This window comes from Candoia aspera, chromosome 2 (genome assembly GCF_035149785.1).
Source record: "Candoia aspera isolate rCanAsp1 chromosome 2, rCanAsp1.hap2, whole genome shotgun sequence".
Lineage (NCBI taxonomy): Eukaryota > Metazoa > Chordata > Lepidosauria > Squamata > Boidae > Candoia > Candoia aspera.
In genome coordinates, this window is record NC_086154.1 from 191,021,843 (window position 1) to 192,175,275 (window position 1,153,433).

General features: G+C 38.6%; 1 protein-coding gene across 1 annotated transcript; it reads left to right on the forward strand.

The window, feature by feature from the left end:
• The first annotated feature begins 143,997 nt into the window (after positions 1-143,997).
• PTPRD (protein tyrosine phosphatase receptor type D) lies at positions 143,998-654,654 on the forward strand. The gene is made up of 33 exons (XM_063295062.1): positions 143,998-144,024; positions 322,892-323,057; positions 374,451-374,596; positions 382,290-382,431; positions 470,317-470,505; positions 474,096-474,206; positions 477,637-477,906; positions 481,035-481,616; positions 486,875-487,008; positions 489,531-489,675; positions 491,680-491,985; positions 492,822-493,015; positions 494,808-494,834; positions 498,726-498,843; positions 501,990-502,577; positions 502,950-503,050; positions 514,082-514,341; positions 523,602-523,695; positions 537,939-538,148; positions 539,729-539,889; positions 543,956-544,068; positions 550,889-550,986; positions 574,716-574,839; positions 588,871-589,046; positions 598,645-598,764; positions 599,462-599,616; positions 623,160-623,445; positions 623,689-623,867; positions 624,836-624,962; positions 629,469-629,594; positions 641,178-641,332; positions 643,851-643,986; positions 650,347-654,654. Exons 2-33 carry the CDS (start codon positions 322,973-322,975, stop codon positions 650,413-650,415), a joined length of 5,727 nt encoding a protein of 1,908 aa, XP_063151132.1. The 5' UTR covers positions 143,998-144,024; positions 322,892-322,972; the 3' UTR covers positions 650,416-654,654.
• The last annotated feature ends 498,779 nt before the right edge of the window (positions 654,655-1,153,433 follow it).

The following is a 1,153,433-nucleotide window of genomic DNA, read 5'->3' on the forward strand; positions in this document are numbered from 1 at the left end:
CTTCTCCTAGGTTCTATGGCTAGCTCATCTAGCAAATAATGTGCATGTCAACTCATAAAAAGTTTGTCATGCTTCCACATGTAATTGGAAAAATATATATGGAATGCCTAGCCTTCTGACTAAAGGAGTTTACCAGTTATTTCAGTGATAAGCATCTTGCCTCATTTTCTCTTTCATCTAACATATACTGTATATCTGGATTAATAAGCACCAAGTATGAGCTTCTTGCCCTGATTGCTTGCAAGTGTGTAGAAGTTAATATTCAAGGACATTAAAGGAAAAATAAAAGAAATGAAGTCTTTGTAAGGAGGTGATATTCTTCTGTTTGGCCCCATAAAATAAAATAAACATTGTAAAGAAAAAAAGGAGTCCTATAAACATCAGGAAGCCAGATACGTTGGCATATTGTTCTGCATATCTCTGTTTAATAATATTATATTTCATTTCCTGTGCTAAGAAAACAGCCATTACCCAAAGCAGCCATTCGTAAACAGCCATTGTGAACAGATTGCATCCTTGTTGGTGGTATGATAATTGAAATAAGTTTACCAGTCTTTTATGAGAAAATACCAGATGTATAAAATACCTATTAATCAACTCACTCGCTTTTGCAGACATCAGCTTCAATACCAATGACTATTAAAGAATAAATGGGATAAGAGATTTAAAAAAAAAAAATCAGAAGAAAAAGAAGAGAGAATAAGAGAATTAGCCATGCAGTTCAACAATGTAGTGTGCTGCTTGAAGAGCGCAGGGTGAGGGAAGGTACTAGGTTCTCAGATCAATTCTTTTGAGCCACACTCACAGATCATCATGTTCATCAATTTAGCATTTGTTTGATTTTCATAATTGCAGAAGTACATTAGCCATCCTTTTTATGGATGATGATATAATGCATCAGATTGCCAAATCCATCACCTCCTAGCTGCATTCTCCTCACCTTCTAATTGCTAATCACATTTTCACTGAATTCTCTTCTATCTATAAGAAAGGCTGCAGGGTCACTATTTGTTCTTTGGTGTGCTAGGGATATTACATTTATTTTGCTCTTTTCCTGTAAAGCTCAGGAGAGGCAGAAATAAACAGCAGGGACAGCTCAGAAAGCACGTGTGCTGGTATCATTTTTGGGACAGTAGTGGGATTACAAGAGTATATGGTCGGGCTGTGAAATGCACATATGGGGAAACAAGTTTTTACTCTATCAGTTTATTGGGATTGCTGGAAGAGGAAGCAATGCTATAAGAATGACTATTAGCTATGCTCAAGGATCAAAAAGGCATTCAGGAGCATATAGCTGTGTAAATCTCAATTTTAAGAATATTCCACTAGAGTTATTTTGCTTAAGGTGATTCTGTTTTGGATTTAGGCTCACTAAAGACCAGCTGCTAGTGACAAAATCCTCTTTTTACTCTATCAGTTTATTTGGATTGCTGGAGGACAAAGTAGAGGAGCAAGAATTCAGTTTTCAAAGAGCTGGAAGAGCTGCTGTAATAAGGAACCTGATGAAACAAATGGAAAGACACCCATTGTAATGATTGCCCCAGCTCAAATACTCAGACTCACAAGAGGCTGCTATATGAAATCTGATTTATTAAGGAACTAAAGGCAAATACAGAGAAAGCTGAGAATGAGCAAAAGCGCGCCAAATACAAACTTAAACCCTTGGTGCCAACGTATCCCGCCTCCCTCGTAACAACCCCGCCCGTCACAGGTGCTAGCAATCGTCAGAGCTGCTAGCCTGGGAAAGTAACCTTGAACGCAGTAGATAATGCAAATACATTCCAGAGCAAAGCCAAAAGATAACTACTCCCATCCTCCCAAGAAAGATGAAACACGCATCCAGCTAATGACATGCGAAACGTTACGATGTATCAAAGACATTGAAACGGCGAACATGACACCCATGATTGCTCATAAAATCAAACAAGAAAGAATCCAGAATGGTGGAAATGAAATATACTCAATTGTCTGCAAAAAAGCAGAATCTTTTCTCCACTGAACTTTCCTGATATTAATTTTGCCTAAAAGTCATAATGTGATTACCCACCAGATACGATTCCAGCAAATGACCAGGCTCTATTTATTTATTTGTTTGTTTATTTATTTATATCCAATTTGTCCCCACACATCTCCTCCCTATCCTATTTTGGACACATTATGCGAAGACCCAGCTTTCTGGGAAAGTGTCTAATGCTGGGAAAGGTGGAAGGAAAAAGAAGAGGACAACCAGCAGCAAGGTGGATAGACTCAGTTACAGTGGCAATGAGTGCACCACTGGGAGACTTGAAAGAATAGGTTAGGGATAGATCCTCACGGAGAAAATCTATGTGGTTGCTAGAAGTCGAAAAAGGCTTGATGGCACACAATCAATCAATCAATGATTCCAGCATTAAATATCAGATTTGGGTTATAAGGCTATATTCTGGTAGGAGCTGGTTGTAATACTCTGTGTTATATAACAATTCTTCTATTTCAAGTATTGGGATATTGGCATAAGTATTCGAAAATAATCTGAAAATTTTTTAAAACAGATTCCTCTGTGTCTGCCATTTGTATCAGGATATTGGAACTTTTATTCTGATGGGCAATAATGAAAATCCCATTTTTCATCTATATACTACTAAAACCACATGTCTGTTTGTCTGTCTGTAACCTTTAACTGGGTGAAATTGTGCATCATGGGGCAACCATTTTTGAACCAAAGGTACCTCAAATGGGCTAACGTACAGAAGGCATCCAAAATCCTGGACCCCACTACTCCCATGGGATTGAAATTCGACAAAGTTGTGTCCACTTAAGTGCTACTGCACTGCTGCAGTCAGCCATGGTCATGTGATTTCCAAGGCTCCCTGCCAGGTTCCCACAAGGAAATTCAATGGGGAAGCCTTTAATATATTGATATTTACTGTGATATGTCCTACAACAGGGTGGAAAGCACACGTCTCACCCTGTTAAATGGTAGTTCTCATCATCCCTATTAGCCATGCTGGCTGTGGCTGCTGAGAGAAGCAGCTCATCAATATCTGAAGGCAACATTGCCCACCACTGCTCTACAGAGAAACTATTCATTGTAGTGATTATCCTTCTGCTCATATAGTAGTAGAAGTCTGTAGAATTGAGTTCAACTCCAGGTGACTTAATGTAGTCTTCTTAACAACAATATGCACATGTTTTGCAACAACTTTGGCAGCCATCGGAATGTTGATATTACTACTTTAACCTCTCTGCATATTATTTTAACTTGGAATTAAATGCAGTTGTATCTCTGGACTTCTCTCTAGTACTGTACCAAAACTGTACTTCCCAGCAGATGTCATTCACCCAGAATGTAACAAGACACATTGGTGCCTTCATTGGGAAGAAGGTTAGGCCTAGAGAAGAGATCTGGGAAAGGATGAAGGAGGAGGTTCTCTTGGGGTGAAAGGAGAAATAGGAAGTCCTTGTTTACTGAGAAAAGCTGGGATCATTTTGAGGGAATGAGCTTCAATTTCCCGAGAGAAAACTGAAGTATAGAGACAGGTCTGCCAATGAAGGGGCTAGGAAATCCTTTGTAGGCAGTAAGTAACAGATTGCAACTGCATCTAAGTAAAATCAACTGGAAGAAGTAAATGTTGTGAATGGTATAATACAGCATCAGGCTGAGGCATACCTTCCACAGGAACTGTACTCAATGGAAGGAGAAAGCTCTATCACCAACCTTGGGATTCAATTCATTGCCTGCAGGAACTGTATTTGTAGAATGTGGTCAGGTTATTTTGTGGGGGGGGGGTGTTTGAAGAAACAGTGGAGTTGATGAGTGTGATGCTGAGATTTTAAGTTGATTGCATGAAGCTCTGGCATGTAATTAAAGCAAATACATTAATGTTCTGATCTTCGTTTCTCTTGCCCTGGAGAACAGAAGAAAGGGTGCCACCTTAGGAGTCTACTAAGTAGACTCATTAATCCAGATGTCTATGTGGACTTTGCTTTCTCCTGAGATTTCGTTTTTACTTCCCAGCCTGATTTAGAGACTCCTGGAGGTCTAACTTGCTAGTGGTCTCCAACCTGTTTGCTATTCAGAAACAGCATTGTGTAGATCACGTATTACAAAAGTATATTAGTAGAGAGATGCAGGGGACGGATGAATGCTGCAAACAGTGTGATGCTCCACCCCTTTTGTAAGTGTGCCATGACATCACACAGATGTACAAAAGGGGCAGAGTTTGCCTCACAATGGCACAATGCTGCTTCTGGCATTTTGACAAAAGCTTCAAATGCTGTGGATGCCCCTGAAATTAAATATAGTGGTATAGAGGAATTATCCTGTCTGTTTCTTGTTTATGTAGAGGGATAATATAGAGACAATGGAAAGTAAGATGTTGAAGAGTACGGCCTGGCTGTAATAGAGGTGAAAATGAAGTGAAACCTGGGTTATTTTGACTAGCAGGGAACAAACCTTGAGGAATGTATGATAAAAATGACTTAACTGAGAATAAAAGATGCTCTTTGGAAGTGGAATGTGATTTCTTATGAGTTCATATAAGAAATCATATTCCACTTCCAAAGAGCATCTTTGTCTCTATGGACTAATGTAAGGATTGAATTACAGGTATCCTTCTCATTGTCCAGTGCCAACAATTGCAAGAGGTCAGACTGAGAAAAAGGGTCTCTACCACAATATGAGAGCTCAGGAAAAATAAGCTTACTTAAGAAGCCACAATTCCATGCAGACATATCCAGGATACAGGAATCTGAACTGTTGGGAGCTGCCCAGAGTCACGTAGGTGGGATGGGTGGCCATGCAAATCGAATGAATGAATGAATGAATGAGTCAATCAGAGCTGAATATAGTCTTGTACCAGTCCAATGGTCAGGAATCAAAGCAACACACAGGCAGGAAGTCAGGTCTGAGGCTGGAAAGTTGTTTGCCAACAGAGGCCTAACTCCTAAGCCCTTCTCTTATAGCATTGGCTCAAGCATGCTTATTTTCCTGAGTCATGCCTTTTTCTTGTGAGGAGCTTCACTGAACATCTTTGTTTCACTCACTTGATCTTTTGTGTATAAAAAGGCTTAGGATCTTTTCCTGCTCAGGCCCTAAATCAGGTCACTCAGCCTGCAGCCTCCTTCTGCAACAGGTAGCATTACCTGGCTGCTCCAGACCTGCAGGCTCATCCTTCAACAAATCCCGCTCTTTTGAACTTTTTCTGCAGGTATCTGAGAAGCTTCTCACTCCTGAGTTGCAAGATCAGAATCTGTCAAGTACTGTTCCAGCAGAGCAAAGTCTGACTCATCAGACAGGACCGTAACACAGATGTTCCACTGCAAATTTGCAGCACAAAAAATCATAGACTTAAAAAAAAGCCTGAATCCTTTTAATGAAACCTATGGAAATGCATACATTTATATAAAGTAGGTTTCCAAATGGGAATTATATAAGTCATATTTACTAAGTAATTTAAATAATTACTTAGGAAGGGGTGGGTGGGTAGTGAATTTTTCAACTATCAACTAAAGAGGGCTTCTCACTCTCCTCTTTCTTCCTCTGGTTTCCTCTTCCTTTTCCCACATTTCCCTCCATTTTCCATTCCTTTCATTTCCTTCTCTTCCTGATGTAGCTACTCTTTCCCCTTATCTCATTTCCTCTTCCTCCTTCTTCAGTTATTCCTGAAAGGAGGCAAGGGAATGTGTGGGTGCATGCACTTATATGTGAGAGACAATGGTTGGTATGTGGAGATGGGGCTAAAATTATTTATACATAGGCTACTTTACTTTACAGGCAAGTAATTTTAATTATTAAATTTGAAGTAATCATTTTTTTCTTATGGACCTATATACATATAAATACATACTCATACAATTATGTATACATGCATACATACATACATATACACAGATATAGAAGTGTCACATACAGGAACACTTATCACATATGAGTTTTGCTGGAGATGTCAACTTTAGGCTTAGGAAATGGGGAGCTGGGGATTGTCCAGGATGTTGTGTGTGTGTGCAATATATTCCTACTGTATATACTTGTCATTTTTTATTGTTTATTTCTTTGTTACATTCATATTCCACCTTTTTTTCCCAGCAGCTCAAGGTGACATATCTAATACTGCTGCCTCCATTTTTTTCCCCCAGAGCGACAATCCTGTGAGGTAGGCTAGGCTGAGACAGGGTGAATGACTGGCCCAAAGTCACACAGCCAGCTTCCATGGCTAAGGCTAGACTTGGACCTTAACCACTAGACTTTTTTTGAGGAAGATTCTCTTATATTCAGGCAGTCTATTTTTTCTTAGAATATACAGTGTTCGGATATGAATGCATATACAGCTTTTATGCAGTTTCCTCTTAAATCATAGTTTAATGCAGAAAGAGGGTGGACCTGCATGTGAACTCAGGCAAAACTGACATAATGCAGAAATAGACTGTTTTTGCCATCCCTACCTAAGCATAGGTAATGGCATGACAGAAGGCTCAGAAAAGGGAAAAGAAAGGATGAGATAGTATTGCAAAGTGCAAGAACTGTAAGATAGAAGATCTGTAATCAATTCCAGAGACACTGAGTCATGAAATTGGAACAGAATAAGAGAAAGGGGAATCAAGTGAATAGGTTCATCAGACCAATTAAAGTCCTTCTGAATTGCAAGTAGCATCCTGGGCAATACTAGTGCCATATGTATTCATTTTAGGTACCCCATCTAAAACTCTCCAATAATATCACTCAGTCTCTGTTTTTTGCAGCAACTAATGGCATAAGCATCTAGTAAAAATAACAATTCCTGTAATGAATTAAATAAAAAATAAGAACTGCAGTACATAATACCAACCATAATAACTGGCATGAAATGTGTATCCTGCAGTTTCAGATGATGTCATAATTTGCTAGAGTAGATTTAATTGTATTTTTGCCTGGAAGCTAAACCATTATGTTGTGTTTAATTTCTCTAAGATGTAAATTACATGGTTCAGTGTTGTATAGTACTGGCTACTGCCATTTTAGAGTCTTATGCTTGCAGCTGTCAGGAACATAATGTTTATGGGTGTTTTGTTTAGCTAGGAATCTTAATCATTAGCAGACTTATCTTAAAATTATCCCACGCTGCTTTATTCTTCCTTAGAACTCTCAGTCATCCATTCAGATAATACTAATTTCACCTTTCAAGGAATATATAAATATTAGAAAGGAAACACATTAGAGTTCAAACATCCAACTCTAATTTTCTGGGTTTGATCAGTGGACCCAACATGGAAAGATGTCTATCTGATTTTTTTTAAAAACAAACAAACATGAATTTACTAGCTAAATCCTTGTTTGGGATGTTCTGGCTATTCTTCTTCAGTGAGATATGAATGAAATGGGGGTACTGATGGTTTTGTTTTCTTTTGATTTGATTTGCCTTCCTGTTGGCCAAAGAGCTGGATTGCTGCCTCTTGAGAACAGAACAGTTGCAACTGCCACAGAAGGAGGCCAGGAACAACCACTGAATTCTCAAGGATAAGATTATTCCAATGTAGAATCAGTAATGTGAAAGCTATAAGGATTGGTACTTACAGGTATATATTTTGGCAGTTACTAAAATCGCTTTCACATTTTCCAAGCCTCTTGGTAAAAACATATTTAAAAAGCATTATTATCATAAAATAACTATCCAGTATTTAATCTCTACATTGTGATTGTTCTGCAGATGCTTTTTAAGGTGATTTGAGAGGGTGGATCTCATTTACTAGAGGAATAAAATTTATGGATTCTTTTATTTAACTCATTGCAGTGTTGTCTGGCTTTCAGAAATGGATAGTCAAAGTACACACAGTAATCAAAAATATATTTCATTATGCAAAACAGAAAATCTACATTAGATGAAGGACTTTTACCCTAAATTTCCCACTAAGACAATCCATTAGCTAAATTGCTGTAGCAATATTTCAGTGAACCTTTGAGACTAAATAAAGCTACCTGTTCTCCACAATATTTATCATTTGTTGAAAATATGAAGTAGTCACAACATCCTTATATTAAGATAAGTTTTCATATATTCCTTACTTAAAGCATAGCATTTGTTTTGTAGCAATTTACTTTTCCTAAGAACATTAGCAAGTTTTTCTGTGGTGCCTGTCCCTTTAAATGAAAGTAAGCTCTATCAGTCTCCCTTGCAGGATCTGTGCTGCAGGTCTCATAAAGTAGTTAGGGAATCAGCATTTTGTACATTCAAGGAGAATTTGAAGTATAATAGTTCAGATTCATGATAAAATGATATGATAGCAGCTGTCTGTCAGGAGGAAGGGACCTGTAAACTGAAATTAACAGTGGAGAATTGGCAAACAGGAAATTGTTACTCTAGCTGAGGGAGAGAAGGTGTTAGTTTACTTTTCATAGCCTATTTCTTTCTCATGCACATACATGTGCTTTCCAAATTGTGGAAATAATAATTCAACCCTCCCTTGAAGTGGTGAAACCTCACATTGGGTATTTTTGTCTAATTCAATCATCATTCTTTGAAAAGTCTTCAAATAAATTGAAATTCAGGGTTGGGGGTGGAAAGCAACAAAGATGATCAAAGGACTGGAAATTGTCCTATGAGGAATCCTTCATATCTTTACTGGAATCACCATGCTGCCTTTCTTCATGTTGCTCTGAGGGTCTTGTCCAGCACATCTAGTAGAAACCTCTTCCAACTTTTCCAGTCAGTTATTCAAAGAGCCAGAGAAGAAGCTCAGAGCAACTCAAGGCACCTCATCAAAAAAGATGGTGTTGCCCCTTAATAGGTGAGGAGAATTTTATTGTCTCTTTAGCAACAGCACCTCATAAAGGCAAAGCATGGTTGCCTCATACAGACCTAGAAGAAAGCTGTGTGACCTGTCCTGTTTTGCCCAAATTGTAGGATAACTGTTCTTAAATTGTAGGAATTTCAATTGAAGATCAAGAGAAAAAAAAACCCTTAACATTAATAGCAGTTCAGCAGGGGAACCAACTAAGTAGGTGATGAGTTCTTAGTCACTAAATATGCTCAAGCATACCTTAGAAGGCACCTGTCAGGATTATTTTAATCAGGATTTGCGCAGCAGACTGTGGTTGGATTTAATAACCCAAATGTTCCCTTCCAGTTTGATTCTATGGTAGAAATGATCTTTAGGTGAATCTTGGGCTGGATATACTAATAGGGTTAACAGCATTTCTTCTTTCATTGAGTATTTCAAGAAAGTTAGGGAAATAACAGAACAACTGGATAAATTCTTTCTTATGCCTTCATTGCTGATGGTATTAGAAGAACACCCATGCGGGAGCTGGCATCAGACCTTTGGTAAATGCCTGAGTTGAAAGCAATTTTTCCAAAGCACAAATCTCATAGAGTTATTTTTAGCAAGCGTTATTAAAATGATAGTGGTCATGATAACATGAATTCCAGCAAGGGATTCATTTTTAATGTAGAACCATTATCACTATGTATACATTTATTTCACTATGTATACATTAGGGTGGTATAGAGAGTAAGGGAAATGACCTTGAGAGAAATATGCAAGAACCGTTGTCTAGGCAAAGAGGGTCAAAACTATCTTTAAGACCTGGGAAGCAAGATGGTATTCAGAAGCAGCTCAGGCAGATGCCTCCCTGATTCACTGGGGCTTAACAAGGGGGAGGACCTACGGCACAGTCAGATTTGCAAGGTTCTGTTATTTTAGCCTATCTCATTAAAGCTTTGGTCTTCCTATGGAGCTGGTTTTCTGGTCTGGCCTGCCTAGGGAGGCTAACTTTCTTTTTTTATAGCCTTACAGTGCACAGGTCTGTTATGTGATACAGGGAAGTCAGCAGCTGTGGGTTGTTTATACAACAGTTGCTTGACTCTTTATCATTCTGCAAATTGACTTTTATAGCTGGCTTTTTCAGAAAGTTTGAATAAAATGAGACAAATCGAGGTAGCAGAAGCTGCATTTATAAGCCAAACTGGCCAACTAAAAATAAATAATGTCCAGGTCTAGACAGGGCCCATCCATTTTAAAGAGCTTAAATATGAAAACGACCTTTTCACAAAAATGCACATGTTCCGTACACACGATCACACTGTTTGACACAGAATTCTGGACTAGATGAGCTTATGGCATAATCCAGGAGGGCTCTTTTCATGTTCTTATGGCACACTCTTCCTTGCTGTTATTTTGTAAACATTGCCTTCATCTGAAAATAAATAAGGTCCATTTTAAATACTTAGTGAATTGTGTGGCTTGATAGCTATCTTGTGGACATAGCAAGTTGCCTCAAGTCCACTTACTGTGTTTAAAAGTATTAAAAGGGTACCTTATTCAGAATAAAAAGTTTGTAAGGTACACTTAAGCTATCATGTTGTTGTTCTTTCTAAAAAGTAATGGAATAAACTGGATTAATGTCCCAATGGCGCAGAAAAGCAGAACATTCTCTGTTATTAATTGAGTGCAGATTTTTTTCACAGAAATACCCTCGAGTACATTTGAATCCTGACTTCATTATCTACTTAATTTAATTATTGTTAACAAGCTTGTTTTATTTCCTAAAATATGCTACTTTTCAGCAGAAATTCAGTGTTTATGTTTTGGGGAAGAAGGCTTTCTATAACAGAATGGAAAGGAAAGGAAAGTGCTAACATGAAGACTTTTACAGAAAATTCATGGAAAATGTTATATATGGGAAGTATATTTTACAGACATGCACAAACAAATAGTCAAAACAAAAAAATTGGAGAAATGTTTAAAAAATAAAAATGTAATTTCTGTGTATTCTATTGGGTCTCCATCTAGAAATATTAAACTATGTGCAAAGAAACAAAATCCTATTTGAACTGAAAATATTTGCCTCTACTACTGATTTTATGTTTGTTTAAAGAAATCAACTTGTCATGACTCAACCAAATTAACCAGATAAGAATCTTTACCTTATACTAGGATAGAGTATTTTGATTGCTCTCTGTCAATATGAAGATACAATTTTCTTTTTATACCCACTTTAGTTTAATTGTGGCATTTCTGTCTCCCCCATTGAACAGATGTTTTGCTTTGTGCTGCTCGGCCTTGAAGCTGGGCACCTATTGGCTGTTGTCATAACTGGCATCTCTGCTTTGAGGAATTCTGGCTGCTAACAACTTCCACATGTGGGAAACCCACAGCCTTCCACAGAATGTTTTTATGACCAGTAATAGATCGAGCTGGCTGGGCTATTCCAATCTAATATTTTATGGAGGATTCAAGGATTCCCATCAGCTTTACAGAAAACAAAACAAAATGAAAAACCCACTAACCAACAAGTTTACACAGGTGGAAGAGTAATATTACATATACAAAAGCAATCACAATTTTGAACATGTTCCCTCATTTTTGCGTGTTCATTAGAGTGAAGATTGTAACCATTTTATATAACACATCAATATGTGCAAAAAGCCCTTGTGTATGCAAATCAGTAGTTATTGATAAGGGATAAGAGTGGCTATCTGAAAATATAAGTTACCTGAAATATTGGGGTATGAAGGTGGAGACTGTGAAAATAATAATTCCTTTCCCCTTGTGGATTGTGAAAGAACACCGTGTGTGTAATGGCTGCTAATTCTACTCCAGCAACCACAGTCTGGTCATCCACAAAAAGGATCACAAGTATCCAAAGGAGTAATAGTTGCATGAAATGTCTGTCTTTGACCATCTCCTTGTGACTTTGATACGTGCTGTTGGGGAAAGTGCATTAAAATAATGTCGTTAATATATAGAATTCAGATATAGCAACATAGATGGGAATGGAATTGTTGCACATAAAAATGTGTTTATCCTTTCCACTGCTTGCCTCTGTGGGAAACTTTCTACTGGCATCACTAATGTTTGAATAGAGAATCTTCTGGGATATGTGAGTCTGAAATCTCCTCTCTTCCACTGTTGATAACAGTGGATTGAAAATGTATGTGACCTGATTCGAACATGTTCCTTGCATGTGCCAATCATGTTCCATGTAGGGTTCTACTGCAGCAATGGGCAGAATGTGGCTGTAGAGAGACACATGTCGCTCTGCGCTGTTGTTGTTGTTGTTGTTTGGTCATCCTTGTGACTTTTGAAAATTAATCATACAGCTTTCTGTTATTTTTTAGGAAGGATACATACTAACATTGCAGCAGAAACCTTAAAATAGGCTTACGATATCTACAAAAACAAAAGAAGGTTACGAGTGTCCTGAAGTCAGGAAAAGAGAAACAGTCCCAGCTATTTGGGTCTTGCTAACCATTCTATGTTGTCCTCAGCCATCAGCATAGCTCCACTTGCAGAGCTCTCTTGTCTTCTGCACGTCCACTGTTTGCCTGGGCAGTGTGACTTTTTGCCAAAATCTCAGTTGGGAAGTACAAGCATATAATTGTGCTTTACATTTTGTCAGGAAATGGCTATAATAGATAACCATATGTCTATAAATAGTCTGATGCTTCACAATGAGTATTTCTGGAAAGAAGAACACAGAACTGCCAAGACATATCCTGATTTACAGTTGCAAATTAGGCTACTGGGGCTCTAAATGTTTGCGGTACATTCAAAGACATTAAATAAGAAATGGAGACTGATGGATTTTTTTTCCAAGAAACAAAAGAATATAGCTTTGAATACACAATATGTGAAGCAGGGCCACTTAATGGAGTTGTAGCTGGACCCCAGAACAAAGAGGAGTGCCTAACCAGTAGACGCCTTTCCTACTCCCCACACATCCTCCCTGTGCTTTACCCACCCCATTGGTCCATGGCTGGCTGCCACCGCCAATCCCTCACACCTGTTTTCTTCTTGCCTGAACCAGCAAATGTGACAGTTCCTGTGTCTTTCCTTGAACACCCTGAATGTACAAGACAGAGAAGAGGCATACCACAGTGAGTGATGGCAGCTGCTGCAGCAAGTAAGAAAGGCAAGAGAAAAGCTCACTGCTCTGGCAGCCATTGCTGAAGGATGCAGATGACGTAGCATTATGGCTGCCTGTTGGACTGTGCCTCCTCCCAGGCACATCACAGCCCAGGGTCCCGTGGATGCCACAAGCTGGGCAGTACTCAGCCAGTGTTAACCATGCTACTGCCTCTGTCCAGATCAGGCACTTCCCTCCTTCCTATCAGCAGCAGGAGGAGCTGAAAAGTGTGCTTCTTTAGTGCCTTCCCCCCACTCCCACCTTGCCCAGGTTGGGGAGGGTCTGCTACTAATGAACCCAGCAGCCTCAACCAGCCTATCTGCTACCCCATCCCATTTGCTCCATGGTAGGCCTAGAGGGAGGCCAGGGGAAAGTCACTGTTAAATAACAGTGCAGATAGGTGTGTGGATAAAGGTGATCCAGTTGACTCTGGGTTTTTGACAAATTCCTGTGTAAGATGAAGATTACTGAAAGATCAGTAGGTCAAGAACATGGGGAGGGCAAGTAGGAGCTAGAATAATGCTACTGAAAATCACAAAAGGGTTGGTATCTCATACAGGTAGTCCTCAACCTATGACCGTTCATTTAATGACAGTCTGAAGTTACGACAGTCTCAGAATGGGTGCTTTACAGTCTGTAAAGAACTTCCAAGCATCACAAAACGTCACTCACACACACACAGTCACATGATCGTATTTTGGACACTTGGCAACCAGCTCACATTTATGACCAGTTGCAGCATCCCACAGTCACATGATTGCATTTTGTGACATTTTGCCCTTTTCTAGCAAAAAACACCCATTGGGGAAGCTGGATTCATTGAACAACCCATGATTTGCTTAATAACCACTGCAAAAATGGTTGTAAAATCAGGTCTGGTCATGTGGTGACTCGACTTACAACCGCAACAACTTACGATGGAAATTCTGGTCCCAATTGTGACCATAAGTCAAGGATTACCTGTAGCTGATATTTCCCTGTTTAAGATAATTGTTACTGTGCATAAATACCTCTCTGATTGCCAAGTCAAGAACCCACCAAGACACCTGTAGTATAACTGACCAAGATTAACAGGGTGCTTTCTAGTACTATCTATTTTTTGTAATATGTTGGGATGGGCAATCTGAGTCAGAGGCTGCAACCATCCTATCAGCTGCAAAAAATGCTTTGCAGGAGCGTATGGTATCACCAGAGAGAGGAGGGTTGAAAGGATTTGCTTTGTTTTGTTTTTAGAACCTGGGTAGGTTACAAGTAAGAGTGGAATCATTTCCTTGAACAGCATCCGCACTCCTGCTTATTTTGGCATTTTTGCTCCAAAAATCACATCATCAAAAATTTTGCAGGTGCATTCTGGCAGCACTATCTCAAGTTGCTTTGTGGGACAAAGAGGAAGTGGGGTGAGATTCATGCAGCCTTCAGGCTCCAGGTTCCTCACTTCTATGTTATATGGTCTCATGGCTACTAGAGGAAGCACCCAAATTCAGATGTCAGCACTCTTCTGAAACCTTGGCACTTATCTAAGTTTTCCAGGAGGGAGGGAGGGATGAAAGGGGTCAGCATCCTATCATGGAGCTGCTAAAATTAAAATACCCAGTTCATTCTCACCAAGATTCCAGGCAGGTCTCATTTTAATTCATAGACATAAACTTGGATTATCAAACACAGCTTTCTTTACTATGATGTGTACATGTTTACTCAGAAGTAAACTTAGTCTCACTTAGTCCATCTATTACCATAGCCTTAGTTTTGTTAATTAGGTTTTGAAGAATACATATACTTATTGAACTTCAGCATATCTTGGTTTTTAAAAGTTAGCTCCTGTATCATTATCAAAATGTTTATATAAAAGATGCAGATAAGGAAGAGGGAGAGAAAAAAGACGAAATCATGAGGAAACATTAAAAATGAGTTTCATTTGCATGTGGATCCTACATCTGAAAAAGCTGAAGACTGCTGAATAAGTGTAATCATATTTCTAGCTATTATATCTGTCAGCCCATATTCAGAGTCATTTAAATCAATTTTAACTGAAATGAATTTTGCAGCTAAGCTCAATTCAGTGCTTTACAAGTATATTAGAGCTAGCTGGCTTTGCACTATTTGTCAGCACACACAGTACACACAAGTGTTTATTGCTAACTACAGGTAATTCATTGTATAAGCCTTTGGTTTGCCAAAATCAGTGATAACCAAAGAAAGTGAATGTGAATTTTGTGTCATTTACCCACAAAACACACACACCACATACCTTTCCTTAGGTTGCAAAATTGTAGCTGTGACTGTGATTGAGCAGCACCAATGCGCAATTACTATAGTTACATTATACTCCACTGGACCTGGAGACTGATTTCTGTAAGATAATGGATATTATTCTTCTAGATCTTAGAATATAAACTTACGCAATTATACATTGTCTCTGGAATTGTGCTTCAGCTGGATTGCAAAAGATAAATGTCTGGATTAGATTGATTGATTGATTGATTGGAACCTAATAATATACCAAAGTAATTAATATGGATTCACAGTGACAGCATCAATGTGCATTTTCAATAATACAGGTGCAAGGCATTCTAAATTCATGTATATCAGCATGGGACTAAGCCAGCCAAGAGCTTTATAATCAAGTGAAGCTTTCTCTCATTAGGTGGCACATTATTCCTGGGCAGTGAACTGAAGGCATGCTGTTATTTATTATTAGACAGTGATTTATAAAGCACAAGTAACTGAAATGTAGTAATCTTCCTTTAAAGACTGATAATATGGTATTATTCACTTATTACTTCATGCTCTAAATGTAGTTTATTTCTGCTCATTCTGCATATTCTTCTTTTTAAAATGTTCAAATATCTCCATTTTAGATTATTAAATCCAGGCAATTTTACTCCATATTTTTGCTAGATAATAAGCAAGTAGTATCAATAATGTCTTTGGAGATATAAATAAACAGTACCTGAAAGTGCAGTTACTCATCTGCTTGATTAAATTGATAAATAATAGGGCTAGCTCCTATTATTAGTTAGCTAACTTGAGTGATGTGATACAATGTTAGTTAAGAAATACTAGGTGATACAAGTATAGTTAATAAAATGATCAAGTAATAAATTGAGTTAATGTGGAAAAACTAACAGGACAGATTACCATAATTAAAACCCTGATAGGCAATTCCAGTATAGTGAAGTTAAAGGAGGCAGGACATTAACTTAATGTCCAGTTAATAATGTCTGAAATAACTTGATCCCATAGACCTTCTGAATCTAAACTCAGTACTTCTTGTGATCTGTAAGATTCACATGGCTCTAAGTTCAACAGGGATCAGCCACCACACTGTATCAATACTTGAATTTAGTCAAACTATCTTGAGGATTATAGTTCAGCAGCTTACAGTTGCAATTTTATTTATTTATATTTATATTTATATATCAGATTTATTCACCACCCATCTCACTTAGAGAGTGACTCTGGGCAGTTTACAAAACATTAATTAAAACACAATAAAACAATGCAATTACTTGAAAGAATATTATATTCAGTTTGACAGAACTTATTTCTTAGTAGACGTGTATATGACTGTACTGTTAATCCCTAAACTGTGATGGAACATTATTGTGTAGTAAGGTTTTTAAGCAAATATATTATTTTATGAACAAATTTAGGATGTATTTTTAAACAGCAAATTTTAAGCTAGAATTGAGGATTCCTATTTTTACACATGCCAGGTTTTATATCATTTTTAAAGGAAAAAGAAGAAGAACCCAGATGTGAACCATATCTAGCAACTATCAACTAAATATGGAGTGAACACATAGCACTCTAATGCTACTGGTGCATTATCTCCCATTGGGAAATAGCCGAGCAAGACTGACTTTTGCTGCCAAAAGCTTACTTAAATAGTTCCACAGGGAATGTGCCAACAACTTTTGAAGCCTGTTATCCAGTCTGTTTATACAAGACACACATGCTGCTAATAAAACTTAAATACTCACTGGAGTCCAAAAAGCAATGTAATGGAATCACCCCCAGTTCAGCTATGTATATCTAATTTATAGCAATGCAGAATTACTATTAGTTGATTGGTATAAAATAGCAGAAAAGGATTTAGAAATTGTTTCAACAAAAGCTGAACTGAGAGATAATAGAGTCAAGAACAGCTGTACCTTTATAGTTGAATGCATATTTTGCATTTATAAAACCTTGAATTTTATCTTACCTTCTAAGAACAGGCTTGAGAGAGGCCTGGGAATGAGAATCCTGATTGTCTAGGCCATATAGAAACCCCTTATTCCACTCATCCCTTAACATCTGCATATCAAATTGATTTATTGATAACAATATCTGTAAAAACTAATAGTAGGTTTTTTTTTTAGTATTAAAGGATTTAACAAGTTGTTCTAGTAACTGAGGTGTCTCAGAAGTTGAAAATGCTGCTGGTCCAAACAGTGTTGTTAACAAATGTTATAGCTGTAAATATTGCCACTGGGATACATCTGATAGATGATAATTTATCTCTTAACATTGCATATATTAAAAATTCGTCTTCATCATCTGTCAGTTGGTCCAGTTTGTTTCTTTACCATGCTTTGCTATTCAATTTGCAGTGTTAGTAAATAGTAAAAAGTTTTAGACTGAAATCTTAAATTGTGCCAATGTCCCATTGAGTGAGCACATATTATATGCCAAAACAAGTCACACCCCCACAGGGAGCCAGTTCAGGCACGGAGTGGTGTATGCTCTGGTTTTCAAACACTCCAAATAGGATTTGTGCTTGACAACTCTGAATCCTAATATAACTTTTGTTTCATTTTGAACATTTTTCAGCATGTGAAATTGGAATGTACTTGAATAAATAGAGTTCATGTTGTTTGTCTAGTCCTTAGGAAGATTATCTTCTTTTTTAAAGCTATTTAGCTATGATTTATAAACATTTTCTGGCACGTCTTAAAATTTCACCACATCTCAAAACTTTTAATACTATATACAGTATAGTGTATGTGCTTTTTGTCCGCTTGACTTTGTGGAGTGTCCCAAAAGTCACCAACACAGAGTACAGAATTTGAAGGAAAAAAGCCTCAAGGAATTCACAAGCTTTTAGTCTTGTTTTATATTCAGTATTAATATGTTAATGTTATTTTTCTGTTCTTTCATACAACATATTCATCATAAGATGAGCCAGAGTTCAGATGCACCAGATGTGTGCTGAATATGCAAATAACTGGATAATTTATTTCTGTGGCAACCAGATAAAAGTCTTCCCAGGGACTCTGTCTTCTGTTCTAGCTTTTATTTTATTTTATTTTTCTAGCACTTTAACCTAACTGAACAAGATACCCACTTATGTGAAGAGTGGGTAAAAAATATTGTCAGTTTTCCCCTAAGCATGTGGAAAAGAGAATGTTCTTTCCCACTAGTTTTGGTAGTGCCATATCCAGTAGATATGTGAAGTATTTTTATAAGGACTAGCTTACTTACCACCTTTGACTTGAATGCCATAAGTGTAGAGTTTCCTTGATGTTACTGTCTTATTTAACATATGTGTAATACCAATTTTCACTGCATTTCTATGTATATTGTGGACAATTTCTCATTTTGATACCACCAAGGAAGCATCATATTAACACATACATATTCAGTGTTATATCAAAACTGCATAGAAACCAGCATTATATCTTACCGGGCTTCCCCTTTTTTAAAATGCAAATGTATGGGCCCACCTAGGATAAAAGATATGTGTCCTTAATTAATCTTATCAAAACCACTGTTCCTATTTCACCTTTGTCTTTGACTGCTGTTATATCATATTGCCACCTCTTGAAGCACCACTTGGACAGGGTCCTCAGAGCTGTGGGTGTGGCCACCTGTGTATTAGATCCATGCCCCTCCTGGTTGATCAAGGCCACTAGAGAGGGAGCATGTTGGGGATCCATGCAGTGCTAAATGCCCCTTTGAGAGAGGGATGGTCCTGCCAGCTCTGAAAGAGGCAGTGGTGCAGACCCTACTCAAGAGGCCATTCTTGGATCCAGTTGAACTGGACAATTGTCATGCAATCTTCAACACTGCCATTTTTGGGAAGGTTGTTGAGAAGATTGGCCTCCAGATTTGGAGGGCCCTAGAGGAAGTAGATTATCTGGACCCTTTCCATCCAGGATTCAGACCTAGGTACAGTATGGAGACAGCTTTAGTTGTGCTTGTTGATGACCTCTTGTGAGCTCAGGATAGGGGTGGTGCATCCTTCCTGGCTCTCCTTGAACTCTTGGCAGCCTTTGATACCATCAACCATGGTATCCTTCTGGACAGGCTAAGGGGATTGGGAGTGGGTTTTTCAGTGATTGTCCTCCTTCCAAGGCCAGTTCCAGTCGGTGTTGGTAGGAGAGGAGTGGTCAAGCCCTAGTCTTTTACTTTGTGGGGTACCTCAGGGCTCAGTCCCCTCCCCCCTTCTTTTTAACATCTATATGAAGCCACTGTGGGAAGTCATCCATCAGTTCAGGGTGAGGTATCAATACGCAGATGATACCCAGTTATACATTTCTGTCCCTGACCATCCTAGTGAAACTGTCAAGGTTCTTTCCCTGGGTTTGGAGGCAGTGAGGGTCTGGATGGGGAAGAACAGGTTGTGTCTCAACCCTGACAAGACTGAATGGCTATGGGTTTTGGGTCCCCAGATCCAGGAGTTGCGAAGTTTCCATCTTTGGTTCTGGATGGGGTGGCACTACCCCATTTAGACTTGGTGCACAATCTGGGGTTCTCCCGGACTCACATCTCCTGCTCAAAGAGCAGGTGGCAGGAGGGCCTTTGCACAACTGCAAATGGGGAGGGACTTGGAGGCTAAAACAAAACTATGAAAAAACATTAAAAGAACTGGGTGAGTTTAGCCTAAAGAAGAGAAAGCCTGGCTTTTTCTAGGCTAGATGACTTTTCCACCACCAAGGGAGACATGATAGCAGTCTTCTAATACTTGAACAGTTGTCCCAGGGAATTTATTTTCCAGAGCACCTGAGGATAAGATAAAAATGAATGTGTGGAAACTTCACAGTGAGATCCAAACTTGAAATAAGGAAGAATTCCCTGACTGTGAGAGCTATTAAGCAATAGAATAGCCTGGCTCCTGAAGTTGTGGGTACTCCATCACTGGGAGTTTTCAAGAAAAGATTGGACAGGCATTTGTCCTGCATGGTATGAGGATTCCTGCACTGGGCAGGGGGTTGGACTAGAAAACCTCTAAAGTCCCTTCCAACCCTATGATTTTATGATTCCATTTATGATTTTCAGCCAGGGGAATATTGCCTTACAAATATGGAACAGACTTTTTTTTAATTGCTCTTTAAAACTTGACCAGGCAGCAGTGGTGTCTGCAGGGGAAGGATGTTTCAAAATCAGCAAGATGGCAGAAGCAATATTGCAAATCCTACTTAGTTTGAATGTGCCTGCAACGTTGACCCATGTACAGAACTGATGCTTTATCTGCCATCTTGTGAATTTTGACATCCCTCCTGTGGACCCCACTACAGATAAAGATATATGAATGCCCAAAAATCTGTTGTGTTTTTCCTTTTTGGAAGCTTGCCCATTGCTCTTAGAAAACTCTGTCTGGTGAACTTGCTTCGCTTTCGATTGGCTGGCAAAGAATAAAAGTGTGCAAACCCAGGAAATAGTCTTGTAAGTAACCTCAAAGATTAGATTTCTGATAAGTTTAAATAGCTGTATCTCATATGTTCAAGCTAGCAAAGTCTATTTTTTTTGTTTTGTTTTGTTTTTGAATTTCAACACTTTGCATTCCTCTTTGCTAGATTCTTCAATAATGGCATTGAGTTGGACGTTAGAATTGATTTAGTCTTTCAGAGTAGCCTGGCATATGATCTTACCCATGTGTCAGACTGCTGGTATGCATCCTTAGATGATCCTTTGAAGACTTTTAAAAAGGCCTGTCCTTTTCTATAGACCCAGCCCTTTGGCCTCTTCTGTGTGCAAGCTGTGGTTTATTTATCGTTCAAAATCACATTAATAGTTGCAATGTATCTACTTCTGAAAATATAACCAAGGGGTCTGGCAGCTGTCTTATCTCATAGGGTTGGAGGTGCAGATGCCTGCCTGAATTGTTGCAGATGGAGAGGTGGAGGCTTTATAAAGCCATAGAGAGTGTGGTTGCTTATGTGTAAAGTCCAGAACTTTAATGTATCTCTGGGAAATGTGGTACCTCTGAAGCAGGGGGTCCTGGAAAGCTCCTTGAGGCCAGTTGTGTTTTGGTGGTGTGAATCCTGGAAGAAACATAGTTCCTGCCTTGCTTAAAGATCCTAATTTCCTGTGCCGAGCTGTCTTCTTTGGCTTTGGGGTTTGGTGACATATCAGACTAACCCATGATTTGTTCAACTGTGATTTAATGAATGAATCACAATTTGTTGGTTTCACTGCATACTAAACCCGGTTTTCAAACCATGGTGACAGAATTCACACAGTATTCTAATGATATCTCTTGTAGCTCCCTTTCCCATTGCATGCTGCACTCGGTGAGAGTGTACTGTTTACTGTTGACTGAGCAATATTTGGGGAAGAGGGGGGTCTATAGGTCAAACCCAATGGTCAGTGCACACAAGGGGGATGTGGATGAGAATGTTTATTTTCTAACTAATTTAATAATATAAATTGTAATATAATTTAATACATAAATAAATAAAATTGATATTTAGAATGTTGGATACAATGAAATACTTACATTCAAAAATTTCAACCACACTGAATACAGGGAAACAAATAATAGAAGCATCTTTCCTATTAATGAGCAATCGTTATCTGGATTAACAAGTATTTGCCATATTTCTAATTAGCTTTTTATAGTATTAACATAGTAATGTTAATATGATATATTAATTTTAGTCATGCAGGAATAAAGCCAATGTTTAGGGAGCTGGACTTTTTAAAAAACAAAAATAAAGAACCAAAGAATGAGTAATTTACAGAACTACTCAGCCTAACTCCATACTACAGAGAGAGAACATATTACCCCCCAACTTTTTAATACACTGTTGTAATTAAACAAGGTATGTTTCATTTTCATTAGATTATGTTTTTCAGTAAAGACTGAATGTTTGTATTCTGACCCAGTCTCATAAAAAGTTAGAGGTAAGTAGACTTTATGGAGTGGATGCTGCATAATTCTCCAGTACCCAGATGGGGTACTGGAGATCCTTCATCTCAGTACGAGTAGTGGTTCTCCTTTGAATTGTTCTCCTGCCTCCAGAGTCTGCTCTGGAGAATGGGGCTCCTGTAGAACAACAGGACAGGAGGTTTTGAGGATCTACTATGGCAGGGCTTCCATAGCAGAACAGCACACTGGAAAACTGCTATAATAGATGCAGCTCTGAATCTGATCTTATGAGTTTCCTATGACCCATGCAGGGTATTTCATTCTTCATTTTATTCTGAAGAATGTTATACTTAATAGAGAAGGTCATAATGTCTTGCACAGGGTCCTTCCTTGGGGTCTTGTCTTCCTTTTGAGTTTAATTCAGGAGAAAAACCTCTGTATCAAACATTAAGTAGAACAACAAGTAAATAAAACTCCTTTTTCACCTCTGAAACTTCTGGTCAAATGACTCACAGTTGCTGCATACATTTTAGGATAAAAGTCTTATTGCATTGCCCTTGAAGGGAAAAGCATTGAAAAAGAACTTTTCTAAAATATTCTGCACTTTACATGAAATATATTTGGACACAGTACTCGGGGTTTCCTCTTCTTTTTCTTTTGGGTGTTTTTGTTCATGTGTGTCCTTTTTCTTTGTTTTGTTTGTAACCAAATGCACAGCATCGTGTGTAACTGGAAATAACAAAATCTACTTTATTTAACTTCCCTTGTGATTCATGAATATTTCAAAGCAGAATCTCAAGATCCATGCAACTACAATAAAGTTTACATTTCTCAAGGATCAAACTTTTTTTCCCCTTGGAACATGCAGATATTTAAAAAAAAGACACCTCATTTAATGTGGATATTAATTATTCGAATAGGATTAGGTATTTTGTCCAAATCCTTCAAATTTAATTTCTTGTTGGTAACTATATTTCACATTTTTCAATCTGTCTTTCTATATAATAGTACAAACTCAGATGCTTCTTTTTTACCTTCTTCAAGAAATTTGTCAGTGAATTTTTGATTTCTTCATTTTACAAGCATTTGGTCAGAATGTTCACAGTAACAATAAAAGACCTTTAATATTTGAAGTGACATGTATTATATTGTAATCTAGCAGAAAGCAAATAATAACGATAAGGGTATTTTGATATTTTGTACATAGAAGCATGTTTTTTCAACTTCAGGAAGTTCAATCCGATCCTTTTTACATGGAAATATCATTGGTTTTTATTTTAAATAGATAGCATTGATTTATTTAGATCAATAGTACTTACATCAAACTACTCTATGACAGATTTTGTCTGTAATGGGTCCTGGTCTAAAAAATATTTCTATTCATCTTGGTCTACAAATTATTTCCATTAAATAAGCTCTTCAAAACAATTTAATTATGTTTGTTTCTAAGCCAAATCACTGTTGAACTAATTGTTCTTGAACTCCTTTTGTACATGTATAGAATATAGTTTCCATGATTCAAATTTGTGAGCAGTAATTGGATACATTCTACATAGCTGCTACACATTCTTATATAGCTATTTAAGATATATGCATTATGATTATCTCAGGAATGTAAAGTGCTATTTAATAACAAGGAAGAAGAAACTTCATTTCCAATACTACAGGCAAATTATATTATAGTATAGTATAGCATATTGTTAATATAATTATATTATATTATTGTCATATTTTAAACACCAGCGCTTAGGGTGTTGGACTACAAATGGAAATACCCAGGTTCAAGTCTAATCTTAATTTGGGAGCAGTCATTCAACCTTACTATCCACAGGTTTACTGTAGCTTGCATAATATAAATCCTGTGTTCTGCTTTAAAAGAAGATAAAGTGGACAGTTAGACCCAAAATGAAAGACTCCATACAATGTAATTCTGTAGGAATTCCACAAGAAGTGGAACTTCCTAAAAATTTATCAGTGTCATACTTAACATTAATTGTACAAGTCAAGCAACCTTACGTTCATTAGCATTTTAGAAATCATATTTAACATTGATGTCTTTTTCTTGACTTTAAAGGTTTAATTTATCTAAATCATCACAGCATTAACAGTTCGTAGTTTCTATTGTATAAACACCACTGTACTCAGTTATTATCTGTATCCTATAATGTATTATTCACATTTTATAATGCAATAAAACAGTTAATTTGGAAAAACTAAATAATTATTGTAAATCTGGAAAACAAAGTTGAACTTATTAAGCAAACCTACCACTCCAAAGTAGGGCTAAACTCCAAGCTAATCTTCAAAGGTATCCATATTTTTCAGCAGCAATGTTTCTGTCTAATTTCTCCATGCATTTGCTTGTTTTCAACAGCTTTCTATTTTAGAAAGAAAGAGGAATGTAATCTTCATTTCCAAGATTAAAGTCAACTGAAGTGTTATTACAGAAGTGCTGCTGTAGTTTAACTTCTTCTTATACTTAAATATCTTAAGTGAGAATTATACCTAGTTAAATACATGAATATAACTGAATATACCTTCAGTAGTCATATTTTCCCCATACTTTATCACAGACCATATGTACCACCCAACATACAGTAGATAATTCAAAACATAGCACAGAGGAGGAAAAATAATTGATGGAGGAGAGCATTGCCCACTCTTCCTTTTCCAGGAAAGCTTTGGAATAACGTACACCCTGGTAGCTACACAAAGCTGCTTAAAATGGAACAATCACACTTTTTTTTTTTTTTTTTTTGGTTTTGTGAAGCCTTCCCACCATTTCTCTTTCCTTCATCTTTTTCCTTGGGTCTCTTTCTTACATTTTAAGCTCCTTGAGTTGCGACTTCTCAGATGTTTTTTTATAAAGCAACATCAATGGCGTTATAGATTTTTAGGTAGTTATAGACAAAAACAGGCATTTAAGGTTGAAAATTCCAGTTTTAAATTTTTACTTTACTTTCAGCACCTTTTTCTGGAAGAAAGGATATAAATTACAGTCTCATATTCTAACTGAATATTATCATTTTATATGTCAGTAGACATTACATTGCTTTATAGCCCCAGTGGAGAGGTGCAATCTAGATCCCTAAGACCAATTCTGCAGCTTTCTAAAGGTGTCTCCAATGTTGCCATAAGAATTGGCTGGGATGTCGGCTGAGTGGAGGCCCAGATCTGGACTGTTACTCTCAGATACCAGCTGAAACTGATGTGTGGTCCAACTGGACTGATTTCTTTAGAGTTAGTTTTTATTCACAGTAGAAGTTAAGCATTAGAGAGAAACTTGTGGGAAGCCCTACAGAAACTGGGCTACAATCTAGCTATGTCTGTCTTCATCTGTTCAGTCACATCCAACTTTCAGAGACTTTATAACTTAGCACTCTTCATTCCTTCCAATGTTTTACAACTTTGCTAATGTTTATAGATTTAAGTCAGTATCTTAGTTGATAGTATCTATCTAGTGTGTTCTTTGCCGGCTTCATCTTCTAGTTCCTCTAGCTGTCCATAGCATAATTGTTTCTTCTAAGGGATTTGATCACATCACATGACCAAAATAAGACAACCTTAGCTTGGTAAACTTACTTTCAGTGATATTTTGGTCTGATGCAGTCTAAAATCTCCTCATTTATTATTTTTGCTATCTAAGATATGTGTATATCACCAAATGCATAATCTGACAAGTCCAGTTTTCTATTCACTCTTTTATTGTCCAGCTTTCACAACTGCATGTTCAGGAGATTAAAAAAAACAGTAGTAGTGTTTATTGTACTTGATATTACTTGTGATGTCCTTGCTTTTCCAAATCTCCTCTATTCTGATCTATGGTTAAGTGATAATATATGTGCTTAATTTGGGGTGCAATGTCTCCTTTCTGGCTGATTTTGGAACTGAGGAAAATAACATCCTGGACTGGTTTAATTTCTTCATTTTTTAGTTTTATCCTGATGTCACCGCTTCCAGCTGTTGTCATTATTTTTGTCTTCTTGCTATTTAGCTGCAATCTAGCCTTTTTACTGTGTGCTTTGACTATTAGGATAAGTTGTTTCATGTCCTCTTCATTTTCTGCCAGTAGAGTGGTGTTGTCTCCATTTCTTAGACTGTTAATGTTACTGCTACCAATTTTTATTCCAATGTCTGATTTGTCCAAGTGAAGGTTCCTCAAAACTGTCTCTGTATACAAACTGAACAGAAATTTGAGGGAGGAGGAGCAAGACTCCCAGATGGTTTGCATTAATATCTCTGGATTGAAATCAATAGAAACAAAGAGTATTTAAGAGATTATGTAATAATAAGCAGTGCATCAGAGTTTGGAATAAATACTAGAAATAAATTAGTTCAGATTTATCCCCTCTGATTTTGTTATTAAATGTTTACTTTCATGAAGAAGAAAGTGCAAAGAAATTTACTAGAGAGAAAATAATTAATATAGATTTAAGATTTAGTAATAAGACACAATCTTTTGAGGCTTTCTTCACAATAGCCCAAATCACCTGACTGGTTTCAGTACTTTCAAATAAGTGGCATAGTATCAAAAGAACTGCAGGAACCAGAATGAATACTTGGAGATTTGACTGAACTTGAGAAACTTTGGCCAGGTTCTGGGTCTTATCTTCAAAGTACTGGTGAAATATGATTCAGAAACTGAACAAGTTAAAGTTTGCATAATTAAATGGATGCAGAATCTGAATGTAGTAATAGGTATGCAATAATGGGCATTTACACCAAATATTATACAGTAGTTCTGATCACCAAAATGGGGAGTTGGTTTTCTAAAAACTGTTGGAAATAGTTGGCAACTAGTACCACTAGTTGGTTCATGTTTTCATCATTGTTGGCAATTGTAAAGCTCAACAATTCTGGAAAATAGTTTATACCAGAATGAAACCAATTTTAAAAGTTGAATTTCCTCTTCACTTTGGAATATTCTTATCAAATTTTACTAAACCATACATTCCCATAAAGTATTGAATTCGCTTTGTACTTGTTAACTACTGTAAGAATATTGTATGCTTTTTACTGGACATAACATTTGATCCCCTCTGTGGAAAATGGCTAACTAAATTGTAGATTATGCTCCAATGTCCAAAATATCATTGTATCTTAAAAGTAAGATTTTTTATATATTTATTAAAATTTAATTTAGAATTTAATTCGATTTGGAAGCCATTTCGAGATTACAATTTTACATATGGATTTGTGCCTCATCCAAAATTGTGTTTCTCTTTACATAAAGTCTTACTATTTCCGTAGCCGCTTCCGAATGACAGTAGGCTTCTAGTAGTAGAACTTACTGAAATTTATAATCTGATTTTATGTTTTATACTGTGTTGCTTACTGTTCCTGGTATTTATGGTCTCTTTGTAGCTTCACAGCTCTATATCTGTTTTTTTAAACATAATATCCTTATTTATAATCAATTAATGAAATACTGAAAAACTTTAATTTCTGTGATATTTGAAAAACCCCATGCATTATCTGTACTTCATGTTCTTTTTTGTTTATTTATTGTCTCTTTAAATATATATTTCTTAGTCTTGAACTAGTCTATGTGTCCATAATTTGCTCCGACAACAGCTGTTCTTGGCTGTTATACAATGATTTCATTAATTGAATCAAGTGTTCTGGAACATTCTTTTTTTCAGGTACTTCCATAATTTTTCATGCTCAATACAGGTGAAGGCTTTGCTTTAGTCCATGAAGCATAAATATACATCCTTTTGAAATTCACACACTACTTCCATGATCCATAAAGCATTTGCAGTGTGGCCTCAAGTATCTCTTTGTCTTTTAAAACAAGCCTGTATGTCAGGCAGCTCTTTTTCCATGATTGCACCCATTTGTTATTATATGAGTTTCAACAAAATTTTGCTAACATGTGGTATCAGGGCTATTGTGTGCTAGTTAGAGCAGTCGTATATGTTACCCTTCTTTGAGATTGGGATAAACACTGACCTTTTTCAGTCTTTTGGATGTTCATTGGTGTCCCATATTTTTGACATAATTTTGTAATTGCTGCTGTTGGTACTGGTTTAGGCAGTTCTGATACTATGCTATTAGTTCCAGGGGCTTGGCTTGGCTTTTCCTAATCTACATACCCTTTTGAGGGGCAAATATCATAAGACCCCCTACCTGGAAAGTCCCTGTCCCACTGGCTCCCCTGAGAGAATGTATTGGAGGATATTATTATTATTATTAACTGAGGATATGCATCATGTCTTATTATACAGTAACTTGCATAGAGAACTAGATGCCACTCTAATGTCTCCTCTCTGAAAGAATCCACCAGGTAGAGAAGATAAGATTCACATCTCTCTTCTTTTGTCAGACATGTCATCCAATATTACACTTCAATTCCATGCTGTAGCTATGATGATTTGCTCACAACTGACATCTGGCACACCAGGGGACTTTCCAAATTCATAACATCTTCCAGATGTTAATTGTCCCAATTTGTTCCCATAGCAACAAAGATAAATTTACTCATTTTTTATTACCTAAACATCTCTAAATGGATTCAGTGGAAGGCACCATTTTATTTTACTTTTCTTAAAGATAAATAGAAACAATTTACTCTGATTTTAGGCCTTGGTCAGGTGACATATTTTAGACAACTAAGAGGTGCTCACTCCTTTGTTTAATTTATGTTGTCTGTCTCATGTCTTTGTATTTCTAGTTGTTACACTGACTGGTCATAGACTGTAAACAAACAAACAAATTTTATGTTCCTATCTGATTTTCAGACTGACATTTAAAAGGTCACATGAATGCTAGCTTGACTACAGAAGATGCAAGAAAGCGGGTTTTCAACTTGAATTCATCTCACATAATAGGAAAGGCAGCTGGTGACTTTGGGCCAGTCACTGTCCCTCAGACCAGCCTACTTCATAAGGTTGTTCTGGTGGGGAAAATAAGAGGTAGGACCATTATGTATGCTGCCTTGAATTGTATGTGTGTGTGTTTGTGTGTGTTTGTGTATAATTTGAATTGGCATATTGTACTTTGTGAAACAAGAATGGCCTTCATATTTTGTTTCTATAACATAATTTATCCTACTTTTGTTGTTATGAAAAGTATTTTCATTCAAATTTTCACACTCAGAGCCAGTGTCCTACAGTGGTTAAGGTGTTGGACTAGCAGCAGGGAGACCCATGTTGTAGACTACCCTCAGCTATGGAAACGCAGTCAGTGGCTTTGGGCCAGTCATTCTCTTTTAGCCCAACCTCCCTCACAGGATGGTTGTTGCTGGGGAAAATAGGAAGAAGAGCTGTGTATGCTACCTTGAGCTACTGAATGAAATACTGATTAGAAATCAATCATACACGCACACAAACACACATACAGACACAGATGCACATACAAATAGTAAGAATTGCCTAAATAAATGAAGGCTGTAGGAGGCCCATAATTATATAGTCATTTAGGGTCTTATTTACTCAGGAAATCATAATTAAGGCCTAATATTTCTATTTTATATATTAATTCACACTGCTTTGGATCTGGAAGGAAAGGAAAAGAAATGTGTACACAAAACACTTTTATTTTTGTTAGGCAGTATAATGTATCAGTATGATATGACTAAAAGATCCAGTTATTCAGTAATTAATTTTAAAATAGCCAGATGCAAATTATTAGATATTTTTTGCCTTCAGGAAAGCCATTCATAAAGATCTTCTGACTTTGATGAATTTCACAGTTTAGATCCCAGGATTAGATTGATATGCAATTCCATTTTTGGATCCAGTATTTGACTTCAGTACATACTTGGTGGATTCCACACATTCTTGAGCAGATAGGATCATGAATGCTTGATTCTAACTCTGCTGTTTGGTGTTAAGTTGATTTCACTGCCTTCACTTCACTATATTCCAATTGCTTCAAAATATATTACCGTATGTTGGAGTAGCCATGTTGTAGTATGCCTCTTGATATAAAAAAAATCAAGCTTTTATTATCTCTGGTTTTTGGAGTAACAGAAATATTGCATTCCTAACAGTCTTCTTGGAGATAACACATTTTGAAATTCTGCAGAAATAACCTGTGACATCAGAATATGTTAAAAATGGAAGACTTATAATTTAGGAGTGATCCGAATTTCAATTTTGTGATCTTTTGGATCTTAATGCATTTATTGAAGTCAGATTATCTTATTAAATACCATTTATGAGCTAAGAGTCAGCAGAGGCCATTTTGTTAATTGTTTCTGAACTCTTCTTCTCCATCTGCACAGTTCATTCTGCAGCTCATTTGCCATTCACACTTTATCTAGTCTTTTTTGTACACATTATCTATCCATAACCTGTTTCTCATTTTAATTTGATGAGTGTGGTGATTCAGAATTCATCACTTTGGTTTCTGCTCTGTAGCTCAGCTTTATATTTGGTGTCTATTTTTGATACATCATCTTCAAGTAGAAGTCACTATAGCCATTAATCTAATACATAATTGTTCTATGACCAGCTAGAACTACTTTTTTTTCCTATTTGGATGGCCTTACTTCTCTTTTCTTCATTGAAGGCATGACCTTGAGAATCCCCTGTGAATATAAATCAAAGCATGGAAAAAAGAAGCAGTTGCTTGCAGTAAAAACACTAATCAAATGTTATGTTTATGCCTCAAAGTATCAATGTAAAAATTACATCTTAGAGTTCCAATCAGATTTACAATAAATTTAGGTGGAGGAGAGGCCTTGCAGCAGTTTGCTCAACTTACACAGATCCATTTCAGCAACAGAAGTCTGTCCATTACAGACATAAACATGAAGCCTGATTTCTCTGCGTAATATTCAGTTGCACACAGACAAGTGTAGCACCAATAGCAATCTCATGCCCCCCCCCCCATGCATACTGAATGTACGTATCTGTCCGGTAATCCAAAATGTTGTATTATTCTCTCCAGTCTTTTTTATCCCCCTTTTTGTCATTTTTCTGTCATTGACTAATGTTCACAAAAGTTCCTATTTTATTGCATCATTATACAAACAATTCTTGTACATTATTATAAAAACAAAAAACAAAATAATGGCATTCAAAAATAGGAAGTCTGTCTTTTGGTTCCAGGGGTCTGGATATTCCTAAATGTGAATGCCATGCAGCTAGTCAAATACATTGCACAGCCCTAAGGAAAACATCCATTTTTCCCATTTACAAATTGACCTTTCAGTTCTTTTGGACAGCAGTTGTCTACAACTAGCAATTTCCATGGCCAAAGCAACTCACAAAAGCTTTTGCTATCACAGCCAGAAACCATATTTCTATGGGAATTATAAGAATTAACTTCAATGTCATAATGATATCCCAGGAACAGAAATAGCATTTTAAAAAGACTTCTGAAAATCTCAAAGTTCCTTTTATCAAGTGGGTGTTATCCTTTATCTAAAAGCATTTGAACTTTCAAAGACTTTTTTTTTTTTGCTGTTAAAGTTGATAACATGAGACTTTTAAAGGAACCATTTGGTCATTATTTTTCTTTTACCCCATTTAAAATAGGACCCTCCATGTTACAGGGAAATTATTATATCCTATCAGCATAGATGTAATTGGATTTGAAGCAATCGTTGTTTGTGAAGGTAGCAATAATCATTTTTGAAAAGGTAAGAAGAGACTTGTTGATTTTAGGGGACACATCCTATATCGAAGAATTGTATCATAGTATACTTTGTTTATTAGGATAGCTCCTTATTTTCTTCTTCTTTGGAAAATATTTTAAATATTAATAACATTTTTAGAAAGTAAAATGATTTTCATATTTAAAATAATCATATTATTTGGAATGAAAATTCAAATAGTAATGCATAGAACATAGAATGATGTTCCCTCTATCTGTATGTGTGACTATTTCAATAAGCAGTGCAAATATTCTAGTAGAGAATTTAATGCATAATCCATTTGTATTTTGTGTTGTATTTTTATGTTATTTATATGTTATGATTTTTTATCCATTAACTTCTACTGGTCAGCAAAGTTTTTGCTTGGTGTTTGTCTACTTCCCCACTCCATCAATCCATCCATCCATCAATTTTTTTAATTTATTACATTGTCTCCCTCCTTTCCTCCAGGAGTTCCAGGTGGCATACTTAGTATTCCTTCCTCCATTTTCCCCATAAAAACAAATTATTTGAGGTAGGTTGGGCTGCAAGAAAGTGACTGGCCCAAAGTTCCCCAGTGAGCTTCCATTACTGAGGATGAAGTGTTAGTGACTAAGGAGAAAAAATGAAATGGAAGTTATATATGCTGTGAGAATGTAGAAAAATGGTAAAGTTTAAGTTGGGAATTATTAAAATATGAATATGTTGATTGAATATCTGTGTGACTTGTTTAATGTTTATGTGTAAAGACTGCATTTTTGACAATGGGAAGAATGCTATTATTATTTCCCTATACAAAGGAAATGTAGCAAGAGTGAATATAAAAACTGCAGGGGAACTGGATTGTAAAATGTATCTGCAAAAGGATTTGGTAGAGTTCTAGCTAAAAGGGTACAAGAGAGGACAGTGAGCAAAATGTGGGAAGTAGAATGTAGCTTGATGCCTGGCAGGGGGTGCAGACCGGATTTTGAATGTGAGAAGCAAGGTTTATTATACATTTGTTGAATCAGAGAAAGTCTATGATAAAGCAAATAAGCTTGAATTATGGAATGTTTTACACAGATATGGAGTTAGATGGGTTGTTGAGTGTTGAGAGCAGTATATAATGGAAGTAAAGAATGTGTGAGAATAAATGGAATCTAGCCAATTATTGAGTAAAATGTGATGTCCCTTTGGTTAATATATTTATGGATAAAAATGTAATGAATGCTTATGGCAATGGCAGAGTCATATTGGTTGAAGATGTGAATGTATGTATACTTTTGTATGCAAATGATGCTTAGTTGTTGGCTGAGAACCTGAATGATTTGCAGCAAATGTTAGATAGATTGTATGTTGGAACCAAGAGTATGGATTTGAAAATTAATGTACCAAAGATCATGGCAGTTGTTGCTGGTGAGGAAAATTGAATAACGTGATTGCTATATATGTATATATAAACTGGAACAAGTAGATATATTTGTGTACCTTGCTTGAATGCTTACTAAAGATGGAAAAATGGATAGAGAAATTTTAAGACCTGCAAATGTTGGTACAAAGGTAATGGTAGGATGTGGTCCGTTGCAAGTAATGAATAGTTGTTGAAAAGTAAAGTGGCTAAGTATAAGTGCACACTTTGTTACACGGAAATGAGAATTGGGTATATCAGGAAAAAACATAAATCTTGGAATAGATTACTTAAGAAATGTATGTGGGATAAAACAAGAAGAGATAGGTACAAGAATGAATAGGTGCTGAATTTGCGCAGACTGAATTCAAAAATGAGTGACCAGTATGAAGGAAATATGTTGAGGTGGTTTCTTCATATAGAAAGAATGAAAGAAGAATGAATAGCAAAATAAATGTATGAAGGAAGAATGACTGGGTTATAGGATGGGGAAGACCACAAAAGTCATGGTTGGCTGAAGTTGATTCATCCAGCTTAAAAAAAAAGCAGTCACAAAAATAGAGAACAAAAAGCAGTATTTTGAAGCAGTCTACAGGCATGGAAATAAGAAAGGTTTGCACAGACAAAAAGTATGGAAAGATATAATGAATGGTGTTAGTGTAAGCCAGTTTTAACTGTGTCTCCCTTTCCTCTTTCTTACCTCATGCCTTTAATTTTTTTTAGCTTACCATTCTTGACCTTATTTTCACACTATGGATAACATTGCTTATCCACAAAGAGAACAGCATGAGCGTAAAATTATGTACAAACCATAGGGTCACATGAGTGGTAAAATATGAGAGCATCATTAGAATCTTCATATGGCTTTTCACTCAAAAAATGTTGACAGCAAGAAGGTATCCTATCAAATGTCTTGGGATATTTTTTCACCAGTTTGTACTTTTTTCTCATTTTTTAAAAAAAAGATAAGGGCTTTATCTGCATCTTAACTAATCAGGGATCACATTGAGAGAAATGTGATACTGCATTTCTCAGATTTGGATGTACAACATGAAGCCAAGTCAGAGTAAAATCAAAAGGCCCAATTTATCTACTTATGTATTATCTAGAAAGCCAAATTGAAGTGAGGATAGATAGATAGATAGATAGATAGATAGATAGATAGATAGATAGATAGATAGACAGACAGACAGACAGACAGACAGACAGACAGACAGACAGACAGACAGATAGATTTAAATATATGAATGAATATCTTGCCCTCTTTTGAAGCCTTGTCTGAACCAGTGTGCAGGCTGACTTGTGAAAGTAAATTTTTCATGCAATGTGCTCCTCTTCTATTTTATGTCATTTTGATTCAAGGCTGTTTACCACAATATCTTGCTGTCATGAGGCTTAGAAATCTACAGAACCCTCTTAAGTGCATCCTCAGGTCTGCTCTGTTATAGTAGTTTAGGGGCCATTTTCAGAGTTCTTCCAAATCTTGTAAAAAGAAAATGTTTTGGAGTGTCAGTTTCCACCCAGAGAATCCCAGTCGGAACTGATCTGATCTGAGCTTAACTCAATAGTCCCAGGTCGGAATTGGGTTTCTTTGGATTGAAACAGACAAGTAATAGCAGAGGCTATTAAAAAGATGTATCATTGATATGTGAATATAAAACACATGTTGCTCACCCAAATTTTTAACATAGATCATGGAGCTATGTTAAAACAACAGTATTTTAGTTGTCAATTTGATTTTTATTATATCCCAAATATATATACTGTCTAAATTGGTTTTAAATATTTTTATTTTCAAATTAGTTTTAAATGTCCAGTAACACTTATAGGCTGTTTAAATGTTATAAATTATACCTGTATATTATATACCTCTACTAAACATACCGAAGTAGACAATCCTTCCTATAAGCTACATATTTTTTATAAATGGCAGATTTCTGATTGACCATGGCTTCCTCTTTTCAAACATTTGGCACATAACTTCAGTTTACATACAGAGTTCAACTAAAACTCACCATATGCAAATGTGCATGTCTGTGTATATTAATACTTGCACATATATTAATGTTGATAGTTTATAAACAAGATACTATGTCTGAATGGAGAAGAGTAATTATGGTGATTTTCCAAGGATGATTGCATCATCTTTAAACCCAATGGTGTAATCAGATCAAGACCATATGCCTTTTAAAATAGAAGCTACATTATGTGGATTTTAAATATGCCTCTTAAATGCTTGTTCTCTCAATTTTGGCAGCAGAGATAAATGTCCATAAAATAATATGTGCCAGCCGAACAGTCCTCATGTGTAACAGACAGTAAACTATCCTCAGAAAAAGTCTTTGTAAATTGATGCTTCATATGAGTTCTTCCAAGCCAGTCTACTGGAACAAATTCAGCCAATTTAATCAGGTGACACTGAAAACACAATTTGTTGTGAAATTTGGTTTTGCATTTGCTATTTGGATTGAAGCATTCAGCTTTTTGCAGCCCTCCACTGGACCTTATCAAAGAACACACTAGCTGGAGGGCATCAGCAATGCAGATCACTCAGAAGGAAACAGAACAGCTGTGTTTCTGAGAGCTGAAAGAAGCACGCTGTCCATCAATGAATGTTGGGATTAGTTAAAACAGTTATCCTTAGCAGGGAGCTCTAGAAAGCCTAGTAGGTAGTTGATAGGAATCATTAATGACTACACATTCCAAATTATTGCTTTTCCTAGGGGTTGTCTTTGTATTTATAATTTTAAAGATTTCTTACAAATCATGTCATTTAACCAGCAAAAGTGAACTGAAGGAAAAACCGAAAATATTGTATTATCATTTATTAGCTATGAATTACCTCCAGGAAAGAATGTATATAATTCGAGATAATTGAAAACTTGAAGCAAAAGATAACCACCCACTTCTTTATTATTTCATGTGGCCAGGAAATTCATAGAGATTAAAATTGTTTTTCTTCACTAAACAAATTGGTATGTTTATAAGAAAAGACACCTTCAGCTGTCTTACAAATAATGTACGTCACCAGTTTGTAACATGGCTGCCATGATCAGACACTCTTTCAGAAGAGCAGCATCCACATTTGAAACTGCTAATTAAGTTGCTTCTGTTTCCTTATTCCAAAGAGTTGGAAGAAAACTGTCCAGGGCAAAATACACACACACACACACACACACACACTGTCCAGACTATGCAGACAGGCAAGGTCATAAAAAACACACTTTATTAAATAACTATTTGCAATAGTTAAGTCCTTGAATATGAAAGTGCAATCCAAAAACCCAACTGGGCACAGCAGGCAGCGAAACAGGACTCTCTCACTGGACAGGGAGGCTGGATGCGACTGGAGCACAGTGTGGTGCTGGAATCAACAGATCTCAAACTGGAACAGAGTGCTGGAGCTGTTCTGATGCTGGGTCACTGGCAATCTGGAACTGGATTGAGTCTGGTCATGGCAAATGGAGCTTGGAAGCAGGACTCAAACTCAGAACAAGGCTGGACTCGACTGGAAGTCCTGGACTAGGTGGAAATCTTGGGACTGAAGTCTTGAAGCAGGACTCAGAACTTGGAGCAAGGCTAGACTCAGCTGGAAGCCTTGGACTAGGCTGACTTCTCTGGACTAGGAACTTGGAGCAAGGCTGGAAACTGAAACCTAGGCTTGACCTGGCTGGAAATCCCGGACTAGGCTGAATTCCCTGAACTGAAGACTTGAAGCAAGGCTGGGAACTGGAAGCAAGACTGGACTCGGCTAGAAGCCCCAGACTCGACTGGAATCTCTGGACTGGCACTTTGGCACAGGGCTTAGAACTGGAAACAGGGCTGAAGTCAGCTGGAAGCCCCGAAGTGGCCTGACACCCAGATTCTGAACAAGATAGATGTGAAAATCCAAGGCACGGCTGAGTCTGCACAGCACAGTCGCACAGGACTAAGGACAAGCAGCAGTGCAGAACCCTTTTGGCTTGACTATGCTGCTGAGGAGCTCACAGAGTTTCAAGGCTGGATGCAAAGTGGAGGCTGCTGGGCATGACTGAGTCTGATTCCTCGGTTGCAGCAGACGCAGGACTCAATTCCTCTTCAGAGTGGAGCACAGGCGCTGGTTCCTCTTCGGCAACAGGCGCTGTCTCCGATGCCAGTAAGGACTCTTCTTCCAAAGCTGCAGGCTTGGAGGATCAGTTGTCTCCGGCAGCCCACTCTCCACACGGCTGCCTTTTATTCTGCTCTTTGGCAAGCTTGGAGTCTCCTATAGCCAATCGGGCTGCTTTCTCCTGAACACGCTGTTCAGCTCGTTGTGTGCATCCACTAATTGGTGTATCCAAATCCTCTTCCGAATCTTGCCCAATCAGCACCATGGATTCTTCCCGTGCTGCTGGCTCAGCCTGGAGTTTCGTTTTCCTGGTTTCAGACTGGTAAGTTTCCAATTCCTCCTCTGAATCTGAAAGAGTTTCACTTTCCGAGTCAGAGGCAGGCTTGGTTCGGACACATACAGACTTTTTCTCTAAACTTGTACATGGTCTGGGGAAAGATCTAAAGATCTTAAAAGCACATCTTATTTATTTATTTATTTATTTATATCCCACCACAACCTCTCAACTCGCAGAAGTTACAGTGTCAGAGTAACAACGACAACAGAATTAAAATGACATACAATCCAAACTGCAGAAACAAAACCAAAGTAGGAAAGAAAATACAGAGAGTAAAGAAGATGACCTTGGTGGAGACCCATTACCAAAGCAACAAAAAGGGAAATATTGCTTAAGTCCAAACGATGAGGGTAGATTACAAAAAAGTTTCAGACAGACACCCCCTTAATTCACATGAATATAAAGAGGGAGGAGGGGAAGAAGAATCAGACTTGCAAGATTATCTTACTATAGCCAGTTTAAATAAAAGTAGTTTTTAGTTTTTTAGGGAGTCTCAGGTGTGCCTCATATGACTGCCAGAAAACTAGTAAGAACAGGAAGAGATACAGGTGATGTTACTGAAAGGCTGTTTGAAAAAGCTAATTTTTCAGTAACTTTCTAAAATCTACCAGGGATTTCTTTTTCCCCAGTGGGGATTTTATAGCACAGTGATTACTAACAAGAAGCAGCACCTTCTAGCTTAGCCTCACCTGATAACCCAGAAATGTGGGACAACAAACAGCACCTCCTATGTGATTTAAGTGGCTGGGCCAGTCCTGTCAAAGGAGAAGGGCCTGTGGATGGGCCTGTGGGCACCCGGGTGCCAAACCATGAAGGGCTTCATAAGGTTAACACCAGCATGTTAAATTATACTCAGAACTGAATAGTGACCAGTGAACAGCCCACAATATAGGTGTAATGTGCTCTCAACATCAGGAACTAGATAAACTAGTTAAAATTAGTCCATTCTGGACTAATTGTAGTTTCTGGGTAGTCTTCAAAGGCAGCCCCACATAAAGTGCATTGCAGTGGTTTAGTAGGTGGTGAAGAGAGCATGAATACTCCTGTACCTGCACTAGGTAAGGATGGAATTGACTAAGGCCCTCCTAGTCATAGTTTCCACCTGCTGTTCAAGCAGAAGCTACAAGTCTAGAAGGATCTCCAAACCATGAACTTGGTCCTGAACAGGTAGTCCCCCTCCTTCCAGAGATAGCACTGGTACCAAAGGAGAACCCCAACTCTGTTTTATTTGGGTTCAATTTGAGCTGTCTCTTCAGACCCTCACAGCCCCCAGGCACTGAGGTAGAACATCAACAACATCTACCCCACAAACTGGGGTAGCAGAGTATAATTTGGTATTATCAGCATTCTGATGATACTGTATCCCAAATTGTCAGATTACCTTGCACAGTTATTAATTAATTAATTAATTGCTGAAATAATTTAGAGACCACATGACTCCTGATGGCTCTGGGCAACTTACAGTTTAAAGTTTTAAAAGTACAAATAATACAGAAGAGAAATCAAACCCAAAGACAAACATATCAACAAAACCCCCATCATCCTGCCCGAAGCCAATTTGGCCTTCATAATAGAGTATGTTTCCTTGCAGCAGCATGGCAGATAAGGGTGTTATTCTTGAATTCAAAGTTTCTTCTGAAAAACTGGCTGCTCTTGCAAGAAGGCAGACACTCTCTATAATAGTTCAAGGTGAATTGATGTACAGTAGATGGAACCAAACAGTACAGGAAGGAAAGCAGAGAGGAAGAAAAATGCAGAGGAATACAGAATGAAAGAAAGGTTGCCGGTTCTTTGTGGACACAAGCAAAACTGACAGTATACGAAGGTTAGCAGGTCACATAGAAGTTAAGTTAGCTAATGCAGTACAATAAAATAACTTGCTCTTGTTCAGATTGGACTGTTTTTTTTTTTTTTTTACTGAAGGAATAATCAGGGAACACAAAGACAAGGAAAAACGCTTGGCCATTGCAGAGATCAATGAATGGGAACATATGTCCATGATGCTGAATGGCAGTGCTACATCATATGTCTTATGAAACAATGCCCCAATGTGGGATTCCTCTTCACCCCATTAAAATTTCCTTTTTACTATTATCAATAATCTAATTCTAAATTGATACTGAAGCTTAAAATCACTTTGGCTGGAACCCCAGGGACCAAGGGAACCACTGTGAACCTAACTTATCCATCCCCTTAAAAATGGGGATGGAAAACTTCCTTTTTTCAGCTTCCTTCCACTCATCATACTTAGGAACATTTGTTTTTGTTAAGATCAAAGCCTTTGCAATTATGATCTAGTACTGGGGATTTGCTCTACCAAGATAAAATTTGGAAATGCCACTCCAGTTTTGCAGACTAGAAGGAATTTAATGGTTTAGGTCTGTAACAGAAAGCTGGTGTTTGTGAGTAAATACTATAATGTATAGTCTGTAGTTGTGCCACTTCAGTGAGAATGTGTAAGATGAAATATCTGAATTACTTGTTTATACCAAACACAGACAAAAAATAATTGATTGAAGGTCATTTAGAAACAGCAAGATTCCTCTATATTTGCTGTCAGTCAGCAAATAAAAGTAGGGTACCTTCCCTCTTCTTATATAAGTGATTTAAAATCTCAATGGCTGTAATTTACTGTAAGCAAAACATAAGATTAGTAATGTGTTTAATATGAATTATTAAATTCCCATTAGAATAAATTACCACCCAGAGAGATGTGCAAAATTACTTTGAATTAATTTATATACTTCAATAACCTTGTTTTTAAACCTGTCCTTTAAAGTCATTCAAAATTAATATTTGGAATTCAGTACAGATTCTTCTCAGGGACTTTCCCAGAATGGAAAACCATACAAAACACTCCCAACACTAGAAGGAAGGGTGGGAGGAGGTGATGTTTAATTCCAGCCTCACTTCTTCCTCATAGTCAGGGGATCCCCTTACCATTTGGGAAGGTCCATGAAGACTGCAGCACAAGGGGAAATAATTGGAATTTGTCCCCTCCTTTCCTGCAAGTCATTTATTGTATCACAGACTTTCTAGAGATGAAAACAGTCTTTCCACCCATGGACGATTAGCAAGGATTTGGCTTACTGACTGTAACATTTTGCACTAAGATCAAATTATCTCTTTGGGGGGCAGGGAGAAAGCTTTTCACATTTTTTACAAGGACAAGAAGCCCACTTCTAAACAAACACTTCTGTTTAGACAGATAAGCTACAATCTATTCAAATAAATGTTATCAATACTGTAACCCACTTAGCTCCAAAACTTGCTTTCAGCCCCTGAATTCTGCAATGCACCTCATTAAAGCCAATGCTATGTCAGTGTATTTCCCTTTACCATGCTGACATTTTCTTTTGATGAATGCATGACTGCATTCAATAAGTTCCGCAGCCTGAATATATTGATTTCCATTTCAATTGTTTCTGAGCAAATGCTTAGGGGCTTTGCTGAATCAGGACCTCAGTGGAATGTATTTCCTGTTAGGAGCAAGCTGTTCCTGTGATTTTTATTAGATAACAGTCAACCTGTGTGTTCCAGGAGACACTGCCTACCCTACAGCACTGAATCAGAGACTGGGCCAGCCATGCAGTGCAGTGGGACAAAGTGATCTGTGGAAGCTGTCATTTAGGGGCAAACTTGAAAGCAGGAATTAGTATATAATGGTGTAAGCAGATTTTTAAGGGGTGGCTTTAGCAAGGAAAGGCTTACTTACTTTACTTGATTGATTTACAGTCAGACATTAAAAAAAGAACATGTGAGAGATGGAGGACTGAGAAGGGAAAATCTGAAGGCCTCCTGTAGTGAGAATACAGGTAGGAGACTCTAGCCTTGTGGGAGGAGATCTTGGAGTATGGAAACAGCCAGTTTTATTTTATATTATGGTTTCTCTATAGGTAATGGTTGACAGAAGCTGAGATTGCAGATGTATGATGCTACGTATTGTGATTATGGGGTCTACTATCCTAGCTTAAATAGCCTGGCTAATTAGGGGCATTGGCAGGCTAAGTTTGTTCAGACATGTATACTGACAAACATACATGTTGGTGGATAAGCTGTTGGGTGCTTGGGTGTGCTCGGAAGACTATGGTTTCATTAGGTTGTGGGGGATGGAACATAACCATGAAATTGGGCACAAAGATGGGATGATCCCAGTTCTGTGGGGACAACAGAGGTATGATGTGGAGCCCCATGGTTACATGGTTCCAGGGGAAAGGTGATTGACAATCTGTTACAAATCTTCACTTCTGATTCATCTGCTGCATTCCTGGTTCATGGTGGATGGGTTGCTGGTAACTTTACACTGAGGCTGCTGCTGGAAAATGCTAGGTCTGTTTGTAATAAAACTATGCTCATGTTCATGCTTGTGGATGAATGGGGTAACCTGGTATACTACCAAACTCTTGGTGAGCAGAGAATGACATCACTCTTTCAGAGTTCTGCCTTTCTGGGTTTTGAGTCCAACAGTCTTGAACCCACAGCCAGAAGGGGAGATGTGACATTAATCTTACCTGATACCTTGTTTGTGACTGGAAGCCCTTCTCCTGTGGTGACGAGGTGAGAATGCCTCATGTTATATTGGGCCATCAGCACCACCTGGGTATCATGATGTACCAATTGGTCCACTGCCCGGTTGGATCTCACTCTCAGAGAGGCTAATAAAATGCTAAGGTAGACTAAGGGTTCAGCAAGGATTCCCTTATGGCCTTATGCCACAGTCTTAGGCCTTATTTATTTATTTGTCATATTTCTCTACTGACCATCTTGCATACGATGACTCTTATGCTCACAGTCACCCTATTCCAGGTGTAAATCCTATTACAACTAATAAACCTCTGAATAAAAATGCATTATTTATCCTCATGATCTTTATTTGCTGCTGTTTCCTACTCAGAATGTTTCTCATTCTTTTTCCTGGTAATCTTTACAATACCTGGGTATAAGCAGTTTTATACCCATTTTGTGGGTTCCAACAGAAACAGAGAGGTAATAATTTGCTGAAGAATTCATTGTAAAGTGATTTGAACAGACTTACAGCTCACTTATGCTTGAGTGATAGCATTCCTTGGCACTCAACAATATCAATAGTCTCCTAAAGCAGTTTAAAAAAAAAAAAAGAACCTCTTAAGGTCATTAACTGAAATTATGTTCAGTCCTATGGCACCCCTAAAACTCTAAGTAGGATACACACACATACACAATTTATCTGCTGTTCACTTTTGCCTGTTTATCTTTGAGTTTTTTGTCTATCATTAATTTTGTCATCTAGCAGCTGGGACCTTGCAGGTGAAAAAAATGCCTTCAGACTTTTTTTTTTAAAAAAAGCAACACTGAATCATATTTTACCTTAAAAGCTGGAATTGCGCAAGTTTAATCAACTTTCTTTCACATCTGTGCCCTGTAATTCAGCATGTTTGTGGAAAGTGTTTGCGCTCTGATATTTCTTATTAATAGCAGAGTAATAGCAACTGCATCGGTCTCTTAGTGCCCTTTGTGCTTTCAGCTTCATGCCAAAGAAAAAGTAAAGATGCCAAAGAATAAATAATAATGTAGTCCTGTGTGTGTGTGTGTGTTAAGGATTTGTTGTTGTTTATTCGTTTAGTCGCTTCCGACTCTTCGTGACTTCATGGACCAGCCCACGCCAGAGCTTCCTGTCGGTCGTCAACACCCCCAGCTCCCCCAGGGACGAGTCCGTCACCTCTAGAATATCATCCATACATCTTGCCCTTGGTCGGCCCCTCTTCCTTTTGCCTTCCACTCTCCAGGGTGGAAGTCATCTTCTCCAGGGTGTCCTGTCTTCTCATTATGTGGCCAAAGGATTTCACTTTTGCCTTTAATATCATTCCCTCAAGTGAGCAGTCTGGCTTTATTTCCTGGAGCATGGACTGGTTTGATCTTCTTGCAGTCCAAGGCACTCTCAGAATTTTCCTCCAACACCACAGTTCAAAAGCATCTGTCTTTCTTCTCTCAGCCTTCCTTATGGTACAGCTCTCGCAGCCATATGTTACTACAGGGAACACCATTGCTTTAACTATGCGAACCTTTGCTGTCAGTGTGATGTCTCTGCTCTTAAATATTTTATCGAGATTTGTCATTGCTCTTCTCCCAAGGATTAAGCGTCTTCTGATTTCCTGACTGCAGTCAGCATCTTCAGTAATCTTTGCACCTAGGAATACAAAGTCTGCCCTAGGAGTACGGCAGGGCTGTATACTCTCACCCTATCTATTCAACTTGGACGCAGAACACATCATGCGACATGCTAGGCTTGAGGAATCCAAGGCTGGAGTTAAAATCTCTGGAAGAAACATTAACAATCTCAGATATGCAGATCATACCACTTTGATGGCTGAAAGCGAAGAGGAACTGAGGAGCCTTATGATGAAGGTGAAAGAAGAAAGTGCAAAAGCTGGCTTGCAGCTAAACCTCAAAAAAACCAAGATTATGGCAACCAGCTTGATTGATAACTGGCAAATAGAGGGAGAAAATGTAGAAGCAGTGAAAGACTTTGTATTCCTAGGTGCAAAGTTTACTGAAGATGCTGACTGCAGTCAGGAAATCAGAAGACGCTTAATCCTTGGGAGAAGAGCAATGACAAATCTCGATAAAATAGTTAAGAGCAGAGACATCACACTGACAACAAAGGTCCGCATAGTTAAAGCAATGGTGTTCCCTGTAGTAACATATGGCTGCGAGAGCTGGACCTTAAGGAAGGCTGAGTGAAGGAAGATCGATGCTTTTGAACTGTGGTGTTGGAGGAAAATTCTGAGAGTGCCTTGGACTGCAAGAAGATCCAACCAGTCCATCCTCCAGGAAATCAAGCCAGACTGCTCACTTGAGGGAATGATATTAAAGGCAAAACTGAAATCCTTTGGCCACATAATGAGAAGACAGGACACCCTGGAGAAGATGCTGATGCTAGGGAGAGTGGAAGGCAAAAGGAAGAGGGGCCGACCAAGGGCAAGATGTATGGATGATATTCTAGAGGTGACGGACTCGTCCCTGGGGGAGCTGGGGGTGTTGACGACCGACAGGAAGCTCTGGCGTGGGCTGGTCCATGAAGTCACGAAGAGTCGGAAGCGACTAAACGAATAAACAACAACAACAATTCTTTAGTCAGAGATGATTTGTATACCCATTTTTTTAAAAAATGCTACTGGGGTAGTAATAAGCAAATCTAATGCCTTTTCATAATTTTAAAGAACTTGTCACATAACCTTTCTCAGGTGCAGTAGTTTGATTCATATGTGGTACCTATCAAAACAAAAACAAAAACAGCATTTCATAATGAGGAAGGATATAGCAAGAGCAGTACCTGAAAACAACAACCAGTAACCAAATAATATCAAATAGACTTTATGGACAACCCTTTGATATGACACTTATCCAAGTTTAGAAGAGGCTAATGAGTTTTATGGCCAAGTTCAATCCAAAATCGACAGATCACAAGACTTGTTGCTTGTGGTTGGAGACTAGAATGCCAGAGTTGGAAATCTGAGGAAAACATACTTGGACTATATGGCCTAGGAAATAGAAATGAAGAAGGAGAAGGATTTTTCTGTTTCTGACAGTCCAAGGATTTACTTCATTGCAATCTTCAAAAAACCAAACCAATGTCTATATCAATATACGTGGATATCAGTTGATGGAGTACAAAGAAATGAAATAGAGTACATTATTGGTACAAGGAAATGAAAAGTCTCAGTTATAACAGCAAAGAGGTGGCCAGGGACTGATTGTGGAACAGATCACAAACTGCTTATGGGCAGGTTCCAAGTCAAGTTACAGCAGAAGAAAAAAACCTAACAGTTTCCACAATATGAACTTGACTGATTCTTTTCAAGGAGAACAGCAGGAAGAGTTTTGAAGTCCTGAACCACACTGCTAGGGAACCAGAGGAACTGTGGGATGAACTTACACAAGTTGTTAAGAATGAATCTGAAAAGAGACTGCCAAAGAGCAAGAAATAAGGAAGCAACTGGATATCAGAACAAACGGTGGAAATTGCCAAGAAGAGAAGCAAATGTTCTGGCTTTGGATATTGTTAGTTTATTATTTATTCATTTATTTATTGAACAGATTTATAAGGCCGCCCAACTCACACATGGTGACTCTGAGCAGCTTACAGAATTAAAAACCCTAAAAACGAAATAGACACTCCTCAGCAACAGGAAACACATTCATACCAGCCACTTGATTGGCTCTGAAGCAGCCTGGGGTCCCCAGGCCTCTTGACAGAACCATGTCCTCAGGGCCTTCTGGAACAGGAGCAAGGCAGGGGCCAATCTTATATCTGATGTTCCAAAGGGAGGGAGCCACTACAGAGAAGGCCCTTTTCCTTGGTCCCACTAGATGTACCTCCCTAACTGAAGGGACCTGCAACATGCCCTGACTCCCTGCTCTGGTGGGCCAGGTGGATGTAACTGGGGAAAGGTGGTCCTGCAAATAACCTGGCCCCAAGCCAAGTAGGGCTTTAAAGGTGATAACAAGCATCTTGAATTGGAACCTGAAGCAAATCAGCAACCACTGCAGCTCCTGCAAAAGAGGTGACACATGGGCAAGTCTAGGCTTGTGCAAAACTATGCAGGCCACTGCATTTTGAGCCAATTGAAGCTTCTGGATACTTTTCAAGGGCAGCCCCATGAAGAGCACATTACAATAGTCCAAACGGAAGGTGACTAAGGCATGGGTGACTGTGAGAAGGGCCTGTTGGTCCAGGAATGGGCGTATCTGGTGCACAACATGCACAGCTTTGAGCAAGAGTCATAAGTCCAGGAGAACCCCCAGGTTATGCACAGGGTCTGTCTGGGGCAGTGCAAGCCCATCCAAGAGCAAAGATGGTAATTCTCTGGAAACCAAAGAGCCCCAAACCAACAGCCATTCTGTCTTGCCAGGGTTCAACTTCATCCTGTTGCTCCCCATCCAGATCTTGGTTTCTTGTACCAGTGGATACAAGTGGAGGGAAATGGAAATGAATGCTTTCAGAGTCCCCATGGAAAATGCTAGTACAAAAAATGAAAGATGAGGAACTATCAGCTCTTCAGAAAAGCAAGCTTCATCAGGCTTTGCCTCTTCTGCAATTGTCTACCAGCAGCCATTCCATCAGGCTGCAACAGAGATGAGTCAAGAAAGAGAACCACTGAGTCAGTTTAGCTAGAAGGCCATCCATTTTTTACTCTTCCTCTTCTCTGTTTCCATTCTAGCTGGTCAGCTAGCTGAAAGTGTGTCAGAGTATTCTTGTTTTCCTTTTCTTGTCCCTGTCTCTTTCCTTTTGTGTTGCATTTTTAGATGATAAAACTGATGATTTTTTACTGAGTAGTCAGTTTTTCTGGCAGAAAATTGAAATATAAATGATGAAATAATAATAATAATAATAACAATTATTATTATTATTATTACTATTATTATTATTATTATTACCAGCCTTCCCCTAAGCAGTGTTGATACAAAGTGACTGTTGATTTGTTGGCTGTTTTTAATACCGGTGACTGAAATTTATTTGAAACTGCATTTAATGATAGTGAGTTCAAAAGACTTGTAACAATGATTTCCCTGTTCAATCAATCCTCATGATTCATATCAATGAGGAAGAAATTAACATGCAAAAGGCAGAAGGGAAATATAAAGAGGCAATGGCATGAGTTGGAAATTTGACTAAAAAGCTCTGATAAAAATTACTTCAAAATTCTGTGCCAAGAAAAAAGGCTTCCATTAGCCTTAGTGTGAATTTTATTTCAAGAGGAGAAATTTGGAGATTGGCAGGATCCTTAGAAATAGGCCAGTACTGCTGACTGTACATTTTAAAACAGTCAATAACGAATCAAGTTCCCTATCCACCAAAGTCAGAGGCTTTGATATTGCTAAACAAGCAAGCATTACATATTTGAAAATGGCTCCAAGCAGACTTGAGAAAGGTCCATATTACTGCCAACTTCATGCCAGATGTATTTAATATGATAGATCCTTAGTTTAATAGCAGAGAAGTCCTGCTAATTTCAGTGACAGGATTAAATGTATAATTATTTCTGATAATGAAATTAACAAGACTTCAAAGTTATTACTTTTGGCCAAGCTGCTCTGCGGAAAGTTGGCCATTACATTTCTGAATGATATATATCAGGGATGAACGACCCTCTAATCCAGGGACTCCAATTCTGACAGATACAGCCACTGGCCATAAATTAAGGAATTTCCACTCTAGGGCCTTCAGAACTGGGCTGTCAAATCCAAATGGCAACTTGATGGAAGTAAAGAGATACAGAAAACTCTAGCTCTTTGGTGCCATCTAGCCATCATCTGGATTTTGGTAGCCCAGATCTGGTATCCCTGATAATTATGATTTACGAAGAGCCATTGGTTTCCTTCAGGGTTATATTAATGTATTTAATTTAAAATATCTCTTGTTTAAGAAAAACAAATAAGCAAATTCAGTGTTACATTATTTTGGAGAATGTATAAAGATAATTAACTTTCATATCAGCTCTGATTAGCCTTTCTTTATAAAGTCTTAAGGTCAGTAAGAATGAAAACAGTGTCTGTGTTAGAATTATGGCCTATACCTGTTAATCAGAATTCCTGGTAATCCTGAATCCAAATAACCTTTTTAGTTATGGTCTTTAATATAGAGAAATACTCCTACAGAAGCTATTTACAGATTATAAGTAGCCTCCTTTACTGGACTTAATTTCCTGTCCTTGAAATAATTGCTTTGTGCGCTTATAGTCTTTATCTCTTCTGCTTCTTGATCCTGTGCCTACCTCATCTCTGCCATCTTCTTTCTTCCCGTCATCCTATTTTGAAAATCTGCTACTACCAAGATTTTTACTCTTTTGATAGATGTGCATGTGTTCTCTCATTCTCTCTGTCCTTCTCTCCCCCCCCCCCCCGCCACTTTACAAACTCACACACGAACACTCTATCTTCAGCTGTATCTTTTCACCCTGCTGTATCTTATGGCCTTTAGCCTTATTTGATGAAGTGTGCAGTGGGCTCAGCATGTTAATTTACCCAAATGACACTCTTGTTATTTTAGGTTCACTTACTGCTGGAAAGAATTCATAATTTTTAGTCAAACCCTTTTGAATTTAAGCCCAGCTCAATAAAGCTGTCATTAGCCGGTTGTCCCTGCCAATTCTCTCATACTTCTTTCTCAAGAAAAAAGAAGCTAGCTTTGAAAAAGAAGAAGACTAAAATCAGCAGGAAGCAATCTCTAGAGATGTGTTCTCAATTAGAAATGAGGCTGTGAACATACAGACAAATTTTGTTATGTATTGGAGATTGTACGGTTTATAATTTCCCCAGCTTCAGAAATGACTGGGGCAAGTCTGTTTTAGAGATGTTCAGTAAAAACTCTCTGGTAATTTTTTCTTTATGAAAAAATTATGGCATCCATTTGTTAAGATATAAAAAAAAAATAGACAGCTATGATACTATAATATTCTTTCAGTTTGCAGGTAGCAAAAGAAACCCCAACAATTCTAGAAATCTGGCTTTCTCCAGGAAGAATTAGTGATGCTGAGGATGTCCCTTTTCCTTTTAAGGAAATTTGGCAAAGTCTTTCCCTGCTTAAGAAGAGAAATCCCACCCACCCCCACCCCTTTTTAAAAAAATTAACACCTTGAGTAATTTTTAAGAATTCTCAGGATTTGTTTATTTCGGTTTTTAACACTGTAATCAGACTAAAATAACTTCATGAGATGGGCCCAGCATAAGCTGTCCTTTGAAGAGGATCCATAGATAATACAGAAATTGCACATTTTAAATTCTGTGTTATCTCTGACTGAATCAGGTGGGGGCAAGTGAGGTGATGATGCCTACTTCCCTCAGTTCCATATCAGAAGCCTATTGGATTGGCAGTTAAATCTTAATTCATCATTGGTGAGAGGACAGCATCTTCCATAACACTTGAAGTCAGTTTGGGGTCCCATGGCATTTCCAGCTGTATTCACCATGACTTTTCTCTTCTACATCATTTCATCTTCCAGGATCTGCTGCCTAAGGTTATTCACATCTGTGAAATTGCCTAGACAACACTGAAAAGACTTCTTTTTTCTGAATTTACTGGTGAGCTAACACCAGCAAAAGGACATCAAACTTTCTCCCAGTTTTCACTACTAAGGAAGTTTCATAAAGCCATATGACTGGGGTAGGACCTTAATTATTCATAGTCACAATCTATTTATCATGCTTCATGCAAACAAAAATTGCCTTGTCCTAATGTCATCAAGGTACTGCATGTTCCTATGGAGTTCCACCTATATACTAGTAATGTTGCCCACATTTTTGACTTTGCACATGACATCATTACTTTATGTGTGTCGTTTTTGTTTTTTAGGCTTTTATCCTTATTTTAACCACTGTTAGCTGCCCAGAGTCATGAACTGGAGATGGGTGGCCATATAAATTGAAATAATAAATAAAAAGGATATCCCATTAATCCTAAATAATTACCAAATGTATGATAACTTAGCCAAGTCTTTTAACAGATACTATCTTTGCAAAAAAATTTCACTGTTTATAAAATTTTAATCTTTTGGAGATTGTTCAGAGATTGGACATCTGCTCAAAGTGATATTTTTAGTTTCCCACTTGATATATGAGGATTAGGATTAGAAATCTGTATTTTGGAGCTTGCATTTAAAACATTTTAATAATATAATGCTAATTGTTCTGATCCTTTTGAATAAAATTTGAAAGCAGTCTGAAAGATAGCTATAATGTTTCAGAAGGCAAGAAATACACTGGACTGGCCAGAGTGCTTCTGCTTACCCAGTGCAATGTCTTTCATTTTATTATAGATACAGGTAGTCCTCGAATTACGACCATTCATTTAGCAACTGTTCAAAGTTACAACGGTGCTGGAAATAGTGACTTGTGACCAGTCCTCACACTTACAACTGCTGCAGCATCCCCAAGGTCATGTGATCAAAATTCAGGCGTTTGGTAACCAGCATGTATTTATGACAGTTGCAGCATCCCAAGGTCACATGATCGCCATTTACAACCTTCCCAGCCAGCTTCGGCACAAAAAAAATCAATGGAGAAACTGCATGATTCACTTAACAACTGCCACAAGAAATGTGGTAGAATCAGATGTGGTCACCTGACTGCACCACTTAATGATGAATTTTCAGGTCCCTATTGTGATCTAAATAGAAGACTACCTGTAACAGACTTCCAAGAAATAGCACATTTGATGGTAGACCTGTGTTGAAAATATCTGATACTGTATTCATTTTATGAGTGTTTGACTCCTTGTTTTTATGTATTAATAACACTTAACTGCTGTTCTTCACATCCTAGTTGTTCCAAATGTCATTTAATTATTTTATTTGATTTTGACTATGGTGTTACATGTTGCAGAATAATGTCAAGCATGCTTGTTAAAGGAAACATTTAAGTTGACCAAGTCATTTAGATTAGAAGGCAGAGTTTTAGTACCAGTGAAGGCAGAGGAACAGGAAGAAGAAAATGATGCCTACATGGAAAATAATCAGAATGAAAAGAGTGGCAACTATCATCAAAAACATGATAAACGGTACTCACAAAAGGATCTGAATGTTAATAAAGGGACATTTTGGAGGGTTTTTTTTAAGGGGAAATGGGATTTCTTAGCTACATTTAATCTGTTTGATTCAAGACAGATTTGAGAATATTTTGCATAATATACTTTGTTACTTGGAATAGTTTCAAAGACAGTATACTAACACAATATAGTCATAAATGGATGCCCAAGGCATCCTTAGCTGCATTAGAGTGTGCAGTTCCCTTTAATTATTTTTGTGGGTGGCTCTGCAGAGAACTTCCCATATAAGAGTGGATTGTTCAGAGACAATTGGTGTAAGTATCTGACACAATTGACTCAATAATGACTTGACCCATGCATTCATGTAAAATGCAGATTTCAGATTTATTGTAGATTTGTACAGAATGAAAGCAAAAAGCCACAACTAAAGATTCCCGTGCAAACTACCTAATTAAAAGCACACAGGCAAGCCAGAACCCCCCTCCACATTCCTTCCCCCCTTCCACCAACAGTCCAGCATTCCAAGTCCAACCATCTCCAACTGATATGACCTTGAACACCATCAAAACAGTATTCTTCCCCACTCTCAGCAAATCTCCCCCTCCCATCCGATGCTTGACACGCATTGACTCAGATGGCAGAGAACATGATCAAACGATCTACCAGTTCTTTGATTGTGGGTTCTGACAATTGGATGTTTTGAACAAAAGGAGACAATGGGCAAAGAAAAAAGACCAATGGAGGAGGACAGCAAGGAGAAGGAGAATGTGACTTTCTCTCCTGGACTATCTACTTCAGTCTCTGTCCACCCCACTGTGCAAATTCTAACTTTGGCAGCAGTGTCGCTCAGGGTACATTCCCCAGTTGGTTGCTCTGGGCTCCAAAATGTTTTAGGAAAATTGTTCAATAACTGTGGCTGCTTTTGAACTAGTCTCCACAACATATTCCACAGGTGCATCATTCATGGTTGTGAACATGATTGGGCACCTGCTGAAGGCTTTGTCCTTGAAGCCTTCCAGTATTGCCCATCAAACATAATTAAAGAGGACTACACCCCTTCCTAGGTGCACAGAACCAGCTCATTGGGTCTTTTGATCCTAGGCAGTACAATTTAAGGATAACAGAAAATATAAATGCAGAGTTCTGATAGTCAAGGGAAGATCATTTAAGCAAAGTATTTGTTTCTTTTAAAATTACTTTTTTCCTCACTTTTTCCCCTTAGTCCAAGCAGTTTCTCTTAATTTTAGGGGGAAATATCACACATTCCATAAACCTATAAACTGCTAATCACATTCTAGTTCCAAGCTTCCTGTTTAATAAAAAAGAGGTTAGCTTTGTGATCTTTTGATAATGAAATATGGATGCCAAGATAATCCTCCGTTCCCCTGATGGAGGAGGACATATCTGTTTTAGTAGAAAGATATTTTCACACCCGTATGCTTAAACTTGCAAAAATACTATTTGTTTTGTTTTTCAATCATGAGCGCTTCCCTTGTGGTGGTAAATTTAAGGCACTACACACAGCAATCTGTTTCCCTTAGTAAAATGCATTTTACAGTTTTATTTCAACCCTGTTTGCTTTTTTCTTATTATTTTGGTAATTTAAAACAGGCCAAAGGGAAATCACTGTTGGTGGTCACAAATTATTATTTATTTTTACCCCACTGGAGCTTCTCACTGTTTGGCTTGTGCACCTTTAAGGAGGTAGGCAAAACAGGCATTGAAAACTGTTGACAGGTAAATGTGAATCATCTTGCTTCATTCAAAGGAAAATAATCAGGCTCTTTTCAAATAATGTAAAATGTAAAATGATTGCCTGTCACAAGAGGAGGGGCTCTTATCAGCCTCTCTTCTGTATGAAATGATTCCCATTTAGTAACAGGAAAACATATGCAGCAGTTTAACTTGCCATTTGACTGCAGTTTCTGCTATTTATTAACAGTTGATTTCCTGTAGCAACTACTGTTCTAATTCCTCCACTCCTTTCCCCAGTCAATTATTTCCTTGAAAACTACATCTGTCTTCCTTTTCATTAACATTTCTTTAAAGAAGATTATTATTTCATTATTGGTTTTGAAGAAGCATTCAGAACAGGCAGCACAGCCTCCTTTCCACTTGTGGTAGCCTCCTCACCCACCATCCACCAACCACCCCCCCAGTCTTCTCTTTAGTCTTTTTATCCCAGCCTGCGCAATTGAGCCTTTTGTAGCTGATGTATGGAAATGCAACATTTGCGATGGTGTAAGATTTTAGTATTCATTAAGAGTTGGCCAGGCAGGCTTCAAAGCCACAGAGGCCATGGTGTTCCTCAACAATGAATCGGTTACAAAGCTAGAACACAGTGGGGTAAAGAGCATATTAGCCTGAAAAATTGGCAGCAGGCACTTCCTGCATCTAAATTCTCAGTTCCTGAAAGTTCATCTTGTAGATTGCTGTCCTCCTCAGCAGTTTATCTTTTGATCAATGTGAAAAGCCACATCATTTCGTTTCAGGCAGTTTTGACTGGTAACTTTCTCAGCTCAGCTTCCACTGTTGTGTATTTGATTACTTCTGTACAGATCATAATTCTCACCATGTGTTTGAAAGTTAAATAGGGAATTGTATCCCTTAAAAGAAAAGACTTAGCTGCTAATGTATCCATGATGCTTTGATCAAAACTTTGTGCTCACAGTAAGAGTAGTGATCAGGATAAGGGAGCTAACATAATAATTTTGGGTGAATAAATAGGCCACCACTTGTTGACCTTGCTTTGAAATTTTTTTGTGCCCAAACAGTTGACAAAAAATAAAACAAAGATCATCAGCAATACTAAAAGGGAAGGCCAAAGTAGGGTTACATTTCCTTGGTGGTAAACCGTTGGGGGGACACATGCCAGTGGTAAGTGGGTAAATCAAGCGATTTGTGAAGCCAGAGACAATAGAGTATAGGGATTATCCTGTTCTTATCATCCAGATACCAAATGTCATTTATTTCTTTAATTTTTATCCTGCCTTTATTATTTTTACAAATAACTCAAAGTGGTACATACTTAATATCCCTTCCTCCTCCTATTTTCCCCACAACAGCAACCCTGTGAGGTGAGTTGGGCTGAGAGAGAGTGACTGGGCCAAGGTCACCCAACCGGCGTTCATGCCTAAGGCAGGACTAGAACTCACAGACACCTGGTTTCTAGGCCATCCCCTTAACCACTAGACCAAACTGGCTCTTATGGTATGTTTCAAACAATAAATAACATTACTCATTAATATGATATTCAATGAAGCTGTTGTTGGCTTGAAGCATCAGAAACATGGATTTTGGTTCAGTTTGCAAGAAACTAGTACTTATTTTATCTATGGGAAAGAACTGCAAAATTAGAATCCTTGCTGTGAACTCTATTCATAACACAGTTGAAGCCAACATAGTTTACTGAAAATTAATAATAATAAATTGGCTTAAATTCAAGTTGCCCAATAAAATGTGTATGTTTCTTGATAGAGTTGTGAACATGTACATAAAACAATGATATTCCTCACTAGACTAAATTTATATATTGAAGTTTGGGAATAAACAATACATCAGTTTCTATATCACTTTCTATAGACAAAACAAGCTTTTCAATTACCCCTCCATCCCAATGTGGTCTTCCCAAATCTGCTCTGGACCTTCCAGAACAAGTGTGTAATTCACTTCTATGGCACTGGCTGTCAACAATGGACTACAATCCAAAAGTTCTGATTTGAAATGCAGCCTAATACAAATTTATTTAGAACTCCCACTAAAATCAAGACAACATCTTCTAGCTATGTACCTATAAGATTTAATTAGTTTGGTTTGTTTGTAAAAACCAATACTCTTCTATGCGGCCTTCAGCATTGTGGCCAATACTATCAAAAGCAACACTTTACAGGAAGCATGGTAATATTTGTGAAAAAAAACCTAATTGCAACTAACGACTCAGTTCTAATAAATTAAAATTAATTAATATGTGGAAGACTGGAGATCTAGTACAGGAAATCCTCATTTAGTGACCACCTTGTTAGTGACCATTCGCAGTTACGACTGTGTTGAAAAAAGTAACTTTATGACCAGTCCTCACATTTATGGCCTTTGAAAGCCTGTAAAGCAAAGAAAAGCTGAAGTAAGATCGTAAGCACAGTCACAGTTTTACTTAGCAACTGCTTCACTTAACAACTGAGTTGCCAGTCCCAATTGTAGTCACTAAATGAGAACTACCTGTAGTGTGCTGTGATTTGATCCACCAAGCAGACGTTCCTTTCATTGCCAGCAATCCAGATTAGGACACTTATGTGTAAGAAAAAAAATGTACCTCCTTAGGTCTGGATGTCTAAATAAAAAGTAGACCTGTTCCAAGCTGTTGGGCCCATTAGTCAGCTTTAAAGTGAGTACAGAGCTCAGAATTACATTGCAAATGACCTATAAGTTGCCAGACCATAAACTATTCCCCTGGCATATGGGAACAGACCCATCTATGTAGGAGAGCTTTACTTCTCCCTATCTCAGGTCCTAAATTAGATTCCTAATTCAAATTGCAGAGTAGTTTGAAATTTTCAGCCAAACTTTAATTTACTCTTGATGCTCATTGAGTGCATTTTAATACATTGTAATACATGCCAACATACAACTGCAGAGTTACATGTGTTAATTTGAGCGACAATCATGATAGATAGATAGATAGATAGATAGATAGATAGATAGATAGATAGATAGATAGATAGAGATCTGTGATCAGAGGACAATCATTACTATGGAAGAAAAAAGATAAAATGCCATCAGTACATTTTTAATGAATAAAATTGAAAGAATTAAAGTTTCTTAAATTAAAAGGATTCTGTTTTGTGATAACCATTCTGAACCTGTGTAAAATGAGAAACTGTTGGACCTCTGTGTGTTATTTAAATGTCCAGGTTTCCATTTATAAAGATGGCATTTTATCAGGCTAGTTACAGTACTTTTACTCTCAAAGAAGCCACCAATTGTTTTTAAAATATGCACTGAAGTTTCACAGAGTACATTCTACCTTAAATCCATTAACCCCCAGGAAATTTTCCCAAAGCAGAAATGTCCACAAAAAATTGATTTGGTTTTGTATCACATAAGTATTAAAGTCTATAAACGATGTACTAAGCTTCCCACCTTCTAAATGAAAAATGCATTTTTTCCTTTAAGGCTTTTAATGAAAAACACACTATATGACAGTTTTGCTTTAGAAGCTATAAACTGATACTGTAATGCTGCTAAGAATAGATTGTGAGCAAAGCTATTCTACAGACTAATATATATTTGTTGGCGTGCTTATATGTTACAGAAAACTTTACTGTATTATTATTTAGTGTTTTTTCAGTCAGATAGTATGCTTTTCACTGAATTTGCAAAGGAATATACGTACATATTTTTAAATTTCAAAAGCTGTATTAAGGTATTGTCTTTACTAGGCCTACGCAAATAAAAAAAGAAGTGTATACTTTTTCAGATGCTCCAGAAATTTGCATCAAGTAAGATAAACCAAATAGGAGGGGAGGGGCAAATGTTCAAGACATGAACCTATGTAGGATTTGGGGCTGGAGGGGTATCTATGTAGTTTTAATGCAAAATGAGATTTGCATTCTGAATTTAAAATTGTTTATGCAATGCATGTATTACGGGTACATTATATTTCAGAAAAATCAATATATCAGGAAAAGTCATCATAACAATGGAGGAATGTGTACAATAGTGCATGTATTAGGAATATGACCCAAAAATACATAGGAATTTTCATGCAGACTTTTTAAAAAATAGGATATAACAAATGGAAGACTGGGAATATGAGACATTTAATGAAACCAGATGTGAAGAATCGTTTATCCTTATCGAACTAAAAAAAAAAGACTTCTTCATGTTCTTTGAACTTCAAATTCTTATATGAGCTTAAAACATAGAATGAAGACTTACAAAAAGCTACCTTGTCTGTCGGTTTGTGCAATGGAGACATTTAAAGCAGACTCCATATGCTGGTTAGGGGTTATTATTGTTCACCGATCTTTACTTGGAAGAATTATTCATAAGAATAAATATGAAATTTCTATCACTTTTGAGAAAAAGATTCTTTGGAAAGAGAACAGTTAGTGCACAGGGTTATAGAAATTTCAAGAGGAAAACATCACAGTGAAGTAATGGATACTACTGGATTTAAGTATGACTTAGCTGCTTTTATGAGATGCCTTGGCCTCGGGTGTCATTATTGTTCACTACCCTTTACTTGGAAGATTGAGTGCACAGGGGTCTGGGCATTTCAAGTGTTAAAATTTACACTGAAGTAATATTGAATTGCATCAATTGATCGTTGTCCCAATAACAGTATATCCTTATTTTTAAGGTTTTTATATCAAATGTTTTCCAAATTCATTAATCAGTTTTGTATTCCAAAATAAGACAAAGTATTTCAACACATTTCTTGTCAAGATAAGATGCCTCAAAAGTGGTTTAGGAGAAATAAAAATGGACAGGCTAACAATTTAACAATGCCTGGCTTTTCATGAGATTATCTTAGAGCTACCTGCTAATATTATAGTGAATTGTTAACAACACACAGAGGAAGTTTTGCAGGCCAATCAAATGCCAGTCGAATGTTATAAGAATGATTTACAGTAAAAGTCAGTGTCAGAGTTAAATGTCCTGTCCAGATAGCAACGACTTCCAATTTTGCAGTCTTCATAAGTAGGTGTTTAGACTAAGAAAGTAGCTGACCAAAGGTCATCTGGTGAGCTACATTTGCTCTAAAGAGTGATTAAGTCACAATGCTTCTTAGAGTAAAGGGTTAGGAGAAAAGAGTAAGCGGCATTAAGAGTAAAGGGAAGAAGGGTTTTGGCAGATATTGACTGGTAGTACTGAATTCAGGAAATGTGATGGAGAGAGTAGGATGGAGATTAGGATGGAGAGAATGTGCTTTTTTAAAAAAACGGTGTGTTCATCAGATCTTTTTCAAAATAGAGAGGTGTGGGTCAGGGATGTTCCTGCCATTAGTCCCACATTTTAGAGTGGTTGAGCATTATTTAGAAACTGAAGATTAGGAGATGATGTGAAGACATTATTATTATTATTATTAATATTATTCAAAAGGAGGAACTAATGAACTAAGGAAAAAGCTCTGTGATGATGTCTTGTGGTTATCAAAGTATTGCACATCTGAATGCAAAAAGTACTGTATAATGAAAGATTATTTCCCTTAGCAGTTCATTTTCAAAGCACAGTGGCCATCAGGTATGAGTCCCATTGATGATCACTTGACCCAAGTAGCTTCATTCTTAAAGTAAAAAAAAGAAAATAGAATCAAGGTAGGGAACATAGGTAGAGCTTGGAATTCTGAAATTCTTTCTAATCCCTTTTACCAACAGTAGTCATAGGAGGTATCTATATTTTCTTCCGTGTTCAATATGTTTGTTGTGTTCACCTTGAATAGTGTCTGTGTAGGTTTGTGGATATATCTGTACTGAAGGCAGCATTCACTCCATTCTGTGTTATCTGACCAGGAGGGGAAGGGTGTTAGAATGCAACAGTCAGCTGCCTCTTACGATGCTGCCTAACTATCTCTCCAACAAGGATGCACTGGGGGATTCCTTCCTCCCTCCCTCCCTGAGCTGGATGCATCCCATTTTGAATTCAACCCTTCTTTAGCTGACTTCTCTCCCAAACCAAGTTTCACTCATTCTATTCTATTTTATAGAGTTAACCTGCTGACAGACACAGAGGGATGGACACAGTCCTAACGCCCTTTATGTAATTTCATTTTAACATTCTGTTGGGTTGGAAAGAACCAAAGGGAGGGAAAGCATGCAGAGCTTGGCTTCGGGAATTTTTTTCTACCCCTTTGCCATCATTAGCCATAGGAAGTATCTGTATTTTCTTCTGTGTAACAAAGTAATATGTTGCATCTGTGTGTGTGTATGTGTGTGTGTGAGAGAGAGAGAGGGAGGGAGGGAGGGAGGGAGGGAGCACACATACTTTTTCCCAGGCCATAAACAGTAAGTGCATGTGTTGCTTGTATTTGTGTATATGTGTGTCTAGGGTTTAATCAAAGTGAATGCATATGTGTTGTCTCTTTGTGCATGTGTGTGATTCTACTCTTCCCTCATTGTGTGTCATGTTGAGTATGTGTTCAGTGTAAAGTATGGGATGGCCTGCATATGCTTTGCTCTGGGTCACATGACTGGGAAGGAAAGAGGAAGGCAGCTTAGAATAGAACAGTCAACAATGTTCAAAACCACTGCCCAACTATCCCTCTATAGGGATGCATGGAGGATTTTTTTTTCTCCATAGGCCCTGGCCTCATCCAGCTCATTTTCAGACTTAATCTTTCTTTTGCTGGCCAATTCCTCCACGCCAAATATGGTCCTATCCTGTTCAGTTTTTGTATAGTTATGTTGCCAACAGACAGAGAATCCCCACGCTGTTATCATCTTTGCCATCATTCATTCACTGGAATGAATAAAAAGAAATAGGTTTCTTTGACAACCTTGTAAAGCAAATGAAATAACTACCCTCCCCACCTAAATTTTTCCTCTGCCTGAACTTCAACAACATCTCCCCGTCTTTGGGAATCTCTCTATTCCCCAAAATTCCCCAAGCCTGTTGAAACTATCAGCCTACTATGTTCAGATCCATTATGTCTAATATATTCAGTGTATTTTAGTAAAAATGTTTAAGTTTCTGTCTTCAAACATCTCTTATACATCTGTTGTAATATTCCATAAGAGAATAGGCCATGGCTTCTAGCCAATTGGTCTGTGCCAGCACCAATATAATTCACAACTGGAAGAAGAGAATCAATTAATCAATACTATAATTTGGAACTATGACACTAATATTCTCAGCCATTAAATCCACTGACACCATTTAGGATTAATGAGATGGCAAGAGCAGAGAAACCAAGATTTCTTTAACTGAGTCTTTTGTTCTAGGATCAAACTGCCCAGTCTATTTTGTTGTTTTTAAAGTAGCATGTGTCAGCCTGAAATACAAAGTATTAAGAATTGCAATTCAATTTTACACTGATTGGAACCCAATTCTTTTATAAAATCAATTTTCTCTTTGTTCTTTATTTGGAGTAACTGCATTATATCACTTAGTGACAACTTGCTTAACTTAAACAAGCTTGTGGTTCTTCTATCAAATATCTCCAAGAATACGATCTGTTATGGATATAGGCAGGTACAAGAAGGCAGAGCTTTCATCAACTTTACGGCATGTATTGCTAGCGGAACTTGGAGTTGGTTTGAAATTTCAAATCCTTGAAACCCTGCTCCTTCAACTTGTTATGCAAGGACATAGAATGTCAAACCACAATTGTTAAGTTTCTAAATGTTATAAAGAAACAATATACATCTTATCACATGTCTACCCTCCCTTCTCCTTTGTTTGGCTGTATTTCTGAACAAAAATTACGATTGAATATGATCAGACCAAAATTTGCATGACTACATATCCTGGCTGACTTTCTAATTACTCAACTTTGTGTTAAAAGGGGCACTGAAAGTAATGGTGCTGTTAGAGTTGTAGTAGTGTTAGGAATTATTCACAGGGATTATTGTATTAAATTGGGAAATATCTTACATTATTATAATTTCATCGGGATATTGATTTATACTGTATATAATTTTGATTTATTATACACTTAGTAATAAGGACACACTACTACCACCACTACTACTATTATATCTAGGACCAGAGGTCCAAAGACCTGGAACTCAGAAGGCCTTCCTACATCTAATAGTCTAATAGTCAGGTGCTCATCTTTCATTCCCTGTCTTCCCATAATTACCTGTTTTGTTGTCTTCTCGTCCCTCAGTTAGCAACCATTTTCAAATACCATGGTAATAAAAAAATAATTTTCTGACCAATCAGTGCACTTATGACCAAATTTCATGCACCTGACCACAATGCACACCAGAGTGAGAGTAACGCTGGAGTTGCTGCACAACGGAACTTTATCTAAATAAAAGGGCAGCAACCAGTGATCCACAGTGTCTCTCTCTCTCTCTCAATCAGGTGTTCACTTAGTGACCATTTTGCTTATTGACTCGGTCGTTGGAACATAACTTGGTCACTAAATGAAGAGTAGGTGTACTTTTCGTATACCTTAGTAACCTAATATGAAAATGAGTTTACTCCCCTTTTTGGTTACCTGTAAATCCCAGGTGGTTTTCCTAAATTTGCTGAGAAAAAGAAAGTACATTATTAAAATGAATGAATGGGCAGAAGGTCCCAGTGAGTTGCAGAACATCACTACCACAAAAAATAGCTGTGCCTGAACATGCCTGGGAGGAATTGCTTGCCAGGTTCCTCTCCCTTTTCTTTCTTCTTCTGTCCCATTAACTCTTCTCCTTGCCTTCACTTTATCTATTATATTCCTGCTTGTTCTTCTCTTCCTAGTGCAGCTGCACTTACTCTGATGCCTTTTCTACCCTGTTTTTTTGCTTGCTTGCTTCCCCCTTCCTTTTGCTGTTTCTGCTCAAAGATAAAAGGGGAGAGTGAATGGGCATGGACGTTTGCAGGGGGGATGGGGTGGAGAAGATGGTTGCAGAAGGAGATAAAATAATATTATAAACAGGGTATCTTATTTTACCATTATTTTGCAATTAATTTTCAATATGCATTTTTTGTTTCTGGTTTTGTTGTTTTGAGAACGTGTGTCTCAGTTGTTATGACAGCCTGGCACATGGCAGATATATTTGTACATGTAAGCAGACATATACTGTGTGTGTGTGTGTGTATATACACATACACACACATACAAACACACACACATACAGTGTGTGTGTGTTACATGTACACATTTATGGGATTGTACTCTCCAAAATTGGATTTAATATTTGGTAACTCTAAATTGGCAAAGTGGAATATATATTTTAAGTGATCATATTCAATTTAGAGCTGTTTTCCTTTCAGGTATATACCATAATGTAGGATAAGCTTTCTAGCTTTCAGAAAAATTCATTTTCTCCAGAAATATATTCTATATTATAAATTCATCCTAAAGCATAAGACTTCATTTTCTTTTATGATTTATAATTAAGAACTCAATACTGGCAATAGTAGAAAATGTAGGGCTTTATTTCCATAGTGTCCAGAGGGGTAGCTGTATTAATCTATATTACAGTAAAACACACTGAAAATTAACATTTTTATTATAGTTCACTATATCTAGCAATACAGTTTCTAGTTCACAAAAACGTATTTTTGAGATATGCTATCCTGTGCTTTGGTAAGTGGAATCATGCTAATTCAAAATACTGATCTTATGAAAATAGTTTGAAGATTATGTTTTTGTCTTGCAAGAAAAGAGATCTATTTCTTCTCTTCTTGAAATTATATATCAATTTTAAAATATATAATACTATGGTCTTCAATAGATTGAAGTTATTTGCCATGATATCCAATCAAAACCTATTCTGTAATAGGTTGAAAAATGAAAATCTTGGAATAATTTATGAAATGTGCTGCTCGATACTCACCACTCAAAGGGTAAGTCTCATTAAATACAGAGACATATTTTTGAATAAACTTATATAGGATTAGAGTCAAAGAGAAATTGCAATATATTCTGATTGTGGAAAATGAATAATGAATAAGCTGACCATACGTCCCATTTTGTATGGGACAGTCCCTTTTTTTAACATTTCCAGACCATCCCATCGTTTTAATATAAATGTCCATTTTGTTCTGTTTTCTTAAAAACCTTACTTAAAAATTTGAATTTCCCACAAACCTGTCAAAATGCAGTCTGACTTTGAGTGGAAGGAGAGGGAGCTCAGCAGAAATGGTGGGGGAAAAGCCACAGAGCTCAACCCAGCGGGAAATCTAAAAAGAAAAAAACAGGATCAGCTGATAGGCGGTGATCAAAGGGCAAGCCAACTGGCTCCTGCCTTGAAACAGTGGGAAGAAAAGAACGTAAAAGCACAGCCAGAGGAGGAACAGCTTGTCAGGGACAACCGTTCACTAAACTCTCCAGCCAAGCCTTGCTTCTCTCAAACAAACGAATCTGAAGATTCTCAGCCCAAGAAAACTGGAAAAGTTCTGGCCTGCTGATTCAGCCTGTCGCCCAGTCCTGCCCCATTTTGCCATCCCAATGTCCGGTTTTTAACCCCGTCCCATTTTGCCATCCCAATGTCCTGTTTTTGTCTCAAGGAAATATGGTCAGCCTAATAATGAAAGGAATGATAGTTCATGCTCTCTTGTTATTTTATTTTGTTTTGTAATGCATCATTCTATTCTTTTGCATCTGCCAAAATCACAGGTATAAGTTTTGCAGTCAAAATCTCAATTTCCATTGATTTGTAAAAGCATTTCTAGTATATTTGGACTGATAAAATTCTATCATTACAAAAGAATGCAATTTCATTAATATTTTTAAAAATCTTTGATTGAAAGGGAGATTATTAAACTCAATCCAATATCCACTCATGCTTAAAAGCACAGGAAACTGGAAAATAAATCCTTAATATCTTCACAATATAAGTTTGAAAGACTTTGCTGAACACTGCATATAGTTACAGATTTACAGCTCACAGCATGCACTCATATTTGCAATGGTGTTTCAGGTCACCCAGGCAGGGACATATCTAGGCAGAGACTGAAAAGGTACAGCTTTCCCAATGAATTGAATGAGTTGCCCTTGACCATATTATACCTGATACGTATATATACAGAAGCAGGAACTATTTAAAGTAAAGGTAATTACAGATAGTCCTTGTTTAGCAACCGCAACTGGGACCAGCAACTTGGCTATTATATGAAGCGATTGCTAAGTGAAAACCACATGACCATGACTGTGCTTATCAGTTTCCTTAAGTTTCCTTTGCTTTACAGCTTTACAGCATCAGAAGGATATGACCCCAAACAGCCAAGTGAGCCCAAAGGGCAGGGAAGGCTTTAGGAACTCAGCTCACAAGGAAGCTGGGTAAAAGGGCAAATCTTAAAGCCCTTTTTCCCCACTTCCCTGCCCTTTGGAATGCTCACCCTGGTCCTGGGATAATTATCAAGAAGAGAATTGATGTTTGTATTTATATTCATTGGAGAAGAAGGGATTGCAAGACAGTAAGCAGGCACACAACGGGGAATACACATCAAAAAGAACGCACTATGAATATGAATCTATTTATGTGGGGTAGGAAATACCAATACAGGCACTAGAAAAAATTATTAAAAATCCAGAAATAATAATAAAAATAATGTTGAATCTTAAACAGTTATTAACATATTCTTAAACCTTTAGTACTTGTTAGAATAACTGATTATATTTTTAAATGAACTGAAATTATTCAAACATACATATTAGGATATTATTAAAATCCTTCCACATTATGTTGAATTAAGCATTGAAAATCATGAAGCATTGAAAACTTTTTAAGAAGTCTATAGGTTATAAGTCATTACTCAGTTAGGGTACTACGGCTTAGAAATGAGCAATTAAGTTTGGGAAATAAGTTTACTGTATAAGAAATGTTCCTATTTTCACCATGACATATTTCAGAATCATTTTTCAGGCAACAGAGTATATGTCCTTGTTTAGAACATTTAAATGTTCTAAACTTCTACTTAATTGAGGTTTCAGGCTGGAACCCAGTTTATAATGCTTTAGCAGGAATGACTCAGTGGCATCCTAAAGTGTGGCCTCATAGAGTTGGCTTGCCCAAATTAATCTTCTCCATAGAAAAGTTTTGCTTCATTAGCATTTAAGATTATTCCTAAACTTGAATGGGTGGCTGTGTTGTTAGATTTTTGCAGCAGACCTGTTCAAAGTACTGTATATTCCAATTGCCCCGCCAGCTGCTTCTATATTCTTGGATCAAGTGCCTGCATTTTAACATATTTTTCACGATTAAATTATATTTCAGCATATGTAGTAGATGGTTAATAGAGTGGCCCATGAAATTCTGTTCTGGAATTAACTTTATATATTGGATATTTGCTGGGTGGCATAAATTCTGCTGCTGCAACAGATGACAGTGTAACAGATGGGATATGCAGTAGAGAATCATATTCAGTATAGAGGGTTGTGTTGCTCAAGGGAGATCTTTGAAGATTTTATTTCAGTTTAATTATTCCCTCATTTTATGTCATCTTTTACATGGCAATCAATTGCTTTTCTAGGAAAAAAGAAATTCTGTCCATACCAGCTTGAAGGATTCTCTCCAATCATGATCCCCCATTTATCAATTTAATGAATATTTTAAAATCTTTTTTCCATAAAGCTGAAATATGAAATAGAAAATAACAAATTTTGTATGTTATTCTCAGTAAGGCTCTTTGAAATATGTCTTTACAAGCAATGACATAGGCATCTGTAATAATCCACACTGGATCATGACATTGTCCAGATGACACAGGCTGTACTTGAGTCATGACATCTGATGCAAGAATATGAGTCTCAACATTTGCTTATTGATATCATAACACACATGTCATCCTTCTTCCTCCTTCATCCTTCCCTATGCGCACCTCTGACTAATGGTAAACCCTTTCTTTTTGGATTTGGTTTATATATTCAGAAACGTTCTTAAAGGGAATTGTGGTTAATTCTCATGTGTCACATAGCTAGCTATGTAGTAGACCAATGTGTGATCTGTTTAGCTACAGTTACAGATATCCTGTGCATCAGGGACTTCTTGGATGAGTCTTAGAACTCCTTTTTGAATAGCTGAAATAATTTGAGTGAAAGATTTGCTCATTTTTACTATTGAATTATGAAAAAATTAGAATAATGATGGAAATCAAATGCCTATTAATGTTAGATAGAGACCAAATCAATACCCAGCAAAGATTCTGATGTTTCAGCCCCCTGGGTGGATGATTTATGCCAAGAACAGGATAAATTCTCATAACTTTTTAGTCCCTTTAACCATAACATCCTTCTGGACAAACTCCCTGAATTGGCAGTTCTGCAGTAGGGCTTCAGCGATGTCCAGCATAAATGCCATGGGGTTCCACTAGGTGCATGAATTTTGATTTGAAATAGCTTCCATTGAAAGTTGATTTTTATCTTTTTTTTAATTCTATAATGCTCTTTTTATAAGTCACTGTTCACATACATGTTGCTGCAGCTTTCATTTCCTTTGGTTCGTTCATTGCTTCCTTTAGCTTCATATCATATTATTATGCCCATTGATAAAACACTACACAAAGCAATATTACACCACAGATCTCTCAATGAATGAGCATATACAAATTAATAAGAAAATCAATAAAACCTGAAAATGAAATTGTAGAACTGAAAGGTCTGTGAAACTGCATGCTCCAATTTTGGAACCACAGCAGAATTCAAGTGGAGGAGACTTTATAGCAACATGAACAATAAACACTGAATAATGGAAATTCTTAATACTTTTGCATGTACAGTAGTTATTTACAAATAATATATACTGCAAGAAATTATATTGCAATCAAAATACACAACACATAATAAATTAGATTAGATCTATTGAGGAAAAATGTTTCAGAAAGAAAACAGTTGGAATGCTGGTTATATGGCTGGATTATATAGAAAATGCCTTGCAAAGCCAACAGAACTTAGGCATGTAAGCATTCAGCACTTAAGAATTTGGCAGTATCAGTATCAATGCAATGCAATCTATTCAGAAAGAAATCTCATTAAGTTCAGTAAGGTTTCTTCTCACATAAGTAGGTGTAACAGCTGCTTTAAATGCATTATTGTCATTTGCATTGTCTTACTTGGTCTTCTGGTTGTCCCCAAAACCAAATGCATTCTTGAGTCACCATTACCCCAACCTTTCTGAGCATCATCAACCTATTAGCCTGCTACATTTGCAAAGCCAGCGCAGTAAACAGATGAACACACTAGTCTCCTGCCAAAAACAGATTAAAGTGTTGTCTGGAGGCATCTGCACAATCCAAACCTTTCATCAAAATAATGGAAGAAGCAACATACTGTTGTGATGCCAGCTTTGCCGCCTTTGTATGTATGTGTATTGTCATGCTGCACACATTGAATCACTATGGTATGTCTCTGATTTTATCATTCCGCTACCCGCCCCCCACGCCCCACCCCTCCTATAGATATTTCTGTAGCTGTGAAAACAGCCTCTAAACATTTTAGGTTGTTAAAAAATACAACCTGAAACTGGATCTTATTACTGCTTCTAATGTAAAACAAACTGTATATAAAAAGGATTCCATAAAAGTATGAAGATTAGCTAAACTGGTACACTGGTGACTATTACCCACAACAGGTGAAACATTAATCTTCATAGTCTGAGGGGAGGGGTTGTAACTTATGATAGGCAAGCCGGCATGCTGGGCAAACAGGAGCAATAAACTGGTGCAAGTCCTGACCTTTATGACAAGATACCTTGACTCCTATAGTCTGGGCTGAAGTAAGGATGACATTTCAGTAACTGTGATTATGTATGCAAGTAAATAATCAGTGTGAACTGAATGGAGAATTGGGTTGCTGTGGAATCCAAGGTGCTCTTTGAGCTTGGCTGTTTGCTTGCAGACGTTTCATTACCCAATTAGATAACATCATCAGTGCGAGTGAGTGTGGGGTTTGCTGCCCAGACAGACCCGGTGCCTAACTTGGGGGTCCTCTTGGACTCATAGCTCCTGCTTGAAGAGCAGGTGGCAACCATGGCCAGGAGGGCCTTTGCACAGCTTCGTGTTGTGTGCCAGTTATGCCCCTTCCTGGATCAGGAGGCCCTTCGAATGGTCACTCGTGCCCTCATTATCTCCCATATTGACTACTGCAATGCGCTGTACATGGGGCTACCCTTAAAGAGTATCCAAAAGCTTCAGTTGGTCCAAAATGCAGCCACACGGGCTATTTGTGGCGCCCCTAGAAGGGCGCATATAACACCCTTGCCACGCGAGCTGCACTGGGTACCAGTTTGCTTCTGGGTCCAATTCAAGGTGTTGGTTATCACCTTTAAAGCCCTACATGGCATGGGGCCAGGCTACCTAAGGGACTGCCTCTTCCCTGTTACATCGGCCCGCCCCACCCAATCTTGCAGAGAGGGCATGCTGCGGACCCCGTCGGTAAGAGAATTCCATCTGGTGGGGTCCAGGAGGCGGGGCTTCTCTGCAGTAGCACCCGCCCTTTGGAACATCTTGCCCCTGGAGGTGCGGCTAGACCCATCGCTCCTGGCCTTTTGGAGAAACTTGAAGACCTGGCTGTGCCAGCTGGCCTGGGGCGGGGAGGAGAACAGTCATGCCTGGGGTTGGCTAGTGCCCTGAAGCACCCCTTTCACGTGAAGATTGAATGAGATATAGCCATCTGAACTTTATTTTTATCTATATTACTAATAATTTGTAATTATATAATATATTTTGTATATTTATTGTTTTATTGAGGATTTTGTTGTAAACTGCCCAGAGTCCCTCCAGTGGGAGGGGGTGGGCGGTGACAAATTTGATAAATAAATAAATAAATATACAGTAGCTTGGTGGGGGTGTGGCTTTCTCCTTGGTAGTTCCTTGATTAGGATATTGTTTTCTGCTTGATTGTCTGGTGTTAATCCCTGCTTATCTGGGTGTTGGCTGCTGGAGAAGAAGTGTTCTGGTCTTTTAGGTTACTTTAAGCTGGGTATACTGTAATTGTAGCTGAAGGGAGATACTATGGTTTATAACTGGTTCAGATACATCTGTTATGAAATCAGACCATCGCTATGAGGCTCAGTATCTTGGTGTCCACATCAGTATTCACTGGCTTTCAAATGGCAGATGCAAGTCAGCATTTGAAGCCCCATCCTTTTTACATGTGTTCCGTGTGTGCTACGTGTCTCAAAAAGAGGGTGGCTTTCATTGGCCAATCATGCTCACCACTTTGAAGCCAGTGACCATCACTGTGGGGGCCATGCTTAGTATACCAGTTGCCATGTGGGGGATAAAATTAATAATTTAGCTTGTGGGATTGCTGAAAAGACTTCAGATCTCCTGCTAATTATGTTTTTATGTTTTTAATTGTTTTTATTGTTTTTTAATGGTTTTAATGGTTTTTTCTTGTTATGTCTTTGGCTCTTTTTGTATTGTATTTTGTATTTTTCACTTGGTAAGCCACCCAGAGTCATGCATGTGAGATGGACAGCCACATAATTCGAACAAACAGATACATTGTTAAGATGAAATACAGATGAAATGCCTTGGAACTGCAATAGAAATATTAAGTATTACTGCTAGAATTTGGTTTGGTTTCATTTGGTTATACATTTAAGTTGCTACGCTTACATTAGCTATCTCACCCAGTTAACCCTAAAGCAGCTTAAAAGAAAAGTAATTGGTGACTTTTCAGCAATATATGAGCACTGTTTGGGACTTGAAAGCATTAGAAAGAAGATCAAGACTAACCTTAATTCAAGGCCATAACAAAGCTTACATACCTTAAAAAGGTAGCTCTTTAAACAACAGAGAGACTTTGCTGGAAAACATAACAACCAATTTTTAAAAAGAAAAAAAAATATTTTTGTTCCAAAGAGCAGAATGTCCATTCTCTTTTCCCCATATGTCTTTAAAAAACTGAAGCCATGAAAGCTTGCAACTTTGTTAAACCAACATTATTCCAATCAAAGATATATTCACTTTTTCAAGTGTCTTTGCAGATCAGATATCCAAGCAAACTTGTCAGTTCCTGTGAATGATCTTTTTAATATTTCACTGGGTGTTTTTAGCAAACATCCAAGTATAAGTATAAATCAGATTTCACCAACTCCCATTATTCACTTGAAAGAATCAATGTTGATTTTAATTCCATGAGAATATAACACTTGCATTTTTATGCATATGTTCAAGGATTGTGTCTTGCTATCTGTGAAATCAAAGTTTAACTCAAATATTTTCTATGGATATGTTTACAATCCTTTCAGCATTGTCATAACAAGAACTGTCCTAACCATATACACTGTTATTTTAAATATTGGAAACAAGTAAACATCTTTAAATATAGAAATTAGAAAATACAAGCATTCTCCAGTCTCAAAGGGGTCTGAAGGCTCTTCAACCTAATAGCATTATTGAAATTGCAGAAAGATGATAGTTGGTAAAGGATTGATAGAAAACCTTGTGTTTATAATTCTGATAATTTGTTCAGGATTGTTTAGTCAGAACAAACAGAGTAGAAGACATGTTTCTTCATTGGTCTTCCCTAACCAAGTGCTTTCTAGAAGCATTGAAGCAATAATTCTCTGATTCGCTGCCATCACTCTGGCTGGGAATTCAGATACTTATGGTTGCAAGATGTCTAGAGCAGACCAGCTTATGGAGGACTATTATGCTGTTTCAGTTCTCTTGAAAACAATTGCTGATGGTGAGCAGGAGGGGGCCCCTATCCAGGGAGGAAAAAGCATGCGTAGTTTAGAGACTTTGAGCTGTCATTCAAAGAAACCCAGAACAGACCCGCCTTGACTTTTGCGGTTTATCTGTCTGGGTTTTCCCATGCTTCTTCAGTTTGGTAGGATTTTCTGTCTACAATAGCATTAATAAAACACTAGAGACTTCTTCCTCATCCCAGCATGGTTCTTGCTTAGTCAGGACAATTGCCTAGGGTTAGCCTAACGTATCGTAGAAAGCTCATCTCATGCACAATCCATGTATGTTCCTATCTTTTTTTGATATATCAGAGGACAATAGTACGTACATGGGGTTGAGGGGTATTTCTGCTATAGCTGAAGGGATATTACATGATTTTTTAAAACCTGAAAACCTAAAAAAAATGAAGAAAACAAATTAGCGTCAAAGACAAAGAGCCCTGCTTTGGCCTGTATTTTGTATGCATAGGCATTAGTTATTAAACATTTAAAAGTATAATTTCCATATTATAGGATCAAGAGGTCATTATTTTATCCCTACTACAAGTGTAAGAACTGAGCTAAGAAACAGTAGTTTGCACCCATCATATATCTCTATACCCTACTTTGAAAGTTATGTTAAGGTGTGACTGGAAAGGCTTTGGATACCTGTCATCATGCAGGAGATTTCCCTGTTAGAACTCCTTTTCCAGACCAAATTAAATATTCAACAGTGTGCAGAAATCTCATATCCTATTGGCTGGCATGACTATTAAAAAATTGGTTGCTGAATGAAAGAAATGTGAACTATCCAGAGAGAGGAAAAAGGGAGAAGAATATCACCATAAGTATTCACAGAAATGGCTGTGCAGTGTTCAGCCACTTTAATTAAGCAATGTCATCCTATCCACAATCTCTCATGGTTTTTTCCTCATTATTTACACCTTCTTTCTGGAACTCAGAACCTTATTTGAAAGTGAACAATTATACAGTTCTCCCAGAAGTAGATATGCCATAATGCAGCTGTTGGACAGCATCCTCTGTTATGGATCCAGTAAAACACCCTAGACCTATCCTGTTTTATGGACAGCCTCATCATCTACAATTATTTCACTTTAGCCTTTCCCTTTTAAAACGTTATTTTAAGGTTGCGGCCCTAGAAACCACATTCATAAAAGAGGGCGTTCCTGCCAGCTAAAGTCCAAATTATATTGAGGAGGGGGGAGTGAAGGAGACTTTCCACCCCATCCTCCAGGAATGAAAGCTGAGATGTTCTGCTTGCAAAGTGAAGGAATAAAAAAAGAATAAGATTCTATAAATATGACCAAATATGGGAATACCCATTGCTCAGAGTTCAGAGAAACTCATTCAATTAATGTCAGTATGTGAAACAGACACTGTTTAACCATGGTTTATTGAATAAATTGCCATTGATTGGATTCCTACAATCTGCAGAGTCAAAAGCAAACTACATACATGCTTAGTGTTTTGTGTAAACCTAGTCAAAATGTGAAACTGGCAGTTGAATTCAGTAAATTTTGAACTGGAAATTTCCTAAATTCTTTTCTAGTACAAATTCTACACACCCAGAAAATAACTATCTTCTTAAGGGAAATGACTGAAATTTTATTACTTAGATCTATCCATTACTGAGAAGCTCTGATATGAGCAAATTATATTTAAAAATCACCCTGCTTTGATATATTCTTTATTTGACTGTTCTATACTTACTGTTTTTTATCTGTATTAAACTGATTCATGTTTTTGCTCACCAATTTTGTAGATGTCAGAAATGTTGTGTTTCAGATTAAAGTGTTAAAGTGACAAATTTAGCCAGAGCTCTGACTATGTCCATTAAATAATAAGAATATTTTAAGGTTTAATATCATGGTTTTCTTATGTTGCTTAAATGATTATTTATTTGTTTGTTTGTTTGTTTGTTTGTTTATATTTCAAATTTCCATCACCGCTCATCTCCCCCAAAAATAATGTGGTTTATGCAAGTGTTTTCCATGTTTCCATTAAAAGATATTTTAAATCACTTCAATAAATCTTCTAATGATTTTCAGGTATTGCTTAATGCCTTCCAGTTGACATAACAAATGAACCATTTCAGTTTTCACTGAAAGCTCTTCAGTACATGTCAGCATTCTTTCTTGGAGTGCACTCAAAAAGTGACAAATTGTAGGAAGTCACTCTAAGTTTCCTTCAGATTAGGCTTTATTCACTGCCTTGTTTATTACTGCAGACTGCAAAGCAGCTCGCATGTTGTTGTTGTTTTACCACATAATAAAAGTTGCAGAACTGAAAAACTCTCATGGCAGAAAATTTCCTTTCCCATCACTTCATTTTAGGAGCTGCAAAATAATGTTGTATTTTATTGTATTTTATGTCCATAATGAAAGGAGATACTTTCTACCTTCATTTGTCAGAAACTTGGCTGCAGAGCATAATATAAGTGAAATAATGGGCTACTTGACCCTAGAGAACAGATAGCTTTTTATGAAATAGCACATCTGCTAAAAATGGGAGACATTAGTTCCATAACTAATAGAAGCTTTCACCAAACATTAGAAGCAGAAAATTTATATTCTATCCATATTCCTAAATTTATTCTTGTGCTATATATATGCCTTCTGGTAATATATACACTATAAGGAAAGTCTTTTTAAAGCTATTTGTAAAGATATAATTAAAACCATTTTTTTCATATGCATATTGTAAATTCGTGTAGACATGCTGTATGCCATTATTTTAAGGATCACTATTTTAAAAGCCATTTATTTTTAGTTTTTAAAAGTTATTTATTAAATCTGAAACTTACAAAAAGGTATAGTACAATAAGGCTGCAATGCTGTCAGTTCTGATCCATTTCTAAAACAGTTTGATTTACACAGAATGAACACAGAACTTCACCTGCTGCTGGGTTTTTGAGCATCTATGAATCTTAATGTACCTATTTTGTATCTTAACTGCTTCTCACAATCTTGGGGGAAAATATCTTTTTGTGTTTATGTGTGTTCAAATGTTTGGTGTTCCTTATGATATCATCAAACCATGGGTCATACTTCCTTCAATAGCTAAAAGTATTGAAAAATTGAAAATGGGGTCTTGGCTATAAAACAATGACTAATTTTTTCCCATATCATTTCTCCCACATAAATTCTACTGAATTTCATAGGGCTATAGAACTCTCATGTAAATTGTTACAATTTTTAAAAATACTTTAAGTCAAATTTTGTAATTTCTTAGAATCATTACAGATTACCTGGTTATCAACTATTCATTTCATTAAGACTACTGTGGTATGTTTTACAGAGAATATAAATTCCCTCTGGTCAGAGGAGATGGGCAGTGACAGATTTGATAAATTAATTAATTAATTAATTAAATTACTGGGCACTTTGAAATCATGAAACACATAGCAGTAAACAACAATTTAACATGCATTTTCTGGTTATTTGTTAAACAAAAATGTTATTAAAGAGTAAATGTATCCACAGAATCCAGATGGATCTAGCTTTATGCTACTTTTTTAAAAAAAAATGTTAATAGACTGAATTTTATAATAATAATACCATATTAATTGAACTTTCCCTAAATAGCAAACTCCCAAACCTCAAACATCCATATGTTCTAATTTTCCTAACTTACGAAGTATTTCTTAAGTAGGTAAAGGTAAAGGTTTCCCTTGACGTAAAGTCCAGTCGTGTCCGACTCTAGGGGGCGGTGCTCATCTCCGTTTCTAAGCCTTGGAGCCGGCGTTGTCCATAGGACACTTCCGGGTCATGTGGCCAGCATGACGACTCGGAACGCCGTTACCTTCCCGCCGAAGCGGTACCTATTGATCTACTCACATTTGCATGTTTTCGAACTGCTAGGTGAGCAGGAGCTGGGACGAGCAACCGGAGCTCACCCCGCTGCGCGGTTTCGAACCGCCAACCTTCCGATCGGCAGCTCAGCGGTTTAACTCGCAGAGCCACTGCGTCCCTTATCTCTTAAGTACTTCAACTTTAATAAAAGTCATTTGATTGTGTATGTGAAACATGAGCAAAACATTTTTTTTGCTCTAAAGCTATCAGCCATACATCACTTTAGTTATATATTTAAATAATTATGTATTTAATTTTTAGTTATCAGTAGTTATTTTATGGATATCATAAAGACAGTAGCACTTGTGTAATTGCTTTTATCTGTACTTCTTTAATATGTGAATTTTCTAGTTACTAGATACTTGCATTTCCCAAAACAGAATATGTATGTATGTATGTACATATGTATATGTGTTTGTGTATGTGTAATTAAAAATGTCTACTTTAAGGTAATATTGTCATGCGCTGCCTACCTCTGAATAACGTTCAGACACTGGGTTGCGAAGCAGGCTCTGGTTTATTTCAGGATAGGTACAACGTTGTTAGAAAAAAGCTGAGAGTGACAGGAGCGCGCCGGTGCGGGGTTTAAATACCCCGCGCCGGTCAGCGCCCCCTCGCTCTCGATCACGTCACCCCCCTTTGTCCCATGTGTTGCCCTGCCATTGGTTGAGGGTTTCCAGGATCGCCCATCCTCCGGTTTTCAATCTTCTGCTGATTGCTTTCAGCTGGGCGATCCCCGTTGCAATTGCCGCTGATGGCTTGGGTGGCTCCGTGATCCGTTTATCTATTGTCTATTAGCCGTTAGTCGTTGTGGGTTGATGGCTACTTAACTTGTCCCCCTTCACCTATTTCCTTGTCATTGTCATGAGTGCCATTGCGCTGATGACTTTAGCTCAACGGCACTCATGACATACTGCCCCCTTTCCGAATAGTGTTCTCCCCCGGGTTTCTGGGTTTTCCCCTTAGAGCTGTCAAAACGCCACATTTTTTTTTTTTTTTTTTTTTTTTTTTTTTTTCAAAAGTTCCCGCCGGAGTAGTTGTCGCCCCTCCCTTTGCTCTTCCCTCTACCACGTGCCTTCCCAGGGTGTGTCCATGGTGCGCATGCTCGGGTTCTGACCTGGCGTGCGCATGCTCCAACCACACCCTGTTTGTTTGGCTCAGTTCGGCGAGGCGAGAGGCGTGGCTGGTCGGGTGCTGCTCAGCTCCAGGTAGGGCCCTTTTTTGCTTATTTGGAGTGCGTCGCCTTTGTTGTGTCTCCTGGGCGTTGCCCCCAGGTTGCCCTGTTGACTTGCTTGCCACTCCCCCGCGGCCAGGGGGCGGGGGGAGGGTGCTGGCGATCGTTTGTCACCACCCCGTGGGCCCGGGGCGGGGGGAGTGAGTCCCGGGGGGGGGAAGGTCCACCCAAGTCGCGGGCTTGGGGGGGGCCCTTTCCCTTGGGGCACGGGAGGCGGGGGGAGGCCTGCGGGGGGGGGGGTTGGTTTTGCTGACCTTGATTGCGGTTTGTCGGGGTATGCCCGGTGAAATGCTCTGGTCAGGTCAGGCGCGTTAACGTTGTGCGCCGCCACCCATTCCGGGTGGGGGAAATGTTTCCACCTGACCAGATAGTGTAGAGTTCCTCGTTGCTTACGGGAGTCGAGGATGTCCCTGATCTCGAAGTGGTGTTGCCCGTCGATCATTAGCGGTGCGGGCTGTGGCATGCTTGGGTGCCATCGGGAGGAGGTCGCCGGTTTTAGGAGGCTGGTATGGAACACCGGGTGGAGTCTCCGGAGGTTGTGTGGCAGGTCCAGGCGTATTGCTACCGGGTTCACTATTTGCGTGACTCGGAACGGCCCGATGTACTTAGGCCCCAGTTTTTTCGAGGGTTGGGTTGACTTTAGGAACTTGGTGGAGAGATAGGCCATATCCCCCGCCTGGAACGTCGGTTGTTGTCGCCGGTGCTTGTCGGCCTGCTCTTTGTAAGCAGCCTGTGCCTCCTTCAGCGCCGCCGTGATTACTGGCCATGCTTCCGCGATCTTCCGTCCCCAGTCGCTGGCGTCCACCTGGGGTTCCGGGGGTTGAGGTAGCTCCGGTATGGGGACGAAGTCGCGCCCCGAGACTACTTCGAACGGGGTTTTTCCCGTGCTCGTGTGGACGGCGTTGTTGTATGCGACTTCGGCGAACGGGAGCAGTTCAGCCCAGTCGTCCTGGTGGTAGTTCGTATAGGATCGTATAAATTGCTCTAAGGTGGCATTAAGAACCTCAGTGGCTCCGTCCGTCTGCGGATGCCAAGCCGTAGACAGGGCCTGTTGGGTCCCCGTCAGCTTCAAGAAGGCCCGCCAGAATTTGGAGGTGAACTGTGTGCCCCTGTCGGTCACCACACGTGCGGGACATCCGTGTAGCCTGTACACGTGGATGAGGAAGAGTTTGGCTAGTTGTTGTGAGGATGGGACTGACGTGCAGGGGATGAAGTGGGCCTGCTTTGAGAAGTAGTCCTTCACCACCCAAATGGCCGTTTTCTTCTGGCTGGGTGGGAGGTCCACTATAAAATCCATAGAGATTTCCTCCCATGGGCGGGAGGGTTCTGCCACCCGTTGCAATAGCCCCGCGGGTTTGCCTGGTGCCCGTTTGGCCCTAGCGCACGTTGGGCAGGACGCCACGTAGGTTTTTACGTCTCGCCTGAGCGCGGGCCACCAGAATTGCCGCCGTGTTAGGTGTAGGGTCTTGAGGAACCCAAAGTGTCCCGCTTGCTTGGCGTCGTGTGACCTATGCAAGATCGCCTGGCGTTGCGAGTCCGGGACGTAGATTCTGCCTTCCCCCCATGCTAGGTCTTGCGCCATCGTTACCTTGTCGGGGTTTGCCAGGAACCAGGGGTCGGTTTTGAGGGCGGCGGCGAGGTCCGTGCGCATTCCCCCTGGTAGTTGCGGTTGCCTTCTTTCCGTCGCCGGTTGTCCCGCCGTCGGCTGCGCCGTAGCGTCGAGCTGCCTCCGTGCGCCGCTTCGGGTGGTCACGGCCATCCCCAGTTGCGAGGCGGATAGGACCGTCCCAATGGTGTCTGGGGCGGGCTCTTCGTCTTGGGGCAGCCGGGAGAGGGCGTCGGCCAGGAAGTTCTTCTTGCCCGGCATGAACTTCAACTGGAAATCAAAGCGGCTGAAGAATTGTGCCCATCGGACCTGTTTTGGGCTAAGGCGTCTAGGCGTTCGTAGGGCCTCGAGGTTCCGGTGGTCCGTCCAGACCTCGAATGGTTGGGTGGCTCCCTCGAGTAGGTGACGCCATGTTTCTAGTGCCGATTTCACCGCAAAGGCTTCTTTCTCCCAGACGTGCCATCGCCTCTCTGTCTCGGAGAACTTCCTTGACAGGTAGGCGCATGGTTTCAGGAGCCCCGTGGAGTCTTTTTGTAGCAGGATGGCTCCCAGGGAGAAGTCTGAGGCGTCGGCTTGGACCACGAACGGCCGTTCTGGGTCCGGGTGCGCGAGGATTGGCTCCGTCGTGAACAGCGCTTTCAGCTTGTCGAATGCGGTCTGGCACGCGGGAGTCCAATTCAGCACTGTGCCTGGGTTCTTGGCGCGTCTGGTGTCCCCCACCCCTTTGGTTTTGAGGAGGTCCGTTAAGGGGAGGGCTATCTCAGCGAACCCCCGGGCGAAGGACCTGTAGAAATTCGCGAATCCCAGGAAGCTCTGTAGTTGCCGTCTGTTGCGGGGCCGCTCCCAGTTTAGTACCGCTTCGACTTTTGCGGGGTCCATTTCGATGCCGTCCCCGGAGATTCGATACCCCAAATAGTCTAGGCGCTCTTTGTGAAACTCGCACTTTGTGGGCTTTGCATAGAGCTGCGCCCTTCTGAGCTTGTCGAGGACTTGCCTGACTAAGGTTACGTGTTCCTCGTATGTTTTTGTGTAAATAAGGACGTCGTCGATGTAGACCAGGACCCCTTTAAACAGATGTTCATGCAGTACCTCATTGATGAGCTGCATGAACACCCCAGGGGCCCCCGCGAGTCCGAAGGGCAGTACCTTGTACTGGAAAGCGCCTAGGGGGCAGTTGAACGCCGTCTTCCATTCGTCCCCCTCCCTGATTCGGATGCGATAGTACGCCTCGCGCAGGTCCAATTTGGAAAAGACTTTGCCCGTGGACAGGTGGGCGAGCATGTCCTTCACCAGGGGTAAGGGGTATTTGTTGGACAGGGAAGCCGCGTTTAGGCCCCGGTAGTCGGTACAGAGCCGTAGGGTCCCGTCTTTCTTCTCCCGGAATAAGACGGGGGCTCCGACCGGTGAGCATGCTGGCTCTATAAATCCCCTGTCTAGGTTTTTATCGATGAACTCCCGGAGGGTTGCCATCTCCTTCGGGGTCATCGAATAGATCTTTGGTCTAGGTAGGGGGACGTCGGGCAGTAGGTCGATTCGGCAATCCGTCTTGCGGTGGGGGGGTAGTTGGTCTGCCTCTGCTTCTCCGAAGACCTCGGAGAAGTCGGCGTATTGTTCCGGTAGGTCTGCAGTGGTAGCGGCGTTGTCTTGCGTGGTCGCCTCCGCTCGTCCTACCGTGGGGTTGCTTTTGCCAGCTGGTACTGGTGCTCGATACTCGCCGTCGCCGAATGTGAAGGTGCGGGTCGCCCAGTTGATCCGCGGGTTGTTTTTCGCGAGCCATGGCATCCCCAGGACTGCAATGGGCCGTCCGATGGGCGTGACTACGAACGACGTGCGCTCGGTGTGAGTGCCCATTTGCAGGGTGACCGGCTCGGTTTGTAGCGTGGCTGGTTTCCCCCCCGCTGTGGAGCCGTCCAGCTGGTGGAATGCTAGCGGCGTGGGGAGGGGGAAGCAGCGGAGTTCGAGTTTGGCGACTAGGTCGGGGTGGATAAGGTTTTTTGAGCACCCCGAGTCCACTAGTGCCGCGGCCGTGGTGGCTCCGTTGCCGGCAGAGAGTTGAATTGCTGCCAATATTACGGAGCTTTTGTCGTTTCGTTGAGGTGGTTCGCGTTGCTGTCCCGCCGCCTGCCTCGCCACGCGTTTCAGGGCAGGCGGGGAGCATTTCCCGCCGGCTGGTCGGGGTCGGTATTGTCCCCTTCTCCCCAGTAAGCGTCCCAGCCATCTTCCGGTGTCGCTGTGGCCACGGTCATTCGGCGGTGAGGGGGCGGCCCCGGGTTGGGTGGTTTGGGGCTAATTTTCGGGGCGGGCTTGGGCGCGCTGGTCGGCAGTCGGTTGGCGAAGCAGTCCGCCGTCTTGTGCCCTAATTTGCCGCACCTCCCGCAGGGCTCCCGGTTGAACTTCATTTTTGGGTATATGGGGCCGGCCATCCCCCCGTGTGGTGCGGGTACCTTTTTCCCGACGTAGTTTGTGTCTTCCGTGGTTGTCATAAGGAAGGTGCGGTGCGCGTGTTCGGCTTTCCCCGCGAGGTGGATCCACCCGTGTAACGTTTCTGGGTCGTCGCGGTAGAGGGCCCATTGGAGAACGTCGCGGTTGAGCCCCTTTTTGAAGATTTCTAGCAGGGTGGTCTCAGACCAGTCGCAGACCTTTCCCGCGAGGGCTTTGAACTCCAGGGCGTAGTCAGGGACCGTGCGTGTGCCCTGTTTAAGTCTCTGGAGTGCGCTTTTCGCCCGTACTTTAGCTAGGGGGTCTTCGAAATAGTTTTTCATCTCGTTGATGAAAGCAGGGAAGGTGGCGAGGGCGGGGGAGCTGGACTCGTACAGTTGGACGTACCAGTCCGCCGCCCTGTCTTGGAGTTTGATCGCCACGGCGGCGATCTTGTCGGCCTCGGAGTCATAGGAGTGTCCGTGCCTCCCCATGAACTCCCTAGCGTTGGTCACAAAAAACGAGAGTTTTGTGGGGGTCCCATCGAAGAAGATGGGGAAGTCCTTTGGGGCCCGGGCGTTTTGTGCGGCCCCGCCTCTCGCTTCTCGGGGTGTGGTGTCGGCCGCCTGTGCCGTCTGCTGGCCCTCCGCTGGCCCGTGTGGGTTCGATGCTTCGCTCGGGGTGTGGGCTTGTGCGGGGACGTCGTTGGGTGGCGCGGGGGGCATAAGCGCCTGGAGCATGGTCCGGAGTTCCGTCAGCTGAGCCCGCATGGCCGCGAGTTCAGCTCGTGCCTCCTCGTCCACAGCCCGCGCCGCCGCTGGGGCCGGTTCCGTTGGCGCGTCCTCGGGGGTGGGTTGCCGGCGGGGTTCATCGTCCCTCTGCCGCGGGTCCGCTTCCTCCGCCGTCTGATGGGTGTCTCCGTCGTCCTCCTCCGTGTCGAGCGCCGTGGGGCTGTCGCTCCACGCCCGTTGCTGGGGTGCGATGTGGGGCGCGGGGTCCTCCGCTGGTTTCGGAAGTCGTGCTGCTCCCTCCCGCGGTCGGGTTGCCTCCGTCGCCATCTCCCCTTGGGGTTGGAGCTGAGGCTCGGGTCGGGTTGGGTGGGCGTCCATGGCTCCGGGAGTCCGCGGTGCCTCTGGCCTCGGTCGGTCCTCCTCTGCCTCTTGCCGCGCGGCTCGCCCTCCTTGCCCGCGCCGTTCCGGCCTCATCTTGCTGGTCTTCTCGCCGTCTACTCCTCCCGCGGCTCGTTGTCGTCCGGTGGGGCTCGGCGAGGCTGAGTTTATGACTCTCAGCTTTATGTCATGCGCTGCCTACCTCTGAATAACGTTCAGACACTGGGTTGCGAAGCAGGCTCTGGTTTATTTCAGGATAGGTACAACGTTGTTAGAAAAAAGCTGAGAGTGACAGGAGCGCGCCGGTGCGGGGTTTAAATACCCCGCGCCGGTCAGCGCCCCCTCGCTCTCGATCACGTCACCCCCCTTTGTCCCATGTGTTGCCCTGCCATTGGTTGAGGGTTTCCAGGATCGCCCATCCTCCGGTTTTCAATCTTCTGCTGATTGCTTTCAGCTGGGCGATCCCCGTTGCAATTGCCGCTGATGGCTTGGGTGGCTCCGTGATCCGTTTATCTATTGTCTATTAGCCGTTAGTCGTTGTGGGTTGATGGCTACTTAACTTGTCCCCCTTCACCTATTTCCTTGTCATTGTCATGAGTGCCATTGCGCTGATGACTTTAGCTCAACGGCACTCATGACAAATATCCATAAGACACCTTCTGTTTTAAGGTTTCACAAACTGATATAGAAATAGGATGAAATGAACTTAAAATGGGAATCAGAGCAAAACCAAAACTGATAGATTTGTCTAATCCTATCTAAGTTAAATTTGAATGTATGTAGCCAAAGAGAAAAGGTCAGTGCATTATTCCACTGCAACATCCAGATATTAGCATTAAAAAACTGGGCTTCTGGAGTGCTTACTGTTATGTCAGTTTTACAAAAAGGTATAGTACAATCATATTTCCTAGGTTTTTCCTAAGAAAAATGATGGAGAAGATGAGCATTTTTTTCTTTCAGTCTGCTAAAGAGCCATAAAACAAACTTACTGAAATACTCCTAGAAACACCTGGATTCTATGTCATAAATCTCTTATTGATCCACATTAACTTCTGACCATGTGGCATTTAGAGAAAAAAGGCATGAATTGAATTACAGCAACTTTCAAAGCATTTTGTTAGAGCAAGGGAACAGTAATATATTTGCTTCCTCCATTATACTTGATCCTCTTTCCCACAGAGATTATCTTTTCCTTGAAACGCTGATTTCTTACAAGAAGGAAAAGTGGCCTTCAGAACTACCGTGTTTTTTTTTATTATTATTATTATTTCCCTTTCTCAATGGCAAGGAGGGAGGCAGACAACAATCTCTGGCTGACAAATATATCACATTTTGGAGGGGAGAAGAAGTCAAAGAAAGATGTAATACATTGTGAGGAAAACACTTTTAAAGAATATGTTGTTAGGCCAATCTTTTACTGAAAAGTAGAATAATTGAGTATTTGTTTAGAATATGTACCTCAAAATAAATTTGCTTCAGTATTTACAATAATACGATTAATTATATTAATAACGTAAGTTGTTGTTAGTCATATTTTGGGGCCGTTTTGTCTCTTCTTTGCTGCCCTACTTGTATCTGTTAAAATACTCTATAGCGGTGTTTCTCAACCTTGGCAACTTTAAGAGGTGTGGATTTCGACTCCCAGAATTCCCCAGCCAGCATGACTGGGGATTTCTGAATAACTTCCTCCTCCATCAGTTCTTCATTGAAAACACAGGATATTAAATACAGTGACCGTCTAGATGGCAAAAATGGAATATCAGCCTTGCTGCTTGAGCTCCTATAAGAGCAGAAGATAGGGGAGTAGTCCAGCATCTGTTCTGTATACAATGCCAGAATTACACAATTCCAAATTCAAATCTTGGCATTTTTAATTAAACAGATATGGCTTGTACCATGAGTAGGCAAAGGTAGGAACAGGAAGCTTCAAATTTGCAGGCACTGCAAGAGCCATAGTTAAGCTAGATAGCCCAAGTCTGAGCAGCAAATGGAAAGGGGGTGGTGGTCCTCAATATGGAGTGGGGGAGGAGATCAAAGGAACCACAATGAAAGATTTTCTGGCAAAAAGGGAACTAGAGACTGCCTTGGGCAGTGATGGTCATTCAGGATGAACTGTCTAGGTTCATTTTCAACAACGTTTTTCCTCTGTATTTTGTATAAATCTATTTTAGAGTAAAGACCATAGCAGTTGAATACATTCTAATTTTAAAAGACCTAGGAATAGTCTCTAAAAGTAGTGGTGGTGGTGATTATATGCTTATTTATGTTCATTCTGCAATTTTAGTGCATGGAAGTTTTTGCATTTTTTAAATAGTTGTTAATATTACTGGAAAGGTCTCCTACAGAAGACAATAATGTTGCTCATGAATTATGATCTGCCTTTGCCTGTCCTGTAGCTGTAACTTCTAGGTTGAATGAAAACAGGCACTGATCACTTTAAAATTCCTAAAAAGGTAAAACCCTGCTATAAGGATATTTGTTTAGTTGAAGAAGGTTTGCACAGCTGGGGAAAAGAAAAAGTTTTGTGGGAATTTAAATATTTTTTGTCATTTTTATCTGATCTGTCAATTAGACCTATCTGCTCTGTCCTTCCCTGTCAGGAGTTTATGAGATGGCTGCTATATTCATGCATTTTATGTTTATTGTCTTTGTTCCATTAAAATAAGTAATCTCCCATGAAAACAAGCTTTAAATAAATAATCAAAACGGCTCAGTTCTCTTAAAAACTGCAAACTCCTGCCACCTAATCTAGTATTTTAATCAGGAAGGAATGTTCTTTGCAAGAGTAAGACAGGAGAACTTCTAGTTTACCTAATGAGATGCCGAGGGAAATGAGAGAGGGAAAACAGAGCTACTAAATATATGGCAGTAGAAGTGACAGGAACAGAGAAATATCCTGAGTATGGCAGTGCATTATCTACTATGTGGGACACGGGCAACAGTATGTTGGTCTGCAGAACAGTTTGTAAATTAGATATCCTAGCTTGTATAGAATAGAGTGAACATGCTTGCGGTAAAATTGGGCTTTATGGATTTATTTGATTTAAGGCTGACTAATTCCAGAATAATTCTGGGTGGCTTACAATATAAAGAAATAAAAGAAACCATAACAGACTGAAGAAACCATGAAAATCCAGACAAATACACTGAACAGGAGCTCAACAGTCACCATTCGCCAGTTCCTGGGAGAAAAGCCATTTTTTTTAAGACTTCCAGAACATCGTTAGAGTAGGAGCGACACAGATTTGGGGGCATGGGGATGCTGTTCCAGAGGATAGGTGCAGTGATAGAGAAGGCATCTTTCCTGGATCCCAATAGGTGGCATTATTTAATAGGTGGGACTTCCAGCACTTCAACTCAACCTGATCTTACTGGTGGGGCAGAAAGCATGGGAGATAGGTGGTCCCTCAAATAATCAAACCCTGTGCCATGAAGCAATTTAGTGGTAATAAAGCACAATCAGATTTTCAAGATTCTGTTACTATAGCCAATATAATAAAGTGGTTTTAACTTTCCTTTGGAGTTACTCTCTTGGTCTGGTATACACAGTAGGGTTGACATCAATCTTGCAAGGGTGATTGTGTTTTACTCCCCACCCCATCCCAACTTTATACTCCTGTGAACCTAAAGGGCTGTCTGTCTGACTGTAAGTTTTTGAAGTAGCTGCACCTTTCCTTGAATTATACTGCAACCAAAGGAAAACCAAGTTTAGGCCACGAAAAAACATATTTGGTTTAAAAACATGCAGGAGTGGTGCTAACTTGACCTTCTGTGTGCTCCAAAGCACCTTTCTGGAATTGAATCTGAACCTCTGTACAACCCTTGAATGCAGTAGATTTTCCATATGGTGGGATATCCAACTCATGGCCCTTGGACCACATTTTGTAATCCCCAACACCTTCTTCTCCAGGTTATACTGGTAAAATTGAATAGCAGGTTGCTAAAAAAAAACAAGACCTGATTTATGATGAGAAGAATAAACTGTATTAAACTTTCACATAGCAGACAAGGAGAAAAAAACAAAAGAACAATGAGGGGCCTAATAGATTACTTTTTTGTATGGAAAGACGGACTCTATCTATCCATCTCTATTTATTTAACTTTTATTTGCTAAATTAATTTTGTAGAGACAGCCCAAATTTAACCTCTTCTCTTGAAAATTCCCCAAATTCCCCTTTCATTTGCAAGGTACATGAATGGAATCAGCACATTGGGAGCAAAAATTTCAAGTCAACTAGAAACAATTAAATATTCCAAGAGAAATAAATGGTAATAACCCTAGTACATGGCTGAGTTCACCGAGCACATTAATTCAATCCTCCCCCCACAATCAATAAATGTGGCTTAGAATAATAAATCTACCATCTTCTTTAGAACTAAAGGTAAAATAAATATACAGTAGTTGTTGGCTTTACAAGGTAGACTAGACAGGAAACACAACCAGATGAGCTAATTCTTGTTTATTTGTTTAGTCACTTCTGACTCTTCGTGACTTCATGGACCAGCCCACGCCAGAGCTTCCTGTCGGTCATCAACACCCCCAGCTCCCCCAGGGACGAGTCCGTCACCTCTAGAATATCATCCATCCACCTTGCCCTTGGTCGGCCCCTCTTCCTTTTGCCCTCCACTCTCCCTAGCATCAGCATCTTCTCCAGGGTGTCCTGTCTTCTCATTATGTGGCCAAAGGATTTCACTTTTGCCTTTAATATCATTCCCTCAAGTGAGCAGTCTGGCTTAATTTCCTGGAGGATGGACTGGTTTGATCTTCTTGCAGTCCAAGGCACTCTCAGAATTTTCTTCCAACACCACAGTTCAAAAGCATCTATCTTCCTTCGCTCAGCCTTCCTTATGGTCCAGCTCTCGCAGCCATATGTTACTATGGGGAACACCATTGCTTTAACTATGCGGACCTTTGTTGTCAGTGTGATGTCTCTGCTCTTAACTATTTTATCGAGATTTGTCATTGCTCTTCTCCCAAGGATTAAGTGTCTTCTGATTTCCTGACTGCAGTCAGCATCTGCAGTAATCTTCGCACCTAGAAATACAAAGTCTTTCACTGCCTCTATGTTTTCTCCCTCTATTTGCCAGTTATCAATCAAGCTGGTTGCCATAATCTTGGTTTTTTTGAGGTTTAGCTGCAAGCCAGCTTTTGCACTTTCTTCTTTCGCCTTCATCATAAGGCTCCTCAGTTCCTCTTCGCTTTCAGCCATCAAAGTGGTATCATCTGCATCTCTGAGATTGTTATTGTTTCTTCCAGCGACTTTAACTCGAGCCTTGGATTCCTCAAGCCCAGCATGTCGCATGATGTGTTCTGCATACAAGTTGAATAGGTAGGGTGAGAGTATACAGCCCCGCCGTACTCCTTTCCCAATCTTAAACCAGTCCATTGTTCCGTGGTCTGTTCTTACTGTTGCTACTTGGTCGTTATACAGATTCTTCAGGAGGCAGACAAGATGACTTGGTATCCCCATACCACTAAGAACTTGCCACAATTTTCTGGAAGAGGTCTCTTGTCCTTCCTATTCTATTGTCTTCTTCCACTTCTGTGCATTGCTTGTTTAAAAATAATTCCTTATCTCTTCTGGCTAACCTCTGGAATTTTGCATTTAATTGGGCATATCTCCCCCTATCACTGTTGCCTTTTGCTTTCCTTCTTTCTTGGGCTACTTCTAGTGTCTCAGCAGACAGCCATTTTGCCGTCTTGGTTTTCTCTTTCTTTGGGATGTATTTTGTTGCCGCCTCCTGAACAATGTTGCGAACTTCTGTCCAGAGTTCTTCTGGGACCCTATCTACTAAGTCCAGTCCCTTAAATCTATTCTTCACCTCCACTGTATATCCGTTAGAAATATTAGTGAGCTCATATCTAGCTGATCTGTGGGTCTTCCCTAATCTCTTTAGTCTGATCCTAAATTGTGCAAGAAGAAGTTCGTGATCGGAACTACAGTCAGCTCCAGGTCTTGTTTTTACCAACTGTATAGATGTCCGCCACCTTTGGCTGCAAAGGATGTCATCAATCTGATTTCAGTGTTGTCCATCTGGTGAAGTCCATGTATAAAGCTGTCTCTTCGGTTGTTGGAAGAGAGTGTTTGTTATGCAGAGTGAGTTGTCTTGGCAAAATTCTATCAGTCTATGTCCTGCTTCATTTTGTCCTCCCAGGCCATGCTTACCTGTAATTCCAGGTGTCATTTGACTGCCCACCTTAGCATTCCAGTCTCCCGTGATGAAAATAACATCTCTTTTAGGCGTGTTGTCCAGTAGGTGCTGCAGATCCTCATAGAACTGCTCTACTTCAGCTTCTTCAGGATCTGTGGTTGGGGCGTATATTTGGATCACTGTGATGTTAGATGGCTTGCCCTGAATTCGAATTGAGATCATTCTATCGTTTTTTGGATTGTATCCAAGCACTGCTTTAGCCACTTTACTATTAATTATGAAGGCTACTCCATTTCTTCTGTGGTCCTCTTGTCCACAGTAGTAGATCTGGTGGTCATTTGATGTGAAGTGGCCCATTCGTCCATTTCAGTTCACTGACACCCAAAATGTCTCTCTTTAATCTTCTTTATTGTATATTAACAAAATATTGCAAGTCTGAAAGTCCATCTCTCCTCCTGCCTCCTTTACAGCCCAAGAAACTAGGGAGGGTCTCTTATGAGCCTCTTGCCCCACCCACATTCCTGCTGTGGGTTCAGCTGCCTTTTATCTGACCATTCCCTTGGTTGCATCTCTTTGCCCTGTCTCCCAAGGTCATTCTCACATACCATTACAGTAGTACCTATTTTAGTATAGTCTCATAAGTTGGCTTCTGACAATAGAAGAGAACTAACTCAATAATGGAGCACATACATAGCCTGTGAAAGGCCCCAATATCAGTCCCTATTAGGCATGTATGAAACTCCAGAAGGCCACGTTGAGTTGGAAGGGAGAATGATAAACTAGATGAGCTCATTATTTGACATGAATAAAAGCAGATACTAATGCTGCTAATTTTAAAAGCATATTAATAGATTTACTTTACTTGCTATTGTATACAACAAACTTGTCCACATTCCATTAGATCCCAATTTAAGTTTAGAAAAAAATCCAGTTAAATTAATTAATGGGACCTAAGTAAGTCCCAGTGATGAATTGAACTGACTCTAAACATGACTAAAAGTGGATTCACATAATAACCTATTTCTTAAAATGGTTCATTTAATATGTAATGTGAACACAGCCATTGCAGGATGACTTAGTAAACCATATTTAAACAATATGTAAACAAAGTGAAATTCTCTATCTGATCCTATATATCTTCTGCCCTAAATATGTTTTGGTTGTAGCTGTATAGCTGAAAGAAAGAAAGAAAGCTTTCCAGCATCTATCCATGTAGCATGAACACTGACATTTCACCAAAGTTAATTATTCACATTATAACACTACATGTAATGGTCAAAACTAAAAATATGTGTTGAGTCTTCAGTTTATCAAAGGATTAAATGAACTAATTAAGATTCATTAAAGGAAGCATTCAATTGCTCAGTGTTACAAGGAAGGGGCAATAAACTGCTTTCCATAAGGAGGGTGGAATCAATTGTTTTGTCTTCTAGAAATGAAAATGTAGCACTGCTCTTGTGAAAGCCCTCTGGAAGGACTTCCCTCATCAAGCCTTTGTTTGGGATTTAAGTGAAGCAAGAGAAGTCAAAAAGACTTTGAACTATTGGAGAGATTGTTGCAGAGGAACAACAGCACATTCCCATGTACATATCTTGGCCACTTTATAATCAAGTGAATGACTACCACACTCCACTCATGGAGCCTTCTCCAAAACACTTTTTCTTTGAAGGAAAAGCAACAACTTCTGTTTTATCAGTTTGAATAAAAACTGGTAGAAAAAGATACAGGAGGATATCCTTGCCTGCCACTAATGTGTGTCAATTTGGTCCGGCCCCAAGTGCTTCTCCCAATGAAGGTCTATCTTTGCAGGTTTTATGAGCATATGTAGATGCATCACTGTGATCAGGAATCCTGATACAGACCTGCATGATGTTCTTGACCCTTTTTAATAAAATTACCATTACAAATAGTACTAACTACATGGTGGTGAAAACAAGTATGCAGCCTCAAGCTGTAGGGTTCTATTTGCATATATGTGAATATCCTCACATTGCCCATGTTCAGTGCATGGATGTAAAGGAAAAGTGGATGGCAGAGGCAGCAGGGTCAGCTGGTGCAGTAATGCTCTTCTCCATCCATATAGCCCAACATCTGGAAGCCCATTTGTGTAGCTCTGCTGTATTTGGCTGAAAGCATTAAAAGTGTTCCTGTGCTTAGGATGAATTGCAAAGACTGAAGAAGATTCTGCTACAGAATGAGTGCAGGCTGAAACTTGGCAATAGCTTCCATAGATATCTCTTTTGATGGAGGAAGATTTTCACCATATTACATTGCTGTTTAATAAATAAAAAACAGTCTGCTTTTACATTTATGCTGCCTTTGCCAATTATAAAATGCAAAGACCTGTTCTGGGGAACTTGGTACCAGCGATCCCAGAATAGTTATCTATTATAAGGCTTTTAAGAGGCACTTTTCTTGAAAGGGTGCTGTCATGCTGCCCTAAAGCTTTGCTCTTTCCTTTGTTTTCTACTGTACCTTAAAAATCTAAAAAAACTGATACGCATGCTTCTCCCACCCAGGCCTATCAATTTTATCCTCTTCTTTTTGGCAAGCATTCTCTTCTCTTTCTTTGACTGGAGCTGAAATTGATGTGGCTATTTTTGTTTAACAACAGTCACAACTTCTCCCTCCAAATACACCAAGAAGGCCTTACTATAGTAACATCTATCTATTGAAAAATGGAGAGTGAATTACATGGCCCATAACAAACCACTTTTCATCTTTGATAGCATTACGCATATCAAGTAATGATGGTAATAATTAGTAGTTGTGGTGGTATTATCATCATCACTCATTTTCCTTCCCCAGTTTTTATGGCACTTTAATGAGAATATAGAATTGTTTGATGGCCCTCAGAAAACAACTGTGATGCTAAAGTCTTTTGATTCTTTTGTTTGGAAAGTGATTAGAGATAGGCATTTTGATACGTACGTCTTTACTTGATATATGATAAAATCTAGATTTGATTTGACCATGTGCACTTAAAAGTATCAGTAATCATATGCTAATTAGTAATGCATATGCTATGCTTCCATACAGCAGCCACTTCATCATTCCTCCATAACATTTTTCATTGCTATATTATGAGGTTCAAGATATCATCCCAGTACTTCTCCATGCAATTATGAATAAGCTTTTGGAATGCAAATGCTGAAGGAGCTGAGCTCAAACATGCTGGGAAAAACTCTTTCCAATGTCTCCTGCTCTCATTCCATCAGAGCATAGCTTGATCTCGCTATAGTTGAGCCTAATCAAAAATCTAACGGAACTGTATTCTGAGGATTCTAATTCCAGCATACCTTGAAGATATCAATTTGGTGAAGGCAGATAAACCAATTATATGGCTCAGTTTAAGGAAGTATTATCTGCCATAGGGAACAATAGGAGCTATCCAACCAGACCTCATCATGACCCAAATATTATAAGGTGAAAGTAATATCTTATTAGAGCAATAACAATAGGTTACGGAGTTAGAATTGCAGTCCTATGCAGATTTGCATGAGAGTAAATCCCAGTGATTACAATAAAATGAACATTTCTCAAAGCATGCATAGAGTACATTGGTAGGCCTGATATAAATATTTTTAAACTGCTTGGAGATTCAGTCTTCTTTTATAACAATAAGTAGGTGAACCCATTGTGGTCTATCAATTACAATATTCAAAGACTCTTGAACTGATTTTGATTTGTAAGAATAATACATGACTAAAATGGTATTCTGTAGAAAAGTGTTCCTTATACTTCAGGAAGCAGGGATCTTCTGTTTAGTTAGGCACAAAAGAAATTTTAGTCAAACATTTAAGATCAAACAATTCAGTAATTAAACTGGAAGAGAATCAGGGAACTGTTTCACTTATTATATTGTTTGTTTTTTATTAATACAATGAGGATTATATGCCTTACTGAAAAGAAGAACTGAAAAACTTATCAAATTTGAAAAATGTTTGTTCCATGAAAGCTTTATAAATAGCTTACAATAGTTAAATAGCTTCATGTGGAATATGAGCATGCAAATATTCCTGAGGTAATTCCTAGAAGATGCTGTTTCTCAAACGTGCTGTGCAGAAATATAGAGGACATTTGATTCTGTACTGAAGATTTTTGCAAACCTAAATACGAAGTAAATGTGGAAAAAATGTGAGATTTCATTATTCTGGAGTAAGATCTCACAAGATCAAGGTCTCATAAAATCACAAGTAAGATCACCAAGTCTCCCCCTTGGGGAGACACTGAATACCAACTCTACCCCTTTGGGTAGACTCCGGGTACCTTTTGGGGGGGTAAAAGATCCTGATGTTCATAGATGCTATGGTGCCAACCTCTAACCTTGATTAGAGTAGAACCATTCTAAAAAACCTCAAAAATCACATTCTCCAATCAGATGCCCTCTCCAACGTCTGAGAATTGCAGCTCTCAGAATTCCTAATCATTGGTCATGACAACTGAAATTTATTTATTTATTAGATTTATATCCTGTCTTTTGTATAAAGGCAGGTTAAATAGTGCTCCCATTCCTATTTTTCCCAACAACAATCCTGTGAGGAAGATTGAGGGAGGGAGAGTAACTTGTAGTTCTGTCACATCTAGAGGGAGCAACAGGATCCTGTAGCAAACAAAATGTAAGTCACATGGATACAATTACATCAATTAACCAGCTATTATATCTCTGATTTAAGCAGTTGCTTCTCAATATTCATGCCTCCCTACAGTTTCTTGATATGTAGAGATCAATTGATCTTTATAAAATGAAACTGTACAGAAACATATAAGCATAGTATTTGTTCAGAGCATTTGTTCTTGTGGAGGAAGCCTTAGTTACCCAGAAAGTGCTCAAGCATTGCTGAATTAGACTTGGTAAACTTGTAACATGCCTCCCACTCTTTTTCTTTTCTTCTCAGTTTTACAGAGAATTGTCACCAATATCCTGTTGACAGTCTGCTGATACCACAAGAAATGCCAGCAGGGCATTTTCATGTTTCACTTTCAACCTGGTATCTCTGTATATGTACAAAGTTTTTTCTTTTCTTTTTCTTCCCCATCCCCCAGTGATGTTGAATAGAAAAGAACCGAAAGCAGGAAGTCCATTTTTGTATTGCCACTCAGGCAATTTATCTGGATAATTCCCTTTAATGTTAAGAGAATTGCCTGCTTATATTCCCTGGACATTAGCTCAAATTAAAAATAAATAAATAATCTCCTAGAAAGTAAATAAGTAGTGAGGATATAACTGAGTGGTCCCAGGGGGCTCATTTCATAGGTATTAGGTATGAAATTGGATGCATGCATGTCTTCTCCTGTTTCAGTTTCTGCACAGAACAGTCAATTAAGTGGGGGTGGTTGGGTTGTTGTTGTTAGTTGCCGTTGAGTTGTTTACGACTCATGGCAACCCTGATATTTTTGTGCGAGCTTATCATGTCATCCCTGTTTATGTATAGTTATGACAGCTATTCAAACCAGCAATTGGATCTATAGAAAGGTGGCCTTCCGTGTAATCCACAAAGATGTGTTTGGATATTACAACATCTTTTCCTTTTTCTTTTAATAGTAACATAAATTCAAACATTGGGTTCTTGTTCTTATTGGCCTGGATATAAGAATTATGGTTTTTTTTATTGGGAGGGGTTGCCTTGGCATTTGAGAACTGCACTTTTGTGGCTAGCATTTGCATCTGTTTCTGTTTCCACACTCTGCCCTCAATAATAAAGATCAAATTCACAACAAAGAAAAGAAATAGTTGTTAGACATTCGTAAGATTTGGTGCTATCATCAATAACCACAATAAAAGCCCCACTTTACCTTTCTAATATAACATGTAAGCCCAAATGACATCCTAATCTGTATTTCTGTAAAAATTATGAAAGTAGCCCATAACTGGCTGACGCCCCCATGATCCTGAGACGTTTCACTGCATTGTAAATCCTCTTTGTTTATATAACACTGGTATTATTTTATCCTTGACATATTTTGTCCTTTTTATTACATTACTTTTATTGACCTTGATGGGCCTACTCCATCAGTTTCAGAAAGATTCTGTTTTTCTGTTCATTTCAGCGGGCCCAGATTTTAACCAAAAGATGCTCTTCTGAGAAACAACTACTCAGAATGAAATATAGTGTCACTTTCTAGCCTCTAAAGACAAGTGAGCGTTTAGAAAATAATTGCTCATAGTGGGACCTCATTTTTTACTGCCTTTGAATAAACTGTTTTGCTGTAGATGGTAGAATTGGGAAAAAGTATGAAGAACTGCAACATGCTGAAAATAGTGGGCAAATGCTACTTTTTAAAGAAAGTACAGGTGAAATCTAAAATTTGGCTATCTGCTAGCAAAGAATAATGTCAGGATTTAGAACTTGTCTCACAAGTTGGCTTGGCCTCAGCTCTTATGTGCTTCAGAAAATTTCCTTCCTTCCTTCCTTCCTTCCTTCCTTCCTTCCTTCCTTCCTTCCTTCCTTCCTTCCTTCCTTCCTTCCTTCCTTCCTTCCTTCCTCAAAGGAAAGTACTTAAACTAAGAGTGCTAGACATTATAAAAATATAGATTGAGATGTGAGCTGAAGGTTGAACATTAAAGCCAGGTATTTACACAGAATTCCCAATCTGCTAATTTTTCATTGGTGTGAAAGACTCCCTTCTCATTTTTTAAATTCATTCATTCCCTGATATTTGCAACTGTATATTATTTTTAAATCCAAGCATTGGTTATACTTCTAAAGTAGTTTAATTTAAAGCAACTTAATTCTTAATTTCCTTTTGTAACACACCAATCATGTATCCATTCAGCTTGTGGCATTGTGATGATGATGATGATGATGATGATGATGATGATGATGATGATGACGACGACAACTGTTTTCCTTTTTTGCCAACAAGTTTCCAAAATATGTAACAAAGGTATTATATTAAATTAAATTAAATTAAATTAAATAACTACACCTTCAGTACTAAACCCAAGAATCAAAACCATCAATTAATTAAATCAAACCAAGCAGGGTCTAAGAGGGATTTATTTGGTGTGGGTTAAATTATAAAATGAAAATATTCCTTCTATTAATGATTGAGAAATCATAGATTTTTTTTTTACACTCACTCCAGTTCTTTCCTAACTCATGTATTAATGGTAATGGCATTAATTCAACACCTTCAAGGTAATGTCTGCAGTTTTGGACTCAATAAATTGAAAATTCTACAGTATTGGTTAAGAGGTAGCCAACAACTTCTCCTTAGCCATTTTATTTATTTATTTATTTATTTATTTATTTATTTATTTATTTATTTATTAAATTTATATCACCCCCCTCTCCCCCAGTGAGGGACTCTGAGTGGTTTACAATAAAATGACACTAAAAACATAACCACCTAAATTACCATTAAAATGTAAATAAAATACATGTAAAATCCAAGTGGAGATGGAATACAATAACTAAGAGGTGCTATGGCGCCAGCCATCCCCAGGTGGAGCTATTTTAGATGGTATAAAAGATATTTTACTGAGGGATAAGATTAATTTTCATGTGTTTGGCCAGGATATAAAGGCCACAAATTAACCTAAAAAGCTTTGCTGCAATTTTTACCAAATGTATTGCAAGTCTAAAAATATGCTTTTTTTCTTCTTTCCAACCCAATGGAACATTGGAAAGGTATTATGCAAAGGGGGTTGAGGTTCTGCCTTTAGCAGGCAAATTCTCTAAAAACTGAACAAAATGGGACCAGATTTGGTATGAAAAAGATTATTCTTGAAAATGAGCTGGATGAGCTGCCAGGAGCTGCAGAAGAAAATATTCCAGAAAAAATTTCCCCTATGAATCGCTGGGCAACAGCTCAAAATGCTGCTTTTACACCCCATTCCTCCAGCTCACATGACCCAGAGTAGAGCATATGCAGCTCAGCCTGTGCTTCCTAGGACAGCCATGTACACAGATACAACACTGCAGAAACAGTTGCATTTGCACACATACAGGTTATGTTGTTACACAGAAGGATATTCAGAGGACTCCACCCCAACTGAATGGTGAAAAGAAATTATGCAAATAATAAAATCAAGTTAGGATTCTATCTCTCTGTCAGCATTCTGTTCATTTTTCTCTCTGTGAAAAAAGAATACAGTGAAACCAAATTTGATGCGGTGACAGAAGTGAGAAAACAAAAATCCAAGTTAGAAAATGGACTGATCTAGCAAGGAGCTGCGGAGAAGAAGAATCCCCCAGTGCATCTCTATGGGGGAGAAAGTTGGACAGTAGCACAGAATGATGCTGGCTGCTTCATTCTTAAATTCACTCTCATTCCCGATCATGTGACCCAGGACAGGTGCTCCTGAGATGTTAGAAAGAGTTCTAGAATATATGTTCTACATGCTTTCCCTGACTTGTTGCTGCTAACATTACCAGTGAAAGTTGAATAATGTGCACTTTACCAGATTTGGCTTCAGTCATTTTCCATCATTGCAACACTTGTCAACCTTCCAGTTTCATTGCCAAAATCTTACCAATAAACCAAGTGGGTTTACAGGTTAACAAGATGCTCAGGAGGGATTTAATCTACAACTCCATCCATTTCTGAATTCCGTGTGTCTCCAAGAGCCTCCACTGACTCATCCCCCATATTTTTTTAATGTATTAATCTTTATTAAATAAGATAATAATGTGTCGAGGAATTTATTGTACACACCAAACAATTAGATAACCTAGCTGTTGAACTACCAAAATCGATATAACCACAATTACAACATAATATCATTCTAGTTGAGATTTACATTTCCCAAAGATTCTTATATACTTCCAGTTTTAACATTTATATTTGTGATAAGTAATATATTATATAGATCCCCTCCACATCTCCTTCAAATGGTTCTTAATGTTACCATCAGTTTTTATTGTAATTTATATGTTAATTATTCAAGAAGAATTATTGATCATATCTTTGCAGGTCACATATCTAAAGAAATATCCTTCAATCTCTCTTGTTCTTGCTGCCGAAAGTGTGTTACGACAATTTTATGATTCAATGACATATTTGAGAAAAGAAATAGTTTACAAATAGTCTGTTTCCTAACTATAGAATATTTGGTAACTGTGTATTACAGCTCCAATATGGACCCCAAAAATAATGGCCACACGTGCTTTAGAGAAAGGGATTGGATTTTATTGAGAAGCAACACTATAAAAACATGTAAATGGGAAATGGCAATGAGAAGAAAGTAGAACCATCAGAAAGAGCATTTGGCAGGGAAACAGCATTGAACAAGTTATATACACTGCTGTCTCGAGGGAAGAGGCTGAGTCTAATAAAGAAAAAAGAGATGTGTGTAGATAGATGCTGTATACCTGAGAATAGATAGATGGGAGATGAAGAGAAAGGCAAAAGATAAAGTAGCTACTACTAGTTAGTTGTTTGTTTTCTATTTGTATCCATCAGGTATCCTCATTGTAGGGTATTAATGAGGGCAAAAGTTCCGTGCCTTATAATGCAAACAGAGGTTGCTATTCCCCATCCTCCCATACAATGCTGTTTATATAAGAAAGTTTTTTTGATATGGCCTGCATGTTTGAAAAAATAAATGAGTTTTGCCAATCTTTCAGCTATGATGGTAAGATCCAGCATGATAAAATAGAAAACAAATATTCAAATTTTGACAATAACATTTTTGCTATTCCATCTGCAAGTATACGCTGAAACATAGTTCTTTTTTTTTTCAAATCGTGCTTGATTTTCAATCATAAACCTTTTAAGTTTTTTAGTGATTTGTATCCCCCCATATCTGTTTATTCATAACTGGAATATTGGATAAGTTTTTAATTTGTTTTGTTTCTTTGGAGGAAGATGAAAGCAATCACATCTGACTTTCCATAATTAATTGGAGAGCAGAAACCCTTCTGAAGGTTTCCAACTCAGGCTGTATTATAGTTTCTACTGGGTTTGATAAGAAAAGTACAAAATTATCTGCATAAGCATCCAGTAGATAGTCTTTTCTCACACATTTACTTTCTTCTTTGCTGATTGCCTCCAAGATTTAGGACTATTACTAATAACATTGTGATAAAAAGGAGCGGGAGAGCCTTGTCGTATCTCTGAAAGTATGTCAAATGTATTTGGATTTACAGTACTAATTCAGATAAAGGCTTCAATTTTTTTTATTAAGGATAATATATACGTCCAATTCAAACTGTAAAAAGCTTATAAATATCTAGAAACCAATTGAATAAAGACTGTCCTAAACTTTGCAATAACGTATTAAGTAATCTGCAAATTGGATCTTGTACATGCCAACCAGGTTGATCTTAAAGTACATATTTTTGAGTGTCTGTTTTAATCTGTTGTATAAAATAGAAACAAAAATTGTATACTTTAGGTTTAACTGGTCTGAAAGATTCCAGATACCTGAGATCTTCATGACTTTAGACCGTGGAACTATTATAGATGATTTCCATATTTTAGGTACTCTTTCACCTTTTGTAACAGTTCATTTAAAATAATGAAATATAAAACTTAGAGCAGCACCACCACCAACAAAAATTATTATACCATGAAGAAATAAAAGCTAAATATTATAGTGATTAAAATAAACTAAATACATAAACCCCCTAAAAATGAATTAGCATAAAAAAGATCCATAATTATTATATAATGATAAAAATTAATTCAGTTATTAAGATTATGATTAAATCTATGCCATATAAGATATATTGCGCCATCTTCTCATGTTTAGAACACTGAGACTTATTAAAAATTGATAACATCATCTGTGATTGTAATAGGGCCCATTGAAGGATCCATAACTCAATCCACCATAGCAGAAGATACCAAAGCAAAAAACAGAACCCTGAAAGAATTTTGAAGTGCATGTGAAAAAATAATATATTTTTGATTATTTTTCTATTTACTATTCACACTCTGTTTTGTTTAATACATGCAGCTTGCATCACATCTTTTGATACTTCCCAACTTTCCAAGTTTCCCGGAATATGATATGTGGTTATCAGGATCGTCTATTAAATAATTATTCAGTGGTGGCTTAAGTATTTTGAAACATGTCTGATTTGAAGGTGATAGACAGTTTAATCTCTACTAATGGATGGAAATTAGTTTTCACGATAGAGGTAGATAAACTAATGGAAAGTAGGGCATGATTCATAATTTTGATTAAACCAACTAAATGTTGTATAACATTATGAACAAGTGTTACTGATATCAAAATATAATCAAGTCAAGTGAAGCTATTACTTATTTCGGGGGAAAAGTGAAACTGTTGCCATCCATATAAAGATATTAAACTATCAATGTTTTGCTTGTTTTTAATAGAAATTCTATTCTGTTTAAAATCAGGGTTAACTCCAGTACATATCTGCTCCAACTATTACAGATCCTAAGAAAACATACTAAGTTTTCAAATATTTTAAATGCCACCAATGTGCAGCTCAATGTCTTCTGTTAAATCTATAATAAAGAATATATTTCCCTGTTTAATTTTTTAAAATTTATTTCTTGATGTGTAAAATAATATACTTTTTTAGGATTGTAGTTATCTCTTTGGCTTGTGAATATATATACACCTTTAAAACATTGGCAGCTATTCACTAATTTTATGTATCTGTTGCAGGAAGATTATACCAGATTTTATACCTTTTAAAAAACAACATTAGAAGGACCAGCTATCCTGGTCCTTCTAATGTTGTTCCCAAACCTCTTACATTAAGAGAACCTTATTCATTTCAGCTATCTTTAAAGTATTGTACATCACTACTAATTCCCATATTGTTTCCCTGCACCTTTTGAATTTATTTTATTTAATTTACCAATGTGAATTTTAAATATCACATTCCTTTGATCCACTCCAACGACCTCCCCACTCCTTTGCCTTCTGTAGAAGCATTACAGGGAGAGGCAGAAACCACTCCGGATATTGGCAGGATCCACTCCTTTTCTCAAAATGATGAAAGCAGCATCAGGTCATCACACCACAAGTTCCTCCTTTTTCATAAATATGCATAATGTCACAATGCTGATACCAAATGGGCTTACATCTCATTTGCCCCTCCTGCAGACCCTGTTGAACCACCAGTTCTGTTCAGTATCTCTAAGAACCCTGGAAAGCCAAATGCTCCTAAAATTTTTAAATAAGTTGTTATGCATGTTAAAATGTGGAAATAATAATTCTGGTATGAAAAACAGAGCATTACATCTTCCCCAACAAGGACATAACCTATCTTTAACATTAGCTCTATTTTAATGGCCATATTTTAGCTCAGTCCTTTCTGCCACATTGTAGCAGAACAAAGTGTTCAAGGAAGAGGGAGCCTAGTGTCAGGATATAGAGCGAAGAACCACGCTGAGATCCGAAGCTTTAGCTCTCGTGTTTATTGTTCTGCTCTACAGTACAGAATCCTGCCAAACTGAGAAAGCACCAGCAATTCCTACCAGAAAAGCCCAAAAAGCTCTTCTGGATTTCTTGATAGAGAAGAGACTGTGAAGAGACTGTGCACGCACTTTTCCCCTGGAGAGGGCATCCCTCTCCATCAGCAATGTCCATAACACCTAGCTATAATTTGATTTTTTTTTCTTTGTATGCTTTTTTTGCCTTCTAGTGTCTGCCTTTTTAAAAGTTGTATTAGCCTGATCTTCACTCTCCAGCCCTGCATCTACAGACAGTGGCAAGTCCAAGATGCATTTTTAAAAGATGATTGTTGGATCTCATTTGATGGAAGCTATGTAAACTTGGTTGTTGCTGTTGTTGGGAATCCCCACTGGTGGCTGATAACAGCCAGGCACAGAATTATTATGGAATCTTATAATTCCATTCTTTTTCTCAGGAGCCACATCCTGAAGAATCATTATCTTACATATCTGTTTGTACTGATAATTCATCACCTCTCCTTGGTGGTTAATTTGACAAATGTTGTGTTAATATCCAGAGTGAGGGGAGAAATGCTACAGCATCCATTTGGGTCTCTATATCCTCTTTCAATGTGTTTGTAAAGTCCACTTCTTGATACCATTTCTTTTTCCCAGTTAACAAAGATTTGACATTGATTTTCACCTTGCTGTTCCACGAATCCTCTCCTTTTTAAATTAAAACATTTAAATCTGTTCTTATATTGTGTCTCTAATAACTGTGTTTTCCATCTGTGAGTCCATAGCTTTAACTTCCAATGTTTGTGCTCCATCTAATGCCTGAGAGGTTATATGTGCAATTTCCTGTAATGTTTCACTGATCAAAGTGATTTTTCTTCTAATGGTTTAACAGATTGATCCCATTTCTGCAGTAATTGTGTTTGAAAGGTGGTCCATTTCATTGTAAGTTCATCTTTCCAGTCTCATTGTTTCCATCTGGGTATCCTTTTTCAATGATCAAATGGCTGTTTTAGCTCCATGATTTATATTGGAGTTTATATTTACCAAGGCTCCTTTCATTAAATATTTGAAATATAAGAATAAATCATTTTATTTTTTGTTAATAGTAATAATAATAGTAATAATAAGGAAGTTATTTCCAAATCTTTCAATTAGATCCATAACTTTTCCTGTTTATCTACTTGGAGCTTAATCTTGAAACTGGAATCTTGGAGTTTAATACTTTTACATACAGTATATCTTGGCAGTTCCAAAGAAAGAACATCACCTGAGTCATTTTTCATATTGCCTGTAAAATCTCCCAAAGCTAATGGGAACTTAAATTTTAATATATCCTCTGTAATGAGCTGAGACCTTGTTGCTTTAGAGTGTGAGGAACAGTTGATACCAGTATCTTGTTCTTATACCAGACCAGATCCTGGGGTATATCAAAATAAATAATCTCAGTATGAACATTAAACTCCTACAACTAAGTAAGCTAAAGATAAAATAGGCTGAGATAGCAGTGTGCCTAGAATCATGGCCAAAAACAGATTCATGCCCAAATCTCCTAAATCCTAGCCTGAAATGTTAAATACTATAAATACTAGCTTTTTAAGATCACAGCCATATATTCTTTTAACCTTGTGATCATCTTCTCTGGCAAATCTTAGCCTTTTCCTACGATCTTAGCCTTTTTCAATTCTGTACTTGCCTAGTGCTGCTATTATTACTATGGTTGATCACACAGTCAGCCAGATGTTTAGACTGGATTTGGCATTTTTGTCCACTTATTGAGTCCTTCCCAAGGACCTGGGGTAGGCAAATGTTGTTGTTTAATAATATTAAAGGTATCATCGCAGTATGTAAGCTGTTCCAAGGAAAGCTGCCTTTTGCAATTGACTGATGGTGATTTTGTCAATGCCGCTGGTGTTCAAGTTGTGCTCCAGATGTTTTGGAATTGCACCCAAGGCACCTATTACTACTGGTACTATCTTTGCTTTCTTTTGCCAGTCATTCTACTTCTATTTGCAGTTCTTTATATTCTGTGATTTTCTCCCGTTCTTTCTCTTCTATTCTGCTGTCTCCAGGTTTGCAATGTCCACTATTCAGACATTGTTGTCTTTCTTATCAACAATTGTTAAGTCTGGGGTGTTGTGTGGCAGATGATGATGATGGTGATGATGATGACAATGATGATGATGATGATTATCCCACCTTTTATGTATTTTGGCCAACTCAGGGTTGCAAACATACCTAATACTCCTGCCTTCCATTTTACCCAAAAACAAAATATGAGACACTGAACTCACCATGAGCATCTTATGTCAACATCAAAAATAAACAGAAGTGTAGTATATGTGTATAAGTGTCACAAATTGGGACTTTAAGGGGTTAGCTGTTAAACAGTGGCCCTTCGTCTAATTCCTCTGCAAGAGTGATCTCTCCCTTTCCTTGCTGCACTGGAGAAGGGGAAGAGAATGGATAGGGAATATCAGGAAGATGAAATGACTGACCTGACTCCCTTTTGGCTTTGCTCCTCCCACTTGCCTTAGATGTCTCCACAACTTGCACATGGCTTTTCCTCAGCAGATTACCCTGAAGGACTGCAATTTGTGACAGAGAATGGTTGTCTACCCTGTTTTAATATATTAACTGGCAATTCCCACTGTAAGATTTGCTTCCAGAATCATTCATTCACCACACCTCTCATAGATGTGTTGTGCACAATTCCTTGATTTCTCAGTGACTTAATTCTTTTACTAATTTGTAGGGTGATGGGCTGTGATCTTGTTTTCTATTCATGCAAACAAAGAAAACATAAAGGCCCCGTTGAAAGTTTGCAGTGCTTTGACAGGCAGCCTTCTGTAATGGTATGTGGGAATGACTTTGGGAGACAGGAGGAAGAGCTGCAGCCTAGACAACCATCATGCAAAAGGTTTCTCAGCCCATAGTAGAAAGGGGACATGGGAAACATTTCAGAAGGGACCCTCCCTAGTTTTCCAGAGAGTAAAAGGAAAGGAGGGGAGAAATGCTTTCAGACTTGCAAGATTCTGTTAATGTAACCTTACAATGAAAATAGAGCTAGCGTTCATTGTTGAGCTTTTCGTCTGGTCTACCTTGAAGAGCTGACACCTTCTTATTGGCTTCTATCCAATATTTTGCAAAAATAAGATTAAATCACTTCTAGGTGATAAGTAAGTAAGAAGTATGTGGGGGTTAAAATAGTGAAATTGAGAATAAGTTTAGGGGAAGGCTAATGTAATTTTAAAAATTCTAAATAGTTACATTATTCAAGTACTTGTAATGTTCTAATCCTTTAAAGTCTCAAAATACTGTTCATTGGCAATTTGAAATGTTAACCATAATCATATATGGAGTGTGAGTTGAAGGCCTATTATAATCACATCCAATGATTTTAATGTGTTTTGAAACAGACCAGTGCAGTCCTATGACAATGATATACAATAGGAAAATGCAAACAATAAAAAGGTTAATACAAATACATTAGAATTGTCTTTGTACCTACTGATCTGAAGTGATTTTTATGGGGTTGTTGGCAACCAGATTAGGGGCATATATTTAGCAGAAGGCTTGGAGGAGTTTCACAATTGGTAATTTTGTCGTGTACTTTGTTGCATTAGTAAATTAAATGGAACTGCTCTTTGTTCTAAGAAAGAAGAAATTCTTTTCAAATGAGTTTATTTTTAGGAGACACAGAGTGCCAACCCAACATCATGATATATTGACTCTTCCAGAGCAGGTCTTATTAGGCCTTAGGCAACTCTTTAAGTTTATTCTTCAAAACTAAAATAATCAATTGAACCATACCTCATAAAATGTGTTCTGTTGCTCCCTTAGGCACTATGAAAGCTTTTGCTTATTAACACTTGCTTCCAACTAGGTACATTTAAATTTTAAAATCCTGTATTGAAAACATATTCTGCAATTTTACAACTTTGCAATCTTTCATAAAAATGAGGGTATGAGTTTGATATGCCTGAAATGATGTTTGAACCATTGGGAAGACCAAACAACCATCCTGTGTTTATAAAATTCTCAATGTTTCAGCTCTGCTTAACAAACAAGAGTTAATATTTTGCATGAATTCTGTGTTACAGCACAGTCTGTTACAATTCAATCTTTTCAAAGGTAAGCACCATTAAGTTTATTGACCCTTATTTCCATGTTTAAACTAGTGCAGTTACACTGTGTCTAGAGTGAGATTTGCTGGTGAAACAACCGCCATATTTCAATAGAAGAGAATATATGTAGCTCAGAGTTGAACTGTGGACTCCTTGGTGATCTTTGAGCTCAGTTGTTTGCTTCCGGATGCTTGCTTGCTTATTTATTTATTTTATTTTATTAGTTAGTTTTTATCCCGCCTTTAATTGGGATGCGGTGGCGCTGTGGGTTAAACCGCTGAGCTGCCGATCGGAAGGTCGGCGGTTCGAAACCGCGCGGCGGGGTGAGCTCCCGTTGCTCGTCCCAGCTTCTGCACACCAAGCAGTTCGAAAACATGCAAATGTGAGTAGATTAATTGGTACCGCTTCGGCGGGAAGGTAACGGCGTTCCGTGAGTCATGCTGGCCACATGACCCGGAAGTGTCCTATGGACAACGCCGGCTCCAAGGCTTTGAAACGGAGATGAGCACCGCCCCCTAGAGTCGGACTCGACTGGACTTTACGTCAAGGGAAACCTTTACCTTTACCTTTATCCCGCCTTTATTATTTTTATAAATAACTCAAGGCGGTGAACATACTTAATACTCCTTCCTCCTCCTATTTTCCCCACAACAACAACCCTGTGAGGTGAGTTGGGCTGAGAGAGAATGACTCGCCCAGGGTCACCCAGCCAGCTTTCATGCCTAAGGGGGACTAGAACTCACAGACTCCTGGTTTCAAGCCCAGCACAGTAACCACTAGACCAAAGTGGCTCATGATGATGATGATGATGTTACCTAGTTGGGTAATGAAATGTCTGCAAGCAAACAACCAAGCTCAGAGAATACCAAGGACTCCACAACCATCATACTTATTGCACCATGGAAAGGATAGGAAATGGATGGCTTTGTTGAAGGGAGTTCAGTGAAAATTCCAGTAAATCTCTGGATGCATTAGAGAGCAAAAAGAGGGTTGCCAACACAGATGCCTTTGCATACTTGCTCATTCCTGACACCCTTTTATTTTCTTTTAGAAATGCTATTGTTCCTGCTTGTACCCTTACCTTAGTTTTAATTTCATCAGGAACATTTTTAAAGTAGCTGCACCTTTGCAATTTCTCCTTGACCAAGTTTGACCTTTGGTTGGGTGAGCGTCACTTCTAAAGCAATAATATTACACAGAGCTCAGCAAAGACTTTACAGTTTGTGTTGCCCAGTTATTAAACACCTAATTTTCAGTTTGTTGGCTTTTTGAAACAAGAGTAACTCCAAGGTAGATTGGTGCACCCTGATTATAAAGATAAGAAAAATAAAGCCAGACAGTTTTTGTTTTTAAATCTGGATTGTGCAATTGATGAAAAGGATTGACAGAAACGACAAGGATTAAGATTGGGATTCTTGATAAGGTTACCTGTGAAATTTCAGATGGCTGAAAAATACTTTAAATAATTTACATTTATTTAATGTAAATTTTGCCGAAAGCAAAAGTATTTTCCCACTCCTCAGTTATGGATGCCAAGCAGATTTCATGTCATTCGTTTTTAAACTCCTATAGTTGACCAACTTTCACTAAACTCAGTATGCTTCAAGAGGTGGCCTAGACTCCTTAAGAAGTCCTTCAGTAACTATTTAGGAACAATAAAAAATAATAAAATGTTCAAATGGAAAAAAATTGAAAAGAACAATAGGATTCACAATTTATATAAAGCTAGAAATCTCAGATATGCAGATGATACCACTTTGATGGCTGAAAGCGAAGAGGAACTGAGGAGCCTTATGATGAAGGTGAAAGAAGAAAGTGCAAAAGCTGGCTTGCAGCTAAACCTCAAAAAAACCAAGATTATGGCAACCAGCTTGATTGATAACTGGCAAATAGAGGGAGAAAATGTAGAAGCAGTGAAAGACTTTGTATTTCTAGGTGCAAAGATTACTGCAGATGCTGACTGCAGTCAGGAAATCAGAAGACGCTTAATCCTTGGGAGAAGAGCAATGACAAATCTCGATAAAATAGTTAAGAGCAGAGACATCACACTGACAACAAAGGTCCGCATAGTTAAAGCAATGGTGTTCCCCGTAGTAACATATGGCTGCGAGAGCTGGACCATAAGGAAGGCTGAGAGAAGGAAGACAGATGCTTTTGAACTGTGGTGTTGGAGGAAAGTTCTGAGAGTGCCTTGGCCTGCAAGAAGATCAAACCAGTCCATCCTCCAGGAAATAAAGTCAGACTGCTCACTTGAGGGAATGATATCAAAGGCAAAACTGAAATACTTTGGCCACGTAATGAGAAGACAGGACGCCCTGGAGAAGATGCTGGAGAGTGGAGGGCAAAAGGAAGAGGGGCCGACCAAGGGCAAGATGGATGGATGATATTCTAGAGGTGACGGACTCGTCCCTGGGGGAGCTGGGGGTGTTGACGACCGACAGGAAGCTCTGGCGTGGGCTGGTCCATGAAGTCACAAAGAGTCGGAAGCGACTAAACGAATAAACAACAACAGAAATCCTAAGAGATGTCAATATATCTTCTTTTGTCTTAGACAAAATTCTAAGACAAAATTCAAGAATCTTCAAAACAAATATGTTTTTAAAAAAAAAGTGGTGGTGGTTTGCCTATACATTCTCTACATATTTCATCTTTTTTATAGAAAGCAAAATATAGATACAGACTAATATATAGTCTTAATATATAGATGTTCAGACTATAATTGTCCTGGAATAATTGTTACTTTTAATTTCAATTTTCTGCAGTATTCTCTGTTTCAAAGATCAAGTTCTTATTTGGCATGGAAATTAGCCTACAATGAGAACATATGCTATCATGCGCCCTAATTCATCTGCACTTGATTAAAGTACTTGAGTAACAGTTGAGCAACATTGATTATCCAAGACACAAGGAAGTATGTGAGGATTTCTGAGGGGTAAAGATAGTTGTTGCTTTATCTGCTACAGATTTCAGACAAGAAAGCCACATTACATCTACTTATTATTGGAGAAGATAGGCAGCTATGATGGGTGCTGCAACAGCAATACCTGGACATAACATTCATTCATTCAACACATTTCTATCCCACTGCAATATAAAATAATTTAAGGTATGATCATTTATAATAAATAAATGTACTGACCAATTAAAATTTGAGCAAAGTGCTTCATCATTATTGGAAGATTATCATGATAAGTAGAGCTGCCCAAAGGCACTTGAGGGACTGAGGCAGCATACAGATTGATAAATAGTTATGCTATTGCATTCAATGAAAAAAAAGAGTCCATTGTGCAGAAACCATGCTCTGTACACTAGGTTAATCATTATGCTTTAGCATAGGGGTCCCCAACCCCCGGGCTGCAGACCAGTACCGGTCCGTGGCCTGTTAGGAACCAGGCCGCACAGCAGGAGGTGAGCGGTGGGCGAGCAAGTGAATTTACAGCCTGAGTGTTTACAGCAGCTCCCCATTGCTCGCATTACCGCCTGAGCTCCGCCTCCTGTCAGAGAAAGCAAGCCCATTGGCTGCTATCTCCAAACGGCGCGAAGAAAAAAGAATACAAGATCGTGAAAAAGAGGAAGTGCTTGAATCATCCCAACCCCCCCCCCCCCCCCCCCGTCCATGGAAAAATTGTCTTCCACGAAACCAGTCCCTGGTGCCAAAAAGGTTGGGAACCGCTGCTTTAGCAGGACACTCATACCTGCTCAGGATTTCTCAACAGTAGCTAATTTGGTCCTCTGCAAAGATTTTAGCCAACTCCCATCTGCCCCCACCAGCATGGACAAAGAGAGAAAAATCCAAAATATATATAGGTGACCAGAGTGCCCGTCCCCAGGATTCCTACTAATGGATAATAATCTAGACTTTTAAGCAATGTAGTGTGCTTGCTCGCTTGCTCTCTCACTCTCACCTAGAGTAAAGGATATGGAATGTCTTTCTATATGTGGCTGAAAAGCAAAAGGTATTGGCTCTTCTGTGGACAAGATTCATAATGTCATAATGCAAATCTGTATGGGATATAGTAGAAAAATACTATACCCAGTGCAAATGAGAAAGTGCTAGATTCTCCAGGCCTCCCAAATAAAGTTTAATTTAACCAGATAATAGATACATAAATATGAATCCAAGTGATGCAGCTGTGCAAACTTTAAAAGAACTCTTCCTACAAAAAGGGTTGTGATCAGATTCAGAGGTGATCAGAAGCATCTTGTTGATTATCATTCACAGCACATGAAAAATGTGTGTAATTGTATTTTTTCTTATATTTATCCTTTCAATGTTTGAAATAATAAATAAAAACTGATTATATAAGATGATGCAATAAAAAATACCATTTGAAAATCTCTTGAATATGTGAAGTGACATAATGTGAAGGGGCAGAACTATAAAAAACCTGTGGAAGAAGATGCACCAGTTTCTATTTTTTCCCACCTAAATGATAGGAGCCTGCAGCTAAAGTAGGGAAGATGCTTAAAAATGGGATTTTAGTTGGGAGAAAAAATAGTGAATGTATCAGTAGGAACTACAACATTAACCATTTCTCATGCCAGAAAAGATTGATGGAAACTGGTTGGAGGTACAATCATTCAAAATGGCCTTAGCAAGAGGCAAGTAGGAAGGGATGTGAATTCTGCCTGTGATTAAATGACAGAAGCAAAACCAGGAAAGATTAGAAATCAAGTGAGAGCCCAGCAAATGACAAATTCACACTGCTGTGGTAGAGTTGATTATGCTCATATAGATGATATATGCATTAAGAAAGAACAAACATTCTGAAATGCATATACCATTTATTAATATATTCTGCGCTGGTCTCCTAGAGTATAAGTGCATCCAGGATTTAATCTGAAAGGAGCTCCAAAACCTTAATTAACTTTATATTGCATTGCCATTGGCTACCAATATTGTTAATTAATACATTCCTGTTACTTGATTAAAAAAAGAAAAGCCAAACTAGGAAAAAGCAATAGTAGGCAACGCACCCCTCTTGGGTATTGAGGTTAAAGAGAACAAAAGGATGAACTATAAGAAATAGGGTTTTGATTGAAGAGTTAAATGTCTTCTGCTGTGAGGATGGGTTGCTAAAAATGCTATTCCCTATTGAAAAATATGGTTTTGTGTTGCAGCTAGGGCCCTGCTAACAGATTTTATGGGGTATGTCCTCTTGATGTCACCTCTCATTCCCAGCCTAATGCACAGGCAGCCTGGAGTTGTCCTTAGTTGTTTCTATGTTAAAGTGGTGTTTTCTCTTTTTACCTCACACAAATTGTATTGTACTACACTCTACGGTGCCTCAGTACTGAGGCAGGGCAGGTATTTTCCCTGTTTAAATCTGTTGCAGGTAAACTTCCTCCTTGTCCAAGCACTGGACGTTGCCTACATGGCCATTCTGACTTGGGCTACAAGAGATACCTGGCTTGGGCAGAGTAGGTCTGTCAACTTTTGTTTTGTTTTGTTAGGCTGATCTCCCAGGAGACTAATAGTCCAATTGGAAAACAAAAACAAAACCTTTTTCTTTTTTTCTGTCTAATTGGTGGGGCTTATTTATTTTTTAAATTTATAAGGATGCCCAAACTCTATAGCAAGTTTGGGTAGAATGCAATAAATGCATTACTCAATTACTTTACAAATGAGACCCCCAAATGTCCAGAAGAAGAAACAGCGAATCTTGTGTATTGTATTATTCTAAAATTATGCAATACACAGGAACCATCACTCAATATACCTCAAGGCCTGGGGGAAGCCACGTTTTCAGGAGTCTTTTCAACAGGATAAGGCTAGGGGCTAGAGGAACCTCAGGGGGAATAGTGTTCCAGAGGGCAAGTGCTGCAACGCTGAAGCCGCACCTCCTGTTGGATGACACTGCATAATGAAGGGGACCTGGAGCATGCCAGTTCTGCCCGATTGTACAAGCTGGGCAGAAACCATGGAAGATATATGGTCCTTTAGATAACTAGGCCCTATGCCATGATGGGATTTATGGGTGATAACCAGAACTTTGAATTGTACCTGAAAGCTACAAGTAATTAGTGCAACTTATGGAGAAAAGGTGTTACATGAGCTTGATGTGGCCAGGGCCACAACTGGGAGGGGTATGTGCCCCGGGCGCCATGCTGGGGGGGCACCAAAATGAGCACTGGGGGGGGCCAAAATGGGCATGGAATCCATGTTTGCCCCGGGTGACACAGACCCTAGTTGCGGGCCTGGATGTGGCATGCCCATAATTGCCTGTGCTACTATATTCTGTGCCAGATGCAGCTCCTGAGTGGGTTTCAAGAGAAACCTCAAGTGCAATAGTCCACACTTACAATGAGTAATATTCTGAAGGGTCCCCCTGGTCCAGGTAGGGGTACTATTTGCACACAGGATGGACTTGTGCGAAGAGCTTCATAGCCACTGCTCTTCAAGTAGGATCAGGATATCCCACAAAAAAAGTAGGATATCCCCCAAAGAATCCCAAAGTGCACACCAGAACTAAAGAGAGGAGTGCAACCCTGCTCAGGACTAAAGATGAAACATTACCAGCCTAGGGGATTCCAAAAACCCACAGCCACTCAGTCTTGTCATGGTTGAGTTTGAGCCTGTCCTTTCCCACCCAGGCCCCCAAAAATCTCCAGATACCTAGACAAGACCTTGACAGCATTGTCTAAGTCATTATAGGGTTGAGATATACACCTGGGTATCATCTGCATATTGATGATACCTGACTCCAAACTGATGGATGGCTTCACTCAGCAACCTCATGTAGAAGTGAAACTGATGGGGTGAGAGTGTTGAGTCCTGAGGTACCTCAAACACTAGGGACCTTGGACTGGATCTCACTCCTCCAGTCAACACCAGCTGGAACCAACCACAGAAAAAGGAGGTGAACCATTGTAACTCTATACCCCACTTCCCTGCAGGCAGGCCAGAAAGATATCATGGTCAGTGATATTAAAAGCAACTGAATAATGAAGGAGAAAGAACCAGGATGGTTGCACTACCCCAGCTCTGCCAGAGGTCATCAACAAGCATGTCCAGGTGTGAACAGATAATCAGTTTCCTCCAGCATCCTCTGCAGCTGCAGCCCAACCACTGTTTTAACAACTTTCTCTTAAAAGAGAAGGTTGGAGATTGGACGAAAATTGCCCAGTACAGTTGGGTCCAGCAAAGGCCTTTTGAGGAAGGAACACACTGTTGCATCCTTCAGGGCAGCAAGGATGGGAGCAAGATAAAACAAGAACCTTCCTGAACCAAGGAAAACAAAAGAGTTCACGATGGGTGGCTATATCGAAGAAAGCTGATAGTAAAAAAGCACAATTGCAAACAATTCCAGTGAGGAAAAAATGGAAGACAATAAAAGTGTTAGCCAGTGTTAGTCTCTATATTTAGGTTATTTATCAGGTCAGAAGGATTATTTTAAATGCTACTACTTTTGCAGCATGGTTATTAATGGGAATTGCTTTTTTTCACATAGTTAATGTGCCTTGCATTAGTTAACTTTCTATATTCCATTACAAGAATGCTGACAACCTGGCTCCACAAAACATGTCTTAAATTATATAAGAACATGCTGTTCACCAAATCAATTTCTATATGGGGAACAAAATATGGCAAGAGTTAGTGGCAAAGATTTACAGAGAACATGTTTTTTTGTGGTTTTTCTTCTTGTGTTGGAAAAGCCATTGTGTTAAGTACCACAAAATATTTTCTGTAGTTATGACCATATGTTGCATAAATATTGCATACATATGGGGAGCTTTGTGTAACAGCTCTTGGAATAAACCATGCAGAATCTGAAATTAATTTAGTAATAGTATTTACAAAGAGAAAATTTATATATGTTGGGCATCCAAGGCAAGTGGATGATGATGAATTAGGAAAAAAATAATAGTTGGCAAGTTTGAAGGGGGTAGAAGAAGAGGAAGACAGCAGGTAATCAATGGAATTTCCTTGGAATTGTTATTTGTCCATGTACTCATTAGGAGCCAACCCCCTTTTACTGATACAGTATAATTTTATTTATTTGCTGCCCATCTCACCAAAGCGAGTCTGGGTGGCAAAGTTTTAAGGTGTAAAAACAAAAATGTAAATAACAGCAAACAACTCACAACACATAATCAAAAGAAAAGAATAAAGATGGCATCTGAGAGTAAAAGCCTCAAGACTAATGAGCCATATGGGCTCATTAATTTCCCAACCCCCATGCCTGGGCGAACAGCCAGATCTTAAGCACTTTCCGAAAGACCAGCAGAATTGGGGTCATGCTAATCTTAAGTAGTAAGCGGCTCCAGAGGATAGGCATCACAACAGAAAAGGCATACTTCCTGACTTCTGCAAGATGACATTCTTTAAGCAACAGGACCTAAAGCTTGCACTTCCTGCCAAGCCTAAGAAGATGGGTAGAGACAATTGAAGAGAGGTGATTCTTCGAGTACCCTGGCTCCATGCCATGAAGGGATTTATAGGTGAAAACCAAGACCTTCAATTGAACCCCAAAGTCTACTGGAGGTCAGTGCAGTTCACAAAGCATGGGCAAATTGAGAAACACCCATAATTACCTGCGCTGTTAATCCTAGACCAGTTGCAGTTTTCAGATGTTCTTCAGGGCAGTCTGAATATATGTCTGTATAGCACATTGCAGTAATCCATTCAGGAGATTACCAAAACATGAGCAACTATGCACAATGCCTACCAGTCCAAGAAAGGGTACAATTAATGCATAACACCAAGCTGTGCAAAAGCCCTCTTTCCATGGCTACCAACCTGCTCCTCAAACAGGAGTCATGAGTCCAAGAGGACCCCCATATTGTGCACTGCTTCTGTCTGGGGTGGTGCAACCCATCCAGAACTAAAGATGGACTATCACCAGATCCAGGGGACAATGTTCCATAAAAAGGGAAGACTGGAGACAGGACAAAACTTGTCCAAAATGGAGGGATCTACTGATGGCTTCTTGAGGCAGCAGGGATGAGAGCAAGATGAATGGAGCAAGATGGAACCTTAACTGATGGTAGGACCACCACCCCCTCTCTCAAAGATGCATTTATCACCAGAACCCAACCACACATCACTTCCTGGGAGGCCTTTCTCAACTAGGAAGATCTGGATATACCACACAGGTGGCCGAGCTCACAGCTCCAAGAAACAGCTGACCATAAAGGTCACCTCTTTCAGTTACCTGCATCAAAGCCAGAATCCAACTTGGAGCAAACCGAAGTGACTTTGTCTGACAGATGCTTAGCAGATCCCTCCCAATGATTCTGTAAAGGTGACTCAAGCTCCCTTCTCCCCAGGAGGAACCAGGTCACTTGGAGCAGGGCCACCAGATGCAATAAAGGCAGAAATTTACTGATGCTTTACCATCCTTACTGCAATTAGGTAGACTTTAACAGCAACTCTAGCACATGCTTAGTTGGGCTTACTCTTCATAGTGCTCTAGCAGCATTCTAGGCATCTCATCTCCCATTTCATCTCCCTCAGCTCCTCTGTAAACTAAGGAGAACCTGGGACTGAAAAAGTATTTTGCCTGATGGCAGCTAATTATTTTCTGGAAATTTTCTGGAAATGCTGGCTTTTTTTTTTAACCAGCATTATTTGCTCTTCTCTAGTATTTTTCACATTAGGAGATCAATTAGATTGTGGATATATGAGAAATGTATTCTTTAACTGGTTTTAAATATCACCTTTATTAAAATATTTACAAATCAACCAGGTGCAAATTTTATATTAGATGTACTTTATGTAGTAATACATTAATAATGTAATCCTTTCAGGATATATCATCTGCTGACCATTTACTATTTCTTTATACAAAAATGGTCCCCAAATTCTAATTTGTCAGCCTTACAAGCATGTCCAAACAAGAAGCACACTCAGAAGTACAAGCTCTAATTTTATTGTAAGGTTACATTAACAGAATCTTGCAAGTCTGAAAGTACATCTCTCCCTCCTTGTCTTTACAGTCTAAGAAACTAGGGAGGGTACCTTCTGAGATGTTTGCTATGCCCGCATTCCTTCTGCGGTATCAGCTGCCATTTGTCTGGCCATTGTTTAGTCTGTGGCTCTTCCACCTGTCTTCCAAGATCATCTAAATCCTACTGTGTGGTGGTGGGGACTGTCTCAGGCAATGTACCAACCTGGGTTAAAAAAATTAACAGGAAAGTGATCCAGATAAGCAGACATAGGTATTAATTTAGGTTTCTTTTTGGAAATGGGGGGGAGACTAGCAACCTGGGACAAAAAAACAATATTCCCCCTCCCCCAAATTTGTTTTGTTTGTTTGACCTAGCTAGTGGAGAACACCAAGGCAAAAAAATACTGGAATAAGTATTTTCCCATGATACAAGTAGAATTAAATATATTTCTTATAGCTATAAATATTTTGGACATGTTTCAGCAACCACCTCAGTCTATCTTCAGTTCTATTGAGAGTAAGTTCTGAGTAGATTTTACAGGTAGCTACACTGAAGTATATATTGGGAATAAGAAAAGAATCCCCTCCAAATAGTCACCTTTTTAGGTTTTCATCAGGAGAGCTTAAGGATTTTTTTTTCTTTTTTAGCCTAGCATTGTATCTACTGTATATGGTAGGCAAAGGAAATTCTGAAGAAAAATCAATAAAATGAAGATGGCCATGATATTGTCTTGAAAAAGATTGTCTATTGTGGTTGGAATTTATCTGATCTTCAGCTGAGTCGGGATAATTGATTATGTGCCATCAAGTTGGTATTGACTCTTAGCAACCACATAGATAGACCTTCTCTAGGATGATCTGTTCTACCATGATTTGTCCCCAACCTGGTCTTTCAGATCTTCAAACGATACATCACTGCTGTAATTAATCCATCTTGTTGCTAGTCATCCTCTTCTTCTTTTTCCTTCCACCTTTCCCAGTCTTGCAGACTTTTCCAGAGAGCTGGGTCTTCACATTATTTGTCCAAAGTATGATAAATTGAGCCTGGTCATTTGTACCTTGAGTAAGAACTCTGGGTTGACTTCTTTGATGATCCTTTTTTTAGGGGGCTGTCCATGGTATTCTCCAACATCAAAGTTCAAAAGCATCAATACTCTTTCCATCCTGAGTTATAATAATACATCACACTAAAATATAGTTGGCTAGCTTGTAGCTCTGTGTGGTGCAAATTTAGACAGTGTGGTTACTTTCAGTATTTTGTATGTTCCCAGGCAATTGTATTAATTCAGTTAACCATGATTCAGCTAACCAAATGTCAGCATATTGTTTGAATATAGCCTCAGATAGTGGGGAAGTCTGTGCTAGGCAGCCCAATCTAATCGGTGTACAGAGAAGTAAGCCCTTTTGGCTTCTAGTGCTACTGCCAATATATCATATCTGAAATCCCAAATAATTATGACTGCAATATCTAAAATGAACCGGAGGATAAAATATGACAATACAGCCTCTGAGTTCTGTCCCTGGTTTTGCTTTTCTGCTTCACGTGCAAATGAATACATCAATAAATATTGGAAATCCTTTGTCTTGCAAACTAACACTTTCCAAAGTGATTGTTACAGGGCTAGTCCTACCATTAAACAAAGTGAGGTCCCCATTTCAATGGATGGATTCTGGGAAACCAAATGACCACATCCTTCCTGACCTTTCACCCTCAACTTTCTGATTCTCATCACTAAGTCAGCATTGTGTAAACTTCTTTCATTTTCATCAGCATTCAAACTAGTAGTACAAGACTGAGAAACAATAGAAACAACCAGGTCTTGTTCCGAGTACAAAAGAAATTCTGGAAACATAGATATTTTGATTTAAGGATGGAACAATTAAAATTTATGTGTTTATGTATTTGTTTATTTATTTATTAAATTTATATGCCACCCATCTCACTCTAGGCAGCTTACAAATAAAAAAGAGAATAAAAAAATCTTACAAAAAATAAACAAAGTTAAAAAGATGGAGAGCGCATACTCAACCCACCAACCACCCCAAGGGCTGCACACAAGCATCAGATCCCCATGCTAGTTGGCAGAGCCAGCTCTTAATGCTCTTCCAGAAGGCTAGAAGAGTCGGGGGCCACCTCAGGGGGCAAGATGTTCCACAGGGTTGGGGGCATGGCAAAAAAGGCTATCCTTTTGGACTCTGCCAGTAGGAATTCTTTAGCTGACAGAGTTTATAACATGCCTGTCCTGCCAGAGCAGGTGGGATGGGTCAATGTAATTGGGACGAGACACTTCCTCAGGTAACCTGGACCCACGTCATGAAGGGCATATCTGTTTTAAGATAAAATAATTGAATAATATTAAAAGATATTTTAAAATACCTGTTTTAAGTTTGAAATGGTTCACCTATGGTCTGTTCTATGATGCAGCCTGGTAATTCCTGTTGTACTGAACCATTTGTTCTGAAAAAGTACTGAGCAAATATATTCTAAAAGGAGAAATAATAAAAGGTGAAGCACTTTTTAAAGCTCTCTGGGCCACATCGCCCATCCTAAAGGTGAACAAGTTGTGACTTTAGGCTATATGCAGCTTCTTATAAAGCCATAGTTGTGGCCTGCAAAGTCCCTTCAAACTGATTTTTTTTTTCAATTTGAGGAAAGGGACATTAATACAAATATTGGAGTTTAACTTATATAATTTAGTAAAAGTAAATTAAATAGAATTTAACTCAACCTTGACCCATTTTTTTTTCCTATTGTGGCCCTCAGCCTAAAGATTATGTAAGACTTTCTCCTTTGATACAGCAAAAGATGCTGATCCATTGTGGAAACCGAAAGAAGTCACCATCAATGCAAAAGCATTATCTCACCTGTTCCCAGCTCTAAAATTTTAGAGCCAGCCTTCCTCTTGGTGTTAAAGATCAATAAATGAAAGGAAGAACTTGTAGTTTTCTTTTACAATCTGCCTGGCAGTAGGTATGGGGTGGATAACCAGCATGAAACCAGTTCAAAGTAAGTTATGTAAGCCAAGAAGAAATGATTTTCTGGAGTCATGTTATGATATTACTATTTCCTGTGGGTTTTTCAGTGAAGGATCTTCAATTCCCTTCAATCCTTCTTTGTTATATCCAGAGTGAATACAGAAGCAAGATCATGTTACTGGGTCACAGGTTTCAAAGCAAGAGTAACTTTCCAAGGCTTTTATTTTCCTTAACATAATTTCTTGGAATTGTATCTTGGGGTGGGGGGCAGCAGGCACTTCGAATACATTTCAGAAATATCAGATTAATTTTGACAAATTAGTGGCAAAACAACAAAGAGAAAGAACAATTAGATGCTAAAATAAGAGAACTGGAACAAAAGCATAAAACTAACCCCAAAAAACAACTCATGACAGAATTGCAAGAAACTAAAAAACAACTAAATTTATTAGAAATGGAAGAATTACAGAAAAGATAAAATAAAATGTGTCAAACAGAAGAATTTTGAACATCCAAATAAAGCAGGAATTTTTTTAGCCTACCAACTCAGAAAAAAGAAAGACAGAGAATATCAGCAATAAAGAAAGGGACCAGATTGTTACAGTTAGGATTGGAATCTAACATTGTTTTAGTAATATTGGCAGAAAAGATCCAAGTCAAGAAACAAATAGCAGGTCTTAAAATCTGTGGAGCGTAAAATAAGCTTAGATGTTATGCAGATGATATAGTATTAACTATCACAGAACTACAAAGGGCAATAAGACAGTTGATGAAAACATTCCATAGCTTCAGAGAATTCTCCAAATATAAAATCAATGCTCCCAAACCAGAATTAATTACAAGATACACTGGGTGAAGAAAATCTCTTGTGGGAAGATTCTGGCTGTCAGATAACCCATTCAGTGAAATACCTTGGTTTCCATTTGACAGGTAATAATCAAGAAATATATTAAAATAACTATGCTAAATTATGCCAAGAAATCAAATGAGATCTCAAAAGGTGGAGAAATTTAAAGCCTTCCTGGTTAGGCTCAATTGCGATAATCAAAATGAATGTACTACCCAAGATAAATTACTGTTTCAAATGGTGACAATTTCAATCTCAGAGTCAACTTTACAAGAAGGCAAGAAATTGTCAGCAAATTCATTTGGAGTGGGAAAGACCTAGAGTTAAATTCAAAATTTTACAAGATTCAAAAGACAGGTGGTCTTAGTGTCCCAAAGTTTAAATTGTATCACAGAGCTGTCATGGGGCTAACAGAGTAGATACAATTCCCAAACAGCAGAATGTCAATATTGGAAGGAGCAGGCCTAGCTAATGGACTCCATAGATATTTATGGCACAGAGGCACAAAAGAGGACAAAAACTTAAAAGGACGTATTTTAAGTCTGATAAAACTGTGGAACTCCATAAGGAAAGTGAGAAGCCCAACAACTTCACTGTTAGCTTATCCTTTAAATGCTTTCCATGTTGGAGACAATTATAGTAAAAAAAAATGTAATTACATATGCAGATATAGTCCACCCAGACTCCATGATCTGATTAAAGACATAGCAAGAATTATTCAGTGAATGCACAATTATCAGATTAGAGTTTAGTTCCACAATTTAGTAACTGGTAGTTAACCTGCTAGCCAGAGAAAATGATGGAAAGTTTGTCTAAATAAAAGGACAGAGATTGGATTGTGGTCCCTGGGACCTGACAGCTTTCCTGGTCCCTTCCACAGCCATTGTCTTAACAAGCTGTAGCATTTCTAAAACCATAGGGCATGGAAGGACCTCACTACTTCAACCACCAAGGATCAGGGAAGTAATCAACACTCATGCATACGAATACAATTCCTGTAATCTGTCCCTATACCTTGCTGGACAAAGAGAACATCCTGTTTTCTCTGCACAGATCCATAAATGGCTAGTATTAGATGTATTTCTAAAGGACTTAATATCCTGAGCTTTGGAAATATGTAAAACATTCTAGGTATGATACATCTTGTATGATTTTCATCAAACCCAGAATTTTTCACTAGTCATCTAAAGAATCTTTGTATAAAACGTATTGTTTGAAGATTTAGTTGCTGCATTAATCCACTCCGCTTAACTAACTGAAAGCCAGATTAACCACATTATGCTTAGCATGACATGCAAGCCTAACTGTTATGATCTGTAAATTATGGTTTCTGATCAATAAGCTGGCTCCATGACATTTGTCGAGCATGGTTAAATATTTATCATGGTCCCTGAACACGCAATCAAAGGTATAAACATAATTCACAAACAAACAAGCAAATAACCAACACAATCAATGCATACCTCACAGAATACAATTTCATGTTTGTATGTATAAATACTTTCAGAAACCTAGTGGCCACCAGCGCAGAAACTGCTCAACAAATGTTATATGACTATAGTGACTGTAGTTTGCCAAAAAGTAGATTGCTGCATTTTGAACAGCTGCAGTTTGTGGGTGGGCAGCCCAATGAACATATTGTAGCATTGGCAGTGGTGACTGGTGCTTGTTATCACTGCTTGTCTGGATTACTGTAAGAGAAATTTCTTCCTGGAGCAGAGTTTCTCAAATTTGGCAATTTTAATGGCTGGCTGGGGAATTCTGGGAGTTGAAGTCCACACATCTTAAAACTGTCAAGTTTCAGAAGCACTGCCCTAGAGGGTTGTTGTTGTTGTTGTTTTTAACAATAGGGATCAGACACATTCACTCACTGATGCAAAAGTTATTTATTATGGTATCAGAGGTTGTAGAAGCAAACTTAAAAGGGGCAGGGCTGCAACCCCTCTATGTAGATTTATGCAAATTAGAATATATATGGGTTTGGATGTGGCAGCAAAGGACTTGATTAGATGTAGCAGTATGTTACCTGTTGAGTGAGTGAGGTAGTTAGAGTGGAACTATGAGATAATGAGGGCAGTGTTACAAAGACAATAGTATGTTTTAAGGGAACAAAGAGGTAGTATTTCAGGAAGACAGTTTTTGTAGGGAGTTAATTTTGTAGGGTTAGCTTACATGGGCCTCACTTCCCAGCAGTGTTCTTGTAACTTGGTGCTCTAATCAACATCCTTTGTGTCTAAAAGTTTTATGGCTGAGCTGACAGTTTATTCTCCCTGCCAAAGTAGTTTTGAGGAGGGAGTAAGTTACATGCCTTAACTAATGCCATGCTTTGTAATCCATTACTGCAATGTATTCTGCATTGAGATGTCATTGAAGATCCTCCCAGAAATGGGTTCAAAATACAGCAGCCTGCTCTTTGGTGTACCAGAGTCACCAGAGACATATGCTATTTGCTATCTATTGCAACCATTAGATTTCCTAATGCAAGCCAAAGTGCTGCTTTTAACCTGTAAAGCCCCATATGGATTGGTGCCTAAGTAATTATTGCCTCTGGGTAGAAGCATTCAGTCCACACCATCCAGGATGCACAACCCCTCACAATCTGTTGATGGTTCCCCAGGCCCAAGGTGTAAGGAGGACAGAAACTCAAAGGGCGTGTTTCTTGGTGGTTGTGCCCATATTTTAGAATGGGCTTCCTGTCAAAGTTATGATAGGATCCTTTCTGCTGGCTTTCCAGGAATTATTTAAGACAGAGTTGTTCTGGGGGATATTGGGGAATGACATGGTGATCCCTACGCTCACTGTATTATTATAACTTTATTAGATTTTATCCATTGATATATGACATAAACCACTTGTATTTAGGGCAGTCTGAAAAAAATCAATCAAATAAACAATATTTTTTAAAAGAGAGAGCATGCAATAACATGGTTGGGCTAACTGGCAAGGAAGTATCATGCAACACACTCTCTGACTGCTTGCATTAAATGTCACAATTACTTAAAGAATGTAATTAAATAATTATCAGAGTCCAGGGCCTCCAGCTCTGCTGCACATTTTTTATTTTTCCTTTTGTGGGTAATTGATGGTTTTATTTCTTGCAAAATAAGTGGATATAAAATTCATCAGGCCTCCCTGGCCTATTCACTTAAAAGGGGGCAATGAGAACAGAGCCGGTTTCATGATGGAATGAACAATGCAAGAGGCGTGACTCATTGTTTTGACTTCCCCTGTTCCACAGAGGCAAAGCTGCTGTCAGAGGAAAAAGGGGAGATATCCTCCCTGCAGCAATGTGAGGAGAGTGCCTTGAAACAAGCCAGTGCAAGTGCAAATGCTCAGTATCGTTTCAAGCTCAGAAGATTATCCAGATAACTGGTGGGCTTGAAAAGATTTGGAATAAACTCTCCCAGAAACTTGATATGTGACAGTGAGTTTCAATTGCCTTTCACTATTAAAAAAAATGTTATCTGAACATCTGTTTAGCATTCATATATCCCTGGGAGATTAGAAAATTAGGGAACAACCATACAAGCCTAATTTCCTCTCTAAATGCCTGTGCCAGTTAGACTGAAAATTGTCAGGCAAGATATAGGAGGCCAGTCCTGCTGGGGGGAAAGTACAATTTTAACCAAAAATTAAGAAGCCAAAGGCAAGCTTTGGCCTTAACCTTAATTAAACTTGTTTTTTAGCTGCAATACTGCATTGGGCACACCCAGCTAGCAAAAGGACAGTTTAAAATGTTTGATCATATCCTTTCCAATGTGCAAAACTGTGCTGTAGACAGATTTGAGAGCCGTGCCAAAGACTTAGCCTAAATACCTTGATAGCTGAAGATATGTAATGTCTTCCTATAAACATTGTCAGACCTTTTCTCCTAGTTATAAAGTAAAGACTTTGAATTTAGATATGGCATTCTTAGTCAGCTGGTTCAGGAGAGCAAGACTACAAGCAACTTGGGGCAGTTGATTAATACACAACATTCCCGTATGTATTCTGTGTTCCTGTGAGCATTCTGTGTAACTCTACAACGGTGTTTCTCAACCTTGGAAGCTTTAAAATGTACAGACTTCACCTCCCAGAAATCCACACATCTTAAAGCTGCTAAGGTTGAGAAACACTGCTCTATAACACGTGGCTCTCCAGAGGTTGCTGCTACTGGCCATGCTGTTCAGCACCACCTGAAAAGCCACACATGATGTGACGGTGCTTGCTGTAAATTGTTGAATGACTCTTTGGCCCTCCCACTCTTTGATTCCAGGCAGCTGTAATTTTGAGCAGGAAACTGTGTAGCTGAAGGTATCTAAGAAGCCTTTGCTCACCATGGAGAGTTTTTCCTCCAGCTATTTGAAGTGTTTGTCATCTTCACTTTTTGCTCAGCCCGCTCATTAATCCAATGATGCACAATCTCTGTTAGCATTACTCTTGATTTCATAGATGGTGATATATGAATTATAGCTGTGCAGGTGGCTTGGTTTTCTCCCCAGCTTTGGCAACACTGCCCACAGTGCCCTTCAATTCTTTTCAGACTTCAATCTGGCCTCATCTTTTTAAAGTTATAGCACAAAGTAAGAAAAAGTAAAACTGCACTGGAACTCCATTTAAGTCAGTAATAGAGTAACCAATTACCAGTTATCTCTGCTTGTCATAATGATTTCAGGAGGAATATACCAATAGGAACCTGAATCCTAGCATTCTACTATATTGTATTGAAGTGCCTGGTAAACTATGTCATACAATTTTACCCTTCCCATATTTATTTAGTCATAAGCTCCACTAGATTTTATACGGCTACACTTTGGTGTCCTGGGAAAAGTTCTGGATTCGAAGCTGGGAGACTATGAGTTCTAGTCCTGCTTTAGACATGAGAGCCAGCTGGATGATTTTGGGTCAGTCACTGTCTCTCAGCCCTAGAAAGAAGGCAATGGCATACAATCTAAACCTGCATATAAATGTACACTGGAAGCAGTCATGTACTGAATCAGGCAAGTAACCCTTCTAATTCAGTAATATATATACTGATAGGTAGAAGCTTTCCAAGACAGGAGACTTTCCCTGCCCTGCCTTGGAACACCAGGGATTGAATATGAGATCTCAAATGTTCTATCAGAAATTTGCTACTCTTTCCCTTGAAATCTCCTTCACACTAATAACTCTCAATCCATTGCATCATATTTAAAGAATAAACTGTAGAAATATGAAATATTTTGGTAAAAAGCCATCCATTAAAGTTACTAATTTCAATTATTCTCTGGATTTAATAACATAGTTTTATCAAAGTCCAATATTTTCTGCTTTGGCTAAACTAGCCATTTTTCAACTACATCATCCAGCTGCATACTGTGTATTTTGTTAACAACTTAATTGAATACCAGCTGACTTTTGAAATAATTGTTTCATCCATGTTCATTTCCAGAAAAGAAAGTTATCCTTAGGAATAACACCTAATGGAAGTTTTCTAAAACATTCATTTTTTTACTAGAAATAAAAACATCCAAAAGTAATTAAATAATGATCCCAAGGTGTCCTTTCCTACTTCCTCTTCTTAAAAAAAGAAACTTCAAAAAGCAAATCAATAATATTGTTGCTTTGGAGTTTTTGTTTTGTTTATGCCTTTAAGCCAATTATGACTCCTAGCACCTGGGTGGACAAGTCCATTAAATTTTCTTAACAATATTTTTGGAAGATTTTCAGAAGTGGTTTGCCATTGTCTGCTTCCTAGGACTGAGAGAGAGTGACTGGCCCATGGTCACCCAGTTGGCTTTGTCCCTAAGGCAGGACTAGAACTTATGATCTCCCAGTTTATATTCTGGGGCCTTTAATCACTGCATCAAACTGGCTCTCAAAGACAGAATACAGTTCCAAATTTAATGAGGTAAGAGGTGAGCTTTGAATTTTACTTTAAGAAAGTTCTAACATAAAACTATGATGACACTCTTTTCTGATACACACAAACCCTATCAGGCCTTCCACTGAGGCCATTTCTTGAGCCAGACTGTACCTACCCTCATTAAAGTCTGTGGTTTTCATATTATATGGGGACTGCAGAGACTATTCAACACTAGCTTATGAAATGCCTTTATATCAACAGTTAAATTGTCTACTCAGATTTAGAGCAAAAATTCTAATTCTGAGTTAAGGTTGTGATAAAACACAAATGAATAAAACTATAATTAATTCTCTAAAAATTATAAAGTATATACATTAAAAAAACTAAATCTATAAAATTACAATACATATGCATTTAAAAAGATCCAACTAAGAACATGAGATTTTTTTTATTGCATGTATTTCCATTTTAAAAATTTAATACATGTAGAACACTTCCTTTTTTGCTTCCTTCCCCAGGTACCTGATAGGCTTTTTGGCGGATAATAAGTACCAAATAAAGTGAGGATTTCAAGATCATGTTTTTTGAACAAACCACAGGAGTAACTTGAGTGGCATGGTTCTCCTCTACACCAAATCAACATTATTAATTTCTTCATATGTCTTGCTAAGCCAAAAGCAAACAAATCACAGTATAGCTTAAGATGGTGCATGAATGAGATCAGTGTGTCTAGTAGGTCTCCAACTCAAATCCCACTGGAATTAGTGTTCTGGATAGCAATTTAATTAAAAGGGCAGTTCTTATTTGTAGATAGATGAAATTATGTAAGTGATCTTAAAAGAGTCATTATGTGATTGTAAAGGCTGTTTTTTAAAAAAAATATTTTACAGGTGCTCGTATATTTTGCCTACCATGTCTGTATCTCAGATTCTCAACTAATTAAATTTGTGCACCAGAGACACATTGTTTTGCTCTATTGGTCTAAGTGACACAAGGCTAATGCTACTGCTTCCAGAGAAAACACTGATAACCAGAAGTGACAACCTTCTGCTCTTTCATTACATTATAAGCTCATAGTACTGCAAAAATGAGCTGTATCATTATTACTAAAGCACATGCTGTTGGATTAAGTTTCCAAGGTATCTTCTGATTCTGATGATTCTTAGGTCACTTTTGCTTCCCTTGATCTTTTCCAGTCCCCCCCACAAAAAAAAGAATCATATTTGGGAGAACCCAAATATGTTAAAGCCACTGTTATATCCAAAGAAGCTGGTAAGCACACATGTTTAGTGATTTATTTGCAGTTGTGGATAGTAAGCTAAGCATCTCTCTTTGTTGATTTCCTAGGGACACAATCTCCAGGAAAAAAGAAGCTCTTTCACATCTTCTGAATAAATTGATCACAAGATTTTAAACATATTAAAGATTGTTGCCTTATTTGTCTAGAGACATCTATTGCCTGAATATAAATATGAACCCAATTAAAAATAGAGCATTGAAATACATTGTTAAAAAATCAAAGGCAATACGAATTAGCTCTGGAAAGGAATCTAATTTAGTATCAAATTTAGAGTCTTCTTGAGGGAACTTTACAACTTTATCTCAATAAGAAGACAGATCTCAGGTTGTTTTACTGTGTATCAGTCTTCCTCACTTAATATTTTCTCAAAATATAACTCTCAAAATGTTCAGCCTACATTGTCCCAACACTTCTGAAAGCTGGTGAAGGCAACTACAGATTATTAAGCCATTACTGTCAATGATGAACCAAAAGCTACCACAAGAGTACAAAATAAAGATTTCCAGTTAGCAGGCTATATGAAGGCTTTGGAATTATGACATCTGTAAACTAAGCATTAATATAAAGTTAACAAACAACCAGAAAGTAAAGACTCTTCTGCTTCTTACCTCTAGTCATTTTGCCACTGTGTGTGTGTGGTATGCACAAAAGCCAAACAGTTATCAGAATATTTTTAATAAGACAATTTATTTTAATAAATGAAAAAAGCAACTTGTATTAACCACAAATATCTAATGCAGAACTACTCCCAGAACTGCTGAACATGTAGCTGAAGAGATATAGATAGTGGGAGAGTTTGGAAAAAAAGGTGGAAACAAATTTCATAAAAAGGTAAGGGCAGGGAAAATGCTAAAGTTTTTTCAAATAACTTTCTTTAATGAGATTTGCTTCAGAAAGAAAAACTTTCAAAGGAGAGGAGCAACATGTTTTGGAAGGACAGAAAACTTACTACAAAGGGACACCAGGTGAAAAGAGTTATATTTCTTGCCATCAATTAAAACCTTAATACAACTTGGTAATTTTCTAAACAGCCTGCACTCATATGCTCCCAGAAATGCCTCTTGAATAGTAATGTACTATCATTGCTGGGGGAAAAACAATGGTCACCAACCTTGCCACTGAGAAATAGCTTTTCATGGAGAAAACATGCATTGTTAAAGTCCTGCCAGTTTGAGACAAAGAGGAAATCCATTTATGAAACCATTCCTTTCCCAATATCATTGTGCTAAACTCAATCCAGAAAGAAATGGTATACAGAAGACTCTTCTTTTTTCTTCACTAGTTCCAGACCCTTTTAACATTGCTTTAACCACAGCTAATTAACTCAAACTGCAAGAACAGCAGGGTTTGATCTCAGTTGTAGATGTCACAGCAGCTTTATAGTTTCAATGAAGTGAGAATTGGTGTCTGAATAATTCTGCACATGGAAGTGGTGTCTATTTTTAAAAAGATAATCCTCATGTCCATTATGAGCATGTAATAACTATGCTTTTCTCTGGACTTCTAATCCAGAAAAGTACCAAGACAATACAGCCTGATGTGTAAATAGCATTTTAGATTGCCTTTCTATTTTTATTTTTTATTACTATTTCAGTTGTATATGAAAGTGACTGTTGAATCAATCTTCCAATATACAACTTGTTTTCATTGTGACTTTGGTTGCCAGGATCATATTCAGGTAGGTTCCCCATCTTAAGTGACAATATCAGCAGATGCTACAGATCCCGTTGGAATGGTCCTCCGAAACCACTGTGTCGCCTTTCCCTCACCTTCAGACTCCCTGATGGGTAAATCCTCCTCCAGCTTGCTAGGCCTGGGGAAGGTGAAGCTGTGACGTTTCCAGCCTTCAGGCCTTTCCCCAGCAACATTTTGCCTGCCTTTTATGGTAGACAGTCCATGCTTAGCCTTTTGCAGCATTGATGGCCATTTGGAGTTCTGCTCATCCTGAGCTTGCCATGAGGTGTTTTTCACTGCCACCACTTGGAGGCAGGAGACCTTGGTGGCACACTTCCTTCCAACAGCAAAAATGTAGTGGCTTCTTTGAGGGCTGAGGGAGAGTGCCCATAATGGATTTCAGAAAAGCATTCCTGAGACTTGCTTTGATATTATATAATTCCAAATAGCCTAGTTAGCATTTAGAGAGCTTTTAAAGCCTTTTCAGTAATGAATAAGCACTTACAGGTATTATGTATGCCAGTGACCTAAACACTTGGAAAAGAGACTTTGAAAATATGGATTATGAATGTTCCTTCACTTGTCTGATTAAATCAGGATTTCTCAAAATGATTTTGTTACACCATGCATCTATGCTAGGGGTTTCTCTGAGAACTGTGCTTTTGCTATATTTTGTGATAACAGCTTGTTGTTCTCCTGGATTAGGAAAATTATGGATTAATCCATATTTTCAAAGACAGATCAGGAGAGTAGATTCAAAGCTACCTTGCAGGCAGGATGCTCTGCTGAAAGAGCCTTGAACCTACTCTCCTGATCTGTCGTTCAAGTTAGTGAACTTGTGTCATGCTAACTGCAAATCTGGCAGAGGCCTCAGTTGGTGACAATACAGGATATTATGGGTTCAAATCGTTTGTAGAAACAGACTGGCTATGTATAGACTGTGAAATCTTTAATTGTGCTACTAAGTAACATTATTAATGCAGGACTCTGGGAGAAGTCCAGAACAAGCAAGACAGAATAATATATGATTCTTTCCAACCAATGAACTGTACTTCTTCTGAACTCCTACAATGATTATGTTAGCTAGTAATGAAATGTCTTCAACCCCAAACCAATCTTGGAGAACAGCAACAACAGAGTTCTTTCTTATTCAACTGATAAACATTTTAATATTCAGTGTATTGATCAGTACCATCATCCAAAAGAAAATACATTTGCACAACTTGATTTCCATATGTGTGTGTAGTTGTGTGTGTGTGTGTGTGTGTGTGCATAGAAAAACCTCTCATCAAACAGTTCAGTTTAATCTGTGTCAATTATTTATATAAGGAGCAATTATTTCAGTTCACATTTCCTAAACCTGTGCATGAATTCTACAGTCATTATGTATGAATACTCACATTTCCTAATTTTGTGACACAGGTTAGAACTTTAAAAATAATTTACCAAATCGTGAATATGAAACCGTCACTGGAGTGGTGTTGAATTGCTGGCCAAAATAAGCCTTCTTTGGTCTCTTTTTGCTTCTAACACCTATTCTAAAATAAGCAACTTATTTATGATGTCTACCAAGATGCAAGGATAACTTTGTACTTAGCATTAACTATCTTAGTTTTAATTGCAGTAAGGAATTTCTAAGGTTAAATGCTATGGTTTAAAAATGGAAATTAAGAGTTAAACAGGGAACTCTTTTTGTCATGTGAAAGCAGAGGTGAAAAGATTAGCACCTTTAGTGCTTGCATCTTTCAGTGTGACAAGCAAATGGGCAATTATGAAGAACAAATGCTAAATGTCAAAACTGTTGGTGATCTGAGTGAACTGCAGTCCTCTAACCATGTCCTTGGCTTCAATATTAAAGTGCAAGTGCTAATGTAAGTATTTATTTATCTGTGCAAAGCGACTGCCCTCCCTCAAAGGGAAGGAAAAGTAATTTAGAGATCTAAAATGTTTACAAATTAATAGTTACTTGATGAACTAACTAGCCACAAAAAGGCATTTTAAAAGAGAGGGCTGAAGCGAAGATGCACACACACACACACACACACATATACACACAGATATACAGATACACATGTACCTTTTTGTCACGTTTAAATAAAGGAGCAACAGAATTAGGATTGCAAGCTTCCCCTTTATGAAACGTATTAGAAGTGATTGCCTATAAATATTTGGCTCACTCTTATTTTTCTCTAAAATGTTCTCTGGCTATTTTTTTAAATGAAAGCCACAGTTTCCTTTTTATCATTTGTACAATAAAGGCATTAATATTTTCATTATTTTCCTCACACAGCTGGTAGGAACATTATCAAAGTTTCAAATTAAACATTTTAATAAGAAATATTTTTCCCTGAAAGATTAGCACATTATTTCCCTAAATCTTGTTGGGTTCATTTTTCAGAGTCACTATGATGCATTCTTTCTAAGTTATCCTAGCTTGCAAACTAGAACTAATACTTGTGGCATAAAATCAGGGTGAGAAGGAACCGTATGGGTCACTAAGTCGAATTCCTCTCTCAGCACAGGAATCCCAAGTAAAAATATGCCTGACAAATGTCGGTATAGTCTCTGCTTGAAGGTGACTTTATCTAAGTCTTCTCAGATAAACGCTCTTACCATGAAGACATTTTTCCTAACCTTCATCTGAACTCTTCCTTCCTATATTTTAAGAGCATTATTTCAGTCTATGCAAAATGGGATGACAAAAAGCCACCAGATTCTTCCATGTGACTTTTCTTAGGGTATTTAGAAGATTGCTCTCATATCCCAAGTCAGTCTCCTGTTACGTACACTTACCCAATACACACATATTCTCTGTATAAGATTTAGACCACTTCCTTGCTGTTGAGTTAAAGCCCTCTCTACCCCTCCTTATGCTGGCACAAAACAGCGCTGTCAGAAAAGTATTTATTTGCATCATCAATTCAGACTCTGCCTGTATGGTGCCTGTTATGATTTCCTGCTGAATTGCATTGCCTTTTTTAGGTGTACCAATAACAGGCAAGGTGAACAGAAGACACAATTTCTGCATGTTGCAAAGTTGAACAAGACATCTAATTTCAATGCATACTTATTATTTACTTGCACTTGTTTACAATCTTAAAATAAGAACACAGTGAACTTGGCTTGTGCAACAGTTTGGACAACTTTTCAGTCAAAAGTTCATAACACTCCCTTTAAAACATTAACTTACAGACTAAGAAGAATCTTAGTCAAAACTGCCTGAAAACTGATTGTATCTGAAAAACCGAACCGAATAGATCACTTCAAAGAAACTGCTGAAAAGTTTAGCTGACCGTGCAATAATTGCCCACAGATCCAGAGTACAATACAACAATAATATACATGGGAGAGTTGTCAGGAAGAAATTTTTTCTCTGACCTTATCACAAAAAACATCTTGTAAATATGCAAAAAAAAAAAACCTGAAAGAGTTTGCAAAAAGTGCTTTAGACTGATGAAACAAAAATGGAACTCTTTGGTCACAACTGCTATAAGATACATTTGGAGAAAAAAGAATGAAGCATTTCAAGAAAAGATTGTCTTGCCAAGTGTTAAACACAGGGCTGGCTGTACTATGTTTTGGGGTTGTATGACAGCCAGTGTGCAAGTGAAAGGAAAGATAGATTGAAGCTGAAATGATCTGAAGTATACCTCCAAGTCACACTTGAAGTACCTGCAGGAAAGAAATATACATGTTTTGGAATGGCCTTCACACTTGAATATTATTGAAAATCTGTAGGGAGATCTCAAACACATAGAACATGCAAGAAGATTTAAGGATATTTCTGAGCTAGAAGAGTTCTACAAGGAAGAGTTGGAAAAACTTCCAGAAGCAAAGACAGACTTTCACCTGGCTACCAGAAACATTTAGAAACCTGATATTTCTGTCCAAAGAGGTGTTATAAAATATTGACAGAAAGGATATCCACAATTTTTTGCACCTGCCATATTCACTTTTTCTTTTTCATTTTGAATCTGTATATAAGTGCATATAAGCAGTAAGTATACATTTCAATTGTCAGCAAAACATTGTATTTAACTTAGTGGCAGATGTAAATTGTGTCAGCTTCTGTACACATAGGGATTTATTGAAACATATAGTTGGACATGGGGTGTCTAACTTTTTTATGTCCAACTGTAACAACTGGGGTCAGGGAGATAGAATGGATTTTGATCCATGTCATGTTAATGTCAATGGTAAAGTTTGGGGGTTCTGAAAGGTCTTTAGAATGTCTTTGACTGTGGCAGGTGTATTTTTTAAGTCCCAAGAATTGTTTACCTGCATTTGCCTCATCTTAGCCTTTGAGTTTGATGGGAATGCAAGCAAGAATAAAGTCATGAATCTCTCTTTCTTGCATCCAGAAGGAGAGGGCTGGAGTGACAATTAAAGTGCCTGTCTGTTTTCTATGAGTACAGAGAATGAAATGTAGCCCCAAGGCAGGTTTGAGTCTTGTGGAGTATTGACATTCTGGGAGAGCTGTTCATGTGTATTTCTATTCAAATGCAAGAAGACTATCTGCAAGGTGATAATGATTCTAAAACCTCGGTGTCAGAGATTTTTGCCACTGATTTGGCTGTAATATTTTTTCCTGTGCTTTCTGTTGGCTTTCACTGTTTATGAAAATAGTAATCTACATATTAATATACAACACTGGAATCCATATGTGGTCAAAATCAGAAAATATCAAGATGAATAAAACATACTTTGACAGAGTTTGTGAAAGCAACAATGTCTTTTTCTGTGGCATAAAAATTCATAGTGGGTACTATCTCAGTATTTGTCCAAGAATTTAGATAAAATCTTTAACCCTTATTGTTTCTTCAAATTAAAATGACCCCTTAGAAAAGATTCTCTTTATTGCAGTGCTATCATGCAGTAGATATGCTGCTATTTTTTACTCCTTATTCACGTCATTAAAAAATAGAATTGTTCAATAACGTTATCGTGCTTTTGTCTCTGTTTTTTTGTTTAGAGCTACATCCCCTTCCTTGAGATTAAAATTCTGATTCCATTTTTAACAATGAGAATTTTGGTGCACTGGATGGTTTTTTTTCAGCGATTACAGGAGGGTTGTAATCATTAAGACTTAGAGTCAGTTTAATTTCCTAGAATTCCTCCATAGAGAGCAGCTATGTGATTATGGCAGAATAGATCAAGCAACATCTGATGCAGATCATTGATCCAACAGCTTTAGAATGGTATCTGTAAACGGGGCGACCAAAAATTGTATTACTGTATTCTTAACGCATTTCTATAAAATAAGTAGCAACTGTTGCCATAGTCTTCACTTTCTCTGTGGAACTGGAACCTCAAGGTAGCAATTTCTGAGAATCTGAACTATTACATTTATTTTATCTAGCAACCATTTAATATACTACTGATATTCTAGGCTGGGAAAAAAATGCCATTGACCTTTTGGGAAGTGGGTTTGTGGTTTCTTTTCTTTTTTTCTTTTTCACCACTAGATCCATGGCAGGCTAAATATTAGAAGTCTGCTTTTCATTAGTGTTCCCCAGTAAGTATATGTCTTTCACTTGAACATGTATAAGAGAGGAGTTTTCCACACGATAGCTTTAAGCTGCTTGTCTCCCGTGTGGAAATGAAATGAAAATCAGTGTGTCTCCTTTGTCCACTACGATGCCCAGATGCCCTGATGCCCTCTCTGGACCAGGCTTATCTCAATAAGTGATTTGTGGATTCCTCTGCTTCTTTACCCTTCCTGGAGAGAGGAAGGAAGGGAGGGGGGGGAGGGAGGGAAACACACATCACAGTTTTACCATTTTTCCGGTCACTTGGGCTAGTCAGGGAAGGGGACAGAAGTCTTGTCAATTTCACCTTCTTAACAACCATAGAAACCACAAAGAAGAGTAAATCCTTTTAACCTTCCATCAATGAACCCAAGAAACCCCTCAGATGCATTTTTTTCATTGCGGCATCACTTTTAAAAGGAGGAAATGGCTGTAGAGGGCAATGACCAGCGACAGGAGGACACAGTGCACAATAACCAGTTGGAGTAGAGGTGTTTGCCTGCAATGAAATGAAGCAAGCAAGAAAAGCAGAGGGTCTGCTTGGGCCAGCACAGGTGAGGAAACACTACTTTTGAAGTACAGCAGAAAAATACAGGCACAGGTTGCTTTCCTGGAGAGCCGAGTGCAGATAGACAACCATGTTGTGCATGCCTGTCCTTGAGAAAGAGTCAGTGGCCTTTAACTCCCACTCAGGCTAGTTGATCCTGAGAATCATCTTGTAGCCTGGACTCTTACATTTTGTTCTTTTTTTTTTTTAACAGTAAACATGCCTCACATTCTCTGAGGTAGAGTTTTCTTTTCAGCACTTCTTGGAATAATCCTGTAAATGCACCATAGCCACATGGCCTCATGGTTATTCCAGAAAACCCTGCAAAGATGAGCAGACCTGAGAAAAGCCCTGCGCGGCTGGGCATGTGGGATGTGTTCTCTGTGAAGTTTAGAAAGCAAGCCAAGAACCTTGGAGACTGCTTGTGTGTCTGTGTGAGTGTGTGTGCGTGTTTATTTATATATCACCATTAAAAATAAATGACTAATTCACTTCAACCTCTGCTGCTAAGTGGACCAACAAATTGATGTACATTTCAGATCTTCTGAAGTAGAAATATGCCCTGCAAAGCATGAAATAAAGCAGATCAGATCAGATTAGTACCAAACCTCACATAATATTTTGAATCATAGAATGTCATGATTGCAAAGGATCTTAAAAATCATCTAGTCCAAATTGTAGGAATCTTCTGGTTCTGTAAAAAACCTGTGGAAGCTTAGTTATATGTTTTATTACTATAGTATGAGCATGTGTGTGCTTGTATGTTTGTACTCTTTAAAATAGATTTCTGTACGTAACTGTGGAGATTGTAATGCAGGTAATCAAAATTTTAATGATATATGCAAACAATTGAAATGGTCTGGAGATATGTTCAATAAATTATTTACTTAGTTACTTGCTATACAAATAAGAGTAACATCTGAATAAGCTCCACTAATAGTAAGATAAGCCGATATTACTATCATCTGTCATGTTCGAGATGGAAAGCCACACCTTAGTTATTGATTCAGGCAGTTGTTGAATAAATGAGCTGAGAATTAAATCATCAATTTCATGCCTTACAATTCATAAAAAAGAAATGAGAAATACATCTTAAAAGATGTAGCTATCAGTTATGGTTGTGATGTTTTGTATTTGAAAATAAGAAAGAAAAATAATATGTTTTTTTTAAAAAAAGCATACACATGAGAACAAGTGGTAAAGTAGAGGAAAGAGGATGTGATTCATCTTGGTCTCCAGCCAGGAATGAATGAATGAATGAATGAATGAATGAATGAATGAATGAATGAATAAATAAATAAATAAATAGGAAATATTCTCCTCCTCCTTGTATTCACATGATATTCCCTGATACAAGATAGACTTGCCTTGATTTAGCTTTTGATAAGTTGGCATCTTTGAATTGATTTAGCTTTTCCAACCCTTGTGTAAATCTGACTAATCAACTCAAGCCAGGGAAGAACCTGTATAATTTATTTTTTTCTTGTGAATAAATAAATTGCAGAAACATATTAAACTCTACCCATTTTCCATAGTAGGTTGACATGAATTACCTTATTGACTCTTCAAGGATTCTATAATAGGTAGCCAGTATAGTGAATTCTTTCCAAAGTAAATATTTTATTTAAAATATTAAACCATATATTGTTGCCTACAACAAAAATTAGTTGAAAGTGGATAGGTAAAGGTAAAGGTTTCCCTTGACATTAAGTCCAGTCGTGTCCGACTCTAGGGGGCGGTGCTCATCTCCGTTTCAAAGCCGAAGAGCCGGCGTTTGTCCGTAGACACTTCCGTGGTCATGTGGCCAGCATGACTACATGGAACGCCGTTACCTGCCCGCCGAAGCGGTACCTATTAATCTACTCACATTTGCGTGTTTTCGAACTGCTAGGTTGGCAGGATGAAAGTGGATATGGGAATGCAAATTAGCTTATGCTGTTTAAGGACCCATAAAAGAAGAATAAGGTTCAAATATATTCAGAAATTAAAAATAATATTCAAAATTAAGAATAAACAGTATGACTTGAACAAAACATAGCTAAAGTATATATCCCCATTTTGTGTGTTTGTTACTGTCAAATGATAGCAGTTAATGACAACACAACTTAACTGTTGGAATTAATTTGTAAATCCATTGAGAGGGATGGGGAAAAAGGATGCCCTGTGAAAAACATGGTTCTAGATAAAAAGGAGCTTGGAACATAGGTGTGAATTCCAAACCAAGAACTGAGGTGCTCTGGAGGAAAATTCCCAGTTTCCCTGCTGCTTGGGGGGCATTGTGTAGAGTATTTGATATTCTGGGAGATAAAGAACTGAGGACAGCAAGAGAGAAGGACATTTTGCAGAGAATGCAAAATAAAGAAATGGCCTTCAGGGTTAGAAGAAGGACGCATGGGCATCCATGGGAGAGCAAATGACAATATGAGTGTGGTGGCACAAGCAGAAATGTACATAATGGGTGGAGCTTGCATTATGATGTTTGTTGTCATTCTGACAACACTGTTGGATTATGTGGATACCTCTGGAAGGAAAGAGCAGATCTGTGATAGATGGAAGGAGATAAGGAACAGGATGATGGTGAGCTGATATTTGCACAGGTGCCCCTCTTAATCATACCCATTGAATTGCTATCAGGTAGAAACTCAAAACAGTTGTGTGTGTATTGCACAGTATCACATACTGTGAACAATGCTTCTGCATTTAAATAATTCTTTATTTTCAAATTATGTGAGGAAGAAAGAGAGAGCTAAATAGCTATTAAGCGTTTTTACTTTTGCCCTTGTAGGCCTATAATACATGTCAAAAGAATTGCCCTATTTTTTGCTGCTCTCCGAGGAAACATTATCTCTGGGAATAACAAAAAATTGGGTCAGCACTTACTTCTCGTATGCAGTGACCTCAGAAGTAAAATACTATACATCTTCCAGAGCTCCATTCACAAGGGGATTCTGGTACAGCTCTCGTTTACCTTTCCTATCTAAACTATTCATGTACAGTGCTTGATAAAGAAATGTCCTATGCAGGCACATCTTTTAATTACATCTCTGAAAATAAATATCCTGGGATGCCGTCTTAAAATAGTCTCCTCTCAAGTAATCCCACTGAATGTAAGTGTATTATATGAGACCCAACATCAGCTGAGAATTGGGAATTTAGAGGGACTATGTGTGTAAGTAAACAAAGGATATTTGTCATTCCAGAGAAGTCATCACATTGGTTCAGGGTGGACACTGCAGAGTAAAAGGAGATTCAAAATTCAGCAGAACCCAGAGTGCTTAGTCTAGGACCTCAGTTTCAACAACTCATTCATCTGTAAAGTGTAAGGAGCACATAATTTTGAGTTCTGTAGGAATAAGTCCATGTGCCAGGTAATTACAAGCACATAGTATTTTTTTTCCTCTGTGCTGCAGTTCACATGAAACAGAGATGTGGGGGCTGACTACAACAGTGAGGTTGGAAGAAAACATTATAAATCACAATTTCATGTATGAAAATGATGTTGAATGTGGCCCAGAGTACATTCTGAATTTTCATGCTAACTTAACCAGATTGCACCTCCCAAATTGGAATGAAATAATATCTATATTTCTTCAGATTTTGCAGTGTGGTTCCCAATTAAATAAATACATCCAAATATTTGTATATTAAGGTATATTAAAGTCAAGAATATATTTCATTATAGAAAATTGCCTGCAAAATTGTACGTATTAGAAAATGTACAAAAATGTAAGTTTCAGAAGAAATGTGCCCAAAATACAAATTTTAAATAACAACAACAACAACAACAAACCTGTCAAGACTGTTGTATAATGGGGAAAGATGAACTGAAGGTTAGAAGAATGAGAACAGGAGAAATTTATCTTTCTGTTTTGGCTACATTGCTATAAGATCCTCTGAAACTTACCCCAAAATGTCTGTCTGTCTGTCTATCAATTATTTATCTATCACATTTGTATCCCAACACAATCACAGGACTCTTGGCAGCTCATAAAGTAAGAAAATACTATGAAATATAAAAACATAAGCCTATGACAAACAAAACCCAACCACAATGCATGGCATCAGGCCCCAAAAGCCCTTCAGAAGTATTTGGTCTTCAGCTTTTTCCAGAAAGCAAGCAATGCTGGAGACAAATGGATCTCCAAGGAGAGACATTCCAGAGAGCTGGTCCCATCACCAAATAACAACTCTTCCAGGCTTTGGTCCCATGACCTCCTGGAAATGGGGAACAACCAATTGTTTCTCAAAATGTTTGGGCCAACTTACTGGGAAATGCAGTCCTGCAGATAACCAGACACTAAGCCATAAAGGGCAGGTTATAGGTTTAAACCAGCACTAACAACTCTCTGGGGCTCTGATTTAATGGTGGCACTTTCCCATTCAAGGGTGGTGCACAACTTGTGGGTCTTTCTGGACTCACAGCTCCTGCTTGATGAAGGCTTTGCACAGCTCCATCTGGTGTGCCAGTTGCACACTTTCCTAGATCTGAGGGCCCTTCAGACAATCCCTCATGCCCTGGTCACCTCAGGGCTTGACTACTGCAATGTGTTCTACATGGGTCTGCCCTTGAAGACCACCCAGAAGCTTCAACTGGTCAAGAATGCAGGAGCACAAGCAGTGATGGGCATGCCTTAGTATGTCCATGTAACACCTCTGCTTTGTGAGCTGCACTGGTTGCCAGTTTGTTTCTGGGTGTGATTCAGGGTGCTGGTTGTTATCTATAAAGCTCTACATTCTGGTTACTTGAGGGGCCACTAATCTCCCATATTATCTGCCAGGCCAATTCAATCTGGCAGGTTGGCGCACTGCAGGTTCCTTCAATTAAGCAATGCCATCTATCAGGAGCCCAGAAGCATGCCTTCTCTCTCGCAGCACCTGTCCAATGAAATGAGGTTCCTCCCAAGATCTGAGTGGCCCCCACCCTGCTGGCATTTTGAAGGGGCCTGATGACCTAGCTGTTTACCCAGGCCTTTGGTGGGGAAGACTGAAGCCTCCATTTAACTTACGTTGTCTTTTGTTTCCAGCCAGTTTGCCATTCTGCCATCTTTACCATTTTTTGTTTCTTGTTGCTTTTATTGTCATGTTTTCATGTTTTAAATCATTTGTAAACCACCCAGTTGCTGAGAGCTGAGTGGCATATACATTAATCATCATCACCATCATCATCTTCATCGGGTGTGTGTTTTTCCTAATCCCTGAGCAGCACTAGAGATCAGCAGGAGCTAGATATGTCTGCCAGAACTCATATATCTGGAGTTTAAATGTTTTATCATTTCCCCTGCTAGCATTGAAAAATGGTCCCTGAATTATCCCAGGTCCCTGAGTTGGACTACATGTGGGGCTTACCCCCTCTTGTACAAAAATAGCAGGTACAAGAGAGGCCTTGGGGTCAGACTGGTGCAGCGTGGCATGACCTGAGCTTTGGCATTTGTGTGCCATTACCTCTGCTTCTGATAAAAAAGTAGCTGGAAGACAGGGTGAGGTCTTTCTAGGGAGCATTGGTTAATTCACTGTTGCATTATTTGGGGAAGCCTGGCCTCTGAGAAGGTTGATTCCCATGGCTATTTGAAGCTGCTTGGAATATTTTTCTTATCTTTAAAGAATGGCTCACTGGGTCAAGGGTCCCAGTGCAAACTTGTTTGGTTTCCTTGGAGAGAGAGAAGGAGAGAAAGAAATGAAGTCTAGATTTAGCCACTAAAATGAGATCTCCATCGCAACAGGAAGTTAGATGCATGTTTTCATGCAACCTGTGCTATCTGTCATGGGAAATGCACTGGTGTCTGCATTTCTGAATCTAGACTGCAATGCTAATTCAAATTTGTCCACACTTGCCTCAGATTTTCATGGAAAGTTCCCAACTCAGAAAACAAAACTTCATACAGACCTAACTTTCATACAGAACAGATATTCACCTTTGCCAAATAAAGGACATAGGGAACATTCCAATTAGCAGCTAACTTATCTCTTTAGACAACGTGAATTTATATGCACACACTTAAAGCAACTAGCCAAAATGGTTAAAAACAATAAGGTTTTTTTCATTTTATTAAAAAAAGAAAATGATTAAAATAATTGTGGGCAGAAAGCTTGAAAAGTTGCCTGCAATTGGATTTGCTTCTTCCACCTTGAAAGAAATAATAACTTTAATATAATGTGATGGTACTAATATGGTCAAATACATTCAGAATAATACCTTTTTATTTTCATTCTGGTTATTTTAGGTTCTCAGCATGACTCCTGCAAGGCATAAGCATAACAATCAAAACTGGATTAGCTTTACAGACTGTGTACATAACCGATTTCATCTCTTCTCAGTGAGCAGTTCTAAAGGGAGTTTGTCTGCAGGCTGATTGATGGAAGTCCTAATCATTCCACTTACCTTAGTTCAACAGCCTCACTCAAAACAATCCTGGGCAGCCACAACATCTTGCAGCTTTCACAGCTTCCTGAGCATCAACCTTTTCTCCCACCACAAATAGAAATAAAATCGTTTCCAGAACCCAACAGCTGGCACTTGCTGGTTGAAGGAAGACAATGTGTTCACAGATTACAGAACAAGCTGAGAGGGAGAATTTATGCAGAGTTACATAAACTTACCGAGCCAGAAAATAGATTGGGGGTGCACAGAGGAAATAACGTGTCAGTCAAAGCTAGGTTTGCAGGCATAAGCCTCCATGACTGATGAGCAGTCACTGGCCCTCATCTCCCTTGTATCTTCCAGCTCTTACCTCTGAGCAAGGTGTGGAACTTTGGCCAGATGTTTCAAAGAGATGTGATCCTGCAGTGCTTTTGCCATGTTCCCAACAAGAGCAGCAGTGGGGCACTGGGAAAATGCATGCAGCAGTGAAGTACAAGGAAGGAGGAGGGCAAAGGTGAAAGCCTTCCCGTTTTGTAAATTTTCCATGGGCCCAACAGAACGATGGGTGTAATATGGATTTTGGAGTTGTCTCTCATGGTCAATCCAGCTGTCTTGCTTTTAAATGCCTTATTACATGTATTCATCAAATACCTAAATTTAGGCTGCCTGCAATTCTATATCTTTATTATAGAAGTTGGCAGCATTGTATTTACTGAATCAATAAATCTATTTCTTGTAAAATTTGTGCACCACTGAAGTACTACAGACTTTTACTCTATCATGAGAACATGTGTATGGTAAATTACAAATAAAAGTGCAATCATGTTTCATTAGTTTTTGTATTTTTTTAAAATTATATGACCAAGCCCTCCCCTTCTGTAATTTGATCTATAATCAGTGGTTTTATTTTATTTTTAACAGTGACTAAGCTAGACAATTTTTACAAGCAAAATAATGGGGGAAAGACTTTCTGGTAATACTATGCAAATTGTCCCCAAAGCAGCCATGGTACCATTCCCACTATTTTTGGAAGAATGCCTGTTTTGACTGTGACATGCAATAATTAAGAGACTCTCAGTTGCATTCAAAGTATCTATTTCATTATATCACTTGAAGAATATTTTAGTTCTGGCAAAAGAAATATGCCTCAGAGAGTACAAGAAAAGAAAAAGGAGGTTAAAGGAACCCAAGATGAAATATGACAAAACAACAAATCTCATCTTTATTACATAAAGGGTTAACAAAGTGTTAGGGATAATCATAGAACTGGATAGGATAGCCTAATTTAGCCTCTGTAAAGAAAACAGGTGTGCTCCATTCAATCTTCTCCTGAAATAATTAACACATAAGTATCTAAACATCAATGTGTCATGAATGATCAAAGTCTTTCAGGAAGAGTTTTCCATGCTAAAATTATGCATTTCCAGAGGTATAATTTGAAAGAGGATTCTTTGCCTTTGAGATGCCAATTAGGTCAATGTATTACTTGACAAGAGGGGGTTCAAGCAAGTTCAGCACGGTTGCACCCTATAGTAACATCAAGCCCTGAACCATTAGAATGTAGAGCTATTAGGCATTGACTCAACCTCTAAACCCCTGTTTTGCTCAGAAACAAGAAATCTCAGAAGATAAGCCAAACATGTATTAGCTTCATAGTGGATTTTGGCTAATCTCAAAAAGAGCTAGATCTGATTAGTACTCGAATGAGAGACAATCACGAAATCCCAGGGCTGTAAACTAGACTGTGAAGAACAGCAAACCATTTAGCATTGCCACTAGTAAAGCAAAACTATTAAGTTTTGTCTGTGAAAGCACCAGAAATTGAGTTCAGCTCAAGGACATTTCTGTTTTATAATGGCTTATGCACATTTCTTCTCATCTTCTTTCTTCTTTTCCCAAAAGTGGTCATCAGGAAACTCAGCATATGTAGGGAATTTGGCAAAAGCTGGGGACAGTGACTGCCAAAAATTAGAGATATCTAAGAAGACAAGTCAATCTGAGTCCCTGCTGCTGTTAATTCTTTTTATTTTCCATGATAAATTATGTGAATTCCCCTCTTCAGAGGCTTATCAACTTATCATTACACTGGCTTTAATTTGGAAATAGTGTGTGTGAGCAGTATTGTGCAACAGAAAAAGAAATAAAGGACAACACAATGTGTTTGCACAAAAGGATATAGTAGGAAGCAACATTGCCATTGTTAAAGGGAACTGAAAATGAGAAGACAAGCTCCAACTTTTTTTGGAGTATGAACTACTTTTCCAGCAGATACTCATCTTAACAGCCTGCTGCTATTACCATATTTATATTTTTGGCAGGTTTATACAAGCCATTCATTGGGTGTCACTTGGGTAACATCAAACCAAAAATAGAAAAAAGAATGAGATAGAAACCTTCAGCAAAAGCACATCAGAGATTTTTAGAAACATTGGCTTTCCAAAAGTTGAGCATATTCTGCAGTCCTGCACTCACTTATTTTACAGTAAGCCCATTGAATTCAATGGAGCACATGTTTTCTGAATAAATAGGTATCAGATTTTGCAGCTAGACAATTATTTTCCAGTGCAAAATTGGAAAGTGGCAGATTGAGAGAATTTGATTTCAGTCATTGGGTCCAAATGCCTGCTCAGTGCAGGAATCCAAATTAAGGGATCCTTGATCTACCCTCTGCTTCAATCATCCGGTGATATGGAACTCTCAGATCTCTAGATAATTGGTTCCACTGTTTCAACTGGGCTCTGATTTCCTCAAGTTTCCTCAATGTCCTTTACTCTGGATGGTAAAGAAGTCAGGGTCTTCTTCTGGGAGACATTTATTCATATCACTATATGAATAGCAGAATATAGGACTGCTATTATATACCCTGTCAGTCTTCTGTAGCTAAACACATCAAGTAGCCTCTGTCTCTCCTCATAATTCTTAGTTTTCAATCCCCTTATTGTTATTTTTTGGACTTATTTCCATTTTTCTGGGTCCTTCTTAAATGTACACTGTGCATATGTGTATGCATTTTATGGAATACTTGTGAACTATACACAGTATTTGAGATGGGATCAAACCAAGGCTGAGTTAAATTATTACTTTTTGTGTTATGCTTCTACTGGTTTAGCCTAAGATTGCATTTGCCTTTTCTTTATTGCTGATGCATATTCATTCAATTCTAGTATTTTTTTTCACAGCTATTGACAAGGAATATATCCTCCATCCTATTTCATCATATCTCAATTTTGTCATACAAGTAATTCATAAAAACATGGAAGAGTATTGGTCCAGGACTGAAACTGTTGACACTCAATCCAATACCTCTTCCATTTTGATTAGGATTGTAAAAGAGTATTTGATGAGCACAATTTTTCAACCATGTGGGTAATCATGCCATCCAGTCTTACATAAGTGGCTTGCTAATCAGAATATCATGACATATTGTCAAATGCTTTGCTGAAATCAAGATGTGTTATTTTTTTAGCATTCCTACAATGAAAGAAGTTACCAGATCAAAAAAGTGAGATAAGGCTGGCCTGGCAAGACTTACTCATGACAAATCCATGCTGACTTCAATGAATAACTACATTATTTTCAAGATGCTTTATAGTTTGCTTCAGAATTTTCCCAGGAATATAAGATTTACTGGCCTGTAATTCCCTGGATCCTTTATACCCCCATTTGAAAATTAAGGATAGTATTTGCCCTCTTCCACTTGTCTGAAACTTTACTTTTTTTTCCAGGATTTCTCAGAAATGTGGAATAAAGGTTCACCATCCATATTTTAAGATTCCTTCAGCAGCCAGGAATGAATGTCATCTGGCTTCTGACATTCAATGTAAATAGATACAGGTAGTCCTTGTTTAGTGATCACAATTGGGACTGGCAACTTGGTTGTTAAGTGAAGCAGCTGCTAAGTGAATCTATGACTGTGCTTAACAATCTTACTAGCTTTTCTTTGCTTTACAGACCTGCAAAGGTTGTAAATGTGAGGATTGGTTGTAAAGTTACTTTTTCATCATATCATAACTGTGAACAGTCGCTAAACGAGGCAGTCACAAACACAGACTACCTTTATTTCCTGATTGTATTTCTGTCTGTCTCACTCTTCAGTCCTATTTCTTTATCTGCTGTTCATAGTTGCCTGGTAGAACACTTTCTTGGAATCCCTCCACACACTTCCCTATCCAGCCCTGCTATGGCTCACTTACCATTGGTTGAAGACGTGTCCTTACAACAAAGCTTCTATCTCAGGGCCTGTTTGCTGGTGAGGTAGGCATGAAAGTTCTACTTTTCCATTGGAAAGTAGGAGAAATGTTGGGGTGCTACAAGAATACCCCCTCCCATTTAGCTCTGGAAATCTCTTCCTGTGGCTACCAGAGAAACTGTGCATCTCTCTTTCCCAACTTGTTTGTTGATGTGTCTCCCACTCCCCAGGGCAATATTGCCCTTGTGGAGGACTAAACTCACTTCCATATTTCTAGCTTACTTCCATATTACTAAAGCAATCTCAAAGAGGGATTCTTATTTTCTTGGAAGGTTGACAGGTTGCTTTTGGAAAATATCCACATTTTTGTTTGGGTGATCAGTAGTGGATACCAGTGACAGTATCGCTTTGTTCATTCCTCCAATTACTCATTTATTTTAACTCAGAATTTCTCAACAGTGTTGCTAAGTTCATTTGTTTGGATTTCTACCAGCTAGGGATATTTTACTATACAGCTCTCCCTTCTTCCCCTTCTTTTCTATAAAACCTATTTTAGTGGGAAGTGCTATATAAATGTTTTAAATAATAATAAGATAAAATATTGGTTTTATCAAACTGTGCACTTCCACTGCTATATTTGAATTGTATAAGTCATCCCATAGGTCTCACTTAGGCATTTGGGATTATCTTTGCATTTCTGTGTTAAAAGTTCAAACTCATCTTGTTTATTTTCAGAACTCTGAACAATAGTGTATATACAATGAAGGCTATAATATGAACCAGCATTCTTCCTGATGTTTCATTGAGATGCTTAATAGGCTTTATTACAGCAATTTCCTTCTACTGTCTTCTTTCTTTAAATGAAGTTTTTACTGCAATATTTTTATCTCCAAGGCCCCCTGAGTTCAGTTTACAGACAACCTGATAAGGGTTTGGCCAAAACATATTCTTCAAGATCCTCATAAATTACAACCCATTTTGTGCCATATGCCCAGAAACCAAATATCTCATGCGCCCACTATTTCCATAGTGAGTTATTCGCTGCAAAGTTATTCATTGTCCTTTCTCATTCCATCATCTTTCATGGACCAAAAGGATGGTCAAGGAAACCACTGGAGTCCCCAAAACTTCAGGGATTGTGGCAATACCGATATAGCTGCTTATGTCAATATCACTTGTTCCCATGTAGACAAGCAGTAAGCAATCATTGTTTAGACTTCTTTTCTTGGACAACATATCCTATTCCATGCTTATAGCAGACAGCATATTTCACAAGTCATGAGGTCCATTTGGTACACATTTATGTCTGTTTCTTTTAATAGTGATTCACCAACTACAACAATTATTTTTTTGGCTCCTTGTTATATCACTTCTGCTCTTCAGAACTCTAGCCTTGGGTCTCCCATTCAGTAGACTCTCCTGTTCTTTTTCCATGCCTGTCTCTCTTAAGAGGCCTGAAAATGATTTCTTAATTCCAGCAATGCAGAATATTTCCATTAAGGTAATGGTATGACATCGCCCTCATCTAAACTCATTCCTTTGACGTTTCTTTAATCGAACAGAATTACAAAAGCATACCTGAGCCCTGCCAAAAAGCCCCCCCACACACACACACTCATAGGTTTGTATAATTCAGAAATTAAGAGCAAGAACTGGAAAAAAAGACATGTCTTTCAGTAATATGATGAATATCTTTATACATTTGCTACTTCCATGTCTGGGGTGTCACTGTCATGTACTTGTCTCAACATTTGGAATTTCATTAGATAAATTTTTAAAAGCTTGTTTTCATACTAAAATGATAAGAATGTTACATGTTTCGGAACTTGTTCTTTAAAAACATTTTCTTTTTTCTTTGCTTTTTTTAGGTGACAGGCCTGTACAACAGCAGAACCCAAGAACACCAAAGTAAGTTTTTTAAAAACATCTGTTTAATTTCAAGGGGGGGGGGATTAGTCAGAGAAAACAGTAAATGAAGTGATGTCTTGCTTGCCTTTTGAGCTGATACAGGGAAAATGTGTTGCATATAGCATTTCAACTTTTAACTTGGCTTTATAATAGTATATCTGGGGAAAAAGAAACCCTACACATGTACTGTGGTCCTGATGAGATAGTTTATAAATCCCAAGAAACATGCATTTGTGTGCCTTACTTTATTACTGCACATGTTTAAGTTTAGAATTTATGTCTATAATATTGTAGTTTATCTGGAAAGTAAATACTGCTATCAAAGAGAAGCATACTTGATCATGTGTTTATGTGATAGAGGCCATTTTTGTTAATCCAGAGAAAGAGTTTTAATGAAGTTAACTGTCAGGGAATAATAGTTGCTTACTTGCTTACATACTAATACTTGATTACATGGAATGTTGCAATGGTTTTCATCTGGATTTATCTTGCATACATGTTCAGTGTAAGTCAATATTCTGTGTAAATTAGAATAAATCGTCGTTCCCCCCTTTTCAGGAATATCTATTTGACAACAGAAACATTACTCAGATGGGGTAGTATGCATAGAAGGAACAGTTTCAGATATAGCAAAATCAGTTATGGTCCACTTCTACCTGATACTCACTCACTACTAGTATAATAACTTACAAAATGTGTAATTGATCTGTGTATGTTCTCTGCAGACAGGACAGTCCACAGTCTTACAACTATCATTCATTCACTCCTTTGAGATGAGATCCTGAACATTATAGTTTTAATCCTGGTATTAGAGACATGCATATATTGTTCAAGCATTTGCGAGCATTTGTAAGCTTTATTTGGCCATCTTGGATGGTTATTCAGTGAAGGAATTAGAGAGGCAATGAGTAGAAATTACTGATGCAGCAGGAGTTTGAAAGATTTTGAAACAGCATAAATAAGATGTACAAGAGGTGGAGCATAATATTTTGGAACTCTGGAAAGTTTCTTGTGATAAGAAGAAACTGGTCATAAGTTTCTCACTGTATCTCAAAAGTACAATGAGTCATTGGAGGCAAGTATTGAGATGAAATATAATATGCAAACAGTATCAATTGTTTTGCTCAACAATGCTTTGAAATAACCTTGAAGTCAATGTGCTTAATGAGGCTGTTAGATAGGTTTTGACATTTTAAAGATGTCTGCAAACTTACTATGATTTCAAATTCCAAGCTGATCTTAACATTTAAAATAACCTGTTAGTGGTAATATGCTGACTAATTCCCCACTTTCAGCAGTTCAACACTGGTATGTTTATAGTCAGAACAGAACAAAGAATAATTTACAAGGCTTAAATTCTGATATGGTATGAGTGTTGAAGCAGTAAATAATGAAATCTACAAATGCAGAAGTGAGTTCACAAATGCCATAAGCCAGAGAAAGCTAGTTGCTTTCTAATTCACAGGGATGGGTAACTTTTAATGCCGGGGAGGGCAGCACTTCATGTTTTTCTGTTTCAGTTTTTTGGAGGTACTGAAATGTAGAGAGAGAGATCTTCTAGAAAGGGACAGAGAGGAGGAGGAGGAGGATGTTTTCTATTGTGCTTTTTTAGAATTTACAGTGCAGTGTTCATGGAAACCATAGCACTGATTTTGGGGGTCGGTTATTTAAAGAAAAAAGATTACAGTGGTCACCAAAACCAATTTGGGGCTGCACATGGCACTGGGGTCTTAGATTGCTCAGCTCTGCCATAAAGGAAGTAAATCCATCTCTCATTATCCATGATAAATGCATAAAAATTAAAAATCTTAACATTATTTAAAGCTTTGACATACAGTGAAAATCAGAAGCTAAGGAAATTATGTGAGAGAATAAAATCTATAACTTTTGCAAAGACATTGGTAGATTCCTAGATTATAAAGATTTTAAGCAATGAACTCTAATTTATTATATCTACTCAGGTTGTCATGTTGTTCTTGTGGCATTAAAGGCTAATATGTTATTACATATTTATAACTTTCAGCCATTTCATAAGACACATGGAGTATTTTCCTAAGAATAGTAAACAAAACATTTAGAAATGAAATGAAAATTTATATAGAAAAGTAATTATTACCTTCTTAAGAGTGCTCATTTTCAAACAATCTATCTTAGTCATTTGAGTAACCACAACATTTATGCTATAATGCATAATTTTAGTACTAATTAAGTATTTCTTGTGGGCAGTTATATTAAGCCTTTAATCAGATTTCTAGGATTGTGTATATGTAACAAAAATCTGTATCTGTCATGAGCACTGATGGTGAGCAGGAGGGGGCCCCTATCCAGGGGGGAAAACGCATGCGTAGTACTGAGGAGTTAAGCAGCCATTCAAAGAGACACAGATCAGACCCGCCTTGACTTTGGGGTTTATCTGTCTGGGTTTTTCCCGCACTTCTTCAGTTTGTTAGGATTTTCTGTCTAATGTAGCAGTAATAAAACACTAGAGACCTATTCCTTGTCTCAGCGTGGTTCCTGACTGTTGGGACAGTATCAGTTTGAAGGTCTATGCAACTTACAATTAACTTAGTTATTAAAAAAGGAAGTCAGAATTTATTGTTTATTCATTATTGTTGTTACTCTTTATGTTATTATTGGGAACGTGTTCAAAGCTCACTGAGTTTGTGTTTAGCCTTAAGGGGACTTAGATGCTGCATACTATTCATACCATGGTTAAAGCTCCAGGCTAGAAACCAGGAGACTGAGAGTTCTAGCCCCGCCTCAGGCCTGAAAGCCTGCTGGGTGACCTTGGGCCAGTCCCTCTCTCTCAGCCCAGCTCACCTCACAGGGTTGTTGTTGTGGGGAAAATAAGAGGAGGAAGGAGTATTAGGTATGTTTGCTACCTTGAGTTATTTGTAAAAATAATAAAGGTGGGATAAAAAATAAAATAAATAAAATGAAAATAATGCTGCCTATTGAAAAGCAAACTTATGTTAGGCAGAAAGTATGTCCCAAAAAGATTCCCAATGCTGTCTGCAGTGCCTCTCCTACCTCGCAATTTAATAATGGCTTTTGATGATGATTAAGTACATTGCTGGATCTTCCTTCCTTCCTTCCTTCCTTCCTTCAGATACAAAGGTGTGTGTGTGTGCACGCGCACCATACACAAAGTTGCAGACCCACCCATAGCCTATACAATAGGTGTACTGATTTCTTTATCTGAGAAATTCCTTCCTGTATCTGAACTTTTGGCTGCTGTTGCTAAATGCCAGGCTAGTCTGAAATAAGGCCCCCCTCACCTGTGATTTAATGGCTATATGGTTACATTTATTTGTTTGTTTGTTTGTTTATTTGTTTATTTCTCAAATATCTAACACCACCCATCTCCCCCCAAAAGGGGGTTAATGATCATTAACTGATGCATTCTCTATATGCTTGCCGCCATGTTGTCTTTTTATTTTGTTTTTAATGTAAATTGTGGTTTTATTGGTTTTTATGTACTTTGCTTTTCTGTATTTTGTTTTATTATGTTCACTGCCCAGAGTCACTGTGTGAGGTGGATGGCTATACAAATGTGATAAATAAAGTAAAATAGAATAAAGTAAAGTAAATATTTTCCCCACAACAACAACCCTGTGAGGTGAGTTGTGCTGAGAGAGAGTGACTGCCCCAAGGTCACCCAGCTGGCTTTCAGGCCTGAGGCGGGACTGGAACTCCCAGTCTCCCAGTTTCTAGCCTGGTGCCTTAGACGAGGCCTGCGTTTGGAGCTCTGCAGCCACCAGCAAACACAGAACTGCAGCAGCCAAAAGCGAGAAGGCGTTTTTCCTTCCGAGGGAGTGGACGGTCCAGAGGAATAAGGAGTAGAGAGGCCCAGCCAGGGAAAGCGCAACGCGGAAAGGTCCGAGAGCCCTCTGCATGCTGGCCATTAACATGCAGCAACAGAGAAGAAGAAAGTAGAAGAAATCCCAGAGAGAGGAAGAAAGACAGAACAGGCTCTGTAAGAGGAAAACATTGCTATATAATGTATTCGTATATAGTATAGAAGTAATAGTAACAGTAGTAGAATATAGTACAGAGAAAATTGTAATTGTCATAGTAATAGTATAGTACCAACAGTAATACAAATAGAATATAGGATAAGATAGAGGAAATAGAAGCTCTCACATATATATTTTAAGTTTCACACATCACTTTTGTATCTTTGTTTTGCAACATAAAACATCTCCCCATCCCTTATAGGGAGATATAAAGAAACCCCCCAGTTCAGGGTCCAGGGCTTTTGTGTCTCTCCTGAGTCGGGGTCAATCTAATTGGGCGGGGTTTAAAAAAGAACCCATGACATACAGTACGTAATTGTGCAAGTGCTACTTGTATCAGACATCATGAAGCGACACACAATTTACATTATTGCATCTTTTGTGCAATGACGTCATGATCTGTGGCATTATGTCATGATCTGATGTCATTGTGGCTTATAATGTCTATGCTTTCCTAATTAAATACTGCAGAAGCTGTTAGGATTTCTGTTGCTGAAAACCAGGACTTTCTTCTCTCCATTATTTAGCAACTATTAATAGATAATTATACCTATTCCATATCAATCAATGATTTTATCTAAGTATATGCTTATATAACAAATTGATAATATTCTTATTTTAAGACTATTTTTTACTTTGATGGCAAGGTAGTGTCAGATCAGTAAACTCGATCATTGTTTTTCTGGTTCTTTTACTGGCACTGTGGCAGCTCCATGTTCTGTGCAAAGGTTAAAATTGTCTTGCATCCAGTTTACTTCCCTGCCCTAATACACGCTTGCTACTTACTGCTCTGTGGTTGGTGGCGGCTGAAGTATGATCCTGTATTACTTTCCATTCCTAAATTAGAAAGAAATACCAGAGGCAAATATTAAAAAATAAGTTAGATTACTCAATTGGTTGGTGAATTTGCTATAGGTTGAAGTTGTATGGGATTATATAAATAACACAACATACAGCAAGACAAGACAGAATGGTCTTGCACTAAAGCAGAGGAAATTTTAGGACTAGTGAAGAACTATAGATAAAAAAGGGGGAAATGTCCAAAATCAGTTCTCACATTCAAAACTGCAATTGTGTTTCTGACAAATCCTACAACAAAATGAGTGTTTCTATTAATGAAGCAGGATGGCAGCTCAAATACGTAACCTTATGCAGAAAATCATGAAGCACTAAGACCATATTTTTAAAATAAAGTAATATCTGAAAATTGCAGTAGCTCTCATTTTCCCCAGAAGCATTAGTTCTTCCAAGCAGACTTAGAGCAATTTGCTTAGTTAAAGTAACTTAGTCATTACTCGTGGAGCAAGGGAATGCTGATTATAGAGATCAAAGGATGCTGAAATGGCAAGAGGAGGACACGTTTGATTGTGTCTCTGCTGAATGTCAGGCTGGGGAGAACCATTATCCCTAAAGTGAGGGAGCTGTCTGAGTGCAATTTTGCAGATGATACCTCAAAAGGTTCTACTATTTCCAGTAAAAATGACTTTCGAAAGCCGTGAGGGCTTCTTTTTTTGTTTTATGAAGATGGCATGATCTACTTCCATATGGTTTAAATAATTTAGTGCATCTTCAGAACCAGTTTTTCTTGCCTGATCAGCAATGAGGTTCAGCTATTTGGTAAAAACAGAAGCTCCAGCACTCAATTACCTGCAATTGCTGAAATCCTGACATAATATGTACATTAGCTATTGATGCTTCATCAGTGATATATTTTCATTCTTTTGCCCTCCTCATAAATGAATCTTTATTTCATGTTCACTGTGGCAATGATGATGTCATTTCAAAAATTGAATCTTCATGAAAGCCAACAAGGTTATAAAAACCATCAGTGATATAATGAGCTTCTCATTTCACCTTTGGCAATGGCAAAAATAATTCTTTCTCTGGCTGAGGGTTCTCTGGGCTACAACAGAACACTCCCTATGATGTATTTCATTTTTCACAAAAACCAAAGTTGCTCCAGGAAATTGATAACTCAGAAACGTCTAACCATAGGGAGTGTGGATTGTATTCAAATTAAGATACAAAAGGAGGGTTTAAAAAATGGGGGAGGTTTGTATTGTTTTCAACAAATCTAATAATATATAATTCTCAAGTTATCATTGGGTAAGAGGCAATATAATTTGATTCGATAGCAATTGAGAACATTTCCATATAATTTTGAAATGAAATAGCTAGGTTTTATAGATGTGCAAATATTATTTTCTTGTTCTCCCAAACACAAATGTTACTAACAGATTACATGATAGCTCTCCCCAGTTTGGGCTGAAGGCAATGAGAACATTTCTCTTTGTTCTACTGCCCTAGAAGATCCCTGTGGGATCAACTCATAGCATATAATTTATTTGCATATAAAATTCCACATTCATGTATTCTGACTATGCCATTTGCTAACAGATTTTATCCAGTTTTAGACCTTATTGCTAAAGCATAATCCAGTGTAATTGTCCCTATATATTCTGCTTCTTTTTGGATCTTTGCCCTAATTTGCCAGAAATGTGTATTGAAATCATAGTAGATTGGGACTGAATGTGATGCCTAATAGATGTATTCTAACATATTTTCCAATACAGTTGTTGATACACACACGTGCATATATTATTAGATAGCTACTCTTGTTACATGCAATATTCACCTTGTGACCTTGAAATAAAATGTCTGCATATTGCTGGCTAGGCAAATATAGGAATGTACATTTGCATGTCCCATCAGGTGTTATTTTGAATATGACAAGGTGGATAGCAATCTAACAGCCCCACTTTGAATTCTTTTGGGAGACATTATACTGAATATAGATCTCCCCTATCCCTCATTGTTTTAGCAATTTAAACTTAATTATTGTGAAAATCATAAATTATAAAGAAAACAAATGTGGTTTTTAAGGAGACAGTTTGTCTCCCAATTGTGCCTTATGTTCATAGCCCAAACAAAAAAAGCATAGTAGTTTTTTCCCCTCACTTAAATGAAAAAGTATAATGGAAAGGCACTGTAAGCCATTATTTTTAGAAAGATATACTCAAGGATCCCTGACTGTATTATGTAAAATGTTGCTGCCTGAGATGACCCAGCTAAAGTAAATGCTCTTTGATGTTTGGACCTTGATGTGGCGTTTGCCCAGGCTGAAGTGAAAACTCTACTTTAAAAAAATAAATAAATAAATATCATCCTAAAAGTTCAACTAACACAAGACTTCATAATAAGCTAGATGTTGCATCAAACAAAAGTAAAGCTCAGCGCCTACAAAATGATGACTTTTATAGAACAAAGTTTTAATTGGATTATAGCAGCAGCAGTTTCCTATAATTTACGTTTTGCTAAGTGCAAGTTATCATGGGTTATTTTGAAGTGGTTAGATTTGCACAATATTTTTAATGCTATACAAAAATGAATATTCTTCGACTTTTGCTTCATACCAACAAGAAACAAAAGCGGAATGGCATTATTTAGTGACACAGGGGGCAAGAGAAACCATTTTTAAAAATGAGTCTGAGATGCAGTAACAGAGCAGTAACATTTGAGTTATTTTTTCTTAAAAAAAGGGTATTCTTTCACAGACATTTTTCAAGAACAAACGTAGCTAACCAAGATGACATGTTTTCCCACTGTGCAACATTGCAGTGGTACTACAGCATGAAACAGCACCTTTCCAGAGGATTGTGAGGAATAATTCAAGAATGGTGACTTGAATGTAATAATGCTTTTGTGAAAAAAGGGTATTTTTCATAAGATGATACTGATAATGATTACTACTAGAGGACTCGCAGGGCAACTCACAAAATAAAAATACATAACAATTTGAATAAATAAAAATAGACGAACACTGCATATGAAACATTACAGCATTATCACTTGGCTGCATTCTGGTTCAAAAATCTGGAGTTTCTCTCAGGCAAATGAATGAGAGGGACCCTCAGTAACACCAGGGCTGGCAAGTTGAAGTTACTAAAGAGATATAGCTGACCTCTTCCAGAGATAGGCCCACAGTCTAAAGCTATCTAACTCCATTACCAACTGCTGACTGCCAAAAGAAAGTATTGAGGACTACGCATTCATGGCAATAGTATGTCATTAATTTGCAAAGTACTAACATGGCATCAGGCTTCTCTGCAGGGTGCCCTGGAATTCTGAAACCCAAGTTATAACCAAGTTGGTGGTGCTGTGAATATACAATCAGCTGAAGCTGTGAATCTAAGCAACTTTTGGATTATTACAAGGGTAGTTCCACTAAGACATTAATTAATGTATTAATTAATGAGGGGTTTTTTCCCCTTCATTTTAAATAAACAAAATCCTGTTAGATTTTTTTGAAAATAAAAAACTAAGGAGCAAAAGACACCAGCGATTAAGAGTGCCATAGACCATTCCCTTGCTGTAGTTTCTGTATATCTTAATAACATGTTTGAATTTTTGGCTTATTGTTTTCTTTAATTGTTACTCCTATTAGATCCTTTTTCTTTATAATCATAGGCATTATATAAATGAATGTGCCCCAACAATCAAGCCTGTGATTATTACGCTACATAATAATACACATTTTAACAGTGATTTTGCCAATTACGTAAAGTTCCATTCTTCTAGTTGGCAAAGCTAACTAAAAGTCTTGCTTAGAAAATTGCACTCACAGTTGTACTGATTCTGGTTGTATGTTCTAGCATGTATTGAGAACCATCTCTGTAGTTTATTTTTTATTGAATAATGTGATTCAATAAAAATTAAACAGTGTTTGGACAGAAATAGACATGGATAGAAAGTCCCAGTTTTGACAAAACCAGGTGAGTAATGTATTTGCATTATATCATACCAGAGAACTGATAGGAGTGTTAATAACCTGAATGTTATAATTATATACAAATAAGCAAACAGACTTTATCCTACACAATAATGTGGTTTGTTTGGGTTTGCAGCCAAATGTGTTTTATTCAACTTTTATATAGTAGTTCCATGGCTGAACCCAGGTAATCATCCACATGTTCACACACACAATATATTCACACATGGAACATTAGTCTTGAGGTGAATATTTTTAAATCAATTTCCCCTTGAGTTTCATTTATTTATCCATTTTGGATTGAGAAACATATTAATATGTTTTCTACTACAGATTAAGGTTACTATGGTAACTAATCATTTCGGCTGGGTGAAGAGGTTGAATTTAATTGTCCCTTTTTCAAATGTTAATGGTTGCATTGCCTAAGGGAGGAACTTGCCTGGACTTGTTTTAGTTTCAGTTTCCCTTCTGTGTAGGCTTGCAGAAAATATGCAGCTGAGAGAAATCTCTCCTCTCAGCAAACAGCCTTTAAATATGCTTGTTTTCTGTAAATAAAATTATTTTTATAGAAATGCCTGGTGTGTGACTTTTCTGATCTCTCCTGGGCCAACTGCTTTCTAGCACTCTGCCAACAGGTTATGGGCCCAGTAAGCAGCCCAGTAAACCTAGTAAGCCCAGTAAAACCCCAGAGTGAATAGAGAGATCAGCTCCACACCTCATGCACAATTTTAAAGGCAGGTAGCAAAGACCTGTGAAGATTTTCTTTGGAGCCACCTGGAGATTTTCCAGCAACTGCCAGTCTACAGGACAAAAAAGCCAGCTGAGGTGACTTGCAAAAGAAGAAAGAAGCCATGGCTACCTCCCAGCCCTCAGCAATGCCTCTGGAGTGCCTATCAGAGACCAACTATTTGAATTGGGCCCTGAAGAAGGAGATGTATCTTCTCAGAGAGAATCTTCGGCTGCCAATTGGTGAGCAAACCCCCCAAAATCCCAGTGCTGAATGGCTTAGACAGGATGAGCGGACTAGAGCCACCATTATCCTGGGAGTTGAGGACAATCAGCTAGTCCACGTGCGAGGTATGCAGTCTGCAAAGCAACTTTGGGATGCTTTGAGAGACTTGTATGTAAAGGCAACAGCAGGGAGTAAAGTTACCCTGACAAAAAAGCTGTACAAAGCCTACCTTGCAGAAGGAGATAGGCTTCCTGAGCACCTGCATTATATTCAGCAGCTGTTTGTTGAGTTGCAGGAGAGAGGAATGGAATGTACACCTCTCACAAAATCCTATATCCTCCTGTCCTCACTGAATGAAACGTGGGACGCACTGATTTGTACCCTGGAGGTTATACCTGAAGCAGACCTCACCCCATCGTATGTTACACAGCCCTTACTCACTGAATGGGAGAAGAGAGAGGAAAGATCCCCCCCCATCTCTTCTGGAAAGCTGCAGTACCAGAAAACAAGGGAAAAGAAGGGAAAGGAAGCTGAGGCCACAGCACTAGCCAGCCAGTGATGCTTCACCTGTGGTTCAGCTGGCAGAAAGACTGTGCCTTGAGACCCAAGAGTAGAAAGACAGAGAAGAAGAACACAAGGGCAACACAGAAGAAGGCTCTTCAGACAACCCAAATTGCACAGGTTGCTGAGAAGGGTAATTCTGATGTATGGGTGTTAGATTCTGGGGCCAATTGTCATTTATGTAATTGTAAAAGCTCTTTTGTGTCACTGTCTAAAACTGAAAGACAAAGTGTCTCTTTGGCTGATGGGTCTGTGACCAAAATTATGGGACAAGGTGACTTGTATACATCCTGCTTGGGAGAAACTGTAAAAGATGTGTTGTATGTGCCAAATTTACAATCAAACCTTTTATCTGTGGCACAACTGGCTGCAACAGGTATGTCATAACATTTAAGAAAAATGGTTGTGAGATACGTAAAAATGGAAAATTGTGTGCTACTGGTATATTAAAAGACTCCTTGTACATTGTGCAAAATGCAAGGAAGCCAAGCTGCAAGGCTGCAGTTGGCAACACTCCATATCATGACCAATGTGTACACCTGATGCACAGGAGATTTCATCATGCTAATTTCAAGTATATAGCACAAATGCCACAGCTGTGTGCTGACCTAAAGATAAAACCCTGTGACAAATACTTAGATTGTGTAGTTTGCAAAGAATGCAAAACACTAAAAGCTCCTGTGAGTAAGCACAGTGACAGAGTTACAACTAGACTTTTGGAAATCGTACACTCTGACATTATTGGTCCTTTTGCTCCAAGTCTTGGACAAGCAAGGTATGCAATGACCATCATTGATGATTTCTCAAGATACACATTTATCTACATCTTAAAACATAAAGATGAGGCATTTGAGAAATTTAAAGGTTTTGTGACATGGGCAAATGGAAAATTCCCTAGGCCTGTATCTGCACTCCAATGTGATAGAGGAGGAGAGTACCTTTCTCACAAATTCAAAAGGTTCCTAGCAGAAAAGGGGATAGAACAAATTCTTTCTAACCCTTACACCCCTCAGCAAAATGGTGTTGCTGAAAGAAAGGGCAGAACCTTGCAAAATGCGATGGAATGCATGCTTAAAGATTCACATTTATCCTTTAAGTATTGGGGAGAGGCAATATCTACTGCCTGTTATGTACAAAACAGATTGTATAACTGTGTGATTCAGGACACTCCATTCCATTTGTTTTATGGTGTGAAACCAAAGGTAAACCATCTGAGAGTGTTTGGTAGCACTGCTTGGGTTCATATTCCAAAACAACAGAGAAGGAAAGGAAGTTGGCTGTGAACAAAGCCAAAGGAGCTACAGGTTCATAATGGGAGAGAAATTGATAATTAGCAAAAGCACTTCTTTTGCTGAACAAAACTGGGGGAGATTAAACTCTAGCTCTCCAGTTGATCTGACCACCACAAGAGAACAGCAAGGACTTGCTGATGGTGATCTTTTGCCTGATGAGGACATTAAACCAGAAAAGCAAACTGAAGATCTGTCTGATGAGACAGATGCTTCTCAGGAAAGTGATAGGAGTCAAAATTTAAGCCCTGTATTACCTCACAGATCTCAGAGGAGTAATAAAGGCGTTCCTCCATCACATTTTCAGGCTGAAACAGTAAAGGCTTTTCACATATTCACAGAACCTGAGTTTTTAGAACAAGTGAATGCTTTACCACCTGAGATTGTACAAAATTGGCATTCTGCCATGCAACAGGAGTTAGCATCCTTGAAAGAAAATAAAACATGGAAACTGGTAAATCTACCTCCCAATGAACGCTGTCTAGGTTGTAGGTGGGTTTTCAAACTGAAAAGGGATGCTGATGGAAAAATCCAAAAATATAAAGCAAGGTTAGTTGCAAAAGGGTTCACTCAAAGGAAAGATTTAGACTTTGATAAGACTTTTGCACCAGTTACTAAAGGTGAATCAATTAGATTACTGTTAAAAATTGCTGCACTCAAAGGAATGTCAGTTCACCACTATGACATTCAAACTGCATTTCTCTATGGTGATTTAGACCACAAATTATACATGCAGCAACCCCCTGGCTATGAAAAAGGGGAGAATCTAGTCTGTGAACCGCAGAAGTCAATCTATGGGTTAAAACAAGCTGCTAGATCCTGGAACCAAAAATTAGATGAAAAACTGCAGAATTTTGGTTTTGAAAAAGGAAAAGCAGATCCATGTGTATAGATGAAGAAAGACAAACAAGGCTGTATGTATCTGTGCCTTTATGTTGATGATTTGCTGCTGTTCCACCAACAAAAAAAAGGCTTGATGTTGAAGCCTGCATGAAAAGCCATTTCACATTAAAAAGCCTTGGAACGGTAACAAATTACCTAGGTTTGGAAATACACAGGAAGAAGGATGGTAGCTTTCTGTTAAACCAAAGGGGAGATAATGTTACAAATAATGTGAATGGAAAGACATACAGAGTTGTCAAAGAAAATTGGTTTGCATCTTATTCTGTAGTATAAAAAGGGGAGTGTTAATATGTTTTCTACTACAGATTAAGGTTACTATGGTAACTAATCATTTTGGCTGGGTGAAGAGGTTGAATTTAATTGTCCCCTTTTCATGTGTTAATGGTTGCATTGCCTAAGGGAAGAACTTGCCTGAACTTGTTTTAGTTTCAGTTTCCTTTCTGTGTAGGCTTGCAGAAAATATGCAGCTGAGAGAAATCTCTCAGCAAACAGCCTTTAAATATGTTTGTTTTCTGTAAATAAAATTATTTTTTATAGAAATGCCTGGTGTGTGACTTTTCTGATCTCTCCTGGGCCAAATGCTTTCTAGCACTCTGCCAACAAAACGGTCGTGCGATTGCCTCTGAAGGCCATCTGGTGGGAGAGTAATGGGCTTCTTTTTGCAGTTGGTTGACCACTGTGAGAACAGAAGGTTGGACAAGACGGGCCAGGGGTCCCAAACAGGGGCCAAGGCTTACATTCTTATGAATTCCTGTCAATAATCTGTGGGCGCATAGTCCAACCAATGGCAACACCAAGGTGATGATAATCAATGAATCCAACAGCTTGAGAAAAGGATATTAGAAGATGCAAAAGATGAATGGAAAAGCTTGTGAAAATGGAAAGCCAGTGGGAAATAGAAAGGAACACATGAATCAGTCTAACTATATTTAGTTATAGAAAGGGGAGGCCATATACTTATTTTTCAAGAAATATGCAGAAATTAAAATGGTATGTAGAAAGCTGAACAAGAATCTTAATTAATTTTCTTGAAAAAATACTGTACGAAAGGATGGCTTTGTTACTGGCTCATGTTTTATCACATTTCATTATTGTAAAAGGTAATGAATAGCTGCTGAGTCAGGGGGTGAGAAGACTTTCTGGGTCAGGGCTTCCAATTCAGTTTCCTGAACAGCCAGTGAGTCTTTGAAGGTCTTCCAGTGATGACCTTTCCTCTCCCGTCATACAAATATTGGGTCATGGATAAACACACAGCATCTGTTTTTTACCCCCTTAGGTAAGCTACCTCGACTTTTGTCTTTCTCTCAATGTGTTGCAACCAGTGTGTTGTTCTTCCTCTCAGTGTGTTGCAAAAATATTTGCAAGCAGGAAACCAAACAGGAACACATGCAAATAATTAATATAGCAGCACATGTCGCAGAATGCCAGTTGCTCATTAAAATTATACACTTTAGGCCAATTTCTAGAACTGGAGAGCGCAAAACCATATTGATGACTGATCATCATCATGGGTGGCTCACAAAACAATAAACCCATACACACACACAAACAATAAAACTCCTGATACCCCAGGGCAGTACTGTCCCACAAATTAGCATACCACCTTGCAGGCCTCAGCCTCCTACACCAATGCTTGTAGGAAAAGCCACCTCTTTAAGGCCTTTCAGAACATGAGGAGATTGGGACCTGCCAGATCTCTGGTGGAATGGTGTTCCACATGGCAGGGGCAGCTACAGATAAAGCATACTTCCTAGGTTCTACTAGATGACAGCATTTAAAGGAAGAGACATGGAACATGCCTAACCTATCTGACCTGGTGGGAAGGGCAGATACCCTCAAGAAGAGGCAGTCCCATGGATAACCTGGTCCCATGCCATTTAGGGCCTTAAAGGTGATAAAGGTGAAGCCAGTACAGCTTGCACAGCAGTGGTATAATATGGGCAAACCACGAAGTGCCCAGAACCGTGCATGCGTTGCTGCATCCTGGACCAGCTGAAATTTCCAGATGATCTTCAAAGGCAGCTCCATGTAGAGCAAGTTGCTGTAATCCAAAAGAAAGTGACCAGGGTCTGAGTGACTGTGCGCAAGGTCTTTTATTATTTAGGTTATATATCTAACTTAAGAGAAAAGGATAAAAGTCCTGAACAGAAACATTTTTATGGTACAAAAACAGTCAGGTTTGGACTCTCCAAATGTATGCAATAGGCACACCACTTGTGGGTGGGTTCCACAGATGGGGCAGCACTACAGAAAAAGCCCTTTTGCTGGTAGCCACCCAACCTGCATCCTTGGGCAGGGACACCTACAGAAGGCCTTCAAGTGCCTCGTGTTTGGCCAGACACATACTTTTCATCAAAATCCTGACCTCAGTTATTCAACAGTGTTGATTCCTTTGGCTAAGGCCCCAAATGTGGTAGCATTATTCTCAGTGTGACATTTCTTTTTCATTTCCGTAGTGCATGCCTGTTTTCCTGATCCATCAGCAGGATACTAACCCTCCTCCTTTTAGGCAGAGTTGGGATGTCTGCAGGTGCTTGCAGGTGGAGTTAAACATCCTATAGAAGTTACAATATAGTAGCATTTGGTGAATTTTCTACCTTCCTGGAACTTTCTGGATCTACATGGGCAAACTTGTAGGCTAGTGGGATTTTAGAATACATACCATGCAAAAGTGCAGATGAAGGATATTGTGTCTGGCCCTGTACAATGCTTTTCTCAGCCTGGGGAAAGTGTTTAAGTATTTTGCAGGTTTTCAAGTACCTTTTGCAACCTAGGTTCCATTGTTCTGTGACAACCTCTTGATTTCAATCTGAAGTACCATATCATTTCATCTTTTAGAGAATATCTGTTTGGCATGTACATATCCCAGATATATTTAAAATGCTGCTGATCATCATATAATACTAGTTTTTGTTCTACTGCAGCTTTCCAGTTTGAAGAATAATTGTCAGGCAATAAAGGCAATAAAGCTATCAGGAAACTGGATCTTCAGCCAGTAGCCAATCAATAACCTCCAAGCAATATCTAAATTTTAGGCATCCCTATCTCCAATCTACTCCCTAGTAGCAGCGAGTATGGACCTTAAACATTTGGTTTGCTCTGGATCTAATGAGTTCCTCCCACCATAGAATGCACTTGTGCACCATATATGGTGGGGCCACAGTTTTAGTTTCAAAGAGGCCTATTATGGCTGTAATAATAACAATTTGATTTGAACCTCAAAGAGTTTTTGCATTGCAGCTACCAACACTTGTCTCCACCTTTCATGAAAAAAAGAAGTGCTTAGTGGTGACAGAAGATTTTGAAGCCAGTTGGGAGACATAACTGTGATTATGTATCTTTTTATTCTGGAAAGCTACCTTGACATATTTTAAGGTATTAACCTGTTCTATCCTGTTCTTCTCTGTGATTCAGCTTTGGTGTTTAGCTTTTTTTTTTTTTTTTCCAAATTAAGTACCAGCATGTTTTGCTTGCCGAAGTATGTAGCTTATTACCCTTTTAAGTCCAAAGGGGGTTCACAAGATCACAGCAGCAGCATGCATGTAAAGCAGTGCTGGGGTCTTATGACTGGCAATTTTAGGAGTACAGAAGTCTGGGTTATTTAAATTTTCTATCACAGAGTTAATAAACAGGTTGAAAAGAGCTGGAGGAAGAATGCATCCTCGGTGGACTCTTCTCTATATACATACTTTGTCAGAGATTCTCCTTGTAGATTGCATCTTACTGTTAAGGAGGCATTAAAGCACAGGTTCTGAATTTTAAAAAGAAGGCACCTATTAATATATGTATTTTTGAGTTTCTCTTATAAAATAGTTCTATATAATGAGTTGAACTCAAATATGAAGTGTAGGAAGGCCACGTATAGGAGAGATTTCATTTTCTGCACATACTTCCATATGAGATGGTATACTACAATCCACAGCTGACAACAATCTTGAATCTTGCTTACTCATTGCCAGCTATACTTTTCATTTCTTCATCCTTAAATCAGAGTGACTCTTGAGATTGCTCACTCCATTTATAGCTTCTTGAAGAGGTGGCAGGACTGGGGACAGGGTGAAGAGATGGGTGTATATTTCCTGTCACTGCAGTTGTGTATCACTGTTGCCTAAAATCCTTTTATGTGTGGTTATATACAGGGTAGCACTCTCTCTTGAGAACAACCAACTGATTTTATGATATCCCCATTTTCATTCATGTTTATCCAACTTTTTATTCCTCTCTTACTGAACATATTCCAGTATTTTGTTTTGTTTGAAGATGTATTGTGTTTAATATTTTTATACCATCTTTTTATTTAATCCTCCCTCCTTATTCATTTATCCTTCATCATCAAATTATTCATTGCCTATTACCTTTTTAACTGTGAAAATAACTGTCATTAATATCCAGTTGTCTTTATATATCTTTGTCTTGCCTGTTGTCCTTGAAGGCAGAATGCTGTTCTCTTTTCATTTTGGCCCTAATGATATGTTTGTGTGTTTGTATGTATGAATGTGAAACATATAAGGCAGTGTAACTGAAGTGATTGGCATGATCCCACTCAATTGTGTACACAAGTATTACTGTGAACCAGACATGATCAAAAATTCTTGTAAAATATTTTACCAATATGATTGGAGCAAGATTTTGCAAAGGACAAAAGATTATGTAATTTGAAAATCCTTACATTGATGCCTATGACATTTGGCTCCTCTCCAAAAAAGGGCTGGGAGTGGGTAAACATAGCCCTGGCCACAGCCTTCACCTGCTGATCTAGTTATGGCTCTAGTTGGAGTTGTAAATCCAGGAGTCATGGGCCTCCTTCAGTGGGGTGCAACCCCCACTAGAGCCAGTGGAGGGGCTGACAAACTATAAGATGGGTTCTGCATGAAGTCTGCTGGGATTCAGCTTGTTTTGTCCCCTCACTGCATCTCCTACCCAGCTCTGGGGGAGATGTACAACTGGGTATCATTGGCATATTAATGATACCAACCAAACAAATGACTTTCCCCAGTGGCTTCATACAGATGTTATATGATGAGAGAGAGACAGCTGGCTCATCCAATATGGGGTGTGGCACCCCATATTGGATGAACCATGGGGTCAAGTGTTCATCCCCCACTACTATCAATTGGAATTCATCCCCCACTACTATCAGGAAGGAGTGGAAACACTGCAAGGCAGTGCCCCCACTTAATTTCCATTCCCTACATGGTTCTGAACCCTTATTTAAAGAGATATAGCTAATATGCTTCATGCAGAATGTTTTGCAGTTGCAGTCCAACAGCTTCTTTAAAATCTTTCCTAGGAAGTGATAATTAGAGACTGGGTATATGTGTCTAATACCCATAGGTTGAAAAATGGCCTTTTCATGTGGGGAAGTACCACATTCTCCAAGGTGGAACTAACTCCTCCCTTAAAAACATTAATCACCTCTCAGATCCAATTTTCTGCCTGTGAAATGTCTGCAAAACTGTCACAACTGCATGAAGGAACATAAACCAACCCATTCTTCCCTTCATTAAATAGTGCTGCCAGAAGACATTCCATCAACAAAATTAAGGACAGAGAAATATTGATGCTTTGCTGTCTGTATTGCCACAGTGTACACTCAAATGTGTGCTTGCACCTGGGTCCAGTCATATTAGTTTTTCATCTTCTACCACCAGCTCTCCAGCAAAATTTATGCCACTAATTCTTCAGTAAAACATGGAACTGTCTGAGATCTGTAGTCAGAAAGAGGAAGCTTGTGGGCAATCTGTTCAATACCCTTGTCATCTCCATATTCCAGAGGTTGATTAGGTACTTTTTACAACTGCTGCCACCTCCTGGAACTCAAGGAGATTGGAATGGGCCATCTTAAGTGGTCCTCCACCCTTGCAGAAGTCAGCTGTGGCAACTAACTGCAGGCTGATAAGGGAGTGATCTGACCAAAGCAAAAAGTTAATGGCAACATCCTCTGTTTTCAGATCACACTGCATCTGCTCCAAGCAGAAAACTAGAGCCACTATGTAGGTAAGATAACTGTTGGGCCATGAATTTCTGAACCATCACAGATCATGCTTTCAGGACATGGAGACTGACATATCCTAACATTAATAGCTGGGGAGATACACCACCACCCCTGTGATGAGTTCCAGAAGCTCAAGAAGGGATGCTGCTAGGCAGCTAGGTGGACACTATACTGCCAAAATCCCAAGCCTATCCCTATAGCTCAGCCTAAGCTAAGCTATTTCACTGAGTCACTTGTGGAGTATAACTCCATAGTAACAAGCAAGATCAACCTCCCCTTCCCCTCACCCCCACCCCCACCCATTACTGGTGCTGCAATACTTGAAACTCTGGTAGGCAAATATTAGAAAGGAATGCTCCTCTATGCAACTAGGGCTTGGTAATACATGGCAAGTCTGCTTACTCCTCCATGACCAGGGCATGGAGGAATGAGGTCTTATTGTAAACAGACCTGACATTTAGTGAAAATAGCCTGAGGCCAAAAGCATCCAGTGATATGACAACCAGGATCTAAGGAGAAAACCATTGGGTTAGAAAAGGACACCAGCACTAATTTGCTGGTCCCCCATCTCCTGGAACTGACAGCCCAATGTCTCTCATATTACCTCCCCATTATTGTTACAACCTTCTTCCAACCCTCATGATCCTTCCCCCAGCCATCCTAATTCAGATCCAACCAGCAAACCTGGAGCATTAGATCCCATTACACATTCCCTTTCCCCCCATATATCTAATGCTGGTATAAATTATGGTACTGCTGGGGTTAGATAATGTTGTAACACCGATACACTCTCTGTCTCTCCATCTCTCTCTGTGTGTGTCTCTCTCCCTCTCCATCTATCCTTGTTTTTTTTACACTGTGATTTTTATTATTTTCTATTTTAGTGCCCTTAGGTATAAGAACATACTAAAACAAAAACAAAAACGACTAGCAGTACTACATATCTTCAGTTGAGTGGATATGGCTTTCTAGCTAAACTGTTCTGCCTAAAAACACAGCTCTCACATTTTTCAGATTTTGAACTTATCCTATACCCACCACTACTATATCTCCACCTTTGTCCCTACCCTGTGCCCCTCTTAGTAGGGGTGACACTATCACTCCAGCGGGTGATCCCTGCACTATCACTCTAGCAGGAAGGGAGTTGGACCTTTCCCAGCCACTCTCTGGTTCTCACCCACTGACTGACTGCATTCTTTTTTTCAAAAACAACAACATATTGGTAATTTTTTAAAAGGTACATTACAACATTACTTCTCTGTGTTCCACAGCTTTTAGTTGGTGAAACAACTGTCTCACTCTCCCTCATGGTAGCACTGGTCTTGTGTGTAGTTTGTTGTTGTTTATTCATTCAGTTGCTTCTGACTCTTTGTGACTTCATGGACCAGCCCACGCCAGAGCTTCCTGTCGGTCGTCAACACCCCCAGCAACCCCAGGGATGAGTCCGTCACCTCTAGAATATCATCCATCCACCTTGCCCTTGGTCGGCCCCTCTTTCTTTTGCCCTCCACTCTCCCTAGCATCAGCATCTTCTCCAGGGTGTCCTGTCTTCTCATTATGTGGCCAAAGTATTTCAGTTTTGCCTTTAATATCATTCCCTCAAGTGAGCAGTCTGGCTTTATTTCCTGGAGGATGGACCGGTTTGATCTCCTTGCAGTCCAAGGCACTCTCAGAATTTTCCTCCAACACCACAGTTCCAAAGCATCGATCTTCCTTCTCTCAGCCTTCCTTATGGTCCAGCTCTCACAGCCATATGTTACTACAGGGAACACAATTGCTTTAACTATGCGGACCTTTGTTGTCAGTGTGATGTCTCTGCTCTTAACTATTTTATCAAGATTTGTCATTGCTCTTCTCCCAAGGATTAAGCATCTTCTGATTTCCTGACTGCAGTCAGCATCTGCAGTAATCTTTGCACCTAGAAATACAAAATCTTTCACTGCCTCTACATTTTCTCCCTCTATTTGCCAGTTATCAATGAAGCTGGTTGCCATAATCTTGGCTTTTTTGAGGTTTAGCTGCAAGCCAGCTTTTGCACTTTCTTAAACCCTCATGTCATTTTGTCTTATAAGATTGTTGTGGCTCAGCCATCCAGCATGACTTGTCTTTTATCTTTTGATAGCAAACATATGGATTTGCAACATGCATTGGCTAATGAGAGACTCTTCAGATTAGAAGTACACTGTAGTCTCTTTGAAAGCAGCCAAGTAGAATTATAGCTCTCCAGAGAGCAATATGTCCAACTATGTACATCAACAGAGAAAAGTACTTGTGTTTCCATAGTGATTAACAAGACCTAGGATGATTTCCATCTCTTCATTTTGGTCTCCTGAAAATTTTTGCTGCAATGAGCCTTGCCAACCTTTGAAGAAAGTTATGTGATTGCATCATGAGTTGACTTCTTTTTCCTATTTTCTATTCCTACATTTCTCAAGAATGAGCATCTTAATAGTTTATGAAATAATCTCATATATCTTTATTTCTGAGTGCCTCCCTCTTTAACTGATCCACTAGAGATTGTGTGAAGGAAGAACTTATATAAAATAGGCTTCCAACAAGTGATACTTATATCCTGTACTAAGTAATGAATTTAAATCTTTCCAGATGATGTAAATAGATATTTAAATTATCTCATCTTGGCTATTTTTCCACATTTACTTCAAGTAATATTTCAGTTTAAGCTTAAATTAAATCCCTAAAAACCTATTTAATTGCTCACACATGTTCTAAACCTGACACACTTTTTACATGATGAAATCATCATAATAGGAAAACCTCCCCCATTGAGAGGCCTCAGTAGAGATCCCCTTTTCCTCCCTAAAAATATTGCTTGTTACCTTGCCTTTTTAGTTGCTGTCCAACCAAGCTGTGCTTTTAGGAGTACTATCACGATGGTATTAGTTCACAGTTTAGGCTCTGCTATATGAAGACTTCTGCATATATAGAAGTGTGTCTTTATTTTTATTATCCAAATCTGGTCTTCGGGGGTCTCTTGGTACAGATGCACATCATAGAGTTATTAAAAAGTTTAATATGGTGCCTATTAAAATCTAAACTCAAGGAAGTTTTATAATCCTTGGGGAGAAAAATCAGTGCTGGTTCCTTATGCACAGTAATGGAATATCTAAAGCCTAATTTGAAATGGAGATTGATAATATCAGCAAGGAATCTTACACTCTCTTTTGTGACTTTTAACTGGTCTTAGTGCAGATATTGCTATACAATGGATGTTGGATAAAATCAAAAGCAGCAGCAGCAGATGCAAATGGAGATGTTTTCAGAACAATAGTAAAAAGTGGCAGATGTATTAAATGCCATGTTTTGGGAATGCATTCCATTAGTATTCCAACAAAAAGTCATGGTTTACTCTGATGAATTTGAATAACACAGGTTTCTCCCTCTGAAACTGAAGAACATTTCTCAGTTGCATGACAACTGGGTCTATTGGCTCAGGATCTTATGGACTTAATTTACAGCCCAGCAGGACCTCACAGCTTGTATTTGCAAATTAAAATTTCTCTGTATTGATTCTTTATTAGCATTAGTAGGGATTGCAAGCTGTTTCAAACAGAGGTTCCTTTGTCTAGCAACTGAATATAAGCTAGAGATTTCCCTTCAGCTACCCTAGTTCCAACTTATTGCATTATTATAGCATGACTACTTTTACTGCTGGATTCAGACAACAAAATTATGTACCAGAGAGACGAAGCATTATGAAATAGCACAGCAATTTAATGCCCCAGAAAACATAGATTTCACAGTACTCTGCTCTCAAAGTGAAGTAAAACCAACATTTGCAGAAAAGAAGCAGACGAAAGCCACAGTTATTATGGGACAGGGAAAACTGCTGAGCAAGTAGGAATTCTGTCCATAAATAAATATTAAACAGTGAAGAGCATTCGATAAATGCTGGAAAGAAGCAACACATTTTGTTTTGTTTTATTTAATGTGTGAAAAAGGGAAGATAAAAAAGAAAAAAATACAAATCATTCTCATATACTAATTGTAATTCGTGTCATGATATACAATTAAATTATTAACATTTACAGTTCAATTACTAACATTTACATTGGTTTACCTTCCAAGGTAGTTGGCCCTAAATACCCCCAACTTATAACAAGGGTCAAAATATGCAGTTGCCAAAATTTGCTGCCCATTAACCCCTAAAAGAAGATAAGCCTTATGATATAAATTTAAATATGGAAAATTAAAACCCTGTGTAGCTGACAATTAAAGCTTCCTGAGTGAAATATAAGTGGGATAATTTTCTCAAACAAAGGGGGATTAAGTTTCTGAAAATACATTTTTATAATATGTAGGAGGTACTACATATATTACTTATCTGTGGAAATACATACATTTTTAAAGTATTGATTTTACTGCAAATATTCCTTTAAGTGAGGCCCAATTCTCTTGATCTGTTCCTTGAAAAAAAAAAGCTACATATTTAAATTCAGTTTCATCATCTAAATAATTGTCAACCCAAGGAAAGTCAGCACCTTCAGGCACTATCAACACTGTCCAGAAAAAAAAAAAATGATGTTGATGCCTTAGCCTCAAAGTTGAAATTTAAAGTAATTAATATTATAGCTGGAAAAGGCTCCCAAACCATTAATTAATTTTGTTAATCTTGGTATGGAAGGTTGAGGTTTATCAATACAGGCCGATAAACCATGAATCTCACTGCACTGCCAATTGGTAATGAATATGTTTCCATATACAAATCAAAGGGGAGAGAAGGAGGAACACCTTGCCAAATAAAACTCACCAATATAAAGGGCTTAGATAAAAACACATTCACCCTTTGTGTGTGGGTGTGCGTGTGTGCACGTGCAAGTGGGGGCGTGCTTAGGTAAAATGTGTGTTTGTGTGCGTGTGTGTGTCTATGGAGAGAGAGAGAGAGAGAGCGCCATATGTATCTATGGAAGAATTTCAGGTCATGAGAAAACACAAAAGTAACCCTCAATTTACGATGTCTTGCTTATGCTTTTGTTTGCAAGTAGCTTTTTAGTATTTAAACGTAATTCCTACTACTTAATTTCAGTGCTTTTTTTTCAAAATAAATCTTTCATAGAAAATTCTACTATTATTGTATTATTTATTGGGAGTTTTTCTCCCAAGCTGCTCTTTTGCCTGCATTTATAATTAGGCAGTATCTTAAAGACAACTTTTATTAAAATGTTTAATTTTCCCTTAAGATTGTAGTCTCTTATGTGGATCATTAGGCAAGTTTTAAAAATATGTAGTATTGACCCAAGTGCGTTTGTATTATACATGCTTAGGAAAATCCATAATTAGACATCCGAAGGAAAAAATACAACTTAAACTTATCGACTCAACCATTTTAGAAGGGGTGCTACAACTATTTTAGAATAGGTGTGTGTGTGTGTGTTACTTGAGTTACTTGAAGCAGTGTCTTTAGAGCATACAGTGAACTTTGATAACATGGTTAATTTCTTTAATGTCAACATAATTATTGCTTGTTCCAATATGATTGATAGCCATGAATCACAATGTTAAAACTCCTCTTTGGGTTTCAACAATAAGCATTCAGGTGGCCCAAAGATCCCAGAAATTCAACTGCATGGAAGATTTCTGAGCCAGTTTAACTATTATATCTGTGTCTACCTGAAGATTTTGTTGAATACAGTCTCTGAAGTCATATATTGTCCTGCCCACCACCAGCAATTGCCTGAACTTGTCAACAGAACTGAATTTTATCTGGGCCTCTAAATGTTTGCCCAGTGGGTTGTCTAGTGTAGATCTCCCATAAACTAGGGAAACCTATTCTGACAAATAATGCATGGAACATTTCATATAATTCGAGATTTGGGGCAGTACAGAGGATATACAGAATAACAAATTGATCAATAAAAGTGGAAAGATGTACTTCTGACAGTTTCTTGTAAACACTTATTTTTCTAGTCAGACCAATTCCTTACCCCAAATAGTTTAAGATAACAATATTAGAAGTAACTAAATGACTACATGCTATTTAATAAGTTGTGTCTATCAACATTGATCCATCAACATGGATTTTCTTGATTAATTACTTGACTTTTGTTGGAGCAGAATGTTATTAATCAGGCATTTCCTTGTGGGTATAGTACATAATGCATACCTATTTGTGAATAGCTATGTTTTAATATTCAAAACATTTTTTATTTTATTTGAAAAGTATTATGAGGAAGCATTGACTCATTTTTTTAACCTGTCAAACCCTTTGAGGCTGATAATCTCAGAAAACAAGAACCACTTTGATTTCTGGAATGGCCTTTATTGCTAGTAGGAGAATTAAAAGAATCTTGAAAGCCTATCAAAGCAATTCTCCAGATCAACATATACCTAGTATAATTAAAGTAAAGTTACTCTGAGTCTCTTTCTCAAACTTCTCCCCCTTCCCTGGACTAAGAAATCTTTTCTTCAATAGTTCTATTCCCTCCTCGTGTTCCCAGGATCCGCTGGACAATCCATCACAATAATAAATGGCTAAATTCCTATTAAACTTTCAAGTAGGCAACATATGCAATGCTATTTCTACCACATTCAAGATCATAAACAGATAAAAGTTATCATTACTTCCAAGAAAGTTGGACTAAGAGAACGAGTGAATTGCAAGTGGTTCTATTTTTTTCTCAATTTTATATTAATGCAACAAAATGTGAGTTATGGTAGTCTTGATCAAGCCTAAGTGGAAGTTCATTATTTTCATGTTAATAATCTAAGAAAAATCAAGTATTTTCCACATATAATGTTATAATATCTACCAAGCTGCATGTTTAATATGTTACACGTTCTTTGGCATCTCTTCTTAGTTGAATGTTCTTGACTTTTCTCAATGTTTCTCAAATGGTGCCTGTGCATTAGCAATCATCAGTCCAGGCTATGATAAGTACAGTGAAGCAGCCTGATTCTCCTGCTCCCCTGCCTCATTAATTTGCACCCTGTCTTCCTGACTAGAGGGTACAATTATGAACAGGGGGGAAATCCATAAATCACACTCTTAATATTATTAAAACAGCGTATAAAAACAATGAAAACATTTGAATGCTCATCATCTTACATCAGAGAGCACTGAAGACGTGAACTCCTGCAATAATGACCCTAGCTATAACTGTACATGGAAATTAAATAAACATGGCACTTAAATAAGATGATTTCTTATCAAAGGAACAAGAACAACAAAAATGAAACACTCATAAAGCAGAAATCTGTTTATTTTTCAGGACAGCAATTACAATTAGCAGCCATCCTGCTCATGGTTCTGCAATAGAGCAGGCCCAGCTCACTGTTAAGTAAAACAGAAGAACCCAAGAAAGCTTGAATGAAACCTGGTGCATATAATGATCAAGAGAGATTATATTTGATGTTCAGAGTATTATCTGAGATCAGGAATGTAAAAGTAGTGATTCTAGATCTCCATTACATGCAGCAGCAACAAGAAATTGCATTAACATAGCTAGAATTCCTTTAAGATCCTCTTTCCTAATTGGATCATTGAATATTGTTGTGTTACAACTCCCATTGTTGCCAGCCAAATTCTCACATTAATAGAAATTGCAATCCAGCAGCCTCCAGAGATCTAAAATTGGAAAACAATTGTAATGGAAGCAAGCTGAGCCAATTCAAGAAAATACTTGCTTTGTTAGAATCATGCCAGCAGGTGGCCTATGAAATTTTAAGAATCAGCAAATCCTGTAGTACTACTACTGTATATTGCTGACCCTATGACATTTCTAGAAATGGTGTGTTTCATAGACGACGTCAAAGAGATATAGCAGAGATTTCTTTTTGGTCTGAAAATTCGCATTCGGTGATTGTTCTGTAGTTCAGATAGAGAAATACAAACCATTTAATCAGAGGCATAGATATTTTTTTTCAAAAACCATCCATATTTATTCCAATGTGGTATATGCTACTTTTGTAGAATCACTGGATTTCTAAACTGAAATTATTAGTTGGCTGATATATTCTAATTAGCTGCATCGTAGATATGAGGATGATTCATAATAGTAGTATTTGATTCTTAAACCATCTGCATTTAGAATTTAATGTGAGAAAATCTAAAGCTGGAACAATTTGGGATATACTTATTTGTTTGTGATATCCTATTCAACATTCACTTCTTCTGTTTTAATAGTAATTTTATATAAATATGGCTGTTAAACTAAAGTGTTCAGCTGCATTCTAACAACTGCCATTTCTTAACACTATTTAGAATTGTTCCACTTGTTTTCTGCACCATAAGGGAAACAGATGACAAAATAGATCTTAAATGTGGTTTCTCTTTCTGAGTCTGTGTGTTTTTAAAATCTTTGTAGAATCTAAAGAATAAAGGGAATACTTTCATCATTCTCTCTTCTGCAAGCATTCCTACTGAGTGTATGAAAAAGATTTTGTTATAGCCCAAAGAATATGAACAAAAATCTGTGAAATATAGCATTGTAGGGGAATAGATAACTAAGTGGATTTCAAATGAGATCTCTCTCTTTCTGAATCTGTTTGTATGAATGTTTAAAAGTCTTTGGATTATTAAATAAAGGAAACATGGCATAAAGTATTATGTAAAGCATAATACTACAGAATAAGTGGCTTTAAAAATGTCTTCCGATGATGAAGCTAATCTTATCTCACTAAGGTCAGCATTATAGCTTCAGCATCCAAAGCAATATAAGAAAGCCCAAGATAAACATGAAGATAACCTTGCAGTCAGAACTTCATATACCAACAGTAGCTCTTCAAACGTTTCTGAACTACAGGTCTTAGCAGCCCAATAATAACATGATCAACAATAACAGATTTCAGAAGTGATAACTCAGCAACATCTGGAGAGCCACAGGTTTCTTATCTCTGGGAATGTACCAACTAACTCTTTCAGCACAAACTGAAGAAGAATGCAGGATATTTAACATGTGTTGGAAACTGGGCATTTTGTGGTTATCATGATAGTTTGATACATTTCTCTCACATTTTTCATTACTTTTGAATCATTAATTATAGTTAAATACTGGAACTACAGGTATTTTTTTTCATAATACACTTGGAGAATACATTCTTTTCCCTGATGCTTATATCAGTCCACTCTAAAAATTGCTTGAGAGGAAAAAACAAAGCAAAAGCACATACTGCTCATAAAATGTTTTTAGTTACATTAAATAATTTTTAAAGAATCATAGTCAAGGATTGCAGAAGAACGATTGCCAGTTCATACATTAGTTGTTATATCACATCACATACATTTTCATTTCAGCTCAGTGAAGATAGTCTAACGTTACGTGATTTGATTAGCTGCAGACAAGGTTAATTGATAATCTGCTTCTTAAATGAGAAATGTCAGTATTGCAGTGTATCTTATCCAAAAGCACATCCAGACAGCTATTGTGAAGCATTCTTTTTATCACCACCCTATTGTGAGCAACTCCTAAACCTATAATGCCCATAGATGGCAATTTATATGTAAATTGAACTAGTCAGAGGATCATGCTAATGTGAATCTGGTCACAGACAAAAGTCCTAAACACTGAAAATGTCAAAAAAGAGGAGGGAGAAACCTGTCAGTTCTCAAACAGTGCACAGACTTACAAATGTAAAAAATGAAATACAAGGAATGAGTAATATGATGGCAGAAAATGGAAAGGTGATGTTGAAACAGATGAGGTCCAAGCAGTTTAGCTATGCTGAAATGGGAAACAATATTTCCTGCTACATTTAATTTATTTTTATGCTTCTGGCATACCCAACTCTCATTCCTGTATAACATGTGGAACATCTTGCCCCCTGAGGTGAGGTTGGCCCCCACTCTTCTGGCCTTCAGGAAGAGCATCAAGACCTGGCTCTGCCAACTAGCCTGGGGATCCAAGAGGGATAAGCAGCACTGGGGTGGTTGGTGGCTTAAGACGCTCTCTCTGCCTTTTAGTTCTCCCCTTTTATCTTCTATTTTTTGTACTTTCTACTTTTATAATGGTTTTATAATTTTTATTTGTAAGCCGCCCAGAGTCACTTTTATAGTGATATGGGTGGTATATAAATATAATAAATAAATAAATAAATAAATAACAAAGTGGGCAGTATATTTTTATAAACAACCCTTTTTACTTCTTTCAATAAATATGCATTCCTCACAATAGATTACATACTACCAACTATCTTTCTACCAGCATTTGCACATCTTAAAACAGTATGTCATTCTTGCCAGTGTAATTACAATTTCTTTTATTTTTTAAATATCAGACATCTTTACCTGTATAATGTAAAATGGCAATCAAAAGTCTTGCTTCCTTGAATGAAGCTCTGTGTGGTCACCTCTATCACTAATACTAAAAGGTCTCTCCTACTTGCATATGATATTGTCCTGTTCCCTAAGCAGAGGATAAGAATCCTGTAAATACTATTCCTTTAATTTAGAAAATGGCTAACAATCATTTTGAATCTTGCAAGCTATCTTTAAAGTAACACTGATATACTCCAAAGGCAAAAATAGTTTTTTAAAGCATGAGAAGCATGATCCTTCAGAGCTTGTAGGAGCCCAAACATAGCAATTGCCTGAAACTCTTTAAAGCAGCTACTTCTTTTCCCAGAATCATGTGACTGACAAGAAAATACATGGCTGCTTTCAAGAGTTGCAGAACATCATTTTAGAATCAAATCCAAAGTATAACACAGTCCTAACATATAATCTGTGTTGTCATTCAGTTCTGCCAACATTTTTGTACTCACTCTGATCTGTTCTGCTTTTCTAAGTAACTTTTTCTTTAAAAAGCAATTTTTCTATCAAAAATTATGAGCTTTACAGCCCAAGATTTAACATTCTTGCGTTGTGCCTATACTGTTAGTAATATTTACTAAGTGTTCTGTTTCCCTTCTTCATTTTGTGTTGATATAATATTCTTATTGATTGTATTCATATACATTATGTAACAATTATATTTTATTTCATACATAGTATTTCAGGTGGTTCATCTAAGCACTGCAGTAAATATTTCTATGACAAATGATAAAACAGTAGTATATTTTCAATATGTATAATGACACTTTCATGGCCTCTTTAGGCAAAAACTCAATTGTGAACTTAATCGATTCACTGGGCTAAATTTAAACTTAGTCATTCTTTTAGTACTTGCATTTCTGGGCTCACATTTAGCCTAGGGAGGCAAACAGTAAATGGGACACATCTTTTTTCCATGAACGTCTTGGATTCCAGCATACAGATAGTTCCTAGCAGAGCTTTTATTTACAGTGTCTTACCTGTCTCACTCCTTCCTCCCTGACTCAGCTTAGTCATTGAAATAGACTCATGGATATCAGTGGGAATTAAGTTAGTTGTAGCTAACCTTTCATTTGTTTTAACAGTTTTCTTCAAATATGACTAAATGTAGATCCGGCAGAATAGATGGGATCCCCACATAGTGTTAGTAGTCATGACAGACAAAAAAGACTGTAAATGATTATGGTTAAAGTAGTTGTCATAGTACTTCCCAAAGAAGTATTGAATTCCTAGGGATCACATTGTCATTCTGGAAAACTACCAAAAAAGTCACTTCATAAAAAAGGGGAGGGGGAGGGCCTTCTTGTTATAAGGAAATTGAAAAGGAAAGTCAATACAATGTAATTTAAGCTTATTTGTGAGTTACTCAAAACAGCACTAATAGAAGCTCACATGAATCTACACTGCAGGTCAGGGAAGGCATTTCCAAGCCCAAGGCAGCCTATGTAAGTGACTGTAAGTGACTCATAAAAAGTGAATGAAGAAACTATGGCAACCCCATTGTAAATAGCTAGTGTTGATATGCCCCAGACTGTAATCCTACTAATGTGAGCCACAGCAATACAATATGTCACTTTCTTTATTCCACTGTCTACCATTCAGCACCCTAGATATTCCATAGATACTGGCTAGAAGGGCAGGATACAAATAAAGTTTAGGGGAAAAAAACTAAGGAGGAGGGCCATGAAGAAGCAAGGAAATTAGTCTTTAAAGTAGAGTAAGTGTGCATGGAATAGATTCTCTTTTTCTTTTGAATCCAGAATAAATTATCACGTCCTGGAAATTCTACTGAACCATTTTGGATTGACTGTGGTTCAAAACTCAGAATGTTTTGGTTTTCTTGGGTTTAGAACAAAACAGAGGGATCATAGTATGACTTTACAAGGTGTATTGGAGAAATCTGGCATGCATCCCTCCACTCTCCCTTCCTTCCTTCCTTCCTTCCCTCAGTAGCTCCCAATGTGGCATATCTCACTGCCTCCTCAGATCTGTCCAATCCCTTTCACTGGTCCTTCCCCTTCGTCTTCCTCACAATCAGTGTCACAGCACAGCATGTCCCACTAGTGGACCAGGTTTCCCATTGTTCTCAGCACCTTCTTCGCTCACCCCCTGCTTCCCCTTAGCCACTGCCATCAGTGTACTTGCATGGCATATCCTACTGGCCTAACCATCTTCCACCTTTTCAGGGCCTTCCCTTGATTTTCTCTCCTCAGCTACCAATGTCCTGGGTTTTTATACCCGCTATTCCCCTCTTCTTCCACAAATACATTTCTATGCAGAACCATCATGTTTTGGCTCATATTTGGAACAAAACAGCCCCAGTGTCAGCTGTACAACGTAGGCTACATCAGGAAACTGACTCCAAAGAAAGACTACAACTAGTTTTATTGAGATAGACTATATTAACAGAATCAGGGAAGTCTGCCTGTGTTTTCCCTTCCCTCCTTGCTATAGCCCCAGGAATTGGGGGGGGGGGGATCACCCTGAGTCTCTTTCTAAAAAATTCCTGCCTCCCTAGACTAAATGCTGTGGTTCCCAAACTGTGCACCATGGCGCCCCATGGCACCACAGCAAATTCACCAGGGCATTGTGGGCTATTTTAATTTTTTGCAATATCCATTTGCAAAACTGGGTTTGCAGCATTCACCTGCAATGTTATATCTTTGCGTCACTAAGGGCTCCATGAACAAAGGAAGTTTGGCATCTTCTGACTTAGCACATGCTTCTGCACCTGTTGCCTTAATGCCTTCTGGATGGCTTCTCCATGGCTCTCTACACCCACTTCATTCTATGTATGGAGCAAAATGTCTGAGATATGTGTCAGTTCAGGCATGGGCTGCTTCTGTCCAGTATGATTACTGCATCAAACATTTTACACATTCCTAAGATCTACCTTATCTGGGCTATACAATCCAGGTGACCACCAGATGGCAGGAGAATTAGAATTGTATGCCTGTCTTTATTGCAATGTACAGCTTTCTGAACCCTATTTCATATACCTTTGCACATGTTTAATTAGGCATGCCAGAAAGTTTTGTTTGGTCTACATTTTTAAAGTAAACTGCTCATCCTTCCCAGATATTTTGCTAACTGGAACAGGTACCATTCAGATTCCATACTTCTCTGGGTTTTACTATATATTCTTTGGCTCAAACCATATGCTAAAATTTTATTATTTGGGAGAAAGTTGTATACAAAACACATATATTAGGGAAATATACATATGAAAATAAGTGCACTTTTTATTGTTTTGTAGTAGTAGTAGTAAATCATACAAAAATACAAAATTAAATAATACTGGGTATAGTTTTATCCCATAGATGTATATTTAACATCTCTGATTCTGTTGCTCCCCAAATTAAACCCAGCTGCTTAGAGATTGTAGAATGTGGTTCATAAATGTAATTCAAATCCAAAAGTAGGAACTCTTAGAATCAGTAAATGGTATAATCTTACAGCACCAAAAGTATTTGTATTTCTGAAATAATTGTTTTCACTCATTTTCAAAACAGCTATAACATTGTTTGAGTAAGAAAACACATTTTACCCAACAGAGCTCTTGTTCCTTTAACAGACATAGAACTTCCAACTTTTGAACAAAGCTTTTTCTATGATGTCACATTCAGTTTGAAAAGAAAACTATATTAGCTGAGTTTCACATAGCTCTGAAAAACATAGTAGCCACAAGAAGAAAAAAGGTGCCAACTCTACAGGGAAAACAAGAGTTTTTTATATTTAAATTGTCAGTTCCACTTGAGGGAGATATAAAGGAGTATTTAACATGGTTTACTATTTCCTTCTTCCACTTTCCCTTTTTATCTTCCTTTCAAGAACACAATTTCCAGCCTCCTATAACATATAATCTTTTAGCTTGGTAAGGTGTCTGAAAGGCAAAAATGTTAAAGACATTATCTACTAAAGCACTGTCAAAGGAACCAACTGATATATTATGATGAGAAATACAGCTCGAGTGTTCTTAGACTTTAATGATAAATTAAAGAGATTGGGTACTCTGGCTAAATTCCATTATTATAATACTTATAAGAAAAATTCACATACTCACAGGCATTTTTTTTCATTTGGATCCTTTATAAAATCTGCAAAATAATTGGGACATTCCAATTAGACTTGAGAATGGGGAAGGGGGGAGAAAGAGAGAGATAGGAATTGAACAATTGCTAGAGCAATTCATAGCAGAGCCAGAATGAAATCTGAGGTGCTACATGAGATAACAGTTGATAATAATTATAGCATATTTGAATGAAGGCCAACATCAGCATTTTCCTTCCACATTCCCTTTGAAATTCATTTCTCATTTCAGAAAAAAAGGGAATCAATTTGAACACAAAGTCATCTTGTTATAACATCCATGGGAAAGAAAAAATATATAATATGCATAGGCATCCATAGGAATTTTTTCAGGGGGTGGGGCAAAGCAAGAGGGTAGCATGTAATTGCAATTCATACACATAAGGTATGCAACAATGCACATTTGGGGGGGGGGGGTTACATGTCCTGCTTATTTTTTCATTTGCTTTTGTGACACGAGTTTTTTCATAAATGTGATAACTTCACTTTATTTATTAGGAAAAGGGTCCTGGGCTCTGGAATATATAGTTGTAATGGTATGAGGGAATGACTTTGGGAGGTGGGAAGGAGAGCTGCAGACTGGACACCCAGCATGTAAAAGGTATCTCAGCCCACAGAAAGAGGGAGGGCTTGGGAAACGTTTCAGATGGGACCTGTCCTAACAGCCAGGAACCACGCTGAGACAAGGAACAGGTCTCTAGTGTTTTATTACTGCTACATAACAGAAATCCTAACAGACTGAAGAAGCGTGGGAAAAACCCAGACATATAAACCTCAAAGGTTAAGGCGGGCCCGATCTGTGTCTCTTGGAATGGCTACCTAATTCCTCAGTGCTACACATGCGCTTTACAGCCTGGATGGGAGCCCCCTGCTCGCCATTCTTACTCATGACATCACCCTCCCCTCCAGATTCACATTCCATTTCAGCCCCCTCCCTTCCAGAGATTTGATAAGAGTCTATGTCTCCTTCTAAGCTCCCATGGGAACTGGGCAACGATGGAAAGTCTTCAAAGGAAAACTCCTCCAAGGACGAATCAGTGCTGCTCTCCAGGTCTGATAACGCTTCTGGCCCAGGTGGCTGCTGCTGGAAAATAGCTAGATAATTAGAAGAGTCGTCCCCCCTCCCCTCTGGGAAATGCACGCCTGAGGTGGAGGGCTGCGGGGGCCCCCCTCCTCTGTAACTGGAGTCAAGGCTTCAGGCGGGGGTGGAAGGTGCAAACTTACGAACTCCTCTGCTTGGGATTCCTCTGCCTGCTCAGCCAAATGAGGAATCTCTGGTAGAGTGCGAGGCTTGGGTTTGTGAGGGAAAAGCTGATGGAACCGAGGAACCAGTGCTGGAGCATGTACATCTCTGGCATTCTCCCACGTGCGCTCTTCCTCAGGGTACCCTTTCCAGTGTATGAAATATTGGATGCCCCTTCCTCTCCTCCTAGAGTCCAGAATTTCCTCAACTTCATATTCCTCCTCCCCCTCCACAATTACTGGAGGTGGGGGGGGGCAGTTGCGATCGCAAGGCACTTGGGGGAGGGTCTTTGGCTAGCAAGGCTCTGTGAAACACTGGATGGACTTTCATGGATGCTGGTAGCTGTAAACGATAAGCCACTGGATTTATCTGCTGCGCCACAGTGAAAGGGCCCACAAACGTAGAGTCCAATTTCTTGGAGGGTCTGGTAGAGTTCAAAAACTTGGTAGAGAGCCACACTTTGTCTCCTACCGCAATCGCTGGCCCCTCTTGTCTGTGAGCATCTGCAGCTCTCTTGTAAGCACTCTTTGCCCTGTTCAGCTGCTCCTTTAACAACTCCTGTGTGGCTTGTTGCTCTTTAAGAAAATCAGCCGCGGCTGGAACCGTTCCCTGCTGGGAGGAGGTGGGCAACACCCGAGGGTTAACCCCATAGAGTGCCTGGAAAGGGGACATCTTGGTCGAAGATTGCACAGAATTATTATATGTAAATTCTGCCATGGGTAGCAGGGCTGGCCAATTGTCTTGCCGATAAGTGGTGTAACACCTGAGATACTGCTGTAACCATTGGTTTTCTCGGCTTGCCCGTTACTAGCAGGATGATGCGCTGAGGACAGGTGGATCTGGACCCCTAATGACTGGAAAAGGGCCCTCCAGAACCTGGAAGTGAACTGTGGGCCTCTGTCACTCACCAAGTGATTCACCATGCCTCTATACCTAAAAACATGGTCCATGAACAACTGCGCTGTGGCTGGTGCAGATGGGAGGCCCTTGCAAGGAATAAAATACGCCATTTTTGGGAAAAGGTCCACCACCACTAGTATGGACGTCAGCCCCTGGACCGGGGGTAAATCAGTGATGAAATCCATGGAGATTGTATCCCAAGGCCTACTGGGGTTGGGTAGGGGTTGCAAGAGTCCTGTGGGCTTCCCTGGGAGAGGCTTGGCTCATTTGCAGGTGTGACAAGAAGCAATGTAACCCTTTATGTCTGCAGTCATCTTAGGCCACCAGTAGTCTCTCAGAGCTCTATGGAGAGTTTTGAAAACACCTCTGTGGCCTGCCGTTTGGTGGTCATGGCAAAGTCTCAGTACTTCTTCCCTCAATGAAGGGGGAATATATAATCGCCCACTATGCCAGAGTATTCCTGCCTCCACATTGAATGGGAGGGCAGTGTCTTGCGGGCCCCTCTGGAGGTCATCCATCCTGGCCCTGGCATACGGGTCCTGTTGCTGCTGAGCTCTGACTCTTGTAAATAGGTCCTCTGCTTGTCTGCCTGCTGCTAAAATCTCTGTTTGGTTCCCCCTCATAAACTGATCAAAGTTGTGAGGTTGTAATATAGTAGCCTGTACCTCCTGGTGCGTGGCGGGGTTTGCCTGAATGGATCGAGACAGGGCATCTGCCAAACGGTTCTGTGCCCCGGGAACATAAGAAATAACAAAATTGAAACAGGAGAAAAACTGGCTCCATCTGATTTGGCGTGGGGTGAGGGATCTGGTGTTTTGTAGAAGCTGTAAATTCTTGTGATCGGTGCAAACTTTCACAGGAAAGGCTGCACCTTCTAGCCAGTGCCTCCACTCTTGGAATGCTGCTTTAATTGCCAGCAACTCCTTGTTAAAAACATCATAGTTTCTCTCTGCTGGTGAGAGCATGCGTGAAAAAAAGGCACATAGAAGCAATGTATTCTCGGTTTTGTTTGTATATTGCAATAACACTGCCCCAATGGCAATATCGGAAGCATCTGAATGCATTATGAATTGCTTCGTGGGATCAGGGTGTCTTAACAGCAGCTGGGATGCAAAGCGTTGCTTAAATTCTTGGAAGGCTGCTTGCTCTCTCTCCCCCCAAATGAATTTCGATCCTTTCTTCAAAAGCTATGTGAGGAGTCTAGCCCTGTCACTAAAGTTTTTTATGAACCGCCTGTAGAAATTGCAAAATCCTAGATATCTTTGTACTTCTTTAACGTTTTGGGGAGGTGGCCAAGAGAGAATTGCCTGGACCTTAGAAGGATCCATGGATATGCCTTCTGTTGATACTTTATAGCCCAAGAAGTGTAATTCAGTTAAATCAAAGGCACACTTCTCTAGCTTGGCGAACAGCTTGTTCTCTCTCAGCCTTTGTAAGACATTACGTACATGGGTTACATGAGTTGTAGCATCCTCAGAGAAAATTAATATGTCATCTAGATAAATGACCAGATACTTATCTAGTAAATCAGAGAAAATTTGATTCATAAATCTGGAAAATATGGCTCCTGCATTAGACAAGCCAAAGGGCAAAACAAGGTACTCAAATTTACCAAACCTGGTGTCGAAGGCAGTCAGATATTCATGCCCCTCTTTCATCCAAATCAGATTGTACGCATTCCTGAGATCCAACCTGGTAAAAATGCGTGCTTTCTGTAAGCGATCTAGGAGATCGGAGATTAAGGGCAGAGGATAAGGTTTTTTTTCTGTGATTTTATTGAGGGAACTGAAATCGTGGACCACTCTCATGGGTGTCTCCTGGGTTGCAGGTGCCAATGGGTCAGGCTTCTTTGGTACGAAGAAGGTAGGAGCAGATGCTGGGGAAGTAGATGGTTGGATGAACCCCTTTTGGAGATTAGAGTCCAAGTAATCCTTTAAGGTGGCTAGTTCCTTGGGGGACATGGGATATTGTTTCCTTGCTGGAATCCTGGCTCCTGGTATCAACTCAATGGTGCAATCACAGTCCCTATGGGGGGGTAGTGCTGTGGCCTCTTGTTTGCTGAAAACGTCTGCGAAATCTGCATACTTGGCTGGCAACTGGACCCCCCCCTGCTTCCGTGACTGCGTTGGTTGCTGGAGAGCAGAGAGCAGCTTGAATCTTGTGGTGCTGGCATTCCTTAGCTGGGAAGGAGATTGCTCCCGTAGTCCAGTTCAGCAATGGGTTGTGGATCCTCAGCCAAGCCATGCCTAGGATTACAGGCACATTAAGCGATGCAGTAACATAAAGCTGGATCCACTCAGTGTGGTCTCCCGTTGTCAGTTGCACCAGTTCCGTGAGCCTTCTAATCAGCCCTGCCTTGAGGGGCTGGCCATCAATGGTCTCCACTTCTATGGGACATGGCAATTCTATGGTCGGGATGTTGAAGTCTTGTATGGTCTGCACATCAATAAAATTGGTTGAAGCTCCGGAATCCACGATGGCCTCTAGCTTGACCTGGTGCTCTGGGTTGACATGCATTATTACTGGTAAGTAGTAAAAGGATTGCCTGGAATCCTCGGAATGAGCCCTCCTTAATTGATTGATGGTCTCCCTGCTGAGCTCTGTGGAGGGAGACCGACGGAGTTTCCCTGGTTGGAAGCAGAGGCAGAGATGGCTCTTGTTTCAGCTGCTTGCCCTGGGGGTCTTACTGAAATTGCTTGGCTTCTCACTGGGCAAGCTCTCACCATGTGCCCCTGGACTCCGCAGTAGAAACAGAGGGCTCTCTCTCTCCTTCTCTGCCTCTCAGCCTCGGAAATAAGCCTCCTGCTTGCCCCGATCTGCATCGGCTCCTCTGGTCCTGAGTGAGTGGATGCTACGGAGAGAGCTGGAAATCCTGGAAACGCTCTGAGGGCCCTGTTTCTCCCTGGCTGCATCTGTCTGAGCTCTTCTAGCCTGGCATCTATGACCACAGACAACTGATATAAGGCTTCTAGGGTAGCTGGTGTTCCCTGGTGCACTAATTCATTCTTAATTTCTTCATCCAGCCCCTGTTTGAATTGGTCTTTTAATGCACTCTCATTCCAGTCCAGATCTCCTGCTAACAACTTGAAATCAGCAATGTAGATTCCCACCCTCTTGTTACCTTGCTTGAGCTTCCGAATTTCCTGGCTGGCAGTGACCTCTCTGATCGGGTCGTCAAAGTGTGCTCGGAACCCTGCCAAAAAGTTCTGGTAGTCATTGATAATCGGGTCGTTGTTCTCCACCATGGGAATAGCCCATTTGCCTGCTGGTCCCTTTAGCAGACTTAGGATGAAGGTGACTCTGGTTCTGTCTGTGGGAAACTCTGCCGGCCTGCTGTCGAAAAACATTGTGCACTGTGTGAGAAAGGTTCTCAATTGTCCTGCTTCTCCTCCAAACTTCTCTGGTAGACTGCCCTGGGATCTCAAGACTACTGGCGGGCATGCTGCTGCTGCTGCTGGCGCCGGTTGTGGGTTAATCAGAACTGGTTGTTGTAACTGCTGTAGCATGGCAGCTTGTAATGTGTCAACCTGTAGATCTACCTGTTGTTGGTGTTGTTGCAGGGCTGCTGCCAATTGTTGGATGGCGAGCCAAATTTCTTGGTTTTCTGAAGACATTCCAAATGTCTCTCCTTTAAATTCTTGTTCCTCCCTCTTTCGATGGGAGTAGGAGTTTGTTAGGATTGATGTCCTAACAGCCAGAAACCACACTGAGACAAGGAACAGGTCTCTAGTGTTTTATTACTGCTACATAACAGAAATCCTAACAAACTGAAGAAGCGTGGGAAAAACCCACATATAAACCCCAAAGGTTAAGGCGGGCCCGATCTGTGTCTCTTGGAATGGCTACCTAATTCCTCAGTGCTACGCATGCGCTTTACAGCCTGGATGGGAGCCCCCTGCTCGCCATCCTTACTCATGACAGGACCCTCCCTGGTTTTCTGAAGCGGTGAAGAGTAAAAGGAAAATAAGGGAGAAATACTTTCAGTCTTTCAAGATTCTATTAATGTAACCTTACAATAATTCATCTTGGAAATATTTGTGAGCATTCTGCAAACACTAGCAGTTGAATCTGTGGTGAGTGTGTTCTGCAATGAAAATGGAGAGAAATGGTTATATTTCATCTGGGTTTGGAATTTACTTTACTTTCATGTTATTGATTTATCACATTTTATCCACTAATATGCATTTGTTGAATTTATATTGCATCAATACTCTTGAATATTTGTTTCTGGAGTTGAAGATTTGTGTCTGGTGAAGAGGAAAATTCCCCATGACCCAACTGATGAATGGAGATCGCACAATCTGCTTGAGCCAAATTTATTAAATTGTGCAGGGGATAGACCACAAGGTTCTGCCCACTTAAGGAGGGTACAAACAACCTTTATATAGGAATATAATAAAAGCTGACTATTAATGACATTGATATGTCAATCATCTTAATTTTTTGATGGCATGTGTTAGATTTATGCTTACAGTGAAAATATAAAGTTAGCAAAGCAGATGTCTCCAAGAGTCAGCTTTGGTTGTTAGTTATTTCTCATTTTCCCATCTAAAAATACAAGTGCTATGTTGAAATAACTCATGATCTAACATCTGTAAATGCCTAAGCAAGCTAATAGATAGGCTAAATTGAGTTCAGGGGCATTAGAAGCTGCAGGTCTTGGTTCAGCTATTTGTTTCACTCCTTCAGTGTTTACACATTTAAAATGATAATATTAATAGTAATAATAATAACCTCAGTGCTTGTTGATTTCTGTCATGGACTATATGTAGAAATCAAAAGAAGGGGTGGCAGTCTACAGCCAGACATGGAGCCCAGCACTGCAAGATTGGAGTGCCAAAATCATCAACTTTGTTGGGTGGATTAGTACTTGGATAAAAAACAATCGTAAATTCTGTCGGTCGAAAAAAACAACCTAGCAATTTTTTAAAAAGCCGTTCTGGGAGAAGGCAACAGAAAACCAATTCTATGTTGCTAAAGAGATAAAGATACCTCTCTATTGTGGAACAGTCTTCCATAGGGTGGGGGAGGGGAGGGGGAGGCATTGACTTGCTCTGCCCCTGCTTTCTGGAGGCTGGTCAAAAGAGATTTCTTCCAGGGGACATTGTTCACTAGTTAGGATAGCACCATAGGAATCCTTAAAATATTCCTTTGATTTTAAATGATTGTAATGATTATGCTGCTTTATAGTCTTACATCTTTAGTACAATTATTACACTGCACATGTTTTATTCTTGTACACTGCTGAGAATCATAAAACTGGCAGTATAAAAATCAGTCAATCAATTAATAGTTATTCAACTTAGGAAAAAGAAATCCAATGCACAAGCATAGGATATGATATAGCTGGGATATTTCTTGAAAAATCCAAGCTTACTTGCAGTAATCACTGCACTCTTAACAGTGCAAGTACTTACAAATTGATTGCTTTATGGTATGTTCTCAAGTTTTACCAGATGTTGGTATGTGACTGGTTTGTACTTTCATGGATCTTTTTCCTTTTTTTGAAGAGAGGGATACCGTATGTCATGCTCCAGATGTTTCACCTTAAACCTTTTCTCTAGAATGTCTTAAAGTTGTTCCATACAGTTTCATCCAGATGATCAGAACATTCCTTCAGTATTCTAGAATATAATTCATCTGGTCCTGGTCATTTAAATTCAAAATAAACAGTTTCCCCCACATTTCAGTCACTGTTAAGCTTCACCCCTGCCCCTTTATCCTGTTCTTTTCGAAAAATCTGAATGAAAATAAACAGAATGAGAACAAATACATTATTTTTGCATTTAATATTAACATTTTCTTCTTTTTCATATATTTTATTACCTTTAATCTTAAATGTATTTTAAAGATATATTCCAAAGATGTTTATAAAGTATAATCTCTGTGAATATCACAAGGGCAGAGGACTTGCTCCTATGTTACTATACACTGGGAAGAAATCTGTTATTTGCTTAAATTTAATAGAGCAAATTTATAAATTGCTCTATTAAAACCACAGGGCTCGTATAAACTATATGAACTAGACTTTATCAGAGAATATGAGTGCTTGGCTTTTGCTCCATTAAAAAAAAAACTTTGGAACAAGAAGTCTATAGGTTTAATCATAAGAAAATCAAGGGTGCTTATATGTCAATATATTTGACAATCTTTTCTGGACTATTATCTGTAGTTCCAAGTTCTCTTGCAGTAAAGAGGGAGAAAGAAGAAAATGTATTAAAACTTAATTCAAAGTTTTGAACTGAGAATTTTTGAAAGGAATTTCCCCATTTCTTGAGGGCAGTATAAATCAAATCTAAATTTCAGACCTAATTCCCAGTTCTGGCTTCTGGTCTACTTGGCATCAGGCTGTAGCCATCCCTTTTCCCTTTCCTACACAATTTTACCTGACAACAGTGACATCAGCAACGAGGTACTATAGCATCTGGGTACCAGGGAACTGATGGTTTTCCCAGGGAATGATTTTTTTTTTCTCCAGAAGTTTTATTGCTAGGCTAGTATCCAGCCATGAATCAATTTAGTCAAGTTTTTTTAAAGCTCCTTAAATTTTAACTGGCATCTGTGCTGTAATTTAAAATTCAAGAGACTTTCTATGATGCCCAACTGAAAGATGAAAGAAATTCTAAAATCACAAGATAATGAAAAGAACAACTGCTGTTAAACCCATAGTAAGCTGCTTGAATACTTTTAAACACCAGTCTATAAAATAAATATAAGCATATCTGCATGGGCCTACTCTTTCTCGCTATCCACCTGCAATTAAGGCAGCCCAAGGATAGCTTTACTCTGGAAGAGTACTGTCCTCTCTTACCCCTTTTATTTGGACCATCTGTGGGACATGGACAGAAGTCAAGCCTTCAGATGACACCGTCGCAGGGTGGCAATCTCCTTGGACTTAATTACTCTGGCAGGTCTGCTGTAGGACCTCCCCTTTCCATTCAGTCTGTGGACTCAGCACCTTTTCTACAGTGCTGGTTTAGCTGCAAGGGAGACCAGAACCCCAGTGTCTTCAGCTATTTTTTTTTAACAGATTGGTCAATTGGTTAACCTAGAGAGTGCGAAGCCCTGAAACTGACTAGATCCATCCTTGGATTAATACATATAACTGAAAATGTAATTGTGCTTCAATAGCCCGCATTGATTTCCTTCCCAACAGATTTCCTTCCCAATGTCTGCTGCTCCTGGGGAACTGGTTCCTCATTTCTTCTCCTCATGTTATGTTCTTTGGCTGTTTTACAGCTCCCACATTGATCCCCACAGCAAAACCCATTTTTCAAACTCCAGCTCTTCAATTGCACTCAACACTCTTCCTTCTTCTGTTTAACATCTACGTGAAGCTGCTTGGTGAGGTCATCTGTTTGTCTGGAGGTAGCTACCACCATGATGTTGACAATACTGAGTTGTATCTCTCAACTCCAGTTGACTAGGGGATGCTGTCAATGAGCTATCCCAGTGTCTGGAGGCTGTGAGGGTCTGCATGGAAAGGAGCAGACTCAGATTCAACCCTGGGAAGATCCAGGCCATTCTCCAGGATCTGCAGATTATCCAGCCTTGTGTGGAGTAGCATTACTGTACTAAGGACTGGTGCACAATTTAGGGGTCTTCATGGACTCACAGCTTCTGATGGAGGACCAGGTGGCAGCTACAGCCAAGAAGGCCTTCGTATAGATTCATTTTTTGTGCCAATTTCTGGACCAGGAGGTCCTGCAGACAGTCACCTTGTGTGTGGACTATTGTAATGTACTCTGCATGAGATTGCCCTTGAAGACCATTCAGAAGCTGCAGCTGGTCCAGAATGTAGCATTCAGGGACACTATGGATATATCTCTGCTTCAGGAGCTGCATTTGTTGCCATTAGGCTTCCAGGTACAGTCTAAGGAGTTGGTTATCCCCTTTAAAGCCCTTCATGGCATAGGGCCTAGCTATTTGAGGGATTACCTATCTTCCATAGTGTCTGCCCATCCTGTTTGATCTGCCTTCTCTATCACTGCTCTGGCCCTCTGGAACAGCATTCCCCCCAAATGTGCGTAGTTCCTGATCTCATTTTAAAAAGCCCTTAAAACCTAGTTTTTCTCCTAGGCCTTGGGCTAAAAGATAGGATCTTCAACAGTAGTCTTATGTGGGGTATACCACATCACTTAACTTTTTATAATTGTTGGTTTTATCTATTTTTAATACTGTATGCCACCTGGAGTGATTCTGGATTGGGGGGCCTTATAAATTAAATAAAATTCAAAAATTCAAAAACCATCTTGGTTGCAGAAATCTAGGCAGCCCCTAGATGGTAGCCAAGACAAAAACCTCTAACTCTTTGCTGCCCCCTAGTAGATGATAGATTGTATAGTCAGTTGACCCATAGGTAGAAAATTTTTTTCCAGCTAAGTGGTCCATTGACATGAAAGGAAAAAAAGAAAAAAAATGTAGTACGTGGATTAAGTAGAGCACTGTGCATGTCATTTGGAGGCGGCTTCTTATTTGGTGAATGACATTGGGTTGGCATTCTATCCAAGGGAACCAAGAGAATCATGGCCCTTAAAATGTATGCATTAAGGCTGTGTGGTTAGCAGTGCAGGAACAAGCCATTCTGAGTACACTGTAAGGATGTGTTTTGGGAGCAGCAAGATTTAGGGTGGTATGATTTCTTGCCACTCTGAGAGGGAAGAGAGCATGGCAGAGTAGTGGTGTGGAAATCCTGCATCAGAAGCACATTTGTTTGATTGAGTGTTGTTCTTCCATCAGCAAAATGGACACTATGGTGGATCAAATTCTCTTTTTCCCAGTATAGTACATCCCAAACATCCAAACTGAAGGATCCTCCAGGAAATGTGAAAACATGTGGGGGAATGGAATGCCCAGGAGAGAGAACTGAGCAAACATCTGCTCTCATAACATTTGTTTCGATCTAAGGAGTTGACCATTTCTTGCTGGAAAAGGCATTATATCGGTTTCCTGAAATCCTATGCATACTGTATCAATCAAAAATGAAGGCAAATTTATATTTCCTCCAAATAACGTATCCAAATAATGTATATCTCAGCCCAACTCACCTCACACAGTTGCTGTTGTGGGGGAAATAGGAGGAGGAAGGATTATTTCATATGTTTGCCGCCTTCAATTATTTATAAAAAATAATAAAGGCGGGATATAAAATAAATAAATACACACTTACATATAAAGTATTTTTAAATGAAAGAGTTATCTTAGATTATCTGAGAATATAGTAAAGGGGACAAATAGTGTTTTGTGTTTTTTTTTTCCCATTTAATGAAAAAATAGGTGGTTATCTGAATCTGAGAATCACCTTTCTTTTGGATAAATATAGTATTTGCCTGGACATTCCAATTAATTTAGTAAATAACTTACTTGTAAAAAAAATGTGTAAGATCTTGCCATTAGAGAAGTAGACTTGTAAGGTATTACTTTCTCCTGGAAATCCTGCAGGAGAGTAATTATGTAGTTCTTTCTTTTGGGAGCAATCCCAGGAAGACAATGTACAACAGGTAGCAGGATCCTGACCGATGAAGCAAATAATAGACATGTTGACAGTAGCTTGACTAGCAGAAGCGGCACCCACCTGGTAAAGTGTGCCTTGTATTTCTGGAAAACAGCAGAACATATGGCCAGCTAAAACCCTCTTTCATGTCACTTTGCTGTTATTTCTGTCTGGGCCAATTCAGCCTGCTTTACGATTAGTAGATTCCATGCTGTTCCCCCTCCCCTGATGAAATACTTCCAGGTGTACTGGGCTAAAAAAATCCTTTGATATATGAGGAACTGTAGTGCTGGCGCAAACTCCTGCCAAAACAGCTATTCTTTCATTCAGTTTTCCACATGCCAAGATGTCCTTTGAGGGTGACTTTAGTGCTGTTGTTATTATCAGACACAGAAAACTTTGCTTTGTGTGGAGCATCTTGCTTTTTTAACAGATGAATTGGCAAAATATTTCGGATTATCCATCTGCCCCTCTGATTCAAGCTGTTGTCTTTCTCAATCTGTTACAATGCAAAGTCTGTGCATTTTTTTAGAATAGAAGCATCCCCTTTCCATGGCACTATTAATAAGCCAGGCTTTCTCAATACAGCATTGCCATCAAGATCTATCTAAATGAATGGGGCTTGTACAGCTGATTTATTATTTATTAATAGTATTTTGATACCACTTCTCATTGTAGAGAATCCCGGAGCAGTTTCCTTTAAAGGGAAATGATGCCAGTAACCTCTATAGGCTTGTCTGACTTGAAGATTTATATCCAAGAAATTATCTCATTTGCTGGGTGACAAATACAGCCTTAAGTGACTGATATGTTCACCTAAAATAATTTTACTTGCACTATACTTCCTTCTCTTTGGGAGTTAATTGTTCAAAATGGCTCTTTTTCTGATTCATGAATGGACTACCATTTTGATTTGGGGGTGGCATATTGATCTCCGCAAGATCCAGCACAGATTCATTGGGAGAAAAGAAGCTTTATTTGTCTTCCTCTCCCCACAGCTCACACACATTCACTAAGTCACACAAGGTCACCTGGGAGAATGAGGGAAGCAGCAAGCTATTTCAGGAAGGAATGGAGAAGCCTCATTTGTTTTGTTGCATCCCCAGATTGTGGGTTTCACCTGCCATAAGCAGCAGGGAATGAACAAACTGGAGGGGGGCAGAAGCAACAAGGCTTTCTCCTTCCTTCAAGTGATCTTCAGCAGCTGCTCCTCCCCTTCTTCCCAGTAACCAAAGGGCAGATGGCTTGGTAATTGCTTCCATTAGCCTAAAGCAACCAGCACTCCACTTCTGAGGCTCAGCTACATCGGTCTGGAAGTCCTTGACGAGATACTCAGGGTTAGTTCTCTTGTCATGTTCATCTGACAGTTGTTTGTGTGATAAAAGATGGAGCTTACCAAAACCTGTTATCAGATCTTCTTAAATACATAAGGATGAATACACTGACCACCATGGGCAAAGATCTTTAACCAAATGTTATGGTTCCCTATAGCATAAGAAGGGATTCCCCAAATTGTGGAAAGAAAGGAGACCACAAGACAGAGTGAAGATTAATTAAATATTATGTTTATTTACAATTATATAAAATATGAGTACTTATCCAGCACTAATGTAAGTTTAATCCCTTGATTAAATAGTGTCATCTTTTAGGACCCAGGAAGTACGCCTTTTCTATTGCAGTCCCTGCCTTCACGAAATGAGATCCATGAGTCTCCTCCTGATGGCATTCTGTTCTCCCAGGCCTTGGGCTCAGCTGGGTGGAGCCCTTGGTTAGATGCATCTAGCTAGGTTTGCAAATGTTTGCTGTTTTGTGGCAGGGTGTTCCATCTATTCATTTGTTTCTATTGTATTTTTATTTTATTTTACTTTATTTTGTTTTTGTTTTTAATATTACGAGCCACCCAGAATTGGTCTGAAGTTGGGTGGCACCAAAACTGAATGAATGAATGAACAAGCAAATCATACAAAAATATGGAACTGGCAGTTCGTTGGTTAATTTGCTAGAAAGGGTTGTGGCTGGAGGGAGATGATGATGAAAGAAAGTTGAATCAAAATGCATGTGCATTAAGGAGACCAGGAAAAGAAAGGCTCATGCTAAATCAAGTGATAGGAGGATCACAGAAGCAAAAAGGAAATGAAGGATCTAATTAGGTTACAGACCAGAATGTAAATAACTTGTGTTTTGGCAGCATGGGTAGCCGTTAATGAGGCTGTAAGGAGAGCCAGAGTCAGAAAGGGAAAAAATCCTTCCAAAATGAAAGGAATGAAAGATAATTTTTGATTTTGGTCATAGATGAGCGCAAAGCAACAGAGTGCAGAAAGAGAATGCATGTATCTTTGGAATACTTTTCTTCTATGCTCATGGATGCTATCTTAGATTAGACAAACAGTATGCATAGCCACTGCCCAGCTGACTAGATTGTGTTAGCAACCTGGTAAATAGTAAGGCACCTGCATGTTCCAGAGGTCTCATATCCTTCAGGGTGAGCAAATGTCACTCTTATCTTCTACATTAACAGAAAACAACCAGGATAATCCTACTGCTTTTTTTTTCTGGATATCTAAAGCCCACTTTAATCTACTTTCCCATAAAAAAGATCACAAAATGAACAGGGTAGGAAGATTTCAAAATAGCCACCAGGCTGAACCTTTTGATAACATATTTTATATGTGACTGCCTTTGTCTGAGTAAGATTATGTTTGAGCATTCAGGACTTGTGTGAACTGAGAAAAAATGGCTGCAAAGTGGACAAAATTCCTTCTTCATTTTCCTTCGATTTTATTCTGAGAGAAATTTACAAGTGCATTTTCAGAAATGGAAACCATTCCGTTCACTGACAAGTTTGCTAAAAGGCTGAATTGGTTAGCTCTAATTTGGTCTCATTCCTTTAGAAGATTTTTTTTTAAATTTATTATCCTCATTTATTGCATTTAATGCCCTCTTTTCCTTTAAGAATTTACAGCAGGATATATATAGCCTTTCATCACAACCCCAATTTAATAACCTTTAAGATAAATTAGACAGAGATAGTGAGATAGAAAGATGCCCCCAAGTCGTCTGGTCAGCTTCAAATGGCTGAGTTGTAGTCTGAATCTGAGTCCTCAGTGAGAATTCAGCATTTAATTCCACAATGTACTGGACCCCATGTTTAAATGCTTTGATTCGAATCCTAGTTGGATTGACAGTTTAAGGAAAGGTCTCACTAATTACATAGAAACTCTGGACATATTTTAGGGCAACATTAAGTGTTACACAGGACACCAATGAATAGCACATTCTACAGTTTTATTCTGCTTTCATTTCTTTAATTGAAAAGTACCCAACAGACATGGGAGAGATTCAAATTGGGATTACATCCTAGAGTGCTTTAAAATGTTGCCCATCCTATTTCCCTGATTTAACTCTTCTTCCAACCTCATGGACAAAAACTTAAGCATAACTATATTTTCAAAGTGGTATTTGATTTCTACCTGCCATAGTCAAACAACTCTTGGTGGGTTACTAACAAATGTCCACAGCTGCAAACAATAAGAATTAAAAAATAGGCAATCAGAAATACCCTTTAAAATAGACTAAACCATCACAAAATCAGACAAAAAGTGCAAACGACTGATGATATTCATAATCCAAAGGCTCTCTTGAATGGCTGTGTTTTCAGTCATTTCCTAAAACCTGATAAAGAGGGAACTGACTGAATTTCAGGGAAAAGATATTCCACAGGGCAGAGATAGTAATGGAAAAACAGCACAATAGGGTTCCATCCCTTTCTTCACAGAAGTGGAAAATTAGTGGAATATCTTCTGCGACCTATAGTTTGGACAGGTTGAACCCGGATGGAGAAGGCAGTCCTGGAGATACTGATCTTCAGAATATTTGCCTTAAAGATTTGTATTCCACATTTGAAAAAAAAAATGTTGTATGAGATTCCATAAAAGCAACAGTAAAGCAACATTCATGATAATAAATATATCTTCAATAAACCAGTGAACTAAAACCACTGTAGAAGAAATAAAAACAGCAAAAGCAGCCTGCAGTTAAGAAGCAAACTAAGTGCTATCCATTAAAACCTGAGCCAATATAAAGTGTCACAGCACAACTCTGTACTGTTTAGAGCAGTGCTTCTCAACCTTGGCAACTTTAAGATTTATTTGTGTATTTATTTATCAGATTTTATTACTGCCCATGTCCCCCCATCAGCTTTATCCTGATGCCTGAATGTGCCAAGCAATAGGACCACTGCAGAAGAAATGATTTCCTTTTAAACTGCTTCCACCCAGCATCTGGACAATAACATTTCAGCATCTAAAACACATAACCAGAATGTTGCCTGTACAAAACAAGAAATCTGAATGAGTTTTAGACCAACTTAAACAAAATCACAAAAATCTTTCTCAGTACTACTCTTATCAGTTTCCTTAACTTGCATGGACTCCAAAGCAAGTCATTTGAATCATATTCAAAGCATGCACTGTTATAATGTACCCTTAAATATCTTAAATATATAGATCTTAAAAGGTGATGATATTTTATAAAATGTGCTGCCTAAGGAATCTATAGCTTCTGTATATTGTCCGATAGTTTAAGGTTTTACTTTACTTTCTTCTTTCGGCCTGTTCTTTTTGATTCTGAGAAGGACGGAACAAGAAACACATTCCAAAAGATGCTGCATTTTCCTTCTTGTAAAGTAACTAGCTAGAGAGAGCAGCCAATCAGAATGTCAGGACAGCCATAACTGACATGATTAATGGATACCTTGCAGCTCTACTTAATTATCACTTTTAGTAAAAGAGAAGGGCAGGTTAAGAAATCCTACTTCCTGATACTCTTAGAATTTTTCAAATAATGTGAGTGATTCCTTTTGAAGGTAAATAACATTTATAATTTCAGCACTGTTTTAATAGGCAGCTATTTAGAAATTCACAACTTATCCTAATCTGGCATTAAAATGTGTTGTGAATGCAAGTAGAGTTGCAGTGGACCCCAACACTGTGGGAATTGTTGAGGAAAGCAGTTATATTTTTATTGATTTAGAGATGGAAAACATAAAACAAAGTACAAGCAGGCAAACAAGCAATTAATAGCAGAACTGTTTGCAAAATGTGCAGTGGTTATAGCAATGCCAGAAAAAGAACACCAAAAGATGATAATTGGTTTGCATTTGTTTCAAGAACTTTTAGTTAAAATAATTGGCTCTTTTTTTGGAACAACTTCAAGCAGCTATCACCATTTACACCATTTACAGTATTTTTTGCCAACTGAAAAGCTTAGTGTAACTAATCTCAGGCTTTTTTTACAATAGCTACTAAGGAATCAGTATTATTATGCTGATAGAAATTGTGGCTAGGGAGACAAGCTTATGGCCATCTAGCAATTTTGTGGCAGAGGGTAAGATGTAATTTCTGAGCTTCCTGGTTTCTAGCTCTTTAACAAGCAAGTTGTTTGTTCCTCCAATAAAATTAATATACAATATAAGTAAATTGAATGTAAGTAAAATTGCACAGAAATGCTATACAGCAAAGTATATTAAATGCATATGTTTTTTGAAATTCCTTATTTTTAAGACATAAAGTCTAATGTTTCTACTTTTAAATTCCAGATCAAGTGCATTGAAAATAAAAGAAAAAAACTGCCTCCTTGTTTAAGATATTACTGAAGCGTGTTATATCTAGCCAGAGAGCTAACTATTCAAATTCCAGCTGAATCAGTGAAGGCTCCTGTGCTACATCAACCTTGCATAAGATAATAAGACTTTTAACTCTTTCCCAGCATAAAATCTCCTTAGCTGAATTCAGTTTCAATCTCTTTCACTTCTTCCTAAATGTAAAACGCTGATTTTTTTTTTAAAAAAAGCAAACCCTCAAAATTGTGTTTTAATAATTGCAGCTGAACAAAATATCAACAGCTTTGTGTCAGGAATATTTTCTTCTGCCTCACAGAGGCATGTTACCTGGCTTTAATTTACTTTCAAAAAGAGAAGGAACACTGGTAATACATCATGTTTTTGCAGTATTTATCTTATTTAGAAATACAAAAAGAGCCAGGGAGCAAGCAGCATGTTATCTTCTATCAAACTGCAAAAGGAGGCCATCTGAGTACTGAGAAGCCTATGTGTCTGTCCTAGTATCAAAGCAGATTTGTTTTCTCTTACAAACACTTATAACTTGTCATCCTTCAACTAGATATAAGATGCGTGACCTTCACCCAATAATGGCTTTTTAAAACATTTCAGGAAACTCCACATATCAACATTTCTTAAAACATTCCAGGAAAATTCCTATAACATTTTTTTCCTAATACTTAGTTTCCAAAAAAAGTGGATTTTAACAGAGGTTTTTTGTTTTGTTTTGTTTTGTTTTTCATGGTCAAATCCCCTTGCTTGAAGGCAATTTTTAAACCTCACACACACACATTTTTACTGCAGTGTGTGTGCGCGCATTCCATTTGATAGTGCTTGTGGCTTCTAATTTTATTTTTATTACGGCTTGCAGAACTGGGCTGCAAAACTCTTGGCAGCCATTAGATGACAGCAAAACTGTACAGAAAATTAGTCTGTTTGTTGCCATCTAGTGATCACTGAGACTTTTGCAGCTCAGAGCTGCACATCATAGATGTTAGTTTACCTGCCAAATAAGCAAAGGAGTCAACCAGACTCATTGATTTTTAATTCAGCGGTGAGAACCAGGAAAAGGTGGTCAGAAATAGTAACTTGTTCACTACACAGCATGACACTTGTCTCTGGGTCTTCCCCAGCCTCGTAAATATCCTCATGCAGAAAAAGACTAATAGGTCAGAGAAATATGATGAAAGAAGAAAATGGTCACTTTTCATGCTTATCCAACAATTCATCTTGCAGTCCTCTCATAATCATCTAAACCATTTTTCCTAAAATATTGGCAGCCATAATTCAACCTGGGAACTTTGGAATATTCAGCATCTGAAACAATGCCATATTTTTCATTCTCAGTAAATCTTAAGAAAATTGTTATCTGTGAAGTTGGAAATTACACGAAGTTTGAGGTTAAAGGAATTAAGTATATGTCAGCGATGCAATATAGTAGTACAGGTGGTCCTTGTTTAGCAACCACAATTGGGACCGGCAACTTGATCATTAAGCGAAGCAGTCGCTAAGTGGAAATCATGTGGCTGCAACTGTGCTTACAATTTTACCTCAGCTTTCCTTTGCTTTAAAGCATCAGAAGGATATGACCCCAAATAGGCAGGTGAGCCCAAACAGTGGGGAAGGTTTCTGGACTCATGTTGTCTTAGCTGGTGACTTCTGGGGAAATGGACACGCCTCTCTGTGCTGTCAGCTTGGCCACCTGCTTACTGGATCTAGGTCCTGCCTGGGTTGTGAAAGCAGTCAGGGAGGTGACCCGTGGTTGGTCCATGCAGTAGTGTCAGCCTCTTTGATGAAGGGGGTGGTGACCCAGCCTTGAAAGAGGTGGTGGTGTGCCCCTCCTCAAGAGGCTGTCCTTGGACCCAGCGGTTTTTGATAACTATCAACCAGTCTCCAGCCTTCCCTTCTTGGGGAAGGTTATTGAGAAAGTAGTCAGTCTGCAGCTGATGAGAACTTTGGAGGGAACAACTTATCTAGACCCATTTCAGTCAGGTTTCAGGCTGGGGTTTAGTACTGAGACAGCTTTGGTTGTGCTTTTTGATAACCTGTGGTGGAGTCAGGATAGTGGTGGTACATCCTCCCTTGTACTCCTTGATCTCTCGGCAGCTTTTGATACCATTGACAATGGTATCCTTCTGAGCTTCCTCCATGGGTTGGGTATTGGGGGTACCATTTATGCCCATGTAACACCTCTGCTTCATGAGCTGCACTGGTTGCCAGTTTGCTTCAGGTACGATTCAAGGTGCTGGTCACTAACTATAAAGCCCTACATGGCATAGGTTCTGATTACTTGAGGGATCGCCTATCTCCTATAGTATTTGTCCAACCAGTTCAGTGTGGCAGGATTGGTGTGCTATGGGTTCAGTCAATTAAACAATGCCACCTATTGGGACCCAGAGGTGCACCTGCCCTCTGGAATGAGGTTCCCCGTAAGATTTGAACAGCTCCTACCCTACTGGTATTTCAAAGGGCCTTAAAGCCCTGGCTCTTCACCCAGGCCTTTGAAGAGGATGATTGATGCCCCTTTCTTCCTTTCTGTTCTGCTCTGGGTTTATTTATTTATTTGCCATTGTTGTTCTTTTGTCTTATGCTGTTTTTGTGTTTTTGTATTGTTCTTCATTTTTAAAAGTTTTAACAATTCTAAACTGCCCAGAGTCACTGGGAGTCAGGCAGCATATAAATTTTATAAATTGTTGTTGTTGTTGTTGTTGTTATTAATTTGACTCATGAGGAAGGCAGATAAAAGGGCAAATCTTATAGCCATTTTTCCCCACTCCCCCAGCCTTTGGAATGCCACCATGGTGCTGGGATAATTAGGAAGAAGGGAATTAATGTTTGTATTTACATTCATTGAAGAGGAAGAGATTACAGGAGAGTAAGCAGGTAAACAATGGGGAACACACACTGAAAGGAATATGCTAGTACCAGCTGTTTGCCTAGTGTGCTCAAACTGTGAGCCCAGAGTCAAAACGGAAGGTATGAAAGTGATTAAAGTCTTGTCAGTTACAGGCCGCAGCTGCAAGTCAGCTAATTAAGGTCATGAAGCTGAGCTTGTTAACTTGCAGTTAGCACTTTTTAGGGATGCCCTGCACTGCAGTGAAAAGCAGCACAGGAAGAGATAGCTTGTTTAGACAATCTCTCAACTCAGGGAGTTGGGTGTGGGGGAGAAAACTGGTCAGGCCCAGGACAATGCATACTGACTGTATTGGCAAAAACATGATAGGTCGCAAAGTTACTTTTTCACTATAACTTTGAACGGTCACTGCTTGAGGCAGTCACTAAGCGAGATCTGCCTGTAGTAATAACAGTATAATGGAGATTCTCTGAGGTTCCAGTTACCAATCCCATACATTCCAATGCTTTGATCATACCCATCCTTAAATCATACTGATTATTAAAAGTGCATACAGTTACTTTGCATGATGGCTGAAGATTTAAGAAAAACTGGTCTTATGTCTTTTGGGATTCTTAAAATGTTTGTTACTTTTTAAATTCTGTGTAATAACTGAAAAAATGGAACATCATTATAGACTTTTGTTTGAAGGACATTCTCACTCCAAGTTCAACTCTGTTGTAATTGTATTGTAAGAATGGTCCTTAAGATAACATAGGTTGCAGACTGTACCCATTCCTCATTAATCTTTTGTGCAGCTTATCTGTGAAATAAGTGGTAGCTGTGGAAGAAAGCAATTAATAAAACACTAGTGATTGATTCTGTGTTATTGTTGGGTAGAAGCAAGCACTGAAAAGCGAAACTCAAAAATAATCAGATATTTATACTCAGATTTTGGTATAGGTATGATATTATCATGTATTATCTATGCAATATGCAATCTGTTATTTACAATGTATGATCTACATGAATATGCATATTCAGGCATATTCTGTAACCACATGAAGGATTGTGTGTAGCACTTTGACAGTCCTTTGAATACAATATCTGATAAGTTTTGCAACATTTCAACGTATAGCCTTAATAAAGTAGACTATGCTGTACTAAGAAGCATTCTATTGCTTATTCTGTAGAGACATATAATAGTTTTGCTGAACGCAAAATGCATTATTGCAACACTGCATGTAGAATTCCCTTAAGAGAAGGAATATGGCCACAAAGGCTAAGAAGTCTTGATTACAAGAACATTTTTTCTGTAAAGGGGTCATTAAGCTGGATGACAACGTTAACACCCTGTAACCAGGTTCTATCAGACACAGACTTGGACAATGACAAATATAAATGGATGTGCAGGGGGGAAAATCTCTTTGATTGATAGATCCTAGTGTTTTCTACAGAGCTTTTGATAAGCAACTATCTTGAAACTCTTTGAAAACAAGAGTCTGGGGTCTGTCTCCCTTCCTTCCTTCCTTCTCCATTTTACCAATAAAATAATGTGTATTGTTTCATTTTAGACCAGCATGATATGCACACAAGCAACAGAATCCAACTATTAGTATAATAGAGTTGTTCCAATAGTTGTGTTTATCTTGAGTATTTATAGGTATTATGTTAATAGAAAATCAGAATGAATTCTATAAGAATGAATTCTGTAAGAATTAGAATTTATGTTCACTTTTAAAGTATTTATTTGAGTAACATTTATCTAATGCAAAATGCACTGTTTTGGAATATATAGAGGAAAATTTAAGTATGACACATATCCATAAATAATCCAAGTTACTATGCATTTGACAAATAGTGTGATAATTAATGTCTGGATAATTTAAGGGAGGGTAATCCCCAGAATACTAAACTTTAAAGAAATATCTATTCTGGTCTCTCTTGGCTATATTTTGTTCCTATCTACTTTTTTCTGATCTTCTTTTTTCAATCCTTCTGTCGTCTTGCTATTAAATCACATTAAGATCACCTTTCTTACATTATCCTGCATTAAAATTGTTGTAAAATTAAATAGAAGATGTTTGCTGTTGCTGGATTGTTTAACTGGTGAACTGAAAGTGTGTCTCCTGGCAAAAAAAGTGGCAAGCAGAGAAAGACGAAGAAAACAGTCACTCTTGCAGCTTTCTTACTATTTAGACTTTTAAGATAACATTTTCTGGGTAGTTCTTTTAAGAAATGACAGTGTAAAAACCATTATATCTTGTATGACAGGTTTCACTTATGTAAGGGACATTTCCATAATAATGTTCCTAGCCAGTTTACTATTGTAGAGGCTTATGATCTCACTGCAGATTTTAACATAGTTTATGTGGTTGGTGCTATGGGTAAACATGGCATGAAATCTTACAAAGCACCTTTAGGGACAAAGCATGGGTGCTGTTGCAAGACCCATTTGTTCAGGAGGACCCCCAAATAACCTCCAGGAGCATATCGTTGATGCCCCCACTGCCTCTGCTATATGCTGCTCCAACCAGCTAGCTCAGGTTGCAGCCATGGCAAGAATCGAAGAGTTGGCATATTGGGGGATGATGGGGATGGAAGAAATGGTAGGAAATATAGTAGCAGTGCAGTAGCAGGAAGGAAGGGTATGAATGAAGAAATGGTGTGATACAATAATGGGAGAGATGGGAAGGAAAAGAAGACAACAGGCCGCAGTGGGGAGACTTCAAGGCAACCTGACAAAGTATCCCAAGCCCTGGAGGTATGACTAGTATATTCATGGTAAGAGCTTTTGGTTTAATTATGGAAAAAGGATAAAACTATCTGTAAATCACTGGATTTAATGAAAATAAACGATACTTAGAAAAAGATGGATTTTGCCAAGAGGAAAGGTTTTTTAAAAAAGCATTCCACCAGATTTTGGCTTATTCACTGTAAAAGTATCAAGAGAAAGAATTATTACTTCCATCTGGGAAGGCAGCAGATAAGTCTCGACAACAGAGGAAATAACAAATCAGCTTGTTAAATATTATTCCAGATTATATAGTAAACAGATACCAAACATAGAACAGATTGAGGACTATTTAGATACAATACAGTGTACAACATTTACAGAACAGCAAAAGGAAGCTCTCAGTAAACCAATTACTGAAGAGGGAAACAATACGAAAATTGAAACTGAATAAATTCCCAGAACCAGATGGACTTTCTGCAATATATTACAAGACTTCCCAGGAAGTTCTGAATGAACCATTAACTCTGGTAATGAATGAGATTCAGTGACATCAAGTACTTCTTTCCTCTTGGAAGGAAGTTTTAATTTCTCTGGTATACAAAAAGGGAATGACTTGACCCATCCATAGAGTCGTATGGACCTGTATCCCTCATATATCTCTTCAGGACAAATCAAGTCTGATCAGTGTGTATTTCAGTTAAAAGAACATGTAGCCTTTTTGAAAGTATTGCTTCGAAAAGCTTGTATTCAAAATTAAGTAATATTAGATATATTTGAATGTGATTGACAATATAAACTATAAAAGTAAGAAAACACTCATAGTTTTCTTAGATGTGGAGAAAGCTTTGATCATTTGAAATGATCCTTCATGTTGACAATTCTTGATAAGAGGAACTATGGCATGAAGTTTCTTACAGGGATACAAAGTATCTATAAAGAACAAATGGCAAATAATGAATGGACTTTTATCACAAAATTATTTTATAATGAAGCGAACAAGACAAGGTTGTCCACTTTCCCCTTGTTTATTTCTATTGGCATTACAATGATTGGCAAAGAAGATATCACAGGAAAATAAAATTTTAGGAATTAAATTATCTTATCCAGAACATAAAGTTATATGCAGAGGATGTTGCACTTACAGTTACCCACCAAAAGATTCTTTAGAACTGTTAATATCTTAACTATATACAGCAGTATTAGTTTCTTATCTGGATATTGGATTTATAATTTATAAATGAAATCATACTGGTTAAAGCTGTCAATCACTGTACAATCATTTGATTCTAATATTGATTTTTTCCTTACACTGATTCCAACTTTAAACTGATATATTTTAATATGTAGATTTATATCAATGCCATTTTGATTATTTTTCTTGTAGATTTTACAGTGCTTGCAAAACTCCTATTTATTTACAACTTACTTTTTCTATTTTATCTGCTTTTTCTGCTTATATGTGTACATTTAATTAATAATGTTTTTTTAAAAAAAATAAAAAAATCCAGGGTCAGAGGATTAACTAAGTGAATTTGTGCTGGCTGTGTGATGTCCCAGCCCTGTGTTGGAGCAATAAGAGAATCACAGTGCCATGAACTCAGACTTCAGCTGAAGTAAATCCACGATTCATTGTGATTAGAGAGTTGTATGAACTGTATAGCAACCCTACCTTACTGTTTGAAAATCAGGCTGTGAATTAGCCTTTAATAATCGCCCAGTTACAGCTGAGACCTCTGGGAAAGAAATGGGGAACTAAAGACAGCTCCACAAAAAGTGGGGCCGATGACTGCAGCGGCATGAAGAGCCAGCAAGTAGATTGGCTCTTCATAATTCACCTCCAGACAAGGATGTATACTCAATGTATAAGGAATTTTACTGTGTGAATGAGATAATGCCAAGGCTGTTGCACAGCTGAGACCACTAAGTAATTAGAGTGGAAGGATCAAGAGGTGTGATTGCCAGCACTTGTAAAGTGACTCAGCACCTAACATTGTATATATAAGTAGTATGGACGAACAGTACTGTGTTGGGGATAGTGTTAAGTGGTGTTGAGTGTTACTGTGTGAAGGAACTTGCCGTATATATTTACTGTGTAAGAATTAGCTTGCATATTGCTGTATATAGTAAAGACTGTAAATAGTTACAGAACCAGTCTCAAGCTGATTCTTCCAGAGCCCCTCGAAGATTGCAGTGCAGGCGCATCTCTGACAAAGGAGAGGACTTGAGATCACCCACAAGTACTCTGGCAGTTGCTCCCCATGAGAAGATCACAAGACAGCTGTCTCTGGCGGGTTTAGAGCTCTGGGAGTTGAGGGAATAGCCATCTTGGTCAAACTGTGGTCGGTGCCTTTAAAAGGACACTGGGCTTGCATACTTCCTTTTCTAATCATTTCTGGAAATTGCTTGTTAACTGCTTTTCAGCTATTAGGAACTTTTTGGATTGACAGGTTTTATAGCACTAGGTGAGTTTCCTTCAATCCTTAGTGAAAGAATTTTTAAATACAAGTTTAAGGGCTTAATTTTTTTTTCTGGAATAAACTGCAAAAGGGTGATTAAAACTTTGATTTTAGAAAGTTACAAACAGACCAAGGGTCCAGATAAATTTGAAATAAGACTTTGATATTGTAAAGAATCCTTCTTGTGGGAAAATGCATTTGTTTTGAATTCCTTAAAAAAGATGATAGGATGAGACTTTGAAGGTTGGACACTAGATGGAAACAGAAGGAACTAAAGATTACAATTAAAGGACAACACTTAAATTTGACTTACTAATACAGAACAAAGCAAAATATTTTAACATGGGACATACTGAAGGATATTTCTGAACAATGGACCCAGAAGTTAATTTTAAGAGTGTCTGCCTCTATAGATAGACAGTGTGTAAAAGATGTTATGGAAGAAGAACAAGTTTCACCTGACGAGATTGAGACTGATTTGAAAGTGGATTTAAAAAGGACAGGCTACAAGAACGACGTGGAAAAAGATGTTACACTGGACATACAAAAACCAGCTGATGTCTTAATAATTAAAGGAGATGAGAAAATATCAAACCAAGAGAATGACCTGGATGATTTTCCTATATTAGATTTACAAAAGAAGCTTGTTAAAGCTTTGAAGAAATTTGTGACAAAGAACAAAGAAAAAAATGTAAAGAAATCAAGTTCTAGGACATTATTTGAAGGGAGTAAAGATCAAGATTGTTAGAAGTAAAAGGAAGGAATATAATGTTGGTTTATTTGATCAAGGTTAAAATAGATATGTTGTTATCTCTGGTAACCCTTAATGGACTTTTGCTGACATTAGGACTGAAATGACAAGGCTTTAAGGATTTGTTTATAGAGAAGAGATGGGATATGGGAAGAAGAGATCCTTTGTTGTATTTTAAGAGAAGGTGATAAGTTACTAAAATTGTTTATACTTCTTGTGATGAAGGGAGAAGTCACTTCTTTATATATTTTTCTTTTTCTATACTATACTATTTTTTCTCTTTCCTATTGTTCTTTCTGTTTTTGTCTGTTTTCTTTTCTGCACCTTCTATTTTTATTTCTATTTAGTTTGTATTTGTTTTTATTGTTGTAAATTGTAATCTTTAGTAAAATTTCTATAAAAAATAATTGTCTAGTTACAAATAGTGTCTTTATCAGAAATAATATAAAAATCAATGAAAGTATAAAACCCCCAAAACAAAGCTGATAAATTGGAATTTAACATCTTTGCTAATATTTTAATGTTATGACCAAGTTCATCCTTGCAGCAAGCAATACACAAAGATTGCAGAAATCTATAGATTTTCTCTGTGCCATGGGCAGGAATTTTTTTCATTTCATACATCATTTGTAACTTACTGCAGTGATTCTGTAAAGTCACTTTCAAACTCACAAAGTTGGAAAGAATGGCAGGTTTTGTTGAAAGTGTTGCTATTGTGATTTCTAATGTTGGATGTCATTTTTGGGAAATTATCCCCAACAGTAATTATTTGGCTGTCTAGAAGCCTATCTAGCATTTCTACAGACATGAAAATAACAACAGCAGCAACTACAACATGCAGGTCTTATACAAGGATATTTTACATGAAATATACTTTTTTTTTATTTTGAGGGTCTAATAAGATTTGGCTGATTCCATCTGTCTTAAAAAACAATGTAAATCAGAAGTTTTGTATTATATATCTCAGACAGCTCACTTAGAAGTCACAGGGAAGAACTATCCTCCGTTTAGTCTTCAGAATTTTTTAAATCCAAAGCCGGCCACCTTGGAAAATGAAGTTTGCATTACTGGATATTTTTAAATCATTTTCCAAAAATAGTAAGTCTCAAATAGGAATACAGTTAAAATGCAGCACCACAAATAAAATGTTCAAAAATAGAAAGAACAGACAAGGACAAGATAAAACTAGATTGGTCATTAAGGAAAAAAACGAGCCACCGAAACACTGCCAAGAAGAATGCTATTCCTGAACAGGAGGTTTTAAACGAGCTCCTTAAGAACAGGGGAAGTTCCTTTAATGGCAAATTAATTCTAAAGATTATGAGCCACGAATGAAAAGGCACATGTGATAAAGGTTACCAATCTAAAAGATTTTCAGACATAGCTTAATGGTCTGAAGCAATGTATGGAAAAAAGTAAGTTACTAGGATCTTGCCCCCTAGCCTATTTTTTTCAAATTTCTGTATGCATGAATAATTTATGTGTTTGCAAAACGTTTTATGGTTTCATTTTTTTTAAATAGCTGTTCTTGAGATATAGTTGACCTATATAAATTTTGCTTTGTATATTTTATCTTATATATTATGAACCAGTCTGAACACAGTACAAAATCAGCACAAAAAGTAAATTCTTTATTGATAAATTATATAAACTCTCTCTCTCCCTCTAGATTGTCTTGCATATAAACTCTTCAAAAAAGGTATAAACTATTAAACTGAGCAAAAGCACCTTCACTTGAGATTTGGTAACCGGTGGATACAGAATGATCTCCATATTGCACAGGCTGCTTTTCCAGATTTGAAAACTCTAAATCTATTCTAAAATTATAGCACCTTGGAAAGACATACACCAGGGGTCTTTTGGTGGCCAAAAGCTACGCTTAACATTTTTTTGGAGACTGAGGTTTCCAAAGTGGGTGGGGTGATGATGGCTTATATGACAATTTTTTGAGTTCCCTGTCTCAGAATGACATCATTGTGCATATAGTTGCAGGGCTGCTAGTTGTTCACCATTGTTGTAGACATAACAGGTAGTCCTCGCTTAACGGCCACAAGTGGGACCAGAATTTTGGTTGCCAAGCAAGGTGGTCATTACGCAAATCCAACCTAATTTTACAACCTTTTTTGTGATGGTCATTAAGTGAATCACTGCAGGTGTTAAATGAACCACATGGTTGTTAAGTGAATCATGTGGTTCCCCATTGATTTTGCTTGCCAGAAGCTGGCCAGAAAAGTAAAAAATGGTGATCACATGACCATGGGACACTGTGACAGTCATAAATGTGAACCAGTTGCCAAGTGCACAAATTGTGATCACATGACTGTGGGGACACTGCAATGATCATAAGTGTGAGGGCCAGTCACAAGTCATTTTTTCAGCATTGTAAGTCTGAACCATCACTAAATGAATGGTCATTTAGCAAGGACTACCTGTATAAAACGGATATTCACTTTACTTCAATCTTCTACTTTTCATTATCACCATTAAAGCACCCAACTGGGACATCCTCACAAAGCAGTTGGTACAACAATTCTGTGTTTGCAAGCAACATTGAGAATATCTTGTGTTCCTCTGCTCTTTGGGGTTCTCTTTTGTTTGTTCTTGTCCCTCATGCCTTTTCACCTTCTCTTTCCTCTACTGCATGGAAGCTTGCAAGAATAGCATATATATGCATAATTCTTCATTCTCTGAAGTCATGCCCATTTTAAACATTTAATTTAAAAAATGTATGTGGAAAGCTGAACTAAGTGGATGCAGTTTTCAGTAAATTATGGCATTTATTACTTTTCAACAAAATTAAAATCCTAAACCAAAGCCTAGAGTTATTTCTATAGTGGTAATGATTTTCAACAACCATACTGTTTTCATAAACATGTGATTATGGGGGGAGAAGATTAATTTTACAGATTCCTTTTTTGTTTTTGGTTCAAAGAGATTCCTGAATAAGTTTGGGATAAAATATCCAAATATACCAGTTGGGTTTTCACTGCAGAGATATCACATTTAGCTGTACTATAAAAATACGATGCTTTGCATTTTGTAATTTTATTTATTTGTTTATTTGGCTACTCATCTCACATAGGTGACTCTGGGTGGTGGTCAAGGATTAAAAACACAAAAAAACAAAACATACAACCCATGGAGCCCAAGGATAACTAACAACTCCACTCACATACACAAAAAAACACATCAACAACATCAGAGCTCATTTAACCTCCTGACCCAAATGCCTGGGGAAACAGCCAGATCTTCAATACCTTAAGAAATACTAACAGGGTTGGAGCCATCTGAACCGCTGGGGGAATGCCATTCCATAGGGCGGGTGCTACCCTGAGTCGTGACTCCAGGGTCCAACAAGACAACAGTGTTTGATGGAAGGTACCCAGAGCATGCCGTCTCCTAGATCTGGTGGGGCAAAAAGAGACAATGGGAGAAACATGGACCTGCAGATAGCCTGGCCTTATGCCATGTAGGACTTTATAGGTGATAACCAGCACCTTAAATCACTCCTGGAAGCCTACTGGAAGCCAATGCAGTATCTCAAGGAACAGCAGTGTTACATGGGCATAATGAGAAATGCCAAAAACTGCCTGTGCCACTGCATTCTGAACCAGTTGCATATTCCTAGCACTCTTTAAGGGCAGCCTCGTGTACAATAAATTACAGTAAACCAAATGGGAGTTGACTAAGTCATGAATCACCATGAGTAAGGCCTCCCAGTCCAGGAATGGGTGAAATTGGTGCACAAGATGAGCCTGTGCAAGAGTTCCCCAGCATGTACTGGCTCAGGGGCATATGGTGCCCCTAGGCCATATTGAATGATGTGCCAGAGCCTACTCAGCCTTCGCCTAAAGCAGGTCTTCCCTCTGGGCTACCTGCTTCTTGAGACTCCCAAAATGTGTACTGACTTTGACTGTGAAAGTGCACTCCCATGCAGAGTTAAAGACAGAAAATCTCTGGAACCTGGGGGGCCTTAAAACCCACAGCCACTCAGTCTTGCCAGGATTGAGACATTATGTGTGGTGATGGCAGTTATCCTCTATCTTTGCCAATATTTTTTTTTCAACTATCCTTCAGCAACTCTTTCTATATATATAATTTTTATTAAAGATTTTTGAAAAGGAAGAAAAAAAAACAAATACAAACTAATATAAAATAAGAAAAAGAAAAGAAAAAGAAATCAAAGAGAAAGCTAAAAGTGCAAGAAAGGGAAAAAAGTAATAGAAAAAAAGAAAAAAAGAAAGATAGAAAGAAGTAGCTTTGATCTTCTTTACAGCAGTTATAAGTACAATTATAAATTTACCTCTTACTCTATGGTTAACATAACTTAATCTCTTCTTTCTATAATCTATCCAGTCTAATCATCAAAACCATAAATCATAAGTTCTTTTTGTGTGTGTGTGTTCTATGCAAAAATTCTGTAAGGCGTTTCCAGTCAGCAATAAACATAGATATTGTCTTTTCTCTGATCCAAGATGTCAGTTTAGCCATCTCAGCAAGTTCCATCATCTTCACCAACCATTCCTCCATTGTAGGTATTGCTGAATCTTTCCACCTTTGTGCATACAATAATCTCACAGCAGGTACCATATACAAAAGCAAAGTTCCATGACTTTTTTCCAACTGTTTGTTCATCAGTCCCAAAAGACTGACCTCTGGTCTCAATAATCTTTAAAATCCTCTGAATCAGTGTATGTATTTGAATCCAGAATTTTCTAGCTTTTCTACACGTCCACCAAACATGATAAAATGTCCCTTCTTGTTCACATTTTCAACATACATTTGAAGTGCCTTTATACATTTTAGACAATTCCCCTGGTGACATACAGTATATCAACAGTACATCATTTTATTAAAAAATCTCTTTAAGATTATAACATAGTATACATTTCTATCCTTTTAACCACATATTTTCCAACTGTTCCATTTGTATATTATATATAACCAAAAATTTTAGCCCACTTTATTATACATTATTTCACTTGTTCTTCTTTTGTTTCAAATTTCAATAAAAGTTTATACATTTTAGCAATTACATGTTCATTATTTGTACTCAGTTCTATTTCAAACTCAATCTTACAATGTTCAAAACCATGAATTCTTTTGTCTACTTTAAATCTTTCTAATAATTGTAAATAAAAGAACCATTGACAACAATATCCCTCCGCCACCAGTTCTACTCTTGGTTTTATTTTATTTATTTATTTATCAAATTTATAACTGCCCATCTCCCCCCAGGAGGGACTCTGGGAGTTTTACAATAAAACAGAATAAAAACAAAACAATATAAAACTATACAATAAATGTAGATACACAATAAAATGAATATAATAAAAACCTGATGGCAAAAAGTTCTCTATAAATCCACAAGTAAAACAGGGTCCTTCTAGGGAGCTAGCCATCCCCAAGAGTGACTGCTTTCCTTCCTGCCCCAGGCAAGATGGCAAAACCAGGTTTTCAATGCTTAGCAAAATTCTAGTATCTCACAATAAATTAGCCTTTTGAGTTTGCCTTTTATTTCTTGTGTAAAAAATGCTTCTTGTGCTGAGAGCCACAAAGGTGTTTTTGGGCACAACCTGGGTTTGTATCTATTCCCTATTCTCCATATAGCACATCTAACATAGTGATTTTTAAAATCCACATTATCCTTAACTTTGTCGTACCACAAATATCCATGCCACCCAAATCTCAGGTCATGTCCTTCTAATTCCAAGAGCCTTCTATTTCTCAGCAGCACCCACTCTTTCATCCAAACCAAACAGCAAGCAGCAGAATACAATTTCAAATCAGAAAAACCCAATCCTCCTCTTTCCTTTGCATTTTGTAACTCCCTTATATTTAACTTGTGGTTTTTTCGCCCACCACACAAATTTAGATATATCCTTCTGCCACTGTTTAAATGGTGTATCAGTTGCCAAAACAGGTATTGTCTGAAACAAAAACATCATCTTAGGTAAGACATTCATCTTTATCACAGAAATTCTTCCCAGCAACAATAGTTGTGGCTTCTCAGACCCTAATGTGTCTTCTTTAACTTCATTCCATGTCTTAACATAGTTATTTTGAAATAACTTACAGTTCATATTTGTCATAGTGATATTCAGATACGTTACCTTCTTCTCAATATTAAAATGCATTTTATTCATCAATTGTTTGATCTTCTATTTTCATATTTTTGTTAATACCTTTATCTTCTGTTTATTAATCTTGAAACCTGCTAATGTACCAAATTCTTTTAATTTGCTGATATTATATTTCAAAAATGGAAGTGTCTCAAACGAACAAGGGAAGAAGAAAAGGCAAACTCCCCCCTGCCTTTTTTCCCCCTATTTTGTCTTCCTGGACCCTTAATACTTTTGTCTCAAGTGGCACTCCATAGTTACAATCACCATCACAATCAACATCTCCATAGTTACAATCAGCATCACAGTCTGGTTCATATTGCGTTTATTTTTTGTTTGGTAAAATCCAATTGTCTGCACTCTTTAACAGTAAACAAAAAAACATTCCCACAAAGGTCTGGTTCATTTTTCTGATTTAATTCCAATTTATTCAAAAGCACTTTCACCCAAAAATAATCTTTCAAAATAACTGCCTCCTTTATCTGTTTTGAACTTTCTTAGATGGACTCCTTGTTCAGCATTTTGCCAAAAGTTTTTAAATCTTTAAAGTCTTTTTTTTTCTTTATTCTTTTGTAATTCAAAAAGAATAATAACTCACCATGTGGAATTTTTATCCTGCCACTCAGAAAATCTCTCTTTAACTGTAAATTATTTACATCTGAAAGTGGTTGAGAAATGAGTCTTATGTCCATATAGGCTGCATTACGGGCTGTGTGCTTGGTGGAAATCCCCTCCCAGTTGCTCAACTTATGAGCAGATCACGAAAACCTCAGTTGCTGCAGTCTACTCATGAGGAGCATCTGCCTGGAGTGTAAGTGGGCAATTTCATGAGCTCTCCTTTTTCCAGAGGGACTGAGCTGGCCAAAATTCACTGTCTGGCTGCTGATCTCTGAGGCAACACTGTCTCCGCTCCTTCAAGGATGTCTAGTTTACCATGAATCCTCACTGGAAGCTCCCTTCAGCAATGGTTTCTGAAGATGGGCCTATCTTCCCTTGTATTAATACACAGGTTTGGATCTTGTGCTACTGTCCAGGAATTGTGGTAAAAATACTTCAACCAAGATAAAATAGGATTTTGCCAATTTTTTGTTCTTTTAAGAGATCAAGCATGCAGAAAACTTATGCAGGCTTCAGTGTGAGGCATACACTCTTTCAGCACAACCATATTACTTCTATCAGTTGCATAATACTCATTCTTCATATTTCTGTTTAGCAGTTGCAAGGCACTATAGACAGTTGTATGAACTACAGTCAACATAAAGAGAAGGGTTTAGGTTGTAATGCAAAACACCATTCTATAACCTGCTTCTTTTCTGTACAGGCTATTCTTCTGACTTCTGGTATTATGGATGACATTGCTGGCTGCCTCTGGACTACCTTCAATCCCCTGGCTATCACTATAGATAATATGCTCAAGTTTCTTGTGCATCAATTATATTAGGCATGGCCATCCCAATAACAGCACTGGAAATGGCATCTGTGACCAACACATTTTTCCAAACACAAAGCATTGTACTTTGGATATGGTATGTTTGGATATTTTAGTTCCCCCTCTAAAAGTTGCCACCAAATTGAACTTTTTAATGTGAAGAAAAGGATCAATTATTAAAAAGTGAAAAGTAATCAGATTAACAGTATTTAATTTAAATTAAATTGAGCCACATTTAGCTTCTGTTCTGATCCTACTCACCTGTTGTCTTTGTTTCATCACTTTTTGAAATGTATATCATTCAACAGCTGGGTACAGGCCCCGAATCCCAAAAGTTGTGTAATATTAATCTAGTTATAAGTTCATCTCCAGTTTCACAACTCATAAAGACATGGGAAAAGAGGTTTAAACTGAATGGAATGTGAAATGTGGGATTGCATTTCATGGGTCCATGGAAGTAGAGAGCAGGATCAGGACTGTAGTGTATTAAGAACAGGGATTATCTTTTCCCCTTATCTCATCTGTCTCTAAAAATCAGTTCCCATTTGCCTTAGGAGGAAGAATTTTTCTCCTATGGTGAATACCAATTTCAGAGGCAATTTCTGACAGGGCAGCATTAGGCAAAGTAAAGTGTTGATTTTTCACATGCTGAAGTTCTAGTCCTGCTCAGCCTTTCCATGGCTATTTTTTTGTAAAGGGAAAAACAAAATTAAATGCAACCATGAATTTGACATTTTGTTTGTTTTGGCCATAAGTGTTACTTTGCCTTGCTGTTTTTTGGTAGAGGGGGAAGAAGAGCTTCCATAGCCAGCAGCAAACACTGCCAAATCAGAAATACTAGCCTAATCATCAGGAGGTGCCCTCTGAGTTAATAGGGTCAATAATTGCATGGAAAATTTGACAATACCAGCACAGCTTCTTGCAAACTGCTTAGTGCTTTTGGATTTCTTTGTGTTAAGAAAATTGGTTTCATTGATTATTTGTTAGCTGAATGAGAGTTTTTTGCACAAAATTTATCAACTGTTCAGCCTCTCTCAGGAACTTACCAATTAATCAAGTATTTATTTTGTGTATCAAGCCCTTTTCCCATATCACCCAGGCATATTTAATATGAAATTTAAAATTTTGCCTACTAAGAAGAAATAAAATAGTAATTGACCTGTTTTTTGCATACAGGTTCTAGGTTCAGTCCACACAATCCTCAGGTACCAGTGGATCTCCCCACCCAACCTGGAGAGCTTCTTGACAATTGATGAAAAAAATACTGAAATACAGAGATGTAAATTCTTATTCTTCATTTTTACTGAGAAAATACCCCTCAGTTTCTGTTCCTTGATATCTCCATGAAAAATAATTCAGAATGACCTGTGTTTTTTTTTATTTTAGTGAACAGTGTATGCTCCTTATCACTGATGTTTCTGGAGTTAACATTTTTCATCAGTCTTATTCCTGGGCAGGAGAAACAAAGTAAAATATATATGTATATGTATATGCATATGCATATGCATATGCATATGTGTATGTATGTATGTATATGTATATGTATATGTGTTATGCCTTGACACTAAGTTGAGTCATAAGTGAGTTTTTCTTTGTGACAGTGACCTTAACTGAAGGACTGGGACATTTTAGTGCAAAGTAGGTGGCACAGCACCCAGTTAGGAGAAAGTACCTAGTCAAACCTAAGCCAACTTGGAAAGCTAAGCAGAGTCAGTTCTGGTTTACACTAATGTTCTTTCATGTAATCACAATGATACGAGTGACTACACAACAACCACAGCACATATACTCAAGCAAATGGGGCACAAAATCCCTTTTTGAGCCCTTGCTGGAGCCACACCAAGTAGATAAACGGGTTAGGTAAGTGGGTAGCAACCCACACAAAATACTGTCAATTGTCTGACTGACATGATGGACAGTAATGCAGTTGCCGGCATGCTGTTTCCTCTGTCACTGGTCTCAGAGACCGTCCACTATCTTTTCCTCTAATCTACAGGATGCAGCTGCATAGAAGAGAAATTCTTTTTTGTGGACTGGTCAGAAGTCTCATGGATGTATGGTATTAGTATTCTACACCGAGAAAGTCCCTATCAAAAATTATTTGTAACCCCGCATGGTCCTCTTTGCCACCTATTCTCAGTTGAAGAGTCATAGTGGGACTTTGGAGAAGAACTCTTGTTCAGAGGGAAAGCTTTTAAATATAGTTTAGGATGCTTTACCATAATTTGAAATAAGGGAAGTAACCCACATTACCACGCACACATTCTTCCCTCAAAGATAGGAGTTCAAGTTTAAAATTACCAAACTGCGTTGCTTTCTTCTCCTGAGTCACAAAATCCCCCCTTTCTGCCTTCGTGTCCATCCACAACCAGACAGATTTCCTAGGGATGTTTGCCAAATATTTGGGACTTCTACACTGTAATACCAACAATGCTTTTGTTCTTTTTCTCTCTCTCTCTGCATGAGCTTCTTAAGAAGAAAAGCATGTTTCTCTTAAGTTCTCAACACCCATCAAACTATGCAAGGCTCTTTTTGTTTCCTTTCTGCTCTCTTTGCTGACTTGCCCTGGAGCGGCATGTGATTCATCAGCCCAGACTTGACCACCCTGTTGTGTACTATCCTTGCAGACCAGGAGACTGTGAGCATGCAAGTATTCTAATTGCTGCCTGTGGGAAGAATAGTTTATAAGCATATGAAGTTCTTTGCCATTCTGCAGTCAACAGCAGGGAAGGACAATTTCTTATCCAGATGTGCCAAGTTACTGTTTGTGGTCAACAACTTCTAATTTCTGTGTTTGGATTGTTCACATCTAAATCTTATATGAAAACGATTAGGGCTATCAACCATCTACAGTCGGCAAGCACAACATCCTCGGAAGAGTTGAGCAAATGTGTCCAAACATCTTGTGTATAAATATGATTATTCTTGTCTCAGTGCACTGAACGAAAGCTGCCTCCTTTATATCATGCTCAGCAAAATTAAAACGTCCTTTTAACAGCATGAGAAAGATGTTGCTAATAAGCCACTTTCGTGGAACAGTATGGGAGCACTGCCTTATTATAAGCTGATCATTAAAGAAAGTAATTAGGTTGGCAAAATCATTCCTTGTAGATGCTGCCAGGGCACAGCTGAGGTGACTGGGTCATGGGCTGCCATTTGAAAATGACTATGCAAAATTAGGAAGCGTAATCTCAGTTCCTGAGATCGATAGGCAAGCAAACCAGTCAGCTTAGTGGCAAGCAGACAAGGAAAATATAGCCTGTCTGATTTCCTTAGTTGTGAGTTGCCTGTAGTGAAGTGATAAACTGTAACAAATGGTTGTCAGGCTTATATCTTTGCAACAGTGCTAGGACCAAGTAGGCTATAATACTTCTGTGTCTGCTTCTCCTTCTTGCATCCAGTGGCCTTTGATGAGACAAAGAGTAGATCCTTGTTCAGGACTCAGTTGAAACAAAGAAAAGCTTAAAATTAAATCTGAGACACAGAAGCTTAAGATTAAACTCTTCAACTGGGATCTTCTTTATACTCCATATTGTTATTCATGCTGAGCAGCCATATTCTCTAATTGTTTTTGTCCTTGCATTAAATTATCAAGCAAATTGTCAATATCAGAAGTTGCTTCCATTATAACTTGGTAAAAGGAGAAATTGTCCCCCAGTTGTTAGTAGTGTCCTTTCTCTGATACTACAATGGGCAAAGAAGGAATGAAGGCCCTTCATAGATTAGATGCTGCTGTCACTGAAGAGCTGGAAAATCTAGAGTTAAGCGATTTCAAACTGTACAAGCAACATTTATTTTAAGATGGCATTTGTCAGCCCAGAGGGTGGTTTTGTTATTTGGCAGCTACATTTGTAGGACAGAAGAAATTATATCAGCTGAAGGAAGTGGCATTGATATAATCTCATTGAGATATCAGGAAAACGGTGGTGCTGGGACAATAAGACTGGCAGATTGCAATAGAGCTGGGTGGAGAAAAAACTCGTGATCAGAGCCAGCATCTTTGGAAGCTTATGGAAGCTGCCATGGCCATGCTAGAGTGAAGTGGATAAACACTGAGCATACTGATTCCATCAGACTAGAGCTGTGTCAGGAGTGAGAGAATGAGAGAACAGAATATGATATGGGGCTTGTACCTGGGCGAGAGACTAAGGACAAAGAGGAATGTATGTAGGAGCAGGCTTTAGCATTGTTGAATGTTGCGCTGCCTCATGTTTAATGGAGCCTGAGAAGTATTTGCAGGATTTTTGTGCCATAGGACTTCAATTTCCATGCCTTGGGAGCAGGGTCTGGGGGAACATGGGAATTTATGGCTTTTCCCAGGTCATCTCAGTCTTTACTCACAAAAGTAGATATACCCTGGATCTGGCTTTTATCTCAAAGCAGATGATATGTGATCTGGAAATAGAAGATGTTATCATCTGTCTTTTGCTGTGGTCAGATAACTTTCTGTCAGAATGTGGATAATGAGCAATGTAAAGCTCTGTGTGAGCAAGAAATACATTTACGTGCCTATCCTAAGTGCCTAATAGTATCATGGGGGTTTCACGAGGAAGCTTAGGGGATTCTCCACAATCTGGCAGGCACTGGAAGATGAAGCGAGGGAAAACACCCTAGGACAATGTTGGCCCAGAAATAAATATAGCTGAGCACAGAGGTGATAATTGTGGCAAAGCAAATACAGTCCTCCATTCATGTTGTGCTCCCTGATTGCTGTCCAGTGGCCCTTTCAGGATGACCCAGATTCTTTTATGGAACAATGAGGAGGATAAGACTCCTGCTGACTTCTACCCAATCCTCCATGGGTGGGAAAAGTTGATGAGAGTCCGGTGGAGAACCAACTACAGAAGATTCTAGAGGGTATACTGTATATTATATTATCCCTTTCAGTCAGAGTTCAGGTCCAGTTTTTTATCTCCTTCTCCCGGAATGTTTGAGCTATAACATTTCTTCAGATGGCATTTAGATGGACGTATGAAACTAGACTCCATCCTGTCCTGGTAAGCCCCAAGAAATGTCAAAGATGTACAGCACTTTTGCGGATTCTTTAACTTTTACCAGCACTTTATATCTGATTTTGCAGAATATGCAAGTGTTTGCACTCAGTTTACAAAAACAGGGGCTCAATTTCAGCAGATTCCAGAGACTCAGGAAGGATTCCAGGATTTGAATCAGACTTTCATTCCCAATCCCTACTGTATCATCCAGATATCAGTAATCCTTCTGTTTTGCAAACAAATGTCTCGGACTTTGCATTAAGAGATGCTCTTCTTCAGGCTACTACTGATGGAGGAAAAGATCTGTTGCCTTTTATTTATGCTACTTTTACCAGCTGAACAGTATTATGATGTGTTAAGACTTTCCATAAAGGATGCCTTCCAAAATTTGAGACATCTTTTGAAAGTTTCAGCACACCTCATCCAGACTGATCATGAATTTAGAACTTTTACAGACTTTGCAGAAACTCACACAACATCAAATCAGATAAACACAATTTTTCGTTTGGTTTAATTTTTACATCACCTATGTTCCTAGCTCAGAAGAAAGACAAGCTAATGCTTTTTCTCACAAGCCTAAGTACTATGATCTCTATGACATGCCGCTGGCCACAAACTTGAATCAAGGATTTTATTTCACACTTCAAACTGGACCAATTTTAATTACTGAGATCTTGAGGATAGGGATGCACTTTCCTGACTTTAATGAACAAGTGTACTTACAGCAACAACAGGACGTGGACTTGGATTATTTTTAGGGGACTCCTCTCACTGACTCCTCCTATCTTTTCTTGGAATGGGGAACAATTGCTCCATCACAGTTGTTTGTATACTCCTCTTTCCCTCTATAACAGTATGCGAGAATGACCTTGGAAGACGGGGGGAAGAGATGCTGCCTAGGAAATGATCAGATAAAAGGGGGAGGAACCCACAACTGAGTAACGGGAAGAGAAAGAGCATTAGAAAGGATCTGCCGTAACTGATCAAGCGGTAAAAAGGGACAGTGGGAGATTTGTACTTTCAGACTTGCAAAATTCTGTTAATGTAGCCTAGCAAGAAAGTAGAAGTAGCTCATCTGGTCATGCTTCCTGTTTGCTGACACTGTCAGAGGAGAAATCTTGACATTCAGTCATGACCATAAAATTGTGGGATTTGTTTTTGCATTTTTAAAACTATGCACTGTTGTGAAGCAATTTATTTATTTCATATGGCATAGCAGAATACAGCATTATTGCATAAAAGTTCACAAAACAATATATAAAATGTGTATAAAATATAAAACATTGGGACAGTAGCTTATTTTAAAAACATGCAGTATGAATAATGAGTAAAATTATAAATAGAATTAAGTTATGTATGAGCAGTTACTAGAGTGGCTAAGCCTATGGCTGAATATCAAGATCGTTTAGCCATTGGACAGCAGTGCCCTTAAGATGATGTAGTTCTTGCAGGGAGCCAGGGAACCTTCTGAGGGGGCATTATATTATGATGTGATATAAAGTTTGTGGGACATTCCCACAGTCACAGTTAGGATTATTGACCAGACCCCATTTTTGTTTCCAATATTGGCACCTGCCATGATTAGTACGAATCCAGTTAAGCACTGTCCAGTTTTTTCCTTGGGAGATCAAAGCCATAGGGTTGTTGTGCTGGATCAGACACTAAGTTAAACAGATCTGGACTAAAGTTGCCCACTCCTGGTGCCATGCTGTCTCAATGTCAAAGTCTTCTCTGACTAATTGCTGTTCGAGTTTCCATGGCGGATTCTGAGATTTGAGTCTAAATATTTGATTGTGGCAGTCTTTGTGTATAGGTAGTAGTTGGTTTGCCTAGCATTTCTGCCAGTCCCTTTTTAAGGCTAGTTGTCTTCTAAGGTGTGGAGGTGGTATGTTAGATAATACCAGTAGCCATTCAGAAGGCGTCAATTTAATGGCTCCTGATATTAGCCTCATAGTGTGGTTAAGCTGGGTGTCCACTGCTTTTGTATGAGCCAATATGCCAAAGCAAGAGCTGATGTCCTAAGAACTGTAGCACTTGATCCCCAGCTAGTTCCAGAGAGTTTGTGTAGAATGTTGTTTCTGTTTTTATTTTATCCATAGTTTTTCTTAGGTGTTCCCTACAGGTTAAGGACCAATCAAGGGTCACTCCTAAATACTTTGGGTTGCGATTGAACTTCAGCAGCTAATTCCGAAATTGCACTTTTGGTGTATAATTGGCTTGTCTGTTGTTCAAGTGAAAACAAGAGTTTTGTTGATGTTGGGTTTTAATCTCCAAGTTTCAAAAAACTTACCCATTTCCTTTAAATCATTTTCAAGGGCTTTTTCAGAGGAATTGAAGTCTTCAGATTGTTTAACCAGTGCAATATCATCAGCGTATATAAACTTTTTTGCAACAGTACTTGGTAAATCTGATGTGTAAATATTAAAGAGTAGTGGGGCCAGCATAGTACCATTTAACCTATACTTCTGGCTGATTTGGCCATCCAGATGCACTTTGATGTATCTGTTTGAAAGCATATTGTTGAGTAGGGTAGCTGTTTTCTTACAGGGCATGATACATAAGATTTTTAAGATCATCCCTTCTCTCCACACTGTGTCATAGGCCGATGATAGATCAATAAACATGGCAACAGATTTTTTTCTCTGTTGGAATCCATTTTCTATGTGGGAGGCTGGTGATAGTACCTGGTCACAGCAGCTTCTTTTTGATCTAAATCCAGCCTGTTCTATAGGTGTTCCTCGACCAGAGGTTTAATTCTGTTTAAAATAAGTCTCTCCAACAGTGTTTAAGAGATGCTCAAGAGCGCTATAGGTCTGAAATCCTCCACAGATTTCCCCTCTTCGCCAGGTTTTAAGATGGCAACTATTTTTGTTCTTTTAAAGATTGTTGGCAGTCTCTGTGTTCATTGGATATCATTGTAAAATTGTGTCAGCCAGTGTATAGTGTGCGGCCCGCAGTGCTTCAAGAACTCAGGATATACTCCATCTAGGCCAGCCGCTTTCCCTAATTTTATTGCTTTCAGTGCTTCAGTGTAGAAAAATCTTCTGAGATGTTACTTTCAGATGTTAGTTCATTGGCTCTGGCTTTTTTCTCCCTTTTGATTTTGCTAATTCCCTCTTTATTTGTTCCAGGTGTTTTCCGTGTAAGATTTAAAATTCTAATTGCTACATCATTAGGGCCAATGTTGGTAGTGTTTCAGGTTTGTTTCATGGAGCTATCTCCCAATTTTGTAAGCAAGGACCAAGCCTGTTTGCTGGGATGTTGAAAACTCATTTGCTCCATGAGAGCATGCCACTTTTCTCTAAAGCGGAGTCTAAGCACTGGAGGAGTTCATCAGCAACTCCAGGCTCATGATTTTCCACGTATTGATTGTATAACTGTGCATTCTTGGCTCCAGCCTGGGATGTACTGTATATTTTTCTGTTGGCTCTTGGGATATGCTTCTTAGCTACAGAGTGTAGCAATCCCACGAATTGGTTATAGTTTTCTGCCTTAAGGGGAATCCACTGGATGTTGTGGTTGAGTTCAGCAGTAAATGCTTCCCATTTGGCTTTTTGAAAGTTCCATCGAGGCTTAGGGGTCGATCCTACAATTGGAATCTGTACTCCAACATTTAACAGCACAGGTCTGTGCTGACTTCAGGGAAAATCTGGGAGTACTCCTTTGTTGCAATGTAGTGGTCTATTGCGAGCATCCCTAGAGACAAGACATAAATCAGGGTTACAATCCCTACTCCATCTGGGCGAGTGGAATGTACCCTTGTCGTTCGCATCATGGACGAAGAAGACATTTTCAGTGTTTTCATCATCCTCATTAGTGTCGCTATATTCCCCACATTGTATTTCAGCTATTAAAATCGGCTATTTGGCTATTCAGCTATTACATTGTGAAGCAATGTAAACCTGGATTGGGGAATGGGGAAGAAATGAGAGAACCATTAAGGGAGGACTTTCAGAAAAGATTACTCAGTCCTGAGAAAGAGGAGGGCATGAGAAAGACACTCAAAATAACCCTGCCTTGATTTTTTTGGTAGAAGACAGGACAGACAGAAACTCTGGCAGGTTATCAAGATTCTTTTATTCTACACTATAGTAATAAAGAGCATTTCTGGAATCCCTGCCATATATTCATCCTAGGAGATCCCCTCCCTCCCAGGAGGCCTTTTAAAATTAAAAATACGCTTTCAATGGATGATCAAATGATCTGTTTTTGATTCTGATCAGGTGTTCTTGTGTTCATAATTCCACTTCCGTTTTTGCAAAAAAAAAAAAAAGGGGGCATTTTAAAATGTACAAAATATACATTTTCTCAAAACACCTTTTTATATACATTTAAATCTAATATTCATATCTTTGCTTACACTTTTTAGAATAACTATATTCATGCATGTTTTGGAACATTTTTACAAAATTTAGGGAAACAGAAAAACCAACAAATAAGTGTTCATCAGTATCTTCTTCTGAGAGGTGTGAATCCATTCAGTCCACAGTGATCATCCATAATTTGCATCTTATTCTGCAGTTGGTGAATTACAAGACATACAAGCAACCTGTTCAGACTGCATGGGATGTCTGTCTTTAGCTAGAAGGCTGTTGTCAATATTTACACTGTAGAATCTGTATATGTAGCTCCCTCCTTCAGATTTAAGGCATCTGCTTTATTTCTGTTCTCAAGACAGCTACCTTATCAAAGCTAACAAGTCACTTGAAGCAGAGTTTCTGGGTTTGATTTCTTGACCCTTGTCAGCTGACTTTGGGTGGGGAGGGTTCTTATGTATGAGAGAAAATTAATGAACAGCTGAATGAAAAGCCTAAGTTTTTTCATTACTTGTATAAAGGAGGCTATTACATGTTTTCTGTACCATACTGTTTTCAGAACTATGGTTGGTTACTGCTCCTGAGTGAAATGGGTTTGTCTAGGAGGTTAACATTATATCTGGAAGAGCCGAGGTTTACTTTAGAAAAAAAATGAATGCATATGAAAATATCAGTTGTTGGTACAAAATACTTTTCACATAGGTCTCTTCATTTGCATCAGTGCAGTAATTCTCTCTGAGGCCAGCAAATATGGACCATATTCATATGCACGCAGATATACAGAGTTGGGCTTAGCTGTTATTCTCTTTCCTGTGAGCATAGATTTCTGAATCAAAACTGGCTGAATGTGAGAGTTTATGGCATTGCTTTATACTATGAACTACTGCTGCTGATTAAAATTTTTAGTGCTAATGAAGTGACATGAGAAAACGAGATCTAAAATGTCAACTAATTTTTTAAAAAAATATTATCTCTAATTAGCTTTTTAAAAACAGTATTTATATCCCAAACGACCTATCAGAGCATTTCTACCTGCTGTGTCAAGAAAGGAAACCTCCAGACAAACCAATCTCTGAGTCCAAAGTTCTGTCAAGTTAATTCCATTTTTAACACAAATTCTGCGTCCCCCTCCCCAGTTTCAGTGGGAAGAAATTAATTCATCTTGGTCCTCAACACTGGCATAAATGTGCGATTAGTGCTATTTGAACTAATCTAATGGGCTGAAAATGATAGCATTTTCCTTATTGTTTCATTGCTTTTTAATTGCAGTTGGTATTGTAGAAGTAGTGAGGGATATTTCTATGAGTTTCATTTAATGTTGTCTTCTCCACGTGATTCTGTAAATGGGACAGGGACAGCTCAAGGAATCAGTAGAAAGAAGACTTAGTATTAAATCCATGCAAGACAGCTGGTGCTGATTCCCAGATTTGCCTGGCCCTCTTGTACCTTCTTACACTTAGCTTTTTTGTACAAGCGGGAGAGCAAGAAGTAGCTTTAGTCTGATTTCTTCTGGACAGAGGTGCAACACTTAATGCCCTGAGAGAAGGGACAGATTAACCTCACAGGAGACAGAAGCAACAAAAAACGAAACTCACTGAGAGTACCTTGCCAAAGAATTTGCCAAAGTTGAAGCATGTTCCTCTGTATCTTGTGACTATGCAGCAGTAGCTGTAGCAATGGGTCTCAGACCAAATACCTTATTAGGTTTAGAAATCCTTTGACCAGTAGAGTCTTCCAAGGACTGATGTTACTGTGTGTCATCCACTTACAATTTTAGATTGACACCTTATTGTGCCCTTAATTAATTTGTTTTTAGAATACTGATATTTTGACGTGTTGAGGAAGGAGTAGCTAGTCTTTCTTTAATGCTTAATCAAGGATATCTAAATTAAGAAAACATTGCATTAAACTTAAATGAGCTGATTTGCATGATGAAGGGCAGCACCCACATTGTCAGTCTACTCTGTTAATAAGTCTCTCACTTGCTAAATTGATATTCTTCCTTTTGAAAAGAATGAAGCAGTACTATATGATAAAATTACCATTTAACAATGCTCTGTTTTATATAATGAAGCTGACATTGCAGCATATGCTTATTTCTGTAATTGATGTGTTTTGATAACACAAGATAACTAAGTTAAGCACTTTTAAACAGTGACTGGTACCCTGCATAACCATATGACAGGAGGTCACAAGGTCCAGTAGCTCTGAAGAAAAGTAATTGTCTAAGGAGTTATTAACACTGTAACGTCTTTTGAGAGAACTGCATACTCAAGGAAGTGCTCTGCATCAGAAGAGGAAAGAAGGGCTTTAGGATCAGAAATGTATGATGACTAGGAGAGCAGTAGTTGTGGGATCAGAGCAGGTTGGAGGTTGGGAGATGTTTAGCTTGTTCTTGCTTGTTCCTTCTTCAAAGAGCCCACAAAATTTGTGATCCGCAGAATATATTGCCATTAAAAAAAATAAAGTGAAAAGTTGATGGTACTGAATATAATGTCAGCTAGAATGTCTTATAGTTATAGGGTGATCCATCAATGCTGCGAATGAATGAATGAATGAATGAATGAATGAATGAATGAATGAATGAATGAATCTGGATTGTAGTACCAATGCTATTTTAAGATTTGGAAAGACCAGTTGAAACAATGGCTGTGGTGTTCTTTAAAAACAAATCCATATACAATGTTGCAGTCAAAATAAATGTTAAATATTTTGGGTATTTTTGGAGGCTGTGGATGTATTTAAAAATACTATTTTTAACAAGTCTAGCTTCAAACAAGCTCCGCTTTTACAATCTCTAGCACATTCTTTTAAATGCATGGCAAGTTTCTGACGACAAACCAGTGCCACAGTATAACTTAATGTACCAGTTCTCAATTACTGTGCAATCAGTGCATAGTGCCTTAGAAGCAATTTTATCTGCATTTTTGCCTAGCAAACAGTCTCTGTATTTTGCAGTAATGATTGTTTTGCTAATATTATTCAAGTTGTTGAAACTATTTTCAGTTCTAATATTTTCAGCTTAAATCCCCACAGCGCTGGGCTCAGCAATTCCATCTATAATCTGTTCAGTTTCCTTTCTGAGGAGCAGTTTTAGGAATTCAGAGACATCAGTATAAAGATACACGCATAAGGATATTTTCACAGATAATATAAGAATATCTTCTAGAAGGAGTGTTTCATTGTAATGCAGAGTGGATTGACAGCAACAGAGAACTTTAAAAAAAATCAAATGCACATGCTAACCAAGATAAAATTTACACTTCAGTTACAGAGATTAGACATGCGAAAAACCAAGAAGTGATATACCAAGTTGGTGGGATGCTAATCAAGTAATAGATAAATAAATCATTTTTGGAAACTGAAAGGTAATTTGTAGTAGAAGTTACAAACAATGCTTTATATCAAAGTTTTTCACTTATTAACCTTCCCACTTACTGCCCCTCCCAAAGATGGCTAATTAAAAATCAAACTTTGTTATAGAATAATATATCTTCCAAAAATTATTATTATATAAAATTTTTGTGTGAAAAACTTTATTGTGGTTGTTAACCAGCACAAGGAAATCTATATGCAAATATCTAAAACTGAATTTACAGTATCAGGGTAGTTAGGAGAAATAAAGAATTTTGGCTAAAAACAGTATTAAAAGCAGAGAATGGTGAGATGCTTGCTCAGGCTACACATGTGTGATACAAGAGAAAAAATATTAAAATTAGCAATCAGGACAGTATAAAGGCAGGTTCAGCGGCTCTTAATTATCCTTTGCCTGATTTGCATGCTGCCATGCAAAACTTGGCTGTTGTGTGTGTTATTTCAGGATTAATGTCGGAAAGTAGAAATTGCTTATATTGTTGATAGCTGAATACTGTTTTGCTGGTCAGGAGTGGGGTAATTAGAGCATTTCAGGCTTCTGCATAAAAGTGGCAGTACAGAAGAACATGTTCAATAGTTTCAACTTGTCCTGAGTCACAGGGACATACATGTACAGGTAGTCCTCAGTAAACAACCATAATTGGAACTGGCAACTCTGTTGCTAAATGACATGGTCATAAAGTGAAAAATCACGTGACCACGCAGACTTATGACAGCAGTTCTGGTTGTGGTCATTAAGTGAATCATACGTGGTCATTAAGTGTGATGTCACATGATAGCAACTTGTGACTTCCTGCTGGCTTCCCCCTTGACTTTGCTTGTTGGAAGCTGGCAGTGAAAGTCACAAATGACGATTTTGTGACCATGGGATGCTGTAACCATCACAATTGCACACTGGTTACCAAGTACCTGAACTGCAATTATGTGACTGTGGGGACACTGCAACAGTTGCAACTTTGAGGACTGGTTGTAAGTCTCCTTGTTCAGCACTGCTGTAACTTCAAACGATTGCTGAACAAGTGGTCATTAAGTGAGGACTACTTGTAATGGATATGGTATCTTTTTGTACCTTCCAGTCAGAAGTGCTGAAGGGAAAGCATTACATCAGGATAAGATGAAGGCCCTTCTCTGATTCAGGATGTTAAGCTGTGTGAGATACATAGCTATTGCCATGGGAAGCTGACTGGTATTACCAGCATCCATTTGATGGTCTACGTTGAACAAACATTGCTTGAGTATGGCCCTTGCTTGCTTATAGACCAGATATAGTAAGTAAGTGGGGGAAGTCCTAGGAAAGAGAGCTTGTGTAAACTGCTTGTTTCTACCCACTTTGAAATCTGTCCTCTAATGTCAGTGGAACTAAGCCTATAGGGAAAAGTGTCAGCTTCAGCCAGTAGTGTAATATGGCCTGCCATATTCTAGTCTCCACTCTCACCATTCTAGCCCCCATGGGTAGTAATGCATCGGAGACACAATGAGGAACTTGGAAAATTGCTCTTAAAATTTTAGACTGAACAAGTTCCAGCAGTGCAAGATTGGGAGGTGGTCCCAGTTATGCGCCATACAGTAATTGTGCTAGGAGCTTGACCTCAAAGAGCTTAGTGGTATGTATTGACCTCCTCTGGAACGATGAAATCTTAAAAGCTATTGCACTCCTATGTGCATTTTGTGAAGCATAATTAAATCAATTTAGCCTCCCTGGGTTTGATTTTTAAGTGTTTGGAATTATATAAACAAAACAGAAATAAGCAATCAAAACAAAACAATATAAGCCATTCTCTTTCATTTAATCTATAAAAAACTATTAGGAAATTGGGTTTGTCTTGACAATTTTTGACCCCCTCCAACTCAGTTATATTTTTTACACCCTGAATGTTCTGATTTATTAGATAACTGAGGTGTGTGCAATAATATGCTATCACTTATTTTGTCAATTATTTCATTAAGAAATCTCCATGTTCAATAAAGCATAGGGTGGTAGAAATGTCCAAAACAAAGAATTTTATAAAGTAATTCATGCCTTTCAGAATGAATAACTAAATTAGCATTCCAAATAATATTCTTCCTCTTCTCTTACACTGACCAGCATAGAGAGAGAGGATCACTTTGAGAGAAGCCCCAGGCTTAAAGGACATGAAAAGAGGCTTTCCTTGGAGGAACAAATAAAATGTGGCAAATTGCTTTTTATACTGCCCAGGCAAGAAGTAGCTGGACTCCAAAGCCGGTAAAACTCTGGAGAGAAAAAGGGAGGCAATGAATTGGAAATGAAGGCTCTTTAATTGCAATTTGATAGATGAAATATTTTGGGAATACTGTTAAGGTCTGTGTCCACAAACCATCCCACCCAGTTGAGTAAAGCTCCCAGAGGTCATTTGCTAAAGCAAATGATTTGAGCGTTGCAGCTTAAATTAACTAGAAGATTATCTTTTAGACAGTTTATTCAAGAGAAGGGGGAAGAATTGCCTCTGGTTTAGCTGGGCTATATCACTGCTGATTATCTCAGGTTGAGAGTGTACTGATTAATTCATTTCTGATGATACCCAAAGGCAGATATGCTGCTGTGAGATACAAGATTGTCATAGTTTGTTATTTTATTATGTGCCTGACCAATTGATATATGCATGTGTTAAAAGAGTTGAAGGTGTTCCCCTGTGAAATCCTAGATTTTTTAAAAAATCATTGTCTATATATTTTACATTTTGATTTTATTTTTTGTTATATTTGCATTGGCAGTGGCACTATGAGTCACCAAACTGCAGGAAATTTGGATATAATTTTTTCTCCTTCTCCTCTTCCACAGGCCAGGAAAATCCCAGGCATTCATGAAAGCTGCATGTTGCATTATATTTATATTGCTTTCAGACAGGCAATTAGTTCTTGTGTTGTTATATTCTTTGCCAAGAGATTTTTTGACAACTGTCTTACTTTTCGTAAACGTATCCGCTTTGAATATTAGCATTCTTTTTTGAATTATTGGATTATTTCATAGATTCAGTATTAAGAGCCAGTGCAGTATAATGGTTGAGATGTTAGGCCAGGATTGGGGAGACACTAGTTCATCCTTAGCCATAGAAACTCACTGGGTGAATTTGGGGCTAGTCTCTCTCTCAGCCCAACCTATTTTGCAGGATAGCCCTTGTAAGGAGAACGTGAAGGGATACTCTCAGGTAAGTCATCTTGAATTCTTGGAAGAAGGGTGGGATATAAATCTAATATATAAATAATAAATTACAGTAAATTGATAGAATATTCTCTCTTGTGTGTCCATGGGAATAAAAAAAAATCTGGAGCAGCAGAAATGCTACCCCATGAGCAGCTCTTAGCTACCTGAAAAGTGACTTGTAAGGCCACAGTTTGACAGAGGAGATGATAAGTAATGGAGACTAATGGTGCTGGATTATAGGGGCATGCTCCTAGCTGATGAAGCCTACTTCTACTTTTCCTTGAGATTTTTTTTTTTTTAATGCTAGAAATAACCCAGCTGTAGGGATTAGCCTACCTATGTTATAGATTCCTTTTTGGTTTTCCTCTGACCAATCAAGTTTCCAAGGTATAAAATAAATCTTGATTTTATAGACTAGCTGGGTAGAAGGTGTATCCATTAAATCCAAATTTACATAACTGGTGTAATTTCCATCAACTGTATAATTAATTGACATAAATCATGTTGTGTACATTTGTGCCATTTGGAAAACACAAATGACATAAATTTAGGCAAATGTAATCACTTCAATTACTTAATCACGTAAATGATATAAACTACATCAATTGATTGGATTGCATTGGAAACAACAGACTTTGTTATTTAGGGATGAAGTCCAAACTAAAATGTTATCCATTGCATCCAAGGTACACTGAAGGTAGGTTTGTAAAATTGAAGCTTTGCTGTTCTTCTTTGAAGTTACCAGAGAAGGCCATGGAAGGGGCTGCTTGAAAATACACTGACAATACAGACATCAATAGAATAGAAAAGCTAGTTTAGTTTTATAGGCTTCCCATGATGCTTTGTTGTGTGATGACTGCAACTAATCTAATCACCTTTGCTGTAACATGGAACCCTACTTTTAGTATACCCCATGCAGGAATGTGGAATTAATAAGAGAATTCATTTTTGATTGGAAGCAAAACTAGAAGAGTTTGGTGTATCACTCTCAATGGACTCAGGATACAGCATTGTGAATTGAGGCCCCCTATAGTGCCAGTTCTGCTGCAACCTTAATACATTAGATTACTGAATAAGCTTATGTGTCATGGAAGTCCTAAATTAAATTATAGTTGATAACTGATTGATACACTTATCAAATAATATTTGAATAATATTGAATAATATACAGGATGATCAAATAAACAGCTGGCATCTGATAGGGAATTTATCGCAAATAATCTTTGAAACTGAATCAAATAAGTAACGGTTAATAATCTAGGAGAATTTAACACCTCATTCAATTCAGTGAGAGAAAGCTGGATGGATTTGGTTACAATAGCAATGAATGCACCTCTGAGAGACCTAAAAGACAAAGGAGAAGACAGGTCATTATGGACAGAATCTATCCATGTGTTGATGCTTAATAGATATCAAACAATCACTTCTACCATTGTAAGACCTAGCAATCAGCAAAGCAAGTGGAAGGGTTGAGAGGATATTTGCCCAATCTTAGTTTGGAAAGGTAACCTTAGCATCCTTTTAACATAGTTTTTATACCCTGTTGCTATTAGAACTGCTAATAAATACAGGGGATCATGGAAGGGCTGTTGATGGCACCCTACTTTTATTCAAACTGGATTTCTTTTCCCAACATTAAAGAGATAATCATAAGAAGATGTGTGCTATTTTACAGTAATTTCCTGCACTGTTGGTAGTGATAAGGGCAAAATATTAATTATGTGGTGTTTTGTGTCAGCCTGTAAGCTAATGATCACAGAAGGAGAAACAATAGTGGAGTTTTTAAATGCTTTAGTAACTTAGTGGGCCAGTGACCTTGAAGAGTTTCTGAGTATTACAAAGTGGTAAGAATATATGCAACGATTTTTTCTTGACTTTTCTTTTTCTCTATGTTGCTTTCCCATTAGATTTCAGCAATTATCAAGCAAAATAATAATCTCTTTGGATATACCAGTATATAATATCAATTTTATTTTCACTTTGGCTTAAAAAATATTCATATCACTGCTTTTGTTTAATTAAGCAAAAAAGAACAATCAAGTTGATTTTGTCCTGTCATTATTTTTAAGCAGGAAACAAAGTTCTATATCATTTTTAAAAAAAAAAATTACATTCAAATTATTAGTTATCTATTTTTAAAAAAACAATAAAAAATTATTTATTTATTTATCTAATTTATCCCCGCCCATCTCCTCCCGTCGGAGGCCTCTGGGCGGTTTACAACAAATGATTAAAACCATCAGAATAATAAAATACAATAAAAATACTATAAATAGAAATAAAAATAAAGAATAAAAATCCAAGCGATGAAAGATTTAAAACAGTCCAAGTGTGGGAGGAGTGGTCTATAACAACCATCCACATGTAACTCTATTCCCCTCTCTACCCCAAGCAGGGTGGCAGAACCAGGTGTTCAGACTACGCAGAAAGGCCAGGAGCGATGGGGCCAATCTCACCTCCGGGGGCAGCATGTTCCACAGGGTGGGAGCTACTGCAGAGAAGGCCCGCTTCCTGGACCCCGCCAGATGAAATTCTTTTACAGACGGGGTCCGTAGCATGCCCTCTCTGCATGATCGGGTGGGACAGGTTGATGTAATGGAGAAGAGGCGGTCCCTCAGGTAACCTGGTCCCATGCCATGTAGGGCTTTAAAGGTAATAACCAACACCTTGAATTGGACCCGGAAGAAAACTGGTACCCAATGCAGCTTGTGCAGCAGTGGTGTTACATGTGCCCTTCTGGGGGCACCAAAAACAGCTGCATTCTCACGTAGCTGCATTCTGGACCAGCTGAAGCTTCCGGATACTTTTCAAGGGTAGCCCCATGTAGAGCACATTGCAATAGTCTATCTGAGAGATAACAAGGGCATGAGTGACTGTTCGAAGGGCCTCCTGGTCCAGGAAGGGGCGTAACTGGTGCACAGCACGTAGCTGCACAAAGGCTCTCCTGGCCACGGTTGCCACCTGCTCTTCGAGCAGGAGCCATGAGTCCAGGAGGACCCCCAAGTTACGCACCGGGTCTGTCTGGGGCAGTGCAACCCCATCCAGAACAAGAGATGTTAATGTCCCGGATACAGAAGAACCATTAACCCACAGCCACTCGGTCTTACCAGGGTTCAGTTGAAGCCTGTTCCCCATCCAGGCCCCCACAGCCCCCAGACACTCGGAGAGGGTGGTCATGGCATCACTTATTTCACCCAGGATGGAGATATACAATTGAGTATCATCAGCATACTGATGTTACCTCATCCCATGGTAATGGATGATCTCACCCAGCGGTTTCATGTAGATGTTAAAAAGAGGGGAGAGTACTGATCCCTGTGGCACCCCACAAAGAAGGCCCACGGGGCCGATCTCTCCTCCCCTATCAACACCGACTGGAATCGGCCCTGGAGGAAGGAGGTTAACCAGCGTAAGACTACGCCACCCACCCCCAACTCCCTGAGCTGCCCCAAAAGGATACCATGGTCGATGGTATCGAAAGCTGCTGAGAGATCAAGGAGAGCAAGGATGGATGCACTGCCTCCATCCCGCTCCCGCCAGAGTTCATCCGTAAGTGTGACCGATGCCGTTTCCGTCCCATAATCGGGCCTGAAACCTGACTGAAAGGGGTCTAGATAATCCATTTCCTCCAAGACCCTCTGGAGCTGCAAAGCCACCACTTTCTCAACCACCTTCCCCAAAAAGGGGAGGTGGGAGACTGGACAAAAATTGTCCAGAACAGTAGGGTCCAGCGATGGCTTCTTGAGGAGGGGGTGTACCAACGCCTCTTTAAAGGCTGCCGGAAACACCCCCTCTCCCAAGGATGTATTAACCATTGCATGGACCCAACCACATGTGACCTCCCGGCCTGCTTTTACTAGCCAGGAGGGACATGCATCTAGATGGCATGTGGTGGCATTTACCAGTCCACTGCCGCCTGGCCCGGTCCGCCGCTGCCCAGCCCGGTCCACTGCCACGCTGTCGGCCTGGTCTGCTGCCACCCTGCCTGGTCCACTGCCGCGCCGCCGGCCCAGTCCGCTGCCACCCTGCCCGTCACACTGCCAGCTTGGTCCTCCACCGCACCACCAGCGCAGTCCTTTGGGGCCTGCCCTTTTGTTAGGGCCCAACCAAGCTCGCCACACCTCACTGCCCGGTACACTGCTACCGCTCCCATCCGCTCCATTCTGGGGGTTCTACACCCCCCCAATCCATCCAAGGTGGGTGCGGGGGGACCAGAGCGGGAGGGGGGGATCAGACGCTAAAAAGCTATTAATATAAATTCTCCCACCTGACGCAGCGACCGGTGTTTGCTCTCGGTCACCATCTTGGATCCTTTGCTCTTAAATATTAAAACAATACTTATTTTTTTTTTTTTAAATGAAATTTTGGCAACATGTTGAAATTTTCTGATATCAGGAGATTCAATCAACACATCAATCAACACTAGGGGACTTATTAAAGTCCTAAACCTGGCAAGATATGAATGAAAAGTAATTTGCCAACATTTATTGAATAACCAATCAGCTACAGCAACCATCCCCAAACTGTTGAATGTTGAAGAGCATTGGAGGACAACTGCCATTATTCCCGAACAGCATAGCCAATAGTAAACTGGAAAATATAATCCTAAACAGCTGGTGAGAATCAGGATGGGATGGCTTATGTAGAAAATAAATGTGAGAAAGTAAGAAGGTTCTGTTAACTGCCTTTTTCACATCTACATGTTGGACATTATTCATAGCTTGTTCAATAATAGCTTGCTGAAACAATTCTGAGAATTGTAAGGCTTGGGAGGCATAACAGAATAGTCAGTGTGGTTCAGGTATGGCTCATCCATTTAGACATAAGATGCAAGAGAAATACTGATTCCAGTTGTGTTAAGAAGTTAAGAAGAATCTTTAATAAAACATTTTCAGAAGATTCTCAGCTGGATCACAAATTCAGCAGAGAAAGATTCAGATCCTGATCCAGCAACTGATAACTCTTTGAAAGTGGCAAAAATAATAAAAACCTTTGTATGGGATGTAATAGGGCACTAACAACCTCCAAGGTACCAGCCACGTAATTCCTACTGCTGAATCTTGGAATTAAGTAATTTTTCCCCTTCCCTTCCCTTCCCTTCTTCCTTTTTCTTCTTTTGCAAACACTGAATTTCTGAGTTCTTATGTTTACTTATATCACCTTGTTTTAGATCAAGATAAAATAATGGTCAGTTATTTGGACCAATACCACGAAGATGTATACATTTTTAACCAGAAGTCTAGCATCTTATTTGTCTTTTCTTACTGGCATTGGAGATTTGCAGTAATTATTGTTGTTAACCTAATGATAGTTTCCTGATAGAAATAGGTGAATGCAATGTTCCTGTCTGAGCCAGAGGAAGGTAGTTTCCAGGAAATGTTTTTGAGAAGTCGTTCCTACTATAGTTGAATCATAGTTATTACTATGCCTGATAATGTTCAAGGTATAAGTAAAATATATCCAGTGCTAGGGTACAAGTACATATTATGTGGTTAATTTAATAAGTGGTTCCAGTTAGTGGATCAATGGATGAATTACAAGTGATTATGGCAGTACAGATGACGTAGCTGCTGTGCAATATGAGATGGTTCAGTTTTTGGCAATTAACAAGACCCAAAAGAAAACAATATGGAAATTAACAAAAATGATGTTTTAACAGCCTGTTGAAATCTGAAGAACTGTAAACCATGCCTTGCTAGAAAAGGAATTTTACAATCTAGTCATTGATTTATGTTTAAATACCAGTACTTGCCTAAATTATCTATTTATTTCTCTATCTATAATTACTCATTTTCTACACTGATTTTTTGAGCAGAACCTAATCATAGAGGGTATGATAGAAAAACAGGGCTAATCTTCAGTCTGTTTGGGAAAAGTAAATAAGACCTCAGCAGTGTGGAAGTGACTGACATAGTTTGGACTTTCTTTCACTCAGCAAAATGTTTTGGGCCAGCAACACAGAAATTAAATATTTCTTGTTCTATATAAAATTAATATTACTATGCACATTCTGTGATAGAATATGTAAAGTGTATGTCAGTCTTTTTGGAGATGCCAAAACATCTTCCTGTATCTCTCAATTTTCAGTTATGTTCTTCCTAAGGACTTATTCCATCATAACGTAAACTTACCCAAAAAGGGAACTGGGTATTGGATATCCATGCTATGTATGCGTTGATGTACTTCATATTTCTGCTTGTATAATACAAGAAATCAGTTCCAATAGTAAATTAATGAGTTTGACATTTTAATGTTAAAACCATCACTAGAATAGTAGGTAAACTTCACTAGTCAAAGCATTCCAGATCAATCTACTCTTCAAGCTTTATATCAAACATTTAAATGAATCCACATGAATCTGAGATGTCTTTATCTTTTTAAGAACTATCCTGATATTCATAGTGCTGTAACCAGGGGCATGTCTGTGCAAAGAACATCAGCTACTTGTTACTTGATCTAGCTGTGGCCAAGCTGAATGTCCTTTGAACCTGCCTTAAGTCTTCCTCTCTACTGATTGCACTGGACTGTAAAATAGGAAGAAACTCTTCACCCTTTTCCACTAAAATAAAATAACCCCCTCTCCATCATCCATGTATTTGTCTTGATGATGCTATCTAAATTTGACAGGTTCCAGCTCTTCCACACCCAAATTATAAGGAGTGGTAGTGATGGAACGTCAGTTGTAAAGCATGTGACTGAATGCCCTTAGACACAGCAACTCCATTGCCATATTATTGCATAAAACCTGTATTTGGAAGCCCTTCTAATGGCTGCAAGTTTAGAAGAGAAAATCACTTGCAAACAGCTACTCTATGGTTTTGAAAGGGAAAACAGAATCTCTAGCATATAGTCTGTCTGTCATGCCAATAAGGAGAGGGAATATTTCCCCTGGCAACTCTTGAGACACTGAGTGCTCTAGGCATGTCTCCAATTAATATCCAAACATTTTTATGGGTAAAATCACATTACTTTAGACTTTTTGCACCTAAGTGATAACATGAGGAATGATGCACAGGAAAATATCATTTATGTTAATAGGCTCAGTCTCTGAGAGATATGCTTCCCAGTAGTTTCTTATGGCAATCAAATATTTGAAATCCTCATATAGAACTAGTTTGAACTTTAGCCCTGACCTGAAAAGACATCTGCTGTGGTTTACACCAAACGTTTTTATGTTAACAGAACTCTTGAGAATTGGTTTTCCGTCCTGAAAAATAAATCCTCCAACTGAGAAACTGTGACTAATATATAATTTCCACCTACAACTACTTTAATCTGGAAGTATAGAGTTGGGTTCCCCCCTCACAAAAGGTGCTGTGTTACCAATAATTATCAGGGTGTGAGGCAAATTTAAAGTTTAAATTTACATTTGGCTAGTGTTAGTTTACTTCATTGTCTTACCAATGGTCAAGAATGCAACATAGAACTGAGTTTAAAAGACTAGATCATGCATGATTTTGACAGCTTAGAAACTGTTCTAAATTATTTATGATTGCAAACTTGGATATTTTAGCTTTTGTAGACTGTTCCCTTTATTTGTAGTCTTGAATTTAACTTTTTCAGCAGTGATTATTACAAACAGAAAGATGTGTTGTAGGACTATAATAATTCAAAATTAAAGATCTCCAGAACAAAATACAGTATCCAAAATTTTCAACAGAAACAGGGCTTCCTTATCAGTTTACTGAAAATCCATATAAAGTTGAAATGGATTTAGTGAGCATTTCCTCAATAGCACAGAATGAGCACATAAGATAATCGTTCAGTATGGATAATTGATCAAACTACAAAGCCTCTCCATCTATTGGCTTGGGTGTAGTGAGGGTTGGTTACAAAGAGAGCAAACAGAAATAATAATTGCTACTAATACATTACTAGAATTGCTTCAGGATGGAGGGCTAAAATATTTTTTGGGGGGAGGGGAACTATTATAGTACTGAACTGACTATGCACTGTGAAGGGAAGGGATGCAGAAAGCATGGAGAACTGATTTCAGGATACCCTTGGGCATTCAGATGAGGAAAAGATTAGTATGTGCATATTGAGGAAGAAAAAAGGTTGAAGATGGCTAAATGTAGAGCAAGCCACTTGCAAGATTTCTTTTTCAGAAATTGACACGGCTTCTGCTTGCATTTACAACTGTGTGGTGTGAAACCATTAACTATTAGAAGTGTGCCCCATGAGGAAAAAAATCTGGGATATTCTCTAGAGCTCAGTTTCAGCTTTTATTAACCTGGTAGTTTCAGATAGGCTGAACTTTGTCCCCACAGTTGCCATGATGGCCATGTATAGTTAGCACCAGCCTAAAAAAATGCTATTCTTTATTTGTTGTACGTATTATGATAGCCATGCATTCTGATTATTTACAGTTACAATAAAGTAAGCTATCATCTAAAATATAATAGGTGATTAACACATGTATCAAATTCTGGATCTAGAAATGATTAGAAGAAACAGACCCCAGCTGCTCAATTTACACTTTCAAAATTCTCATTTATAACTCAGAAGGCTTTCTCACTGTTCCTACTCAATGCTAAAACTTACATACTACTAAAAAATAATAAAGTAATAAAGTAATTTAAAAATAATAAAGTTGTTCAAGTACACTTTAGATATCAGTATCTTTCATTGGGAAAGTGGTACCTCTAGGGACTCATTCAGTCTTTTATCTGTCTCTTAAAACTTGTATGATCCTTAATCTTTTGCATTTGAACTGTTTAGCACTTAAAAGAACAGACTCCAAAGTCTTTTATTTTTTATTATTTTGATCATGGTTGCTGTTTTTATTTTGGCTCTTAAAGAAATTGAAGAGAGGGGGAAGACTCCAAAAAGCTAGTAATTATTTAATCACACAAAAAGAAAAAAATTCCATGGAGATTCAAGGCTGATTAAGTTGGATCACCATTTATTAGGTTGCAATAGAATACTGTATACAGTATTGTATGAATTGGATGGGCACTAAAAGTTGTAAATCCTCTTTGGATTTAAAGACTTATTATATAAAACTGCAATATTAAGGATCCGGATGAACTAGTTTAAAAAAGCAGAAAATGAATTTTTGATAAAGGTATGCATGTATGTATGCATGCATGTATGTATGTATGTATGCATGTATATATGAGGGACGTGGTGGCGCTGCGGGTTAAACCGCTGAGCTGTCGATCGGAAGGTCGGCGGTTCGAAACCGCGCGGCGGGGTGAGCTCCCGTTGTTAATCCCAGCTCCTGCTCACCTAGCAGTTCGAAAACATGCAAATGTGAGTAGATCAATAGGTACCGCTTCGGCGGGAAGGTAACGGCGTTCCGAGTCGTCATGCTGGCCACATGACCCGGAAGTGTCTACGGACAACGCCGGCTCTAAGGCTTAGAAACAGAGATGAGCACCGCCCCCTAGAGTCGGATTCGACTGGACTTTACGTCAAGGGAAACCTTTACCTTTTATGCATGTATATATGGTTATGTAATTAGGAAGTATAAAAGAGTGTGAGCATGAATATGTTTACAGGGGATTCATTTTGAAGTGCTGCTTGATTTCTGTCAGGACAGTTCAATGGCCTATCTTGCTAGTAACTGCTATATCCAGAAGACTAGCACAATGCATGCATTATGATGGTAGGCACTCAGAGTAATGGCAAACACAGAAAAGTCACACATATATACATAGATGTGACATCATACACTAGCTATAGAACAGGACCAAAGTGCCCACACTAGGAGTCTGACCCTCAGTGTCACTGCCACCCACCCATTGTGACACTGCATACCAATGATACCTGTTACTAGCCGTGCAGAGAATTCAGGACATGGTGTCACCATATTTCAGATCACCTCACATAGCCAATCAGATAACACCTTTTCAATTTCAGATCATGCTTGTGCAATAATCAGAAAGGTAACAACTGGCACTTAGCTCCAAGTTTATCATCATGTTAAATCCCCTGAAAGGTCCATTTTTTATAAAATGTGTATGTTGTATACCTGTGATGGCTTTATACACTATGTATATACTGTATATTATCGTAATAACTGAAAACGTTGCTTTTAAAATAAATAAGCCAATTTGTGTCTTGAATTTTTGGAATATTGTTAAGCATCAAATTTGTTCTACAAGGAACGTTGGCACAAGATGTATTAGCAAAACAATTTATTTTTCAGATGCTTCATTTATTCAGCTAAGCAATATGCACTATAGTATATGATGCATAACTGCACCCATGTTTGTTTGCAAACTGCTTTATGGCCTTTGAATTATCATACTTTGGATTTTGGAATTTTCTTATGGTCTACAAACCTATCTTTACTTTTTATGAGTTTAAGGTTGAAAAAAAGAAGACAAATTCAAAACTGTATTTCAGGACATTTTGATAGGTATGTTTTCTACTTGTATTTTTTAATTTCATGCAAACCTACTGTCCATCAAGCTGGAATAAGATTCCAATTTCATGTATTTTATTGAATTTCCATTACATAATCATATGAAACAAATTCAGAGGTGGTTAAAGCTGTTTCTTGTATGCGATCATCTGGGAGCAACACCCACTGAACACAGTGGTTTATTTCTGAGTAAATGTATACATTCTGCTCCCATGCAATAATATAGCTGAAGACAGGCAATCTCATGTTAATACAGTTTAGGGTATGGCTGTTTTCTCTTTTTTTTAACCTGATTTCTACTCTATCACAGGGCCGCAACTATGGTCTGTGTCACCCCCGGCAAACATGGATTCCGTGCCCGTTTTGGTTGTCCCCCCACCCAATTGCGGCCCTGCTGTATCATGTGCAGTTATTAGTATCTTTTCCCCATGATCTAGGCATTTTGGATGGAACACCTGTAGAGAAAAAACAGCTTACCTTCCCCCTCTCAAAAATTCCTCTCTAGATGTTTCACTAATAAGTAAGCGATAGAGGGCTTTTTAGAATTTAAGAACTAGTGAACATCTGTATATGGAAATAAGAAGAGTGAGAAAAAAACTTGGTGTACATATCAATGTGTGGGCTACCACAGGCTACGGGTGTCCTAGACTTTTTGTCTTTCAGTTCATGTACATCACTGCAGTTTCGGACCAATGAGTTGAGCATCCTGACCTCTTTGCTCATGAAAACACATTTCCAGGCAGCAGGAAGAAAGCATATGGCTGCAAGTTTTGCTACGAATGCTTTATATGCATATAGGGAAATGAGGAGCAGCCTCTGATTTGTCCCATGGATATCTTACATGCATTATTGGGTTATCAGGAAGTGAAAAACCATACAAAAACAGCAAGGTTGATTTTTTAGAAGAGATTTATAGACCATTTGGACGATGTCCAATGCACATTTATTTTTTAACGCATAATGTTATTCACCATTAGGTATCTGGGATTTTTACAAGTAAATCTTTGTTTCTTAGAAGGTTTTTTTTTTTTTTTATGGCATTGTGAAAATGCATCCGGGAGCCACTTGGCTTCTTAGAAACCTGAAACTTATACTTAATAGTAAATTACAATGCACTTAAAATTCATATTTTCGGAAACAAATCTAAAGTAAATCATAGCACATCCGTAAGTTATGTACGCAGGCCTAAAGTTTCATTGCGTTCAACGTAGAGCAACAGCTCTCAGTGCGAAGCTCACTTTATTTGGTCACCACTGTATTAAAAGCAACCCGATGTAGTTATTCCATTCCCAAACACGGAATTAGCCCTAGCATTCAAGAAAAACTGAACGCTAAAAGCCTGTGGCTGTTTGAGATATGGGGGCAGCTGTGGGGCCCATATACGGATTTTGCAAATTCACTGGAAAGGCAGGGCGGCCGGGCGGGAAGTGGTGGCGGTGGAGCGGGGAGTAACGAGACTGTATACCTTCCACCAAACGCCTCGCCGGCTTGTTCTCGAAGTGTGGTTTCTCCGGAGGAAAACACCAGCGCCTTCTCTCACCGCCTTGAAGCCATGCGATATCTCTGCGTGAGATAAAGGGGAGCGGGGCGGAGGGAGTGGGAGGTCTTTTTTTGGGCTCGTCCAGCTAGATAGCGGGGGACTGACGTCACCGGCCCCGCACCGGCCCCCGCCTCCTTGCCTCGCGCGCTCCAGCCCCTGCGTGCGCGCGAGTGCCTTCCTCGGTTCTCCGCCAGTCCCTGGTCCCGACGGTGGGGTCGAGGGGGAGCGCGGGCTGGCGGGGTGGTTCTCGGGCTCCCTTCCCCTTGGCCTGAACAGCCAACTCGGCAACCAGCTGCCCTGAGTACTAGTCGGGGCCACATACATCCTGTGAGCCGCACAGCGTAAGAGGATTTAAGAATCTCTCTCTCTCTCACGCGCACACCGAGATAGGTTTCCAAAGCCAGAGAGAGAAGCATCTTTCCGACTTTCTCCCCCAGCGAGCACGCGCGGCCGTCGCTTCTTCCCGGGAAAAGTGTTCCTCTGGCTTTTTGGATTTCTTGCCGTTTCTGCCTCCATCTCTTCCAGCCCACATCCGTTCCCTCTCCAAGTTCCTCTTTGGGCTGATAACGCACTTGGGGCTTCGTGGAAAAAAAAGCACAAAAACTGAGGAGGCGAGCAGACCCAATTTGCCGTTTATAGCACAAAGAATAGACTATATTAAGAGGGGCAACCCGGGGGAGGGAGGAGGAGGAGGGAAAAGCAGGGAGAGCGCCCGGGAGCAGAAGCAGCAACAAGAACAGAACAGAGAAGAGCCGAGGAGGAGGAGGAAGAGAAGAAAGCGGGGAACCCCGGCCGCCAGGGGAGTTGAGCCGGCTCCCTGCTCCTTGGATGCCGTCGGCTCTTCTGCCTCTCCTCAGAGACCGCCCGCCACTTTTGCGCCTTGGGCCGTTCTGGGAGAAGAGGGACCCCCGCGAACAGCCCCTGCCGGCAGCAGTCCGAGGGCTCGGCGTGCAGACCTCGCTAGCGTTTGGATTAAATTGGCCGCCCGAAAGACGCCCCACAGCAGCTTGGGGAGGAAGAGCGAGAAGAAGTGGCCGTGGCGGCAGCAGCAGTAGTTACAGTAGTAATATCAAGGCGAGGAGGAGGAGGAAGAAGCAAGGCGAACGCGGAGTGCCCGTGGTGGTAGCGGGCGGGAAGGCGGGCTTGGGCGGCGGCGGCGCTGCTGCTCGGGGGACTGAAGGGGAGCCAGAATGAGCAGGTAATTCGTTTGCTGCTGCTCCTGCTGACCCATTTCACCGAGCCCCTTTCCGCTCTTTTTTTGCGGCACGAAGAGCTGCATTTGTCACTGACTGTCCCCCGCGACCCCTCCCCCGCGACCCACCATAGCCCCGGGCTCTAATCTCCAGTCTGGGGAACTAACAATAAAATAAGATTGGGAGGCTGTCGCGATGGGGAGGAGGTGGAGGATTGACTCGCGTGTCTCGATGGGTATCCGGAGCAAAATAAGTCTGCCCTGGGTACTGGATATGCGCGGGGTGTGGACAAACGCGAGGGCACATGAAATGCCCGAAGGACCGCTAATGGTCGAGTTAGCCTGTGCCCCAAGTGGTGATTATCACGCTGGGAAGAAAAGACACCAGAAAGCAAAAGTAGCTGTCCTGCAGATTGCTCGGGGTTGTGGATGTGTTTCTTTATTCATCCTCTGGAAAAAATCAGTATTTTAAATGGAGATATTTTTGTCGTTACTATTATTATTTGCAACATTAAGGCAAGGATTCCTGTAGGATTTACATGAGGGTTGCTTTGTGTTTGTGGCAAACTTACTTACCAGGGTTATCTTAAGAGGTGACACTCTCATTGCTTTTCAGCCTGCTTTGATTTGCGAGCTGCCCTTTCTGCTAATGCCCCCCCCGCAAAGGATAAGTTGCAAGTTGCGCCGTGTAACCTTTCCCCCACTCCTCTGCTCTGCTGACGTTAGTTTTGTTTCTCTGCAGGTTATTTCCTGAGAGTGTAGGGCTACTAGTCTTCATTCTTCCAGGTGTTTTTTAAAATAATTTTCATACCCCATGGGAAGTGCATTTATCATCACCTTACTCTGTATGTGCATAAAATTTGAATTTATGTTTTAGGTTTGGTTTGAGCGGAGTGCTCACAGTGTGCACCATCAAGATTTCATGTTCATTCAGTTTCGGTGTGTGGCAGTGCAATATTTCAGTTGAGTTGCTCAGATAGGTATGGTTTTGTTTGGGGAGTTTTCCTTTAGTGTTTGTAATTTTATTTTTTTTTTGGATAGGGAATATGAAAGCACTGGTATTTCATAACAAGAGGGGCATGTCTGTCAATTGCTTTCACCCTATCAGTCTGGAGAAAATTAATTATATTTTTAAAGGAATTCTTCCTCCTTTTTAACCATGGAATTATGTTACAAAAATTAAAGTGAACAGAAAATGCTACTTTTGGATGCATGGTTAAAAAAAAAAAGTTTAGAATGTTTCTGCTGCAAATTCAACATGAAATTTGGTTTTCAAAGTCATTGCTGTGAGAAAAAAATCAACACAAAAATTTGGTAACTTAACAAATCAAACAAAGGTCTCTTTCTCTGAAAAAAATCAATTACAGGTAACTGTTTTTAAGTGAAGATGCTGGTAGTTTTATCGGTTTCCTTAAATTAAGTCTCATAGATGGACTGTTTTACTGATGATGTTTAAATGTTTAATTAATAGCTTTATTAATGGCATACATTTACCTGTCAAATTTTATCCTAGTGGATTGATGTAAATACACATTATAAAAAGTATGTTTACATAATTATATTTTTACAAAGAGAAGTAAGATAGTAATAATCTTAAGGCAACATACTATACGTACAATTCTTTCAATCTAGAATAATATCCAGTTTTTTATACATTCTTCTCAATCACTGAGATTTCAGGAGACCTCTATTTTTAAGCTGGCACTAAAATATTCATAGTGGTAGGTTTTTGTGATTTTTCAAGAATGGTGCTTAACAAGGGACACACACCTTTGAGATTCTAGATGTCAAGAAACAGTGCTTTCAGAATTAGTGTTTAATTTTTGTAATGCATTTTTATTCAATTACTAATAGTGCCACAAGGTAAAACATGCCTGTGGTAAGACTTAGGTTCAGGCAGTTCTAGGGGTATTATTTAATTTTTTTGTAAAGTTTAAAAATAACTCAGTTTTTATATTTACAATATAAGATATATTCTGATTTTTTAAAGGGTACCATATTTTTTTTTAAAACTGGAATGGTGTTTACATACTGCAACTAACATGCTAAAAAGTAGGGATCACCCCTTTGTCTGTTCTTGTGAGTGCTAAACCACTAGGGGCCTGTATAAACTGCACTTAAACAGCAAATGCCATTTTACAGAATTTGCTCATGATTTTGCTATAAAGCCATGTTTGTCCTTGTGCTCAGTTCCATGAAACTTAGCTTTATTTGTTCATTTTGAATTTATTGTGAATTGTGTAGTTTAATGTGTTGGAATTAATAATTTTTATTTAGGTTTTTTTTTCCCCACTGGAAAACTATATGTGAAGCTTGGGAATGTCCTTGTTCCTTTCATAGGTTGGGTTATGCTCTTTGAAAGGTGATCACCTTGAGAAAATAGAGGTCTGTGTGTGTGTGTGTGTGTGTGTGTATAAATATATAGAAATAATTCCTAACATGTTTAACATTATCAGGCAAATGTTTAAAAAGTTAGGGTGTAGAAAAATGAGCTGAAAAATGTCAGATTAGAAATGGCTCTATTTTCCTAATAGTATAGGGTTAAAAGAAAGCTGAAGAGAATTTTTTAGAGAAGAGATATATGTAAGTTGATTGTTTATTTACAGTTCCATTGTAGGGACTGAGATTTGAAAGTTTGTCTTGGAACACTTACAGGTTCTGGAATGTTGATGTCCAATAGATTTTTTTAATGTCTCCACAGATTTTAAAAATGGCCAGCCATGGCATGCCTAATAGACATTAAGCAATAAAGTCAAGTATTCTTTTGCCGATTTTTAGTTTTTCAAATTGACAGTATGCCATTTGAACTGGGGAACAGCTGAAACATTTGCATATTGAATTTCCTTCAAATTGAGCATGATTTATCAAAGTAACACTGGTTTTGGTCTATGGATCAATCAGAAGACTGTAGAGTGGCACAAAAAAGAATTCTTGTGTATGATGCATACATAGATTAGTTTCAGAACAGTCTTTTAAATTATTAAGGAGAGGTAGGTGATCAGCTGTCATGGGAATCTCAGTTTTGCATCCAGTGGTAATGCTAGATACAGGTGTAGGTGAAGAAAATGGTAAAACAATGGTATTATTTGACAGCAATATTTCTAAAATATATGTCCTTTATAATGTAAATACACTAAGCAGCGACTAACTCTGAATGAGTCTTTGCAAGCCCAGAAAAGTAGATAATATATTTTCAGTTAGAAGAGCTGTGAAGATTAATTTTGCATACCTATTCATGACAGATGGACCTTAACTTATTAGACTTGAATTGTGTTATGAAAACTTAGCAACATTTGTAATCTTTAGGATAGCAGACTAGGTTAGATGTTGAATGCCAGTATATTCCACTATCCATATGCAAAATTGGGTTTGTGCTCACAATATGTAACTTGCTTTATAATTGGGTATTCAGTCAAATTTCCATATATGTTGGATGCGGGTGAGCCTTTTAATTTATTTGGAATAAATGTTATAGGAATCTTCTAATGAATGTGTAATAACTAAAAATCAAGAAGAAATCCAGTGTGTAAACCCTCCATCATAAACTATGATACGCTAAGTGGAAGCAATGGATGATTTTTCTCAGTGATCTTCTATAGCTTCTGTACGACATATCTACAGAGGAAATTTAAAGTTATAGAAGATTGCTTGAGAGAGCTTCGCATTAAAATCTTTTCCAACAAGCTTCATTTTTGTTTGTTTCGCTACAGTTCATTTACGTGATTCTGTGTCTTCCACAGTACAGATATAGTAAAATATACATTTATCAGAACCATACTGTTTCCCTTATAATATTACTCAATTATGATTGAACAGTGGCATGTTGTCAATTCCATTGATCCTAAAAGCTAAATTCATAGGCATATATAACAATGAAAATTATTATTACTGATGTATAAGGTTTTTTTTTCCATTGTTAATCACTTGGTATTTATAAAAAGAAATCATACATGTAAATTGATCTCTGGTACATCCAGAATTAGAAGAATCACCCTTTGACCATCTGGTCCAAATGCTGCCCTGAGACAGGATATTTTTTACTTAATGCGTCCCCAGCAGATGCTTGTTCGGTCTTTACTTGGATACAGTAAGAATCCAAGTAAAAAGATTTTACAACTTCCCCAGCCAGCTTTTAAAACTTTTTATATATAAATGTTTTATATTGTATTTAGGGGAAAAAAACATATGCCTGCCTGAGTGTAAAAATCTAATATTTTAAGGGTAAAACAAACAAGAAGATGAATAAACTAAATGGATGAAAATTTGAATATTAAAATATGACTTTGCCAATATTATATTAATTCATATGTTTTACCAAAATGCACTTTTAAAAGTTCACATGTGTTTTCTTATACATACAAGATATACTGTATCAGCAGCATGTTTCTCATATTATCACTTCACTCAAATTGTGAGACATCTGATTTTTGTAATTATGCAAAAAGGATTGATGTAGAGATTATTGCGTTTATTTTTTGTTGTACTTTTCCTTACTGAATAACTGGGTGTTTTTATTTGGGTACTGTCAACTTCTGGAGTTTTGGGAAGAGCAGATGATAATGACAGACTTTGAAAGTGCATGTTTTTAAGCAGCAGCCAATAGTAGTTAATTCAGCTGATATATATTTTCCCCATAAATAATGTATTCTATGAAATAGAGCAGGAAAATGTACCAATATCCAGCTTGTATCATTTAATGTTTTGGGAAGCATTTTTCAAAGTTCAATAACTGATCTCTCTCTCTCTCTCTCTCTCTCTCTCTCTCTCTCTCTCTCTCTCTCTCTCTCTCTCTCTCTCTCTCTCTCTCTCTCTCTCTCTCTCTCTCTCTCTCTCTGTTTGAAAATGGCCAAAGTGACTAGTTTCTCATACTAACTTATGGTTAAATGTCATGATAATGACATTCCACAGATCAGCAAGGAATTAGTTTCCAAAGTTATGGGAAGATTTTTATGTTTTTTTTCACATATTGGTTATTGCCTGGCCTGCTATTTAAAATTAATAATTGTTGATGTACTATTATTCTTTGATTTTTTTATCAAATTGGTTACAGAAATATTCCATAACCTAAGAAGGTTGCAAAATTGAAAGAAACTGGTCATAGACCAGTAAAATCAATAACACTCAAGCATTTGATAGGATGCTTTATAATCTGTTTTTCTAATGCTTACTCTGAAATATATCACTATTATTGCAAAGTGGTTTAACTTTTCTTTAAGCTTAGATGTAAAATAATTGTTATGGATTCAAACAATTAACACTAATAAATGCATACAATCAGGACTAAGCGTAGAAACTAAAATGAACATTTTTGTTGCTTTTTTATTGTTCAGTACTTAGAAAGCTGCTTAACTGTTGTCCAGTGCAGCTGTCCTTCCCTGAATGATTAGGTTTCAGAAGCAATGATGGATGTTGAATGCCTGTAGCCAGTTGTGGGGTTTGCTCTGAGGTCAGTAGAACTGATGGAAGATAGGAATTTACAGCCTTCTGTCTCAATGCCAACTCAACCATAGTGTTTCTTATAGGGGAAAAACATAGACATATGCATTGTTGAGCCAATATCTCAGTCTAGGTCAGAAAGCCTTTCATTTTATTTGCGAAAAGTGTGCATAATTGTGGGCAGTGTAACTAAAGATTCTCTAAAATTGTTAATTATTACTTCCAGATAGCATGGATAGAGATACCAGTGGTTCAAAGAGATTTTATGGTACAATTTTGGCTGTGTGCTTGCATTTGAGGTTCTTAAAATACCTTGAAGCAGCAGCTTTCAAGTAGAATGGAACTGAAATTAGCTTTAGAGAAGGGAGAAGTCTTTGAGGACCTGTTGACTAGATGGGAGGTGAGACAGGCAGATTTGGGGCTGAAGGTGTGATATATGAGATATTTTAGAATATCTGTATATTTCAGTTTATTTTGCTGAATAGTTACTGTAAATGTTGAATATAGTATATGTATAATGATGGGGATGGGTGGGTCAACTTTAAAGCCAGAATCAGCTGAATTTAAATAGTATGAGTGATAATACAAATATTAAGAAGTCTCATAAGCTGTTTCTTACAAAACGGTATATTTGAAGTTGTAAAGCACCTTACACTGTGCGGCATGGATAGATGGCGTCTATCTGTGTGGCATAAATGGGTATGTGGCAAACAAACCTGAAAATCTGCTAAGATATTAAGCTCACTGCTGTACTGCAAAATACAAATTGATTTTACACTAGTTGAGAACAACATACTATTATGATGTTTTGCTGCCAGGATATTTGGAACTGTAGGAATCCTCCAGCCAGAACATAGGATTGCTTTGTCACTATCCTCTAAGGTAAAAGATCAGAAAGCATTCTTACTGGACCTACCAAAGAACATTGTAAATGTGTTTTAATGTGGAAAACTGCTATCCAACAAGTATACAGGTGTTCTATAAATGTTGTGCTCTCCTGAAATTTATCTCTTAGTGATGTCTAACTAGGCAGGGCAATATGTAGAATATTTATGCAACCATTCATATTTGTCAGCGCTTCACTACAGTTATTGGCCAGGGTCCCCAATATTTAGATGAAGGAATAAGCGCTTTAGATAGAATTTCATGATCACATTTAATTAAGGTTATATAAAAGCAAAAAAAGAAAATATATCATTATACCATATTACTAGTTGCTGAAAGACAAATGTCACTGCTAAGCCATTTTTTGCCCATTCTAAACAAGCACATTTAATTTTTATTTCCTGAGTGCATAACAGCATTTTACCTGTTAAATGTCATTCTTATATGATAGGGACAGTTTTTGCCATCTTCCAGTTGTCATGTTCACCCATTCTCCATGATTTCTCAAAGATAAGTCATATATTTTCAGCCAGAAAATACATTTTCTATCCCTAGATATTTAAACTTATTCAGAGTAAGGATGTATTCTCTGATTGTGTTTCTGTGAATCTCAATCTTCCATCTTAGCCTTCACAATTAAATATTTTCTTGTATCAGAAAATAAACCAAAGTAAGAGTTCAGTTGAACATTTTTTCTTTTCTTTGTTTTTGCTAAGTATGTGCAAAACCTACCATTTTATGAACAATATTCCCAAGAACTGCAGAACATTCATTTTTCTTCCAGACCACATTGATTCAGCTGTTCATCATAGTTGAGCCATAGGAGTGGTTCATCATAGTTTCCCAGAAAATTGGAACTTATTGAAATCATTAGGCCACTCCTGGAATAGTCAGATTGGGGTATTCTGGGATACTCCAGAATATTCCAAAACTTCTGGAAAACGGACTGCCAACCTTCAAACAGTTGCAAGATCCAGAACAGAAATTCAGTTTTCTAATTATTTTCTCCTCTTATTTTGAATATATCTCAAGAAGCCCTTTTGGCTCTCTGTCTTACCAACCTCACCTTATTCTGAGATTTAGATTTTATGACATGTCTACAATTGCATATTTTTTCTTTCTACCTCCTATATATGTCTTCTTTGCATTCTTCTGCTAGACTTTACTTTTTCCTTGGAATTCTTTGCTCCTGTGTGTTTACTTTCTCCTTTTTTAGGATCTTCAACCCACCATAATATCTTTTTTCCATTAGCTTCCCATATCATGAAATCTGCTTAATATTACTCTGAGTGTCTGTGTACAAAAGCACAGTGCAAGAGCTGATCATCAAATCAGAATACAAAGATCTTTCTCATCATAAGAGTAAAACCCCAGCTTACTACCAAGTGAATTCTTAGTCCTCTTTCACTTTTTAATCTCTTCTAAGAATTATTTGTCCAGTTTCTTCTAATCTGCAGCATATTTCAGAGACCATGTGTCAGAAAGTAGAGAAATCAACTCCCAATGTCAAATCTAGTGATAAAGGCGGCATATATTTTTCATCTACTCTTCCCTATAAAGGATGATATTTTGAGCCTATTTTGAGGTCCGGTATTATCAGAGACTTATGATGTGAGTGGTTTTAAAGATATCTGAATCTAAGTTGTCTCAAAGTTTTGTGACTGAAAAAGGAGAATACATAACATTCAGGCTTCTAGAGGAGTTCCTCTGTGATAGGATTGTGCGTATAAGTTAATAGGCTATGGAGCATCCAGCCAGATCACAGTCTCTTGTAAATTCAGGGATATCATCCTATGGTGTCTCAGCTCATCAGTGATCTGCAAGAGTTGAAGCTGACAAGGTAGGAATCAGCAGTTCCTAGGGTACAGATCTCTGTTATGTAAACGTAGCACAACCATCTAACTTCAAAGCAACCAAACCCTGTGAAAGGTCCCCTGTGCAAGCACCGAGTCATGTCTGGCCCTTTGGGGGATGCCGCTTTCATGATGTTTTATTGGCAGACTATATCGGGGTGGTTTGCCATTGCCGTCCCCAGTCGTCACCTTCCCCAGCAAGCTGGGTACTCCTTTTACCGACCTCGGAAGGATGGAAGGCTGAGTCGACCTGAGCCGGCTACCCGAGAATCCAGCTTCTGCTGGGATTGAACTTGGGTCGTGGGGAGAGTTTTGGCTGCAATACTGCCGCCTACCACTCTGCGCCATGTGAGGCCCATAAACCCTGTACCAAGTATCAATTCATAGAGGTGGGAGGAAGAAGCCTCAGGTTTAAACCTCTAGGAATATAGAAATGTCCTGATTTCTTTGAGCAGCAGTGGATAATCAACTGCTGTGCATTAGTTAATTCTTATCTGCAAAGAGATTCTGATCTAGCTGAGCTGTGCCTGTGAGCTTTCTGCCAAGTCAAGCTGCAAGGTCGAGTTAAGCTGTGAAGTGTCAGGAGAGTTGTAATTTACTGCTGAGTTCTGGTTAGGGGAAGCCTGACACCAACACGGTTCCAAGTCTGACTGGCCCCCAACAAAGTTCCTTTCCTCTTGGTAATTTCCATATGCAGGCTGACTTGCAATTCAGCAAGACAGTAATTTTTTGGGACAGTTGCAAACTGTCTGCTATTTTAATAACTCATAATGCCCCTGGTATAGCATCACCCTGGTATATTATGGATAATTACATGCTTTTATGGGTAACTAAAATACATTCTAATTTAATTTGTGCAGAGCTCCAAAGTGATGCTATGTTTAAGGTTTTGATGAATTAAAATAGTAACCTGGGATTGCACATCAGGGTAGATGTAAAAAATACACTGAAATGCTAGGGATCTGGCATATGTCCAAGCGTGCCTAGCATGGATTCTAACCCTAAACCTATGTTTGCTGTTCTGCAAAACCATAGCATTTTCTACTTTTCTTAATTAGAGTTAACCACAGTGACTACCTGATAGAAAGTAATGGGGTAGATCCAGCTTTAATTGTAGTGAGGTCTAAATCTGCTTTTTGGTTCTGTCAGATGCTTAGTCCTTTTTGGAATCTTCTTCTTGGTCCTTGTACAGTACCTGACATTGCTGAGCACTAGATTTTGTATATACGTAGATAGTGCCATCTTTGTAATATGCATATTTTGAGTACATATTAGAAAGTGCCATCTTTTTGCTCTGTAATATAAGCAAAAGACATGTTGTAACGTCAATTACAGTCAGAACAAAGTACAGAGAATATTTCTGTGCCATCAGGTTTATCCATTTTTTAAAAATAGTATCATATCACAAAGCCAACTACAGTGGATATAAAAAGTCTGCACATCCCTGTTAAAACACCGGGTTTTTGAGATGTAAAAAAAAATCAGACCAAGATAAATCACTTCAGAATTTTTTCCACCTTTAATATAACATACAAGCTGTACAATTCAATTGAAAAACAAACTGAAATCTTTTAGGGTGAAAAAAAACCCAAGAATGATTTGGAGGTATGCTCTGGGTCCTTGTTGTTCTGAAAGGTGAAATTCTCTTCATCTTCAGCATTTTGGCAGAGGCCTGAAGGTTTTGTACCAAAATTGAGTGATATTTGGAACTGTTCATAATTCCCTCCACCTTGACTAAAACCCCAGTTCCAGCTGAACAAAAGCAGTCCCAAAGCATAATGCTGCCACCACCATGCTTCACTGTGGGTATGGTGTACTTTTGGTGATGCGCAGTGTTGTTTTTGCGCCAGACATACTTTGAATTATTTGGGAGATGCTTGGCTAAATTAATACAGGATTCAAATATTAACTCTGGGTCAGCTTTACATACAGTGATAGCTGGGGAAACATTCATGTTGATATACCATTTGTAGCAAATGTTTAGATATGTACATCTGTAGAAACATTTGTTTAACCATCTGCATCTATGCATCTGGGAAATCTGATTGTCTTATAATTCCAGATTTTGTAAGAGAGTGTGCATCATACTAATTTCATTATGAAATTATGTTCATTATGTTATAAGAATACTATAAGATGAGTCATTACCTTTATACAATCAGTTATCACAATTATTTAATGTTATTTTATTCAGGCCAAGGAATATAGAGCAGTGTACAGCTCTTTATATTATGACAGGATGGGTGAAGTTAAGATTGCAATAGTGTATGTAAGACTAACCTCATGGTACAGACACAGTTGGAATCATACTGAAACAGGTCATAGTTCAGTGCCTGACCACTTTACAGTACACTATCTTAGAGTATGATACCTTGTAGATGATGTTGCAGCATGGCTTTGTCATTTGTTACATATGATTTAAACACTCTGTCAGCATTTAAAATTGAGCAAATAATGTATTTGTTGAATGAAAGAACAGAATATTGAAGCTGGGTAGATTTATTTTTAGATAAGAGTATAACATTTCAGTGGCTCTCTCATTTCGAAAGACATTCTCTGTAAACTAAGGTGGAGATAAGAGAGAATTAAAAAACAAAGTCATTTTTACCAAACTTAGACTCAGTTACCAACTGAAGTGAATCTTTATGTTATGGAATACAAATATTTTTGAAATATGTCCTCTTCTTCCAGTTTTGTTAAAATACATATATTGTTTTAGATTTTCTTTTTTGTTTTGAAAAGTAATACTTTGTAAAAAAAAAAATGACATTTCTTTTGAAAAAAAAAGTCCCATTCAAATTCTGAATAGCTGCTAGCCCATTTTAAGATGTGATGCTGAAATATGAAATGCATGTATTTAAAGCATTTTGTAAAGAAATCATTTTTATGGAAATTCAGTTAACATAAATTGCCTCTTTTTGCTTGAAACAATGGTTTATTGTATTAGATATTTTAGCAATTCTTATTTTTTATGCAAAACATCTTTGCAATTAATGATTTTAAAATAGTCACCTTCAGCAAGTTAATGAAAAAGAACACATGCCATAGATCCAAACATGATCTAGAACAGACTATGTACCACCTGCTCAATTTGTGTAGGATGCTGTTTGGAATTGTTTGATTCTAGAGTGTGTGCTCTAATAAGTTGCAGGTAGTCTACTACAATTGAATGTCGGATATGGGTAGGCAGTACTTTAGAGAAAATTTTCATTGATAAAAATCTTACTGAGGATATTCAAATGAACTTCCTGGGAATCCTGTTTCTCCCAAGCACACTGAAAATATTAGTAACATTATTCTTAATTAATTACAACAGCATATTCTTTGTTTGCTTAATCTTTTTTATGTCCAGGGTTTCAGTGATCTGAAAAATATGTGATATTATCATTTGACAGTACATATCTATGTATAGGATAAAAAAGATAGGAGCTTAAATATGGTAATGATGATGAAAGTCATATAAGCTATCTATTTTAAACAAAAAACTACCTGCTCTAGAATTGTTCCACTGACTTTCAGGCAATGTTGAGAGTTGCTTTTTTTGCAATACTCATATATTATGATATATACTTAAAACACTGCATTAGATTTAAAAAAACAAATTGAATGGTATATAGCAGTACATCCCACATTTCCTATTTCCATAAATTTTTTTGATTAGACTGATTTTTTCCACACCTGTCACTGTTACGAGCTCATTTCTTTGCATATATTTGATGAATATGAAACATGAAATGATTAGAAGCCTAAAACTGCTTTTTACTGAAATCAAGTGAGTTCTCCATGCATAACAAGCAGCAAAAAATCTAGAAATAGGGTGCTTCATTTATGTTGTTTTAAAATCATCAGTCTGTTTTTCTTCTGAACCAATTGGGAAAGAGTCATTTAATTCTGGGATATGCAAAACATTTTGAATTTCAAATATTTGAAACCTTCCAGTCTTAACAGTTTTTAGTGTTCTAAAACTTAAACTCATGTTTTGAACAATTTGGCTGTTTCAAACAACATCTATTCAAGTTTTCTGACTATTCCAAGCACTGTAATGGGCTGCTTTGTGGCTTATTTGACTTTTTTCCCCATTTTTTTTTCCAGTTTAGCCAGTACTACAGCAGGGACCAGTCATATCTCTGTTGCTATTGGTTTAGACTGGTTGGGATAATGTGGGGTTGGAGTGTTGAAAAGAAAGCAGCAGATAAACATAGGGCCAGAGAGGAAGATTGCTGCAGCTGCATGCCTGCCAGCCTCACTGGTAAATTATTCCTTTTTTACAACAACAACGACAACTTTGCTATGGATGAATTAAACTGTGGTTACTGGACGGTATATTTTACTTGCTTTATTTTATGGACAGGTAATGCAAAGGAGTATCTGTATTATAACACTGAAATTATGTAAATGTACCCTGAGCTAATACAAATGCAAAGACTTATAATACAACATAGGTTTGATTGTTAAGCTTTTGTATTCTTTGAACAAGGTACTCTATAGTCTCTTGTCATGTTGCTATTGTGCTTCCGATCACATGGACTACTTTTTGAGCTTTACTCTGTGTATGTGTTTGTGTGTGTGTGTGTACTGTTTGTTCTTGTGTCTCACTGTAATATTGGTATTAATCATACTGTTCAAAAGCACAAACTGTTTTTTCTTTACAGCTGCAGCAGCAGCTACCTTTATGTTCAAGCCAAAACTTAAGTAAAGAGCAACATGTTTCTTCTGCCTGGCAGGCAGGCTGCACACACACGCACACCTCTGCCAATAATGCTAGATAATTTTCTTGATCTTGGTAAGTAGCTGGGGTGGCAGTGCCTAATGAAAAGATGAGGAAAGAGAATCTTGTTTTTATGAATCAGAATATAAGCAAAACCTTGTAAGAATGGAAGAAAATGCAGTTTGTACCTCCCTGATTTCCCTACCTTCAGACTAGGGCTGTTCAGTTTTAGTCCAGGAGATGTGCTAATTGGAAGGATGTTAAAGTGATTAGCTCTGCTTTTTTGTAATTTGTTCTTTGAGCACCCCAGGAGGTTTATTTAGAGAAATTGAAAATACAAAGGCTCAGTGTTTTTCTGATATAAGATTGTAATATAAACAAACTGATTTTTCAGTGATAAGTATAGAGCTTTTTTCTACCGTTTCTTATAGGCAGTTATTTTGATGTTTAAAAAACAGTGTTTAAAAGTCCTGTCATTTTTTTCCCTTCATTTTGAATAGTAGGTTTTACTCCAGATTGATTGATTGATTACAGTATGTGCCATCAAGTCAGTGTTGACTCTTAACGACCATATAGGTAGACTTTCTCCATGACAATCTGTCCCTACCTGGTCTTTCAGATCTTCCAGTGGTGTACCCATTGCCACTGCAAATGAGTCTGTCCACCTTGCTGTTGGTCGTCTTTTCTTTCCTTACGTCTTTCCCAGCATTAGAGCCTTCTCCAGAGAGCTAGGTCTTTGCATAATGTGTCCAAAGTACTCGACGTACCCAGTCATGGAATGTTTGATTTAGTTTGTCTTGTTCTAAGTTTGAAACAAGACATGGTTTCCATTTTGTTTGCTTCCCTGTTCATGTTGAAAGGTCCAATTTCATACTCTGAAGATACCTAGTAACAACACTGAATCTCTTTAGTCTGAAATTTTTAGTTCTACTTCAATTTGGCAAACGTTGGTTCTTACAGCTTTTTAGATATGAACAAAGATTTTAAAAAAAAAAAGATTACCAGCAGGCATTCTGCAATTCTACCATGTTACTCATGCAACTTAGGTTTCATACACTTGTAACTTTTTTACCTTTAATAATAGTTTAATGCTTAAAATGAAGTTACTGGTTCTGAAATATCTGCAACATACATGCTAGCTTTTTTTTTTTTTTGTCAATCTTTATTTTTAATGGACAGTTCTCCAGAATGATTTGAATGGAGTACTTGATGACTTCCATGATGGCTAGACTTGTTTATGAAATCTTTATGACTATAAAAATGTGCTGTTCCTCCTAATCAGATATTTTTCAAAGCACTTTTCTATGTTTAGTGTAATATTGGCCTGCCTTTCAGGCCTGTTGTATGGATTATTAAGCTAACATACATGAAGCCCTCTGAATGTTTGTAATGTTATACAAAACACCAAATAGTTAAATGATTTGAAAATAAAAGAGGAACCATATAAAAATAATATATATTTTAAATACAATTCTTTAATATTCCTTTAAGGGACAGTTAATGTGCCAAAGGGAAATTATTTCTTTTATCTGTCTTTTTATTACACAATTAGCCTGAGACACTATAGAATTACACATTGTTCCATTGAGACAACTACAGTAATGGAAAAAGGTTATATTAATAGATTCTGTTTAGCATTCCAATAAGGATTTAAAAATAATTCCCAGCACCTCTCAAAACAAGTAAAAGCTATGAATCCCGCTTGCATTTTTTATCTAAAGTAATAGGTATAATATAGGAACATTATCACAATAATTAGTAATACTTCATAAAATAAGACTAAGATTATGTGTTCTTTATATAAAAGTCCTACCACTGGTTTATTAAAAGTGGAAGACCTAGACTGCAAGGCTTAAGTTTAAGGCCTAAAGCATAAAGCTTACTTTGATTAGAGAATGTTTGAGTAATGATCTGATGAGGCTGCCATAAAGCATCAGCAAGAGAAGATCTTCTTAAGGCCAGTTTAAAATAGGTGAAACATAAATGAAGACAAGGCTTAAAAAGCAGCAAAGACTGTAAAAAATAAAACATCTTAAATTTTTGTTTTGTTTGACTTCCTAATGTAAATGAGGCAAGGAAACTTCTTTTCAATAGGGCTGTGCAGCACTTTGCATTCAAAGGCAAAAAGCTGCTTTGAAGCATGCAGGGAGAAACATCTACAGCTTCTTAAACCAAATGCATACTTTTCCGGGGAACTTAGTGCACCTGCAGAGGGTATCCTGGTGATCCCAAGAAAATATGAAATTACTTAAAGAAAGGCAGATGGTATGTTACTGACCCTGCACGCTCTGAAGCACTTTTCTATTTTCATATCTGAATCATGGCACAGCCCTACTCAGTTCTTCTCGTAATTGTTTATTAGGTATCTTTACTCCATGTTTACCTGAAAGGAACATGACATGGAATTTAAGATTATTCCTTCTCCAAAAAAGGCCCAGACTCTATTAGCCTTCCATAAGGTCAAAAAGACATGGGTTTTCCATCAGGTGGTAGGGCCATTATATTAGTGGAGCCTGATATGTGTGTTTTGGTATTACCACTTCTTGTGAGGTGCCTTGTGATGATTGTGTTATTTTAAAATTGTAATTGGTATGGTTTATAGTAGTTTTATAAAATTTGTTCTTTTATACTGTTTGCCAGATGCTCAGAGTTTCTTGTTTCAGATGGGTGGCCATGTAAATAAGTAATAAATAAATAAATGGAAAAGTAGACAGAAAATAAACGTAAAAACAGAAAATAAATACATAAAAAAATAAAAACAAAAATCCAGTACAGTTTCTATCTAGCTTTCCTATCTTGTTAATCTAGGATTGCCAATGTTGTCTGAAATTAATCCTGGAGATTCCCCCATCTTATAAATGTATCAGCAGATTTGTATATGTGCATGCATATATGTATGTTGAATGTAAATAGATACACACACACCAGAGCTCACACTCAGGGCAGGGAAGAGTGAAAAAACAACTACTGATTAAGCATCCTGTAAAATTAAGTATCTCGTTTTTAAAATTAATCCCTATATGCATATACCATCCATCTTCTCTTCAACAGACAACTCCCATACACAAGAATGCGCACACACACGCACACAGTACATCTCCTTCCAGAAACAGCAAAACAGAAGGAAAAAAATGAAGATGGTGTGAGAAGAAAGGATACTCTTATTGGGAAGGGAAAGGAAAAGACAGGGGTAGCTGTAATGGGAATAGGAGAGGGGAAAATAAAGATGGAGATAAGAGGCAAAAGGAAGAGATGCCCTTTGAGTAAGGAAAATCTTTAAAAAATTGCCAGGCATACAGTACACTCTGAATTACAGCTAATCTTCAGAGGCATCCACATTTTTCAGCAGTAATGTCTGTAGCCAAGTGAACATCCCATCATTCCCTTGTTTTCAATTGTATCTTCTACTCAGAAAATATAAGATAATCCCCATCCTCAAATCTTTCTGTAGAAAACTGTGACATCTTATGATGTAAAAGAATGCGTAGATAACCTTAAGGAAGGTATGTAGGAACAGTTAAGGTTAAATAAGAAAGCTCAGTCCTGGGAAAGGAGAAGGCATGGGAAAGAAACTTAAAATAATCCCACCTTGAGTCTCTTTGGTATAAGAAAGGGCAGAGGGAAACTCTTGCAGGCTTTCAAGATTCTGTTATACTTTACAACAATAAAGTAGCGTTGCTGTAATCTTTGTGCTGGCTGTTTCTGGTCCACGCTTAAAGGGGTGCATAGCTGGGAAATTCCTTCTTATTTCAAGTTTGAATGTCCTCCTTAAAGTTAAAATGTCCCCCATTGATTCTTGTCCTGTCCTTGGGAGCTATATAGAATAAATCCACACACATTTGAAGTCTGGTATCATATTTCCCCTTAGGCTTCTTTTCTTTAGGCTAAACATATCCAGTTCCTTTAACTGTTCTTCATAGGATTTAGTTCCCAAGCTGTTTACTATTTTCATTGCTTTTCTCTGCATTCTTTCCAGTTCTTCAGCATCCTTCTTGAATTGTGTCCAGAACTAGACACAGTATTCTAAGTGTAGTCTGACAATTGCAGCATGGAGTACAAAATCACTTCCCGTGATCTTTACACTATACCTTGTTGATGAAGCCTAAAACTGCATTAGCTGTTTTGGCAGTTGCAGCACACTGCTGGCTCATGCTTAATATGTGGTCTACCAGGACACCTAAATCTTTCTTACAAGTATTACTGCCAAGTCAGGTACCACCTATCTTTGTGGAGAGCCACAGAGATGACTTTTTAGAAACTGTGTGGCAACAGTTATAAAAAATATGTTTTTAATCCATAAAAAGAGAACATTAAAAAGAAACTCTACCTTAAATCCCTAGGGAGTGAAGAGAGAACACAGTCAGACTTTCAAGATTCTGTTATTGTACCCTATATCAATAAAGGTAATTCTAGTTACCTTTTAGGAGTCTGTTTTTTGACCTGGCCTACTTCAAAGAGCCTAAAATCAGGAAGAGTCACCTTTTCAAGCTAAGACATTTTATTAAAAGGTGGAAGTTTTATTAAAAGGCATAAGATACAGGGCATAAGCTTTCTTGAATTACAGATCACTTCATTAAATGCATGGGATGGCTAAACTGATATAGGGTTTGAATTAGGATGAGGTGGAGGGGAATGAGAAGGGAGGGAAAGATGGGATGTTTTATGCAGGTACAGTATGCATGGGAGACAGATTAGAAGTTCCTTATCAATCAACAAGAGTAATGTGTTAAAAACCCTTTGTGTTTGATCAGACCTTGGGAGATTGCTGAACTCACAAACTGTACATTTAAAGGTTTCAGGCAGTCTCTCATTTGAATGTGCTGTTAAGTTTCTTTTTTCCAAATTGGTTACTTTGACTGTCTTGGAAGGTTGAAGTACTGTGATATTACTTTGTCCTTGTTTTAAGTCCTGGTATCAAACTTGTATTCATTAGTTCTTTTGCCCAAAGTTTGGCCAGTTGTCCTATATATAATCCAAAGGGGCATTGCTAGCAAATGATGACATGTATCGCATTAGAGGAAGAGCATGTAAAAGTGCTTCTAATTTGGCATGTTTACTTGCTGGGGTCTGTGATGGTGCTGTTGGTATAGATGTGGGGGCAAAGTAGGCAACTGGGTTTGTTGCCAGGTCTGCTTCCCATGGAAGCATCATTGTCCTGCTGATTCTTATTACTTGTGAAAATCTGCTTCAATTTGGATTACTGCCTGTATGCAAGTATGGACTCAACACCCAGTGCTAAGAAAGTGTAGCGTCATTGTCCAGTATGGGCTGTAGCTTATTAATAATGTGCTTGAATGGTTTGAGCTGTAAGATATACATGACAACAGTGGTGTTCTCTAGATCTGTTTCAGTGATCTGTCTTTTAAGAGGTCTTCCCTAGGTATTGATGTAGCTCTAGACGATAGATTTAGTCGTGTTCCGGATGGAAGCTGGAAACATGTAGGTATGCATGATGGTAGGTTTCCTGTGTAATCTAGTGTTTATGTGTTCATTGTGTAGTTTTACCACAACATCAAGGAAATGCACTTATTCTCTAGATAGAATGAGGCTGAGGTTCATGGTGGGGTGGAAGGTTGAGGCTATTACGAAATTTGATAGATTCATTTCCAGGATCCGGGTGATGAAAATGTCATCAATGAATCTCAAGTAAAGGAGAGGTTTCAGGGAGTAAAAGTTGAGAAGTGTTTTAGGTCAGCCATGATGATGTTGGCATATTGTAGTCCATGTGTACGCTCATGGCTATGCCACTGGTATATGCAGATATATGTTATTGCCAAAAGTAAATTAGATGAGTATGAGTGATTGCTGCACTCACATACATGAGAAGATTCCAGGCTATTTCACAATGGGTTTTTAACATATTACAGTTGTTAATAGATAAGGTACTAGTAATCTGTCTTACTTAGAAGCTCCATCTCTGTCTGCCCCCAGCCTCATCACAGTTTAAATCCTACTTCAGTTTAGCCACTCCATGTATCTGAAGGAGTGAGCTGTAGCTCAAGAAAGCTTGTGCCGTTTAATAAAATTGGGTAGTCTGAAAAGGTGCTACTAGACTCCTTTTGATTTTTGGTTACCATAAACCAGCCTTTCTCAACCTTGTAACCCTGGAGGAATCCTTGAAATATTTTTCAGACCTCAGGGAACTCCTGCACATTCATATTCAAATATAGGGCAGAAGTCACAAAATTTGTTTCATGTGTTGGCCTGTATATATGCATTTGCAGTGTTCTTAAACTAAAAATAAAGAATGAAATTTACCTCTTTAATGTGAAGTTGCCCGAATTTGAAATGATTTTTTAAATAAATCATGATCTCCCAGGGAACTCCCTAGTGACTACTCATGGAACCCTCATTGAGAAACCTTGCCATCGACCAACATGGCTATCTTCCTACAATGGCAGTCTTGTACTTCTGGTTTTCCTACCTAAGAGCAGAACCCTACATTTCTCAGTATTGAACTGCATTTGAATTAACTGGGGGGTTATTTGAGGGATTGCCTCTCCCCTGTTACATCTTTCTGTCCCGTCAGATCTGGCCAAAGAGGCATGTTGTGAGTTCCTTTTGATGAGACCCAGGAGGACAGCCTTTTCTGCCGTGGCACCTGCCCTCTGGAACATCATCTCCCCAAGGTTGGATTGGCCCCAACCTTGTAGGCCTTTAAGAAGTCCCTGACAACTTGGCTGTACCATCAGGCCTGGGTATTCTGTGGATGTGGGGAGCCTGCAAGATGGTTGTACTGTCTGTGAGCTGTAGGTTGGCACTTTCCCATGCTTTTATATTTCTGGTTAATTGTTTTGATTTATTTATACAAATTTGTATTCGCTGTTTTAACTTGTGAGTAGCCCAGAGTCACATAAGTGGAATGGGTGGCTATATACATTGAAATAAATAAATAAAGTTGGATGGAGCCCACTGTTTGACAAGTTCCTTTTGAACTTCGAGTCTGTCTTCTAAGGTGTTAGCAGACCTCCCCTCATCCCAACTTTGTGTTGTCTGCAAACTTGATGAGCATACAGTATGTTCTATCCCTCCTTTTATGTTGACCTAGAACTAGCTGCAAATCTATCTGATAGTGAAACTACATCCCACATTTTTCCATTTTATCCAGGTGGCTGCTATGGTCCACTTGATCAAATGCCTTACAGAAGTCTATGTAAGGCTACAGTTAATTTGTGTGTGTGTGAGGATCTGTGTCTCATTTACGAGTGAGGTTGCTATTTTCTTTCTTTCATTTGTGCAGGGGGGGTGGGAGAGGATTTGGGGGTTGTCTGTATATTACTTTCTTAGATTAGTTTCTCTTTTGTGCTTCCCACTTAAATGTATTCTTGAAAAAACAGGGAGAAGGTCATACATTCCTACATATGTTTCCAGTTACCACATATCAGTTTAAAGATATACCTAATACCTAATAATACATATAAATAAATTATTTAGTCTATAAACGTGCAGCATTATATCTAAGTTGGATAGGAATGGCTTGGGAAGAGTTTCAGATGCATTTTGATCATTTCATTGTATCCTTTTACACTTGTGTATTTTCAAGATGCGTGAGAAAGTAAATAATAATTCAAATTATTTATATTCATACTTGACATGCTTTGGAGAGTTTCTGAAAATTTGAGTATTCCTTGTTGCCTCTTAAAGTAATGCTTGAAATAGAAGCCTGATTGAAATTTGAGCTATGAAACACTGACTCTTACTCCATGGTACTTTGCACAAAAATATACACACATTTCCTGGCATTTAAAACTTTTTTGGGAAAGGCTTTCCCAGGAGTAATTATATCACCCATGAGATCTGGACTCATAAAAATCTGACAAATTCAAGCTACCCTTTTATATGTGGATTATTTTCAATTGCATACTTTAGTAATTCTAGTTCAACTGTTTCCATCATGTCATATGGTAAATCATCATCCTTTTTTTATATAGTTGTAAAACAGATATATCATATATGAGTCTGCCAGATATTTATAGTGGAGCAAGTAACAAATTTCATTTGGCTTGCAAGCTGTATTTTACACTGCAAATCTAGAAAGGCTTCAAGCGAATTGATTGTTCAGCCTTTCAAGGACTGACTGCTTCTTCATTAATTGTTAACAATTCTTATACAGGTAGTTCTCGTTTAAGGACCACAATTGGGACCAGCAACTCTGTTGCTAAGCAACGTGGTTGTTAAGTGAGACATCACATGGCCACACCAGACTTACGATGTCGGTTCTGCTGCAGTTGTTAAGCGATTTACCTGCAAAATGCAAAACCTGTGGTTGGGGACCATAAGAGGAATCGGAGTGTGTGTCATGTTCCCCGTTGCAAGGCATATGTGCATCACAACGGGGAACATGCACATTAGGTAAGAGGAAGGGATAAGCATAATCCCTAAATCACTCAAGCACCCATAATCCAGAAGGGAACCCCCAACACAATAGATAAGCCCTTCAGACCAAACTTAGCACCTATCAAGAGGCAAGGGGAATGCCTTCCCATTTCCCCCCGGGGATGCATTCACACCTCCCTCAGGCACGCATGTCCACAGAGTAATGCCCAACATAATGGGAGCACCCATCAGGCAGTAATTAACGCCTATCAGAAGATCAGGGAAACACCTTCAGGGGACGCACCTGGTCCAGACGAAGACAGGGAGACAAAGGAGATCGTCGGGATCGCCCATCAGCTGACGCATCGAGGTCACAAGCACCCATCCGATCCTGGCCCGAGGGTGGAGAAGCACGACGTCCGCCAGCAAAGTATAAACGGGGCACCCTGTCACCACATAAGGATTCCCGTCTTTCTCTCTGCCCGCACACCGTTCAAATAAAACCAGAAATCCTTAGACCTTCTAAGTGAGTCTGAGTCTTATTCTGAACGTGGCTGCCCTGACAGTATGTTGCTTTCCTGCTGCTGCTGCTTCCAGCATGAGTAGAATTAATGCAAGCCTGGATCCTCTTATCATAAATGTTTCGACTCAAAGACATCTCCTATTTTCCTATGAACGGATGTTTTTAAAAATAACAAGTACGTCTTAGAGAATTTGACTAATTGTTACGCATACCCTAGTGTCTTTACATCTGATTGACTCATATAAAGCTCACAGAATCAGAATGTTTAAGCAATTTCTTTGGGAAAATTAAAAACACAATAAATTCTAATGATTTTAGTTGACAAAATTAACAATCAGCTGAAAATAAAGAATAAACAAGGTTAAATAAGATTAAAAATAGGTGTTAGCACTGCAAAATGTGAGTAGCAAAGCTTTAAAGTAAAGCTTGAATGGGATTGGAGTGCTTTTGCAGGTCAGATTCTAAGTCTTGATTAGTGTAATCTGAGACTATCAGCTGCAGGAAGCAGGGTTTAGTCAAATTGGGAACTGGAAATCTGGAAAATGGAGTCTGAGAATGAATCTTAAAATGGAGAGTGTATAAAAGAAGAACACTGTCTTTTTCTGCTTGGTTGAGTTTTGCATAGGTGTAGTGGTAGAGGAAGCAGAAGAAAGGCAATGAGGATCTGAGGAAAATTTTGAGACATTTTGAACCAGCGGTAGAAAAAAGTGCATCTGGGAGATAGTGTGGAAAAAATAGATATTTTGGGAACAATTAAATATGTACAATATTCATTTTCATAGTAGCCAGTAATTGATGCTATATTCATTTTCCTCTGATAAGAACATAAAATGCATTTTGTGTATTTTGGTTTACCCATAAGATTATCATGTATATTTATTAAATATAATTTTTATTTTATTTATTTATTTGAATTTATTGGCTGCCCAACTTGAATGGACTCTGGGCAACATAGAAAACTGGAAAATCCATAAAAAAAGGTAAAACATCAAACCAAATGAACAGCCCAGACTAGAACAATCTTATAAACAACACAAATCAAACAAAACAGGCACCCTAAACAAACAATGATACAATAACCCTACGCTGGGGACCAAAGCCAGGTTTTCAGACCTTTCCAGAACCCTAGGAGAGAAGGTGCTGCCCTTATCTCTGAGGGGATGCAGCTCCAGAGAGAGGTGGCTGCACAGAGAAGGGATGCTTCCTCAGTCTCACAGGGTAACATTTAACAGAGGGAACCTGAAGTGTACTGGATGGGCAGAAACAATTGGAGAAGTGGTCCCTCAGATATCCAGGCTGTATGCCATACAGGGCTTTATATAAACAGCACCGAGTCCCTTGAATTGCACTCGGAAGCTGACTGGCTGCCAACGCAGCTCACGTAGCAGTGGTGACACATGAGCACACTAAAAGACACCTGTTACTGCTCGTACTGCTGCATTTTGAACTAGCTGTAGCTTCCGGGTGGTCTTCAAGGGCAGTCCCATCTAGAGCTTATTGCAGTAATCCAATTATGAGGTGACCAGGTCTTGAGTAATGTCTGAAGGTCCTCCTAATCAAGGAAGGGATGCAGCTGGTGCACAAGATGAACCTATGCAAAGGCCCTCCTGGCCACAGCTGCCACCTGCTCTTCAAGTAGTAGCTACAAGTCTAGAAGGACCCCAAAGTTGTACACTAGTCTTCAGTGGGGAAGTGCAGCCCCTTCCAGGACCAACAACAGTAAGATCTCTGACCCCTGGAGGCCAAACAGCCGTAGCCACTCAGTCTTATTAGGATTGTGTCAAAATCTGTTCCTGTCAGCCCTTTGAGATAGTTCAAAGAAGCAGCACCAACCATCAGTACTAACACTACCTTTATTATAACAGAAGTAATAGAATCTTGGAAGTCTGAAAGTATATCTCCCCTCCTTTACTTTTAATCTCCCCAAAACTAGGGAGGGTCCCTTCTGAGATGTTTTCTCCACCCCCGTCCCTACTTCAGACTCAGATTTTGTTTGCCAAACAATTGTCTAGGCTGTGGCTCTTCCTCCTATCTCCCGAGGTCATTCCTACATTCCATTACAGTTCTGCCCCATCCAGACCCAAACAACCTCCAGACCCTGGAAGACACATCGACAGCTTCATCTGTGCAGCTCGGGGTTCAGATGTAGAGTTCGAACCCTGAACCACCAGGTGATTCACCCAGTGGTTTCATGTAGATGTTGAACAGAAGAGGGGAGACTGTCAAGCCCAGAGGCACTCCACACGTGAGGGGCTGCAGATGCAATCTTCCTCCCCCCCCATCAACACCAATTGGATCTGACCACTGAGGAAGGATGTGAACTATTGAAGCACAATGTCTCCCACTCCTAACCCCTGCAGCTGTTCCAGAAGGATACAGTGGTTGACAGTATCGACAGCCACTGAGAGATCATGAAGCACTAGGATGGATGCACCACTCCTATCCCGGTTCCACCAAAGGTCATCAACACACATGACCAGTGCTGTTTCCATACTGTATCCTGGCCTGAAACCAGACTGAAGTAGGTCCAGATAATTTGTTTCCTTCAAGATCCTCAGTAGCTGTTGTTCAACCACCTTTTCCGCAACTTTTCCCAAAAACGGAAGATTGGAAACTGGCCTATAATTATCCAACAGGGAAGGGTCCAGTGATGGCCTCTTGAGGAAGGGAGTACCACCTCATCCTTCAAGGCTGGTGGGACCACCCTGTCTCTCAGAGACTGAAACCACTGCATGAACTCACCCTGTGGTCACCTCCTGGGCTGCCTTAATAACCCAGGAAAGGGCCAGGGTCTATCAAACAGATGGCTGAATTAACAGACAGCAGGACCTTATCTACTTTCTCAGGAGTAACAGAATATAACTTAGTCCAAATAACATCAGAAGAATGTTATCTGGACTAAGTTATCTGGACTAAGCCCAGGCAACTCACTTGGGCTCGCCCAGTCAGAATCCAACTCCAAGTGAACATGAAGGATTTAGTCTGCCAGATAGCATGAATATTCCTCACCATGGCCCTGCAGATTGTCCTGTGGCCCAGTCCCCCAATAGGGAGTGAATCGCCCTAAACAAGGCCACTGGGTGGCTATTGCAGACACAATAAGAGCAGAGAAATCATCAGATGCAGCCTTGAATATGGGTTCTTATCCATGGGTAATAGAATATGGGTTCAGTCGGATTCACTGTTCGTCAGTTCTGATGTTTCATCTCCCAGAGCTCTTCAGAAAATCAAGGAGCACCCTGGGATTGGTACGCTGAGGCCACATAGGACCAGTCCAGGGCTTAGTCACATGCCTATAGGCTGTAGCCAAGACCTCGGCTGAACTGCCTGACAGATCCTCAGGAAAAACCCCAAGCTCCCTCTGGAACCCAAAAGGGTCCATCAGTCACCTGGGGCAGGGCAACCTAATAGGCCTTTTCTCCTTGCAGAGGTGGGTGGTGCCAACAAGTCAGAGGGCAACCAAAAAGTGATCTGTCCATGGCAATGGACTGATGGCAATGTCCTCCAATACCATATTGCACTGTAACTCTCCTGAAACAAAAACCAGATCTAATGTGCGACCTCTGGTATGCATTGGGCCTTCTATCTTTTGGGAGATGTCCATGAAGGCCATGGATTCTTAAGCTGCCTCAGATTCAACGTGGCAAGTTGGCAGGTAAAAGTCCCCAAAGGCTATCAGCCTTGTGGTCTCCACTGCCAACCTGGCAACGGAATCCAGCAGCTCAAGCAAGGATGGTGCTGGATAACAAAAAACCCTTGGGGAAAATATTAAAAATATTTATCCATTATTTGACTTGACATCAAATCAATTTTATTTTTATTTTAATCCAATAACATGATAAGATAACATTTAAAACTATTTGGTTATGAATCCTTCCAAATATAAGTATCTATATATACAATCTATAAGCAAGATAATTTATAAGTTAAATTTATAGCACAGAACTCTAAAATTCTTATAGGACTAAAGTCTGTAAAGAATTATAATTAATATTAATTTTAAAATGATATATGGAATGTATTAAGATAAATACATAAAACAATAAATGTATGCTATCATAAAAGTAATAAAATACTAATTTATGATATCTGTAAAAATAAAAATGAAAATAGTAAAATGCTAATCTGTGCTAATTGGCTATCATAATAAGACTGTTAAACAAAATTACTAAAAGACTGAATGTGAGAGGCAGAAATGCAAGAATGCAATTATATAACTGACAGTTTTGTTGGGTCTATTTAATTCTTACTGGAGGTCAATTCCTGCAGTAAATTTTACAGCCTGCTGCACAAAATATATCAGTACTGTATGTTACAGTTGGATTGCTATCATAAAGAAGAACAAAACCATAAGATTGGTCAATACACTTAGCCTTGCAGAATGTTCATATCTCTAGAGCAAAGTCTTACTACAACAGGAACATAAAATTCTGGCCTGGGCAGATTTTTGGCAAAGTTTTGGAGAATCTGTGATCCTATTCAAAGTAAGCTCTGTGACCAAATTTAAATAACCTTCTCTGCCTCTGAATTCAAATAGTAATAGTTACCAACAGGATAACATTTCCCTGTTACTAAAGAAATCTGTTAGTTCTCAGTTTAAAAAAGCACTTCCATGAATCATTATTTTTCATTCATTCTGTAGATTAGTTCTGATATCCTCTAGCAGAGCTTTTATGGCCTTAATTATCCAGTACGCATTTAGCTAGAACTGTGAGGCTCACTGATGCTGAATAAAGTTCTGGTTTCTGGAGACTCCAGTTACGGATCTCCCAACCCCCAGAAAACCACAGGTTCAGATACCTTTGATTGGTTTGGACCATTAAGGTAAAGGAATCCTTTTGAGAGCGAGTAGGGGAAAATTGTTAATCAGAAATTATATAGTCGTCTTTTGAATGATCTATTATTAATGTATTTTGGGGGGGGGGCTGCTCTAACCTGTGTTGCCTTTAAGATCATTTTAATCTGGGCTGTGTGGTTTTGTTTTAATTGGCTTTACATTTTGGGGAGTTTGTGTGCCACCCAGAATCTTTGGAGTTGGGTGACTGTAATATGAATGAATAAATAAAATTAGCAAATGATTGCTGGATATTGATAGGACAGATGAGCATTTTCCTTTGGGATATGCTTGCCAACACCCAAGTGCTTAGCCAAACATGTAAATTTTAAAACTTGTTTCCAAATATATTACTTTAATACAACAAACAGATTGAAGAAAAAAGTATGCATACATATAATCATACTAAAAATGTAATGTAACATCCAAATACACAAAATTGATCCAGAATCATATTAACAGTCTTGTTGATTGTAGCTATAAATATGAGCATGCAGATTTAATTAACATTCCCTCAACCCCCAAATGTGCATATACATTTCTTTGTCAAAAGGAACATGAATCAGATCAGTTAGATAGGATTCTTAAATGATACTTTACAATTCTTAATGACTGCTAGTGAAAACCCAGTGGCCATTTACTTATTTAGATAAAATATAGTGGAGATCCAATGATGAAGAGGTTGAACAGGCCTCCTGCAGATGAGAATGGTCTTCTGGAAAGAAGTGAAGAGTGGTCTACCAGAAAGAAGTGAAACCATTATAAAACTAATTAAACCATTATAAAACCAAAAAACATAACTACTCCAGCCTCCATTCCTGTAAACCTATCCCAAAGGACATCACAGTTCATAGTATTGGAGGCTGCTGAGACATCAAGCAGAACTAACAGAGATGCACTCCTGTCCAGTTCTAGGATAGATCATCTGTCAAGGTGACAAGTCTGTCTTGGTCCAAAAACCAAGTCTAAAGTTGAATGAAACAAAACTAGTTAACTTGCTTTATGCAAAAACCCATGAAACAAAAAACTCCCCTAGAGCTTAAAAAACTCTCTAAATACATGAAACCCAAGACCTCTGCATATACAGTGGTGCTTAAAAGTTTGTGAACCCTTTTGAATTTTCAATATTTCTGCATAAATATGACCTAAAATCTTATCTTTTGTCCACACAAGTCCTAAAACTAGATAAAGAGAACCCAATTAAATAAATGAGTAAAAAAAGATCATACTTACTGATTTATTGAGGAAAATGATCCCAGGTTACATATTTGTGTGTGGCAAAAGTATGTGAACATCTAGGGTTATTAGTTCATTTGAAGGGGAAAGTAGAGCTAGGTGTTTCAGTCAATGGGATGGTAATCAGGTGTGAGTGTAGGAGGTCCTGCCTTGTTTAAAGAACAGAATTCTGGGTATTCACTATCAAAATCTGAGCTTCACAATACAGGTATGTGGTATTGTGTCATGGCTTGAACAAATGAGATGTTTTAGAACTCCGAAAAACAGTTGTCGATGTTCACCAGGCTGGAAAGGTTTACAAAACTTTCCAAAGGCGTTGGACTCCACCAGTCCCTGTCAGGCAGATGGTATACAAATGGAGGAAATTCAACACTATTGTCACTGTCCTGGGAATGGTTGACCAAACAAGACCACACCTAGAGCAAAGTATGTAATACTCCATGAGGTCTCAATAAACCCCAGGGTAATGTCTAAGGATCTAAAGGTCTCTCTTGCATTGGTGAATGTCGGTGTTCATGAGAGCACCATCAGGAAAACACTGCAGCAATGGTGTGCATGACAAGGTTGCAAGGAAAAAGCTGCTACTGTCCAAAAAGAACATTGTTGCTTGTCTATAGTTTGCAAAAGACCACACGGATAAGTCAGAAGGCTATTGGAAGAATGTTCTGTGGACAGATGAGAGTGCTGGTCAGGGATGGTGCGCAAGAAGCGCTGTGCAGGTTGGGGAGGGTGCACAAGAGGTGCTGCCTAGTTTGGGGGTGTGCGCAGAGGTGTGCAAGTGGACAGCATGGTGCTAGTGCAGAGGGGCTGGGTAAGGGTGTGTAGGTGGGGGATACTTACTCCAGTGACTTGAAACCATCCGTGCTGGTTTCCCCATTGACTTTCTGGGGAGGCCAGCAGGGAAGGTTGCAAATAGAGATCACATGATTGTGGGCCCTTGGCAACCAGTTGTAAGTGCAAACGGGTTGCCAAGTATCTGTATTGCGAACACATGACCATGGGGGTCTGGGACAGCTGGAACTCTGAGGACCAGCCGTAATCACCGTTCAGTGCTGTTGTAACTTGGAACGATTGCTGACTGAATGGTTGTAGGTGAAGGTACCTGTAAGCACAAAACTTTCCAAAATGAAGAATCCACATATGAGGAATCAGTGGTATTTGGGTTTTTTCGGGAAATACAATTCAAAAAGGACTGTTAGACATTTATCTTTTTGAAGAATCATATTTCTACCATGTCTGTGGATTAATTTAGATTTATTTATTTGAATAGCTGAAGAGGCCAAACTGGGGTTGAGAGATTTGAGGCAGGTTTCTCAAGTTAGGCGATTTTCAATTGCATCACTTCTGGTTTTATAGAGGATTGTAATTGGATGCAAGAATACATAATGATACAGCAATTTTCTCTATATTGAGTATCTTGGCTATTATGTAAAATTCGAACTATGAATTCTAAAGCCCAGAGACTTAGCAACTTTTTAATGGTGGTATTTGTTGTGACAGATACTGTAAATGGCAATTATTACTGTAATCAAGCTTGCAATATTTTCAATCATTATTTATTTTCCCTATTTATAGCATCTAATAGTGAGAGAGAAGCTCATTGAATGAAATTCCTGATCTACTTTCTTTCTGTACATGCAGATTTTCAAATCCTGACAAAATTGCTTTCCAGGTCTATAAATGATACAAAACCGATAAATTAGCATATTGCTATTAGCATTCTTATTATAACTGCTTATCCCCTGCTCTGGAGTATAATACTCAATATTATCAAAATATAGAAATTTGAAGTTGCAACTCAATGTAATTTCAGGCCTATTATTTTAAATTGATCCTTTCAAGTTAATTTAGCCATAGTTTGAGTTAGCTATATGTTCAATGCAGTATTACATTCCAAATTAGCCACAGTGAATGGGTAACTCTCAAAGTTGTTTATAGTATATATCTCATAAATATGATTAATGCAAGCACTAATTTTACGTATAATTGCTTGGAATAAGCACACAAGATACTTCTTTTTCTTTGAAGGGTTCTGTTCTAATATGCCTGTGTATCTTGCTCTTTAATGCCAGATCAGTTGCTGGCAAAGTATTATTGTCCAGGATTTAATCCTGGATGACTGTGCTGAGCTGGCAACTATTACAGAGACCTGGCTGAGAGAGGAGGGGGAATTTAATCTTTTGCATGTCTGCCTCCCAGGTTACTCCATGTCACAGGAGGTTGCATGGCTGTGGTCTGTAGGAGTGCAGTTTCCCTGACCAGAAGCTACATCTCACAATCTGCCAATTTTGAGTGTTAATGTGCTTGGATGACCAGCACAGTTTAGGAATCCTGTTTAGTGTACCATCTACCCTGTTGCATAACAGTTTCTCTTCCTGGACTAGCCAAGGTATTCCATGGCATAGCATTGGTGTACCCTAGATTTCTTGTTTTGGAGAATTTCAATGTCCATGCTGAGAATGTTCAAACGAGTGTTTTACGATTTCATATCTGTTGTGACAACCATGGATCTATCTCAAGTAGCTCCATGCATAAAGCAGGTTAGGCATTAGATCTGGCAGTTGGTTCAGTTGATGTTAGTGACCTAGAGAGGAGCTTTCTGTAAGTTAGTTATCATGGTTGGTTTTAGAGTAGCAATTACAACAAATCTCTGCAGGGATGTTTGATTGGTTAAAATGGTCAGACCCATCTGATAGATCCAGATGGTTTTCTGATTGTATCTGGGGAAATTCCCATCTCATTTGTCTTTGATATTGTTGAAGCTCTGACTGTTCTGTGGAATATGGAGAAAGCCTAGGTGGTTTATGCTATTGTTCCTTTTCCATCAAGCAGAGCTGTGTTGGTCCATTTATTTCCCAGGGAGCTAAGAGTGATTAAGTGTATAGGCAGAAGGTTGTGGAAATTTTCACAACAAATCAATTCAAACAGAGTGGGATGGATTTTTTGGCCTGTTTGAAATTTTTATCCATGGCACTGGAGGCAACAAAGAGTTGCCTATTTCTTTTCTTCCATTGCTCTTCCTATGAGAGCCAATTTGGTGTAGTGGTTAAGGTGCTGGCCTAAAAACCAGAAGACTGTGAGTTCTAGGGGAGATCTCTATCTCTCTATATGTCTATATCTATATTTATCTCTCCAGGATGAAGGATGAAGAAATAATAATAATAATAATAATAATAATAATAGCAGCAGCAGCAGCATATGAAGGGATGGCAATGTTATACTGTTCTATCTAGCACCTTCTCTATCAATAAATTGGGAAACAAAAGAGGCAGAATTGCTGGAGATGCACTGTGAGCAATTTTCATCGTCCTCTGCCTGCGACTTTGACTGTATTTGTATCAACTCCAGTACTGGAGCAGATTATAGGGATGTAACCTCAGTAATATCCTGTCACATTCATAGAAATTTCTTCAAGGTTGTATAACTCAAGGATACGAACAGAGCGTGTGGAAAATGAATACCACTTTTTGTTTAATTGATGTTGTTTAATTGATTAATCCCCACCGTCTCCCCAGAGATTTGGATGGTGCCCACTCTCCTGGGGTTCTGGAAAGCCCTTAAGACCTGGCTCTGTTCCCAGACCTAGAGTTAGTGTGAATGTGATTTATTGGTCAAGTTCCTGTTGTACTGTTTTTCTACTGTTTTAGTTGTTTTAGTCTGGGTAGCCTGCTTTTTTAGGCATTATTTTAATGGATTTTGTAAGCTGCCCAGAGTCTTCCAGGTTGGATGGCCATATTACATTGAATAAATTAAATTAAATTAAATTAAATTTGCTTATAAGGCACAATGAGACTTGATGTCAAAGGAGGGCAGGAGGGCAATGGACCAAGCCAGTTGCCATCCAAAGTGCTTAATAAAGGGTTGATCCTGCATAAATTATTCTGAGATGTTTCTGTTTTTATAACCACTCTGTCTACATCAAAGATTTGAGGAATAGTAAGATATCATAGTATACTAAAATATCATGACAATGCTGGGCTGGCAAACCGTAAAACCATGTGATCTCTAGCTACATTTTACGCAAATATGTATTGCTGAAATTTGTGTGCAAATGCCACTTTAGCTGCCATTTTTTTTACCGTTTGAGACAAAGGAAATAGATGCTTTATGTGGTTACAAGGCTTACTGATTTTTTTTCCACCTTAAAATTGCTAAGGCCACACAGAAAGCTGAAAAAAAGTAGACAGGAAAAAAATCAGCTCCGCCCCATCTACTTTTGTTACCACATCACTGTTCTGTTGGAGATAGAAAGGTTGCCCTCACCTGTAATTACTGTAATAGGACATAATATTGTTGTGAGTTCTCAAATTTATGTAATAACACATACTGTTCTGAGTATGCAGACTGGTAAAAAATATAGTATGCCTTCTCAAGAATCATATCAGCTTTTCCTTTATTCTCAGCATCATAAAATAGAAAGACATCAGTTTCTTTGGAAGATTGACTTGTCAGATAACTAAGCAAGTACAGTTCAACTAATGCATATAAACAGACGCATATAAACAGACCTATAGTTCTTCACCTTTGCCTCCCTCTGGTATCTGCCTTCAAAGGAGGATGAAATATAGTTAGTTTCTTTATGGCTTAATATTTCTACCATTCTGAGATTTGCTATCTCTCTGAATGCAATAATAACACCTTTGTCAGACTGATGTCTACATATCCTAAAACGCAGTTGTTGCTAAATTCCCTAAAGAATTAATCAAGGACTCCTCTTAAAGCTTAGTTGGCCACTTTTCACAGCTAGCAAAACTGGACCTTCTTTCTTGTATTTTTGGCTCTTCTTCTCCCTCTAGGTATGTGTGCAAGCTACATAGAAATAACCTTACATTGTATTCCTTGCATAATGAACCTTATGCCAATTCCTCTTCAGTGGTCTTAAGTCACCTTTGAAACTGCGTCTCAGCAGTGTCCAGGGACTCCCTGATTCAGTGATCAAAATAAAACAGCTACTTTATTACAATATGTAATTTTCTCACACTGCTGAACAAAATATGATAGGTTAATTTAAATGTTTGTGTCCTTGATATATTGCTAATATCTTCCATTGTTTGTTCACCTTTGTAATTTGGGGTTTTCAGATATTTTTTTATATATATCTTTATCTTTATCAAAGGAAATTTGCTTTTCCATACTTTCAGGGAAATTACAAAAAGAAAAAAAGAGCTAGAGTAGAAGAACAAAATAAATTGCAGATTCCTCATCTTAAAGTGATGTTGTCAGAAGAGCATTTGAATATAAACAATATAGAAGCAAGAGAAAACAAGCCACTATGACTTGCATAAAAAGTAGAATTAAAGGAGAAAAGGAAAGTGTAAATGTGTAAAACATAAGTGGTAATATACTTTGCAGTAGCAAAAGGAAGGTAAATGACGAAAGGAAACAGTGCTTTCTTGGAAAGTCTTAACTGAGCGTTTTTACTTTCAGTACACCTATGTCTAATTCTAAAAAGACGTTAAACTTCACCCAGCAGGCAGGATTGTAACCAATTTGTCAAGTTCACAGGAATCCAAGAACTACTGATAAGCAATTAATTATTGAAGAAAGATTAAGTCATAATAAAAGAATTTTAAGAACTGCTGTGTTTCAGGAGCAAGCCCTCTGTATAGAAACCATACTCAAAATCTCTTTCTTATTCCTGCTCTATTTAATACCCAGCCCCCTTTTGTGAGGAAGGGTGGACTACCAATTGTCCTTTTTTTTTGGTTTTTTTTCAATGACCAGATGTCCTAAAGTTTTTTTTTTGGCTGAGTATGCAGAACTGTCAAAGAAATAGTATTAAAGTGAATAGCTGGTTTATTTTCAAAGTGGTGTGTGATAAAACAGATGAACTGTCAGCAAATGTTATGGATAGATGTTACATAAAAACATGGTGAATATACAGTAAAACATGGTGAAATACAGTGTTATTTCTTATTTTGATGATCATGTTTCACAGAATTAGATATGGTATATGCTTTCTTCAGTAACTCAGTACTATATTCTTTCTAAGTAAAATTGAAATATTTAAAATGAATTCATTATCTGATCACATTTCCTGCTTTTATGAGAGCATCTTGTTTATATTTTGTTTGCCTGAACATGAATGGTATATTTTTACAGGAGTAGGTATTTTATTCTTGCAGGTTACTAATGTTTTTGTGAAATGGTGTTTATTACTTCAAAATCTAAAAAATAAAAGTGAAAGGTAATTCATTATGACATAGCTTTTTGTAAAAACTACTAAAACTGGCCACATTCTCATGAAAGTCAGATTATTAATAAATGTATTAATTTGAACGTATAATGCAGAATTAAAATAATATATATAAAAGCTATGAACTGTACTTGGTATAATAGGCTTGCCAGAGGAATAGAATATGCAATTATTCCAATTTACAAACATTTAAAAAATATAGGTCAAGTAGGGATAAACCTTGGTTCACAGATTTGGTGGAGATTTTATTGCAAAGGATTAATGAATATATGATTACACTCTAAGAGAAAGCCATATATTTTGTCATAATTAAATGAAAAAAGTATTTTCTAAAGACAAGCTAGTATTGATATTGAAACAATAAAATTAATTAAAATAAGAAAAATAAAACAGATAAGAGATGTGTTTTTTCACTGTTTGATTATTGAAGTAATAGCAATCAGATTTCTCATCTGCTGGGTTGCGTCACTTTATTAAATGATTAAGATAATAAGCAATCAGATTTCTTATCTGCTGGGTAGAATTACTTTGAGATTGGAAGTGGAGAATTTATGTTGGCAATGGGCTGCCGAGTTGTGACCTTGTATCTTTTACATCTGATGGTGTACATAAACAGTTCAGCTATCTTTCAGTAATCTCTCAAGTTTATGCAGCAGTTGCTACAATATTGGAGCAGAATGTCTCTTCGTTCATTTGTCTGAAAATAATATGAGTTCTTTTTTAGAAAGAATCTCTTCATGATTAAAAAATAGCTGTTCAAGGGTAGCAGAGTGCACTGACAACCTGATTGTCTAAAGTTGTTCCTGTTTGCCTGGCTCTAGTTGACCCACCTCTAAATCTTTGGAGAACATCTAAAGGGAGAATCATCAGTGCCTGGACTGTAGCTTCCATCTCTTACTTTCTAGCTGGAATTCTAGTATTTGTCAATGTTAAATGCATCCAAATGATTTTTAAAAGAAATATAGTAGTTTCTTATTATAGTAGGAAAAAGAGCTAATGTTTTAAAATAGAATTTATCAAAAGCACTGAACATAGTAATTAAAGGTCATCTAATATAGAATAATGTCTATCACTGTTTAGTACACACACAAATTGAGGACTGTACTGTATATACACATAATTTAATATTACCTTATATATGGTAAGCAACAGTTCAGATTTCAGGATATTGTTACCTGAAATTCTCTTGCCCAAGTAAAGGTCTGAGTGGAATCCTTCCTCTGTAGCAAGGTACGCACATTTTACCTAGCTTAATAGTTTAATGATTGTAGTGATAATTTCGTTTTGAGTTATATTTTTAATGCACGTTAGTTTGCTAACAGAATGTGACATAAAAGCCTTTTTGGGGAAGCTAGATTGGTTCCGTTGTCATAGCAACATGGATGAATGGGAGAATGATTTCCTTTCGGAACGCTTCCAACAAGCTGTTTTGTACTCTATAATGATATCTCTAGATTGCTGTCCCTTGAGAGAAGTGAACAGAGATCACATCAAGGGTCAACTTTGTTCCTTGTGTTTATAGATTATCCCCAGCAGTCCAGAGATTTTAATGTTCATCTTTTTTTTTTAATACACAGCTAAGCCATTACTACTGCTTGATATATATGGATAATAAGAATTTTTGCAGCATTTTTTCTTTTGTTGTTGTTTTTAAACTCCCAAAAAGTAACCAAGAATTCACACTGTTTTTAAATGAATGCATAGCTTTATTTAGTAGATTTTTCAGTTTCAGATTTCTCTTAAGCGAGACCTTTGCTGAATGATGGCAACCGGGACATGCATTTACCCTTTAACTTATTTAGCACTCTTCTTAATTCAAGAGCATTAATTTGTCAAACTAAGATATTTCAACTCTGTATTCCCAAGTTCTTGCAAATAATCTTAATAAAACTCTGTATTGTAAAAAATAAACTGCAGGCTTAGATTCTTCAAAAATACTTTCCAGCACTAAAAATAATTTGTGAATTTCAAAAACTATTAGTGCATCAGATCCAAACTTGAAAATCAAATGATGTTTTACCATGCCAGGAAAACTGAATGAATGTGTTTGTGGAAGTCAGTAGATGTCAAGCTCATCTCAACAACTACTTTAGTTTTTTGTAATCAGCTGCTGCAGAGTATTCTATCATGTAAATAAATGAAGACACCAGTTCTTCATATTTGATTTACATTAACTCAAAATCATATGTGGCATCACTATTATAGTCAAGTACTATGTGTGAACTTGGGCGGTTGTGAGTTACTGAACCATCCATGGCATAATGTGCTATATTAATTCAGTGGTCATCTCCTTGAATCCTTGAGGTTATATTTTCAAAGTCATTGTGTACGTTCTAGCTTATGACTGGAATGGTTGCATTCATCTACATCATAGCTATATAAATTTAGGATTTTTTTCTTACAACATTTTTATCAAAATGTGTTCTTACTGTTTTTATGGCAATTTCTAATAACTACCTCCAGGATTTCCTGTAGACTGAATCTGAGATCCGATGACCTTTGATACATTTCTGCTTAGAAACTGCCTCAACAGTCTTTCATTAAAAATGATTCATTATTCTCAGATTTGCTGATTTCGATTTGTTATAGGATTTGATCCTACAATCTATAGCTCTTATCCTGAAATTGTGTTGTACTTAATTGTTGTGCATGAATAATTTAATATTTAATTCACACAGTTATCTCTGTAGCTGTCAGCCCTTTGAAGTTGTCCAGATGAGGAAACAGACTTCACAAGAAGATTAGAATTATACTTCATTGAAATAAAAATTATACACACACACACACTGTATACACACATATATACATACTCATGCACTGTATATATATATTTAAAAAGAGAATTATACTTTATTGAGAGAGGCTATTGTAACAGAATCTTGCAAGCCGTATACCAGTCAGGGAGGAGTCAGTCTGAGCTCTTCCTAATACTTTCCATGTTTCATAGGCTCAATGTTTTGGCACCTGTTGTTGAAACAGTTTCTGAATAGTTTCCCCAAGAACATCTCCATGGCTCCTTAGAGCAGCAGTCATATTAATCTTTGATAAAACTGGCTGGGCAGGTTTTTTGCAGTGTCCTTTGTGTACAGATCTGCTGCTTATTTTTCTACCCAAAAATTGCAGAACGTGGTTGCTCACTGATTGTTGTTAGCAAATTGTTTGCAATTAAATTTTGGGTACAAAGTGCTTTAATATTTTTTTTTTTGTTATGATTCTCTGTGAGTGTGCTGCTAAATTTCAGTGCAGTACTTACTGAAAAGTAGAATTGGAGTTTCTCACCATTTTAAAGATGGGAAACTAACAACTGGACTGTAAGGAATGTATTTATGTAGGAGTCAAGATTTCAGACTTCATACAAGCCTTTTGACTATGAGCTAGGTTTGACCTAGATTTTAACTATTCTGTCTTAGATTTTAATTGTTTTGATAAAATCTTGATTATATTTTAATTTAAGTTAATCACCTGTATTGCCTATGGACAGAACGGTTTGAACCTGAGTTGTGCGCGGAAAGCCAGGCCTCCTGGTCTAACCACACATTTCTGTCTTCCTTGTAAGTTCATCATTACTGTAGCTGTTCCCACTGACAGGAAAAGTTTGGCAGCATATACAAGCAGAAATGACCATATGGATCTGTTCCTAACTGTCCTGTCCCAGGCTGAACAAACACACCAGAGCTATTTACAGGTAGTTTGCTGATGAGCGGTACTTTGGGCAGTTACAAAAACAGGTTGATTGCTGAGCAGACATGGCCACCCTTTGGGAAGTAGACAGGAAAGGGATGTCTTGCCTGAGTCCTGGGCCCAGTGTGGGCGATATAGAGTTTAGCTCAGTGTCAAGCCATGGGAAATCCATCTAGTGCAGATGCAGGGAAGTGGGCCAAGGCTGCAGCAGAGAAGCAGACAGGATACACCATAGTCCAGGAGTAAAAAGCCAGAGAGTTCTGTAAGCTGGCAAAGATACTTTTCTTTTAATGTGAAGAAATTAATAACCCTGAGGATTGATTAATTTCATAAACAAACAGCAATATATCTTTAATCTGAAGCAGAAAGACATATGTCAAATCGTTCTGTATTGTTTTGCTGCACAGCTGTCACTTCAGCACTGATAGCAGGTGATAGTTTTGCAAGTGTGTGTCAAATCTAGGCTTATCTGTTTTGACATCTGTTGATGGAATCTCTTTTTCTGTTTGATCCAGACAATGACCTTGATATTCCTTAAGAACAGTTAGGGGCCACAATTGTTTTAAAAAGAAGTTTGTGCCTTGCACCTGTCATATCATATTATCAGTCAGCAACTGGTAATTCAACTAACATTGGCACATTTAAAGCTTATCTTCTGTCAGCATTAAACTTCTTGGCTGTTTGCCTTTTAAAGCTGTCCTTTGCTACCATTGTTGGAATTCATTCAGATACAATAATCAGTTACCAGGTGTCTGATAGATGAGATGTTTGTCCAGAAGTAAAAATTCAACAGTAAAATATATATCTTAAATATAAAATCTGCCAAAGAAAGGCTTAAAGAATGCCAGCATGGTTAAATAAAAGAATTAGAGATTATGGAAGTTATGAAGGCTTACTTTTGAAAAAGTGTAAGTTATGTACACATTTAGATAAAAGGGTTGTAATATTATGATCAGCCCAGATCTGTTTTGGTATCATCTTTACTTGTTTTGACTTGTAAATCACACATACTGTACCTTTACAGAAGGAGAATATGAACTATTGCTTAATACTTTTGGGAGTTGATGTTTAAGTCAAATTCTTTGATTTGAGATTTTTTTCTAATGATGGAAAGTGGGTTGATTTTTAAAATAAATGTGCTAAATTGCTGAAAGCTTCAAATCTAATTTCCTTGGCAATGGCAACATTACAGGGCTTTATTAGGCATGGTTAAAGAATTGTTGCTGATGTTGATATTAAATCTAAAGTGTACCTTATGAAATACAAATAGAAGTCTTAAAGCTGGCCACTATAAGAGCTTCTCATTTTAAAGAGTCAAAGGGAGAAAGTAGGAAAGAAAAAATAAACACAGCAGGAAACTATTTATAATTTTAACAAAGGGGTATGAGTGGCCTTATAAATATATGACAGAAATGGGACAAAAAAACCCAGTAGATGTTTTAAGGTCAGATTTTGGGACAATAACTTCTAAATTCTCAGTTCAAGTTAAAGATACATCAAATTGTGTGCCACATTCAGTAAATATAACCAAATAATTACATTGTTAACAACATTAACAATATGAATAAGAACAACGATAATAATTATAGAGAAATGTGCTTTGGAGGAATTTCCAATTTATTTACTGTTTCTGATTTACCTTTGATAAATATTGGGCTAGCTTCAATGTTACCTTTCATTCTTTCTGCATGAATAGTTGCTTTGTTTGTTGCAGTGATGCTCACTAGTCCTGACTGGTTAGGAACTGAAATTCACATAATCAGACATACCGCTGCTTTAAAATGTCAGTAGAGTATCTCTTAATCTTTACAACATTATCGCTAGATGTTATTTTGGTAGAGCTTTTCCCTGTTCTGTGACCTACTTTTGAAAGAGTATTGAGCTTAGGTTCATTTTTATAAAGCCTCTTGAATAGCAGATCAGGCTGCAGTCTTCAATATAGATTTTTGCAAGGCACCACAACTGCTATCCCTGCATCATCCCCACCTCCCAGCAACAACTGGATCTCAAATATATTTTAGTAGAAGTTCAGTGTCTTTTAATGTCTTATCACAGCTATTTGTCTGCTGTTATATCCTTATGTACCTTTAGGATTTTTTCAGTGGCTGGGCCAGCATTTTAGCCTTTGTTCCTCTAATCTCACCACTCGCAGTTACTTTAACATTTTCTGCTCCTTCAAATCAGCTTTGTTCTTTTTTCCTTTGCTATTATTTATGCTTGGAGCTACTTGTAGAACACCTGGGCAATGCCATGTTTTTTAGTTCTTTCAAATATCTCCTTGCAATTTCCATTTTCTATGAAGTCCTTTCCTATTCCCTTAAATGCAAGTCAACTTGAAACCAAACCTAGACATGTACAGTATAACTGAAATAATTATATAATATACTGCTGATCTCTACATGTCCCTTTTCTACCTCTATTTCCAGTCTGTTGAGATTGAAAACTCTTCAGGATAAGAATTTATCCCTTTGTATACTATAAAAGCCAAATGGTTATTGATGCTACTATTTACATAAATAATAATACCTGACTCCAGCTAGTAAATCATAATTCCTTGCCTTGAAGTTCCATACTTGTTGGAAATTTACATTGAAGCTCATAAGCCACTAACCTACTTCTGTGAGAAATTGAATGAAGTTGATGAAACTGAGATTAACTATTTACGGAAACATAAATGCCTATTTTAGTGGACCAGTGAAAGATTGTTTTAAAGAATATGTAATTAATACTTGTTTATCTTAAATTGAAATTAATGGAACAGAAAATTTCATATGGTGTATACAATAAAAGCACAATTTAATGGACCTCCAGTTAGCTGACTTTGGATGCAATGGACTAAATGCCAATTTGGACATGCTGCTGAAATAACAGGTAAGTCCACTGCATCAAAAGCAGTCTGGTTGAGTACTTAAATTAATCTTAATTTTATCTGTTCAAGTTACGTTATTTGCTTAATAATATCATGATGCAAATGATGCAAAAGATGTCATTTTTATCAGAATAATTTGTGTAATGATTTAATAATGCAGATGTGAATTGCACAAATAACATAAATTGACTTAAATGACATACTTTCATATTTATACAGGTAGTCCTCAGGTTACAACCATCTTTCAGCGACCATTCAGAGTTACGACAGTGCTGAAAGAGGGGAGCTTACAATCTGTTCTTGAAGCTGCAACCGTTGCAGCGTCTCTGCGGTCATGTGATCACAATTCGGGCACATGGTCTTGCAGTTACGATGATTGTAGTGTCCCATGGTCACATGATTGCCATTTGCAACCTTCCATGCCAGCTTCCCACAAGCAAAATGGGGAAGCCAGCAAGGAAGGTCACAAGTCACTCTGGTGAGTCGTTCGCACTGCTGTTGCTTTTTCTCCTGAGGACCCCCGGGGAACTTGCCAGGCCATAGCACCTCCCCCACACAAAATTGTGTCACAAATTGGGGGACAAGCTTGTAACATGGCTTTAGATCAATCCATGCTGGTTAAGGGTGCATATGTTTTGCTTGACTGTAACTTCGGTATATGGAGTCTATCAAGATATTAAGAACTGTGGAGTTTTGTATGTGAGGAATGAACAAAGGACTTAGTATTCAATGTATGAAGAAAAAATATGTATTAATGCAGAAATCCATTTATTGATTATTTCTGATGTAGGTTGTCTTTCAGAAAAGAGGAGGATAGAAGCCTTGCTAGACTGTAAAAAAATTGCCAGGATGGAATTTGGAAATGTTACATTCTAACTTCTTTGGTATATTTTTTATTCCTGCAGTTATGGTTCAAGTGCTACCTTTATTAAATAGGTATTTGCTTTAATAGTTCCAGATACTTTCTTCTATTTGCCCAATGTTTCTAGAAATGCTGCAAATTGCCTTTGACCTTTAAAATGTAAGTATGTGGATAGTTATCATTAGAACCAAACCAGGGAAATTGTGCTCTCTTTTTTTTCTCTGTTTCTCCCTTCCTCCCTCCTGTTTGGTTTCTTTCTTAGAATAGCCATTAACATTTTTATATACTTTAAAGGTCCAGATTTATGTAAATTCTAATTCTAAACTGGGATTATGTTTGGAATTATGTATCATACAGGAATGAAACCTTTGAGTACTGATGGTCAGGCAGAAATGATGTTAAGTGCTAAATGGAAGTGTAGGCCTCTGTATTTTTGGGTTAGTGTGCCAGATACTCACACATAAAATTTGTTTATATGGGCCCATATATAATGGCACAAGATAGGAGGTTATTTTCCAGGCCGGCCTATCTATCTATCTATCTATCTATCTATCTATCTATCTATCTATCTATCTATCTATCTATCTATCTATCTATCTATGGAAATGTAACAATTATGTTAATGATAATACCTAGAATACACTTTAAAGAATGTGATTTTAAAGTGTATAAACTAACTGAGCTTTAGGTATGGTTGCCTACTGAAACCTTAAAGCCACTATTCATTCATTTATTCAGTTTATACCCCACGTTCCTACTTAAAGCAGATATTCAGAGGAGGAGCTTCATATGATAAAGGCACAGGGTACCACTGGGTTACATTTTTCTTTATGAGCTGCTCAGCATGTTCAGTGATACAGAACAGTCATAGGAAAATGCACATCATAATAGAGTCAGGCTGTAACGTGAAGTGAAGTTTGTGTTATATAACAGTGGCTACTCAACATGGGATTGCCATTATCTGTAGCAGTCCTGCTTTTCTTTTGAAATGATTAGTTTTTGATGAAAAATCTGGGAACTTATTTTTGATTCCTGTCTCATTTCTCCGTTAACGTTGGGTTTTATTTTTCTAAAATGTTATACGCAGATGGAAGCATATTCCTTAAATCAAATAAAATTTTCAACCAGCACTTAAAAGTTATTTATTTGTACATTCATTTATTCTTGTATTTATGAACATCTATGGAAAATTGTGTGGATTTCACTAGTATTTAATCTATGCAAAATAGTGCTATTAATATTAGTAGCCAAAAATGATCAGATAGTAATGTCCAGTGAAAACCATTCATTGTGCAGTCAAAAGAGGAAAGCAGGCATGTCAGAGAAAAGAAATCTGGTGGGGGTGGGGAGGAAAGGAGAAAAAAGCTCATTGTAGATTATCAAGAGTTGTAGAAACAAAAACAACTGAAGTTAGCAGAATTGCTTCCCAGTTACCATATATACTTGTGGATAAGCTGAGAAATATATCTAACTTCTGGTGATTATTTCAGGGTTTTCAAAGTGCTTACAAATTTTACTGAAATAACAAACTAACCTCCCCCCCCCCAAAAAAAAACACTATACAGATATAAGTATGAATATATGGGGGAAACCAACATAACTGCTAACCTATTTCTTAAATATCTGAAGATAATTATAAAATCAAATTAACAGTTAAAATGAAACAATGTTATCTGTACATTAACACATTCAAAACTGAGTACTCAACTATTGGGCAAAATAAGTGGGTTTTAAAATTAGTGGATGTCAGTTTCTACCAGTAGGAGGTCAATATCCAAGTAAACCTCATTACTCATATGTCACCAGTCTCTGGCTATTTCAAAATTGGTCATTCTACTTTTTGGAAAAGTGTGATGAAGCTTTAATGACTGCTGTAAGCAATACATTCCAAATGGTTGAGTTTTTAAGAGAAACATTACATTGTAATTATTTTACTTTAGTCTTAAAAACAGACAGGGATGAGAAACTATGATCCTCCAGATAATGGCTGAACTGTATCTCAGTCCATTCTTCGATGAGGGAGTTACAGTTCAACAACATTAGGAGGGCCAATTACAAGTACCCTCGCTCAGGTATATAGAGAAATGACCAGACAGGGTTGTAGAAAGACCTAATGGAGGAATGGTTATGCGTGAAGCTATTTGAATAAAACTGAAATACCAGTTACTGCTAAAAATAGCAACCATGTATTTAATTTGTTTTTCCTTCCTGTGTATTTTCTCTCTTCCTTGATTGGCTACTATTAAGGTGGGGAAGAAAAATAAGGAAAAGACTAAGGTTAGGACAGAGATAAAGGAGGTACTGAATGTATCATTGCTGCTTTCAGTGCCAAGCACACATTTAATGTAATGTGCAGTTGTGTTGAATCAGGTTTGATTGCATTTTGTTTAGGAAGTATTTAGCTTCCTTGTGAGCCATAGCTTTTTACTTAATAACTACTGTGGTCATAGGAAGGGGAAAGGATTCCTTAGTAGAAAAGGGGATAAAAATGTTTTCAAAGAGACAGATTTAGAACTCTGAAAGAGTGGATTCAGAAGAACCAGCTTTATAAGAAGATAGTTGAAATGTTATGTGTTTATGAATCTGTACTTTTAAAAATATTGTAAGTTCTTGTGAAAGAGTAGTGGGAAAGGCATGTGGGAAAAATTATATATGTCCCAGCACACATTTGTCCTTTTGCATGCAGATGTTGGGTGAAAGTACATAAGTCACAGGTTGTTATGACTTCATGAGACATATTTCATCACTTCTCCTTCCCTTCCCCTGAGCAACTACCACAATTGGACCAGATTTTGGTCGCTAAACAAATCTGACCTGATTTTATGACCTTTTTTGTGGCAGTCGTTAAGCCAGTCACTGCAGTCGTTAAGCGGACCATGTGGTTGTTAAGCAGATCACACAGGTCTGATTTGATTTTGCTTGCTGGAAGCCAGCTGGGAAGGTTGAAAATGGTGATCACGTGACCATAGGATGCTGTGACAGTCATTAATGTGAACTGGTTGCCAAGCACTCAAATTGTGATCACGTGACTGTGGGGACATTGTGGTTGTCATAAGTGTGAGGACCGGCTGCAAGTCAGTTTTTTCAGCACTGTTGTAAGTCTGAACCATCACTAAACAAATGGTCATTAAGTGAGGACTACCTGTAGAGTGAATATAAGCATTGTAAATACAGCAGCGTTTTCCTTGTCTGTGAAGAAACTGTTCCATTTTACTATATAGATAGAACATGAATAGCTATGAAAACTATCTCATAGAAGTAATGCTATCTCACATTTTAACTTCTAGGTAAATGTTTTATATTTTAAAGTCTTTCTGAAGAAAGGTGGGTGAAATGCTTCGTTTAGTTGTATGGTTTTTCCTTTTCTAAATTTTGGTTACAAAAACATTCTTTAATTCATAGTAATTTATTTCCTTTTGACTTTGGTATGGAGTAGCTAGCAAAGCTGTGACAATCTGACTGCAGCAGCCGATGCACAGCAGTGCTTTGTGTTGCTTTGATCTTGTTGGTTAGGGTCTGACATTCCAGAGCTCCTTCCTGTAGTGTAGAGGTTTCTTTGTAGAGATGACTCAGTACTCTTTTAATGCCCTTTAGCAATGCCTTTTTTTTGTGATTTTGCTGATCATTTCAATATTTTCTATAAATTTCCCTTAATGCAGTGGCTGATAAATAGCTAACAGTAGAGTTTGATCAATGTATTATCCCTGAAGCATATTCTGGTCTATTTAACTCATAGAAGCATCATATGAGAAACCTACTACCTATTCCTCTTACTGGCTGTTGTTTAGACATAAAAGATTGCATAAAAATAACTTTTTAAAAAATGCAGTCATGACTTTTGAATTTTACAACATATAAATTTCCTTATTTTTCTGGGCTTGTTCAGGAACTTATTTGGGCTTACAGTATGTATAGCTTTTAAGTTCTTCGTTGTTATGACTTCATATTGGAATAATTTCAGCATTTATCACAATCTGTGGGTCAAAATGGGCATACTTTTGTGTTCTTAATCAATTGGTCATGTTTAGCTGCTACCATTTGCTTTTATGCAGAAATTCCATAACAGTAACAACTTCTCATACAGCTATTTAAATAATGCTACTTGGACCCTTATTACATTGGTTCCAAGTTCTAAAAGACAATTATTATCTGAAGAAGATAATGCTTATTACAAATTAAAATAGATCAAACCTAAGGCTACAGATAATCATAATAATTATGATCAACCACTGTATTTATGTTAGGGCCCCATTTTCTCTGGGCGGTCAGAGGATCACATGCAAGTTTCATTCCCTTTCTCTGCTTATGAATTTATCTTTCAATAAAAGTGAATTTATTTTTGCTTCTGAATCTATTTTTCTTCCTCCCCAGAAAGACTTAATCACTCTTGTCAGAGGGATTTCCTATTCCAGTTATGTCCATGCTGAATTGCCAATCTTGTTATTGTTCTCTACTGGACTCATGGCTGATTTGATTGGTCACAGAGGGCTTTTCCTCCCTTCAATTTTTATATCCATTTTTTTGTTTTCCATCCATTTTCTCCCCCTTTCTCTTCTTCCCCCCTCCTAGTTTCATGAAATTATTTTGAAGTATGTGCACTATTTCAAAATAATAGATATTTGCTATTTTTAAAATGTTGGAAAAAATATCGAGCTATTGGTTAAGGGACAGGAACTACATCAGTCCTTGAACATACCTGAGGTAGGATAAGAGTGGAGACAGTAATCCCCCCCTCTGTCAATTAGCATTTATAAAATGTAACTTAAGTATAACTAAAGTATAACTAGGAACTTTGTGAAAAATGCTTCACTGCAATTGAGTCATTACCCAGTTAAAAATAACCTTTCCAGGTCATGTCATTTTGTTTGCCGCAGTGAAATAAGTTTATTTCAGCAGAATGAAGTCATTATTAGCTTGGCAGAGTCCACTTGTCAGAATTTTATGGAGCAGAACACCGTTTGGCTGGGAAATTCAATAAATACTGCAATGTGAGAGGAGTTGAACTCCAAGGGCTGAAGGGGCATAGAGTGGGGGATTTGTCACTAATGCAATGTTTTACTGTTTTACTAAGAAGGTATTACTTGATAAGGAGAGCCATCATTAAAGGTCAGACAAATACGCCAACCAGAACGTATTGTGGCAATAAAAAATGGGGATTAATTATCAATATTTTGACATACTGAGTAGCCTGTAATACAAACATAAACGTACCTTTCTTTTAAATGTTGCATTCAGGATGCATATATTTAGTACTTTTATCTCAGTTAACAAGCCTAGAAATAATTTAAAAAGATCTTTTGGAAGCATGTCTTCAATGTAATTAATCAAATTTTAATAGTAAAAAGAGGTGAAAAATGTAATAGTCCAGTACTGAAACTTTTCCAAGGAGAAAAGTTATTATCTTCTTCCTTGAAGGTGATTATTGCAAATATTATTATTATTAGAGGGCAAAGTGATAGGCATTTTCAGAAACTATATTTCTGTTTTTAATTTTAAGACGTAAAGCTTATAAAAACATTTGATACTTCCCTCTAAAATAATGCTTCTGAGCATCTTAAAAACAGTCAGTTCCATCAATCGCATGAAAAGCTGCAGTCTAGTAGCAATAAGGTACAAAGTATTGCCTTTATATCATACTTCTCTTTAGAGTGCCTCTTCTTTTAAAAATTATTTTCTCTTTTATAATGCATTATTCTACTGCAGAGTCATGGATGTCTAAATGTGAAAGAAAAGGAATGAAAAATCATATAAAAGTGTCAAGAAAATGATTTAAGAGTGTACTAGGAAATTACTGAAGTTTTAGCATTGCTTTAAAAAAGATTTATAAATTTCGAGTTGATCTACATAATCTGTGTATTAATATCTCTCACTATTAAAAATACCACTTCATTAAACTAAACACCATCCATGGTAATTACTTGCAATATAGTATTATTAGTCCTCTGGATGAACTTGGAATACGGGGTTTTTATATACACATAAAATTATCTTTACTTCCACTCTTTGCTATATGAAGTGTTACAACACTTCTAGTTCTTGTCTGAAAAAATTAAAACTTTAAGAGATTATCTTTTTAGAGATGGCATTGTCTTTAGATAGATTTCATTTTATATATGTATGTGTAGACACACACACACACACACACACACACAAGTGTATATACACACATAGTCAAAATCTTTAAGAGAGAACCTTACATTGGTTTCTCTTTCTTAAAAAAAAAGTGGTATGATTTTGATTTTAAGTATATTAACTCTGACAAGAAGGAAAACTTAACAGCAGTGTCCTTAGCTTTCACTGTTACCAAAACCAAAATAGCATTAGAGTGGAAAGAATCCAGACCTCTTGCAAGATTGTCTAAAACTGCCTAAACTTCAATTAAATGTATATAGCAGCAACCCAGCAAAAATCATAGCCATAAAATACATACATGAAATCATTGGGCAGGCCCCTTAATGTAGGACTATCATTTTGATAGTATTCATGAGAAGGTGCATGTGTTCCACCCAGTGAGCATTACTGTAGTAAATAGTGGTTCATCGTCAATGAAGCCATTTTCTTTAGCCCCTGAGGCTTCCCTAACAAAAGGAAGTTCTTAAAATCAGCAAAATATTACTGTTGTAATGTTGTGGGAAAATGCCCACCTCAGTAAGGACCCAAAGCTTTTGGAGATACAGTAGATGCAACAAAGTGTCTTTTATTGGCATGCACAACTACAGTGATCACTGGGCTCCCAGCCAAAAGAATGTAAAAGAGCCCCAGTTTCAGCAAGGTTATGGGTTATTTGCTCCCAGAAATGTTACACAGGAATGATAAAGAAAGCAGTGCAAATCGTACTGTGACCTTTCAGAGCCAGAATGTAGCCTCTGATAACTCTATAGGCTGTTGAAGCACTTCTACATTCCATTCTGCTAATGGGACTCTATACTCTTCCCCCTTGTATTAATGCTAGTGCCATGTACCATAAACAGTGAATTTTATTGTGTCCATTTACTGACTCCCTTCACACCAGAGAAAAGACAACAGTCTGCTTCTATTATCTGCCTCTTTTCCCTCCAGTGTCATCAGGTGGTTTGCTAGCTTCTTTTTCTGTTTCATGTATATATTATTAATCCTCCACAGTAATTAATGGTACTAGTAGTATAAGAGTTAATACAACGAATGGTAGCTCTGGGGGCTGAGACCTATCCAAGCCCCCAAACCACCTCCTCCTCCTCCTCCTCATCTGTCCCATTAAGAACAGAAAAGCAGACAGTCAACAACACCGCCATCGAAATCCTGTTATTTATTTTAAAATCTAGTATTTGTTGCTACTATCTTGTCTCTCAGCAAAAAAGATCCAAATTTTTCTTTTGTACTCTTGGCTAGCATGGTAGTGATTGGAACGGAAAGCATTCAAAGACACAATTTAAAGGATTCAATAAAACTGTAACTATAACTATTGTTAACTGTGATCACATATCTATAGATAAGAAGATTGTGTATACTTGCTTAATTGTTGTTATAAAGCTACACATGGAGGTGAGAAGAGTTGGAAGCAAGCCCTACGTAAAATAAAGGACAAATTTCTCTTAATACTCTACATGGAATTTTCCACTAAATAGCTCTTACAAAAGCAATTGTTTCCTTCTAATCTATTATCCTTAGCTTTTTTATCACAAATGGACTAAAAGTATTCACATAAATTCCTGGCAAAGCAAATTACCTTATTCAAAAGAATAATAAAGCTGGCATACAAGAATTATTTTTCCTTCTCATAATGATCTTACCAGAAATGCCTCTCAGCTGTCTAGCCCTCTGTGATAGAGCTTAGCCTATCTCCAAACCCCACTGTTTTTCCACTGACAGTGATTTTGCCTTCCACTTCCAGGCATTTCTTCTGTTTCTGCAGTCTTATTTCTTCTCAGTTTCCTGGTGGTTGTCTTGAGATCTACTCCTGTTTTATTGATCACCTTTTCCTGGTGGAGATACGCAAGCTCTGTTACCAAAGCAACAAGCGGGTGGGGAGAAGTCTTAAGTCCACATGAACTAGAAAATGATGGAAAAGGTTCAGAGAGACATCTCCCTCATTTACAGGAGTATAGGAAAGGGGAGGTACAGCACAATCAGACTTGCAAGATTCTGTTATTACTCTCCATAAAAGTAGTATTAGTCTTTTTGTGGAGTTGATTCCTGGTCTGGTCTACCTTGTGGGGCTAGCTTCTAACTTATGTCCCTGCCATTTATTTGGAGAGATATTGCTGCTGCTTTCTAAGTTTATTATTTGATGGGCCTCCATTAAGGCCCTCTCATCATTTCAGATGCCTCCTTGCTCTTAATGGGTGCTTGTGGAAGCATCTGAGTTATCCAGATGTCCCCTGGCAAGTCAATAAAATATATGCATGTTTATGTGCATATACTCTTTTCCTAAGTTAACCTTGTCTAATACATACTTAATTTGTTCCCTAAAGGACTCTCAAAAGTTCATGCTGTCAATTTGTCTGGTTAGTAACATCTGATATAAATACCTTAAAAGGAACATTGAAATATATGCTACTAACAAGGGAATTAATTTATTTCACCTAACATCATACTAATTTGAGTTCATAGCACATCGTTAAACTTGAATTTTTCAAAACTATGTTGAACAGGTGGTCATTAGCAACATTTATTTAATGACTTAAAAATATAGAATATTTTGTCAGTATTTTAAGTGATGCTGCCTGATTTATGATTTGTCCAGATAATATCATTATTAGCAAGAAGTGACCGAATGCTGCCTGGCAAGTATATCCACACATTTTTTTTATAGAGAGGAAGCTGCACTGGCAAGATTGTATATTTATCTTATTTATTTACTTATTACAGTTAGGTCACCCAATAGTTACATTTCTTGGTTAAAAATATTAAATGCAGAATGAAACAATAGTAAAAAAAATAATAAAATACAACAGAATAAGGCCAAGACTAAATTATAATTACTGTTATATAAAAAAGAAATGCAGAACCCAATAAAACAATGGCACAACAAATCTAAATTACTGACAATGATTTAAAATATGTAGGTGATCAAAAGGTTTTCATTTGGAACATTCCACAGAAACTTCTCTCTTATGATTTTGCCTCATTTGTGGAGGCACTTGGAAAATATTCTCAGAAGATGATCTTCACATTACATCCACTCTATTAAATTACTGAAGAATTGGTTTGAAATATAATACAATATTGATTATGTGCCATCAAATCTTTGGTGACTCTTAGTGACCACATAGATGTCATTCATATATTGAGTCAGTTTAGTACAGATTGCTTCTTGCAATCTAAAAGACATAAAGGATTAACTAGGCCCATAAGGAACCAAAATGCACATCACAGTAATCGCCAGTACCATTTTATGGAATTGGACACCCACAGAGTATCAGAAGCACTGTAAATAATAGTGCTTCTACATCCCTATTTGGACAGCTTGTCTGTAATTTCTAATATGTGGAAAGATACACACAAACATTCTACACAGCAGTTTCTGATCTAAAACCAGGCCTTAAATCATATTTAAACCATAGGTCTAGACATTTCTCTTGCTTGGTGTTCATTAGCAACCACTTGTGGAAGCATTTTGACTAGAAAAACGATGCTATTAATTGGCATATAGTTAGAGCAAAAGCTGAGTATAATGGCTGCTCGGGGGAAGTGCATTTTCAAGTTTTGACAACTTAAATGTTATATTTACATCTATCTATCTATTTATCTGTCTATCTATCTATCTTTTCTCCATCTGGATACTTTCCAGATGTGTTAATTTCTCAACAATAGAGTTGAAGTCCATTCTTCTAGAGGACACCCAAGTTGGGAATAATTGTGAAAGATGATAGAGACTTAATTGTATAGCTTGAGGTAAGTTTGGAGGTCACTAAGTTAACTCTACACACTGTGTTAGGAATATAACTTAAGGTATCCATGATGGATCCACATCCAGTGAAGAGCAGTTCACTAACATTCTTTATAATTGGTAGTAATATCTAATTGTTATTACTGTTAGGAAACTTCCTAACATTAAACTGGAGCCTGCTTTTCTTAACCAGAGACCACTGTTTGTGACCTGGCTATGATGAAAGAGAACAGATCTTCTGCGTAATACCTTTCATATAGCAGAATAGTGTTGTGATATTCTCCCTCAGTCTTAGCAAGACCCAACAACTTCAGATCTTCAGTGGGACATGACTTCTAACCCCTAATCATCCTCACTGTCTAACTTGAAACTTGTTGTAGTTTGTCTAAATCCTTCTTAATGACTGGTGTCCGAAAATGAATGTAATACTCAAAATGGGTTCTGATTAATATAAAATAAAATAGTACGATAGTATGATTACTTCCTGTTATTTGGATACTATTAATTAAATATAAATATAAATATCCATCACACTATTCTGTTTTGGGATAACATCATGCAAAGTGTAGATCTCTCTAGGTATTAATTTCAGAATGAATAGTAGGTAGTTCCATAGTTCCTCCTTTTTCTACTTTTTGCTGATAAGGACAGCATTTGCTTTCCTCCAGTTGTCTGACACTTCATCCATTCTCCAGGATTTATTAAAGAAAATACAGAAAGATTTGGTTATGTATGTAGAATGTAGAATGAGAGCTAGTTTGGTGTAGTGGTTAAGGTACCGGGCTAGACACTGGGAGACTGTGAGTTCTAGTCCTGCCTTAGGCATGAAGGCAATTGGGTGACTTTGGGCCAGTCACTCTCTCTCAGCCCTAGGAAGGAGGCAGTGGCAAACCACTTCCAAAAACCTTGCCAAGCAAACTGCAGGGGCTTGTCCAGGCAATTGCCAGAACGCTAACTTGAAGGAATCAAAACAAAACAAAACAATTAGTATGTCCTAGAATACAATTCATGTCATCCAAGAGATTTAAAGTTGCTTAGAGTAAATAGGCATTGCTGACCATGTTTCTATCAATCTCACGATTCAATCCTGGTTTTCAAAATTATTTGATGCAACACTGCTATATTTTTTAGAGAAGACTGAGCTAATATAAGACATAAATAGATATTTCTTTTCTTATTTGTAAGCTTTTGCCATCTTTGCTGTCAGGGTAATTAAAGTCCCTCGTTACTCTTAGTTCCTCTCTCCTTGATTTAGAAGCTGAGTGTGTCTCTGCCACTGCTTCTGTTGAAAGAAGTAGATTATTGTTGAGGGATCTTCTGAACAATATAAAACTCCAAAGTGCCACTCTTTCCCCAGAGCATAGAATCCCTCCTGTGCACTAGCATTCCCAAGTGAAGGGTTCAAGATAGCCAAAATTGCTCTCATGTCAGAGTTATCCAAGCCCACCCCTTTTTTATATGCATTGATGTTGCAGAACAAGTGCAAAGTGGCTCAGTTTTGATTTTGCTACCATGACCAACATATTGCCTGTTTTGACAGGTTCCTTTTTCATAGAACGTTACCTTTCTTATCTTTAGTCTGTACTGTGGAGATGCCTTGCTACTAGTTCTAAGCATGAAGAATTGAATTAAAAAAACAAACAAACAAATGTGGTTGTTAAGAATATACTTTGTAACATCACATGAATATCACACTCATTCCACAGTGGGCAAAGTGCCATACTATGTCTGTTTCTTTCAATGAATGATGTTTTGTGTTGTCAGCAAGACTAGGCTCAGAGGTATACCAGGAAATTTATAGATCATTCAAGAAATATGTACAGCATAACTTATTTGAACAGCATAATTTTTTGGCAGTTAATGTGCTTCCAGTTTTTGTCTGCCCTTTGGTGTGTATTTGTTGATTACTTTGTTTCTTCAGATTAAATAAACTGAAGATTTTGTTAACATACTAAAAAGGAATTCTGTGTTTATTTGCAAGTAATTCTAACTTTTTTAGTGGAGTGTATTCCCTAGTAAATGTGTTAATATTGCAGCCTTGATTGACTTAGTTGTTCCCACAACTGAAATAAAATAGCTCATCAGCAAGCTTGAAAAGGTTAGATTAACAGTTGGGGTGGGGTTTGGGGTTGGGGGAGAGGAATTATATTTTAGATTGGTGAGAATTCAATTTCACAAATTATATAAATAATGTTAATAGGGATATATATATATATATATATATATATATATATATATATATATAAAGAGTTTTACAATTATGTACAAACCATGTTTTACGTTCAGTTCTACAAAAATGTATTGCATGATTATCAAAAAGGAACATGAGAAAGTATACTATACTTTATATTTGTTGAATTAGTGAAATTATTCATTTATCAACTTTATATTAAAAAGTGAGTGAGCTTCAACTATGGAATATGTTTTGTGTGGTAAATATGGAGTTAAAGGTTGCTGCTGAATACAGTGAAAGCTGTATAAAATGGGATTAAAGCATATGTAAGAATGAACTGAATGTTTGGAATGTGGTTCAACACTGAGCAGGGAGTAAAAGAAAACAGTGTGGTGTCCCCATAGTTGTTTTATATATTTATGGATACATTAGTGTATAAGAAATGCTTGGAGATATGAATATATATGTTGTTTTGTACAATGATGATGATTCTGAACTAATGGTTGAGAATATAAACAGTTTGCATAAAATATAAGATAGATTGTATGATACAAAAAAGAGCATGGATCTGAAAATTAATTTATCAGAGATAGTTGTGTTTGACAAAGAAAAGTGAGTGAATGATTGTTTTTCAGAAATGATGAAAAACGTGAGAATTTTTGTTCTCTGCTAGAAGATTTACTAAAGGTGGGAAAATAGCTAGAGAAGTTTTAAGACATGCAAATACTGTTAGAACCATAGTGGATAGTATGTGGTCTTTTGTGGGGAATGAAGGTTTGTTGAAATTAAAATGGCTATGTATAGAACCATCTTCTATATATTTTGTTATATGGAAGTGAGAGTTGGATATGTCCGAAGAAACATAAAATAAGTTGATTGTAGAGGGAAGGGGGACTTAAGAGATACGGTGTTAAATGAATGTGGAATAAATGCAGAAGGAGCAACTAGTATGAAAGAAGCACATTATTTTGACATATCGTCAAAACAAAAAGCTAGATTACATAACCCATATAGAAAGAATAAATGATTCAGTAGCATCTGTGGGGGGATATGTGAAAATTGGCAAGCTGGCAAATGGAGTGCCACAGTGCAACCCCTGCACTTTTGTATGAGCATTGTCATTGTATATATGTTTAGAAGGTGTGTGACTTGCTTCACAATACTCCATATCTCCCCTCCCAGGTGCTGCTACGAGGATCAAATAGAGGAATAGTGAAAGGGTTGAGAGGAAGGGGAAGGGGAAGAAAGGCAAAGTTGGATGGAGTTGATGACATCCTCAAAAAGGAAGAGAAGTTTAAAAACAAAAGGCAATGCATTAAGCAGGGTATAGATGTGGTGGAAGTACAGATTGTTTACTATGATGATATAAAATTATGATGGATCCATGGTTGAGTATCCAGACCTAAATCTGGACTGCTTGTGTAACGTAAATATATTGGTGGTTATTAGTAATATTTATATATTACCTTTGATAGTGGATAAATGAAACAATCTATGAGTTATCTTCTTAGAGAACTATATGCAAGTGTATATTCACATGATAGAGAGAAGCTATGGTTTCCATTGTGTGTGTCACTTCTATGAATTTAAGAAAAACTGCTGGGTCAGACAATAGGCTTATGTAATCTGATATTTTTTGTTGATGGCAAATCAGATGCTAATAAACTCTACATCTTTAACCCTAGAAATAATATGTGGCCACTGAAAAGTTTTGTTATCCATAAGGTAAAGGTAAAGGTTTCCCTTGACGTAAAGTCCAGTCGAATCCGACTCTAGGGGGCGGTGCTCATCTCCGTTTCTAAGCCTTGGAGCCGGCGTTGTCCCTAGGGACACTTCCGGGTCATGTGGCCAGCATGACGACTCGGAACGCCGTTACCTTCCCGCCGAAGCGGTACCAATTCATCTACTCACATTTGCATGTTTTCGAACTGCTTGGTGAGCAGGAGCTGGGACGAGCAACGGGAGCTCACCCCGCCGCGCGGTTTCGAACCGCCGACCTTCCGATCGGCAGCTCAGCGGTTTAACCCGCAGCGCCACCGCGTCCCTTATGTTATCCATAGCATTATCTAATTCTCTTGCATATATATAAAAAGTAGTAGTAAGTTTGATCGTTTAAATATGTTCTGCATGAAGTACTTCTATCTGTTCTGAACATTCTGTTATTCAACTTTATTGGGTGATCCCTGATTCTAATATTATGAGATAAGGAGGAAATTTTCACCTTCTTTACTTCGTCAGTTCTAGATACAATTTATACATCCCTGCTGGGCCCTTTCTTATTCCTTTTTTTCATAAATTAAAAAGTCAAATGTGTATAAACTTTCCTCATTTCATATTCTGCACAGTATAAAGAAGAGCTTGTTTGTGCTTTTATCCACATGAAGACTACAATCTTATATTGAATTGATGAGCTCAGTGAGATTACTTCTTAGTTAATCAATATAGGATTGTGCTCTCAGCCTTGCCTCACAAAAACTGCTTGATATCTTCCATTAAGTGTATTGTCTCTTTCTGACTATTAATTCAAAGAAGTACTTAGGGAATTCATTAGCTAGTTCTATCTTATATACCCCAAATATGTTGGTAAACTCAACTGGCAATAGGTAAGTCCCTCAGTTCTATTCAAAACTTACTTAGGGGGTAAAAAAATTAACAATTGATGCACGATGGGGCTGTGAGCATGCCTTTGGAAAATAGCTTTGGGGGAAAAGGCAACTTGATTTTAATCCTCCTGAGCATTGTGAATTGAACAAATAAATATTCCAAAGAAGTCAACTGTAACTTAGACATTAGTATTTTCAGTTGAAGAACGGTAGATTTTTCTATGAAACAAAGAGTTTTGTGTGCATTGTTTTGAACCTTTTAGTAAGCAAAAAACGAAGTGTTTTATTTATCTAAGGAAGTTATTAAGACAGAACAGAAAGTGTCTATTTTCAGTATGTAGAGCTGAATGCTAGCTTTGTTGTGCTAATGTTAAAGTTCCCCAACAAGCTAAATGAAGAGGGAGAAAAAAAAAAATCTTCTTTTTTTGCAGTGGGGAATGCAAGCGATTCTTAGGTTCAGTAATATGTTTAGCCTTTGTGTATCCTTATATTTAGGTGTCAGAGATGTTTAAAAATGGTCACAATGCAAGTGAATATAAATAACATTTACTGACAGGATGCAGCAGAAAAAAAGCTTAAGGTTATAGAAAAGTAATTGATAACTCCTGAAATGAAATCTAAGCAGGCAAACAAAAAAGAACAAAGTCACAATTTAATAAGTACTACCACCTAATTTTTCATTTTCAGTACATTAAAACTTTAAAGGAATTTTGTATTTGGTATGTATTTGCAGGGTAAACTTTCATTTTTATATTTTTAAGTATATTTAGCTAGTTTGGTCTACTGGTTAAGGTGCTGGGCTAGAAACCAGGAGACTGTGTGATCTAGTCTCACCTTAGGCATGAAAGCTGGTTGGGTGACTCTGGACCAGTCACTCTCTCTCAGCCCAACTCACCTCACAGGGTTGTTGTTGTGGGCAGAATAGGAGGAGGAAGGAATATTAGGTGTGTTTGCTGCCTTGAGTTATTTATAAAAGTAATAAAGGTAGGAGAACAATCAAATAAATAAATGTTAATTAGAATTAATCTTATATAACTATAATGTTTAGTTATAAATTTCAAGTTTTCTAATTGGCTGAACCCAGTAGTTCTCCATGAATTAAGAACTTTGACCCCATCCATCTTTCTTCTTCCTTCCTTCCATCCATCCATCCATCCATCCTTCCATCTGTACATACATGCCCAAGGATAATATGGTGGAACAGTAGAAGGTTATCTCTTAAAATTATCTAAATAGTTAATAATACTATTAATTAATATTAATACTAATAATAATTTAAGGTGATACTAGAATAAAATACAAACTGAAATATGTGTATAAACCTCGTAAGTATATGCTTTACATATATGGTTTACATATATGCATGCTTTATGGACTGGTAAATGTATGAAATAGGACAAGTCAAGTCAAAGATTTTCAACACTGGTCGCTGATCCTCAGTTTATAGGCAAAAGTCTCTGTCCAGCACCAAAAGCTTCCTAAGAGTTTCCTGGTGGAAAGATAAATAAGTATTCCAGCTTCTAGTGCTGTTAAGTTCCAAGCAATCATTCCAGTCTTCCCTTTCCTTTTCTTCACGAAAAAGAGCAAGTGAGAGAGGATTTTGCTAACGCTTAACATTGGTCTCTGAACTGCCAGCTGAACTGCCAATTCCTTAGAATTCTGTATGAAGGAGAGGCATGGAGAGTGCAAATTTCAAATTAAGTTAAAAATTGGGGTTGATAACCTCAGTGGCAAGCACTGGCTGAAAGGCATACCATCTTTCTTTCCCATGGAAAAAAAGAAGAGCTGACTGTAATCCTTCCCAAAGGAATGCCATGTTTGCTATAGTAAGCCAAATAAATATTATTGATAGATCATACATGTGGGCTTAAAAGTCTAAATTCCATGTTCCTATTTAAATACTGTGCCTGAAGAGCTGATAGTGAATATCCGAATTTTGTTTTAATTGTATGACTGGTTTTATTACCATTATTGGATTCATAGAGCTAATCTGTTTTAAAAGACACATTTTCTAGATAATGGGGAAAATGTACTATCCTGAAATTAATTTCTCAAAATTGCATATTTATTGGAATTCATACATATGGATCCAAATCTGTGGATCCAACCACCTTATTAAATTGTGTTTGTTAAGCAAATAAAATTAGACGTTTTCTCTTAAATTAATTATGATAATTGAAAATCCCTCAGAAATGCCTCAATATTTTTGTTCTTTTGATAATAAAGCCAGAGGGGGAAAAGTTTTATTTTAAACAATATATTTATCTTACATGTGTGCTTTCTAGCTAAAACAGTGTCAATTAGAAGTTATTAGTAAATTTATTTTGAGAAAGAATACCTATTTTAACTTAACGTTAATAATTAAATATTTTAATCTTTCCATCACTTTTGCAAGAAGTGATAACCTGGAAATATATTTTCCTGGCTATTTCTGGACAATATAGTTATGGGGTGTGTCTAAAAAGACTAGAAATATTTTACCTTTCTTTACAACTGATATTGGTTATTACTCTGATTCTAATGGATAGCTGCCTGCTGTGTTCTGTAATAAAGGCATTTCTTCCTTAGTTCAACCGCCTTTCTAGCTTCCATTCCTGCAACAGTTTTCTTTGGATAGACCTCTGAATTTATTATTTCTCATGGCCATCATAATATTTTGGCAATAAAGATTAAATCTATTAGAATAATTGCTTATTTGGAATTCCCTGTTCTTCAGTGGAATTCCCTGTCTGCAGTAAAACATATGGGTGATAGGATTGCACTGATCCCTATTCAAAACCTCCTTGAGTTTACAGTAGGAGCATCTACAGGAATGGTAAATAAAGTCAAGATGGTGATCTTGACCATGCGATTAAAACCTCACCCTTATTAATGTTTGTTTATGCAGTGCATGTAACAAAGGGTCAGGGCTTTGGTTGTATAGATATAGACACCATCTGAACATTTTTATGCCCCCCACAATCCATGGATGCCCTGCCAAAGCTTTTAGGCAAAAAGTGTGCCCTCTGTGTATAATGTGACCAGATACAGAATCCCATTAATTCTTGAACTTTCCTTTGAGGAGTTTTCCCATTGTAACTATATTGGGCAACTGTGTGGGCTCACCAACTATTTTTGCCAAATATTACAAAAAAAAAGATTTTACAAAGATTTAAAAAACTACAGAAACATAGAAGAAGAAATAGAAAAAGAAAGATTATAAAAGGGTAAAAGAAAAAGTGGAGAATAACAAAAAAACAAGAAAAAGAAAGATATCTAAAGAAGCGACTTCTGCTCTTCTTTGCAGCAATTACAAACATAGCAGTTGCCATCTCCATGTGAAGGTTCTTTGCTTTCCAGAGACTGGACGCACCACAGCATTGCAAATGTGTACACAATGCTTCATTGCAGCACACACCTTCCCCAACAGCAGGCTTTTACTATGGGTCAACTCCACCCTTCTAGGACGTGGAAGCTGCTGTTTCCATGTAAATGTGTCTTTAATACTCAGTCCTTTATACTCAGTCTTTTGATACTCAGTTCAAACAAAATTTTCAAAATCTATAAAGTGGCATACAACCTTAGCCCCTTCCAAAAGTTCTTGCACTCGTTGAGTTGTGGTGCTGTCTCAGTGTGGTTGTTCTTTTTCTAGTTGCTGCCAAGCTCCAGACCAAGCTGCAAGCATTGCTCTTAAGCAGTGTTGCTTTTGAGCACTCCAGCTAAGCTCCCAAGCCAAGCTCCTGGCAAAGCTCCAAGCTCTAGGCAGGAGTCCCGCCAGGATATGCTGCTCATCATAACTTGTGGTCCTGGCAGTTGAATGACAGTCCTCTTTACTGCTTGTAATAGCTGTCAGTCTTCAGACATTGCTTCCTGCTTCCTCATCTGTATGTTGTTTGCTATCAGCTTGCCTCCTACCCAAACCTTTCCCACTCTATCTTAATGTTTGTTTTTGTAAGATAGCCTGGGTGGGGTGAGGCTGCCTCTGGATGTCGGCATGCCCTTGAAATTGCTAGAGCGTGGGGTAATTATCACAGGCAGCTGGAATGCCAGTTTGGATGCTGGTTAGTAACATTGTGGGTTAGTGAATGGATGTATTAGGGAAATGGGTTGAGAAGTGTTTCTGCTGCATTTCCCAGCTTTACTCCCTCACACTTCACCTTGCCATATTTCATATCATAGTTCTGTCTTCCCATAATCGTGCTTCCCTTTTTAATATATCCCAAAATCAGCAGTTCATTTTTATCATTTTTCAGTAAAAAGTCTATAAAGGGTTCCCAATCTTTTATAAAAGTAGTTGTAGTTCCCTCCTTAATCAAACAAGTCAATTTAGCTATTTCTGCAAACTCAGCCAACTTAACAATCAATTCCTCCATTATTGGTGTTTCTGTAGCCTTCCGCCTTTGTGCATATAATAAGCTCGCTGCAGTTGCCATAAATAAAACCAATTGTCCATGAGCCTATTTTTTCCAAATATTACAGTCAGGACTTTCACTGTCAGAGATAAGCAACTTTTATAAGAGTAATCCTTCCTTTGATTACCGTATGATAAGATCTCCTCCAGGGTTAGGGTTAGGGTTAGGCACTGAAGAAGAATTGACTTATCTTTAACTGGAACGCTAGTAGAAGTGATGGTGCAAAATGAGGCTTTCAATTTTCAGTTTATTTTCTCTACCTATGGCCATCATCCATCTGTGCAAAGCACCCTAAATGCTTCACAGCCCACAGTAGCCTGAATAAATCACATCTCTTTGAATAATTAAATCAACTATGTCTTCTTCTATGTTCACATAACTGGTTTGGAAGAAACAAAGTGAACTGACTATGCCTGTAAATTTTGAACAGCCTGCACAAGCCTTGCAAGGGAGATTGTTCCTTTAATGCTTTAAATGATCTTAATTTGGTTTGCATCATTTTAAAACATTGAAGGAAACACCCTTTTCAAAAGTTTGCAGAGCACTAGTATCCCAGGAGATTTAAAAAAAAAAAAATTGTAGAGGGTAAAGAATGATAGAGGTAGGCAAGATCCGTTACCAAAGTGACAAGTGGGAAAACATACCTTACATCCGAAAGAAGCAGAATCTGTGTGAAAGTGCTCAGACACCTCTCTAATTGACAAAGGTGTGAGAAAGGGAGGAGGTTCAGCACAATGAGATTTGCAAGATTCTGTTACTGTAGCCGCTTTCGATAAAAGTAGTCTTAGCCTTCCTGTGAAGTTGATTCCTGGTCTGGTCTACCTGGTAGGGCTGACAGTTTTCATGTCTTTTGTTTTAATAAAAATAAGAAATAATTCTACACAAGCAGCTGGATTTGTATCTGAAGGAGAGCAAGGTCATTTAGAGAATTCTAGTCTGATTCTAATTGGGAAGTTCAAGTTACAACTGTTACTAAGACCCCAGTCCTGTGGTAAATTTAGGAAATACTTTTAGCATATCTGCATAACTTACCCCTTTAACCTGCTCCTCTCTTGGGCCCATGCCAGTCTGACTCTAAGCCAGATGAAGAAAATCCTGTATGCACTGAGACACTTTGGCAGTCCAAATGGCAAGCTACCACATCCTTCCATGGACAATTCCCCCCTCACCCCCATTGTGCTCTTCTACCTATATACACAGACATACACAGATAGGTAGAAAGTTAAATTTAAATCATATGTATGAAGTTCAAGCATAAAAATGTACTTTCATGCAGGCATAGAAGCAGTATTTTTTTAATACTTCTTTCTACTGTTCCGTTCTCAACAGAGTAGATCTTAGCATAAAGAAGTTTGGCAGTTTGAAACCTACCAATTTTTTAAATGATTTTTCTTCCACAAGTAGCTAGTTTTTTCCCCAGGGTTTAAAAAAATGTCTAAAAAGGTAACCCCCTCAACTTATTTTTTTTAAACCCCATAGGGAAAACTAGCTACTCAAGGAAAGAAAACTCATAATTTTAATAAAATCTGCTGGATGAAGCAAAGATCTTAACCGTTGTGCTATTTCAGCAGTGCTGGTAAAAGGAGATATAGGAACTGTTAGAGTGTGTGATAATTGGCTCAGTTAAAGGAAGAGTCCTCCCTCTGCAAAGTAGCAGGATGCTAAGATTAGCCTGCAGCAAAGTGAACCACTCCATCCCAAACAGACAGAAGCACTCAAGGCAACGTAAGATGGGAAAGTATGCTTTGGAAGTGGAGCAGAGAAGCGTACCTGAGGTCACTCTGAAGGTGAGTGAGAGATTAATAGAGGGTTACATCATCCAGTTCTGCTTCGAGAAACAGTTGCTTGCCTGTTCTGGCAATGGTGTAACCTGGCAGTGAAGAGCAGCTCTTAGGTGCTTCCACTAACAAAATGATGGCTGTCACTTTATTTTGCTAGAAGCTTGTTAACAGTATTTTTTAAATATTTTATGCTTATGTCTAACTCACACTTTCCTTAACTTTATAGTTATTATATTAGAGTTTACAACAATAGTGTCATATCAGTAAAGAATTCTCTTTTTTGAAAGAGTATGCATTATTGAAATGAGGATAAAAACCAGTTTGGTCTAGTAGTTAAGATACCAGGCTAGAAACCAGGAGTCTGTGAGTTCCAGTCCTGCCTTAGCCATGAAAGCTGGCTGGGTGACCTTGGGCCAGTCACTTGTTCTCAGCCCAGCTCACCTCACAGGGTGGTGGTTGTGGGGAAAATAGGAGGAGGAAGGAGTATTAAGTATGTTCCCTGCCATGAGTTATTTATAAAAATATTAAAGGCGGAAGGGAAGATGGAAGGAAGGAAGGAAGGAAGGAAGGAAGGAAGGAAGGAAGGAAGGAAGGAAGGAAGGAAGGAAGGAAGGAAGGAAGGAAGGAAGGAAGGAAGATATTTGCAGGGTTAGAGCAGTCTGGGTTCACTCAATTAACCAATGTCATTTATTGGGATGTTGGAAACACGCTTTCTTTATAGCAACACCTACCCTCTGAAATGAGGTTGCACTGAGAACCAGATGGCCCCCGCTTTTCTGTTATACAAAAGAGCCATGAAGACCTGGCTCTTCACCCAGGACTTTGCTTCATTCCGTCTGGTCTGTCATGCATGCCATCTTTAATCTTAATTTTTTTATTGATTTAATTGTAATTTCTTTGATTATTGTGAGCCCCCAGAGTCACTGGGGAGTTGGATGGCATGCAAGTTTAATCAATTATTATTAATCTATTATTATTATTATTGTCATGCAACTACAATTCTATGACATCAGATGAAATATTCAAGAAATGTTTTCAAATCAATACAAGGATGTATTTTTTTTTTCACTCTGTTTTCGGGACTTTTAAATATAGGTTTTTAATTAAATTCCATTTCTCAATATTGAGAATGAATGCAGAGAAACTACATTGTTGAAGTTTTTAGAGGTAAATAAATTCTAATCTCTAAATAAGAAACCTCTCAATCAAAGGGACTATTGCTTGTGAGGTTATATAACAATTTCAGAATAGCTTAATACATTTTTCTATCAGAAAGAACTCTAGTTTCTGTACTATTTATTTATTTATTTATCTAATTTATATAGCCCCCATCTCACGAAAGTTACATGTCCTAGTGCAAGAAATAATCTAGATACCAGGTGTCATAATCACACAAAGTTTATGTGATATTAAATAATTCCTTTGGATAGCAACATGAATTATTCTTGAAGTGGAAGTTAATTCAAATGGCATGTTTTTTTTTAAAAAAATGAGAAATATAATTTGTTATATTAATAGCTTAGGATACACAGTTTCAAATTAGTGACATTTATACAACAGCCTTAAATATATTTCTTGCCTGCATTTGAGAAAGACACTCCTCTCTCTTCATTACTGTTAAAATTAAAATAAAATTTAAGATGTTGTAAAAGACTTTAGTTCATTTGATTCTCAAATGTTCAAAAAAGAATTTTTCAACGAAGATTTCTTCAGCCATAAAATTGTGAATTTGCAAACATGCATTCCTGGTTTTGATTGTGGCTACATAAGACCTGCTATATTTAACTGTTTATTTCTGTTCTATAAAAATGTGTATATTGTGAATATCCCCTGGTGAAGTTACAGTGTCAATGAGGTGGCCAGGAACTTGGTTTTGCTATTAGCAATTGGATATGAAATAGTTGAGAGAGTTTCTATAACTAGAGAAGACTGTCTTGTAGATTTCAAATTATAACTTTACATAATTTACGTAATAGAGAATTGATATCTTAGGAGTCTCATCCATCTATTTTTTTTTAAGTGAAACGTTATTCTGTTTCAGAAATATTCCTTAGGTAAATATTCCCGTTGTAAGCATTGTAATTTAATTTCTGTCAGCTTGTATTTAGCAAAGATAGAAATTATTAACAATAGCAGCAAATTCATAGGCCAAAGAAATATAGTTTTAAAAAGGGTATATAGATGAAGTAGCCAAGTAGTTCTTTAATAGTGAGGTTAAAAAAACTGGACCAGACCAGAAATTAAGTAAGATGAAATGTTACTCTTATGCTCTTAAGTTATCAGTAGTTGAAACACTCTATAAAAAGCTATGTGTTCTAGATTCTACCTACCTCAGTAAAAGATGCAGTGTTGAGAATCGCTCAGTATTTGTGCATGTGATTAGTAAATTCATTGAGGATAATCTGCTTATCCGTTTCTACACAATCAGGTTCCTTGATAAAGCAGGATTCTTGATCATAGGAAGATCTGTGTATGCATTCACAGTTGAAAGTGTTACTGATAGATAACCTATAAACTAATCTATTGTTACCTAACTGTAGGTAAGATTTACCACAGGAGACCTATATAATAAGTAGTCATCATGACAACAAACAGAATAAAAATTCACAAAATAAATTTAAGATGTCTGAGCTATAATTCTTTATATTCATCTCCTGTTTCAGCTTCTTAGAAAATTAGGAATAATGTCCATGTAATTTTAGAATATTTTTACTGTAACATAGATGCTAAAAACTTCATAGTATTTATTTAGCAAAAACAAAACAAAACAAAAAAACAGGTAAGAGGTAAACTTTTTTTTTAAAGAAACTTTATTAATTTTCATAATATAGTCAAAATACAAAATGTAGAATATAGAAAAGATGGAATACAGGGCTAAAGAAAAGATAAAAACGGCAAAAGTGCAAAAATAGAAAACAGAAACAGAAAGTTACTTCTGACCTTCTCCAAAACAGATATAAATGCATTTACAAATATAATTTCTTACTGTTAGTTAAACCTTAGTAACATTATTTCTATGAAATGAAACCAATTAATCATCAAAACCCAAAATCAAAACTTCATTTTTTTTCTGACACAAGCAAATAGTCTAAAAGTGGCTGCCAAATAGAGACAAATCCAGGCACGGTGTTTTCTCTTATCAAGGAGGTAAACTTAATTTAGATAAGCTATTAAAATTTCACTCAGCCTCAGTGGATATAATATGTCTAGTTATGGAGATGATGTTTATGTTGCTCCACACAACACAACAGAACTTTCTAAGAAATATACTCAACAGATTTTGGCAGACAAATGATATTTGCCAATAAATACAATCTGGAGCCAAGATGAAAATTGATTTCCTCTTATCTCTTCCAACCTTCCTGCTCTTCCACTCTCTTCAAAGTATTTGCAGTTGTAGCTTACAAAACAACAACAGCAACAACAACAAAAACCTCACCTACAAATAGCTTGAAGTATTAAAATTTGAATTGAATTTTGTGATAAAATTTGGGGACTATTTCTCATATTAGTGATAAAATTTAGATGTTCTTATTAACACATGCAGTTATTTAAGCAAATAGCTGTCAGGTTTACAATGAAATAATTGAACAGGTCTACTTTTACTGAAAAAAGACCCATGAAAGGCATAATTATGCTTTCAAACATAATTAATAAGGAACAGTGGCACATTCAGGAAGTCAGAAATCTGTGTCATCTTAGTACTTTTGGTTTTGTATTTGCTATATTTATTTGCATTTGTTAAACAATTATTTGTTTCCTGATGGCAAACATAGACATTGATTTCAATATATTCCTATCGTTTATTCCATTAGCTTCATATGGTTTGCTTTTAGTAGCTGGCTTAGCACAATTTTGTCTGTCTGTCTGTCTGTCTGTCTGTCTGTCTGTCTGATTTGTCACCACCCATCTCCTTCCACCAGAGGGACTCTGAAGGGTTCAGGAGGTTCCAGGGTATTATTTGCACCCACCCAATTAGAAATAAGTATGCTATAATTGTTGAAGAATTTGGAGGTACAGCAGTAGTAGTAGCAGCATCACTAGAAACAATCCGTATGGGAAGCTGAAGAACCAGCACAGTGAAATATGTATCTTTTGGGGATGCATTCTCCGAAAGGGCAGCATGTGTACAGAAGGGCTAGAGAAGGACACATGTTGGCAGGTGATGGGAGAGGCCTTGACTGTCCTAACTGTGCCTTTCATTTCTGCCTCCATCCTGCTTTGGTGCAGCTCCTGGTTATAGGTTACAAAGTATTATCTGCTTCCACTGCCCATATTCCTGCAGAAGAGAAATGCCTTGACCAGGTTCCTTCCTCTTAATGCTGGCTGGTGTGAAAGCTAGGACTGTAAAGGGGGATGATGATGATGATGATGATGATGGTATTTTTTGTGTTCTCTCCTTGGTTCTAGTAGTTTTGAGGCATGTGCTTTTGAGGGATGAAAACAATATAACCTTAAAATCTTATGATTTAAACATCAATTTTATTAAAAATAAGAAAAAGAAAAAGGAAGACTAGGTAATTAAATACTTCCAAAATTATAATTACATGGAATAAGACTTTCAAAATAGTACCTCCAACAGCAATGTTACTTAAATCGTTATGGGGAGATTGGGTACAGATCAAAGATATGCAGGATCTGAGGTTCAAATAACTTAAAGTCAGCTAGTCCATATTATCTCCTCTCCCTCTTTTTCATGCACACACTTCACACACATCTCCATGGCATAAATATGGTATATGGCTTAGTGTGGTGTATGAACCAAATCAAATTAATCCATGATTAAATAACCATAGTTTGGTATGGTATGTGGACCCAATCTATGAAATGTTATGCATCTTAAAAATGTATAAATATTTTCATTCTTAAAAAGAAAGTAAATGGGGTAGGAACTCATGATCAGAGAGGAAATAGGTGGTAAATTGCACTTTTTACTAGGAGGTAGGGAAAATGGGAAATGAGTCAAAGACCAAAAAAAAAATGGGCAAAATGGTTTATTACTAAGGAGTGTGGATGGGGAACTGTGGGGAAGCTACATACTGTAATGGGGAGGTGGGACTAGGTATATGGCTGCCAGTGGGGAAAGACAAATTTTAATTTAAAAAGATAGCTGTGCCCCTTTCAGCTTGTATTTATTTTTCTCATTTCTATCCTGCCACAATCCAGAGCCTCTCAGTGGCTTACATCCACAGTATGGCAGCCATGAAACAGTAAAACAATACTTCCCAAACATAAAACTACAAACAATAAAAATAGAAGGTAAAGATGCCATCATAAAACCAGGAAAAGGGTCTCGGGAACAACTTCAGCTTTAAAAGCTTCAGAAACATCAAAATGTCATGGAGAATGCAATGGAAAAGCTGCATGTTCTTGCTTAGTCCCTTTCCCCTGGACCTCCCGAAAATGTGATACCGGTCACAGTGTTAGGCCGGTGCTGTTGAAGTAGTTCCATCAGGTTTTTTGTCTGGGCTTTGTAACGTTGAATGAGATGCTTAACCCTTGAAGGTTTTAAGGAAAGACTATTAAAATGTTTCATGAAAAAAAATCATGGTCCATAATGTTGTTTATTTAAAACAAAGATATATTTTCAGAAAAGATACTATCAATAAGTGGACAGAGAATTACTGAAGTTATACAATTAATGCTCAATATACCTAATGAAAGAGCAACCAAACCAAGCAAAGCACATTATTTTTATGATATGAAAAAGGAGTATAAATTTTTGAGCTTAGTGCCAAAATCTCCACTATATTATTATTTATAAATATATAAAAAAGTACTAAAATAATACAGATATTTAAGTCAGAAATTAAATACTTATCTACTATACTATACTATTTTTTAACAATGTTGTGTTTTCTTAAGTGCAATGGAAATAATACAAGCTTTCTTGCTTGCCTGATGAGGTTATTTTTAAAACACCAGGATTTCTCAAAAATAAGAAAGATAATGATATTTTAAGGCTGTTGTCAGATAAAAAATATTCAATGTGTTATTTATTTTACATCACAGTTTTAATGTATTTTGTTGTTGTTTTTTATGTTCAACATTCAATTATTATGCACTGCTTACCAGATCTCTTGAAACACCATCTACACATTTTATTTGTGCAGCTCATGGGGAAAGAGAAATAAACTACGTTTTAGCACATTGCCATCTTGCAGGAAGTCAGTCAAATTGCTTCGGCCACTCTTGGTATTTGGGGAAGGTAATAATGCCTCAAAAACCTTGTCTTTCTCCTCCTTCTAGGGCACAGATGCTTCTTATACTCCCCCAGCCTCATCTTCTGTTACAGAGTTAGGGAGTGAGGCTTCAAGTGCGCAATTAATCTCCCTCACCAGGTGGGAACCCTGGCAGACCCCCTAATTCAGTTGAGAGATATACAGAGAGCTACATTTATACCGTAACATCTATCTGATGTTATTCCTTGCAAAGTAAACAATTGTGAGATTCTTTATTGTGATACAATATAACTAAATTGGCAATTCTCAAAATTTGCTGATAAGGCTGAGAGAATTGAGAAGAGATACAGCAAGATCAAGGAGAAATTAGAAGAAGAAACTAAGATTGAAGCAAATGAGAAATTAATTGCTGCTTGAACTGCTCAAGACATAAGAATAACTAAAGAACTGTTGTTGTGCCAGGGCAGCCTTGGATCACATCCAGGGTCAAGAAAACAGATTTTGCTTGCTTGCTTGCTTGCTTGTTTAGCATGTCTTATTTATAGTACAAAGAGACTTTGACAGAACTATCAACAAATGCTCTTTGGACCTGTTCCAAATAAGTTGGTTGAAGCAGCCAGTTGTGCATCATCTGGATTCTGATCTTCACAATCTTCTGATCCTATTGTCACTGAATTTTGGGGGTGAGTTCTGACCAAAGTAAAATGCTGCAAGAAACAAATTTGGAATATGATACAGATATACCTTTCAAATTGATGCTGTAGTGCAGAGAATTCCACCATTCATTCATTCATTTATTTATTATTCAAATTTAATTACTGCCCATCTCCCCCATTGTCTCATGGCCAGACAGCAAGGGTTTCTTTCCATATCCTGTAATACTTGGCTTATCCTTGGAAACTGGCATCACGAAATTTTATGATCCTTAAAAGGCTGTTAATTATGTCTAACAACAGATGGCTACCCCTCCAGATGTTTAAGTTCCACGCCAGTCCATTCAAAATTGATTTTTTGATTTGGAGGGTCAATGGACCTATCAGTTAAATAGAATTCCTTTTTGTATTTGTCTTGCAGTTTTTCTTCTTTTTCTATTTGCAGAAGGAGAGAAAGTGAAAGAGGGAGATAACAGTTTGAGTCTAGGTCATTGGCATGTTTTTACTGAGATTTCTGTTATTTATAGGAGTTTTAAGTTTTTTTTAATATGTTTTGGTTGTATTTTCAGTGTTGTGTGTGTTTAATAGTTGGCAGATCAGGATTTTGTGTAAGTAGTTTGTTAACAGATTTGAATGTGACATTTTTGTAGATACATTTTAATTCATCTTTTAATTCTTGATTGCTATTATATGTTTTATTAAGTTACTGATAAGAGATTGGGTTTCATTTCTATAAAAAAAATGTGATTTATAATTTGGAGCTGTGATCCAGTCCCATTATCACTCCAATAATACATGGGAGTGTTTTAAAATGATAACTGCATTTGTGTCATGAAATGTTAATGGCAATATGCAAGTTAAAATACTTGCTATATACATTGTTTGGTCCAAATGTCCTTGTGGCCTCTAAAAGTCCAGAAGTATTGAGAGTGTTGGAGAAGACCTTTACTGTAACCAAACTGATAATTTATTATTGCCATAAACAAACAAACAAACAAACAGGGATACTAAATTAAAAAAAGTTGAAAAGAGATTTAGAGTATTGTTTCTCAACAGTGGCTTTAGGTGTTAAAGAACTCTATATATGTTTCTTTATGACTTAAAAACTCATAATTCTCAAGAGGTTTTCTAGAATCTTTTGAACATCTCAGAAAATGTTTTAGAAAGATTGTGTCTCATATTTTCTACATTGGAAACATAATAAATGTGAAGGAACTTGGGTTCATATATTATGGGCATGTTATCACTATAGTGAACCAGATTTTAGAAGGCAGTTAATGTTTAAAGACTTTAATGTTTTTTGTTAAACTATATTCCAAAATATGAAATATTTCCATCTTTGGTTATATCATATTTGGACTGTCGCGAAAAAGGTGATTATATATACTTCTCTATAACTTGGCTGAATGACAATTGTGAACTCTTAGTCTTTGAATTCTCTTTTGTACCAAAAAAAAAAAATAAGGCAAGACAATATGAGTTTCCATGGTTCAGTTTTAATTCTTTGCATAACAATTGAATAGTACTGTTGAAATTGAGGAAAGTTGTATAATGATAGATTACAGGGCACCATCATGCCTTCGCCTTCAAAATTGTTTCTTTTCCTCTGCTTTTCCAGCAAAGCTTTAAGGAGGCAGATGGAAGCATTGCTTTGATTTTCAAGTAGCTGCAACTTGTCTCTTAGTTTAGGCATAAAAACTACAATTAGGTGAAAATAAAAACAAATTACTCCCAATCATTATCCCCTCATTTTGCATTTTAAATATTTAGATAGCTGTTTACCTTGATGCTTGAAAAGAGGAAAGTTTAAATTTTGAAAAGTTTGGAAATGATTTTCAGTAGGGTAATAGTACTATTTCAAGCTTGGGTAGGAAAGGATTTGTTCATTGTTCATTTGTTTATTTCACAGTTTTTCTAAAAGCTCAAGATGATTGGAGCAAAGCAAGAATTATTTTAAATAAATAAAATAGCACTCTCTCTGATTTTCCTCCCAACAGCCCTAAGTGGTAGGTTGAGATGTGAGAGGGTGACTGACCCAAAGTCATCCAATAAAGTTCCACAGGTAATCTATACCACACCCAGATTTAAGTGAGTTACTGATCTGATGTGTTGTGTGATGATCATTAAAAAAATAATTATGGGAATAAATAAGAAAGAGAAAAATGATTTTATACAATAATCTGAAAATGCACATAAGAGAAGAAATAACTAAACTCCCATAACAGATAGTGGTTGAATATTTAGAGACTTATTATTTGCACAATAATCAGAAGTTTTCCTAACCAATTAGAGTCTGAAAATACTATAGCAGCATAAAATATAATGCCTTTATTCAGTGAATGAATATGTCACTTGAAGAATGTATAATCTTTCTAGCATTCTTTGGCACTGTTAATCTAATCTTTGTAAAGCAAAGTGATGCATAAATCTTCTGAAGATATAAGATATAGCTCACTTCAATTTGTGTCTGGACAACCAGTGAACTTCACACATTATTAAACAAGCATTCTTAACTCTTCTACTGCCAACCCTAGGTCATAGTTTTAGTGTTGAGACTGAGTATCATGCATTCTAGTTTTAATTTATTAACTTAAGTATTTTGAATAGTTTTCATTTTCTAATGAAGTCAAATTGATTTTGGTTATCTTTCATATAATAAGAAAGAATAAAAAGTCTTCCATCCATCTCTGGAATGTGGGGAAAAGCACATGATACATACTAGCCATCACCTCAGCAGCTGATAGACTTCCTTCAATAGCAGAGCCTCTTTTAAAATTAATAGCCTGGTGCAGCAGAATGAGTGCTCAGGAATGGAAATATTTATAGTTTTTCCTCCTAACTTCTGACCCTTGAAATTAAAAGCACTTTCTCCACCCACTCACATTCAGTTAACCCTCAGGAAAAATGTCTGCTAGTTCATAGGAGAAATAGTTTTGAAAGGCTTTGGGACAATGCAGCTGTCTTCAGGTGATAGGGCATAATGCATAGGAGGTTCTGCCTGCAGTTTATTGAATACAGGTTCTATGGAAATATGCTTGGAAGGAAACTATATAGGAACAAGCCTAATTAGGCTAAACATTCCAACAGCAATTTTATTTTGTAGTCTGGTTTATATTAAATGCCTCCTCAAATATCTGACAAATGTACTTTAGTCTAGTTTTTATAAAATATCTCTCTGAATATCTGACAAAAGTTTATTATATAGCAGATAGTACTCTCATAGGTATTATCATCACTTTGAATTCTTATCAACTTTTTAAATGCCAGCACATTTATGATCATGAAAAATGCGAAGCTCTATTTTGTACATAATAGTCAAATATGAAATTATTACTTGAAATAGCAAGGTATATTTTAGATGCCATGAAAGCTAATGGGATGAATTGAAATTCTTAAATATGTGTTGAGCAGATATACCCTTCTCTTAATTTAGGGTTGGGTTAAACTAAAAGCTCCTCCAAGGACAGCTTCCGGTTATAAATCTAGAGCTTTGAATTTTCTATCTGCAGGTCTTCCCAATAGGTATGTAAGAGAAGAATTCTCTTATAATGGTAGAGTCTATTTAAACTGCTTAAGACAGTGATTGTACTGACAATTACATTTCAGTCTAAAAAAGGAGATTAAAAGCTCCCTCCTCAAGAAGCCATTGCCAGACCCAAACGTACTGGACAATTTCCATCCAATATCCAGCATTCCCCCTTTAGGGAAAGTTGTGCAGCATCTTCAGAGGGTCCTGGATGAAGTGGATTATCTGGACCCCTTTCAGTCAGGTTTCAGGCATTGGTCACACTATTAGATGACCCCTAGTAGAAGCAGGATAGAAGTAGTGTATTCATCCTTGCTCTACTTGACCTCTCAGCTTTCAATACCATCAACCATGGTATTCTTCTGGACCAGTTGAAGGAGTTGGGGGGGGTAGCACTGCATTCTCCTGGTTCTATTCCTCCATCCGTGGCCAGTTCCACTTGGTGTTGATCAGGAGCAAAAGGTCCCACCCTCAGCCTGTACTCTGTGGGGTTCTGCAGGGTTCAGTAGTTTCTCTGCTCCTGTTTAACATCTACATGGAGTGTCTGGGTAAGTTCATCCATCACCATGGGCTGAGATACCATCAGTATGCTAATGATACCCAGCTGTACATCTCTGCTGCTGGTGAATTAAGTAATGCTGTTCATGTCCTGTCTTGGTGCCTGGCAGATGTGGGGGTTTGGATGGGGAACAACAGGCTTTGGCTCAACCTGTCCAGTTTCAGGTTTCAAACTCTCTCACACCCAGTTGCTAGGTGATGATAGGAATTTACTCAAGGCTAAATAGATAAATGGTAAACAAGAACAGAATCTCTTGGAAAGAAAGCTTGCCTGAGTAGTTTGATTTTCAATAGGAACATGCAGAAGAGAAGTCAAAATCCAATCCCAAATTCAGAGAGCCAAGCAGGTTTGTCAACTGGTCCCAAGGTCAGAGTTTCAGGGTTTCTTGTACAAGCAGAATATGCAGGAATAATATGCCAGACATGGGATATTGGATGGTTGATTCCAATAGAGAAACATAGGTCAGGACTGCCTCTTAAATTAGCCTTAATTAAGACAATTACTCCCTTGCTTGGTAAGGAACCTCAATGAGCATCTTTGCTCTGCTCTCTGCTTTATTTATTGAGTCTGAAGACTTGGAGGCTGTACTTTATCCTCCAAGTGGTCCAGCTGTTCTGATGGTGCCTATGTTTGATCAGCCTTAGGTGATTCCTGGTTTGGTGTCTCCTGAGGCTGACATTCCATTGGTTCAGTTGGAGTAGCTTCTTCCAACTCAGAATCATCTGAGTCCTGGGCCATAGCACAATCATGACAACATTGAATGGCTTTGGGTTTGGGGGCCATCAGGATCTGGGAACTTAACCATCTTTGGTGCTGGATGGGGTGGCACTCTGGGAGGTCCTTCTGGACTCATAATTCCTGCTTGATAAGCAGGTGGCAGTCATGGCTGGGAGGGCCTTTGCACAACTTCAGGTTGGGCACCAGTTGTGCCCATTCCTGGATCAGGAGGCCCTATTCTCAGTCACTCACACCCTGATCACCTCCCGTATGGATTACTGTAATCCACTTTGCATGGGGCAGCCCTTAAAGAGCAGAAGGAAGCTTCAGCTGATGCAAAATGCAGCAGCATGGGCAGTTATGTGTGCACCTAGATCAGCTTATGTTGCACCTGCTCCATGAGCTGCATTGGTTGCCAGTTTGCTTCTGGGTTCAATTCAAAGTGTTGGTAATGACCTATAAAGCCCTACATGGCATGGGACCAGGTTATTTGAGGGACTGCCTCTGCCCAGTTACATCTACTCATCCCATCTGGTCCAGCAGATTTTATGTTTATACTGAAAAATCGGATGCAGTTGATTGTTCACTTGGTAGGGAGAAATAAAACTTAAGCTGTATATCACAAGTATGAATTCAGAATAGTTTTATGAATGACACCATCAATAGTTTCCATTTTTAAAATGGAGCAACATTGAAGTTAGAACTTTTTCAGTTGCCTTTCATGCACTGATAATTAAAAGGAGGGAAAATCAAAACAAAATCCCTAACTGGAAAATACACTCTTTATAATTACCTATTTCAAAGCAGTAATTGAGCATTTCATTATAAAGATGGTAATCAATCTGGAACAATACTCCAGGGAAAGCACAGACATCAAGACTCTTATCCATTATAATAGATGGCGTAGCACTAACTTTCTCGGATTAGCATCAGTTCCTTCCAAGCATTTCTTCTGTGAAAGATGAAAGTTTCTTAAAGTGCACTGCAGTGTTCCATACAATACTCCTCAATATCATTTTACAGGGTAATATATATAACTTGTTTTAAGGTAAGGAAAATGATATTAGCAGCTTTTAAAATTAAATGTACTTTTGAAAGTGATTTCATTCAACTTCCCCACCATATTTTCTTAACACAGTCAACCAAGGTAGAGATAGCAATGAAAAAATAAACTTTAGTTTGCATTATCGTACATAAGCTGGGAATAAGCTTATTAAACTCCAAGGGACTTACTTCCAAGTTTGAAATGATAATGATTACACTATAAGTGATTCAGAATTTTGAGTTTAATTTGGAATTAATTAACTTGAAGATTGATGCTGTTTGTGAAGTATATAAAACTTTCTATGTTAAAATATAACAGGATTTAGTGAATATTGATTTATTGTTAGTATGTTGTCTGGATTGTAGGTTGTCAGAGGAATATTAATTCATTTGTAAAAATATAAAAGAGATGCACAATATCTTGCTCTTCCACAGTGTATAAAGGCAAAGGTAAAGATTCCTGTTTAGTCATGTCTAATGACACACTAGGGGGTGGTGCTCATCTCTGTTTCAATGGCCGAAGAGCCAGCGTTGTCTGAGGACATTTCCGTTTCATGTGGCCAGCATGACAATCACGGAAACGCTGTCACCTTCCCGCTGAAGTGGTACCTATTTATTCACATTTGTATGCTTCTGAATTGCTAGGTTGGCAAGAGCTGGGGCAAGTGCGGAAGCTCGCTCTGCCACGCGGCTCTCAGGTCTCTGGTTGACAAGCCTGGCATCTTAACCACTTAGCCCCCACACCCCCCACAGTGTATATAAAGTAGATTTCTTACTTGAGACAAAAAGCAAAACAACCAAAGGACTTCCTGTCATATAGCCCAACACTTGTATGATATGGTTTGTTTTGGTTTTGTGTTTTAACCTTCGTATGCCTCTCAGAGTCACTTGTGTGAGAAGGGTGGCCAAATAAATAACATGTATATTGACATGGGTACCACATTCTGGTGGGTATTACACGGGGCATTTGTTATCATAGATGGTTCAACAGACAAAATAAATGTTCTGGATGGACTCTTAAAGCACTGATAATATGAGGTATAGTTCTTACGACATATTTATATGTCATAATATATCTTTTTTTCATTGCTTTCTTTATCTGAGTTGAACACTACTTATGAATAATAGAACAACAATTTAGTATCATGGAAAACCTAATATGTCTAATAATATCTAATAAAGCTCATAAAATAAATACATCCTTTTAGCAGCTGAAAGGGAAAGTAACCAACTGTTATTATAACATGTTTCTCAACTATTCTACTTTTAGCATCAATTAAGAAGTACACATGCTTTTAGTTCCCAGCCCTGCCATTTGCTACTTAGAGTTGACAAAGGGAATCATATAAGTCTAATGTTGCCTTTATCCTACACTTCAAAATATTTTATACCATTGTTACAATACAAGCAAAGTTGTAATGTGAAGACTCAATTACCATTGATTTGGAAATTAGCCATGCCTTTTCTCACCCATTCTTTTTCGAATCTCTTAAGCAATTATATTTGTAACCATTGCCTGAGAAATCTTTAAAGTGATTAGTGAACAAATGTTTAGACAAAATCTGGATTTAGAAGTAATACTAAACCTAATCACCACTGGATTGCATGCTCCCTCTTCAATTTTCTTCCATTATAGCTTTAAAGAGACCACCATTTTCTGCCTCTCTTGTAATTTAACTACAATTTAATCTGACATCTGACTTTTAACTGTGATTAATTAAAGTAGTACTGGAAACAAGCCTATACATAAACTAATGTTTAAAGTATCCTTGTTTCTGTAATGGTTAAAATTTATTGTAGTTTGTTCGATAACATGGTAAGTTTAGAGAATATAAGAAATCACTACTCAGAATCATAATTCAATAAAGTGATTTTTTAAATTAACTTTTTAACCTATTACCACAAATTTCATGCAGATACCTATAGGTATAGACCTCTGGCCTTTTAAAAAGCAGCTTTAGGAGAACACAGTGGAAAAGTAATAGGATATTCTTTAAATAAGTCCTCTACTGCTTTCATCCTCTAGAGAAATGAACAGTAGAAAAAAACAGCCATTTGTGGAGTGCAATGTATATTGCATGTATGTGTACTGAACCAGTGAACTAGACAATGGTTGACTATGAAGTAAGAGTGGCATCTGCTGATTCCTTTTTCCACTATTCCTTTGTCTGCAGATTCTAAAGAGAGGGTTATGGCATGATATTATCTGATATAAGAGAAGTAAAGGGAGATACACAGACCTTTGTTCTCCTCTTTTTTAATTACTTACTATGAAGTATATAGGATCCCATCAGAGATATCAGCACATTTTTCCAGGCCAAGCTTAGGGGCTCATAAAGATCTGCCTAAATAAAAACCTGAATTCTTCTCTAGCTTTGAAGACTTCCTTAACTGCTGCTCATCCATGGATACCCTCTATTCCCCAAAGACTACCACTCCCTTTGCTCAATTATCAATCAATGGAAGTAGATAGAACATTTTAATTTTTTTTCTTCTTTGCTGCCTCTATAATTCTACATGCCAGGTAAAATTCTTGTACAAGAATACAATACTGCATTGTTTCAGTTCCCATCATATAGACCAGATTCATTCATGCTCAGGTCATGATAAAGAAACCCAATTTCTAAACACCATAAATGGTTTTGCCTTAGAATAGTTCATCTTAAAACCAACTAGACTTAATCTTAACCAGTGACCATGATATGATGTGTGGTTCTGTTGTAGAACCAATATAAATCAGTGATCATAATGCTCTTACATTTAGCATATATGCAATTTGGAAACTGCCAGCAGGACCATCAAAGCCATATTTGACTTCAGAAGGGGAAACTTTTCAAATACTGTATGAAGGAACTGGTGGAAAAGATACTAAAAGCAAAACTCAAAAGGGCCAAATGTTTTCCTAGTATCAGGAGGAATATATTGAGCCTGAATTACAATGTATTCTACAATGTAAGAGTCAGCTAAATCAAGGAAGAAGCCAGCATGGTTTTCTGGTAGCATTCAAGAAGTTGTAAACAAAGGGGAGCATGAACTCTGTCAGAAAAGTGATTTTATTGAATTTATGATTTTATTGAATTTTAAATTGTTTTATTGTGAACTGCCCAGGATCTCCTGAGTGGGGGAGATGGGCAGTAATAAAAATATGATAGATAGATAGATAGATAGATAGATAGATAGATAGATAGATAGATAGATAGATAAGGAATGGAAATACTAATATTAATACAAATAATTAAAGGAACATATGCAGAATGCCAGCCAAGAAGATAACAAGCAAAGGAGTTATGTAAGAGAGATACCAAAAACTGTGCCTCCTGAATCTCTCTTCAGCGAGAGATTCAGAAAAACTAAAGAAAATTAAGGTAACCAGAAATGATATTGTAAGATATCTTGTGGTTATACTGTAAAAAAAAAAAGACCAAGATCATGATGGCATCCATTTCACAAAGTCAGATGTAAAATAGCTGACTTCACAAAAACCTGTAATATGTTTATTAAGGACTATTAGTCTTGAAGATTTTATGTTATTGCTAAGTTGGTGGCATCATGCCTCCAGACAACAGTTGCAGGTGAACAATAGCAGGGCAGGTATAAGTCTCTATTTCCTGTTTCAAACACCCCAGAGGGACCTGGGGGCCACTGTGAAAACAAAGTGCTGGATGAAGATGTATTTTGGCCTGATCTATCAGGGCCCATTTGGTGGTGCTGTTTAAGAATGGCAGCAGCACTCAGCCCTCATTAGATTAATTTTCAAAATATGCATACTTTTGAATAAATATGTATCAACAGTTGTGCTCCTTATCTGAGTGTCAGCTGACATGACTAATTAAATAAGCCTATATACTGACCTTCAGTGATGATGGTATAAATTATGTAGTTTCTTTAAAAGGTGATTGCTGGTACATGTTAACTTCACCATAATTATTATGAGAGAGTGAAGAATAGACCCCTTTACCTATTTTCTTAAGATACACTGCTAATTTTGTGCAGTTAATTCTTGAGTAGGAAGGAAAAACCTCCTATATTTGTTCCCAGTCTTTGGTATGAGAGCAAGCTGGTTATGGCAAATGTTACCCCATTAATAAGGGCTGATTGGCTGATCTGGCTGCCTTTTTTCTCTCAGCACTTCAAACATATCCCAGGTATGCTATTATGTTATTTCCACGTTATTACTTGGCCAAGTGCAGAACTTCTACATCTTCATCATATATTCCTTATGTTTAATTTTCTGTGTTCCACAGAGGCTATTTAAGAAGTTGCATTATCCTTTCAGTTTTGCCCTTGGTAAATAATGTGTGAAAATCTAACACTTTTGTCTCTTTGCACTTTACTTTTCTACCCAAGTGACTAGCAACCAGAAAATGTGCTAATTAGTTGAAATGGATTTGTAAAACTCAGTTACACTACCATTATTTCTTGCTACGGTGTTCTTACTGTACAATTACTTAGGCTGCAGTGCCAAAGACATGAGTAATGTCATTGCTCTGACAGGTAGAGACTCTAGAACAGTCTGCTTTCTCTTTGGCTCTTAAAGATCTTAAATATTCATACTACAGGTAGTTCTCTCTTGACTATCCTGTTTAGTGGCCATTCAAAGTTATGACACTGCTGAAAAAGTAACTTTATGACCAGTGCTCACACTTACAACTGTCACAGGGTCCATGCAGTCATGTAATCGAGATGCATTTTGCAACCAGTGGGTATTTATGGCCATCACCGTGTCTTGCGGTTGTGTGATCACATTTGCACGCTTCATAGCCAGCTTCCAACAAGCGGAGTCAATAGAGAAGCTGGCAGTAAAATCACAAGTCATGGTCACATGATGTCTTGCTTAATGACTGTGTTGCTTAGCGATGGAATTGCTGGTCCCAATTGTGGTTAAACAAATACTACCTGTATTTAGTCTTAGTCCCTTGATTGACTGATTTATACAATTTATAGGCCAACCAGCTCCCAACGTCTTTGGGTGGCTTACAATTAAGAAGTGGAAAAATAAAAAGATCATGATCAAAATCACCTATCCATCTGGGGCTCAACTGTCACCCTTATCTATTGGGAGAATGGTCAAGTTTTTAATAGCTTCTTGAAGGTCATGGGGGGAGGGGGAGCAATCAACATCTCTGGAAGGATATCATTCCAGAGGGCAGGTGCTGCTACAGAGAAGGAATGCTTCCTGAGTTCTGCTAGATGACTCTGCTGGATCAATGGGACCTGAAGCGCCCGCACTTTAGCCAGCTTGCCTTGCATTGTCCTACTTTTACCTATATCACCTAAAGTGCTGTGAATGTCTTTAAAAAGCAGATTCCTTTTCTGTCTTTGTCTTCAAGCCTGTTCACCACATCTCTTCCTTAAGACCTCACTTTCTTACTTCTTTGAAGGAAGGGCACAGAAGAGTCTTATTATAGATGTCATGATCCTTTGCTTTCTTATGAACCAGATCTCTCTCCAATCTGCTGTCATTTAATGTGAACTTTAACTTTAAGCCAGAGTAATGTTATTTTCACGTAAACTGGATTACAAATATCTTTGTTACAATCAAACATTTCCAGCAATTGACCTGTCCTGCCAGGCCAGGCCAGGCCAGGAGACCTTACCACCACAGATAGAGTATAACAGAGTTTTGCAGCATGTTGTCTCAAAATTCCATGGCCAGTTCTCAGGGAAAATGAAAGAAACTAAAATTAGTGACTGGTTAAGAGAGACAAGATGTGCCTGTGGTTTACATGAAAAAAAAAATCTTTGTTTGTTAGATTGATGTCACCTTTAAAGAATTTAGAATTGAAATTTAGCTCAGTGAAAAATACATGAGGTTTAATTTAAAAGCAAGTCTAGTAAAAGAAAATGCCTGCATCCTATTCACACTATTTAGCAGTATTATTTGTTCCTCAATGAGCTAGGGCAGGGCTGGGGTTGAGTTGGGGTTAAAGCACATTGTAGGTCAAGACTGTAGCAGTTTGTGTGAAACAGTTTGACAGCATTTGCCCCTATAGCAGCTAATCCCTGTCCAATGTTACTAGACCCGTCATCCGCATGACTTCACTAACAGTATTTTTTAAAAACCATTTATCCATTCCAGACACATGTATTTTCACAGCCTAAAATACTAAAAGCTTGCTGTAGATATACAAACAATGAAAGGGGTTTTTTTTCTGAAAGGCTAAGGGTCACTGAGGGAACATATTAGTATGTTTTCTAGTTAGTTAAACTTATAGCACTCTGAAAGTGTGCAGAGAAAAAGACATCACATCACAAAAGACTCAAGGTTGTGTGATGTGAACAATAATGCCACTAGGGGTATAGTACCAAAGACTTTGCTACTGTTAATGGCTTATGTCTGCATGGTGACTGAACATAATATGCTATTTATGTAGCTACAAAATTCCTGATCTTTATTTCTAGCTTTCTACTGTGTATAACATTTGGCAATATAAGCTTTCTATCCACAGTCTTTCTGAACATACTGAGAGGTGCAAGTTGAGCTTTTGAAGCCATTTGTTGAAACCTTCCCATTAAACACAAGAGAATGAGAGAAGTAAAGATGGACAGCACAATGAGGGAGGGCAGAGAGGTGGTCTTTCGTGAGCACAAATAAGCATCATATAATACAAAGAGCAGCCCCATGTATTTCTCTCAGTGACCACAGTGCTTATTTTCATGGGATGATTTACCATTTGAGATGGATGGATGGATGATAGATGTCTGAAATTAACCAGGAAAAAATATGTTTCTCCTCTTACCTCTTCCAGATTCTGAAAACTTAGGATATTTAGGTTTGCCATTGCCTTCTAAATGGGAAATGGGAGAAATGTTTTAAATCTCATTCATTTCAGAATGTGAGATTGCACATGCCCCCCCCCCCATGTTTTGAGTATAAGCTAAATAAATTCAGCTGAAAACAAAAGACTAAAACCTGTCAGATGGGTAGGTAGAACACATATTATATTCTTTCATTTGCCACCAGAACTCACTGCACATTTGAACTCCATGAGCAAAGTGCTTTTTCCATTGCTACGTTAGAATAATAACTTAGTTAGAAATGTCTTTGATGCAGCTCACAATTTTCTTCCTCATTACTTTCCTGAACCATTTATTTGTTCATTATGCATATGTGGATTCTATAAAGGCATAGCTTGAGAACTGTGCTGCTGGCATAAGATAGCTTTTTATCCACAAGGCCAAAGGAATCCTGAAATAGTTTGATCCTTTGTCATCACTTGGTCAGATGAATTCATGCAAAAACACTTTTCCATCTTATGTGATAGCACTGGAGTCATTGCTGCAGCAGTTGGCTCTTCTATGCTTGCACAGACACAAATTGAATCCGACAGGAATGATGTCTCATGGACTTTGCTGTCACTTGAAAGGCTGGCACAAAGAGGGTAGCAGAGAAAACAGAAAGCTGGTACTCTTAGTACATTGCTTATGCCTCTTAAGTTTGCTTTTTGATAGTGACAGTCAAATCAGGAGTAGGATTTTAAAGAGTTTTATAGTAGTACATTTGTAACATCTGCTTCTCTTTTTCTTTCTTCAAATAGATTTTTAAAAAATATTGTTCTATACTGTAAAACAGTTTTTTATATTGCTTATGAATGTGTAAAGGTGTGCGGTTGTCATTATCATTATTATTGTTTATTCCTGTTACACTTTTTGGCATGCAATGAATATATTTTTGTGTTATAAGAACATTTTTCCCTTTATATTGTGCTTGTTTCAGACCTGCCAAACAGTATCTCTTACTACTGTTTAGAAGCTATAATTGTAGAATGATTAGTGCAAGAGTTCTGTTTTGAGATATAGCTAAACTTTTCTCTAAGGGGGCAGACATGTTCATGTTTATTACTAATATAGCTAAAGCAGAGCAAAATTTATTTCTCCTTAATGGCAGATGTTCACACTGTATTATTCATTAGTTCATATATCAGATATAAAATTAAACTGACTGAGCTGGAATATGGGGTCTTTATTCATAATTTATTTGTGAATTACATAATTTACATATAGTGGTAAACCAGAGAAGAACCAGTAACTTTGAATTGGTAGGTAGAAGAATTTTAAGATGCCAAAATCAGAGAAGGATTTCTTAGATTAATCCATAAATGCTAATATTCTCGTCTTGCAGATAGCACTTTAGGAGCAGAAGCAGATTTGGCTCTGCATTCTTCCTTGAGGAAAAGAAATCACCTTCTGATATATTGCTTTTTAGCAGTCATTTGTCTTGGAAGTTGATTCCTTCTAAAAGTTACTTTAAAGGGTTCATATGCTTTATTCCAGTTAAGTATTAAACTAGCACATCATTAGAAATAACTCAATCTCATGTTGCTAAGAAAAAGAAAATATTTCACGGCACACGGGAATCGTTTATCATAGTATGGTTTATAGGAAGCCTTGGGAAATGATTCTTTTTGTTTTGGCCTTTTTATAAATGCTGTTAAAAATGAGCAATTTTAAAATTATTTTGCAGGGCTAGTCTCAGTCTCCAGAGTCTTCACTTCACCTTCCTTGTTAAAAGTATGTTATGTGTATGTATTTGGAGGGAGAAAAGCAAAGCGTTCTGAACATTTCTCTCTCTCTCTCTCTCTTGTTTCTTCCTCCTCTCAGGCCCTGAAAGTTCTTCATCTGGAATTTCAGGTTGGAGACACTCGCAGTGGCTTCCAAGCCAGGGACCAAAGCTGTCAAAGCATGCTGGTGCCAAGCTGTCAGATGATGCACATAGCCAGGCCAATAGTAGTGCTCCTGTGCTTCCTACTTTGTGCAGATGCTGAAAGTAAGCACTCATTCCTCTACTTTCCTTTGCACCCCCATTGTACCAAAAGAAATAAAGAATCCCAAAACAAAACCTCAAAGCCCTAGCCTGACCACAATGAACTGTTTTGTTATATTTTATTTATTTATTTATTAGATTTTTATTCAACATTAAAGAAAGTATATAAGCAGCCGTTAAAAAAAGACCGGAAGAAAGGATAAAAAGTAAAATACAGATGAATAAACATTTTCAAATGTCACTGAGGTTATAGTTTTCCTGTTTATCATGAGCTTGCTGTAAATAATTGAATATATTATATTGCTTTCAAAGACTAAAAATCACTATTAAGCTCTAAGCTAAGAATAAATATCAAAGACCATAGTCAACACAGTATAAATCACTGAGCAGAATTGTAAGTGATAAAAAAATTAATCCATCATACTAAGAATCTGTTCCAATTTAAATACCTTGTAAAATTGAAATGTAGGCTCTATATATATACAATACAAAAATCACAGTTTTGGGTATGCCGTAGATTGGTGAATTAAGTTGTAGTCTATAAATGATTTCCAGTTTGAGTTGAATTCTCCCAGTTTGAGTTGAATTCTATGTAATATTTATTTTTGAGAAACGTGTTCTAGACATCAAAGCATCCTCCCACAACTTGGTCAGCCATTCTTTCAGAGAGGAGATCAAATGACCTTTTCAGTAAAAAGAATATAAATCCTTGCAGCAGTTACAATATACAGGATTAATTCAGAATACTTTGAAGGAACAGTTTGTTGGCATACTCAGAAGGTATCTGAAAAAGCTCTCCTTTGGATTCTACCTTGAGGCACTGTAGGATCCTCCTTGTCTCTCAGCCAGTGTTTGAAAGGGTTATCTACAGACTTCCTTACTTATTTTTTGTTGCTGTCAATACATTTTTCTTATGCACTTGAGGATTCCTGCTACTCTTTATTTGTGTGATTAGTCATTTCAGGGAGACAATGCTAGCAAAATTATGTAGCCAAAATAAAACCTAACCTTACTTGCTAGAAGGCAAACATCACTTAGTTTTATTGGGCATTTTTCAATTCCTTGGATATTTTCTTTTTGAGTTTTGGAAAACAAGCAGTGTAACGTTGAGGCCAATTAAAATTCCAGGTCCTTTGTGTCTGTCACAGCAGCTGTTCCAATGTATTATTTCTAACAGCTGTTGTGGAATACACTATTTGAACAAATCAAGCAGAACTGACAAATTTGAGGCTGGGATGTAGAGTGTGAAGACTTCTGTGTAAAGTAGCACCTAGGTTCTAAGTCCAGGACTACTATAGAGTTTTGGTCAGTTAGCTTGCCAATTAATTAGAAGATAAGATCTCATTTTTACTGACAAATTCATTAGATCTGCTTTATTTACACATGATCTTCTCTAAGCTGTAGTCTTGCTTTTTGCAATGAACAAGGGAGAGGAGTGGGGTGGGGTAGGGAGCTGCTTGCTTGTGTTTGTTGACACACTGGGAGGCAGGTTTGTGTATGTTGTGGTAGGGCTACTTGGTCATGCAGTATTTTCCTGTATCTTTGTCTTTGACATAACTGACTTTCTTGAAGTTGTTACTCTATTAATGCATGCACTTTTTATTAGGACCCTACCATCATATTAAGTGGAGCCTGTAAGCCATTTAAATTCTCCATAGTTAAATATTAATCTGTGAATAAAATTATGAATAGAAATCTAAGATCCTCCTTGTGATTTTTCCCAGAAACTTTATAATGTCTTTGGAATAATTCCAAATGTAAGCTGTCATGGGAATCACTTCAAGAACTGAACTGAGGATTCAAATTTTTTACAGTGCAGTACAGTAGTGATCAGTACACATTAAAGTTGGTTTTAGCATAGATAATTGTCATCCTGACATCTCTAAAAATTAGGGATTATAGTGTGCTATTACCTTCATACATTAAATTAATTTTAATGAGTGGATGTGTGGAGACTTAAATTTTGGCCACTGTGCCAAGACTGTCATTTTTACTTACTGCTAATAATTGCCTGGAAGTCTGGTATTGTTATAATGTAGTGTGAAGGTAGGTTCTAAAGAATTTGTTCAAATAATGAAACCAATGTGATTGCTTTAGACTGTAACTTAACTTTGCATTTGACTACATAGCATTAATTGTTTATGAACAACAAACCTTTGAAATACTTCCTTTTGTTAGGATAGCTCTTTCCCTAATATAACAATGTAAAAGTGAATTAAATTTGTAAAAGAGCAAACTCTGAAAAGGTACATGTGTATGGATCAATGACAGTAAAAACGTTGGGCCTGTTCCAGATAGTTAATGACCAGCTGGACTGCTTATGCATAAGGTGAAACCAAAGACATTTTTAGCACTTCTACCAGTATGTAATTATCTCTGATATAGCATGTTTATACAATTATGCATTTTAAAAGTGGGGGCAAAAAGGTAAATTTTATTCTTAAAGGACTATTTTCAAAATTATTTGTTTTACAAATTTGAAATGAGAATGCCGTGTACTCAGTGACTAAAACGTGAAAATGAGAGTAAGTATCCTGCTTCTTTTAAGGAGATTTAAACTTTGTCAAATTACATAGATTTTTTCTTTCCTTTTTATCAAGTTTGAATATAGAGAATCTATTGTGTTGAGAACCACCATCAGATTTACTTTTAAACAGGAAATGTTATAATACAGTACTTTCAGATTTTTCCTTTCTTTGCAAATTTTTCAAAGTTTTATTACATTTTACTAAAAAAAAAAAACAGCTGTTAGCTATTTTGAGTTCTGACAGAGGCTTTTTGATTCTGTTAACATAGTTTTAGAAGAATTTTTAGACTTGTTGATGAAACTGCCAATTTAAGGCTATTAGGTAGTTCTTGTAGATAGTTTTTCATTAAATATTTCCCTGTGAAATATGTTTCACTTTTTGTTTTTTTGTTTTTGGTGGTCATAAGAACATAAAACACCTAGATCAGGCCAAATAATAGTCCAGATTTTTGTTTATCATAGTGGCCAAGTATATATTTTTGGTGTAGTCATAAACGTCTCCTCCTCCTGCAACTGGTATTTGGAGCCAAGTTGGCCCCAGCTTGGAAATAATATTAAGCCTTCAAGACTGACAGGTCTATCATGGATTTATCTAATCCTGTTCTAAAACCATCCAGGTCAATGGCCATTACCATGTTTTGTGGTAATTAATTCCCCTAATTAATTCATATAAATTATGGTCTGCATGAAGGAGTGCTTATTTTCTTCTGTTCTAAATCTCCTTCCAATCAGCTTCATAAGAGGACCCCGAGTTCTGTTATTTTGAGAAAGGAAAAGTTATTCTTGTCTACCTTCTCCATATTAGCATGATTTTATACATCTTAGTCATGTCCTCCCTCAATCACCTTTTTTTCTAAATTAAAGAGTCCCAAACATGCTAGCCTTTTCTCGAAAGTGTTCAAGCCCCCTAATTCCTCTGGGTAGCCTTTTTGTGCAATTGTTCCAGCTCTATTATATCTATCTATAACTATTCACACCACTTCATTCTGGACCTGTACAGTTTCCAGGTGGTTTTCAAAGGCAGACCTATGTAGAGCATATAGCAGTAGTCAGCATGGGAGGCAACTAGGCCATGAGTGACCATGTGTAGGGTCTCTCATCCAGAAATGGGTGCAAGTGGCACAAAAGATGGATTTGTGCAAAGACCCTCCTGTCCACAGCATCTGCTCTTCCAGCAGGAGTTGAGGGACCAAGAGGACCCCCCAGTGTACCTGTTCTGTCAAAGGGAGTATGATCCTATGCAAAATGGAGAGTCCCCAGAGCCAGAGACCCCGAAACCCCATAGCCATTTGATCTTGCCAGGATTGAGTCTAAGCCAATGTTCCCCCATCCAGAAGTCCACAGCCTTCAGACACTAGGAAAGAAGCATTATTTGGTTGCCCTAGGGTGGAGGTGTTTGGGTATCATCAGCATATTGATGGTACCCAATCCCATATCAATGTATGACATCAGTGGTTTCATATAGATGTTAAATAAGATCAGAGAGAGAATATTTCCCTGGAGAACCCCACAGTGCAGGGGCCTTGGGCCAGATGTCTCCTTCTCTCATTTCCTTTTCACCATTTTTTCATCAATTTGTAGCGTTTTTTTCAGTTCAGATAATATTTGTAGCATTTTCGACATGCCACTATTGTTCCTTAAAATCTCTAAAATTCTCCTTCCAGCATTCCCTTACTTCAGTTCATATTAAATAATTTCATTCTTTTTCTTTTTAATTCCACATACTCTGCTAGAGACTTTTTATTTATCCCTTTTCATCCACTTCCAAAAAGTTCCCATCAAAGCCACTTTCCATTTTCTGTCTTTTATTGTTAACTGTCCCTTGCTCTTTATTATTTTTTTTTTTCTCGTTACACATTATAAAATATATTTTACTCATTGCCATTTTTTGCAGCAATTGTTTTCATATATACAGTATCTGTATCTATATCTGTATGTATTTTCATCCTTTCATCTCACATCTCACAAACCATCAGTTTTCATATTCTGGTTTATATAAATCCACATGTTTCTGTGGCACACTGCAGTATAATTTTTTAAAAAGTAAATCACTTGACATTATGTACACTTGTATAATTGTTACTGGGTCCTGACACATTTGAGTGTTTGCTTAGTAACTGAACAGCCATCTGATCAAATATTATCCAACTGTCATATCATCGCATTCCTCAAATTGTCCTTGGAGTGAAATAAAGCCCTTTAAAGTGTTAAGTATATTAATAATTTAAACCAGCTCTTAGAAGAGAATGAGTTATGCCCAAATACAGTTGTTGAAGTGCTTCCATGAATCCTTTCCATGTCACCTTGTCTTCTGAGTAATTCTTTTAATCTGCAACAAAACCACTGCGAATTGTGGAGATTGTCTAGAACATTTTGTAAAAGAAACATGTATGTATAATGTTGACCAGGCCTCTTCCACCCCTCAAAAATGAAAATGGATCTTTGCTCAAGATGTCCCTACCGCGTCTCATGTAGATATAATTCAGTTGGGCAGTGTAGTTTAATTACAGTGATATAAGCCTCTACCCCTTTTTTCCTCAGTACTGCCGAAATATTTGTTTTCACTTTTGCACTGCAAATTGTAGCTTGCTGTTCTCCTTTCCTGGTGGGAAGTCACTTCCAAGCTAAATTTCATCTTCCTCAGAAAAGCATTGAGGAAGATGGAATTTATGTAGCATTCAGGAAAAGTAACTTCTTGGAGTTTTTTTTTTCTTTTAAAGCACATAACTTTGGTTTCATGATTCCTCTTCCTGAAATTATCTCATCATCAGGACTTTAATTTTCAAATAGCATGCTAATTATTAAGCATGTAGGAAAAACTGAAGAAAAATTAACATTATTTGCTCAATTGGCTTAGTGCATCAATCATTGAGGACATATTTTTTCATGATGGCACAGCTTGTAAACACAGAATACAGCTAGGTCTGATCAGTGGTGGATATAAGACTTTCTGAGTCAAAATTAAACGCCTTATGCACATGAGAATTGTTTCATTTTTAACTGCACAATTTTTTTAAAGTCAGTATAATTTGTCTAGTATCATTCGTCAACTTTTTCCTGCAGTTTCTTCTTCATTGAGTAACAGTTTATGTATCATACTATTTGAAATTCAGTGAACAGACTAACATTCACCATCGGTCAGGGACTATTAAAAATACTGACAGGCATTCTGGGAAGATCTGAAGAGGGAGCTGGCTGAACTCTGGAGAACTATTCCATGAAATCTGGCTCTCTATCAGGTTACAGATCCAGTTCACATGAGCGAGTTTTCTGTACCTACAGCCTGTATATCTCCAGTGCTTCTTTCCCAGTACAGAGTGTAGAGGCCAGGCAAGCCGGCGCATTGGAAAGGGCCCAGTATACCTTAATAAGGTGAAGCCTCTTCACAAGGACTACTGTGAAATAAAATGTCAAATGTAGAATATTTACAATAGTAATTTATTTAATATGGAGTCATATTATTTAAATGTATAATCCTATTTATACAGTATTTTCTATTAAAAGCTTGTTTTCATCCTTTTTAAAAAGATATTTCAGATGCACATTACAGTTCAGCCCTAGAAATCCTTTTAGTTCATTTTACAAAAATTACTGTGTAGTTTTGTGACAGTAAATGTATACTGTTCTTGTTGAATTTGACATTAACACGTGTAAAGGCACTTATATTATCATTTTCAAAGAAAATTGGGAAAAGTTCTTTGCACAAAAAATGCCCCATTGTAGTTATTCTTTCATTGCTCTAAAAAGTGAAAGCTTAAAAATATAATTGTCATGTCAATATGTATGTATAACTAGGCTTATCACAATATACTTTCTTCAGTCTTTTGAACTGAATCTTTTCTTCCTTTATAAAGCTTAATTATTTGCATGAGATTGATGTAAGAGTTTACAAAAGTATTAATGTTTCAGAAATAAATAGTTGTATTATGGAAATACAAGTATTCACTATCATGTGCAACAGAATTCTGTACATATTTGCTGGGAAAATTATTCCCATATAATTCAACAAGAGAACTCCATGTTAGACAGGATTTTATTCTTCTAAATGTTTTAAATTTATTTATAATATTCTAACTGACTCTGGGCAGGTTATAACAAGGCCAAAAACAATAATATAAAACCCAATATACAGTAGACAGTTAAAAACAATAATCAAGTAAACATAGCATCCAATATGTTAAACTAAGAGCCAAAACCATTCTGAAGTTAAATTGGGACTAGAGTTTCTCAGAGCTGTAGTGTTGGGTATGTCAACAACCAAGTGTCACCTGCTCCAAAGCTCAAGGAGTTAAGCTTGTTAAGTCTAAATATATTTTAAATTGTGAGAAGGTTGGGAAAAAGAAATGCAGTAATTAAACCACCATAGGTTTATAAAAGGTTTCCATTACCTGATGATAGAGGACAGTTTACATCTTAAAGTGATGTTATCCTAGCTAACAATAGAGATTCTTATCTAACCATGTCTAGGTTCCTTTTGCTGGGTTCAAACCAGGGAATGTGACAATGCCAGTGTACAGTTGAAAACAAAATCTTGTGATACTAATTTATTGAACTGTTCAAAATTACAGATCGGTTCCTGGATGTGATTTCTTTGGTGGCTTTTTTGTTTGGTTTCCCAGGTTCATATAGAAGAGTTCATTTTAAAAACGTCCTTGTTATGGTGTCAACACAGTATTTGGTACAGCAAAGTATGGAAGATAGGCTTTGGGATATCTAGCCTGCAAACAAAGAGGCATGTCATAATGTCTTAAACTTAGTTTGGATAGAAATGGTTCCCATATGGTTATATTAACACATACATAACATCTGTTATTCCCATTCCAATTTACTTATTGTTTTGGAAAAACCTGTTTTAGAATTCTTCAGTTCAGATATTGATGTTTGTTATTTTTCAAAAAAATTATAAATTGTAATCTCTTGTTTATTTTTTTATATTAAGTAATACGATGGCATAGCTATGTGCGGGCTTGGCACTATACGGTTTTGTGCCCAGTGTTTTGTATTAGGATTTTAGAACAAAATTGTAGTGCTACTCTGGCAACTGACATGTTTAATGAGTGTACAATTGATGACAGAGTGAAGATGGTAGAAAGATATGGGGAGCTTAAAATAAATAAAGATGGACAGTGTGCTGGAGAAATAAAGAGAGATTAAACCTGGAGATGAAGGCAATATCAAACTTAAGATCATGAAAGATGAGGACATTTCAGTGACAACAGAGATCAGGACGGTAAGGCTGTAGACTTTCCAGTTTCAATATATGTCTATGAAAGCTGGACACTGAGAAAGAGTGAGAAAGGAAATAGATGGTTTTTTTAAAAAAAAATTATGGTTGTGAAGATGGTTAATAAAAGTGTTGTGAGCTGCAAGAAAAAACAACAGTCCGGCACCAAATAAAGTCTGAATGCAAGTTCTTACGTGGTTACTGCCAAAAAGCCTGAGACACTACCTGAACAAGAGACAGATGGAAATAATGCCGTCTTCCCAGAAGAGAGTGGCTTCTAGCTTGTTGCATCACACAGGCATGAAAAAGAGACACAAGAACTTGAAACTTGATTTCACTATAAATAGAGCTTGCTTTTGATGCAGGCATTTTTCCATGCAGTTACTAGGAGTGGAGTTCAACTCTACATTGGTACTAGTTACTACACATTGATTTGTAGCTGTTTGATTCATTTATTCATGGTATCCACTTAAACAGCCTCAGAGGCAGAAGGATTTACTATGGAAGATTCAGTTTAGGGAGCATGTAGAAAAATACTAAAATGGAGACTCCTATGAAGAGTCCACAAGAAATGATTCTCAAAAACTAGACGCAATTCTTAAAACACAAATAGTTCTAAAAACAAAAGATGTTTCCTGTGTGAACTGGATGAGGTCAAGCATTCAAATGGAAAAGTTCTAGGAGGCATGAAAAGAGTACCAGGCTGGGAATGGCCAAATTATGTCAAAATTTATAAAAGGGTATGGGAACGGCACAATTTCAAAGCTGTAATATAGAATTAGATACTGTGTATGGTTGGCTCCTGGCTCAATTATATGAAAATCAAACCTAGACTGGCCAATTAGACTTTGAGTTGCATAGATATATATGGGTGTGTTTACAAGCAAATGAAGTTTTAATTCAGAACTCCGAGGCCAGCTTGAACTCATATTTAAACAGATAATAGAGCTCTTAATTTGCTGAAGAAGGAACAACTCCATAACCATTAGGTGATTATAGAACCACCTAGGAACATCAGCTTTCCAGTGACAGCAACAAGAATCTCAAATATTTCTAACCCAGACCTAGTTCATCAGCCATTGGAAGACTTGGAAGGACAATAGAGTTGACACTGTTATTTAAAATGGTGACATCTTGAGAAGATAATTTAACTGAGAACACCACCATTACCTATGATCCTTATTCTCTTAAGTAAGTATTTCCTGTCCTGGGAGGCATAGAACTTGAACTATACACGTTACCAGTCAGTTGATAAACCTGTGATGAAACTGGGATCTCAGTAAATCACTTCATGGAGCATTCTGGATATCATTAGTTTTTGAGGAATGTGAGAAAGTAGTTTTAATATTTCATGTATATATGTATTATTTGTAATTAAAGCTGGACACTTTGAAATATACAAAGCATTTAGGAGAAAACTGTTTAGAATGTTATTTCACTTACATTAAAATGAATTAAAATAGCAATATTATTGGGTGTCCTATGAATTTTATTTCCATTTGTCAGGTTAAATATATTTATTAATTGTATTATAATTTAACTTCATTTGTCAAGTTAAAAATTAAAAAAAAACTACTGAAATATGAAAGCTGAATAGCTGTTGCTTAGATTAAATGATTCAATGGGAATTAATTTATATTCAGCTAAGATTATTGAAAGTATTTGATTTTTAAAGTGTTTATTAAAAGCAGATGTAATCACTGTGGTTTTCAAACTCATTACACTAGTTTAACTGCAGATTATAAAGCACACTAATGTTTAAGAATGGAATTGGCACATCCTAATTTAGCAAAGTTGGCAGCACAATCAAATTATGTTGTTATGAATTTGTGAATCAAATGTATTAATTGTTAATTTGATACTTTGGCAAGAACCACAAACAGTTGGAAGATGGAGTAACTTTATATTCATACCTGACCATGTATTACTACCAACAAAAGTGTCCACAGTTTTGTTGATTCTGCAGTAGATGGTTTTATAAATGGTCCTCAAGTAAAGCAGATGTTCACAAGAAGTTCAAAATTAAAAATTCAAAGTGATTTGGCTGTAAAATTGGGAACAAATTTGGTGGAATTAAGAAATTTATGGACATTTATGGGAAGAATTGGAAGAGGATGAGTTCCTTTTTTGTTAAAATTCTCTCCTGCAGATTTGGCTCTAATCAGGAATGGCACCTCAACATTTTTTAACATTATTTTTCCTTGAATATTTCAAGCTCAAAATAAACTGCATGAATTCTTAGACGGTTGCTTCAAAACTGGAAAAGTTTGGCCATTCCAAGAAGCCCTTGTAGCTTATTATGTCAAATATATCAGGAATTGAGACTTTTTACTTCTCTTGGCTGGGTCCAGAAACTAACACATGAGGGCTGTAGATCATCTGTGTCCCTTTAGTTGCTGTAATGACATCAGCTTCTGTGAATGCCGGTATGTTCAGCATGGAAACATGAAGAAAGCATGTGCAAGTACAATTCAGCATTGTTGTAGCTACTTGCATTGCTCCTTATCTATAATGATACCCAGATTTTTGAACCTGCTTGTAAACACATTTGAGAGTGTGAATTAAATACCCTGATTGGTTTTATTGAGCTATGTCCTAAGTTTGCACTCATAACCTTATTATTTTGAGCTAGTTGCTGGAAGCAAATCTCTTACCAACTGAGTGAGATGCAAGTAATTTTTTTTTAATTATGGAGAAAGGTCATGTTGATAGATGCACCTCATAAATTGCAATTGCTTAGTCAATAGTAAATGAACTAATTGAGGGGTCATGAACCTCCAGCCTCATCCATATCACCAGGCCAAATCAATTTAGGCTCATCCCAGTATTGATAACTGCCACTCTGTTATCCAATCAGAAAAGTTACAGGCCAGTTTCTGCCAATTCTAATACCATAAACCTTTCCTTACTGGGGAAAGCATATGGTACTCGAACTGTTCTGGGAACCACACTATGCATCCCCTGGATTATTCCAGGGACAAATAGCTCTCCATGCAGGACAAGAAAGGAAGAGATTTTTTCCTGCTTTCTTGTACACGGGGAAAGAGATGACGATAGGGATTGGGATTTTGTTGACTCTACCTTGTTTAAACCTTGCTGAGCACACCATCTCTCTCCACTGGCTGGTGTGGAGCTAGATCTTGCTCAGCCTGGTCCATATTCATTTACTAATTCTGCTGTAAATGTTCCACTCAAATGCAGGATAACTCTAATGATCAAATTCTATTGATGACACTTCATTTGTTTGTTTATTTTCTATCCTGCCTTTACTGTTTTTATAAATAACTCAAGGCGGCGAACATATCTAATACTCCTTCCTCCTCCTATTTTCCCCACAACAACCCTGTGAGGTGGGTTGGGCTGAGAGAGGGTGACTGGCCCAAGGTTACCCAGCCAGCTTTCATGACTAAGGCAGTACTAGAACTCACAGTCTCCTGGATTCTAGCCCAGCACCTTGACCACTAGACCAAACTGGCTCTCATTTTCCCACTTTCATTCCCTACCTCAGGGGGTTTCAGATTTTAGTAAAAAAGGGCTCTTTTTCCATAGGGCCTTCAGATGTTTTACTGAGGGACATATTTTCAAGAAGTTGATGGAGTCAGGACAAAAATCCAGATTTGATTTGATTTGCTTTACATTTAATTAATTTAATCAATTTAATTATACTTTATTATTTTTGTTGTTTATTCGTTCAGTCGCTTCCGACTCTTTGTGACTTCATGGACCAGCCCATGCCAGAGCTTCCTGTTGGTCGTCAACACCCCCAGCTCCCCCAGGGACGGGTCCGTCACCTCTAGAATATCATCCATCCATCTTGCCCTTGGTCGGCCCCTCTTCCTTTTGCCCTCCACTCTCCCTAGCATCAGCATCTTCTCCAGGGTGTCCTGTCTTCTCATTATATGGCCAAAGTATTTCAGTTTCCCTCAATATTCCCTCAAGTGAGCTGTCTGGCTTAATTTCCTGGAGGATGGACTGGTTTGATCTTCTTGCAGTCCAAGCCACTCTCAGAATTTTCCTCCAACACCACAGTTCAAAAGCATCGATCTTCCTTCTCTCAGCCTTCCTTATGGTCCAGCTCTCGCAGCCGTATGTGACTACGGGGAACACCATTGCTTTAACTATGCGGACCTTTGTTGTCAGTGTGATGTGTCTGCTCTTAACTATTTTATCGAGAGTTGTCATTGCTCTTCTCCCAAGGATTAAGCGTCTTCTGATTTCCTGACTGCAGTCAGCATCTGCAGTAATCTTTGCACCTAGGAATACAAAGTCTTTCACTGCTTCTACATTTTCTCCCTCTATTTGCCAGTTATCAATCAAGCTGGTTGCCATAATCTTGGTTTTTTTGAGGTTTAGCTGCAAGCCAGCCTTTGCACTTTCTTCTTTCACCTTCATCATAAGGCTCCTCAGTTCCTCTTCGCTTTCAGCCATCAAAGTGGTATCATCTGCATATCTGAGATTGTTAATGTTTCTTCCAGTGATTTTAACTCCAGCCTTGGATTCCTCAAGCCCAGCATGTCGCATGATGTGTTCTGCGTACAAGTTGAATAGGTAGGGTGAGAGGATACAGCCCTGTCGTACTCCTTTCCCAATCTTGAACCAGTCCGTTGTTCCGTGGTCTGTTCTTACTGTTGCTGCTTGGTCGTTATACAGATTCTTCAGGAGGCATACAAGATGACTTGGTATCCCCATACCACTAAGAACTTGCCACAATTTGTTATGGTCCACACAGTCAAAGGCTTTAGAATAGTCAATAAAACAGAAATAGATGTTTTTCTGAAACTCCCTGGCCTTTTCCATTATCCATCAGATATTGGCAATTTGGTCCCTAGTTCCTCTGCCTTTTCTAAACCCAGCTTGTACATCTGGCAATTCTCGCTCCATGAATTGCTGAAGTCTACCTTGCAGGATCTTGAGCATTTCCTTACTGGCATGTGAAATGAGTGCCACTGTTCGATAGTTTGAACATTCTTTAGTGTTCCCCTTTTTTGGTATGGGGATATAAGTTGATTTTTCCCAGTCTGATGGCCATTCTTGTGTTTTCCAAATTTGCTGGCATATGGCATACATTACCTTGACAGCATCACCTTGCAAGATTTTGAACAATTCAGCTGGGATGCCGTCGTCTCCTGCTGCCTTGTTATTAGCAATGCTTCTTAAGGCCCATTCAACCTCACTCTTCAGGATGTCTGGCTCTAGCTCACTGACCACACCATCAAAGCTATCCCCGATATTATTATCCTTCCTATACAGGTCTTCTGTATATTCTTGCCACCTTTTCTTGATCTCTTCTTCTTCTGTTAGGTCCTTGCCATCTTTGTTTTTGATCATACCCATTTTTGCCTGGAATTTACCTCCGATGTTTCTAATTTTCTGGAAGAGGTCTCTTGTCCTTCCTATTCTATTGACTTCTTCCACTTCTGCGCATTGCTTGTTTAAAAATAATTCCTTATCTCTTCTGGCTAACCTCTGGAATTTTGCATTTAATTGGGCATATCTCCCCCTATCACTGTTGCCTTTTGCTTTCCTTCTTTCTTGGGCTACTTCTAGTGTCTCAGCAGACAGCCATTTTGCCTTCTTGGTTTTCTCTTTCTTTGGGATGTATTTTGTTGCCGCCTCCTGAACAATGTTGCGGACTTCTGTCCATAGTTCTTCCGGGACCCTATCTACTAAGTCAAATCCTTTAAATCTATTCTTCGCCTCCACTGCATATTCCTTAGGAATATTAGTGAGCTCATATCTAGCTGATCTGTGGGTCTTCCCTAATCTCTTTAGTCAGATCCTAAATTGTGCAAGAAGAAGTTCGTGATCGGAACTACAGTCAGCTCCAGGTCTTGTTTTCACCGACTGTATAGATGTCCGCCACATTTGGCTGCAAAGGATGTAGTCAATCTGATTTCGGTGTTGTCTATCTGGTGAAGTCCATGTATAAAGCCGTCTCTTAGGTTGCTGGAAAAGGGTGTTTGTTATGCAGAGTGAGTTGTCTTGGCAAAATTCTATCAGCCTGTGTCCTGCTTCGTTTTGTTATCCCAGGCCATGCTTACCTGTAATTCCAGTTGTCATTGGACTCCCCACCTTAGCATTCCAGTCTCCCGTGATGAAAATAACATCTCTTTTAGGCGTGTCGTCCAGTTGGTGCTGCAGATCCTCATAGAACCGCTCTACTTCAGCTTCTTCAGCATCTGTGGTTGGGGCATATATTTGGATCACTGTGATGTTAGATGGCTTGCCCTGAATTCGAATTGAGATCATTCTATCGTTTTTTGGATTGTATCCAAGCACTGCTTTAGCCACTTTACTATTATTTATGAAGGCTACTCCATTTCTTCTGTGGTCCTCTTGTCCACAGTAGTAGATCTGGTGGTCATTTGATGTGAAGTGGCCCATTCCAGTCCATTTCAGTTCACTGACGCCCAGAATGTCTATCTTTAATCTTGACATCTCACCAATAACCACATCCAATTTGCCCTGGCTCATAAATCTTACATTCCAGGTTCCAATGGTGTGTTGATCCTTAGAACATTGGATTTGCCATTCACCACCAGCACCGTCAGTCTCTAGCCGTCCTTTCGGGTTTGAGCTAGCTGTGTCATCATATCTGGGACTAGTTGAACTCATCCTCTGTTCCTCCCCAGTAGCATTTTGACCATCTTCCGACCTGGGGGTCTCTCTTCTGATGGTATACCGACATATCTCTGGTTGTACTGATCCATTTAGTTTTCACGGCAAAAATACTTGGGTGGGTTGCCATTACCTTCCCCAGGGATCGCGTTTAGTCTGACCTCTCTGTCATGACCTTCCCGTCTTGGGTGTCCCTTCACGGTTTAGCTCATGGCATCATTGAGGTGCTCAAGCTCCAGCACCACGACAAGGTAATGATCCTTTGCTGAAGATACTTTACTATACTATCCTGTATTTAATAATTTTTGCCTTCACTTGCCTTAAACATTGTAATGTAGGAAATGATCAGGTCTCTCTGGGTTTCACCTGATGCTGCAATCTGACAATTCCAGATGTCATAGTTCTTCCTTATTGTATTTTGTGCAACCATCCATTTGCTGTAGAGAGTTATGGGGCTGTCCCAAGAAAATCTGAAGTCATATAATGGCCTATAATGGGAAGAGAAGTGCTCAAAAGTTCTGTGACATGAACATTTATTTATTTATTTATTTGTTTGTTTTTCAAATTTATATTACTGCCCATCTCCCCCAAAAAGAAGGGGATGAATAGTGTCTATTGATTGCACATTGGATTTACCCACAGTTTGCCATAGTTAGGCTTGTTTGTTTTCTTGTTTTTGGCTGCTTTAAGTTCTGAGAAATTAAAGAAATAGTTCCTGGAAATAATTATACTAAAGTATCAGGGCAACTGGTAATGCATTGCCTGAGCTTAAGTTATGTCCTTGGCCATGCCTATTAAAACTAGTAAAATAGAGAAAACGGTGGCTAACAGTAGGTGAAGCAGTTTCATTTTGGTTTTCACAGACCTATTTTACCTGGGTTGCAAAATCTGTATTGACCGCTAGAGGACAGAAAAATAAAGCAGATAATTTTGCTGCCATCTAGTGGTCGTTGGATTTTTGCAGTGATTATATAGTAGGCCTGTTTCTGTCCACCCTTTTCTCTTGCAAAGATTGTAGGTGCTGCCCTTAATTACTTAAGAGTTAGCAGTTAACTGAGTATCTGATTTTGATTTCATGAGTGCAAAAATAGTTGAATCTATGATAGAAAAAAAAAGTTTGGCTTTTTAAATCCAATATTCCTTGTAGCCATAGCTGAAAATAGGAATGGTGTTGAAGATTCCCTGCATGGGAACCTTTTTGGGGTGGGGTGGGGGAGTTTTAAAAATGGATTGAAAAAGAGAAAAACTGTGGTGATGGCTCCCGTTACCTTAAGTGCTGAAAGGAATTTTAACCAATGCATTTTCTATTTATTCCATTTTGTCTCATTTGTGCAGGAACAGCAGTGTCAAAATGGAGCAAATATTTTGCATAGTAGTAATGAGAATCCATTGACAAAGACTATTAATGTTTGCATACCTTACCTCTTCCCCTTCCACTCCTTCCCCCCTATTAAATCCTTAACTGGAAGAAAGTGGTATTTGCTCATGGCTTATATTATGATGATTAAAGTTGCACCTAGTATCTCACTGCTACCAAAAGGCTTTTGAGTTGTTTCTCATCTACAAGACTATTCATAATTACACTCTTCAACCCTCACACATAAATGATAAAAATAGTATCCTTCAAGACCAGATGATAAAATTAGAAAACTGGGACATACCTAATGGATTTTAAGTCTGCTTCTGTTACTGTCTTAATTGACATACTAATTAAATCAATAATTGATTAGACAGACTCCTTCTCTAGCAAACAGTTGTTTGTTTTTGTTTTGCAGACCTGGTCTAAGCTTTCATTTCAGTTTTGTGCAGTTCTTCACTGTGAAACGGTGTTTCTACAAACATGAATTCACAGCCAGATGCTGTTCCTGGCATTCACCAAAGCAGCAGCAGAAGGATTATAGTAACCCATAGATGTGTATCTCTTGAAAACTGTTGCTGACGAGCTGTGCTTCAGTGAACTAGAAACAATAGTAACTAGATTGTGGCTAATTAACACTGACCCATACCAGGGACTTTGTTACAGTAGTATCATTAATTGTTCCTTTTCCTTTCCCCTTTTGAATATTCACACTTCAGATGTTTGGATTGTTGTTTCTGTCTTTGTAAGGATTGGGGTTGTTTGGGGTCTGTATGACAGGATTCATATTCTGCTGTGAATATTTAAGTTAAACAAGTCTGTGTTTACTCCTGATATATAAAATACTGTGGGAGAGGAAGGAAATAGAACAATGTGAATAGCACAAATAGCCTTTATATACAGTAGATTGTTTTTTGTTTGTTTTCATTAGCTAAAATTGCAGTATAAAAGGTGGTATGATTTTGAATAGATCCAGTTGCTTCTTGTTTGTCCCTTTATGTTTCAGGAATATCCCTTTAAGGCTAAGAACATAGGAATAAGTCAGGCAGTCTTTGTCTCCTCTACTTTCATCATTACAACTCTTATAAAATACAGTTGGCAAAGAGTTTGTGAAGTAGGGTGAACATGACAAAACAAAATGCTTATTTTTGAGTAGAACTTCCTATGTATGTCCCTAAATGAAATAATTTATGTCAGGGTAGTATGTAAAACATGAATTCTGCAAACTGTTTTTGACAGTAATTAAGAGTATTTAGAAGACATGCACACTGTCAGTCCACCAAGTTTCTCTCTTCGTTGCCTCCTCTGTCTTTCCTTCCTCTACTCTGTTATCTGTGCTCTCACCACTTGTGAACTATCCCAACCTTTCTACCCTGGTCACCAATTCCTTTTTATCCTTTACATTGTTCTCCAGGGGCTGCTGCCTTTCCCTTCCCTTCCCTTCCCTTCCCATCCCATCCCATCCCATCCCATCCCATCCCATCCCATCCCATCCCATCCCATCCCATCCCATCCCAGTTTTAATTGCTATCTATCTATCTATCTATCTATCTATCTATCTATCTATCTATCTATCTATCTATCTATTTTCAAATTTTGTCGCCACTCATCTCATTCACGAGTGACTCTGAGTGACTTTTTATCTTTCCCCCCATTTTGCTGCCTCCCCCCATGTTTCTCTTGCTTCACCTTTCTCAATTTTTTTCTCCATCGTGTTTCCCACAGTTTTCCCCTCTAGTAGAGAGAAGTAATAACGGAAGGAGCACTCTTGTTTTGATTCTTCCATTTTTATTTTTAGTTTTTTACTGTTACAACCATTTTCTGCTGATCGATATTCTGTTATGAACCATCAGAAGTCAAGAGGTAGGAAGCAAATGCAGCATTGAGGAATCTCCTTTTGCAGCCATGGATTGTCTCTTTCTTCTCCCTCTGCCCAGATTCACATATTCATTGCTTTCCCAAAGCCACAAGTTCCTGCTTCTTGTATCACATATGGAGATGAGAGAAAAAGAGAATAAAGGAGGATTGCTACTCTCTTTTCCTCTGCTGGCTTTCAGATTATTGTCTACTGATCATGAAATGAAGAAAGGTAGTTACTTCATGGTCATTAGTAGGGTGATAGGGGTGTTTTGGTAATCAAGTAAATCTGATTTTCCACTTCTTTCCAATAAACAACATGCACATATTCCTGGGTTTCCACTAGAAGAAACTAAAGATTGATGAAATGCTTGTATGAGAGAAAGTGGAGGTTTTTTGCTAGGTATGTCTCTGAGGGTGTGTTTTTGTATGCATGTGTGTCTGAGAAGGGGAACAGTGAAATCAATTATTTAAATTAAATTTAAATAATATTTCACCCTGCAATAGGCTGAAATGGGGGGAAAGATCAGTTGTAGTGCTCATACACTTTATGGCAGTGATAAGTGGTTAAGGTGTTGGGCTAGGAGCAGGGGAAAGTCCTCCCTTAGGCATGGTAGCCAGTTGGGTGACCATGGGCCAGGTGCTTCCTCTAATTCCAATTGAACATCAGGCTCTGCAAGAAGCTGGCCAATAAATAAAACTGCTTTGCTATAATAGCTTTGCTGTAAGGACTAGGCAAGCACAGTACATAAAAAGTGGATGCTGCAACCATGCAACTGCAGTGGAACAATAGGATTTCTCCTAATCTATTCATTCTAGCCCTTTATTGTATTAATTTTACTGCAGAGGATATGTATTGGGAATTGAAATAAAAATAGCACTCATTCATTTAAATTTCATAGTTTCATTTTATTTTTTTCAGTGAATTCATCTCCTTTTGGACCTTGCTCTGTCTAGTTTTTGGAGTGTAAGCCTCAAACTCCTACTCATAATGAGCAATATGTCTTTGTGAAAATGCACTTTACTGCTTTTCCTTCTAATTTGCCTTTGACCAATTCATTTTCCTCATGAAGTACTCAGAAATGATAAAAGCTAATTAAATGCTAAAGCTGCATTCATTCTGAGACAGAAACCAACATTTAGACCAAACAATACATTTTAATTAATTAATTTGCAGTTTTTACATATTGCTGTGTTCTGGTATGACTCTGGTGACTTACAGATAAAACATGTAATAATAAAACATGTACACATTAACAATAAAAACAGTATTATTTTCTTTTTGTTCAACATAATTATTGTATTTGATAAAAGTTTAGAATTATATGTTTATTTAACATATCCAGTTCAGTGTGTTATGTCATCTATATTTGATCACCAACATACTTGCATATATGATATTCATTTATTATTGTCTGTTTTTCTGTTTCAGATCAAAATGCCTTTTTTCAGACGAGATTATTTATATAATTATTGTCCATAAATGAATCTCAGGATTATTTTTCTAGCTGTTTTCTATTTTTTCAAACAAATTAGAAATAAATTGTGGCTATGGCTTTAAAATGCCATTCATTATCTATTTGAATAGTAAGAAATAATAAAAGCACATCATAATATATAGTTATCCTTAACAACTGACATCTGCTCAGTGGGACCATGTTATAGCATTTATGAAGAGAGTGAGTGATCAGTAGATTTGAAATTTAAGTGTATGAAAATGATAAAGCAGCTGCTGATAGATTTTGGAAACAATCCTAGAATTGGGAATAAGGAATTACTCCTTTCATCCCCTTAGGCTGGTTACTTTTCTTTGCTATAAAGAATTTGAAAGACTGTTACAACAAATCTAAATAATTTATTTTTTATGGTGGTGGCTTAATTTCACCGGTGAAAGCAATACTGTGCCATAAGAATGAATTTATAGTAATATTGATTTTAGTTATACAGCTACAAAATATCATTGAGATAAAAAGAAAATATTAGTTTAATTAGGTGGGCCTTTTAGAATGAAGTACTGATAGTATAAGTGATTCTGAAAGTTTCCATTATTCTTTTAATCCACAACTACAACCTTTAAAGTATCTTGAATGAGCACACATTTTTCTTTCAATAGAGGAATAATTGAAAAGGACAAATATATGCAGAAACTAGTTGGTAAATGTAATGGTAAGGACGTCACTAAAACTTCCATTCCCAATACTGCCTCACATATTTTAAACAAAACAAAAAGACAAAACAAAAATAAAGAAAATAAAAGAAACCAGTGGGTGGACTTTACAGCTAAGCAGACATGTGGGAAAATCTGATCATCATCCAAAGAACAGAAGACTGTGTTCTTTTAAAACCTGTTTGGCTTTTAGGAGGAAAAAAAATCTCTTCAAACTAGGAATTTTAAAGAAGTTTTAGTCAAGCTATTCCAAATAAGAAAATGTAATTGGATCTTTTACATCTGATAACTTAAGGCAAGATTTCATATGCACAATCAAAGTTTAACTCTGAAATGGATATCAAACATTCTCCTTGTCTATCTCATTGTTATATTTTCTATTTGTTCTTGGTCCAAACAGTGAATGTTAGTAGAAAGAAGAAAATGGTTGTGCATTAGAAAATGCATCTGCTCACTATGTTACATGAAATAAGAGTTGGATATGATAGGAGAATTGATTGATTGATTGATTGATTGATTACATTGTTGATTCTTAGCAACAACATGGATAGATTTTCTCCATGAAGATCTGTCCCTAACCTGCTCTTTCAGTTATTCCAATGGTACGCTCATTGCCACTGTAACTGAGTCCATCCACCTTGCTGCTGGTCATCTTTCTCTTTCCTTCCAATGTCAGGAGACACATAATAGTAAATTTAATGCAGTTGGAATGGATTACTTAGGAAGCATGTGTGGTAAAACAAGATACAGGGTAAAGAGTGAACTTTCTCATAAATGGGTGCTTTATGATTAGCCACATGCAGGAGCACCCACAACATGCTTTGAACATTCTCAGCAGCCCACTGAGCCCTAAAAAATGTCATTGGTAATAGACATAGGTTAGGTGGATCAACTGTCTGACCTTAAGGCAGCTTCTAAATGTATCTTAAAATCTATCATTTAATATTTAAAAAGTCTATTACTCCTTCCAAGGTGTTTATAGTAGACAACTCTTACTTGTGATTAAGATTTATTTATTTATTTATTTATGTATGGATGAATGAATGAATGAATGAATGAATGAAAGAATAGCCAGTATTTATGCAGTCTGAAAGCTAACATCACTTACCAGCATATGGATATTGGGGGAGATTTAAGCAAACAAGTACTCTGCCGAAGCATTCGTTGCATTAGTCAAAGCCAGTAAGGGATTCTGACAATATTCTGTGGTTTCAGAAAAGCTCTGATGGATGATATAGAAATGTACCTATAATAGAATAGTGACAGGTTTTTCATTAATCCGTTCTGACAGTGTAATTTAAATTTTGGCTTGTAGAATAGATATCTTCTGAGGGTCCTGGTCCTTGGCAATATTTTGCCAGTATCCGGGTAACTGTATCTAGCAGTGCTAAATTACTTGTGTCATTCCAGCCTAACTGACCATAGCCTCTTACCTTGCCCACCTAGACAATCAGATTTTTCTTCCACTATGGTCTAAAAATATCCAATTTTTAGTAATGAAAATAGATATAAAGTTCTTTTACTCCTTTAAATCTCAAATGAACTAGATGCTAGTGGCTGTGGAGATTAAATTCTTTTAAAAACATTCTACATATTTCATATTTCTTTTTCCTGTGCCTTCTGGAATTTAACAGAACAACCCAAAATGGGTTCATTCGTGATTTCCTCTTTATTGACATAAAGCATAATGTGGTTCTTTTTGATTCTGTCTCACTGGCATGACTTAAGTGTGTAGGTGATGGGCATAGTTCAACATGAACCAGTGATTGTTGGGGAGGAAAAGGGTGAATCCATCCCTATGCTCACACTTTCCATTGGTAAGGAAGTTATTTCCACTCTTGGGAAAAGGGGGGTCGATGAGAAATAGGCATAAATTATGCATTTAATTCCTCTCAGAACACAAGGCTCTGACTGACATAATCAGTATGTAAATATTGAAAAATGTACAGTAAGAAGAAGGAAAATACATATTTTTAATCCTATACCTTTTTGTGATAGCAGTTGCCTTTTCATTATGTTTGTTTCAGCTTTAACTTTTTTATTGCAGTTTTATAAAAATCAGTTTAAAAAAAATCAATTCTTTAATAATTTTTGGAATGAAATGCTAGGAAAATGTTTTTATTTATTTAGAAAATGTATATGGCTGCCCATCTTAAATACATAACTATGGGTGGTAACTGGTCCTGAAACATGACTGGAAAGATAAACCTACTTCTTCCAGGCCCCTGAAGCTCTGCACCTACCGCCTTCTCAACAGCCCTTCCTAAAGAGGGAGGTTTGGAGACTGGATGAAAATTGTCTAGTACTGTTTGGCAACCTAGCAGTTCGAAAACATGCAAATGTGAGTAGATTAATAGGTATCGCTTCAGCGGTCAGGTAACGGCGTTCCGTGTAGTCATGCCGGCCACATGACCACGGAAGTGTCTACTGACAAACGCCGGCTCTTCGGCTTGGAAACGGAGATGAGCACCGCCCCCTAGAGTCAGACACGACTGGACTTTACGTCAAGAGAAACCTTTACCTTTACTACTGTTTGGTCCAAGGATGGTTTCTTGAGAAGGGACAGACCACCCCCTTCTTTAAAGGAGGTAGAACCACCCCCTCCCCCAAAGGAGCATTCACCACCACTTGGACCCAACTACATGCCACCTCCCAGGATGCCTTGACCAACCAGGAGGAACTTAGGGCTAAAACAGATGCTGGAGCTCACATCTCCAAGGAACATGTCCACTTCCTGAAGGCTAACTGGGTGAAACTAACCCCAAACAGTTGGGCAAGACTGTGCCTCAGTCATTTCCATAGGACCTGCTCTGCTAAAGTCTAACTCTGAGCAGATCTGAGAGACTTTGTCCAACAGATGCATAGAATAGTCTTCACAGTGACACTGCAAGGGCATTCCTGACCCCTCCTTACAAAGAAGGGATCCAGTCACCCAACACAGGGCTACTAGATAGCTATCTAGCAGAGACGTATGCTTGCTTTGCCACTCTTACTGCCACCAGGTAAGTCCTAACAATGGCTCTGACCTGTGCTTCTTTGGAATTGCTCTTTGACTTTCTCTAGGCATATCTTGTGCCATTTCATCTCCCAGAGCTTTTCAGAAAACCAGCGAGCTCTACGGGATCCCTGATCACAGATTCCACACAGCAACAATTTTATCTAAGGCCATTGTTGCCAGCTTATTCCAGGCAACGATTAAGGCTTCGGCCGGAGCATGCAAGAGAGCTTTGGGAATAACCTTAAGTTGCTTCTGGAACCTCCTGAATCCATCAGTTGCCTGGGAGAGACTGAGAGAATAGGTCCTCCTGCCTGCAGTGGGGGGAGCGGGGGGCACTTACAGAGAACTCGAGAGCGTAATGGAGTGATTGGCCTAGTATTGTTCTTGAAGCATATTATTAAATTATTTCCATTAAGAAAGTGTTGTATATTTAATTGCATTTCACTGCTTGATGTAACAACACTGCAATTTTACTGAATTACGAAGTTTTACATGTTAGGTTGGTAGTATAGTTTCTAACTACATTTAATTGTCTTACATTAAATTAGAAATGTGAAATTTGCTTAGCTCTCTTTGGAGCATATTCCTTTAAAGAAGAATGGCATAATACTTTCTCTTTAAATAGTTTTTGCTGAGCCATCATATTGTTCAAATTGACCACTCAGCTTACTAACTGTACTAAAAGATACAAATGCTACAACAGTGAAAGAATTTGCACTTAGACTATTCTTTAGACTTCCTTTGCATTTAAAATGATAGAACAGTAATACTGTTAAAATGATAAAACAGTAATACATGCAATTTTCTGCTCTCAAGGCTTATTAAAAACGTGAATCTTTTGACTGCAGAGTAAACAATAATGATTCTTACTATAATGTGTCTTTGTTTTCACTTTTTCCAATATGTGCTGTTTTGAAGGAGTATTATTTGTTATTTTTTAATATTTGGTAACTATTTGAGCATAATTGGTTTCCTTTGTTATACAGTCTATATCTATGTGTTTTATTTTATGAATTTAAATGCATTTTTCTGAGAAGGGGTCCATTGTTTCACCAGGCTCTCAAAGGGATCCATGGCACAAAAAGCTCTAGACAAACAACTGCTTCTTAAGAAATAGAAGGCAGATATGCAGATGGATCACAGCATTGTTACTGGGCATTTTCATACAGCACACTAAGCCATTATCAACGTTAACAGTGAATAAGAAAATTATAGTTGGGCATGCCCTAGGCAGTCAGGCAGAACACTGTAATGACTGGTCCTCTAGCTACTAGGGCCTTGCTGACTGGCATTTTCATTTTCCTTTCCCCCAACTACTTGTCTGCATCTTCAGTTTTCTCTGCAGTAGATGCTCTCCCTAAGTCATTGTCTTCTCCTCATGTCTTCTGCAAGCACTTGCTGCTTCTAGAACAGTAACCAGTAAGAAACTATAAAGCTTGCCAAAGCTCAAGAGGCTGGCAATGTTTGGGAGAAAGAGGGATATGAAGGAGGTGCTAATAGCATCAGGGGCATGGCCATGGGAGAAGGAAGGAAGGGGTAGTTCCATTTGGTGGCCAACCCTGTACCTCATCTCTAAACTAGGCTAGCTATACACTGGCCATTCATGTCATGTGAAACCATTGGTCTTCCACAGTAGCCAGCTACAGACTTGTTTCTGACTGTGGCTGTGGTCTGTGTTTGTAGCATACACTGTGACTTATCATCTCTTAAATTATGTCTCTACATATTTTTGTCTACTAAGCTGATCGTTGAATAGAAAAAAGTGCTAATATAAGTGAGAGAGAAATGTCAGTGACAGTGTTAAAATTGACCAATTTATTTTTCCATAAAGTGGTATGTTTGAAATTTTAAGTTTGTGAAGACATTATTCCTTTGTGTTACCTATGAGTCCCATGCAAATCTCATGTTTTCAGCACTTACTTGCAACAGTAATCTGACCAAGTTCCTACTGAAATTTGGATTAAAGTCTTTTAAAAGATTCTATTTTTTAAAATGATTTGAAATGTGATTTGATGCTATTAATTACATTATGCTAATGTCTGCGTTACATACTAAAATGGATGCTCAGTACAGAGAATACAATTTCTCTTGATGAGTTTGGTTTTCTATCTCATTCTAATGTTTGGGAGAAAGAGGGATATGAAGGAGGTGCTAATCTAATAAATACCTGGTGTTTTTGATAAGCAATTACACTGATCAATTAGTGCAAAATGAGTTCCCCTTAAAACTATTAATTTCTTTATTAGATTTAGGCACCACTCAATTCTGAAACAATTCTGGGTGGTTCGCAACATCAAACTTAAATAGATAAATACAGTATTTAAATACAACTAAGGTGGAATCCAGCCATTCAGTATAGAGCATGCACAAAAACTTGAGCAGCCAGATCCTCCAGAATGCCATCACAATGGGAGCCACACATATCTCAGTGGGGGATCTCATTCCAGAGGTCAGGCATCATGACAGAGAAGATACATTGCCTGGGTCCTAATAGATGGCATTGTTTAATTGAAGGGACCTGGAAAGCACCAAATTTGCCAGCTCATACTGGCTAGGCAGAAACCATAAGAGATAGGAGGTCCCTGGGGTAACCTGGTCCTATAAAGAATCAAGACTTAGAAAAAGGACTAAATATTAAATTTGATTCAGTGTGTTGTCTTAAGATAAATGGCCCAGTAACTCCATAAATGTATATGTTACTACATTGTAGCAATCTTTCAAGGATGGTAAAACCAATTTGCTTCTTGCTCTCTGTGAAATTTAAATATGAATTGTCAGTAAGGGGATATTACAGGGGATGCTCTGAGAAAAGAAAGCTTGCAGCTAGCCAGACAAAGTCTCAGTCTTTCTTGTGCTCAGACCCATTCAGAAAAAGGGTTGTAATCTCCCCACTTCCCTAAAAAAATGTTTTGGCTGTTCTCTACAGCCAGTTTACCATACATTAAAGAACTTCATTGAACAGTGGTAGAATTTAATATGGGATATTATCCAGTTTAAAAGAAAACACAGAGTCACCACACGGTGATCAGAAAGTGTAACTGTTATTCCTCTGTGAGTTTTATTGGAAAGGGAACAAGGGAATTCTCTCATATTCCCCTGAGCCACTATATTTTGGTAATGATTTTGACAATTCTGAAACATTGGTTATTATATGAATCACAGAAGTTTCCACTGAGTCAGATTATTGGTCTATCTAACCCAATATTGTAATTACTGACTGTCAGCAGATTTCAAGACATTCTTCCAGATGTGTCTGAAGATACTAGAATTTGAACCTGAAGCTTTTGGAGAGTTTTAACTATATATAATGGCACCAAACCCTTTGTATTAGAATGTGAGTTGCCACCAAATAATGCTTATATGTGTGAGGGATGGAGGTGGGGAAGGATAGAAGAATAGCAGGTAGCTTTTGTACACAACTTCTTCCTTCTCTTGAGATTCAGAGAAATCAGAAATGACCCCTGCTAGGAGTAAAGCAGTTTGTGAGAGGGGGCTTGGGATAAACATAAACAAGAGAAAGGACCTTTTATATATAAATCCAACATAATCTGCCTTATAACACATGTGGGATGCTATGTCGTCATCAGGTATATTTAGTTTGTTAATAGCAGCACAGCTGCTTCTGGTTCATCCTTACATGGCTTTTAATTGACTAGATGGAAGTAGGTAAAAAGCAATATTAGAGAACAGTAAATGCAGAAATGTTATTTATTACTGTTTTTAATCTTAATTGGCACTGTTGTTTTACTGACATATATTAATAAAGGTAGGCAGAATAAGAAGTCTTGTCTCAAGTGATATGCCCACTGTGAGTAAATTATTTTTAAATACATGTGGCATAAAAACATAATGTAAATTATTGATGTTGGCCTCCCGGGGTAAACCAGATAGGAATCACAACCAGATAAGCTAATTCTACTTTATTGTAAAGCTACATTAATAGAATCTTGCAAGTCTGAAAGTACAATTCTCCTGCTGTCTCCTTTACAGCCCAAGAAACTAGGGAGTGTCCCTTTTGAGTCTCTCTATCCAGTTGCAGGCTATACTGTCTCTTATCTGACCATTCCCTTGGTAGCATCTCTTTGCCCAGTCTCTCAGGGTCTTTCCCGCATACCATTACAATTGAATGCAAGGCTTCATTCTCTGAGAATGACCCTGTAGTGGTTATCTGGCTGGATGGGGGTGGAGGGAGGTGGGCACAGATTACTTTTCCTGACCATCCCTTTGGCTCCATCTCCACCTTCATGCCCAGGTGCATGGCGCAGCTTCTGGATATAGGTTAGGTAGTGGTCCCACTGCTACTACCCATCTTCCTGGAGAAAGGAAATGCCTTAGCGAAGGCCTTCTTCCTTAACATGACTTGAGTGAGCATAAAAGGAAATTCATTTTTGGTATAAAAAACAGAGGGAAATTCTTTGAAGCAGTTAACAGATAATTTCCAAATACCAGAATCCATAAAGCTGATTAGCACACATGAAAACAAAGTAATCTCAGTGAATATTCTGGCCTACAACTTTTACTTTGCCTCAGGGAGTAGATTTCCTCCAGCTCATTTCTCTAGTTAGATGTTTGTGACTGACTCCCATAGATTGCCATCTTTGATCAATGCTGTAGGAGCATTTTCTCTTAGTTCTTGTTGATTCCCTGGAGATTTATGCGTCCTTGTTCAACTCCTTCTATCCCTCCCAGTCCAGAGATGCTTAGCTCTATTCTTACCAGGGACCGCAGGCAGTCCAATTCCTTCACCTAGAATCTCTGCCACCTTATTGCATAAAGGCCTAATTCTTTGGTCCTTGAAGATTTTCTTCACTTTGAGTTACACCCTCCGTCACCCTAACCTCTGAGAAGTTCAGCTGTGCTCCTACCGCAGTTCCTCCGACCTGGACTTTGCTTAATTCTCTGCTTTTCCCAGAATCTAGCTCACCAAAGCCATGTGGATATCTCTACAGTACTTCCACCTTGCCTACCTCTTTCAGAATTTTTCTCTCTTCCAGGACTTCTTTCTCTTTGGTCACTCTCCAGGTGACCTGCTTCCCCTCAAATCTTCCACTGTCTCCTTCCCATTTGTCCCAAGAAAAAGGTTACTTTTCTCAGCAAGGGCAGAACTGAGAACTGTTAGGCAATTATCTGGGCTTCTCCCTTGCCCACTCATGTGTTCCTAGCCATTGCACATGTGCTTAGATAATGATGTTGATTCCATGTTGGGGAATCAGATTTCAGTCTTGAAGTGGCTGAGTGAATGGGGAGGGAAGGGCTTGTTCTGCTTTGCCTGAGCGAATAGGGGTTTGTTCATTCACTATAGGCCCTGTTAGTTTGTGTTTGTCACTGGGATTTTTTTACACTGAAGCCTAAACCTGCTTGAATCCCAGAGTAAACAAAATCCCTTTCTGGATTTGAACTCCCTTCACCATTCTGATCATGCTAATGGCCTGGCGTACTGTCTGGACCATGCTTACTGCAACTCCTGATTGGTTGTTTTTCCCCAACTACGCCTTGTTGGGAAAGCAAACCCCAATCATTTTCCTTTCTCTGACAGAGGGAGAGCTGTGTTGTCTGCGGGGGCAAAAAGATCAGGATGAGATTGGTAGCACCTTTTCCAACTAACAATTTTTATTAAAAGGCATAAGCTTTTGTGAGCTGTAGCTCACTTCATCAGGTACATACAGTAGCTAGACTGATGTAAGATTTGAATTGGATGACATGGGGTGGGGGAAGGGAAGAGAAAGTTGGTTATGCAGATTGAGGTTACATGTGACACAGATAAGTTAAACCATTCTCAGATTGCCTGAAACCTTTTGATGTATGTGATTTCAGCATTCTCTTGCTCAGTTGTGCTGTTAAAGTCTCATTTTACCAAAACAGTCTGCCATACAGTATACATAGTCCTTGACTTACAATCACAGTTGGAACTGGAATTTCGATCATAAAGTGATAGAGTTGTAAAGCATCACGTCACGTGACCACATCATTTAGCAATGGCAATCCTGGGCAGTCTCAGTTGCTGTCATAACCCCAAGACATGCGAGTCGTTAAGTGGTAAGAGGCAGAAGAGGCACTTTGTGCTGTGTAAAGCCCAGACCCAGCCGCGTGGCCCCAGCTGGTTCAGTCTCAGCTGCCTTTGCCATCATGCACTCCAAGACCCCTGCTACCATGCTGTCTGCTGCTCCAGCTGACCTTTCCTGTCATCTTGCTCCTGCTACTCATGAGGCATGCCCGCCCTGGCCCTTCGTGAGGTGAGGAAACCGCTGTGCGTGGCCTTGGGCAGAAAGCAGTTGCCTCACAAAAGGTCAGGCCAGGCATGCTTGGTCAGCAGTGGGAGCAGGAAGACAGCAGAGGTCAGCTAGGGTGGCAGGGCCGCAGAGTGAAGGGGGTCAAAAGGGCATAGATGGGGGGAGATAGGTGGGGGCAACTGAAGTGCCCCTGTGCCAAATGCCCAAATTTTGAACACGTGACCGCTGAGTGATGCAACAGCCATAATTTTGGGGATCAGTTGTAAGTCCCTTTGTTCAGCACTTTCGTAACTTCTAACTACCTGTATCCTTGGAGATTGAAATATACTGATATTACTTTATTCTTTTTCTGAGTCCTTATGTCAAACGCGTTGCCATTAATACTTTTGCACAAAGTTTGTCACATTTGTCCTAACTAAAACCCAGAGGCCCATTACTGGCAGATGATGACAGAGATCACATTAGAGCAGGGGTCCCCAAAGTCTTCAGGTCATCAACCCTTTCATGAAGTTTCAGATTGTTCATTGACACCCCAAATATATATTTATTTATTTATCCAATTTTGCCACCTCCCATCTCCCCCTGAAGGAGGGACTCGGGGTTTACAAAAATGTTCTGTGAAAATAGTTTAATAAATACTACTCTAACTAATAGCACTACAAATAATAGTAATTATAATAAATAACAATAATGGATAATCCCATCAACCCTTGGGGATCAATACTAACCACTTTGGATAACTCTACCTTAGAGGAAGAACATGTGAAGGTGCCTCTAATCTCTGTGTGTGTACTTGTTGGGGTCTGTGATGGTGCTGTTAGATGTGGAGAAAAAGAGACATGATTTTGTTGCAGGATTTGTTTCCTATGTTATCATCACTGTCCTTTTGTTTCTTGTTACTTCTGAGAACTAGATAGCTCATTGAAGAGCTTCAGTTACAGGTAGTCCTCGCTTAACAAGCATTCGTTTAGTGATGGTTCAGACTTACAACAGTGCTGGAAAAACTGGCTTACGACCAGTCCTCACACTTACGACCATCGCAACATCCCCATGGTCATGTGATCATAATTTGGGCACTTGGCAACCGATTTACATTTATGACTGTTGCAACATCCCATAGTCATGTGATCGCCATTTTCAATCGTCCCGGCTGGCTTCTGTTAAGCAAAATCAAAGGGGGACTGTGTGATTTGCTTAACAACCACATGGTTCACTTAATGCCTGTAGTGATTCACTTAACGGCTGCCACAAAAAACGTAAAATCAGGTCGTACTTGCTTAATGACTGTTTCCCTTAGCAACCGAAATTCCGGTCCCAATTGTGGTCATTAAGCAAAGATTACCTGTACCTTCAAATATGCATATGTCTAAAATGTACTTTTTGGGTATTATTATAGAAGGAGTCTGAAAGCAAACTTTTTGACAAGTGACTTGTACATTTTTAATAAAATGTGTTAATTGGAAAAGGTGCTACTAGATTCCTTCTGATTTTTGCCTACCATAGATTAACAGATTTCTTCCTATAATGTCTACATTGAGAGGTATTAATGTGGTATTTATTGTTATTTCTTCCATAATACTTCCATAATTACTGCTCAGTACTACATTTCTTTGAAGGGGGTTACCTAATGGAAATTTATTGCATCCATATGGTAAATAATATATAACTAATCAACTTTTGAATTAATCATTTCTACTCCTAAATTAAATCTAAATTTTACACATTGTTGTTATGGAAGTGACTTTTGCGGTAAATCAAGTGTTCTTCCCTTCCTGAATTTCTGATTATTTAAAGATTTTAAATCAGGAATGTTTCTGCTAGGCAAATAGAATTTCTATTTTCACTTTTTTCTGTGCCTAACCTCTGAGAAAATGAAGGATTTATTACTGTAAAGAAATTATGGAAAGTACCACCTCTAGGTGGGGATGTGGTGGCGCTGCGGGTTAAACCGCTGAGCTGTCGATCGGAAGGTCGGCGGTTCGAAACCGCGCGGCGGGGTGAGCTCCCGTTGTTAATCCCAGCTCCTGCTCACCTAGCAGTTCGAAAACATGCAAATGTGAGTAGATCAATAGGTACCGCTTCGGCGGGAAGGTAACGGCGTTCCGAGTCGTCATGCTGGCCACATGACCCGGAAGTGTCTATGACAACGCCGGCTCCAAGGCTTAGAAACGGAGATGAGCACCGCCCCCTAGAGTCGGATTCGACTGGACTTTACGTCAAGGGAAACCTTTACCTTTACTTTTACCACCTCTATAAATTTTTATAATCCCTTAGTTTTCCAACATGTTTCTATATAGAAATCTAATAATAAGCATGCAGATGTTCATATTAGGATTCTATCATGCTCTTATTTTACATTCAGTTTGTGAGAAAAACTGTTTAGTATGGAAATGTTAAACATGGTGACCTACTGTTCTGATCAAAACTGCAGCCCCATGTTTCAGATTTTTAATGAAAGCTGTTAGGAGAAATCATCTATTCTATCTCTATATAATTAAGATTGAGATTAAATTCTGTATACTGGATTTTTCCCATATACACAACCAATACTTACCTCCTGACGTATTTCTTAATGTGGCACCTATGCGTGCCCATAGATGCTGTCACTCTTTCATATGCTTCACATACTTTTAGTAATAGGAAGTGGAAATAAAAGATAAATCAGTAAAGATGAGAATATAAATATCTGTGTATTGCCTAGCAGTTTTCCTGTTGGCATAGAGATCAAAATCAGCAGAAATGATTTCCATTTGGCTTTACTTCATTTTTTTTTCTCTACAGAGGGAGATAAGACTGTTATTGGCACAGTTGAATAGAATGTCTGTTCTGAGTACCAGATACTGCATGTTGTGTTCACCAACAGTAGTTTCGTGTATAGAACAGATTTAAGACAAGCATTCTGTAACACTGTATTAACTGACACTATGCCCAACTTTTTTCAGTAGTACTGTTTAAAGTCAGGTTAGCCTATATTCTTGGGTCAAAACATGTGATCCTCTATTGTGGACTAAGTGACTCAGTAAATCTGTTCCACTGTGTGTGGGCTCTGTTTGGTATCTTAAATTTATGTAAGGTTTTAACTATAGAGAAAAATAAGCTCAGTCATTTTCCATGTCAGCTTTTTACCTTTTGAAGATTGCTGTTGTTAGCATGTAGAATTTTGGAGTTATGAAGAGAATCCCTTATATCACATCATGAAGCCAGCCATGTAGAATCCTCACTGTGTTGAAACAGTTTCATTGAGAGCTCTCTCCTATAATAGATTAGTATTTGGAGTTTCCATTAGAAGACATTACTATCCAGACTAATTTCTGTGTATGTAAAATGGAAATGATTGTGAATTAATTTAAAGAATTGTTGAAGAATACAAGAAGAAGCTGCCTTCTATTGAGTCAGACCTTTGGTCTTTTTTTTCCATTCAGTCCAATCTGCTGTTGACAGAGATTGAACCTATAATATATGTGTCAACTTAAGGATTTTTGGCAAAAAATACAATTAGACTGAAAGTGAAGAATAAAAGGAAGAATAACTGCTGTTGCATTCAGGCTTTCATCAATCAATCAAACACAGAAGAGCTTTTCCTTCTCTTTTAATATAAAAGTTATAAAAATAACATAGCAATGTACAATTGGTTGATTTTATTTCATTATTTTCAGGCTGTTTCTCTTAAAGTTGCCTTCAGCATTTTCCTCTATTTCCAAATTTGCTTCAGGCATGGAAAGCCATTAATGGACTGTGGATTGCAGTTTGAGAATCAGAGCTTTGTATAATTTACATATTATCCAAACACTCTGTCTGTCTGTCTGTCTGTCTCTCTCTCTGGAACTTTGTTCCAATTATTAAACAAGAAACTTGATTTAATTCATGATGAAAGAGATGTAGTTGGGAAAGGCCACCACAAGATTGGATCATGAATGAATAAAATAACTTGATGTTTAATATAAGCTGAAACAAAGAACTATAATGTGTAAGCATAAATGGAACATACAGTTTTTCAGACATTACAGCTACTAAGAAATTGTTGTGTAATAATATTTAATGGAAAATAGTTTTTCAGTTCTTTAGTTATTGCACTTTGTTTTAATGAAACGTTTTGAATTAATAAACATACCCATACATTAGTTGTGATACTAGTAAGCACAGTGTATCTTATCAGATAATTAAGTTTCATAAACATAATAGTAGCACTACTTGAGACCAGAGACATGTTTATTTTTTCTTTTGCTTAAAAATAATTTCTTAATCTCATAGCCATTCTAATATGCTTGTTTTTTATTTTATTATTAGTCTGCATCCTACTGACTTCAGCAGAGTTGCTATCAGGAAATGAAATGGGTTTGTTAGGAGACAGCAAAGCTTTTGCAAGAGTCAGGCTTTAAGCAACTTGAAGGGCAGCCTAATCTTGCTGCTATAGATGGAGAACCATAAGACAGATCAGAAATAGAATGAATTTGGTCTTGGATGAAGGACAGGCAGCTGGAAAAACACAAATAGTCCAATATAGGTAAAAGGTGCAAGATACAAGTGATACTGTAACATTCTACAAAGGACAAATAATGCAAATAGGAGTGGTTTGATGTTTTAGCTGGCTGTTAAAAAACAAACTGATCCAGTTACATGCACTATAGACAAAGAAGCAGGTTGCCATTCATTCATCCTAAACTAGATATATAATGATATAGAGAAGCATGTACTATATGGGTGGTATCTCCTGTGGTCTCTGGTAGCCTCTTTTCAAAAGTAAAATTCACCAAGGAGTTACATGGCAGGATTGTAGCTTTTAAAGTAGAATCATGCATACTGCTTTAAATAAGTAATGCTCTTCCTAGTTTCTATGTATAAATCTGTTCTTAGAAATAACTAGGCAACCTTGTGACCCATTGGATCATCCTCTGAGAGCGAGGTAGTACAGGCTGATATGACCAGACTGAACATTAAATTTTAGGCTGACCAAGAACAATATATATCATAGATAGAAAAATAATTGTAGTGGCAAATGAACTTCAATAATAAGTCAATATTTACTTCGTTGTTTATTCGTTTAGTCGCTTCCGACTCTTCGTGACTTCATGGACCAGCCCACGCCAGAGCTTCCTGTCGGTCGTCAACACCCCCAGAACCCCCAGGGACGAGTCCGTCACCTCTAGAACATCATCTATCCACCTTGCTCTTGGTCAGCCCCTCTTCCTTTTGCCCTCCACTCTCCCTAGCATCAGCATCTTCTCCAGGGTGTCCTGTCTTCTCATTATGTGGCCAAAGTATTTCAGTTTTGCCTTTAATATCATTCCCTCAAGTGAGCAGTCTGGCTTTATTTCCTGGAGGATGGACTGGTTTGATCTTCGTGCAGTCCAAGGCGCTCTCAGAATTTTCCTCCAACACCACAGTTCCAAAGCATCACTCTTCCTTCTCTCAGCCTTCCTTATGGTCCAGCTCTCGCAGCCATATGTTACTACGGGGAACACCATTGCTTTAACTATGCAGGCCTTTGTTGTCAGTGTGATGTCTCTGCTCTTAACTATTTTATCGAGAGTTGTCATTGCTCTTCTCCCAAGGATTAAGTGTCTTCTGATTTCCTGACTGCAGTCAGCATCTGCAGTAATCTTTGCACCTAGAAATACAAAGTCTTTCACTGCTTCTACATTTTCTCCCTCTATTTGCCAGTTATCAATCAAGCTGGTTGCCATAATCTTGGTTTTTTTGAGGTTTAGCTGCAAGCCAACATTTGCACTTTCTTCTTTCACCTTCATCATAAGGCTCCTCAGTTCCTCTTCGCTTTCAGCCATCAAAGTGGTATCATCTGCATATCTGAGATTGTTAATGTTTCTTCCAGCGATTTTAACTCCAGCCTTGGATTCCTCAAGCCCAGCATGTCACATGATGTGTTTTGCGTACAAGTTGAATAGGTAGGGTGAGAGTATACAGCCCTGCCGTACTCCTTCCCAATTTTAAACCAGTCCGTTATTCCGTGGTCTGTTCTTACTGTTGCTATTGGTCATTATACAGATTCTTCAGGAGGCATACAAGATGACTTGGTATCCCCATACCACTAAGAACTTGCCACAATTTATTATGGTCCACACAGTCAAAGGCTTTAGAATAGTCAATCAAACAGAAATAGATGTTTTTCTGAAACTCCCTGGCTTTTTCCATTATCCAGCGGATATTGGCAATTTGGTCCCTAGTTCCTCTGCCTTTTCTAAACCCAGCTTGTACATCTGGCAATTCTCGCTCCATGAATTGCTGAAGTCTACCTTGCAGGATCTTGAGCATTACCTTACTGGCATGTGAAATGAGTGCCACTGTTCGATAGTTTGAACATTCTTTAGTGTTCTCCTTTTTTGGTATGGGGATATAAGTTGATTTTTCCCAGTCTGATGGCCATTCTTGTGTTTTCCAAATTTGCTGGCATATAGCATACATTACCTTGACAGCATCATCTTGCATGATTTTGAACAGTTCAGCTGGGATGCTGTCGTCTCCTGCTGCCTTGTTATTAGCAATGCTTCTTAAGGCCCACTCAACCTCACTCTTCAGGATGTCTGGCTCTAGCTCCCTGACCACACCGTCAAACCTATCCCCGATATTGTTATCCTTCCTATACAGGTCTTCTGTATATTCTTGCCACCTTTTCTTGATCTTTTCTTCTTCTGTTAGGTCCTTGCCATCTTTGTTTTTGATCATACCCATTTTTGCCTGGAATTTACCTCTGATGTTTCTAATTTTCTGGAAGAAGTCTCTTGTCCTTACTATTCTATTGTCTTCTTCCACTTCCATGCATTACTTGTCTAAAAATAATTCCTTATCTCTTCTGGCTAACCTCTGGAATTTTGCATTTAATTGGGCATATCTCCTCCTATCACTGTTGCCTTTTGCTTTCCTTCTTTCTTGGGCTACTTCTAGTGTCTCAGCAGACAGCCATTTTTCCTTCTTGATTTTCTCTTTCTTTGGGATGTATTTTGTTGCCGCCTCCTGAACAGTGTTGCAAACTTCTGTCCAGAGTTCTTCCGGGACCCTATCTGCTAAGTCCAGTCCCTTAAATCTATTCTTCACCTCCACTGTGTATTCCTTAGGGATATTAGTGAGCTCATATCTAGCTGATCTGTGGGTCTTCCCTAATCTCTTTAGTCTGATCTTCAATTGTGCAAGAAGAAGTTCGTGATCGGAACTACAGTCAGCTCCAGGTCTTGTTTTTACCGACTGTATAGATGTCCGCCACCTTTGGCTGCAAAGGATGCAGTCAGTCTGATTTTGGTGTTGTCCATCTGGTGAAGTCCATGTATAAAGCCGTCTCTTCGGTTGTTGGAAGAGAGTGTTTGTTATGCAGAGTGAGTTGTCTTGGCAAAATTCTATCAGCCTATGTCCTTCTTCGTTTTGTTCTCTCAGGCCATGCTTACCTATAATTCCAGGTGTCATTTGACTGCCCACCTTAGCATTCCAGTCTCCCGTGATGAAAATAACATCTCTTTTAGGCGTGTTGTCCAGTAGGTGCTGCAGATCCTCATTGAACTGCTCTACTTCAGCTTCTTCAGCATCTGTGGTTGGGGCGTATATTTGGATCATTGTGATGTTAGATGGCTTGCCCTGAATTCGAATTGAGATCATTCTATCGTTTTTTGGATTGTATCCAAGCACTGCTTTAGCCACTTTACTATTAATTATGAAGGCTACTCCATTTCTTCTGTGATCCTCTTGTCCACAGTAGTAGATCTTGTGGTCATTTGGTGTGTAGTGGCCCATTCCAGTCCATTTCAATTCACTGATGCCCAGAATGTCTATCTTTAATCTTGACATCTCACCAATAACCACATCCAATTTGCCCTGGCTCATAAATCTTACATTCCAGGTTCCAATGGTGTGTTGATCCTTAGAACATCGGATTCGCCGTTCACCGCCAGCACCGTCGGCTGCTAGCCATCCTTTCGGCTTTGAGCTAGCTGCGTCATCATGTCTGGGGCTAGTTGAACTCATCCTCTGTTCCTCCCCAGTAGCATTTTGACCATCTTCCGACCTGGGGGTCTCATCTTCCGATGGTATACCGACATATCTCTGGTTGTACTGATCCATTTAGTTTTCGTGACAAGAATACTGGGGTGGGTTGCCATTACTTTCCCCAGGGATCGCATTTAGTCTGACCTCTCTGTCACGACCTTACCATCTTGGGTGGCCCTTCACGGTTTAGCTCATGGCATCATTGAGGTGCTCAAGCTCCAGCACCATGACAAGGTAACGAACCTTTGCTGAAGCAATATTTACTTACTTAAACAGATAAACAGAGTGATCACAGGCGGGCAAAAAAGCAGTGGAATGGGAGTGACTTCCTGCTGGCTTCCCCATTGACTTTGCTTGTGGGAAGCTGGCAGGGAGCATCGGAAATCACAATCAGATGACTGTGGGGATACTGCAATGGCCACAGCTTTGTGAATAAACTAGTCTGAACATTGTGGAAATTTCAATCCCGCAGGAGTAATGGGTTCCGGATTTTTTTACACATTCTTTAACTTAGCGGATTTTAGGTATCTTGATTCAAAAATTGTTGCAGTAGAATGCCCTGTTTGGGCTAACTTGAAGGTACAAACAGATAAGCACAATGAGAGTTTTAGTAATACATAGATAAAACCAATTGCAATTGATAATGGCACATGAGTTCTTTCCACTATTTCTATGTTGTTCTGATCTTATATCGTATCCTAAATAATTGAGACTTCGTTTTTTTGTTTCTTGTTTTTTTTAAGTGCCAAGAGTTTAGGGATTTTAAATGCTCTATGCATGGGACACAATTGCAGGATTATTTCAGGACTTCCAATTTTTAATTTCAGAAACACAAGAGATTAATGGAAAAATGAAAGAGGTAGAATTAGAATAGGCAAATCAGACATAAAAAGTCTCCATTGTACTGTTAGGTTGGGAAAGAGTAAACAAAACCAGTCGGTTAATAGCTGAAGGCTGTGAGAATCTGGTAAATGGTACATAGAGCCAGGTTCTGTGCTCCCCCTCCCTTTTCCAGTGAAACAATTTACTTGGTAAGCAAGAGATATTTCTGAAGATTGTAGACTGTAGATTGGGATGAACATTTACATGAAAGATAAATTAAAAGGGCATGATCTAAGTAGAGAAATATCTAAGTAGAGAACTATAACAACTTGGCACAGGAATCCTGCAATCGAAGAGAATATTTGTAGCTCAGGATGCTCCCTGAGCCTTGTTGTTGCCTAGCCTAGCAATGAAATGTCTGCAAGAAAACAACAAGGCTCAGAGAGCACCAAGGACTCCACAATCCTGTAATTCCATGCAAATTTTCTTTAATTTGATAGTTCAAGTAATCTTCATTTGGTCAGTGACCAACACAAAATAAACAGACAGACAAATAGAAAGTACAAAGCTGAAACCCCAGTCTAAAAATGTTTCCAGTGGGAGAAGGAAGTAGTGCACTTAACATATTATGACACTAAAAGTGTATCTCTAAGATCAGAGTAATTTGTGTATTATTAACATTTAATATATTTTAACTTTAATCTGTAAGACCAAACCACAACGAAACTAAAACAATTACAAAACCCCAAAAATCAGAAAGATAGTATTTTAACAGTAATTATAATCTATACCGCTATATCTCTAGGGAACTGGGGAAAAAAAGTCAATATAATTACACCCGTACCAGCTTTTGCCTTATTTTCATTGGGGCAACACAAAACTTAGCTACTGAGAGAGTGTTGGAAGGTTTCAAGTTTTCTAAAAGAAACTTCACAAGGTGCTTGTCTGTTCTTTCAGCATGTTTGCATAATAGGAATAAAATAAAATGGCTGTGCAAAATTTACAGTGTAGTAATACATGGGTGATTGTTTTTATCTCATTGGCACCACATGGGCAGATACACAATTAACTTTAGTATGTCTGTAGACACCACATCAATTCATTATTAGGATTAAAAGGGCTATGGGTACATCGCATGATTCCGTCCAGTTATCAGATCTATCTACTTCTTCATGGAATATGTGGAGTTGTAACCAAAAGTAATGGGAGAATTGGACAGGGATATGAGAGTCCTCCCTCTCCCTCAGTGATCTCTTCTGTTATCCACAGGTGTCATATCTCCATTAAACATATATTTAAAGATATGGCTGTGATGGAATGGAAGGTATTCCTGAAACAGAAATGTACAGAGCTACAGTACACTTTTTAAAAGAAAAGTGTAGTGCAGTAAATAGTCCATTTAATGTCATAAAATTGTTTCTGAGAACAACTTTCTATGACAAATGATACTTAAGAATTCCTATATTTAACAGCAAGGCATAAGTGAAGCATGTCACTTTTTATGAAATATGTGGGTTTTTGTCTGATACGAAGCTAAGTGCAGGTATTTTAAAGACAGCCATCCATTTAGAGATCCTACCATTTTCATGCCACACTGTTTGACTGACTGATTTGTCAGCCAAACCATTTATTACCCTTCCTAGGGGGGAAAAAGCAAATGTCCTTCTAAACATTCTTTGTGATAATAGCTAGCAGGCTTAATGAAACTTAGTTACATCTACTTGGTGTCTTATAGTACTCTGGTGGGGAAGGAAGGAAATGTGTCAGATTGTACCTGTTCAATCAACTTATGCAGCCAGGGGTAATTTTCCAGACTGTTGCAGGACGAATTATGCATGCCACTTCTGATATTGTTGATACCTATACAATTAATCCTTGATTGTCATATTGTATATGTTCTCCTGTAAATATATGTTCTCCTGTGGCTTAACAATAGAATCTAAAAATAATTGGTCAAGTCTTCAGTGGCAGCAAATTTATTTTTCCTTGTTGACGTCTATGAATCTAAGGCAGTTTGTATCACCTGAGAATCCATCTCAAAGCAGTGACTAAAATAATTATTGGAATTGAAATTCTTCTTCTTTTTCCTCTTCCTCCTCCTCTTCCTGTTCAATCAGGTCTGATCCTCGATGACTGCCTGGACTAGTCCCTGTAGTTTTCTTGGCAAGATTTCAGAAGTGGTTTGCCATTGCCTTCTTCTTAGGCTGAGAGAGAGTGACTTGCCCAAGGTCACCCAGCTGGCTTTCATGCCTACGGCGGGACTAGAACTCACCATTTCTAGCCAATTGCCTTAACCACTAGACCAAACTGGCTCTCTAGCTCTTCTTATAGAGATGAATTAAAAGGATCAATAAAGATATGCTTTGTGCTAGTTGGACTGGGGCAGTGTCTAGTGAAAGTACTTATTTCCTTAATAATGGCATTAAGGAATCTTGGAATATGTAACTTTCAAATGCCTAAAAATCACCTACATTCCTTGATACTTTTTTAGTTTAATAAAAATATATTTTTTGGGTGGCAGTAATGTAGACTTTCTTCATAATGAAGTCATTAATTAATATACAGATGTATTTATGGAGGAGGCTATTGTGTAGTCATTGATCCAACCCATCCAAGGTATTGGTTTCATGAGATTTTATATGCATACATCTCCATAGCCCATTGGTGCCCCGGGATAATGGTATGGATTACATGTAAAACATCCCCATAGATTTTCAAATAGAATTCTTGTGGGCAGTCTCTCACTACTGTAAGTAGTTGTTCTCTACTTACATCTCATGTGTAAGTCCAGTGGAGTTTGCTTCCTAGTAAGTGCTCTTAAATTGCAGCCCTAATAAATGTGTACAATACATTTAGTATTTTTCTCCAATTCCCCCCCTCGCCCCCTGTGTCTATTGCTTCCTCTGACAACAGTGCAGTTGTAGCTGCCACCCTTCTTTTCATGTGCAAATTGGTGGGTTCATTTGGAGGTCATGGTGGCCCATTACAAGGTTCCCTCTACTAAAATAATTCATGTTAGCGGCCCAGAGTTATGAATCTTAGATGGATGGCCAGATAAACCAAAATATTAAATAAGTATATAAAAGAATGCTTGCACCAAAAGAAAATGGTGGGCAGTTGTCAGTCTCCTCTTTTTTACAAACTCAGTTTCAGGTTTCTCTAGTAGCATTGGACCCTGCAGCTGATCCTGAACTTCCTATGTCATTGGTGAGTTAACAGGGGCAATGCATTATTGGGTCCCCTCTGTTGTTTGATTAAGTATGTTTACATAAGTAAATAGCTGTAGCAGGTATAGAAAATGTTCTAGCAGTTGGGCATATAAAACATACCTCTTTCTTCTGTCCTTGTCTATTCCCTATCCCCTACTACCATTTTCTCTCTTCTCCTAGATATAACCACCTATATTGTGATTCACCTCATCATCAATCCCCAACTTCTCTCATCTCTACTTTCTGCTTTGTCCTGCCATCCCTATCATCCTCATAGCTTGCTGGTAGCTTCTACTTCAAACCCCCTACCTTACTTCAGTTCCTTTTTTCCTTCACTTCCTGTTCCTGGCTGCTCTAATTAAAAGCAGGAGTATTTATCAGAGTACAGACTAGTTTGTACTGTCAGTGGTTGGTCTTCTAGGTATGCCAGCTGCTGTTTCCACTCTGTAGTGTAAAAAGAGCCTTTCATTCCAGAGGGATGAAAAATTAATTCAAGCATAGGAGAGTTCCACTTTTAAATTGATTACATTTTGCCAGGAAAATGGATAGGAAAATTAATGGAAAGGGGAGCCCTAATTTTAAAAGTATCATGCTTAGTAGAGTGTATGGGAAAATTAGTTAATGGAAGGGGATTTCCCATTTTTAAATGCATCAATTGTTGGCTATATCCACATTTAATCTTATAAAATAGCCCCTTATTTACCATTCAAAGGTTGGTACAACCTTCAGCCTAGTGAATATGATGCATTCTCGCTGTTAATACGATTTATTTTTTCTGGATTGGTAAAAGCAGATTTCCTATCAGTATCCCCTGCATACATGAATGGACAAATCAGTCTTATTGCATTTAGTTTTATTAGTTATATATGTTTTTTGTTATACAGTAATTAGTGACCACATTTCAGCAGTCTTTTAAGAGCACTGGTTACTTGCATTTACTTTTTTCTATAAGGTTAGTTAGATTCAGGTTGTTGTTGTTTAAAGATAAATGTTGTAAAGATAAATGCTTCACAAATATTTAAAATAATTTAAATTTAACCCTGTACAGTATTCCATTTCTTCTGTTCCCGCTGGAGGAAATAGTCTTCCAAAACAAGATGAATTTGTCTAGCATTTTAAGACTGTCTTATCTGACTTTACATGGTGAAAAGCAGCTTCAGATCTTAGTTACCAAATAATTCATACATAGCTAGCAGACATTAAAATTTGAAAAAGGAGCAGCAGCAAGAAAGAAAAAAGAGAGAAAGCTTGAAGCAGAATTTTCTTTCAGTAAATTAGTGACTATGACAAGGTTATGTACCATTCCAGAGGGATGAAGTGTCTAACCTTTTAGCTTCAAGAGGCTTTATGCTTTTCATTTGCTGGTGGATGAAAGCTTAACATGGATTAAAGGGCAGGTTCTTTTTTAAAATTCAGATAGATTAAATCATATCCAGATTTTACATATCATTATTATATGCAGTATAAAAATATACACCCTGTGTGCATTAATATACAGTCTTTGTTCTGCCTATGACATGCTAATGTGCTTTTATGCATAAACAGATCTAAATACTGTATATATTCATACTATATATGATTGCATGTCCTTTTTTGAAAAGTAATTTATAACATCTTTTATAATAGCAAATTCAAGAGCTAAACATAGTTTTGATACTCTATTAACTTACTCAACTGCTACAGCTGAATATATACAGGTACTCCTCAACTTATGACCATTTGTCTAACGACCATTCGAAGTTACAATGGCACTGAAAAACATCACTTATGACCAGTTTTTGCACTTAACGACCGTTGCAGCATCCCTGCAGTCATGGGATCAGAATTTGGGCTCTTGGCAACTGGCATGTATTTACGACAGTTGCAGTATCCTGGGGTCATGTGTTCGCCATTTGCGACCTTCCCAGGGGGCTTCCAACAAGCAAAGTCAGCAGGGAAGCCAGATTTGCTTAACTACCATGTGATTCGCTTAAGAACCACAGCAAAAATGTTTGTGAAATTGGGCGAGACTCAACGACCGCATCGCTTAGCAATAGGAGTTCCTCTCCCAATTGTGGTCATAAGTTGAGGATTATCTTTACTCATTAATGTGCCTCTAAAGTTTTGAGAACAGTTATTGGATATAAATGTAGATTTGGTAGAGTAAAAATTGTTAATTTTTAGTCTAGCATTTGAAACCATTTCATCTGTAGCTTTTAGCATATGGGAAAAAATATTTTAGGTGAAAAGTTTAACACATCAAGCTACTATTAAAAGCATAATAACAAATCTGTTTTAGTCCAGCTGGAAATCATACTGTAGTGTCTCAGAGATGTTGCCTATCTTTTCCCTCTGAGATCCTTTTTCCTGGAAACATCAAAAATTTAACATGACATCCTATACTTGCTTAGAGCGTTGCCATGATAAAGCCATACAAATTTTGAGCAGTTTTGTGATAATTAGGCTATTTCTTTCATTTAGAGGAACTTAAAGTAAATGCAAAAGAGTTTAAATGATAATTCAGTAACAGCTTATGCTGTCTTTCCTTTCCTTTCCTTTCCTTTCCTTTCCTTTCCTTTCCTTTCCTTTCCTTTCCTTTCCTTTCCTTTCCTTTCCTTTTCCCACAACAATCAGTTCAATTCTTGGTAGCTTGTACATGGCCATTGGATCTTTATTAAGTATGTGTTCTATCAATTACTTGAAATGATTCAATAAGTATGCTAGTATCAGAAGAGTTAAAAGCCTCTGGAATTGAGCAGTGCCGACATCAGAGAACCTCTGCCCATTCTTGCACTGTGGGGGGCACTGCTTCTGAGGTGGCACCAAACTATCAGGCAGTGGTAGAAGAGAGGCATGACTTAGCCAGGGGAGACAGGCTAGGAGGTTGGGGCTGGCTGACAGAAGATGCAACCAAGAATGAGGACAGTGAGGGCTGACTGTCCTGCCAGGAAGGTGTCTTTGCTGGACAAATAATGCAAAAAACAGAAAATAAGCCAGGAAAGAAGGAAGAAAAAAAACCAATAAGGAAAAGACTAAATAAAATATTACTTTGTTCAACAAGGGAAAAGAAGAAATACAAAACCAGTATTTGGGTTTCATAGATTATATAGATATGACCTGGCAAAAATATTACATATCAACTCAGTAATAAAACTAAATATTTGTGTACTAGATGCAAAATACTGACAGCTAAAAAGCTAAAGTAAAATGTCTGTTTTTCAGCTCTTTTTCACAAATAGCTCTGCTTTGTGATAGTCTTCATTTTCTTTGTTTTGAACTCACAAGAAATTTTTATATCAGTGAACGAAAAACTAGTTATCACCCTTGGGCTAAAAACTTAGTCCTCATGCAACACATGAGTTTGAAACCAGTGTACTACAATGTATGTGTGTTATATTGTCATGCACACATTTATAACCCAGCATGGCAATCTGATTAATAAAATTCCATATTACTCATTTATTCACATACTTAGGGCTGCAAATCATGTCAGCAATACTAACTTATATTATTATCAGATCATGGCCCCGGAATATAACGGTTCTTCATCTAGCACTTGGCTGTCATCTTTCTCTCCTTAGTCCTATAGGACTAGTAATTCTTTGAGGAGAATATCATATTACGTAGTCACAAATAACTCTTTCTCAACAAATAAATTAACTGCATAAATCCATTCTTTCTATTCTGGAACACCTATTCACTGGTCAAAATATTATTTGTTCTCCTCTAATGCTGCTTCAGTGTGTCTCTAAAGAGGCTCACAGTTTTTGGATAGAATATGTTGATTTAGCCCTTGCAGAGAAATGAATATCCTAAAATATTTTATTCATGTTCATCTTCTCTGTCGTTATAGCTCGGTGGTAGTGGGCTGGAATCTCTGCACTTGCATATTCTAATAAGTGATCAAATCATCTTAAATTATTCTCATCTTGCCAAGAACAACTTTTGTACCATAAAAGATAAATACATTTTGAGAAAACCCATAGTTACATTTCATATACATCATGAAAATATTGGTAAACAGGATTAATGTAAAGCTTTTCTACAACTTCGTGTATGTGTGAAAAATCTTTTGTTTAGTTAAGCAATATAAATTGTAAATTAATATGTAGATGGAAAAATACTGTTGTTTGGCTTGATTTGGAATTTTTCTTTGACCTAAGGTCTTAGTAATGTATCTCTAAAAGAGTATAATCATCACCAATAAAATGTGTAGCTATGGCAATTACAGAGTCTACAGTTACATGTTATGGCTAGTTATTCAAATATTATTTAGGAACTTGGGAAATACAGCACATTGCTCCTACATGTACTTCATTCCTTAACATGCTGTTTATCAGTGAGTATCATTTTCAATATACTACATCATTATTATCCATGTAATCAGACACTTTTCTAAATATTAAAAGAACATGATTCAATAAAGTTTGGCTCACTTTATTGAAACTGTAGGAAGAGACTTGGTAAAACAGGTGGGATCATTTTGTGTAAGTATATTTTGGTTTGTGCAAAAAAAATGTAAGAAAGAATAGAAAGTTTGCTCTGCAATCTTAATTGTTTCTGTAGAAACAGTATTATAGTCTACCCCAGTTTGTTTTACAAAAATTCCTGTAGGGTTTGATTTTTTTTCCCCGAAGAAATCTTATTCATACCTATAAATGTGAGTTTGCTAAATCTGCATGGTTTAATTTTTAAATATTTGGATATGATCATTCCTCACATGGGAGTAAGTATAGATCTGCTCTGAAATTAATGGACATATTCATTAACATTATGAATTACAAACATTTTTATTATTTTTAATCAGTAATATGCCCAGACCTTTGTTGTTTGACAGAGTTAAAGTAGGCTTGGTGTTATGTGGTTGACAGTTTATGCCCTCAGCAAAATTCTGGAGAAAGCTTTGTTTAGGAGTTTGAAAGATTTTATGAAATCATTCCTCGCTTGCTTGCCCTTTTAGAAATAAAAGCTAATTAGCTTCTTGCACAAGCCAATTTGCAGGTACATTGTAAGCACAGGTTAGAATTAAGGAGCAGTAATTGCTTATAATGATGATCAGCATAACTGATGTGATAAATTATGATTAATGAGTAAATTAGCAGTGAATGCTATAAATGACTCTGCTATGAGAATTATTTTATAAAGAAATGAAGGGCAACCAAATCTACTAAGTGTACTGTATATGCCTAGTAATATATACTCTTAGATGAAATATAAGAAAACTTGGCATAATTTCTAATACTTATCTGTAATTGTATAGGCACTGACCCATCAATTATTTATTATTAGTTTATTGATTTATTTACGTTCGAAGAACAGACTTGAAAGTCTATAGTCCAAAGGGCTTAGATTTTACAAATAGATACAGGGCAACATCAAAATGATGGGAAAGAAATAGGAGTGGTAAACCACTTAGTAGAATATTTTTATTACTGCTCACTTTTAGCTCATAGCTCATTTTCTAGCTATGAATATTTTTATGAAATGTTTTCTAGCTAACAGTCTTCAATTTAGAGAAAAAGCTCCAGTATCCCCTTGCTAATTGTAAATAAAGTTGGGAAATTTAATTTAGGAAGAGGGCAGGCCACAAGTTTCCAGTGACTGCCATATTGCATATTTCCTTGCCTTGGTTGTGCTGACAGTATGTGTAGATGGATGGACTTCATGAATGCCGTTTCTGTATTCAAAAGAGAATGACTTAACATAAAAGAAAAGCAGCAGTCCATGGAGCTCATCCCTTTTTCTTCTTCCATGTGATTATAACTGCTGAAGATGACTTTGCCCAAGCCAAGAGGTTCCACAGAATTCGCTTAATATAGAAGCATAACGTGCACTTCTCTTACCTGCATGCTTTATGATTTTGTTCATCTAACTAGAATTCAAAAAAATTCTAATACATAACTTGCTGTTGCACATCACCCTTTTTGTTCGACCATTTGATTAACATTAAAATGTGAATGGAATTCCGTTCAAATGTGCATGGCAAACAGTTGTGATGAATATGTGGTAATAGTATTAGTATGGTAGTATTTATTTGTACTGATACTTTCCTAAGGTGCTTCTGCAACAGAAGAAGTAGAAAAGTCAGAAATAATAATTCACAAATACAATAATAGTACTTCCAAAGATGAATTCTCCTTCTTACATATCTATCACCTTGCATTGTTTGCTTTGCAAAAGTACATAAGATTGCTGCCTGCAGAAAAAGGCAGTTGCAAGCTGATTTCCTTCCTCCCCACTAATCCCCAAGCTCCCTAAAAATAATTCCATAATGATTAGAAGACCTTCTGAATGGACAGGTCATGAACCAAGGGCTGAAGTGCAAGGACAGCCATCTAAAGCTCATTCTGGGGATGGACCATTGCTCCCCTTGCTGTAAGTCTTTTAATATATTTAAACTAACAAGAATTATGATGAAAAAATTCACAGAAAATATATTTTTTTAAAAAAATCTGTTAAGTACTTATATTCTAGTCTGAATGCTAAAATAAACTCTCATAGGGATAGTGATTCACTTTAGGCAAAGTACCTAAGCGTACCTAGTTTTAAATACTGTATCTTGAGATGTTGAAGGATATAGAGCAACTCAGTCTCCCCATGATTACAATCTGAAATCTGTTTACTCCAGGAGAATTGATGTATTTGTCTAAATCAAACATTCTATGAGTTTTGTGTATTGGCCCCAAAACTGGTATAATTCAGCAGTTAGTATGAGCCAGAAAACTGCTCATTAAATCTAATTTCTCTGAATGAAATGATAGTAGGTACCGTTACAACTAGGTAGTCTGCAACTTATGACCACAGTTGGGACTGGAACTTCTATCTCTAAGCAAGGCAGTTGTTAAGTGAGCCATGCCCAATTCTATGACCTTTTTGCCATGATCATTAAGCGAATCACGTGGTCGTTAAGCAAATCCGGCTTCCCCCATTGACTTTGCTTGTTGGAAGCCAGCTGGGAAGGTCACAAATAGCGATCATGTGACCCCAGGACATTGCAACTATCATGAACACATGCTGGTTTCCAAGCGCCTGAATTTTGATCATGGGACCGCAGGGACACTCTGACCGTAGTAAGTGTGAGGAGAGGTCGTAAGTCATTTTTTTCAGCACCATCGTAACACTGAACAGTCCCTGAATGAATGGTCGTAAGTTGAGGACTAGCTGTATGAAGCACAGATAAAACTAATCTACCTTTATGTGTATAAAGATTTTTCTCATCCACTCAGGATTAGTGTTGCATATTATATAATCTACAAATCTCCATTAATTTAAATTCAAGTTTAACTCTACAAATAAGGACTATCTTTGTCATTTTCACTGAACTTTATTCATTTGTTATCTCAACCAGCTGGATGTTCAGCTTGGTCAATTCATAGGCATATGGTATGTAATTAATTTACTGGAATCAAATTCTGTCTTTGTTGGTAGAATATATAGTCTTAGAATTTTCCCACACTGATTGAAAATACTTTTTAATAAACTATGCTTAACACACTTCACTATTTGAAAGAAAAAAATATGTTTGCCTGATGTCATGTTGGCCCAGTACTTATGTTAATCAACAGAAAAGTGCTTTATTGATCTTGATTTCCTTATCAGTTTTGAAAATTAAATATTCAAATTAATTACAACTTCCACCCAAAAAATGAATGTATTTGTAAGTGTGAAGCCATTAATTGTTAATTAAGAATTTGCATTTGGTAGACCTTCTAGAATGGATTGAGTATGCAAAGTTTTAGACTGGCATAGAACATTGATAAACTAATTTTTCAGTTAATTTATTCTTGCTGTATTTATAGTTGAAGTATAAGAGTTAGCTGCTAGGGGTATACAGTGTTCAGATTCAATTTCAAAATATATGGGCGCCAGGAATGTAGAACTTCTCTGCAAGTTCTTTAACAGTTGTGCGTTTTCCCAGGAAAAGCCTTATTTGCTTCATCATGAATATATAATTCACATTTTCTTGATCTGTCATAAGATGAAATACTGCAAGTTATAGTTTTACAATTGGTGTGATTGGGTCAGGCATATGGAAAGTTTTTTCTTTCCCCTAGAAATGTTAGTTTATGCTCTTGTTTTCTGCTTTATTTTTCCTGCTTTTCTCTCTAACTTTTTGATACAGCAGCTGAGGCACTGGGTAAAATCCTTAGGCAGGAATTTAGCATTTCTGTCCCCAAGAAGTGGGAATTTAGTGCAGTTCAGGGACTGGGATTTCTCCTCCACACCAAATCAAAAATGAGCCCTATTTTATTGATTCGAACTGTCAGGCTTCCCTCGGCAAGCAGATAAATGAGCATTCAAGGATATAAGAACTTCTTAAATGGTTTACTGTAGAAAAGCTAATGAAGCTCTTACAAAATAATTCCTTTGGCTGTGATGTATCAGATGCAAATCCTTTTTATAGTAAAATCAAGATTCCAATTCTTGAACCTTTTTCTCCTGGTCATGTGATATAACAGACTATTATAGAACCATTCTGTTTCTTTCTTTGTTTGTTTTAAATAGTAATTTTATTAAAGATTATAATAACAGTAAAAACTAATACAAACTAAAAAAGATAGAAGAATATAAAGAAAGAAGGTGCAGAAAAGAAAGAAAAAGAAAAAAAGTTGGAAAATTGAAAAGAAAGAAAAGTAAGAATATAGTAATGAAAAGGAAAAGATATAGAACCATTCTCTTTTGGGTGGTTGGGATGCTTTCCATCTATCTCTTGTTTTGGTGATGGCCTGTTCTGATATCAGACTGTTTCCTTATGACCATGTGAAAACTTGCTTTTCACACAAATTGTGGTAGACCCCAATTCCTATACCTCTCTCTTTTATCATCAGCATGAAGTAGAAAACATCCAGCAGTTCTTTTATCCACTGACTAGATCTTTGCTTAATACTAGATCAATTAATGTAAGTTTTAGCAGCAGCAGCAGCAACAACAAGATTGTGAAGTTGTGGACAGTTCTAACACAAAATCTATATATGGCTCTATCTTTTGTTAATCTGTCCCTCTTTGATAAGTGTTGCAGATACAATTAGACGTAACTTAATAACACATTGTTTTCTATATTCTCACTAGTGCTGAAGTTTTTTGTTGTTGTTTGTCAGTCATTCAGTCACATACTGATGACCCATGGACAGACATGAGGATTGTCTTTCAGTAGATGCTTCTTTCAGTTCTTATAAGCTCATGATAGTATCAGGATTGTCTTTTAGTAGATGCTTCTTTCAGTTCTTATAAGCTCATGATAGTATCTAGCCACCTTGTCTTCCATTGACCTCTTTTTTGATTGCCTTTCATTTTTTTCAAATGTCAGGTTTTTTACAAATAACTTTTGCCTTCCCATTTTGTCTCCAAAATAGCTCTAGCTTCATTATTAGTGTTTCCAGTGAACAGTCTGATTTTATTTCATGTAATATTGAATTGTTTGTTCTCCTTGCAGTCCAACTTATTCTTAACAGTCTTCTCCAGCACCACAATTCAAAGGCATCCTTTTTCTTCATTTAGACTTTTTGATGGTCCTTCTTTCACAGCCATATGTTACAACAGGGAAAACTTGACAGTATTAACCTTTGCTGTCACTGTGATGTCTTTGCACATTAATATGTTGTATAGATCAGTCAGTCAACTTTCTCTCATAGTCTCCTTATTTCTTGGTTACAGATACCATCTCTGAATTTTTGACCCTAGGAAGATAAAGTTTTTAGGAAACAGAAAATATTACTTCGTTAATTGTAGTCTTTTCTATGCATGCATTTCTGGTTTTGATAGATAGAAATGGTTCATGGAGCAAATTAAGTTCCCAAATATTCTGGAGAGCTGATTTCCAAGTTGGGTAATTATGTCAGCAAAGCTTTGCCATAAAATTTTAATTTCTGGAATTAACACTTTTTTGCTTCTAAAATGACTTAAAATAGTTTGCTCTCTTTACTGAGGAGATGTACAACATCAAACAAGACTTTTTATTCTTTTGTTTCTTGTGCAAAATTAGAAATAATACAATTCTAGTAATTTATTGTTGGCTAATTATATTCAGTGCAATTTCAGAATTGTTTTCAATTCATATTTTTAACCAGATAAAATACTGTCTCTCCAGAAGTTTTTTTGCAGTGCATTTCTTAAAGAAGCTCTAAGTAGGTATCAGAATGTACAAGTAATAATAAGGAACTTCAGTTAGATTGTATTTTCTAGTTCACACATGTTATATATATGATGATTTTTGGCAATATCAACGTAAATATAATACGTTAAATCCTGCTTGGAACTGGCATATTGTAATATAACTAATTATGTTCTATCAGCTTGCATTTTATTTCACAACTTTGCTCTGAAGGTTAATATTTTGATTTTGGTTTGTTATTTTTGACACACTAACATATTATTTTGGGTATTTCTTGCTTAGATTGATTTTACTGTTTTCTTTTTTAGCACCACCAAAGTTTGCAAGAACACCTGTTGACCAGACAGGGGTCTCTGGAGGAGTCGCGTCATTCATCTGCCAAGCTACAGGAGACCCAAGGCCTAAAATTGTCTGGAACAAGAAGGGCAAAAAAGTCAGCAATCAGAGATTTGAGGTATTAGGTCCATTGTTCTGTTCCTCTGAAAAACATTTACTTTAACATTCCTTGATTATTCCCTTTGTTTCTGGACAGTGATCATTTTAAACAACAGTGATGTTCACAGTAGTTTATCAGAACAAAAATTATTTGTGTCAGTTGGATTTTTCCTTAAAGAAGAATTTCAGTTCTGTTTGTAAGGAGATAGTCGTTGATAGTTCCGTTCTTTTTTTTTTAATATTCCCTATTCTACATCCCTCCCATGTAGGGACTAGTTATTATGTATATCTCTGTGGATTAATGGCAGAAATATATGTGCATAGTTTCTAAGGACATCACTAGTGGGTGCTATGCAGAAACCAGCTAAAGAGGTAGAATTATGATACTGGGAATAATAAGATTGTTTATTGCAGCAAACATTAAGAATTAATTTTATTCATACAAGAAATTGATGTTTTGAGGGCTTGTTTTAAAAAGCACCAAATGGTATTAGTATAATGAAAGTATAATAGAATAGAACCAAAATATTAGTAATAACTGCCCCACTCTTTGTTTCATGATGTGAAAAAGATGCATATTGATAAATAAAATGAAAATAAAATAGAAGGAACAGTGTGCAATACATTATGATAGCATGCTTTCCATTCAGAATGCCACTCATATTTTTGGTTATTTTGCCTCTAACATCAATATATGTTGGGACTGTGGTAGTCCCTGCTAGCTTTTAATGAAATTTACAATTATACACAAACTAAACAATCAGACAAAAACAAAACTCCACAACTCTTACAAGCCTTATTCTGTTATGTAGCCATAGAGTATTTATCGTGCATTATCATCTGAGATAACTTTACTGAGAATTTATATGCTAGATCACTGTTCATGGCACTTAAGAAATCTCTGCTCATTTTTCTCTGAAACCAGATTTCACTAAGCTAAATGTAGTCTTATCCCACACAAACAGAACAAACATGACTCAGCATTCTTTTTCCTCCAGCCTTTTGGTTGCCCTTGATTTTCAGGTTGATTTACTTTTTAGATCTTTTTGCCTAAATCTCCATTCAGCCAAACTTCTTCCAGAAACCTACTGGCATTTTAGTACCTTGTCACCAGTATAACTTCATGCTATGTTGACTACCAGCTTTAGCCTCCAGACCATTTTTTTCCCCCAGGAAGGTTCCTTCAGACTAAAAAAAATGTGCTCTCAGCAGCAATAAGCTCTGCTTTATTCAGCCATAAACTGATTCTCAGTTGTCTTTCCCCAACAGACTTAACTTTAATCTTCCACTGACTCCTTGCAACTTAAAAAGAATGTCCAAAAGCTCTGCTCAGTCACCTTTCTTAAGGTCCTACTGTCAATTCAGATGTGTTGACTGCTAGTCATTTTTGTTGAAGCCTCTCTTCCACAGCTACTGTGGTCAAAGTAGCAGCCATAAATATCCTAATCCTAAAACTAGGCTTAATAATTACATTATAACCTCAGTCAGAAGTACTGTGAGAATGCAGATGTTATAATAAGCAAATTAACAAAACATAATGTTTTATATTTCATAATACATCAGAATAATGGATAAACAGCCACTGACACAGAGCCACAGTTAAATGCTGCATTTTCCTTCCTGTTCTCTCCTTTTTTTGACCATGAACAGCATTGCTATGGAAGCTCCTGATGCAGGTTTTCTTGAATGTCTCTCTGTCCTCCCATGAGTCTTTGATTACACCATGAATTCTACATTTAAATCATGCTTGAGTTATTAAAAAGAATGTAATTAAAATACGTCTGAATAATAGTTCTTTACTGGGGCTGCACTGCACTTCAGAATCAAAGAGAAAATATGCACTTTGGAGCATATGTGAGATTGTACATAGCACCTGTTGGCAACTCCTTAAATTAATTAAGTATTTTTGATTAAGTACATCTTTCTTCAATAAAATGATGAACTGTCAACTATTCATTAATACCTGATCTTTTTCAACCCTAGATAATTTAATTTGTGTTTATTGATATTTGTTAACTAATTTAACAGATATATGTAGTGATATTTGCATGTTTTCAGAGGAAGCATGTGTTTCTTCAGGCAAAACAAATGTGTTGGCCCTTTTATATTGATTGAATCTAAGAAGAGAATATTTTGTATATTGTAACTGCAACTTGCAGCACATTAATTTATATAACCAGTATCAGAAACTGTATAATGCATTCAGATTTTTGACAAAATAAACATTGTACACTAATCATCTGATTGTACATTGTTTGACTTCATGAAACATGGAATGAAGAATTTTGCATATATGCTAGATACATACATACTAAATCCTTCATACATACTATACTGCATGTATGCAGTATACTCCATACGTACTAGATCCTTCCAAAGATTTTAGCAGGGCTTGTTTATATTACTATTACTTTTTTATTTTTTTCCACATAGAAAAAACATTGCATGTGTTCTTTTCAATATAAAGCCTACCTATATTCTTGACATAATAGTTGCTTCTTTTATATATGTACCATGGATTTTTATTTTTCCAGCAATGTTAAAGTTATGATTGCTATTTTTGTATTTGCTAGACTAAAGTGGCAAACTATAAACCAAGCTAAAATACATGCTATTTATGTATAGCTGCAAGTAGGATACAGATTGATCATATTATATATAAGAGAGGGCCAATCTTGTGGTTAGAGAATGGAGAACAAAAGTTGGATAAAATATAAAAATATGTTGTAACAGATATAATACAATCCATGTTAGTTGGTATTGAATCTTTTTCTTTTCTTCATCTATCATGACCATGATTCACAGAGGCAGGGTAAAATGAGTAGGATTAAGAATAGCAGTATCACAAGTTCTGCAGCTGCTGAATAGGTATGGGACTATTATGTATGTAGTAACACAAACCAGAGTAGGAGCTTGTCAGCCTGTTAGTTGTTAAGCTGGACACTCAGATTGGATTCCCTGAAACTAGCATTTTGAGTCAGATTTGCCTTTTACTATTACTATTGCTAATTAATGCTTCTATGCATAATTGAACAAAGGTCATGCGTTACAGAAGCCTTCTGTTATCCATCTCTTTGTTGGATGCAGAAACATTGTCGTATATTGAATATATACCCAAATGTGGATATGTGTATGGATGGTGCCTAAGGTAAAGGTAAAGGTTTCCCTTGACATTAAGTCCAGTTGTGTCCGACTCTAGGGGGCAGTGCTCATCTCCGTTTCAAAGCCAAGAGCCAGCGTTTGTCCGTAGACACTTCCGTGGTCATGTGGCCAGCATGACTACACAGAACGCCGTTACCTGCCCGCCAAAGCGGTACCTATTAATCTACTCACATTTACATGTTTTCGAACTGCTAGGTTGGCAGGAGCTGGGACTAGCAACGGGAGCTCACCCCGTCACGCGGATTCGAACCACCGACCTTCCGATCGGCAAGCTCAGCAGCTCAGCGGTTTAACCCGCAGCGCCACCGCGTCCCTTGTGGATGGTGCCTACTTTCTGCTAAAAGCAACTCAGTATGAATTGCATGTGCTTTTACAGTCCACAGTTCCTTAAGCTGTGACAGAGTAAATGTTCTCACCGAACAATCTGCAGTCTTCTTCCCCACTGCAGATATCAAAAGTATGAGACGAAATTTATAAAGGATTCTGTGGAGCAGTAATTGAACCAGGTTTATATAGAAGATAGATTAGGAATCTTGAGCACTCAAAGGCTGAATATTCACCATTCCACAAATTTTTGTTGATTAAAAGCCAGTTCCTGTGGAACAGGTCTGTATAACACAATTGAAGGGGTGCTCTGTAATGCAAGTAGGCACAAATTAATGTTCTTCCTCCCTCCAAGTACTTAGATAACCATAACCTATAGAATGCTCAACACTGTGGCCTCAAAATTTTCCAAGATTGTTTCTGTGGCATGGGGACTAGTGGTGAAGCAAAATAGCTTGTGATTATGCAGTTTGACCTCCATTGGTTATGTTATATATAAAAATTCCCTTCTCACCTCTATGGGTGGTATGCGTCTTCTTCAACCTCAGGTCCTCTACTAGAGGCCTGGGAGTTTGAGGGTTCTGTGCAGTATCTTAGTTGTTCCTTGCACTGCACTCTTTTGGACAGAGAGCTCTGATGTTGTTCCTGGGATCTGTTGGAGCCACTCTCCCAGCTTAGGAGTCACAGCCCCGAGTGCTCCTACCATCCCTGGGCCCACTTTGGCCTTCACTTTCCACATCCCATCTACTTCCTCCTTCATGGCCTGGTACTTCTCCAGTTTCTCATAGGCCTTCTTCCTCATGTCGCTGTCACTTGGCACTGCTACATCTACCACCACCACTGTCTTCTGGTTCTTGTCTACTACCACAGTTGATTGGCCAGTACCTGCCTGTCCATCTGGATCCGGAAGTCCCACAGGATCTTAGCCTTGTCATTCTCCACAACCTTCTGTGGAATCTCCCATCTGGACTTGGGAGGGTCTAGCCCATACACTGTGCAGATGTTCCTGTACATAATGTCAAGCTACTTGGTTGTGCTGTTCAGTATATGCTGTTCCTGCCTGCCTCTTACACCCTGCCACTATGTGTTGGACTGTCTCTGAGGCCTCTCTACACAGTCTCCATCTCGGGTCCTGTCTAGTGTGGAAGATCCCTGCTTCTATGAATCTGGTGCTTAATGCCTGTTCTTGTGCTGCTATGATCAGTGCCTCAGTGCTGTCTTTTAGTCCAGCCTTTCCAGCCACTGGTAGGATTTCCCAATGTCAGCCACTGAGTTATGGTGGTAGTAGGGATTATCATGAGGGCTCTGTTAGCATCTTCTACCATACTATCTGATGGTACTTCTCCACTGAGCCTTGGTAATCAGTCTCAAGGGTTGACCGTAGCTAGCTTGTCCATGATCTTATGCCTTATATCAGCTGCTATGCTCTGTAATGGAGAGGGTGGCAGTGACATTCCAGCTTCAGGTGTTGGCTACACCTCCAGTTGTTCTTCCAGGTCTTCTTGAGTCTGGACTGTAATACGTAGTTGGTCTATCTCAAGTGATGAGAGCAGCTTGCTCTTCACTATGTTGAAGCATTGGGTAACTAGCTGTTTCTCAGTTAATGTGAACATAGGTCTTCTGTCAATCCATAGTTCCCTCATACATTTCATACATCTCTTCTCATTTGGTCTACTGTTGTAGTAGCATTCCATCAATTCCAGGTTCTCTTGTCTCGTCCATGAATGGTTTGTTCCAGTAGCCCACTTGTTGTCAGATTGTCCTGGTTTCCCAACATCTGACATGGATATTGTTAATACTGGCGATGTCTGAGCCAGCATGACTCTCTTAGTATGTGTCACTCTCATATTCAAGGTAGGCAGGTGAAGCATTAGGAGGTGAAGCATTACCCAAGGACCCCTACTGGTAAGGTGGGGATTTGAAACCTGGTCTCCTGTGTCAAAGGGCGGCTCTCTAACCACTATGTTATACAGCCGCTATCCTGTGTGTCTGTGTGCGTGTGTATATATGCAACCCATAGCTTATAACATATTGTATATTTATCAGGTGTGCAATAAAACAGGATAGTATAATTAATAAAATTTAAAATGATATACAGTCAGGTTAATAGACATTTAAAAAATAATGAAAACAAAATCAACTTCATTTAATGGTGCTACAGAGGAAGTGTTTAAGATTGTTTTGCCAATAAGTTCTTTAGGATTCAGATAGAATAGGCTGAAACTAGGGTGAAATGCCAAAAAGGGGTTGTTGAGTTATGGAGTTGAGAATTACAGAAGGAAAAAGATCCACATTTCTTCAGCTTGCCAAGAATGGCAGCAGATAGACCCTGGACCAGACAGTGCAGCAGCCGCCTAGAACTTTGGGTCTGTTCTCAGGTTCAAAGTGTCTGTGGCTTTTGCCACTTTTGTATACTTTTCTTGAGGGACCAAAAGGAAAAACAATAACAACTGGAGAAACCTTGGTAGCATATTTCATCAGTGACTTGGTCATAATTTCAGACAGTGGAACCTCAGCCAGAGATATTTTAAAGATGTCATTGTTTCTAGAAGACAAGACCTGGGTATTGTCTGATATCATACTTTGTAACTCAGAGAGTTGACCTGTTGCTAAGAACATTTTTATGGGAAACATTATTTCTAGTATGCAGCTTGCCCTCTCCCCCCAAGCAGGTATTAAAATAGGGAAATCATGAAATGATCTTTATCTTAATTGCTACAAATGGGAATGCTGTACAGATAAAAGGCTCAGGTGAGAGTGATTTACAATAGAATGATGCAATCTGCAAAGCTTTCTAAGTAACTTTTTCTAAGTCCCCGTGTGGAGGAATTTACAATACAAAATATTATCTTAAACACAAATTACCTAACTGGCTAAGTAACCCTTTCTACGTGGCTATAACTTATATGAGCAAAGGGGATAAGGGGTATGACTTCTGCCATGTTCATCTGCTGTTTGGGGAAAATGTGCCTGTCTCCATGGGACAGCTGTCTTCTGTGTTTTCAATTGAAATTCAATTTCATGGGAACCTGGGCAGAATATATGTATATGTATATGTATCTGTGAGATGAGATGAGATGAGGTTCAAAGTATTTGGTACGTGAAGCAGAGTAAGTTTGACAATAAAGCAAATAGTGAGAGATGTCTTCCAACCTGCTGGAGATAGACTCATCAGAAGATTTTTAGGACATCACATGTAGCTTATTGGAGGGAAGGGCCATTTGTTACCGTTGATTGGAGGAAAGGGCCAGTTATGTATTTGAAATAGTGCTTGCATTTATTTTAGTTTTTTATTATTACATACTAAGGGGCAACTTTGTTAATAGTGATTGAACTTAAATCAACTTCTGCAAAGTTTTAGAAATCTGTTGATTTGTTCACAGAGATATAAAAAAATCTGGTGAATATCCACAAGTTTAAAGGTTTCTCACTGTTGTGAACCTATAAGAATATTTCATTGGAAATGTATTTCATTTGCTCTAAACAGCAAAACTTAGGTAACAAGTAACCTGAGAGGGACTTTACCCTGTCCCAATTAAAGACTCAAATAATGATGTTTAATAGTTGGATACCAGTTTCTGCAGGTCTTATGTCAGGATGCATCAGCAAGTTATAGTTTCTGTATTGTCAAATCATTTTATAAGGCTCTGAATAATAGTCATCTGTAGAACACTCTTTGCCTTCAGTCATTATTTAAATATTTATCTAAAATGGAACATTATTAGGACTACCATGTTATTGGCTGCAAAAATCCAGACAATGATAGATGGTAGCAATGTTTTAAGAGTTTTCTAAATCTCTTTCTGCCTACCACATGAAATTCCCTCAATATTATGGTCAACCTGGCCTTGGTGGTTTTAACTTGTTGCTGCCAGCTGATCCAAAGTGTGTAGTAGAGATATTTGAGGATTCAGCACATTGAAGTAGTTTGGAAAGAACTGGTTCAGTAATTGTGAATATGCATCTACTGACTTAGCTAGATATTCAGTATCTTCTTACAGCTCAAATCACTGTCCTATTGTGTTCAGGTCAAAGATCAGAATAACATCAACTAGGTTTCAGTAACACATTATGTTTTGCGCTTAGCTGTACTTAAAACAGTTTTATGAATTTGAACCAGTTACATGGAAGGAATTTAGAACAGTCCAGTTCTGATTATATACAGGATTAACCAAGAGGTAGGTGTTTGTAACAACACCTGTGACAGCTGTTGTTTCTTTCAATAGGTAATAGAGTTTGATGATGGGTCTGGATCAGTTCTCAGAATACAACCACTGCGGACTCCACGAGATGAAGCTATTTATGAATGTGTTGCTTCCAACAGTGTTGGAGAAATAAGTGTGTCCACAAGACTTACTGTATTGCGTGGTAAGTTTTAAAAAATTTTTAATTATTTAAAAATAATTTATTAGGGTTGGCAAGGAAAGTTATTCTAAAATTATAGTATTAATACTTCAGGTTTGTATATTGAAGGCCAATCTGTTGGGCTTTGTTTTCACCTAGAAAGAAATGTCTTTTAAACACTGTAATTGCAATCAGTTTGCCTTAGTCAATGGTGTATAGTGAAAGCAGTTGAAACATTTTCCTTTTTCTATGCCAGGTTTTCCAAGTCATAACTGTTGGTTGAGATCATGATGGCTGTATTTTGTGTATAAATTTCAGAGATGTTGTACATATGTCTGTTTGTCAATATATGTGTGTAGATATGTGTGTAATACAACTAGTGATAACAAAACCATGGTTCATACCTTCACTCAACTGTTAACATTTGTAATTGGATTAACCTTTGACTATGTGAAATACATGAATTTAATAAGCTGCAGTTCACAATGAAAATAATACAAGAAGCTTTATTTGTGGTAAGAATTTATATCAAAAGTAATCCAACAGTTGATACTGATCTTGGCAAAACTATAGAAACAGATTTTATTTACATAATGATGAACTGCAGTTAAATGTTTTAGTGAACATGAGCAGACTTTCCTTCAGTAGTAGAAATGCTGTGAACTTGTTCTATTCTTTATATTTTTTGAGCAATCATAGTCAGGTTGATTTTAAATTCTAATGCACTTACTTTTGATCGTTTCTATTTCATCAGTGACAGGCATCATTTCTATGAACCCACAAACAAGACCTTACTTTAACTAAAACCCAAATATCAGATAGCCTTTGTATTTGAGATCCAGACATTTAGGGATGCTTTACTTTTACTTTTTCATTTCTTAAATATTGTTCTGACACTGTATTTCAAAACAAAGTTTTTTTCAAGTACTTTTCAAGTACTAAGTACTGATCTGATTATTATATATCCATGATGTAGAAATTTTAAAATATTCTGGTTTTTTTGGTTTTTGTTGTTGTCATTTATTTTGAAACAATTTTGGCTGATTAGAGTTCATTTTGTATTATGGTTCCCTTGTAATATGAATACACATTTAATTATTTGTTGTACTCTTCAATACTATCAGATGTAATTTTGTTTAATATTCTGTTTGTATCTGTATATAACATTCAGTTTTCCATTTGCATAACTTTTCTGTGGTTAAGGTTCATGCATTGACAGTAGTATCTTCCCTTGTCTCCTATACTCGAGGCTTTTCATGAATTAGCTGATGAGGAAAGATGTCATGGGGAAAATAAAATAATTGGTGGAAGAGGTGACTCATATTAGCATCAATAAACTTCATTATTTTTCAAAAGGAGCTTCTTTAGCAATTCATCTACTATGTGACAGCTATATTTACCACTAAGAAACTAGTTTTGATTTTGATGTATTTGTCTTCCTATCAGAGGCTTTCCAGTTTTCCTAATATGTATTGTTTGTTTGTTAGTTGTATCTAATGGACATTCTTGGTATTCCTTTGTCTGTTTAATGAAAGGGTATATGCTGGGGAAGAAGAGTTAAAATAAATGAAATGGGAAATGGGAACAAGAAAAGAAGCTGGAGAAGGAAATGAAAGTGTTTTGTGGAGGGAAAATGGAATTTGGCTCTGGGCAGTGGATAAAGCTACAGCTAATTATTGTATAATATTGACAAGCCATTGAATATTGTCTGTGTAGAAAATGTGCCTAGGGAAGTTCCAAGCTACCACTAGAAAATTAGCATCCCATTTTTTTCTGCTGATCTGTGTGAAATGTTTCTGGTAATCCTTTTGCTTTGGATTCTGCTTAAACTGTTTCTTGGCTTGTGTACTAGAATAAGTTACTATTGCACCCTTCAATCTTAAATGTAGAAATTGTGCATTTGCAGGATTCTGGTGATCAGAGAGGCTTCTACATTTTATATCTAATTTCATTTATTGTAGAAGTAGAATAGTGAATTATTAGACTGAAGCATAAGCATCTTCTCACCTTTTCTTCCTTATTTTGTGAATAGGGACATAGAATATAAGGTAGTTACAAAGGTAAATAGTAGTTATTGTTCATTGAAAGCCAGTTTTAATAGGAATGGCTATAAATTAAGGGCATGATTATTTATTTCTTTTTTTAAACATTTTTATTCTAGTTTGTTATTGAAATAATAAAGAACAGGTAACAAATATAATTGCTTTTTCATTAAAATGTGCATTATCATAGATTTTCCTTAATAGTGCAATGAGGCTATTGATCTTTGCTCAGGTATGCTGGGGTTTTAATGTGCAAATTGATTTAAGTTTAAACAATTAATATATGGATATTCCTGACTTATTTTTTTTCTTTTAGAAGAGATTAAAGTAGATATAAAGTGGATTGGAAGGATTTGGATTGGGACTATGTATAATTTTTTGATTATACAAAAAAAAACAAAAAAAAACCAAAACACTTACCAGTACTCATAATGAGCACACACAGGCTATAATGGAAGCAGGCAATTGAAAGAAGACTCTGTTTATCTTGATATTAAATCTAAGAAATCACTTGAAAATAAAAAGGATGAGGATGCTCATAAAGTGGCAAGAAGGGCAAAAAAGAATGTAAAAGAAAATACAGCTAGTCCTCATTTAGTGAGCACAGTTGGGACCAGCAATTTGGCTGTTAAGTGAAACAGTTGCTAAGTGAAACGGCAACTGTGCTTATGATCTTACTTCAGCTTTCCTATGCTTTACGGACCTGCAGAGGTGGTAAGTGCGAGGATTGGTCATAAAGTTACTTTTTCATCACTGTTGTAACTGTGAATGATCAGTAAACAAGGCAATTGCTAAATGAGGACTATCTGTAGAGACAGACAGTTCCACAGGCTGATGCTTAATTTGTTGCATAAAGAACAATCATTGTAAGCCTTGAAATATTTGTGGTAAAGTCTTTATATTTTGGGCTGGGAATTGGGTCAGTGGTGAGGTGAATGTTGTGAGACTGACAATGTGAGTGTAATATTGGGGGCCTGGAAACAGAATATTTTCAAGACAGATGACTCTCATTGTCATGATGTTGGCCCACTTGTGCTTCTACCCCTGCTTAATCAGGTTCATTTTGGATTTCCTCCCCCTGAGTTTTGGGCATGGCTCCTAACAGTTATTTCCCAGAATTATTCAATAAGGCAGGGAATATTCTGAGATAAGCATAGAAAGAAAAGCTATTTGAGAACACTTTTGTGAAGAGACCAGGCTGTCTTCAGATTTGAGAGTCTACCAGGTGCATAGCAGAACTGTCTGCCAGATAATTGTGAAAACCCCCAAGTGCCCTCCCCAGACCCTCCAAAATCTTCAGGTATGTGCAGCAAGCCCTTCTAATGGGTCCAGGTCCTGTGGAGGTCTTGTGTTGCTCTCAGCCTTTATTGGACTAGGAAGTGATCTGACTCATAAATATAAGGTTTGATATTCCTGTATCCATTGAAGATACTTTGTTCATCATTGCTCAGTTTCTCAATGAATGTGGGTCAAAATAATGTTTGAATACACTAAATAGTGAGAATAGCAGAGTACTATATATCTATCCTTCCACTTGGGCATTCCAACCACAATGGGATCCATAAGTCCACTCCTAGCTATGCTATGGAGAGAACAGGGCAAAATATCATTGATGAAATTATTCTCAAATTTGTGCCATTACCTAGAACAGATTATTGTCCTTACAGGATCAGTTCCATATCAAAACAGAAGATAAAATTAAATTTATCTGTATACTAATAAAGAGCACCAAAAGCTGACAAATATCAATATGAATTATTGTAAGGTTAAACAGCTGATTTGGAAGAGGAAATGCACTTTGGATAAGACTGGGTTGAAACTGGTACAGAGAAGTTTGCAGCATATAAAAAGTGGTCCTTGCAAAATATTTAGTTTTATTACAACACTGATGCTATCCAAATAACTTGTTTGTTCAGCTGTTTTTGCACTCATTCCTATTTATTTTGTTTGCATAGTAATGACTTTGATGAGGCATGGAGTCATGGGGGACCACATTGTAATGCAAATCAATGTCAAATAGCATTAGAAAAAAGGGGGGGAAATTAAGTATTCCAGTATCTACATTTGTAGTCTTAGAACTTCACCTTTTATTTTAAAGAGATGGTGCAAACAATACTGGCTTTAACTTTCATAGATTCTATTCCCTGTTCCTCATAACAAGACTGCTTTTTATGTCATCCTAATGAACACTGGGTAATGGAGATCTCAAGATAATTGTTAAGAATTCTATGATCACAGAGTTCCATGAATATATGGTACCTTATTTCCTTTACCTATAGTAATTGTGGTATCATGGAAAAATTCACTGTAAATATTTCGCTGTGACTTCAATAATTCAATTAAAGTAATTGATTATCAAATTATTATACCATTCATGCCAAGATTTGAAATGGTGCCAGGCAGGACTGCCATGTTGTCACATTTTTACATTCAAAGATTCTTCTAAAATGTAGACTGGAAGAATGGTGAAGATCTGAAAAATAATGAAGCACTTGTGCATAAAATAAGGCTGTATGAATCTTCAAAGAGATTACTCAGTTTTAAAGAAATTTGATCAAATAAGTTCTTAAAATCAAATCTTCGATTTCTAAAGCAATTTGAAGTGTTAAATCAAATCAATTATTTTCAAATTGCTTCAGAGAGTTCAAAGGAGATAAAGAAATCTGATGGAGTTTCTGTCTGCATTTTCAAAAACTGTTGCAGCTTTCTTTCTATATATGGATAACACTGAGGGAAGAAATTAGTACCTTCTAAATTGATAAAGAGAGCTGGCCAATGCATTTTATTGCCTCTACAAATCCTGCTTTTCATAGCACTTTGGGGAAGTGTTGCTCTACTGATTATGGGCATTTCTTTAGGGAGGTTGGCTTGGAAGGGAAGAGAGTGTGAGAACAAAGGAGTCAGATTTATTTTATTGCTCTGTTGTGATCTGGCTTGTGCTTTCTACTGTGATCCCCCAAATCCATATTCTTTTTTCTTTATCTTTCTTTTATTCTATGTATCTCATTAATTCACCTTACACTCCCCATTCCCTCCCTCCCTCCTTTCTTTCTTTTCTTTTCTTTCTTTTTTTCGTGTTTTCTTATTCTGATCCAGGAGAAAATTGCTATAAGATATATAAATTCATAAGAAGAATTTATGTTTGTGCTTAATAGAAAATTTCTCTATTAAGAAAATATGTAAAGTTTTACTAAAGTGTCATTTACTCCACAGATCTAACAACCAATCTACTAATGATAGAGTTTTGTGTAATTAGCAAATATGTTACTTTTTATTACTAAAACAATGCTAGTAAATATACATATTCTTGTTATCTAAAATTATAATGCTGAAGTGAAAGAAGCTTGGACTAACCGGTCTTGGACTAGTTAATTTTTACATGGTAGCTCAATGAGCTGTAGTTCTGGTACTAAATATTAGGGCAGTACAGTGCTTCATAATTTTAGGCTGGAAATTACTCGGCTGAAGACAGATTATCTTGGCTTTAACTCTGTTCAACTCAGCAGACGCCAATGTTTAATTCTCTCAGATTTCAAACAGTTATGTTATCTTACTGGTATGCTCTGTCATTGTGTTCTCCATTTCCATTGTTTGGATTCCCATTCAGATGAGTTTAACATAGATTATCTTCAAGTATATCCTTGTTACTGCTCCACAGTATCCATGTTCATGTTAGTCTTGTGTGTGTGCATGTCTACACACCCACACACATACAGAGATTATGTATTGTTAAGTTGGTGTCAGCTCTTAGTAACCACATAGATTTTTCCATGATGATCTGTCCCTCACCTGTTCCTTCAGTTCTTCCAACAGTGCAATATGCATATGCATATGCATATACAGTACATATACATACTGTACATACACATACATACACACACACACATGAAACAAATACAAAGAATAAAGCACAAGTGAATAACTAAAAAGTTCAAGGGTGGTACATTTTTCTGGTAAATCATTAGTAAACTATGAATGATTTAATAATGTATTGCTTTAAATGACTAAACATCACTATTAAGCTTTAAGCAAGAGTAAATATCAAGAACTAGGGTCAAAACAAAATAAAATGCCATATAAAATTATTAGCTACAATAGATTGAGTAAAAACTGAGAATTTGTTTTGTTCTGCTTTAAATATCCCATAAAACTGAAGTATGTACTCTATATATTAAAAAAAAAAGTCCAATTTCTGGGTGAGGTAGAAATCCATATACTGAGTTATAGTTCAGGAATGGTTTCTACTTTAAATTAAATTCTGTGTCAGATTTACTTTTAAGATATGAAGTTATTTTGGGCATCAAGGCATACTCCCACACCGTAGTTAACCATTCTTCCAAACAAGGAATCAGATGACCTTTCCAGTAAGAAGCATATACTATTCTTACGGCAATTAGCATATACAAAGTTCATTCAGTAATAGAGAGGGAATATATAGTTTAGTAGAATTTAATAAGAATAATGTAGGTTTAAATGGGAATGTGACATTTATTTATTTATTTATCACATTTCTTCACCACACATCTCGGCAAGTGATTCTGGGTGGTTTACAATCAAATTAAGATAATGAAAGATTAAAATATCATTAAAAGATATTCATTATAAAAATATAAATATAAAATAGTTCAGTTCAGTTCAATTTTATTACGGTCACTGACCAGTACAATAAATATAAAATATAAAATCCAAGATGGTGAAACAACAGTCTCAATAAAATTTCCCAAGTTCTTATCAAGGTGCCAACCACCCCCATGATTGACTATCTCCCCTCCCACCCCAAGCGAGGTGGCACAGTCAAGTCCTTAATCCCTTTTGGAAGGCTGGGAGACTGGGGGCCTGCCTCACCTCTGGTGGTAACTTGTTCCACAGGGCGGGGGCCATGGTAGAGAAGGCCCTCTTCCTGGACCCTGCCAATCGACAGTCTCTCATGGACAAGGTCTATAACATGCCTTCTCTGCTTGACTGAGTGGGATGGATTGATGTAATGTGGTGAGGCGGTCCCTCAGGTAACTTGGACCCATGCCATGTAGGGCTTTAAAGGTGATAACCAACACCTTGAATTGGACCCGGAAGCAAACTGGCACCCAATGCAGCTCGTGAAGCAAAGGTGTTATATGTGCTATCTTTGGGGTTCCTAACACTGCTTGCACAGCTGCATTCTGAACCACCTGTAGCTTCTGGATGCTCTTCAAGGGTAGCCCCATGTACAGCGTGTTGCAGTAGTCTATACAGGAGATGACTTGGGCATGAGTGACTGACCGGAGGCCTTCCCAATCCAGGAAGGGATGTAGCTGGTGCACAATGTGAAGTTGGGCAAAGGCTCCCCTGGCCACAGCTGCTACCTGCTCTTTAAGCAGGAGTCGTGAGTCCAGGAGGACCCCCAGGTTCCACACTGGATCTGTCTGGGGCAGTGCAACCCCATCCAGAACCAAAGATGGTAAGTTTCTGGATACCGAGGAGCCCACAGCCACTCCATCTTACCAGGGTTCAGCTGAAGCCTGTTGTTCTCTATCCAGACCCCTACAGCCTCCAGACACCAGAAGACTGTGGTTGCAGCATCTCTTAAGTCACCCGGGATGGAGATGTATAATTGGATATCATCAGCATATTGACGATACCTCATCCCGTGGTATTAAACATTTGTTTTATTCTAATATAAATAATTTCCCATTGTTTGGCTTTACAGCACTGTCACCAAATATTAAAAGAAATTATCCAACCTGTTCCAGCAGTTTTTAGACAATAAATTATCAGTTTTAGCAATTAAGCAATTAATATTGCAGTAATATACAAATAATAAAACATTCTGAACCAATTTTCTCTTAAGTATGATTTCTAGAGAAAATATAACATTCCGCTTGCATTTAAATTCCCATTGTTGCATCTGTATTACTGCATTCAAATTCTGCATCCATTTAATCATGCATTCTTTGATTTGTCCAGATTCTAAGTCGTATTTCATCAACAGTTTATAAATCAGGCCCAATATATGTTCCAAATTGTGAATTATAAGATTTTTTAATTCAGTTAGGTCTTTCAGTATCGTCTTGTTTTTGCAATTCTTTTAGTGCTTTGGTAGTTATTTGAAGATACTTAGGCCAATCAGGTAAACTAGACCATTGTGAAGTAAGAATTTTAACAGATTTTACCTTTGTCTTATTGGTAGTTAAATATTGTGATCTAAACAAGTTATTAACCTTCCACTGAACAAATTTCTTAGTACTTTACTCTTCTCTATAAAAGTAGATATGTAATGAGAAAAAGAGAAAATATCTGATATGCTTTCCCTGTGTTTGTTCCAGACATCTAATATATTCCTTAATATTTAATGATCACTTATAAATGGTTCATTTCTGTTTGTATCAGCCCAAAGATATTTATACAAACAGGAGGTCCTGACCTTTCTATAGAAGTAGCTGCAGTATAAGTTGTCACTATCCACTCTGAGATCCTTGTTAAACTAGCATAGTAATACATTTTAAAGTTTGGAACTGTTAATCCACCTCTCTCTTTTGAATCTTGTAAAATCTTGAATTTAATCCTTGGTCTTTTATTGGACCAAATGTACTTCATTATTTGTTTGTTGTTTTCAGTACAAATTTCAATTCAAACTGGAGTCACTTGAAAAAGAAGATTAAGTCTCAGTGTGATTTTCACTTTGATGGCTGCAATTTTTCCTAGCCATGACAGATGTAATTTGTTCCCTTTAGAAATATCTGCTATTACACTTTTCCAATGATAAACAATTACTTTTAAATAAACCCTTATTAATTTTTGTCACAGAAATTCTTAAATATTTAAATCTTTAACTTTTTACAGTGACATTAAACCCCGTTACTACATAGAAGTAGTAGTAGCTTTTCAAATCAAATTCCAAATTACTATATTATTTTTTTCTTTATTAACATGATAACCTGATATAAATCCATATTGCTGTATACATCCCATTAACAGCATTGAGGAGTCTTTAGGTGGAGTAACTATAATATCAGCATATAACTTCAGTGTATGTTCTTACATTGCTAGTTTGAAATCTCTCCTGAGATTTTGTTTTCTTGATAGATTTTAATTGCCAATGGTTATAATGCCTATAAGAATAAAGAATGGGAAACAGTCTTGTCCCCTTCAGTATGGTGCATTGTAATTAAAAAAACCAAAACTATTATCTTGGTCTTTGGTTCTTTATAAATCCTCTGTATCCATATAAGAAAATTAGGGCCACAACCCATGATTTTCAAAACCGTGCAAGCATGAAAGACGATTCCAAACTGTCAAGGGCTTTTTATAAATCAAGAAAATCATAGCCACTTTATAATTTTAAAAAATTTATTAATAACATTCAAAATATGCCTAAAGTTGTTTCTTACTTATCTCTCCTGGACAAATCCAGTTTGGTCAGGATGTATAATTTCAGTTTAAAAAATTACTTCTAATAGCAAATATTATCATGAAAGGTTTATAATCTACATTTAAAAAAAGTCTGCATGACTCAGGACAAGTCAAATCTTTTCTTTTTTTTAATAAATCAAAGAAATAAAAGTTTGTTTCCATGATGAAATTCTTTGCATCCCTGAATCTAATTCATTACTTGAGTTAAAGGTTTAATCAGAATTTCTGAAATACGTTATAATATATACAGATCCAAGAGCTTTACTCAATTTCATATTTTATTGCCTCTATGGTTTTAGTTATAGGTTGATTTTAAAAAACTTTTTAAATCAATAAATGTACTCTTCAATCATTTCTGGATTAGATTTTTGTTTAGTATAAAATTTGGAATAATAATTGACAAATTTCTGCATCTTTTTCATTGTAAAAAATTGTTTCATCCCAAATAGTTCATCTGTTCTGTTCCATATACTCTTGATAGGCCAGTAATTCATCTGACTTCCTGTATTTTGCAAAGTATTTCTGTTTAATAAAATGCAACTTCTTCTAGACTTACTTCTAAAAAAATGTATTTGATTCTGTTTTTCTTTTATATTTTCTTTCAGATGCAAGATTAAGTATATGCCTCAATTCTAATTTTTTTGAAATCATTCAGTAATATGCAAAATTTTGTTTTTGCATGTTTTTTTTCCCTATTTGATGCTAGAGAGATAAACAAACCTCTCAGAAATACTTTACTAGCATCCCATAGATAAAGTAAACACCAAAAATTAAGGTGATTTGGAAAAAACTCTTTAATTCCTGTAACTCTTCAGTTTAATATCCTCCTGTGATAATAGTAGCTCATTAAGTCTCCACCTGTTCGATCTGAAAATACCTTCTTTTAGTCTTAGAGTTATTGGATTGTGATCTGCAAAAGTCTTCATATTTTTATTATTAGTTAACAGTGAATTAGAGATCCAGTGTGTGTCTGTCCTTGAGTAAATTTTATGAACTGAAGAATTGAGTTTAGATTAAATAGATATGTGGAGTTTCTAATCCTAGAACAAATGATTCATAGTTAAATCTAAATCAAGAATCCTGTTCCCATAATCTACATCCTAAAATTAGAAGTTAATTTGAAAGCTATGACTATGATTTGTTTTATAGCTCAGCTAATCTAAAACATGAACTCTAAATCTGGAATCTGAAATTTATGTAACTTTTATTAAGAACCAGAAGAGATTTGTTTTAAGAACTAAGCATGTATCATTTAAAAGCTTGGGAACTTTAAATGTATTGATTCCTAAAGAACTGAGCCTATGAAGTGGACAAAATGCATTGTTAATCTATAATTTTCAATTAATTTGTAAAATCTTAAAACTGCTTCTTTTAAAAAACTGGTAGTCTTGATCTTGCTTTCATTCTGTGATTATAATGAATGGGTATATAGATTTCTTCCAAAGAATCAACATTTCAATTTATTTCACTAGTATATTCTAATATTATGGTCCTCTATATTTTTCATTCCTGATATTCCCTATTTGGTGAATCTCCATTTATGAAAAAGGTTTATATTCTTACAATACTGTAATCATTTTAAAGTTTGGACCCATGAAGTCCATCATCAAATTTGAGCTGAATTCCTCTTTTTATTTACTCAAAACTCAGAACAATGCTGTCAAAATGTAATATTATTCTGAGGTTTTAAAAAACCAGCAGCAGTTGCCCCTGGCTACCTTTATTTACTCCAGAATTCCTCCCTGAATGGACTTGACAATGGGGTCACTGAGAGTGAATCCGGAAACCAGCCTTTCTCAACCTTTTGACCCTGGAGGAACCCTTGAAATGTTTTTCCAGCCAAGGGGAACCCCTGCACATTCAGGCTCAAATATTTTATCTCAGTTACTTTTTAAAAACATCTTGGTAGAGTTTGGGAAACATTTTTTGTTTCATTCCTGAGAAAGGAAGAACTGCTTCATGGTAGTGTCATGAAAAAGTAAAGTAGAGACAGTATATATGAATATCTCTGGATTATGTCCATAATAACTTCGCACAGATCCGGTTTATCCTTCCTTCAAATGTTTTGGCTAGGTAACTAGTTATTTCTGTTTTAAACTTCAGTGTTTTAAACTTTAGAAACCAGGATAGCTATGATCCAAGTAGATATGAATGTCAACATAGAACTGCATTTTGTTGCTTTACTCCCTAAAGTGATCTTGTCTTTGTAGTGGACATAAAGTAATGTGACTGCCACTTGAAACAGGATCAATAAACATAATGAAACTGTCACTTAATCCAAGTTTTACTCCCTTGCTGCCCAACAGACTCTCTTCTTCTCCTATCCCTGGCTCTTAATGTATTGAACAAAGGCTATTTTGAAGAACTTCTCACAAATTTGTTCTTCAGATGTGAAATAATGATTGATTCCCAGGGTATTTTAACAACTTTGTGTGTCATAGAAAGGCTAAACATACAGTATTTCTCATTTAATAATCAGCAGTATAGCAGGACACAAATTTAATCTTTAACACAGTTAATGTTTGTTTTTTTAAAAGAATTGACATATTGGGTGGAGCATAATTTATTCCTGCCATTTGGTAAGGAATAATTAAGCATATTGAAACTGAAAGATAATGTATGTTTTAGTGTCTCATTGCTCAGGCAGATGACATAAAAACAAAATTTCAAAAGATGATCTCGTCTTTCACCTAATCTGCCAGGAAGGAAAAGGAGATTCATGGTTCATATTACAAAACTGTGTACTTTAATACAAACAGAATAATTTTATTATTGCTGTATTAGAAATTAAGACTAGGAATCTTGTTATAAATATCTTGTTCAATCTGAAGTCATGCCTTCCTTCATACAGCATTATTTTCTTAGAATCATAAAGTTGGAAGAGGTAGAGGTATCTAGTCTGACTTCCTGCTCAGTGCAGTATCCACTAGAGCATCTCTTCATACAGCTCTCCAACCTCTGTATGAAGACCTCTAATGAAAGAAAACTTACCACATTATATGGCAGCATATTCCATCTCTGACAACTTATACAGTCAGGAAATTCCTTCTGATGTTTAGCCCAAACCTGCTTCTTTGTAGTTCTAACTTAGTGGCTCTGGTCCTAAAGTAGTAGAGAATAAGTCAACTATTTCTGTGTGACAACTCTTCAGATACTTGAAGACTTCTGCCACATCTCTTTTGGTTGTCTTCTCTGTAAGCAAAACTTACCTACATCCTTTAACTATTTCTCATAGAGCAGCTAACCTGTTGAAAGGGTAAAATGAATAATAAACAACTAAGTTAAAATAATAAAAAATATAATTACATTATATCCATGTTTTGCAATCTGCACTAAAGTCCAGTTTTCAGGCTTAATTTGGAGAGCTGGTATTATTGTTTGAAACTCTAATAATTTGTGATAGGTTACCAAAGGAATATCACCACTCTTACTTATTTATTGAACAAATTTATAAGACAGCCCAACTCACACATGGTGACTTCGGGTGGCTTACAGAATTAAAAACCATAAAAACATAATATTCATTTACTTATCAGAATCCTGAAATTGTCATCAGAGCTGGTTCCCCCACCCACTGAAACAAATCATGATTAGAAGAGAAAGGATATTTTCTGTAGTGGTGACTTACTATTTGTAGAATACCCTTCCATTAGCTTGTTGGGACCTACTTTATAGATATGACATCAAGAACTAATTTGGGCCTTCAGTAATTTAGTTTGATGCTATTTTATTACTGTAATTTTATGTTATATTTATTGGCAGTATTATAGCTGCGCCCAATTTTTATCTTCTTTGTTCTACTGTTATTTGCTGATTTTTAAAAATACTGTTATTGGTTAGTAAAAGTACAATGTGAATGAAAGAAAGAAAGAGAGAAATTCTGACTCCTGTGAAGCCATTCCCCTCATTACTATGCCTAACAGCCTGCTAATTTTCTAGAAGAAAATTTATTTTTTGAGGTTATGCAAGAAAATTATAAAGTACAGCTATACATTAACAAATAATTAGATCTTCTAAGCAATTCTATAACATTAAATTTTATTATGATCTTGAATAGTAAGTGCTCATCCAGATTACCATGTAGTGATTTCAGTACAAGTAGATCATTTCAATTTCTTTTTCATATCAGAGATGAAAAACAGATATCTACTTTATGTGAGAACATGATATTTCACAACTTTCATATTGCAAACTTCTATATTAGTAACCCAAATGATGTGTCTGAAAAATTTCAGCATGAAACAATAACACTTTCTTGCCTAACTCTCTGTAGAGAAATTTTAAGAGTAATTATCTGTACTTAAATTGCCTTACATTACAACTCTGTGAGGTAAGTTAGACTGAAAAACAACAACTTCCCCAGTGAGTTTCAAGGCTAAATGGGGACTTGAACCTTAATCTCCCTAGTCTCAATTTTAGACCTGTGCACAAAAAAGCTTTGATATAGTCAAAAACATTAACATAGGAGAATGATTCTGAGATACAGTTTATTTTGGCCATTGAGCATCTTTAACACTATCTGATTCATTTATTATTAAATGAATTATCCTCTTTTTAAACAATGTATTCATTTGGGGTTTGTTTTAATACTTTAGTGATGTGATTACTATTTTCACTTTTCTGTTATACTTTGGTTAGCCTTTTCAGTGATTGCTTTGGAAAATCAGTGTCCATGCAGATGTGTCTATATGTGTGAGCATGTGTATGGTATTAATAAATACTTCTTTCAAGAACTTAAGGAAATTGACTTGTCAAATTACAAATAGAATATATTTCATTTGGGAAGAAGGCCTATACTTTCAAGCTTAACTTGCCATAGATTTTGTGCACAAAAACAAAATGAGCAAAAGCACAATAAATTCCAATTTGTTTTTTTAATGTAATTATCAAAATGCTTGCTGTTACTGCTGCTAGCTTGATTTCTATACTGTTTTTCATTTAAAAGGAGCCCAAAGACAAAACCATTTACCAGTGGTGTTTACTAAGCAATGTATGGAAAATGTGGCAGATATAATTTGTCCTGATAAAAAAAGCGATTTTTCTAAAATCAGTTTGTCTCACCAGACTATAGCCAGGCGAATTGAAGAAATAGGAAAATCTATCGAAAGAGGTTTGAAGAGTAAAGCTGCTAATTTCAAATTTTATGCTTTGGCGATGGATGAAAGTACTGATGCTACAGATACAGCTCAACTTGCCATTTTTATTAGAGGTATTGATAACAAATATAATGTCACTGAAGAAATGGCTTAAATCATGATGTTATTTGTTTGCAAGAAACGCATATTTTTTTTAAAAAGAGGTAAAATATGTCTGGTTTATCTACTGATGGCGCCCCAGTGATGGTTGGTAAATCTGAGGAACTTACAAAATTGATAGAAGGTGATGCAAGTGCCACCAGCAACTCACATTTGATGAAGTATCACTGCATTCTACATCAAGAAAATTGATGCTCGAAAGCTTTAAAAATGGATAATGTCATAAGGGCCAAGGGATGGAATCATTGTCAATTACAGGAGTTCCTTAAAAGTATGGATGCTGATTATGGGGAGATCATTTACTTTTCTGAAGTACGGTGGCTAAGTTGGGGTAAATAAAGGCAAATTTTATCTATCTATCTATCTATCTATCTATCTATCTATCTATCTATCTATCTATCTATCTATCTATCAAATTTGTTACCACCCATCTCCTCCCACCAGAGGGACTCTGGGCGGTTTACAACAATAATCAATAAAACAATAAATACACAATAAAATTACCTTATATAAAAATATAGTATCTAAAAAACAGTTACAGGTAAACAATAAAAATAAAATCCGGATGGCAGAAATAACCCAGTCCTTGTATGTGACAAGCACTGTAGGCCACTAGCCATCCGCAAACATGACAACTCCCCTCCCTGCCCCAAGCCAGGTGAAAGAGCCAGGTCTTCAAATTCCTCCGGAAGGCCAGGAGGCAGTTGGAAACACACACACACACCCCACACACGGATGTATTAACCATCACCTGGACCCAAACACCTGTCACCTCCCGGGCTCCTTTCACCAGCCAGGAGGGGCATGGGTCTAGATGACAAATGATGGCATTCACAGTCTAGAGGACCCTGTCCACTTCCTCGGGTCCAACAGGATCAAACTGTTCCCAGATAACTAGGTTAGTACGCTCCCTTGGTATCTCCATGGACCATGCCTCATGCTTGAAGTCTAACTTGGAAGGGATCCAAGCGATTTTGTCCTGCAGATGCTCAGAAAACTCCTCTGCACGGCCCTGTACAGTAGGTGGGTCAGTGGGCCCACCATCCCAAAAAGGGAACAAGTGATTTTAAAGAGGGACATTGGGCAGCATTCTGTGGATATGATAAGAGCAGAGAAGTATTGATGCTTCGCTGCTCTTATCACCACAAAGTAGTCCTTAATAGTGGCTCTAACCTGTGTTCGGTCGGATTCAGTCTTTGTCTTCCTCCAGCAGTGCTCTATACATCTCTTAACCATCTTCAGAGCCCTCAGCTCCTCTGTAAACCACGGGGAGTGTTGGGTTCGATGGGGCAAGAGAGGTCCCACCGGCACGATCCTGTGCAAAGCCACTGCCACCTCCCTATTCCAGGCAGCAGCCAGGGCCTCCACTGGAACGTGAAGCAGTCCATTTCAAAATACTGAAAAGATTTTATGATTTGCGAAATGAAATCCATTTATGGAATCAAAAAGAAACTGTGCCATAACCTGAAGATAAAAAATGGCTCACAGATTTAGCATTTTTGGTGGATTTGACTGCTCATTTAAATGAGTTAAACATGCGTCTTCAAGGTGAAAACCAACTTATCACTGCAGTGTTTCAAACCATCACACAGAGTTTGAAATGAAACTTAAAGTATGGCACACTCAAGCTATGGAAAACAATTTTATATATTTTAATGTTGTTGTTTATTTGTTCAGTCGCTTCTGACTCTTTGTGACTTCATGGACCAGCCCACGCCAGAGCTTCCTGTCGGTCGTCAATACCCCCAGCTCCCCCAGGGACAAGTCCGTCACCTCTAGAATATCATCTATCCATCTTGCCCTTGGTCGGCCCCTCTTCCTTTTGCCTTCCACTCTCCCTAGCATCAGCATCTTCTCCAGGGTGTCCTGTCTTCTCATTATGTGGCCAAAGTATTTCAGTTTTGCCTTTAATATCATTCCCTCAAGTGAGCAGTCTGGCTTTATTTCCTGGAGGATGGACTGGTTTGATCTTCTTGCAGTCCAAGGCACTCTCAGAATTTTCCTCCAGCACCACAGTTTAAAAGCATCGATCTTCCTTCTCTCAGCCTTCCTTACGGTCCAGCTCTCGCAGCCATATGTTACTACTGGGAATACAATTGCTTTAACTATGCGGACCTTTGTAGTCAGTGTGATGTCTCTGCTCTTAACTATTTTATCGAGATTTGTCATTGCTCTTCTCCCAAGGATTAAGTGTCTTCTGATTTCCTGACTGCAGTCAGCATCTGCAGTAATCTTCGCACCTAGAAATATGAAGTCTTTCACTGCCTCTACATTTTCTCCCTCTATTTGCCAGTATTATATATTTTAATACGTTAGCTAAACACAGTCCTGTGAACAGCGAGAAATACGCAGACTTGCTTATCAGTTTGATACAGGAATTTGAGAACAGGTTTCAAGATTTCCAGAAAAATCAATATTTTGGTATATTTTTGACTCCATCTTCAGTCGACATGACTACATTACCTCCAAATTTTCAAATGGAATGCATAGAGTTGCAATCAGACATTCAACTCAAAAAAAAAAAGTTCATGTCTCTCTACTGGACTTTTATAAGACCTATCTTCCCAGAGAAAAATACCCTCGCTTCATAATCACGCCTTATTCATGACATCGCTCTTTGGCAGCACGTACATTTGTGAACAATTATTTTCAAAGATGAAGCACACAAAGAGTAAAATTAGAATTAAAATTTCTGATGAGCACCTTGAGAACTCATTGAGAATTGCAACCACTTTCATCGAACCAGAGATTGGTGCATTAGTTTCACAAAAACAAGGTCAAATATCCCACTAAGTTTAATGTTGCCCTCTTTTTAAAAAAAATTGTAATAAAAAATCTAAAAAAGATAAATGAAGTTTTATTACTTATACACATTAACTATATTATATATTTTATGTGTGCCCCAAGATAATTCCTCTTCGCTCAGTGTGGCCCAGGGAAGCCAAAAATGTTGGACACTCGTGCCTTAAAGTTACACTAAGACTGGCCACCCATTTCTGAATCAGCAATTTGTATTTTTTTAAAGAATATGTACCCCAAGAGACACTTTCTATGGTGAGGAAAAGCTGATTCTCTTGGTGCTTAGCATTATTTTTGGGATTACATTTTTTTAAAAAATGTATTTTAAGTTTTGGATTTCGTTTTCCTTCCAACAGAAATTCCAAAGATTGAGAGTAAACAATTGTCTTCCTGTTACTATTTTTGTATTAAATTTGAAGATATTAGGATTCTCCTACATGTTGAATCAGCTGATTTGAACCTGTTTTCACTTTCCCTTGAGAACTGTGTGCTATCTCACTCTCACTTTATGTAAACACACTTTGGAACTCTTCCATATCTTTGACTTTCATTGGTTAAGCAGCTAGGGGACAGCATAATCTACTGTGTAAGAGATGGAGGATTTCGAACAGATTCTTTCTGACTTTCACCATGATTTGAAACCGATTTCTTCTGACTTCTGTCAAACCTTTATGCAAGATATCCAGGACATTGTAGAAAATATGAGATCTAAAATGTGCCATCAGGTTGGAGATGTGGTGGATCAGATTGAGGAATTTAAGAGTGATAGAAAGGTGTTTTTTTTTTTTAAGACTGAGATTGGGATTTTTATTGAGATGCTGGATGAAGTTTGGATAATGGAGTTGGAGAAATCTAAGGGAGAGAGTGATCTGCAAGCCATAAGTAAAATCCATCTCCTGGTAGAATGCTATGAAAAGAACCTGGAATCCTTGAGGGGGGCAGTTGGGCTATTTGATTCTTTCAAGAGGAAAGCTCTGTGCACATTGTGGGGATATGTAACTGCTTTGGTTTATTTTGAAGGATAAGGATTGAAGAATGTTCATCTGGTTTGCTTTAAGGATTTGATTGATGTTATTCCCTTTTAAAGATAGGGAATTACTGTTTTGAATTGTCTTTCTTTTTTGTGTTTATTAAGATTGGGATTATTAAAATTGTTCTACGATTAAGTATAATAGCAGACAACTTAAGTGCTATTTAATTTGATTCTTATTATAGTAGACAGAAATGTATGGAATAGTGGTAGGAAGGGAATAATTAAATATTTTTATCTTTTGAGGGGGAGAAAGATGTTTAGGAGGTTTATATGAACTTTTTTTCCCTCTATTTTAATATAAGGGGGAGGAGTAACTGTACTTAGTGATTTTTATTATGTGTTAATGTGGAATTACTTACAGAAATAATGTGATGTTTTGGTTTAATATAGAGTAAGAGATTGATTATGCAGTTTTTTGTATATCCTTGCTGTTAAAAGTCCAAAGCCACATCTTTTTGTAAATTTCAAAAAAAAAATTCTCCTGTTTCCTCACTTTTTTAGTTTTTTTTCTTTCTTTGTAGTTTTTTTTTGTAGTTTTTATTCTTCTCTTGAAACCTAATAAAATTCACTATAAAAAAAAAGGCAGCCTTTGTAATTCTCAATAACGAGGGCCACTTTGGACTATCTGTCATCAGAGGAAAAACTCAGCAGCTTCTCTCATGGTGAAATGAGGGCCTTACAAAATTGTCAGACTTAGAAAATTCCCAGGAACATCTAGAAATCTAGATGTTCTAGAAATCCCTTAGTTTACATCACTTTGCAAATGCAGGCAATTTTATTATAGTAGAAATCATTCAAAGCATCTTCTTTCAATGCAATGAAGACCCATGCAGTTTCGTCAAAATGTGTATGTCGGTCTAATGAACAACAAACTAAATATCATGACCACAAAAAGAATAGTCCTCCTCCTCCATCAGAGGTATCCTGGAGTCCTCTAAAAGGCTACTCCAATCATCTGGAATACCCATAGTGCATAAACTGCTTCAGGAGTTGCATTAATTGGCTTCCAGATGCAGTTCAAGGTGCTGGTTGTCACCTTTAAGGTTCTACATAGTTCTAGAGAAGATTATCTGAGGAACTGTCTTCACTTGTATTCATCTGCCCATCCAGTCAGATCTATTCAACTCTGATAAAACCTTGGAAGTGGGCATTTCTCCAAAACTCCTGCCCTGTTGATGTTTTCTAACATAGGAATGAAACATCTGCAATCTAAATGCAAACTAGGCAACATGCTGAATCTGAGCTACACATATTTGCTCCCAAATAGCTCAGATCTCACCATGAAGTGATCCACTCATGATGGATGGCACTAGTTAACTGTTGATCCATCCTACTCCTAAAATTACACTGAGAATCTTCCCTGTAGTATGTGCTGTGCTGAAGACATTCCAAGAGAAACCTATGATTTTAATGGTGGCCATAAAGACATTAGTCAGACTTCAGCATAGATATTGAAGGCTTCCAAGAGAACTGTCCTGGATTATCCTAGACATCCAAAATATTATCCTGCCAACTCAGTCACAGAAAAAATTGGGCAGCAGGGAAGCTCCTTGAGGGATTAGTTTCCAACAGAAAGATAGGATTCTGATAGATGAGTTCAGCACCCACCAGCACTCCACCCCCACCAGATCAGCCCTTTCAGCTGTGAACATGTCAGGGATGAGTGTTGTCTTACTTTGGACGGACATGGCATTAGCAAACAGCACCACAAAATAAGGGGAGGCCTAAATGGTAATCCAAGCCTTGCTGAAGGAGAAGGGAGGGTTCGATTGTTCACAATGTCCGTTTGTGGCCGGGTGATGATTCAAACTCAGACCCTGTTCCACCCCTATTAATTTTTAAAAAGCCGTCTGAAATTTGGAAGTGAACTGGACTCTGTGATCACTGATCGCTCATTCAGGGGTTCCGTGGAGCCAGTATATGTGTTGTACAAACAATTTGGCGAGCTGCCTTGCTGTTGGGATGCCCGCGCAGGGTACAAAGTGTACCTGCTTTAAAAATAAGTCAGTTACCACCCAAATCACTGTCTTTTTCTGGCTTTCTGGTAAATCTATGATGTCCATGGATATTTGCTTTCATGGGTAGGTAGGGTTGGCTATGCCTTGCAGTAATCCCCTGGGTTTTTCCCCCACTTGTTTCGCCATGGCACAAGTCTGGCAGCTGGACACATACTTTTCTACATCCTGTCTAAGATCTGGCCACCAGAACTACCTCCTTAACAGGTGTATGGTTTTTAAAAATCTGAAGTGCCCAGCTGATTTTGCATTGTGGCATCTTTCTAAGATATTTTTTTTTTCTCATGGAATCTGGCATGTATAGTCTCCCTGCCACCAAAACCCTTGTTTTTCTATGAAGCTTTTGTTTGCTTGCCACCAGTCATCTGCTTTCAGCGCTTCATTCAGTTCTCCCCTCACCCCCTCTGTAGCATCTAAATTGGGCTTCCTTTTCTGGCTTTGGGTAACTGCCACCCCCCCCCCCGCCTCCACTTTGCTTGGTTGGGATGATGGAATCGATCACCTCCTCCTTCTGGCTGTTGTGTTGCAGCAGCCACGATAGTGCATCTGCAAGGAAGATTTTTCCCCCGGTAAATACTTCAATGTGAAGTCGAACCAGCTGAAAAATTGAGCCCACCTGACCTGTTTAGGGTTCAGTTTTCTAGGTGTTTGTAGCGCTTCCAGATTTTTATGGTCAGTCCATACCTCGAATGGGTCTTTTGCTCGTTCCAGGAAATGTCACCAAGCTACTAGGGCTGATTTGACTGCATACACTTCTTTCTCCCACATGTGCCACCTGCATTCTGTGGCAGTAAATTTACGTGATAGTCACAGGATCGTAATTTTCCGTCCTCCCTCCTTTGCAATAATATCCCCCCCATGGCCACATCTGATCCAACCTGGACAATTAGAGTTTTTCGGAGTCTGGATGTTTTAATATGGGTTCCGAAGTGAACAATGCCTTTAACTGCTTGAAAGCCTCCTGGCATTCTGCTGTCCAGTTTATGGCTGTGCTGGGCTTTGTTGTTTTCCCTCCCTCCCCCTTTCTTTTAGTCTTTAACAGATCAGTGAGGGGCAGTGCGGTTTGTGCAAAGATGGGGTATGAATTGGCGATTGAAATTCGCAAAACCTAGGAAGCTTTGGAGTTGCCTCCTAGTCTTAGGTGGTTCCCACCCCACAATGTCCCGAACCTTACCCAGGTCCATGCCAGTCCCTTTGTTTGAGATCCTGTATCCTAGATAATCTAGCTGTTCCCTGTGAAATTCACATTTTGAAAGTTTGGCATACAATTGGTTTTTCACTTGTCTTCACAGTACAATTCCACATGGTCTTCCATCGTTTATGTGAATATTAAGATATCAAGGTACACAAGTGCCCCTCTGTACAGTAGGTCATGCATGATCTCATTAATCATTTGTATAAATATGCCTGGCCCACCTTTTAATCCGAATGGGAGGACCACGAATTCAAAACAGTCCAGTTTTCAATTAAATGCTGTTTTCCACTCATCCCCCTCCCCAATTTGCACTCTATAATACACTTCCATTAAGTCCAGTTTGGTGAATATCTTTCCTTTTGATAGATGAGCCAACATGTCCTTTATTAATGGCAGTGGGTACTTATTTGCCATGAAGATTGCATTCAGTCCTCGATAGTCCGTGCACATTCTCAACAACCTGTCCTTCTTTGTTCTGAATAGTACTGGTGCTGCCATCGGGGAAGTGGCTGGGTGAATGAATCTGTGCTCTAAGTTTTTGTCCACAAACTCCCGTAATGCCTCTGACTCCCTGAGGGTCAATGGGTACAATCTTGGCTTGGGTAGTGCCACCCCAGGCTCTAATTCAGTCCCTTAGTGGGTTTTTCTATGGGGGGGGGAAGCTGGTTGGCTTTGTCCTCCCCAAACACTACACTCCATTCCCTATATTGCTCAGGAATGTTGTCAGTTTCCATCCCCTCCCCGTCAGTCTCTTCCCCTAAGTTCAGGACTGCGCCTACTAATTCCTGCCTTTTTGGCTGTCCTGCAGGCTGTCCCCAAACATTAATGATAAGTCCACTAAATGTTGAGAAGTTCAGTTGAATTGTCTAAACACACTGTATTGCCTAAAGAAACAACTTTTCTTAAAATACTATAGGAATAGGTGAAAAAAAAAAGATACTAAACACTGATAGGGCTTTGTACCGTGTCCAGTGTAGTCTCCAAAAGGTCTCTTTGGAAATGCAGAAACATGAAAATAGCACTTGTCTACAAAACCATAAAGCTTTTGCACAATGTTGGGAAAAGACACAGCTGTTTTAAGCTATTGCAGATACTGTAGGTGTGCATTTATAATGTAACGTAAACATTTTAGTGTATGTTTCCAAATATATGTAATTTCCCAATATAAAGTATTTCCAACATAAAATATTTCTTTATTTTCCCTAATATAAAGTATTTTACTGCCTACATTTGTATGAATTTTATATGCATTTTTGATGTTACAATGCATTACAAAATTTCAACACACATTTGTTCTTTTAAATTTACTAGTGCAAAATACAGACATTAAAATGCAACACATTTTTCTGTTAACTGTAGATCAAATTTCCCTCCAAGAAGAAACAGGCCCTTTTAAAAATCATTTCAGTACTTTGGACTACTTGTATCTTTGTTATTGATATATTGGAATGTTTATCACACACATAACTCCTCTTTCTAAAAGTTTTCAGAACAACTTACATACAAACACTAACATAGGGCCAGATCTGCTCATCTTTTGTGTAACTGTGGCAGGTTCTTTGAGACCATGTATGCATGAAAAAAATATATGTAAGCATGAGTTTGCATTGAACAGCATTCCATATTATTTGAGATGTGCAATATGCCTTCCCTTTAAAGTTTACATGCCAACATAAAATATATACATCAAGAGGGGTTAAAGACTACATTAAAAGGATTTGCGGTTCCAGTTTGTATTGACCTGTGTACGTATCTGCTTTAAAGTGCTACATAGAGTGACTGGACTGTAACTATGAGCTTGCTTCTGACTCATAGAAGAGTCACAGACAGAAAAATGTCAGCTGCTACTCATAAAGCTAACCACATAATAAAACCACACCCTAAGGTTACTGTTATTGCTGTTTCAAAATTACAGACCTTAGATTTACTTGTTAAAGCTTGATATTTGCTTTTCCCTGCAATAAAATGAATGTTTACTTGATGAGTTTTAAATGAGTATGCTTCTCATTTCCATGAAATTTGGCAAAGTAAGCATTTGTTAAAATGGGATCTGGTTTTCTATTTGTTTCAAATAGTCTTGAAGCACACTATTTTGTTATTTCTGTTTCCTCCATTTATTTTATTGCCCATATTGTGGCACTTTTAAAAGTAACAGCCTGACCTACCTACCTACCTACCTACCAGCCAACTATATTTGTACAAGAGAAGTGTGTAAATGCTTCTGCTGAAATATAATGAATGTCCTTGTTTTGTATGAATTGGCACAAATATGTAGACTAATACATCTATAGTACGCTTTGAGTCGTGATACTGTTCCAGGTACTGATTAGTTTTATAGGCCTAGTTAAAGAAATCATTTAGGAAGAGCAGCATTATTAGAGACTTTTTAACAGATTGTGTTTTCCTGTTATTTACTCCATTAGTACTTAGGTATAAGTATATGTATATATTGTACTGATTTTTTTTATCGTACTGTACTCTACATTTCAGGCTAAAACTTCACCGTACAGGAAATAAGACTTCTGCAAGGGGGATTTAGTACGCTGATGTGTTTAGCTTTTTACTGGATTTGAAAACCAATTAACATCCACATTTACTGTATTTACTAAAAGGGAATTAAAGCAATGATTCCCATTTCATTTGTACAGTGAAATTCAGATTAGCTACAGTGGTTGTAAACATAATCCTTTTGCCTTCATATCTGAAAGATTATACATCCCTAGTATATGTAACTTTCCTTTGCTAAGATTCACATTAAAGATCAGTTAACTTGGCTTAATTAAATCTTTGTACAATTTATTTATTCTATTAAATGAGTTTATATCATTTAAAAGTGAGAATCTGTGTAAATTACTGTCAAAATGGAATAAAAATGTGTTCCTATGTTATTGCATGTTCAGAAATAGACACGTATGACATCACTCATTTATAATTTTTTTAATTAAATTATTTCTATTTTATTAAATTGATCTATATTCTTTTTAAAAAAAGGTTTTATAGCTTTCTTGGGTAAAATTTCTGAATACCTAATTAAAATTGCTTGTAATATTTTAAACTTGCTATTTAACAGGGTAAAAATCTAATAATATCTGCCACCCTTACTTTGCTTGTTGCTTGCCTATTGTAAGTTGTTTGTGTTTTGTTTGGTTGATGATAAACTGCTATACACCATAATTAATTTGTAGATGCATCAGTAGCTTATAAAAAGAAATGGAGAAGGGATATTTTCTTTTTGAAAGCATTAATATATACAGAAGGGTTGCAAGAAATTCCAGCAGAGGTAAATCTCTATTATTGCAAAAGAGAAAAAGCCAATATATTTCTATTTATTGCTTATTCTAAAAAAGTTTAAAAACATTTTGTGAAATATGTGCTGGTGCTGAAATACCATGTAATAAATAGAAACTTTATGAACTGTATGGGTAGTTTATTTTTTAAAAGCCAGTTTTAAATGTTTCTTGCAGGATGCTTTCACTAAGTTTAATAGAAATGCTATGCAGAAATGATCAATAGAGTTTGACTTGATAGTGAATTTAAAGGATGGAGAGAAAGCATGATGAGATGTCTATTCATTTACAGTTGAGAAAGGGTTACTTACAACAATATATAATTTGTCTTTGGTGGAAGTCATCTTTTCCTTTAGTCTTTTGTGAAAAATGGCTGCTTTTGAATTTCAGAGCTATTCTGTGAACTTTAAGATAGATGTATGTATGTATGTATGAGTGGTATTTTTTTTTCCTTTCTCTAATATGGAAAAACATTGCTATAATTTTCCTGTTATTCAATCCCACTAAAAAATAAGCATTTTTAAAAAATATATAAATGGTTTCTCTTTGTAATCATTCTAAGTGAATACAATAACTTTTCATCTGTTAGTACAATAGATATTTAGCTTTGGCAGTGATCTAAAGAGGATCATTACTAACCTGGGAGTAGCCTGCCAGCACCATTTTTGTGGCACCAAAATCTGTTTAGACTGGGTAGGCCAGAATTAAGCCTTCTTTGCAATTTGAGGTGTTAGGGCTTTAAGAGACAAAATGGATACTTTAGCTTAAACATTTAATCCCTTTAAACTCGTGAAACCCTCTCCTTGAAATGGTCCTTGCCTCCACTTACCTGAGAAGTGCAGTCCTAGATATGCTATGCAAAGCCTGATATGACCTGTTAAGAATGGAGTTGGTGAGAGAGGATCCAGTGTTTCCCAAGCTCAAGAGAACCATTATGCCAACTTATCTCAACTGCCTCCTATGACCTTAAACAGAGATTCACTGACTTGGAAAGGTGAAAGGAAAAAAGGATAGGATTTAACTCTGCAACATACAGTATATACACACATATGGGCTTTGATTGCTGTGAACTGTGGTTAGTAGATCTTTGATTGTATATGGCTTAATTTTAATTTTCTGTAAAGTAACTAATCCAGCAAGCCTTCCTCAAAATAAAACCAAGCCAATAAAGAGTTCAGAGTGGGGAGAACCTAGTTTTATACTTACACCAGGTGTAAAGCATGACAGGGCCCTTGGATAGAGAAGTTGTACACCCTCAAAGAATTACCGAAGTTGCATATCACTGAGGCGGAACATTGTTCTGGTGTTCTACTCCCTGCCTTATTCTGAGTGGTTAAGAATTACGACATCTGGTTTCTATTAAGCAAATGTTCTTTAGATCAGAGGCTCAGAAGGTAGGGGTCATCATCAATATCGCTTAAGTCTATTTCTGTGATGGTAGATGACCTGTAATAATGTAGTAGGGTGCCAAAGCAATGTGCAAACATTTTGCTCACTGCTAATGTGTAGAGAGCAAGGTAGTAAAGCAAAACATTGTACTGACTTAAGAATTGGCTGGGAAAAGAAAACTGGATTCAATAGCATTTGTATGCTTCCTAACAAAAGTTGAAAGAGCTTAACAAGTACAGAATAAGTGAGTTCCAGCTAGTTAAAAGAAACTTTAATTTGATTACTTAGCAAAAGTTATCCTGCTGGAGAAAAATAGTACTTGTGCCCTAATCCATTTCTATTCTTGTATAGTTATGCATTAGCAGTTAAAGCAGATGTGGATTGAAATATACATATCAAAACATATACAGGAAGTCCTCATTTAGTTACTGCTTCATTTAGTGATCGTTCACAGTCACGACAGTAATGAAAAAATAGTTTTATGATGAATCCTCGCATTTATGCAGGTCTGTAGATTTGAAGTAGGATCATAAGCATGTATGTGGTTTCACTTTGTGACCGCTTCACTTAACAGCCAAGTTGCTGGTCCCAATTGTGGTCGCTAAACGAGGACTACCTGTTCCTGTAAGAGTAATATGGTAATGACTTCTGCATTGATATTGCATCCAGATTCAGACACGATTTTCAGTGGAACACATATCTTGATTCATATTCAGTCCCCAGCTAGTTTACCCTATAAGGCTGATTCATGACCGTGATTTTTTGGCCTAGTTGTTTTAGTAGCATAGCACTATTGCTTAAGAATAGTTTTGAAAATAAGTGCAATTAATTTTCAAAAAGGACCATAGGAAGCAGTTTTTTAAATGAAGCATTTACCCATTTGACTTACCTGTAAACATCAGGCTATTCTTAGTCAAACATGGCAGAGTTAAATTCTACCTAGCAATCTTGCCGGCTCAGGCATGAGAAAACTGCATATGCACAAAAATCAGCAATCCTGGGCTGAAACTAATCTGAAACACAGTCCAGATTTCATTAAATCTCCAATTACTAACTGCCTACTAATATTAACTATAAATGTAATCTGGCTAGGAAATACACTGCAGGAAAAGGAATGTAAAGTATAACATTTTCTGTTCTTGTTTTATATTTAAGTTTGGTAACAAAGATTACAGTACTTAGAACAATGTATGATCAAGTGAAATCTAATATGCCCAGCGGTTTTTGTTTTCTGCCTAGAATGGTAGGTGTGTTTGTATATGCACATGTGTGAAAGAGAGAGAAAGGGGTGACATCAGTGAGGCCATAATACTTAGTAATATATGTTGCTATTGTCTCCATATTCCAGCAATCAAGCTAACCTAAGTCTACCTAATTGCATTCATGTCATTCTTAGAAGGAATACTATTAAAAGGTATGTCTATTATGTGTTATAAGTCTCTTGCAGTGCAGAGCTTGTGAACCACCAAAAGGACTACATTTTGCATGTAGTCTGCAGTACGTTCTCTACACTGAGAATGTAGAGAATGTACTGTATTATGAGAATACAGTATCTATCTAAAGGAATGGGTACCACTCAGTGGTACCCATTCCTTTAGATAGATACTGTATTCTCATAAGACTCTTGCAGTGCAGAGCTTGTGAACCACCAAAAGGACTAGATTTTTTTAAATATAACACATAATAATGTGTTATATTTAAAAAATGTAGTCATTTTGGTGGATCACAAGTTCTGCAGTGAAAGAGACTTCTGAGAATACAGTATCTATCTAAAGGAATGGGTACCACTCAGTGGAAACTTTCTGATTAATGATTAGTTCCTTTTGATTTGTTTTTCTTCCGTTCTTTTATTTTCAGATACCTTCACATCTGGGGAAGGAATGAGAATACTTCTTTTTTTAATGAACTAAATAGCCTTTATATGTCATTTGTGTATTCAAAGTTAGCAATTGAAACAATTATATTTATCGCAGATAAGATTTTGTTAAATGTGTGCCTCTGCTATATATCTTAGGATATAGATACTTACCGATAATAAATATAACTTGTACCTAGTTTGATTTGGAAGCACTTTTATCTTTTAATAAATATCTATATGGCAAAGAATACCAAGCCAGAATAGACTGCTTGCAACAAACAACAGGAATAAACTAAACAAGCTGTTGCCTGTAGGAATGTGAAACCTTTCAAAAGAAGTCATAGATTAAATTTGCTTTTTATTCAGTTATTTTATATTAAGATTTTTAAAACTATGTGGTGATATCAACAGCTGTCTAGCAATAGGGAAGGATTCAAGGATAAACAGGTGGCTGATACTGAGAACAGCTGCTATTTTTTTTCATTGTCATTTTTGTTTGCAATTGTGTATTTTCTTGGTGTGATGGGGTTACATCTGAATGAGACAGAGTATTTAGCCTGTACAACTAAAGGGTAATTTTTACTAAATTTTAATTAGAAAATTATCACTTCTGAGGAGCAACATAAACTGAAACTCATAATGACATTAAAAAGGATTGTCACATAATGTATTTTAGTTCCTTTGAACTAAAGACACCCCTATTTGTTTTTCAAACAACACAGATAAAATTATCATACAATATTCTTCTAATTTTGTATGATAATCCTTTAAGTTAACTTCTGTTTCCCAAAATCCCAAAGTTTTTATGTTCTACAGCTTTCAAATTCAGAGATATGGCCAAGAGAAACATAGGCATCTTTAAAGCATAGTGTTTGAGAGTCATGTTAACAATCTTGATGATAGCAGTCTACAGCATAATAATAGAACCAAGACTAAACTATATGAGTTAATGTTCTAACTCTTCAGTTACATGCCTTGGCGGTTCATTCAACTCAAACAATTGTTACTTAGTTTACTTGATCCCAGTCCTCTTGAAATTTCACAGCAGTTACGTTTTGGAGGCTTCTAGAGTAGGAACTCTTTTTATAAGAAATTTACAAGCTGTTGTAAATATCAAGTTACTTGAAATAACAAGTCTGAATGTCCTTTTCTGGCTAAGCACTGAATCTTAAAGTTTATCTTTGATTATTTTTATGTGCTTAATAAATATCCTTAATATCCTAAATATTTGACATACTTGCAAAATTATGCTTAGGATCATCCAATGCAGATTAGAATCCTACATATAAAAGGAGATGCCAGATTTTCAGCTGGTTTTAGAAAAGGCTGAGGAGCAAGAGACGTTGGCTTTCAATTATGTTGATGATGTCTGGCTATGGAATGTCCTATAAAAAATGGGAATTCTAGAACAGCTCATTGTCCTGACATAAAACATATACAAAGGTCAGGAAGCCACAGTCTGGACAGAACATGGCAAAACAGACTAGGTCCAGGTCATTAGAGACCAGGCTATATACTCTCTCCTTATTTATTCAACCTAAATGCTGAATATATATTGTAGGAGGCTGAATTGGAAGAAGATTGGTGTGGTTTTAAAACTGGAGGAAGAAACATCAATAACCTGCACATGCTGATTACAGTACTTTGATAGCTAAAAATGCAAATTATCTGCAAGCTCGTTTCATGAATGAAAATCAAGGAGCACAGTGAAAAAATGGGACCAAGTTTAGATATAATGAACACCAAACTAATGACAACAGGTACAGCAACCACCCTAAGAATTGTCAGTGAAGAAACTGAAGTGGTGTATAGTTCCTTTGCTTTAGGATCACTATCTACAGTAAAGGAATTAGCAGTCAAGAAGCTTGGTAGGATAGCAAATGATGTGTGTACACCTACAAAGATGAGAATCATGCAGGCAGTAGTTTTATCCTGTGACACTCTTTGGAAGTGAATGTTGGACTTTGAAGAAGAAGGATATAATGAGTGTTCATGCTTTTGAAGTTTGGTGTTGGAGAAGAGTCCTAAGATAGCCAAGAAAACAACAACAACAACAAAAATGAATTATAGAACAAAATAATCTAGAGCTATCACTAGGCTCAAATTATTATCTTTTGAATATAGTATACAAAGACAGAGCTCTCTCTCGAAGTCTATAATGCTGGGAAAAATGGAAGGAAAGAGAAGAACAGGATGAACAAGGGAAGGACACAATTACAGCAGTAATGGTTGTACCATTGGAAAGCCTGAAGAGTCAGGTTGGGAACAGATCATCCTGGAGAAGATTTATATGCATTTGCAAGGAACAGACATCAAATGCCTACAAATCCCCATATGCCCCAGCAACATTCATCAGGAACAAAAGCGTAGGCAATCAGTGAATTATTTTTAGTTCCAGTTAAAAGCTTTTTCAAACAATTTTTAAAAACCCATTAAAATTATCAATAAGCCAAATACTTTTCCACAAAAATGTGGCCAAGTAAAGAGAAAATATTTTTGTTATGCCTGTCAGTCTGATGGTGGTGTATGAACAGAGCTAGTCTAGGACAGGTTCATAAAGGGGCAGACTATCTATCAGATGATCTCATATCAAGCTTTTGGGGATTTTAAGCCAACAGTCAAGACTGAATTGAACCTGTGCAAACATTGGTTTCCTGTTCACTTGCTCTGGAATGATTTTCATTTGTTTTGATCACCTGAATCCCATAAGCAACTGGGAAGGTAGCAAAGTTGCTGAACATGCAGAATGCATTGCAGTAATCCAGTATAGATGTAATATGAATGTGTGGCAAGATTTCCTTGTGATTCACCCAGGATGTAACAGGAAAATTGGCCTAAAAGCTCTAGGGTATTTACTTATTCTAGAGCAGAGTAGTCAAGAGATGTTAGAAATTTTTCTTACAACTGTTAAATTAGTATGAACAATGGCAATACTTACTAGCTTTTTACAAGCCCAGTTTCTTACAGTATGTAGCCTTTGGTTCTGTCAGCCCTTTAGGTTACACTGACCCATTTCTCAAGGTTGAGCGTTACTTTTTCTCCAGTCCTAAATATTTCCATCATTCCCAAAGTGATTAGCTGGAAACTGCAGAGTCTGTTCCTGTGGGATAAATACTTCCTCCAGTTTGTTATTCTCTGCTAATATGTATCTGAAGAAATAGAGGTCAGACACATGGTTCCTTTTATATCAAATACTGTATTGTATACACCAGTGTTTCTCAGTGTCAGAAACTTTAAGATATGTGGACTTCAGCTCCCAGAATTCCAGCAGTCCATACATTTTAAAGTTGCTGAGTTTGAGAAGCACAGGTATACACTATATGTCCATGTGGTTTTATATAACCAAAACTTGATCATATAAGCTACCTTTTTCTTTCTTTTTTTTCTTAATTCCTAGTAAACAGCTTTGCCAATAATGAGCCAAGTTTCTCCCTCACCCTTTCCCCCATTAAGTTGGCTGTGACTTAAAATGATGTGCACTTATTGAGCCAATTACTATTGATATTACATGACGTTGATAAATATGTGTTTGTTTTATAGCAGGCATGTGGTGAATTCTTGACCTTACAGTAGGGCTACCTAGAAGCAAGCAGAAACTTAGGAAGGGTCAATTGGGTAGCGACTAACACAGTCTGTTTTGAAAAAAACAGAAGGTATGAGAGAAAAGAATAGGAACTTGAAAGGAGGGAATGGGAAAAACAAGCCAGGTTAAAAAGGAAGAAAGCATAAAAATCAAAGGCCTGCATTGTCATGGAAAGGAGGGCCAATGAAAGATGTCATATTTAAGAATACAGGTAGTCCTCACTTAATGACCATTAGTTAAGCGACCTTTTGAAGCTATGGAATGGTACTTATGCCAGGTCCCTGAAGTTACAGCCATTGCAGCACCCCTCTGGTCATGTTATCAAAATTCAGGCACTTGGCAGCCTGCCTGTACTTAGGACCTCAGGGGCACTTCAACTCCCCCTACCTGCCGTTTCAGTGGTGGCAGTGCTAGGCTGAAGTAGAGGCCCAGGGCCTTCAGCAGTCTCAACTGGCCATCACTGCCCCTGGGCCTCTACTTCAGTCCCAGTGCTGCCACCACCGAGGAGTGCTGCCTTAAGCCCCTTGCCGCAGCCAGGCACCCCAGCACCACAGCACAAAGCCCCAGCCACCTCACCGCCTTGCACTCTGGAGGCCTTGCTGCACCCAGCTGACCTTTGCCATCTTCTTTCTGCTGCTGATGAGGTGCACATGGCCTGCCCCTAAGAAAGGTAGCTGCTGGCTGTGCCAGGCCTTCTTCCTAAGGCCACTCATGCCATTCTCCAAATAGTGCATGCTGTTCTCGCAGTCCTTTGGAAAACTTCAGAAGCTTTCTGAAGCATTGCAAGAATGGTGCACGTGATTCGAAGAATGGCAGGCGCTCAGTTCTTGCAATGCTTCAGAAGACTGAGGAGGGCTGCTGTGCAGGATGGCCAAAATAGCAGAGATGTGGGGGAGATAGGTAAGGGGGAGTTGAAGAGGAGGTAGAGGAGGCAGTCCCTTATCTTACTGAGGCTCGGGGCTGGGAGAGACCAAGCTGGGAATGGCTTGGATTGGGGTGGGTCTTTGCCTAATGACCAATGCCTATTTGGTTAACTACAGCAACAGGGACTGCCAGGATTGCCATTGCTAAGCAAAGCAGTCACATGACATTGTGCTTTACAGCCATATCGCTTAGCAACAGAAATTCCAGTCCCAATTACCATCATAACTCAAGGACTACCTGTAGACTTGAAAACCTTTACAGATGAACTGGACTTTTTGTCATGTTTATCTTGATAGTCCCTAAGCACCGGGATATATCTGTGTCTACTTTTTCCTTGGCTTTATTTATACCAGGTCAAGAAATAGACTCTACAGGATTAACAAGAGCTCTTTTCTACTGATCTAGGCTATAGTAACAGAATCTTGAAAGCCTGACTGTACTTTCCCTTCCTTCCCTCTTACAGGGTAAAGCCAACCTTAGTTTCTTTCTTGTGCTTTCTGTTTCCTGGGCTTAAAATTTCCTTTTGTTTTTGTAACTATTTCTGCAGATCATCTCTGTGGCTGTCTACAGCCAGAGACTGAGTTCTAGGCCTTTTATGTTGCCATGCCTATTAGCCCAATCCATGGCAAGCCCTGATCTTCCATATGGTATTATTGTTCTCTCTCCTAAAAAGACTGGATTATAATGAGCTATATGATGCAGCACCTTTCACAGATGGAAATCAAGGATCACACTATAGTTGAACTGCAGTCACAATGTTTAAAGCCATCCCAGAAATATGTAGACAGTGTCTTTAAGCAGTACACAGTACATGCATACTGCACACTCCAATAAATAAGCTGTTCATTTGCTACCTGGCTATTGACTTGGCCTCCATTTTGCACTTGGAAAGTATGTGAATCAGCTTATACAAAAATACATCTGATTATCTCAGAAAAGGAATATTAAAAGTTCTTTGACCACAGCAAACTCAGGTCGTGTTTCTGTCCCCTAGCATCCCTAAGTGCTATCCATAGGAAAGGTTAAAATATATATTTGATCCTATTTGAATATATCATATATTCAAAAATATATTAGATTTGTCATTCTAAACTAGACTGAAGCTAGTTCTCTCATGTTACTTTTTAATTGAACTTGAACTTGAATTTAATTGAAGTTAACTCTTGAAGTTACTACATTTTGGTTGGTGAATTTATAGTCTTAACAGACGATCATGAGGCAATATGGGGGAGATGGGCGGTGATATAAATTTAATGAATAAATAAAATAAATATATATTCACAATTAGTATCTTATTGGCTTGCTCTGGTATGTTAAATCTTGCCTATCATCACATGTTGCTGTCTTCAGTCAAACCCTGCCATATTAGCATGTTGGCTTTATTCTTGTGATTTTAATATAAAGCAAAAACGAAATATAAAGATAGACCCTGAGATACTTGGTTCATGATAAAGTGGCAGTACTTTTCATAGTCCACAAGTCAGATGCTTTCATAGTTGCCTTCTGTTTACTTTGAAAATGTCAAGGGCTTGCGCTTTCTGGCGCTTCTGTCCATAGTACAAAGGAATGTAAAATACCAAAAAAGTGAATGTCAAATAGTTCAGGAACTCTGAATTGACTGTGTAATGTCAATAATAATACTATAAACTATTGTAAAGGTCTCTAGCAGAATTTTCATTTCCCCATATCAGTGATTCATATTGCATATAAAAATAAATGTCCCATTCTGTGTTGTGTAGTACAAGTAACCCATGTCTATTGCATAAAAATATGCTAAATAATCTGAGTCATGTGTTGCTAATATGTCCAGTACCCAAATGTAATTCACAATTGTAGTTGAATATGAAGTAATCTTAGAAATGCTTTGATTATAGTGTTGACTGAATATTGAATACAGAATGAACATCAGATTGTATGAAGAAAACCTACATCCCTGCTTATGTCTTTGTGATGCTGGGAAAATGGGAGGGACATAAAACTTTTTTGAAAAGGAGGCTAGGGAGAGAAGTTTTTATCTCTGGTCTGTTCCTTCCCTGCACATCCACTGTAAAGGCCATATGATTCCCTTGCTGTGGACAGAAACCACTTATTATATATGAGTCTGGGAAAGAACTTTATCAAGACACACAATTCAGTGGATTCAGGTGAAATTGCTTCCCTCATACCAATGCTATTTCAATTGATTTTCAGTTACATATTCAGTATATTCCAGATACCGGATTATATATCCAATTTACTTCCCCAAGTTCTCACAACAGTAAATGGACAAATGATGAGCCAGATCCACTAGTAGGGGTTGAGGAATGAGTTCCACTCATCACATAATTTTCTTTTTGAAATGTGTGGTATCACTGCCAGGTAATACCACACAGAGAAAAATGCCCTTTGCTTCCAAGTTACAAGATTGTTCCATGTTTGTGAATCATGTTGGATGGGCCAAAAGTCTCTTAAGTTCCCCATCAACGTTATCCCAATATGCAGACTGAGTGTTAGTATTGCCCAACAACTTGCCTGTCCAATAAATACTGCTGAATTCCCAGGACTGGCATTTCTAATAAAACGTAGCGACCATTTGCAAACGCATTTATGTTTTCACATTTAATTTTTGTTCTCCGTGACTTCACTGCCTTTCCTGATCTCTTCATGCTGACACAAATGTAGAAATATTCTTTTTAGGATAGGGTATGTGGACCTCCAAATGCTACTCAACAGCGATTCCAAGCAATTTTAACATGGCCAGTAGCACAGAATACTGAAATTTGTAGCTGTAACATATGGAAGACTACAGACACTTCTTCCCAGTACAGTAACTGATAGCTTTATGGGAATATTACTGTATGAATATTTTTTTCTGTATTTGTATTTATATTAAAATATATAGAGTCAGAGAATAATCTGCCTTATCGAAAATGGATGCCTCACATCTTCATGATTTTTTTTAGAAGCTAATGCCAAAAGAACTCATAATTCTAGTTCTTATTTTATTGAAGTGGTTTTCTTTCTCATAGATGCCAGTATCCACTTGATCAGAAGGTAATGCACTGTTGATGGGAACAATAAATAAACTCCTATTTTGATTAGTGTCCTACTTTAAGAAAATCTTCTGACAGGCATTTTCTTTTTTCAGCAGCAGAAAAGAAATGCTGGCAATTGCCATTTTGAAATGTTACCAGGTTATGATATTGTGCTGCTATTATTCACTGCTTTATTTCCAATATTATGTATTGGAACTGTCTGGAAAAGCACTTCAGCTTTTACAGAAAACTCTTTGGGTTGAATTTATTAGTTCCACTTGGGGGCTGAAGATGGAGTGTGATGAGAGGAATTTTTAGCACTAAAACTTTTCTGTAATACAGTAATAATTGTAGCCATAAATAAAATTATTTTATTTTAATGAATGTTGTTTCTGTGAGGTTCAATTTTTTTCTTAGATTTTTAAATCTTAAATTTGGTGGACTGGATGACTGGAGATACTAATGTAGCTATACAAAAAGCTTAGTGGAAATCTCAAAACAAAAAAGGACATGAAAAGAGAATAGGTCACCAACGAAGAATACAAACAGGTTGCCTGGAGCTATCAAGAAGATGTCACGAAAGCAAAATCTCAGAATTAGCTGAAATTGGTGAAGCATGCTAAGAACAACAAGAAAGGGCTTTTGTAGTACATTCAAAATAAAGAGGAAGAAAAAAAAAAGAATCATTGTGTCAGCTCCTCAGTGAGGAACACAAAATACTAACCAAAATGAAAGGTCAAGTTATTCAAGTCCTACTTTAACTATACACCATATTTCCCCCAAAAGAATTCAAGATTCAAAGCTCACATGAATATTGTGCGTTGTAGGTACATTAACTATTCATTCTGGTGCACTTGAATGGCATATAATATTGACCTTGACTTTACTGTTACATGATGAAGGTAGAATTGAACAACAGAATTTCTTTTTCTCTGAAGGATGAACCAACCTTGGAGGGTAGCCTTATCAGTCCCTGTGTAGGTAATGTTTAGCTGATTTCTATCAGTTCCACTGTTTACCCTGAAGAAGCTTTCTTTTCTAAAATTTCCCAAAGCTACAAAACAACTAGAATTTCCTTTGGTTACCTTTATTGACAAAGAATGCTTCCTGTTGGATTGGCTTTCAAGAATTTGCATTTCATACAATGACTTTAGAACAGACCTGGCATACAAGGAACCCCAAATGCATCAAGTCAATAATGATACCTCCTACTTAGTGCTATCTTGAGAAAACCAGAACAGAGATATTGAACATGGAGCTTTCTTTTTGTCAGATGTTTTTGTTTTTATAAAAGGAAGCCATTTGAAAAATCATATGGTTTTGCAATTTGAAATCTCTAACATCTGAAAACAACACATGCTTCAGAGGATAACGTAAGAAATGTGGGGTAATCTTCCTTAGCCATCTCCATAAAAATATTATCCTACCCTTTAATTCTTAGAGATTAAGTTAATCTCTGAGGCATGAGGTTTCATGCCTTTTCCAAATCATTAACCCTCGTTTATCAGCTTGGTCTGCATTGAACTCAATCCTCCTCCTCTCCTCTGAAATTCTGAGCTGGAGATTTTTGTATTTCTGAGGTGGACATTCTTATATGATTTAAAACACCTCTTTTTGTTTTTAATATAGTTTACCATATTAAACTTTGGTGCAGTCATGTGCAGACAGACATATAATGAGAGCAGTTATTGCTTTCATTATGAACCTGTTGGAACATGTAAAAAAAAAATGGTGAAAGGTCTCCTGTGCAAGCACTGAGTCATGTCTGACCCTTTGGGGGGACGCCGCTTTTGCGACGTTTTCTTGGCAGACTATAGTGGGGTGGGGTGCCATTGCCTTCCCCAGTCGTCACCTTCCCCAGCAAGCTGGGTACTCATTTTACTGACCTCGGAAGGATGGGAGGCTGAGTCGACCTGAGCTGGCTACCCGAGAATCCAGCTTCTGCTGAGATCGAACTCAGGTCGTGGGGAGATTTTCAGCTGCAATACTTCTGTCTACCACTCTGCGCCACATGAGGCTGTATGTCCGAACATAGCTTTGCTTATATCCTGGAATTTAAAAGAAATTTATATTTTTTAAAAATTTAATTATTGCTGGTTTCCGGTGAAGGAGTATGGTGGCAGGAATAGCTCGGAAAAATTAACATCTACAACGCGGAGGTTGAGAGTTCTGCGGAGTCGGAGAGAGACGGGCAGACCTCATAGGCAGCTCTAGAAAAGGAGCGCTGCCAGTGAAAGACTCCAGCGGCTTCGGAGCGGCAGGCGAAAGCTTTGCTTTCTCTTTCAACATTTTCACTTTCGCTGCAACAATAAAGCAGCCGGGAAGCCTGGAGGCACATCTGTAGAACCCGCGTGAGCAGCCTAGCTACCTAGGCAGTTCTGCAGCCCCCTTCATCTCTATTAAAAGAAATAACTTTTGATTACAAAAGAGAAAAAGAAGAAACTTTCTACAGGGAGGAAAAAAATACTTTTCTACACTTTGGAGACAAAAAAACTTTACTGCCAGTCCTCACTTAAAAGGAACTGAATTAATTAATTAATTTCTAACGCCATATTGGACTATATTGTAAATGTTTATAAGATTATTTTGAATTGTATGTTCTGTATGTTTTGATATAAATATTATATATTGCTTTATATAGATAAATATAACATTAGATGTAGTGATTAAGATAAGTAAATAAAGATTTCTATAATAACAAAATTAACACAAGGAGACAGAATAGGAGAGGCTCAGAAGCCAGGGAAGGAGAATGGTTGAAAGCTATGTTTGAAGATTTTATGCAAAAAACAATCCAAAATATTACTCAAAACTTAATGCAATTATTAGAGGAGAAAATAGATGGATTTGAAAAAAGATTAGATCATAAGTTAGAGACAATGGACAAAAGAATTAAAACAGACACTCAAGAGATAAGAGAAAGAGTGGAGAAATTAGAAGTAGAGAATGATATAGAATTAGACTGATTAACTGTGTTAGAGTTAAAAGAAAAAGAACATTGTGTTAGACTTAGAGGTGTACCTGAAAAAAAAGAGGCAGAAATAAGAGAAGTAGTGGTTCAAATGCTTGCAAGTTTAATTGAATGGGAGGAAGAAAGGCTAGAAGAAGATATAGAAAAAATATTCAGAGTCAATTCGAAATATGCAAAAATTAACCGGAAACCAAGAGATATAATAATTGAATTTGCTAGGAAGAAGACAAAAGAATTGATAATACAGGCCTCCTGGGGGGGGGAAATTAATATCGAAGGAGAGGAGATTATGATATTGAAAGACATACCACTGAGAACATTACAAAAAAGAAGAGACTATTTCTTTCTCACTGAAGTCCTTAAACGAAATAAAATCCCCTTTAGGTGGGAAGTATTGGAAGGTGTTAATGTCACATTCCAACAACAAAGATATAAACTGAATACTATTTTTAAGGCTCAGGAATTTCTCAGAAAATATAAGAAAGATTTAGAATCATAAACAGATAGAAGGGAAAGGCCAGAAAGTAAAGTGAAATGTTTAAATATAGAGGAACAAAGTGCAGAGGAACTAGCTTCAGGTTCTAAAGAATTTGCAATACTCCTCTCCAATGAGTGAATTAAAATGCCTTTCCTGGAATATAAATGGAGCCAATACCCCAGCTAAAAGGAAAAATGTTTTTCATTATTTATACAAATTAAAACAAGATATAATATGTCCTCAAAAAACTCATATTGTGAAAAAAGATAGTAAATATCTGGTAAATAACAAATTAGGAAATGAATTTATAGCAGCAAATGAAAAAAATAAATAAATAGAATTGCAATATATGTAAAGCCCCATCTAAATCCTAAATTAATAAGTGTTGATAAAAATGGGAGATATCTAATAATAGAATTAGAACTACAAAATTCTAAAGCAATATTGGTTGGAGTATATGCCCCTAATGATAATCAGAATAAATTCTATCAAAACTTATTAAATGAACTTTCCGAATTATCCTATAACAATTGGATTATGATGGGAGATTGGAACGGAGTTACCTTACCAATTATTGACAGAAAATCTGAACAACAAATTAAAAAAAAAAATCAAGGAAAATTGCCCCAATCTTTTTTTGATATGTCAGAAAATTTGGCTATTGTAGATGCCTGGAGATATAAAAACGGTACGGCTAGAGATTATACATTTTATTCAGACAGATTCAAATCGTTCTCAGGGATCGATAGGATATGGGTATCTAAAAATTTGGCAAATAAAATTTTAAATGTATCAATTCTCCCCCAATCCTTCTCAGACCATAATCCAGTTCAATTGGTTATAAAACTCCACCCAAAAAGTTATAGGTGGAGATTAAATGAAACCTTGTTGAGAAACAAAGAACTTGTAGAAAGTTCCAAATTGCCAAAAGAAATTAAAAGAATTCTTTGAATGGAATTTAAATAATGAAGTGAATATTGGGACAGTATGGGATACTAGCAAAGCATATGTGAGAGGATATTTTATGTATTTAAATAGTTTCTTAAAGAAGAAAACACAACAAAAAATTCAAACAGTTCTTGATCAAATTAAGATAAAAGAAAAAAATCTTCAAATAAGACCATCAGATAAAGGTATAAATCATCAAATACAAATTTTACAGCAGGAATTAAAAATACTCACAACAGATGAAATTGAAAGAAAATTGAGATATATTAAACAAAGAAATTTTGAATATGCTAATAAAGCTGGAAAATGGCTAGCATACAAATTAAGAAAAGAAAAAAAAAATTATTACTAAAATTCGAGAAAATGGGAAAGAATTAGTTGACAATGAATAAATTAAAAAGGCATTTCATAATTTCTTTACAAACCTATATAAGAAACAAGAAATTTCAATTGATAAGATTGAGAATTATTTATTAGAACAAAATTTAAAGAAATTAACTAAAGACCAAAAAGCATTAATTAACAATCCCATCACAACCCAGGAAATTATAGAGGCAATTAGAAAATTGAAAACAGGCAAAGTTCCAGGTCCAGATGGATTTTCAGCAGGTTATTATAAATATTTTCAAGACCAAATTTTGTTACCACTTAAAGATTTAATGAATGTGATTCTGTTAGGAAATCCAATACCAAAATCTTGGTCAGAGGCAAATATCATACTAATCCCCCCCCCAAAAAAAACAAGATCTGTCACTGTGCAAAAATTATAGACCTATTTTGTTATTAAACAATGACTATAAAATATTTACTTTAATTCTAACTGAAAGACTAAAAACAATACTTCAAGAAATAATTAATTATGACCAAAATGGTTTTTTTACCCCAAAGATGTATAAAAAATAATATAAGGAGGGTTTTAAATATAATAGAGTATGCTCAATTTCATAATGAAAAACAGATTATGTTGTTATTTTTAGATGCTGAAAAAGATTTTGACAACCTAAATTGGAATTTTATGCTTAAGACTTTAGAATTGATGGATTTTGGCGATATATTTATAAAAGTAATAAAATCAATTTATACATTTCAAAAAGCCAGAGTTGTGATCAACGAAGAGATAACACAAGAATGTCAAATAGAAAAAGGAACAAGGCAAAGTTGTCCGCTATCTCCTTTATTATTTATATTGATATTGGAGGTTCTAACAGAAGCTATCAGAAAGGATCATCGAAATGAAGGGATAAAGATTAAACAAGAAACATAAATTAAGAGCCTTTGCGGATGATTTAGTTATCACTTTACAAAACCCGTTAATATCAATTGATTACTTATTAAAGACACTACAAGAATATGGAGAATTATCTGGTTTTAAAATAAATAATCAAAAAATGATGATAAATTTAAACATGCCACAAAATCAGAATGTATTAGAAATTAAATCAGGATTTAATAGTGTTAAAAAAGTTAGATATCTAGGGATAGAGATTTCAGCCAACACTAGTGATTTATTTCAAAATAATTATGTTAAAATATGGAAGGAAATTAAACAAGATTTATTGAGGTGGGAAAAACTAAACTTATCACTTATGGGATGAATCTCTGCAATTAAGATGAATATTCTGCCGAAGATGCTATTTTTATTTCAAACTATTCCTTTATGTATAACTGATAAAAATTTTAAATTATGACAAAAAGATCTTTTAAAATTTCTTTGGCAAGGGAAAAGACCAAGAATTAAATATAAATTACTACAAGAGGATAAGGAAAGAGGAGGCTTGGGTTTTCCTGATTTCAGGCTATATTATGAGGCAGGTGGTCTATTATGGTTAAAAGAATGGATCACCCTACAAGATTATAAATTACTAAATTTAGAAGGACATGAATTAAAATTTGGATGGCATGGCTTCTTATGGTATAACAAATTGAAAGTAAATAAAACATTTAACAATCATTGTGTTAGACGGTCTATTCTTAAAATTTGGGAAAAATATAAATCTATTTTAACATCGACAATACCACTATGGATTTCCCCACAAGAAGCTTTTGTAAGGTGAGAAACAATAGGAAACCATAAGTGGCTAAAATATTTGGATTTAATAAAATTTGAAGGGACCAAATTTACAATGAAGACAAGAGAAGAACTGGAAAATGAAGGATATTCATGTCAATGGTTTACATATATTCAATTAAAAGAACAATTTAAAATAGATGCCAAAAGTTACAAATTTACAAAAAAACAACCTTGGGATGAACAAATTTATGCTAATAATGACCACATGATCTCTAAAACATATAATATGTTACTAAAAATGAGAATACTAAATGTACAAATTAAGCAATGTATGAACAAATGGGATAAAAATTTTGGATACAATATTGAATATGATGTTTGGGAAAGAATGTGGACTAAGGGATTAAAATTTACATTAAATTATAATTTAAAAGAAATTTTTTACAAAATGATGTACGTGTGGTATGTTATTCCTGAAAAATTATCAAAAATGTTTCGAAATACATCAAATGTTTGTTGGAAATGTAAAAAAGAAATTGGTACTTTATACCATATGTGGTGGACCTGTAAAAAAGTGAAAAAAATTGGTTATCTATACATAATATAATTTGTAAAATGTTGGCAGTTAACATTGATAAATTACTGGAACTCTACTTATTGGGCTTTATGAACAAAGATTTGAAAAAAAAGAAACTATGGAAAACTTCTACTGTATTTGATTACTTTGGCCCGAATTATCTACGTCGCAAAGTGGAAAGAAGAATTAATCCCATCTGTGGAAGAATGGATACTTAAATCCCTAAACTTGGCACAAATGGCAAAACTAACAGACCAACTAAACGATAAAAATATGGAAGATTTTCAAAAGGACTGGACACCCTTTTTTAAATATGTGGAATGGACTCAAAAAGTTAGTATGAATATATAGTATGTAAATAGCAAATTATTTTAATTATTTAATCTCTTATTAGAATTAATGAAGGCAATTTAGAGAATTAAGGGGAAAAAAAACACTAGGATACTAAGCTGTACCTTCTAGGAAGTTGGAAACCCAAATCTTTCTATTTATTTATTTATTTTTAATTTTATCCCCCTTTTTATTATTTTTTTTATTATTTATCTTTTTATATATTTTTTTCTTTTTTTCTCTCTTCTTTTTTTTCTTTTTCTTCTCTCTTCTTCTCTTTTTTTGTATTGTAAGATATTATTGTTTGTATGTAATTTTATGTTTATTTAAATAATAAAGTTTCATGAAACGAAAAAAATTAATTATTGCTTACAGTGTAATGCTATGCTCTTCCTTCAGATATAGTGACATAAGTTGATTTATTGTGGATTATGGTCAGAGTCCTTAGTGGAAATATTCTGCAGTAGTCTATTTGAATATTATCTCCCCATCTCATTTTTCCTTATTTCTTATTCTCTAGCCTACTGGATTTAAATATGGTAATTTCAAATTTAAATCCATACTGTGTATGATACGAAATTCAATTGCTGTTTCTTTATCAGTGAGAAATATTGGCCAGTTAGTGGAGAGTAGCAAATTTAGTGGAGAGTACTAAAAATAATTGCTTATCTTTTTGAGCTCCTTGAAAACAGACCACATATTATATATTTATTTATATATATGCTTCTCTTAAAATCGTACTTCAAAGCAGTTTGCTGTATTCACAGATGTTCACGATATTTTTTTATTTTGAAATTGTGCTTATATACTTTTGCTTATATTAATCAGACTTTAAATGGGTCAGATTTGCCTGTGGAAGAAATAAATAATGTGTTGCAGACCAACATGGAAAGTAGAAATCATTATTCATATCATGGTATAAAGACAATATGTCAGAAATTTAAATAATCATTGCAGAATATGTTTGGAAAAAATATGTGCAATGTTGGGGTATGATACTAGCAACATGCACAGCCATATTTTGTGGAATGCTCTTCCAGAACTTTGTTGTGCTGCTACTTGAGCTCAGCCTTGTAATTTCTTTCAATATTATAGTTGGGACCTCTGGTTTTAGAGGCATGCATCCTTTAGAATAGGTGTCCTTTTTTTGGTCAACTTATGACAACTGGACCTTGCTAGTAGTCACCCACTCATGTGTGTGAATCAGGGATCAGAATAAAGAAGTAATAATTACTTAACTATAACTAGAGTGTTGTCTTTGAATTCATACAACCCATTCTCCTACACTACTTGGTACGTTGATCTCAGGAGCTGAGAAGATGCTATGCCTAATCATGCATAATAGATAATGTAGGTAAAATTTCCACGAAGAAGATTCCAAATGAACCCTGTACAGGTCCATAACCTTGTATGTGAATTCAGAGATGACCACTTGAAGATTTTACAGGACATCAACAAGTGCTTCTCTATCTTTCCCTGGCTGTCATATAGCTTGTTCTGAAAGCCACTTTAATATTTTCACCTTTGAATTTTATTTATTTATTTTTTTTACTGTGTCTCTTTTGTCTTCCCATAGCTCCTCAGGTTCTCTTTCATTTAATCTTACTAAATCTGTTCCTTACATGGATACTGATAGCATATTTTTCTGACACTTCTATTTGTTTAAGTTTAACCCATATGTTTGATACCAGTAATTTATGGTCTATGCCACAATCTGCATGTGTGGGCTTGCCAGTTTTCACTGTTTCATCTTCTATTTCCTATTAAGTGATCCATCTGATTCTAACATTTTCTTTCTGGTGATGTCCAAGGGTTGCGTTTTTGTTTATGTTGCTTGAAGCAAGTGTTCACAATAAACAACAGCAACCTTCTCAAAAATCTATTAACCTATTTCCTGCGTTATTGCATATACCAAGTCCACATTTTTTGTGATTCCAGATTCTTTCATGTATCTAAATTTTGCATCCCAATCACCAATTAATACATGTTTTTGTGATATTGCATCTATTAGCTCTTGAATTTTGTACAGAATCCCTCAATGTCTTCTTCTGCTGAGTCTGCAGTAGTTCCATACATTTATAAACATATAACATTTATGTTTACTGGATTTCCATTAATTCCAATATGTATGACTGTCATTTGGTGGGTTATAGCCAATATTTTGTCAAAATATCACCAGTGGTAATATTCTGAGGAAAATGAATTGTTTCTTTTATCTCATACTGATAGAAGCATACAGATCCCAGGAAGAGAGGACTTTGTTGCCTCCAACTAACAAATATAGTATTCAGTGTTGTCTTCTGCACATAGATAAAACTTTAAAGCAGGCGTGTCCAACCCGCTGCCCATGGGCTGCATGCAGCTGTGAACAGCTAGTAATGCAATCCCAAAAAATCATAATCTTTTAACATTATTTTGCAATTTTTGCGTGACTCTATCGCGTGGTGCTCCATCATGGACTGCGTAGGTAGAAACAACGGAACACTTTGTAGGGGAGGGGGCAGTGCAGTGCTAACGCTGCTGCTGCCTACTACACATGTCAGCTTGTGGCAACTTGGTGTTATATATAATATTTCAACCTACCTACACGTGTTCTGTGACAACTGGCGTTTATTGTTATTACTAAGTAGACATGTAAGGTTTCTTATTTGATTATTAAACTTTGCTTTGTTTATTTGCCTATCTAATCAATCAGTCAAAGTTTATTGATTACCCCTTAGGCCTTATCAAAATACAAAATTTAAACACTGAACATTAGTAAAACTCTGTGTAAAATTAATATAAAAAGACAAGTAAGGAGTAGATAAAAGTACAATGGGTAAATATACATATAAGTGAAAATACAAATCATATTTCTGTGTCACCCCTGCAATTTACCCCAATCAACCCCACGTATGCAGATCTCAAGCATATTGATTTATTTAAGTACAGAGCTGTGTTATATAATATTTTTGCATCTTGCCCACACATAAAATATGATGTTCTAATATGTAGTTCCCAATGGGTCGTTTTTCTTTAATCATTGTCAACATATCTGTATATCTACTGATGGAACCCCGGAGATGGTTGGTAAAAGTGAGGTACTTACAAAATAGATAGAAGACGATGCAAGTGCCACCGGCAACTCACCTTTGATGAAGTATCACTACATTCTACATCAAGAAAATTTATGCACAAAAGCTTTAAAAATGGATAATGTCATGCAAATTGTCATCAAAGCAGTGAATTTCATAAGGGCCAAGGGATTGAATCACCGCCAGTTCCAGGAGTTCCTTAAAACTATGGGTGCTGATTATGGGGACATTGTTTACTTTTCTGAAGTACGGTGGCTAAGTCGGGGTAAAATGCTGAAAAGATTTTATGATTTGTGAAATGAAATCAAGTTGTTTATGGAATCAAAAAGAAAATTTATGCCAGAACCTGAAGACGAAAAATGGCTCACAGATTTAGCATTTTTGGTGGATTTGACTGCTCATTTAAATGAGTTAAACATGCATCTTCAAGGTGAAAACCAACTTATCACTGCAGTGTTTCAAACCATCACAGTGTTTGAAATAAAACTTAAAGTATGGCAAGCTCAAGTTATGGAAAATAATTTTATACATTGTAATATGTTGGCTAAACACAGTCCTGTGAACAGCGAGAAATATTCAGCCTTGCTTTTCGGTTTCATACAGGAATTTGAGAACAGATTCCAAGATTTCTGGAAAAATCATAAATATTTTGGTATATTTTTGACTCCATTTTCAGTCAACATAACCCCGTTACCTCCGAATTTTCAAATGGATGCATAGAGTTGCAATCAGACTTTCAACTCAAAGAAAAATTTGATCATGTCTCTCTACTGGACTTTTATAAGACCTGTATTCCCAGAGAAAAATATCCCTCGCTTTACAATCACGCCTTATTCATGACATCGCTTTTTGGCAGCACGTACATTTGTGAACAATTATTTTCAAAGATGAAGCACACGAAGAGTAAAATTAGAATTAAAATTTCTGACAAGCACCTTGAGAACTCATTGAGAATTGCAACCACTTTCATCGAACCAGAGATTGGTGCATTAGTTTCACAAAAACAAGGTCAAATATCCCACTAGTTTAATGTTGCCCTCTTTTTTAATTTTTTATAATAAAAAGTATAAAAAAGATAAATGAAATTTTGTTACTTTATATACATTTAACTATATTATATATTTTATGCGTGGCCCAAGATAATTCCTCTTCACTCAGTGTGGACCAGGGAAGCCAAAAGGTTGGACACCCATGCTTTAAAGAAACAGGTTTTTAAAAATGTAGACAATTTCCTTTAATTTGTTTTTTTGTTTTCTTTAGTAATTTTGGAGGGGATGGTGAGGTTGGCAAAAACAGTATAAGCAGACAAAGCGAATATTTGTAGCCCAGAGTTGAACTGTGGAGTCCTTGGTGCTCTCTGAGCCTTATTGTTTTCTTGCAGACATTTCATTGCCAGACTAGGCAACATCTTCAGTGCAAAGATGTTGCCTAGTCTGGCAATGAAACGTCTGCAAGAAAACAACAAGGCTCAGAGAGCACCAAGGACTCCACATTATAAGCAGAGCCTGATAAAATTCAAGAAGTAAAACCGTAGTAAATTTATTGTCTTACTTTCGCAAAGTTAGTTTTGCAAAATCTTTTGCAAGATTTACAGAATGGATGGATATTTTGTGGTTTTAATTTTTGTTCAGTAAAAGGAAGATTGGGCAAACCTAATATAACAAGAAGAGAAAATGGTAAAATGCTACTCCTCTGTTTTTATTAGGCTTCTTATGCCCTTCCTTGCCTATTCTCTGCTTTTCCTGCATACAAACAGCAAGCCATTAAAACTAGCCAGCCAAAAAAGTGAAGTTTCCTGCTTTCCTTTAAGAGCATGCTACTCAACTGCTGCTGTTTGGCTTATTTCCTCTTACACCACTCGCCATCATGGAAAGGATAAAATTTGTTTCCTTTAGAGTAATAATTTTAAAAATAAAATAGGTAAAATGTTTCCAGGTTTGAAGTGGGCTTGGCCACTATTACCAGTTTTCTTCACTTGCCCCTCCCTGCCCTATGCCATCCTGGCTTGATCAGCACAACCTCATAACTATCTATTTACAGGAGCTATTGATTTATTTAGAAAATTTATATAGCCACTCATATTAGATATAAACTCTGGCTGTCCATACAAATTTATTATGTCCACCTCAGGAAGCAAACATACAAATTAGCAGATCTGTGTTTCTGGTCTGGCCCTATCAGTCCTGCTGGGATAGGAGAAACAAATCTTTGCATGCCACTTTTGTCAGATATTTATTGCCTTATTACTATTTGCTACTCTGTTTAATGTGCTACGTTAAATAGGACTTCTTTGAATGGATTTGAATATTTGATCGATTGTGCACACAATTTGCATATGTACACACATTAAACTGACCTGACAGTTTGATTAAGTCAGGTTGGATCTACTTGCATTCTCTGTAATTGGTGTAAGGAAGTTCTTCAAAGCAGTACTAATACATGTGGATAACTAAGACTGATCTTTATTCGGAAAACCACTTAAGAGCAGAAAATGAAATCTGGGATGTCAGTTGTGATACCATATTTATTAGTATTTTCATTACAAAGTATGGTACATTTTCCAGGTTGCTTCAGGATGTTTTCTGTTGGAAATTTAACTGAAAAACAAATATTTACAAAGTTCAGTTGTTTTCTTACATGCAATACCATATATTCTTAGTTTCTTACGTGCAATACCATGTATTCTTAGTTTAGCGATATGAGGAATAGGTGAAAGGAGTCTGCTTCTATGTAAACTAATACTGTTGTGGGAAAGTAGATAGTAGCTATAGCACAGAAGGCTGATAGCATTTATTTATCACTGTTATTTATTACTGTGAATTGACCTCTATCATGAAGGCTACCACAGATGATTCCTGAACATCCAAACAGTATATCAGCACAGAGTCATTTACCTCAATTTATAGATTAAGTACTATTCAGCCACTCTAACAACTTGGGCAAATTTCAAATTGATGTAGCAAATCAGTATAGCTTTGCTTTTACTGTGGTGTTTTGCTATCAACCTGTGGGAGTAAGATAATCCTGGGTTTTAAAAAAAAATAAGATAGTTCTGTGTTTGAAAGTAGAAATCAATCTCTTGTAAGTGGATTTGCCATCTTGAAAGAGATGTATTAGGTGACAATTGTGGTCAGCTGTTTTATGACTGATTTGCCATAGGATGAGAGAAAAGAACAACTGTGAAGAAAGGTTTGTTTCTTGTGCATGTAAAAGTTTCTAATGTATGTATCTATTATCGAAGCATCTTGTTGCTTGAATTGTGACTAGTCATCCAATCTGTTTTGCTCTTTATTTTTTGTTTGTTTTTTAGGTTTCTGAAGTATCTAGCCATATCTGGATTATATTTAGTCATTTTAGAGAAGAGTATTTTTATCATCTATATGGGTGTCATTAGGAGTTTAGTCCATTAATGAGTATCTTTAGCTTAATTTATTTATTTAATCAATATACAAGAAATAAAACTATGATGAAGTTTAATGTTTATGTTTTATCTTAGCCACTTGAGGCCAAAGTATACACACACACACATCCAATTTCTCATAGATCTAAAGAAGGACTTCCTTAACATATTTTAATGAGTTTGTTTAATCCAACAGCCTGCACTGAAATATAATAAAACACCAAAGTGTCTGCATTGTTAATAGGTAGAACTCACACACACTGACACAGGTTTATACAGTATATAATAGAAGCTGAAGTAATGTTAACTGGTTTCCTTTGTTGACACTAATGGAAAAATGTATCTAAATAATCAGAGAATTATGGAATGAATCATAAAATCGTAGAATTTAAGGTTAGGGAATTATATTTGAGATCACATAGTACAACTCTCTGTACATTGCAGGAATTCACTACTAGAGCAGTAAACTATGATTTATTAAACTTAGGGGAAATATATTGGTTACGAAGTTTACAAATAATTCTTTTTTTGGCAATGGAAATAGTTGATATTTGTGTCTTAAACCTTCAAAAGGCAACAATGGAAAACAAAGATTTTCCTCTCTGCAACTCCGCAGTAAAATCCCTAATCTCAACTGGCTATGCACTCTAGAGAACTATGTTTATAAAACAAAAATAACTGATCAGTGTTATGCTAAATTTGATGCTGAGAACAAATATTATGCCCATAGGTTCCCTACTCTTCACTGGTCTCTTGAAAACAGGTGTGTTTTCTAAAACCATTTTCCTATTACATCAGAATTGGGAACCTCGGGTTAATTTCTGACTATAACAATGGATATGAAATCAGAATTTGGATTTTTAAATGAAAGAACAACAAAAAAATGAAATCTTTAAGTTTCTGAGAACTTGAAGTTAAAACAAAAGTGTGTATATAAATACCATATTTAGAATTGTTAAGGATTAGAGTTTGTAAAGATATTCTGAACTAAATCAGATTGTGAGGTCGGATCAGGCCGGAGATCCTGTGGAAGCCTTTGGGTATGCAGCTGAATATGGGAAGGCTTTCTCACTTCAAGTATGTCATGCTGTACTTGTGGATGATTGGTTATTCACATACAGTAAGTGACAGTGTAACTTACAGAGGGAAGTAACTGTTCAGTGTTCACAGCTGCTTGTACAGTAGGGGCTATTAAACCTAGAGTTTAATAGCCCCTACTTATTCTGCAGAGATGTTGTCTTGGGAATAATATGTAATGAGAAATTTCATTTATTTATTTCAAACTGTATAGCTGCCCATCTTAAAATCAAACACTGGGTGGCTCACAACCCCAGAAATACACACACACACACACACACACACAATAAAAACAGAAAACAATAAAATCGATAAATCAACAACAGAAAAACTTGGCGCCAGAACCAAACTTCCCCAATGAAGCCCACAACATTCTCCTCACACTCCGGCCTCACACTATCTGAGGCTGTGAAGTACAAAACTGGATGGGTTCACCTGTTAACTTTCTAACACTCCTCTTCTTTTGATAACTTTCTCTTAGTATCCCTGTCTCTTTTTTCTTGTACCAGGCTAGGATTGATTGCTCTATCCTCATCAAAAATGTGAATCGATAGCTTGCAGAGAGCTTTTGAAATTAGTGCCACATGCAGTTGAGGCCCACATTGGTCTTTAGACAGCATGGTTCATAGGCTTCATTTAAAGCAAAAGAGGTCCCCCCCCTCACCAGTAATCCTGATGGTAAGGTGGACAATTGAATCATAAATAAAATCAATGTCATTGTCAGATGACAATAAAGAAAAAGCCATACTTTCCCAAAGGGCTTCTACTGGGTCTTTCCTTTAATAGATATATGTTAAGGGAGCTAAGAAAGGGAATATGGCATAATGACATAATCATAATGACAGCCACATTGTGTACAGCTTTAATCATGAATAGCAAATGGATTTATGTCTTAAGGTAAGATTGGTAAATGGAATATGCTAAATAAGATCCTAAATAGGAACATTTGCCAAATTCCTGCAGGCGATCCTTGCAATAGAAATGTAAAAGCTTGGTGGTTTTTATGAGTTAGCCTGTGGAAATAATTTCACTTTTGAAATGCTCCAAGAAGATTTGAGTATAATGGGCTTTGTACTGCCTGCCTTGGTGTATCCTGCAGAGAGTACTTAGCCTCTTTATCTTGAACTCTGTTTTATCTAACTCTTCATCCATTAATTTTCTCCTGACCTTGGGCATAAAATATATGTACTTCTTATGCTTTGTGTTTTATGCGGACAAAGAAGAATACTATTACCAATCTATCACCATTATCAATGATGTAGCTTAAAACAAACAAAGGTCAAAGGCAGTTACTTTAAGAGCAGATTTGTATTGATTTCATCACAACATTGAACTAAAAGAGGGAAAGAAATCAGTCTCTAAATAATGAACAGTGTTGACAAATAACTATATCCAAAAAGTAAACTTCAAAGCTTTGCTTAAGGGTCGGTATTGGGAAGAAAGCAAAATTTGTTGCTCTTGTTATTAACAGCCTCCTTCACTAAATATACTTATTACTTCAGTCTCTTTATTATATATTAAATAGGAGTAAAGTGACTCTTTTGCTCTTTATTTCATCCATGCTTCCTTTCCCTGTTTTATTGCTCTTCACTAAGTAGTTGGTTGAAAGCTTTTTTGTTAGACAATCCTCACTCTGATTAGTTTCCCTAATTTTTATTTAGGTACTCCACTGAAACATCTTAAAAATACTTTAGTTAGAAAGCTTCATGTGCTTAAGAACCTTTGATAATGTGCAGATACAGATAGTCCAACAAAGTATGTCAATTTACGTAGTCTATAAACTGTGTTAGAGATTCAGATTCCAATTAACTTATAAGGGTGCCCCTGAGGCAAATGCCTCTAAGGGAACACTCTTGACTTAATATATTTGATTGGGCTGTAGGTGCTAATGTTGTTTCATAGGCCTTTGTTTTATTCATCTTTACACTAGTACAGATTTTTATACGTGTGTGTGTGTGTGCATGCGTATGCGTGTATAACAAAATTTCCTTTTCACCCCTATGGGTGGTATGTGTCTTCCTCAACCTTGGGTCATCTACCAGAGGCCTGGGAATTTGAGGGTTCTGCACAGTATCTTAGCTGTTCCTAGCACTGTACTCTTCCGGACAGAGAGCTCTGATGTTGCTCCTTGGATCTGTTGGAGTCACTCCCCCAGCTTAGGAGTCACAGCCCTGAGTGCTCCTACCACCACTGGGACTACTTTGACCTTCATTTTCCACATCCTCTCTAGTTCCTCCTTCAGGTCCTAGTACTTCTCCAGTTTCTCATAGGCCTTCTTCCTCATGTTGCTGTCACTTGGCACCACTACATCTATCACCACTGCTGTCTTTTGGTCCTTGTCTACTACCACAATGTATGGTTGATTGGCCAGTACCTGCCTGTCCATCTGGATCTGGAAGTCCCACAGGATCTTAGCCTTGTCATTCTCCATGACTTTCTATGGAATCTCCCATCTGGATTTGGGACGGTTTTTTTCTATATTTGGCTAAAAGTTCCTTTAAAATTTTCAGCTGCACTGTCTAATAGGCCTTTTCTGTAGCCAGTGAAACCACCACTTTTCTAAATGTTTACATAAAATATCAATAATCAAGTTGACTGTTATACTGTTGGCATCAGAATTCAGTAATAAAATTATAACTACACAATCATCAGAATCTTTGCATCCTTTAAAATCTGTTATGTAAGCCTTGTTAAAAAGGAAGTTGGAAAAATGATTCAAAAAGATTCATAATAATCAACAAGAGTATAGGAGCAAAAAATTCAACAAATATTCCACTCATAGATTAGCTATTAGTACCAAAGCTTTTTCTGTTTTCATAGTTTTATCTCTCTTTTTTTGAAGAGATAATGGTGCAGCTTGGTTATGTGTAGTCTTTGGAAAAGCTATAATATTTTTAAATGATTATTTCTGCTCATTAATCTTTAACTTATAATAAAGTCAAATGCAAAAATAAATAATGCTGATTTATTAGATCACAGTCATTATATACTTTGCATTGAGAAATTTTAAAAATAGAATTGGTATTGCTTTATTGTAGTTAAGAAGCCAGTAATTTACTGAAACTTTCTCCTTATTCCCAATATTTTTCTATACTTTCTATACCAAGGACCACTCATGTCATGTCATATAATAAAATAACTTTTTCACTCTGGATCACATTCATTCTGAATGTTGCACAGTTTTTCTCAAAACATATTTATTATCATCATTGACTGGACCATAACATACAGTTTCACCAACCTATAAATTTCTACTTTCAGATAGATCCAGGACAATCTATACGATACACACTGTTATACATTTCTTTCAGATCAATTATTATTTCTTCAGGTTCCAGAAGTACAGACAGCATTTTTCTTTCATTCATTCATTCATTTTATTTATTAATTCATGCTCTTTATCTTTTACTCCTTGTATATTCAAAATTACAATATATGTCAGGGTTGTCACTATATTGACCTCTAACAACCATCCTGCACAGTCACTGGAATTTTCTTAGTTCTTTAGCAAGTGTAACATTTATAACATCTGCCAATTTTGGTAAAACAACACACTGTAGATATATTATTTCCACTTTTTAATGCATCCATTTCTACCAGTAACAGTATTTATTTCATTTATATCTTGCCCTTCCTCCAAGTGTACCACAGTAGTGATACGCATAGTTCTTCACTCCCTCTTTCATTCTCTCCTCCTTAACTGAATGCATTCTAGATTTGATCAAAATGATAATTTGTTAATTTTATATTTCTTATTCTTAAAATTGCTTCCACTTATTCCCTCTTTTATTATTTGCATTCAGTGGAACTCACTATTTGTGAGAAATACATAAATAATAATTTTGATAACACGTTTGGTTATGCAGTGTTTGGACCACATCTAACGACAGTATAAGGGAGATGAGAAAAAAATATTACCTATAGCTCTTATTCAGTTTGTCACACCACTTGTATTCTGCTGAATTGTTATAAACTAATGTTTTATCTCTTACTGTAAATTATGACCTGCTGGGATTTTGAAAAAGTGAGCTTTTAAAATTACATTTTCCTAATTCACTAATTGTTGTTTGGGACAGATCACAGGGATGTAACCTCAGTGACTACTTTTCCTATTATTGGGGGGAGGGGGGGTTGGCTCAAGGATTTGGACAGGATATATAGAAAGCTATATGTCATTACATGGTCCCATGAGTTTTCTTCAGATAAGAAGAACCAGGAACAGGTTTTGCCAGAGGCAGAACCAATGCTGCAAGGGCCCAACAAAGAGTTGGAGCCTGCTCCTAGCTGCTCTGGGCACTTCCAAGACACAGCAGACTCTAACCTGTAACATAATTTTCTCCACCCAATCTATAGGCATATTGCTATTCAAAGAGGCAACAACAGAAGGCAGAATTACAGAAGAGTAATTAAGTTGAAAATGAATTCTTACCAGTGGAGTTAATCCAAAGATGAGGGCCAAGTATACTCAGGTGGAGTAGAGATTGGCTAATTGAGAAACAATTCAGGATGGAAGGATTTACTGGAACAAGGCAGTTGGGAAAGCTTCATAGTACTTCATGCTGTGTGCTGCTACTTGAAACTCTGACTCAGACAAGCTCAATACACACTTTTCTTTTCTCCCTTGGATTTTTGTACAAGATTTCTTTGTTGACTGTGTCTTAGAGTTCTGACTGGTTTGTACTCTTTGACTAAGTGTTCATTATTTGCCTGCTCAATTAAAGCCATTAGTATGTTTGAAGTTGGATTGAATTTACTACCTAGAGATAAGCCTGACAAGTTTTAATTGCAGTTAAAGATAGATAAGCACTTCTGCTTACAAAGCCTGGACAGCGTGCTACTTGCTGCTTTCTCAACTTCAGCCCTTGTGGTTGATTACATTAACAAGGGAGGTGATCCATGTCTCTAGCAGATGGCATGTGTTCCTCCATTTTAAAAGGGCAATAATAGAACCTCTGTGGAAAAAAACATTACTTAGGTCTGTGTGATCTGTAAAATTATAGCCAGTTTCAGACCTTTCATTTTTCAAAACGGATCAAGGCAATGGTGACCTCAAAACTCTAGACATGGATAATACTAATTATTTGGACCAATTTCAGTTGGGCTTTCAATCAGGATGTGGTACTCAACTTTTTTGTTTCCTTATAACCTACACTGGAGACTAGATGAGGGAATGAGGTCTAGCTAGCTAGTTCTCCTGAACTTCTTAGTGGAATTCAGTATCATTGATCCTTCTGGACAATCTGATGGGATTGGGCCTTATGGGTAATATTCTGTAGTTATTTTGGTGTTTAGTATCAAACTATGTGCAGAAGATGGAGCTTGGATACCCAGAATGTTTACCTAAGGTATCCCACAAGGTTTCAACTTATTTCCCATGCTATTCAGCATCTACCTAAAAGCAACAAAAAGGTCATTTGAAACTTTGAAATGGGATGTAATCAGTATATTGATGCCATGTGCATCTGCTGTACCTTACCATCCAATTCCAAGGGAGCAGTCTGTACCCTCCAACATCAAAACAGGTTGAATAACGATCCTCAAGTCCATTTTTCTATTTTCCAACAGCACCACTGACTTGCTTGAATTTAATTACAGCTTGTTCTCCTTTATCTAATGCATTAACTTAGACAATGTTTAAGATCTCCCTTGGAAGTTGGTAGTACAGCACAGTTAGAGGCAAGTGGCATCAGTATACTGATCGCACCCGATTCTGGAAGTCTTTTGAGGGCCTCATATGCTCCCTGCACACAGCATATAAAAAGAGTATCACTATCTGGCTGAAATAGATGCACAAAAGCATGGTGTATTCTGATACCACTAAATAGATATGAAAACTTTTCACAGTTCATCAGACTGAAAAATTGATTATTTAATGCCACTGTTACCCCTATTTCTTGGTCATCTCACTTGTCAAAAATGGCTTTCCAGATATGGTTTGGATAATAAGTACGATCAGGATTAAATTGTCTTTTTGAATTTTTATTTGATAGGTTCATTCATATTGATTATCTATAATAATTATTACTATTATTTTGAGAAATTCTCTAAATAATGGCCCATTAAAAGCATGTTACAATAGGTTTAAAAAACTTTATTATTTATTATTGGAGAAGATATACTATTAATGAATTGCAGCAAAATCTAAAATAATGTAATATGTATTACTTTATGACAGAAACATATTTCTGCTTAAATAGGCATGCATTTTTTCATTGGCACATCTTAAAATAGTAAATTTCATTAAAAAAAAACAAGTAGAAGTAACAGGGGTAGAATACTTGTGCTTCTGAAAAGTCTTGCTATTAGTCCATTCATTTTCCAGCTACTTCTATTGATAGTGACACAAGAATAGTAGAAAACAAATCAATATTCCATTCCTTTGTGGCAGATGCAAAAAAAGTCAATAACAATTGTTTTTCCAATTAATGTTAATTGCTCTTCACCGACACAATCTATTTATGTAGCGGTGTATTTACACTGGAAATATATGATAGAGGCAGGGGATTTTATGAAGTCTTGTCAAATCACTTGTAAATTAAATGTGCAGTCTTGAAATCAAAATATGTTGTTCTTCTCAATCAATGAAAGTGTTCTTGGAAATACATTGGCAACTAATTTCTGCAGTGTATGTGTAATTTATGTGTGTTAACTCTTGGGACTCTATTGGCTGTCATCCTTAAATTATGAGGCTTAAAAGTGCCAATAAGAGAAATTTGGATCATTAGTGCATTTAGCATACTGCATTCTAGTAAGACAAATAAAAAAGCTATACTTGAGAAGATTTCAATAGAAAACATATGTCCTGCTTCTTTTTCTAAAATGGCCTGAGACCTTCACTTAAACAACAATAGTGTACAACAACAACATATAAACAGTTTACTGTTGTTAGTCTGTTCTTTCTAATAGAAACCTCACTACCCAGCTAACTCCTGCTTCTGTTTAGGTCCTTTCATCCTACATAAGTTGATGTTTCCTCCCTCTCTTCACTTAATGGATCACATTATACAACATTTCCTGTCTTAAATTATATGTAATCCACAAATCCTTAATCAAAAGATAACAGTATTATTTTGTTATTCATAAATTTGAAATGATACATTGATTATCATGATTATCAGTTACCTCTAACAGCATCTCAGGTTATTCTGCCTTATTCTGCCTAGCTACTTTTACCTAGAGAGCCAGGGTGGTGTAGTGGTTAAGTCATCGGGCTAGAAACCGGGAGACCAGGAGTTCTAGTAGTGCCTTAGGCACAAAGCCAGCTGGGTCTTGGGCCAGTCACTCAATCTCAGCCCTAGGAAGCAGGGAATGGCAAACCACTTCTGAAATCTTACCAAGAAAACTGCGGGGACTTGACCAGGCAGTCATCAGGAGTTAACTACTGACTTTAACGCACAACAACAGCAACAAAACACCCACACTTTTACCTATTCAAACTAGTCTACATTGCCTATAGACTTTCAGATCATTCTCCTCTATAAATCACAGTTCCATGCTTGAAGATGAAGAATGAACATCTGTATTGGCCATTTCGTGTTGTCAATCTTTCAGAGATACTTAATCCAATCTCAGAGTTTTAGTTTGTTGGTGTGTTAATCTCATTTGACTTTGTTTGTGGAATTGAGGGGCTGTTGCTTTTCTGCAATTCTAAGGGTCTTCTGTACTTTCTGATTGTTCCTCTGTTGATCCTGACAATATAGTATCAAAACCTGACACTGTTCCTACATTTGTTTTCAAGGTTAGAGTTGAAGCTCATAGCTTCTAGGAATTAACTAACTGTGCTGAGCTATAGTTAGTGGAATGTGTGGAAGTTGCTCTACATTTAAAGTTAAGAATGGACCTACCAGTATTAACATTTACTTTACAGACAGTTTTAACTATTCTTTCTGCTTCCTCATTGACTTATGAATAATGGGGGTTGATTGGAATTTGTGCAGTTATACTTCTACCAAAAGGGCAGACTTTCTCTGTGTCACTGTATGAGGATGATAGTATCAGAGTTTGTTGAGGAGTCCAGCAAGACAAGAATAGTTACATTCTCTGCATCTAAGTCTTGCTACAAGTCATCATGAAAGCAAACAATGCAATTTCCATTCCATGTCCAGACCTAAATCCAAACTTGTACAGATACCCAATTGGTCTTACATATTCTCAACTTTTAGCCCAGACATTTCATGATTTTTTAAAAAATATATCTTGCCATCTCAACTGGAATAACAATTTTACAGCCATAAAGAAATGAGCTGTGCAGAAATCTGAATTGAGGACAAACTGTGATTGGAGAGCATATGGGCACACACCTGACACTTGTAGGGAGCTTTAAACCAAATGTTACCTTTTCACATGATTGCATAGGAGGGCAGCTTACAGATAGCTGGAAGAATTGTGGTCCATTAAGATAATTTGAGAACTGTTCACATACTTGCACTATTATCAGTTACTCCTCAGTTTAAACATGCTGTGCTTCTGGATCCATGGTAACAATGGTTGTGTCCAAGCAATGGAGCATCCATTCCCTAGATCAGTCTTCACTGAAGGAGGTGACAGTGCATTGCATCCTCAAGAATCATTGTTGTGCCCAACAGTGTTGGAAAAATTTTGACCAGCCTCCAACCTTTCCTTTTGTGGATAAGGTGGTTGAGCCCTGGAGGTTCCCTGAGGAAGTAGCTTACCTGGACCTTTTTTAGTTTCAGGCATAGTACTAAACATGCTTGTGGATGACCTCTGATGAAACTGAGATAAGAGTGGTACAACTATTTGGGTCCTTCCTGACCTTTTGATGGCTTTCAATACCATCTGACATATTATCCTTCTGAACCAAGTTTGAGGATTGGGGAGGCAACTGTGTTGCAATGGTTCTCCTTTCTCCAGACGGGATCCAGTCAGTATTAACAGGGTGGCAGAGATCTAACCTGAAGCCCCTTTTGGGGATTCTTCAGGACTCAACACTTTTTCTGCTCCTGTTGAACATCAACACGAAGCCACTGGGTGAGGTCATCCAATGATATGGGATCAGCAATCATCAATATGCTAATGATGCCCTGTTGTGTATCTTACTCCTGATCAACCATGTGATGTTGTCAAGTTTATGTCATAGTGCTTGGATGCTATTGTGGTCTGGATAGGGAAGAACAGGCATAGGTTCAATCCTGGCAAGACAAGGTAGCTGTAGGTTCAAGGACCAAATATTTCTGGGATTCCAGCTGTAGTTCTGGATGTGGTTCCAAATCCCCAGAGAGAACTGGCATGCAGTCTGAGGTCTTCATGGACTCATGACTCTTGCTCAAACAGCAAGTGGTAGCTATGGCTAGAAGGGCCTTTGTATAGATACTTCTTGTGCACCAATTACACCTGGACTGGGAGGCCCTTCTCATTGTTACTCATGCCTTAGTCATCTCTTGTCCAGACTACTGCAGTGCAGTCTGCATGAAGCTATCCTTCAAGGCCTGTTGGAAACTACGATTGATCTATAATGATCCAGAATGCAATGGTGCAAATAGTTTTGGATATACCTCAGTAAATCCAGATGGCATCTCTGTTTCACAAGCTATGGTTGCCAGTTGATTTCCAAGTGCAATTCAAGAAACCTGATGGTCATCTATGAAGAAGTTCATGAAGACTTTAGGGTATGGATATTTGCAGGATCTCCTCTGTCCAGTTGTTTCTGCCCATCCTATAAGATCTCTCATGGGCAGCATGCTCCAGATCTCATCAATAAAATAATGTCATATTTTGGGACCCAGGAATCATGCCTTCTCTGTTACTAGAGCTGCCCTGTGGGAAAACAAGTTCCCAATGTCCATATTACCCTGACTCTGCTGTTTGTTAGAAAGACATTAAGGCCTGGCTCTTCCTTCAGCACTCTGTTGTGATGATTTGTGAACTTGCTGGAATGTTAGTGTTCTGACTGTTTGTTTGTTTGTTTATTGTTTTTCTATGGTGTGGTTGTTTTATTATCTTGAATTTTTTAGTTTATTATTATTTGCTTAAGTCTTCTTGTCAGCTACTTTGAGTGGCTTGGTGATTGCTTTGCCTTAGAAAATTGAATCAGTAAATCAATGAATAATAAAATAAAGTTGCATGAATGTATGAAGTGAGGGAACGATAAAATGTGCATCAAGACATTGTGATGCAAATACTATGATTTAAGCAGGCATTGGGAAGTACGTGAGGTCAAAATTTGCATCATGTTATCACTTTGTGTATGTAACCAGTTTTGAATCATTGTGACATCTAAAGACACAATGATAGGTTTTGGCTTCAAGTCCCTTGATGGTCTTCAAGAAATACTCTGTCCCATGGCTGTTAGGTGAGCTATTGCAGTGGCAAAGCTAAACTTGTAGTTTATTTGATTATTTTATTTATGCCATTTAGGTACTGCTTTAATTATCAAGAAAATATACCTTAAAGTAGTAACTTCATACATTGATTATTCAGGGTATTTATTGCATAAACCTGTCATGAGTATTTCTTTACAAAATCCTTTACAGAAGGGTGAACCTTGGTCTTGGCTGCAGGCACATTTTATCACACTTTTTTCAGCCTCTAGAGTTCCCCCAAAATTACAGAAGTACAGTTTTTTCCCCCCCAAAAAATTAGTAATAAGACAAATGTATTAAGTCTTCAGTACATCATTATCATGCTGTCTGAGGCCCCTCACAAAGCTTTAAAAAAAGGAAGGAAAGTTTACATTTCCTTGCTTTTGAATGGTTTATCAAAGAGTAAGGACCATTCTTCATCACAATTTGACCTTAGATATATAACCACAGCACATTATCACTATAACAACACATAATATCAAGAAGTAGTTTCCAAACATTACTTATGAGTCTCTAAGATGACAGTGATGTGTACAGATAGGTATTTCAGCTCCTCTGTTTTCTTTTCTAGATGTTTGTAATTCTAGTTTTAAAATGTGTGTGTCTGTATCTGTATGTGTGTATATCTGTGTGTGTGTGTGTATTCATACACACATATACATATACATATACTATACATATACATAAATACATATACCCTAAAATCCCTGTATCAGCTATTCTCTGTCAGCTGTTCTCTGTTCACATTTTATTTGAGCTTTTTTTTTTTTTTTTTTTTTGCCCTTTTGGGAGGAACCTGCTGCACTTAGTATAGTTAACTGGAGAAGATGAAAAACAAGCCTAAAGCAAGAAATGAACTTTCTACCTAGAAAGGCAAGCAAAGAATGCAGAATCATGTATCTCCTATCAGCTAAAGAATCTAGCATATCTTTGCAGTCACGAACAGGTAAGAATTGATGTGCTTTGTTAAAAGCAAGCAGATATCTTCAGACCAGGAGGAACACAATCTAATAGAACTTCAGGATCTGTGGGGAGATGAAAGAGTGGACATGACACCTCAGCCATTCAGGAAAATGGAGCCTTTCTCTTTGCCATGCAAGAAGTCATAGCTGATCATTGGAAACAACTAAGTCTATAAGTTTCACACTCTTGGAAATAGGATGGAGGCATTTAGAAATAATCTGGACAGGTTTATGACAAAACTCGTAAGCTCATAGCTTTAGAGGCCTGATATTGAAGATCAAAATGAAAATCCTGTTGGCTGATATTTCCCCCTCTTTTTTTAGTGAGGTCACTAGAATGTCACAAACTAATCACATTGTTTTACCTGGTATGACAAACAGGATAACTTATCGTAGATGGGAGAATAAAAACTTGCCATATACCTCTTGGCTTACAGTACATGGGGAAGTTGATTCTCTTGCAATGCAACTGCTCTGCCCTCTCATTCTGTCTTTAGATGATAAAACCAGTTTTTCATCAATATTCGTTTTACACAAGCCGTGTCTTTAAAGAATTACAACCATTACAGATTTTGCTTCCAAATGAAAGTTTTAAATCTAAAACTGGAAGCAAGGTAAGAAATTCTGATAAACTTGAAGCTATGATTACCATGGAACAGTAGTTGACTTTGCCAAAAGAGCTGCCACCTGTAAGAATCAAATTTTACCCCTTGAAACAAGAATTAAGCCAAAACAAACTCAGGAGGTGCATATTTACACATGAAGTGGACAGAGCAAACCAATAAATGAAATAAAAATTTCCTGGAAGGAAGTAGCAAATCTAAGGCTGAAGAGTTGTGAAAAACAGATTCTCCTGCCAGCAAAGATAATGCTGAACCTTCCATGTGCAACCATTGATTTGCTTTGGGAGATGCAATTTAGGAGTTGGTTTGGGTTTGTTCTACTATTGCTATATTTTGCTGCTAGTCAACGAAGCTTATGTTTTTTTTTATGTTAATATCCTCAGTGCTTGGAATTTATCAAGATATTAAGAATTTGGATGTTTTAATTTCAGCCTTCAACTATATTTCAGGCTATGTGCATGAAGATGTAATTTTTAATTTAGAATTGTCTTATAAACTGAAATGTTTTAAACTGTCTCCTTGTGATCTGAAATATTAATATAGTACATAAACATTTTTTTAATTGTTATTTTTTTAAATAGTAGGAATCTGATTTTACTTATGTCCTGCAAGACTGATATATCTCCTAAGGAAGGGGAGGAAGGGCTAAATCTTATAGTCCTTATACCTCCCTGTTATATGGTCAAGAGTTGCCAATATTGAAATGCAGCTTTTGCATTTTGATTAATTGCCAAAAAGACAACACAGCATGTGAGACTCCTCCCTCTCCCATATACCAGGGATAATGGGAAGGGAAGATAAGTGGTAGCAACAGAAATTACCAAGCCTCTATCCAAAGCTGGAGGTGGGACTAGACAATGAAGAACCAGAGGAGTTCTAGGAGACATGGTTTGAGACCTTCACCCTTCACCCTAAGAACCTGAGCCTCACTTCAGCCATTTTTTTGCAGAGCAGGAAGGAATACTTTCTGAGTATTCAAGTAATCTGATCAATTATTCTTAACACATGAACACAAATATATATCAAATCAGTTTCTTCCATTCAGTTTTTTTCAGTTTTTCCAGATATTCTATCTACCACAATGTGATAACAACTCAGTGAATGAATACTTATTTATTAGCTGTATTGGAACAGATATAATGAAAACAAAAATAAGCAAGGAAACCTCAATTTGAACCCTTTAGTGGATTTTTACTACAACAGACAAAATTTCTGTCCAGACATATGAAATACCAGGCATGATTGTTGCATCAAAGTAGTCCATCCAAAATTATTATCCTGTTTATTTATCTTGTTTATTATGATTTATGTCACTTGTATAATGATATAAATTGACATGAATGACAGTTTTAATGCACATTCAGGAAGAAATAGACACTCCCCCCAAATGGTCCATTAAATTAATGAACCACACAGTAAAGCACTTTATATATGTATAGAATCTAGTTTTCTCAAATCATAGATATTTACTAAATTATACATTTATTACAGCCCTAAGGCCAGATACAATAAAACTATACAATAATAACAATCTTGCATTAATACATACATACATATACACACACACATCCTTATATATCCATTATTGAAGAAATTTCCAGGCAGGGAAAGTGACTTCTATCCAATGTTACTTCTTTCGGATAAGGACCTAAAAATATCCTCCCAGGTTGCCCAGTTTTGTGCTACCATCTGCACAGTATGCTGCACCATCACTTAGATTTTGAATTTCTTAATATAGTATTTTATTTCAATTCATTTTAGTATTTTCTTTCTTAATTAATTTTGGATTGTAGTATATTAATTGCTTTTGTTTGTTTGTTTGTTTGTTTGTTTATATATATATATATATATATATATATATATATATATATGAAAATAAATGTAAGATTGTTACTACTGTATAGTTTTATTGTATCTGGCCTTAGGGCTGTAATAAGGTGATCTACTAAATTATACTAAATTAAATAACTTTATTGTGGTCATTAACCAGCACAAGGGAATATGTGTTCAAATATCTAAAACTAAATTGACAATATCAGGGTAAGTAGGAAAGGTACATAAAAACAAAGAATTTTGGCTAAAAGACAATATTAAATTAAAAAATGCTATAGTAAGATGCTTGCTTAGGCTACACATGTGCAATAAAAGAGAAAAGAGATTAAAATTAGCAATCCGAGTAGTATAAACTTCAGAAAATACAAAAAAAAAAAAGGTAGATAAAACAATAAAATTATCCACAAGGGATTTGAGAATTATAAACTTCTCTTACAGACCCCTGTCAAACCTGAGAAGAATGTAGTATAACAGCTGACATGCCATGTACACACCAAAGCATAAAAAAAGAAAAGTGACCCATGGTTAATGCTGAGCCTGAGCCATTTCTGGCTATCCATACTTAGGCAGATTCAGTTGCTCTTAATTATTCTATCCCTGATTTTGCATTCTACCATGAAAAACCTGGCAACCTTGGGTGCTATTTCAGGGTTGATGTCAGAAAGTAGAAATTGCTTATACTGTTGATTGGTGAATCCTGATTTGTTGGTCAGGAGTTGGTAATTAGAGCATTTCAAGGTTCTGTATAAAACTGGCTATACAGAAGAACATGTTTGATAGTTTCAATCTGTCCTGAGTCACAGGGATATATACTCATAATGGATATGGTATCTTTTTATATCTTCCAGCCAGAGGTGCTGAAGGGAGAGTATTACATCAGGCTAAGGTGAAGGCCCTTCTCTGATTCAGGATGTTAAGCTGTGTGAGATACATAGCTGGTGCCAGAGTGTATCTCAGGCTATCTACCATGGGAAGCTTGGTATTATCAGTATCTGTTTATGGTCTGTGTTGAACTAACATTGCTTAAGTGTGGCCCTTGCTTGCTTATAGCCCCGAGATAGTAAGTGGGAGAAAATCCCAGGAGAGAGAGCTTTTTGTAAACTGCTTGTTTCCACCCACTTTGAAATCTGTCCCCTAATGTCGTTGGCACTAAGTCTATAGGGAAAAGTGTCAACTTCAGCCAGTAGTGGTGTAACACAGCTTGCCATATTCTAGTCTCCACTCTTACCATTCCAACCTCCATGCATAGTAAAGCATTAGGGACACAGCAAGGAACTTGGAAAATTGCTCTTAAAAATTTAGATTGAACAAATTCCAGTGGTGCGAGGTTAGGGTGTGGTCCAATTTATGCACCATATACTAAATTATAAATATGATATAAGCCTTACCCATGCCACATATATATTGTTTTTAATATTGTACAGTATTTATTTAAATTTCTTTGTGGATTATTTGAAGATTGTATACCATGCTGCAGCACACTTCCATTGTAGGTGCACTTATTTCTAGCCAAAATAAATGGAACAAAAATTGAAAAAATAAATAAATAAACAGAACCCAGAAAATTGGTGAAGGAATTTAAAAATTCCAAATCCACAATAAGAAAAAAACACTATGTGTAACCACATGAGTGAATAACATAATATAATGACAATAGTGTGTGTATATTTTTAATATTGAAGAAGGCAATGAGATGTTAACAGCTGATAAAATTACAAAGCAATGCACACCTTGATCAGTAGTAATTCAGAAAGCAGATGTAATAATACGGAAATCAGGCATTTCTTTCCTCCATCTTAGATGTAATATAAATTAAATGCAATATGAGGACAAACCTTCACAACATGGGTCAGGAGTCAACAACATTTTTATATAGTAGGTGCTACTGCACAGTCTTGCATGATGGTACAAATGCCAGAACATTTTCAATGGCTAAATCTCATGAAATTTTAGCTGCATCACTCTTTAAGTTTGTGAGTTCATACAGAATTTCAGGATTTGTCAATCTTGTCACAGTTCAGACATTTTTATTTTTAGTTATTGGGGGAGCAGCCTTAGATCTGTTACATCTGGGATGGAGAAGACATCCCAATCTCACTTTCCTTTCATTACACACATATAGGCATTGCCCTATGAAAATGTGGACAAGAGTGTTGTGTTTTTGTGAAATATGGTTCTCTGAAAGCAAATAAAAAAGAACTAATCTACCTTTTCCATATATTTGGTACAGGAAATCTGATTCAATAAGTATTCAGTTAAGTATTTTTGGCTTCTTCATGGGATGTCAACGAAAATTTTTAACATTGATTATTATATATATATGAATAGTGAAAAAAGTTATTTTAAGACTTTCTACAATAGGTTCTTGATTAGGATCTTCATAATGTTACGTAATGCAGAAAATGGTTGTAATATTATCAATTGAGGCAGCAGGTTTATTTTACTACAGCTGCTAAGGTAGCACATTCAGAGATAGTAAAGCTACTGTACTTCTTCTTATTGAATTCATTTATGATACGAAATATTTTCATTTGTTCCCTGTTGAAACTACTGCAAACTTAATGACTCAATATTCAATAAGAAAATACCACCAGTGAGAATTTGTTCTATTTTGTAAATAAGTATGTTTGATTTATCTGTTACATGTTTAAAAGTTAACAGACAACTGCTCCAGTTATGGTAAGCTATTAGTGTGGAAAGATAAAATTATATGCTTAGACAAAAAGTTGGCACAAGAATTCAAAACAGCTGATTTCTTGATTTGAGGCTTCATGCAGACTGAAAAATATTTAGCTGTACCTTTCAAACACAAATGAATAGCTGACATTATTTAAAAGGCTATTTCTGGACTGTCAGTCACTTGAAGTCCAGGGAGACATGCATGTCAATTGCAGACATAGTAATTAGATGGTTACATCGCTGTATGCAGTGTAGGTTATCAAGTTACAGCAATAAATGAGAAAAAAGATGAGAAAGATGACATCATCCATCTGCATCAAGCCTGTGCATTGTGGATATATGCATTGTTTCTGTCTTTATTATTTGATGTAATGATGTTGGAGACATTATCATAATTGAGGTCATATCTGTATGGATGGAAACAGAACAAGATTCAGGAAACACTAGCAACTCTCATTTGATTAGGTTCCAGTAGATTGGTGATCAAAGAAACTGATGCATATGATAAACCTTGGACAGGTACAAGAGCTAAAAAAGAAGCTTGATTCTGTGTTGCACTAGTGTGTAGTTTTTGTTGATTTATTTGAATTCTAGAATACGAAATGAAAAAGAAGTGAAAAACTTAAATGGCTGTAACCTTTTCTTTTTGCCAACCCAACAAAACACTGGAAATAAATTACATAAAAGGGCTTGAGATTCTGTTTGTATATCAAAGGATAAGTCTCTGATAACTAAATAGGATGGGACTATGTTTGCTGTGGGAGGAAGAAGCCAACAGAAGAAAAAAAAAATAGTTCAAAAATGGCTTCAATAAATTTGGGGACTACAGAGAAAAATATTACAGAAAATTTCTTCCAATCATTCCCCCGGGAGAGGCGGTTAGGCAGAGGTTCAGAATGGTGTAAATTATTCTATTGGAAGCCCTCTTCCCTCGCAGTGGGAATGCATAGCGGGAATGCATACAATTTGTCTCATGCAATACAGTGCACACATACATATATATACACAAACACACCTAGGGGAGCATAGAGACACTGCAGGTGTACCTGCCTCAATTGAACCTCAGAGACTGACATATAGGCACCTACAGGGATGCAGTGGATTACTTCATTACCCAGAAGAAAGAAAATACAAATGCCACCTAAAGTCACCTACAGTAAATGGTTTAGAAAGAATCCCAGAAATCACACTCTGCATGCTTTCCCTACCTTGGTGCTTTTTATCACAAGGGGATAAAATTTGCAGAATGTTAAAAGTATTTTAAGTGGGGGAATATGACATATTACAAAGAAGGTGCTTTGACTTTTTTATTTATTTTATTTTATTTTATTTTGGGGGTTGCCTTTGAGTCAGTGTTAACTCCTGGCAGCTGCCTGGACAAGTCCCTGCAGTTCTTTTGGCAAGATTTCAGAAGTAGTTTACCACTGCCTGCTTCCTAGGGCTGAGAGAAAGGGAGTGGTTCCAGGTCAGCCACCCAGCTTCATGCCTAATGCAGGACTGGAACTCAGTCTTCCAGTTTCTAGCCTGATGCCTTAAGCATTACACCAAGTTTTTAAAAATTGGTAATGATCTCATAATTAGTTTGTTTGATTTTTGAGACAGAATATAATGGCATTTTCAGCAAAAGCTATCCCCACACTGAGGAAGGATGGGAAGGGTTTGCAAAGGGAAGCATGGTGGGAGCATAATAGAAAACGAGTCTGCCTATTTACAGACTAGTGGATTCATGAAATGAGGTCCATGTGTTCCTGGGATTTCATCGTATTACAAAGATCACTACAATAGTTTAAACCTAGTGTTTTGCCCCTTCTCAGGTTTATAAAGTACTTACGTATAACATGCATTCTTTCATTGTACAAGAATCTTAAATCTATAGAGAGGAAAAATAGAAAGTTCATTATAAAATAAAATTCCATATATCTAAGTGGTCTAGTTCACAAGTACAGGTAGTTCTCTCTTACCAACTCTTCATTCAGCTGTTTGCTCTTCTACATATTGAAAGCAATGTAATCATGCCAGCAGCCCAGGCCTGGGAGCCGTGATGCACTATGCAAACAGCTTACAGTACACTCTTGAAATCTCTGTCCAATCTCTCTGCTCTGCTGGGGGCGGGGGGGAGCAAGGGATTTCTGCAGGCAGTCTCTCTTTTTGTCCTTTCCCAGCCCATTCACATGCAATGCACCAGGGAGGCGGTTGTAAAACTTTATTGAGAAACTGGTGAAGTAAACTTGTGAGGTAATGAACAGGTGGCAAAGAAGTGAGAGCACAAATGTGCACATTCTACAGAAACAAGCCCCAAAAGTCCTGCAAGCTTGCCATAAGGGAGTTTCACGCTCAAAACAAGATTAGTCAAGTGAGTCCAAGAGTCAAGTCACAAGGTTTCTGATCAGGAGTCAAGGCACAAGGAGTCCGGTAAGCAGACGGTTGTCTCCAAGGATCGATCTGGGCTTGTGGCTCCCTTTTTATAGAGACAGACCCAGGTGGAGCTTATTTAGGAGGGCAGGGCTACTTTCTTGTGTGTAGCCTTGCCGACCTCCGCTGTTCCTCTCTCCTTTCTGCTCTCCTTTCTCAAGCACTGGGAGGGGGTGGCAGCTCTGAGTCTCCGTACTCACTAATCAGCGGTGCCTGTGCCTGCTCCTCGCTGACCAGCCCCACTTCCTCTGACTGCTCAGGAGGCCGTTTATCTAGAGCTGTCTGCTCGCCCTCCAACTCTACATCAGAGGCTGGCCACCCATCCTAGTTGTCTGACTCTGACTCTGAGCCCCAACCCCCATGGACTCCAAGCCTGAGCCCCCCATGACAACTTTGCTTGACCCTCCCTCCCCCACACAGGAGAGAGATTGGAGAAGAAGAGATTTTAAGAGAGTAAGCTGTTTGCTCTTCCACACATCAAAATCAATGCAATTGTGCAGGCAGCAGGAAAGGGTCAGGCAAAGGAGAGATTGCCTACAGAAATCACTTGATTCCCCTGCCTCACACCAGAGAGATTGGAGAGAAAGGGATTGCAAGAGAGTAAGCTGTTTGCTTTATGCCCCCATGGCTCCCAGGCCCAGGCTGCAGCGAGATCACATTGCTTTCAACCTGTGCAAGATACTAAGCAGGCGCTCAAGCATTCCAAAGGGTAGGGGAGTGGTTGCAAGGCAAATAAATCTGAAGGTGTGAAACTGAGTAGTCTTGTTTTCTTCCAGCGAGAAAGCGCAGTCACAGTCATGTGATTTCCCACTTAGCGACCACTTTGCTTAATGGCACAGTTGATGCTCCCAATTATGGTTTCAAGCATAGTGTCAGATATATACTCCACTCATCCCTCCCTCTCCCCTTTTGTGGCCTCCATAACAAACCATGATGACATGCTTATGATGATATAACATTTATCCTTTGCCTTCCTGTCTTGTGCAGATATCCATGCTCCTCTTCCACATGGCAGGAAAAATATAATAATTTTTTTCTTTTAAAAGATCAGTGAACAAGAACTCGAATTCAAATGTAACTAAAACTACATCTGGTAAAAATAAAACAATTTAGTTGTCTTTTAGATCATGTAGGAGATGTTTCCTTGGAGTCATCTATTCAGTGTAATATCTAATATATGATCTGGTATTCATGCCCATCTGGAACTGCTTAATGTTCAGCATAGAAAAGCAACACCAAACATTTTTAACATCAGATATCCAGTCACAATTCTGACAGTAGAACTAAAGCCATTAAATCTTCAGATGTGTTCAAAAATCACTGACATTTTGGAAGATTTAGCTGCACTTCATATTAAGCTGGGATTTTGCAGTCAGATAATAGAACGTAGAATTATATGAATGGTTCGGTTCTCACAAATATATTTCCCCACATTTTTTCCCTTCCATGTAATTTTAACATATATTCCAGTATGTTGGTAGACTGCAAAGCAGATTTTGAGTGTATGGGAAACAGGGTGCAGAGAGAAAAGAGAGTCATCACTTTTGTTCAGTAAAACCGATACTGCTTCTACATACAGAAATTTACTACTGGATTCTGTCCACGATTATATCATTTTGGTATGCTTAAATATTTGGGGAGGAGAAGGTTCTAGTTAGTTGTAAAAGGTACATATTGTAGGGCAGAAATAAAACTTAATGCATACACCCCATATTTTCCAGCACTAATTACTCTAAAAGGAAGGATGTTTGACTTCCAGCACATAATTTTAATTAATTAGTCAGAGGGACATCAAATTTGAGAATATGTTTCCTTTTTTCTTGTTGCTGTTTCTTATTACTTCATACATGTACATGTTCATACACAGAAGCATACATAATAGCATTTAGAGCAGTGTTTCTCAACCTTGGCTACTTTAAGACATGTGGACTTCAACACCCAGAATCCCCCAGCCAGCACGCCAGGGTTTGAGAAACACTGATCTAGAGAGCCAGCCCCCTGGAGCTCTCTATTTAAATTAATGTTCTGTGGAATTAGAGATACAGCTGACTTTATTTCAAGTTTGTATGAAAATTGTAATTACCTTTTCATAATCTGAAAACAAAATACGTCTTTTTGCAAGTTACCCAAACAATAACTTTAACTGAAATGTACATTAATGGTTTTATTTTTGCTAATCACTTCAGTAGTAAGAAAAAAAAAACTCTTTGCTGTGAAAATGGTTATTTAAAAGGGCTTATTAAATTTGAAAACCTATTTTTGGGGATTTTAAAAGGTCACTATCACTGGATTAATAAAAGAACAGCTAACCACTGAATTTTAACTATCTTATTAGCCATACCGTCTACAAGTTTAAAAAACAATGGCTTTATGTTACGAAACTCCTGAAATTGCACTTTAAAATCTTAAAGGATTAAACTTGGACTATAAAATCAACATGCTCATGTCTCTTCGAATAATGCAGATGAGAATAAATTTTAATTTAAGGGCATTGATATCGTAGGAAGGCTTCCTATAAGAAAAATGTGGTTTTTCTAGAGTAAAGAATAAAATATTAATGGATTTATTATACCTTGTTTTACTTTTGATGCAGTTATGCAGGTCCACTAGTGTGTTCTTTAAAACAAATAGTATAAATATTATGTTCTACTATAATTAAAGCATGTATCTTATTTGGTAAAGAAATATATATTTGCTCCTATGGTATACTGACTTGCATTCACGTTGTAGGTTAGGGCAAGATAACTAAGGAAATGCAAAAATACTTTTTGAGATGACATTTTCTTCTGAATCTATATTTTGCCTTCTCTGAACTTTATTTTATCTCTCAAATTGTCCTGTTAAACTGGTTGGACAAGAATAATATAAACACCATTCTCTTCTGGCATTTTAAATAATTAACCACAATAGTGTCATCTAATCAGGATATGCATTAATATCTAAACTCTATCACCTTGATTGTGAATGCATATTATCTAATCATTGTAACACTGAAGTGGCTCATTGCATATCCCTGCACTGATATTTCTCCATATTATTAAATCGACATTTGCAAAAATAATTACCATAGGGCAACATACTTAGCATATTATAGGCAAACAGATCCACAAAGAAAGTGACTTATTCTAAGCAGTAGAATAATAATAAAAAAGCCAAACTGGGTCTTTTGAAACCTGTGATCCATTCCATGCCAGAGACATAATACTAAAATATAGATCTAAATGTATATTTCCTCACTTTTCCAGTTTTTCATTTCACTATTTTTTTAAAAAGCTGGTCACCTAGATGGTTTTTAAAATTCCATGTATCAAGCAAGAGACTTCATGCTGCTGTATATAGTTCTAAAGATTATTGAAACTAAGAGCTATTATTTTGTGGATCAATCAGAAGTAAATATAATAATCTTACTGATGCTGTCTGAGGTTAACTAGCTGGTGAGTTTCTCAGGGGCAAAGTGATGGAAATCTGACAAAGTGGTAGGATGAAACACAAGCTAATAACAGTGTTTATGGTCTTGTACCTGCAGAGATCTTGAGCTAATACCAAGTGTTTGCTGTGAGAAGTCAAAAGGTTTGAAGTATTTCCTTTGCAGGGGTGTTAATCCATCATGATAAGCGATCCAGAATAGTATATAAAGCAAAAATAGCACCAAATTAGATTTTCTGCACACCCAAATAGTAAATTTGTAACAAATAAAGAAGGACAAGAAACAGGTTAAGGTATTTAATAGATGTCTTAAGCTTCATATAGTATCTGTTTGAGACTTTGGAGTGATAGAGAACAAAAATACTGTCTTTGGAGACAGATTATTATGGTCACAGACCATTATAAAAAACTAAAAATGCATGAAATATAACAAAACAAGTAGTGAAAAAAATAAAGGTCATCTCTCTACCTACCTACCTACTATGAAGCATAAGCCTGTCATTGGAAACTAAGAGTGCTCAAAAGGATGCAAAATGCAGACCTTGAGCCATATAGGTCCAAAATGACAAAACACGTGCCACAACGCAAGCCACATGACTAACATACATTTGTCTGATATCAGGATGCAAGGAGAAGAGGCTGGGGTTTGTGTTGAGGCATTATTATGCATATATTATTTTCACATTGTTGTGGTTTCTACCAGATTCCTATGGCCACAAATGGCCTCTTTCTGCTTTTATACTACAGTTACTATACATATACTATGTAGTATACAAGTACTATGTATAACAGTCAATGTTCCCCTGTTAATGGACAAACCATGCAGAGTGTTTCATCTAAGATAGTTGTATCTGCCATAGACTGACTGACTTACTTATTAATCACATTTATATGGCTGCCCTTCTCACATAAAAAAACAGTTAAAATATACAAACCATACAAACCACACTTATACAATAATTTGGGAATAAATATGCTTCGTACACTATGACCAGCGAGCCAGTTTGGCATAGTGGTTAAGGCATCAGGCTAGAAACTGGGAGACCGTGAGTTCTAGTCCTGCCTTAGGCACGAAGCCAGCTGGGTGACCTTGGGCCAGTAGCTTTCTCTCATCCCTAGGAAGGAGGCAATGGCAAACCACTTCTGAAAAAAAACTTTGTCAAGAGAACTGCAGGGATTTGTCCAGGTAGTCTCCGAGAATCGGACATGATTGAACTGATTTAAAAAAAACAAAAACACTATGACCAACTTCTTCACTCACAGATTTTGGATGCTGCCATTTCTAATGTCAGATTTGTGTCCACCTATTCTGTTGCATAGAAACTGCCTGTTTGTCCAATGCCTGATGAAAGAATATAGCCCTTTGGAACTTTGGAAGATTAACAGCTGCATAAACCCCTGATATTGTAGGTCCTATACTAAAGTAGCTGAGTAGCTATAAGGACTGAGTTGACATCTGACTCTACAGTTGGTTTAAATCCCTTCATTGCATTTACAGTACATAGGTAATGAGCCTAAACAAATATTTAAACATTTGGATTTTATATTGTACTCTAAATAGAAGTCAGAATTGCATAGGTATATGAAGCTGTTAGTCAGGCTTCTTGATAAGAGAGTACATTTAATAATTTTGCAATAGTATATCCAAGAGCCACAGGTTGATAGCAGTTGAAAATTACTGAAATCTTAATGGAATTTTTCCAGGGACTCATCCTCATGTGTTTAGATAATGATACACATATATGCATTTTGGCTAGAGAAGAAGGCCTCAGGAGCTGGGATTGAGGAAGTATTCTAAGCCAAAAAAAAAAAAAGGCATTGCATGCTGGGAGGCCACACAAGTTCCCATCATTAGGCCATTTATTGGGAATGTTTGTTCTCCCAAATGAATAGAAAGTGGCAGAGCATATTGGTCACATGCATTATTTCACCATCAAGAATAACAATCTTTTGAGAGAAGAGCAAGAGACAAGAAACTTTATTAAGTCCTTTGATATATAGTCCAGTTTTGCTAAAACAGATTAGAGCTACTTTGGAAGACATTAAAGCTAAAAATCATCACAAATTAAAAACTTAGCTTATGAAAAAAATTCTTCAGTCTTAGAAAGCAGGAGAGAGACAGTGCCAAGTGTGTGTGTCCTTAGGACAAATGAACGAGTATGCCAGTGGGAAAAAGAGATACAAATTATTGCTGAAATAACTAGTGCCTCAGTAAACTAGTTTAGTAGCAATGCATGGGAAAATAATTGAGAAGAAAAATCAGTAATATATATGAATCTTCTGCCCCAAATCTAAATCAATTATTTGAACTTTGTGGAGATACACTGATTAGGTGGTCTCATATGAGGAATCCTATATAACTGAGAAAACTCGCATGATGAGTTTTAGGAATGATTGTAAATGATTCTGTTGCGCTGGAAGGAGTAGCACTCCCTTATCCAATTAGCATCCATTAGCAGGATTTTCAAGGTATTGCATATGTATTTTTAACTGCCTTTTGGGGGTCAAAATATGGTATTTGCAGAGATAGAAACCCAAATAAAAACAACAACAGAACAGAACCATGTTGTGGACTGAATTATAAAACTGAAGATCTCTCTCCTTCTTCATGATCGCATTCCTTTCCTTATTGGTCTGAGCAATGGTGGCCTGACTGCAAGCATCAGTTAGATTTAACAACAGGGTCAGTCTAATATTTGCCCTCTTTTTCTCTCATCATACCACTTAAAGTAAATGGCAAAAGGATTCCCATTGCTTCCCATTGCTACACTGTAACTCTTTGCTGCACTCCAGAACTTTGGATAAGCAGATTGATGCCGAAGTCCATAAGAATCCCCGCAAACAGGTTGAGTTCAGACCCCCAGACTGCCCAATGAAAGGAAAATTGTTCCAAATTGCCCTCAATATCTAAGGTCAAGATCAGTCTAACGCACATCTTTATACTAACCCCAATCATTTTCATATTGGACAGTTATAGAAAGTAACTGTTTCTGAGTTTGCTTTCTGAGAAAGCAACGTTTTTCTGAGTTTATAGAAACTATTTAATCAGGCTTATATTTAACAATTCAAAGAAAGTATCTGTTTCATTAAAGCCTAATATGACCTGTTACTTTAGTCTGAGATGGGCGGCTATATAAATTGAATGAATGAATGAATGAATAAAAGTAGATAGATAAAACTTACACTCTGTGATTTAATTCATTCTTTAGAGTTTAATTATTAGTTCATTTTTATAGAAGAGAGAGAGACAGTTTAGTCTAGTGGTTAAGGCAATGGACTAGAAACTGGGAGACAGAGAGTTCTAGTCCCACCTTAGGCCTGAAAGCCGGCTGGGTGACTTTGGGCCAGTCACTCCCTCTCAGCCCAACTCACCTCACAGAGTGGTTGTTGTGGGGAAAATAGGAGGAGGAAGGAGTATTAGGTATGTTCGTCTCCATGAGTTATTTATAAAAATAATAAAGGCGGGATAGAAAATAAAATATTATTATTTCCCTTGGAAATTATTTTATGGTATCCCATTTTTATAGAAATCTATATGTCTATTTAAAGCACAAACATTGCAAGTGGGAGTTAATACTAATCTTCACTTATTTTATCTTTTCCTGTTAAATATATTGATCAACCTTCCACTCACTTATAATTTTGTAATAGTCCCCTTTATGCATACAAATATGTCTTGTTCCATTTTTAAGGAAGATAAAAGGCAACTTACCCCACAGCAGGAATGTGGGCAGGACAAGAGGCTCAGAAGAGACCCTCCCTAGTTTCTTGGACTGTAAAGAGGACTGAAGGAAGAGGTGTACTTTCAGACTTGTAAGATTCTGTTGATGTCACCTTACAATAAAGTAGAATTAGCTCATCTGGCCGTTTCCTGTCTGTCTACCTTGCAAGGCTGATATCCATCAAGAAACTTTTATCTGACCATTCCCTTGGCTGCATCTCTTTGCCCTGTTTCCCAAGGTCATTCCCACTTACCATTACATCATCATCATGATTATGATTATACTTGATTCCTGCTTTTTGAAATAACTTCTGCAGTCAGCATTCTTTTGAGAACAAAACAGCTCCACTAGGAAACGTCAGAGTCATTTACCCTATTAATGGGTTGCTAGAGAATAGTTCTAGAACAGTGAGCACTCAGGATCTTCCCCAGAAGGTGAAAATATTGTGGTGATAGAACTTCTAGCTGGTATCACTAGAGTTACGGAAACAATCACCAAAAATTGAACCTGTCTTTTCCCACAAGATAGTGCAGAAAGCCAGCCAATAATGTATCTGGCTAGCATATACAGTATGTGATGCATTTTAAATGAAAAATATATTAAAATACGATCAGGTTTATTTTGGTCACTTATCCGAAGCACTTGAGAAGCAGTTGCTACATTAAAAGGGGAAATTTTTGACTGCTTTGAATGACTAACATACTTCACTTAAAAATAGGCATTCCAGTGCTTTTGTAGCTTATTCAGTGCCACACCATTCCCCAAGAAAGTGTCCATGCAACCTTACATAGTGATATATAAGTTAAGCTTTAATAAAATGGAATTACCAATATGATTGCAATTTGATCATGAAATTTGGCTTGAATAATTTATTATTTAAACTCTATATAAGCAAGGCTGATATTAATGACTAATTTTAAATAATGAAGTTCGAAGGACAGAATACTTAACCCTAAAGTCATGCAAAGCATGTTATTTTACCATACCTAGTCTACAAAAAAATAAATGGCAGAGAGAATTAGGAATTTCAAGTGATTGGAATGCAGCTGCAGTGAGGGAATGTTAAATATAATTGTCAGCTGAGCTATAAAATACACCCCTAGTCAATTACTCTTCAGGTGAAGATTCTATTAATAGTTAAATAAGATAATTTTGTCAAGGAAAAGTGCTTTGAGGTACAAGCTCACCTGTCTTGTTATATATTAAAAATCAAAGGCTTTGGACAAGTGAACACATATTTCTAATTAGTTTATTTACTTAATACTTTCCCTTTGGTCATGTAGATTTGTACATCATTAGCCAAAAATGATCTACCTGTTGAAGTCTGTGTGTATTGCAGGAATCATAAAATTATCTTTGCTTTTGCTTCCATGTATTAAATTGTATTCCATTAAATGTGTTGCATTGTAGAATCTTGACATCCAGTATACAAATTAATCAAAATATTGGCTCTATATTAAGGTGGAAATGCTTATGTGATTTGGCCTTTGTTTATATTGCTTGTCTAATGTTATCTTTGTCCAGAACTTGTAAAATGTATTAATGCAAACAAGCTATAATTAATAATGGCTCTGATTGAATCTATGTATGACTAGAACTATAAATAGAATAAATGAACAGAATCCATGTCATTCAAGTATGAGAAAAGGAAATAACATGTAAACTTAGGACAGAGGTTCCCAAACTTTGTTGGTTCACAGAATCCCTAGCCGTTCTCAAACTCTGTGCTGCTAATCAGCTGATTAGTGGTCCCCCAGAGAAGAATGCAAAAACTGTCATTAAGTCACTCTTTCACTGAATTTATGGTAGTTCATGGAGTACAAAAAATCCTGTTATATATCCCACACAGAAGGGGCAAAAATACACCACTATCCCCTTGTCCGTTAAACTTTAGGCTAGGCACAAGTCTGTTCTTCCAGAAACTCGACCAAGGATTCAGGAATTAAATAACAGCTGAAACTTCACAGATGTGATATTGCAAGCTTAGTTGTTTTACTGAATACAGGAAAAAAGTAATATATACACAGAAGATCTATCTATTGAAGAGCATGGAAATCGACCTATATATATATTATTTATTTATTAAATTTATATCACCGCCCATCTCCCCCAATGGGGGACTCTATACACACACACACACACACATAAATATATACATATACATATATGTCAATCGAAGGGCTTAAATCTTAAACCTTTTCCTCACACCATTCTGTTTCAACATGCTTTTGGCCATTCTTTTCCTAGCTTTCAGATTGGAATACATCTGCCTCATATTTATCTAAGGATTATGGTTGGCCAGAGCCATGCTGATTTCTGCCTTGTCAGCTTCAACACTCTCATCACCTCCCTCTTTTACTCTTCTCCTTCTCCACTGGACTGGAACATATCAGCTGCTTTTCCTCTGTCCTCTCTCCAGTGAGACTGGAGGTCATTGAGCTCCTCCTCCATTCCCATTTTGTGGTCCTCCAGAAAAATACTACAGTAATTCCAGCACTGGGAAGGGAGTGCATGAGATAACCTCTAACCCTCCAACTCTTATGATTCAATGAAATACCATACCCCAAATAACCTAATACAAGCAGATCAAAGCATTTTTCTCTAGCTTATTATAAAGGCTCTCATCACAAAGATGAGGAAGATCAGCTTAAACGTGATTTTATAGAGAGCAGAGTAAAATGAGGATAAGAGCTGGCCATCAATAATTTCAAGCAGAGGATTCGACAGGCTGAGTAGGGATATTTGCATGTATTAAATGATACAAAGAAGTTCCTGTGACCTCAGGACCTTATATGGCTTGCAGTTGCATTTCAGAGCCACTCTGAAGTTTTTTATGTATATTGTTCTTTCCCCAACCAAGCAGGGTTGGGTCACAGTTTCTTTTGGATTCAGAAGCGATGACCATGTGGTATGAATATTTAAGGCTTTATACCAAGGCAGTATAGGAAAATACCATCATAACATAGTATAACATGAGATAGTAATCGAAGAATATTCCAAAATACTTAAGAATATAATATAACTCAATACCATAATCAAAGAATATTCACAAAAACTGAAGAATACAATAAGACAAACCAATAAAGATTTTATACCCACTCTGCCAGTCAGGGAACTCCAGAGAGGTGACAGTGGGCAGACCTCTTCAAAGCCATGAAGCCACCTGACTAGCTTATATAGGGTCTGAGCCACTATTAAGCATGCTTGATTTTCAGTGGTCTCATGTCACTGGATTTTACCAAGGACATTCCTATCTTATCTTGGAACACTTTGTCTTCCTGCAAGAATGAGACCATCACAATTCAAGGTTGAGGATTCCTGCCAAGAAAGACCATCAAGGCTAATGAGTGTTTGTACCAAGTGGCAATGAGACCATTTCAGAGTTAAGGAGTTCTGTTTCTCAAGGTTAATTGGATTGAAGATGAGAAAGATCTACTCTACACAGATTTCTCACCAAGGAGGAGGCAGAACAAAGTACAACTCAAGTACATGATTTAGTGATTCTGCTTTCTTAATTGTTCACTACATATTCAACCATTACATGGGGATATGAAGTTCTGTGTACCATGCACCTAAAGGAAACAGGTACACACCACTCTCCGATTCTTTCTTGCTAATCTTCTAGTAAAACCACCGACATTACCATATGCCTGCATTCCATTCAGTCTCTGACCCCTTAAGGCTGGGTCTTCCTTATTTCCTGCTGGGCCAGATCTGGAGTGTTTACAGCATCAGCTTGCAAAATGCCATTTTCCCCCTTTGCCTCCTCATTGTGGTTACTATGTGACTGTGGGATACCATGGTACTTGAAGCTGTTCTGTATGTCTGCTATGTGACCTGCTGGTAGTTCCACCCTATCAGTCTTAACTACCTTCCCTCTCTTTACTACCATCCAGCCACACTTCTCCAGTCCAAATGACATCCCAATGTCCTCACTGTATATCCGTGTCAGGTAGATTAGCATAAAGCTTGATGTCATCCATATAGAGGAGGTGGCTGATGGTAGTTCCACTCTTGAACTTGTATCCATATCCAGTCCTTGTGATTATCTGGCTAAGGGGGTTCAAGCCTATGCAGAACAGCGGGCACAGTGCATCACCTTCGTATATGCTGCACTTGATGGCCACTTGTATGAGTTGTCTTGAGTTGACTTCCATTGTCATCTTTCACAGTACCATTGGGTTTGTGAGGAAGATCCTTAGTTGATTTAGTTGACTTTGTATAGTGCCAGGCATTCACAGATCCATGTATGTGGCATTGAGTCATAGGTTTCCTGTAGTCAATTCAGGCTGTGCTCAGATTGGTCTGTCTAGACCTTGAGTCTCAGGCAACTGTTCTATTTATGAGCAACTTCTGTTTTGAGTGTCTGGTGTTGTTCCCAATGCCCTTCTGAGCTGTGTTTATGTACTAGCCCATATGGTCCTGTAGCTTGGTGGCTATGATGCCTGATAGGACTTTCCATGTTGTGGGGAGGCAGTTTATTGGCTGGTAGTTGGACGGTGCTGTTCCGTTGTGGAGGTCTTTCATGATCAGCACTGTCCTTCCTTGTGTTAGCCAGTCTAGGAGGGAGGTGCTGCTAGCAGCTGGTTCATCTGTGCCACTAGGTGTTCATGCACTGCTGTTAGTTTTTTAGCCAGTATGTGTGGATCATGTCCAGGCCAGGTGCTGTCCAGCACTTCATGTTCTCATATATATATATATATATATGAATTTTACTAAGTTTAAAGCAAAGATAAAAATTACAGAAAGGAAAAAAACTACAAAAAGAAAAAAAACTAAGAAAGTATGTAACACAGCAAGAAAATATTTTGAAGATTCCATAAAGAAATGACTTCTGCCTTTCAACACCAAGAATATACAGCAATTTCCATAATCAACCCCTTGAAAGGTAAAAGTCCCCTGTGCAAGCACCAAGTCATGTCTGACCCTTTGGGGGGACACTGCTTTTGTGGTGTTTTCTTGGCAGACTATAGCAGAATGGTTTGCCATTGCCTTCCCCAGTTGTCCCTTTCCCCAGCAAGCTGGGTGCTCATTTTACCGACCTTGGGAGGATGGAAGGCTGAGTCAACCTGAGCCAGCTACCCAAGAATCCAGCTTCTGCTGGGATCATGGGAAGAGTTTCGGTTGCATACGGCTGCCTACCACTCTGAGCCACATGAGGCATAATCAATCCCTTACTCTATATCAAACCAAAATCACATTATTTCTATAAACCATTCCATTAGCACATTTTAAAAATCACTAAATACAATTGCTCCTTTCCCTTATATTGAAATAAAAATAAATATATAAACCTCCAAACCAACTCCCCCCCCACAAAACAACATTTATTTACTTATTTCCTTCCTATCACAATTCTATATATTTGTGTCCAATATAATAAAAATCAAACAATAAAAACATATAAAGTATCTACTTTTATAATTAATAATACTATAACAATCCTAAACCCATTCAACCTAAAACCAGGCAATTGTTATTATACCTTATAAATCTTAAAAATCAAACAAACCTTAAAAGCAGTCCAGTAAATCTTAATCCAAATCATTAAAGAAAAATGGAATCATACAAGCCTTAAAAATCAATCCAGATAAACATTCTTAATTCTTTACCCCTCTTCAAAATAAACCAAAGCATTTACATATCTCCTTAATACACACAAGGCATTTTTCATACAGAAATCAAACAGCCCAACTGCCCCCCTTAGGAACTCAGACTTCTCAGCAAAAAACGTCCCACAGAACAGAGCCTCTTCTTTCCCATAACATTCCATCAGAAAAACAACTCCATTTGCAATTTGCAATTCAGACATTCCCTTTAACCCCTTCGACACCAGAATGTGATTGCCACTTGGCATTTCATCTGAGGCTTCAATCTCGCTGTCAGTAGTAAAATCTTCAACTTCTTTCACAATGTCTTCAGCCAGATGACACATTTTAAAGCTGGTATTTTCCACAATGTCCCAAATATCTTGCAAAATAACTTGACAGGAATCAGAGAGAATCTGCTTACGCTCAGAATGAAACTCTAAAAAATTCTCCTTGAGATCCTCCATGTTTCAGGCAGTAGATTATGGAGCCCCCTAGATACTTAACTAGCAGAAGTAGGAGTTAATGTATTAATAGAAGATTTCCGAAAGATGTTGGCACAAGAGAAAGTATGCTAACAAGAGCTCCCAGGGGAAGTGGGAACAGAAAGCTGAAGATTCAAAACAGCAGATTCAACATGTAGGAAAATATTAAATCCTTCAAATTCAATACAAAAATAATAGCCGGGAGGCAATTATTTATTTTCAGTCCTCCTTAGTATTTAAATGGGAAAACAAGCCAAAGTTTTAAAAGATTTAAAAATTAATCCAGAAACAATTATAGGTACCAAGAGAGATCACTTCTCCTTGCTGCAGAAAGTATCCTAACAGCCAGGAACCACGCTGAGACAAGGAATAGGTCTCTAGTGTTGTATTACTGCTACGTTAGACAGAAAATCCTAACAAACTGAAGAAGCGTGGGAAAAACCCAGACAGATAAACCCCAAAATATAAGGCGGGTCTGAACTGTGTCTCTTTGAATGGCTGCTTAACTCCTCAGTACTACGCATGCATTTTCCCCCCTGGATAGGGGCCCCCTCCTGCTCACCATCAGTACTCATGACAGAAAGCCTCTCTTGGGGTACATAAACTTAAAAAAATATAAATTGGGTGATTTAGAAATGGGGTGGCTCGACTTAGTGTCCCTTTAAGGCTACAGCGTGGCTTGGAAATGATGACATCCCAGCCTCCTGGTGGCTCTTACCCGATCGATGCAAACGCTGTTTGCAATTCTCAGGCTGCAAGTAGCCATGTGGAGGACAAATGGGTCAATTCTGAGCATTTTCCTTACTCTGTAAAAAGTGCTCCTGGGCTTCAGGAGGAACCAGCCAGAGCCTGAAAAAAGAAACTGCCACGATGCCAGTTCTGTCCACAGAGCCCACGGACACAGCTGTTCAGTCAGCCATATTCCCACCAGAAGTCCAGTTCTTCATGTTCTTGACCTGCTGTTGGATGTCTGCTACTGTGATGGTGACTGTTTCCTATTCTTGGAGATTGCTGTGGTTTGCTCTCAGGTTCTACAGCCACTTTGCACTAGTGTTATGTGTCTTCTCTTTCTTCCATATGTTCTTCCAGAACTGTTCAGTTTCTGCTGTTGGCGGCTCTGCTGTTACTGTGTTGTTGCACTGCAGTTGGGAGTACACCTTGGATGGGTCTTTGGAGAACAGGGCATTTATTTTCTTGGCCTCTGCTCCTCTAGTGTATTTCCTTATCCTGGTAGCCAGTTCTGTGAGCCTTTGTTTAGCAGTCTCTAGGGCTTCAGATGGAGTCAGACCCTTGTATTTTTTCAATAGTTGAGGCTTATCCTTAATATCCATGCCCTTCTATAGTTCCATCAGCTGACTACCTTCTCTCTGAGTTGCCTTGATCTTAACCTCCAAACTCATTTTCTGGGGGGTGGGGTGGGGTACGTACTGCTGTTCTTCTTCATCATACAGCCAAGTGTCTCCATGATTACAGCAGCTGTGTCGTATACCAGCATTGGTTTGATTTATTATTTTATTTTATTTTATTTTCTATCCTGCCTTTATTATTTTTTTAAATAACTCAAGGTGGCAAACATACCTAATACTCCTTCCTCCTCCTATTTTCCCCACAACAACAACAACCCTGTGAGGTGAGTTGGGCTGAGAGGGAGTGTCACCCAGCCGGCTTTCAGGCCTAAGGCGGGACTAGAACTCACAGTCTCCTGATTTCTAGCCTGTTACCTCAACCACTATACCAAACTGGCTCTCTAAAATACATTGTGAGTTATGTCATGAGGGCTCTATTGGCATCTTCTAGCATACTATCTGATGGTGCTTCTGCACTGAGCCTTGGTAATCAGTCTCGAGGGTTGACTGTAGCTAGTTTATCCATTATTTTATGCCTCATATCAGCTGCTGTGCTCTGTAATAGAGGGGTGGCAGTGATGTTCCAGCTTCAGGTGTTGGCTGCACCTCCAGTTGTTCTTCCGGGTCTTCTTGAGTCTGGGATGTAATGTGTAGTTGGTCTATCTCAAGTGGTGAGAGCAGCTTGCTCTTCACTATGTTGAAGCGTTGGATAACTAGCTGATTCTAAGTTAGTGTGGATGTAGGTCTTCTGTCCATCCATAGTTCCCTCAAACATTTCATACATCCCCTTTCATTTGGTCTGCTGTTGCAGTAGCATTCCATCAATTCCAGGTTCTCTTGTCAACGTCTGGAGCGGCATGACTCATATCTGAGGTAGGCAGGTAAAGCATAAGGGGTTTTTTGCTCAAGGACACCTACTGATAAGGTAGGTGTCAGCCAGGATTCGAACCCTGGTCTCCTATGTCAAAGGGTGGCCCTCTAACCACTATACTATCCAGTCACTTAGATACAGATACAGATACAGATTAAAGAACTGCTAGGTGGATTAATCTGTAAAAATATAAATCATGCTTTGTCTGTATTATTTGCTTTCAGTGGTTTTCTGATAATGAAGAGAATAACTCTTGGCCTGAAATTAGGCAATACACTGTTGCTGTATTTTTCCAGTAAAAATGCAGTAACACTATATTATTAGCTTTCTAATCTAATTATCTGGTGTTAAAACCATCCTCAAAATTCTTTAAGTTAATGGGTAGTAAAATTATGTGGAATAAATGCCTGACCAAAATAAGAAATTTAACAGCAAAACATAACTGATACTAAAATTCTTTATAAATGCTAAGAAACTGTGATATGGTCAGGTCTCCTGAAACTAGCATCATAAACATATTTTCTAGTGTACATTTCCTTGTAAGCCCTCCTCAGTATAAGGACATAATCTGGCCTGTTTGCCTGACGGTATGTGAGAAAGGTGGGACAGTCAGGCCTGATTTAAAATATTAATGAAGGACTAGCTAATTGAGCACAACTGAAAAATAAAATGAAAACTGGTGAACATTGTGCTTAAAATGCTGATGATTAGATTGATGTGCGCGCTAATGAACAAGGCAAAATGTTTGTCATTCGGTGTTGAAATTTAAAGCTATTTCTATATCGATTAATAATCGTTTTTATGCTTTCTAAAAGAGGTTGTTGCTGCAGAATAATTGCTAATTGATGTGAATATTCTTGTTATCTGATATGCTGTTAAACATTGTGCCATCAAAATGGAAAAAGTTTTATAGAAATAATTAATACATTTAAAGTAGAGCAGAAAGCAATTAATGTTGTATAAACTTATACCCACTGAGATAAGCTGTGCTGTTACAAATTTCATTATTTCTTCCAGTCCGTTTTATGCTGAATACTAGATTTTATTGCCAAATACCTGACAGCCAGATTGGAAACAAGCCACAACTGTCAAAGTATAACAACTCTGACTATTTCAATCTGCTACATTTTAATGTTCCTCATGGAAATTTAATGAGGAATGTTTACTCAGAATCTTTGCATAAGAGGGATGGATTAAGTTTAATTGCCCTTGTTAAAACTAAGAAAGGGAATTTCTTTTTCATTCTTTATCCTATTAGTATGCAAGACATACTATCTTTGTTGTGTGAATGTTTATAAGAAAATGGGAGCTCAGGTGTATTTTTGTAAATGAAACAGGAAAAGGAAAGGTCATGCAAATGCCTTAGAGTGCTGCTTCAGCATGGTATAAGTCAAATCTTATCAGTTACTCCCAAGGTGAAGGCTTCACATCTTATAAATTGTTATCAAACGTAGGGTTTTTTTGGCAAGAGTCAATAGAAAATGGCATAAGAATGTCAGCTTGCATGTTGGTAAAGATAAGTAAACTCACACTTGTAAAAGATGGAAATACCATTCTGCTGTAGCAATATGCACAGTCATATTGTCAGAGATTTCATAGCCCTCGGTGAGAAAAAAGTTATCAGGAAATGCAAACATTTGTCAGGTATCCCAGGGTATCACTCTTAACTTTTCAAATGCCTGTGAAAGCTTTTCTAGAAATATGTGGAAAGTTTACACCATTTTATAGCAAAATAAGTTATTTGTTGATACCATAAAAATTATCAATTACTTTCATTCTTTAAAAAACCGCATGTCAATACTAGTCAGAGAAGATGTTTAATAAAATATTGCATCATCATGTAGTTGTTGATCTTTTTTCCTGCTTCCGTTTTCTTTTTGAGAAAAATCAGTGTGCTTGAAATAAAAACCAATAAGGTCTTTATAAGCAGCGAGAAATTACTGAATATGATTTTTAGATTGTAATAATAACATTTCTGCATATCTGAATATTTCTGTTTTGATTTTTTTTTTTTTTATGCTGGTCACACTTGTTAATTAAAGCTTTGGATCAGAGATTCTCATTATTAGTTTTATATTCCTGAGAGAGATCTGGCCTTGAGTACATGAGTCAGCAGTCCCACATATCTGTTTTGAAAATGGAAATAATTTGAAAAACACCTCATGAGATACAATTGGTGTTTGCTACAGTATGCCATGGAATTTAAATGGCGAAAAACAGATATTCTGGTAGACCCATAGGATTTTAGTTTATGAAACTAAAGTTACAGATGCATGCTTGTTTGGAAACTGCAAATGTTACTACTACTGTTGTAATGAAGATGTGCTAATAAAGAGTCAAAGGGGTTAGAGAGGGCTGACTAAATACATTAGAATCTTATTTATATGAAAATAACAAAAGGTATTATCTAATTGATGTCTGCAAATAAAATATTCTTTGATCCAACAAAGGTTCTTGTCAGGGAAATGAGAAGTACTTTTTAAAAACAAAATTAAGCCACCAGCAGCATAATACATGTTTTATCGCAAGGAAGTTTCACTATGTTCAGGGAACCCGTCTTCCTTGAAAGGGCACAAAGCTTTGTATTTTTAACTGCTTATGAGAAACCAAGTAATTTTTGCCATGCAACAATAAGTTTTGGTTTGTGTGCAATGCTTCCATTTTCTCCTTTCACCTGTCGCAGGAAGTGATCATTTATATCTTTAAACCAACCAGATTTCCTTGTGAGATAGAAATTCTGAAAACTTTAAAAGCGCCTTCCCTTGTATGGGAATTGTGTCCAACAAATCAGGGTGCCACCAGATTGAGAAGAATAGAATTAGAGCTGAAGTATAAATTATTTTGGTTCATGGTTTAGTGCAATCCTACTACATTTTTTAAAACTGAAAATTTGGTGAAAACAGGCCTGGAACACACTGACTCTGAAATGCATCTGTAAAAGAGATAAGGTTCATAGGAAAGATTGTAAAAAGCACATACTATTTCTTTTTTCAGAGGATCAAATTCCACGTGGTTTTCCCACCATTGATATGGGACCACAGTTGAAGGTGGTTGAACGCACTCGAACAGCCACCATGTTATGTGCAGCCAGCGGCAATCCTGATCCAGAAATTACATGGTTCAAAGATTTTTTACCTGTAGATACAAGCAACAACAATGGGCGCATTAAGCAATTACGATCAGGTAAGGTCTTGTTACTGTTTTCAGTAATGCCTAAAATAATTCTTTCCTGGATTTACTTTTGTTGTTCTTGTTCTTTTCCAACTTTTGTTTGTTTCTTTGTTTTATTTTATGGGTTATGATTTTTCCTCCTTCTCTTTTTTATGTTGTTGAGCGTGTTGTCCATGTCTGTGTTGTATCCATAGTCTATTTCCAGAATTTGTATGTTTTGCAGCTTCTGTTTATTCCACATTGCTCACTGCTGTGACTGTAGTTTCAATTTTTTGTTTTCTTTACTGCTTTTCAGCAGTATTTGACAGATCCATTTTCTCTTCTATCCTTATCTCTCATTATTATTATTATTGTCATCAACATTGGACTTCAGGACATGCAAAGGGTAGCAATGATTATACTCATCCAACCCAAATTTGTCATTTTTGATGTTTAAAATATTATATAACAATTGTGTTTTATGAATTGTTCTCAACATTTGAAATTCACCAAAGATTAGCCAGTTGGGACATGTCTACCTACTATTCACTTATATATAAAACATTACATTTTTCCTGTATACTATCTTCAACCAATACTTTTAAAAAAAATCAAACTGCCACCACAACGATAATAACTATCCTTGGGCTATCCTTTGAAAGGAGAGATGATGATGATGATGATGATTAGGCTGAAAGTTTTATGATGCATCTAGCCACAGTAGTGATTCTGAAACTTCCTTAGTATTGCAAGTATCTGGATCTACAGAATCCTGCTATTCGTGTAGAGTCCAGCTTTAGCTGTCCTTTTTCTTTCCCTGTTTCCCTACCAGAACGAATCCTTCACCCTCCTTTATGCAGCTCCATAATAATATAACTCATGTTTATAAGTTGTATGCTTTTCCCCAAATAAAATATATCATATAATATAAGGGATGGGAAATGTAACAAGCTGCTTACTGAAAGTATAGCACTATAGAATCAGTTGATGAATCTCCTGTTTCCCAGAACATTTACCTTTCTGACCTGTCCTGTGATGTTAAGCCTTCTTGTTAACCAACTTCTGTGCTTGTTGTCAGCAGAATTGTAAACCTCTTTTAATGTAAAGCTAGAAATAATTTTCATATGTGACATAGATTCTTTAATATATAAAGCTTTAACTTGAAAGATTTTGTACCAAATTATAAGGAATATAATAATATTTTTATGCTGTCTCTCTTCTCTCCGTATTTAAATCTCCAGAATCTATTGGTAAGTGCTTAGTTCTGAAGCGCACTTCACCCCCACTAATTTTCATATGCAGAGTACTATGATTATGGTATTATAATGCTTATTATTACTCTTAAAATGCATGGCATGCATTTTACTAACAGGGTAGTCACCAGACATGTGTAGTGGTGCACACACAATCCTTCACAGAAATGTTGTTGTATAGAAACGCACAGTGAGAAAGAACAAAACACAAATGTCACGTAGATGTAGCGTAGTAAGTGAAAAAAAGAATCCAAAATAAACAGCAGTGCTTATTTTTATGTAGCCTTTAGAGTAACCTCTTTCCCCATTTTTCTGTTTCTCTCTCTCTCTCTCTCTTTCTCCAGTATCTCTCCCTCTTTTTCTTCCCAGTTTCTTTTCCTACACTGTTATTAACTGTAGAACTATAAAGATTTTTCTTCAAGGATTTCAGACATATATAAGATACTTTATTCCTCAATAACCCAAAGACTAAGTTTTGTGTGAATGAAAGATCTCCCCTGCCCATCACCCCTCCCCCACCTGCAAAGATGATGGCTTTCCCATTTTGGTATACTATTTCGTATAATCTAATTATTATGCCTAAATATATTCCTGTTTTTGACAGTATAAAAATTCAAGATTCCTTTAAGACCTTATTTAATTCTGTAACTCTAATTTGATTCTTCTTCCAAAGCCCTAGCCTCCTTCTTCTGGTACTAATGCTTCTTCTTTCTAATCTTATTTGCATTCATATTATCTACCCAGGTGGTACACCAATAAGAGGTAAGAGTGCTGAACTAACGTTCACAGAATGATCTTATTCTTTCTGTCCTCCCATCCCTTTCATTATTGTCCTTTAAAAAATAATAAATGCATTATCTAATCAGTCATCATCTTTATTTCTTCCTTTTGTCCTTTTTAGTTATGGTCAGTGACTTTCATCTTGTGATTTCTTTTCTCAACATATTTTTCACTTCCCATTTAAAAATGTGTTTTTTCCGTTCATTCTTTCTTTTTGAAAAAAAGGTTTGTTATTTTGTGATATGCTTCAAAGAAAGCATATCCAGGTCTTAAGGCCACAACCCAGTCACAGCGTATCATTTGTCCCTCTTTTTCTTTTTTCTTCTTTTTCTACTTTTTTTTTCTTTCTTTCTTCTTTTTTTTTTGGTCCAATTGGAGCAAAAAAAAAAAGATCATTTTTTTTCTTCCTTAGCTGTTCTTGTTTTGGACCAAGCCAAGATGGTCTGGAGAACAGTTGCAGACATGCAGAAGACAACATGGAATACCTTCTTTTTAACTTTGTCTTTAAAAAGTGTTTCTTTTTTTTTTCTTTTTGTTCAAGTAGACTTTTTTCTTTTAACTTCAAATATATATTTATATATAAACACATTCTTCTTCCTAACACGATATATATATATTTTTTTTTCTTGGATTGACTCTTCAATGGATTTTTCGATCCTTCTGATCTTCAGGCTTTGAAAATTGAAATGTTGATAATTGAGTATTCTTGATGGTATGTGGTATTGCTGGGTTTTAATCATTTTATAAACATTGTCCATGTCTTTTGTAATTCTTGTTTTCTATTTTTCTTGGGTTTTGTGACACCACACTGCTAATCCCAGTCGTGGATTTTGATGGGTGTCTTGGGGGGCCATCCAGAGGTCCTCAGCAGTGGTTGGTTGCTTCTTCTTTGTTTACTTTTTAAACTTTTTTTTTTTGGTGCCTTCTAATTCAATCCTCTTGTTTTTCAGCAAATGCACTAAAAGATTGTAAATTGTAGCTGAATGTGTTTCTTTTTCTTACAAATCTGCATGTCTTTAAGGGAGTTTTGTTTCTTTTGATTACTATAAATAACTAATTTGTTTCTTTTTTCACTTCAAGCAGCTTTTTTTTTGTACTTGCTGCACATTTTTGGCCTTCTTCAGAAGAAGATTTTCTTGAAATCCATCTTGCCCTTTTTTGCCAAGTTCTACCTTTTGTATTACTTTTACTGCACAAAAAAACAAAAAACAATTTAGTAAAACAAAACGTGATGACCCAATAACCTAATCTCCTTTGTTTTATTTTAAAGCCATACTTCCTTGAAGCAGTCTCACCCATCTTCATTTTAATAGTCTAGGAGAAAAAATATTATGCTAGAGAATTGTTTGCCAAATGCAGATTGTTTTCCTGTTCTAGTATTGATGATGTGAAAAAAATAATCTCTTTGTTTTTTTCATCACATCATTTTTTATTTTTTTTTGGTCTGTGTTACCTTAGCGAGAAAATGAACCGACGTTGAGTGGACCTTCGCTTACAGGGTTTTTCATTATTGTTAACGGTGTATTGTTAGGAGTTTGAAAAACCTTCCTTTTGACACTCTCTTTGGGAATATATTTTATATCCATACAGGTGCCCTCCAAATCGAACTGAGTGAAGAATCTGACCAAGGCAAATATGAGTGTGTTGCAACCAACACTGCGGGTACTCGCTATTCTGCCCCTGCCAATCTATATGTCAGAGGTAGGAATGACATAACCCTGGCATCAACTGTTCATTCAGGCTCAAGGGGTGTTAAGATTCCCTTGGGGTTTATCCTCTAGCAACTGTAGTATTCAAGGTATCATGGGAAAAGCTTAACAGTAAGAGAAATGGTCTAAAGGCATAGTGGAGAACTTTGGGGAGAATAAAGACACTATTATGTCTCTGTGACTTAAAGTTTGTAAGTATATTTGCATTTTTTACAGCTTGATTTCTACTTTTCCTGCATTGGCTAGTTATCTGAACACTGTATTAATTTTGGGTTTTTTTCCTATTGTTTTTCCTTCTTTCCTTTCTTTTGGTTTATTTAAATTCCCAGTATTATTGCTTGCTGTGAACTAATTTAAGTCTAATTGAAACTCAGAGTACTGAGGTGTGTTTCTACATGACCTCTGCTAAAAGGAAAAGTTTTTAGTTTGAAAATTCTCAGGAAAAAAGACACTGATGTTGTTTTCCTTTTCTGTCACACTCCCCTCCCCCCATATGTGTGTGTGTGTATGTGTGTGTGTGTATATATATATATATATACATACATACATACACAGGCACACACACATACATATACATACATACATACTGTGTATATTTTTTAAAAAATTGAAATCTTATCAGTAGTATGTAATCCCTAGCAATGTTTTAATGAACTAGCTATTCTTTGGATTTAAAAAATGAGGAGTGGGAGGAGACTGGCATATTTTTAATAGATATGAAATGTGATAGATCCATGTAAGTTTATTTTTGTAAAGTAAAAGCCAGCATTAATTTTTTAAATCAGCAGAAGCATTCCCTTTTGTATCTTCTTGGCATAATTTATATCATCTGGCTCTTAACAGCCTTCTGCTAAATGAAAGGGTGGGTTGGAAAGGCAAAGGGATATTTTTTGTTTAAAACATACAGCTTTTAGCTCATGACATTGTATGGGGGCTGTAATATACAACTCCCTAAAAAGTATTTATGGTTTAATTTTTTGCTTAGAAAGGGTTCAAAGATGATTATGGCCTTCTTAGAAAGCTACCTAATCCTTTTCCTTTTGAAGTATTATACTGCATGAGGCATGTGTGCCATTGTTATCCGAAGGGATTTTTTTTCTTTCAAATAATGCTAATTTCTAACACGGTAATAGCTGTGAAAAATTGCTAACAGATCTGAGGTAGAAAGGTTTGAATAGAGCAAGTAAAAGATGTTCGAGTAGCCATTGAAAGCCTTGATATGGCCTTTTTACTCTCTCTGTGTTTCCCTTGTTTTTCTCCTTTCCTCATTTCATTGTGTTCTGCATCAAACCCCCTACATCCCTCAGAGCTGCGAGAAGGTTGGTGTGTTTTTTACTTTTTTACCCACCTTACAAAACTATGAATTAAACCAATAACAAAGAATACAAATGAAATGAATGTAGCTGCCTTGTGGCTTTTTTATTTTTAAGTTAGTATTACGTTAAAGCAGAGAATGCCCTGGTCATGGCTTTTAATGTGTGATGGTATCTGATTGTTGTGCATGATCAAAGAGGGAGAAAGTCTGGATGCATGACAAGCAGCAGTAATACTCCTTAATGCTTGATGCCTTGCCAATTTGGTCAGTGTTCCTGCTTTTTCCTCCCTTCTTCCAGCTTTCTTTCCTTTTCTTTTATGTTGTCCATGCCTGCTGATCCAGGAATGACTTCCTGCAATTAATTGCTCCTTCAAGCAGTCCAAGCATGAAGACTAAAACTTCTCTTGTGTTTTAGTTTTATCTTAAAAACAAAGCAAAACATTTTTTTTCCTTCAAAAAATTACTCGGTTTGGGATTACAGAGTCGGTACTGCCTGTCACTCGCTTGTGTGATTTTTGGTCAATTGGCTGTTAAAGGCATGCTTGGCTCCTCCTTCTCCCTGTGCCCGTCCCATTCACTCATGAGGCCATCAGAGTAAGCCTCTTTCATGTCTATAGACATTTATTTATTCAATCCAGTAGGAAGGTTGAAATTAAAGAAATGTTTGTCTGGAACTTACAGTTGTGACCCAGCTGAGGTTTTTCCTATATAAATAACTATATAAATAACTTCAAAAAAAAACCCTCAACATAACTCCCATTGTTAATGGTAGCATTTACTGTAGGCGTCAATTTCTGTCAGTCAGGACCACATTGATTTACTGTATTTTATTGCTGAGAGGTACAATTAACTTCATGTCTAAAAAGCTGGCATAAGTAAGGATATAGTACTTGGTAGAGTAAAAGGCCTGAATTTGTTGCCTCTCCTTTTTCAACACATGCATATACAGATGTAACATACAGAATATATGAAGCAGGAACACTGATTCTTAATCATTTTCTTGGTGTTGTGTTTGCTTAAATACTGATTACTTTGTTAATGCAATACCTTGTTGCTATGTGTTTTAGATACTAATATCCCTCATTTTGTACACATAGAGCTGCTTAACATTATTGTTAATCCTGGCAACTTATTATTTTTTTTCCCCTTCTATGTGAAAACTATGAAACCCGGAATGCTTTAATGTTCTGCTCCTTCTTCATTACCATATACTTGCTTCATGACAACCTTAGGCTTAATCGAGTACCTTCCTATTTCTTATCTTCTTAAAAGCCCTATTTGTTTCAAACTACCTTATCCTCACATTTGAGAAATGATCTTCTCTGTCCTAGTATGTTTCCCTCCCAAACTTTTGATTTTATTTCCTTACACAATTTTCCCTCTCCTAAGCATGATTCCTTTTAAACTGTGTCACTTGCTTGCCTGCATGATCAAATCCAGTACTCATACTGGCTTTGCCTTGTTTCTTCTCCTATGATTTATTTATTTATTTATATATATATATATATATATATATATATATATATATATATATATATATATATGTATGTTTTCCTATGTTTGTTTTGGTGTTAGTGTGAGGTCTTGAGGCTGCACCCACTTTTTGAGTCTGAAAGCAAATAGAATTGTATTTTCAGTGTACTGTAGGTGATGTGTTCTAAGGCTCTGATGTGACAATGTGATGCAACACATTTTTTTACATCAGTTGGCTGGAAGTGTGCAGCACTGAAGTTGGTTTTATACTCAACTCAAGCATGCTGTCAACTCTCCAGTTTTGTCCTGTACATATGTGTATAAAGAATAGAGATGTATATATGTCTATGTGTGAGTGTATGTGTGTGTATTGATGTTTATGTATTGTTAGTGTGTAGTTATTTAATTGCGGATCTCTACTGGGTGTAAAACAACTTTGGTATGAATGTAATAAAAAATGATTCAATGTATAAAGAGCTAATTTTATGTACAAATAATATATATTTTCTTTTTTGGAGTTAAGAGTAACAATTAATGCTTTAAAATGTGTTTATATATGCATGTAGTCTTGTATGGAAGCTCTAGGTTCCCAGCTTTTGTATGGGTCATTAGTTTTATTTGTGCTTCATTCTAGTTCGCCGGGTCCCACCAAGATTCTCAATCCCACCCACCAACCATGAAATTATGCCTGGAGGAAGCGTTAACATCACCTGTGTTGCTGTGGGGTCACCAATGCCATATGTGAAATGGATGCTGGGGGCTGAAGATCTGACACCAGAAGATGATATGCCAATAGGAAGGAATGTCCTGGAACTCAATGATGTTAGGCAGTCTGCTAACTATACTTGTGTGGCCATGTCTACTCTTGGTGTTATAGAAGCAATAGCACAGATAACTGTAAAAGGTACGTTGTATTTAATTGAAGCTGTGCATGTTTTAACCTTCCTTTTTTTTAAAAAAAAAAGGTTGTTCAGTGGTAACCCACAATTTTATAAAGAAAAATATCTGCTGATTAAGTATACATGCATATAGTATTGGATATTTAAATTTAAATATGCTGTTTAGAATGAGGCCCAATTACTTCTGCAGATTGAAATGACTTTCTTGCCAGCTGATTACAAGATTAGTTGATAAAAGTTCCAAAAATAGGTTGGAAAAGTTTCAAAGAAGAGCCAATTTACATACCCAAACCCCAGCCAGTTAGAAAGAATCTACAATGTTGCCAGAAACCTAGGCCAAACTAAAGATAGTAAGTAGGTAGCCTTGACCATTTTGGTTAATTAGGATTGGGTTTTCTGTAATTGCTGCCCTGCCCAAGGCTGAATGACTCTGCTGGAATTTTGCAGTCAGAAATAGCATACAGTAATCAATAAATGGGAAAGGAGAAGAAGCTGGTTCCTGGCCTCCCATCCGTTCAGGCTGCAGTCTGACCAAGAAAGTCAAACTGATTGCAAAGGAACTGTTAAACCCTGAAGCCCTGTTGCTGAATGCTTGATTGCTTGCTGCCAAAACTTCCTGTATGAAAATGCTGATTGACATGTATTATGGGGACCTGGCTGAGAGAGTAGAGGTGTGTTAAGCTCCTTCTGTCAAGTTATTCTGTGATGCAGCAAGCTAGGACAGGAAAAGTAGGAGTTGATTTGGCCATTTTCTGGAAAAAATTTGTATCACTGACTAAAAGCTCCATGTGATACTCCACCATTCTGAGTGGAAAGGGCAGTCTAAGGATTCTGGTAGTATGCTGTCCACTGTACTGCATAATACTGAGCTAGCAGGAGTGATCTCTGATGTGGCAGTAGACTACCCTAGACATATTCTACAGGATTTCAGTGTCCACACAGAGGCTACCCAATCAAGAGTGGCTCAGGATTTCATGTTTACTATGGCAGCCGTGGATTTGCCTAATTAGTATCTGGAGAAAGCCATGTTTTCCTAAACCAGTTATCTGAAAGCAGAGAAGCTAGCTAACTCCATTGTCATAACTGGTTCAATCTCTAATCAGTTTTAGAGAGGTGGCTTTTATAAACCTCTACAGAGGTGGTGAACCAGTTAAAATGGTATTACTCAAACCCATGATGGATCCAGATGGTTTCCATTGTTCTTGAGGAAATTTATGCCTCATCTGTTTGCAAAACTGTCAAAGCCTTGACTGATGTTAGTATCACAGAGATGGCCTGGTAGCTAACATTATCATTCCTAATAGCTTATCACTCGAGCAGAGCTCAGGTGGATTGGTAGAGGGCTCTAGCATAAGCAGGCAAACTCTTGGGATGAATTCACCCAAACATGGAATAAATTCATAATAGATGTAGCAAAGGGAGATGACCACTCTGCCTCCATTGCATTTACACAAAATAGGCTAATAAAGCTTTTCTATCAAGATACTGTGGGAAGAAATAGAAATAGTCCCAGGCTTCTCATTGTTCTTTGCAGGCAAGGTTTATTGGATTAACTCTGACTTGAACTCCAGTTAGGGATAGGTCATAGGCAGGTAATCGTGGAAACTGCTTGTCCTTTATGGGTTCTTTTCTAGCTTGTCCATTATGAGGAAGTGGACAGGGTATTGGGGAGATGAGGTTCACCACCTGTTTGTTTAGCCCTTGCCCTCCAAGCCAGGACAGGACTGATCCCATGTTTATTAATGCCTGCTTGAGTGAGGGATGTATTCCTGCTTGTTTAAAGGAGACAGTCCTAAGAAAAAGCCTTCCTAGGATCGAGAAGGGCTTTGTAATTAAATACCTCTCTGTAATCTTCTATTCCTAAACAAGGTGACTGAAACAGTGGTGGCCTTGCAACTGCAGATGCATCTGGATGAAATTGATTATCCAGACCTATTTCAATCAGGGTTTTGCCTGGGTATGTTGAGGGTCTGCCTTTCTTCTATGAACCTGCCCAAAGACATAGATCAGCAAACAGGCCATTTTGAAGACCCCACTTCCCACTGCCAGAAGCTCATATCCAATACATAGTAGTTGTCATTCTTTTTGTGTGGCCACCAGTTTGTGGAATGCACAGTTCATTGTAGTGTCTTGACTTTCACATATTTTCACAGTATTTAGGAAAAAAGCAAAAGCCCATCTTTTTCACCAAACCTTTAATTGTTGGTTGAATTTTGGTTTGAATGATAATTGATTTATGCTTTGATTTTATTTTCATTCCTGTGTTTTACCATTTGTATTTTTATTACTATAAGCTACTTTGAATGTGACATATAAAACAAATAAGTGCTCATAGTCCAAAGCATGAAAATCACACAACCAGAATCTAGGAAAAACAGGAGCCAAGACATAAATCAGGATTATTGTAAACATAGGAAAAATATATTCCAAGATAGCAGAAGTATCAGGAACAAATATTGAGAATATTAATATGCAGATGTCTTCATTCTTGTGGGGTATTCCAGATTCTTCTAACTCAGCATAGTCAGAAGCTTGTTGGGATCCTGCTCAGCCAGTTTTGGGGTCTTTTCCTACAGTTCAGTCATATTCTCACAATTAGAACTACGCATTCTTTGAAACAGCAAGATATTCCGAGTCGGCTTTTTATTTTCTACAGACAGCAGATTCATGCTAGTTGCAATTAGTATCCATTGAAATTAATGGCGCACTTTAGTTATGATCTAAGTCTTGTTTATTTATTCCAGTAGGAAATAAATGTAAGTAAATTAAAACCTGGGTTCGTTCCATAAACACTTAGCCTACATCATTTCCTCCTTTTCTCTGATGCCCTACCTCTTCTTCTCTATTATATGCCCCTCTCCTATAAAATTCAGTAAATGAGGCCACTTAAAACACGTTTAGAGTCATTATAAACATTAGAAAAGTTTAATGCTTTTTAAATAATTTGTTTTTCTTTCTGGCAGATATTGAATAAGCCTTTAATATTTTTTGTTTCTTACATATTTTCAATAGATCTTTCCTGTTCTCCAAATAACTACTAATTTCCTTATTTATTTTTATGCTTCTCTGCTATAATTATTCACAAAATTATCCTTTTTTTTTCAGTTGAATAAATTTCATTATATTTTTCTAGCATTACCCAAACCTCCAGGAACTCCTGTTGTGACCGAAAGCACAGCAACAAGCATTACGTTGACCTGGGATTCTGGAAACCCTGAGCCAGTGTCTTACTACATAATCCAGCATAAACCTAAGAGTTCTGAGGAACTATATAAAGAAATTGATGGAGTAGCCACAACAAGATATAGTGTTGCTGGTTTAAGCCCATATTCTGAATATGAGTTCAGAGTAGTTGCTGTGAATAACATTGGAAGGGGTCCACCCAGTGAACCTGTGACGACACGGACCTCGGAGCAAGCACCATCTAGTGCACCACGTAATGTACAGGCTCGTATGTTGAGCTCAACCACCATTTTAGTGCAGTGGGAAGAACCTGAGGAACCAAATGGTCAAATACAAGGCTACAGAGTATATTATACCATGGATCCTTCCCAGCATGTCAACAGCTGGTTAAAACATAATGTGGCTGACAGCCATATCACCACCATTGGGAATCTTGTACCACAGAAAACTTACTCGGTGAAAGTTCTTGCTTTTACCTCAGTTGGAGATGGACCACTTTCTAGTGATATACAAGTCATCACTCAGACAGGAGGTAAGACGGAACTTACAGTAATCTCTTCCAATCAGTTTTGCTATGGGCTGAGAATTGTTCTAGGCAATACGATTAAAGACAGTTGGTAGTTCTTTCTACTGGTCAAACTAGAGAAACTACAGAAAAGTTAAACTGAGATTATTAGATTTTCTAAGTGCCCATCATTCATCATTCTGAAATTTTTGCAAATGTGAGCATTGCCTTTCAGAGTTTTTATGTTCTTACAGTTTTTCTGAAATGTTGGTCTTGCATTTATGTTGTTTTTAGAAGATTTTCTGGAGAAATTGTTGCCATGGTTGTATTCTTTCAGTGTGTTAATCCGTATTGTTGCTCTTGTTTTACCTTTGCACATATTTCCAAATATGAACATACTTCAAGGTTTGGCCTTTCATTTCCTCTTATTCTTTTCCTGCCCTAATTATGTAAATATGTGTTGAAATTTTCCTCTTTTCAGGAGCTTCTTTTTTTCCTTTGCCTGAATAATGTAAGATAAATAAGCAATCCAATGAAAAACATAAATCATACACCAGATTCCCCAAATCTTGTAATAAATAACCCTTCTAAGCACATTCTCCTTATGAGTTTGCACTTATGTGTAACAATTACATATATAATTTTATTTTAAGAAAATATATACTCTTGCTTTTCTTTGTCATAATATGCAGAAAACTATTTGACAAATTAAAAGGAACTGCATAATAGTTAATAATGTTTTGATTAATACAGCATGAATTCCAAAGAATTTATCATATTTCATATCTTTATTTATTTATTAAACATAATCATAAGACTGCCTAACTCCAAACAACGTGGGGTGGGGGGATATATGAATAACAGCAGAAGAAAACCAGCCAATCAGCAAAATACTGTGGTTAAAGTTGTATATTATAAGCAGTATTATAAAGTTGTATATTATAAGTCCATGAAAAGATAAAAGTTCAAGAAATTTAATTCAAACATCCCTGACAGCTGAGGCCTATCAGAATTTATCCTATGACAGAAAACTTTCTCAAGCATTAACTTACAGTACAGACCTATGGTATTTTGTGTATCAAAGCTGCCACACAATTTTTTTGTGAAGAACTATGAAATAAATCTATAAAATTTACCCCAAGTTACAACTTAAGAGAAAACTGGTATTACCTGTTTTATCGATGGTATACAACTCTGTCAGTAATTGCCAAGATAGATAAATCAAATAGTAATAATGCTTGAAATGCCAGAGATAGAAGAAACATTTTACCATATGTGGTGCATGTAAAAAAGGAACCCCCCCCCCCCCAGTACAGGAAAGAAATACACAGCATTATTCAGAAAATTTTAGAAATCAAATTTGAAATGAAACTACAATTTTGGAATTTGGCGTAATGCAAGAGAACTCAACAAAAATATCACAATTTACTAAGATACACGTTCATGGCTGTGGGGATAAACTTAGCACACTATTAAAGTATTAGGAAAGAGAGCTGTTATGGAATATATCAGACTGGGAACCAAAGTTTGGAGAATATCCATTAATGGCAAAATTAACAACATATATTCATAACTGAAGTTTGACCAAATTTAAGCAGGAATGTCTTCCATATATATTAAATATTATGCAGTAAGGCAAATTTAAGTATTTAATATATGGCTTTTAAGGGGAAAAAGAATTGACCAAAGAACTTAAATCAGAAATATATGAACATTTTAAAAGTTTATCAGCATTATATATCAATCTGAGTACAACAGAGAAAGTTAGAAAATGAATATTTACTTATAATGTTTCAGTAGTTCTTTCTTCTTTTTAATGATGTGATGGAATGTGTCTCTGAGGAGGGAGGTGGTGCAGTGGAGGTTGCAGGAGAGGAAGGGGGGGATGCATTCCAGGGGAGAAACGATCTTACAGTTTGGAGCACCCTGGGCGGCCGGCCAAGAAGCTGAGACAGAGCTTTTGGCTTTACTCAGTTTGGCAAGATAGATGTCAGAGTTAAGGCAAAGAAACAACGCTGATCCAGGAATTCATCTCTAGTTCTTTATTGTTTCTACCATACAGATAATCTTGCCAAACTGAGTAAAGCCAAAAGGTGCTAGGGGAAAATACTCCAGGCAATATACGGCGGGCTCTGTCTCAGCTTCTTGGCCGGCCGCCCAGGATGCTCCAAACTGTAAGATCGTTTCTCCCCTGGAATGCATCCCCCCCTTCCTCTCCTGCAACCTCCACTGCACCACCTCCCTCCTCAGAGACACATTCCATCACAAATGGTATCATTAACAACCTAATGGAGACTTTGGCACTCAGCTCAGAGATTCAAAAAAATCTTTAAAAACCTTTTCCTTATTGTTAACAATTATTTTACTTTTTATGGTTAATGTTTCATCAATGATACACCGAGCACTAACTGTACAACTTTTGTAACTTATTTGTCCACTTACTGATCTTTCCATCAATTTTTTTTCTTTCTTTCTTTCTTCCTTTTTTTTTTTGCTTGTTCATTTTCTTTATTAAAAGATGATTAATAGGAAAAAAAGAAAGTGTCTACACAATTTAAAAAATAGCATTAGGAAAACGAGATTCCCAAAGTATTAAAATTATGGATACAAAATAAAAACATTATTTTCCCACCTGCTCTTATATGGTAAATAACAGAGTAAAAAGTAATTACTTTGCATAGGACAACCCAAAAATATTTGTTTATTTGTTTTGTTTTTACAAGCTAGATATTATAATTTACAAAGAAATAAAAGTAAATAATATTAATACAAGTAGAGGTTTAAAGAATATTTAAAAATATATGGTATAGATAATAAAAAGCCCAAAATAAGCTATGAAATACAAGTGGATATCCAATAAATCTAAAATAATATATGGCTCACGTATTCTAATACACTATTAAAAGCTTAAAATAGTATAAAATATTCCATACCCAAATTCTAGTCAAAACATATCTCTATTGAACTTTAAAATTATTTGGTTAACACAATTGAAGTCAGTAACTTAAACAACTTTATAGCTGTAAGCTTACATGGTATGTAAGGGACTACAGAGTGACCTGGGAGAAATTATGCAGTGGCCATTACAAACAAAATTACTACACTTGATCTTAGCCAAATGGCCGAGGGGTGATAGATTACACGCTAAAAATTGAGACAGAGGAAAGTTGCCTGAATTGGAGATAATAAGTCACATAATAATCAAAGGTCAGAGTCACACCAGTATCAATATCTGGCCAGTCATAACTGAGACCGTGGTGTTTAGTGTCAGATTTGGTGGTGTCAATCCAAAGGGCATTTCTTCTGCTATTGGGTTGGACAGCCTGCCCCCCGATTAATTGGAGTTCTGGTTTGGGGGTAAAGTATCTAGTGTGGACCCTGTTTGATTTCCACAATTTTCTGGTAGTGTCATCAATTGTGGAATCAGTTGTACATTTCTGACCAGAGGTTTGGACTCGACCAGTTAGATCTATGGCTGTAGCCCCCCTCTCTAGGTGTTGGAATGGCTCGGCTCCCACAGGTAAAAATTTAACAGAAATTTTAACCATTCTGTACATATCAAACATTTTAGCAAAAGTATCCCCACAAGCTTGAGCTACAGCTTGAGCTGTCAGCCCTTCAAGGTAGGCCGGGTCAGGAAACAGATTCCACAGGAATGATGATGAGTATTAAACAGCCTGACAGTGTTTTCCCTCCCTCCCTCCCTCCCTCTTATACCCAAGAGAGTTAAGGTGGAGTGAGTTCAAGTTTCTAATGTTTTCTTCTAATCCTGAGCTTAAATCTTGTTTTGAAACTTTTGTTGCATTGTTTCTCCAAGGTCATCACCATAGTTCCTTAAAACAACAGAGCAGGAATTTAAACCCAGACCGCCGTAATTGCTGTTCGTTACTTGAGGTTGTATAAGTCCTTGCAAACTAATTTCTTTTACTTTCAGTTTCAGTTTGAAGTTCATTTCATTTTTTCATGAATGAATTATAACTGATCACAGTTTTCCTTTTAAAAATTCAAATTACTTCTCTGCTGATCTGTTGATGTGCTAGAAATGTATAATAGTTTGCACTATCGTGTATCCCAATAAATATATACATTTTGTTTTAGGAATTAAACACATTATATTCCATTCTATTTGAGGGATTAAAAAATAGGTTTATATGGATCTATCAGTGGAACAGATTTTGTCTTCCTGTCCCTATCCTCCAGATGGTTAGAAGAACCTCTGGAATAGAAAGGAGAGTAAGGAATTTCATTTACATAAATTGCATCTAACTCATTGATACATTCATCTGCAGAAAATTAGGTGAGGCAATCCACTGATACGTTTTTTGCTCTGAAAGAGGCTACTGTGTTCATTCAATAACTGCTTCCTTCCCAAGTAAAATGGTGCCAGCAAGGTCAATTTTAATCAGGAATACAATGCAAGAGAAAAAAAAAGTTACTCCCCCATCCCATGCCACAGTCCCAATGTTGATCCTTCCTAGCTACTACTAAAAACAGATACATTAACAACAGTAACTATTGTAACCTCACTTTAAGCCTTAATCTGTGATACAGTGGTGTGCTGGTACACAAACAGCTATGCAGTTTTAAACCTACTTGGCTGTAAGATCTGACAAAAAATGTTTAAAATTCCAGCTTTTTTGCTGGGATGTGGATATGAGGTCTAAAATGTGTTAACAGTTTGGGTAACAATTAGAGCAAATACATTTGCTTCTTACAGTTTGTAAAATTACACATTTCAGAATGTTGTCTTAATGTACACAATTATCATCATTACAAAAATCTGCTACACACTTTTTACATTTTGAAATGGCATAAGCTAGAGAGTCATTAGCAATGGGCTAATGATTGTCAGGGAAAATTGTTCACAGGTTGAGGTATGTAAAACAGAAACCTCATTCCCATGATCAGGGTTATAGTAGCCAGCACAACCATGCCTTTGCCATTACCTCAAGTAAGAGTTTACGTGGCTGGAGAGTTGATAGATGCCTTTGTTTTGCTTATCATCTAGAGCCAAGTTTCTCAGCCTCAACAACTTTAAGATATGTGGGCTTCAACTCCCACAATTCCCCATCCAGCATAGATAGATACCAACCCATTTTGTCAGATAAATAATGAGAACTTGACAGTATAAAGAATTGGCAGGAAAACCACAATAATGAAGAGTACTAGCTCTGGGAGACAAGCTAGTTAAAAAATGTGGTCTATATAAATTATACAGTTATAAGGCACAGTCTTTGAAGGGTTTGAGTTTTTTGAGTGAATGCTTTTGTGTGTTCTTGTTTCAGTACCAGGACAGCCACTAAACTTCAAAGCTGAACCTGAATCTGAAACAAGCATATTACTTTCTTGGACCCCTCCACGGTCTGATACAATCTCCAATTATGATCTTGTTTACAAAGATGGAGAACATGGTGAAGAGGTAAATAAACTATTCTTTTTCATATTTTGCAAAAATTTTGCACCTCTTCCAAGATCTTCTAAGTTACACTTGCATTTTTTAAAAATTTGCACAGATTATAGTACTAGAGCAGTATTCTCTTCATCCTAGGTTCAAAGCAACAAAAAACATCTTTACTATAGTTCTCTCAGCATTAGGAAACATCATAGTGGGAATACTGTCATGGTATCACTTCATCACTTCTTTGCAAGTGATAGGTATTGTTTCTCAGGCAATACCACCAATTTTTCCTCAAATATTATCCGATAAAATGTAATGGTAACTCTAATAGAACTGTTAAATTTGTTATGAATCGTATCATATACAAGTAGTCACACTTAGTGACTGCCTTGGACAGTGACCATTTGCAGTTACAGAGGTGATGGAAAAGTAACTTTGCAACCAATGCACGCATTTACAACCTTTGCAGGTCTGTAAAGCAAAGGAAAGCTGAAGTAAGATCGTAAACATGGTCACAGTCACACAATTGTTCACTTAGTGACTGCTTCACTTAATGACCAAGTTGCCAGTCCCAATTGTGGTTGTTAAATGAGGACTATCTGTAACAAATGCAGGTACACATGGCGATGAATATTTTAGTTGATTGATTGCTGTTACACACATTTGAATGCATCTACAGCGTTGCATATTGATATCCTGACATATACATGATGATACTGATAATGATTATCATTATCATTATCATTATTTAGAAGGCTGCCCGACTCCAAAATGACTCTGGGTATGTTACATAATTAAAAGGGAAAAGTGTACTTTTCCCCCCTGGGGAAAACAAGTACACTAAGGGAAAAAGAACCCTCAATAACTGAAATAGTGCACAAAAACTGCCACGGGCTTACAAGTAGCCTAACCCCAAGTGTGGGAACAAAACAACATTTTTAAAGACTTGCAGAACTCTTGCAAGGTAGGAAGCTGTTCCAGAAGGCAGGTGCCATGATATTGAAGGCATGCTTCCAGGGTCCTACCAGATTACACTGTTTAATGGAGGGGACCCCACTCTGACAGTCTTACTAGACAAACAGAGACCATGGGAGACAGGCCCTATGCCAAGGGCTTTATAGGTGAAAACCAGGACCTTAAATTTCACCCAGAAGCCAACTGGCAATCGAAGCATCATGCAGAGCAATGATGACACACGGGCATCTGGAGGCCTGCTCATTACTGACCATGCTGCTGCATTTTGGACCACCTGTAGCTTTTGGATGGTCTTCCTGGGCAATCCCATATGTTTCAATAGTCCATGAGGTGACTAGGGCGTGAGCGATCTTCTGAAGGCTCTTCCATTTTCCAGGAATGGGCGCAACTACAGCAGAAGATGAACCTGTGCACAGGCCCTAGCCACAGCTGTCACCTGCTCTTCAAGCAGGAGCTGTGAGTCCAGGAGAATCCCCAGGTAGCTCCCTAGTCTCCAGTGGGGAAGTGACAGCCCATCCAAGACCAAAGGTGAATAATTCCTAGATCTAGGGGGCCACAGCCACGTGGTTTTGGCAGGGTTGAGCCTGAGTCTGTTCCTCTCCATCCAGACCTGAACAGCCTCCAGACACAGCATCATCTGAGCAGTCTGGAAATGAGCTGTACTATTGGATATCCTCTGCATACTGATTATGCTGCACCCCGAACCAAGGATCTCATCCAGTGGTTTCATGTAGCTGTTAAACAGGAGGGCAGAGGATATCAATTAGCAAATACAACACTTTGCCAGAACCTTGCCTAATATAAATTTGATACAATAAATTTTATGCAGAAGTAAATCAATTTTAATATATAGAGATTTAGATATATAGATATATATGATAGAGATTCCGTTTGATGTAGAAGTTAAGAGCATGGGGCTAGAAACCAGGAGACCATGAGTTCTAATCCTGCCTTGGGCATGAAGACAGCTGGGCGATCTTGGGCCAGTCACATGTTCTCTGCCCTAGGAAGAAGTCAGTGCCAAACCACTTCCAAAACCTTGCCAGGAAAATTTCAGGGGCTAGTCCCTGACTTGAAGGGAGGGAGGAAGGGAGGGAATAAATAGAATAACTATATTCATTTGTGTGATTTACATAGCAAGCTGTGACTCACAGTAAGTTTTGAAACAGAGCAGTGATTTTGAAGAATCTGTTTCTTTATGTCTTAATTACAACTTAGACTTAGTTGAAAGAAATTTCCATTTACATAAATTGTTGATGGAAGAAATGTAGTAATTGGTCCATATAGGATCTTTTCTTTATGTAGATTGTCATACGCAATGTGTACAAGCTGGTACCAGTTACTGCCAGCCATGTGCAGTTTTGTCAGGGTTGGTCTCAGTGCAATAAGAGCCTTCCAGGTGATATAATTAAGGCATGAATTTGTAGCTACACATAGAAGTTTCAATAATGTTCAGTTTCTGTTGTAAGATACTTAATTTTATGGTTGAACATTAGAAAAAATTTGGTCAGAAGCACAAACAATTTAGTATTAACGCATTCTCCCTTTATTTATTATTTTTCATTCAGCAAAGAATTTCTATTGATCCAGCTACATCTTACCACTTACAAGGCCTAAAACCAAATAGCTTGTACTACTTTCGTTTGGCCGCGCGTTCTCCACAAGGTCTTGGTGCATCAACAGCAGAAATTTCAGCTCGAACAATGCAGTCAAGTAGGTGCCTCTCCTTGATTACTTAATTTCCCTTATACTTGTTCTAGTTAACAAGCACGGAAGGTGTGGGTATTACATTTCAGAGAACACTAAGCAAGCGCAATAAGGGCACCTCACCTTCCTCTTGTTCATCATAATCTGTGGTACCACACCTAGATTTATTCCATGGATTCTGAATAGGAGCATCCACTGGAAGCTGCAGGACTAAAGTAAATATATTCGACCCGTGATACTTTTTTTTATTCTTAGAGAGATCCACTTTCACAACATGTTATTCTAAGAGTGTTTTGGAATAGTCACTATTTTTTTTCCTTTAGAAAGCTCATGCTGAGATCTTTTAGGAAATTTAAAATGGCTGCCACTGTGAAAAAGAACATTCTTTGCTCCTCAGTGGAGACAATAATAAATATCTATAGAAAAATAGTTTTTCAAGGTAGGTATATCAGTCCCCTAATGGATCATTTTATTTCATACACAGTATTTAATACCCCTCTAGCATGACTTCTGATGTAGCATTAGTTCAAACTTGGAAGACTCTCCTACTCTTCCATATAAACCTCTTGCCAAAACAAAGAACAAATATGCTTCATAGAAAAGTAGCTCCAAAGGTTTAAAAAAGATTTCAGACATCTATTTTAGGAAATGAGGAAACCAGATATTAGCATTGCAACTCTGTCCAATCAGAAATAAGTTCCATTGTGTTCATTGTGCTGAAACATTGGCAATATGATTTGAAGAAACAAAATTAAGGAGGAAACCATTTCATAGAACAATTTGTTTACAAATTACCAGGTCAATATAATGAATTTTCATCAAATAACTGCTTTCTATTTTGTTGTCATAAAGAAAAGAGATTTGGGGGGGGGGAAACAGAATTGGGGTGTCCACACAAAAATCAATGGGACTCTAAGGAATATAAGAGTTGGGGGGTCAGGAATCAGTTTCAAATTTAATGTGATATATAAGAATGGATTTAAGTAAATCTAATAAAGGCTTTGTATAGCCTTTAATAATAATTTTCCACTAATGAACTAAAATTCTATTTTAAATGTATCTGTTTAAAAATAGGCACTTGGGTGCTTAGGTATAAAGGATGAATGCTTAAGTGTGTTATATTACTTGAATTATTTTGTCTTTTTTAACCAATCAACTTTTTATATTTTAGTAACTGTGCATTGTGTGGGGTGAGTGGGTAGTGTATGTATTGTAAAATTGCTAGTAGATTTCAATTCTTTGCTAGCCGAGGTTTTCCAAGAGGAGCTAAAATATTAAACAGTGTCTTCATTTTATGGTAAGTACAAGTTACAGTCAGAGCCAACAGCCATGTCACTTTTTCATGGTAGGTAAATCTTTGACTAAGACAAATGAAAACTCCTTTCTGATTCTGCATGTTTTACATTTTATGGCCTACAACTAGTGTTTTAATAATTTTTTTTTAATTTAAAATGTGGAGTAGGTAGAAAAAGGGAAAATGGAAAAATACAAATACTTCTGTGTTGATTTTTCAAAATGGATTGAATAGATACTAATTTTCCTAGCACTTAGTGCAGGAAAGACTGGCCAGTGTGTAAGACTGCTGAAAGCTGGTGTAATTTAAAAGAGAGAGAAGACAGAAAGAAAGATAGAAAGACAGAGGGAAAGAAAGACTAGTAAAGACATAAGATAAGTAATGTTACAGGTATATACACACATAGAAGTATCATGTTTGATGTTTTTATTTCAAGAAGAAAGATTAATCACAGGTAGGTAACAATAAATTGAGGCTCATTTTCATGTATTTCCCCCAACATCCTTTTCCACTCTTCAGTTAATTCATTTTCAGTTGTTTCATGTTAATAAGCCAAGGCTCATAAGACTGTCCAAATACTTTGTTTCTAAATTTAATTTTTGTTTTTCCTTGGTTTGCCCTTTATTATTTATTTTTCTTTCTTTTTGTTCATTTTTTTTCTTCAACCACTTCTGTCCTTTCACTCAAATCCTCCTTTAACCCACTACTGAAATTAGAGCCATCAGCTCCTCCTCGAGACATTAGTTGCAACAGCCCCAGCTCCACTAGTATTTTGGTAAGTTGGCAGCCTCCTCCAGTGGAAAAACAGAATGGAATTATCACTTCCTATTCCATCAAGTACACTGGAACTGATGGAGAAGATGACAAGCCCCATGAAATTTTGGGAATTACTCCGGATACTACACAGTACCTTTTGGAACAGTTGGAAAAATGGACTGAATATCGCATTTCTGTGGCAGCCCACACTGATGTCGGACCTGGCCCAGAGAGTGAATCCGTATTTATTCGGACAGATGAAGATGGTATGTTTCTCCCAACACATCCGTTTGACGCTTTCTCTCAGTCTGCTGTCTCTGTATGATCTAAGTATTCCTTCCCTTCCTTGCTCATTTTTTTTCCCCAGAACATTTTCAACGGATATTTTAAATCCAACATGCCTTTGCCTGCTTCTGTGTTTTTAAAAGCAACAACAGCAAAAAGCAAAAATAGAAATTTTCTGAACAAAATAAAGAACTCTTTTAAGTGCTCTCCCTTATGTGCATGGCATATTTTCTTCTTTACAAAAAAATTTGAAAAATTTTTAGATGTTTTCCCTCTTCTTTTATTTTTTTTTTTAATTTTCTGATATTAATTATGTCTTTACACATATTCTAAAGTATTTATATCTTTGGGGAAACTGATGCTTCTCAATTTTTAAAATATTTTGAAAGCTGTTTTTCATATTTGAACCTTGAAGATAACTTTCCTGTTGCTATTGCCTTTTTCCCTATTGAAGAAATAATAATAATAATAATAATAATAATGCAAGCATTTTAAAATTCTCTTAGGTTTTGTATTATTTTGATTACTAAAATACTTCTTTGTACTTTAATGCTTTGAGTTTCAAAGCATCTTCCTTGGCTTTTGTACATTTTTACATGTTTTTATATTTCTCTAATAATCTTTTTTCTTCCATTTTTGCATCAGTCATGCTTTTTGATCTTTTCACTGAAATGTAGAACAGTTTTGTTGAGTGTTTTCATTTGTATTCTTCAAGGAAGGCTTATGGGGTCTCCTTTTAAAAAGAAAAGAAAGAAAAAAAGACACTGATTATTTGGGACAAGTGCCTGTAATTCTTTTATCCACTGATATGTTCCAGTTCCTAGTGGTCCTCCTCGCAAAGTCGAGGTTGAGGCTGTCAACTCTACATCTGTTAAAGTGTCATGGCGTTCTCCAGTGCCCAATAAACAGCATGGCCAAATCCGAGGTTACCAGGTGCATTATGTGAAGATGGAAAATGGAGAGCCTAGGGGCCAACCCATGCTGAAGGATATCATGTTGGCTGATGCACAGGTAATTAATTATATTCAATTTCTTTAGATAATAAGGAAAGCAAGCTACTCAAGAATCTTTTCTTTTTATTGCTAGCTTGAATGTTTCCTTCCTATTTCAGTAAAAAGAATTCCAAATGGATCAGATCTAAAACCAGATAATCAGGTTATTTTACCATATATGTCATATTTCTAGACATGGATCTGTTGCTGTAATGGGAGGGAAAGCATACCCGAGACACATGGGTACTTTTAAATCAAAATACATTTTTTCTTGTAGTGCAGAGTGGAAGCTCCCTGGTTCTTCCACAGTGGATGTTTATGATTATCAGAAAAGTATACTACTGTATATTTGTTAAACCATATATTAGTATATTGCCATTATTTCACATTTAATGTATTCTTCCTATATGCTGGAAGAATACTTTACTTGCTTTTTAGTTCATTGTGATTTGGGCACAGGTCCTGTTCCATATTTATATTTATATTTCAGTAGATATGATCCAGGTAATATTAAGTATTTTAAATTATATTAATATATAAATTGGGTTTATTGTGCTTAAATTTCTGCACTGAATTTCATCATTTTGGTTGGATAATATGTAATATATGCAAGTGAGGGTTTGATAATAATATATTAGAACTCAGTGATCTATTTTAAATAAATAGAACTGTGTTTAAAACGTTGATCTAATCATATATGTGATGCTTTGTTTTTATTAAAGAAAAGCCTAGGATGATATATGGATAAAATGAAACTACCCTGCATTCTTTCTTACAAAATATAACAGATCACAGAGAATCTATTTTTCTGTTAGCAAATGTTTCCATATTAAGTAAGCTTTAAAAATACAGATTTTTAATTACATATGTGTTTTATGAGCTTTGGAGCCTGAAATCATACTGATGGTATCATAAACCATGAAGTACATAAAGCTTTTTTCATTCATAGTTAATTCTGTTTTGAAATGTAGCAATATGTAACCATCATATATTATATCCTGAACTGAATTAGAGTTGAACTAAATTGTTTAAATAAAAAGACTTTATGGCATCTGTAATATATTAAACTCCAATTCCATAAAATTGACTTTACTGAAAATAATACCTTTTTTGCTGTAATGATTTAACACCCTCCTATTTTGAATATATCTGTATTAAATAATTAACATATGTGCAAATCTTATTCATATCAATGTTTTAGCACATTTAGAACAACTTGTTAATGCTTTTGGATCATTGTGAATCTCCAGGGATTAGAAAGAGAACAATATGATTATATTGTACCTCTGTTCTTTGAACAGATTTTCCCACTTGGAAAATATGCAGCCCTTTATGGCTGTAGTTCAAATTCCCTTTTTCTTTAATTATAGAAGAAGCAGAATGTGCTGTTGGTCATATGGTTCCGTTACTGATATGAACTATCAAGTACATATAAATTGCCTCTATTAATCTTAACAGGTGCACTGAATTAAATTTGACAAGGTAAAATAGAAATGAATATGGCTTAGTAGCATGTGATTAACTAAAATGTAGCCTTTCATTATATCTCAACAGTTTGAATCAATGCAGTCATAAAAGATTGCTATAAACTAACAACTCTCCAAACTAGGATTTATATTTTTTTCAGAAGTATTATCCACTGTCTATATACCATTTTGGCATTCATAGGTTTTTTTTCTAAATTCAGGCTGATTTTACTAGTTAGTTTTCATGTGTGATTATCCTGAGAAGGATAAAGATGCTTCAGCTAGCCTACAAATATCTCCTCATTTCTTCTGTTTTTCTTCCCAACATTTTTTACTCTCAATCAGTGGGAATATGATGATACTACTGAACATGTGAGTAAAACTGATCGCCCCCAACAACAACAAAAAAAGTATGGTGGCTTTAACATTTAATTTTTGGTTGCTTGCACATATGCATGGATTAACACCTTTCCCCCCAACTTTCTTTTGATTTGATGTAATGCTTTTGCTTCCTAAATTCATTGAATTTGTATAATTGCCTAACTTGATCTTGCACTATACCCAAAATGTTTTTTTTCAAAGAAAGCAGTTATCATTTTCATTTGCTTAACTCAGCTTTCTTTAGGCCTAGTGTATTCTGTATTACTATCAAACAAACCCTTTAGTTCCTAATCTGATACCCATTATAGTTGATGAAAGGCAAGTTAAATATATACTTACACTGTATACATAAATGCATAATCAACAATGCATCTTTGTGAAAATATACATTGGTATTGGCTCAGTGCCATTTTTTTTACATTTGAAATTGTTAATATCATCTTTATCAGATAAGATACTTTCATCACTATTTAAAGAGTTCTTTCTTTATAGATACTGTTGTCCAAAACATGTATCCAATGAGAAAGCTAAAAGTTAGAAAGGTTAAAACCATCCTTATCCTATGATAATCATGTGTTACTGAATGGAAATAGAAACCAGTACAGTCAGCAAATTCAATTTCCAGATTGTATTCTGGCTCTAGTGAAAATATTTCATTTATCTATTATCCTCTAGTCTAAAGAAACACATAGACTTACCTTGCTCAATGTTAAGGAAAGTTTAAAAACGATATACTACTTTTACAAAGTAGGCCCTCTAAATTGGTCCCTTCATTTTGAACATATTTATCTGCTTTCAGTGTTGTTTCAACATATATGGCACATTGCTTATCAGAATTCTTAAGCTGGGTGATTCTGTTTTTTCATGTTTTTTCACCATGGCTTTTAACTCTGAAATTTTCTGATCTAAAGAATACACTTGATCTCCAAAAGGTTGCTTTACCACAACCACTGTGATTTTCAACTGCATGAATTCAGTCATTGTAAAAGACAATGAATCACAAGAAAGAGCTTTTAACGAAATGAGCAACTCCACATAACTTGGTTTCCGTTTTACCTTCTCTGGTACATTCTCTTATCAAAACTCTTAACGGTTTTTGACTGCTCTTCAGATATTGAGAAAATGTACACTTTTGTTAAGGATGGAGATGACTCCTAGGCCCATAATTTATCACAGCAGAGCAGTAATTTAAATGAAGAAAAACAAATGTTTTCTGCTTACCCTTTAAACTAGTGGAGGACCAAATTTTCAAATCAACAGGTTGCCATTATCACTTCATATGGCTACCTCATATACTGTATGTAAATTTGAAATTAAGTTTTTTTAGCAAAAAAAATCAGTCTTTCTGAAAATGTATGAATAAATTTCCATATGATCCAGTAGTCATGACAGTGCTGTTGGTTGTATAACAACTCAAAAGTTTGCACATTCCTTTGAATCATTAAAGTTGACCTAAAGAAAGATATTATTCAACTGTTGGTTTTCAATGCTAGGTCCTTATGGAAAGTATTTTATATTGAATAGTCATACCCATTGTTAAGAGTTTATTATCTTTCTCATATATATTTAACACTATATTTTCAACCCACCAAGTAATTCCTTTTACTTGAAGCTCAGTATTTTCATATGGAAGAATCCTAGGGAGCTTAATAAAGTCTTATTTTCTGAGCATGAGAAACACAACTGACCATTAGGAAGGAAAGGAGGCCACTGTGCATTTCCCGTTTATTTACTATCTTACTTGCATGTTTTCTGTGCTTCAGAGCATGGGTAATTTGTATTGTTAAAAAAAGAGAGATGGGTGGAAAATATGGTGTCCCATACTTATTACAGCCAACTGTATATCTTTGTATCTTAAATGGGGAAGAGGCAAAACCCTTATCACCAATTTCCACACATGGATGTTCTGAATGCATCATCGCTCATTGTAAAATATGTATGTTGTTATTTGTTTGTTGTTTATAATTTTAATTACTATAGCTGCCCATTTATATATTACCTAAAAAAGGACACAATTGCCAATGTTTATAGTTCTATTTATATATATATATATTCAGAAGTAGAAACTAGTGGAAAATTTGTTTGACTATGAAAAACTGAGTAATACTACATTGGAAATTGAAATTAATGGGCACTCACAAATACATATAAACATATACATTTTAAGGCTGAGACATGATCCAAACAAGTATAAGTCATTTAAGATCAGTGGAATTGTGGTTGATATTAAGCATGTAAAAATAGTGGAACTTTGATAGGCTTAATTTTTACTGGCTCAGGTCCTTTGTATCATTCTGAAAATTAGTTTCAGTATGTAAAACGAATTATCAATTTGTTTCTAGTATATAATTATTTTCAAATATGTTTTAATCTTCTCCCTTTTTAAAATATTTTAAAAGCTACAGGTTTATTCTCACTTATCTGGGGGTAAATCCTATTGAATTTTCTATTGAATATCCATATAGGGCTTAATGCATTTTCTATCATTTCTTGTTCCAAACCAAATATTCAAATTATCTTTAATGGATATTTTAGATTTCAAATAATAGGTTAAATTACTCAAATACATTATTCACTTTACAAGGAATGCTTTAATGAAAGTTCATTCTGAACAAATTTTTGAAGCACAGTCCTATGCATGATTATTGCTTTCAGATAAGTGTGGGTACAGCTGCAGATTTTAAAGGGCGATTCTAATTGCATTCACTCAGAAGTGAACACTTTTGATTTCAGTCTACAGAATTACTGAAATACAGCATAATCCAAACCATATTTGTTAGATCAGTGAAGGTGATTCCTAAGAACTGTACATGGAATCATAGGTTTCATAACCTTGAGGAACAGGAAGAAGAGCTGCAACAAGACAAAAATTAGATAAATGAAGTATGAGTCCAAAGTAGAAATGTAATTTTGAGAAAACATCTCAAACTTGACCCTCCCTAGTTCTCTTGTAGATAAAAGCAGGGAGGGGGAAGGCACATTCAGATTTGCAAGATTCTTTTACAATAACCTTATAATAAAAGTAATATTAGCATTCGTAACTTTGCCTTCCTAGTCTGATCTACCTCAAAGGGCTGACAGGATGGGCAACTTTTTTGTGTCCAAAAACTGCCATACAGCAGTTTTTTGGAGGGCAAAAAAACAGACTGGGCAAGTTGATAATAGCACATATAGGTAGGTCCATGATTTTCTTTTTTTAATCTATATTTCAGGAAGTAATTCTGGATTATTATTATTATCATTATCATTATTATTACAGCAAAAATGTTTCAAGGCTTAAGTTACATCTGTCATACGTTCACCATCTCAAAATGGCAAGAAAAGTTGCCACTAATTTTGGCAACAGTAGTCAGAACGTTCTCCAGTGGTTAGAATAAAGGAGTTCAAGGCCACTTGTGGTCTTGGACCTTAAGCTTGGCCCCCTGATCTATTTGTGAAACAGTTCTGGAAATTAGAATATAGATAATCCTGCTGTAGAGCTAGCAATATGATTGCTGTGTAAATAATGGCTAAGACAACCATTGGGTCAAGTTGCTTTTGCTTTTACTTCTTTAGTCCAGATACACCCATTCTAGAATAATAAAACTGAATGGTTAGCACATGTGTTGTGATGATGTTCCCTTCAGGTACAGTTATGCTTAGCCTTATGCTTTATAAAAACATTTAGGACATGTTGCTCAGAAAATTTACCATGCTTATGGCTTAATGCAAAACCTTATCCACTAGTATCATCTTCTGATACCCCTAAAAGCCTGCCATCTTTGCAGATAGCATGAAAGCTGTATGCAAGTTATCATAACTGATGACAAGATGAAAATCTTGTGCTGGGTCTCTACTCCATGTATTAAGATTATGTACCATATTTTTATTACATCATTTTAGGAGATGATCATAGCTGGATTACAGCCAGAGACAACATATTCCCTGACTGTGACAGCCTATACAACCAAAGGAGATGGAGCACGGAGCAAACCTAGATTAGTATCTACTACTGGTGCAGGTACTATTTCATGATCCTTTCTATTGGGAAGCCTTAAAGCCAATACTGACTGCTTTAATCATTTCTGAGTTGAGATGCTAAAATGTTCTTAGCTACATCAAAGCATTGTTGATTTTCATTGTGATTTTTCCATGCCTGACTTCTCCAAGATTTTAGATGCATCCAGGAGTTTGAGTATATGCAGGCAAGTTGTTGAGGGAAATGCAAAATCTGACCCATCAGGCATATTATTAATTATTTTGAAAAGCCCCTCTGTTTCAGTTGAAGAGACACAACCCCCCATACTGTACAGTTATATTAAAAATATGGAATGTTAAAAACTCAGAGAAATTAAACTGATTGTTCTTTTTTTTACCAATTTAAAATATTACAATGATTTTTTTTCTTTCCCTAATCACTATACTTGACATATCTCTAAGTATGGCCAGAACCAAATAAGAATTGACAGTATATCTGTTGGGATAATAAAATGAAAAAAGAGAGAGAAAGAATTGAACGTTTGTGCAGAAGAACCTTCTATGGAGGGTGGGTGGGTAGCTAGAGAGACAGACAGACCGACCATCAGGCAGGCAGGCAGACAGACATTGTGCCCTTTGCAATTGAGGAAACATCATTCTCAGCAACAGTAAATCATTTATCATCTTGTAATGAATGAATTGATACACTGTCTATATTTAAAACAAAACTGCAATAATTTTTTTCATAACTATTATTTATGGGGAGTGAGCAGGAAAGAGTTCCATAACTCTTACTTGTGGCGTCTGAGCAGGAAAACCTGACGCCATAGTTTTCAACAGAGTGTTGGACTAAATTAAATAATCCTTAATAAGACTGTTTTTATTTTACTACACGCTGTGTTCTCCAATGTATTATTTCTGCCACATAGAAGTGACAGTAAGTCTTAACAGGCAGTTTTTTGCAGCCTTACTCTTCTTATGTAGCAATAGATTAAAGTCAGGACTAGCAGGAAGATATATTTCACACACTGTAAAGTAAAGAGAAAACAGCTTTGTATTTGTACAAGAATATGGTATCACCATGAGCAACAGGGTAAAATAGCTATAAGGCATAGAATTCATGTGTTGTCTATTAAAAATGTCTGATGGTACCTAGGAATTTTAAAAAGCCATCTTTCTTTCTATTGCCAATGCATGTCTTCCTATGGAAACAAAATGTAAATGTCATGACCGAGCATAAGAAACAAGTATTAGCAAACCCCCAATTAGGAAGCCCCCAAACAATGTCCATGTTTCAATGGTTTACACATATTACTAAGCCAGGGTTCTTTAATTACAATTTGTTGAACAAGCCATAGTTACCTAGTTCGCATAGGTTACACTAAAAAAAAAAAAAATCAAACAAAGCACAGTGCCTAGCAGAATGTGTGAAATCCACCATGGCATGGAATTTTAACTCAGAGAGATTGAGAATGAAATATAGAGTCTAGAAAAAGTGTACGGAGGAACAGATAAAGACAGAGGTAGAAGCAGAGGCAGAGAGGAAGGTGTTTTCCAAGTTGACATTATTAATCATTGAACCCAGGATCATATGTGAGAGCTGTTTGATCTCACCCAATCCATTTTAAAAAAAATGGCAGACTATATTGAGAAAATGGAAAGAAAAAAATGTCTGCAGAACGAAAGGAAAACCCTAAAGAGACTGCAGGATTGCAAACAGGACTGAAGACAAAAGGGGCAGCAGGAAAATGGAGAACTTTACTCATGGACATTTGGATCTAGGACAGCATGTAATAATAAAAGCTAATTAATGTTTTGACTTAATTGTATTTTCAAAACAATGAAACTACTGGCCTCATTACAATGTTGTTTTTACTTTTCCTGTAATACAGAGTGCCCTTTTCATTCTCAATCTGCCATGTATTCATTCATTCATTATTTACCTTTCTTCTGGGTTTTGTCTGCATGCAGATCTCATGGGCAATTAATTATCAAAGGATGTCTAGTGGGAAAATCTTTAGTTTTACATTAATTTTGTATATTAGAAAAGAGTAATTGTTCTTCTATGGGCAGTAGGATTTCTTAGAAAAATATATGATGTAGTGGTTTTGGTTGACTTCATTTTATGTGCTTCCAAGAATAATTTGCTGAAGATCTCAACTTTGTTTTCATTTTTCTGATAGCTGTAGTTTGAAGCTTTTATGTTTGAAACTTTCGTATGTTAAATAGCTGTAGTTTTAAGCTTTTATGTCTGAAATTAGAGAAAAATATTAAGCTAAAAGTTCCTGTGTGTGTGTGAGAGAGAGCGCGAGCCTTTTGTGTGTGCAAGTTTATTATTATTATTATTATTATTATTATTATTATTATTATTATTATTATTATTATTATATGGGATTTTCATGCTTGCAACCTGAAGTTGTATCACTTGATTCAGCAGATTAAGCTTCTGGTTCACTATCATAACATCAGTTAATGAAATTATACCTTTTATTAGGCCTGTTGTTCCCTTCTTGTTCCTTTTTTTCTCTCCACTCAGCCTCCGTTTTGATGAAATACTTCTGCTTTTTAAACTAACCTTTTCTGTAATTTAAATACCAGAACAAGGCTATGAGAATTAGGATCAAATTAGGATATTAAACCTGGTATATTAGTTTATTTATATAAAAGAATTAAATCACTAGTATAAAAGTTGTCATATGAAGGTACCCTCCCTGAAAACCCTGAAGATGCCTTCTACTGTGTCTGCTTTATGCAGAAAGCAGTTCTTTTCAAACACATGTTTTTTAAGATGATGATGAGAATTGACTCAGAGACCTTTTATATACATATTTTTTGCTCTTCCCAATATATAAATGCATCCTCTGGAATATATTCTGTTTGTTTGCATTAATTATTTTAAAGAGAAGTCCACAAACCTAAAATACAAAGATGCACAATTTTATATTGCTTGGTTTCATGTCAATGGGGATCATTGCCTGCTTGCTTTCCTGTATTTAAGAACTAGAAGAAGGGGAATATAAAAAGATAATACAGTGCCCAATGTATTGCATGGTCTGAATTAATGTTTGATGATGGGACTGGAATGGAGAAATGGTATGTCTGTTGCATAAGTAATTTTTAAAGAGACCTAAAAAGCAATTTTAGGAAAAGACATGGTGCATTCTGTGCTAAAAAAATGTTATGTTACAGTTCCAGGAAAACCTCGGCTTGTAATTAGCCACACACAAATGAGTACAGCTCTAATACAGTGGCACCCACCTGTTGATACCTATGGCCCCCTGCAAGGGTACCGCCTGAGGTTTGGCCGCAAAGACATGGATGCATTTACAACACGGGATTTTACTGATAAAGATGACCACTACACGGCTACTGATATTCATAAAGGGACTTCTTACATCTTCAGGCTTTCAGCTAGAAATAAAGTGGGCTTTGGGGAAGAGATGGTGAAGGAAATTTTGATTCCAGAAGACCTACCAAGTGGATTTCCTCAAAATCTACATTCAGAAAGTGCCACTTCAACTTCCATCCAACTAACTTGGCAACCACCCATTTTATCCGAGAGAAATGGTATTATCACCAAATACACTCTACAGTACAGAGATATCAATTTGGCACATCAACAAACAGAGATCCCTGTTGTTCCTGTTGATACTATTATGACACTTTCAGGCTTAAAACCAGATACCACATATGATGTAAAAATACGTGCACATACAAGCAAAGGGCCAGGTCCATATAGTCCCAGTATCCAGTTTAGGACATTACCTGTGGATCAAGGTAGGATTTGTCTGCTTATGGCTTGTCTTTTTTGAAGGACCTCAGTCTTTGGATATCGATATTTTTGAAGCTATATTTAAAATTTTCAAAACCATCATATAAGTAGATTCATCTGATGCAGAGGTAAAGTATGTAAATCTTCATATGTTTTGGATTCGCTAGAATTCAGTTGTCCCATATCAGACAAGTCTGGCTCACTTCTACGTAGTAATTTCAGGTAAGGAAAATATAATTATTTTGAGTTGTCATTTCTAAGAATGGAATATGGTTTCTAAAAACAGGTAGGAATATCATGAAGTATGTTTACTGGTGAAAAGGGGATGGGATCCAAAATCAAAATGTACTTTAAATACATTACTTTTACTTTTCCAGCAGTGTTTGCAAAAAATTTTCATGTCAAAGCGGTAATGAAGACATCAGTACTTCTCTCTTGGGATATACCAGAGAATTACAACTCTGCCCTGCCTTTCAAAGTAAGTGGTTGTTAATCTAAAAAAGACTTGAAGGGTTACAAGACTTGTAATGGGTAAATGTTTTTATTAACCAACCCACCGTACTAACTAAAAGTATACTTAGTAATGTTAAATATTCTTGTCAAGGTTGGTCTTATGAACTGAACTAAGTCAGAAGACCATGGCAGCAGTTTTTCAGGATTGATACTTGACTGATATTGATTGACAGATTATGTTAATTCTGTCTTTATGTATCAGTGTTACTGATATTAAACAAAACACCAGAAATAAAATGTATACTGCCTGTGTTTCTGCTATTTAGAGTATTATAAAAAATTGAGATTGTTTCATGCACTTAGTATAAGGAAGTATTTTAAGTGTTAAGTTTCCAATATTCTTGGATCATTTTCTCTGTTGCTGTTTTTATAGTATATTTCCAAATTGTCACTGTTCTTCAAAAAGTATTTTGAAAATCTGCTTTTCCTAGTTGTCACCCTGTGAAGAAACTTCCATGAAAAATTAGTATCTGTAATATAGTGTTTCTTACTCTTTTCTGTATTGCATTGTCACACACTAGCACACAATGAATTGCTCTCTGTCAGCATAGACACAATGGCATCTCTGTTGCAAAAGTTTCCAGCTGAAACTTTCATGTGTGGGTTGCTCAGGGGCATTATCAGAGATGATCCTGGATCTGGTGGATTCAAAGCCTTTGAGTTCTTCTGACAAGACTTCAGATCAGACCATGAACATGACATAATGCATATTTCTCACACTGATGCCATTTGAGATGGGAACTGGGGGAAGAATCCAGCAGGACATTCAGGAAAACACAATAAACTTGTCCTTCCCATATACTCTAGCTGGGTGAGCCAAACAGGATTTTGGAAGCACCCTAAATTACACCCTCAATTTAGGATTGTTTTACTGTATATAGATTTGCATGTTAGTGTTATATCCTATGCTGGGCAATGTAAACTCTTTAAGTCAGTAAATCTCTTTGTGTTCAATGAAGTTTAGTTCAATGCAACAATATAAGTTTATTATTAGAAATTCTTTCTCACTTTTCTCTCAAAAAGCAATATCCCCTGCTTTTCTCATGATTTTTCAGTTAAGAACTTAAAAGTGCATCAAAAAGTCTCATGTAGTTTTGAACTGAAATCTGCAGAAATCATAAATGATTAACTTGAAATAATGATTTATGACTGTTAAAATATTTTTCATGGTATTTCAGTATCTTTACAGTTAGTACAGATACCCTTGGTGTCAGCCTTTGACTTACTTCATTGCCAATATCTAGAGTTAGGTGCTTGACCCATTCTTTTAAACTTAACTGTAATGTACTATAGTACCTCAAATATATTATGTTACTAGATTGATTGATTGATTGATTGATTATATGCCATCAAGTTGGTGTTGACTTCTAGCAACCACATAGATAGTTTTTCTCCAGGACGATCTGTCCCTAACCTGGTCTTTCAGGTCTTCCAATGGTGCGCCTATCGCCACTGTGACTAAGTCTATCCATCTTGCTGTTAGTCCTCTTCTTCTCTTTCCTTTCACCTCTCCCAGCATTAGAGCCTTCTCTATAGAGCTAGGTCCTTGCATAATGTATCCGATGTAGGATAATTTGAGCCTGGTCATTTGTGCCTGTAAGAACTCCTGGTTGATTTGTTTGATGATCCATTTGTTTCTTTTCCACAGTATTCTCAGGAGTGTTCTTCAACACCAAAGTTCAAAAGCATCAATACTCTTCCATTTCTACTTCTTCAAAGTCCAACTTTTGCATCATAGAATGCCACAAGGAATATCATTGCTTGCACTATTCTGATCTTTGTAGGTATCACAGCATCAGAATATGTTTTCCAAGGCCTTCATGGCTAATCTACCAACTGCTAGCCTGCAGCATATTTCTTGATTTCTTGTTCCTTTACTGTTGATGGTTGATCCTACAAGGCAAAAGTTATTTGCCACTTTGACATCTCCATCAACAGTTCTAATAGTGCTTGTTGTTCCTGTTGTCATTAGTTTGGTCTCCTTTATATTTAATTTTAGTCCCATTTTTTCACTATGTTCCCTGACTTTTATTACTAGATCCTTCACATTTTCAGCTATCAGGTTAGTGTCATCAGCATAGCAAAGTTATTGATGTTTCTTTCTCCAATTTTAAAGCCATGCTTATCTTCCTTCAATATAAAACCACATTCCTTAATATATACTCAGCGTACAGATTGAATTCTCCTTACTCTTTCTGTAGCAGTTATGTGTTTTACAGGGACAGGTTGCTAGCCCATCACCTAACCCTCCTCTTTTCTCATCCGGGCTTGGATCAGTTCAATCCATCTGGTGATTTGCAACGAGAAAATCTTTACCTTAAGAAATATCATAGAACAGTATATCAAGTATCAGCACCCATTAGCCATTAACTTCAAAATTTTTTAAAAAGCTTTTGATAGCATCTATCAAGAGTCCCTTTGGCAGATCCTATGTTTATATGGTGTGCCGGCAGTCTTCGTTGCCATCTTTAAGAACTTGTGCAACAATCAAGCAGGTCTGTTAAGACTGAGAATGGCCATACAGACTTTTTCAAGATTACCACCAGGGTCAGACAAAGTTGTGTCTTGTCCCCACTCCTCTTCCTTGTGGCCCTTGATTATGTTATACAGCGAGCTGAAGTACACACTGGGGCAGGCATCCATTGGACTGACCGAAGTTACTTGGTGACTTGGATTTCGCCGATGATATTGCCTTGCTTGAGGAAGACAAGCTGAAACTACAACATGCCACGACTGTCTTGGACGATGAGGCAAATAAAGTTGGCCTCAGGATAAGTACCAAGAAATGGAAGATCATGCACATGAGCTCCATGCCCCCAGTACGGGGAATTGTACTTGAACTGCAGCAGTTAGAGGAAGTGGGAGATCACACTACTACTTGGGTAGTGTGATTGCCCGGAATGGATATGCAGAGATGGACATTAAGTGCCGCATTGGGAAGTGCCGCATTTTTCAGAGAATAAATAAGTTCAGGTCCTCGCTGTCCATATCGCTGAAGATTAAGCTCCATCTTTTCACTTCTATCATGATCCCAACAGCTATTTATGCCAGTGAGACTTGGAAGCCATCAGCAAGTATCAACAAGAGGCTTGACATCTTCCAACAGAGATTCCTCCGCCAAATTCTTAAGATCCAATATTTTGATCACATCACTAACGAGGAGGTGCTCCGAAGGAGTAGCTCATGTAAACTTCATAACATTGTCTCACATAGAAGACTTCAACTGGCTGGTCACATCTTCCTCATGGAGAACAACTGGATCCCTAAAGTGGCAATGAGTTGGACTCCTCCTGACGCTAAATGACAACTAGGATTCCCTCGAATAACATGGTGAAGAACACTGACACAAGACCTGAAGGCATTGCATATCACATGGAAGGATGCTGAAATACTTGCCCAAGACCAAAAGAGCTGGAGAACCCTTACTGCCCGATATGCCATGTAGCATGGACCTGGGAGAGAGAGAGAGATACAGATTGAATAAATAAGGGGAAAGTATACAGTCATGTCACATTGATGAGAGCCAGTTTGGTCTAGTGGTTAAGGTTCTGGGCTAGAAACCAGGAGTCTCTAGTCCTGCCTTAGGCACGAAAGCCAGCTGGGTGACCTTGGCCAGTCACTTTCTCTAAGCCAAATCGGTGCAACGTAGACTACCCCCCTCATGGTGCACCCTGGGCAACATGACTTGTCACAGCTAAATAGTCTACACATGTGGCTGCTGGACCTCACAAGGATTTCCCAGCAAGAAAAGCAGCATGAACACTGAACTACTATGCCATACGATTAAAAAAAAAAACCTGCTTTGCCAGCCTGGAGCTGTTTCACCATGTTCTGTCCATATTACGGCTTCCTGACATGGATATAGGCTTCTTTTAAGGACAATGAGATGTTTTGAGATTCCCATTTTTCTAAGCACATTCCACAGCTTGACATGATCAACACAATCAAAGGCATTTCAATAATCAATGAAGTACATACTGACTTCTTTTTGGTATTCTTTGGCTTTCTCAGTTATTCAGCATGCATCGGCAAAAAACTCTCTTGTTCCTCAGCCTTTTCTAAAGCCAGCTTGAATATCTGGCATCTCTTTTTCCATGTAGGGCTAATCTGCAATGGATAATCCTAAGCATTATTTTGCTAGCATGTGAAATTAAGGATATGGAACAATAGCTTGCACAGTCTATTAAGTTTCCTTTTTTGGTGTTGGCCACTGTGTTGTTCTCCAGATTTGCTGGCTTAGCTTAGTTAGAACTTTTACTGATTCTTTTTCTGGTTGCTTGCCATATTTCTGTGGGTATTCCTTCAGTTCTTGTAGCCTTCTGACTGGGTAATAAGCTGGAGTGCTGATCTAACTTTATCTTCTAGAGAATATCTTCTAAGGTATCTTGGACATTGACATCACTACTGTACAGTATTTCAGTTTACTCCTTCCATCTTTGTTTTGATTTCCTTTGAATTGGTTACTATCTATCCATTGGCATCTTTTGGCATATCCCTGGGGCTGGAACTACCTTCTGAATTCAAAGATTTTCTGAAAGACTTTCCTTGTTTTTCCATGTCTGTTTCCATCTTCTATGTCTGTACAGATGTTGGTGTAATACTGCTTCTTGTCTCTTCTAACATCTCTCTTTGTCAAGTTCCTTCCTGAGGCTTTTTTTTTTCTTTGTTGGCTTTGGCTTCTCTTCTCAGCAATTTCTGTAGTTTGTTCTGACATCCAGTTTGCTTTCTTCTGTTTCTTCATCTTTGCAGTCTTCCTTAACGACTTAAGTTCATTTCACAGTTCTTCTGGTTCTCTATCAATGAGGTTCAGGACCTCAAAGAGATTCCTGATGTTCTCCTTGAAAATGATGCGTATATGCTCAAGATCATATCATGGAAACTGGTTGGCATTCTTCTTTAGCTTAACTTGGAACTTGCACATGAGCAGTTTGTAATCTCATCCACAGTCAGCACCTGGCCATGTCAGTCTCCTGCTTCATTTTGGTTTCCTAAGCCATAGAATCCAACTACATTTTCCTCTTTCATGTTTCCAACTTTGGCATTCCAGCCTCCAGTCACCAAGCAGCACATCTTGCATACATGTTCTGTTGATTTTAAACTGAACTGATCATAAGATTCTTCAGACATCTCTTCTTCTGCATTGGTAGCTGAAACATAAACTTGAATGATCATCATATTAAAGGGTTGTCCACAAAGTCTAATTGGTATTATTCAGCCATTGATTGCATTGCAGCCAAGTACTGTTCTTGCTGTACTCTTCCTAACTATAAAAGCAGTGCTGTTCCTTCTTTGTTTTTCATGTCCTGAATAATTAGCAGTGTGATCTTCTGACTGAAAATGTCCAATCCCAGTCCATCTCAAATCATTTGTGCTTAAAATGTCAATGCCTCAGATGATGCCTAGTCATTTCATTTCATCTTTCACTGTGTTGAGCTTTCCCATATTAATGCTTCTTATGTTCCATATTCCCACTGTAATTCTGTCTTTGCAGCTTTGAATTTTCTTTTCTTATATGGCAATATCAGCAACTAGATCTCCCAAAGGCTTTAATCTCGCTACATCATAAACACCATTAGTACTCCAAAAAATCCTTAGCATGTTGAGTGCCATCCATCCTGAGGGACCCATCATCCGGCACTATATTGTCAACTATGTGGTTTTATTGGTAAAAATAAGGAGTGGCTTACCATTGCCTTTTAACACACAGTATTTATGCCTTTGTCATTGTCACTAAATTGATTATGTGCCTTAAGTATCTTCGTATAACTCTGCTGCCCAATATTGGTACCTGCTTGCTTTAGCTAGGCTGCTGGGATGACCTGCATGCCTTGGGTGACCCTGCTGGCAATATATACTCTTGGCATACACTCCCAATGTTTTTTGTTCATCCCTCCCAGGAATAACCCTCCACCATGATGAAGCTGAGTCTGTATCTTGCCACTCCAAGTCCCAAAAACCTCTTAATTGCTACACCACAGTGGATCCCCAGTAAATATAAAATATTTTTATTGTATGGTACAATTGCTGTTACATCATCACCCTTATCAGATAGTTTCAAATGAATCAGATTTAGTAATTCATTTCTAAGAGTACTAGAACTTATCAATTATTGAAAATACCATATGAAGAATAGTGTACATTTAATTAATTTAAAATAAGGAAAATACCTTCACTATTATATAAGTCATATCAAGCACAACAGGTTCTCCTGAAAATGAAATGAAATAAAATTTTAAAAACCCTATAAGAGGATGATTTGAAATTAAGCTGATCAAAAATCTCTCGTAGAATTCTTCAAATATCTTTTGTTAAGTCATCAAGAATTGACTATGAAAATAATCCATAGATGATATCCCATTTCACTAAATTGCATTCTATAAAAGAGCAGTCTTTCTATATTGTATTGGTGGGGTTGCAAACAAATTGGTGTCTCTTACCATAGTTGGTTGTAATGTCCAAAAAGTCATTTGTTTTTCTCAAAAGTTTTTGAACTGATTGAAAAATAACCCAACAGATTCTGCTATGAATCCTGCTTTGTTTTTTTTACATACTTCCTAAGGCATCTAGGGACATTGATTAAATTCCTTTAGTTGGCTGCTATGTTTGTTGCTGCAAAACACTAAAAACCTAAAGTTTTCATTGGATCAGACATATTTAAAATGTGGGAAATTGCCTTTTTTGAACAATTAGCACAATAATAAGGAACTTTGAAAAATATGACAAGGATAAAGTTATGAAAATCCCATTTATTTTTCAAATTAACAGTGTTTTTCTTAAAGATTACTTTTTATTAGAAATATTCTGAGTAGAAAAATAATTACAGTTGTTAAAATATTTTTATTTATCCTATGTTGATGTATGTATTTGTATACAGTATATCAAGAGCAAGAGATAAAGATGCACATACAGTAATTTAGAAAGCACAAAATATACATCACAAGGAGAATTATGAGGCCTTAGGATTGAGGGAAGCAAGCTGTGATGTTTTCTAAATAATATAAATGATATCAATTAATGATTATAAATGATCCAAAATATGTGTTACCAATGAGCTACGATTGCAGTCAATCCAAAATTAGGCTGCTCCAGAACTGATTTTTGTAAAAAAATATCATGAGGTTAGCTGAATATTCAGGAAACTGGCAAATGAAGTGCAAAAGTTGTTAACAAAATTATACATTATGTGGTGAAAATTATTTGAAATATTTTCTTAATTGCTTTATTGAGTTAGCAGAATAGAACTTCCTTCATTATTTCTATAGCTATTAGCTATAATAGCAAAGTGGAACCATCAGTTCAGAAACCTGCAATGGAAGTCTGTTGCTTTTGGGTTTTGTTGTGGGCTTCCCAAAGACTGTATGCTGTCCCTTACGGGAAATTGATTTAGATCTGGCGTAGACATTCTGAGATCTCATTGCCACAGGTGGCTCCTAAAACATTGGATGCAGTCCTTAGCAGCCTTTCCAAATTGTTAATGAAAGAGAAGTAAAATATATAGAAAGTTATCAAATAAACTTGATTAATTTAATTTAAACACTTATAGAAATTAAATTAAGTTTTACTTTTTTTCTCCCTGACCCTACTGTTACTAGGACTGCAGTTCCCAGCATTTTGTTTAAGGCACAGATGCAGTTCTCAGTTTAAAACATGTGTTCACCCCTGGCCCAAGTTGACCTTTGGGTTCAGTATGTCCATGAAGAAAGTATCACTGGGTACTCAATAATTATTCATAATCTAAATCAATGTATGCTATTTTTATTATTATATATGTTTGATTATTCAGCATCAGGCTTTGCAACAAGCCAGCTGAAAAATAAAATCCCTCATTGCTTCATGCATTGATAAGCTTCATTGTAAAAACTAGGCAAATGCAGGACAAAGCAAGCCCATCCTGCAGCCAAGTGGGACAAACATTCAGAAGAACAAGATACATATTCAATAATCGTATCCATGTACAATTTGATGTTAGAATGTGTTTCTTAATTTTTGCTTAATTTTTACTACCACTACCACCACGATCTTTATTTCAGTGAATGGACCAACATAAGATTACATAAAATTGCAAGGGAAGAAAAATTCCAACCTTTCAACGGTAACTTAAGCATAATATTATTAATATATTAATACAATATTTTGAAACATTACCATTCACATTCTATGAATAAAGTTGTAATGCTAATGTTAGGCTGAGTGATAAAATACAAACAATAAAAATGTTTTAAAAATGGAGCTTCGTGAAGCTATGTCTCTAACAGGAAATTCACTATCAGTTTAGCTGTAGATTATAAAATACAAAAGCCTGTAAAATGTTATCTCAGCATTTACAACATCTGATAAAACTTGTCCTTAATGAACTCCTGACAAATTTTATAAACTCCCACACAAAAAGAAGGAACATTTTGGGTTACTGAGGGATTGTAATACATCAGCCATCTTCACAAATAACTGATCAGTGTGTTCTGGCACTCTTGACAATATCAGGAAGATAAAAGTATTACATATGTCTCTGTATAGCAGACATTGGAAAAGGCTACACTCGGCTGTCTCATCTTGCCCAGTACAACTAGGGGGTAGGCATTCCGTGTATGTATACTTCATACTGTATACTTCTCCCCTGAAACAGCAGAGGAAAGCCATCAGGACAAAAGTACTTTGGGACTTAGAGACATCAGTGTACCTCCAGTTGCCTAATACATTAGGCACTCCAGCTAGAGAATATTGTCACTCTATGTCCAAAATTCAGTGTTGCAATACTATGCAAACCTTTTCATAAGCCCCCCAAAATAGGCCAGCCAGAAAGAACACTAAGCTAATTTTAGCAATAATGTCTTATTCCATGTCAGTTGAAAACCATAGTCAAGAGTCAGAGGGGGAATCTTCACATAAAAGTAGGACAGATTTAGCTAGTACTTAAATATAGGTATCCAGGCAGTAGCCTCTATTTTCACTATGCTTGCCTCAAGGAACAAAGCTTTATTTGGGACATATTGCAGCACCTGGATTGCTGATTCATTCTAGTGCTTTGGGGAAGGGGTCTAGCCTAGTCCCATTTAGCATCCCCACCACTGTTTTTACTTAAAATAGATAAAGAGAGGTTGGGATAAACTTACTACCTTTAGACTTTAAAAATTTAAGGATTTTAAATCTCTGCAGTTTCTCCCAGCATTTTGGAGAGAATGTGTTGCCTGAGGCTTTCTGCTGCCATAACGCCATCCCCAGATCCATAAAATATGCTACCTGCTCAGTTAGGTATCCATCTATTTGCCATGTGTCTTTCTGGAAAAATTAATAATTTTAGTTTCCTTATAGCTAATATACAACTTCTTTCAGAACTACATACATTTTTAACTTTAGTAGGGGTTCTGGAAATAATGAATGCATTATCTGCATTCAGCAAGATGTCTGTTTTATTTTACGAAAGGGAAATCCAAATTATCTAAATTGCTAATGAAATTATTTGTAATCTATAAATAATGGAGCCAGAATGCAACCTTGTTTGACTCCCTTTTGGGTGTTAGCAACAATAGTTAAGTGTCCCTTAGGGTTACATCTAATATTCAATTACGCATTTTAATGTAAAGTTCATATTGAGAATAGCAGTTATCGGCGAGTTGTAAAAACTTCCAGCTTTTCCCACAACATACTATGAAAGATTAAATAAAAAAATCAATAAAGGTTGCATACAGAGAGCCGATAGAGCAGACAGAATATATTTCTATTAGGTGTTGTAGAACCAAATATCAAGTTTTGGTAGAATGTCCATTCCTAAACCTTTCCTCTCCTTTGGCGAGTTTCAGTATATGTGCCTAGAATACAGTTTACTAATAGTATTAAGTAGACTAAATTGGTCTGTAATTAGGATTATACTGCTTGGCTTTAAAAAAAAAAAAGAGAACAATGATTGCAAGCCCCAAGTTTTAGGGACATGACCATGATTATCAGTAAAGAAAAAGCATCATCAAAATAGGAAAGCACCAGATTTTTTATTAACTTGGAAAATTAAGACATTTCCTATGACTTCCCTTGATTTCTCTCTCAATTTCAGCTTATAGTAAAACTGAGCTAAAACCCTCTACTGCTATCTCATTAGTGGAGTACATTTCTTGAACCAGTGTAATCCTGTATTTAGGTATAAAGTCAAGAAAGAAATGTTCTTTGCAACTTGAACGCCATCCTATCACATTCCAGCTGAAGAGCTTTTACACTGGATTTCTACTCCTCATTCTGTACAGGTAGTCCTCTCTTAGCAACCACTCATTCAGCAACCATTTGAAGTTACGACTGTGCTGAACAAAGAGACTTGGTCCTTGAAGTTGTCCGCAGTCATGTGATTGCAATTTGGGCACTTGGTAACCGATGCACAATTAGATGATTACAGTATTCTGCGGTCACATGATCACCATTTGCAACCTTCACTGCCAGCTTCCAATAAGCAAAGTCAGTGGGAAAGCTGACAGGAAGTCTCCAGTCATGGTTACATGTTGTCTTGCTTAACGACCGTGTACAATTTACTTAACAACCAGAACTGCTGTCATATGTCAGAGTAGTCACGTGATTTTTTGCTTTGCGGGTACATTGCCCAGCAATGGAGTTCCCAGTCCCGATTATGGTTGTTAACTGAGGACTACCTGTATTTGCATTCATTGAAACTGGATGATGTATCATGCAATGAAAGGATTTGGGGCCAGGGACAGTTGAAGGCAGGAAGTGTAATGAATGTATATGTAATGAATGTATGTGCCTGATGTTGCTGTCACCACTAAACTCCAGTGGAGATATTAAGGCATCCTTGGTGTTAACCATTCCATACAAGATTCTATTAATACATTTGACTCTGAAATTAAAATATTTTCTGTTTGTTCTGGCATGCAGCTTTTAACTGACTTCAAAGTCATTTTTTCAAGGGCAAGTTCTATTTCTAAATTGTTCTTCTCCTGCATGTCCCTAGGGGTTACTATTAATATTTTGCTGCTTTTATTAAATTCCCATTTGTTAGATTCTTTATGATGATGGGAAAAAGGCAGCTGAAGTGGATGGCCGAGCCACACAGAAACTGATCACCAACCTGAAGCCTGAGACATCCTATTCATTTGTGCTAACCAATAGAGGAAATAGTGCTGGAGGTCTGCAACACAGGGTGACAGCAAAGACAGCGCCAGATGTACTACGCACCCAACCACTTTTCATTGATAAGACCAATCTAGATGGAATGATAACAGTGAAACTACCAGAAGTACCTGCAAACAAAACTATAAAGTAAGTTCTAACTAATGAATACTGCAAGAGTTTAAGAACAATTGAAGGAGACTTACAATTTCTTAGAAGCTTTTCTATAGTTTAAAGCATTTACTTTTGCATCTGCTGCCTTAGGTGTAGGCGCTGCAGTAAACAGGCAGACATTTCAAGATTTGATGCCAGAATAAATACAATTTATTGTTTATCATGTTTATATCCTGTCTTTCAAACATGGGCCAGGGACTGTATTTTAACTTTAAAAAAAAAAACCTTTGTCTTCACAGGGAAGCAGGAGGCACAGATGGGAGACGGTGATATTATTCAAAGGGTTGAGGGGAAGATTTAAGGGGCAAAATAAGTAAGAGTTAAATGGCAAAACAGGAAAATAAAGTATCACAGGGTCTTAACAGACCTGTTTTACCCCTCATTTTTTGCAAAAATCTGCAGAAAATTATAAAACTGAAAATCATCATGCTTGACATTACATTTCAGAATTATAGTCAGGGGTGTGTGGGCCATGAAACATTTGCTGCTCATCCCTGTGTTAGTACAGTGGGACCTTTCCACTGCAGCTGGGCCCTGCCCCTGCTTCCCTGGCATTCTCAAGAATTCATAGGCTCTAGAGAGGTCTGCAGTGGGATGGGGGAACTTTCCCTTGTGGTTCCTACAGCACCTGGATTTCATCGAAACAGGCTTCCAAGTAAAACAGATGTCAATTTAGTTATTTGCAATTTACTTGTGGTCTTCAGTGTAAGTTCCACCTGGGAAGTTGAGCAGAAGATAAAATTTATTTATATAGATCCAAAATGAATTGCCTTTCAAAGTATGTATGGTATGAGCAGTTATTATCCACTTAATTACCAAATCTATTATTAGGCACATTATTCTATCTCCGTAGTTTATGTTTCTTTATATTTTTCAGTCATTGTGGTGGATGAACTCTTATTATTGTATAAGTTTTGGTGAATTCTTATTTTACTATCTATTTTGCTCTAATATATAATAGTTCTGCTTTGGTTCAATCAATTTAAAAGCATATCAACCGTATTCATACATACAAATTACAAAAACATTTGCCTTATATCAAATTTATTTCTGTTAACCCGTTTTAAAAGTTTGATCTATATGTTTGACAATATAAAGTGTAAAAAATTCTAATGGTCCTAGAATTTGATCGTAAAATGAATTAAAAGTTAGGTTGAAACTAGAATTTGCTATTAATACTGCAAATAATTCAGTTTAAAGCTTGAAATCATACATCATTTGAATAAATCTCTGAACTGAATTAGCTTTCTGAATCACATCATCAATTCAGACTGAATAATTATAACAGATGCTTCCATATCAGTGCATTTTAATGGCCTATTACTCATAGACAGAAAGGCTTTTTTCCAAGCCAAACTGACTTTCTGGTTGAGATTCAATTTATTGATGTGAATCGTATCAATGTAGAGATCCAAAGCAAATGATTCAAATTAGATTTGACCCAGTTCGCCCAGTCTTAATTGCTATAATAGTTGGTGACTTTAGTAACTATATAATCAACTTATTGTTTTGACCTTTAAGGTTATTCAGCTGTCTACAATCATTCTGAGTCTCAAATAGTTGCCTGCCTCCCCTCTTTTTGTCTTTCTAATTACATATAGAAATTTCCTTTATACTTCTGACTAAAAATTGTAAATAATCAATGTTATTTTAAGATTTAACAAGAATCTAAATTTGAATTTAGACTTCTACAAACAAGTAGGACTAAATGTCTGTACTGAAACTTTAGCAAATCAGTTGTCAAGCTCAGTAGAGTTGTGTGAGTCTGCCACAATGTGTGTGTATGTTATTCATTTACTTTTATTTACTTATTTTAAAATACTTTTACATTGCTTTTCAATAAATTTCTATGAGGGTTTACAAAGTAAAACTGGGTCAAATATAACCTATAATAAAACTATTTGAATTAAACTTTTCATATAAAAGGAGTCCTAAATATTGAATATTAACAAAAACAGCACAATAGCCCATATCGGAGAAGGCATGAGCTTTAGAGTGTAATTTTCAAAAGAATTTCAGACTGTGTGCTTTGTAATTATTTATATTATCACTGAACCTGAAATTCAAGTCATATTGCACTTTATATTTTCTAATCTCTATGGATTCTAACTAAGTAGAATACATTAATTCTGTTGCACAAGCAGTTCCTCCCAACAATAGGAAAATGTGCCATATCAGATAAAATAGAATCTCTCACCTATCATTTCTGTGACTCTCAGTTCTTAATATCAAGGTAATGTTTAAGAAACAATGGCGGAAAAAATGTATTTTCTCAGTATTTTAGTAACTATTTAGGGTGGAAATGTGGAGAAATATCTGGTTTTAAGACAAAGACATGGTAGTTTATACATTCTTTTGGGGGGTAAAATATTAAACATCAAACAGGGTAATCTATAATTATTTCTAATATATAAAACTAATGTTGGATACAGAGGCAGAGCAAGGATATACTGTTTGATATTTTTTCAAAACTAATTAAAATAAATATACAAATAAAGCATGAATGGTTTTTCAAGATTCTATTAACTATGCAAAGGATAATTTTTTGTTCCAACAAGAAAATATATTTCAGATGAATGTGCACATTAACTATTCATACGTTAAACGAGGTAGAGATTTATTTCAGCTTCCTACGTATAGCCACACCTCCAACATTCACTATTCATATGAATATAAAGTACAGAGAGAATTCCTGTGTGACCTTCTTCTCTCTTCATATGATAGCATTCACCTCTCTTGAGCTCTTTGTGGCTAAATACATTTTGTTTGCAAAATCCCTGTTCCTATCAAGCATTTTCTGGAATGTCTAAAGTGGATCCAAGTCCCACTAAAATAATTAAACATAATAGTTATAATATTTCTTTTTGTCTTTTTTATTTAAGAAATACAATATAGTAATATTTATACACATACACACACACACACAGAGACATTTAAACTTCAGACATAATAGATACATTACCATGAGAAACATGCATACCCATATGAAATTCTTTCATGCAGAATAACTTTGGTATGGATGAAAGGGTTATATTAAGAAATACAGTACTATAATGGCTAAAATATTGAGTAGAGTTGAATAAATGTATCCTTCATTGTAAGGTATTTCTTGGTTGTTCCATAAATTGGCACTGAAGTCAAGCTCTGTATGTTTAAATGATCGGAATCATCACATTAATACAGCAACAGCGGTTTAATGTGTCTTCCTTGTTTAAATTATCAGACTTCGCTTTAAAAAGCTGTATTTCATAAAAAGCAAGTTCTGATTTAAGTCTAAAAAGTAATTTTGCAACAAATGGATTTGACATTTGTTATTAGTTTTGTTCACAGTTCTGGAACATGGTTTACAAAGCCTGTTAACTAAGTCTGTGCAGATTAAACAACAGAGATGGTACTAAAGAGCTGACATTGCAATGCCATTTGGGATTCAAAACAATGGACAATAAAGAGTTACCAGGAAAGCCTGTAGATACAGTCAATAAGTGTTATTGCTTTGTTTGCAGGCTTTTTGTTGATTATAACATTGTGATATGTATGGCAAAAAAGAAAGAATGGAAAATGAAATATTGGTCAGGATGCAACATGTTTTTTTCATGTAATCTTTTGTATCCTGAGCTTCATACAAAACCATTTTTATTGTTTGATTGGAATTCTAAAGAGGGCTATAGGAAAGAAAATTCTCAAACATTAAAAAGTGTGAAAAAGTTAGTCCATAGCTAATAGTGAAAAACATATATAGTTTATAAATATGAATGGAGATTATTACAGATTAAAAGTATCAGAAACATTTATGGAGAAAAGAACCTGAAAAGAGAAGTAGCTAATGCCTTTCTAGAAGACTAAATTCCCAAAGTAGCTTGTGAGCCATAGCACAGTAATCACAGCACCATAATCAGAATTTCACAACATATGTAAGAATATATTAATTTTGGAAACTAATGTAAAAACTGGTATAAATCATGGGAAAATTGTTTGAAAATGTGTATTTTAGGATAAAATACAACCATGTTTACAAAATTGGTGCTAGAAATCTACTTATATTAATATTATTAATATTAATATTAATATTATTTAAATTTTTAATATTTAAATTTTAATATATTTTAATTAATATTAATTTTAAATTTTAATTAAATTTTAATTAATATTAATTTAAATGATTAATATTAATATTAAAGATATTACAAAATAAACTGCTAGAATTTAGGAAGGCAGACAGGCAAGCCAGCCGGCCAGTGAAATGAGATGGTGATCAAAAGGAATCAAATCAAATCTTTATTACGGTCATCAACTAGCATAGATCAAAAGGAAGGTTTTGTGATGGATGAGTATGGATTAGGATAAGCCTTTCAATTTAATCACATGACTTTGGGGACGAAAGGGGAAATTGCCAGATCTGCTCCAATATGGATAGAAGTTACAATTTATTTATTTTACCCATATTTGTATACCACCTATTTCTTATGTGGTTTTTATAAATTTTCTAAGTAGTATAAAGTTGTTGTTGTTATTTTATGCAAACACATTTGCTTTGGATTTTCATTAATAATTGGACAGATAGAAATCTATCCTGAAAAGCAGAGTTCAACACAATTAACCTGCCATTAATCTCTATTGACAACAGAATTTTCATTTAGATTCCATGAAAACAAATTCTGATACACGCTGACAGAAGATTCTATCCACAGAGAGTTTGTCATTACATCAGGAAAACAGTACATTCTGATTAAGGCACACCATCTGGACATCTTCATCTGCACAACCAAGATGAAAAATTTAAATGCCATACATGCCAATAAAAATTCTCTCTTCAAGGAAGTTGAGCATATTCTCCTAATGCCAATTTTGCTGATCGTTTGATATACCCAACTCAGCCTAAATACTGTAGAGAGTAAAGAAGATTACCATTACAAGGATAGGTGAAAGCATTTTTTAAAGCCCAGAACATCTAGATAACATCCAGACAACGTATGGAAGCAGCTCAGACGCCTCCGTAATTTACTGAACTATAAGAAAGAAGAGGAGGTATGGCACAATCAGACTTGCAATCTTGCAGACTGCAAGAGCCTGTTGTTATAATACTCAATAAAAGTACATTTAATCTTCCTGTAGAGTTGATTTCATGGTCTGGTCTACCTAGTGGAGCTGACAAATAGCCAGATAATTATCTGAATTATGTTCAGCCAATCTATATCAAATTTCATTAAAAAAAAAAAAAAAAAGCCTTCTAGCTTTTCAGTGGTGATGTAACCTAGCAAATTTTCTGCCTCTAGCAATGATTCCCACCCCCCCACCCCCATAAAAATTCTGCCTCTGGATTGTAAAGCGAGTTTCACTTGGGCCAGTTGAACTTCTGAGCAGATTTGTATGGAAAATCTATACATAAGTCTTTATTCTGGGCAAATACTTTCAGTATTGGCAAAAAAGCTAATACTGAAACATGCTAAAGTGAAACTAATAAAATTCTACAATAGCATATATCAGTGATTTATGTTGATGATCTCCAATCATATTTCCACCTCCAGTTGAGATGTAGTATTACATACCAGGGGAGTTTCTTAATCTACCAGCAACACGGTCAATCCTAGCTTGATCAAAAGTTCATGGAAGAAAGGATGGGACTATAGAATATGAATATTATCTCTGCCATGTACTGAGCTCAGTAGGTAAAATGATCAGTACCAAAATATGGCATATAAAGAGCAGTCTTATATTCAGATATATGCAGGATGTTCTGGTATATTCAGTGATAAAACCAGGAAAAATGGTGTATAAGATGAAATCTGCTATAAATCTTACCCTGACAAAATTCTGAATAGGAAGTAATATTTCAAATGTCTGTTCAGTGTTCACTCAATCAGGAATATAAACATCTAATTTAGATGTTATAAATAATTTGTCTTTGTGAGTGTTGTCTGTAGATAGCTAATATTTTTCAAAACCAGGAAATAGAGGGTTTTGCATTTTATGAGAGCGAGAGAGAGACCATATTTTGTTAAATGAATCACTAAATACTCATTGAGAGAGAATTAGATACCAGTGTTTCATAACAACATTTCTTCCCTATATAAAAATAACATTAAAAATAATGCTTGGCATAATACAGTTAGTTCACAGGTGAACAGTTAGCTCAGTATGAAAATCATTTTCTGTAACTGTTAACTGCTTCAGAGTTTTAAAAAAGGAATATACATATTTTTGGTTCTTAACACAACAGTTTGCCATTTGTTCTGAAAAGATAATAAGTTTTTTGTCCCTTCCTGTAGTTTTAATCTATTAAAATGACGGATGCAAGAATGATTGCTAGTAGCAATTTTACCAGAGGTGTTTATTCCTTGCAGGGCAATTAACAATTACCATACAAAAATAATGTATACATTTGTTTTTGTTTATGCTTGCAGCAAAACCATCAGGAATTATTGAGCCATATTTATAGGTAGAGAATTTAAGGTGAGAGCTAACAATTTGTCCAAGGCAATCACTGAAACCATGTAACAATGTCAGTTTTTGAGTCATGACCTTCTAAGTCTGGATCTGTTGGCCCTTGACATTTGTCCTATTAATTTTTCTTTTTATTTTCTAAGAAGGAACAAGGGCAACAACATGTAGTCACTTAAATAGGTCAGCAGATCAAGAACAATGTCATTGTCAATTGCATTCATTAAAAGTAGATTTTGCACAGGTACAGTAAGCGTCAGATCTATTAATCTATTGATATTTGGGGCACAGACAAAGCAGCATGTGCGCTGCTATATTTTCGTTGTGTTATTTTAAATTTTAAGATTCAATTTTCTTAACTAATTTAAAGTGGTGTTAGTGAAATCTAATCAGCACTTAGCAAGAAGTATTAGTCACAGTGGAAAGCCAGTTCCTAGATCCAGATTTAAGAGCCATTTTCCCTGAAGCTGAGTTTAGGATACAGGCAGTAAATAAGATGTGGACAAAATGCCCATATTTTCTTTTAAGAAGCTATCGTGGTTTCTTATGTGCAATTTAAACCTGTAGTTAGATGGGTATCTCCTCTATGTGGAATCCTTAAGCAGAAGTTCCAAATGATCTAAATGCCTTCTTTATTGAAAAGTGATAAAATGTTGTAATCTAACCTGGCTACATATATGTATTGATTTCACAAATGATTTGGTTCCATTAGGTGATTGCAAGTGTGTTTGAAAACAGATTGTAGAGAGTAATTGCCAAGAAAAATAACTTTTCATATGCCTTCTTTAACTGCTGATATAGAGTAAAAGAAAAAAGAAAAGAAAAAGATAATGGATATAGAACTCTTTTTAGAAGGAAAAAGCTATTAAAGTGTGTATCAGTGCATACCAAGAATGATTTCCCTGTTCAAGCTGCTTTTTCAGCAGCATGCCCTGAACATATTCAGACTCTCTTAGTTTTTCCCCTATAATTTAAAAATATTTTTCATTTATATGGTATATACTTGATCTAGCTACTTTTATGGGACAAAAATCATTCCCTATTAGAGACAGATAAACCTTTATTAAAATATAGTGTTTACACTATTTTTCTTTCACATTGAGATAAATAATAATTTAAATGGTTGTGAAATTGTGCCATTGGCAGAATGCAAAAGTCAATCGGAGCTATTTTTGCAAGGGCTAATGAAGGAGGAGGATAAGTGGAGTATGAAATTCACTAGTGCTGTCAGTTGCTACATTTAGCTTCCCAGAGTTGTCTAGAGTACAGGCAGACCTCAGGGATAACTGCGGGTTCAGTTCCCGACCACTGCAATAAAGCGAATATCACGATAAAGCAAGTCACACAAATGTTGGGGTTTCCCAGTACATATAAATGTTATGTTTACACTATACTGTAGTCTATTAAGTGTGCAATAGCATTATGTCTAAAATAATGTCTAACACATCATCTGATTAATAATACTGAAAAAGTTTGAAATATTGCAAGCATCATCAAAATATGACAGAGACACAAAGTGAGCAAATGCTTTTGGGAAAATGGTGCTCATAGAAGTGCTCAATGCAGGGTTGCCAGAAACCTTCAATTTGTATTAAAAAAAAACGCAATATCTGCGAAGCTCAATAAAGCAAAGTGCAGTAAAATGAGGTATGCCTGTATTAGTATTTCGTACTTGTGCAAGGTTCCAAGATGATTCCGTAAACAATGCTCCTGCAGTGGCCACCGTGCAAATAGCAACTATCAGGGTAGGCCTTCTTCTGAGAATATCTTTGGGACTCACTGTACATTATGATATAATTCTAGCATTACAGGATTATGCATGAGAAGGGGCAGTTCTGAGGTTAGGGGTATGGGATGCTGTTGGATTGGACTGTTTTCTTTGCATTCCACAATTATTTTCTGCCAAACCTTTGAATTTATATCACATGTATAATTAACCCATATTACTCTCTTTTTTAAAAAAAACTGGATAATAGTCAAAACAATTACTTTCCTTAGTGTAAATCTAAAATAGATCATAACTGCTTCAGTTTTAAAAAATGTATTTTTGCTTAGTTGAGCTTAATGTTAAATATGAGAGTTTGAAACCTGATGTACATAAAGTGATGGTGATCCAAAATCAGTCAGCTGCAAAATGTAGGCCTGCTCGTTGAAGGTCCACTCATGATGGCCCATAATTTACTGTGTCGGTCTAGTGCGGGTTGGTAAACAGATGCTCTGCAGCTTCCCAACCTAAGACTGAGAGAGACCAACTGACCTCAAATCGCTTATCCATCCGCAAAGGAGGACTACAAGCTGGGCTTCGCTGCTTGTAGCCTACCACTTTAGCTACTACTTCCAACTGGCTCTCAAACAGTGATATAGTGATAAAAAAGAAATTGCAGTACCTCTACTAATTTTACCAAATTCTTAGTTTCTTCCAAACTTAATGTCTCATCTGAGGAAAAGCCACCCAATTTGCTTTATTCGGTTTTTATGTTGGTAAGCAGTAAATACTTTAAAAAGTAAGCATCCGAAAATAAGTAAAACAATTGCATCCCGCTGTTCCAAAGTTTATCATAATCTTTATAACATTGTGCTTCAGTTGATACTCCAAAGTGCCAAACATAGTACTGATAGCTAATAAAAGAGTTCATCTTAATTAGCAGTACATATATGTTTGTGTTCAATATTAATTTCAGATAGTACTGTTTTTATAACCAGTTGGATCTGCTGTGAAGAAAAGTTATTCTGTATAGAAGCTTTTAAATGATTTCCCTTTATATAAACCTCACTGTAACATTTTGTTTCATTTGCAGAGGTTACTATATAGTAATTGTGCCTTTGATAAAGAAATCAGATGGAAAATTCATGAAACCACGCGAGAGCCCAGATGAAATGGAATTAGATGAGGTACCCTGTGTTTATTTTAGCTCTTTTTTCCATAGAAACCTTTTCTGATTGAAGCAGTCTTAATGATTGTGTCCAATTAATGCATTCATGTCAGCAAGTTGACTTTTTTATACTTTGTCATTTATGTTGGAGTTAGTTTCTGGGAGCAAATACAAAAAGCTAATTACGTAAATTAAAATACATTAAGTTGCAATGAGGCACATAAACTGTCTGATCTTTGTTGTCATTAATATTTTATTCCTTGCTGATTGTAAGGCATAATGTAGAAAGCAAAATGACTTGTCAGCAAAAGTATAATCACCATTGATATGAACTCTGATAAAGGTCTGGTTCATTAATGGAGTGTTTGCTGAATCAAATGCTAAATTGCAATTTGCTCTGCAGTTTAACATTTGACCTTCCTCATAGTCTCTTTACCTGTTTCAGCTATGCTGAAATGCTTCTAATTAGAAAGTGTATATATTATTTTTAAATTCTTGTTCCTTGCACTTCAGAATTAAACTTAAAGTAAAAGAAAAAAACACCTTCCACATTCTCAGAATGATAATAACTAAGTTGTTGAGCCAGAAGATGTATTTAGTCAATTTCTGTCATGCTTATTGTGAAATAATTAGTCAGTTACATTAGAATCTTCGAGTATTTTGACATTTTGAGATTATTAGATTTTGTAAAATTTTTCTCCTAAATGCATCTTACTTTAGAGAGAGATGGCGAATTTAAAAATAGCAGTCCTGTCTAGAGATACCCCAAGTAAGGATGGTATAATACTCACCTATACAGTAGTTGGAAATGGCCACAAAAAAATTATTCTTGAAATCACCTATTTTCAAAGAGGTGTGGAATCCTTTAATCTATATTACATTTTCACAAACTTTCACACTCTCAAAAATACAAATATGACATTATTTGGCAAATCACCTTCCATATATTTTTAATATATGCCCAGGGATGGATGTGTCTTTTCCTTATGATAAAATTTGTTCATTGGGTACATTTACATGCAAAGACAGTAGGGTCAGGGCCATAACTAGGGGGGTCAAGCGGGGCATGTGCCCCGGGCACCACGCTGGGGAGATGCCAAAATGAGCACTGGGGGCCGCCAAAATGGGCATGGAATCCATGTTTGCCCCGGGTGACACTGATCCTAGTTGTGGCCCTGAGTAGGGTAACTATCATAATGATATTTGTGTTGTTAGAATAGAGAATGCAAATTTATTCCTAGTAGGTTTTGCACTATCATTGTCGGAATGTCTGGAAGTAAAGGCTTATGGCATGTGAACATTTAACTACATTTACTTGGTCTCCAGTAGCCAAGGTATTCAGATAAGGAGATCTATGCGGCAACTGGTTGAATTTCATTGTGTATAAGACTGAGCAGAAACAGTGTTATTGTCCAAATGGAAGAAATTCTTTCCATTTTTAAGAAGACTAATTGGTCTTAAACTAGTATTCTTAGGTACTTGAAAAATAAATATTTTAGGTCTTGGATTTAATTGTCATGTTTCAGATGTGATGATTTTCTTCTTCGTCATTCAGTGACTGGGGTCTCCTGTACAACAAATTCAAACAGTATTTCCTGGGTTGTTGTTGGTTTCTTTTTAGGTTTTCTCAAATTGGTTCTCAATTGTTTATTGATCTTACTCATAGGATGAAGCATTTTGTATATCTAACCAACAAAGTTAACTTACCTGAGTTTTCAAAAATAATGTACTATATAATACAGTACATGGATGAGGGCTTTTTAAAGTTAAAAAATAATGATCTATGATGTTTATAAATTTAAATTTATTTGTTTATTTATTCCATTGGGTGCTACCCGACTTCAAATTGAGTCTGGACAGCTCACAACATAAAAAGCAAAATAACAAATATACAATTGGAATTTAATTTTTTTAAAAAACATGTATCGCATACCCAGCAAGGGGATCCAGTCACAAGCTGGAAGAAGAGCCAGGTCTTAAAGGCCCTCCAGAATACCATTTCATCCAGATTTCAGGATGAACCAGGCCCTATGCTATGTGGGGCTTTATAAGTCATAACCAGCACCTTGAATCATACTCAGAAGCAAACTGGCAAGCAGTGCAGGTTACAAAACAGGAGGGTCACACGAGCATACTGAGACTTGCCCATCACTGACCATATCACTGCATTCACTGGAACAGTTGAAACTTTCAAATGGTCTTCAAGGGCAGCCCCTTATAGAGTGTGTTGTAGTAATTGTACTATGAGGTGACTAGGGGATAAGTGACTGTCCGAAGGGCCTCTTGATCTAGGAAAGGGCACAACTGGTATGATGGCCTTCCTGGCCACAGCTACCACTTGCTCATTGAGCAAGAGCTGTGGGTCCAGAAAGACCCTCAAATTGCACACCACTCTTGAATGGGGAAGTATTACCCCATTCAAGGTCAGAGATGGAATACGTCCAGATCTAGATCATCCTAACATCCACAGCTATTTTGTGACAGGCCCTGAGTAGCCTCAGTCGACCAGCCTGGAGTCAAAAAATATAATTGGGTATTATCAGTGTACTGATGATACCACATTTCAAATCAGTGAACTACCTCACCCAGTGGTTTCATGTAGATGTTGAATAGGGGGGGACAGTGTCAAGGCCTCTGGCACCCTGCAAAGGAAGGGCCTAGGGAGCAGGCCCTCCCTCCCCAAAAAATATCTACTGATACCAGCCAAGGAAGAGAGCCACTGTAAAACAGTGCCTCCTGTTCCCAAACCTCGAAGCCAGCCCAGAAGGATACCGTGGTCAACAATATCGAAAGCCACCAGAAGATCAAGGAGCACAAGGATGGATGCACCACCTCCATTCTGGCTCCACCACAGGTCATTTACAAGCATGTCTCCATACTGAATCCTGGCATGAAATATGACTGAAACTGGTCTAGATAATCTGCTTCCTCCAGGGTTTTCATTAACTGCAATCCAACAAATCAACAACCCCCAGCTTACCTCCAGGACACACACTGAACAGAACAGTCCAAAGGGCCCTTGGCAGCCATGTCTCCACGGGCCAAATGTCAGAGGGGAGGGAGGACAGCAAAGAACAAAAGGCCATGCACGGTTATCTATCCAGGCTGTCACATCATCATAAGCATCCCACAATCCATGACACCAGCCTTCCAGCAACAATCACAATATGTGCATAGGCTCTCAATCGCCAGTCTTTGCTCATCCTGGCTGATCTGCTGAGCCTATAGGCCCTAGCCACACCATCAGCACCAGCATCAGCACACCACAGAGCACCTCTGGCCTCCAGAATCCAGTGTTGCTGAGGACTCCAAGGCTACCACAATCTCCCTGTTTAGTTGTATAGACTAAAGTCTGATCTCAGTCATGTAAGCTAGAGCTCTTTAGGGTAGTTTGCATATTGTAGAGACATCAATATAAGAGTGTTGGGAGAATGTAGAAATGTATTAAAATATTTGACAATATTTAAAATGCATTCAGAACTAGTGGATTTTACATTAGTACAGCTGCAGATAGTTCAGCCTTACTGACCTACTGATTGGAATGTAAATATTATTAAAATACTTCTAAAGAAGATGAACATTGATTTTTAAACCTGGCCAAAAGATGTAGCCTGAACATTTAGATGTTTTTTTTTCTTCTTGCCTTTCTTTGCACTGTGTATTATATTTACATAAAATACTATGTTGGGACACACATTTCCTTCTGTAATAAAAATACAGTTCACATTCATGGAACAGCATTTTCCTGCTTCGCAATTTCCTTCAGTGCCCTGAAGAGCCTTCCAAGGTCTAAACTTTGAGCTTTGACTTGCAGGAATAGTGTGGCCGTGGAAGCGGCATTTGGAAATATACACATTTTTGTGGTATTCTAGAAATTGGAAGCTAATGCAAGGTAGTGTATTATGCAAGGTTGTGTGCCTCATTAAAACAAATCTAAATTCATTCTTTGGTGTATCTGAAAAACTATATAAACTAGTCTTGTTTCAGGATGTTTGTACTGATATGTTAATCCAAGTGTGTGTGCATGTGTTTCTCAGTAAGATGGCCAGTGTCCTTTTTTCCTCTGAGAAAACATGATTCTCAGCAAAGCTTGCCAAATACTGCCCTTTTTCCTGTATGAGATCCTTTTCAACAAGATTTCAAAATGTTATTCCCCTCAATGTGAGGAGTTTCTCAATTTGCTGAATGTTCTGCATTCTGTGTGCATTTAGTGCCTTCAGTGCCTATATGAAAGAGAAAGGAGGATAGAAAGCTACGCTTTCCCCTGTGGTGGGTCTCTCTGCTAGTCACAGTGGGTATCAGCCACTATTGGTGTGTGATATATTGGCTGCATGAGAGCCATCTCCAGGAAGGTTGTGTGAGAGAAGGTGGGACAAAAAAGTTGATTTTAACAATGTTCACCAGATGTTTTTAAAACTAATGCCTTTTAATTGGCCATTGAAGACAATACTGTCCTCAAAGACATTCCATTAACAGGAGTATTGTTGCTGAAAAAATCTTCCCTTCCTATCCCTGCATCTACTGATAGGATTGTAATTAAGCTAGTAGAAACGGCATACTGAAGTTGGTGGTAGATGTTATCACCCCTGTTAATTTTCTTTAATCCAGATTTTCCATACTAGGGAGTCCGGGTTCCATAATACAGTAGAACTATTTTTTAATTATTATTCAGAATTGTCAGCACTATATTCATCTTAAATGGTTATCAATGAAAATGTGTCATTCAGTAATACATAATTATATTTTTCTACTCCCACATTATTTTAACCTGAAAAATTCCACTGACTGATTGACCTTCTCTAGAATAATCTGTCCCCAGACTGTCCTTCAGGTCTCCCAATGATGCACCCCACACCATTGTAATCAAGTCCATCTACCTTGTTGCTGGTTGCCCTCTTCTGCTCTTTCCTTCTACCTTTCCCAGCATTATGGATGTCTAAAGAGACCTGGGTCATTATGGATCTCTAAAGGGACCTGGGCCTTCACATAATGTTTCCAAAATACAATAAGTTGAGCCTGGTCATTTGTGCCTCAAGTGAGAATTCTGGATTGATTTGCTCCGTGATTCATTTTCCTTGGCTATCCATGGTATTTTCAGAAGTGTTCCCCAACAGTAAAGTATCAATAGTCATTCTATCCTGCTTCTTCAAAGTCCAGCTTTTGTTTCCAGAGTGTCACAGAGAATATCATTGCCTGCACAGATTTGATCTTGGTAGGTACAGACACATCATGGCATCTGAATATCTTTGCCAAGGTAGTCTATGGTGTATTTGTTGACTGATGATTTCTTTACTGTTGATAGCTAATCCTAAAAGGCAGGAGCTATCCACCTCTTCAGTGTCATTAGAAAGTTGGTTGCTGGGTCTGTTGTCATTACTTTGGTCTTCTTTATATTTAATCTTTGTCCCTTTTTTTCACTGTGATTTTTTAAAATTTCATTATAAGACCTTGCAGATCATTTGCACTTTTTAACTGAGTAGTTTCATCAGCGTAGTGCAGGTTATTGATATTTCCTCCTCCACTTTAGCCAGTTTGGTCTAGTGGTTAAGGCTCCAGGCTAGAGTCCAGGAGACTGTGAAAAGCTGCCTGGGTGACTTGGGGCCAGTCATTCTCTCTCAGCCCAACTCATCTCTCAGGGTTGTTGTGGGGAAAGAAGGAGGAGGAAGGAGTATTAAACATTGAGTTATTTATAAAAATAATAAAGGTGGGATAAAAAAACTAAAAAAAAAATTAAACCACACTCATCTTCCAATACAGTCTCCCTCAGTATATATTCGGTATATAGTTGAATAATTAACAAGAGAATATATAGCCTTGCCCCTCTCCTTCGCCAACCTGAAGCAGTCTGTTTCACCATGTTCTCTTCCAGGCTGTGGCTTCCTGTTCTGTGTATAGGTTTCTCATGAGGATAATGAGATGTTCAGGAAAATAAATTCCACTGCAAAATTCCATTGACCAATACACCAGTCATAACAAATTACAATATGATACTGCAAGGGCCTTGAATTTTCATACAATTAAGTTCTTTGCGAGACCTGGTTTCCTGCAGTGGTTAAGGCACCAGGCTAGAAACTGGGAGACCATGAGTTCTAGTCCTGCCTTAGGCACAAAGCCAGCTGGGTGACCTTGAGCCAGTCACTCTCTCTCAGCCCTAGGAAGGAGGCAATGGCAAACCACTTCTGAAAAACCTTGCCAAGAAAACTGCAGGGACTTGTCCAAGCAGTCTCCGAGAATCAGGCATGATTGAATGGATAAAAAAAAGTTCTTTGCACCTGTGCTACTGCTTCCCAGAACAAAATAGTTATTTTAATTATTGTTTATGTTGTGATGTGCTAATCTGTGTAAGACTTTGACAAAGACCATTTATTAATTCAGAAACATTTAGTAAGGATGGGATCTTCCCCATAGTTTTCCAGATATAATTAAAATGTAATATAGAATTCCTGGTAGAAGAAATACCTTATCTATTGCCTGAGAAACAACATTTTTTTTCTTTGGTTTGGTTTGGTCTGGTGTGATATCTGAATTGGAGCAAGCCATAAGGAATATGAAACTAAATAAAGCAGCAGGCATAGATGAAATAAGAACAGAGCAGATAAAACAGAGTGGCTTTTACAGTTGATGAATAATTGCATTGATGAGTTTAAGATCCCCAAAGAGTGGAGGCGGGCTAGAGTTGCCACTTTACTGAAACCTGGTAAAGATCCAGATGACCCGAAAAATTATCTACTGGTGTCACTCCTTTGCCATCTCTACAAGGTGTTAGAATGGATGATCCTTAACTGAATTGTGGATATTGATAGAAAAATCATGAAGGAACAAGCAGGTTTGCTGTGGCCAAATACTTAATCTTACGCAATACATTGAAGGCGGCTATGAACGAAAGATGATTACTGGAGTGGCTTTTATTGACTTAACTGCAGTGTATGATACCATTAATCATAGTATATTGCTACACAAGATAAATAGTCCCACTGGAGACAGTAGGCTTATTAGGGTTATTGGCAGTCTATTACAGAATCGGAGATTTCATGTGACTTTGAATGGAAAGAACAGTAGATGGAGGTTACAGAAGAATGGACTGCCACAAGGGAGCGTACTGTCCCTGATATTATATAATGTATATACAAATGATCAACCAGTTCCCAATAACACACAACTGTTTATCTACGCAGATGATACAGCAGTGGCTACACAAGGATCAAGTTTTGATGAGATAGCTGGAAGTCTCACTGTAGCACTTGAAAAATTAGGACAATATTACAGTACTAGTCATTTGAGGCCTAATCCAAGTAAGATCCAAGTGTGCACTTTCCATCTTCGAAATCAAGACGCTGGGGTTAAACAATTTTATATGGCAAGGGAGCCGATTACAGAATTGTCCTACACCGAAGTATCTCGGTGTGACACTTGATCCAACGCTTTCCTTTAAACAGCACTGCCTGAATATTAAGGCCAAGGTTAGGAAATTGACAAATTTCACATGGGGAGCCCGGCCATCCATGTTGCGAATATCAGCTTTGGCCTTGAGTGTCGCTGCGGCAGGGTACGCTGCTCCAACATAGAGTGCGTCTACACACACAAAACAAGTTGACATCACCATAAATGAAGCAGGACGAATAGTGAGAGAATGCCTTAAACCTACACCAGTTGAGAAAATGTACCCCTTTGTTGGTATTGCACCACCCAAGATTAGGAGAGAAGTAGCAGCAGAGGTTGAGGGAACAAAACAAAAGAATGATCCCCAGCACCCTCTGTATGGGTACGAGCCTCAAGCTGGTCGACTAAAATCTAGGAAGAATTTCATGGCAAAAACAAACACTCTTAAGGGCACACAAGAGGAAAACCAAATATGAAGATGGAGAAGAGAAATCAGTGACCAAGGAATGGTCCCAGAGGAGAATATGGCTAAGGGATTTGACCTCCCTTACGTTATCTGAAGGACTCTGAATAGGTTGAGGGTTGGAGTGCCTAAGTGTAAGACCAATATGCTCAAATGGGGATTGCTGATGGATAATAACACACTGTGTAAATGCGGAGAGATACAGAATTCGGCCCACCTGCTGACCGGCCAATTATTACAAATAGCGTGCACTGAAAATGACTTGTTTTTGGCCAATGACAAAGCCAAGAAGGTGGCGCCATATAGGCAGCTTAAGGTTTGACCTGGATACGAAAGAAGAACTTTTTTTTTTCTGATAGATAGTTGAAGCCCTTTCAGAATTGCTTTCAAGAAAACTACCGAGAATCTTTATGAAGATTCTTCTGTTTTGAATTATTGTCTTATAAGAGAGCAGCTGGTAGGATAATACTATGGGCATGGTATTCTTCTACAAACAAGAATGCTGTGATCAGTGTTGGAGTTCTAGGTGTCCAGAAGTGATCAGTTCAAACTCAACACTAAAGTCATTGAAAACCTATTTTCTGCATGCAGCTCTGCGCTGATCTGGTCCCATATGCACTGGCAGATGTTGCGCTTTTTTCATACCTGATTTGTGGCTTTGGGAAAGAGAGGGCAATAAAACACAATGCTCGCAACAGCTTGTCCAGTGCAGATGGGCTTAGTATTATTGAAAACGTACCTAAAAGTTTTCTCTTCCTTTTTTTTTTCTTGTTCCAATTTTAGCTTTATTTCCAACGTTCTGGTCATTATTTTTTCTTTTAATTTTTATCACACACAATAGCATTTTCATTTAAAGTAGTAGCAGTAATTAACAAAAGTAAACCTTTCAGCAGTTCAGAGGCTGTTCTTAATTAATCATCCTGCAGCAATCAACAGGAAAAAGTAACAGGCTCCAAACAGGAAACATTTATTCACATTAAAAAGGACTTTTGCTGAATATAACTTATTTCTGAGTAAAAACATAAGAATGAAAGTAAAATGCACTTTGTCCTAATTTTTTTGTGGATATACCCATCTCTTAACTCTCAAAACTATATTCAAACTCAGAATTTTATAATTGTCCTAACTGAAAAATGGTACATACTGTGTATTAGGAAAACTTATCGCTTTTTTATATCGCTATGAAAGAGTGATCATTATAGGAAAGCTTCTGTATGTGTATTAAAATACATTAGAAATTTTGTGCAATTTCTGGCCACTGATGTACAGTAGGAACACAGTGAAATTAAAATAGCCAGGGAAAATAGGAAACCAAGAAAAAATTGAATTGCCTCCCTGCTGTAGCAAGAGATTATGGCATCAACATCTGTATACCTGTCTTGCTCTCTGAAACTGAGCCCCGTCTTAAGGGCCCAAACTGAGGGCAGCATATCTCTACCCAAATCCCTACCAGCAGGAGTGGTCTCTGCCTTCCCTAAGGCCACCCCCCCCCCATCGAATAGAGGGGAAGAGATGCCCTGGCCCCTGAGTCTGAACAGTAGAAGGATAGAGGATTTGGGTCAAACATATAAGATGACAATCACTTCAAGAGTGCCTACTTCAACTGCCATCTTGTAACATTGCAGGCTGGTTTGCTAAATCCACAAATCCGGACTTTTATCATTTTCTTCAAGAACTTGACATTCTGATGTTGCAGGAGACATGGATACTTGACAAATTTGACACTAATAATTTCTATACTTGTTTTAATATGGCCTTGCCAAACTGAAGAGGGATTAGGGCTAAGGGAAGCCTGGTTCTTCTTTTTCTCAACCAAACTCCCAATTAATGTAGTACAACTTCCCTTTTATGATGAGTGGGTAGTACCTGAACTTGTAAACTTTAAGCAATATGCAATGTTATGTATCAATATGTATTTATCCCCCTTACACCTATATAGACAGATTATAAAACTTTTGAGTGAGTTGAATGGATATAATGCTTATTGTACATACCAATACCTGGAGGCCCATATATTAATTGAAGGAGGCTCTAACACCCCATATAGGCATTTTCATCGGTGGCCTGATGATCAGACTGCACTAGTCCTTCCACTAATTTCCAGGGTTTCCCAGGACTCTGTGTGTAATTTAGCAGGCCTGTACTTGGCCCAAATGACCTATAAACACAATCTCGGTATTTTAAATGGTGCTGTTCATTGAGATCTTTCTGGACAATGTACATTTTGGTCAGGCTCCAAACTCTCAACAGTCAATTTGGTCATAATCTCTCATAGTCTGTCCTCAGAATTAACCATTCTGAAATATTACCAAGAATGAAAAGTGACCACTTCTTATTTTTAGTTGTTTTTTCCAGGGCATTGCCCTGTCAAATCTTCCAAGACTTCTTCCCTTAGCTAGTGCTGATGCTGGTTTCAATGGAACAGGCATCTGAGTTGTGAAATTATCAGCTATCTTGGTTCAGAAAAATGCAAGAGCTTAAAATGATGAAAAGTCATCATCATGCCCATCTTTATAAAAGGTGATAGGCACTCCCAACAAAGTATACACCTATAAGTCTTCTAAATATAATCAGGAAATTGTACACAGAGCATCTATGCATGAAGCTGTGCAATTGGCTAGAACAAGGTAACATCCTGGAGGATGAGCAGGTAGGCTTTAGGGAAGAGTGATCAACTGTAGACTACTGTCTCTTTCTCCAACATCTAGCTTTTAAGTACACCTGTAATTCTCACGCACAATTGTATGTAGCTTTCATAGGCATTAAGGAGGACATTGGTACCATTTCAAGATCCTGGTTATGGGACAAACTCCAACAATCTATCATGGATAGGTGCTTGCATGAGCAAACGAGAGTTGGCATTTGGCATAGCACTAGTGGGCAGCTAACCAACCAATAACAGCATGAGACAGGGTTGTATTTTAGCTCCATAGTTATTTAACATCTCTAATTAAATGAGGTTGAGATCCACACACTCCCAAAATAAGGGATAAACCTCTCTATTCTATATGCTATATGCTATATGCTATGCTATGCTATGCTATGCAGAAGATGCAGCGATCCCTTCTTTTACCCAAGGTGGATTTAGAAAGTCCTTTAGTGTACTTAGTCAGGTTGAAAGGCAGCTTATCATAAATTACCAAATAATCAAATTCTATTTTGATTGGTGTAAGTTATGTTTATAAATTGTTTCCCAAGTTCTCATATTGTCCTGTTCAGACTATGAGACAGACAGGCAGGATTACTTAAAACTCTTTTATTACAATCAACTATTTACAATAATGAAGTCTTCAATAAGTAGCAACACTATCAATCAGGTCCACCCAGGCAGAGGAGGAAAACTAGGCAAGACTGCAGGATCAGGATCCAATGAAGACTGAGGCAACACAGCTAGGCAGAACTCGGTTAGACCCCTCAATGAAGCAGCAAGACCCAGAGAGGTAAATGCGCGTGGCAAGAAGGAGACTGGAGATGCTGGGCTCAATCTTGGCACGGAGGCTCGGCAAGGCTTGACTGGATCTGCAAGGCAGGACTTGGTACTGGAGGTGATACGGGACTCAACCGAAGCAGCAAGGCAAGAGGTGGAACTCGGAGTGATACTAGACTGGACCAGAGCAATGAGGCAAGGGTTGGATCTGAAAACAAGGCAGGACTTGACTGGAACGGAAGAACGAGGCAAGGAACTGGACTTGGAGCTAGGCTGGACTGGAACGGCAAGACTGGACTTGGAAGTGAAGGCAAAACTGGATGTGACTGAGATGGCAAGACTAGACTGGAAACTGGAAGCAAGGCTGGGCTGGACCGGAATTGCAAGACAAGACCTGGAGCTGGAACTCTGGCTGGACTTGACTGGATCTGCACAACGATGCTTGATGGTGAAAGCAGGATCGCACTTGGCGAAACAACGAGCTAAGCTGAGATCTTCTGGACCGGCAAGGCTGGACTCTATTGGAGCAACTTGTGAAGGAGGCAGTCCCACAACATTAGAAGAAGCTGGCTCTGATTCTACAATGGCTACAGACGAGGCTTCTGACTCCAGTAAGGACTCATCCACGGAAACGAGCTCAAAGGATCGGTTGTCTCCGGCAGCTTGCTCAACATACGCTTTCTTTTTAACACCTTCCTTTCCACGCCTTTTCTGCAGCCATTCGGGCTGCCTTCTGATTCACGTGCTTCTCAGCCCTCCGGTCTCGTGCACTGATTGGAGGTTTCAAATCCTCCTCTGGATTTTGCCCAATCAGCGCTTGCTCTTCCTCCCATTCTGCTGAGTCATTGTGGGTATCTGTTTCCCTGATTCCTACCGGATAAGTTTTGTTTTCTTCAGGATAAGTTTCATTTTCGGAGTCTGATTCAGACTTAAACCTCACACATACTAACTTTTGCCATAGCTGAAATTTGGAATCCCAATCTTCTACATCAAAAGCAGCCTTCTCCAACTCAGCAACCTCCCAATGTGTTGGGGTTACAACCCCCACAACGTCTTAACCAACATAGTTGCAGAATATTGGTGTAAGACAAAACTGTAGCTAGCCTCCTGTCTGTCTTGGTAAAGGAGCCAGTTGTTGAACTGACGATTGACAATTCATTCTTAATTTTTAAATAAATCATTAATCGGGCTATACTTGGCATTATGTGCTCATGCTGTTCACATGGGATCTGCAAATACTGCAGCAAGCCACATCAGTTAGGCCTGGCTTTCATTTGAAACAAACAGCAAATTATCCTGCTAGTTTCAGTTTATTGAAAGTCTGTCTTGAAAGTGGTCTTTGCTTTCAAGAAGTTGCCTTTAGAATTGTGATGTAAGACAAGTGCAAACATTAGAAGTGGCAGAACTGCTCTAGGAGTGCTTTCGGGATAGTGTATTTATAAAGAAACTGATCATTCCATCTGATGGAAATGCTTTGAAGTGTCACAGGCTGGTGCTCTGTTTGTATCCCACAAGCAACAAAGGCCCCGTTTTCAGTTCTGAAGCACTGCAGCATAACCTGTGTTACCGTCTCTGCTACTCTTCTGGTTGTTTGCTTATTTTGCATATGAGATCTAAATATTTCACTTCTTATTTTGTTCACATATATGTTTATTGATTAGTCTAATGACCATATCGAATAAAATGAGGTAAAATAATTCAGCGTATTGGGATATAAAAAATATTCAATGAAATGATCAGGTAAGATCATCCCCTTGGCAATTGACCCAAGTCTGATCGAGATAGGAAGCTTTCAATTTAATGGCTTTAGCTATAAACTTGGCAGTCTTTCTTACTGTCCATGTGCTTGTACCTTGGAGGAAGTAAGATAGCTAATTGATGGGGTCCCAATGGGCTATCCTGTCAATTAGTGACTAAATGCTGTGCTCTGGCTGAAGTATACAGTTGGCAGTCAAAGAGGATATGCTGATTAAAACTACATTTTTTAAATTTTAAATAGTTAACTTTTAAAAACAAAAGCAAAAAATGTAATACATTTATGTATTACATTTTGTGTAAGTGTGTTTTTAAAGAAAATTAACTGCTTAAAAACAATACGTAGTTTTGTAGTCAGCAATCTATGTCCAGAGCCAGGTTTCACTTTCTGAAGTCAGGAAGTCATAAGACTGGGGTCATGATGATGATTGGGCAAACTACAGATTGAGATCCTTTGGTTTTGCAGCAATCCCATCCTTTTTCCATATCCCCAAACCGGCTAATTAGCTTATTCCCTGCTACTGCACACAGTGAAAGAGACTTTATTAAATAAACAGGCCAACATCTGCTTCCGTAGACAATGCTCTATCACAGCTGTTTGTCAATTTTCATTTCTTCCCTGATGGTCTGATAAGCTTGGGATTGTTATGCCACTCCTGTTTTAAGTGTGGTTTACTACTGTTTGGGAAATTCACAATGAATTAATGTTAGAATGGACAGTAGATGTACCTTATTACTATTTTGCCCCAAATCTGTTACCAAGAACTATTAATGTGATGAAAGGAATGTAATGCTGTGTGGCCTCTTATTTGAGAGAAATGAATCACATATTCATCAAATACATCAATCATTCAGCTTTTTTAAAAAGCTGCTTAATAGTTTGTTCCTAGAATGGATCACAATGTTCAGTACTAAAACCTGTTGCAATTTGTATCTGACATGGCTTTTTAAGAAGGCATAATATTCATTTAGATTTCTATAGATGTTTACTGAAAAATAAATCTATTGAATGCAATGAGGCATAGTCCTAGGTAAATGTGTATAGGATTATAGTAGAAATATAAATAAGATTATGATCTAGTTTCTGTTTTAAAAACCCATAGTTCTTAACACTAGACTCATTTTTTATCAGCCTGTCAGTTTTACTTTAATTTTCTTTACAGTTATCTTTCCATTTTTCTGCTTCTCTCTCTCTTTCTCTCTCTCTCTTTTTTTTTTTCCTTTTCACACCCTAAAGCTACTGAAAGAGATAGCACGAAAACGCAGAAGCATTCGTTTGGGAAGAGAAGCAGATTTAAAGCCATATATTGCAGCACACTTTGACGTTCTTCCTACTGAGTTCACCCTGGGGGATAAGAAACAGTATGGTGGTTTTGAGAACAAGCAGCTCCAAAATGGCCAAGAATATGTTGTCTTTATTTTAGCAGTTATGGAACACTCAGAATCAGTAAGTTGGCTGCAGGTTTGTTTTTTTTCCCCTAAATGTACTATTGAAAGGCTCTGTAGCTTATCTCTGCACAGTTCATGCTTCGATCATGTTCTGTAAGAATAGTTATATGCCAAGAAATGGTTGCATATTTTGAATGCCTTAAGTTACAAGAATACTCTCTATATGCATTTTAAAGAACCTGAACGTACTTATTTATTTTATCAAATTTATATGGCTGGCAATCTCACACAAGGTGACTCTGGGTGGCGTACAACAAAAACAACTATTCAAATTGAATATAAAAACCAATTAAAACAAGTAATCAACATAAATAAAATGAAGATTGTGAGAGGGTTAATTAAGATGTCGTATGTGGTGCAACCAACATGTGGGTGCTCTGCTGTCAGGGGATCCCCAGGCCTGATGAAAAAACCAAACTTTGAGGGCTTTCCCAAAGCCATAAGGGTGGGCTGACCTCACCAGTTAGAGATACAGATAAGTTCAACACACAATGGAGCAGCAAGAGTGCACAACTCCACTCTGTTTCTGCCTCTATTTACCTTCTTACATTGATATGGTATCTTGACTATGATGTTTGTGTGTTTATTCTAGCTATATGGTATGGCATTCACATGTACACATACAGTACGGCCCCAAATTCAAGGGGTATTATACAGAGTAATGATTGAGTACACCACATGTTAAAGACATTGGCATGGAAAATAATTATGAGTTTAAGTCTCAGTATTTCCATTTCTCAGAGTAGACAGGTGGTCTCATCATTTTAATCATTATTGTATATTTTCTGCTTTGCTTCTTGAAATCTCTGCTGTATTACTGAGGCATGAATTTTACATCTTATCCTTCCTTTAAAACAAGATATGTCCTGTCTCAAGACATATTGTCCAGACAGTGTTGCTCTTTGCAAAACATCTTTGGAAAACAGGAACTAATCAAGGACATGCACCACTAACTTCTTTAATTACAGTATTTTGCTACTGACCAACAGTGAAATGTAACAGAGTTAGAAAATATTGTAACAAAAAGTAGAATTCCTAAGGTGATTTAAATAACTAATTGTACTGTCATGCTATTCATCTCTTTCATATGCCTGTTATATGCTTGAGTTATTTTAACTTTATGTAATATATTTTAAAAAATAATTAAACAGGAAGGGAAAGAGGATTGTGGGAAAGAATAGCAGCAGACATTAACATTTCAATTTACAAGTTACATGGTATTTTTCTAATTGGTTGTTAACCTGTCATGTGTATTTACTGGGCTGGCTCTGTTAAATTTAATTAATTTTATTTAAAGTCTTTCTGTAGGCTTAGTAGTTTTTTCCCAGGTGGATTGTTAATTGCAAAAGTCTTCCTAGTTTAATATGCTTCTACAATTGTAGTTGAATTTGGTAATGATCATCTCAGGTATCCCTTTTCTATTTTTATCTGAAAAGTGTTGCCAAGCTAAATCTTTAACCGTGAGAAGGAAACAAAATGCATTTACGTCTAGTTCTAAATCACACAAAACACATATGCAATAGAGTATCTCTCATATTCACTACACTGTTATTAAGTAAGAATCTTCTTCCCCTCCAGACCATGTATGCAACCAGCCCATATTCTGAAACAGTTGTGTCCGTGGATCTTAATCCGCAGCCAATTACGGAAGAGGAAGAAGGCTTGATTTGGGTTGTAGGACCAGTCCTTGCAGTTGTATTTATCATCTGTATTGTTATAGCTATTCTACTATATAAAAGGTAAGTTTACAAAATAGTTTACAAAGAAGGGCAGGCTTTAAATCGGTTAATTGTGTTGAAAATATTTTGAGATTTAAAAAAAAAAATCCTTACCTAAAGGTCTCCTTTCGACATTGAATAAAAGCAATGTTTCATTCTTAACACATGAAGTCATCACCCAGGCTAGAAGTCTCTTCTAGATTTCTGTAAAAAATCCAAACAGGAGCCATAATTTCCTCAGACAGAATGCAACATCATTGCCAGGGTAATATTTTAGGTTTTGCAATTTATGCTTTCCCTTGCCTTATTTTAGTTTCATCTCTTACTAGATGAAACTGCTTACCATCCATGCTATTTGTTCTTTTTGACATTACCATTTGTGGCTATATAAATTAGTTCCATATTCGAGAACTGGCTGGGGAAAAAAATCACATTTTGAACCAGGGAAAACAACATATTCTTAAGATAAAAAGTAGAGTGTATTTGATTTTTATAAGAGGCAAAATGAGAAAGGAGGAGAAATAGGATAGACCATTGCTTTGGTTTCTTTAGTCCGAAGAGATTTTTCTCATTTTTTCCTACAAGTAGAGAATGTTACATAAAATTCAGTGTTACTGACTACTAGATCTACACCCTAATTGTGAAAGAGCATTTTCTGTCATGGTAACTTACTTTGCCATTGGCCAACTAACATTCAACTTTTTTCTCTTTTTTTCTGCCGCTTAATAATGGAGCAGTAAACCTGACAGGTGAGATAATTTTTTTTAAAAAACTTGTTTTCCGTTTTCTCAGAAAAGGGGAAATGAGAAAACAGTTTAAAAAATAGCTTGTTTGAGTTTCCAAAGAGAATATTTGTCAGTCTAAACCAGGGATTCTCAACCAGGATTCTTTGGAACCCTAGGGTTCCATGAGAGGTCACTGGGGGTTCCCTGGAAGATCACAATTTATTTAAAAAATTATTTCAAATTCGGGCAACTTCACATTAAAGAGATAGATTTCATTCTTTAGTTTAAGTACACTGTTCATGCATATATACAGGCCTACACATGAAATTTTGTAATTTCTGGCCTATATTTGAGTCTGAATGTGCTGGGGTTCCCCGAGGCCTGACAAATATTTTAAAGGTTCCTGCAGGGTAAAAAGGTTGAGAAAAGCTGGTCTAAATGAACCCAAACAAATGTATTGTTTGGAAAGGAAGGCCGACCTGAAATTTAAGACAATCTTCCCCCCAAAGGAAGATGAAACATAAAAAACAATAAAGGCAACTAAAAAATCCTGTTCAGTGTCCAGATACCCATTTGGTCAATTTAAGATTCAAACTAAAACCAATCCTGGAAACCTCTCTGCTGTGGTAAATATGTGCATGTAACATATTAGTACATGTTTATATGTATTCATATATTTGTTTGTAAGCCTTTTAGAAGTCACACTCAAAAAAAGAGAGGGCCAAGACAAGACAAGAGAAGACAAACTTACAGGGATTGAATTAATAGCTACTGATTAAAATGAAATGGCCTGTAAAAGTCAGGTATTCCATTTACTGTATAAAATAAAATTAATTGATGTCCCCTACTATATCATCTGTTCCCTCACATACACATTCATTCAGGCACAGAATACACAAACTCTTGCTCCTGTCCCTCCACCAGAAACAGCAAAATGGAACAAGAAAAAAAATAGAAATAAGATAGATGCAGGGATAATGGAAATGAAAAGGAAGAAGCAAATAAAAAGTATATATGGAGATTAAAAGAATGAACAGGGAAAGAAGCTATGTTTAGTATTGAAATTCACCAGGTACACAGCAGAAATGAGCCATCTCCTCCTCTGCCAGTTGCCTGGGCACACCTATCATATTCTCAAAGGTATCCCTCAATAACAACATCAGAAGACATTTGAACTTCCTATACATTCACTTTTTCAACCCCATCTTCAGAAAAAAGATTACCTCCCCCAGTTCACAAGTAATTGTGAACTCACCTACAGGGCCATGCAGAGGAGTTTGGGGAGCATCTGCAGGACAAAATTTCTTGGATCCACTCTACGTTACACTCCAAGCTTGACACATGGTCTGTGGAGATACCAAGGGAGCGTACTTACCATGTTATCTGGGAACAGTTTGGTCCTGTTGGACCTGAGGAAGTGGACAGGATCCTCAGGACAGTAAATCCACTTGTCAGCTAGACTCATGTCCCTCCTGGATGGTCAAGGCAGCTCAGGAGGTGACGTGTGGTTGGGTCCAGGCGATGGTCAATACATCCTTGAGGGAGGGGGTGTTCCTAACTGCCTTTAAGGAGGGGCTGGTACAACCCCTCCTCAAGAAACCATCACTGGACCCTACTGTACTGGATAATTTTCGTCCAGTCTCCCACCTCCCCTTTCTGGGGAAGGTGGTTGAGAAAGTGGTGGCATTACAGCTCCAGAGGGTTCTGGAGGAAACGGATTATCTAGACCCCTTTCAGTCAGGTTTCAGGCCCGGATATGGGACAGAAACAGCATTGGTCGCACTTATGGATGATTTTTGGCAGGAGTGGGATGGGGGTAGTGCATCCATCCGTGCTCTACTTGACCTCTCAGCAGCTTTCGATACCATCAACCATGGTATCCTTTTGGGTTGGCTCAGGGAGTTGGGGGTGGGCGGCGTTCTGCACTGGTTCACCTCCTTCCTCCAGGGCCAGTCCCAATCAGTGGTGATAGGGAGTGAGAGATCCGACCCTCGACCCCTCCTTTGTGGGGTGCCGCAGGGTTCGGTTCTCTCTCCTATTTAACATCTACATGAAATCGCTGGGTGAGATCACCCGTCACCATGGGATGAGGTATCATCAGTATGCTAACGAAACTCAATTGTATATCTCCATCCTGAGTGAAGTAAGTGATGCTGTGACCACCCTCTCTGAGTGTCTGGGGGCTGTGGGGGTCTGGATGGGGAACAACAGGCTTCGGCTGAACCCTGGTAAGATGGAGTGGCTGTGGGTTAAGGGCTCTGCCATATCCAGGACTTGGTCATCTTTGGTTCTGGATGGGGTTTCACTGCCCCATTCAGACCCGGTGCGTAGCTTGGGGATCCTTGTGGACTCACGGCTTCTGCTCAAAGAGCAGGTGGCAGCCGTGGCCAGAAGGGCCTTTGCACAGCTGCGTGTTGTGCACCAGTTATGCCCTTTCCTGGATTGGGAGGCCCTTCGGACAGTCACTCATGCCCTTGTTATCTATATTTTATATTGGAATTTTATTGTATAGTTATTGTTTTATGCTGTAAACCACCCAGAGTCCCTCCGTTTGGAGGAGATGGGCAGTGACAAATTTGATAAATAAATAAATATAAATAAATTTCCTGAAGGAAAACCTTTATCTCACTATCAGGTAAATATTGTATAAGAAGTCAACTTACCTTAAAGTAACATTCAGCACTGAGCTTGTTTATAAAATAAATGTTCAATCTTACACATTCACCTGTTTTTTGTTTTTTGTTTTGGTATTTCTAATGCTAACATAAAATCAGTTTGCATCATGTTAAATAAAATGGTACAATTCAGAAAATGGAGCTACAAGGGAATTAGCCAATAGTTGAACACCAACCAAAATTTGTTTAGTTTTGTATTTAGAACTCTTAAAAAGGAGATTCTTTTCTTACAAATAGCTTTAGGAAAGCCCCAAATTAAAGGTTCTACAAGGCTTGGGATTGCAGTAATCACTGAGTTCATTCCAGAGAAGGTTGAACATGCACAAATCATTGAAATCAGTGCAATTTTAGCATTTAATGGTAGTCTGATTGTTCTTAATTTTACCAGTATTCAGGCATGTTTCATTATCTTTTGATTGTCCTAGCTTCACCAAGCAAATCTAAATACATATAATGTGTTTCATAAAAGGATATTCTGTTAAGATAATTGCTTAGTTTTCATTGATTCTACAGAATTTGATGTCTCTCTTGATCTTTTAAAATCTTGAGTTGTATATCAAAAAGAATATATTAGCAAACATATTTGTGGGTTGCTAGTGTTGCTTTGGCTAGGAGCAGTCATATAAAAATAAATAAATAAAGTCTTGATTAATTATCTTAATGATTGTATTCACTTTGTCTATGTAGGAAAAGGGCGGACACGGACTCTAGAAAGAACAGTATCCCCAACAGTAAAGAAGTTCCTTCACATCATCCCACAGATCCCGTAGAGCTACGACGCCTTAATTTTCAAACTCCAGGTAACTTGCAAATACTCTATTTTAACTAAGTAAACAAAATATCACCATAGGTAATTTGGGTGTTCTATAGTTCAGGGGTAAAATACTGTATGAAGAAAAATAATTTACCTTTGAATATGTTGCTTCTGTTGATTACTGAAGACTAAATTTTAAGCATTTCTCTACTTCAAATCGTGCTTCTTTCCTGTTGGTCTCATGCTAGTGAGTCGTACCAAATTAATCATATTTCTTCTTTAATTAATGTTATTTGTCGAAGTCCATAGTTACAAGATAGACTGGTGGGATATTTAACAGTGTTCATAAATTCAGGATAATCATGTCCTTCCTCTCTCAAATGTTGCATGTACAGTCTTAATTAGAGTTTCATCTTGATGAGGATTTGAAATTCTTAAACATGTACAACACCAGAAGGAAGGAAAAAAGCCAGAGGTAATAGGAAAAACTATTAAAAAGTCTCAAGAGAAAAAAGAAGTGGTTAGTTAAGAAATAAGCTATGTTATACCTGCATTGCCCTTCATACTGTATAGAAATAGCTTTCTGAGCACATTCTGTAAATTATGCTTTCTGTTCTGAATTATCAGCATTAAATATATATTGGATATACATACTGTTAAAGCCTATATTGTTTCTCTTATGCCCAGTTCTCTGTTGGAAATCCATTTACTTATGCATGCTTATCACTTCATTATTTGCCTGTATGTAAACCACCATCGTAGATCAAATCCTACAGGCATGGCTTTTATGTTATATTAAGTAAACCAAACATTACACACACAGAAAAGAGGTTTGAGATCAACTGCCTGACCCATGCAGCTCACATGCAGCATGTACTCTGGATTAAATCATCCAGAATGCACTGTATCTGTTGCACAATGAAAGTCCTGAGTTTAACCTAAAATATGCCTTCTGAGAATGAGGATGATCTGTCTTCTCAGTTTCCCAAATTTAGTTTGACTCTTTAGCACCTTTTACTTTTATGTGAGAATATAAAAAGAATAATGAAAACATGATAAATGAAAAAAGGTAATGTAAAAGGAATTTAGCCAAAATTGCAACAGATTATTTGTTGAAAAGCATTGCACACATCTGAAGAGCTGTCAGGGGAGGCTGGAATTACCGCAACTCTGAGCTTAGTGATTATTTCTGTAGTTCTCTAATTTTATCTTACCTCACTTCCCTATAATAATTTTCAATAATTTTGAGTTTGGCAGGAAATTCAACACAATTTGAGATTTTAAAAATCTCAATGCATTTTGAGACTTTTTAATGGGAAGTAATGTATAAATTTTTTGAATGAGTAAATCAACACAATGCCTTCTCAGTCTTCCTCCACAGAGTGTCTCTGTGTATTTAATGAAATGAATTGGAAATCACTTTTCAGTCATTTAGAAACCCACTTAACCAACGTAAAAGGGAAAAGGAGAATGAGGTCAGTAAATTTGCCCCCTGTTCTTCATTTTCACAGTAAGCTTGATAAATGTAAAGGCTTCTCTGTCCATGATGTCTGTAGGGAAAAGATCGAATGTGCTTCTCCATCCTCTCACTCTTCAGATGCTAGTTTATGTTGGCTTCCAAATGTTTGAATAGAACTAACATCTTGGGTAAAAAGGCACATGGCAAACAAATGAAATTGTATTTATTCAAAAATATCTAAGATGGATCCAGATTTGGGTTCATGGAGAATATAGTAGAGGCCTTTTATTGCAGTGGTAGATAATAATGTTCTCCAAATTCTCATTCTCTCCTTTGCAACTCCATGTGGTATTTATGACTTTCAAATGCATTTATGATTTTCAAATGACTTTCTCATTCTCTTCTTTGAGAGGAAGCCTCACTAAATTTTGGAACATACCATGAATTGAAGCTTTTTTCATTATTGGAGGAGCAAGTCTGGAATGAACCCATTATAACTGAAAATCACAGAAAAGAAATCAGTTCAAAAAGAAATAATGCAAAAGTTAATGAGGTGCTAGGAGAAGTAACCAGAATGTTTTAATACTCCTACATTTGCAGCACCAAAACTGTAATTTAATTTAAAAATTTTGAAAAACAGAAAAGAACCAAAAGCAAGGCTCATTTATAAAGTATTATGACAAGTTCATTAATTAGTACCTATTCTTCTTAATATTAAATCCATGTCAAATGAACACATGAGTAGTAAGATTGAGATTGTACATACTGGTCCTGTCATCTCTTGAAAGTTGTCCTGTCTAGACTAGATGAATACAAAAAGCCTGATTCAGATGGAAGCTATGTCAGGGGAATGTAATTTCTTGCCACCTTCCTCCTGTATTTTCTTATGCCAAAGCTTTCTGTTGCTTCATCACATGCAAGGTGTGATGATTCTACTGTTTCTCTTACCTTTCCTTGTTCCAGTCATATCCATATGCAACTTCACTTGTGTACGAGCAGATACCATAAGATATAAAATGGGGTACATACGTGGCAGATTTGTCCCACTGTACAAATCACTCCATGAAATTGGAGAACTAGCAGTAACAGACACATGTCCACCCTTCTTTCTGACATGGGGAAAGAGACATGAGGAACACTTCCTTTGGTGCCAGATTTCCAGTATCATAGAGCTGATCTGTGGGATCAGCTAAAGCGTTAAAGAGTTACTCCATCCATTTCTCTTTCTTGTAAAAAAAAAAAATCCCCCAACTGTCAAAAGAGCAGTGCTGAACGAAGCCAGAGGGAGCAGCCAGTGCTTCTATGCAATGGGAGCCTATTAGTCAAGGCCATTTTTTTACCTCTTGTCTTTCAAGAGATGAAACTTGAAGACACATGTATATAAGCAGCCTAGATAACATCTTCTGACCTATGCATTGCAAAGCACTGGTCAGGCATTAGGCAGGCAGATGTTTCTATGGAAGCCAGATGTTCACACACTCTTCTTGCTGCCAAAACTAAACTGTCCTTGCAGCAGCCCAAAGTGGCCAATAAGAGCCGGGGAGAACCTAGCTTCTGACTTTGTCAGAACCTGCATTAAGCAGGAAGCATTGCTGATTGTTCCTACAGCATAAGGAGGTAAGGTTGAAGTTGAAGTAGCCTCTAGTAGGCTGGGGAAAAGTTTAAGGCAATACCATGAGGACATCTTTTCTGAAAATAATTAATAAAGTGTTTAACCCCAAAACATGGTATCAGTTCATTAAACACATATTCATTGAATCTGTTCATAAGGTGTATTTGCTTTCTTTCTTTTGTTCCTCATGGGAAGCTGAGCAAATGTGAATATTTAGCATCTTTAATTCTTGAGCTGAATGGGAAGAATGTTGCTACTGCTCGTGTGCTCTTGTTTGCATATAGCATAGCTTCTTTATTGCATATAGCATAGCTTCTTTATGTGCATTATAAAATTACCACTTTCTTCAGAAACACGCACCACACAAGAATAGATGTAACTAGTATTCTAGAGATACAACAGCTGAAGAGTGCTGTATCTCTAGTACACCTGAACAAAAGGGATGCTTGGCAATGAAATCCGATATGCATGTTTTTGCTGTTGTTTGGCTTGAACCAGGGCTACATACTTTCCATTTCTGTGTTGTTTGATTTCTTTGTTCCCATCTCTCTTTTAATATAATGGGGTAGTATGGAGGTAAGAAAACATTGGCATATGCTGTTCCACCCATATCTGTTAATAAAAATGCTCTTAGGATATATTAAGTCATGCACATATGCATCAACAGTAGATGCTTTCCAGATTCATAAAATAACATGTCTGTATTCTGTAGTATTTAGGTTAAAATGGACTCTTGATATGCAGAAGCCATTACCCGTTGAAATTTCTTGACTGCTGACAACAGTACTCGGCCTTCAGATGTAGTTGTAGCAAAAAAGCAAATTCATTTTCAAACTAAATAAATATAAATTATACTCATTTGTATGTGGTATGTTTTAGAATGTATAAATGATAAATAAACAGTGGGGAATGGAAAGAAAAGAAAAGAAAGAAAAAAAGAAAGATCAACCACACAAAGGCTCATTTCCAATTATTTCCTTTGATAAGATTATTGTGAATCTTTATGGAAAGGCATCCATTTTATATTACTCATAAACATAACAATGCTACTTTGCCATAATAATCAGATGGTTGATTCTAGAAGTGGTTGAATTTTCTGCCTAAATAAACCCATTGCTTCTGCTTAAACAAGCAAACAAGTCAAAGATTGTACACCACATTTTGATAAGTCTCAAATGTCTCAATGTGGAAGGATGATGCCATATATAAATAGCAGAATACAGAAGGAATTCTTGTCCTGGGTGTTTCTCTCAATATGGATACAATAAAAACAGTTAAAATCATGGAAGAAAAGAACTTGATTAGTTAACATTCTTAGTCTGTAACCCTACTTACCTTTACTAAAGAGTGAGCACCATTGTATAAGCCTGCATTAGAGCCCTCTATTATTTCATATCAATGATGTCTCATTTTTCATTAATATTAAACTTCCTAGTCAATTGAGTATCGAGATCCAGTTCTGCAATGAGATGGTCTACTAATACAGCCATCTGGTTCTGTATATGAACAAGTTATGGTAGTCTGACATTTCTGTCTCTTTCTCCCAATTCTGAATGTCCACGTAACATTGTGCATGCAGAATAGTACCTTGGTCTTTGTAAAAACTGACTTAATATGATGGTATACTGCTGTTACTAATTTCTTTCCCATTTCCAATTGGCTTTACTTTTTACAGCTTTGAGCAGTAATTCAGTCCCCTACGCCTCCCTGATTGGCTCTGTGTCCTCCCTCTCTAGCCAAACTACCACTCAATCCTTATATGATAATAACTCTCTCCCACGATTCGCTCGAAAAGGTCTAAACATCTTTGTCTATTATTTTCTCTGTTCACTGTTTTAGATGTTCCATTATTCAACTTCCATTTCTGAATAAGCCTAGCATTTTCTTGTGCCTTTTTTCCTTTTATATTGTGTCACTGGGATGCTCGATCTGGATTTAAAATGCGATGGCTATTTCTAAAAAAAATCACCCAGATTAAATGTTCCATATGAAGATATGAGAGATACTAAAACATCTCCCATATCAATAAAAATATTGTTGCTTTCCTTTCTGGAAGTAGTTTCCATATGTGTGGGCACTTCAGTATAAATATGCTTACCAAACAATCAAAAGAGCTGTTATGTATCTAATTAGTTCTGCCAGATATTATCTTCCATAGTGCTATCTTCAGTGCCACCAGCAGGATTTAAATGATACGCTGGTGATGGTCCTTCCTTCATTAAGCCAGGAGTTCTGTAACCTTAGTAATAATGTAGTAAATGTAATTTATTGAATAATCTTTATATTATCGTTTCCTGATCATGTCACGTAAAGCTGTGCAACATCATTGCAAACTGGCTTTTGTAGAGTACATATTTCAGAGTTGCAGTGGTGAAACAGCCTGACCTGTGGAAAATATGGCTTCCAGTTTGAGCCCCCCACTCCTCCCTTCAGTTTTTCATTTTTCTTTTGTTTACACATAATGTCCATACATCCTGGGGTTTGCTAGTTTAAAAAAATCTAGCCAATTATATGTCACCCTACAACAAGCAATTTTATCTAGGCAAGCATTGAATGTGTGGAAAATCATCCACAATGTGTAGTTGAAAAATAGATACTCAGAAAGAGTGGACTTGCTAAAATCTTTAGCTGGCAGATCATGCTAGTTGACCCCATTTTGCTTCTTTTGCCCTATCTCCAATTTTCCCTGTTACTTTTCTATCCCATCTCATCCCATTCCATCCCTTCCCTAACCCTTCTCTATTTTTCCATCTGTAGACAAAGATGTTTACACCTGAAGTAGATTGTAGGTAATCTCTGGGGGTTGATAAAGGGATGGGGTTGAGACATTTTCTCTAAGACAGTAGGGTAAACTGCATGTTTGTGTTTCACAAAACTGGTTCTGTACAACCCCTGCCACTACAATCTGCTACTAGTGGAAACATTTTTGAAGCTTTAAATGTCTGATGTATAATCTTGTCTTTATTGACTGTTGTCTGTAAGCAGCAGTGCATGTTTACTCTGGCAATCCATAGCTGCATGTGAATGTCCTAAATTTTTTGTAATATATTTTGAAAAATCATTAGATTATTCTTTCTCGTAATCAACTTCTCCAGTTCTTGAAACACAGTAATTACTTTCTTAAGAACAAAGTTATCCATTTATTTCATTTCATTCAGTTTTATAATTATACATGAGATTTTTTTTTCTTCCCCTTTTTTATTTTTGTGATTTCTTTTTGCAGGACCAAGTTTCTCTGGTTACCCTGGTAACCTACATTCTTCAAGTTAGTTTTCCTCATCAGTTATTTTCTCTCAACTATTCTAACTCTTTAGGCTTCTTTGATTGGTTTCTCCCTGCCCTCAGTTCACCTTCTGTTCACCTAAGTCCAACACCATTTCCATTTCATACAGTTCAAGACAAGACAAGGGGTTATATATGACATTAAGAGTCATTACTTAAACAGAAATGAACATCAGGTCTAACTATCTCATTCTTCCCACTTAGCTAATTTCATTAAGCCTTGACATATATGTGTATGTAAATATATATATATACTCCTAACACTAGAGAATGGTTGTTTGGGGAAATTGCTTGGTATTTTTTTTTTTTTTTGTGAGTAATTTGGCTTCAAAGCTCATCCCTCCAGAGCATGTCTTGCTTTGAGTGACTAAACTATATGCCTGCTTCTGTCATCTTAAAACATCTTTACTATTTACACATTTTATAGCCATTTTAATTACTATATTTTAAAGTTTGGATATTAGTTCTTGTCTTTCATTATTTTTCAATTCCATCTTTTTTCTACTTCAACAGGTATGGCTAGCCACCCACCAATACCTATTTTGGAACTTGCAGATCACATTGAAAGGCTGAAGGCAAATGACAACTTGAAATTTTCCCAAGAATATGAGGTAATGACCCCCAGGTTTCTCAGGGGCTGATTCACTGATAATTTAGAATGGCAGTATGAATGGGGTGGTAAAAACTGTCAGGGAGATACATCTTCTGCCCATAAATATGAAACATAAATATGAAATAAATTAAGTATTTCAACTGTTTTATACTTTTTATGATTGTAAGCTGCCCAGAGTCACTTGTTGAGATGGGTGGCTGTAGAAAATAAATAAATAGATAAATAAATAAATAGATAGATAAAATAGCGTGTTAATGGCCCCGTTTCTTGGCTATATTAACAGCCATGCATTGCTTACTTGGTGGCTATATATATTTATTTTGTATTTTTAATTGTTTTAATTACTTCAACTGTTTTAGAATTTTTATGATTGTAAACTGCCCAGAGTCACTTGCTGAGATGGGTGGCTATAGAAAATTAATTAATTAATTAATTAATTAACCTAATTCCGATAGAAGTCAGACAAATTTTCAAGACATTGAGACTGAATTCCTAAACAAGTAGCATAGCAAGCCCCAATAAATACTGTAAGATTTCACTGTAACTATTTTAGGATTAATTGCTTCATTATTTTTATGCCATTATCAATATTATGTTTTTTAAAACAATCTCTTCACAAGTCAGCATTCTCTCCAGGCAGATATTTTCAGTAAGTCAGTGTTCTGTTTGGATAGGAAAGGATTCCACATCTCTTTGGGAGATATTCTGTCCAAATCAGTTCCTTTTATCATGAAATAGAATATAAATAGGTAGAGAAAAAAGAAAGGGGAGGGGAGGAAGGATCCTGGGAATTGAATAGATGGGAGTAATGGAAAGAAGTGACTCAAGTGACAAGATGTCCCAGTGCATGGTATCCTTTTCTTTTAATATCAAGAAATAGTTGAAAATATTTAATTCTTACATGCCCTTTTAATATTTTAAAAATCTGGAAATTCAGTGATAACTACTTCAGGAATAAGATCAGAAATCAATGCCTAACAAATAAGATGAGAAGAAGTATCACCAGCACATTAGCACTGACTGGATAATACAGTGAATTCAGCTAAATTTAATGCAGGTAAAATTAGTACCTAAATAATTTGGGCAGGAAAAATGGAAAGAAAATAAAACTTCTACATAGTAATTTTATTTTGTTATCTGTATAGCTTAATTTATGACTCCATAAGAACTTAAGTAATTAATTCAGAATTGGGTTGGTTCACAGAGTAAATGTTGCCTATACTAAAGGTTCAGTGTAGTTATAATTAGTACAGTACCATGCTATTATTACCTCATTCTTCATTAATTCATGAGTTACAAGTTTTAATGGTATCATCATGGGAAGCTATTATGAAGTACACTTTAATATCTCATGGATTACCATTCCCAGGATGCACGCTAACACAGATCATTCTCAGTAAGATGTGGCTGAAGATAACTGGGCCACATCCATTAAATATCATAAATTATTGCTGGTTCCTGAAAAGAACAATATGTAGGGAGAGCATGCAGAATCCTTATGGAATTTTTTCCAACCCCTTAACAGCAGCTCCACTCTGGGTCATGTGACTAGGATGGTGAAGTTTCAGAACTGAGTGGTCAGCAGTCTTCCAAGCTGCTGCCCAATGCATCTCCCACAGGAAGGCATTAGAGGCCTTTTTCCTTTGTAGCCCCCAGCTAAACTCATCCCACATTCAGACTGTGTATTTCTTCTGCTGGCTTATTCCCATCACCACCACCATCAAATTTGGTCCCATTCTGTTCTTGGGGAGTTCCTGCTGATGGGCAGACATAATCCTAAGGCCTTTTGCATAGTTTTATTTCTAACATTCCATTGGGCTAAAAAGAATAAGAATGAAAGAAAAAAGAAAACCCAAATGTTCAGAGAAAATTCTGCTGTCATATGTCTAGCTGGTGTTGCAGTGAACCATGGATTAAATAGTCTTCAATAAATCAGGCATGCTGTGGTTTATTTCTGATAATTGTGTCAGGTGAGTAATTAGCCAGAGAGCACTTAAGAGTTTAAAAGGTCCATATCTTGCCTTGTAACAAGAGTTAACTGCTAGGAGGAGAAAGAGTTGCCTGTAACAGACCAGGATTTGAGCATCAGAGAATTCCACAAGTCACTACAAAGGTCAAGCTTACAGCCCAAATGGAGAGCTAGGAGGAGGTGGAACACGGATGTTGGAAACAGCTCCATCTGTTGGGAAGGCAAGGGCTCTGAGGTTGCTCTTACATAGCCCCAGATGCTGGCATTGAGGTTAATTAAGGGCATTATAGCTCTCTTCTTAAGGAGATGTGCTGATCACCTTTTCTCAGCCCATGGAAGCTGCCAGCATGTTCTTGTGTTAGGCGACCTCCAGCAGCTGCTCCGTCACTACCTTAACTCAATCTTACTTGCTCAGACTCATGTCTCTTGAAGCTGCCACAGGGTGATGGTCTGTCAGATCTGCCTCTTTAGCCTCTGACTCAAGAGATTCAAGCAAGACTGTAACTCTACCACCTGTGATGGACTTTGTCTCTGAAGGGGAAGGTGATGTTATGGAGGTTGCAGGCGAGTAGGGAGGAAGCGCCTTCCAGGGGAAGAAGCGCATTCACAGTGTGGGGGACCTTGTGCACACAGCCAAGAGAGTCAGGCAGGATCTGCCTTAGACCCTTCTGGAATTCATCCCTTAGAGCCTGTTAGTTCACTCAGTTTGACAAGATTCTCTGTGTACGTGAGAAGCAATAAAGACTAGAGCTTATTCCGGGCTCAGCGTCTGTTTCTTCGCCTAAAACCTGAAACCACCCAAGGCATAGCATACTGAAACCCAGCCCTGTTATATTGGCACCTGGGACAGAAAGCATTCTCCTCCATCTTGCCAATAAAGGTAAATGCAGACCACTTAAGTAACAATTTTGTTGTCTTTCTGTTATACCCCAGAATTAGCTGCTTGATGTAGCCACCTTAATACACTTTTAGATTAGATTTTTTTTTTATCCCGCCTTTATGATTTTTACAAATAACTCAAGGCAGGGAACATACCTAATACTCTTTCCTCCTCCTATTTTCCCCACAACAACAACCCTGTGAGGTGAGTTGGGCTGAGAGAGAGGGACTGGCCCAAGGTCACCCAGCTGGCTTTCATGCCTGAGGCAGGAGTGGAACTCTCAGTCTCCTGGATTCTAGCCTGGAGCCTTAACCACTAGTCCAAACACTTAACTGTAGGACACAGTTTGCATGAAGTTACTGAAATGGCAATATTTATTCTGCCACATCTTTCAAGCAGTTAAGTATTGAACTGTTATATTCTTCATGCAACTGATGCAAATTATTCCTGGAAATATGGTTGTTAACACTAGAGTACTATCACTCATTACAAGCAATAGCACAACGACATTTTTGTCAGCTGGCTCATCTAACATAACAACACTAAATGATACAATCCTACCATAAAATTCTGTAAATTCCAGAGATACAACACTGTTTACTCTAAAATATGGGTAGTTTTACAGCTTATTAACATATATTTAAGCTTTCACATTTTAAATATACCCTTCATATAGAAGGCTTTGAAACTAATGATTTTGAGATTTACTGTTCCAGATGACACTGACATTATAACAGAATGCAAATAAATTAGTACTCTGAATCTATAAAGTACGGACGCTTTATTTGTGTGGAACCAGTTTGTTAGTAACTTTAATAAATGTTACCTTTATAATACGGTTCTATGTGACGTTTACATAAATATTTCAAAGTCCATTGAGTATAAATATCTAATCTCTTAAGCAGGAGAGGTTTAAATAGCAAATGCATATTTGCTATTACAATACTTACGTTCTATTGCTTACCATGTAATGATTCTGTGTTAGATAAGGTCTTAAGCTTTGTCTGAAAAATAATCTCATTACTGTCGAAAATGAAAATACAGAGTTTTAACATTCACTAAAGCTTGTTCACTTGAAGGTCATTTTAGGGTTTAAAGTGACACTTAACACAATTAAGCAGAGATTTTATGCCAGTTGTATGTAATTATTTAGTGTTCATGGTCACAGAGATCATGCTACCTAAACTGTGCACGTAAGTATTTAATCAGTCATTTACTGGTATTCATTTATTTCCTTTATATGAATTCCACAATAGCGGTTCTGCACAGTATAAATTCCTAAAGTCATCTGTACTTTCTTTTGCTATCTGTTCAAATGCATATAAAATCAATTGTCTAGAGCAGGGTTTCTCAACCAGGGTTCCATGGAACCCTAAGGTTCTGTGAGAGGTCACTAGCAGTTCCCTGGGAAATCACCATTTATTTTTAAAAGTATTTCAAATTTGGGCAACTTCGCATTAAAGAGGTAAGTTTCATTCTTTATTTTCAGTTTAAGAACACTGTTAATACAGGCCTACACATGAAACGAATACAATTTTGTAACTTCTGGTTTATTTTTGAGCCTGATTGTGCAGGGTTCCCTAAGGCCTGAAAAATATTTCAAGGGTTTCTCCAGGGTCAGAAGGTTGAGAAAGGCTGATATAGAACCTAAATATGATCATATAAAACATGATATAGTGGCCACAGTTGAAATAAATGCCTCTATTTGTAAAGCAAAAGGCGCCTTACAACAGGGGTTTTCAAACTTTTTCAAGCTAACCCATTAGCTTAAAAAAAAAAATCCCAGAACCCTAATCAAGAGGCAAAGGTCTAGGGATAGAAAAGTGGCAATAAAACTAAACTTGTGAGGATTATAATTTATTTATGCAAATTAGCATATTAAAGTCATTTGAATTTCACAAAATTGATGCCCCAGATACCATCCTAGAAAGTTCCTTCACTTATGATACTGAAGTATAAAAGCAAACTGTTACTGTAAATGCAAAATAACATTTCTAATGTACAAATGTTAAAAATGGAATTTCAGAATTACTTGGGAGATTAACGTTTCAACCCAAAAAAATCAGTGTTCGATGACTGGGATGAGATTACTTTTCCTTAGAAAAATTGATATGGATACCCTGAGCCACCTTCTTCCTGCTCCTTCTGCTCCACTTGCTCCTTCTCCACTTATGGAACCTCATTAATAGTTCCATGGAAAACAGTTTGAAAAACCCTGTGCTACATCATTTGGAAGGTCTTCGATGTTTAGAAATTTCTCTGAGTTCCAAAGGAGATTTGACTTTGGTATAGGAAATAGTTGTTCAAAGAATTTACAGCTCCTTTAGAAGGGTGGGGATGCATAATTCTTTGGATCCAGTCCAATATCTGTTCTGCTTGACTGATTCTAAAAATCTAAACATAAAGGAAAAAGTCATAGAAAATTTTAAATAAAACCAATAAGGATAGCACGATAAAAGTCATATATGAACATATATCAGCCTCAAGTCAGCTAAAATGAATTATGACTAAGTTTCTTTGAAACAAATGGAGTATAACTTGGACATGATTAATTGTTCAGTTGGATCTTGATTATGATTAATTTCAGTTGGCCTGAAGTCAAGACAAATGAAAATTGTCAGTCATGAATTACTGCATTATCAGCCAAGAAAATATTGCAATATTAACCCAGAGATCATAAAACTACAAACCTATGTGAACCCAAGGCTTTCTGCCTTCCATCTAAAATGATAAAAGAAAGTAACCTGGCAAGGTGCCATAGCTGGGTGTAATGTAACTGCAGATGACATTCCTAAAAGGTTTCTGCCAAATCTTCAGCTGAGGAGGTAATCTCCATGACAGTGCTGTTTAGTGGAGGTAAGAGAGATAAGACAATAAACAAAGGCAACTGGTGAGGAGCATCCAGAGTAGATGAGGATCCATAGTTTTACTGACACACAACTCGAGGAAAGAACCGTAGACAGCACTCCATGCTGCTTTGTTAAATTATATCATTGGCCATTCTTATACAGGGGACCATTCATGAGCAGCCTCTTTCCACAATACTGCTTTCCCCTCTCTCTTCCTGCAGTTAGCAGTGGTTGCTAATAACATAGGTCTCCATCCCTTTGATTGCCACTTAATAGTGGTGGCCATTTACTCTCCTCTGCTCTAGACCAGACTGCTAGTCTCTAGGGCTGTGAAAAATCTTCAACACACATACATAGATATATACATAATACATGCATTTATGAATTAAATGTATACATAACCTGAATCCACTTGAACACTAGGGGTTCATAATGTGTATATAAATATAATAAGGTAATATAAAAACAGACACTATATATTACAATTTATACTATTATTATATATTTTCTTTTATATATCAATATGTACATGTAATAAAACTAAAGAGGTTCTTTGCATAGGACAGGAGCGCATATGAAGTACCAACTGTGTGGTTTGCAAGGCTTGTATGATGCAACTGGGTGGAGCTTTAGTAGCAGCCTCTCAAGTCTTGAAAACAATGCAGCTGCTTTAACAATTGGAAAAGAGCTGATTCATACACAGTACTGGGTGGTGTGAGGCTCCTTTTATAAGGGTGATGTTTGTTTGTTTGTTTTGTGCGTTCAAGTCAGTGTTGACTCCTTTCGGAAGTGGTTTGCCATTGCCTCCTTCCTAGGGCTGAGAGAGAGTGACTGGCCCAAGGTCACCCAGCCAACTTCATGCCTAAAGCAGGACTAGAACTCATGGTCTCCCGGTTTCTAGCCTGGTGCTTTAACCACTGCACCAAACTGGCTCTCTTATAAGTGTTTTCACACCCCTAATACATAGCCCATGTTCTACTTTGTGTGCTATATGTAAAATATAACCCTATTTAAGAATTAGGCTTGACATCAGTAAAACAATGGAGTGTAATTACTTGGAAATGTGTGTTTGAAATGTAACATCCATCAGTGAACCCTTGATTTAATAGATCACAGTTTTGTGGTCTTCAGACTGATCAGACAAAATCTGCTCAACAGAGTTATACCGAACCATAGTATCAGCTGGTGCAATGGCTGAGGGGAGAAGAGGGAAGAGAGTGGCTAGGAAGACTGAATAGACAGATGTGTGAGATATGCCAGACTGGGATCTGCTTAGAGGAGGAAGGGGGAGAGGGGCAACGTCCACCAGTCTTGTCCTATTTGGCTGTTTTTACCCTTATTGTTGTACCCTGGGGTTAAGGTAAAGCCTTAATTGAATGTCTTGAACAGACACATCTTTCCTGCTATCATTCTGTTAAACTGAAGATTTAATGTCCAATTATATCAAACGAGTCTTCACATACTTCTGATACGATCACAATGCCAAATGCTCTGAAGAGGATTTTTCTGACCTCGTAACGTAAGAAGCACAGCATTGTATCAAATACCTTCTAAGCATTTCATTTTGAGGTTCATGATTTTAATCCTAATGTGTGACTCTTAACAAGAACTTTAAGGTATATAGTAGAGGGAGAAAATACTATGAAAGGGTAGGCCTTTGTTTTGAGGACTAGCACCTGTAGCAAAATGTCTTAATATAAATACACAGTAATAGCAAGTACTAACACTTCAGTATCAGTTCCATTCAGTCTAACTTTATCGGCAGCCAGTCCCTGCAAATATATCCATATTACTATTGAATGGCAGTCCCACTGGGATCTTCCTGGATGTTTCTGTGTCCTGTATTTCGGTCTTGGTTCTGTTAGTGCTCTTGTTTCAGAGTTAAATAGCTGCAAGTATGCATGTAAGTATGCTTACAGCTGAAATCGGTGGCTGTTTCATACATTCCCCATTTTTCTCAAATGGATGAATGGTTTTGTACATGAGGTTAGATCCTTGTGTTTATCTGTATGCAAAAGGCGTGACTCATAGATTTCTTTTTCCTTGCAAAAGCTCCCATGTGCCTTTTCCTCCACTAAGAAAAGAATACGTGAGTGTATGAGCTGGTCCAGAGAGGCTGAAACATAAGGAAAAAGTATGCATTAACCTAGCTGCCAAACTGCAGTACATCATTTTAATGGCTCTGCTCATCCAGTTTTGTGCTGTCCATTAAGGCAGTTCTTTGTGTTAACATTTAATATTGGTGAAGGTGAAATCATGTTCCTGGCTCTGCACCAAGCTGCTGTAACCCTGGTAGATTTACTAACATTTGTCAGTATCAATTACTGAATCATCAGATTTGTGATGGATGACATAAATAATTTACTAAGTGAATTAAATTTTGAGGTTTTATTTTTAAGCACTAATTAGCCAATCTAAGTAGCTTAATAACCTAAAGCAGAGTTTTTAAATAAGTACATCACTTTCTCCTCAGATCGTTTCATGAAACCTTTCTGTGCAACAGTTCTACATACAGCCCTTCCAATCTATATTCTACTTTCCCATCAGCTATAAAGGGGTCTATTGGTAAAAACAAAACTGACTTGGATCCAAAGAAACACGTGTGCTTCAGGGCCTTTTTGCCTGCCTTCTGTTGCAGTCTTTGTATTCTTGAACAGACTAAGGTGCAATGGAATGGAATGCTACTCGGCAGACAGGGAAACCAGCATGAACTCCCCAATTCCATGTATATAAACTGCATTTTAACCCAAGACACTATCCACAAAAATTCAGCATTTTTAAAAAGTTTTTATTTGACAACAGGGATGCCCCCCGTCAAACCAGAGCAGCTTGTTCTGGTTGCTTTAAAAAAAACGTTTTTAAAATATCCTAAATTAAATAAGTAAGCTAAAAATAGCAACCTAAATAGCTGAAGGCACTTTTAAAATACATCACAAATACAGCAAGTTAGACAAGCTCCATTCGTATGCTGTATTGTACTGCAAGATGTGTTGCCATGATTAAGAAACAATTAGCATGACAAGTAAACAATTGTACTATTTTGGTCATTACGATATGAAGTATATGGACATGTTGCAGGTTCCTATTCAATTCTAAATGGTTTTCTGATCCACTGTGAAAATAAAGTAAGAGTGAAATAGTGACTTCTCTTTTTAGTTTTAATTACGGAATCCTCTCAGTAATGGCTATGCAGTATATCATGTCAGGATGACGAATTGTACCTACTGTATTATTAAATTCCTGAGGAATGCTATTTTATTTGCTGCATTTTCTCTGGTTAGAATATGTATGGCTGCAGCGTATGAGTTCAGTAGAAAAAGAAAACAGTCCTTGATGAATACAATGCTGCTGTAGAAAATGAAGTGTTATATTCTTCCATCAATAGCTAAATAATCCTACTACTTGAGCTGCAAGAGCTGTGGTTCAGTGGTAGGGTACCAGGCAAGCAAGTCCCAAGCTAAGTTCCACAGAATTAAAAAGAAATCTCTGTGTAAAACCTTAGACAGCAAAGTTAGTGTAGTAGAGAATATTGAATTAGGAGGACCAATGTCTACCTCACATAAGGCAGTTTTCTGCTGTAAATTCCTAACAAGAGTCATGCTTTCTATATTAACATCTAGATCCATACCAAGCATTTGAAAGGGTATTTCATCTGCATTTGTGGAAGAAAAGCATCTCTTCAAAACTTTGAGGAGTTGAGCTCAGTTCAAAGCAGTCTTTATATGTAAAAGTGGAATGGATTTGTTTTTAATGATTAAGATACAGGACAGAGTTGAATAGTCCATCGGTCATATGATGATCATATTCTGTTCTTGACCACTTTTTCTGGCAAAAATAGAAACTTGAAACATGATTTTCCTCATACAATGAACGGGAAAACTGAGGCCTCTGGGCCTGAGACTGTGCATCTATACAGTCTATAGAACACTAAAAAGCCACACACACCAAGTTACCAGCTTCTGCTTCCATCAGCTCCAGTGATTAGTTCTTCACAAGCCACCTAACTGATTCAGGATCATTTTGCAGCAAGATGGAAGCCTCATTGCTTCCTATTTCATCCACCAATCTTGATAAAAATTGTGGGGATCAACTGGTGTTAACAGTAGAAGTTGCTAAGGAAGGGAGGCTTTCTTCTAGAGGCTAATATTGATAGTTGTCTACTATTAACAATAATGAGTAACCACCAATCTATTTTAGAGTTGTTGAAGGGGAAGGCCTCACTGCTTCTTCCATACATTGTCCATACAGATGTATGTGTGTATATTTATGGCTTCCTGCACACAAACAGATAATGAATATGGCCATTGGGCTAGAAAAGTCAATCACCCCTATATCAGGTGAAGAAGTTCCAAATACCTTTGAAAAATAAATACACATCTGGAAATGCACAAGCAGTCCATTTCGCTTCTGTTTAACAGGATCTTGGGAAGCAATAATAACTTAAATGTGACTTTTTAAATTGGCTCTCGAGGCTGGCCTCACCTTCAAACCCCTGCCTATCTAATCCCAACCCATATATCTCATCCCCTTTCCTTTCTTTTGGTCTTTTATTTTACATGTATTATTTTATTCTGTCTGTCTGTCTGTGTCTGTCTGTCTATTTGTCATTGAATAGGATTTTTTTTTTGGTCATATGTTATTCAAACCAGGGAAGTACTTAATATTTTGGCTTTGGTTGGGCACTACATTGAAATAGGCTGATGATGTAAAGTGGAAGAACCAAAATTATGAGGTTTTCCCCTTGGATTTTTGCTGGAGGCATGTTTTGGGGAATTTTGCACTTCAGACTGACTGAGAATTATGTCATCAGTTTTCCGAGTTGGAATCGCAGCCCAGAGAAAGAAAGGGCTCTGAATGCCTATCCCTGACCAAGTATTAATAAATCCTGGTGCCCTGAATTGAAAGGCTATTCCTGTCTGCCTTAGTTTGCAATGTGCAGCAAAAGTGTATCTGCTCACAGGTACATGAAAATTAAAATTCTAGGTACATTGATCTAGGAGTAATTCAGTGATTTTAGAAGGACTCAGTTCTCAGACATGCGTAGGATTCTGCTGTAAATTTGAGCCAATATTCATTACATTCTTACCTGAGTTCTTCCTTTTATTATGGCTGAAGCCTCTTACCTGTTGATGAATGTGCTGATTCCCTTTTTCCTTTACACTAGTGTAAAAGGGAAAACTTAAAAGTGTAAGATGAGGATTTTGTGTGGAAGTGTTTCTATTCTTGTGGAATACAAATGCTAATATATTCAAAATACTGCTGTCTTCCATTTCTGTGAATCTTGTTTTTCCAAACCTTTTGTATAAAAATGCTGGATAGAATAGCAAGCATCTTTACCTAAATGCATTTGCTTTCAAGCAAGAATGATGGGCTGATAACCTTCCTGAAATTTTTAATAGGCCTTAGACTGATGAATACAGGAATAAACAGTGATACTTTTTATATTGTGTTCTCTATGATAACCCTTGCCAGATTTGTAAGTTTGAGAAATACAATCCTCTCTCGTAAGTCATCCTTTACTTTCTGATGCTCAAGACCTAACACAGGAGAAAAATGAAATTCTGTTGGCAACTTGCCATGATAATGCATTAGCATTCATGTATTTAGCATTTATGTTTTGCTGATGCACTATGTAGATCTCATGCACTTGGGAACTTTTCTGAATAGGAAATAACATCTTATTATGGATTCATCTGAAAGATGAAATTCGCATAGCAATAGCTGACACTGGTAAAAGAGGGTCAAATTACTCATTTTCATTGGTAGTTAATGATTTTCCAGTTCCACACCATCTATTTGTTTTGATATTTACCAAGATCCTTATTACTGTATATTGTGCCTTGTACAGTGTGATTCTTACAGAGGCTACTTTTCTTCTGAAAGATGCTTGCGTTTCAGCAGTGTAGAGTGCTATGGTATTTTCCTAACTCTACTTCAAATCATATGCTGAAAGTTGCTTAGTTTAATGCTGTCTCTTACAAAATATTCTCTAAATCTCATCAGCTACCACATCAAAGAGAAAACCTATATCCTAAAACTCTCCACAGTGTAGTAGTTTTTCTCCATGTAGAGAGGATTTTACTTACTTTATGGCCCCTCTCCCAGGAGCATTCAAAAAACAAGCTCTCTAACCTGCGCTCTTGTCCTTTACTGTACCCTTAAATTAATTTTACTACAGATTTGCTAAATATTTTAAGTCACATACCACAGTGCCTGGCTAGATATGTGCACATAACAAGTCATAATATTATCTTAAATTTGGCATGTTTTACATCTTGATTTCATTTTAAAAGTGAAGTATAATTTTGGATTAAGTTTCAGATAACAGTAGATTCCTTTGGGAGACTGTGTTATTAAAAAGCAGTTAGGTTCTTGGAGTTTAAATAGCTTTTCATTTACATTGCTCAAGCAATTGGTAGTGGAGAATGTTCTTTTTACACTGTTGAAACAATAGGATGCATTCCTGTTGATGTTGGGACAGGACAGTCATACAAGTAAATTGTTCATTTCTCCCAATTGCAAGGTTGGAGGTAGAGTTCTGATTTCAAATATTTCATTTGTTCTCCTTGAGGCACAGGAAATCTTAACCTTGGAAAGTGCTCAGAGGGGCATGATAGTAGTTGGCTGGTGCTTAGGATTGGCTTAGGATAGTCTGATTATATAATGGTTCTAAATCCTTTCAATGTCCTCCATACCCAAGTCCCTTTTGTTTAATGTAAATCAATCCCTTCACATTCCTCACTGTTGGAAGAAGTTTTTATTGGTTGGCTTGTTTTTAAAAATGTAAAAGATAACAAAGGTTAATGCTCTTTTTTTGTATTTCTACTTAGGGGTCTGTAGCTAGCAGGATATTAGATAGTCAGATACTCAAAGCTAGTCAGCTCCAACTATTTGGAGTCCTTCCTCAGAAGATGAAGTGGTGTCAGAGGTTTAGAATAAGCAAACAGAGGCAATTGTTGTAAGCCAAGACTCATGGAGCAGTGGCTGAAGCAGAACTAGTCTCCATAACATTTTTGGACTAATCTCTAATCCACAACCTCTCAGGCCTAAGCAATGTTGCTGCTTCCAAATAGAAAAATATAGGCTGGAACATTGAGGTGTACCAGATGGCAGGTTTGGGCTCCCTAAGAGTAGTGTTCTTATTAGACAGAGCCATGATGAGTGCCAGCTAAGCTGGGAGGAATCAGTTGCTGGGATTTTTTTTCCTGCACATCTTGTAATCCATTTTGGAACTTGAGATATGAACTGTTTTCCTAGAAATATCAAACTTTCCTAGGCCATGACTTCTCTTTTAACCTGACCACTCTTATGTCTGGTATAGTACTTACTGGCTTTGGATAATTCTTTCGATCTAGCATCTCGGTAGAACTGATTGATCTTGGTTAACTGACCCTTCTTTTCGATCCCCAGACCTCCATGGGATAAAACACTTTTTAAATACTGTTTTATCTGAAAACGACTGAGGAAGTATATGAAGATGAAACAATTCCTGAAATAGACAGTTTTGGGTAAACAGTGGCATTGATTGCCTTTATCCTTATTTAATTATGTTTTCGTTCACTTCTTAGTTGACTAGTAGGTCTGTTGTATTTCTCTGCCCTGCTCCTGTAATGTACTTTATTTGCTTATGTATTCTTTTCTTAAGGCAGTTTTCTAACCCTTTGGTACTTACATGGTTACTAAACTGGGAATCCTGTCTTAGTACAGAACTGGCAAAACAGTTGCAATGCTTAGTGACTCAATTGTAAAGCCAATAAAATTCCAGGTAATTAGAAGTTGCCAAAAATTGTGCCCTCCTTCCCATGCAATGTTTTTGCCAAAGTTTGCCAAAAGCTTAGAATGTGGAAAAAGTTGAAAAGTCATAACGGTGTTGCAAATACTATTTATTTATTTATATATTATCCTGCCTTTATTATTTTTATAAATAAGGTGGCGAACATACCTAATCCTCCTTCCTTCTCCTATTTTCCCCACAACAACCTTGTGAGGTCAGTTGGGCTGAGAGAGAGTGACTGGCCCAAGGTCACCCAGCCAGCTTTCATGCTTAAGGAGGAAATAGCAATATTTCAGTGTGTTACAAGTAAATTTTCTGAAGAAATCCAGTTGCTATGTTAATTATAGCTTTATTGAAGGTAGGCTTTCAGAATGAATCTACTAGGAATTTTATTTAAGTGTCGCCCATTTAAACCATTAGAGTACTCATTAAAACTATTAGCTGTGACTTATTCATCAGATATCAGTGTTTTACACTGGTAGGATGTTTCTGCCAATATAATTTTGTTCTTTGTTCCAAGATGATTACTTAGATTGAGACAGTGTAGATTAGCTTTCTCTCCCTAGACAGATCTTTGTTGGAGCATGATGATCCTACCAGCATGGAAGAAAGAGAGAAAGCATTATTACCAATGAATGCACAGTATCTTCATGATTTTTCAGTATACAGTCAACAACTTTTATGGTCCAAGACAAGCTTTCATACATTTTGACATAGTTGTATACCTTTAAAACCCAACAGAAACTTCAAGAAAAATAAAACAACCCATTTACAACAAAAATGAATGCTTCCTGCTGATGATTCAACAACTCTAGAAACAAAATTTATTTACTTTGTAAGACCTATCAGGATTCTTGCCAGAAAAAGAAACCGGCAAATTTCAAAGCACCCAGAAAAGTAGTAATTGTATATGATTTTACAAATAGGAGCAGCATAAAAAGATGGCCAGTGATTTCAACTGTTTCTGATGCATAGCAACATTACATGGTATATGATTATATTTGTCTATTAGTAGAACAGATGGAAGGACAATAATTCAGGTCTTTAAAAGTACTCTCTAATATTAGAGTCAAGGTTTTAAAGTAGCAGGTTAGCTGGTACACAGAATGTTTGCTCTCAACATCTGATAGTTTGATGAAGTACTCACTAGATCAGTTTTTCAGTTCTAGGACCAAGATGCATTGTATACAGAGTTCTGAAGCCTTTTCATGGAACATGGATGAGACAAGCTCTAGTGAAAGACCATGTGACAAGGTCTTTATATGAACTATCTTTTTCTAAATTGGTTGGAAATCAGCAGCAATCGTAGAATAATCTAGACATATACAACCTATCTATATCTGCTGAAGCAATATATTTAAATAAAACGTTTGCTGTGTTCTCATTTTGGACCTGATGCAATGGTGGATTTTGAGTATACCAGATAAAGTTAGAGTTTCCTACTTTAATGAGTCAGTGTTCTCAAGTTTCAAAATATATTTCTCATGACCTCGAGACTAATTCTTCAAAAAAACTCTCTTTTAGGTATGTTGGACTCATCAGTAGTTCTTCAAAATGAGGTAGTTGTATACATCCCTATATTGGAGATGGAATAAATTTAAAACTACTCTAATACAGGATTTGTTCATGTGCCATGGATCTATACTGTATTAATGTGGTAAACCATGTTCCAGTAAGGGAATTAAGATTTCAGCACAGCTAATGTGCTGTTAAATTATATTCCAAAACTTTGAAACTTATATATGAAGAAATCAATCTATTTTGCTAGCAGTATTGCTTAAAAGACTGCTTTGTGTACTTGAAAAGACCCTAGTGTATCTGACATCAAAGGTTGATTTGATGAAATGTAGGTACATATAGTCCTTGTTTAATGACCATTCATTTAGCAACAGTTCACACTTATGACTGCACTGGAAAAAACTGACTTACAACCGGTCCTCACACTTAATGACCATTGCAGCATCCCACGGTCACATGATCACCATTTTCAACTTTCCTAGCCAGCTTCCAGCAAGCAAAATCAATGGGGAACTGAATGATTAGCTTAATGACCATGTTGTTTGCTTAACAACCATATGATTTGCTTAACCTCAGTGATTTGCTTAATGACTGCTGCAAAAATAGTCATCAAATTGGGCCAGATTCACTTAACGACTGCATCACTTAGCAACCAAAATTCTGGTCCCAATTGTGGTCGTTAAGCAAGGACTACCTGTTTATTCTCAGCTTTTGAACTGGCTCATCATCAAAAGAATGGAAAGATTAGACAATATGATTCCATGGGTGCTTAGAGTTTCATTTAATCATTTAATTTCAAAAAAGAGAAGAAAAGATAAATGTGAAAAAAAACAAAAAGAAATTTGTAAAAGATATGAGGAAGTAAATGAGATATAATACTTCCTCATATCATTTTTTTAAGAAGCTGGACTAGTTGGATACAGTTTGACTTTTGGCCATTTTTTCAAGTTAGAAAAGCATCTTTTAACTCTTAGTAGACCTGTTTCCAGGTGAAGCAGCAGAGCAGTAATGAGGCAAAGTTGGACTTCATATCTCAGCTAAATCAATCTTCATGAAGGTGTTGGGCCAGCATTTTGGCACGAATAGCTTAAGGGTCATTGTGATAATCTTGTTTCCTTTCCCTTATAAGGTTCCCTGGTCAGTCAAGGCTGCCTGGTTAACCAGTGGGTTTTTTTTTTTTTTTTTGGCCTGTGATGTGAAAGACCATGTCTAGGTAGTTAAACTGTTCAGTAACATGACCATCAGTTGTCTGTTTGCATATCCTTGGGCTTTTGATATCATATGTACATTTGCTGATTGTATGGTCACTTCGATAACTCAAACTTACACAAAACAACAGAGAAGTCAGCTATCTCAACACTAAGTACAACATTGTGGTTAACAGGAAAATAATCACAAAAAATCTTGTGATGTTTCAGTGAAAATAATGGGATGGGATGAGATGAGTGGATTTGAATCTCATAATTACTGGTATTTTCTCTCCTTGCCCCTACAGTTTTCTAAAAGTGTTGAAGAATTTCTATAGTAATCTAGAAACCAAATTGATTGCATTTACCCAGCGGTACCCCTAGCTGAGGTCTTTCTAGAATACCTATTCAGAATTAATTCCCATTCAGCAAAGGCCTTTTCTGTGTTAATTAAAAACTTCCTATTTGCCACATGGTCCTTTGTAGTGCTTCCTATTCAACACAGCACTAATCAGTTCCTGTTTCTGAAGATGAAGTTAATTAATACTTGTCATTGCATTTTTGTGTAATAAAGGGAAAGACCATCTTGACTCCTGATGACTATATTCATGTAATTTCTTACAACAAAAATGGTTCGCCATAGCCTTCTATAGTGTAATAACTGGTTAAAATGGAAAAGAAAATAATGAAAAAGCATAAAGCCTTCAAGTCAGTTCAGTTTAACTGCCACCTTTAGTAGTCTTTTATCTGTCAGCAAATAACATAGCAATTTAGTCTTTAGAGTACAAAATCTAAAGGATCACCTTTTCCATTCTGTATCTGCCTAGTGTCTCCAGTCATCTTTGGAGGCCCTCTTTTGATACCCTGCCAAGTACTGCAGGCTAATAGGAAAGGTCCTTCCTCACTCTGAGGCCCTGTACATGGAATGCCTTTCTAAGGAAGGCACTTATATCGCCCATGTTAATGTATCTTCAGTACCAAGGAAAGACATTCCTTTACTCTCACATATTTTGGTAGAATATTATTTATTTAGAAAAAAATTAGGCAGCTCCCCATCTTAAACCGTAACTCTTGGTGGCTAACAAACAGTACATGGAAAAATTATTTTATAAATTAACATAAAGCAAAACAAAATACAATTAAAAATGGTCATAATACAGAAGCCAAAGCCTCTCATAATCATATATTGGGCTCCATTAATATCCCAGTCCAATGCCTGAGGGAAAAGCCATGCCTTCATGGCATTCCAGAAGACCAGTAGGGTCAGGGCCATCCAGATCTCAAGGAATAGGTTGTTCCAAGTGCCGTGGGAGACAAAGCACATATCCTGGGTCCCACTAGATGTTTCAAGGTGGGGCCCAGAACATGCCCCCCTCCTGGATCTGAATACTTTGATGTTGAAATACTTGGTACATCCCAACTACTTCAAGACTTCCCATGGAATTTTTGATGGGAAAGCTGAACAGTAGTTGGGCTTTGCTTCATACTAGCTTTCACCCTACTAATGGTATTGGGTGCAGATGGGAAACAAAACTTTATTTCCATCAGACTTTGCCATAGGATTTATTTCATATTCCATAGTAGTAATAAATATTTAATATTCTTCTCCTAAATATTTTATTCAGACAAAGAATGCCTGAATAAGCTACAGGTATACAAAATGCTTCAAGCCTGAAACAACCATTTTGAGTGTTCTCGAGTAGAACATTTATGTCTTTCAGAGGGCATTTTCTTCCAAATTAGCTTGTTATTTTAATTCCTTCATATATTGGAGATTTGGAAGGTGTATTTGCCAATAAAACAGCAGCTGCAGGTTCCATGCCAGCTGACATTGGCTGTAGCCAAAAGGCAGGAGGAGGGGTGGTAAGAGAGTCTTTTAAGCACATGTTCAGTGAGATCCGCTTATACATAAAGAAACATCATTGTATGCTTGGAAGGTAAGTTTTCTGTTTGCTATGATGGTGTTAGAATTTATGAGTTCTAATTTAATTCTGCCACTCCTGTGCACGTTATTGTCTATGCCTGGGTGTGTGCTGCAGTTTATTAGGGACTTCGCAAAATGCAAAAGTGTACACTGAATGTACATCCCAGATAACATAGTTATGCTGTTGAGCTTTGCGAAAACAATGTTGTTTTGTTTATTACTTGAGCTGCAGGCCAACTTCCAATGCAAAAAGTCAGTGGTTTGTATAGGCACCAGCTGTAAAAAGTGTGCCTCACTGTTGCTTCAGTTGTTACGTATTTCTTTAAATTAAACTTTTAAAAACCATTTTCTTGGCAATATGTTTGCACTTTTAGGAAGAAAAAGGGAGGAACAAAGAACTTGTTTTAAGTTACCATTCTTCATTATGGCAGAAAACTTAGATCCATAGAAATTTAAAATTGGAAGAGACCATTGAGAATAACTTCTTGCTCAGTATAGGAATCCAAATTAAAAAATTCCCAACAGATGGCTGTCTAGCCTCCATTAAACATATCCAGCAGAGAAGAGCCTATCACTTCTCTGTGTAATTGATTTCATTGTCAAAGTACTCTTATTATTGGGAAGTTTTTCTGACTTTCAATCAGAATCTGTCTTCCTGTATCTTGAATCCATTATTTTGTTTCCTGCAATGATGTATTCCAGTTCTTGAAGTTACTTTTTGAAGCCACAGTACACTTCTGGCATTGTCAGTGGCAATCAAGATCTTCGTTTTTTACGAGTACTATAACTAAGTTAGTCATCTTCCTTTGCATTTGATTTTTTTTCCTAAAGTTTGTTTTTTGCCTCTCTTTAATTTCATTTCATTATTTTCAGTCCATATCTCTTACCTTTCAACATCACTTTAAATCTAATTTCTGACTTTTAAGGTATCCTCTGTCTCACTCAGTTTTGTGTCTTCTGCAGATTTGATAATCATTCTCACCACCTCTTCATCCAAGTAATTAATAAAAATATTGAAGAGGACAGGGCCTTGTGGCACCTCACTTGAGCCTCACTGTTTATGAGGATTCTTTTCAGTACCATTTGTGAATCTACTTAATTGACACCTCTGTACATACTTGTTGAAATTATAAGGGGCTTACAACATTTTCACATTTTCCTAACAAGTTTCTTAAAAACAAAGTTACAAATTTGTTTTTAAGGTATTTACAAATTAATTGTTGTAGGAATTACTATAGAATCTCCTGAGATATTGATATATGACTCATCTGTAATACTGTGGAGCCTCCATTTCCCCTCCCTTTTTTTTTTAAGATAGGGATAATATTTACTTTCTTCCAGTCATCTCCAGGATTTATCAAAGATAATACACTAAGTTTTACCCAGATCATTCACAAGTTCCTTCAGATTTTATTCAGAAGATACACTCATTCAAAGACATTCACTGATCATCTTTCTTTCAATTCTAAGTTTCAGACTCCATTCTGTTCCTTATAATTGCTTGGTGGGACACAGATGCTCTTGTAGGAGAAAAGTTAGTTAAGTAGCTCTGTCTTTTCTTCTGCCTCTTAATTCTTTTCCATTTTCATTATTTTCTCTTCCTTTTATTCTGAACGTATCTCAAGAAGCCTTATTAGCATCTTTTGCCAACTTTAGGGCATTCTGAATGTTACTCTTCCTTACCCTCTCCCTACAGTTTCAGTCTATACCTTTCCTTGGGAATCTGTCTACCTTTCCACCCTTCTTTTGGGATTGTCACTAAATCTTCGTGTGTCGTCACTTTGGCTCGTCCATTCTCCTCCTCCTAATTTCTTATTATAATTATTTATACTTCTGCTTTTAGCATGGTATTTTAGCAAATTATCATCTCCTAATATAGAACCTTAATTGTTTCAAGTTTTATTCAAGCAGAATACAATTCATGAAATGTTTTGAGTGTTCTTTTTTAGTTTTGATTAAAGCAGGAACTTGCTGTTTTTGTTTGTTTTTGTGCCCTTTCAAATCTATATGAATATCTATAGATGTTATAATCTTTAAGATCCTGAAATTTTATTTCACATAATAAAAATTAAGATTATTTTTTAAAAATAAATTTTATTAAAAGTTTTTGCAAAGAACATAAAAACTAACACAAACTAATAAGGTGTGAAAGAAGGAAGGAAGGAAAGGAAGGAAGGAAAAGTGCAGAAAGAATAAAAAAATAGAAAGAAGGGGCTTCTGATTTCCTTTGCAGCAAATATAAGTATAATTACAAAATTACGTCTTAGTCTATGATTACAAAAATAGCTCACTTTTTTCTATTATTCAATATTTTTCTAATCATCAAAACCATAAATCGTAAGTGCATTTTTTTTCCATTTCAAGTAAAAAGTCTATACCAGCTTTCCAGTCAGCCATAAATGTAGATACTGTTTTTTCTCTGATCAAAGAAGTTAATTTAGCCATCTTCACAAGTTAATTTAGCCATCGTCTTCACCAAACATTCCTCCATTGTGGATCGTGTCAAACCTTTCCATTTTTGAGCATATAATAGTCTATAATAGTACATATTATAAAAAAGAATCTTGTTCTCTGAGACTATTGTAGAGAGAACAAGATTCTGTTCTATGCTATGTATTGATTTAAATCTCTTAATGAGTATCCAGTGGACAGATGAAACCATTTAAGGATCACCAGTGAAATCATAAGAAAAAAGATCTAGAAACAGATAGCAGAGGGCACAGTCCTACTATTTTCCACCCTTAAAATTAAACTGAAATTAAACAGATATTTGAATCCATTACTGCATAAGGTATAGTTAGTTCTAATTGAGGTTTATAAATGGTAATGCAATGTGTTTGATAGTTCATTAGTCCTATAAAGCATATAGTATATGAGCAAGTGTTTCCTTATTCTTGGCATTATTAAGAATAACTCCTTGTCTACTTTTGGACTTTTTCCTGGCTCCTATAAAAATGATCTGTGTTCCCTGAAGAGTTTTAAATCACATCAGTGAAGACATGGGTGATTTAATCACATCAGTTATGGTTTCTTTCATAGATATTGTGCCAATTTATTTTATCGGAATTAAGAAAATGCTGAACCTTACCCCTAATCAGTGATATAATGCTACTAGACTTTAAGTACAGCCTATCTGCATTATAATATGGAGGTAGACTGCTATTATACTAAAGGCAGATAAAAGATTTGTAGCAGATTTCAGACCAAAAGGATCACTTTTTATTTAAACGTGACTGTGCTAGTTAAAATGAGGAAATGTTAGATGGAAGACCAGTCCCAAGAGAATGAGTTGTAACATCATCAGATTTCAACATAAGCATCCTCTGCTATGTAGGAAAAAATCTTTGTTTTTATTGTTAGACACTAAAGTTTAAGAGAATAGGAAGTATATAAAATAGCTCTTTCTTATCTCTTAATTAAAGCAGTAAACTTTTAACCTTTCTCTTTATAATATTGGTCATATGTAAGTGGTTATGTCAAGAACATGACCATAGCATTGACTTACTCTGTACTGAAGTTCTTCTGCTATTGCTGGTACTAATCTCTGACATTACCAATGTAATAACCAATTTTTCCTGGGTATTGATATGATTAATTATGAAGCCTATATAACACTTGCATCCTTTGAAGGCATATATTTGTCCATGTGTTCACAAAAAAAAGAGTTGCCTTAATATATTGATGTAATCTAATCAAGGATAATCAGCAACTCACTATTAGCTTTTATTGTCTATAATAAGCAAATATCTTTGATTTTCCTTTTGGATGATTAACATTGTAATTCTTGTTTACTTGAATTAATTGACAATTATCCTCTAGTACGTGTGTTTAGGATTTTCATAAATCATAATTTACTAAAAACAACAGGCAAATAACTATCACCTCTTTTGTTCCATTAGATTAGAAAACTATTAAATGGGGAGGGAAAGATCATTGAAACCCTTCCCCAGAAAAATCATGGTTTTTTTTATTTTGAATGGACAATTTTAAGTTTCATTACAGGAAGGGAAAAAGAGAGATCACAACTACATTTCATTATGATGAAATTGTTACAGATCTTGCATTGTGATAGAATGTTCCCAACCACAAAAAACATGTAAATGTTTGTGCATATGTATTTTAGCTAGAAGGCCAACCCTGTGGTCATGCAATGACAGCAACTGCTGCTATCTTATACTCCCCACCAAAAAAAAAACAACGGATGACGACATTGAGTACTAGTTGGGAGGTTGAGAGCTGCAGAATAACATATTCTGTTCACCAATGCAGATACATTGCATTCATACACTATCCAAACATTGCACCTCATTAATAAGCTGAACCGAAGAAAATTCATATGATTGCAAGTATTCTTGCATTCATCAGGCATATATTTATACTATCCTGGACTATCATCAAGACCTATAATATCTGACATATCATTCTACTTCCAGAATATGAAACTATATTGCAGGACAAAATGGGTAAAAGGATACCTAAAATAAGTAAAAAGGAAAGAGTGGGGGGGGGAAAAATCAACAAACATAGCAGACGTGAACTTATAGTTTGACCCCAGAAAACCAAGGCTGTCAAATTTATTTGGACTCTCTTCTCTCCAACTGCAATAAAGTCTAAAAGGGCAAAGCACAGATATCAGCTCCTCCTAATATATTGGGGGGGGGAGGCAACAGCCCAGACTGCAGACATAGAAATTGGTGGAAGAACCTAGATATAGTTCAAGACAATATGGAATTTCTTCCTTATTCCATACTTGGTGTAAAGAATAAATGCAACATTATGAATGTTGCTGGACTCAGAGACAGTTATTCTACTGTATTATGTATTAGGTGGAAGCAAGACTGAACCAATGCAGCAACAGATCAGATCAGATTAACCCAGTGCATTTTTTTACAAGTTTCAAAGTTCTTCTTAGTATTCTTGTATTAGCCCAGTGCAAAACAAGTCATCCAAATTTACTTGCCTGAGCAAATACATTCCAGTGGTCTTTTATGCTGGCTGTTTTGTACATACGCGATACTTTTCTTAACCTGGAGCCTGTTGTTTTGAATGGGATTACTGGAGAATTGACAAAACCTTCCAGAACAGCACCTTTACCATAGCAGCATTAAGGTTTTTAAAAATGAAGGTATTAGAGCTTTGGTTAATTTTAAGATACACAGACACACACACACTAATTGCAAATACTGAAATAATCGCAAAGCACTTCTGGTAGTACAAACATTTGCAAAGCAAGAAAGAACTATCTCTGCTTTCTGTTTTGTTTTGTTTTTTCTGTTACATAGAATCTGAGGTGGAATTTTGGCATGGTGAAATCAGCATGAACCTTTCATTATTATCTGTGGATCTTAGTTTTCTCATTTCTCCTATATTACACACACACCTCCAAATTTCTAAAAGAAATAAAGCATCTCTTGCACTGTTTATCTTCTTTCTTATGAAAACAAATCTGTGCAAGACTAGTGACTAAATGTGAATGTCCGTAAGTGTCCGTATAACAAATTATTTGGGAATTAGATTCATGTGACACTGGTTTAAGCTATACAATACAAGCAAATCTGTCATGAAACATCCTTTAAAAAAATTTCTGTTAGTAACATTTCCTTTCTCCCCATTTCTTTGTTTCAAGTCAATCGACCCAGGTCAGCAATTTACGTGGGAACACTCTAACCTGGAAGTAAATAAACCAAAGAACAGATATGCAAATGTTATTGCTTATGACCATTCTCGAGTTCTCCTATCAGCAATAGAAGGTAAGGCTTTTTTAGAAAATTACTGAAGAAACAAAACATGGAGACAAAAACTAAAAAAAAAAGTGATATGAATAAAAAAATCAATAAGGAGGTATAAAACCAAAAACAATCAGAAAATAAAATAGAAAGGAGAATAAAACCTGGGATATAAATTAGGCAAATGCAAAGCAGTGCTGCTCTATCTCACATGTCCTATTGGTTTGGACCATTACAGCAATCCAAGTCTGAGACAGCACTTCAGCTGTCTCAAAGAGACAGAAAATCAAGGCAATATGCATTGAAGGGGGCTGACTGGATTCAGCCAGCTGCTGTTATCTAGTAGAAGTTGTCTTGTGCATGTGCAGTGGATGCCCAGAAGCCCCTTTTAGCATCTGATACAAAGCAAGGTGACTTCTCTGATCTAGGGCTTCAAAGAAGAGCCCTGTTTCATAGTGGCTTTTTATTGCAAAATGAAGCTTCATTAAAATCAAAATGCTTTTTTCAAGAGAAATGCAAGCATTTTAAATTGAAAATTTCTGCCAAAATAAACCTTGCTCAGAGGAGGAAAATCTATTAAGGAAATATACCTAATAACAATCTTAGTTAATAACCTTCCTTGTTACCATTTTTAACCCTTTCTGTATACCACTTTGAAGCTCTTTAAGTGGATGGACTTAGAAAACAAATAAGTAATGGTGATGAAATTTGAACAAATTTATCCTTCATTGTAGGGTTCCTTGTAGATGTTTGTTGTTATCTTAATTTTTCAACGAGACCAATTTTCCATACTTTTAAATAGCAGTGGTACAGAGAAAAATGTTGGGTCAATATATATATATATATATATATATATATATATATATATATATACATACATACATACATATATACATACATATACACACACATACATACACACACACACACACATTAGGATATCAGGATTCATTTAAAAAATTGTTGAGTGATTTTTCCAGCACTTTTGACCCAAAAAATCATCAGACCGGACACCAAAGCTGTTGATTTGTACAACTTTGCTTACAACCACACAATCATAATCCAAAAAGATTACAATTTATCTAGTTTAACTTTAGCAAAGTGTAGCGGTACCTGTAGATTATCTTCATCATTAGTTTTTGAGGATTTGCTGCAGTAGAAGAAATTCAGTGCCATAAAAAGACAGATGAGGTTCACTGACTTCAAATCCAAACTCATTCACCCTGTATTTTTAAAGTCTTCTAAGGGAACTGGTCAAGTTTAATATAAGAGTTTAATATATAACATTACCAAGATTTTCTTGCTCTTAAATGAAATAGCTGTATTTTTTCAAATGTTTTTAATGGTCTTAATAAATGAGATTTAAAAAATCAATGGAATGATTGAATATGACTCATTTGAAAAGTTGCATCTTGTGATTCTTTTGCAAAATTTATTTAGCAGTAATGGGTTTTTAATTAGAAATTAAGTCTTATGTTTAATAAAATCATTTTATTGTTCCATTCCTTATATTCCTTTTATTGTTCCATTCCTAACAAGTTCATGTTTTAAAAAAGATCATTGAGAATTGGAAGAAGAGTGGAAAGATGAACTAGAAATGTTTTTTCAAGGTAAATTTAAGGTAGTAGATATTCCGGTAGGAATGCTATTACTCTAATAGGGAGTTCAATACGATTTTAGTGGTTACCCATTATATACATGTGTACTTGAATTCCAGATGAAATTATTTACATACCTAATCCTAGATTTTTCATTATTATATGGTTAATGCTAGGTTTTTCATAGCTACAGGTAAATGAAGAAAAATTATTTGTCGTATGCAGAACTACTTAGTAGGCAATGGAATTAGGTAGTTTTGAATACAGATACAGCTATCTTTTTTCCTGAAGCTCCTGAAAGATGAATTAAGTTTCATCTTAACCAATTTAAAAAAAATAAAATAAGCATACTTTAAGGTAGTATTTAGTTTCTGTTTCTGATTATTGTGATTATTGTAATGAACAGTAGCTATAAAATTAAAATGTGCTTCCAGACATTTCTTTCTCAGTTATAACCTGTCATTCCAACTAACCAGGTGATGGACTTCAGATAAGGGAGTATCAACACCACCTTCTTCTGCAGGAAATAATTCTTCAAATGCCAGTGCACTGTTAAACTCTTGCCACAGATAAAGGATGCTGCTTCGGCTATAAGGGCATGTTTCAGTCAATCAACTGGATGGCACTAGTTCTTTCCTTTGTCATATGCTTCATGTTAAATTGTGCTGTACTTCATTTATAGTAAAATAAAGAACAACTTTATCTTATGCCACCTAAAAGAAGCAGACAAAGGACAGAACAGTGTTTGTATTTCTCGGTGTAATCAATTTTCCAGCATGCTATACAGAGCCAAGCAAATGCTTCTTGAAGGAAAATGGCCCTATTTGTGGAGTTGCATATAAGAGATTTTGATAACAGACTCAGTTTTTCAGATATATTTTAAAAATCTCATGGAATAATCTAATTATATTTCTTTCAGCTGTAATGCTCATTTGACTGATATTTTAGCAGTGTCAGTTATATTACATATCAAACTATTGTCCAAATACCATTTCACTCAGATTTTAATTGGTGTTTTCCTTTATCAGAGTAGAAAAAGGAACTTTTGAAAAAAACACTATCGATCTGTCCTTGATAGAGAAGATGCAGTAGCTGTAACAGCTTTACAATAGTAGATTGTACCCCTGCTTGGGATATTGAGGAACATAACTCAGTTTATTGTGCTTTCTAAATTGCCTTTCATTTATGTCGATTAATAATATGAGTCTTTGACTTATCCAGTCTTCCCTTCATCCCCAAACACAAACACTTTATATATATATAATCCCTTCAGTTTGATCTTAACCAGGAAAAATGCCCAGTCACATCAGTGACTTCCCACCCCATTCCATAACTGTTACTTTCCCTGCAAATACATGGATTTCAGCTCCCCGAATTTCCTAGTAAGCATGGTTATTTATTCAGAATTCTGGGTACCAAAGTCCACATATTTGGAGGATGCCTAGGCTGGGAAAGTTGCTTTATATTGTAATTTAAATGCAGGAATCTCCAAATAATTCATGATCTGCTCATTTCCAGCTATGGATTGGTGAGTTACAATTCTGGTCTACTTCTTTGTCTCAAGGTTAACAAATAACTAAGATAAAGTTCCTTCATACAAAGGAGTTGCAGTTATTTTGGGGTTCTTAATTAGCTAAGTATTGGTTAGCTAGTATTTCATTTTATTTTTAAAGTTGCTATAATTGACTTCCTTTCTGCATGGTTATTATCTTGGAGATCTATGTGGTTGTTGACACCAATTGATGGCACATCATCACTCAATCAGTTGAATTAAATTTGAAACCAGAGTTCATTTAATCTTATGCCTAACCTAATTATACTGAAATGTTGAACAGCTTGTTATACACTATCTTAGCCTAGTTTGCTCCAGAGGTAGTTGACTATAATTTCCATCATCCAACAAGTGTGTCATTTGGAGAAGATGGAAGTTTTAGCCTTCTGTTTCTGAAGGACACCCATTTGAGGATGGCTTGCATACTCATTTCCCTGATTTTCACAAGAATTAAAGGGAGTTCAAAAAGGTCCAATATTTTTTTTTCTATAAATAAAAATCATGAACTCAGTGATTGTCCTGAAACAGATAGCAATTTTCTAACTTGCAGAGGTGAAGATGCAGGTGCATTTGACTTACAAATCATAAAAAGTATATCTTAAATTAATGCTGAGAGCCAGTTTGGTGTAGTGGTTAAGGCATCAGGCTGGGAACCGGAAGACCATGAGTTCTACTCCTGCCTTAGGTACAAAGCCAGCTGGGTGACCTTGAGCCAATCGCGCGCTCTCAGCCCTAGGAAATGGCAAACCATTTCCAAAAATCTTGCCAAGAAAACTGCAGGGACTTCTCCAGGCAGTCTCTGAGAATCAGACATGATTTAATGGATTAAAAGAAAATAATAATGCAACATAATTATTTCTGGATGTTATCCCCCCCCCCAGTTTTTTTTTTTTTTTTGAGCTTCTAAGAAAGTCAGTTTAAAAAGCTATGAACATAATTCTGCTTTGTGCCTGTAGCTAAAGGATAATAAGCCAAAGAATAATAGAATAGCAGAGCCCATAAGATTCTGCATGACTCACAAGGCATCCCACTTCATCCTCACAACAGCTCAGCTTTGAGAGTATATTACCCAGTGAGACCTGACTAAGTACGCAGGGCCACAACTGGGGGGGGTGGGGGTGTGCAAGTGGGGCATGTGCCCTGGGTGCCCCACTGGGGGGGGCACTAAAATGGGCATAGAATCCATGTTTGCCCTGGGTGACACAGACCCTAGTTGCGGGCCTGTGAGTAGGTGTTGGATCTCAGACTTTCTTGTTTCAAATTCAACACTTGAATCACTGGAGGCATCACTGTATTACATCCTTCTGGATCAATCTGGTGTGGCATCTAGTGTAGCTTTAGATACTTCTGCCATTGAACCTGCTTCCATCAGCCAAGGTGGGAAGGCAATTTCACCTTCTCTGTGAACCCACATACACATACTCACACTACTTCCGAGGATCTACCAAACTTCTGACACCTACATTGAGACAATTGCAGAAAGAGATTGTATCCTCCTTGTACCATTGATAGAAGCAAAATTTTTTATTAGATTCCATCCTGAGTTTCACTGACACATTCTCATTGGTCCAGTCATATTGAAACAAATCAGTTTTAGAATCTTGAATTCAATGTCTTGAAAAGTAATTAGATATATTCCATTTTTTTTTTGCTTTGTTTTTGATTGGCCCTTTGTAAGAATTTAATGTGACAACTATAAAAGCCCCTTTTGTATTTTTAAGATACTAATTTTTACAAGAACTAGGTATAATGCTATATTTAAAGCCCTGGGTTATAACACCATGGATATGTTTTCCAAGCGTTGAAATTTTATTGCTAGCTTCTAAAGATACAGTAAACATTCCAAATATGGAAATATATGTGCTATCTTGTATTACATTCATTTCACAGCTGCATTTGTTTTGGAGTTACCATAGAAACTACTAGTTTGATAGAGAAATTTTAAAGAGGCATTTTTCCATTGTGTTCAGCCAAGAATGCATATTTCATTTTATTCTTTTAAGGATATATTTAGGGTTTTTTTTAAATTTCATTAAGTATTTCATTAGAACACAGCAGAAATTAAAATGAAATAGTATTGGCTCTCATTAAGATCCAATTCTGTACCAGCATCAGACTATCAGCATGAGATACTGGATAAAATAATGTTCTGGCCTCAGACATCTGAGTTATATTCTCTGCTTAGCTGAAAATTCACTGTCAGTCTTGTACTTACCTACTCAGAAAGAAGTACACTGTTGGTGACGCTTATTCCTATAAAGCCAGTATAGAATTGTAGCCTCTGCACACATCATTATCTCTCTCACAAATTATTACAAGAATAAAATGAGTTAATTCCATATATACTCTTGCACACACATTTTGAGAAAGGATTAGGTATACATGTGATAAGTTTAGATGTGTAGTGAACAGTAGTGTGAGATCTTTGTCTTCCACCACTCATTCTACTACTAAATAACAAAATTCCTTTATATATGTATCTTTTCTATTTGTCATACTCTATTATTTTTATATTCAACTTTGCTCTATACATTCTTTGGCCTCTTGTGCAAGCAATTTTTGAAATTCCGTAACTGTTCATTACTTAAATGGTTTGTTCTCACCACAGTTTTTTCCAATGAGTTTTATTCCCTTTGTGTATTTGTGCTGTGTATTAACTATACTAATCTGCTTACACACATGGACCTTGTTACAGGCTAATCTCACCATGAAAAATGTTTTATATACATCTAAATTAGCTCCCTACAACTGAAACTAAAAGTGTGTGCACCCACCCACATACACAGTCATCATCATCAATAGTACATTTTCCTCCCTTTTGTGAACTCATCTATTTTCTGAAGATAATTGTTTACAAGTGCTATGGAGCTTAATCCTATTAGTTTTAACTCTCTTTTTAAAATTCCCTTAAGTGGCACATTTCTTAGGAAAACCTCCCTAAAACAAAGGTTTATGGCTTAATTTGTCTTAAATATGAAGATTGTGCAGTACTTAGCCTTTGTCAAGACTTGAAACAATTTCATGATGCAATTTCATTCTGCAAATAAAGTGTGAAGTCTAATTAAAGCTATTTAAGATGACAACTTTGTTCACTGAATAAAAAAATAGAATACTGAGATCTGTGTTATCCCCACTGCATAGCTCTCTTTTATTTACCTTTGTACCGATAAAACATTCAGCCTCTTTAGTGTTTAGTACTATACATGAAAAATGTCTGGTTGTAAAGTAGTAACAACAGCAGGAGAATTCACTGGTATCTAACTGATGCTAAGCAATTGTTTTTTGCATTGTTTCTCATGTTCCATGGATTGTGTATGTTTATATATTTGTGTCTACATATACGTGAGTCAAAACTTGGGCATTTAATAAAGTGGAGAAATACGATATAGAGTTAGATTACAGATAGATGGGGGAGAGCATTATGCCTTTGAGATAATCTTGACTTCTATGCCTTTGAGACAATCTTCACTGTATGGATAAGTTCATAGAGTTTTGTTGGCAACATTTTTTGAAAGTGGTCCTAGGACTGAGAAAGAGTGACTGGCTCAAAGCCACCCAGTTCCAAAAGATAACAATGCTTACAAGACATGTTCTAGGTCAGTTGCCAAAACTAAACATTGTGTCTTCATGCGCACCCACCCAGCTACTGAAAAAGAATTGCCGGGCACTATGTTCTAATTAATATTTTGCTTTCATTCCACTATGAAGAGCAGAATGAGATGGATCATAGCAGTGATATTCTCTTTTATCAGTAGATGTTTATTTTTTTTTTTAACCAATTCACAGCCAGATTTGGGACTTTTCATTTTGGCACATATATTGTTAATAAGATACTGACAGAAACTCAGAAATTAAGTAAAGTCTTCACTAAGTTCTCACAGTTATTAACTCAACCAAAATTTTGCTAATTGTCCTTTTTTCAACTATATTCTTATGAAAACAAAAACAACAGCAAACTCTGGAAACTAAAATAATTGATGTCTGACCAGTATATCCAAACTATCACTCTGCTTGTGATGAAATGTAGCTACAAACTCTGAACCAAATAAATTTCATCAACATAGCTCTCAGTGCTCTCAAATTGGGTTCCCAAATGTAATACAATTTTGTATTATAGGAAAGAAGCAATCATATTGAATATCATTGTATTACATTTATATTCACTATTTAATTTTTTCTTTTTTTCTTTCTTTGGTAAATTTATATAGTTGCCTATAAAACTTACATGACTCTGGGCATCATACAGTTAAAAACACAAAAATAATACAACAAAATAATCAAAAAGATAACAATAAAAGTCATTAAAAACTAAAAACAATAAAAACTGTTAAAAACATAATCAGTGGAAGAGTGCACTATATATCAGACATTACCTTTTTTTGAAAATATATATTATTAATCTATATGTAGCAGAGAATTAAAATGTCATACAACTTAGCAAAAAGTCATTATTCAAGATATTTTTTTTTTATTCTTCAAGATGGATAGCAAGTACATTAGTTTCCAGGCATACAGCAGAAACATGAATGTATGATGTATAGATACCATTTTAAGCATATCTCTAGTAATTCACATCTGATTTTTAATAAGCAGATATGAGATAAAGTCTTGGCTGCTAATATTAATAACAACCCCCCTCCAAAACACTTCATGAAGAATAGTTTGTATAAGTAGAAACAGTTTCTTACCCGTTAATAAGGCTAAGGAAAACAAAACTAAGGGTTAGCAAGCTAATACCCTAAGTGATGTGAGCAAATTACAGGATATTTTGTCACTAAAGTATATTTTTCAGGATTAGAATGCAAATGTAAAACATAGAATGTGCATTTAATGCCAACAGGGGGAAAATGTCAATAATAAGGAAAAGTAATGCATGCCATACTAAAAGGCACTCTTGGCATCACTGATGATAAATGGTACAGTTGGTTTTCTATATTCTGCTCATGATCAGCTGTCTCCTTTTGAATAGTTTATTTTATGAATTGAGACTCAGCTGTATCACTTTATCAAAGTAATTCTGTTCCTGAATGAAATTCAGGACAACATACAAGAGATTCCTTAGGCACTGACCAGACAGGACCTGCCAAATTTCAGCAAGATTGCTTCATCCTTCTCAAGTTATGTTGGCTGCCTGGACATAACCTGTGCTAGGTTATTTTTCCTAGCAACATTCAGCACAGTCCCCAGTATAATACGGTAAAATAATTGCTTGATCTGGAAGTGTGCCAACAGCCATGGTCAGAATAAACAGTATGTCGTTTATGGATGACTCTTACAAGCTCCTCCATATGGAAACAACTGCAAGTCCAGCCATATTTTCTATTTTAATCCTAAACATACCCATTTAATATACGACATAATGAACCCAGGTTATATTCTACATGAGAAACATATATTATCATTGCAAAGATCAAAACTTTCTGTTTAAGGTTAGTAATGCTGCATCATACAAAACTCTGTGACTGATTAAACCACCAGTTTCCCAATTCTACTTAATTTTTTTTAAAAATCATACTGTTACTAGGCTAAATGATTTGTTTAATACAGTTCTTGTTTCGTTTTTCTGTTGGTTTTTGTTCTTTTCACTTTTTGTAGTTTAAATGCATAATAAATATATAAAAATGAATCACATTCTTATATCAGTAGCAATGGGTTCAAAACAGTATTAGAAGCCTCTTACATTAAGCATTGGCAGCATACTCTTCTTTGCTGAATGATGTTAATACATCAGTTGTCATGGCTGGAAGCCACCTGCCTGAAAAGATCAATCTTGCTAATGTAGGGGAAGGACTTCTATTTTTCCATGTATTCGTTGTTCAGTGATTTATATTTATGTGTTTTATTTTAAAGTAAATGATGCATCACAGAACAATACCAGACATTTGTAAATGTACTCCTAAGTTATCTAGAAAAAATGTTCCTTTTATAAATTCCCAGTTCATATCTTCCAGTTATAATGTGTACTAGGTGTCTATTTCTCTTGTTGGCCTCATTCTTCTCCTCATCTACTCTGTGGAGAAATGTTTTGTCATTTTTGATAGATGGAAGGTTTGTGGCATTTTGCCCAGCTAGTCCTATTTTCTGAATCATTAACTCATATTTCCACATTCAGGAAATTCCTGAAAAGCTTTTCATCAGCCCCGAAAGTTTGTGAATCCCAAAACCTCTCTCTTGTTGTAAACTGTGGTTTTCAAAGGCTTAGTGTACACTTTGTAACTAAGTTGCTTGAACTAAAGTATAGGGATAGTAGGGATTCATTCTTGTTCATTGTTTAATGCAAACTCTCCAAAATTGGTATTTCCCAAATTGATAAGAAAATCTGTATCTGCATTTTTTTTGTGATGTAGTTTGGCCTTTAACTGTAAATTAATAAAATCGTTTTCAAAATCAACAATGCATACACTTCAGAGAAATTCTCTGAATTGACAATTATCAATATATGGCATTATACATATTATTTATCAAGGTTTTTGTAATATCTGTGTTGTATTTGTCACAAACACAAAAATATATCATGCCAGGGAAAAGAAATGTGCTAAGATAACACATATAAAATTTGTTTATTGAAAGAAATGTGCAAAAAATAAACATGATTTATTTGGATTTTCAAAAGATTGTCAACAGCTGCAGAAAATGGAATAAACTAAGACTTTTTAATTGTTCATTAGTCAAATTAAAAAAAAATTAATGGCAGTGTTACTGAAATGTATTATAGATTGGTTACAATAAATTGCATTGAGTATGAGCTCTGATGTACTTAAAATGTTCCCTTGGTCCTTCATCTTCAGTTCCTCAGTAAAACCAAAATGTAATCAAAACAGCAGTCCAGTACCTGTTGATATAGTATTTGATTGTTTCAATTAAATCAATAAGATTTATCATGCATAATGTGTATATGACTGCAATCTAAATAATCTGGCAAGCATAAAACAATGTACTCACTTTATGTCAACTGGGGGCTATTATATAGAAACCTTTGCTCTGCATTTACAGTTCCCCAGCTACACTACTGTATGTACCAAACACTTGCAGAAATGGCTGTTAGCAATTCCAATGACCCTGGAAACACTTCTTTTAACCACCCTTTTTGTATAGTCTACAGATAACATGGGCCTTCACCCCCTGCATATCCAGGGACTGTCAGACCCTGATCGCAGCTACAGAACCTTCAAATACCTCCCTTCAACATTTCTCAATTTCATATGTATTTGTAATTTAAGAGCTTTTGTGCCGACAATTTATTTTTCAAAATGTTATTTTGTCTTATTTATATATCAGATGGCAGCCCTTACAAACTAAATTGGCAATATTTTGCACACATGTATATAGAACTATACTTTCACCAACTGCAATGGGATTATATCTTGAATTAGACAAACAGTAGCTAAGAGTAAGTTCCCCATTCTTATAAATGTGTAGTGTTATTAAGATCTGTTATTGTATCATAGCAGCCTATTAAAATCAACATTTATATGGCTTTTCAAGATTTAAGGTACATATATAGGGAAGAGGGTTAGAATGAGAAACAGTCTGAGATATTGGTAATTAATGTACAGTTCCTTTCATTTATATTTAGTACTTGTGATCATTTTCTTCCCTTTTCACTCTAAAAAACAGAATAAAATCTATGAGCTGGAGAAATGGTTATCATTTTTCCCTTAGCATTGAAAACTGTCCAAATTCTGGCTGCACCTTGTTTCTTCTTATATAGAGTTTTAATAATCTTATAAAGATTTTTCAAAAATCTCTATGAATGTTCAGGGGTACCAAGGATGATAATGTAGGTCAAAGCAAGCTTCATAAATAATTCATACAATTAAAAAATCCTTTCCAAAATCTGTTGAAATTTAATAGAGTCAAAAGAGGTCAGCATTCTACTTCAAAGATAACTGAGTGGAGAATGAGAATTAGGGTTATGAAAATTCTTTTAATGAGATCATTCTGTTGGACTTTCAGTTTTTTTTTTTTCTTTTTTCTTTTTTTCCTTTTCTGACTTTCAAATTTTCCATTTATTTAGAAGGGCTTATTTACTGAGCCAACATTGTCTAAAAGGCGCAGCAACATAATCGTTCTTAATACAATACGCTGTAACATTACAGAAGATCAATAAAGAAAATTCAAAGTTTGTCCACCTTCTTTACCATTTAAACAACTAAATCCTATCATTAGGTTTGCAAGTGTCCAAGAAAAGTAACATACCTTCCCTTAAGCTGCAATCTCAAACTATTTACTCAATGTAAGTTCACAACAAACTCATTAAAAATAGGCGATTAATGTAAAACATTCAACCTTAAAGCATAAGAATATATTAAAATGGTTCCTGTTTTTCACAAGTGTATTTACCTATAAAATATATAAATTTCTTAAATTGAATTCCTGGAGTTGACATGTATGGCATGTGGCATGTATATATTCATGCATGCAGTGGATATTTAACATTTTTTAGCATCTACTGAGATCTTTCTATGTAAGAAATGTGAAAACTATGAAATTACAGAACAATTAGCCTAAAAGGTAATCTGATAAATGGTGGAAAGCTTTTATAATAACCTGAATGTCATACTTCGCCTTTATGTGGCATACTTATAGCTAAACTCCACAAAATAGTCAATAAAAAAAGACAAAAGATCAGTTTGATTTGGTTTACTTATATTTAAATGAAGTAAATATACATAACATGATTCGTGTCTGTAATTTAATAATTTACATTTCTGTTTCATTAACAATTACCTTTTGGGTAGCAGCTTTTAGAGGTCACCAGGGTCAGAGCTCTGTGCAGTCCTGGAGCCATAGTATGTACCTCTCACATAGAACTAAAACGCGTTGGTTAGAAAGAAGTATTGTGGTTTGTGCCAAAAGAAGTTCTCCCAATTTTTTTTTAAATTCTTCATATCAAAAAACACCAAGCTATTTATGCCTATAAAAGAATTCAATGATACTGTGCCACTGATAAAAGGGCCCTGTTCTCTGCCCCAGTCTTCTGTGGCCCTGAAGGCAAAAGGACCCAGTGCAAGCAATGATTACTATAAAAAGCAGAATGACCTATCAAGAGCATAGCTGCCATGGGGTACAAAGATGGCTATTCCTGCCCATAAGTGACTACATAAAAAGCAAAGGATAAAGGTAAATTCTTTGTTCGGAAACACTTTGAAGATAGATCTTCCATTATCACAATACTTCTGTACAAATCTGTGATGCAAACAGTATAGTTCTGACACATTTCAAAAATAATATTGCAGTCCTGGAAACTTGCAGACAATGGAAAATACCCAGAAATTAGTGTGTTTTCTCTATGAATTAAGCTAGGAGGAAAAAGAGATATAATCTTAGGTATTTTAAGTTACAAATCATTCCAACTGAATTAAATGATGTATACTACCTAATAAGTAAGAAAGTATAGATTAATAATATAAATCAGGTTTTTTTTCATTAGATTAGTAAACACTCAGTTCATAACCTGGAGTAAACACATTTCATCAGTCTACAAGACATCTTGATAGGTAAGAAAACACTACAGTTTAATACAATTAATAAAAAAGGAAAATTGTTATTTGGTCAAAACATTCTCACAAAAATTTCCACTGCAACTGAAACTCTCCCCATGACACAAATTCAGTCTCAGCGGAAGCTGGATTCTCAGGTAGCCGGGTCGGGTCAACTCAGCCTTCCATCCTTCCGAGGTCGGTAAAAGGAGTACCCGGCTTGCTGGGGAAGGTGATGACTGGGGAGGACAATGGCAAACCACCCCTCTATAGTCTGCCAAGAAAACGTCATGAAAGTGGCATCCTCCAAAGGGTCAGACATGACTCGGTGCTTGCACAGGAGACCTTTCACCTTTTTTTTTTCACATCCTATTTGAGGCCGTTTTCATGTCTGAGAACAACACTGCCAGTTTAAGCTTTTCTGATTGTATATTTACATTTTCAATTCCAATTAGTACAGTAATATTCTCCAGGCATTGTCATCCTTTTATGCAACTAAATTGTACATGATGGACAATCAAAGGTAATACCATTCTATATAGTGGTAAGCTTAAGCTATCTTTAATATGTAACATGTATGTATGTATGTATGTACAGAGTCAATCTTGACTCTTGGTGATTGCCTGGAGTAGTCTCTGCAAGTTGTTGTTTTTTTTCAAGATTTTCAGAAGTGGTTTGCCACTGCCTTCTTTCTAAGGCTGATTGACTGACCCAAAGTCACCCAGCTGGTTTCATGCTCAAAGTGGGACTGGAACTCCCAGTCTCCCAGTTTCTAGCCTGGTGTCTTAACCACTACCCCAAACTGGTTCTCTAATATATATACATATATTTTAAAAGGGGGGGGGTGTTGGCATGATTTCCCTCTCTTTGCTTATTAGAAGGAAAAAATATATTCTTAACAGCATCAGAGACTATATTCTGTATAAACATAATGATAATATTTTAAAGTAAATGCATGCCAATGATCACCATCACCAGTGGTAAAAATCATAGAAGCATTTTTATATCTCCCAGATGTAAAAAAATACTAAATTTCCTCAGAAAGTTTCTACTCATCAACAAATTTGTGTGGTGTGACTGTAGCGAGGAGTAAGAAATAAAGACAGACAGCCTTGTTAGGTAATAAAAGTAATATTAAAGGTCATTTCAAAACCAGCTTCGATGGATGAAACTTGGCTAGTTAAAACATGGCAGTAAAACAAACAATTCAGCAAATGGTTATGTCTATACGGTTATGCTTTGTTTGATTCATCATAAGGATGTGCTCTATACTCCTAGAATACAAGAAGTGAAAATTCCACCCATAATACAAATAGCCCTCTTAAAATACTAAGAATACATAAAAATAAAAATTACTACTCAGTGATTTTTACAGCTCAGTTAGTTGAACAAAAATAATCATGTCTTTTTTCTTCCTTTTTAGGCATACCTGGCAGTGATTACATAAATGCTAACTACATAGATGGTTACAGAAAGCAGAATGCTTACATTGCAACCCAAGGCGCTCTTCCTGAAACTTTTGGAGAATTTTGGAGAATGATGTGGGAACAAAGGGGTGCAACTGTAGTCATGATGACCAAACTGGAGGAAAGATCTAGGGTAAAGCTTTTTTTGCATTTGAAACTTACTGTTTATGTAATTTGTAGGCTTTCTTTTATGAAAAAAAATGTGTCTATAAAATCTTCCAGATCTGATTGGCCTCAGCAGTTTTCTAGTTGACAGTGATATAAAATACTTTCTTCATTCATTTCAGCTCTTCCACTAATACAAATTCAAACTACAAACACTGTTCCCATCTGTTTTAATGCATCACCTTTGTTTTCAAGGCACAAATGGAAATTCTGAGGCACAAACTACTGAAGTTTACTGAAGTTTTGTGTAGGAGAAGAAAAATAATATGAAGTATCTTTGGAAGTTTTAGAGCTCTTTTGTCTGTGATAAATCAGTTCATACAGAAAATGCAGTGACATCAGTTTTTAAATGCAAACTACATATACTTTGCTCTTGTAAATCTAGAGTTTCGCCCCCCAATCCATTCATTCAATAGTACTTCCAGCTTTCAACAAGGAAATTATACCGAATGTACTTCTAGCCTTCTTACGACATTCGTGTTTTACTGTTCATAAAGAGACATGCTGGGATACAATATGAAAAGTGAGTGGATCTACTTAGTTACTTATATCATAATCAGGGAACTTAATAATGTGTTCTTCTGCTCTTTTATGGTTTGTGTCTTACTATATATTTTACGGGGATAAATTTGGGAACCTACACAGACACATAATTATCAAATTGTTGAATTACATACTACATGCATGCATATCCAAACTGAATTAATACTGTGACTCTCAAATATCTGTTAGTAATGCGGATTCTAGTGTAGGGTGAATTTTTTCAGCAATCTCTATTTTGTTTTGGTGTAACGGGCCTTACTTGCTCCAGCGTAGAAAGTTGCTTTCAGCTATGCAAACATAGTTTTGTTTCTTAATATCAGGAATAAATATAACTTTTATAGGAGCAAACCTCACATCCAGTATAAGAACAAACACAGCTTATCACATCTGTGCAGACCACTGTGAGACCATTCACAGAAAGATTTGCTCAATCCACTTCTTGATTTTGCATTTTCCAGGAACCTTTTTGTTCTCTCAAATGTGTAAGTCAGAGTACCTGTGCCTTGAGCATAGAGTTGGCAGCACATGTTCAGGGTCTTGAAATCCAATTAGCAATATAGGATTGAAACCTACATTAATCTCTTAAACTGAGGTTTAGTGGTTGGTGAAATACTAGAGTTCTATGCACTTTATCTGATGAGCCATATATTTAATCCCCGGGAGCAGTTTGCAACATGAAAACAATCTAAGTAAGGGTTATACACTTCGGGTGATCCAGCGAAGTGGCCCCCCTGTATCAGCTAGCTTTGCTTTTGGTTTTGGTTTTCATTCATAACCTGCAGTGCAAAGATAAAGAGTCTAACAGGCTATTGTTGAAGGGCTACATACTAGCTGATGAAATGCACTATGTGGACCTAGCTATTCTACTGGCTGAAGTTGATGGGACCCTTAGTAACACGCAAGCTTCCCTTGAAGATTACAGAAGCATCGGTGAAAAACTCTTAGCTTTTCAGGCATTTCAAACAAATCTAAATGAATGCTGCTATTATTTCCCTTTGTAACTGCCTTGCTTCCTTTAGCAATGAAAACAGGTTGTAATATAGCCCAAACATGGCATCTCACTAAGTTGTTGTTGTTCCTTCACTTATACAGTATATAGAAGTTTCTCTATATACTCAGACTCTCTTAAACATTTTGGCTGCTCTGAGTTTTGCTGTTTGCAACTCATTTATTCTTCACATGGGTTCAGTAAACATCTTGTCTGATGGGAGTGATACTTTACAGGGTTAGTGGGATATGCCGAGCTAGTTGGCTCCAACTAGATGCTGAACATTCTTAACATGCTTAATTTTTTTGATACTCCAAACAGTGAAAGTGAAGTAAGTGAGCTAAATTAACTTCGTGCAGGTCAACTTCTGCTCACTCAACGGTCCTGCAGAACCTCATATAGTCCCACAACCTTTCACAACAGATTTGGAGGATGCCTAGGAGCCTCTAGGCAGTAATGTGATAAGCTTCTATATCCATTATCCTGCTATTGGAAGGATTCCACTGGATCAAAGCCTAAATTACTATTAAAATAGGAATGACATTTTAGAAAATCTGTTATTCATCCGTTTGGTATTCTATCCAGCTTGGGAGATAGAGGCAAAAGTGGAAAGCTTTTTCCTCCACTGGCAGATTTGATAATTACTTGATCTTGAAAGCAAAAGCAGTCTGCTGTGGGACTTCATCTTTCTATGTTCCATTACATTTTTTTTTATTTGCTTTCCTGTTGCTCAGTCCTGCAGCTTTGCTTCAGCATTTCTAACCTGTGCTGCATAGATAAAGGGATTTTTTTTTTCCTTGTGGGAGGGTTGGGGGAGCATCAGCAGAAATGAACTTAGTTGGTTCATTAGCATGTGTTAGAAGTCTGGCTACCTCTAGCTTTGAGAACTTACATATTCAACAGCTGAGAACATTGAATGAGGTTGTTACAGTGAATTAGTTATTCATTTATTTGCCTATGGGGAAGCTACAGGGCAAGGGGAGCTCTTTTATTTATAACCCTTTTCCCTTTATTGTTTCTATTTAAATGTCATCTCCCAAATCTTACCTGACCTAATCCAGACCTTCGAGAGAAAATCAGTCCATTACTTTACTAACATATGCATAATTTATATAAAAAAAGGATTATGCTCGCTACCATGCATGGAAGAATATTGATAACACATTTGTTACTTGTATGAGTTTCATTTGTGTAAAATAAAAGCAAATATTAAAGGAAGAAATTAGAGAGTATTAAAAGCAACTGACAGTCACAGGGCATAATACATAAACTGATTTAAAGCATTCATGTTTGTAACCCTTGGTAAAATGCTGTTCTACAAAATCTCTATGTGTAGTGTTACAGTCATTGTTAATTTATTTTAGCTTGTGCACTTACTCTCATCTCAGATTGTTTCCATGTTAAAGCTAAGATGTCATTCCATGGTAATAATGTTGTTACCTACTTTCACTTATTTGTGAAAGAGATATTATGGTAAATAAGTGACTCTGCTGTACCAGGATGAATGGCTCCAGTTGTTCTTTCCATTTGTTTATTCCATCATGGTAATTAATACAATTGTCCTTATACCAACACACCTGAGCTTAAATCTAGATGTGATGATCTACCTGGAGACAGTACGTCTATAGAAGGAGATTTCTGCACATAAATCTCTGGCTGAATAAGGTGCTGCCTATAATGGACTTTTCCAGTGCATACTAAGAGCCAGAATGTGTACATAATTTGCCATTTATTGAAGTTGGAAACCAGAATCATCTCCTTTCCTTCTCTGCCTCTCCTTTTTCATCAAACAGCTGAGAGATCTTACGTTCTTTTACTAAGAGAGGTATGCAAAGTCCTTGCTGCTATAGACATTAGATTAGATACAAAATCCTTTGGTGATTTGGGAACAGTAATAACTACACCAATATAGTCTTCAGTAACAGAGATCGGTCTTGGGCACTTACATATATTAACAGCTGGGCCTGTATGGTGTTCATCTATTTCAGAGTATAGCATAAAAATAAACATTGGTTTTGGATCCAGGGGCAGCTGTATACTTTTTCTGTTTATAAACATGAATGTATCTTTGGGGCTACTTCCTCTTCCCATCCCAGCCCTTTCATGCCTCTTTCATCAATACTGCTTTGCCAGAAGGATTGGATTATGCTCCCCTTATTCTTATTACAGTGATGTGAAAAAGAAGTTGCTATTCTGCTCCTCCCAGACATCTTCCCATCAAGAGTCCACATAGTGTTAATAATCTCTGTTCCTAGGAGGGATGCCTGATAGCCAAAGTGATGACTGTCTTGTTCTCTTTTTAGCCTTATCAGTGCTGGCATCAAGATACTCTTCTCTCCAGTCCATAAAGAATAGAGTAAGATTTAACTTTGTCCCAGTGCAGTGGAAGGATTCTGTTTATCTGTTTGAACTTTCCTTGGAAAATGCTCTTTCCCAATCACACTTTTACTTCATCTCTTCTCTCAATTTATGTAGCTTTGTATTTGGCTCTGAGGTCACTGAGAAAAAGACAAAGTCCATTTCTACCATGAAATCGGTATAATATTTTTTTTTGAATCCTTATTATAATATGCCATTTGATGTGAGTTTTGTGTGGCAGGTTATTATGTTTATCTTTTGGTAGATCTGCTCTATTTTCAGATCACATCCCACATATATTCAAATCTAGTAGCTGTATGGCAAAAGTCTCTGTGCCATGTTACGTTGATACAAGGTAAAATTGTATGCACAATAGAATCCAAAAAGATGTAATTAGATTTCTGCCCATCAAAGCATTTACAAAACTTCTACACTATAACCAGTACACAAAGTCTTCACCATGCAATGAGAATTAATTCGTTCTTCCCGGTTATCTTCTGATTGATAAAAATAAGGTATCAGTTCAGGGAAAAAAGCATGAGGAGTTATATGCTGGGTGATTTACTGTGGAAAAAGCAATTTACATGACTACCTCTCTTCACTTGTAATCTTGGCCACAAGAATTATTTGAAAACTAGATTTCTATTAGATGGACAATTTCTGGCAATTTATGCTATATTGTAACAGACTGATCAGTGCATCACATTCATGTTCTCAAGTGTGTGTTCCTAACATTTATAACAAGTCCATGTGTGAAAGCCAGTTTTTCTCTAATCTAGAGGCAGGTTAATCATTTTATGCTATGTATGAGTGGCATTCCTCAGTGCAACACAATCCTTACCGTGTGCCAGTTGACAGTCGGGATGGTGAAATTATTTTTAATCTTAAATCCACCGTGTGCTGCTGTTTTACTGAATAACACTGTAAGTTAATTTTCTACTCTATTTCTTTACTGATAGTGTAATCTAGTAGTTAATAACCAAGCATTGAAAAGCTTATCAAGCTGAATCTTCAAAAGAAAATGTCATGCTAAATGCCAAATGCGTCAGCAGATATTAAAACTGCATGGAGGTGATTAGTATTCATCCTTATAAGATCAACAGGTTGCTGAAGCAGATTCACAGTTTGAAAATACACTTAAATAGTTTTTGAAGGGAGAGAAGAGCCGCTGAGCCCCCACTGTGCTGGGGGGTCTCTCCAAGGTGCTAAAGAAAAGAAGGCAAATAAAATCGCACTTGCTGTACTTCTCCAGAAGATTTTTTTAAAATTGAGATTAGATCCTTCTACCAGAAAATTACCTGTCTACCCTTGAATGTCAAGGATTAAGTTCATCATTCTTTGAGGGGGGGCAGGGTTTACATATGGAAATTTCTTTTCTGAGCACCACTGCTGCAAAGCTGGACCATCTTTTGGTATTTATATCTTGCTGAAGTGTGAAGGTTCATGAATATTCTCTAGTAATAAATGTACTTATTTGAATTCCTTGGTTCGGCAAAGGTGTCAGCTTTCATTCATATGGGGAAGTAAGTCATTCAGTGTTCATTACCCCTACTGATTTCATTTCAGCAGGTGGTCATATTTTTATCAAATGCAGGAAATCCAGAGGAGACTCTGTAGAAGATAGTGTCATTTAGACATTTGGCAGTTACTAGAATATTTTATTATAATTTGTATGAAATAAAAAGGAACACGCTTTATTTTTATTTCATGATTTGAAATTTAGCTAATAAATTTGATCTCAACCATATGGTTTCTTTGTTAGTATTTGGTTGATAAAGTTTATAACTGAATTTCTAAAGATGCTGTTAAGATACTGGATGTATAGGATAATTGTCTTCTGGAATGATGGAATGAATTATGTACTTCCCATCAGGGATACACAGCGAAAGTACTTTGTTCTCTCATTATAGATATGTTATCTCTACACTCAGTCATATATCTTCCAACAACAACATTTTGCTACAAGATTTTCAAAAATTATCCAATGAATTAGCCTTACGATCTTGAAAATATATATGCCAATTACTTTTGTTTCCCTCATTTTGTTAACCTAAGAATACTAAGGACTACCAGATCTGCGCTACAAAAAAATCCAGAAGATCACCAAATGGCAGCAAAGAATTAGGAGTTGTCCATATTCTGCATTCCAGATCTGGTGGTCTTAATACTAAGCAATAATGACAGCTCAAGACTTTCTGAGTGCTCATAAGCTAAATAACTTTATTTGAAGCTTAGAAAAGTGACTTGTCTGAAGAAGTATGAACTTTACCACTCCATTAAGATGGAAGAGCAATAACAATTACAGTTACCACGAGCAAGTACAGTAATGACAAAAGAATGGCAAAAAATATTAGCTATTAGAAAATGTTAGCTATTAGTGTAGCTACAGTCCTTTAAACCATCCACAGTTATAGACAGGACAGAACTCTAACAGAAAATATTCAGATTACTGATATCTTGTTCTAACTTCATATTTCTTTGAACATTTCCCAAACAACACTGTATCAAGAAAGTCTTGGATCGAAAAAACTGAAATAACAGGTTTCAGTGACAATATATTTGGAGGGGATCTTCCTGTTTCAACATGAATGACAGATGAAAACATGTATGTATGTGTGTATACACACACACACGCATATGTATATAGTCTTAGAGAAATTTTTAACAAGATAAAAACAGTACAAAATTTTAGAAAAGAATATAAAGTGAAGAAAAATAGTGAATAGATAAGAAAGAAAAAAGGAAATAGAAAGGAAATAGAAAAGATTCTAAAGAAGCGGCTTCCGATCTTCTTAACAGTGATTATAAATGCATTTATATTTTACCCTCTCTCTCTCTAATATTATATCGTAATTTCCTTCTTTCCATAGTTAACCCTTTCTAATAATCAAACCCATAAATCGCAAGATCATTTTTTTTTCTTTCTTCAACAAAAAGTCCATGGGGGGTTTCCAATCACTAATAAATGAAATGACAAGTCCGTTTTGCCATCTGAAGAAATGTTCTACTTTAGACACATTTAAGATAGTTTGTACTAAACAATTTACGTAGAACAGTATGAAGTCAATGCTTACATCTCAGTCAGGTATTGTACTGAGAGTACCTATTATTTGAATTATTATTATTATTATTAAATTTATATACTGCCCATCTCACTATAATAGTGACTCTGGGCTAATGCATGGTCTCCTGCCAGTCAATGAAATGCCACTATTAGCAGAGTTTGTCTCATAACCCAAACTGTACCCAAACAGAATGTGGCTATGCTCAATTTTGGGTTCACTTCTTTGCCACCTTAGTATGTCCTCTGAGTTTTTGTAAAGCTCAGTAACAGTGTTTTCAATTGCTAAAATAATTAAAATGTTATCATTAACAAGACATAGTGCATGAAGCTATCAGGGTTATGCATGTTTAAGTTACATTTATTTTTAATGGGGAATATTTTGAATTAAATATTGATTAAATAACTCTCCTATCAAATGCTCTGCTCTTAATTGATTGGTCTCTAAAGTTATTTAATCAATAGACCATCTGATCAACTTAGTTGAATGGTAAATATTGAATTGTATGGTAAATATTGATATGTGTTTTAAATTTTATGTACTAATTAATTAATATAAAATATTTATATGCTGTGTGTCCTATAAAACAATCTTAGAAAATTTACAACGTAGTATAAAGTAGAATGCAAACATTAAATTAAAATTGTACATAAACTATAACAATAATACTTATACAGCAGTAATTGTAAATAGAACATCAGCATCATGAGTGCTTAAAAAAACACTATTCAATATTCACCTAAATTGTAACAACGTAGCTGCATGCTTTATTTCTGGCGAGGGAAAAAGTCATCTTGGCTGATGCCAAATGAATATGGGCACTGCAAGGATTATCTCAATGGTGAAGAAGTTCTATATGGAGCAAGATACTCTCAAATAGCTGACTCCCTATAGAGCATTATTGGACAATACAGAAGGAAGTATGTGACCTATCTGTTTAGGAAAAGATAGTATCTTCTAATCAAAGGATGCAACAATATGTGTTACTGTGGCAGAGATTTTGTGATATTTTACAATTATATTTTGTACTGATTATATTATAGTAGTGTATTTATTAGTAAACCAATGACTGTTCATATGTATAATATATAAGGTAATTTTCCCCCCTTTTTTCCCTCTTTCTTAGTTTGGAGTGGTTTGGAGTCTTTACCCCCCCCCCCCCATTTTATTTTATTATTTGATTTTGTTTGGTTTGGTTGGTTCGGTTCGGTTTGTATTAATTTTTTATTTCTTTACATTTAAAGATGTTGTTAATTGTGTATATTAAAAATGTAAAATAGAAATAAATAATTTTTTTTAAAAAAAAATTAACAATATAGAAACCTTTAACCAGCCTGGTTGCAAATCAGTATCCAGTGCAGTTATTTAAACAACACAGCAATTTTGCTGCTTCATTTTACATTAAGTGCAGTTGATAGCACTGGGTACAAACTTGCATGACAGCTTTTGCACGTAACAGTTGTACATATGAAGGTTTTGGTCCAGTCATCCTATCTAAAATTGGGCTATCTTTGCAAGGTGTACATTTCTTAACATGACTTCAGAATAGCAGGTGTCATCCATGTTACTTGTGTGTTTGAATTTCTTTCCTTTTTATAACATCTGAACAGCACTTTATTAGACTAATGTAGTAGTAGTACTACTGTTCATGAAAGCATTTCTCTACTCGGTCAAATGCATCTAGTATTCAACACAAGATTAAGCCACATACAGTATATATCAGCTGTATGATTAAAATTACTTTTCTCAGCGTGCTGTATGCTTCTTAAAAGGAGAGAAAAAACAAAGTTAAAAAAAAAAAACTTTTGCCCTGCCATAGCAGAATGATGGCAACAGTGCTACTAGACATGAGAGATGAAGGGATGACTTCATCCTTCATCTTCAAATGAGGTGGCCTTCCTGGGCGGGCAGGCAGCAGGACTGGGAGAAGATAACCAGAACTATCAGCAGCCGGGAGCAGTGAATAATATACAGATGGTAGTGGGCATTCTAAGTTTCCATACGGCCATCAGATCTATTTCATGATGAAAATAAAGGGGAGGACAACTAGAAATCAATTCTGTTCCAGCTGTAACACTATACCATATTTCTTGTCATATTAACTAAACATTCCTCATTTTTTTCCAGTGGACACCTACCAGCTAAGAATGAGAAAAGTAAATTGGGGAAGCAATGTCTTTTATCAGAGGAAGTAGTTTCATGAATCTTCTCTTTCTTAATTCCATTATTATATAGTTGTGCTGAGGCATACCATCTGGACCATGGAATTCCAAGAGTACTCATAAAGCTTCATTAAAGGTTTTGCTTCACTGTAAGAAATCCCCTATAAAACTTATAGTATTCTGACTTGCGCTCCCACTGTCTCACACGACATGCTGAGTGCTGTAAAAGCTATTTCAGTAATGTTCCCCAAATGCACCATACCTTCCTTCTCTCCTTCTGGATGATCTGGATCATTTGCACGACAGCTAGGGGTCTTTTGGTTCTCTCCTATCTCAACTTAGCAGTCTTCTCTTTAGCTGGTTTCCATTTGTTTTCAACTCCTTTAGAGTAATTTAACATCACCTGCCTTTATTTTTCATTGTTTCCCCTCATACCTGATACGTTTGTTGTAGGTTAAATGTGATCAGTATTGGCCAAGCAGAGGAACAGAAACATACGGATTGATCCAAGTCACATTGCTGGACACTGTAGAATTGGCAACTTACTGCGTTAGAACATTTGCACTTTATAAGGTAAGTTTGTGTTATGCAAGCATTGAGTATCTTTTGATGGAACGAGGTTATTTAAGGTTTGACAGTATCACAAGCAAGTGTTGAACATTCCTGTTTAAAGAGGAGTAAAGGTCTTTGGAGAACATGGACTCACACAGTTAAAAAGAGTGTGTAGGGTCATGCAATTCAATTATTTGCAACAGCAAAATTCCTTAAAATAAATTCTTACTTAACAGGTATCCTTCAGATTTCTTGCCCAAACTTTCCAGAGAAGGAAATTTTATAAAATTCTTGCTGTTTTAAGCCATCTTTACAACCATGGAGCACTTCCACCATTAAATCTCAAACATTATTGTAAAAACGTTTACACATTCTTTTTTGTTCTCCTCTCAACAATCACAGTAAATGTCTTCTTTTTCTTCTGTCAGCCGTTTTTTTTTCAAAACTAAGACGTTTTTACCTTTTACCTTTTTCTTATACGAAATGCTTTCATTTTTCATATCCAACTTAACTATAGAAAAAATACTAAATATTAATGCTATGCATGCACAGATTCTCATCAAATATTTCATTACTAGGATAAAAAAAACAGTTGGGGGATAAAAATAACAATTTTAGATTATCCACAAATTTGTCTCACTTGATTTCATGATGATTTCATTCTGGAGTACGGTTTTGGTGCTAAAAAGTAATTTACACTAAGGTTCTTATGTGGCAGAATGGATCGAGTGAGAAGAGAGAAGTTAGGCAATTCCAGTTCACTGCATGGCCAGATCATGGAGTTCCAGAACACCCAACACCATTCCTAGCTTTCTTACGACGAGTCAAAACCTGTAATCCTCCTGATGCTGGACCAATGGTTGTTCACTGCAGGTAAGTGCAAGTTTTGCACTAACAGCATTGCCAAATATTATGAACATCTCATAATCCAGCATTTCACAATTTAATATTCTAAATATTTTGGTACATTACATTTCATTTATTTTTCTTCCCTTGTATGGCAAATCTGAATACTCGTTACATAGGCAAGCCAGAAGTCCAGAACAAAAGCAGATATGAAGTATGAGCTAAGGGAGCTTTACATGGAATGTCATGCGTGCACATACATACCAGGAATCAGACACTAAGAGTAATTTTTTAAATGTTATTTTGGGGATCACAGTCTTCTCCTAGCAGTCATCTTGTGTGTGTGTTTTCTTTGAGATACACACTTGTGGATCTGCATCATGAGGTATAGAGTCCACCCATGCAAAACCTTCACTAGGCACATTCAGGTTTTCTTACAGTCCTTTGTATAAATACCCCTCCCCTTACTGGGTTGTCTGCATGGTTCCTCCCTGCCAAATCTCCATTCCTGAAGCAGCTTTTCAGGTTTCTGGCAAAGCAATAGGATAACAGGAATAGCATCAGCATATGCAAGTATGCCGAACATGAAGCCTGATCCTGTTCGCTGCAGCATCTTTACTTTAAGAAGATTGATGTGATACGATTTTAAAAATATTTTTTCCAACAAAAAGGTGTTTATTCCCAAGCTTTGATTTTTCAGGAAAAACTGTTGCCAGGCAAACCTTAACATATTTTTAATTAGATATCTTCCATAGTAGATAGTGAGAATTCTTTAGATACAGTATAATTTGATTTCAGCAAAACATCTGTTAAAATATCCTTGATATTATTAAGCTAGTTAAATATAGGTTACATGGCATAAGGTAGAAACATAGCTGAATCAAAAAAATGAATTTAGAACTAAGAGTTAATATTGTGGAAATAGGATATATTTGTATTTACCTTCAAAGAGAAGTCTGAGGGAAAATATGACAGCCTTCTTCAAATGATGAGATTACACAACAGGAAGCCAAGACCAGTTCTTTAACATACCAGAATGCTGTACCTGGAGTAAGAAAGTAGATCCCATTTATTATTAGGAAATACTTCCTCTCAGGAAGAGCATTTCGTTAGGGGAGTCACTTATCTAGCAAGATGGTAGGTTCCCATTATTTGATATGTTCAAGCAGAGATTGGAGTTTCTGTAACTTGGGATTCCTCCATTGAGCTGGACTGTTTAGCCTCAATGGCCCCTTCCAACTCTATGATTCTATTCTAATTTAGCTATATGATTCATAATTGATGCAACATGTCATATTAAATGGAAGCGTATAAGTTAATTTAAAAGAAGTTTCATATTGCCCATTTAGTTATGCTGCTCTTTCCATCTTTTGAATTATATTCTTGATTACCAGTAAGTTGAAGCTGAAAAACTACCTTGCTGTGCCATTGCCAGGAATTCAAAAACTCCAAAGTTTGAATGAAGACTCACTTCATACAAATTGTAGTTGATTAATACCATGTATTTGCTGGTTTGAACTATACTTTCTTTTCTGAGTAAGGATACCATAAGTAGACCATGGAATGATTATCATTTTTACTCTGCTTGCATTTCTATTTGTAGGATTTTTGAATTTTTTTAAAAAAAATCTAATTAGCCTAACTCTTGGATAGCTGCCAAGTTATATAATTAAGTATAGCATGAAACTGCATTTCCTAAAGTGATCTAATTATAATAATACTAATACAATTTTTATAATGTACCAACTCTGTTAATTTAAAAGAAGATTCATATTGCCCATTTAGTTATGCTGCTCTTTCCATCTTTTGATTTATATTCTTGATTTGTTTAGGTAAACTGTGATTGGATAGGTAATTTTGAGAGTTAGATAGATGGAAGCAACCTGCTAACAAATGTATACCTCCAGACTCTCTTGTTTTTTCTCACATACTACCTCACTTTATTATTTTTTATTTTTCTTCCAAGACATTCAAGTACAGCAGATATGAGTTCTTCCTCCCTCATTTTATCCTCACAACAATCCTACTATGAAGCTCAGATTGAGCCTATGAAAATGGCCTATGACACCAAGTAAGCATCAGGGCTAAGCGGAGATATGAATTAGGGTCTTCTTGATCTTAATCTCATATTCTAAATGAGGGATAGGTGGCCAAATAGGGCACCCACCCTCCATTTTGTGGCTCCCAGAATACCCACAGATCATACTCCCTTGTTTGTTTGTTTGTTTGTTTGTTTGTTTCAATTGATTATATGGCTGCCACCTTGCTAAACATGACTCTGGGTGGCTAACAAAGATTAAAAATAAGGAACACACAACATGAAATGGCCACCAAAGAAACCATGCAACCAACAAATAGAGCTCAGCTATCCCCCTGACCCCCTTGCCTGGGAAAAAAAGCAGGTCTGAAGGGCTTTCCTAAAGGCCAGCAGTAACATTAAGGCCAATTTTGGCCAATTTAAAAAGACACCCTGAAAATGGACATGTTAAGCTTGAGAGTTAAAGTAAATATTCCATGCCAAAATCTGCTTCCCAGAGGGGAAACTGGTCTGAAATGTGTAGCTCTCACCTCTTTTTGTTACCATATGTCAGTACGCACCCCACAGCCCCTGCAGCCACCAAAAAGATTATCAACCCCTGGTGTAACTGTTACACCACTACCCCTTCTGACCCCACAATACTTCCACTTCCATTCAGTTGTCCTCATAGGCTGCATACCCAGGCACATTTATTAAAGAGTAGAGTAAGAATCCTGAGTACAAGTAGAGAAGATTGCATCACTGATATTTTCTAACTTTTTTCATCCTTCAGTTGTCATTTGCAGTAGTACAATTATTTTGTCACAAAACAAATTTATTTTATGCAATTATCTCCATATGCCTCTTTTTTTTTCCAGAACTGAGCTGAGCTGGGGGTAGATTATTGAAACACGTAATTATGAGTATATCTCAGATAAGCATAAATATGCATCTGAGGGACACAAATGACAAAAATGTCATTTGGAAATTATGGATGTGATTTTCCTGAATGCAAAAAAAAAAGTTGTTTACATATTTAAAAAATAAAAATGAAGACTTACGTAGGCTATAGTGGCCAGGACTGAATGAATTGCTTTCCTCAATGGCTATCCAGGTAAACTAAGACTCTGAAAAGATATCCGAGTGACCCAGTATAATCTGTTCCCTTAAAATGTTGGTTTTATACTAAAATTATGGCTCCAATCCATAGAGTTAGACTACCTCCAGTTGCATTTAGATCAATGGGATTGGATGGTTCTGATTATTTTCTCCCATTGATTACAATGGGCTTTAAGACTTAACTAACTTTCTAATGTTTGTGGCCCATCACAAATTACAATGCCAAACCAAGAGTACAAAAGCAAAAGCAGCTGCAATCTGGCAACTGTTATATGGCCCTTTCTACAGGAAACCAAATTTTTAAAACAATGGCATTAATTGCAGAACCCAGTATAATTGCATTGAAACGATTATGTTCCTCTTTGCTCACATCTGATCCATGCATCTTCTCTTGGCTGCTCAAATGTGCTGATGAAGAGGCTGGAGCAAGTCCCTGTGAGGAACATTTAGATATTTTTAGCTCAGAAAAAAAAGCAAATAAGGTGGATATATTAGAGGGATATCCAATAAGCAGAATTCCAAGGGAGTGAAGATTAATAAAAGGAAGCACTACTTTAGCAGAGCAGTGTTTACCTGTAAATTCACATTGAGGAGATGTGATGATGGCCACGAACACTGATTATTCTAATGGACAATCTGATAGCAAAAATGGAGACATACACTTCTCCATGCCAATCTGCGAGCAACGTATGTGAGAAAATGCTGTTGGATGCACATCCTCCTTGTAGGTTTCCAAACAAAACAAATCAGCTTTAATCTAAGATACTGTTACAAATTTTGGCATTTCCTAGTTAATACAGGAAACATTTCCTTGGGTCCCAAATCTGAAAAACAAAAGTTATAGTCTCTCTTTTTTTTTTAATGCAGTGGTCAACAATGCAATGCCCAGGCATGCCAAAGCACTATACCACCTTGAAATGGCATTTTCACAATCCAAACATCGCAAGATTTTTAAAACAGAAAAATAAAAAATGGCCTGAATCATATAAAAGTAGTAAATCCTGTGAAATTTTGGTGCTTTCATAAGAATTAGCTCAGAAAGCATGATATGAGATTGCTCAAGGATAAGATTGCTGGAATTTGCCATTTTGATTTTATTTTTTCTGTGCCAAAATCTTTGTTGATATTTTCCCAATATCCAATTAATCTATGATTCAACTTGAACTTTCTCTTCTTATACTTGTGCTCATGCTAAACACGTATGCACTCTTTTTCCTGATATGTCTGTTTCTATTTCTTCATGTCTTTAATTCTAATTTAATGCTTGCTCATTCTTAACACCATTCTTATTTTTAGCTTTTCTAATGTATTTCTCATTAGTTTTCCCTGATATCATATCCATCATCATGCTTCTGTTATAAATGTTTCTCCATATCTTACTTTCTGTTCTTGTTATTTTGATCATGATGCTCTTTTCTTTTAAGGATTTCTTTGGCTTCTGCTCATTACATTCAGTATTTACATTTCTATCTCTGTCACCTTTAAATCATTCATTCATTTGTTCCTTCTTATTTTTCCACCCTTTTAAATGTATTCTTTTTTTATACACTCCTTTATTCTCATACATTTCACCTTGTTCTTTTGTCCTACTTGTCCTTCTTCCACTATATCATTTCTTAACTTTCTAGTTCTGTATCTGCTATTTTTTATTGGTTTTTTTAACAACTGTAAAGTACCTTGGTGCAGGCAATAGAGAAATAGAACAATAAATTCAGGTTCAGATACTTTGAAGAAGCTTTATTTTTGTTGTTATCATTCAAGGGAAGTGAAATGTTTCATATTTAATTCCTTCCATTTTTGAAGATGTGGGTGTGAGTGTTGGTTCTGTTACAGAAAGCAAAATTGATACCTAAGAGCAGTGGCATCAGGCAAAGGGGAAATACAGCATTTGGAGAAATACAAAAAAAAATCATAATGGCAAAAAACCAATGTGACAGCAGTAACCCTTACTAGTGAGGAATCAACCTACTCATTGACTATGGAATATAAATATGTTTTGGAAGACAGGAGAAAAACTAGAAAACTGGGGTGGAGAGATAATGAAATTAAATAGATTTAATTGGATTGTGCATTTTGTTGCAGAGGTCATTTGTTATTCTTCATTCCGAAACACTGAACTGCACAATTTTCTTTCATCTTCATTTTGAAATACTACAATCATTTAACAAATGCTAGTCATGATCCTTATGCAAACATCCATATGTCTTTTCAGATATATTTTCTAAAGTCTTAATATTATGTCATAACAAGAACAACATAGCCTGTAATTTGATCTGTGCTTACCAAGAAATAAATCATGTGATTTATTTCTGAATAATGTTTAGAATCACTGTGAATACTCTGTCCTCTTTACGACAACTTAGGAATGTGCTGAATCAAAAATGGACCTTATCAGAATACTTCATTAGTGAAGGATGAAATATTAAAACTTTCAATCTTTCTGTAATGGAAATATTCTAAACCTGGATGGCCTCCTTGTGCTTTCTGATCACTGTTCTCAGAATTCTCAGCTTGCGCACAATGGTCCCTGACAGCATTACTGTGCCCTGTAATCCTACCACATTCAGAAAGCAATAATACTGAGAAAGACTGCACTACAATTTTTTTTTCATCAGATATGCGAATGGTTGAGTGTATATCTTTCAATAACACTTGCAAGCTACTCAGTAGAAATTGAATTTGCCTAATTACTATTCAGAAGATCCCTCAGGTTTTCTTGATGGTGAGATCTGTGCAGCCTAAACTTACTCAGAAAAAATAAATTGGTTTTTTGTTTGTTTGTTTGTTTGTTTGTTTTCTCACTAAGAGACTAAATCAAACAAGTTGCTGAATTTTAAAGCAAAGACAGGCATAGTTCAGAACGCTGAAGCTTAATGTCACATATTTGTTGAGATGGGTGTGAAATCATTTTCAGTGTAAATTGGTAGAGCAGATTTCCCCTTGTGTATCCTATCCTGGATGCAGCTATGTACTTGCATGGGGGCAGGCTTCTTGCTACTAACGTCATGATTTCTGAGCAACCGTTTAAATGGTCAATGCTTCCATTCAGTTCCATGTGATGCACTGAGAGCACTACACAGGGACATGCTTCTGGGCCATTCAAGTAACCCTGTATACCTTTGAAAACTCCCTGACTGAAAACAGCTTCCCCATTTCTGCCCCTCCAAGCTGCAAGCCCCTTTTTTGAGCTCCTTAGGAGTCTGAGCGACCAATTCAAAGAATGAGCTTTAGCCCACCTCTCCCCCTTTCCATGAAGTTCCTTCACTTCTGTGTCCATGGAAGAAGAGCTCCCTTCCTGGATTTGTTTGTTTGCAGGTCATATAATCCACTCTCATCTTTCCCTTTGTTGTGTCCTATGTCTCCAGCAATTATTGTATATTGCTGAGTGTGTGGCCAGTATAATAGTTGGAGAGGGCTTCATGTTCCCAAACATGATCATCTTTCCCAGCGCATTTGCATTTCAGAGAGACCATCTAGCCTAGTGTTTCCCAACTTCAACTCCTTTAAGATATGTGGACTTCAACTCCCAGAATTCTCCAGCCAGCATGGAAGGAGGCAGGGACATGTAGGCCAGCCCTAGTCCCTCTACCCCAGCTTCCTTATATCAACAAGGTAGTTCTGAATTGGGAATATAATCACACCCAGCTGAATATGGTTACAATCTCTGTGGGCCTGGGTTCCCTAGCTGGGGAGAACCGTAGTTGGGGAGGATTCATAAATCTGTGGAAACAGTACTCTGTTCAGCTAACCATGGGAACGTGCACTTGCTTCAAACTGCACCAACACAGAGCGGCCAATAACATGTTCAAGACACGGCGTGCCTCTCCATCTTCCTGCTCTATATACTTTTTCTTAATGCCTGAAGAGTTTGCTGTTTGCATAAGATGTACACCTTCTGATTTCTAAAAAAAGGAATGGAATAGTTGGAGGGCTCTGGCTTGAGGCATAGTTTCTTCCTATAAATAATTTTCTGATGATTATTTTCCTGTGAATTGATGATAAATTTAGTCAGCTAAGTAAATACTATATTAAATTATAACCCAGTGTATTCTTAACTTACACAGAAATACCCCTCTTTAACTTAACAGTATCAATGATCCTTATTTCCAGAAATTTATCATGTCCTGTAATTTCCATTGACCTGTGCTGTGATTTGGTTCATTATCTGATCAGCATTCTCAATGAATCATTTTATTCACATGTATTTAGTTAATTTTTTTCCTGCCTGTGTTTATATATACTCTATAAGGCAAAGGAAGCCTGACTACTCACAGCTGAGTCTAGTAAAAGAGCAATTATTTTCTATCAGAGCCAACAGCTGTCTGTAATGGATTCTGAATTAGAATTATAAGGAAAGAAAAGAATCTTGCCATCTGCAGGAAATGTGAAAATATTTTTATAATCCTAATAGCTGAGATCTGGAGAAGGGTATCCATGAGATTTCCCAGCTGTAGCTCCAGTGAATTCTCAAATAGCCACAGACTATTTGAGAAATAGTCTCACAGAAAATACTAGAATATACTGTGTCCATTTTGGCTTCTTAACCTCTTTTGCTACACTTGAGCCAACCAGGATATTGCTCTAAAATAATCAGCATGAAAGCTTTGTTGAAAAGAGGTTTGTGTGTGTTCTCTGACATTCTCCAAAAAAGAAAATGTAGCTGTATAAATAGTTATGTTATAGTTGTGTAGAGATTTTCCTGTCAGTATTCCTTTACTCAAATCTTTATTTCCCCCAAAATGAATAATTATCAACTTCATTTATGCATAAATACAGACATTCATACTGGTAGTTCTATGTTGCTTCAATCAATCAAATCTAAACAGCTTACAAGTCTGTGATATATAGTATCAAAAAGGTAACCAATAAGGAATAAGAATACATATCAAAGTCAAATACAAAAATATACAATCAGTACAATAATCCTGTTACAAAGTGCTCATCACATATCCCAGGGTAACGTAATAATCATGTTCCACGGCTCTCTGAAACAACTAGGTTTTCACCAATTTCCTAAGACCCAAAAAGAGGCAAGCATGAAATTTGATGGGTAACTTGGGCATGGAAGATTTTACTTATAGTAGGCAGTCCTAAAGCTGGCCAGGAGCCAAGCTTTATTAAGGCTGCATAACCAATACTTTGAATAGTTCCTGGGAACACAACTATTGCATCTTCTGTAGTTGTGGTTTGATAAGATAGTTACAGATTCTCTCTGTTCACATGTGGGCAGCCAGTTTCTGTACCAGTTGAAGTTCTTGGGTAGTCTTCAAGGGCAACCCCATTTTACAGTAGTCCAGCTGTGAGATGATGAGGATTACAGTATTCCATACCTTACAGTAGTCCTGCTGTGAGGTAATGAGGATGTAAGCAAATGTTGTCAGCACCTCCCTTTCCAGAGAAGGCCACAGCTGACACCAAAACCAAATTTGGGCTTTGCAAAGATCACCCTGTCAACTCTTTGGATAGTGGTGAACTCAGAGCAAATGCAAGTGATATGATGATGATGATGATGATGATGATGATGATGATGATGATGATGATTTATAAAACTTATATGCTGCATGACTCTCAATGACTATTTTCTTCTCTTTTCTCTGCATGTCAGCATAGGAGTTTATATGTGAAATGCCAAGCAAAAAGGTTGCAATGCCAGTTAATGGTTCTTCTAACCCATCCTTCCCCCATAGAGGGGTGAATTGGGGTGGCAAAGGCAACCCTTGGTATGATGGAAGGCTTGGACTTCCGGGAGTGGAACACACACAGGTTGCTGGTTCATTGGAAAATAAAAAAAAGACCCCTGTCCTGCAGCTGCCTTTCAACCACACAGCATGGCAACCATCTTGGCAGTTCTCTCTATTCTCTGGATTTAGGACTCTGGTTTGCTGTATTTATTTTAAATTGTGGCAAACCCAGTGTGATTACACTGTGGACTCTAGAGGGCTGAAGGGAAAGGACTGGAGATTTAGGTTTAGATGATTTTGGAAAGAGGAGGCTGGGTGGAACTGGAATTGATGATCCCTCTCTAGTGAGGGACAAGGGCCACAGATTGGGATCATCTAGCTTGGTTGATAGCTGAGGATTTTTTCCCTCTCCATTCCCCCCCACCCAGTCTGTGTGAGATCGAGGTGGCCCAGGAGTGATGTAACTGTGGGTAGAGTTTTGATGGGGGATAGAGGTAGATAGGCTCCATTAGCTTGGGTGCTATCTGTTTGGGGTTGGGGTTACTGTTTCCTGTTCTTCCATGGATAATGGTAGGGAAGTTGTGATGGGGCCTTTATCACTGGAAGGGGAGAGTTCAAGGTCAGGGGGCCTGGATATTGGGAGCGGGGAGAGAGAACTCAGAAACGTCAAGATGGTGATGGGCATAGGGAGATATGGCAGGAAACGAGATGGACCACTCTCAGGGATGGGGGCCTTGGTATTTAATCCTGATGCTCTATTCTATACCCCTGTGCTCAGCCCCAAGTCCTAGTCTTCAGAATTTCAGATCAGCCTGTAATTAGTCCCACCTCATCCATGATCTAATCCCGGATGAGGGGGCTGACTAGTATGTATTACTCAAACCTGGATGCAGAAGGGGGATCCCCTTCTCAGAATGTACCCTCCTGGGCTTTAAGTGTTGGACCAGCCATGACTCCAGGGCAAGGGTGGAATGTGGTTGTTGTCATCTGGAAATCTGGTGGCTTTTAGGGTACTGCACTGGACATAGTCAGCTGTGAGACCCTATTTGTGAAGCTGAGCTGTAAGGAACAAATAGTTGTGAAGCTGAGCTGTAAGGAACAAATGTACTAATCTCCCTGCTATGTAGCAGCTTCTTTGCCCAATGAACTGAACTCCATGGCCGGGCTGGAAGTGGAGTTCCCTAGACTGATGGTTTTGGGGGCATTCAATCTGCCTCCTCTGCACCCAGAGTTAAAGAGTTCAGCTCAAGAGTTCATGACCGCCATGGCAACTATGCACATGATCCAAATTATTGGTGGCCTGACTCACAGCAGAGGTCACACTTTGCATTTGGCTTTTGTCTCAGGGCAGTGGCAATGTGATTGTCATAGGGAATGTTGACATCTGTCCTTTGTCATGGGCAGATCACTCTCTTCTGGCTCTGTAGTTATCTGCCCCTATTGCAGGGAGAAAGGATCTATCAATCGGTCCACCCCAGGTCACTGATGGACCTAGTCAGGTTCCAGGGTATACTTGGAGCTGTTCCTGAAGCTGTTTCATACTTATACGTTATGTAATATATCTTGTTTTATTGTAGTTTAATCTTTTTAGTTTTATTGTAAACTGCCCAAAGTCTGAGGCCTTAGTTGTTGCCTAGAATGAGTGAGGCATTACAGCCTTGGATCAGATTGTGCCTGTGTGGACTGTCTGTGATTGGGGATCCACTCCCTGATTTTTTGAGGAGCTCCAGGAAATGAAACATCACAAGAGAACCTAGAGCACCACTGGAGGAAGACATGAGTGATTCTGACCAAGCACAGGAAAGAGCCTTACTGGTGGCGACAAGAGTGGTGAAACAGGCTTATTCTCTTCTCTTGTTGCATCTGGAGATAGCCAGACAGTAGCCCTGTTTTGGGTGACCAGATCCATTCTTGGTAAGAAGGGGTCAAGGAAGTTCTTACAGGGTCACTGTGAGGTCAATTCTAGGACAAAGTTGCTTGGATCAGCTCAGAGTTGAACCCTAGTTGGGCAGATCCTATGGAAGTGACTGAAACATAGTCTTGCCCAGTTATCTATGGTAAGTTTCACCTGCTTAACCTTGAGGAAGTGGACAAGGTCCTTGACACTGTGAACTCTGTCAACTATGTCTCCTAGTTGGTCAAGGTGATCCAGGGAGCATTTTATCTATCTATCTATCTATCTACCTACCTACCTACCTACCTATCAATCAAATTTCATCACCACCCATCTCTCCCCAAAAGAGGGACTTTGGGCAGTTTACAATAAAACTAAAAAGATTAAACTACAATAAAACAAGATATATTACATAACGTATAAGTATAAAGTATAAAATAGCATCCAAGATAGCAATTAAAAGTTCTGATTCAGATACATAAATACATGGGGACCACTTTAAGGCGCTAGCCACCCCCAGGATTGACTACCCCCTTCCCACCCAAAGTGAGATGGCAGAGCCAGGTCTTTATCCCTTTCCAGAAGGCCAGGAGTGAGGGGGCCTGCCTCACCTCTGGGGGAGGAGTGTTCCACAGGGCAGGGGCCACAGCAGAGAAGGCCTGCTTCCTGGACTCCACCATTTGACATTCTCTCATGAACAGGGTCTATAACATGCCCTCTCTGCATGACCAGGTGGATGGTTCGATGTAATGGGGGTGAGGCAGCCCGTCAGGTAATCTGGACCCATGCCATGTAGGGCTTTAAAGGTAATAACCAATACCTTGAATTGGACCCGGAAGCAAACTGACATCCACTGCAGCTCCCGCAGCAAAGGTGTTACGTAAACCATCCCTGGGGCACCCAAGGCTGCCCACGGTGCCACATTCTTAACCAGCTGTAGTTTCCAGATACTCTTCAAGGGTAGCCCCATGTAGAGCACATTGCAGTAGTCTGTACAGGAGATGATTAGGGCATGAGTGACTTACTGGCGGGCCTCTTGATCCAGGAAAGGGCCTAACTGGTGCACAACACAAAGTTGAGCAAAGGCCCTCCTGGCCATAACTGCCACCTGCTCTTCAAGCAGGAGTCGTGAGTCCAGGAGAACCCCCAGATTCCGCACCGGGCCTGTCTGGGGCAGCACAACCCCATCCAGAACTAAAGATGGTAAGTTCCCAGATAGAGAGGAGCCCCCAACACACAGCTACTCCGTCTTACCAGGGTTCAGCTGAAGCCTGTTTTTCCCTATCCAGACCCCCACAGCCTCCAGGCACCGAGAGAGGGTGGTCACAGCATCACTTCCATCACCCGGAATGGAGATGTATAGTTGGGTATCATCTGCATATTGATGATACCTCATCCCATGGTGTCGGATGATCTCACCCGGTGGTTTCATGTAGATGTTTAAAAGGAGCGGGGAGAGTACTGAACCCTGTGGTACCCCACAAGGGAGGGGCTATGGACCAGATCTCTCACTCCCTATCAACACCGATTGGGATCAGCCCTGGAGGAAGGTGAACCAGCGCAAAACCATGCCTCTCCAAAAGGATACCATGATCAATGGTATTGAAAGCCGCTGAGAGGTCAAGAAGAGTGAGGGTGGATGCACTGCCCCCATCCCGCTCCTACCAGACATCATCCAAAGGTTTAACCAATGCTGTTTCTGTCCCATATCTGGGCCTAAAACCTGACTGGAAGCTGCCTAGCTAATCCATTTCATCCAGAATCCTCTGGAGTTGGAACGCCACCACCTTCTCAACCACTTTCCCTAAAAAGGCGAGGTGGGAGACTGGATAGAAATTGTCCAGCATGGAAGGGGTCCAGCGATGGTTTCTTGAGGAGGGGGTGCACTAGTCCCTCCTTAAAGGCAGCCAAAACACCCCTTTTCTCAAGGATGAATTCACTATCCCCTGGACCCAACTACACGTCACCTCCCGAGCTGCTTTCACCAACCAGGAGGAGCATGTATCTAATTGACAAGTGGTGGCGTTTACAGTCCAGAGGACCATGTCCACTTCCCCGGGCCCAACAGGATCGTACTGTTCCCAGATAACTGGGTAAGTACATTCCCCAGGCATCTGCACAGACCATGCCTCACACTTCAAATCCAACTTGGAACAGATCCAAACAATTTTATCCTGCAGATGCCCAGAAAACGCCTCTGCATGGCCCTGAAGGTGGGTCACTGGGCCCACCTTTCCCAAAAGGGATTGAGTGACCTTAAACAGGGCTGCTGGGTGGCATTCTGCAAATGCAATAAGAACAGAGAAATATTGACGTTTCACCACCCTTACCGCCACAAGGTAGGCCTTAATAGTGGCGGTAATTGTGTTCAGTCGGGTTCGGTCCTTGTTTTCCTCCAGTGGCACTCTAGATATCTCTTAATCCTCTTCAGAACTCTCAGCTCCTCTGTAAACCACGGTGAGTATTGGGTTCAATGGGGCGCGATCCTGTCCAAGGCCCCATTCACCTCCCTATTCCAGGTGGCAGCCATGGCCTCTGCTGGACCATGCAGCAGATCCTCAGGTATAGCCCCCAGCTCCCTTTGGAACCCCACTGGGTCCATCAGTTGCTGGGGGGGACCAATCAAATGGGTCCTGCTCCCTGCGGAGGGGGGCAGCATAGGAAAAACTCAAGGCCACCAGGGTGTTATCTGACCACAACAGAGGGGACAGATGTAACTCTCTCTTCAGATCACATTGCCATTGCTCTGACAAGAAAACCAAGTCCAGAGTGAGCCCACTGTCCCGAGTTGGGTCCCAAATAATCTGGGACAGGCCTATGACTGCCATGTTAGCCATGAACTCCCAAGCCGCCTCTGACGGATGCCCCAGGAATGGCAGATTTAAGTCTCCCAGAACCATAAGTCTGGGAAACTCCACTGCCAACCCCGAGATGGCCTCCAGTAGCTCAGGCAGGGAGGTTGCTATGCAACAGGGAGGCTGGTACAATAGCAACAATCCCAACTGTTCTCAGGAGCCCAACTTCAAAAATGGTCTCACAACCAGCCACTTGTGGAGCAGCGCCCCTGAAGGCCAACAGAGATTCCTGGATGACAACAGCTACCCCTCCTCCCCTGCCCTGGGGTCTTGGCTGATGCCATACTGTAAACCCAGCCAGGCATATCTCCAAAAGGGGCACCCCTCCTTCAGGGCCCAGCCAGGTCTCAGTAATACACAAAAGGTCTGCCCCCTCCTCAGTGATCAGATCACATATGAAGGCCTTGTTAACCAACCTGGCGTTAAGAAGCAACAGCCAGAGGCCAGGGCCCCCACGAGTCTGCTGTCCAGGGCCTGGGTCTGAGTGCAGAGGGCCGGAACATGCCACCAGTATCAAACACCAGGGTGTCTTCCCTGAAGATGGCCCACCCTCTGGCTCCCATCATGACATCCCCACCCCATCACCACCTGAATACTGTAGCCCACCCTAAATCCCCCAGAGCCTCTAATTCCATTTCCCCCCAAACCCAGACCTCCAGGGTCCCTGGTTAGGGGTCCGTCTGTCCAATCATACATCCACAGACACAACCAGTCAACCATGGGGTGGTGGTGGGCCCCCCAGCAGTTCAGCTCACACTCTTAACACTGTTAGAACCTAACCATCACCCCCACATCCACTGTGCCCCCTTCCCCGGCCTCTCTCACTGGCCGGCAGCGGGGTACTACATCCACTACTCCTCACCCCCTTTCTCTCACTCAAGGGTTGAGTGTCCTTATGTACAAACATCTCTCAGAGTCCCCCATCTCTCACACCCGGGAGGGAGTACCCCACTCACCACACTGGAGGGACCCCAACGCACCTCTTCCCTCTCTAGGCAGGCTGGGGGGGATGATCAGGTTCTCAAAACTCAGGCCTCTCCACCGCCTACACAGTCCGCTGCACCATGCCACAGTGCCCAGTTCCTGCTGAGTCACTTGTCACAGCCACTTCTTAAGCCTCTCCAGGGGCTCGCTGCATCCCTTGGCTGCTGCACCGCCTGGCTTGGTCACTCTGGGAAGCCACCACACCACTCGTCACCAAATCGCTCCAAGGGCTTGCTGTCCCAAGGAGCTCATTGCCAAGCCACTCACCACTAGGCCGCTCGGCTGCTCCAGGGGCTCGCTGCACCCCTCGGCTATATACAAAAACAGTAAAAGTACTGAACAATTTTCATCCAACCTGTGACCTTCCCTTTTTAGGGAGAGTTGTTGAAAAGATAGTGCACAGTTTCAGGGAGATTATTTGAACCCCTTTCGTTCGGGTTTTGGGCCAGGTTACAAGAGACAGCATTGTTTGCATTTGTGGATGATATTTGTGGGACTTGCAATGGGAATGGTGCATTCGCCCTTACCCTCCTAGATCTCTCAGCAGCTTTCAATATCGTTGACTTGTACACTTCTGATTGTCATGGCTGTGAGGCCCAGGAGGGCAGTACAGCTGCATCAAATCACTGTCACCCATTTAGCATCACCCAGGGAGCGCCTGTAGCTTAAGGAATGCTACAGATGCAGGTAACTTTTACTCCCTTGGACCATGTGTATATATTTGCCTTTTCTCTTGTCATGTACTCATCATACGCTATATAGATATAATATCGTTGACCATGGTATCCTCCTGGACCAACTTTGGGGAAGTGGGGGGTACTGTTTTGCAATGATTCTTCTCATTCCTCCAAGGCCAGTTCCAATCAGTGTTAGTTGGGGGGAAGAAGTCATATGTGGGGTGCCTTAGGTCTCAACTCTCTCCCCCATACCTATTTAACATCTACATGAAACCACTGGGTGAGGTCATTTGTTGGCAGAAGATTAAATGTCATTCATATGCTGCTGATACTCAGCTATTGATTTCCATTCCTGGCCATACAAGCATTGTTGTCAAGGTTCTTAAACCAGGCCTGGCGGCTGTGCGGGTCTGGATGGGGAAAGACAGTTTGTGATTCAACCATAGCAAGACTGAATTGCTCTGGGGTTTGGGGCCCCCTTGGAATTGGTGATGATAAAGTAAACCTTGCCCCAGTTGGTCTGCTAGCTGTCTCCTGGGAATATTGTGCAGGTTCGTTATTTGCTTATCCACCTGTTGTTGATGCTGTGATAATCCCTTGTTATCTTGTTCTGAAGACAGCAAAGTGTCGTGAGGATCTGTCACCATATTCTAGGTCTGGAAGGCAAGATACGATACCTCTCTGATGAGAGAGTAGTGAAGCTTACAAGATTACTTTCAGCCTTAGAGGTATGCAAGGTCAAGAAATAAGCATGGCAACTCCAGGAATGCTTTTTATTGTTGTAAGGTAGAATAACAGAATTTTGAAAGCCTGCCAGAGTTTCTCTCTGCCCCGTCTTATACCTAACCAAATCAAGTCAGAGTTATTTGAATTTCTCTCTCACACTTTCTTATTTCTTAGGACTGAGTAATCTTTTCTGAAAGTCTCCCCTTAACCATTCATTCATTCATTCCCTATTCCCAAGGCCAGATCTACAGTACATCCCTTTTGTATATAAAAGAAGATAATAACTTTGTCTTGTCCACTGACCCCATAGCTTTCTTATTTGTTCACATGCATGCATGTAGTTCCCAGAATATGATTGATGTATACTTTGCATATACAAAAAGTGTACAGAGTGCATTAACATACACATTTAGCATAGTTCTGTTGTTTCATTCTGTTGACACCAAAGGTATCTCAAGAAATTAGAAGGTAAGTAAAATGTGAATTTTAAACAAAGGTGAAGACTAAAATTAGAGAATACTAGAAATGTACCTTGTGTACATATTGGTGGAACAGAAAGGATTTACTATACTACAGGTAGTCCTCAACTTACAGCAGCAATTGGGTCTGGAATTGCTTTCGCTAAGCGACGTGGTTGCAAAGCACGTCACGGGATTGTATCGCTTAGTGATGGCAGTTCTGGCAGTCCCAGTTGCTGTTGTTAAGTGAGGGCCATGCGAGCTGTTAAGTGAGGACCTCACTTGACCTCAACTTCTGACTTCCTGCTGGCTTCCCTATTGACTTTGCTTGTGGAAAGCTGGCAGGGAGCATCAGAAATCGTGATCACATAACTGCAGCTCACTGCAAGGTCATAATTGCAAACCAAGCACGTGGGTCACAATCACCTGACCGCAGGGACACTGCGATGGCCGGAATTCTGAGGATCAGTCATAAGTCCCCCTCATTCAGCGTTGTCGTAACTATGAACAATCACTGAACAAATAGGCGTAACCCAAGGACTACCTGTATATGTCAGTCCATCACAAAGATTCCTTATTCCCACTGATACCTGTAAATTCTAAGAAAAAGAATTCAGATAAAATCTGTTACAATCTCCTGTCATGCATGCCTAAAAATAAAAAGCCATCTGTACAAATACAACACTTTAGTTTAAAGGATTATTTCCCTGTTTGCACGTATACTGTACAGGTTAAATAACATTATAAAGGAGTGCTTATTTAGTATTGTACTATTGAGGTATTTTGATTCTTGCTTTCTAATTTCACTATGTTCTAATTAACTATGCAAAGTCTTCTGCTTCTAACCTTGAATAATGCCTTTCCTTTTGCTCCCTTCTTAAATCTGTAAATAGCTACTAATGATAATCAGTTACTTAGATTCAATTGTGCTTCTCTGCTGCTCAATTTCTTTGTAGATTAGAACCGAAATTTAGAATGCATGAAAATTACCATCTTTTCCATAAGATACAGTTTGCTTAAGTGATTTTATAACCATTTTATTTATGGTTTTGTTGAACGCTGCTATGAAAACTGGATTATTTTGTTTCTTGGATATTAAGCCAGCACTGCTCTCAGTTTTCTAGACTCCTAACTATAATAAAAAAATTTAAAATGACAATTCATGAAAACAAGATCTCTGTCTCTTACAGAGAGAGAGAGAAAGAGAGAGAATTTAGCAAGTCTTTAAATTTGACCTCCCTTTTCAGCTGAAAGCCTAGAAGAGATGGCATACATGCACACACCATCTTTCTAAAAGAGTAGCTTTCATGCTGATTAGAACAACAACTGAGAAACCCGCAAAAGGTAATATTTGCCAGGCGTCCTTATAATCAGGCCAAATACAAAGAAGCCTTGCATCATTCATCTAATAAGTCAATTAGGTCTCATTCCCTCCAAGACTTGGAAGCACAGAGGTGGAAAGGAATAATAAGTGTAATCTAAGTCAACTGTATGTGAATATTATGAGCTGGGGGGAGCTCCCCTGAAAACCTTGTAAGTACAGATGGCAGTGATTGAACCTGCTGTGTAGGCTGCTTTGATTTTATACTAGGTACAATTATTTCCTCTGAAGTGTTTAGTACACAATTAGATTGCAAGTATTAGCCTTCCTTTCTGTAGATATTGTGAAAAGCATGTAGTATAGTTAAAGCGCATGGCCAGCTGTAACAGATACCTACATTATTTCTGCTAATGCGAATAAAGCTTCTGTTGCTGCCTTTTCCGGTTTAACCTACAGTATGGCACTATTCTATGATGTAATACCTCTTTTGTACTGTTCTTAATGACAGTGGTGCAACTTACTGCTTGTATTATTTAGTGAAACATTTAATAAGCAAGAAACAGTTTATCATCTCATGTTTCCATCTCAGTTCAATCTGTTTTGGGCTTTTGTTCCCACTATTAAGAGTACAATTTCTTTAGCTTTTTGTCACAGGACATTCAGTTTCATGCTCCATTGCTTTAATCTGAGTCTTTTCATTTTCATCAATATTGTGAAAGGAATAATGCTTTTATTTTACTTATTGGAAGAATAATTATATTAAAAATTACACTGTGCTGATTTTACAGTAGCAAAACCCATACAAGTACTTGAAATAAAGGCACCCTGCTAGAGGCAAAATATACCAAATTTATCCCTTTGTTTCCTCAGACATTTCTGCCGTTTACCTGCTAGCACTGCAAGTATTAAGATTTATTCACAAACAGTCATTATCTTCCCATTGAATGTTCTGTGTGTGCAACATCGAACAGATCTAAATCATTGCTCCGTAGCAGACACAATCCAACATAGGCCCATTGATTTCATCCAGGTAAATGAAAATCCACTGGGAAGCATCAAAAAAAGAATTTCATTTTGCTCCTGATACACTGCAGTAAAAAAAAAAAAAAAAGGCCTCCCTTCACAGTGCCAGTGTCACTAAATGCCTTAATTGCTTCTGCTTGTCTGCTGGAAAATGCACGTGGAACCAGCCATGATGAGTGGTGTGTTATTGCCTCCCCTCCATCATTTGACTCCCAATCTGTATTCCCCCACTCTTTATGAGGTATGGTAGTACCTCATGCAACTGTACCGCTGAAGCCAAGCAGATATAGCTCCAGATCCTGTAAGGATGGGAGAAAGCTGGGTAATCCACTAGTGCTGTCTTCATCCATTGATGGAGGAAGGGCAGGCAGTGTGTACTGCCTGGTCTAACAACCGTGTCCCCGTTCCAGAGAGTCCAGTGCATTTCACAGCCAGGTTGCTTCATAGCTATCCTGCTTGTTATCTTAAACTGAGAATGTATGCTAGTGAATTCTACTAAATAGCCCTAAAAAGAGGAGCGAGGCATAGCTAATTCAGGATCGGCTTTTGAACATTCCCTCCACCTGCTCAACCCACATATGTTGTTGTTGGGATTTGTTTTGTTTTGTTACTTTTTAAAATCACAGTAATCTTCAGTCTTAACTGTTATGCAGAACTGTTTTGGCAGGGTGTTTTAATTAACCATATAAACATTTTCATAAATCCAATTCCTTCCTTCCTTCCTTCCTTCCTTCCTTCCTTCCTTCCTTCCTTCCTTCCTTCCTTCCTTCCTTCCTTCCTTCCTTTTTCTTTCTTTGTCACAGTTGCTTTATGTACTTACACCTCATAAATGCCAGACTCAGTGTATCTAAAACTGCAATATTCAATCAAATTATCCCTTGATATATGTCAAAAATGTTCTAAATGGTTTTGGCCCATATTTTAATATCTTTGCTCTTCCAAATAAATGGTCTGTGAAATCTAGTAATTACAATGACTTCCCTTGCCAGATCACTGAAGTATCAGGAAAGGGTCGGCATTATAACGACAACAAATTAATCAGAAAAGTCCATCTCCAAGCACATTCGCACAATGGCTTCAATATGGAATGGCCCCCAAATGTCTCTTAATGTTCTTTTTCTGCATACTGTTGTTCTATCTCATTATGGGACATTAAACATACTTCAACTCATAGGACAGGCTCGGATGTGTTTGCAGATATTGAAAACAAATGTTGGAACTGGATGAATGATAATATTGAAGCAATAACTATGTCCTAGTAGGCATACTTGTTTAAATGGATTGCATAGGCTTTTTTGGTTTAAACTTTGCAATTTCTACTCCTAACAGAAATAGAAGGATTTTTTTCCCAAGCTGTTAAAGTTTGGAAACAATTTTGTTTGAATAAAGTAAATTAAGGGAAGGCATTACATAAAGTAGAATTAATGACCAAAGTACCATATTGAAATGAGTTCCCTTTCTTCAAATAAAAAGGAGTACAAGTCAGCAGCATCAGGCATTTGCACAAGCCTGAGCTATTTCCAAAAGTGATACAATGTGCATTGTAAGGGACAGAATGAAATTTTTTGAGATTCACAGAACTTTTAATTAGACAGTGAAGAATTCTGTGAAACACAAAATGTCTCCAACTAAAGTTAACTTAACAAAGTACGTAGTTTCACAAACTACTCTTTCTTCTATTGCTCTCCAGAGAAAATAAAAGGCCTTTTTAAATCCATACAAATAACATTCTAGCTATAAATGAACAAGAAAAAATTGAGCTGATACAGAGACAATTATCCTAAATGTTGTTACAGGGTTGGGACTAGTACAAATATTCCATATTATAAGAATTTGTGGTGGTTTTCCATGGAAAATATAGCAGTTGTAAAATACCCTTAAAAGTGTTACCACTAGCTTTTAAAAAGATTTAAATTATGTTAAATAATATTGGCAGTGGATTATTTTCTTCATTTTCTTCTAAGTCTTCCAAATATAAATGCAAGAAACTTAGTTACTTTGGATTTTTCCCACTGCTTTTGAAGATTTTCGTTTAAATCCTCCTCTTTAATACTTGGCAACCACGACAAGTAAAAAGTGAGATAACCAAGAGATGGCTTATCAGCTGTCCCGCTTATGCTAGTTTTTTGACTGCCTGGTATAGAAATGGGGGAGGGGGGAGCGGATTGACAGTTCTGTCATTATTATCATGCAAGAATCTCTGTTCCTAAAGATGAAAATCACTTTTCTGTACTACAGAGAACAAATGTTCAGTTTATTATTTTAAATCATGTATACCATTTCAGTGCTGGTAGATGGAAGATAAATACACTTAAGGAGCTAGATGAATGAGGGCTAGCGAAGAAACCATGGGGTTTCTTTGCTTAGAAATTTTATTTGCACCTACACAGAAAGAGAAAGATGACTAATGAATCCCCAAATTTAACTGAGTTAATAACCAGTAATTATTGTTTGATGCCACTTCTGATGAAATCTAAACATCTAGAGCATTTGTTTTTTATAGTTTGGAAAGATTTCTCTAATAATTAATAGAAACTAATTGTGTGAAATTTCTAGTTTCTGGAAATGGATCATGGATATACAAGAATCTAACAGTAGGTGTTTTTTAACAAATATCCTTTAATGACACCTTTTGAAGCAGGCTATTTTTCAATGGGAAAAATGATAACAGAATCATATTCCTGATTCATTAGAACGTCATCCTCAGGGAAACTAACTTGCAATAGTGAATGAAGGATCTCAGGAATCCTGTGGTCCTTCCCCACCACCACACTTTATACCAAAGAAATAAAATTGCAGGCAAGCAAGATGTCGCTTATATGCAGCAACCCTCCAGAGAATAAAAGAAAGCCCTTTATCTGAGAATTATTCCAGCTTCAGCACACTGATTGGTTTTCTCCGTAGTCTGTTGGTGAAAGCTTCATGAAGCTGCATCTTTGAAGTTTCTGTAGTGTCCAGGAGGCCAAGTACACGATGTTTTGCTCTTGAGATCTAGTTCTGAGAGTGGCTGATAATAACGATTGTGGCATAGAAAACTGTCAGTAGTATGTATCTCTTCTTTGAATGTCTCTAATGTTTATTTAGAACATCAATTTTTTACAAAATAAAATCTGTAATGTATGTGGTATTAAGAAAAATACGCTCATTATGAGGCAGATAATGGAACAGTGTCCAGTGCCAGACAAGGCTTACTGGTAAGATGCAGGGAAGAAAGCCCACAGTAAGGACCTTTCAATCATATTATTGGACAGTCAATTTTTTATGGCATTCATATGGTGCTGCAGCACAGAATCTTATAAGCCTCGATAATAAATATGTTTCAGAGGGTAAACGGATAAAGCATTTGCTCAGGAATTTACTATCAAGTTATTAAATTTGGACTCTGCAAACTGCCCCAATCTGTCCCCAGTGGCTTTCATTTTCAGTCTCTGAATCTTTAGTGTTTGTTAAAATCTGCGGTTTCCAAACATTCTATGGCCACAGAATGTGATTTCCTCCATATTAGTTTATTTCAGAACCAGAAGAGTTTTCCTGTCCCACTGAACGCATCGTGTTTGGCACTTTCTCCCTAGAACATGTTTTACATATCACTAGTCTATCTCTAAGCTGCATTTTCATTGAGAGATGTTCCAGGATTGGAACAGTACATTAAAATTTCAGGTAGTTGTTCAAGAAAATGGCTAATAAGAATGATTATGTTGTTGCAGTAACATTGAGTTGGAATTAGTAGAAGTAGTTCATGCAGCTAAAACAATGCAAAACTTGTACGCTGCCTGGACAAATTATTCAGGTTACATCTCTCATACAATATAACTGTACACAATATAATTACAAGGCACGTAATATACTGTAATTACCTAGCGTGTGATATGTTCTTGGAAAATTCGTTATAAAAATCATGCTCCAAGATTTGATTCATGATTTCTCAGTCTGATGTGGGAAGGAGCAACAGACATGCTGCCATTTGAAGACTGGCACAGCAGCTGCTTTCCTGTGACAAGATTGTATGGCATTTCATTCATCTGATAATTCAGATGAATACTGAAATCTTGCGTCCTGTTCAGGGTGCATGCCTAAAGATGTGAGAAGCTCAAATTGATTTCAGGATGGAGCTGTGCATACAGAGACTTGCTACACCCTCAATCTGTACATACCGCTTAGCAGTTTCCACTCCTTCCTATCCCCAATCTCAGGATGTAAAAGTGTACAGGTAGTCCTCATTTAGTGACCACAGTTGGGACCGGCAACTCGATTGTTAAGCAAAGCAGTCTCTAAGTGAAACCATGGCTGTGCTTATGATTTTACTTCAGCTTTCCTTCACTTTATAGACGTGCGAAGGTCATAAATGCGAGGATTGGTCACAAAGTTACTTTTTCATCAATGTCATAAATTGCTAAATGAGTCAGTTGCTAAACAAGGGCTACCTGTACTGGCATTTCAAAGAGAACTTTATTATGGTTCATGATCATGGGAAGTACAGTTAAGAGTCCCTTTTTTTTTTTCAGACTTCACCAAGAGAACAGGGAGAATTTGGGGGCAGGTAGAATCCAGGGACAATGTCAATTGCAAGCATAATTCCAGGCCCTCATGCAAATGCCTGACCAGGACTGGGAAGAATGGGCATCTTATAATGAGAAACTATTTTCCACATTTCTGAAGTAATTGGAAAGGGAAAAGTAAATTTCAGCCTTTGCTGCTGAACTGCCTTGGTGGTGGTGGTGGTTGCCATGACAGTATGACAAGATGTATCATGAGTTGAAATGTTCTCAATCTTTATATGCATTTTTGAGTTGGTTTCTTTCTTTTTTATTCCAGTGCTGGAGTTGGCAGGACCGGCTGTTTCATTGTAATAGATGCCATGCTAGAGAGAATAAAACATGAAAAGACTGTAGATATTTATGGCCATGTAACTCTAATGAGAGCCCAGAGAAATTACATGGTTCAAACGGAGGACCAATACATCTTTATCCATGATGCACTGCTTGAAGCAGTGACATGTGGAAATACCGAAGTGCCAGCCAGAAACCTGTATGCATATATTCAGAAGCTGACACAGATAGAAGCAGGAGAGAATGTCACAGGAATGGAATTGGAATTTAAGGTACTTCATCTACAGCATTTTCCAATTTTTATAGTGATACATTTTGCACTGGGGAAAAAAGACAGGCTGGATTTCAGCTGTCCTAGGATGAAAGCATTTGCCTTTACAGATTTATCTAGAAGATCTAACTTGTATCTGGTGGAATACCATATAGAACCTGTTCTAATATGTATTTATAAAAAATGCTGTCCCATTTTTTTATTATTGAAAGCAATCCCAAAGTCATCTTTGTCTCTTTTGCAGCGGCTAGCCAGCTCTAAAGCTCATACGTCAAGATTTATCAGTGCCAATCTTCCATGTAATAAATTTAAAAATCGCCTTGTTAATATTATGCCATATGAATCCACAAGGATATGTTTGCAACCTATCAGAGGGGTAGAAGGCTCTGATTATATCAATGCCAGTTTTATCGATGGATACAGGTACTTAGTAAAGGATTAGTTTTTGTGATGTAAAAATGTATTAATTACATATGTACAAGTGATCATAAACATAGTTTATACTTAGCCATTATGCAAGTGTCATTTGGGGTCTGTTCAGATTCTTATGGTAGTCTGTCCAGTACTGCAGTTCCTTCCCATAACTTTCAGCAGTACCTGATCTCTAACCACAGAGAAGTAGCTCACATTGCTGTTGTTTGCTTTGCCAGCACATGTCTCCTTCTGAGACTCATAGCATAACATATGGAGTTTCCCGTAGTTGTAAATTGAAATAATAATCTATGGAAGTTTCATCTTACTCAGATCTCAGTCCCAGAATTTTGCCTATAAAACAGAAAGCAAATATTTAAGAATGAATTCAGTAGACGGTTATCTAAGATACTATGTAATTATTGAATATGTGGATTAAATGTTGGGGAGTGGGTAATAAAATTCTCTTGCAGAGAAAACAGTGTGCCTATTTGTCTTAGGCATCATAAAAGTACAAAGTAGCTTGTCCCATTTCCATCTTTGTGACCTGACTTCAGAACTTTTGCTGAGGTTCTCGAATCCCTGCAAGAGTTAACAAAGAATTGCTTTGGAGCTATAAGTCATAAACTCAATAGAGTGTGTGACAGTCAGCCTTCAGTGTAAAAATGGAACTGTACCACTAAGTGTTTCCTAAGTGCTTTTTGCGACACACAAAATTGAGCTATTAGAGTTGCATTAAAATTTAAATAAGATAAAGGCATAAATCACAATATTAAGAGAACAATTTCTTACACAAACTTACTAAAATAAAAGAATGCCATGGTTTGATTAAATAACATTTAATATGTTTTAATATTCCTACAATCAATAATTTACAGCCATACATTTCTTAGAATGATGTTCCGCAGAATGTTTATATGCAGCAAGAGAGCCTTCCTTCCTTTGATTGATAAATATTAATTCTTGCATTTTAAATTTAGGCAACAAAAAGCCTATGTAGCTACACAGGGACCTTTGGCAGAAACAACAGAAGATTTCTGGAGAATGCTTTGGGAGCACAATTCAACCATCATAGTCATGCTTACTAAGCTACGAGAAATGGGCAGAGTAAGTTTTTTTGTCACATTGTAGAAACAGAATGTCAAGAATTATGTTAATGTAGGAAGAACAAGTACTTCTTCCAGCAACTTCTATTGGATCTGTTTCTATTAATGCAGGCAGTAATTATCACTAAGCAAAATGAAAAGGAAGCTGCTCAGGCCCCTTTCACCTGGGCAGGGACAATGGTGGATTTCTTTGCAGGTGGATTTAGGCAGCCGCCATGTTTTCATATAGATACAAGCTGTGTCATTCAGAGTGTTGTCATCATTTATGGTTGATGAATTTCCTTTCAAAATAGCTTGCTCTCCACTGCAAATCTTCTGCAGTGCAGCTACAGGGAAGTACTAGTATAGTCTGAGGCAGACATTTAATGCACACAGAGCAACAGAAGTTTAATCCTTCATTCTCACAAACAGCAGATGGGGTGCAAAAGTAGGGTCAAGAGTGCACTTGGCTAGTCAGACTGCCAATTAAGGTTCACTTTACCAAATGTTACTATACACTGAAAATTAGCATGTCAGGATAAAAGGATAGATTTTTCTTGTGCAGAGAGTACTTTTGATGAAAGGCACAAGATATTCAGTAGTATTTTGTTTTTGAGACATAGCTTGATAAGAGACAACATGGCTAGCTAGCCCTTAACCAGTCCAAGCACTGAGCTTTCCAACCTTCCTTGGGCTGGTAAAGTAATGGTGGAATGGTGAGAAGAAGAACTGTTGGCAATGGGATATTGACTGAAAGAGTAAAAATTGTCAAAGTGGAAGCCACCCCCATGCAAGCAAAGCCCCACCCCTTTTATGTGTGTGTGTGTTTTTTTTAATAGTAAATTTTATTAAGTTTCAAGGAAAGTATAAAGTTTCCAAATTCTTTTCAAGGCATTCCACCAGGTGATTGACTTTATTTATAGCTTGCAGATCACTCTCTCCCTTAGATATCTCCACCTCTGTTATCCAATCTTCATCCGGTACCTTGATAAAAATCCCAATCTCAGTCTTAAAAGAAACCTTTCTATCACTCTTAGATTCCTCAATTTCATCCACTTCATCCCCAACCTGATGGCACATTTTAGCTCTCATATTTTCCACAATGTCCTGGATATCCTGCATAAAGGTTTGATAAAAGTCAGAAGAAGTCCTGGTGAAGGTCAGAAAGAACCTGTTTGAAATCCTCCATGTCTCATGCAGTAGATTATGGTGCCCCCTAGGAGTTTAATCAGCGAAAGTCGAAGATATGGGAAAGTTCAAAAGTTGTTTACATAAAGTGGGAATAAATAGCAGACTGTTCTCAAGGGAAAGTGAAGACAGAAAGCTGAAGGTTTGAATCAGCCGATTCAACGTGTAGGAAAATGCTAGTATCTTCAAATTTAATACAAAATAATAACAGGAAGACAATTGTTTACTCAATCTTTAAAATTTCCTTTGGAAGGAAAATGAAATCCAAAACTTTAAAAAATAAAATAAAAAGTAATCCCAGAAGTAACATTAAGCACCAAGAGAAGCAGTTTCTCCTCGCTGTAGAAAGCCTCTCTTGGGGTACATATAATTAAAACACACACACACACAAATTGGTAATTTAGAAATGGGGTGGCCGGTCTTAGTGTCCCTTTAAGGCTACAGCGCGGCTTGGAAATGGTGATGTCCCCGCCTCCCGGGTGCTCTTACCAGTCAAGCATGAAATGCTGTTTGTGATCTCCTGGCTGCAAGCCACCATTCCAGAGGATAGATGGGATGATTCCAAGTATTCTCCTTGATCCAGAGAATGTTTCTGGGCTTCAGGAAAGCCTGCCTGACCCCAAAACAGGTTGCTTGTTGTCTGCTCCAGCTACTGAAAGCCATTCAGTCCACCATTCCCACTAGAAGTCCCCCTTTTATGTGTATTGTTTGACCTACCCCACAGATGCTCCTGGTTGACAAGCTTATAACAGTTGCTCTGGGGGACATAGCATTGATGTTACATAGTATTGATTTACCAGAATGCTGAGAGCCAGTTTGGTCTAGTGGTTAAGGTTCTGGGCTAGAAACCAGGAGTCTCTGAGTTCTAGTCCCTCCTTAGGCATGAAAGTCGGCTGGGTGACGTTGGGCCAGTCACTTTCTCTCAGCCCAACTTGGTGTGATGTAGACTAGCCTCCTCATGGTGCACCCCGGGCAATGTGAGTTGTCATGGCTAAATAGTCTACACATCTGGCTGCTGGACCTCACAAGGATTTCCCAGCAAGAAAAAGCAGTATGAACACTGAACTGCTATGCCATACGATAAAAAAAGGAAAAAACAACAACAACAGAATGCTCCCCTCTTCTTCCATTGCCTCCTGCAGGACATGTCTTTCTAAACCTGCTTACTTCATTGTGGTTGTTGTTGTTTTCCCCTGGGCAGGTGAGCATACTTTTAAATTAAGTAATGTCACATTATTTTCCAGGAAAGCTAATAGGATCCATATTAGACCCCAAAACTCTCAGAAATTAAGGTAACTTGCTTTGCAGTGTGTTAGTTTCTTGTCTTCTTTGAGGATTTTTTTAAAAGTCAGATGAGCAGGGAACCTAATGGGTGCCAGAGAAAATTTATGCTAGCACATTCACCCCCTAGACAGCAAGTTGGGAGCCTAAGTCCTAACACTTGACTCAGAGATCTTTGAGTTCTGTTTCAGAGTTCTTACTAATAAGTAAAAACTTCTACAGCAAGTTTTGTACAAAAGATTTTCTGAAGGTTGTAAGTTTGAAAACCACAGGTATGCAACAAAATTGGTCAATCGTGGTAAAAATAAAATTCAACATGCAGTAGTTCTTTCAATATTTAAATCAAGATGGGATGTGTATGTTGCTTCATTTAGAAGAACTGCCAATTCTCTAACGTTCCTGGTAATAAAAAGAGGTATTCTTGTAACATTTAAATAGGTTGTATATGTTATAAGTCACTGAATGTCTGCCTATTCCAAATACTATACCAGTAATGACTCTAGACCAAATCTTTGTCTAGGGTGGAAGTAGCAAGACACTTACGATTGATATATATAGCTTGTTGTACTTGATGAGCTCAATAGAATTTAGTTGGTAACAGAATTGAAGAATATGACAGTGGTGGGCTACCTAGACTTAATTCAGTTTTTAAAAATGCAAACTTACCCCACCCCACCCCAAACCAAGACAAACAAAACAAAATACTAGCCTCAAATGGGCATGATACAGCTCCATCTATTTTTCATCACCTTCTTCCCACTGCAGCCAGTGTCTCTTTGAAACCAGTAAATATGATTGTCTAGCCCTCCCATATGAGTTGGTAATGCTATTCAGATTCATCATCAAAAGGCAGTTCTAAGTTTTCTTTGCTATATTTAGGCATTTCCAGGAAGAACTGTTTTGCACCTATGTGACCTTCAGCCAAATGTTTGCTTTCCTGTAACAAAATGTTATTGTGGAATCCTGAATTCACCGTCATATTCTGTCCCAAGTTCTTGTTCTAAAATACTACTTGTTTATTCTGCTCTTCATCGGAAGATAGAACTGCTGTATTTTGAAGTACCATAGTAGCTGATACCTTTTGTTTGTTTGTTTGTTTGTTTGGACACCAGTTACATATAAAAACACCAAGATTTTTGAGAATCAGCATCTCCAAGTAGGTGTTAAGAAGAAATAACAGCAGCAGCAGCAGCCACCATCATTAACACATCTTCAAGTAATCAAGCCAATGTGCATACAAATTTCAGGGGGCTTGGTAGTGTAGCTAGGAGTACTTCTAAAACCTGTATTGCTTCCAGATGCTTGATGTGAGCATATTTTAAGAGTACTTTCCAGATTATTTCCTGAACATCATCCCAAGCACTCAATGCAGATGAATTTTGAAAAGGCAAATCAGAAATTCATCTCAGATGATAGAAATCATAGGAAACATATTTCATACCAAAATTAGTAACATTTGACAGATGGACTGACGATGATGTGCCAACAGATTCACTTTGCAAGAAGAAGTACTAGGATTTATACACAGATTCAAAGATACCTCATTCTTTTTTGTAACCCCAAACCTAAAAGTTAGTGAAGCAGTAGACTGCATTTACTTGATCATTCCTGTCATTGTTCATTTGGCTGTTGTGTTCCAGGTAATCATTGCATGGATAAAGAATTACTTGTCAAGAAGATGAACAGATATTATTGGAATATTTCCATCTGAACTGGAAAGAAGCCCATTAAAAAGGAAAGGGAGGGCAGGTGTACTTAGAAAAGTGCTAATAAACAATGATTTTTCTTTCTTTCTTAATTCCTCAGATAAATGTAATATTGAGAAAGCTGTTTAAATTTTTGGAGAGCATTGTGTCGGAGGTCTTCCCAGAAAAATCTATTTGGGAAGCAGGACAACATGAAACTTCGATATGACAAGTCTTCAAATGTCACAACTGTCTTAAAGCTTAACCTTTTCTAGATAACAGGGATACTTGAATATAATGATAAAGATACCTCCTTGGAAGATAGGATTGGACAGATATATAAATTAAAGAATGGAAAATTTCTGCTTTTACAGGAAAAATGCCACCAGTATTGGCCAGCAGAGCGCTCAGCCAGGTATCAATACTTTGTGGTCGATCCTATGGCAGAGTATAATATGCCACAATACATCCTAAGAGAATTCAAGGTCACAGATGCCAGGGTAAGACAACGTATTATGAACGTCTTACATTTTGTAGTGATACATGTTTGTTTTGCCTTTTTACTAACTGTTTTCTAATGGATCTAGCAACCAAAATTTGTGTCTCAGTATCTGATCAGTGAGTATCATCACCCCCATAGGAATGGAAATATTCTTGGGATGCCCGCTACACATTGTCAGTAAACTAGTAAACTAGTTTAGAACTGCAGCCTCATAGATCTCCTGTCTAGACAACACAGAAAACAGGAGGCATTCCCAAGTTTTGCCAGATCACTCTGGGACAGGGGAAGGATTAAGCCAGCCCCAGAAACTGGCATATTGGAAGGAAAGAAGGAAGGAAGGACGGACGGACATGGGCCCCCATCTTATGTTCCTCTCAAAGAACCTGACAAGGTATTGTCAAGGAAATGCATTTACTCCCTCTCCTTCATGGTCAAAGCATTTTTAAAGCAACATCCTCATAAAGCCATATAGAAATTAGTTATAAAGCCACATTAGCAAGATTACAGAATAAAATGAGAAACTGCTCTGTAGTGCATAAGTTAAGTCACATGTTGATCAAAAGCAATACAGAAGAGAAGACAAAAATCAATAGGTGAAGCAAAAATCAACAGGAAAGCAACTCTGTCGTTTTGGGATCCCCACTGAGAGCAACCTCTTTTATGTGCATAGCAGCCTGGACAGTTTTAAGATTAGATATTTGAGAATGACTACTGAGATAAATTTTAGTCTATTGGCAGGGCTGCCTGAGTGAAAGTTATCCTTCCAATAACTTGCTTCCTAGTCATTTAGGGCTTCCAACAGTTAAAAGCTTACTGCAGCCTGTGAGGAGTTAAATATTTAGAATTCTTGACACCCATCAGCATCTGTATGATTCAGTTGATACCAGCTGTACTTTCAGTTCATCTTTGAAGGCAATCCAATGCAAAGCATATTTCAGAAAAGCACTTTGGGGGAAACTACTGAGCCCATTGTACATCGTGCTTCACATAGTTACAGATGATTTACAAGCAGAGAGAAGTTTCTAAAAGGCTTTGCCAGGTCACAGCCATTATCTGTAGCTCACCAGACAGTGATGGGTCCAAGAACATCCCAAAGCTGTGAATCAGGATGCTGATTCTGTAAGGAAAGTGGGCCCACAGGATTAGTTTTGTGCCATTTTAGTCCATAGGTCTTTCATCTTTTTCAGTATATTTTTTAAGTCCTATCCAGATACATATGAAAGAATCTCACTACTTGTGTTATACACTTAGATGAACGAGATAAGTAGAATTAGACATACTGAAGCACTGAAGCCCAAGTCTCGGATGAGGGGAATAAATTACACCACTGCTTCATTTCAGAAGCCAAAGGCCCTGAGATGCAATAAAAATGATCCAGCACCACCACTGCTGGCTGCAAAAGAAGGACTAGTAGTCCCATAATATTGGGCTTTCTAAGCTCAGGCCGTACATTTAGTGCTGTTCAATGGTCAGTATTCAGCTCTGGGCAGTTCAGCAAGTTCCAGAACCCTAAACTATATTTCAGGAAAGTGAATGATTCTCATTCATAATATTTGATCAGCACAACTTTGTGAAAATATATAGAGATATAGAGATATTTATTTATTTATTATTCAAATTTTATTACTGCCCATTTCCCCCAAAAGAGGGACTCTGGGCAGCTTACAATGAAATAAAGCTACAACCATAAACGTTAAAATCTCATAAAAATCAAACACATTACAAATATAAAATGCAATAAATAAATATAAAATCCAAGAGGCTATAAAATTCCAAGCTGATGGGAGGGGCTCTAGGGTTACCCTAGAGAATGGTTAGGGTAAGAATGGTCACCCACTTTCTCGCCCCAAGTGATTACATATATGTATTATGTGTGCGTGTGTGTGTATGTATGTATGTATGTGTACGTGCGTATGTATGTATGCGTATATATATATATATATATATATATATATATACACGCATATATACATATGCACATACACATGCATACATAGACACACACACATACATACCTACATACATACAATTATATATGTATATAATGTTTCTGTCTGGAAAGAGGTTGGCTGATTAAAAGACCTAGCTACTATTCATCCTTTTCACCAGTCCCCCAGTGGGGCTGATTTTTCAATACTTTTTAGGAATCTTCCTCCAAGACTGCAAAAATGTTAACTGTTCAGCAACGGCCTTTAGGTCGTGGGAGCTGGAAGGTTAATGTGGTGTGATTTAAAAACTGCAGTGCAAATGGCATTCTTAAGGGAAGCTTGACAAGCTTTGCACATTATAATTTGATTCTTGGCATAGCTTATTCCTCAGCTTTCTAATCTGTCTGCAGAGAAGAGCTACACGGCCCTGACCCCAACTGACTAATTTTCATTTTACGTTTCTTATCTGAAAGGCTAAGTCAGAGGTTCACTGCTGATATAAGATTAACTGTATATAAACATTTTTATAGACCCTGCTCTAGCCATTTTCAAGCTGTGATTTGTATGTAATACTTCACACTTGATGGCAGGATAAATCCTTACCCTTCTCTATCTTTGGAAGCCCTGTAGCAATAATGATGATTAGAGAAACTTAGCAGAGTATTCTGCTTACAGGGGACAAAAATGACTTCCCACTTAAAATTCAACTTAGCATCCTCAAATTCTACAGTTTCCTTGCCTCAAAAAAATCTCTTACTGTTATTGTTAAAGTTGATTCAAAGACACTGTAGAAACCCAAAGAAGACAGTTCTCACATGAGAGAATTATCTAGCCACCATTTCAAGCTTAGAGAATAGAGTTTTGGTTGGAAAAAAGGAATGAGAGGCACAATACCTTAGCCAAAATTAAGCCTTTGAAGTCTGTTCATTTCAATGGGAGAGATTTTCATATAGGTTGCTATTGTAGAATAAGGCCCCAATGAGTTTAATCAAGCTCAGAAATATTTTATTAGCGTTAGAACCTGGGATCTGCTCCATTCTCTCACTGAAATAAATGGTAATTAAAAGTGTTTAAATTAGCTTTTTTTTAAAAAAAAAAGGTTGCAGTCCTAATTGCCCTGAAAATAAAAGGAAATCAATCCTTTGGACACACATTACAAGCTTTTGAAAATGGTGATTACATATTTTGTAGTGGCAGCTGCAATGGACAGACATACACTATTAATGTTAAATATTTTACTGTCTTTTGTTACTGAGAATCATTCTGATCACCTGAAAAGTGTTACATGAATATAAAGTATTATTACTATGTTGTCCATTGAGCTAACATTCTGGAGAACCACTACAAAGAGAATTCATTGTTGATAAAACTACTTTGCTGGCATTTAGTATATGTTCATAAAGTTTGTGGAAAGCTTCAATAATTCAGACTTAATCAGAAGTGGAAAAAGTGCAGTTTGGGGTCCACATGTGGCCTTCAGCCTCCCTTTTGTGACAGCCCTCCAGAGTAGGGCCCAAATTTGGTTTTGTTTTTTTTTAGTGGTTAGTTTGAAGGGGTTTAATGGATGAAATGGGTAACTGAAGCCTTGCAGCCAATTAAGACACCCAGTTTACTCCTTCAAACTCCTGAATCTCCTTCCCAAAATGGACAGTGTCCCCATCAATGGACATTGCACACCCCTGACACTGAAGGCAGTTCTTGGCATGACCACACTGTGAAAACTGGCTCAGCAAGGCTAATCCCGATGCCATTACATTTGTGTACCTTTGTGTGTACCTTCTGACTTAAAAAATCAAGTCACGCAGACCTATTTATCACATTCCCCAAATTAGTAGTAAGGATACAGGGCCGCAAGTAGGGTCTGTGTCACCCGGGGCAAACATGGATTCCACACCCACTTTGGCATCCCCCCAGTGCTCATTTTGGCACCCCCCCAGCACGATGCCCGGGGCACATGCCCCGGTTGCCCCCCCTAGTTGCGGCCCTGTAAGGATAACATCAGTACATCATTCTTATGGAGAATGTAGCTGTATAAATTGAGAAGACACTCTCAACAGAACTCAGGATGTGACTATCCAGTTAAAAACAAATTTAATCTGATTTAATATCTGTACTTTGTAGAGTATAACCCTCTATTTTCCTTAGACTTGGCTCCTGTGGGATAATGTAAAGTACTGCATTTGGGGCACTAATTGCACCAGGAGCAATATTTCACTGAAAGGTCCAGACCATATTAAAAGGTATTCTGTAAAGGTATCACCATGTTGGGGTATGCAAATTTAGTTAATTCCAATTGATGAACATGTAGGTGTGCATGTGCCAAGACTGAATTGTAAAAGGAATTTTGAAGATTAATTTGAAGGCTTTCCATATGAAGATTCAGTTTGAAGGGGATGATTTTATTGAATCATCTCCCGATCAAAGTTATGAATAAAAGCTTCTCACATCCTACTACATGTGTCTTTTTGCAGAAAATTGCACCTTCCCAGAAGGGGTCATTGCAAAATGCATATTTCACACATTCTTTACATATGTAGTTTTACTAGATTATAATGGATTTCATTCCAGAACATTAGCCACATTATCCTCAATTTTATGCTAAACAAAGTAACCAAATTCTGTGATAAGGAAAGTGAAATTAAGCATTGTTACACAATTATTCTGCACCTTCAAGTCTGGATGAAGAACATGATAATAGTACCTTTCCCAACCTTTGGAAATTTTCTTCCGTCACATCCTAATTCCCAAAAAGAATTATTCAGTCGGTTTCAAGCCTTTCCTTGCCATCCTAGAGCTAGGAATTGAGGATAGACTTCACTGTTTGTCCAGCATGGGTCATGAGATACACAAAGCCCTGCATAAACTTAAAGGATCAACATAACCTTTCCCAATATATGCAGAAGAAAAACAGTACACCATGGTTGGGATCATTATTTTGATTTGTACATGTGTTACAAATAGCAACAGTATTCTCATGAAATTGAATTGTCAGTTTTTCCTCCAGAAATGATGACTGAAGAATATAATGCCATTGTGAAAATAGCTCCATCTAAGATGGAACTCTGTATTAACCCTGTGATGCAGTCTCTATTTCCTGGGAAAGTTTAGACATGACTTCCCACTTAGGTCTTTACACCTAAGATTCCTTGTAAACTGTCAGGATCAATGAGCTGCGGAGATGCATACAACATTTTAATAGTAACACCACAGGCAGCCAAAATCCAAATAACCTTCTAGTTCATCAGGCTAGATGTTGAATAGAGTGAGGTATATGTGCACATTGTTAATATTGCTATTAATGTAGCAATAATTTGCAGTTATTTTTCTGTTGATGACATGGCCTCATAAATCAAAGAGTCAGGTAGAACTAAACTCTGCCATAGTTGTAGAGGATCTCATCCAAATTAATTAATATAATCTTGGCATTTGCTTGGTGACTACTAAAAGTTAGCATCTCATTAAATTTCAGGACATAAATTTCTCACCATCAGTGAGAACAATGTTGATTTTCTATGCACTTGTGCTAATTTATGGCACCACACAAGTTTCAAAAAACATGTAAGTAATTAAAGATGGATAGATGACTGGCTTCTTGAGGTATGGGAATTTCTCAAAGGATGGTAGGTACTAAGTTATCCACCAAATTCACCTAAATTGTTCACCGGAATCACATGTCTTTAATCTTCAGTGATTAATGCACTGTGTCCTTAACCTTTTGAGCTGATGTGGCACATTCTTAGTGTAGTGGATTTTGCCATTTGTATTATATGCTGGTCCCAAATCCTTTGGTACCATTTGACCAAGCACTTTCAATGAGCTGAAAAGATATCCTAAGCAAACTGCTGCTAGCTGAATAATGGATTTTATAATGTACATAGGACTACTATACTTACAAAACGCTTTCGTAAGGCCAAAGGAAGGTCATGGCTATTTAAAACAATTGTGTGTTTGTATCACAGTAACCCATGCTTTTCATTTTTCATTGGTCTCTACTGATTACAGAGACCATAATGGCTCCCTTTCCATGTACATGTTGTTGCTGAATATCGTACTGCAGAATTTGAATAATAATGACTTGAAGTGCAAGGTATCATTTTTGTGTTGCTTTTCTATTTGAGGCAAGTTATATTCACCTCCGTGTCAAGGCAATCATAACTGAATGCTTTGGTAAGAGAATCTTTTTTTTTCCCTTGCCTCCAGCTTCCAATCTGCTTTATTGGAATTCCCATCATCACTGAGATTCTTCATTGGTTTCATTCTGCAAAAGTGCCATTTTAAGCAATTGGCATCTAGCAATAGTTTTTCCCCTCCTCCTCTCATGCACCATGCCTCAATTATAGCTTACAGGCACAGTGACATAGCATCTGCTGGTTCTCCTGCCATGGCAGGAAAGTAGATGCATTCAGAATGTAGAAGGTATCCAGAAGGCATGAAGGTTAACAGCAATAGTTCAATTTGTGTCATTTCTATTAAATGTCAAGTTTGATAGTCTGACAATATACGAAGACAAGTCAGCACAGCAGTTGAGGCAGGTTGATCAAATCCTTTGATACATAATCTATTCTCTTGCTGCAATGACTATAACCATTACTTTTTTCAAGATAATGCTACAAATTATAAGGGACTTGATGTCTTCATTTTAATATGATCTAGTTCATATTGCTGGGTCACTTAATTGATTTTATGGAGATCAAAAATTATAGCAGCCCTGTGGATGGTTAGAAAGTGAGACATGTGAAGACAGCCCTAATTAGGCAGGTGTCCATGTCACAAAGGCCACTATTATGAACTGTACTCATGATTTACAATACTAACCAAAAGACCAAGCTATAAAGAACCACTCACTTGTGGCAAATTTGAATTGCCTCCAAGAAGCCATATACTAAGGCTTCTGTAAGCAGGAAGAAAGAAGTTGGTGTCCTTTTATATTTTTCTTAGGATATCAAAATGCCTCAAATTATTGCTGTAGGTATATGCAAGCAGATGCGCTAATAACTATGTTAATTTGACAAGGCTAGATTGAATTATATGAGTTCACTTTGTTTCTATTGTGTGCCTGCAAAGAAGATTCTGTTGGCAGATGCTGGGAAAGCCTTTAGCCCAGGAGAGGTCAAAAAAGTCACACACCAAGCATTTCTATAAAAATAATTTATTTACAGAAAGCAAAAACAAAAGCAAAACATTTAAAGTACGTAGCTCCCTTTGGAGCAAGCCTTGCTGAGCTACATTTCCAGCAGAGAGAAAAAGAGGAAGTAAGAACAAGTCCGGGCAGGATTCCTCCCCTCCCCCCAGGCTATTTGCATGAAGCACGTGAGAGGAGACAATCTAATACAACCCCTTCACCTGGCCAAAATGATTAGGCACATATAGCAGTCTTAATCTGTTAGTAGGAAAACCTCAACACTCCCCTTTTTACACTATAGATTAAGTTGCAAACCAATCTTCTCTGACAACTCTTTGTGTCTTGGTACAGGAAGAGGTTTGGTTAAAATATCAGCAATCATGTCTTTTGATTTTCTGTTGATGTGAATAGCAGCAAATCATCAACATAAATGCAGAGATACATACAGCCTTGTTTGTCCTTCATATATACACAGGGATCTGCTTTTCCTTTTTCAAAACCAAAATTCTGCAGTTTTTCATCTACTTTTTGGTTCCAGGATCTAGCAGCTTGTTTTAACCCATAGATTGACTTCTGCCGTTCACAGACTAGATTCTCCCCTTTTTCATAGCCAGGGGGTTGCTGCATGTATAATCTGTGGTCTAAATCACCATAGAGAAATGCAGTTTGAATGTCATAGTGGTTAACTGACATTCCCTTGAGTGCAGCAACTTTTAACAGTAATCTAATTGATTCACCTTTAGTAACTGGTGCAAAAGTCTTGTCAAAGTCTAAATCTTTCCTTTGAGTGAACCCTTTTGCAACCAACCTTGCTTTATATTTTTGGATTTTGCCATCAGCATCCCTTTTCAGTTTGAAAACCCACCTACAACCCAGACAGCGTTCATTGGGAGGTAGATTTACCAGTTTCCATGTTTTATTTTCTTTCAAGGATGCTAATTCCTGTTGCATGGCAGAATGCCAATTTTGTGCAATCTCAGGTGGTAAAGCATTCACTTGTTCTAAAGACTCAGGTTCTGTGAATATGTGAAAAGCCTTTACTGTTTCAGCCTGAAAACGTGATGGAGGAACGCCTTTATTACTCCTCTGAGATCTACGAGGTAATACAGGGCTTAAATTTTGACTCCTATCACTTTCCTGAGAAGCATCTATCTCATCAGACAGATCTTCAGTTTGCTTTTCTGGTTTAATGTCCTCATCAGGCAAAAGATCACCATTAGCAAGTCCTTGCTGTTCTCTTGTGGTGGTCAGTTCAACTGGAGAGCTAGAATTTAATCTCCCCCAGTTTTGTTCAGCAAAAGAAGCGCTTTTGCTAATTATTAATTTCTCTCCCATTATGAACCTGTAGCTCCTCTGGCTTTGTTCATAGCCAACAAAGATGGCTTTCTTTGTTGTGGGGCCTCCTTTCCTTCTCTGCTGTTTTGGAATGTGAACCCATGCAGTGCTACCAAACACTCTAAGATGGCTTACCTTTGGTTTCACACCATAAAACAAATGGAATGGAGTGTCCTGAATCATAGAGTTATACAACCTGTTCTGAACATAACAAGCAGTCGATAAAGCTTCTCCCCAGTACTTAAAACATAATCGTGAATCTTTTAACATGCATTCCATCGCATTTTGCAAGGTTCTGCCCTTTCTTTCAGCAACACCATTTTGCTGAGGGGTGTACGGGTTAGAAAGAATTTGTTCTATCCCTTTTTCCACTAGGAACCTTCTGAATTTGTGAGAAAGGTATTCTCCTCCTCTATCACATTGGAGTGCAGATACAGGCCTAGGGAATTTTCCATTTGCCCATGTCACAAAACTTTTAAATTTCTCAAATGCCTCATCTTTATGTTTTAAGATGTAGATAAATGTGTATCTTGAGAAATCATCAATGATGGTCATTGCATACCTTGCTTGTCCAAGACTTGGAGCAAAAGGACCAATAATGTCCGAGTGTACAATTTCCAAAGGTCTAGTTGTAACTCTGTCACTGTGCTTACTCACAGGAGCTTTCAGTGTTTTGCATTCTTTGCAAACTACACAGTCTAAGTATTTATCACAGGGTTTTATCTTTAGGTCAGCACACAGCTGTGGCATTTGTGCTATATACTTGAAATTAGCATGACCAAATCTCCTGTGCATCAGGTGTACACATTGGTCATGATATGGTGTGTTGCCAACTGCAGCCTTGCAGCTTGGCTTCCTTGCATTTTGCACAATGTACAAGGAGTCTTTTAATATACCAGTAGCACACACTTTCCCATTTTTTCGTATCTCACAACCATTTTTCTTAAATGTTATGATATACCCTGTTGCAGCCAATTGTGCCACAGATAAAAGGTTTGATTGTAAATTTGGCACATACAACACACCTTTTACAGTTTCTCCTAAGCAGGATAAATACAAGTCACCTTGTCCCATAATTTTGGTCACAGACCCATCAGCCAAAGATACACTTTGTCTTTCAGTTTTAGACAGTGACACAAAAGAGCTTTTACAATTACATAAATGACAACTGGCCCCAGAATCTAACACCCATACATCAGAATTACCCTTCTCAGCAACCTGTGCAATCTGGGTTGTCTGAAGAGCCTTCTTCTGTGTTGCCCTTGTGTTCTTCTGCTCTGTCTTTCTACTCTTGGGTCTCATGGCACAGTCTCTTTGCAAATGTCCAGCTGAACCACAAGTGAAGCATCGCTGGCTGGCTAGTGCTGTGGCCTCAGGTTCCTTTCCCTTCTTTTCCCTCATTTTCTGGTCTTGCAGCTTTCCAGAAGAGATGGGGGGGGATCTTTCCTCTCTCTTCTCCCATTCAGCGAGTAAGCGCTGTGTGACATACGATGGGGTGAGGTCTGTTTCAGGCATAGCCTCCAGGGTACAAATCAGCGTGTCCCACGTTTCATTTAGTGAGGACAGGAGGATATAGGATTTTGTGAGAGGTGTAAATTCCATTCCTCTCTCCTGCAACTCAACAAACAGCTGCTGAATAAAATGCAGGTGCTCAGGAAGGCTATCTCCTTCTGCAAGGTAGGCTCTGTACAGCTTTTTCTTCAGAGTAACTTTACTCCCTGCTGTTGCCTTTACATATAAGTCTCTCAAAGCGTCACAAAGTTGCTTTGCAGACTGAATGCCTTGCACGTGGACTAGCTGATTGTCCTCAACTCCCAAGATAATGGTGGCTCTAGCCCGCTCATCCTGTCTCAGCCATTCAGCACTGGGATTTTGGGGGGTTTGCTCACCAATTTGCAGCCAAAGATCCTCTCTGCGAAGATACATTTCCATCTTCAGGGCCCAATTCAAATAGTTGGTCTCTGATAGGCGCTCCAGAGGCATCGCTGAGGGCTGGGAGGCAGCCATGGCTTCTTCCTTCTTTTGCAAGTCACCTCAGCTAGCTTCTAAGTCCTGCAGACCGGCAGTTGCTGGAAAATCTCCAGGTGGCTCCAAAGAAAATCTTCACAGGTCTTTGCTACCTGCCTTTAAATTGTGCATGAGGTGTGGAGTTGATCTCTCTTTTCTCTCTGGGTTTTCTCTCTGGGTTTTACTGGGCACATAACCTTTTGGCAGATGCTGGGAAAGCCTTTGGCCCAGGAGAGGTCAAAAAAGTCACACACCAAGCATTTCTATAAAAATAATTTATTTACAGAAAGCAAAAACAAAAGCAAAACATTTAAAGTACGTAGCTCCCTTTGGAGCAAGCCTTGCTGAGCTACATTTCCAGCAGAGAGAAAAAGAGGAAGTAAGAACAAGTCCGGGCAGGATTCCTCCCCTCCCCCCAGGCTATTTGCATGAAGCACGTGAGAGGAGACAATCTAATACAACCCCTTCACCTGGCCAAAATGATTAGGCACATATAGCAGTCTTAATCTGTTAGTAGGAAAACCTCAACAGATTCTTCATATCTTGGTTTACTATGTAGGTCCAGAACTGGAATTATTTCAGCAGTTGCTTGAATAAGAATATGGGAGTGTATTTTAGGCTGGCTTCACTATCATTTTCATACTGCTTTCATAGAGAGATAGATGCTATGCGGATGCACCATAGCAGAAAAGAATTAGCACAAATACATTCTAGTAATAAAATAACATTTTCCACAGCAGAAGCAAACATACAAATGGCTTGGCTAGGCCAACAGAGGAACACATTTAAAAGGGCACCAAGGAGGACTCAGTAGTGACCAATAGACAAAGAAGGTTTTGATTTTGTTAGTATTGCTACAAAATCAAAGATTCCTTCAGACGAATTTCCTTGTCCTTAGACTTTGTTTTCCAGGATTTAAATGTCAGAAATATCATCTCAAATGCAGGGAATAATTTGAGCATCACTGTGGTTAATGAAATTGCACTCTTGTGTCATTGTGGTTCTGTTAATGGCAAAAAAAGGAGCAAAAGACAAACTTCATCATGACTGCAATTAGATTGCAGGAAAGGTATCTTTGTTTCATTGCAGGTCTCTTTTTTTGTCAATTTCTTGTCCCAAAATCTAAGAATTTTAAACATCTTGTCTTCTGCTGTACTTTCCCATCTGACATGTCTGCCTTTCATTCAAGGATGGCCAGTCCCGAACAGTGCGGCAATTCCAGTTCACTGACTGGCCTGAACAAGGAGTGCCAAAATCGGGAGAAGGGTTTATAGACTTCATCGGCCAAGTTCATAAAACAAAAGAGCAGTTTGGACAAGATGGGCCAATTTCGGTTCATTGTAGGTAAGAGAAAAACACGGATGCTAAACATTATTTGTCTGATTAAAATGACAACAGGTTTAATGATGGTAATAAAATGCAAAAGTAGAAATACGGGCACGGGGAAGCAAATGCGAGATGGTTCAAATGTCATGTCAGCAATGAACTGACAGTGTGACCTTACTGAAGCCGTTATCTGACAGTTTCAGTTCCCCATCTACAGAAGTATGACAATAAACAGCACATTTGACCCATGCAGAAAGATCTAGCACTCCCAGGAGAAAATGGATTTTCTTCTGTTGGAGATATTTAACCAGAACCTGGAAGCCATCTGTCAGAAATGCTGCTGCTAATATTCCCACAAATCCTGTGTGGAGCAAAGGGTTGTAGTAGGTGACAAGTGTCTCCTGGTTTTATTTCTTCTAGTAAACTTAGAGAAATAGTCATCCATTGTTTGGTTGAATGTAAACGGGATAAGACAGAGGGAATGTTTTTTAAAATAAAATCTGTAGAGGATAGTTAAGAAAATCTTTTGGTTTTGTACTGCTCAGTGACTGTAATAAAGATGATCATAATCATAATATTTTGTGTTTATTTAATCAATTTGCTTTATGGATTGCAAAAAATAATGTTTTAATTTGATAACCATGTGTTCAGTAAAAGTGTGTGCAGCCTAATGCAAACAACTGCAAGATGTATACAATGAAAGCCTCATTTTCCAGTTCTGCAAGATCAGCAACTGGGCTCTTCCCTATTGACTATAAAACCCTGATATTCAGTCTTTATGAAAAGCTATGCAGGAACAAAAGTAGAAGATAAAATATTATCAGCTGTATAAAATCCAATAAAACCTGGACAGAAACAGCCACAGAGATGATCAGGAACTGCAGAATAAAGATAAACTCTCTCTGGGTATTGACAAAGTATGTAATTCTGCACTCATGGGTGGAATACCTGCCCCCATGATTTGTTCAGGCTTGTTGAGTCAGGTGAGAACATACCTATGCCTTCTGCACACGGAGGGAAAAACTTACAATCTAAAGAATTTATGAGAGAAATATAGAGCAAGCTAGCATGGATTAGATGTGAGTGGGACGCAGAAATTTCATTTTTGCATCCTTCCAAAAAGAACAGCATTCTTATGAATCAGATACTAAGATTAAAGGATTAGCTCTGTAAAATCATATTTTGAGGGAGTAAAAGATAAGCACAGATCCTACTTGGTTAACTCTTGAAAAGATAAATTAATAGTCAGCATATATTCCCGTGGCAAGATATATTATTAGTATCCCAAATTATGAAGTGCACCATGGAGTCCCAGCATTTTGTCTCATGTATGTGAACATGTCACTGTCTCCAACATGCATGTACATACTGTTCCTGCCTAGGATGGGGAACACAGTTGTTCAATTTCCACTCACATTTCTTCATAAAGTATGTGTGGGTGTCTGTGTGTATGTGCACAGGGAAAGTCGGAAAGAGAAAAGGGACAACAAGCAGCAAGCTGGATGGACTCAATTACAGCATCAGTTGGTACCCTATTGGAAGGACCAGGTTGGGGATAGACCATCCTGCAGAAAATCACTAAGAATAAACACATACTGATAATTCATGGCATATAATTATCAAAGACAGATGATGATGACGACAGATGATAGAAATGGTAAATGAGAGAGAGATAGTGATAGAGATAGATACTAGGAAAATCATTAGCTGAAAAACTACTTATCATAGGAACAGTTTGCTTTCCTAGCTTATTTGTATAGTTCAAAAAACCAAATCTACAATAAAACCATGTATATAATTTATTCCAATCCCTCTTAATAAATTCCTTGTAAGAAAAAGAGTAAAAAGGAGTCTTAACATTTGTTCCTCATTTTATTTTAACTATTGACATGGACTGATTTGAGACAAACATGGCAAAATCCTGCTTTCACTTTCTCTCAATTTAAAATAAACAGTGATAATCTAAAATCATTCTTTTAATCCTAACATTCCATGATGTTATCCCATCGGATTGTAATATGTCTTTTCAGTTAGTGATATTTTTGCTTTATTAGCCATTTTGTCATACAGTTAGGCCAGGAGCCTGATATGATAATTTGGAAGAGCTGCCCAACATCCAATAATGTTAATCTTTTAATAGATACTAGAAAAAGTGCTTTCTCAAAATAATTCCAATGTACAGATCTGTGTGTCATCTTTTAACTAAAAGTAGTTCTTCTGCTATCAGCTGTATTTGTAAGTTACAGCTTTTTAAAAAAACAATCTTCAATAATCTCTGTTGATAAAGGTCTCCTAGATTTTCACTATCTACTCCTAATAAAAAACCAAGATCCTTCAAATCATATTCAGCATTTCAGTTGCAATTACCAGCTGGGTTAGCAGAAAATAGTCACTTTGCAAGAATGTGATTTACATGTTCAATTATATATGGAACTTAAAAGGTATGTACACATATGGTATATTGCATTCACAGCTTAGCCATCAACTAAATGATGCTTGCTTGCCTTTTTTGTTTGTTTCTTTCTTAATGCAACAGTGCGGGTGTTGGAAGGACTGGAGTGTTCATAACCCTAAGCATAGTGTTGGAAAGAATGAGATATGAAGGTGTTGTAGATATTTTCCAGACTGTCAAAATGTTAAGGACGCAGCGGCCAGCCATGGTACAAACAGAGGTGAGAAAAACAGCTTTATACATACACACACATGCATACATACTTACTTACATACATGAGTATAGTAATGATCAAAATTATGTTTTACTTTGCTGTTTTTTATTCATATTTTGTAATGTATGCCAGCACAGAAGCCCAGAAATGGGAGTATTTTCATTCTTTCATTGAAGCAATGAAGTCTTCCCGTGAACAGTGACATATAAGGCAGGATGAGGAGAAAGAGAGATAGCACATCTTTATTTAGTTCCTGATTGGGGACTAAAGGGGTAGCAACTGGGGGTTTCACTATTGCTCAATTGTCCACCACAGTTTTCCAGGGGATAAAGTTGTTCAGAGTATATGATTGTATATACCTGCATAACCTTGTGCAATTTTTCTGTGTATGCCCTTTTTTTCTAAGAATTATATTTTGTGGCATTCATACATAGTGGCAAACATCCTAAGAATTTAACAACATAATGTGGGAGTTATAAGAGTTATATTTAAGTTTCATATAAAAGGCATGATGAAGTCTAATAAAACTTTGAGTGCAAAGGGTTTAAAAAAAAATAGAAGGAAACAAGTAAGCAAATAACAGTCTGAGTAATGTGAGTGCCCTTCTGTGACTTGACAGAAAACAGGTCACCAAGGTTAAGATGATTCACCCCCCACCCCAACGTCTACATTTTCTTGTAGATGTGGTGACAGAACAGCAGTGGGTCTTAGGTATTAAGTATTCTGAGATATGCAGACCATGCCACAGAAATCTGGTTTATCCGTTGCATCTGTTTATTATTATTTTTCTCAGTTGAAAGTCAGGTTTTCTCACCTCTATAATGGCCTTTGAGCATCATCAACATAGGAGGGGAGCTTATCTGCTCAGCTTACAGCTCACCGTAGACTTTGCTTTCCAGGCAATGTACAAAAGATCTGATAGTCTTCATAATAGAGTCATTTATTACTATAATACCTATAAGTACACTAATGTCATACTGCCCCAATCCTAATGGTTATACCACCAGAGGAAGACAATCTGCCCAAACTTCTAGGAAGAAAGTAAAACCACAAGATACATTTGTATATAAAGGGCTCAATACTTCTAATGAAAGACTGAGATTTGCCTCTGAGATTTGTAATGCTTTGCATTTGTTTTTTTTTATATATAAGAGATGGTTTGATACTGTATAGTTTGCTTCATTTGTCTTTTGGGAGTAACAGAGATTCAATGACTATTAATGTGAATTCAATGTCATGTTCGCTGCATTGCTGGTTGTGCATGTGTGTCTTTTAGGTATAATATATGAGTTGACCTTGACAAACCAGATATCATAATTTTCCCAATATGGAGAATCCCAAAGTAGAAGAGGAAAACCCACATAAGTTATTCTGATAGAATACGACATTTCTGCCTGTTTCCTATGAGTCCATACTGAGAGACACACCATTGTTTCTTTATGTATTGCAAGCTGTTTAGCCCTATCGGATGTATCCAGCAAGTCTCCAACTTCTAAACCTCCCAACTTGAGCCCAGATATTTGCAGAGGCTTGGGTTCACTTGAAATCAAGTAAAACCCCATGGGTAATTGAAATCCCTGCACTGCCAGAATTCCTGATTGCATGGGAGATTCTGTTCTTCCTCAAGCAGACCCAAATAGCAAGGGCATGCACCTGTCTATTTCTTATTTGAAGAGGCCATCCAAGTAAAACCATAAATGTTCTGGGATTGAAAACAAGATCCCTCTTCCCAATCCTTCCCTCTGGACTCATAACAAAATTCCTTTCTCTTCACTCCCTCATTGTTTTGACAGTAACAATCCAAGGATCATCCCCCTTACCTTGCTCTAGATTCAGCAGAATCTGTTGCTGTGGAGAAGGGGGCATCTAAGGGAGGAAGAAGAAAAAGAGGAGATAGATGTAACGATCAATAAAAGAAATGAAGTACCACACTTCTAAGGGACAGGAATAATTTTTTCCCTCTTTATTATATTGTTACATACCTTAATACATTATATTGTTTTGGTACAATGATATTCATACAGTATTAATTAAAGTTATTGAGATTCTATTGGTTAGATAACTTAAGAGAAATGAAGTACCACACTTCTCAGGGACAGGAATAATTTTTTCCCTCTTTATTATATTGTTACATACCTTAATACATTATATTGTTTCGGTACAATGATATTCATACAGTATTAATTAAAGTTATTGAGATTCTATTGGTTAGATAACTTAAGAGTATTAAATATAAAGAAAAAAGAAAGATTCTGTCAGTGTTAATTACAGTTTAGGTTATCACTATTAGAAGTGTAAAATTATTAGACTTCTTCATACAAGATTGAATATAATATTAAGAAAAAAAACTACTACAGATTACATCAAAGTAATTTTTGTACAATAAAGATTTCAGTCTTTTGCTAGTTAGTACTGTGGTCTCCATTATATAATTGCTTTATGTAATATGTGTGTGTGTGTATAGGGGGGGGATGATAGATGATAGATTAGATAGATAGATGGTAGATATAAAGAGACAATGTTAATAAAAGGAAAAAAGAATAAGAAAAACAAAACAAATTTAGTAAGAGGAAAAAAATATTGGCTTTCTAACTTCCACTTTTTTATACTCTGCTCATTTACCATACTGTGGACAATTAAACCCCCTTAAAAGCCAGACTACAAGTGATTATATTTGTCATGCTGCATGATGTGTTGTATGTATGGCACCCATTCCTGCTTAAATTTTATTAAACTTCTATTATGTATAAATACTATTAGTTTTGCCATTGCTGTATATTCAGGGACAGGAAGAATTATATGGAGCTGCAAAAGGACGTTTAGAATAATACTGGCTTTAGAAATGTTGGAGGTAGAAGCCTCTGTGTGCACAGGAGCGTGCCTGAAAGTGGGAATCTGACCAAACTAACCTGCTGGGAAGCAGCTTTTATAACTATAACAAAAAGGAGATTTTTTAAATAATGAAATACATTATAGAGATAGGCAAAGCCTAGCACATAGCTACATCCTGCCAGAAAGAGAACCAGAGAGCATGTGCTCTATAGATTTGTGCCTGGGAAACCAAGACAGAAGGAAGTGACCTGAAATTAGCAAACGCTTAGATAAAGAGCAGGCAGAGTGACAAAGATCCAGAATAAACCCTTAACTCTATTTACTCCACTTGTAGTCGGTAGATGTTACGTTACTGTAGAGTCAGTGGCACTGAATTCATGTTTTCCAAAAGGAATTCTACTACATTCCTTTTCTGTCAATTTGAGGAAAGAGAATTTGCTTTAAAAATTATGTGGAGTTCTTGGTGCTTTCTGAGCTTGGTTGCTTGCTTGACTTCCATTAACCAACTAGGCAATGTCATCAGTGCGAGATGTTACCTAGTTGGGAAATGAAATGTCTTCAAGCAAGCAACCAAGCTCAGAGAGCACCAAGAACTGCACAGGTCAGCCCTGAACTATGTATATTCTCGTCTATTTAAAAATTATTTCAGACAAAAATTATTTTGAGACATTTCCTGGATAAGGTCTGAAGTTCATGAACATATTCAATTATCAGGCAGTCAAGGCATTTGTGTGACAATCCTCTCTCTCCACTGCAGCTTCTCTTCCCCATTTCTCTTGATTCCAAGGGAAGACACGAAGGAACTCCTTCCAAATGGCATTTTCAGTCATGCTACTATTGTTACTTCTTCCAGGCAGTCTATCCATGAGAAATTGCTTGGGAACTTTTCCTTCATCTGCGGGGAAAAAAAAAAGGGAAAAAGTCCACTCAATTTTTTTGTTCATAAGCTTGGTGGAATTCCATATGGCAATTAAAACAAATTTCCTTAAAATGAAATGAAACCATGGAAAAATATTTTTTTTCATTGCGTCTTCTAACTCTGTGATAGAAATAAAATCCGTTTATTTTCCATTACCAATATTACAGAAATGTACATCTAAGGAAAATGAAAACAACTTTGTGATTCATTAGTTTTTAGAAAAAAAAACTTATATATTGCTGTGCACATGGGTTTGTGTGCACACTCACTCTTTTGGAATTTATTGAGTGACATTCTTCCATATAACCCATTTATTATTGAATAATACACTCCTGAGAGTGCCTCATTATCAATAGGAAGCTCCAATTTCATGTTATATGGAATAAATTCCTAAGGACCATAAATCCCTATGAACAAGTGTGCCTGTTCTTTTTCCATGGCAGCATATATAGTATAAGAATGGCAAATGGAGTGGTGAAGTCTTGTGGGAAAGATATATTATATAGAGTATTTCTACAACTTTCTACAATTCACCATTGATATATGGATGGAAACCTCCTGTCTTCATTTTTTTCCTAGCATCTCTACATCATAATATTCCTCCTGCAGGGAACATTAAGACTTTTCTCCCACTCTCCTCCTTAAGAGAATGTTTGTCAGGTTTTTTAGTATCATTTTGATTTCTTATTCTGTTAATTAGTTTAATTCAAAGTTCACACATTATTATAGTCATCCTTCTCCCCTCACTCCCTTGGAAGGAGAGTCTTGACATGTGGATATATTTAATAGGTTAAACAATTGTTTGATAGGTTACCTGTCTTCAAATAGGTGAAAGGCTGTCATGTAAAAGATGGAGTAAGACTTACTTTGGAGAAAAAGATAATAGCTGTAAGAGCTGCCTGAGTAGACAGTCTGTTGTCCTTCCCTTGTTGTTTATTCGTTTAGTCACTTCCGACTCTTCGTGACTTCATGGACCAGCCCACGCCAGAGCTTCCTGTCGGTCATCAACACCCCCAGCTCCCCCAGGGACGAGTCCATCACCTCTAGAATATCATCTATCCATCATGCCCTTGGTCGGCCCCTCTTCCTTTTGCCTTCCACTCTCCCTAGCGTCAGCATCTTCTCCAGGGTGTCCTGTCTTCTCATATGTGGCCAAAGTATTTCAGTTTTGCCTTGAATATCATTCCCTCAAGTGAGCAGTCTGGCTTAATTTCCTGGAGGATGGACTGGTTTGATCTTCTTGCAGTCCAAGGCACTCTCAGAATTTTCCTCCAACACCACAGTTCAAAAGCATCTATCTTCCTTCTCTCAGCCTTCCTTATGGTCCAGCTCTCACAGCCATATGTTTCTACAGGGAACACCATTGCTTTAACTATGCGGACCTTTGTTGTCAGTGTGATGTCCTTCCCTGCTAGCATATAAATAGATCTGGAGACTGTAGTTGCATCTTACTTTGTATGCAGGCCTAAAATCAGCATCCAGCATTATGCGACAAATGGAGGATTACAGATTCCATAGGATCTGTCAGGGCTAAAGCCAAGATACTAATTTTAAATAATCTTTTAAAAATACTTTAAAGTATCTGACCCAAGTATCTGCTTTGCATTTTCTGCCTTCCTTCTCCTCCTTCCTCCCCAAAATACAGGTGGGCCTAGCTCCAACATACTGCAGCAACGCTGTGTCAGAGCAAGGAAAGGAGTTTTTCCGAATCCACCATCTAGCATATCTTCTTTCAGTGATTTGTCCCTGAGATCTTAGCCTAGCAAGATACTCTTTTTCAGGAGCACAAGGATGAAGCAAGAGGCACAGGGCAGAATGGTTCTGAAGTAGTCTTCCTGCTGCAGCTTCTTGTGTTTTCTGCAATTAAGATTACAGCAGAAAGTGCTGGAGGGCTGACTTGAGGCACGAGGTGGACATCCTACCTGTGCCCTCCTCAGCCCTGGTACCCAACTTCCTTGTAGAGCTGAACTGAAAGGGCTTTTGATTAGATAGCCATTGTCCCTTCCTGCCCTGTAATTCTAAAATTCAGGCATAGTTCTTTAGAGGCTACTACAAGTTTGGTTCTTGTTTTCTATTTGTTTTCGATTTGCTGTTTGAACAATTACATGTAAATTGTATGGAAAAAAAAGGTAAAAATCTTGAGCTTCCTTGGAATAATATCTTGCTAATCATGTCTTACGCATTTAAGAAACAACCAGTTATCAGATCGTTGCTCATTATTCTCATAAATAGGTTAAGAATAGCATATTTGGGGAGCATTTCAAGCAATCATTTAATCTGTAATATACAGTAAGAGTGTTAAGCATACGCATTTCATATACATGTAAACTGTTATGGAGGTACAAATTCTGTGCTGAGGATTTAGCATATTTGTTTACACAGGAACAGCCACTCTGATTCACTTCTAAACCAAAATTATCCTGATCCCATATAAATCTGAAAAGGTAAGGGAACACAGAGCTAGTGAAAACACAGGACGTGACCCCTTTGCCCCTCTCCTGTTCTCTTAATCAGGATTAGAAAATTGTCAGGATATCTCTGTACTGAGCAAATTTATTTATTTTAACCCAATTTTTTTCTTCTCTCTCCCCTGCTCTCTCCCTCCCTCTCCCAAGGATCAGTATCAGTTCTGCTATCGAGCTGCACTAGAATATCTGGGCAGCTTTGACCACTATGCAACGTAAAAACAAATGGAAAAACGCTGACCCATCCTGGATTGTTAACTGCAGGCCCTTTAAGATCCAGAGAGCCTCTTCTGAGCCATACAGTGTGCTTGAGAAGTACTTAACTTTTAATTAAAGACCAATTAGTGGGAAATATTAACAGGAAAAAAAAAACTGCCGGGTGAACCAACAATTTGCTCATTGGTAAACTTAACCAGAAACATAATTAAATAAACTTGACTGGGTTGAGGCACCTGAAGGATTTCAGTTTACAGATATCTCAAGGATTCAGTTTTGATTGAAACGAAAAGGAAGAGACATTCCTGCCAAGTACGATCATCTCGTTCAGGACTGCATGAAAGTGAACAATGCCAATCTTAGGAGTTCTGCAATTCAGCGCAAGGTGTTCGTCAGGAGGCCCGTCCCCGGCTCTCCAGAACAAAACCACCTCTTTGTTTCAGCATCTCCCCTTCTCACCATGATGCTCATCAATAACATTTGGGGATGGGAGGGAAAAGGGCAAATGTTTAAAAAGAAAGTCCTTGATTTAGTTTTCTAGTATTGTAAAGATACTGCTGACCTGTGCTTCATTTTTAACTGTGTAAACTTTTTCCTTTTTTTTTAAACGAAGGTTTATCATTCAATGAAGTGAAACAATTTTTTTGTTCGTTTGTTTCTGAATTGTAGTTTTTTTTACGCTGTAGAACTGTTACCTGTAATATCTCGCTGTAGAAATGTTAAATAATTTTGAAAATTTGCACATTTTTGTGCAACCCTATATTTATCTCCAGGACCACATTCTCATTTAGATATTGCTTTTACATTTGATTTTTTTTCAATGAAATATAAATCAGTTAATCTACATATGGAAGATTTTGTTTTTATTTCTTTTGGAATCAACAGGGAAGCGCAAAGTATAAAGCTGCTACTAACAGTCACACCTTTCTCTTTCTATTATAAATATATGTATATCTCATTCTCTCTCTATCCATCTACAATAATAAAACGTAGATAGATAGAAAGAAATGCACAAAAATATAAATATATAAATATAAATATACATGTATCAGTTCTTCCATGACTTGGATTTATTGAAGTAGTATGGGGAAAATCCAAATTGGTACATTCAGACAATACAATACTTCTATACATCTCTGCATTTCAAGGTTTGCTTTTGAGGGTTTTGTGTTTATTTTATCTTTTGCTTTTGCTTTCTTTTCAATTTCCTAGGGGAAATGAGGAATGCACATCAGTGATACTTGAAAGTCAGTCTTACCCAAAAATAATGGGTAGAAATCATGTGCACACACGTCACTCACCACCCATGCACATTAAAGCCACAGTTTCATCCACTGTTACTAGAAGAGAAGTCCCTTTAACTCAGTGGGGCTTACTTCTAAATCAACCTGCTTAGGGATTGCATCGCATATCACATAGCTCACATTGAGATTTCATATTTGGATCATTTTAGTGCAATAGCTACCACACTAAATATAGGAAGTATGCATACGAAGAAGGTCAGGACATATCCCTAACCTAAGGAAAATGCTGTAATAGTTGTCAAGGGTTTTAAAATGTATCCACTAATAGAATTGTCTGCAATATAGAATAAGACATTTGGAATGATGACATATAATGGGGCAAAGCCAAACATGTTGCTCTGTTAGGTCAGAATATTTTATGGCATACAACACCAGTTAGAAATGCTGTTTTCAATTTTAATTTTTGCATTTAGAGTGCCTTATATTTGATGCCTATTTTGATAGCATTGCTTCATTTTTGTCTCTGTTCGCTTCAACAGGATTTCTGTGATTTCCCACCCACCCCTTTCAATTAAAACATTCTCTTTCCAGCATATGTACAATGAACTTTTTTTGACAATATTCATTCCTGGTATTTACCCAAGTGTTCGCTATCGGTAATTTTTTATTCAACGCAGAGGGTAGACAGGCACCCTGTAGCCACAGGCAAACTATTTCAAAAGTGTTTGTTTCCCAAACTGGCATCCATAACCATAGTAATGTTTTGTTTTGTTTTATAAAAGATAGCACTGCTATTCTGAAAATATGATAGAACACGCCTAATACTTTAGGAATGACAATTTGAATGGATTTGGATCCCTACTCATGTATGTGAATTTCATTGGAGGCCAAGGCATGTTCACTTTACTCAGGCTATGAAGCCTCCTGAGATCAGCTAAATTGGACAAGGGGCTTATGGTGGTATGACCTAATGACAGCTGAAGACTTTGATTGGGCCAGTTGAACAGAAGCCATTGCTGCTTATATTGGGCTAGGTCAAACCTGGCACCATGTTAGATCACAAATATCAAAGAAATGTTTTTAGATGTGTTTCCATAAAGAAAAACAACCGAGAATATACTTACATTAGCATTTATTTTTCCATGTTTTCCATCACTACCAGAAATAAATATATTAAAAGACCAAACACTAGAAAGCATTCTATTTGAGCACTTTTATATATATATATTTTAAAAAAAGCCAATTAAAAAGCGCAAAAAAACAAATCCACATACATATGTATAATAATTTTTAAATAAGCATTATAGAAGGCTACCTCAGAGTGAGATTCTTTAATTCTACATCAGAATCCAACATGAATGTGTGCACTGCATGTTTCCTTTTTATTTGTTTCTCTCAAAAATGAAAAGGGCCAGATTACACACTGAACTCACACTTTGAACCAAAAGTATGGTTTGACAGACCGATGCAGTTTCAAATGACGCTAGAAAGGCATGGCTGCACAAACGCTCTTGGTGAATTGGCTTAAATTCAAGCACCAACCTGCATGTGCCAAAGCAATAGAATTCTTCCCCAGAGAGCAGTGCCATGTGGCATGGATCAGTTGGGTCTTGCAACAACTGGGACCCAGAGTAATTAGTAATCATGGGCGTGGCTGCTAGCAAGCAATGGCACAAGGATTGGGGGCTTAGGAAGTGACTAAAGTGTGAGTGAGCATGAGCAAGGCCTACTAGTCTGGGAAAGGGCACAATTGGTGCACAAGACAGAACTGTGCAAAGCCCCTCCCCCAGCCAGAGCTGCCACCTGCTCCTCGAATAGGGGCCGTGAGTCTAGGAGGACCCCTGGTTGCACACCAGCTCTAGCTGTGGACACCTTTTGTAGCCATGCCTTAGGGAGGCTCACTGCAGATCAGGCCAGCCTTTCTTCAACGATTGTTTGATTTATCAAAGAAGAGTAGAAGCTAAATCAGTAGGAGGGGCGAGCGCATCATGGAAAAGCAGCAAAGTCATCTTCCTCTCAAAGCTACTATTCAGGAGTTGTTTCTAAAGAGATTTCTATCCAAATCATTGATGTGCATTCCATTTGGGTTCCTTTTGCGGTGCAGTGATTTTTCTTCTCTCATTTCCTTTTTCTTTCTTAAATGAGTAGGTCTTGTAAATGGTCATTCACCATAGTCGGAATTTTGTTTCCTCAGCATAATCAGTACGGTGCTATTATTTACCTATGTATGTGTAGTTATGTATAATTTTGTAATTAGTTAACAATGGAGAAATACACAAACTATATAAGAATTATTTGTACAGAACTTTTATTTTAGCTCTTTTTTAAAAAAAAATGGTTTGCATGGTTAGCCGTTGGTGAGGATGGATGGGCAAGGGAGGGCTTGTCTAGGGTGATCTGCACTTTCTATACCTTTGTACTATGCACTGCCCTATTGATTCTACACCCAATAGTATTATTACTTGAACCCATCTGTAAGAAAACTGATTATGAAATTCCACTTGTGTGTATGTAAATAACACAAAAACAAGGTAAAAAAGGGGGAAAGTTTGCAGGTGCAACAACAAAATGCAGATTTCCCCCCTTTTTTATTTTCTCCCCTTTTCTGATTTTAATCTTTTAATTTTTAAGAGCCCTGATACTCCAAAGGACTATCAGAAGGCTGAAGGTCCGTCATCCATCTTGTTACGTGGCATTGCCATTCAGGCTTGGAGTGTCTTTACAAAAATAATACAAGTTGTGTTCTCTGCTCTCGTTTTGGATGCCTAGACTGAAAAATTACAACAAAAACCTTGTAAAATGGCTTGTTTAAAAAAAAAAATACAATTACCTCTAATCAGTAGTACGCGTAAATGTTTTACAGAATGAAAGGCGTGCTTTTTATTTTCTTACTTCGTTACGTTAGTGGCGAAAGAAAGTCTGTATGAAAATCAGTTCTTTGCTGACACAAGTTCCATTTGTTACAAATGAATTCTAATAAAAATGTCAGTGTTACGCAGCCCCAGTTGTCTTTTCTCAAACTTCAGCTTGTTGGAGTCACTTGTTTTGATTTCACTGGATACCACTGATCGCATGACCAGGCTCGTAAGTTTATTGAAATTGCTGAAAATGATATGTTGGTGATTAATATTTATGTTTTTGTATTTCTGACCAATGGCCAAAATAAATACTCCTTTTAAAAAATGATCAGGTACAGCCTGAGTTTAGTAGCAAGGCAACTGCCATCTTGAAGCAATTTTCTGGGCTGTGGAAGATGATGCCTTTATAACATTGTCTGCCATGGATGGCCCCAAATTTGTTCATCAGTATCTTATTCTTGGATTGCACGGTGTAGCCTCTGGTGATAGGGAATATCTTTGATCTAAATTAGATAATACATCATTTCTCTAAAGCTTTGATTTTGTTCCTTCTATAAGAAGGGGAAAAGCTTTTTTGACAGAGGTTTTATGTAGGAGCCTAAAACACTGTGGCTACAGTCCTGTGAAATACAGATTTTATGTTCATCTGGTACAGTTTTTGAAGCTCATTGCTTCAAAGGAGGGCACTCTTAAAACGAGCAAACACTGGTCTGATATTAGAACATATGTATGGGTTTTATATCATCCAGAGTCTGTTGGGATTAGAGCAGCCTATTGATACTGTTAAATGAATAAATTCCACAAGAGTGGATTACCTACAAGCACAATCATGAATATAGTTTAAGATAGGACATGCATGTAATAAATATAAGGAAATATGAGCAGCTGGATCAGAAATGCAGAAGCCAATTTCTCCTAGCACAAAAGCCTCAGGCTGTCATATTATCTGTATTTTAGGGACCCAACAACCTCTGAAGAATGGTTGAAAAATCTTTGTTCAGGGGCTCAAGGCAGTGTACACAGTGCTTGTTCTGTGTATTCAACTATTGAGTGTTGAAGCATCGTCAAAACATATGTGCTGAAAATGCAAACATACTGCCTTGGTTCTGTCTTAAGTGATCCAACAGTATGATGTTTACTTCACAGCTGAACAAAATATTGATTTTGGGGCCTCAACTCAGTATAGCAATTGTATTTTTATTATGCTTGTTATTCTCTGGAACAGCTCACAAGCAAGGATATTTCTGTCACTAACACAGATTGGTTGTCCTCATTCCAAAGCCCCTTTAGTTCACACAACAGTGTGAGGAAAAACCGATTAAAATTATTTATTTGCTGCTCTTTCCAGTGGCATGCTTATATATGTAGTGTGTGTGTGTTAAGTAATTATGATTGCTGAAGCAGAATATTTTTGGCATTCTGAAATAATGAATCTTGAGTAAAAGAATGATTTTCTAACTATGTGAGTATAGATTGCTTTTGAATAAATTCCCATTTAAGGAAGGACTTGCATCTGTAATGATGTTAGTAATGGGCAGAAATGATTCCTAACTGTCTCAGACAATGAGTAAATATGTACAGAAACATCTGGTAACAGCTTTTCTTAGGAAACCCTTAAAATGGGCAGTGTAATGGGCAGAGATAATTACACATCAAGCCTATAAAAGGCTTATTTCTGAACCCATTGCTCCTGCTATCACTTGAATTTATGCAACTGACTCGTGTCAGCAAAATATCAGGAAAACACCTTTCTTTATTACAACAGAAAACAGCAAACAGACTTACTTTACTAGGAAGTACAATATATGTGGCTCACTGGCTTTGCAGCATAAATCGTTCCAGTCATTTGCATGCGCTATCACTTTTCCAAGCCATTAAGACATTCATTGTTGCTAATTCATATAGCATGTTAAATGTGCAAAATACTTTATCTCACCCATTTTCATAATGATGTGGTGGTGTGCCTCTGGCTCCATTTTCCCAAAACAAAATGAAGGCTGGTGGATATTGTTTATTTTTGCAACTATAGAGCCCTGGGTGTTGTATTGATAATTCCCACTGTAATCTCATGAATTACTTTGGGGACTAAAAGCCCAACACAAGAAATATAGATACAGAGTTTTTCATAGCATACTGGTTCTGAGCAGTAAATATCAAGATAAACAAAGTGCTCTGAACCCCAAATGCAACCTCTGAGCTATAGATGGTGGGGGAAAGTAGGACCCTCTCAGTCCTCCCCAGTTTTTATTGCATTATTAGTAATAATAATACAAAGCTAGACTGGTGTGGTGGGAATGTCAGCACTTCTATGGAGAAGCAGTCAACGCTACACTGGCAACCTGGCTTCTGCTCTCCCACCCAGATAGCCAAGCTCAGGGTGAAGTGAGGACAAAATCTTCTTCAATACACAGGATGCCGAGAAGGCTGCTGCAACCGGCTAGTCTGAGATCCTGGTAATCATTAGCCTTTGCGCTCTCCCTCTCTCTTCCAATTACTCATCATCATGCGTGTTTCTCAAACACTGAATAAGCAGCACCACAGATGCCCATATCTACAGCCCTTTCGTGTGTGTGTTCAGTTTGCTGTACTGTAACCCATTTTAGATGGTGTGAGAATTGGGGACCTTGACAATACTGCCGGTACTGTGCATAAAGGCTTTGGAACTGTGGGTGATTCTTCCTGGCCTCTCTTCACTTCTAATCTGGAAGTTTGGTAGGTAGAAGGGAAACTGATATTTTCTCTGGAATTCTTTTGCAAGAATCTGGTCTTCTGCCTATTTTACGAAGGGGGAAAGTGGATTGTAATTTCCTTACAGAGATGCTTGTATGTTTTGCTTTGCTTTGGTTACAAAACTGCTAAGCTCCTCTAGATGCTGAAAATGAAGTTGCATCCAGAGGCCAAAATCAAGCACCTAATTAAAGTAGCTGTACTGGACTCTCTCACCGCAAACATTGCTGACAAACAAGCTCCCAGAGGAGGCTCTAGTAATATTCAAATCTCTATTATATAAAGATTTATTTAGATTATAAATATATATTATTACAATTTTTCAATAGAGTAAAAGTATACAAAACAAACAAAAAAGACAGTAAGAAAAAGAGAAAAAGAAAAGGAATGAAAAGAAAACATACAATTATGCCTTCTGCCCTTCTTTCTATCGAGCAATTATCATCTTAATCTGTTGCCCATCCTCCTCCTCCCTTTTCAATCCCCAAATCCAGAAATCATCAGTTTGATCTTTCCTTCTTTCAACAAAAAGCCAATATAAGGTTTTCAGTCTTCAAAAAAAAAAAATATCTTTGTCATTTTTTTCTTTGACCAGACTGGTCAGCTTGGTCATTTCTGTAAATTCAATTAATTTTACAATCCAATCTTCCACTGTAGGTATTTCATCACTTTCCAACTTTCTGCATACAATAATCTTGCCACATAGTAATATTCAATTCTTGTAGGCATGTCATTCATCAGCCAAAGTTAATTGTGGTTACAATTTTATGAATATGTGCTTGGAAGTCCCACTGGAGACTGAATTTCTGATTATTTCAGTGTGTGTTGTCAGCTAACAACGTGTATCAGAGCAAGCAGGGAAAGCACCACAACACTCAAGAGTATCTGCTGATGATGTTACTGTACGGGCATTTCCTAATCATCTAATAAGATGTGCTTCTTACAGAAGAACTCAAATATATTGGTTATCTGTTTGTGTGTAAATCTGTCCTTTATATTTGCACAACACTGCCTGTTTCAGAAGTTTAGTGTTGTCTTCATTTAGACCCAAGGAAGGTGATCCAGTTGGAAAGGCTTGTAGAACCACCAGGCTCAAAGGCCTTGATTACTATTGTCTGTATATGGTTGTGCTAAATAGATTCATACCTTACTCTACTGCTTAAGTTCATGAGAACCTCTCTGGGAAATAGTAGGATTACACAACACATATTTAATTAGAAGTCAAGCAAAACAATACACCAGAATTCAAATATAAAGTCTTGCCACCCTTTTCAGCGGTCGGTGGTAGCATTCATGGTGGCAGTAATGGGTTAAGGTACCTGTCCTAACAGTCAGGAATCACGCTGAGATGAGGAGTAGGTCTCTAGTGTTTATTACTGCTACATAAGACAGAATCCTAACAAACTGAAGAAGCATGGGAAAACCCAGACAGATAAACCCCAAAAGTTAAGGCGGTTCTGATCTGTGTCTCTTTGAATGGCTGCTTAATTCCTCAGTACTATGCATGCGTTTTCCCCCCTGGATAGAGGCCCCCTCCTGCTCGCCATCAGTACTCATGACATCACCCTCCCCTCCAGATTCACATTCCATTTCAGCCCCCTCCCTTCCAGAGATTTGATAAGAGTCTATGTCTCCTTCTAAGCTCCCATGGGAACTGGACAATGATGGAAAGTCTTCAAAGGAAAACTCCTCCAAGGACGAATCAGTGCTGCTCTCCAGGCCTGATAACGCTTCTGGCCCAGGTGGCTGCTGCTGGAAAATAGCTAGATAATTAGAAGAGTCGTCCCCCCTCTCCCCTGGGAAATGCAAGCCCGAGGTGGAGGGCTGCGGTTCCTCCCCATCCTCTATTACTGGTGTCAAGGCTTCAGGCGGGGGTGGAAACTGCAAACTTACGAACTCCTCTGCTTGGGATTCCTCTGCTTGCTCAGCCAAGTGAGGAATCTCTGGTAGAGTGTGAGGCTTGGGTTTGTGAGGGAAAAGCTGATGGAATCGATGAACCAGGGTTGGTGCATGCACATCTCTGGCATTCTCCCACGTGCGCTCTTCCTCAGGGTACTCTTTCCAGTGTATGAAATATTGGATGCCCCTTCCCCTCCTTCTAGAGTCCAGAATTTCCTCGACTTCGTATTCTTCCTCCCCCTCCACAATTACTGGAGGGGGGGTGCATTTGTGATCGCAAGGTACTTGGGGGAGGGTCTTTGGCTAGCAAGGCTCTGTGAAAGACTGGATGGATTTTCATGGATGCTGGCAGCTTTAAGCGATAAGCCACTGGATTTATCTGCTGTACCACAGTGAAAGGGCCCACAAACTTAGAGTCCAACTTCTTGGAGGGTCTGGTAGAGGTCAAAAACTTGGTAGAGAGCCACACTTTGTCTCCTACTGCAATCGCTGGCCCCTCTTGTCTGTGAGCATCTGCAGCTCTGTTGTAAGCACTCTTTGCCCTGTTCAGCTGCTCCTTTAACAACTCCTGTGTGGCTTGTTGCTCTTTAAGAAAATCAGCCACGGCTGGAACAGCTCCCTGCTGGGAGGAGGTGGGCAACACCCGAGGGTTAACCCCGTAGAGTGCCTGGAAAGGAGACATCATGGTAGAGGATTGCACAGAGTTATTATATGTAAATTCTGCCATAGGGAGCTGGGCTGGCCAATTGTCTTGCTGATAAGTGGTGTAACACCTGAGATACTGCTGTAACCATTGGTTAATTTTCTCAGCTTGCCCATTACTAGCCGGAAGATGCGATGATGATAGTTGGATCTGGACCCCTAATGACTGGAAAAGTGCCCTCCAGAACCTGGAAGTGAACTGAGGGCCTCTGTCACTCACCAAGTGATTTACCATGCCTCTATACCTAAAAATATGGTCCATGAACAACTGCACTGTGGCTTGCGCAGATGGGAGGCCCTTGCAAGGAATAAAATGTGCCATTTTAGTGAAAAGGTCCACCACCACTCGTATGGAAGTCAGCCCCTGGACCGGGGGTAAATCAGTGATGAAATCCATGGAGATTGTATCCCAAGGCCTACTGGGGGTGGGTAGGGGTTGCAAGAATCCTGTGGGCTTCCCTGGGAGAGGCTTGGCTCATCTGCAGGTGTGACAAGAAGCAACATAACCCTTTATGTCTGCAGTCATCTTAGGCCACCAGTAGAGCTCTATAGAGAGTTTTGAAAACACCTCCGTGGCCTGCCATTTGATGGTCATGGCAAAGTCTCAGTACTTCTTCCCTCGATGAGGGGGGAATGTATAATGGCCCGCTATGCCAGAGGATTCCTGCCTCCACATTGAATGGCGAGGCAGTGTCTTGCGGGCCCCTCTGGAGGTCATCCATCCTGGCCCTGGCATATGGGTCCTGTTGCTGCTGAGCTCTGACTCTTGTAAATAGGTCCTCTGCTTGTCTGCCTGCTGCTAAAATCTCTGTTTGGCTCCCCCTCATAGACTGATCAAAGTTGTGAGGTTGTAATATAGTAGCCTGTACCTCCTGGTGAGTAGCGGGGTTTGCCTGAATGGATCGAGACAGGGCATCTGCCAAACGGTTCTGTGCCCTGGGAACATAAGAAATAACAAAATTGAAATGGGAGAAAAACTGGCTCCATCTGATTTGGTGTGGGGTGAGGGATTTGGCATTTTGTAGAAGCTGTAAATTCTTGTGATCGGTGCAAACTTTCACAGGAAAGGCTGCACCTTCTAGCCAGTGCCTCCACTCTTGGAATGCTGCTTTAATTGCTAGCAACTCCTTGTTAAAAACATCATAGTTTCTCTCTGCTGGTGAGAACATGTGTGAAAAAAAGGCACAAGGAAGCAATGTATTCTCGGTTTTGTTTGTATATTGCAATAACACTGCCCCAATGGCAATATCGGAAGCATCTGAATGCATTATGAATTGCTTCGTGGGATCAGGGTGTTTTAACAGCGGCTGGGATGCAAAGAGTTGCTTGAATTCTCGGAATGCTGCTTGCTCCCTGTCCCCCCAAATGAATTTTGATCCTTTCTTCAAAAGCTGTGTGAGGGGTTTAGCCCTGTCACTAAATTTTTTTATGAACATCCTGTAAAAATTGCAGAACCCTAGGAACCTTTGTACATCTTTCACATTTTGGGGGGGTTGCTAAGAGAGAATTGCCTGGACCTTAGAAGGATCCATGGATATGCCTTCTGTTGATATTTTATAGCCCAGGAAATGTAATTCAGTTAAATCAAAGGCACATTTCTCTCGCTTGGCGAACAGCTTGTTCTCTCTCAGTCTTTGTAAGACATTACGTACATGGGTTACATGAGTTGTAGCATCCTCAGAGAATATTAATATGTCATCTAGATAAATGACCAGATACTTATCTAGTAAATCAGAGAAAATTTGATTCATAAATTGGGAAAATATGGCTCCTGCATTAGACAAGCCAAAGGGCAAAACAAGGTACTCAAATTTACCAAACCTGGTGTCGAAGGCAGCCAGATATTCATGCCCCTCTTTCATCCAGATCAGATTGTACGCATTCCTGAGGTCCAACCTGGTAAAAATGCGTGCTTTCTGTAAGTGATCCAGTAGATCAGATATTAGCGGCATGGGATAATTTTCTTTTATTGTGAGTTTATTGAGGGAACTGAAATCGTGGACCATTCTCATGGGTGCCTCCTGGTTTGCCAGTGCCAATGGGTCAGGCTTCTTTGGTACGAAGAAGGTAGGAGCAGACGCTGGGGAAGTAGATGGTCGGATGAAACCCTTTTGGAGATTAGAATCCAAGTAATCCTTTAAGGTGGCTAGTTCCTTGGGGGACATGGGATATTGTTTCCTTGCTGGAATCTTGGCTCCTGGTATCAACTCAATGGTGCAATCACAGTCCCTATGGGGGGGGTAGTGCTGTGGCCTCTTGTTCGCTGAAAACGTCTGTGAAATCTGCATACTTGGCTGGCAACTGGACCCCCCCTGCTTCCATGACTGCATTGGTTGCTGGAGAGAGGAGAGCGGCTTGAATCTTGTGGTGCTGGCATTCCTTAGCTGGGAAGAAGATTGCTCCCATAGTCCAGTTCAACAATGGGTTGTGGATCTTCAACCAAAGGGTGCCCAGGACTATAGGCACATTAAGTGATGCCGTAACATAAAGTTGGATCCACTCAGTGTGGTCTCCCGTTGTTAGTTGCAAAGGTTCTGTGAACCTTCTAATCGGCCCTGCCTTGAGGGGCTGGCTGTCAATGGTCTCCACTTCTATGGGACGTGGCAATTCTATGGTTGGGATGTTGAAGTCTTGTACGGTCTGTACATCAATAAAATTGGTGGAAGCTCCGGAATCCACGAGGGCCTCTAGCTTGACCTGGTGCTCTGGGTTTACATGCATTATTACTGGTAAGTAGTAAAAGGATTGCCTGGAATCCTCGGAATGAGCCCTCCTTAATTGATTGATGGTCTCCCTGCTGAGCTCTGTGGAGGGAGACCGATGGAGTTTCCCTGGTTGGAAGTAGAGGCGGAGGTGGCTCTTGTTTCAGCTGCTTGCCCTGGGGCTGTTACAGAATTTGCTTGGCTTCTCACTGGGCAAGCTCTCACCATGTGCCCCTGGGCTCTGCAGTAAAAACAGAGGGCTCTCTCTCTCCTTCTCTGTCTCTCAGCCTCTGAGGTAAGCCTCCTGCTCGCCCCGATCTGCATCGGCTCCTCTGGTCCTGAGTAAGGAGCTGCTGCGGAGAGAGCTGGAAATCCTGGAAGCATCCTGAGGGCCCTGCCTCTCCCTGGCTGCATCTGTCTGAGCTCTTCTAGCCTGGCATCTATGACCACAGACAACTGATATAAAGCTTCTAGGGTAGCTGGTGTTCCCTGGCGCACTAATTCATTCTTAATTTCTTCATCCAGCCCCTGTTTGAATTGGTCTTTCAAGGCACTCTCATTCCAGTCCAGATCTCCTGCTAACAGCTTGAAATCAGCAATGTAGATTCCCACTCTCTTGTTGCCTTGCTTGAGCTTCCGAATTTCCTGGCTGGCAGTGACCTCTCTGATCGGGTCGTCAAAGTGTGCTCGGAAGCCTGCGAGAAAATTCTGGTAGTCGTTGAGAATTGGGTTGTTGTTCTCCACCATGGGAATAGCCCATTTGCCTGCTGGTCCCTTTAGCAGACTTAGGATGAAGGTGACTCTGGTTCTGTCTGTGGGAAACTTTGCCGGTCTGCTGTCGAAAAACATTGTGCACTGTGTGAGAAAGGTTCTCGACTGTCCTGCTTCTCCTCAACTTCTCTGGTAGACTGGTGGATCTGCTGCTGCTGCTGGCACCGGTTGTGGGTTAATTGGAGCTGGTTGTTGTAACTGCTGTAGCATGGCTGCTTGTAATGTGTTGATCTGGAGATCTACTTGTTTTTGGTGTTGTTGCAGGGCTGCTGCCAATTGTTGGATGGCTTGCTGAATTTCCTGGTTTTCTGAAGACATTTTCCAAATGTCTCTCCTTTATTTTTCTTTGTTCCTCCCTCTTTCAATGGGAGTAGGAGTTTGTTAGGATTGATGTCCTAACAGTCAGGAATCATGCTGAGACGAGGAGTAGGTCTCTAGTGTTTATTACTGCTACATAAGACAGAATCCTAACAAACTGAAGAAGCATGGGAAAACCCAGACAGATAAACCCCAAAAGTTAAGGCAGTTCTGATCTGTGTCTCTTTGAATGGCTGCTTAATTCCTCAGTACTACGCATGCGTTTTCCCCCCTGGATAGAGGACCCCTCCTGCTCACCATCAGTACTCATGACAGTACCCATTTAGACACTTAGCCCCCACCCATCTGAAAATTCAGCCTAATGTATGGGGGAGTGAGGTTTTTAATTAGTGTCTTAAGCTACTGGCTTGACATCTTACCCCTCAGAACCCCGCAAAAAGAGATACAGAGCCCCAAATTGGTCAGGGTGGTCTGGTCTGCAAATACTGTGCTGAGTAGCTGCATGCAGCTGACAGGCTGGATATTCTCTACTCTTCTCCTAAGTCATCTGTATTTATTATAATTTCAGTTCCTACAGCTGGCCTCTCACACACAACTCTGGGCAGCTTGAGCATAGCTCAAGGTCATTAAGCCACCTACATCATTTATCTTAAGTTTAGTGCTACTCTTGATCCTTTCATGCTCAGTTTCTTTGTGGCTTTGCTGCCTCATTGGGCCATTGTCTCAAAGTGTCAACATATTGATGTGGCTTTAGAAAGCAGTGATTCCAATCTAATTCCTTGCTAGTTACATCTAAGTCCATTTTCTAGCATCAGACCAATTGCTTGTACGTTTACTTCCTTAAAACCTATAGAGATCCTTTCCCAACCACTTTGCACTCCTGTAGAAACATCCACTATGTGATTCCGTGTCTGTCACAACCATACTACTCCTGACAAGGGATGGACCCACCATTCCTCTTGATTTCTTTTCAGATGCTCTTTATTCCCAGAGAGATTATCATTCCTCAGTGTTCTGTCTTGGTAACCCACTGAATACAGTAGCAATTACTAATGCATACAATTTCATCTTAGTACAGAACTATCTTACCCCAAACATTACCTTTCACATTTGTTGACAAGAGAATTCAGAATTAAAGAACTGGCAAAAAAAAAAAAATCAAAATCTTAGGAAGAAGACATAGAGTGTCCAGGTTACTGAGGTAACTTGCCCAGCATTGATGGTCCAGTTGTCTAGCCAATGGGAACAGGTCGTCTGTTGCCTTCAGAATTCATTCAGAGCAATGGGAGGTTTCATTTGCCCCACTTAGAGCCTCAAGTAAAGCAATCTGATTGGCAATTGAGCCCAGTGACAACAAGACATTCATTACATGTCCATTATGTTCATTCCATTTCAGTTCTTTACGTGATCCTGATTGGGTGGAATTATCCTACTTCCCTTCAGTTCCATAATGCAAGAACAAGCTCTTTTTGATCCAGCTGTTTCTATGGCAGAAATTAATTCACAGTTGTGCCACCATTCATTTATTTTTTTATGTGGAAAAGTTCCAAGCTCTCACGTTAGAACTTATTGAAGGCTTAGAAATAAAGGCTGAGAGCAAATAGATTTCTTTGTCAACCAAGACTGTTTAATTGATTATATAATTTAGCATGCATGTTCTGTTTGATAGTCTTCTATTAGAACTTTGCCCTCCTACTTGATAGTCAATTGTAAACTCCAAGAATGAGAAAATGTATTTATTTATTTCAGAATTTGCCATTCTCTGCCTTATGAGCTATTTCTGATTTTTTTTTTTCAGTAAGGAAAGCCTATTACCTCAGGAAAAACGATTAACTATCCTGCAGGCATGCAGCCTGTTTATTTTTATTGATGTCATGTCTTTATTTTGACCTCACACATTTTGCTATGTTACCACAGGAGAACCACAGGTCTCCAAGGGCAAAGCTATTACCTCAAACAGCACTTAGCTCTGGTTCCAAGTGACACTTTGATGGTGCATTTCTGTGAGAATTGGGCTGGTAGCCACAACATGGTCAACAAATTGTGACCCAGCACGTTTGCATCAGCAAAGAGAAGTTGAAGCTATAACATGACTGGCCATTATGTTCTTGGACTGAGGAGGTTCAGTTTCCATGGAATTGGCTCTGTTCCAGGCCTGTATCCCAGAATTAGGCAGCAATCTCAAATGCTGGTCTTCCTCCTTTTTATACTTTGCTCTGTAGCTCTGTATATTTGTGTAGATTTATTTTTAATTTACAAAATGCACGGCAAAATTCTGAAAGAGATGGATTTCAAAAGCTAACAGCTTTTATTTGTGTATTGGTTCAAAAGCACAAAGGCGTGTACATTTGCACTGAAATGTGAACTGAATAAATATCTCCTTCATTCCTGTTTATGAGTAAGTTGAAAGATATGCAGTAAGTAGAAGAGTAGTTATTCACTTGGGAAAGTACATTTCTGACTCCATTGAATTTCTGTGCCTTTTGGGCCACCATTGCCTGGATCAAAAGGATCATGCTTGAATTAAGGCAATGGCAAAAGTGAAGATACCAAGTTTAGCATCCTGAATTCTCCTCCAAATACCTTTTAATAGAGCATTTCAAGACTGTGCTTATAAAGGAAGCTTAGATTACTTTACTATATGTTGGTACAGTTTTTAAGAACTGCTAGATTTCTGAATATGGATTAATACTGTAACATAGAAAATATAACTGGAACATGTAAGCATGACATGTGGCCTAGGAAGTGATGTTAAAATACAGATTAGAATACATTAGTATCTTTATCTTGGCCAGTGACTCCCACTGGGACCTCTTGTCAGTTCTTCCACAGAATCCTTAGCTCACAAATATTTTTCTGTCACTTTCTCTCTAATTCAACTCATATATCTTAGGGCTCCACAGAACTTTGACTTATATCCCCAGGTCAAAGGTGATCCAACTGAATCTGCAAATTGAAAAATTGAATCATGTGTTTGACTGAAATCAGATTCCTTCCAATCATTTTGAATGACTTGGTCATTCTACAGATGTGGAAAATTGAGGGACGGGGTGTTACAGTTAATAGTTCCAACTTGTGCACTTGATCAGATTGATTAACCAGATTAAATCAAAGCTTTTGTCCATCAGGACTTATGTGTGCCTTCCTAACAAACAAGTTCTGCAATTTCTTGCAACCTTTTACATTTCAGACAACTGAAATATATTCTGTGGTGGTAGTCAGTTTAGAAATGTAAAAAAGGAAAGGGATTTTCTTCCCTTTCCTCCTTCACCAACAGTTTCTGTGATTTGTTTCCCATTTCTCTGGGATTTACCCCTCCCCACTTTTCCCCTGACATGTTCCTTCCTCCATTCAGACATGCGTATTTCTATTCACAGTACATGAATTGCTTTCAAAGACCATCAGAAAGAAGTAGCACACCTATGGCAACCCTGGTGAATATGATGTGACAGTAGAACCTTCCCTTGGTACAACCACCTACATCCAAGAATGTGTACAGTTGGTTTACATCAGTCCAAAGCTTCTACACTTTAAACTATAGCAGAGAAGAACATAACCTGATATCTTTGGGGTGTTCTTATTACAACAGCCATAAGCCCTAGTTAATATGGGCAGAAGCCAAGGATAGTGGGAGAGGTAGTCCAAGCAAGTGGAAGATTCTAGGATTGGTACTGTTGTTTCTACCTTGTAATCAATGTTACTATTATGTGAAAAACTGCTTTCCAAGTTCCCCAAAGGTTTCTTTCCATGCAAAACAACCTTTGGTTTTTGTATCTCTTTCTCAGGATGCTTTAGAATTTATTTTGAATCTCTTTTGGGGGTGTTTTTGTGCATAGGGTATCGTTGTGAAGCTTTAGACAGTGTTTCTGTTGTGTTCAGCCTCTCCGTGATTTGGCATCTTCTCTGTCTGCCCACACCCTTGGATCTAAAAAAGCCACTCAGGAGCATTCCTGCATGATGGCGTCCCTTAGGACTTAGGGCAGCATGGGAAGTCGTACTGGGGAGAGGATGTACAATGACAGGATACTTAAACTTACCTTTGGCCACCTTATAATCACAAGAATCCTGCACACTCACCCATGAGAATGCTTTTTCTATTAAACTGGAAAGGTGAACGAATTGCGGGAAATAAGCTGAAGAATTTTCCAGGACAATATTAGCACATACACATGATCACTTGAAATCAGGGGAAACTTTTCTCACATTTCTTAGTGGGAGAAATTCCTCAACCCTTCTTCATGTGTTTAGCAGTGATGGTGGCAAAGCTTTGGGATTTTTGTCCCTAAGCAGTATTGTGTTGTTATTTTAATACTTTTATTTAAATTTTGGAACTGCCATAGTGCCACGTGGCAACAGCAGCATCCACAACTTGTTGCCACCATTTTGTATCCTCCACAATGCTCTGTGTTGGAACATATGTGGTTCTGGAGCATTGTTGAAGAAAAGTGTGGTTTCCCCTACTGCCTTCTAACAAATGTCCCGTTCTAGCATTGGGGAGCCCATGGTGGTGCTCCCCAACTAATTACAGTTCCTTTTATATTATGTCTTTTTATTATTTATTTTACAGTAATTTTGTGCTTTTATTATTATATAGTATTTTATTAAAATGTACTTCTGCCCAGCACCTGGAAATGCACCATGTTATAGGACAGATGGTAGTCAATTAAAGGGCTGGAGAATTCTGCACTGTGGTCTTTTTTTTGTTATTTATGGATTTTTGCGAAGGATCTCTCAGAAATTTCATCACAGCTGTGGTTCTCTTGGCACTATTTTAGATTATCACCCATTTTCATTCCTGTAAAGAAGCCCTTTCTTCTTTTGCTCTTGATTTCTACGCAGCACGTTTGGGGGGGGGGGGCTGTCATGCCAAGAAGTCAGTTAGGGAGGTCCCTGCCAACAAACGCCGAATTCTATTAGCATCCCTATTCCTGTTCCATTCACCTCATTGGTTCAGATGAATATAAATTGCACTCTGATTTCAATATCCGCAGTCACGATTAATAGAAGAAAGGGTACTACTGAAATGGCTGAAAAATTTGCTTGACAATCTCAGAAGACCAGTCTGAATATGCAGATTTGCCAACAGTCAACTGATTGAGTTGAAAGTGGTAAATGAACACCTTCTGAAGTCATCTTTTGTTTTTCAGATACAGCAAACTGGATTGTCCGCTTCACTTTCCTTCATACACAAGCATCTGCACACACACGCTTGTAGAAAAGATGGATATGCCGACACAACCGCACTCTCCATTGCCTCTTTGTATATTGGAAATGAACAGCCACTTGTGAATGATTGAATGCTTTGGTGTGTAATCAGCCACAGCAGCCATTTGTCGCTCTCATATATTATGGTGTGACAGAAATCCTTGCTTATAAAATATTTGTTAGGAAATAGACCAGGATACCTTGGGTGGGACAGACAATGCAAACTTTTCTAAGCACTTTTACTCCCTTCAGAATTCTAATTTCATTAACCAACCCACCAGCCACTTAGGGGTCTTTTTGCTATTATTATTCACTCTCGGGTTTTAGCAGAAACCTCAAAAATTCTTATCTCAGTTGCACAAGGTTTCTTGGAAATGATTTTCCAAGCAAGCACACTAAGTTGATGCCTTTCTGTTAACACCTGCCCTCCGCTGGCCCACATTTATTTAAACACTTAACAGATTTCACACCTCTAAACAATGGAAGCAAGAATGAAGTATGGCTGTTTATCCAGCTGTTGGGTCCAAGATGGAGGAGGAACAAAAGAGATGTTACATAAACTATGACAGGAACAAAACTTTTCCTTCTCATAAGCAGAATCTGTTTCTGCTTCAATCTTTCAATGGAGGAACTATTCACAACAGTTAAATTGAAGCTGAGTAACCTTACCAAAAAATTAATAAACAAGACTTAGCAAGTATTTCTCTCTCTGCCAGACAAGCTTCTAGGTCATCACCCCTTCATTTTAGGTGAGGCAAAGGTGCTGCCTCGCTCCACTTCTATAATATTCCTGTCTTAGGAGATGGAATGTGTGTTTGATGGTCCCTGGCGGTATGTTATTAGTATGTCAATTTTTGCTTGTTCTTGTAAACATCATTGGTTTTAATTGTGATTTGGATTTTCCTTTTGTTTTATTGATGCGTGCCACCTGGAGTCATAATCACACGAGTTGGGCAGCCATATAAAACTTTTAGATAAATAAATATTCTCGAGAGTATTTATAAATAGAGACATCAAAAGCCATAAAAATCTTTCAACCAGTCATGCCTCCTGATTCCAAAGTAAATAAATAAACAAAAAATAAACCAGCTCTGGTCCTTTCCTACTTCTTTCCTGCCGGTCTGAGCAAGCATGGTTTTAGGATTTATTGAAAGCTCAGCTCTGCTAAATAAATGAAATGAATATATTAACCTCAGGTGAGGACTGAGCAATTCTAGATGATATTAATAATCCATTGTTAAATATTTTATTATATTTGAGTGTATGTGTATACTCTGCACTTGAAATGGAGTACTTTAGATGAGGAAAAAAAGAGATATGGCTACATGATACAGCTTTATTTGTGTTGAGAAATTTCCAGAGAATGCCAGTGCTCATCTCAACTTCTCTCTAATCTTGGTACAGCTCTGAATAGTCACATGGAGAGAGGTTTTATTTCTTTACTATATATAAGGCACCAGTAAAACAAGTCATTGTGCAATTATTTTAAAATAAAGTGGTAAAATGAAATGCAAGGATATAAAAAACCAATGTGATACAAACAGAAATAATATAAAAATGAGGAGCTGACATTAGCTATAAAATCAACTAGGAGACAAGAGCCACTACAATGCAATAGAAAATAAAAATGCTAAGCATTTAATGCCTAGCAAGAGAGAGAAAGAGAGAGATTGAAAGAAGACCATATTGGACAACTGAATTTCTCAAGGAACGACCTTAATCATCTGGGAAAGTTAGATGAAGGAGGAGGAAAAGGAGGAGGAGAAGAAATAAAAGCAATCCTTAGAAAGCCTTTTGAAATGTACTTTAGTTATACCCAAGACAGTATTTCTGTATATTACTTATAATTCAATACACTTATTATCACTTTGTTAATATTTTACAATAACAAGATGTCTTGGTAAGAAAGGTGTCTTTAGAGAAAGGTATTTTGAAGTGAGTAAATTTTATAAGGAGCGTGGTGGCTCAGCAGTTAAGACACCAGGCTTGTGGATCGGAAGGTCACAAGTTCGGCGGTTCGAGACCATAGCCCTGCGTGACGGATGGGCTCCTGCACTCGCCCCAGCTCTTGCCAACCTAGCAATTCGAAAGCATGCAAATGTGAGTAGATGAATAGGTACCGCTTTGGCGGGAACTAACAGCGTTCCGTGACTGTCATGCTGGCCACATGACTGCGGAAGTGACTTCGGACAACGCTGGCTCTTCGGCCATGAAACGGAGATGAGCACTGCCCCCTAGTGTCAGGCACAACTAAACTGGAACCTTTACCTTAAGTTTTATAAAGATCTTCAGTCTCCCAAACTCAAGACAGAAAGAGAGAGAGAGAGAGGGAGGGAGAGAGAGAAAAGAAAGAACAGTATGGTACAGTACAGTCACTGAATCCATAATTATATTCTTCAATTCAAATGTTATATTATTTAGATGTCTTGGAACAATCTTCCCTAATGGGATTAAGGAATACAATATTGTTTGTGCTTCTGACTACCTATTTCTACTTGATTATGCACTACATGAAGAGCAGCAAAAGGCCACCTACAGTTTAGTAGAAAGACCTAATGCTAATTTCATCTGTGTCCAAAATGATTGATTGACCCTGGTGTAGAATGAAGTTATTATTTATTTATTTATCAAATTTGTCACCGCCCATCTCCTCCAACCAGAGGGACTCCAACCGATTATAATGATCAATCACATGCAGACGACTGTCCATCCACCCATACGCATTTCCAAGGCTTCCTTTGATTCAGGATTTGCAACATGGTAAAGGAAGAACATGGGCATCCATGGGGGGGGGGGGGAGATATCACAGATCATGGCATCATTGTGCAAATGGCATAGATAACATGCTGTATATCATTCATGTCAGCAGTAATTGATGCAAATTATGTGAGTTGCATTATTTCCGTGATGACATAATGACAAATGTGACATCATCATGGCTTCAGCCAGATGCCTATAAAGAGGAATTAACCCCAGCTCTCCTAAGGATTGTGAAATGGAAAGGTAGTATGGAGGGCTCCTGCAAAAATAGCTTAAGTAGCTCTTTCTGAAACAATTATGACTCCATTTTTTTTAACCGCACTCCAAAATCTTGTGGGCAAAAATGGACCTGGCCCAAATCCATTAGTAACAGAGGATTTACTACTAATTCATGAATAGCTCCATGGTTAAGCAAGATTTTGAAGCTCTATTTCCCTACACAATGGCTTCTACATAGTCCATTTGAATGCAATGGCTCAGTTGAATTACGCGTGAGAATATTTAGAAACCAGTTTTAATTAGATATCAAGAACTCACTTCAGAAGGAAAAATCTAACCCAGTGATAGTCATGTGTCTACTCCTGTTTAAATATTACCAACTTAGTTTTGTAGAACCACAATTTCCTGAGAATAAATGCATTTCCAGATTTCTAGCAAACATGCTGGGGCAATAAGCTAAAAGGTCAATGAATTGAAAAATGCAATTATTGAATTAATGCCATTTTTGATTTATGAAAAGAGTGCAACACAGCTGAAAACCACAGCACGCACATTTTTTCCCCACATGCGGCTTTAAAACATACAAATATCTCAAAGGAGATTAAATAAATCAGGTTCTAGGATCTTACATTGTCATCAACTAAGAGAAGTACGGAAATGAAAATCAGCCATGAGGTTTGCAGCATATGACAGTATACAGACATATGATGAAGTGTTAAGCAATTTTTCCTAAAGGTAAAGTCCAGGCGATTTAAGGGGCGAAATCAGTGCTGAACACTTAGGAAAAAGAAGTTGCTATTGTTGAGGTTTTCCTACTAACGATTAAGACTGCTATTGTACCTAATCATTTTGGCCCAGTGAAGAGGTTGTATTTGATTGTCTCCTCACACGCTCCATGCAAATTGCCTGGGGGGGAGGAAACCTGCCCGGACTTGTTTCTTACTTCCTCTTTTTTCTCTCTGCCGATATGTAGCAAGCCAGGAGAGCTAAGTCCTTTAAATTTTGTTTTACTTTCTATAAATAAATTATTTTTATAGATATGCCTGGTGTGTGTGACTTTTCTGATCTCTCCTGGGCTAAAGGCTTTCCCAGCATTCTGCCAACAGGTTATGTGCCCAGTGAGCAACCCAGTAAGCCCAGTAAAACCCAGAGAGAAAAGAGAGATCAGCTCCACACCTCATGCACAATTTAAAGGCAGGTAGCAAAGACCTGTGAAGATTTTCTTTGGAGCCGCCTGGAGATTTTCCAGCAACTGCCAGTCTACAGGACAAAGAAGCCAGCTGAGGTGACTTGCAAAAGAAGAAAGAAGCCATGGCTACCTCCCAGCCCTCAGCGATGCCTCTGGAGCGCCTATCAGAGACCAACTATTTGAATTGGGCCCTGAAGATGGAGATGTATCTTTGCAGAGAGAATCTTTGGCTGCCAATTGGTGAGCAAACCCCCCAAAATCCCAGTGCTGAATGGCTGAGACAGGATGAGCGGGCTAGAGCCACCATTATCTTGGGAGTTGAGGACAATCAGCTAGTCCACGTGCAAGGCATGCAGTCTGCAAAGCAACTTTGGGACGCTTTGAGAGACTTATATGTAAAGGCAACAGCAGGGAGTAAAGTTACTCTGATGAAAAAGCTGTACAGAGCCTACCTTGCAGAAGGAGAAAGCCTTCCTGAGCACCTGCATTATATTCAGCAGCTGTTTGTTGAGTTGCAGGAGAGAGGAATGGAATTTACACCTCTCACAAAATCCTATATCCTCCTGTCCTCACTAAATACAACATGGGACACGCTGATCTGTACCCTGGAGGCTATGCCTGAAGCAGACCTCACCCCATTGTATGTTACACAGCGCTTACTCGCTGAATGGGAGAAGAGAGAGGAAAGATCCCCCCCCCCATCTCTTCTGGAAAGCTGCAAGACCAGAAAATGAGGGAAAAGAAGGGAAAGGAACCTGAGGCCACAGCGCTAGCAAGCCAGCGATGCTTTACTTGTGGTTCAGCTGGACATTTGCAAAGAGACTGTGCCATGAGACCCAAGAGTAGAAAGACAGAGCAGAAGAACACAAGGGCAACACAGAAGAAGGCTCTTCAGACAACCCAGATTGCACAGGTTGCTGAGAAGGGTAATTCTGATGTATGGGTGTTAGATTCTGGGGCCAGTTGTCATTTATGTAATTGTAAAAGCTCTTTTGTGTCACTGTCTAAAACTGAAAGACAAAGTGTATCTTTGGCTGATGGGTCTGTCACCAAAATTATGGGACAAGGTGACTTGTATTTATCCTGCTTAGGAGAAACTGTAAAAGGTGTGTTGTATGTGCCAAATTTACAATCAAACCTTTTATCTGTGGCACAATTGGCTGCAACAGGGTATGTCATAACATTTAAGAAAAATGGTTGTGAGATACGTAAAAATGGGAAATTGTGTGCTACTGGTATGTTAAAAGACTCCTTGTACATTGTGCAAAATGCAAGGAAGCCAAGCTGCAAGGCTGCAGTTGGCAACACTCCATATCATGACCAATGTGTACACCTGATGCACAGGAGATTTGGTCATGCTAATTTCAAGTATATAGCACAAATGCCACAGCTGTGTGCTGACCTAAAGATAAAACCCTGTGATAAATACTTAGATTGTGTAGTTTGCAAAGAATGCAAAACACTAAAAGCTCCTGTGAGTAAGCACAGTGACAGAGTTACAACTAGACCTTTGGAAATTGTACACTCTGACATTATTGGCCCTTTTGCTCCAAGTCTTGGACAAGCAAGGTATGCAATGACCATCATTGATGATTTCTCAAGATACACATTTATCTACATCTTAAAACATAAAGATGAGGCATTTGAGAAATTTAACAGTTTTGTGACATGGGCAAATGGAAAATTCCCTAGGCCTGTATCTGCACTCCAATGTGATAGAGGAGGAGAATACCTTTCTCACAAATTCAGAAGGTTCCTAGTGGAAAAAGGGATAGAACAAATTCTTTCTAACCCTTACACCCCTCAGCAAAATGGTGTTGCTGAAAGAAAGGGCAGAACCTTGCAAAATCCGATGGAATGCATGTTAAAAGATTCACGATTATCTTTTAAGTACTGGGGAGAAGCTTTATCGACTGCTTGTTATGTACAGAACAGGTTGTATAACTCTGTGATTCAGGACACTCCATTCCATTTGTTTTATGGTGTGAAACCAAAGGTAAACCATCTTAGAGTGTTTGGTAGCACTGCTTGGGTTCACATTCCAAAACAGCAGAGAAGGAAAGGAGGCCCCACAACAAAGAAAGCCATCTTTGTTGGCTATGAACAAAGCCAAAGGAGCTACAGGTTCATAATGGGAGAGAAATTAATAATTAGCAAAAGCGCTTCTTTTGCTGAACAAAACTGGGGGAGATTAAATTCTAGCTCTCCAGTTGAACTGACCACCACAAGAGAACAGCAAGGACTTGCTGATGGTGATCTTTTGCCTGATGAGGACATTAAACCAGAAAAGCAAACTGAAGATCTGTCTGATGAGACAGATGCTTCTCAGGAAAGTGATAGGAGTCAAAATTTAAGCCCTGTATTACCTCACAGATCTCAGAGGAGTAATAAAGGCGTTCCTCCATCATGTTTTCAGGCTGAAACAGTAAAGGCTTTTCACATATTCACAGAACCTGAGTCTTTAGAACAAGTGAATGCTTTACCACCTGAGATTGCACAAAATTGGCATTCTGCCATGCAACAGGAATTAGCATCCTTGAAAGAAAATAAAACATGGAAACTGGTAAATCTACCTCCCAATGAACGCTGTCTGGGTTGTAGGTGGGTTTTCAAACTGAAAAGGGATGCTGATGGCAAAATCCAAAAATATAAAGCAAGGTTGGTTGCAAAAGGGTTCACTCAAAGGAAAGATTTAGACTTTGACAAGACTTTTGCACCAGTTACTAAAGGTGAATCAATTAGATTACTGTTAAAAGTTGCTGCACTCAAGGGAATGTCAGTTAACCACTATGACATTCAAACTGCATTTCTCTATGGTGATTTAGACCACAGATTATACATGCAGCAACCCCCTGGCTATGAAAAAGGGGAGAATCTAGTCTGTGAACTGCAGAAGTCCATCTATGGGTTAAAACAAGCTGCTAGATCCTGGAACCAAAAAGTAGATGAAAAACTGCAGAGTTTTGTTTTTGAAAAAGGAAAAGCAGATCCCTGTGTATATATGAAGAAGGACAAACAAGGCTGTATGTATCTGTGCATTTATGTTGATGATTTGCTGCTGTTCACATCAACAGAAAAACAAAGGCTTGATTTTGAAGCCTGCATGAAAAGCCATTTCACATTAAAAAGCCTTGGAATTATAACAACCTAGGTTTGGAAAAACACAGGAAGAAGAATGGTAGCTTTCTGTTAAACCAAAGGGGAGATAATGGTAAAGTAATGTGAATGGAAAGACATATAAAGTTGTCAGAGAAGATTGGTTTGCATCTTAATCTATAGTGTAAAAAGGGGAGTGTTGAGGTTTTCCTACTAACGATTAAGACTGCTATTGTACCTAATCATTTTGGCCCGGTGAAGAGGTTGTATTTGATTGTCTCCTTGCACGTGCTTGATGCAAATCGCCTGGGGGGAGGAAACCTGCCTGGACTTGTTTCTTACTTCCTCTTTTTTCTCTCTGCCGATATGTAGCAAGCCAGGAGAGCTAAGTCCTTTAAATTTTGTTTTACTTTCTATAAATAAATTATTTTTATAGATATGCCTGGTGTGTGTGACTTTTCTGATCTCTCCTGGGCTAAAGGCTTTCCCAGCATTCTGCCAACAGCTATTTCGCTATGCCATTATTGTAAATGGTCATCAACTTTAGGATCTATTTCCCCAATCAGAAATTTGAACTCAACTCTATTTGATTTATACCCTGCTTTCCACCAAATACAGCTACTTATCAACCCAGTGGGTTTCACCATGCAAGAGATATGGACGACAGAAAGGTAAATTTGTAGTGGTTTATCATGGGGCACTTTGTCAGAGGAATCAATCAAAATTTTTACAGGTCACAGACCCAGAGTGCATAAAAGAAAATACAATATGTAATACAAAATTCAATATAACATGCATGGTGAAAAGACCTATAATCATGCTTAGTCTACTTTATTGTCAACAACAAATGAGTTCTACAGGCTACAAATACGAACTCTGCAACAGCAAGAGTTGGCTGGCAATCTTTATCTACCAAAAGAAGCTGCACATAGTATTCTTCTATCTGACCAGGAAATGGGTGAAGAACAGGAGATAGTAGCTCACTGCAAGTGTCTTAACAGAAAAGCAGAATGTAATCCCATGGTTCAATACTCCCATCCTTACAAGGACAAGGCCTTTCAGCAGCAGGGATTTTGTAGTACAGGTAGTCCTCAAGTTACGATGGTAATTTGGATTGGAATTTCCATCGCTAAATGATGTGGTCATAAAGCTCCAAGTTGCCATCATTAACCGAATCACACCAGTTGTTAGGTGAAGGCCCACCCGATCCAAGCTATTCCTGGCTTGGTCCTTCCTAGCCCCAAGCCTCAGTAAGCTAAGGGACTGCCTCCTCTGCCTCCTCTTCAAGCCCCCATCTCCCCCCTCCCATCTCTGCCCTTTTGGCCACCCTGCATAGTGGTACTCCTTGGTGGTGGTGGCAGCAGTGGTGCTGGGGCTGAAGTAGAGGCCTGGGGCCTTCAGCAGTCTCAGCTGGCCACCACCACCCTCAGGCCTCCACTCCAGCCCCTACGCCACTGGTGACTCCATCAATGAGTGCTGCCTCAAGCCACCCCAGCGCCATGGCACAAAGCCTGAGCCACCCCTGCCACCCTGTGCTCCGCAGGCCCTGCCGCACCCAGCTGACCTTCCCCATCTTCCTCCAGCTGCTGATGAGGTGCTCCTGGCCTGGCCCTATGTGAGGCAACTGCTTGCACCATTCTCTAAATAGCGTGTGCCATTCTCATGATGCTTCAGAAGGCCTCAGAAACTTTCCAAAGGCTTAGTATCACGAGAACAGTGCATGTGATATGGAGAAAAGAAGGTGCGGCCTTCTCGTGAAGTTTCAGAAGTCCTCAGAAGCCTTCCAAAGCACAGTGAGATTGGTACTGGGGTGGCCGGCCACAGGTCAGGGCTTGAGGCAGCACTCCTTGGCAGCCCAGGGGTGGTGGCAGCTGGCAGAGGCTGCTGACAGCCCCAGGCATCTACTTCAGCCCCAGCATGGCCACTAACACCAAGGAGTGTCACTGTGCAGGGTGGCCACAAGGGCAGAGATGTGGGGGGGAAGATAGGCGGGTGGGGGAGTTGAAGTGCCCCTGTGGTTGTAAGTGTGAGTGGGCAGCCAAGTGACCATATATCAATCACATGACCTCAGGGGCACTGCAACAGCCATAACTTCAGGGACCATTCGTTCAGCACCACCGTAACTTCAAACAGTCACTGAACAAATGGTTGTTAAGTGAGGACTATCTGTATTTGCCCTCCAATACTGCTGATGAGTCAGAGGGGTAATATCATGACAGTGGAGCATTGTAACTCCACTTCATTGGCTCCAAATCTTGCTTTTTGTTGCATGATAAAGTTAACAAATCTGAGAAAGGTCTGTTGCCTCTGTTTTATCTAATCCTTTCTCATAATAGAAGCTAAATTAGACACTGAAGGGTCAAATCCACAATACTTGTTTCTCCCATTAATAGACCTGATATGTTGGCAATAAGGAGTTAGCATCCATACAAGTCATCAGTATTCAGCTTCCTGAGGTGACAGCTCTCTTTTTCATTCTCAGGAGCTGAGCCAAGAAAGTGGGGAGTACTTTACCACCCCTCTGGGATAGATGTGCAGAACAATATGTGATAAATATCCTTAGTTCTTGAGGAAATGGAATACAAAAGGAAGGACATAATGTGAAGAAGCAGTGGGGATGGGGAATCCATGTATAGTTTTTAGAAAGTTAAAATCTCTTTGTGGGAATTAATATCATTCAAGGGTTACCATTTTCATACACTTACAGGTTTGGAAAAATCTTGCTGTCACAGATATGATGATGAATGAAGGCCAGCCAATTTAAATGCTGTGATATATGGAGTTGCTGAGACTGTTGATCTTCGGTATGTGAACCAACACAATGCAGGCTGTATTGTACTGTTGGAACGTGGAATCATATCTTGAGTATTATGAATGACAAACATATGCCAGCCAGTTAGGGTTTAGCTGCACAGAATGGAGATTTGCCTGCTAGTGATGTATACCACAGAATGCATGAGTGGCAAAATCCATGAATCATGTGCAGGTAATTGAATATGAATTGTTTCATGTGAAAGAGTTACATGTAAGGACACCAGGACAGGGCCTGGCACTGCTTTTGGGTGATGAACAAGAGCCATGGAGTTGGTTGAGGGAGTACTCAGCTAGAGGGCTACTGAGATTTCTCTACAATAACCTCTAGATTTATTTTTCCTAATTGATTTAAGATAAGCCACCAAAGTATAAATTTATTCTCCAGTAAAAGGATGGCAGCTTATTTTAATCAAAATTATAAGGTTAAGTGGTAACTCCTTGAAATTAATAGCTCTTCTATATATCCCCATACCAATGAACCACTGCTCTGAATTCTTGATTGAGGCATCAAAACCTTACATATGCAGGTATTGCAGTCAATTAGGTAGAAAGGAAGATGTAAGCGGTGAGGCTTTCTGGACAAGTCCTGTGGATGGAATGCAAAAAACACACAGGAGCAAAGTTTTGTGCCCTTCTAAGAGCCCCTTGGTGGGTGGTTTGGCCCCTTGTAGGCCTTACCCATACAATACAACCCTGGATCCAGTTTTTCCAGTCAGCTAAAGTTAGATCATCTTAGAATTGGGATTTCTAGTATGAAAGATTTGACTAAGAAAGATCTATCTCAGACAAAATCTTGGGTGGGGGACAAAGACAGGCCCCAAATGTTCACCCTTTCCTTCCTCACTCTGTCAGGCAGTAAACTCAGCTGGGATGCTATGAATACCCTTTTTTTGAGGGTCCAAATGTTACAAGCACGGAAACACTGAGGATCACGATTTGTCCTGATCTGCTCCCCTCTGACTTCTCATGTTGGTGAGAAAGATGCAACAGGCCACACACAGATGAATGCAAAAGTTTTGAATCCCCGAGATAGACTCTAAAGATTTGACAAAAGAAAAGGCAGAGGCAATAGAGTCCCTTGAATCATTTATAATAAATCAATGGTGCACAGCTGTAGTAAGTTTCTTTGTGATTTAAAGGGCTAAGCTTTTTATTATGATGCCTGTCTGAGCCAGAGCTTAAAACAGAATTTGTGAAGTAGCTCTTTAGGTTTCATTGAAATCAGTAGGACTCCTAAGTAATGTCTTCAGAATCAGATTGAGGCTAAGCAAGGCTAATGGGGTGTCATAAACAATGGTCATATAGGCTTGCAGTCGGTGGCCAAGATACAGGAGAGATATTTTTAAAACCTAAACAGAAGAAAGATCCTTAACAGACTGCCATTTCTTGGTTGTAGTATGACTGCATGAAGCAGTGACAAGGGATTGCTTCCTGCCTATCAAAGTTACCTTTGTGGGATAATGGCATGACTTAATTACTAAGAATGCAACTCCTTCACCTTGTATGTCATGCAGGAAAGAGGAATGGCTGCCCCACGGGCATACCTCTAGATCTTGTAATGGGGATGAAATATAATCAGGTTATTATCATGGTGCACCTATGCGGAGGAGAAAGGTGTCTAGCCTAATCTCATCTCATATCTGACTTAATCCCTGCTACGAAATAAATTAAAACCCTTGGAATCAGCAAGGGAACAATCCTGATCTGTATTTCAAATTAAAATGGTTTCATCATAAACCTCCATCTACTCTGAAGATAGGAGTAAATCCACATGGGATTGTGGTGCCTTCCATTGTACTGGAAACTTTCTCTAACCTGGTGCTCTCCAGAAGGATGGGATTACAGCTTCTAATTTCCCAGCCACCCAGATATTCTGTTTTAAGCTTTATTTAAAGCATCTATTGTGGTTGCTCCCATCTCAAAATTGTTGGAAATCATACCAAAATGTTTCACAATTGTAACATCAAAATGTGGTAGTGAAGTCAGAGTGCACTCCTGCTTTCAATATTCATATAGCATAGCTTTAAATACTTGCCAACCATTTTCTTTTTTTAAAAATGTTCTCCATCACATACTAGCTTTTCAAGACAATTTGGGCAGTGGAGAAGAATTTATCATTCAATCTTTCTCAGTTCTGCATTCTGAATGCTAGCACTTGCAGATTAGACTCTCCTGTCATGAAACAGACAGGGAGGAATATAGCGAAACCAAACACTTGCCTAAGGATTGCTTCCTTTCACACTTTAAAAATCCATTTTTCTCTCTTTTGAGAGCTCCCATCTCCTCCTGGTCCCAATCTTCATTTTTTCCCCCCCTTTTTTCAGAGGGCAAGGAGAAGCAGTCAGTAGTGAAATCATTAAGGCCCTGAGGAGGAAGGGTTAGTGGAGCAGACAGATAAGTATTTATATTTAAAGTGCTGCTGTTTTAATATGAGTGTCAATGAGGGATTGTTTTTATATAACCTCTATCATGCAAGAATAAATATATCAAGAGAAGGGAGGGAAGGAGGAAGGAAGGGGCTTTTCCCAAATTGGGGGACCCCTCCTGGTGTGTTCTACAATTTTAGACTAAACCCTAGAAAACGCGCCCCACCAGGATATGAATAATACATGCATTGACAATAAATTTTATTAATCTGTTCCCCACACATTAATCATGAAAAAGAGTAAGTGAGCAGAATGTGCTTCATGTGGTTGTATTATATCTTATGCTCATAATTTGCTCCTAAATGTCAAGGAACTGCTGATCAATCCTAATGCATTGCTTCATTGTCCAAGTAACAAAATGTCCCATCTCACAATGTTTTGAATCTGATGAAAGAAGAGAAAGGGAAGAAAAAAAAGCCGAGGGGAGAAGCGCCAAGAGGCAGGGTAGCAGGCAAACATGTACCCCTCACCAGAACTGTATCCATGACAACTGGAGCTATTCGTTTTCCTGCGCGTTTGGGTTTGTCTTGCTAACAATGCAACAGAGAACACCAACAAATCGCTCTATTCAGCCATCCATTTTAAATGTGCGGTCCATTCAGCCGGATTTTAATTTGGCCAATTAATACTATCAGATACATTTGGTAGGTATATAGGGAATAAATAAAACAAACTTTGGGTTCTTTATTCATTTTGTGTTAAATTTATATTCTCCCTTCTCTCCAGTTAGCTTCTTTAATGTGCCCTTCTGCAATTCTTCCAGAGCAAGTCTGCAAAAGAGGATGGGTGGAAAGAGAGGGAGAAGGACCCAAAGTCATCCAGTCAGTTTCCATGCTAAGGACGGACCTGAACTTGGATCTCCCCAGTTCCAGTCCATACACATCAGCAGAAATTTAAATTAGCCCCGTTCTTTTTCAAGTGGTAGGTGAAAGCAAATCATGAACCTTGGGTGTCCATCAAGAGACTTTACTTAATGAGGCCTGTCTTCTGAGCTGACTTAACTGCTAGCAGGTCAGCACTGCCTGATGACAGCTGAATGGCTACTTCTTTGGTCAAGAAATGGCTGTTTTCCTCCCACTGTCCAGTCCTGGTCATTGTGCCTTACAGTTGTTTAACCTTGAGTAAATGCCACATCAGCTGAGCAGAACATAGCTATAGTGGCAAAGACCTTCTTCACTCTTTCCTCTCAAGAAACAGCACCAGAACCCTTTTTACCATATTGTAACTCAGGATGGGTGATCCGTGGGCCACATTTAGTCTACCACATCCCACATTTGATCTCCAAAGCACTCCAACATTGCACTACCAAAATTCTCTCAACATAATTACTGATTTTTGCCTGAAGTGTGTTACAAAAGATGCCAAAAGGCTTGAAATGGATGCACAAACCTTCTGGAAGGCAAAACATTTGGAGAACTTTAAAAGATGGTTCAAAATGCATCACCTCATCACTAGGAGTCTCTCCCAGCCTGCCTGCTGGGATGAAAAACTAATTACAAATTAAAAATGTTGCCCACTCCTTTTACATATCTTAGCATTTCCAACATGTACCATTTATACCTGCTTTTTAAAAAAAGGTGATATATATATAATCACTGTTTCTCAGGGGCACAGGTATACAAAAAAGTAAAAATGCTTCAGATGGTTTCCCACACTGATCTTATATTTGTTTATATTTCTTTTATTGCAAGGGAGCAAAGGTTAGTGTCCATTTTTTCTCATCCTACAGTGTAGGTTCACTTATAGATATGATCTACAGTTGAACAATTGAAGAGCTAGACTTAGGACTCCTCCCTGCCCCCACACACAAAAAAAGGGTCCAAAGCCTGCTGAAGAATAGTAAAAAAGCTAGTGGAGATTCAATAGGATGCTCCTCCTCATCATCAGAGGCTAGCAATACCTTTTCATAATATGACTGATAAAACATTTAATTAAACAAAGCTTATTTGTTTTGTGAAATACAGTTTTTGCAAATATATCTGCAGTTCTCAAGTATCTTTAATAAGACAAGGGACTGAATATTTGTAATGTTCTCCAGTATCAACTGTCTACTGTAAACAAGACTGAAAGTGAATGGACTAAGAAAAAAATATAGTATAAAAGAATAGCTAAATTGAAAGAATCCTGGGTAGGCAACATTTGTACGTTGCTCCTTTCTCTCTCTTTTCCTTCTGAATAATACAGGAGAAAAATTGTCATCCAAAATCCAAGGCAGAGAGTCATTCTTGTTTATATGATCACAATAAAATATGAAAATGGAGAATGACAAAGAGGAGTATGAATTGCCTACCTGTTAGCACCCAAGAAACATCTGGCTGGCTACTGTAAGAAACACAACCCTGAACAATAATGATGACAATTTATTAAATTTACATTCAGTTTTACCTTTGGGACCTAATGGTGGTATACATACCACTCTTTCCTCCTCACAAAAACCTGATGAGGTGGATTTGGCTGAGAGTGTTTGGCCCAAAATCACCCAGTGAACTTCCATGGCTGGGGTGGACTTGATCCTGGGGCTCCTTAGTTCCAGTCCAACCCTCTAACCATCACACTGTCTGTAAGATGGGCCTTGGCCAATCCAGAAGGGCTAGTCTGATCTTATGAAAACCAAATCCAGCAAATGCCATTTCACATTCCAAATACTGAAAATATTGAGATGCTTCTTTTGGAAGACAGAGCCTTCCAAATATTGTGGTGGTGGGGATCTTTGAGAGAGTGTTGATCCTTTAGGACCATGAAGTTGAGAATATTTCATGGTATTCTGATGGAAAAAGGGAGTCTAATTATTTGCACTGTGCACAAAAAGTCCTTGGAAACCACAGAACATGTTTGAGCCATTTGCTTCTGATTCCAGATCTAAGTAGAACCTGTGCATCCCAATGTCTGTTCAATTGGTCTGATGGGGTTTCTTGCATGTTCAGAGTTAAAAACAGATGGCTCTGTATTTTTAAATAGAATTCTCTCATATTCTCTAGTCCTTTCAAGAACTGGGTGGGGGATTCTTCTAGGAAAGCAACATTCTAGCACTTACAGCATGTTTCAGTGCTGAGTAGTTTATGAACTGTAAAAACATTAATACATTTTAAAAGTGCATACCTTTTGAAATACACAAACCCATTGATGAAAATGACATTCTGTGCGGTTTTGTTTTTCTACTAACACAACATCTGTTAGCTGGCACTACTGACATTGTGATAGTTCCAAGTATGCTTCCCATCTTTTTATTCTGATTAATCTAATGAATTGTTAAATTCTTTTAGTCTGCAGCCCTTCCTTCACATACTTACTGGATTTAAATTGTTTTGGGCCATTTGGGCATAATTAGTTCATTCAATGACATTTAGAAGTGTTGGTTTGTTTATTTATTTCTATTTCTACCCTGCTGCAGACTTCCTTTTTAAACAGGCCCTTGGGGCAGTGTAGAAATGAGTGAAAAATACATAAAGATAATTACAGATATCAATAAAACATAACAATTAATTACAGGTTGAAACTGAACACAGAATGGAAAATAATAGCAACAGATCATCATAAAATGGTAAAGTACCTTACTCCACCAAATATCTGCTGCAAAAACAAGACCCCAAAAGTGGAACCGCTTGTCAAATTCTCCCTGGAAGGAGATCCCATTAAGAGCATGCTAGTCAGAGGTGTCCATTGAATCTGGAGGTTGCACCTCATGGAATAAGGTGTTACTTAGCAGTGGCTGCACAATAAAAAACTGGCAGGGCACGGTGAACGCCTAAAGTAAGTACATTTTATAACAATACCAAAACAAAGGAGCAGACTTCTTAGCAATAGCACCAGGGGAGACAAAGGATGAACTTGTTACAACATTGTGACGCCCCTTTTGGATGTGTATTGTGACAGGGCATTTATTTATTTGTTTGTTTGTTTGTTTGTTTATTTTTTCTTTCTATCCTGCCTTTACTATTTTTATAAATAACCCAAGGCGGCGAACATACCAAATACTCCTTCCTCCTCCTATTTTCCCCACAACAACAACCCTGTGAGGTGAGTTGGGCTGACAGAGAGTCAGGCTGTCATGCCTAAGGTGGGACTAGAACTCACAGACTCCTGGTTTCTAGCTCAGCACCTAACCACTACAGTTTATATACAATTTATATACTATGTATATAAAGGGGGAAGCTTGCATTGCCATGACACAATGTTTGTTTGATCATCCTGATGCATAATTGTAGAACTCAGGCCCCTTTCACATCCAAGGGCTGTACTAGCTTGAGATCAGCCCCTCTCTTTTCCACCCGACAAAGCTGTGGGGTCTGCAGAATGCTTTGCAAGCTGTCTCTATCCCTGGAGTTTACTCAGCAGCAAAGTGAGGATGTGTGCAAGGCAGTGCAAATGCAATATTCAGGACTGGGAGTGTGGTGAAAATAACGGCTGTGTGAAAATCCTCTTAGGTTCAACTGGGACAATATTTTTTACAGAATGGATGTTGCTTTGTGGTAGTTGTCTTTAGCACTGAATCAATACTGGCTTTGTGTAACGCTAAACATCACCTGTATCACCTAGTCGTATGGATATTTTCAGCATCATGCCACTGTTCCATCAGGCTCTTGAAGCTGGCACAAGATATCTATATGATTAAGATGTATAATTAAGGTGTATGTTAAGGTGCACATCTGCCTATTAGAATAAATAAAACCAAGGATGATGATGATGATATAACTATGGTGAAAAAAAAGAAAAGAAAGGTCTCCTGTGCAAGCACCGAGTCATGTCTGACCCTTTGGGGAGACGCCACTTTCGTGATGTTTTCTTGGCAGACTATAGCGGGGCAGTTTGCCATTGCCGTCCCCAGTCGTCACCTTCCCCAGCAAGCTGGGTCCAAATTTTACCAACCTCGGAAGGATGGAAGGCTGAGTTGACCTGAGCCGGCTACCCAAGAATCCAGCTTCCGCTGGGATCGAACTTGGGTCATGGGGAGAGTTTCGGCTACAATACTGCTGCCTACCACTCTGTGCCACATGAGGCTCATATCTATGGTAGGGGTACTCAAAAATCATAAGATAGCTTGCTTTCAAGTTTTTCATAATGTTTTTCAGGCACTGATTAAGCAAACAAGGAAACAATAAGGGAGAGATGTTGCTACTAGAAACACAAAAGTAATCTATGCCTAGATTTAAAGGAATAATAAATCAGGGCGGTCAATGCACACTAATAAGAGGAAATTCCACACTCTTTTCTGGGTATTCAAAAGAGAGAGAGAGAGAGATGGAGGTACCAGTACCTGCAGACTAGACACATTTAATGCATGCCATGGACAGATCCTTTCCATGTTTGGCCTCCAGTGTTGCATTCAGGAAATATGGAAGCCATAGAAAAATAGGATGGAAATAAGAAATGAGAAAAAATGTGTGTCCATCAGTTTATTAAAGATTTTGCATGGCCATCAGGATGGGTTACGTCAACTGTAAAATGTTTGTATGTGTGCACAACCACCCACCCACCCACCCAGACATACATACACATATATACAAATGTAAGAAAAATAGTGAAAAAAACAAATTAACTGAACTCATTTTTAATGAAATGCTCATTGTGTCTTGCCATACTCCATGTCAACATTAGGAAATCAAAACACCTGAAAGCAACTAAAATAGGAAGCAAAGGATAATGTGGCTAAACTGAATACCTACCCACACCTATGTCCACCCGTTAAATCCCCAAGATAAGGATCTTTATTTTTTTTTATTAATTAACAAGATTTCTATACTCTATTCTAACAACTCCACTCTAACAACTCTGGGCAGAGGACATATTATTATTGCTCCAATTAGTCTGCTGTTTGGGATTTATAGAGGAGATGGTTTAAAGTTAAAAATCCAGATTCTCAAAAAAGATGAACTCCAAAATGCCTCCAAAATGAAATAGGAATTCAGGTGAGAGGTGTGTGTTCCTAATCATGTTGAAAGCTTCTAAGTAATGACTAGATGAATGGCTATATCTCAGGTAGAAATGTGCTGATTTAAAATGAATGCTTTTCATTGGCAAATCATTCAACATTGCAAATACTCTATTTTGCTTTATGTATTTGATCTGTTCCTTGGATAGATGGCACCACATCCCATAAACTGCCAGATTGGATCAAATGCATTTGGGGAACAGCGGGTAGGGCCTTCTACAGGTTTACATTAAGGACTAATAGCTGCTATAATATTTCCAAGTAGACATGCATAGGATCAATTTATTAATGGGATGACTGTGTAAGTAAATAACTGAGCATGACTTCACAGTAGAGCACATACATGGAAAGACCAACACCTAACAGATGTGTTATCCAGAGGACTGTTTGAATCCTAGGACAAAAAGAAACCAAAATGACCATCAGATTCAAGGAGAATTTATTTTGTATTTCTTCTCACTATTAAATGCAAAATAAGATGTTTGTTATGCTGGTTTGAGATGTTTTAGCTTAGACTGAACACTAGCTTGCTGGAATTAAACTTCAGGCTCTACTCCCTCATCCACCTGGCACAGGCATGGATTTAGAACCTGGTTTTCTTCGCAGTTTTTATCCTTCTGAAAGCAACAGCAACTAAAGAACTTAAATAGGCTTGCTTATTCTGTTTATCTGAGGCAACAGCTGAATAAGAATGGTTCCTGTCAGTTATTGCCAGTTTGTTTTCCTTCACTTTGTTTTAATCCACCCTGTATTCAATGTCCTCTTTTACATACAGAGAGTTAAAAACACAGTAAAATCCAATAATAGCACCCAAGAAATTGTTCATGCACCTATTGTACATTGTCCCTTTCTGCTAGCCTTAGTCCTAATAATGAACGCTTGAAGCTAAAAGCTTCCTGCACCTTGCAAACAATAACAGCATTCACACATCACATTAAATCATGATGTGGCGTGCTTGGCTTTGACTTAACATGTGGCAAAACCCCAGCCCCAACCCATATAAACTGTGATTTTGGTCTGAACATGTTTTGAGAGTCCAGGCAATTATGGTGAATTCAATACACCCTGGTAAGCAAACCAGAACTTAGCCTGCCCTGTGAACCAAGCTAGTGACAATGACAGGTTGTATCAGGATTAAACAAACCAAATTGTTTACTTCAGTGTGCTCAGAAGTCTGGGCAGAACAGCCATCCTTACAAGACGCAAGCTCTTGCACAATGCAGTACATCCACACGGCAAACAACTCTTCGTTTGCAGCTCTGCTGAAGTTATTAGAGTCGGCCTCTCTCATTTGGGAAAACTAGCCCTTTTCTTTGGACCTCTGCTTACTGCCAAGTACAAAATGAAATGGATTCCCCATCCCGCAAACTAGAAAATAATGTAATCATTTCCTGATTCTTGCCAGGATCAAGAACCAAATATATCAGAATACCAATGGAGAGATGCTATGCTTGTTAGTGTCACCAGCTGGGACCTTAAAATGGAATGCCAGAAATCCCATGAAAGAACATATTCTCATTAGATTTCTAGCCAAGTTTTACAGATGCTTTAATACTGAGCAAAGAATGAGGAAAACAGCATTTTAACTACCAATATTCTGAGCTCTGTATAAATCATGTGCTGAACCTTTGAATTTCCTCATGTCCCAACTATTTATTTTAAATTAAGTGCCAGTGGGAATGGGTTTGGATTTAGGACTAGTTTTTTCAAAATGTTTCTGCTTTTAAACCAAATGACACATTAGAGAACAATCACGTATTACAGTTCCTGAAGTGCATCACTTTATATTATAAATAGAGAAATGTGTGTGTGGACTTCCTGCCTGGCAGTTTTCAAATTCCCTGTGTGCAGAAACCTGGCTTGCTAGAAAGGAAGCTCTGATATTTATTCCTAATGGGCTAGCTTGCTATAGTCAGGATATTTTTTCAGTTAGTGGAGCATTCAATATGCAATCACCCTCCTATGGTCAGACCTAGTAAAGCAAGAGATATAAAGGGGTTGGCCTCAGAATTAAAGATCAGATTCCTCAGGTATGTTACATGCATATAAAGGAAAATTTGACTACATTATTCTTAAGCTTTACCACTTCTTAGCCTATTCTGTGTTTACCAAAATAACCAATATTATCATAGACATACGCAAACACACAGACTCATATGCTGGTTTGGTGACCGTACCTAACCAACTTTGACCTCAAAGTTGAGCTAAGCTGAGCTGCATGGACGGGACATCATCAGGAAATACCAGGCTGCAAGTTAAATAGTTCTGGACAATTGTCATCCAGTCTCCAAACTTCCCATCTAAGCCAAGAGCAGTAATATGACCACTCCCTTTTGTGAAAAAAAAGTTAAAATATCAATCACAAGCTAGAGAAGATATTTATTTATTTTATTTATTGTATGGCAGCACATCATACATATTACAAATATATAAAAAAAAAATGGGAATAGAAAAAGGTATAGAAAAATGTATAACTAAAAACAAACCTTAAGATTACAAACATAGTCTTTTGCAGCATCAGTTGCCATCAGGAAATCACCAAAGTTCCTGTTGTAGGCTCTAGTCTTACATTCTTGTATTATGTATTTAACAGTTTGCCTGTCAGCCCCGCAGTCACACCTTGGAGATGGTATCTTACCCCATTTATATAGGTAATCTGCACACCTCCCTTGGGCCTCCTAAGATTTTTGGGAGTGGCTAAATGGTGTATCATATACAAGGCAGCCAGATAATCCTATGGATCTCCTGGCTAGAGCACATCCATTTTTGTCGTCTTCATCTAGAGAAGATAAGTCCAGTTGCAGTCCAATGCAGCACATGGAGCTTTTGAAATAATGCTGCTAAAAACAGCCAGTGCACACAATAAAGCAGTGTATTTTGTATAGAAACAAAATCTTCTGAATATACTTTTTTAGATTTTTATCCCACTTCTTTTTTTCATATACAACTCAAGGCGACAAACGTACCAATACTCCTTCCTTCTCCTATTTTCCCCACAACAACAACCCTGTGAGGTGAGTTGGGCTGAAAGAGTGGATGGCCCAAAGTCACCCAGCTGGTTTTCCATTTTTGTGTCCAGCTCACAGCCTTAGGATTCCCTGTTTAGAAACATTCCTAGGCATGTAAGTGACTGAACCATTTATGGATGCCTGGCCAATGACAATCATGCAGGATTACCTTGCTATTCTAGGGGATGGTTCATCGCTTGTGGATTCCCCCTGTCTCTCTGAGGAAAACTACACCATTGTCAAGAAGGTGAGATCTAGGTAAGAGAAGATGCTTCTTCTCCTTACCTTTATCACTGCTCACAGGACAGATGATCAGGTAGAAGCTCCAAGCACAGGAAAAGAAGCAGGGCTAATGGTTAGCTTAGCTTTCTAGATAGCATATGAGCCTCAACTGATGCCCAATAGGGTCAAATCCCTCCATGTGATCAGCTGTGATCAAGTCTGGATCCAACGAACATTTCACTTGGATGTGAAAACAAATCCCAAAGTGTGTTTATGGATGTGAAAATGTGGCAATTGTGGAGTTTACAATTTGTGTGAAAAACTATATGCTTGAATTAGTTCTGACTGTGTCCTTCCAAACCTATGGGTTATAAGATAATTTTCCTCAAAGACTGAGATGCACTTGGTCTTCACAAATAATTTAACATGTCATTTGCTGGGTGCAGTACAAATAAATAACACCAGCTGTATTTCATACAGAAGGATACACTGGAGCAGTGAAAGACTTCTGCTAGCTGCTCTCTGCATCTTGTTTGATGGTTTCAAAGTCCTCTGGTCCCCTTGCTGAGCCACAGCAAATGCCTCTCTTGTGGATGAAAGCTATGATACTCTCTGAAGGGCACATTTCAAAATAATAAAAATTAGTTACCTCCACAGAACCATTAAGCATTTCCTTCCAACAAGGAAAACTGTAGATTTGCATGCACACATCAGGGCCATAAAGTTCTCCGAAATGCAATGCATCAAACGCTAATCTCTGAGCAACCCAGGAACTTAACCACATGAAATGTGACTCAGTCTTTAGTGATTCTGATGATTTATTGACCAATAGCTGGCTCTTTTTCCACCAGGACAGATGGGCTATTTTCTTACGGTAATAGCAATGGCAGGACTAGAGCAGTGTTTCTCAACCTTGGCCACTTGAAGATGTGTGGACTTCAAGTCCCAGAATTCCCCAGCCAGCAAGGAGTTGAAGTCCACACATCTTAAAGAGGCCAAGGTTGAGAAACACTGGACTAGAGCTTTTTGCAAAGATCTCGGAATTTACGTGGATTCTCAGTAGGTGGAATAGTTTGTGTTCAGGGAAGTTATACATATCAGGGCTGTGCATGGCTTGAATGCGATTAGAAATAAGTGCGTCAGACCATACATGGGTATAACACCTCTCTGCTATTCATCAAAGCCGCCCAGAGTCCCCCTGTATGGGAGAGATGGGCGGTGAATAAATTAAATAAATAAACAAATAAACAAAAAACAGTCCATCTTTTTTCATGTTTCTGGGCAGGCCTGAAAAAAAATGGTCTGCTTTAATGAAGAGTGCAATGAATTTGTACTTGTACAGCATCCAAAGCACTTTCTTGCTAATCATTTTGGAAGTGTGCACAGCCCTAACAGTAATATCCTAAAGAATCTCTGAGACTATTCAGAGCAGTTGGGTTAAAATAATACAAATTGATATCACTGACTGTTTCTTAACGCTGTAAAACCATCATGACAGTTTTAAATTTTTGCCCTAAATAGACTAAGCTATCTCATGACAAATAATAACGGCAACCAAGCAGAATTTTGCTGCTTTCCTGTAGGTCATCTCTGAAATGTCTGCTAGAAGGAGAAATGTCTGCATTTATGTTGCTGTATTTGGTTTTAAAAGAGGCTTAAAAGAGGCTTACCTTTATGTAAAGGTATAATTTACAATTTCAGTAAAGGGCTATTGATCTGATTTCTTCCAAAGAACATGGGCCTGAACAATCTTGTACAGATGATCCACTGAATTTTGCTTCTAGAAGAGATGAAGTTAAGACATTGGGTCTAACTAAAGCAAAATCTGGTTCGGGTATTGGTCATAAAATGTTGATGAGATATTTAGCCAATGCAAATGATCTCCTTAGCATGCCTAAATTGCAGCTTTTTGAAGTAAAGCTTAGGTCCTTTTGTAAGTCTAGGCTGAGAAGCCACTGTTTTATTTCCAACAGAACTCAATCATAGTGGAGACCAAATATTTCATGGACATCCACAGAGTTAACTCAAACTTTATTTAAATTAGCCATGAGGGAGTTAATTTATTTTCCAGAGTCAAAGAAACATCAAAGATCATGAGTTCAATCCAACAACTCTGATGGCACAGTTGAATTTGTAATGAAATCAGTCTTAATAAAGAGTTGGTGACACAGCTGGAGATGTTGAGTAGGGCCCTTAGAAATTTTGATTGGACAACCTATATAGGACTTACACTACAATACACTATAGCTACAGAATAGTTCAATATAAAGCAAATAACTCACAGCATATGACTGCTGTGGGAAGCACAAATTACTTCTCAGATTTTTGCTAAGATCAAGTATAACACTCCCCCATGATGAGCATACTCCTGAAGTTGAGGAATACACGGATATCTAAAAATTTCAGACAAATGTCCTGCTGAAAAATAGTTGGTAAAACAGCAGGTTTCGGAAAATCTAGGACTTTTCATTCACATGACCTCATCAATACATGTTGATAAGGCCAAGGAAATCAACAGTAGCTATTAGGTTATTTGGATTTGTTACTTATTTCAAACCACTGTCTATCCTGACTTTTAAGCAGCTCTTTGGTGGCAAATATTATCAGAAAACAATTGTTCCCAGGTTACAGAAAAACTATTGGCTCTATCTCTTTTGACCAATTTGTCCTTCAGACTGGGCATAGTACAATAGCTGGTTTCTGTTAGTTTCTATGACTGGTAGAGATTGTTCATCATGAAATGATGTTGGTTTCATGATCGGAAAAGCTGATTAGTGCTCATCGGACCAATCCTTTTTTATTATTATGAATTTTATGAAGTTTGAAGAGAAAGATAAAAGCCACAAAAAATCAAAAAAACTACAAAAAAGAGAAGGAAAACTAAAAAGGTGTGAAAACACAAAAGAATTTTTTTTTCAACAGTACAGAAAGATGTGACTTCCGACTTTTAACAGCAAGGATATACAAACATTTTCCATAATTAATCTCTTACTCTATATTAAACCAAAATCACATTATTTCTATAAATCATTCCCCTTTAGCACATTATAAAAATCACTAAGTACAGTTACTCGCTCCCCTTATATTAAAATAAAGAAAAAATAATTCATATAAACCTCCTAAACAACTTCCCCCCCCAAAATAACACTTATTTAATTATTCTCTTCCTACTACTATTCTATACATTTCTGTCTACTATAATAAAAATCAAACTAAAAAGCACATAAATTGTCTGCCATTATAGTAGATAATACAACAGTTTTAATAATTTAATCTTAATAAACCCGAAAAAGAAAAGCAATTCAAAACAATAACCTTAAATCAAATTCTTAAAACCATCTAAATAAACACTTTTTAATACCCTAATAATCTTAATCCATATCCTTAAAACCAAGTAACATCAGTCAAACCCTAAAAGCATTCCAGATGAACATTCTTCAACCCTTATCCCACTTCAAAATAAACCAAAGCATTTACATATCCCCACAATGTGCATAGAGCCTTTCCCTTGAAAAAATCAACCCAACTGCCCCCCCTCAAAAATTACAACTTCTCTTCCGACAACCTCCCATACATAATGACCCTTTTTCATAATATTTCACAAAAAAGTCAATTTTACTTATTGCTTGCAGATCCCTCTCTCCGCTGAATTTCTCCAACTCTGCTATCCAATCTTCATCCAGCATCTCAACAGAAATCCCAATCTCATTCTTAGAAAAAACTTTTCTATCACTGTTGAATTCCTCAGTTTCATCCACTACATCCCCAACCAGATGACACATTTTAGAGCTCATATTTTCCACAATGTTCTGAATATCTTGCACAAAAACTTGATAGGAAAGTCAGAAAAGATATGTTTAAAATCTTGATGGAAGTCAGAAAAAAATCTATTTAATATCCTCCATGTCTCACACAGTAGATTATGGTACTCCCTGGGAGCTTAACCGGCAAAAATCAAAGATATGGAAAAGTTCCGAAGTATGTTTACACAAAGTGAAAGTGAGATAAGCAGACAGTTCCCCAGGGAAAGTAGAAACAGAAAGCTGAAAGTTTAAATCAGCCGATTCAACATGTAGGAAAATGCTAATATCTTCAGATTTAATACCAAAATAATAACAGGAAGACAATTGTTTACTCTGAATTCTCCTTTATATTTGGAAGGAAAATGAATTCCAAAACTGAAAAAAGAATTTTTTGAAAAGTAATCCCAAAAATAACAATAAGCACCAAGAGAACGTGCTTCTCCTTGCTGTAGAAAGCCTCTCTTAGGGAACACATACTTTAAAATATATATACTTATGGTGATTTAGAAATGGGGTGGCCAGTCTTAGTGTCCCTTTAAGGCTATAGCGCAGCTTGGAAAATGATGAAATCTCCGCCTCCCAGCTGGCTGTTACCAGTCGAGTGCAAAATGCTGATTGCAATCTTCTGGCTGCAGGCAGCCATCTGGAGGACAGATGGGGTGATTCCAGGTGTTTTCTTTTGTCTGGAGAACACTCTTGATTTTCAGGAAAACCTGCCTGAGCCCGAAAAAAATTGCCACATTGTCAGTTCTGCCAGCTAAGCCCACGGGCACAGCTGCTCAGTCCACCATGTCCCCACTGGAAGTCCCATAGGACCAGTCCTGACTCAGGTTGGAAATATTTATTCAGACATAATTGGGTAAACCTAGTGAGAGCCAGTGTGTATAATAGGTACGATGTTGGACTAGGACAGGAAGGACCCAGGTTCAGATCTACCCTCAGCCATAGAAACGTACTGAATGATTGTGCTAGCCACTCAACAGAATTATTGTTGGGGGAATAAAATGACGGGAGAATCTATGCCATCTTGAGCTTCTGAAGGAAAGAGGGATACAACTTTAACAAATAAGCAAACAAATAAAGCAAGTGGCAACTGGTTATATCCAGTTCTGTCTCATTTTATGCAACATTTTTGTATAGTTTTGCTATGTTCTGATTTTATCTCTAAATGCACACCTTGATTTACAGTAAATTATCTATGAAACAAATTCTAACTCAGACTCACCTAATTATGATCAGCAGGCCTTACAAACCAAAGGTAGTATGGAACACAGGTTTGTAGGAATGGTAGATTCATCACTACTTTTCTTCAAATTTCCAACCTTTGTCACTTTTATAAGTTTCACTTAATGAGAAACTTGACTTTGCCTGTTGAAATGCATACTCTTGAATTAATGCTTTAGAGAAACATTTGCTCCACAGGATTGTGAAGGTAAACACTCACAGCTGGACATGAAAGCAGCAGCAAGAATTTGAATGGTCAGATGAAGGGAGGAAGGAAGGAAGGAAGGAAGGAATAATTACAAATAGCTTTGTGATGTCCTATAAAGAAGAAACAGCAGCTTTGATACTCCAAAAGTGACTACCCACTGATTTAAATTTGAAGCTAAATTGTTTGTAGTTCTATGCCTGTAGTTATAAATCCTGGTGATAGACATAAATCAATGTACAAAGCAGTTCAGGTATAATGGATGTAAAAATCCCCCAACGACATATTGATGTCCTAAGCTGTCAGTACTTGACCAAAGTGGAATACACAGACTTGGCTTGCTAATCTGAAATGCAAATATACTGAACTGACATCCTGGGTTTTTGTGCAGTTATTTCAGCTGGGAAGCACTGCAAGGCATCATAAGCCTCCCTATTTTGTATAATTTATGTAAATGCTTTAAAAAACCTATTCTGCTCGGAGAAATCTCCTGATAACATGGCATGTTCTCTGGATTTTCAACCAGTGGGCTGGCTGCTATTTCCTCCTGTTATTAAGAGATTAGTTTCATCTGTGGTTGGACCCGCCTCTTTGAAATTTGATCACGGATCTCATGGAGTTTCCTGAGAAGATAGGCCATAATACAGGGAAATTTAAGCTGCTTCTCATGAAACAATTTTACAGGTCAAAACTGAACACTGATTAATTTGTTAGGCTGGTGCTGAATTAATAAAGAGATGCACAATATGACTGTACAAGATGTGAATAAACAAGATCATTTCTTTGTGCAGACATTTGGAAAGAGGGACCTTGTGAATGACAGCACCATTATGAACTGAAAGTTCTTTGCAAGGTTTCAGTGCTTTTATGAGATGGTGCTCACATGTGTAGGAAATTTTAAGAAAGATGTATTTCTCTTTTTTCAAATTATATAACATTTATTTTCAAATGAAGGCTTTCTGTGTATGTGTTCATGTATGTGGTTTAGTGAGTGTGCTTTACAAATTTTTTATCAGGCAATGGAAGAAATATATTGGTTTTTTATCCTGTTAATCTTATAAGTAACCATGATTTCAGATTATCTGGGTCTGAAAACAGGAAACTCTGTGTGCTTTTCATTTGTTCCATTGCAGTTGAAACCCTTTAAGATTTTCATTCTATTCTTTTCCTCCGCTGTGTTCAGTCCAAATGTATTTTTATGCTCTCACAAATTCACTAAGGTAGACAGGACCAGTTTGAAGAGGTTGCAGGACATGGAATTGTGCTGGATAGCAGAAAATGTAAGCCTTTTAAGCACCTAAGCCCAAGTAAGGGCATGGAAACAAAGAGGCCCTGCTATAGTCCCACCATTCCGAGACAATATTTGGGTTTGTGTTGCGTTGACAGGCTTTTCAGGCAGCAGGTCCATGCATAAACTAAAACAGCTTTGTGTTTGCCAAGAGGTATCTCATTTTAGATTGGTTGTAGGGTTTCCTCAAGAAGGGGATCAAAAGAGTCAAGATAGAGGCCACAACCATAAGAATGAAGCCCCACCTTTTTTCACATGTGTTGCAAGGAATGCAAAGAAAGGATGGGGCTTTGATCACATGGTTATTGCCGCCATCTTGACTCCCCTGGTCATTCCTAATTGGTTGCATTGTGGACTGACAGCTAAGATATGTTTTATCATAAGATTGATTATGTTGTTATACTATTATTATTTTGATTATTATATTTCATAGTTTTAGTGTGCTGTGAGACACTCCAAGTCTTGGATGGGGTCAACATATAAACAATTCTATAATAAATAAATTGTAAATGGGATCATTCTCCTAAGCAGGATTTTTAGTGCTTGGAGTCTTTGCATGCAAATATTCCTTCTAGCTACTTCTTTAATTTTAAGTTCAGGTTCTGTGAGTATCCCATTCTAAATTCAGTTTTAACATCTCATTTGGCAGGAATCCATCTGCCATGTTAATCTAGGGTTGTGTACCTCCAAACCTGGTGCTGTGTTCAATTTTCAAATGTCTTAAATTGGTCCTGGCTGTAGATTGTCTATAGCGGTGTTTCTCAACCTTGGCAGCTTTAAGATGTATGGACCTCAACTCCCAGAATTCATGGCTGGCTGGAGAATTCTGGGAGTTGAAGTCCACACATCTTAAAGTTGCCAAGATTGAGAAATACTGGTCTATAGGAATGGACAGCACTTCAGATCCAATGCTGAAACGATGCTTAGGAAAAGACCTGCTAGCATATTGGAGTGGCTGTGGATTGATGGCCCCTCAGCCTCCAGGAAGTTGTCATCTTTGGTTCTGGATGAGGTGGCACTGCCCCATTCAGAACCAGTGTGGAACCTGGGGGTCCTCCTTGACTCGCGACTCCTGCTCGAAGAACAGGTGGAAGTCGTGGCCAGGAGGGCCTTTGCACACCTTCCAGTGGTGCACCAGTTCCGCCCATTCCTGGATCGAGATGCCCTCCGAACAATCAATCATGCCCTTGTCATCTCCCATATAGACTATTGCAATGTACTCTACATGAGGCTACCCTTGAAGAGTATCCAGAAGCTTCAGCTGGTCCAGAATGAAGCTGCGTGGACAGTTATCAGTGCTGTAAAATCAGCACATGTGACACCACTGTTACGTGAGCTGCACTGAGTACCAGTTTGCTTCCGCATCCAATTCAAGGTGTTGGTTATCACCTTTAAAGCCCTGCATGGCATGGGACCAGGCTACCTGAGGGACCGTCACATCCCCATAACATCGACCCACCCCACCCGGTCAGGCAGAGAGGGCATGTTACGAACCCCATCAACAAAGGAATTTCATCTTGTGGGGTCCAGGAGGCGGGCCTTCTCTGCAGCAGCACCCACCCTTTGGAATATCATGCCCACGGAGTTGAGACAGGTTTCCTCGCTCCCAGACTTCCGGAAGAAATTGAAGACCTGGTTCTGCCACCTTGCTTGGGATGGGGAGGGTAACAGCTCCACCTGGGGGTGGTTGGTGCCATAGCACCCCTATTGATCAGGATTCCATCTCTCCTTGGATTTAATATTTATTATCTTATTTATGTTTTTAAAACTGTGACTGAGGTTTAGATGTTTTTATTATCTTTTTTATTGTAAACCACCCAGAGTCCCCCTTTGGGGGAGAGGGGCGGTAATATAAATCTAATAAATAAATATTGCAGTCACAAGATCCCAGGAAAACATATGAAGGCACTGGCAGGGTACAACAAGGTGTTTTGGCATGAGCAGGGGCTCATGGCACTTCCTCAATTGTGAAATTCTAACTGGTCGAATTACTTTCAATAGGCTGTGTGTTTTGGTAAGGATTTGAATTTGATTCTTAGTCCAGCTTTCTAACTATTGCATGGTGATGGATCTCAAAACAAAACAGAACCAAACATATAACCACTAATATTTTGTGTGCATCACATAATTAACTATGAGAATATTTTTGACATACATAAAATGATTACTTGTAAAAGGACCAGCTCAGAAATTGCTAGAATAGAAAAATACTTCCTTTGTTGAAAAAAGGAAAAATACAATACAGGGGATGCTGTTTTTATATAATAAGAACTGTTCAGGGTCAACCTGAAGTTGTGTTCTGGCCATTAATATTGATTTTTTTTTTTTGCTTCTATAACTAGTAGGCTATTCAATAAATAGGAGTAATGACTCTTGTAGAGCAATTCCCATCTCACATCACAACACAGTTCTTGACTCGCTTACTTGACTGTGCCAGAGTATATTCTTTGTTTCTCTCTCCCTTCCTATAATCCTATAAATAGAAACTACTTTTCTTTCCCTTCAGTTGTAAAATGGGATTCTGTATTATAAATGAGTTCTGCAAAATGCCATTGTCTGCTGGCAGCCAGTCCTACAAAACCTGCTTTCTAAAATGCTATCGTCAATATGTGCTCTGTTGGATTCTTATATTATTCCTGTGACGAAAGAGTCAGCAGGGCAAATTGCAAATAATATCAAATGTTGCATTCATAAAAATTATCTGGCGACTGCTATCAATTTATATTACAAATCATTTCTTGCAGACACACCATGGTAAATTTGTGAGTCGCTGTGTGTTTAACAAAAAATAAATCCCAACAACAACAGAGGGTTTTTTCTGGCAGCATCAAGAACTACCTCAACAGAGCAAAATCATCTTGAGTGAAAAGTGGTTAGAAAACAAATCATGTAAAATAGACAAAGGGAACTTCTTGAAACAGCCATAGTATTGCTCATTCTGAAACCACCATTGTAAATGCCTGAACTGTTTCTGGTTTTTCTGCCTGGGTTCTAGCTATTTTCTGTCTGAGACAGGGGAGTAAATGCTGTCCTCTCTCCTCTGCCCCTCTCGTCAAATCAAGGTGCAAAGTTTCAAAGACCAGACAACCTATTTGGGACAGCCAAGGCAGAAAATACACCAGCCCCATCCCTTCTCCTTGGGAGTAAAGCAGTCACCATACTGCATTAAATAGCTCTTTGAAAATGTATCTTTTTCATGAGAACCCAAATTGATTGCCTGAGGAAATGGCATCACTCGGTCTAATGCTGAAATATCTCCTGGTAATTATTCATTTGCACTGGAGGCAGTGCTTTACATCACAAATTTGAGATGGTGTTCTTTCACTCTCTGGAGAGCATGTTAGGGTCAGAGCCAGCAGCAGTGTTTCTTCAAACCTTATCCAAATATTCCTGTGAAATTGAATTTTGCTCTGCTACATTTATATCCCTCTTTTCTTTTTTTCAAATTCTAAGTGGTGCACCTGGAAGTTTCCCCTAATTTCATCTTCACAACAATCATATTCTGAGATAGATTGAGGTGAGTGATAACAACAAGCCAGGTCATCCAATGAGGTCCACTGTTGGGTAGGAAATTGTGGCTTGGTCCTAATTCTGTATCTTTGCTACTATATCACACTGGTTCTCCTCACTTTTGATCATGTTCTTCAAACTTCGGGTGGAATTTAAGAGAAGTTTTATATGCTAAGGTGGCTTGACTTGCAAATTTGGCCTACATAGGATGTTTCTGTAGCTCTTGCAGAAGGTAATTGTTCTGTGTAGCAATGCTGAATATATGGTTGTGATCTTGATTTGATGGGAGAAGTGTGATTTGGAGTATTTATTTATTTATTTATCAAATTTTTATCACCACACATCTCCCCCCACAAGGGTATGTGTGGGAATGCACATCTGTTGGTACCTCCTTAAATCAAATGTTCTTAAGGAGCTACCAACAGGTGTGATCTGATGCCCCCTCCTCAAATATTCCAAATCATCTTTTGCCCTTGAATTCAGATTGTTGCACAGTCCTATTATTGCAAAATCATCTGAGAGGACCTTTTCCAGCAATTTATAGCATCTGTTAGACCAATGTTTTCCAATGTGTGGACTCCAACTCCCAGAATTCCCCAGGCTGGGGAATTTTCAGTGTGTGGACATCTTAAAGTTGCCAAGACTGAAAATTCCCCAGCCTGGGGAATTCTGGGAGTTGGAGTCCACACATCCTAAAGTTGCCAAGGTTGAAAAACACTGTTCTAGACTCATCCAGTCACCACTGTGCCCAAATAACAATATCATTTCACTGTACTTCACTTCAATAACAGCTGGATCATGCTATGAAAAGGTTATCAGTCATTAGGCAGAAATAACCATAATGTTACTAGCTAGAATGATGAAGATGAGTTTTTTTCCAAGCATTTGTCTTGTTATTACTGTTCCCTGTTTTCTATACATTTCTTCCCTGCAGTCATCTGGTAAATCTTGCCCTTTCATCTATACAGAAATGTGTTCCATTCTAACTATTAGAGAAGTCTGTGGTCCAATTTCTATCTCACAAACCTTCTCCATAACACTCAACCAGAGACCCTGCTTACATCATTTGAAAGTATGAAGCACAGTTGTGTCCTTGACCTGGCCTAGAGAATCCGGAAAACATTGACCAGCAAAAACTTGGATCTAGTTGGATCTTGGATGTGCCCTGCTTTATATCACATTCACCTGTGTTGCAATCGTGGAGTATAAATTCTAAGTGTGAATTAGTTGATCGTTGGAATCACTTGTCCAATTTGAGGAAATTGTGACAGACAACACAATATCATATTATGAGGTTTTTACATTCTTTGTGTCTTTTTAAAAATCCATACAAATCTGTTTACAGAACAGAAGCTTATAAAAAACCAAGGTATTAATTCTGAAGTGTCTTGGTATTTATATAAAATTCTCTCTCCTTTTCTACTAAGTACATAAGTGCATGCACATACACATATTAGCAAAACAATATAGTATACGAGACATCCCCCGTGGGCTGAGAGGTATATTCTGTGTTCTTTAGCCACTCTGATATTCCATTCTCTGCTAGTGGTGACCATTTTTTCCAGTGACACCAGATTAAACTTCATATTGTGATAATTATAATTTAGCTATTTCACCTGTGCCCACACACACACACACACACACACCTACCTGCCCCAGGTTTTGTACCACTGTCCTTTTCTGGGAAAGATGTTCTGATTTGTAATTGTTTCATCAGTCCTTTACTGGATTTATTTTGCTTTATAAAGCAATGCTTTAATAATATTCTATTCCACCATGCATTCAGAATAATGGCTTATTCCATATGGTGTTTAAAGCTTATTTTTACTTCCATTGTCAAATTAGCAAGGCCTTGTTCGCTCTATTTCAGAGGTTAGCATAGCTGGATCTCATCCAAGGTTGTAAGCTTAAATTGCCAAAGAGTGAGAGTCTGACCTTGGATGTGACTCATTGCTTGGCCATTGATAGAAGAATAATTCAGGGGAAAATCATTTTTAATCAGTGTCACATAATGCCATATAATTTTCCAGGGTTTCTAGGACACATCATCAATTTACTGAGAGGTCCAAGATATTTGTTCTCAGGAATTTGCATTGTCATCTCCCTCCCTCTCCCCCAATCCCCAGACCAACTTTGCTGTATATTCTCTGGTTTGATAATAATGGTAGAATAGGTCATCATGTGTTAATTTAGTTTAGGGCCAAGCTCCAGGTTACCAATAATAATGTTTACAAAAATACTTAAACACAGTTCTGGTAAATAAAATTCTGTGGTTCACATCTGTGTTGAAAATAGTGAGGTGGATAATGATTTTTATCAAAGGAATGGTGGGCAGGAGCATAATTCTTTCCTCTCCATCATTTTTTGCTAGTTAACTTTTCTCCTAGAAAATTAATTTTTTTCTCTTGTAAAATCCAGAAGTTTGTTTGACCTTGCCACCAAGGACATAGATAGGCTATAGGAGAAAATCCAGCTGGAAAGGGGATTATGGCAGGAAAAAAAAACAGGTAAGGGAGAGTTTAAGTTCCTCCTTCTTTTTCTGTTATCTACTTAAAAACACCTTCTTCTGAGACTTTTTTTTTAATGCAAAGAAGCAGGCCATCTACTTCTTACATGAGATTTTATACTGAATGCAGTTTGATTCCAGTATGTTGGATAGAGTTTCTCTGGAAGAGATTTAACTAGGATACTTACACATCTAATCTCTCTATTACTTTGTATTATGGGACTGCCAGATTTATCTGTTGGGTTGCCAGACTATTAGAATTGCTTGGGAAGTAGATGAATTGATGTCTTGCCAAGTATCTGGTATATAATAATGAATCTTCTGTAATTTATCTCTTGTCTCTCAGTCCTCCTATCCATGTTAGGAATCCTGCTATTAATACATAGCTGTAAGTGTGGTGATGAAATTTCCGTAACTTCCTCCTTGCATTTATATTGAGCTATTGGGTCTGGTAAAGGTTTTCATGGGTAAAAAAAGTAATGTACATTTTATTTCAAGTCAAGTTCAATATCTCAGGTCTTCATTGACATATCCATTTAGTTTTAGGTTTTAGTTTTCTTAGAAGCAACGTGAAAGCAATTTGCCATTACCTTCTTCTGTTGTTCTTTTTTACTTCCAAGTCTAGTCTACAAACTTGGAATTTAATTGGTGATCTGTGATTAAAATAAGAAGCAGGCCCAACCCTGCTTAGCTTCCAAGACAATACACAGTATAAAACCAAGCTACTGGAATACCACTGTTCTCAGAATATACAGTCTGGCACAGATCCCAAATCAAATCCTATATCATCTCTTCTGAAGAATCTAAGCAAGTGCTGCTGGATTAACTGTGATAGAACAGTGCACTATAGTTCTGAAGCCCAGAAGCTGGATAGCAAAGAAGTACAAGGTTGCAAGGTAGGACCTCCAGGTATTAAAAGGTGCTGATTGTGACCTAACCAGCACAACCTGGATCTGGGTCAGCTATTTGAAGTGCAAGTAGATGTTTGGCTCACTGGGAGTTTCTGTGCTCTGAAACTTCAACCTTATTTGAATCCTTAGATTTCTTGATGGTGGGCCACTTTCACACTACACCCTCTTACTCACCTTCTGCTCCTGAAAATCAGGTAAAGACCCACTATGACTCTCAGACTGGACCGTACTTACTCTTTTCTTTTATGGACTTTCTTACTTGCCAATGACCCGGTTCTGCCGACTGCTCTGTCACTTCAGGACAGAACCAGTACTGGTTAAATAGATCTCTAAGGAAGTTCACCTATTATTAGTATGCAGCATTGAGCAGTCAGAGTGTATTGCTTCTGAAGTAGGTTGTGTGAAGTTGTAAAAAGAAGTAAAAACACTGATGATGATACAATCTGAGTTATCTGATAAGGAGAGAATATAGCAGACCTCTTTGCTTGTACAAAACAATGTCATACTCCACTTTATGTGTATGAAGGGATCAGTACCTTGACTGAAAGCTGTGTCTGGGAAGGTGAGTTGGATAATATTTTGCTCTACTAGTATTAGTGAAATTTATAGAGGAATATAAGAAAAACACTACTGGCTCAGAGCAAAGATTCTGTAGTGTACCATCCAGCTTCATAATGGCCAAATGGATCTCTATGAACAATCAAGAAGAATGGGATGAAGACAGTTATCTACACTTGTTCCTTTGCAACAAAGAGCAATTTACTGTGGTTGCTCAATATATGATGATGCTGATAAATAACAGGTGACAGATCTAACTAGACATGAAGCAGGAAGAAAATGATCAAAAATAGCAAAATTGTATGTGAACTATTTGGAGATCTTAAAAGCTGTATTAAGAAGAATCATGGACACATTCTGAGTTCAGGAAAGCTTTCCATCAAACCACTGAGGCATATGAAAGGCTGACCAACTGAGCTAGGGACAGCACCATATTCTTTACAGATATTGGACCCAGTGTTATCTTTTTCCAACCAGATCTAGACTGCAATATACTATAATCGTTTTAAACTCACATAAGGCTTTGCCTCATAAGGAGCTTTGTGCCATGGGGAACAGGTAGTTTTCCTAGTGGAGCATTGGGATTCTCTTTGGTAAGGCACTTTAGGTCACCTTGAAACTTCAGTAAGCACTGCCAATCACTGGAGTCTTCCAATTATTCAAATTGCTGAAACGGCAATTGGAACAAGTGAAGCAAAACGGTACAAACACTTTGCTGTTAGATGTCAAGGGGCAAAGTTTACAAAGCAGGCCTGTATTAAAGCAAAGCATCCCTTCAAACAACAGCACAACTCCAGTAGTTTACATTTAATGTGAGATCTATCCCAAACTTTTAATACCCATCAATCTTTTCAGACTATAATGAAGAGATATATCCCAAAACTTTCAGTTAAAAATGTACAGAGAATATGGAGATGGGCGGTGACAGAAATTTGAAATATAAATCAATCAATCAATCAATCAATAAGTGTAAATAGAAAAGTTTACATATAAGATAACATAAATCTGGTATTTTCTCACTGCACTAATACACCACAACAGACAACTTCTAGCAGTAATAAATAGCCAATAGATTGTACAATTAGAGGAAGGAAGTACATGGAGACTGAGCATTTAAAACTCTGCCTGTCAATCAGCACATGTCAGCCCTTCAAGGTAAATCAGACCAGCAATCCAATGTCATGTGGGAAAATACTACTTTTACTGTAAAGCTATAGGAGCAGAATCTTGCAAGTCTGAATGTGATTCCCCCCTTTCCCTTTATTTTTGTGAAACTAGAGAAGGTTTGTCTGAGACTTTTACTCATGTTACATTCCTGCCTCAGACTCAGGCCTCCTTTATCTGACCATTGTCTTGGTGGCAGCTCTTCATCCTGTCCCTCTACATCACGACATCACTAATGTTAACTTATGTCTGTTGCTTACTCCAGCAAAATGAAAACATTCTTTCATCGTCCTTCTTCTTCTTCTTAGCATTTTTCCTGCACTATGGCAGGGTCCACTTGTCAGCATATCCGTCTCTATTTGGCTTGGTCCAAGGCATCGTCAGGGGTAACATTCATGCATTCCATGTCTTCCTTAATGAGGTCCACCATTTCTTGGGCCTACCACAGGGCCACCAGCTGCCAGGGTCCAGGCGCATGGCTGTTCTCATCACCGAGTCGTCTTTGCTAGGTATGACGTGTCCATACCATCTAACCATCTAAGTGTCCATACCATCCTTTCATCGTCATTGTTATTGGAATTTAGGCCTAATATAGAGTCAGTGTGTTTTTTGTTCCTCTCTTTTCGACCTAAAATATAACATATCCACAGGAATCCTAGCTTTTTATAGGAAATAAAGTATATATTTAAAAATAATACTATGGGAGTTTTAAAAATTATGCTTTAGGCTGTGGTAGAATTAATAAGCTATCCTACTATCAAGTCAAATCTATGGGATCAGTAAGGGAAATTTTTTAGTGACCTAATGGTAAAATGACAATAGTAGGAAGAAAAAGACAATAAACCAGATGTGCATGGATTTTATAATCCTGCCCCGAAAACTCAGGATTTGTACATGGAATATATAACCTATTTAAAAGATCATCACACATATATTCATTGTATTTGAGTATCTATCATCAAACTTTTTTAAAAAATGTATGAAGCAAATATAGCTCTTGTTCCTTTTTTGCCTACCACCAGTGTTAAAAAATTGCATAGATGTCACTACCTCAGTTCCCAAGAGTTAAGGTGAGTTTCCCTCCCTTTTTTTTTTTTTAAGTCCCACATATTTGCAGAGCTGGAATATACTAAGAGATTTGATTCATTTTGCTCAGAAAATGTAAAGTGCAAACTGAGCTAAAAGCACATTGAACATATATAATCAATAAATGATATATTTGCAATAGGAAACTAATACCACTTGTTTCCTACACACATAAAAGGATTATGTAGAGTGCAGAGATGCACTTTATATTAATAGAAACTGATGCAGAAATATTACAATGGTGATTCCAGAAAATGAAAGCGTTCACAGTGGAATCAAGTACCGGATTTTTCTTCCAGAGAAAATAAGGCTACTAATGTAGTGCAGATAGTTTAATATAGAGTTACCCTGTGCTGAAATGTACACTTCCAATTGTGACAGATAGGTGGAAGAACTAATGATCATAACTCCACATTCTTCCAGTTACTACTCTTTAGGTTTTAAATCAGGGAGGTTTTCAAATGTCAGGCAGCTGTAGCTACAGCTGATCTACACCAATGCTGTAGCAGAACATAGACTCACTGCCAATGACCTCATTATCTATGACAAAGTATGAGATCATCTGCAGAATGCCACACCCCACAGTGCCTTCTCTGCTCTACTGTGACACTAGGTAGGGTGGTAGTATCCACAGTAGCTCATTCCATTTTCCCACACTTTCCCTACTTTAAACAATGACTTATGAGCTACACAGATTTGCTTGTTCACATCTGTTTCGTGAAGGAAACATAAGACAGATTTCACTAGGTTTATGAAATAGTCCACTCTGAGAGCAACATCAGCACAAAATGTCAAGCCACAAATTCTGTTTCCAAAGATAATGGTTATGATTTGGAACCTAATCACACATATCAATAATCTCTGTGCAATGCTTTTCTATATTACTGTAGGAATATTGAAAAAAACACACAGAAGCTAATATGCAAAGACCCCTTCCTCTTTACTTAGCAACTACAATTAGTTCCATACATAACTGAGGTTGGAAAGCAAATTTATCCCTTGTCTCATATAATTTTAAACCAGAACTTATTTTAGTGACCATTGGCCTTTTTTTTTTATTCTGCACATTTGAAAAGAATTATGCAGGCATTTTTCTTTGTAAGCTGCAAGGATGCAGCTGGTCCCCAGATCATTATATAGAAATATATGGACTCAGGTACTATAGTCCAAAATCGTCAGTGAAATAATTAAGAGTTCCAGTGATGCTTTTAGAATCAGGGAGGCATCAAATAAATGAGTTTGACCTCAGATGAAAAAAGAAATGGCAATATTTCACTTTCATTTACTTTGATCAGACATTGTCATGTTTCCTAATGCACAGTGTTTCAACTGAAGGGGAGGAAGCAATCATCTATTTACCATTACGAATTCTCTGAAGCTTTTAATATATCACTATAATGCTCCTGAGATCTGCTTTTAATGCTGCCATGACCACTATTAAGTTGAAAAGGTTGGGCAGAGTTAAATATATTTGCCAATCACATCCTCTGTTTAATTCTTCATATCATCAAAGCTTCATCACATAATGTGAAAAGTTGAGCAGGTCACAGTCTATGGATTCTGAAATGTTTATTATTATGAGTGTGGAATGAACAAAGCTGCTGTGAAGTAACACAAGGGCAGCTCTCAAATATTTGCCCTTTAGTCAAGGCACTGTAAATCTGAACTAAGTCCATTTATTTGTTGCTTAGCTTGAAATTCCAGTGGGATTTCACATTTGGGAATTTTAACATGAATTGGTTCAACTCATACCTCCCAGGCTAATGCTTGGTTTGGAACAGAGTTATTCACTGGTTTAATACTGCTCCAACGCAATCTTTCTCTTTAAAAAAAATTAAAATGTGCATTTTGATATGTTAAGAGCAGTATGCACTTGACTACAATCCTATGTTCCCTTGAGCATACCCCAGAGGCTACAGAATTCATGAGTATTCCCCTCTAAGATCAGAGAGGGGACATTGACCTCAAAAGGGAAAATCTATTGTTAGTAATTTCCTCCTGTTACCCATCAGCCTATAACAACATCTCTTTCCAACAGCAGAATCCTCCTTCAGAAAGGCTGAAAGGAGATGTGGGAATTCAGCTGGGCCGGGCCTGGATGACCTCGCATCTCATGGATCTTAAGATTACTTAGCCATCTAACCGATATCCTTTGAAATTAACACATTATCTGTGTCCATGCCAGATGCATTCCCTTCTGTTGGGCACCCACATATTGTTCTGCCAGAAGAAGCTTAGACTGTCATGAAGCAGAAGGTCTTAAGAACAGATCTCGTAGAGGAGCCTTGTTTTCTGCAGTTACCTACCTATGTAGGTTAAGCAAAGTAGAAGGTGCGTTTAGAATCAGAATGTTACTGTGAGAGAAGTGTTTTTTGAAGCAGATGCAGAGGTTACATAGCATTTCTCTAGCTTCTGACAAGCTATTGGACTATTTCAATGAGCAATGACACTCTCATATTTGAAACTGTGGACAGGAGAGCTCAGCTGCTGGTGATGGGGCTAATATGTTTCTACCACAACTCTGAAAAAAATGTCACAGAGGAATAGGATGTGCAGGCATGCTTAGCAGGTGGCCAGTCATGATAAATTTAATTTGTTTAGCAAATAAGCAGGATTAGACTGAAAAAAATGGCATTGGGAATCTGCATCAAAAATGAAAGTCCTTGTTGGTATGTCTCTACACATCCACTAAATATAAACTGGAGATAGTTCATGTTAACAATGAGTCAATTCCCCTATTCTAGAATTTTAGTTAGTTCTGTCTTCCATTTCCCTATAGTTCTGTTTTGATAGAAGCATTAAAATTTCAGATCTGGAGCATGTATAATTTGTCACAGATTACAGTGAATGTGTTTTGCTACCTTTACCTCTACAGTATGTTATCAAGATAGATATGCGTATTGATCAACACTATGAAAAAAATCAACTGGGAAGTGATATGATTGTGTCATAATGCTGTTTCATTGCTGTGCCCATATTTATTTGGCTACTGGTAAAATGCTATACATAAAGAACACTCATGCAAGATCGTATGAATTTATAAAGCAAGGATGCATCCCTTCAGCATTTGTTGGATAACCTTATCAAACTGGTCCTTGAAATTCTCCACTGTATTTATGGGTATAAAGAAAGGGAGAAATAGCACGTTTCTTTCTGTTTTTTCCCCCTCCTACTGGACCACAGGTCCATTTTATATCCTGTACCATTATAGCCCTAAACCTACGGTCAATTCTGAGTATTATTGGGGAAAATTACAGCTACCACACAGGGAGATACAGAAGCATGTGAAAATGATTAAGTAACATGACAGCTTTTGGGAGGAAATTCTGCAAAACTGCCTTTGGAGGGAGCAGGTAAAGGTAAGAAGAAAGTCCAATGAACAGATATACAGCAAGTGAGGCCTACATTAGCAAATCAGGTACCTGCATCTTTTCAGACAGCACCGGGCAATTATAGTCTCCTCCACATAACCTGCTAACAGCAGGCAGGCAATGCTTCGGCAGTCACACTGAGAGGGCTTGAAAGAATGACACTCTCAAGTGTGTTTTCTTCTCTGCTTCGAAAATGATTCCTTCAAATTTGTACTAGCACAAGCCTTCGCTTCTGAGATTTAATTTGCTCTAGGCAGCATCTGCACTCTTACAGGTTGCTGGATGGAGCTGCCAGCCTGCCCCCTTTCCCTGGCCAGGGCTTTCTACAGTGATTTTCAGGAGAAGAACATGCTCGGTAAAGCCTGAACCCCACTGTGCCTTGTGAGGCGGGTCTCCAGCATCATGTATGTTTCTTCTAAAGCCCGGATTTACCACCCAGGTGATCAGTTTCTATCTGCAAATGCCAGCGGTGTACCAAAAGTGAGGGCAAGTATTAGCTGATCAGGGATCAATGAACTATTGGAACTTTTTCCTCCACAGGTGGACCAATGAAGTATTGTTAAAGGAAAAAAACAGGGCTACCAGTGGACCAGTGAAATGGTAGAACTTTCTTTTTAACCATATGAAATTGACAAGAGTTCTGCTAGTTTCTCCTTCAAACAGGAAGAATGGAAAAACTACATGGGTTTTTTAGTTGTTTTCACTAATCCGCTGGTGGACCTAGTGAAAGTATCAGGAGGAGTTGGTGGAGGAAGGCTCATACAGAAGCTCTAGCAATGGAAATCACGTCTTTAAAGACCCCCCTGCAGCAAGGAAAGTGATTGACACTTGCTTTTCTGACAATTGTGGGCGGGGTAAAGAAGCAGGCGTATCCACCAATTGGGAAGCATGTAACCATCAACTGTACCGAACACCTGGCCAATATCATTGCCAAAGCTGAAGAAAAGACTGAAATCTGTGCAACGTTTCTTAAACTGGCTTCATTTCCAGTCAGCTTCAGCATGGGAGACAAGCAGCTTAAGGTGACATTGAGAAACTTATGCCTACAGAAATCTGTGTCTCTCTCTGCTTTTGTGTCACCACATTTTCACTGGCTTGTGTGTCTAAGGATGCTGATAGACCATCTATAAGATGAGACAATTCTCTAAGGCAGCTTACAACATTTATAAAACATCAATTAATATAATTTAAACTAGTCAACTAATAACTAATAAAAGCCAAACAATAGACAACATGCATTCTAGTCAATCACTCTTTAAAAGAAACAGCAGTTCTTTAACTCCTTAGAAGATTTCCAAGAATAAATCCATCTTTAGGACTCTTCTAATGCTCTGGAGGTGCCCCAGCAGATAATGGATTCTAAAGGAGATGTGCCTCCATGGCTCATCTGATTATTTTGACAGGTGAAAAAGAAGGGCCAGAGCTAACAACCAAAGTGCAGTCTAATTGTTATGTGTGGCGTTTCGGGTCCTCGTCGGGATGTGGTGCCAGCTGGTGATGAGACGGCCGACCCGGGCGGCCGGACGGGCTCCTCACAGGCGAGAATGAAACACGACACAACGGCTTGTCAGACGGGAGGAAGCCCCGATAGTCAGTGCTAGCCTCCTTTTATTGGATACACACCAGGAAACGACATAGTGCCCCAAGGGGCAGAATATAACACTTGCATAGCTAAACATATCACGAAGCCTAAGCATGTATAACTGCGTGACACCTGCATGTACAGTCTCATGCCTGCGGTCATGCTGCAACCCACAAAAACAGGATGTTGCCAGCGTGCCGTTAGGCAGGTTTCTACTTATATCCATATACTAATAAAGCCATCTGCCATAGCCCTGCCCTACCCCAGGCTCATAATGCAACATCTCCCCTGTTTTTGTTTGTTAAGGGCCGACTGACCCTCAGCGTCTCGGTACTTTAGCCTCATGGGTCCAAGTCCCTACGACACAAAAGGATCATGGGGTCGGCGGAAGTTTGGGGGAATTCTTCGTCTGAGGAGTCTTCTTCTGAGCTCAAGGCTAAGAGAGACTGCTTCTCAGAGGGAAGGCCTGGGTCGGGAGAGCGTGCAAGCAACAAGTTAATATTGGCAACATTAGAATCTAAAGCATGTAAACGGTGTTGTAAAAAGGCTATAAATTTTCCAAATATACACGGGCCAATGGTACAAATAAGAACCAAACAAACCAACGGTCCTATGACGGCTGAAATGAGGGTGGTAAACCACGGAGAAACATTAAACCAACCCTCAAACCAGCCCTGCTGTGTAGCGCGCTCCTTTTTGCGTTCATCGAGTCGCTTTTTTAGTTCGTTCATGGAGTCTAAAACTATACCAGAGTGGTCGGCATAGAAACAGCATTCCTCTTGTAGCGCCACACACAGTCCACCGCTTTTAAGAAATAACAGGTCAAGTCCTCTGCGGTTTTGTAGGACAACTTCAGAAAGCGATGTCAAGGAGGTCTGGAGATGAAGAATTGATGTCTCTATCCTTTCTAGATCTTCATCGATGCTGAGGCGGAGGGCGTGATAGTTTTGTTGGCCGGTTACCAGGCCGGCAACCCCTGTGGCCGCCCCCGCCACCCCCAACCCCAATAATACAGACAAAGTAAGAGCGGTCACGATCTCTCGTTTGACCAAAGGGGGGGTAGGGGCAAAATGGGACAAGAGGCTGGAATCAGAGTGATATATAATTTTTGGAAACAAATGAACCTGAACGCAATAATGAGAGTCTGCCAACAGCTTTGGGCCAAATACACATGCAGAGAGCCCAAATGAGCAGGCCCACATGGAGCCAGGGCCAGGAATAAAAAACTGACCGGCAAAAGGGCGAGAAAAGTCGGCCCGGGAGCTAAGAAAATTCCAAGGCAAGGCATATCCACAAGCAAGTCTGCCGCTGACCGGGGTACAACGATACATGTCACAACTCGTGGCATTGGAACAATAGTGAGTAAAATTATCGGGAACAAGGCCCAAACAACAACCCTGGCCCGATAGGCCGGCTATAGTCTGGGACCGATTTCCCCAACGGCAGGAGGCGTCAGTGGTGCTGTTGGTGATCTTTTCTGAAGAGCCAACAGCGTCATAAAAAGGCGGGGTAGCAACCAAGCACAACCAACAAGAGTTGGTAAGGTTGGGGTTGGTAGAATTCAAAAGTGAAAAGGATGCATCCAACATGTTATAAAAGGCGTTTGTTTTTGGGTTGGCAGGGGCAATGAGCGGGTTGTCGGGGCGCACTCGGTTTGGACCAACGGTTGGTTTGGCCGGGGCAATGAGTGGGTTGTCGGGGTACTCTCGGTTTGGACCAACGGGCGGTGAGATGTCGGGCAAAACAGAAAGCTGAATAGAAAAAATTTGGCCCTCATCATGATAGCCGTCCCACAGGCGACCTCCCCAGCGCATGCCAACCAACCAACGGGCCTGAGGCAAGGCCCGTCCATAGGGGGAAAAAGTGACGTTGAGGGGGCTACGTTTAAGTGCGCAACATGCATATAGGGGACAATTCAGACTGGATTGAAGAGGTTTGCCATGGGCCCGGACAATTTTAATATAGTCTTTTTTGGTGGGGGGGTCCCAATAAATATCTCCCGTGGAGACGCAGGACCATTTCCGACAAAAATAATGGCCTGCTCCGCCACACTGGCTAATGTGGGCCGGCGTGGCGGGCTGTTCTGGGCAAAAATAGAGATAAGACTGAGACACCTCTCGAGGCGATGGAAAACACGAGGGTATGCCATGAACGGCCGGGCCTGCGAAGGCCGTGGCCCCGGTCACCATTTCTGCAAAATCAAAATATAACATGGGAAACCAAGGCCAATGGGTGCGCTTAGAAACAATATAAAGGGGGGCCCCTAAAAAATCACGGATAGTCCAGGTGAATTTTTGCGGGCGATGTGTCTCAAGTGATGCCTGGGCAACGAAGGGGATAAAACATGACCACAAAAGGCCCAACCAACGCGGGGACGAAGCCATCACCTAGGGAAAAACAAAAAGGGTGGACAAATCAGGGTCCGCGTCCGCCGGTGGGGGCGGGGCAGGGGCGACCAAATAGGGGCGCACGTGACGCCCGGGGACCCATAGAACACGATCTTGAAGTTGAACAGCAGCATAACCCCTGCCCCAAGTGATGAGTTGCGCCGGACCTCTCCACGTCAGGTCAGGAAGCTGTCGATAATAGACAGGTGGGCGAGGGTGGTCAACAGCGGGTTGTGATGCAAAGTGCCGAGAAGCAGCCGAGGCTGCTGGCTGTCCGGTCAAGTTGAGAAAATTGATGGTATAGAGACAGATATTGAGAATGTCTTGCACCGCTGGGAGGCTGGGGGGTCCTTTTCCCTTGTTGTCAATATATCTATCGAGAGCGTGTTTCAAGGTCTGATTTGCTCTTTCCACTATGGCTTGGCCTTGACTATTATATGGAATGCCAAGTTTATGGGTGATACCCCATTTTTGACAAAAGGCAGCAAAAACACCGCCCGAGTAGGCGGGCCCATTGTCTGTTTTTATTTGCTTTGGGCATCCCAGCGTCGCAAAAGTCCGAATAGAGTGATTGATTACATGTTTAGCGGCTTCACCCCTCTGGGGGGTGGCCATGATGAACCCCGAAAATGTGTCAATAGACACATGCAAATACTTCCAAGGGGAAAAGGAAGCATATTGGGTTACATCCATCTGCCAGATTTGGCAACATTCCGTCCCACGCGGGTTGACCCCCATGGGAATTGAATGTGCTTGTTTGCTACAGGTTGGACATTGTTGGACAATGGCTGTCGCTTCTCCTGGAGAGAGCTGAAATTGTTTAATAAGGGCCTTCTTGTTTTGATGGAAATACGAGTGACTTTCCCAGGGGGTGACCGTAGTCAGAGAAAGGCAAAAAAGGGAGGACGCGGCCGCAGCCGCAGCGTCAGCAACATCATTGCCCTCCTGGATAAACCCAGGAAAGGGCTGGTGGCTTCTAATGTGGGAAACATGAAAAGGGTGAACACGTGTGGAAATAAAATGTTGCAGTGACAAAAATAAGGACAAAAGTGTGGGTTCAATGGAGGGGGACAAATAAGCCTCATAAAGGTGAGAAAGCATTTGAGAAACATATAGGCTGTCCAATATGAGGTTAAAAGGCTGGTCAGAAAAGGTTTGAAAAACGAGTAGGGAGGCGTGCAGCTCCGCACGTTGGGCAGAAGATTGAGGGGGTGTAATTTGGGTATGCCAATGGCCATCTCGCCGCCAGGCACACGCACCATAGGTCTTACTGCCATCGGCAAAAACCGTGACAGCATTTAAAAGGGGTAAGGGAGAAAAAGGCGAGCGCCACACAAAGGGCGTGGTCTTTAAAAGTTGGAACCGAGGGTCAGGGGGTGGGTGACAAGAAACGGCGCCAGGCCAGTCAACAAGAGCAAATTGAAGGTGCTCGCTAGAAGCAAACAAAAGTTCCCACGTTGCAAGTGAACAAGGCACATAAAGTGTGGAGGGTTCCACGCCCACCAAGGCTTTGGACCTTAACCGGCCCTTATTAATAAGACCTGCAAATTGAAAAGCCTTGGGTGTCAGGGTCGCCCGTGGCGTGTGTGGAAGGTGGATCCATTCAAGGATCGACACGGGTGAAGTCACTTGAACCAAGGCCGCAGTAGGCAATGTTAAGGTGTTGAACAACACTAAAGAAAGCGGAACATCTTCCTTAACGCGGTCTACCCATCTGGTAAGCAAGGCCTGATTGATCAAGTCAACAACCTTTAAATGGGTAGGCTGCAATAAAATGACATCGGCCGGGCTGCTGGCGCCCGCCAAGGCCGCAAAAAGTGGAGAAAGCTGGCCGGTAGAGAGGCCTAAATAGGGTCGAATCCAATTAATGGACCCCAAATATTGCTGTAATTGTAACAGGGTCGGGGCAATGGGTAGTCGAACGTCAGGCAGCCACGGAGCAGCATGTGACGTAAGGACTTTATGCCCCAAATAATTGAAAGGAGGGGCAATTTGAACCTTGTCAGGTGCAATAAACAAGCCCCCTTTGCGCAAGATGTGTTGCAAGTGCGGCAGGGTCCTAAAGACCGTGCCCTTCGGCCCCGGCGCCGCAACCAAGATGTCATCCATATAATGATACACTAGAAAGGTGGAATAAGCCTGTCTATAAGGCTGTAAAACTTGAGATACAAAATGTTGACACATGGTGGGGCTATTTAACATCCCTTGCGGCAATACCTTCCACTGGTAACGGGCGTTGGGCTGCGAGTTGTTAAAGGCTAACACAGTGAAGGCAAACAGGGGGACATCTTCCGGGTGGAGTGGAATACAAAAAAAGCAATCCTTAAGGTCAATGATCATTAAATCATATGATGCCGGAATTAAATTGGGATTCGGGAGACCACATTGAAGTGCCCCCATCGGGCGAATGATAGCATTAATGGCTCGTAAATCATGAAGGAGTCTCCATTTTCCCGTCTTCTTTTTTAACAGGAAAACCGGGGTGTTATAAGGACTGGTAGAAAGCTCGAGGTGGCCCTTAGCCAGCTGGTCCGCAACCAAGAGGTGCAACGCCTTTGTTTTTTCAGCTGTCAGGGGCCACTGATCAATCCAAACAGGTTTGTCGGAAAGAAGAGTTAATCGGAGTAGCGCCGGGCCAGACATGGCCACCAGATCAGTCTAGGACAAGCCTAGCCTGAAGCTGGGACAAAAGGTCGCGGCCCCAAAGGTTGATATGAAGGGGCAAGACGACCGGTTTGATGTGAGCCGTAGCCAGAACAGAAGAAGAAGTGACCGTGATCCAAGACGAACTGACGAGGGCCGTCTGGGCACCTCCCACCCCTCGGACCGCCGGGGCGGGGTCAGTAGGCCATTCAGTGGGCCATTCAGCAGAGCGAATGACGGACACGTCTGCTCCCGTATCTAAAAGACCAGAAAAGGGGCGACCATTGAGCATAAAGGTCGCCGTCGGCCTATCAGGCCTAAGCGGCTGTTCTAAAGCCATGCAGTCTGGGGCGCGATCAAGAATAATCATTGTCGCCACCACCTCGCCCTGAGATATGGTTATGGGCGAATTGATCATGATAGCAAGAGCCAAATCGGAAAAGGAGTCAGAGCTCCTTAAAAAGGGGGCCGCCAACACCCCTTGTGAAGTTAAGTCTAAATTTGGAAAAACAATAACAGGCAAATTGGGGGGTAAGATCACAGGCGGTTTGGGTGAAACAAAAAGGTGGTATACATGTGCCGGCAGCACATATTTAACGGTGTCATTGGCGGCCAAATCGATTGAAGAGGGAAACGGCCTTTCGGTCGCAAAATCAACCTTTGGCGTGGGGCTGGCTGAACGCCCCTGGATCAGTTTCCCTGGGCCAACGCCGGGGGGGCCACAGCACGACATTGGCTGGCCCAATGGAAACCTTTCCTACAACGAGGGCAAACGGTTTTTGGCTTTGCCCCGTTTGGCGGGGGGGGTGGTGCAGCGCCCCCCCCGGCAGCCCGACACTGCGCCTTAAAGTGACCGGGCTTGCCGCAATTGAAACAGTTTCCGGTAGGGCGAGTGACCGGGAAAGTCTGGGGCGCGCCCATGACGGGCAACGCGGGCGGGTGCAAGGTGGTGGTGATGGCGGAAGCGAGAGCCGCCATCTTATGATTAGTCGTGCCGACAATGCGGCAGGCTTGGAGGAACTCCGCCAGGGTCACACCCGATTTGGTCGCAATGGGTTGAAGGACCTTCTGGCAGTCTGAATTTGCATTTTCAAAAGCCAATTTTAAAAGGAGTTCCTGACGAGCCTCAACATTGTCAATTTGTCGTTCAAGAGCCGTTTGAAGGCGAGAAACAAAGGAAGCATAGTCTTCGGCTGGCCCTTGAATGATCTTAGAAAAAGTCTGCACGGGGCGGGACTGGGCATCGTCCACCTTGCGAAGGGCCGCCATGACACACTCCTTAATGAGTGGAAAAACCGGGCGGGCTGATCGGATTTGTTGTGCAATGGTGGACCGGTCACCTGTTGCCTTTAAGTCGTCAATGGAGACCTGGGCGGGCAATCCCGCATTGACACGGATGGTGACTTGTTTTCCATATTCAGATTCCCAAAGGACGTACTGAGCCGGGGTCAGGATCATGTTAAATAACATCTGCCAATCTCCAAGACAGAGTTCCCGGTTATGGGAGGACATAGACATTAAAAGGCCAAAGGAATACCGGGACTGGAGGCCATAGTTACGGACCGCCTCTTTAAGGTCTTTAAGTTGTTTCCAATTTAAGGGGGTGTGAACGGGCTGACCCGCCGGCCCCCAGGTAACCGGGAAGGCGGCCCAGTCCTCACAATCTTCGGAATCGAGTTCTCCCGCCATTTGGGCTGTATGAAGTGCCTGGAGAACGTGGCCTGATGAAGGATAATCTGTCGGGGACGATTTTAAATCTCTGGGGGGGGTCCCGGCGACAGTTGGTGAGGCTGGAGGTGGCAACGGGGGATAAAGGGACGGGGGATCGTAGGGAGGGGGATTGGAAAGGGAGGGAGAGGGGGCGGGCGAGGTAGAAGGGAGGGAAGGAGACAATTCTTCCGCTGGCGACGAAGAGGCCTTTTCGTCGAAGGCGGGCAAGGCGGACGAATCGGGATAAAGAGTGGTGAGGGCCGCCATAAGGGCGCGCCACACACACAAAATGTCCGGCGGGGCCCGAGGGGGTCGATGTAACCAGACCCCCATTCGCTCCCAAGTGGAACGCTTTAGGGTCCCCTCTGAAGGATATGCCGGGCAATGTTTCTCAAGATATTGTAATAAGAGTGTCAAGGTTTTTTTCGACACAGGATATACGGTTGTGCCATTCACCTTCTGTAAACAATTCGCCTTCTTCACTAATGAAAGGAGTTCATCCCTGTGTCTGAGTTGAACTTGAGAAAGTGCGGAGCCCATACTTACGATGCGCGAGCCTATGCCAGGTGCGTAGTATGAGAGTGAAGGCAGCGCACCCCTAGACAAGGGTCACGCCGTGCGTCTGGAATTGATCACGTCGGGGTCACCAGTTGTGGCGTTTCGGGTCCTCGTCGGGATGTGGTGCCAGCTGGTGATGAGACGGCCGACCCGGGCGGCCGGACGGGCTCCTCACGGGCGAGAATGAAACACGACACAACGGCTTGTCAGACGGGAGGAAGCCCCGATAGTCAGTGCTAGCCTCCTTTTATTGGATACACACCAGGAAACGACATAGTGCCCCAAGGGGCAGAATATAACACTTGCATAGCTAAACATATCACGAAGCCTAAGCATGTATAACTGCGTGACACCTGCATGTACAGTCTCATGCCTGCGGTCATGCTGCAACCCACAAAAACAGGATGTTGCCAGCGTGCCGTTAGGCAGGTTTCTACTTATATCCATATACTAATAAAGCCATCTGCCATAGCCCTGCCCTACCCCAGGCTCATAATGCAACAGTTATGTACTAAACTATGCAGGTAGAAAGCATTCATGGGCAGCTGTCCTGAGATTATCCAGTTAATGTAATCAGAGCATTCCTAAAACAGAATATCCCCCTTTAAAGTCAATCTTCACTTAGGAAGAGCTAACATATCTGGGCTGCAAACATCTGAATGAAACTTTCTTGGCTGCTGTCTAGTGGAGGAGTAGACATTCGCAGGCTGGATCTGGTAGTCCTAATTCGGAGCAGTCAGTTTCCCTACCAAAGTACCCTGGTCAGGTCAGGATCATATCTGAATTTGATCTCATTCTTCCCTGCCACAAACTAAAATCAAAGAGTGGTTCTTACCAGGGTTTGTTCATATTTGTTCACATCTTCCACCGTTTGCTCTCTCCTTGTCAAACTGGACGATTAATCCCTCCAGAAGCTTAGAATATCTAGGAGCTGATACCACTCTATGCCTGGGTTGAATGCATAAGCTGCCCTGAGATGAGGCATATAAATATATTCCTAATATGCAAGATGTAGAGGGAATGCCTTTTCCATCAGTAAGCAGGACACAGTGTCACCTCCCATGGCTGTATTCCATTTAACAGAACATTCCCTCAGGTTGAGCAATAAAATTCAGTTCAGTTTATGTATTTTGATTAAGTGAAACAGTACAATACACCAAGCAGGCTGTAACTCTCATTTATAGCACAATGACAGGGTTAGTTCTCATTTTTCCCATATGAGAGGCCATTGAAGTATTTCTGATTATGTGAATATGTTCTGTTCCTTTGCCTTTGTGATAAAAAAGTGCATTTGCTGCATGTTGCATTTGCTGCTGATCTGTATGAAATTGGGTTACTGAGTCACCTGGAACAAAACAATCTCTGCTGAACAGAGCCAAGATCTGAAGGAACAGTTCTGGCTCAGCAATGGGACATCACAAAATATAGTACTAACTTCGTAATATTGGACCTTCCAAAATGGCACTCCTAATCAGGTGGGCTGGGAGACTTACAGGAAGCAAACTGTGGCCAATAGTATGAGAAGGTGATTAATTGGGCAGGGGATATAAAAGCAACAAATAAATTAGCATTCCTTTTAATATTTGCCTATTTAAATGGGCAGGCAAGTACAACAGACTGACTTTTCATGTTTTGCATATGCCTCAGCTGTAATACAATAGAATAACAGTCTCCTCCAGACAAGATGAGAAAAGATAAATGAATAATATGCTATGTACAGCTATACAATGGAACTACTTGCAGATACGCCTCTATGCTGATTGATGATATACTGCATTAGCAGTATTCTGTCCTGTGGTTATACTAAGCTAGATTAGATGCTCGTTGAAACATAGAAGATATATAATGTCTTCAAATTGGATTCACTTGCCAATGTCCTTCAGCCTAAAGGGACCTTTAACACTGCAATAGATTTCACTTTAGCATTGCATAATATTTTGCAGAATTTCATGTAGCTATAGAGGTAGTAGCTGCTTTGATCCAGAAAGTCTGTGTGCCTGGGTGGAGAACTGTTGTTCTGGATTGTTCATTTAAGAAGAAGTATTTATGTGTTGTTTTTTTAGACTGGATGAAGCAAAGAGATCGGGATGATCAGATTCATTTCAATATGGTCCTGAGGAATTTCAGATTCACAGACAAAAAGGTGCTTAGGAGAGCATGGGAGGGGTGGGGTCCGCACATACTGCCTATCTGCAGTTCCTGAAACCAGATCCTTTTCAAGAATCATGGTGCAGCTGAGGAGGGCAGCCATGTGAGCCTAGGAAAAGATATAGCTGCTTTAAGGAGTAGCAACCAGGTGCTATGTAAAGACCTTCACACATGCCAAAGCACCTTTTTGCCTTTCAATCTGAGACACTGCATATACAGTATTTATGGCCAGCTCCCATGACCACCATAGTACATAATTTGAAAGAAAAAAAAAAAAGAAATTGTGACACCTCAAAGATTAGCTGCATTACAGTTTTTCTGGGTTGTGTTAACTTTTGTGGGATGAGGACCACAGTTGTTCTTTAAATGATGCACCAAGGCTGTTCTCCCAAATATATGCAGGCCCACAACAAAGGTGAAGGCATTTCTAGGATTTATTTTACTATAATGTAAATTAACTAAAATTTAAACAACAACAATAATAATAACAACAATAACTACTACTACTACTGATATAATTAGTCCCTGTGTAATTAATATTTTTTCCCTCCTGTTGCATTAAAATCCACAATTGTGGGGGGGCAAATTTTGGAGCCACAGACAAGGCTTTAGGGAGGCACGTGTGCTGGGGTTCTGGGTTGTGTAACTCTGATTTATGCCATAATACATGCATTAATCTTGATGGTTCCCACAGGACCTGCCGTTGACTCTGCTGCCCTTTAGAAGCTGATCTGTTTCTATCCTTGCACTTTTGAACCATTTTCCACAAGAACATGACTAACAAATCATCGCTCAACTCATTTTGGAAGGGTGATAATGTGGCAGACTATGATTTTCCCTTGTAACAAGAAATTTAAAATTTAAATCCAAGTGACCATAAAACAAATGTTTTAAATCCCAGATATATAATCCAGTCCATACGAATACTGGATTAACCACAGAGATTTCTGGGTTTATAATATATTGTTTGCCAGGAAGGTGAGAACAGCCATGGCCTTTAGTGGATGTAACTAGGTCACAGAATTATAAGAATGTCAGGACAAAATGTGCAAAGTGACCTCTCTGCCCTATGGTAGAATTTTCTCTAAATCAAACCATCAGAGAATAATCCAATTAAACCAGAGACACTGTCAGCATATGGAGCCAGAGTAAATAAGATGCATCAATCTGTAACCTCAGGTAATTTAAGTGACTGAAAGAAGTTATACAAAAAGAACAATTATTCTGGATTTCTTAATAAAGCAAAACTCATTCAATAAAACCGTTGTCCTTGCTGCTATTATTATTATTATTATTATTATTATTATTATTATTATTATTTTGGAAATGAAGAAAATCTCACAAATGGTTGAAAAAATTCTGAGATACTTAAATAACTGCTCTCTTTTTTATTTGCTTATTGATCAGTTCCAATTCTGATACCTTTGCAGGGCTACATTACCTATTATCAGTTTAACTACATGCTAAATCAATTTAAGCCATATTACCACAACATTGCCTTTTTCTTTGAAATTAATAAGCAATTTTAGATCAAAGAGATGCAGTGATTTAGGTTTACTTATATGCTTTTTTTTCAAGGTTGCATCATTATATAGAGTGATTGTATATCATGCTTATTTTAATCTCATGATCAAAGTTATTTGGTACAAGAAATATTGGTATTATAGGGTGCATCAGTTTTGAAAAGTTAATGTCTTCCATCTATGAAATAGCAAGCAATGACATTTGACAGCTCTATGTGACGATCATACACATGCATTTTGCTCTGTACATATTTGTTATACTAAGTCCAACTTCTTAGAGCAGGTATGCTCTGCAAAAGACAAGTGTGTATGTTTGTCTAGAATGGTGATTGACATTCAGGTTTCTACGTGGAAGTGACTTCGGTCCAAGAAATTTGTCACATACAAAATAGCCTTATGGTTTCAAATGTATTCTTATAAAGCACAGCACTTTTACATTATTCTGTCCATCGAAGTATGAATAAAACTCACAAATTGATAGTTTTTACAGCATTTAAACATCAACAACCTTCCAAGCTTATGAGCAGGAAATACCTAGGCAATTAATGCATGTTCTTAATGAAAAGGTGAAAGATCCCCTCTGCAAGCACCAAGTCATGTCTGACCCTTTGGGGGGACACTGCTTTCGCGATGTTTTCTTGGCAGACTATAGAGGGGTGGTTTGCCATTGCCCTCCCCAGTCGTCGCCTTCCCCAGCAAGATGGGTACTCCTTTTACCAACCTCGGAAGGGTGGAAGGCTGACTCGACCTGAGCCAGCTACCCGAGAATCCAGCTTCCACTGGGATTGAACTCGGGTCATGGGGAGAGTTTTGGTTGCAATACTGCTGCCTACCACTCTGCACCACACGAGGCTCAATGTTAGTAATACTGAAATACTAGTTTCAAATAGTTGCCCATCTTGAAAATGTATAAGCCAATCAGAGAAGGATACAAAGAAGTGGAAAGCCAAATGGGAAACCCATGCAAACAGAAAACAAATTAGTTCCCTCACTGTGTTGTTTTGTCCATTATACAAATTTATGAGTCCATTTTGAAAATGTAACGAAAAAAGAATCAATAGCTTTGCTGTGATTTATAAAGGTGCAGTCCTTTTATTTCATGAATATTTCAATTTAGCAATCTGGGTGTCACTTTTACATCTGAGCTCATTCCTCAGTCATGTGTGATTAATCCTGAGAAAGATCAGGCTGGCAAAAAAAAAAAAAAGCATGGGAACCACATGGAGATTATAAGTGCAGCAGGCTCAGACCTAAGCCCCTGCTACTTAAAGATATACAGGACAAAGCTCATTAACAGAGATAACTGACACTAAGGTACAACAGGAAAAGGCCTGGGAATAACAAATTACCCACCAAACATGGACATGGCAGCAGAATCACTGTGTCTCCTGAACCTTAACACAGATGCTTACTAAGTACAATGAATGAAACAAGAAGAGATTCATAATTTCAAATACAGAGATTCCAAACTATATTGTGGGTTAAGCTACAGTCAAGCATGAACCATCCACCCCTTGACAACTCTAAGGAGATTGTACTCCCTGCATGGGATAAAGCAGTGGCTTTCAGCACTGTGCAGATAAAGGATAGGAATACTATCTCCATATTTCCAAAAGAACAGGAAGACACTCAGGATGCCAGATGGGCAATGTATATGATACTTTTTATGCAGAGGTTCCAAGTTTAACAGGCAGCATCTGTGTCCAAAATTATCTCAGGCAGCATGGCTTTGAAAGAGTCATTCCCAAAGGCCCTGCAGAAGTACTGCCTAGGTAGAATAGTCTAGATTGGAATATATGCCTAAAGAGAGGAAAGAAATGCAAATTTATCTATCTATCTATCTATCTATCTATCTATCTATCTATCTATCTATCTATCTATCTATCTATCTATCTATTTGATTTCTATAGCCGCCCATCTCAGCAAGTCACTCTGGGCGACTTACAACAATAAAACTATAAAAACAGTTAAAACAATTACAATTAAAATATATAATAAACACAAAATGAATATATATGGCCACCAAGTAAGCAATATATGGATGTTAATACAGCCAAGAGGCAGGACCATCCACATGCTCGAGGCCCCAGACATGAAATTTACCTAATTTCACAGTGTTCAACCCATACACAGAGCACCATTCATCAATTGTTTCAATTTCAAATTTCTCTGAACATTGCAGTGCAGTTTGCCAATAAGAATGTAATGCAGATTTGGTAAAATTTGCACAAAGGAGTGTATTTTCATTTAAGTTTAGTACTAAAATGTTTAATTTTGTGGAAATGTTTGTAAAACTATACATTAGGCCAAATTTCAAACAAAAAAGCAAAAAAGCCAATGTTTGGAGAAATGTGTATAAAAATACTGATAAATTGTAGAGGCTAAAATGCAGAATAATGCAGGATAATGGAAAAAGCCAGGGAGTTTCAGAAAAACATCTATTTCTGTTTTATTGACTATTCTAAAGCCTTTGACTGTGTGGACCATAACAAATTGTGGCAAGTTCTTAGTGGTATGGAGATAACAAGTCATCTTGTCTGCATCCTGAGGAATCTGTATAACGACCAAGTGGCAACGGTAAGAACAGACCATGGAACAACGGACTGGTTTAAGATTCGGAAAGGAGTATAGCAGGGCTGTATACTCTCACCCTACCTATTCATCTTGTACGCAGAACACATCATGTGACATGCTGGGCTTGAGAAATCCAAGGCTGGAGTTAAAATCGCTGGAGGAAACATTAACTATCTCAGATATGCAGATGATACCACTTTGATGGCTGGAAGCGAAGAGGAACTGAGGAGCCTTATGATGAAGGTGAAAGAAGAAAGTGCAAAAGCTGGCTTGCAGCTAAACCTCAAAAAAACCAAGATTATGGCAACCAGCTTGATTGATAACTGGCAAATAGAGGGAGAAAACGTAGAGGCAGTGAAAGACTTTGTATTTCTAGGCGCAAAGATTACTGCAGATGCTGACTGCAGTCAGGAAATCAGAAGATGCTTAATCCTTGGGAGAAGAGCAATGACAAATCTCGATAAAATAGTTAAGAGCAGAGACATCACACTGACAACAAAGGTCCACATAGTTAAAGCAATGGTATTCCCCATAGTAACATATGGCTGCAAGAGCTGGACCATAAGGAAGGCTGAGTGAAGGAAGATCGATGCTTTGGACCTGTAGTGTTGGAGGAAAATTCTGAGAGTGCCTTGGACTGCAAGGAGATCAAACCGGTCCATCCTCCAGGAAATAAAGCCAGACTGCTCACTTGAGGGAATGATATTAAAGGCAAAACTGAAATACTTTGGCCACATAATGAGAAAACAGGACACCCTGAAGAAGATGCTGATGCTAGGGAAAGTGGAAGGCAAAAGGAAGAGGGGCCGGCCAAGGGCAAGTTGGATAGATAATATTCTAGAGGTGATGGACTCATCCTTGGGGAAGCTGGGGGTGGCGACAACCGACAGAAAGCTCTGGCGTGGGCTCGTCCATGAAGTCACAAAGAGTCGGAAGCGACTGAATGAATAAACAACAAAAAAAATGCAGAAAGTAGCTTTTTTCAAAAAAAACCAAAACCATACAACCCCTCAGATTAATATAGGAATGGAATGAACAGAACTTACAGTGTATTTGGAAAACTGAGAAAATAATCACATATTTGCAAACTAAAATTGGCAGAGATGTTGATCCCTTAGATGGACTAATGCATCAACATAACGTAGTATCATACATGTTCTTTTTTGCTGCTGCCCAACTAAGGCCAACTCTGTTTCTGAGGGCAGGTATGTCTAATGTGGCATTTTGACTATAAAGGAATCCAAAGGATAGTGATTAAAAGCAAAAGAGGAGAGTGTCCCCCAACCTTTGTTAGAGATGACAGCTAGATTGCTCTTTGTCCACACAAAAACTTGCAGTAGAACAACGGAATCTCTCAATCTCTCTCTCTCTCTCTCTCTCTCTCTCTCTCTCTCTATATATATATATATATATATATAATTTTGATTATAATAGTAAAATCTAAAACGAAGTTAAACTTAGAGAATAGAATAGAAAGAAAGTGCAAGAAAAAAGGAAAAAAAGAGAAAAGAAAGAGAAAAGTAAATAAAAAGAGAGAGAAAAGTACATAAAGAAGTTACTTCCAGCCTTCATCACAAGTATAAACAAATTTAGTGACTCTTCACTCCTTCCAAGAAAAAAGAAAGAGAAATCAAATCCTATTTGAATGAATTAAAGATTAAGACTGTTAGCAGGAAAGGGATGGAATGTAAAGTTGCTTTATTTGATCAAGTTATAACAAGCTATGTTGTTACTTCTGACAACCATTTATGGACTTTTTGCTGACACCAGAACTAAATAGTTGATGATGTATGGATTTGCATATAAATAAGGGATGGGTTATGGGAAGAAGAGATATCTGTTTGTAACATTATAGGGGGTGAAGAGTTATTATGTTTGTTTATACTTGTGATGAAGTTTGGAAGTCAGTTCTTTAAATATTTTTCTTTTTTGTCCTTACTTTTTCCTTTTCTTTCCTTGTACCTTTTATTCTTTCTTTCTCTCTTTCTCTCTTATTCTCTCTGAGATTAGTTTCTATTTACTTTTACTACTGTAATCAAAATTTTCAGTAAAAATTATTTTTGAAAAAAGGAGACAGGATGTATATCTAAGAAATAAAATAAACAAAAATAAATGCTGTAAGGTTTATTGAACATGAGTAATCGGTCAGTATTTAATTGAACAGCAGTCACTCTTCCCAAGTCAACATATAATCCTAACCCTAAATATGGTTAATTTATTTACATAATTGAAAGAAATGAATTGTTGAAACATTTTCCCTTGAAACAAATGTGGCCTTGGTGTAGAACTATCTAGCTTATCCTGTAGGAAGGAATTACCTAAGCTGACTGATTTGCCACTTCCATTTCATTTTGTATGTTTGGTTTTACACTCTCAGTGTAAGCTCTGCAGAATATTAACTCACCAGGGCTCTAATGCTATGCATTCTTATTGGGGATTAACCTCTATTACATTCTTAGGACTTATTTTTGTATTAACATGCATAGTATTTGTTTAAGACCGATGTAACATTTTAAAACTGTACTTTAAAACTGATCTATGATTATACAAACTAGGAAATGTAATAAATATCAAATAAATTTATATATCTTCAACTTGAACCACAACTACTTTGTAAATTACACTTCTTCTGATAATATTTCTTCCCTGTGATAGAAGAGTACATATTTGTTGGCAGCATGAAGGGCTAAAGATACAGTGGCAAAACCCCAAAAGAGACTAACAAAAAGCTACAACAACAACATGAAACATCATTAGGAAGAAGGGGTGGAGCGAATAAAAGGAAAGCTTTGTGTACAATAGGAGATAATAATGAATACAAAGGCCTTCCTTAAATTTAATAGTTTGTTCACTGGAGCAGGAACAGAAAGAAGTCTAATGTAGAAATTACCGGATTTATATTAATACCTAATTTCTTCACACACAGTTGGAAAGGAATATACTTTCCTTGGTTACTTTTCTTGAGATGATGACTATCTTAAACATTTAAAATGTTAAAAAAAAAAAAAAATGAAGGCAGATCTGCCTTCCTCACCTTAGATACCTCCAGATGTGTGCTATACCAATTAGAAATTCTAGAAGTTGCAATCATTACATGCCCGGAGACATATCAGATTGCAGAAAGTTACCATACACAGTGTTTTTCAACCTTGGCAACTTTAAGATGTGTAGACTTCAACCCCCACATGCTGGCTGGGGAATTCTGGGAGTTGAAATCCACACATCTTAAAGTTGCCATGGTTGAAAAACACTGCTATACAATAACAGCTTTCCACCATCTGAGATCCTGAAGGCTGTATGTAACCTCTGCAATAATACAGAAGCTGATCTGTTGAAAAACCTGTCCTGGCCACTAGGAACAATTTAAATAATAGTTTAGAACCCTCAGTGGTTGAGAATCTAACCATCCAAAGAGATTATCTGATTAACTCACCCTGTCCTGACATTATTCCTTTAAAAACCTTCAGGAAGTGAAAGATTCCCCCATTTTCTGTGATTGGTTTATTAGGCACATCTGAGATGGCCTTTTGCTGTGTTGATCCCAAGCTATGGAATGAACTTTCTCTAGAGTCGTACTCAGCTCCCCATGCCTTCTGCATTTAGGAAAGGAATCAAAATCTTCCTATTTTCAGTTCTTCATACCACATTGACTTTAGCTGTTACGATTTTTAACTGTTTATGTTATTTACTATTGTTAATTGTCTTATGGGCAGTTAGGTGAGATAATAAATACATAAGTAGAAATAATAAATACATAAGTAAAGGCTAGACACAACTCAAGGACCCCCACCCTCCCAAGGTGGCACACCCTTGTGGTAGCAAGATTTGTGTTAGTTGGTTATACTTTTTCCCCCTTCTGCTTCTTCAGTTAGAAACGTGGTTCCTTTCTATCACTGGATAAATATAAAATATTAGTTGTTTAGGCTAGCAGAATGTTAGGATTTTATAACCTATACTAATATTTGAAGAGTGTCTAGACAGAATTATGAAGAGTTCTAAGCAGTGTTCTTCCATGTATGCCTACTCTAAAATAAACTTAACTGTCTTCAGCAGGCTTCCTTCTAGAAACCATATTTATAATTGCACAGTGACTTCTTTTGAGAGTGACTTCCTTCTTCCATGATCTGAAAAGGTATGAAAGGCAGCAAGAAGAGAGGATTTGCAACAATTGCCTCTTTTAAACACAGTGATCGGAGATAATCCTTTTCCATGTCAGACACTCTAGGTGCTTTGTTGCTGTGTGCCTGCCTTCATTCCCCAGGATGTAACTTTCTTATCTAAAGTAAATACATAAACATTTATATGTAAGTATTGATAGTGTGTATTTATAATTTGTATTCTGGTGAAGGGATGCTCAAGTCTGAAGGAACTTTCATCCATATAACTATGTATTTGTGATTACGCAAAAAGGGTGGTTCCGTTAGGGAGTTACTCAAGTTCATAAAAGCCACAATGGGTGCAGAAGGAGATGCAATTTTGGGGCATCAAGTGTTTGTTTTATTTCAGACAAACTTGTTTCTTCTACAAGTTGGTCAGTTGTTTTCACTTCTGGCCTCTGAGAGCACCTTGGGGATTTTAGAATGTCACTGGACAGACAGGATTAGAAAGAAAACAAATTTAAGTTTGGAGTTCAGTGGCTTTTTAAGTAACAAGTAACCATGCAAAGAACTGTAGCCTTAACAGTAAGGCAGTATGTACTAGATCCAGGAATACGTGGGAAAGAGGAAGTATCTTGGGACTTTGTGGAGGGCTCGGACAGGATTGCAGAGATCCCATTCAACTGTGGATCTAATTGGGTGACATGAGGGCCAAATTATTTTCCTGGCTTTAGGGTTGTTTCAGGTTTGTTGTGAAGATAAGCACTGAGAATCGGTGGTTGTGCTACTCTGAGATTACTGAAGATACCGATTGAATGTATGTACAGTATGTGTGTGCTTGGGAGAATGTATTGTGGCAAAATCTGCAATAATTTAAATCTCCACAAACTTTAAGAAAGATAAGATAAAATATAGTTAAGCATTCTGAAATAATGAATTTTCAACCAACTTCTTGAAAGAATGTAACATTAGGGTTTGACAGATCTCACTTGGAAACTGTTCCACCATATCAGCACCATTACTGTGATGGCCCCATTGTCCTTAACAGAAGAACATTGAACAGTAGCCTAATTTGGATATAATTAGAGTGTAAATAATTGTGTCTAGTTTCATCAGATAAGGTCATAGCAGGTACGCCAGCTACGACCCTACCAGATGAAAAGGTGGCTCTCATTGCTGACATCATTTGCACAGCTAAAAAGAGTATCAAGTTGAATAATGCTCCTTAGCTAGAATATATTAGTGAGAACAGAGATGCTAACATCTGGTCCTAGGGCTATATATTTCCTCAAAGTCTAACATGTGGCTCCCAGAATCTTTCAATATTTGTCATGAAACTATTTGATTTTTATTTTATTTATTTAAAAGACTTGTATGGCCTCCCATCTTATACGTCACAATTCTGGATGGCTTACAAAACCATAATACAACCAAAGGAAGCAATAAAACCAACATCCAGAACCAAATCCTGGTGTCCTAACCAACACACCCTAACCCATCAACAATTATAAACACAAGCACTGGGCTCCAGCCTCACTTTACCCCAGGGCTTGAGGGAAGAACCAACTGTTTAAGGCTTTCTGGAAGGATAGGAGAGTGAGAGACTGCCGGAACTCAGGGGGAAGAAGGTTCTACAGGGCAAGGGCTGCTATGGAGAAGGCATGCTTCCTAGGTCCCACTAGGTGACAACATGGAAGGGACCTGGAGTGTGCCCACCCTAACCGGCCTGGTGGAATGGGCAGATACCTTCAGGGAGATTATAACTTTTAATGCAACAGAATACTTGAGAATCAATCATTTTACTTAAGTTGAATTTACATCCACATTAAATTTATATTTAGGTTTGGCCTCTTCTGTACCCTCTGTGGCAGTCCTGCACAACATGTGTCCCACCAAGCAGCCTTGTGCAACCCACCAACATTTTTTTGAAAAGTAGTAAATTTAGAGCTGCTGCCATGCCACCACGAGCTCCAGTGCTTCTACCACTCTGCTAACCGCAGAACAGCTGATCAGCACTCCAGGTATTTATTTGTGGCTTGTGAGGATTTTTAATTTATCCACGTGGCTCTCTTCCCTCAACAAGTTGGGCAGACCTGCTCTACGGTCTTTGTCTCCAAAAAGCTAATGCATCCTTCATTCAGATAGTATGCAACCCATCCAAAGCAAACTATATATCTATACCTCCAGTAAACTGTTTATCTGTGTGAATTATTTTCTTATATATGAATTAAATTTCAACTCTGTTAAATAAGATCCTCTCTGTATTATTTGCAACAAACAAGACAATGTCACCCTGGAACCTACAGTTACCTATTGTGCCTCCCACTGGTAGCAGGACTACTTTCCATTCACACGTTGATTTATTTGGTTTAAACTGAATCAGTGGCCATCTGCATGGTGATACCACATATCTCTGGGTGACTTTCCCCAATAGTTTTATGCTACCGATGAACACCATGGGAGGCTAGGGAAACTCACACAGCAAAAGAAACAAACTGGAGTCCTAAAATGCAAAATTGAAGCTACTTTCTTTCCCAAATAATTTTAATCTTCCTGAGTACTTTCAATTATTTTAAATAAAATTGAAATAAAATCTTCCCAAGCTCAACTCCTGGTAATTTCATGGATTACCATGCAGTTTTCTTGACAAAAATACAGAATGGTTTTGCTTTTGCCATCTTCTGGGACATTTTTCCAACTTCCCTACAGTCCTGAAATTTTCTGGTAATCTCCCATCCAGGTATTAACCAAAGCCCAATTCTGCTTAGTTTCTAACCAAAACAAGATGGTCCTACTTACTGAGACTTATTTTCATTACCTCATCCACTAAGAAAGATGCTGGTTAGCTTGTTACTACTTAGATATTTTTTAAAAGAGTCCAGAATGTACATTTCAAAATAATAAATAAATGGATGTTATTTTATTAATCAAATTGTACATATCGAATTGTGCTTTAGCTTGCAGGCCTATACAAAATTTATTAATGATATAGTTATGCAGTTCCTAACTATAAGATGAGATGTTTTAACATTTTAATACTATTTTCCCATGTAATGAGACAACACTGAACTTTTCTTTTTAAGCAAAAAATATCCTAGTAATTGCAATACTTGTATTCTTCCCTTGTGATTCCACAGCCCAACCCCCTGCAGGTGTTTGCCAGTACGAAAAAAATGTCAGGATATTTAATTACCTACCTCAAAAGGTATCAACGTTTTGTTGACCTTCTCAGACTCAGAAGCTAAACAGGGTCTGGCTTTGTTAGTATTTGGATGGGAGACAACAAGGGAATACCTGGGCTGGAGGTTAGACTGGGAAGTCAAAATATATCTGAAAAAGACAGTGGCAAACCTGTTCTGCAAGAAAATTGCACGCATGTGTCCATGAACTCGCCAGTGGGAGCTGAGCTCAACTTAAGAGAGACTTGATACAGCTATCAGAAACAATGCACAGAGCTTCCTTCCTTCCCCAGCTTAAAAAAACAACAATACTCTAGCTATTCTTCTGAAACCTTTTGGTCCAAGAAGAGGAAATTGAGAATATAATGGTTATAGAAGTATAGATGGAACGTTCTCCTTCTTGAAATGCTCTCCTTCTTGATTCACAGAGAGAACGAATGTACCAATACAAAGCTAACCAATGGGGGGGGAGGAGAATTAGCTGATACCTCAGTAAGGTAGAGGAGCACAGCTAGTTTAATTACCATAACTTACATATTACAAATTATTTGTATGGTTATGAACAGCAATTCTTATCTAGTGAACAGGATTTCACTTGAATTGGACAGAAGTAGATTTCCATTTCTGCTTCATCAAAAGAAGTGAGAACTCTCGGAGTCTTCGGCTTGGAATATCCTGTTGCACACACCCCTTGATATACCAATTGCTTCTAGGGTCCAGATGTATGCTACCTGAAAAATGTTGCAGGTTGTTATATACTGACTTTTCTTACCAAACTGGACTATTTTATTATAAAACATGTGTTTTATTTTCTATACCGCCTGGAACTGCACTACATAGCTGGCAGTAATATAAATAAATATAACTTACAGCTGGTCCATATATTAACCAGGATAACCCAGAGAAACCTCTGTGTTCAGAAATGATAGTATATATTCCAGTTAAAGGAATTACCATAAAGGAGGACAGTATCACTGTCACGCTCTACTCATGCGCTTGTTAGCAATGCCTTCCTGGCCATTACTGTAAATATGACAATATATTACATCAACCTGGATCCTCCAGATGTTTTAGACTACAATTTGTATCATTTTCACCCACTGACCATATTAGCTGGAACTTACGGCACCCAGAGGACAATATATCTGCAAGAACCAAGCTAGGCAAAAAGTCCGTAAGGGGTTGGAATGTTGTTCAGGTCTGATCCAGAAGGAATTCTTATAAATTATGTTCACACATCACTGAGAGGTGTAATGTATCCATTCCCACCTAGTAAAACTTATTTTGAAAAGTTGATTTTCAAATACCAGATTCTGATAAGAGCAGGGAATGGCTAGCTTGTTTTCACTCTTAAAATTTGAAAAATCTGATCAAGTGAAAGAACCATTACAGACTCAAAAATAACCAAAAATGAATACTCTGTCGTTATAGGGATGATACTCAAAACAGTTTTTCTCTGAGTCCTGATGGCTTACTATCCAGATCATTCCAAGTAGCTCAAGAATCTTTGATATCCAGGAACATCTACAAGGAACATGGGAGGACTGCATGCAATCTTAGCAATTAGAATTAAAATTCAATACCATTCTAACTGTTGAACTGGAAAGTTATCAGGATGCACCAGCACAGAATTTTTTTTTTTTAATTGTATGCTGCCTAAACAAACCAAACCACCCTGTAACTTCTGGCTTGTCAAACCATAGTCAAAAACATTCACATTCTTTTTGTCATTAAAAAGGCATTAGAGGGTCAATTTCTCTGTTATCCCTGACAGTCTGCTTGCTGGAGAACAACGTATCCAACTACTCTAATGCCCTCTCTTCAGCAGGAAGCCAGTGCATCAAATTCTTCAGAACTTTATATGAAATGCAGAAGAGAAAGTGAATAAATAAAGCCAAAGCGTTAAATTGGTTCTTACTATTAATGCCACACAATCAAGCAGGCAAGGGGAAATGCAGTATGAAGACTTTCACATGCAGGATATTGTTTTTAATCTAGGCACGACAGGTACAGAATTGGCATTATCACCTGATGACTCTTTGGTACATTAACCCAAATAGTCAAAGTCATCCAAAGCCCATTTAGAGAACTGCTTTCTTATGTTCTGCTTTAAATAGTTATTGAGTTTCTTGTGCTGTCAACAAAGCAAATTGGAAAAATCTGTATTCAACCAAGTATACACGTTTTATTGAAACGGTAGCAAAAGTTTATATATATATTTAAAACTCTTGCTACATGTTAAATAAAATGAAAATCACAACTATTCTTGTTATCATATTGGCATTAAAAAAGACTATGGAGTGTGGAAGTTTTCAATTTAACCAAGAATCACAATGAGAGCTTCTGTAGTTATTTATCATTTTTAAAAAGTATTCTAATACCAGAGTTAAAACTGGAGCAGGGGAGGAGTCAAGGAGAGAGAATAGCAGCTCCGATCTCAAATCAGATGTCCACTTCTTCTTTCGCTGCAAGTCCCATAAGCACACTTAGTCCACCTTCAGTTGTACCCTGGCAATCACCACCCAACACATCAGAGGGGGAGCAAGAGGGAGGGATCAAATGTCCACCAGCTTGACTTTCATAACCCAGCCCCACCACTGTTGCACTTTTTTTGAAGGAAAGGTACATTTCCACATTGAAGTCGTAACCTATTGTCATTTAAAATAAAGCTTCAGTTGTAAATACGTTATACTGAAAACTCCATCAAAATTAGTAACACTTTTTAAATGACGTGTTTAACATGAAATGAATAACTGCTTGCTTTTCAGAAATCTAATATATGTGAGAAATGTTCTTTGCTGGTGCCCCAAATCCAGGCAATTTTTTTTTCAACCCAATCTGCACTGCACATCCCCATCTTTTAAAGTATTTGCTAACTTTTAAATTGTATAATGCTTTGTATCAGTAGTTTGGGAATACTAATAAGTTGCCTCATCTGAAGGCTCAGCAGAATTCTGCTTATCAGGGTTTTAACGTCCAAGAACTCAAATGTAATTGAATTTGTTACTTTATCCAGCTTTCCTTATAGATGTAAAGCCAAATTCTGTTGGCACATCAATACTGTATGCTTTAGAAAGACGCCCTGCTGGATTGCTTAGGATACGTAGCCAAAAAACAGATTGAATTAATGCATCATACTAAGCTATGTTTTAACCATGATTTGTTTAATGTGTCATCATTGGCTATGTTCATAAATTATGCAAAGCCACAAAATATATCTTACAAATTGCAATGTCTGAATTCACAAGACATGCTAAACTAAGTAAGGCAAACAACCATGCCAAGGGCCTGTCACTATGGCCTAATGTATCCTAAGATTCAATAGAGAAGTGGACTGACCTTCTTTTATTGTTAAAAATATGGACAGATTAAAAGATTTTGTGCAAAAGCATCCTTAAATTTGTCATTAAGCTCAAGTTATAAGAATAAGCATAAAAATGGATCCAATTTGTGCAGAGCTGTGCTGACATTTAGACTTATGATCTTGTAGACAAAAGAACAACCGTATAAATCCCTTTGATCTTCTTAAGTGATAGAAGGCTATAGCTCAGTGATAGAGCACCTGCTCTGCAGGCAGAAGGCTGGAAGGTCAGTCTACTGTATCTTCAGATAGCTCTGGAAAAGACCTAGGCCTGAAACTCTGGAGAGTTTCTACCAATCTGAATACAATGCTGAGCTAGATGGACCAATGGTCTGACTCACTGGTCCTGTACTTACAAAATGAATCATCCATCCATCCATCCATTTATCCATCTCTCCTCTAGTCAACTAATTTACCATTGTGTATTGGCAGCATATCTTAAATGACCTCAACAGACATCCTGCAGTCATTTTGTAGTCTTTATAATCACTGCTGTCACTACATTACCATCATAATCTTCTTCTTCTTCTTCTTCATCATCATCATCATCATCATCCCCCAAAGAAAAACAGTTGAAATCTACCCCCACCTTCTTTTGAAAGTGTTGCTAGGCTGATCAGGAAAGGAAGAAACAGAATGGATTAGAGATTAGAATTTAAAGTTAGCAGAGTTGGGGGAATGGAAATTTATCAAACAGAAGTAGATTAGGGAAACAAAAGTTTATATATAGAGCTGGAGGATGGAGAGTGCAAGGTGAGAATATAACAGGAGGGAATCAGATGATAGGCCAAGGGTGAGGAGCAAAGCAAAAACATGCAGAAAGCAAGATGAACCATGGCCAATGCCCAGAAGGAGCTGCAGCAGAAGGATGATAAGAAACTGGTTAGAAGAGCAAGGCAGAAGGGAAAGACAGAAATTCAGAACAATGGAGCCAATAGGCAAGACTGCCTGAGCCAGGAAAAAGGAATAGAGTTAGAGGAAAGCAACCTGGCCACAGATAGGAAAACCAGAGCAGGAAGCAGAAAGGTGAGGCTCGATATAAAGAGGAAAAGCCAGTTGAAGAAGACAGCCAAGACAAGAGGAGGGATACAGATCAAGCAGTATGGAAGAAAGCTCAGTTAGAAAACAGCTACCTGAAGCTTTACAGACCCAGCCCTTGCACGTTTGGTCAGGTGAGTGGGAGAGATTAGCTTTGTTGAACAGACCCTGTTGATTTACAACTGCAAGGCTATAAAGAAAGGGAACATCTCCCAAGGCAGCTTCAGAGATACATGCGTGCATAACAGTGAGAGAGAGAAAGTTTGCAAGGATGGGTGAGGAAGCTGCTTGATCCAAGCCCAAGACTCTCTGAAGGGCAAAAAACAGGTATTCATTCCATGGATTCCCAAAAGATTTCCCATTTTCAATGTTATTGTTACTCAAGTATAATTCAACAGGAAGGGCATTGTATTAGGACATTGAGTTAAATTTTGATGAAAAGGAAAAGCTGAAAAGACTTTGGGAAGCGAAGGCTTTGCTCAGGGAAGAAAGGGCCCAAGGTCTGAAACATAAACTTTATTTGCAGAATAGAAGGGATCCAGGAGTGTGTGTGTCTGGAGAGGAGAAAGCTGCAGGACCAGAGTTTAGCCAGAAGGACAATCAAGGCAATCATAGAAAGAAGTAGAGAAAACGGAACTAAAAAAAGGCAATTAGAAAGGAAAGAAGATTTAGAGAAAAGAAAGAAGTTTAAAAAACAGCAGAAGTAAGGAAAAAATGGAGAGGATTCTTTTCTAACTATAGATCAGCCCAGCATGAACTGTTCTGTCTGCAACAAAAGTGAGGAGGAAGAGCCTAGAGGCACACGGGAGCAAAATTTTCAGCTGGCAGAAAATAGGCCATCAGAGAAAGAACCAGTGGGCATCCTGGCCAGGAGAGCCAAGAGAAGAAGGGTGGTATAGAGAAAATGGACTAGACCAGATGCCAGGAAAAAAAAGAGATCCAACCTAAAAGAAGGGATCAGATAGCAAGGAGGAGGAAATGAAGAGTGAGAAAAGAGTTACATGAGACCTTAGAGATCTAGCTTTTTCATTTGAGCCATTTTCAGGGGTAGAGTCCATCCAGCTTAATATGTTCTGTGCCTTTAAGACTGCAAAAACATGCAGTGAAAGATTAGCTCCCAAAGAAAAGAAGGCTGACTGGCAGCACATCTGTGCACACGCACACAGGTTGAATCTATTTCCACAGCACAATCCACTGCTTTAGAGATAAGGCATTGATTTCTAATTGGTTCAATGTCAATCTTGTTGCATCATAACAAAAAGTTACATTGGGAATAGGAATTCAGCTACTAAGTGCTTTAGATTATCTAGACCCCTTTCAGTCAGGATTCTGGTCTGGGCACAGGATGGAAATGGCACTGGTTGTGCTGGTGGATGACTTTTGTTGGGGCTTAGGTGGAGTAATACCTCCCAAGTCCTGCTGTGCTGTCTCATTGTGGCAGGGGGTATTCCTGGGACAGATGAGCAAAGAACATTAGGAGTGTATGCTGAGAATGTATATGGCCAGCAGGGTCACCCAAGGTGTGAAGGTCGTCCCAGCTGCCCAGCTAAAGCAAGCAGGCACTTATATTGGGCAGCAGTGATATAGGAAGATGATGGAGGCAGATGATCACTGTAGCGACAATGGCAAAGGCATCAATTCATGCTGTGTGGGAGAAGGCAATGGTAAACCACTCCTGTATTTTTACCAAGAAAACCACATGGGTAGAAAATACAAAATGATGGGTGATATAGTGCCGGATGATGGGCCCCTCAGGTCGGATGGCACTCAACATTCTACTGAGGAAGAGCTGAGGATCTTTTGGAGTACTAATGGTGTTTATGACATGCCTAGATTAAAGCGTTCAGGACATCTAGCTGCTGATATTGCCATACAGGAAAAGAAAATCCAGAGCTGCAAAGGTAGAATTATAGTAGGAATGTAAGAACCATGATCACAGGAAAGCTCAACACAGTGGAAGATGAAATGAAACAACTACAGATTGACATCTTAGGCATCAATGAATTGAGATGGACTGGGATCAAACACTTTCAGTCAGAAAATCACACTGTTTATTACTTAGGATGTGAAAAACAAAGAAGGAACAGTATTGCTTTTATACTTTGGAAGGTTATAGCAAGAACAGTACTTGGCTACAATGCAATCAGTGACTGAATAATACTGATATGACTTCATGGACAACCCTTTATATGACAATCATTCAAGTTTATGCTCCAATCACCGATGCAGAACAAGAGACCTTTGATGAGTTTTATGATCAAGTTCATTTTGAAACTGACAGAACGTTCAAGCAAAATGTGCTGCTTGTGATTGGTGACTGGAATGCCAAAGTTGGAAACATGAAAGATGAAAATGTAGCTGGATTGTATGGCTTAGGAAACCAAAATGAAGCAGACCAACTTATTGATTTCTGTTAGTCCAATGGTTTCTTCATAGCTAGCACTGTCTCCAAACAACCAAAATGATGCCTCTGTGCATGGACATCATCAGATGGAATATATAGAAAGAAAATTGACCATATTATTGCTAAAAGGAGGTGGAGAAGCTGAATTATAGCATCAAAGACATGGCCAGGTGTGGAACAGATCACAAAGTGCTCATGGGCAAGCTCCAAGTTAAGCTAAAGAAAAAGAAGGAAGCCAGTCAGTTTCCACAATATGATCTTGAACATATATCCACCATTTTCAAGGAGGATATCTAGAATCGCTTTGAAGTCCTGAACCTCATTGATAGAGAACCAGAGGAATTATGGAATGAATTTAAAGAAGCTATTAAGGATGAATGTGAAAAGAGACTGCCAAAAATAAAGAAAGAGAAGAAGGCTAACTGAATGTCAGCACAAACCATAGAAATTGAGAAGAGAAGAGAAGAGAAGAGAAGAGAAGAGAAGAGAAGAGAAGAGAAGAGAAGAGAAGAGAAAAATCTTGGAAAGGAACATAGCGAAGAGTTTCAGAAAGCTGTTAGAAAAGACAAGAAGCAATGTTAGAAGAGTTTTTCAAGAGACTTCTTTTGAAAGAAGTCTTTCAAAAGATTTCTGAACTCAGAAAGAGGTCCTGATTCAAAGGAGATCAAACGAAGATGGAAGGAGTATACTGAAATACTGTACAGAAGAGATGTCAACAGTCAAGATACCTTAGAAAATATTCCTTACTTACAAGAACTTCTAGTACTAGAAGATGAAGTTAGATCAGCACTCCAGTCAATACCAAGTCAGAAGGCTACAGGAATTTATGGGGTACCCACAGAAATATGGCAAGCTTCTGCCTTTAGGATCAACCATCAACAGTAAAGGGACAAGCAGGACTTCTTTGAATGAGAAGATCCTCAGTTTAAGCAGAGGAAGATGAGCTATGTATTCAGGATTGGGAAACAGAAGTCTAACTATAGGACTGAAACGGAGCAGTACCTAGATATTCACATGTCTGGTTATCCTACTCATACTTCCAAAGCAGCCTTCCCCAAATGGTGTCCTCTTCCAGAATTTCCAATCCATGTGACCAGTGCATTTTGGAAATTCTTGGGATTGTAGTCCAACAGATCTGAAGGGCATTAAATTGGGGAAGGCTGGCTTGGGAGAGTGCTTCCTTTCTTCTTTCTGCAGTTAACATCAGTTTACTCAATTTCTTGATTTTGAATCTTAGCTATAACATTTAATTGTCTTGAATAGTTTAGCTGAGTTTTTGGTGTGCCTTGCAGTATTGCTGTTACCTTCCTCAATTTCAGCTCCACACATATAACACATGGATTCCTTTTTATGGTTTGTTTTCTTGGAAAGAACCCAACTCCTTCAAATACAGTCTGGTGGTGTGCTATAAACATGTCAGCATTCACTATTGATGCAGCATTTATGCATGTTACTCTTGGCAAACCCACAATTGTTCCTGAGGCAAATGCCAGAATGGGTAACTTCTACAGAACACAGATCAGGTTGCATTCCCCAGGCCTTTCTATTTGTTCTGAATTGAATGGAGGCCCTGCTCTTATTCACTATTCTCACTGAGGTGAATATTCCTTCTCTTTTTTAAAAAACCTGATGATACTCCAGTAGTTTATTTCCATGAAAAGAATATCTTCATTTCTGATGATATTTGACAAATGATTCCTTTTGTTGTGACTGCATATGTTTATGAAAAAAGTAAAGGTACCCAAGGTATGTGTATGTGTAGCAGGGACTGCAAATATTTCATAATAGTACTAACATTCAAAAATAATTCAAAACTTTGAGGTGCCATGAATGTATCAATACATTTTTTCATACCAATAAAGATGCAAAATTATTCCTACTATCAAGCAAACAAAAAACATTACTTGTAACATAATGCAAATGAAAGGACTTGGCCCTACCCTGTATTTCACAAATGAACAGCTCATAATCCTCTCAGGGGTGGGAGATGGAAGGTTTATAGTGCAACTAGATGAAATTTCAAGTTCACAGAAAAAGAAAACTGTTCCTAAAGCACAAATATTTAAATTCCACCATCTACTGTACCTGGAGAGCCTGACTAAGGCCTGAGAAAGTGTTTTGAGGGGACTTTTCATATTAATATTGTATTCATGTTAAGATTTGGTGTTTCACATATGTAGGTGTCCTGGTTGGGAAAGACTGTCGTAGAGGTTTCCCTGCTTGCCTGACATTTACTTTCCTGAGCCCCTGCTCATCTCACATACTGGGACCAGTTCTTATTTCCAATTGGCGGGCCCACAAAATAAAAACCTTTCACTGTCCCACTCCACAATCAGGTTTAAACTTTTTCCCCCCCATTTCCTGTTGCGGGTGAAGAACTGCTGCACAAAAAAAAAATGCTAATCTTTCCTTCTTTAAATACTGTAATTTCCTTCTGAAAAAATGCCCCCAATTCAACCATGAGCATCTGCAGGAGGAGCGGAGGCAATTGATGAAACATGTATGACACCTCCACACTAATGCTATGACTTACTGTACATATTTGCATCAGATATTAATACACAAGTATGCCATGATGCCATTTGTGTGAGGATGCCATTGTCTGTGTGTTGTCATTTTGGCATCATTGTCCTTTGCTGTGGTCTCCATTGCATGCAATGTTATATATTGTATTTTCTGTGTCTGTTTTAATGGAATTAAGATCAAGCCCTTTCAGAGACTTACAAGGGTCCAGGCTCTTTCCTGCTTTGTAAAAATACTACTAGTACTATAACTGATGATGATGATCTTCAGCAGCAGCAGCAGCAGCTGTAGAAACAAAACCAGGCACCAAGAATAACAACTTCTAAATCTGAGGGTCTCTTTAAGCTTGAGACCCAAGCCAAATTATTTACCTGCCCTCCCTTCCATTGATCCTGGCTGCATCTTTACATGCCTTTCCTTAAGTAGTCACTACACATCTCTGATACTTTGCCAAGGAGTAAATTTTTAACATAGTATACAGTTAGATGGGAACTATTCCAGGGTAAACACCACAAAACATACTGACTGACCAATCATTGTGCAAGAATCAGCATATGGTAATCAGATTGTTATACTTAGCAACATATGTGCCCAGAACTATTCAAGTATGAACAGTGCTGTAGCTTTCCTCATTATTTCTCAGGTTTCTCACCCAAAAGAGAGCCTCCTTCTTAGTTATATACATTTGGAAAGCAGCATTATACAGGACAATGTACAGAAAAGCCGTGTAGCTTTACAGTGCCTTATGTATTCTTCTCAAATTGAACAGATTGTTTGGGCAGAGTACAATGCCTGGATATGCGCACTTCATGCTAAAACAGAATAGAGTTTGTTTGGCTTTGGCTTATCATCTTGTGTGAATTCAGTGTTGGTGGGTTGCAAAGCATGGTCGATGGCCTAGCCTATTCTGCCAACCCAACTATTGTAGTTTAAATAAACTATGATTAAACAAAGCATGAGTTAGTGTGTTGTGTGAACTCAACCAGTGAATATTGCAAGTTTCATTCATGTTGGACTGCAATTGCTATTATTATATTACAGTATATGTGGGGGCTTGAAGGTGAAAATCAATAATGTATAAAATCCAAGCCAGGATACATACAGTACCTGCTTGTATTATCTACAGCTTCAGAACAGAAATAGATAATACTTCTTTTACTTGTTTATCAACTAAACGCTACTACACATAAATACTAAACATCTGGACTTGAGTCCTTCTTCTCAAGCTACTACATACATATGCAGGGGACTGGTATAGGAAATATTCAGTCATGTATTTTCTTCCCTGCATTCTGAAGTCGTATAGTCCAAGAAGGCTACATCATACACACACACACAGACACATATACAGTATGTATGTATGTATGTATGTATATATATATATATATATACACACATACATACATACATACTGTACATATACAGTATATATATATATATTTATTTATTTATCAAATTTGTCACCACCCATCTCCTCCCACCAGAGGGACTCTGGGCAGTTTACAACAAAGTAATCAATAAAACAATAAATATACAATATATTTAATATATAAAAATATAAATACAATATATAAAAATACAATTACGAGTAGACAATAAATATAAATAAAATCCAAATGGTAGATGATCTAACTCAATCCTTGTGTGCGACGAGTACTCTAGTACACTAGCCATACCCAAACGTGACTACTCCCCTCCCTGCCCCATGCCAGGTGGCAGAGCCAGGTCTTCAGATTCCTCCGGAAGGCCAGGAACAATGGGGCTAACCTCACTTCTGGGTGTAGGATGTTCCAGAGGGTGGGAGCCACTGTAGAGAAGGCCCATTTCCTGGACCCTGCCAAATGGAATTCTCTTAATGACGGGGACCGCAACATGCCCTTTCTGCATGATCAGGTGGGACGGGTTGATGTAACAGGGAAGAGGTGATCCCTCAGGTAGCCTGGCTCCATGCCATGTAGGGCTTTAAAGGCGATAACCAACACCTTGAATTGGATCTGGAAGCAAATAAGTACCCAGTGCAGCCTTCTAGGGGCACCAAAGATAGCCTGCACGGCTGCATTCTGGAACAGCTGTAGCTTCTGGATACTCTTCAAAGGTAGCCCCATGTAGAGTGCATTGCAGTAGTCTGTATGGGAGATAACAAGGGCATGAGTGACCGTTCGAAGGGCTTCCTGATCCAGGAAAGAACGTAACTGGTGCACAAGAAGAAGCTGTGCAAAGGCCCTCCTGGCCATGGCTGCTACCTGCTCTTTGAGCAGGAGCTGTGAGTCCAGGAGGACCCCCAGATTATGCATCAGGTCTGTCTGGGGCAGTGTAACCCCATCCAGAACCAAAATGACAATGTCCCGCCACCCACCCCCAACTCCCTGAGCCACCCCAAAAGGATACTATGGACAATGGTATCAAAAGCCACTGAGAGGTCCAGAAGAGCAAGGATGGATGCACTGCCACCATCCTGCTCCTGCCAGAGATCATCCATAAGTGTGACCAATGCCATTTCCATCCCATATCCGGGCCTGAAACCTGACTGAAATGGGTCTAGATAATCCATTTGATTCAGAACCCTCTGGAGCTGCAACACCACCACTTTCTCAAACATTTTCCCCCAAAATTGGGGAAAAAATTGTCCAGTACAGTAGGGTCCAGCGATGGTTTCTTGAGGAGGGGGTGTACCAGCACCTCCTTAAAGGCAGTTGTAAACACCCCCTCCCTCAAGGATGTATTAACCATCACCTGGACCCAACCACATGTCACCTCCTGAGCTGCTTTCACCAGCCAGGAGGGGCACGGGTCTAGATGACAAGTCGTGTCATTTACTGTCTGGAGGATCCTGTCCACTTCCTTGGGTCCAACAGGATCAAACTGTTCCCAGATAACTAGGTAAGTACACTCCCTTGGTATTTCCATGGACCATGCCTCACGCTTGGAGTCTAAGTTGGAATGGATTCGAGCAATATATATGTATATATGTATATATGTATATATATATTAGTATTTATAATCCAGGTTGGCTATATTTGTATCCTTGAAAAGATGAAATGTCAAACATCTGGGACCTTGAAACAGAGACAAATTGGAAGAGCTGGATGTTTGAATATATTAAGAAGTGCTGTATAGTATGTCATCCACTAAACTACTATAGACGAGTAAGTGCTGCTACACTTATGCTTTATTAATCATAATAGTGCCAGTAAACCTATAAATGTTTCTCTGTATCTGAGATATACATTCATTATGCAAGAAATTATTAACACGCTATAATGGTTGCTACCTCTGAGTAGAATTTATTATTTGCCTTCGTAAGCTAGTATCTAAACAAGCCTTCTTGCTTTTTGCTGTGGTAGCATTTCTAGAAGAAACGAAAAGTCCAGGCTGTCTTGGGGAAATCAAGTGCTAGGAGTTCCAAATATTGTTACAGTTTAAAGAATACTTCAGAGAAAATGAGCTGTGTGGACCATTAAAAAACAGATTGTCAGAATTATATCCACAAATGTGGCTCCAGTGGTGAAAGGCCATAACAGAAAATGTGTCACTTGCATTAGAAAGAAAAACAAAAGCACTATATTATGGTGCACAACCGACATTGGTGGAATTTGATAGATCTAAAAGAATTGCTTTTATTTTTCTTTTGTCCCTTGTTTGGAATACTTGCCTGCTGCTTTTCAGTTAAAAATTCTCCGAACGGCTTGCATAATTAAAATAATAAAATTACAGATACAGTTTTGCACAACAATGAAAGCCCATTAAAATCAGCAGTGAACACAGAGAGGGATGACAATGGTAAAATGCAGAGAACCCATAAAACCACCAATTAAAAGCAGCTGTCATATGCTAGAAAATCTGGGCAAATAAAAGAGCATTTTCTTGATGCTAGAGAGATACTGGGCTTGATCCAGACTCAATATGTAGAATAGACATATTGAAATCAATGAGACATTAATGCTTTTTTCAGTCCTAGCATACATTCACCTTCTTCAATAGTGCCTTTCAGACTGCAACTCCCAGAGTTCTCAGACAGCATGGCCAAAAGCTGGGAAATCTGAGATATGCAACCCCAGCACATCTCCAAGATTGGAGAAAACTGGCAGTCATGATCATCATCATTTTTGTAACATAACCAAGAGTTTTCCTTTGTTTCATTAGTTTCACAAATATGAAAAGCTTTTCTATTAAGAAATTTGCTAGGCCTTAAAATGATACAGGAATCTTTGTTACTATTTCTGCACCAAACACATGATTACCTTTAGAAGTTATCAGCATTCAAATTTGTGAAAATCACATTGGCCCCTTACCCCAAGCGTGTCAGATCCTTCTCATAAGTTGCAACTTTGGGGAAATGTAGGGGTCTTCAGTTATTGTGTACTGGGCTTTTGAGTCACCTGGCAATAATGGGAGAGATTCTTATTACTTCTGAGCATCTCCCAATCTGGTACCGAGTGAACACCCCCTGCCAGGGTCTCTGTGTGGGCCAAACGAGAGGGCAGTTGCTATGGTCACAAAGGGATTTTCTGGTTGCTAGTGACAAGCTGACAAATGCAGTTGTGGATTCCTGCCTCATGGAATGCAACATGACAGCACAACCAATTTCACTGTTCAAATGAAGCTCATGATTTGAAAATGCTGGCGCCCCTGTCAGATAAGCGAAGCTGCCATGTGAACTGTCATGTTGCTAGAGGTGAAAAGCAGCTGGAGCAAACAAAAGTTGATATGTTGTCACAACTCATATGGCAGCTTTCAACCCTTTAATTATTTTTTTAATTAGTCTGGCTTTATCTGTTGTGGGGAAAAAAATAGCTGCAAGTAAGAAAAGCTTTTGATGTAGCTTCTCCTTGAAAATGTGTAGTTAGGCAGTTGTTGAGGGCATAATTCTTCCTTTGCTGAAAATCCAGAGTTTGCTATCAGCTTAGAGCAGAGTTAACTCCAGGTAAACTGCAGCAAAAGCTAAGAGCTTAACATTTTAAGAAAGACCAGCAATCGTTTAGCAAGGGATTGGATTCAGTATTTGATTACAGCACATCTCCTGCTGACATGGGAAGGAACAGGAGGATTACACAGGAAAGAGGATCAGATGCGACTTGCCATCCATTTCTTACTGGTATAACTTTTTTTTTTAAAGAAACTGATAATGTCTCCTTGGGAATGCAATTATGTGCACTATTTACATGTTCCATTTGACCAGCTCTAGAGGTTTGCTAAACACTAGTTCAGCGTTCAGTGAAACCATCAAGGATATTGTCTGTGTTCACTAAACCAAAATTAAAAAGTTAATGGGAATGCACGTTACCATCTTACATCTCCCCCCATTGCACAAGGCTCATTAAACAAAGTCGAGTTTTACCATATTCCTTGAACCGAGAATGATCCCATTGTAAATGTATGGAAACTAGAATTTGAAAACTGTATTAAGTCATGGCTTTCAAATTCCAGTTTCTACAGTTTCAAAATAGCAGCCACTCTAGGTGTAGAAGCTTCAGACTCTGGTTTTTAAGTCATTCAAATGATGTGTTTGTGTTTGTGTGTATGTTTGTGTTTGTGTTTGTGTAAGATGGTGGTGCTTATGTCCTTCTCAACTTTTTTTTAGCGCAGCATTTTATGCAAACACAACTATTATTTAGAATCAAACCAGAATTTATGAACAAATATACATAGGGTGAAAGTAATAATCAACTGTAGTTTCCCAATGAGCTTGACCACACATTTCATTTTTAAATGTCATCTTTTAAAAATGTATGAAGAGGCCAGTAGAAAGATAAAGTCACCTGAAGAAACCAAAAGAAACAGGTGTAATAATCATATTCATAAAGTGCCCCTCCCCAACTTGATTTTTTTTAAAGGATTAAAACATTCTATTCCTTTCTGAGAGTATTTCATAGAGAGTAAAACTGTAGGAAAATCTGTGACCCCATTCCTTAGTTCAGGGGGTGCTCATATGTAAAGAAACTTGATTAGTCAGCATCTGATGATGGAAATACATAGAAGAAAACTGCTTCATTGAGCAATCTTTTTTAATGTGCCAACTGCATTTAGCTCTTTCTATCAGACTTAATTATAACCAACTAATTCCATTAGCTTCTTAAATATGACTCACAATACAGGGCTTATCAAACAAGCGACAATCTGCTGCTGCTCTGTATTAATTCTGCTTTCTGTTGCAGTCCTCTAGCTTAGTCCAGTACATCACAGAGATTTTACAGTGATTTTCCTAGGGAAGCTTAAGGTTTCTTTTAAACAATTTTTCATATTCAATTAAAGATGAAAGGATATTTTATATAAATATGTAATAGCCTCCATATTAAGTTAGATGTGTCCCAAAGACAAGCCAATTGTTGGATGATTCAGAAAAGCCAGAACAATAAAGGAAGAAAGTTTACACCCAGTTCTGCTATGCGCTTTCAAAATGGAGCTACTAAGCATCCTACACACCAGCTCTCTGGTTTAGCATGATGCCTCTGCTGTCCATCAACTTCCTCCTTTTTGCTTGTCAGACACATTGCCTTCAAACCCAGACACTGAGAGGCAGATAATTGTAGAGAAGGGGATCAATATCAGGAATTCAGGTATAAGAGAGTCAGACTGAATGGGCAACTAATATCCCCTTCTAATAGTGGGTAGAAGATGCTTCTATGAAGCTCTTAAACAGGGCATGTATGCTGTTTGTCTCCAACTCTGAATCACTACAGTTAACAGTCTGACAATGAGTAAAATTGTCATAACTGTTACATTAGCTTTATAGCAAAACAGTGTCCTATCACAGCAAATTCCACAACACAGTTATGTATTTCTTCTTATTTTAGATCCAAATTTTACACCTCGAGAAATCCTATTTGATAGGTCTCCAGACAGATCCTCATCTTTATCCTGAATAATCTGGCATGAGCAGTGACATCTCCCTACTTTCTCCTGATTCTAAATTCTTCATTAATAGAATTGAAGTTTTTATAATGAATATTTTTATATATTTATATAAAATACAGGAAGACACAATGCCCAGATTAGAATATATCTTTTTTTTTTCCCTTTGGAAGAAACAAAATATACACATATACAGTAGCTTAGTAGCAGCATTTAATATTTTGTTTAATGGTAACACTGAGCTGCCCAAGAAAGGGATGCAGAATTATCTCTTTATCTACTTCCAAAGATATTATTTATCAGTCTTCTAATCTGGCACCTTCTATTTCTTAAATAGAATAAATAATGATACCCTTTTAAATCTTTTCTCCATACCTCTATCACGTTTGCTAAATTGGAATATCATAACTTTTTCAATCATCTTTTCTATAGAAGTCAACCCACCACTGATTTCTCATACATTCTTTCATACTGTTATTTTCATTGGGAGGAACTGAAAATGTTAACATCATAAAATAACTTACATTGTATATGATGTGTGTGCATATGCCTGAGTCAGTGTTGACTCCTGGCGACTGCCTGGACAAGTCTTTGCAGTTTTCTTGGCAAGGTTTTCCAGAAGTGGTTTGCTACTACCTCCTTCCTAGGGCTGAGAGAGAGGGACTGGCCCAAGGTCACCAGCTGGCTTCGTGCCTAAGGCAAGACTAGAACTCACAGGCTCCCAGTTTCTAGCCTGCTGTCTTAACTACTACACCAAACTGGGTCTCATGTAAAATATATAGTACATTCTAAAAAAATATATAAATATAATACTTTGTTTTTAAAGCATTATAGCATACCGCACTTATATTTGTCAGTGAACTGCATTCCTAGAAATCCATGGAGTTTTGAGAGCTCTAACAGATAGATTAGAAATGAATAATTAACATTAATTATACAGACATTTTCCCTGCATAATTAATATTATCTTGCCAGTGTAAGCTGCAATGTATATTATTAAATTTGAACTGAAATCTTACTATGCAGTCTCTGAATTGACTGAAGATCTCATGTAGCTCAATGGACAGCCATTTCCATCCCATTAAACACTTTCAGAACACAGGAACACTCTTGGGAAGGCGCGCCACACACACACACACACACAGTGTAAACAGAGAAACAGTAATGTATATTATCCCAAAGAAGTTTTATGAATCCTGGAACTTTTCTTCAGCATGTGCATTGTACTTCTCAGCTTATTCTCAGTTTAATAGGAAGCTACTTTTTAAAAGAGTACTGTTTAACCAAACCAACCCTTCAATTGCTGGAATACTTTTCTCTTGGCATCACTCAGCAATGGGGCCTCCAGCCTTATGAACTTTTGATGAGCTTCAGGCTGTAATCTCTTGGCCCCAGTCAGCCAATGCTCATCCACAGATGTCTTATCATCCACTGTCCATTGCAGCATCTGACCCTTGTCTGACCCACACTTTTTCCCAGATTTTCTGAGGTGACTTCAGGCAGAGTTAATCCTCTTAGAAAGCTAAAGAACACAGGAACACTGGAGGAGGGAGTGGACCCAAGGTCAGTCCAGAGAACTGGAGAAATTTGGCAAAGTTGATTTCCAAAGAAAACAAGTGGGCATTCAGGCTTGGAACAGTTTAAGACTTGGATCTGGTGGCATATTGGTAGCGCTTATGTTCTGTTAAGACAGATAGGATTGAACAGAGCAAGAGCGACTCTTTCTCCAGTTGCAATAGATCTGAAGTGGCACTGCCATTAGTTCAGATTTGTTGGAAAATAATTTTAGAATGTTTTTAGAATGCTCAAGTAACACCATTTCTAAAGGGAAATTTCTACCCCACTATTTTGGGTAGGCAAGCAAATCACATAGCAGGATGTGTACAGGAATGAGGAAATGCTTGTGTTTCTAGTAGAGTAGATAAGGTGGTGCCAGTCAGAATATAAAAAATCAGGCAATGGCTTATTAGGAAGTGTTTAACATGAAGCCTTTGAATTAGACACTTGCAGAATGATTGTTTGTACCTATCTACAAAAGGGTGGTGCACCCCTTGCACAGGGCTGGCCACACCCAGTGCTTCTTGCCTTGTGTGCTAAATAAAACTCTGAACTCTGATTACGGCATCTGGCATTCGACCTGAGCAAGAAAATGAACTAAGGGAAAATTCTCCCAACAGATTCCAGAATCTAGTCCGTGACTACTCAGAAGGAAATCTCACTGAGTATAATGTGGCATACTGAACAAACTAGCCAACCACATTTTGTACTAGCACGTTGTACAAAAACAGCTTGTGTAATTAGTTTGTTTAGGATGTCATGACAGCCCAGAAAACTGGGTTAATGGATAAACCATGGTTAAGATGGTTAAGAGTGTTATGGGAAAAAAAACCCTAAAAGAACAAGTATAGTAACTTGGCTGCTCAATTAGGCCATGTTTTTTTCTAACTTTTATAGGCCTTCTAAACTGAAAAGATTGGTATATAAAAAGGCCTGAATACCATATGGCCTGCAGCCCTCCAAGCTGCCTTGAGCAGCCCACTGGCATTTTTTAAAAAGTCAATAAATTCACTGCCATGTCCCTGTAAGATGCCCTGCTGACCACCTCCAACACCTCCAGGACTCTGCCATCACCAGCTCCATCACTGCCATAACTCTAATGACTACTAGGTACTGTATTCCTTTGCAGCCCACAATTATTTTTAATTTATCAATGTCACATTTTCCCCTCTCCAAGTTGTGCAGCCTGGTATAGAAGGTTAAGGAGCCAAGCGGACATCAAAAGTGGTAATTAGGTTGGGTATTGGGGGAGGATAGGACTGTATTTACTGATCCTCCCTGTTGCATCTTGGTCAGTCATAAGCTGTATTCTACAAACCTCAATTGCCAAGGCTTCATGTGACGCATGCAAAACTTGGTGCAGCTTTCTGTGGGAGTATCATTATCTGGGCTGCACAAATCTGGAGGGCCACAAGATGGCACCCAGGCTTTGGACACCCAGATATGGAAGCTGTAGCATCTTGTTTTATCTATTTTTTAAATTGTTTTTAATCGGGTTTGTGGAAGGTTTTATTGTACACCGCCCAGAGTCACTTCATGTGAGATGGAAGGCTGTATAAATTTGACAAACAAACAAACAAATAAATAAAGTATTTTCAGAAGTGGTCTTTGTACTGTAATTCTGAATGTAAAAGAAGGAGGGCGTTGTTAGTATGCAGGCAATGGCCTGATTAATCTCCTGACATTGACTTTAAAATTAATTGAATCGAATCAAATTTGCTTTTTCTCCTGGTTCCAGGCAGTTCCTTGTCTTGGCCCTGCTTACTTTGAAGAGTGGCTCCTACAAGCTAAATGTGACCTTCCATCTGAAAGAAAATTGTGAACTCCTAAGTGGATAAAATTAAATACTGTAAGCCACCTGCAGAGGGCAGTTCACAGAGTCTGACACAGCAACAACTGTGGGATTGGCTGCCAGGCCTCTGACTTCCTCCAATAAGATCCAAGTTCAGTTGCCCCTCCTTTGCAGGGAGGAGGCTTTTGGAAAGCTGGGCAGTGGCTCTCGCACTGGGCATCCCTGCTCTGCAGTTTATCATTCCCAGCCTTTGGGGTTGCAGGCCCTGAAGTGGAAGCCAAGGCAGCCTCCAAAAGTCTGTGCTGGACAGCATAAAGTTGGAGGAGAGATTCGCACTGGCTTAGGTACCAGCTCTCTTTAGGTGACTGGGTGATTGGCGACTCTTGTGCTGCCTTGAACTGCTGCCCTCTTGGGACCCATCTGGGTGGTCAGAGGAGGCCACCTGGACCTGGTGGATCAGTCTGTCTTCCGGTGGGCAGAGACGGGAGCAGCGTCTAGCAACACACCTCCAAGCTGTAAAGCCTAGGGGTTATCACTTGTGGTTACATCAGCTTAGTTTGTGGAGACCAATAGGGAGACCAATAGGGAGAAGAGTTTGGGGACCCCAGTTCACCCCAGTCAGGAAAACCCAAGGGTGGCCCACCAGTTGGTCTCTTGGTTGTGGCAACCTCATCATTGAACCAACAACCTGCCAGTACAAGTAGTCCTCGTACAAGTAGTCCTTGTTTAGTCACTGCCTTGTTTACTGACCTTGTTTGCAGTTATGATGGTGATGAAAAAGTAGCTTTGCATCCAAGCCTTGCATTTATGACTTTTGGAGGTCTGTAAAATAAAGGAAATCTGAAGTAAGATCATAAGCACAGTTGTGGTTTCACTTAGTGACTGCTTTGCTTAATGACAGTTGTGGGTCCTAATTATGGTCACTAAATGAGGACTACCTGTCATGCCTGACCAGAGGAGATTTGAGCTAAAGAAATTAAGGAGCCAAACCATTCCTTGGCCCACTGTTGTAACACCACATTATGTGAGTAAACTCCACAAATAACTGCATTCTGTTTTTTAATGAACTCACTCACTGCACCTACAATGTTTTGTCAGGAGCGCATCAGTTTAGCTGGGGAGATGCATTCCTGGCCTAGAAAATGGGTTCATGGGGATCCCTAGAGATACTATCCCCCATAGGCCACCCACCTTGGTTTCTATTGCTTTCCTCAGAAAAGCCCTCGCCCTTATTTGGGAACATGTTGTTGTTGTTTATTCATTTAGTCGCTTCCGACTCTTCGTGACTTCATGGACCAGCCCATGCCAGAGCTTCCTGTTGGTCAACAACCCCAGCTCCCCCAGGGACGAGTCCGTCACCTCTAGAATATCATCCATCCATCTTGCCCTTGGTCGGCCCCTCTTCCTTTTGCCCTCCACTCTCCCTAGCATCAGCATCTTCTCCAGGGTGTCCTGTCTTCTCCTTGTGTGGCCAAAGTATTTCAGTTTGGCCTTTAATATCGTTCCCTCAAGTGAGCAGTCTGGCTTAATTTCCTGGAGGATGGACTGGTTTGATCTTCTTGCAGTCCAAGGCACTCTCAGAATTTTCCTCCAACACCACAGTTCAAAAGCATCGATCTTCCTTCTCTCAGCCTTCCTTATGGTCCAGCTCTCGCAGCAATATGTTACTACGGGGAACATCATTGCTTTAACTATGCAGGCCTTTGTTGTCAGTGTGATGTCTCTGCTCTTAACTATTTTATCGAGATTTGTCATTGCTCTTCTCCCAAGGATTAAGCGTCTTCTGATTTCTTGACTGCAGTCAGCATCTGCAGTAAACTTTGCACCTAGGAATACAAAGTTTTTCACTGCTTCTACATTTTCTCCCTCTATTTGCCAGTTATCAATCAAGCTGGTTGCCATAATCTTGTTTTTTTTGAGGTTTAGCTGCAAGCCAGCTTTTGCACTTTCTTCGTTCACCTTCATCATAAGGCTCCTCAGTTCCTCTTCGCTTTCAGCCATCAAAGTGGTATCATCTGCATATCTGAGATTGTTAAAGTTCCTTCCAGCGATTTTAACTCCAGCCTTGGATTCCTCAAGCCCAGCATGTCGCATGATGTGTTCTGCATACAAGTTGAATAGGTAGGGTGAGAGTATACAGCCCTGCCGTACTCCTTTCCCAATCTTAAGCCAGTCCGTTGTTCCGTGGTCTGTTCTTACTGTCGCTACCTGGTCGTTATACAGATTCTTCAGGAGGCATACAAGATGACTTGGTATCCCCATACCACTAAGAACTTGCCACAATTTGTTATGGTCCACACAGTCAAAGGCTTTAGAATAGTCAATAAAACAGAAATAGATGTTTTTCTGAAACTCCCTGGCTTTTTCCATTATCCAGCGGATATTGGCAATTTGATCTCTAGTTCCTCTGCCTTTTCTAAACCCAGCTTGTACATCTGGCAATTCTCGCTCCATGAATTGCTGAAGTCTACCTTGCAGGATCTTGAGCATTACCTTACTGGCATGTGAAATGAGTGCCACTGTTCAATAGTTTGAGCATTCTTTAGTGTTTCCCTTTTTTGGTATGGGGATATAAGTTGATTTTTTCCAGTCTGATGGCCATTCTTGTGTTTTCCAAATTTGCTGGCATATAGCATGCATTACCTTGACAGCATCATCTTGCAAGATTTTGAACAGTTCAGCTGGGATGCCGTCATCTCCTGCTGCCTTGTTATTAGCAATGCTTCTTAAGGCCCACTCAACCTCACTCTTCAGGATGTCTGGCTCTAGCTCACTGACCACACCATCAAAGCTATCCCCGATATTGTTATCCTTCCTATACAGGTCTTCTGTACATTCTTGCCACCTTTTCTTGATCTCTTCTTCTTCTGTTAGGTCCTTGCCATCTTTGTTTTTGATCATACCCATTTTGGCCTGGAATTTACCTCCAATGTTTCTAATTTTCTGGAAGAGGTCTCTTGTCCTTCCTATTCTATTGTCTTCTTCCACTTCTGCGCATTGCTTGTTTAAAAATAATTCCTTATCTCTTCTGGCTAACCTCTGGAATTTTGCATTTAATTGGGCATATCTCCCCCTATCACTGTTGCCTTTTGCTTTCCTTCTTTCTTGGGCTACTTCTAGTGTCTCAGCAGACAGCCACTTTGCCTTCTTGGTTTTCTCTTTCTTTGGGATGTATTTTGTTGCCACCTCCTGAACAATGCTGCGAACTTCTGTCCAGAGTTCTTCCGGGACCCTATCTACTAAGTCCAGTCCCTTAAATCTATTCTTCACCTCCACTGCATATTCCTTAGGAATATTAGTGAGCTCATATCTAGCTGATCTGTGGGTCTTCCCTAATCTCTTTAGTCTGATCCTAAATTGTGCAAGAAGTTCATGATCTGAACTACAGTCAGCTCCAGGTCTTGTTTTTACCGACTGTACAGATGTCCGCCCTTGGCTGCAAAGGATGTAGTCAATCTGATTTCGGTGTTGTCCATCTGGCAAAGTCCATGTATAAAGCCGTCTCTTAGGTTGTTGGAAGAGAGTGTTTGTTATGCAGAGTGAATTGTCTTGGCAAAATTCTATCAGCCTATGTCCTGCTTCATTTTGTTCTCCCAGGCCATACTTACCTGTAATTCCAGGTGTCATTTGACTGCCCACCTTAGCATTCTAGTCTCCTGTGATGAAAATAACATCTCTTTTAGGCGTGTTGTCCAGTAGGTGCTGCAGATCCTCATAGAACTGCTCTACTTCAGCTTCTTCAGCATTTGTGGTTGGGGCGTATATTTGGATCACTGTGATGTTAGATGGCTTGCCCTGAATTGGAATTGAGATCATTCTGTCGTTTTGGGGGTTGTATCCAAGCACTGCTTTAGCCACTTTACTATTAATTATGAAGGCTACTCCATTTCTTCTGTGGTCCTCTTGTCCACAGTAGTAGATCTGGTGGTCATTTGATGTGAAGTGGCCCATTCCAGTCCATTTCAGTTCACTGATGCCCAAAATGTCTATCTTTAATCTTGACATCTCACCAATAACCACATCCAATTTGCCCTGGCTCATAGATCTTACATTCCAGGTTCCAATGGTGTGTTGATCCTTAGAACATCGGATTTGCCATTCACCACCAGCACCGTCGGCCACCAGCCGTCCGTTCGGCTTTGAGCTAGCTGCGTCATCACGTCTGGGGCTAGTTGAACTCATCCTCTGTTCCTCCCCAGTAGCATTTTGACCATCTTCCGACCTGGGGGTCTCACCTTCCGATGGTATACCGACATATCTCTGGTTGTCCTGATCCATTTAGTTTTCACGGCAAGAATACTGGGGTGGGTTGCCATTACCTTCCCCAGGGATCGCATTTAGTCTGACCTCTCTGTCATGACCTTCCCATCTTGGGTGGCCCTTCACGGTTTAGCTCATGGCATCATTGAGGTGCTCAAGCTCCAGCACCACGACAAGGTAACAATCCTTTGCTGAAGTATTTGGGAACATAACATATCTTATTTCTGTTTTATAATCCCACTTGCTGTTGACAAGGTAGAGCAGCATTGCCAAGCAGTACTGAACCCATGCCTCTGGTGGGAGCGTAAGGTCAATTCACATTACCAAATTCCACACATACATTGGCTGAATGCCTCCACAGATTGGAGCAAAATGATTATGTGATTGTTGTACTGCATATCCAGAACTTGCAGCTAGACTATATTTATTGTTCAGATAAAAGCTTCTACTTCATTCCGCTTGGAAAGCAATTATATATGAAGAAACAGAGACAGAAAAAAAATTCTTCCATTTCCCTTCTCAGTGGGTTCTTTTACCTTAGTTGATGGATGTTTGAGCATGAGTTTATTTTTATCATAGGATATAGTGGAAGCATTATTATGATTCTGCTCTAGAATAGATCCTTTTGATCCCAAAGTTGTTTTGATTTGGAAGATGGGGATTGAGAATAGGAGAGAGAAACAATCCAAGGAAAAGAATAGTTTGCATCTAACTGCACTGGGTTTTTAAAATAATAAACACTAACAAATAGCAGAGGTATTTGCAAAATACTATTCCCATGAGAAATACTGGTGAGAAAAGAAGAAAGATCCATGTGGTTAAAAAAAAAATTGCTACTTTATAAGAAACTTTTACTTTAAGAGCCATAGCAATTATACACAATTTCTGCTATAGTCCCTTGTAACAGCAGAGTCCATGACAGGGGCCTACTCAAAAGAGGGGGTAGTCAATAAAAATGAAGTGTAAGTGTACCCTTAATGGCAGGTTCTTGTAGGCATATTCCCCCCAAATTATACCATTCCTATTCAAATACCATCTCAAGAGTCTCAGACAGTGTCAAGTACAATCATTGTTACTGCAGTTGCCAAGGTAATCAATTGAAATCATAATGAAGGGAACAGAAGGAAATCAATAGAGTCTGAAATTAAAAATAAAGAGAAGCTATCGTTTAAAAGCATTTGGCTGAAATCTTCCATATTAATGGAGTCAGAAATGGTTGTTGTCATTCAGTAGCTGTGTGATGCATAATTCACTTGAGTGCATTAGAACACCTAAAAGTGATTGCAACAATTAGGAGCCACCTCCCAGGGAGCTGTCCACCTTCGAAGGAGCATCACTTCCCAGTTTATTACCATTCCACCAATGTTTTCATGTTTTCAAAATTGTAATTTTCTCTCCCTCAAGGCAAGAGGCAGGATGGCATGCTCAATGACATTAAAATGCATCTCAGATCCTGGCCAGCTTTTGCCATAGATGTGTATTTGGCAAGCTTCCTTTTCTGAATGCTTACATTGAGAAATGTATCAAACAAAGCCACCAGGCACAAAGAAATGGATTGCAGAGCAAGTCACATTTAAGAACAATGGCTAGGAACTAACAAATACAGCTGTTTGCTCTAGAAAATAGTAATAGTAATAATAATAATGCAAATACTTAGGAAAGTCATTAACCTGCTAGCAACTTGCTTTAATTACTAAGAGGACAGCCTAAAAAAATAGAGGCTAATGAGAAATGGAATGTGTAGTACATATAAAGGTACATATCTGAAAGTCCTCATTTCATATACTATTAAAGGAACATCAGTATAAGTCAGAATGCCCTATTTCCATTCAGTTTAAAAGGCTTTCTTGGGCTGCTCTGTACTTCAATCCCTTTAAACTGTCATGTTTTCCCTGAAAAGAAATGCTGAGAAATGCAAGTTCCCAGTGTGCTACATGTGTCTGACAGGTCCCTGCTAACCCTGCATAGAACAATACTTACACATGGGGAGAGTAGAGAGGGAGGAAAGCCATGACAATCAAATTGGTTTGAGAATTCTTTCATGCATTACAAGAATGAGGTTTGGATCAGGCACACCTTTCAGAGCAATGTAGAATTATTCTAAGTGATTACCTCGGTAAATAGGTGTGAGCACAGAGATGAAAACAAGTTCCATTAGTAGGTTTAATAAGCCCTAAGGGTGCATCTCTCTGTCTGCGCTTTATTGTGCTCATGGTTTTCCTTATCTCAGCACAAATGTACTTGACCACGTTAAAACAAATTGGCCCTCACTGTAATAAGCAGTCAGTTGGGGAGCATGGAGAGAATAGAGGGGCGGAGGCAATGACAAAGCAATTAGGGAGATTTTTCTGGCACCAAAATATTTCTGCAAAAATGTCCAAGGCCTTCACAACAAGAGATCTTTATTTTTTTCAAATTATTGATTGGATTTTGCATGACATTTAACAAAAACTTTCCATTACCAGTTGCATAACAGCAATTAAAATCCTCATCAAATCTATCTTAACTGCTTAGAGCCTTCCACTGGGGAGCATTTGCCTTGGCAAACATCTGCAATAAAAGGATATTTAATCTTAATAACTAAACAGTCAGTTATGCTAATTCATCTCTTTTATTGTCAGCATACATTGGAATCTTCTACAGGCCTCCTCAACAGCGCACAGCAAAATATAAAGGGAGATGCCCTTCACTTGTTCAAAACAACTAAGGTTAAAAGTTGGCCACCTCATTTGTGGGCATTTTGAAATGCATTAAGTTCTGGGTCACAGAACCTTTTAAAAATGCCTCACCTTTTATCCTAGATGAATCATTCTGATAGTGTCCAGTGAATTGCCTATTTGCTTTTACAAATTTAACCTTCATTGTCTATATTTAATTTCCTCATGAAGTTATCAACATAACAGGCAGTATTTATTCTCTCCTGGGGGTTCATAATTATGTACAGTTGACCAGACTGTATAAGAAACACAACAATTTGGGGCCTGAGTTTACTTAGTTTCCTTTTCTCTTTCAATGCCTTTTCTTTTAGCATCATGTATTTTGTAGATTATATGCTTGGGGCTGAGATTTTGTCTTCATTATTCTGTAGGCCATTCTGGTGGGTGGGTGGGCTTCAAGGAGAAGAATGGATATAAATGTGATAAATGAACAAGCTACAAAAATATTTGAAAAATATATTTTTAGATGATTGACAGAAGCTGATTTATGTATAAAAACAACTGTCATCACTTACTATAACTTTAAAGTTGTATATTGTTTTTTGTTTTTCCCTTGGCAATTTAGAGACCAAGCACAGAGTTCTATCTTCTCAATTATTGTGCCAAGTTTGTAATCTCCACACTGTACCTTTAAGAGCCTCCAGCTGAGTTATATCCAAGTTGAGATGTTACAACCTTTGAGACATCAAGGCTTGTTTTCTAGCATTTTTTGGGTTTGTTCTGGAGCATCTAGTTCTCAATTCGGCTTTTATCAGAATTCTGACCCAGCCCTACAAATCTTTTTTTTTCTCCAGAAAAGAAATGAAACAGAAATGATTCTATCTGTAGAATGGCCAACGTATTTTGTGTGGGTTGAAAAAGACCCTTCAGGATAGGAAATTTTCCATCTCATCTATCACTCCTTTTGGGAATGAAGGCCCAGACTAAACCAAACAGGTATTTACACTTTAAATAATGTGGGAAATGTTTCTGTACTTTGTAGAAGATCAATACAGTTTATACTGTTTACTTGAAACACTGCAGTAAAAGTATTTTACTTCAACAGTTTCCAACCATTTAACATTGTTATAAAGACAGCCAACACATCAATTCAGGGTGTTTTCTCCTAAACTAAAAATGGATCAATTAAGCTTTGCAATGTTCATGGTAGTAAATCAAAACCTTGAAGAATTGGGCAAGGAGAAAGAGAGGGGAACAAAAAAAGGGAGAGAATTATGCCATCACGGAAGAGAGTTAATGCAGTAAGTTGTATGATCAACTTCAGTTATTCTAAGATTGACTGGGTTCTTTTCCTACTATGTTAATAATTTGTTCCCTACACATGTAATATAGATTGGCTTTTGGATTGATTTAGCTGTAAATATGCAAGGGTGAGCAATAGGTTTTAGACTCTCATTCAAGATGTTTGTCATATCACATCATCCAAAAGTGGAATACAGTGGGCCATAAATGCCATTTCTAAAGGGAGAATCAGTATTTATGAACAGGGGATAATGTTGTGTAGGGTACTTCAACTTGTTTTGGGGATAAAACATTCAGCTTAATTAAATTGTTTATCATGTACAGGAATTCTGACAGATCCAGAATGTTGGCATTTCCCAAAATCTGGCTAAAGCTGACAAGTGCAAATCCCCAAGTTATGCTGCTCTGGTGTTTATAGATGTGGGAATAATTTCCATTTGTGCCCAGACATCCTATACAAAGATAGCAAACACATTACACAAAGCCACAGTGTGGCTTGCCTGTTTTTGTATTAACATGTTGTAAGAAGCCAGACATTTCATTCCATTTGATTCCAGGAAATTTACTTTAAAATAATAAAAACCCATGACAGTTATAAAACTGATTCAGAACACTATAAGAGTACCACAATGAATATTCCTCAGCTGACAGTCCCCACCTGCCATTAGACACTAAAAGCCCTGCAAAACAACCCTGTCTTTAGCATGTTTCAAAAATATAGCAGGGTTTTCCAGAGTGCTAGCATCCCCTTCTGAACTGAGCGGGCATTTGCAACCTGAAGGAGACAATCCTGAAGATACTTGGGAGCCAAACCAAGCCATATAGGGTTTTTAAAGTTAAAAATGTGCCTGGAAAGTTATAGGTAATTAATGCAGTACCCACAAAACTGGTGTTACTTGGTTGTGATAGCTGTTGATCACCAGCTGGAAGGCTGCTTCATTTTGTAACAATTTTCAAATTATCCTCAGAGGTAGCCCCATTTAAAAGACATTGTAGTAATCAAATCTGGTGATGATAACTGAGTGAATTACCCTTGCCACACAGGGGCGTGTATCAGCCAAAGCTGGGTGAAGGCTTCCTGGCAACAACAACTACTCGCTCAGACAGCTGTAGCTGTGAGACTAAGAGAACTCCAAGTCACAGACCTATTCCTTTAAAGGGAGTACAATCCCTTCTAGAGTCAATGCTAGAGCTGACAGAGAAAGATGAGTTTGGGATGAGCAGCATCTCTGTTTCATTGGGATTAAGCTTCAATCTTTTCTTTCCAATGGATTAATATGGTTATGGATAACTCAACAGCCACTGCTGAAATAAACAATGGCACAACGTGAGGTAGAAACCCAACTGAAAGTCAGTTGTCCATTCTTGGATATTCTGAAACTCACTAGCTGAATTACTTTCTTGACATGGAAGGCATGGGTTTCCTTGTGTTATATCAATACTTTTTCCAACAGCAACCTAGTGAATCTATTTGACCTACATGTATCAGTGTTATCCCATTCTCTAGTGTTTGAAAATCATTGCCCCAGTTCAGTGAGTGTCTTTATGTGGTGGGTATGATTTAAAATGTAACACTGTAAGTACTCAGATAATTTAAAAGAAATAAGAATATACAAAAGTTAGTGAACGTCTTTGTAGAGAATGTATTTGGTGGATGGGGAACAGAATTCTTAGGTATGTGCTTCTCAAAAATAATGCATGTGTCTAAAGCCTGAAAAAAATCACAGTCTCAAAGTCCAGTATATAGTGAATCATTCCCTTCCTTTCAGCATGTCCATTTGCATATTTTATGGATACAACCTAAGAATGTTCAGTCATATAATATCCCCTTCCATATATGAAACAATTAAACAAATTGGACATAAAAATAATGGCGCACATGGATCATAAAAGTATTTTTTTCAACCAAGGAGACCACTGTTATATCTAGATCAGTTATTACCTTTGTAGACTTATAACAACTCTCCTGGACTCCAGATTAGGGTCTTTTCTGGCACTGTAAGAAGATGCCAGGGATTAAAACTAGGATCTTTCATCACCATTATTACATTGTGATCATCAATTTATTAAGTTTTAGGACTGAGCAGCAAAACTGTTTCCAAAGATAAACAACCAGAAACCACTGGAAAATACATTATGATGTTTAAACAGAGACTGGATGGCTGTCAGGGATACTGTAGTAGTGGATTTCTGCACTGGGCAAGGAGATTAGGTAGATTATCACCAAGGTTCCTTCCAACCCATACATTATATGATTCTTTGCAGCAAAAATCCTAAAAGTACCTTATTATTTATTACATTTTTTTTTCTTACTGGTGAAGCCAAGGCAACCAAGGGAAGAAAACCACACATAATTTATCTGCATATATTTGAGTGCATATATTTTCATACGACTTTTCAGGGATTTAATGAACAAAAATCATGGAGGAGAGTTGAGAAGTAAAAACAAACAAACAGAATTATACCTTGCAGTGAATCAAGTCTTACATGCAATGAAAGTGTACCTGGACCCAGTGCTACAAAATGTCTTCATGTGGAACCATTTGGAATCTGGGAGATCACCAGGCTCCAACAACCATTAGTATGGTCTGACTGAGTATGTGGAAAACTGAAATGTGTTAAGTAGAGCTTTTTCCCAGTAAATTCCAAAAAGGACATTTAATTGTTCATGTGACACTTAATTTGTTAGCATCCATTGATACTTTCAATGAGGAAAACTTTGCTACTACCTTATACATCTAGATTTAAAGGGGAAGCCCTTTAAGACTTTGCCTTTGGGCTGTATTGTACACAAAGCTAATCTTGGAGGAATCTGTTGGAAGCCCTGGCAAATCCAGCATGATTCATTAACATGTGAATTAGCATGTAAATTAGTTGATCCCAAGATGCAGTTCATTGTGCTTCTGAGGAAGCTGTTTGTTGCTACTCCCACTTCCTCTCTCCTCTTCCTCCTCCTTTCACTGAGAGAAGCACACGGCTGTGTGCTGCTGTCCTCCATTCTGGGCACCATGAGGTGGGCCTGGGATACCCCTTTCTTTCACACAGCCCTTGGCAGCAAATAGGGCTGAGGGTTTAGGGCAAACTAAGTATTTAGAAAGTACAGAAGAAACAAGATTTCATCTTTTCCACCAAAGATGAATGTAACTAGAAAAAGAATAAAGTCAGTAAGAATTATTTTACTTACCTTTAAACCTATTTATTTTATTTTATTTATTATTCAAACTTAATTACCGCCCATCTCCCCCAAAAGAGGGACTATGTCTAAGCATGTGATTCTTTATGCTTGGGAGGGCTGAGTGTGTAAGATCAATAACCTGTGTTTCTCTGGCGTGCTCATTAAAGCTATTTTAGGATATTCTTTTTTTGTGCCAGCTTCTCAGCTGTGTTAAGCTCTGCTCAATTTCAGTGGTTCTAGCAGGCCACTAAATGGCTTCAGAATCCAGCTCATTACATAATAATTTATTAAATTTATATGCTGCCTGACTCCCAATGAGTCTGGGTGGCTTACAACCATTAAAACATTTAAAAACAAAGAACAATAGAAATGAACATACAAAAACTGCACAAGACAAAGCAATAATGATGGTAGAAAGGGAAACAGAAAAAAAGGGCAAGAAGGGAACAGAAAGAAAGGGACATCTGTTGTCCTCTCCAAAGGCCTGGATGAAGAGCCGGGTCTTTAAGGCCCTTTGAAACACCAGCATGGTGGGAGCCATTCAAATCTTGGGACTTTATTCCTAAGTGCAGGCGCTGCTACAGAGAAGGCACACTTCTGGGGCTCTGATAATTGGCATTGTTTAATTGATGGAAGCTGGAGCTCTGCCACAGGTCATCAACAAGTGCAACCAAAGCTGTCTCAGTATTATATCCCAGCCTGAAACCTGACTGAAACAGGTTTAGATAAGCTGTTTTCTCTAGGGTTCTTAACAGCTGCAGACCAATCATCTTCTCAACAACCTCCCCCAAGAAGGGAAGGTTGGAGACCAGTCAATAGTTATAGAAGACCATTGGGTCCAAGGATGGCTTCTTGAGGAGGGGGTGCACCACTGCTTCTTTCAGGGCTGAAGGCACCACCCCCTCTGTCAAAGAGACCAACTGCAGGTCACCTCCCTGGCTGCTTTCACAATCCAGGAGGGGCCCAGATCTAGTAAGCAGGTGGCTGAGCTGACAGCACAGAGAGCCCTGTCTGTTTCCTCAGGAGTCACCAACTCAAACTCATCCCAGATCATACCACCAGAACATGCCCAAGGCACCTCAACCTGCTCTGCCCAGTCAGAGTCCAAGGCAGAGCAAATTTGAGTAACTATCTACCAGAGAGCCTGAATAATCTTCACAATGGCCCAACAGTTGTTCCAGGGGGCCCTCCCTTCCCAATAAGGAATGGGTCTGCCTAAACATGGCCGCTGGACGGCAATCAGCAGATGTAATACGGGCGGAGAAATATTGACATTTTGCCACTCTTATTGCCACAAGGTAATCCCTAATATGGGCTGTTACCTGTGTCCAGTCAGGCTCACTTTGAATCTTCCTCAAATGGCACTCCAGGCATCTCTTCTGGTGCTTCATCTCTCAGAGCTGCTCAATAAACCAATGTTCACCCAGGGATTGGCACACAGGGAGTTAGGCCACATAGCAGCAATACGATCCAAGGCCCCAGCAAGCCACCCATTCCAGGCAGCAGTTAGGGCCTCAGCCAAACTGCCAACCAGATCCTCAGGGAAAACGTCAAGCTCTTTTTAAAATGGGCCATGCAGGGAGGGGTGACACCAGTAAGCAGAAAGGCAACCAGGGATTACTCTGTCCACAGCAATGGACTGATGTTAATGTCCTCCACTACCAGATCACGTCTCAACTGCCCAGACAAAAAATGGATCTAATGTGCGGCCTCCACTATGTGTCATGCCATCAATGACTTGGGACAGGTCCATGGTTGCCATGGAGGTCATGAACTCCTGAGCTGCGCCAGACTCAAAATCACTGGGTGGCAAATTGAAATCCCCAAGAAACAGCAGCCTTGGGGACTCTATTGCCAACCGAGCAACAGAATCCAGCAGCTCAGGCAGGAAAGCCGCTGGGCAGCAAGAAGGGCAGTCTACCAGCAGCAATCCTAACTGTTCCCTTGAGCCCAACTTCAGCCAGAGTGCCTCACATCTGGTTATCTGCGGAATGGAGCCCCTGAAAGCCTGTCACAACTCCTGGACGACAACAGCTACCCCACTCCCCTTCCCTCAGCTCTCAGCTGGTGCAGAACCCAAAATCCTGGTGGGTACATTTCTGAGAGGGGAACTCCCCCTGGGTCCAGCCAGGTCTCAGTAAGGTCAGGTCAGCACCCTCCTCCCAGATAAGATCATGGATGAGGGCAGCTTTGTTACACACCAACCTGGCATTCAAAAGCAACAGTTGAAGTCCAGGGCCACCAAGGATCTGATTGCCAGGTACAGAGGGTAGAAGCCGAGAGCTGGACCACTTTCAAACAATGAACCCAGTGACCCTGAGTGCGGCCCACCCTTGGATTCCCATCATATCTCCCTCTGCCCGTCACTATCAAGATGGTCCTGACTCAGCACCCTCCAATCCACTGCCATCCTCACATCCTCCTCCCAGGCCAAGGGACACATACTCAATTGCACCCTATCATGAACACACCCACCACACACATAAAATTAAAACCAGAACCCTGGCAGCCCACCCCCCAAACCCACAGGGGACTCAACCACTCTGGCTGCACCTGCCAACACACTCAGCAGCCTCGGGGGTAACAAGCCCCTCCAGGGGGAAAAACAGAGAAAGAAAATAACCCAGTTCCACTCACTTTCTCTACCCCATTAATGGGGCAATCACACCCTAAGGTGAAAGTGGCTCAGGGGTCAGCACCCATGGACCCCCACCCCACCCAAAGCATCTAGGAGGCCCAGGTCAGCCATGACTCTATATGTCAAATGGAGAAAATTCTCTGCTGCCTTGAGTTTCCACAAGGTGCCCCTTGAGCCTCTGTGGCCTTCAAAAGCCACCACTGTGATCTTCTTGGCTTCTGAGGCTTCCAAGGTCACTACTGCAATCTTTGCAACCTCTGTGGCATCCACAGCCTCCGCAGCCCTTGTGAATGCCAGCCTCTGCAGCCTCCGTGGCCTCTGCCAGCCTGAATCCCTGCAGCTGAGGCCTCTGCAGCCTGCGTGGCCATCGTGGATCCCACTCTTGGCAGCAACTCCCACAGCCTCTGCAGCCTCCAGCCTGGTCAGCAGCAATGGCATTCCAAGACTTGGGGGCAGGGGACCGGCAAATCACCATGAGACCCAAGCCCCCTATACGTGTTTATAGGCTCAGCTTAGCTATTTTAGCAAGAAAGTAACTTATGGTCTGATGCTTTGTCAATAAACCTTTTAAATTACTCTTCAATAAAGTATTCCACGTACATCTAACATTCCATTTATGTCCTTATATACAAATAAAACCAGAGAAATAGTATAAGGATTCAAAAAATCCACTGTCAACTTTTTTTTTTCATAATTATTGGAATTTTGTCTGAGGTTTAGCTTATGTATATAAAGGTCAAACTGCTCTGCTTTTGAAGAGTTATGGTCAGCCTTCACTGGGGAAAAACTATATAGCAAAATACCAGATAGCTATTCCATATTTCTCACAGACAGATAGCAGAAGCTTTTCATAAAAAAATAAACCCACTGAAGCATCTTTGTTAAATTTTCCCAGTTTTGGAAAGCTGACTATATTAATCTTGCAGCAATTGTATTGCCTTATAGATGCATTTGAGAAGCTGAAAGCCGATGTATGGAGTGGCAGTTAAGATGCTGGACTAGGAGATTCGGATTCAACTCCACTCTTAGCCATGAAAACTTACTAGGTGACTTTGAGCCAGTTACTCTGTCTCAGCCCAACTTACCATCCAAGGTTGCTGGCTGTAACAGAGATAAAACGAAAGGAGACATTTAGGCACATCACTTTATACTAGTACTTTATTCTTAGAGCACTTCCACGTACCCAATGTTGCCAGTCATCAACAAGCAGTGTTGCAAAAACTGAGGAAGAGATACGGAGGGACCAAAATCGATTTCCAGCAAGCATCCAATCCCCCATCCCTGGAAGACATTAAAGTGCTATGGAGACATAGCAGTTGCTGGAATAAGAGGGGAAATGCCAAGGAGCTAGAAAGTGGGGATAGACAGAAGCTGCTGCAAGCGGAAAACTGACCTGTCCCCAAGCACTGGAAATCAAGTTTTGTTTTACTATTGCATTTTATTTTTTATTGTATAGACCAATGTTTTACTATGTATTTAAATCGTGTTTATGTCCAGTTTTGAAACTGAAAAAGTTGACTTAACGTAACTGTTAAGACAATTGCTCCTCCAAGAACAGTTTAGTAACATGCATAAATGAGCATAATGAACATGGATAAAATAACTCTTATTTATATCTGGAGTCTCTTCAAGGTCTTGCCTTTAAAAACAGAAAATACAACCATTTAATGCATTTGTACCAGACTTTAATTCTAGGGACAAGAAGATATTCAGATATTATCTCACTTTATATCTTAAAAAAAGGCAGGCCAAGTTTCATGACTGATATGGATATAAACCACTAAACCTCAACCCATCATTAGCTAAAACTATTTTCTATCTTGCTGACTAATTAGATAGGTAAATTAACACTTCTTTAAGCTGCTCCCTTTATACTATAAGAATTTTAAAAAATTAAAATGAAGTTCTAGAAATAAATGCAATGAAACAATAAAATGTTGTCTATGGGTCCTTTTATTGTAAACAGTAAGAGAACATCCAGATGGGGATCATCTAAGTCAACCAACCAATAGAAAAAACTGCAATGAAAACTTGGAGTGAATCTGAAAAAACTAATTTAGGGAATTGTTTTAATGAACAAGACTTACATTGATACCTTCAGGCATACTCAAATTACTTCATTATACACAGTGTGTGTGCCATTCTTCATTTCCTCTCTCACCATGGTATTCTGTAGATCAATTAGTTAATCTTTATAGTGCATTCAAAACATATAAAAATGCTGTGCAAGTAACACTGTCTTTTCTGCAGGTCTTGGCACCTTAAATTCCAGAGAAGAGAATTAGAGTGTGTTTGTCTCCATTCCATGAATGAAATTGGAGGGCACTACAACAAAATGAGTGGCTTCAGCAGAGTGCCACTGTCAGCACAGCCAGTCAGTTTCAGCAGGTAGCCATTAGGAAACTGTCAGAGAGTGGCTGTGCAGGGTAACAGCGTCCATGGAGGTTTCACAGTCTATCAGTGATGATTAATCAGATTTGGGAGATTTGCTCTTTAAAAATGAAAAGGAAAAACCTTCACCCTTGCATGCACGAATGGACTCTTTCTCTCATAATTACTCAAAAAAAGATGAACAGCAACTCTCAACAATACAGCAGGACAACACTTAAAAAAAGTCATCCTAGTTAGTATGCAGGCAGCCAAGGAAAGAAGCAGGGTCAGCTGTGCTAACTCAGGAGTGAGGTTGGAGTCTTAGAGGGTTTTTTTATCCTAGCTAAATAGCTCATTTCAGAAATTCAATTAATGATAGAGGAAACTCGGAAATCTTCCAGTGAAAGTAACAAAATGCCCAGTAGGATTGTTTGAAATGCCACTTTTCAACCATTAAAAGCAACACAACAAATACTTTTTAATATATTTCTGAAAACTTTATGTAGCTACATGCAAGGGACAGATTCCCACCCAACAAGAAACCTATTACTTTCAATCTTTTTGACCCAAAGTTGTCTTTTAAGAGAGATTTCCTGTGCATTGTGGGACACACAACCTCTACATTAAGGTGCTGTTTCAGTAACAAGATAGTATTAGATGTCTTCAAATCAGTACATGTAGTTTAGGTAGGTTGATAGTACAGATTTTATTTATAAATCTGTGTATAACGTAATTCCTATATTTCCCTTTTCTGATAACTGGAGAAAATTATACCTAAAGGGTTGGCTTAATTGGCTTAAAAAGGGAATTTCCCACATACATCTATAGTTCTACAGTTTTCCCACAGTTACAGGAATGGTACAAGGCTGCAAAATACCGCTCCTCATGGCTGTAAAAACAGTTTAGCAATTCTATTTCAGGGCTTTGGGCAGAAATCCCAAGTGTTTCCCTTCTCTTTTTTGTAGGTAAACCAGGACACATTAGGAGGCTCATCATGTAGTAATGACTTTTTACTGAGGAACAGTTGGAAGACAGGATATGCCAGGAGGTTTTAAATCATTCTTCCTTCTCAGTTAGTTAAAATACAGGTGCATGTGCCAAATCCACATACACATTTCATGCATACATACATGTCCCAATTACATACAGCTTGCACACACAGTTTGTGTGCAGCACACACACCCAGTGCATGTCACACTCCCACACAGATAAAGCATTCATACACACATACCACTTCTTCCTTTGTTTTTGCAGCCACAGTGACAGGGAGCTGTTAATTCAGGTCCCTTGAGGAGCCAGCTGCTCATCACTCACCTTTCTCTGAAGAGTGTGGGCTTAGAGGAAGTAGAGGAGTTTTGTGGAATAGGGTTGAGTATCATTGTTGGGGGGTTTTCTGTGGTTGAAGAAGAGAAAACTTGTGAGGCCTGTGATTTTTAACTCCTCTGTTAGAGACTAATTAACTAATTTGGAATGTCATGTCAAAAGACCACTCCCTTGACTCTCCCTTTCTGCACTGCAAGAAGCACAGCTGTACCTGTATAATGCTTCTATTCTTATGGGATATTATAGTTCAACCAAAGCAATATGTTACTCCTTTTTCTTTCTCCTGGGTTGATTCCTTTAGATCAGTGCTTCTCAACCTTGGCAAGTGGAAGACGTGTGGACTTCAACTCCCAGAATTCCCCAGCCAGCTTGCACTAGATTCTTTAAATGCAAGCTTCTGGAGAAGGAAGTTACTAGGAGTGAGTTCCACTCACAATATCAGGTCAATCGGTTTGTCTCAAATGAGAAAAGGGGCATCAACAATTGGTTGACCTAATGTAAGAGGAAAGTAAAGTGGACTGAGGAATTGAACTTTGGGAATAGAATCAGAGTCCCACTTTGTTTTTTATTTGATTTTCTGTGCTCTGCCAGGATCTCCTCTTTCCAGAGTGATTTGTGCTTAACGGTAGTAATTAAGAAGTTTTTTGGCTAACAAAAATTTTGACAGTTTCAATAATAAAGTACTGCTGTACTACACATTTTGAACAAATATCCAAAGTTCTGTAAATAACTTTGATAACACAAAAGTCAGAAAGCAAATGCATTAGAGGGAAATATGTAAGTAGAACAATGGAGAAGGCCATTTGGGGGAAGATTCTGGAGAAGGTGGTGGGGAATCAGCTACAGAAAATCCTAGATGAAATAAATTGACTCTTTTCCTTGTCCAGGCCCGGACAAGAAATGAAAATAGCATTGAAGTGTCTGATGGATAATCTTTGTTGGGACCTTCTCCTAGCCCTTTTAAACTTTTGGCAGAGTTTGGTACCTTCGAACATGGTATCTTTCTCAACCACGTGCAAGTGGTGGGAACACTGTTATACAGTGTTTCTACTTCTACCTGACTGGGTGATTCTAGCTGGTAGTCATAGACAGGGGAAAGGCTGAGCCCATGGTTGTTTCAGTGAGGGCTGCTACAGAGCTTGGTCTTTTCCCCATGCTATTTAACATCAATGTGACACTGTGGGAAAGGTCCTTTGTTTGGTAATGTACCTTCACTGTAGTGTAAATACTTAGCTGTGCAGTGCCAGGCTAGAAATGCTGTGGATGTCCTGATCCCTCAGAGGTCCTTCTGACCCCTCATTATTTACATTTTTCAAGGCTGTAAAGAGTTTCATTTGGGTGAACCTTCAAAGGTTAATAGTAATTGAGCTACTGCTGTTTTGTCTTTATATGGTTTCAGGAGGTTAATTTACTTCATGTGGGAAGGGTTAAGATGTTTTATTGTATGGGTTGAGTTTATGTTTATGTAAACTGCCCAAAATCTGTTGATGTGGATGGTATAGAAATACTGCTTATTTATTTATTTATTTATTTATTTATTTATTTATTTATTTATTTATTTATTTATTTATTTATTTTATTCCACTTCTACACCACTGAATCAGCTAAAGATCCATGGTGGCTTGCAATAACAATCAATAATAAAAACTGCCACATAGCAGTATCAAAAGTGAGAAACCCACAGTAAAGTATAAAATAGAATAGAAATTATCAGTATACTAATCAAAGTGCAAAAGAAACCCTCACAAAAAATATTAATACTAATGACATAATATGACAATAATAATGGAGAAAATAAGTAGAAGTATAGCAAATAAAAGTGTGAGAGGCTGGAAATAAAGAGGGTGGGGATTTTGTTTAAAGAATATATAAATACGTGCTCAGCCCATCTAATACTCTACACACCAGTTTTTGTTTTCTTCTTAAAATCAGTGGGGAAATCAATCCTCCAGTTCTGGGAAATTGTTGCTAAATTTTGGTGACTCTAGAAATTACAGAAAAGGAATACAGGGACCGCATAGGGCCCATGGGCTGTGGGGCGTTCTACAAAGTGTGGAGAACAAGAAGAAAACCAAGAAGCAGTGATGGAGGATGTTAAGGGTAGGGCTTAAAATATTACGCAGAAAGTGACTGGAAATGAGCATACTTTGCAATCAAAATACAGCAGGTCCTTACATAGCCCACCCTTTGTCATTGTAGCTACAGAATATGCAGAGAACTAGTATATAAATTGTAAAAAGCTGAAATTTATTGAACAAAGCAAACATAAAATCTAAAAAGTTGGTATTACAGCTCTATAGTGCTTTAGATTCAAAGACAGAAAGATACTTTGGGGTGCATGGAGGTGCTTACATCGTATCTGTCTACAATTCTTTAAAGCAGCTACATCTTTTCTAGGGAAGGCCAGGGCCTCAACTGGGGGGCGGGGGCAAGCAGGGCATGTGCCCCGGGCGCCATGCTGGGGGAGCGCCAAATGACAAAATAGTATTTGTATACTGAATGTTTCCTGGCACAATAATTCCCACAATAAAACTTGCTAACACCTCCCTCACCAACACGTGGGGGGGGGGAATCCATGTTTGCCCTGGGTGACACAGACCCTAGTTGTGGGCCTGTGGAAGGCACTGCTGCTGTCTGCAGCTGCAGCATGAACCAGAAAGAGACATGTTTAAGGATTTGCAGATAGGTGCCCTGTGCCTGCTTGGTATGCTCTGAAGCACTGTTTTGCTTTAGAATTTGAAGCAGTTGTGCTGCTACCAGTGCAATCATGCTGTTATAGTAACCTACAATGTGGCATTCTACCCTGATTTAAGAATAAAAGGAAGGAAAGCTAAACATAATAATTGATAACTGAAATAATATTTTGTTGAACAGTCATTTTTCTGTCAAACCAGGATATGACTTTGCAATGACAATAGCAAGTGTCCTCTGTATAATAAAGAAATTGAGGCAGGGCCAATCAATTTGCAGAGAGCTCTCTAACAGTCTTTGCCATCTGCTGTCTTCTGTATAAAAGCTTTTGGGGGATGAAAATATTGCAGTATTTGAGGCAACATAACAGAAAACTGTCACTGTACACTTAGGAAGAAATCACTGACTACCTTTTAGCATAAGCACCAATTAAAGCTGGAAAGCAAACTAATGAATTTGCCTCTTATGTTCTCCACCCTGGAAAGAGAGCCTGGGGTCCAAGGCTTGGCAGAAATTAAAAGGCCAGAGTTCTCAAGTAGTTGTTGGCAAGTCAGTTTTAGGTAACACTGGCATATGTCAGGGTAGAAAAAACATTACATGAGAAAACAGGTAGCACAACTTCAACAGTTACTTTTCCTACAGCAGGGATATGAACCCCAAGTCATCTTCATGTTCCCCTGAAGCCACCTCTAACTGTGCCACCAACATTCCCTGTTTTCCTCATTTTTAATGTGGGAAACAAAGTTGCATAAATCTTGAAATTTATTTATTTTATATTTCAAATTTAGTCACCACCCATCTCACTCAGGGAGCAACTCTGGGGGATTTACAATAAAACTAGTCATTAAAATACAATAAAACAATATTCTTAAATAAAAAATATAGTCCAAGACAAATAGTAGGTGTTAAAAAGCTCTTAATTTACGGGAGCATCTTTAGGGTGCTAACCACCCCCAGAGTTGGTTACCCCTCCTCACGCCCCACGCGAGATGGCAGAGCCAGGTCTTCACCCCTTTCCGGAAGGCTGGGAAATACTAAGAAAATAAAAATTACACTTCTAAATCTCCACACTGAGGAACATCCTGGCTCCAGAAGTACCCCTGGCACATTCTTTACTGACTTTCAGATTGTGAAGACTGTTCTGTTTAAAAAGGATTCTGGAGTATGTTTTTGGTATAGGATAGACAGACAGATTCTACTGTCCTTTGTTTTGTTTTGTTTATGTTTTATTTGCCCAGACTCCTGGAGTTAAACAATAGATAAACATTTGTGAATAAATAAGTAAATTCCCCAATACTCTCTGCCCAAATAGTGGGAAAATGGGAAAATCCTGGATGCCATCCACTTTTGTGATTCAGCACTATTCAGGTTGTACCATTGCACTACCTACAGTGGCAGCAACAAAGCAAAGAACCCCTATGGAGTCCTTGGTGCTCTCTGAGCCTTGTTGTTTTCTTGCAGACGTTTCATTGCCAGACCAGGTAACCTCTTCAGTGCAAAGAGGGAGTGGGTCTTGCTCAGAGTTTATTGGAGAGCAAGGCCCACTCCCTCTTTGCACTGAAGATGTTGCCTAGTCTGGCAATGAAACGTCTGCAAGAAAGCAACAAGGCTCAGAGAGCACCAAGGACTCCACAGGTCAACCCTGAGCTATAAATATTCACTTCGATTGAAAGAACTTCTACCCCAGGAAAAGTGCCTCCCAAGAAAAATATAGGAAGTTAATTACACCAACGTCCGCTGTCCATCCTTCTAGTGCTTTTCTATTGACTGGCTGAAGTTCTGGTGAATCTCAGGCAGAGGCCATTCCATCACCTGTTATCTAAGGCCTTTTTAATTAGCAAAGGACAGAATAAAACATGTGATCATCTGCATGCAAAACCTCTATCAAACTATGGCCCTTCTCCTGCAGGAATTTGATTTGGAATAGAGAATTGTCCATCTAAGGTGCCTCTGCTCTTAAATCTGCTCTGCCTCATCTCATCATTTGCAAGAAACTTTGCAGAAAAAAGGGAATAGTTAGAAGGTTGTTGTTGTGAAGAGCCAGGCATCAAGGAAACCGTGAAGCCACCTCTCTTCTCTGTCTCAGATCATCTCTTCCCAAAGCTGCACTGTCCTAACTCTAGTCCCAAGTGCCACAAGTGTCCCCTCAATTATTACGCACAACCTCAGCAGCATGTTTTAACACCTTAATTTGATGGCCAAATGTCCACATAGCAGTAAAGTGTTGCAAACTATAGCAAGTATTGCAAATATCATCTATGCAATTACTTCTGCCTCCCTTTAAGAACTGGTCTTATTGCCACTCTGCTGGGAACAGTCTAGCTCTACCCATCCTGTCTTGCCTCTGCCCATGTGTGCATCCTAGTACTGCGCATTGCTTCAGGGGCATTATTCGAATAAGAAGAGATAGGGGGTTATTTAAAATCAATCAGTCAATGAGCCATCACAGATTGGATAGTAGCAGTAAAACTCTGTGATCTGTTGTTCATCTCAACATTCAAATGTTAGGTTCTGCATGAGTAAATTGCCCATAGTTTCAATGGATCAGCAATTTTTTACCTTCAGATTAGACAGTTGACTGTACTGAAGATAAATGAAATAAATCGGTGGTAACTTCCCTATGTTTTGCTATACAGTATGAATGGCAGCTTGTAAAGGGTAAAGGAGGCTACAGTATGAGATGGTATATATAGGTAGTCCTCTCTTAACAACCACAGTTGGGACTGGCAACTCCATCACTAAGTGATGCAGTTGTTAAGCAAGACATCACATGACCACAATGGACTTATGACCTCACTTCCGCCATGGTCATCAAGCCAATCACCCATGGCCATTAAGCAAGACATCACATGATCGTGACTGGTGATTTTATTGCCAGCTTCTCCATTGACTCTGCTTGTCGGAAGCCAGCTATGAAGCACTTAAATGGTGATCATGTGACTGTGGGATGCTGCAACGGTTGTAAGCGCCCACCAGTTGTAAAATGCCCAAATCTTGATCGAGTGACCATGGGGACATTGCAACAAACATAAGAGTGAGGACCGGTCATAAAGTTACTTTTTCAGTGCTGTTATAACTTCAAATGGTCGCTAAACAGGGCAGTTGTTAAGCAAGGACTACCTGTATTCAGTTTTACTAAAAGATGTCAAAACTTCATAGTGAGATTTATCCTTACACATATATTTCATCTTTTCCAAATCACTTTTTTCATTTCACCATGTTTTTTCTCTGGGAAAGATATTGTTGTTTACAGAACAAAAATTAAGAGATAACATTTGTGATAGGGTTATCCATCCACTCTTTCCTTAATTCCTGAGGAAAGTAACCTGATGGCTACTGCCTCCAGATGCTACTTCGGAAAATCTTTAACAAAACATTTAAGTATCCTTTCATTTTACTGTTTTGTTCTTAAACTGTTGTATGTCAAGCTGTACCAATATTTCCTACTGTAGTTCATTAATCAATTCATTTTGATTGCTTTTGCTTTTGGTTATTACAACCTTTTATGATATATTTAAGGTAAGTGAGGTATAACAGTAGAGTCATTACTGTAATGTCTGTAGCATATTCATTCCATGATCCAAGCCAGATTTTCAGAATGGCCTGGAGCCCAAGAGGGTCCCAATGAACCATAGATGAACCATAGATGTTTTCCTAGCAAGATGAAGTGAAACTAGAGGGAAAGTAGAGAAAGTTAAAAACAGCATCTTCAATTTCTGATTTTATTTTATTAATAGAGTTTATTGCAGGCTTACAATGTAATTTTAAAGAAAATGTGAATATATAATAAATTATCTAATTAGGAAATAATGGAATTAGTCTGTAGTTAAAATATAAAATAAAAATAGCACTTTCACCAACTGAAAACTTGGTTTCAGTTTATTTTTTTGATCTTATGATTTCTTGATTTCATAAAGCTATGTAGATGACTTTGCTGCTATAGGATAGTATAGGGAATAGCTTAGCTTACTTCCCAGTGTACCTGCTTTGCTGAAAATAGTAGAAAAGTTGAGATAACCTGAGTCAGAACTCTCTGACAGTTAGATCTGGTGTTGATTTAATACTATTAGGCTTTAAAGGACTGCCTGATCAACTTGAGTCTAGGACTTCCAGCCTGTTTCATCATCAGGGTTCTGCCCTGAAACAGTGGCAAGATCCAGGATATGTTTATACCTCAGAGGACTGTCCAGCCCTTTTCCTGATGGTGTTGAAAACTAGCATCAAACTATCATCTGGGGAATTTATAAACCAGTTGTGGTTTAGGCTGTGTCGACAATTGTAGATTGTGGATAACCTTGTATTGATCACGTGACATGTGACACTGCAGCTGTTGTAAGTGCAAGCTGGTTGCCAAGCACCCAGATCACAAACATGTGACTGCGGGGGTGCTGGGATGGCCAGAACTTCGAATGGTCGCTGAATGAGTGGTTGTTAACTGAGGACTACCTGTAATCTAGTCCTGTCAATATACAATGCTTATGTTTTATTATTGAAATGTCTGTTCTGAAATAGATGAACAGGTAATGGGGTCAGCTTGCGGCTTTCTTAGTCACATACTACTCTCTGTAATCAACTCTGTATTTATTTCATAATGGAGTAAGGCAGACATTGTTGTGCAGAAAGACAGAAAAAAAAATCCAGGACTTTTAAGGAAGAACTATCAGAAAAGTGGCAAAGGTCTGAGATATAGCCAAATATGATGCTACATTTGTAGGGATACTTTTTTTCCTTTTAGTAATTCCACTTGAGAATTCTCTTAGTACGAAAATATTTCTTTTATAGTTATTCCCCATGTTTGCAGTTCTGTTTACTGACTGTTCTTGTAATAACAGTGTTACATTTCATAAAATCATCACCTCTGGGAAAAGCAGCTGTTTTATTTTGCATTATACATTCCCACATCAACAGAGTTTTATGCTTGCAGTAAGATTTGTGGCTGACATTCAAGGTTTGTGAAACCATTTCTGATAAGAAAATCTCATGAGACTGATATGCTGGATTTAAGATTTTGGTTCACTGGGTTGTTAATATGTGAAGTCCAGATTCCAGCAGGGCTGCGTATTGTGAGGGTAGTCTAGAATACCACCTTCATTTTCTAAACTTTTTCTTTATAACTGAAAGTTTTTGAGGATACCAGATAAGCCAGAAATAGGTATCTTCCCCTCTGGTGGTGTTCAGAGGACCTCAGAACTAAATAAAAGCTTTTTTATAATTGAAGTAGCTAACAACTTGCAATATGGCCAAATCCTGATATTTTGGTATTCTTTGGGTAAGAATGGCAAAATATTGTGGGATTTGAAAAAAAAAATACCATTTTTAAAAAATACATTTTTATTTCAACACTTGCACCAGGGTCACTTGCAGTAACTTCATGGTCCATCAGTAGGTTCTCTGCTCATTTTTGACAATTTAAGAATGGCATTCTGGTGACCAGCTACAATACTAGGTTTATCTAACTGTGTTCAAGCATAGCACTAGGCCATCAGTTGCTTAAGCATGGTTTATTGAATAAACCACAGCTACCCTGAAGTTACACAATATGCTAAGCCAAAATCAAACCAATTACTTTATGGCTTAGTGTGATGTGTTAACTCTGTGTGTGTAAAATGACCACAAATACAGCACTGAGATATTTGGGGCAAGTAGACAAAGTTTTGGAATTTGCAAAACTCCAGTAATGGTGGACTGTTCTAAGGGTTTGCTCTGGAATAGTAATTCTATGAACAGTATTTATTTTTATTTTCCTTATTTAATATATTCATATTAAAATCCTTGAGCCAGAAAGTCTCTCAGGGCAACTTATTTGATAATTAAAGCCAAACAGTAGGGCTGTGCAAATGTTTTGCACAGTCCTTGTCCTCAGGCTTTCAATATAAAAAGCCACAATGCAGAAGGAAAATGGGATGGGGAGGGAAAAAGAAAGCATGCAAATACAATAGAATATTGTAATTAACCATATGTTTACAAAAGCTACAAGAAAAAAGTATCAATCCTTTTGAAACACAGCTGAAGTAAGTGCTTTGAAAAGGAATTTATTCATTAAGGGAACTCATATATAAAGATGACAGTTGTTGTTTTGAACACATGGCACTGTTACTCTTGATGCATGCATACATCAACCTGTTAAAACAGCCTACAAGTCTGTTTGGGGGAATGTTAAATACTTGGCCACTATCCAGTTGGAGAGATTAACACTGAAATTCTGTGCATGTTTACTCAAAAATAAGCTCCACTCTTTAACAACAAAGTCTACATCTTAGCATGTATGTTTAGGAATACTTGCTAAAATGCATATTAAAAAATCTCTGAACATTGTTGTAAGAACATAGGTATTTGCAAGTTTAGAAGATAAAGATAGACAAAAGATCCCAGCCCTTGACATCACATAATCTGAATAAAGTACATAAAAGTTCTGCACCCAAAGGATTCTGGCCAGTGTACAACAACAAATACCAATCAAAACAAAGAAAAAGAAAAAGAGGTACTCCTCCTCCCCAACATCATCATAAAACCCCATCAGAAACAAAGAATAAAATCTAATAAAGGTGCCCACAATCAACCAACTAGGGCCAAAGTCTCCTTGAAATAAAACTGATTGAAGTTGTTTCCAGAACTTTAAAAAAAAGTTTTAAGATTAATCAATGCCTTAATCAATGGGCAGGAGGGAATGACAGTCTTCAATATGATTTCTCCTGAATACCCTTTCTCCATTCACTGATCACCCTGGGAAGCTCTGGAAAATAAAGTGGCCAAGGGCTGCCTAGGGTGCCACTGGAAAAGGAAGAAGTGTAAGTGTGACCTATATTGTGATCCACATTGTGGCAATGAGAGGAGCAAAATGTATTTATTTTTCCATTATTACATTTGCAGATTTCTTACTAGTAGGCCATTTTAGGATTACCTGAACGCTTTTAGGGAAGAAAGGCCATGAAGAACTTCTTAACAATGGTGGTGAGATGTATTCCAAACATCTGATGGGTAAAGTTGCTCAGAATGATTCTATCATTTTGGATGGGGTGGGGTCTTTCCCAATTATCTGGAGGGAATTTGAGCTTGTGTGATGGTTGCCTTATTCAAAAAAAACACAGACTCACCAGCCAGGGCTAAGGATATCTGGTTTATTGAGAATAGAATGCAGACACGGAGAAAGACGGGAATGAGCACATGGCATGCGAGGTAGCCGGTAAATACCCGCGGTGCAGACCTGATCCTTCCCCACCCCCCATTGTCCCAAAGTCTTGACCGACGGTGAACCCGGAGTCTCGATGGGCGATCAGGGGGTGATTCCGGAGTCTCGATGGGCAATCAGGGGGATTAGCGCTGATTACCTCTGTCCTCTTCCTGTGTCCGGAGCAGGTGTGTCCTCCGTGGTAATGCAGAGATGTCAGGGAGATAGGATGATGGCTTCCTGGGTCAGGGCAAAGGTATGGCTCCTTTGTCCTTTATCTGTTTTGTCTTTCAGTGCTTATGGGATTAGCACTGATTCTTTCCTCCCCGCTCCCCTTCACCAGAAAGGCATGTTTCCCGTTGCGATGTATGTATACATCGCAACGGGGGACATGACAGCTTGGGAGTATTAAGGAAATGGACAAGATGCTTTGAACTTTCAGCATGGCCATGTTTATTAAATCCAAGCCCATCCTAGTTGGTTCAAGTTGCTCAGTAAGTGATTTGTGACTGAGTCCAAGTGGCAGTGAATTCATCCTTAAGTGAGGGGGTGACCCCACCCCCCGGCTTGAAAGAGGTGCTGATGTCCCCCTCTCCTCAATTAACTATTGCTGTATCCAGGAGGATTGAATAACTTCCAGCCTCCAACCTTCTCATTTTGGGAAAGGTTATATGTTTTCACAGTGAAAAAAATGGGACTAAAATTAAATATTAAAAAACATAATATGTTATCAAATTAATGATAACAGGCACAACCATGAGCCTTAGAATTGACAGTAAAGTTATCAAAGAGGTGGATAGCTTCTGCCTTTTAGGATCAACCATCAACAGTAAAGGAACAAACGGTCAAGAAATAAGGTGTAGACTTCCGCTTGCTAGACCAGCCATGAAGGCCTTGGAAAAGATATGCAAATGTCGTGATGTGTCTATACCTACAAAGCTTAGTATTGTGCAAGCTGTGGTATTCCCTGTGACAATCTACAGAAGTGAAGGTTGGACTCTGAAGAAGCAAGATACGATCAGTATTGACACTTCTTAACTCTGGTGTTGGAGAAGACTCCTGAAAATAACATGGACAGCCAAGAAAACAAACAAATGGATCCAGAGTTCTCACTTGAGGCACAAATCACCAGGCTCAAATTATCCTTCTCTGGACGTATTATGCAAACACATTACCTCTAGAGAAGGCGAAGGAAAGAGAAGAAGACCGCTAGCACCAAGATGAATAGACTCAGTTACAGTAATGGTAAGTTCACTGTTGGAAGAGCTGAAGGACCAGGTTAGGGACAGATCATCATGAAGAAAATCTATCTGTGTGGCTGCTAACAGTCAACAACAACTTGATGCCATGTAATCAATCAATCAATCAGTAGAGAACTTGATGGGGCTGCAATTTCAGAGGGCCCTGGTAAAATGGATTATCTGGATTCTTTTCACTCAGGTTTCTGGCCTGCCACATGTAGAGTTGGTATTGATTGAACTTGTGGATAACATCTGGTGGAACTGGGATGGGGTGGGGTGGTGTGACTCTCCTGATCCAGCTTGATTTCTTGGAGATCTTTGATACTGATCATGGTATTCTTCTGGACCATCCTCAGATACTAGTAGTGGGAGATACTGTATTGCAGTGGTTCTTTTTTCTCCAAGGCGATTTCTATTTGGGTGTTGGTATGGAGGGAGAAATCAAGCCCAATACCCTATCCTATTTAACATCTACATGAGGCTACAAGGCTTCCTTGGGGCATCTGATTGGTTGCTGTGCAAATAGAATATTGATTATATGGAACCTTGGTCTGATCTGGCTAAATTCTTTTTATGTGATGGACCAAAACCAAGAAGGAGTGCAGTGCAGACTAAAAAACAAAGTTTTTTTAAAAATTCTACATAACAACATTTATGGTCACTAAAGGATGCGTTTAACAGAAAAACGTTGGAGCTATGAAACACTTTTCTATTATTTTAAGTTATTCTGTATGCATCAGTTGATTTTCTTTTCTTTACTCCTACACAAAATTTAGACCATCTGCAGTAGATTTCAAACAAAACAAGTAGAACTTTTCCTTTTTTTACTTTCTGAAAAGACATGCAAATATGCAGTGTACAGGACATACTGCTGACACTTCCCAAATTTAGCCATATCATACTGAGCCTATCATGAACCTTCTTTAAACTAACTGAGGGAAAAGGCTCTCTGTAATTCACTGACTGTACTTAACAACATCTTGAATAGTCTTGAGTAAGCAAAGCCAATGCAGAGCAAACAGAGAAAATGGGAGACTGTGAAGAGTGCTCTGAATAGCTAAAATGGTGGCTAAAGAAAATATCACAAAAGTTAGAGGTGTTGCCCTTGCTCCCTTCACTAATTCAAGCACTGAACCAGGAAGAATCTGCTGTCACTACAACCTGCACCATTATTTATAAGGCACAGTCAATTCCTGATCCACCTGTTCGCCTCTCACAGGAGGAGAGAGATAGTCTCAGTGCTTTGCTGTGGTTCTTTAGAGCAGCAAAACATCTTGAGAGCCTGTAGAGTGAGGCACTGAGGCAGTTGCGTACTCCAGGTACAGGTTGGGAAGGTATTAGGTTAGCAGCTTCCACCACTATTTCCAATTTACCACCAAAACAAATGATAGGATTATCCCTGATAGATAAGATAGATAGTCCCTGATAGTTTTTTTTTGTTTTGGATGATCTCTGGCAGGAGTGGGATGGGGGCAGTGTATCCATCCTTGTTCTCCTTGACCTCTCAGCGGCTTTTGATACGATCGACCATGGTATCGTTTTGGGCCAGCTCAGGGAGCTGTGGGTGAGTGGTGTGGTTCTATGCTGGTTCGCCTCCTTCCTCCAGGGCCGGTCCCAATCGGTGGTGATAGGGAACAAGAGATCCGGCCCGCGCCCCCTCCTTTGTGAGGTGCTGCAGGGTTCAGTACTCTCCCCACTCCTTTTTAACATCTACATGAAACCACTGGGTGAGATCATCCATCATCATGGGATGAGTTATCATCAATATGCAGATGATACCCAACTATACATCTCCATCCCGGGTGATGGAAGTGATTCTGTGACCACCTTCTCTCGGTGCCTGGAGGCTGTAGGGGTCTGGATGGGGAACAACAGGCTTCAGCTGAACCCTGGTAAGATGGAGTAGCTGTGGGTTGGGGGCTCTTCTGTATCCAGGAACTTACCATCTCTGGTTCTGGATGGGGTCACACTGCCCCAGACAGACTCAGTGAGGAATCTGGGGGTCCTTCTGGACTCAAGACTCCTGCTCGAACAGCAGGTGGCAGTCGCGGCCAGGAGGGCTTTGCTCAACTTCGTGTTGTATACCAGTTACACCCTTTCTTGGATTGAGAGGCTCTCTGGTCAGTCACACATGCCCTAGTCATCTCCCATATAGACTACTGCAATGCACTGTACATGGGGCTACCCTTGAAGAGTATTTTAATTATTCTTTGAAAATATTAATAAAACTCGTATAGATAGAGAGAGAAAGAGAGAGAGAGAATCCAGAAGCTACAGCTGGTTCAGAATGTGGCTACACAAGCAGTCTTGGGTGCCCCAAGGATGGCGCACATAACACCTATGCTACAGGAGCTGCATTGGGTACCAGCTTGCTTCTGGGTCCAATTCAAGGTGTTGGTTATCGCCTTTAAAGCCCTTCATGGCATGGCTCCAGGTTACCTGAGGGACTGTCTCATCTGCATCACATTGACCCATCCCACCCAGTCAGGCAGAGAGGGTATGTTACAGACCCTGTCCATGAGAGATTTTTGATTGGCGGGGTCCAGAAAGCAAGCCGCCTCTGCCGTGGCCCCTGCCCTGTGAAACACTCTTCCCCCAGAGGTGAGGCAAGCCCTCTCTCTCTGACCTTCTGGAAAGGGTTAAAGACCTGGTTCTGCTATCTTGCCTGGGGCAGGAAGGTGGGTAGTCAATCCTAGAGGTGGCTAGTGCCTTAAAGTGGTTCCTGTGTGTTTATGAATCTAAATCAGAATTCTTAATATTGCCATCTTGGATGCTATTTTATATTTATATTTTTATGTAAGATATCTTGTTTTTATTGTATTTTAATCTTTTTTAGCTCTATTGTAAACCTCCCAGAGTCCCTCTTTTGAGGGAGATGGCCAGTGACAAAATTTGATAAATAAATAAATAATGTATTCCAAGTAGGGGTACCATATACAGGCTGCAAAAATCTACACAACCATTTGTTTCTTGTTTATTCGTTTAGTCACTTCCGACTCTTTGTGACTTCATGGACCAGCCCACGCCAGAGCTTCCTGTCAGTCGTCAACACCCCCAGCTCCCCCAGGGACGAGTCTGTCACCTCTAAAATATCATCCATCCACCTTGCCCTTGGTCGGCCCCTCTTCCTTTTGCCCTCCACTCTCCCTAGCGTCAGCATCTTCTCCAGGGTGTCCTGTCTTCTCATTATGTGGCCAAAGTATTTCAGTTTTGCCTTTAATATCATTCCCTCAAGTGAGCAGTCTGGCTTTATTTCCTGGAGGATGGACTGGTTGGATCTTCTTGCAGTCCAAGGCACTCTCAGAATTTTCCTCCAACACCACAGTTCAAAAGCATCCATCTTCCTTCTCTCAGCCTTCCTTATGGTCCAGCTCTCGCAGCCATATGTTACTACGGGGAACACCATTGCTTTAACTATGCAGACCTTTGTTGTCAGTGTGATGTCTCTGCTCTTAACTATTTTATCGAGATTTGTCATTGCTCTTCTCCCAAGGATTAAGTGTCTTCTGATTTCCTGACTGCAGTCAGCATCTGCAGTAATCTTCGCACCTAGAAATACAAAGTCTTTCACTGCCTCTATGTTTTCTCCCTCTATTTGCCAGTTATCAATCAAGCTGGTTGCCATAATCTTGGTTTTTTTGAGGTTTAGCTGCAAGCCAGCTTTTGCACTTTCTTCTTTCACTTTCATCATAAGGCTCCCCAGTTCCTCTTTGCTTTCAGCCATCAAAGTAGTATCATCTGCATATCTGAGATTGTTAATGCTTCTTCCAGTGATTTTAACTCCAGCCTTGGATTCCTCAAGGCCAGCTTGTCGCATGATGTGTTCTGCGTACAAGTTGAATAGGTAGGGTGAGAGTATACAGCCCTGCTGTACTCCTTTCCCAATCTTAAACACATAATGAGAAGACAGGACACCCTGGAGAAGATGCTGATGCTAGGGAGAGGCAAAAGGAAGAGGGGCCGACCAAGGGCAAGATGGATGGATGATATTCTAGAGGTGACGGACTCGTCCCTGGGGGAGCTGGGGGTGTTGACGACCGACAGGAAGCTCTGGCGTGGGCTGGTCCATGAAGTCACGAAGAGTCGGAAGCATCTAAATGAATAAACAACAACAATAGCATGCATTACCTTGACAGCATCATCTTGCAAGATTTTGAACAGTTCAGCTGGGATGCCATTGTCTCCTGCTGCCTTGTTATTAGCAATGCTTCTTAAGGCCCATTCAACCTCACTCTTCAGGATGTCTGGCTCTAGCTCACTGACCACACCGTCAAAGCTATCCCCGATATTGTTATCCTTCCTATACAGGTCTTCTGTATATTCTTGCCACCTTTTCTTGACCTCTTCTTCTTCTGTTAGGTCCTTGCCATCTTTGTTTTTGATCATACCCATTTTTGCCTGAAATTTACCTCCGATGTTTCTAATTTTCTGGAAGAGGTCTCTTGTCCTTCCTACTCTATTGTCTTCTTCCACTTCTGTGCATTGCTTGTTTAAAAATAATTCCTTATCTCTTCTGGCTAACCTCTGGAATTTTGCATTTAATTAGGCATATCTGCCCCTATCACTGTTGCCTTTTGTTTTCCTTCTTTCTTGGGCTACTTCTAGTGTCTCAGCAGACAGCCATTTTGCCTTCTTGGTTTTCTCTTTCTTTGGGATGTATTTTGTTGCCGCCTCCTGAACAATGTTGCAAACTTCTGTCCAGAGTTCTTCCGGGACCCTATCTACTAAGTCCAGTCCCTTAAATCTATTCTTCACCTCCATTGCATATTCCTTAGGGATATTAGTGAGCTCATATCTAGCTGATCTGTGGGTCTTCCCTAATCTCTTTAGTCTGATCCTAAATTGTGCAAGAAGAAGTTCATGATCTGAACTACAGTCAGCTCCACGTCTTGTTTTTACCGACTGTATAGATGTCTGCCACCTTTGGCTGCAAAGGATGTAGTCAATCTGATTTCGGTGTTGTCCATCTGGTGAAGTCCATGTATAAAGCCATCTCTTAGGTTGTTGGAAGAGAGTGTTTGTTATGCAGAGTGAGTTGTCTTGGCAAAATTCTATCAGCCTATGTCCTGCTTCATTTTGTTCTCCCAGGCCATGCTTACCTGTAATTCCAGGTGTCATTTGACTGCCCACCTTAGCATTCCAGTCTCCCATGATGAAAATAACATCTCTTTTAGGCGTGTTGTCCAGTAGGTGCTGCAGATCCTCATAGAACTGCTCTACTTCAGCTTCTTCAGCATCTGTGGTTGGGGCGTATATTTGGATCACTGTGATGTTAGATGGCTTGCCCTGAATTCGAATTGAGATCATTCTATCGTTTTTTGGATTGAATCCAAGCACTGGTTTAGCCACTTTACTATTAATTATGAAGGCTACTCCATTTCTTCTGTGGTCCTCTTGTCCACAGTAGTAGATCTGGTGGTCATTTGATGTGAAGTGGCCCATTCCAGTCCATTTCAGTTCACTGACACCCAAAATGTCTATCTTTAACCTTGACATCTCACCAATAACCACATCCAATTTGCCCTGGCTCATAGATCTTACATTCCAGGTTCCAATGGTGTGTTGATCCTTAGAACATCGGATTCGCCATTCACCTCCAGCACCGTCGGCCGCTAGCTGTCCTTTCGGCTTTGAGCTAGCTGTGTCATCACGTCTGGGGCTAGTTGAACTCATCCTCTGTTCCTCCCCAGTAGCATTTTGACCATCTTCTGACCTGGGGGTCTCATCTTCCGATGGTATACCGACATATCTCTGGTTGTCCTGATCCATTTAGTTTTCATGGCAAGAATACTGGGGTGGGTTGTCATTACCTTCCCGAGGGATCGCATTTAGTCTGACCTCTCTGTCATGACCTTCCCGTCTTGGGTGGCCCTTCACGGTTTAGCTCATGGCATCATTGAGGTGCTCAAGCTCCAGCACCACGACAAGGTAACGATCCTTTGCTGAAGACACAACCATTAAGTGGCAGCAAATACCCAGAGGGTTTATGTATCTGTGCTGCCATCTTTGGTAATATAGAGTTTTACTTCAAAGTGCATATGCCTAATTTCAACTGCATACTGTATAGTACTTGGAACATTTGCAGGGAGCTGTTCCAGTACAGACAGTAACTTATATTATATTTTATAATCATTATTTTCCTGCTTTAACTCAATGGCTGATTTACACTTCAGAGTCAGTCAGGCTTTTTGGGAATTCTGACTATCAGGAAAGAATGTTGCCTGTTTTTGTATTGATTTTATTTTGTATTTATTTTAAAAGTATATAATGCCTTTCAGAGCAAATATTTTCCAAGATAGCTTCTAAGATAGCTTAAAATTGCAATGTAAAAATTTACATTAAAAAACTGATATTTTTTCTTAGCTCTTCTTGCTAGTAGTAATAGTTAAACAAATCACAGTCTCTCCAATCATAGTTAGTTCAGAGTTAAATATCAAGTGAGATTTTGTTGCTCTCCAACCAACTTCTAATTTTAATGCCAAGAGTAAACCATGACTTCTGCACAGCACTTAGAGATGGTAAAATCTTCACTATTGATGCCATTGTTCCATGCTCCTGTAAAAGGCTGCAATTTAATCTTCTTCTTTACAAAGAAAAGGCCAGAACCCTACACTATGTGTTTCACAGAGGAAATCTTCTTTATCTGGTTGTTCTTTGGCATAGATTGAAAAACATAATTGCATGTACACATAACACTCTATACCCAGCTTCAGTTTAAATTATTTTGCTAGTTGTGCATGATTTTGAAAACCAGATAGCAAGACAGAAAAATGTAATTTTCATAGATCATATGTGTAAAATGTGGTATATTTATTCTGCATTTATTTTTATTGATATTTAAAGTATATCCTGCCTTTCAGCCCAAAAAGTTTCTTACAACATCTTACGAAAATAAGATAAAGCATACTACAGCTATAAACCAAAAACATAGCAGGAAAATATCACTTATGAAGGATCCCTTTATGTTCCTTGAAGGATAAACGCTATAATGTGATCTTGAACAAGAATATCCTTAATAGATCCAAATACTAAAATGTTGAAAGCAGAGATTAAACCTATGCTGGCATATTCAGTGATATAACACTTATATATTTTTAAGCGTTCTGAAAAGAAAAGAGGATTACACTATTTCTTAAAAATCCCTTCCGTATGACTGCTGGGAAAATATAATTACTATTCACTTCATTCCTTTAAAAAGTTATTGTCCTGACAGGCAGGAACCACGCCAAGACGAGGAATAGGTCTCTAGTGTTTTATTACTGCTACAGTAGACAGAAAATCCTAACAAACTGAAGAAGTGCGGGAAAAACCCAGACAGATAAACCCCAAAAGTCAGGGCAGGTCTGTTCTGTGTCTCTTTGAATGACAGCTCAAATTCTCTCTACTACGCATGTGTTTTCCCACCTGGATAGGGGCCCCTTCCTGCTCACCATCAGTGCTCATGACAGTTATTGTGCAATCAGAGACCTAACCAAGAGGTGTGACACCTGATTTTGGATCAAAATAAAAATCCTGGTATTGAGCCATCATTAAAAATATTCTTAGGACTATTCACTAGTAAGGTAAGAAAGCAAAGTTTTAAATCAGATGGGGTAGAGAAGCCTTTTCAAGGCTTCACATGTGTTAGACCAGGGGTCCCCAACCTACAGGCCACAGACCGGTACCAGTCCGTGGCCTGTTAGGAACCAGGCCGCACAGCAGGAGGTGAGTGGTGGGTGAGCAAGCGAATTTACAGCCTGTTTACAGCTGCTCCCTATCACTCGCATTTCTGCTTGAGCTCTGCCTCCTGTCAGAGACAGCAAGCCCATTGGCTGCTATCTCCAAACGGCACAAAGAAAAAAGAATAAAAGGTCAGGAAAAAGAGGAAGTGCTTGAATCATCCGGAAACCATCCCCCCCCCCCAGTCCGTGGAAAAATTGTCTTCCACGAAACCAGTCCCTGGTGCCAAAAAGGTTGGGAACCGCTGTGTTAGACTACAACTCCTATAGAAATTGAGGATTACAGAAATTGAAGAACACTAAGTTGGGGAAGAATTAGAAACCACACATGCTCCAGGATTTAAGTAACACTCGGATTTGCAGCATTTTGATATACTGTATATAAAATGAGTTCAACTGCTGCTAATAAAATTTCCCTGCAGAAAACACACATCCAATTTAATAGGAAAAGTCAGACTGTAAATATTCTAGGCTTAAAACAGGGCATAATCATAGAGTTGCAATGCTATTTTTCAACAGTCATGTATGGTAGGTGGCTTACTTTATATGCATATTTAAGATTATGTATCTTAAATATGTCCCCAAAGTAAGACCTACCATACTTCATATAAATGAATTTTAAAACTTAAAAAATAATTCAGTCAAGTTTCATTTGGATCTTAGAGGTAAAACTGATTTAGCCAGGTGACAGCAATTTTCTTGCATCTAGGGCTACACTACTGCTTTTTTTAAAAAAAATATTTATTGCTATATAAAAGGAGATATTTATTGCTATCCAAGAGTCACAGCAGGTAAAAAATAAAACGCTGTGTTTGGGGTGGTTGTTGTTGTTGCTGAAGGAGTAAAATAAAAGTTTTCGGTCTTGCAATACCTTGAAGCACCAATTTCCCCCTTAAAATGCTCCCAAGTGGGAGCATTGGCCTCATGATGGGGAAGGGAGTTCATGTGTTGTTAAAAGGCAAAAAGAACTTATTTAACAGCTTGCACATCTTATAGATCCACCAACCTCCCAAAATGCTGGTTGAAAATGTTGGTCCTATTACTCTGGAATGCTCCTAGAGCTTCAGCCCCTGGGTTTCCCACTTCTGGTTTAATTTATATTTATATTTATATTATTTATATCTATATTTATAAGAGCCAGTTTGGTGTAGTTGTTAAGGCATCAGACTAGAAACTGAGAGAGAGGGAGTTCTAGTCCCACCTTAGGCACAAAGCTAACTGGTGATCTTGGGCCAGTCACTCTCTTTCAATTCATTTAGGGCTTTGGGATGTACTCATATATTTTTATTCCTTTCTACTCAAGTAACACTTAGTGCATCCATGCTGAGGTTCAACTAACCACCCAAAATCTTGGAATTCCACTACAGATTTACTCTGTGGATTAATACTGGCAACCCAGAATTTTGGAATGCCTCTCTTAAATTTCCCAATATAGGCAATTTGAATTCATAAATTGTCCTGTCTTCCAGAGGCCTCCCAGCCAAATCTACTTCAAGAGATCATAAGTATACCTCTATCAAGTTAGTCTCCAGGATGTTCTGTTTGTTTATAGATATTACTACCAAATCTGGCACTAGGATATTGACTCTTGCCAGGTCAGTCAATAAGATACCCTGCATGTCTCATATTGTACTTTCCACTTCCTGTCAGCATGCTGCCATGCTATAAGATTCAAGTTACTGTTCTTTAAGTAAGATATATGCATGAAGTGTAAGAATCAGACCTGGCTCAGGTCTAGTTCAGGAAGGAGTAGTACATTCCTTCAGCAATCCAACTCAAAATTATCTTAAACATTTTAGACATTCTCTCCCATTTCTGCAGTAACCTATTCTTGGCTTCTGCCTGGGCAGTCTTTCACATGCTGTGCAATGGCATGTATCTGATTTACTAATATTCATGCTCAATTTATTACTTCAATTTATACCTCACTTTTCTAATTGTAGAGTACTTAAGGCTGCTGTCTCAAATACAATATAAACAATTAAAAATGTTTAAAACAAGTGTAATTATTATTTACAAACCTCAGATAAATAGACCAGACTGAAAAATAAGGTCTTACTTCCTTTCCTAACAATGGAAGGAGTAAATTAAACTTCTAATGGAATACATTCTATCAGGGAATTCAAGTGATAGTTTCATCGTGCTTATGTTAGTTACTTATGTTCATAACATTAAGACAATTTGTGTTCAAAGCTTATCATTCTAGCCAATTTTCTGGGGAGCCTGAAGTCTTCATGAGGCTTACCTTAAAACCCATATTAGTAATAGGACTAATGTTGTACTAATTTGCATCCCTGTTTTAATTTATTTTATTTGAAAATAATTGGGGGTGAGGAACAAAAAGCAAGGTTTCAAATACATGGTTGGATAGTTCGGATAACATCCTCTAAAGCCTTTCTTTCCTATAAGCTTCCTGATGTGCCTCTGAGATGTTTCAGTGGTAGCATCCAATCTTGTATTCCCTGCTGCCAGGTTTCTTCAGTGCTAGTGTTTAGGCACATGGTAAAAACCTCTTTGCAAAGTCTTTAGAAGTTTTTACTGCAGTTTTAATATTTATTTCCCTTTCAATATTATTTTAATTCTAATTTTTAGAGTGGTACTATATATTGTTTTGTGGCTGTCTTATTGCTTTCCTGATTTTATTGCATATTTCTTCTCGGTCATTCCAAGACAAAAAAGTAACACGAAACTGAAGAATAATTATACCTTTGTTCAAGGCACCTTCCTTACCCTATTTCTTATACTTCCAGTTTAGTACACTGGGATCACACTGAAAATGTAGGAAGCTAAATTTATATCTTGATGCAACCAAACTGTACAAGCATAACTGGGGATGCAAATTTGGGCTGCAGTCCTAACCTGACCAAAGAATACAGGAAGTTGTTTTATACTGTGTTTATTCAGTGTAGGTCAAGTTTTGCCAGCACTGACTGGTAGCATATCTACAGGCAGCAGTTATCTATCCCTACCCAGACATGCCAAAGACTGAAACAAGGATACTTTAAATGGAAAGCATGTGCTCCACTGTAGGACTATAGGCCTTTTTGGTATGAAGCTGTACGTGATCAGCAAAAACAAAATCCAGACAAGTAAGAGACTTTGATTGGTAACAAGAGGTCAACAAGCAGATGCTACTCTATCAGTGGAGGTCTCAAATATCTGTCCAAGGTTTAGTTACCAGCTATCAGTGATTGTTCTTGAGTGCTCTCCTCTATTCTGTGTGTGTGTGTGCTGTATTTCAGTTGTTCATTATCTATAATAAGTTCTCAGAAGGGCGTATCTTTGCTGGGCCATAAACTTGAGTTTGTCTTAGGGTGGTATCTTAAATGCACGTTAATATCAGAGGGTGACATCTCTGCAGCCTGTGGGAATGAATGCAAATATTTTACATCTAACAGGTACAACTAACCTCCTGTTTGCTTCAAGGTTTCTAGTAGGTCACTGTGTCAACCTTACTTGGGAATGAAACTGCCCCCTTCTCCTTCCTTACTAGTATGCAGAATGAGTTAGCATGCCATGATTTGCCTCATTGAGATGAGGTACTTTATGTCATAGAGGTGATGTAAGGCCTTAACACTTTGAACAGCAGCTCTGTTAGTTAGAAAAGAGTTCTATACATGGGCAGAAAAGACTTCCAACTGTTGGAACTGCTGGAGGAGACATCAGAGGTGATATGGAGCAAAGCAAAGCAAAGCAACAAAACATGGCAACTCTGCTTTGCTTTTTTATTTTTTTAAGGGAGGGACAAAAACATAACTTTGCAGTGCAGTTTTGAATCTTTGCCTAGGCCTATTAGGGAGTAAGCTTTAGTGAACCCAATATGACTAATTTCCAAATAAACATCTTCAGTACTGGTAGCATATTTTATTCCCTTTGTTAGAATACCTTTTCATGGCTGTGGAACCATTTTCCAGAAGGTGACATACAAGATTTATACATAACTCCTCTTTTGATGTCTTCTGCTCTCTTTTCTTTAATTCTTTTTGCCATTTTCAGGGAAGCCATAATGACACAGAGATATCAATCCTACAGCAAGGGAATTATCACAAGCGTTCTTTCTTCAAAGCCACCTAGAGCCACATGATCAAAAACATTAACAAAATACTCACATCCATCAATGTGAGGTAGGGACCATTTCCAACTAGGTGGGGCCTGTGAGGATTTTTTTACGCTCTCATTTCCAAAGTTCAGGCTGACTAGGTCTTGAGCTTTGTCAACTTTGCTTCATGCAATTTCAGTGGTTAGATTCCCACTTTTTGTTCAGTAATATATTTGTCATTTTTTGCATACAACTATTTTTTCAGTTGATGTGACAGTCTAACAGGAATGGAATCTGAAAGCAATAGTGAACTTCCCCAGGAAAGAAATCAGCATCTGAGATAAGGGGGGGGGGGGGAACCTCTCTGAGCATAAACAAAATTTTGACTCCCAAAATCCTCCTGGTAGCAGGAAGGCTGGGGAATTTTGGAAGTTTTGCAATCCCCAGCATATCTGAAAGACTCTGGAAAAGATTAATGTAGGATATCCATTCTGAAGGTCAGTCTTTCACTCTACAAACACAGAGCTCCTCTATGTATAGGGAGACTATCTGACTGGGCCAAACTCCCTCCCTCTATCACTTGAATGCAGAGAGGTCTTTCCCCACCATCCGAACAAGGCAGAAAAATGCAAGGAAGCATTTTTTCTCCCCTTGCAGTGGGGGCAGTTCTGTTTAGTATAGCCTACTTAACCCCATGCTTTTTAAAAGTACACATTTGTAGGTCATGGTTCTCAGTTTATAGGATTGAAAGGAAAGACTTGAAAGATCCATCAATCTACCAAAATTCATTTCACTGCATGCCGCAAGCAGAGATTAAAGCTGGAATTCTGTACATGGTTACAGAAAATAAGTTCAAATGAAGTCAGTGAGGCCTACAGTAAGGAACTGTTTATAGGACAGGACTATTAATCCCTGGTAGAAAAATACTTGTAAGAATTCTCTCCAGCTGCCTGAGGCAGATCTTAGAGGTACAAATGCTCCTGCCTATAAGATCCCCCCAGTTCTTGTACTTTAATCCATTAAGAATCAGTAGCTGAAAAGGAAGACAGCTTGGTTTTTATTATTCATTTTTAATTTTTTAAGGAAGTGTTTACAAGGGTAGGGTTTTTTTTCTTTTAAAAAGAGATGAAAACTGCAAGGATAAAAGGTGGGAAAAGTCTGATGTACTTACTGTGACTTGTTGAATGTTTTGAGTTTCCACTGTCTGTTAAGGTTTTGTTTCCCCCCCCCATTCTCTTTTGAAAGCATCTTTATAAACATACTGAGCAGCAGCTGAAAGCTCCATGTGGCAGGTGGGCACAGCTGTGTAAGTGTCACTGCTGAAACATTTGAGGAATATGACACAAGCCAGTTGCTTAAAGTAATGTCATTTGGGAGGAACAAGGCAGGAAACTTGGGGTGAGGAGAATTGATTTCTCCATTCTTGTGTTTACCAGCATATGTGGCTGAGGGGCCTTTTTTGAAAAGGAGCATGGTTTTGATGCACCCCTCTTAAGTGCTTTGTACAACCATAGTGGTGTAATTAGAAATATCTGTTACCCTTTGTCTTATAGTGCTGTGCCCATTCATTAAATAATAAAGAAAAACATGTGCAGAAGCCCATCTCCTCACCATGGAACAATCACCTTCTCTTTCCTAGCAGAGAGCTGGACCAGGGCTCCCTTCCTGGCTGGTAATAAGGCAAGGATCCTGTACAAAAAGTAATATGCTTTAAAAACATCTAAACCTTTTAGCATGCATTCTAAATATTATAATATTACAAGTTAACTTCCCCAAGCTTTTTAACATTTCTTTTGCACCCCTGTCACAATAAGTAGTGCAAAATTATCACACTCTGCTGAGTCATTTTTATGAGACATCAGTACATCATCTAATAGTTTCTCCTGTGCTTCCTTCATGTCTTTGGAGACTTCAGAATTTTTTTTTTCTTTTAAAGAATGGAACAGGGCAGATACAGGTTTTCATTATGTAATACCATACTATAAATCTTGTTGAATGTATAAAACAATTAAGCTAGCCTCCTGAGTCCAGAACCTACTTCAGTTATAAACAAGAATCTGAGTCTGTAAAGACTGCAATCCTTAATCCTATGCACTTGTAGTAGTAGTAGTAGTAGTAGTACTGTTACCAGTTTATTATGGTGTTAGACCCCAATATGCTGTGCACACCATATGTGACTGGTAAATCTGGTTGAATTAACAGGCCATATGTATGTATGCAGAGAGCTGAGATGTAACAATTACTGGGAAGGCAGTAACAACAGATAAACATGTATCCCATGGTCTGCCAAGAGAGAACAACCTGCAGCTAGTCCTTTGAGGTGTTTGGAGTGGGGTGGGTGGGAAGGGTTTGCAGCAGAGAACCTATTTGTCTTCTAAATGTGTTGCATTGTAGTTTCCATAAGTCATAATCACCATGATGCTTGGTTTTAACAATGCCTAAATAAAATGTCCCTTAAATATTTTACTTAACCTTCAGGTAGTGAGGCAAAGTATATCTTTGTGAATGCACAAAACTCTGGTGAGTACAGAGGGCAAAGGTTTCTTGTTTTTGACTCCTTAATCTACTTTCTGGTGCTTTGCACATAAAAAAACTTTTTTGTATTGCTTTTGTTGCTTTCTGTGTAGGTGCTTTGCACATGTATTCTCACAACAAACACAGCCCTTAATTTACTTTTCTGTTTTAACTGAATCCAACTCCTGTATTATTTGTGTGCAAAAATTAGAAATAAAGGATATGAAACACGCTGTGGCACTACTTTCAAAAGTAAGGTCCACTAGCTCAGATTACAAACTTGTGTGTGTGTGCACGTGCAAGAGAGTTAGAGAGACGAGGGCTGTCTCCTTGTGTGCCCTGCACTGCTTTTACAGGCCTGTTGGCTAGAATTGGAAATCAGGTGGGAACTTAAGAACAGTGGTCCCGCTTTTCCAGTCTGCCATTAAAAAAGCAAGATAGAATGTTGTATTTAAAAATAAAAATATATAATTTTAAATTCTAACCACTGTGAAAAATAGCTGTACAGAACTTTATTGTGATTATTTGTTGGAAGTATGGACCACAAACTCTGTAGCCTGTGAGAAATGCAGCATTTCTTTTTATTTTGGTCTGAGCCTATTTGAGCCTACGGGCACAAAACAGAACTTACACCATACTCCACATGATAGCTGTGTCTTTACCTGCATGGAAATTATGTCTGAGTGGGATACATGTGCATGAAACAGCCTTGAGAGATGTGGAGAACATAGACTTGTATGACATTTTGTAGTGAGAAAATCCTGTGAGATACAACACTGTTTAATGATAATTGATAAAAGCTTCACACTTCTGCCAAATCTAATCTAAAGGATGACCTTTTGCAGGGTTCACCTTATTAATTGTATCCCTCGTGCTCCTTGGGCCTTCTGTGTCTCTGAAGAGTGTGGGCACTGAAACTGGTGAAGAGCGAACTTTGCAACTGCGAGAAAGTCTGCAAAGTGATGTTGCCATGGTTTGTAACTCTTTTCCATAAATGTTTCAGTAAGGTCATGGCCTGGCTGATTAATTTCAAGAGTTCACATTCATCTAGTACTCTATAGACAGCTTATAGCAGATGTTCTCCAAAGCCATTTCCTGCTGACTTATATCTGTTCTCTCTGCGTGCATTTTTTTTAAGTACCTAAGGTACAGGAATAGTTGCATACTGGATATAGAAAGATCTGTTATGCAGCATTCAGCAAGTTAAAACATGGTATGTACTTTAGTGATAGTACAATGTTTTTTGTGTGTGAAAGCCTATCACATGTTGGATATTCCTTTACCAGCATAGTACTTAAAAAGTACAGTTGGTGCACAAGACACACCTAGGCAAAGGTCCTCCTGGACTCACAGCTCCTGCTTGAAGAGCAAGTGGCAGATGTGGCTAGGAGGACCTTCGCCCAGGACTTAAAGCAGGAGCTGTGAGTCCAGGAAGACCACCAAGCTGTGCACTAACTTTGGGGATGTGCACCCCAGGCAGATCACAATGAAGCAACATAGCAGGATTTGAGGGGGGATGTCCCAAGTACCAGTGAAAATTTGATTTGAAAGGACACAGCTAAAGCATTTCAATCAGAAATCACTAATCAAAATTTATTTATTTACTTACTTTCTATAGCTGCCCAGAGTCACTTGTTGAGATGGGCGGCTATAGAAAACAAATAAATCAATAAATTTTGATTAGTGATTTCTGATTGAAATGCTTTAGCTGTGTCCTTGCAAAACAAGTTTTCACTGGTACTTGGGACATCCCTTCTCAAATCCTGCTATGTTGCTTCATTGTGGCAGGGGTGCATTTGGGGGAGAATGAGCAAAACACACTGGGAGTGGATGCCAAGATTATATACCCTTAGCAGGGTCACCCAATCTGTGAAGTTCACCCCAACTACCCAGTTAAAGCAAGCAGGCCCCTATATCAAGCACCAGCAATGTAGGAAGATGCTGGAGGCAGATGATCACTTGGCAAAGGTATCATTTCATACTGTGTGCAAGAAGGCAATGGTAAACCATTCCTATATTTTACCAAGAAGGACACATTACAGTAATTCCTGATTTTCAGTTCCTGCCACTTTTATTCCCTTCTGTTTGCACCCTAGTGGTACTCTAAAGAATTGCACCATTCACATGCTATTATAGTAACCGCACCATAAAACCAATAAGGCTTACTTTTCCTTATTTCACTTTAGATAACAGACATAGCTGTTACTTGCACATATCCCCAAATGCGAAAAATGTATCATCTGAGCACACTGTAAAAGGATTTCTACTTTCTTTGCTCAGCAGTACACAGGGAAACAGTACTTGCAGTGTTGTGTCTTTAAAAAGTAATTAAGTCTAAACTCAGGGGAATTATGAGAGGTTGATATTGGTGAATAAGGCTGTCACTGTCCCTCCCCCCCTTCTAATTGAATGGTTCAGATTTCTATATGGTAAAAGTACTTGGCAATCTACAAAGCATTCTGCCTGCCCTGCAGCAGTGACTGGAGAAAGAAATTCTAGTTTTTAGATTCCTGTCTTTCCTGGCTGATTAAGGTCTTCCAGGAGGTAGCATGTGATTGGGCCCCTGCAGTGGTGAATTCTTCTCTGTGGGAGGGCATAGTTCCATTAGGCTTGAAATAAATTGTTGTCCACCCCCCTCCTTTAGTGACCATCACTGGACCCTCCTTTAGTGACCATCACTGGACCCTCCTTTAGTGACCATCACTGAACAAATCTGGACAATTTTCATTCAGTTTTCAACCTTCGCTTTTTAAGGAAGATTGTGGAGGAGGTGGTCAGCCTACAGCTACAGAGGGCCTTGGAAGAAGCATTTTATCTGGACCCCTTTCAGTCAGGATTCAGGCCTGGCCGTAATACTGAGACAGCAGTGATTATACTTGTTGATTATCTTTGGCATCCATTGGGCCCTCTTTGATCTCTCAGCAGCCTTCAGTACTATCAATCATAGTATCCTTCTTGGTCAGCTTGGGAGATCGGGGGTGGGAGACATGGTACCACACTGGTTCTCCTTCTTTCTCCAGTCAGTGTTGTCAGGTAGGGAGGAGGAAAAGAGGCTGAGCCCAAGGCCCCTGCTTTGTGAACTACTCCAGGACTCTTCTCTCTCCCTACTCCTACTTAACATCTAAATAAAACTGCTGGATGAGGTTATCTGTTGACACAGATGACTACACTGATGATACCCAGCTGTTGATCTCTGCCAGGAGCCAACCTGGTTATGTTGCTGAAGTTCTGTCCCAGTGCCTGGAGCCTGTGGTGGTTTTGATGGGAGAAAACGGGCTTTGAGTCAATCCCGGCAAGACTAAGTAGCTGTTGGTTTTAAGGCTCCCCAGATCTGGAGATTTTCCATTTTTAACTCTGCCTGAGGTGCACATCCCCAAAGTTAGTGCACAGCTTGGAGGTCCTCCTGGACTCACAGCTCCTGCTTGAACAGCAAGTGGCAGATGTGGCTAGGAGAATCTTTGCCCAGGCTTGTCTTGTGAACCAACTGTATTCTTTCCTGGACCAGAAGGCCTTGCTCAAGGTGACTCATGCCTCAGTCACCACCCATTTGGATTACTATAATGCATTCTACATGGGGTTGGCCTTGAAGACCATTTGGAAGCTGCAGCTACTGCAGGATGCAGTAACACTGAGAGTTTTGGGCATTGCCTGTTACACCCGCATAAAACCACTACTATGAGATTTGCACTGGCTTCCAGGTACGATTCAAAGCGCTGATTATCTCCTATAAAACCCTACTTGGCATAGGACCAGGCTATTTGCAGAACTGCCTGTCTCCCATTGTTTCTGCCCACCGCACCAGGTCTAGCAGGGAAGTCATTCTTAGCTCTGTTAGGTAGACCTGACAAGCAAATCAGTTCCACAAGGAAAGCTAAAACACCCCCGCCAGCCCTCCTAAGGCCCCTGCCATCCTTCCCACACTCCTTACCCAGAACTCCCACCTCTTCCCACTTAACCTGCATATCTTGGGGTTCTGATGGCAACCAGGACTGCCGTCACTAAGCAATGTGGTCACATAATGCTGTGCTTTATGACCATATCACTTAGTGATGGCAATCTCAGTCCCAATTGCCGGCGTACCTGGACTGTGGAAGCCATTCTTGCTTAAATTTGGTTAAACTTCTGCTGTGAATATATTCCATTAATTTAGTCATTACTGCATATTTGCCAAGTTTAAGTTCCCAGTCTGATATTATTAGTAACGTATCTCTTTTCCACTTAGATTTATCCTCATGACTGTGAACATGTACCTTAATAAATTGGTTTTTGTTTTTTGTTTTGGAATTATGCCTAATTAAAAAAAAAAGTGGTTTCATTTCAAATTTGATTTCCAAAATTCTCTGAATAGTACTATGTATTTCTTTTCAGATTTGTTGAGGTTTTTTAAATATGTCCAACACATTTCTACAATCCTTAGAAAAGAGCAGGGGAAGAGGAGTTAGGGAAAATTACTTGCTTATTTTCTCAGGCCTGGTTGTCTTTCTCTTTGCCCTTGATGCTTATAAAGGAATAGGTTGATGACAAGAGACCTTTAAATCCTTCTCTTCTGTCCTTTGTATCCTCTCTTTCTAGTACACACAATTCAAGGATATAGCTGAAACAGAAAGACACCACAGGAAGAGAAGGTAGATGCTTGTCATCACAAGTATCTGGGGGCATATTCAGTGATGCAGCTCAGTCTGGACATCAGAAAAAAACTCCTTGTACATGAGGGCAGATGCCATTATACATATATATGATATACTTGCATCTGGAATATTGAACACAATTCTGGTAGCCAGATCTGAAAAAAGCTATAATAGAGCTGGAAAGAGGACAGAAGCAGGAAACCAAAATGATCAGAGTGCTCAAACTCCTTGTATACAAGAAAAGGCTAGAAAGTTTAGGATTTTTCAGCTTAGAAAAAAAGGTAACTGAAGAGGAGATAGTTGATCAAGTGTATAAAATTATGTATAACATGGAAAATGTTGACCATTTCCATCTCTCAAGGCACAAGGACCAGGATGTATCTGGTGAGACTGACTGGAACAAGGTTTAGGACAAAGTACTTCATACAGTGGACCTACAGAATTCATTAGAACAAGACATGGTGATGGCTACTAATTAGGATGATTTTAAAAGGGACTTGGATACATTCAGGGAGAACAATTCTATCAAAGACTATTAATTCTGAAGTCTTAGCATTACTTCTGGATTAGGGGATGCATATCTCCAAATACCAGTTATAGGGGAACAATGAAAAATAAAGATATATGTTCAGCTCTTGCTTGTGAGTGCCCCATATGATGGCTTTTTGTTGTTGTTTATTCGTTTAGTCGCTTCCGACTCTTCGTGACTTCATGGACCAGCCCACGCCAGAGTTTCCTGTTGGTTGTCAACACCCCCAGCTCCCCCAGGGATGAATCCGTCACCTCTAGAATATCATCCATCCACCTTGCCCTTGGTCGGCCCCTCTTCCTTTCGCCCTCCAGTCTCCCTAGCATCAGCATCTTCTCCAGGGTGTCCTGTCTTCTCATTATGTGGCCAAAGTATTTCAGTTTTGCCTTTAATATCGTTCCCTCAAGTGAGCAGTCTGGCTTTATTTCCTGGAGGATGGACTGGTTTGATCTTCTTGCAGTCCAAGGCACTCTCAGAATTTTCCTCCAACACCACAGTTCAAAAGCATCTATCTTCCTTCTCTCAGCCTTCCTTATGGTCCAGCTCTCGCAGCCATATGTTACTACGGGGAACACCATTGCTTTAACTATGCAGACCTTTGTTGTCAGTGTGATGTCTCTGCTCTTAACTATTTTATCGAGAGTTGTCATTGCTCTTCTCCCAAGGATTAAGTGTCTTCTGATTTCCTGACTGCAGTCAGCATCCACAGTAATCTTCGCACCTAGAAATACAAAGTCTTTCACTGCTTCTACATTTTCTCCCTCTATTTGCCAGTTATCAATCAAGCTGGTTGCCATAATCTTGGTTTTTTTTGAGGTTTAGCTGCAAGCCAGCTTTTGCACTTTCTTCTTTCACCTTCGTCATAAGGCTCCTCAATTCCTCTTCGCTTTCCCATATGATGTACCACTGTGAAAAATGAAGTGCTAGAATAAAATGATTTTGGCAATCCAGCAGGATTACTCTTATTTAAATCTAGAGCTTTATGACTAAGGGATGTTGCACTGGCACCTGTGGGAGGGAAGTGATGTCACACATGACATGATATCATTGTGCAGATGTGAATTGTGTAATTTGCATCATTTGTGTGATGACATCATAACATGCACAGCATCATTGTGGCTTCTGTGGACAACTTGAGGCTCTCAAGTGATTATCCAGAGAGCAGCAGGTGACTGGGCAGCAAGAAATAAATCTGATATAAATACCAGGGCTAAAATGAACAGTGCCCCAACAGAATTGCTGCACTACTTACAGTTTGCTTGCTTTCAAGAGATAGTTTCTCATTTTATAGATGCTGATTTTATTACTTTATTTTTTTCTGGAATTGAAATAGTGCTTACTCTCAAGAAAAGGGAAGTGGAGAGGAGGCATTCAGGAGAAGAGGCATACAACCATTCAGCCCAGAGTTTAAATTAATTAGCTGCACCACTGATTACCCCTCTCAATGGGGTCCCTTCAAAGCAGACAAACTGTAGGCAAATTGTGAAGGGTGCTGCAACTTCAGTTTGATCTTGGATTAAATGGGAATTTAAATACAGAGTTTAAATCAAAACAGACTATTCTTAATGAGCTTTCATAAAGGATTGCTGGGCCAAATTCTTGTCCAAGTGCATGTCATCAGCTCAAAACAAAGAGTTAATTCCTTCATCCTCTTCCTGTTTCTGAAATGAAATCACTGCATCTTGCACTGTTCTGATAATTGCTAATTATGTGCAGTAGGCTAGAGTCATTAGAGAGATTGTTAATTTTGATTACATGGATTATAAAAGAAAAGTAGCTCTTTCATACCTTATGAGCAGGCACTTCTGAATCTTGACTGAACACAACAAGAAGATAGAATGCCATTATGGAAAATGACACAATTGCCTGAACTTTGTATCCACCTAAACAAGACTCTTTGATGTATTTCTGATTTCAAGTGCTGCTCTGTGGGAATAGGGAGAGATGGGGGGATCTATGAACAAAATGCTTTAGTTCCGGAGAGAGGAAAACAAACTGGTCTTGAAATTCAAGATAATAGCTTTTTCCTACACAGATTACCAACCAGTACTGACAGCATTCTGATATCCTGGAAAGTTCAAACTTGGCCCTTTGGTGCAGATTCCTGACTTCCATTCTGTGGGAGTCAACTCTTAGTTCTGAACAGATATAGCTCTAGACTTACTCTATAAGGACTTTCCAAGTTAGTGTAGGATAACTTTATGTACATTCAAAAATATCATGCTATAAGTTGTCATAGACTAAAACCTACTTTGTCAGATGCATGAAATAATTTCCTCCACTGGATGACATAGAAATAAACTAAAATTATGAAAATCCATAGTTACAGAAAGGAAAAGGAAAAATTGTAATATTAAACGTGTTAAATCAATAATAGCAGCTGATCAATTCCATTTTTAAACCAAGATCAAGAACCACATCTCTACGTTTATTCTCCCCAGTTTATACGGTAATGCATATTACAGCATTTGCTTCAATATGTGGTTGCTAATTCCATTATGTTTGAATTTCCTACTCATTCTGCTGTGCATGTCCTGAATTTCTGCTCCAAAGTCCTGCACTGATGGCATCATTAACATAGAGAAGATAAGAATAGAGTAATGTATACATGTAGAGTGATATAATACAAATTCTGTTAACTCTTCCAAGAAAAATGCACAAAAGCAGCCGGCAGGAGTGGAGCTGAACTCAAGGGCATCTTTTTGGATAGCATCTCACATACTGGATGATGGACGTTATAATTTAGCCAGAATAAGAGTATTCATCTTTAAAGAGGTGTGGGATTTTTCATTGTCTTTATATACATATTTTTTTCTTGAATATTTTTGAATTTCAGATAATTTGAACCATGAAAATTATCCATTTTCTGCTTGTTTTTGTCACTGTGTGCTCCTAATCACTTACCAATTACTTATGCAAATTGGAGACACAGATGCTGATGAGCAGTCTTCATACTTAGAGCTTCAGCGCCTTGCAAATTTTAAGCCTACAGGATCATAAATATGACGGGATGGAACTTTTCTCTCTTTCTTTTCACCTTCCTTAATATCTTTGTAGCAAGTTCTTTATTTGTTTTATATTCTTTACATCATTTTTTCTTTGTTAGTCTTACTGTTAAAATATCTGAGAAGTCACAAAGCCTTATTACCTGTGATGACACATCTAAAAAATGGGGGAAGAATAGAACACATTGTCAGGATAATGGACAGACATTTGACTTTTTCTTTCACTAAAAAAAGCTTGGGGTCAGTTAGCTGAGATGGTTAAGTGTTGCTTGTTATTTCCCTTTTGTTTTATTATCTTTTAAAAAAATCAGTTTTGGACAAATGGAATGGATCACAATAAAAAGCATATTTAAAGATATCCGTATTTGTTTGGAAAAGCCAAGATTCTAAAGTGACAGATGACAGATTGTAAAAAATGGTAAACAAATGCCTGTGGGAAAAAAGATTGCAAAAATACTAATAAGTACCTCCATGTATGCTTAACATGACCATGGATTCTGCTAGAATCTGTCTTTGTCCAGTCAAAATGTGGCATAGTAACCTACACACGAACCCAAAAAGTGGTTTGTAGAATATGTGTCTGAAAAAAAGAAATATTTTTCTGAACTTTGCATATGAAATAGAATAGTTGTGTTTGAAAAAGAGCTTAGATTTGAGAAATTTATGTTAAACCCCACATTGGATTATTATTTATATTAAAACTTCAGTAATATTTTATGTTAAAAAGGTATCTCAGAGATTTGTGTTAAAAGCTGTGCTACATACAGCAGAGAAAGCTGAGAATATGACAGATAGTTTTTTTCTTTACAAATCCTTAAGAAGAAAATCTGGAAAACAAAACAAACCAAATTCCCCAAAGAATAGAATGGTAGTTTACTAATGCAGATACTAAAATAGGCAGGAATTTATCTAACCTGGGACATATATCTGTAGTTATACCCCAAACTATGCTAGTGACATGTTTGATTTCTGAGGCAGCAGATACAATAGCCCAAGTATCCCTCCCTCTTCAATAATAATAATAATAAAAAAAAATATTTTAAGCAATGAGACATTTTGGAGAAAACTTTATATCACCACAGGCATAGCTGACTAGAAATACAAATAGTATTATTTATAATTCAGCCTGAAAAATGTACTGAGGGTGAATGTGTGTGAGAGAGAAGGAGACAGAAAAGTTTAAATGTAGAGGAAGGTGTGATACCCTATGATAGATGGTTGGAATATCATCAGATTACTCCTATTTGGCAGAAATCCTGGGAAACTCTAGATTGACCTGGCTGTGAGAATGATTTAACACATCAATGTGTGTAGGAGCATCCAAAATAATTTATTTTGAGGAACATCTAGCAAAAGCAAAAACAGCCATAGGAGCAGCAATTGAAAATAGGCATTTATTTATATGTTAATAATTAACATTGTAATAATCTCTCTATTAAGAGATGTGACCCTATCTTGTGCCATCTTAATCCTGGTCTGGAGATTTTCCTTCCTGCATGTGAGTAACATGCCTTGCTTCCTACTATCCTTTTAAAGAGACTTCAGTGCCTTCTGGTTATTTTCAGCAGTATGGCATTGAGTTTAACAAGGGTTAAAAGGGACATGAAAGGGTTGATTGGGAAAAAAGAACCATTTGTTTCTTAACTTGTGAAATTAGACTTAATTAAAGAGCACAGAAGGAAAGCTTCACTCTGATGTACCATGGTGACCAGTGATGAGTGAAATTCCCTGCAGGAAGAATCTTTGCAGATTTCATGAGATCCTGTGGGGAAATCAATGACATTTTAATCTGTATTAGATAGTGTTCCTGCAGGGAGGAATCTATGCTAGTAGAAAACTGCAGATTTAGCCAGTCAGATACAACATTTTCATGCCCAAGCTTTTTTTTATTATTGTTGTTGTGAACATGTGGGTCACAATGTATTTGGAAACATTCACTTTACTTGGATCTTCTCTATTTTTAGCAAAAACAAGAGTAGAACATCCTTCCCCTCCCATCTCTACTTTAATATTTTATATAAGGTTAACTGCAGGCAGTCTATAGATTATTTTTTTATTTGATCCTTTGAAGATTAAAATAAATCCTTACATAATCCCTAGCTGTTATTCAGACTGCATTTTCAAAATGTTCTTCTAATTATCCAATGGCCTGTATACTGTGTAACATCAAGTTATCATATCTCAAGTATCATTAATGAAGTGTTGTTGATAAAAATGTAGGGTAGAGTCAATTTATAAAAGTACCATCAACCTGCTTGCTTCTGAAGTTAGTAGGGGATTTTGCATGCAAAGACTTTAATCCTCCTTTTCCATGAATCCTTTGGCTCAATCCCTGAGCTCCCGTGTTGTGATGCAACAAGTCCTAAATTTAACTAAAATAACATATTCATTCATTCTATTTCCTCCTGTTTCCATTTTCCTCTGTAATTTGCTGTATTGGGTATCTGACTGTAAACTCCTTGGGATATGGAAGAAAAAGAGAATCCCAATAGGCATTTTGAAGAAATAGCAATCAAATTCAAGAGCCTTGTGTAACTGCAACTGTTATAGTCCCCATATGCCATCAGCTTTACACTAATTTATCTCTACATAAATAAGTAAATAAGGTTTCCCATGGCCGCCTCATCCTCTACTATACAAGTATGAATGCATTACCTTAAAACATAGGAGTCTACTGTATCACGTCATAAGTCCATCTAGTCCATCATCATACACAGTAGCCAGTGGGATGATTTGGGAAGCTCAGAAGCCTGGACCGAACGGTGATAAATCCCATTGTTGTTTCAGCATTTATGGCATGCTGCCCATAATTCAGGAGCTATTAAACAGCAATTAATTGTTACCCTGATCCTCCATATACCTCCTTTCCATTAAGTCTACTCCTTCCTTATATAAGGATCAAACTATGTTGGCTGGAATTCTGAGCTATAATCCCAGTATATCTGGAGGGTAACAGATAGGTAGGCTGTTCTATAATCAACATACATTTTTGTGTAGATATGGTTTGTCTCAGGGTCTCAAAATATATACTTTATGTAATCTGGACTTAACTGCCAGGCAGAAAAAAAAGAGTGTTAAATATGTCATAGATACAAACTATTGTTATTATTACAATTACAATATTATATAATCTGTTTTAGGAGCTTCTGAAGTCAGAAATGTATGTATTATACTAGAAAGAGAAATGAAATGTTAGGCAAAATATGGTTCAGTCATAGCATCCTGTCCTTATGTTCTCTTTCTTTGACTCATCTATGTAATATAATGCCAAACCGTACTTTCTGGGCAGCTTCTAAGCACTTAGCGACTTAATATTAAGCAGGAATACCATTTTACCATCTAATTGTTTTGGGCCAAAGGAGATATTAAAGTTCTTTCTCTGTATTAGGAAGACTACAGTGATTCCATTTAAGTTTTTCAGCATCATGAACATGGCTTTAAAAATACCAGCTGCCTTAGGTTTATATATGTGGGCAGTTAGAAAATTTTAAAAAGAACATAAATATAATATGCAGAGGAACTGAGTAAATGCAGGCAGCAGTTTACCAAGCTGGATTCTCCTGTAAGGGCATAACATTTTGGTAGCCTTCAACTCGTCATTTGTCAGGAAATATTAATTTTGTACAGCATCGTATATAGTACAGCAATAGATAATGTGCCATAGCCAGTAACACTGGTACTCCTCCTTTCTCAGCAGCTGTAGCATATAATTTCTCATTGCATTTAGGTTACTGTTTATTTTACTAAGTATTCTGTTACTGTCTAGACATTTTAGTGCTTACAGGTTATTTGATGTGGCTAGCCTTTGGTCATAATAAAGAAGTCATTTATTCATTTGTGTGTCAGGCACACCTGCCATGGGTTTGCCAGATAAAATCCAGTCTCTAGTGATTGGAAAAGACAGACAGACCTGAAATAGACAGGGAAGGTAGTAGACAAGCAATCTGGAGGAATTAGAAGACAAACCTTGTTTAGTCTTTACCATCATGTCCAAGGGTGACTATTTCTTATGCAGATAGTCAGTATTCCTATGCAGTGTATTATATTGGTCCCTTCTGGATCCACTCCTTCAGAGATACAAAAACACTGTGACATATATTGTATATGCCAGTTCTCAACCATGGATCTGCCAAGGTCAAGAGGACTGTGGCAAAATTGGGATGGCAGCAGAAAGTGGGCAAAGGGCCACGGTTACTCTCTGCACTCTGTTGCAAGAATGTAGAGGCACTGCTGTTGTAACATGTATATGATGCTGTCAAAGATGGCTCATCATGTGGGAAACTGTGGCTGAAATTTACTAATCACCAAGTGCAGGAACCACTTCAGGCATTAAAAATTCCAAATTTCTATCATTTCAAATATAATATAGTATATGGAATATTAAAGTTGGCCTGTTAATTGGATATTCTTGTTGAAGATGCTGATCAACTTTGAATTTGCTGGGCATTCATGGCCTGGACTTCACCATTTTTCATATGTGTTACAGTATACTGTTTGTTTATGTTTGTTTACATAGTTGTTATAAGGATTGCTATTATGATTTATATGTGAAATGCTATGAATGGTGAAAGGTGAAAGGTGAAAGGTCCCCTGTGCAAGCACCGAGTCATGTCTGACCCTTTGGGGGGACGCCGCTTTTGCGATGTTTTCTTGGCAGACTAGAGAGCAGGGTGGTCTGCCATTGCCTTCCCTAGTTGTCACCTTCCCCAGCAAGCTGGGTACTCATTTTACCGACCTCGGAAATGTGGAAGGCTGAGTCGACCTGAGCTGGCTACCCGAGCTATGAATACTTAGAAATGAAATGCTAAATAAGGCTTTTCCATGCACAGACAGGCTGAACCAGAACAGATGGAATAAAGTTAGCTTCACAATCAGGATTAAATTTTTATAAAAAGAATTAAGGCTGCAGTCCCATATACGCTTATCCAGGAGTAAATTCCACTCAGCTTATTGGATATTACATGTACAGTATAGGATTGTACTGTGAATGACCTTAAAAAAACATTTAAAGAATCAGTCCACATTGAAGCCAATTAGATAAAACAGACTTGATATTTCTAGGACACACACTTTTTGATGTGCAGCATTAGTAAAATAAAAGGTAGAGCAACCATTAAACTTGTGAAATGCACTTTATACTTCATAACAGTTTGCTTACAATTATGTCTAAAATATAGGTATGAAAGAGAAATAGTAGGAAGAATTCCATTTTCTTAAAGATTAGTGAGCATAACAGTATGTCTATATTTTTATTCTCACATGCATGCAGGATTGTCAAATATAAAAGTATGAAATGCCATAAAACTGTTAACTTAAAACCCATTAGAAACTCTATTAGATAATTAATAAGGTTGGTTTTATTTCTTAGTATTTTTCTAGCCCTACATTAGCATTCAATGAACACTATAGGAGCAAGAAGTGAGGCCCATCCAGCTGGTATGTCCCTGTGGGACCAGCCAGCTCAGCATCCATGCACTGGAAGAATTGAGAAGGGGGTCTTCTCAGTGAATAGAGTTTCTTCCTGTGATTGAGAATCTGCTGTTCCATGGCTCATGACCAGACTTGTCCATCAAGGACAGAGATTTCTTGAAAACAATAGGATTCCTACTTTTACCCTTTGTGAAGCATTTGATAGGATAATCATAAATAGGGCTTCTTAAGTTCTCAAACATCTCCCTCCCTTTTCTTCCTTTCATACAAAACAGAAACTTGAGAGAAAATCTCAAGTCTTCCCTGCCTCTTGTGAGTTGTTTTCATAAGATTAACATAAATTCAGTAGAGGTAGTGTATTCTTTACCTTCCTCTTTTTAAGCTAGTCCTAAACTGTATGTGTATGAATATAATTCAGTTATCCCAGCACATTAACTATTACTTCTAGCAGAAGGCCAGTGTCTACTGAATGCCCCTTCTACAGACCTCCAACCATCTGTTTCTTTCTGAGTAGCTCAGCTTGAATATGTGTTCTATTCTTGGCAAGTAAAATAGCCAAGTTGCTGACTGAGATATTGGAAAGGAAAATAATGATAGATCATGTGCCAGAATTCCACTGCAACTGCTTGAACTTCCATTTGTACATTCAAGACTAGGGACCAGATGTATCTGGTGCAATAGTTATGACCTTTCCTAGAGCAGGAGGCTCTTCTCACTTTTACTCATGCATTAGTCATCTCCCATTTAGACTATTGTGACATTTTTTATGGGGGGCTGTCCTTGAAGACCACTCAGAAGCTGTAGCTGGTTGATTATGCAGCAGCACAAATAGTTATGGATGTGTTTTGTTTCATCCATGTATAGTAACATCACTTTGCAAGCTGCACTGGGTACCAGTTGGCTTCTGGATGCAAATCAAAGTGCTGGTTGTCATATAGAAAGCCCTTTGTGGCTTATGGGCTAGACATCTACAGGACTGCCTCTTCTCTGATTGCTTCTGCCTGTCCAGTAAAATGTGGCATAGTTGGCTCACTCCGGGTCTCATTGGTAAAGCAGCGTCACCTTGTGGAACTTTGGAGACAGGCCTTTTCTGAAGCTGCATCTGCCTTCTGGAACAGCATTCCCCTTGAAATCTGTATGGCACTGACCCTGTAGTGTTTAAAAAAAAACTTGAAGACCTTGCTTTTTAGCAGGCCCTAGGGGAGGATGGTCTGAGATCCAGATCCCTGATGCATGTTGTATACCCTTTTTCTAACTGGTTGTGTTGCTCTCCATAATGTGGGTACTTAGTGATTTTATTGTCAATGGGGGGTTATTGTTATTGCTCCCCCGCAGTTTTTGATGGCTACTTTAGCCCTAATTATTATGTTTTATACCTATCCAGAGTTGCAGCTGTGATTGAGGAAACACTAAAGTTGCCTCAGTCACAAGTTAGTAAACTTTCACCAAAATAAATAAGCAAGAAGAACCCCAATAATATGGTATTAATGGCTAACAGCTTCATTATATGTTTTGGGGAGCCAAGGATCCCAGTGTAGGTGGGGCAGCCTCAGATATGTTGGTAGAGTTGGGTTTGGGAGAGAATGTACAGTTTTCCTTGATTCTTAATTGTGATATTCTATGATTTGTACTACAGTTTCATGTGCTTTACATCTCTACACTGCAGGAAGCTACGCTGTTTTCAGCAGTTGAAATAGGCCAGGTGAAGAAACAGACACTGCAAGGATTCTAGGGGTATGCAGCCCTTCTGATCTAAGACTAAAATGGTTATTCAGAGTGTTGACAGAATTGCTTTGGAGTAGAGTGGGTGTACTGTTGGCACCTCTTTAATTCAAACAACTGACAACAGGTGTATTGAGCATCACTCAGACATATTTCAGAAGAAACATTAGAATACAACACTCACTGTATATGGAAGTCTATCTATTACTAAATCCCAGGACAAGAAATTGGACTTTTGGGAGACACAGTATGAGGTTACACTGACTATGCTATACATTAACAGTGGAAGGATTCCAATTTACATGGACAATTCGCTTTTGTGGCTAGAAAACAAGAGCTAGATACTCACACTTTGGAATCATACCATTTAACCAGAAAATGAAAGGAGCTGTTCAATGCAAATTGGTCAAGTTAATGTTGCTGCAGGGAACTGAACTTTTGTGCTGATGGTATTTAAATAGTCTCAGTTGAACTTGGAAGTTCACACTTCATTAAGGTAAATGCAGCAAAGGTTGATTTCCCCCTTTAGAGCAAGCAGTTGTTTGTATGAAATGCATCAAAAGAAGATTTTCAGGCTTTAAGTTGGCCATAGTTAGATACAGATAGATGACTATGATAGCATGATATAGATACAGTATATTTACTTACTTACTTACTTACACTTACTAACAATTACTAAGATTTCTTTGTTGCACCATTCTAGACTCTCCCTGAGTAGCCTACAGGAAATTCAAAACAACATTAAAAACAGAGGGGAAAAAAAATGCAACAACAAAAAAAACCACACTGCAACATTACAATGTATGCCATCATATCTATTATATATACTGTATATAAGCTAGCATTTCTGCCAACTTATATTTGAATTCCTCCTCCTCCTCCTCCTCCTCCTCCTCCAGTTACTACAGGGTTTGTTTTGTTTTGTGGCAGCAGCAATCATTTGAATGACGTATTTATTTATAACATGGTCTGTTGTTCCATCAGTCGCCTTTGCCTCAGCAGCATAAAGAGAATGGGGAAGTATATCCTCAGAAGGGAAGAGGCAGCTCACTCAGGGTTGGGCAGAGTGATGGAAATGAGGCTGGGTATCATTAAGCCCTTTTAATTCTAAGCAGATGCCCAAGCTATCTGCATTTATGGGATAGATGTTTTTTGGCATGGAATCTGAATGAATTTAAATGAATCCTCAAAGTGGGTTTTCTCAATAGATTACAATGTATTGCTTATAATTTTCCCTCCAAATTTAACAAAGCCTTTTCATCAAGGCTATGTATATCTGTGCCAAATTTCAGGCTAGAAATGCAAGCCTGATGTTTGTTCCAGCTCTGCTTAAAAAAAAATGTATTCACAATTTTACAATAGAGGAAAGAGAGACGACAGTTTCTGCTTCCCATAACGTGACTAAAAGTAGCAAACTTTAGATGTATTTTTCTAAACAGTAAAAAGTATTGTTTTTTCACTTCAGCTGTGCTCCTGTGCGTGGGAAAGATGTCAGATTCTAGACTTTGATGCAGATACATTATATTAGATATAATACTAGTTATTTGTGGACTGCATATATTTCAAATAAGAGCAAAGGTGAGCAGTGGAGTATTGCCATGATTTTGCTGAAGGAGAGCTTTCTAATTTTGTGTTCAGGTGGCAGATTTTGCTGAAAGAGCTTTCTAATTTTGTGTTCAGGTGGCAGACTTGTGAAAGACTCTGAAGTTCTTCAAAGGCTACTGAAAAGGGAAGGTGTTCACTATGTGGTGTTTCCCCTTAAAAAAAGTTATGTCAGCTCTTCCTGTAGGTGTTGTTATAATTCAACATGATGACATGTACATAATGATGCAATTTATGTCAGTTCCATGATGATGTCATGATGCATTTTTCATCATGCCCCCCATGCAGACACCCTTGCTTCTACTAAAAGTAAAAAAATAAAACCTGTTCTTGGGGATCACTAGAGAATGACCATTTTTCCCCTCCCAAACTACCATTGTTGTAGCCCTGTTTCAAAGTATTGCTTTGAGTTTTGAGACATTTTGAATGAAAATGACTTATGACTAAAAATAAGTCTGTAAAAAAGGTAATATTTTTCTGCCACTGCCTGTAATTAGCCACTTTCTGTTAATCTTTCAAATATTTTCAATTTCCTTTTCCCAGTTTCACTTTTATAATTCAGCCTTAGCTGAAGATCTATTTCTCTGCTCAGTGCTTTTTATTCTCCAATGACTTGTCCTCCACTGATTTAATCTTTAAAAGATTATTGTTCTTTATGCTTGGATTCATGAGAAAAACATTTTTTCTACAATATGTGTCCAATTGTTCAAAATATTTTTCAGCAATCACAACTGGCCTAAGTTACACAAACATATTTATAGGTATATGTACAAACAAAGGGTTTGAAGCAGAGTAAGGAGAGAAGTGAACAGTGCTGTCTGAAATTATACGTGATTGGTTGTTTGTAACAAAATGGGAAAATGGAGAGAAAGTAGGAAAGTGTCTTTCAGTGCAAACAGGGTTACATCAAGATCTCTAGATGCAGGGTTGATGGATTCAGTTATAGTGGCAATGGGGACAGATTGTCATGTAGAAAATCTATGTGGTTGCTAACAGTCAGCACCAACTTGATGGCATATAACCAGTCTCTATATACAAACCAGCTTTTGAGATTTAACAGAGACCCATGGAAAGAATTGGATGATAAATGACAACCATGGAAGAAAAAGATAGATAATGTTTGGCTTATGAAATTGATTTTTTTTAACCTTGCACGCCACACAGAGTCACTTCTGTGAGATGGGCAGCCATATGAATCATTTAAATAAATAAATACATTTTTAAAATGTTATTTAGAAATCATCTAGTGAGTGGATGCAAGAAAAATTGAAAAATTCTGAATAGAACATTGAAATACTGAAGTGGTAGTGAGGTAAATTTGCAATGAAGTAAAAGTTGACTGTAAGAGTGCAATATATGGATTTAATTCAGTAAAACATACAAAGGTAGGGAAAGATCCCTACTTTGTGTTACAGAAATTCTAGGAGGCAGGCTTCCTTTCTACCAGAAGGATGTCCTGAACAAGGTTTGGTTGTATTCTGTGTTGTTAAATGAAATGTGTATAAATCCAGATAGCAGACAACTTTATCATTTCTGGGGAGAAAATCCAATCGGAGAGAGAACAATCCTGGTCAATTGCAAGAGTGAGGACTCCCAGAAACTATATTTGTTGTGGCACCATGGAGATAACAAAGACACTTTTGAAAAATCCTTTTGAATGTTGACAACCATTATTGGTATCAAAGGGAAAAATTGAAAAGCATAAGCTAGTGGATCTAGTAAACAAGAGCAGAATAATATCCCCCAAAGAGTTTGGATCCCTTCCCCTCAAATATAAGAAATATGGCACTGAGTATTATCTGAAAAGATATACTTGGTCTTTCACATAGATAGAAGAGACTAGCAAAGATTAGTGTTTAAATGCAAATTGTGGAGATACATCATTACATGACTGAGGCAACCCATGATCTTGTACAGTTACAGGAAGTATTGCCACAGGGTGAATGCATTTGTTGATTCATTAATTCCATAAAATGAGAGATAATTGAAGAAGTTGAAGGATTTGATTCCTCCTTACTTGCTCATATCATAAACTGGAATGCTGTACAATATCACTTACACAAATTTATGGAAGAGTATAGCCATGAAATCCTTGGAATCTTGTAAGTTCTATCAATTCTAGAACTTTGATAGGAAATAACTATTTATCTTGAGGACTGATTATCTTCAAAGTATTGCAATACCCTCTTCATCCTAAAAGGCATGTGTGTTTGATAGTTAATTTTTATTTTTATAATTTGTACACTGCCATTCAAAACCAGAATTTCTCATGGTAGCTTTCAACAAACTAAAATCACATAAATTTCAGAACAATTAAAATACCCAGTAAAACCATAATGATTAAAATACATGACATTGAAATAATAAAACAATGAAAGCTGTAGCCACAGTACTTAAACAATTTCAAAGCAACATGAAAATTTAAAACTAATACATTCAAATGCCTGCCTGGGAGAGTAACAACATCTGTGCTGAAAAGACAATAAAATCAATGCAAAGTGTACTTCCCTGCAGAAGACATTTCAGAGTTGAGGAACTGTAGGTAATTCCAGAAAAAGTCTGGCTCCCTGATTAAATTGTCTTTCTGGACTCACTACTGCAGTGATTCCAATGTACATGCTACGGCATAGGTGAGATAAATTCAGGGTAACTGAAAGTTATATATGAACCCAGTTTGGAGTTCTTACATTCAGAGATGAGACTAGGATACCACCATGGTGGTTGCTGCCATATGAATCTAAAGTTGCTGTATACTCACAACCCTTGGGCACTAGGTTAACAGCAGTTTTTTTGAAAGATGGCAGTAATGAGTTGGTCCTTCAGAAGAAAAGAACTGCTGAGTTGTCACCAGGCTTAATCTGTATAAATTGAACAGTCTGTATAGAGAAAAGTCTGTATAGGGAAAAGGGATTACTTTTTTCAGATTAATATACAAGCCCAGGAATTTTAAAATTTGGAGAATACATTGAAGTTAAGCACTAAACTGATTTTGAGACTGAACAAGAAGGAACCAGTCATAAATATATTGAAATATAACATTTATTGAAGTTGATGGTAAACTACAGTTGAGTCCATGTATTTTATAAATATTCTTATTCAAAATTGAAAATACTTACCTCCTGTCTCAAACTGAGGTATTTTCTACATGATGGCCTGATGTTGATATGTTTCCCAGAAAGTGTGGCAAACCAACACTCGGAGACAAGAAATGGAAGAATGGTAGCTGAAATTTTGAATTGTCACCATTCAAAATTTCAGGGTTTAATGAATGATGTAAGATTATAAAGATTTAAAAGCTTTAAAGGCTTCAGTTTACTATTCTTTTTTAGCATGATAAATACTGGGATTAGTACTGGGCAGATGATAATGGTTCTATTTCTCCCTTCTAAATAACAGTGTAAATCTTTTTTATACAAGGATTACAGTAATTGGTAGGTAAAGAGTCCAGAAACTCAATTGCTGATCCATCAATATAATAGTGAGCTCCTAGTGGCAGCATCAGTCCAGAAATCATAAAGGGGTTTTTCTTGGACCCCAAAGGCAAAATTTCTTATACAATGGCAAATATGGAAATGTTGCTTTCCATGTTTCCATCTTTGTTGGGTATAGGAATGGGAAGGATGAAAGAAAAAAGTACTCTTTTGGTTTTCCATTGAAAAGGGGCTTTGTGTCCTGTAGATGCTGATGAATGTAGCTGGCTGGAACTATTAAGGCCTCTATTCCATTAGCAGGTTTGAGAAAAAAATAGCATGTTAGACTAATTCCATACAATGGGTGGTATTTCTTAATTTATGTATGCAGTCAATTTCTTCATCTGTTTTAAAATTAAAGAAGCCTCCCCCACATAAAGGCAAGTTTTCAATCCTTTTGCAAACTTACAGTATCTAGAGAGGACAGAAAACTGTAACTATGATTTTTTTCTGAATGAGATGACTCAAAGCATCACTTTTAAAATATAATCTGCATGATACTTTATAATTGAAAGCTATTGTGCTAATCACAAAGCTAATGACAAATTTGTCAGTGTAAGACATTCAACCTAAGAACAGACATACTTCCCTATCTCCCTAAGAGAGAGAAAGTTGTTAGTGTGCTACACATCTTTGGTCATTAGAGAGTGAATCCTAGTAGAATAAATCTTTCAACCTACTGCATCTAATATATAGGTCTATCTCAGTCCACAAGGGCAGCAAGGAGTCTTTGGGATGATCTTTCTTGTTCCATCTTTACAATGATTGAGTAAATTAAAGAAAACATACTCTCCTCCTTGTACAGACACAGTCATACACTCCACTAATTGTAGTTGTAGAAGGTAGCTTTTGCTTAGATGTGCTTATAGAATCACAGAATGGAAGGGTTGGAAGGAATCTCGGAGATCATATAGTTCAACCTGCTGCCCAATAACATCAGAAGTATCAGAATAGATAATGGTACCAAATAATCCATATAGAATACATGGAATTCCAGGTCATCCTCTTGTAGAACAATCATTGAGTTTCATTCTGTACTGTGTAATTTGAAGAATTTGTTCCATACATGCTGCAAACAACTCAAAAGGCTACATTCCAGGTGTCAAGTACTTACCAAAATGATTTTTGGCTCCGAGTCGGTTTAGTATTAAAATTCTTCAAGAAGAAAATTAAATGGTTGATTGATCGTTTTAGCAGAAACTTCTACTACTACTTGTCCTTGTCTTTTGTTCAGTATTTCACTGAGATATGCTAATTTGCATTAAAATGGCTAGATGTATTATCGAGGAGAAACCACTAAGATATCAGTCACTGCTACTCCCATGTAAGATACTGTACCTATTGTAATATCTGAGTCTTGTTGTGTTTTTAATATCTTTGCATAGCATGCAAAATGACCTTTCCTTGAATCTGATAATAGCAGTATATGTGCTAAATAGTGTTGTTTTAATTCTGAGGGAATTTCTGATCTGCTTCTGTGCTTGGTAGCAGATATTATATATGTTTATACATACATAATTGTTCAGCAAAATTCTCCATTAAAATACTTTTTTCTTTGCTGAGAGAAAATAGTGCTAGTCCAAAAAATCTAAATGTTTATTATTTACAAAAAGGCCAGAGAAGTATTGGCTAATGGGCATGGATTTTGACCCTGTTGGATTTATGAGTTTCTTGAAGGAATTTCATTGTAATATGAACTTTTGTCTTTCCATCTTCATTTTTGGTATACAGTGTTTATCTGAAATTGTAAATTCCCCCTTTCATTATACTTTGGGATATTCACCTGTAGTTTTAACTTTTTAATACTCATACCAGGAATCTTAAGTTATCCCAGTAGCTTGCATCGAGCTCTGTTACTGATGCTAACTTATCTAATAAACTATGAAGTGTTTAGAATAAAATTTACCAGCAATATGGATAATACAGTCCCACTTTCCTCAAGTGAAGCTTTCTGAATTAAATTCTGGGGCTTGAATTTCCAGAATTCCCATTCAGAATTCTAGAAATACCAATCCAAACATAATATATAACATATATATCAGCTGATATAATCTGTTAAATCCAAAAGTTACTAAATCCTCCTGCTTTGTTTTTTTTAATAATTTCCGAATTAAAAGATGAGTATAATTGAGCAAGAATATTATGAGAATACTGTTTTTATGCAAATTCAATTTCTTTCCATCCCTGCTCAATGCAGCCTTGATCTTTATAAATTTTGTATTTGTCATTTCAAACAAATTTCAAACAAATCACTCTGGAGGTCTCACTTGAGGCACAAATGACCAGACTAAAATTATCGTATTTTAGACATATTATGCAAAGACCTAGCTCTCTTGGGAAGCCTCAAATGCTGGGAAAGGTGAAAGAGGAAGAAGATTACCAATAGCAAGATAGATGGACTTGATTACAGTAGTTATGGATGCACCACTGGAAGATCTGAAGAGCCAGGCTGGGGACAGATCATCCTGGAGGAGGTCTATCTATGTGGTTCTAAGAGTTGACATTGACTTGATGGTACCTTATCATTTCAAATACTCTTCCTCATAACTTCTGATCCACATCTTCACATCAATATCCAGTTATTTATTCTGTAATGGATCTGTCCCAACATTTTCATTGGGTTCAGCTTAAATAATCAAATACCAAGGTGGGTATATCTGCATTTGCCCAAGGCGATGTACTGCTCTTCTGCTTGCCATCCCTCACCCTTTGGAGATGAGTTCGATCTACTTGCTTCTGGCCTTTTATTTCTTTCCATTTTTAAATTAATACTTTAAGGAGACATTCTTACCTTTGAAGCAGAGTGTTCCCAAAGTTTCAATTTAACTTTCATTACAAGGTGGGCAACTCAGTATCAGACTGTGTACATGTATAAACAACACGGATTCTCTCAAGGAAGTATAGAGTTTCCAGTTGCAACATCTGTATACAAATTAGACTCTCTGTATTTGCTGTCTGTTACAACAGATATTTTTTGTTCCAAAGTGATTAAAAGAAGAAGCTATTTACATCATAGTCAAGCCCTAAAGAAATTGTTGTCTTCTCAAAATTGGCAACACATAAAGAACTTTCTCTCTCTTCCTCTCCTTTCTTTTTAAACTACCAGAGTATCCTGAGGCAAGGTTATACTGCAAGTATATTATCATCTTAAAGAAATAGGTAACTGAAAATCTAGCAAACAACACTGCAGAAAGATTGAGGAAGACATGTCCTGCATCACAAAGGGAGAAGATGCCCTGAAAAACAGACATACACGCAAACAGGCACAAGAAACAATTTGAGTGCATTTCTTTCCTTAAATATTCTTACAGGCTGGTTCTATGAAAATTGTTGCTGCAGCATTAGCAGAAATTTGTGGTCTCTCAGGATCTTTCCCCACTTAGATTTAACCACAGTATGAACATATCATGTCAACTCTTTATTTTGCCATATCTCCCACCCATGTGTTAGAGCAGCTTAATTCATTTTTAGCTGTTCCAGTTTTAAAGTATTATTTTCTCCCTTAAGCCAGCAGCAAGTTAGAGCAATTTCCAGTGCATGTAAAATCTGATGCATTTCATCAGTTATTCTGAAGTGGAACAATCAAGTGATTCATAGTGGATAGGAACAGCATGGTGCTATTGGCTACCTTAGGCTGGAGCGGATACAGCTCTTTGTACCAGCAGTCTCCTGCACTATTCCTGTACTGCCATTCCTTGGGGTAGAAAGAACAGGACAGTGATGCCACCATCCCAGGTAGCTTCCTAAATAGCTGACTGGTACCTGGGAGAGCTGCACAGTAATACACCATGTGTATTATATGTTATGCATGCTTAGCCACACAGTGCTGGACTTAATCAGGGAAGTCTGAGGTTAAAACTCTATTTAACTCAGCTGATCTTGGACTAATCTGGATTTCCCAGCCTCACTAAGTTGCTTTGAGGATAAAATGGCAATGGAAATCAAATACATAGGCCTATGTTCTTGGAAGAATGGCAAGACAGGTATAATAAATAAATTTTATTTAAATCACTTTTACCTCAGCTTCAGCTTATGGATCAATTTTTAAAAGTTAGTTTATCCTCAGGCTTTAATTTAAAATACTTGATTCAAATAGAAAAAAAATCTGGGGAGTAAGAAAGCACCTTAAAGCTGTGAACCAGCGGGATTGTGAACATTTCAGTAACCTGATGCAGAAAGTAATAACGAAGGTTAGATAAATGAGAAAAGGAGTCAAAAAGCATAAATGCTTCCTTTTTCTCCCTTTGCTGAAGAATGGGTAGGTTGTGAATGCAAACTTGCATATCTGAGAACATTTTCTAAAACAATCTAGGGTGTAAGGTGGATCACAGCACTTAGCTGTGAAATATAGTAGCTTGTTTTCTATATGGTGTCAAATGTACATACCTATACATTTATGATTGCTAACTTTATTATAGGAGTTCCTACTCCATAATTTCAAGTGGCACATTTATTTATTTAGATAATTTATATGACTGCCCAGCTCATTCACACAGCTGTACAGATAAGAGTACATTGAAAACACAAAAATTAAAAAGACTGTACACAACAGCACAATACTCTAAACACTATTATATAAAGTTGAAGCCCACAAAAATAACATATCCCATTCAACCATATACTCTGGTTTACCTAACATCCCAGCCCCAGTCCTGGGGAAAAAAACCAGCTTTTTAAGGTTAAAGCCTCCTGACATTGGATATCACCTCATTGCCTGACAAATGTATGCTGCCATGAATGTAAGAAAGAGGGGTATTTTGCAAGCAGTTGCTGTAAATACTTGAGATTGGATATGTATGTGTTTTGTTTTTGTTTTTTAAGAAATAAGGTGGTCCTTGCTGCCAAGGATTCAGGGGCTTAGCAACCAGAAATTAAGTACAGCTTAGAAATGTACTTCTAAGAAATGTTCTAAGCACAGGTTAGCAATTTTATAAATTGGACCTCAAAAGCACCTACAGTTTGATTGATATGAAAGAGGGTCATGCATATTTACCTGGCTTTGATTCTCACTATGGGAAGTTTGAATATAAAGTAATGCCTTACAGATTGGCCCAAGGTCTTTCATTAGGAATTATATTTTCCATATTTTTCTGAACAAGTTCTTGATTGTTTATTTAGGTGATTTGCTGACTTATTCTGAGCATCCCACCTGCCACACTGATCAAGTTCAAGTATTTCTTCAATGCATTTGTGGCTGCAGTTGGTATATTAAGCTAGAAAAATGTGCCTTTGACTTCCAGCATTGGACTATTTGGAATGTTGTATTTCGTCAAAAGGTATTCAGACTAATCCAGCTAAGGCAGAAGTCATAAAGCATCAAGGTAATGTTTTATCATGTTAAACCAGTATATTTCTTATTTAATGATTCTTGTCTAACCACCATTGTGCAGCCAGAAAATTTTGCTTCCTTCCTATACTTGGCCTACCCTGTGAGACTCTTGGAACTGGAAGGCAGACTCTTTTCCTAATGGATTGGACTGATACCCTGCAATAGCATAAACCATACGTGTGAACTTGGGAAGATTATCTTCTTGGACCTACACTGTACATCTTCTACATCTTATCCCTCCACCTTCTCTCGGGAATAGGGAGGCCTACAATTCAAAGCATTTGTCAGAAGACTCTATTTCAGCTATTGGATGTAAAGCTCCACCTGTTCTTTGCTTATTATCCACAGCTGAATGGACAAGTGGAGAGACCAAATGTCAGCTTATAGCAATACAGGTAGTCCTTGCTTAATTACCACAAATGGGACTGGCAACTCTGTTGCTAGGTGACACAGTCATTAAGCGAGACATCACATGACCGTGACTGTAATGATTGCCTATCCTGATATACTCAGACTCACAAGCAGGTACTTAATGACAGACCTATGACCTCACTTCCACCGTGGTTGTTAAGCGAATCACTGGCAATCATTAAGTGAGATATCCTGTGAGATATCACGTGACCATGACTTGCAATTTTATTGCTGGCTTCTCCATTGACTCTGCTTGTCAGAAGCTGGCTGTGAGGCTCGCAAATGGCAAACATGTGACCGTGGGATGCGGTGATGGTCGCAAATCCTCCTCAGCTGTGAAGCGCCCAAATTTCAATCACGTGACCACAGGGACGCTGCAATGGTCATAAGTACACGGACCAGTCATAAAGTTACTTTTTCAGTACTGTCATAACTTTGAATAGTTGCCATACAGGGCAGCCATTAAGCAAGGAAGCCCCCCCCCCCAATCATGTCTAGCTTTCTACCAGATTTCTTCTAAAAAGCTGGATGCTAAGTTTATTCCTTCTAAAAATCTGTGATAGCATAGATTAATCCTATGGCTTTTGCCTGAAGTTTCCAGCCACGCTGAAAGTATATCCAGTTTTTGGCCATTCCGTACCTGTCTTGGAATGCCCTATTTGTATACTTCTGTTGAAGCATCCCCATCTCAATGGAGTGGAGGAAGAATTTTACATGGAGCATATTTTTGAATTCCAGTGCATGAGGGGCAGACTGATTCACTGGAAGGGCTACTTTGACAAAGGACATTCTTGGGAGGCAATAGATGAAATACATATATTACACTTACTTAAATAGCTCCATTTGCAATACTTTTACAAGTCCAGGCTGCCTGAGTGGCCTACAATAAGGTTACTGCATTTGTTCTGACTCTGAGGAGTAAGAAAAGGTATTGGAGAGGGGAGCTTGATTTAGAAGAGAGACAAACAGTTGCATGATAGATAAATGAAAGACTGCCCTACTCAAAGATAAAAAGAAGAGTTTTGAAATTAGAGGGAGAGGGTTGTTCCTGAGGAATTAGTAGAAAGGGAAATGCCTCATCTTTTTGTTGCTCCAGAGATGGGGGGAGGGAAAAATACCCTCCAGTTGACTACAAGTTGACTACACTTCCACTTCCAGAGGGAATGGAAAGGAAAAATGGAGAAAGGGTTGAGACTAGTAAGGCAGAAACCAGCACTTACTTGGTTAGAAATGCCCTTTATATAAACATCAAACAAACACCCAACCTGAAGGCTATTAAACTTGGTGCCAAGGATTCCTTAATTTGGAAGGGCAGGAAGAAAAAAGGTAAGAATTTAAACTCTTGAAATTGTATGAAAGCTCTGACATCTTTGCACTGCAGTGAACAGTCAATTTTTGTTTGTGCATGACTTCATTAATGTCTACATTTTTTTGCAATTCGTTTGATTGTTGTGAGCCACTCAGAGTCATGGGGAGTTGGGTGGCACGCAAGTTTAATAAATTATTGTTGTTATATTCTAAAGTCCAGCTCTGGCTATGTAAAGCTGAGAAGGTGAGCTAAGGGTGAAGTGTCAGGAGACTGAGCCAAGGTATGAAGCTTGACAGAAAACTCGTTTCATAAATGAAAACTATTTATAAAACTGCATAGTAAAAGAGCTTAGAAAAATATATGTACTGGAAGAATTGTCACAAAAATGTATACAGGCATTAGTGTAGAGTTTTGGTTACCATATACTGTGATGGGGAAAAGCAGCTGAACAAAAGTTGCAAAGACTAAATTGAGAATCTGTCAAAATAAAAGCAATTATTTGCTGAACCGAGATAGTGCATGACTGAGAGGCCAAATGCAATACGATCTTTCAGTCCCTATCCTGAGGAAGCTGACCTTACCACATTATCTACAGTCTGTCAGATACAAAGTGCAATCATTGGGCCATTCATAAACGATGTTAGCATGTAGGAGTATACTTCCCTGGGCCAAAGGTTGTTGGGATGCTAATGCTATGTACAAGTGACCTAATGTATACAGTTATGCCATTTTAAAATGAGATAGCAACCACATGGAACACCTACACGGATAAATGTTTGCCATTTTACTCTACAATGCAGTTCCACCAGGGATATAAATTGAAATAACCTCCTTATATATAGCCTATGTAACAGTGCTGAATTACATGTTTTCCTTTTAAATATGAATACCCTATGAATGCATCTAGATCTCAGTGATAATCACCCTGCCTATCAGTGAGCATACAGACATGCTCCAATTTGAACAGCTATGAGACTCAGATAACAAGTTCTCTAGACTTCAGATGTAAAGGAACTTAGCTGCTGAAAAACTGACCTAAAGGAATCTCTAAATACAGAGGCTGGAATTTAAAGTAATTGACTGATAGACACAACGGCTGGTAGAAGTGGCAATCCAGAAATAGCAAAGCTAAGCAGCAAAAATTAACAGCTTTGGAAGTTTAAAATGGAAATGTTGCTTTCTAAAGATGACGTGTGAGACTCATTACCTTAGAAGAAATTTTGAAGTTTGGGACAAGAAGAATGAGTGAGAGCTGCAGTTAGCTTATCTGTAGAGGATAATCTACAGATTAACATAAGAGAAAATACAGCTGGGGAGTATGGAAATGTATGCAGAAACTGTATGAGTGGACTAATTTAAGCAATAAATTGTATCTCCTATGAAAGCTTTATAGTATGAGGTTGCAGAAATCCCAAGAAATGCAGAATCATTTGAATTTGATCCTAGAGACTATAGAAGAACTCAGAAGCATGGGAAAGGAAATGGAAAACTCAGCACTGCTTTCTTGCTGTCTTCCTTGCTGGAAATGTGTGATCCTCTAATAAATGCCCTACAAGAAAGACCAGAATGTGAGCTCTTGCAAAACTATGTGAAAAGCAAAGTGATCGATGAATTTGAAAGAAGGATGGAAAACACACAGAAAAAAAAAAAAGGAAACAGACAAGAAACTTTCCTGACTGAGGAAAAGAGAGTGAAAAAGATAAAACCTTGGTGTATTTTCACTGCAAGAAAACAGATCACCTAAAGAAAGACTGCTCAATCTGGAAGGCAGTAAAGATTGTAGCTAGTGAAACAAAGAGAAGGTCAAAAAGTGAATGCTTCAAGGCAACCAAAGGAGGCACTGTTTCAGAATGGTGTATGGTCATATGGGGCCACTAGCTATACAACTAGCCACAGAAAAGTGTTCACAGAACTAGATGAAAGTGTGAAAAGTAAAGTTTATCTAGCAGATGGCATGAAAGACAAGATCCCAAAGATCTAATGTATATGCCAAGGCTAGAACCAAGGCTTCTTTCTGTAAAATGCCTGATCAAAAATAGCTACATTATATCCTTCCAAAAAACCATGTACACAAGTGATAGGGTGAAACTAAAACAAATTATTAAAAATGATATATGTAAATATATCAAGAGTGACTTTTTGCAACAGTCCATGAACAATAGATCCAATAGATTTATTCTTTATAAATAGATGAGTTCCAAATTTTAGGAACATAATTAACTCACAAATCAAAACCTTCTAAACCATAAAAATATGCAGCCAATATAGAACAACCAATAGGGCATGACCAAATCATATGTGTTAATGTACCTTTGAATTTACCACATCTACATTATAGAAGATCATTGATAAGATTGATACATTAGAATCAGAAACTGCATCTTCAGCATAGAAAATTATTGGTAAGGTTATTGGTACATTTGATTCAGAAAGTCAATTATTTATTCTAACTTTCCTGTGTATTATCTATATTTTTAAATTTTTCATTTACCAATAATACTGAATAGTTTATTTAGTTTTATTCTAAACTTCTTTTAATATATTCATAATTGTAGGCGTTTTTGAGGGTGCTTACACATCAGGTCCAAACTTAGAACATAGCAAGTTTTAAATTAATATTGCCACTCAGCTGTTTTTTACAGGTTACATTCATTCTGAATCCTATCAAAAATCTTGAAAATACAGTTAGGAATAACCTGATCAAAGGCTGTCACAGAGGTTTGTGTGGGAGTTCTCATGTTTGAACAAAAAAAACAAAACACAGCATGGAAAATCCTTTTTGTGAAGCAGTTCAATTCTTTCTCATTACTAATATCATTTTAGAATTAGGAAAACTTTGGTTTCTCTTTGGTACTGGATAGCACTATAAGCAGCATGCTGCTGAAGCAGATTAACCCAACTAATTAGCTCTTCATATCTTCCCTCTGCCTCCCACACTTCTTTTGCAGGCCATAAAAAGATAGGAATGCAGTAAAAACAGTAAATCACTTTATGTCTTTAATTACTCTGTCATTCAGCAATTAACTATTTCTTTGCTTATAAAATAATGCTTCCTCTGAAGTCAATGTGCTTGCCCTAAGCTAGTGTTACATGTGTAGCTACAACCTATTTGTCTTAGAGTTAACCGAGGACTTCAGAAAAACTTAGTTGGCAACTTCTCATGGCAAGCAGAGCTTTGCTCTTTGGATCCTCTTCTTGGGAATTCTGCACACAGTGGACTAATCGTGTGAAGTGTGGTCCACTTTCATCTTTGGTGATCATTCACCCACAAACCCTCCTCAGTAATGTTCAAGTCAGTGTTCATTCAGCAGCTAAATTTGCCTAAATTCCATTTGGTCTGCCAGTATCAGCCCTTTGAAGATAGGCAAGGTCAAGAAATAGGCATGGCAGGGATTCCAGGATTCCATCTTATCAATCTTATTGATAAGATTATTGGTATATTTGATTCAGAAACTCAATTATTTATTCTAAATTTCCTGTGTATTATCTATATTTTTAAATTTTTCATGAGACCGTTGGGGGAGGTGATCCGACGGTTTGGGGTAAGATACCATCAATATGCTGATGATACTCAGCTTTATATCTCTACCCCAGACCACCTGAGTGATGCCGTGGATGTCCTGACCCAGTGCCTGGAGGCTGTGAGGGCCTGGATGGGGTGCAATGGGCTTCGACTCAACCCAAGCAAGACTGAGTGGCTTCCCGGTGCTAAGGTTTTTCCACCTCTGGTCTTGGATGGGGTTGCACTGCCCCAGACGGACCTGGTGCGGAATCTGGGGGTCCTCATAGACTCACAGCTCCTGCTCAAAGGGCAGGTGGCAGCCGTGGCTAGGAGGGCCTTTGCACACCGTGTTGTGCGCCAGCTGCGCCCATTCCTAGACTGAGAGGCCTTGCTCACAATCACTCATGCCCTTGTGACCTCCCGTCTGGACTACTGTAATGTGCTCTACATGGGGCTGCCCTTGAAGAGCATTTGGAAGCTTCAGCTGGTGCAGAATGCGGCTGCACGGATAGTAAATGGTGTTGGGTACTCAACACATGTAACACCACTGCTACGTGAGCTGCATTGGTTGCCAGTGTGCTTCTGGGTGCAATTCAAGGTGCTGGTTGTCACCTTTAAAGCCCTTCATGGCTTGGGGCCGGGTTACCTATGGGAGCACCTTCTCCCAGTTGTTTCTGCCTGCCCAATTCGATCTAGTAGGTTGGGTATGCTGCGGGTCCCGTCAGCCAGGGAGTGTTGGCTGGTGGGAACTAGAAGGCGTGCCGCCTCCTCCATAGCGCCTGCCCTCTGGAACATCCTCCCTCCAGAAATTAGGATGGCCCCGACCCTGTTGGCGTTTCGTAAGGCCGTAAAGACCTGGCTTTGTGCCCGGGCCTGGGGCCTCCAGCGTGTGGATGGTCCTGTCTCTTGGCTGTATTAATATCTGTGCATTGCTCACTTGGCAGCCATATATATTTATTTTGTATTTATTTTATATTTTAACTGTTTTAATTATAATTGTTTTAATTGTTTTATGGTTTTATTGTTGTAAGCCGCCCAGAGTCATTTGTTGAGATAAGCAGCTATAGAAATCAATCAATCAATCAATCAATCAATCAATCAAATAAATAAATAAATAAATGCTTTTTATTGTTGTAGGGCAGAATAACAGATTCCTGAAAGCCTGCCAGAGTTTCTCTCTGCCACATCTTATACCAAAAGAAATCAAGGTAGAGTTATTTTGAGTTTCTTTTCCATACTTTCTCTTTTCTGATAGTTTCCTTAGTGGTTTACAACTTTCCCCTTCCCAAGGCCAGGTCTATATGCCTTCACAGCAAGCCATAATCTTGTCCATCTCTCCAATGCCATTGCCAACTCCCTTCTGGACAGCTCCTCGGTCCTTTTTAGCTTTCTACCTGTTCTACAAGACAGACTATGTATCTGTGTTAGAAAACCTTGTTTGTTTCTTCTCAGTTGTTTTCCTAGACTGAATTTATCACCTCTAGGCATAGCATGTAGGTCTGGGAGATCATGTGACAAGGGGGCTGATAGTGTTCACCTGCTCCATCTTGTCACAAGGATGTTAATCTGGTTTTCAGCCCATATTTTTATTATTCTAAAGAGTTCATTTTTCATGAGAGCAAGAATTACTTACTTATAGGACCCAATTATCTCTATCTATTCTACCCAATCTGGCATGCTCCAGTTATTGTCAGCTAAGGAGTGTCAGCTGGTGGGACCCAGAAGGAGAACCTTCTCTACCACGGCACCTGCTCTTTGGAACATCATCTCCTCTGAGATTAGATTGTCCCTGTCCCTGCTGGCCTTCTGTAAGGCCTTGAAAACTAGGTTTTGTGCCCAAGCCTGGGGCCCTGGGTGTGTGACAGAGCGTGTCTGTCCTGGTTGTGTTTATAGTCATTTGGATGATGCCCAGCTGCTTTGTGTTTATTTCTTATATTATGTATTTTATCTATTGTATCTATTTTATTGTCAGCCGCCTAGAATCACATATGTGAGATGGGTGGCTATATAAATTGAATAAATAAATAATCTTGAATTTATTACCCAGTAATATACGAAACATGGGCTTTTCTCCACACCCCTAATATGTTTCCCTGGTGTACTTGAAATGGGAGGACAGCATACCACTTTTAAGAAACTGCAGCTCCCACAGTATGGAAGCTTGCTGGAGAAGAATAAAATTGCATTGCTTTTCTTCTTTTCCAGCAAGTCTCCATGGCTGCTGGCAATGAGAAAAACTAAAGAGTGGAGGTTACTGGTAAAATAGTAACCTCATGAAATACCATCCAGGATGTTGCTATTTCTAACTAAGCCTGAAGGAAAAAAAATAAAAGAAAACTTTAGTTGCCCTGGAGGTTCTGTTTCCTCTGACAGATGAAGTAGAAATGGCCATGGACATAATCCCATCATCATCATCATCATCATCATCCCATTAGTGGATGAGAGGGCGCAGTCCTGCAGCAGGCCAACTGGAGCTATGCAAGTTACCAACCTCCCTTAGGTTCTCCTCCATGTGAATCAGAACATTCACATTACTTTCTATTGGATTTCTGATGGAAAATGACACTTTTCTGCTGATCACTCTGATTCAGCTTTAGCATGACAATGACAATGGAGACTCTGTTATGAGGATATATCCTCAACAAGTGGTTAACAGGCTGCCTTTGTCTTTGGGCAAAGAATGTGTATGAATGAGGCCTGCATCTAGCTGTCTTTAATGCTTGGGATGCAACTAAGTAACAAGTACTTACCAGGATTTCAGACATTCCAAATAATAATTCTCTAATTGTGCCCATAGTGGTACATTTTCTATCTTAGTTTTGTTCCAACATGGTACAATGGAAAGTATGAAAAATTAAAACCCCAGTTCCATATGGGTGTTGCAATTTAGAGAGAGAAAAAAATAGGACTGAGCATCCCATAGAAACGATCATTGATTTATCAGTTTCTTTGAAGTATCTAAATGGAACTAACATAGGCAGCCTGTGTAAAATATATTCAATTTGTTTCTATTTATTGTGTATTCAGAAAATTTGCTGTATTGTTGCAAAACCTCCACAAATTTAAGTAAAGAGCTTTGGCAATTTTTAATAGGTGCAAAATATCTGCATACAATAATAACCTCTGTTGTGTTTCACACCAGTGTATTCTTGAATGTCTCTAATTTGTCTAATAAGAAAGAAGTTCCAGTGCTGAATTAAATATAAGAATAGTCAAAAGGCTTCCTTGATCATAATTTGTGGGAAAATAATGTAATTGTAATAACTCAAGCAAAAGGACTTAAATAAAATTTGATCCAGGAAAGAAAAGGTAAAAGTAATATTTTTTTTCATAAGATGTTCCAAAAAAATAATCTGTATCATATCAAAAGCTTTTTCCACATCTACCTAAGTCTCTATAACTGTTTCAATATTCTCAGATTGCATTGCTGGAATATCCACTAGTAATCCAATATTATTAGAGATCTGACATCCTTTCATGAAACCAGTCTGTGCAGGTTGTATCATTAACAGTAACACCTTCTGTAACCTACATGCTAATGATGCCCCAAGAAATTTTGCAACTGCATTTAACAAATACATTGGGTGATAACCTGGCTCAAGCCAAGAGTTCAAAAGGTGAAAAATACTTTGGGCAGACCCCTTACTGTAACACCCCAAAGATGTTTTTCATTATTATCTCTACATACTGACATAACAGGGAGTACTTTTGCAATAGACTCCCTTAAGCAGAGTATATATGCCATGAGTTCACATATGAAGGACACCAACCCCAAAACAGGAAGTGGGACCTGACAGAATGTAACATCTTTCTCAATCTTACCCCACCCCACCCTGGCAGCACTCTGAAGTGGGTAAGACTCTGCATATTTGGTGTAGGATTATACTGAAACTTAAGGCTTAGAATTTATAAATTGGTATGTGATATCAACCCCTTCATGGATCACTGTCTTGTTGTGGTAAAGGGGCTTGTGTAACTCAGTGAAGTCATGAGCTATGCCGTGCAGGGCCACCCAAGATGGACAGGTCATGATGGAGAGTTCTGACAAAACATGGTCCATTGGAGAAGGAAATGGCAACCCACTCCAGTACCCTTGCCAAGAAAACTCCATGGACAGCATCAAAAGGCTAAAAGATATGACACCAGAAGATAAGCCCGTCAGGTCAGAAGGTGTCCAATATGCTACTGGGGAAGAGCAGAGGGCAATTACAAGTAGCTCCAGAAAGAGTGAAGCGGCTGGGCCAAAGCCGAAGGGACACTCAGTTGTGGATGTGTCTAGAAGTGAAAGAAAGTCTGATGCTGTAAAGAACAATATTGCATAGGAACTTGGAATGTAAGATCTATGAATCAAGGTAAGCTGGATGTGGTCAAACATGAGATAGCAAGACTGAACATCGACATCTTGGGAATAAGCAAACTACAATGGACAGGTATGGGCAAATTTAATTCAAATTTAATTAAATCTACTACTTTGGCAAGAATCCCTTAGAAGCAATGGAGTAACCCTCATAGTCAATGAAAGAGTGGGAAGAGGGGTACAACCTGGGGTACAACCTCAAAAACGACAATGATCTCAGTTCAAATCCAAGGCAAACCATTCAATATCACAGTAATCCAAGTCTATGCCTCAACCACTGATGCCAAAGAAGCTGAAGTTGTCTGGTTCTATGAAGACCTACAACACCTTCTAGAACTAACACCAAAAAAAGATGTCCTTTTCATCATAGGGGATTGGAATGCTAAAGTAGGAAGTCAAATAACCAGAATAACAGGCAAGTTTGGAGTACAAAATGAAGCAGGGCAAAGGCTAATAGAGTTTTGTCAAGAGAACATGCTGGTCATAGCAAACACTTTTTTCCAACAACACAAGAGACAACTCTACATATGGATATCACCGGATGATCAATACCAAAATCAGATTGATTATGTACTGTGCAGCCAAAGATGGAGTAGCTCTATACGGTGATTAAAAACAAGACCTGGAGCTGACTGTGGCTCAGATCATGAGCTTCTTATTGCAAAATTTAGGCTTAAATTGAAGAACATAGGGAAAACCACTAGACCATTCAGGTATGACCTAAATCATATCCCTCATGAATATACAGGGGAGGTGATAAAAAGATTTAAGTGATTAGATCTGGTAGACAGAGTGCCTGAAGAACTATGGACGGAGGTTCGTAACATCGTACAGGAGGCAGCAACTAAAACCATCCCAAAGAAAAAGAAATGCAAGAAAGCAAAGTGGCTGTCTGATGAGGCTTTACAAATAGCTGAGGAAAGACAAAAAGCGAAAAGCAAGGGAGAAATGGAAAGATATAACCAAATGAATGTAGATTTCCAGAGAATACCAAGGAGAGATAAGAAGGCCTTCTTAAATGAACAATGCAAAGAAATCAAGGAAAACAATAGAATGGGGAATCTCTTCAAGAAAATTGGAGATCACAAGGGAGCGTTTTGTGCAAAGATGGGCATGATAAAGGACAAAAAAGGCAGGGACCTAACAGAAGCAGAAGAGATTAAGAAGAGGTGGCAAGAATACACAGAAGAACTATACAAGAAAGATCTTAATGTCCCCGATAACCACGATGGTGTGGGCACTGACCTTGAGCCGGACATCCTGGAGAGTGAAGTCAAGTGGGCCTTAGGAAGCATTACTAACCACAAAGCCAGCTGAGCTATTTAAAATCCTAAAAGATGACGCTGTTAAAGTGCTGCGCTCAATATGCCAACAAATTTGGAAAACTCAACAGTGGCCACAGGATTGGAAGAGGTCAGTTTACATTCCAATTCCAAAGAAGGGCAATGCCAAAGAATGTTTAAACTACCACACAGTTGCGCTCATTTCACATGCTAGCAAGGTTATGCTCAAAATCCTACAAGCCAGGCTTCAGCAGTATGTGATCTGAGAACTACCAGAAGTACAAGTTGGGTTTCGAAGAGGCAGAGGAACTAGAGATCAAATTGCCAACATTCACTGAATCATGGAGAAAGCAAGAGAGTTCCAGAAAAACATCTATTTCTGCTTCACTGACTACACTAAAGCCTTTTATTGTGTGGATCACAACAAACTGTGGCAAATTCTTAAAGAGATGGGAGTACCAGACCACCTCACCTGTCTCCTGAGAAACCTGTATGCAGGTCAAGAAGCAACAGTTAGAACCAGACATGGAACTACTGATTGGTTCAAAATTGGGAAAGGAGTATGACAAGGCTGTATATTGTCACCCTGCTTATTTAACTTACATGCAGAATACATCATGAGAAATGCTGGGCTGGATGAATCACAAGCTGGAATTAAGATTGTTGGGAGAAATATCAACAACCTCAGATATGTGGACGATACCACCCTAATAGCAGAAAGTGAAGAGGAACTAAAGAGCCTCTTGATGAGGGTGAAAGAGGAGAGTGCAAAAGCTGGCTTGAAACTCAACATTAAAAAAACTAAGATCATGGCATCTGGTCCCATCACTTCCTGGCAAATAGAAGGGGAAGAAATGGAAGCAGTGACAGATTCTATTTTCTTGGGCTCCAAGATCACCACAGATGGTGACTGCAGCCATAAAATTAAAAGGCGCCTGCTCCTTGGGAGGAAAGCTATGGCAAACCTAGACAGCATATTAAAAAGCAGAGACATCACCCTGCAAACAAAGGTCTGTATAATCAAAGCTATGGTTCTCCCAGTAGTGATGTATGGCTGTGAGAGTTGGACCATAACGAAGGCTGAGCACTGAAGAATTGGTGCTTTCAACTCTTGAGAGTCCCTTGGACTACAAGGCAGTCAAATCAATCGATCCTACAGGAAATCAACCCTGACTGCTTATTGGAAGGACAGATACTGGAGCTGAAGTTCAAATACTTTGACCACCTGATTGCGAAGAGAGGACTCACTGGAAAAGACCCTGATGCTGGGAAAGACCGAAGGCAAAAGGAGAAGGGGACGGCAGAGGATGAGATGGTTAGACAGCATCACCAATGCAATGAACATAAATTTAAGTAAACTCCAGGAGACAGTGGAGGACAGGAAGGCCCAGCATGCTATGGTCCATGGAGTCACAAAAAGTTGGACACAACGACTGAACAATAACAAAATGTGATATCAAAGCTCACTAGTTACTATATTGTATGCGATTTCATTATTTTACTTTCTTGGAGTATTTATGGTTCTTTAGTTCTCACTAAAAAAAGAAATAATTTTTTTCCTGCTGTCTAATGAATTTAAATCTCATGACTTTTTCTCTATATAGGCATTAACTATCCTATACATTGAAGTAAGTAGAAACCAAAGCCTACCAGGTCCCACAGTCAGCATATTGTCTGCTGTGTGACTTATCCACAGAATACCTTGGTCCTCAGTAGTCACTCCAACAGCTCACTACAATTCAGCTTTATCATGGATGGAAGCTGAAATAATTTCCTTCTGTGTCACAATGCTGAACCAGATAGAAACATTTTCCTTTTATATCTGAATCCTGAGTGCAGCTAGATCTCATTTATAAGCACCCTGAACTAAAGACATATTCTTTAACACTCACCACTATTATCTGCAGTCTATCAGATAAAAAATAATAATGGAAGCACTGGGCCATTCATAAAGACGGTTGGTGTACAGTGTGTAGTGTCACGTTTTCCTGGACCAAAGATGTTTGGGATGCTAATGGTACAGTATATGTAAGTGGTTCAACATATGCAGTTAATGGCCTTTCTACATGTGTTGGTAGCCCATGGAACAACTGCATAGTTGTTAGGATTATATGGCTTTGCTAGATTTATGTATTCATTCTCATTGATGGACATTCTGTTGCTAACCTAGTATTAAGAAAACATTACTTACAGCTCTAAGATGCAGAACAAAGTATAATTTTTAAGCCACATTCACAGAAACCCCACATAAATCTACCTCATATTTTCTATAGCAAAACCAAAAAGTCCAGTCTTAGAGCTTGAGGATTTAAATCACACACACACACCACAAAATCCAGGTAGAATTAGGGACCCAAGCAACATATGCTACAGGAAATGTTTAGTGATCTCATAGCTATCAGTCATTTTATATTTTCTATCCATATGGACTTTGAAGATACAGGATAGAAAGAGTATTGACACTTTTGAACTATGGTTGAAGAAAACTGAGAATACTATGGACAGCCAAGAAATGGATGAATCATCAAACAAATCAACCCAGAGTTTTCACTCAAGGCACAAATGACCAGGCTCAAATTATCGTACTTCAGACACATTATGCAAAGATCTAGCTTTCTGGAAAAGGCTCTAATGCTGGGAAAGGTGGAAGGAAAGAGGAGAAGAGGATGACCAACAGAAAAGTGGATGGACTTACTCATAGTGGCAATAGATGTACCCTTGGAAAACCTGAAAGACCAGATTGGGGACATATCGTCATGGAGAAAATCTATGTGGTCACTAAGAGTCAACACTGACTTGATGGTACATAATCATAATAATCAATATTCACATCTTTAAAAAAATTAAGATGAATCCATTCTTTTGCAAAACCATAGAATAGTTCCTAAAATTCAAGACATCTGCCTTCCAAATGATGTATATGTATCAATAATCACCAGTGAAAAGTATTCAATGTCTATGTTCAAAATTACCCCCATCTTTCCCTTGAATTTTGCAGAAAAAAGGCAATTTGTTTCTGTCTCCTGGACCAGGTAGATTACTGGCTATGCACACTGAAGCAAGAATGTGAAAGTATGAGAATATTTTTCTATAATATTTCTCTTCTTTCAGATATGCAGAAACTATTTAAATGTTGCACTGCATGTCAGTAGTTGTCAACCTTCAATGTGGGGTAGGGATTGGGCACCCCAGGAAATCAAAGCAAACTCAATTATCTATCTGCTGACAATGACAGAACCATTTCATTCCCTGGCTCGTCACAGAATGTAAGGGGGAAAAAATTAAAAGCGTGAACATTTTTAATGAGAGCAATTATTGAATCATCAGTCACACAGTCCATCTGCTTCAGAGCGTTCCAGTGACTAGTGAAATACTGAAATACTGCATTGCCTTGTGGCATGTATAGAACCACATCCACTTTCTTTGAGGAAGCACTAATGATATTCATATATCATGCCCATCACTTTCACTCACTCACAGTTCTCTTTTTGCTGGCTTTGTTATATTAATTGCTAATTTTGCATTTTGACACCAATGTGATAGAAATGTGCTGGCTGTAGCAAACCCATGGATAAGAGCTAGCTGTGCTGATGTTAAATAGAGGCAAATGTAACGTTCAACTGGAGAGATAAATGGATGCAGAATTTATCTCCGGTGTCCCGTTTAGCAAGGAATTCTGTGAGCAAAAGACCTTACACTGACTGGATTTAACATTTTTTTCTTTGCCTTAATAATCCATTTAGTGCACACATTCAGCTATGACAGTATGTCTATGAAGAGAAAAGACTGTTCTGTAGAATTCAAAAACTTCTGCAAACAAGCAAGACATAGGAAGGGAAAGGCTCTGCAGAACATAGGAAATGAACGGATTATATATAACAATATAAAAGTAGTTTGGCCCTACTATCCTGAAGATATCCTCAGATATTAGAGAAACTGAAGGTTTCAATCTCAATCCACACATAGCTTTATAGTATGTAAACTCTTTTTTATATATCAGGAGCTGTGTTTGAGGAAAAAGGAAAATGGTTTTTGAAAGGCAAGCTGGATAGTATTGAAAAGAAATGCCATGCACAATAGACAGGTAGACCATTTCAGGTTTCCGCTTACAAAAATCAGTTGAGAATTACCCAGATATAATATTATTCATATTGTATTATTTGTGAAACCTATGACATTGGAGTGAAAGTAAGCAACAAAACATTCTAATGATTTAGGGTACTGTTTAAAAATAAAATAAAAATAAAATCTTTCAGGATCTATAAATAATGTGGTAGCGGCAGCAGGAAGACGAGGATGCAACAACAAAAAGCTAAACCTCTTTTCAAGTATGGAAATCCTTTTTCTTCTAACCCTGCATAATCCAAACAAAAATTGAGTTATGGAATAATACAATTCACAGAATCCAAATTAAAGTTGGCTGGTGAATTAGCAGCTGTTAATTTTGAATTATTCATGTTGTCCACTCTTAAATTAATCCCAACATTAGAGTGAAATGTGTAGAAATCTGATGCACACTAGTGAAATCTCCTTATCACTGACAATAAATTGAGAAGTTACTGTTCTGTACTGTTGAATTATAATGCTACATGTCATTTCTTACAATTTCCAATTCAGCATTATCAGATAAAACAAGATAAAACAACTGAGCTACTGGCTGGTGTTATCAGTGGCATCCAGGTTGAAGCCAATCAATATACTACTAACTTTCTCCTTTTCCTGCCCCTGTTGATGTGTTGTAAGCTAACGTTGACAATGATTAGTATTAGGGCTGAGTGGTATGCAGTGAATTAAATAATTAAGTATGTTGTAGCAGCTACCTTTGCAAGAATGAATTAAAGAGGATGAAAGTCTACGTATGATTATAATCTATCCCATTGATTTTTGAGGGATTTTTTACCATGTACATCCATATGCTTCAGCAAAGGATTGTTACCTTGTCGTGGTACTGGAGCTTGAGCACTTCAATGATGCCATGAGCTAACCCGTGAAGGGCCACCCAAGACGGGAAGGTCATGACAGAGAGATCAGACTAAATGCGTTCCCTGGGGAAGGTAATGGCAACCCATCCCAGTATTCTTGCCATGAAAACTAAATGGATCAGTACAACCAGAGATATGTCGGTATACCATCGGAAGATGAGACCCCCAGGTCGGAAGATGGTCAAAATGCTACTGGGGAGGAACAGAGGATGAGTTCAACTAGACCCAGACGTGATGACGCAGCTAGCTCAAAGCCGAAAGGACGGCTAGCGGCCGACGATGCTGGAGGTGAACGGCGAATCCGATGTTCTAAGGATCAACACGCCATTGGAACCTGGAATGTAAGATCTATGAGCCAGGGTAAATTGGATGTGGTTTTTGGTGAGATGTCAAGATTAAAGATAGACATTTTGGGCGTCAGTGAACTGAAATGGACTGGAATGGGCCACTTCACATCAGATGACCACCAGATCTACTACTGTGGACAAGAGGACCACAGAAGAAATGGAGTAGCCTTCATAATTAATACTAAAGTGGCTAAATCAGTGCTTGGATACAATCCAAAAAACAATAGAATGATCTCAATTCCAATTCAGGGCAAGCCATCTAACATCACAGTGATCCAAATATACGCCCCAACCACAGTTGCTGAAGAAGCTGAAGTAGAGCAGTTCTATGAGGATCTGCAGCACCTACTGGACAACACGCCTAAAAGAGATGTTATTTTCATCACGGGAGACTGGAATGCTAAAATGGGCAGTCAAATGACACCTGGAATTACAAGTAAGCATGGGCTGGGAGAACAAAATGAAGTAGGACATAGGCTGATAGAATTTTGCCAAGAGAACTCACTCTGCATAACAAACACTCTCTTCCAACAACCTAAGAGACGGCTTTATACATGGACTCCCCCAGATGGACAACACCGAAATCAGATTGACTACATCCTTTGCAGCCAAAGGTGGCGGACATCTATACAGTTGGTAAAAACAAGACCTGGAGCTGACTGTAGTTCAGATCACGAACTTCTTATTGCACAATTTAGGATCAGACTAAAGAGATTAGGAAAGACCCACAGATCAGCTAGATATGAGCTCACTAATATCCCTAAGGAATATGCAATGGAGGTGAAGAATAGATTTAAGGGACTGGACTTAGTAGATAGGGTTCCGGAAGAACTCTGGACAGAAGTTTGCAACATTGTTCAGGAGGCGGCAACAAAATACATCCCAAAGAAAGAGAAAACCAAGAAGGCAAAATGGCTGTCTGCTGAGACACTAGAAGTAGCCCAAGAAAGAAGGAAAGCAAAAGGCAAGAGTGATAGGGGGAGATATGCCCAATTAAATGCAAAATTCCAGAGGTTAGCCAGAAGAGATAAGGAATTATTTTTAAACAAGCAATGCACGGAAGTGGAAGAAGACAATAGAATAGGAAGGACAAGAGACCTCTTCCAGAAAATTAGAAACATCGGAGGTAAATTCCAGGCCAAAATGGGTATGATCAAAAACAAAGATGGCAAGGACCTAACAGAAGAAGAAGAGATCAAGAAAAGGTGGCAAGAATATACAGAAGACCTGTATAGGAAGGATAACAATATCGGGGATAGCTTTGACGGTGTGGTCAGTGAGCTAGAGCCAGACATCCTGAAGAGTGGGGTTGAATGGGCCTTAAGAAGCATTGCTAATAACAAGGCAGTAGGAGACGACGGCATCCCAGCTGAACTGTTCAAAATCTTGCAAGATGATGCTGTCAAGGTAATGCATGCTATATGCCAGCAAATTTGGAAAACACAAGAATGGCCATCAGATTGGAAAAAATCAACTTATATCCCCATACCAAAAAAGGGAAACACTAAAGAATGTTCAAACTATCGAACACTGGCACTCATTTCACATGCCAGTAAGGTAATGCTCAAGATCCTGCAAGGTAGACTTCAGCAATTCATGGAGCGAGAATTGCCAGATGTACAAGCTGGGTTTAGAAAAGGCAGAGGAACTAGGGACCAAATTGCCAATATCCGCTGGATAATGGAAAAACCCAGGGAGTTTCAGAAAAACATCTATTTCTGTTTTATTGACTATTCTAAAGCCTTTGACTGTGTGGACCAAACAAATTGTGGCAAGTTCTTAGTGGTATGGGGATACCAAGTCATCTTGTCTGCCTCCTGAAGAATCTGTATAACGACCAGGTAGCAACAGTAAGAACAGACCACGGAACAACGGACTGGTTTAAGATTGGGAAAGGAGTACGGCAGGGCTGTATACTCTCACCCTACCTATTCAACTTGTATGCAGAACACATCATGCAACATGCTGGGCTTGAGGAATCCAAGGCTGGAGTTAAAATCGCTGGAGGAAACATTAACAATCTCAGATATGCAGATGATACCACTTTGATGGCTGAAAGCGAAGAGGAACTGAGGAGCCTTATGATGAAGGTGAAAGAAGAAAGTGCAAAAGCTGGCTTGCAGCTAAACTTCAAAAAAACCAAGATTATGGCAACCAGCTTGATTGATAACTGGCAAATAGAGGGAGAAAATGTAGAAGCAGTGAAAGACTTTGTATTTCTAGGTGCGAAGATTACTGCAGTTGCTGACTGCAGTCAGGAAATCAGAAGATGCCTAATCCTTGGGAGAAGAGCAATGACCAATCTCGATAAAATACTTAAGAGCAGAGACATCAGACTGACAACAAAGTTCCGCATAGTTAAAGCAATGGTGTTCCCCGTAGTAACATATGGCTGCGAGAGCTGGACCATAAGGAAGGCTGAGAGAAGGAAGATCGATGCTTTTGAACTGTGGTGTTGGAGGAAAATTCTGAGAGTGCCTTGGACTGCAAGAAGATCAAACCAGTCCATCCTCCAGGAAATAAAGCCTGACTGCTCACTTGAGGGAATGATATTAAAGGCAAAACTGAAATACTTTGGCCACATAATGAGAAGACAGGACACCCTGGAGAAGATGCTGATGCTAGGGAGAGTGGAGGGCAAAAGGAAGAGGGGCCGACCAAGGGCCAGATGGATAGATGATATTCTAGAGGTGACGGACTCGTCCCTGGGGGAGCTGGGGGTGTTGACAACCGACAGGAAGCTCTGGCGTGGGCTGGTCCATGAAGTCACGAAGAGTCGGAAGCGACTAAACGAATCAACAACACATCCATATGGCATGGTCCTGGGTTTTGCCACAATAGCTCAAGTGAATCTTCATTTCATCCATCCTGGACACTGTCTCTATTGCCTTTCACAAGCTGGAGGGTGGCAGTTTTTAATAAAAAGCTTTTTTTCTGCTTGTGAGGGCTTCTTGTACAATTTAAAACTCTCATTTTCCAGGGTTCTAACTTACCTTCCAACTCATGGAGGAAAGAAAGTTTGTGTATTTTTAATTGCGTAAGCAAAATTAATGCCTGAATAGGGTTAACAACAGTCAACATATTATCACTCCACAATACCTTAGTTTAAAAGAAAGGAGAAAGTACATATAAATACATAAGTTATATCATGAAAGACTTCAAGTACATACCAGTAAAAAAACAGACTAAAACTTTATAGTATCCTTCATTAAAACATGCAATATGCAAAACCGGGGCAATCAAAATCAACACAAAATCAATTTAACAGTTAAAGGTGTGGCAAGAGAGAGCTGCATTTTGTCACTGTCCCAACCCTAACCCTCATCCTGGGAGATTGAAGCTGAAGCAACTTGCGGACTGCCTTCCATAGCCTCGGAGACACACAGGAGAAGGTAGCTGAGCTTCTGGCAGTGAGGATATCTCCAAAAGGCCTCTGGTCCTGGTTAAAGCAAATTCATTGTTAGAAAAATACGTAGTCAAGGCCTATTAGAAGAAAAGTGGGACATATACCTCAAAATAAATTTACATACATATAGTATATGCGCGCGCACACCCCACATAAAAGCAATGCAGAATAGAAATGGCACCCTTTCCTTTTCTCCTTCTCTTCCTCTTCTAATGAGATATTTTGAGATTGTTCTTTTATAGATACAATTAAGTCCATTGCCACCTAGTGACTAAACCAGGTGATGACACTAACCATCCTGTTTAGAGGTGCCTCAGCCATATCTGTGAATTGAAAAACTGCTGCAATAACAAAAATCAAGCAGGGTTAAAAGGGGAAAGGAGAAAGTTAATAGCATCTTTGAACTGTAAGGGAAGGAATATAGAATATTAACAAAGAACATAATTTAATACCTAATCAATTTACTGATTGGATTTTCCATGTGATTAACTTGGAGCCCAGAAATAAATTGCAGTGATCTCAGGAAATAGCTATAATGACCATCAGGTCTGTTAGAGTGTGGTACTATAAAAAATGATAATGGCAGAGATCCCATGCAGCTACTCTAGTTAATTAAATGTAGTCAAATAACATTATGGCTCAAGAATAAATCCACAATAGCAAAGAGAATCTCTGTCAGTCAACATGCATTATAGAAAATGCATTCCTTGATAAAGCTGATAATTTCCCATACTAAAAAGGCCAGATCCTGCCTTCAACTAAACATGTAAATTCCTTTTGGTTTAATAACAAGGCATTATTTTATTAAATGAGGAAGGGTGAGTTAGCAACAAATCAAGCTTGTGCCCTAGGCAGTGGCCTATACATGGATTATACTCAATGTACCTCAGAAACAAGAAATCACAAAAGCAGATTTTAATTAATTGAAAGCCTCTTTTCCCTGGTTTTAGCTAGTGTGCTATCTAGCTGACTTCAAACATTACCTGAATGATGTTTTCCTCCCCTAGATAGTTTTGTTTGTTGTTTATGTTTAATATCACTGGTACTATAAAACACTCTATTTTGCATGTATTTAAGTGATTTAAATGGGGGAAACTAATCTCGAGGATCAAAGCTTCCATTTGTTGGGCTGGACTTTGTTCAGACCAAGGAATATGCAGGCTTTTAAATTAAACTCTTTGGCTTTTTGACTCGACTCCTGTAAAGCTTACCACTTTTCCTAAGCTTCTGAGCTTTTCTTCTTGCCCTCATCAGGAGTCCCTAGAGTCATAAAATAGGCCCATAAAATCATTATTCTGCAGATTTGAGTTAAGGTTATTGGCAGCCTATTTGATGAACAAAGAACTTGGAGAAGGAAGGAAGGAAGGAAGGCCAGATCTCAAATAATAAAAAGCTAGGAACTTTGCGAAATTCTTTCTGCTTATAACTAATACATTGGCTGATTTAAACATCAGTTCATGGGGATTCAGGTCCCATTTTATTCAAGGCAGATCATGCCCTTCTCTGAAATGAAATGGGATATAATATAAATAATAGTCTTGCACTTCCTAAAGACAGTCTGTTCTAGGTGTCTTTTCCAGTAAGAACCAGCACAGCTTTCAGGATATTTAAACTTAAATCTAAATTACTTGCTACTTTTTATAGGTAGCATGTGTCTGTATCAGTACAGTTTTCCTATAATGTTATGTGAGCCTGATTTGAACTGGGATCCTCGCAGAATGAATAGGGATTCTGAGCTTCTGCCCTCATTATATTTTGTTTAAGATTGTGGGCACTAACCTTGCAAACAGGATTAAGAAATTTCTCATTAGAATTTAGAATTTTTCTCTTCTTTTAATTTACTCATAATGAAAGAGCTTATTTTCCTGCCAAACAGCACAAACAATTATCATAGCTAAATAAACTTCAAACTTGTTATTCCAAGGTGGTGTTGCTCTTTACTCTCTCCATCCCAAAAACCTGTTAGCAGGGCTACAAGTTTTTTACACAGTTTTCAAATAGCCTTACAGAAGCCATTTCAATGCACAGTTTAAGACCAATGGGAAAATATTTTTTTAAAATGAAAACTGTATAAATATAAAAATATGAAAGAGTTGGCCTTGAACTCAAAGACAAAAATAATGGCTATCCAAATTTCTTCAGTGGCATGGATAATAGTTTTGTGAACACTGAAATTACAGTTGTCAATTTAAAAAGTGGGATGAATCATCATGATTTCAACACAGTGCATAGAAACATTGAAATAGATGTATCTTTTTGGTACTCCAGATGAATTATATTTCTGTTGGTTTTCATGGCAGAATTTGGTTCATTCAAAAGACAGGAGAAAGAAAATGCTTTATTCCACATGATTTGGGTATAATCACTATTACCAGGATAAATATAACATTGCACTCAGCACTTAATCTTTTATGCTTATAACTTTAAGGTGTATCTTGGCAGTTAGGAAATTGGAATCAAACTAAATGGGCTGGCAGACTTTATCATCAAATGGAGGATGTTAGGGAAATGGAAAATTTCAACCTTATTCTGTTAATTCCAACTCAATCATGCTTCTGAAGATTTGTGATTAAGTGGTTGAAATAATTATCTGATTAACAAATGAATGTATAAATCCATGTTAAAGAGGAAAAAAAACTGAAAACAGGTGCATTGAGGAACATAAACTAGAACACAGTCCCATTCACTGGTTCCTTACAGCAAAGTGACCAAAGATGCAATGACGACTGGGGATTTGGGATCACAAAAACTCACATATGCCCATGCATTTTTCCTTCCCTCATCCCAGAAAGTTCTTGACAAATTATTTTATTAAAGATTAGAATTTACAACAATAAAAACTAATTCAAAATAAGAAAGTAAAAGAATAAAAAGAAAAAATAGAAGGTGCAGAAAAAAAATAGAAAGAAAAATAGAAAAGAAAAAATAAGAATACAGTAAAGAAAAAGAAAAGAAATAAAGAAGTGATTTCCCCCTTCATCAAAACAAGTATAGACAATTTTAGTAACTTATCACCTTCTCTTAAAATACAACAAATGATCTCTTCTTCCCATATCCCATCTCTTATCTATAAACAGATCCATAAAACCTTGTCATTTCAGTTCTGATATCACCAAAAGTCCATTAAGGGTTAGTAGAGATAATGTCCTGTCTCAGCCCAAATCACACGCAGTACACCAGGGAGGCAATTGCAAACTTTACTGAGGAAATTGTGAGGCGAACAAACAGGTGGCAAGGAAGAGTGAGCGCAATTGCACTTGCAAACCTTACTGAGAAACTTATGAGGTAAATGAACAGGTGGCAAGGAAGTGTGAGCGCAAACTCACTCACACTACAGAAACAGGCCCAAAAGTCCCACGAGCTTGCCTTAAAGGAGTTTCAACAAGATTCGTCAAGTGAGTCCAAGGGTCCAGAGTCAAGTCACGAGGTTTCCGATCAGGAGTCAAGGCACATGGAATCTGATAAGCAGACGGTTGTCTCCAACAACCAGTCTGGGCTTGCAGCTCCCTTTTTACAGAGGCAGAACTGGGTGGAGCTTATTTAGGAGGGCAGGGCTGCTTTCTTGTGCGTAGGCTCGCTGACCTCCGCCATTCCTCTCTCCTTTCTGCTCTCCTTGCTCTTGGCTGGAAGGGGGTGGCAACCCCGCATCCCCATCCCCACTGAGCAGCAACACCTGACCCTGCTGCTCATTGGCCAGCCCCACCTCCTCTGCCTACCCAGACGGACCTTTGTCCATAGCCCCCGTTGCTGCCTGGATGCCCTCCAAAGCTGTCCCCGGGCCTGGCTGCTCTTTCTTGTCCTCTGACTTGGACTCTGAGCCCCCATGACAGATAACAACATATCTATTTTAACCTTGATCAAATAAACAAACTTTATATTCCTTCCTTTTACCTCTAATAATCTTGATCTTTAGTACCTTCAAATAATGTCCTTGAACTTGATTTCTTTTAATTTTTTCTTTGTCCCTTCACACAAAAGTCTTCAAAGCTTTAACTAGCCTCTTTATAAATCCAGTATAGGATTTATATCTCTTGGGTTGTTACTTATATATCCCTTTTAATTATTAAGACATGTTGGTTTCTTTTGCATGTCCAGTGTAACATCTTTCTCCATGTCATTCTTGTAGCCTGTCATTTTTAAATCCACTTTCAAATTAGTCTCAATCATGTCAGTTAATACTTGTTCCTCTTCTATAGCATCTCTTAAACACAGTCTATCTATAGAGGCAGACACTCTTAAAATTAACTTCTGGGTCCATTGTTCAAAAATATCCTCCAATATGTCCAGTGTTAAAGTATTTTGCTTCATTCTGTATTTATAAGTCGAGTTTGAGTATTCTTCTCCTTTAATTGCAATCTTTAATTCCTTCTAGTTCCCTTTAGTGTCTAATTTTTAAAGTCTTATTTTTTTTAAGAATTCAGAACAAAAGCATTTTCCCACAGGAAGGATTCTTTATAATTAATTCCAAAATCTTATTTCAAATTTATCTGGACCATTTGTAACTTATAAAATCAAAGTTTTAGTCACCCTTTTGCTGTTTATTCCAGAAAAAAAATTAAGTCCTTAAACTTGTATTTAAAACTTCTTTTACTAAGGATTGAAGAAAACTTAGCCAGTGCTGTAAAACTTTGATCCAAAGCTTCCTACTAGCTGAAAAGCAGTTAACAAGCAATTTCTAAAAGTGATTAGAAAAGGAAGTATGCGAACCCAGTGTCCTTTTAAAGGTGCCAACTGTGGTTTGAGAAAGATGGTTATTCCCTTGTCTCCCAGAGCTCTAAGCCCACTGGAGACCACTGTCTTGTGGTCTCCTCACAAGAAGCAACTATCTGGAGCACTTCTGAGTAATCTCAAGTCCTGCCCAGAGAGGAATTATGAAGAGCCCGTCTACTCGCCAGCTCTTCATTCTGCTGTGGTCGTTGGCTCCGTTTTTTCACTTCACCATTTCTTCCCTGGAAGTCCCCTCACCCCAGAAAGTTCTATGAAGTTGAGACTGCTATGGAGGGAAGGCTAAAATCTCCTTGCCCCATCCCCACCTTACTGTCCCCTCCTGATTGAAAGTTGGATCCATTGGTGATTTTCTTAAGGTTCTATAAGTGCCAGCATGAATTATCATCAGTCCTCTCGGAACAGAAACCAAGCATTAGGTTTTCTAGCATTTCATGCAAGATGGCTGTAGTTTGCAGGAAAAGCCCATGCCAAAGTATTGGATGCTTTTTCTACCTCAGTATATACTGTATGACCACTGGGCCTTGAAGGAAAACCTGCCCAGTATAGAAGGCAAAGTGTTGGATGCTTTAGCTTCTGCTCTGCACTCACAAAAATAGGACTTTACCAAAAACTAGCAAACTGGCTCCAGCACTGATAAGTGGGGAATGGACAAAACCCACATACTATCTAGATGTTACCAACAGCTTCCTCACTCAGTTCTAGAAAGATTAGAGAATACAAGAATATGTCTCAATTTAGAGAACTTTCTGTTATTCCCTACCTCTCTGTTTGGGAATAAAAAACATCTCTTATGTGCAGTTTGATGTGCACTTTGCCGTAAATGTGCAGGGTTCACCCTTAATGCAACTGATTCCTGAAAAGACAGTAGAACTTTGTAGGACCAGGTGCATTCTATTAAAAATGTGCATTGCTGAACATAGATAATACTCATGCTGAAGAATAATCTGCAATATAGGCAAGCTTTTTGATATTCTTCTTGGCATTATTGCTGGCATTGCTGCTGACATACTATTTCTACCATTACTTTATGTTTTCCTCCCTCCCTCCCTCTCTCTCTCACACACACACACACACACAGAGAGAACAGAAAGAGAACAAGAGAATAATAGCCCATAATTTGCATGGAGGGCAAGAAGGAAATGATCCTTGAAGACGCTGCTTCAAGTTGATATTATTTTGACTCTCTTTTGTATGAATCTATTTGGCATACTTGAAATATGACTGCATCCTTTCATTCTGTTTTGATGTGAAAGCAGTTATAATGCCTCAGGTTAGTCTTCTGAAATCACTCTGATATCACCAAATGAAAATTATGCACACCTATTTTCTAAATTCTGCAAGGAAAATCGCTGAATGCTGTGTGACATTTACCTCACTATATCTTTACAGATATAATTTGTCTGAAGGGATAATAAAAAATTAGAATTTTTTAATTAATTAATTAAATATCAGAATTTTAGGGACAAACAAAAAAACTCTTCTCTTTAGAAGCAAAAATTAGAAAGGAGTCTATTAATAGCTAAATTCAGTGATACTGATCAGAAAAGTGGGATATCAAATGAAAGAAATTTTATGTTCAGTGTATATACGCTTGAACACATACTAGTGTTGAAAGATTTAATGAGTGATGGGCATCCATCTAAAATTCCTATCCTATCCAATCTGTCACTCCATAATTTATCTTTGAGAACCAATTGGATGGATAGGCTGCCATAACCTTTTTAACAGTGCTGAATTTGATTCCCAAACTGACTCTGGGTGGCTTTTAAAGTAAGAAACAATCAAATTTGTTTTAAAAGTAAAAAAACAATAAAAATAAAAAGGGGAAAAATGTACGTCCAGAGTAAACAAATCCAACAAAGCAGAAAAAGAAAACCAACAGGGCTTATCAGCCACACTAACACCAAGCCTGATAGCAAAGACTTGCAGAACAACTACAAAGTCGGAGCCATATGGATCTCTAAGGGGATGCTGTTCCAGGGGCAGGTGCTGTGGCAGAGGAGGTGTACTTCCCAGATTCTAATAGACAACGTTACTTAACTGAAAGTACGTGGAGCTTGCCTTACTGGGTGGGCAAAAACTATTGGAGATAGATGGTCCCTAAAATAACCAGGCCATGTGCCACAAAGGGCTTTATAGGTGATAACCAGCAGCTTGGATTGCACCTGAAGCCACATGGCAACCAATGCAGCTTGCAAAGCAGTGGTGACCCGTGGGTGTATCATGGCACACGCATCACTACCCATGCCACTGCATTCTGGACCAGCTGTAGCTTCTGAGTGGTCTTCAAGGACAGCCCATTGCACTAGTCCATTCATGTGTGACTAGGAAATGCATGACTAAAGGGCCTCCCACTTTAAGAATGGGTGCAACTGGTGCATTAGATGGACCCATGCAAAGGTGTGCCTGACCACAGCTGCCAGATGCTCTTAATGACCGCTTTCCACTTTTTCATGTTTATCTGTGAATGTATGAAATTTATTCAGTCTTTAATACCTGTGTAAGCTAATTCGTCTCTGTTGCTTGTAAACATGAACATGTTTATTGAGCTAATTTGTAAGTCTTGATTTTTGTGTTAAAGTAAATTTGAGTTAAAAACTAATATTCCTGATACAGCAAGGTCTGTGGTGTATGAATCTTTGTCCTCATTCGCTTTTTAAAAAAATAATCTTCAGATATTCTCTGGCTTGTAGATATGCAGCTACTTGTGCAGGCTGGACAAATAATCTGACACATTCTTCTCCTGGACCCATTTCAATCACTGCTGTCCCATAATTGTCTTTTCTGCAACATAGTACCCAAATATTCTCAGCCCCGGGTTTATATTCACATTTCTTGTCCTGCAGTATCATAGTGTTGTGAATAAATCAGTGGAAAAAAGAAATATTTTTCTATAGTCACATTAAGCTTTTCTGGAAAGCTCTTTAGAAAAGTCTCTTCTTGAATCCTTACATTATGTTAACTCTCTGTGCAGGCATCTAAGCTAAGAATTTAACTTACATTTTAGGAGAAAGTCTGTTTATGATATCCCAAAGCAATGTGCATGTGTCATTTGTGATTCATATTTATAAATGGCAACAGTGGCCACTGAATTGGACATAATTTGTCTGAAGGGATAATAAGGTTTTATGAGTTCTTGCCAATATTTGCTTATTTGCAGATGTGATTAGACAAGGGCAAGTGCCTTCCTAGTGCTGAGCTCTGTGAAGAGAAAACAATACTTTGGAGCTTCCTGCATATTAATAAGGAAGAAGCTTACAGAGATTAATATACTTTGAAAAGGAGTATTTAACATGCCAAGTTGAAAAGTCTATATTTGAAATATGCTTTGTGGATGCACTGTCTTAGAGCATCCAAGTTACTCTAAATGACACACAAAATAAATACATACACACACTCATACACATGTTTAATTAGAATTGACTCTAAAATTCTTCTACAATAGAATAACAACTTCTATATTTTTACCTGAATCTTTACATTGATAGATACACTCCCACAAGTGTAATCCTACTTGAATCTTTTTCTGCCCTGTCTGCTATCCTGTCTGAGTGCATCTCCCCTCATTTGCACACACAATACCAGGGGGCCAGGCTACCTGAGGGACCGTCTCATCTCCACAACATCGACCCACCCCACCTGGTCAGGCAGAGAGGGCATGTTACGGACCCCGTTGATAAGAGAATTCCATCTGGCGGGGTCCAGGAAGCGGGCCTTCTCTGCAGTGGCACCCGCCCTTTGGAACATCTTGCCCCCAGAGGTGAGGCAGGCACCTTCACTTCCGACCTTCAGGAGGGCCCTGAAAACCTAGTTCTGCCATCTTGCATGGGGCGGGCAGGTGGGCAACCATTCATGGCGTTGGCTCATGCCTTAGAACCCCTCCCACCTGATCAGAATTTTTAACCTCTTGGATTTTATACTTATTTATATCGTATTTTATATTTGTAAATTGTTTTTATAAGATCTTAATTGTTTATTATTATAGTCTTAATTTTATTGTAAACCGCCCAGAGTCCCTCTTTTGGGGGAGATGGGAGGTAGCAAAAGTTGAATAATAAAAAATAAAATAAAATACACATTGGCACACATGTATACCCTTGCTCTGTTAGAATTAATGTCTAATATATTAAATAAAGTAGCCTATAATATATAATATTGTGTGTGTGTGTGTGTGTGTGTATACATGTGCTGGATATGTACTTGCAGACATATCCAAGCAAAGGTGATTCCACTTATCGCCCCTCTTTCTCCTAACTGCACATTCCTCAGGGAAGATAAAGGGCTTTAAAGACTGCAAGCCAACTATGTGAATATGTGAAACTTTTTATTATTTCTTTCCATTCTATTTTCTTTCTCCAAGTGTAGTTTGTATTAGTTTTTACTACCATAATTAAAGTTCTTAATAAAAGCTATATTTTTTTAAAAAAGGAAATCTATTTGAAAACCATCTGTTTGATGAAAATAATCTCAGTCATCTTTGCTGAGAAGGAGATGTGAAGACTGGTTTAATGTCGTCCACCACCACAAATGCAGTATCGTGATATGTGCACAGTGAAGAGCATACACTTATTTTCCGCTGAGCCGAATTGGGAACCTATTTTGGTCTAAAAGTGAAATAGGCCAAGATGGAACCACCCCAGCAGAGACACAAATATACTCCATATATACATCAATATATTTGATTTACACACATACACATGTATTCTCCCAAATCCTCCCCCACCCCCGCCCGCCATTTATGAAAATTAGGCTTGAAAGAGCCTCTGCTTATATGGAATGTACGTCATGGGAAGTATTTTTCAGGAAAAAGATCACAGAACTGGGAAGAGGAGTGTTTCCCTCCAGTGCAGTGAATTAGGCTAAAAAACAGACTTGATTGGCATTACTGAAGCTATTTCAGAGCTTCATTGTAGTAAAAGAGATTTTTTTTTTAAGGAAAGGGAGCATTAGGGAGAGATAGCCCTTCCTTCCCGTGTAGTGAACGCTCTATAAAATCTCCCTGTGTGGCAATTAAGATTTAAAGTAGCCTCCATTGACATCAGTGGACATTCATTAAATGAGCCTTGTGAGCTCAGGAAAAACTCTGATTGGAAATAAAAACTTTTCCCTTCTCAAACTTGAGGAAAAAGGGCAAGAGTGGAATAGAAGATTATGAACTGGGTAGGAGACACTGGGTAGCAATATTTGACCTGTCACTTCCAAATAATAAATTGCTGGTGCATCTCAGGATTATACATCACGCCGTAAGAGTGTTAAGCATTTTTGTGAGATTAAAAAATTCAGATTTTTAATTTATGCTGTAAAGAAGTTATTTTATGTAGGATTAAACCAGCCAGTTTGAAAATAAAGAGCCCACATACAAGAAAGGAGTTGTTTTATCATTTACTGTAACAGTTAAATTAGATACATGTGGTAATATACAGTAAATGTAAAACACAAAAATTATGTCTAATTTATGTAATGTTTCTTGGAAATGAATGAGGAAACAAATTATATTTAATAACAATAATGTGTAATTGCACATTTATTACTGGTGTAATTTGAATTAGGATATAACAGGTCTTATTCCTATAGCTCATACATCCTAAATCACAATGGGGCTCTTGTAATAATCAATATTTAATTAGTTTATAATTATTCACAATAACTGCCTTTTAAATGAAAATTAAATGGTTCTTTGAAACATCTTGAGTGTTAATTCATTTGTCCTAATGGGTCATTTTGCCAGTGTTTACAACTGAGAATGATTCCTGCTGGTAAAAAGAGAGTGTTTTTACTCTTGATAGATGGTTGTTTGATAAAAACACGATACAATGGATCAAATATTCTATTTGTGAGTCCTTGGTGCTCTCTGAGCCTTGTTGTTTCCTTGCAGACATTTCATTGCCAGACTAGGCAACATCTTCAGTGCAAAGAGGGAGTGGGCCTTGCTCTCAGTTTACATACCGTGGCTTGCCCTGCCTGTGTTGGCAGGGGTGTTGTTCTCTCCTTGGGAGTTCTTTGATTGGGCTGTTTGCTGCTTGGTTGATTGCCTGAGTTAATAGTTCCTTGATTAGGGTGTATTGTGCTGTTTGATGGTTCATCTGGTGTTAATCCTAGTGTTGATTTTTGCATATCTGGGTGTTGATTGCTGGCAAGGGAGTGTACTGGTCTTTTGGCTTTTCTATTGTCTTTTTTTTATTCTTTTTTGAATGGTATGTAACATGTTCTATTTGTATCATTCAGGTGCAATCTGAGAGCAAAAGATAGGGCTGATGCATCCAGTTATATATAGTTACAATCAGTACAGTCCTAAGCATGGTTATTCAAAAGTAAACACCACTGAAATCTAAAGGATTCATTGCTTATGATTCACATCTGGATGATTTTGACTCAAGAGTTCATTGAATATCTGCAACATCCACAAATAGTTCAACTTTATATTAGCCTGCATCTGAAAATTGCATCAAGAAATCCAGAGTTATCAGGATCTTGTCCTTTTTATTTTGTTTTCCAGATAGTGTACATTTAAAGTATTTGTGGCAGTACAATCAATCGTTTGTGTCAAAATTAAAGTATAGAACCATCTAGCTCTTCTGGACCCTTGAACTGCATCAAGTCCTTGTGATTCCTCTCTAGTATTTTTGGAAACTTTGAGGGGAAAGACAGAAATTGGCAGTTTCTGAGGAATATTTTTAATGGGATGCAAGATGAGAAGAACATGGTTTAGTTTTTTTGTGAACTGTCCTCACAAATATAATTTTCCCATATATTTTTTCCATCCCTTTTTGAATACTCTCTCCTTTCTCTCCCCCCACCCCTTCCCCATAAGGTAGAATCAAATTGCTTTAGCAAACATCTGAATCAATGGTTTGCAAAGGACTTTTAGAGCTAGACTGAGGGCCACAGATATCTATGGAAATGTAAATGGCTTGCTGTGATGTAATTGGCAGGAGAAAATGAGAAAATGTTAGAGAAATAAATGAACTAGGAAAAATAATAGGAGAAAGAAGTGGTCAGCCCAAAAGTCAGAGACCAAATAAATGTTTGGAGGATTTATATATGTATTAAACAGTTGGCTGGCTTTTTCTGCTTCTCTAGTTTGTTTAAAGTGCTAACTACCAGTGTGAGCATTCAGCTTTGCACACGTAGCTGCTGTTGGAGATATTGTGGAAAGGGAATGGAATATAATTACTTATTCTTTATTCTGCAAAGTAATATTGGAGATTCTGAGATTATGTTTCTGAATACTGGTAGTCCTTGCTTAGCAACCACAATTGGGACTGGCAACTCTGTTGCTAAGCGCTGCAGTCACTAAGTGGAAAATAATGTGACCACAATAGACTTATGACCTCACTTCCCATTTGACCTCACTTCCCATTTGGTCATTAAGTGAAACATCATGTGAATGCAACTTACGATTTTACTTCTGCCTTCTCTCTTTAATTCTGTTTGTTGCACAAAAATGGTGATCACATGACCATGGAATACTGCGACAGTTGTAAATGAGAAGATTGGTCACACAGCTATTTTTTTACAGTCATAACTTCAAATGGTTGTTAAATGAAACAATCAGTAAGTGAGGACTACCTGTATGTACCTGTCAAAGGAGATAGTTTGTTAACTGGATGGTGATAGGTAAGGGGACAGTGGGAAAAAGAAAGAGAAGCAGATAAAGGAGTACTATAGGGTCTTACACCCAACTGCTTGTATAAATGGTAGCAGATATTGCCCTACCTCTACTTTCCCTCATTGCATTTGCTTTTCTGGTGAAGGGAAAATGTTTGAAATAGTAGCTGGCCACTGACTGATGGGAGTGACAAAAATTACTTCTTAAAACACCAACGAAAAATGGGGAGATGGTGATAAGGACGATGTGATGCCTTGGTGGCTAGGAGGAGGATGAGGATGAAATCCCTATAACTGGATGGAAGAGCAGAACTCCAGCGGGAAACCACATGCCCTATAACTCCAGAGAAATGCTGCAAAACTGAACATAAGCCATTAATTAATCAGTTCAGCTTCCAAGCTGCACTAAAACCCCACAACACAGCTCCCAGCTGTGGAAGGGACATATACTTAACATGAATCTTAGCAAAAAAACAACAACAAATCCATTGCCAAGCTGATTCCTTATTTGCTTAGAAGGAACAAAACCTTACTGACTTTAGGGATCAACTTTCTTTTATGTATTCACTGATGACAATTTACAGATTATACAAAAATAGCTACCCACAGAATTTTTGTTATTGGGCAAATTAAAAAACAAAAAAACAAAAAAACCAAGAATCTTGGAATATGATATTGTAGGAGCCACAGGATATTTCATGATATGTTCCATCCTCAATACAATCAGTGTAGTCATGCAAACCCAATTTGCGCTATCCTTAGGACAACAGGCTAGGTCTGTAGATTCAGGGCTGGGTAAGCAAGTCAATTAAGTAAACAGACATAGCCACATTTCTAGCTGAGTTAAGACAGCATTCAACACTAGTCAAAACTGAAAGGGAAAATTTAGGAAGATTGTAAAACAGAAAATTGCTACCATTGACTTGGGAGATAATTAGACATTTTAATGCTGCCTGGAGCTAGGTGTCAGTAAACCTGAGTATGTGAGAGAAGGCAGACTGCCGTGCATATCTCTACTGAAGTAGCAACAAATGGCAAGGTTTATGAATTCTGTGTAATCCTGTCATGCATACAAATTCATCAGGCTTTTAGAATGAATTCCAAATGTTTGTTCAGCTTCTATAGTCAACAAGGTTTCATCCTATATGTACTTCATATTATGTTCTTACAGTTTGCAGAGCTGAAGTAGGCACAAATTACTCTTTCAGTCACAGTCACCTTTTAAATCACTCCTCTCATCACTACCTACTTCTCAGCAAGATACTTCAGGGTACAGCATATATTTCAAAATGTCCAACACATGTAGAAGTCTACCAAAAGGTAAATTCATTTGACTTTGCCCTGGAAAAAAGCCAAGCTTGCAAAAGTGACATACAGCAAATACATTTTTTCCCCATTTAGGCATTCCTATCTTGTTCTGCCTCCTATGTTTGTTTCACTGCTGTTGAAAAATGTTATCAAAGCATCCACTAATGCTTTGTATAATAAGCAGCATTCCAGCTTATTATCTTCTTAGCTAAAATAAGGTATTACTTTGGACATATTCACATGGCATGCATATATTTTTCCAAATTTCTCACATCTCATCATACATGGTCAAATGCTACTGTTTTGATATTCCTTGTGCCAATGAGATTTTCTCTTCTTTGTATTATCTGTGCACACATGAGGTAGAGATGAAGGCAGTTTAGGCTCTCATCATGTTCAGGACTGAAGGCTTAAAGCCTCTTTAGTATATTCATTTCTGATTAGGTTTTCTCCTCCCCTTGCTCATCTTTGTCATTCATTACAGCACAACTGGATATGTAGTTGTTTATTATATATTTATTTAGAGAACAACTGCATTAGCTGTAAATAAGACCTCCAGTCCCCACCCTATCACTGCAATGGAAAGATACATTCACAGCTTTATTTCTTAAAACAACATTAAGTCACCAAAAACTCATATGCTTTTGCCACAAGAACTCTCTAAATCAACCCTAACCAATGATACTTCACTCCAATAGTACATTCTTAAGGTCTTTCTATGCTCCTTCATTATATTTCACAAGATGCATGCTGGGAAAACACAGCAAATCCTTCCAACTCCTCATGGGCTGTGCCTTTCAGCTAATAATTTATTGAGAAAGTCAGTCAGGTGTCTCCATTAATGCTTAGCTGCCAAGTGTTCTGATTCTGTCAATATTAGAGGGGTTCAGCATCTGGTACAGACTTCATTTTAAATTTCTCAGGGTTCTGCTTCTTTTGCTGCTTTGTTACTGAAAATATGAATGTTTGTTTGTGAAATTAATTGGATTTTTCCTAAGGCTGTTGGTAACAACTGATTAATTTTAATATTTTAATGAAAACAACTAACAAAAATAAAAAGGCAAAGGAAATTAAAGACACACTAAACCATTTAATTTCAATTTCATGTGAAGATCAGAAATGCCAATTATCTGTAGTTGTAATTTTTAATAAAATTACTATTAAAAAAAAGAAATGCCAATTATCTAATGCTTCCTCAGTACTCTATATCAGCCTTCCCTTACCAATACAGTCCAGATATTCTGGAACTACAACCCTTATAATTCCCAGTTAATATAATTTTGTTAGCTGTGAATTCTGCATTGTACTCATTGGAAAAGGCTATTCTATATGCTGATTATCTTTTTCTATATCATAAATCATTTAAAACAAGAGATAGACCATAATACAAAAAGCAAAATGTGTAATTACTTTTATAACCAAAGCTAACACTCACTAAATTTGTCAGAGCCACTAGATAGACCGGACCAAGGAAGGCCAAAACTTTTATTGAGAGTGGCTATAATTACAGAATCTTGCAAGTCTGATTGTGCTGTACCTCCTCCTCCTTATAGTTCAACAAATTAGGGAGGTGTCTGTCTGAGCTTCTTCCAAACATTATCTGGATGTTATGGACTTTAAAAAAAAAAAAGGTTTACCCCTTGTTGCCTTTAGTAATGGAGCTTGTATCCCTCTATCAAGATAATCTTCCTTAATCTCCACAACTGTAAGCAGTCTGACCAAACTAATAAATATATAGACAGAAGATTGGAGCAAACATAAAATCGCCTGCTATTGAGCAAACAACAGTAAATAGAAATAAAGTATTCCTCATGCAACTAAATTTTATCTTCCCCCAAAGCTTTACCTTGCTGAATCCAGTTCTTCAGGGCTACAGATGTTGCATCTAAATTCTTGGCCCAATCTCAAGAAATCTTTCTTCAGGTACCTATTCCCACAGATCCCTCAAGCCAAGCCTCTCTGAAAACAAAGGAACTCCTAACTTTTTTCCCACTGAACCCTGCTATCACTTGGATCTTGTGTACTTCTGTATCATTTTCTTCAATCTCTGCTTTTACGGCCCTGAAAATTAGGCCTAAAGTACAGTATATGGAATCCATAAAATGCTCTCACTGCCCCTACTTTCTGTTTTTGTAACTGTAGTTTTAAATGCAAGGTAATGCAATCCTTTGCAATGGTTTAAAACTATCAGATGCAATGTTCTGGGATGATGAAATCTAAATTATGAAGGATTTAAAAATTCACTACAACTTTTGTGACATTTAGAATTTCTTGCCACCATGCTACAGTAAATGGTTCATCATGATTAAAATAAAAACACAAATTTGGGAAAGATTTACTACCTGTTGCAGCAATTCACACATTCATTCTCACCCATTGTCTGCTAATGACTGTTCCACAGTATGTTTGTCCTCTCAGTTAATCAGTTTCATTATTTATTAATTTAGTCATATTTATATGGCCACCCATCTCACAGATAAGTGACTCTGGGTGGCATACAACAAAGCTAGAAACAATATACACAACAAATATTAATATTATTATTAAAAAAATTAAATTATAAAAGGCAAACAAATATATATATATGTTGGGTGAAGAGCGGGTGTTAATTACACTGGAGCCATCTCAATATTTCACCAGTCCCCTGGGGCCCTCAGGCCTAATGACATAACCAGGTTGAGGGACTTCCAGAAAGTTAAAAGGAATGAGGCCAGCCTGGCTTGGGGGGAAAGGATGTTCCATAAAGTGGGGGCCACAGCAGAAAAGGCCTGTCGTCTAGGACCCAGCAAATGAAACTCCCTAGCCAATAGGACTCTCAGCATGCACTCTCTGTTAGAACTGATGGTACAATGGGGAGATAATTTCAACATGACAATGAATCTTGCTTAGATCTGAATCCAGGATTAAGTCTGAACCACCAGAAACCACATTTTCAAATCCCTTGATAAATTTGTAGCCTGATTTGTATTTGAACAAGCTTGTATTTGCTTAGAAATTCTGTTTTCAATGTGACTTGCATAAAGCTAAAAATACATAGGATTTGTTCGTTTGTTTGTCTTACTTTTTAGATAAGTATGATTTCATTTAAAATATTTGTTTTATGTTAAGTTGTCCAGTCAACTAAGGTAAATTCTAATTTTTTTCCATCTCTCTCATAGTCCTACACACACATAGAATGAAGAAAAGTCTGTTCAAATTTCTTTCCTCTGGTTCATTTCCAGGAAAGCTGTGCTATAGGAGACCTGGCCTACAATTAATTTGTTTTTGCTTGTTCATATTAGTATGACTAAAAATCGCCCACTGACGTTCTTTATTTTTTCATTCATATTTGTTATATAGAGACTAATTAGGTTATCTGACCTGCTGTTTGCCTCAATTTACTCCCTGGAAGGTCTCTTCTGCTCCTCATTGGATAAATGACTGTCTTCTCCCTCAGAATTTTCAAAACTACCATTTCATTTCTAGCTCATTCAAAATAGTTAACAGAGCTTGTAGTGCATGATCATCACATGTCCCATATGAGAAATTCTTTTTCTCAGAAGTGAGATCTCAGTGAATGTAATCTGTACTCATCTCTGTTCCTTTCCAGATCTCTGTCCATCCCCTTTGGCTTATCCAAAAACTGGATTCTCATTTCTCAAGACTTGCTCCAAAAATTATCCTTCATGAAAACAGTATTTAAAAAAAGCTGTCTGACCAGATAGTTATAGTGGAGGAGGGAAAAAATGAGTGTACACACAACAGGCAGCAGCAGTATTATTATAACTTCTTAAAAGGACTGGTTGCCTCTAGCCTTCTTTGAACGAAGGTCCCATTGATTTCCAGAATGTGCATTTCCATCATGTTTGACAGCTGGAAGGGAACTGTGATCAGCAAGGACTGATTGAGCTTACTAAAAGTTTGCAGTAATATAAACTTTGGGAGAATGATGTTTTTTGATACTTGTCTCTTCTACCAAATATAACAAAAAGCAATGGCAAATGACTTACAAAAATATATTCAAATCTCACTGTTTTCATTTTACAATGCTGCCATTCAGAGCATTATACAACTTAAACAGCTGCTTTTCATGGACTGATTTATAAAACAGGTTGCTTAGTCTTTTTACTGGTTGCTAATTTCTTTCTTTTTTTTTAAATGAAAAACACTGTTCTCAACTATTGCAAGAAATCTCTCCCTCCTTCCCTCCCTCCTCCTCCCTCTCTCTCAGTGGTGTGTATCCTCGGATCTCAAGAAAAATGATTTTCATTTCTCGCATGTAAACCAACTCCACTGCAGTTCTGGGGCTCAACCAAGTGCACTTCTGATTCTACAATAACTAGAGAGATTGTATGTATGGAGAAAGCCGTTGTTTTACCATTTATTCTGTGTGACCCTGCCTCAGTGTTGCTAGTTTCCCATCCTTTAGAGATTTTTTTAACTATTGAGAGAGTGGGGGCCGAACACAACTCCCTGTGGAACATGTTCTATGGCTTGACAGGAGAATAGAAGGTTCTTTTCTACGTGTCAGAAAGATGCACCTCTGCCAGTGGGGGCATCTTTAAAAGGGCCTCTCTTGCAGATCTTAACAGTTGGACAGTAGTTTGTTATGAAATAAGCAATTCTAACATTAGATTATTTCTGCATACCCTTAATATATATTATAAATGCCTCTTAGTTATCTGTACTATTATACAGCAGTTGTGCTTTTGGTTGAAGTTTGGATTTTTAAAATTCTAATAGGAATTTCAGCTAAGTTTGGCATTCTGCATTGAGCCACATAGCTTGCAGTATATAATCTCTTGGATAAATTGATATGTTGGCTGGGAGATCATAGAATTTAGAGGCCACCAGATAGTTCCTTAATCAGGCTAGCACAGTTTGGATTCTGTCCTGAATAAATTGAATAAAACAAAATAAAGCTTACTTTCATATGTGTGCTCTGGAAGTCTGCTGAAAACCATGGGAAGTCTACTTAATATATGAAGAGGAGGAAATAATGTTTTATTTCAGCATTATTTGTTTTCATAAGCACAGTCTCAGTTGTTTTCATTGACTATATTTCAATTAAATTATAATTATACATCTTCTTAAACAGATCCCTTCCTCCTCCCTCTTTAACAAAGGATAATAGTTTTCCTGTGTGAAAAAAGTAAGACTCCAGTGTGTTCCAAATAAATTACCACTCAGAACTGAAAGACAATTCCACCCCTGTAATATACTGTACCATTAGAAAGAAATGCCATGGATAAAGAAAAGCTGAAGTGAATATACCCATACCATATCTATGCAGGAGATGAGACAGATTCTTAATGAACTCTGAAATGGGGTAGGGCCAAAACAATTCAAAAATTAAATTGATTTCTACCAGCTTCTGGCAGATAACAATTGCCTAAAGGGTAAAAAAAAAAAAAAACACCACCTTCTGCTGGCCTTCTCCTTTTGGTAATGATGTGTGCTGGGGTGTTAACACTCAGTGTTGGTAATAATGATTATCCTAACCAGTCTCTGGCTGACAAAAGCAATGTATGAGTGCAACAGCAGCAGACACTCCATTATTTCGTTGTGGAGGAAAAGCCGGCTTTAGCAGATAAGTGACAGAAAGCTTGAAGCATTGCATTTGCTACAACAAAAAGTCTAGACAAAGGGCAGAGCAACCATGTGCCAGCTTAATATAATATGAATGTAGGCATGTGGACACACCACATGGAAGTTATTAATCTTCCTTCCCTTTCCTTAATTCTTTTGCTGGCATGGAGCTTCCTCTCCTTTCAAAATTAATGGAAAAATCGTCTAGGAGAGCTCCATGCACATATCAGGACTTCCATGTGTTCAGTCAAGTTAATAGACTGAGCCTCCAAATGAAATGCCTTTTGCACTTCTGTGCAAGCCATAAGCTATGGAGTTTTGCAACTCTAGGCCCACTGTAAATTCAACAATATTTAGTAGGAAGTAAAAGGAGCCCTAGGATCTTCTAGGCCAGGCATGGTTGTTTATTTCTTCTTGTGGTTGCTAGTTCATGCTTCCTTCATTTTGTTTCTCTCACCCGCATCTTACTTCCTCATCAGTTGTCATCAGTACTCTTGTCAAAATACCCAGAAATGCATGAACATCCAGTATAACAATAATAGCAAATGATTCAAATTAAATCTTATTTGCAAAAAAGTGTAATTTACATAATTTGTTCCCAGCACAGAAATTATGCCTCTTTTCTGTGCAATTTCGATTCTTTTTTAGCATAGAAAATTCTTTACCCTGAGATCACGGATGAAGAAAAAGAGCATTTCTTAGGTCTTCTTTTTAAATAAGAGCATGTTGCAGCTGGAGAGGGGTGGGATGGAACTGTTGACTTTTGTTACTGGTAAACAAACTGTATGAGTGAATGATTGGCATAGGAAAGATATAAATAGTATAATTTGTCCTATTAGTTGCTTATAGCTACCAGACCAGTTAGTTGTTGTTTATTTGTTTAGTCGCTTCCGACTCTTCGTGACTTCATGGACCAGCCCACGCCAGAGCTTCCTGTCGGTCGTCAACATCCCCAGCTCCCCCAGGGACGAGTCCATCACCTCTAGAATATCATCCATCCATCTTGCCCTTGGTCGGCCCCTCTTCCTTTTGCCTTCCACTCTCCCTAGCATCAGCATCTTCTCCAGGGTGTTCTGTCTTCTCATTATGTGGCCAAAGTATTTCAGTTTTGCCTTTAATACCATTCCCTCAAGTGAGCAGTCTGGCTTTATTTCCTGGAGGATGGACTGGTTGGATCTTCTTGCAGTCCAAGGCACTCTCAGAATTTTCCTCCAACACCACAGTTCAAAAGCATCGATCTTCCTTCTCTCAGCCTTCCTTATGGTCCAGCTCTCACAGCCATATGTTACTACGGGGAACACCATTGCTTTAACGATGCAGACCTTTGTTGTCAGTGTGATGTCTCTGCTCTTAATTATTTTATCGAGATTTGTCATTGCTCTTCTCCCAAGGATTAAGCGTCTTCTGATTTCCTGACTGCAGTCAGCATCTGCAGTAATCTTCGCACCTAGGAATACAAAGTCTTTCACTGCTTCTACATTTTCTCCCTCTATTTGCCAGTTATCAATCAAGCTGGTTGCCATAATCTTGGTTTTTTTGAGGTTTAGCTGCAAACCAGCTTTTGCACTTTCTTCTTTCACCTTCATCATAAGGCTCCTCAGTTCCTCTTCGCTTTCAGCCATCAGAGTGGTATCATCTGCATATCTGAGATTGTTAATGTTTCTTCCAGCGATTTTAACTCCAGCCTTGGATTCCTCAAGGCCAGCTTGTCGCATGATGTGTTCTGCATACAAGTTGAATAGGTAGGGTGAGAGTATACAGCCCTGCCTTACTCCTTTCCCAATCTTAAACCAGTCCGTTGTTCCGTGTTCTGTTCTTACTGTTGCTACTTGGTCGTTATACAGATTCTTCAGGAGGCAGACAAGATGACTTGGTATCCCCATACCACTAAGAACTTGCCACAATTTGTTATGGTCCACACAGTCAAAGGCTTTAGAATAGTCAATAAAACAGAAATAGATGTTTTTCTGAAACTCCCTGGCTTTTTCCATTATCCAGCGGATATTGGCAATTTGGTCTCTAGTTCCTCTGCCTTTTCTAAACCCAGCTTGTACATCTGGCAATTCTCGCTCCATGAACTGCTGAAGTCTACCTTGCAGGATCTTGAGCATTACCTTACTGGCATGTGAAATGAGTGCCACTGTTCGATAGTTTGAACATTCTTTAGTGTTTCCCTTTTTTGGTATGGGGATATAAGTTGATTTTTTCCAATCTGATGGCCATTCTTGTGTTTTCCAAATTTGCTGGCATATAGCATGCATTACCTTGACAGCATCATCTTGCAAGATTTTGAACAGTTCAGCTGGGATGCCGTCGTCTCCTGCTGCCTTGTTATTAGCAATGCTTCTTAAGGCCCACTCAACCTCACTCTTCAGGATGTCTGGCTCTAGCTCACTGACCACACCGTCAAAGCTATCCCCGATATTGTTATCCTTCCTATACAGGTCTTCCGTATATTCTTGCCACCTTTTCTTGATCTCTTCTTCTTCTGTTAGGTCCTTGCCATCTTTGTTTTTGATCATACCCATTTTTGCCTGGAGACCAGTTACTTACTGTAAATTAAATAATTTCTCGTAGAGTTCTGCCTCTGTTGGAAGTAATAAAGTTTCACAACTGCCCACAAAAACTCAGCATACTTGACTCTCTTTCTGCCTCTTACTTGTGTTGAATATTCACTTTGTTCTATAAAACTTCCAGTAGATTTTTTTCTCCAGCACCATGCTCTTTTAATTAGAAAGTAAAAAACAGGAGTCAATTAAGATAACTGAAATGGCAAAGAGTTTGGACAGGAGCATCCTCTATTTTGTTTTATGTCCATTGTGAACCCTTAGATGTGGATTTTCATTCTCTCAATCTGTAATGCTCATCCTTCCTGAGCTGTAAAATTGAGAGTAAGAGTGCCCCGCAAGGCAAAAACAATAGTAATGGTGGCAACTTGCTAAGAAGAGGGACATTATGAGTCAGATCCAGACTTACTCTTCCTGGAAGAAGATAAGACTATTCCCGTTTAAAAGTCATTTAAAGATCTTTAGATAGAAGCAGTAGCAACTGTTACTCTCTAGTCTTGTTTCCCTGCCACTTTCTATGCCTTCTCTGTTCCTGTTCCTGAAGATTTCACAATACAGGTACTCCTCACTTAACGACGGTAATTGGGACCAGAATTTCTGTCGCTAAGCAATGTGGTTCTAAAGGTGACATCATGTGACTGCATTGCTTAGCAACAGCATTCCCAGCAGTCCCTGTGTCCTGTTCAGACTATGAGATGGCCAGGCAGAATTACTATTAAATTCTTTATTTACAATAACTATTTACAACAGTGAAAGTCCTTAGAATAGATTAGGCAGTGCAGTTCAATCAAGTCCACCCAGGCAGTGGTGGATAACAAGGCAAGGCTGCAGATTCAGACATAGAAGGAGATCATGGCAAAAGAGCAAGGCAGAACTTGGCTAATCCTCTCAATGAGGTGGCAAGACCCAGTGTAGCTAGAGTGCATGGCAAGGAGGAGGCTTAAGGCACGAGTCTCAGACTGGGCACAGAGGCTAGACTAGGCTTGACAATGGAGGCTAGACTAGGCTTGACTGGAGCATCAAGGCAAGGCTTGGAACTGGAAGCAAGGCTGGACTTGGCTGGAGCGACAAACAAGGCTCAAATCTGGAGGCGAGGCTGAACTTGGTGGGAACAGTGAGATGAGGCTTGGAACTGGAAGCAAGACTGTGCTCGGCTGGAATGGCAAGAATAGGCTCGACTGGAACGGCGTGTGAAGGAAGCAGGTCTGTGACAGGAGAAGCTGGCTCTGATTCCATGTCGGCTACAGGCGAGGCTCCCAGCTCCGGTAAGGACTCTTCCGCAGATGCTGTCAGCTTAAAGGATTGGTTGTCTCTAGCAGCTTGCTCTTGGCATGCTTACCTTTTCAAACGATCCCTTCCGCACCATTTTTCCTCTGTAGCCAATCAGGCTGCCTTTTGATTTGTGCTTCTTTGGTCTTCTCTCTCGAGGACTGATTGAAGGATTCAAACCTCCCTCCAAAATTTGTCCAATCAGTGTTTCCAATTTCTCCCACTCTGCTGAGTCACTCCTGGTTTCCATTTCCCCAATTCTCTCCTGATAAGTTTCATTTTCCCTTTCTGGCTCAAGATAAGTTTCGTTTTCAGAGTCAGGGTCAGTCTCAAACCTCACACCCTATTGCCATTGTTAAGCGAGGATTGTGGGTCATCTGGTAGGTTGGGCATGCTCCGGGTCCCATCAGCCAAGGAATGTTGTTTGGCGGGGACTAGAAGGCACGCCTTCTCTGCCATAGCCCCTGCCCTCTGGAATATTCTCCCTTCAGAGATCAGGATGTCCCCAACGCTGTTGGCCTTTTGTAAGGCCGTGAAGACCTGGTTATATGCCCGGGCCTGGGGCCCCGAGCGTGGGTATGGCCCCATCTTATATTAACATCCATACATTGCTTACTTGGCAGCCATATACTATATATTTATTTTGTATTTTAATTGTTTTAATTGTAATTGCTTCAACTGTTTTATGGTTTTTATTGTTGTAAGCTGCATAGAGTCACTTGCTGAGATCGGCAGCTATAGAAACCGAATGAATGAATAAATAAATAAAGCAAGGACCTCATGTCACTGCAAATTGCAACTTCCTGCCAGCTTCCAACAAAGTCAGTGGGAAAGCTGGCAGGAAGTCACAAGTCCCAGGTGGCTTGCAAGCAGGCTGGCAGGTAAGTGAGTGCTATGCAGTATATCCAGGCAGGAGGATGCTGCAGCACGAATGCGACTGGGCAAGGAAGGGAATGCTGTGGCCCTGTGCAAGTGCAGACAGGTGGGGAAGGGGTGCTGTGGCCCAGCAGGCAGGCAGGCAGGCAGGCAGGCATGAGGTATAGGTGCAGGTATGGGGGTGCTGCAGGCAGGCACACACTATGGAGTATGAGATCCTTGGGATCTCGTACTCCGTAGCCGCCTCCTTGGGACAAAAAGCGGCAGAAGTGACTTACCGGAGTGACTTGCAACCTTCCCTGCTGACTTCCCCATTGACTTTGCTTATGGGGAGATGGCAGGGAAGGTTGCAAATGGCAATTACATAACTGTGGGATGCTGCGACTGTTTGAAGTGCGAGCCAGTTGTCAAGTGCCCAAATCGCAATCACGTGACCGCGGGGGTGCTGTGGCGCTCAGAACTTCAAGGACCGATTGTAAGTACCACTCATTCAGTGCCATTGCAACTTCGAACAGTCACTGAACGAGTGGTCGTTAACCAAGGACTACTTGTATAAGCAAGAGGAAAGATTATTTGAAAAGAATCACTTATTCATAGGATCTCTGGATCTAAGCTAATGGTAGTGTCAGTCTTTTCGGCAGGTGCCTAAATCTGAAAGTGATTCTTCCAAGCATAATTCTCAGGATCTCTTTAGCAATACTTAGAAATCTTTCTCATTTATAACCACTGTATCTCGGCATACATTAGGACACAGGATTTTTCATTTTCTTTCTAAGATCCTTCCTGTGATTTGACAAGAAGGCAACTTTTTTCATTTATAACAAGAAGCTTGCAGCTGGCTATTACATAACAGACTCCTAAATCTTTATCCGCAGCATTCCTCTGTGTGTGTGTGTTTGTGTAAATGACAAAGCAGCCTCATGCTGATGCACCACAAACTCTACCCCTTTTATATAGTACATGTTTCTTGATGTCTCTCATATTTGCAAAAGAAGTGGAGCTTGTATTGCAACAGCCAACACTGCTGTTGTCACTTAGACGAAAGGACTGGATTTTGTAATGCATATGGTGGGAGCCAACTTCACAGGCAAATGGACAGCCTTTACAAATTAGAAATGACAAATGCTGGAGCTCAGCTCCTGATTCACAGAACCATATTGGTGGGGAATAAAAGAAGCCCATCTGCTTCTTTACAGTTATCACTGTTTGTGGAATGCCATCCTAATGGGGTTTCACCCAGCATCTTTATTAAATATATTTAGATGCCAGGCTTTGGCCTTTGTTTTGAAGATCATATCTAATCTTGCACAAATGTATTTGTTTTCCGGCTGGCTTTAAACATATTGGCTATGTCAGCGGGAAAACCTCCCAAAAGAATTCCAATCCACAAGGTTCGATGATACAGAGAAAAGAGTTTATTTGTAACGCATTTGCAAAGGCGGGTTCCCTCCATGCAGGTGCAGGAAAGAACCAAGAACAAGGTTAACACCAACTTTTTATACCCTAATCTGTCCTCCCCCTCTTGTTGAGGGCTCAGCTCACAATCTTCTTGTTTCCCAAGCATTCTTGAGTTAGTTACTAAGTTTATGTGTTTATGTGTCTGGGATGATTCTGCCTCCTTATCTCTTTCTCCTTTCAAAGGCTAATCCCACTCAAACACCTCTTTGTAGACGCCAGCTACTCTACACAATCAGCTATAAATTCCTAACCTAAACGGCTCTATCTAACACGCATATCCTCAGCCCCACGGGTTCAGGGTCCGGTCACCCACCTGTGGCTAACTCCCTTTTTCTTCTCTCATGAGTTTGAGGCACCTTCAGGGGATGCTCTTCACCCCCCCTCTCACAATTCCCCCCTTTTTCTCTTACTTCCTTACTGCCTCAAACTCAAGCAACATCTGACGCTCCATCCTCCAAGCTGTCACACAATCCTTTCCCCATCTGAATACATGCAAGGGCACATTGAATACAATAGCATATTAATATGCATAAGCAAACTACAGCTATAATCACAAAGCAAAGCTGTTTTATCCACCCAAACCCTGGTAACCAGTCCCATAGCCAGCTCCAATCATCATCTTCTCCCAGGTTCTCATTTCCCCATTGTTGATAATGCCGTTTAACTGAAGCTTCCATCTCTTGGATGGTGTGAGTTATAGGCACCAGCCCATAAGGCTAACAAATCCATACCAGTGGATTAACCGTAGTTCCATACTACAGGTAGGCTGGATTTCAGAACTGTATCCTAATCCCTTTTCATATGGAAATAGAAATTCCCTATTGTGCCAAATTGAGTTTTCAAAGCTTCCCTTGAACCCTGTGACTCTCTTTTCCAGGTTCAGGAACTATTATGGTCATCAAAACTACAAGGTATTAGACAAAAGTTCAGGCGCAATTTTCTTTTTCCGCACAGTCCAGTGTCCAGCAGTATTTGGCAACACCAGTGTCTTCTTTAGGGTTTCTCCCAACTCAGTTGCTGACTCCCCTCCGCCTGGATATCTTGATTTCCAGACTTAAAAGGATGCGTCTGCTATTCCAACAGTTGGACTCTGTGTTCCTGTAGATAGGGAGACAAGGACAAGACTTGCGCAGATAACTGTTTCAAATACTTGCAGACAAATTTCCTCCCCATGGCATGCATGTCTCCTACTTCTCCACTAAGAATTCCAAGATAGAGTCACCCATCTCAAATGGACTGACTCCTAGTCTTTTCTTAGGAGCAATCCAGAGACTTAGTATTGTTACCACAAAGGCCTGTGTCCATGTTCTAGACACACAATCCCCCAAAGCGTTTGTCCCATGTGACTAGATTGGTAGGTGTAGTTTTGGATATATTTAAACACTACTTTGGATAAAACTAACTTTCTTGCCAATAACTTCCTTAAAATCAAAACTTATAAAACAATCACAACAAAAAGAAAGCATTGACATAAGAGCCCATCTAGTGTTTGGACTGTTTCCATAACCAAAATTGTCAAAACAAAAACAAAAACAAAAATTCAGATAGATCATACCAGTCCATGGAAGCTCTACTTAAAACCATACATTGTCCAAAATTTTCCCTCTCTCTCTCTCCTGTTTTTATCATCATGTGCTATGTTGAGGAGTGATTAAAATTTAAGCCATATAAAATTTATAAAAAACACACACACTTTTCTAAAACTGGAATGCCAGGGGCAGAGCAGAGTGGAGCTGTGAGAGCAAAGGGGTGCCCCCCCCTCACTCTGAGTCATTGCTTCTCTGAAACTGCCCACATTCCCCCCCCCTTTTCACAAGAGGAGTAATCATTTCCTTCTACAGCAGAACGAGAAATCTCTGAAACTTAAAAGATTGTCTCTGATGTGTGTAAAGGCACTGCAAAAGGAAGAATCCTAAAAAGATGGGGGAGTAAAGGATCTTCTGTAAAAGCATTGCCCCTCCCCTCTGTCACCCTTCTGTCCCCTCATCTAGATCCTCAAGCCTGTAACAAGCAGGCAAGAGGCAGACTGAAGGGGGGAGTTTGGGTGAGACTGGGCAAATAATAAAACACACATACCCCTCAAACAGTTAAAAAACAAACAAAACAAATGGGAAAGGATTGACAAAAACCTTTCAACTTTCCCATCATATGCATTCAAATTACATAAATCACAACACACACACACACAAAACCTAAGGAATAGACTCACACAATCTCTCAACTCTCCTTTCACAACTCAAAACAGTTTCTCAACCTTACATGTACGCGCACATTCAGACAAACAAATGCTCTCAAAAAGAAAACTGCACACCAATGCCTCAACAGGCTGTTGCCACATGCAATCCATCACAGCCCTGCAGGAACACAGAAGCTCTTCCTCCCTGCCTCTCAGCCAGGAGAAAGGAATGCTTTATTAAAAGGGCGATAGCTCCCATCAAGATGAATTTAGCCGCTCCCAGGCCTATTGGAGACAATCCACACTCAACTGCCCTATTGTGATTCAACTCAACTCCCCTCCCCAGAGAGCCTGCGTCTCTCCAGGTCCTTTTTGTGCCTGTCTGTTTCCCGAGCTCTCCATCCCATGGAATACCTCCTCGACCCAATCTTCCGAGAACTCCCCCTGCCTCCCCCTCTTTGGGGCCGCAAACCTTGAGCTACAAACAAGGCATGTCATCTTTCTTTTTCTTTCTTTCTTCCTGGGGTTGCCCTGCAAACACCCTGTTTATTTATGAGCTCCGCCAGCACCCCCCTTTTTCTGGCAGCTCAGTATAGTCTACCTGTGCCCTTTGAAACGGCCAGGAGGCTAACGGTCGCCCCCCCCCGCCTCTCTTTCTTTCTAGCTGCCTTTTTGTTGACTTTTAAGCAAATTAAGCATTTCCAACACACACTATGGGCTATGGTCCATATAGTTAAGCACCAAAACTTTCCTTTCACTGCATCTACCAAAGCATCGGTCCCCCAATGCCCTTCATGCACTTTTTCCAGAATTCCCCTCATAACCTCGGGAGATACTACTTCTACCCCTCCTTCCGTTTGCCATCCTTTTTCTGTTTCTCTGCAACCCTCCTCTCTTAACTTTTTCTTTCTTGCTCAGTGGGTTTCCAGACCGGGCTCTCTGGAGGGTCCAAAATTGGCACCGCCACCATTTGTAATTCCAATTGGCCAGCGGCCTCCTTCGCCCATTTATATGCCCACCGATTTCCCACCACCCCTGGGCTATGGCCTCTCTGATGAGTTGGTATATCGCTGCGCCGACCAACTCGGAGGCAAAGCTCCCTCTCTATCACTTCCCCATTCCCTTCAACAATCGCAAAACCCGACTTCCTCTTTCCCTCTTCTACTTTGCTTGACCCATCCACAAATCATCTTTCTCCGGTGCTTAATTGTGGTGTTATTACAGGGAAAAACTTTTTTCCCTTTAGTCCCCTCTCTAACCATATTTTTCCAAAATTGTGTACCACCCCATAGGCATTCTTTCTCTCAAGTCATCTCAACATCACAAGTTCATTCTTATTTCTCCTTCACTTTATTTAATTCACTTTTACCCAATTCCCTTCCACACAAATTAAATTGGTCACCTACTCACAGCACTGAACACATGGCACAATCAAATCCCATGTCCTTCCATTCACAGCAAAGCCAAAAATTTGGGAGACCCGCAGCCTGGCCAGGGCTATGGATTTCCAAAAACCTGAAGCATTCCCCCTTTACTGTGGAGGAGTTCAGTTCCTCTAAAGGGACAGGCTCACGTTTAACTCCTTAAGGGACAAGCTCACATAGTTTTTTCTCCATTCCTTCCCTCTTCAAACTTTCTCTCCTCAGCTCAGGACAGATGCCCATGCCACACACACACACATGAGCACACACACACTCTGCACCATTTCCCTCAACAAATATGCATACCAATACACAGACAAAGACCTACAAACAGAAAACATTTTCACATACTCATACAAATTCTGACAGTCCTGAAGGACTCCCAGGATTGATTTCTACCAGTTCTCTTCTTCCCCGCCATTTCCACACCGATACCTTCCTCATCTCTGAGTGGCGGCATCCTGCTGTGTTCCCTTTGTTCCATAACCTCCCTTATTGTTGCTACCCTGATCCTGCCCTCCTGCTTACATTTTTCTGTTTCTTTTGAGAGATCCTCTATACTCTCCTCAGCCCATCTTGCTTACTGCCTTCTCTCACCCTGATCCTTGATCAGCACTAGCCCCTCTCGGCCTTCTGATTGTTTTACACCCAAGGTAGAGTACTCCAGCCCACGCTGGATTTGCTTTCCAGCAATTTTAAGCCTCTGACTGTCGGGGGCAAAACCGGGCCGGCCTCCCAGCAAGCGCTGGCTAGTTTTAAAGTCCGACCTCAACCTATGGCATCGAGACGAGTTTAAAAAGGCATTCCTCATTGCTGCTGTCCTCTTTACTTACAAAAATGCCTGTGGGCGGGTCTGGCCCTTCCCAAGACACATGTTACCAGACTTCTACATAAGGGACCTGGTCCATAAGACCATGTTCCACAATATAGTTCTTTAATTGAGTGATCCAATACCCATCGGACATCCCATTGGGATCCCAAAAATAGGGACGTTCGGGATCGACCAATGGGTATTTTGGCCACTGTTTTGTGCACAGCTTAATCATCATCACCTTCTCTAATCCTCTGGTATACCTTTTCAGCCATGGCATGCTCCACTGGTTTATAACCAGTCCTAAGGGCACATCCGGATCTGGCCCTCTGCTCGGGGCTCCAACCCCGGCCTCCAGTCTCCTAGGTAGTTTGCTCTGTGCCTTCCCCATGACTGACCGGTCTCTTCCTGATCTCGCCCCAAATAGGAGGACTCCAGCCCACGCTGGATACGAATTTTAAGCCCTCTCTTTCGCAGCGAGATCCTATCAGACTCCCAGCAGACGCTGGCTATTTTTAAAGTCTGACTTCTTCTAAACCCGTCCCCAAGGGAACACTACAGCCGACCTGAGGCACCGGACTCTCACGGCTACCTGCAGGAACTGCGACTGTTTAACCACCCACACATGGGCCCCACGGTCAGTCACGACTCCCCGAGCCTTACAACTCACCTATTCCGACCCTCGTCAGGGTCCACGACTGGTCCCACCAACTGATCTCCAAATCAGCTGGACTTCTCCACCCCCGGCTCCAACCGCTGGGTGCCTCTCCACCCGCTGCTCCAACAGTCGGGCTTCGCTTCTTTTCTCTGGATCGTCGCTCTATATAGGAACCTGGGCAGGCGGTCCCGAGGGGTCTCGAACAGGGACACTTCAACAACGGGAAATGGTGGCCACTTACCCTCTCATAGCAACCCCTCTGGATCGGTCCTGAACCTCAGGCTCCTGCCTGGCTCGCCAAATTGTCAGCGGGAAAACCTCCCAAAAGAATTCCAATCCACAAGGTTCGATGATACAGAGAAAAGAGTTTATTTGTAACGCATTTGCAAAGGCGGGTTCCCTCCATGCAGGTGCAGGAAAGAACCAAGAACAAGGTTAACACCAACTTTTTATACCCTAATCTGTCCTCCCCCTCTTGTTGAGGGCTCAGCTCACAATCTTCTTGTTTCCCAAGCATTCTTGAGTTAGTTACTAAGTTTATGTGTTTATGTGTCTGGGATGATTCTGCCTCCTTATCTCTTTCTCCTTTCAAAGGCTAATCCCACTCAAACACCTCTTTGTAGACGCCAGCTACTCTACACAATCAGCTATAAATTCCTAACCTAAACGGCTCTATCTAACACGCATATCCTCAGCCCCACGGGTTCAGGGTCCGGTCACCCACCTGTGGCTAACTCCCTTTTTCTTCTCTCATGAGTTTGAGGCACCTTCAGGGGATGCTCTTCACCCCCCCTCTCACAGCTATATTTTTATCTTGATATTTATATACTGTATGTGCCCCAAGGGCTATGAATAAGAGTTGCTTATAGTATTAATCCACTGGGGGGGAGGCAGTGGGGAGAAGCAAATATAGATTTTTTTCTGGGAAAATCCACAGATAAGGAAGGCCCGCTTTAGACTCCACCTGTTTGTACAACCTGTTAAAATTTGAAAGTTGCTTTTTCTTCAGTTAGTCTGAAGAAAGTAGCAGTTAGATTCTAGGCCTCAAATAATTTCACACAATTCTGAGTTTGAATCTTAATAATCTTAGTAACACTGAAGCTCTGAGCTGTAAAGTTAAGATCCCATTTCGAACTGTGATCAACACCACAGTATATTAGTAGTAGCACATTGCAGCCTGTAAATTCAAAGTACTGAAAACATTGGAGTGCTTGTATAATTTCCTATATAGGAAAATAACTACATATCCATGTAAGACTAGAAGATTGTCTTGATGTATAAACAAATAATAATACTTGATAGTAAAGACTATAATCTTTAAAAAATGTTGGGAAAGGCACTTGTACTGCTAGAAACCGGGAAACTGAGAGTTCTAGCCCCGCCTCAGGCCTGAAAGCCGGCTGGGTGACCTTGGGCCAGTCAGTCTCTCTCAGCCCAGCTCACCTCACAGGGTTGTTGTTGTGGGGAAAATAAGAGGAGGAAGGAGTATTAGGTATGTTCGCCACCTTGAGTTATTTATAAAAATAATAAAGGGGGGATAGCAAATAAATAAATAAATAAAATAATAAACACGTGAATATATAAGTAGATATGATAAATTCCACTGATTTAAAAGTTAATATACTAACATTTAAGAGGCTTTTTATAATTTTATTCTGGACATTTGCTTTGTATAGTTAGGGCCATGTATGATCCTGTAAAATACTTGTTCAGAATTAAATTTCACTGCATTTTTAGAAGTTTCCTCCTAGATAAATATCAAAAGCATTGCAGACAAACACAATCTTCTTTCTAGTTCCTGGGCCATAAGTCATATATCATTTTCAGTCAAGCTGTCATTTTGAGATGTGGCAAAGTACCCATCCTAATTCAGATAGCCAGCAATCTGCAGAATATGCCATTGCCCATTCTGCCTTTATGTACCATTTTCATTTCAGAACTGATGTTTGTGGAAGAAATAAGCTACAGATAAAACAAGCATGAGTAGGCCTTTTTGCATCCAGGCCAAAACATTTTAGTTTTTCCAGGACATTAACTGGGTAATTTAAGTTAAATGGTTAACCCTGTCAAAAATAAACAAACTAATTGCCGCAGAAGAATGACTTACAGAGCCACTACAAAGCTTTGCAAATATGAGCAAAGCTGGAGTCATTTTTGCAATTTATAATCGTTCAGAATAATACTGGGAAAAAAGAACACACAGAGCTAGTCTCTTAGCTAGTGCAATTTACAACACAATCTTATACTCCATGTATTTTGGCTGGGGAGCTTTCGGATTCTGGCTAAGCCCTGCCCTCTTGGATACTGAAGATAGTCAGCAATTCCAGTCTATTCCTAGCCAAGCAGGACCATTAAATTGCTTTGTGATTGTTCATGTTCAGTGCAGGGTCTTGGAATATTCATTCCATCCAGTAATAATCACTGTGCTGGAAGTCTGTCCACTAGAGCCATGGATCCAATACTGATTATTTAAAATGTTAATAGGATATAATGAGATGCAGTACAGAATAGAAAACATGGATATTAGAAAGATTTGAAAAAAGACAAGCATTTATAACTGGAAGATGGGTGGGTAGGGGGAAATGATGGCCAAAGAAGCTGCATTTGGAAAATGGGGAAGATAATATCTGTACATGTGAAAGAAACATGTGGAACATGGAATTGTTCATTTGAATTTTGAGAAGGTCATGCAAAACCAACAATAATGGCGTAAAAGAAATACAGTATTGCGCCTTTGCTTGTCTGAAGCTGCCAGTTTATGAAACAATTGTGTGAATAATATTTATTTTATTTTATTTATTTTCTATCCCGCCTTTATTATTTTTATAAATAACTCAAGGCAGCGAACATATCTAATATTCCTTCCTCCTCCTATTTTCCCCACAACAACAACCCTGTGAGGTGAGTTGGGCTGAGAGAAAGGGACTGGCCCAAGGTCACCCAGCCGGCTTTCAGGCCTATGGCGGGACTAGAACTCACAGACTCCTGGTTTCTAGCCCATTGCCTTAACCACTAGACCAAACTGGCCTAAACATGCCTTTCAGATTGGGAGCTGAAACAGGGGATGAAAGGAAGAGGAAGAATAAAATCATTGTGCCAGTAGAGATTTTGGCAATAACCCAAAGGATACATTCAGCCTCCTTGTGTCATCCATCTAGAACTAGATTATCAAACTGGGATCATGCAAAAACTGAGAGAAAGTCGTTTTAAATTCCAACAGCAATCAGACAGAGGTTAATAATTTGATCTGATAAAAATCCAACATTTTTTCAGGTACTAGATTTTCAACAAAAAAATAATTAGATTGAACAATAATCGGCAATATTAAACAATAGTCTGCAATAGTGAGAATTTGCAATGAAGGAATTTTAAAAATACAAGAGTGGCAAGTACATTCTGATGGACTCAGCCGTTACATTTCTCGTTGATTTACAGTAAAAGCATAGCTTGGAAGTAACATATGAAGAAGTTCAGAAGGAAAAAATGTACTACAATTGATCTCTTCTATTGAAAATGTACTACAATTGATCGGTGCAAAGTCTCAGATGTACTTTGGATGTAGGATCAAACAGAACTCAGTGACAACAGGGTTATTTTATAACGATTCTGCTTCTGTGATCTTTGATCTTGCATTGTGCATCAGCACTGCACAAGCTAAAACAAAAAAGCAACAATAGGAAAAAAAATCACTTGCTAGAAAGAAAATCCTTTAATCCTTTTATTTCCTCCCAAATAATTGATCGCTTTATTTGCTTAGGTTTGGCTGAAGTGTATATCTATGACTGCTCATACCAAAAAGAAGTTAAACAGCTGAGCAGTTTCCTTATTAAGTTTAGAGAATTTAAGAAACTTTGTCTTGTTGAATATATATTCTGATTTTAGCCTCCTCTGTTCACTACAGTTGTGCAGAGCTTGACGAAAGAATAACAATTTAAATTAAATGTGTGTCATAAAATACGTTAAAAACAAAATCAGTTTCAGCTGGGAGGACAAGCCCCAACTGTCACAGCAGCTTTTGGGATTATTATTATTATTACTATTATATTATTATTATTATTAGCAGCAGCAGCAGCAGCAGCAGCTTTGGACCACCAGAACAGTCATTCCACAGCCTTGTTCCATTTACAGACGGCTGCTTGTCACTTCAGATTGTACAGTGAGTTCAGACTGCGTTGCAAAATTTAGGTAGTAACTGAACTCTTCACTTCCAGTTGAAGCTGCTTAAAAGCTGCTCCTGCTACAATAACAGGTCTGGTGTGTCAATGTCTGTTGTTCTTTTGCAAACAGCAGGAACATCTGGGATTCATCATGCCCTCCACTTCTGCTAATCTACTTGGTCAGCAGTAAATACAATTAATGTCAGATGTTCATACAGGAGAATTTCAACAGATATGAATCCATTGCAGTGCTCTGACCTGCATCATAAGTGAATTTCTCTGTGCCAGAAATGGAAATCCTGCAAAAGAAAGTGCATCTAAAGATAGGCCATTTGTGTGTGTCTGCAGTAATAGCAGTCATTTTTCTTCCTACCCACCCACCCTCTGCCCAGTGATGGAAATACTTCTGGACTTTTAAAATAATAATAATGGACTTTTATTAGACATGGAAAATACATAGCATTTTCATGCCCAAAGCCTACGATCTGGCAATGGCTGGTCGGAAGCTGCCAAAAAAATTCAGAACCTGGTTTCCCTTAGACTTAGAGAACTAAGTTTTAGATTTCCCTCTGCTTCACCTTTGGATTCAATATACATTCAAGTACGTTTCCAATTGCACCTCTCCTGGATTGCCTTTTTCTCCTGGAAGACATTCTGGGAGAGAACTTGTGGGATAAAGATATCTTGGCTTTAAATTTGGGGTGCAGTTTACAAATCTCACAGGTTATAGTGTGTCAAACCTCCCTCTCAATCAGGTGAGGGTTTTTTTTCTTTTTCTTTTTAATGTGCTTCTATGTGTGTTAATTACAGAAACTGTTGATTGTGCCATATCTGACAACTTTCTACAATATGTACAGCATAATTAAGAAACTTGCGACTTAATTTCATATAAATATAAACCTTTTTGCAAACCATAGAAGGCAGCACTAATGTTGATTATTAAATTGTAAGAATACCCTTTTTATAAAATAACTTAATTTCTCAAGAAAATGTACTAAACACTGGATATTATAGGAAGGAGGTCAAACTTTTTCCCCCCATGCAAACCCATTTTGTTAAATGAACTTCTTACATTTTGAGGATCATAAACAGATCATGGCTGACTATACAATTCTGCACAGACTCTCTTTGTTTAGAATTTCAAACAATTGTTCAATATCCCTAATGCAATATCCATAGTGAGATACTCAGTCAGTAGTCTGAAGGAATTGCTGCTATAGGTGATAAGTTCTGAAATAACTCCTTGTGATAAAATATCTTGCTTTGAATACCTAGAGAAATTGTATTTTCTCAGAGTCTGTGGGAACAAGTCTTCACTAAAACTAATCCAATACCAAGGAATTTTGATGCTTCAGGTAAAAAATGGTATGGCATCTCCTCAGCCATTCACCAAAATGTTGCAGGGTACCAGACAGATACCCTAACACTCTTTGTATACTTTTTAAAACCCAGTTGTGGGTCAGGCTAATAGTAATGCCATCCAGCCCATACATAATTGGTTTGTTAATCACATGTTATAGGACATTATCTTAAATGCTTTGCTGAAGTTAAAATACTTTATGCTCACAGCATTCCCACAAGTTAGGAAAGGTACACAATTTAAAAAATACTCCAGCAAAACTTGTTTTTAAGACGAAAGATGAAATAAGTTTAATCTAGTAAGACATGTTCTTGACAAATTCATTTTGAATTCTAATAGTAATCAATGTGTTATATTTAACAATTTCTGTATCAGCTGCTTGATTATTTTCTCTAGAATCTTCCTGAGTATTGATGTCAGACTGTTTGTAGTTCTATGGGTCCTTCTTTTCCCCTTTCCTTGAAGCTAGGGACTACATTTACCTTCCTCCTGTCATCTTGTATTTCTCCCATCCTCCAACATACTTCAAAGATAATGGATTGAAATTTGACCCAGTTATTAGTCTTCCCTTTCAGTACCTAGATGCAATCTATCTAGCACTTGAGATTTGAATACGTTCAAGATAATATTTCTCACAAGCTTCAGCTGGAATATGGCTTTCAGTTAGCTCTTCACAATTGCAATGGAATATACACTGTCTTCTCAGAGAAGACTGAGCCAAAATAGGAACTGAACAGTTTTTCCTTTTGTTATTGTTACTCTTTTGCCATCTTCACTGATCAGCTGATACCGTCCTTCCTTTTTATTTTATTTTGAAGAGGCTCTTTTCCCATCCTACATCTTATTCTGATCTTTGGCCATCCTGTCATCACCCACAATTCTGGGTTCCTTAATGTACTCGTCTCTGATGACTTGTTCCTCTTGCTTCACTTGTTCCTCTTGTTCCACTTGTTCCACTTCCTATATGTATCTTTTATTTTCAGTATTTTTTGCTAAGTTTTTTTGTGCAGGTACATTGGCTTTTTCTGGTCTCTTTCTTTTTTTTCTCACTGGAATTGTTTACATATACTGTATGTTTTAAGTATCTCCTTTTTCAGGAACTTCCACCCATCAGAGTTTCCTTTTCCCATTAGTTTTTTCTGCCTTGGAATACTACTTAACCTTCCTCTGAATTTATTCAAATCTGCTTTTTTGAAATCCAAGTTGTGTGTTTGACTTCATTCAGGTTTGATATTCCTAATACCAGGAATTCCAGCATCATATATCACACACCTACATTCCACCAAGCATCCATCATTTTATTTTGTTTCTTAAGTCTTCTCAACTGATTATAATCGTATCAAAGATAGCTGATCTCTTTATGCCTTTCTCTGCCTTCTGTAAGAACAATGACAGGTTTGCATTTCCTAACAGTTGTTTTGTGAATTAAATGTCTCCCATTAATACTATTTGGTGCTGTTTGAAAGACCTGCAATTTGCTTTTGGACAGAATCATCTACATACTCTATTTTTGTTGTCATGTTCAGATATTTAAAACACAGGTGCAAAGGGGAGGATTGAGAACATTTGCTTAGCCTATTCCATCCCAGTCCTCAAATTTTTAAGGACCAGTATGTAAGACCACTCTATACCTAAACACAGTATGTTTGTATACATTATACCAATCCCATCGATTTTTCTGGGAATTAGGATATATTAATGACAGGGGTGTGTTGTGGATTGCACAGGATTTTTGAACAGGTGTTCTTGGGGATAAATTCCAATAAGTAACTGGGTGGGCAAAGGCATTTGTATTTAAATGTAATTAACTTTTAATTACATCAAATTAAATTATTATAATTTATTCCTTATGTTTCTATCACATTAAAAATTATATGGTGACAAGTTTTGGAGGAGTGCTGGGATCTACATCCAATGCCATTGGAAGTCATATGTGAGCCTAGTTTAGTGTTATTTATGTATTACACAGATGCCCAATTTATACAGTTGTGCTTTCCTGACCTTTGGTTGTACACAGGTAGACTCTCTGCATGAGTTCTTGAATATGCATAGATGTATCAAGCCCAGTGTATGTGACAAGACAGGAATGTCCCTAAACATTCCATATGTCCAATGAGATATTCCTTCAAGTTCTTTGCAGAGCTTGGTTCTTCCTCTTCCCTTAAAACTTTCTGAGGCTTTCTTGGAGGATATTTTTTTTTCAGTCGTCCATCCTAGCTGTAATCTGAATACTAAGAGTCGTATATTCAACAGAAGCTTCCCAGTATATGAATGAAAGCAGATCCTAATATGAGCTCTGAGATGAACTCATTTAACCTTACATCTCAGTATGTCAGGTTTGTCATGACTTGTGGACAGACTCTACATATGTGCGGTCCCCCACTGAGAAATTTCACTAGCAGTTCAGCATTTGAATGTAGGGAGAACATCAAAGTATGAAAGCTGAATAAGAATCCCAGCCATAGTAGCAAACTCATTTTCTTTGTTAATTTGGCTTTAATGCTGATACTATTTAGAAAAACTGCTTCAAGAAACTGGTTAGCATTACTTTTTCTCTCTTGCAAGAACAAAGTAGATTTGTTGTATTTTACTGTGACAGCTAGGCCGTTTCGCTTGAGCCTTATTGCACTTGATAGCTACCTTTAGGGAATGTCTTTTCCAATTGTTTATTCTTAAAGGCTTCTGTCAGTTCCAAATGCGAAAAACAAAGGGAAATCCTGAAAAGTGCCGATATGGGTGCCAGATTTGGGTCTATTGATGCTTTTAAAAAATTTATTGGGAATTTATCTGTCTATGATAATGTTTTTCAATTCTATTCTGACAAAAGTTTCTTTAATATCAGAATAGTAATTTATTTTGTTTTAAAATCATGCTATAAAAAGCAATAAAAAAGAAAGATATCTGTGAGAAGGATAATTTATTCTTCTTATTATGAAAACACTCACTGGTAGAGCTGAAAACTGCTTTGGGGAAAAATATCATGGCCTTCAGGGTGTTTCTTATTATTATTTGAAGATGTTATTTATTACTCTGTTTATCTATGACTTTCCATTAGAAGTATCAAACTGGTCTTAAAAGTTTGTATTACATACTATACATAATAAAATGCAGGAAGGTAAAAGCAAAAAACCTATAAACCAATACTTAATAAATAAACTGTTAGCGGGATAACTTATAAAACGCTAGATACATTAGGTGAATCTTCAGAGGATTCTCATCCATAAGTTTAAGAAGGTAGTATACCAATTTCTCTTGGGTTCATAGCCTTTGCAGAGTAAAAGAATTCTCAGCCTTATTTGGGAGTGGCAGACAGGTGGGGGAGGAGATCTAGAGATATACTTGCAGAATTCTCTTAATTTTTCCTTTTGAGAAGTTTAGATATAAAGGTTGGCTGCTTTCTAAATAGAGTAGCGGTAGTATAATTTTTGTAGCATAAATATGTCATAAAGGATTTCACTGATAACAACATTTCCAGGACTGTCTGATTCTCATCATTTCTTCCTGCCCCACCAGATCCTGCAGAGAGGCATGCTCCAGGTCCTTCCATTAAACAGTGCCATCCTGTTGGACCCAGCAGTTCTAGCTTCTCTGTGGGAATACCTGCCCTGCAAAACAACATCCCTCTGAAAATCCAAAAATTCTGTTATAAGCCCTTCATAAGACACTGAAGACCTGGCTATTCCCTTAGATGCCTGGGTCAGAGGGTTAGGCGAGCTGTACTGATTAAAGTTGTTTTTTATCAATTGGGATTACTGTTTTAACCTTGGACATTGTGGTTTAGATTGTGCAAATGTTGTTGCTTTAATTTTGTACACTGCCTAGAGTCACTGGTGTGAGATGGGTGCCTATACAAATAATTTAAATTTTAAAAAATAGTTCAACATTTGCTTCACAATATAAAATTCAGAAAATGAGTCTGATAAGATAATTCTCTTACACTGTCTTAGTAGAAGCATAATCAGCAAAGGCCTACATTTCCTAAAGTACTTATAAAACAGATGATTGGCAGAATGTGCTAGTGGATTTCAGTGAGACTGTCAAGACTTATAATTTTTCTGTGTATATGAACTAGTGTTGCATTATGGCAAATGACTGAGCTATTAAACAATTGCTTGTATGAATCACACATCCTCCATGATTGACCTTCAATTGATATCTAGCATTCCACTGGAAAAGCAACATTAGCAAAGGTATACCAAAAACCAATCTGGTCTCAATTTTGTATTTCCCACTGGGTGCAATTGTGTCCCCCTATTTCCCATAGGCTGGATGCAACAGAAGTTACAGTGGGAAGTTTGAGTGAAGTAAGCAACTGCCACAAAATAGAATGCTTGTGTGTTGACATTCAAGAACAGCCACCTCTAAGCTGAAATGCTTCCAGTGCTTTGGACTATAATTCCCATCATCCCTGTTCACTGCAGAGGCTGGAAGACCATGTTTAACTTTTGATTGCATGAGTTTGCAGTCAGTATTGTTCTGTGAGATTGGACCTCTTTGAGATTCCAGATGAATAAGGATGGCTTTTGCCCCTCACATAGAGGGGATAAAATATGTAGGAAGAGATAAGCCTAGCCTTTAGTCACTACAGGACATTTTCTTTCACAGAGGCTATCCAATAGAAAGAAGAATTGAGACTCAGTGACAGAAATTCCCAGGTTTATACACCATGGTATTTCCAGCTAGAGTGAAACAGTCAGAAACCCAGGACAACTGCTAAAAACCAGTCTATGCAAAATAATGCTAGGATGATAAATGACTTGACTTCTTATAAAGCAGCTTCTTAATTCTCTGGATTCTAGTGAAGGGGCATTTGCATTCCCATATACATATTGGACTAATAGAGAGCAGCCAAGCTTCTTTCTGTCATTTGTCTTTCCTGAGTTTTGCTTTGCTACAAGCAAAGATTAAAACACACTGAATATCCTCCATTTTCTTTTCCAAACTCCCTGGATGATACTAATAGTTTTGCATCTGCTTTAACTAGAGAATGAAGGGTTAGCCAGCTGAATCAGAATGAGCTCACATTTCTTTAGCATAGCATGTTGGGGATTTCTGGCCTATCCTAGGTCAGCAATTTGCAGCAACACTTGATGGGCCATTAGAAAACAGAAAGAACTTGAAGGATTAGTGCAGCCTTCCCCCATCTTCATATGTGTTGGGTTTGAACTTCCAAGACTTCCCAACTCTCATGACCACTCATGTTAAATGGGAACTCCATCATATCTGAAGGGTGTCAGGTTGAAATGGACTGGACTGCAAAATTAAAGCCCCTTGGAGTAAGACATCATTCAAGATAAAATTGCCTATTTGAGATTTTGAGATTCATCTGACTTCACCAAGTTTCCCCAAGTTTTCTTTTAGGAAGACCCTGTAGATTAAACAAGGATGCCCCTTGTCCCACTGCTATTTCTTTTAGCTTTGGAAGTATTGGACAGAGAACCACGCAGAGTCTCCCAATGGGAGGAGATGGGCGGGGACAAATTCAATCAATCAATCAATCAATCAATCAATCAATGATGAGATGAAAGAATTGCTAGAGTTAAGATTAAAAGAGAAACTTATAAATTATGGGTGTTTGCTGATGACCTGGTGATAATTTTGGAAGACCCTCTGGAAGGAATAGAAATATTAATGGAAAAACTAAAGGATTTTGGGACATTAGCTGGTTTTAAAAATAATAAACAAAAGATGAAAATGTTAATAAAGAATATGAAAATGGAAAAACTGAATTGAAATTGATGGAAAAAACTGATTTTATGTTTGAGAAAAAAAATGAAATACTTGAGTATCACTATGACTGACATGAATTGTATGTTATACCAGAATAATTATGTTAAGACATGGAATGAAATTAAGAAGGGCATGTTAAGATAGGAGAAATTACAATTGTCATTGTTGGGGAGAATTTTTGTGATAAAAATGAATGTTTTGTCAAGAATGATTTTTTGTTTCAAACAATACCTATTATGACAACTGTCATGCGCTGCCTACCTCCGAGTAACACACAGACACTGATTCCGTTGAAGCAGGCTCTGGTTTATTCGTAGTGTAGATACAGTAGTAGAAAAAAGCTGAGAGTGACAGGAGCGCGCCGGTGCGGGGTTTAAATACCCCGCGCCGGTCAGCGCCCCCTCACTCGCGGTTACGTCACCCCCCCTTTGTCCAACATGCTGTCTTGCCGGTAGGTGAGGGGTTGCGAGGCCCCGCTGGCGCTCCGGGATCGCCCATCATCGGTTTCCCTATTCCTCCGGTGATTGCTGTCAGCTGGGCGATCTCCGTTGCGCTAGCGCTAACAGCTTGGGTGTGCCTCGCGATCCGCTTAGCCATTGTATCTTGTTCTTTAGTCTTTGTAAGTTGATGGCTACTTATCTTGAGCCCCTTCCCCTGTTTCCTTGTTATTGTCATGTGTGCCATTGCGCTGATGTCTTCAGCTCAACGGCACTCATGACATACTGCCCCCTGTCCGAATAGTGCCCCCCCCCCGGCTTTCCGGTTTTTTACCAGGAGAGCTGTCAAAATGGTTTTTTTTTTTTAATTTCCCGCCGGAGTGTTTTCGCCCCTCCCTTTGTTCCGCCCTCTCCCACGTGTCCCTCTAGGGTGTGTTCTTAGTGCGCATGCCCCGGTCACACCCTGGGCGTGCGCATGCTCCGGCCACACCCTGTTTGTTTGGCTCAGTTCGACGAGGAGAGAGGCGTGGCTGGTCGGGTGCTTATCAGCTCCAGGTAGGGCCCTTATTTTTATTCTAAGTGCGTCGCCTTTGTTATGTGTGCTCCTGGGCGTTGCCCCCAGGATGCACTGTTGACTTGATTGCCACTCCCCCGTGGGCCCGGGGCGGGGGGAGGGTGCTGGCGACCGCTTGTCACTGCCTCGTGGGCCCGGGGCGGGGGGGGTGAGTCCCAGGGGGGGTTCACCCAAGTCGCGGGCTGGGGGGGCCCTTTCCCTTGGGGCACGGTAGGCGGGGGGGGCCCGCGGGGGAGGGGTTATGCAGGTGTCGGTTTGCTAGTCTCGCTTTAGGCTTGTCGGGGTACGCCCGGTGAAAAGCCCGGGTCAGGTCAGGCGCGTTAACGTTGTGTGCCGCCACCCATTCTGGGTGGGGGAAGTGTTTCCACCTGACCAAATAGTGTAAAGTTCCCCGTTGCCTGCGGGAGTCGAGTATGTCCCTTACGTCAAAGTGATGTTGGCCGTCGATCATCACCAGTGAGGGCAGTGGCGTGCTTGGGTGCCATCGGGAGGTGGTTGCCGGTTTCAGGAGGCTGGTGTGGAATACCGGGTGGAGTCTCCGTAGGTTGTGTGGCAGGTCCAAGCGTATTGCCACCGGGTTCACTATCTGCGTGACTCGGAACGGCCCGATGTACTTAGGCCCCAGTTTTTTCGAGGGTTGGGGCGACTTTAGGAATTTGGTGGATAGGTAGACCATATCCCCCGCCTGGAACGTCGGTTGTTGGCGCCGGTGCTTGTCGGCCTGCTCTTTGTAGGCCGCCTGTGCTTCCTTCAGCACTGCCGTGATTATTGGCCACGATTCCGCAATCTTCCATCCCCAGTCGCTAGCGTCCACCTGGGGTTCCGGGGGTTGTGGTAGCTCCGGTATGGGGACGAAGTCGCGCCCCGAGACTACCTCGAACGGAGTTTTCCCCGTGCTCGTGTGAACGGCGTTGTTGTATGCGACTTTGGCGAACGGGAGCAGTTCGGCCCAGTCGTCTTGATGGTAGTTGGTGTATGAGCGTATGAATTGTTCTAGGGTGGCATTGAGGACCTCTGTGGCTCCGTCCGTCTGGGGGTGCCAGGCAGTGGATAGGACCTGTTGGGTCCCCGTCAGCTTTAGGAAGGCCCGCCAGAATTTAGAAGTGAATTGTGTGCCCCTGTCGGTCACCACACGTGCGGGACATCCGTGTAACCTGTACACGTGGATGAGGAAGAGTTTGGCTAGGTGTTGTGCGGACGGGACCGATGTGCAGGGGATGAAGTGGGCCTGTTTCGAAAAATAGTCTTTCACCACCCAAATGGCCGTTTTCTAATGGCTGGGTGGGAGGTCCACTATAAAATCCATGGAGATTTCCTCCCATGGGCGGGAGGGTTCTGCCACCTGTTGTGAAAGCCCCGCGGGTTTGCCTGGTGCCCGTTTGGCTCTGGCGCACGTTGGGCAGGACGCTACGTAAGCTTTCACGTCCCGTCTTAGCGCGGGCCACCAGAATTGACGCCTTGTTAGGTGCAGGGTCTTGAGGAATCCAAAGCGTCCCGCTTGCTTGGTGTCGTGGGATCTATGCAAGATCGCTTGGCGTTGCGAGTCCGGGACATAGATTCTGCCTTCCCCCCATGCCAGGTCCTGTGCCATCGTTACCTTGTCGGGGTTTGCCAGGAACCAGGGGTCAGTTTTGAGGGCGGCGGCGAGGTCCGTGCGTATCCCCCCTGGTAGTTGCGGTTGGCGTCGTCTGGTCACAGGTTGTCCCGCCGTCGGCTGCGCCGTAGAGTCGAGCTGCCTCCGAGCGCTGCTCCGGGTGGTTACGGCCATCCCCAGTTGAGAAGCGGATAGGACCGTCCCAATGGTGTCTGGGGCGGGCTCTTCGTCTTGGGGCAGTCGGGAAAGGGCGTCAGCCAGGAAGTTCTTTTTACCCGGCATGAACTTCAGCTGTAAGTTGAAGCGGCTGAAGAATTGGGCCCATCGGACCTGTTTTGGGCTGAGGCGTCTGGGCGTTCGGAGGGCCTCGAGGTTCCGGTGGTCGGTCCAGACCTCGAATGGTTGGGCCGCTCCTTCGAGTAGGTGTCTCCATGTTTCCAGCGCCGATTTTACCGCGAAGACTTCCTTCTCCCAGACGTGCCATCGCCTTTCTGTCTTGGAGAATTTCCTCGACAGGTAGGCGCATGGTTTCAGGAGTCCTGTGGGGTCCTTTTGGAGTAGGATGGCCCCCAGGGAGAAGTCTGAGGCGTCGGCTTGGACCACGAACGGCCGTTCTGGGTCCGGGTGCGCGAGGATTGGCTCTGTGGTGAACAGCGCTTTCAACTTATTGAATGCGGTCTGGCACGCGGGAGTCCAATTCAATACTGTGCCCGGGTTCTTGGCGCGTCGGGTGTCCCCCACCCCTTTGGTTTTGAGAAGGTCCGTTAGGGGGGGGCTCTCTCTGCGAACCCCCGGGCGAATGATCTGTAAAAATTCGCGAAGCCGAGGAAGCTCTGGAGTTGGCGTCTGTTGCGGGGGCGTTCCCAGTTCAGCACCGCCTCGACTTTTGCGGGGTCCATTTCTATGCCGTCTCCGGAGATCCGGTACCCCAGGTAGTCTAGGCGCGCTTTATGGAATTCGCACTTTGCGGGTTTGGCATAGAGCTGCGCCCTTCTGAGCTTATCGAGGACTTGTCTGACTAGGGTCACATGTTCCTCGTGCGTTTTAGTGTAGATCAGGACGTCGTCTATGTAGACGAGGACCCCTTTGAACAGGTGTTCATGCAGGACCTCATTGATGAGCTGCATAAACACCCCCGGGGCCCCCGCGAGTCCGAACGGCAGCACTTTGTACTGGAAGGCGCCTAGGGGGCAGTTGAACGCAGTCTTCCATTCGTCCCCCTCCCTGACTCGGATGCGGTAGTACGCCTCGCGAAGGTCCAGCTTGGAGAAGACCTTGCCCGTGGACAGGTGGGCGAGCATATCTTTCACCAGGGGTAAGGGGTATTTGTTGGACAGGGAAGCCGCGTTTAGGCCCCGGTAGTCGGTGCAGAGCCGTAGGGCGCCGTCTTTCTTCTCCCGGAATAAGACGGGGGCTCCGACCGGTGAGCATGCTGGCTCTATGAATCCCCTCTCTAGGTTTTTATCGATGAACTCCCAGAGGGTTGCCATCTCCTTCGGGGTCATCGAGTAGATCTTCGGTCTAGGTAAGGGGACGTCGGGCAGCAGGTCAATCCGACAGTCCGTCTTGCGGTGGGGGGGTAGTTGGTCAGCTTCCGCCTCTCCGAAGACCTCGGAGAAGTCGGTGTATTGTTCCGGTAGGTCTGCTGTGGTAGCTGCGTTGTCCTGTGTAGTCGCCTCTGCTCGTCCCACAGTGGGGTTGGTTCTGCCCGCCGGAACTGGCGCCCGGTACTCGCCGTCGCCAAATGTGAAGGTGCGGGTCTCCCAGTCGATGCGCGGGTTGTTTGTCGCGAGCCATGGCATTCCCAAGACTGCAATGGGACGTCCGATGTGGGTGACAACGAACGATGTGCGTTCGGTGTGAGTGCCCATTTGCAGGGTGACCGGCTCGGTCTGCATCGTGGCTGGTTTCCCTCCCGCTGTTGAGCCGTCCAGCTGGTGGAATGCCAGCGGCGTGGGGAGGGGGGAGCAGCGGAGGTCGAGTTTGGCGACTAAGTCGGGGTGGATGAGGTTTTTCGAGCACCCCGAGTCCACTAGTGCCACGGCCGTGGTGGCTCCATTGCCGGCAGAGAGTTTGATTGCCACCATTATAACGGAGCTTTCGCCGTTCCGTCGAGGTGGTCCGCGCTGCTGTCCCACCGCCTGCCTCGCAACGCGTTTCAGGGCAGGCGGGGAGCGTTTCCCGCCGGCTGGTCTGGGTCTGCGGCATCCTCTTCCCCCCAGTAGGTGTCCCAGCCTTCCTCTGGTGTCGCTGTGGCTCCGGTCATTCGGCGGTGAGGGGGCGGCGGCGGGTTATGTGGTTTTAGGCTAGTTTTCGGGGCGGGTTTAGGCACACTGGCCGGCGGTCGGTTGGCGAAGCAATCTGCCATCTTGTGCCCCAGTTTTCCACACCTCCCGCAGGGCCCGCGATTAAATTTCTTCCTTGGGTATGTGGGACCGGCCGTCCCCACGTGTGGTGCGGGTACCTTTTGGCAGGTGTTGGTCGTGTCTTCCGTAGTTGTCATGAGGAAGGTGCGGTGCGCGTGTTCTGCTTTCCCCGTGAGGTGGATCCACCCGTGTAGAGTCTCTGGGTCGTCGCGGTAGAGGGCCCATTGAAGTACGTCGCGGTTGAGCCCCCTTTTGAACATTTCCAGCAGGGTGGTCTTGGACCAGTCGTTGACCTTCCCCGCGAGGGCTTTGAACTCGAGGGCGTAGTCCGGGACAGTGCGTGCACCCTGTTTAAGTCTTTGGAGTGCGCTTTTCGCCCTCACTTTGGCTAGTGGGTCCTCAAAGTAGCTCTTCATCTCGTTGATGAAGGCGGGGAAGTTGGCGAGGGCGGGGGAGCTGGACTCGTACAGTTGGACGTACCAGTCCGCCGCCCGGTCTTGTAGTTTGATCGCCACGGCTGCGATCTTGTCCGCTTCGGAGTCATAGGAGTGTCCATGCCTCCCCATGAACTCCCTGGCGTTCGTGATGAAGAACGACAGTTTTGCGGGGTTCCCATCAAAGAAGATGGGGAAGTCCTTTGGGGCCCGGGCGTTTTGTGAGCCCCTTCCTCTCGCTTCCCGGCCTGTGGCGTTGTCCGCCTGGGCCGTTTGTTGGCCGTCATCTGGCCCGTGTGAGTTCGGCGCCTCGCTCGGGGTGTGGACCTGTGCGGGGACGTCGTTGGGCGGCGCGGGGGACATCAACGACTGAAGCATGGTCCGGAGTTCCTTCAGTTGGGTCTCCATGGCCGCGAGTCTAGCTTGTGCGTCCCCGTCCGCGATCCGCGCCGCCGCTGGGGCCGGTTCCATCGGTGTGTCGGCGGGGGTGGGTCGCCGGTGGGGTTCAGGCCCTCCCGACCGTTGGTCCGCTTCCTCTGCCGTCGGCTGGGTTGCTTCTTCGTCCTCCCCCGTGCTTAGCGCCGTTGGGCTGCCGCTCCACGCCCGTGGCTGGGGTGCGATGTGGGGCGCGGGGTTCTCTGCTGGTCTCGGGAGGTATGTTGCTCCCTCCCGTGGCCGGGTTGCCTCCGTCGCCATCTCCCCTTGGGGTTGGAGCTGAGGCTCGGGTTGGGCCGGGTGGGCGTCCATGGCTCCGGGAGTCCGCGGTGCTTCTGGCCTCGATCGGTCCTCCTCTGCTTCTTGCCGTGCGGCTCGCCCCCCTTGTCCGCGTCGCGCCAGCCTCATGGTTCCTGGTCTTCTCGCCGTCTACTCCTCCCGCGGCTCGTTGCCGTCCGGTAGGGCTCGGCGAGGCTGAGTTTATGACTCTCAGCTTTATGTCATGCGCTGCCTACCTCCGAGTAACACACAGACACTGATTCCGTTGAAGCAGGCTCTGGTTTATTCGTACTGTAGATACAGTAGTAGAAAAAAGCTGAGAGTGACAGGAGCGCGCCGGTGCGGGGTTTAAATACCCCGCGCCGGTCAGCGCCCCCTCACTCGCGGTTACGTCACCCCCCCTTTGTCCAACATGCTGTCTTGCCGGTAGGTGAGGGGTTGCGAGGCCCCGCTGGCGCTCCGGGATCGCCCATCATCGGTTTCCCTATTCCTCCGGTGATTGCTGTCAGCTGGGTGATCTCCGTTGCGCTAGCGCTAACAGCTTGGGTGTGCCTCGCGATCCGCTTAGCCATTGTATCTTGTTCTTTAGTCTTTGTAAGTTGATGGCTACTTATCTTGAGCCCCTTCCCCTGTTTCCTTGTTATTGTCATGTGTGCCATTGCGCTGATGTCTTCAGCTCAACGGCACTCATGACAACAACTGATGTACCTTTTAAACAATGGCAGAAAGATATATTTAAGTTTGTATGCCAAGGGAAAAAACCAAGAGTTAAATATAAAGTATTTCAAGATGCAAAGGAACCAGGAGGATTGGGACTCCCTGATTTGAAATTGTATTTTGCAGCCTGCTGCTTAGTCTGGATGAATGAGTGGGTTTTGCTGAGAAATAAGAAAATTTTAGAATTAGAAGGGCACAATATGAGGTTTGGATGGCATAGCTTTCTATGCTACAGTAAGGTTAATGTAGATTTTAAGAATCATTATATTAGAGATGCCAAATTGAGAATATGGAACAGATATAAACCCAGTCTGTGGCCCAAAATGTCTTATACTTCTGAGCACAAGATGCATTTTACAGGAAAGAAACAGTAGGTAAAGAGAACTGGTTAACTTATTGAGAGTTGTTAAAACAGGAACATAGAGAACATAAGATGAAATGAAAAGAGCAATGGGCTGCAGAGGGATTTAGTTCTCAATAGTTTTCATATGCACAGTTAAGAGAAAGATTTAAGGTAGACAATAGACATTTGGAATTGAGCAGAAGACAGAATTTGACGTTCAGCTATGTACAAATGATGAACATGCAATTGCTAAAATGTATAATCCTTTATTGAAATTTGAAATGTAAAAAAAAAAGTGAAAGCCTATATGATTAAAATGGGCTAAGAACTATAACTACAAAATACAGTGGTGGAACAGTGGGAAAAAATGTGGTTAAAAGGGTTGAAATTTACATTATATTATAACCTAAAAGAGAATGTTTATATAATGTTGTACCATTGGTTTATGACTCCAGAAATATTGTCTAGAACGTTTAAACGTACTTCAAATTTATGTTGGAAATGTGGACAACATGAAGGGTCATTTTATCATCCCTTGGACTTGAAAAAAAGCCAGAAATTTCTGGGTTCAAATACATATAATAATACAAAGAATTTTAAAGATCGACATTCAACTGAAACCAGAACTTTTTCTTGCTGGGATTAATGGACAGTTAGAAAAGAGCCATGGAAGATTATTTTTATATATGATTACTGCTGCAAGACTATTATATGCACAAAAATGGACTCTGAAATACCCACAACAGAGGAATGGTTGATGAAGATGACGAAGTAGTAGAGATGGCAAAATTAACTTGTTTGATTAGAGAAAGATCAACAACTACATTTCTCAGTGACTGGAAACCCCTTATGGACTTTTTGCTGAAAAAAGAGAAAAATTAACATGATTTATGGAAAGAAGGAAATTGTGATATAACCTTACAGAAAGAGGGTAAAAAATAAATGCATTTATAACTGCTGTCAAAAATATCAGAAGCCACTTCTTTATTGCCTTTTCTTTTTTTTTCTTTTTTATTATTCACTATTCTTTCTTATTTTCTTTGTTTCTTTTCTAATATTTGTATTGTTTTTAATCTTGTTATAAATTTCTTCAATCAAATTATATATTTTTTTAAAAAAAGGAAGATTCTGTACATAGTACATCTAGTTTGTTTATAGGAATGCTATCTTGCTTACCCAAACAGAAAAGAGTGCAAATTGCTACAAAGTATTTTCCCTCATACCTTTTGATGACTTTTAGCATAAAAACTAGATAGATCCCTTGTCTCTTAACATTCTTTTTCAGTTATGTTGTTGAAAGCATCTGCATGGGTCATTCAAGAATACAATATGACATCATACTTTATTCATTTAACACTCAGTCAAAGGGGGAGGAAATTCATGAAAGCTAACATCGAAGTAAATGTTATTTTGCTCAGGCATTTCTCTGATGTTTTCAATTAGAAACTTGGCATATACCAAAACCTGTTTTGTAGTCAAATTAATAAATTGCTAACACTCCGGTCCTATATGTACTCAGAAAGTCCAGTGAGACCATCTGGTCCATCTATATGGGATTTCAGCCAGAACCAACTTACATGCTTGATGGATTTTCATTTGGCTAATCTTTTATATTAAGTCACTATTTGATCATCAAATTGTAATGCAGTATGATAAACAGATGAGGCATAATTAGTAGATGAGTCATAACTCTTGCTCTTTCTTCACATGCAACGTTTGTACTGATTGGCTCTCCACCACTGCATTCCCAGGATGTCATTTTTCTTAAGACAGTCAAAATAATCTTTTTCTAGCTCAGCACAGGGCTTGAGGCCAGGCTGTTTTACCCCTTGCAGGAACCATTGTCTCATCCTGCCTCCACTGCTTGAATGATGATCTCTCTTGTAAATGAGCAACTTTAATCGGCAAACCCGGTCTTAATGCTTCTATTCAATTTCTATGTAGTTTCAGGACCCAGCTTGATTCTCCCATAAAGACATGCACCAAGCTAGTCTAACTGTCCCATTACTGTCTGTTTCCTCTCTCCCCTCCCATGCCTTTCTTTCTATTAGTATGATAAATCAAGGGTTTACTGTACAAATGTATAGAGTAAGTGGTACAGTATGCAAAGGGCATTCCTTCTCTAGAAGTGCAATCCTTAGGCCTAGATTTTTGAGTGTCCAGGTGGAGGTTTAGTAGCAGTAAATCTTATGAGTGGTAAAATCCTGTCCTTCCTTGCAGAGTTACGTGTACAGACACTGCTCCCTGGGCTGGCAGAGAGAAAGGCAGGTCTTCATTTCCTTTTCAGTATGAATGTCTAATAAATACTGTAAGAATGAGACCTCTTACTCAAGATTCATAGCATAGTTGATTAGAGCCAATGTATATGTGGGATATTCGGGGTGCTATTTTCCTAACTGGGGGGGCCAGTATGAAAAATACATTTTTTCTACATATTTCCCATATTTCCTATATTGTAAAAATTATTGTATTATAAAAAGCTGCCATGAACAGAAGCAAAGACACAAAGTTGAGATCAGAGATGGTAATACTTTCTAAAGAAAGACTGGGAAATTGGAGGAAAAAGCTGGCCAGCCAACAGATGGAGAGAGCAGCAGGAGAGGCAACATTAGCATTCTGCAAGTCAACTTGGCAACAGCAAATTAACACAGGTAAGTCAATGAATCAACAGGCAACAGAAGGGAATCAGGCCTTCCAACTGCACCTGACTTTAGCTTCAATTAGTGCAATTTAGTGCTCCTTTTCCCATTTAGACACAGCATCAATTCACATAATCAATCAAGAGATTAGGCTTGGCATTCCTACGTGACAGAACTGCAGCAGCCAAATGATAGTGTGTATTTCCTACTGTAGATAGCATTTTCTTATTATGTCAACTCATCACCTGATAAAAGATGGCACATTAAGGAGCACATTAAGGAAGAATGATCCATTAAACCAGATCCTTGGCAATGACTTCACATACAGGCAATCCCATGATAGCTGCAGCTTAATCACGTAGGCAGGATGGTTGTAGTTATAAGGGCAGAAGCAGCAGCAAAACCGTATCAGAACAGCCAAATAACGTGTCCCAGACTTCTACGTTTTATTAACTATCAGCTCAGCATCCTTCAACACCATCAATGAAATAATTATTTTCTGGACTGGGGATACTATATTTCAATGGCTTCATTTCTTCCTGCAAGGCTTATTGAAGAACAGCGGTACTAGGATGTTACTGCTTGATTGCATGAAAATCATCTGCTCTCCAGCTTCTCTCATGTGCTTCTCTCATCTTCATGAAGACATTAAGTAAAGTCATCTGACTTTGAACAGAGGTGTTATCTGTATACTGAGGGTTTCCAAATCTCCTTTTAAAATCTGATTTATACCATATGATGGAAATATTAAATTGATGTCTGGAATTAGCAGTAAATTTGGTGTTAGCCAATGAACTATAGCACATTCAGGACAAAATGCAGATAGTGATGGATGGATTACATCTGCTTTAGAATGTAATCAGTGTTGTTACAGGACCAAGTCAAAACAGGCAAGATGGCAGTTGAGGCACCTTGATCAAAGCCCTGACCCTTTGTATATTGATGCAAGGTCAATCTCCATACAAAATGGGCAGAGCTTGGGTTGCACTACTGCACTTGAATCTTGCCTCTTTGATAGCCCACACCTTCCCACAGATGCCAGTAAAGATAGTATTCAGTCTGCTCTGTGCAAGATTCCCTTCCTAAGAGTTTTGTCTTCAGTCTTGATGTGCTTATCAGGCTTTGACATTTGAAGCTCAAGTTCCATTCCAATATGGCAATCTGTATTTTTAAAATGGTTTGCATGAGAATTTGTTTGTTTATGGGTACTACATTTCAAATACATCTCAAGATATATTTACTTACACATTTCTGTGTGAATATCTCAACATGTGTGCTTTAAGATGCATTTTAGTATATGATTTAGCCAAAGTTGTGGCATAACTTTAATTAATTAGCTGTGTCTGGCACATTGGCCCAGAAAATGGAGTTCATACTAAAATAGGCAATGATCAAACCTCATGCCTTCCTAAATAGGTATAGCCTGGAATGTTACATTTCAGCAAATGGTACCCCACACATCAGCTCTGATTATGCATTTTGGACCTACCTAGAGCATGAATTCATTGTGTTAATCACTGTTCATCAGCCTCTTGAGACCTAATAAGGTCTTGTTCATATAGTCCCTCGTTGAGAAATAATACGTTTTGATTGAGAAATGGAGAAGTATTGGCGCATCTGCTCCATGGAAATGAGGACAGCATTTTAAAAATGTAAAAAAAAAAACAGCTAAATAGCAAGCAGAGAAGATAGTCTTACTGAGAAATAGCTAAATAATTGTGCAGTTGAGTAGCAATCGAACGATTATTGTGTGAAAGCCATCTTCAGAAAAGATTTGCAGAGCTTTCATTTAGCAAAGTGTGCCTTGATTAAAAATAGACCAGTAGAATTAGGGCAGGCTGCTTTTTTTCCTGCTCATGACACTAAATTTCACTGTTGATGTGATAAAGGAAACAGGGTAAACATAAAGGTTGGATTTCTATTTTTTTTTCATAGTAGCAGTAGAAGATGGAAATGTATAGTGATTTAGTCACACTAAGGTAAGGATAAATTTGGAATTGCTTATTTAGAATCAATCTCAGTGGTAACCATTAAAACAAACCTCACTTATGAGAAACTCAAAGGGAAGGTCTGGAAGCAAAGGAGAAAAATGAAAACAGCAAAACATGTCTGCTTTCTGTCCTGTAGCTGGCATCAAATGAACTGCTTTTTTAGAGTGCCTCAAAACCACTGATTTTATTTGAAGAAGTACAAATGTGTTCTTTGGCCTATTTGTTGGTTAAAGAATAAGCTAATCTTAAGTTTATAATTTTACAGATATTGGAAGTGAGATATTGCACCTAATGTTTCCATTAGTAGCAATGTAGATGATATGATTATCCTTCTACTCTAAAGAAATGTTACAACCAAGAAAGAAATGTTTATAATCCATAAGCCAAGGTTAATGTATTAAGGGTATAAGATCAAGCACTTAAATCAGGCAATTTTGAATAATTAGCATTGCACCAGTGACACCACTTTAGACAGTTTGTGTAGAGTATGACCATCACTTGATGATCATAACATCTCATGCAAATATAATTTAGAACGTTAACCACTTAAGTAACTAACCTCTGGATATAAAGAACAGTCTTTTACAAGAAACCTTCTCTTCAAAGTGTAATGAAATTTGCACTCATGACAAACAGTTGTTAATAATTTATTAACAGAAGCAAAACAATTTATTTTGTCTCTAATGTTATTCTTTGAACTGATAGGAGTATTTTTGTGGAAATGTTTCAGAAATAATTCAGCCTGAGGCAGACTTCAGGTATTGGATATTTTCAGGCAGAACACACTTCCAAGTGTTTAGAAAAGGTGTGCGCAATTGGAAATATCATTCTATAATGGAGCCTGCTAGGTGAATGTAAATATGGCTGGGCTATAACTTTATGGGTTGTCATCCAGTATTGTTTCTTATCCCAAGAATTTATTTGGGAAAAACTCAATCAAAGAAAAACATATCAAAAGAAAATTTGAGTGAGAAAGGAGTCCAACGCAGAAGAGAGTTCCCTTAAAAATTATTCCATGATGTAAGGGTAGCCAAGAAAAAAGGGGAAAAGAAACTTCAGGTATCTAACAATATAACATGGTTTGTGAAAATTTTGTCCACATGGAAAGTCTTGTTTTTAAATGTTCAGCTATTGTTTTCTTTTATTGTATGTTCCTGTCATTTGATCTAGGCAATGTTCTCAGTCCATAACAGTCCATGTACTGAAGTTCTTTTTAACGACTCTTCTCTAATCCTCCCATTTTTTGTGGTAAGACAGCTGAAGAGAGTAATGAAAACATGATCTAAACTTCCTGTTTTAAATTCTAATTTCAATTTCTGCAGACTCATTGAGGAATTGATTCTGGATTAAGATGTAACTCAGTTGTCCCTGCCAGGGCACACTGTGATACAGCAGGCTAGGAATAGCATTTGAAGTAAAGCAGCAGCAGTCCATAGGGATTCTATTTTATTAACCATATGTTTCACCCACCAACACTGCCATTTCTTTGCAGTACCAAAGACAGAGCTTGCTTGTTATCAGTTGCTCCCACCTGCTTTATCCCATGTCCCTCTTCTGAGACTGCAATCTATTAGCTAGGCCATTTAGGCATGGATTCAGTGTCATTCAAATGTGTTCAGAAAAAGCTTGACTGATAGGTCACAGGCATTGAGCATCTCCGCACATGCAACCCATTAGTCAGTCAACTTAACAAGTGTCTAAATCTGCTATTTAAAGCACCTACCTACACTTGCCGAGCTCCATACTACCACATATTAAGGACAGCAATGGTTTCTTACCAGCAGGTGATGCTCAATGGAAGGGAAACAAAGCCAAGAGAATCCTACGATCACTTTCCGTAACTTGTCCCAGATAAAACTGTAAGGATGGCATCACACATTGTAGTCGTTACTGAGGCAGAATAGGGCGTAGCCACAGGACAGGGCACTCTATGCTGATATACTTTTCTGCTGACTGGAAGATAGCATTTTGAAGCAGCCATAGCCTCAAGGATTTCAAGGACTGCCAAAGATTCTGCAATCTTTCCTGGAGTGATTTTTTTCACTGTGATGTATGCTGATATGATCAATATATTAATCAACAAGCAAATTACTTATTTACTGAAGTGGTATGATCTGATTTGAGAACACATACTTGATTATATGTGGTTTAGGCTATTGAAGTTATTCTTTATTTACCATAAAAGACCAGAGATAATTAGAGCAATGTATATTCAGAGAAATAAAACAATGGAAGTGAGCACAACTACAATATACCCCTAATTAAGACAGCCACAGAATAACTATAATATTAAATAATGAACACCAATGGCAGTTGAACAATATTTAGAAACTCTTCTAAAAATTTCAGAGGGCCTATCAGGTAAAAAAATAGTATTTTCCTCTTCTGAACTATCATGTCTATTAGTTAGAAGAGGCATTATTAGGTTAGCCTGCCATAAAAAGGGCAGTGAAACAGCATGTGACATAGTGTTTCTTGAAGCCATTAGTGGCCTGCTAGAACCACTGAATGGAGCAGAGCTTAACACAGCGGAGAAGCTGTGCACAGAAAAAGAATATTATCCAAAAATAGCTTTAATGAGCACGTCAGAGAAACACAGGTTATTCATCTTACACACTTAGCCCTCCCAAGCATGAAGAATCACATGCTTAGACAAAGTAGTTTCAAAGTAAAGCAAAAAGAGTCTTACTGACTTTATTCTTGGTCCAGTTACATTTCCATTCTTCAGTAGAAAAATGATGTTCCTTGTTTCTTCTGTTCTCTCCCTAAACTTAATTCACCCTTAGCCCTGATAGCTGCTAGGGGCTGTGTGTAAGAAAAGGGGAATTCTGGGCCCACCGCATGGTGCCCAGAGATGGAGCAGCACACAGCCGCATGCTTATCTCCTGTTGGTGAAGAAAGAGGAAGAGAAAGTAAGAGGAAATGGGAGTGGCAACAAACAACTTCCTCTAACAAGCATGGAGAGTTGCATTGCGGGACAAACTCAATTTACTTGCTAATTGAGGCATGCTGATTTGTTAACATCTCCAACATTTCTTTCGTCTAGCATACAGGCAGAGGCATAGATTCTTTTGTAGAGGAATGTTACTTTCAGTAATATAAAAAGAGAGAGCATTAAATCTGGCAAGGGTAATAATAATAAACTAATAGCAATAGTAAATTGAAATGTTTCTATATAGAGCTCGTCTTGAAAAGCATCTGGAAACTTCAGTTGAGTAGGTTGTAGCAGCAAGGCTACTAACCATAGCAACAAATTAAGATAACTTAAAAATATAGTTTTTTCCTGTTTATGCTTCTATTTTGTTTCTTCTGCTCTGCCGTCTGCCATGATGTTTTGTTTTTTGCAGGGGGGGAGGCTGGATGGGCTGTGTAAGCACAAACTAATAAATAAATAATGGGCTGGAATGATGCAAATAAAAAAAATGGCTATGCAAGTAGAATTGGACTTGATTACCAATGGCTGAAATTCCCAGGGGCAAGAAGCAGCTTTCATTAGCATCCCAATGGTGGCCCTGAGTGCATCCATTTATTTCATCCATCTCCACTAATGGTTGTCATTCACTCCTGCAGAGTGAGAAAGAAATAAAGTGCTCAACCTGCTTTCATTGCTGCATTGAGGACAAAACACATCCTCCAGCCTTCTTCTATGAGGATTTTTCTCATTGCATATGTTTATGTAGATCATGTTGCACTCTGAAATGTTTCCTAGATGATTAGGCATAGCAGCCATTCAAATCAACAGTTTTCAACATATCTCAAGTATTGTTAAGTATTTCAATCTACTAAGAATTTGAAGATTGATAAGCATTTCAGTCTGCTTCTGCTGACATTATATTTTACTGTGCCAGGAGAAATACTACTTTTAGTTTGTGATTAGCGTTGATAGTATTTTAATGGTCACTGGACAGTGTGGAAAAGGTTATGATAAGACCATAGCAGAGGCCTTTGGAATTTTTCGTTATAGTTGGGAGCAAAGCTGTATAGTAGGATGTGTTTGTAATTTGCATATAGAGCGCGTACCACTGCAACATACTAATCCACTTTGGGGAAACTATCTTTGTTTTTTGTTTGGAATTTGTTTATACTTCAAAGGGTAGCACAAACAACCATTGACTGATTGACTGATTAAATGCCAACAAGTCACTGTCAACTTTTAGTGACCATATAGATTTATTCATGAACAAACATGGAAGATAAAAAAAAATACAGGCTAAAATTATATTTGTGATTAGAGATGGGAGCATTTCATATCAGAAGGAGGCCAAGATAAAAGACTTTTAACTATTAGAACAGAACCAATAAATCTGGACATCACCAGTTCTGATTGAGTCACTCCTTCTTTTGGGGTATTTTTAAATGGCACGACCAAATGAATGAGTTGTTGCTCAAGTCAATGAATCCATCCTTTTGTGCTGGCAGTACTTCCTTGTAGGTAAACTTGTCAGTCATATAACGACCATGCCTGAAATTTTCCTTGCTGCCACAAAGGAGGCTGGGAGTTGACATATCATAGATTTTTTTCCTAATAAAACCAATATGGCCCAATCAATGTTTGCATCACTGCAGGTAGAATTGGGAGGTTTACATATTCCCACTTGTTTCTGACCTTTTTTTACCTCCTTGTGGGAAGTGTTAAGTAAAATGGTGACCGTTCCTATAGCTTCCCATTTTGGGGTTACTGCTCTGAGACTTCACTGCTATTTTGGAAGAAGGAATAGAAGGTTAACTTTCCATCAACCCTTGGAATCATATGTGCATGATATAGTTGACTGGAGAGAGGAAGCTTGGGGTTGTTTCAATGACAGTGGAATTTCAGAATTAGAGTCTTGTCTGAAAGCCCCCTCTAATCTGAGAAGAAATATTTCAAGAGCTTTGCTAGTAGAAACAGTAGCAGAGACACTTTTGCGGTGATTTATGTATCTTCTTGATTTTTATCAATTTAACCAATCCTTACATTATATCAAGCACAAACTGAGTTTATGATTGTGTCAAATAAAGGAATGATGGGGAAGAACAGTTCATGCAGATCTAGTATATGCCCATACGTACTTTTCTGTCTTCATCGCTCTTCAAAATAATGCTGAAAAATTAAACTTTGTCCACTGTATGAAAATTGCTATTGTGCATGACCACGTTCAGTTTGGGAATTTGTCTTGTACTTATTCATCACTTACAACAACAAGTAATCAAACTAATCAAATTTTCCTGATAGATTTGCTAAGTGCTAAAAAGTCTTTACCTGTAAAACAAGACTCAAATTCCACCGCTGTCTTCATTATCTCTTCACCAACACACACACATTGCCCCAATTTTGTTCACAGCATTGTTTCCACAACTAGGTTTGAGATTTTTCATTCACAGTATCCTTCCTATTTAGGTTCTAATATCACAATTTTTACCAAACTCCTTCCTTTTTCGTACTATACTCCATTGAACAGGAGGCAGGTTACATTTCCTTTATTCACCTTTCAGCCATACTGGGAGAGCTAAGAAAAGATTTACTTTTTATTCTCTCCCTTCTCAGCATAACACCAGTGTTGATATTGTAATGTGGATTTTCTAAATGTCTGATTCAAGGTATAGGAGCCAGCTTCTCTAACATTCCAAACTGAAATATATTTAGAAAAAAATATATTATTGGTTTAAATGTATTACTTCAGCATGACTATGAAGAGGAAAACACAGATGTGGAAGGAAGCCACTCATACTATCAGGCGGCCCTGAACAGAAATGCCCAAGGCTTTATTAATGGCCCTCACAACATGGCTCTCTTAGGAAAATTTGGAATATATTATTATTATTATTATTATTATTATTATTATTATTATTATTATTATTATTTTCTACTATGTAATCTCCAAGATTGGCACAATTAAGCTCTAGCAACAGTTGTGTTCTCAGGCCATTCTTTGAATTCTAACACAACAAATATCACTGTTAATTATGTACACAGTCTATTGTAAGCAGTAATTCTAGATGTGAATAAGCTAGAAGATTTAAACTTCTCTTATGTTCTCTTTCTCAGATATCATCTTTTTGGGTCCAAGCCAAAGACTTAGTGTTGTATTTATCTTCTGCTATCCTTTATTGAACACATGAGGATCAAAAGGGTAACTCGAGTGTGGCAAGTAAAGCCTGGTTTATCCTGAAGTTGTGATATTTCAGTACTTTTAAAAGATATATGAATATTCTGGAGTCTCTGAATCAAAGGTTCAGATGTAATTTCCATGATTTAGAAGATGAAGATTGAGTATGAGTATAAAGAAGACTGTAGATCCTACAGGATGAAGCAAAAAACAGGTGACATGAATATGATTGCCAACCCTTTCAGAATATTAAGAAAAAATAAAGGAGGAATGCAGTATGTTTAACAATGATGTTAAGATTCTTGTACATAGTAGTTTTATGACATGGTAGACTGAGTTCAAATGATGCAGAATGAGAGGGACTTAATTTAACTCCAGCCACTGACTCCCTCCATGTTTATCCAAATCAGTGCTCCTCTATGGCCCTCTATAATAAGGGAGCAGTCATTCTGGCCTGGCTGTAATTTGAGTATTGGAGAGAATTATATTCAGTGGAGATTCTGTTTCTGTAGCATAAATGGACTCATGATAATATCCCATGATAATATGGTATCCCATTAAAATATTTTGCTTATATGTTGGATTTGCTCTACAGAAGCTCATGTTTAGTTTGAAAAAGTCAGGGCATGGTTGACCCAACAGTATAGTTCCACTGCCCTTTCTACACATATGTGTTCTACTGACAAATGACAGGTAAATTGAGCTTAAATTTAAAGATTTGTTTTCTAGATGATCCATCATCACTATCCACTGCAAAATAGCAAAAATTGTGTGACATGCCACATAGATTTTACACTACCTTGCAAGAGTGTCTCTAAATAAGCAGATGGAATACCTGATGAATAAAGAACTTAGAATTTTTTAGTTGGTTCAAAATAGAATAAGTTCAACAGATCTAAAGAAATAACATTGCAGACCAGATCAGGATAGAGTTGAGAACAATATATAGCAGTACCTCTACTCCCATAACGAACATAATGTATTTCTGAATAAGTCTTGGTTTAAAAATTTTGCCAGTCTTATTTGGTTTAGGTACGAAACAGGCTTAAAAGATATAACAAAAAATCAGGATAGATCAGAGTAGGTTTCAGACTAATGTATAATACCTACATACGGTATACAAAAGAAAAGGCAACTGTGCCTTAGTTAACAGTCTTAGCTCTTAATTTGCCAAGTAACTTTTATACAGAGCAGCTGATTAGTTCTGCTCCCTACTGCTGCTATGCCCTTTAAAGAGAAATTAACTTTTTATTTGTGTTTGGGTGAGAATCTGTGGTCCTCCAAGTATTTCAAAACTAAATTCCAACAGCTGCAAACAACATTGTAAGTGGTGACAGAGGACTTACAGTATATCAAAACTAAAGATGTTCCCTCCTCTTTTAATGTAACCTCCTGCCATTCTTATTCTAATACAATAAATCCACCAACTTCCCCTCCTCCTGGTATGCATTTTATTTGCTTTCTCTGTAGTGCTCCAGCAAGTTAAAAAAATAAAATAAAAGGTTGAGAACACACCATTAGGTGTGGAACATAATTGGAAGACAAGAAGCATAGCATACATGTCTCCTTTACAAATGAGGAGCTATGCTTTTCAAATTTCAGATTGAACAGCTTCCATTTGTTCCTCCTTCAAAATGGTGACAGCGGAAAGAAAATGGAAGGCTTGAACTCAGAGAGGGCTTTTAGACTTTTCAGTGGTGCGGTACACATACGGATCGTTTTTGCACTGACAACCAAGCTCCTTAAGCATTCAGAAATGTTTCCCCTCCCCTCCTCTTCCCTATTTCTTTAGGGTTTTTTGGCCATCTAATCCATCACCGACAGACATAAGAGAGATGGGAGCCAGGGGAAAAAAAATTAAAAGTCTCTGTGTTGCTCTAGGCTTGTTGCTGTGTTCTGCTCAACTCTGTTCATCATTGCAGTGTTTCATTTTTAAATGGTTCACTTACTTGAAAATGAAACTTGGAAGAAACAAAACAAAACTAGGACGGAGGTGGGGGAGAAAAAGCTGGGCATGGAGGAGGGGAAGGGAGTAAAGTTTTATTTTGTAGAGGCATTATCAGAGCTGGCAGCTTAAAAGGCCAGCTGCCCATTCGCATTGCTGTTATTTGGTTTAAATTTATACATAAGTGGGAGGGAAGAGGGACAATTTACTGTATTTGTTCTTATACGTATTATTTTATAGTCTTGGACTGGGTCCAAACAGTTGCTTTAGAATGTGAAAACAACTACTGTTCCTGCTTCAAACGAAGGGATAGATTGGTGGTTATTTCTTTGTACTAAGTGTCCTTATTTTAGTAATATGGTATTTCTTTCTGCAATAGAAAGGTCAGCCATTTGCTTGCAAGATTTTCTGTTCATCTTCTTTGTCTGGATATTTTTGAGAGACTCACAGTAAGGAACAAGAACATCTACATTCACCTTCTGTGAGATTTTCCTTTTTTGCATTATCTGTAGCTTTGTGTGACTGTGAGTTTCATATGTAAATAAAGTAGGTAAATAAAGCAAGGGTATTTTATTTATACCCCTCCATTTTCTTAATTGCTACTTCTGCTATACAAGAAGCTTGTACAGTTGCCTTGAAATATTATCCCTGTTTGAGAAGATAGTCAGTGAATGAAAATCTAACATGATCCAGCACTAGCTGTATTCCTACCAACCACCGAGGCCTAGTCTATATAACATACCACAGAACAAGGCTGCAAAGTTCTGTGATAAAATTACAGATGTAGAATCTGAGAGTGAAGGTGCTTCATTACATGAAAAGACATACAAGTATGTTCTAGCAAGTGGAAAAAACATTTAGATAGAAATGAAATGAAATGGTATAAAAGGCTCCGCAAGATGTCACTAGGGGTTCACTGGGAGATCACAATTTATTTAAAAAATTATTTCAAATTTGGTCAACTTCACATTAAAGAGGTAAGTTTCATTCTTTATGTTTAGTTTAAAAGCACTGTTAATGCACTGTTAATACATATATAAAGACCTACACATGAAACCAACATAATGAGAGCCAGTTTGGTCTAGTGGTTAAAGTGCTGGGTAAAAACCAGGAGTCTGTGAGTTCCAGTCCCGCCTTAGCCCTGAAAGCCAGCTGGGTGACCTTGGGCCAGTCCCTCTCTCTCAGCCCAACTCACCTCACAGGGTTGTTGTTGTGGAGAAAATAGGAGGAGGAAGGAGTATTAGATATGTTCGCCGCCTTGAGTTATTTATAAAAATAATAAAGGCGGGATAGAAAATTAAATAAATAAATAATTTGTAACTTCTGGCCTATATTTGAGCCTCAATGTGCAGGGGTTCCCCGAGGCCTGAAAAATATTTCAAGGGTTCCTCCCGGGTCAAAAGGTTGAGACAGGCTGATATACAAGATTCTTCCCAGTGTATACAATTTAAATGTTGAAATCTGATTCTGAGTTTTTTGTTTTTATCCAATGGAGCTAATATAAAGGTAGGTAGTAGATTGGTCTATTTTATCTGCTCAGAATTGTCACCATTTTGCTGCATGTGCAAATCAGGTCAATGTTGTTTCCTGGGAGTTTTAGGAATGAGAAAAACCATATTATATTTCAGTGTAGTCTATTTATCAGTCCTTTGTATTTGTTATTCTACTGATTTTTACAGGTGTTATGAACAGAGCTAGCCAGCTGTGGACTCTTTGCTCTGCTTTTCACATGATGGGAAAATGGATATTCTTAGACTTCCCTTTTAGTCTTCTTTCTACAGGAAAGAGAAGGAGACTTCCCTCCTCCTCCTTTTTTCCCTCACCATGAGAATAGGGAACTCAGGAGGCAGTCTTTCTATCATATCATGTAATTTCCTCAATTGACATAACTTACCTTTTGGATGTTAAGCATATCTCTCTAGCTACAATTAATGAGCTTGTTGGCTGTTTTCATAGTATACTGTATACTCTGCAAAATAGAGATGAACTGGAGAATTCCAAACAGATTTATCTCAACATGTTTCTCCTCAAATTAAAATTTGCTAAACTCTGGAGTTCTGGCCACTTTCCTCTGATAGTATCCTTTTTCTTACTCCATGGGGAAAGAGCGAGAACAGAGTTGCCACCTGCTGTCTTGCAGTTAGCTCCCCACAACCCACTAAATAGCAGACTAACAGCAAGGGGAACTGCACAGTTTGGCAGCAGGCTTTGCCCTGGAGAGGTTTGAAAGAACTCTAGACCATCCACCCCAGAGAACTAGTTGTCTTTACCATGCTTCTCTCCCAGATATTGATCTGCTGCTTCATGGGCTAGGTTGGATTGTGGATTTACAGTTCTTTCAGGACTCTCCCATGCTAAATCCATGGTTGAAACAAATCCTGACATCTTATCAGTGGGATTGGGGGGCCACCTGGTAAAAGAAGAGTGCCTTTTGCAGCTTGTCCATAGGGTAGGGGGCTTGGCCAATAAAGCAGGAGAGCAGAGAGCAGAATTGTGGGTGATCAATGGTTTCCTCATCCCTACATTCAGAAAGGGGAGGGCAGCATAGGGTTTTAACTAGAACCAGAACCAGGACATAACCAACAAAGGCTATAGAGGAAGCATAGGGATTGGCAGTGGGAGCAGCAAATGTTATAGCAATTTAATTTACTTCCAGCTCAAGCACTTCAACTGACCTGTGAGAAAAGATCCATTGCAGGGATGAATGGACACTGATTCTTTATGTTTTTTCTTTCTCTTCAGAAAGGGAGAAGCATGTGTGCAAAATGCCAGGCTGGTTGGTTTTTTAAAAAAAGTTTTTAAATTCCCCTTTTGTGTGGATGGTAGAGGGAGGAGATTTTCATTATTCAAATGAAGTGGATTAGAAATGGTGACTGTAAAGAAGTACCATTACAATGAATTCCACTTCCTGCAGCCAAAAAAGTATGCATTTTGTATAGAACTTACTGTCCTATCTTCTGTCCGTTCCTTCAGCCCCTGCTGCATTCATCATGCTGGGAGATGCTGAAAAAAGTGGTTGCAATAATTGCTTATTTGCAAACAATGAAATATTTTCTGATAGTTTGGACAAATATAAAGTGATGACATCCTAATTTTTTTTCTTAGAGGACCCATTCTTTGCATGAGACTCATGCTGGTAATGCCCTAGAGCAACTCCTCAAACACAAGCTTTTTCGAAGTTGGAAAAATGTCTCTTTGATCTTCCCCAATTGGACTCTTGGGGTTATGAAATCTCCTCAGATGGAATACAAATAGATCCTGCAAAAGTACAATCCATTCTAACATGGCAAGCACCTAGAAATGGAAAGATATCCAATGTTTTCTGGGTTTTGTCAATTTCTATGGAAAATTCATCTCTAATTTTGCAAAATAGAAGAAATCTTTCTCTCAACTTCTGAAAAAAGGGCATAAATTCAAATGCTATTCAAGAGCTAGCAGCTTTTCAGGACTTGAACTCCTTTTGTCCTCCCAGTCTTTATTCCTCCATCCAGATTCCCACCGCCCATTTGTAGCATAAGCAGATACCTTAGACTCTGCTTTAGGAGCTATTCTCCTTCAGGCTTTGCTGAGGGGGAAGTGGGGAAATCTCTTGCCTTGCACCTTTCATTTCTGACTGCTTTGTCCCAGCTGAACAGAACTATATTTTCAATAAAGAGTTGCTGGCCATAAAAGTAGCATTTCAACAATGAAGACAGTTCTTGAAGGGTATAATCCACCTAGTACATGTAGACATAAATGACAAGAATTTGGAGAACATGGTACAGACCCTCACTCCACATCAGATTATGTGGGCACAATTTTTCTCCCATCTCAATGTTTATACCACCTATGTTTCTGGCTCACAGGACAAATTGCCTGATGCCTCTTGTAAGCCAGAATATGATCTCTCTGTCTATCACTCCCTACCACAGTCTTGAAGACAAACAATTTTGCTCCCTCTTTCAGAAAAAAACACTCCTAAAAGGCTAAAAAGGAGGTGGAGTGGTAGGCAGTAGATCTGTTGGATCAAGTAAGATTGCAGCAACAAGACCAATATGTTAGGGCTCAGATGGATAACCTCCTGGAAGACTCTGAAAAAGAGTCTTCCCCTTTCTGTATGACTAAAAGACAGTTGTTTCTCAGTGGGCATTTATATGTATCCCTTCCAATCATGGAAGAAGTTCTGCAACCTTGCCATGATTGACAATAAGACTGCAGGGCACAGACACCTCTTTAAAATGTTGCATCTGGTACTCAGTTCTGGTGACCAAGGGTGAGTTCTGATATTAAGGACTATGTGTCATCCTGTCACGTCTGTCTCCAGGCTACAGCAGTCACTGCAAACCTGGCTAATTTATGCTATCCGTTCCTCTCCTCTTCATCTGATGATTGCAGACATCTGATGACACAGTTTGGCTAGCAAAGATTAGAGCTGAGACCTGGGTGCCCTTCTGGGGCATCCTGGGAGATATGTCTCGTCATCCTTCCCAAAGTTCATACTCATGCTAGGACCATCAAAAGACTAGACAGAGCAGTGGCTGAATAAATTTCTGAAGACCATATAATAAATAAAGACCAAAATAAATTTCTGAAGATTGGCCAGCTGGAGGGAGAGCATGTTTCAAGTGAGGTTTTCAAAAAAAAATCTATTTCTTATGTTTAATGTATTTAAATGGTTTAATGTAAATCACCCTGAACCATTGGTGCTTTAGAGGGATGAGGAAGTAGAAGCAATGCTATATGGAAGTTTCCAGTTTTTCTATTAATCATGTATAGAGTACATTATCTCTCCAAGTGATTAATCTCAGCCAGATCCAGTCTCAGATCAAGAGCTGTAAGCCTACAGCAGTTAACTTGCTCACCCCACCCGCACACTTTCTCTTTCTTCTCTTTTCTTTTTAAAAGAAGAATTCAGCCTCTGCCTCAATTTCAACATCAATACATGACTTTCTCAGATCTAAAGAGAGAAAGAGATAAGCAGACACTGATGATTTCTTCTGTTTCATCAATTAGAGGTGGAGATACTTAATGGAAACAGATTTTTTTTCCCATGGGGGTAAGCAAGATTCTTTCATACTGAGCTTCGCTTAGTAGCTTCTGGGATATCAGAATTACCTTCTGTTTCTCAGATTGTTCTTTACCTACATCTATGAAATCCTAGTCTGCAACTCTTAACCAATTACCAGTTTGGAGGAGCAATGGTTGCCCTTGTACCAAATCTGATCCGTAAATCTAAAACAGGAATAGCACTTTTCTCCATTGCAATACTTACTTTGGCTGATACATTATTGTCCTTGCAGAAATCCACCATAATGCCAACATTTTTGGGGAAATGTTACTCAATATTGAAAACAGGTTTTGAATAAATGAATGTGATGCTTGGACTGGAAGTTTTACTCAAGAGTTTTTATTTTTAATTGCCTTAGAAATGAGGGACCTATTTGATCTTGAAAATGAGTATGAGGGTTCTATAATGAGATAAAAAACTGGATACTTTTTTTGTGGAACAGACTGAAAAAAACTTAGATGTGCAGCCATAATTACAGATGGCTCAAAAAGCCAAACAAGCTCTTGTACTCCTGCAATTAGAATTTGTCTTTTCTTGTGTCTTGCATTTCATCTCAAATGTAGATATAAAATGTCAGGCTGTGTCTAAAAACATGAAATGTGATAGCATGGGATACCAAAAGGCTGCATTTTCAATTATACAAACTCAGATGTACCATTTGGCACTTATCCATAATATCTGCGGCTATGACATTAGCCTGTGGTTCTTTGGATGTACACATGGTTTGGTCACTAGGAAAAAAATGGCAGATCTGAAATTTATTAGGATGTCTCTGTCAATCTCTTTCAAAAATGAAAAAAATATTTTTCAAAACTAAAAGTGGAGTGATATTGCTTTATGATCCAGTTACTTTTTAATAAAGTGAAATGTATCTCTTAAATGCTCATTTTTATATAGCAAAGGCTGCATGTGAAATTTCTAAAAAAATAACTGCAGAAGTATGATATTCATCTGTGAGATCAAGTTAGAATTTCTCTTTTTGGAACTGCCTTTCAAAACTATTCAATATTCTGTTCCCATATAGTGAAGAGAAGAGCTTAAATATCTGTCTTTACAGCTTTTTAACAATATGCAGCACAAATCCTGTTTAGGGAATAATTACTTGGAGTTGGACCAACAGATTGGTTCATTTAAACTGACACTGAACATTTGAACAAAAATATTTATGCTATAAGAAGTTATTAGGCATTAATGCAACTGATTTTTTTAAAAAAACTCAAATGTCATTCTTAAACTACTCTGTTACTATCAGACAATGAAAAATCACTAACCCAACCTGTGTATCCAAATGAAATCATAAGGATATTTATCTTTCTGTTTCAAGTTTCTTTTCTGTAGTTTTAAAATAGATATCTAATATTTATCCTGTATTAATACCCTGAACTTTTGCTTCAGGCTGTCTCACTCATTTATGCTCCAAATTGTTTTTTTTAATGTATTTATTTATAAAATTATTTAAACACCTTAGCCATGTAATACTCAAATGCATTAAAAACACAACTATATTAAAAAAAAAAAATAGACTGGTCAGTGGTGAATATCAAGGTCCATATCAAACCTCCATGAAATCAAGGAGTTTATCATGAATTTCTATCCTGTTTCCAACATGGCTACTGTGGGTTTCTTGAAATAAAAGTTTGCAATATCTCAAACACAGCTCCCTGACATCTCAACTTAGCTGAAGTCTTTTCTGAGCAACAGAGAAGGCTGGTACAAATGCAGGGTATTTTTTCCTCCTACCAATTATAAACACTTTGCAAACAGTTCAGCCACAGGTATTGCTTGCTGATGATTCTCGTGCACTGGTTACGGCATCAGGCTAGAAACCAGGAGGCCATCAGTTCTAGTCCTGCCTTAGGCATGAAGGTGACCTTGGGCCAGTGGCGCTCTCTCAGCCCTAGGAAGAAGTAGGCAATGGCAAACCACTTCTGAAAAATCTTGCCAAGAACACTGCAGGGACTTGTCCAGGCAGTTGCCAGGAGTCAAAAACTGACTCAAAGGCGCGCACACACACACAAACAAAAAATCTGACTTATTAATCATATCTGGGAGACTGTGCATTTAAATGTTAGGGGCTACACACACTTCAAAAATGATTCAGAAACGTTTCAACCTTGCTCAAGCTCAGCGCCTCTCTGCTGTTGATTAAAGCAGCTCTTTAAAAAGAAAGCTCTTTTAAAAAGAACTTCTTCGGTGTCCTCATGGCAACAGAGGGATGCTTTCACAACAGCAAAGAGATGTTGTGCTTGGGCAGGGTCCAAATCATTCTTGAAGCATGCACAGCTGTACTGAATGTGCAACATGTCTCATCCGCTAGGCTAAGATATTAATAAATAATGATGCAAGAGATGCAAGAGATGTTGTATCAGCCTGAAGGGACTAGGGAAGTAAGCATTCTCTGAATCTGGGAAATGATGACTTCAATCATGACTATTTAGATAAAATGGTCCAAGCATTTCCCATTCATCACAGCAATACACCTTTTCAGAATCTGCAAGGTAGGCTAATACTGTATTATTATCCCCACTCCAGATGGAGCATTGAGACAAATTTGCCTAACAGGGAGTTCGGATTCAAAATACACATCTGTTGCAGATTCATCTGGTAAGCTATTCTGCTGATGCTTTCACAGTCATCTTGTTCGGGCAGAGAATGTTCCCTCCGCTCCATATTACAAGAAAATTATGCATCAGTAGTAGTGCTCTTGATCTTGACCTCACTCTGTCATGCTTCTGCAGTTTAAAGCAGCAGCAGTCATTTGCTGTAATAACCTGTCGATTTGTTTTTAATAAGATTACGCCTGCATTATGTTTATCTGCAGCCAGTTGAAAGCAGAGTCCTACTGGGGGCACGGTGCTTTGGAGGTCTCAGATCAAAACTGATCCAGCATGCTAGAAAGGAGGAAGCTGGGAGAGGTGCTAAAGCATCACAGAAAGGAGAGCTGGGATTAACCAATTTCAGATCTGCCATCTAAAGCACTAGAACAAGGCTTTTAAAATCATTATTATTCTGCAAATGACAAGCTTCCTAATGGTAAAGAGACCCAGGAAACCAGTTTTCCATATATTTGCAATGCATACATTACATGCTATCAATAGCACATGCAGCTAAAGGGCACACATCTGATGTCTCAGGAAGAGTGCTTTGTGTTGCAGGTTGAAGTGTACAGTATCTGGGGTGCGAGTTTCCTGAGAGTGAGAATCTACCCTGAGTAAGGACTAATGAAGCAAGATTTATAACTGTAACAACAGCAACAACAAAACAAGAAATACATTAGAGGGATAAGCAAAGCTTAGCACCGAGCTAACAATAGCCTACCAGAAAATCTTGTGCTGTTTGCATGTGTGCCTGGGCAGAAAGGCAAAAGGAAGCAATTTCAGATTAGCAATCTGTTAGACAAAAGAGCAGGCAGGGTGATAGACAAAGAAGGGCAATAAGTAAATCCTTAACTCACCGTATTGCCCCTCTGTGGTGTGGTCAGTAGGTCATGCAGTGCTGATGAGTCAGTGCTGTTGATTTGGACCTCCAACACTTTGAATTAATTTATGGTGTCAACGGCCTTTCTCCTAATTTCTCAGAATTAGAGCACAAGGCAGGAATAATTTTTTCAGGATTGCTGTGTTGGATCTTCATGCAAATAAATGGTGATTTTGTATGCTATCTTCACATATTAATATCTGTACTATTTTTAAATAACTTTTGTCCATCAGTCCTACAAGTATTTATCCAAAGGAGGATTTTCAGTTGGCTCTCTTACATTAATTATTAACACAAACAAAACCAGCCATGTCTCTTGAACTGGCTAAGAGATTGTTACTGAGAAATGGCAAAAAGGAGTTATTTGGATACATGCTTATATGCATGCATTGAACCAGCTCAGATCTGTCTTCATTCATCAAGTTTTCATATCTCTGCCAGGAAAACCTGAGGAAATCCCTTTTGGGAGATGGGCTGTGATAAATTTGATTAATAATAATAATAATAAAAATCATTCCCAAATCCACAATCAGGACATACTAAGACTTAAGTATCCTATATCAGCTGGTTTTCTGATACACCTGCGTTGGGTATTAAAGAAAGTATGTTATCTAATATTAACAAACCAATGTTTTTGTTTAATATGTAGCCAAATTAATATTTACAGATAATCCAAAAACTTGCTTGCTATTTTGAGTTTTGTTAGGTTTCAATTTAAAAGATTTGGTTATTTCCCTGCTTTTAAGAAAGTATGCTTTTTGCAAGACCAAAAGGGTGGTAATATATGAATCCTAAACACATTCCATATGATTAATTTGTCAATGCTCATTTCTCTCTGTAACATCTATGATGAAATTGCTAGATCTGTCAAATCTAGGACAACTGCTAAGGACTTGATGAATGAGATGGTGCTATTACAGAATAGTGTCAGAACAAAGAAAGAGAAAACACAGTGAAATTATTCAAAAGAAGTATCCTATTAGCCTAGCTTCTGCAAACCTTAACTATAGGCTCCTGTCAGAAATTACCAGAAAGGCAACATTTTATTTCAAAGGTCAAAAGTTGTTATAATATGAGAACCCTGGGATGTGTATGTTTGCCAGTGCTCATTTTGCATCATTTAAGCTGTCATTTCAAATTCAAATCTGTATATTTTTTCAGCAGTTTTAAAGTATAGGGTCATGTTTTAGTGCTAAAAAGCTCTCTAGATAAGACATTTTGCAAAATCTCACGCTTTCTATTTTAAATCTCAATAATGGCAAACAATCTAATAACTCTATCTGAACAATCAATACAACACAAATGTTCAAATTAATGGATTTAGTAAAATTGTTATTTTGAAGCTAAGTTTGGATATGTATGATAGATTTTGGGATACAAAGCTATTGAGAGACCCATATAAGGCATTTTGATCTGTCTAAAGACATGTAGGCAAAAAAATGATACCCATTAGGGAAACTTGTGCTTCTAAAGAGAAAGTTTTCTTGTTTAGTCCACTCAATTTGCTTTTCTTGGGGAAAAAGAATGGTTCTTAACCTCATTATTAGAGGCTCAGCATACTATTGACATGCATGAAGTGAATTATGGATGTTCTATTAATAGAAATATTTTGCATATGTGCACATAATTCTCTGCACAGTTTCAGAAAAGTTCCTCTAAACAGAGAATAGGAAAATTCACACACAATACATCAAATCAGCTTCATTAAAATAATTAATCGCACAATAAGTTAATGCCTAATTAGCTGCAACAGGATGTGGCAATGTTCAGTATAGTCAATGGCTTTAAAACCAGAGCACACATTAGTCTGTGTGAAGCATTTGAAATATATGCTTTGCAAAGTGTATTAATGCAAAGCATTAAAGCAACTGCATCCTTTTCAAGGTTCATTTGCTTACTTGGAAAGCTATCCCCACTACTGCTGGAAGCACCAACAAAGGGAAATGCCTATTCCTGAACATGCCTGAGGAGACAGCCCTGAAGCAGTTACGTATGTCTTGCAAAAGACGCAGTTACTTTTAATGTTTCAAGAAAGGTGCTTCATTCATGTTAAAGCATTTTGCAAAGTGTATCTTTTTGGTACTTTGCACAGCTCTAGTAGTTATGCTCTTGTTCTACTCTCTTGAGGATGGCAAGGACTGAACCGGGGGCTGTTTGCATCAATTCTACCAGATGAGATGCAGCCCTCATATTCAGTAATAAGATGCCACTGAATATTAGCAGAGAGCAGTAGCTGGGAAAAACTACTGTTTTCATGTCTTTTGGCCAATGTGCAGTGAATCCAGCAAGACTTTTATTTTCTTATAAATTTCTGGATTTATGTGCTTCAGAACCCAATGAATTGTGGCTTCTGCTTCTAATGGAACATTATGCTCGCAAATTCAAGGATGTTAAACCAGTGAGAACTATTGTTATTATTTTATTCTGTTCTTTGGAATTCAGCAGAGTATAGAATTCCAACCATGTAAGCATCGAATCCAGTAATTTGTGGTTAAAACAGAGCATATCCTTCAAAATGTCACAGATTCTCATAAAAGTTCCAGTGACGGAAAAGTTAACCACATCCTCTATTAGATGGTTCTAATTGATAATTATCCTGCAGTTAAGAAATCAGGATCTTATTTCCCATCTGAAATGTTATGGCTTAAACTTCCAGTAACTTCTTATGCTTTGTTAGCTTGGGTGGGAAAAAGCTTCTAGCTTTAATATTCTGCTCCTCCTCCTCCTCCTCCTCCTCCTCCTCCTCCTCCTCCAACAGAAGAGAGTAACTTCTAAGAATTTAAGATTAGAGGGCAACTTTCCAAGTCACATCTCTGTTTAGTCAATGGTGGATCAATATTTCTATTTCCTTTTCTAGCCTGGTGCCTTATCCACTAGACCAAACTGGCTCTGGTTTTGCAGAGGACTGCCCCTTCACATCACTTTAAGCTCCTGTGTATTGCTTTCAGGTTCTTTGTTAACATTTTTGCCTCTGGGAAGAAGAAACAATATCTCTGGGAAGTATGAAAACACTATTGTGGACTAGGAAAATCCATACTTGCAAGCCCTGTGATACTGACTGAGCTTGCCCCAAGGAAGACCTCCCTCCAGTGCCACTGTGATGGGAACGTAGAAGCAAGAGTCAGAATTAAGGAAGAGATAATCCCTTTTTGCTAGTCTTTTTTGGAGCTGTTGAAGACTGTTGATGTTGTGGCTAGAAATGGTGCTTAATGGCAAATAGAGCTGGAAAATGGCCAGCTACATGTACATAGTGAATTAATGTCTTTGAAAATTATCCATCTTTTATATGGAACCCATTGCAAAACAACACTATAAAAAAGAATAAAATGGTTGCAGTTCTCACCCTTCTCAAATAAATCTGTAAAGACTTGCCCTAACTCTCTGGCTTTTCTGCCTCATTTTATTTCTGCCTAATCTCCTTTCTGGTTACCTCTCCTCAAACTACTCCAGAACTTTAAATGAGCTGCAGATTGAGGACACTTCTAACTTTGATGAGTACCCCAGGGAAAACATGATAATCAAAAGGTAACGAAGTAAAGGAACCCCCTTTAAATCTCCCATCCCTTGTTTTTTTTTTCTTGAAAGAAGAGTTTCTTAAAATATATTTCTTAAAATACATTAAAAGATATAATTTACACCTCCACTGACCATTGTTATTTTTTTAATAACTTCATTAGGATTTTAAACAAGAAAAATAAAAACCAAACAAATATTTAGAATAAAGGAAAAAAAAGTAAAGAAGGAAAGAAGAGACAAAGCCAAAAGTGCAGGAAAAAAAGAAAGAAACTATAAAGAAGTAACTTCCAATATAGCAGTTACAAGTGTAAATTAACCTCTTACTCTGTGGTTACAACATGACTTTCATTTTTTCTATAATCTATTATTTTTTCTAATCATCAAAGGTAAAGGTAAAGGTTTCCCTTGACGTAAAGTCCAGTCGTGTCCGACTCTAGGGGGCGGTGCTCATCTCCGTTTCAAAGCCTTGGAGCCGGCGTTGTCCATAGGACACTTCCGGGTCATGTGGCCAGCATGACTCACGGAACGCCGTTACCTCCCCGCCGAAGCGGTACCAATTTACTCACATTTGCATGTTTTCGAACTGCTTGGTGTGCAGAAGCTGGGACGAGCAACGGGAGCTCACCCCGCCGCGCGGTTTCGAACCGCCGACCTTCCGATCGACAGCTCAGCGGTTTAACCCACAGCGCCACCGCGTCATCAAAACCATATATCAAAAGTTCATTTTCTTATGTTTCACACAAAAAGTCTATGGTCATTGCTATTAAAATATTCCAAATCTACACATTTATTATGGTCTTATTTTTCTTCCTTTATTCTTGTAACATTACAGCCATTTTATTATGACTATGATATTCAGAAATGTGGTCATGAGCCAAGAAAACCTCTACTCCCCACACAGCCATTTATATTATTTTTAATTCTAGTCAGAAAAACTAAAAACTATTCATTTAGAAATTGCCCAGCAAGCCCTAATGCAATTATTACCATTCACTATTGTGGTGCATATATGGACAGAATAAAGCCTCCCATTAATTTGTTTAATTACTTTTATATTTTATCATAATCATTAATCAATTTTATTGAACTGATTTTACTCTGTCTCTAGTTTATATATTTTTATGATAATTGTTTTATCTATATTTTATTATTGTTAGCTGACCGCCATACTATTTTTGGCAGACAGATTCATACAAATTTAATAAAGTATAATGTATAGCTGAAGTACAAACATGCAGCTTCTGGCTGACTAAAAATTTCACAAACTCAAGTTTATGGTGAAGCTAAGATATGATTATGATGATGTTTGGTGGTTGTATAGTGTTTTCACAGCAAGTATGCCATAGTGGTTAATGGTCTGGATTAGGATCAGAGAGTCCCAGGTTCAAATCCACCCTTGATCATGAAAGCTCACTGTGTGACTTTGGAATTGTCACTGTTTTTCAACACAGCCTATCTCACAAGGTTGTTGCAGAGAGAACTGAAGATCTCACATATACAAATATTAATTTAATAATCACTTTTGGAATGATATTTGCACATATCTGCACAGTACAGTCTCTTTATCCATGCCCTTTTTCCTACACAAGTGTAGGCCTTTGCCAATTTTTCTGCTGAAATTCATCTGCTGCTTTTGGGCCATTGTTCCAACTTGCCAGGATTTTCCCTATCTATATTGTCTATTTGTTATTCCCTATCTATGTTGTCTATAAATTTTATAATCACATTTTCTAGTCTGTCATCGAAGTATACTGTATGTTAAGTATGTTAAACAGCATAGTGCCTAGAACTGAACCCTGTAATATGCTAGTCAACAGTCCAGTCTGACACAGAGCCATTGAGGTATACTTGGTGGGTACAGCTCTTCAACGAGCTTTGTAATCATCCAGTGATAGCATACTCCAACCCATTTCCTGTCATCTGTTCTGCTAGAATCTCATGGGATACTCTGTCCAATGTTTTGCCGAAGTCAAGGTATGCTGTGTCTGCCAAGTTCCTATGGCCAACTAAACTAGTCATTCTATCAGAAAAGGAGATCAGGTTGATTTAGCAGGATTTAGTCTTTATAAGCCCCCCGTTTGTTCATGTCAAGCAATGCATTCTTTTCTCAACGCTCACAAAATGACTGCTTAATAATATGTACCCAGGCTTCGTCCAGCAATGGCAAGTCTGTAGTTACCTGGGTCTTCTTTTTTTTCCACCTTTTGATGACAGGAACTTTGCTTTTCTCCATCATCTGTTAATATTCTACTATATTTGCCTACCAGTGGGCTTGTCCCTTTCTTTTTCTTTAATTTACTACTGACATAGCCAATAATGTCCTTTCCCATTGCAAGCGTATGTGCCTTTGGTGCTTTATGCTTTCTAACTTCCTTTCTGCAGATATTGGCCGCTTGCTGATACACCTTCTGATGATTATACCCATTTTCCATTTCAAGTGTCTCTTTTAATTTTTAGCTCAATGAAAAGCTCCCTGTGCATCCAAAAGAGTTTCTTAAGCTGCCTGTATTTTTTTTCTCATTGGAATAGAATGAGATTGTACTTCCTGTATTTCCATGTTATGTCTTATACATCAGGTAGGGTTTTTTTTAATGTGTGTGTGTTTTTTTTAATGTGTGGTTTTTATTTATTTTGGTTCATTGGTATTTTTGCTATATGCTGCCCAGAATCCCACTGTTTGAGTTGAGAGTCTCTATAAATCCATTAACTAAATAGATAAATAAATAAATTCTAAGAAGTTTCAAACCTGACTGTCCTCCTTTTGATCTGAGAATTTCTATTTGTAGGATCCCATCAGATACTTCTCTAAGATTGTTGAAATGTAATACATAAATTTACAGAAAGTTTGGAAAGTTGAGGTTCCCATATACTAGTCTGTTACTTAGGCGCTATTCTCTTCCCTCTAACAGGAAGGGATGCTTCCCCTGTTGTAAATAGAAAGAGTGTACCACTGAGAGATTACCTTCTGAAATTCAATAAAAAATAGATTTGAATCAGGGACACCTTTATTGCAACTCCTGTTAACAACAATGACAAGAATACGCATTTCATTTACTAAATGAGAGGAACTGAAATTACAAGTCATTCTTTCAAACATGGAATTCCTGCTTACCAGTGTTGTTTTTACTTATTTGTTTGCAAAGAACAGCACTTCAAAGATACTATGATATATTGTACACCAAACTGTGTCTAAGTTCCATTACATTTTCCAGGGTAAAATCTTGCCAGGAAAGATGAACTCTTTCTGTATCAAATTAAAGACTGGCCACAACTGATATCACATATTTTTTTGCAAGTAATAGCCCTGTAAAACTGGAACGTTCCAATAGTGTGGCAGTTGAAAGTTCAGAAGAGATCATGCATCTGGTTTTGACTGTAGTGTGTTTATTTATTGATTGATTGATTGATTGATTGATTGTTTAAATTTATATCACCGCCCATCTCCCCCTAACTGGGGACTCTGGGCGGTTTACAATAAAAGTAATAGTAAAAACATGTAGACTTAAATTACACTCTAAAAATATAAATAAAATAATAAATGTAAAATCCAAGAGGACATGGCATCACAATCAATAGGGGGTGCTATGGCGCCAACCACCCCCAGGTGGAGCTGTTACCCTCCCCATCGCAGGCAAGGTGGCAGAACCAGGTCTTCAAACTCTTCCTGAAGGCCGGGAGTGAGGAAACCTGTTTCAACTCCGGGGGCAGGATATTCCAAAGGGCGGGCGCAACTGTAGTAAGTACCTTTCAAACCAGATACACTGCCAATAGTGAGGCAGATGTTTAAACTCTAGCAGTATACTTAGTAGTAAGTTCCATGTACTTCAGAAGCTTTTACTTTATATAGATGTATAGGATGGCAGCATAACTAAGCCTCCCTGGAAGCCAGAATAAATTTTTGCATGTACATACATGTATGGAAATAGAGCAAGTATACATTATTCTATGAAACTGATTCTCACCAGGTTCTGCAGAAACAAATGCAAATAAACTGCTTTTTCATAGGATGCATCAGCATTTGGTGAAAATGGGGGCTTGTTTAACAAAAACCTTAAGTAAAAGGGAAGTGGATGTTGAAAGACAAAGAACTATGGGGAGGTTTAAACATGCCCACATATATGATGGCCCTAATTTGGACTAGGGAGCCACATGCTTGCCAATGAATAAGTAGAGGGGAAGCTGTGTGCTAGAATTAGCCGAATGTGTAGTTGGAAAAGAGTTTAGAAAGAATTCATAAGGATGGTATAATGGCAGAGCAGATCCCCAGTAATTCTAACTATAGTTGGAATTACTGGCACTACACAGAATGTCATATGTGCAGCTATTTTAGCATGATTTCTTTTACAGTATATTAGCCATTATGACATTGTAATCACTAAGTGATCAACAGACATATGCGAGTTTTTCTTAAATCCAGTAACCTGGGAATCCTGTGGCTTTCTCTCTGTTATTGAATTGCATCCAGCAGACTTAGCTAGCATGACCAATTGCAAGCGATCTTAAATCAACACCATTTTTCGGTAGGTCAATATGTATAGTTTTGGGGTCTAATACTGAGTTGTTGGTGATAATTGGCTTCATAATTCCTTTCTCCAAAACGGAAGGGTTATTTCTAATGGACATTCTTGTAATCCTAAAAAGATGGAAATAAGGCAAAGGGAAGAGGTAATTGAATAAGCACGGAATAACAAGAGAGAAGCTCAGTTTACGCATTATAAAAAGATTTTCCCAACCAACAGCTGACCTTCAAAGGCATCCAGGTTTTGCAGCAGCAATGCATACAACCATTTTCACCTCTTGTTTATTCCTTTGCTTTGAATTGCTTCCTTTGTTCTTACTATTAAATGTAAAGTGATACCACCCCCAATTTACCAGTAATTCTTTGGGGAGCAGATTTGTCTTCCTAACTATATATATGGTATATGAGAGGCAAGAGAAGACAAGCAAGTAAAAAACTTTAGCAGAAAAAAAGGAAAAGTGAAGGACCAGCACTAGAAATAGAGAATAGATCAAACACCAACATGTGCATTTAAAACACCTTACTAAAGCATAATATATTACATGTGGGAAGCAGGTAGCTTAATTTTGTTTCTTCATGAAACAGGTTCTAACTGAAGACTAAGAACAAACGTTTTATACCATTCACCACTGTTTCAGTTAAGATAATATATGGAATATGGACACCTCCCTTCACATTTGTAAGGCTCCTCGTCCCGTCTCACACTAAAAGCCTCTTTTAATAAAAAAAAATGCTTAGATACATAGGAAGGAAGGAAGGAAGGAAGGAAGGAAGGAAGGAAGGAAGGAAGGAAGGAAGGAAAAATAGCAGAGAGCAAAAGGAAAAATAATTAAAAAACAGAGGGGATATCAGTTATCCATATATTTAAACTGTATTGATATTTTTAATACCTTCTTGACAAATGTATGGATATTGGCTTTCATTGTAATTTTGTTTTCTTTGGTTTTATTGATATATAACATCCAGAGTTGTAATTGCACAATTACTTATAAATAAGTAAATAAAATGGGACAATAGTAGATAATCATATACTATAAGTGTTCCTTCACCCATTTTACAGTTACAGTATAGTGAGGTTCTTAGCCAACTGTTTTTTAAACATTCTCTGAGGTCTCCAGTTAACATGTAAGATAATTTTTTGCTGAATTAGTGTCATCTTAATTTTGTTTAAGAACCTTGTCATTAATTTGTTAATATGGATGAGTGAAGAACACCAAGAGTGTATGTCAAGAATATAAACAGGGTCACCCAAGACATGAAGGTAATTCCAGCTGCCAAGCTAAGGGAGCAGGCATCTATATTGGGCAGCAGCAACATAGGAAGATGCAGGAGGATGATCACATTAGTGGCAATGGCAAAGGCATCAATTTTTACTGTGCAGGAGAAGGCAATGGTAAAACACTCCTGTATTAATTTGTTAATATGGATGAGTGAAGAACACCAAGAGTGTATGTCAAGAATATAAACAGGGTCACCAGTGTAATGGGAAGAAGGGATAACCTTGAGGAACAGGAGGAAGAGCAAGATTCTGTTATTATAACCCTATAATAAAAGTAGTATTAGCTCAATGTATTTAGTTTTCGAGTTTGGTCTACCTTAGATGGCTGATATCAATCTTGAAAGTCTGAATGTGCTTCCCCCCTCCCTTCCTTCATGAGAACTAGGGAGGGTCATGCCTGAGACACTTTCTCAAGTTACATTTCTTCCTGGGACTCCGATTTCTTTTATCTGGCCCTTGTCTTGGTTGCTGCTCTTCTTCCTGTTTCTCAAGGTTATTCCTTCTGCCCACTATAACCAAGAAAACCATACAGATAGAAAATATAAATGATTAACAATATACTGCCAGATGATGGGCCTCTCCGGTTAGATGGCACTCAACATGCTACTGAGGAAGTGCTGAAGATCTTTCAGAATACTAATGGTAGTTTATGATGTGGCTAGTTTAAAGCAGTATTAGAACAACATCTGTAATGACACTGAAGATGGAAACATATGTGAAAAAACAAGGAAAGTGTTCAAAAAGATCTCTGACCTCAAATAGGTATAACTAAAGGATGCCAGTGGACTAGTAGTAACCAATTAAAAGAAGATCAAACAAAGATGGAAGGAGTATACTGAAATACTATACAGTAGAATAATCAACACCCAAGAGACTTTAACAGACATTCCCTACTTACAAGAACCTCTAGTACTAGAAGATCAGTACTCCTGTCATTACCAAGTTGGAAGGCTACAGGAACTGATGGAATACCCACTGAAATATGGTAAGCAATAGAAGAAAAATCAGTCAAGGTTCTAACCAACCTATGCAAATCTGGAGAATGACACAGCAGTGACCAACAGATTGGAAGAGGTCAGTCTACATTCCAATTCCAAAAAAGGACACTTAACAGAGTGTGCAAACTATTGTACAATATCCTAATTGCTAGCAAAATAATGCTTAGGATCATCCAACACAGATGAGAGCCCTACAGGGAAAAGTAGATGCCAGATGTTCAATCTAGCTTTAGAAAAGGCTGAGGAACATGAGAGATTATTGCTGATGCCTACTGGATAATTGAGAAAGCCAAATAATATCAAAAAGAAGTCAGTATGTGCTTTATTGATGGTAGAAAGGCTTTTGATTGTGTTGATCATGTCAAGCTGTGAAAAGTGTTTAGAAAAATGGGAATCCCAGAAAATCTCATTGTCTTCACATGAAACCTATATACAGGACAGGAAGCCATAGTATGGACAGAACATGCCGAAACTCTTTATTTTTCCATGAAGCATAAGCAAGACTACAATTATGTATATGGGCCTTAAAGTCATCCCAAAGAACCAATAAATTTGCAGAATGTCTACAGATTAAAAAAAACACCTCTTGGTACATGTATTTTATAAGAAATGGGGCATTTAATAAAGGCATGTGTATATGTATAAAACAAATGTTGAAAATTAGAAACAGGAATGAAAAATAATTAAATGGGGAGCAGCAAAACAAAGCACCAACTAATGCTAGGCTGAATCCTGTCTCCCAACATTCAGACATATTCTTACCTCCTGCAAAAGAACCATATTATTTTCCTTTAAATCTGAAAGAGTGTGAGGAGTAAACATCATTTTACCTTGTCTATCCTCTGCCTGTTTTTTCTCCAAGAAAAATCACACATCCATACGAAGTGTGATCGTGCGACCAATATTTATAGGTCCTTCATCATGTAACTTAGCATGGTCAGAATATTTTTTTTAAAGAAGAAACAGCGAAGACAGAGAAGATTCCCAGCTGCAGCATTGAAAGCCACTTAATGTGCCCAGAGCTTTCTAAAATCCAAAAGAACGTTAGTTCATAGTAATGCAAAAAATTCTCTATTGTACCACCATAGTTTAATTCCAGGTAAAATTATATTACATTGTATTTTCCATTTGTTTCTCTTTAATGGACCCCCATATCTTCAGAACAGTACAAATTAAAAAGGAATGAACTAGCAAATGGAGATTTTGTGACTGAACATGCGTGCAAAGGTAGATGTCACGCTCCCCAATAAAATGTTCCCAGACTCACATCCACGTTCCAGCAACCCGTGTCAACCCATGAGTCGCCAGCAGGGATGGGGAGCTGACCTGGAGTGTGAATCATCTTGTTTAGGCTAGATGCTCCTTGCCCCAAGGTCATCGGGAGAGAAACCGATGCTCCAGCCATCTGCTGGCATGAGAAGGAGGGGTCGCATACCTAAGGGGGTAGCGGGGGAGGGAATTTGAAGTCTCTATGATTTTAAAATGTAGAAACGCATGGGAAATGCCATTCACAACTTTTCTTCTGTACTGAACACTTTGCTTCATTAAATAGATTTGTAAGCAATCGCTTATGAGTTGTAATTGAGTGAAAGCTTGAGTGTTCCAGTCATTACAGTAGAGTTGATCTTGAGCTTATGGAAGAAATGAGTAAGTCATTGCGAGGGGACTTGCAGAACAGATTACACAGTCCTGAGAAAGAGGGAAGCATGAGAAAGAAATTCAAAAGAACCCCGCCTTGATTTTGTTTAGTATAACATAGGACAAAGAGAAACTTAAACAGACCTTTCAAGATTCCATTATTCTACCTTAGGTAAAGGTAAAGGTTTCCCTCGACGTAAAGTCCAGTCGTGTCCGACTCTAGGGGGCAGTGCTCATCTCCGTTTCTAAGCCTTAGAGCCGGCGTTGTCATAGACACTTCCGGGTCATGTGGCCAGCATGACTCGGAACGCCTTTATCTTCCCGCCGAAGCGGTACCTATTGATCTACTCACATTTGCATGTTTTCGAACTGCTAGGTGAGCAGGAGCTGGGACAAGCAACGGGAGCTCACCCCGCCGCACGGTTTCGAACCGCCAACCTTCCGATCGGCAGCTCAGCGGTTTAACCCGCAGCGCCACCGCATCCCTCTCTATTCTACCTTACATTTCTGGAATCTCTACGTGTCTCTTGACATTGCCTATTTCAAAGGTCTGTCAATGCCTGACATGGCACCTGTTTTGTGACATTGCCCATACATTGCTCTCCAAATTGCAGATTTGCCCAGGTATCCAAAGAGATTGCCTAGCTAAGATCTATTTTATATGTATATATTAAATGTTTAAACAGCTATTTAGCTGTTAATTGTTGATGGATAACCTCAAGGGCACTTCTTTCTTTTCTAATGATGCTTCACCTTTAAAGTGACTTTGCTTTGGCTACCTTTTAGTAATTTATTTTTTTCCTTGGTCTTACATGACACACCCCACCCACCCACCAAAACACTAGCATAAAAACTCTAGCAAGGGACATCTCTTAAATGAGGAAGCTACAGACAGTTGGGATTTTGCAAAATCATCACAGATGTCCTGTTCAGACTATGAGACAGCCAGGCAGAGCTACTAATAATTTTCTTTATTGAACAAAGTATTTACAAACATAGAAGTTCTTGCAATAGATTAGAATATGTAGTTCGATTTAAGTCCAACCAGGTGGCAGAGAACACGGCCACACCGCAGGGTCAGGCTGTGGCAAGGCAGCAAGACAAAACTTGGCCATTTCTCTGATGGAAGCTGCAAGGCTGGAAGGAGCTAGTGTGTGTGGCAAGGGCGAGGATGGATACAGAGGCTGGACAATGCTGGGCTAAAGTATCTAGGCAGAGCTTGGTACTGGAAGCAAGACTGGACTGGACTGGAGCGTTCAGGCTAGGCTGTGATCTAGAGGCAAGGCTGGACTGGACTGGAGCATTCAGGCAAGGCTGCGAACTGGAGGCAAGGCTGGACTGGACTGGAGCATTCAGGCAAGGCTGCGAACTGGAGGCAAGACTGGACTGGACTGGAGCATTCAGGCAAGGCTGCGAACTGGAGGCAAGGCTGGACTGGACTGGAGCATTCAGGCAAGGCTGCGAACTGGAGGCAAGGCTGGACTGGACTGGAGCATTCAGGCAAGGCTGCGAACTGGAGGCAAGGCTGGACTGGACTGGAGCATTCAGGCAAGGCTGCGAACTGGAGGCAAGGCTGGACTGGACTGGAGCATTCAGGCAAGGCTGCGAACTGGAGGCAAGGCTGGACTGGACTGGAGCATTCAGGCAAGGCTGCGAACTGGAGGCAAGGCTGGACTGGACTGGAGCATTCAGGCAAGGCTGCGAACTGGAGGCAAGACTGGACTGGACTGGAGCATTCAGGCAAGGCTGCGAACTGGAGGCAAGGCTGGACTGGACTGGAGCATTCAGGCAAGGCTGCGAACTGGAGGCAAGGCTGGACTGGACTGGAGCATTCAGGCAAGGCTGCGAACTGGAGGCAAGGCTGGACTGGACTGGAGCATTCAGGCTAGGCTGTGATCTAGAGGCAAGGCTGGACTGGACTGGAGCATTCAGGCTAGGCTGCGAACTGGAGGCATGCCCGAATCGTGCTGGAGCAAAGCGATGAGGCTTGGAGCTGGATACGAGGCTGTGCTCAGCAGGGATGGCAGAGAGAGGCTCTAATGGAGTGACCTGTGCAGAAGGCGGTTCCATGAGGGCGGAAGGCGCTGGCACTGGTTCCACGCTGGCTACAGACCAGGCTTCTGATACTAGTAAGGATTCTCCCACAGGTGCTGTGAGCTCAAAGGAGCAGTTGTCTCCGGCAGCTTGCTCTTGGCACGCCTGCTGCCTTTTTATTTGCTCCTTTTTGCGCTGTTTCCTCTTCCTGCCCAATCGCACTTCTTTTTCTTTTGCACACTTCTCTGCTCTCCTTTCTTGAGCACTGATTGGAGGCTTCAAATCCCCCTCCAGAGTTTGTCCAATCCTCTCCTGCGATTTTTCCCACTCCGCTGAGTCACTTCCTGGATTAGATTCCTCAAGTCCTTGCTGATAGGTTTCGTTTTCCCCTTCTGACTCCAAATAAGTTTCATTTTCAGAGTCAGAAGCAGGCTCAAACCTCACACTAGGCAACACCAAAAATGGGTATCTCTGTAGTGGGACTAATCACAGCCACGCAGTGAAAGTCCTTTCCACTCCCCCCACTTTTTTTTTTTTTGGTGCTATGCCCACTGTAGAATCTTTTTTCTGGGCTCATGTGGGACCAGGAAATATTGTGAGGAGATGAAGATCAGAGGTTTGCTTCCAAACAATACCAGCTGCCCTGGAGGAATGTTTGAAAAAATAAAATGAGGGTTAGCTGTAGCTATATAAATATAGATATAGTTATTGTGGAAGGTTCCATTTGTCTTTGGTAAGAAAAACGATTAACACCCTCCCCAATGGAAACATAGTGAAAAAGTTATATATTGCTTGTTGACATATACACCCATATGTCATTTATTACAAAGAGAAGATGGCACCCTGCTCAATTTTAAAAAAAATCTGTGAATAAGGCTGGGAAATTGCATAATGAGTACAGGAATATTTATGCATGAGTACTTTTAGGATTGTACAGTAGGAATAATCTGCCATCCACATTTTTTAATCATACCATGTGTATGAAAGAAGGAAGCAGGGGAAAGTGAAGTAAGAAAGTTTTCTATCATGATAACAAAAGCAGCATTAATTGAGTATGTAGGCTAAATTTATTTATTTTGAGTACACTTCTTTTTTCCTAATACATAAGAATTAACTTCAATAGAATGCCAAGATGTACATAAGATATATAAATAAAAACTATGTCAAACACTTTTTAAATAATATTTTTAGAATTAAAAACTGTGCAGTAGGTTTAAAACAAAGTCCAGCTGGAATCCTGATGGGGGAGGCGGAATTGAGGTGTTTGATTGCACAGGATTCTGGGCAAGAGAAATGCTAGCCAGAACAAATTTTAGCTAATGGTTGTGCTTTCCTCAAAAGACTGTGTGGTGGAGTGGGAGGAGCGTCTGACTTACATTGGATTCTAATGCTGTAAGTGTGCCAGACTTTTGTAATACTAAAGAAGAGGAAAGAAGGCCCCTTGTGGCCATCTTGCAAAATATCGCCTTCTGTTACAAGATTTGGTTGGACAAATTTTTAGTCCAATTTTAATTAAAATAATAGATTGGGAATTTGTCAGATCAAAATATGTTGCTTAAATAAAAATAAATAAAACAGAACGCACTTATTTTGATCTCCTAATCCATACTGGGACTATGGAAAAAAAGAAAACCAGTGATCCAGAAGGGAGGGAAGGAGGGAGGGAGGGAAGAAGGAAGGAAGGATTCTTGACCAAATTAATATCCTAGGCTTTCTATCCACTACCATACTTTTAGTCCAAATTAACACACATATGCCATTAAACACTGACAGACTATTGTACAAAAACAACTTAAATTTACCAGGCTCCCAAATTCAAATAGCCTCTTAAAACAAAAAAGATAGTCTTGAAAAGATAATATCAGTAAGTGGACAAGGAAAATTACTGAAGTTATACAGTTAATGCTCAATATGCTCATTAATGCTAATTAATAAAAGATAAACCATACCAAATAAAGTACGTTGAGTTGTTTTAATGATATAAAGGGTATAAATCTCTGAGCTTAGTGCCAAAATCTCCACTATATTATTATTTATAAATAAATAATAAAAGAGAAAAAAGAAAAAAACCTAACCCACTAAAAATAGTATAGGTAAGTATTTGATTTCTCCCTTCTTTGTACTCCAACTGATTTACAGTATTTTTAACATAACTTTAGAAACCATACTCTTAAGTGTTTTATTTGCCTTGCTGCATGATATATAGTGTACATGGAAGCCATTCTTGCTTAAATTTAGTTAAACATCTATTATGTTAGTTAGCTATGTTAGTTTTGCCATTGCTGCAGTTGTGTTCTATTTTGTACTGTAAGCTGCCTGGAGTGTAGGACTGAGGTGATATGAAAACTGTAGAAAGGAAATACATATATACATAACTGCAGAGAATCTAAAACCTGCACAATGCAGAATAGAATTGCTTGCCTTGGCCCAAGGCTGGATTTGCCAAAAAAACCCATTTCAGATAGTACATTAGCATTCATGGTACTGCTTTCATAAATTTCCATCTAGGATAAAACTGCTGATTAATATCTCTGTCCTTTAATAATGGGATAAAGCTTTCATGACATTCCCACTGTGCATCCAAAGGATTTATCAAACTGAACATTGTTAAATCAAAGATCCTTTGCTAAAACACAGTTATACCTGATGATACTGCGTCTGTGCAGTTTTTGAAGTACTTAACACCCCTGAATCAACATTCCATTTGATTGGGACGTTGTTCATTAGGATTGTTCAGTTGACATTCTAGAACATCTGTCTGATGAAAAGAACGAAGAAAAAGGAACATCGGGAAGCTTGGCACAGAAAATGAAAATAATTGCTCTTTTACATTTTGATTAATTTCTCTTGTCCACCCAACATTCACAAAGCATAGAGTTCTTTGCATTTGAATCCAGCAGTTTTTCTTAAAGCATTATTGAATCAGTTTGTGGTTTAGTGTAGTATGAGTATAAGGCTTATGCAATAAACAGTGTTTAAAATCTGCCTAAATGTGATATATGGACTGTACAACTTCAAATGCTGCTTCCTTCAGAGAAGACAACTCATGGCTAGCAGGCCCCCAGCAGTTTTGCACCTCTTGTGGCATCCCCAAATAGCACAAGAAGACCTCAGGGACAAAACCACTGATTTCCCCCCCCCCTTTTTTTTTTAAAAGAAACAATAAAATTTCTCTATAAGAACTTAGTTGCTGATCTCTGCAGGATCTACCTTGTAAAAGTACTCTCAGTGATTTCACTCCTAGATCATTAGGGAGTATGTCAACAGCACTGAGATTTTTATTTTATGCATAGATATGCATGTATATATGTACATATAAAATATTTTTTTTCAATAGAAAAAGGTGGGGTTTTTAAGGAGGGATATTTTTGGTTTTGTCTTGTACTCTTTATGTGCTTTGAATGGTCCTGTTTGGAAAACTAAATCAAGAGCTTACATTTCTGAGAAAGAGTTAAAGAAGAAGGTAAATAATTGTGCTTCTGTGTGTCATAATTTTGCCACCATATTTTGGTGAAGCAATTACTAGGAGATATGAAGGCTGCAAAACTGAGACTTGGGAGCTACATGTTGCCAGTGCATTGTAATTGCCCACCTCTCACATAACAGAATGGGCGTCTTTCCAGAAATCGTGTCTGGTTTTTTTGCTTTGTGAATTAGGCAGAGTACATTATATTATACAAGCTGTCAATAAGGTTTGTAATGCCATTCATAACCTATTAAATAACATGAACCAATATTTTGTGATGGTGATTTTGTACAATGGCAGACAAATAGTAATGAATTAAATCATTTTATTTTCTCAAAGACAAAATGCAAGGAATTTAAACTGCGTGGTCTTTTTAAATAATAGAGCCAGCCTGCAGCTGAATCATAGTGAAATTTTGTGGAATAATGGGTTAAGATTGGTGATTATAATTGTAGAAACAAATAGGAAGTTGTTTCTAAGGCTTTAGAAATACAAATGAACAGCCACATCATTGCCAAAAAAAGGCAACACTTGACTTATTTCAAGTTCTTTTGGGAGAATTTCGTTTCTCAGGAAACAAAGAAAACATCAGCATACAGTATGTTTTGCAATGTGGGACAACTGCTTTCCTAGGACACAGTTGTCTCAGCAACCTATCCCTGTTTTTCCCTCCAAAGGGTTACGTACTTGCTATTGAGAGATTCAGTCTTTTTGCTTTCAAAAAACAATGTTTTAGTGAAATATTCATTTTGTATATGAGGAAAATGATGGCCATATTTAATTTTAATTAAAAAAGAGCTTCAGGGACTCAAACCTATGGAGAACAAGGCCACCTGTGTTACTGGTCCGTTTCTTTAATTCTGAAGAAGAGGCAGATTCAGCTTGCTGTATACAAAGGAAAAGTCATTTTGCATTTTGCAAGCAATTCTTCTATATTTTTGTTAAGTAACCTTTGGTTGTGAATTATGGATCTCATCAGTTGGTTAATTTTATTGTGGAGGAATAGAGGAATAAATATTACTCAGATCATTCATACATTTAATATAAGTTATGTGAAGTGACTCAGTAGATAGCTTTGGGGTGAGGGGTTGTTATAACCTATGGGAGTCAAAGAGAAATGATGAAGAAAATTAAGAACAGAAGGCAGACAGCTGCAGATGTAGAGTTTAAAGAGAGAACCCTAACAGATAAGGTACATCCCAAAACACTTTCTAGAGAATATGATCATTTTTTGGTCTCTGCACAGAAATCCACCTAAATTGCCATCCCAGTCTTTATTGGCATTCTCTAGGTTTGGCAGCCATTCTAGCTGCTTAGCCTTTTTTGTCCATATTCAAAGATATGGAATTTTAGCTAGCCCACATTATAATCCTAAAAAGGTTAAAATGTCTTCATAGAGGATCTGGTTTTAATCTTTAAAGTTTTCTGTGCAGAGTTTTGTTCTGCGGGTTTTTTTCTTTTTTCTTTTTGGTGCCTTCAAGTCATTGTTTACTCCTGGCAACTGCCTGGACTAGTCCCTGCAGTTTCCTTGGCAAGATTTTGGAAGTGGTTTGCCATTGCCTGCTTCCTAGATCTGAGAGAGATTGACTTTCCCAAGATCACTGTGATGAACCCAGTTCTGTACTCTCCTAAATCCAATTTAACCACAAGTCATAGGAGTATGAATATGGTTTAAGTTTATTCAAAGAGAATTAGCATCTAGTTCAGAAATGAAGTCACGACTGGCTTTTTGCACGCAATGCAGCAGTTTAAAACAAATCCCCCTCCCACAGCAGGCAAGCAGCAAAGTCTGTAAAATTCCACTGGTCTCCCCCATCTGCCCCCCTTTGTTCTCTCTCTCTTCTTTCTCCAGATGGTACATACATCCCAGCCTTGAACGTCCATCTCTCTTATCACACGATGGTTGGCATTCCTCAGCTAGCTGGTTCACACGCGGGCTTTCCTTCAGCCCTTTCAACTGCACTCCCCATCCCCCTCAGTCCCCCTCCACTGCCGTGCCACAGTTAAATTGCATGACAGGGAGGAAGCACTGAACTTGAACAGGGTGCATGGCTTCCGACCTGACAGTCTCCCAACTGGTTTCATGCCTAAGGCACAACTAGAATTCACGGTCTCCCAGTTTCTAGTCTAGTGCCTTAACCACTATACCAAACTGGCTCTCTTCTATACGAAGCACAGAATATTCAAACAATGCCAACCAGTTTTTAGGGGATCATATGAAAGGAAAACCCTTTTATCTTTACAATAGAAGAAAGCTTCAGCATATTGATTAGGAAATATTTTAAACTTTTTACTATAATAGTAGCAAAAAGCCCTCCTAACTACAGCAACATGTGCTGCTTGATGAGAAGAGTTTTATTGCTGGAGGACTACATTAGCAATCAAAGCAAGGCCCAGAACGTTAGGTAAGGACATGAAAGTATATCAGATGCTCTTTTCTCCCTACCACCCACAGTTATCTGTTTCTTAGTTGCTCTTAAAAGCTTTCACCTTTATTAGAAGCCAAATTGATGTTCGCAGCAAGCATTCAGTCTTCCTATTGAGCCACCTGTCCTGTCCCCTGCCAGGTTCCATGGTCTCTGCAGAGCTGTCTACTTTTAGTTAGCACTTTAATTTGAATTTCCCACAGATGGCAGAGAGAAACCAGAACCAAAATGAAAGGCTGGCCTGTTGTACCCTAGATTATATAGGGATAGAAGCACTTCTAATGAGTTGGCTTATATCTGGTGATACTTTTTTGCATAATCTTGGTACACTAAGGAAACACTTTGTCATTTGTGATAAAGCCATTAAGGGCATCTTTTTGTTTAAGTTTAGGGAAGAGGCATTAGGTGTTTTGAAGAGGTTTGCACCTGTCTCTTTTTTACAGCTATCTGAAAAATATGCCCAGTTACATGGCAAAGGCTTTATAGATTTGGAACAAGCATGGGCAACCTCAGTCCCACAGGTCTAATCCGGCCTACTGTCCCAACCATTTGGGTTCACAGGACTACATTACCTTCTTGTCATCAGAAGCAAGAGCTATGTTTGCAAAGGGTCAAACAGGAAAAATGCAGAATGGATGAGATCACCAGAGCTATAATGACATTGGAGTACATGCAACATGACTGTTTTGACTACCCTGCACCTTTGCTACTGAGGCAGCCTACAGGGCATCTGAAATGGGCTAGAGTTGCTCTACTAGAAGAAATCTGTTTCAAAAGGCTCCTGCTGTAGTATGCAACATTATATCATCAGGAAGTTTTAATTATGATTCTGTCCCAGTGACATAATTTGGCCCACACAAGGCAAATAGGAAAAGTATGGCCCAAGTTATTTTCCTTATCCTTAACTGAGATCTTCAGATTATGAGAAGGATATATCCTACCTTCAAGTTAGACCAGACTAGGAAACCAATGCTGTGTTAGCCAGTACTGCTTTTATTGTAAAGCAATAGTAACAGAACCTTGCAAGCCTGAATGTGTTTTCCCACTCCCTCCCTTTATTTTCATGTGAACTAGGGAAGGGCTTGTCTGAGATGTTTACTCACATTACATTCTCGGCCTGGGCTCAGGCACCTTTTATCTGACCATTGCCTTGGTAGCAGCTCTTCCTCCCATCCTTCAAGGTCATTCCCTCTGTCCTCAGGATCCAGTTCTCTGGATAGCTGACAAATACAATCCAGAGACAATGACCAGCTCTGCCTCATAACGGACATAAAACATCTCAAGACTCGCAGAATAACCCATTCATACAACCACCCCCTGAACCTCTGTGCCAAATTCCAGCTGAGATTGTGTATGAAGTCTGAGATACTTTTGCCTGGCTTTCTCTGATAGTTTCCACCACCCACCCACCCGTGACAGAGGTAGGGATGAGAAAGAAATTGGTGTCCCATTTATTTGGATTAAGATTAAACAGTTTCTTCTGGCTCCTAACTCATTTTCTGAACTCCTGTAGGTTTTTTTTAAGTATATATATTCTCAGAACTAATCCTAGAAGCCTGATCTAGAGAAAAAAAACTGCTTAGTGAAGTGAGTTAGCACTTACTGAAGGGCTATAACAGATGATCTCTGCTGCCCGTAGGAAAGAAGCAAAAAGGCAAAATGCCCAAAGCTAACATTTCCAATTGGCTTTCCTGCCATCGTTAATGGAGTCTCTCACTGTAAGAAGAGGAGCCTCCAAGCTTCCCTCACTTTGCTTTCTTTATCTACATGTGTGAAAGAACAGAAGATTTGGAATAGGAATGATAAGACCAATGTCATAAGCAGAGATCTACATAACTTTTCAGAACTGACCTCAGTTTCTAATATTTCAAGGTCTCCAAGTGATCCTGAGAACAGTTCTCAATAACTACAAAAGACATTGCTATAGTTTTGCTGTCCTTCAAAAGAAGACTAATTGCAGGTCTTCACTGAGCAGTTATCAAGATAAGCATTCAGAATATCAGGAGGTGAAAATGTGATGGCTAGTAAGTTTTTCGCCTGTGTTTTGCTTTTGCCTTTGTGTTGCTATCTAAACAACTGGATGATAAACTTGTTAGAGTTACACTGAGACTTTAAGTACCATTTTCTCTGTCTTACTGGTTGAAATATATATTAAAAAATTGCTTCCCTTTCCTTTGTGAAGCCAATCTTACACAAGACTGAACAGAGACACTACTGGCTTGACCTGCAGTTCAGCACTTCAGTATAAGTGGGCAACCACAAGCATAACATGAACCACAACAAGCATGCTTGGTGTTAGTAGGCATAATGTTATGTGCAGATCCACAGGAATTTTCCCTTCATTTTGCTGATTACAGTGTTTGAAAACTCCTGCATAGTGTCCTTTCATGTGTCTTAATGAAATAGAAACATTTCACCTATTTAAAAATGGAACAGTGTCTGCCTCTTTTGAAATGTTTATGCTATAAAACTGAGTAACTAATAAGTCAACTTCATTCATTCATTTCATCAATCTTGGAATAACTCTTTGGGTCAAATAGAGTAACTGCAAAAACCCCAGAAAACTGCATATTATTAACCTTAAATTGCCCTATTAGTTGATTAAAGAGATACTCCTTAATATGTTGTATTTAAATGCATTGGATTTAATTATCTATTCACCATACAGTATATATTAAATATAAAACAAACTGTGGAGGGAGGAATCCCAAATATCTCAACTTTCAGTTCTCATTTGAGTGGATTAGAGAAGGAACTTACACTTTTGCTGCTTAGTACTTGAAATATGATCAAATACCCAAAAGCCTTAAAAATGAAAGAAAGAATAACCAAGGATTTCTTAATGCTTCACCATGAAAAGACAGCACTGTCAGTAGTTCCACATGCTTGTTTTGAATAAACATGAACATGTTTTGAATGAATCCCTTACCAGAGTAGTAGCCATTTTGATCTGATGTAACAAGATGAGATGAACACAAGACTTTTCATTGAATTTATCTATACTTATGTCAGTTAGCTTCAATTAAATGTAACTATTTATGCATAAACAGTATAATATAAAATGGAAATTACAATGCATCATCTCTTGGGGAACATACTATTTTTAGGCTGTGCATAGTTGCTTCACTGGGATTTATTTGTGAGTAGCTACACAAGGGAAGAATACTAGGAATGCTAGTGAGCAAATATTTGGACTATGCAAAGCTTCAAATGAGTGCTTTGTCTGATATAAAATACTCCTTTGTGTAGCAACACTTTTTCCTTACTAGTAAAAGCAAAGATACTACAATGCTTTGCTTGGCATCACCTGCACCCCTGTCTAGTAGTTTAAATCAGAAGAGGCTTCAGCACATGCAGTAGATTACTGGAAACCATGGAAGCCTATGTGGAGAACTCTGTTTTGGTAACTGGAACTGCTGGATGAGGACTTGGAGAAAGGTAGCCTCACCAATCAAACTGCATTGTCGCCGATCCTCAGGGAGGCTCTATGGCCAGCTTGCCCTGGCCTTGCAATATCTTCCTGGCTATTGGCATTGAGAAATTAGTCAGCCTAAGCTGAATTCATCTTCATACTGAAGATATGAGAAATTAGATTAATACTGTCCTTCACCAGTTAACTGCATGAAGAGCCTAAACTCTGCTCCAAGCACCTCTTACCCTCTTTAGCCTCACACATTGAAGAAAAACTTACTTTATGTAACCTTTTCCTAATAAGGTTTCCATGGAGCCTGGAATTCTCAGTTTGCAGATTCCCAAACTCAGGCTTCCCAGACCATGCCTAAAAGCTTCCCTGTCTCACATCTCCATGCCAACACATGCACAGCAGGGAAACTGGGGATAACCAAGCATTGAACTATGCTCTTCACATAGAAGGGGTTTATATATGACTCTATATCACTTAAGAAATAACATCAGTCTTATTGCTGATGGTATTTCTTAAGTGATTAAGAATCTTGCAAGTCTGAATTAGACTAGTGATAGATTATCATTATTTTTGTCACCTAGAGAGGCTGATGATGTTACAGTAGGCCACATGGCCATGATGCAGAAGTCATCAGAAGGAAAGAAGGAAAGATACTTTCAGTTCAACTCCTGGTGACTGCATCCATGCAGTTTTCTTGGCAGTCTTACAGAAGTGGTTTGTTACTGTTTAGCTTAAATCCCTGGAACGCCCAGGTAGTCCCCCATTCACTGATAACCAGAGCTGACACTGCTTAGTTTCTGCTATCAGCTAAGGTCAGTCAGGTGTTATTAAATGCTGAGGTAAAATATTTTTTAAAATGCTGAAAAAAATGTCCTAAAGGCATCACAACATATGGCTGAAATCCAATAAGAAATTGTGCCACCAAATGTTGGCAGCAGAGTCAGGAGAAGGAAAGAACAGAAGCACAAAATTGCAGCTCTTGGGCCAGGACCTTCTATTGGTGATAGATTGCTCCTAGCATTGAAGCTCTAAATGCTTAACTCTGGAGGGAGATCCTGATGGAAAAGGAATAGAAATGCAATTTTTTTTCCTATCCTATTTGTTTATTTATTTAACGAGCCTCATATCTATATATTAAAATGGGTTGAAGGGATGCCATTAAAATCAACATGTAAGAATTTTGTTCCATAAATTGGGCTAGGAATTTATTTTTAGCACAGTTTTCAAAGTGGAGTGGCAGTATATTAAATGCAATTGTGGCATGAATTTGCTTATTTGCTTATCTATTTAAAGGTTGACCAGGTATATAATCAGTTACCAGCATGAGGTGAGGTTAGAGATCTTCTGCAACAAGAAATTAAAAAGGGTTTAAGGATAAATTTATTGTAACTGGATTTGAAATTTGTAAGTAGCAATGTGTCCTATGTCACCTTTAAAAAAATGACTCAATATTCTGAAATCACTTTTTTTACATTTGTGATTAACTTCCAGTTATAGACTTATTAACCAGTTCATTTGTATGGGGAACATTGGATGGCCAAGTCTATAAATGATGGCTGAGATACAGCTACTTACTTACTTACTTACTTACTTACTTACTTACTTACTTACTTACTTACTTATTTATTTAATATGATGTATAGAGCTGCTCATCTCTGAGCTGGTCTGTGTACAAAGATTAAAACCACCATTAACAGTATATAACCCATTATACCCTGGTTAAAATGACATCCTACAAAACAAAAAGACATGTCACCAGCAGAGCTCACCTAGCCTCCTGGCCCCAATGCCTAGGGGAAGAGCCAGATCTTGAGAATTTTATGAAAGGCTAACACTAGAGTTTGCCATGCCATCTTCTCACCAACAGACAAGGAGTTGCTGCCATCCTTTTTTTTTAACTTTATTATTTTTCAGAATATAATTAAGATACAAAAAAGAAAGTATAGAATAGATAGAAAACAGAGCTAAAGAAAAAAGAAAAAACTATAAAAGTGTCGATAGAAAGCAGAAACAAAAAGTGACTTCCGAGATATAAATTTACAAATCTAATCTCTAATCTCGTCAGCAAAGGATCGTTACCTTGTCGTAGTGCTGGAGCCTGAGCACCTCAATGATGCCATGAGCTAAACCATGAAGGGCCACCCAAGATGGGGAGGTTGTGACAGAGAGGTCAGACTAAATGCGATCCCTGGGGAAGGTAATGGCAACCCACCCCAGTATTCTTGCCGTGAAAACTAAATGGATCAGTACAACCAGAGATATGTCGGTATACCATTGGAAGATGAGATCCCCAGGTCGGAAGATGGTCAAAATGCTACTGGGGAGGAACAGAGGATGAGTTCAACTAGCCCCAGATGTGATGACGCAGCTAGCTCAAAGCCGAAAGGATGGCTAGCGGCCGACGGTGCTGGTGGTGAATGGCTGTAATGATTGCCTATCCTAACAGACTCAGACTCAGAAGCAGGAGCTCAAGAATATCTGGTTTATTAAAGAATAGTATGCAAATACAGAGAAAGCTGAGAATGAGCAAAAGCACGCCAAATACAAACTAAAAACCCTCGGTACAAATGTAATCCCTCCCCTCGCCCAACCGTTTCAAATTCCCCAAGCCCAGGTGCTGGTAACGAGTTCTGCTGATGTCCTGGGAAGAAAACCTTGAACACAATATATAACCCAAACACATTCCATTCCCCTGAACACAGATAACAAACCCAGCAGAAGGAGCTCTCAGCCCCCTCTTACCCAGAACACGTATCAGCAACTTATCTTGACATGCGAAACGTTACAATGTACAATGCACATTGAAACGGTGAACATGACATACCGCCCCCCCAAAACAAAGTAAAATTTCAAGAAGCAGGCTTCAAAGGGTAAGCCAAATGAAAGCACCTAACTAAAACAGGAGCATTAACGTTGCGAGCTGCCACCCATTCCAGGTGCGTGAAATGCTTCCAGCAGATAAGGTACTGAAGTGTGTCACGTTGTCTGCGAGAATCAAGGACTTCTTTCACTTCGAAATGCTGCTGCCCGTCAATCATGATCGGAGCGGGGTGGGGGGAGGCTGGGCACGCCACTGGGAAGAGTGGCTGACTGCCTTGAGCAAACTGCAATGAAAAACAGGATGCAAACGTTTCAGATTATGAGGCAAATCCAACTTAAAAGTGACCAGATTCACAATGCCAACAATGGGGAAAGGTCCAACAAATTTAGGCGCCAATTTTCGTGATGGCTGCATGGACTTTATGAACTTGTTGGACAGGTAGACCTGATCGCCAACCTTAAAGTCTGGCTGAACATCTCTACGCTTGTCAGCTTGCAATTTGTAAGCAGATTGGGCATCAGCCAAAGCCTGCTGAATCACTGACCACGAATCAGCCAGTTGAGCCGCCCAATCAGAAGCAGAAGAGGGCTGGGTAGAAGGTTGGGGCAACTCAGGGATGGGCACAAAGTCCCGTCCCGAAACTACACGAAAAGGGGTGTGCCCAGTGCTCTGATGGACAGCATTGTTGTAAGCCACTTCGGCAAAAGGGAGCAAATCAACCCAGTTGTCCTGCTGGTAATTTATAAATGCCCTTAAAAATTGCTCAAGTGTCAAATTTAAAACCTCTGTAGATCTGTCAGTCTCAGGATGCAACACAGTGGACAATGCCTGCTTGGTGCCCACCAATTTCAAAAATGATTTACAAAATTGGGAAGTAAACTGTGTCCGTGACCAAGCAGGAGGGGCTCCCATGGAGTCTATAGATGTGAATTAGAAAAAGGCATGCCAATTGGGGGGCAAAAGGGATAGAGGCACATGGAATGAAATGGGCTTGCTTGGAAAAATAATCCTTCACTACCCAAATTACTGTCTTCTTCTGGCTGGGAGGAAGGTCAACAATAAAATCCATAGAAATCTCCTCCCATGGGCAGGATGGGCTCGCCACTGGCTGCAGGAGCCCTTGCTTTTTTCCCTCTTTGCATTTTGACATGGCACACACAGTGCAGGAAGCCACATATTCTTTCACATCATGCCTCAAAGTGGGCCACCAGAATTGGCGCCTAACCAGGTGCAACGTTTTCACAAACCCCAAATGCCCAGCCACCTTATCATCATGAGAACGAGTCAGAATTTCAGCCTGTAACTGTTCAGGCACGTAGAGGCAATTTTGTTTCCAAGCTAACCCACTGTCAAGTGAAACATTGTTTCTGTTTGCCTCCAACCAAGTATTAGATTTCAATGCCTGGAGAAACTGTTGTTGCAATTGAGAGGGAATCTGTGTCCTCCTCCTTGCCGGTACAACTGGGGTCTGAGGCACCTGTGCCCGAGTTTGGCTGCGTGTTACAGCCTGGAGACCCAGCTGTGGCTCTGGCCACACAGTACCCACAATCTCAGTTGCATGAACAGAATCTTGGGGTAACCTAGACAGAACATCAGCAAGGAAGTTTTTCTTACCTGGAATAAACTTCAACTGGAAATCAAAACGACTGAAAAATTGAGCCCAGTGAATCTGTTTAGGACTGAGTTTCCGGGGGGTGCGGAGCGCCTCTAAATTTTTATGGTCAGTCCAAACCTCAAAAGGGCATTTAGTCCCCTCTAAGAGGTGGCGCCAAGCCTCCAAGGCTGCCTTTACTGCAAAAGCCTCCTTCTCCCAAACATGCCACCTCCTTTCGGTCTCAGAAAATTTCCTAGACAAATAAGCACAAGGCTTCAAGTGATTGTCAGAATCTTTTTGCAGCAAAAGCGCCCCAATTGAAAAATCAGAAGCATCCACTTGAACCACAAAGGGTTGCATGGGATCTGGGTGCTGCAAAATGGGTTCAGCAGTGAAAAGGCTTTTAAGTTTTTCGAAAGCTGCCTGGCATTCCGGTGTCCAATTGAGTACTGCCCCCGGGTTTTTCACCTTGCGTGTGTCCCCCAACCCCTTTGTTCATAGCAAATCAGTCAGGGGCAAGGCAATTTCAGTGAACCCCTGGATGAACTGGCAGTAATAGTTGCTAAATCCGAGGAAATTTGTAACCGCCTTCTACTGCGTGGGCGTTCCCACCCCAATATCGCTTGAATTTTCTCAGGGTCTATTTCAATTCCCTTGTCAGAAATCCTATACCCCAAATAGTCCAGTCGAGTTTTGTGAAACTCACATTTCGACAGTTTGGCATACAGTTTTGCACTCCTAAGCTTTATGAGCACCTACCTAATGAGGCGTTCGTGCTCTTCTTCAGTCTCTGTGTAAATCAAAACATCATCCAGATACACCAATACCCCTTTAAACAAATGTTCATGTAACACTTCATTAATTAATTGCATAAACACCCCGGGTGCTCCTGCCAACCCAAAAGGCAGGACTTTGTACTGAAAGGAACCCAATGGACAATTAAAAGCAGTTTTCCACTCATCCCCCTCCCTAATGCGGATGCGGAAATAGGCTTCCCGCAAATCCAACTTGGAGAAAATTTTGCCCTTTGACAAATGGGCTAACATGTCTTTGATTAATGGCAGAGGGTACTTGTTTGATATTGAGACCACATTTAACCTGTGATAATCTGTACAGAGTCTTAACGTGCCATCCTTTTTGTCCCAGAACAGGACAGGGGCTCCAACTGGAGAGTTCGCTGGTTCTATAAATCCCCTGGCCAAGTTTTTATCCACAAAGTCCCTGAGCGCCTCAAGCTCCTTCTGAGTCATTGCATAAATCTTCAGCTTGGGCAGTTGAGCGTTGGGGACCAGCTCTATCGCACAGTCAGTCTTTCGATGAGGAGGGAGCTGGTCCGCTTCCATCTCCCCAAACACATCAGCAAACTCCTGGTATTTATCCAGCAACCCCTCCAGAGGGGTCCCCGCGAAACTTGGGGTGGCTGCCGCAGCCCTCCCCACCGCAGCACCAGGAATGTGGTCCATGGTAGGGGCTTAGTAAAACCCATCTGCAAAAGTCAGAGTCCTGTGCTCCCAGTTTATGTAGGGGTTTCTTTGGACCAACCATGGAATCCCTAGGATGACTAAGGGATGACCTACATGGGTCACTACAAACTGCATTCCCTCACGATGGCTACCTATTTGCAACGCCACTGTGCCTGTGAAATGGGTCACTGGTCCCCCCCCCCCGCTTCTGAGCCATCCAATTGTGTGAAAACCATGGGTTGCTGAAGGGGAAAATTGGGTAAGTCCAAAGCAGCAACCACATCTGGATGCATTAAGCATCTTGAGCACCCCGAGTCAATCAGCGCCCAAACCTCAACAGTCTTCGTGCAGGATCCCAACTTTACCTTTACGTTCAGTGTGGGACAGTTAGCACTCACCAAAACATCTTCGCACCCATCCACCACCACCTGCCCACAGGCGCTTTTCAGAGCAGGTGGCTGGCGTTTCCCGCCGGCTCTTTAGGATCGCTTTCTTCCTTTACCCCGAAATAGGGTACCTCCTCAACCTCGGTCTCCCCATTGGCTGCTGTCATTTTCCTGGTCAACAATGGCAATTTGCCCGCCGGTTTTCCCGACCGCTCCACTGCCTTGGGTTTGGGGCAAGCAGCCGCCCTGTGGCCCTGCTTCCCACACCAGAGGCACTGGCCTTTGGCATAACGCCGCTCTCTCTCCTCCTCCCAGGTTCGATACCCGGGCTTCACAGCCACTGCCACGGTTCGAGATCCCTTGACGATTGCCGCTTGCCTCGCCACCCTCTTTGCCTGTGAAAAGGTCTCTTGGGCATGCTCAGCCTTCCCAGCTAGCTGTATCTATTCATACAGGGTGTCTGGGTCGTCTCTGCCCAACGCCCACCTCAGGACCTCCATATTCAGACCCTCTTTGAACAGCTCTATTAAGGTAGACTGGGACCAGTCCTCAATTTTCCCAGCCAAAGCCTTAAATTCCAGGGCATAATCTGCTACTGACCGCTGCCCCTGGCTGAGCAACTTTAAAGCTCTTTTGGCTCTTTCCTTGGCTAAGGGGTCTATGAAGTGTAACTTCAATGCCCACAGGAATTCTTCGAACTCCTCCAGTTCAGGGGCTTCACCCTCGCACAACTGGACGTACCAGTCAGCTGCTCTCCCTTTCAACTTGTTGGCAATGGCATTCACTTTGGCTCGTTCCGAATGGAAATATGGCCCGAATTCCTCCATATAACTCTTTGCATTGGTGAGGAAAAAAGACAACTTAGTTGGATCCCCATCAAATTTGACACCAAAGTCTTTCACTCCCGCACCAGGCGGGCCCCGTCCCACATCTGGACGCCCACTCGCACCCCTGCTTGCTGGGGATCTCCGATCTCAAGGTGGGGATTTTGCGAGCCAAACTCTGGGAGGTCTCGCCTCTGCCCTGTGCTGTCTCCTGCCTCTCTCCAGCGGTGGTGCCATGGGGGGGGAGGGGGAGAAGGCGAGGAATATCTAGTGCTTGATTCCCCTTCACTCCTCACTTGGGCCCCCCATGCCACTGACCATTTCTTGAACATATACTCCATCGACTCCATCTTCGCCTCCATCACCCTTAGTCTTTCAGGGGTTTGAGAGTCCTCCTTCCCTCATTCGTCCACCTGCCTCCCCTGCATCATTACAACTGTTGGGGATAACGGGTATTGCTGCTTCCAGGATGTCCTGGACGTCCCTGGTAAAGGACCCTGTGCCTCATCCCAGGTGATTAGCTCGCCTGGCGACTCTCCGGTAGTTTCGGGTGCCCTTCCTTCTCCAGCCTCCTCTCCATCTGAGCTGGAACTTGAACCCTCCTGGTCCTCACATAGTTCTGGGGTAGAGTTCCTCTCGGTTCTTTTAACCATGGAATCCGTCACCCCCTCACTCGTTTCGCCACTACCACCGGTCTTGGATTTAGGTTCTGTCATCGCTAGCACTACTACCTCACAGATCAAATCTGGAAAGAGGCTAACGGTAAAATTTTGGGATTCTCAGCTTTATGTAATGATTGCCTATCTTAACAGACTCAGACTCAGAAGCAGGAGCTCAAGAATATCTGGTTTATTAAAGAATAGTATGCAAATACAGAGAAAGCTGAGAATGAGCAAAAGCACACCAAATACAAACTAAAAACCCTCGGTACAAATGTAATCCCTCCCCTCGCCCAACCGTTTCAAATTCCCCAAGCTCAGGTGCTGGTAACGAGTTCTGCTGATGTCCTGGGAAGAAAACCTTGAACACAATATATAACCCAAACACATTCCATTCCCCTGAACACAGATAACAAACCCAGCAGAAGGAGCTCTCAGCCCCCTCTTACCCAGAACACGTATCAGCAACTTATCTTGACATGCGAAATGTTACGATGTACAATGCACATTGAAACGGTGAACATGACAACGGCGAATCCAATGTTCTAAGGATCAACACACCATTGGAACCTGGAATGTAAGATCTATGAGCCAGGGCAAATTGGATGTGCTTATTGGTGAGATGTCAAGATTAAAGATAGACATTTTGGGTGTCAGTGAACTGAAATGGACTGGAATGGGCCACTTCACATCAAATGACCACCAGATCTACTACTGTGGACAAGAGGACCACAGAAGAAATGGAGTAGCCTTCATAATTAATAGTAAAGTGGCTGAAGCAGTGCTTGGATACAATCCAAAAAATGATAGAATGATCTCAATTCGAATTCAGGGCAAGCCATCTAACATCACAGTGATCCAAATATACGCCCCAACCACAAATGCTGAAGAAGCTGAAGTAGATCAGTTCTATGAGGATCTGCAGCACCTACTGGACAACACGCCTAAAAGAGATGTTATTTTCATCACAGGAGACTGGAATGCTAAGGTGGGCAGTCAAATGACACCTGGAATTACAGGTAAGCATGGCCTGGGAGAACAAAACGAAGCAGGACATAGGCTGATAGAATTTTGCCAAGACAACTCACTCTGCATAACAAACACTCCCTTCCAACAACCTAAGAGACGGCTTTATACATGGACTTCCCCAGATGGACAACACCGAAATCAGATTGACTACATCCTTTGCAGCCAAAGGTGGCGGACATCTGTACAGTCGGTAAAAACAAGGCCTGGAGCTGACTGTAGTTCCGATCACGAACTTCTTATTGCATAATTTAGGATCAGACTCAAGAGATTAGGGAAGACCCACAGATCAGCTAGATATGAACTCACTAATATTCCTAAGGAATATGCAGTAGAGGTAAAAAATAGATTTAAGGGACTGGACTTAGTAGATAGGGTCTCGGAAGAACTATGGACAGAAGTTCGCAACATTGTTCAGGAGGCGGCAACAAAATACATCCCAAAGAAAGAGAAAACCAAGAAGGCAAAATGGCTGTCTGCTGAGACACTAGAAGTAGCCCAAGAAAGAAGGAAAGCAAAAGGCAACAGCGATAGGGGGAGATATGCCCAATTAAATGCAAAATTCCAGAGGTTAGCCAGAAGAGATAAGGAATTATTTTTAAACAAGCAATGCATCGAAGTGGAAGAAGACAATAGAATAGGAAGGACAAGAGACCTCTTCCAGAAAATTAGAAACATCAGAGGTAAATTCCAGGCAAAAATGGGTATGATCAAAAACAAAGATGGCAAGGACCTAACAGAAGAAGAAGAGATCAAGAAAAGGTGGCAAGAATATACAGAAGACCTGTATAGGAAGGATAACAATATCGGGGATAGCTTTGACGGTGTGGTCAGTGAGCTAGAGCCAGACATCCTGAAGAGTGAGGTTGAATGGGCCTTAACAAGCATTGCTAATAACAAGGCAGCATGAGATGATGGCATCCCAGCTGACCTGTTCAAAATCTTGCAAGATGATGCTGTCAAGGTAATGCATGCTATATGCCAGCAAATTTGGAAAACACAAGAATGGCCATCAGACTAGAAAAAATCAACTTATATCCCCATACCAAAAAAGGGAAACACTAAAGAATGTTCAAACTATTGAACAGTGGCACTCATTTCACATGCCAGTAAGGTAATGCTCAAGATCCTGCAAGGTAGACTTCAGCAATTCATGGAGCGAGAATTGCCAGATGTACAAGCTGGGTTTAGAAAAGGCAGAGGAACTAGGGACCAAATTGCCAATATCCGCTGGATAATGGAAAAAGCCAGGGAGTTTCAGAAAAACATCTATTTCTGTTTTATTAACTATTCTAAAGCCTTTGACTGTGTGGACCATAACAAATTGTGGCAAGTTCTTAGTGGTATGGGGATACCAAGTCATCTTGTCTGCCTCCTGAAGAATCTGTATAACGACCAAGTAGCAACAGTAAGAACAGACCACGGAACAACAGACTGGTTTAAGATTGGGAAAGGAGTATGGCAGGGCTGTATACTCTCACCCTACCTATTCAACTTGTATGCAGAACACATCATGCGACATGCTGGGCTTGAGGAATCCAAGGCTGGAGTTAAAATCTCTGGAGGAAACATTAACAATCTCAGATATGCAGATGATACCACTTTGATGGCTGAAAGCGAAGAGGAACTGAGGAGCCTTATGATGAAGGTGAAAGAAGAAAGTGCAAAAGCTGGCTTGCAGCTAAACTTCAAAAAAACCAAGATTATGGCAACCAGCTTGATTGATAACTGACAAATAGAGGGAGAAAATGTAGAAGCAGTGAAAGACTTTGTATTTCTAGGTGAGAAGATTACTGCAGATGCTGACTGCAGTCAGGAAATCAGAAGATGCTTAATCCTTGGGAGAAGAGCAATGACAACTCTTGATAAAATAGTTAAGAGCAGAGACATCACACTGACAACAAAGGTCCGCATAGTTAAAGCAATGGTGTTCCCCGTAGTAACATATGGCTGCGAGAGCTAAACCATAAGGAAGGCTGAGAGAAGTAAGATAGATGCTTTTGAACTGTGGTGTTGGAGGAAAATTCTGAGAGTGCCTTGGACTGCAAGAAGATCAAACCAGTCCATCCTCCAGGAAATAAAGCCAGACTGCTCACTTGAGGGAATGATATTAAAGGCCAAACTGAAATACGTTGGCCACATAATGAGAAGACAGGACACCCTGGAGAAGATGGTGATGCTAGGAAGAGTGGAGGGCAAAAGGAAGAGGGGCCGACCAAGGGCAAGATGGATAGATGATATTCTAGAGCTGACAGACTCATCCCTGGGGGAGCTGGGGGTGTTGACGACCGACAGGAAGCTCTGGCGTGGGCTGGTCCATGAAGTCACGAGGAGTCGGAAGCGACTAAACGAATAAACAACAACAATATCTCTTACTATTAATTAACCTATCATAACATTATTTCTATTACAACAAACCATTTAATCACTAAAGCCCAAAGTCAGATGCTGCCATTCTTGAGAACATAAAGTAACTTAAAGTGTAAGGTTTTATGCAGCCAGAAGATGACAGGGATGGATTACATTATTTTTCTTATAAACTAAGATTGAAGTAAATTGATGTCAAAGAAATTGGAACATTTGACAGATAATAATAGTTTGACTTAAATGCTATAGTATATATCAGGGAATTTTCTGTGTATATTCTTAGAGAAAATGGAAATGAAAGTATTGGTAGGAACTGGAACTATCAGGTTACTTCAACCAGAAGAAAAATTGAATACCTAACTTTGTTTACTTACATGTCACCTTGCTAGATTTTATTGTTCAGTGGTTGCACCCTTTTTTTTATAATACTCTTTATAGCTGTGTGAATTGCATGATGTATTAATGTATGTATATGTGCGAATGGAGTGGACTGTGGATTCATTCATATCTGTGAAAAGGATGCATGGATGGATGATGCATGGATGGATATTATAAATGAGAGAGTATTAAACTTCCAACCTTGGATGCGGGCTTCTGCAGAGCTCTCTCCTGTTCGGCTTATGTCTGCTTCATGGTGAGATGTCTGAAGGATGTGGAGAAAGAAGAAAGGAACAAAAGAGGGAAGTGGAAGGGGTTGTGAGAAAGGCAACATTTCTCCTGTGGGCTACTGGTTTCCCATTCCTGTCTTGTTCTTAGATTGATGGTATTAACTCATACTGCAGATAAACCTAAGAAGTCAGTAGCCTCTGAAGGCCACTTCATGCAAGAGTTGAACAGGGGATTTCATTTGTAACTTGGTCTTACAGACATAATGCTATAAATAGCTGAATTCTTGTGCTTCAGTGGGTCTGTACATTGTTCATTCTGAACAATATTACTAATGGAATACAACATTTAAAATTATTTCAAAGTATACTTCCTTATAGTCAGTTGGTCGCTACAGCTCAAGAACATCCTGCTGTGAGGACTGTTAGGTATGACTATGGAAATGAATGAAAAATGTGTGCTTCTATGATAATTTCCATTCTTGGGTTATTCATGCCTGTCAATCTGCCCTGCCTGGGGAGTTTTGCAGTAATATTTGAACTTTGCTTTTACTGGCAATTATTTTGAGAGGCTCTTTTCAAATACACAGTAATGTATCTGTTATTACCATAGAATCTATTGTGATTCATATTAGAAATACTTCACTTCTGGTATCTGCTCTCACCAGGAGAAATGATTAAGTTCCAACTGTAGCTGTAAAAATGGTGTTTAAATTCTCAATAGCTAGCAAGTAATACATAATCTCAGCTGGGAATGAGTGAAAGCAGGAATATTCAGCCTTGCAAAAACAGTATACTGAAATGAGTTGGAAAGACAGCTATCCTATGATTAGAAAACAGGTGTATGTGTCTCTGTGTCTCTCTGTGTGTTCGTGTTTTAACCAGTTAATGATTGATGGCTACCGTCTGCAGTCTGGAAATTTCAACTAATTAAAGACCTTGCAGTTATTTATGTGACTTTTTATCTGCTTAGTTATATTTAAATACATGCACTCATTTAAAAAATCTCAGTAAAGATGCTTTTCCCTGTAAGAAAATGAAAATTAACTTACCATATATTTTTTAAATTGTTCTGTATTGCCAGAAAGAAAGGCCAACTTTAGTAGTCTCCTTCTCATGACATTTTGCAGGTAAATGTTTCCCTTTTACAGCAACCAATAGGGTAAAGGTTCATCTGAATCATATACGTTCAAAATGTGAGAGGCATTTTGATTTCATGTCAGTTGTTTGTTTTTTTCTTATTGCTGACAAGTTCATACTTAATACCAGCTCTCTGCTTTATCACTGGATAAAAGATAGAATCAAAAACCATTTTCACATTTCTCTTAGTCAAGTCCAGTGCAGGGAAGAAGGATCTTCCTTGTGACTTCAGTGAACACAGAGAATGAATACAAAAATCAAGCTGTCAAATAATTTTATATCAGCTCCACCTATCAACTGAGAGACAAATCTAACATAGTGATTCATCATATAGTTTATATCAGCCTTTCTCAACCTTTTGACCATGGAGAAACCCTTGAAATATTTTTCAGGCCTCGGGGAACCCCAGCACATTCAGGCTCAAATATAGGCCAGAAGTCACAAAACTATTATATTTGTTTCATGTGTAGGCCTGTATATATGCATTAATGGTGTTCTTAAAATAAAGAATGAAACTTAACCCCTTTAATGTGAAGTTGCCCAGTTTTGAAATAATTTTTTAAATAAATTGTGATCTCCCAGGGAATCCCTGGTGACCTCTTGCGGAACCCTAGGGTTCTGCAGAACCCTGGTTGAGAAACCCTGTTTTATATTGTTTATGCCACTTAAACTGAATTTATAAAGGGCATTACAATAATATTGAATAGTATATCCTCTGAATTCCTATTTACTACCTTAACTCCAAACCAATGAATCTCTTATGGGAAGCCATGCTAGTAATGTAGAAATTTGTAAGTTTTCATCCTCTTTTTGAGAACTGCGATTTCCACAGAACTTCAGCCTGCACATAGGCCTGCACAAGGAGGAATAAAGTATTATCCTCAAGAAACATTTGCTGGCTTCCAGTCATTGTGCATTATAACCTGATGAACATAAAACCATAAGGGTCTACAGTGGGCACAGGGGGCCAAACTCTAATCCTTATATATGTGTATCAGCATCACTGCATGTTGTCATTTTGCTGTCACTGTGGTAAAGAACAGATGCCTGTGCATATAAACCTTTTCCCCAAAGAGAACCCCTGTCCTATCGGAGTTCTGGGTTGTGCTGAAGTTCGTAAACAGGTTGAGTTAGCTATGCTTTACATTTTCCACAGTTCTTTGTACTCAGGGACCAAAGGTCTGCAGAAAGGTGTGAGACTCTGGGGGGGGGGGGAGCCTGAACATGCACTCTTAGCTGAAACATTTATAATTCATGCCTCTAGATGGCTCGTGGCTCTGATACAACTGCATACATAGCATACATAACCACAAAGTAGTTACTCCAAGAGAATTCCAAGTTAAATAACTTACAGTTTGTATTTTATTTACATTCAGAATCCATTTAGGATTAGAGCAGAATTTTTGAAAGGTATGCTGTTAGTTGCACTGCAGCAACATTTTATTAGTGGCCTTCTGTCTTCACTGAGCCAACTGGATGCTGGATTACATAGGACAATAAATAAGGGAAGTTGAGCTGTATCTTTTCTTGAGTCTGATAAATTAATCTAGTATTTTCAGATAAACTATAGAGCTTCCCTAATAAATTAGGATTATATCTGCAATACCCATATTGTCACTATCATAAAATGCTAACAATCAAATGTGATTTGTCCTATAATATAAATTTGAGTTGTAAATTTTCATCCCTAGTGTCAATACCACAGGCTTCTATTAAAATGAAGAAAAATAAAATTTCTAGGAAAAACTAGGACTTAAAAGTCTGAAATGTGTATACTTTCCTGCCCCAGCATCACCATTTTATTGAAGGGATTGATTTCTGAATTATCATGGTTAATCATTACTGAGAACAAAAGCTTATGATAATTCTAGTTACAACAGCCCCATTAGGTAGATCAGACCAGAAATTCAACTCCACAGTAACACTAGAACTATACTTTACTGAGATAGACTATAATAACAGATCTTGCAAGACTGATTGTGCTTTAAATCCCCTCCTTCTTATGCTCCAGTGAGTCAGGGAGGCATGTGCATGAGTCCCTTCTTAGTATTATCTTGCTTCCCAGGACTTAAGGAATGTTTCAGCCATCTTTGCTGAGGCAATGGTTTGTGCATATTTCTGTCAAGGTCATTTACCTTACTCTCTACAAGTTATAACACATGCTGTCCTAAACTTCTACATTCCTTGCCTAGGTAAATCTACTAATAAAGGGAAATGGTGCACTCAGTACCATGGGAATGATGTAGTATCTATGAAATAGAGAAATAGTTTCAAGACAGAAAGTTATTTAAAAATGAACAGATTAATCCCTACTGAGTTTGACAGAATTTGCTATTGTTAAAGTCCAGCATATCATTAGCTTGTAATAAATGTACTTCAGGATATTTTTGTGTAAAATAAATAACATTTGAGTATGTATCAAGGCCAAAGGCTAAGGACCATTATGCTATTATCAGAGATGTAGAAAGTTCTCTCAGGGTGTTTTGTCTTTCCATTTAAGATAAAAATTAATAAAATATTTTAATTAAAAGCAAACTAGGTTATCAAATGTCCCAAGGGGATTTTCCCCATTTTTAAAAGGCTTTGAAAATTAATTCAGGTTCTCAGTTTTCTCCTATCCCATCCCATCCCATTTCATTCCCTTTTATGACTTTTAGTTAGATGGTACCAATATGGCAAATTAACAGGACATCCCTCTAAATCTTAATTTTGAGCAGCTCTCATTTATTTAAAATGGCATTTGTAAGATAAATTTCAATACCCCAGAGATATTATTCAGATGTTGTTGTTGTTTATTCATTTAGTCTCTTCCGACTCTTCGTGACTTCATGGACCAGCCCATTCCAGAGCTTCCTGTTGGTCGTCAACACCCCCAGCTCCCCCAGGGACAAGTCCATCACCTCTAGAATATCATCTATCCATCTTGCCCTTGGTCGGCCCCTCTTCCTTTTGCCTTCCATTCTCCCCAGCATCAGCATCTTCTCCAGGGTGTCCTGTCTTCTCATTATGTGGCCAAAGTATTTCATTTTTGCCTTTAATATCGTTCCCTCAGGTGAGCAGTCTGGCTTTATTTCCTGGAGTATGGACTATAGGTCAATAAATATGGCCCAATTTGCAGCACAAAATGCTGCAAATCTTTTCTTGATTAAAAAAAAAACACCCCAAGCTACTTAATTAAGGAGATAAACTGTAATTGACACAACCCAATTTATTTCATATTGGTTCAGAGATTTAATAGAAAATATATATACATATGAAAAGATGGGGCAATATTTCCTTACCAAATTAATTTTGTTAATTCATGCACATTAGCAGGTGTCTGCAAAATTAGGTTGGTCTACTTAATGATTGAATTAACATTTCTCTTGAATTTTCCAGTTTACAGATTAGTGCTTACATTTTTTTATTTCTTTTGTAAGTACAGTAGAAGAAAGGCATTCTGCATATTCCCATTCCTTCTGAGTAACATCTTATTTTATGCTTTTAATTTGCAAACAGTTTCCCTATAGGATACTGAATATATTCCAGATGTGATTTGGAGGCTTGAGCCACTCTGCAGTTGAAAAAATATCATTCATAGTAATTAGAAGGCCAACTAAATTAACGCCATTCAAGCAGTTAGCAAAGCTTTTCTCCTATAACCTAACACATTTCCAATGTGTAATGATAAATGTTTTGGAGACAGTGATATCCATATGACTTAGCATTTGTATTTAAGAGGAAATCCACCTGAATTTCCATTGCAACACTTCAAAGATAAAATTGTCTTAATGTTTGTTTGGTTTGGTTTCTTTATTTATCTGTCACCTTTCAGGGCTTATCCATTCAAAACAGCTTACAAAATAGTAAAGCAAAACATCATTATAAGCATAAATTACAATCTATAAAATGAAACACCTAAATATATTTAAAAAAACAGTAATTAAAATGATATAAAACAGTATATGCTGTTATAAATCCGAAAGCAAGACAGTGAGCAATGTGAGATTAAAATAGCAGTGCTTAGATAAGAGACAGCAATATGTTAGTTAAAAGCAGCTTGGAACAATCAAGTATTCAAGGCCTGTGAAAAGCTGGCAACACAGACCTGTTCTCTAGTGCCATTCTAATATGTCTTGATGGCTGTTAGACCTCTTAGCAAGGCTTCAGCTGCCATTCCCAAAGTCTAGGCAGATTTGTACATTGGCAGGCAGTCCTTTAAATAACGTCATCTAAAATTGTTTAGAACAGGAGAGATGTTCTAAACAATTTTAGAACCTTTCAGGGAGTCCTTTCAGGGAGAGAGAAGAATTTAATGTTTCATGTGAATAAGACTAGACAAAACATAATTGTTCACATAATAGTTCCTTATTTATTTAATATTTTTCTTCTTGTATCATATCTAGGATTTTATTGTAAACCGCCCAGAGTCCCTCTTTTGAGGGACATGGGCGGTGATGAAATTTGAAGTATAAATAAATAAATAAATAAAATTAAAATTCGAGTTTAAATTAAAACCAGGGACATGAAAAGGAAGACACATTGTGAATGTATACTTTATTACCAAATCTCCATCCTCATGCATTTTGAGGGGAAAAAAAAATTCAGGGAAACAATGACACTAGACACAACATTCAAATATATGGTTACACTCAAAACTGTTGGCACTGAACGTAGCCATCAACAGACCAAGTTGGACCACCAAACATGCCTACTTTAATACTACTATTCTAGTAATTTTTAATGACAATATTTTGCTGAGATTTTTCCCAAAGTGACTTACAAAAAGAAAAGAACGTAGTTACAACAGGTTAATCTCAGTTCTTGGAAATTTGCAGTTTGGCTGAGCCAAAGGCCTGTTTTTTGAAATTTTTGCTTGACAGCAGAGTTCACTGGGTGATTTTGAGCCAGCCACAATCTTCCAGGCCACCCAACCAAAAACACTGTGAGAATAAAATGAGGAAAGGAGAGTTACAAATGTAGTGAATCAGCAAACAAATAAAATTGATTTAAAAACAGTACAGCTATTAACTTTTCACTTTGTTAATATCAACATAAATATTTTGACGATTTGTCCTTTTTAAAAAATATTGTTATTGTGTCAAAGTTATTATTTTTCTTTCTCAAAAACAAACAACTTCAAAAGAGAGTATCAGATGCGTAACACATCTATTTCAATACATTTGAAATGTAATACCAGATTTTATGAAAATTCAGGATTAAATAAAATAGTCTCCTTTCTCACTTCTCTGATCCCATAACATTTTAAATCCTTATCAGTTTCCTGATCCATCACATGCTCTTCATCCTTATCATCACACTTTTCCATGGCCTTGCACCTTCATCAATCAGCCCGTTAATCCTGATACATCTCAGTCTGTGATTTTCAATCCTCTAGTCCAATAAAACATTGAAAAGAAATAAATTTAAAATGCTTTCGAACTCTGTCCTTCCATCAGTAGGATAACTCTGAAAACTGAGGGGAGGGGAACCAAAAGAAGAAAGGTAATGCTCATAAATGGGCCAGATCTAGCTGGGGCTACAGAGAAAGATATTCCACAAAAAATTCTCCCAATGCTTTCCTTTGGGAGAGGCAATTGCAGAGTGGCAGAGAATGCTGCTCACTGCTTCATTCTTAGAAGGAGTCTGGTCATGTGACCCAGAACAGGGCATGTGCAGCTCACCCAGTGCTTCCTATTGCACATATACAAAGAGACACAATATGAGCAGAGCAGAAATATAGAGACACAGACATAACACATGTTTGTTTGTTTGTTTATAAAATGTATAGAGCCACCCATCTCACTCTTGTGACTCTAGGTAGCTCACAATACAAAAGCAGAATATCATAAAATAACATTGCCATGCGGTCAGGCCCCTAAAATCCATATCCCACTCAAATCCAGCCCTGTCAGACTCTTCCAATGACCTGGCCCCAGCACGTGAGGAACAAGACAGATCTTCAGGGCTTTCCAACAGGGCTGGAGCCATGCAGATCTTGGGAAGAGGAGATGCTATTCCAAAGAGTAAGGGCTGCAGCCAAGAAGGTATACAGTATGTGCCCACAACCTTCACACATACACATACAGAGGCAATATGTATGCATATACCATGATTGGCCTCTGGTGAGAAATGCACCCATACATATACATACCAAACACCTTCCTTCATTACACTGAAGGAAATACAGATGCTTCCTAAGGCCACTGCAGGTCAAGGGACTGGAAAATATTCCAGAAGCCATGATCTGCATGTTTCCCCTACACTATTTATATATCTTGAAGGCTTTCTATAATAAAACATTGCATCAACCATAGATATTGGTGGGAGCAGAGATGGAAAGGGAAAAAACTGTTTAGTAAAATGGGTTTCCATGTGCTCAAAGCAATGAGAAAGGCAAATGATTTGAAGGAATTAAAGATATCAAGCATCTGTTTAGCACTAATGAGTGAAAACTCCATGTGAGAATGGAGAGCTGCCTGTCAGATAACTGTTCACTTACATCTCTGTCTTCCCCCCACCCCAGTTTATTCTTTATTTTAGAAGATTACAAAATATAAAGAAAGTACCAGAATACATAACAGTAAAAAAATTAAAGCTAAACAATCCAAGAAATTTAAAAAAAATAAAAAGAAAAGAACAGCCCCTCCCACCCCAACATTACTTACATTACATTACATTCTACTATGTTCTCCTCAGCTCCACCTTATATTCTTATATCACCTATTTGATGCAGGTGTCCATAGTGTTGGCTACTATTTTCTGTGTAGCCCAGCAAATCATTTTTTTTTCTTTTTTTCTTTTGGGATGTTGATACAGTTCTGTAAGTCAAATCCTAAAACATCAGTATCAAGAGTTGCCAAAGAAAACATCATCAGGTATCATTATCTTTAAATATGTCATTAGCTACCTCCAAAAAATACATATATTTTAGAACATTATTCAGTAAGTATAATCTCCAGTTATTCATTCAATCATTATCAAACAGCCACACTTTGGCAGACATCAATCTGAACTTTTTTTTAAGAAAAGAAAGTGGGGGGGCAAGATAAAAAACTGAATTGCAGCCAAGTTGTTCTCATTCTATCCAATAAATGTGAAGAGGACTACCATTTCCAAAATTAACATAACGGCTAACATTTCTTTAGATTAAATTCCTTTAATTACATGCTGATTAGATGTCCTAATGCAGGAGATGGTAATTTATGACTGAACTGAATCTCCCAGCATGCCTCACCATTGGGCATGGTCTCTATTTGTTGTTGTTGTTGTTGTTGTTGAGAGAGAGATGGATGTTTATCTCTGCCCCTACTTCACAAAATGCTGCCTTTCTTACTTTGGACCCTTCTATATACATTGGATTTATAATTCCTTTATTTCCAGTCTAAAATACTGTTACTTATAGGGAATTGTAAGCCTTTGATATGATACTGATGAAATTTTTGGAATGCATTATGAGAAAAAAGGACTAGAATATATTATTCTAGTCCTTCTGCTCATGTTATTACAAACAGGGATTATTTACTGTGCACTATGCAGGGTCTGTATAATCATGCCCCAGCCTTTTGGTACATGCATGTGATGATGTCATATTTGCAAAAGATATGGGGCTTTGATTGCAATACAGAACCTGCTGTCTCGCAGATTTTGATACTTGCAAACCCTGTGGACTATGCTGATTGGTATAAAGGATAGAGCAGACAATATGGTTCTGTGTGTTCAAAGTTCTTTCTTTCTTTCTTTCTTTCTTTCTTTCTTTCTTTCTTTCTTTCTTTCATTGTATTCACCAAAATTGTATGATTTGCATTAACTTTAGTTATAGCTATCTATAACTATTGTATGTGTGCTGATTTGTTATTAAAACTGTCACTCAAAGCATTGTAATGTAGGGCACATCTTCCAGTTTATTTTTCAGTGATTTGAGGGAAGATCAGAGTTGTAGTCTTAGGAAAACCTCCATCTGTCAGAGTGACAGATTTCTGAATATATATTTAGTGCCAGGGATGGCAAGGCTTGACAGCCTACAGATCTGTTGTAATATTGAGGGAACCGGTTTATAAACCATTTTAAGTTATTTAATAAAAGTTAATCTGATTCCTTATTTAAACCTTAACTAAGAGACTGCTGTTCTATATCTTCTCCATGTTTCACCTAATAACATTACCTCATAATATTAAAAAACAAAACAGAAAAACAAAGAAATTCCCAAACCAGGAAAGAGGCTTATTAGGTCTTTTAGAGTTCTCCCTGCGTTGATGGGATGATGCTTTAAATTTGAAGAAATATGAGATAGGATGCTGGGGGTAGGGGTTACTTTAAATTTTCTTTGTCTTTTTTATGTTTTATTTTCTTCTTCTTTTGTTGTTGTAGCTCTATTAAAACAATAAAATTAAAAAATTAAAGTCATGGGGGAATTCTAAGGTCAGTGGTGACCAACCTCTCTGGAATGCACTAGTTGCAGAAAGCTAAGATAATGGAAATATCAACAAAAATGGCTAATTTTTTCAAATGGCTTTTGATTTTTGCCACTAGATAATTGCTTGGTCCTGGAATATTTTGGCAAAATATCTTCATAACAGCACCAAGAGCTTCAGGGAGAGACTTCCCAGAGGTGTTCACTTTCTAGCCTTGCAAGAGCCATTTGTCAGCAAATCTTTTACTGCAATGAATCATGGAGTTGCATTCTTCAGCAAAGCAAAGAACTTGCCAGGCTTAGAATGCAAAAAGCTTACCTGATGTTGTTTGAATACAGTAAAGTGATAATTATTATTCAAGGGAAATGAAAGTGAAGAACTGAACCTCTGTTAATATATCCCATCTCTCTGAAGTACTTTGGAATTCTTCCAGCCAGAAAATGCTATGTAAATGATGACAAAATTACTTGGGCAGTTATCTACTGAAATTCTCAGGCAGGAGCAATGAGATTAGTGCCCTGCAAAATTATTTTTTGAGCTATTAAAATATATTTCAGAAAATAAAAAAATACTCGTTTTCAGGATCAGACATAAATCCCAGATTACTTCATACTACTTGAAAAACAAATGTAGTATAGGAAAGAGTTAGCTAAAAGTGGCTACTTATTTAGGGATTTTCTGTGGATACTCATTGGATCAAGACCAATCCACTGTTATGACCATGTTATAAATTTGAATCACTATGTGCAGTATGTATTCTAATCCATTCTACACACAGGCAAAAAAGAAAATCTTATACCTCAACAGTGATATTAAAATAAACAAAAACTAATATAAGACTTCTTTTATAACTAATGGAACTTGCAGTAATCCTATTTTCACATCTCTTTTCAGTTACTGACCCCTTATACTACTTTCCATGTATCTTGACATATTGATTAAAACATGCATAAAACTTGCTAAACAAAATCAGAGGAAGCCTCTTTTGTATGGTTTTGCAAGAGTTCCTATATCCACTTCTATTGGTTCCTATATTGACCCAAGGAATGCTAAGCAACATCAGTATATCGGCATATTTAATTTAGTTCAAATGTTTAATTATAGATGAACCAGCAATTAATTATGTACCTTGTTCTTTTTTAAGAGTCATAGCTGCCAAAGCAAAGATAGTAACTTGAGACTCACCAGCTTCTTTTGTCAGTAAAGCCAATATACATTAATCTTACAGGAAATGCTGTAGACATAGGATATCTATATCTCACCAAACCTTTTGACATAGTTTATTGTGTTGGCATCCTAATAAAAGGTAAGATATGGGCTAGATAATATTTAATTTAAATGGACTCATAGTTGGCTGAATTTTTTATCATATGGCATAGCAGTTGGGTGTTCATGCTTTTTTTTTCTTGCTGGGAAATCCTTGTGAGGTCCAGCAGCCAGATGTGTAGACTATTTAGCCGTGACAAGGCACGTTGCCTGGGGTGCACCATGAGAGTCTAGTCTACATTGCACTGTGTTGGGCTGAGAGAGAGTGACTGGCCCAGGGTCACCCAGCAGGCTTTCATGCCTAAGGCGGGACTAGAACTCACAGACTCCTGGTTTCTAGCCCAGAGCTGGCTGAATGATCACACCCAAAGAGTCAGTGATTCCACTTCAGGTTGGAGAAATTATTAATTAGAAATGCCACAGGGCTATGTTCTGGGCCCTGTGCTATTTAATGTTTTTTATCAATTATTTGGGTGAAGGAGGTGAAGGGACACTTTCCAAGTTGCAGATGGCACCAAAGTTCAGAAAGGACAGAGGCAAATTGGAGTGAGTTCAGAGGAGGGCTATCAAGATAATGAGGAGTCTGAAAACGAAGCCCTCTGAAGAATGGTTGAAGGACCTGGATATGTTTAATCTACAGAAGAAAGGCCTGCGGAAAATTTATTATGAGTTCTTCCTATTCCTTTCTCTGGTACTCATTTTCCTCTATGGAAGCCTAACAAGACTGGCCAGTGCCTATTCACATGTTTTGCTTCTAGGATCAGCTACTCATTTATTAACTTATCCTTGAATATTATATTCAACCTAGGATGGATGCTGCGCAACATCCTATGGCAATAGGATGCCAATAATTATATACAAAGAAATAGGAGAATCTCCAAGAACTATATCCCAAAGCACAGGAATTCCTCAATTATATTTCACACACACACAAACTTATGGATTTCAAAAATTAGGATATTGGGAACTTTTTTTTCCTTTTTATTTAAATGCTGGAGGTAGGCAATACAGTAAGCAAGATACATTTTCCCCAACAGGATGCTCTCCAGATATGCTGGATTTCATCTGCTGTAATTCCCAATGCATTTATTAAAATAACTATCGTATATTAGAATGAAGAGTAGGGTATAGGAATTCAATATAAAAATGAGAGATATAGCTTTAATTCAGCATTTTAATTTGCCTTGATTTTAAAATATTCAGATTGAAAACTATAATATCTCTCATTTTGAAACCATTATATTGCTGCTTCAAGATATCCAGGTAATAACTATAGCCAAGCATACATTCTTCTAGCTTTGTTCAGTCTGATAATTGCATCCCTTTGAAGAAACTGGAAACTGACCACCATCTGTCATTGTCTTCTAAGCTCTAGTTGACTACTGAAATGTGTCCTGTACAATCCTGCCATTGTTTATTAGCCAGAAACTGCTTTTCTCTGAGGTTTATCACAGATCTCTTCCAACAATTTTCTGTGATCAGTAGTTACTGGATCTATTTCTAAGGAATGTGAAGCAGAGGACAACTTACAATGTTTATGATATTCAGAAGTGGCAGACCTTTGCAGAGATATTTTCAGAGATCTGCTTCTGATCACCTTCCCCCTTTGATTTAATCTGAGTCACTGAAAAGATGGCCATGTGTGAAAGCCTGAGCTGTCTTGTAGTTGAGATCTGTTAACAGCTGAACCATTATCCTTTAGGGGTAAAAACAACTCATCTTCATTATGATGTGTCTCAGATGACAGAAGTCCAAATGAAACATCTGATGTCCTTTCAGCTCTGGTTTTGTAGAATCCATTTCATCTCATGAGTCCTGAGGAGGTAGATAAGATGCTTGTAGTTATATGTCCAATTGCTTTCCAAACTCTTGTGGATACCATGTTTGTTAAAGATTAATTATGCTTGTGAGAGGGCTGCTGGTCAAAGATGCTGGGTGCTTATACTGGTCCTATCTACTCGGTTCCAGGAATTTATATTTGGACAAAATATATATTATAGCTAAAAATGCAACAATCCATACTAATAACGTTTATCCTTTTTCATTTGTTTATTATTTGATTAGAAAGCATGGTGTGGAGTCCTTGGTCTCTCTGAGCTTGGTTGTTTGCTTGCAGACATTTCATTATCCAACCAGGTAACATCATCAGTGCAAGTGAGTGTGGGGTTTGGTCCCTTTTACATACTGTAGATTGCCCTGCTAGTGTTGGTGGGAGTTGGTTTTCTCCTTGGTAGTTCCTTGATTACGGTATTGTTTTCTGCTGTTAATTCCTGCTTATCTGGCTGCTGGCTGCTGGAGGGGATGTGTAAGCTGCCCAGAGTCACTTGCTGAGATGGGGGGCTATAGAAATCAATCAATCAATCAATCAATCAATCAATCAATCAAATCAATAAGTAAATGTGTTCTGGTGTTTTTTGTTTCCTTCTTAGCTTTTTGTTGTCTATTTTAAATGGTGTGTAAATATGGTTTAATTCTATGACTCCATTGATGGCTGATTTGTCTGAATGCCAAGCTTCCTGGAATACCCTAGCATTTTTGGATTCGGCTTCCCAGTTGAAACTATGGTTCTGTCTGTTCATGTGTTGTGAGATTCAGGAGTTTTCATTGTGTCTTCTGACTGCTAGTTGATGTTCATGGATGTGGTCTGCTAGTCTTCCACCTGTCTGTCCTACGTAGTAACTGCTATAGTCCTTACACTGTATGTTGATGCTTTTTTCTTCTTGGGCTACTGGGTCTTTTGGTTTACTTAGATGTTTTGGAGGACTTTAGTTGCTTTGTGTGCTACAGTGATGCTGTGTGGTTGTAATAGTCTGTTGGTTGTTTCTGAGATGTTTTTGATGTATGGCAGTGTTTTCCTTTTCATAACTTGTGTTGCTTGTGCTGTAGTGGGTTGAGTGGTCAGGCACTTTTTGATAAAGTTGCTTGGGTCTCCATTTTATTGAAAGATGTATAGGTGGTCTGTTTCCTTTTTCTGGTGTTCAGGATTGCCACAGTGCATTTGTGCTCATCTGAATAATGTTCTTACACAGCTCCTTTTGTGGGAGGTTGGGTTGTTACATTACTTTGGGAATGGAGCACTTGGTGTCAGAGTCAAGCCTGCTTCTGACTCAGAAAGCAAAACCCTTTCTGAGTCAGAGGAGGAAATAGAAACTTACCGGCCTGAAACCAGGAAAATGAAACTCCAGGATGAGTCAGCAGCATGGGAAGAGTCCAAGGCACAGACTGGCCAGGATTCAGGGGAGAATTTGAATCTGCCAATCAGTGTGCGCCAACGACAAGCAGAAAAGCGTGTGAAAGAGAAGGCAGCTGGATTGGCTACAGGAGGGTCCAAGTACGCCAAGGATCAGGATAAAAGGCAGACGTGCGAAGAGCAAGCTGCCAGAGACAACTGATCCTCCAAGCCTCCAGCTTCCACGGAAGGGTCCCTACCTGCATCAGAGACAGTGTCTGTTGCTGAAGATGAATCAGTGCCTTCGCTCCGCTCTGAAAAGGACTTGAATCTTGCTTCTGCTGCCATCGAGGATCCATTGCTTGCCGAGCTCAGCAGTCTCAGTCTTGCTTCCAGCCTTGGAACTCTGCAATCTTCCAAGCAGCTTCTTCATGCCTTGAAACTCCAGCATAGCTGTGTGTCCTTGGATCCGTCCAACCATGCTTCATGTGCTCAGCCGTGTTCAGGTACTTCACCCCTATCTTGTTCAGGATCTGGGTTCCAGTCACGTGATTGTGATCAGAGCACTTGGCAGCCAGCTCGCAGTTGCAACCATTTGCAGTGCCCCGCTATCACATGGTCGCCATTTGTGACCTTACGTGCTGGCTTCCCCAGAAAGTCAATGGGGAAGCCAGCAGAGAAGGCCGCAAGCTCTGGGGTAAATCTTCTCCACCCGTGCACTGTACCCCAGCCCCTCTGTGGTCGTGCTGAGTTGGCCACTCGCACACCCTCCCCAACTCTCGCTGCACCTCCCTTGTAGCCCTGTGCACCCTCCCTGACCCTCACCTCATCTCCCTCACACTGTCACACACACCCATGCACCTTCCCCAAGCTTTGCTGCACCTCCCTCGCACCGTCCCTTACTCTCCCACATCCACACACCCCCCCCAGACCCTCGCCGCATCTCCCTCACACCCCACGCACCCTCCCTGAGCCTCACAGTGCCTCCCTCACACCTTCGTACACCCTTTCACAACATCCCCCACCCAGCAGCAACCACTTAACTGTCTGCCAGCCTGCTTGCAAGCCACCTGAATTGGTTGTAGGAAGCCAGCCGGAAGTTTCCTTGCCTAACAACCGTGGAATTCGGTTAACAACAGCAACCAGGACAACAGCAATTGGGACTGTTGCTAAGCAATACAGTTGCACTTTACGGTTGTATCACTTAGCGATGGCAATTCCGGTCCCAAACGCCGTCATAAGCCGAGGACTACCGGAATAGTAATTCTAATAGGACTACCACTTATTGCTGTTCAATTACTTGTTTTCATTAGCCCTCTATGTAATAGTCTTTTGCCTTAAAGAGTCTTTTGATTTAATGTACCTACCCTGGCCTTTATCTGCACTGATTTGATTTCATCATATCCTTCCAGTTTCCTTTGCAAACCTCAGGTGCCCATAGAACATATCAGAAAGAATTTTTACTGATGGTAATGTGAGCTAATGGGACAACTTGTACTGAGTTCTTTCAGCTTGTGATAGGACTTCTGTCTCTATGCAAATCAGGCAAACACTGCAAGAGAGCAGCTTGATTTTGTTGCTGTTTTGCCTTTTGTTTTAAATGTATTAATTTTAAGCAGTGTTGAAAACTGCTATACTGCATTCTGCATTCAGAATCAGTGTGTTATTTCCTAGATGGTATCTTGTGATTAATTTTCTGCCAGTGAATGGACGTCTGAGCGTTGGTTTTCATTTTTCATCTATCTGAAATCTCAGTAACAGAAAACAGAAGAATGATTTTACCACTCTATTAAAGTAAAAACAAATTACTGTTTAAATAAATATAAGGAAAGAAAGTGAAAACTGTGTAATTGACATATGGAGAGTCAGTTATGATAATCAGATATGTGAATACTGTCTTTGAACTTGAACTTCCTCTTGAGACCTGTCCAAAATATTGTCAAGAACATAAAGTTCCTTTCATTTGGAGCTTTAAAAGACATCCTTCAGAATGGTTTTATTCAGATTTTTATCATTCTGTTTTAAGTGGGTAATTTTTATATATTGATACCTATGTCAAGTCTTTTAACTATATCAAAAATAAATAATTCAATCCCACAGTCATTTTAAAAGGCAGGATTTAGTAGAACGGTGTGGTGTATTTTGTTGTTTAAATAAAACATTCCCTCGATATAGCGAAACTCCTCTTAACTCAGTGGCCACCTGATATGCTTTCTGGAGCCTTTGGCGAAGATAGACGAGCAGCAGAACATGATATATTACTTTAGTTTTCGAAGCAGAATATGCATTTGGTTTCTGTTCTTTCCTGAGAGGTTTTCCGAACTGAAACCATGAATCATTTCCTGGGGTTGTTAGATATATGAGCTGGAGACCTTAACCTGGTCTCTAGTCCCCATCCTCCAACTTCTTCCATAAACTGGGAGTGTTTGAAAAGAAAATGATGAAATCCAGCTAATTTCTGTTCTAAAATCTCGTTAGCCACTAGTAAAACAGAAAATTAAAGGGAGTATGAGGCCGTCTGTCTCTTTCATTTTTTTCTCCCTCCATTTCCAGACTAGCTATGGGGAGCACAATAAAATTAAAATAGATTTTTGTGAGATCAATAGCTTAATATTTCCACTGGTGTGGCCATTATCTTCACCAGGCTTCTAACCTTCCTTGAAACTAAATATCAGAGTTGGCTGTGTTTGCTTCACATTTGATAGGTTTAAGGCCTTGTATAAGTTTTGGAATGTCTCCCATTTTAGGGCCGTTCTAAGGGATTACAATAAGCAAGAATAGATAGATACTGAATACCACAAGAATGATTATGGCGATTTGGAATATTATTTTTTTCTTGTATTTGTCCTTTACACTTGAAAAATGCAGAACAGTTCTAGTGAAAGAACATGAACTTTTTTGGCAACTTTGCATGTTATGATTTGCAGTTTCAGTTGCATGTTATTCCTATGTCAAAAATTGTCACATGAGAAGAAGAAACGCTTGTGTGTATTTATTATTCCAGCAGGTTAGCACAGAATCCAGAGGTTGCCTGACCAGATATAGCTTTCATGAAGTATAATCCTATATACAGTACATGCATTATATCTGTTATTAATGTATTTCACATGACTTTTTAAAATTAATGCTAAACTATCTCAAGGATTTATGTTAGCCAAATGTTCCCAACTTGGTGCCCAGAGGGACACACTTTCCTTTATGTCCAAAAGCTTCTTGCCCCTTTTTGCTTTTCACATTAAAACAAGTATTTTAGCTAAAAAATTGAGAAGCTAGCATTCTTCAAGACAAACTGCTAGCCTCCAGGTTTATCCAAATTTCCAATAAAGCCTGTGAGCCCCAAAAGGCCACATAAAATTTCTTTAAAAATAAAAATAATGGCCAAACACAGTTCAGCAATTTTTTGGAAATGTGCCTACCTGCCAAGGAAAGGAAGAAAGATAATCAGGAATAATACAGAATATTCTATAATAGGAGCTGATAAAGGAAGCTCTAAAGTTAGGTCCACCAGCCCAGAAAGCTTAGATATCATCATGTAGGCATAAAATGATTGGACTGTGATGCTGTTTATTAAGCATTGAGTTTGACCCATGTTTCTCAGAAGCATCTATATAAGTTTTTGTTATAAACTTATATATTATGATCACTGTCACAGTTGTCACCATTATTCTAAGACTTTCAAAAATTTATGTGGATTGTCCCTAGATCTTTATTAAAATCTGAGAAGTCTTTCCTGGGCCTAGAAAATACAGGAATGGGCCACTTTTTTTCCATCAGAGGGCTAGAGGGGATATGTTCAATGATTCAAGGACATCACTGGGATGGTTGAAACCAAAACTTTTTGGCCTGATTTTGGACTTCAGGGGAGGCATAAAACATTTCTGAAGCAAAAAGGAAAAGAATTCATGTTGTTGAAAATGGATTGTTTTGTCACCAAACTGTGGTAACATAATCAGGGCAGACCACCACCAAAATGTGGCTGTGGGTTGCATGTGGGCCCCAGTTTGTCTCCCTGTGGTCTAAGACCAGCCCAAACCACTCTCATGATGTACAGTCTGATTTTATTTTCCAGAATGAGTACAATGCAACTGAAGTAAATGAAATGTATCAATATAAAAAGCATGTGGTTGAAAAATGAGAAGTTCAGTGTAGCAACAGTAGAAGTAAAATGAATATGATTCGTAGCATTTGTAACTGAAGGACAGAATGGTCTTAATAAGAGAAAGGATACTTTTTCATTCTATTGTGGTTGTCTCTTCCCACTTTCTGGAAACTTCACAGTAAATATCTCAGCTAGAAAATCTTGCCTATGTGATCAAAAGCAGCAAAGAAGTCTTGTTTATTAAACTTGTATTCTGCCCAGTCATTGGGAGTCAGGCCGTATACAAGTTTAATAAATTGTTATTGTTGTTTTCCACTGATAATTAACACTGCTATTCTGATTAACAATACTATGTACTTGATAATGATTCAGTGCTTGTGCTAGGCACAAACTCTTCAGTAAAATTCTCTGATATATCATCCAATGATACCTAGCAGTTACAGGGTATTGTCCCAAAGAGATTTACCAATTTGCTTTAATGGATGGAAATTCTCCATGTTCATAAAGACACTGGAATTCAGAATTAGAAGATAAAAATAAACTAAAATAGATATGCTCTTGATCCTGTTAACAATGCATAATAATAATAACCCTATAATAAGTATATAATTCTGTTACATCAATTTCTTTATATTTCATAGATGCCAATGATTTTTACTTCTACCTAGCATTTATTCCTATTAGATTTGTCATATATTTGAAATGAACTGTGAAGGCCACTTATATAATTGAATATGAGGGATAATGGAAACATCGAGGAATTCATAACTTTTTCCCCTCACCTAAAAGGAAACATTTATTTTAATTTGAAAACGATTTGCCAACCATTGATTTATGAAATGAATTCCTTAATAGACCACTAATAATTGAGTTGAATTAAGTGGCAGTGGATCTCTCACACATTCTACACTAGATGAATATCATTTAATCCAATTAATTGGAGATGCTTCTGACTTGCACCACTGTGGGACATAAATGTAGATCAAGTAGAGGATTTTTTTGGTCTCTCACCCAGAATTATAAACACTAGAAAAGCAGTAGACATAGAGGAAGGTTTTGTGTAAAATTCAGAAAAGCAGATGTGTATAATAACAACAAAAGCATGATGGAAGTTGAGGCATAACAGTTGTGAAATATTATTTGAATGCTTTTCACTAAGACAATTCTTAGCAGCAGGAGTTCATATAATGTTCAGTTGAAACAAAGTGATGCAAGACTGGACCCCCTGCTAGTTAAGAAGGTATAATTTCTTCCTGACATTACAAAATTGCCATCTATTATGTCAAATGCACACATAACATTTAAGACGTTTGGAAATGATAGAATTTTGTTTGTTTGTTTGTTTCTTCCCCTTTTACCTCTTCTTTCATTCATCAGTCATCTCTTTTTCAGGATAAGGATAGATTTATTTAATATGAGAAACAGGAAGATAGAGGATTTTATATAATAAAATTCTTAATTATTGATAAAAATGACACAGTGATTAAAATACTTTGCATAAGAATTAGTCACAAGTTCTAAATTGGTTCCAAATGAATTAAGTTCAGTCATCCATTCATAAACTATCTAGATTCCATCTCTGAAAGTTGTTAACAATATCTGAAAAACTATATCCAATTCATTAACAGCAAGTGAATCAGTGTTATATACAATTCGTATATGAAATATGACAAGTTTTAAGTCTTGAAAGTCTTAAAAACTCTGGGATGATTATTTGTGATTTAAACTTGATGAATATCATTGAAACCTTTTGCGGCATGGAATTCTTTTTACATTGATTTTAAGAGATCATTAAGAATTGACCTCATAATCCATTCCACTCCACTAAAATTACATTATATATATATATATTTCTAGTTTATGTTGTTTGATTTGTAAACAGATTGGTGTGCATTATCATCTTTGATGAAAGTGCCCAATTAGTTATTCATTTTGCTTAAAGTTTTGTGGGTCTTTTATTTTGTTTTGTTTTTTGTTTTAATTAACCAACTTTGCTTCCAAGCATTGGGAGATGAATTTTGCCCGTGCTTTTCTCAGCTTTAGAAACTCTGTAGACACAGTAAACACATATCTCTTTCATAATATTTAATTGTTTACTCAATCCAGGTTTATTGTTTGTTTCTACATTTTTGCTTTGTTTTTTAAATATCATTAACTGCCTTGAGTACATGCTCTTAGTAGGATATAAATTCTACATGTGGGATATAAATTGAATATATAAAATAAATACATTTGTTGTTCGTATTTCCTGAGGCATATAAATTGATGCAACATAAGAAAGTGATACAATTTCTATTATTAGCTGCTGGGAAGATAAATATGCATCTTTCTTTGGTTCAATGATATTTAAAAGTGTGGGAAATTGCTTTAACAAGTCACCCAGGATCAAAGGCTTCCCAGTATATCAAATATTAGAAATCTATTTTTTATTAGAGTAATTTTCATGGAATAATGGAGTTTGTACTATCTATGTAAAATAGACTATAGATGGTCTTTCCATGTAGTGTTGGATTTTAATATACATTTTTAGAGACAATGAGAAATGCAGAACTAATTGTATCCATATTTCACTCAACTGATCTCGTAATCAGAAATATGTATCTTTATGTGAAAACCCAAGAAATATATACACTTATCTGGGTCAGAGCTAAGCATAATCAGGATTGTAGGAAGAAAGAAAAAGACTTATGAATCATAAGTATCCCTGAAAGTAGACAAACACCCAAAATAGGTTAAGCCTAGCTGCACAGTACAGTAGCTTTTAGCAATCTGTGGAGGTTCCCCTATGCTTGCTTTGAGTCATTCAGAAGAAGAGTTAAAGACGAATTAAGTTACAAGCTTTCTTGGGTTGTTTTGTTGTTTGAAAACTTTAGCATCTTCCTCAGGTGAATTTTCAAATATGTACAGTATATTCTGCTGGGATAAAAAAAAAAATAAGGTGCTGAGTAGGATTATACCTTTATGGTACTGGAAAGGAAATCTGATTCTCTTCATCATAATGCAAAATGAGGATATAAGTGCATCACTTTTGCAACTGATGTTAGAGGGAAGCAAGCTCACTGAAGTCATATTTTACAGTTCACTATTGGCATTTGCAGTTGGAGTATAAAAGGTATGGACAATGCCAGCCCCTACAAGCCTAAATAACAATGTTTTGACAAACAGCCAGGCTGAGCAAGCTTGATGTGTATGTATGTTTGAGTGGGGAGTGTTATAATCCATTCATGTGACACACCCGTGAGTAAGTTATTTATGAATGCTGGAAGTATTCAAAACAAAGTTATGGAAAATGAAGTTCCCAGAACTACGGCTGGGGAAAGGAGACATGACAGGTCTGAAGAAAGTTTCACATTTAGAGCCACAGGATTCAAGGTGCTGAACTGAAAGCGGAATGCATAGAGTCTGTTAACTCTCTTTAGCTGTATTAGGCTCACCATTATTAATTAATTTTAGTAAGACCTACAGACCAATTTTGGCATGTTAATTCAATAAAGCTGGCCAGAATTTACCCATTCTTCTGTATGCCATCTCTTTATTTCTGGTCATAGTTACAAATCAACCTTTGTGAACCTTGATCTTATATTCGTATTTCAGTATTTCTGAATATCACTATGCATTAATTAAATACAATGTCCTTGAGCAGAAAATTGTAATTAGAGGGAAAAACCCCTTTGCCAAAATATATCATCAGTGGGCAATGTAAAGATTCTGTTCATCCTCTCTTTCCTTTAAAGGCTTGTTTTCAGAAGGTCAGAATGCATTGAAACATTGCCAGTAGAAATTAAAAACATTTATTTCAATGTCCTTTAGGAATGCAGACCAACTGTTGGTGTTCCATAATATTGCACAAATCAGCAAGGATGTGGAATAAAACAGCTGTGCCTTTGGGTTATTTTACTCTGCTAACATTGTTATTGGCTACAATGCAGACAAAATACAAGCATGGGTAACTTGCATGTTTTTTTAATTATTATTTTATACTTTTGTGTGAGAGAGCAAGGAAGAAAGAGAGAGAGATTGGTTCATGTGAGTCAAAGATGTAATAGACGTTTAGCTTGCTATGGATTTTAATTTACCTGTCCTTTATTAAATTGTTAGTTAATATCTCAAGATCATATTTCATAAACAAGATTCATAGTTAGGAGATAGACTCTTGAATTATGAATCTCTGATTCTGAATGAGCTTTTAAACCTTGAAGGAGTAGCCCACCATAAAAGTACTAGAGATACTTATTTTTGAGCAACAGGAACCAGAAACAGAAACAGGTGAGCAAAGAGGAATTCAGTTTGGCTCCTCTTTTTCTTGCAGTCCAGCCATGTGTCAGGATTGAACAGATTAATGCTTGATGGCAGCATGGTAATAGTGGCCATGACAATGGCACAGCATGACAGTGGCAATTAGAGGCATCCAAGTCTAGCTAACAAGGAGCCTATCAGGAAGCACTATGCCAAGGATCCTTTGGAGGCCAGCACTGGCTTTATTTATTTACTGTGTTGTAAATAAGCAGATGTAAAGTTGAGCCTTCTCATTCATTATTTTCAGTGTTTTTATTTATTCATTCATTTTTTTTTTCATTTAATTTCAAAGCCGCCTGATTCCTTAATGACTCTGGGCAGCTTATAGTTAAAAAAAAATAGCTAGAAAAGGCTCAAATACTGTAATATGTATAGCAGTTGAAGAAATCTTCTGAAATACTTCAGGCATCTTATACCTTAGAGACAATTTAAAAAAAAAATAGTGTGATAGACAGATCACCCAAGCCAGTACCATATTAAAAGATGCCACTGTCTATTAATATCTATGGACTCAGATGGGGAATCCCTGAATCAAATGGTGGAAGCTTTCTCTACCTATGCCACTAATTGATCATTAGATTGACAACCGTTCAGTTTAAATACCAAAATGTTAAATCAAAATTGAAATAGCATAAGGGCCTATTGCCTCCCACATCTTATTTTGGCCAGCAATTTTCAGATCAAACCCCAGATGGAATTTCCAGAGTGAGAGTTGGAAATGGATCACTGTAGAATCTTTTTTTTAAATATATTTTAAAGATAAACTAATACTTTTCAAAGAAGTAACACAATAAAACAGGCATTTCTGGGGAAATGCTACAAATCTCAGTGAAATCAACCCAGTTTCTTGGATTTATCTTGCCTTGTAAGTCTAGCAGTTTGAGCACTAGCTTAATTTGGAAGAGTTCTCACTTGAACATGCCACTATAGTCTAGACAAACCAGAAGGAATCTATAAAAAGCCCCCTATGAGAGACTTAAATTGTATTCCTGACAGTATAAACAGCCACTGGTGAGAAACTGGCCATGTACTACCCAATCTGCTAATGGCAGAGAGAGCTTATTGTTCATTTTGCTGAAAGGAAGTCCAGAAATTGAGAACTGAAACCTCTTCTTCTCCCTTGCTGATGACAGTATTTCCACCATAAGACCTTTATTACAAACTAATTTCTGCCCAGCAGCAGATGCTGCATGTAACATCTTAAAATGAAAATTAGGATGCTTAACAAACCAAAGAATGCACTGGCAGGCCAATGACCTACTGGAAAGGATGACAGGGTGTTAACTGTATCCTTACACAGATACTTGTATGCATATTTACTGGCTGTGTGGAGGGCACTGAACAGATTGTACAGTTAGGAGGAGACTGTTGAGACTTCATTTACCTGGACTGTGACTGCAGATACTTAATTTGTAAAATAAGAGGTGGCAGATTTGAATCAGCTGTAAACTAAGTCTTCTGTCCTAGAAGCCTTGCTGTACCTTCCCACTCCCCAGCAGTATGACTACTAACATTGCACTGGTGAAAATAACAGATGTACCTGTGTACTTTTGTCTCCCCTATTCTCACACCAAGAATCAGCAGCTAGGTTTCACCCCCCTGTAGTGAAGATGTGAAAGGACTGTCATGAATTTCACTGGAAGTAAATGCCGGTGCTTCACTTAGTTGGATATCAGATAAAGCCTATTATTATTTGGCTTTCTCCAATCAGGAGAAAAAAAAGGTATGCTAATTAAAATTGGGTGCAAACAGTGGTGGTTGGGTTTTAAAAGAAAGATGGACAGTATTTGCAATTTAAAAGCCTGTATTATGGCAATTTACATGACAAAGAATAAAAGCAGTGTATTTAATCTTTCCAAAAGATTCTTGTATGTTAATAGTTGCCAGGGCCGCAACTAAGTGGGGGCAAGCAGGGCATGTGCCCCAGGCACAGCACTGGGGGGGGGCACCAAAATGAGCGCTGGGGGGCGCCAAAATGGGTGCGGAATCCATGTTTGCCCCGGGTGACACAGACCCAAGTTGGAGCCCTGATAGTTGCTAGAAGGGTTTCATATATTATAACACCTTGTGAATATAAAGGATTGCAGAGCCATGTTTGTTGGTTGCAACAAAATCAGCACGTGTCTTGATGAATCTTTAATAAATTTAGTATAGCATGCCAGCCTTTATGAACTTGATGCTTTCTGCAATCTAGAGATCACGGGAGTTGTATTCCTACAATTCTAAAGTTTACCATGTTGGAAACACTAATGTTAATCAGCTAGATTTATTTCATCAGATGCATGAAGTATTATCCTGAGTTACAAATATATGCATGTAGCTGAAAGTAGAAACCACAGTGAAATAAATGCAAAAAGTACAGACAATGTTAATTCATTTAGTATTTATATGCACTCATGTAATACAGGTTGACATCCTTGCATTGGTGTGCTGTATTGTGATTTTGTAAAATGGTTTTGTTTACTAGATGTAAGATAATATGGTAGAAATAAGGCAGACAGTGGATCCTAAAAAAATCATTAAATCCTTATAAAGGTTCTCTCAATTTAATAATCCTCCAGTAGCAAGCTTGAAGAACATTGAAATAACATCTTCCATTCTCTTGCCTTCGAAATTCTTATGTTGAAAGAGAGAATGCAATTTCTTCAAAAAGATTCTGCTGGGAGTAAAAGAGGAAATGGTTGCATTGGCACAATTAATTTTTTCGATATAATGGGAAGCAGAAGGAGAGAGCACTGAGAACTAATCATTAGAAAATATTTTTCAATATAAAATACTGGGATAATACCATTTAACACAGAGAGTCTGCCAGCAGGACAATCCAAACTTAATGCCTTTCCATAATAACCCTGCAAGTTCAGTAGGAAACTAATTACACCGAAAGACATTTTTGTCTACTTCCTACAATTATCTTTTCTTTTGATTAACTTCTTGTGTTAAATTCTGGGGTATTCTTTTCCATCTTTTAAAATGTTTCCAGAAGGGTATGTGGAGTCCTTGGTGCTCTCTGAGCCTTGTTGTTTTCTTGCAGACGTTTCATTGCCAGACTAGGCAACATCTTCAGTGCAAAGAGGGAGTGGGCCTTGCTCTCAGTTTATATACTGTGGCTTGCCCTGCTTGTGTTGGTAGGGGTGTTGTTCTCTCCTTGGGAGTTCTTTGATTGGGCTGTTGTTTGCTGCTTGGTTGATTGCCTGAGTTAATAGTTCCTTGATTAGGGTGTATTGTGCTGTTTGAGGATTCATCTGGTGTTAATCCTAGTGTTGATCTTTGCATATCTGGGTGTTGATTGCTGGCAAGGGAGTGTACTGGTCTTTTGGCTTTTCTATTGTCTCTTTTGAATGGTATGTAAATGTTGTTTACCTCTATGTGTCTGTTGATGGCTGCTTTGTCTGAGTGCCAGGCTTCCAGGAATTCTCTGGCATTCTTGGATTTGGCTTGGTTTAGGATGCTCACAGCTTCCCAGTTGAAACTATGGTTCAAGTTTAATAAATAGTTATTGTTGTTTTCCATTGATGATTAAACTGCTATTCTGATTAACAATGCTATGTACTTGATAATGATTAAGTGCTTGTGCTAGGCACAAACTCTTCAGTAAAATTCTCTGATATATCATCCAATGATACCTAGCAGTTACAGGGTATTGTTGTCCCAAAAAGATTTACCCATTTGCTTTAATGGATGGAAAATCTCCATGTTCATAAAGACGCTATGTTTCCGGTAACCAGCAGACACAGTGAATGAATTCTCACCTAAATTAGACTTTGATCCATTGATCTGGTTTATGTTACTTTATCAAACTGATAAGCAACTTTTCCTTCATGAAACTCTAAGTGGCATATGCAGAGGGACTGATCCATTTTATCTGCAAAACAGCACTGTGAAGTAGATTAAAATACAGGTTGTCCTCGGTTAACCACCACCCATTTAGCAACTGTTCGAAGTTATGATGGTGCTGAACGAGTGGTACTTACGACTGGCCCCTCAAAGTTCTGGTCATCACAGCACCCCCATGGTCACATGATTACAATCTGGGTGCTTGGTAACCAGCTTGCACTTACAATGGTTACAGAGTCCCGTGGTCATGTGATCACCATTTGCAACCTTCCCTGCTGGCTTCCCACAAGCAAAGTCAATCGGGAGCCAGCAGGGAAGGCTGCAAGTTGTTCCAGTAAGTTTCTTGCGCCTTCCCCAGCCCAGCAGCAGCTACCCCCTGCCCCACTGTGCTCACACCACACCTCAGCAGCCACACACACACCCTCCACCCCCTGGCAGCAACCACTCCTGGCCCCACCACACTCATGCTGCACCTCGGCAGCCACCCACGCACCCTTCTCCACCCAGCAACAGCCACCCAGGTCCATCAGCCTGCTTGCAAACCACCTGGGACTTGCAACTTCCTGCTGGCTTCTCCATTAATTTTGCTTGTGGGAAGCCAGAAGGAATTTGTGAGGAGGTCCTTGCTTAATGACCCACTGTTCTCATTTAAGGATGGCAACGGAGATTGCCAGGATTGCTGTCACTAAGTGATGCAGTCATGTGATGTCACCCTTTACGACCACATTGCTTAGTGATGGAAATTCCAGTCTCAATTAAGCAAGGACTATCTGTAAAAGATTGTGCATATCATAGCCAAGGAAAGGTTTAATCCTTCATCAAAATTCAGGTCCCTATTAACAAGATCTATGGTGGCTGCAATACTTTGGGGAAATCAATCCCACACTGGTATATTTTTATTAATTGATAACTTTGTATCTATTTTCAAAATATATTGCTCTTTAATATACAATAACTCAGTAGAGTGTCACCAAACCACATGAACAGCCAGGGACCCCCATATTAAACTTACTTATAAGTTTGTATTCCTTCCCAAGTCATTTACACAGTGCAGGCTTAAATCTTTGAAGCAGCCCTTATACCTCATTCACAATACACATAGTCCTTGAGTTACAATGGTAATTGGGACCAGAATTTCTGTTGCTAAGTGATGCAGTCATAAAGTGCAACGTCATGTGACTATATCGCTTAGCGACAGCACTCCCAGCACTCCCCATTGCCATCATTAACTGAATGCCACTGGTTGTTAGGCAAGGAGCCATCCTGAGCCAAGCCACTCCCAGCTTGGTCCCTCCCAGTTCTGAGCCTCAGCAAGGTAAGGAACTGCTTCCTCTTCAACTCCCCCCACCCACCTATCTCCTTCCATCTCTGCCTTTTGGCTGCCTTGCACTCCTCTGCCTCTGCTGGCCTTGCCACCCTGCCAGCCTGCTGGCCTTGCCTCCCTGTGCTCTGCTCACCCTGCCATCCTGCTGGCCCTGCAACCCTACTGGCCTTACCATCTTGTGCTCCGCTAGCCCTGCCAGTCTTGCTGCCCTACACTCTGCTTGCCTTCCCGGCCCTGCCACCCTGCGCTCCTGGCCCTGATGCCCTCCTACCCTGCACTTGCTGGCCCTGCCGACCCTGCCTCCCCCAGTTGAACTTTGCCATCTTCCTCCCACTGTGTGCCCAGCCTAGCCCTAAGCGAGACAGTTGCCGGCCACCCAGGCCTTCTTCCCAAGGCTGCTCATGCCATTCTCCAAATACCACATGCTATTCTCCAAATAGTACATGCTGTTCTCCAAATAGTGCACACCATTCTTGCAATGCTTTGGAAGGCTTCTGAGGCCTTCTAAAACTTTGTGAGAAGGCCATGCCTGGCTAGAAGGCCTCAGAAGGCACAAGCAGCCTCGGGAAGAAGGCCTGGCATGGCCATCAACTGCCTCACATAGGGCCAGGCTGGGCACTTCTCATCAGCAGGAAGATGGCGAAGGTCATTTGGGTACAGCAGGGCCTGCGGAGTGCAGGGAGGTAGTGGCAGCTGGGGCTTTGCTCTGTGGCACTGGAGTGGATGGCCATGGCACAGGGCTCGAGACAGCACTCCTTGCCAGCAGTGGCAGCACTGGGGCTGAGACTGCTGGAGGCTTCAAGTCTCTGCTTCGGTCCCAGTGCCACCGCCACTGTCAAAGAGTGCTACTCTGCAGGGTGGCCAAAAGGGCAAAGATGGGGGTGGGGGGAGATAGGCAGGTGGGGGGAGTTGACATGCCCTTGCAAGTGGGCTGCCAAGCACCCAAATTTTGATCACGTGACTGTGGGAACGCTGCAACGGCCATAACTTTGGGGACCAGGTGTAAGTACCATTTGTTCAGCGCCCCATAACTTCAAATGATCACTCAACAAATGGTTGTAATTTGAGGACTACCTGCACTATTTTTTTTAAGTTATTTCTATGCCATCTGTCACTCCAGGTAATTTACAAGATGAAAATGCATTGCGTTTAATTTAAACTGTAATGGAATTTATAAAGCAATAAAAATTAAAATAAGTTGGAACAAATGAACATTTAAACCAGGGACCATGAGTAGTTGAGAAGTACTAACATAAGATACCAAATGGTTACATAAAATAAAATGCTTTCCAAAAGTTACAGTTTTGTTCAAGTCAAGCTTGACTCTTGATGACTTATAGACACATCTGTCTAGTTTTCTCAGCAAGAATACGGAGGTAGTTTGTCTTTGACTTCTTGCAACTTCCCAGCCCAGCATGTTTCTCAATTAGAGTAAAGTTGGTTTAGAATTGCCTTTATCTTCTGGTAAGTTTCTATGGGTACACAGTAGCCTTCTACAAGTTGGCTCTTTCCAGATGTAATAAAGACTGCAGCTCTCAGGAGCCTCAAGCAGCACTGGAATGTTCAAATGCATTTGGAGGGCACCAGATTCAGGAAGGCTGGCTGAGAGCAATACATAAGAAGAGCAAATATATGGATTCAGTATAGTCAGTCTGAAGCACAAAAGTTAGCTATATTTGAGCCTTACTGGTTTCACAAAACCTACTGTAAAGCCAACATTACCACATTAGAAACCTGCTTCCCATAGACAATTCAATCAATAAGAAGTTAATGTGAGAAAATATGCCTGTGCACTAATCTAAAGGTATATTTTTATATCACATTTTCTTGACTGCTCCAGTATACAGATGGCTTTCTTTGTCCAAAGCAGCCTACGTCGCAAGGTAAATTTGCTGATCTCTTAAATGGTACTCATTGAAAGAAATGAATGCTGCAGGGTTCAAAAGTATGCTTAGACATATTAGCAAGCATATAATGAGTTCAAAAGGTCATTTATGAAAAAAAAAGAAAAAACAAAACAAAATGCTTCTTCCTATATTGAGTTTTCTGATCTCATTGAAAATCTAAAATAACTGTTATTACTATATTTATACTTTGTTATCCCATCTGTTGTGGACCTAGAAAGGGAAAGGGTGAATTTCCTTATTGGCAGATCCCCCATTATTTTCAAGGGTTCCCTCCACAACCAAAATAATGCCAATGGGCTACTCCTGCAGACTGATTTTCTGGACACAGGCTTATATAAGAACATGCCAAGCCCTGTGGCCAAAAGTTCTTTCTCATCAAGGGCAAAAATAGATTAAAATGAGGATGCTTTGGATTTACTTGCTGAAAGTCCAGAAAATGCGCAGAACAACAAAACCTTGTGAAATATCATTAGAACAAAGTGGTGGCTTGGCAACTATGCAGTGCCACACAAGGTTTTAAAGAGAATTTTCCTTTCAAAACAATCAAACCAAATGACCAAACACAAGGGGACAGGGAAAGCAAGCAAGAAAGGAACACTACAGCATGGCCTCAAAGGAATTCCAAAATTTGGGCTAGCTTTAAAAACAATTAAAAGGATAAAACAAGCATCTTTCTGTTCAATCAGGGATCAAACTATTCAGCCCGCCCATTCTGAGATGAAATAGTAGTTTTCCCATTGATTTGGAAAAGCTTTCTGGGTAAAGTCAGGAAAATATCCTTCTACTCCTTCCAAATGTAATTATTTTTTCCAAGTTTGGAATATACTGTATATGTGGAACTGGTTGCTTTAAAAAATCTACTGAATTGTCCTCTGCTCATGAATACTTCAAATCCATTGAAAACTGTCTCTATAATTATGTCCAATTATTGTTTAAGTATGTTAAATGTTGTTCCATGATAACTGTATGTTCCATGTAATCATGGATATCATGTTCCAAGATATCCAAGGAAATGTAGGACAAATATGCTAGATCCACCCCAACTCTACTGCCAATCTGACCACTCTTTTCAAGTAAAGCATGAACAAAAATCTGTGGGGGAATTCCATGCAATCAAAACCTTGGCATATCAAGGGATGTTTAGATATATGGATGAAATCAAGGATGGAGAAAGAGCTTGGCCCTCCTTCCCGATTGCCCCATTGGACATGGATTTTCCTTTTTAAAAGGACTATTAGGTTGCCCTTCAAAATGTTTGCATATAATATGTTATTTAGGCCCTAGAGGAACCTTGCCATTCAAGTTGCAAGCCAGGTCAATTTTGCATAGGTTATCAATTATTTCAAAGCAGATATCCAAAATACCATTAATTGTTCTATGTAAATCAAACCTGATTCATGAAAATTTTTTCCCCTTTTTTAAAGAATACATTTGTAATGAATTCTAGTCATAATGCAGAAGCAGTTTGTGTCAGGAAATGCTTAGTGGTTTAAATTAGCCCTGGTTTCATTACCTTACAGGAATTGCTTTGCCAATATGGCAATTACATGAAGACTTAAACCGAGCCTTCTGGAACTGCTAAGAAAGAAAACCCTACATTTTTTGTATACTATTACCTATAGCTACTTCACTGCAGATTTACGCTTCCATTAAATTGCAGGATATTTGAAACACGGTAGCCAATTTTTATGATCATAATTTTGCGCTTTGCCACTTTAGCATCAGAAACAGTAAAATAATACAAAGTGGTGGTAAATTTTATTGGCTGTTGGAAATATCTGTCTGCACCAGAAAATGATAAAATTAATGTTCCCTACTGAGGAAGGGAAGTATTATGTCACACACTGTCAGATGTAAGATTGATACCTGCTCCAATTTATACATGTGTTTGAGTCTAATGTATTGCCTGGCCATATATGATAACATATATAATGTCTAATTCAAAAGGATTATTTAAAAAAAGCCTTCATGTGCAAATTGAATTTCAGGCACATTTGGAACAAATACCTTCACAGCAATGTCTCACATGCAAAAGAGCCATTGGTGCAGAACGTGTACGTGCTGAAGAAGGCTATTTTTCTCTCTTTTTCAACAATTCTGGCTCTTGCATCAGTCCGGTTCCATCAAGGCTAGTGCTTAAGTAATCAAATGAAAGTTGATTTCCAGGAATTGTTTCCAATACCTATTCTGCATATTGACTCTAGCCCAGTTGTGTATGTCTCTCAGCTCTGGGTTATTGTGCTGGCTTTGTTCCTAGTTCTCACGATGACAGGCTGGAATATTAAAGCGATTGCCTAACTCTACTGGTTCTGTAAACCTAACCTGAATTTTTGATAATCCCCCGACCTTACAGTTTATATTATTCCTGACATTATCCATATCAGATAGTGTAGAGAGCATTGTATGCTATGTTGTTGGTTGGCAAACCACGACAGCTGTGCGAGATGCTTATTTACATTGAACCTTCCTTGAACTTCCATAGTGGATAAGGTTGTAGCAAAAACTTTCCTCACAAGGCAACAGGAGCTGTAACCTGAGCTGTGCCAGGAGGCTATCGGGGGTTACATGAGGTATGCATTGCTATTTAGACCAATCAGCCTTCTGCTATGTGAATTACTGTTTTAGTGCACTTGCTTAACTGGGGGAATAATAAAAGAGAGCTTACGGCTTGAATCGGGGCTCTCATCCCAAGAAACTGTGTGTCGTGTATATTCTTCATGAGAGACCACAAGCTCTCATCCCGAGGAAGTTGTGTCTGTGCATTCTTCCTACATTCTTCATGAGAGACCACAAGCTCTCATCCTGAGAAAACTTGCAGCCTGTGTATCCTTCATGAGAGACCACCACAAGTGGTGACCCCGACGTGATTCCTTGCAACCCTTTACTCACCAGCTGGAATAGCTATGGTGCACCTCAACTGAATCGCTGGACGACTTCAGTTCCCTTTCGTGAGTATGGGGAGTAAACTTTCAGTAGGGCAGAAAGTTCATGCCAAAGAACTGAAATGTCTGCTAAGGAATACGTTTATTAAAGCAACAGGAAAGCCTTATGATACAGACTTAAAGAGACTTGAGGAACTTTTAAAAATTGTATATAGTAGATGTCCCTGGTATCCAGAACAGGGATCATTGGAACTTGGAGATTGGATAAGAATAGGGAAGGAATTGCATGAGGGTGTTCGAGCTCCTATGTCTCTGTTAGCATTGTGGAAGAAGATTAAGGAGGCGACTGAGTATCATGCTCAGGCATTTAATGCTAATACCACCGCTTCTTTGTTGCCGCCTCCAAGCGCCCCACCACCATATCTTTCAAAACCAACTCGGAGACCCCAATTAACAACTCCGGGTCCTCAAGTGACACTGCCTGCTCCTTTAATTCAGCCTGTTGTGGCACCTGTAGAATCACAAGAGGAAGCGATGTACAAAGGAGCTGTTAGAACTGGGTTTGAAGCTTCCATGCATGCTGGAACCTTATCAGGAGAAGAGTTATTGGAAGGTTTAAACGCCTTCCCTGTTTCTGAAACTCAAGACAATACTGAAGCAGCTGATGAGCTTCTCAAGTGCATGGCTGCAGAAAATGCCAATGCTGATTGTAAGAAGGCTTTACAGTCTATCATTTCTCGACCAGAGTATTCTCTGGCTGACATGTTAAAAGCTTGTTTGGAGGTAGGGACTAATGCCTGGCAGATGGGGACTTTAGCAATGGCTCTGCATAAGGGACGCCTTGGCAAGCCTACTGGTAATTGTTTCAATTGTGGGAAGCCAGGACACTTTAAAGCACAATGCAGGGCACCGGGGGGAGGAGCAAATATTGTCAGAGGGACCAGTAATACTCGTTTTAAGCCAAAAACTCTTTGCCTAAAATGCAAATTAACTGCTTTACACATGTTGGTTTAAGAACAATTACAAGCTGGTCATCTTGAGCCAACAACCAGTCCTTTTAATACACCAGTTTTTGTCATTAAAAAGAAATCAGGCAAATGGTGTATGTTGCACGATCTGCGTGCTATTAATGCTCTCATCATGCCTATGGGCGCCTTACAATGTGGGATGCCTAACCCTAACTTAATCCCCAGAATTTATGAATTAAGAATTATTGATTTAAAGGACTGTTTTTTTTTTTTGTTGTTTTTTTTACTATTCCTCTTTATCCGAAAGACAAAATGTTGTTTGCCTTTACTGTGCTGGTTTTAAATGCTGACCGGCCCACGCAACGATATCAGTGGAAAGTTTTACCACAAGGGATGTTAAATAGTCCCACCTTGTGTCAAATTTATGTTGCTACTGCTTTAGAACCTTTTCGGCTCCAATATCCAAAATTGTTAGTTTACCATTATATGGATGATATTTTAATTGCAGGTCCTTCTCTTCCACTGTCATGGTTGCATGATTTACAGACATGCTTAGGAGAATATGGTCTTGTAATTGCATCAGAGAAAATTCAATCCTCTGAGCCTTTTTTATATCTTGGTCATAAGCTGATGCAAACCTATTCTCACCCACAACTACCATCTTTGGAGATTCAATCTCCCATTTCGTATGTTAAGCTGCAGCAGCTTTTAGGGGCAATAAATTGGCTCCGTCCTTATATTGGCCAAACAACAGCGGCCATGAGCCCCTTGTTTGCTGCCTTAAAAGGTGGCAAAGACCCCACAGACTTAATTACCCTATCGAAGGAACAACTTCAGGTTTTACAAAATATTCAAGACAGCCTTGCCCAACTGTGGGTAGATCGCTGTCAAGATAATATTCCCCTCACATTGGTTGTTTTGTCTACTGGCAAGCTTCCTACTGCAGTTCTTTGCCAGATATTGGTTTCTCACGCTAAACCTCTTGTTTATATTTTGGAGTGGTTGCACCTCGCACATACTCCTTGTCGTACTATCACTCCTCTGGCTTCTTTGTTTGCTACTTTGATCTTCAAAGGGCGCTCTCGTAGCCGAGCACTAATTGGCTTGGATTTGATACGAATCATTGTTCCCATCCCACTGCGAGAATGGGAAATTTTTTTCTCAGAGTCTTCTGACTTGCAAATTGCTTTGACTGATTATGTTGGCACTGTCACCTATCACTTATCATCTGACCCTCGTCTATTGGCTGTCTCACAACTGCCTCTTATTTTTCACTCTATTATCTCTTCTTTTCCTTTGTCTCACGCTCTGACTTTGTTTGTTGATGGGGGCAAGGTTTGGGGGGCGGTGACGTGGCAAACAGGCTCATAGTGGCACACAAAAATCACCCCTCCTCAAACCTCTGCACAGCGCTCTGAACTTGCTGCTATGATTTATGGCCTTCAACTTTTTCCCTCCCAGCCTTTCAATGTTATCTCTGATAGCCTATATGTTTCTCAAATTGTTTGTTCTCTTCCTGGTGCATATGTTTCTCCTTCTCTCGATGAAAATTTGTTGTCACTTCTTCTCACTCTACAGGATGTTTTGCATAACCGCAGACATCCTCTCTATGTTGCTCATATTCGAAGTCATCAACCTTTCCCTGGACAGATTTCACTTGGTAACCAGATTGCCGATGCAGCCTGTCGTCCTTCTATCCAGCTGTTGTTTTCTGCTTCCCCCTGGGAAAGTCACAGTCAATTTCACCAAAACGCCCGAGCTTTGGCTCGACAATTCCAACTGCCCATCTCACAAGCTAAAGCCATTGTTCAACAGTGTGATGCTTGTTCTCAACACGTGTCTGCTCCATCCATGGGAGTCAATCCCCGTGGCTTGAAAGCTAATCAGATTTGGCAAATGGATGTGACTCAATATCCCTCCTTTTCTCCATGGAAGTATTTACATGTTGTTATTGATACCTTTTCTGGCTATATTTTTGCCACTCCACAACGTGGAGAGGCCACAAAGCATGTTATTAATCACTGTGTTCGCTCTTTTGCTGTCATGGGCAAGCCCTCAGTCTTGAAGACTGATAATGGAGCTGCTTATTGCAGCTCTGGCTTTGCCTCCTTTTGTCAGCAATGGTCTGTTTCTCACCTTTTTGGCATTCCCTATAATTCCACTGGCCAAGCTATTGTTGAACGGGCCAATAAGACTTTAAAGTCCTCCCTGGACAAACACAAAACACAAAATGGGGGAGTATTACCCTCATTGCCAAATATTCAGCAATGGCTGAATCAGGTCCTTTTTACACTTAATCATCTAAATCTTTCTTCAAATTCTGACACTGCTGTTCAACGTCATTTTGGATCTCAAGTCACGTTACCAAAGCCTTTGGTATATTATAAGCAACTTCCTGACCCTACCTGGAAAGGCCCTGTTCCCTTATTGACCTGGGGAAGGGGATATGCTGCTCTGCTTCTTCCCACAGGTCCATTGTGGGTTCCTGGACGTTGTGTTAAACCATATCATGGTGGAATGGCATCAGGAACTGAGGAATCCAATTCCACAGTTTGGACAGATGCTGCAAACCAACTCCACCACAGGAGCCACCACCAACAAGGCTCGAGTGCCACGCCAACAACAGCACCGTCTGACATGGGGACAAATCAAAGCTCTGGGAATGCAAGCGAACCAACTGTTGCAAAAGAACAATCTCCCTAAATCAGAGGACAATTTCATTGTTGCCATTATTGCTTGTTTGAATGCCAACTCTTTTATTACCATTTTATGTATTTGTTTGTGTAGTTTGTTTTCATTTACTCTAGCCTCACCTCAGCATGGATCCTGGACTCCGAATATATACATTCCGGATCTACAATCACTTGCTCGCACTCTACAGAAAATGGACTGTTGGGGTTGGTTGCATGCCCCTGCCTATGGCCATGCTGGACTTCCTCTGGTGGCAGTTCCTCTCTTTGTAAACCACTGGCACAACCAAACCTTTGTGCCAGGTATTCGCACTGCTGCCCCAGATAATGTGACCATAGTTCATTTAGCCTCTAGATTTCAGACACTTGCCACATTGTGTTGGCAGTATATTAACCCTAACAGTATTAACCTTGGCATTTATTCATCATGTACTCATATGTTTAATATCACTATACAAATATTTGTATTATTTGTATTAATTGCTGTTGCATTTATTGTTTCCCTCTCATATCTTCCATGTGCCCTCAGCGTTACTCTCCTGTGTATCAGCCTCTATCACAACAGGAAATGGCTTGCTATAACTGAAAATAAAAAGGAGGAGATGTAGAGAGCATTGTATGCTATGTTGTTGGTTGGCAAACCACGACAGCTGTGCGAGATGCTTATTTACATTGAACCTTCCTTGAACTTCCATAGTGGATAAGGTTGTAGCAAAAACTTTCCTCACAAGGCAACAGGAGCTGTAACCTGAGCTGTGCCAGGAGGCTATCGGGGGTTACATGAGGTATGCATTGCTATTTAGACCAATCAGCCTTCTGCTATGTGAATTACTGTTTTAGTGCACTTGCTTAACTGGGGGAATAATAAAAGAGAGCTTACGGCTTGAATCGGGGCTCTCATCCCAAGAAACTGTGTGTCGTGTATATTCTTCATGAGAGACCACAAGCTCTCATCCCGAGGAAGTTGTGTCTGTGCATTCTTCCTACATTCTTCATGAGAGACCACAAGCTCTCATCCTGAGAAAACTTGCAGCCTGTGTATCCTTCATGAGAGACCACCACAAGATAGATTTGTGGTGCCAAATTGAGTGTCTGGATAATTAGGCTGTGGGAAAATCACTCACTGAAAATAATGGGAAAAAAATTGCCCATTCAAAAATATTGAAAGGAGAAGTCTGTAAGAGTAAAAAGACCATTTAGGCGTTAGGGGGGAAAACTCAATTTGTCCCTCTCTATGCTTCTCCATGGTGTACAGTTAGCAGAGAAAATTCCAGGCTGTAAAATTGCAGCCCATTGACATATGTACAGTAAGCACATTGTCACCAAATAAAGAGAGGAGGGGAAAGGCAACATTTGCAGAAAGTTAATGAAGTGAGTTCACTAATCCTCTCTTAGATTAGAAGCTTCTTGGTTTCTTGGGGCTTTAGGGACAGAGAAGCCATCGTTATACAGTACACTGAGCCCCGACAAAATTTCAAACCCTGCCCCCATTGTAATAACTAGTAATGCCCCTGCTACAGAAGCATCTGTTCCAGTGTGCAGTTCACCACCACACAGGCTGCCTCCAGAGATCAGCCTCATAAGCCAGAAGCAGCTGCTGCTGCGCCTCTTGCTCTCCTCCTTCAATTCTTTGGAGCCCTGTCACTAAACTCCAAACAATAAGTTTGCATTATTACTTTATTTTGATAGGCCAGCTTTAAACTGTAAGGACTGTGACCAAAGCTCTAAATCCAACAATATTCTCGCTCACCAAAAAATCCTTTACTTAACTTACTTTCTACCTCCCTACCTATAAGAACTTTCAATTTTTAAATGAAGGACATGGGCAGCAAATGAGGAGAAGTTATCTGTTAGTTGGGTTGGTATAGGAGCCAGAAATGACATAGTTTGGCTGGAAGCCATGAGTTTGAACTTTTGCCTTCCTTTCACCAGCTGAACTATTATCAACTGTATATCTCAATATCTTAGGGTGACCAGGAGAGTAGCAATAGGAACAGAGGTATGAACATAATCCGTAGTCATAGAATGACAAAAGTTTCTAAAATAAATGCAGTCTTGTTCTTTTCATGTTTGTTCTGCTCTTCTACCATAACAGTAATGTTTAAAGAAAAATAGTTTAAGAACATTAGATTCAAAGATGCTAGCTGTGTTAAAGAAAATGTAAACATACTGCCCATAATACTTTACTTCCCTTAAAAAAAAGTAGAGGAGTATATTTTGAGCTAATAATCCTATCTTTGCCACATATTTTAAACCACCTTTAAACAAAACACGGCCTGACAGCAAAAGTTAGTGATTAAAAAAAAAAGATGCATAGATTTCTTCACAGACAGATAGCTTTGGGGGGTTGGTATGTATTGTGAACTATGGCATGTACTTGCTATGTACTACAAATTACTCCTGACCTTGAAATCTGCTGGAAAAAGTAAAAATGTAACAATTTATCCTGCAGAGTAAAGGGAGTTTTGCTATGTGCTCTGTAAAGTTAATTGTCCAGGCTGCTTCTGCTCAGACAGAAATCAGGCTATTAAAATACACAGAGAAGAGAGTGTCATCACAGGTATGCCAGACAAATACTGTAGACAGCTCTCTTCAGATCACACATGAAGCTCATCTGGTGTTACACACTTAGGAGGTGCTCTCTGTTGGACTGCCAACCCTACATAGGAGTAAAGGGGACATGCCTGTGGCCGAGGGGAAGAAAACAATGGGTAAGACAAGGTTCAGCAGTAGTAGTGTATAACCCAGGCAGTTGTATCTAGCCTAGCTAGTGTGTTGAAACCTTTTAGCTGTATTTTCTGATCCCATTTCTCTTGGAAACTCTACTATTTCAGATAGCAAAGGGGAGAAATCCCATATCTGAATGCTTCTTTGTGTAAAACACTTTTTATAGGAGGAGGGGGAGGAGGAGGAGGGGGAGGAGGAGATCTATTCAATGAAACCAGAGTTTCATAATTGACTAACACTATCCAAAGTAAGTTGCCGCCTTTTAAAGATCCCACTCTTAGAAAGTGTATTTATTTATTTAAAGCTCTTGTGACTTGATTAAGTATGGAAAAAACTCAAGGCAATTTGCAGTGTATTATAGTATGCAAGCACTCTCAATAAGATTTTACAAACCACTTGAAACCTAACATTATAGCACCACAACAGTATTTAATATTCACTGAGAATTGCCATATCTTTAGTATTTTTAATGTCAAGTCAATGAAGTAGCACTATTTAAAGTGAAAGATAATACCTATATATAGATATTGAAGACAAAATGATATTTAATTACCATCACTTGCTATTATTTACCCTATAGTTGTAATCAGTGCTACATATTTCTATTAAGATGGACAATTTTTTATTCAGGTTTAGAAAACTGCAATTACTTTCTTTGCCAGAACTATACTATGTGTTGGCTCTGCACAACTATATGAAAACATAACACATAAGTTTGCATAACAGAAGCAAACACAGCCCCTCCCAAAAAAAAAGTAATAGTACAGTCTACAAAATGGATATCACGATATGGGTGTTATTATTACTAACATCTTAGGAGAACAGAGGTCTAGGGATACCAAGTCATCTTGTCTGCCTCCTGAAGAATCTGTATAACGACCAAGTAGCAACAGTAAGAACAGACCACGGAACAACGGACTGGTTTAAGATTGGGAAAGGAGTACGGCAGGGCTGTATACTCTCACCCTACCTATTCAACTCGTGCGCAGAACACATCATGCGACATGCGGGCTTGGGGAATCCAAGGCTGGAGTTAAAATCGCTGGAGGAAACATTAACAATCTCAGATATGCAGATGATGCCACTTTGATGGCTGAAAGCCAGACTGCTCACTTGAGGGAATGATATTAAAGGCAAAAATGAAATACTTTGGCCACATAATGAGAAGACAGGACACCCTGGAGAAGATGCTGATGCTAGCGAGAGTGGAAGGCAAAAGGAAGAGGGGCCGACCAAGGGCAAGGTGGATGGATGATATTCTAGAGGTGACAGACTCGTCCCTGGGGGAGCTGGGGGTGTTGACAACCGACAGGAAGCTCTGGCGTGGGCTGGTCCGTGAAGTCACGAAGAGTCGGAAGCGACTAAACAAATAAACAACAACAAAAATTCCCAACAAACCACAAGTAAAGAATAGCCTGTTATTCTTAAACTTTCCTGAGTCTCTTAAAATGTTTGACTTCAACTCCCTTGAGTCAAGATAACTAAGCTATTTTTCACTTACGATGTACTGTATGTCTGCTATATTGCTGGAAATATTAAATAAGGCCACCCAGATGCAATAAGGAGAAGGCATAAACTGGAAGAAATAGTCTTCATAATTGAGCAAACTGCCCAATTTTTTTTTTAAAGCTGGCAAGTACTTAATTAGCTGGGATATTACATCACCTTAATAAAATGTGTACATATGTGTATCAGTCCAGTATGCACTGCTATACATTATGTATAGCCGATGGAAAGCAACTGGGACATTCCTCTCAAAGAATCAGATCATAAGAATCAAAAATATTATGAATATTAGAGACATTGCTGAGAAATAATGCACACAACAGATAGATGTAAAGAGGATGAAAACAAAGCCAGGAACTGGCTACTAAATAGAATTGTTTGGGGGATATGAAAACATTTCCCTCCAAGTTAAAAGCAGCACTGGTTTATTACTACAACCCATTTAAGACAATGCACTATTCAGATTTCATGTTGCCCCACACTGCGGAATCGAAAACTGGTAGAATTCACAGGCAACAAGTTAGGAAGAATTGTTCCCATGCATCTGAAGTGCACCTTTATCGGAAAGAGTGATAATCAGAAGTGTCCACAGGAAGCAGGAGGAAAGGCTGGGGGAGCAAATGCTGCAAACATCTCTGACTGATATATTACAGGGGAGAGGGGGGACAGTGTCATTTACCTACTCTTCTGTGTACTCTATGGGCTATTTCTGGGTACTGTGAGCCATGAGATCACTGTTGATTCTTTGGTCACTGCCCCTCACTTGCAATAAATTGCAGAATAAGAAACATCCAATAACTATTGAGTGAGAACCAGGGGTTCTAGTGGTTAAGGCAGCAGGCTAGAATCTGGGAGATTGTGAATTCTAGTGCTGCCTTAGGCATAAAGCCAGCTGGGTGACCTTGAGCCAGTCACTCTCTCTCAGCCCTAGGAAGAAGGCAATGGCAAACCACTGCTGAAAATCCTTGCCAAAAAAACTGCAGGGACTAGTCCAGGCAGTGTCCAGGAGTCAACACCAACTCGAAAGCACCAAAGAAACCTAAAGTCCCCTCTTGTATGTCTATATTGCAGCCTGATTGACAGGTCACAGGCACAGAAGAGGGATGCTGGGTAAGGGAGCACCTCAATACTCCTCTCAACCCTTCCTCTGTCACTGTGACCTGTCATTTGGGCTATGTGTTAAATGCAGATTTAGCACTGTTTAAAAGGATTGGTCTACCATACTTTTGAAAGACCACTAAATGGGTATATAAGGAGCCTGCATAATGCCTGACTACATTTTCCAAACCACCATTTAGCTATTACATAGACATATGCCTCCATGGAAACCATTTGTCCAGTCTGTCCTGGAACCTAAGGCAAAATGGTGATTTGAGGCAATGCCCAGGGACCAAAGGAGCTGGGAAGATCACCAAGGAACTATACTGAATCATGTCCAGGGCCAAAATTGTGTTAGAAGAAAACAGTAAACACTACTTTAAAACTGGAAGAGCTATGTACAACTTTATCTGTGCTGTGGGCTAGGGATGAGATAATGTCATGCTGACATGTTATTTAAAAATTATTCATGCTGTAGTTAGAAGGAAGTGAGGCTGAGTCCTCAGTTTACCTGTCATGTAATGGCAAAACACCCAAAACAATACAGATCAGATAATTGTGTCTTCTCAGTAATAGCTCCCAAAATTTGGGACATGCTGCCCTGGAGGTACATTTGGTCCTGATCTCCTTTTATTCCAGAAAGCTCTGAAGATTTTTTTTTTTAATTTCAACTGGCCTTTGGCCCATTGTATGATTGTGACAAACTGTTCATTCAATTTTATTCTCATGACTGTTTTATTGGGGACTGTGATACTTTTTGATTGGTTGATTGGCTTGTATTTTCCTGGTACACTGCCCAGATTCTTGTGATTGAGACAGTGTACAAAAAATGGAAAACAAATTAATAAATACGTGTTCTAACAAACCTTAAAATAAGTGCTTCCATGCTGATTTTGTATCCAAGTTAAACTGTGCTACTCTGATGATCCATGTGAGTTTACTCAGTTTTGACTGATCTGAAAGTAAGCCTTCAGCCTTCATCCCACTCAAAGGCTTTCTATTGGACTGCAATCAATGTGAAAGGGACAAAAAAAAATGAAGCATAGTAAAGTACCATTGATCTCAGTAAAAATTTATTACTTTCCCAGTGGAACAATTCCAGTCTGACTAAAAACACTGAAGATTCAAAGGCCTTATCTTGGACCTGATTATTTATTATCAGTGTTGATATACAAAAAAAGTGACATTTCTCTCGCTTTCCTAATAAAAGATAGTATTCTTATTTTATAATGTTATCATTAGAGCCAAAATAAAGCTAACATTGGATGGTTTTGGGGCTGGTTCACTCCAAGATAGCATAAAGGTAAAGTAACAAAAAATTAACCTACATATATGTATTAAAAGAGGAATGATCCAATTGAGTCCCTTTCTTAGTAGTCCTTAAAATCCTTCTGGCTATAACTGTGAAAAGTCAGAGACACTGTTTCCTACCATTCTGAGGTACTAAACATGTAAATATTGAAATATAAACCCTAAAATAAGCATACTTTCATTTTTAAAATGAAGGAAAAATACTTTACCCTAAACTCAGGACACAAACAGAAAATTCTAGTTCCATCCCTGTGTGATGTGCAGTATAGTCCCATTGATTGAAGCCTTCATCCTTTCAAAAAATACGAAGTTTCTCTCTTGACCACTCAAATGTTGCCCAGTTCTCTGTATATGGATGTGACTTGGTAATTCCCAGTTTGGGGTAGATCACAATAATCTAGAACAACCTTCCACAGAAGTTGAAGAAGAATCTTTATCTTCTCAGACAATCTGTTTCACGTTTCAACCTATTCATTTCAAAAGTCTTTCCTTGCCATTTGAACCCACAGCTTTGGATTCATCCTTCTGGAGTAACAACTTTATTCATTATATGTGAAACAGCCTCTAGGTATTTGAGGATGTCTATAGTATCACTGCTTAAGCATCTTTTCTGTAGACCACAGGGGGGGAAAACAATCCTTCAGTGTCTCTTCATAGATTCTGTTTTATATTCATTCACCATCTTCGTGACTGTCCTCTGGATCTATATGTACATGTGTGGTTTGGTTTCTCTGGAAAATTCCTCTGGGTTACTTACTCTGGCAAGTGTCCTTCCCAAATGGTAAAAGAGAGGCTTAGTCACAATGGAAAGATTTCAGATGGTTGTATTCATATTTCACAATCCTGGTAATCTCAAAAGTTAATGTAACCACAGGAAAGTTAGAAGTTTTTAAAAAAAAACCAATGGAATTGTGTTGAGTATAATGTTTAAAAAAAAGAGTTTATGTAAATTAACTGCTAGGTGTAGCTGATACTGCATCTGGGTCTTGGTTTTACACTAAACTTTCACTTGTTCTCTGCTTTCCATGCAGCATCGATTTACTCTGAGACAATAATTAGGCTGTAATCACCTCTTTTCGACTGACATCAAAAAATCTTCCTATGCAGCAGGATTTACATTTGCATTTGTAGGTTGCCTCATGGATGCCTCATTATCTAATCAAATTGGAGGAAAGACAGGAAGAAAACATCTTAGCCATTTTCTTTCTCCCTTGCTCTCGCTCCATCACTCTTTCTCAGACATAGGTTGTGTCACTTTTTTTCCCTACCTCCATATCTTTGTTGTATTCTGCTTGAAACAGTAAAGGGGACAGGAGAAAAAAAAATTCTCTGAAATTATGCAGTGATTGTTTCAGATCATGTCATCCTCACACTGTTCTTTCCTTACCATTTTTTGCCAATTTTGAGCCAATCCCAGATGGTGCGGCTTCCCCCATAACTGTGTGTTCAAATGCATGCAGGGTTTTGCAAATCAGGCCTTTTCTTGTTTTTATCTCTAAATCCTGTCTGATGTTGCAAAATTTCACCTGCTCCAGCTGCTATAGGGCTCCACATCTTCTGACCCACTGAGCTAGACAGATCTGTCAGATCTGATGTCCAGCAGGCGCTTATCAACATTTATGCTTTTGCAGATTCAGATGAATGATTAACAGATCTTCTTGCAGGTTCCTCTACATGGCTTATGGAATGTGCATTATATTATACAGGTCCGAAGTAGAATTAGTTCAATAAATATTAGTGTATTATTTTTTATGGCTGTCAACAGAATTTCATATATTAAAAACATGCTTGGTTGCTTATTAGTTATTTCTTATTTCACTGTGACTTTGTTGTTTATTCATTTAGTCGCTTCTGACTCTTCGTGACTTCATGGACCAGCCCACGCCAGAGCTTCCTGTCGGTTGTCGCCACCCCCAGCTCCCCCAGGGACGAGTCCGTCACCTCTAGAATATCATCCATCCACCGTGCCCTTGGTCGGCCCCTCTTCCTTTTGCCCTCCACTCTCCCTAGCATCAGCATCTTCTCCAGGGTCTCCTGTCTTCTCATTATGTGGCCAACGTATTTCAGTTTGGCCTTTAATATCATTCCCTCAAGTGAGCAGTCTGGCTTTATTTCCTGGAGGATGGACTGGTTTGATCTTCTTGCAGTCCAAGGCACTCTCAGAATTTTCCTCCAACACCACAGTTCCAAAGCATTGATCTTCCTTCGCTCAGCCTTCCTTATGGTCCAGCTCTCGCAGGCATATGTTACTACGGGGAACACCATTGCTTTAACTATGCGGACCTTTGTTGTCAGTGTGATGTCTCTGCTCTTAACTATTTTATCGAGATTTATCATTGCTCTTCTCCCAAGGATTAAGCGTCTTCTGATTTCCTGACTGCAGTCAGCATCTGCAGTAATCTTTGCACCTAGAAATACAAAGTCTTTCACTGCTTCTACCTTTTCCCCCTCTATTTGCCAGTTATCAATCAAGCTGGTTGCCATAAACTTGGTTTTTTTGAGGTTTAGCTGCAAGCCAGCTTTTGCACTTTCTTCTTTCACTTTCATCATAAGGCTCCTCAGTTCCTCTTCACTTTCAGCCATCAAAGTGGTATCATCTGCATATCTGAGATTGTTAATGTTTCTTCCAGCGATTTTAACTCCAGCCTTGGATTCCTCAAGCCCAGCTCACTGTGACTACTATCTGCTAAACATACTGCTCCCTTTAGATTTTTGTTCTCTAACTTTTGCTAGTATCAAGATTTTAATTTTCCAGAGCAATGTCTCTAAGAATTCATCACAGATACAATATCTACTCTTGCCTATGCTTCCTATCTTAACTTCTGCACTTGCCACTTTGTGATGAGCTGCTTTCCAACACAACATAAATTCCTCAATAGATTTTTAACTAATACAAGGTTAATTCAGTTACTTCTGAGCATATAGATATGGTTCATTAGCAAATCACAGCAGGCAGCCTATTTCACTAACTTGTAAAAGTATAAAGTAATCCAATTATCTATCTCTTTATCAATCTATCCATCCATCTCTCTTTCTTATATTTAATCCAACTAATAATCTAATAACAAGTTTATTAGATTATTAGTTTATATTCCTAGCTGCCCAGCAATTATTGTTGTTAGAAAAAGAGGCATTTGGTTTTTCTAACTCAGTTTCATAGAAGTGAAGTAGAAATAGGGAAAGCATAAAATTCTGGTACAGGAGAGTTAAGTGGCTGCACCATTTTCAGTTCTATTATGTATAAATGAAACATCATAAGTAGTGCTGTTCCAAAAATGTCTACTGCAGTTTTCTGACCCATTCTTCAGTTCGATAGAAAATAAATTGCTTTTGAATTTTGTCAAGCCAGAAGAAAATCTTGGTGAAATCTTCATGGTAGGAAGTGTTGTACTTCAGTCACAATGAGGCCAAGAAGTATGTATGTGTATCCTCTTTTTCATGTACAACAATCACACTGGGACTCAATAGCCTCCCTAGTTTCCCATGCTTCTGTCAAAACCAGGGAAGGACACCATGAGGAAATTCTTTCCATAAGGCGTTTGCAAGTCAGGAAGCAAGGCCATCCAGCCTATCTTCCATTGCCTCCCAACCGTTCGGAAACTCAAAAATATTGTTGGCATGTGTCTAGCAATTTCCCAGAAGGCTGTGTCTTGTAGGAATCTGGATTTCATGCAAAGCTTCCAGAATAACCAACTATCACCACCACATACTAGAGGGTGAGATGTAGTGACCATTGTCTATAGCTAGACCAGAACACAAGTGCTTAAAAATTAAATAATTCTATAACTTAAATGGTAATAATTAGTTACACTCTAGAGTCTCTCTATCCTCAATCTACCTCAATTGTCCCCTTTAACTAAAATTCTTTCATCGCGCCTTCCATTCTCACCATTGCTGTCAATTATTCATCCATTCTCTTTGACAGGCTTGGTCTAAATCACCCTTTCCAGCATTATGATTCTGTGTTAAAACTTCCAAAAGATAGTCTAAAGAAATTGCAAAGGTCTCTGAGTTTAAGATAGAAAAACGAATAATTTTTTCACTGGCAGGGGGGAGATCAAGAAATTAAATGATAGATTTGGCACAATATTGGATTTTAGTATCTTTTTAAAAACATGGATAGACTTAGGACCCCTATGCCAAATAATACTGAATGCTTTCCCATCTTTCCAGTCTACCTTACATATTTATTTCCTCTTACAGCACTGAACCTCCTCTAGAGATACAATAAGTAGGCTGAAAAATCTAAATGATTACTAATGTAGCAGAGAGAGTTGTCTGTATCCTTAAATTGGCATTGGTTGTCTGGATTTTGAACCCAGATGTAGTAGCCCTAATGCTGGTTAAATTAGTCCTTCCTGTCCCCAAGAACATGCTGCAATGTCCTTAAATATTCCACATGCATTTCTTTATGGTTCCAACCAAGTTTTACATGTCACATCATTAACAATGTCACAAAAAAAGCAACACCCTTAAGCCCTCATAATTTTCACCTTTCAGTCCAGACCTCTAAGGTCTAGAGAGGTTTAATTCACTCTCTGAATTGAATCAAGCCTGCTCTGCTGTTTACCTCACTAGCACTGAAAAGGTCAATGTCATATTTTTATCACTTTTGGGAGCTGAAATAATTTGAGCGAGGAAGCACATGGCCAATTATCAAAATTATTTTAAATACATTTGAATTGTACCATATTTTTTCATTCTCACAGCAAAATAATTTTAAAGCCGTACTTTAAATTACCTCCAATGCTGAAAGCACCTTTCAAGCAATCCACACTGATACTGATAATGTTGGTTTCTCTTTTAAAATTTATGCCCATTCTTTGGGCAAAAGTGTATAATAATCACAGTACAATAACATAGAACATAATTAACAGTTCATAAGAATATAATAAAAAGGAAATGTTTATAAACTGGCAAATTTTGCCTTGGTATCCATTTGCCAGCAGTGAAGTTCACCTAGTAGATTTCTTAGTGGCATTACCCAACTTATAAGGTCTTACTCATAGTTTCCTCCCCTCTAAAAGGTAAGAAACATAGAGAAATGGAATCCTTAAATAGATCCAAATCAGGGGCTTAAGCCATTCAGAACTTATGGGTCAAGATTACATTCTTTCTAAATAAAGAGTGTAAAAAGTATATTTCTGGTGCTCTGTAATAAAAGAATTATTTATACAGTATATGTAGAAGCTCTGTTGGGGAGACCAGGCAAAACATCTAGCTAAATAGCCAAGTAACATTTAGCCTCCCAAAGAGCACCCCCCCCCAATTATGTCTTGCAAGTTACACAGTTACTTCATACAATTTTTCTATAACTAAATTTGCACATTGTCTTAAACCAAGATTGTTTTAAACATGGTTTGTCAAATAAGATATTGTTGACAGATTGGCACACATAATACTAATATGTCTGTGTGAATCCACAGAGGGTGCGCTCACAGATTATGTTAACCTAGTGGCATAATTCTTCAGCAAAGGATCGTTACCTTATCATGATGCTGGAACTTGAGCACCTCAATGACACCATGAGCTAAACCGTGAAGGGCCACCCAAGACGGGAAGGTCATGACAGAGAGGTCAGACTAAATGCGATCCCTGGGGAAGGTGATGGCAACCCACCCCAGTATTCTTGCCATGAAAACTAAATGGATCAGTACAACCTGAGATATGTCGGTATACCATCAGAAGATGAGACCCCCAGGTCGGAAGATGGTCAAAATGCTACTGGGGAGGAACAGAGGATGAGTTCAACTAGCCCCAGACGTGATGACGCAGCTAGCTCAAAGCCGAAAGGATGGCTAGCGGCCGACGGTGCTGGTGGTGAACGGCGAATCCGATGTTCTAAGGATCAACACACCATTGGAACCTGGAATGTAAGATCTATGAGCCAGGGCAAATTGGATGTGGTTATTGGTGAGATGTCAAGATTAAAGATAGACATTTTGAGCGTCAGTGAACTGAAATGGACTGGAATGGGCCACTTCATATCAGATGACCACCAGATCTACTACTGTGGACAAGAGGACCACAGAAGTAATGGAGTATCCTTCATAATTAATAGTAAAGTGGCTAAAGCAGTGCTTGGATACAATCCAAAAAACAACAGAATGATCTCAATTCGAATTCAGGGCAAGCCATCTAACATCACAGTGATCCAAATATACGCCCCAACCACAGATGCTGAAGAAACTGAAGTAAATCAGTTCTATGAGGATCTGCAGCACCTACTGGACAATACACCTAAAAGAGAGGTTATTTTCACAGGAGACTGGAATGCTAAGGTGGGCAGTCAAATGACACCTGGAATTACAGGTAAGCATGGCCTGGGAAAACAAAACGAAGCAGGACATAGGCTGATAGAATTTTGCCAAGACAACTCACTCTGCATAACAAACACTCTCTTCCAACAACCTAAGAGACGGCTTTATACATGGACTTCCCCAGATGGACAACACCGAAATCAGATTGACTACATCCTTTGCAGCCAAAGGTGGCGGACATCTATACAGTCGGTAAAAACAAGACCTGGAGCTGACTGTAGTTCAGATCACGAACTTCTTCTTGCACAATTTAGGATCAGACTAAAGAGATTAGGGAAGACCCACAGATAAGCTAAATATGAGCTCACTAATATTCCTAAGGAATATGCAGTAGAGGTAAAAAATAGATTTAAGGGACTGGACTTAGTAGATAGGGTCCTGGAAGAACTATGGACAGAAGTTCGCAACATTGTTCAGGAGGCAGGCGGCAACAAAATACATCCCAAAGAAAGAAAAAACCAAGAAGGCAAAATGGCTGTCTGCTGAGACACTAGAAGTAGCCCAAGAAAGAGGGAAAGCAAAAGGCAACAGTGATAGGAGGAGATATGCCCAATTAAATGCAAAATTCCAGAGGTTAGCCAGAAGACACAAGGAATTATTTTTAAACAAGCAATGCGGAATTCTGTGCTACTTTCATTTTTCTATTCCTAGCTCATACTGTGTATTCCTAGCTCAGGAATTTTAATTTTTTTCAGTCAACTTCTTGTCAGCTGAAATACAATCTAACTGCAGTCTCTCCTCAAAGATCCTGTCCAAGCTTACTATTTGTGGGATCTTGTGGTTTACTTGGAAAGTTGCATGTACTTTTGTAAATGTCTTTCTAAAAGTAAATAGGGGTTCATATACCTTATCTTTTCTTTTTAAATAAAGTTTGATTTTGTTTCTCTCTTGCGAGATTGCTCTGTATTTCCTGAAAGGGGAGAAGAAGGGCTGAAACCTCCAGTCATACATAAATATACACATACAAATACAACACAAGGCCAGGAGGTTACATTATATAAATTAATAATAAAACAGCACAAATAGTGAAAACCTTTCTCTCTGACACACTGGATTTAGGGAGAGGATGCCAGGTGAGAAGCCCCCTAGAAGACAGGTGATAGCACTCTATTTGCAACTCCCAAGCTGCCTCCCCTAGATAGGAGGTCAGGGGTAAAGAGCCAGAGGGCTTTGGGAAAGAGGGTATGAGACCCTTAACCTTCTACTCTATGGGCTCAGCTGTATGCCTTGGGCAATATGAACTTGAATAACAATTTAATGCTTTCATGTAGGGTAAAAGAAAACAAAAAGCCATATGCACCCATTCAAATACTACTGATCAGTTATTGGATTCCCCCCTCCAAAATTTGCAGTGTGTTTTTTACAACATGTAATGCTTTGAGAGAAAGAGTAAAAAGTGCTCTTTTACAATATTACATTTTAATGGAGGGGTGTGTGTGTTTGGCATGGCTTGGTTCCTCTTATGTGGCTTGGACTATCCACTTTGTGTGTGCTTGTATATAGCACTTATTATAAAAGTGCTGCTTGTGGCCACAAAAAGGTTCTCTGCCTTTGCTAAAGTCTCTTTATCATCTTGTGTAATGCTATAAATACAAAGTTATATACTGGTATCAAGTACTAGATATCTGCATCTGTCATGTTCATCGTTCCAATGGTTTGCATACATCGTAACGTTTCGCATGTCATGTTTCTGATCCATGTCTATCACCTGCGGGGTGGGGAATTTCAGCTCTGCCAGGCTGTTATCTTTCTGTTGCCCTGAAGGAATGTGTGTTTGGGTTATGACATGTATTCAAGGTTACTTTCCCAGGCAGATGTGTGACGCTTGCCAGGCCTGGGAGGGGGTGGTTGCGATGGTGGGGTGGGGGGGCGGGATCGGCTTGGAGGCAAGGGTTTTTAGTTTGTATTTGGCGCGCTTTTGCTTATTCTCAGCTTTCTTCGTATTTGCATACTATCCTTTCAATAAATCAGTTTTATTCACTAAACTCTGGTGAGACTGACTTCATTGGGATAAGGCAATCATTACAGCATCTTTCAATATCCCCACCCCCACCCCTGAGATGCTGCTGGCCTAAATCCTGTTAGCCTTTTGTAAGGCTCTGAAGACCTGGCTGTTCCCCCAGGCATTTAAAATATTGTATAATAAAAAATGTGAAACTATAAGAAAAAAGGAGATAGGATCGCATGCCAGCCATTACTGTTTTTTGTTATTTACAGATTTTTTAATATAAATGCACAGTGAATTCAGGTGCTGAGCTTTGTTGAATATATAGCCCAACCTGGACTCCTGAAAAGCCAGTAAGAGATACATGCATGCTCAGAAGAACCACATGGTTGGTAGAAGTAGAAACAGAATAGTCCAAAAGCAGACCGGTGAGAACTGCCTCTTAGAAAGGCCTAGGGGGAGAATGGAATGGAGCTTCCTAGACATGGAACACTGAATAGGAGCACACAACACTTAGTGTGTTGTTGTGGACCCTGTTTGCATAGGTTTTGTCAGAGTTAGCTTCCATCCAAATGAATGATACAACAGCACACTCTACACTTCACCATATGGCTGCTTTCTGTGTGGAAAAGCAAAGATTATTAGCAGAGGAGTTCTCAAGCCAAGGTACCCACTTAATGAAAAGCAATCCAGTGAACTCTGTATGGTCCGCTAGTTGTGTTTGTCATAAATGAGTTGTGGAGCTTTGGAATGAATGATCCACATCATACTGAACTGTCCTTTTTATTGCTGACAGTTGAAGGTTACTGAAAAGCTGGGTCAGTCTGAGACTGTGGCTAATTGGAAACCTTTCCTCATTAATGTCTGGTGTTGACTTGTATAAGTTGATGAAATTAGGAGAATGGCAGAATATATTTTATTATACAGAACAATGGGCTTGGCTCTCCTCCTCTGCAGTGTTATGTTGAAAGCATAACCCTGTCTTGTCTCTGTCAATGAAGACTTGCAGCCATAGACTGGAGCTGAGCGAGGCTGGCTTAAGGGGATCAAGAAGTCTAAAAACATTGACATACTTCAGGAAATTGAAACCATGGGCATATTTGTTTCAATACATCTTTTGTAAACTATTATTCATTATTCATTTGGGGTTATTTGTGGGTTCAGTTATAAAACAAGGAAACATGTTTCCCAGGTCAAAATAAAAATCAGGGTGGAGTAAAGAAAACCCACACTAAGTGGAATTGCCAGTTTTATCTGGCAGTTTTGTGAACAAAGTGCAACATTACAATAATTTTTGCAAATTTGTGGTTTCTTAAAGCAAAATTTAAATGAAAATGGGTGTAGAAAAGGAAAAGGAGATGCATACAAATTCATCTCTTCTCACTGTTTTTAATATATGTTTCCAAACATTTAAATATTCGATTCAATTTCAGTTTATTATGGCCATTGAAAAGCAAACATTAAGTGTCAGATAACTCAGATGTATTAACCGCACCTATGCATAAAGATCCATTTAGTTTTCACAGCAAGAATACTGGGGTGGGTTGCCATTGGTTTAAGATTGGGAAAGGAGTACGGCAGGGCTGTATCCTCTCACCCTACCTATTCAACTCATACGCAGAACACATCATGCGACATGCTGGGCTTGAGGAATCCAAGGCTGGAATTAAAATAGCTGGAAGAAACATTAACAATCTCAGATATGCAGATGATACCACTTTGATGGCTGAAAGCGAAGAGGAACTGAGGAGCCTTATGATGAAGGTGAAAGAAGTGCAATAGCTGACTTGCAGCTAAACCTCAAAAAACCAAGATTATGGCAACTGGCTTGATTGATAACTGGCAAATAGAGGGAGAAAATGTAGAAGCAGTGAAAGACTTTGTATTTCTAGGTGCGAAGATTACTGCAGATGCTGACTGCAGTCAGGAAATCAGAAGACACTTAATCCTTGGGAGAAGAGCAATGACAAATCTCGATAAAATAGTTAAGAGCAGAGACATCACACTGACAACAAAGGTCCGCATAGTTAAAGCAATGGTGTTCCCCGTAGTAACATATGGCTGCGAGAGCTGGACCATAAGGAAGGCTGAGAGAAGGAAGATCGATGCTTTTGAACTGTGGTGTTGGAGGAAAATTCTGAGAGTGCCTTGGACTGCAAGAAGATCAAACCAGTCCATCCTCCAGGAAATAAAGCCAGACTGCTCACTTGAGGGAATGATATTAAAGGCCAAACTGAAATCCTTTGGCCACATAATGAGAAGACAGGAGACCCTGGAGAAGATGCTGATGCTAGGGAGAGTGGAGGGCAAAAGGAAGAGGGGCCGACCAAGGGCAAGGTGGATAGATGATATTCTAGAGGTGACGGACTCGTCCCTGGGGGAGCTGGGGGTGTTGACGACCAACAGGAAGCTCTGGCGTGGGCTGGTCCATGAAGTCACGAAGAGTCGGAAGCGATTGAACGAATAAACAACGACATGCATAAAGAATAAAATAGAGGGTGTATAAAATAAATAAAATGAATTGAAATCAGTGCTTGAGTGTGGTTAAAGCAAATGTGAAACTGCAAGATGTGGTAAACAGTGGTTTTAATCTTTTTCTATTTTGTTGATTTTACTTGCATTTTGCATCTTGTATTGCACAGTTTTTATTTAGTGAACAGCCTAGAGAAATGTTGTCATTGGAGTAGTTATATGGACTGAAATGAGAGAAACATGCTTTTTAGAAAGTGTTCTTGAACTGTCCACTTCTGTTCTGAAGGGGAGGGAAAAAACCCTCACCCACGGACTTGATCTAGAGCATGCTCCCAAAATGGATTGGCACACCAGTTCTCTGTTGGAATTCCTGTCTCTTGATTATTTGTTATAATCATCATCTTCAGAGGCTAATAGAAGTGGAAGGGAACTTTGCAGCAGGAAATTGGTGTAGGGCTACATTCTCTATAGGGTCCCAATCCAAAGTGAGGGGCCTCTGCTGTTTTGTCTTCAGACTAAAAGTGACCAATTCAGTTTTAGAAATGAGAATGTAGCATGCAATATGCCCTCAAGTGAACACTTCTCAGCTTGATTCTCAGAAGCTTCATGAGTCAGGCTCTTCAACTAACTGGATGCCTCGCTGAATTTAGCAGTACAGAAAGGTCATAACTCTTTAAAACCAACAAGCAGACTCTAGCTGTTAAAATACTATCAGTAAGATGAGACCTCATTTCACTTCACTGCCCCATATTTGTGTACTCAAAATCTTTCATTTTCTCTTGAACAAAAGACAACAGCTCACCGATATATAGGCATCTCCAGCTGTTTTAATTAGACAAAGTTAACAGGAGTCACATACATAAAAGATGGTACTTGAGGATGACAGATTCACTGTCAAATGGAAAGACTATGATTTATTCTTAGGGATACATGATCTGTTGGCAGTTCATTTGGATATACTGTATATCTCCCCTGATGATATGTTCCCAGCTAACTAGTGTATTTCAATACAGGTGTCTATAAACAATCCATGTCTATAATCTTTGCTTTAAAATACTGCTAATGGTGTGTGAGCCATAAAAGCTATTGAGTGAAGCTTAAAAGTGCAAGTGCTTATAATGAAAACTCATAGTCAAGAGGGGACAGAGAGGAATGGGTGACTCAGGTCTTCCTACATTCTTCTAAGGAAACATCCAGACCTCTCGTGCTTCATGCAATCAGCAGTAACATACTTGATTGTACAGTACTCCACTGCTGTGTTTTTCTTACAAAAAGTAACAGATTGCTAAAGCAACAAAAATATCGTATTTATTTCTCAAGTGCCTTGTGCGTTTGTACAAATAAGGGTCAGAAAAAATTAGTGCAGACTTAAAATCAACCAAGAAACAAAAACTAAACAGAAAGAAAAACAATTACCAACAGGAGATTATCTTGAAGTAGGGAGTACTATAGCATAGAATAAATACTTTTATCTCTGTTCCCCAATTGTGCTTCCACCAGAATGACCTCTCTATCTGAGAGGCCAAAATGGGAAAATAAGGGTTCTAAAATATTCTTAATCTCGGCCTTCATTTATTTATTTGCTTTATTTATATACTGCCATCAGTAACTAGGGCAGCCATCGTAACATGTTCTAGCCTGTAATCCAACTAACAGTATTCTCATTGTTCTATTCCGGCAGTGTCTCTAAAGATTTTCAAAGGTAGCTCCAAGCAATAATAATATGTATTAACATAGGTATGTGTTATCACTTTTTGCATAATTATGCAGTACAAATTTGAGGAGTCAAGAAGTTACTCTAATGCACAAGTTGAATACAGTCCATAATGTAGTGTTCTGTGAAGAAGTATTCACCTCCTTTCAGATTTTTTGGATTTTTGTATATATTTGCCCCTAAATGATATCAGAACTTCATGATAGTAACATTTGAGAGCATTCTTTCACGAACTGTTCAAGTCCTGCCATAATATTTGTATGTGATTTTATTGTGGACTATGACTTAAAGAAGACTGAATTTGTTCTTCATCCTTTTTTAGATTTGCTTGTGTGTTTGAGATCATAGTGTTCCTGCAGGACATATCCGCACTTCAGCTGACAGACAGATGGTCTGATATTCTCCTGTAGAATTCTCTATACAAAGCAGAATTCATGCTTCCTTCAGTGATGGCAACTTGCAAGTCATCCAGATTCTGGGGCAACAAAGAACCCCCAAAACATGTTATCACCACTTCCATGTTTGATAATGCTATGAAATTTTATTATAAAATGCAGTGTTTTATTTCCATCAGATATAACAATGCTCACAATACACTGAAAAGTTCCACTTTTGACTAATCTCCCCATAGAATATTCCTCCAGAAGTTAGAAAGGCCATCCAAGTGGTTTCTTGCAAACTTGAGTTGAGCTTCAATATTTTTCTTAGTAGGTGATGGTACTTGGTACTCTCCCTTGAATCCTATTTTTACCCAGGGATTTTTAGCCAAGGCAATAGAGGCCTGTAAATCTATGGATGTTGTCCTGGGGTTCTTTATGAATTCCTGGAACACTTATGATGTCCTACTGAAGTGATATTGACAGGATGACCACTCTTAAGAAGATCCACTATTTTGCGCCAGTCTTCTCCATTTACCTGGCTAGGTAACATCATCAGTGCTAATGACTGTGGGGTTCTACCAAGAAGAAAACCACAGCCCCAACAATGCTGGCAGGTCAAGCTACTGTATATAAACAGGGACCCCACACTCACTAGCACTGATGATGTTACCTAGTTGGTTAATGAAACATCTGCAAGCCAACAACCAAGCTCGGAGAGCACCAAGGACTCCCCAGTTCAACCCTGAGCTACAGATATTCTCTTCTATATATCCACTTATTTCACTGAAATGTATACAGTTAGATTTATTGGTAATGACAGATTTTATAAAGATGAGATCAGTAAGGGATGTACAAGAACCACAAACTGATAAACTAAGATAACTGTTTTATTTTAACAAGAAATGTTGTTCTCTTCACAGTCAGTACTTGTAAAAGACTGCAGGAATAGTGCTGGAGGCCATAGACCTGTACAGTGTTTTATGTTTTAAAAATACTGAACAATTTTTCTTCATGGTGAAGGTCCAGTGGACCCTTTCATTCCTTTCCAATGTGGGTGAATGGTATATCTTCACAGCAGTGAGCTTGACACCAGCTGCTGTTTTACTTCTAATCCTGCTACTGTTGCATCCAAGCAGCTTGTTAGATTCAGATGTCAGTGTTCCTGCTTCTTTCTTCTGATGTTGTATGAAAGCCTTCTATCTGCTTTAGAGGACTTTTTGTTTCTTTTTGCTCAATTAACAAACCCACAAAGTGGCAATAGTACTGTAAAAATTCCTTCTTTTCCAGAGGTTCAGAATATGAATCCATTATTGTCATGATTATGTTGAAATATCATTAAGCAGCTACAATGAAATTTTATCAGCAGAGATGGAGGAGTTGTAAGGGATACAGAAAAATGGTTATATGATAAAAGTCAAGAAGACTGTAAAAAGTGCCTTCCTGGACCAAATATTTATTCTAGCAACTTATGGCCATCCCTTTGCCCATTATCCCCAGCTAAGCCTTTTTTAAGACTCTGAGAGGTCCTGGGGCATGCTATTCATTTAATTTTCATTCCCTCACTCCTCACAGATAAGCATTCCTCACTTTATCCTATGTCAGTTTGTTTTTCTCACTGTTCTAATTCACTGACACTAATATCCCAATTCAGAAACCCAAACTCCTGAACAAAATCTTGAGATTATATTTAAACAGATAAATTCTACTACTTTAATGAAAGGCATTGGTCCTTGTGTTCTTTTCATAATCAGAACCATATTTTGGATGCCCATCCTCCTTCATATTTTGCTACGAGTGCTGAGCTTCCATTCTTAGGGCAAGTCTACACAGCCTCTTTGCTCTGGCAGAAGGATGACTCACCTTTTCCAGGGGACATGTCCACATGCCATTGCCTGTGTCTCATCATCTAATAGGTTGACCACTCAATCCATAGTTTCAAGGAATTAAGGATAAGTTCAGTTGGTCAGCAATAGGTGGAAACAAATTGTACTGTTTGGCCACAGCCACACAAAATAAATGAAATATATAAAAGAGAAAAAAGGGTGAAGTATTTGAAAAAAGAAGGAACACCTTTCCAAGTGTAAACATGGGGGTGGGTCTATTATGCTTTGGAGCTGTGTGGCATAGGAAATGTTGTGCAGGTAAAAGGAAGAATGAATCCAACTCAATTATCAACATATCCTACAAGCCTATCAGTGAAAAAAATAGAAGCTGAAAAGAGGTTGAATGTTTCAACAAGATGACAGCCCAAAACATAAAGATTTTGGAATCATCTTTAGATCTGACTACTATTGAAAATGTGTTGGGAAATCTTAAAAATGCAGTGCATGCAAGGATATTTAAGTATTTATAAGCTAGAAGAGTTATGCAAGGAACAACAGGAAAGAATCTTAAAGCAAGAATAGAAAGACATGTAGCTGGCTATAAGAAATGTTACAAGCTGTTATTTCTGCCCCAGGAAGTATTGAATGAAAGGATTTCCTTTCACCTGCACTTGCCATATTCATTGCAACTATGCATCAATAGTAAGTCTGTAATCAAATTTGCAAAAAATGTATCTTTGTACCCTTGCAGAGGTTGCATCAGCTTCTGTTCACTTAAGGGATCATTGAAATATATTCAGTTTGAGCACAGGTGCCTAAATGTTGGCATGCAATTATATTTGGATGCCTTTCCCTTCACAGGCCTTATCTCAAAGAATGGATAGAAGCAGGAACCGCAGAGAGAGTACTACTCTTTCCTACATATAGTTGGCAAATTATATGAGAGGAAATGCCTGAAGGAGACTAAAGCAAAAAACATATTTATTGTCCCATACTGTGCATAGCTACATCAACCTCTGTCATATCATCCCTCGCTGTTTTTCTTCTAAGATGAACAGCCCTTGAGCTCTTTTTCATAATGTACATGCTGTATACCCTTGTCATTTTAGCTGCCATGTTTGAAATTGAGTACAATGTTCTTACATTTTTTTCCAGTCTACAGTGGTATTTTTTTTTCAGATAGGCGTGATCTGAATGGCACCCACTATTCTAAGCATGGATGCTGCAGTAGCGAGCCCAGTAGTATTAACAAGCTGTTATTTTCTGTCCATGCTTATCAAAATGCTTCTACCATTTAAAAAAGAAAATCACACCTTACTTGCACAGTGTTTATTTAAAAAAAAAGACCTCCATATCAGAGAACTAGGATTAGTATAATCTCAAATTAAGGAATCTAAAATGAGTCACCACCTGTGAAGAAAGTATAATATTGCTTTTATCCCAAATTGTCATTAACTGTCCTTCGCTCTGCTGTTTCAGCTCCTGGACAAGAAAAAGTTGCAGACATTTTGTTGGCACTGGATCTGAGATTCATAATGGGCACATTATTTGGCCATGTTGTAAAACCGCATCATCCATCTCACAAATGAAAACCTTTTAATGGGTACTCTCTTAATTATAATAACTTGAAAGAGAACATCAGCTGGAATCATAGCGAGAAGGTCACTCAATGAGATTTCTGCCTTTGTAGTTCCTTCTCTTGTTATTATTCAATGCTGTTCAGTACCTTTACAGCACACAGAGAAAGCAATTTATACTGTTTTATGCAGCTTTCACACCTTATTTTAATTTATTAAAATGTATAACCCGATCTGTCCCAAAGCTTCATGCCTCATTTAAAAAAAGAAAATAAAACAATCCCCTGATTGCAGTTGTGTTAAATGCCTATAAAATGAGTGAAAAACACAATACTTTGCCCCTTCTCTCCCTACTGACCAAAATAATCAGGAATGCAAACATTCTTCCAGTTAGCACAGCCTGCTGAAAAAGGCTGAGTTTTCAAGCACTCCCGCAATTGCAGAGCAGCCAGCAAGAATCTATGTGAAGAATTCTAGATTTTGTTGAACTTCATTTCCAGGATCCCTCACAATGAACCACACTGGATGGGAGCCACAGTTCCTGGCAAAGGATCCCTGCTGTATGCTTCTATTATTCAAACACAACGCACAGATAAGATTGCCCAAAAGCCATTCCCGGTTTGTATTCTGTATGTGTTTAAGGAGTCATGCTTTTGAGGAGACATCTGAGAACATAACTGAGCTAGAGGACAAAAGGACCTTTCATGATCTCAGCTGCTGCACTTTTGGAATAGTATCCCACACGCTCCAAATTCCATACAGTCCCAACTTTGCTGGCTTCTAGGAAAACACTTAGGACCTCTTTCTGCAGGCTGTAGTCAAGTATGAGATATGGCCCCACTAACCATTGGGCATGGGTGGGGTTTTGGACTGAATTTCATCCTCAGCATGTTTGCCTTTTTATTGTAAGATTTGGTGTTAAACTACCCAGAGTCATTTGGTGAGTGGCCTAGAAATCTCCTAAATAAATAAACACATTAATGCTAGCCTATTGAAAAATTTAGCACCAAAAAATCAGCAAGCTGTCTTATTTCTGGAAAATACAACAAAAACCGGAAGGTGAATGTATCATAGACTTAAGTTAACATCTTTCAGGAACAGAGCCATGCTAAAATGCAGAATGATAGCTCAGCTTTAGTTGATTATGAGTTGATGAATAGGTGACATTAAGAACAATGTGGTACGGTGAAAATTAAGTGTTACGTACAACTGTAAAAACTAATACCCAATCTTTATTTATTTATTTATTTATTTTATCTAATTTGTCACCGCCCATCTCCTCCACTCGGGGGACTCTGGGCGGTTTACAACAACGGATTTAAAACAATAACCATAAAATACACAGAATAAAATGCAATAATTAATAATATAAATAAAGGTAAAAATAAAGATTATGCCGGTGACAGACATAGTCATAGCCAGAGGAGTCCCTGGGGATGGAGGGCTTAAACAACAAATGCAGTGATGTGCCATTATTACAGAGCAAGTTCCACCTCTTTTTTTGTATGTATGTTGTAACATCATACAAACATACAGAAGGGTCAGAGCAGCATAATGCTGTTTTAACACTTTCATTTTGATGAAAGATTCCATTCTGGTCATGACACTTTAAAAGAAGTTTCAAACATTAAAAATACTTTGAAAGCTCATGTAAATATTGATTACTGAAACACTACCAAATTCATATAAACTGTAGCAATCATTTATTCTTTGTTAAAACCTGGAATGTTTACATACCAAATATTTTCCCTTTTGAGGATGGAATTTCAAATACTTTTGCTTTCTGCTGCAATATCACTTGTCTTTATAAGGCCTGGTTGCTTCTTAGCTCCTGAGATCACAACTGTTCCAGTTTGTTGAGAATGAATAGTAGCTGAAGGAGGTAAAATCAGCAGGGCTTAAAGAGAAATTCTCTTTCCAAAGTAGTCCTTGTAGTTATCATAGGTTAAGAGAAAACAAGCTAACAAGGTACAATGTTAAAAGATGTTCTTTGTTTTTGTTAGGATATTTCCACTTCACACTACTATGGTAGGTCACATTGGAAGAACTGAGGAACTGGCAGCACAGCAGAGCTCTTTGCAAAAACATTTGCTACATCAAAGCTTTATTTTTACTTTGGAACAGTTTTTCTTTGATTAGAACCTAAAGCATACATACTGGTTAGTCAAAGAGTCCGATCAGGAAACAGCTACTCGTGAGCAGGGATTAATAAAAATTCTTTCATGTATAACCAAAGATATATATTTTTAGGATTAGTCAATTGTTATAATATTTGCATAAAAAGATATGACTTATACCTGAAATACTACAGGGGCTGTGGGGAATTGAGGCTTGTGACATTAAAAAAAGAGTAACTAGAAAAGGAGGCACTAGCTGCTTCATCTTATAAAAAAACATTCATGGGTATGTTTCAGGAAAAAAACTAAGAAAGGTACATGTTATTGTTATAATTTGAAATTAAGCTCTGTAATGCTGGCATTTTTATCAGAAGATTTGTGACAAGAAATTGAGTAGTGGTCTGTATCTCTTCCCCTTAGGTGTATGATACATAGAACTCTATGAGTTTGTATTTTTAGTTAATCGTTCAGTATTGTAATGCAGGATTAAGAAAGCATTTACTTTAGTCACTAAAGAGTCAAACTTCAGTTTTAATTTGTTTTGCCCTGTTATCAGCCCGACTAGGTAGACCAGACCAGGAAATCAATTTCACAGGAAGGCTGAAATGAGTTATTGAGATTGGCTATAACAACAGAACCTTGCAAGTCTGATTGTGCTGTACCTCCTTCCCCTTCTTATACTCAGTGAATCAGGGAAGCATCTTCCTGAGCCACTTCCGAGTGATACTCGTTGCTCTGGACTTAAATTATTTCAGTCCCTTTTGCCCAAGGAACAATTCCTGCACATTTCCATCATGGTCATCTTCCTTATTCTCTCCACTTTTCCTTGATGAAATACCTGTGCCGAGTAGGGCATAAAGTCTGTCTTTGTCTTATTATATTCTTGAATATTAACACCGTGTTATATTAATATGGTACCTTGTGTTAATGTTCTTTGGGTTATATTTTTCAGTATTCCTGAATATTTTTGATTGCTGTCTCATGTGATTATGTTATTTTTTTTCCTGCCTTAGAATAAATTCTTAAGTACTCATATTGGTATGGCTGTTACTTCTGAACCCAAAGGAAACTGTAGAATCTGTGACCCAACCCTGCTGGGCTGGGAACAGAGCAATATAGGCTCTAATCAGTAAATGCAAATCTATCTTGTTTTAGCTTATCAGTCTTTTTTTGGCCTTTGATTTCTGAGCAGTTGATCCACAATCAAATAAGATTGGTTTTCCATGGATAAGTCTGGGATTGAATGAAAGATTTAAATACAGTATTTTGTTGTCCACAAATTTAGCTGTGACAAAGCATGTTGTTAAGTGCACATTTTATAATGATTTTTCTATCACAGTTGCAAAGGAAAAGCCATCTTATTAGGACATTTTGCAGACACAGAGTTTTAATGTGTCTGTCATTTTTCCTATGGTTTCCCACAGCTTCTGGAAAGAACAAATTGCATGGGATTCCACCATGTACTGGGTGAGTCATTGTGTACAGGTAGTCCTCACTTACCAACTGCCTTGTTCAGTGACCATTCAAAGTTATGATGGTGGTGTCCCTCAGTCACGTGACCACCAGTACAGTCAGTATGCGTTGTCCTGTGCCTGGCCTGTTTTTGTTTTTGTTTTCCCCTTGCAGAGCAGAGAGATTGGAGAGGAAGGGATTACAAGACAGTAAACAGGCACACAATGGGGGTTACAATGGCACCAGCAGGCACAATCACACTGCACAAACAGCCTGGTGTATTCCCTGTTGTGTGCCTGCTTACTCCCTTGTAATCCTGTCCTCTCCAATCTCTCCGTTCTGTGAGGGACGGAGTGGTTCAGGGGCAATAAAAGTCAAAGGTGTGAAAGTCTTGTCAGTTTTGAGCCAGCTATCCCAGAGCCACTGGGATGAGCATTCCAAAGGGCAGGGGAGTGGGGAAAAGGAAAACATAGTTGCGGTCACGTGATTTCCCACTTAGCAACCGCTTCATTTAGCAATGGAGTTGCCAGTCCCAAATGGATGACAACAACAACAACAAAACCCATCACATGGTGCCAGTCCAGTAAAAGGAGGAAATTAAGTTCTCAAGCATCAGTTTTGCTTTACACTTTCCATCTGTCTCCTCAACTGCTAAATCTCTGCTTTCTGCTAAATATAAATCCAATAAGCTCTAAGCTTCTGAAGCAGAATTTTATTACATTGTACAAGCCAACAACATTGGTCAAATGGAGAGAGATTTAGTAAACTGATGCATTTTTTTTTTACTTCAACTAATTAGACAGTGCAATACTGTATCTTCCTATTGTATATATGGAAAATAAAAACAGATTCTAGATGTATTCAACACATTTGTTTAAATTCCAAATTGGTGATGAAATAGTCTCACATTCCGTAGAAGAGAGTTTACCACAGTTATCACAGGACCAGATCACCTCAAGAAATTGTGATCACATTTAAATCTATGAAATTGAGGAAAGGTGCTATTTCTTGCTATTTTTTGCACCTTTTCCAATTTTTGATATTTTTAATATAGTATTATAACATAAATCTGTGCATGCTATTAAAAGCATTGTCATGCCATACATTTGTTTAAAGGCACTAAACAGGAACCTATTTTATATATATATATATATATTAATGATTACTACTGAAATCTTAAAATCCATAATGAAATATTATAAACCTGTTACATGTATAAGATTATTTATGTTTTTATTTAGCATTACTCATCAGCTTATAAAAGGAGAAATTAAAAACAGAACCAAAGCAGTAACAAAAATAAATAAATTGAAGTAAAATGTAACTGTAATGGTTGCCCAGAATCAATCAGAACCAAAAGTACAGTGCAATAAATTGATTTATGAGCTTGTGGAACACAAAGAGGGAAGGGGCCAAGTTTTGCTTGTACAGGAATGTGTTCCAAAGCATGGGAGTGATCACAGAGACGTCTGTCATCTTCCCCATGCCCCAGAAATCCTGCAAGGTGGGGATATTTTATCAGGGCCTCCCTAGATGGTCAGACCAGAGAGGCAGTGACAATTCTGGCAAAGTGGCATTTGAGGCACCCTAATGCTATGCCATATAAGGCTTTTTTAGGTATCAGCTAGCACTCTGAATTGGGTCTGGAAGGAATTACTTTAAAATTGATGTTATTCTGTGTTGATATTTTCCTACTAACAATTAAGACTGCTATTGTACCTAATCATTTTGGCCGGGTGAAGAGGTTGTATTTGATTGTCTCCTTTCACGTGCTTGATGCAAATCGCCTGGGGGGAGGATCCTGCCCGGACTTGTTTCTTACTTCCTCTTTTTCTCTGTGCCGATATGTAGCCAAGCTGGGTAGCTCTCCATGAGAGCTAAGTCCTTTAAATATGTTTTGCTTTTGTTTTGCTTTTTTGTAAATAAATTATTTTTATAGAAATGCCTGGTGTGTGACTTTTCTGATCTCTCCTGGGCTAAAGGCTTTCCCAGCAATCTGCCAACAGGTTATGGGCCCAGTGAGCAGCCCAGTAAGCCCAGTAAAACCCAGAGAGAAAAGAGAGATCAGCTCCACACCTCATGCACAATTTAAAGGCAGGTAGTAAAGACCTGTGAAGATTTTCTTTGGAGCCACCTGGAGATTTTCCAGCAACTGCTGATCTACAGGACAAAGAAGCTAGCTGAGGTGACTTGCAAAAGAAGGAAGAAGCCATGGCTACCTCCCAGCCCTCAGCGCCTCTGGAGCGCCTATCAGAGACCAACTATTTGAATTGGGCCCTGAAGATGGAGATGTATCTTCGCAGAGAGAATCTTTGGCTGCAAATTGGTGAGCAAACCCCCCAAAATCCCAGTGCTGAATGGCTGAGACAGGATGAGCGGGCTAGAGCCACCATTATCTTGGGAGCTGAGGACAATCAGCTAGTCCACGTGCGAGGCATGCAGTCTGCAAAGCAACTTTGGGATGCTTTGAGAGACTTATATGTAAAGGCAACAGCAAGGAATAAAGTTACTCTGACAAAAAAGCTGTACAGAGCCTACCTTGCAGAAGGAGATAGCCTTCCTGAGCACCTGCATTATATTCAGCAGCTGTTTGTTGAGTTGCAGGAGAGAGGAATGGAATTTACACCTCTCACAAAATCCTATATCCTCCTGTCCTCACTGAATGAAACGTGGGACACGCTGATTTGTACCCTGGAGGCTATGCCTGAAGCAGACCTCACCCCATCCTATGTTACACAGTACTTACTCGCTGAATGGGAGAAGAGAGAGGAAAGATTCCCCCCATCTCTTCTGGAAAGCTGCAATACCAGAAAATGAGGGAAAAGAAGGGAAAGGAATCTGAGGCCACAGCGCTAGCCAGCCAGCGATGCTTCACTTGTGGTTCAGCTGGACATTTGCAAAGAGGCTGTGCCATGAGACCCAAGAGTAGAAAGACAAAGAAGAAGAACACAAGGGCAACACAGAAGAAGGCTCTTCAGACAACCCAAATTGCACAGGTTGCTGAGAAGGGTAATTCTGATGTATGGGTGTTAGATTCTGGGGCCAATTGTCATTTATGTAATTGTAAAAGCCCTTTTGTGTCACTGTCTAAAACTGAAAGACAAAGTGTATCTTTGGCTGATGGGTCTGTGACCAAAATTATGGGACAAGGAGACTTGTATTTATCCTGCTTAGGAGAAACTGTAAAAGGTGTGTTGTATGTGCCAAATTTACAATCAAACCTTTTATCTGTGGCACAATTGGCTGCAACAGGGTATATCATAACATTTAAGAAAAATGGTTGTAAGATACGAAAAAATGGGAAATTGTGTGCTACTGGTATGTTAAAAGACTCCTTGCACATTGTGCAAAATGCAAGGAAGCCAAGCTGCAAGGCTGCAGTTGGCAACACTCCATATCATGACCAATGTGTACACCTGATGCACAGGAGATTTGGTCATGCTAATTTCAAGTATATAGCACAAATGCCACAGCTGTGTGCTGACCTAAAGATAAAACCCTGTGATAAATACTTAGACTGTGTAGTTTGCAAAGAATGCAAAACACTAAAAGCTCCTGTGAGTAAGCACAGTCACAGAGTTACAACTAGACCTTTGGAAATTGTACACTCTGACATTATTGGTCCTTTTGCTCCAAGTCTTGGACAAGCAAGGTATGCAATGACCATCATTGATGATTTCTCAAGATACACATTTATCTACATCTTAAAACATAAAGATGAGGCATTTGAGAAATTTAACAGTTTTGTGACATGGGCAAATGGAAAATTCCCTAGGCCTGTATCTGCACTCCAATGTGATAGAGGAGGAGAATACCTTTCTCACAAATTCAGAAGGTTCCTAGTGGAAAAGGGGATAGAACAAATTCTTTCTAACCCTTACACCCCTCAGCAAAATGGTGTTGCTGAAAGAAAGGGCAGAACCTTGCAAAATGCGATGGAATGCATGATTAAAGATTCACAATTATCTTTTAAGTCCTGGGGAGAGGCCATATCTACTGCCACTTATGTACAAAACAGATTGTATAACTCTGCGATTCAGGACACTCCATTCCATTTGTTTTATGGTGTGAAACCAAAGGTAAGCCATCTTAGAGTGTTTGGTAGCACTGCATGGGTTAACATTCCAAAACAGCAGAGAAGGAAAGGAGGCCCCACAACAAAGAAAGCCATCTTTGTTGGCTATGAACAAAGCCAAAGGAGCTACAAGTTCATAATGGGAGAGAAATTAATAATTAGCAAAAGCGCTTCTTTTGCTGAACAAAACTGGGGGAGATTAAATTCTAGCTCTCCAGTTGAACTGACCACCACAAGAGAACAGCAAGGACTTGCTGATGGTGATCTTTTGCCTGATGAGGACATTAAACCAGAAAAGCAAACTGAAGATCTGTCTGATGAGACAGATGCTTCTCAGGAAAGTGATAGGAGTCAAAATTTAAGCCCTGTATTACCTCGCAGATCTCAGAGGAGTAATAAAGGCGTTCCTCCATCATGTTTTCAGGCTGAAACAATAAAGGCTTTTCACATATTCACAGAACCTGAGTCTTTAGAACAAGTGAATGCTTTACCACCTGAGATTGCACAAAATTGGCATTCTGCCATGCAACAGGAATTAGCATCCTTGAAAGAAAACAAAACATGGAAACTGGTAAATCTACCTCCCAATGAACGCTGTCTGGGTTGTAGGTGGGTTTTCAAACTGAAAAGGGATGCTGATGGCAAAATCCAAAAATATAAAGCAAGGTTGGTTGCAAAAGGGTTCACTCAAAGGAAAGATTTAGACTTTGACAAGACTTTTGCACCAGTTACTAAAGGTGAATCAACTAGATTACTGTTAAAAGTTGCTGCACTGAAAGGAATGTCAGTTAACCACTATGACATTCAAACTGAATTTCTCTATGGAGATTTAGATCACAAATTATACATGCAGCAACCCCCTGGCTATGAAAAAGGGGAGAATCTAGTCTGTGAATGGCAGAAGTCAATCTATGGGTTAAAACAAGCTGCTAGATCCTGGAACCAAAAAATTAGATGAAAAACTGCAGAATTTTGGTTTTGAAAAAGGAAAAGCAGATCCCTGTGTATATATGAAGAAGGACAAACAAGGCTGTATATATCTGTGCATTTATGTTGATGATTTGCTGCTGTTCACACCAACAGAAAAACAAAGGCTTGATTTTGAAGCCTGCATGAAAAGCCATTTCACATTAAAAAGCCTTGGAATTATAACAACCTAGGTTTGGAAATACACAGGAAGAAGGATGGTAGCTTTCTGTTAAACCAAAGGGGAGATAATGGTAAAATGTGAATGGAAAGACATACAAAGTTGTCAAAGAAGATTGGTTTGCATCTTAAACTATAGTGTAAAAAGGGGAATGTTGATGTTTTCCTACTAACGATTAAGACTGCTATTGTACCTAATCATTTTGGCTGGGTGAAGAGGTTGTATTTGATTGTCTCCTTTCACGTGCTTGATGCAAATCGCCTGGGGGGAGGATCCTGCCTGGACTTGTTTCTTACTTCCTCTTTTTCTCTGTGCCGATATGTAGCCAAGCTAGGTAGCTCTCAATGAGAGCTAAGTCCTTTAAATATGTTTTGCTTTTGTTTTGCTTTTTTGTAAATAAATTATTTTTATAGAAATGCCTGGTGTGTGACTTTTCTGATCTCTCCTGGCCTAAAGGCTTTCCCAGCATTCTGCCAACATTCTGCACTGGCAAGATTGCCCTACTGGCACTCTGGCTGCCACATTTTGTATCAACTGCCACTTGCAGTTCATCTCCAGAGGCAGCCCCACTTAAAGTGCACTATAGTAGTTCAGCCAAATGGTGATCAGGGCATGCATTATCACCAGGGTACTCTTGTCCAAGTAGGGTTGTAAATGGCAGATGGAGCTGGGAAAGGCTGTACTAGTCATGTCATTTACCTGATATTGAAACAGGAGCCACAAATCCTGTCAACAATTACTGGGTCTGGTGTTTATGGATTGACCAATTGTTTATTGATAAACAGGAACTTGGTCTTGCAAAGGTTTAGTATGAGTTTCTTGGGCACCAGTTTATAACCTCCATGGCATCTTCAGTTTGGCCTGGGATGATGGTGTACAACTGGGTATCATCTACATACTGGTGATGTCTCACCCCAAACTGATAAATGACCCATCCCAACAGTTTTGTATCTTAAAGTATTTAGGGAAAGAGCATAAAACCATTATTATTATTATTATATAATTTTTAAAAGAATAAAAACAATACAATTTTTTAAAGAGGGAAAGTAAGGAAAAGTAATAAGTGGAAAAAAAGTGGAAAGGAAGGAAGGAACAGTTATAAAGAACCAGCTTCTCGTCTTCTTAACAGCAGTTACAAGTACATTTCTATTTTACCCTCTTTCTCTAAGGTTACAACATAATTTCCTTCTTTCCATAGTCTACCCTTTCAAATAATCAAACCCATAAATCACCACTTCATTTATTTTTTCAGCAAAAAGTCCATGGGGGGTTTCCAGTCACTAATAAATGTAGTTAGTATCCTTTCTCTAATCAAACAAGTCCATTTTGCCATCTCTGCTAATTCTGTCATCTTCACCAGCCATTCCTCCATTGTGGGTACTTCAGAATCTTTCCAGTTTTGTGCATATAATAATCTCACAGAATTATTATATGTAAAAACAATCTTCCATAGCTCTTTTCTAAGGGTGGAAAGCAATAGTCAGTTGTTGGGGAAGGTGCATGCTGCAGTAAAGCATTGTGTACAGATTTGCTATGCCATGGTGTGTCCAGTCCTTGAAAAGCAAAGAACCCTCGCACTGCCACAGCTCCATCTCCACACCTTCGGAGATGTATAGTCCGCCACAGAACCTCACCCAGAAGCCAACATAAAATCATTCCTAAGAGAATTTTTTTCCCATTTCCTTTCTATTGTTTTCCCTTTCCCTTTTCTATTTTTCTTCTTTTGTTATGTGCTTTCCTGTGGATATGTATCATTCTCTCACCATAGGTTTTATCTGATTCCTATTTCATATACGAATTGCAGCATGATTGCTGCTTAAAAGCACAGCTATAAAGAGATGACTTGAAAGTGGCAAGTGGTTAATTTGAAGTGATTTCTTAGATGATTCCAGCAACCTAAATGAGCTGTAAAAGGAGAGGGGAGAAAAAGACAAGATGGACTGTGTCAGTTGTGTTGACACCAACAAATTTATGTGGAGAGCTACTTCACAAAACCACCTGGGGTTGCCTCTTCAACCCAAGCACCTACTGTACTCTCTCCGTAACCAAACTGGAATAAGCTGCATTTGTTATTTTGTGGAATGTGGAATATTGTACTATATGAAAAGTACTTTAAAAAAAAATACAGAAAATGTTTACATGGGAAGCATTTGTTCAAAAATCTGTGAATAAATTTACCATTTCTTATTAGCGAAGTAGAATTTGAGAAGGAGGAAAATGATTTATCCTTCCAAGAAATATTTAAATGTAACTGTGACCTCTCCATCTTCTCAGAATCTGGTATTTAATTGCTTTTAAATTTACAGGCAAAAAACAATCCATGCAGCCTTCCCATGTTTTGACAAAACATTTACATCTGTAAGATTTTACTTCCAAGACCAATTGCTACAATTCGGTGAGTATTCTTACCTACCCAACGCCAAAAACACAGATCCAGCCTTCATTTTCTTTTCACGGGAAGCAGGAGTCTCTCTCCAGAGCCTTTTTGTGGCTTATGAAGGAATGGCTGCTATAAATCAAACAAGTGGTGGCATTACTGAAGGAGAAAGGGCTGCACGTAGCATTTTCCCTGACCTCTTTGAGAAAGAGTCAAGTCTAGAGTTTAATGAAACGAAATCTCTTTCCAAGGGAATATGAATGAAGCTGCCTCCAGTGCACTGTTCTGAGGAAATGATTTCAGCTGACCTCTGAGAAGATTTACACATGGGTCTCCTGTGTCAGGAGTTTAAGTCACTACCTGAAGACCTTCAAAGGGAAGTGTATCTAATCTTCAAACCAGGAACTGCCTAGAAAAATGCTTAAAGTGAAAACAAACACATTTAAAAAGCCAAAGGCACAGTTTGTTAGAACTTCAACAAATGCCCTGTATGATAGAAAATTAAGTTAAAGATTTCCTAAATTGGCATCTCTGGGTGCCAAAATACACAGAAAGCAGAGTGAAATGTCCTCATAGAAATAGTAAAGCAGGTTAATAGGCTCTTGCATATCATTCAAAGAATCACTTGGCATGACCAAAGTACACTTCCTTAAAACGTTGAGGTAGCTGCATTATCCGGATGGTATGGCTGCTGTGAAGGTCTTCTCCCATTTCGTTTGTGTGCATGCCCAGAAAGCACCTCTCCTGTGCTGCACTTACTGAGCTTTGCAAAGACTATGGCAGCCTCAATATTTCTAGGAGGAACACTTAGCTTGCACTAACCCACTTTGTGAAGCACCTCCTTGAATACTTTGCACAGCCCTATTGGTTAACGTCACTAGCCCTGTACTGCAGAAATCGGGATGGAGAGCGAAAAGGTGCCATGATTTTGTCTTTGTCCTCAAGAAGACTGGTTCATCATACAAAAAGCAAATTTAACTTTTGCTCCTGTTGTAATCCTGCGCTTAGGGGAAAAAATGACTGATTGTAATGTTTGGATTTCTAGAGGCGTTTTGTCCACCATATTTTGTTGGGGACAACTGAGCAGTGAAGAAAAAGAATATAGGATGGGGAAAGAGAGAGTGATCACCACAATCTGCACAAAGATTGTACAGAGGCATGGGCAGTAGGTATGGAGAAAGCTAGGAACTTACTTGCTTTTCTTTTGTGAAGAGATATTTGTTGCTTCACAGAGCACTGAATGCTCTGAGGATTGTACATTCAACAGTTAGTGTCATGCGCTGCCTACCTCCGAGTAACACACAGACACTGATTCCGTTGAAGCAGGCTCTGGTTTATTCGTAGTGTAGATACAGTGGTAGAAAAATGCTGAGAGTGACAGGAGCGCGCCGGTGCGGGGTTTAAATACCCCGCGCCGGTCAGCGCCCCCTCACTCGCGGTTACGTCACCCCCCTTTGTCCAACATGCTGTCTTGCCAGTAGGTGAGGGGTTGCGAGGCCCCGCTGGCGCTCCGGGATCGCCCATCATCGGTTTCCCTATTCCTCCGGTGATTGCTGTCAGCTGGGCGATCTCCGTTGCGCTAGCGCTAACAGCTTGGGTATGCCTCGCGATCCGCTTAGTCATTGTATCTTGTTCTTTAGTCTTTGTAAGTTGATGGCTACTTATCTTGAGCCCCTTCCCATTTCCTTGTTATTGTCATGTGTGCCATTGCGCTGATGTCTTCAGCTCAACGGCACTCATGACAGTTAGGCAGTTTAAACAGCGCTGATTGATGTGCGTTCTCTATGCTTAGCTATTGCCTAACTCCAACTCAAATAACAATTAAGTGGAGGTGTTCTTGGTGAGCTCTCAATGGTCAAGCATACAGACAATACCTTGCTGAAACAGTTTGAGATCTGCAGATAGGAAGGGCAATGCTGAATAATCACAGTTCAGTTTTAACTTGCATTTTGCATGTTTGGCAAATGAAAAGGTTGTGAATGTGGAAATCTTAATAATTCCAAGGAGATATATCTTGACTCTAGGATTCTATTCACTAAAACCCCAGCCATGCCAATTCAGTAGCCTGCATCATTCTTTGGCTGGAATATTGAACACCACAAAGAGAAGTAATTTCATAAAAGAAGACCAAGCACGCTTTTCCCATTTGTGAGAAATTCTGCATATTATGCCATTTTGGGCCTGAATTTTTATTAGCAGTTGCACACATATCTTCAGTGTTTCCAGTGAGCGAGTTGGACAATTGCCAATGTCTTGCAATAGCTGGATTATTCTAGCCATTAATGGAACAAGGATTTAAGGATCTGCCTAGTTACTTGGCCCATTATAGCACCACCATCAGTGCCACCTAAACCTACTCATCTATGATGTGGGGTGGAACACCACCATATTCCTCCTCCAGTTTGTATTTGTGAGCATACAAATACAAATACGTTGTGAGCAGTGTAACAGGCAAGGATGTTAGTAGCCTCTCTCTGCTCCTGACCCTTTAAAGCTCTGACACCACATAAGTCTATGAGCAAACCAGGAGACCAGTAGTGGTCAGCAAATTAACTGTATAACTGCTAGAGACTCAACTAGGTTTGAATACAGATGGGTAGGTAGAGCATTAGTCCTGGAGAAATCTATCAAGGTGCCTAACCCCATCAAATTCTTGTATGCTGACTCCAGGCCTGCTGAATCATAATTCTCTCACCGAGTTACTAGAGTATCCTCTTCACATTGGCTTCTCAGAATGCCATCACTTGCAAGCCAGCAGTGGTGCAAGAAAATCTGGTTAGGCAGATGTTGGATACTTACCTCTTTAAAAAATCTGATATTTAGTCTCAAATTCAGAAGTTTGACCTTTTCTGACCAGGCAAGCAAGCTGAGGCCTGAAGACCCTTACTGACTAAATATACAAAATGCGTCTTCATTGTTTTATTTATATACTTACATTACTAGTGGTAGCTTTTCCACAAAACTAGATATTTACATAACATTTAAAACAGAAGTATAACATATAGTTAAAACAAATTCAAATTATATGCAATAAAAAATCCTGGAAAACAAGATTAGAATGTTCAAATGCTTAGAAAAATCATTTTTAAAGAACTTAGAGGAATGTGTTCCATAAGTACATGTGTTCAAAATAAAATATAAAATGGATGCAATTATGCCATTTATAAAACTCATGTATCAGATTGATTTTTCCACATTAACATGTATTCCCCAACTAATATTTTCATGTCAAGCTGCTCCACAGATGGTCAAATAACAATTAGCAAATACTAGTCAATTATGTTTAGTATTTAGCCACTATTGGCATTAAATAATTCATAAATATTTTCCTCATTATTTGAGAAGGTGGTGATCACATGGCAGATGCTTTCAATTTTTTAAAAAAGCAGTACATAACATAGAAACAAACACAAATACTATATAACAATTTGCCTAGCTTTGTTGAAGCACTATTTTACTATTCAAATATTTATGACTAGGCCATGGAAGACTAGACCATGGATTTATGACTAGGCCATGGATTACTAGAATGATTAGAAATAAAAATGCTGGCATGATTTTGAACCATATAAAAATATTCAACAAGAGACTGATGGAAATGAAAGAAATGAACAGAATATTGTCTTAAGTAGAAAGACAGGCAGGAAGATGACTGAAAGTATTCACAAAGAAATTCTAAAGCAGTGAATTTGAAAACACAGAACTGGAGAAGATTACTATTCTTTGGTAGTTTACTAAGTGTCTTGTTAAAAAGCACAGCCAAAAAGCTCAATCAAGAAAAGTGGAGAATGGCTTGATTTAAAACTGCTACATCCTGGTACTGAAATATATTTTCCATAGATGTGTGCCAAATACTTTCATGCTTCCCCTCTATCTATGGCTTAATTGTCACTTCCCTCAAAAATAAGTATTGATTAAAATTTTGGTAGTTACAATTTATAAAATCTGAACACATCTGAAAATAAATATATAGATCACAGAACTGCATTGATTGATTCAGTCCCAACTTATTTGGAACAGACAAATTGTCATGAGTGCCGTTGAGCTGAAGACATCAGCACAATGGCACACATGACAATAACGAGGAAGCAGGGGAAGGGGCTCAAGATAAGCATGCACGCACAACAACAGCCACAGACTCTAGCCGGAGGAAGCAGCCATCAGCTCACAAAGCAGAAAGAAGAAAAGACAAAGGCTAAGCGGATCGCGAGGCACACCCAAGCTGTTAGCACCAGCGCAACGGAGATCGCCCAGCTGACAGCAATCACCGGCTGAATGAGGAAACCGATGATGGGCGATCCCGGGGCACCAGCTGGGGCCTCGCAACCCTTCACCTACCGGCAAGACAGCATGCGGGACAAAGGGGGGATGACGTAACCCTGGGTGAGGGGGCGCTGACCGGCGCGGGGTATTTAAACCCTGCACCGGCGCGCTCCTCTCACTCTCAGCTTTTTTCGTAACTGTTACTATGTAGGGAATAAACCTGAACCTGCTCTCGCACGAATCAGCGTCAGTGCTTTACTCTGCAGTAGACAGGGCATGACACAAATAATATTATTACCAATCCAAATCACTTTTTGTTCATTTAACTCATACTTCAATTGTAACCTCTTTCTGCATTGATCTTCAAATTTAAAAAGAAGTCTGCATGAACATTCTACTTTTATTCTGTGCTTAAATGTGGTTTTTTTCTGTGTTTTTCTCCTAATATACACATTACAAAATAATTTCAATTTTTAAAATGTATTTTAATATGTTGTTTTTAGCTGGAGACAGCATTGAAACATGTCAGAAGTGAAAAGGCCAGTAAGTGACTAAGATCAGAGTTGCACATTAGCCTGAAAAGTAAGAATGATCTCAGTTCATATCAGAATTTCAAAGATCAGATTTCTCTAGTATCTTTGCTGATTAGTGTTTAGCCTTCAAAACTGATCTGTTCAAAATTGGATCAGTTCCATTTTTGAAGGCTATAGTATATAATTCTAACATACGTCTTAATTAAGCAGGAGCAAAAGGCAGGATTTCCCAACCTTAGTTTCATCTTGTATTCTTTAGAAGTTATTCTCTTTAAGCATCAATGCCACCAAGCAGCCAGTACCAGAATTCACAAACACCATACTGGGTGATACATGAATCAGCCACATCAACTGTAACCTAAACTACCTTCTCCTTCATACTGAGATCCCAAGTTTTATCTTGTGATAGGCTTCTTTTGCCTCACTCTCCTCCTTCATCATTAGAAGGGGCACGATGGCTCAGTGGTTAAGACACCAGGCTTGTCAATCAGAAGGTCGCAAGTTTGGCGGTTCAAGACCATAGCCCTGCGTGAGGGAGTGAGCGCCTGCACTCGCCCCAGCTCTTGCCAACCTAGCAATTCGAAAGCATGCAAATGCAAGTAGATAAATAGGTACCACTTCAGTGGGATGGTAACAGCGTTCCGTGCCTGTCATGCCAGCCACATGACCGCAGAAGTGTCTTCAGACAGCACAGGTTCTTCAGCTAAGAAAGGGAGATGAGCACCACCCCTAGAGTCGGGCACGACTGTGCAGGGAAAACCTTTACCATTACCTTACCTCCTTCATATGCATGCACAAGACTCCAACCTGAAGCCTGAAGAGCAAATAGCATGTCTAAAGCCTCTTAGGAGTCTGGAGCAAGAGCTGGAGGATTTGAAAATTTCAGGGAAGAGCTGCCTACAGATCTAGGATCTATAAATTCCCTGCCATTGGAATAGAGCCAGAAAAAGGATGACCCATCAGTGTCTCTTTTGTAATCTTCCCCATGGGGGATAGGGTTAATTCACTCTTTAGATAAACCAACAATGGTAAACAATTATCCAACCAATTGAGCACTATGTCCCATTAGAAGCTTGTGTTTTTTTCCTTATTTCCCAGTGTTTCATAGTTCAATTTTCTCACTGTCCCTGAATTGCTTTCTTTATAAAATTATACCTGCTGCAGGTGACATTCTACTATTATATCCTTATTAACTTTGTATCTCACTCCTGTTTCTTGTAATATTAACTTAAAAATAATAAGGCTTTAAATTCTTGGCAGATTTGAGGATACTTTTTTCTCCATATGTATAAGCAAGCCCAGTTTCTTGGCTGCCTAGCAGAGAAACCCAGATATTTTTTTTTCATTCTAACACTCAAGAGAAGTAGGTGTTGCACTGTATCTACTCAGGCTGTGACTACTGAGAGTTTGACCCATTGAGGAAACCAGAGAAAGTGGGCAGAGTCTGAGAAAAAGAAAGGAGAAGAGATGGGAGAAGAAAAGGAAGGATTGCATAAAAAATAAAGTATATCCTAAATTAAATAAGAATAAACTTCTCAGATATGAAACTATGGTAAAACAATAAATGGGAAATTGCCTGAACCCAGTGCATCTTAGGCAGTGGCTATTCTTATATGAAATTCTTTAAAACTTAATAATCTTTCAAGAGGTACTACTCAATTTCTTTCTCCAAAAAGGTTTATTTTTGTGGATGCTTGAATAAAGTTTTTTATCTTTGTAAGATTACATAGGTAGGAGAGGCAAGATGGTGACCCATGGGCAGCAGTGTGCCTATGGACACATCCTTTTGGCATCCTCCAGCCCCGTGCCTGGTTTTTACAAATATATATGTATACATTAAAATTGGGAAGCTAGCATTCTGAAAAAACAAAGCACCAGCATTATCAATCATCTTATTTACAAATAATACTTCTGATTCCACCTAAGCTCAACAGGTATTCTTAGAAAAATAAAAATGGTAAGTTGATGGGATGATAGGGAGGACCCTTCATAGTTTGCTTCATGATAAATGGATTTTTGACTAGCTGCAACCATCATGGCACCTTTTCTATGCAACGTGCTCTCAAAATTCTAAATCTGTATAGAAACCCAAAGAAGTTAGGCTTGCTCTTTAGCTGATAATGTCTCTCTACATCATAAGATATTCAGGGAAATTTGCTATTCCATTATGCCTTTGGAGGTTAATTTGTGTAACATTTTATTTCTATAGTAAACTAGAGAATAATTTCTGATTCTATTCTACTTCTGGATTTTCATTTTGTTTTAATCCTTTCAATTACTTTATTCTATGCATCACTTCAACTTTCTTTTTTTCTAAGAAAGGTTTAGACAAGAGGCTTTTTAGAGGAAGGCCATACTGGCCATTCCCCAGGCCCCACACATGAAGGAGGACCCATGTGATAAGATAAATGGATACTTTTCATTAAGGCAGCCAACCTTTAGTTATTAATTCATATGAAAAAAAAATCATTAAGCTGAAAATTCTGATAAGCAACATGCTAAAGATGCTAAAACAGTGTTGAACTTCAGGCTTCCACTGTGAGTCATGGCTGACAGAAGACATCTCTGCAGACAAGCGGAGACAACGACCACTGTGTAGAACGAAAGACCAGCAAGTAGACCAGTCCTTCAAAGCTTCTGGAGAAGGAGAAAATGGGAGATAGCCCACAGTGCTCTGAATGGCAGCTCCTCATAAGGAGACCTTAAAATAGAGGTCTCCCATGAGTTTGAGTGCCAGGAGCTAAGAGAGACAACATCTTTGCTCTCAGCAGCAGCAGAGCCTTTAATAAGGACCCTAAGCCAGCCGAACTCACTTTCTAATCACATTTGGAAATGTTCAATTTAACAACTTTATGGATATTAGAGTCCTTCAAAACGGCAAGCTTAATTTGACACCTGGTGAGTTTTACCTTCTTCTTTGGATTTAAGAAATTTTGAACAGAGACTTAAGAATTTAAAATAATATACAATTGGCAAAAAGCAAAAAAAAAAAAAAAGATTTTGATTTAAGAAATTTTTAAACAGATTGGCAGACCAGAGAGATTTGGAATATTGGTTATTTTTACTGTAAGATTTGGAAAGATTTAAATAATATATGCTTGGAGAAAAAACTGAAATGGAACTAAACCCATATTAGGAACTGAGGCTTGATGAAGGCTGCAAATGGACAGTAGGGGGAACTAAAGGAAGGGAACTAAATGGCTAAGCTGGCTATAACCTTTTCTTATCTTAAAGAGTTTTTTTGATAACTGGACTGAGATATTAATAACTAAAATTTCAGAAAGATATAAATTTTAACGTATACATTTTTAGATTATGAGAATTTTTTAAAAAAACTTTTACCTGACGTAGACATTATAGAGTTTGAAGGCATGGAAGACAACAAAATTGAGATCACCAAAATGGGAATACAAAAGACAAATCATGAAAAGCATCTGGACATGGAATAGCTGCTGAAAGAAACTCTGGATGATGCCTCTTTTTGACATTTAAAGAGTAGGTTGGTGAAAGCTTTGAAGACTCCTCTTAAATGCCAGAGACTGATGAAAGATCAAATCCTGTGATGCCATTGGAATAATTTAAAGGTTACGATTGTGAATAGCAAAAAGAAAGAATATGAAGTCGGACTATTTGATCAGGGATAAATTATTTGTTTGATATTTCTGGTAACTCCTAATGGACTTTTTGCTGAACCAGGACTGAAAAGATGATGATTTCTGGATTGCTCATAGATAAAAGTTAGGCTTTGGGGAAAAGAGGTTTTTTTTTTAATTTGTAATTTTAAAAGAGGGTGAATAGTTGTTATATTAGCTTAAGCTCGGTGTGATGAAGGTTGGAAGCCACTTCTTTATCATTGTCTTTGTTTGTCTTTTTCTTTTCTCTTCTATTTTTTTCTTTTCCTTTTGTTTTTCATTTTTCTGCACCTTCTGAAATTTTCTATTGTTTTTCTTTTTTCTTCTAGTTTAGTTTTTATTAGTTTTTACTATGTTTATTAAAAACTTCAATAAAATTACAAAAGAGAAAAAAGAAACAGTGCTGCAGTTCAATAAAGTTGAATGAGATAAAGTGGCCAATGTACACTTAACATTTGTGGATGCTACTTTATAGAAACAATTTATAATTTTTAACTATTATTTTCAATATTTGTAAAATCAGTGTATAGCAATCTTTATGGAGACAATCATACATAATTTCTTTCATTGCCCTTAGAATGTACATTGGAAATTGCAACTTCATACCATATGTGCTTCCATTTCCATTCAATCCAGAAAGCCCGCCCCATTGCGATTAGATTTTTAAGATCCACAAGAAAATATTCTATCTTGCATTTGTCTTGGCAGACATGATTGTCCCAATAATAGAATTATTTTTTCAGATTCACTTCCATAGGCAGTTGAGAAACACAAGATTAATTTACTAGAGCTCCTCTCCTTTGGCTGCAAGACAAAATATTACTATTTTTCTTTTTCTAGAGATTTCTATTTTTTCCTGGACACTACAGTGACTAATTTCTTGATCCAGAGGCTGCAGAAAAGTGTATTGATCTGAGATCAGTTGAAGTAAAGAAGTAGCTGGGATGTGTGTGTGTGTAATTAAAAATGTTTCACATTTTTTAGAGAGGCATGGTCACCTTTCCTTGTGACCTTTGCTTGTGATCAAAAATATTTTTATTACATTCAGTACAAATCATTTAAAAGTAAAAATATGTAACTAAAAATTAGCATATATGCCCCATTAGATTTAGACCTTCTGAAGCTTGATGGAGGATATGGTAATTGACTCAATGTCCTTTTATCTATTACCTCGACATATTTATTTCTTTAATAAATGTATATGGCTGACCAACTCAAGTGACTCCAGGAGGCTTACAAAATTAAAATCCACAATATAAAAACCCATTGACCGCCCCGCCCCCCATGCAGCAGCTACAAACACACTCAAATCAGCCACTTGATTGGCTCTGTCTCAACCTGGGGTCCCCAGGCCCACTGGCAGTACCACCTCTTCGTGGCCTTTCAGAAAAGTATCAAAGTGGGGGCCAATCTAATCTCCAGGGGAGTGATGTGCCACAGGGAGGGAGCCACCATGGAGAAGACCCTTTTTTGTGGTCCCACCAGATGAACTTCCATCACAGAAGGCACCCATAACAGGCTTCTGGTGGGCTGGGTAGATGTAACTGGGGAAAGGCGATCCTTCAAATAACCAGGACCCAAGCCATATAGGGCTTTAAAGGTGATAACCAGCACCTTGAAGTGGACCTGGAAGAAAATCAGCAACCAATAAAGCTCCTGCAAAAGAGGTGACACGTGCAAATCTAGACTTCTGCAAAACTGTGTGGGCCACTGCATTTTTAACCAACTGAAGCTTCCAGATACTCTCAAGGGCAGTCCCATGTAGAGCACATTACAATAGTCCAGACAGGAAATGACTATGGCATAGGTGACTGTGAGAAGGGCATGTTGATCCAGGAATGGGCACAACTGGCACACAACTTCTGGCCATGACTGCCACCTGCTCCTCAAGCAGGAGTCACGAGTCCAGGAGAACCCCCAGATTGCACACTGGGTCCATCTGGGGCAGTGCAACCCCATCCATGACCAAAGATGGTAATACTCCAAGAACCAAGGAGCCCCGAACCTAAAGCCACTCCATTTTGCCAGGGTTCATTTATTGTATGGCTTCAGAAATAATGGTAAATAAATAGAATTGTGAGTGAGCACCAGGGGTGAAGTTCTGTTATTTTTTTATTTCTTCTGTCTTATGTGAACCAACCACTATCTTTTCTGTACCAACCTTTAAGGCGAATTATTGGATGATAGACAGAACCCATCTTTTCTATCAGATGACAAAGAAGAAACAGAAACAACTGGAGTGTTTAAACAATTATTTGCCTTCCTATTTACTTGTTGCCTTTTGAATAAGGTGACCTTGTCTACAGTCTTTAATAGGCAGTATTCCCCATTCCTTTTTAAATTTCAAAATCTCATGTTTGTAAACTATAGTAAAGTTCATTAACGTCTCTCCTGTTGAGGATAAGAATACCAGGATGTCATATAATGTGTTTCTTAAAATGTTGTGCTTAAGGCAGATTTATCCCCAAATAGACTTCATGTTTTAGAAGTGTAGTCAACTTTCCTCATAGCTGAATCACAGAAATAATAATTGCTTACCTCTAAACAGAAAGCAGAAGTAAATAATCCTAATACTTGGAAGAATCAATTTTATTTAGGCTTACACAAACCAGTTTTCTTGTGTGCATCAGCAGGAAAGAATTAGCCTCCTAGATTACATAACAACTACAGAAACCCCATAGACATCTGCAGGTATCCATGATGAACAAGGAATGATTATGTGTTTATGGCAAAACCTGTCCTTTTATACATGTGTCCTGCAGTGAAATCTAAGTATGTAAGTCATATAGTTGTGTTGTGATGTCATACCCTTTTGTGAATAAAATATAAATTGATCAGTCTGGTTTTAAAAAATGTGCTGCAGTGGATGACAGAACTTAAACTCAATATAAAAGAATTCCTATTAGTATCAGCCATGATGGTAAGCAGTTTAAGAATGCATTCTGCTTTGTGCTTATCCACATTAATTTATAAAACACAGAAAAGAAGATCCCACATGTGTGTGTTGTACACTCTTTAAGTTAAACTTGCCAATATCTTTGGCTTTAATAATAAGATTTTAACATACTGCTGTAATTTGGATCTCAGTATAGATTAGGGATTGGGCAGGGTAACTTGTCTGACACTCTCAGTTTGTCTCCACAGAACCTCAAAGTTTAATAAATATGAAAACATTTTTAAATATTAAATTTATTTATTTTATATTTAGTTATATTTCAAATTTAGTCACCGCCATCTCACTCAAAGAGCGATATTTTAAATGATTAAAATATTGTCAGATCTTAAAAATAAGATGCGGAAAGTGTATTTGGTTGCAAACTCCCTACAGAGAGCATCAAAATAAAGGGTGCAACTGAGTGATTGAAGCTCTACTCCTTTTTAACTTGCATTACATACATGACATGGATATAAAAAGGGGTGGATGCAAAAAAGTTCTCAAACTCAAACAAAAGCTTGGGTAGCTAGGTATTTTGCCAGATTGCTTCAAATTGTTTTATTAGATGTCAGGTTAATATTAATTGCAGTCTTAACCTTGAACTAATTGTGTCCCAAGTCTTGAGTTACTCCATGTTAACGAATAACGACCCTGTTAATCCAAGAGAAATAAGTCATTGAGCTGTTCAGTTAACCATCTTAGCTTCATAATTTAAAAATAACATCAAGGGTGGGACTATGTCTTTTTTCCAGGGAGTCATTTCAGAAATGGCTGACCTTATGTTACCTGTGTAAAAATAACAAAATATTCAGTACAACTATAATGGAAAACTAGCTTCACGGTGGCATTTTGGCTCTGTGGCTTTCTTTCCTGCTTCAAGACAATGAGAAAAAGGCTTTGTTGCAGTTGGTTCTATTTTTCCATAGCCAGGAAGGGGGGGAAAAAGGTCTCTTGCTAAAATGTCACAATGACTCTTACTTTCAATTTCTACTATGTATTCAAAAGCCGAAAGTGACATTTCGTCCTGAACTCTCATTCTGGTGTGAAACAATAATGACAATGCACAGAGCTATCAGGAGACTCAGATTTACCTCGTAATTCCCAGGTTTTGTTTGGTCACGGCTGTTACTCACGCTTTGCTCCCCTCAGGTCATTATGACCTTTGTTGTCCCAATGGAATGGAGTGAGCATCTCTGAGTCAAGCTTTTAAAACCTGCTCACATACGTTTCACCCAAAATGTGAGCTATGTTTTGCTTTCTCTTTCTGTCTCTGTTTCCCTGCACTTCTCCTCACTGAGCCATTTGCCCGAAAAATAAAAATCAAAACAGCAGATTTTTTTTTTTAGCTGCTTTCCCCTGGGTTTTCAATGTGGAGGACACTTGTGACTTTATACTTCCTCATTCTTGGGCTTTGTACTATATTTGCAGCAAAACCACACAACCTCAATCAGATTCTTCCCTTTGCATTCTTTACCATTAGCAACATTAATAATCTAAATCTTATTTCCATGCTGGATCTGAAATGCTCCCAGACTGTAATATATTATGCAACTTAAAGATTGGCCTTTTTGGTCAAAACTTGGGTGTGATGTGTTTTCTTTGTTGGCTTATGAGAACGAATGTGTTGGGATCCCTGTAATTAAAGTTTGCTGTTCAAGAATCTAACACTGAAAATATAGTCTTGGATAGTCTTTATTTATAAATCCAAGCAATGACATTTTTGGGTCAGATCCAAATTCACCATGCAAATAAAAATGTCTTTATTCTTTATTCCTACTGAGAACCAAGCTTGAGTTAAACAAAATCTATTGGTAAACACAAAAAGTTTCTGGGTTTCAAGCAAGAGCATTTTACTTGTTTCTGCCATGGGGGAAGCTTTGATTCAGTGATTCTCATTAGCTGTGTGGATTATGTCACAGCCTACCCCCACGAGGATAATTGGGAATATGCATCTCTGTTAAGGCCCTTGTTCATTCACAAAAAACTTATGTTCATTGATTCTCCTCTACAAGCCTATTGCTTTGCTTGATGTCATTTTAGTAACTTAAGGGGACTTTGCATTTTTCCACTTTGTCCGATGCAGGCATTGTCCTTGGGCAGTTGAAGTCACTCTTCTTCCAACTTAGATGCCCTAATTTAAAATTGCAAAATTTCAATTTTCCCATTTGAAGCTCTTGAGGTCTGCAAGTTTTCGGTGCAGGCAGTTTTACAATTGATAGAAAGACCCCTTCCCCAATGCCCATTTCCCAGATTATTATTCTTTTCCCTTCTTCCATTGCAGTGCATAACCCACATACACAAGTATGACGCTTTCTTCTGTTTTTCTGTTCCTTCTGGTTTGTCTTGGTTTGGTCTGGGTTTTTGTAGTATATGGGCAGGCAAGTTTTTTATCTTATTTGCATTCAACTTTAACATTTTAAAGTTTTGTTGTTGGGAGGAGGAGGAGGGAAAAGGTTAAGAAAAGATGGTTGCAGCTCATTTCCCATCTATCTGTATTTCCAAAATCTGCCTTAACTCATGAAGTTAAAATACACATGCACACATGGTGTTATTTCTACATATATATCCAGTCAGCCTAAAAACATTTGAAAAAGTGATGAACCAGTCCATTCATCTCCATAGTGGCCCTTGGCAGTCTAGTTTCATAGTTGTGGAATTTAATCCCTTTCTAGGATATTATGAAATTTAGATTAATAACCTGGTCTCAAGAGATAAAAAAAGTTACATTTTTCAAAGTTAAAGTTAAAAAAGAGGCAAATAATTGTATCTAGTAACATCTGTATAAAATTATTTTAAGCAAAAGAAGTGTATAAGGTAAAGCTTGCTAAAGCAGATTTAGCCAGTACTGAAAGCCTCTCATGACTAAAATCTGAAGCAGAAATATTGCAGATTCTGCATATTTCAGTTTTTAGGGGGAAAAAACCAAATCCTTGGAGTAGATCCTTTTCAAAAGCATATAATCATAATCTGATAGGAGCTGTACAGCAGTCATAATCTAAAAGAGAAGGGGGAGTTTGTTTTTCCTATATAGATTAATATCCTAATACATTCCTATTCTCATATAGCTTAGAATTGAGATTAGCATTCTTTAATAGTGCTTGTTAGATGTAAATGTTCTTTCTTTCCTAACTCAGTGACCCGTTAAAGATTATTCAGACTTCCTGTATATTTTATGTATGTATGTGTTATTCTGGATGTGAGTTTTGTAAAGAGAACAGTAATCTAATTTGAATATGATAGCATAAAGATTTAAATGTTCAATTTTTTCTAAGTACCCTGAAGAAAGAAAGTTGAAATAGGCTGGACTGTTTATTTGATTGTCGCTAGTACTTTTAAGTGTGTGTGAGAGAGTTTCATATGTATTTGACTCATGCTATTGTGGAATCCTTGGTGCTCTCTGAGCCTTGTTGTTTTCTTGCAGACATTTCATTGCCAGACTAGGCAACATCTTCAATGCTGAAGATGGCACTGAAGATGTTGTCTAGTCTGGCAATGAAACATCTGCAAGAAAACAACAAGGCTCAGAGAGCACCAAGGACTCCACAGTTCAACCCTGAGCTACAGATATTCGCTTTGATTCATGCTTTTATCTTTGCCTTATTCTCTAGCTTAGTAGCCTTGTCTTATAGGGAGCCAAACTGCCTCAATGCTCTTTCTTTAAAGTGGGAAAACAAATAAGTTGTGATAGGCCTGACATGCTGAACCTTTGAGCTAAAAAATATGTTTACAACCTTAAAATATAATACTTCATTTTAATCAAACACATACACTTTAGGATTTTTGTTTTTCTTGCTATTTTTCTACCCTTAATCCTGACCAGTAGTGGTGTTAAAACTGGATCACCGGGTAAAAGATCCAGGGCTCATAGCCCAAAGGTCCCCAAATTCAGCACCACATGTGTTATTTAATAATTATGTTAAAAAAGAAAGAAAGAAATCCTGTTCAGCCCACCTCTTCTTCCCCCCTGAGTTGAAAGCACCTCAGAAAAATGAAAAGGGCAGGTTTGACTGTAGCTTCGCTTTGTTGGGCACTTATATCCTATATATGGACATCACTGAGCAGTAGATGTAGTGTTACCCTTAAATCCCTATTCCTGCCCCTTCCTTTTGGATCCAAAGTAGTAGACTACCTTTAGCTTTGAAATGTGGCAGTTAAGTGCAATGAACATGCATTCATTTTGGGATCAAAATACAGTTTTATTCTGATTTCATTTCAACAAGAACTGGGCAGGGTTTTTGTATGTCAAGAAACAAGGGAGGGAGGAGCCACATTATGCCATTTAATTTATGGAGTTCAATAATATTACTGGCAGAGATATTGTGGCTAGGATTTTTTGTTCACAAAAAATGAAATGCCTGCCTGCCTGCCTGCCTGCCTGCCTTCCCTGGGCAAATACAACTGTAGTCTTTAGTTGATCTTGTTATGAATATGATATAATGAAACTAGGAGATATTGAAATGGAAACATGACAGAGCTGTATTGTCTAATGAAATACCTTCAGGTTTATAGCTCTCGGTTAGGACTGCGTGAAGAACTAAAACCCTATTCCTTATGATCAGACCATATTGAAAGAAAATATATGAACCTGTCAGTAAGAAGTTATGTTTCAATTCTATTTTGGATCCAAAATGTATAGACTAGTTTCACACATAAAAGCAGAACTTACCAAGTCAGCTCGGTCTATAAAACTGATGTCAGTTGAAAGAAATACTTGGAGAATATTTGTGGGGGGAGTCCTATTTTTAGAGGTAGGTCAGCACAATTTGTTCTCCTTTTAGAACGGTGGAATATAAGATCTCTGTTAAACAATGGATGTGTTATGAACTGTATGACAGCATAATGAAGAAATGCAGTTAAATTGCTAAATATATTTGCAAATGCATTGTCACAGCACAGATGAAAGGCACAGGCCAAATGCTTTGAACTCTCATAGGGGCTTTATTTTCGAGCTATAATTACCAGGTATGATGATTTTATGTACTCATAAACTCTAAGGGCCGTGACTGAAAAGCAATAACTCTACAAAAATAAAAATCTACCCTTCAAAAAAATACCCTTGTGTTTCATTTGGGGGGGATGTGGTCCTGGAAAGTAATAGAACATTAAAGGAAACCTCTGAAATATATTAGTGATGGGTGGAGATATTTAGCTTTGTCCTATTCATAATTAATATGTGGAAAATTGTATGAACCATCAAGGCATTTACTGCACAGACCCAAATTAATCTGTTATTTCTGGACCAGTTACAAATAGGGTATCCCAGCCTTCGCAAACCTGTTGTTCTTCGATAACTTGAAGAAGTCTATAAAGTCAAGAGTTTCCAGCCACATAAGCTTGCAATGGGAGTTGTAGTCCAGCATTTCTGGGGGAGTTAGCCTAGACTTTTTCCAGTTGGGGAAAGCTGGCTTAGGCTGTTTTCTGTGTTTAAAAGCTCCAAGGGATCTAAGGGCTTCTATGACCCTCCAAGCCAAATTGAATAATACTATAGACCTTTCTCTTGAATCGAATAGAATTATCCATCCAGTCGTATCTGACCCTTGGTGATTCCATAAGCCAGCTCTCTCCATGATTTCCGGTCTTGTACAGCTTCTTTCAGTTGCTTTATATTTTGGCCTGGGTCTGCTTTGATTACATCTAACCAGAGCATTCTTTGGTGTCCTCGTCATCTTTTGCCACTGACCTTTCCAAGCATTACATCTTTCTTCAACAATGTTGATCTCATGACGTGACTCAAGTAACTAAGTCTAAGTTTTGTTATTTTTCCTTCCAGTGACATGTCCAGTTTTATGCACTTCAACACTTCTTTATTTGTTATCTTTGCAGTCCAAGGGATGCGCAAGAGCTTCCTCCAACATCATAGTTCAAAAGAATCAATTTTCCTTCTATCCAACTTTTTCATCATCCAACTTTCACAGCCATATGTAGTTATGGCGAACACGATTGTGTGGACTAGTCTGCATTTAGTTGTCAAACTGACATCCTTGCTTTTCCAAATTTGATTCATACTCATCATTGCTGTGTGACCCAGCATGATTCAGCATTTAATTGCTTGGCTGCATCCGCCATTTTGATTGACCAGTAGTCCTAAAAAGGTGAATTCTTCCATGCATTCCACCTCCTCTCCATCAATTACTATTTATATAGTATTAGTAGACCTTTCTCTACTGCTACTTAATATAATTTTCTCTGAAATTCAGAGAAGTCTGTATTTGAGTGGAAAGAACAGGGATTGTAAAAAAAAAAAAATCATTCCACTTCATTTGAGTTCCAAAATGGATCTAAAACCTGGATTCCGATATTCACAGATCAGACTTACTAATGACCAGCTAAGTTGACTGGCTCCATTTGCAACAAACAATATCAACAAGGTGGGAGAAGAAAGAACCAATATTCAGTAATACAACTTATTGATAAAACCAGAGCCAGGCAGATATTACTATTTAATAAAGTTCTCTATGATACGTTTGAAGAACTAAAGTCCTCATATCAACTGACAAGAATGAATAAATCCAAGCATTTTGCACCTTTTCACTCATAATTTCATCCTTTATGGATGAATTTTGCAAAGGATCTTTGCCCTACTTTCTTCTCTGTCTTCCCTCTGTCTCATTTTTCATCAGTCACCTTTGATAAAGAAGAACAATGTGTTACTGGGTTACATATGTGTTTAAGTTGAACTTCCTCTTGAGAACAGTTACAACCAAGTGAAAAAAAATAATTAAGAAGCATCAGAAATTGGAATAGATGTAAAATAATAGGAAAACCAGCCTAAGTTGAAACTCAGGAAGTAGAGAGGCCACTGGGGGGCAACTTGTGCAATTTGTGATGGATCTGTTTCTGCAACCTATGGTGATATCAGATTGCCTCAAAATATTTTAAATTACCATCACATATGTTGCCTAATATTCAGTAAAGAAAGTTACTATTACTGTTATGAGGAAGGGGATTTTGGTTCCTACTGTAATAATGTGCACCAGGCTATCTCTTCCAGAGAATTGAATAAAGTTCAGTTCAAAGAACAACCAAACCAGCCTTTCATTCATCTGAAACCGATGATAGGGACATTGTTTACCTAATGATGAAGTTCAGGATATACAGCAGATTTTGGCGATTTGTGATTGATCAGCAAGCATTTCCAGTTCTGAATTGTTTAAAAAAATTTTTTAAAATCACCTAAATGAGGCTATTGAAGTGAAGAAAGCTTTGATTAACCATGAATGTGAGTTCTGGGACTAAAAAATATTGTTAAAAATATTGACACAGGCTGAGAACATCCTCTGAGTCACCTAACTATGTAATTAACAGAGGAGTATGTCTTTTGTACCTCATTTTAATGAAAAGCAAAATAGATCCAACAACCATGAAGTTTGCCTGCCCCTAATATAGTTGACATCAGTTCTATATAACACTTTATATATGTTACGAGCTGTTATTTATATGTAACCTAGAAAATAAAGCAATTCTTTATAAGCCCAGTACACATGTAGACATATACAGTAATCAGGCAAGCTGGATTTTAAAAATCTATTTATAGGAGAGCAGAATATTGCCTTTGATCTTGAAAAAGGACTCATGAGTGGTAGCCTGTAACAGCCTTATCATTTGTATAAATTTTTAATAGCAACAACTGGCTAGCCCCAGATCTTGTGAGAACTAATTCCAGAGTTTCTTTCAAGTATATGAAGCCTTTCCTTTTGACTGGCTCTGGCCTCCTCCCATTCAGCATGTTTTAAAGCCCCATCTGATTTACAATGGATTTGTTAAACAGCTTCAAACTGTTTGAAACAAAAACCTTCTTTTCTCAATTTAAGTTCTACATTTTATTTTCAGTACCAGTTGCACATTTGCCATCTAATAAAGAAAAGTTAATATCGTAATACCCATGGCAGCTACTGCAGAGGATTTTAATTTTTCTGAATTAAAAAATTAGACAACAACTCCAGCTGGAGGGAAAAGGACAAATACTGAATACTGGGCAAGAAGGGGAATTACAAAGTTTGCACAGCTGTGGCCTTTTTAGTAACTTATAGCATGCCTGCTAAATTTTAAGATCCAACATATGAAAATTTTAATCAGGGCACGAAACCTGGAGCAAATGGCCAAGGGATTCAGGAGTCAACGCCATGTATTTTTCCACTTCTTCCTTACTGAATGCTATTTTCTACTCTCTCTATCTCCCCACAGTGACTGACCACCCACCAATTTCCAGGAAGTGTTTGCTGCTGTCACCTTTGAAAGGACATTGCCAAACTGAAGTCACATAGACTCTTATTACAATTGACTGTTGCTATCTTCCAGAACCTTAAAGCAATTCTTGAAGTTTTTAGATGTCAGTCTGTCTAATAGCAAACTCAGCTGATGGCTTTGACAGTATTGGGCCCCAGATGGGATCTCTGAAAAGCCAGGAAATGTTGTCATGTGTGGGAATTTCTGAGATGTTGAGTACAAAACTTTTTAAAGAACAACCTAATAAAGTAACCCCATCCCAGCCCCATCCAGGTCCAACAGAACATAGGGAAAGGAATGTTCATTGCTTCATGCAGAAAAAAGGGTCAAGGTAGGGCATATTCATTCTGCATCCTTATTTTCATTTTTTTGAGACAGTTCCATTTCCCAAATGATAAATATAATAATATGCATATTTGGTTTTAATTTGCAATGCATTTCCTTCATTTTAAAGTTTATGAAAGCTTTTAAAAACACAGTTATATAAAAGCCCTGCAGTCATTATAGTCATTCCTTCTTAAGAACTCAGATTTTAAAGGAGTCATATTTTGTCTGAGAGTCAATTTGGTGTAGTGGTTAAGGCATCAGGCTAGAAACTGGGAGACAGGGAGTTCTAGTCCTGCCTGAGGCACGAAGCCAGCTGGGTGACCCTGGGTCAGCCCCTCTCAGCCTTAGGAAGAAGGAGGCAATGGCAAACCACTTCTTAAATCTTGCCAAGAAAACTTCAGGGACTAGTCCAGGCAGTCATCAGGAGTCAAGACTAACTTGAAGGCACAAATATGCATACATAGTCTAGATAACCTGATATTTTCTGACTTACCTTTTGCTTCCTAAGATGACTTATCTTCCTTTCTTCCTGACCACATTGTCCACCAGTTTACAAGATGCTAAAAATCATTACTTTGCTATTTTTCAATCTTATACTATACATGTAGAAATTCCTGCAGTAATTGGGGAAAGTGTTTCATGGATCTGGGTTCTTCACATGTATGTCCACTGAATGGCTGTTCTTCAGTCCGTCCTGGATTATGAAATCTCTAGATCCAACACTGAATTTAGAGGATTCTTCTTCAGGCCTTGTTGCAGTCAAATGTCTGCTGTGTTGATTTGATATGATGATCTGCTGCCAAATTCCTCCTGAGATACATTTCATGTTTATTGGGTGAAGAGTTGTTGTTTATTCGTTTAGTCACTTCCGACTCTTCGTGACTTCATGGACCAGCCCACGCCAGAGCTTCCTGTCGGTCGTCAACACCCCCAGCTCCCCCAAGGACGAGTCTGTCACCTCTAGAATATCATCCATCCACCTTGGCCTTGGTCGGCCCCTCTTCCTTTTGCCTTCCACTCTCCCTAGCATCAACATCTTCTCCAGGCTGTCCTGTCTTCTCATTATGTGGCCAAAGTATTTCATTTTTGCCTTTAATACCATTCCCTCAAGTGAGCAGTCTGGCTTTATTTCCTGGAGGATGGACTGGTTTGATCTTCTTGCAGTCCAAGGCACTCTCAGAATTTTCCTCCAACACCACAGTTCAAAAGCATCTATCTTACTTCTCTCAGCCTTCCTTATGGTCCAGCTCTCGCAGCCATATGTTACTACGGGGAACACCATTGCTTTAACTATGCGGGCCTTTGTTGTCAGTGTGATGTCTCTGCTCCTAACTATTTTATTGAGATTTGTCATTGCTCTTCTCCCAAGGATTAAGCGTCTTCTGATTTCCTGACTGCAGTCAGCATCTGCAGTAATCTTTGCACCTAGGAATACAAAGTCTTTCACTGCTTCTACATTTTCTCCCTCTATTTGCCAGTTATCAATCAAGCTGGTTGCCATAATCTTGGTTTTTTTGAGGTTTAGCTGCAAACCAGCTTTTGCACTTTCTTCTTTCACCTTCATCATAAGGCTCCTCAGTTCCTCTTCACTTTCAGCCATCAAAGTGGTATCATCTGCATATCTGAGATTGTTAATGTTTCTTCCAGAGATTTTAACTCCAGCCTTGGATTCCTCAAGCCCAGCATGTCGCATGATGTGTTCTGCATACAAGTTGAATAGGTAGGGTGAGAGTATACAGCCCTGCCGTATTCCTTTCCCAATCTTAAACCAGTCCGTTGTTCCGTGGTCTGTTCTTACTGTCGCTACCTGGTTGTTATACAGATTCTTCAGGAGGCATACAAGATGACTTGGTATCCCCATACTACTAAGAACTTGCCACAATTTGTTATGGTCCACACAGTCAAAGGCTTTAGAATAGTCAATAAAACAGAAATAGATGTTTTTCTGAAACTCCCTGGCTTTTTCCATTATCCAGCGGATATTGGCAATTTGGTCTCTAGTTCCTCTGCCTTTTCTAAACCCAGCTTGTACATCTGGCAATTCTCGCTCCATGAACTGCTGAAGTCTACCTTGCAGGATCTTGAGCATTACCTTACTGGCATGTGAAATGAGTGCCACTGTTCGATAGTTTGAACATTCTTTAGTGTTCCCCTTTTTTGGTATGGGGATATAAGTTGATTTTTTCCAATCTGATGGCCATTCTTGTGTTTTCCAAATTTGCTGGCATATAGCATGCATTACCTTGACAGCATCATCTCGCAAGATTTTGAACAGTTCAGCTGGGATGCCGTCGTCTCCTGCTGCCTTGTTATTAGCAATGCTTCTTAAGGCCCACTCAACCTCACTCTTCAGGATGTCTGGCTCTAGCTCACTGACCACACCATCAAAGCTATCCCCGATATTGTTATCCTTCCTATACAGGTCTTCTGTATATTCTTGCCACCTTTTCTTTATCTCTTCTTCTTCTGTTAGGTCCTTGCAATCTTTGTTTTTGATCATACCCATTTTGGCCTGGAATTTACCTCCAATGTTTCTAATTTTCTGGAAGAGGTCTCTTGTCCTTCCTATTCTATTGTCTTCTTCCACTTCCGCACATTACTTGTTTAAAAATAATTCCTTATCTCTTCTGGCTAACCTCTGGAATGTTGCATTTAATTGGGCATATCTCCCCCTATCGCTGTTGCCTTTTGCTTTCCTTCTTTCTTGGGCTACTTCTAGTGTCTCAGCAGACAGCCATTTTGCCTTCTTGGTTTTCTCTTTCTTTGGGATGTATTTTGTTGCCACCTCCTGAACAATGCTGCGAACTTCTGTCCAGAGTTCTTCCGGGACCCTATCTACTAAGTCCAGTCCCTTAAATCTATTCTTCACCTCCACTGCATATTCCTTAGGAATATTAGTGAGCTCATATCTAGCTGATCTGTGGGTCTTCCCTAATCTCTTTAGTCTGATCCTAAATTGTGCAAGATGGGTGAAGAGGAAAAATACTTTTATAACAGCATCTTGTACACATTCATGAGATAATTTGCAGCTTTTCAAAAATGAAATGCATAGATGAATGCATAGAAGAAACCTCCTGTCCCACAAGTTTGCCAGCTTTAACCATTGTTTTCACTCTAAGTGTATTCTGTAGGCTAGCCTTGACTCTTGTCAATTACCTGCTGGAGCTATCTCTTTTTATGGTAGTCATTTTATATTTTAGTGCACAATAATCAGTTCATCAAAGAAGCAGGGCCAAGAAACCTGAGTCAAACAATAACCACCATTTTCAATCTACTGTTATAATTTCCCATTAAATCTGTTTAGAAGTTATTAGCAGTGTTTTACAATAGTTATGAGAATTGCTTTTTGACCTGCTCTGATTGCCATTCTGACTCTTTTAAAAACTAATTTGTAAACAATTTCAATCCTTAAAATTTAGTTTATGGCTACAGTAGGGAAGCTCTTTGGAAAAGTGTTGTTATTCTTAAAAGAAGATGTAATGGTATGTGGGAATGACCTTGGGAGACGGGGAGAACCACAGACTGGACAACCAGGGTATAAAAGATATCTCAACCCACAGAAGGAAGGAGGGCTTAGGAAGCCTCTCAGAAGTGACCCTCCCTAGTTTTTGAGAGAGTAAAAGGAAAGGAGGGGAGAAATACTTTCAGTCTTGCAAGATTCTGTTAATGTAACCTTACAATAAAGTTATTTCTAGTACTCCTGGTAGTGCTTCTTGTCTGGACTACCTCGCAGAGCTAACAAGAAATAGCTGAAGGAAGTAAATGTTGTTGGAAAGGATGGCAGAATGAATGGAGAACTCGTAGTCCCTGAACAATGCCTGATTTAAAATAATGGGCTTTTTAAAAAGTCAAATGTATTGTAAAGGGAACATTCCTCAAACTGAGGCTACTTCCATGCAGCTGCTGACCTCATCCAAGCAAGAATCCTCTCTATTGCTGCCTGGGCTGGTGACAGGGGGGAAATGGGAGGATAAAGAGGGCTATCTGGCTAGCTAGCGAGGGGGGAGCAGAAAAACTCCCTCACCAGCCAGTGCCCTGCCCTCGTCTTTATTGTTTCCTCATTGCTCCTTTTACAGAAGGAAAAAAGAACACCTGTGACTGTGCAGACAAAATGGCAAAGGGGCCCTCTCTGATCACAACTAAGAAATAGGAGGATGGTGGCAAGATGCTGCCCTTGCAAGTTGGAAGGGACCCGAAAGAAGTTCAGTGATCCTTGAGAAGCAATTCTTATGGGTCTCCTTTGGTGCTGGATCCACACCTCCTGGAGTAGCAGGAGAGCCACTCTGACTGCATGAGCACATGCTTCTGATCCCTGAAAATGCTGCTTTTTAGCTATATGGCCTACGCTCAGCATGCTGGCTTGGGAGTTCTGGGACATATCTTAAAGCTGCCAGGTTTGAAAAACACCAGACTACATTATTATACATTACACATTTGAAAGAGCCCTCTTTGCAGTATCCAAGCCCTGGTGATGCATTACAACCAGGGTAAGAAACAAAAAGCCTAGAGTGGAATGTGGCTCCCAGCCTTTGTTTGAATGGCCCCTGGAGTTTCTTCTGACTGCATGGCTGGAAATTAATGGCACGCTTTCTCAACATTTTCAGCTAGAAACTATCTAAAAACTATAGTGAACACTCTAAAATAGCCTGAACACTGTTTTAAAAAGTCCCAACCCTTGCCCCCTCTGTTTTTTTAAAAGCAAAATTCCCAGCCCTGACCTCATGTGTGGCATAGTTCCACCCATTTGGCATTGTTGCCCTGTCCATTGAAGCCTTTCACCCTTCCAAAAACAATAGGGTTAGGGTGCTTAACCTCCAGCCATCAAATGTTGCCTTATGGGACTACTGCACTGCAGCATCTCTGTGCAATGCTCACCTAGCCTTTGCCTTTGCCTGTATGCATAGTTCTGCAAGTTTGAAAGGGGACATGAAAGCCATAGTTAAACTATATACTGGATAAAAGCAAAATAAAAAAGAACTACAGTTGAGGAAGGCAGATACATTTGAAATTGTAATAGAGTGATTGGAAATTCAAGTGAGGCTCAGGTACTCTATTTCCAATAAGAGTAAGGCACGAGAAAATCTGCTGGCTGAAAAAAAATGGGTATTATGAAGCCCCAATCTTCACTTCTTTTCCTAAAGCAACAGAGGAGGCTATAAAACATGCCTTTTATTGAATAATCCACTTGCCTCACACACAGCATTTTACTGTGGTTTTTATAGAGCTGCTTCTGTAACCCACTGCCTTTTTTTTTTTCTTACCAGGCAACATCTGTTCAGGAGAGAAAAAAGGGAATACCAGCACAGCCTATTTTATTGGGGGTGTTAATTGTGCAATTGGGTATATGATGCTATCCTTAATTTGACTTTATCATTGTTTTTGTCAATATTAGTAGAATACCAACACCCCCTACTGCCCTATACACAAAGCTTTCCATTTGGAAGCACCAGTAAAAAGTGACATTCATGAGGCTTTTTAGAATATTTATCTCTTGTGGTGTTTACCCTGATTCCCATTCTCCCAGCGATAATCAGTTCGGCAGCCACCACCTCCAACCCAGATGCCTTCTGAGGGTTCAGACTTCAATCTTCAGAATTCCCCAGGCAACAGAGCCATTGCTGAGAATTCTGGTAGCTGATGATAAATATCTGGAGTACATGCAGCATATATCAAGGAACACACCCTATGAACCAAAGTAAAAATTAACGGCCACGTCCAACCAAACACTGTGGGGACTGTGTTTTAAGGAAGGGGTTTTAACGCACCAAAGGATACCCCGTAACTACAGTACCACTTCTGTCCCCCGAGTGTCCTTCTCATCCACATTTCCCATCCACTTAATTAATGTAAATAAAAGGTGGGAAGCACAGTAAGCCAGACAGCATCAAACACCTTGTTAGTAAAACAATGATTTCCAGAATCAGTGGCTTCAGGCTGCTTGCTGAATTATATTACATTGTGTTACAGCACACTGGAGCCCACTTAAGCAGCACCTGTTGAAGGCACAGTCCCAGTTAAAGAATTAATTTCCCTGATTCACACCACAGAGCACTGAAAAACACAAGAAGGCCCTGCCTCTTGATTGAATAGCCACCCAAGGAATAGCCATGCTGAAAATGCCAAAGGCCAGTGGGTCAAAAAACAATGGAAAAGAGAAAGCCAGATATAAGGCTGTATAATTCATAAGCAAACACATCCAAGTCAGCTAAATATTTTATAGAGAAATGTAATGGTTGGAACATGCTTTTTATGGGCATTAAGTTAAGTATTTAACAGATTAGCATTTATGCTTACAGATGAAACGCAGAACAACCTTCTTTAGTTCAGGTCATTTTACATGGAAAAGAGCAGCCAACAAAAATGGCCAGTAACTCTTTGTCAATAATCTTCTAGCAATATTGATTGGTTGAAATTTACAGTGGGTTGTCTCAGTGGTCTATAGCAATGGTAGATAACATTGTTTTGACTGACAGCCAAACTGCCATTAGTGCCATGCAAGGGGTGGCACTCAGAAACATGGATGTGGCTAGGACTAGGGAAATGTATTGGGTTTTGGTGTGGCTTGTGAAATAGTAAAATCAAAATTCCAAAAGCAATTAGCACTCCAAAATCCCAGGGGAAAAAAATCCATCAATCCCACTCTGAATAAGTTCAAGTGTCCAGGATTGGATGGATTACATCTCAGAAACACTGACTATAATTTTTGAGAACTCCTGGAGTTCTGGGGAAGTGCCAGAAGACTGGAGAAGAGCTCACATTGTTCTAGTTTTTTAAAAAGGGGAAAAAGTGGACCCAGGAAACTACAGATCAGTCACTCAGCCACCCAGAACCATTGGGAGTTGGGCGGTATATAAATTTTAACAACAACAACAGCTTGACATCAATACCTGGGAAAATCCTAGAAAAGATCATCATGCAACAGGTGAGAAAGGAACAAGGTGATTACTAGACCTAAAAATAGGTTGAGCCAGCCAAATCTTGCTGAAGCAACTAGATTAGTAGAGTAAGGGAATGTTGTGGATGTAGTGTAAGGCATTTGATAAAGTGGACCATTGCCCCCTTTTTGATAAAATGGAACAATGTGAGATGGGTGGTCCACTACCAATGGGATTTGCAGTTGGTTGAACAAATGTACCCACCTGTGGTCCTTAATGAATCAATGTCAACATGGAAGGAGGTGTATGATGAGGCATCTCAGGGTTCTGTCCAGGCCCATAAATGACTTAGATGAGGGAACAGAAGGGATTCTCATTAAGTTTTCAGATGATAAAAAGTTAATGCAAGTGTTAACACCTCAGAGAACAGACTCAAGGTTGATAGACTTTGGGGCCTCTCCAACAAAATGTTATTCCATGGCAAGAAATGTAAGCTTCTGCACTTAGGAAAAAAACATATGTAAAGATACAAGATAGAAAGCACCTCATTTGGTAGTAGTACTTGTGAGAAGGATCCAGGTGTCCTGGTAGACCACATATTAAGCATGAGCCAGCTTAACAGACAAAACAGCCAGTGCGATCTTGGGCTGCATCAATAGAGATACAATGGCAAGGTCATAGGAAGTGATAGTTCCACTCTTTGCTGTACTGGTCTAACTACACCTAGGATACTGTGTTCAATTTTGGTCACCACAATAAAAGAAGGATGCTGAGAAACTGGAATGAATACACAGAAGATGGTGAGAGGATTGGAGGCTAAATCTAGGAAGAATGGCTAAAATAACTGAGTATGTTTAACCTAAAGAAGAGAAGACTAAGAAGAGACATTATAGCAGTCTTCCAATACTTGAAGGGCTATCACAGGGAAGAGGGTGTGGATTTATTTTCCATAGTACCTACCCTCCATAGTGAGAATAGGACAAGAACCTATGAGTGAAGGCTTTACAGAGAGAAACCCAAATTTGAAATTAGGAGGAATTTTTGGAGAGTTAGAGCTATTGGGCAGTAGAACAGCCTACATGCTCCATCACTGGATGTTTTCAAGCAAAGGTTGGGCAGCCATTTGTCTGGGATGGTCTCAGGATTCCTGTTCTGGGCAAGGACTTGAACTAGAAGCCCTCCAAAGTCCCTTCCACCCTATGATTCTATGATAATGAAAAAGATGCTTAGGTCTCAAAACAGCCATTTTGGCAGAAACTGAGGACTGGCTCAGCCTAAGTGTTTGTGAGTTAAGTAGAGTTGATATGTGTATGGTGCATACATCCTTCCTTACAAGGATTTCTTTCTTTGTTTTATATGTCCTTTTCTGCACTTGTATAAAACATTTCCATGACATAAATGAAGCAATTTGCTACTGAGGGGCTACTTCTATGAATTTTTTACACAATATAAATTTTATAAGGGCTCTGTGGCCACATTCCAAGGCTTTGAAACAGTACAGGTGGATCTAGAGGTACAGGTTGTTCACACCTATTTTAATTATATGCTGATTATATCTAGAGTACATTGAGCATGCATACATCCCCTATTCAGGCAATTCTTCCCTTTATTTTTCCTTTTTGTCTTTTTGTGATGATGGAAGAGCATGGCTGTACTGTTTTTGTCCCTCTACTGCATTTTCATTGCCAGCCACACTACCCTTCACGCATGAGAAAGCAAATACATGCAGCAAGAATGTATACTGTACTCTAGAAGACTCCCCACACAACTACAATCCTGACCATGCAGGATTCTCCCTCATATTTATTTGTTTGCCAGATTTATATGACACTCTTCCTCCAGGAGTTCAGAACAGGATACACAGCACTCCTTTCTTCAATTTTTCCCACCCAAACAAACCGCTGAGGTAAGTTGGACTGAGGGAGTGTGACTGGCCCAAATGAGCTTAGATGTACTAATTAGTACTCCCCCAGTACTAATCCATCACCTTAAGTACTATACCTCATATATCCACAGATGTGTGGATATCTTGTGCAGGGTGTAGCATCTTGCCACAGTGAAGTTAGCGTAGCAGAGCTATCTAGCCACCTCTTCGTATCTTCTCACATGATCTGAATCTTTCAAGAACTTCACGTGGCAAATTTTGATGGTAGAACTAGCCTTACTTCTGTATGATGCATAAAAAAGCCATGAAAGTAACTGTCAGTGGACAATCTCTGTGAATAACTGTAAACTACTCAAATCTCAGTTATGGGAAAAGTTCAGTTATCTCTTCTTAATATTATTTTAGACATACAGTACATTTTATTTCATCCAAGTTTTGACACTTGCTATGTTAATTAAGCTAAATGTTACCCCATTAGAGGTTTTAGCAACAATATGATTGTCACACCTTAGGAATTAAGTGGATGTTATTAAGAGGAAATCGGCTTTTATAGTAGTAACACATGCATTTAATCTATGCAGTAAAGTAAGCATGATAAACTGATTGGCTAAAACAGCATAAGAGGTAGGAGAACACAATGGATTATCTGAGCATTTTTGCCATCTTGTTAATTTTTTGTCAAAAAATAGTATTTCAAAATAAAATAACTTTATTCCAGTCATGCTCAATGTGTAAATTACATTAGACTATTAAGTAGTAGACAGTCATTTAGGATAAGCAGGCCCTATCCTGCCATGTCTTATTGATTAAGGAGGTTATTTCCCTTCTTGTTAGAATGAAAATACAGTTCAAAGACTGAAAGGGAAAAAAATCTATTGTAGAACACATGTGCATAGTGCATTGCCACCTTTAGTCAGTGACACCTCTTTCATGTTTCATGAAAAGAATAGTGTTTGAAAAAGAATGTAATCCATTTGGGGGATAGTACAAAGGGCATAAATATCCGAGAGTAAAGTGCAGCTGGAGACCCAAGTATGAGCATGTGATTCCTATTCAGTTTTTATTGATTGAAGAGGAGAGCTGTGCAATGAATACCTTCACATAGTGACATGGGCTTGGCTCCCCATTAGAATATCTGGATCCTTAACTGAGTTAGATACACTGATAGTCAATAACTCAGTGCTCTTTTAAAATATAATTCTCTTACTCCCTGATATATTGGCTACTGTCATGAGTAAGGATGGCGAGCAGGGGGCTCCCATCCAGGCTGTAAAGCGCATGCATAGCACTGAGGAATTAGGTAGCCATTCCAAGAGACACAGATCGGGACCGCCTTAACCTTTGGGGTTTATATGTCTGGGTTTTTCCCACGCTTCTTCAGTTTGTTAGGATTTTCCTGTTATGTAGCAGCAACAAAACACTAGAGACCTGTTCCTTGTCTCAGCGTGGTTCCTGGCTGTTAGGACAGCTACTCTGATTAAAGTTTATGGGATGTGTAGTTTAAAATTTAATGAAGGCACCAGATTACCAATCTTTCTATAAACAGTTGATACTGAACTGGTTAAAAATAATAATAGATACAAGGCATTTGGAATGTTTTATCCAAGGATATCTCCAATACGAGGTAGATACATTTCAAGTGAAAACATTTTTCCCATGCCAAAATTTTAAAAAGTGCAAAATATACTGGGGTTGAATAACTCGAATGGATGGGGATTTTAATTTTTTTAATGTTCCAATATGGCTCAGGATAGAATATCACTGTATCAATCAATTATTGTTAATCTTCAAGCCCCCCTGATGAGATTTACAACACCTAATTGTGTTTATGCACATAAAATATCTAGATCTTGGATGATAATGACTGCATTAAAGCTAAAAGGGCTCTCTTAAATGCCGTAACTTCCTTTTTGTCAGGAAAATTCTGCAAATGCCTCAAAATTACTTAAGATTAAAAAAAAATTATAAAGAACTGTAAATATAAAGAAATGGCAGGCTATAAGAGAGAATTGGAGTTATTTAATTTTAGCAGCAAAGCTCAAGAATTCCACTTGGTTCTGGCATTTAATAAATCAGTCTCTTACAGATAGACGTTTGGTCCTATTACACAAATATCTGCAGATAAATGGGAGGATCATTTTAATAACATCTTTAAAAGGGAATCTGTCATGAGTAAGGATGACGAGCAGGGGGCTCCCATCCAGACTGTTAAGCGCATGCGTAGCACTGAGGAATTAGGTAGCCATTCCAAGAGACACAGATCAGGACCGCCTTAACCTTTGGGGTTTACATGGCTGGGTTTTTCCCACGCTTCTTCAGTTTGTTAGGATTCCTGTTATGTACAAGCAATAAAACATTAGAGACCAGTTCCTTGTCTCAGCGTGTTTCCTGGCAGTTAGGACAGAATCTGCTATAATCTCAGATGTTATTCCCTCTTGCAATGACCTCCCGGATTGGCCATCAGTATCCATAGCTGAGGTTAAAGATCTTATTGTCCAACTAAAATCAGGTAAAGGATCTGGAGGTGATTTTATCCCCCCAGAATTAATAAGGGAAAATAAAGACTGGTGAGACCCAGTTTTGGCCACCTTATTTACAAACATTAATAACACAGGACAATTTCCATCTGACTGGAATCAGACCATTGTTGTACTGATATACAAAAATAAAGGAAATAGACTCAACCCTACAAATTATAGGCCTATCAGTTTATTAAGCACAACAAATGAACTTTATGCCAGATTTTTATATTCAAAGTTAGTGGATTGGGTACAAAATGAAAATATTATTTATTTATTTGTTTGTTTATATTTCAAATGTTCATCACCACCCATCTCCCCTGAAAAGGGGACTCTGGGTGGTTTACAATCAAAGTTAAAACATAAATTACAATATAAATACTCTATAAAATAAAATAAATATACAGTAGAAAATATAAAATCCAGCAGTGTAGAACTTGTTTCTTGGGGAGAGATCTATAAAAGCCACTCGCAAGATGAACTGGTGTCCCTCCCACCCCAAGCAAGGCAGCAGAACCAGGTTTTTAGGTTCTTCCGGAAGTCCGGGAGCGAGTGGGCCTGTCTCAGCTCCGGGGGCAGAATGTTCCAGAGGGCGGGTGCCACTGCAGAGAAGGCCTGCCTCCTGGACCCCACCAGGTGGAATTCCTTCATCGGTGAGGTTCGTAGCATGCCCTCTCTGCATGACCGGGTGAGGCGGGTCGATGTTATGGGGATGAGGCGGTCCCTCAGGTAACCTGGCCCCATGCCATGTAGGGCTTTAAAGGTCATAACCAACACTTTGAATTAGACCTGGAAGCAAACTGATACCCAGTGCAGCTCGCGCAGCAGTGGTGTCACGTGTGCCGATATTGGGGCACCAATAACTGCTTGCGCGGCCGCATTCTGGACCAGTTGAAGCTTCCAGATACTCTTCAAGGGTAGCCCCATGTAGACCGCATTGCAATAGTCTATGTGGGAGATGACCAGGGCATGAGTGACTGTTCGGAGGGCCTCTCGATCCAGGAAAGGGTGTAACTGGCGCACAACACGAAGTTGCACAAAGGCCCTTCTGGCCACGACTGCCACCTGCTTGTCGGGCAGGAGTTGTGAATCCAGGAGGACCCCCAGATGATGCACCAGGTCTGAATGGGGCAGTGCAACCCCATCCAGAAGTAAAGATGATAACTTCTCAGATACAGAGGAAGCATCAACCCACAGCCACTATGTCTTACCAGGGTTCAGTTGAAGCCTGTTGTTCCCCATCCAGACCCCCACAGCCCCCAGGCACTTGGAGAGGGCAGCTACCACATCACTTACCTCACCCGGGATGGAGATATATAATTGAGTATCATTGGCATATTGATGATACCTCATCCCATGGTGACAGATGAACTTGCCCAGCAGTTTCATGTAGATGTTGAATAGGAGAGGAGAGAGAACTGAACCCTGTGGCACCCCGCAATGGAGGGGTCAAGGGGCAGATCTGTCCTAACAGAAATCACGCTGAGACGAGGAGTAGGTCTCTAGTGTTTATTACTGCTACATTAAACAGAATCCTAACAAACTAAAGAAGCATGGGAAAAACCCAGACAGATAAACCCCGAAAGTTAAGGCGGGTCTGATCTGTGTCTCTTTGAATGGCTGCTTAATTCCTCAATACTACGCATGTGTTTTCCCCCCTGAATAGAGGCCCCCTCCTGCTCACCATCAGTACTCATGACAAGATCTCTCCTCTCCTATCACCACTGATTGGGACTGACCCTGGAGGAAGAACAGGCTGGATTTAGAGAGGAACATTCAACACTAGATCATTGTTAGGTTCTTTACCATTTGGCAGAAAAATATTCTACCCCCGCACCCCCTCGTGGTTCCCTTTTTGCAACCTTTGTTGATTTTAAGTCAGCTTTTAATCTAATACCAAGGGAGAGTTGGAGGATAGTCTGAGACATTCCATGATTGACAAAAGGCTGCTAGCTCTTATTCAGTTGCTTTATTCAAACACCTTCCTGAAAATTAGATGCACCTCCTGGGGACATTTATTTAAAGCAGTCCCAATTTATAGAGGTGTAAGATAAGGCTGCATATTAGCTCCATTACTCTTCGATTTGTATCTAAATGCAATAATTCAAACGCTTGCTGTTTCAGCCCATCATCCACCTATTTTGGCTGATCAGGCAATCCCAGCACTACTATATGCCAATGATGTAGTCATTATGTCTACTTCACAAGTGGGAATGAGAAAAGCACTTAGGGCACTAGCTTTATTCTGTGCAGACAAAAACTTTCAATAAATTATGAGAAAACTAAAGTCTTAGTTTTTGCCTGACACCATCATAAGATTCACAAATGGCAAATAAATGAGGCTCCAACTGAACAGGTATGTACCTATAAATACCTTGGAGTGCAGTTCCATGCGTCCTTATCCTGGAATGTTCACTTTGTTTACTGGGCAAGTGTTGCACAGTGTACCTCATCAACTATTACAAGATTCTACCATTCAAAAGGAGCCCATTATATTCCTGCAGCTTGCAAGGTCTTTCAAGCTATGGTAGTCCCTCAGCTTCTCTATGGCTCTCAAATCTGTTCCCTTGCAAAGCTTAATATTATTGAAACCATTCAGAATAAGGTTATTCGAGCCATATTGATGGTACCAAAAAGTATTTAAAATGCCATTCAATGGGTAGAAATAGGTATAGTTTCATTGGATGCCAGAGTATGGTTCCTTCTTCTTACCTTCTGGCTAAAGTTAATGCTGTTGCCTATAGGTTTAGCCCCATTAGTATTTAGATATCATTTAGTCATCGTGGCTAAAAAAAGCCTTAGATAAAATTAAATTGCTGGGCTTCTCTATGGAAAGTCTGTGCTCCTTAGGATTTGATAATGCTAGAACCACCCTGAAACAACAAATCTCAGGTATAATCTCCCAACAAATTTAAATAAGGTGCTGTACCCCAATATCTGTCATTTTCTTCCAGAAGGGTTCATTCCAGCTTCTTATTTATCATCCATCACAATTTTGAAATTTTGTAAAGCTTTTACTTTAGCCAGTCTGGACGCACTGCCCTCGGCAGTCCTTTTTGGATGTTTTAAGGGTACTCCTATGCACCTTTGGTTACTGTATGTCCATGGGGTGATGGCTCAATAGAAACCCTAAGCCATATGTTGTTATACTGTTCCCTATATAAGGACTCTAGACAGATCCTTATATATCTGTTATTGAAGAAATTTCCAGGCAGGGAGCGTGATTTCTATTTAATGCTACTTCTTTTGGACAAGGACCTGAAAATATCCTCCCAGGTTGCCCAGTTCTGTGCTACCATCTGCACAATATGCTGCACCATCACTTAGATTTAGAATTTCTTAACATAGTATTTTATTTCTATTTATTTTAGTATTTTCATTCTTAATTAATTTTAGATCGTATTACACTAATTGTTTTTGATATGTATGTATGTATGTATGTATGTAAGATTGTTGCTATTATATAATTTTATTGTATCTGGCCTTAGGGCTGTAATAAACATGTTGTTGTTTGTTGTTGCTCAAGATAGAATGGCAGAATCACTGATAGAAGACTACTTCAGAGACTCTTAGTGCTGAGCTATATATGTGAATTTTTGGTCAATGCTTGTGATACAGTCATTGCATAACCACATGTGGGCCATTTGCAGTATATTCCTGCCTGTGTCAATCCACCAGTTCTCATGGGCTATTGCTTCAAGACTTTTTTGATAGGTGTCTGTGGTGTAAGAAGAACAGGTTTGTATGTTTATTGTCTTGTAATCGGTCCACAAGGTTCAGAAGTTTGACCTCTTCCTGGAAGGGGAATTAGGGAATAGCCATTTTGAGGAAGGTCAGGTAATCAAACTATTTTAAGAGGCTCCTTGAATCCCATTTCTGAATTGTGAGGGGTCCTAACTGATCGAGCACTCTTTTTATTTTCCATTTCCTTTTCATCGCCATAGCTTTACCATCTGTTGTGCCTTTCTGGATTATAAATCTGAGTGCAGAGACTGTTTTATTTTTATTAACCCAGAACGTTTTGTAGGATGTTTTTTGTTTGAAGAGTGGGTATAACAAAATAAATACATCCAATGTAATTCCATGAAAATAGAAAAGGTGATTTTTGCAATAAGATGAGAGGTTCTACAAGGTGCTAAGTCTTCACTATAATAACTATAATAGGGACATCAGTCAAACTCTGATAAAGTGGAGACCAGTATATTCTCATGGTGGAATATAAACTGCTGAAAACAAAACATTAACCTGTAAAGGGAGGAAGCATGTACTGGAAGAAGTATTTTGATATAATATGTACATATTTTAACAAAATAAATACATATGTTTGTATTTTTATATGTAAAACCTACAAGGATTTGTAGGGACTGAAAATCTTCTCTTCCTAGTCTGTAATAAGATTGGGAGTGTATGTGTCATGAGTAAGGATGGCGAGCAGGGGGCTCCCATCCAGACTGTCAAGCGCATGCGTAGCACTGATGAATTGTTCAGCCATTCAAAGAGACACAGATCGGGACCGCCTTAACCCTTGGGGTTTATATGTCTGGGTTTTTCCCACGCTTCTTCAGTTTGTTAGGATTCCTGTTAAGTACTAGCAATAAATATTAGAGACCAGTTCATTGTCTCAGTGTGTTTCCTGGTTGTTAGGACAGTATGCTAAGTAAACTGACCATACGTCCCGTTTTGATCGGGACAGTCCTGCTTTTTTAACATTTCCAGACCGTCCCGTCATTTTAATATAAATGTCCATTTTGTCCCATTTTCTTAAAAACCTTACTTAAAAATTTGAAAGTTCCTGCAAACCTGTCAGAATGCAGTCTGAATTTGACTGGAAGGAGGGGGAGCTCAGCAGAAATGACTGGAAAAAAGCCGCAGAGCTCAACCTGGTGGGGGGGTGGGGGAACCTAAAAAGAAAAAAACAGGATCAAAGGGCAAGCCAATTGGCTCCTGCCTTGAAACAGCGGGAAGAAAAGAACATAAAAGCACAGCCAGAGGAGGAACAGCTTGTCGGGGACAACTGTTCACAAGACTCTCCAGCCCAGCCTTGCCTCTCGCAAACAAAGGAATCAGAAGATTCCCAGCCCAAGAAAACTGGAGAAGTTCCTGCCTGCCGATCCAGCCCGTCACCCAGCCCTGCCCCATTTTGCCATCCCAATATCCCGTTTTTAACCCCATCCTGTTTTGCCATCCCAATGTCCCGTTTTTGTCTCAAGGAAATATGGTCAGCCTAATGCTAAGAAATAATAAGATGAAGTTTTAAAAAAGAGGACAACAGGACATAATAACTGGTCTGAATCACCCAGGGAGTTTTCATGGCCAATTAGAGACTTGAATCTGGGTTTTCTAAATCTTTGTCCAGTACCTTAACTGCTACACCATACTGTCCTATTTGGGGAAAGTATATCAAAGGTTAGTCAGTAATAAATAAAGCTAGCCAATCAGTGTTACAGTAGTGTTGTTGCTGATTTTTATCATTACTGATTTTGCATCTCATTTCTTGGGACATACAAGAGTCTTTTTCTACAGAGCTTTTGGAGAAGGTAAATTGGTAATTAATCAAAAGGTCTGTTGAAATCTTTGCTCTCCAAAGAATGCCCATACTAATCATTTTGATGTCCAGATAACTGTTCTCATAATTGTTTTTCATACAAATTGAAGTTAAAAGTGCTTCTTGGTCTGAGTAAAGCATGAACTGTGTTTAGCGCAAAAGTCAGATGTATAGTTAAAGAATAGCTTTCATCCCTGAAGCATTGGAAAGTAATTGAGATTGTCCTGTACATCCCAAATAAAGGCCTCACTACCTACTGAAACTAGGAATATTCTGTTCTTAGAATGCCAAGCAAATAAGACAACGAACCCATTCAAGGTCCCCTGGCACCTTTATACATAGTTAATAGTTCATCCAAAATGCTCCCTACATTTTTTTTTCTTTTTATCTGTTCAGTCATGTCTGATTCTCAGAGACTGCTTGGACAAGTCCCTGCAGTTTTCTTGGCAAGGTTTTTCAGAAGTGGCTTGCCATTGCCTCCTTCCTAGGGCTGAGAGAGAATGACTGGCCCAAGGTCACCCAGCTGGCTTTGTGCCTAAGGCAGGACCAGAACTCACAGTCTCCCAGATTCTAGCCTGATGCCTTAACCACTACACCAAACCGGCTCTCGCTCTCTATGTAAAAACATTGTAATTGAAAGGATTCTTCAGTCCACAATGGGTTTCAGAGCTGATTCATATGACAGCTGCAAGACAGGATGAGTAAGACTTCCATATTTCTTTTTTGAATTTGGGATACTTCATGAAAGAAGAGCAGGCACAGATCACTACTAGACGATGCGTTTTCCAGAATGTGGGTGCCCCTTGCACATTTTCCTATAGAGAAGATATACAAATGATTCATTTGCAACAAGAAAGCAAACAAACAAACAAACAAGAAAGCTAATTATTATAGACAATACTGCGCTATATTTTTTTTTACCTCAGCTCAATTACAGAGTTTAGTTAGGGCTACCATATCTGCACTGCAAAAATCCTGATGGCCACTAGTGGGCATTGCTCTGAATCTCTTTGCTGACACCCACTGGTTATTCATATTATTGCAGCCCAGTGATGCTTTACAGGCATCACATCGATTTAACCAAACCAGCAATTTGAGGAGATGTGGTTTTGTAAAATCCTCCCTGTCACACACACGTGTTTTTTTTTTTCACTGATTCAGCTTCAAATTAAGACCTTTGAATTCTGTGGGGGCTTCTTCTGATTTTCATGGTTTGTCACTGAAAGTCTCTAACCTCAGTACAATGTTAAATTAGAACCATTAAACTCATGCCCTGCTGGGTAATTATATGATCATGTATACCTTGCTTTGCTCTTTGGCTCTCGTGTGTCTTTTGCTACCTTCTATATAACTGGTGTGCATGAACATCACTGATGTGGCACCCCGCACATGCACTGAAAACAATAGCAATTCTGGAAACGTGTAATGGAGAATTCCTAATGGTACAACTCACCTCCTACCGCCACCACCACCCAGAAAAGATGATCCCATGATGGCAACAAAGAGGTAACAGAGTTTTCTGTTCTTCTTTGTTATGTTCTATGGGTCATGTGGGTTTTTGTAGTGCAGGTACAATAGTCTTAAGAATGCCAAAGTCCATTTTTTCTTTTGTGTAGGGGCATGCCTGTTTGACATATATAGAATGTAAAAGAACTTTGCTGTCATATAGTGGCATATCTATGGAAGCTTATTCATAATAGATGTATTAGTCAGTAAAGAGCCATGATAGTTTTTGCTCCAAAGGAATAACACAATTGTCACGCTGGAAATTCTTGATAATCTGTGTCACTTGAGAAACAAGAGCAGGAAATTCATAATTCCAGAATCCAGGGATAAATTTGGATGGGGAGAATTTGGGAAATAGCTCTATTGATTTCCATTGCAGAGATATCTGTAATGACTAGGCTGCTCCACAAGCATGATTGATTGGAAAGAGGTTCAGGGAATCGTGAAAGGAAAGCTCTGATTTTTAAAATATTTTACAATACATATATGCACACATATACACCGAGAGTCAGACACAACTGAGCGGATAGACAGACAGATATGCACACATGCACAAACACACAGTGAGACCATTGCTGTCTCATATTGAAACTAAAACAAATCTTCAGTTATGAAATGTGCAAAGGAAATAATAGAATGTTTAGATATACAAAGATTAGAAATTAACGGTGCACATTATAAAATATTTTTGCTGGTACTGTACTAATTGTATTAACCCCCTTAAAGTATTTTCTAGAATTGTGAACATTCTCACAAATTTTAGCAAATTATCAGTTAAATATTAATTTTTCATCCTTTTATACGTCACCATTCCTTTTAAAATAAAGATAAAATTAACCCCTGTCAGGGTTGGGAAAAGACTTTGTTATTTAAAAGATATGTATGATATGGACATCCCTAAAATAGGAACAATTACAAATAATTTTAGGAAATTCTGCTCATTCATGGTTTCAAATACATCAAATTCTGCATGTGAATACAGTTCCACCACTTAGGACACAAGCAACTAGAAATATGACTAAATTTTAAATTAGGCTAAATTCACCACCTAATAAGGAAAAGGGGAAACTTTACAGCATTGTATTAGAAGAGAAGGCAAACTTTCTGAATGGGTTAAAAAGAATTTGGGAATCAGATACAAAAGCTCCTTTACCTTTAACTTTATAGATATTTGAGTGGCATAAAAGACCGCTGAAATTGATTTCAGCCCAAATTAGGGAAAACTCAGTGAAAGTATGTTATAGATGGTGTATAACATCAAGGAAATTCAACATACTAAACTCTAATATAAGCCCCATCTGTTGGAAAAAAAAAACTAAAGAAATAGGTTCATATTATAAATCATGATCTTGTAAAGTTGTTCAGGTTTTTTTGGACTGAATTATTAAAATAGGACAAATCAGAACTCAGGCCATTATATTAAATCCTAAATTGGCCTTACTAAATTTCTTTTATAATCCAAAGGACAATTTAAAACATAAATTGAGTCCCCCGTTGGGGGAGATGGGCGGTGATATAAATTTAAATAATATAAATAAATAAATAAATAAATGATAGTTGATAGTTTTCTAATTGGTTTCAGTCAGATACTGTAGATCATATGAGAGGATCTGAATATTTTCATATGGTGACAAATATGCTGGAAAATCTCTCTAATGGACCCCCCCCCCCAAAAAGCTGGTAATATCACGATAACACAGAAAACTGTCCTTACTTCACTTGGTTTAAACTTATTAATTATGTCCAGCAAAGGTATAATGATAATCTACTACTCAGTTCCAGGTTCCTAGATAATCTAATTAAATAAAATAGAAAACCTTAACTTGTGGCAGTTCCATGTAATGCTTATTATTCCCCCTCACTTGGTTTGGTTAGATAGCTAGAGTGAGGGTAGACCCAATTCTGGGTCTCGGTGATGTTTGCAGATTAGAGAATCTGCCTAGTTCAGCTAATTAGTTGTGTCTAAGTCCCTTAGAAAGCTACAGGCTTTCAGTTCATACTTCTTAACTGATCTGTTGGTTTAGACAAACTCCATTTAAAATCACAGTTAGCTGTTTTTGCCATTTTTCTTTTTAAATCCCAATCAGTCTGGAGTAGGTCATTTTGTTTGTGATGAAACTCCACAAGCATGGGACCTCTGCACTTTTATCTGTTGGAGTGGTAGGGCTCTTAAGGGTGCAGATCACATTGCAACCAAAGGATGCCATCTTTGTTCCTCCTTTTGTCCCTCTTCTTTCCTTCAGCCTAATTTGTACAGGAAAAATAGCCTCCTCCATTCTTCTGTTTTCCTTTTTTAAAAAAAATAATTTTATTCAATGTTTTAAAAATAAAGATAAAAACTAACAAAACCAATATAGAAGAAAGAAAAAAGAGAGAAGACAAAGCCAAAAGCGCAGAAAAAAGAAAAGAAAGAAAATATAAAGAAGCAGCTTCTGATTTTCTTTAGAGCAGTTATAAGTATAAATTTACCTCTTACTCTAGGGTAACAACATGACCCTCAATTTTTCTATAATCTTTTTTTTTTCTAATCATTATAACCATAAATTCATTTTTTTCTGTTTCTTGCAAAAAGTCTATAAGGAATTGCCAGTCAGCAATAAATGTAGATAGTGTCTTTTTTTCTGATCAAAGAAGTCAATTTGGCCATCTCAGAAAGTTCCATCATCTTCACCATCCATTCCTCCATTGTGGGTAGCTTCTCTTTTGAGAAGCATTTGTTCCATTTATATTCCACATTAAGCATCTGTAATCCATTTTATTGTTTATTCGTCCAGTCACTTGTGACTCTTTGTGACTTCATGGACCAGCCCACGCCAGAGCTTCCTGTCAGTTGTCACCACCCCCAGCTGTCCCAAGGACAAGTCCGTCACCTCTAGAATATCATCTATCCTTCTTGCCCTTGGTCGGCCCCTCTTCCTTTTGCCTTCCACTTTCCCCAGCATCATCATCTTCTCCAGGATGTCCTGTCTTCTCATTATGTAGCCAAAGTATTTCAGTTTTGCCTTTAATATCATTCCCTCAAGTGAGCAGTCTGGCTTTATTTCCTGGAGGATGGACTGGTTTGATCTTCTTGCAGTCCAAGGCACTCTCAGAATTTTCCTCCAACACCACAGTTCAAAAGCATCTATCTTCCTTCTCTCAGCCTTCCTTATGGTCCAACTCTCGCAGCCATACGTTACTACTGGGAATACCACTGCTTTAACTATCCGAACCTTTGTTGTCAGTGTGATGTCCCTGCTCTTAACTATTTTATCAAGATTTGTCATTGCTCTTCTCCCAAGGATTAAATGTCTTCTGATTTCCTGACTGCAGTCAGCATTGGCAGTAATCTTTGTGCCTAGAAATACAAAGTCTTTCACTGCCTCTATGTTTTCTCCCTCTATTTGCCAGTTATCAATCAAGCTGGTTGCCATAATCTTGGTTTTTTTGAGGTTTAGCTGCAAGCCAGCTTTTGCGCTTTCTTCTTTCACCTTCATCATAAGGCTCCTCAGTTCCTCTTTGCTTTCAGCCATCAAAGTGGTATCATCTGCATATCTGAGATTGTTAATGTTTCTTCCAGCAATTTAAACTCCAGCCTTGGATTCTTCAAGCCCAGCATGTCGCATGATGTGTTCTGCATACAGGTTGAATCAGTAGGGTGAGAGTATACAACCCTGCCATACTCCTTTCCCAATCTTAAACCAGTCCGTTGTTCCATGGTCTATTCTTACCGTTGCTACTTGGTCATTATACAGATTCCTCAGGTGGCAGACAAGATGAGTTGGTATCCCCATGCTAAGAACTTGCCACAATTTGTTATGGTCCACACAATCAAAGGCTTTAGAGTGGTCTATAAAACAGAAATAGATGTTTTTCTGAAACTCTCTAGCTTTTTCCATTATCCAGCGAATATTGGCAATTTGGTCCCTAGTTCCTCTGCCTTTTCTAAACCCAGCTTGTACATCTGGCAATGCTCCATGAATTGCTGAAGTCTACCTTGCAGGATCTTGAGCATTACTTTACTGGCATGTGAAATAAGTGCCACTGTTCGATAGTTTGAACATTCTTTAGTGTTCCTCTTTTTTGGTATGGGGATATAAGTTGATTTTTTCCAATCTGATGGCCATTCTTGTGTTTTCCAAATTTGAATCAAGCCAAAAATTTAGAAAAGTCAATATCTGTAGTGCCTAATTTGGAATCATCCCTTTTTGATTCCTGTTGTGTCTATTATGATTTTTGTGTAATCTTTTCTGACACCTCCATTTGAACCTCTTCCAGTTCTTCTTTCATTTTTTCTAGAAACTCTCTCACCTTTTGAACAGAATTCAATTGAAATCTCTGTTGTTTAAAAGTAAAAATCACACCTTCCAGTTTGTCCCATCAAAATGGGATCTTTTTCTGCTTTAATCATTCAGTCAGGAAAAAATATTATTTTCTCTTACTTAGAAGTCTCAGAGGAATTTCTTTTAGGACAATTATATCTATATTATCAATCCTCAGTCTTGTATTAAAATGCTGTTGCAAAACCTGATCCCTTGTCTTCTTCCTCACAAAGTGCAGCAAAACAACCCTTGGAACATTTCTTATTCTTGAAAAGCTTGAATTTATTCTATAAACTTTATCTATTTCTGCCTCTATAGCCTCCTCTTCCCAATCCAAAAAAATTGCCAAAGATAGATAGATAGATAAAATATCTTCATCAGAAATCTCTGGAATAGCTCTAAGACAGAATTCTTTCTCAATTCCAATAGATTATCTAATTCTCTTTCCAACTCTCTATAACGTCTGTCTTACTCTGCAAAATTCCCACTTCATCATTAATTTGTTTCGTATCTCCATACATTTATTTTACAGAATCTTCCATCTTTTTAACTTCTTCTTTCATCCCCTTTTCATCTTTACCGGTCTTTCATCTATTCTTTTATCAACAGCTGAAAATTTAGTCTCAAGTGACGGAGCTAGTGGAATTGATTTAAGATTGTATTGTATAAACTCCATCTCAATAAGCTCATGTGTATGTTGCTTTTAATTTTTCCTTTGATAATAAATTTTGCATGCTTGTTTAATCTAAAACTCTAATCTTATTCCTCATTAGGGCACTTCAGCCTCCAGCATCTCTGAGCTGAATACATTGAATCTGAGTTAGTCAGATATGTATGCACTACTAGATCTGGGCTGATGGGGACTTTGGTTAGCATATTGTGACAATTACACCCTGGATACTTGGATACTTATTGCTCTAGTTTTCTAGATTTGCTTATTTTGTTTCAGTTTACTCAGGTCTATTTAGATCCAGTTAACATTCAGAAATTGGATCCTTCATTGACTTGAAGCTGTGTCACGCATGTCCATGACTTGATTCCTCTTCTTTACATATATGTACACATTCCATGTTCGTATTGCAAAGTTGCAATGTTGCTATGTTTCTGAAGTAATTAAAAAACTCTGAGTTTGACATGGGGTGAAGAGAGATTAAAGGTGGTTAATTTGTTTCTCTTTCTAGCCCAACCAAATAAAAAAAAGGCGAGTACAAAACATTTTAAAAAGGGACAATAATATCAATCATAATAAATTGACTCCTTCCCCTTCCCCTAGATGGATGTCAGTGACATTTCAGCAGGGTTGAAAGCTCAGTGAAACAAAACTGTCTTCAGAAATCTTCTAAATTCCGTAATAAAGGGAGCTTTATGAACATTTGGGGTAGAGAGCTCCAAAATATGGCAGCTGCCATAGAAAAAGCCTGTAGTCCATGTCTCTCTCCAGACAGAGGTGAGACTCTTACCAGGACTTCTTGAGAAGTTCTCACTAGATGGACAATTTAATTTCTAGCAAGGCAGTGCCTGATCTAATCTAGTGGTACTCTGTATAGTGCTTTGTAGGTCATAAGCAGAACATTGATCTGGGCCCAGAAGCCCATTGATAGCCAATGCAAGTGCAGTGACTTTAGGAGATACGTTACCCTACAATTGGTGGAATCTATCAGTAGTCTCACTGCCACATTCTGGATCAATTGGAGCTTCAAGGTTGGTTCCAAAGCCTGCCCTATGAAAAGTGCATTATAATAATCCAATGTTACATTTGTAGTGGCCTAAATTACTATTTGATATTGTACTCCTAAGCATGCATATGTGAAGCCTTGCAACTATTTTATTGGAGGTTGAACTATGCAAGGAAACACCAATTCCATGCTTTGCATGTTGTTGCTAAGAATTCTATTTTATTTATACCAGCTGATGCACAAAAAACAGAATTCTTAGTAGCAATGTACAAAGCATAGATAGTATTGAAAATGTGACTATGCAGAGATTGGTACTGAGTACCCCAAGTACCAGCAACTTTGCATGCCACAAGAAGCATACAATTTGCAATTGTTTTGAAGACAGGACACTAGCAATGAGAAAGGCACATTAGTGTATCATCATAAGACCACAAAACCCGAAATTTTAATAGTTGCTTTCAAGCACAGAATCATACATACCTCTTTATATAAGCTTCTCCTTTCAAAAACTTGTTATGGGGGAATGAAATAAAGAGATGTTTGGAAGAAAGGAAGACAACAGCAGCTAATTCAAGGATCTGATCAGGATTGTTCTGCAACAATTGCTCTTTTTTTTATCATAATAGAATGCATTCTGCTTGCTCTCTTTCACTCTCTCTGTCTCTCTCTCTCGCTCCCTCTCCCCTGCCTGAGCTACAATAGAGCAAGAGGGGTTTTTTGTCACTTTGAGCCCCATTTAGAGGTAAGAGTGCCACCTACTGTGTCCGCTGCACTATTAATACTTCTGTAATGAAACTCGGGTCATGGATAAAGTTAGACAGAGTACACCAAACAGCCCCCTCTGTTAGAAAACCTCCAAGTGGCTAAACAAATAGAGTTGAAGGAAGCTCTAAAAAATTTTGGCTTAGCAAGAAACAATTTGTTTTCTTAAAAGGTCACACTCCCATGAAGAGGCAGCACTGCAATTCAAACTGCATTTGTTCCAAACAAAAAAGGAAATCAGGTCACTTAGCTTCATGGTTTTCTTTCTTGACCTGTCCCGTAAAGAAGAATTCCATCCCTCATCATCTTGGCTACCCATTAGGTTAATTAAAGAGTTTGCTGGGCCAAGGAGAGTTGACTGTTACCTTGGAATCACTTCATATGATCCTTGGGAACAGAAACGTCTAATGTTAGGTAGCCATATTATGGGATCATGTTACTGAGTGAGCTAGCTTCTCAAGTTTTTGGCAAGAAAATTGCAAAGACAGTTTTGTTTTGGTTTTTTGACAAGACAAACCAAACCAAACCAAACCGTTGTTATTAAAAAAAAAATGTTTTTTCCCTCCTTGTATTACACTTCGTAAGACATGCAGTTTTCTGCTCATGCAAAAGAGCAAAAAAAAACCCCAACAACATTGGGAATAGGAATATTTTTATTGATAGGATAATGAAATCATACTTTTTAATTATTTATTGACCAGTATGAACATTGAATGTGGAACATATATGATTTAATAGGCTGAATCCTGGTCAGGGTCTACAGCTCACCAACAACATGTCCTATATAAACAGCCATTTTGTGAAATATATAGAAAAATAATTGAACAAGAGAACTTGTTCACGTCCATCCCTGTGCACTTCACCCATGAATTGTCCCATCTTTCTATTGCTTTCTATTTACTCTTTCATTTTTTTCTTTCTTTTTTTCCCCCCCAAACCTTATTTTCATCTTGTCCCAATCTAGGGATAGTATACAGCTGGATATACATATATACATACAAATGAGCTACAAAAAGACATGCCACACAATCTAGAAAAGAATTTTAATGGGGCTGCACATGTCTGCATTAAACAAATTCTAAAATTCTCTTTTTCAAGTCTTTGGCTCTCTTCCTTCTCTCTCTGTGCTTAAGAGTGCTTAACAGCCTTTATGTTTGAGAACATCCAGCAAGTACTGTGGTAACTACATAATAAACATATACTAGAGGAAAGCTTTCAAGGGAAGAGGGAAGGGCTGAGCTAGTTGTACATCTAATTACTGCGCCCAAATGACTGCAGCATTGATTTGATTGTTCTGCAGTAAGTAATGGAATTCAAAGCTAGAAATATCAGGACAGAAAAATTTCTCTTTCCTTTCCTTGGAAAGAGAAAAACATTCCTTTGTTTTCCTATTTGTACAACCTATACCTATACCTCCTGATATACCACAAAAAGTTTAAACCTTAAAGTAATTGAAATTCTGCACCAGAATTTGCCAAACAGCATATAGCAATTTCTCCAGCAGGAAGATGACCGTGAATCTAATAGAGTCCCTCAAGGAAGAATATGTATATCTCTGTACAATGCCCAGCTTCCTCTTCCTCTGCAGCAGAAAGCACTTCTGCAGATTTTCCTTTTCTCAATAAAGGTGTGCATGTATCACTCTTGGGATCAGGTGTGTGGTAAGAGTGAGTGAGAGGACACACTGACGCATATATGCAGAAGCAATCGTCCATTTTAGGATAAGGCCAGAACAATCAAATAAATTGCCGGGAGGGGGGGAGCAAAATGGCCCATTTGTAAAATTAACTGATATGCCATCTCACATACCAAACATTCTGTCACACCCAGAAACACACAAGGAGATGCACATCCCCCTCTCTCCTTCCAGCAGAAACAGCAAAAGAGAAGGAAAAACAAGGATGGAAACAGGGAAGGGAAAGGGTAGCTGACCTGAGAAGAGAAGGGAAGAAAAGAGAATTGGATTGAGATGTGGCAAAGGAAGAAGGTAACTGAACTAGAAAGAAAGAAAAAGTGTTTATGTGTTACCCACCATAAGTTTAAACTCACTGGACAGCAGCAGCCCTTTCCAAGGAACAGGTACTGTTCAGGCTAACCTTCAGACATCCATACTTTTTAAGAGCGATGTCTGTAATAATTTGCACTTCCTGCTCTTGCCTTTATTTTTAACAGCCTCTATTCTTATCGGTAAACATAGCACTACCCCTGGAATTCACAGGTAATTATCTAGGAGGAAAAAATGGTCTTCTGATCAGGTAAACACTATATAAATAAACTTCACCTAAGCACTGGGTCCAGAGCAATGCAAAGAAGTAAGACAGACAATATAACCCACAAAGAAATAGTCAATAGAAGTCAGTCCAAATGGGAGATTGCTTTGAAAGGTTCTCACAATTACTATTGCTAATATTAAGGCAACCAGATCTGGGTTGCAAAAATCCAGACGGCTGCCCTCCAGATTTCTTTGTTGGCATCTAGTGTTCATTTCCAGTGATATTCAGTGGAAACATGAAGTTTTGGATGTGTCAAGAATCAGATTTGACCAAATTAAAATGGACAGCATCCAGATTGCTCCAGAGCTAATTTTGCAGCCTGGATTGGGCTATGGGTTATTAGAAGAATTTGCAAAGTAGAAAGCTGACCATCCTTTGGAAACAGCCATAGCAGGATACCTGCAGCAGAATACAATTCTCATCAGAGAAAGAGGACCCTGATATTTTTATTTTTTGTTTCTTCTTTCTTTTTCTTGTGGAAAGCAGAGAGAGGAAGTGAGAGATTCTGGTCATCCAGCTGTCCAGATCTTCTTCAAGCTTCTCTTCCCGCCACTCTAATTTTTCCTAGCCACAGTTCCACAAAAGAGGAACTAGAAAAGTTGGGGAAGACACAGCTTGGGAGCCTCCTCCCACCCCCAGGTTCTGCCCCTTTCCTTATTTGCTGAAAACTAAACCACCCAGGAAGACAGATAGCCTGGAAGCCTGTCTACTGAATGCAGAGAATCAAGTGCCAAAGCAAGAGGACAGCGAAAGAGAAAAATGGACGTAAGGCACTCTTAAGCAAGAAAAGGATTCCCAGTTAGAGGAACACACTAGTCACACAGATACACTCCATGGTTACCGCTGCAGATGGGGTAGCAAATTACCTTGGCTATCAAAAGAGCCATAGGCAATGAGTGCCTGTGTCATGTTCCCCGTTGCAAGGCATATGTGCATCACAACGGGGAACATGCACATTAGGTAAGAGGAAGGGATAAGCATAATCCCTTAATCACTCACATATCCCTCAAGCACCCATATCCATAAGGGAATCACCAACATAATAAAAATGCCCCTCAGACCAGACTTGGCACCCATCAAAAGATAGGGGGAACGCCTTTCCATTTCCCCAGGGGATGCACTCACATATCCCTCGGGCCCCCATGTCCATAGAGGAATCACCAACATAATGGGAGCACCCATCAGACCGGACTTGACACCCATCGAAAGATCGGGGAAACGCCTTCCCATTTCCCCAGGGGACGCACCTGCTCCGGACGAAGGGGGACAAAGGAGAACGCCGGGGATCACTGGAATCGCCCATCAGCTGATGCGTCGCAGTCCCAAGCACCCATCCGGTCATGGCTCGAGGGTGGAGAAGCACAACGTCCGCCAACAGAGTATAAACAAGACACCCTGGCAACACATAAGGATTCCCATCTTTTTCCTTGCATGCACTCTGTTCTAATAAAGCCAGAAATCCTTAGACCCTCTAAGTGAGTCTGTGTTTTATTTAGAGCGTGGCTGCCCTGACAAAAAGATGGGAATCCCAAAAAAATTTTTTCCCTAGCACCAATCCAGACCAGTTCTGTGAGGGATCCACGCTAGGATGGAAGACTTCAACTCACGGAGAAGCGGCTTCCCGGCGACCGACAATGGAACTCCCGTCCAGACGAACGACAGATGCCCAAGGCCCCGACGGTGCGACATCCAGGGGTACTCAGGATCGAGTTCGGAGGGAGAAGACCCGGCGAGCGCTACCCGTGACTCCCGAGGCCTGTGGCTTACCATCGATGAGACGGACGGATCCTCACCTGGATCGCTCGGCACACTGGAGGAACCGCGGGACGTCCCGAAATTAGAGGTGTCAGAAACCGGAGGCAACTGCACCATGGCGAGCTCACAGACGGTGGAAAGGCTGAGGGCGGTCGAGGAGAAGCTGGAGGCGACGCAGCAGCTGCTCCAGAGGTTAGCAGAGGCATACGAGTCCCACAGCCGGGGAGCGGAGGGGCCAGGCACCAGAAGCCCGACACCCCTCACCCTCCCCCCTTGGATATGCACCAGCCGGAGAGACGGAGGAGAGGTCCGGAAGACGATGCAGCGCCAGGCAGAGACCAGATCCAGGTACCTGCCAGATGTGCTGCACCCCACCCTCCCACCCCACAGCCGAGGCAACTCCAACACACTGGAGGCCGACACGAGTGGGCACAAACACAACCCGACGCCAGATGGAGGGAATCCCCACAGCCCGACCACGGAGCCCCGACTGCCTGAAGTACTCAGCATCACCCAGCTGCGGCTTGGAGCCCACTGAGAGTGGCGATCAAGGACTTCGGGATCAAGTTTGATGGGGACCCCAAAAAACTTTCTTTCTTCCTCATGAACGCGAGGATCTACATGGAAGAATGGGGCCCCTATTTTCGAACTGAAAAGGGCAAGGTAAATGCCCTAGCTGTCAAACTGAAAGGACGAGCCGCCGACTGGTATGTCCAGCTGTGCCAGTCGTGCGCCCCAGAACCCAAGGACCACAATGAGTTCCTGTGGGCAGTGGAAATGCATTTCAGGGATCTCCTGGAAAGGGAGAGGGCAAAAAGAGCCTTAAAAGCCCTTAAACAAGGACAGAGCTCCGTGGCAGATTATGCCATGGAGTTCCAAGCCCTGGCCAGAAAGGTCAAGGTTTGGTCCCAATCAACCCTCATCAAAAAATTCAAGGAAGGGTTGAACCTGAATGTACTCAGGTGGGCACTCTGCAGAAACAACCCCAACACTCTGGTGGAGTGGATCTGGCTGGCAGGGGAAGCAGAGGACACCCAGGAAACTTTCCTCCAGGCACGGAGGGAAGCGCAATACGCAGAGGCGGCAAGAGGACCCTGCACAGCTGCAAGACCTACGAACCCAAGATCCCAACATCGTATGGACGACCGGGACCGACGCTTTGCCAGGGGTCAGTGCTTCAAGTGTGGGGAGGCGAACCACAAGGTGGCGGCTTGCTCGAAGGCAAAGGCAAGAGACAGCCCAGAGAAGGTTCCAAACAAACCAACACCAACACCAAAGAGAAGGCCAGCCGCGAAGGGGGAAACCTCGGCAAGGGAATTCCCTGACGTCACCGCTGACGAGGAAAGCAGAAGCGACGAACTGGCGGGAAACACCAGCCACCTGCCTTAAAGAGCACCAAAAGACAGGTGGAGGACAACAAAGGGCGCGACGACTTTGGGTGAGTGAGAACTGTCCTACCCTATATGTGAGAGTCACCCTGGCCCATGGGGGGAAAACAGAGAAGGTTTGGGCGCTGATCGACTTGGGTTGCTCGAAATGCCTCATGCACCCGGACCTGGTGGCCGCGCTTAACCTCCGCTGCTATCCACTTCAGCACCATTTGGTGTTCACGCGGTTGGATGGATCAGCAGCGGGAGGGGGCCCGGTCACCCAATACACGGACAGAGTTGTGATGAGGCTCGGCGACCATGAGGAAAGCCTTCCCTTCATCGTGGCACCGGTGGGTCAACCTCTACTCATCTTAGGGATCCCGTGGCTTGTGCATCACAACCCCCAAATAAATTGGATGACCAGAGAGATCACCTTTTCGGACAGTTGTTACCGAGCACCCACAGGGGATCAGGTTCCCTGCGCTGCAATGGGGAGGGCAACAACGACCTCAATGCACCTGGAGGCACCAACCCCAGAGGGCCTGCCAGCCAGATATGCAGACTTTGCCGACGTTTTCGGTGAAAAGGAGGCTGACAAACTCCCCCCCACACACACACAGAAAAACAGACTGCACCATCGAACTGATCCCAGGGGCAACTTTACCAAAGCCTAAAATTTATGCTATGACACAGAGGGAGTTGGCAGCTTTAAGGGACTTCATCGACAAAAATTTGGTGCGGGGGTTTATTGAGCCAGCTAACTCGCCAGTCAGGGCCCCAGTTCTCTTCCGGGAGAAGAAAGTCGGGTCCCTCCAGCTCTGTACAGATTACCGCAGGCTGAATGCCGCGTCCATTTCAAATAAATATCCCCTACCCATAATAAAGGACATTCTAGCCCACCTAGCAAAGGGCAAAATATTCACAAAACTAGACCTCATGGAAGCCTACTTCCAGATTCGAATAAAGGAGGGGGACGAATGGAAGACGGCTTTCAACTGCCCGCTGGGGTTGTTCCAATACCGAGTTCTGCCATTTGGGTTGGCTGGGGCACCAGGCGTGTTCATGCAGCTAATTAATGAGGTCTTGCACGACCACTTGTTTAAGGGGGTGCTTGTTTATCTTGATGATGTCTTGATTTATTCTGAGAACGCAGCCAAGCACGAACACCTCGTAAAGACAGTGCTCACGAAACTCCACAAGGCAGAGCTATACGCCAAGCTCTCCAAGTGTGAGTTTCACAAGGAGCAAATTGACTACCTTGGCTATCGGATCTTGGCAAGGGGGATCGAAATGGACCCTAGCAAGGTCCAGGCCATACTGGCGTGGGAGCACCCATGCACAAGGAGGCAACTTCAAAGTTTCCTCGGGTTCACTAACTTCTATAGGGGTTTCATCCAGGGGCTAGCGGAAATTGTGCTGCCACTAACCAACCTACTCTGGACAAAGGGCCTGGGAGACACCCGAAAATCACGAAACCCAGGGGCACTGCTAAACAGCACAGCTGATTGTCAAACGGCTTTTGAACGCCTCAAAAGCCTCTTCATGGCAGAGCCAGTACTGCAGCATCCCGACCCCACCAGACCCTTTGTGGTGCAAGTAGACGCCTCAGATTTTTCTATAGGAGCGCTCCTCCTTCAGCGCAATTTTGACAATCAGCTGGAGCCCTGCGTGTACCTCTCCCGCAAGTTCTTGGAAACGGAACGGAGATGGCACGTGTGGGAAAAGGAGGCGTTTGCGGTCAAAGCAGCCCTGGAAACATGGAGGCACCTCCTGGAAGGGGCCTACTGCCCCTTCGAGGTCTGGACTGACCACAAAAACCTGGAGGCTTTCAGTACCCCAAAACACCTCAGTCCAAAGCAAGTATGCTGGGCGCAATTCTTTAGCAGATTTAATTTCAAACTTAAGTTCATCCCGGGGAGAAAGAACTTCCTGGTGGATGCCCTTTCCCGACAACCTCAGGATGCTGGCCAGGCACCGGACATTGTGGGGACTGTGTGGACAGACACACAGCTGGGCTGCCCTGCTGTCACACGCAGCCAGACTAAAACCCAACGCGCCTCAGTGCAACCACCAGCGAACAGAGGGAGACGCGGGTCAATTTCACAGGACTGGCAACAAAGAGTCGTTAAAGCCCTCGAGAAAGATACATGGTTACAAAACAACCAACACCATGTATCTCTTACGAACGGGCTTGCCTGGAGACAAAAAACCCTATACGTGCCAGAATAATTGAGAGCGGAGGTTTTAAACCGCTCCCACGATGATAAGACAGCCAGGCATTTTGGGTTCGTTAAAACCTTACACTTAATTAGGAGGCAATTCTGGTGGCCCACCCTAAGAAAAGACGTCAAGGAATATGTCACGGCCTGCCCCACATGTGCAAGGTCAAAACGGAAGGTGGGGAAACCCCAAGGACTGCTGCAGAAAGTAGCAAGCCCCTCCCACCCCTGGGAGGAGATTTCCATGGACTTCATAGTCGACCTGCCACCCAGCCAAAGAAAAAACGTCATCTGGGTGGTAAAAGACTATTTTTCCAAGCAGGCACACTTCATACCCTGCGCATCCATCCCCTCCGCGCAACAGCTGGCACGCCTATTCCTCACCCATATCTACAAAATCCACGGCACCCCCTACAGTTTGGTGACCGATAGGGGCACACAATTTACCTCCAGGTTCTGGAAAGAATTCTTAAAACTCATTGGCACGAAGCAAGCACTGTCAACGGCTTGGCACCCCCACACAGATGGCTCCATGGAGATCCTCAACTCCACCCTGGAGCAGTTCCTACGAGCGTTTATTAATTACCAACAGGACAATTGGGTGGACCTGCTTCCTTTTGCAGAGGTGGCCTACAACAACGCGGTACACCAAAGCACAGGTCACACCCCATTCAAGGTGGTTTATGGAAGAGACTTTGTGCCAATCCCGGAACTGCCCCAACCAGACACCCCGCCCTGTTCTCCAGATGACTGGGCAGCTCAACTGGGCACGGTTTGGCCCATCATCCAGCTGGCTCTGGCTGATGCGCAAGCATCATACAAGAAATTTGCAGATAATCACAGGGCGGCGCAACCGAACTACAAAGTGGGAGATAGGATCTACCTCTCCACTAAGTTCATCAAATCCCCACAGCCCTCCAAGAAACTGGCACCCAAATTTATTGGACCATTCCCAATCACAGAGATCATTAATCCAGTCACTTTCAAACTGGACTTACCCCACAATCTACAGCGCATACACCCAGTTTTCACTGTGCCCTCCTGAAACCAGCCACCCTTTCAAAATGGCACACAGAACCCCCCCCCGGCCCCACCCATCATGATAGATGGGCAACAACATTTTGAGATACAAGAAATACTCGACTCCAGGAGGCAAAGGGGCACACTACAATACCTTGTCAAATGGAGGCATTCCCCACACCCAGAGTGGGTCCAAGCTCAACATGTCTCAGCTAAACGGTTGGTAAGGAGCTTCCATGAAGCATACCCATCTAAACCAGCACCCTAGGATTTTCTTTGAGGGGCAGCATGTCATGTTCCCCGTTGCAAAGCATATGTGCATCACAACGGGGAACATGCACATTAGGTAAGAGGAAGGGATAAGCATAATCCCTTAATCACTCACATATCCCTCAAGCACCCATATCCATAAGGGAATCACCAACATAATAAAAATGCCCCTCAGACCAGACTTGGCACCCATCAAAAGATAGGGGGAACGCCTTTCCATTTCCCCAGGGGATGCACTCACATATCCCTCGGGCCCCCATGTCCATAGAGGAATCACCAACATAATGGGAGCACCCATCAGACCGGACTTGACACCCATCGAAAGATCGGGGAAATGCCTTCCCATTTCCCCAGGGGACGCACCTGCTCCGGACGAAGGCAGGGGGACAAAGGAGAATGCCGGGGATCACCGGAATCGCCCATCAGCTGACGCGTCGCAGTCCCAAGCACCCATCCGGTCATGGCTCGAGGGTGGAGAAGCACAATGTCCACCAACAGAGTATAAACAAGACACCCTGGCAACACATAAGGATTCCCATCTTTTTCCTTGCATGCACTCCATTCTAATAAAGCCAGAAATCCTTAGACCCTCTAAGTGAGTCTGTTTTATTTAGAGCGTGGCTGCCCTGACAGCCTGGCAAAGGCCTCCACAACAGTGCCTCACATGCCCAGCGCCCAGCCCTTGAGGGATGCCCTTTTATCTCTTGCACCCCAATGATTTCCTCAGTACCAATTTTATAGCCTGGTGGTAAACCAATATGGCCCCTGGCACCACTTGACCCATCCTTTAAATACTGCTTTGTTGAAGCCTAGGAGGCAAAATGAATTCCTGCTTAAAAGAAGAGAGGAAGGAAAAGGAAGAAAAAACATGCCGGATCAGGCCCCAGATCTACAAGGCTCACATTGTATCTCACACAGCAGAGGAAAAAGAATGCAATCTAGCCTACTCAGCCCATGACCAACCAAAGAAAATGCAGTTCACTGTATATGCATTCTAGTTTCACAAGTGCTTGACATTTCTATTTTTATTTTTTTGCATTTTTGACTGGGAATGCACCTTAGAGCACTGTTTCTCTAGCATGCTGGCTGGGGAATTCTGGGAGTTGAAGTCCACACATCTTAAGGTTGTCAAGGTTGAGAAACACTGCCCCAGAGGCTCCTCTCCAGGCCCTGCTCATCTGTCCTGAAGACACAGTGGGCTATGTTGGGTTTGGTATATCCTGAGCAATGCAGACAGGAAACAGATAGTTGCTTCCTTGCAGAGCATAATTTTAAATGCTGACTTGATTTAAACAGGAGGGTTAACAGTATCACAATAACAGATTAAGAAAAAAAGATTGCGTTGCTGCTCTTGTTGTTAGCCAGACTCATGCCATTACAAGTGTTTGGTCTGACTCTCTCTGTCGCTATCAATTTCCACAATCATTAATAGCCCCATTACAGATGTAGAAGGATAGCTACGGCATCTATACCATTTTTCCATTCAGAGACACAATTGATTTTCCTTGTTCTTTAGAAAATAATGTGTGGAGAGAGAGAGAGAAAGAGAATGAAAAAATAAAATCTACAGTGGACATTTTCATAGACATTCTGCTACTGCTTAACACACTAAATGAATATTTGGTTCAGCCTGAACCATCCAAAATGCATTCTCTACAGCCCAAGGCAGAGATCTGGGATTTTTTCTCCTATCCTCACTGTTGCCAGGAGAGAAATCCAACAGTTTAATGGCCTATTCCCACTTGCACCTGACCACAGTGCAATCATGCCCTAGCAACATCTCTTGTTTTCTGCTGTGTCCTCACAATACTGTTCTTATCTTGTACATAGCACATACGTGAGGTGGGCTAAGGCCATCTGTAGGTAGAGTATTTTCCCCTTATTTGACACTGTCCAAGGTCAACCTCAAATTTTGCAAAATCTGTTAAATTCTGTTATCTATTATTAAGAGGAGAAGTCAGGTGACTGCAGTGTTTGGGAATGGAGGCAAAGGAGGCCAGATGAAGTCAAAAATGGGGACAACCAATTTATTGTTATAATTTCTGCCAATTCAAGGATGGGTGAAGACCACTTAAATGGGAAAGCCAAGTCTCAAATGTCTCAATTCTTTGCTTGCCAGTCTTTGATCACTACCCCTTCCCTGGCTATTTAACTTAAAATGTAAAGCTATTTTATTGTGTTTAGTGTTTTTTCTTGGCTGTACCATTTTGTAGAAATGATTTTATTGTTTTGTCTCGGTACACTACCCGGGACTTTATCTTGTGGAAGAGTGTTGTATAAATAAAATAATAAAACCATCTAGCAATCTGGATTTCAGCATCCTGTTTACTAGAGATCTGCAATGATGAAATCCTGAAAGTTGTCTGATTTAGAAAAACTTGAGAGATGCCTGAGAATAGCAAGTTTCTGCTACAGAAATCAAATATTCATTGGCTTCTTTGGCAATTCAGATATTCAGGCAATTCAGAGGGACAGGCAGCATAGATGCAACAAAGGACACATTTCTCCCCCAGCTTTGGATTTAAAAACAATTGTAGCATAGCAAGATGAAGAGGACTAATTTTGTGGCTCATAGATCTAAAATCAAATCACCACAAATAATTCCACAGGGCTGCCCAATCACAATGCTTTGCAGGAGGATTGTTAAAGAAACAAACTACTGGATGGTTCTAGTAATCAGTGCTTTCTGCTAGTTCTCTGTCATAGACTTAAAATAACTTTGGTGGAATCTGTGTGATCTGAAAGGTTGCAGAAATGGACAGATGTTTGGAAAATGCTGGATGCTAAAATCATTCTTTCTTTGCCATTGCATGCACCCCACCCATCATCCAACCTCTTAATGTTGTTTCTACTGCATTGGTGTCAATTGAGCAAAAAACAAACAACATTCCTGATATTATTTTTCATTTATTACCACCCACCAGCAGTTGCCTTTATATAGATGCTTTGATGCCATAGATAATTCATAAAATAACGATTGGATAGGGTACTGGGACATAAATGATTCCTTTGCCAAAATTGAAGACTCTGCTACCATAAAGACCAATGCTACCATCCTGAAATTTTTCAGGATTTTCTTAGTTGTTGTTATTTGTTTATGGTGCTGTTTTTTCTTGGGTACTGCGTTGTAATAGACTGTGAAACTGCTTGGATTTGAAGGGAACAACATGATTTGGAGAAAGTGGAGGAATTCTTGTAGCTCCTGGTGGCGACTCCTTAGCTCGTGCGATGGCAGAAGAGGTGCCTTCAATTAAAGGGGCCAAGTCTGTGCCTGCAGACTCAAATCACCTTTTCCCCTTCAAATCCAGATTGCTAGATAGTCCTGTTATTTTATTTATACACCGCCCTTCCACAAGATAAAGCCCTGGTAGTGTACCAAGGCAAAACAATAAAACAAGTCAGTAGAAAATGGTACAACAAGAACAATATACTAAACACAATAAAATGCAGAATTTAGCAATACATAAAAACCTTTTGAAAGTTCTTATCAACAATGCAGTATAACCCTCACTAGAACTAGGCAAAGGCTTATCTCAGTGTTTCTCAACCTTGGTAACTTTAAGCTGTGTGGACTTTGACTCCCAGAATTCTCCAGCCAGCATTAGATGGACGCTGGCCTATCTAATCTTGTAAGAGGAACTACAAGGGATGCATCTCCAGGGGAGCTAATTATTGTGCAGGTTCCCTTTTTTTAGTCCCCCTTCCCCAGTTCTCCAGCAAAAGACGATGTAATCCAAGCTTCTATGAAGCAACAAATAGGAGAGTGCAACTTTCTAGCCAGAGAAAGAAAAATACATTGACCACATTTTTGAGGTTTTAGTGGTCTCTCTCTGAAGAACCCAGGTGGATTCGCCTGTTGCAATGCTTAAACTCAGTCTACACATAAGACTTTAGAAAGTTACAGAATGCCATATGGCTTCTTGCAAAAGAAAACTAAAGCACTAAACCTCCAGAATTTCTCACAAGCAGAAAAGAGGGATGAGCATGATGTCCTATTCCTTACACCTCTGCAGTAAAACTCTTCTGATTGTATAGGAAAATTTGATGACAACCTGCTCTGAAGCAGAAGACAGCTGGGTTCAGAAAAAAGAATATGCGGGGTGGGAGATGCCTTGGCCTTATGGAGGGTGCCTTGGCCTTGCTGGAGTATCAGCAGATGCTCTTCAAAAAGTCCCTTACAGCTGAACATCTGGCTTCAGCACAGAGTCCTTTTCCAATAAATAAGCAAATGTTCCCAAATCAGAAGCATATGTTCAAAACAGACCTCAGGCAGCTTCAATTAAGTCATCCTCACGTAGCAGATACTGCATGTAGCTGGAGGGATTTCTTGCTATGCGACTCAGAACTCAGCAGATTGTCCTTCAGTCTTGTAAATTCATGCCTGTTTGTTCATTTTAACAGACATACAGGAAATACTAAGTTAGACTCCAAAATACTTGAGCAGAATTTGATACACTGTAAAACAAATGTGTCCTTGTAGTAAGAGTTGATTGGAAGGCCTCATTCTTCCACGCAGAGAGGCATCTACAGCATGTCACAACAGTTCTCTGAGACTGGGTGAACAAGGTGCAATGACAGCAGTTCTGGGTACTGAACATGAAACTAATTTAATTATATAGAAGAGAGAGGATTAAAAGGGTGAAGGCTCTTCAGCTACTGTTTTAGAAAGCTTGAGGGACACTTAGGAATGCCATGTGCTGGATGTGATTGAAAAACCCAGGAATGCAGTGTTCAGTATTTTCATCTAATGTGAACTGTGTGGTATTGCAAAATATTTTAGCATGGGTAGATTTTAAACAGGAAGAAGCCGTTGACTTTACAAAATATCTGCCCTTTATGTATCTGGTGCTGTGCAAAGAAACTCCTGGAGAATCTTTTTTTTTTTTTTTTTTTACTTTTCTCTTGTCCTGACAGACCTTTCTTCTCCAGAGCATAAGATACCACCATGTACGAACCAGGCACAAATGGCCTTTCAACATGGGATGGACAGTTTCTCCAGGTTTCTCCAGGGGAAGACGCTGCAGCGTCTGGAAAGGATAGCACTCCCACACATACAACCCAAAGTATGGATCTGGTATGTAGATGACACTTTTGTCATAATACAAAAGAAACAACTGGAAGAAACCCACAAAACCATCAATAACTTCTTTAATGGAATGAAATTCACAAGGGAGGAAGAAAACAACAACTCACTACCATTCCTGGACATCCTCATCAGTAGAGGAAATGATGGTAAGTTAGAAACACAAGTCTACAGGAAAGCTACCCACACCAACCAAGTGCTCCATTACTACAGTAACAATCCAACCTCCCACAAGAGAAGCTGTGTAAGAACATTATTCAGAGAGCACTTACACACTGCAGCATCCCAGAACACCAGAAAAAAGAAAAAGATCATCTGTATAGCATCTTCCAACAAAATGGATACACACTCAACTTTATCAAAAAGGCCTCACCAACCAACCCACTACAACCCAACCAATGGAAACTATGAAAAGGATAACACTGCCATACATCAGAAACATCTCAGAAACCACCAACAGACTGTTGCAGCCACATGGTATCACCGTAGCACATAAACCAACTAAAACTCTTCAAAACATATTAAGCAAGCCAAAAGACCCAATAGCCCAAGAAGAAAAAACAGGAGTTATTTACAACATACAGTGCAAAGACTGTAATAGCCACTATGTAGGACAGACAGGCAGAAAACTAGCAGAGCGCATCCACAAACACCAGCTAGCAGTCAGAAGACACGATGAGAACTCCTTAATCTCACAACACATGGACAGACTCAACCATAGTTTCAACTGGGAAACTCTGAGCATCCTAAACCAAGCCAAATCCAAAAATGCCAGAGAATTCCTGGAAGTCTGGCACTCAAACCAAGCAGCCATCAACAGACACATAGAGGTAAACAACATTTACATACCATTCAAAAGAACAATAGAAAAGCCAAAAGACCAGTACACTCCCTTGTCAGCAATCAACACCCAGATATGCAAAAATCAACACTAGGATTAACACCAGATGAACCATCAAACAGTACAATATACCCTAATCAAGGAACTATTAACTCAGGCAATCAACCAAGCAGCAAACAACAGCCCAATCAAAGAACTCCCAAGGAGAGAACAACACCCCTACCAACACAAGCAGGGCAAGCCACAGTATATAAACTGAGAGCAAGGCCCATTCCCTCTTCACACTGAAGATGTTGCCTAGTCTGGCAATGAAACGCCTGCAAGAAAACAACAAGGCTAAAATGCCTTTACACAGCTCCATCTTGGGCACTAATTGCGTCTGCTTTTGCGGCATCACTTGATTGACCAGGAGTTGAGATATACAACTGAGTATCATCAGCATTTTGACGATATCTCACCTCATGCCTGTTGATGACCTCATCCAGAGGTTTCATGTAGGAGTTAGTAGGAGTGGGGAGATGACAGAGACCTGAGGTTACCCTCAAAGCAGGGGCCTAAGGCCTCTCTCTCCTTATCAAAACCGCCTAGAACTGACCCTGGAGGAAGGAGGAGAACCACCGCCACACCATGCCCCTCACTCCTATCCCCTTGAGTCGTTCAGGAGGATGCTGTGGCTGATGATATCAAAAGCTGCCAAAAGATCAAGGAGGGCCAGAATGGGTTGCCACCAAGCCTTCCATGGGTAAGCCTTCCATGTATGACAGGCTCCAACTCTGTTTGCCTTTAGAAAAGCAATTAAGACATGGCTTTTCCCCCAGGTACTTAGGTCCAGTTGCCCCATTGAGAGGAGTCCCCTTTTGGTTTTTAATTATCCCTTTTGGTTTCCCATTTTATACACTGTTGTTGTTTTTTAAATGATGTATGGTTATTTTTGGGGGGCAATGTTTTACTTTTCTTGTACCCTGCCCAGAGTCATATTGCTGGAGTTGGGTGGCCTTCTACATGCGTGAAATAAATAAATGCAATCACAAGTGCAAGCAGTGTTGTCTTAGTACTATACTCAGGTCTGAATCCTGACTGAAAAGAGCCAAGACCTTTTGTGAGGTATTTCCACAAGGGAACGTGTATTTCTATGCTGGCTAAGCTGCACTGGCTCCCAGGATATTTCCACCTTGAATTTAAGATCTTTGTTATTATGCATACATCCCTCTACACTTTGCATCTCATGTACTTAAGGGAATAGTTGCCATTATATATTGAATTCCAGGAGCCTTGATCTGCAGCCAGAAGCCTATTGTGTTTGTTGTCAAGGAGGGAACTCTTCCTCGAAATAACCCCAGGGAGGGCATTCTCTCTGCCAACTCTAGCACTTTGAAATTCCCTCCCACAAATGGTTCCGCTTTTCTCTTCTGTGGCAAGTTTTAAAAAGAGTCGGATAACGTATTTCTTTACTTAGCCCTCTTCTGATATTAGCTTTATGGTCTATTGTATGGATTTTATTCTGACATCTATATTTTTGCATGTTGTTTTCCCTTTTGCTTATTTATTATAGTGATAGTTTTATGATATGGGTTATTTTTTTAAAACCATACCTCTTTTAACCAGCCTTTTGTTGTTCAATGCTCAGACTTTTTTTTACTGAAAGAGAGAGAAGGGTATATGCAGAAAGACAGTGAACACATTTGAATGAGTTCAGTGACATTTGCTGTTACACACCCACGCTGGAACATTTCCAGCTACTGATTCAGTGCTCTAAATATCTGCCCAACCTTGTTAGTGTCTCTTTCACCCCCAGAAATATCTGTGATGCTTCTTAAATTACTGTCTTCAATTGTTTGCTTGCCCTGACAATTCAGCTCTATAAGCCAACCACCAGCAAAACTCAGGTTTAATCAAGGGCTGCTTGAATAATGTATATGATGTTATTTTTGCAACTGGTGCACATTTGGGTCTAAATCTAGCACTCAGGAGCTACTGCTCAACAGTCAGGTCTCTCCAACTGAAGCTGAAAAGAAGCAATCTCCACACATGCACACACAAACACAAACACATAGATGGAAAGGACTGCAATGTAATTACATTGGAGCTTATACTACAATATATGCTAGCATATGTTTCTTGTAAGAGGAAAATGACAGATACATCTTATCTGTACAATAGGGTTTTTTTGCCTAACCCAACTACTGACACTTTCCTCCCTACTATTTAACATTTAAATGAGATTGCTGGGGTAGTTGATGGCACAGGGTCTGATGGCACAGCGTCAGTTGCATATTTCAACTCTGGCCCACCAAGTGATTTTGCTGTAGTGTCTGGAGTCTGTTAAGGTCTGGATGGAAAGGAAGAGGATTGGGCTAAGTCTTACCAAGTCTGAGTGGCTTTGGGTTCAGAAATTGGCTGTGTCCAGGGATTTTCCAACTTTATTCTAGATAGAATTAATACTTCCCCACACAGAACTAGTGTGTAATTTGGTGGCCCTCTTAGGCTCACAGCTCTTGCTTGAACAGCAAGTAGCAACTGTGGCTAGGAGGGCTTCTGCACAGATCCATCTTGTGTGCCAACTGCACATTTTTATGAGCCAACAGACCCTCCTTAAAGTCACTTCTTGTGATGGAATGTGAGGGTGACCCTCACACTTATGCCTTAGCCACTCCCGTTTGACTAATACATGGAGCTACCCTTATAGCCCACTGCATAAGTAGTTAGGGTGCACTTTGGTATGCTCATGGTCACCTCTACTTTGCAAATTGTGCTAGTTTGGTTTCTGGATACAGTTCAAAGAGCTGCTTATCATCAATGAAGCCCTTTATGGAATAGGGCTTAGATTTTTATGCGACTGCCTTTCTCCAATTATGTTTGACTATCCTATAAGATCTGGTAGGGCAGACATTCTCTGGGTCCATCTACAAAGCAATATCGTCTTGTGGGACCTCAGTGGAGTGCATTTTCTGTCACTGCTCCTGCCCTCTGAAAGAGCATTCCCCTCATGGTCCATTTGGCCCTGACCCCACTGACCCTTTTTTGTTTTGTATTGGTGCCTTCAAATCAGTCTTGATGCCTGGTGACTGCCTGGACAAGTCTCCGCAGTTTTCTTGGCAAGATTTCAGAAGTAGTTTCCTGCTTCCTAGGGCTGAGAGAAAGTGACTGGCCCAAGTCACCCAGATGGCTTTGTGCCTAAAGTGGGACTAGAACTCATGGTCTCCCAGTTTCTAGCCTGGTACCTTAACCACTATGCCATTAAAAACTTTTCTGACTTGCCCTGGGATGGGGCAATGTATAAACCATTTGAATATTTTGAATTTTTGTGTATCTTCCAACATGCTGTCATTATAGAATTTGGTCCTGTTTTATTTTGTTTAATGATACTTTTAATCCATTATACATTGCCTTGAGTAATTTTGACTAGGTGGTCCTAGATCAACCTTTCTCAACCTTTTTATCCTAGAGGAGCCCTCGAAATAATTCTTAGATTTCAGGGAACCCCTCAATAAAAATTGCAAAAAATATGAAAACTTTATAATACAATTCACTTCTAACCTACACAGTCCATGTTTTACAGTGTTTACAACAACACCAAAGTGGCGGGCTGGCAGCTGAGTTGCGGTGCATAAAAATTTCCAGTAATGTGAGTACTAGCATTGCAAATGCGCTAAGTTCAAAAAACTATGTTTCTTTTTTCCAAACACTATTTCTCACAGAACCCCTAATGACCTCTAACAGAAATCTAGGGTTCAAGGAATGCCTGTTGAAAAAGGCAGCCCTAGACATTCAATAAATACGTAGATCAACTATGTTGAAACTTTCCTATATTTGATTGATTATGTGCCATCAAGTCATTTCCAACTCCTAGTGACCACATAGATAAATTTTCCCCATGATGATCTATCCCTAACCTTTTCTTTCACGTCTCCCAATGGTGCACTCATTGCAACTAACTGAGTCTGTCCACCTTGCTGCTGGTCATCCTCTTCTCTTTCCTTCTATCTTTCCAAGCGTTAGAGCTGGCAGATCCCAGAGATGTCCAAAGTAGGATAATTTGAGCCTTGTCATTTGTGCCTCAAGTGAGAACTCTGTGTTGATTTGTTCAATTTATTTATTTATTGCTCAGATTTATATGGCCGCCCATCTCACACAAGGAGACTCTGGGTGGCATACAACAATGATCCATTGGTTTGTTTGTTTTTTGGCTGTCCACAGTATTCTTGGGAGTCTTCTCCAACACCAGAGTTCAAAGGCATCAATACTCTTCCTATCCTGCTTCTTTAAAGTCCAACTTTTGCTTCCACAGAGTGTCATGGGGAATACCACAGCTTGCATGATTGTAATCTTTGCAGGTATTGACACATCATGGCATTTGAATATCTTTTCCAAGGCCTTCATGGCTGCTTTGCCAAGTGCTAGTCTGTGGTATATTCCCTGACTGCTTGTTCCTTTAAAAAAAAGTCTGTGTTCCATTGTAACATGTTAACTGCTGGCTAGTAAGGAATGTAGTTTTGACTATTTTTAAAAGAACTACTAACTGAGAACCTTGCAAACTATAGGATCCCAAGGTGTTCTGATCATAACCATTTACCTTTTGGAATTAACACAATACCAATCTAGGGCTGCCTGTGTGACTGGCATACAAGTGTTACGAAACAGCATGGAGGTAGAGGCCAAGGAATGTTACAATTGGATTCTAGTTTTTGATAGCAACTTATGACCAGCCTGCTCAAACACTGCTCCCACTGGAATAGCCCATCAGACTTGGGGGGGGGGGGTAGGCCTTCTCCACTTCTCATGTCTCACTCCCCACAAGCAAAAATGGTTTCATTCAAACAACCATTGGGCTTTTAAACTGACCTCTTCACTGAACTAGGTTTTAACTTGTGGATGTAATTTATTTTGTACTTTCTGGATACATTTTAAATTGATTTGCTTTTTTAAATATATCTTATTGCTGCTAGCTGCCTTAAGCACTTTAGGTAGTTCAAAGGGAAAATATGAATTTAATAAATAAATGATAAATACGTACAAAGGGGTTTGCTATGGTTTGGGGACAGTCTCCATTAATGCATCATGTTCATATGCTGCTTTTGAGCTCTGATAACTGCCTCTGCCTTTTCCCTGTAGATGATTAATCTCTCTTTATTACTCATTGATGTTTATTCTTCTATCCTCTTAAGCTAAACTGTCTAAGATGCTTGTTTCAAATACAAGCATGGTATTTCAAATCATGCCCAAAATAAAAAAAGTTTCAGGCAAGTTCTACCTGGAGAGGCCAGAAATTAACAGGATTCAGATCTGCCTGGAAACATTTCTTTCTAGTCTTGAAGGCTTTTCCCAAACTCTTGAAGATACTAGGTGAGGTAACTTTCTGTAAAGTAAATGCACATTGCACTTACCCATGGGAACTTATTTGGTATTTGTTATATTTATATCCCACAGAAAGTACTCAAGACTGAATATCCTCTATTCCAATGTTATCACAACTCTGTGAAGTAGGTTAGCATCTGAGAAAATACCCAGCGAGTTTCATGAACCAGAATCTCTCCCATCCCCATGCCTTATGCTATCCATTATGCTAAAAGGTCCCACAAAATTGTGGTATGTTGCAGGGTTGAGCCACGGCATCAGAGACCAAGACCTGGTCAATGCTTACATGTAAACTAATCCAAGCATACTATTCTCAGCTGCAGCAGCACCATCCTGACCTCCACCCCCTTTATCTATTACCATTTAATGCATTGAAAACATTCACCGGGTGCTCTGAAATGCTCCCTCCCCCATTTGTATTAAATTCACTTTGCCTCAGATATGCGTTCATCCTGATAATGCAAAGATGAAGGACACTGTAATCCTTCAGATGGCATCAATCCCTGGACATAGCTAACATGGCTAGATAGTCTGATCAACCATCAGAAAAGTTCTAATGAACCGAAAGGCAAGTGGCACGTTATAAAGAACGATGGGGATCTGACATATTTCTATTCAATTCTCCAGCCTATCTCAGCCTTTCTAAAACATTGGCGCTCTGCCATTTATTTCTACACTCCTAATTCTCAGAAATGCAGCACATTGCAGGCAAACATTGCCGTCATGTTTATTTCTCTCCCACCACCCCTCTAGCTAATTTGACAACATGGTGACCAAAGCATAAATTCTTTCCCTTGACAGATTTTGTTCCCTACAAAACCAGCCTGGTTTCTGTACTTGCTGTTGTTCTTGCTCATCGGGAGGGATGTGCTGCTATTCCTTAATGAGGCTATTCAGCAAACACAGTGGCTCTTTCTATGGTGGTGGGTTGCATGCCAGTGATCCCTCACCAGTCACAAATTTCTATTGTGTGCTATCTGGAGCAGGCATGTGGGAATAGACAAGCAAACCATTTGGAGCTAATGTGCTACAATATTCATGGCTGCATACTGTACAAGCAGTATTCCAGTTTATCACCTGGCTATAAACTGCCCAGCATTCATTTTCTCAAGATGCACTGAAAATTGTAAGATGCCAAGTGTCATAGTGGAGCAAATCTTTTGCCTCATCTCAAAGCAAGACTTTCTGGAAAGAAGGAAACTACAACACATGTGCAGCACTAGAACACTCTACCTTTGGGTTGATGCCCAGACCTTCAGTGCCAGCACTGTTTATTCCTTCCGTGAGCTAAGAAAGAGGTCACTGATGTGTAAATGAGCTCTACAGTATCAGTAACCCTTTCCATTCAGACTGCCACTGCCTCCTAGTTACTACATCAAAGAGTTACTAAATTGACAGGAATGCTGCCATGTTGATTCAGTGCGTTGTTGAATCTATACCGGAACGAGATGACTATTTGGGACAATTCTGCACTTTACAAATTCTTCAGAGCACAATAAGCACAATAGAAAACCTTTGCATTATTTGGAACATGATGATACAATCTGGGCTATTTCCTGCTTTCTGTACCAGATTTCTTCAAAATAATCTAAGTGTCTTACTGGATCTGACCACCAGCTAAAAGCATGAAGAAAAAATTATAGACTATTCTGCATTAAGGCTCTTCCTCACATGTTAACATATATTTCTCACATTCCAGAGCCAGCAAAAAAGTATACTAGCATAAATCACACTGTTCTCATTGCTGATCCCTATTTTGCCTTGGTAATGAGAGCCAGTTTGGTGTAGTGGTTAAGGCACCAGGCTAGAAGCCGGGAGACCAGGAGTTCTAGTCCTGCCTTAGGCATGAAGCCAGCTGGGTGACCTTGGGCCAGTCACTCTCTCTCAGCCTTAGGAATCGGACAATGGCAAACCCCTTCTGAAATCTTGCCAATAAAACTGCAGGGACTAGTCCAGGCAGTTGCCAGGAGTCAAGACTGACTCGAAGGCACCAAAAGAAGGGGGTTGGGGAGGAGAGAAGAGAGATGAGAGATCAGGGAATAGTGCTGTCCTTACAGTTTTAAAGCAGGTCTAATTAAAGAAAGCTATTGGTGGATGCTCCTGGCTTTGCCTCCCTGCCCATCAAACATCACCAACCAGTAGGAAAATGTGAAACCACCTCTCCCGTCAGCTAGTTTTAAACCCATGTTTTGCATTCTTCTGAAGGAGTGCTAAACCTGTGTTTAAAAGTTGCTGGAAAACACCTGACAGGTACTGCAGGAACTGTGTTGCAAAGCTGGAACTTTTCTGCTTCACTGAGCCACCCAATAGCTACTTCATGGCTGGGCTGGCAGCCTCTGGCCGTGGGAGATGACTCTTTCCCCACCAGATCTGTGTGCAGTCAGAGGCTTCCCTGCCCTGCTTCTGTTGCCACCCACTCAGCACTGTAGCCTCAAGACCAGCTGCCCGTGCTGGGTGAAGTAGCAGAAGAAACGAGGGGAGGGGCACACCCCTGGTCTCTGATCCCACTCCATGTGATCTGCGAACTGGTGAGGAAACTGTTGGATTCCGCTCCCTTCCTGCTTTGCTCAGCTTCCTCTGAATCCTGACAGCCTGGGGCTCTGCTGCAGGACTGGCTATGATGGCAGAAGAAGTAGCAAAAGATGGCTTTTTGGCCCAGGGGAAGAGCCCAGTCTGAAAGATGTATCCAAAATGAGTTCTCTCACATTTTAAGCCTCCAGCTTTTGTTCTGATAAACCTTTTCAGTTTGACCCTAGGCATTCTAATGATAAGAATATAAACTTGGGAAGCTGGAGATTCACTTCTCTTTCTATTAAGTTTGACTTAAGAATTCGAAGTGGCTTGACATCTGGAGTCCGGGAAGGAGAACTCACCTTCTGGGGCCCTACAGATCCATTGATTATATATCAGCATAAATAATATCATTGTCATATTGTTATTTATTAACACCTAAGACAGTAACAACTGGCTGTACAGACTTTAAAATAAGCCCTGCTCTGAATTGGGACTAGCTAGACCCAATTTTTTTGTACCTTGCTGCTTCTCTCCTCAAACTTGTCCTCTGTGGAATTCATGCCAGTGGAGATAAATTATTTAATTTTACAGGGAAAGGGGGTGAATTTCTTGGTGGTAGGTGATTGGGAAGGAAAAGATTATACTTGTCCCATGAGCAGTGATCCTAATATGGATTGAATTATTCATACTTATATTAAAAAACAACATCAGATGTATAGTTTCATTATATACAATATATGTTTGACCATGAGCTAGACCATTAGAGATCTTAGATGGGAGTGTACATGATTGAATAATATTTTTCCACACAAAGAAGAAAATTATTTCATTTATTTATTAATTTGTTAAATAAATGTAAATGGCTGAATGCAGCTCTGGGCAGTTAACACAAGGAAAACAATAACAAAGAATATTAACAAAAGGTAAAAACCTATAATGGTTGCAAAGGATAAACCCAGACAAAGCAATCAACAAAAACCTCTCAACAGGCCATCTCCCAAACCCCAGGCCCCAAAACACATCCAGGTCTTCAATGCTCTACAAAAAGCAACCCAATCTTGGGGGTATCGTGTTCTAGAGGGCAGACACTAAAAATAGCTTCCATATAGACAACTAGATATCAAAGAGAAAGAATTATTTTTTACAGCAGCTGTATTTCCCTTTAGATGTTCATTCTGGGTGGGAAGCGTAGATTAAGTTTTTTTTATCACACAAAGCTGACTGAAGGAGTACAGTCCACATAAGTTTATCTGCTTGGCAATTAATAATGGAATGATGTTTCTGCTGCCCATAAATAATTTCTACTTTTATAGGCCCCTGAAAACCAATAGAATCTGTAAAACCAATGCAAACTAGTTACAACAGGGTCACTGTGTTCTTCTAGGTCCTGCCAGCCTTAAGCAGATGGGTTGGCAATCCTGTCTGAAAGCAAAAGACCAGGTTAAATTGACATCCATCTATTATAGCAAAACATGTACCACAAGGGCCAAGTTCTGCTCTTAGATATAATTGCCAGACATGATGTCAGTGAATTCTGCCAGCTGGAGAAATGATAGGCTTTGCCTTTAAAAGAGATGATTGAAGGAAAAGTTGGACAAATGAAATCAGACCATGTGGAGTTTTGCTGCAGGACAAGTTTATGCTGTGTAAAATCAATCAATAAAATCTAATAGTGGCAGAAATGGCTTTATGCTTCAGAAATTTGCAGCTTGACATCAGCTGAAACTGAAACTCTGTTGAAAGTTTAATTAAACATTCCATTGAGATCCATATTCAGCAATTATCTGAGTTGTGGGAATCATAGAACCAACCTTGGAGAACATCCTAGGGATGGGCAACCCAGCACTCTTCATAGTAAGGTTTGGGCTAGACCCGTCTGACTGATTTGCTGGGTTGTGAAGACAATTGATCCAAAACATCATTCTTGGATAAAGGGAGCCCTCAGAGATCAAGTCTTGCATACATCTGCACCAACAGCATCCTAGCATTTATGCTCTTGCACATCATGGCCATGACACGGAGAGCTGATTATTATTAACACTCACATGTTATCATTAACAATCCTAAGGAACTAAAGTCAGGAAATGTCTGGCTGTGTTATTTCGGGGCTTTGCTATGACCAGAGCTATTGGCAAGGCTGGCTGTGCAAAACAGCAGTAGAGCATGTGAAGACAGCAGCTGGATGCTGAGCAGCAGCTGCAGAAACCTTGGGGGCTGAGAAAAAACCCACCAGGCTTCAAACAGCACTGCTGCTCTTTAGCAGAAAATGGATGCTTTCCTTTGTATACATGTGTGTTTATCACACACTTACAGAGAGGAATTCAAGGAATAAATAGAACAGGAGAGGAGAGAGGAAGAGAGAAAAGAAACCTCCTACAAACTTCATTTATGAATACATGAATGAGGTTGGTTTCTGAATACTGCAAGCTGTAATGCTTCTAGGTGCAGAACATGTTCTCGCTCGCTCACTCTCACTCCCTGCTCAAAACAAAAAAGGCTCTTCCATTACAAAGGCTCACCAGACAACCGAGATGCCAGGGAAACACAGCACCTAAGGGGACTTTCTTTTCTAATCATTTTGAAAAATAAATCAAGGTCTAGGAAGGCAGGGTGGGAACTAGTTCTGCAGAGTGACTGACATTCTCAGCCTAAACATGTACGCTGCCAGATCTGTCTGGAGCAGCAGCATAATGCAATGTTTAGAGATGCTGCATCAAAGCAGCAGACAGGAGGCTAAACCCAAATATTTATGTACTTGGACAGCAGATCTGAAGATCAGGGATGCCAACATTCTAATCTGAACACTTAGATTTATTTTAATCACCCAGTTTCATATGCTAACCCACAAAAAGACTCCAGAGAAATTTGCTTTTAGATTTATTCTTCCCTGTCTCCCTCAGGATTCCCAAGGTGCTGCCCCAGTTCAAAACCGCTGTGCTGGCATCAACAGAGTTGTGCATCCTTCCTTGAAGGACAGGTATCTCATCATCTAGGTTATGCCTTTCCTTTTTCTGTATAGCAGCAGTTCTGAACCTAAACCACTTTAAGATGTGTGGACTTCAACTCCCCAAATTCCCCAGCCAGCATGCAGGCTGGAGAATTCTGGGAGTTGAAGTTCATATACATCTTAAAGTAGCTGCAGTTGAGAAGCAAGGCCCTATAGTAATGCATCACAACTCTGCAGCTCTAGAAGCTGTGAGAATTTCATTCCATGTAGACCAGTGTTTCTCAAACTTGGCAATTTTAAGATGCATGGACTTCAACTCCCAGAATTCCCCAGCCTGGGGAATTCTGGGAGTTGACGTCCATGCATCTTAAAGTTGCCAAGTTTGAGAAACACTGGTATAGACCATTAAGGTAGCCCATTGGCTGTGTGACATGCTCACTGAGACAAATTAAATAATTAGATTTGTTATGGATCATATGAATTATCTGCAGATATGACCCACCTATCAGTTATTCAAGTCACACATACATGGAATGTAAAATCCCAGCAGGAGTTGTGTTTCTGTCATTTATTTCTCTGAAGGTGTTTATTTTCTTCAGAAGGTTGGTGGGGGGGAGGGGGGGACTACATTAGACATATTGTATTATGTTCAAATTAAGCAGACTATACAACATAGCATGTCAGTAATCTGAGAGGAATGAACATTTGTTCAACTGTATACCCAATAGCAATTCAGAGTGTAAGGATCTCATCCAGATTTATTGCCATTGCTGGGTAAATAGCTGATGACTGAGCACAGCCAGCATACACCTAGGGCAACATTTTAATATGTAACTGGGCAATTTAATTTGTTGCTGCAGTTTGTGTTTTTTTCTTTTTTGGTTGGATTTTTTGGAGTGGAAAAAAGACTATAAACATTGATGTCTTTGCACAAAGAAATACATGGACCTTTTAAAAGCAATTATTTAAGTATGCAATTTATATGAAAACAATTTACCCTTGGACATTATCTCAGTACCCAAAATGCACATGCAATTGTCCACGCCTTCTAATTTGTGGTCATAATTTATTTTGATTGTGCAATTAGGAAAGAAGTGTCTTATTAATTTCTATCTCTCAAAGAGAAGCAAGACAAATTCAGCAGCCAAAATGTCAAGCTTGTAAGGCGGAGGATAGCGCAGCTTTCTGCAATGGGAAAAATGCTGTAGACAAGCTTACCTTTATGTGGGTGGGTGAATATGTGCCTGTTCACATACACAGAGAGAGATACACAGATGTAGATATCTACAAGATTGATCTATCAGTTATCTAGCTAATGTTAGGACAAGCTTGCTGCTCAGAGCCCCCATTTATTATGTAACTTAGAATTTGTATATATAAGAAAGATGGTCTAAGGGCAATTCTTCATGGTAGCCTTAAACTGCTTGCGTTCCATGCTGATATCACTTGGAAATGAAGCCAGCTTAAGAAATCACTGTCCAGATTTCAATCTTTGACAATGAAGCTTCCCAGATGTTCCATTGGAATAGCCGTTACAAGAGGCTCCAATTGGCAGATTTCCCTGCTTTTTTACTCCACCCTCCCGTTCGGGGAGAGCAAGCACCAATTGCTTTCCTTTCTGTGGGTGGCTATTTATTTATTGGACTTAAACAGACACGTATCTTATGTACAATAACTCTGAGTGGCTCACAAAAACAGAATAAAAAATATTAAAAAGGCAGTAAACCAACCGCAGAAAACAACTCCCAGTGCCCCAAAACGACACTTCCCCAGACATTAACATTCACATTTACTGAGCACCAACCTCATCCTAGCCCAAGGCTTGGGGGAAGGGTCAGCTATTCAAGGTCTCTAAGGACATGTTTCCATTTATGTGAGAAACTTCATTTAGGAGTCATCGAATCACACATTGGGAAGGGACTTTAGAAGTCATCTTGTCCAACCTCTTGTTCAGTGCAGGAGTCCTTGCTTGCAATGAGCATTTACCAATCCAGCGGTGGATCACTGGTAGAAGTACTAGTTCACCCTTCTTGTTATCACTTGAGCTAGAAGGGGAAACTGAAAAACTGTTGCCAGACTCATCCCTGTCCTTGTGTACAGCTGGCTTTAGACTAAGGCTGAGTAGCCACTGGCCTAGAGCACCAAAGCTTAGCCAGTGCCGCCCCTCCTTCCGAATCATTCTAAAAATCGGCAGGACGTGGCGCCATCAGTCAATGGGCCTTGGGGCACCATATGCCCTTGAGCTGGCACTTGTCTAAGGAGATGCCTTTTCCCAGCATTTGGCTTTGCAAACTCCTTAGAAGAGCTTCAATAAGCCAAATATGTGAACTGGGAGGTGCAGTTGTGCTGAGAGGGGAAGGGGATTTTTTTTCTCCTTCTTCTTTGGGATTGTTAGGAAGAGGCGTGCAGCTTTTTTGCTTCCTTGCAGCTCTCACCTGCATGACATATCCATACACACAAACAGGATGCACAGGATCTTTTCCTCTTCCCCTCTTTCATCTTGCAACCTCTTGCATCCCCCATGCTAGCTGGGGAATCCTGGGAGTTGGTCCACACATCTTAAAGTTGCTGAAGTTGACAAGCACTGCACTAGAGATCTGGGGTTTTTTTAAGTACAATTCCCTGTTCCCCCCCCAATGTGCACTTTTTCATTGGTTCAGCAGCGGTGAAGGGCAACAATTAGAAAGGAGGGTGAGCATGCTTGCAATAGCACATATTGCCTGCATCAGAATGAAGCGCAGCACACAGACTGTGCCAGCTGAGGTTGGAAAAAACGAACAAGAAATGAAATACATAAAGAGGGCCTCAGGTTGTCTTCATAGTGGGCTCCAGGCAGGTTGTGTTGTTATTTCATTTTTTTTATATAGCACAAGAATTAAGAAGCAAAGAGTTCTGGTGGGTGTAGTTTTTCTTGCTGGAGCCAAAAAGTCTAAGTATCGGCTGGGTCAAGAAGTCAATCCTTTCTCTTCCAAACTGATATACTAATAGTTACTATGGTAACTTATTTATTTATTTATTTATTTATTTATATTTCACATTTCCATCACCGCCCATCTCTCCCGAAAAGGGGACTCTGGGTGGTTTTTTGTCAGAAACCTAGATAAAGGTGAATCTTTTGTTCCCTCAGTGCTCTCTCTCACCTCTCTGCTCTCTGCTCCTGCTTTTGCCATTCAGATGCAGCTAAGTCCTGCTAAAAAGTTTTGTCTCCCTGCATGGAGAGGGGCAGAACTGTAAAAATGCTTTTACTCTCTGTTTTGTAAATACAGTTTAAATTTGTTGAAGTTGCTGGCGTGATTTTTTTGATCTCTCTCTCAATGGCAAAGCTCTTCTGAAACTCCACTGTTGATCCTCAGGATCATACACACCAACAGGTTGAGGAAGAAGTCATGCATTCATGTCCTCCATGAAGTGGGACATCCTTATGCTGGGTCAAGCTGGACAAACAGAGGAGCTGTAAGAGAAAGATATCAGTCAGCTTTAAGAACCAATTTCTTCCAGCAATGTATGGTTATTTTCTTTGTTTTTGAGAAGCACTCTCTCTTTTGTAATTAGAATTTCAGAAGATGAGAAATTGTATTCATCTCCTTCAAATCCTTTTGCTGGCATTCTTATACTATTCACAGGCCATAACAGAAGTTCTTTGGATATTTGGTTGTGGGGAAAACACATTCAAATGATTGTTCTTACAATAAAAATATAACCACACTCTGCAGATAAAACACACTATGATATCACAAAGACCACATTAACAACAGAGAGCAGAGAAAGACAGGGAAGAAATTGCAATAGAAAACAGCTTTTAATTTTCATGGACATTCATGGAGAAGCCTAATCCAAGAAGAACACCACCAACATTTCTTTCTCTCTCCACTGAAGAAATATTTGTCAAGTCTCCTCAGATACTTGGCCTAAGGATAAACTTTAACATTCACATCATTGTTTGCCTGAAGCAAAATCTTGGTGGCAACTCAATGTCAGAAGGTATCTTGTTTAGTCCTTTGAAAGCTGCCATATGAATTGTGACATAAGTGCTTACTATCTCTTGGCAAACCCATGCAGAAAGCCTCAGCTGCAGGAACCATTCCCAACATTCACAGTATTATCAGTGGCTCACCCCCTCCCTGCAAGAATTAACTGATACAGAGGCTATCAACACAACCTGCTTTTTCTTCCACTAAACTGCCATGTTGGCTTTCTAGAATACATGCAACTGTACAAGTATCTTTCTACAGCTGGGGAGGGTGAACGAACAAATAGATCCAGAAACTTAATTGAGGGAGAGAGGGAGGGATGCAGCAATGTGTCATCATCATGGTAGCACTTTGAAAGAAGATGCTCATCAGCATCCAAAATGCAGCAAGGCCATTTAACCCATGTGATGTGACCCATTTTTTTACTTGGATCTCTTTCTTTCTCTGCAGCACATAGAGAGAGCGAAAGAAAAAGATGACAAAGCTGGTCATTTTGCTTTCCAGCTTTATTTTGTTTTTTGGGGTTTGCTAACATATTTGTATGCTTATGGCAACTTAGGATGCCCTTCCATTTCCACATCCTTTCAGGAAGCTGCACCTTCAGCTTGACCTTCTTGACTCCTTCTGGGGAATCTTTTCCAGATAAAGGACTGCTGTCAGCTTAATTCACAACATTACTATTTTCTTTCCCTAAATCAAGAGGGAATAATGTTTTTCTCCTATGCAGTATGTTGCTTTTCTGCTATCCACCTGAAACTCAGATCTGGCCAAGACCCTAAACAGCAAGTGTTGCATTTATAGACCCTTTATTTGTTTGTTTGTTTACACACTATGCTGCCTCCTCTTGAGACAATACAGTAAAAAAGAACATATGCAACAATAAAACATGAATAAAATAAAACCCATCGTGTGGCCTCTAAACTAAATAAATGTTCCTTCCTGCTTCTGACAAGGTGGTTACTACCAAACAGGTTTGTTCCTGGCAAGTATAAGCATCAGTTCTCATGATTCCGGTGATGATTATGTAAATACACACCATAAATAAATCTAAATAAATAAAACACCATAAAATGAATACATCCAATGCCAACAAAGAAGTCTACCATACCTCCTCACCTGTTTCAGAAAAGAACATTATGAAATGTTCTTAATGTCTTAAAAGATAAATCAGATTCAGTGGGAAATAGCCTAGTTGCTGAAATTCTTGTCACCTTATCCCTTTTACTTCAATAAAACTTTCAAAGAAGACCCTGTGATTCATGCCTGGGAAAAGGATTACTTTTGCTTTAAGTTTACAGTCCCACAGCTTGAGCTAGAGCTTCCTGATTCAGGTAAGCTAGAACAGGGTTTCTCAACCTCAGCAACTTTAAGATGTGTGGACTTCAGTTCCCAGAATGCAACATCCATTCTCCCATCTTTCCTAAGCCTCTCCCATGATCACTTAGCTATTTAGCCTTTGGAAACTCTGACCAGGAGGTCCATAGAGTCTTTCATCTCAGCACTGCCCTTCCAGGAACTCCTCTCATCAGGACCTCAGTTACTTCCTCACTCTCCAGGTCTCTCATTCATGGCAGAAGGATTACCTACCCCTCCAATGTTTGAACAAGGCAAAACCTGAAATCATAATTTAAAAGGGCAGTAGTCAAGAATCAATCCTTAGTTATACATTGCAAAGAAAAGAAAAAGCGTTTAAAAAGTTGGTGTGGAGAAAGAAAAGCATTCAGTCTTTTATTATACCTTCTGGAAGAGGAATTCCAGAAAATAGAGAGAGAGAGACCACTTTTGACTTTAATCTAACTCTATTTTTGCTTCAGTTCTGCCCACAATTATTGGCATGAGATCTGCAAGAGGCTTTCCCTGAGGGAACTCATCCTTTGACAGGAAAAAGATTGTTCACCCTGATTTTAAAAAATAACTTTCACCTTGCCTTTTGGACCCAGCCAACCTTTCCTTGGCCCCATTCACTTGGGGGGGCCATCCAGGAGTCTCACAAGTGAATTTTAACCTTCATTTACAATAGATCTTCCACCTTCCTGCAGATGATGACTTTAAGCATTGGAGGATACCGTTAATCATAGTATATTGCTACACAAGATAAATAGTCCCACCAGAGACAGTAGGCTCACTAGGGTTATTGGCAGTCTATTACAGAATCGGAGATTTCATGTGACTTTGAATGGAAAGAACAGTAGATGGAGGTTACAGAAGAATGGACTGCCACAAGGGAGCGTACTGTCCCCGATATTATATAATGTATATACAAATGATCAACCAGTTCCCAACAACACATGACTGTTTATCTACACAGATGACACAGCAGTGGCTACACAAGGATCAAGTTTTGATGAGATAGCTGGAAGTCTCACTGTAGCACTTGAAAAATTAGGACAATATTACACTACTAGTCATTTGAGGCCTAATCCAAGTAAGATCCAAGTGTGCACTTTCCATCTTCGAAATCGAGACGCCGGGGCTAAACTGAATGTTTTATGGCCAGGGAGCCGATTACAGAATTGTCCTACACCGAAGTATCTCAGTGTGACATGATTGAACACTTTCCTTTAAACAGCACTGCCTGAATATTAAGGCCAAGGTTAGGAAATTGACAAATTTCACATGGGGAGCCCGGCCATCCATGTTGCGAATATCAGCTTTGGCCTTGAGTGTCACTGCAGCAGAGTACACAGCTCCAGTATGGAGTGCGTCTACACAGGCAAAACAAGTTGACATCGCCATAAATGAAGCAGGACGAATAGTGAGAGAATGCCTTAAACCTACACCAGTTGAGAAAATGTACCCCCTTGTTGGTATTGCACCACCCAAGATCAAGAGAGAAGTAGCAGCAGATGTTGAGGGAACAAAACAAGAGAATGGTCCCCGGCACCCTCTGTATGGGTATGAGCCTCAAATGTGTCGACTAAAATCTAGGAAGAGTTTCATGGCAAGAACAAACACTCTTGAGGGCACACAAGAGCAAACCCAAATTGGAAGATGGAGGAGAGAAATCAGTGACCAAGGAATGGTCCCAGAGGAGAATATGGCTAAGGGATTCAACCTCCCTTATGTTATCTGGAGGACCCTGAATAGGTTGAGGGTTGGAGTGCCTAAGTGTAAGATTAAGATGTTCAAATGGGGATTGCTGACAGATAGTAACACACCATGTGAACGTGCAGAGATACAGAATTCGGCCCACCTGCTGACCGGCCGATTATTACCAATAGTATGCACTGAGAATGACTTGTTTTTGGCCAATGACAAAGCCAAGAAGGTGGCACCATATTGGCAGCTTAAGGTTTGATCTGGATATGAAAGATGACGAAGACAAAGAAGAAGGGGAGGAGGAAGGAGCAGCAGCAGCAGCATTGGAGGAATGCATATTTGAAAATAAAATCCTTTAGCAGGAGATGCAGTTAGATATCATGGATCCCTTGATTTTTCTATTCTTACTCTTGTTTTTTCCTCAGTAAGAGGAGCAGCTTTCTGCTCTTTCTCTCGGTAATTTTTCACCTGATAAGTGATAGATACTCAAGTAGGGTTCATGACACACTACTAACAGAGTGAAACTCATTTGTAAAGACCGTTGAGTTCTACTAAATTATTCTGACCTGCTATTTGGGATCTCTAGTCTAGAAAGAAATCCCAGAAAGGTTATTATATATATTTCTCTATAGTGAGGATTTTGTACTGTCTTTCAAGTTTCATACTCTGCATAAAGAGTGACTGATTTCTACCCAGGAGATGGCCAATAGAGCAAATTAGTTTCATCCCTTTTAATCTCTACCCAAGAGTTCAAAAAATCCAGTGCTGTGTAGTGGTTTTATGAATTTAATTGAATGACATTGGAAAAGGTAATACAGAATGAAAATTCTAATGTCATATAAAAGGTATCTTTCACAGTTTTACTATGGTTAAATGAATTTTTCAAGTAGTTGGGGGCCTTTTGAAATTAATGGCCTATTAGAAGAGGAATCACATGCTGAGAATAAATGCTCAGCTTGAGGCCATTACATTTTGAATCAGAATACATTTCAAAGATTACAGGAAAAAGTGTATCATGCTGAGTGCCTGACATAGAAGGTCTTTCTTGTTAATTACTTAACCCCAAAAGAGAGTGCCCAAAAAGCAAGACTATCTGTATTCTCCGATTATGAGTAGAACAGAGCCCATAATTTGCATTAGGTGCAATATTCCAGCCTTTGTTTTGAAAGAAAAGAAATATTTCCAGCCCACATAACTGCCAAAGAAGGCTTGAAAGTATGAACAGAATCTGGTTCAATTGATTTTAAGGCTCTGTAACTTAGATGTTTCAACATTTTAAAAGTATAAAAATAATTGCGGTGGCAGCCTCCAAATCCAAATTAGGATCCTCTGCCAGTATATCCCTGAAACTATTATTTGTCCAACATGGGTAACTTTCCCTCCTTTACTGTTTTAGACCCAATCCAAATTGGGAACCATCAACTACAGGTGGCCCTTGTTTATCAACTGCTCATTCAGCAACCGTTGGAAGTTCCAATGGCACTGAAAAAGGAAATTTACTTAAACTCTTACAATGGCAATTGTCCATGTTAACAGTAATAGATATGGAAGTAAAATTGAACTATGCAAAACAAAAGAATTTTGAATTTGCAAATAAGCCAGGGAAATGCTTGTCATATAAATTGAGGACAGAAAAAGAGGAAAAAATGATATTAAAATTACAAGATGGAAACACAATAATAACAGACAATTCAAAGATGCAACAAATTTCAGCAGTATTATTCTATATTATATAAAGGAGAAGAAGTTTCCCTGGCAAAGGTTGATGAATATTTAAAGAAACAAAACTTACCAAAGAATACAGAAAAACAAATAATTAATGAATGGACCTATAACAATAAGGGAAATTTGTGAAGTCATAAAAAAGAAGCAAAGATAAGGAAAGTGCCTGGACCAGCTGGTTTACCAGCCTCTTACTATAAATATTTTGAAGATGAATTATTATAACCGTTACAAAAAATTATGAATTCTATTTTACAGACTGGAAAAATACCAGGCAGTTAGATAGAGACTAATATAACATTAATACCTAAAGAATGCCAAGATTTGACTTCACCAAAAATTACCACCTGATATCATTATTCAATAATGATTATAAGTTATGTATGATTATTTTAGCTGAGAGGATGAAAATGGTTTTACAGAACTTTTTTCATGAAGATCAATGTGTTTTTTACCCAAAAGACAACTGAGAGATAGTATTAGATGTATTGGACATTTTGGAATTCCTAGAACAACATAATGAAAAACAAACTCCATTGATCTTTCTAGATGCAGAAAAGGCCTTTGACAATTTGAACTGGACTCTCTTGTTTAAAATTTTGGATGATATGGACTTTGGTGAGAATTTTATTAAATAGGTGAAATCGATTTATACCTCAGAAAAGGCACAGATAATTGTAAATGAAGAATTAACAAAACATTGTGAGATACAGAAAGGGACAAGACAAGACAAATTCTTTTATTTCTCAGCAGTAGCCACTCTTTAAAGAAACAGCAGGTAGAGAGAAAGGGTTAACCTATCGAGAATTTTTAGAACAAGAGCATGGTGAGTATACAATGAACTCAGGAGAACAATTGGCTGCAGAGGGATTTAGTTTTCAATGGTTTTTGTATGCGCAGCTAAGAGAAAGATTCAAGGTAGCTAACAGGACATTTGGATTGAGCAACAAAAGACAATTGTCCACCAATGATAGGTATCAGGCCTTTGAGGTAGACCAGACTAGGAAACCAGTGCCATGTAGATCAGTGCTAGTTTTATTGTAAAGCTATAGTAACAGAACCTTGCAAATCTGAAAGTGCTTCCCCCCTCCCTCCCTTTATGTTAGTGAGAATTAGGGAGGGTCTTCTCTGAGACGCTTTCTTAGATTATGGTTCTGCCCAGGACTCAGGTTTCTTTTATCTGATTATCTTGGTGGTAGCGGTTCCTCCTGTTCCTCATTCCTTCTATCCATTACATCAGGCTGGGGGAAGATGGATTCTGGTCCAACTTGAGAAGGCCCTCAGTAACCAGAAAGCAAAGTCATTTGCTGGGCAGCATGAGGGTTTAGAGAGGGTGAACATAGTGACTGCTGCTGGCTGTGTGGAGGTGTTCTAGGCTGGGCTCTGCAAACTTGTAATATTGCCAGTGAGACAAAGTGCAAAATGCTAACTTCACTTACATGACTGAGAACTGCTGCAGTTTTTCTTGGACCATTCATCTTGCCCTGTGGATCTTGAAATACCTACCCAGGGAGCTCTTCCCTCAGATGTTTTGACTATATTTTTTTCTGGTATGGCTATTGTATTTGAATTTTAGGAGTTGAAATCCAGAGGTTCAGAAGGCACCCAGGTTGGGATGGACTATGCATTTTTGCTTCCATAATATACCACAATATCCAGGAGAACTTTTCCTTTTTACCATGGTGTTTTTTCATTATGCACACACACTTTGGTATAGAGGAGGTGCTAGAAAGGCTGCATGAACCAAAGATATGGAAAGCTACAGCAAATGGATTCTGCATAGAACTCTGTACAAAATCTGGAAATGAAAAACCACAGAGCATCAGTTCCATGTCAGAAAATAAGTATGATGTTCAGAACTTCAAAGCTTAGAGAAAAACTCCAGCCAGGAGAACTGAATGCATTTTTAGAGGCAGTATTTAGCTTGGTTTACCTAGAAAGACTTCAGACAGAAATTTTTCCATACTGTTGAATGGGTTTTCTGATTATTATGCAGGTATGTCTAGTTTAGAACGAATAACCTTTGAGTAAACCATAAAGCCATAATCTGCTGAAGCTCAGCGAAGTCCGTTCTGATTAGGCCATTGAGGTTTGAAAGAATATTGCTTCCTGCTCCCCACTTCCCCAAACAGTTAGCACTTCAAGGGTAGCCTATTACAGGATCATTTTCCTTGTGAGAAGAGAGTAATGAAGATGTATGGTGCCTTTTGTATTAAATTTGTATTTTGCAAATGTAAAGGATGAGCAGATGGGGAGCAAGCACTCATACAAGTAGTATCCCTACCAAAGTGACATACGTTGATGGTTTCAAATTCACAGCAAGCTGTTTCTGACAGCTGGAAATCCCCAGGCAACCTTTTCCCAACAAACTCAGAGACTTTTCTGCCCACGTTCAACTGCACAAATGTTTTCTTTCAAGTCTCTTTGCTGTATTAATTGCAGTACGAATGAAGCTTAGAAGTGAGAGCTGCAGTAGCAACATAGGGAAATTGGAAGGAAATAAGGAGTTGGAAGAGAAGGTAGCTCTTTGGAGAGGAAAGGAGAAAACAGACCATGTACATGTAAGAAACTGTAAAGCACATTCTCTTCTTACATCTGAAATGGGAGGTGTTTCTTCAATTACCAGTGAAGCTACAGTACTGAATAATGGTGAGTAGTTGGACTGAACCCGAAAAAACTAGGTTCAAGTTGTCACTTGACTGTCTTTCTCCCTGAGTGACTTTGGGTCAGCAATTTTCTCCTAGCCTAGCTAACCTCACAGGACTATAGCTATGGGGACAAGATGAAGGAAGATCTACATGTCCAGCAAACTGAGTTTTTAGGGGGAAAGGTGGGAACAACAACAGCACCAGAAACAACAACAAATATATACATATATAGATTGCTCTGCATGACAGATTCTTAGGCCATCAGTTGACCATCAGTGTCAGTTCAGACAACTACATGCCCTATTAAGGCATACCAAAAACCTGTGTGATATAAATTGTTCACAACAGAATAGCATAGCTGGAGCCAGGGCTTGCATGTTCATGATGGCCAAAGAGATCTGATGTAGCAGAAGATGCCCACAAATATGCAATCAATGTCTGTATTAAACGAAAGGCAACTTGATTGAAAGAGAAATGGAAAATTTAGAGCATTAAAAAAAAAATCAAGTCTTTCTGCTGTCATGGTGGGAAGGAGGGAGAAGTGAATGTGAATAAGCTCAAGGAGCAGAAAACTTGGCATAGCTCAGCCATGAAATCAGTGCTGGAGGCAAAGATAGGAACAAAGAGGATCTGAAGAAGCCAAGATAAGAGCTAAGCAAAATTGCTCTAATAAAGGACAGAGAGAAAAGAGTGGGAGAAATGAAATAGCTCCAGTCAAGAATGAGAAGGTGGGGAAACTAAGATGATCCTCTCAATAACATTTTGCATTAATTAAGAAGTTAAATAACGAAGTTCATCCAAAGCGTGGCAATGGATTCACTCACATCCTCAGACTTTTCCATCTCCTCTCCCTACTTTCAGTTCTTCCTCCTTCCCCGTTGTGAGTTCATCTAATCTGTTTTGCATATGGGGTCCATGGGGGAAAATGCAGGGGAGAGGGGGAATCCAATGAAACAATCCATGTTTGTTTCTTAAATAAACAGACACGGGGGAGCGTGTCAATCTAATGGCTGAATTGGGCTTTCTTCACACATTGAATGTTTTGGAACCCCAGTGTGCAAGGAAGGAGGAAGTTTTCCACCATCTGCAACCTACATTCTTACAGAGTAAGTAAGGTTGGGGGAAGAACAGAACACAAGCCGAGCTGGGAATAGATTATGGTATGGATGAAAATGGGCCCAGAGGTGTCCAGGATGTTGCTCTTTGTCTATTACCTTGTTAGCATAAGTTACATTAAAAACACATGAGGAATAAAGGCTAGCTTATGTCTAGAGTCGAAGCCAAATGACAATATCATTACAATATAACTTTCTTTTCTCAACACATGAGCTAGGACTGTTTCACAGTATATATGCTAAATATTAGTAGATCTAATGTAAATAATGTTTGTGACCTATTCACCTTTCATCTTAAAGGAAAATGGATAATACAATGGAAAATATGCAATATTCAGGGTATATGAATAATAGTCAACTAATGTTATTAACTCCTAAAATTCTAGCTTATCTTAAAGAGGTCACAATCTCCCACATCATAATCTGGTAAGAATATTAATAAATATGAAAAACAGGAAACCATAAGTAAAAGGCAGTAAATCTAATAAAAGTAAATCCTGCTGAATTGAATAAGGCTTATTCTCTGAGAAGTATGCATCTTATAGTTCAAGATATTTTAGAAAACATTCTGAGATTCAGACTGCACTTGTATGGTCTGTAGGAGACTATTCTATGGGTAACTTAATGTTTTGCCATTTTTTGTCAAAGAATGGAGAATCTGATTCAGTCCCAAAGAGTGAGATTTGAACTTGAAGCATCTCTCTAACTCAATTTAGACACTTCCCAGATCGTCCCTCTCCAATCTCAGTGCTCTAATATCACTAGAAATGGGGTAGGGGTGCTCCTTTGAGCATTTTCCCAATTGTGAATATGTAGCAGGGAAATGGGAAAGCACTAAATCTTGAGGTTCCTCAGGACCCATTGCTTTCCTATTTCTCCAAGACACAATCACAGTTAGGGAGAATGTTTGGCAGCACACAGACTTGTTTTCTTTGCAACTAAAGGAAGGAAAATCATAAAAGAAAAGGAAAGAAGAAAATCAGCTCTTCTTTTCCCTGAGCAGACCTTTGGAGAATACATAGACTTCATTTTTTAATAACCCACTCCTCCATTGGTGAGACTGATTTGTCTATCTAGTAAAAGTATCAGGTGCTTAAAATCTGCTTTTGAAATTCTTCTTAAAAAACAACAACAATGCAAGTACATCTATATAAGTTATTTCCAGTATTTGTAAAATAATCTTTTATGTGCAATATAACTACAAATATAAGATAAGGCTCTGAATAATGAGTTTCTCAGCAAAAAATTTTTGAACAGATTGAAAAAATAATATAGAGTACTGTAGTGAAACATAAACAGCTACAACACCAACGAAGCAATACAATAGTGGTTATACATTAAAAAAAAACCTACATACATTTTAGTGATTAAATAAATTAAACCTAAAAGAGGGGAAAAGAATAAAGAAAAAGATCCATATAATATCCATTTAGCATCAACGTGGGATTAAATCCATGCCTAAATTTATATTAAATCTAGACCATGTGGAAATATATTGCTTTATCTTCTCGTTTTTAGAATGTGGAGACTTTTGAAAAATACATAACAGATGCATATCCTGAATCCGTTCTTTAATATCAAGAGGATACATTTCTTTCCATTTATGTTAGCTTATCCTCTTTGCCAAGCTCCGTGGTAGAGCAATACTCTTCATAAAATGACAAAATCCATATTTTAGCAATATAATTTAACATTACATTTATATCTTTATTATATGTCTTTCCAAAATTGTATCAACATATGCTATGATTTGAAACCAAAACCTAGCTATAGTTGGAGAAGACCAAATCATATGATCTGGTCAAATTTCTTATAAAACTAGCACAAAAATATATGATGCCCAATCTCTTTTAAGCACTCTTTGTGGGGTCCAATAGACATGAAATACAGGTAGTCTTCACTTAACGACCATTCATTCAGCGACCATTCAAAATTACAACAGCATTGAAAAAATGGCCTTATGTTCTGTGCCTGAAATTACGACTGTTGCAGCACCCCCACAGTCACGTGATCAAAATTTGAGCACTTGGCGCAAGGCAGGGTGCAGAGCTTCCAAAAGGGCAGAGATGGGGGGAGATAGGTGGGAGGGAGATAGGCAGATGGGGGAGTTGAAGGCAGTGTTCGGGGCTGGGCAGAACCAAGCCTGGAATAGCTTGGATTGGGGTGGGTGCTCAGGCTAACGGCGGGTGAAATTCACTTAACGATGGCAAGGGGAATTGCTAGGATTGCCATCACTAAGCGATGCCATCTCACTTTACAACCACATGGCTTGGCGACGGAAATTCCAGGCTCAATTACCATCATTAAGTGAAGACTACCTCTATTTGTGCGTGTGTGTTTGTGTATGATTTAATTCTTAAGTCATAAGAAGTATGTTTTACATTTCATAAAACTAGGATCCCATTGATTTTCCAAGATTGCATATTCCAATTTTTTGTTCCATAACTTAAATATGTAAATAACTTAGTTATGTAAATATGTAAATATTTTTAACTCCATATAGCATTGAATTGTTGGTTTCACTCCCAGCACTGCATCTCTTAGAGATCCTAAGATTCCAGGTACCTCTGAAGTTTAGCTAAATCATATAGGCCAAACTATTTTATCAGTACATGTTTCAATTGTATATATTGCTAGGCAGATACTGTGGGTAAATCACATTCACTATCGCTCAAAATCTTTAAAACAACCATTATAAGTCAGCCAATTTAAGGTATTTATCATTTATTTGGCCCAGGCATTCCAGTATAATATTTTCCCTGATATCTTCAGATCTGGATTATTCCACAGCATCTATTTCTTGTGTCATTCTGATTCAAAACTTAAATGCATAACTATTAATAGGTCTATCAGCTTTCAAAGCTGGAAGTAAAGATCCATATTTACTATATTTAGATCCTAAAATTTGCCAAGATTTCAGAAAAGTTACACATTTACTTTCTAAATAGACCCAAATGTGCTGCAAGTTACCATAGGCTCCCACTTGATTTCTGGCAAACATGTATGTATTTAAAAAAAAAAAAGAATTAGAGTCGCAAAAGAGTTATTTACACTATTCAAATACATTCCATCCTTGGCTGCTTTGGCTTAAAAAGCAAACACTTTGTACAGTAAATACTCCATCAGTATGATCATTGTCCTCTTGAGCTTTGTTTCCTTATGTTGTGCCCAAAATTCTTGACTTTCCTCCTTGCTAACTGAATCAACACAGAGCTATTTCTCCCCACTCCTTCACAATTTTTTCCTCCTCACTAAGCAGACACGGTTTCAAAATGTTGGTTGTCAACATGTACGCTGACATAGCAATAAGCTATTTAAAATGTCTTGCAGTAAAGGAGGTGAGCATGTGTGCGCAAAGAAAGCCTTACATCAGAGAGGGGAAAGGGTGCATAGCTTTTGGACCCTCGATTTGGGTTTTACAGCTGAACTTTAGAAGGGGTGGGGAGTCTACAAACAAATGTCCCCTCATGAAGGATAGAAATGAAGGCAAGGATGGGCAAAGCTGCAGCGACGGTTATAGAACCAAGGAAAAGAGTCTGAAAAAAAGCTAAAATAACCTTGAACCTGACTGCAGAAGATCTGCCCTCCAGGAAGGGAGATGATCTGAACTTTTTAATGATCCCAGAAATATAACATTCAGTGGGAAAAAATAGACATTTTCAAGCTCAGGAAAAATGTGACAGACACAATCACAAGTTAAGCTTTGCTGAGAGCTATGTCTTAAGAATGATGGGCAAACAGTGCTTAATGAAGCATTCTGGTGCCACAGTAACACTCTTGTGCATAAAATGCCCCAGATACTGTAGCATAGAACCCCATTATGATAACAAAGGTCCCTTCCTGTCCTAACAGTCAGGAACCACGCTGAGACAAGGAATAGGTCTCTAGTGTTTTATTACTGCTACATTAGACAGAAAATCCTAACAAACTGAAGAAGCGTGGGAAAAACCCAGACAGATAAACCCCAAAAGTCAAGGCGGGTCTGATCTGTGTCTCTTTGAATGGCTGCTTTCAGTACTACGCATGCGTTTCCCCCCCTGGATAGGGGCCCCCTCCTGCTCACCATCAGTACTCATGACACTTCCTGTGGATTGGTTTCCAAGGATGGTGGAGCACAGAAAGAGATACATCTTTACATTCTTCCTTCTGACAGCCAATTCATATATTACCTGCACTGTATGACTGCCATTGTTCGTTCCCTGGCTGTAGTATTATCAGCACTGAACTCCTACAGCAGAGAGATCATAACCAAAAGGCCTTACAGCATGGAGTAAACTGATGATACGACTGTTTGCATATTAGTGCTAGTCCTCTTGGGAAGGGGGCAGTGGCCCTGGTATTGATAATTCCCAAATCATCTGGACAGGTGCTAGAATTCCTCGTTTCAAACATTTCCAGCACGGTATAGAACTCAGTCATACCAATGTAGCAACCAACTGCACCAATAATCTAAGAAATAGCCTTTAGTTCCCAGCAATAGAAAGATATATCAAGTCATTCATCTGTAGGGTAGTAAAATTTGATGCTCTGCTCAAAATTCTCCAGAGCAAAAGGCTCCAGTGTCAAGTTCATATTATCTGCTCACAATTCAGTGCTCCTGTAATAGTTGAGTTCACATACTGTGCTAAGCTGTGGTTGTTTTAAGCATAGTTTCTTGCACAAGCCACATCGCCCAGTTCCCAAATAAAACTAAGCTATAAATCTCAGCATACAATCTACAATTCCTGTATTCACACATGATAAACCCCAACCAAATAAACCATATTATGCCAGCCTTTGGCTTCACAATAGGTCCTTCTGTCTTTCCGTTCTTCCTGTTACTCAGAGAGATGCAAATTCCAGTCTAAAGAAGCCATGTTAAGACAGAGAGACTGGATTTATCTCTTAACTGGCTGAGGAACCCAGTGGAGTTGGCTGCTTTAATAATTTCTAAGTAGTGTGTGCCTCATTTCAAGGCAAATGTTGCCACTTGATCAGCTACTTGTCTTCTGACTATTGATTTTTCCCCACACAGTTTTTATTTAATATATTTATTGTACTAGAATTTTAACAAAGAAAATAAATTGTAGTACATAATCAATAGACAGTTAATAGCTATGTTCTTATTCTTAAGGATACTGATACAGTTGTGTACAAATATGGGACTGGTAATTGATATTGCCCATAACTAGTTTACAATGCATCCAAGTTGATGATTCTCTTTTGAATTGTTTGGTTATTTATCACATGAAATGCAACATATCATGCCTGTCAATTAGAAACAATTTCAGCAATATAAAATGCTTTCAAATTGAGCAGCTACAAATGTTCACACTGGAAAACATCCATGCTGATGTTGTAGAGAGGCAGCCATTTACGTCGTTCTCTGATGAATGTTTATTTTGTTGTTGTATTCTGGAGGTAATCATAAGGATCAATCTCCAAGACATGCTATAGTAAGCTGCAGATCAGAGGAACCTGGGACCATCATTTTAATAAAGAATAAATTGTGAAATATAATCAAATTTTACAGATGAGACACAATGTACAAAAAGTTTAATGGACTTGCAGTAAGCCAAACAAATTACTTTTTTTCTAGCATGGTGAAAATTACTTATTTGGACATGAAAGTTTTACTATGCAGATACTTATATTATCTGCATAATACTTATACATAATTATACATAAATACTAATACTTAATATTGAGATAAATATAGGGATATACCTTGCTTCCATCCTCACCTAACAGATCTTGTGTGAGTACCCTTTAGGTATATTTTGCAGACCTTAGATATTTTTGTATGTGTGATTTTACTCTCCAGTTTTATAGCTTCCAGTTAATACATAGTCAGCACCATATAGACCTATGTTTTTATTCAAATGTATGCATGACAGCTATTTTATAAATTATCATTATTCAGCATCCAGAGGCTATAGATATAATGTAGGTAAAATTGATTTGTGTATTACTCTACATGGACTTTGCAAACTGAATGATACTCACATGCCCAGGAACACGTACCATCTGAGCTATATTCTGTATCAAATATTTAAAAATATGGTATTTCAAGGGAGACAAGATGGAAAGCAATTGGCCTTTGGCAAAAAATGCATGGACTTCAGAGCAGAGTACCACTTGGAGATGCCACACATCCCCATTTATTACTACCACATCTTCTACAGATTTTTCAAAGTTCACTACATATCTTTCTAGTTTGAGATTCTGGACATAGTGCTTAGCTTTTAGCTCCTCCTTATAACCATTATGATTTTATTTATTTTACCTAACTATGTATAACCTGCCTTTCTAATGCAGCGCATCATTCAAGTACTATGTATCTACTTTCAAGATGATGAAACTAGGAATTGTTTGCTTTCTTCTATTGAACTATTTGCAAATCACATTATTAGTCTGCAATATGATTATATGCTAATTTGTTCCCATATAATCAATTATTTACAACATATCATACTGTAGCTCTTTCAAGGTGGTTAATCAAGTACAGATAAAACAAAATTATATTTAGATCATTGAAAGAGTGATCCAATAAGGACACATCAACAAGTAATGAACAGCTGGCACTGTTAGATTAACAACTGCTTCTGAATCACGTCAGTGTTAATCCCAAAAGATAGAGCTGACCTGACTTCCGTTATGAGGGTGATCCTGTTCCTGAGAGCAACCCTCTTCTTGGTTTCCATCAAATGTTCCTTCTTGAAAGTATCACTGAGCTAGACAAACTCATCTGGGAAGATGCAATTTTTCTTTAGTCTGGTCACCAACTGTGTGGAGATTTATAAATAAAAAACAGTACTTCAAATTATATCCAGTTCATACCATGTTCCTCAGAAGCTATTACAAGAAAAAAAAAATTCTACACTTAGTTCTGGTCAATAATTTGCCCGCAACATTCTGGCTCATGACATTTCTGGTTGTATCATTTTGGATGATGAGACAGAAATTTCTTTTCAGTCCTATATAACTCAGATAAATTGGAACTATGGTATATACCACTGTGTCCAGATTTGACAACACGAATGGATGCACTTTGTGTATTAAACTTGGGAAAAAAAACGCTAATACCAGTTCCAAGCCACATCCAGTAGAATCAATTCTGTTCAATACAAGTTGAATCACCTTTTCTCCACCTGAAACCACACAAGATATTATGTAAGAACATCGAAATCTCATCTTTTCTAGAGCTTCATTTAATCTTCTAAAAAACCAGATAAGTGCCTATGTTTGTAAGCAATCCAACAGTTATATGAGATAACTAACAAACAGCTAGTCAAAGGGACCAAATTAGTTCCAATTTAGTTTATTGATTAAAGGACCAAGGAGATAAAAGTTCAGAAACATGATTTTAATAATAAAATAAAATAATAGAGTTAGCTAACTAAATCTTATCAGGAAAACTGAATCCCTAAAAATATCTTTACTAAAGCAGTTTTAAGGATGATTTTGTATTTTCAGAACATAGCCAAGCTATAATTCTTCACCAACTTCTCAAGGACGAATAAAGAAAACAAATGCATTTCTAGGTCACATCCACAGAGGGAAATTCAAGTAGCCAGTCAATAAATGTGGTGGTCTCTTCATGTGTCTTTTGCATTATTCCTGCAGCAATTGTTTAACAGATGTTTATCAACAAAAAGTAATATTTTGGACTAACCAGACTCTATTGCATTTGTATAAAAAAGTAATGAGTAAATCATGTGTTGTTGGATATGTAATGAGAATAACATTTCATTAAAACTTTTGTTTTTGATGTCCTGAAGTTTGTAAGTTTTAGGAAGAAGTAATTACATTCATTAACTTGACTTAGCCTTAATATCCACATTTTTATTTATTTATTTATTTGTTTGTTTGTTTAATTGTTATCCCACCTTTATTATTTTTATAAATAACTCAAGGTGGAGAGCACACCTAATCTTGCTTCCTCCTCCTCTTTTCCCCACAACAATAATCCTGTGAGGTGCTTCGGCTGAGACAGAGCAAGTGGCCCAAGGTTACCGAGCCGGCTTTCATGCTTAAGGTGGGACTAGAACTCACAGACTCCTGGTTTCTAGCCCAGCACCTTAACCACTAGATTGTATGGAAATTGAGAGTTGGACGATAGATATGGATTATCTGTGCCCTTCTGATTATTAAGAGACTAATGTACAGCACTGGAATGTTTAGGGCCTTGCTTCTTGGTGAATTAAAGACCTGGTGTTAATTGTGACTTATCTATTAGAGTTTTATTCCACACAATCCAATGGTCTCTCAGCAACTTATAAATAAATAAATATATTAAAATATCCAGACATATAGAAAAGGACTAAAAATGACAAAATTACAAACAAAGAGGTGTCATGGCCCAAAACCTCTGTAGAAGAACTTCTAGAAGGTGGCTAAGGTGGGAGCAGATCTAATCTCAAACTGAATGCCACTCCAAAATGTTCGTCTCCCTGACCTCCCCAATGTGGGGAACAATCAGCTGCTTTCTCACAGCACTATCTCAATGATCAGGCCAACTTCTGAAGACGGAGATATGGTCCTGTAGATAGCCTGGCACGAAGTCATAAAAGGCTATATGGGTTAACACAATGCTTAAAATTGCTAATGGGCAAACAATGCTGGGCTCAAAGTTGTCACATGCTCCCAGAGACCTCTGCTGGCCAGCATTCAGGCCACTGTATTCTGCACTAACTGAAGCTTCTGGAAGGCAGCCCCATGTAGACCTATGAACAAGTTTCTTAAGATGTAGATTGTGTATTGACTATTACAATGAAATATGGTTATGGTTTATTAAAATCTTTGTGTTACATTTCCTATACATTAATGTATTATGAAAAGCCCTTATAAATACAATGTTTGTTGTTTTGGTTGTATTGCTTTTCCTTTTCCTTCTCTTTCTTTTTTATTTTTTCCACTACTGGGTTTTTTTTCCTTCTCTTTTTTCTGTTTTAGTAAAAAATATAGGAGAAATTATATAAAAATGTAAGTCTGAATCATAGAAAGAAGTCAGTCTGTAATAATACAGAGTTTACTCTGGATATACTTGAGCAAAGATACATTCCAGCAGCAGGGAGTAATGGTTAGATTTGTCACAAGTATGTTGATGACAGTACTAAGCAAACACTTAAAGCGTTTCAAATTGGTAGCTATAATTTCTAAACCTATCCTTGAAAGTTATGAATAACTTCAAGGGGCATGTGAAGTTGGCCCTGCAAAGAAATTAACCTAAATGGAAGGGTTCAAGAGGTTATTTTAAATCCCAAACAGTAATTACCTCAATGCCCAAGAAGCCAGGTGTTTTCTGCTTTAGGCACTGTGACCTGTTTTATTTTGAGACTGTAGGAGTTGTTGAAATATCACTGCTGCTCACTTAAATTACCTTAACAGACAACTGTGTCAGAAGATAGATCAAAAAGTATGCCTACTATGTATAGCAAGTTTTATCGCCAAATAAGCTATAAAAGATCTTTTGCAATTAAAATAATTAGCATGGTCCCGTTGCCTTTATTGGAGCTGTGTGATAAAGAACAGATTGCAAATGGGCATAAGCAGGCATTTGGGACTGGAATATGAAATCTGAAATCTAGATAATTGGCCGTCACTAACATGCCAGGAGAATCTTCAAAGAACTCACACTATACAATCTTTCATTGTCCATACACACTCCATCAACTATAAAATAGTGAACTACAAGTTTGCTCTTTGTGCCTGACATTACTTTCTGGCCTTTTATTAGGACACAGAAGGGGGGATAATTTAAAACCTTCTTGGAAGACCCCTTCTTCCTAGAGTTCCCCAGTAAAAGACAATAATAATATACAGCTACCAGTCAGGCTGAACCTCCTGATACCTCTTAGATTGTCCAGCTGAAAAGTCTGTAGCCCTTCTACCCCAGACTTGAGCTCCCCTCTAGGAAAATTAGTAAGGAAAGTGCTTTCCATCTTTCCATCCAAATCCCAGAAATATAGATTTATAGAACTGAATGAACCTTATACTTATCCTGATACACAAGCTATAGCTATAGCTGCAGAATCACATAGTCATGCATGTGGGAAATGAAGCTACATTTCCCTTCCCCACCCCCAAATTCCAAATAAAATCAATACCATCAGCCTGGCTAAATAGGTTACTTATTACCTCCTTAAATAAGCTCTTGGCTTTCAGCATATCTTCAGTGCTTAGAAAGAGATCGGATAGACCTCCTCTTTGGATGTTTGTAGGCAGGATCTTCTTGTTCCTCATTTCTCCTTTCTTCTGAGCACTTATCCTCGGTTTCACAGAGCATGATGAATAAGGGCGAGTCAAACTCTTTGGGGAGACTGACTCCTGCTTTGACTAATCAAGGGCAATGGTCTGTTTATGATGTCCTGGGTCTAGCCAGCAAATCAGAAGTTATCTAGAGGCTAAGTCTATCTTCCTAATGATCCTTGGTGTCTGGTTTTCTCCAGTTGGGTTTACATGGCTTTACATGAGAGAGGCTTTTTCAGTAGACTGAAGCTGAATTCCATCTGTTAAGACCTCTCAGCATGGAGTCCGTTTATTAGATGCTTTAGAGGGACTTTTAGGAGAGGAGGGGTGAGAGGTCCCAGCTTTAACTCCATGGGCTCAGGCTTGCCACTACAGGCATTAACAGACTCAGACAGATTTTGAAAGTTTCAAAATGTGAGCAACAAAAGTTCATCAGCATATGGGGATGACACAGTTTATCCTATAACTTATTTTCAGTTGAAGCTGCATACAGTTCAGTTCAGAGAATCGGTTACAGATTTGGCAGAATCTTTTTGCAACCAAGAGAATTAATTACTTAATAATATGTGTGCAACTGCAAAATATATTTTCTTCTCCCTTCCCCCAAGCTTAATTTCTTTCTTTAAAAGGAGCAAAGGTCCTTTCCTTACAATATAATATGAGGTTTCTTTTAACCCGGCATCTTTTCCTGCTTCCACCATCTGAAGCTTCTTCTGCATATACTTTTTTGGGGGGTGGGGGGGGTTGTTATAACACTTCATAGTTGACTTCAAAGGGACATTATGCATGCATGAAATCTTTAACTGTCATGTGGTTGTACTATATGTAATCTCTTCCTTCTTGTGGTCTTGTTTTATCTATTCTTATTGTTTTAATGGGTTTGTAAAATGCTTTAATTCCTGGTTTTATTGTATGCCACCCAGAGTCACTTCATGTGAGATGGGCAGCCAAACAAATTTGACTAAATGAATAAATACATACATTTGCTTAACTTTACTAGCATTAAAATGGGTCTGTCATGCACATTAGATTTACATTAATCAGATACTGGTTTGGGTAGAAAAATATGGAAGCAAAATTCTGGGTGAAGTTCCAAATTTTTAAAAGGAATTCCAGTTATCTCCCTCACCCCCTAAAACAAGCATAGAAATGTTCCAGCAAGGGTGTGTGTGTGTCATTGTTCTGTTTTTGTGAAAACTCAGGTGGTCAGAAGCAAATTTGGATCACTGAATATATATTATCCACCTGCTTTATGACTACATTCATACAATATGTTAATACAGTGTTAATATTTAATTAACCCAATTTTCTGAGTTTGCAAACTCACTACATTCTAAATTAAGCAACCTGGTTAAGTTTATAAACTAGAAAAAAATAGCTTAACAAGTTGTACAAACACAGACCATGATGTGGACCATGTATACAAATTCAGACAGCTAAAAGGAAATGTTTAAATGTTATGATAAATAACATTTTCAGAAACTGAATGGTAGAACAATAAAAGTCCATATTATAGTAACTCAATTACTCTCATGGTTGAATGAATAAACTGAGATTTTACTCAGGCAAGATATACAGCTTATCTGCTCTACCTGATTGCCTTGTTGCCAGAACAGGCAGGCAACCATTTCTGGAGGGCAGAAGCAGATGATGTTGCCCTCTATTAATCCCTCACTCACCTTCAAAGAGACCTCAAGTCATTCTTCTCTGCCGTACTTCAGAAGTCCATTTTTCCTTGCTGTGTTGCCTTGAGTGCTCCTGTCTGTCTGAACTTGAGTGCTTCAGTTTGTTGCAGGGGAAAACAGCCCCTTCAACTGAGCCAATGTTTCTTATGCACTATAATATTTCTATATCTCCCTTTACCAGCACTTCTAAAATATCATTGTGGTTAAGACTTTTGCTTAGCATAGAGAAGGTTACTGTCATGCGCTGCCTACCGCTGAGTGAAACACAGACACTGATTCAGGGAAGAGCAGGTTCAGGTTTATTTCAGCGTAGTGCTAGACGAGAAAAAAGCTGAGAGTGAAGGGAGCGCGCCGGTGCGGGGTTTAAATAGCCCGCGCCGGTCAGCGCCCCCCCCCCTTTGGGTTGCGTCATCCCCCCTTTGTCCTGCGTGCTTCCGTGCCGGTAGGTGAAGGGTTGCAGGGCCCCTGCTGGTGCCCCGTGCTTCGCCCATAATCGGTTTCTTTCTCCGGCCGGTGATTGCTGTCAGCTGGGCGATCTCCGTTGCGCTTTGCTGACAGCTTCAGGTGTGCCTCGTGATCCGCCCTGTCTTTGTCTTTCCTTCTTCCTCTTTTGTGTCCTGATGGCTGGGTCATCCGGCCGGGGTCATTCCCTTCTCCTCAGGGTCTGTGTCTGTTGTTGTGCGTGCTTTGCTTATCTTAAATCCCTTCCTCTGCTTCCTAGGTATTGTCATGTGTGCCATTGTGCTGATGCCTTCAGCTCAACGGTACTCATGACATACTGCCCCCCGTTCGAATAGTGCCCCCCCCCCCGGCATTCCGGTTTTCGCCGGGAGAGCTGTCAAAATTTTTTTTTTTTTTTGAATTTCCCGCCGGAGTGTTTTCGCCCCTCCCCCTGTTCCGCCCTCTACCTCGTGTCCATCTTTGGGGTGTGTGTCGAGTGCGCATGCCTCGGCCACACCCTGGGAGTGTGCATGCCCCGACCACACCCTGCTTGTTTGTGCTCAGTTCATCGTGGGTAGAGGCGTGGCTGGTCGGGTGCTTATCAGCTCCAGGTAGGAACCTTATCTTTTTGTATTGTGAGTTCGTATTTGTCATGTGTGCATCCTGGGTGTTTGCCCCCTGGCGATGCACTTGTGACCAATCGTCCCTCCCTAGTGGGCCCGGGGCGGGGGGAGGGTGAGTCCCGGGGGGGAGGAGGTCTACTCAAGTCGCAGGCTTGGGGGGCCCTTTCCCCTGGGGGCATGGTGGGTGGGGGGGGGAGGCCCGAGGGGGGAAGGGTGTTCAAGGGGCCGGTTCGGCTTGGCGCCCCTTGGGCTTGTCGGGGTACGTCCTGTGGAATGCCCGGGTCAGGTCTGGCGCCTTGACATGTTGCGCCACCACCCATTCTGGGTGGGGGAAGTGTTTCCACCTCACTAGGTAGTGTAGTGTTCCCCATTGACGGCAAGAGTCAAGTATTTCTCTTACTTCAAAGTGTTGTTGGCCGTCGATCATCACTGGGGAGGGCCGCGGCGTGCTTGGGTGCCATCGAGAGGTGGTTGCAGGTTTCAGGAGGCTGGTGTGAAATACCGGGTGGAGTCTCCTTAGATTGTGCGGCAGGTCCAGGCGTACTGCCACCGGGTTCACTATCTGTGTCACTCGAAGCGGCCCGATATACTTAGGCCCCAGTTTCTTCGAGGGTTGAGGTGATTTCAGGAATTTGGTGGATAGGTAGACCATATCCCCTGCCTGGAACGTTGGTTGCTGGCGCCGGTGCTTGTCGGCCTGTTCTTTGTAGGCCGCCTGTGCTTCCTTCAGCGCTGCCGTGATTATTGGCCACGATTCCGCTATCTTCCATCCCCAGTCGCTAGCGTCCACTTGGGGTCCCGGGGGTTGCGGCAGCTCCGGTATGGGTACGAAGTCACGCCCAGAGACTACTTCGAACGGGGTTTTCCCCGTGCTCGTGTGGACGGCGTTATTGTATGCGACTTCTGCGAACGGAAGCAGTTCGACCCAGTCGTCTTGGTGGTAGTTGGTGTATGAGCGTATGAATTGTTCCAGGGTGGCATTGAGGATCTCTGTGGCTCCGTCCATCTGGGGATGCCAGGCCGTGGATAGGGCTTGTTGGGTCCCAGTCAGTTTTAGGAAGGCCCGCCAGAATTTCGAGGTGAATTGTGTGCCCCTGTCGGTCACCACGCGTGCGGGACATCCGTGTAACCTGTACACGTGTATAAGGAAGAGTTTGGCCAGTTGCTGGGCGGACGGGACCGATGAGCAGGGGATGAAGTGGGCCTGTTTCGAAAAGTAGTCTTTCACCACCCAAATGGTCGTTTTCTTCTGGCTGGGTGGGAGATCTACTATAAAATCCATGGAGATTTCCTCCCATGGGCAGGAGGGCTCCGCCACTGTTTGTAGAAGTCCTGGGGGCTTACCTGGTGCCCGTTTGGCCATGGCGCATGTCGGGCAGGACGCTACATAGGCCTTCACGTCCCGTCTCAGCGCGGGCCACCAGAATTGTCGTGTTAGATGCAGGGTCTTTAGGAACCCGAAGTGTCCCGCTTGCTTGATGTTGTGTGATCTGCGCAAGATCGCCTGGCATTGCGAGTCCGGGACATATATTCTGCCTTCCCCCCATGCTAGGTCCTGTGCCATCGTCACCTTGTCGGGGTTTGCTAGTAGCCAGGGGTCGGTTTTGAGGGCGGCGGTGAGGTCCGCACGTATACCTCCTGGCAGTCGCGGGTGGCGCCGTCTGGTCGCTGGTTGCCCTGCCGTCGGTTGCGACGTGGGGTTGGGCTGCTTCTGAGCGCCGCTCCGGGTGGTCACAGCCATCCCCAGCTGGGAGGCGGATAGGACCATCCCGATCATATCTGGGACGGGCTCTTCGTCTTGGGGCAGTCGGGAGAGGGCGTCAGCCAGGAAGTTCTTTTTGCCCGGCATGAACTTCAGTTGAAAGTTAAAGCGGCTGAAGAATTGGGCCCATCTGACCTGTTTCAGGCTGAGGCGTCTGGGCGTCCGGAGGGCCTCGAGGTTCCGGTGGTCTGTCCAGACCTCGAATGGTTGGGTGGCTCCTTCCAGTAGATGCCTCCATGTTTCTAGCGCCGATTTTACTGCGAATGCTTCCTTCTCCCACACGTGCCAGCGCCTTTCCGTCTCCGAGAATTTCCTCGACAGGTAGGCGCATGGCTTCAGGATTCCTGTGGGGTCCTTTTGGAGTAGTATGGCCCCCAGGGAGAAGTCTGAGGCGTCGGCTTGGACCACAAACGGCCGTTCTGGGTCCAGGTGCGCGAGGATTGGCTCCGTGGTGAACAGCGCTTTCAGCCTGTTGAATGCGGTTTGACACGCGGGAGTCCAATTTAGTACTGTCCCTGGGTTCTTGGCGCGCCGTGTGTCCCCCACTCCTTTAGTTTTGAGGAGGTCTGTTAGGGGGAGGGCTATCTCCGCGAACCCCCGTGCGAATGACCTGTAGAAATTCGCGAAGCCGAGGAAGCTTTGGAGTTGGCGCCTGTTACGTGGGCGTTCCCAGTTCACCACCGCCTCGACTTTTGCGGGGTCCATTACTATGCCTTCCCCGGAGATTCGGTACCCCAGGTAGTCTAGGCGTGCTTTATGGAATTCGCACTTTGAGGGTTTGGCATAGAGTTTTGCCCTTTTTAGCTTCTCGAGGACTTGTCTGACTAGGGTTACGTGTTCCTCGTGCATCTGGGTGTAGATGAGGACGTCATCTATGTAGACCAGGACTCCTTTGAACAGGTGTTCATGTAGTACCTCATTGATGAGCTGCATGAACACTCCCGGGGCCCCTGCTAGTCCGAATGGCAGCACTTTGTACTGAAAGGCGCCTAGGGGGCAGTTGAACGCAGTTTTCCATTCGTCCCCCTCCCTGATTCGGATTCGGTAGTACGCCTCGCAAAGGTCCAGCTTGGAGAATATTCTACCCGTGGACAGGTGGGCGAGCATGTCTTTCACGAGGGGTAGGGGGTATTTATTGGATAGGGACGCTGCGTTGAGGCCCCGGTAGTCGGTGCAGAGCCGTAGGGTGCCGTCTTTTTTCTCCCGGAATAAGACGGGCGCTCCAACCGGTGAGCATGCCGGCTCTATGAAACCCCTATCCAGGTTTTTATCGATGAACTCCCGGAGGGTTGTCATCTCCTTCGGGGTCATCGAGTAAATCTTCAGCCTGGGTAAGGGGACATCGGGAAGCAGGTCAATCCTACAGTCCGTCTTGCGGTGGGGGGTTAGTTGATCTGCCTCCGCTTCTCCGAAGACCTCTGAGAAGTCAGCGTATTGCTCAGGTAGGTCTTCTGGGGTAGCTATGTTGTCCTGGGCTGCCGCCTCTGCCCGTCCCACTGTGGGGTTGATCCTGCCCACCGTAACTGGCGCCCGGTACGCGCCGTCGTCGAATTGGAAGGTGCGGGTCTTCCAGTTGATGCGGGGGTTGTTAGTCGCGAGCCATGGTATTCCCAAGACTACGATGGGCCGCCCTATGTGGGTTACCACAAATGTTGTTCGTTCAGTGTGGGTGCCCATTTGGAGGGTGACCGGCTCGGTCTGCATCGTGGCTGGTTTCCCTCCTGCTGTTGAGCCGTCCAGCTGGTGGAATGCCAGCGGCGTGGGGAGGGGGAGGCAAGGTAGGTCGAGCTTGGTGACTATGTCGGGGTGGATCAGGTTCTTGGAGCACCCCGAGTCCACTAGTGCCGCGGCCGTGGTGGCTCTGTTGCCAATGGAGAGCCTGATTGCCCCCATTATTATGGGGCTTTCGTCGCTCTGCCTATGTGTTTCGCGCCCCTGTCCCACCACCTGCCTCGCGGCGCGTTTTAAGGCAGGTGGGGAGCATTTCCCGCCGGCTGGTCTGGGCCTTCGGCGTCCTCCCCCCCCAAGTAAGCGTCCCAGCCTTCGTCCGGTGTCGCTATGGCTCTGGTCATCCGGCGGTGGGGGGGCGGCGGTGGGTTGGTTGGTTTGAGCGTCGGTTTCAGTGAGGGTTTGGGAGCGCTAGCTAGTGTTCGGTTGGAGAAGCAATCTGCCGTTCTGTGCCCCATTTTTCCGCACTTCCCGCAGGGCCCGCGAGCAAACTTCTTCTTTTGATATGTGGGACCGGCCGGCCCCAAGTGTGGCGCGGGTACCTTTGGGCTGGTGTTTGTTTTGTCCTCTGTCGTTGCCATTAGGAAAGTGCGGTGCGCGTGTTCCGCTCTCCCCGTGAGGTGGATCCAGCCTTGCAGAGTCTCCGGGTCGTCCCGGTAGAGTGCCCATTGGAGTACCTCGCGGTTGAGGCCCCTTTTGAACATTTCTAGTGGGGTAGTCTCAGACCAGTCATTGATCTTCCCTGCGAGGGCTTTAAATTCGAGGGCGTAGTCCAGGACAGTTCGTGCGCCCTGTTTGAGGCCTTGGAGCGCGCTTTTAACCCTCTCCTTGGCTAGCGGGTCCTCAAAGTAGTGCTTCATCTCTGTGATGAAGGCGTGGAAGTCAGAGAGGGCGGGGGAATTGGACTCGTACATTTGGACGTACCAGTCCGCCGCCCTGTCTTGTAGTTTGATCGCCACGGCTGTGATCTTGTCCGCTTCTGAGTTAAAGGAGTGTCCGTGCCGCCCCATGAACTCCCTGGCGTTTGTGATGAAAAACGACAGTTTCGCGGGGTTCCCGTCGAAGAAAATGGGGAAGTCCTTTGGGGCCCGGGTGTTCGGTGAGTCCCCTCTTCTCGCTTCCTGACCCATGGCTTCGTCCACCTGGGACGCGTGCTGGTTAGCATTTGGCCTATGGGGGTGCGAAGACCCGCTCGGGGTTTGGATCGGGGTGTGTACCTGCACGGGAACGTAGTTGTGAGGCATGGAGGGCATCAGCGACTGCAGCATGGTCCCGAGGTCCCTTAGTTGGGCCTCCATGGCCACGAGTCTGGCTTGCGTTTCTCGGTCCGAGATCCGCGCCACAGCTGTGGTCGGACCTGTCGGCGTTTCCGTAAGGTTGAGCCACCGGTGGGGTTCAGGCGTTCCCGTCCGCTGGTCAGCTTCCTCGATTTGGAAGTGAATCGGCTGGTTTGCCTCTCCGTCCTCCACCGCGCTTGCTGCAGTTGGGCTGAAGCTCCACGCCTGTGGCTGGGGTGCGATGTGGGGCGGGGAGGTCTCCGCGGGTCTCGGGGGGTATGTTGCTCCCTCCCGTGGCCGGGACGCCTCCGCCTCCCTCCGGGGTTGGAGCTGAGGCTCGGGGTGGGCCGGGAGGGTGTCCGTGGCTCCTGGGGTCCGCGTTGCCTCTGGCCTCAGTTGGTCCTCCTCCGCTTCTCGCCGTGCGGCTCGCCCGTCCTGGCCGCAACGCGTCGGCTCCATCCCCCTCCGCTCGTGTTCTTCTCGCCGTCTGTTCCTCCCGCGGCTTGTTGTTGTCCGGTGGGGCTTGGCGAGGCTGAGTTTATGACTCTCAGCTTTATGTCATGCGCTGCCTACCGCTGAGTGAAACACAGACACTGATTCAGGGAAGAGCAGGTTCAGGTTTATTTCAGCATAGTGCTAGACGAGAAAAAAGCTGAGAGTGAAGGGAGCGCGCCGGTGCGGGTTTAAATAGCCCGCGCCGGTCAGCGCCCCCCCCCACTTTGGGTTGCGTCATCCCCCCTTTGTCCTGCATGCTTCCGTGCCGGTAGGTGAAGGGTTGCAGGGCCCCTGCTGGTGCCCCGTGCTTCGCCCATAATCGGTTTCTTTCTCCGGCCGGTGATTGCTGTCAGCTGGGCGATCTCCATTGCGCTTTGCTGACAGCTTCAGGTGTGCCTCGTGATCTGCCCTGTCTTTGTCTTTCCTTCTTCCTCTTTTGTGTCCTGATGGCTGGGTCATCCGGCCGGGGTCATTCCCTTCTCCTCGGGGTCTGGGTCTGTTGTTGTGCGTGCTTTGCTTATCTTAAATTCCTTCCTCTGCTTCCTAGGTATTGTCATGTGTGCCGTTGTGCTGATGCCTTCAGCTCAACGGTACTCATGACAGTTACTAAGTTTGGAACCCTATGAACTGTTTGCTTGTTTTTTGTTACATTTTTTTCCCCTGAGTAGGGTACCTCCAGGCTTTAAAAAAAAAAAAAATCCAGGGGTTTACCATTTTTCCACTCACCTGAGGTAGGAGGGTTTCACCCCCAGATCTCAACAGCCCATAATGGGCTAAAAGTGAAACCTTTCCACCTCTGAGGACACCGACATAAACAATGGGCAAGTCAGTTGACAACTTATTTCATATCAGTAAGCTCAACCAGGCAAAAAGGAATTGGGAACAAGCATTCCAAAATATTCCATGAGACTCTAACTTGATTAACAGAGTATACTCTAAATGAGGCTGGGAAATTCCTAAAACAATTTCCAACAATCTCTATTTACTTCAGACTAGCATTAAAGATGCCTTAATGCCAGGTTTTGAGCCAGCAACATTCTCTCTGCTAAATGAAGAACCTAATCTCTATGTAATACAAACCACTTCTAAAAAACCTTGCCAAGAAAACTGCAGGGACTTGTCCAGGCAGCCTCCAAGAATTAGACATGACTGAACAGATTTTTTTTTTAAAAAAATATGTTATTATTTCAGCAGTGCTGATAAAACCTCATGTTTCCACATGGACTCAAAATATACACATTTGAGGAAAGGAGCAACAAGAGGACTTCATTCAAATTTTTTGTCCTGAGCAACAGGCTAATATGCATCTTCATTATGTCTAATCCTTGACCCATTTTTTTCTCACTCATTCCCTTTGATAGTTCAAAGAATATTGAAATTGCTATTCTAATCAGGTATTTTAACTGCCTTTATCAAAGTCAGGTTTTTAGGATTTCCATGGAATCATAACATTGATTGTAATCCACTATATCTGATCAACAGAATCACATGGTACATCTTTTTGTGGATGGCATTAATTCAGGTTGAGGATGAGGGATGCGTAATTAAATAAACTTCACCTAGAAATGCAGCATAGAAATGAGGTTTGCCTCACTGGGCAGCACAGTGAATTGACAACAGGCCAAAGCAGTCAAGGAAGTTTGCAAGCTCAATCGCAGCACAGCAGTCACTTCGCTGGGTGAGAAGGGAGGATGGCTGTTGTTGCGTGTGTGGGTCCCAGCAGCGTTGGCAGAAGGAATGAAGAAAGGAAGCACTGAATGACCTGTTGCGGCTTGGCTCACTCTGACTCCATGTGCAGCCTGCTTAGTGCCATTTAAGAGGCTGTTAACTGATTTTGCAGCTGTGGGTTACAAGCTCCATGGTGGCCTCTCCCTCTGTGATTTGCATGTGGCTGGCAGGGATCAGCAGCCTGAGCCTACATCTTTTAATTGGTTTTTAATGGCCTTTAATTTAAAAATAAATAAATAAATAACTGGGAAGTGTGTGTAGTTGCAAACAAAGCAGCCGCCTCCAGCGTAGTCTGTATTCGCAAGAAGGCCTCTAGGCCCACACAGGCCCCATAAGCACTCAAAGAAATGAAAAGGTGAATCGTAGCAGCCCTAGTACTTTACTTGGAAGAAAAGAGGAAGATAGGTCAGCATGACAGAGAGTTTCCTGGTTGCCTTCTGGTAAATAGGGCAGCAGCATCCACAGGCTCTTGTTACTTTTCATCCGAATAACAAAAACAGCATTGTGACAGTGTACCACAAGTTCCACCCCTTTGGGGATAGGTGCCACATCGCAACATAGGTAGCAAAGGAGTTGCACTTGTATTGCAACCCAGCTTGCGTCACTCTGATCCTCCTGCCCCCTGTACGTCGGTATTTTACGGCTAGCTGTACCACTGTGGCAGCTGTTTTAACAGAGTATCTACTTAGCGTTTCTCAACCAGGGCTCCACAAGAGGTCACTAGGGGTTCCCTGGGAGAACACGATTTATTTTAAAAATAATTTCAAATTTGGGCAACTTCACATTACAGAGGTAGGTTTCATTATTTTTAGTGTAAGAACACTGTTAATGCATTTGTACAGGCCTACACATGAAACAGGTATAATAACTTTGCAACTTCTGGCCTATATTTGATCCTGAATGTGCAGGGGTTCCCTGAAACCCTATTTCAAGGGTTCCTCCAGGGTCAAAAAGTTGAGAAAGGCTGATTATATCTTCTCAGATGTCCAAATGTGTCAGATGATCCAGGAAGGTTGTCTACTTCAGACATACAGATGTGGCAGGCAACAATATTGAGTCTAGGTAGATTAAAAACACTAATGCATGGAAGACAATGGAAGGTAAGAAGGAAGAAAAGTGGGAGAGACAATGGCATTTATATGGTGACTACAGTAAATGTGAATGATCAGATTTGGGCTTTTCCTCAGCAAAATGTCTCTGAGCAGCATTCTGGCAAAGATAAACTAAATATTCCTGAGAGGGAAATTCTACATATGTTTGGTTTGTTTGTTTTCATTTGACCAATAGTTTGCTAACATCCTCTGTATTTGCCTGTGGAGAGTTTATTCCTGCTTTAGTTTGGGTAACTTGTTTCAGCTTTGTGAGTAAAAAAAAATCACAAATTAATTAGAATGCCTTCATTTGGTTGCGGTGATTAATAATACACAAGGAAATCAGGTTTTACATAATTCATCACCCTGACACAAGCTAGCACTCTTGAGTTCCATTGAATAGAAAGCTAGTTATATTGTGGCACTTGAAAAACAACCTCCCATTCAGTCACTGAATTCTTTGAGAGGGGGCCTCAGAGTCATACTAATTCCACTTCCAATTTACTAAACCCATTTCCAGGTGGAAAAAGAATAACAAACTAAGTAAAAAGAGTTTCTGATGGTGCCAAACAATGGAAAATGTTTGGTTTCTAATATAAGTGACTGAAGCCTGCCAAAATCCCAAACTTAAAGCTATTATGCAGTTAAACATGTGCGGTATACTTGCAATGCCAGTATACTGTTGCCAACATGTTCTGCTGATATATTACAGCCTTGTTGTCCCATGTAAGTTTGTGATGTGCATTTGTATGAAGAAATGGCTGGACATGTATGTGTGAATATGGAGTACATGAGACTCATACAAAGCAGGCCATAAATGCAGAAGGGTTGTTCTAGGATATATCCATTTCTCTGTAACACAAGAAGTTTTTGTTGTTGTTTATTCGTTTAGTCGCTTCCGACTCTTCGTGACTTCATGGACCAGCCCACGCCAGAGCTTCCTTCCACATTGCTTGTTTAAAAATAATTCCTTATCTCTTCTGGCTAACCTCTGGAATTTTGCATTTAATTGGGCATATCTCCCCCTATCGCTGTTGCCTTTTGCTTTCCTTCTTTCTTGGGCTACTTCTAGTGTCTCAGCAGACAGCCATTTTGCCTTCTTGGTTTTCTCTTTCTTTGGGATGTATTTTGTTGCCACCTCCTGAACAATGTTGTGAACTTCTGTCCAGAGTTCTTCTGGGACCCTATCTACTAAATTCAGTCCCTTAAATCTATTCTTCACCTCCACTGCATATTCCTTAGGAATATTAGTGAGCTCATATCTAGCTGATCTGTGGGTCTTCCCTAATCTCTTTAGTCTGATCCTAAATTGTGCAAGAAGAAGTTCGTGATCGGAACTACAGTCAGCTCCAGGTCTTGTTTTTACCGACTGTACAGATGTCCGCCACCTTTGGCTGCAAAGGATGTAGTCAATCTGATTTCGGTGTTGTCCATCTGGTGAAGTCCATGTATAAAGCCGTCTCTTAGGTTGTTGGAAGAGAGTGTTTGTTATACAGAGTGAATTGTCTTGGCAAAATTCTATCAGCCTATGTCCTGCTTTGTTTTGTTCTCCCAGGCTATACTTACCTGTAATTCCAGGTGTCATTGGACTGCCCACCTTAGCATTCCAGTCTCCTGTGATGAAAATAACATCTCTTTTAGGCGTGTTGTCCAGTAGGTGCTGCAGATCCTCATAGAACTGCTCTACTTCAGCTTCTTCAGCATTTGTGGTTGGGGCGTATATTTGGATCACTGTGATGTTAGATGGCTTGCCCTGAATTCGAATTGAGATCATTCTGTCATTTTTTGGATTGTATCCAAGCACTGCTTTAGCCACTTTACTATTAATTATGAAGGCTACTCCATTTCTTCTGTGGTCCTCTTGTCCACAGTAGTAGATCTGGTGGTCATTTGATGTGAAGTGGCCCATTCCAGTCCATTTCAGTTCACTGACGCCCAAAATGTCTATCTTTAATCTTGACATCTCACCAATAACCACATCCAATTTGCCCTGGCTCATAGATCTTACATTCCAGGTTCCAAGGTGTGTTGATCCTTAGAACATCGGATTCGCCATTCACCACCAGCACCGTCGGCTGCTAGCCGTCGTTTTGGCTTTGAGCTAGCTGCGTCATCACGTCTGGGGCTAGTTGAACTCATCCTCTGTTCCTCCCCGGTAGCATTTTGACCATCTTCCGACCTGGGGGTCTCATCTTCCGATGATATACCGACATATCTCTGGTTGTACTGATCCATTTAGTTTTCATGGCAAGAATACTGGGGTGGGTTGCCATCACCTTCCCCAGGGATCACATTTAGTCTGACCTCTCTGTCATGACCTTCCCGTCTTGGGTGGCCCTTCACGGTTTAGCTCATGGCATCATTGAGGTGCTCAAGCTCCAGCACCACGACAAGGTAACGATCCTTTGCTGAAGAACACAAGAAGTTACAAGAATGGAAATTTCTATAAAGACATCAGAAGAGATGGAAAAGATGGTTCCCAAACCTTATTGGAAGTTATAAAAGTGAATCATAACAAGGTGCCATATATGATAGGTAACCTGATTGATTTTTCTGGAGCTTAAAACTTAGCCTCAACAGGTAGATTTTGAGTTGGGTGGGTATGCATGAGACTGACTGACTGAGTAAAGATTTTGGTTCAGTAAGTTATCAATAAAAGTTGTAAACCTCAGTTTATGTCCACATGTCCTGAATCTCTGAATAAATGGAACCACAAATATCACTGGAGATGTTACAAAGTCCCTTTTTATGATCAAGCAACTTAATGACTCCCCAGCTTCATTCCTACTCTTCCAAGCCTTGGCTATGGCTCCCACAGCAGGTCCAAAAATTACTGATTTTTTAAAATATGACACATGTAAATAACCTGGTACTTACTAGACATTCTGACCATCATCTCCCATAATTCTTTTCTCCTCTCTTACTCATCATGCAGATCTAGAAAGTAAAACAATACTAGAGGGGCTGCTTTACTTCCATCACTTAATAATGCTACTCATGTCCTTGGGATTCGGAGCCTTGTATTTATTTTAATTCATTGGTATTTGCAACATTTTGGATTTCAACTTTATTTTTAATATTATTAAATTCTTATTTTCCATCTCTTTCAACACAAATCATGTCATACATTAAATAAAAAGATACCTAATCGTGCTGCTTAATGTGAAGCCATGCTGTTTGCCCTTGGTTATAGACTTTCAAAAAGTTTTATTTCACTGAGCAGCATCTGCTTGAAAGCTGATCCAAAGGCCTTTTGAAAAAACATTGAAGGACACCAAAATCCCATTAAATACTGAAATACCATTACAGAATATATATTTACTTCTAATATTCAATAATTTTCTATTTTAGACCCAAACACCTCTATTACTGGTTGTTTAGTCATCTTTTTTAAAAAAGTAATTATTGTTCCATTACATTTCTGGAAATAGAAATTGGGTTTTGAAGAAGAAAATTACTAGGATCAGTTCTTTTTTTCAGACTGTCCTTGGGATGCCCACCAATTCTCCTGTCTCTTGCTGGTCAAAGTCATTCAAGGCTACCTTTCTAGTATCTCAGTCTTCAACTCATTGCAATATTGCCTGTTAAATGTAAATGTATCCAGTCCAACATAGTTTCTCCTGCTGTAATAAAATGTCTATAAAATGCTCCAATCCTCTGGTAACTTCTGTGTTGGCTTTCTGCTTGGTGGATCTAGGCTTGTATTGTATCTGGTCATTATTAGTTGCAGCTGCTTTTACTACTAATATTTCTTAGCCTAGGGGAAATCTTTGCTGTGATACCCCTGCTTAGTCCAATCTGCCATTATCAAGCAAATTTGTCCACATATTTCCTGATAATCTGCAAGCATTTTTGCTTTAGCAAAGCTGAGTTGTTTCTAGATCACTTTTAATTCTAGTGCTTATGTCTTTCAAACAAAGATTTTTTTTTCAATTCTGTTATCGAATCCTTCCTTCTGAAGGGAAGTTGCAAATAATCAAGATTTGCCCTAAGGAAAACTAAGGTAGTTCTGAAGGTGGATGAAGAAGATAGCGTAGTCTCACAAATCTCACATTCCCAGGAAAACCAAGTAAATACCTTTCAAATTAACCAACTCAGTCAGGGCAGCTTTAGATGTTCAATTATTCTCTCCAAATTAGTACTTTTCAGTGCTTGTGATACTTTCTACTCTATTCAAGCACTGTGAGAATTGGAGATGGGGTGTAGTTCAAGGGACATGGGTATTCAGCTGTAATGGGAAGAAGAGAGAGCACAGTTTTCATTTGAAAGATATGGAGCTTCAGACAAAGCTTGGCTGGGATTGTTGATGGAAGAAAGGAAATTTTACTTGGGTAGCCCAAAAACGCGATGCATCAGTCTGAGGGTTGGCTGTTTCCTCTCTGTTCAATAGGACTCAGCTTTTGAATAAATAAAAAGTCTTCTGAAAACATCCAGCCAAACTTTCAACTGCTCTTTTGGCAGGCAACACAACACAACACTTAACCCTGCCTAAACCACTGGTTGACACCTAATCTGCAGCAGTGAAAAAAAATGACCTGTTTAGATCAGCCCTCCTTAACCTGCTGGTCTCAAACCAAAGGGCTGGGAATTTGGGGAGGTGTGTTCAACACAGCTGGAGGCTTCCAGAGTGGGGAATGCAGTCAAAGCAGCCCTGGAGACATGGAGGCACCTCCTGGAAGGGGCCACTTGCCCCTTTGAAGTGTGGACAGACCACAAAAACCTAGAGGCTCTCAGCACTCCAAAACGCCTCAGCCCCAAGCAAGTACGCTGGGCACAATTCTTCAGCCGATTCGACTTTAAATTAAAATTCATACCGGGGAGGAAGAACTTCCTAGCAGATGCCCTTTCCAGGTGGCCTCAGGACGCTAGTCAGGCATCGGTCATTGTGGGTACTGTGTGGACCGACACACAGCTGGGCTGCCCTGCCGTCACACGCAGCCAAACAAGAACCCAACAGACCCCAGCGCAAACACCCGCAGACGGAGGGAGACGCAGGTCAATTTCACCGAACTTGCAACAACAGCTTGTTCAAGCCATCAAAACAGATACATGGTTACAAAATAACCTACACAATGTATCTCTTAAGGACAGCCTAGCTTGGAAACAGAATAATTTGTATGTGCCAGAACAGTTGCGAGCGGAAGTTCTGAGCAGGTCACACAATGACAAAACAGCGGGGCACTTTGGGTTTGTTAAAACGCTGCATTTAATCAGGCGACAATTCTGGTGGCCTACTCTTAGGAAGGATGTTAAGGAGTATGTCGCTGCCTGCCCCACATGTGCCATGTCAAAACGAAAGGTGGGGAAGCCCCAAGGACTGTTGCAGCCAGTAGCAAGCCCCTCCCGCCCCTGGGAGGAAATCTCGATGGACTTTATTGTTGATCTACCACCCAGCCAAAGAAAAACAGTCATCTGGGTGGTAAAAGACTATTTCTCCAAGCAGGCGCACTTTATACCCTGCGCGTCCATCCCCTCCGCACAACAGCTGGCACGCCTTTTTAAATCACATCTATAAACTCCATGGCGCCCCCTCCCATTTGGTGACTGATAGGGGCGCACAATTTACATCCAGGTTCTGGAAGGCATTTTTAAAACTAATAGGTACCAAGCAGGCACTGTCCACGGCTTGGCACCTCCACACAGATGGCTCTATGGAGATTCTTAACTCCACCCTGGAGCAATTCCTACGATCATTTATAAACTACCAACAGGATGACTGAGTAGACCTGCTACCCTTTGCAGAGGTGGCCTACAACAATGCAGTGCACCAGAGCACAGGTCACACCCCATTCAAAGTGGTTTACAGTAGAGACTTTGTCCCGATCCCAGAACTGCCCCAGCCAGACTCCCCGCCCTGTTCCCCAGATGACTGGGCGGCGCAACTGGCCACAGTTTGGCCCGTCATACAGCTGGCTCTCTCAGACGCTCAAACCACATACAAAAGATTCACGGACAACCACAGGGCAGCGCAGCTGAACTTCAAAGTGGGAGATAGAGTCTACCTCTCCACTAAGTTCATCAAATCCCCACAGCCCTCGAAGAAACTGGCACCCAAATTCATTGGACCATTCCCAATCATAGAAATTATCAACCCAGTGACTTTCAAGTTGGAGTTACCCCACAACTTGAGGCGCATACACCCAGTGTTCCACTGTGCCCTACTGAAACCAGCCACCCCTTCAAAATGGCACAACGAAACCCCCCCACCCCCACCCATCATGATAGATGGTCAACAACATTTTGAAATTAAGGAGGTACTAGACTCCAGGAGGCTAAGGGGCACCTTGCAGTACCTCGTCAAATGGAGACATTTTCCCCACCCGGAGTGGGTCCAAGCGCAAAACGTTTCAGCAAAACGGCTTGTCAAAAGCTTCCACGAAGCATACCCAGACAAACCGGCACCTTAGGATTTTCTTGGGGAGGCAGTATGTCATGTTCCCCGTTGCAAGGCATATGTGCATCACAACGGGGAACTTGCCCATCAGGAAGGAGGAAGGGATAACCATTACCCTTTAAGCACACAAATGCCTAAAACAATCACCAGCACAATAGAGGCACACCTCTGTCTGGACCTAAGACCCATTAACAGATTGGGGGAACTTCCACCCATTACCCCGAGGGACGCACCTGCACCGGACAAAAGTGAAGAGACAAAGGAGACCAGCGGAGATCGCCTAAATCGCCCATCGACGAACCCATATCGCTGCAGATCTCCCATCCGGATCCAGCTTACGGGACAATGGAGGGTGGAGGGGGACAAGGTCTGCCGCGCGGGTATAAATGGGGTACCCCGCTACCATGCCCGCATTCCCGTCTTTTTTCTCCATATGCACTCTGCTTCCAATAAACAGGAAATCCTTAGACCCTCTAAGTGAGTCCGTGTCTTATTGGGAGTAAGGCTACCCTGACATACCTGCTTTAAGGAGCTGGCTCATTAAAATAGCTATATCTTTAATGTGATTGCTTGAAACAGATGCATGTGTTTTCAGGCTCATACTTTTAAAAGGCACTGCTTTGTGTTCCTGCAAATTCTGAAGCAGCTCTTCAGAATCTTATTTATTTCAGTTTTCCTATACCAACCCAATCACGCATAAGCTTATTAAATAGCATGGAGTACAAGGTAGAATTCTTTGTGATGTCTTAAATTCCTTTTGGGGTTGATGGACATATTTGCAGCTTTTGAAGTAGGTTGTGGGCTATGAGAAGGTTCACCCATTCATAGAATAGCTTTCATGTGAGATTTTACCAGTTACAAAACACTTATTTTATAGCATAGTGTCTGTTCCACTCCTGCAGGATACTCTCTATTACCAGTGCTTACTTTGCTTCTTTTTCTGAGCAGTTGGGAACATTGCTTATACAATACTAGGCTAAGGCCATCCATAGTTTTTTGTTGTTGTTTTTTTTGTTTTTTTAAGCAAGCTTGTAGGATGTATTTGGGCCCCAGAGATAGAGGCTGGAAATAGACACTTTGCTTTTCAGCATGCCAACTTCCTATTTTTAAGTTTTTAAAAAGTTGTAAAGTGGGTATCGAGGGATGGATCTTTGGGCACACAGGTACCCCTAGGTACCAGGTTGGGAGCCGAATTACTAAAGACCCTTGGTCTTGAACTGTAATGGTCTGTGAAAAAGTCCTTGAAAGACAGGAGGAGGAGGAGGAGGAGCTGCAGACTAGGCAACAGTCAGATAAGAGGCAGCTTAACCCACAGAAGAAATGTGGGCATGGCAAATGTCTCAGAAGGGACCCTCCCTAGTTTCTTGGGCTGTAAAGGTGAGGAGGGGGGGAGAGATGTACTTTCATACTTGCAAATTTCTGTTACTGTAACCTTACAATAAAGGTAGACTGGTGCTTCTTGTCTGGACTTCTTTGAAGGGCTGACATGAAAAGCATCACTTTCTGGGCATAGCCTGACAGGAAGGACCAAAAGTACTGCAAGCCCATCACATCATCAGTGATCTTGAACAAAGAACAAAGTTCCTCCCATCCAGTTTTCAAAATAGTTTGCCACCCAAGGCAACCTAAGCAGTCTCAATGCTATAGACATTTTATTTTTACTCATTGTAATCCTTTTCTCCCCTCCTCAATAGAGCAGCATTGAACTGTAACAAGGCCCTCCCTTGGTTTCTCCTTTGTTCCATCCTTCCACCATTTTAGATGTTGCCTATCTAGCCTCTGTATACTTCCTCTTTCTGACAGGAAATACAGTTTTCCCTGTTCTTTTCTCTTGGGTCACCTACCCTGTTAAATTATTCTTGGAGTACTGCCATACTACTTTGGATGGCTTTTTTTACACTGAGCTCAGCTTGTCCTTCCATCCATATCTCCACCTGGTCCTAAGATAGCCAAGCCTGGCTAACCTGTATGCCTTGACCAATGGTTTGATCATGCAGCACATCACCCAATTAGACCTGCCATCTTGATTGGGGTGGCTCTTTTTATGTTCTGCAAAGTGAATGCATCAATGAAGCCTTAAGGAAAGTTTGATGATTTAGAAGTAGCTTGTCGCATGTTGGGGCATGGCATCCTGCTTTTAATGCTCCTTTTAAAAAAATATGTTTTTGATCTTAAAAGATCACCCAAACTACAGAAACTGCCTGTTATAAAAATGCTTCACTAACTTTGTCTGACACTTACTAATAGCTTGCTTTCTAGCTCTCCCATTTTGATCCAGCTCCTGCAATATCATCAGACTGTTTTGGAATACAGAGTAAAGAGTTAAGTTCTTTTTTTTTTCTTTCTTTCAGCTAGAGTGGCAGAAACTACCTCTAATCATTCATCATCCTCAAATTGACTCATGTCTGACAATGTCAGCCTTGAGAACCAAAGGTACTTGCCAACACCACAAACTGAAAACTATTTCATTCTAATCCTAAATAAATGGAACTGGAGCATTGCATCTACTATTTTTTTCCTCTTGAGGGAGGCGGTAGGAAAAGAAGAAAGAATGTTATCAGGAGGTGATGATTGAAAAATGGAAGAAGTTTACAGACTTTATTGATGTGCTGGCTATTTTACAGTTTAACTCTCAGGAAGAGGAAGGATTCCACTGAATTCTGCAAGAGAGACAAAAAGAAAGAGTTCATAACTCAGTCAAACAAAGAGAGGCATATCTCATGGACTAAACTGAGATGTTAATCAATTTAAAGCCCAGATTTTATCCATGCAAATTACAGCGAAATGATCTGAAACTTAGTGATGGAGAAAATGTCTGTATCACTGCTTTTAATCAAAGTTCTAATATTAAGCTAAAATGTGGTGTCCTCCATTGGTAGAAATGAAATAGACAGCCCATCCTCTTTCCAAACCCCAGGCTCCAGAATTATTTTTAAAAGATGCTTTATTTGGTCTCTTGCTGTAGGGCAGTGGCCTCTTTCTAAAAATGTAAGATCTTGCTTCAGGGTTCCAAGTCTCAGTGCAGCTAAAGAAATAATGGGCTCAGGTCCAGTCAAGCTATCTCCCCTGTTTTCTTCTGAAGCTGTTTCTATCTGGTGCTTCTGACTGCAGCTTAAGTAGAAGGGATCTTGTAGATCACCTTCATCCACTCATTGGTGCCTGTAGGTGTGAAGTTGGAGACACTGGTAATGGAGATCATTAGCATGCAATAGATTCAGTAATGATTCTCATTTGTATTCAATTGTATTCATTACGGGTTTTCTACCACTTGCATTTTCTATCTGGCCTTTTTCTGCTCAAGAGTGCTCCCACAGTTGATTATTTTTCTCTCTTTTAGGGGATGCTAATCAACTCTCATTTCTAAGCATATAACAAATTCTAAAATACTTTTGTTGCAATTTTGCCCTGGTCAAACAGTATTTTTCACAGACCACTTTATAGTATCGGGGTAATGTTTCTGTGGTGATGTAAGCAGCTAAATACCTTATATGCTATAATAGAGTAAATCACCATTAAGGAAGGAGTCTCATTTTCTATAAGCAGTAATAAACTCATGCATGAAGCCGCTATTGAAATTGCAGCAAGCCTGATCCAGTATCAAATGAATAATCTAACAAAATGGAAATAACAGTTAAGAAAGCAAGCAAGAAAGCAAGCAAACAGAGAGAAAAAATCCCCCCCAAAAAACAAGAAAAAGAAGAAAAAAAATTATCTGATTTTCATAGTACATCTCTGACAGGATGAGCTGCCATGACTGAGACTACTTTTTTTCTCTCTATATATATGGGTTAGATTTTTTTTTTCCTGATGTCTGACTGCCAGATATACAAACATAGTCTGGTGGGCACACTTGGAAAGATCCTGGCTGCCCTAGATCTTCTGCAGGGAGGCATGTATGCCTTCTTGTTCACAGCTTAAGAGGGGCCAGGTTATAGGTCTATTGGAACTGTGGTCCATTTTTCATGAAAGTAGGCAATAGAAGACTCTAAGGAAAGAAAGTGGAGTGGAAGGGGATGATGGAATTTGCAGCAAGTGGTGTGCAACAGCAGCCAGCAGCTTCCCAACTCAAACCCATGGCAGAGGAAAGAACTCCTACAGCATCTAGAAGGTGTGAAAGGAAAGCAAACCAAGTGGTGGAAAAACCAAGTGGTGCTAAGAAATCAAACTGAAAAGACAGTCCTGGCCCTGGAGAAGCAGAGCTGAAAAAGGTAGCCCAGCTGCTGTCTTTCCAGATTGGTAGTTAAGAAGGGAATTGTAGTTTGTGAAAAATAAGTAGGTCTTTCTCCTTTTCTCTGCCTCCTCCTCACCCCCACCCCCATCTTTAAAAGAACAAGTACAGTAGGAAACTGAAAGTGAAAGACAAACTGCTCTAATGTAACACAGCAGAGTAGTCAATAAGATTTAAGGATAGAAATAGCCCAGGAGGATAAGCGAAGGAACTTAGGTGTCAATTTACTTAGACATTAATACAGGAGCAAAAGCTTCATTCATTCATTCAATTTATATTGCTAGTGACTCTGGGTGGCTAACAACAATAAAAACAGTCATAATATAAAACAGTAAAAACAATAACAAAAATTAAATAGAAATAGAATAGGAATAGGAATAGAGTTCAAAGTAAGATCTGTAAGACTGCTTTAGGATATTATTAGGAGGCACAACTGTACACAAGAAGAAAGCAGAGTTTATTCTGAGGGCATAGGAACAGTCTGTTCACTCTGTTATACTCTGTAGCAGTAAATGTCACTTTAGCCAACAGAAACTTGTCATGCAATATCTAGATCTTCCTACCATTCAACATATGTGATGGCAGCCATGGTGGGATGTGAAGCAGACCATGGCATAGTATAATTCTTAGTGAATATGAAAGAAGAGTAATTTTGTGATTCAAAGAAAGGTATTTGGGCTCAGAACCCCCAAAACTATTCAGAAAATCAGTCAGGGTTTGGGAACTGACTTGGATACCCAATCCTGCACATGTGCTTTTAGCTGGCAAGTAGCTCAGAAACAAGAAACCCCTGCAAATCTGCAAGTGGCTAAGGCTGATGAGCCTTAGGGAGGAGGAACCAAAGCAGATATCCTGGATAAACATTTCACAACCAATACCGCAGCCACAAGAAAAATATAGATGATGGAGAGAGGCTGAGAGATGAGATAGATTGAACAAGGGAGTAGACAGGAAAGCTCATTTTAGGGAGATTTTTAAAAATAATACTGGTGTTTGAAAATACACCAGCAGCAGCTTGAAATATAGGTGAGGGATCTTCCCCATCTTGTGGCAGGGTATTAAAATCCTGAAGTTACTGTAAGAGGAGGTTAATGTATGAGAGAGTGGAAATAGTTTGCTTGTGGCTTGAAAGGGGAGGGGTAGCCAGGTCAGCCCTTGGCCTTAGAGGAAAGCTCCAAGAGTTAATTTGGGTTTACTTGCTAGAGTTGTAACAAGCAATCAAGTGGAAGAGGTCATGTTACACCCATAAGATGTATCAAAATGCACATATTGACAAGGGTTCTGGGAGCATTCATATGAGGGTCAAGAAGGAGTCATGGAATTAGTGGCTGGCAGACTTTAGTGAGAAATGGCCACAGCCAAGAAAAGGAGTCCAAAGGAGATGATGCTAACAGGTAGTTAGAGATAAGGGGGGGAAAAACTTGCACAGCACACACACTTTAGAATTGAATCTATCAGCACAGAAAGCAGCTAAAGTACATCTATAGTTAAAACATACCTCAAAACAAGATTTAGAAAAATTCCTGGACAGACTTTACTAGTCAACCAGGAATTACCATACTGATCATAAAACCAACCCAGGGAAGTCTAGACCAATGTGGTAAAAGTCATACAGAATTCTAACAACATTAAAAGAAACGGTAGAAAAAGAACAAATTTCCAATTAAGTGCCATACAGCTATCATGTAGTGATTGGGCTTCACCAATGAGTTAGTTTCCAAAAGTAATGGAAGACAAATTTTGTGTGATTTAGGATTTCTGAGGTTACAAAATTTGATAGCTATCCAAAGCCACGGTAGATAATTAGAAAAACCCAGTTACCTCTCCACCCTCAGTTCTTCCAAGGAATATTCCCTGAGAAGCAACTTCCAGAGACAAACAGCTTTTGCAACACCCCAAGTCTTTCCCCAATTTGTAAAAACACCCTTTGGATTACGTGGATGATTGGCAATATTTCAGCACCTAAGGCACAGAGGTTTATCAGGAAGAGGACAATATTGTGAGACATACCTGGATGAATAGTTATCTAAACTTCTAGCTGGGAAGAACATCTAAAACATTTGAGAATGGTGGTTTCCGGGATTCAGACTAAAGGTCTCAGTATTAACCTTGCTAAATGCCATCTGAGGTTTGCAGAATTAAAGGATGTTGGCCTTTACAGAAATCATCAAGAAATCTAACCATATGCAGCAACCCTATTAGGGGCCATATGTGCAAAGAAACAGGCTGCTGTGAAAATGTGAAAATGCATTAGGTGGATAGGGAATTTGCATATGCAAATAATATTTCATGTGGATTTCGTCCAATCAGTACGGCAGCCAGTGTTCTGGCACATAGATTAGTAAAACAAAAACAAATTCTACCTAAAAGCTTGGATTCAGTGCCTTTACTCTCCAGTCTCTGCCAATATGGAAATACTGGTGACATCAGCTTTTTAAAAAGGCTATGCAACATAGCAACTACTAAAAAACGGTCTTTGTACCTTTTCCCCCCAAGTGAACAAAATTTAAAAAGACTTTCTGGTCTGAATAAATTACTATGATTAGAAAAAAGAACAAAATCAAGCCAAACAGCCTATGTTTTGTTGATTCTTTGATAACATGATCTTTTTTAAAAAAATAGATACAGTATAGTTAGCACGTTATCATTTCTAATATGAACCCCGAAAGTCACCAGGGGCCAATACTATCTCAAGTGACTGTATCATAACCCTATCAGGTATACATTTATGAATAGGTGAAAGTGTTGTGAAAAGTGATCACTAGGTGTCAGTGATTACACGTTATCAGCCCTTCAAGATAGACCAGACTGAAAAACAAATACTACTTTCATTATAAGGTTACAGTAACAGACTCTTACAAGACTTAATGCGCTTCCCCCTTCCCTCCCTTTATCTTCCTGAGAACTAGGAAGGATCTTGTCTGAGACTCTTACTCAGATTACAGTTGTGCCCCAGACTCAGATTTCTTTTATCTGACCATTGTCTTGGTAGCAGCTCTTCCTCCTGTTCCTCAAGGTTATTTCTTCTGCCCATTACAAAAGTAGGGTAGCTTCAATGCATGAAAGCCCACCCCTGTGTTGCAAAGCCTCTCCACAATACACTTGCACCTGTCAAGTGTATTGGCTCAGGAGCACTGCCAGCTGGGAAGTATTACCCTGAATATGGAACTAAAGCAATGCCTAAAACATTCCCTTAATTCTACATAAATATCCTTATTGCCTAAAAGGTATCCACACACATAAGCAAGTTTGTGTATGTAATCAGTTTTCCATAATGCAATTATTGCTCAGTAGGATGGAGCAAACAATATAGTGCAATATTCGGTGTTTGTAGAACAGGAAGCAACTGATGGTCAAGGAGCCACATGTTTTGGACCATTGCAGTATCCAGATGTGTCCATGTATATAACTTTTTTTAAAACTCCAATCTTCTGTCTGTGAACATCTGCAGGTGCAACCAATTGTTGCTTTTTCTGAGCACCTGTGATGGTTTGAAAGAAAGGAAGGAAGGAAACCAATCTTTTCTTGCTCACCAATCCCTGGAGTGGGGAGAGGCAGGGAAGATCAGTCAGTGTGACCCCTCTGTTTCATTAGCTCTACTTCCTAGGCAATTTCACAAGGCAATCTTACTCCTGAACCCCTTCTGAATTTCTCCTAGGCAGTTCCACAATTGGAATCTCCCTACATGCATAAACAGCGTGGCCTTTCCCTTAGCAGCATTCAACAAGCAAAATGTATAACGCTACAACTTTAAACGTATTGCCTGAATACCTGTCCTGAAAGTAGTCACTGAGAAATGAATTTTTGTGGAGAAAAGGGTCAGCTATCCATGTCAAGTATTCTGCAAGTGGATGGCAGAAACTGACAGAACTTTAATGCCTTTTCAGGTTCACTTAGTCACCCTTTTGACCTTGGTATAAAAATGCTAATATTTGTATTTCACATCAGAGGAAGACTCCATAGCAAGGAATGCAAAATGCTTTCCTCACTCCCTATTCTGATGCCAGACTCTCACATGCAGAGTTTCAAAAGAGAGAGAGTGTGTAGTTGAGGACATGGAGGACAAGTGTGAGCAGCTCGTAGACATCTTATTCATTTATTTGGACTGAGCCCACTGAACCCTAAAAGTCTCTTAAACCCACATTAGAATGGTTTATATGAGCATTTCTAACACTACCTCTTTGTATTATTCCAATTTGACTCCATGATGTTAAATGTTTAATACCAACTCTCATATAAGTATATAAGAAGGTGATTCCATAGATCACTCAGAAATTATGGGCACAATCTAGTCAAAGGTAAACACTTTGTTTAAAGATAATACAAGGCAGTCAGATATCTGCAGTCTCTATAATCCTCCAAGAAAACCTAATTTGTCTACATCTGATCTTTTCAATTGGGTTTTGTTGTTGTTTTTAAAGCTTGGAAGACAGGAGAGGCAACATGTTTTATTCAGCTGTAGCATGAGTTCTTGCACATTACAGTCCACAATGTGTCAAGCATCTCTCACCCTCCTAAGTGCCACCTTGCTTTTTGGCCATTTTGCCTTCACTGGTCCCAATTTTCAACTGTGGTATGATCTTTTCTGGACAGAGTTACAGCCACACTAGAGAACCTCTAAGGAAGGGTCCGTTTCATGGCTAGCCAGTTGGTTCTTCTACAATAAGAAATGCAAGCAAGGAAGAGGGGACACAGCAAGCAAATACATAGGAACATCATCTCAGCCATGCCCAAAACTGAAAAATGGTGGATCTTCATGTGTGTGCACAATAGCGTGGCTAGCTGGAAATATTCACCGTTTTTTTTAGCAGCAAAGCAATGGCATATTACTGTTCATTTAAAATAAGTTGGCTTGTCCAAAAATTTGATTATCTGCAATCCAAATTTTCAAAATTTGGATTTGAAACACACTATATCTTAGTATGAAACACACTATATCTTGGTGTGTTTGTGTATGTGTATATATGCATATATTGGTGTGTTTGTGTGTGTATATATATATAGAATATCTCTACCTCTCTATTTTTTCTGCCTTCCATTCTAAGAAAGTTGTCTTAGTACATTATTGAGAGGAGTGTTTGTGATTTCAATTTAAGCTCAGAAAAGGTGATTGGCATATTATCTAAGTGTCTTATTGTGAATATCACAAGCCAATTTATGACTGAAGGCCAATACAATTAGACAGATGGACTATCATTGTCCTTTAATGACAATAGCAAAGCTTATGCCAGACTTCTTAGGTACCACTTTTCAGCATAAAAATCAAAAGCAAATGTGATAGTAGCAATGGCTACTCATGCACAGATGTCTACTGCCAATTATGACACTTTTGAAGGCACTCATGCATTGACATGCATGCTGTGACTACGCAGGCTGCTAATCAGGTTAGTGTTATAACTGTTAATGCAAAGAAGGTGAGGCAAGTGGTAAGCATAAAAAATCTGTATAAAAAAATCTGTCTTGGTAAAACATACTTTCCCTTAACTTGTTGCGGCCTTGAGTTGGTCAACCAGTGATGATTAGTCTGGGGGACCAGCTCATCTCTGCTTATGTGAATACTCGTCATTTCCCAGATGACTGGTGCATATACAGGTATAGAAAACTAGAGAGAATCCCTAGTTTCCTTTCTTTCTGTTTATGTTCTTTCACCTAATTTCTTACCAGCTAATGCTCTTTGAGCCACTCCAAACCAACTTCCAAGGAGACTTATTAATGAAGGAGACTGCAGATGGAGTAAGTCTCCTTCCTCCCTCTGTTCCCATCCACCTTTTCGCCTCAAACTCCATAGGAAGAAGCAGGCAGCTCTCAAACCATGACACGTGCATGGTTGCCTTAGACAAATTAAAACTGATCATAGCATTAAAAAATACAAAAACAAGACACCCAACCTTGCAGGTGGATTTTCAAAAGAAGTCTCACTTGACAGCATAACCTATCAGTGCAGGTGGCATGGTTTTTATAAATCCCCACTAAGACCTTAGTCAGACCATCTTTCACTATCTTGGGTCCAAATTCAGGCACAGTGGCTGAGCAATCCTGACACACTCTCCTTTAAATCACTTTATTTTCCTAGCAGGTGCCTGGGGACTAGACTCACAAGAAGAACAGGTTTGTCAAGCGAGAGAAGCTTGCAGACAGCCGAAGTCATGCTTGAGTTCGCTGCAGAGGCCCCTTAAAATCAAGCTGTCTGGATGTAGACAAAGTCAAAGACAGAGCTACTGCAGCCTGACGAGCTGTGGGGACGCTCTAGCCCTTTACTCCTTTCATCAATATACCTGCATTTTATTCCAAGCTCATGGAGGCTTTACATCGAGGCTCAGCCAGCCCTTAGTGATCAGGCAGGAAAAGCAATTAAGCAAGGAATGTGCTTGTGCCCCAGCTCTCTCTCCCTCACCAAAGCTTTTAACTGTTTGATCACTTCCAAACACACTAGTTCTGGGACTCTCTTGGGTGTCCACATTACAGCCTTAAATGAGTCTAATAATGACACCTCTTTCCCCAAGAAACTGTCATTTGAAGAAAAGGAACAAGGGACTCCAAAGCTCTCACCAAGATCTAGTTTTTAGGGAGGGAATCAGGAATGATCAAGAATCCTCAAACTTTCCCCTATTCCTGTGTAGGGGGAAGAGTGGTGGGTCGAAAGTACCTCTAGGAGAATTTTCACCTTCATCTGGCATTTTAGGATTGGCTGCACCTCCCTCTACATGCCAAACTGCCCACAGATGCCAATGCCAATGTAGTGCAGGGTTTAAAGGACTGGTCCCCACTCAGCCCCTGAATGACTTTAGCCTGCTCCTTTTCTCTTATCCCAAGCTGATGATAGGGCTGTTGTGGAGAAAAAATGCAGGATAAAAAAGAAACGAGTCAATATTTCTCAGAGAATTACTTCACCAACAGTGGCCCATGCTTCCAAGGATATCTCAGGTCTTCTCCCAAGAATAACTACAACTTGAAGTGGTGAGGCACAGGCCAGAGGCAGCTGCAGCTGTTGGGAGCTGGATTTACTACCTCCCTTTCCACTTTCTTCAAGGTTATCCTGTATGATAACCATGAATAGGGCCTACTTTGTATTGAGTTCTATGATCCAAAGAAATGAGACGAAGTGACCATTTTTGTTCTAGAGAGTGACTATGATTTGCCAGTTCAACTTTTACTGTCAAACGTGTTGTAGACTTATAGCATACTAGTTTAGTCACTGGCTTTTATTTGAAGACTGTGCTTGGTAGCTATTAAGACATTTTGGATATCAACAGCCCCATGCAATGCAAACTCTCTAAACTCTGATAACTGGCTATTCCCAAAGCACATGGTATTTTTTTCAGTTTGCACTGGCTTTTCCACATAGTGCAAGCAGGGCAGGAAATCAAGGAGCTAAGAAGAGAATAGAATTTCTTCAAATAGTATTTCACTTTCCCCTGATAGACTGAAATGTAAGAATGGGAAAAGGATGTTTTAAGAATAAATTGCCTCGTAAAGCCATCTGAGATCCTGCATTCCAAGCACTGCTTTTCAGATGGTTGCAATTTCATGAGGAGGCAAAACTTTGAGCTCAAATGACAACATGATCTCACCCTCAGAATATATTTTCAGTTGTGTGATTTCTTCCTTGCCTTTGAAAGGAAAACCATTTGGGGATCTAATATTGTAGTATGATGGAAGGGTGATAATTTTATGTTTACGGGCTTAAGAAAAACAAGAATGATGCTGAGACCCCAACTGGTTTTCTGAATATGACTTGGTGCAATAAGGAGTTGTGCATGTGGAAGTCCTCTGCTAAGGCTCACCCCCACCCTTGTGGAGCCTGGAGCACTCCTCTCCTATCCAGCTATAGCATTTTGAACAGGAGTATAAAACTGTCCTTGTCTAGTTGCATTGCTTCCTTATTATTTCTCCCAACAGAGGAAGGCTGAAGGAAAAGCCTGTCCTGAGGCTTCCTCAATCCAAACACGTTTTCCTGTTCATAAGAAACAATGACTCACTCCTAGGTCAAAGTAAGAATTAAGAGAGATGAGAAAAAGGCTTTGCTGTGCAAGGTCCACCAAGTTGGGCATACAGGAAATAATATCACTCCCAAATTGGTAATCCATTATTTTCAGAACTATAATACTGGGACTGTTGTATCTTGGCTCCCAAAATCTGGATGATCACTGTTGTTTTTCGTTCAGTCGTTTCCAACTCTTTGTGACTTCATGGATCAGCCCACGCCAGAGCTTCCTGTCGGTTGTGGCCACCCCCAGCTCCCCCAAGGCAGTAAATCACTTACTAAATCTTCTAGTGGCTATATAGGTTTTTGCAGGCCAGATATCGCACCTCAAATGATAGGCCCAGCTTCCCCAGTTTTGGGGGAAAGGGATACTAATAAAATAAGGTTTTTATTTTTTATTTTTATAGCTGCTGATTTCTTATTTCTGCCTGTTGCCTTGGGGTATTCTTAGCAGAAGGTGTAAAAATATTATTTCTTCCCAAATGTGGTTTCTGGGAATTAAGAGCCTTTCCTTCCACAACCTTTATCTGCCTTTGGGTACATTCTCCCTGTCAGGAAAGAGCAAATCATCCAGTGGGTACATTTTATACTCTCACACTGATACTTCATTTTAAGCCTAGCATTTTACTTTTTCTCATAGGAATAAATGGCAGCGGCACGCTTAGGTGGGAGATAGTGTCATGTCTTCATTGGGAAAATTGTGGTTGAGAATAAATCCTAAACCTCAAATTAAGATATTTCAAAGAAATGGTTGGCTCCAAGAAGTCCCAGCAATGAGTTAGAAGGTCTTAGCTTTTCACAGACATCACAGCCCTATAAGCTAAATCAGAAGATAATGCCAGAGTGCCAGCTAGCTCCAGGGAACATAGACAGTTGTGCATTTAGGATCCATGACAAAATGCATGTCTGAGAAACAGACCTCCTTATGAGGAGACTGTTATATCTGAATGACATTTGACTTACCAGGAGGACCCTAGTTTGTCCACAGCTAGGCCTGAGCAGTTGCTTCAGGAACTCTGTTTTAAAATCTTGGAACAATGTGGGTGAATTGCCATTTGCCTGCGCTCCTGATTCCCCTTCTCTGGACTCTCTGCTGCTTAGTCCTGGAAGTACCTCTAGGCTTTCCTTTGAGTAATGCCATAGGATGCATCACTGCATCCAAGGCCTAACTCCTATTGTGTTTACCATTCACTGTTTACTGCCTTGCCATAGTTGCCATAGTTGCACCAGGGCAGACTGGGCACCAAAGCCTTTTGAGGAAGTGCCAGAATAAAGCATTCAAGGTTAGTCATAAGTTCAATTAAATGAATCAAAATCCTGACCAATTTTGAGACAAATGGAAAGGCAATCGTACATTGCCAAAGCCAGAAACTAGTAAAAGAAGCTCTATATATCTGAAATGGATCTGATTGCAATCATTTCATCCACTTAAAAATCATGCTTTTGTGACTACATTTCAACATCAAAGAGAGGATTATTACTGGGCAAAACAAACACAGTGCAGAGCCATCAAACAAGTTCCATATATAACTGAAACAGAAGAAAGAATGTTCTTTCTTTCTGCTCCTTTGTATCATGTTTTCCCCACTTCTGGGAGCTTAATCTTCTTTGTACCAAGCAAATTAGTTCTTTTTGAAGGACAGGGTTTCTAATACCCAATGAAAAATAAACTTAGTTCTACAGTAAAGATTTTCCCAAAAGAGTAGAAGTAGTATTTTCAGAGCTTTAATTCCCCAGGTTAAACAGGAGCGGAAAATTAACTATTAGCAACCTTTTGCTAGCCAAGAGCTACTTTGAGGGTTTCAAAGTGGGTAGAGGTACATCACATGTGTGCCCAAGGCTGAGTTTTGTGGAAGAAGTTTTTTTATAAAGTTGAACTGGAATATGTCTCTTTTTAGGCTTATACTACAAGTGTTAACTGTTGCCCACTTCAAGATAGTTAAGGGCCAGATTCAGACATGGTGAGGCCTTAAGCTATGGGAAGCCATAGAGGCCTCTTTCAGGTAAGAGTTAACAAAAAATAAAGTTATATAATAACTGAACTTGGTAAAAACACACCCAAAACGTGTAACAACCTCATGATAGGGCAGGGAAGGGCCCTTATTGAAAAAGAAGGTGTTGTCATGAGTAAGGATGGCGAGCAGGGAGCTCCCATCCAGACTGTTAAGCGCATGCGTAGCACTGAGGAATTAGGTAGCCATTCAAAGAGATACAGATTGGGACCGCCTTAACCTTTGGGGTTTATATGGCTGGGTTTTTCCCACGCTTCTTCAGTTTGTTAGGATTCCTGTTATGTACAAGCAATAAAACATTAGAGACCAGTTCCTTGTCTCAGTGTGTTTCCTGGCAGTTAGGACAGGTGTGAATGCTAGCAGAAACAAAAGCATATCTTAATCAACTAATGAGAGACATGTGAGCTTAATTTAATGAGGAGGGCTTAATTTATGGAGGCATTCATATATGAACTCATAATAAAAGTGTTTTTTTTAATCCATTCAGTCATGTCTGATTCTCAGAGTCTGACTGGATAAGTCCTTGCAGTTTTCTTGGCAAGGTTTTTCAGAAGTGGTGTGCCACTGCCTGCTTCCTAGGGCTGAGAGAGACTGACTGGCCTAAGGTCACCCACCTGGTTTTGTGCCTAAGGTGGGACTAGAACTCACTGTCTCCTAGTTCCTAGCCTGGTGCCTTAACCACTACACCAAACTGGCTGTTAGTGTAACAAATGAAGTGTAACAAATGGGAAAAAAATGTAAAATGTTGAGAGATCCCTTTTAGATTCTGCGGCCCTAAGCTGTAGCTTGCTTAGCTTATGCCTAAATCTGGCTGTGGCTGAGGACCCCAAAAAAGGAAACTTGGGGTTTGCAGATTGCCCACTTCTGTTCTATAGAGATTCTCCTTCAGCTGAAAATCTTTGATCATTCTACATCCCTTCACACTTGAAACTACTATATTTAACGGTAAAATCTTACTGGCTTCCATGCCCTTATTCTTTGGGGCTAATTAAATCATTGTATTCCAAGTAAGAACTTTGAAACTTAACATATAAGCTGTGTACTGACAGTCCAAATCTACTGGCTAACTTAGTGCAATAAAGAATGTAATAATGCAGCTCATTGTCCCCTGGTGTACCATTGTTTTATCAACTTCTGGGAGAAAGGGAAAGAATTCTCACTATTATTTCTAAATGTATACCTAGTTTATCATGGCATACACAGCATGGCTCTGCCTAAAATAATATTAAGATTCCCCACCATATTCCTGTCAGCAGCAGAACAGAGATCTCCCCAGCACAGTCAATAATGCAAAATGAAACAAGATGACAACAGCACCCTTTTTTCAGGTTCTAGAGGGACAGGGAAAAGGATGGAAAAGCTGATAACTGAACTCTTCGTCCTTCCCCTGCCCCACTGGGGACCATTCAAAACATTTGTTTTTATTTTCTTGACATTTTGTCAGTGTAGAATAAGTGACTGTGCTGTTCCACTTGTTATTTTCTGGGATGAAAGCAATGGCTGTGCTGAGACACCCAAAGAAGCCACAGAAAAGCTTTCGTACAGCCAAGTCAAAGGACAGTCAAAGTCAAAGTCAAGATTCTCCTCCTCCAAAAAGCATCTTGTTGTGTGCCTATCTGCAAACAAATGCCTCCAAGCAAGGCTCCAAAATCAAAAGATTTGCCCAAGTCTTTGGGTTAATAATCACAGATTTCCAGTATTCTTTTTCCCCCCCACTCCATTTGTAATAGAAGGAAGCTGGAAGATCTGTTCTCATGTTTCAGCATGTGGTTTGTTTTGTTTGCATTTCCTGTAGATTCCTTTTGTTTTTCAGTATTAAACATTTTAGATGGGTCACTTCAACAAGGCAGATGTAGCACACGAAGTCACACTACTGTAGTTCTGAGAAATTGCCCGCAGATGAATGTTTTTCTAAAGCTGCTTGGGCCTTAGGCTTTCCAAAAAGGAAAGAAAAAATGTAGATCTAAACAACATACAGGATACATTCTAGCCTCTCAGTCTAGAAAGTCTCACTCCAGTTCAAGCCTTTAGTAGGCATTCACTTACATGCCCAAACACAGAAGCAGAATGGGCATTCAAAGGAATAATTGCTTTTTCGCTGTAACAGATGATATGCTATCTATGAGAAACGGGCACCACTTTAAGGAATCCACCACAACCTGCTTTTCTCAAACGTTTGAATTATTGTAGTGCCAAGTTCAGCTGTTCTCCACTTTCACCAAGGTTTTCTTTCTCCTTTGAAAGTGGCTTCTGTTTCTCAATCTCATTGTCAAGATAATCTAGATGTTTGTTTTTTCCCTTTTTTATGGACTTTAATTTACTGTGAAGCAGCAGAGACACTGCTACTGCAGTTGGAGAAAATGAATAATAAACATGAATCCCTGCCTCTTCTCTAACTGCCCAAATTTCCTGATCCAAAAAAGTCCTATGGATTGCATTCCTTCATGATGTCTTCTTCAATTTACTCAAAATATGAGAAGCCACTGAGGCTGGAGAGAAAATGATACAATGTAAGACAGGCCACCACACTAAATTCAATGCCAGCACCATGCAACCCACCCATGAGTATCTTGCCCATTTATTCCTTCTCTGAAAAATATTTCCAAAGCAATTTATTTTTCAGATTCAATGAGGATAATCAAGAAAATGTGTAAAAATATTCCGCATAGTATTAGCTTCCGTTTTCCCACAGTATTGGAACTAATTGCAAAACAAAAACCCAGGATGTAGTCTAGAGGCTAAATACTGGGCCAGTCCTGCAGGACTGTTACGGGCCTTTACAAGTGAGAGATTTTAGATTGAAAAGGACCAATATTAACTGGAGGTGGGTCACATCCAACAGAAAATGTGGGTAGAAATGTGATGTGCAAAGAACAGCTAGGCAATGGAATAAATTACAGGTCTAGCAAAAGAAGAGGGTTAGGGGCCATTTAGGCCATCAGCTCTAACACTGTTCAGTTCAACATTTAAATTTAAGCATCTCAAAAAATGGCTGACTGGGCTCACCTGGTGAAGGGGACCCACCCACTTCCCTAGCTCATTGCTCAGATGTTGTGGTGAAAAAAGGCAAAAAGAACATTTAATGGATAAACATTAGGAGGAGCCAAACCTTTTAAATTAAAGCAGTTTGTTCTGGAATATATTTGAACTGAATAGCAAATCTTTTCAACTGAATACCGGTGATCCAAAAGAATGAGGAGTTCTGTTTCCTTAAAAGGAATGGAAAGCTGAGCTTTATTTAGAATTTCACTCAGAAATGACTAGATTATGGAGGGCAGTAACAGGAAAAGCAAGACATTAACTTACCTTGGGGAGTTTCAAAAAAGGTGAGAATAAAATCAAGAAGATTGGTGAAGAACAACCTAGCACTACTGTCTGTTGGATTATTTTGCAAGGGGTCTCTTGGGTCCAACAAATGTAAAGACTGTTGCAAAGATATATAAATGGGAACAGGAAATCTGTAAAAGAAATCTAGCAGGTGAATTTATGAAAGGCCAAGAACATCTAGAATGCGATGGGTAATTATAAGAAGGAGTTGCGGTTGGTTAAAGAATTTGTCATCTAGCAATTAGTCAATTATATTTAAATATATTTCCAAATTATTCAAAAACACCAGTGTAAGCTGATTTTAAGAGGCTACAGGATAACTGAGATAGCATGCAATTTCACCTCTTTTGTTCATTGTTGAAAGAAAAAGGACACATATAATACTACCTTGTTCACCAAGGATGTAATTCCCCCCAACTTTGTCAGATTATTTTTTATCAATTATTTGCACTTAATCCTGGAGGTGAAACAGGGTAAAGAGGAGCAAAGTATGCACAGTGTGTGCAAGAGATCTAAACTATTTGCTAACAAGCATCTGCACAAAGGCTGCAACTTGAATTATATAAGCAGGAAAGAAAGACCAAGAAAGGGACAAGATAGATGAGAGAGAGAGAGAGAGAGAGAGAGAGAGAGAGAGATCCCACGTTGAAAGTTGAGACTAATGTTGTTACCAGCTTTGAGAGGTTGAGGAATTTTGCTAAAAACATTTGTTCAGTGGTGAATTATTATATTAATTTCAATAGCACTGAGTGAAAATTAGTCATTTAACTGAGCAAATTGTTCCGTCAATGGAACTGAGAGGGAATGGCTGATGTCTTCTTCGCCATGGACCTTCCACCCATTGGAGAAGATTTTGAGAAAGTTTAGGGGATTGCAAGGGAAGAATGGTAGGAGACTCTTGTAATAAACAAGAGTACCACATTGTTTATACTCTGTTGGATTTCAGACATGCTACTGATAGCTAATGTGTGTATGACTGCTGTGTCATTGCTATTGGTTCTTATGACTGCCTTGGTTCTGCTTTTACATTGCTGTTGGGTTTGTTTCGTTTTATGGTGATCTTATTTTTATTGGGTTCTAAAAGGATGGAAGCTATTAGCAAAAGCTTGACCCAAAAAGACAGCCTAAAGATATTTTATTAAATAACACCTTCTCTTGAGGAATTTTTTATATTTAGCCACAGTAACTATTTTACTAGAGCTATGTGAAAAAAAAATTGCTGTGACAACAGTAATGACCATTGTTCAACATCAATATTACCCTCTCAGGAAAAGACAAATGCTTCAGTTAAAAACTGATTGTTACTACCTTTTTCCTCCTAGAAGATAGAGGGGGGGAAATCTAGCAAAGTTCAGGTTGAAAGAATGTGCTCAATTGTTTTGTATAATGAATGACTTTGATTCTGTTCAGTGCTTGAGAAAAAAACAGTTGTGTTAATGCTTATAATCTATCTAGCCTGCTAACTAGTTTAATCCACCATCCAATATGTGTGCAATCATGGATGGAACTACCAAGTAGTGACCAGTAGGGAGTATACCATAAAATGGAAACACAAAAAAAAACCCCAACCCTTGATTGATGGTATAAACTATTCAGCTCTTGTATAGATGGGCCTGTCTGAATTTATTTAGTGGCCAATCAAAGCAGAACAAATTAAGTAATTGGAAGCATTAAAGAGGATTTGAAGTGGTGCCCACAGCGATAAAAGCTGCGGAACAAACTGCCTTCTTCCAGAGCATAAAAAAGGGTTTTCTTTTATACAAAAGTTTTTCATATGAAAGAAGCGGAAAACACAAATATGTAAATAGGTTCAAGTATTACTTCTTATTTAGATTTATAAGCTGCCAAATCAAAGACTTTACGTGGCATACAAAATTAAAACAACATAAAAAATACAATATAAAACCACATGCCCAAATTTAGCACATTGGGAGAAAAATACAATTAAATACCAATCACCGATCATCCACCAGTCAGAATCACAAATCACCTCTGGCCTGTTTGAAAATCCATTTTTTAAAGAACTTTTCTGCATATTTTTCCTTTTTGTTATAAAGCTTCCTATTTTCTCTTTATCAAAAGATCCAAAAGAGAGAAAATGCTGTAATGAGAGTTTGGATCTGAAAAGACTGTGGATGACTATTTCAGAAATAACCACCAAGTCTACCAGATGTGAAGGAGTCTCCAAGCTTTTAGAGCTAATGCAAAATTTGAAAGTTAATGAAGTGTCATAATTGCCATTACAAGGTGAATACAATGGAGATGCCCATTCACAAAATGGCTGCCAAAATACAATCTGATACTTTTGAGTCTAGTTTTCTGCTCTTAAAAGAAGCCAAGTTCATAAAGCAGAAGGGCAAACTGGGGGTGCTAACAGACAAGTAATCCACCCCAGTCCTGAATACAAGACATAGATAAGGCTGAGTCCACACCTCAAAACATTTCTTGAATATACAGTTACCACTCTCATTCATGTTCCCCTTTTGTGTTTCCCTTTATCCCTAGTAATTTAAAAGATTCCCTCATCCAAATTGCTCTCATATTTCTTTCAGCTTCCCTGTTGCTGACCTCAACCCTCCTTCCTGTTACTCACCTCAAACGCTCCCCACCTCAATCCAACCCTCTCATTTCTTGCCTGTTGGTGTCTGCAAGGATAATAATGCCTGTGTCAGCACAACCATGCTGTTTCCTATAGCTGATAATGCTATATTTAAATTGCCTACATTGCATCTGGATCTTTTTCAAGAGAAAAATTGAAGAAGTGGCTGGCCTTCACACCGTTGCAATTCAGTGTTGCAATCATGTGATATAGAGGTAAGAGATAAGGAATTGTTATTGTTTATAAATGCATATTGTTTCCAGATAACATTCAAATGACCAGCATGGTAACAAATGCAAATAAATGTCATGGAAGTGATTGCCTGCAGAAGCTTAAGGCCCCAGATAGGCTTCCAGGTCATCATCATAAGTATTATGTCACATTAAAACAAGGCTTCTTCTACATCTGTGGAGAATATGCTTATAAAACTCTCTGGTAATTTCAAGGGAAGCTGCACTCTTCAAGTTGGCTTAACCTATCATACTTACATTAGTAGCCCGCATTATCTTAAGTTCCCTAGCATCACACAAACTATGTAAGTTAGTGAACTCCTCCTGTTGTGTTTGGGTCAATCAGCATATCCTTACTGAAACTGAACTTGTACCAATCCTTAAGCAGGCCCACTACTTAGAGGAAACTAGTAAAGATTGGGGCTCAAAAGGTAACCTGGAACATTGGCTTTTATCATACACACCTAGCTTCTCCTCCATATGGACACGGATAAAAGATATCCTTCTCCTCAGACTACTTCTTTTTGTTGTTGGGATGCTACTCTATGTGGACCCTCCTGCTATCGGGCTTGTTGTTCCTTTTGCAATACCTGTTGCCAGCAATGTTGGCCAGTCCCCATGAACCATCACCTCCCAGGGTGGCCTGCATATTACCAAACCAGCCCCCCTCCACTCTACTGTCTACCTGAAGGGGGGGGGAAGAAATGAGGGAATGGGAGGGTTAATGTCATACATGATGACCTGTACATGGGATAAGCTTGAGGAAAAGCACAGAGGTGAATGGAGCAGGCAAACAGAAACCGCCCAATGACCCTGAAAGGCAGGAGACCGATAATAGAAACCGTACTGTTGACTTACCTTTGGAGTGAAAGGAAGCAGTCTACGGACACAACAAATGTCATTGTTTATGGTGGATGTTGTTAATATCGCTAATTAGGGCAGGTATAGAGTCCTATTAGTAGAAAGAAATGTAGAGGCACTTGGATGGCCATAGTAAGGTCACCCCATAGTATTTTCAGATACTATGTTCTGGTTGTAAAAGTCACAGTATGATTTACACTATTTCCTTTATCGTTCCTATGCAACATTTTGGGTGGTATATAATCTGTAACCTTGATTAATTTGGGGCTCTTCTGCATTCTTCTGGCCAGGAGCCCAGTGATCACCATAGTTGTCCATGCCAATAAAAGTTACCACTCTCATTCATGTTCCCCTTTTGTGTTTCCCTTTATCCCTAGTAATTTAAAAGATTCCCTCATCCAAATGGTTGTATCTGTCTCCAAACATTTACAGTATTTAAGTGGGCTTTTCTCCCAAAACAACCCTCTCATACAGTAGGGGGCGAGAAGGACAGAAATGTAAGGAATAATGATTTTAATATAGTTCTTCAGTGTTCATGCATTTTATTTTTATTTTATTTTTATTTTTTTATTTTCTAAATAGGGCAATACACAGAGTTATAAGATTTTGGAAAGGGAAGGAAGCCTGGAATTTTGAACATGGAGGAAGATTTAATCCAGTCCATTTCTCAAGGCCAGGACTCTGGAAATCACACTCTGTCTTCTGCATGGCAGCTTCTGAGATATTTCAGGACAGTTAGTATGTCTCCTCTTCTTCTTTTGTCCTATATTCCTATATTCCCAAGCCTTTCAATTGTCCCTTGTGGAATACAGCCAATGTCAGAATACTCTATTGTGAAGAGGCCTGATTGTATGATGCAGTGACCTTGTTTTATTATGATACATTTTTTGGAAGATTCCAAGATCTAAAAACACAGCTTCCCATACCATGCTGTATTTGGGCATCACCTTTTCACATCACCAGAGCTGAATCCAATAACAGAATATCTGAGATGTAAATCAGCCTCACGGATTTTAGGCAGATTCCTGGAAATAACTTATTATCTCCTTCACTTCAGGGCAACGTTCACAGACTCGTAGCCAGTCAAAAGCTGATCGACTCCAATAATACAGTAATTCCACGTAGGGAATGCCGGCGCCCAACCGTGATAGCTAAATTGTGGCACAGCTCAAGAAGGGAAGGAGAATTTCATATCAGAAATGGGATATAAAAGCTGTTAGAGAAATATAAACTGGTGCTGGATTATACTGCTCATGTGTCAGAAATATATTCTGCCTCAAGCAATTATGTCTGACTAACAAACTTTCCATCATGAAAAGGTGGTGGTGATGGTGGTGGTTATTGTTATTGTTATTGTTATTGTTATTGTTATTAGTATTAGTATTATTTTCTTACTGGACTCTGGAATAAATGTTTTCCTTTCCGAAGCACTGATGCCTAGGACAGGGCATGGCATACATTGATGCAGTTTAGAAACACAACCAGAATTTGAGAACTATTCCCCAGAATGGGTTCCTTTGGAAAATTGCCACATCTCCTCTTCTGAAGGTCTTGTGTTGCCCACACAACATATTAAGGACTATCTTTTTTTTTTTTTGCACTAGTTACTTGGTCATCAGTTCTTTCATTTAAAGACATCATATATCTTCATTTAGCTACTTCCATTAAACTTTCTAATTAGAACATAATTAGGTGCACAAACTTCTAATTGCTTTTCTCTTATGGCTTTAAATCAAGAACAGCTATGGAATGGCCTTCCAAAAATAAAATAAATAAATCCCTCCAGAAGGACAGGAAGGATATGCAGTCAGTTTCATTTGCTGCCAGTCCTTTTCAGAGGAAAACAAAAATGAGCAATTTAAGTGCACGGGGGCTTCACACAGCTGATGCGAGCTGATTCTGTAGTCTGATGCAGGCGCCGGAGCATTGGAGTCATAAATATGCAGTGGTAAACTAAGCAATTAATGCATTAATGCATTTCTATCCCAAAGAGCTCAAAGCGGCTTATTATTTATTTAAGAGTGATGTACCTAGACAAAAGTGGAAAATAATGCTTCTTGATATTTTCTGATTAAAAAACCAATTGAGGGGAAAAGGTTTCCCAGTGTCATCTTGCCAGTTTGGCAAGGAGATACTTATCTTTGCTAACCGTAATTGCACAAACTATGCAATATTAGCATCAGTAATAGAATTTCACATGTTCTGCAGCAGCTGATGTCTTCCTCCCTCCCTCCATCCCACCCCACCCCACCCCAGTTTGTTCTTTTACACAGAAAATCAGGTTTTGAATTGTTCACACACACATTGTTATACAATATAACAAAAATGAACAGGCATGAATCTTGCATTTTCATGCTATTACTCTCTTTTTCCTTTTCCTTTTCCTTTTCCTTTTGTTCAAGTTTAAAGCTTGTCTTTTGAAGGAACCACAGTTTTGCCTTACACTCAACTGTGGGAAATGCTGCTCTTCTTCCTATCATTTGGTCAAACCAGGTTCAAATGTGGCCCATGATTGTGAACTAACTGGATATATGTTGGCATTGACTGAGACTGGGGGTTGGTCAGAACTGCAGCTGTAAACTCAGAGGAGGAATGCCCAAAGCCAAGGTTCAAGGCCATTTTTCTATTGTAATAAATTAAACCTCCCTATATATACACATACACACACACACACACACATATTACACACATACACATACATACACACACTATGTGTGTGTGTGTGTGTGTGTGTATATACACATATACATACAGACCCAGTCTGGTCTAGTGGTTAAGGCTCCAGGCTAGAAACCGGGAGACCGAGAGTTCTAGTCCCGCCTTAGGCCTGAAAGCCAGCTGGGTGACCTTGGGCCGGTCCCTTTCTCTCAGCCCAACCCACCTCACAGGGTTGCTGTTGTGGGGAAAATAGGAGGAGGGAGGGGTATTAGGTATGTTCACCGCCTTGAGTTATTTATAAAAAAAATCATAAAGTCAGGATAGAAAATAAATAAAAACAAAAACAAATATAGATTCCATGTGTGCTGACTTCTCCAGTCTTTTAAATAAAAGTTCTTGTTCTGAACTTAGCCTTTAAGTTACTCCTATCCCATTTCAAGAAATCATGAATTTATTCCTCTGAAATGCAAATACTTCAGACTACTTAACACCAGTTTAGTAAATATACTTGGAGTTTTTGTTAGTAATCACTGTTTCCAAGTACATCCTCAAGTAGGGTTCTGTTAGAGGAGTGAGAAAGCTAAGCTAGTGGCAGCCTTCCAGAGTTTACCAGCATTATGATATGCACTAACTCTCTAGTGATCCAGTTAGTGCATATGCTGGAAAATAACTTGACAGTGAAAATTGCATATTCCAGGTGCAACTAGGAGTTGCAAATGAGGGCACTTCTACACGAAGTGTGGAATGAGCTCTCGACCTAGGTGTTCTTACAATGCTGGGGAGCTGTGCTGATTTATTCCTTCTCAACTATGGTGTAACTGAAAACAAAACTAGTTTGCTAAGTGTTTGCTTTGTGTCATTTGTTTTGGACATTGTAGCTCCATTCTGCCCATTGTAAGGAACTCTCTCTTCAGCCTTTCTTCCCAGCTTTTGGTAAAGAAAAGGCTAGTTTCAGTGTCATCCATAGGGATGAGTGAAAAAAAGTCCAGATGGTGGTCATGACTACCTGCAATATGCCTAAAAGAGGCAGGGCTTCAATGGCCCAGTCAGAACCACCACCTGGACGTTTTTTCACCCACTCCTGTAGATGACCCTGAGAGTTTATCTGAGCTAGCTTGCCTCCCAATAGCCTGGAGGAAAGGAGAAAGGGCAGCTGGCCAAGGCTTGGTCATTTTCTACCTTCTCTTCAGTCCTGGATGACCTAGAGCAGAAAGCACCAGGCTACTGGGTTCCCTTTCTATCTGGGGTGGTATATGAGTGAAGACGGTTTTGGTGCTGCAGCATCGGGATGTGGCAGTGATGTTTGCTCCTTGTTCTGAGCACTGCAGTGTGGCTGAAATGAATAGAATCAGGAATCCCCTTCACGTGGTTGTGGAAGGTTTGAGAAAGCAAAAAGGTAGCACAGTGGAAGTGCTCCCTGCCTGACCATCACTTCACTGCAGCACACACAGGAAATCTAAGTCACACCGTTAGTTACACGCTGTCAGCCAAGGGGCCTGCTTTCTGATGACAGCTGGGGTGATCTAGTGGGGGCAGTATTGTATCAAGGCCAAGATCCCACTTGATCATGGAGCTCCCTGAGTGATTTAAGAATGGCCTGCCTCAAAAGGTGGAGGTAAGGAGGCTAAAGTGAGGAGAACTGCCTTACACATTCTTAGGGGAAGTTAAGTTAAAAATAAAATAATACATGAAATGAAAATAAATTCTAGAAAAAGATTAACTTATGAAAGCATGTAGGAAGTTTTGAAGACAAGCCAATCAGTGAAGATGCACAGTTTTGTAGCTGTTGTTTATTTATTTATTTGCTTGGAAACATTTTAAATAGGAAAAAAAGTTTGGAATAGAAATGGCCCTGAAAATAAGGAAGTCTCTGTGATGATTTGAAGCATACCTTTTGAAATATCATATTTAAAGAGTGACATCTTTTAAGAGTGAAAGACATCTTTAAGGAGGGAGAGAAAAAAATAAATTCAGAAAATGGTGTTGATCTGTTTGGGAAGGGAAAAAAAACCCTTGCCTAAAGTTGAGTTATGTGAAAGGATACAGCCTGACATTTCTAATATGTAATTACAATAAATCATTGAGTGAATCATGTGACTAATTAAAAAGAAAAGTTTCTTTTAACCAACTTTCTTTAGACAGCATTTATCATAAAAAATGACTAGCTCTTTGCTGTTTTCTAGAGCGACTGAAGAAAAAAGATTGAAGAGGAGATTGTGAGAAATCCTCCAACTGCTGCTTTACAGCAATCCTTGGCAGACTTTACAGCACAAGGACTGTACATTCCTGCAGTGAATGAACATAATTGCAATTCATGCTGCTGAAGTTTGGTTTTGTTTTCCTTGTTGCTATTTTGTGAGAAATGAAAAGAAAAAAGAAAAAAGCACCAAAAAGCTACCGGATGGCTCCCACTTGTGGAAGATCCCCACCTTCATCTCTGGAGACATCCTTGCCATCTTAGAAGGGGAAAATATCCTGCTCCTCCGCCTCCCATTTATCTCAGTCTTAGAAGATATGGGCTTGCTGGTCCTTCTTTTGATCATGGATGGGCTTGATGATGCTTCACCACACCTCCTGCCTTCCAGTGAGTAGGCTATAAAGATCATCAAGAGGGGCAGTGGGGATCACTGGTGATGCAAACTCTCCCCAACAGTGTTGTAAACATGTGCAGTGGCACCTGGGGGGAGGACAAAAATCAAGATGGTGGCCACGACTACACAATTGAAGCCCTGCCCCTTTTTTATATGCATCACATGTGCAACCCATGTAAAAGGGAGACAGGGCTACAATCATGCAGCTGCCATTTGGCTTTTTTGACCCGCCCCAACCCACTATCTTGAGGAGAGACAAGGAAGTTGCATTATCAGAAAGGCTCTGTGGCTTATATGTATTTTGCAGGCAGGCTTGTTTTGTTGCAGCTGCTGGAAAAGCCCACCTTTGCTAGAAGAGCTGGGCCTATTCTGTTCATCTGCAATGTCAACAAAGCCTCCTAAAGATGAGGGCAGGGAGGTAGCCTGTGAGCTCAGTATCCAGAGGCCAGAGTAAGTCTGAGTGTGGATTTTCCTTTGAACTTCATGGTGACCTGAGATCTTCAGCTGCCTGTCAGAGCCAAAGGCTGCCTGGGATTCCCATTGCTGTCTGGAGTCCTCAGCAAGTGTAAATGGGGCAGGTTTTACCCATCTCTTTGTTAGCCCTGTGAGGTAGTTCAGACAAGAAGCACAGCCGAGTGTACTAGCTCTATCTTTATATAAGGTTACTGTGATGATTGCCTTATCCTAAATAAAACTCTCAGACTCAAAATGTCAATTCAGGTTCTGGATTTATTTAGAAAAGAGTACAAACAGGTAAAAAGCTGAGAATGAGAAAAGCGCGCCTAA

Excerpts from the sequence above, each read along its gene's own strand:
- PTPRD (XM_063295062.1), top strand. The coding sequence starts at position 322,973 with ATGCTGGTGCCAAGCTGTCAGATGATGCACATAGCCAGGCCAATAGTA. Across the intron at positions 589,047-598,644 it reads AACTGGAGGAAAGATCTAGG|GTTAAATGTGATCAGTATTG; the intron begins GTAAAGCTTTTT and ends CGTTTGTTGTAG. Across the intron at positions 624,963-629,468 it reads AGCTACGAGAAATGGGCAGA|GAAAAATGCCACCAGTATTG; the intron begins GTAAGTTTTTTT and ends CTGCTTTTACAG.